This window comes from Bos indicus x Bos taurus, chromosome 11, assembly GCF_003369695.1.
Source record: "Bos indicus x Bos taurus breed Angus x Brahman F1 hybrid chromosome 11, Bos_hybrid_MaternalHap_v2.0, whole genome shotgun sequence".
In the NCBI taxonomy this organism is placed as follows: domain Eukaryota; kingdom Metazoa; phylum Chordata; class Mammalia; order Artiodactyla; family Bovidae; genus Bos; species Bos indicus x Bos taurus.
This window is the reverse complement of record NC_040086.1, coordinates 69,520,540-70,522,752: the sequence shown is the minus strand read 5'-3', so window position 1 is coordinate 70,522,752 and position 1,002,213 is coordinate 69,520,540. Positions and strand designations below refer to the sequence as shown.

The window sequence follows — 1,002,213 nt, the reverse complement described above, 5'->3', positions numbered from 1 at the left end:
GCTAAAGTCTCTCTTTTTAAAGACACTTTAGTTGTTATGTTTTTCCAGAACACTGGAAACTCTATCCATGACCCCTTGGTTTCCACAGTCAGATGTGCTCAGCTGTCATGGATATTTTCTCCGTGTCTCTCTGTCTTTCCCTTCCCTCCCCTCCCCAAGTCGGTCGCTTTTCCTCTGTGCGTCTCTTTGGTGGAGGGGAGGCCATCTTGATTCTTCATACCTTTGTCCTTCTCCTCCAACCACATACCCTAAGAAAAGTGTGTGTGCTGGGTGTGCTTCTGGGGGATACACTCTTCTGTGTCACCCACTTAGTCCTTAAAGAGCCATTGCTGGACATCCCTGGGGGTCCAATGGTTAGGGATCCACCTACATGTGGGATCCGGGAAGATCCCATGCACCAGGAGCAACCGAGCTCGTACAACGCAACTACTGAGCCCGCACACCTAGAATAGGTGCTGGGCAGCAAGAGTCACAATCACAAAGAGAAGCACGTGCACCGCAACTAGAGAAAGCCTGAGCGTAGCACTGAAGACCCAGTGCAGCCAAAGATTAATACATAAATTTTAAAGAGCCATTGCTTCCATGACTGTGGTCCAGTCAGCATTCCAGAGGCACTCTTTCCCCCTCCCCCTCCCCCCTCAATTCCCCTCAGGTTCACCCTGCCTCCATCAGCCCCAAGAGCTCCAGGAATATCAACATGAGAGGAATGCAGGATATTTGCTCCTTGATCTCACTGGAGGAACGTGCCATCACTATCGGAGGCAAGAATGACAAATGTCCATCTATATTTTATGACAAACCGTCAGGACATTCTCTGCACAGATGGTTTTAGAAGGGTTCTAGCTGGGCTTCGGGGACTTCTCAAAGTCTGCAGGCTGCCTCTGGGGGTTGAGATTGGCCATGTGACCTTCAGTTCTGGTTTAGTGCCATTCATAGGTGAAAGTATTGGGTCTGTCACTGCCTGTCAGGGGGTACCTCAGATGACTTGGAGGCGGGGTGTCTTGGCCCATGATGGCCACCTTCCCAGGTGGGAGGTCAGAGGCTTTAACCTTTCTGTGGCCAGTGTGGCAGGACATGCCCACACCTGTAAGGCAGAGATTAAAAGATTGGAGTACCAAGGAGATCTGGGTTATTAGTGCTAATGGGTTCTTCTTGTACTCATGGCATCTCGATGTGCAAAAACAAGCAATAAAAACATAATAACCAAAGATTTTGGAACCAGATCGACCTCTGTTGGAATCCAGACTCTTGGGCTTCCCAACTGTGAGGTCCTTGACAGTGGCTCTCCCCTTAGGTTCCTTGTCTTTCTTGTAGAACTAGAGATTAGCCACTGTAAGTAAAAAAATGAAACTGCTCTGTACATAGTAGGTGATCACTGAATGTTAATATCCTTTCTTTTTCTCTTTCCTAAACTTGGATTATCTTTGACATTGTTCTTATAGCAATCCTTGGACATAAACAGTGACTTCCCTGGTGGCTCAGAGGGTAAAGGATCTGCCTACAATGTGGGAGACCTGGGTTCAATCTCTGGGTTGGGAAGATCTCCTGGAGAAGGAAATGGCAACCCACTCCAGTATTCTTGCCTGGAAATCGAATGGATGGGGGAGCCTAGTAGGCTACAGTCCATGGGGTGGCAAAGAGTCGGACATGACTGAGCGACTTCACTTTCACTTTCACTTTGGTCATAAACAGGGAGAATATTTGTATTCTCATTTTAGAAATGAGAAAATGGGATTTGCATAAGATAACAGGAACAGGACTGGGTCTGGACCCCAGAAATTGATGCTACAGTAGAACTGCTATGGAAGAAGACAAGCTGAGCTTTCATCCTGGCCCTACCCCTGTTTGCTGGGTGACCTCCCTGAGCCTGTTTCCTCATCCATAAAGTGAGGATAATAAGAGAGTCTACCTCCAAATGTTATTGTGAGGATAAAGGAGCTAATATTTATAAACTGCTTAGACTGGCCAATAATAAACAGTGCATGCTAAGTTGCTTCGGTCCAATCTGACCCTTTGCCATCCCATGGACTGTAGCCCTCTAGGCTCCTCTGTCCGTGGGGATTCTCCAGGCAAGAATACTGGAGTGGGTTACCATTCGCTTCTCCAGGTGATCTTCCTGACCTAGGGACTGAACCCATGTTTCTTATGTCTTCTGAATTGGCAGGCGAGTTCTTTACCACTAGTGCCACCTGGGAAGCACATAATAAACTGCAGCTCTGATGATTAAATGAGACTTACAAAGCCCTCTCTCAGCGGCTTATTTTTGGATATTTTCTTGGGGCATTCTGGGAGAGTGTCCTTTTGAGTTCTGTGTGTCCTGAATCTTAATGAGGGATGCTGTTGTGCTGTGCTTAGTTGCTCAGTTGTGTCTGACTCTCTGTGACCCCCTGGACTGTACCCCAGCAGGCTCCTCTGTTCATGGAATTCTCCAGGTTAAGAATACTGGAGTGGTTTGCCATGCCCTCCTCCAGGGGATCTTCCCAACCCAGGGATTGAACCCAGGTCTCCCACATTGCAGGCAGATTCTTTACCATCTGAGCCACCAGGGAAGTCCAAGAATACTGGAGTGGATGGCCTATCGCTTCTCCAGGGGATCTTCCCGACCCAGGAATTGAACTGGGGTCTCCTGCATTGCAGGCAGATTCTTTACCAGCTGAGCTACCAGGAAAGCCCTAATGAAGGGTAAAGGGAATTAATCAGTATCCATCTACGTCCAGTTACTTCCCCCTGACAGGAGGGTATACTGTGTGGGCCTGTGAGTGCATGTGTGTTATGCTGGAAACCAGGGTGGGCTCCCTGGAGCAGGCGTCACTCAGGCAGCAGACCTGAGCTCGCCATCAGTCACCATCTCCCATGTGTATGTATCTTTTTGTGACGGTGGCTCAGGGAGAGTCCACTCTTAATATTCAACTGGCAATGACAGGCACCAAAATTTGATTTATATCCATGGTAACGGTCACCCAGGGGAACAGTGAGAAAAAGAGTCTTTTTTCCCATCCTCGTCAAACAGAGCCAGTGCCCAGAGACCATCGGGCTCTCCTTCTGGCTCTCCTTCTTGCTGGCCCCAGCTTGCCTCTGCAGAGAAGATGTGTATGTCTCTTCCTCATCTCTCCCACCCAGGGAGCCCCGGCTTATGGTTCGAGGCTGCAGATCAGCAGACCTGAAGGCAACAGAACAAGGACCCAGCCTTCTTGCCTCTGAAAACTTCCCTGAAGCCTGGCTCCTCAGGTGCTGCGTGGGAGGCTTGGGGAATCCGTCATACTCCAGATAAGGCTGAATTGCTCAAAAAGCTTACATTTGTGGTAGCTGATAGTTTTGCCAGCAAAGATTGGTGGTGGTGGAGGGCGCAGAGGAGATGCTTGACGGAACTTTCTGGCTATGGGAAGGCCTCCTCCCTCTCTCTCCTCACTCCTGAGGCTGCTGGCATGTCTTCTCTGAGGTATTTTTGCATGGGAAGGGGTTTTCATCCTCATCTGCTTCTGAAAACTTCTCTGTAGAGAAGTAAGGATGTTCTGGTACTAGATGGAGGGGGAGAGCCACACCCTGACCGATCTGGACAACTTTGTTGAGATCTGATGTGTCTTGATGGGCCCAAGGGGTAGAATATGGTTTGATTTATAAATCTGTTAGTCAGTTGGGCTTAAGTTGTGGGCTGGTTGCTTTGGAAGCTTTGAGACAGATCAGAGCATTGTTTTGTAACTTACGCTCCTTAAGACTGTGGTCCTGAGAAGTAGTTCATGAACAAACGGGTCTATGGTTGTATACATTTGGAAATTGGTTCATACTCTACTCTGTTTTGTTTTTTGACCTCGCTGCTCGGCTTGAGGCAGCTTAGTTCCCCGACCTGGAATCGAACATTGACTGCCATAGCAGTGAAAGTGCTGACTCTACCACTGGATCCTCAGGAATTTCCCAAGGCGGTTCAGTTGCTAAGTGGTGTCTGACTCTTTTGTCTCCATGGACTGTAGCTCACCAGCCTCCTCTGCCCATGGGATTTTCCAGGCAAGAGTACTGGAGTGGTTTACCATTTCCTTCTCCAAGGGATCTTTCTGACCCAGGTATCAAACCTGGGTCTCCTGCAATGCAGGTGGGTTCTTCACTGTCTGAGCCACCAGGGAAGCCATAAAGGGAATCCATATAGGGCTTTCTCATACTCTATCCCTTTATTGGAACATTACAACTCATAGAACATGTGAAAATGCCCTGAGATGTGGTATCTTTAAAGAAACTATTGCAGCATTATCTAAGTTCATGTTTCCTAGACATTCTTTACCAGAATTTTTTTTTTTTTTGCACTCACATTTGTTCCATAAAACAAACTGGGGAATGGCTGGAATGGAGATTCCCACTGGTCCTAATGCAGGTCTTGCCAATAGCATGATTTCAGAATACAGCTGGAAGGAAACAAGACCTAGCTGAGATGAAGAGGACTGTGTGGCCCATTTCCCCCACATTCCAGAATCACGGAGCCGTAAGTCTTCTTAGTGAGGTTGTTGTTGGAGGTTGGAAAGAATGAAAAATGCCCATTGAACTGAGAAGGTATCCTGAGGAAAAATGAGGCAGGCAGCTCTGTATAATCAATGAATTAATTTATTACAGGGTAATTTACTGACAGGGTAGATTTGGGCAGACAACTATCTGGAAGCTGCACAATTTGATAGTTAACCTAAGGTAGGGGGTAGGTGCCTGGAAACTGGACATACATTTCTAATCAAGATTTATGACAGGTAACTAGTCTCGTAGGTGCTGGGAAAATATCAGCAAAGTTCCTCATCATTGTTTAGGGACTAACAGAGCGTAGAGTCCACCTGGTTCTAATGATTATTAAACATTATCTATTAATTACAAAACCTCTGCCAACAGTGAAGTAATTTACTGCTCAGTGCAGTCTTGGGGAGGGTCAGTGGAAGGACAGGAGGAACTGAATGGACCCAAGACGGTGTCAGTTCAGTTACACTCACAGCTAATGGATTGGGGAATGGGAGGCTGGCTGGGAGAGCCTGGAAGAGGGCTGTCTGCCTTCTCCTCACACAGGCCTAAGGTTAGAGACTTCACTGCCTCCTGCGGGATCCATTTGTGAGCTTGTTAGGAAGCTCACCTTCCTGTCCATAAGTAGTGTCCCAGCCCCTGGAGTCATGGAGCTGAGCCCAATCCACTGTGGATTGTTATCCCTTCAGTCTGGAGAAGGGAATGTCTACCCACTCCAGTGTTCTTGCCTGGAGAATTCCATGGACAGAGGAGGCTGGTGGACTACAGTCCATGGGGTCACACAGAGTCGGACACGACTGAGCAACTAACACACACATGCATCCCATCAGTGGCTCAGTGGAGCCCTCACATTCCTCTCTGAGGTCTTTTTTCCTATGTCTTCTGTGTTGCTTATGTAATGTGGTCTAGAGCTCCTCACGGTCATGTTTTCATTCCTCTAGATAGGCTGCTGCTGCTGCTAAGTCACTTCAGTTGTGTCCGACTCTATGCGACCCCATTAGATGGCAGCCCACCAGGCTCTGCTGTCCCTGGGATTCTCCAGGCAAGAACACAGGAGTGGGTCTAGATAGGCTGTGCTTGGCTAATATCCTTGCACAGTGTGGTGAGGAGGAGTAGATCTGAACACAGACTGAGCATTTTCTTCAGAGCAGCACCTGCCCCCAGTCTTTGGCCCAGAAAGGTCAAGTCTGGTCTTACCTACTTGCCTCTCTTGTCCAGTGGCAACTCTTATGTGTTGGGGAAAGGTCCTTTGATTAGCCTGTCTGTGCCACACAGGTCCACAATAGGAATCTGATATGTGTTCATGTGGGTTAACAGGTCTTGCCCCAGTGAGAAGGGTTGGCTGAGGTTTTCTATTTAGTCATTACATTCTCCTCAGCATGAGTGTCTTTGGATAGGAAGTCTCAGTAAGCCAGTTGCCTTATCAGTTAGGATTCTGTCCATGTCAAATGATAGAAAACTCTCCTCAAAATGCCTTAAACAATTAAGACCTTTACAAGCACACTAGCCAGCATTTAGCTGTAGCCTGTGTGTGCTAAGTCACTTCAATACTGTCCAACTTTTTTGCGACCTTATGGACTGTAGTCCACCAGGCTCCTCTGTCCATGGGATTCTCCAAGCAAGAATACTGGAGTGGGTTGCCATGCCCTCCTCCAGGGGATCTTCCCACCCCAGGGATCGAACCTGCATCTCTTAAATCTCCTGCATTGGCAAGTGTGTTCTTTACCACTAGCGCCACCTGGGAAGCCCCAGCAGCAGCCTAAAATGCCTCAAATGTGCTCTTTCATTTTGTTTCTTGTCAAGAGTTTTAATTTCTTCTATTTACCTATAATCTCACTCTCTCTCTCTTTTTTTTTTTTTTGACATTGGATATGGCAATGACGGGGCTTCCCAGGTGGCACTAGTGGTAAAGAACCCACCTGCCAATGCAGGAGATGTAAGAAATGCAGATTCCATGCTTGGGTGGGGAAGATCCCCTGGAGGAGGGCATGACAACCCACTCCATGACTGTGGTATGTTTTGAAGCGGATTTTTTGGGGTTTATTTTGTTTGGAATTGGATCAACTTCTTGAATCTCTAGATTAATGTCTTTCACTAAATTTGAGAAGTTTTCAGCCATTATTTCTTTGAGTATTCTTTGCCAACAGTACAAATGTTACATCTTTGGTGTAATCCCCCAGGTCCCTGAAACTCTGTTCATTTCCTTTCAGTTTATTTTTTCTCTGTTGTTTATATTGGATAATTTCTGTTACTCTATCTTTAATTTTACTGATTATTTCCTCTGCCAGTCATATTTACATTGTGTTGTTTATTTCAGTTGTATTTTTCAGCTCTAAATTTCTAGATGGCTCTTCTTTATATCTTATATTTCTTGGCTGAGACTTTCTATTTTTTTAATGTGTTTTAAGCATGTTCATAATTGCTCATCAAAGCAATTGATGCTGCTAAAAATCCTTGTTAGACAACCCCAATATCCATATCATCTTGTTCCTTCATTGATTGTCTTTTCTCATTTAAGTTGAGATTTTCCTTGTAGGTATGATGAGTAATTTTCAGTTTTATCCTGGACATTGGGTGTTGGGTGTTATGTTGGGAGACTCTAGATCATATTTACCCTTTCTTTGCAAGCAGTTACCCTGTTTAGGTGAAGCCCACAGACCCAAGTAGGGATGGATGTTCAGTTTCCCACTGGATCCCACTCACACCATCCCAGTAAAAGCAGGTTACTGCCTCACACTGCCAAGCCTTGTCTCATTGCCAGTGAATGGAGATGGAAGTTCCATTTTCTACTGGACCCTGCTTGGTGGAGGCTTAAAAAGAAAGAAGCAGTTTAATTCATTTTGCAAATTGAGCCCAGGCGTTCTCCTCCATGGGGTCCCCAGGGGGGCCTTGTCCCAAGTGGTCCATGTGACCTAACCTTTCTGAGTGGCTAGGACAGTGTTAGTTTTTAATAAGGCAGTGCCAACCAAGGGGTAGAATCCCCTCCGCCCATCTGCCACCCAAAATGTGGTGCCCAGAGTGGTCTGTAGCCTGGAGATAACAGTCCCCCTGCCTGCTTCTGGGAAAAGCTGTTAACACTGCAGGGAAAGGGAACTCCATCCCCCTCCCCACCCCCTCCCCTCCACACTGTCACTCCCACCGTGTATTTTGAGAGTCTGCTGTGCACTCTGGCTGGTGCTGTTTCTAGGGAATCTTAAGACCTGAACTGTGCTGTCAAGGAGCTCACAGCCTACTGTGTGTGTGAGTGTGTGTTTGTGTGTGTGTGTATGTATCTGCTTGCACGTCCAGGTAAAGGGAAAGTGAAAAGTGAAAGTGTTAGTCACTCAGTTGTGTCCAACTTTTGCGACCCTATGGACTGTAGCCCGCCAGGCTCCTCTGTCCATGGGATTCTCCAGGCAAGAACACTGAGTGGGTCGCCATGCTCTTCTCCAGGGGAGTCTTCTCAACCCGGGATCGAACCTGGGTCTCCCGCATGGCAGGTACAGGTGGACAATTACAGCTCGGTGTGCTGTGTGGAGCCACAACATGATTAAAGAAGCAGAGGAGGCCCTGGAGAGTCAGGGAGGGATCCCCAAAGAGGGGTGACCAGGGGTGGTCTGTGTATGTAGAGGTGTGGGAAGGGCCTTCCAGGTGGAGGGAACAGCATGAGCAGAAGCCAGGAGTAAGGAAGAGAGTGGGCACTTGCACCCTCAGTGAAGTCCCTGCTGAGAGCCCAGCTATGTATAGAGAAGCCTCTTTGTATATTTAAACCAGGGAATCTGATACTTTACAATGGAACATATAGTCTGGGCACTGCTGGACCGAGGCAGTCTAATTTATTTTACAAATCAACAAGGACCAGGAGGACCTCAGTGACATTGTTATTGAGGGAATAGGGTCAACGTGTAATCGTCTTCCATTGAGAAAATTCATCAGCATGGGAAATTACAGAGTGTAAGTTTCTGCAATCTTGAGCTGCTTTCTGGGTAGACAAGGGCTGTCCTCTGTGGATGTGGTGGGGACGACTTCTCTGGTATTTTCAAGAGCCCTTCTCCTGGCTTGTGATCCTGCATGGTCGGTTAGTCCATTTAATCCATTCATGTCAAGTGTTTATTCAGTGCTTTCTGGGTAGTCTGGGCCTTGTGCCCTGAGCTGAGTGTTTGTAAATAATCACTCATAACCTTTGTTTTCAGGGAGCTTGCAGAAGGTGGAGGGACACAGACATGGAGTCATCAAGCTCAGCAAAGAGTGCGATGATAGGAACATGGGGACTGGTTGGAGACAGAAGCATCCTCGAGTTGGGTGATTGGAGCAAAGTGTCAAGAGGGTTTATGCAGGTGCAGGCAGGATATGGAAAAACTGCAGGGTGGTACAGCAGCTTGCTGGTCACACGGAACCTCCATCACTCATGGACGTGAAAGGAGTAGTTGTAAGTCCTCCAAGACAAAGAGGCTACCTGGCAGGAGCCAGGACTTTCATGTGAACAGCAGGACTGTGTGGAGGAAGTGGGGGAAGCCAAACCTTGGCCCCTCTTCTCTCGCCTCCATTAGCTAAACCCGAGGGAACCAGAAGGCAAGAGGGCCTGTTGATATAGCCCAGAGAGGTGGGCCTCCATCTGCTGATGGGCACAGAGCAGAGTTGGGGGGAAGGAGCACAGAGCAGGGTTGGGGGGAAGGGGCACAGAGCAGGGTTGGGGGAGGGAGCACAAAGCAGGGTGGGGGGAGGGAGCACAGAGCAGGGTGGGGGGAAGGAGCACAGAGCAGGGTTGGGGGAGGGAGGACAAAGCAGGGTGGAGGGGAGGGAGCACAGAGCAGAGTTGGGGGGAGGGGAGCACAGAGCAGAGTTGGAGGGAGGGAGCACAGAGCAGGGTTGGGGGGAGGGAGCACAGCGTAAAGTGAGGGGAGGGAAGCAGAGATGTGCTGCTCTCAGACTTTTGCAGGGAGCACAGGGGAGGCTTCCCTTTGGAGAGGATATTTGCGCTCCATGTTAGTCTCCTGGGCATGCCGTAACAAAGCACCACACACTGGGTGTTTTGGAACAGCAGTAATGTCCTGTCCCCAGCGCTGGAGGCTAGAAGTCCAAAATCAGCTGTTGGCAGGGCCCATTGCCACTGAAGGTGCTGGGGAAGGAAGTTCCAGGCTGCTCTCCCGGTTCGTTCGTGGTAGTTGCTTGGTTGTGGCAGCATCACTCTAGTCTTCACATGGTAGTCTCCCTGTGTGTGTGTCCAAAGTCCCCCTTTTTATAAGGACACAAGTCATGTTGATTCGGGGGTCCACCCCTTAATTTAGTTAATTACATCTCAAATACGGTTTCATTCTAAGTTCTTGGAGGCCAGTACTAAAACATACGAAATTTTAGGAGATTCAGATCAACTCATCACAACCTGTGTCTTGAAAGATGGGTAGGAATTCACCAGGCAGACAAGTACATGTGTATGTGTGTATGTGTGTATGTGTGTGTGTGTGTGTCCTGAAAGTTGAGTAGGGATTCAATAAGCAGACAAAAGATGGGTAGGGATTCACCAGGCAGACAAGTACATGTGTGTGTGTGTTTGTGTGTGTGTGTGTCTTGAAAGATGGATAAGGATTCACCAGGCAGACAAACACACACGTGTGTGTGTGTGTGTGTGTGTGTGTGTGGTGGGGCTGGGGGTAGAGCTATGACTTAAGAGGCCTAAGAGCCACGCGTCTGGGGCCTGTGAGCACTCGCACTTGAAGGTGGCTTTGGAGGCCCTGTGATCTGGTCTCTCCTCCCTCCACACCTTCCCTGCAAGCTCCCACCCGCTTGGATTCCTCCAGACCCTCTGCCCTGGCTAGCAAGTCTCTCTAGAGCATCTGCCTGCATCTGTGGAGATTGATGTTTAAATAACTTGGGGGCTTCTTTAAGAAAGAAGATAAAATTAGATATGAAAGTCAGTGAGGAGCAGAAAGGAGAGAGCCGGGACCAGGTTGGAGGGGCTTGTTGGCCGTGGTGTTGAGTGTGGCCTTTACCCCAAGGACACTGGGAGCCATGAGAGGTGTCCAGCTGGGGAGCAACCATCGGACCTGTATTTCAGAACCTCTGACTCTCACTGTGATGTGAGGATGAGTTTGGGAGGAAATACAGCCACCCCCTCCCCCCAACCCCTGGTGGAGTGAAGGGGCACAGAGGCTGACCTCCTCTTGTCTCCTCCCTGTCTGGCACTCTCATTGATGACTTGCTCTCACTAACAAGCTGTGGGACGTGGGCGAGGGCTTACCATGCTGGGTCTCAGCTTCCCCATCTGTTTCCCATCTTCATGCCAGTTTCTTCGTGCCTTCTAACCTTTCTTCGTGGATCCAGTGCAAAGCGGAGTTAAGTCTCTCCTCACTTCTTGCAGCCATTGGTCCTGGTTTCGAGGATGTGCTTCCTTCCTGGGGCCTCTGCTGGAAGGAGATCAGAAGTTCTGTTCCATTGACCAGCTTGCCTCCCGAGGGGCCATGGTGAAGGTCTCCCCCTGAGGCCCAGCAGGCCTGTGGGCTCAGAGCCAGTGTCTGCCACAGGGGATCTTGTTCCTGGTACTCACTGCCTGGTCCTCCTTGGCCCTCCTGGAGCTTGGTTACTGCCAGCTGCTCTTCCCAGGGCCTCAGGAGAGTCCCCCACTGGCCCAACCTCAGTGATGTCTGTGAGAAGAGGAGAGAAGCCCTGGAAAGGGCCAGGAAGGCTGGGAATGGGTGCAAGTGACAAGTCTTGTGTATGTCGATTCAATTGCCAGGCCTCCTAGATGTGTGAACAGCTTCCAGCCAACCCTCTCTGCTCTGTATTTCACATGCCTGCTGATTCTTCTGTAAAGAATGCGGGCGGGGGATCTGCCTGGAAAGATTCTTAGCATCTTTGGGTGAGTGGCTCTTTGCACGGCTGCGTAAAGTCAGTGAGGCCTCTTGGATGGTGAAGGTGAGAGGGAGTAGCATGAGGGGCAGGAGCAATTGTCCTTCCAGGTGGGAGATGCCAGCCCGGGATTTCTGTTCACTGGCCTGGACTCAGTGAGGATGTATACATGGGCTGCTAGGATTCATGTTTCCAAAAGTTGGAGCAGTAGAATCTGATTTGGGAGAAGGCCATAAGTGCTTCCTGCTATGCAAATATTTCAGTGATGGAGGGCCACGATGGGCTAGACAGACAGGGTGTTACACGCACCTGTTATTTCTTACAGCAACCCTAACAAGTCATACTGTTAATATACCCATTTTCTAGATGAGGAAACTGAGAGTGAGAAAGGTTAAGTACTGGCCAGATGTCATACAGCTGGAAGATGCAGAATCAGGATGCAAACTCAACTCTGCCTGCTGCCAAGGCCTGGATGTTTATACCACCTGCCCTGCAGCCTCTAAAAGTGTCTTGACAGTTGAAGCAGAATTGGGCCCAGAGGCCAACTGAGGCCAAACTAGGGGTTATTTGCCTTGGAGTCCCCACCCCAGGCCTGCCGTGCTGGCCCTTGTTTGGGTTACCACGAGCTTTCTCAGGCAGCCCCACAGGACAGGCTGGCCACTTGGGAGTGCCCAGACCTGGGCAAGCCCTGGAGGAAACAAGGCTGTGGGGAAATGTCTCCTGGCTCCCTCTACCCCACACAGGGAGCAGCGGTTGCTATGCAGCCTTGTTTGTTCAAGGCCAGCCAGGCGACGGGCAGGAGCGTGCCAGCAGCGGGGCCAGTGGCTGCCCCCAGCACCTGCCCAGACGAGAGGCCCGCAGCCCAGAGCTGCAAGGCTGGGCCGGGGCCAGGGCAGGCCAGGTGTGAGGCTGCCCTGTCTTCACCTCCCTGGACCCACGGCAGCATCATCTGCAGAGAGACCGTGGGACCTGGATTCCTCTGGTGGCAGGGGTCTGGCCTCTGGATGAAGAGGTGACAGGTGATGTGTCCGCCAAGCTGTGGGTGCGGGGATGGGAAGGGAGGGTGAGTCAAGGTGCTTTAAGTCCTTGGTGGGTTGTCAAGGAGCTGATCTGGAGCAAGGATGAGGGTGCGGTGAGAGGAGGGATACCAGCCGTGATGGAGTCTGAGTCACTGCCGGAGTGCCTTCGCCTCTCTGGGCCTTGCTGCATCAACTTTGCACGGGGAGGTTGGGTCCCTGCTCTCTGAGTGGAGACCCAGGAAGGAGGAGCTGTCCCGGGCCGTCCCCTCTCCGGCCAAAGCCTCTGCCAGAGCTGGGGGTCAACACTGCATGGTTCAGGCGCCCATTCAGCTGAGGCTTCCCGGGAGAGGGACATGGGTGGATGTGCATGCTATAAAGAATGTTAAGGGTACAGGGAACTCATGTGAAATGGAAGTCTTGGAAGGGTTCTGGATTTGAATTCTGGCTTTACTTCTTACCTTCTGTGTGGACTTAAGCTCCTTCCTCTCTGAGCCTCAGTTTCCTCACCTGTGAAGTAGGGGTTAAATAATACCTCCCTTGGCACTGCTTGTGAGGCATGGAGACCATAAGCCCCTGTGCTAGACAGAGGCCACTTCTCTTCATGCTGTTAGTATTGGAGAGATGACCCTGTTCCTTACCAGAACAGACTTCAGCTTCCTGAAACTGAGGTTTTGCCAGCCAGCCCTCCTGGACAAGGGCCCATGCTGGCCCAGGGGCCTCAGGAGGCTGATATGTCCTCGGGAGCACTGGGAAGGCTGGGGAGGACCGTGCTTGGTGGGTGGGTCACTGAGGTTGGTCTCTGAGCATGGGGTGCTGGCTCCAGGCGGGTGGGCAGGGCAAGTCATCTGGCTGGCCCTGAGCCCGCCAAGCCTGCACTGCTCTCCACCACATCCTGGGAGGATGGAGCCTGTAGCTCCCCGACCCCAGGCTTGCTGGATCCCAGGACTGGCTCTGTTTCAGCCCCTGGAGGCTTGCTCTGACAGATTTGAAGGAAGAGCATGTAGTGGGAGCGAGGGACGCAGAGACGTCAGGCTGGGCTCTGGAGAGACTTGCCTCTGAAGGCCTCCCAGTGCCCCTAGGGCCACCGCAGAGGCCCCGGACACTGCTCAACAAGTGTGGATACTTAGAAGTTGATTACTGTATGCTGATAGAGGAATGTATAGAACTCACAGTTTTGAAGAGTGAATGTCTGTGTAGCCACCACCACCAGGTCAGGAAACGGACATCCAGGCAGGACCCTAGAACCGTCCCCCATGGAGGTCTTCCTTGTCACAGCCGCCTCCCTCCCCACAGGGTCAGTCATATCCCCATTTTCCCTTGTTTTGCCATAAGGTTTTCCCATCTATGTATGTTTTTCTAAATGCTCAATTTAACCTTGTCTTCGATTGAACTTCCTATACGCAGAATTGCTCTCTCTGTGTCTTCTGTGTTTGACTTCTTTCACTAAACATTACTCTGTGCAGTTGTCCTTGGTGTTGAGTAGAGATCCGGTTTGTTCATTTCCATTGTCATGGAATATTCCATGGCGTAAATACACCACGACTTATGTCTCTGTTTTCCTGTGGGGCGTTGAGATGATTTCCAGATTTTGTGTGTATCATCAGAACTGCTGTGAACATTCTCCTCCTTCTTCCTTAGTTCACGCATACGAGGTTTGCTCTAGGGTAGACGCCTAGGATGAAATTGCTGGGCATAGGGTTTGCATGCCTTTCCCTAGCGGTTGACCCATTTATGCCTCACCCACCACACATGCTCTGCGTCTCTTCAACACTTAGTACCATCTACAATTTTAATTTTTGGCAACCTTTGCAGATGGGTAGTAGCATCTCATTCTGACGTTAATTTGCATTTCTGTGATGATGAGGAAATGAACACCTGCCCTCGCCTTTCTTCCTCCTCACTTTCCTTCCTTTTTGGTGCTACCATCCACCCGGATCTCTCTCTTAGCTCCCGCCTCCCCCACACTCTGCTCAGGTTCCTGACTTCCCTTTTTCTCTCTGTCCTCCTGCCCCTCTCCCCACTATCTTCTCATCCTGCTTCTTGGAAAACCAATCTCTCATGTGCATTATTTCTCCATCACTGATCTTTGAGCTGCTGACCTGGGCTCCAGAGGAGCTGTCTAGAGGTCTGAGATATTCACTTTGTCTCTGCTTCTAAATCTCTGCTTCTTGGTCCAACTCACATCCCTTCTTGGGCCTTGGATTTCCCTTCACTTAAACAAAGACAGAAAAAACAACGACCTTCTGAAGAAGCCGTTTCGATTTCCCAGGATAACCTGGCCTAGACGCTGGAGAGGCACGTGGAAGACTCTAGCTCTTGGTCAAGAAGAGTTGAGCTTCTCCTGGGGGCACTGGGAGAAGGACAGAGTGGTGCTCTGGTGTCAGCTGAGGTTCTTACAGGGAGATGGTTGTCAAGGGCGCTTTCCTGGAATGTGACAGACACTTAGATGCTGGGCATGGTCAGAACCAACTTTGCTGAGACTACGATGGGAAAAGATGTATTATTTCTTCCCAGTCTCTTCTGAGCCTCTGGTACCTGTAAGTGTTCGCAGACTACAATTTAAAGCTGGGAGCTCCAGCTACTGGGCAGGGATCTCTGAACAGCCAAACCATATACAGAAAGCGTTCTGGGGACAGTAGACCAGAATTTAAGACTCCAGAACTATGATCAAGCTCTAGGATGACTCGTTCCTGAAAGTGGGACTCTTAGGGTGGGCTGCAGGCTTCCAGGTCTAGCTGCATGATTTCAGGAAGAATTTGATTCAAGTAGCACTGAGTCCCACTAAGGAATTCAGACCCTGGGGAGACACTGTCATGGCTCTGACCAGGCTTTGCACTGCTGAGTGACCATTTTGAGAGGGCTCAGTAGAAGACTGGAAAAGGCACCTTTCTTCCCAGCCCTGCTCAGGGCCTTGCCAGCTAGGGGCTAGAATGATGCCTGCAGGTAGGCAGTGGTAGGCAGTGGCTCTTGACATTCCTGGGTATGTCATACAGCCTTTCATGAGCCCCTCTTTTAAGAGCCAGGAGAGTAGCTGACCTCTAAGATTTCCTTGCAGCTTGAAATTTAGTGGCAGGAGAAGCAAGTAAAGACACATCCTATTCCCACAGCGCGAAACTTCATTGAATTAACTAGGACAGGTTTTGATCTCTAATTTACATTTCCATTAACATTATATACAAGAGTGGGGAAAGGCTCAGAATATTCTGGATTTTATAAATTTATGGATATGTTACATACCTATTGTTCCCAGGACTGCCACTTGTTCATCTGGTACTTTTGTATGAGTTAGAAAAAGATGCCTCTTTAAGACATTTGGAGCTTCCCTGGTGGCTCAGATGGTAAAGAATCTGCCTGCAATGCAGGAGAAGTGGGTTCAAGCCCTGGGTCAGGAAGATCCCCTGGAGAAGGGAATGGTGACCCACTCCAGTATTCTTGCCTGGAGAATTCCAAGGACAGAGGAGTCCAGTGGGCTATAATCCACGAGGTTACAAAGAATCAGACATGACTGAGTGACTAACATTCACTTTTCACTTTCACATAAGATGTTTTACTTTTATTCATCAGAGAAAGGCTATAATAAATGTGCAGATCTGTAGCGTCTGCAGTGTGAATGGTGTCTCCCCTTAACTATGATGCTCTTGTGCAGTGTCCAACCTGAACAATCAGACAGGGCAGCCCTGCCTCTCTCCCACCTTCATTATTTTTCAAATACAGCCTAAGTAAAACTTTCTTTCATATGTAGGCTTTCTCATATCTTTGAGACCAATGATTCTTATATCAGAATTCCTGGGGAAGGTGTAGGGAGCTCTTTCATATGTCACAGACCTAGACATACAGGCAGCTGTCCTCTTCCTCTCTTTCACTCATCCCCCCAAAACACACACTGAGCTTTACAAGTTGAAGACCACAATCCTCAGCTGTGTTGGGGCATAAAAATGGTTGAGAAGTACTGCTTTGGGCTCCTGACCATGAGATTCACCCTGTCCCAGGAGGTCACTGAGATGTAGGTGTGTCCTACCCCAGCCTACCCACTGCCTCCTGCTCACCCCACGGAACTCGTGCAACAGACGGACATTCTGTTGCTTTAAGTGGTGCTTCCGCTTTGCCACCCAGCCTGAGCCAGGCCTCTTTAATTTTTATTTATCTTATAATTTATCTTTGTCTGTGTTGGGTCTTCATTGCTGGGCACGGGCTTTCTCTAGTTGCAGACAGCAACTCTTCACTGCAGTGTGCAGGCTTCTCGTTTCGGTGTCTTGCCTATCGCGGAGCATAGGTTCTGGCGTATGGGCTCAGTAGTTGTGGAGCACAGGCTTAGATGCTCAGCAGCTTGTGGGATCTTCCTGGACCACAGCTTGTGAAATCTTCCTGGACCAGGGATTGAACCCATATGCCCTGCATTGGCAGGCAGAGTCCTAATCACTGGACCATCAGGGAAGCCCAGCCAGGGCTCTTAGCTTCTAGCCTCAAAGACTTTCAAAAAGAGCATTTCCCGCTCCTTGAATGTCTGATTGCCTGCAGTAAAATTGTTATTAAACAAACAATAATGTTAATAGCCACTGTTTATTGAGTAGTCGCTAGGGCCCAGACACAGTGTTACGTGCTTGTCCTATTTTATTGAATACTGTCAATAACCGTGTGAGAGTGTTATTTCCATTACAGTTATGTGCGTGCTCAGCAAAGTTTAGTCACATGAAGTCACACAGCTAAATGGAATTTAATTCAAGTCTGTTGACTCCTAAGCGTCCTCTCTGGAGTACTGTGTACCACCACCTCCAAGAGCAGAGGACTTCAGCCCTGCTGCTTCCGCTTAGTTGCTCTGTGGCCTTGATAGTTACTAACATTTTTTTTTAATGAATTTTTTTTTTTCTATTCCAAATTGTGTGTGTGCATGCTTAGTCACCAAGTCATGTCTGACTCTTTGTGACCCCATGGACAGAGAAGCCTGGCAGGCTACAGTTACCAAGTGAAGGAAACTAAGATTTCTTACTTCCGTGTTGATATGTGCCAAGAACTGGGCTGCATGGTGCTAAATATTATGCCAACTTCACTTTCTAAATCCAATAACAAGGCAGATATTATTGTCCTCATTGTATAGAAGTGACTATGGAGAAGAAAATGGCAACCCAGCCCAGTATTCTTGCCTGGAGAATCCCATGGATTGCCATTTCCTTCTCCATAGTCACTCAACTAAGTCTCAATCTTCTTATCTATACAATGAGGACAGTGCTTGGCACATATCAACATGGAAGTAAGAAATCTTAGTTTCCTTCACTTAGTTACTTCTCAGTAAAGATGTGCTTTAATTTTGATTTCTTCATTCATTCATGATACAAGCAGTTATTAAGAGTTATTACTGGGATGTCCCTGGTGGCCCAATGGCTAAGGCTCCAAACTCCCAATGCAGGGGGTCCAGGTTTGAGCCCTGGTTGGGGAACTAGATCCCACATGCCGCAGCTAAGAGTTCACATACCACACCTAAAGAACCCGTGCATTGCAACTAAGACTGAGAACAGCCAAATAAATACATTCAAAAAAGAGTTATTACTATGTGCCAGGTACTGGGTTGGACATTTGTCTGCATTTCTGAAAATCCCCATGGGCCTACACCTGATACTGCCTGGAGGACAGAAGGGATATAGGAGTCTTGATCTCACCTGATCCCATGACAGCAGGAGAGCCAGTGGGTGCAGCTCCAGAGCTGGCGGAGGGGCGCAGAGAAGGAGCAGTTAAGGTGGGGGTGCCGTCTCATCTGGGCATTGCCTTCCTGCTGGCCCATGTGCCACCCATAGCTTGAGGCAGTGGTGGGGAGCGGGGTGCCCTGAGATGCCTCTCACAGAAGGTCTGGTGAGTGTGGGTATTCATCTCCTGGTTCTGGGTGGCAGGAGGCTCTAGGGATTCCCAGCGCCAGGAGTGGCCGAGTCCTTATCTGGAAGTTGAGAGTCACTGAGGAAATCAGCTCTGCCTCAGGCTAACAGAGATGGAGGCATCCGGCTGGGGCAAGGGTGGGAAAAGGAACAAAAATTTTTTTTTTTTCCTGGGGTCAAAATACGTCATATTCCAGGGCTTCACTGCTCTCATGCTCTTCGGCCTAACCTCCTATTTCATGGATGATATCAAAGCCTTCCTGCCCGTTCCCTCCGGACTCCCCTCCGCTGCCTCCCTTCACATCCAGGGACCTGACCATGCCTAAGCCAACCCCCCTCCGCCCCTCCACCTCACCTCCCATCCAGGTAGCTCTGGGATCCTGCTCCATCAGTTCCCCTGCCTCCCTTCACATCTACAGCCTTTCCCTTCTTCTGGCTCTTTTTCCTTCTCCTATGCACATGCTCCAGCAGTTCCTATCCTTAAAAGAGATACAGAGAACAAGCACCAACTTCACCCACCTTCGCTCCTCCCCAGCTGCCACCCACGCTCTCTCTTCTTTCCAGCAGCTCTGAAGAGTAATCCCTACCCATTGTCTCCTTGACATTCCACACACTTCTCAACAGCAGCTGCCTGTGATCTCCAGGTCCCCCAGGCACAGAAGCTGCTATAAGTAACCTGGTTGATGTCCTCAGGGCCACATCAATGGGCTTTTCTCACTCCTTACCCCTCCCGACTTTTTTGCTGTGTGGACACTTCTGCTTATTCTCTGCTCTCTGGGTTTTCCTGGTACCCACTCTCTACCTCCCTGAGTGTCCTCGCTCTGGCTCTCCTTTCTCATTGTCAGGGCTTCCTGGTTCCAGGACCTTTCCAGAGTCTTAGATGGTAATACTATAGAAATGAATATTGCTTCCGCAAGACTCTTTTTTTTTTTCTTCTAATCCACGCCCCTCCCCCCCTTTTTTTTTTGCCATGCCATGTAACTGGCAGGATCTTAGTTCCCCAACCAGGGATTGAACCCAGGCCACCTGCAGCGAAAGCACCAAGTCCTAACCACTGGACAGACAGGGAATTCCTGCACAAGACTCTCAGGCAAGCAAAGCTTTTCATTGAAAGAGATAGTTTATGCTCAAGGTAGAAGGTGGGGAAAAGGGGCCAGCTCAAGGGGTGAGTTGCTTTTATTAAAAAAAAAAAAAAAGAGAGGGCTGGTCTCATGAGCACTGGTAATTTCCAGAAATAGTCAAACATCTTTGATCAGCAGTGGGTGGCTATCAGGAATAGGGAGTGTTTCTGTGGGGGAAAGGTTGGCATGAGAATTTTCTGCAAGAAAGCACAGGGACAGATAAGGTTGAAATTGACAGTTGAGCTTCTTGTCTTGTGGCCACTAGATATGCCAGGCATTTGTTCTTTAGCTTGTAGGGCTTGTTTTGCCCAAGGCTGTTCCCGGGTCCTGATTCCAAGATGGTTGTACTCTTGCCTGTCTTGTTCCTACTGACAACATCTGCTCTCATGGCTTCAATCGCTGTCTGATTCTCAGGGGTTTCCTGGCCTGTGTCTCCAGCCCAGATCACCCTTTCTTGAGTCTCAAACCAACTTTCTGGATGCCTTTACCTGGGGGCCCTGGAGAAGCCACAAACCAACCTGTCCAAACCAGGACTAAGGGTCTCTCCCAGGTTGGCACCTGCTACTGTGTTCACCATCTCAGCAGCAGAGGCACCCTGTGCTCTGGCTCTCTCTTCAGATCCCTAGACTCGGCTAGACTCTCCCAGCCCTCCTATCCTCATCAGTCTCTCTGTCTTGCTGATGTGGCTCCTGCTTCTTTCTCAGATCTGACCCTGTTCTCCCATTTGAACCACCTCTGCCCAAAATCACACTCTTCTCTTCTCTCTCCAGAGTTATTTCCACAACCTCCTGCCCTGTCCACTTACATCTGTCTGCCAGCTGCCGTGAGGTTCATACATTACAGTATGTATGTAGAATACATACAGTACAGTATGATGCCACGGAGTATTGATTGCTTACTAGGGGCCAGACTCAGTACTGAGTAATTTTGTGTTTTATTGAATGTATTATTGAAGTAGGGTAGGCAATATCTCTATTTTTGCAGTTAAGGAAACTTTGGCTCAGAGAAGTTTGGCAACAGGTCTGTGGTCACACATCTCACAGGTGTTGGAATTTAATCTCATTCACCTTTGGATTTTAGTTCCTCACATACAGCTCAATGAGTGAGCAGATCTCAGACTTTCAGTGATAGGCCGAACTCAGGAGGTCAGAGTCCAGGGGGTCACCTGAGAACATACAGAGTTTTCCCTGGAAGGCTATGGGGTAGGCTACCTCCTGTGGGGGGAGGGAACAGGGTATGTATGGGAGTGGAGGTGTGGGTGGGTGATTATTTTCAGGGGACACCTGGGGTACAGGCAGGGATCAGATCTAAACTCTGACATTAGAGGCAAATCTTGGTTAAGTCACGTATCTTTTCTGTACCTAGTCCAGAGGCTGAGCTAGTGTCTCTGCTTGGGTCCTAAAATTTTGTCAAAAACTTCCTTCCCTTGGAAAGTTCGTCCTGGGTCCCCATTGAGGGGTCTGCATGAAAAAAAAGGTTAGATGATGTCATTTCTCAGCTAGAAATCCTTAGAGCTCCCTTTGCCTGCAGAACAAGCCCAGACTTGACAGAGCTGTGCAGGTACCGGCCCTCGACTACCTGCCTAGACTTGGGCCCTCCCAGCAAACTATTTGGTCCTCCGTGCCTTTGCTCAGAGTTTCCTGAGCCTGGATTGCCTTTCCTACTTCCCTGCCTATCTAGGTCCTACTTCCTTCCCAGCCCATTGAGGATGCAGCTTTTCCACAGAGGGTCTCTGGGTGCCTAGTCAGATAGCACTGAGGCTCTCCCCATGTGCCTATCCCTACCCAGGACCAGGAAGGACTGGATTCTCCAGGTGTTGCAACAAGCATTCCCCGGGCAGTATAGAATCACCATGAAACTAGCTGGCGACTCATCTGGTTTGAGCTTCTTACATTGTAGACATGTCTGACTCTTCCTCGTGAGGGGTGCCTGTGTCACCTGGGTCTGTCTTGGAGGAATGGAGGGCTGGCCCTGGTAACTTTAAAGATAGCGTGGGTTTGCACGTTTGTGCGTGTGTGTTTATATGCAGGGTGGGGGAGGGAGAGGAAGAGCTAATACTAGACATTAGTGATTACCTACCAGCAATGGTACTAAATTATGTTTGTACACAACTTCACTGAATCTTAACAAAATCCTTTGTTAGAACACTTTTTCAGGTAAAGAAATCAAAGCTCAGAGGAATTAAATAATCTGCCCAGGTTCATTCAAGAGGGCCAGGGCAGGGTCCCAGCCTCCCTGTGTCAACCGCAAAGCAGAGTTCCAGGAGTCCCGAGTGGGTGTTCAGGGCAGCCTGGGGTGGGGGGTGGGGTGGGAGGATTACTTACCCCCAAGGCCCCTCTCCAGTGGGTATTTCAGCAGGGATATATTTTGGGTTCAAACTCTAGGTTTGGTGACTCAGTCATCTTTCCCTTCTCCTCTCTCTCCTCTCCTGGACATGGCGCCATCATTCCCATCAAACATATCTGAGTAGGTGAGCTCTCTGACTTACTGGAACCCACGTCCCAGGACTGGGGACCAACCCCATCCCAGTCCCCCTGTGCTGACCCTTCCTGCCTCCTCAGAGCCTTGCCCTCCTGCCTGAGGACTGTTCATTTGAGGACCAGGATCTGCCCAGCTCCCTCCGGAGCAAGGTGGACCCTGTGGGCTGTGTGAGGCACAGGGCGGTGGGGACTTTGTCCTTGGGGCTGAAGGCATTCTTTCCTGGGACAATACCTGTTTGTTCCCTTTCTACTTGAAACCTGAGTCCCCTTCCGTCACCTTTCTTCATTCCTGCGATGCTGGTCACCATGGAACCTCTTTAGCCATCGTTTTAGTGGAAGGAGTGGACAACAGTCAGTTACTTTGGGTCACTCCGTTTCCTGAGTGGGGACTCTGAGGCTGAGGGTGGAGGAGCCAGCCACCTTGGGTGATCCAGAGCATCAGGGGGTGAGGAGGGGACCCCGGTCCCCAGAACCCCCTCACTGTAGCCCTTTAGGTCAGGGACTGGTTTTCCCTTCAGGGGACAGTCACTCCTTGATGCCCAGGACAGTGATGGGTCAAACGGGGGTTCAGTGGATTGTGCCTCAGAGGTCAGCACTAAGTACTGTCCATGCCAAACCCCAAAGCTTTGTCCTCATTTGGAGTGGAATATCTGATTGCGGCTTTTATAGTTTGGGCATAGATCTTTAAGTTTCCACCAGGCCTTGGGGAGGCGCCACCCGCTGTCCTGACAGAAGACGTGGTTGTCCGTACACAAGTGTAGGCACCTCCCATTGGCAGGCGCTGAGGAGGCCAGTATGTAGACCCTGAGGGCCTGAGGGGTCAAAGGTGTGAACATAGGAGGGGGAGGCCTGAAAGGGACTCTGTCTCATTGGCAGGTGCTGAGGAGGCCAGTATGTAGACCCTGAGGGCCTGAGGGGTCAAAGGTGTGAACATAGGAGGGGGAGGCCTGAAAGGGACTCTGTCTGCTGGGTTGCCTGGGCAAGCCATGGAGTGTACTCACCTTCCCTTCCATACTGTTGGTGTCCCTCAGGGCGTGGAGGGACATGGGCCATCCTGGTCTGCCGGGGAGGTAGTAGTGAGAGGGATGGAGGCAGTCTTGCTCAGAAGGTGCCGTTGAACCTTATGTGTCTGGGCCCTCAGGCAGCTCTAAATCTTCTTTTTAGCTTCATAGACATGATTACTATGGGGAGACTGAGACAGCATATCCACTTTGATCGCCTAAGGTCAGAGTCAGGGCTGGGGTCTTCTTATACAGGGAGTCTGAACTACAGCCTGTGTGAACATCAGAGTCACTCAGGAGTTAAGGGAAGAAAAATAACCAGACAAAGCCCTGTGGCCGTTCTCTGGAAGAGTCTGCTTCTGTGGAGATCTGGGTATCACCTCGGAATCTGTCGTTCTAATCAGTTTCCAGGAGATTTTGATCTGCAGCTGAGACTGAGAACAAGGGCTATAGCCAAACACCACGTTTCCACATGTCATTCACACAGAAAGCCTTCACCCTGGTTAGATACAGGTAGCAGGAGTCTGTGGTGTCCAAAGCCTGGACTCCAGCTTGTTTACTTTGATTCAGTCTGTCCCTCGAGGAACGTTCTTTCTGGGTTTTGCTGGAAGCAGCCATCTTGACAAATTCTTGAGTCTCTCTTGCTCAGAGAGGTGAGAGGTGGGGTGTTGGGACCCATGGAATAAATCTCCCTCCACTTCACTCTGGAGAAGGGCCATGTCTCTCAGCTATTCCAGGCTGCTTGTTACTACTGTGACAGGCAGTTGTCTTCTCCTCTGATTGTGAGGAAAATTCTCCTCAGAGAACCGAGTGGCTGGAGGCTGTAATCAGCAGGACCTCAGAGGCTGGGCTGGAACCTCTCTTTGGCTAGGGGTTGCTAGGAGCTGCTCTGCCTGCTGGGGTCTGGGTGGGGACATGGTGGGCCGGCTTCCAGACAGAAGGCAGAAGTTTTCAGTTCCTGGGTTAGGATTTGTTGCTCAGCAAAAAGAGTCTGGCATTGCCTCCTGCCCTGTCCCCAGATGGTATCTCAAGGGACCTACTCTGGGGCAGAAACTGGGGGATATGGAACGTGTGGCCTTTGTCCTGATTTTATCCTTGATCATCTCTGGTCACCTCCCTACCTGTCAGGGTGGAAATGGGTCACTATAATATCAGCAGAGAATTTATAAAACTGAGTGAACTTGCAGAGTCTGCGGTGAGACCTTTATTACATGGGAAAAGAATGAAGTCAGGTCAAGGGCAGGAATGGACGACTGACCCCGGAGGGTTAAGGGAGGCTGGAAAGAGGCTTGGAGGGGTCAAGCGGTCAGCTTAGGACAATGAAATGGCTGGGAGTGTCTGAGGTTGGCTTGGTCAACAAATTGAGAATGAGGGCCAGGAACTTTGTGCAGAAGACCGGTGTGCCTGAGAGAAAACAAGGGAGTTAGTCTCTGCAGAGTCCCCTGCTGCATCCTTGAGTGATAAGAGGGGTTGCAAAGCTTGACTCAGCATGAGCTTCCAGGGCAGCTACCAGAGTAATGAGCAAAGTAGAAACTGGTGGGAAAAGGAAGTGTCAGACTCCCCCTTGATAAGCTCCACCTTCCCCAAGACCCTGAGGTGACCATGTCAACGCCAAAGCCACCAGCAAAATTGGGTTCATGCGTTTCACTGACACTGTTCATAATGGACTGTCTACAGTCATGCAAACTGTCTACATGGACTGTCTACATAATGGACTGTCTATAGTCATGCAGTCTGGAGAGTCCCTTGGACTGCAAGTAGATCCAACCAGTCCATCCTAAAGGAAATCAGTCCTGAATATTCATTGGAAGGACTGATGCTAAGGCTGAAACTCCAATGCTTTGGCTACCTGATAAGAACTGACCCATTGGAAAAGACCCTGATGCTGGGAAAGATTGAAGGCAGGAGGAGAAGGGGATGACAGAGGATGAGATGGTTGGATGACATCATTGACTTGATAGACCTGAGTTTGAGCAAGCTCTGGGAGTTGGTGATGGACAGGGAAGCTTGGTGTGCTGCAGTTCATGGGGCTGCAAAGAGTCAGACATGACTGAACGACTGAACTGAACTGAACAGTTATGCAACCTGGGGACTTGGAAACTTTAAAGTGTCCAAGAGAGTCCGAATGTTAAAAGTGCCCTCAGTCCATGCCAAGTGCCAAGTCGCTTCAATCACACCCGACTCTTTGCAACATTATGGACCATAGCCCACCAGGCTCCTCTGTCCATGGGATTCTCCAAGCAAGAATACTGAACCGGTTGCCATGCCCTCCTCCAGGGGATCTTCCTGACCCAGGGATCAAACCCATGTCTCTTTACATCTGTTGCACTGGCAGGTGAGTTCTTTACCGCTAGCACCACCTGGGAAACCAGTGGCAGATTTCTTTACTACAAGAATGCTTTAAGGGCTTCTCTGGTGGCTCAGCGGAGAAGGCAATGGCACCCCACTCCAGTACTCTTGCCTGGAAAATCCCATGGACGGAGGAGTCTGTCCATGGGGTCGCGAAGAGTCGGACACGACTGAGCGACTTCACTTTCACTTTTCACTTTCACGCATTGGAGAAGGAAATGGCAACCCACTCCAGTGCCGTCTATGGGGTCACACAGAGTCAGACACGACTGAAGCGACTTAGCAGCAGTAGCAGCAGTTGGTGGCTCAGTGGTAAAGAAACAACCTGTCAATGCAGGAGACACAGTTTCAATCCCTGATCTGGGAAGATCCCACACGTCTAGCAGCGACTAAGTCCCTGTGCCACAATTATTGAGCCTGTGCTCCAGCGTCTACAACTATAAAGTCCAAGTGACACAACTACTGAAGCCCGAATGCCTAGAGCCTGTGCTGAGGCAAAAGAAGCCAAGGAATGAGAAGTCCGTGCACCACGACTAGATAATAGTCTCTGCTTGCCGCAACTAGAGAAAACCCCGCACAACAACAAAGACCCGGCATAGTCAAACATAAATAAAAATTTTAAAGCTCTTAAAAAAATAAAAAAGAAGAAAGAATGCTTTAACTCCTGTTGGGCTTCCCACAAAGTGGTTTAAAAAGAGTTTGTGATTTGTACTGATCCTCTCTGCCTCTCTCCATTGTATGTCCCTGGATGTTATAGGTTGGGGTCCTCTGGATGCTTGAGGATTGTGCTCACGGCCCAGAAACTAGCTGCTGCCTCTGGACAACCCCCCAGGTACCTCTTCGACCCAGGGCATGGGCACCCGTGACGATGTACCCCCAGGTAAGGGGCCCCAAGGAAGGTTGTGGGGGTGGGGATCTTCCTTGAATACTCCCACGGGCTCTGCTTGGGAGATGTGGTCAGGCCGCCAAGCCTTTCCATCCCGGCCAGACTCTGTGGGCTCTCCCTGCTCAGCCTCCTGTGGGGGGCTCCCTATCTGGCTCCAGATTCCAGGGCTTTGCTTCCACTCTCTGAGCTGATGGGCTGACTGAGGATAGTGTTCTGTAGTGGGAATATGAAGACGGGCCAAGGATGCAGGAGTGGGTCCATGGGAGGGCTGGGTGGCCCCGTTTTCCTCAGCTGACAGGGCAGGAGACAGTGTGGCCAACTGTATCAGCGTTCCAGGCCTGGTGCTGCCGCTGGGAGCCAGCTGTGTGAGCCTGTTTCCCCTGGAGGGTGAGGGAGTCAGAGGTCCTGCCTGGAGCGAATGGGTGCTTGTGAGGTGGAGCTGCTTCTCCTGGGAGGGGCCTCTACAGGGGCCTGGAGACTCCTTGCTAGGAGTGTGGAGAACCGGGAACGCCTGAGCAGTTCAGGGAACAGGCCACTGTGCTCAGGGCCGAGGACCGGGAGCTCATGAAAGAGGCTGAGAAGGTGCAGTGTGGGGAGGGTTTGGAGCAAAGCTGGGAGAAGTCACACGGAGCGGGCTGGAAAGGTGGGCTTTGGTGGGGAGCACGGTGCCCTGGCCGGCTGGGGTTGGGGTGGCAAGCCCCCACCTGAGGGCAAGGCTCTGATTTGGGGGATGGGCCACAGAGTGCCCGGGACCATCTGTCCCCTATCCCGGCCTTAGTGGACTCTAAGACACTGCTCTCCCTGCCTTTCTGTCCCCAGCCAAAGTTCCGGCTCCTGTGGCCATGTACGGTGGCAGCGTTCCCCAGAGCAGTGCTGGGCCCCTTGCACTCCCAGGTGGAAGCAGTGACTCCAGCCTGGAGACTTTTGGAGAAGGTGAGATGGAGGGCCTGGTGACTCCATCACATCAGATGGCCTTCAAATGTCCCAGCAGCCTCTCTGGGGCCTTGGAACAGAGATGGGCCATTCCACCTGGCAGCCACACAGACAGGGTCAGTGACCACAGAGCAGAGCCTGGACCTCATCCTGGAGGGAGGAGATGGGTGTGTTTAGATGCCCAACTGTGTCCTCAAGCCATGGCAGGTATTAATTTTACCCAGGTCCCTGCTGGACATGTCCTTTGGTTTTAGGTGGGTCCTTGGGCTTCCCTGGTGGCTCAGATGGTAAAGTGTCTGCCTGCAATGTGGGAGACCTGTGTTCGATTCCTGGGTCGAGAAGATCCCCTGGAGAAGGAAATGGCAACCCACTCTAGTACTCTTGCCTGGAAAATTCCATGGACAGAGGAGCCTTGTAGGCTATAGTCCATGGGGTCGCAAAGAGTCGGGCATGACTGAACGACTTCACTTCACCTCACTTTTCAATTCTCTGCCTCAAAGGATGGAGGTGTACGGAGGGCTCCCGCAGGAACAGGGAATAAGTGGGGTTCTCCTAGGAATTGCAGGAAGGCCCCATGAACCCCAGGAAGGCAGCGCTGAGGTCCTGGGGCCTGGGTGGTGTTAGCACCCAGGGAAGTGGGGGGAGTGGGCTCCTCTAGCATAGCAGTTCTTGTCTCAGCCTCCCTCCAGCTAGCACCCAGCGCCCTCCTGGAGAAGCCATCACAGCTCTTGAGTGGACGTGGGGACCCTGGCAGCCTCAAACTGGATGCTCCCCTGAAGGGCTGGCAGGCCAGGAACGGCCACCCCAGGAACCTTGCAGCCTTGTCTCTGGGTCCCCACCCGCTGGTGCCGCTCCCTTCGCTGAAGTCAGAGGCCAACAGTGTGGCCCAGGACACCACCCAGATCAAGGACAAGCTCAAGAAAAGGAGACTCTCAGAGGGCTTGGCAGCATCTTCCCGTGGTGAGCCCTGGGCCCTGCCCAGACCCCAGCCCTAAGGTCAGGGACCCCAGGCCACTTGGACTGTGAGAGTCAGCAGGTGTGCAACTGGCAGCTGGGGTCAGAGGTGGTCGGGGGGCACCCTCTCTACAGCCCCTGCCTCCTCCGTGGAATGCCATCTCCCACTTAGGCCTCTGCAGCGGCTCCCAACCGGACTCCCCATTCCCACCCTCGCCTCCTTCTAGTCTTCACTGCAGAGCAATTCTTTTTGAACACAGATCTGACCACCTTCTTCCTCCCACTCCTGCCAACTATGCTAAAGCCACCCAGTGGCTTTCAAGTGGATACAAGGACTAGAACCCGCTGCTTTCTCTCCTAATTCAGTACTGATTTTGTTCCCCTTTCTACCCAACCTGCCTCTGAATTTTAATTATTTAATTAATTTATTCTGAATTTTAAATAGGTGACTTTGACTGACACTTACTACCAAATTTTACAGGAGTGGGAAAGGACACTCAGCACAGTCTAGGGGTGGGCTTGGGGCTGGGGGAACATCTGCCCCCTCCTCTCACCATGCCAGCCTCCCCAGGACACAAGGCCCTGTTGCCAAGCAACTGAATTAACTCCACTCCCCACACTCTGGGGACTCACTTACTCCCCATCCCTACCACATACAGCCTCTCTGGATCCCGGTGGAGGCCCCAAAGGAGTTCCCCTGAAGACTGCCATCCCCCGGGCCACCTCTCAGAGGCTGCTGAGGGTGTCCAGGCCGATGCCTCCCATTCAGAGCATCCCCACCACCCCAGAAGCCAGCATAGCCAAGGAGAAGGGCCTGGACCCGCCCATAAGCCGTCAGGGTCCCCAGGAGCTGAGACCTGGTGCCCAGGAGGTAAGGCAGTTGGACTGCTCTGAGTCTTGCCTCCCTGTCCTTCTGTTTTTCTTTCGATCCTTTACCAATCCCTGTTCCTGGGCCCTGAGCATCTCTGAAAGTATCTTCTCTGGTAGTTGCCCCAGAGGTACCGAGCTGGCTCCTTCTAAGCAGATGCTGTGTGATTATCCATCTTACATGTGATGGTTCTCAAGCCTTCTCTGATCTAAATGTTCCAGAATTTCCTATGGTTCTGACCCTCCTCACTTTTGGCAAGGGACTGTGGCAGAGGGGAAAGAATACTGGGTTAAGACTCAGGAGATTTAGGTTCTGGTTTCCACTCTGCCCCTCACTGGCTGTGTGACCATGGGCAAGTCACTTCCCTCTCTGGGCCTCAGTTTGCACTAAGAAAAGGGAATTGGACCTGATGTTTTTGAGGATCCCTTTCAGCTCTGATGTTCTAGGATTTTCTGAAATGAGAACAGAAAAACAACTAATAATAATGACTAAAGGGGTTGGAGGAGGAATGAGAGGACCCCTTTTTGTTTAAATGGTAAGGAAACAATGAGCTCAGAGGTCCCAGGTTGTGCTATTAAAAAGAGAAGCAGGATACTTACCAGCGCTGTGGATAGAAGGGACCACTCGCACGAGGCACCTGGGAGCTGAGCATCCAGAGTGGACTGTTTCGTGGACCAGACCCTCCCCTACCTCTGCTCCCAGGTACAGATTTCCCAACAGTACCTGCACTGCAATGATGAGAAGATGCACAAGTCCCTGGGAGGCATTGTGATCCCACCCATCCCAAAGGCCAATGTACCCACTGGGACCTCCCGCACACCTGGCTCCCTTCCCAGCCTCTTGCCTCTGGGCCAGGACATCCTCACGGGCCTGAGGCCCCCCACCACACGGTAAGCAGCCCTAAATCAAAACTACCTATGGTCCTCTCTCCTCTACCCTCCAAGATCTGCTTGGACTCCCTATGACTGAGTCTCCACCCCAGGGCAGAGCTCTGGGAGCCAGATGTGTGGAGGGCAGGGTCCTCCACCATGAGCCTCTGACCTGGGGCAGTCACAGAGCTGGCCCTTGACTCCAGCAGGAGGGGTGCATAGGCTTAATTAACAATGTCTTGACCTCTGTTTTCTACCAATGTCCTGATACGTGTGGTTGCTGCCCTGATGAATAGAATATGAATATTTTTAAAGCACTATTGGATTCATGATAGCTCTTTGTGATGGTGCATTTTCTTAATGAATGGACGTTAAAAATGCAAGCATTATTGTGTCTATATATGGGGGTAGTCTACAAAAGTTTTGGACTAAAAAGGGAATCAAAAAACTGGGAATCAGTGAATAGGGAGAGTGAATAGAGAATCAGTGAATAGAGAGAGAGGGAGAGATTGAGACAGGGGGAAGTAGAGAGAGCGCTCTCTTTGGGGTCTGCTGTGCCCATTTCTCTCAAGGGTCTTCTGTCTCCCACATCGCCTCCCCTTCTGTCCCAATACATGTCCACATCTTACTGTACCCTGGTGAAGTGTGGGAGCCCATCTGTGGACCTGCTCCTGGATTTAAGCTCTCTGCTCGATTTTTCCACCGACCTCTTCCTCTACCGGCCTCCACCTCCTCACCATCGACACCGCCTCCTCGTTTCCTGCTCAGACATCCACCTCTTCCTCCCCTCTGAGAGTTCGTGGTGGCTTTCATGACTCTCTGGCCCCCGATAAGTGACCTTTCCACCCATCCCACTGCTCTTGAGCTGTTGATGTCCTTGAATTCTTTGCCTTCCTCACCTTCCTGACTTCCAGGCAGTTTCCTGTGTGCCCCCTCTTTCCTTATTTCTTAAGTGTATTCCAGAACTCTTCGCCTCCATCTCCTTGTTCTCCCCTGGGAGGCTTATCTGTGCAGGTGGCTTCCAAGGTCAAGTGGGATGGGAGACTTCCGCATCCCCTGGGCTTCCCTCCACCTGTTGAGCATTCCCAGGCCCTCAAGGCTGATGCAGATCCAGCGTTGGAGGCAAGGAGGGAAGGAGGGTATATCACCACCACAGCATCACGGATGGAGCTCTTCGTGTTTCCCCTAACTGTCTCTCCCCCATGACCCCCTAATTTCCACTGGGCTGCAGGAGTGCTCTTTGATCTTCCAATTTCAGCATCATTTTCAACTCTTGCCCCCTGTTCCTAACAGATTGCCACATCCCATGCGGGCTTTCTTAAGCAACGAGAGACAGTACGGAGGCTACCACCCCTGCTTGCCCTGCCTTTGCTCTTGGTTTGTACTTGCTGGCTCCCCTTTGACCTCCCCCTGGAGCTCCTACCCCATCTCCTGTGGCCCTGAGCTCTTCATCCTGATCTTTTGTTTTCATCCACCCCCCCTCCCCAAATATACCCCTTCTATGCACCTCACTTCTATTGACTTCCTGGTGCCAGCAGCTTAAACAGGAGTCTCCTTGGCCAGACATTCAGGGTGTTCCAGTCCACCACTTCACACTTCCTCCTGTGCTGCTCTCTGGGAGCCTGAGTGGCAACCCTCTCCACCCCCATACCCCTGTGTCCAGCCCTGGACGGCACCTCCCTGCAGCCCCAACATGAGCCTCTTATCCTTGGCCTGCTGGTCAGTTCCTACATTTTTCAAGCCCCAGCTCCACGTCCACCCTCTCTGTCAGGTCTTCCCTGGCCTCCTCGGGATGTGGGGAAGGGCTCTGTTCACACAGCACCCAGCCTGTGTGCGGTCCAGTCACCTCCCACCTACTTATTTGCTCACCTTTTATTTCAACCTCATTTCTATTCTTGAACTTGCAGCACTATAAGGCAGGGGCTATATCTGGACACTTCTGTGGCTCCCAAGGTGTCAAGCTCCCATGTGAACTGCCATGGATTAGTCACACGTGGATTAGGCAGATAACATCTGAAGTATCTGTCTATTTGCTGTCAGGTTGTGACATGGATTTCTCTCCATTGACTCCGTGAGGCTAGCTAATGGCTGGGAGGGAGACTCCATTACCATTTCATCCATCCTTCATCTGTCTGTCTGTCCATGTGTCCGTGCATCCATTGAGTCACTGTTAAGAACCACTCTGTGCCAGACACTGTGTCAGGCGCTATGAAAGCAAAGCCAAACAAGACATTCCCTGTGTTCTGGGAGCTCATAAGGGAAATTTACCAGCAGACCATTGACTAAAAGTCCCAGTGAGGTAAACACTAAGGTAGAAGGCTGCCTCTCATTCTGAGGAGCGCTGTGGAAAATTATTTCAATCAGGCCAGGAAGACTTCTCAGAGGAGGTGAGGCCAGTTGAGTTTTGAAGGCTGAGGCAGAGTCTGTGAGATGGAGAGAGGGAGAGTTGGGAAGGATGACTGACTGAGGCATTTAGGGCATGGCTAGTTTTCCAGCAGCACTGTATCTGTGTGTGACGGGGGGTGAGGTACGCAGGGCTGAAGGGCCCGTGTGCTAAACTGAGGAGTGTGAGCTTTACCCTGAAGCAGTGAGGTGCCACTGGGGGCTTTTTGGTGTGGAAGTGATGTCAGATCTGATTTAGGAAGGCCACTTTGGCCACGGCAGTGTGGCATGGGCTGTGCACACAGTCGGGGTTGCCTCAGGGATCCAGGGAGAAGCTGTGGGCACCTGAATGGGCAGAGGCTGTGGGGCCCTGGTCTGCAGTGGTCAGTGTGCAGAGGGGCTTGGAAAGTGAAGAAGTGGGGGAGGGGATTGGTGACTGGATGTGGGATGAAACAGGTAGGGAGCTGAGGCCCATGCCAGAGTTACTGGATAAACAGCCAGACAGATGGTGGTGGCTTCAGCAGGACAGGGAATTAGGAGGAGAGGCAGGCTTTGGAGCCTTGGGGTGGCAGCTTGTGAGTGGGTTCAACTTGTGCTGCTGGGGACACTGGTAGATGCTCAGATGTCTGGCCAGGTGCATGGAGAAGACTGTTGATGCAGTAGGGCTTTGCTGTTCCCATCATTTTCGTGTGGCCTGGTGGGACCGCCTCAGGTCACGGTGGGGGTTCAGAAGAGGGAGAAGGGGCTAGAACGCTGTGTGGACAAAAGTGAAGGCTCTCTGGGTGTGGGTGACCTTGGCCTCTGTCCTTTGTGCTAATGGGTCTCTAGAGAAGGAAAGGCGGAGAAGGCAATGGCACCCCACTTCAGTACTCTTGCCTGGAAAATCCCATGGACAGAGGAGCCTGGTGGGCTGCAGTCCATGGGGTCATGAAGAGTCGGACACAACTGAGCGACTTCACTTTCATGCATTGGAGAAGGCAGTGGAAACCCACTCCAGTGTTCTTGCCTGGAGAATCCCAGGGATGGAGGAGACTGGTGAGCTGCCGTCTATGGGGTCACACAGAGTTGGACATGACTGACATGACTTAGCAGCAGCAGAGAAGGGAAGGAGAGGTTTGCCAAGGTCCACAGCTTGAAGAAGGCTGAGCCACGTGCTCTGAGGCCACGTCCTCTGCTCAGAGGGGAAGGGAAAACAGCCTCCAGCTCGAGGTCAAAGGGGCGAGGCTGTGGGCCAGGAGCCGGAGATGGCTGGGTCTGAGGGAGGAAGCAGTGCCATGATTACTGGTGCCCTGTACCCACTCTGTGCCTAGCCAGAACCACCAAAGGGACTTCCCAGCTCACCTCTGCCCAAGCCCTGTTAGCACAGCTGGGCAGTGGTGGGTTCCAATGGCAAAGACCTAGTGCCCTAGCTGGGCGCCCTGGGGTGTTTGCCTGTGTCTCCAAGCCACACAGGCCCTCCCTGGGGGTCCTGATCTAGGAGGCTGTGCCTGTCCCACGGAGCAACTCAGAGTCTTGGTTGGCCCAGGCTCTGGCCCTTCCTGTAGACCTCCGGTCCCCTGACCTCCACGGTCCCCTCAGTCAGATCAGATTAGTCCCTCAGTCGTGTCCGACTCTTTGCAACCCCATGAATCGCAGCACACCAGGCCTCCCTGTCCATCACCAACTCCCGGAGTTCACTGAGACTCACGTCCATCGAGTCAGTGATGCCATCCAGCCATCTCATCCTCTGTCGTCCCCTTCTCCTCTTGCCCACAATCCCTCCCAGCATCAGAGTCTTTTCCAATGAGTCAACTCTTTGCATGAGGTGGCCAAAGTACTGGAGTTTCAGCTTTAGCATCATTCCTTCCAAAGAAATCCCAGGGCTGATCTCCTTCAGAATGGACTGGTTGGATCTCCTTGCAGTCCAAGGGACTCTCAAGAGTCTTCTCCAACACCACAGTTCAAAAGCATCAATTCTTCGGCGCTCAGCCTTCTTGACAGTCCAAGTCTCACATCCATACATGACCACAGGAAAAACCATAGCCTTGACTAGACGAACCTTTGTTGGCAGAGTAATCTCTCTGCTTTTGAATATGCTATCTAGGTTGGTCATAACTTTCCTTCCAAGGAGTAAGCATCTTTAATTTCCTGGCTGCAGTCACCATCTGCAGTGATTTTGGAGCCCAAAAAAATAAAGTCTGACACTGTTTCCACTGTTTCCCCATCTATTTCCCATGAAGTGATGGGACCAGATGCCATGATCTTCGTTTTCTGAATGTTGAGCTCTGTGCCAACTTTTTCACTCTCCACTTTAGGGACCCGATATCTGGGCAGGCACTCAGGTGGGCTCTCCTACAGGCTGTGTTCCGGCCATCCCAGCCTGGGTCACCCTGCTGAGTGAACACTCTGAGGCCAGAGCACAGGATGTTGTGTCCCAGTTCTCGTGGCTTGTCACCCTGTCAGCCCCCCAGAGCCTTCTGCTGTCTATGCATTTCCCAGTGAGAAGAGAAAAGTCCATGTTAGATAATGTATATCTGGTCTTCCTGGGAATGTAAGGCCCATCCATGCATCACCACCTGTCTTAGTGATGTTGTATTCTCAGTGTCCACACAGTGCTTTGTACATGGTACATCTTCAATAGGGTATGGTAACCCACTCCGGTATTATTGCATGGATAATCCCATAGACAGAGGAGCCTGGCAGGCTACAGTCCATGGGGCTGCAAAGAGCTGGGCCTGGCTGAAGCAGCAACATGCATGCACAAATGAGTAAACAGTACTGTTTACTTTAAAAACTGCAATTAAAACCAGTGCCAGGAATGCCTCATCTTCCCTTCCTGTGCTCAGTTTGAACTGAACGTCTCCTACAAAGCAGTGGTGATTTCCCATTAGCAGCAAAGGGGGTCATTCCCTCTAGACCCTGGAGGAGAGAAGGAGTGGGTCTCCAGAGTTGGGAGAGGACTTGAAGTCAGTCTGTCCTGAGGTGGGAGGAGATTCACCCCCATCTCCTTCGCTCACAGCAGGGGCAGGGCTTCCTGTTGGACTGAGTGGTTTACTCATGGAGGCTGGCTTCCTGGGGAATCAATGGTCTATGCAGCAAGAAAACAGCGTTCTGAGTTTTGTCTGGACCAAGCCTGCCGGTCAGCCTGCTCTCAAGTCCAGAAGGAGCTGCATCTCCTGCTGCCTTGAAAACCTGGCCAAGAGCCTCTTTACAGAGGCACCCACGGCCCCCTCTGTCTCATCCCCCTCTCAGCTGTCACCCCATCCTGGAGCTAGCCTGGGAGCTAGCTCTTGCTTGCTAGCTAGCGCAGCAGGAGCTCTTGCTTGCCATCTCTCATGGTGCTTTTTTCTCCCCCATTCTTTTAAGATTGGTCTGGGAGCATGGGCCTTGGGAGAAGACCCCCAGATCTCTGGGTATGTACTCGTCTTGCACCCTTCCATTTGTTATTTGACTCTCTGGTTCCTGGGTTGGATCATGGGATTGGAATTAGGGCTAGAGGAGATCTGGGTGCTCTTAGACTCATTGCCTTCATTTCATGGAAGGGGAAGCAGAAGTCGCTCTGGTCCCAGGGAGGGTGGCCCCTGCTCTGTGGTACCCTCCACCAGCATAGGTTGCTTCATGATCACCCGGCTGAGAGAGATGGTGCTGTCCCATCTGATGGAGGAAGGGTGCACTGAGGTTCACCAAGATGGACCTTCTTAGTGCACAGAAAGCACGCAGGTCCTTGCGGCTCCAAAGGTGGGGTTTGTCCCATCCTATGGCTGCCCCTGGGCTTCCCAGGTGGTGCTAGTGGTGTGGTAAAGAACCCGTTTGCCAATGCAGGAGATGCATGGATCTAAGCGAATAGAGGATTCCTCTCCAGACAGAGTGAGAAATTAAACTGCATCCCGTGAATCCCTTGGTCAGCTGATCCCAGGAGGTTTCAGCCTCAGGGGAAGAGAGCCAGCTGGGCTGGCAGTGAGGCAGGTGGTTGAGGCTCAGAGAGGCTCTCCAGCCTATGACCTAATTCGTGGGGAGGATGGAAGGTTGAGTGAGGGGACATGGGCAGAGTACCCTGGGCCACAGGCCTAGGGGGGTTGGCGGCAGCTGCTGTGCTGACTGGCAGGAGCGGGTGGACTGTTGCCCAGCTTCCGGGCAGGTCACCCTGTAATCAGCTCAGCAGCAGGTTAGTTGGTCAGGGGGAGGCTGCTGCCCATGAGGCCCCAGGGTTAGGATGCCCAGGTGGGCCTGAGAGGCAGGCCTGGCATGGAAACCTCTGCTGTGGCCAGTCTTCCCTCTCTGGCCAGGCTGTGGCAGGGTGAGCTGGGGCAGTCCAGTGTGACACACACGGGCACCCAGCGTCCCTTGAGAGCTTCCTGAGAGCGCTGGAAGGGGTTTTGGGCCAGGGGACGCCAGCCTAGAGCTACTCCCCTGTCTGCCCCACCAGGTTGTCACTTGAGAACCAGGTCCTTGTGGGGCAGGGGCCAGGCTGCTTGGACAAAGCTTTCCAGGGAGTCTCTTGGAGGCATAGGTGAAAGGGGGCTACAAACTGGCAGAGTCCTCAAGAAGCTCTCTGACCTTCCAGCTGTCGGCAGAGGACAACACTGCCCAATGTGGGCACCACGTCTAGCATGTAGTCGGGGCTCACGTGGTAGTGTCTGAAGCTAAGGGCTTGCCTGCAGTCCCTGCTCTGGTGAGCTGGCATCTGGGCGCCTATGCCCTTGGCCCTGCCTTACTTCCCGGCGGACAGAGGCTTCGCCCCTCCTCCCCCTTGGTTCTGGAGTCTTCTCCCAGGAGGGATCTTTGGTAGAAGGCAGGGGCTGGACAGAGATCTGGGGGTCCCCAGGAGCCCTGCCAGATCCCCAGACTCTATACCCTTTCCAGCCTCAGGCAGCCCCAGGTGGTGGCCCCTCTTCCCAGAGGAGCCCTGATTTGCAAGTTCTCTCAAGGCCAGTGAACTCCAAACTTTGTGAGCAGGAGAACCTGATTAACGCTGCCTTCATTAAAGGAAAACTAATGGACCTACCCCCACACTGTCCCTAAAACAAGAAACATGCTCTTAAAGTCTGGTAATTGGGAAAACATGGAATGACAAAGATATGCTATGGATTTGATGTCATTTGGAAATGAATTTGAATTTTATTAATCATAAGAGCATCTGAAGGTCACTGGGTCTCAACTTTCCCATCTGTTAAATGAGAGCGTTGGGCTGGCTTTAGTCCTCTGGCTCTTTCCTGTGGTGTTACAGTCTCAGACAGGAGCATGGTAGTGTATAATGATCAATGGGCTCATTTTGTTTTTCCTCTTTCTGAAGCACATGCCTCCCAGTTAAGACAGACTTACATTCTCAGGAAATATCTTAAACCTCTTAGATAACAGGTCTGCCCCTATTTCCTGCCCATGCTCCTCTCCACCCCACCCCACCCCACCCCACCCCAGTCTTAGAATAAAGTGTGCAGTAACTGTTGATAGATGGATGCAGGATGGATGCATGAAAGGGGAAGGGTGTTGGTCCTTAGGCAGCCTGTTCTGTTCCTCCCAGTGCTGCTCTGTAGAGTGAATTTAACCTGTGCTTTCCCTTTTAAGGCAGCATAGGGGAGAAGCACTGAGGGTAGAGGGCTTAGACAGTTGCATGTTATACCAACCCCAGGGCTGTAGAGCCTTAATCCCAGCGGCTGCTGCTCTCGGGTGCTGGGTGTCCTCAGTTTTACTCTTGTTCTCCACTCTTCAGAGCCAAAACCTTTGATCCCGCCTGTCAGAGACAGGTCTGCTGCCCCTGAGAAGCCTGCCCTGCCTTTATCTCAGTCTGCTCCGATGCTGACATCCTTTTCCTTCAGCCATGCCAAAGAAGCTCATCCCTTGTTAAAAGAAGAGGACCAGAAGGAGAGTGAAACCAAGGTACCTGGAAAGCGAGGGGAGAGGAAGCTGGGGTCAGAGCACACCACTGGCTGAAGGCACACATGCTTCTGAAATACGCAAGTGTGGGCCTGGCTTGAGGAGAGCAAGGAGGAACCCGAGGCAGCTGCTCCAGTCCTTAAGGCTAGAACCTGTAGATGGGTTGGGGTGAAGGCTATGGCAGAAAAGAGAGGAAAGAAAGGAGGAAAAGGACAGAGGTGAGGGGGCCTAGGTGAAGGGGAGAGTACAGCAGGGACCCGAGGGGTGGGGTTGAGGGAGGAGGCGAGGACAGGAGGAGGTCACACATGGTTCAGAAGGAAGCAGGATGTGGGGGAGATGGCAGAAGGGCTTAGGTGAACCAAACCAAGTAATCTGAACCAGCACCCAAGATAGCAACCTAGAGGCAGCTGACTCAGAGGCAGATCAGCCAAATGCTGTGTTTCACAGGCTGACAAATACCTTGTACTTCTAAGGTGACCTTGATCCAGATGATTCATACAGATCCTAGTCTGGATGAATTTAGTGAAACTTGGGGAGTCATTGGGCTTCCTACATGACCCAGTGGTAAAAGAATCCATCTGCCAAGGCAGGAGTTGCAGGAGACCCTGGTTTGATCCCTGGGTCTGGAAGATCCCTTGAAGAAGGCAATGGCAACCCATTTCAGTATTCTTGCCTGGAGAGTCCCATGGACAGAGGAGCCTGGTGGGCTACACTCCATAGGATCACAAAGAGTCAGACAGGACAGAGCATGCATGCATTCAGTTCAGTTCAGTCTCTCAGTCGTGTCCGACTCTTTTCAACCCCATGAACTGCAGCACGCCAGGCCTCCCTGTCCATTACCAACTCCTGGAGTTTACCCAAACTCATGTCCATTGACTTGGATAAGGTAATGGCACCCCACTCTGGTACTCTTGCCTGGAAAATCCCATGGGCAGAGGAGCCTGGTAGGCTGCAGTCCATGGGGTCTCTAAGAGTCGGACATGACTGAGCGACTTCACTTTCATTTTTTCACTTTCATACATCGAAGAAGGACATGGCAACCCACTCCAGTGTTCTTGCCTGGAGAATCCCAGGGATGGGGGACCCTGGTGGGCTGCTGTCCATGGGGTCACACAGAGTCAGACACGACTGAAGTGACTTAACGACGACGATGTCCATTGACTTCCCTGGTGGCTCAGACAGTAAAGCGTCTGCCTACAATACAGGAGACCCGGGTTCGATCGCTGGGTGGGGAAGATCCTCTGGAGAAGGAAATGGCAACACACTCCAGTATTCATTCTTGCCTGGAAAATTCCATGGGAGGAGCCTGGTAGGCTATAGTTCTATGGAGTCGCAGTCAGACACGACTGAGCGACTTCACTTCACTTCACATGTCCATTGAGTTGGTGATGCCATCCAATCATCTCATCCTCTGTCATCCCCTTCTCCAACTGCCCTCAATCTTTCCCAGCATCAGGGTCTGTCCAATGAGTCAGCTCTTCACATCAGGTGGCCAAAATATTGGAGTTTCAGTTTCAACATCAGTCCTTTCAATGAACACCCAGGACTGATCTCCTTTAGGATGGACTGGTTGGACCTCCTTGCTGTCCAAGGGACTCTCAAGAGTCTTCTCCAACACCACAGTTCAAAGGCGTTAATTCTTCCGCACTCAGCTTTCTTTATATCCAACTCTTATATCCATACATGACTACTGGAAAAACCATAGCCTTGACTAGACGGGCCTTTGTTGACAAAGTAATGTCTCTGCTTTTAATATGCTGTCTAGGTTTATCATAACTTTCCTTCCAAGGAGTAAGCGTCTTTTAATTCCATGGCTGCAATCACCATCTGCAGTGATTTTGGAGCCCCCCAAAATAAAGTCAGCCACTGTTTCCCCATCTATTTGCCATGAAGTGATGGGGCTGGATGCCATGATCTTAGTTTTCTGACTGTTGAGCTTGAAGCCAACTTTTTCACTCTCCTCTTTCACTTTCATTAAGAGGCTCTTTAGTTCTTCACTTCCTGCCATAAGGGTGGTGTCATCTGCATATCTGAGGTTATCGATATTTCTCCAGGCAATCTTGATTCCAGCTTGTGCTTCTTCCAGCCCAGTGTTTCTCATGATGTACTCTGCATATAAGTTAAATAAGCAGGGTGACAATATACAGCCTTGATGTACTCCTTTTCCTATTTGGAACCAGTCTGTTGTTCCATGTTCAGTTCTAACTGTTGCTTCCTGATCTGCATACAGGTTTCTCAAGAGGCAGGTCAGGTGGTCTGGTATTTCCATCTCTTTCAAAATTTTCCACAGTTTATTGTGATCCACACAGTCAAAGGCTTTGGCATAGTCAATAAAGCAGAAATAGATGTTTCTCTGGAACTCTCTTGCTTTTTCAATGATCCAACAGATGTTGGCAATTTGATCTCTGGTTTCTCTGCCTTTTCTAAATCCAGCTTGAACATCTGGAAGTTCAAGATTCACGTACTGTTGAAGCCTGGCTTAGAGAATTTTGAGCATTGCTGTCCTAGCATGTGAGATGAGTGCAATTGTGCGATAGTTTGAGCATTCTTTGGCATTGCCTTTCTTTGGGATTGGAATGAAAACTGACCTTTTCCAGTCCTGTGGCCACTGCTGAGTTTTCCAAATTTGCTGACATATTGAGTGCAGCACTTTCTCAGCATCATCTTTCAGGATTTGAAATAGCTCAACTGGAATTCCATCACCTCCACTAGCTTTGTTCGTAGTGATGCTTCCTAAGGCCCATTTGACTTCACATTCCAGGATGTCTGGCTCTAGGTGAGTGATCACACCATCGTGATTATCTGGATGCATGCGTACATACATGCAGAGTCACTGTTATGGTCTTCCTTTAAAACAGACATATAAAAGTGCAATAAACGTATCTTGAAAGCCTGCTATGTGCATGTGCTGTGGGATCCAGTGATGCTGATAAGGTCCAGCTACCACATCCTCCCTCTCCAGCGGTGGTGACAGACCATGGGGCAAAGGAGGAAAAATTCAGGGCCATGAAATGATCTCATCCTCTACCCACCTTAGCCACTCACTCCCATGGTCATACCGTAGACCTTGGCACTGCAAATAACATCTTCCCTGCCATCATCTCAACCTCAAGCAGCCCATTTGCTCACTTCCCTCTCCTAATGTTCGAGCTCAATCCATCTGACATCCCGATTCTAGCACTGGTCTTTCTCCTGCATCAACAATAATTTCCTTGAAACTGGATCATTCCCACTAGTATCTTAGTTCTCTCTCATCTTAAGAAAACCAAACCGAAGCAAAAATTCTGCCTTGTCTCTTTACCAGTCCTCTCCTGAGTGTGGGCCAGTAGGTTTAGTCCCCACAGCCCCACTGAAATCACCCCCATTGAGGCACTGGTGGATCCACCTTCCCGTGAGCAGCAGTCACAGTGCTCTTTCAACTTGACCCATTGCCAGCTTTTGTGGCTCATCCTTCTTGAATTCCCCACCAAGGATTGGAAATGAGGGCTGCTTCTTTCTTGCTTCTCTGACTACATCAGTTACATCCTTCCTGGTCCTTCTTTGCTGGCTCCTCCTTGTCTTCCTGACCTCTGTGTGATGGCACTCAGAACTCACACCTCTAGCATCTTGTCTATTTACACTGACTGCTGTAACCTGATACCCGACCTATGGTGGCATTAGGTACCACCTCTATGCAGCTGCTGCTACTAAGTCGCTTCAGTCGTGTCCGACTCTGTGCGACCCCATAGATGGCAGCCCACCAGGCTCCCCCGTCTATATAACTTTTTATTTTGACACAATTAAAGATTCACAAGAAGTTGCAAAAATAGAACCAGAATTTCCACGTGGCAGGACTTAGACTAAGATAGCCGGAAAAATGATAGAAAAAAGTTGGAAATATAACTAGAGACCTAAATGCAGATGTTGAGTATCAGTGCTATATAAATGCAGTCATATAATTTAACAGCTCCTGGAGTTCAGGGGAAGGTCTGGGCTGGAGAGGGAGATTTGGGAGCCCTCTAGGTCTCTAGTTATATTTCTAACTTACCTTATCCAAGATTTTAACTGTTGAATTCTCATCTACCCGACCCCAAAACTTCCTTTTCCTAGTGTCCTCTCTGTGAATGGCAGTAAAAGGCAACTCCAGACTTCCAGCTGCTCTGACCCCAAATCGCAGCCCCATCCCACCTCCTGTCTCTCTCTTATCCCACACCTCATGTATCAGCCAAAGCCGTGGGCTTTACTTTTGAACTTGTCCAGAATCCGGTCCTTCTTTCATTTTTCCGGCTATCTTATAAGTTCTGCCTGGAAATTCTTGGTTCTATTTTTGCAACTTCTTGTGAATCTTTAATTTTATCAAAATAAAAAGTTATAAAGAACAATACTTAGAGAATCCCCGCACCCAGCCAAAAAAAAAAAAAAAGGAAAACAAAAAGAAAAAAAAAGAGGGAATCAGATCATGTCATTCTTCTGTTCAGAACCTCCAGTGACTTGCTGTGTCCTCCAGAGGAGAAGCCCAAGTCCCCACCAGAGACCACCGGGCCAGTGTTCTGTGGCTCCTGCCCCACACCCACCACTCCCGACCTGTGTCCTGCCTCACCTCTGACTCTGGGCACACCAACCAGTGTCCTCCTCGGGGCTCACAGCCACATCCAGCAGCCCCCAGACTCAGGGTCTGCTCCTCACTTTGTTTCTGTCTCTGCTTCAATGTCACCACCTTGAGATTGCCCTACCTGAAACAAACCCCATCACCCTGTGTCCCTTACTTTCCTTCCCGTGCATGGTTGCCTGACATCAGAGGCTGGTCTGTTTGCTGCCATCTCACCACTCTACATAGTTCTTTGGGAGCAAGGCCTCTGAGTTTTTGATCATTTTCAGAACAGCTATTGGCACCCAGGAGCCACTCATGTTCCTGATGACTGAATGAATGAAGAAGGTATAGAAAGCACAATTGGGTCCGCAAGGTGATGGAGTTTGCTTTGACCTTGTGCCAGATTCAGGTCACCATTGCCAGGTCTGCCCAGGAGAAGATGAAGCTGAAGCAGATGAAGGAGATGGAGTTATTCCGCAGGGCAAAGGAGCCGGAGAGGGACAGAGAGCTCACTTCCCAGAGCCTGGGCTCCCGGAGGACCTTGATGAAGGAAGGTACTGGGTGTTTGGGGAAGGCACCTTCAGGCTGGGGACACTTCTTACCAATACCTGGGCCAAAAAGAGAACATTTCCACACTTCCCATCTACACAGTCTACATCCTGAGACTGGACAGGGAGTCACCTTTGCTCTCTTGTAGTTCACCGATGGGCCCATTTCCAAAGGGGGGCTCTGGGGCCAGGCAGGACCGGCTCTGTCCAAGGACTTTCTCTGCCTCCGTAGGCCTCCTTCCTCTCCGGGGCAGTGGGACCCTGTCTGTGCCCACCGGGCTGAGCAGCCCCCGCAGGAACAACCTCGGCGTCATCCTGAGGAAGCGGGCCAGCCGGGCCTCATTGCCCAGCATCCCCATCAGCAAGAAGGAACCCAGCTTTGCCCGCCATGCTTCAGGTGGGGCCCAGACTAACTCGTGGGGGGCACATATCCGTCTCTTGGTATGCTGTCTTGGATGCTTAGGGGCCTGGCAAGGGTGACCTCTGCTGCTCTGCTTCTGCTTGTTGCCCTTGATAGAGCAGGGGGCAGCCTGGTGTTGCCAGAGAGAGGAACAGTAGTGAGTCTATCGGCCAGCCCTGTTGTAAAGGGAATTGTGGATGGCTGGACAGGTGTGCCCAACCTGTGTGACATGTCCTAGAGGACCCACCAGAGCACCAGGATCACAGATGCTAATAACAGCCTCTGTGGAAATATCTGGAAACACCCAGAAGAGGAGAAAAGGCTTCTGGGAAAATCTTGGGCTTGTTGCCTCATAAAATGTCAGGGCTGGACAGGGCTGGTTACAGACTGGGATGCAAGGACCTGAAGGTTCTGTGGGACACTCAGGAAGGTGCCAAGGGACAAGGGGAGGCCCTGTCCCCATTCTACCAAAGGAGGGTCTATTTTGCCTCCCCTTTTGGCATATTAGGTTTCTATGTGGGATTTCATTTGAAAAGATTTTGCTACAAAAGAACATTTGAAAACAACCAACTTGGTTCAGAGTTTCTTTAAGTATAGGATATTGTAACACATTGGTGGGAGAATAGAGCATCATTTGGGTGCTAGAAATAATACCGGCTCACCTTTCTATTTCATTCTCTTTCTATTCTTTTGATACCATCAAGTAGAAAGCCCTAATCTGGTGCTAATTTTTAACCCCTTACTAAGACTTTCTAGTTTCCTTTCTAAACAAAGAGATCTTCCTGGCTAGAAACATCAGAATCTGACTGCCACTTTGTAGCGAGAGTTTATAATATTCTTTTACTCTGACTGTAAATATTTATCACACACTATGACAAACAATCATTTACAAATTATGGTAGTGATATACATTTCCCTTAAATAAACTTATTTAGGGGTTGCCATTTCCTTCTCCAGCAGCAGCAGCAGCCTTTGAAAAGGGAGTTGAAGGAAAAATACCCAGTAAATAAGGGTACAAGTATTTAAGAGATATGGCAAAAAAAAAACCCCCCAAAACCTATGGAAGTGGTAACTGAATGGTTGGTACTTGGGAAACATTGATCTTTCTAATCTAAGCTACTTCTTTTATAGACAACAGACTGAGACCCAGAGACTCAAAGTCACCCAAGGTCACCCAAGATCACGTAAGGTGATGGTGGCCCATAGGGACTTAGACTTTGTCTGATGACTCTTGATCCATTGGCAAAGTTGAGAAGAGAATCCAAGAATGAATGAGGTCTTTGTGTCTTGGCTTTAAGGAGAGTACTACCCCTCAGCTCAGTCTTGCCTTGGACTTCCTGGGTACCACATTGTGAAAGCCACGTAAAGATGAACCTCTGCAGAGAACTAGGCGGGAAGTGAGAAATCTGGATTCTGGTCCTAGCTCTGTTAATGAAGGAGCTAAGGGACTGTCGGGAGGACCCTGGCTTCACCAGAGGATGGAGAATTGGGGAGAAGGAGGAGGAGAAGTTGTAACACAGGCTCCTGGGTGGAGACAAGATTAGAGCCAGGGAGTCATTCCTTCATAGAATTGCTGGCCTCACCTCCAGCCACAGACAAGGGCAGGATGGGGGGGCGGGGGGTGGGCTTGGTTACGTGACATTAAGCAGCCTATCACAGGCCAGTGTGTTTATCATAATCAGGTTAGCAATGGTAGGGATAAAAACGGTCAATGAGAGGTTGGCGTTAGGTGGTCTCCATGGTTCCCCAGGGAGTGCAGCCCAGACCCTGGCTTCTAGCCCTTACAAGTCCATTCAGCCTGCAGACCCCCCACCCCGTCTTCCCTTTCTCAGTAAGGTGGCTTCAGTGCCGTGCTGTGGAGGCCTCAGGTCTTCTGGGTGAACCACTCTGCTCCTCTCGTTTTCTCACAGCTCAGTCCTTACCTGCGGTGCTCACTTTGGGGTCTCCTGAGTGGGAAGAAGAGGAGGAAGAGACGGATCTTCGAGCTTTCAGGGAGTTGAGGCCTTTCTCGAACCCTGAGCTGGGGCTGGTGGATGCCCTGCAGTGCCTGGAGAGCAGTGACTGGTGAGGAAACAGCCCGTGTACCCTGTGATGGGGTGGGGTGGGGCTGCATAGGAGCTCCTGCCCCGTGCCTCTCCCCCACTGCAGACCCTGGTCCCACGGAGATGGGGGGAGGGGACTGTGTGTGAGTCCCACGGCCAGCGTCTGTCCCGGGCTGCCAACAGTCCTGTGTGTGGCTCTGTGGTGCCCCAGAGCCAGGCCTAGGAAGTACATTCTGACTCTGCAACGCTTCCATGGGGACCTGAGGAAGGTCAGAGTCCTTCTTTTCTCTAAGTCAAGTTCATCCCGCTCCGGTGTTCCTCCCCCACACAGTCTTGTGTGCTGTGTGCTAAGTCGCTTCAGTAGTGTCTGACTCTGTGTGACCCTATGGACTGTGGCCCGCCAAGCTCCTCTGTTCACGGGATTTTCCAGGCAAGAATACTGGAGTGGGTTGTCATGCCCTTCTCCAAGGGACCTTCCCAACCCAGGGATTGAACCCGGATCTCTTATGTCTCCTGCACTGGCAGGCAGGTTCTTTACCACTAGCGCCACCAGTCTTGGTCGTGAGCAAAGTGATGACTTGAGGTCCCATTTGTGGGAAGGCCTCCTTCAGTCCTCATGTTAAGAGCCTTCTCTTGCAGGCGCAGGCTCTGTGGGTGGCCTAGGCTTGGGTTGTGGGGGTGGGCCTCTATCCTGGGTTGGGGTGGGTCACGGACCCCGTAAAATGGCCTGTATTGGGCTGTTGGCCTTTCAGCCTGGCTGTGACACCAGGACATTGCCGCTGATGCCATCAGATCCCTCCCCGCTGCGGCGAGGGTGGTGGCCGTGTGGGCGCCCTGTGTAGAGTGCCCTCCCCCAGTCACCTGTGACAGGGCCTGGACTTGCTTCTCAGGCAGATGAAGGAGAGGGGCCTGGTGAGCATCCAGCGCCTGGCAGCCTGTCACTCAGAGGTCCTGACCGGGAGGCTACATGATGTGTCCTTGGCCGTGACCGGGGAGGTAAGGGCTCCCGTGCCCCGTGTGCTCTGCTGGACCCCCAGCCAGTCCCCCTTCCCTGGTGCTACTGCCAGTGCCGGTCACACAGCAGCTGCAGAGGGGTCCGTGGCTCCCAGGGCATCCCTGCTTATTTCTCTGCTCTCAGCCACAGAGGTGGGAGCTAGACACCCATTTCTTAGACTGGAAAATTGAGGCCCAGAGTTTCCTTATTTCTAATCTCTGGGTATTTAGATCTGTCACAGCCCTGCATTGTCCTCTGTACTTAGAATACCTGAGGAGGGATGGAGTGTTCTGGGCTAGATCTCCAACTTGTGGGCAGTTGTAACATTTCCCAAATCCTTTCTCCTGTGAGGCTAGGGCTGGCTTGGCCTAAGGGCGGGCCCAGATGGGCAATAAGATGTATCTTATCACAAGCAGAGGCAATGCCCCCTGTCCTTGGGAGTAGACTGTCCCCGTTGGGGGGCCTTGTGAAGATCAAATTAAACATTAATTGTAGAAGTGCTTTCAAGACTAAGTGTTGTACAAATTCCAGATGATAATGATAATAGGAGGATTGATAATTATGATGATAACAAAAGTAATGATGTTTTTTAAAAATGAGACTACTTTGCCCAGAGCTACTGCAGGGTTTCCATTTCCAGTCTGGCGAGGCCTAGGCCTGCGTGAGGGTGTGGGCCACAGGAGGGCTGGTGCAGGGTTCCTCCTTCCTATGTGTTGGAGCCCTTGGCAGGGCCCAGCAGTCCTGCAGATCCCCGCCCATCTCTCTCCAAGGTCACCAACCTCCGCTCCAAGGTGTCCCGCCTAGCCATCAGCACGCTGGGAGACCTCTTCCGGGCCTTGAAGAAAAACATGGACCAGGAGGCCGAGGAGATCACCCGCTGCCTGCTCCAGAAGATGGCAAACACCAGCGGGTTCATCCAAAGGGCAGCCAACCGGTCCCTGGGGGCCATGGTGGAGCACGTGACCCCTGCCCGCTCCCTGGTGGCCCTCACCTCCGTGGGCATCTAGTACGTGGGGACCTGAGGGGGGGGCAGCCTGGGGAGGTGAGGCAAAGGGGAGAGGCGCTGGGTAGGGGCAGAGCAGGGAGATGGTGCAGGTGCCTCAAGCATTTCCCTTGGGGAGAAAGACCCCTCCTCCCCGGTGGACCTCTCTCCAGCCTCTCCTGGGCCAGGCTGGGGATAATGAGGGCAGCTTGTAGCTGTCCCAGGCACCAGCTGGGAAGGGACGGGTGCTACTCTGTGCTCAACACTGGGGAGCTTGAAGTAGCCGTGGTACTGTCCCCAGAGATGGGACGGCAGAGGCAGCCTTTGGCCTGAGTCTCACTCTACCCAGGGGAGGGATGCTTCTTTCTGATGAAATCTGGGCCGTGAGCAGAGCAAGGCACAAAATCTGCTCTAGCTGGCCCCACTTGGCCTTCTGGCGAGGAGGAGGGGACAGGCTGCTGTCAGAGCCCTTCTGCAGCCAGATCTGCTCTTTTTCAAAAACCAACACCAACAGCAAAACCAGAAGCATTCCCCCAAGCCCTTTCTCCCACAGGGTGACACAACTCTCAGCCCCAACAAGATAGTCACTGACCGTTATCCCGGGTGGCCTATTGGGTAGAACCCAGGGTGAGCTGTCATAGCTAGAAGGCCTTTGCCCACAGACTCCTGAACCACATTACCTAAGTTCTCAGCCTGGATTGTTACTAAACTTCCCCCAAGCTTCTGTTTCCTCATCTGTAAAAGGAGACCAGGGATAATAATAAAATTGTTAGGAAGAGTACAGGAATTGATTCATGAAAGAGGGGTAGGGGAAGCGCCTGTCTCACCTGACATTGATTGAGTGCTGATTGTGGTTGTTTCTAACTAGGGAGAAAGCAATTGTATTTTTTTTCTGGATTCCTCCCCATGCCTCTGCTTCCTCGCCTGCAAGATGATGATGAAATTAGCTTGTGGAGTTGAGGAGACCCTGGTTCAAAGGTGTCTAGTGCAGAGCCTGTCAGGGAGGGTGTGCTCATGGTAAACCGAGCCAATTGATTCTTGTCAGGAAGAACCATGGGAGCCTGGAACAAGGCTGTGCATTGGAACTCCCTAGGGTATTGCTTGGAGAAGGCAATGGCACCCCACTCCAGTACTCTTGCCTGGAAAATCCCATGGGCAGAGGAGCCTGGTAGGCTGCAGTCCATGGGGTCACGAAGAGTCGGACACGACTGAGCAACTTCACTTTCATGCATTGGAGAAGGAAATGGCAACCCACTCCAGTATTCTTGCCTGGAAAATCCCATGGGTGGAGGAGCCTGGTAGGCTGCCGTCTACGGGGTCGCACAGAGTCAGACACGACTGAAGCGACTTAGCAGCAGGATATTGCTAAAGTGCAGATTCTGACTTGTATGCTAATGCGCTGGTCCCTGGGCCACATGGAGTAGGGAAGTCTCCCTTTGTGTTCTACTGGAATGGTCCCCAGTGGGGAGGAAGGGGCCAGTGTCACCTAATGCAATGGACTGTGGACACATTGAATGCACAAGAGGTGACATCCCAATGGGTTCCTCCTGTAAGATTTCAGGTTCCCCTAGAAATCACCCATCGATCTCCTATCCCACCTCCTGTTTCAATTCAGCTCAGTGAACACACAGTAAATGCCCACGAAGTGCTGAAGGGTCACCATGCCAGAGGGGAACAGGGGATTCAGTTGAGAGGAAGACTTAGTGTCTGATCCTTGGGAACCATGGGGTACTCCTGTATTTACCAGGGGACAAAGGACAGTGCCCTTCTCCCCCAGAAAGTACTAGTTTTGTCTGGGGGCTCAGAAGGCAGAAGTAGGGTATCCTAGGTAGAGAAAAGGTGAGAAGTGAATTTAGGCAAAGGCAGCACATGAGCTCAGGAAGGCACAGGGGTGGTGGGCACACGGTGGGCCTGGAGACGTCACGTGGCTTCAGTTCCATTGTCAGGAAGGGACTGCTCTTCCTTGAAGATTCCCCTGAGCCCTGGAGGGACAAAATTGGGAGCCCACTGTGGCATGAAACATGGAGACACAACTGTAGGTCCATGTGTGCCAGTCTGGGGATGCCCCCGACCCCCACCCAAAACCCCATTCCTTGGCTGAGCCCTTGCCCATGACTGTGTTTCCTTTCAGCCACCGAAACCCCTTGGTCCGGAAGTGCACTGCCGAGCACCTGTCGGTCGTCCTGGAGCAGGTAGGCGCCGAGAAGCTCCTCTCAGGCACCAGAGACAGCACAGACATGCTGGTGCACAACCTGGTGAGACTGGCCCAGGACTCCAACCAGGACACCAGGTAATGCAGGGCCTGGGGGACGGCTGACCCGGCCAGCCCAGGGCAGACAAGGCCGTCGGCCACCCTGAGGGTCTTGCTCATGCAGCTCAGCTTCCCCAGGGCCACGGGGAGGGACAGTGATGGACAAAATTGTGTCCTTTCCTTGCAGCTGTCATCCCACCTCTCCACACCACCACAGCCAGAGCCAGGCCCGCTCAGGGAATGGCCACTACCCTCTACCTCCAATCTCTCACCTTTAACTCCCTCTCTAGCCATTGCAACCCTACCATCTGCCTCGCATCCCTCACCTTTCACTCCCCCTCTAGCCACTGCAGTCTTGCTCTAGTTTCTGTCCCGGTAAATGCCCATGAAGTAGGCTCCATTCCCTATAAAGCTATCCATTCATTCATTTTTTTCAAGAGATATGCGATATGCATTCTGTTCATTACTATGAGCACAGGTGTGAACAGGAAAAATTAGACCCCCGTTGTCTTGGATCTTACCTCCTAGTTGCATAATAAACAAGTAAATAATTATGACAATTTTAGACACAGATAAGGGGCAAAACAAAAATGTAATGGAGAACTAGGTAGGGACTACTTTAGGTTGAGAGTCAAGGGATATCTCACTAAAGAGTGACATTTGAGTTGAGAACTGATTGGCTAGTAGGGCCCAGCTCTTTGAGGATTTGGGGTGCAAGAGTCCCAGCAAAGGCAGGTGGTACATCCCCTGGGATGGGCTAAGTTGGGTGTTGAATGATGAGAAGGCGAGGCTTCGTGGAGCACAGTGAATGAGGGGAATGGTGGGCAGTTCTGGGGAGGAAGCAAGGCCAGGCCGGGGAGGGCCTCATGGGTCAGGGGTTGGGATTTTGGTAGAAGTCTCTAAAAGCTGGAGTTGGGGTCATTTATCATACTTCTCAGTTCGTGATGTGTTATGTCTGAAGCCCCCACCACTCCTGGTTCAGCTCCAGAGGACACGTCCAGACTGTTCTGTGTTGTGTGCCAGGCAGTGCGTTCACATGGGCTGTCCCAGGGTGTAGCCGGGAAGGCGGCATTGCACGCATGCACCCTCCTCATGCACTCCCACAGGACTGCGCCTCAGGACTGCAACCCCATGCACTGCAGCCCTCCAGGCTCCTCTGTCCATGGAATTCTCCAGTCAAGAATACTGGAGTGAGTTGCCCTTCCCTTCAGGGAATCTTCCTAACCCAGGGATTGAACCCAGGTCTCCTACATGGCAGACAGATTCTTTATTGTCTGAGCTACCAGGGAGGCCCCTCCTCTCCTGCCCCTGAGGTGCCTACATCCTCACAAGCTTGCAATGTCTGGATTTCACATTTTTACCCATCTAGTGGATAGAAGTTCTAGGTCACTACTGCTTCTTTCCTTCCTCCCTGATTGCTAATGCATTTGGGTGCTTTTTGATATCTTTGCTAGTCTTTTACTTTTTTGAAAAAAGTCTCTCTGACCACTGGAGGATTGATAGTTGGGGAGAGGAGCCAGGGTGCAGGTGGGATGCTGGGTGGATGGCTACCCCAGAATCTGGGCAAGTCATGTTGGAGGCTGCAGAAGAGGGAGAGGGTGGATTGGGGTGTATTTTGAAGGCAGAGCTGATCGCAGGTTGGTGGTGAGGATTTCAAAAAAGAATCAGAGATGACACTTAGGTTTTCAGATGAACTGTGGGGTGACTGAAAGGGCCATCTACTGAAGGGAGGAATATTGTCAGGGAAGTATTGAATAGAAGGTTTGACTGGTTTGTTCTTCATCATGGGTGGGGGAAGGGACGTTGAGATCTAATACCTCTCCAGATCTAAACCCCTTGCCGACCTCTCTCTCACACTGGATGGCATTGACTGCACTTCATTTTCTTTCTTTGAACCCTATGCTTCTGGTTTCCATGGTGCCACACTCCCTGGTTCTCCTCCTTCCTCTGTGTCTTTCTCCCCCATCTCCCCCCTCACCTGGATGCCCATGGCTTCAGGAGTGTCTTCAGTCCTCACCCCCGCCTTGCAGCTTTCTTTGAGCGACACCATTACTTCCTGTGGCTCCAGTCACAGTGAAACTCTGATGCTCCCCTGTGTCTGCCTCCAGGCGGCTCCTTCTCTGAGCATCCGTCCATGTCTCTGATGCCTCCCCAGGACCCATCATTGGGATGTCCCATTGTCATCCTAAATGAATTTACTGCCTTCTCCTGAAGGCTGCTTCTCTGGCTGTGTTCCCTCTCTTATTAAAAGTCACTATTATTTACTGAGTCATCTGAGATTAAAAATGGGGACGTTATACTTCATTTTTCCCTGCACATTTTAATGTCTTAGAATCCTAGGCATCTCACAGCTGTTGTTGGCCAGGCAGCAATTAAGACTTTGGTTTTACTATCTACACAATTGCAAACTTGATGCTCGTTGCTCATCATATAAACCTTTGAATTACTGTCTGTGTTGTAGGAACTACATTATGAGACTTTGTTTGCTGGTTAGCCTTTTATATTTATTTTAAGAAGTCCCTGTGGAGAATTGTTGAGTTTAATCGTTGTTTAAAATGTCTTTAGAAATATTACACTGTTTTTGGCATTGAAATGAAGAGTTATTGTATATGAGAAAAGGCATGGAAACAGAGTGTTGGGGCATAAATTCGATATTAATGCAAACATTCATCATTGAAGGAAAGACCCAGATTCCACAGTTTCTTACAAAGCAACCATTTGGTACTTTACCTGACCTAAGGAAGGAAGGCAGTCCCCACAAGAAGTGTTACTTGTGTTTCTGAGATAGCATGTAGAAGGATGGATGGCTTTCACATGTGGGGCCGTGTCACTGAAGGCAGTGGAAATTGCCCATGTCTTCCTTTTCTGTTTTTCTTTTGTAAATAAATTAATTGTGCATTTTTACAATTAATGAAGTTTTAGATTGAGTGAATATGATAATTCTGGATGCTTCAGGCTCCACCTCCAATCAGCTGCCAAATCGTTCAATTTCATCTTCTTTAGCATCTCTTGAATCTGATCATCCTTACTTAACCCCACCCTCCTGCCTATGTCAGGCCTTAGCATCTCTTGCCTGGATTATTATAGTGACCTCCTAATAGGTCTCCTGGACCCCAGCCTGGTCCTGGAAGATCCATTCTCCACACTGCTGCCTGAGACATTAAAAAAAAATTGTTTATGTATTTATTTTTGGCTGTGCTGGGTCTTCGTTACTTTGTGTGGACTTTCTCTAGTTGTAAGGAGAGAGGCTTCCTCTTCATTGTGACGTGCAGGCTTCTCACTGCAGTGGCTTCTCTTGTTGCGGAGCACAGGCTCTAGGCACACGGGCTTCAGTAGTTGCAGCAGGCACACAAGCTTAGCAGTTGCAGCTCTCAGGCCCTACAGCGCCGGCTCAGGAGTTGTGGGGCACCGGCTCAGTTGCCCTCGGCCTGTGGGATCTTCCTGGACCAGAGATCGAACCCGTGTCCCTGGCATTGGCAGGTGGTTTCCTTTCCTGGTTTCCTTTCCACCGCACCACCAGGGAAGTCCTGAGACATTTCGATTTTAGTGCAAATCTGGTCATTCCTCAGCTTCAAGCCCAGTTCCTTCACATCTCCCTAAACTGGGTCTTACCTTCCTTCTTCTCTATCCTGTTCTCTTCCTGGGTCTGGTCTCTGCATGCTATTCTCCAACTGCACTCCTGCAGGTCCAGTAGACTGTCTTATGGGGTCCCCCCACATAATACCACCACTATTCATCAGGTAGAGCTGACCCCTCCCTCCTAGATTGCCCCACCACATCCTTTCTCAGACTTCTAAATGTCTCATGCTAGAAAAAAAGTTATTACTCTTTGGTGTAGCCATCCAACAGAATATTACTTAGCCATTAAAAAGGATGACATGGGGAGATGACTAATGATAAAGTAAAAAAAGCTGGGTAAAAGTTGTATATACATTCTGATATCAACTAAAAATATATATGTAATATATAATAAAATAATATAAAAATTTAATAGTGGTTTTCTCCTGGTAGTGGGATTATGGTCAGTGTTTATTCTGAGTTGGGATTACTGTCACAATAGAAAAAGTATTAAAAATTCTCTTACTATAATTATAAAAATTATGCAGAACTGTAAAGCAAATTTGTATTGCATTCCTGTGGCTGTTGTTTCATCCTGATCTTTCTCCAATGGCAGGTTTTACGGCCGGAAGATGGTGAATATCTTGATGTCAAACACAAAGTTTGATGCATTTCTGAAGCAGTCCCTTCCATCGCATGACTTGCAGAAGGTCATGACAGCTATTAAACAGCGGGTGAGTTGGCAGGCGGTGAGGTGTGAGCTGGTCTGGGGTGGGCATCAGGGTTGAGCCTGGCAGCCTGCAACCCTCACTCTGGTCAAGGGGAGGGGTCATGCGCTCTAGAGGCTTTCATTTTATCCATGATGCCTGATGGGTAGAATTTCCTTCCCGGTACTCAAACCTGGTTCTGCCTCACGATGCCTGTGTCCCTTGTGCCTGCCTAGGTTTTCTTGCCTTCATCTTCTAAGTGGGGATCTTGACCCCTGAAAGGCTCCCCAGGGCCCTCCCAAGCTCTCCTGGGTGGAAGGGGTTATTCCTCTTGTTTCGGTCTAGACTGGAGCATCTGGCAGTTCCCCAGAGGTCCGCCCCTTTCAGCTCATGTTGTGTGTGTATGTATTTCTCAAGGGAATAGAAGATGGTGATGAGCTTCCATCCGCCAAAGACCGCAAGCTGTCAAGAAGTCTGGTGGTGTATGAGAATGGGCTGCCTGGCCAGGACGGGTACAGTAGCTCTTGTCTCCCTAGGGCTCCCCATCCAAGACTGCTGACCATGACATTCTGCTTGGCCTGGGGCCTGCAGTGGCCCTGGGTGGGGAGAGGGGTATGCATTTGGGCTGCAACTGAGCCCTACTTGGTCGGCAGGACTCATGGGTGAGTTTATGGGGAGAGTTCCCCCACCCACATCTCAGGGAGGGCAAATTGTGGGCTAGGGAGCATCTGCTGGTAGAGATGGGTTCCTGAAGTCTCAGCCATGTAGCTGCTGTTTAAGGGGGATGTGGTCAGGCTCCATGTGAACTCAGGGTTTCTCCATCCACTTAGAGCACCTTTTGCCATCAGAGGGGCCATCCTGGGACTAATTTAGAGGCAGAGGTAGAGTCAAGGCAGGTGAGAAGGAATAGGCCCAGGGGTGAGAGAGTGGGCGTCAGGAGGAGTTAGACACCCAACAGGAATCTGAAAGTCACTCCTGCACTTAAAACTAAACTCCTTCTGCAGGAGAACATCTGGACTCTTTAGCTGGACCCCTGGGGGAAGCCCCCTCCATGTCTTCTAGATTAACTCCCTGCTCTCAGCCAGACCTCAGCTCCCCGGCCCTCCGAGTTCTCTCTTTCCTGTGCCTCTGCCTATGCTGTGTCATCTGCACCTGGAACGTGCCTATTTATTCTATAAGATGTGACCCCACCGTGACCTTCCCCCAGAAGCTCTCTCTGCCCCTCTGCCCCCATGTCCCCTAGGTGGACAGGTTGCCCCGGCCTTCAGTCCTTCACCTCCCATTGGTCCATGAGCTCCTTGGGCAAAGACCACACCTCTCATCTCATCGCTCGCAGTGTCCAGCAGAGCTCTTGGCACACAGTTAGGCAAGGAGCCTGGGGATTAGAGATGACTGTCAGAATGGATGATGTTGGCCTCTGCTGGGTGGGACTCAGGTGTAGGGCAGAACTCAGAGACCCAGGTGAGCACTGGGGCTGGGGGATAGGAGTTCTGTGTGAAGCAGCTCTCTTGTTGGCTGGAACAGACCAGGGGAATATGATGGGCCTGTGATGTTAAGACAAATGTTAAGACAATAGGGCTTCTTAACATTTCCCTCTTCCCAGAGGATATGAGCAGAGCCTAGACAACCAGGGGTCAGGATGCAGGCTCCTGGCAAGACCTTCCCCAACAAAATGTGTCTGTTGTCATTCCATGGATTTCCACCCTCACTCCAAGCTCCCTCACCCCATTCCTAACCTACCTTCTGAAAAGAGGAAGGAAAAAAAAAAAGCAAGAATAAAGAGCTCTGCCCACTGATAAGAGGACAGAACCCCAGGCACCCAATTGGCACCCTCCTGAGGAAAAGGCACTTCGAGAGTTTCTGAGGCCTGTGACCCCAAGCAGTGGGTGGAGGGGAGGCTCGAGTGGACTAAGCTGCAGGTCAAACTCTGGTTTCAGCCCCATCTGTCTTTGGGGGCTGTGCATGGCACACGATGTATGTTCATTCCCTGGGGCTGCCCAGGTCAGATGCTTGTTCCATGCAGGCTCTGCTCTAATGGCCCACGGCTGGTGGGGCTGCGCTCCTCCATGCGGGGTGGCTTGGAGATGGTGGAACAGCTACGGGAGCTGACGCGGCTGCTGGAGGCCAAGGAGTACCAGTCTCGGATGGAAGGTGTGGGGCAGCTCATTGAGCATTGCAGGGCCAAGCCAGAGCTCATCACTGCCAACCTGGTCCAGGTGAGTGTCACCCCACACCTGTCCTGTCTCTCCCCCCAGTGTATGCAACTTCAATCTGGAAAACTCGGGAGAGGGTTGGACATTGTGCCAGACCCTCCAGGGTAACGGGAGCCTGACAAACACTTGCTTTTCAGTTTCCATGGTGACATAAGATTATCTGGAAGTGGCCAAGAGGACAAGGGCATTGCTTCCTGTTGGGCACCTTGGGACCACTCAGAGACGTGCTGGTCATTTTTCATCCTCCCAGCAGATTTATAGGGAGGAGGGTGGAGATGGAGGTTGCCATGGCTAAGGGCTGCCCCAACCCTGCTATGCACATGAGGTTTGGGGGTAGAACATGTGGTTGATCAGGCAACTGGGCCAGGATGGCTGGATGGGTGGGTTCAGAGAAAGCACAGGTTTCACAGTCTGGAAATGAAGGTAGATGCCTGCTTCTTCCCGGAGTGAGGCTGCTGACACTCAAGGCACATAGCAGAGTAGTTAAGACATAAGCTTGAAGTTTCTTACTAGCTGTGTGATCTGGGCAAATCATTTAACCTCTCTCAGCCTCAGGTTTTGTTTTGTATTTTAATGGTAAACTGAGGATGAGAACCTGTGCTTCATGGGTCATTAAGACTACTCTATGAGTGAGTGCAGAGTACCTAACAAGATGCTCTATGCCATTTGCTCCCAACGAGTACTCAGTATACAGTCCTTCCCCTCTTGTTGCCTCCCCCTTTGAGAGGTGAGCTCTTCATCACTGGGAATGCTCTGACATAGGCTGGATGGTCCCCAGCAGGGAGGAGGAATCCCTGCCGAGGGCAGCTGGTTGGGCTGTAGGACTCCTGCCCAGCCTGGGTTCCCATGGGCTCTTGGTTTCTGTTCCCTCAATAGGTCTTTGATGCTTTCACCCCGAGGCTTCAGGATTCCAACAAGAAGGTGAATCAGTGGGCGCTGGAGTCCCTCGCCAAGATGATCCCCCTCCTGAGAGAAAGCTTACAGCCCATGCTGCTCTCCATCATTATTGCTGTAGCAGACAACCTCAACTCCAAGAACGCAGGAATTTACGCGGCTGCGGCGACGGCGCTGGATGCAATGGTTGAGAGTCTAGGTGAGCCTACTCTGAGCCCCTGCTGGGCTCTGGTAGGTGGCTGGCTCCCTCCCTGGCCCCTCTGTTAAGCTTAGGATGGACATTTCCACCTTCCCTCCTTTGGAATCAGCAGAGCAGTGAAAAGGCATTGATTGGCTCTCAGGTCAAACACTGAACTGGCCGAAAAGTTCATTTGGGATTTCCTGTAACCCCATAAGTTTCATTTGGGGTCTTATGGAAAACCCCAAATTACCTTTATGGCCAACCCAATATTTCCTGAGGCTGCATAGGGCATGGGTGGGCAGCCCAGGGTCTCCCAGGTTCTTTATTTGTAGGCTTTTCCATGTCATGTCCATCTGGTAGAAGTGGAGACAACCTAGTCTTGCCTCCTCGTGGTACACATGATGGAAATAACTCGCCCTGGGTCATATAGTGCCAAGCAAGTGAGCCACTGGGGCACTGATGCAAAAACAGATCAGGATCACTGAGAAGGAGTTAGAAGAGCTGTCAAGTTTTTTTTAGTTGTAGAGATAGTAGTAGGGGATGTGGTCTGTATGGGAACCAGGCAGGATGCTGGTGAGACAGGAGGGCAAGCCTGTTGGAAAGGACAAAGGTGACCACCTTGACTGTCTGATATAGGAGTCAGGTTGGGATCCCTTTGACTTTTTGAGCATGGAATGAATGAGAATTGCCTTTGCAGTGATTTGGGGTGAGGAGTGGAGAGTGACAGTGGAGTGAGGGATGGGGGAAGAATGAAAAGAACAAAAAGGCAGAAGCCAAGGCAGAGACATGAGGAAAGACGGTAGCTCCTCTGTCCCTTATCAGCTTTGCAGGATCACATCTTGGTTCTGGAACATTAAGTGGGAATTTTGGTGCATCTATTTATTTTTTTTTCAGACATTATATTGTTAATTTTTTTTTTTTTTTTTGGAATAAAGCAGATTAACCAGGCTTCACAGGTGGTGCTAGTGGTAAATAACCTGCCTGCCAGTGCAGGAGACATGAGATGTGGGTCTGATCCCTGGGTTGGGAAGATCCTCTGAAGGAGGGCATGGCAACCCACTCCAGTATTCTTGCCTGGAGAATCCATGGACAGAGGAGCCTGGCGAGCTACAGAGTTGGATGTGACTGAAATGACTTAGCACGCACGCATGCATAGCTGATTAGCAAGGTTGTGGTAGTTTCAGGTGAGCAGTGAAGGGATTCAGCCATACATACACGTGTATCCCTTCTCCCTCAAGCCTCCTTCCCATCCACGCTGGCACATAACATTGAGCAGAGTTCCCTGAGGTTATCCATTTTGTTGTTGGATATCCATTTTGAATACAGCAGTGTGTATATGACCTTCTGTTATCCATTCCTTTGCTAGATGATTAGATGGTCATATCTGGTGTATCTAGTACACAGACTGAAGTGCAAGTTCAAAACCTCAGGTATGTGAGAACGTAGTAAATGATAGACTCATGTCCAGACCAGTAGTCTTTCACAAACTAGTCTTGCCTTGATGTAAGGAAATGTTTGATCTGAGAACCACTGTTGGCTCTGTTGCCATATGTTCCGATGAGCACAGAGCCATGTCCTGCCTCTGGAATGCACAGAGCATCCATCCCCATGGTGCGGCTGGAAACGCCGCCTGGCACACCTACCCCTCCTCCCCATCCCACACCCTGGCCTGAGCCCAGCTCCCTGGGGCTGGGACACCAGCTGTGTCCTTGGCTGGAGCCTCCAGGAGAAGTTTCAGTTACAAATTAAAGGCCTGGTCAGGCCCTTCTCTGCCTCTTGAGATCATAAATATTGTCAATTTCCTCTCTTCATCTCAGAGGGAATTTATGATTTGCTGAGTTTGTTGCTGTAGAACAAACAAAATAAATCCAGCTCTAAATTACAGCTTGTTCTCTGCACTGCTCTGGGTAAGTGAGATTGCTGTTGCCAATAACCAAGGCTCTTGGTAAATCACCGTGGGCCCTAGATTTATTGGGAAAACCAGCACCAAGCAAAATAGGCTTTAGCTATTTGAAGAGGCTGAGCACCCTTGTCTGGGGAGAGGAGCTTTTAACTCTTCCCAGTCCAGGGATTTTAGTTTCCCCTTTTCAGCCATTGAGCTGGCCTCCTTGAGCACACCGGAGCACCTGAACTTTGAGCTACAGAATCTGATGTCTCACACAGTCACAAGGCTCATGTCTCCTCTACCTGGGGCCCTGCTGTACCTACCTGGGCTGGACACCCAGAAAAGGGAGCCTAGGGATGGCCTGCTTTCATGATCTGACCCACCTTGAGGCAGGTTGCAGCATCCAGGAAGATGTCTAAGGTTCTCCTTTCCTCCTGGAACAGGGTCCCCTTGGGGATGGCTGATAGCGCTCCCTCTGTCCATCAGCCTGACGATTTGGTGCAAGGAGAATGGAGGCAGGGGAGGCGGCCCCGTCCTCTTCTCTAATCTTTAGGTTGGTGCTAGGCTGGAATGGAATGGAGTTGGCTTCAAAGGGATGGATGGAGCCCACTGACCCCCTGGCACAAGGCTCCTGTGGCTCCCAAAGTGTCAAGCCCAGGGTCTTGGCTCCTGGTCATTTGAGCCATGCCCTTCCAGCCTAACCAGTAATGCTTGGTTTTGGAAGTGTTCTTAACTGTGAAGTAATGAGCCTACTTCTCAATCCATGAAGGTCAGAACTGGTAGGATTCAGTTGCTAAGCTTTCCCAAAGAATAGTCCTCTTCTGCCTGGAATGGTCTAGGCCTGCCCTGCAGAGGAAATAATGGATGCAAGAAACAAAACTTCCCAGTGCCCCGGGGGACTGGGTGGTGGATGTAGAGACTGCAGCAGGTGTGACAGGAGAGGAGGGGCATACATCCTCTTTCCCGAATCACCCAGGCTGAGCCCGGCAGCTCTAGTTGACCCTTAGCCCCCACAGACCCCTCCTGTAGTGGCATGGGGTCCTTTGAGCAGAAGGAGCTTTCTCCCAAGCTGGCCTCTTCATGCCCCATGAGGGACTCTGGGCTCCAGGCTGGAGAGAAGCTATGAAATGCTATGAGATAATTGTGTGGAAAGTCACAGCACATTACTGTTTGTTTCCCACTCAGTGGGGCTCAAGGGGGTCAAAAACACAGACGGGGCAGGCTGTCTTCTGGCATAAGGTCCAGTTGACACAGCCAAACTGGGAGATTGGTCTTTTCAGGTGACCTCTTGTTTTTAGGTGACCTCTTGTTTCTAGAATCGGGTGATATAGTCTGGGCTGCTGCTGCTAAGTCGCCTCAGTCATGTCCGACTCTGTGCGACCCCATAGACGGCAGCCCCCAGGCTCCCCCATCCCTGGGATTCTCCAGGCAAGAACACTCAGATACCATATCTCTTCCAGTCCCTCACTTTTCCCCGGGGTGAGTGGGCCACTGGTGTGCTGGCTGACACAGCAGGTGGGATTTCTGCCCATGTGAAAAAGGAGACATGTCGGGAGCCTTGTTCCCTGTCCTCTGCCCTTGGTCACTGCCTGCCTGAGGGCGTCTCCGGGCCTGAGCCTGGGGTGTCATCTCTTCTACTCAGCACCAAGACCTTCTGATTTCAGGAGAGTTATTTCGGGGATCAAGGAGGTTCCTGAGCAAAGACTGGCTGGCTCTTTCTTTGGGCTCTGTTACTGGGACAGTTACAGAAGAAACTTCATTATTTAAAACATTAGGCTGCTGACAGCTCACCTGGTCAGACTGAGCGCCAAAGAAACTATTTAGTGCAGCCCCTGGCTATTGCTGCAGGGAGCAGATAAGCTCAGAAATGGGCAGCATCAGATCTACTTTTGCTCTTTTGCTCTGACTTTAAATTCATTACTTTATACAAATCATCTGACCAACATTGTATTGTTAATGAAACATAAAATTCATCCGAGGTGTCCCTCTGATATATCCACTGCTTAAAAATGTCTCTCTTATCTTCAGTTTTTTTGTCTGCATGTATACAAATTTCATAATATTAATAATAATGTAAATACAATTTTGACTTTGCTCCTTTCACTTGCTGCTGCTAAGTCACTTCAGTCGTGTCCAACTCTGTGTGACCCCATAGATGGCAGCCCACCAGGCTCCCCCGTCCCTGGGATTCTCCAGGCAAGAACACTGGAGTGGGTTGCCATTTCCTTCTCCAATGCATGAAAGTGAAAAGTGAAAGTGAAGTCGCTCAGTCGTGTCCGACCCTCAGCGACCCCATGGACTGCAGCCTACCAGGCTCCTCCGTCCATGGGATTTTCCAGGCAGGAGTACTGGAGTGGGGTGCCATTGCCTTCTCCTCCTTTCACTTAACACCACTCAATTTCCCATGCTGTTAAGTAGTCTTTCTAGTTAGCTTTATTAAAAATATAAAGTTTACTTTCCACCTCTGTAAAAGTCATACTTATTAATTACTGAGCAAAAGAAAAATGGAAGCATTTGGAAGGAAAATAACTTACAGTCTGGACTCCTTAAAGAAACCATTGCTGACAGTCAGCATTTTTCATGTTAGGTATTTTTTTCTGTGTATATTTGTGTACGGTGTCATGATAATATTACACATTGAAATTTGCATCCTGTTATCTTCCTGACCCAGGGATCGAACCTGGGTCTCCTGCATTCCAGGCAGACGCTTTAACCTCTGAGCCACCAGGGAAGCCCCTTTTAAAAAGCAGAGCATGAGTATTTACACATAATTATGCACTTGAGTCACTTTCAACAGCTCCATCACGTGCTATGTCATAGCTTGTATTTTTCTGTTTTGGTGGCTTATTCCCAGTTTCCCTGCAATGAACAGACCTAGATTTGGTGGCCACAGAGAATTCAGGTGTGTGACATAACTTACAGGTGGTGGTGGTGATTTAGTCACTAAATTGTGTCTGACTCTGCAAGTCCATGGACTGTAGCCCCCCAAGCTCCTCTGTCCATGGAATTCTCCAGGCAAGAAAGCTGGAGAGGGTTGTCATTTCCTTCTCAGGGGATCTTCTCAACCCAGGGACTGAACCCGCATCTCCTGTTTGGCAGGCAGATTCTTTACCACTGAGTCACCTGGGAGTCATAACTTACTGAGTCTTGTGCTTATTGTTGGGAGCCCAGTTTGACTCCAGTGTCTTTGCTTCCACTGTTTATGATACCATGTTTGTTTTTTTTTCATGCTTTCTTAAAAGCTCTTCTCTGGCTTCCCAGTAGCCTGGGAATGACATGGCCTGGTAGCCTTGGAATCACGTTGAATGAGACAGTTGTGAGGCCTGCTAGACCTCAGCCCACTGTAGAGAGGGGAGGCTCATTGTAGGCTCAGGGAGGCCGAGATGACTGGCTTGCCAGCCCATGGCTAATTTCTCTATACTGAAGGCTTTGCTTTCCCTTTTGTGTGGACAGCGCCAAGGCCAGTGTGGCTTCTTATGGTATGTAAAAGGAGCCTATGAAAACTCTGTGTTAGTCTAATTGAGCATGGATTTTAAGTTTTTGAAAGTTAGATTCCAGCCTCTTAATTGAAGAGGATTCAATTAAGGTTGCTGAGGTTCATGAAGGTTGCTGGGCTTTCAGAGTATTTTAGGGTAATTATAGTAATAGTAGCAACAATAACTTATATTTGCATAGTAACTGTCTTCTCAAGGCAGTATCCTAAGCAGCTCTATGTGGAAAGTACTAATATTATCCCCATTTTATAGATGGGTAAACTGAGGTTTAGAAAGGGTGACTTGTCCAACATCTCACAGTGAAATATGGAAGGGCCAGGGTTCAGACCCAGGCGATCTGGACCCAGTCTACCCCCTTAGCCATTGTCCTTTACTGACTCCCAGTAAACCTAGGAGTGACACAAACGGTGAGCTGTCACTATGGAAGTAGTCAGAGGCAGAAAGGCAACTACTTGGGGTGTTATCTGGGGTGCATAGACCAGTTTAGGCCAACTTAGTGTGTCTGCTTTAGCATTGCCTTGCTGTCCATAAGCATTTATTGGGCATCTGTTGTGTGTCATGCACCATGGGAGCATGGGCTGGCACAGATGTCCCCTGGCTGTGCATTTTCAAGTATTCCCCAAGATCTCCACTTCTCTCGGGCTCTGGGAGGTCATATCAGTGGCCAGGGGTGGGGAGGTCTAGCGGCACCCAAGAATGTTCTGGACTGAGTGTTGATGGGGGAGAGCAAGGGGAAGAAGTCCTTGTTCACAGAGGTGAGCTCATGGCTGTCATTAGCCATGGGTGGGGTGACAACCAGAAGCACCTGGAAACAATAATGCAGGTGATGTTGATATAAAAATCTATTCTTACACATTTATAGCTTTACCAGGACACCCTGAGACCACTTCTTGCTAACTGAAATATTCTAGAACCTGGTATCTCTTTTATCTTTCCGAACAAATTATTTTACTCTGGAACTTTTACAAGTTGCAGAGATGCACAGGATGTACATGTATACATTTTCCCCTCTGTGTTTCTTACAGGTCTCAGCAGGGAAGCAAGGGAAGCATAAGTTAGCTCTTAGCTAGAATGGCTGCCTGAAGGGAAAAACAAAGCTTTGATTGCCCATCTCTGGGGATGCTGAGGCTCGGTGCTGAGGCATGGAAGGAACTCAGAGAAGGTGGAACACGCCTGGAAAAACTTCCTTAGGCAGGTTGCTCATCTCTGTCTCCTGCAGAGAGATCTGGCCTTGAGATGGTCAGCTCCTGAAACAGGACACCCTTGCTGGGTGCACCTCACCTCCCAGAGCCACATCCCTGAAAAATGCATTTTGGTCCTTGCTCACCTCCCATGGAATTCTGCTGTGCCTGCAGTGATTGCAGATACTGAGAGCTATGTGTGCTGGGCACCTCCTCAGATCTTGAAGGGGGCAATCCAGGAGTAAAAGGAGTCCATTCCTGCCTTGTGTATAGTCTGGGTTAGCACCCCTTTCTCAGGTAAAGGGCCACTGGCTTAATCTTGCAGATCTTTGGTGAAGGATACAGGACTTCAAGTGTAGTAGTTTGGGAAACCAGGAGGTGTCAGTTAGAATGGGGAAGAGGGAGCAGCTTCTGAAATCAGTAGCTGTGGGATCTGGCTGGAGTTTACTTTAGAAGTACAATCAAAGAAGATCAGTGAGTCTCTTTATCCCCAGAACACCCCCTAGCCCATTTTCTGGGGCTTTATCATTAGTGGTCCATCTCTAATAAACACTCCTTTAAAAGGCAGAAGAGCTCCGGCCCCAGGCTTCACCCATGGGTAAGACTGGGCTGCTGAGTATAGGGGTGCAGGAAGGTTATAAACTACCGAGAGATCACTTGTGCCCCTCACCATCCCCAGCCTGCACATTCCCTCCTCTGATCCTACCAGAACCAGCCAGGGCTTCTGCTCCAGATAGGGTGACCAACCATCATGGTTTCCCAGGGATGCGGGGCTTTCAGTGCTAAAATGGGGAAGGTCCTGGGCAGATGGAGAACATGTTGGTCACCACAGCTCCAGAACCCCCAGGCTCTTGCTTACATGAGCATGGAGCCTCCCACTCTCTGTAAGAGTTCATGATCGAGTGTCTGTCTCTTTGTCAAAGGAGTCTCTTGAAGGAAAAGAGGAGCAGGAGGAGGACCAGGTTTCATTTAGTTCTTAGCTCCATGCCTGTTACGTAGTGGATATCAGTAAATGTTCAGTGTGGAAATAATTGACCAGCCGGCTGTGGGTATGTTCTATTGGTTAGAGCCCCCAAGTTCAGGCTTTGAGGAGATACATGTTTTCTGAATTCTGATCCTAGTTATGATTATGGCTCAGTGCCTCAGTTTCCACTAAAACTATATCTCTATATCCACATCTGTATCCATTCATCCATCTTTCTCTCTATATCATTCATCTATCTGTTTTCTCTTAATATCATCTATATCTATCATATTCTTTGTCTATCATCTACCTATTATCTATATCTATCATCTATAATACTGATCTACCTCTCAATTATTTAGCTATGTTGCTTTCTCTCTCATTTACCAATCATGCATCTATCATCAGTCATCTATATCTGTCTATCTACTTATTTTTCTCTAAAGCTCACAGCAGTTTTGAAGAAATATAGACAATATGAACCAGATCTTCTGGGAGTAAATGGGGCCAATGTGGGTGCCAGTCTAGCTGTCATAGGCCGCTCACTGTTCCTCAAACACTCCGTGTACATTCACTATTTTTCCAGGCACCATTGTAACCTGGAAAAATTAATCTAGCTTCCCAAAGGGGCTCTTCCCTATGAAGGTGCAGCGGGTACCTTGCCCTGAACAACTGGTGCCTCTGCTCAGGCCACGGGATCATGACCGCTGACACTCTCCTTCTCTTCCAGACAACCTTGGCCTTCTACAAGTGTTTGCTGGGCGGGTGCGCTTCCTGAGTGGCCGTGCTATGCTTGATGTCACGGAACGTCTGGCCGGTGAGTCCCAGCCTTCCAGCCCATCTCTCTTCTTCTCTTCTGGCATGTAGTTGAGCCACCCACTTAGACAAAAAAAACCATCAAATAATCCTATAGACCATTTAAAAAATGTGATAAGCTGCTTGTTTAAAAAAATGTATTATTTATTTATTTAGCTATGTTAGGTCTTAGCTGCGGCATGAAGGATCTTCGATCTTCCTGTGACAGGCAGGATTTTTTCTTTTTTAGTTGCTGCATGCGGGATCTATAGTTGTGGCATGTGGGATCTAGTTCCCTGACCAGAGATTGAACCTGGGCCCCCTGCCTTGGGAGTATGGAGTCTTAGTTCCTGGACCACGAGGGGAGTTTCAATAATCTGCTCTTAAAAAATAATTCCAGAGGTGCTCAGTGTGTGTTGCCTGCCTGAGGGCATCATTCCCGCTCCTCTGCCCACCCTCATCTCTTGCTCCTGGTCTTACCTCTGCACCCTGGTTCAATCCTCCCAGGGCCCCTGGAGTGGCCCCTTACTTCCGGTCCAGGTGCCAGGCCTGCTCTGAACAGATGGCCTGAGTGAGATTGGGCTGGGGGCTACGATGCAGCTTCAGGGCCAGGTTGGGGTGCCCTGAAGTGAGAATGGGGTCATGTAGCACCTTGGGTATCAGACGATGAACCCTTTCCTGTTACTCAAAATCAGCATTCTCTGATTGTATAGGTACTTTATGGGCCCCAGAGGTGAGTGGATATCCATTTACTGTAAATATTATCCATCTATTTCCAATTGAGCTCAAAAACAAGAGTTTCTACATAGTTCTTCTATTAACTCTGTGTCAGCCAGGAACAGGGAAGAAAACTTCAATTGTCACAAGGCATGGACTAATAATAGCACAGCTTAACACGGGAGTAAATCTTCTGTTAATTACTTTAGCTGCCTTTTAAGCTCGACTTTAATGGCATTTTCCTCATGATGCTGGGACTGTCAGCTGGGGGGACACCCAGCTCCCCTCAGGCAGGTGAATGTGGACTGAGAGTGGAACTGAGCTTTCTGGGGCCAGGGTGTAGATGTCTCACTGCCAGAGGGGAGAGTCCAGGGGAGAGGCGTCATGGGGGGAGGAGTGGCTGAGGTGTGACAGATTAGGGGGAGGTGAGCCCTTTACCCTTTGGTGGGGTCAGGGAGCCTGGGCTCAGCTGCCTGGGATAGTTTTCACCTCCATGTTCACAGGAGAGATTCAGTGGAGATTTAGGAAACCTTTGAGTTATTTGTTGTTGTTCAGTAGCTCAGTCGGGTCTGACTCTTTGCGACCCCATGGACTGCAGCATGCCAGGCTTCCCTGTCCTTCGCCATTTCCTGGAGTTTGCTCGTGTTCATTGAGTCAGTGATGCCATCCAACCATCTTGTCCTCTGTCACTCCCTTCTCCTTCTGCCTTCAATCTTTCCCAGCATAAGGGTCTTCTCCAAAGAGTCAGTTCTTCATATCAGGGGGCCAAAGTATTGGAGCTTCAGCTTTAGCAGTAGTCCTTCCAATGAATATTCAGGGTTGATTGCCTTTAGGCTTGACTGGTTTGACCTTCTTGCTGTCCAAGGGACTCTCAAGAGCCTTCTCCAGCATGACACTTCAAAAGCATCAGTTCTTCAGCACTCAGCCTTCTTTATGGTACGACTCTCACATCCATATGTGACTACTGGAAAAACCATAGCTTTGACTATATGGACCTCTATTGGCAAAGTAATGTCTCTGTTGTTTAATATGCTGTCTAGTATGGAGGGTTAATCGGATGATTCGTTTTCTTTCCCTTCCATCTGGCTGCCCCTGACTCCTCCCCCTTGCTCCCCCCCACCCAGTCCCTTACCCCTTTCCCTCCCCTTGCCCCTCCCCTCCCTTGTTCCTCCTCCACCACTTGCATTCCTCCCACCTCCCCTTGCTCTGCCCATCTCCCTTTGCTCCTCCTACCCTCCCACCACCCTTGGGCCTGACCAGGTGGCTTCATGGTTAACTGTGCCCTTCCTTCTCAGCCTGTTTCCAGCACAGGTAACATAACTCTCACTTCTTGGTTCCCATGTTATGACGTCAATGTGGCTGAGTTGGCTCCTTTGGTGCAGTCCTGCCTTCCCAGGAATGAGGACCTCTTTGACTTTGGAATTTTCCAGAGTCAGTTTTCGTTCCAATCCCTAAGAAAGGCAATGCCAAAGAATGCTCAAACTACCACACAATTGCACTCATCTCACACGCTAGCAAAGTAATGCTCAAAATTCTCCAAACCAGGCTTCAACAATATGTGAACCATGAACTTCCAGATGTTCAAGCTGGTTTTAGAAAAGGTAGAGCTCAAATTGCCAACATCCGCTGGATCATGGAAAAAGGAAGAGAGTTCCAGAAAAACATCTATTTCTGCTTTATCGACTATGCCAAAGCCTTTGACTGTGTGGATCACAATAAACTGTGGAAGATTCTTCAAGAGATGGAAATACCAGACCACTTGACCTGCTTCTTGAGAAACCTGTATGCAGGTCAGGAAGCAACAGTTAGAACTGGACATGGAACAACAGACTGGTTCCAAATAGAAAAGGAGTAGGTTAAGGCTGTATATTGTCACAGTGCTTATTTAACTTCTATGCAGAGTACATCATGAGAAACGCTGGACTGGAAGAAACACAAGCTGGAATCAAGATTGCTGGGAGAAATATCAATAACCTCAGATATGCAGATGACACCACCCTTATGGCAGAAAGCGAAGAACTAAAGAGCCTCTTGATGAAAGTGAAAGAGGAGAGTGAAAAAGTTGGCTTAAAGCCCAACATTCAGAAAACTAAGATCATGGCATCCGGTCCCATCACTTCATGGCAAACAGTTGGATAAACAGTGGAAACAGTGTTAGACTTTATTTTTTTGGGCTCCAAAATCACTGCAGATGGTGATTGCAGCCATGAAATAAAAAGATGCTTCCTCCTTGGAAGAAAAGTTATGACCAACCTAGATAGCATATTAAAAAACAGACATTACTTTGCCAACAAAGGTCCGTATAGTCAAGGCTATGTTTTTTTCAGTAGTCATGTATGGATGTGAGAGTTGGACTATAAAGAAAGCTGAGTGCCAAAGAATTGATGCTTTTGAACTGTGGTGTTGGAGAAGACTCTTGAGAGTCCCTTGGACTGCAAGGAGATCCAACCAGTCAATCCTAAAGGAAATCAGTCCTGAATGTTCATTGGAAGGACTGATGTTGAAGCTGAAACTCCAATACTTTGGCCACTTGATGTGAAGAGCGGACTCATTGGAAAAGACCCTGATGCTGGGAAAGATTGAAGGCAGGAGGAGGAGATTGAGGAGGAGAAGGGGATGACAGAGGATGAGATGGTTGGATGGCATCACCGACTCAATGGGCATGAGTTTGAGTAAACTCCGGGAGTTGGTGATGGACGGGGAGGCCTGGTGTGCTTGCAGTCCATGGGGTCGCAAAGAATTGGACACGACTGAGCGACTGAACTGAACTGTGTTACTGGGCATGCCCCAAGAGGCCCGCAGTGTGGGGTACAGGAACCCTGAGGGTATGGCCAGAAAGTCAAGATACACATTCCATGGGAGATGGCACAGGGAAGGCCTCAGGCTGAGCTGAGGGGGGCCAGGCCATCCTCGCTGGTTCACCACTGTCCCAGGCTGGCTCTGAAATCACAGGGGCACATGCTGCAAAGTATCCTGGGGGATTGGATGAAGTTGAGTTGATGAAGGAAGGACAAATTGGGGGTCTCTCTAAAAAATAAAACTCCAGACCAGCCCCTGAAATGTGGTACTCCTAGAAATCTGGGGCAGCGAGCAGTGGGAAGAGGGTGGGCTTGGGAGTCAAGGCAGGCTTGGCTTCTGCCTTCTGCCCTTGTTAGCTGTGGGGTCTTGGGCCATCTCCTTGACCCCTGAGTGTTGGTTTCCTTCTCTGTGAAACAGACGACTGTCCTGCCTCTCAGGTGAGAGTGAAATGGAGTCACGATAGAAACCTCTGAGCCCCGGGCTCAGGCTCAGGCAGTGCTAGTTTCCAGGATGTGTCTCAGCTCAGGAAAGCTTCCAGTTTCTTTGCCCATAAATAAATCAAGTGCTTCTCTCAGCAGTCTTTGCCTTCACCAACACTTATCCTTTGGCAGAATGACACGCAGAGTGTGCTGATTGTCAAGCAAGCATTGTTAGCATGAACGCACTTTAGTTGATGCGACCAAAGCTGAGGGCTCTAGCAACCTGTCTGAAGCGGCGTGGGGTACCCCTTGACATGGCCTTGACATTGGGGGCAGCCCTGGCACTTTCTGTGTGATGGAGGGCTTGCTGGCAGGTTTTAGCCTGTCTCTGAGTTTTCCAGGGTTTAGAGAAGGCAGGGGGCCTGGGGTAACCAGATTTGGAGGGTTCATCATTTGAATGAACGACTCTGAATGAGGATCCGTGCAGAGCTTGATGGTTTACAAAGCACGTTTGTGCCTCCTGAGTTACTACTGGGCTTGTCATGAGATTTGGCATTGAGACACCAGGGAGGCCATGATGGTCTTATCTCCTGCTGGCAGTTTTATTTTCCAGAATGCTTCATTTGAGAGAATCCTGATCTTTCTTCCTAGAACAAGTTTTCTCTGTGTGAGTTCTCCTAGGTGGTAATGCAGATTAAAGCACTTCTAGGGCTAGCTTCTCCGTCATGTGCATACCCGCACAGGCACTTCACCTGCATCTATTATCTAACAATCTCAAGACTTTGGTTCAGAATTCTTTTCCTCACTTTACAGGTTAGGGGATAGGCTCAGACAGGTTGGGTGGCTTTCTCAAGCTCACACGGCTAGTAAATAGCAGAGAGGATTGCAGCCCAGATGTGCCTGCACCTTCCCTTTGCCCTGGGCTTCCGGGACCAATTACTCCGTCACAGGCTCTGAGCTCTTTTGCCTTTGCATACCCCCTCCTCCATAAACCAACAGACCCAAAGTTTAAAATTATATTTATGATTGGTTGATATGAACTCAAATATAGAGCAGGTCCCCTCCTCCATAAACCAACAGACCCAAAGTTTAAAATTATATTTATGATTGGTTGATATGAACTCAAATATAGAGCAGGTCCCCTCCTCCATAAACCAACAGACCCAAAGTTTAAAATTATATTTATGATTGGTTGATATGAACTCAAATATAGAGCAGGTCCCCTCCTCCATAAACCAACAGACCCAAAGTTTAAAATTATATTTATGATTGGTTGATATGAACTCAAATATAGAGCAGGTTAGACAACTTCATACTTTTTTTTCCTTCTGATTTTAAAAGAATTTAAAATATTTCCATGGGTCCTAAAGCAAGTTGTGAGCCCTAGGTCATGTGTCTAATGACCCAGGCAGTCGGCCCCCTGGGTTGCCTGCCTTTTGGAGGACAGAGTTGGTGTCCCCTTCCAAGAGAAGGCGGTGAGAGAGGGAGAGAGTGCCTGATTCAAGTAACTGTCCCTCTTTTCTGTATGACAGTGATGGTGGCCTCGGTTTACCCCCGAAAGCCTCAGGCCGTGGAGCGCCACGTCCTTCCAGTCCTCTGGTACTTCCTGAACAGCATGATGGGGAACGGCGTCCTGCCCGGGCACAGCGGGAATGTCCGCAGGGCCGTCTGCCGGCTGTGCAGGAGCCTTCAGGAGCAGATGGGCTCCCGGCTGCAGGACTTGGCTGCCGGCCAGCCAAAGCAAGTCCTCAAAATGCTCCAGGAGCTCTTAGACACAGAATCCCCGTGAGGAAGCCCCGAGGTCATCGACGGGGGGGAAGGCATCCAACAGCCGGACAACTGGCAGCTCAGGCCCCTTTCTTCTGGGTTAAAGGTGGATCTGGGATGGGCGACTGTTATTTTTATCTTATTTTATTTTTTATGATGGAATAATCTCCTGGTCTATTTTCCCTTAGAGTTCCAGATGTATATAATATATTTTGAAGTAGAAATAAAAGAATTGCTTATTTTTCTAAGGTTTTATTATCTTGTATTTTTTTCTTACCTCAGAGAATTTTTCAATAGTTAGGTTTGTGCCAAAGAAAACAGAACGCGATATGGAAACACCCTAAGTGCCCAATTTTGGGTGAATGGATAAAGATGATGCAGCACACGCGCTGCCCACACGTGTAACATATGTGTGCACCTGCACACACACATACACACACACACACTGTAATACTAAACCATAAAAAAGATGAAATCCTGCAACAACATGGGTGAAACTTGGAGGTATTACGATAAGTGAAATAAATCAAGTGGAGAAAGACAAATACCTTAAGATTTCACTCATCTGTGGAATATGAAAGAACAAAGCAAAACAAACAAACGAACAAACTAAACAGAAGCAAATAGTTACAGAAAACGGAGTACTAGTTACCATAGAAGAAGGGTTGTAGCGGGGATGGGCAAAAAGGGGTAAGAGGATTAATCGTAAGGTGATGAAAACCTTTGGTGGTAAATTCATTGTAATGTATAGAGAAGTCAAAATATAGTATTGTACACATAAAGGATGTGTACCTGATGCTGGGAAAGATTGAAGGCAGGAGGAGAAGGGGACAACAGAAGATGAGATGGTTGGATGGCATCACCGACTCGATGGACATGATTTTGAGCAAGCTCTGGGAGTTGGTGATGGATGGGGAAGCCTGGCGTGCTTGTTGTCCATGGGGTCGCAAAGAGTTGAACATGACTGAGTGACTGAACTGACTGACACACAAAGAATTCAAGAAAGAAAACAAAACATGGCAATAGTAAAACCAGTTGCTGATGCTACTGAGACAAAGAACTAGGGAGAAAAAGTGTGGCACAGACCCCCCCATGTGGCAGACCATGTTGCAGCATAGCTCCTGTCTGTGAAAAGCTGGAGAAGCCCTGCTGCACCCAGAGACCCTGAGCTGGTCACTCAAATCCAGCGTCATAAGCCTGATGTAGGGTGAACGCAAGCATCTCTGGAAGCATCCTGCTCCTGCTTTACAATATCTTCAGTGCGGCATCTGCTGGTCCTGTGGGAACCTTTTATTTTATTTTATTTTATTTGTGGGAACCTTTTAAAGGATCTAAAGGCAAGGAGAGTTTGATACTGACATTGGCATTACTAAAAGCCTTCTCTGGAAGGTGACTTTCTGGCTAGTTTCTGAAGAGGACTAGCTTATGTTTCACACTTGAAACTTTTTTTAAACTCTATTCACTTATTTATTTTTGGCTGTGCTTGGGCTTTGTTGCTGCACAGGGTTTTCTCTAGTTGCGGCGAGCAGGGGTGCCCTCCAGTTGTGCTGCAGGGGCTTCTCATTGCAGTGGCTTCTCCCGTTGTGGAGTACGGGCCCTAGGGCACGCGGGCTTCAGTAGTTGTGGCACGTGGGTGCAGTAGTTGTGGCTCTTGGGCTCTAGAGCACAGGCTCAGTAGGTGGCACACGGGTTTAGTTGTCATTCAATATGTGGGATCTTCCTGGATCAGGGATCAAATCCATGTCTCCTGCATTGGCAGGTAGATTCTTTACCACTGAGCCACCAGAGGAGCCCTCACCCTTGAAACTTAAAGGACCGGATGAAGAATAAAGCTCCAGATGTGCACATGTCTTGTGGGAGCTCTGAAACCACACAGGTTAATCTGGCTGGGTCAGATCATGGAGTTGGAGAGGTGTGTTGGGTGTGGGCTGGCCCAGAACACAAAGGTGGAGCCACTGATGGAGTGATGAGAGAATGGGAGACGGGGTCCTGGCAGTGAGAGGGGAACAATGTCTCAGGCTGGGGTTCTGGACACAGTGAGCGTGGCTCTGTCTTGCCTAGGGCCAGTGACAGGTTGACAACAGTATGACCAGGAAGAATTAGAGCTCAGATCATAACCTCTAACACATGGTACGGTGAAGGCTGAAGGGGCAACATCCCAGTGCCAACCAAGGAGCCATAGCACCTCTAGGGCAGATCCGAAGGCAAGTCCCCGAGGCCCGGCTTCAGACCAGCAAGTTTTCTGGCAGGCCCACCAGTGGACCCCTCTCCACTGTCACCCGCCCCCAGGTTCAGCATCAGGTCCACTTCAGTGTTCTGAGCCCCTCCTGAGAGTATAGCCCAGAGCAGGCTGGGAAGCTTTGAACCAACTCAATTATTTCCAAACCCCTGGATGCCCCCATCTGGGGAAGCCTCTTTTTCATTATGTGGTGTTGCCACTGCATAACTAGGCTCTCCCCTCCCCTTGGCATAAATGCCCTGGGGTGAGGCTAGCCGTGGTGCAGTCATCCTGGGACTTGGGCTTTTAATAGGCGGCTTAAGTGTGTGGGTAATTCCAGTCCCAGCCTGAGCGGCTTCTCACCTCCTTGTGACCTTTGCTGGGGCTTCCCCCTGCACCACCTCGCCCTTTGTTGATTCTGACTGCTGCTGCTGCTGCTAAGTCGCTTCAGTCGTGTCCGACTCTGTGCGACCTCATAGATGGCAGCCCACCAGGCTCCCCCATCCCTGGGATTCTCCAGGCAAGAACACTGGAGTGGGTTGCCATTTCCTTCTCCAATACATGAAAGTGAAGTCACTCAGTCATGTCCGACTCTTAGCGACCCCATGGACTGCAGCCCACCAGGCTCCTCTGTCCATGGGATTTTCCAGGCAACAGTACTGGAGTGGGGTGCCATTGCCTTTTCCCGTTGATTCTGATTGGCTGAGGTTAAAGACCTGCTAGCTGGTGAACCCATCAAAGATACCCAAGAGGCTGATTTTACACAATTTAATTAATTGAGTCTGCTTGGACTCTAAGTAGGCTTTTTCGGTTTGGTTGGGAGACTGACTTTTTCTGCTGGTCCAGATCCTAGAGCCTTAGGGACTTCCTTGGCATCCAGTGGTTAAGACTTCACCTTCCCATGCACGGGGTGAGGATTCAATCCCTGGTTGAGGAGCTAAAATTTTTTTTAAGAAAAAAAAAGTTCCTAGAGCCTGTCAGAACATTCCAGAATTTTTTTATAACTGTAGACATTCGTGCTAAGTTGCTTCAGTTGTGTCCGACTCTTTGTGACCCCATGAACTGTAGCCCTAGCCTGCCAGGCTCCTCTGCTCATGGGATTTCCCAGGCAAGAATACTGGAGTAGGTTACCCTGCCCTCCTCAAGAAGACCTTCCTGACCCAGGGATGGAACCCGAGCCTATTATGTCTCCAGCATTGGCAGGTGGGTTCCTTACCACTAGCGCCACCTGGGAAGCCCGATAGAACTGTAGGAGCTGAGGGATTTTGAAGGCAGAAGTTAAACTCAGAGACATTGCCCTGTCTTCCTGCACTTGTTCTGCCTTCTGTCTTCAAACCGGAAGCTTTCCATCTCCTATACTTTGTACCCATCCTCATAGTTGGGTGTTTAACTGAAAACATCTGAAAAGCAAAGAATAAATCTTTATGTGTGGTTTTTTTTTTTTCCTTCACTATCTTAGGATTTAATCTAGTCTCTGGGCAGCTGGGCTCTGTGGGTGACACTCCTGGCACAAATCAGTGGGGAGGGGCTGGATGCTTCTGGGTGCCTCAGGAAATTATGTGGAACCTAGGAAAATGGTAGAGATGATCCTATTTGCAAGAATAGAGAGGTGGATGTAGGGAATGGATGTGTGGACACAGGGTGGGGCAGTGGGGTGGAAATAAGCCAGGAGATTGTGATTGGTGTACTGCCATGTGTAAAGCACCCAGCTAGTGGGAACCTGTTGGACAGCACAGGGAGCCCAGCTCTGTGATGACCTGGTGAGATGGGATGGAGCAGCGTGGGAGGGAGATCCAAGAGGGAGGGGCCTATGTACATATACAGCTGACTCACTTCATTGCACAGCAGAGGCTGGCGAAACGTGGTAGAGCAACTATAATCCAATTAAAAAAAAAAAAAGTTCCTGAATCATTACTTTTAAAGCAAAGGGAAGACAGTTTATTAGTAACCTGGGCCTGTCAGGAGTGCCTGGAAGAATGAGGCTTATTGGGAATGAAGACTGTCCTGAAAACATGGCGGGTTTGAGCAGAGCCCACTCCATTCTTTGCTTGGTTGTGTGCAGCCAGGAGCTCTACTTACAAGATGCCCTTGGGGTGGGAATACAGCCTTGAGCAATGGAAGAGCTTTTTTCTCTCTCTCTGTCTGTCTTACTTTCTCTTTCTCCAGTGTCAGAATCAAGGAACAAAGGCTTGTCTTCCTTGCTTGGGAGTTTTTGACATTTTCTTACAGGCTCCACTTCTCTTATTCTCTCTTCCCTGCTTCATTTCTTGTCTCCTGAGTGAAGAAATGTTTCTCCATTCTGATTACACTTCAGAATCATCCAGTGAGATCTGAAAAAATGCTGAGGTTTGGGCCCGCCCGTGGGGGTTTTGATTCAATCCATATGGGGTAGGGCCAAGGCAGCTGCTTTTTCTGTTTTTGTTTATTTATTTATTTATTTTTTGAACTTTTATTTTTAAAAAATTTTTATTTTTTAAAAAATTTTATTTTATTTTTAAACTTTACAATATTGTATTGGTTTTGCCAAATATTGAAATGAATCCGCCACAGGTATACATGTTTGCAGGATACAGAAGTGAGAGGGGTGGGTGGGAGGGTGGGGGGGTGGTGATGGTCTGAGGCATGGGGAGTGTGGGGAAGGGTGATTGGAGACTGGAGATACAAGACTGTTGCTCTGTGCAGGTTCAACTAAGCTACATGCTTCTTCATGGGCTGCTGCTGCTGCTGTGAAGTCACTTCAGTCGTGTCCAACTCTGTGCCACCCCTGAGACGGCAGCCCACCAGGCTCCCCCGTCCCTGGGATTCTCCAGGCAAGAACACTGGAGTGGGTTGCCATTTCCTTCTCCAATGCATGAAAGTGAAAAATGAAAGTGAAGTCGCTCAGTCGTGTCCGACTCTTAGCGACCCCATGGACTGCAGCCTACCAGGCTCTTCCGTCTATGGGATTTTCCAGGCAAGAATACTGGAGTGGGACACATGTTCAAAAGACGATGGCCTTAGCATGTTCTGAGAGTGTAGTTTTTGGCCCTGTGACATCAAGAGGTCATGACATTTACACATGCCCATTTGGAGGATGGGTGGTCCCAACCAGTCTTAACTGGCTTGAGCTGGGCAACAGCTGACTCCAAGTTCCTGAAAAACAACTTGGGCAAACAATAATACATAATGCTTGGAAGACACACAAGTTTTTGTAAAAACAATTGAAGTGAGCTTAGTCCGTAAAGCCAGGTTACAGTTATTATTTATTAAGCAAGTTATAATTTAATGGGTCTAACTGATGACTAGTCTTGGTTTCACAACGTATTGTTTGATACATTTATATATTGCAAAATGATTACCACCATAGCATTAACTAAAACGTCCATCTGGTCACACAATCACTACTGTTTTTGTGTGTTGAGAACATTTAATATTTACTCTCTTGGTAACAGTCATCTATATAACACAGAATAATTAGCAGTAATAGCCATGTTGTATGTTAGATTCCCAGAATTTATTAGCCTTATAACTAGAAATTTATACAATTTGATTAATATCTCCCCATAGCACAGCCCCCTGCCCCTGCCCCCTACCTCCTCAGCCCCTGGTAACCACCATTCTACTGTCTGTTTTTTGAATTCACCTTTTTTGGTTCCACATGTAAGTGAAATCATGGAGTATTTATCTTTCTCTATCTGACATTTCACTTTGCATAATGCCCTGAAGTTTCATTCAAGTTGTTGCAGATGGCAGGGTTTCCTTCTTTCTCGTGACTAAATGGTATTCCGGGGTGTGTGTGTGTGTGTGTGTGTGTGTGTATCTCACAGTTTCTTTTCCCATTTCTTTTCTGTCTTCTCTTTTCTCAAGTGATTCTAATGGGTGACCAAATTCTGAAATCACAGTAAAATCAGAGGAGTAGAAAGCAGCAATGGCTTTGGCCCTGTGGGTGTCTGGCCTGTCAGCTATCCCCACCTGGCAGCCCTGGGGTGTCCTGGCTGGGGACCGAGACTGATGGAGGCCAGGTACTGGAGTCAGGCTAGACTCAAGTTCAGGCACTGTTGCTTCTGGTGCGTGGCCTTGGAGCCACTTGTCAACCTCTCTGATCTTCCCTTATCAATCTTGTGCGTGTGGGATAGGAAGTGTGGAAATCAATGAAGACCAACCAAATGAGAAGTACAAAGACTCTTTATTCAGAGCTTGCTATAGCCAGGCAGTGTTTTGGCAAGATCTCGTGCTTTGGCAGAGGTTCAAGGGCAGGCAGAAGATTGGGAAAAGGGGAAGGTTTCAGGTATGCCATCATTATTGGAGGCTGTTGTCCTGGGGAAGGTGTAGACACCATGTGGACCATGGCCTGCTGGCAACAGCAGTATCTCTAATGCTTGTTAAAGGGGGGACCCTTGGGTCATACTCCAGGCCAACTGAATCAGAAACCTCGGTTATCCTTACACACTCTGAAGCACCTGAGCCACAGCTTCAGTGCTCTGAGTGGTCGTTAGGGTCCCAGACTAGTCCACACTTGGGAATGAGCATCCCTAAGTCAGTATTTCTCAAATGCAGTTGATGAAACCTTTGTTTGGGAAGAGCCATGGAGACTGGAGAAGGGAGGGAGACAGGAAGCAAGGTGCTTGTTAAAAATCAGATTTTTATTCTCAGCTATAGACCTGTCCCTGGAGTGAGGCACCTGGGAGTCTGATCTGCCCAGGATCAGACAGGTTGCAGAAGCAGTGTCCTGATTGCCTGTTCTCAGCAGGGCTTCAGGAGTCCCTGCACAGGCTGGCAGGGCAGCATCACTGTGTGTACAGATTGCTCATCAGGTGGGCATTTCTGAGTCAGGGATCATTCAGGGGGCCCAGTTTGGTCCGTATCGTCACTGGGGCTTACTCAGAGGGCATTATGGTTTCTCTGTATCCTACCACCTGGTGTTCCAGTGAAAAAAGTTACAACATTTGAAGGTTTTGTTTTGCTTTAATCACAGCTGTATAATTACCTCTCTGTGGGTTGACGGCTATTATTAGCGTCACCTTGGGTTCTCCTTGAGAATTTTTACATCCAGAAAGTGATTCAGCACCTCTGTGGGCTGTTGTCAGAAGCTGTTAACTGAACCAAAGCTTTAACATATCACCAGGTTTTGTAAACATAGCCAATCCTTTCCCCTTCCAAAGGAGAAAAAAAAAAAAAAAAAAAGCCAGATAAATAATTTTCATGAAGGCAATTTGTTTCTCAGGGGCTGTATTTCCTTTTTGTCTCATCCAGCAGTTTTTTACTGCTCTGGGACACTGACAATAAAGTAGAAGAGGTGTCTCCAGAGTAAGGCTTCGTCTGCTCCTGCCAGAAGGCTTCACCTGGAAGCCCACTCTGGGGGTCATGGCAATGAGCAACAAATATTTTTTGAAAATGCTTTTTTTTCCTTAATGCCAGGGAGAGTTTTATGTGGTTGAGGTGCATAGAGGGGATTATTATTTTTTTAAATTTTCTTGGAAATTTTGAGTTTCCATCTAAGTTAGTTTAATAGGAATGGCTAGCGCTATAGCTAGACTTTGGCTGGATATGAAACATAATTTCCTTTCTGTAAAAGTTGGAGAAAACAGAATTTCTTCCAGAGAAGTTTGTGGTTTTCCTAGACTGTTCCCCAGAATAATCTGAACATTGTTGCAATGTTGCAATTCTCTCTGGCCAGAGAATAGGGGACTTTCTTTGCCACAGGCTGACAGTGTGTCTTTGGAGGAAAACATCTGACATCTCTCAGCCTCTCTTTTACTCCATTTGTAAAAGGCAGTGAAAAAATACTGACTTTGTTCATCTCCTAGGATTTTTTGCCCCCAAAGATCTAATGAAACAATGTAGATAATTGTATTTTGAAAAAGTAGAGTGTTACAAAAAAATAATTATGATTAACTCTAGTCTTATCCCAGTAAAACCTGCTATTCTGAAGACATGCCAGTCATTCCTACCAGCTGACTGACAGATCACTTACAACTCAATGTGGGAATAAATGGGAGATTCAGAAGCTTAATTTGCTTTTCCCCTGTTTGGTATGTTTGACATATGTAGTTGCGATTGCCAGCAAAATGTTTTAAAGTCTTTTCACTTTGAAAGACACGGAATTCTTCAAAGAAGGAAGTCAATTCTAGTGGAGTTTGACAGCTGTTTTTATCTCTCTCTAAGGATCAAAGCACAGATCTAGGAGGGGGAAATGGTCCTGAGTTCTTTTCTTAATCAGAATCTTAGCATGCGGAGACGGCAGAACTGAAGACCAAAAACAAAGATGACAGAGGGCTTACGACTTCAGTCCCCCCAGATGGCTCCAAAGATGGTTTAGAAAAGGCAGGTTTGCTCATGTCTTACAGATGGCAGGATTAGTTGGTTAGCGTTGTTATTACTGCCTGGTAGATGAAGAAATGAGCCTGTAAAGCCAGGTCACAGGGCGGGTCAACGGAGGTGTCAGGTCTCCAGCCCAACCAGGAGGGGAGGGAGAGTTTGGCTCCCAGGGCAAGGATCACATTCACCACTTCCTCCCTTCTTTCTCCTTCTGCTTCCGTTCTGTTCTGCGTCCGTCGCTTCAGGCCCGTCTGGTTTGTCTAGGGGCATTACCTCAGTCCTTAGAATTGTTGCTTTCCGGTCAGACTGTTGCCTTGGGTGCCAGACTTCAAGGATGTCTGAAATTACAGCATTTGGAACCCAGACTACCAGGGTGGTCAACTTCTTCAGTCACCTGATGCCAGGCCCACAGACTATGGTAAAGTTACCTTCTGAAGTCCATGAGTGTAATCAAGCCAGCAGCATCCAGGGTCCTCCATAAAATTGAATTAGAGTCCCGAGTGAATTAACTGTTTGCTCCTTTGCGTGTGCAATGCATCTTTAATTACATTTCATAAAACTGTCTGAATGGATTGATGGAACTTTATTTAAACTTCTGGTAGTACAAGGAGGAACCCATAGTGCAGTATAACATGTTCTGTTAATATAGGCTTGAAACACATTTACTTTATGGCAGTTCAACAGACTTTGATGTAGGGCTACTTAAAAATATATTACCTTTGATAAGTTTGCTTTGGCAGATAAGAGTGGGTGTTGGCAGCCTATATACAGTCAATCAGATGATTAATTGACAAGCATGTTGACACTTAATAATTCGTGGCACCAGCTCCCCTGATACATACAAAAATACTGGGTTATTTTAGGAAAGAAGAGTATATTTCTCAAAATCCCTTTCATTCACCTTGTAGGGTTTATGAGGCAAGTCTTGTCAAACGTAAGCTCTTCACAATGAAAGTAAAGTCTCTTTGGTCTGTGTCTGCCCTGAATTTCCTATCAACGTGGGTTATTTTAGGTTCTGGACTGGGTATATGATGCGAGGAAGGAATATAGATCATGCTTATAGTAAAGAACCACACAGACCCAAGCTATGGAAGGAAGTTATATTTCATTCTGAAGATTGTTTTTATATTTGCAAAAAGCTATCACTATTCCACTTAAATATTATATTTACCTTTTTTACTCCATGAATCCTTTTGGCAGAACTAGGAAACTGTGGTTCTCCCTTGGGGCAGTACTCTTTGCTATATTACTAACGAGTTGGATAAAGAGGGGGCTGAACACCTCCCTCTCCACAGCTCTGGGGTCCCCATGGGCATGGAGGATGGCCGTCCCATCCTCCAAGAAGAAAAGGAGTTGGCCCCAAGAAGAATCTGGGTATGATATGCACCCCTTAAATGAATCTATGTGGACTTGCTTTGCCTTTATACTCAATATTCCTTCTTGGTTTCTAACTATGAAGAAAAAGAACAGACTCATAAGTCTTTAACAGGTTGGGTCCATTGGCTTAATTAATTAAAAAAGACAAAACAAAACAAAAAATCTCTGCTCTCCCTTCCCCTAGAGGACAGGAAGTGGGTTGGCCCCAACACGGACGCAGGTCTTAGGCACCGGGAGAAGGCGGGTAAGAGTGACCCATCTGAGAAGCTCTAGAGCTGGGCTTGCCCCACATGGCCACCAACAGTGAGTTTTTTCCAAGGCAGAGCCAAAGACACAGGTTTGAGGAAAGGCCTGGCCACAAGAAAGGTGAAACAATGGATTTTCACACAAGTGGTTCAATGGGGTGGATTTAATTTATTTTTACAGAGTTTAATTCAGAATGTAATTTGGGCTGAATGCAGTAGTTGGGATGAGTGAGTGGAAGGTAAGTGAAAGTCGCTCAGTTGTATCTGACTCTTGGCGACTGCATGGACTATACAGTCCATGGAATTCTCCAGCCAGAATACTGGAGTGGGTAGCTGTTCCCTTCTCTAGGGGATCCTCCCTAACCATGGGTTGAACCAGGGTCTCCCACATTGTAGGAAGATTCTTTACCAGGATTCTGAGCCACAAGGGAAACTCGTAGTTGGGATAGTTGGGTTGGGATAGCCAAACACATCTTTGGCTCATCTGCCCCTGGGCCAGCTTGGCACTGCTTCATCTTAGACCTTTACTGACCCCTAGCTCTTTGGCCTCAGCAACCCCTCCCCTTTGCCACTCTCCTGGAAGATGACAGGATTCTTGAAGCCTTTGGGTCCTTGGGCATCTTGATGGCTATACTAGTTCATTGCCCCTGCTGCCTGGGCCTAGAGGTTTCTGGGTCTCTCATTATATGACATATGAGAATATATGGCGGTAGCCTGGCCCTGTCCTGGCACAGCAGGTGCTCAGTGGAGGTAGGGGGAGGAAAACTCATCAGCTGCTTCACTTCTGATGGCAGGAATCCTGGGTGCCCTGGATCCCTCTACTGCTGCCTGCAGGACAGACAGGAGGGGTGGGTGTTGGCTGCTATTTTACCAGCCTAGCTTTCATGGGGGTGGGGCTCTCCTCTTACAGAACCACCTGCCAGGCACCCTCATGAAGGCAGCAGTGGTTCATTCCAGACCTTTTCAGGGCATTCTATCAGATACTGAGCCTCCTCCATTACACAATATGCTCCCTGGCTCCTAGCTGCCCACTTTTTCCTCATATCACTGCAGCTGGGTACACTCAGCCCACCTCCCACCCCTCCACACTCAAACCAGCCAAAAATCTCTAAGATAAGGCCTTTTGGGGGAGGGTGGCAGGGCCCGGGCTGGAAATCAGCCTCACTTTCCATTCTTTCAGATCTTGCTTCCCATTCTCATCCTATCACTAGACTTGTCATTGCTGGGTTTATGTCCCCACGTAGCATCCAGTTTCATCAGCTGGGTCCCTGTCTCATATCCTGGCAGCTGGGGTTCTATGTTGTTTCTTTAGACCTCCGGGAAGCCAGCCTCGAAACCTCGGACAGGGCAGGACCCCTTCTGACCAGTTCTTACCACTAGGCTGGATGGCTCCACACTGCTTGCCTCCTGAAAGCTTGCCTATGATAGGGGCCCAACCCTCGGCAGCATGCTGCCAGCCTAACCATGCAGGGAGATGTCCTGAACAAGTTTTATCCCTACCTCAAACAAGTTCCCTGAAGCTGGCTGCTCTCACACACTTACCCAGGGCCTGCCTGCTTGGGTGGCTTTAAACTTCCAGGGTTTCCTGCAGCCTAGGCAGTTCCCAGGATCCACCCTCCTGCCTGGGGTGTGACTCCACCCCACAGTGGCCTGAGTTCTGCTCTGAGGATTAGAGCAGATACACGGCAAACACGATCTCACGGTGGGCGTTCACAGGCATTTCCCAACAGAGGGGCAAGTTGTGGCCCCTCGTGGTAGTCTCATCAACACTTTCTTGGATGCCTTGGAAGAGATGATCCCTGTCACCTCTGTCTGAGTATCTGAACAGGTAAAGGAGGGATTCCCTTATTTAGAGCTTCAGCCTGTCCATGGGGGAGGTAGCTGAATTCTCAGGACCCAGTTTAACACGTTCTTGAGTCATGATCCACTGCAACAACACAGGGCTTGAAGACTTTAATATTTTCCAAACTTAAAAAATCAGCTTTGCAGCAAAGGTGGAGGATTGACCCTTTGCTGTACCCTGTGGGTGAGAATTCTTGTCTTTTGACAACCCACTGCACTGGCACTGAATCACCCAATTACTGCAATTTTTTTTCTAAATAGAAAGCATGCCACAGCCTCCAGTGGAAAAATTCCAAAAGCTGCCGCAAATATCTAGCTCAATTGGCAGAAGCAGAGTTTTGGCATGAACGATGGCTCTTCACTTTAATTTCAACTCCAGCAGAAGGTCTGCAGATGACTGGGAATAAAGTTGGCTGAGAAACCCCTGCGGGAGATTGGTTGTGTGTGTGTGTGTGTGCGCGCATTTGCACCCCTTACCCACATGTCCTTCTGTGCTTCAGTCCTCATGGGGCACAGAGAAAAGGCTGCCTTGTTTGGGAGGCTTGGTTGTACCCACTCAGTCTGAGAAGCATGTGGGTGTGTAGGACAGAGCATCTGAGACACGCTTAGCTGGAAAGGCAACAAGACTGCACCAATGGGCTGGATGCTTTGCTTTCAGGGCTTTGGAGTTGAGCTTGGGAAGCAGAAGAAGGAGGGTAGGTAGAGCTGTGTGTCTTAATCTCACCTCAGGCTTCTTATGTCTGGAGCAATCAGCTTCTCAGCAGAGCTCATAATGGATATTTGGATGCCGTGCCACTTTTTAACCTTAAAAAAGCTTTCTGTTTGTACAAGTAAGTGCATGCTTTAGGCAAAGGGAATGATGTGATAGTCAAGGGCAATGGAATGTTTAAAAAAAAGTAATGAAAGATAATAGATTCTAGTGCCAGGCACACCTGTGCAATTTTTCCTGCTCTTCCTAGCTGGGTGAGTTCAGACAAGACACTTGGAGGGTGAGTAGGCGTGGGGGTACTTTGGTTTTCTTGCTGCAAAACTAGGAGAATGCTGTCTGCTCCCTTCAATGTTTAGAGAATTAGATGGGTTCATGGACACCTGGCTCATCAAGCATGCTGGAAATACATTTTCCTGCGAAATTAAGGCCAACACTTGAAGAATTAAAGAGTATAATTGTGGAGTCCATGTTGATAGTTGATCTTTGACCCTCGAGGCAAACCAGGACCCAGGGCTGCACAGTAGTTGTTCAGAATTTGCAGACCCCTCGGGCAGTGCCCCTTCCAGGCCTTTCCTGCATCTCAGCAGGAGTCTGGTTGGCCTACCCTCTTTGGGGCTAACGCTTGGCTGTCACCCTTGCTTTCTGGGGTGACTGACATCAGTGTCACTCAGGTGGCAGCCCGTCAGGTCACTTCCTTCTGCTGGGACTTGTCCTGGGCATGGCCCACACTGGCCTCTCGCTGCAACCCGTGGCCCAGCACACAGAGCTCTGGGGATGGCACACCCCTGCTGTTGCCCTTCAGTTCTAGGCCACAGGGGCTTTTCCATGGCTCTGTGTCCTTGGGGCTCTCCTCGCTGCCGCTGCAGAGAGAAAGCATAGGTGCCAGTCAAACCCTCCTCGTTGCTTCTGGCCCCGCCCCCTCTCCATTCTGTCTCTCTCTAGCCCTCCTGTCTGTGTCACCCACAGACCTGGTGGGCCCTTGTGCCAGGCCTCTGCCTTTCTGTATCAGCTTTGCCTGCTGGTGCTGTCCTTGTGGGTGTCTCCTCTGGTGGGGCACCATGGGAGCCATGCTCCTGGCGTTTCGGAGGACAGGCTGAGTCTTGTTTTTTCCTGGCACAATCAGATCCTGCAGCTCTGGACAAAACAGATCCCTCAACTCAGGCTTTTATTTTGTTTTGTTTTAAAGTGTTAGTTGCTCAGTCGTGTCTGACTCTGCGACCCACAGACTATAACCTGCCAGGCTCCTCTGTCCATGGGATTCTCCAGTTTAGAATACTGGAGTGGGTTTCCATGCCCTCCTCCGGGGGATCTTCCTGACCCAGGAATCAAACCCAGATCTCCCACATCACAGGCACATTCTCTACCATCTGAACCACCACTTCTTATTCCATAAAGGGCTAGGCTTAGCTAGTTGAATTAAAAATAAAAGCAACACCAACGATAACAGCAAAAACCAAAATAAAACAAATGCAAAAACAACCCAGCTTTGCTCTGCTGCCACCCTTTTCCTGAACAGGATAAAATGAAAACTGCTTGGCCCAGACCTGGCCTTTGAATAAGACAGAGCTTCCCAGCTGCTGAGTGCCACAGTGAAGGGGCTCTGAACAAAGAGTGCCACCCAGTGTGCTCTGGCAGCACAGAATGGAGGGTGGTCCCAAGCATGGAGCAAGCCTAGGCCAGATGGGGAGCCAGCTCAGAGAGCCACCCTGGCCACGGGCAGCCAGGCTAGTCCTGTAACAACTGCATGGAAGGTGGAGTTGTCGGTTTAGGTTCCCGCCCTGGCCCTTCCACTTACTAACTGTGTGACCTGGAGAGTGTTGATTAATCGCCTTGATTCTCAGTTTCCTTTTTCGTCAAAACGAGGTAATAATGATACTCATCTCACAGGACACTCAAAGGTTTCAGTATTGGATGAAGCATGGAAAACTCTCCACACACCACCCAGCACACCATAGGCACTCAATAAGTAGTCAGCTGTCACCGGTACTCTTTTGTAGCATGACCAGAAATTCACGCCCGCAAGGGACCTGAAGGACCACTCTGTCATATGGCACCTGAGGCTCCGAGCCTCTCCATCCACTACCCCAGGGCCAGGACGAGACCCAGCTCTCCATGTGCACAGACCAGAAGCCCTTCTCTCTGCCCACAGCAGGACCTTCCTGACTGTATTAGGAGTGTGCTCGGCTCTGCATCCTTAGACTTACGTGGGATATCCAACCAGCAGAGGACAAGTTTGAGTTTGGACCCTGACCAGATCAGGGTGGCAGGAATGGGCGTGAGCGGGGTGGGCACTGGCATTGGCTGACATACATAATTTTCAGGCAGTGAGGAACCCACTCTGATCCTTAGAGCCAGTCTTATCTATGGCAGCCTCTGGCCCCATCATGAGTTCCTGCAGGACCCAGTGGTGTGCGGGTAACAGCTCCCACCTTACTGTTTGTCTTCCCTGTGCCCCTTTGGAGGGGGGGAGGCATGACCCTTTGCTGCCCGTGGATGGGAGCGGCTACCAGGAACAGGAGGGGCAGGCCCAGGGGACAGGCTGTGGTGCCCAGCATCCGTGGATGCTGACACTGAGGTCTGACACAGGATTTGGTTCTAGCATTGTGTCTTCTCCATCCCCAGCCAGGTCCTACATCTTCATGAGGTTCAGGCCAGGAGGTCAATATTTTCAGTTGCTGTATGGCTGTGGCTCCACCTGTTCCCAGACCTGATAGGGAAGCAGGCTGCCCAGGTCTCTGGATCCAGCAAACATGGCTGCTGAGAGCCCCTGCCTGGCTAGTCCTATCCTGGCAGAGAGTAAAACACTGCGTTTGCATTTAGGGGAGCAAGTCTGGACACACTGAGACCTGGAGAGAGACAGCTGCCTCCACCAGAGGATTCAATACTTAAATAACAGTTGAGGCTTAGTAACTGAGCTTCCTGGGGAAGCCTCCAAGGACTGTGCCCAATCCCCGGGCCCCGAGATGGGGAAGATATCAACACCATCATGTTTTCTAAAAAAGGGGCTCATGCCTAGCACAGAATGACAGATGGGAGATCAATACCAGATGCAGGCCAGTGCGTCCTGCAAGCCTGCCATGGCTGCAAGATACTATGGGTGGGGCTGCTCCTGCAAGTCCCCACTTGGGGAAACAGCCTGTTCTGAGCAGTTCCTGGCTTTCTGGCACTGACTTGTTGCATGATCTTGGGGAAATCAGGCTCAGTTCCCTGGCATTGTTTCCCATACACAGGAGGGCAGAAAAAATGCTTGTCTGCTACAGAGCTGCAAACGCCCTGCTCTTAGAGCTGGTTGGCTTTTGCTCCCAGATGCCAACTTTACAAAGGTTGGGTGGGGAGTGTGGAGGGTGTCTGGGGAAGGAGTGTTTTCCCACTGCTTCCATCACATGCTCACAGTCGCACAGGTTGGAAGAGCTTGGAGGTGTGGTCTGACCAGGAGACAGCAATGGGTGTGAGCCACTCTGTGACCTTCCACGTGACCTTGGGAAGGCTCCTGTTTATGCATCTTCCTCTTCCTCCCTCTTTCAAGCTACAATCACTCCGCACCCCACCCCATCTCTCCGCATATTGAAATTCAGGACCTAAAACAACATTTTAGGCTGCCCTATTCTGAGGAGAAGCCTGAGAGAATGGCAGTATTTTCTCCTTGAACAATTTTATGTTACTTTATTATTGCTCCTGCTGTTTTAAAATGTTAGTGTTTTTAATTAATGCCATTTTATTGTGCCTGTTCTCTCAAGCTCTTCTCCTGAAGGGCACAATTTTAGAAATCTAATCACTGAGTAAGTAGCAAGTGTGAGGAATAATGCATTAACATTTATAGAGGTTCTCAGATGAAAGGTACTGTGTTGTAGGAAGCTCATTTTAGATTTAAGAAAAGAGCAACGTCACATTAAGATTCGTGCAAAAATAATCAATATTTCATTTCTTTCAAGTGGCTGGGAAAGTTTATATAACTATAATCACGCACAACTTTCCCGAGATAATATCTTTATTTAAAATTGACTGCCGAGTACTTTGTGAAAAATTACCATATACGCCTCGACAGACTGTGAAGTCTGTAACACGTATCACTCTGGCAGAAATTAACTTCTGATTTACACAACTGTGGGCACTGAAAAGATAGCAAGGACTGGTGCAGGCTGAGCTTTGTCTGATCTGATATCAAGACACATTGATAAAAGTCCCTCTTTAACTGACCTCAGATGTACACGTTTCTCCCCATGCCACAATTCAAGAAAAGATACATGTCCCTGTATATCCTGTAAAATAACCACATCACCATATGAGTCCTTTCAACGGCCAGGCAGTGGCTATACTTTGAGTCATGTCCTCTCACAGCCGCCTGCCCAGGCCTGTCTGTGTGGCTGGGCCAAGGACATGCCCAGCAGCCGCCCTTCATGAGAAATGCGCACTCGGAACTCAGCCAGCCCAGGGCAGGCAGGGGGGCCCTTCTGCCTGCGTTCTCGAGCTCAGTGCTCATGGAAAGTCTTGTTCTTCCTCTATGCACTCTGAAAGGGGAGACGGAGAAGGAGGCAGGATTGGGCGTCCTCAGGAGTAAGAGGAAGCCAAACTTTTATACTCAATACCTCCAGGATCAGCCATTCTTAACGTGTGTCCCCTGGCTGCCTCCCAGAACTTTTCAAGGAAGGTGTTGTGTCTAAGTTGTCAAAACTGTGTCCATAACAATATTAAGATGTTATGTGCCTTTCCCACTCATTCTTTCATGAATGCAGAGTGGAGTTTTCCAGACTACAGGATGTGTGACATCACAACAGATTGCCTGCAGATGAAGGTCTGAGAACCCAGCTGTCTTTCTGTGAAGCCCACACACTAAAGAGGTTTGCAAAACTAAAGACAGTGTCACTCTGCTCACTCAATTTTTTTTGTTGTGAAAAAAATAGTTACTTTTCGTTATATTATTTATGTTAACGTAGAATGGGGCATTTTAAAAATTAATAAACACTCTAGACATCTCTCAATTGTAATGCAGTAAAAAGCGATAGATGCAATGCACAAAGGCCCCTTGAGGGTCTCGGTTTTAACGAGTTTAAAGAAAGTCCTGGGACCCAAAGCACCTCCCACTAAGACGCTGGTCTACTGGTGTAAACCAGAAAGGACAGGAATCAAGCTGCTGGCTCCAGACAGGTAACAGGACTCAACTTTGGGGGCCAAGTCGCTTCATCTCAATCTCCCCACATGTGAAATGAGGGGCATATGTGGCTGGACCAACGTGGTTGTTTTAAACTTTATTTGTATTACAGCAGAGCCTCTTGCAATGAAATCTTTCATGGGGACCTGAAACGTGTAACAGAGGAAAAATTGTTGCTTCACGTTGGGGCACTGGGAGACCAGATATCTTGATACCCCCTTTCCATCTTGTTCTTCTCTTGGAGCACAGTTTGAAAACTACTGACCCAGATGATCCTAAGGGCCCCTCAGCTCTGTTCCCCAAACCACAGGACTCTCCTTACCTGCTCTGGCCATGCTGGGATTCACAAGCACTGCTGGTGGCGCCCGGGACAGGCAGGTGAAGGCGGACGCCCGGCCGGGGGTCAGAGGCTGTCCTTCGGATGAAAGGTTGAGGGTTCAGGGCACACAGAGTTGTCCCTCGCTGTGAATCCGTCCTCATTCGTGGCCCTGAGCTGCCCCTCCAGCCTCCTGTGGGGTTCTCAAGAGGCCCCCCAGCTTCAGGGGGCAGTGATGATGGGGTGAGTGGATGTACTGTTGAGAATGGTAGTTTAGCTTCAAACAGAGAGGAGGTGGCTGGGCAGAAAATGGAACGTGTGTTTCCGGATGCTGTGGCTGCCCGACTGTCTTCAGAATCTTGTGTTTCCTTGGGCCCCTGACTGGGAGATGCTGGGGGAGAGGGGGAGGGGCCAGAGGCCAGGGAACCGGCTTCTGTGCGCTGGGGAGGGGGACTGGAGATCTTGTGCTGAGCGAGTGGGCTTGCTGAGGGAGGGCTGTGCAGCTTGTGCTGGAGGGGAGGGGAAGCTCGTTTCTTCACTGTTGGGGGGCTTAGCCCCCTGGGACTCACTGGAGGGCTGAGGGGTGGGCTAGGGGACCCATGTACACAGGGTGCACTTGGCTGGGCAGATCTGTGAGTGGAGGGCAGGCCCGAGTGCCTCTTGTCCACTCTGGGCGTCCAGTGTGCCCTTGTGGGAGAGGCCTTCCTGACTAGCACAGGGCTTCGGCCTTGGGTCTGCCTTGGGGCCTCAGGAGAATGTGGTCCCCGCATTGGCCTGCTCAGGCTGGGTTCTGAGATCCTGTTCTGCCCAGATGTGTGGCTGGAATGGAGCCAGTGGATGACCTTCCGGGGAGGCTTGGAGAGGCCTGAGGCCCGGTCTGCCCGTACCTGACTCTGCGCCCTGCTGCTCTGCACCTCTGGGTTTCCGCTAGCTGCTGGTGGGTGGTTGAAGTCCAAGGCGAGCTTTCCGGTATTGCAGCTGCCCTTGCTGTTCCCTGGTTCTGTGCTGCGGGCCCTGGTGAGGGTGGCGGTGCTCTTGCTGGGCAGCAAGTCAGTGGGGCTCATGGAGACCCTTAGTCTTGGGGAAGCCCACGTTCTCCGGGCAGAGCCAGTCCCTCCCAGCCCTGGCACATGGGTCCCTTCAAGGGGGCTCTCTGCCGGCTTGTTGCTCTCTGGGGGTTCCAGAGAAGTGAATGATTGGTCCATCAGAATTTCCAGAGGCGGTGGAGGGAGATCCTCTGGGTTCTCCTCTGTTTCCCAGTTGAGGTCCTCACTCTTGGTTGCTTCAGCTGTGAGCAGAGGGGGAAAGGTAGGAGCTAAGGGCCTCCAGCCTGGGCCCATCCTGAGAGATTCTCCACCCACTGCTGGAGAAATCCGAGGCTTTGGATACAATGGGGCCAGCCCTCTGTAAATGGGGAATCTGGGAGGCATGCTGGGGACCCCCCACTTCTTGGGGCAGGGGCTTGGCCCCGAGTCCTGGGAATCCCCCAGTGTCCTTAGACTCTCGGTGGGACTGAAGGTTTCAATGAGTTTCTTGACCGATGTTCTGGTGGGACAGCTCCTGATGGTCTGGTCCCTGACTGCTGGAGCCTCATGGGCCCTCTCGCCCGGTGGGATGATGCTTGGGAGCCCCTCAGCTTTTCCCTGCCCAGGCTGTTCTCCCTCAGGGCGGGAGCAGCACTTCTGCAGGATGCTCTTGTCCTGACTTGGCAAAATGCTGAAGTTCTTGGTGAAGGATGACTTTAGCTTGCTGATGGCACTGCTTGGAACCACCCAGCAGCGGTTGTCAGGCCTCAGCATTGCAGCTCTGGGCTGCATGACTGGCTCTTGGCTCTGCCCCTGCCATCGGGTGCCCAGGCTGTAAAACGCCTCCAGCCTCTGGCTGAGGTCCCTCTGGACCCTCCGCAGCTCCTGGAGGGTGGTATCTTCTGTGTGGCTCTTCAGACACCCCTCGGACTGGGACCTCCTCTGCCTCGAGGGGGCCCTCCTGCTGCCGCTGGCCGTGCTGGGTCTTGGGGGCACCGTGGTCCTCTCCTCTTCCTCCATCCAGTCCTGGTGCTCAGAGGGCACAGGAACAAACTTGATCTTTTCACTGATCGCTTCCTTCATCTTCAGAACCATCTCCCGGGCCTGGGGGCTCCTGAGTCTCCGGGGGTGTGGCTGAAATGGGCTTTCAGCACTGGCAGGTGAAGACCGTGGCCTTGGATGGGAAGCGTTTTTCCGCCAGGTGCATGGGCTCGTGCAGCTCCCTTCGTCCTCCTCCTCCTCTGAGCTGCTGTCCTCACCTTCACTGAAGGATGGAGCGTCCATGCACCTGGAGCCTTTAGAAAGGTGTGCTTCACCGGAAGTCCCCATCCCAGGGGGACCACACGGAGCACTTTGGCCTAGCCCCCAAGGCCTGGAGGCAGTATTTTCTGGGCCTGCAACAGAGGACCAGGGGCTCCCTGATCCACCCTGCACTGCTGGATGAACCTTAGCTGTGAGAGGCCTTGAGAGTGGGCAGTCCTGGGGTCCGTCTAAACCCATCCGGAATGGACTTTGCTGCCAGGTGTGTCCTGACAGCCTGGCCTCCACTGTGGGTGAAATCGCTGGCCTCCACTCTGCAGCCTCCGGCACTAAGTCCCAGCTGGCTTGCTTGCCCAGCTTGTCTGCTAGCTGCACGGACTCATTGTCTGCACCGATGCCACTGTCCTCAGAGCACAGGGGTAGATCCCATGCTTCAGGGTCGCTGTGGCTGCTCGCCAAGCTCTCCAGGTGCCCCAGAGCCCTGAGGAGGTGTTCATCTGCGCCCCTCTTTGTGCTCAGCTTGTTCCCCAGGTGGGCTGCAGCAGCGTTGAGGTAGCTGCCGGAGCCCTCCAGGAGGCTGCTGGTGAGCAAGGCCACTGTGCTGCTGAGCTCCTGCAGCTTGCTGACTGTGTACTGCAGAAGCTGCTGCAGGAGATCTGGCTGCTCCTGGGGCTCTCCTTTCTTCAACGGCCAAGCCAGATCCTTCCGAACCTCCTGGAGGAGCTTGTCTCCATCCTTGGAGATCTCCCCCAAGAGCTGGTTGACCTCATCAAAACACAGCATCAGGAAGCTGACCATGGGCTGCAGCAGCTCGTGGGTCTGGGTGGCCTGATGGGTGATGCTCAGAACTGCTTCATATTTGGAGAGGCAGGCATGCAGATAGGTGTAAGTGCGCTGGTGGGCCTTCACCAGGGGGTCGGGGAAGTCCACCTTGTCTTCAGACTCATGGGCAGGAAGGATGGTTTGGTGGTAATGGCCCTGTTTGCTTGACCTGTGACACTTTGGTCTCTTTGCCCATTTGGAAGTCTCCTGGGTAATACTTTCTTCACTCTCTTCCCCGGAAAAGGCTGCCCCTTGTGACCCATGGGAGCTCTGTCTCTTGAATGGAATGTCCGTAGCCATGCAGCTTTGTGATTTGTTCAGCTGGGATGGGGAGGTTTTGGTTTCTGGGATCAGTCTCTCCATATCTTTTGCTTTGCCTGCAGTGGGATCCCTGGTGAGCTGACAGAGACTGTCAGCCACGGTCTGGGTCCACCTGGGACTAGGCTGTTCCTCTTCTGCCCGTTGTCCCTGTGATGAGCCCCCTCCAGGGTCATAGCAGGTGGAACTTTGAACCAGCAAAGGGAGGGAGCCTCTTTCACTGGCCCTCTGATGTGCTGGCAGAATTGCTTTGGGCTTTTTAAAAAACTGGATGCCACTCTTGGCAACACTGTTAACAAGATCACTGTGGGAAGGTGTGCATCCCATGATGTCAGCCTGTCGTCATCTCCCACCTGCAACCCTCACAGTTTTCAGAGAATCATATTCAAAATAGAAACAGAAGGCAGTCTTACTAGTCCATCCAGGCAATCTGCAGGTCAGAATCCTTTGAAGTCCGATGCAATGTCCTAAACTTGCAACCAGCTCTCTTCACTTCCTTGGCCCCATCTTGCAGAGGTAGTAATGCTGCTCTCCTGGTGATGTTCTAAGGTTTGAGCCCTCTGCTGCTAGTAAGCAACAGGGCAATTCTAAAGGACTTCAGTCTCGTGGATTATGGGCCTCTGAGTGTTGCTCGTGTCCTAACAGATGTGCATGGCAAGTGGAACTTTAAGCCTATTAGGTTAATCATGCCCCAGCCAGTCAGCACTCACAGTGTGTTCTAATATAGAACTTCTCAGCATTTACTATCTTGGGAAGCGGATTATTTTTGCACGTGCTTATGCTTTTAATTCTGCTCAGATGCCTGCCATATGAAACCTAGAGAAACGAGCCATAATTGCAAAAGGCTCTGGAAGAGACACATTTGTGGAGAGGAAGTAAAGGGCTCACTGATGACAGATCCTTAAAGAGAAGTGACCTTCACAGTTTAATAAGGGCACAGCAGGCTCCAACCTGTTACTACCCAGAGGACCCCAAAACACACAATAGATGGGAACTGAAGTGATGCATTGCTGTTTGTGTGGCTTATAAAATAGACCACGACTTTATAGTGCTGGTGAACATCTCTAAATAAGACAGGGAATAAAGAAGGTCAGGTGGCTTTCCTTTACACTAGAAAAGGAAGGTAGATTGCTTGGAGGCCTGGAGGGGAAAGCAGAAAAACTCACCACCGGCTCAAGGCCAGTTACTGTGGACTATAGCTGCTCAGGGAGGCAATGCTCTCACAGGAAAACACTTTTTATTAAACCTTTCTCATAGGAAAAGAGAACAAACAAACTGTGGAAAATTCTTAAAGAGATGGGAATACCAGACCACCTGATCTGCCTCCTGAGAAATCTCTATGCAGGTCAAGAAGCAACAGTTAGAACTGTACATGGAACAACAGACTAGTTCCAAATTGGGGAAGGAGTACACCAAGGCTGTATATTGTCACCATGCTTATTTAATTTATATGCAGAGTACATCATGAGAAATGCTGGGCTGGAGGAAGCACAAGCTGGAATCAAGATTGCCAGGAGAAATATCAATAACCTTAGATATACAGATGATACCACCCTTATGGCAGAAAGTGAAGAAGAATTAAAGAGTCTCTTGATGTGAAAGAGGAGAGTAAAAAAGTTGGCTTAAAACTCAACATTCAGAAACTAAAGTCATGGCATCCAGTCCCATCACTTCATGGCAAATAGATGGAGAAACAATGCAAACAGTGAGAGACTTCATTTTCCTGGGCTCTAAAATCATGGCAGATGAAATTAAAAGACGCTTGCTCCTTGGAAGGAAAGCTATGACCAACCTAGACAGCATATTAAAAAGCAGAGACATTACTTTGCCAACAAAGGTCCATCTAGTCAAAGCTATGGTTTTTTCAGTAGTCATGTATGGATGTGAGAGTTGGACTATAAAGAAAGCTGAGTGCCAAAGAATTGGTGATTTTGAAGTGTGGTGCTGGAGAAGACTCTTGAGAGTCCCTTGGACTGCAAGGAGATCCAACCAGTCAATCCTAAAGGAAATCAGTCCTGAATATTCATTGGAAGAACTCATGCTAAAGCTGAAATCCCAATACTTTGGCCACCAGATGTGAAGAAATGACTCACTGGAAAAGAATCTGATGCTGGGAAAGATTGAAGGTGGGGGTGGGGGGAGTGGAGAAGGGGATGACAGAGGATGAGATGGTTGGATGGCATCCCTGACTTGATGGACATGAGTTTGAGTAAGCTCCGGGAATTGGTGATAGACAAGGAAGCCTGGCGTGCTGCAGTCCATGGGGTTGCAAAGAGTCAGACACAACTGAGAGACTGAACTGAGCTGAACTGATAGGAAAAGAAGCTAAAGTGGGGGCAGTGGAGAGCAGTTATGAATAGAACTTAAGGGAAAAATGTGTTTTCCTTTCAACCCCAGCTTCTCAATCTGAGCCTGGTGCTCTTGCCCATAGCTAAGGTAGCAGCTGCCCATTTAAAAACTTCTTTAAAACTGTCTTTGCTGCCCATAGGGCTTCACTTGTGGATCAGCTGGTAAGGAATCCGCCTGCAATGCAGGAGACCTGGGTTTGATCCCTGGGTTGGGAAAATCCCCTAGAGAAGGAAAAGCCTACCCATTCCAGTATTCTGGCCTGGAAAATTCCATGGACTGTATAGTCCATGGGGTCACAAAGAGTTGGACACAGAGGTCACAAAGAGCTGGAAAGAGTTGAGCGACTTTCACTTCACTTGCTGTCCATAAAGTGCAGAGCAGACATTTGGAGTAGGAAGACTTGGGTTTAAATATTGACTCTTCTCCTTTAAGATGGGGGAATTTCCACAAGTTATTTAACTTCCCTGGGGCAAAACTCATCTCTGAAATGGAGATAGTGGCACCTACTACTTGGAGCTGTTGTGGGGATTAAGTTAATTAATGCGAGGTAAGTGAAGTGACTTAGCAGCAGCAGCAGCAAGTGCTTGGCACAGTGCCTTGCAAGTGATAGGTACTCAAAAGAAAAGAAAAGAATTCCTTATTCCTCTCCCCCGGCATCTCAGCCACTTATAATAATAAAAGTCATGAGAAAATTCACTAGTTTGCCCAGGACCAAGCCCCAGTCCTTTCGGGAGTTGTCTGGAAATAACTGCCTACTGAGGCTTGGAGGCCCAGATCGGGTTTCTGTCGCTCTGCGTCTGTGCAGCCCCTTTGCTCAGGACTGCTGAGCAGCAACACTGCTGCCCCAGGACTTCTCTGAGACCTCCTTGTGCCATTTTTCTGTTTTTAAGCACACAATTGAAAGTAAGTGAAGTCGCTCAGTCGTGTCTGACTCTTTGCGACCCCATGGACAGTAGCCTACGAGGCTCCGCCATCCACGGGATTTTTCAGGCAAGAATACTGGAGTGGGCTGCCATTTCCTTCTCCAGGGGATCTTCCCCACCCAGGGATCAAATCCGGGTCTCCTGCATTGCAGACAGACGCTTTACCGTCTGAGCCACCAGGGAAGCACAATAATTCCCACCAACTGCAGGAGAGAGACAGGCTTCAGATTTGGGGATATTCAGCTTATTGACAATGTTTAATTTTCCTAATAGAAAAAAAAGATTGCATGGAGCACCTCCTAAAGTTACTGAGAATGGAGTTACATTCTGCCTTTATTGCTTTCATTTTCTCTTACTGAGTGCTGTACAACCAACAAAAATAACTGTAGGTTTTAGGACTTAGGGATCCCTTTTCTGCCGGGAGCAAGCTCAAGACTGGCTACCAGGCTGTGTGCAGAACCTGGTGTCTATCACAGCCCTATGCCCCAGAGTGCATAATTAATAAAGTTCTCCGATCTGTTTATTTGAAGCAAAGCTCGTGGGAAACACAAAGCTGACTCACTGCCTGGGGGCGAACTGTGTTAGGCATCAAAACGTTGTTTCATTTGTCAGAGCCTCGGCTGGCCCAGTAAACAAGCATGCCAAGTGGGAAGAGTTCTCTCTCTTGCATTTAACACAGTGCCACGCTCATCTGAAGGGTTCTTTATGTAAGTTCTTCTCCTCTTGGGCTTTTGCTTGAATCATCTTTGTGAAAACTTTTGATCTAAGTGGCTAAAATTATTTCCAAACCAATGATCAAAATAAAAGTATTTTCCTGGAGGATCAGCTGTCAAACAGCTTTGTGCCTTATAGACAGGTTTTCTTGACTATTCCAAATAATTTAGGAAGCACTTTCTCCACTGCCTCTTATTTTTCATTAAGACTCACTTTTGTTTTTCTTCCTTTTCAAACTTGTGTTGCTTCAAATTAAAAAAAGGGAGAAGAATTGCTTTGAGTGGGAATGTAAAATGACCCAATTTCTTTGGAAAGCAGTTAAGCATACACCCACCTCCTGACCCATCATTTCTATTCCTAAGGATTTACTCAAGAGTGTTGAATGCCAAGATCCACAAAAGAGACTGGTACAAGAATATTCCTACTAGCTTTATTCATAATAGCCTCAAATTGGAAACTATCCAACTGTCTGTTAATAGGGAAATACATAAATTTGGCGTTGGAATACTTGCCAACAATAAAAGGAACAAACTATTGAATATGTAACAACATAAGCTTAAAAATTGGTATGCTGAGTGAAAAGAAACCAGATGGGTCCCACCAGAGGGAAGGCTACAGGGTTAGGGTTAGAAACAGCCCTAACCTAAGCAAAGTAGTGAGAAGCAACTCTGGATTTGTTCTGCAGCCCAAAGAAGTTCTCCAGGTTGCCCTTCCAAATTGTCTCTGTCTCTGATAAGGCCCTTTGGATTGACGGCTTGGCTGGTGGTCGCTGGTTTAAAGTCTGTCTCTGGGTAGAGACTTTCAAATGACCCTTAGTGTGAATCCTAGACCCACAGGAAGTCCCAAGCTCTGCCACCTCTGCCCTCAGCCCAGATGGCTGGTTCTCTGGCCCTCAGCTGGCTCACCTCCCAGGGCTCTTGCCAGCCAGAGTGGCGGCTGGGGCCAGGAAACCGAATATGGTAAATGGCTTCATGCGCGTGTGTGTGAAGTTGCTTCATGTTGTGTCTAAGTCTTTGCAACTCTTTGAACTGGCTCTTCTGTCCATGGGATATTCCAGGTAAGGATCCTGGAGTGGGCTGCCATTCCTTCCTCCAGGGAATCTTCCCCACCCAGGGATCGAACTCACATCTCCTGCATTGCAGGTGGATTTTTTACTGCTGAGCCACCAGGGAGCCCAAACGGCTTCATATTAACTATCAATTAAAGTCTCTAACTGGTAAAGTAAACTTCTATTTCCAGTGATATTTTAAAGTAAGACATGTTGATTTCAGCAAAAAGCTTGTATTTTACATAACTTTTAATTTTAATTTTTATTTCCTTCTCTTTTTTTGTGCTTATATTTTACACAGGGGCTAATCATTAGGCCATTGTATTATCTGCATTAACTTAAACATATTATAGACATTTTCCATGTTATAGTGTTTTCCCATGGATGGAGGAGCCTGGTGGGCCGCAGTCCGTGGGGTTGCTAAGAGTCGGAAACAACTGAGCGACTTCACTTTCACTTTTCACTTTCATGCATTGGAGAAGGAAATGGCAACCCACTCCAGTGTTCTTGCCTGGAGAATCCCAGGGATGGGGAAGCCTGGTGGGCTGCCGTCTATGGGGTTGCACAGGGTCGGACATGACTGAAGCGACTTAGCAGCAGCAGCAGCAGTGTTTTACCACACTTGAGGGAAAGACAGAGATGTGTATAGTGAAGGCAACAACCTCTTACTTTAACAAAAAGGTAAATAGCCAAGAGTCTATATGTATAAAAGAAAGCACAGGTCATGAATTTACTAATTTTCCTTTCCTGAGGCAGATGTTTCTCAGTGTGAAATCCTTCATAGAAATGCATATAGATGTAACCCCTATACCTACCCCATGGCATAGGTGGATAAAAAAAATGCATATAGATGTAACCCCATACCTACCCCATGGCATAGGTGGATAAAAAAAGACCAAATATATAGGATTAGTGTGAAAAGCTAGTGTCCGAGGCAGAGACAAACATCTTAATGAAGCGGTGAAGCTGGACTTCAACCTCAGGTCTGGCTGACTCTCAGGCTCTGGGTATTCCCACTGTTTCAGGCTGTCTGCTGTGAAAGCTCAAAATCAGCAGGTGGAAGTGTGTTGATGATTTTCAAAGTGCCCTCAGGAGCCATTGAGGGGTCTGAGGGACACTTCAGCTTTAACTGACCACTTCCACTTTTCTCTGCTTAACATATGGGTTTTCCTGTAAAATACCTTGTGAAGGGATTTAGTAAAGATGTGTTGGGACTTAGCCACCTGTGCCCAGCTCTAGGCTGTTACAATCCTTGAGTCATTTCACAGATGATTTCCAAGGTCTGTTCTGACTCTAACACCAAGGTCCCTTCTGACTCTAACAACCTTGTTGTTAAGACTGTGGTTCTGTAATAGTTTGGCTTTAAGAGAAAACAAAGTATTTTCCTTCAGAGCAATGATGTAGAAGTCTGATTGCCATCCCTTCCTTACGAGTGGTCATTAGGAGATCCCCAATCTTAAACCCTGTAACAGAAAAGCCCCCTCAATTGGTCCAGACTTTTTGATCTGATTTCAGCTCAGATAGTACAAACATCAATCAGATTATACAATACTTTCATGCTCTTCCAACTTCTTAATGCAGTAGTTAGTTATCATAGTATTTTTTAAATCAGAAGAAGATTTTACTATTTAATGTGAAGACAATTCATGCACACAAATTAAACTAAGAGGTGAACAATCTTAGTGACTTTGAGATGATGATGATGATATTTATTGTCATGAATGTTTCAGGCTCTGTTGCAAACACTTCACATATCTTCATTAATTATATTATATGTAGCTCATGCTTCGGGAGGAGCAGGTTGAGAAACTGAACATACGCAAAATAGAGTTTAGCATTATCATTAGACAAGACCCCACACCAGGAAGAGAGGAAAGATTAAATTAAGCCTAATGTCTCTGGGAGTTGGTCCCTGAGATGGTTGTAAAGGATACTCTGTACTGAAAAGTCCTTGATTCACTGGGTGAATGGATCCCTTCCTTTCTTCACTTCTGAGCTTTCTTCCACTTCTCAAGCCCAAGAAAAATCCCTAGCTTATTGCCTTTGACTTCCAGATCTCAGTCTCTCCTCCTATAACACAGGGATGGTGCAGGGGAAGGGCTCCTGGCTTTGAAGTCAGAATACAGCACATGGGGGAGGAATTAATCAAGATTCTTCCTAACTGTCAGATCACTGCTCACATGTTATTAGAAGGACCCTTAGAAAAATTGTGTTAACAAGCAGATAAGCTGTGGGACCACGTTAATTCCCAGTAGGGAAATAGCAGAATCTAATTTCTTGACTTGAAGACACTAGTTGTTTACTTGTATATTTACTTTAAAACATATGTACCCTGGGCCTTGGAAAGATCTTGGTTGCTAGTTGTACAAACTTCTCAAAATAGACTCTTTACTCTTGTTATTTTTGGATTTGTGTATTTGGCACATTTGGGGAAAGACATTGGGTGATGACATGAATTCATGGTGGAATGTGGGTGAGGAGCCAGTCTCACAATTTCTCAGGGTTCAAAAAGCAAGTAGAGAGAGTTTTTGTAACATCGTAGCCTACTCTGTGCATTTATCCTTATATTTAAATACTGTAATATTTTCTGAGCAATTGCCCTTGGACTGAAGAGCAGACAGCAGATTCAGTTCTCTCTCTCTTTAACATTTTACATCCATAAGAATGGCTTGTCTGTGGTGACTGGGGGATGAAACACCAGCCACTGCATATAACCTAACCTGGGAAATTTCATTCCTGTTCATTCACAACTTTTTGAATGCATTGCTTTTATAAATTTAGAATTATTAAGACAAAAACAGCCTCCCTCCAAACAGCCAAGTATTTACAGTAATGTTTAAGGGAGGTTAATTATCTAAGGATAATTGGAGAACAAATAAGGCAGGTGATAATTAAAATACTTGATATTTAAAAACTGAATCAGCTGAAACTTTGGATCTTGGACTTCTAGTCTCCAGAACTGTGGGAAAATAAATTTGTTACTAAGGCCACCCCATCTATCGTATATTGATATGGCAGCCTGATGAGACTAGAGAGAGATTATTTTTTAAGAATGGTATATTTTTATTTATTATAGAAACTTGTATATGAGTGTTCATAGCAGCACTATTCACTATAACACTATAGATAAAGGTGGAGACAATAGAAATGTCCATCGACTGATGAAGGAATAAGCAAAATGTGGTATAGTCATCCAATGGAATATTATTCAGTCATAGAAAGAGTGAAGTGTTGATAACATTGTAACATGTTAAACCTTGAAAACATGCTATGTGAAAGAAGCTAGATACAAAAGGTCATATCTGATTCCATTTACATGAAATATCCAGAATAGGCACATCCATAGAAAGAGAAAGCAGATTAATGGTTGTCAGGGGCTGGGGTGAGGGGAGAATGGGAGTGACTACTTAAGGGGTAAAAGGTTTCCTTTTGTGGTGATGAGAAGATTCTGGAACTAGAACTTAGTGATGGTTGCATTAACATTGTGAAGGTACTGAATGCCTGAAGAGGTCAAAATGACAAATGTTGTTTTATGTGCATTTTACCACAACAAAAGAGCAGTATATGCAAATGTAAGCATTTAGAAAATACAGATAAGCTCAAAGGGAAATAAAAATGATTATCTATCTATCTATCCTTTTCAATAAAGGCAGATTCTGCTGTACTTACCATTTGGCACCTAGCTTATCTCTTACTGTATCATGAATTTATACTCATATAATCAGGTATTCTTTACAGCACTTTTAATGGCTACACAATATTCCATTGAGCAGAGAAATGATAGCTTCTTTTGCCGGACTCTTACCATTGATAGGTTATTTCTATCGAAGTATTCTTGAAATGTCCTTGTAGATAAATCCATGCTCACATTTGTGATTATTTTCTCAGACTAAATTCTGAAATGTGGAATTGCTTAGCCAAAGAACATAAATTTTAAAAAATTGACTTTAGTTTTTAGAACAGTTTTAAGTTTACTTGGAAACTGAGCAGAGAGTTCCTGTATATGCCCCTCCCCCAGCACTCAGTTTTCCCTATTGTTAGTCTCTTACATTAGTGTGATACAGTTGTTATTAATTAAGGAACCAACATTGACACATGATTATAACTAAAATCCACACTTTATTCAGATTTCCTTAGTTCTTACCTGATGTCCTTTTTTAGGACCGCATTCAGAGCACCATATCACATTTAGTTATCACAGCTTCTTAGGCTCCTCTTGACTCTAACAGTTTCTCAGACTTGCCTTGTGTTTAGCGATCTTGCCAGTTAAGTCCTGGTCACCTTGTAGGCTGTCCCTCAGTTGAGTTCTGTCTAATGTTTTTCTCATGGTTAGACAGGGGCTGGGGGGTTTTGAAAGGAAAATCATAGAGGTAATGTGCCTTTTTTATTGCATCGTATCAAGGATATGTACTGGCAACATGACTTATGGCTGTTGATGTTGACCTTGATGCTGACGACCATGATGTTGGTGTTGACCTGACCGATGCAGAGCGCATCAGGTTGCTCAGTTGTAGTTATTCCCTCAAATTCTCTCTACTCTTTGGAAATATTCTGAGCAGTCCTTTAGGGAGAAGGGAGTTACACTCCCCATGAATATAAATATTTTTAAGGTTTTTGGTATAAATTGTGAAGTTATTCTTCAGAAACATTTTACCAGTTAACATTCTCGGCAGCAGTGTGACTATGTGTCTACTTTACTGTAAATTTTCCAACACTGGATATTATCCTTTAAAAAATATCTCCTGAATTTAAAGAGGAAAAATGGCATCTCATTTGCATTTATGAGTATATTAAAAAGTTGGTATATTTTAAAAATTATATATTTTGTTGGCCATATTAACATTTTGACTGATCATATAAGTTGTCACACTGCCAGTAAGTTTTTAAAAAGTTTTCTCTTTTCCTTTTAATTTTGTTTACGGTATTTTGGAGGGACACAGACGTTTTCATTTCACATGATCAATTCTATCAGTCTTTCTTTATAATTTCTATCTCTGTTGTCATGTTTAGAAATGCCAACTTTATACTTTGTAAAATACCTGGACAAATTTATATTCAGGGAGTTATTATTATAGTGTTCTTTTTCTTTTATTATTGCTCATTTTTTTACTTGTTTATTTTTTGTTGCTTATTATTATTGTTTCCTTGTTGTTGGTTGCACTGGGTCTGCGTTGCTGGGTGTGGGCTTCCTCCAGCTGCGGCTTCATTGAGGAGCATCTGCTTCCCACTGCGGTGGCTTCTCTTGTTGTGGGGTGAGCTTCAGTAGTTGTAGTGCATGGGTTCCAGTAGTTATGGCGTGTGGGCTTTAGTTGCTCCATGACATGTGAAATCTTTCAAGATCAGGGATCAAACTCATGCCCCCTGCATTGGCAGGCAGATTCTTTTCTTTTTAGGAAGCATTTTTTTTTTTTTTTAAGTTGAGTTCCCATGAAATGGGAGGATGTGGCTTGACTAGATCAAGCTGTCCACTGAAACAGCTAACAGTGGACACATTTCAAGATGGATAATTGTAACTTATGGCCTCTCATGGAGATTTCTGGGACTGGCTTTAATATTTTGAGGTATTCTCGAAATGGAAGTGAACTGGCTGACGTATGATACTAAGTTATTTGGGAGCTACACAAATAACTGGCAAACAAATGGGATGACTTGGAAAATGTGTATGTGAGCACTTAGTGAAAGACGAGCTTTGAAGTTCATGAGGATAAAAAGTGTGACTGTTAAGCGAGGATACTAATTTGATCACCATGCTTCAGTAATCTACATATTTAAATAAGCAGTCAGATGTGAGGAGAAGGGGACTTGGGGTGCTGGGATGCTGGGGTAACCATAAACAGGCATTTCAACAAACAGCTGTTTCCCCAAAATACGTTAAAAACAATCTCATTTAGAAATTTCTTCTTGGACAGTTTCAATCATAAAATAAAAGTAATCTAATACTGTTAGTTGTATCTTACAAGATAAAATAGTGAATGGAAACAAACCAGACTATACTGTGGCAGAGTGGAATGTGGCATGTCAACGGATGTGCTCTTCTCTTTCCTTACACTCATCAGATTTCCGCCATGCATCTCACGGCGTCATCTGGAGGGTGCTGAGAGAAGAGGTGCTTGCATCCCCTCCCTGAACCACAGACTGAGGTTGGAGAGAGAGCAAGCCAGAAAGCCTTGGACAGAAGTGCTTAAAATCAGGTCACCTCATTGTGCCAGAGTAGGAATGGTGTGTGGTGTGAGGCATGTGAGGTGCAAGAGGATGGAGACTTGCTCATTCCCATCTCCCACAAGTCAGAGTGGCAAAGGAGGACACCCACAATATCCCAAAGGCTTCCACATGGAGCAAACTGAGCTGAGAAAGAGACAGAGCCCAGGGGGTTGGCCCAGGATGAGGTATGAAAACCAGGTGAGGATAGAGCTGTCCTCTTGATGTGCATGCGTGTGAAGTCACTTCAGTTGTGTCTGACTCCGTGCGACCCTATGGACTGTAGCTTGCCAGGCTCCTCTGTCCATGGGATTCTCCAGGCAAGAATACTGGAGTAGGTTGCCATGCCCTGCTCCAGGGGATCTTCCCGACCCAGGGACTGAACCTGCCTCTCTTATGTCTCCTGCATTGGCAGGCAGGTTCTTTACCACTAGCACCACCTGGGAAGCCTTTTAATTGAGAGGATTAAATGGGAGTCCCCTGGTGTCCCACAAACTATCCAAAGGAGCTCGAGTCATCTGCTGCAGCCAGAGCCAGACAGCACAGACTAAGAGTAAGAAGCAGGTGCCAAGGGAGCTGAGATCAGGGAAGAGAAGGGGGCAGCAAGGATAAGAGAGGACATTTTCAGCTTAATTTTGACTGAATTATAAACTTGAATTGACTACGGAATGACTGAATTCAAACGAATTTATCTGAGAGTAACTAGATTAAATGTTCTCTGCTTTGAGGCAGAATGGAGACTCAAGGCAGAGATTACACTCAATTATAGGAGAATAGAGAAAATTAAGTTTTTGCACACTCGAGTCAGTGACGGTGAAATTTGTACTGGCTCCAATCATTCCAGGCAGCCAGGTGTCAGTAAAGTCTCAAGAATAGATCACAGAATCATTATGGGCTGCACTTCCAAGTTATTACCGCATCTGCGGCCACAGTGCAGAAGGTCCACACAATGTCTCGTCATCAGAAATCATGATGAAATCCTTTCAAATTTCTGTTCAAAATGTTCCCTTTATATTAGAAAGCAGAGCTAATGCTTGTTGGTGGAACAAGTACATTTGTTGAAGTTCTGAAGAGATTCAGTCCAGATTATAACCCTATGATTCTAAAAGCAGAAAGTATGCAATTGCAGGTTGCTGTGAATATCTTCTTGAGTATATCTTGTAGAACCATTGCCAAGACTCAGTGCTGAGGGCAGATTGGGGGGTTTGGGGGTGGGTGGGACAGGGCCTTAGGGTTCCTGCTTCTGAGAGATATTGGCAGGAACTTGGAGAGAGGGAGAAGAATGAGTCAGGGTATCGATTCTCCCATCTCGCTTTGGGAGAGTCTCCTCTGCTTCCTAGCCCTCTTCCTTGCTATGAAGTGAAGGGCTGGCCCCCTCCTCTGCCATTGCTGCTGGACCTTCAGTGGTAGGTTAAGGGCCATAGCTGATGGCCTCTGGCCCTTTAAATCTGGTATCCGTAGCGCCACAGGCAATGTCATTATTGTGTAAGTGCTGCCTGTAGGGAAGCAGGCTGGCAGTACTCAAAGGAAGACTCCACCCCAGGGAGGCAAATCGAAGCCTGCCACCACCACCCAGGCTTTCTCCAATTGGAATCTGCATATGGGCCCAGGGGAGCCCATTATGAAAACACCTATTTCCATACACTCCCAACCAGCACTCTAAACAATTTGTGCTCTTGTTGAGGAAGCCCCATGAGAAATTGAAAATTTTTTTTCTGGGTGATGTTGAGAAGACCGTGACATGATTTGGGTAAGTTTCATCATGAAATGAATCTTGTGCCCACCTGGGCCTCTCTTGAAATCTCATTTCTGGTAAGGCACAGGTGAGTGTCCTGGACAAAGCACACTGTTATTTAATTTTCTAATTTAAATTAATTTATTTATTTTTGGCCACACCTCATGGCTTTGTTGTTCAGTTGCTAGGTCATCTCCAACTCTTTGCGACCTCATGGATGGTAGCCCAACTCTTTGCAACCTCATGGATGGTAGCACGACAGATTCCTCTGTCCTAATTCCCAGAGCAGGGGTTGAGCCCGTGCCCCCTGCAATGGAAGCGTGGAGTCCTAATCACTGGGCAACCCCGCATACTATTATTTTAGACAAATTAACAGGGGTTTCAGTGATTGGACATATACTATGAGGTAATTTAGACATGTTTTACAGAAATGCACCCTCTTTTATAATTGCATCAAAAAGTCAAAATGTCAGTTCAGTGCTAAAAACCTGAAAGGAGTAGTAAAAAAGCTTCAAAATCTACCCTTTATTCCCTTTTTATAACTGACAAGCCAGTATTAATGTATTATTTTTAATTAAAGTCCATAGTTTACATTAGAGTTAATTCTTTGTGTTGTACAGTCTATGAGTTTTGACAAATGCATAATGTTGTGTCTTCACCATTATAATATCATAAAAAATAATTTCACTGCTCTTAAAAATCCCCATGCCTCATTTATTTGTCCTTTCCTCCCTCCTTCCCCAGCCTCTGGCAACCAATGATATTTTTACTGTCTCCAGTTTTGCCTTTTACAGTATGTCATATAGTTGAAATCATATATGTCACTTTTTCTGACTAGCTTTTTTCAGTTAACAATATATATTTAAGATTCCCCCAAGTCTTTGTGTGGCTTGATAGCTCACTACATTTTATTGCTGAATAATATTCCATTGTACCACAATTTGTTTATCCATTCACTTATTGAAGGATGTCTTAGTTGTTTCCAATTTTTTATAAATAAAGCTGCTATAAACATTTATGTGCATGCTCTGTATGGATGTATGTTTTCAAATCACTTGAGTGTGTACCTTGGAGTGAGATGGCTGTATCATTTGGTAACACTATACTTAGCTTCGTAAGAAGCTACCAAACTGTGTTTCAAAGTGGTTGTACCATTTTTCAGTCCCACCAGAAATGAATGAGATTTCCAGATATTCCAAAGTCTTGCCAGAATTTGTGGGTTTTAGGGGTTCTTTTAGGATCATTGGGATTTGATTTTCACATATACCTCAGGGCAGGTATTTTGAACCCTTTGCTTTCCTGAGTCAGAATTACAGGCTCATTCCACAGAATGTTTCTAAAGAGAAACACTGTCTGGGGAAAAGCTACCAAAAGGGTCTGCAGCTTTTTCATTTGGTACAAGAGTAGAATTTCATGTACACACATCAGGAAGAAAGTAACTTGCTTGAGAGGTCAAAAATAGTGACACAAGGCCCCCTGGGAAGTTGCCCTGAGTTCCCTAGGCCCCACTGTCTGGCTGCATTGAACTCAGTCTCTTTGAAGGTCTCTGTCATTTCTGGCAGGCAGAGACCTCTGTGGGGGTCTCTGAAGACTGGGGAAAGCCAGGAGGGAAAAGCATGAAACCCATAGCTTTAATCTCTTCTTACTACTAAGAGAAGAGCAGATAGGACATTAAATACAGTTGTTTTTTTTTTTTCTTCTTTGGTCTGAGTTAACTTACCTCAGTTCAGTTCAGTTGCTCAGTCGTGTCTGAATCGCAGCACGCCAGGTCTCCCTGTCCATCACCAACTCCCGGAGTTCACCCAGACTCACATCCATCGAGTCGGTGATGCCATCCAGCCATCTCATCCTCTGTCGTCCCCTTCTCCTCCTGCCCCCAATCCATCCCAGCATCGGAGTCTTTTCCAATGAGTCAACTCTTCGCATGAGGTGGCCAAAGTACTGGAGTTTCAGCTTTAAGCATCATTCCTTCCAATGAAATCCCAGGGCTGATCTCCTTCAGAATGGACTGGTTGGATCTCCTTGCAGTCCAAGGGACTCTCAAGAGTCTTCTCCAACACCACAGTTCAAAAGCATCAATTCTTTGGAGCTCAGCTTTCTTCACAGTCCAACTATCACTTCCATACATGACCTCAAGAGGCCGCTTATTCAGGTCACCAATAATGACCCTGCAGGGATTAAAAAATTTTTTTTCACAGTGAAAGTACACATTCACATTCAGAATTTTAGTCAATTTCTCCACAGACGTTGTCTTCCTTCATAATGTCTCTCTGCATCCAACTCTTCCCACTCCTCTATTCCTGTTACCACCAGGTGAGTTCAGACTACCTACCAGACTATAAAGGTGGCCACATACTTCATCTCCTTGGCTGCATAGTCCCTCTCATAGTGACTCAGGTTCAAAATATTGAATCCATTCTTTTCCTTCATAAAGTCTTATTCATTCTTTCTCTGAAGCATCTCTTCATCTTGATTCTCACCTTATCCCCAGACTCCAGCACCTTACCTCTAACTCTCCCATATATTCTGCATCAAATCTAGGCTCTTTAACTTGGATCCAAGGTGTTTTCTCCAAAAACTTACAAGACCCATGCATTGCTCCTGTCTTCAGTCCACTGCTGCTCATGTGTATCCCTCTATCTGGCATTTCCCCTTCCTTCTTCCTCTAAAGAACATTTGAATTCTACTTCCTCTATCTAGGGTTGCCATTTCAAGCAAATAAAATATCCAGATATCCAGTTAAATTTGAATTTCAGATAAATAACAAACAATTTTTTAAAAGTATAGTACATATTTACACTGAAAAAATTCCTTGTTAATCTGAATTTCAAATTGAATTGGGCAACCTATTTTTATCTGCTCACTCTACCACTATGGAAACTTCTTGTTACCTGATCCAATTATCTTTTTTGTGGGGCTGTTCTGTGTGACCTATGGGATCCTAGTTCCCTGACCAGGGATTGAACCCAGGCCCTTGGCAGTGAAAGCATGACATCTCAACCACTGAATCGCCAGGAAATTCCCCAATCCAGTTATCTCAGATCTCATTTTTTTTTTTTAGTTCTACAAACAACTAATTCAGCCTTTCATTACAAGCTATCTTGTATTATTGATTGTATATACAGAATTAATACTTGTTGGTCAATTATTAAATACTAGACATTGTGCTTAGTTCTTTTTATACAATAGCTTATTGAATTCTTAGAAGAAATATGTGATATAGTAGGTACTACTCTGATATCCATTTTACAAATGAGGAAGCTGAGTCTTTGAGAGGTTATTTTGTTTGTTCAAGATCCCCAAACTAATTAAACTTCAACTTTCATTTGTCTGTGGAGTGACCAACTTGTTCTGGTATCCCTGGTACTGTTCTGGCTTTAAAACAGAAAGTGCCATATCCCGGGAGCCCTCTTGGTTCCAGGGAAACCCTATATCTAACTTCAAAGCCTAGAATCCTATCCTCCTTCCCCCCCCTTTTTTGTGAATTTTAATTTTTTGCCTAAGTTAGGCTATAATGTCCCTAATTCGGGGTAGTATCTAATGGCATTTATGATACTTAGAATTATTTAGCACGTGCTTGTCAAAGGAGAACCAGGAGCTCCCCTCACTTGTCATATCTCTTTTCTTGGGCCTCTTTGGATGGCAGGAGCTGAAGACTGGAGCAGTGTGCTTGGAGATGCTCAGTCTCAGATGCCACTGAGATTTGTGCATGGCCAGTAGCCTTTGCAACAGAGGCACGCAGGTCCATCCTTGCTTGCAAAGATGCTAGTCTTTTGTTACTATCAATAGCAGCAGTGCCTCTAAACTGATGAAAATGCAGCTCCTTATTAGCTGTGTGGTGCCTCACATGACAAGCTGAACTTGGAGAGACTTCCTTATTTGGATTCTGAGTTAGGACATGGGTGAGGCTGGAGAAACAGAAACCAAGGCGCCAAGAGGAGTGAAATGCCATATGGTGGGAGCAAGCACATCAGCACCTTGCCGGATGGACAGCATCCAGGGAAGCCGAGTGGCTGGTGGTTTATTTTTTTTGCTGAGATAGTGCTTTTGTGCAATAGGCACATATCCAAAAGATTAATATATTATTACATTATTATGTAATAACCAAGTGGTTAAAATGATGATATGCAGGTCTTCTTGTTATACTGCAAAGTGGTTATGAGGTATGATGGAAAAGGCAGAAATAGTAGGTTTCCATCCCCTAGGGGCATCTGTAAAACTTGTTTCAACCTCATTTTGAATGCAGGTCATTATTGAGCATGTGTTAAATATAAAAACTAAGCTGTGCGTAAAGATATCATTTATAAAAATCATTTGCTATTTAAAAAAAGTTTGAAATTGAACTGATAAAGGCTAAGACTCTCAAGGTAGCTATTTTTAGGTGCTAAATTTCACTTCAAAATGCTTGAGTTTTAAAATGCACTTTTGTTTCAGGCTTTGTATTAAGAGAGTATACCAGATATGGGGCATAAAGCTTAGGTGCAATTTCCATTTTGAAGAGCGCTGACAGATTCTTTCATCTTTCCCTCATCAGAAACTCAGGTGTCTTTTCCTCATCCCAACAGGATAGGCTCTCAGTCTGTTAGTGTGACATTCAAAAACAACCACCTTGCCTTTCCAGCTCATCTCCAACCAGTAGGCACCATAGACTCTTCTCCACCTAGACTCTTTACTGTCTTCCAAACAAATGAGAATTTAGTTTTTCTGCCTCCAAGTCTTTCTCTTGTGAAGTATCATTAGATATTTACTCTCTTGCACTAGACTCTCTGGGTTCAAATGCTGGTTCTGCTACTAACTACACGATCTTGGGAAAGTTATCTAACTACTCTATGCCCTGATTTCTCCAACTAGAAAGTGAAGCTAAAATATTTCTCCTTCAGGGATACAATAATTCATGTCAGTGCCTAGAACAATGCACAGCATGTACTAAGCACTCGGTAAATGCTAGTTCTTCATTTATATTGCTGGATCTCATTGTTCTCTCAACTTACTTCAAAATATATCTCTTCCTTGTAAAGTAAGTCAGGCAGAGAAAGACAAATATCATATGATACCACTTATCTGTGGAATCTAAAAAAAAAGGCTACAGGACTTTAATGGTGGTCCAGCGGTTAAGATTCTACACTTCCACTATAAGGGGCATGGGTTTAATCCCTGGTTGGGGAAGTTCATGCCATGAAGTGTGGTCAAAAAGGAAAAAGAAATTTTAAAAGGGTACAAATGAACTTATCTACAAAATACCGAAATAGAGTCACTGATGTAGAAAACAGACTTATGGTTACCAGGAGGTAAGGTGGGAGGAGGGATAAATCAGGAGATTGGGATTGACATATAACACTGTTATATATAAGATAGATAACTAATAAGGACCTACTGCACAGCCCAGGGAATTCTACTCAATACTCCATAGTGATCTATATGGTAAAAGAATCTTAAAAAGAGTGGATATGTGTATACACATAACTGATTCACTTTGCTGAACACCTGAAACTAATACAACATTGTAAATTAACTGTACGCCAACAAAAATTTTAAAAATATATGTACAGCTTCAAGGATAAATATATATATAACTTCAAAATAAATAAATATAGATTAAAAAAAAAATATATATATAGCTTCAAAATAAATAAATACCCTCCTTGAAGCTTTTCCAGATCATCTCATCCTGCAGTGTGCTCTTCTTCTTGGGAAATCCCTAGTTACTGACACTGTTTCTTTGGCAGGTGGTTGATGTTCTTTTCACCTGCTCATGTCTTATAGCCACACACATACACTCCAGCCACACACTGTGGTGTTCAACCAGCTATTTGTTGAGAGTTGGACTGTGAAGAAGGCTGAGCGCCAAAGAATTGATGCTTTTGAACTGTGGTGTTGGAGAAGACTCTTGAGAGTCCCTTGGACTGCAAGGAGATCCAACCAGTCCATTCTTAAGGAGATCAGCCCTGGGATTTCTTTGGAAGGAATGATGCTAAAGCTGAAACTCCAGTACTTTGGCCACCTCATGTGAAGAGTTGACTCACTGGAAAAGACTCCGATGCTGGGAGGGATTGGGGGCAGGAGGAGAAGGGGACGACAGAGGATGAGATGGCTGGATGGCCTCACTGACTCAATGGTCGTGAGTCTCAGTGAACTCTGGGAGTTGGTGATGGACAGGGAGGCCTGGTGTGCTGCGATTCATGGCGTCACAAAGAGTCGGACACGACTGAGAGACTGATCTGATCTGATCTTGTGCCCAAGGCATCACAGGGAGGCAAGCCCTCTTTATGTCATTTGGAGAAAATTAAGGAGACAATTAAGGAGGAGACAAAGGAGAAAATTAAGGCTCAGAGAAGTTAAGTGATTTGCTGGGGTTTCAGAGGTAAGGGTTGATGATTCTGGGCTTCCAACCCAGGTTGCTCACTCTCCCTCCTTTACTAGGAAACAAGTGAATCTTACACCAAGGCTGCCCTTAACATAGGAGGCACTCAGTGTACTTTTCTGGTGGTTTAATGAATCAATATGCAGTTTGGTTGCCTTTATAACTGTCATTCAGTAGTGCATTATGGTTGTGATTATCTTGATAATGATAAAGATTCTGCATGAAAAATTTTTACGGGCTTTGAAAAGATAGACTATAACTTATTCCTCTTGGGTTGAACCCTGTATGAATCTGAAAAAGCAGTTCACATTCATTTTTACTTGAACTGTTCCCTGCTGTTGTAAATACAGTTAGATATGGAATGTTAGAACTGATTTTATTATCACTGCTGTTTCTGTCACAAAGGAGACTTCCCCATGACTCAGTACCAGCTAATTGGCCTGTCAGTGGCTTTCTTTGTTAGGTGAGTCATTCGATCCATTGTTGACAAGGTGCAAGCTGCTTTCTACCCACACTCAGGAAGCTCCAGTGGGTCTGACATTCTCAACCCCTAATCAAGATGTTGTTAAAGCAGCTGATGATTTACAGTGAACAAGGGTGAAACTGTATTGGTTTTGTAAATGGCTGCTGGAAAGACAACTTCATGTAGCTTTGCTGATGTATGAATGCCTCCCCCCTCAGAGTATGTGCATGCATGTGATACAAAGGCAACTTCTGAGATTTCTAAATTCCTTGCATACAATGATCTATCTTTACTGAGAAATCTTAAAGAGCCAGGCCCATTCAATCAACAAATATTTTATTAAATTTTTACTATGTGCCAGATACTGTTGTAGGTACTGAAGCTACAGCAGTAACAGAAATAGACGAAAACTTCTGCCCTCCTCAAGCTTCTTCTTTTAAAACTTTTTATTGGGAAAAAATTGCAAACTTACATAGAAGGAGAAAGAATAATTTTCCTATTATTTGGCTGTAATAATTATCAATGTGTTTTCATTCTCTTCTCATCTATCCCTGCCACCATACACTTTTTTATTTTAAAATGAAGCATTTTAAAGCAAATCCCAGATATTAAATATTTTATCTTAAATATACTTTAGTATGAATCTCTATCAGATAAGAATTTTTTAAATAAAGACAAAATCATGTTAATATTATACCTAACAAAATTAGCAAAATTACTTGATATCATTTAATATCTAATTTGAACTAAATTTCCCTTGTCTCCAGAGTTTTTTTATATTTCTTTGTTTGAATCCAGATCCAGACAGGGTGTGATATTTTAGGTTGTAGAGATGGCTCTTATGTCTCTTTTAATTTATACCAATTCCTCTTAGCTATTTTTTGGAAGTGGTTATTCAACCTGGAGAAGTTCCCACAGTTTGGATTTGGCTGAATGAATCCTTTCAAAGTTTGTGATCTTCCTTTATGCCTCACATTTTCTATAGAATGATAGATATATCTATAAACTTGATTAGAGTCAGTTTCAATGTGTATGTTTGGTGGGGGGGTGGGGTGCGTATTGGAACTAACTTCCTAGTTGAAACTGGCCTGATGCTGTTTTTGTGTGCTAGAGATGTTTCTGGAGGTGTCTTGGTGTGCTAGAGATGTTTCTAGAGGTGTCTTGGTGGCCAAAAATTTGAGTGTGTGTGTTAGTTGCTCAGTCGTGTCCAACTCTCTGCAACCCCATGGACTGTAGCCTGCCAGGCTCCTCTGTCCATGGAATTCTCCAGGCAAGAATACTGGAGTGGGTTGCTATTCCCTTCTCCAGGGTATCATCCTAACCTAGGGATTGAACTCATATTTCCTGCATTGTAGGCAGATTCTTTACCATCTGAGCTACCAGGAAATTCCAAAAATTTGGGTGACCAGTATGAATAACTTAGCTCTTGTACAACTGTAGCAGTTTTGATCCTGATGCTATGACAAATTCCTTTTGTTCCTTCTTCTTTTATGCTTGACTCTAAAGAAAATTTAAAAGTGGTTGTGTCACGTGATGTTTGTGAGTGGCACCAACTGGAGGGCCCCAGAAGCAGTGTCCCACACGGGAACAAGGTGGTTTTGAAGAATTCATCTGATATTGTCTTCTTGGAAAGCAGGCTAACAAAAGAGAGAAAACACTTATAGAATAGCCTGAATCTAAACGAGATCAGTTGAACTAGAATATCTGAGGGTCTTTAGTGTTTATGTATTTTGTGAAAGATATCCAGGTGATTTGAAAGTGCAACCAGGAATGAGACCCATAGATTAATAAGGCTTATGAGATCTTCAGCAGGCAGTCCCCAGTTGAAGTCCTGAGAAAGAAAAAGAGGTAGATCAGGGAAAGGCAAGCCCAAACGAAGCATCAGTAGGAAGTTCCTGGGATCTCTGGTGGCTATCGATTTGTAAGGATTTCAGTGGTGTTGATGAATTTCTTCATTAATAAATTATGTTATGAACTTTTTTTTAAAGAATGACAAGGGGGACTTTACTTTGTAGAATCCAAAAATATGAAAGAAGGAAGGATGATTTTATGAGCCTACAGCAGAGGAGAGTTGCTATTTACTGACATGGGAAGGTTATAGGGAAGGGTTCTATTTTGAACATGTTATATTTGAGATGCCTATTAATGAACAGATGTCTATTAATCTAAAGCATATTCTAGATTAGAAGCCGAGTAGGCAGTTGAATACATGTCTGAAATTCAGGGCTGGAGGCAGACGTTTTGGAATCATGAAAATAGAGACGGTATTTAGAGCCATGGACTGGATAAGATTACCTAGTAAATGAGAAATTGGCTTCATGGAAACCACATGAACAAGATTCCTACAGGACCCTTGTAAGGGTTTCTCTGAGGTGTATCTACAAAGGTGGCTGCTGAGTCATAAACAATGCTGATAATTTTTCACTAAATATTACCAGATTGTTCTACAGAATGTATTTAGCAGTTTAAATTCCCATCAACAGTGCTTGAAGCTTCCCATTTCCCCATATCTTTGCGAGCGCTGGAGAGTATCTTTTTGAATTTTGCCAGGCTGATGGGTAAAGCAGTGACATGTTGGAGTTGACCCATGAGAACTGATGGAGCACACTTCTTCCCAATTACTTTTCAGTGGCTTCACACTGGAAGCTTGGAAGCTTGAAATCATCACGGGTGAGAGTATTTGTACCTTGGAAATTAGCAAACACTACAAATTAGGACTCTCCTTCAACTCCTATATATACCAGCAAACCAGTGGCTATCAGCAATATCACACCATCTGTCTTTCCATTCTCTCATTACTAGTGAGTTTGAGCGTCTCTTCTATGAATGTTTGCCATTCTAGCTTCCCCTTCTGTGACTTCGCCTATTCCTACCCCCCCCCCCCTTTTTTATTATTATGTTGGGTTCTTTGATGTCTTTTTATTGATTTGCAAAAGTTACTTACATATTTTAGATACGAATCCCTTGCTGCTTTTGAATATCTGTTTTCTTCCAATTTGTCAGCTGTTAACTTTTTCCATGGCATTCTTCACTGAAGAAAAACCACGGGGATACAGCCAAATCTCCTAGTCTTTAGTTTGAAGGTTTGTGCTTTTGCAATCTTGTTTTATGAAGTAAATCCCTACCCCACATACATAAAGATTTTCTTCCACATCTCTCCTACTTTCTACCTACTTTTCAAATGTAGATCTTTAATTAATCTGGAGTTCACTCTGAATATGGTAGACATGGGGCATTCAACTCTATTTTTTCCTTCTTAAATTAAGCTCATTTTCCCCAAACCACCTTCTAAATAATTTGCAACTTTTCTCGTTAATTTGCAGTCCCATATTTACATATATTGAGGTGCCAGGGTCTGCTTCTGAGTGTTCTATTTTGTGTGGCTGTTCAGTTTGTTCCTGTACAAGTAGCATGCTATTTTTATCCCTATGTAGTAATGACATACTATCTGCCAGGGTAGGATTTCTCTCAAATTTCAAAATTGATTTGATTTATTTAACATTTGATTTTTCTTTATTGAAGTTTTCTTTATTGAACTTTATTGAAGTTTCTTAAAATTTGAGTTCCTGTTGGAATATTGGTTGGTATAACATTGAATTTAAAGATTAAATGGACATTTTTTACACTGTAAAGTCATCCTATCCCTAGTATGTCTTCATTTATTCAATCTTCTTTTATGTCCTTAAATAGAACTTAAAAATTTTCTCCATAAAGATCTTGTAAGTTGCTAGGTTAATTCTTAATATTATGCTTTAGTTTTATTGATATTGTGAATGGTCTCTTATGGTCTAGTATATTTCCTGGGTGCTTACTGCTGAAGTAGAAACGTCTGATTTTTAGAAACTGATCTTGTATTTGGCAACCTTGTTTGTTACCCTGGCCTATAACTTCTAATAGTTGATTCTGTTGATTTTATATGCTGTTCTGATATTCTATGTTTAACTACCTCTTTGTTAAATGTGTGTGTGTGTGTGTGTTAATTGCTCAGTCGTGTCTGACTCTTTTGCAGTCCCATGGATAGCAGCCCACTAGGCTCCTCTGTCCATTGAATTCTCCAGGCAAGAATACTGGAGTGGGTCATTCCCTTCTTCAGGGGATCTTCCTGATCCAGGGATCAAACCTATGTCTCTTACGTCTCCTGCATTGGCAGGTGGGTTCTTTACCACTAGTGCCACATGAGAACTACCTCTGCTAGTTGGGCTCCAATCTGGCATGCCAGTTCTAATAGCTAGATGTCTCTTGTTCACTTGCATTCTGGAAATGAGCCCCTGTCTTCCTCCACTGTGAATCATATCCAACCCTGAGCCCATGTACAGGAAGTAACATTGTGTTCTTTTGATTTTTTTCCCCCCACTCTTTTCTCATGGACTGCAGTCCTGTTAGGCACTGAACAGACCTTCCAGATGCTAATGTTCTGTTTGTCTACCCGAATTTCTCAAAGATCCCTGCTACTCATGCAGCATTCCTGTGTCCTGAATGCCCCCAAAGGACACCTGTGTAGATAATACAACACAGTGAATCATCACAGGCCTTCATGTTACACAGACTTGGATTTGAATCCTATTTCTGTCCGAGGATACAGTGAGTGAGTTCCACAGCCTCCTGGAGTCTGAGTCTTCATTGGTAAAGTGAAAACAACTAAGATCCAAAAGATAGGAATCAAACTGTGCTCATAATGAGCATAATGAGTCAGTAATGCCCCTGTCTCCACATTGATGCTGACTACAGATTCTAGTCAACTTTTGGGACTTGCAGATTATTGCTATATTGTCCAAGAACCTTGTTGTGCCTTCAGATATAATTGAATCTCAGCAGCTGCGGCTGGACCATTTCCCCGTGTGCTTTCCCACCCCTTTGGTGGTTCACATTCCAAATTCTGGCTCCATATCAGTGCCCAGTCCAACTCTTGGTTTGAGAACTGTATAGCCCATGGGGTGTTCCAAGAAGCATGACTCCAATGAGTGCTTGCATCCTTGATCATGGGCTAGGGAGTAACTTCAGTTTTTTGAGTAAAGGCAACCAGGTGAGTGGGAGATTCTTTCTCTAATGGCTTCGTATCCTTGGAATTTGCCAATGAACTAGACAATGTTTGGGTAAGGCAGAAAAAGCCAGTTGCCTGGCTGGTTCTAACACAGACTTTAATTATAGTGAGGAACAACCCAGCCAGCCACACCCTGTCACCCACAAAGTGTGTTCTCAGAGGGATAATTTAAATCAGCAATAAAAGTGAACTGTATAGGTGGAAAGTATAGCAACTTTTGTTACATAGAGAACTTTATGAGTTTCTGTGGCTCATTGACAATTGGGCTTATTTCAGTTCAGTTCAGTTCAGTCACTCAGTCGTGTCTGACTCTTTGAGGTCCCATGGACTGCAGCACACCAGGCCTCCCTGTCCATCACCAACTCCCAGAGTTTACTCAAACTCATGTCCATTGAGTCGGTGATGCCATCCAACCATCTTATCCTCTGTCTTCCCCTTCTCCTCCTGCCTTCAATCTTTCCCAGCATCAGGGTCTTTTCAAATGAGCCAGTTCTTTGCCTCAGGTGGCCAAAGTATTGGAGTTTCAGCTTCAACATCAGTCCTTCGAATGAATATTCAATACTGATCTCCTTTAGGATGGACTGGTTGGATCTCCTTGCAGTCCAAGGGACTCTCAAGAGTCTTCCAACACCACAGTTCAAAAGCATCCATTCTTCGGTGCTCAGCTTTCTTCACAGTCCAACTCTCACATCCATACATGACCACTGCGAAAACCATAGCCTTGACTAGACGGACCTTTGTTGGCAAAGTAATGTCTCTGCTTTTTAATATGCTGTTTAGGTTGATCATAGCTTTTCTTCCAAGGAGTCTTTTAATTTCATGGCTGTAGTCACCATCTGCAGTGATTTTGGAGGCCCCCCCCCCCTCCAATAAAGTCTTATTTACTTACAGTTCCTTAAAGTCAGCCAAAGGCAGATTGCCTTCCTTCTTTCAACCAGTTAAACAGGTGGGTGGGGTCAGACAAGAACTGGGTGTGGTGAGAGCAGGGAGAAGGGGCAGGAAACCTCAAAGGGAGGAGGAAGCATCTGTGTTACTTCGTTCTCCTGAGAGTTTATGAGGTGCTGGACCTGCAGGGACAAAGAGACTGGCAGCTGACCAGGGACTGTGGGATGGTCATGGTGTTTACATATTGCATAAGCACTATGGATTTTAGTTGACAGTATGCTCAACCTGATTCGACAATGTGATGTGACTGTTGCAAATGAGTACTTTCATATTTTGAGCTATGCTAATAGAAGCACAAGACCAAGAAAGAGGTGGCAGGCAGTCTCTCCTGTCTGCACTCAACAGGACATCCCATTCATTCCTGGGCGTCACAATTAAGAGAGTTCTAGACAAGCTGGGATGCACCATAAAGAGGCCCTTAAAATGCTGGTGAGTGGATATTAACAGAGTCATATACGGAGCAGCTTAGGAGCACTGAGCATGCTTGTCCTGGATTCCTTGGAGTTGCGCATGATCTGAAGTCTAAAGGGGAGAAATGGAACCCATTAAGGAGGAGATGCAGGATACAGCATTTTAGCTCTCAAGGTAGGAAGAACTTTTCAACAAGGCTAATCAAAGATAAAATACCCACTTTCAAAGGAGGGGCACTCGTGCTTACTGGAGGTGCTCAACTATGGCTACTTGGTGGGAGGATATTGTAAGGGGGACTTAAGCATCTTTTCTAATGTCTGGAGCCAATTATTCTAACAGGAAAAGATGTTCTAGAGCCGGGGTAGCTCTTGCCAGGACTGTGTTTGGTCAACGTGGAAATACAGTGTAGCAGTTGGTGTATGAGATCAAAAAGGCCTCAGAGGGAGTTGTTACCGTGTAACACTACTGGCTTAGGGTTACAGGCTTCAGTCACGGGAAAACATGGACTTATTCAGTTCCTTCATTAAGGGACTGTCAAATAACACCTATTCTTTGAATCAGGATGCCAGCATTCATCACCACTTTCTGGTTCTTAGGGGGCATGAAGAAGGGGGCCAGGAGAGAAGGGGGTGAGAAGGGAGCAACGTAGCAGGGGAAATAAACTTCTGGGACAAATACTGGTACATCCTCTTCTGCATCTACACTGCCATGCCTCTGCTGCTGCTGCTAAGTCGCTTCAGTCGTGTCCGACTCTGTGCGACCCCATAGACGGCAGCCCGACAGGCTCTCTCGTCCCTGGAATTCTCCAGGCAGGAACACTGGAGTGGGTTGCCATTTCCTTCTCCAATGCATGAAAGTGAAAAGTGAAAGTGGGTTGCCATTGCCTTCTCCCTACACTGCCATACTTGGGTGTAATTATTCCACTTGGGTATAGCCTTGACTAGGCTTTTTACAGCAAGACCTGCAAGCAGGTAATTGACTAATGGCCCTATTTTGGGCCATGCACGGAGCGATACCGGGGAGCCCCCAAAGGGTAAGACGTGATGCCTGCTCCTAAGCAGAGTATTGGAGCGCTGCTAGTCCAGGGATGCGAGACAGAGAAGCAGGTCAGATTGTTTTAGCTAAAGGCTTTGACGGAGAAGCTTCTGTACAGCAGGCCACGGGCTGCTTCCCCAAGCATGGCCTAGGGCCAGATGGGGTTCCGCAGAGATCCTGCCTTGTGTTGCGGTGGAAATATCCCAGTGGCGTCTCACCCCCTCAAGGTTAACGCACGAAGCCCACCAGACTTTCCTGTCCTCGAACCCCAGCCAGGGTCTGCGGAGAGGCTGCAGGGGAGCAGGCATGAGGCGGCGAGCACGGGCGCGCGCTTCCTTACAGTCCCCGCTCCCCGGCGCGTGCGCGGGGCCGGGACCGGGGCCTGCGCGCCGCCCGGGCGCCTGCACTGCGCGCGCGCACCGACCCCGCGTGGGGCCCGGCTCCGGCGCGCGCGACGCGGAGGTGGCAGGCGGGAGGGGCCGGACGAGGGCTGGGAGAGGCGCGGCGGGAGGCCCCGCGGTCGGCTACCGGAGACAGGCACTCGGGTGGAGAAGCGCGCCTCTTGGCCTTCTCTCCGCGCCCCTGCGTTCCCGTCGGCCGCCCGGAGAGGACCGGAGGAGGCAGGTGGGGCGGGAGCGCGCGGGGGCCCCGGGCCGGGCGGGCGGGGGCGCGGGGGCCTGAGGTCCGGTTGGCGGTTCGGGGAGGGCGGCGCGGAGGCGCTGGGAGCCCCCCTCCCGGGTCGCCTGCAGTGGGCGCCAGTGTCGCCGGCTCCTGGAGGCCTCCCTGGGGCGGGGGCGGGGTTGGGGCGGCCCACGGGCCGGGACGTGGGTGTCTGGTTTCCGTTTCTCTCCGCCTGTTTAACTTCAGGATGAGATACCGCCAGGTGTGTGGGACGGGCAGGACCCTGCTGCGCCGCCCCAACCTTGACCGCCCCGGCGCCCTTGGGAGAGCCTCTCGCGCGCAGTGATGCGCAGCGTGCTGTGCCCAGCCCTTCGTGGTTTTCCTGTGAGGGCCCTCTTCGCATCTCTCCTGCCACCCCTTTGCTTATTAAACTGTTTGAAGAACCTTTTGCCGGAGAGAATTCAAAGATAAATGACTAAGATAAATGACTCTGCCTCCAGTCGTTCGCTACCCCCAGATTCCTTAATTCTAAATCATGGGAAGTTGGGGGAAAACACTTGCTCAGAGACTGCTCAACAGAGACGCGGGTTAGACCTCATCCTTGTGAGCTGGATTGATGGGTTTATAACGTCAGCTTTCTTTTGAATTAGATGTCAGGTTGTTCATTAATCTAGAGACTATGTAGGCAATTTGGATTTTAACTCTGAGACAATGTTTTGATATGTATCAGAGGAGGATATTCTCATGGGATAATAACTTGCTGTATGTTCCCTGCTTGAGTGTGGTTCACATTGTAGCAATATCAGAGTGTATATCGATGCCTTTTAAAAATTTCAGTGAGGAAACACCCTCCTTTTTTGAAACATCAGCCAAATACTTTACTCGTACTTCACTTTCACATTGACACTTGTCATTTATGTATCTTCTGCACAACTTAAAGTCGTCTAAATGGCAGAAGATCACGCAGTGGAGGACATGGAGCAACTGTGTAGAGAAAGCAGAGAATTGGAATTGGCAGAAGTCTGCATTTTTATGATGCAAAGCCATCTTGGTTCTACCCTGTTTTGCTACCATAATTATGCATTTTAAAATACTGTCGTTTGTTATGGACAACCTGGGCGGAAAGAGTGAATCTTGAAATGGAATGAATATGTTTATTTCTGTCTTACAGAAGATTTGGCATATGGTATATTATTTGTAGGATTTATTTCAGATGTTTCATATTTACCAGAAACAATCCCACCAGTAAGGCTTTTAAAAAATAATATTTATATGATGTCTTTTATGGCTTGTAACAACTCCAGTTTTGAAACATACTAGTGATCTTCATGTAATAGAATCAACTGAACTCTTTAGCCCTGTGTAAATCTGTGAACATCTGGTTACTTTTAGACTTGCTATTCCCTTGTTAATGATGTATAATTAAGTACCACCGTGGGCTTGCTTAGTTTGTTAGCCTCTGTTTTTTTTTGTCATTTCAGGCATTTTCTCATCTGGAATTTGAGTCCACAGAATTTACTATTCTGAGGGAAGTGTTCTTCTGCAGTGTTCAATACGGTGGCCACTAGCCACATGTGACTTTTGAGCCCTTGTATGGGGCTCGAGCAATGGAGGAACTAAATGTTTAATTTGTATAGACACATGTGGCTAATAGCTACCTGGTTGGGCACTGCAGTTTTAAATTATTCCCTTAGGAAGCCTTCGCTGGCCCCCTTGAATCCAGCACTTATTTCAATTATATAGTAATTTCAAATTTCTTGTAGGAATTCTGTTCTTAACTGTAATCTACATGATGACAATCTGTTTTCTTTACCTTTGCTATGCCAGGCTAAGACTTAGTAAGAAACACTTGATAAATACTTGTTGAATGACTAAATGAACTTGTTGAGGGCAGGTATCTTTCATGTTCTCTGTAAGGCCTGTTGTTGTTCAGTCGCTCAGTGGTGTCTGACTGCAATCCCATGGACTGCAGCACACCATACTTGCTCAATGATTAAATAGATTTCATGTAGATAACAAATAAATAAATGGGTTATTAGAAATATACTTAAAATGCTTATTTTGGTAAGATTATGTGTTTTTGTATCTCGTGAAAATAAACACTCATAACAGAATACTATATGAAAGTGAATGAAAGGGCCTCATGTTTCCAACTCATGTGAATGCAGCTTGGATTTCCTGATAGCTGAGTAACAACTTAAGGATATGAGTTTGAGTAATATGCCCTTGAACTGTATTCCAAATAAATCTGAGGGCATCTCTTGGTCTCAGTGAGGTTCCTTAGTGAGGTCCTGATAGCCGTGAACCACTCTGAAGAAGTTAATGGGCAACTCCACTCACCACCATTCAGTGTTAGGGCATTGACCAGGAATCTCTAAAAAACAATCACCAAATATTGGAACCATGTTACAAGTTGCTTTTACTCAGAGCTGATTTGGGGTGATGGAATTCCTATATAAATCATAGTTTAGGGAATTTGATTCTTGTTATTGCATCTGTTACATACACAGTTAATTAGGGCCGCTTTTTTTTTTTTTATCTTAGGTTATTCTGCATAACCCATTATCACCAATTAGCCATAGTAGGATTTGAAATGAAAATATGTACTCAATCCAGCTCATCACAACTCTAGATTTGACCAAGATTCTCAGATCTTTAGATCCAGAAATCACTTTTAGGAAAGGATTCTAAAACTATACAGAAGTTTGTAGAGATGTATAGTTTTCTTAAATGGGACAAAAGGTAGAAGGTTGGGCTTTTCATGACAGAAAGGAAATGGGACCAGGGAAAAAAAATGAAATGAAGACACAAAATACCGGTTAAGAATGTTCACTACATTGTTCAGGTAATATTGTAGCTTTTTTGGGTTTGAAATACCTAACATGTAAAATAAAGTTGATTACATCTTGTTGAATGAATCATCTTTCCACCTTGAGTCTGGGTTTGAATATTTATTCAATGTGTATATTTAATAAATAGTTATTAAATGTGTTTTTGAATGGGAAACTCCACTTTTTGAAAGGGAAGTTTTGAAAAATGGCTCCCTTTTAACCAACTGAGGAAGAAAACCACTTAATCATTTTATTGAAGAATTAAGAGTGTAAAAAACATGGCTGAGTCCCAAAGTGTGACTATAGTCAAAGATTAATCTTCCTAAAACAGCTTGAATTAGGACAGTCCCCTTTTAAAAAGTCAGTGATTTCTCACTGCTCATGGAATTAAATGGTTGGTATTTGATCAGGTACATAAAGCATTACTGAGGAGAGTCCTAAAAAACCATGACAGCCTTACCTCTTACTAGATGTGCCCAGTTCCAACCTGCTGTTCTTTTGATGGGCTCCACTTTTAAATTTCTGCCTACTCATCTTTCAAGACACTTCTCAAATGATGCTTTTTTTCACTGCACCATTTCTCATTTTCAGGAGCTCATACTGCAAACGTTCCTTGTCCTGAGGTTATGGAATATATTTCACTCAGTTTTATCAACTATAGTTATTAGTACTATTTTGTTCACCCTAGGAGAAGGAAATGGCACCCCACTCCAGTGTTCTTGCCTGGAAAGTCCCATGGGCGGAGGAGCCTGGTGGGCTGCAGTCCATGGGGTCGCTGAGAGTGGGACGCGACTGAGCGTCTTCACTTTCACTTTTTACTTTCATGCATTGGAGAAGGAAATGGCAACCCACTCCAGTGTTCTTGCCTGGAGAATCCCAGGGATGGGGGAGCCTGGTGGGCTGCCGTCTGGGGTCACACAGAGTCGGACACAACTGAAGTGACTTAGCAGCAGCAGCAGTAGATTGTAAGCTACCTAACAAGCATGGGCCATATGTTACTCATTTTTGTATTGTCTGAAACATCTAGAATAGTGTAGTGCCTTGTACAGATTAATATCATTAAACTTTATTTCTGTTCCTTGGCTTCAAAGGACACTTCATACCTGGTATACACTGTTTTCCCCAAATTTACTGCTAATTTGTAGAGGCCAGCAAGCAGAAATCCTGACTGACTTCGAATACAGGGAAGCTGCAGTATTGAAGGAGAGCTGTCCTTGTGGTAGGCGCTACTTTTTTTAGTATTTGAGGAAGTTCACCATGCCGTATGGCAACAATTTTTCCCATTTATGTGGCCAGGTTAATGTCAAAATGATTCAAAGTATTGAGTGGTGAGACATTTTAGCATCCAAGAAACCTTGAGAGCCTTTAACATAGTAATACTGGATTAAGTTATTTAATATATAATATCCATGACCATGTAAACCTGTCCCTTATGAGAAAAAAGAAATTGCCTTACTCTTTACCAGTTTCTGCTAGTATTTAGAAAACATATGAATCTAATTGGAAAGAAACCACTTATCTCAGAAAGGTGACTGCTTGGAATAGGGTGGTGGTGGTAGGGAAGCGTGATAGGTTAAGGTGATAAACTGCTGGTTACCCAAGTAGAATAGAGCACACATTGAGTAGTACCTAGCCTAGCATTATCTGCTACACTATCAGTTAACCATCTTTACTTATTCTATTCTTTCTACTGAAATAATCTATACTCATTTTTATTTAGCTTTGTAATATAGTTTTCTGCTTTTATTTTAAATAGATACAGAGATTCATAATATTTCAGACTTCAAAGATTTGATGCAGAAGAAACTGGAAGGCTTTTAGCCTCATAGTTGAGGTTTACTAACATTTTCTTTTCATTCTGTGTCATCTCTGATATGTGGGTCAGGGTGCAGCGACTGTCTAATTTGGAGCAAATTTATTCTGAGTGCTCATGTTTCCTGGGAAAAAGAGGTAACATAAGTGATGTGGTTTAAAGGCATGACCTTCCATCTTCCGCTGGATGGACTAAGTAGATCCTCTACCTTGTTAAGAAGTGAAACAATGTCAGTAAGCTAGATTTAGATTTGTATGAGTGATGTGGTCAGTTTTCAATTAAGTTTTCTGGGATGTCAGAAAATAATAATGCTCTAAACTAGGTTATTTTCATGTGATGAGCAGATGGCACGAACCATTGGATGACATGATAGAAGCTGTGTCAGATCCTATGAGAAATTTGAGATGCATCTACCAGGGATACTATCTCCTTGCTTGTTACTGCAAGTAAAGAGGACATCACCCATTTAGATTAGTTCAGCATTTAAAAAATGTGTTTACCTATTATTGGGAAATACACAGTCATTTTTTATTTCTGAGCTTTGTCCAAAAAGATTACGTATGCTGTTGACCCTAAGAGACAGTGTGAAGCAATGTATATTTGTTTAACAGTGGTTTGCCAAAAGGAATTTTTTCCCCTTACTCTCTAAAGAGATGTTTGAAGGTTGACAATAGGTTAGATATTTTAAAAAATAAGCTATTTGTGATTGAAGGCAGTTATTCTAAGTTGCATACAAATATAATAGATATGCTTTTTTCCTCTCTCTCATTAAAGGTGGCTTTCTAGAAGATGACCATAGAGGACCTTCCAGATTTTCCATTAGAAGGAAGTTCTTTGATTGGAAAATACCCATTTTTATTTCAAGGTTCTGATACACCAGTTATCTTTTCCATTTCTGCAGCACCAATGCCTTCAGACTGTGGTATGTTAAGTAGCTGTGTTTATTTTCCATGAACTGGTAACTTGACTTCTGTTTTATACCTTTTTGTATTCCTAATTTTTCCTAAAACCATTTATTGTGGTTTTCATAAAATTGCCAAAGTTTTACTTTTTCAAAAATAACAGTTGCTTATTGCTTTTCCTGCCTTTCAAGCTGAACACTTAATGTCTGCTGTCAGCATTTTTACTATGTAAAAATGTTCATTTTAAGCACCACAGTGGATTCAGAGGATTTTATTTTTAAAATGCAGTGGTGCTTAGACACCTAGCATCCTTCTGCTATTGATATATATATTTTGGTTAAATATATTGACTTGTTTAAAAAGCCATGTATGAAAAAAAAAAAGATGTAAAAACACTGTAAGGTAGCCTTCTTTAAGGGCCCTGTTATCTCTGAAATACTGGGATTCTAATTAACAAGCCAAGTAATCACTGCTGAAATGATCCAAATTTGGATGACCATGTAACAAAAAGTAATGTGTTTTAATACACAAACAAGCCTAATTTGGATTCTGTTCAAGTGTCTCCCATTGTAATGATCAATGTGTTCACAAATATAGTAAAATAAAACCAGATAAGCCGTGTACTTATGCAGAGAGGGTGAGACCTTTCCTGGGAATGTGGCTTGAGATTGATTCATATTTAAATTGGTTCATTAAATATTCTTTGTAAAATATAAATTTAGTAGTATTCTGGTTTTTAATCTATTTAGACTTGTTTTCCTGGGACTGTATTTTATCAGATAGGTGATAAAGGAATAAAAGAAAACTGGAAGGTAAACTTGATGGATGTGTTACATTTCTAATTTAGATAGATTTTTTTCAAGTAAAATATTGGGTCACCATTTCAAATTGTCTTTGAAGGTAGAGATAATGCAGTTTTTAAATATTAGTGAAAATATAATGATTGGATTGTGAATTTGTCTTTTTAGCTATATCCATTCTAATAACTATTCATCTCCAAGTATGCTATTTTTATATGTTCAGATTCTGTAGCAGCTTGCCTTGTAGTCATCAAAGGTGTTACATAAAACCCATGCCTAGATCTTGGGAGTTATTTGCAGTTTTTACAAAAACTGACTGGATTGATTTTCAGATATAAAAAAATCAGTTATGCAGGAAAAACCTTGAAAAGCACTTTGCACCTTGCTTATGGCACTTATCTTGTTCTATCTTGAGTCATAATTGTCTTCTTTCCTTTCCCAGACCACAGCTCTTTGGATGGAGTAGAAATCACATTTTGCTTTTGATTATCTCATTGGGCTAAGGTAGTCATTTGTTGATATTAGTTGCTCAGTCAGTGTTTGTTGAATAAATACATTGAAAGATGAGAATGGGCATTGATCCCTTTGTATAACCAAAATTAAACATTGTATGAATTCTTAATAGGTCCTTAGAATCTGAATGGACCTACAGTTCAGCTTTCCCTACTCATTTCCTAGTATAGAAATTCTGTTTCAGGATCTCTGATAGGTAACCATTCAGCCACTTGGACATCTTCAGTAGTAGGAAACTAATAGTTTATTTCATAGCTAAAGTTTTAGTTGTGGTAAAAATTGTTTTTGTATATGGACTCAAAGTATGCCTCCTTAAAATTTTGGCCAAATGGTTTGATATGTTTTTGGAACAAACACTTTTTTATATGATAACCTTCAAACGTTTGAAGATAATTTTGATATTTTAAATTAGTCTATACTTCTTTAGGCTACACATTTCTGATTCCTCTACCAGTCCCTCATCATCAGGATCTCTAGACCCTTTTCACTCCAGCTGTTCTCTGTTTAGTATGCTGTAGTCAGTGTCCTCTTAAACCATGGCATCCAGAATTGCGTTTGTTGAGTATTTGTTGAGGGCCTGTTATGCGCTAGGTTGTTGTCCCAGGTGCTGGGGATAGCACAGTGACCGGGAGCGACATTCTAGGAAGGAAAACAGACAATAAAAGAACACAGGAATAAACAAAATGTGGATTTTATAGGTTATAATGAATTCTGTGGCGAAAAGAAATGGACAGAGGATAATGGAGCAGAGTGGTTGTTAGATGGGCTGGTCATCTGAAGAATCAGAAGCATCTGGTTGAGAGAAGAACCTGGAGAGACGTGTTCCAGGCAAAAGAATAGGAAATCAAAGACATGGAGTTGGGGAAAAAACTTTGGTGTATCCAGAGAAATAGTGCTTCTCAGCCACAATAGCCGCTGTGGCTGAGAAGCAAAGTGGTTGAAGGGCAGAATGGCAGGAGATGAAACTGGGGAGGAAGGCAGGGGCCAGACCAGGCAGGATCATTTAGGCTTCAGAAAGGAGTTTGTATTTTTCTCTAAATGTAATGGGAATGTAATTTTGTCTGTCTCCTTCTACAAAGGAATCTTGGTGAAATTTTGATTGATTAGAATTGAAATTATTTTAAATAATAATTAAACTTTAAAGTTTAAATAACTTAACTTATGTATGCTGCTAAAATCTCTACATTTTAGCTCAATAGTGAATTTTCTTGGGGAGGCAACATCATAGAGGAAAGACGATAGATTTTGGAGGCAGACCTGGTTTTCTGCCCCAGATTTGTCACTTGCTAGCTGTCTGACTTTGAGCAAGTATTAGTTAGTCTGAGCTTATCTATAAAATGAGACTAATACCTATCAGGTAAGGTGTTTGGTAAAGTGTAACCACTCAGCAAATACTGCTTTTCTAATGAGTCTCTTCTTTAGATGCTTCTGATTTTTTAGAGTCCCTAGCTTCTTTTTCAAGATTAAAGAATCTGATTTTCTTCTGTTCTCTTTTATTTTCTGGCCATAGGATAATCCGTTCTCTGAATCTTAAGGAAGTTTTAAGGAATTTTAAAATCATGTTTAATTTTGTCTAGTATTCCACATCTTTACTAATACATATTCCAGATAACCCAACCTCTTGGCCTCAATGCTTCCTTTCTGCATTATCACATATTACTTCCTTATTGTGTGTACATAGCAGTTCCCCACTGGCTTCTCAGTGGGTAAAAAGTAATGCCTATTTACTATGGAAAATTAGGAAACTACAGAGAAGTAACAAGAATATTTAAAATTACACATCATTCTAGTACCACTGTTAATATTCTGCCATGTTTCTTTCTACTATGTATGTTTTAATCATGGATGTGAATCTACTATTCATGACATATTTATAATGTTTTGAGAGGTGAAAATACCTGTAAAATTTGGCAGATTTTCTGTGCTTTAGAGGAAGTTCTTGGACAGTTTAGGGTTTGAGATCAGTGCACTCAGATTTTTGTTTAATTTGTGATAAGATGTGGTGTGATGTGTGAAAATCTCATTCTCACAGCACTTCAGAAGTGTTTCGTAATTTTTGGTGATCCTGACTTGCTATTGAGACTTGCTTAAGGTAAAATATTTCTAGCACCTAAAAGTATTTGTGTCATTTGAGTCCTGGTCTTGTTGTTTATTATTTTTAACATATGCTTTTGGAAATTTTAATAAATATAATTTATGCCTTTTTTTTAATTCTTTAAACAGAGTTTTCTTTCTTTGATCCTAATGATACATCATGCCAGGAAATTCTCTTTGATCCCAAAACTTCTGTATCAGAATTATTTGCCATTTTAAGACAGTGGGTTCCTCAGGTCCAGCAAAACATTGACGTTATCGGAAATGAGGTGAGGAGTTTTTATATCATAAATCCTATGTTAGTAGGATTGTTAATTGTAAAATATTCTTCCCCCATTGGAATGAATAGGTGGTGATAAAGGGGAAGCCTTTTAAAGATGCTGATGCTTGTTCTTTGTATCTCTGGATTTTTCACCAAAAGTGAATTAGTGCTGTATAGTCTTTCCATCGGGGCTTCCCATGTGGCTCAGTGGGTAAAGAATCCACCTGCAATGCAGGAGACGTGGGTTCAATCCTTGTTTCTGGAAGATCCCCTGGAGGAGGGCATGGCAACCCACTCCAGTATTCTTGCCTGGAGAATCTCATGGATAGAGGAGACTGGCAGGCTACAGTCCACAGGGTCGCAAAAGAGTGGGACACGACTGAAGTGACTGAGCACGCACACAGCACAGTCTTTCCATCATTCCCTTGTGCTCCTCACTTCCTTACATCTGGAGTTCTGACATTTGACTCTTGATGGGAGCAGGCATTTTTCATATTTTCATACAAATTAATTTATAAATTAAAAAAATACTTTCATGAGGGAATTTGATTACCATCATGTTTATCTATACTTTTGGGTGGCTTGGTAAAGATCTAGACTTAAATATAATTTAAAAACTCTAAATTTTTTGCAAGAGGAGTAAAAGAATAATGCTGGGTTCCTTGACCAGCTTACTGTCATGTGTTAAGGAAGAGGGGCTTATACTTTTTCAAATACTGTTACTCCCATTAGAAAGGAAATTTGCTTGTCCTTTGAGAGGTTAAGGAACCTATTTTGAGTGACAAATTACTTGGAAATACTCTTCAAGAGTTTCCTTTGATCTGGTGACAAGTTCAATTTTCATTATTGTTAAAATTCACCCGTAAGAGAAGTCAGTTCTGTCTACTCATTTTGTGCGTTTATGCTCAGTTGCTAAGTTGTGTCTGACTCTTTGCGACTGCATGGACTATAGCCCACCAGGCTCCTCTGCCCATGGGATTCTCCAGACAAGAATACTGGAATGGGTTGCCATTTCCTCCTCCAGGATTCATTGAGAACTAATTCAGTAAGACTGACTATCCTGGTTCCTCAGTATTGGTTTGAAATCAGTAGACTCTTATATTGTAATCATATCTTCCTTGGTTTCCTCAGATTCTTAAGAGAGGTTGCAATGTGAATGACAGAGATGGATTGACAGATATGACTCTTTTGCATTACACATGCAAATCTGGAGCTCACGGTATTGGTGAGTATGTGGCGAGTCTGTTAATGGCTTGAGACATCTATGTTTGTGCTTGTATGTTTATGTCAACCAGAGTCCCTGCAAGGGCACCTAGGTGATGATGATGATATTCCTTGAATAGGCGAGGATTCAGTTAGGTCCTGCACACACCTTGTTCCTGTTCCTCCCTTTTCTTGAGGGAGTCTTTATAGTCTCCTGGTACCTCCCAACTTTTCTGGAACAGGCTTCATGCCTGCCTGCTTGCTAGGTGAAAGTAATTAGTAACACCCAGAACCTTCCTGAGGGTTTATAGCAAGGTTTAACAGTCCATGCTTTTTTCCAGGCATCCCGCTCCCTACAGACCTTGGTCTTTATGTCTGTCTAAGGTCTGTTCCTACATACATATGTGCAGTTTCCAAAATTGGTATTCTCCTGTGCTATACCTGGTGGCTCAGAGGTTAAAGCGTCTGCCTGGAATTCGGGAGACCCAGGTTCGATCCCTGGGTTGGGAATATCCCGTGGAGAAGGAAATGGCAACCCACTCCAGTACTCTTGCCTGGAGAATCCCATGGAGGGAGGAGCCTGGTAGGCTACAGTACATGGGGTCACAAAGAGTCGGACATGACTGAGCAACTTCACTTTCACTTTCTTTGTGCTATACCATTGCCTTTTAATGATAAATTGTGAATACCTATACCTGTTTCAATAGTCTGAGACAGTGCTTCTTAAACTATTGATGATGAAGGACTCTTCTGCTTTTTCTTTCTGCGGTCCATCATGGACTGATACTTTTGTAAAATAAAATAAAAATGACCTTGTAATAGAAAAATGAAATTAAAGACATATAAAATACAAGCCCAAGTATTTTTCAAAAGCATAAAATTGCATTTCAGTTAATATATTCAGAGGAAATGATTACACAGGGAAAAAGAGAAACGTTATTGGAAGTGCAAATTACAGTTTGGGACTGGCAGTGGTCCACAGAGTGCACCCTGAGCAGCAGGGGTCTGGCACACTGGTTTTAATGCTCTATAGTATTCCATTATATGGATGTCTCATAATTTATTTAACCAGTGTCTTATTATTGTACTTTTAGGTTGTTTCACAATTTTATTCATAATAAAAAGTGCTGTGATGAACATCTTTACAGCTATGTGTTTATCAATATCCTTGAGTATGATTATTTTGTTAGAAAGAATAAATTTCTTGTAAAAGTGACAGGTTTTGAGTTGTAAGTGTATATTCAGTGTGCTGTTTGCCTTGGCTTTTTAGATGAGGTAGTAGATGGCATGCATTGGAACTTAACATTTGTATTGAAGGAAAGTAATTTAGAAAACCTTTTCTAGGTGATGTTGATACAGCGGTAAAATTTGCAACTCAGCTTATTGATCTGGGAGCAGATGTTAGTTTGCGGAGTCGATGGACAAACATGAATGCCTTGCATTATGCTGCTTATTTTGATGTTCCTGAGCTTATAAGAGTGATTTTGAAGACATCTAAACCAAAAGGCAAGTACTACAAGATCACCACTGGATGTTATTAATTGAACACATTATTGATGGCAGAAAAATTATAACTCAAAGATATTTTTACTTGTGATCCATCTTGTTCCATATGACTTCCAATCCCATTTTATTTTTCAGAAATAGTTTGAATTTTGTAAATTGAAGTTTAGTTACTATCTTTTCACAAAAGATTTAGTACAGAGACATACAAAATAAAGTGTTATCTCATTTTTTTATATCTCTGCACATTCCCCAGTAGAACATGGATTTTATAAAGTGTAGTTGAATCTATGTATAGTTCTTTTGCCTTATTTGGGTAGCTAGAAATTTAGAGCAATAAAACCTTCAGAGCTGAGCGCTGAAATCATGAAGAATATTTATTTTAGGTGGTATTCAGTTCTGAAATTCTGTGATTCCATTAAAGGATAGATTTTCATTTTTTTTCTTCTTGTCTTGATGGTGCTTGATGTCCCAGAAATGAACATCAGAATGTCTAAATCGCAGTCGTGGTTCTTTACAGTGGGCAGTTTTCTTTAGAGAAAAAATGACAACAAGTGCAGTAGTATTACTTTATGTTGAAGATCGTATGCGGTGTTTCCTCCATTTGTAGAAGACTTGTTTTACAGATTCAGTAAATTTCCCAAACTCTGCTTCATATAGTTGTCCAGCTCTTCTTTCCCTTTTTGTGTTTTCACGTTTTGAATAATGTTAGGAAGAAAGCCTCTCTTGATGGTACAGTGTCTTTAATAACTCAGGACAGTGTTCTGAGTGTGTCTTGGTTTGTTTACAGTGTGGGTAGGGCATGTAAGGTGGTGAAGCGGTCGTTTGATTCAGGTAGGATTAGCAGAACCAGAGGTATATTAAACCCATGTTATAAAAAACAGTTGAAATGGGATATCCGAATCTGGAGTATATCTAGTGTCTGTGTATAGCATCCTGATGATTTGTTGAAAGTTCTTAAAATGTTCTTAGAATTGCAAGATTCTCATTCTTCCTGTGAAATCCAAATTCATCATAAAGTATTGTGAATGAATACAGCATGTAGCATATGTTTAATTACACTTTAATTTATTCCGGGTTTGAGAAGTCTCCATTGTTTTACCTTCTTTTTTCTATGAAGAGGCAGATAGTAAATATTTTAGGCTTTGTGGACCACATGGTCCCTGTTGAAACTACTTGATTCTACAGAGAGGTGTGAAAGCAGCCACAGAGAATATATAAATGAATGCAAGTGGCTGTGTTCCAATAAAACTTTATTTATGAAAACACGATGAGTTGGATTTGGCCATGAGCCGTGGTTTGCTAGTCACTGATCTAAACCCTGCTACATTATCATTGTTGTGGCAAATATCCAAGAGGTTTAGTGAAAGAGTGTGTTAAGACAGTTACTTTTACAAATACGAATTATTGCCATTAATTGCTTTTAAGTATACTTTAGTTTGTGATGGTTAGAAAACCCATGATAACATGAGTCCATTTGATAGTGAAATTTTATTATACTAAGGAAAAAATTAGTTAACCAGATTGTAATATGCAGATTTTATTCCATTGTGAGAATGGTCCTTCTAGTGGGTTGGTTTAAGTCTTGTCAATAGCTTATACCCCTATTCCCCCAAATAAATCCAACCCAACCTGCCTCTTTTCACATTTTAATAGATTAACTAAAAATTTTGTTAATATACTTGTGATGTTCAATTACAGATGTGGATGCCACTTGCAGTGACTTTAATTTTGGAACAGCTCTGCATATCGCTGCATATAACTTGTGTGCAGGCACTGTGAAATGCTTATTGGAGCATGGAGCAAATCCTGCATTTAGGGTAAGAGGTTAAATTAAAAGTGAAAAATATTAAAACATCCCACATTATCTCCCAGGAAAGAGTTGAATCTGGATGCTGTTGTGGAACTCTTATATGAGTAAATAATTTATATTTTTTTGTGCTGCATATAAAGAGTACTAATGATAAACTTTTATCTCAAATAAGTTTAAGGCATAGCAGTGAATTTCAGTCCTTTTATATCGATAAGCTCTACTAGCCTTACTTTCATTCAGCTAAATAAAATGTTCTTTAGAGTTTATCATCTTTGAGTTTAAAAGTATCTTTCATTTAGACTTTTGCTTTATTTATAAAGCCTTTAGCTATTAAATAAAAATGCATATATTAAAGTTTATAGTTCTGCATTAAACCATATTTTAAATTCTTTTGGAAAGAAGTTTTATTTCAGACAGTCTAAAAAAGGCCTATTTAAGAATGGAGTAAACCTTTAAAATTGACTTAAAGGAAAAATTTATTTTTTCACGATCAAGTTACATACTTACAAAGTTAACACACAAGACCGAACTTCATAAACTTCAAGTCCTATTTTATTGTCTTCACCAAAGTGGCTCTGCGTGTTCTTTTCTGTTGCATTACTAGCAGTGACTTGCTCTGGCAGGGATTCTTCACTGGGTCTGTGCATTCTCTTGAAGTGGCAGCAGTGGGCAGTGCTAGCAAAAGCCTCCTCCCCTTCTCTTTTCCTTGCTTTCCTGTTTTGCCTTCCCTCCCCAGTTCTTTGCCACTTTTCTTTCTGTTTAACCCCATCAACCCCTCTGTTCCTCCTTCCCTCCCTCCATCCTTCGTACCCTATTGTTTATTAGGCACTGGGAGAATACATGCGTCTGGGACAATACATATGGCACTGGGACAATAAATGTGTCTCTGTCCTCAAATAGAATATCATCTAGAGGAGGGGACAAACAAGAGAGCAGGCAGATTTACTCTAGGGTGTCAAGTTGAGTGTGTTAGGATGGGAGACGGGCGGGGTGTGGCACAGAGTGTCATGGGGTTCCATGGGAGGGGAGTCTGTCCAAGCCTTAGGAAGCCTGCTTCCTGGCATAGGTAAACTCGAATACTTAAACAGAGTTGAGAATTAACCAGGTACAGGAGGGAGTTGAGAAAGGCCCGTTAGGCAGAGAGAGCGGCGTGCACAAAGGCCAGGAGTTGATCGGAGTGTGAGGGTGATAGGTGCTTGCTTTTGCTAGTGCAACTCTTGGCAAGACCCCATTAATGGAGCGAGTATTTTGAATCTAGTAAGATGCAGTGAGGTATGTCACGGAGGTAAATTACCAATTCAAGCCCAAAGTAATTAATAGATTTTACCCACTTTTGGTAGTTAATACTTAAAGATATCTACATGTGGGTCAGCAGTAGCCCTTGGATCAGACCCTAACTTAGCCCCTACTTTAGAAAAAAGTGAAATTCTATCATCATGAACAAGTCTTCTTATGTTAACATGACATCATTATTATTTTATTAGTATTTAGTATTTTTTAAAGACTGAAGTTTTAGTTGCTAAATTTTATGTAGGAATTAATAGAAGTGTGTGACTTACTCTAGAAAGGTGAGGACTTAAAAATCTGAAGTAAAATATTCATTGTAAAAGTAGCCTATCACTTAACAGAACAGGCTTGTTGATTTTAAAAAAGTTTTTTTCCCTTCTTTCTTTTTCTCAAGAGTACATATTAGCACTATAGATAATTTTCTTTATATTTTGTACTTTAAAATTGGGGATCAAAATAGTTCATCACCATCCCCCAAATTTGATAACATGTCTTCCTACCGTATTTTTACTTAGAACCAAACTGACTTGAATTTTAAAATAAAAATGTACCACAGCTTTCTTATCCATTCGTCTGCTGATGGACATCTAGGTTGCTTCCATGTCCTGGCTATGGATAAGAAAGCTGTGGTACATATACACAATGGAGTATTACTCAGCCATTAAAAGAATACATTTGAATCAGTTCTAATGAGGTGGATGAAACTGGAGCCTATTATACAGAGTGAAGTAAGCCAGAAAGAAAAACACCAATACAGTATACTAACGCATATATATGGAATTTAGAAAGATGGTAACAATAACCCTGTATACGAGACAGCAAAAGAGACACTGATGTATAGAACAGTCTTGGACTCTGTGGGAGAGGGAGAGGGTGGGATGATTTGGGAGAATGGCATTGAAATAGGTATAATATCATATATGAAACGAGTCGCCAGTCCAGGTTCGATGCACGATACTGGATGCTTAGGGCTGGTGCACTGGGACAACCCAGAGGGATGGTATGGGGAGGGAGGAGGGAGGAGGGTTCAGGATGGGGAACACATGTATACCTGTGGCGGATTCATTTTGATATATGGCAAAACCAATATAATATTGTAAAGTTAAATAAAATTTAAAAAAATTAAAAAAATTAAAAAAAAATGTGAAGCCCTTGCAAACTAAGTGTTCTAAAAGCCTCATTCTTTTATCCACATGGGTCATTTGAAGATAATTATCAGAGGGGAAGAAAAGGGAAAAAGGTTTCTGAGCCAAAGAATCTTGGTTCATCTCATTAAGAGAAGATTACAGTCTGGAATCTTTCTGATAAAATCTGAGTTTTTGGTTAGGGAGCCTAGAAGAAAGAGGGTTTGTTCGAGGGAAGGACAGCATGGAGCAGGAGAAGAGCTGAGAGTCCAGCGGTTGCTGCAGTGAGTGTGGGCTGACTGAATGCCGTCTCTGCAGTAATCATGGAGATGAATGACGCAGAGCGATCACTCAGTCATCTCTCCTTGCCTAAGTCTCCTAATTGGCAAACTGGAAATGGTAGTAATATTTTACTTGTTTAGTTGGTCCCTCCTGCTGCAATAAAAACAAATTTGTAACAGGCAAGGATTTTTACCTCTGTCATTCACAAGCTTTTTCTTGATGTGATAACCAAGTGAGAATCTATGGGATAGAGTTTTGCTTCTGTAAACACCGTGCAAATGTTAGTGGGCCCTGTGACTGACCGTTTTTTTTTTTTTTTTTTTTTGCTGCAGGATAAATCCCAGCCCCAATTTTAGAAGTGTTGAAACTATGGATTCTGTTCTCGAAATCTGAGTCGCACCATGAGTGGGCAGGGTGGGTCAAGGTCACGGAGTCTAGGGGGAGGCTCAGGAGACCGGTGGGAGTGTCGGGTCCAGGGTTGGGAAGCCAGGCAGTCCTGTGACTTGTATCTCCAGAGGTGCCTTCTCCAGGCATGCCACCCACTAACAGCCTGAGCTCCTGCTCTTCCCTCAGCCTGGACTGCCATCCCCACCAGCTAAGCTGCCCCATGTTCACTTCCCTAGGCCTCTGCACCAGTGCCGCTCAGCACCAAGGCCTTCTCTGCCCCCGTATCCATGTTCCTCTTCTCTGCCTTGTTCTTCTCTCTGCCACTTTTCACCCTTTGATACACCATACATTTTATTTATGTGATTATAGTCTGCCCCTCACTAGGCTGTGTGCTTTTTGAGAGTGGAGCTATTGATTTCTTCACTGTGTGTGTCTTTAGCACTTAGAATGGGCAGGTAGTAGGTGTTTAGTGAATAATTTTGAATAAATAAATGATCAATTTAACTTAAGTTTTTTCCCAGAATACTTTTAGGTGGCCATGTAGAGCTCTGAGCTGATATGAATTGAAAAGTTTCTCTTTATCTGTAGAATGACAAAGGGCAGATCCCCGCTGACGTTGTTCCAGACCCGGTTGAGATGCCCTTGGAAATGGCTGATGCTGCGGCCACTGCTAAGGAAATCAAGCAGATGCTGCTGGACGCAGCGCCTCTGTCATATGATCTCTCAAAGCCCTTGCTTCCAAATTACGATCGTGTTACTAGCAAGGCGATGCTGACGTCACTTGGCCTGAAGCTAGGGGATCGTGTTGTTATTGCAGGACAGAAGGTATGATAGTAGCTGCCGTCTCTAAAGCCATGTCCAAGGTCACTACGTGGCTTATGTGCCAAGGGTGCGGTGTGGCTTGGGGTGTTTTTTCGCTTTGTTTTTAAGTTCAATGTGTAGGTAGAAAGATACTTAATGGAAAACATGAGATTTAGATGCATGGTTACTATAAAGTATAACTTAAGAATATAAACTATTAGTCAAACTGAATAATGAAGGCATCTGTATTTAAATGGGAGAAAATTGGAGGGGCTGAGTGAATTTACAGGCTTCCAGTCTGCAGGTTTCCCCTTGCAGCTCCCTCTTCCCCGGTAGTTACAAGTTACTACTGTATGAAAATGCAGCAAACGGGACTCTCACTGTTCCTGCCTTAGTTGTTGAGTGCATATAGATTAAGGATTCTTATACCTTCTTGGTCCATCAGCTCTTTTATCATTATTTGTGTCTGTTTTTATCCCTGGTAATATTTTCCTTCTTCTGAAGTCTGCTTTGAGTGAGTGCTTTTTAAAGACTTCTGTGATAAAGTTACAAGAGTAGAAAATTTGGGATTGCAAGTAATACTCAAAAGTTACCCTGATTTATATTTCTTTAGGTTGGAACATTGAGATTTTGTGGAACAACTGAATTTGCAAGCGGACAGTGGGCTGGCATTGAGTTGGATGAACCAGAAGGAAAAAACAATGGAAGTGTTGGGAAAGTCCAGTATTTTAAATGTGCCCCCAAATATGGTACGGTAGATACTGCCTAATTTGATAAGAATTAATTTAAAGTAATACAGTTTTACTCTTTGATTAAAAAAAAATTTTTTTATGGTTGAATTTGATCCATAATGCTGAGGCACAGCGTTTAATGACCCATTTCAACTATTTCATAGACTTTTTCTTTTCTTTTTTTAGTTTATTTTTTAATTGAAGGATAATGCTATACAGAATTTTGTTGTTCTCTGTCAAACCTCAACATGAATTAACCATAGGTATACATATAACCCCTCCCTTTTGAGCCTCCCTCCCGTCTCCCACCCCATCCCACCCCTTTAGACTGGTACAGAGCCCCTGTTCGAGTTTCCTGAGCCATACAGCAAATTCCCGTTGGCTATCTATTTTACATATAGTAATGTAAGTTTCCATGTTACTCTTTTCATATATCTCACCCCTTTTCATTATTTTTAAATAAAACGTTCTCCCTGGTTATAAATGAATGAAGAGTCTGCCCTTTTCTTACTGAGCAGTCTTGTGACTGATAGAGTATGTCTTACTAGGAGTGCACCCAGCTCTGTGGACCTTCCTGAATCCCGCTGGTGGTGGTATCAGGACTGAAGAAGGGCTTTTATTCTTTATTACCAAAGAACTACAGTACTCTAGAGGCTGAAGAACTTGAAAAATTAGAAAAGCAAGTGAGGCCAACTTTATTACTGTGCTTCTGAGCTGGAATGATTGTTTCTGAGAAATGTTTGCTTAATTTTATTTTCTCTGCTTCTTTCTCTCTCTCTCACACACACACTCTGACACATTGATTTCTAATTGCTTTTGTTACTTACTATGTTGAGAATATTTTCCCAGAACATTAATTTCCCTGTTTGCACAGTATTTCATCTTGCAGCTTGATAGGGAGGCAGAACAGGGTAGTGTTTGAAGAGTATAGGCTTTGGAGCCTGATGGCTGGGGTGTGAATCAGCTGTTCTCTCTACTGGCTATGGGACCTTCTTTCTCTTCTTGTGTCACCTCAGTTTTCTTCTGTAAATTGAGGATAACAAACCTACAGAGTTCATGTGAGAGTTAAATGTATTGATAAATATAGAAAGCACCTAGAAAAGTGCTTGGTTCCCTGTAAGCACCCGAAAAATGTTAACTACCTGCTACCTGTTGTAAATGTATCAAATGGGGGGTTGTGTTATTACTGCAGGACAGAAGGTATGATAGTAGCTGCCGTCTCTAACGCCATGTCCAAGGTCACGACATGGCCTCTGTGCCAAGGGTGCAGTGTGGCTTGGAGTGTTTTTGTTTTGGAGCCTGGCCATTTGGGAAACTCACCAGTTTCCTTTCATCATACACTTAAGCTGGAGCCTCATTTTTGGCTCTATTAAAATTTTTCTTTATAAAAAATGTCCATGATGTTAGATTTAAAAAACATAAAAAAAGGAGGAAAAAATGTAAAATCGCCTGTATATGTATTCTGTTTATTTTTTCCCACACAATTTGGATTATAAGTAGATAGTCTGCATTTTTAACTGACATCCTACTAGAATTTCTGTAAACCTTTAAATATTTTTTGAAAGTATGATTTTTTATATGATTCCATTTCCTTTAATTTTTCTAATTTGATAGGTGAAAATTGTTTGAATTCATATTTCTCTTGATTGTGGTGAAGTGGAATGTCTAAAATGTTCTGTTGTAGCACATGTATTTTTTGTATTGTCTTGGTAATTCCCAAGAAATAATTACTCATATTGTTTGCCCATTAAAAAATTGGGATATTAGTGTTATTTAAACTGACAATAGTTTTTAAAATATGAACGCATGTTTAGGATGTTAAGCCTTTGTGTTTACTACAGATACTTGGCCTAGTTTGTCATTTTCCTTTGAACTCCATCTGCAGTGCTTTTGGACATGTAATTTTATGCAGTTAAAAAAGACTTTTCCTTTATAATTTCTTAAAATTGCTTTTATGCTAAGGTAGGTCATTCTTCCGAATCCAAGAGTTCATTATAGGTTATATATTTTATTCTTTTGAATGTGTTTATTCTTAAATACTGTATTAGGCAATTAATTTGGAGTTTATTTGGTTAGTTGTATGAGGTTAAGAATTTAATTTTCCTGTATTAGCTAATTTTGGCAACTGTCCAGCAGACTAAGGGCAAGACCAAAACCATTAGCAGCAGAGAGAGCCGATGTAGATCAAAGCCCTGGGAGAGGCTTAGACTGTAGCAGAGTGTGTGTGGCCTCCCTAACCCCATCATCCCAAGGAGAGGCATGCATGATTAGGACAGAGGTGGATCCCCAAGGACCCTTCCTCCATTCCCCTTTCCATATTTCAATGGCAAGTTGGGTGGCAAGGGTCATATGTTGGATTATACAGAAATGGGCATAGTCCTTCCTGCTGAGCCAGCTCAGCAGTCTGAGCCCAGTCTTTGCTAAACTACTTGAGGTGTGGGGAGCAGGAGAGGTGGAGCACCCCATGATGAAGCAGAAGCCAAAGGTTTCTCAGCAACAGGTTTTTTTTCCCCTTCTCCCTAAATCTATCCTTTTCCCTTTGACTTGTTGTGCTTCCTTTAATATGAATTAAGTTCTAAATGCTGCAGTCTGTTTCAGGATTGTTTTGTTCCATTGATCTGTTAATTCTAGCACATATTAGATTTTTTAATTATAGAAATTTTATCTTCTTTGGAGAAATGTCTATTTAGTTCTTTGGCCCTACGGGGAGGGAGGAGGGAGGGGAGTTCAGGATGGGGAATACGTGTATACCTGTGGTGGATTCATGTTGATGTATGGCAAAACCAATACAATATTGTAAAGTAATTAACCTCCAATTAAAATAAATAAATTTATATTTTAAAAAATGAAAAAAAAATGAAAAAAAGAAATTTTATAACAATTTTTTAAAAGATTTTTTTTTAGAGCAGTTTTAGGTTCATAGCAAAATTGAGAGAATGGTATAGAGATTTCCTGTAAACCTCCTGCCCCATACATGCACGGCTTCCCCTTTCATCAACATCCCTTCACCAGAGGGTACATTCCTTGCAATTGTTGAATCTATATGAACACATCATAATCACTCAAAGGCCATAGTTTGCCTTAATATGCACTCTTCATGCTGTGTATTCTGTGAGTCTGGACAAATATATAATGGCATGTGTCCACCAATGCCATATTATAGAGTATTTTCACTTCCCTCAAGATCCTGTGTGCTCCACCTATTCAGCCACCCTCCCCCCACTGCCCCCAGGCCCCTGACAATCAATGATTGTTTTACTGTCTTCACAGTTTTGTCTTTTCTAGAAGGTCATAGAGCTGGAATCATACAGTATGTAGCCTTTTAATATTGGCTTCTTTCACTTAGTAATTTGCATTTTTATCTCTTCATTGCTTGATAGTTCATGTCTTTTTAGCACTGAATAATACTCCCATGGTCTGAAGGTATCACAGACTTCCATTATTTCTCCATTCACCTACTAAAGATATCTTGGTTGCTTCTAAGTTTAGGCAATTATGAAAATTTTATAATTATTTTTACTATTTGATAAAACTGTTTTTATTCCTTTTAATAATTACCAAAGTAAACACAAATGCCTAGTTTAATTAGTCAAATTGTGTTGTAAAACAATAATGAAACCCTCCCCTGGCTTGTACTTCCTCACTCCAAGTCCCGTTCTTTAGAGGCAAGAATGTTTTTTACTTCTTTAGCTGTTATCTTCTGATGTTCATTTAATATTTTGACTAATATATTTATAGAAATCTTTCCAATTTTAGACATCTATTGACTTCATACTATGAAGAGAAAGATTTGATATTCTTACTATTCTGAGTCAGTTTTGTTTTGTTTTTTTTTTTGGTTGACTTCTTTGTTTTGGTGGATCACATCCTTCAGTAGCTTTTTCATAGAGGACTCATGGGAAGTAAATTTTTTGAGAGTTTCCATTCCAGAAATGTTTATTTCTACCCTTACACTTCATATGATAATTTAGTGGGATCAGGAATAGGTTGAAATTCACATTCTTTCAGTATTTGAAAGGTGATACACTATTGTCTAATGCAATTTGGCAAATGTTTTCTGTTAAGGGCCAGGTAGTAAATAATTTTGGAGAAGGAAATGGCAACCCACTCCAGTATTCTTGCCTGGAAAATCCCATGGATGGAGAAGCCTGGTAGGCTACAGTCTATGGGCTCACAAAGAGTTATGGGCCATATTTTAGGTGTTAAGCTGGCTTAAAACTCAACATTCAAAAAACTAAGATCATGGCATCCAGTCCCATCACTTCATGGCAAATAGATGGGGAAACAGTGACAGACTTTATTTTCTTGGGCTCCAAAATCACTGCAGATGGTGACTGCAGCCATGAAATTAAAAGATGCTTGCTCCTTGAAAGAAAAGCTGTGATCAACCTAGTTCAGTTCAGTTCAGTTCAGTTGCTCAGTTGTGTCCGACTCTTTGCAACCCCATGAGTTGCAGCACTCCAGGCCTCCCTGTCCATCACCAACTCCCGAAGTTTATCCAAACTCATGTCCATTGAGTTGGTGATGTCATCCAGCCATTTCATCCTCTGTCGTCCCCTTCTCCTCCTGCCCCCAATCCTTCCCAGCATCAGGGTCTTTTCCAATGAGTCAACTCTTTGCATGAGGTGGCCAAAATATTGGAGTTTCATCTTCAGCATCAGTCCTTCCAATGAACACCCAGAACTGATCTCCTTTAGGATGGACTGGTTGGACACTCCTTGCAGTCCAAGGGACTCTTAAGAGTCTTCTCCAACACCACAGCTCATCAACCTAGACAGCATATTAAAAAGCAGAGACATTAATTACTTTGCCAACAAAGGTCAGTATAGTCAAAGCTATGATTTTTCCAGTTCTCATGTATGTGAGAGTTGGACTATAACGAAAACTGAGCACTGCAGATTTGGTGCTTTTGAACTGTGTTCTTCACATCTTCACCAGATGTGAAGAACTGACTCCTTTGAAAAGACCCTGATGCTGGGAAAGATTGAAGGCAGGAGAAGGGGGCGAGAGAGGATGAGATGGTTGGAAGGTATCTCCGATTGGATAGACATGAGTTTGAGCAAGCTCCGGGAGTTGGTGATGGACAGGGAGGCCTGGTATGCTGCAGTCCATGGGGGTCACATAGAGTTTGACACGAGTGAACTGAACTGATGGGCCATACAGTCTCTTGTTGCAACTCTTCAGCTCTCCTATTGTAGTGAATAAGCAGGCATAGACAATATGTAAACAAATGGGTGTGGCTGTGTTCCAACAGAACATTACAGAAGTAGGCGGCAGGGAGGACCTGGCTCTCGGGCAGTACTTTGCCAGCTCTTATCTTGAGATTCCATGTTGCTGTTTACAAGTTTCAGAGTCTTCTGCTTTTTCCTTTTCCCTATTTTTGGAAACTTCTTTGGAAGCTTTAGTGTTTTTTCCCTTTTTTTTAAATTTTATTTTTTCTTTAGTGTTTATGTTTTTATTTCTTATTAAAATTGTAGTGGAGTTTTAGGAGAAATTGTGGGTAAACAAAATGGGTTATGTTTATCTAGAAATTCATTACTCTTCTGTTTAAAAATAATTCTTCCTTAGATGTTTATTTTTAGTTAAGCCTTATAATTATATGTGAGGATCTGAGGAGAATCCTATCACTATTTTGATTAGCATGAGATTCTAAACAGGAAGGTTAGCATGTATATGGCGCACACTTTGGACTTTGATTGTATCCAGTCATTGCTTTAAATTTAGTTTTGCTTCTCTCAAATGATTTAGTTAATTAAAAAAAGCAAGGAGGATGAGAACTATATAGTTCATTCATTGAACAATGTTATTGTGACTTTAGTGACACAAACAAATTTGAAAAATAATTCATAGTCTGCACTGATAAATATGTTTTGGTTTTTGATTTTTTTTCAGTCCTTCCTATATCCACACATATAACTTCTCACAGATAATCATAATGCAGTCAAACTTACAGTTCAATTTTTGTTTTCTTGAATTTGCTTTTCATATTTTTATATATATCTACGTAATCTTTGTTGTTCTAGTTGTTAATGGTGATGTAATAGTTCACAAATATAGTTGATTCATTCCTTCTATTGCCAAATAATTGTTTTCTCTTATAATATTGCAGTGTTGGCATATTCAGGTACACAGTCTTTTCCTCCAATTTGGATTATTTTCTTATAATTTCCAAAATTGTGATTGGGTCATAGTAGAAAACTAGAAATTGCTTTTATTCTTGAAATCTATCTTCTCCTTATAATATACATGTGTAACCTTGTTCACCGGAGAAGGCAATGGCACCCCACTCCAGTACTCTTGCCTGGAAAATCCCATGGACGGAGGAGCCTGGTGGGCTGCAGTCCATGGGGTCGCAAAGAGTCTGACACTACTGAGCAACTTCACCTTCACTTTTCACTTTCATCCATTGGAGAAGGAAATGGCAACCCACTCCAGTGTTCTTGTCTGGAAAATCCCAGGGACGGGGGAGCCTGATGAGCTGCCATCTATGGGGTCACACAGAGTCGGACACGACTGAAGCGACTTAGCAGCAGCAGCAGCAACCTTGTTCACACCTCTTAAATATGAGTATTTCCTTATAGTTAGTATCATAAAGTAAATTAGGGCAGAATTCTTGTCTTCCAGTAAGATTTTACAAATGTACATCTCACAGTATAAAATAATTTATTTCTTCAATCCCATGACTTGAGAATGTATGTGTATTTGGCAAGGAAAATAATTTAGAGAAAAGAATAGAAGGTCAAATAAAAATCTGATAGTCGGGAGATAGAAGAGAAAAAACATTGTGGAGAAGTCAAAAGATCTGGGAAGATCAGAAGGAAGTACTGTAGAATCCAAGGGAGGAAAGAATGTCAAGATTAGCAGAAAAGCAGTATAGTTTTCACTTGTTAGCTATAAATAGAGCACTCACTTTTTGTTGTCCTTAAAAACCTATTTTAAAACAAGTTGTTTTAATGTATTACATTTTGGTCATAATGTATCTTTGTTAGTTTAGGTGTAAACACTGAATGGAAATGTATCGTACACATATTATGACTTTATTTTTTCTTCTTAAATGTCTTAGCCAAATAATCTTGGTATTTACAGTTCATATTCACTGTTTCTAATGTCTGCCTGTTTATATATACTGGAATTTTATGCCCAGATAAACTTCTTTTTTAATGGAATTTTATACGCTCAGCTGCAGCAGAGAGGCTGCCCCTTCCCCCATCCCCACATGCCTCGCATCCCCAACACACACTGTATTGTTTCTGATTTTCAGGTGTTGAGGGATAAGCCTTTGGGGAAGATTATATTTTGTATTCAAAAGTATTTTATATCCCTACTATGTGTCAGGCACTATAATTAGGTACATTGGGGGAATGCAGAGATGAGTAATCTTGAATTTTGTCTTTAAAGTCTGGAAAGGAGATAAAACATGGACATAAAAAGTTATAATATGGGAAAAAATATGTCCTAAGGAGCTATAGAGAAAGTGATAAGGAAGAGTAGTTTTTATACTGTATAGCAGGGGTCCCCAGCCTCCGGGATCTAATGCCTGCTGATGTGAGGTGGAGGTGATGTAATAAAAACAGAAATAAAGTGCACACTAAATGTAATGCACTTGAATCATCCTGAACCATCCCTCTCACCCCAGTCCATGGGAAAATTGTCTTCCACACAACTGATCCCTAGTTCCAAAGAGGTGGGGAACCACTGCCTATATAGTACATCATTATTTGCTGGTACTTAGAAGCAATTATAATGTATAAAAGTATACTTATTACTTCTACTCATTCCTCTTTTTCCTTAGTTTCACTTAGTGCCTGACTATGTTACGTGCTTCTTGAATTACTGTGTATGTTGTTAGTCTTGACAACTAGATTGTAACCTCTCTGAGGGCAAGTACTGATTCTTACTCTTTTTTCTCTCTCTCTCACTACAAGGACACCTAGTAGACACTCAAAAAGAACTTAAAGATGTTTTGCTACTGAATGGTTGTACTTGTCCCTTTATTTGAAATGCTTTCAATTGTTTAATATTAAAATTCTGCCTTCTCTCTTAGGTATTTTTGCACCTCTTTCAAAGATAAGTAAAGCAAAAGATCGAAGGAAGAATATAGCACACACTCCTTCTACAAAAGCTGGACCTCTCATCAGGTCCCAGAAAATTGATGTAGCTCATGTAACATCAAAAGTAAATACTGGTAGGTCAAACCAGAATGTTAGCTATCTTGTTTTAATTTTAATCCATGTAATACCTTATATTGCTTCAGACTTTTTGTTTAGCTACCTGTGAAACCTGAACTTATTGCCTGCAATGTATTTGGTTTATGATTTTAATTCCTAACAAGAGTATTTCAGATATGTACCTTCCCTTTCCCCCCAGCTATCTCCATACTTTTATCTAACCTCAAAGCTAGACTTTATACTTCTGATAAATATTTATGCAACACAACCAGCTTTATGTTTCTCACCTATTCAAGAATTTTAGTGACTTTTTTAAGATTTTTTTTTTTGATGTGGACCATTTAAAAAAAGTCTTTATTGAATTTGTTACAATATTGCTACTGTTTTTATGTTTTGGATTTTTTGGCTAGGAGGTATGAGTGATCTTAGCTCCTTGACCAGGGAAGGCAAAGTCCTAACCACTGGACAACCAGGAAGTCCCGACTGAGTCTTTTTTTTTTTTTAATCAGAGAAAGTCATGACTTTTGAAACTGGCTGTCAGAGACCTTTTGTTGATGGAGGGTCTTACTGTTTTGCAGTTGAGCTGTGGTTGATCATGTCTCACTGTCTTTTGTATATATTGTCCTGGCTCTTCCTTTCATACTTGTCCCAAGCTGCTTCTCTGCAATGTTTGACTTCTCCCGGAGGTCCGTGTCTTTGTGTACCTCCTTACTCACATCCTGTTTCTCTGTGAGGACCCCCTGATGACCCAGGTCTCTTTGATCTCTTCATTGTTATCCACAATGCCTAGTTGCTATTTGTTAGCTTGGGTTTTGTCCTCTGATTGCCTTATCCATGCAGATCTTTTATTCTGTTGGCAAAATCTTAAACTTTAAATGGACTGTGAGAGTATTTTGTACTTTCATATTCACTGTGGCTTCCCTGGTGGCTCAGATGGTATAGTGTCTGCCTGCAATGTGGGAGACCCAGATTCAATCCCTGGGTTGGGAAGATCCCCTGGAGAAGGAAATGGCACCCCACTCTAGTACTCTTGCCTGGAAAACCCCATGGACAGAGGAGCCTGGTAGTCTACACTTCACGGGTTAGCAAAAAATCGGACACAACTGAACGACTTCACTTTCACTTTTCATTCATTGTGGCACATAACACAAAATAGGTACAATGAAACTAAGCCATGCCATGAGGTGCCACCTAAGATGGGAGGGTCATGGTGGAGAGGTCTGACAGAATGTGGTCCACTGGAGAAGGGAATGACAAACCACTTCAGTATTCTTGCCTTGAGAACCCCATGAACAGTATGAAAAGGCAAAATGGTAGGATACTGAAAGGGGAACTCCCTGGGTTGGTAGGTGCCCAATATGCTACTGGAGATCAGTGGAGAAATAACTCCAGAAAGAATGAAGGGATGGAGCCAAAGCAAAAACAGTACCCAGTTGTGGATATGACTGGTGATAGATGAGATGGTTGGATGGCATCACTGACTCGATGGACATGAGTCTGAGTGAACTCCAGGAGTTGGTGATGGACAGGGAGGCCTGGCGTGCTGTGATTCATGGGGTCGCAAAGAGTTAGACATGACTGAGTGACTGAACTGAACTGAATTGAACCCATCAATAGCTGAAGCAGGAGGGCTCTCTACCATGAATAAAGGAGTGTGTCCAGGAATTGGGTTGCCCTTTCTACTCTGTTCCACTGACTTATTTGAATATCCCTGTGTCAGTACTGCACTTCATGATTACTATAGGTTTTTTTTTTTTAAAAATCTTGATTTCCATTAGAGGAAAGCCTCCTCTCTATTTTCTTGAATGGTGTCCTACCTGTTTGGCCTTTTTTATGTTTTTATTATTTTTTTAAATTAATTAATTTTTTAACTTTACAATATTGTATTGGTTTTGCCATTCATTGACATGAATCTGCCGTGGGTGTACATGTGTTCCCCATCCTGAACCCCCCTCCCATCTCCCTCCCCATCCCATCCCTCTGGGTCATTCCAGTGCACCAGCCCCGAGCACCCTGTATCATGCATTGAACCTGGACTGGCAATGCGTTTCACATGTGATAATTTACATGTTTCAATGCCATTCTCCATATCATCCCACCCTCTCCCTCTCCCACAGAGTCCAAAAGACTGTTCTATACATCTGTGTCTCTTTTTCTGTCTCACATACAGGGTTATCGTCACCATCTTTCTAAATTCCATATATATGCATTAGTATACTGTATTGGTGTTTTTCTTTCTGGCTTACTTCACTCTGTATAATAGGCTCCAGTTTCATCCACCTCATTAGAACTGATTCAAATGTATTCTTTTTAATGGCTGAGTAATATTCCATTGTGTATATGTACCATAGCTTTCTTATCCTTTCGTCTGCTGATGGACATCTAGGTTGCTTCCATGTCCTGGCTATTATAAACAGTGCTGCAATGAACATTGGGGTACACGTGTCTCTTTCAATTCTGGTTTCCTTGGTGTGTATGCCCAGCAGTGGGATTGCTGGGTCATATGGCAGTTCTATTTCCAGTTTTTAAAGGAATCTCCACACTGTTCTCCATAGTGGCTGTACTAGTTTGCATTCCCACCAACAGTGTAAGAAGGTTCCCTTTTCTCCACACCCTCTCCAGCATTTATTGCTTGTAGACTTTTGGATAGCAGCCATTCTGACTGGCGTGAAATGGTACCTCATTGTGGTTTTGATTTGCATTTCTCTGATAATGAGTGATGTTGAGCATCTTTTCATATGTTTGTTAGCCATCTGTATGTCTTCTTTGGAGAAATGTCTGTTTAGTTCTTTGGCCCACTTTTAGATTGGGTCGTTTATTTTTCTGGAATTGAGCTGCAGGAGTTGCTTGTATATTTTTGAGATGAGTTGTTTGTCAGTTGCTTCATTTGCTATTATTTTCTCCCATTCTGAAGGCTGTCTTTTCACCTTGCTTATAGTTTCCTTTGTTGTGTAGAAGCTCTTAATTTTAATTAGGTCTCATTTGTTTATTTTTGCTTTTATTTCCAATATTCTGGGAGGTGGGTCATAGAGGATCCTGCTGTGATTTATGTCGGAGAGTGTTTCACCTATGTTTTCCTCTAGGAGTTTTATAGTTTCTGGTCTTATGTTTAGATCTTTAATCCATTTTGAGTTTATTTTTGTGTATGGTGTTAGAAAGTGATCTAGTTTCATTCTTTTACAAGTGGTTGACCAGTTTTCCCAGCACCACTTGTTAAAGAGATTGTCTTTTCTCCATTGTATGTTCTTGCCTTCTTTGTCAAAGATAAGGTGTCCATAGGTGTGTGGATTTATCTCTGGGCTTTCTATTTTGTTCCATTGATCTATATTTCTGTCTTTGTGCAAATACCATACTGTCTTGATGACTGTGGCTTTGTAGTAGAGCTTGAAGTCAGGCAGGTTGATTCTTCCAGTTCCATTCTTCTTTCTCAAGATTGCTTTGGCTATTTGAGGTTTTTTGTATTTCCATACAAATTGTGAAATTATTTGTTCTAGTTCTCTGAAAAATACCGTTGGTAGCTTGAGAAGGATTGCATTGAACCTATAGATTGCTTTGGCTAGTATACTCATCTTCACTATATTGATTCTTCTGATCCATGAACATGGTATATTTCTCCATCTATTAGTGTCCTCTTTGATTTCTTTCACCAGTGTTTTATAGTTTTCTATATATAGGTCTTTTGTTTCTTTAGGTAGATATATGCCTAAGTATTTTATTCTTTTCATTGCAATGGTGAATGGAATTGTTTCCTTAATTTCTCTTTCTGTTTTCTCATTGTTAGTGTATAGGAATGCAAGGGATTTCTGTGTGTTGATTTTATATACTGCAACTTTACTATATTCATTGATTAGCTCTAGTAATTTTCTGGTGGAGTCTTTAGGGTTTTCTATGTAGAGGATCATGTCATCTGCAAATAGTGAGAGTTTTACTTCTTATTTTCCAGTCTGGATTCCTTTTATTTCTTTTTCTGCTCTGATTGCTGTGGCCAAAACTTCCAAAACTATGTTGAATAGTAGTGGTGAGAGTGGGCATCCTTGTCTTGTTTCTAACTTTAGGGGAAATGCTTTCAGTGTTTCACCATTGAGGATAATGTTTGCTGTAGGTTTGTCATATATAGCTTTTATTATGTTGAGGTATGTTCCTTCTATTCCTGCTTTCTGGAGGGTTTTTATCATAAATGGATGTTGGATTTTGTCAAAGGCTTTCTCTGCACCTATTGAGATAATCATATGGTTTTTATTTTTCAATTTGTTAATGTGTATTACATTGATTGATTTGAGGATATTGAAGAATCCTTGCATCCCTGGGATAAAGCCCACTTGGTCATGATGTATGATCTTTTTAATATGTTGTTCGATTCTGTTTGCTATAATTTTGTTAAGGATTTTTGCATCTATGTTCATCAGTGATATTGGCCTGTAGTTTTTTTTTTTTTTTCGTGGTATCTTTGTCAGGTTTTGGTCTTAGGGTGATGTTGGCCTCATAGAATGACTTTGAAAGTTTACCTTCCTCTGAAATTTTCTGGAAGAGTTTGAGAAGGATAGGCGTTAGCTCTTCTCTAAATTTTTGGTAGAATTCAGCTGTGAAGCTGTCTGGTCCTGGGCTTTTGCTTGTTGGAAGATTTCTGATTACTGGCCTTTTTATAAATCGAACTTCCATGTAAACTTTAGAATAAGCTATTCAGTTCAGTTCAGTTGCTCAGTTGTGTCTGACTCTTTGTGACCCCATAGATTGCAGCATACCAGGCCTCCCTGTCCATTACCAACTCCCGGAGTTTACTCAAAACTCATGTCCATTGAGTTGGTGTTGCCATCCAGCCATCTCATCCTCTGTCGTCCCCTTCTCCACCCGCCTTCAATCTTTCCCAGCAACAGGATCTTTTCAGATGAGTCAGTTCTTTTCATCAGGTGGCCAAAGTGTTGGAGTTTCAGCTTCAACATTAGTCCTTCCAATGAACACTCAGGACTGATCTCCTTTAGGATGGACTGGTTGGATCTCCTTGCAGTCCAAGGGACTCTCAAAAGTCTTCTCTGACACCACAGTTCAAAAGCATCAATTCTTCGGCACTCAGCTTTCTTTATAGTCCAACTCTCACATCCATACATGACTACTGAAAAAACCATAGCCTTGACTAGACGGACCTTTGTTGGAAAAGTAATGTCTCTATTTTTTAATATGCTGTCTAGGTTTATCATAACTTTCCTTCCAAGAAGTAAGCGTCTTTTAATTTCATGGCTGTAGTCACCATCTGCAGTGATTTTGGAGCCCCAAAAATAAAGTCAGCCACTGTTTCCCTTGTTTCTCCATCTATTTGCCATGAAGTGATGGGACCGGATGCCATGATCTTAGTTTTCTGAATGTTGAGCTTTAAGCCAACTTTTTCACTCTCCTCTTTCACTTTCATCAAGAGGCTCTTTAGTTCTTTGCTTTCTGCCGTAAGGGTGGTGTCGTCTGCATATCTGAGGTTATTGATATTTCTCCTGGCAATTTTAATTCCAGCTTGTGCTTCATCCAGCTCAGCGTTTCTCATGATGTACTCTGCATATAAATTAAATAAGCAGGGTGACAATATACAGCCTTGACGTACTCCTTTTTCTATTTGGAACCAGTCTGTTGTTTCACATCCAGTTCTAACTGTTGCTTCCTGACCTGTATACAGGTTTCTCAAGAGGCAGGTCAGGTTGTCTGGTATTCCCATCTCTTTCAGAATTTTCCACGGTTTGTTGTGATCCACACAGTCAAAGGTTTTGGCATAGTTAATAAAGCAGAAATAGATGTTTTTCTGGAACTCTCTTGCTTAATAGAATAAGCTGTTATGTTTCTTTAAAGAAAAATCTGTTGGGAGAGGGGTGGGGAACTGGGAAAAAGGGGATTAGGAGGCACAAAATTGTAGTTAAAAAATAAGTCACGGGGATGTAGTGCATAGCATAAGGACAATGATGCTGTTACAATTCTGTAGTGACAGATGGTAACTAGACTTCTTGTGGCAACTGATTCATAATGTCATATATACAAGTGTTGTACACCTGAAGCTAATATATTATTTATGTAGCTATACTTCAGTTAAAAAAATAAAAAGGATAAATAAATAAATAAGATGATAAATGTATCCCCAGGGTAAGAGAATATTAGTTTGCAACTATAAACTGGAATTATATCTCAAAAGTGCTTGTCCAAAAATCAAGAGTTATTTTGCTCCTCAACAGAAAATTACCTTCTGGACAAATGAATTAACAAATTATGTTAATGATATTTTTAGTGTCAAAAAATAAAAAATTATCTGTTGAAATTTTAATTGGTATTGCATTTAAGCCTAAAATCAATTTGAGAAATGACTTTGATATTCAGTCTTTTAATTATAAGCTTGGGATATCACTTTATTTAATTGGATCATTAAAAAATGTCTCAGTAAAATTTTATGATTTTCTGTATATTTTGCACTTGTTTTGTTCTATTCTTAGGTACTTTGTACTTTTTGATTCTCTGTAAATGGTATCCTTTTAATGTGAAGCCCAGAAGTACACAGCAGGTATGGAAGGAAAGCTCAAAGAGGAGCCCTCTATTTCTGGTCTGAGGAGCAGGAAAAGGAATCTCCTACTAGACAAAGTGGAGGAAATCCCTGTTATCCTTTTCAATTGCTTTTAAAAAAATCTCTTTGGTTCTTTCACACCCTAGTCCCTAAGCAATCCTGCATCTTGTAATAGCAGCAGGGGATGGCCAGGCACCTAAAACCCCCAAGGGAGGGAATCCTTTTTTTTGGCCAGAGAAACTGTGGTCCTGAGAATGTGGATGGAGTCCCCATTAGTTTTTCTTCTTTTTTCTCACTGCTTGGCCCTCAAGAGATTGTATGACAGAGCAGAGCAATGAAAGCCTAGTCATTCTATCCAGAATATCAGGAGGAGGGTGCTTCTGGAGACCATGTGAGGAGGGAGCTCAAGAAAGTGCTCTCAGAATGGGGGAGCTTACTGCAAGCTGTGTGTACATGCATCTGACCACAGGCTTTGGTCTGCACAGACCTCCACTCAGATCTCAGGCTGCCTACTGGGTGGCACAACACACAAGCCAGATCAAAGAGGCTTTGGGAACCAAACTGACATTGGTACCACAGTCACAGAATGTGGATAGGAACTGCCAGCCTGAACCTAACTGCCTGTTGACTGTCCAGTGCCTGCGAAAACAGAGCAGAACAAAACAATCCACATTCTCCATAGAATTTTAAACAAGACCCAGAGTCCTATAAAATAATGTTTATAATGTACAGGATACAATGAAAAGTTGTTCTAAATATGAAAAACCGGGAAAATCTCAACAGCTCTGAAGGAAAAAGGCAATCAAAGATAACAACCCTGAGATGAACAATTATCAGGTTTTCAAAGAATATATCGTAACCTTCTAAGAATTAAGGGTGAACCCTCTTGAGACAAATGGAAGATTTCAGCAGAGACATGAAGATAAAAGGAAGAACCAAATAATGCATGTGCACACACACACACGAGCACACCCAGGAGCACAAGTAGCACTGAGGTAATCTGAGCTGGTGGATTGCAGCAATGTCAGTATCCTGGTAGTGATTTTGTGCTATAGTTTTGTAAATGTCACCGTTGGGGGAAACTGGACAAAGTGTGTGAGACATCGCCCAATATTGTTTTTCACAACTGCATGTGAATCTCCAGTTATCTCTAACAATTCAAGTAAAAGGAAAGGCTCAAATGGCTATGTTAGGACTGACAAATGTAACTGAAAATAAGAAATTTACTCTGTGGGTTGCCTTCACAAAGTCTCTCTTCCCAACCAGTCCATCCAGGGTCTGCGGTTGTAGTTCTGGCCCTCACTCCCGGCCTCTGCTTCCTGTCTCTCCTCCTTTTGATTCCTCCTAGACTTTGCTGTCCGGTTGACATTATCTACCTGTGAGTGGTCACTCCAGCCCTCCTTTCCACAGTCCATCAGAGGCTTGTTTCTTACTGAAGAGCGCCAGCCCTGTCACCCTCTAAGATTGTAATGTGACCCATCCATCCGGTTTACTTCTCCTGCGTCCCCCCAAAGTCCACTCCATTCCACCCAATCCACTTACTCTTCTCTGACCCTGTCTTTCTTTATTTTCTCTTTGTCTGTCCATAATGCCTACCCTAGTTCTTTCTGACCATACCTCCAGTATTCTCTGCAAGAAATCCGACCTGTCTCTCAAGACACGTATAGGAATGTGATGTTCTTGATGAGGTGTTAATTTATCTTTACAGCAATGATTATTGTCTCCTCCCTCAATGCTAGGGCTTGTATCAAACATGTCCTTGTATTTCAATTATTCATGTCTTTCTGCCATGCCAAATTGAAAAGGTCTTTCTTTAGGACTGAGACTATGGCTTGCTTTGTTTGTGATGCTCAGAGTGCCAAGCTCAGTTCTCCACCCAAAATTCTTCATGAGCAAGTAGAATTGGAATGGATTCCACATGGAATTCAAAACTGGATGTCATTCATTAGGTTTCTTATTTAAATGGTTTCATTCTGTAGAATTAAAACAGAAGTCTTAATAAAGTAGATTATTATTCACGAGCTTGTTCTTTTTTAAACTGCACTTTTTTTTTTTTGGTGGGAGTTGAGTGTAGATGAGAGTCAGGTAGTCATTTTCAGAATACCAGTGACAGAGAGTACAGGGTTTCTTAATATCTGACTTCCACTTAAATGAAAAGCTTCTATAATGATTTGCAAAAAAAATTTTTTTTACCACAAATCCACTATCTGAATAGGCAGTCTGCCCCAGTGAATTTGCCTGCACACACCAGTGAAGTCCTGAGTTGTGCGCAGATCTTAATAAGTGTGCAGCTGCCGTAGGCATGTTAAGTTTGTTTTACCCGCGAGTACTAAGGAGTGTACTAAGTATCAGATGGTTAGATAGCTGTGTTTTAAATGCTTTATATTATATAGAATTCCTAAGTGGATTTTAAAATAAGTTTAAAAGATAGTTTAGGGATACTTGGGGAAATTGATTGGGGCTTTCAGATGGGCTAGGAATACATTCTTTCCTTTCCCCTTAATAAAATACTGGCCCCTGATGTCTGTGAATTTATTATCCAGTGTGTTCTCAGAAGTAGAGAAGATTTCAGTTAGGATTGTCTGTACTTTAAAAGTGAATCCGTATTTATGTTTAACATTAAAATTCTTTCTTGCTGAATGTGTTTTGTTTCTGTGTTCTAGGATTAATGACATCAAAAAAAGATAGTGCTTCAGAATCAACACTCTCATTGCCTCCTGGTGAAGAGTTGAAAACTGGGGCAGAGAAAGATGGTAATATAATTTACAACTTCTATTCTTAAAATTTAATGTACTGATGGAACTTTAAAACAATATAGTGATATAGCTTATATGAGGCTAAATTTTAAAGTTTGTAAGGGAAGACTCAGTACAGTAAAAATTTATACTTGAAAATCCCCTAAACATCTCATAGTAAAGTGCACACACACACATATATTTTTTGTATAAATTCCTGTGTTGTGATTCTTATGTACATGTAGTGAATTACAGGACTAGATGCAGAGAATAAAGTAAAATTCCATAGTGTAGATGGCTTGATAGAATTATTTAAAGTTACCTTTACAATTTATACTTGAAAGTTGCTGAGAGTAGATGTTAAGCATTGTCACCACTCACACACACAAAAAATGAACTATGTGAGGTGATGGATGTAAATGTGTTATCTTGATCTTGTTAATCATTCCACTGTATCTTTTAATCATAGTATTGTACACTTTATATACAATTATATTTATCAATTATTACTCAATAAACTTGAAATAGATAAAAAATTAAGTTGTCTTTAGCTGTCAAATCACTGGGTGAATAGAGCATGAATAGAAAATTCAAAAGTATTCCTGCTTGCCTTTAGGTTAACTCAGAACATTTTAAATTAAGCTTTTGTTACCATAAAAATAGATTAGTCATATTTTTTTATATAAATAAGTTGTGATTCTACTAACTCATCTCAAGTGAGAGGTGAGAGACAGTGGTGGTTAGAATAGGTAATTGGTCTAAATTGATTACATGACAACACTTTTCTATATAAGATTGTCATACTATGGTGTGGATCCTTTGGGTCCTTAAAATTGCTTGGGCTCTAAAATCTTGTGTGTATGAACTACAATGTATTTTGATGAAATCAGGCATTTAACTCAACACTAAGATAATCCACAATGGAAGAAGCTGAATGGAGGATTTACCTGGACAAGCATCTAATTAATTTACTGCTTGTTTTCCACCCTTTGATGTATTCCTTTCCTTTACTGTTGTTTTAGTTCCCCTGATTGGATCCATCAGCAGCTCCTCCTCTATATCTTCTTTGGAGCACAAACAGAGCCTCTCCAAGAAACTGAATGCACGTGGCAATAACAAGAAGACAATGAGCAAAAGCCCTTCTCTCTCGTCTAGAGCCAGTGCTGGTATCTATGGCTTTTTCAACCAGGCTTTCTTGGTGTTTTTTATCTTGGTTTGTTTGTAAGTAGATTTGCTCTTTTTAAACGTGTAGAAGGAACCCTTTACTTCAGTCAGATTGAGCTACTTTCCCCTTTCCTGTCTTTCTCCCAGCCCTCACCCCTCTCCTCTCTGTGAGCACACCCTGGATCTCTCTGCCTTTCTCCTCACGCTCCTGCCATTTTCCCTTGTCTGGATTTACTTCTTCTCTTCCTTGTGTATCTAAGGACTCCAGCCTCTGTAAGGTTCCTCTTAGAACTTTTTGACAGATCCTCAGATACTTGGAAACTGTATGATCTCTTCTCTTTCTTTATGTATCTCTTTTCTAATCTAAACCTAATATTAATAATTAACATGTCAATATGCATTATTTATTATTTCATATCTATTAAAGGCATTTTGCATATCTTATTTCACTTAATTCTCAAAATGAATGAAATATCATGACCACCTTCACTTTATGAATGAGGAAACTGAGGCTTAGGGAGGTCAGGTATTGGTGCATGATGGCAGTTTCTAAGTGCACACCTACCTGGGCTGCACCCACAGGTCTGTCTGATGCTTCTCTGCTATTGTTAAACTCCACCTCCGTCTCAAGTACCTTCAGCTCCTCCTTGTGCTGTAGGGTCCTTAGGACCCTCCCAGCTGGCTGGTAGAGAGCTGAAGCTCTGCCTCTTAGTACAAGTCCAGCCTGAGGATGCTCATGCAATTTTGGTGACCACACTGTATCATTGGCTCAAATAGAGCCGAAAGCTAAGTTTCTTCATTTTATGGCTCGATGTAGGACTTTACATTTATTTTCATTTAATTTAATGGTAGAATTTTTATCCCTCTGAGTTTTGTTTTTTACATCTTGCGTGTAGCTTTTCACACACTTTAGAGTTATCTTCTTATTTAAAAAAGCATGCTTTCTCTATTTTTAGTCAAGTCATTGTCTAAAACTCTGTAGGAGAGGTTGACAATGATAACCTGTTTAGCTCGCTGTGAAGCCTGCATGATCATTCCATTCAATCCACATTTCTTCAGTTATGTGTAAGCATATAGAAAACACTTTTTCTTGTTGGAATCAACACATGAATACTGAATTTATTGCAGTTCACTTATTTGCCTATGGGCTTCCCTGGTAGCTCAACTGGTAAAAAGAATCTGCCTGCTATGCGGGAGACCTGGGTTTGATATCTGGGTTGGGAAGATCCCCTGGAGAAGGGAAAGGCTATCCACGCCATATTCCGGCCAGGAGAATTCCATGTACTGTATGGAATTGGGGTCGCAAAGAGTCGAACACGACTGAGCGACTTTCACTTTCTTTCACTTTATATGCCTACTACATAGAAAAGAAATCCGGTCATTTTAACATAACTTGTTTTTAATAAGTCTCATAGTAATTACTAGATCCTTTTTCTAATACTTTTAATACTTGTGCTGAATCAGTATTTTATTGTGAAAAATGTTCAGGACAGGATTTTCTTAAAGATATTTTATTGTATGGGGGAAAAAACAAAAAAAATCCTTGATAGTAACATTGATGTAATAAATGTAAAAGTTCTCCGAAAGTGGAAAACTGGGAAATTTTGCTTGAATATCTATTTTCTGAATATATTCCCCTTCCCCTGAAACCAGTTTCTCTTTAATGCTGTGAGGAACAGAGGTGAGACAATGCAGTGATGTAGCAATCCTGTTTGTCCTCATTTTAATTATGTTTTAAGGCCTTCTTCATTTGGAATTTAGGCTTTGACAGTGACTTGATTTTAAAATTTATGTATGGGTATGGAATTGTCTTTTTTACCTTTTATATAAAGTAGTTCTAGTGTGCCTTCTTATTAACATTTTTTTCTTTTTATAAATTTGAGGGGTTTGTAAGTTTAAATAATACAGATGAAAAGAGTTATCAGTTAGAGTAAGAAAGAGGTCCTTTTAAAAAGGGAGGGAGAGAGAATGGGTTACATGTGAGAGAAAGTCCATATTCCAAACCCAAAAATATTTCCTTAAATTTTTTTTTAGATTGAGTGATTTGCATTTGGGGAGGTGTGGATCGCAAAGAGTGGACATTATTGGAAGTTAAGGACAGAATTATTAAAGAGAAAGAGGAGCGGAAAGAAGGGGTTGGGGGATGGGGAGGTCGGGGAGGAAGTCTGTGAACTCAGCCCCGCTGTGCCCCACGTTGAACTCATTGTCTTGATCCATTGTCTGCAGACAAATCCATTGTCTGGGTTTTAAGTCAGGTGTGCCACCTACTCCCTGTGAACACCATGTCTTCATTGATTCCCGAGTTTGTATCTTGTCTATGATTATAATTCTCATGATAAGCACTTTGTAAACTGTGAAGTGCTTGGGAAATGTTAGTTATTTTGAGAGCCTAGGACTTCTTAGTATACAGTTGATCTAGACCTTCCTTCTCCCCGGGTTTGTGGGAAACTGGAAGGCTGTCATCTGAGAAGGGCTAGGGAACCCTCTGTGAGGGTACTGGATACAGGGCAAGTCAGGCTGTGAGCATGTTTTTAGTTTCTCCCTGTTCGCAGCCTGACTTGCCTTGTATCCGGTACCCTCACAGAGGGTTCCCTAGCCCTTCTCAGATGACAGCCTCCCAGTCTGTTTTTTGGACTGATGGGAGAAGCCTCAGACGTCCACCTGTCCTCTGTTATAACTGAGCAGCTTTCTAGGTAGTGTTGCTCTAGAACGTCTGATGTTCAGTAGTGGGCACTTGAGGGTTTAGGTTTGAATCAAGGTCTGAGGGGAGGTGGTGTGTGCTTTTGTTTCTAATAAGGAAATCAGTTTGTGGTTAATTGGAACCTTATAGCAGTTCCACTTTTAAATTACACTTGTGTATGTATTGTTTACACCAAGTCCCACTGAACGATTATGATTCTCTATTCTATTTACTAGAATAGAGATTGGTGGACTGCAGCCCATGGGCCAAATCCAACCTACCACCTGCTTTTGTAAATAAAGTTTTACTGGAACAACATTGTGCTTTTTGTCTCTGTCTGCTTTTGAGCTACAACAGCAAAGTTGAACAGTTGTGACAGAGTAGCATGGCTTGCAAAGCCTGAAGTATTTACTACGTAGCCCTTTACAGAAAGGGTGTGCTGATCTCTGTTCTTGTAGAGAGTGCCCCCAGGAAGTCAGGATAAAGTTGATGCCTCACCAGGTGTCATGTGTAAGTTCCCAGAGCAATGATCATCTCAGGAAACCCTTCAAATTTCATTTGAGTAGCTTTCCTTCACATCTGAGAAACACAACTATAGATACTGTGTGTAAGGAAGAAAGCAGCATATATTGAAACCTCCAACTAACTAGACTGCTTAGAATACATGGTAATTTTTTGGCTAATGTGGTATTTGAGTTTCCCTTTGTTTTTTCTCTCTCTTCATGTCCCACCCCCTTCCCCAACCAATCCCCACACAGGTTTGAATTCCTCAGCAGCATCTGTAGCAAATAGTGGGCGCTGCGAAGGAGACCTCCGAATTGGAGACAGGGTGTTGGTGGCAGGCCAGAGAATTGGTGCCATTAAGTTCTTTGGGACAACAAACTTCGCTCCAGGTAACTCACCTGTACAGTCTTTGCTCAACTTGAATTCTTTAGAATACCAAAGGTTTAAGAATTTACATGTAAATAAAATGTAGAGTTCTGGATTAATAGTTCTTATGGATGGTCGCTCTGGCACAGAGCAAAATGCAAAATGTTGATTCAGATGCAGACTGTTTTCACGCAGGTCGATTATTTCTTATGAATTTTTCTTGCCAATTGTGTTTTAAATTGTCTAAAGTTAAAATCAGTTGTTACTCTCCAGTTTCACTCTCACTGATTGCCAAGTGTGCTAAATAACAGAGAAAACATTTTAGGATTAGATTTGTGCTAAGCACAATCTTTGAAATGAGTGGATAATGAGTTCATTGCATATAGCTTTTAACAGAATGGCTTAGAGAGAAAAGCAAACAAAGAGATTCAAAGGGAGATGAAAAAGGTTTTGCGCACCCTGGGACCTTAAAGATGCATGTTTGTGTATTTATATATTCATTCCAATCTAAACTTAATACTGCGTTTCCTAAAGTGAAGATAATCTTTCTTTTGCATTTTTGGTGATTGTAATTTCAAATAGAAGCCAGTTGAATAAAACATTTGTATTTTTAAATAGCAATATGCTGTGTTGACACATGGTGGCATTGCAGGATTTTTTAGGAAAAGGTTACTGAGAACATTGATTTTTTTTAAAAAAAGTGTGTAGCCTTCTGTCAGGAACTCTGAAAGATCTGAGATTTTACCCTATTTGCAAGATGGATGACCACAGTTCCATCGATGCTGGCAGAAGATGGTAGACTCCTGGGTCAGAGACAGAGAACCTCAGTGCTCTCATCAATAGTGGTGGCTAGAGTGGCAACATTTTCTTCTGTTGATTTCCTGGGCCCCAGTTCCCAGAGAGTAAGATAGGGAGGAGAGCCAGGCGACCCCAGTACACCCAGGAGTTGGTGCTGCAGGAGAGGAGCCCCAGGCTTAAGCAATCTGAACCTTTATAGAGACAGTAACTATACCTGTCCTCTTGTCAGGGGAGGCCGTCTCCATCTCCCAAGACTGTCTTCTCTACAAACATCTGTAGACACATGGTCAGCACCTCTCTCCATAAGACATGGACAGAGAATGGTCTCCTAGCACATTCTCGTTTCATTAGTACAATTTATAATTGCAGTCCAGTTACTAATTGATTGGGGATGGGCTGTATGTTTTATAATTCATGTCCCTCGAAATAGTAGTAGTAACTGAGGTAGTAACTTAGGTAGTAACTGAGATTAGTTAGAATGTTCTTTATATGGTTCTCAAATAAAAATTTAGAAATCCCAAAGGTAGTTTATTTTTCCACAGTCACCATGTCTTCTCAGTTTCCTTTCTCTGGTTTTGTTAAACAAGGCTTGAATGGTTTGATTCATTTGGACACGATTGTTCTTAGGTTGACTTTTAAGTTTTGAACTCCTAGTAAAGAGCATTTAGGGCTTCCCAGGTGGGACAATGGTAAATAATCCATCTGCCAATGCAGGAGATGCAAAAGACAGGGGTTAGATCCCTGGGTCAGGAAGATTCCCTGGAGTAGGAAATGGTAACCCACTCCATTATTCTGGCTCTTCCAGTGGAAGAGCCTGGTGGGCTACAGTTTTCCATGGGTTGCAAAAAGGTGGACACGACTGAGTGACTGAGCACACACAGAACACTTAGAAATTTGAAAAGTAATGATCAGATATTGGACTTGAGTTTGAGCAAACTCTGGGAGATACTGGAGGACAGAGAAGCCTGGTGTGCTGCAGTCCATGAGGTGGCAAAGAATTGGACACGACTTAGCGACTGTACAACAAATAAACAGTATAAAAACTGGAGATTTTTTGTTAAAGTCCTTCTGCCCTGTCAGAAAGTAGTAGGATATATTTCTTGTGGCCTCAAAATGTAGATCAGTCAGTTCTATAGAACTTTCTACCTCTGAAGGAAAGGTGCTGGTTGCGTGGGGCAATGTCCATCCTCACCACTGCTAGGCAGTGTGTGAGTCACGCCTGTTAACACTTGCTGTGATGCCTTCCTGCTGTGTGCTGTATACTTGCAAGAGGTATACACTACATACTTCTAGAGGTATGTAGTGATTGGTATATTAAAACGGGAAAATGTACAAATTATATAGGAAAGCATCAAAGGCAGGAGGATATAAAACTTGGAAAATTGTAACTGTGGCACTCAGAAATAACAACGGCAACCAGAATAACCTGGTTTAATGACATTCAGAAATGCAGTGCCCGGCATTAGTATGGCCAAGCAGTAGGTCTGTATACATCTCGTTGGACCTGTGCAGAGTAGGTTGTTTCAGTATAGAAGACTATCACATGCCTTATACTAGTCTTTCCAGTTCAAACTCCAATATCGGAAATCGACTCAAGTGTCATCATTTTGAATATAAGAGGAAAAAAAAGTTAAGAACTTCTGGATTGTCATTTTAGAGGTTATATAATTGACTCTCTGCATTATTAATCTGAAGGAAACAATATTCCGTATTTTGTCATTTGTAGCAAATTTCTCAATATCCATACCTTTATTTGATACTGCTTCTGAGAGACCAAATAAAATCATTATTGTATTCTCCTTTTAAATAAGAAATGAATGGACTGTTGGGTATGTTTAACTAATCTGGAGGTACCTTCATCCAGAGGCAGTACTCTAGGAGTCTATGTCCATTTATTTAATATTTGCCGCACTAAAAGCAACCTCACTGTTTTAATTTTATGCTCTCTGGAAAAGGAAATCCCATTACTGTCCTCAGAGTGCCCTTTTAAATACTTGAAAGCCTTTTAGAAAATTCTTCCTATTAGCTAACCTAAATCTTTTAGGTTAAAAATGATTTTTTTTGTCCCATCTTGGGTGGGGAAAAAAATGAAAGAAAAAGAGTCACCGTGAAGTCTAGCCATTTTCCATATCGTTTTTGTCCCTCTTTAATTATTTAAGAACTGTTTGTGGTATTCTCATGTTGGGAGAGTGAAATGAAAAGACCATGTTCTTTTGTGACTTATGCGTCTCAGTATTACGCTCCATTGTTCCCATCTCAGACTGTATTACCAAGTTAAGGACGGTTTCTTATTGTAGCTTTTAGATATATTTTGGTCAAACACTACTTGCATAATAGCTAATCCTTGCCAAATTTGTGTTTGTGCGTTTTGTCTTCCTTAATGTACAACTCTGCAATTATGCTTGTGAAATGTTTTTCTGGTTCATTTCTGAAACTTTCAAATTTTGTTTTATAATTTTATTGTTTGAAGGCTTAATGATCACAATGATCTTCCATCACTTTGGTCATATGTGAGAATGTTAAGCCATCTAGACTGTGGGTTTGTGTAATAACATAACAGTTTTGGATAAAGTACAGATGCTTTTAAAATCCAGTATTCTTGTTCTAGGATATTGGTACGGGATAGAGCTTGAGAAACCCCATGGCAAGAATGATGGTTCAGTTGGAGGTGTGCAGTATTTTAGTTGTTCCCCAAGATATGGAATATTTGCTCCCCCATCCAGGGTTCAAAGGTGAGAAAAAATGAAATTTACATTATTAACAAGAACTTTTTGTAATGCGCAGTGAGTTAGAGTCATTAATTCTGTATGAAAGATATGCACTAACTACAGACTATGTCTTCTTTCAACGGGTTAACCAACCACCTTCTTCAGAGGGTAGGCTCATGGTAGCTAAATTTGCTTTGCTGAGGATTTGCAGTTTTAAAAACCTCCTTTATTCCTCATTTGCAAACCCTATGAGTATGTGTAGGCTATTAGGAGTGGTGTTTGCTGCTCAGAACAGTGAGAGCAGCAAGCTTAATCTGTCATGCAAACAAAAGTGAAAATGCTCTCTGATTGCTTCAGTCACATCCTAACTACATTAAATTTCCTGCCAGCAGGCACCCCATTCATTCTCCTGCAAACCTAATGGAAGCAAAATGGCTTTTTCCTGATTTCTTTAGTTTTCAAAAATAGATAGGCAGTACATCTTTGGGGGGAAGTGAAGCTTCAAGTATTTATATATAATATACCTCCTCGGTGTTTCTTCTGAAGATAGTACACTTTTGCTCCAGCTCACTCTGGCTTTTAAAAAACAAGTTGAGCAGAAACAAGTCCTTATGAAATTCCAGGTACACTGTGTGAAATGACTTAATGTGCTGAAAGAAGTTGGCTGGATATCTTTAAATAGGCAGTAACACGTATGGTACAATCACATTCATGAGACTAGACCTGCCATCTCAACCTGCAAGTCCTGTCTCATCCCCTTCCAACTGGACTGTGTGACTGCCTCCTGGCAAATTTAACAGTTTTCATATCCATTTTCTTTCTCATTTTTTTAAAATTGAATAGTTACATATAGTTTTTGTATTCCTTTCCTTCTTCTATGATGTACTTGATATAACCCTTTTCTTGTTATTTATGATTTTATAACATTTAACTTGTAATGCTTTGCAGTTATAAGTTAACTGCAAAGAACTTGACTAAGTACCCTCAGTTAAATGTTTTGTTTGATTCTAATACATATTTAGTCAGGTAAACTAGAAAAGAATAACTGCCGATGGTCCCTGACTTACAGTGGTTCAGCTTACAATTTTTAGACTTTATGATGGTGCAAAAGTGGTAAGAATTCAGTAGAAACTGTACTTCAGATTTTGAAGTTTCATCTTTCCCTGGGCTAGCTGTACATAGTATGATACAGTCTCATGAGGCTGGGCAGGGCAGCAGCTGCAGCTCCCAGTCAGCCCTGTGATCATGAAGGTGAACAACCCAGGCACCTACGACCCTTCTGTACCCACACAACCGTTCTGTTTCTCACTTTAAGTACAGTATTCAATAACTTAAATGAGACATTCAATGCTTGATTGTAAAGTAGGCTTGGTGTTAGATGGTTTTGCCAGGGTGTAGACTCATGACAGTGTTCTGAGCATGTTTAAGGTTGACTAGGCTAGGTGATGGTGTCCAGCAGGTTAGATGTATCAAATGCATTTCAACTCAAGATGGGTTCGTCGGGACATAACCCCATAGTAAGCTGAGGAGGATCTCTACAAACATTTACTGAGCATTTAATGAGTGGTGGGCTCTGTACCATGTACTTCATCAATTTCCCCCAGACCTATGAGATATAAGGTATTACGATTATTCCTATTTTGCAGGTAAAGAAAAGTTTCACGAGATACAGTAACTGCTAAAGTCATGTAGCTGGTGTAGGGGATGAAAAACTTGTCCCATACCATCTTATGTTCACTAACTGGAGGGGGCGGAGTCTGTGAATTAAACTGACAACAGATAAACAGAAGAAAAGGCATAGCATTTATTAAATGTTAACTTTACATGCATGGGGGAATCACAGAAAGTGATGAAAGCCCGAAGAAATGGTGACATTGGAGAATTTATAGACCATCTTAATGGGGGAAGGGAAGGGGGGCGGAAAGGCCGCTTATGGGAGAGCAGATGATGTTAGGGAAGATCAGTGGGCCTTTAGGAAAGTGGATGGGAATGTGATAGTCTGTGACAGTGTCTGTCTGGGTGTGGTGTTAACTCCCCATCTCCTCTCCTGTGATGCAAGTCAATCTTCCATGCTTGATGAAATTCTGGGGAGGGGATTTATGACAATTGAGTTCTTCTTTGGGAAGATCTGTTTTAGGCAGATAACGGGAGTTCAGAGAAAGCCTCTTTTTGTAATTGTTTATTCTCGAATGTCTTTAGCCCAAAATAATCCCTTGTGCTAGAGCAGCCTGTTTGGGGTAAGGTATTTTGATCTCCCACACTAGTTAATGGTGGAGCTGGACTCAGCCCAGGTTTGTTTCTTTGCTTTTTCCTAAGCCCTTGCTTTTAGACAGTTTGCAGGGGGGCTTTTGGTAGTTATTTTATAAATAAAGAAAAAGAGGCAGTAGCTGATGGCACTTAGATGTGCTGGCACTATTTTAAGTGCTTTATATGTATCGTTTAGTCTTCTGTAGCAATCCTGTGTGTCAGGTACCATAACTATCCCTATTTCACAAGTGGGAAAATAAGGCACAGAAAGATTAAGTGAGGTGTGCAATTGTGCCCAGGGCCCAAGTGAAGATTTGAGCCCAGAGAGTTTAGTGTAAGAATCTGTGCTCTTAACCATTATCCTGTTATGGTTAAGAGAGGCTCAATGACTTTCTTCAGGACCTATATCTTATAAGTGATTGATTTGGGAATAAAATCCATACTGAGTCACCAGTCAGTCTTCTGGGTTCTTATATTACTTTGAACAAATCTTCATTAACATATTGCTACAGTCTCTTAAAAGTTTGCTTTGTCTCCTAGTCATGAGGACTGGGCTTCTCTGTTTCCTATTTGACTACCCGAGGAATATAGTTTGGCATATTGTGCACGCAGTAAATATTGACCAGCTTTCATTCAGTGTCTTTTATGCTGTAACAGCTTTCTTCCCTGTTATATTGTGAAGCCACTTTCTCCAAGTTTTAACTTCTTTTTCTTGCTTTGTTTATAGAACACACATTTTTTGCTTGCTTTCTTTTTTTTTGGCATCTATTTGGTCTTCTTTAAGGTGATTCATTTAAAAGCAGCCCCCTCGTCTTAGACGAAGCACGGCTCTCTCTAAATGAACTGCTGTCTCCAACCAGCTGTCTTCCTGTCATCTTCTGATTGTCTCATTCATCATCATCAAATACTATTAAGTGTCTTTTAGCACTTTGTGCTGTGCTCGGCATTCTATAAGCGAATAAAACAGACATGATGCCTGATTTTGAGGAGTTTCTAATTTAAACCAGCTTGGGAGCTCTTTAACAATCACACTGATCTTCATGAAGGGACTCCTGAGAACAGTTGTTAATCACATAGTGACCAATCACAACCTCACCTTGCATCACTCTCCTCCCCAGATTGTTGTTGGCCTTTTTTTTTCTTAAAAAAAACAAAACAAAACATTTCCATTAAAAAAATGTGCCCCTGTCCCAGAATCTTTGCACATATTACTTGCTTTGCTTGTATGGCTTTCTACTATCACCCAACTATCGTCTAGCTAATTCCTTTTCTTCTATCAACATATATAAAAGCCAGTATTTCTTTAGAGAAATTCTGAGACTCTGACTAGATCTAATCTCTCTCTCTCTCTCTTTTTTTTGCTCAAGTGGTTTTTTATCAGCATAGTATTAATTTTCTTATTCTTAGTTCATACCATTAGGTACTTCTTACTAATGAACTGATCACTTTTAGAATTAAGTTTTCAACTCTCCATCACAACTAAATTCAAGTATCTGTCTGCTTCATCAAGTCATATTCTTTGCATTCATTAGTCTTTCATTGATTGCTCTGTGTTATGTATCATGTAAAGATGATGCACGTGGATTGCAAGATGAAGTTACAATTAATGCAAGAGTTGCAGGATTTCTTTATGGTAACAAAGTGTGCTGCAACAAGTGATGGATAGAATGAAGACTTTTCTGGTTTAGGCCAGTAAACAGTTGAAAGAAAATGAGACTGTTATAGGATTGGCTTTTTAAAAATAAAGAATGATTTGAATATAAAAAAAATAGACCTGTAAAGAATATGTCCTTTATGATTGTGCTTAGAGTCAAGTATAACATAAAAGATGTTGGTTTTATAAGAAGAATCACATATATACACAGACTCAGCTGATGTATTTTTTCAATATAAAAATGTAATGTTTTTATAATTATAACCTAACATTTGTTATATTTAACGTAAAATAAATTTTCACTGTTTTTAGTTCCATCTTTGAAAATAAACCTCCAAACAAAGTTGGGCCCCTATTTGAAATGAATTCACTTGAAGCTGACTTTCTCTGTACTTGCTATCCTTATATAACAAGGACCTCTTCCGTCTGATTAGTTCCTGTCTCTGGTGCTAAATTGAAATTCACTTCTGGCTTATTAATAAATACTCAGTAAATGCTTGTCCAGCGAGTAAAACAAGAAATGACCATTGAATACATGTATATGTATGACTGAGTCCCTTCGCTGTCCACCTGAGACTATCATAGCATTGTCAGTTGACTGTACCCCAATATAAATCAAAAAGTTAAAAAAAAAATATAGCCATTGTTGTGAAACTCTCAGTTAAGTGCGAGTCTTAAATATGAAGACCAGCTGCTTCTACTTAGATTTGCATTCCTTCTTTTATTCACAGGGTAACAGATTCCCTGGATACTCTTTCAGAAATTTCTTCAAATAAACAGAATCATTCTTATCCTGGTAAGATTATGATTTTGTGTTCCTAGTAACTGTTTCTTTTCTTTTCCTTTATTGAACTTTTTTTTAAATTGTAAAGTGTATGTGTATATAGAAGAATGTATGAAATATATTTGTATAGCTATGTAATCATAAAGTGATATCTATTACCCACCCCATGGTCAAAGATGATTACCTGTGTGTCCTGAGTATTGCCCAGTCTCATCTGCCTCCCTTTTTCCTATACCCTGTCTCCAGGCTATGTATCTTGCATTGAATGTTGATTATTCCCTTGATTGTTTTTAATGTCTATCCATCATATATAGATGGCAGTGAATAATGTATGTTTAGTTTTGATTGTTGTTTACTATGTTGTGTAGAGGTGATGGTGGTTTAATTGCTAAGTCATGTCCAACTCTTTGTGACCCCATGGACTATAGCCTGCCAGCCTCCTCTGTTCATGGGATTCTCCAGGCAAGAATCCTGGAGTATGTTGCCATTCCCTTCTCCAGGGGATCTTTCTGACCCAGGGATCGAACCCAGGTCTCCCACATTGCAGGCAGATTCTTTATCATCTGAGCCGTCTGGGAAGTCATGCTATGTAATGTTCCATTAAAATATATTGTGCTTGTTTGCTAAGTCACTTTAGTCGTGTCTGACTCATTGTGACCCTATGGACTGTAGCCTGCCAGACTCCTCTGTCCATGGGGCAAGAATACTGGAGTGGGTTGCCATGCCTTCCTCCAGGGGATTGTCCCAACCCAGGGATTGAACCCACGTCTCTTATGTCTCCTGCACCGGCAGGCAGGTTCTTTACCTACCACTAGCACCATCTGAGAAGCCCTAAAATACATTATCCATTCTATATTTGAGTTATATCCTGTTTTTGACTATTCAGAAGCTATGCCATTGTACACATTTACAAAAGTTCCTCTAGGATTGCCAGGCATGGGATATCCCTATCTTCAGCCTTCCTAGTGTGTCAGACTGTCCACATGGGAATGGATGAGAGTCTCTGTCACTCCTCACCTCAGCAACAGTAGTCCCGTTTGATTTAGAAGTCTTTGCCCATCTGGAGAAGGCAATGGCACCCCACTCCAGTACTCTTGCCTGGAGAATCCCATGGATGGAGGAGCCTGGTAGGCTGAAGTCCATGGGGTCGCTAAGAGTCAGACACAACTGAGCGACTTCACTTTCACTTTTCACTTTCATGCATTGGAGAAGGAAATGGCGACCCACTCCAGTGTTCTTGCCTGGAGAATCCCAGGGACGGGGGAGCCTGGTGGGCTGCCGTCTATGAGGTCGCACAGAGTCGGACACGACTGAAGCGACGCAGCAGCAGCAGCAGCAGCAGCCCATCTGAAGGATGCAGATGGCATCTCCTTGTGGTTTCAATTTGCGGTTTTCATATTACAAATGAAGTTGAGCCCGCTTCCATGTTTATGGACCACATACATTGCCTTGTTTATGACATACCTGTTCAGGTCTTCTGCTCATTATTTTTTTCTGAGGGGGGGGTTGGTTTGTTTTTATCTTATTAATTTGTAGGTTTCTTTATATATTTTGGGCACTAATATTTTGTCAGTTTTGTTTGTTGCAAGTATCTTTCTCCTTTTTTTGACTTGTCTTTTGTCCCCTTTCCTTCCCTTTTTTGATGTCTTTTGATGAGCAGAAGCTTTTAATTTTTAAGTAGTCAAAATAGCAAACTTATGTTTTTCCTTATTTTGTGACTTGGCTTTTCATTGTCTTAACAGTGTCTGTCACAGAGCAGAAGTTTTTAATTCTAATGAAGTCCAAGTTATCAGTTTTTTCTTTCATGACTAGTGCTTTTGGTTTTGTATTGAAAATGTCTTCACCAAACCCAAGGTTACCCTAATTTTCTCCTATCTTCTAGAAGTTTTATAGTTTTGTGTCTTACATTTATATCTGTGATTCATTGAGTTAATTTTTGTGAAAGGTGTAAGTCTATGTCTAGATTCTTTTTTTTTTTTTTTGGATGCAAATGTTGGTTGGTCCAGCATATTTGTTGACGAGACTATCTTTTCTCTGTTGAATTGCCTTTGCTCTTTTGTCAAAGAGCAGTTGACTGTGTTTGTGTGAGTCTATTTTTGGGCCCTTTATTCTGTTCTGTTGATCTGTTTGTCTTTTTCTTTACTAATACCACATTGTCTTGATTACTGTAGCTTTATAGAAATTCTTCAATTGTAGTAGTAGACTCTGATCATCTTCCTCAATTTAGTGTTGGTTATTCTGGGCTTTTTGCCTTTCTATGTAAACATTGCAAATGGTTTGTTGATGGCTACAAAATAATTTGCTGGTATTTTCATTGGGATTGCATTGAATGTATAGATGAAATTGCAAAGAACTGATGGCTTAACAGTATTGAATTTTCCTACCCATTGATATATTTAGATCTTTGCTTTCTTTCATCAGTTTTATAGTTTTCCTAATGTAGATTTTTATATGCATTTTATTATATTTATACCAACATGGTTCTTCCATTTTGGTGTTAATGTCAGTGGTATTGCTTTATAGTAATTCTCTTTATCTTGTATCAGCCTTCTTGTGGTTAAGTATTTGTCTAAAAACTTTTTTTCTAGCCATTGCCTTAATCTTTCTATGTCTTCATGTTTTTGGAATATCTTCTAAATAGAATATAACTGGATTTTACTTAAAAAAAAAAAAGACAATCTTTGTCTCTTAATCTGAGAGTTTTACCTATTTGCATTCATTGTATAACTAATATATTTGGATTTATGTTATTTATTTTTTTCTAATATTTCAACTTTTTTGTACTTAAATGTTTTTCTCTCTTGACTTCATTCTGTTTATATTCCTACCCTCTATTTTTCTCATTTTGTTTTCTACTTGTATAAAAGTTATGCTCTATAAATACGCTTCGTAGTAATTACTGTAGGCACTTTGACATACATACTTAACAAAGCCTAAAGTCGATTATTATGTTTACTCTTTTCCAAATAATAGAAAATCCTTATAAATTGAGTTATTCTGTTTCTACTTTATTTTCCTCACAAATTTCACATTATTATAATAGGTTTTATATAATTGATATTTATTTAATTTGCTTATACATATTTACCAATATCTTCAATCATAAATCCTCTGAATTTCCTCTTGAAATCATTTTGTTTTTAACTCATTTGTATTCTTAAAAATTTCTTTAAGAAAAGGTCTATTGGTAGCAAATGCTCTCAGTTTTTAACTGTCTTTCCTAATGATAGTTTTACCAGGTAAAAGTAAAAATTGATGGAATTTTTAGTTTGAAAGCTGTTTTCTCCCTGCACATTGACATTATCATTCTTCTGTTTTCTGTCTTCTGTCAGTGTTTTGAGGAGTCAGTTATGAGTCTGTCTAATCTGTACCATTGTAGGTGGTTTCAGTTCAGTTCAGTCACTCAGTCATGTCCGACTCTTTGTGACCCCATGGACTGCAGCATGCCAGGCCTCCCTGTCCATCACCAACTCCCGGAGCTTACTCAAACTCATGTCCATCGAGTCGGTGATGCCATCCAACCATCTCATCCTCTGTTGTCCTCTTCTCCTCCCGCCTTCAATCTTTCCCAGCATCAGGGTCTTTTCCACTGAGTCAGGTCTTCGCATCAGGTGGCCACAGTATTGGAGCTTCAGCTTCAGCTTCAGCATCAGTCCTTCCAATGAATATTCAGGATTGATCTCCTTTAGGATGGACTGGTTGGATCTCCTTGCAGTCCAAGGGACTCTCAAGAGTCTTTTCCAGCACCACAGTTCAGAAGCATTAATTCTTCGGCACTCAGTTTTCTTTATAGTCCAACTCTCACATCCATCCATACATGACTACTGGAAAAACCATAGCTTTGACTCTACTGACCTTTGTTGGCAAAGTAATGTCTCTTCTTTTCAATATGCTGTCAAAGTTGATCATCGCTTTTCTTCCAAGGAGCAGAATCTTTTAATTCATGGCTGCAGTCACCATCTGCAGTGACTTTGGAGCCCAAGAAAATAAAGTCTGTCTCTGTTTCTGTTGTTTCCCCATCTATTTGCCATGAAGTGATGGTAGATGTTTTATCTTCGCCTTTTGACTGCTTTTTAAGATCCTTTCTGTTTGCTTTATTTTGTACAGTTTTACTCTGATTGTGTCTAGGTGGAGACTTCCCTTTGTTTATTCTGTTTGGCATCTTGGGTCCTCCTGGATCTGGGAATTAGTATCTTTGATTTATTCTGTAAAATTGTTCATATTCTGAAAATATTTCTTTCTTCATGCTCTTTATTATGTCCTTCTGAAACTCTGATGAGTAGGATAGTCCAGTTTTTCACTTTTCCATGCCTAGTTTATATTTCTCAGAACTTTCTCTCTCTTGACTGCATTCTGGATATTTTCAGAGTTACCTTTCCGTTTCTTTCTTCTGCTGTGCTTATACTACTGCCTAATTCAGCCACAAAGGTTTTTAATTATAAATTTTTCATTTGTTTTCTTTTTGTAAGTCTGTATGGTTGTTACTTATTGTCACTTATTCTTTTCCTATCTTTCCAAGATTTTTTCTTTTATGTTATTAAGCATTTTAAATATTATTACCTTTTATGTTTAATATTTCAATATCTGAAATCTTTGTGAGTCTGATTCTGCCATCTATTTCTGTTGAGCCTAACTTGTGGCACTTTCTTTCCTTGTGAGTTTTGTAATTTATTGTGAAATACTTATTTTACCTACTTAGAATTTAATATATGGAAATTCTCTGAAGCCTGGGTTGATGCCTCTCAAGAAGATTATACAGGCATATCTTGTTTTATTGTGCTTTGCTTTTTTTGTGCTTTTCAGATATTATTTATATATGTGTATATATATATTTTACAAATAGAAGGTTTGTGGTAACCTGCCTTAAGCAACTCTCTCAGCATCATTTTTCAAACAGCATTGTGCTTACTTTATGTCTCTGGGTTGCATTTTAACCCAGAGACAGGGGTTAAATTTGAAGTTTTAAACTTTTTTAACATTAATTTTTTTTAAGTTTCATTTTTGGCTGTGCTGGTCTTTGCTGCTACATGGGCATATCTCTAGTTGTGGCAGACGGGGGCTTCCCATTGTGGTGGCTTCTCCTGCTGTAGAGCTCAGGCTCTAGGCTGTGTGGGCTTCAGAGGTTGCAGCACATAGGCTCCCAGGTTCTAGAGCACAGGCTCAATAGTTGTGGTACATGGGCTTAGTTGCTACGTAACATGTGGCAGCTTCCCAGACCAGGTATTAAACCCATGTTTCCTGCATTGGCAGGCTGATTCTTTACTACAGAGCCACCAGGGAAGCCCCAGACTTTTTTGTTATTATGATATTTTTTGTGGTGGATCTGCGATCAGTAATCTTTGACATTGTTTTGAGGCATGGTGAACCTCGTTCATATAAAACGGCAAACCTGATCAATAAATCAACAAAGGTCCGTCTAGTCAAAGCTATGGTTTTCCCAGTAGTCATGTATGGATGTGAGAGTTGTACTATAAAGAAAGCTGAGCGCCAAAGAATTGATGCTTTTGAACTGTGGTGTTGGAGAAGACTCTTGAGAGTCCCTTGGACTGCAAGGAGATCCAACCAGTCAATCCTAAAGGAGATCAGTCCTGAATATTCATTGAAAGGACAGATGCTGAAGCTGGAACACCAATACTTTGGCCACCTGATGTGAAGAACTGACTCATTTGAAAAGACCCTGATGCTGGGAAAGATTGAAGGTGGGAGGAGAAGGGGACGACAGAGGATGAGATGGTTGGATGGCATCACCAACTCAATGCTCGTGAGTTTGAGTAAACTCTGAGAGTTGGTGATGGACAGGGAAGTCTGGCGTGCTGCAGTCCATGGGGTCACAAAAAGTCGGATACAACTGAAATGACTGAACTGAACTGAATCGATACATGTTGTTGTTCTGACTTGCTCCACAACTAGCTGTTACTTCATCTCGTTCCCCCTTCTTGGGCCTCCCTATCCCCTGAAAACCAACAGTATTGAAAGTAGGACAATTAAGAACCCTACAACGGCCTCTGAGTGTTCACGGTAAAGGAAAAGTCTCATGTCTCCCACTTTAAATCAAAGGTTGGAAATGATTACAGTTAGTGGGGAAGGCACGTCAAAAGCAGAGATAGGTCAGAAGCTGGCCTTTTGTACCAACGGTTAGCCATGTTGTGACTGCAGAGGAAAAGTTCTTGATGGAAACTAAAAGTGCTACTTCAGAGAGCACACAGATGGTAAGAAACAACCTTATTGCTGATGCAGAGAAAGGTTTAATGGTCTGGAGAGATCAAAGCAGCCACAACATTCCCCGAAGCCGAAACCTAATCCAGAGCAAGGCCCTAACTCTCTTCAATTCTGTGAAGGCCGCAAGAGGTGAGGAAGCTGCAGAAGAAAAGATTTGAAGTCAGAAGAGGTTTGTTTATAAGGTCTAAGGAAAGAAGCCATTTCCATAAGATCAAAGCACAAAGTGAAGCAGCCAGCGCTGATGTAGACGCTGAAGCAAGTTACCCAGAAGATCTGGCTAGCTCATTAATGAAAGCGGCTCCACTAAACAGTGGGTTTTCAATGTAGACATGGGTACATATGTGTGCTCAGTCGTGTCCAACTCTTTGCAACCCCATGGACTGTAGCCCACCAGGCTGCTCTGTCCATGGGATTTTTCCAGGGAAGAATACTGGAGTGGATTGCCATTTCCTCCTCCAGGGGACCTTTCCGACCCAGGGATCGAACCCATGTCTCCTACATTGGCAGGAGGATTCTTTACACTGAGCCACCTGGGAATCCCTCAATGTAGATGATACAGTCTTGTATTGGAGAAGATGTCATCTAGGACTTTCACAGCTAGAGAGGAGAAGTCAATGTGAGGCTTCAAAGAAGGGGTAGCCTTTAAAAAGAAAGATTGATTTGGCTGCATCAGGTCTTAATTGTGACATGTGGGCTCTTTAGTTGTGGTATGAAAACTCTTAGTTGTGGCATGTGGGATCTAGTTCCTGGACCAGGATCAAATGAGGGCCCCCTGCATTGGAAGCTCAAAGTCTTAGCCACTGGGCCATCAGGGAAGTCTAGGCTGACTTTCCTGTTAGTGGCTAATGCAGTGGGTAACTGTTGAAGTCAGTGCTCATTTACCATTCTGAAAATCCTAGGGCCCTTAAGAATTACATTAAATCTACTCTGTCTGTGCTCTATAAATGGCACGATAAAGCCTGGAGGACAGCACATCTATTTATAACGTGGCTTACTGAATATTTTAAGCTCACTGTTGAGGCCTATTGCTCAGAAAAAAAGATTCCTTTCAAAATATTACTGCTCACTGACAAAGCACTTGGTCACCCAAGAGCTCTGATGGACATGTACAATAAAATTAATGTTGTTTTCATCCTATGAGTCAAGGAGTCATTTTGAGACTTCCAACTCTTAGAATTTAATAAATTCTTTTCATAAAGCTATGGCTACCAGAGATAGTGATTCTTCTCTTAGATCTGGGCAAAGTTCATTGAAAACCTTCTGGAAAGGATTCACCACTTTAGGTGCCATTAAAAATATTCATGATTCATGGGAGGAGGTTCAAATATCAACATTAATGGAAATTTGGCAGAAGTTGATTGTAGCCCTCATGAATGACTTTGAAGGGTTCACAACTTCAGTGGAGGAAGTAACTGGACATGTGGTAGAAATAGCAAGAGAGCTAGAAATGGAGCCTGAAGATGTGACTGAATTGCTGCAGTCTCATAATAAAACTTGAACAGATGAGGTATTGCTTCTTATGGATGAACAGAGAAAGTGGCTTGTTGAGGGGGAATCTACTTCTGGTGAAGATGCTGTGAAGACTGTTGAAATGACGATAAAGGATTTCAAACAGTATATAAACTCAGTTGGTATAGCAGCAGCAGGGTTTGAGTGGATTGACTCCAATTTTGAAAGAAGTTCTCCTGTGGGTAAAATGCTATAAACAGGCAGGCTGCACAGAGGAATCGTTTGTGGAAGAGTCAATCGATGTGGCAAGCTTCACTGTTGCCTTATTTTAAGGAACTGCTGCAGCCACCCCAATTTTTAGCACCCTTCACCCTGATCAGTCAACAGGCATCAACATCGAGGCAAGACCTTCCACCAGCAAAAAGACTGTGACTCAGTGAAGGCTCAGATGATGGATAGCAGTATTTAGCAATAAGGTATTTTTAAATTAAGGTACATGCATTTTTTTTAAGACATAATGGTATCACACACTACGGTGTAGTGTAAACTTTTATATATGCTGGGAAACCAAAAAGTCTGTGACTCACTTTGTTGAGATATTTGCTTTATTGTGGTGGTCTGGAAGCGACCCTGCAGTATCTCTGAGGCACGCCTGTATTTACTTCTGCCCGTTGCCCACAAGGCACTGCCAACTGTAGTCTACATTCTCTGCAGTGTTGTTGCCTTTACATTACTCAGATAAAATGAACTTGCCTTCTGCAAGGTAGGGTTGACACAGGCTGCTTTCCTTTGTGTTCATCTGAGTGGTGCTTCATTTTGTTTCTCGTTTAACTTTACCCTGAGGGTGAGCTGCTCAAGACCCTCACTTTTGTCAGAACCCCATCTTGGCAGGCCCCAGGTTCTCCAGAAGGCAGTCTAGTCCTGGGGTACAGGGTGATGGATTGTTTGGGGGGAACCTCTCATGGTTTCTCTTTTTGGTTTTTGGCCTTTTTGGAATTGTGCCACTTGTATGAGCTCAACAGTATTTTTCTTTCTTTCTTTTTTTTAAAGATTATTGTTGTTTAAAATTATACTTGCTTCATTCAAGAGATTGATTCAGCACATCTGGTGTGCTGTAACTGCCAGAATTGGAAATCCCATTATTTTTTAAACACATCTTTTAAAAATTTTACCTTTTGTGAAGTCTCTCTTTTTTTTTTTTTAAAAGAACTCTGTCATTTGGAGATGCCAAAACCCAGAAGCTCTGAAATTGATTGTTCACAATATATTTAGTAGTAGTGTTTTTAAAACCATTTTAATCCTATTTTTTAAATGTGATTTATCAAGATTATAATATTTGAGAGTAAAAAGATTCAACTCTATCAATATATAATCTGATTTTATTTGGTATTCAGGAAAGTTTATAATAAAAACTTCCAAAAGTAATGTCATGATCTTGCCTTATTCATGTAGTGCATGGTTTGATGAGAAAGGTAAAATAGCAGTTGTCAAGAAATCTACACTCATGTTACACTCCACATGCACTTATTTTCTTTTCTGTCTGTTTTCAGAGAACCATTTAGTAAAATAGAAGTCTATAGAAGAAATGATAAAAGATAGCTTTTAACAAGAACTGCGAATTTGTGATTTATTTTTCCTCTTCTGACCTTGACTTTCATATTTAGGTTTTAGGAGAAGTTTCAGTACAACTTCTGCTTCTTCCCAAAAAGAGATTAACAGAAGAAATGCTTTTGCCAAGTGAGTATTAAGAAGATTTAGAAAAACATCTTTAAAGATGAATATGACAGGATTCTGTGAAGGAAGAAAAGTAGAGTTTTGTATCTTTTACATTGCATGGTAGAATTTTAACACCTAGGAGAAAAGGTGTGATGAGTGTGTCAGTGAGAAGAATTCTTTGTCCCTCCTTTGCAAGCTCAATTAAAAATGTCACCAATGACTGAAGGTAGTATCCTGAATATATTTTCAAAGAGGCTTAGTACTATTAATAAAAGTTGGAGGAATTTACATTTTGTGTTATCTTTGAATAGGGTGGATTGATTTTACACTCTGTTTACTTAATTAGAGAATTGACTTATTTTGGGGAGTCCATAATAGAAATGTCAGGCCTATTTGCATAAGGTAATCTTACTATTATTTTAAAAAATATTCCTGCTTCCTCTTGTATAATATACTGCTGAAAAGGCTTTTATTGTTGTTTCTTTGTAGATAGAATCTCCTTTTTCTCTTTCTCATTTGTATTTATTTCCCCCAGACACACTTTATTTCGTGGGTAGAATAGATAACTTAACAGATAACTATTAAGTTATCTGAAACTTTCAGAAACTTAAAAAAGTTTTTTTTTTGAGGAATATGAGGCTCTTCTAGACTGATTGGGTTAAGGAGTTTATTATTTTTTTCAATTTTAAATTCTTCCAGTTACTCTATGAACTGTGCCCTGGGGGGCAGAGGGGAGCGTCTAGCTGAGTTAGGGACATGTACTAGTCATGGGGTCCTCAAAGCCACCTGGAATTACAGCCCATGCATCAGAACTTAACAAACAGATGAGCATCAGTCAGGTGGTTTGTGTAATCAGATGGTCTGAAGTTACTGGGAACCCTCACAGAGATCTGAGATTTGACGTGAGAACCCTGACGGGGACTGAGGTGCTACCAGGTACTATTTCACAGAGTTGGGTGGGTTTGGTTTGGTTTCTACCCCTTCCTCAAAAGCTTTATACCAATTGTGAGCTTTTGACATTGGTCTCCTCACATGACTAGCTGAAAGAGTTTAAGGGCAATAACTTTATGCTCCAGTTTGTTGAAGATATTCAAGAGTTCTTAGGCAGAATGGAAGAAATTACTAAGAAGAGACAACCAGGATATAAAGGATTTCGAAGGGGGAGAGGTATCAAAATCAGTGTCAAGATGTTGGTGAGTGAAAGAGCATGACACAGAGAAACCAGGGAAGGAGAGAGAAATCTGAACCGTGGGGATGATACAGCAGGTATGGATACGTACAAGATGATGAGTTGACATGAGAAGAAAATATCAACACTTCTGTTGGTTTTCCTTGAAAATAAAAATAAAGGAAGCTTTACTCATCCTTCTACAGATTGACACTAGTACCTGTTTTTTTAAAAAAAACATACTCTTATTGAGGAAATATAATCAATTTAAAACATAAATTTTGCCATATTATTATCTTTCAGCATTTTCTCAATTATTAATACTCATTGAGGTTGTGAGCAAGAGCCTGGCCTTTGTCCTTGGATAGCTTGGATCTGAACACCAGCGCTCCTCTTTGCCACCTCTCTGACCTTATGCAAATAGCTTAACTTTTAATTCCTCACTGGTTTGGGTGAGGTCGGATGAGATAATGTATGTGTTTGGCACATAGTAAGTGCTCAGGAAGTGGTAGATCCTGTCACGTGAAATTCAGAGTAATTTCATCAAGTTGCCAAAAGACATCACTTTGGGGAGGATACACACACACACATGTATTATGTATTTCTTTGTTAACTTTATCATTATATTTGTACATTCAACGTGGTAAATAATCTTTTTTTTCCCTTTGCATTTTAAAACTCAGATTTATCAGATAGGACAGGTTTTTTACCTCAGTTTTCCTACCCAGAAAATTAGAGTGCTCTTCCTTTCTCCAGCATTAATAGGTAGAAGTATGTAGGAAGGAGACACGGTGTGTGATAATGTATTTAAAAATACAGAGAGTGAAATAAAATGGAAAACAAGCAGGACCCAGATTCTGCTCACATCAGGCTGCGTGCAGTTTTGGTAACAGGTTCTTTGTTATCTCTACTGTGTGGCCAGGATAAGGGTTTCTCTTGGTGGAGAGATGGTGTGGATGGTGGGTGGATGGCTTCATGGTGGTGGTTTCTGGATGACTGTTTTGGGAGGTCTCAGGTTATAGAGCAACAAGATCCTGGTCATATTTCTATTTGGGGCAGGTTTCAGGATTAGCTACTTCCCAGGGACTGGAAGAAGCTCTGGGCAGTGCTGGCAGAAGGGCTTGTCTGGGCTGCATGTGGGTGCCTGGTGGTTGTGTCATCAGGTCATGTGGGTGGCAGGTGCTTGGAGGCAGTACCTTGTAAGTAATGTTTTGTTGTCGAGGAAAGGAGAGGAATCCTGTTCTAGGCAACTAAGATCCTTCCTGATGTTAGTGACAAGGGGGAGTGGCGAACCCTTAAATGTAACTGGAGTTCCTTCATAGAAGGTGTGTGTGTGTGTGTGTGTGTGTGTGTGTAGTTTCCCAAGCTGTGGATTCACAGTTTTTAAAAATGGTTTTCATGTAAAGAAATATTTGAAAGGTGAACAAAAGGTAATTTTAATTTACCACGGCCAAATACCAGGTTTCATTCTTTTTGCTTCATTAAATAGGTATAAAATGTGTGTGCACATACATAAATCGCTAGTGAAATCTTAAATCCAGATGAAGGTAGCATTAAAATAGCCCGAAGAGAAAAACTTTAAGCAACAGTATATCCTAATGTTGCTGCGTAGAATAGGAGAGATCCAGTTGTGAATGCCCAGTGTGCTGTTTGGTGAGTGACTTGTGGACCTGGCCTGGAGGGGAGCATGGCACACGGCGTCGCACAGCTTCATGCTGAAGCATCTCCCTCGGTCCCCTGTGCGCAGGTCAAAGCCCACCCTGCACCGCAGCTGGAGCAGCAGCTCGACGGCCGGCGGCCTGGAGGGTAGCGTGAAGCTGCACGAGGGCTCCCAGGTCCTCCTCACCAGCTCCAATGAGATGGCCACCGTGAGGTACGTGGGCCCCACCGACTTCGCCTCAGGGATCTGGCTGGGCCTGGAGCTTCGAAGCCCCAAGGGAAAGAATGATGGGGCAGTGGGAGACAAACGCTACTTCACCTGCAAGCCCAACCATGGGGTCCTTGTGAGGCCCAGCAGAGTGACCTACCGGGGAATAAACGGGTCCAAGCTGGTGGATGAGAATTGTTGAGTTAGGCTTCTACATTGTTAAAATAAATGAGCTTACACACACAGACACACACACACACACACACACAGACACACAGACACACACACACACACACACACACACAAAGTCCATGACTAGTGGTTTACTTCACTTAGCCGTTATTTAAAATTTGAAAATACAACTATCTTCATATAGACCATTATAACAATTCAGAGAGACCCCTTTAAAAAGCTTGAAATATGAACTGTAGGAATCATGGGTCTCTTAAAACAATATAAAACTAAGATTTTTTTAAAAGCTTTTAAAGCTTTAGACCCAAGAAAATTCTTAAACTTGGGGAAAATGTGCCATGAGGTGACTGGCTGCTTTTGCGTCTCATTTTTGCACAGAAGAGTGGATTTTCCATATACCATCATTGTGCAGGTTTTCACTAGCTTTGGTTAATGTTAAGACGTTCATGTGACCTTGTCTGGAGTTTTTCTTTCTTTCTGTACCATTGAGGACAAGGCGAGAGTAGCAGCTGCATGATGTGCGTTTTTCTTGTCTTTGGGTTTCGTTACTTGCCCTTCTGGGAATGTCCCACCTACAGACACTTTAGAGCTGTGGGGGTAGATGGGCCCCTGGGGCTCTGGAGCTCAACCTCTGCTGCTGCGGGGTTCTGAAGCTGCTCTTCCTCACCTGGGTCATGAGCTAGCTGGTCACCAGACCGTCCAGCTAGAATGCAGGTCTCCCACCTGTGGCCTGGGCCCTTGCTGCTGCCCAGTGCGTCATCTCAGACCGTTCTTCTGTGTTGGTGACTGCCTCATCTGGAGGAGCTCCAAAATCCCATGATTAGGGTCATGAATTCAAGTCACAATTGGAACTATTTGCACATATTTAACTTCCTTATTAGACATATCTATAAAACACACACACGCGAAGCACTTTGAAAATAAAACATGATGCACTTTCCTCTGTGGAGAATTTGCCACCATTTCCTCTGGGGATGAAAAATATTAAAAAAAAGTATATTTAAGACAGAGCAAATTAAGATATGTTAAGAAGAATGTAGTGGCTATTCATTTAAATGGTTATGGTCTTCGGTGTTTTATTATTCATAAGATTGGTGTTGCCTTTGCTGTTGCTGCTGGTTTCATGTTTTCAATTGTTGCAGAATTCAGCCTGTTATAAAGCTGCGGAGCTGTAATGTGTCTTTATTTTCCTTTTGAGTACATGTTAACAAACTAAGCTTCATGATAGAGTGATATAATAATGCAAAACATTTGTGTTGTGGATATGTATTGAAGTTTGTCCTATATGTACAAAGATTTATCTTTTATCATAGATATTCAGACTCTAAACTACCACAGAAATATCAGAGCAGTTTGCTTTATAAGATAAAAAGCATCCTTCAAAATGGAGCTTGCTTTGTGCTTTAGAAAGAATACATTGAACTATTTTGCAATATACTGTTTAAAATCTAAATTCTGTTGCTTTGCTGCCTTTTTTAAAAAAGTATGAAATTACAAATATTGCTAGAGCTATTTTCCTGAAATACATTTGCAAAGTAAGGCTGCTTTATAATCAAGGAATATTTTTGATTGAAGAAAGTGACTGTACTATGATTCAAAAGTAAACTTATTTTATTATATAGTTTATTTCTTAAAAACTCTATTTATATCTTACCATGAAATCCATGACTACACTGAACTTGGGTGTCCATAATTCTTCTTCTTAAATGGAAAACCCTATAAGTTAGTAACAGTAATGTCAACACTGAATTTATTTTGAGGTTAGAGAACCAATTGTTCTCATATTTAGATTAGGATTATTAAATCCATGTAATGTGTATGTTTACATATACTATACATAAAAATTAGGTGTTTTCATTTGTGTCTTGCTTCTGTCATTCAAAGTTCCCATCTTGAACATTAATAAAAAGGGAAGCTGGTTTGGAGTGGCATGTTGTCATTGACCCTGCCTGCAGTACCTTTTCTCAGATACTCAGATTACATATGCTTTGTGTTTAATTTTTTTTCTTCTTACAGTAATGACTTGGATTTGTCCTATACCTATTGAGAGTCTTAAAAAGTGCCATGCTTCTACTCAGCAAATAAAGTTATGTTTTCAGCTACTTTCTTATTACTTTGTTTTGATGCACAGAGAGTCATTTAAGAAAATAATATATTTCTGTGGTTTTCTAAAATTGCTTAATTACCTTTTATACCAGTGGGATTTCATTTATTTAGAGTAGGATAGAAAACGTTGAGTTTACAGATTTAAAATTATATATAAATACATGTCTACTGAAAGGCTTTTGCTTCTATATTTTAAGGTAATTTGGTGGCAGTATGTTTAAGTGCTTTAAATGTGTTCAGATAGAGACATTTGCAGAGTCTGAGCTGAGACACTAACCATGGTGAGTCCCTCGTACCGTCCTCTCCTGAGCTTCTTATCCCTCTCATGTGTTATTATTCTACTTAGCATTTACCACCCTTGGTTATGTTCAACTTTGTGCTCATTGAGGAGTGGGTTCTAATTGTTTTGTTCATCGCTTCATCCCTAACACTTGGAATAATACTTGGTACCTAGTACATGCTGAGGAAATGCTGCTGAATGAGCCGAGGCAGTGGAGGCCATCAATGGTTTACAGTAGAGGTTGCCAGTTTCAGCCAGGTGGGCTTGAGAGGCCAGGCCACGGACAGGTACATTTTGCTGGGTAAGGGAGGACCAAGGACAAGAAAGGTTTGAATCATGGTAGCCCACCTTTACCCCAAATAGTGACATGCTGGGTGTCAAGGGTAGAAAAGGGAACAGGAAGGACAGTGTGGTCACCTAATTGCCCATCTGTTTTCCCTGGGGCCGACTCTGAATTTCCGTTGTGCTGGTGCTAATTCAGAGGACACAGTAACTTGTGTGCTCCAACACAGAGAGGGTGGACTGGATCTCAGCCACGTGTGTACAGCACTGGTTTCTGGAGTCAAGCATTTTTATTTCAGAGTTTTATTTTGGACCTACCTATTTAGACTATGTGATATTATTTAAACCACATTGACCAATGGCTAGAGACCTAATGTGTTCGGAATCATCTTAACTAGGATCTGGATCTAGTAATTAACTGTTCACTGGATATTTGTTATCTAAATGACTGACCCAGAGACATATAATACATTTCATTGCATGACAAGCAAGTAGGAGAATTTTTTATTTTTCTTCATGCCCTTTGCTTTACTACACTCATTTATTATACAAACACAGTAGTTAATACAAAGCTCACATTATCACATATTGTGTGATATGATTTTAGTAACTGTTTAGTAATATCCCTTGGTACATAGGCCCTTATTTACAAACAATGTCATATAAGCTGCTTGAATACACAACAGACATTCTTAATGGAGACTGTGTGGGGTTTGAACAAGTTACGTAAGTTGTGTTAAGATTTTATTACAAGCAGAATATGAGGCCTTTGTATAGGCAAAAATAATTTTTTTATAGCAAAATTTTTGCCAGTGCTCCTTTTAAGGAAGGAGAAAGAAATTTATGTGGAGGAGAGTGGATGGGCACATTACTGACAACAATGTATTTTCATTATGCGTGGTAGAAATGAAACTCTTTTCTGCTCATAGCCTTTTCCCTTGAGGAGAAAGGCACGGGTTGGGGGGTAGGATCCTTGTTTCTTCTCATTCTTTAAAATATAACAGAATTTTCATGATAAAGCAGCAGTAGGTCTTGTCATTTTTTAGTTCAAATTGAAAAGTGTGGTCCTGGTGCTGAGGAGAGGCTGGCTGTAAGTTCTGAGCTGTGTTAGTGAAGACACTCTAGGTGTTTAAATTGAGGCTGTTTAGCTAAAACATAACCTGTCTCCAGCGATCACTGCCATCATTTGACCAGCGATCGTGAATAGGATTTAATTGCAGCTCTAAAATCCTTCATGCACCCCCAGGTGTCAAGCTTGTTGCTCCTGTAGATACTCAGGTCTTCACGCGCACACCTTGTATGCCTCTGTTCTCAGAGGAGCCGGTCTCAGGACTGGATGTTTTGTCAGAGTTGTTTGAATTGGATAAATTAAATTAAATAGGGAGTCTCAGGAAGCTACTTGCGCTGAACTGAATTTGAAGCATTCCTAAAGTTTAGGAAGTTTAAATATCTACATGCTGTGTTTTCTTTGACCTGTGTTGATCTCATAGAAGCTAAGTTCTTTCAGCTCCAGCCTGAGAGAGGCATTACTTGAAGAACCCTTACCTTCATGAAGACCAAATCAGTGATTTTTCATGTAACAAATCAAATAAGACTGACATGGAAATGAATCATGTTAAAATTATGTGCACAGTTTCAAATCATCCTTTTTATTCTATGTCTAATATGACTTCTGAGATTCAGCTTAAGTCTTAGTCAAGTGTTGATGATATTGGCCGTCCTTGACAGTTCTCGTTATGAAGGATAGGTGTTGCTATGCAGTATCTTTGGGAGAATATCCTAATGTGGATTTTTGAATGAATTTTAATAGTCGTAAAAATTCCATATTGATGGCAGGGGAAAGTGGATTTTGCATTATACACAACAGAGAAGAGGATGAAAGTGAAAATTTTCAGTTTCCTTTATTGAACCTGCCAGTAAAGATAGATTTCCATTAAGAATTCCAATAGATTATATGTACCTGTTAAAAATGTGATTTTTCTCAAGCGATCTTTTCTCTTTCTTGAAGGGACTAGAGCTTAGGGAATTAAGAAATAGCATGAGGTTTCTTGAGGCCTCACTTCACACTCCTGGTGTGAGACAGAGGAAAATCCAGTCCATGTCCTTCTTGAGTTTGTTTTCTTTTATGAAACATCACCTGCTGCTTACTGGTTACATTCATGAAGAAAAATAATTTGTCTTTAATCTTACTTCTCTGAGAACTGTGAAATATCACATAAATATTCTTGTGGAATAAAGAAAAAATATTTAAAAATATTTTTCTCAACTGTTAGATACACTAAAATATAGAAAATTGTCTGCAGTCGTCACAGTCTTCTCTTTTGGTGGGACACTTGAATTGGCTATCTTTTGGGGATTCCCTATTTCTCAGTCCACTATAAAGCTATATAATCCAGCACAGGTTTCTAAAAATTGCCCTCCAGTGGCAGTGGGTGTCTCCACAAAGCTGAGAAGAGGGATTCTAACCAATCCGATGGTGGTTGGGAGAGAGGACTCCAGTTACTATGAATTCCTCATCATAAATGGTTCCACGATGTTTGTTGAGGGAGGCCTGACTCCATGGACACGCCTGGTCTCCAGCATGCGGCTCATCATGGGCTTTGTTACGCTGGGAATGGTCACGGACAGAAAGTACATGAGATCTGTCACTGGACATTAGGCATGGTGAAGGAGAACCTTCGAGTGATAAGTCACATGATTTTACCTTGCTAATAAGGCTGCCACTGTCACAAACGTAACAAAAGAGAAATAAGTGGTGTCATGGTAAGTGTGAAGGTCATTAAGATATGATTTTCATAGTCCTGTGTCAGCTTTGCTTCTTTCAGGAAACCATCTTGAATTAACCTCATTTTGCTATGTTAATGATTTTATGATTTATTAAAGAGATCTTTGAATAGAACAATAAACAGAGAACTGATGCTAAACTTCTTTCTGGTCTCCTTTTGAATGAAGATTAAATATAATTTGCATCACTGGGATTGTGCACTGAATTAATTGGCTTTGGCTTTGAATGAATTAAGAGTCTCTCTCTCTCTGTCTCTCTCTCTCTCACACATATACCCACACACACACCCCTCTACCAACTGTGGGCCAGATGTAGGGATTTACCTTACACAGGAGTGAAGTCTTACAGAATCAGACTTCAGAGCTGGAAGGGGGCCTTTGAGACCAAACTGCTCATGTTTTTAAATGAGAAAGTGAGAATTTAACTTGCTGGAGTCATGTAAGTAGGTAATTGCTGTCTAATACCTATACTCAACTCCTGCACTTGGTCTGCATGCTACTTCTCAAATAATTGGTGAGTGCTAAACCATGCAAAATATTACAACCGTGTGAGGTTTTTATCAGTCTGATAATCATCTGTACTGGCAAATAACCTCTCACAATGTAAGTGCTCTAGGGAGCACTAATATACTAAGGCTTAGTGGATTCATTTAGTAAGACTGCCTTTCAACTAACACTGGCTGAAAAACCTGCCTGCCCAATGAGGCTTTTAGTGATGGGAGGATAACTTATTTTGAGTAATTGCTTTCAGGGAGGCAGTAGGCCTTAGTAGAGGAATGGAGTGGGGTAACTGCTGGAGCACAGGTCAAACAGAGGGATCTGAGGAATGGACAGAGCACAGTATTGCAGATAAATGCGGTATCTGGGGTTCTCTTGAGGCAAGCCTGGTGGTGCCATCTTTACGTGGAAAGGTAACACGCTCATTTACATTTACTGAACACTGAAGCCGTGTTCCTCCCGCCCCCAACACTATGTCATATTATTTCCTTACATTGAGCTTTTCAAATGTTTTAAAAGTTATTAACTTAGAGCTAAAAATAGCTTTGTGTTTGAGTGGTGCATTAAAAATTAAATACACCTACTCAGGATACCAAATCAAAACAGAATCTTAATAGAAGCCTTAGTATTTGTTCTCAATAATTATCTTTTGTTTTAGGGCATCTTGTGGAAGAATATAGGAATTTCTGGTTTTTGTTTTATATGTTCACACAACAGCACAGGGAACCATCTGCTGCAGTGAAATTAGCAAAGTCAAGTTGTGTGTTCTTTGGGGACCCATTTAAAAAGTCATTAGCTAAAGACAGATTGACAACGCACTTCATACATTTTATGAATCTTGCCATGGGAAGTCTGTTATTCAGAGTAGTCTAAATTCATAAGCATCATGTTTTAGGTCTACAAAGCTCATGTGAATTTTAATTCTACTATTACTAGAGAAAAATCTGTTAAAAATAGCCTGATCACTTAGAATTTTTAGTGGTACATGTGTGCTCAGTCATGTCTGCTTCTTTTCGGCCCCATGGACTGTTAGCCCTGCTGGGCTCCTCTTTCCATGAGATTCTCCAGGCAAGAATACAGGAGTGGGTTACCATTTCCTCCTCCAGGGGATATTACCCACCAAGGAATTGAACTTGTGTCTTCTTCAGCTCCAGCATTATAAGCAGATCCTTTACCACTGAGCCACTGGGGAGTTTTGGTGGTGCGCCCTGTGAATCTGGAGGTAAAAGCCCCAAGTGTTACGGAATAAAGTTAATCTGTGGTTATGTAATATTTTACAGCTGTAGGTTTATAAAAAACTATATGGAGAGGCCAGACACTTCAAAAAGAATTCATTAAGTTGATTAAATGTCTTCCTCTGTTGCTCATTTTTTAACACTTAAGTGTAGCAGAGAGTCTTCACACTCTTCTTTTGAGCTGAAAGGACTTGGTTCTGGTCGAGTTCTTGCTACTGTCATTAAACAACTGATGCCCACGTGGCACAGAAGGGGCGCTGGGAGGACCAGATAGGACTAGTGGGAGGGCAGGCATATAGAGACACATGCCAACTTTTGAAATTCTCCCCACAATCAACCCAATTCATTAAGGAATTCAAGAGGTATGAGAGGGAATGCTTGTGCTTTCACAGTTTGTAATCTCCCTGAGGGCCAGGGAGAAAGGGACATTATTGTCCTCAATTTGTATATGGAGACACTGAGGTACAGACACATCTAAGAACCCATAGATAGCCAGGACGCACATCCTAACTGGACCTGAAGAATCTGGTCTTTCAACTACCAAGTAGATCTTACACTTCCTAAAAAAATAAAAGTTTGTTCCTGATATATTGATCTGCTAAAATATTGAAGTACCAGTCATTGATAAATACTGATAAACCAGTCATTCCTCACAAATTGTCAATTTCCCAATGGAATGATTGTGAACTTATGATGAGCTTCTTTATAGATATGGGACATGAATAATTATACTAGCTTATGGCTTAATTAATGTAACTTCTACAGACTTTAATTGTGCCTGTCCATGTTCTAGGTGGAATTTTCCATCATAATTAATAAATACGTGAGTCCATAGCATCAGTATGAATTGCTGGAGCCATATGGCTGGAGTGATACCTGGGCGATTAGCAAGTTAAATGAAACATCTTGAGGTCATCATATCTCGGTGTGGAGTTGTTTATTATCCATGTATACAGGCTTTTAAGATTGGACTACCATTTACATGAAAACTGGTACCAATAAAGATGATTAGAGAGAATCAACAAATCAATCTCCGTGGTAGTAAGGCACAACCTGAAAATGTAGTGGATGTGTAGTTTTTAAGAAGAGAAAGGAATAAGATTTTTCCCTTGTTAATGAAAGAGTTGGCTATTTAACCACGTAGCATGCTCCCTGTTTAATTGGTTACTGGTGTCACAAGTATAAAGTAAAATTGTTCTCGTTATGACAGTTGCTCTGTCATCCTTTTAGGAGGGTATTTTTCAAAGTGTGATTCTTGGACACCTTCAGGTGGTTTATGAGTTAATGGTTATATAATTAGACTATTTACTTTGTGCCGGGCATGAGCTAAAACTTTATTGATACAAGTATTTAGTGATGAGTTCATTGATGTTTCATCTTCATGTGTGTCCGATGAAGATACTTTTGGCAGTTAAGAAGATAAAGAAAAGTGATGTCCAAGGTATCTGAGCTTCTAAAGATGTGAAGAACTACTGACTAGGCAAGGCTCTGCCATAGAGGAATCAACACTCACTGGTCTGGTGTTGGCTTAGAACAGAATGGCCTCATGTCCAGGTGAGACTGTTGATGCAAGTGGAGTTGAGAAGGCAGGGGAAGGTGGATAGACACAGTCCTTTTGCTTGGGAATGTTTAGTGCTTAACAAGTGATAAAAAATGCTTTCATCCAAAAGTGAGGTTCTGGCACAGCTACCACCAGAAATGAAACTGGGAAAGAGAATGGAGGGGAGCAGAAAGAAAGAGATGAAAACTTTCTGATAAAGCATCATTGCATACTTCTGTGTGTAAGATTTAACAGATTCCTAACTTGTCTGCAATGGAGATAAATTTCACGTGTGAAAACCAAGTTCTGAACTCTTTGTAACATGTCACTACCAACCTCAGCACTCCATGTGTTCCTTAATTCCTTCACTTGTCACCCAGAGAAAAAAACTGTTTTGCTCTGTATTTGACAGGTATACAAATTATGCCTTGTGTTTCAGTCAATTTCTGTTCCCATATGTGCTAGAATCACACACTATTAAGGAGCCGGAACTGGGGAAAAGCCTGGAAGGAAGGATACTGAATCAGTACCTCTCCTTAGGACCACTGGAGGGCCTGCTGCTCCCGTGATTCATCTCCAGGAGTAGAAACTTCAGCTTGGTACCCTTCATGATTGAAATTGTTAGAAAGTGTGACACTAATGCTCATGAATAGATACATTTTTATGCCTCGATGTATCACTGTTGCTTACATTAAAAAAAATTTTTTTTAATTATATCGGAGTTTATTTTAGTGCTAAGTTTTAAAATAAGGAATTAAAATTTTAAATCTCAAATTTCCGACGCAGTAGGAAACCTCACACTCCACTGTTCACCGTTAGTAGTAGGGTTTTCTTAAGGCTTGAGGTATATTACCAGGATGTTGGACTCTCTGGATCTTACCATCCTCAAAGCACTTTGAGTACTTGTGTTTCATTCAGGTGAGTGTATACACATTTTCTCTCTACTACTCTAACTATTCACCACATTTGTATGATATGATCGTCGATGACTCAGCACAAGTGAAAGCACCCAGCATCCACAGTGACCTTCCAGTGAGTTCTCCATGATTCTTTTCCAAGTAAACAATGTCCCCGCGCTGACACTAAAGAGAACTTTATTTCGGTTCCCTCTGCTCTCAAGTGGTCCAGGCCCACATTGACCAGGTAAGGGAACACCTATGATTCCGACTAGCAAACACGGGAGCGGCTAGCTCTGCGAGCGTGGAGCAGAGCACACGGGACAGGGAAAGAAGCAGGAGCAGGTGGGCACCAGCCATCCGTCAGAACACTACGCAGCCCCGTCCCGGCCTCGCGTTGATCACTCGTCTTTATATGTTCTCCTTTTGCAAGACTGGGATGAACCCGTGTTCCAAACCTTTAGAAGCAATTTGAAAACACAGCTTTTGATGTGGCACTTCAAAACAAGTTGGCACAGAATGAAGAGTGACATTTGGTCAGTGGTTTGCGGAGGAGCCGTAGCCTGTCCCTCCACGGGCCGGGCTGGGGCTCAGGGCGCAGGCTGGCTCTTGGGCGCGGGGTCCTCGTAGCGGCCCGGGCCGGGGGCGGCCTCCGGGGGGAAGCCCTGCTGCTGGTAGCCGTAGTTGACGGTGCCGCACGGGAAGTGGCGCAGCCTGAACAGAGGCACGTCCCGCAGGCTGGCGGTCAGCGCCGACGGCTCGAGGAGCAGCGAGGCACCCGCGTGGCGGGCGGCGGGCGCGGGGGCCGGGACAGCACGGGCGCCCTCGCCGCCCGGGGGCCCCGGCTCGCGCTGCTCCTTCTTGGCCGGTGGAGTGTTCTTTTTGGTGGGTTTCTCTGTAAACCAGGAGCCGTAGGTGGGGTTCCAGAGGCTGGTGGGCTTGTTCCTGGAGCCCTGGACTTGGGGCAGCTCCGAGGGCGGGTTGGACTGCGAGAAGGCCATGTTGACGTGTCCCCCCTCCACGGCCGGCGGCCGGGCGCCGCCTCGGACACAGGCCTCCGCGACCGCGGGCTTCTTGCCGGCCTTGCCGGGCGGAGCCGAGGGCAGAGCGGCGGGGGCGGCCGGCTCGCGGCCCTCCTCTCGCTTGGCCTGGGCCGCCGAGACCAGGAGAGGAGGGATTCCCTCGGGGTCCTGGGGCCTCATGGGCACCTTCTCCTCCTCTTCCACGAGGGGCCCGTATTCTACCGGCAAAGCGGTGTTGATCACATCTGGGTCCTACAGGCGGGAGAGATGGACGGATGGAGACTTTGAACCACAGGCCAAACGTGTGGATGGGAAGATAACCTTAGCGATGATGTCATCCAAACTTACTTAACAGATGAGGCAACCATTCAGGGTTTACTGGGAATATATTAATTTGTAAGCACGGGAGAATAAGAAACACGTGCGAAAACGTCCTCATCTTTGTAGAGCTTGGAGGAGAGGCGCTATTATAGAAGAGCGTGCTGGGACAGGGTGCCCAGAAGCGGCCCCACTACCTGGGGAAGGGGAGTGGGCTCAGGAAAGAAAGGCTTTGCAGAGACCAGCTTTAGGCAAAACTTATAGACGAATGGATTTAAAAAATTATAAATTAGTTTTTTAAAATGGTTACAGTCTGTTTCCAGTGAAGTGTGCTCAGTCGTGTGCTGCTCTTTGCAATCCCATGGACTGTAGCTTACCAGGCCCCGTCCATGGAATTTTCCAGGCAAGAGTACTGGAGTGGGTTGCCATTTCCTTCTCCAGGCGAACTTCCCGACCAGGGGATCGAACCCACGTCTCCCACATGGCAGGCAGACGCTTTATCCTCTGAGCCACCAGGGAAGCCCAGTTCCCAGTGAAATACGTAAAAAAAAAAAAAAAATCTATATGTTTGACTTCAAAATGTGTCTGTTGAGAGTGAGAGGAGGGGAGGCGAAGGGAGGAGGGACACACCATGCTGGCTGACAAGGTTAACCTCTGGTTCTCCTAGCATTTCCATCACCTTTGGACGGAGGCTGCACTGGATCATAACGTTTCTGGGTTATATCATCACTTCATTACACATGCTGATATCACAATGCAGTGGTTTTTCAACAAGTTTGGATCTGATGAAACCCAGGAAATACTGACGTGCTAGGAGGAAAACCACTTACAAAATCAACTCTGTGCTAGATCATTTTTACAGCGACAGACTGATATAGAAAAGCAGAAGGCAGCTGCTAGAGATTTGAGGAAGATTTGTGGAAGAAAGCTTAAAGTTGGGGAAACTTAATCCTGTACTATTTTGTGCAAATTGGGAAAACCATCACTTCAGGTTAATAGAAAAGCACATAGGTCCAGTATTCATCAGTAAAAAGTTTAAGCATAAAAAATAACTACCTTCTAATTCTCTCTGCTTTAGTCTTTAGTTCCTTCTCTATTAATTATTAATTTCTAGAATGAGTCATTCAAAATATGCTTGTACAGAGCTCCCAGCTTTTAAGAGGGATCTTATGTGCTTTGGAGAAGAAAATTACTCCAAAGTATATGTACTTAAGTGGATACATCCCATTAATATTACAACATAATAACCTAAAAGCCACTGAACATCAAGTTCTCTAAAACAAACAAAAAAAACCCCAAATAACTTGAAGTCTATATAGATAAATGCTTTCTGAGCTCAAAGGACCCAAAAGAATGGAATCATGAGGACAGGAGGTGACTCCAGTGTGAAAATGTATATGTCTATTGTTACAACTAAGAGGAGAGGGAATTTAGAGAGGTAGCGGTTTGTTGTCTGACTTCTAAAAGGTTCTCCAGAATCTGATATTCTGGCAGAATGAGAGGCAAAAAAGAGGGAAAGAAATTCACGCAGCCTGGAGGTGAGAAGTGTCGGTGTGAAGGTCCCTGAGACGTTGAAGTAGAGGAGCACACCCCTCCACCGAGGATGGTGCAGACACAGACGGAGGAGATTGGGGGCCAGGGCTCTCACTTGATGGCCTCCACTCTTGAAGAGGTAGAAGGCATAGTTATCTGCTGAAAATCTCCCCATTTCTATTAACATCAAAACAGGAAAAAGGCAGTCCTTACTGACGGAATTGGGAGTGGAATCTGGACAGGGACCAGCAGGACTTCGGGAAGCTGCGTGGCTTGGACAGACCCTCTCCCAGCTCAACTCCTCTTAAGCGACAGCAACTAGTATTTGTTTACAAAACAGGCAGACTGAGATACCACTCATTGTACTTATAGATAATTAACATTCATCTTCAAGAGCATAGCTTATTTCTCCTGGCTGGTGTAACTGTTATTTCACATTTTGGCATTTGCCATCTTCAAGACTTTTCCATATAAATACTAGCTGAAGGAGGTGGGGGGGATGTGTATACCTGAGTGCAGTATTCAATCCTCTCCAAAATTATGGCAAAGTTGGGCCTGTCTTCAGGCTGATGTTGCCAGCACTGGGTCATTATCCGGTATCTAAAAGAACAAGGACATAAATTAAAATCAAGAAAAATGGGATGAAAAATAAGTCCCGCCCTCCCCCCAGCGCTTTTCTAATAGGACTGGAACAGCACTGTCTTCTAGGGTGGGGACTCATCTTGTCCCCGTGTTTGCACGTGCCGCCCTCTGCTGATGGGCAGGGTGTGAAGGTATCACACAGGGCTCATTTGTTGCATTCCTGAATTACCGTCACCTCTGGGGCAGAATATTCTAACTGTATTTCCCATCTGTCTTGTCTGTGGGAAGGAGGTGAGACAGATCGGTTCAGTTCAGTTCAGTTGCTCAGTCGTGTCTGACTCTTTGCGACCCCGTGGATTGCATGAGGTCCGTGGTGAGACACACAGGACAGCAGAAAACCCAGGGGATAGAGATGCTCTAGGGAGACTCAAGACCTGTGGAGTAAGGCAGCAGGGACGGAGCCCACGACACAGACCCAGGAGATGCCTGAGGCCAGTGAGCCTGGTGAGTCCACAGCCTCCATCCAGACAATGTGTACCTTTTGGGGTGTGGCATTATTGCTGTCAAGGGGCAGGTAAGAATAAACCATCTCATTGAAACTACAGACACACTCCTATCTTGGGGCATATTAAATGAGGTCAGCCATCTGTTCCTTCATCTTAAAAATTAAAATGCATATGTGGCTGCAGATATTTTTTGAAAAGGAAAATTGTGCTTAGTAAATTGTAGAAAATCCTCAGAGTCATACACAGGCCCTGGGCAGTTCTTAGGTGGGTCCATCCGTCCTCCACTGGTGACGAACTCCAGGACTTCCTGGTTGCTTTTGCTAGGGTATGGCATGTATCCAAGAGAGAAGATTTCCCATAGCAGCACTCCGAAGGACCTGCACACAGGATGGGAGGTGTGGGTGTGGGCGTGCACACACACATACACAGAGACTCAGACATACACACAAATACATTCACAGATGCTCATACACAGACACACACACACACATGTAAATACCCCGACACACTTACAGAGACATATGTATATGTACACACAGAGACATAAACATATACACAGTCTCAGACACACACAGACATGCACACATGGAAAATTTTAATTGCTTAATTTCATTTTTCCACAATAAAAGTTTTTAATATGGAGAAATAGAAAAGAATGAGAACGTAGCCCTACGTGAAGATCCATAAAAGGATAACCAGCATGTTATGTTTCTTCGTTCAAGATTCTGGGCTTAGAATTTTTTTACATAATTGCTGTGATTTTCTTTTTTTGGGGCAAATTCCATTATAACATAAACATTTTGCATGCTAATACAAACCCTTTTATAAATAGAATTTGACATAGCTATAAAAAATTCCACTGAGTAGTTGTGCCATAATTTGCTCTATCATTTCCATATTGTTTTCAATTTTTGAAGTATTTTAAAAACATTGTGATGAACATTTTTATACATTTTTAAAAGGACAGTTTCCTTAGAATAAATTTCCGGAATTTAGGATTAGGATAATCTAGTAAAATCTAGGATAATTCTAATGGAATGACTAGATCAAAATAATATGAACGCAGAAAAATTATTTCTGTATATTGCCCATGTGACTTTCTAGTGCATTGCTGATCATCAACCAGCACTGTGCATCAGACACTCTTACCAACACTGAGAGTTCTTACTAAAAATGAGAACTTTTGCTGATTTTTAAGGTAAAAAAATGGTAGATTATTTTAAATTATGATTATTGATTGGATAATTAACATGGTTGAATGTGTGTGTTAATTCACTCTGTTTTTTCCTGTGAATGTTTCATGTTTAACCACATATAACCACCCTAAACCACATATTATATTTTGATTTATAAACATACTTTATCAAAGATGTTAATCTTTTATTCAAAGTTCAAACACTTCTATTAGTTGCTTTCTTATTTTCCTTGTTAGCATACCAAAGATTTTCATTTTTAGGTAGTTGAATCTATTTTAAAAAATTCTGTGATTTCTTCCATCTGTTTCAGAGATGGTACAATCCTCTCTTTACCAATGATTAGATGAATGTTTGCTATTTTCTTCCAGTTGTATTAATATTTCTTTTTTCTTTCTTCTCACATCCAGTTGGAGTTGAGTTTGGTGTAAAGTGGGAGGTAAGGATCTCATTTTATTCGCTCTTCTAAAACCACTCTTTAACACTACATATTCCTATAATAATTTTCTCGTCAACTATTGACTTGTGAGTAAGATAGGTCTGTTCCAGGATATCTATTCACTTCATCTATTTGTCTGCTTCTTGCATTGATACCATTTTCTTTTACTTTATTTTTTGGCTGTGCCGAGTCTTCACTGCTGCACGCAAACTCTTCTCTAGTTGCGGTGCACGAGCTTCTCACTGCACTGGCTTCTCTTGTAGAGCCGGGCCCTAGAGTGTGGGCTTCAGTAGCTGTGGCACACAGGCTTAGTTGCCCCTGGGCATGTATAAACTTCTTGGACCAGGGATCAAACCTGTGTTCTCTCATTGGCAGGCAGATTCTTAACCATTGTGCCACTAGGGAAGTCTCTCTTACTTTTTGTGTGTTTATGTTTTAATATCCGGTAGGACATTTTTCCTTCTCTCTTTTTAAAGAAATGTATCTGATTTCTCACAATCAAATCAAATGTATTTTGATTTCTCAAAATAAAAAATACAAAAAATGTATTTGATTTGTTTTAAATGAACTTTAAAATGATTTCTATTGTGTTTCAAAATCATCTCCTTTGATATTTTGCCTAAAACTTTAAAACATTTAATTTCATAATTAGTTTTTTTAGCCAAAAAAGGCTATCTTTGTTTTAGTATTTGGTTGCAGTTTTATAATGTTAATATTACCTCAAAAATTTACAGAACTATAGCTCCTCTGGAACTATAACTCTTGAGTCACTTGGACTGCAAAGAGATCAAACCAGTCAATCCTAAAGGAAATCAACCCTGAATATTCATTGGAAGGACTGATGCTGAAGCTGAAGCTCCAGTACTTTGGCCACCTGATGTGAAGACCTGACTCATTAGAAAAGACTCTGATACTGGGAAAGATTGAAGTCAAGAGGCGAAGGGGATAACAGAGGATGAGATGGTTGGATGGCATCACCGACTCAATGGACATGAGTTTGAGTAAGCTCCGGGAGATGGTGAAAGACAGGGAAGCTTGGCGTGCTGCAGTCCATGGGGTCGCAAAGAGTCAGACAGAACTGAGCGACCAAACACCAAAGCTTCTCTGGGCTTCCCAGGTGGCACCTGTGGTAAAGAACCTGCCTGCCAATGCAGGATACTTAAGAGATGTGGGTTTGATTCCTGGGTTGGGAAGATCCCCTGGAGGAGGGGTGGCAACCCACTCTAGTATTCTTGCCTGGAGAATCCCATGGACAGAAGAGCCTGGCAGGCTACGGTCCATAGGGTCCCAAAGAGTCAGACATGTAGCAAGTGATTTACACAAAGTACTTTTATTGACATCATTTAAGTGAACTTTCAAAGATTCTTTTGGGGAGAATTGGGCAAAGGTAGCTTCTATATTTTTCAGGTGAGAAGGCTGAAGCAGAGATTATTATACAGTTAATTCAAGACAGACTGGAATATGTTATTAGATTTCTTGATTCTACTGACTACAAATTGCCTGGTGCATATATTATTCTTTTCTGTTTGGTGGTCTTTCTGCCTCCCCCAAGGGCAGAACAAAATAAGCAAAATCATGGATGAAACTAAATAGCAGGGCTTAAAGAATCCCAGCAATATGTTTTCTGCCTATCTGGATAAATAGCTAAGGAGACAAATTGCAGTATTCTTTGACAGAATCACTGTATGGATTGCAAATAGATGTTTATTTTCTTAGAGTTCAAGGGAGTGAGAAGTCATGTTGGTTACAGAACACTGGTAATTTCAGGTAAGTAATGTTGTGAGATTTAACAGATAACCATACAGGATACTCATTAACATTTGAATTCCAGATAAACAAGAAATACATTTTTAGTATCAGTATATCCCAGTTGGATTTCCCAGGTGGCGCTAGTGGTAAAGAACCCTCTGGCCAGTGCAGGAGACATGAGAGATGAGGGTTCGATCCCTGGGTTGAGACGATCCCCTGGAAGAGGGCATGGCAACCCACTCCAGTATCCTTGCCTGGAGAATCCCATGGACAGAGAAGCCTGTGGAGCTTCAGTTCATAGGGTCGCAGAGAGCTGGATGGGACTGAAGCGATTTAGCACACATTCATATCCCAAATACTGCATGAGACATACTTATACCATACAATTTTCATGTGAAATTTCATTTTAACTGGCCATTTTGTATTTTATCTAGTAATCCTACAGATCAGGTAAATCTATATTTTGTATGCCAATTTTTTTTAAAATCACCTATAAGTTAAGCCTGTCTTAAACAGGAGCCACAAGGCCCAAAGCTTTGCACCAAAGCATTCAAAAATCAAATAAGACAAATATTTTTTAAAAAATCCCACATTGTTTCTTCTGATATAAAACTTGCTCCTCTGCTTCATGAGGCCTGGGGTGGGATTGAGAATTTGAGTTTATGACAAGGTCCCAGGTGATGCTGATGCTGTTGCTGTTGATCGGAGGAGCACACTTTGAGACCCACTGGGTTTGGGTAAGTCAAATCTCAGTGGCTTCAAACAACAAAATCTCTTATGCACATTATCAAAAAATGGATCAGAGGAGGGACTCTGGTCACCATGGCTCCTCTGTCTTCTGACCTTATCTCAATGCAAGGCTTTCAGAATCTGGAGGATTCTTGTCCATTTTCTTGGTTTCCCACATTGCTGTTGAGAAATTCAATTGTTTGGATTCCCTGTCTTTCCTCTCTGATAATTGTTTACTATGACTTTATTTGTATCTTTGGAAACTTTTACCACCTTGATCACCATTTGTCTGAAATTTCACAATGATATATTCATGGGGTTGCTCTTTTTATTCACAGCGCTTAGCACTTTCTGGATGCTTTCATTCTGAAAACGTACGTCCTTCTGGGAAATCTTGAATTATTTCTTTGATGTTTTTATTCCCTTCATTTCTGCTCTTCATTCTTTCTGGGACACCTATTTGTCAGCTAATTGGGTCTAATGGTCTAATTCTTTTAATTGTCTTTCTTTTCCTATCTATCCGATCTATTTATAGTCATTTTATTTTCTAGAGGATTGATTCAACTCTGTCTTCCAACTTTTCTTTTACTTTCACACATCTATTATCATCTTTTTTTAAAAAAACACTTTATTTTCTTAAGAACAGTTTTAGGTTGTAAAGAAATTATGAAGATAACACAGAAAGTTCCCACAGGCCTCACACGCAGTTCCATTTTTAGCTTCTTACATTAATGTGATACATTTGTTACAATTAATGAGCCAATACTGAGGAATTATTATTAACTAAAGCCCATAGTTTATTCAGGTTTCCTTAGCTTTTGCTGAATTTCCTTTTTCTGTTCTAGGACTCCATTAGAATATCACTTTATATTTAGCTGTCATGTTTCCTTAGGCTATTCTTGACTTTGGCAACTTCTCAGACTTTCCTTGTTTTTAATGACCTGGACAGTTTCAAAGAGTTCTGGTCAGGAATTCTGTAGAATGTCATATTAGGATTTGACTGTTTTTCTTATGATTAGACTGGAGTTAATGGGTTTGGGGAGAAAGACCTCAGAGGTTAACTACCATTTCTTCATATGTCAAGGTACGTGCTATCAACATGATCTACCGCTGTTGATGTTGACCTTGACTGCCTAGCAGAGGCAGTGTTTGCCAAGTTTCTTTCTTCCCCCTGCTTTTCTCTCTCTGTGCCTTTTGAAAAAAATGCTGCTGTGTGCTGCCCACATGGGCTCCAGGGAACTAGGCTCCATCTCCTTGAAGGCTCTCTTATCACATTTTTCTATCCAGGAGTTTTTTCCCTAAGAACATTTAAAATAATTAGTTAATTGATTTTTGGCTGCGTTGGGTTTTAGTTTTAGCATGCAGGATCTCTCCTTGCGGTGTGCGGACTCAGTCTTTGCGGCAAGCGGGCTCAGTTGCCTCTTGGCATGTGGGAGTTTGGTTCCCCAACCAGGGATCAAACCCGTATCCTCTGCATTGAAGGCAGATTCTTAACCACTGGACTGCCAGGGAAATCCGAAAAAACATTGTTTTAAATAATCTTTTGTCCTTAAGATTATGGTTACAATAACTTAACTTTCTGAGGATATTGTTTTTAAAAGTTTTCCTAAACTTTCTACATTCTTATTCCTCCAAGTTCCTTTGTATATGTTTGCTTCCTTCAGATCAGAATCTTTCCTCAAATGTTTGTAGATTCTTGGCTCTCTGTTCATATATTAAGATTGGAACCCGACAAGATGGGAAGCTCTGTGTAGATGAGGCTTGCTAACTGGAGAGCAACTGACTTGCTTGTTTCACGAGGGGCCTTCGTTTCCTGGCTGCTGTAACAGTGTACCACAGACTTGATGACTTAAGACAACAGAAGTTTATTCTTTCACAGTTACGAAGGCTGGATGTCTGAAGTCAGTTTTGAGAGCTGAAAGTGAAGTATATGCGAGACCACACTGTTCCTTGCCTCTTCCAGCTTCTGGAGGCTGCTGGAACATCTTGACCTGTGGCCACATCTCTTCAACCTCTGCCTCTGTCCTCTGGGTGTGAGGCAAATCTCCCTTTGCCTCCTGTGAGGACACTGGTGATGCAGACTCCTTCTCCTGATGAGGGTTTCTGGGATGAGATCCTGATACCACTGGAGGGCCATTTTTCAGCCCACTAACACTCACTACCACACAATTGCACTCATCTCACACGCTAGTAAAGTAATGCTCAAAATTCTCCAAGCCAGGCTGCAGCAATACGTGAACCGTGAACTTCCAGATGTTCAAGCTGGTTTTAGAAAAGGCAGAGGAACCAGAGATCAAACTGCCAACATCCACTGGATCATGGAAAAAGCAAGAGAGTTCCAGAAAAACATCTATTTCTCTTTATTGACTATGCCAAAGCCTTGACTGTGTGGATCACAACAAACTGGAAAATTCTGAAAGAGATAGGAATACCAGACTACCTGACCTGCCTCTTGAGAAACCTATATTCAGGTCAGGAAGCAACAGTTAGAACTGGACATGGAATAACAGACTGGTTTCAAATAGGAAAAGGAGTACGTCAAGGCTGTATATTGTCACCCTGGTTATTTAACTTATATGCAGAGTACATCATGAGAAATGCTGGACTGGAAGAAACACAAGCTGGAATCAAGATTGCTGGGAGAAATATCAATAACCTCAGATATGCAGATGACACCACCCTTATGGCAGAAAGTGAAGAGGAACTAAAAAGCCTCTTGATAAAAGTGAAAGAGGAGAGTGAAAAAGTTAGCTTAAAGCTCAACATTCAGAAAACTAAGATCATGGCATCTGGTCCCATCACTTCATGGGAAATAGATGGGGAAACAGTGGAAACAGTGTCAGACTTTATTTTTGGGGGCTCCAAAATCACTGCAGATGGTGATTGCAGCCATGAAATTAAAAGATGCTTACTGTTTGGAAGGAAAGTTATGACCAACCTAGACAGCATATTGAAAAGCAGAAACATTACTTTGCCAACAAAGGTCCGTCTAGTCAAGGCTATGGTTTTTCCAGTGGTCATGTATGGATGTGAGTGTTGGACTGTGAAGAAAGCTGAGCACTGAAGAATTGATGCTTTTGGACTGTGGTGTTGGAGAAGACTCTTGAGAGTCCCTTGAACTGCAAGGAGATCCAACCAGTCCATCCTAAAGGAGATCAGCCCTGGGTGTTCTTTGGAAGGAATGATGCTGAAGCTGAAACTCCAGTACTTTGGCCACCTCATGCAAAGAGTTGACTCATTGGAAAAGACTCTGATGCTGGGAGGGATTGAGGACAGGAGGAGAAGGGGACAACAGAGGATGAGATGGCTGGATGGCATCACCGACTCGATGGACATGAGTTTGAGTGAACTTTGGGAGTTGGTGACGGACAGGTGTGCCTGGCATGCTGCAATTCATGGGGTTGCAAAGAGTCATACACGACTGAGTGACTGAACTGAACTGAGCACTTGCTATGTCTAAAGTTTTTCTCTTCATGGGTCGGTTCCTTCACTGAGAATCTTCTGATCTCCTCCTGCCTAGCTGCCATGTGCTTGGCACTGAGGGGAGAGAGGATGCATGCACCTTTAAGTAGGCAGACTTCTTAAACTCTACTATTTCTGCTTATAGTAGAGAATCCATGTTTGCTGATGTCTGATATCCCCAAGGTCAAAAAGAATTCAATTCTTCAGAGAGGGAACCCCTAGCCTTGTGTGGTGGTAGAGGAGGGGCAGAGGTGAGGGAATGATCTAGTTACTTTTTAAACAGATCTGTAGCTCATTTTCCTCTCTGCAGCACCTCTACTTAGAGGTGCTGGCACCTTCCACTCCTGGGCCTTTCTGGGGCTCCTGACCAGGCCGAGTGAAGCAGGCTACTTCAAGATGGATGTAGGTGTCAACTTTCTAGTCTCCTAAGTAAGGGACCAGGCTTCCCTGGTGGTTCAGATGGTAAAGAATCCATCTGCAATGCAGAAGACCTGGGTTCGATCCCTGGGTTGGGAAGATCTCCTGGAGAAGAGAAGGGTTACCCACTCCAGCATTCTGGCCTGGAAAATTCTATGGACAGAGGAGCCTGGCAGTCTACAGTCCATGGGGTCACAAAGAGTCAGACACGACTGAGCCACTAAGCACACACACACAAGTAAGGGACCATTTGTCTGTAAACTTTCCAGTTTCCAAAGTTATGTCATTGTTGTCTTTGTCCTTGTGGATTTTTATGCAAAGAAGATTCCTCTGTGTATGAGTGTATTTTGGGAGGGAACACAGGTTGACTGCCATTTAAAATTATGTGTTGCTCTTGTAGGAATTATGTAAAACAGTATGGAGAGTGCTCAAAAAATTAAAAATAGAACTACCTTAAGATCTAGCAATTCCACTTCTGGGTATACTACATCCAAAGGAAATAAAATCAGTATTTTGAAAAGGCATCTGCACTCCCAAGATCATTGCAGCATTATTCACAATAGCCAAGATATGGAAACAACCTAAATACTGATGGATGGATGAACGGATAAAGAACATGTGGCATGTATTTTACACACACACACACACACACACACACACACACGCAGAGGAATATTATTCAGCCTTAAACAAGAAGGAAATTTGCCATTTGCAACAACAGGGATAAACCTGGAGGACAGTATGCTGAGTGAAATAAATCAGGCACATAAAGACAAATGTCACATGACCTCACTTATAAGTGGAATTGCAGAAACAGAGAATGGAATGATGATTGCCAGGGAAGAAGAGTCTAGTCAAGGAGCACAAGGTCTCAGTTTTGCAGGATGAATGATTTCTGGAGATCTAATGTGCAGATATTGTTTTCCAAACTGATTTTTAGCTGTAGATCACCATCACTGATATTTTTGTGCTGATAATAATTTCTTTTTCTCTGTTATTCTGTCAACTGGAGAGTTTCATTGATCATTTTTCTAATCTTAACTCAATGCTTTCCTGGGATAAATCCAACTTTGTTATTATGCTAAAAAAATTATGTGTGGCCCTGTGTGTGTTTCACCAGCCTGCAGTATCAGAACAGCCTGGGAATTTATGAGAAATGGAACTTCTCAGTGACCTCAGACTTCTTGAATCCTGAGCTCTCAGGGTGGGGTCCAGCATTCAGTTGTGTCTTACCAAGACTTCCTGGTGATTCTGATGCTCTGTTGATGTGGGCCCTGCTATAGAGGTATGCTGTCTTCTCTCTTATCCTTCCACAAGACAGTGTGGGCTCGTTTGACTCATGAGCTCTACTTGAAGGCTCATGGTGAGACCTGGATGAGGGCAGCAGAAAGACTCACCACGTGTCTGTTTTAGAAGTAAATATTCCTTCCATGAAGGCCTCTGGGGGCATCCACTTGACTGGCAGCATTGCACAGCCTCCCTTTCGGTAGTAGCTCGCTCTGCAGGGAGAAGAGAAAAGCAGACTTGGTTCTGGAGATGGCTCCGAGCCAGGTACCTTGAGAGAGTGGCAAAAAACAAGGTCTGTGAACTGAAATTAACGAGGGGCTCTTGTGGTTCGGGGGAACAGCAGGGGGCACAGATCATCTAGTTAACAACCTTAGTGTCACTTAATAGGAGACGAAACAGCCTGCTGGAGGTGTGAAAGAAAAGATCTATGCAATGACTCAAATACCCACTAGCAGATGGTTAGATTTCCCTGATGGATTTTGTTCACTGTAACTCACAATGAATAACATTACTTCAACCTTATGAGTATAGTTCCTGATGATCCACGGTAATGCGAGATGCACAATGGGAGGACTAAGAGCGGGGCTGGTGTCCTACTAGTCTGGGTCCTCCTCGGCACTTACACAGCATCTAATTCAACACAGGCACGTGACTCCAAGTCCTCTAGGTGGCTGGCGGGAAGCTGCTTCCTTTAGCACAGCCCCCAGGGAAAACACAGGCCTGGGGTGGAGCTGGCGTCCGAGGGATGAGGTAACTAGTTTTTGTCAGTGACATCATCAATGCAACTCACTCATAAAAAAACTAATGAATCAATTCCTCCCTCTGAAGCCAGCTCCATCCCAGCCCTGTGTCCTTGTGCCTGGTATGTTATGGGAGGTGGCTTCCTACCAGCTGCCTAGATTAATTACTTCAAAAAATAACTGACTGAAATATGAATTGAGTGGTTAGCTGACTCATTGGAAAGGACCCTGATACTAGGAAAGTTTGAGGGCAGGAGGAGGAGGGGTCAACAGAGAATGAGATGGTTGGATGGCATCACTGACTCAATGGACATGAGTCTGAGCAAACTCCGGGAGATAGTGAAGGACAGGGAGGCCTGGCGTGCTGCAGTCCGTGGGGTTGCAAAGAGTCAGACACATCTGAGTGACGGAACAACAACGTGTGAGGTATTCTGCCACATGCTGAGGACAGAAATAAGTCATAGTCTCTCTCTTCCAAGGATGTGGTTTAGTGGAAGAAACAGACATAATTAACTGCAGTAAGAACACACATATGATGACAAAAGTATGTATTCAAGAGGAAACTCAGTGACCAAAGAAGAATGGGTTTGTTCTACCTGGGGTGGGGGTGGTGGGTGGAAAAGTACAGGAAGAGTTTCTTGGGGGTGCTGATGAAGCTGAATGGCAAAGAAACTCTCACAGGAGACATTCGTGACACATGCTGTTGCACGGGGCCTGTGGGAGGCAGGGGGCTGTAGGGAAGCTAGGGTACTGAAGTCTGGAGTTGGGACCTGTCAGTGCTGAGGACGGAGGGGAAGGGCCAGACCACATGACTCGTTTAGTCTCACTGCAGAATTCGAGTCTTAGAGGACAGGCAGTCCTGGGTGCTCTGAGACAGGAGGTGAAGGAACGCTGAGGCTCCGGGTGGTGGAAGAGGGTGAAGCAGAGCTTTCCCAGGTATGCGGTGGATATCAGTGGTAGTAACAGTAGGTGAAAACATTGCTAACTCCTGAGTTTCTGTGTGCTGCTGCCCTGCGGTAACAGGATGCCATCAGGAGATTGCTACCAGTTCCTTGGGAGGCTGACAGGGGTCTCCCTTATTGTCTGAAGACTGAAAGGTCTGCCTGACCACCTCTCCTCACTCTACTGCTGGATTAGGGGAGGTGTGATTAGTGACTGTGTCAGACAGTGGCTCACTCAGCTCATGGAGTGAGTCACTGTTGTTAATAATTAGACAAAGATGAAACCAGGGGTTGGGAAGAGAAGTGTGGGATAGTATACAGTAGAGGTTTGCTTTTTCCAGTTAAATTTTTTATTTTATTGGTTTCTTTTTAATTAATTACTTAATTGGCTGCACGGGGCCTTAGTGGTGGCACACAGGATTGTTGAATTTTGTTGCGGCATGTGGAATCTAGTTCCCTGACCAGGGACGAAACGCAGGCCCCTTGCATTGGGAGCGCAAGTCTTCACCAGTGGATCGCCAAGAAAGTTCCCTGTTTTTTTTTTTTTTTTTGATGTAGCCTCGAGAATGTGACAGGGAAAAAGAAATGAAGCTGAGCTAAGTACTGACGGGCTTTGAACTATACTTCCATTTCTCCTGGCGTGGGAAATGCAGAGCAATGCGCTGGGCCCAGTCTCTTGTCAGTTCTAAGGTGCTCTTGCCTAGAGTAATGGAAGCTAAGTCTGTTTGGAATTCCTGAGTGTTGAGGAAAGGGGTTAATTAAGCTAAAGTTTACCTAGAAGCTTTTTCCAAGTGAAGTATCCAGGTTATTCTGTCTCAGAACATGTTAGGACTAAAGAGTTGGAACCAGAAAGACAATCTAATTAACAGGTTAGTGTCAATTATTGCAGGCAGAGAGATCCTAGAATTAGTCCTTCAGGCATGAACAATAATTCAGGCTGCCCCTGTGCTGAAAAGAAACTTAATGCCATTTTCGGCGGCAGGTTGACAAGGCACCAAGGTGTTCTGGGGGATGCGGTTGAGAAGTGGGCTCTGATGGGTGAGGGCACTCTTCACTCACCTGTAGATGTCACGGGCCATTCCGAAGTCTCCGATCTTGGCCACTCTTCCAGGGCCTGGGCGGGTCAAGAGGCAGTTCCTGGCAGCAATGTCCCTGGGATGAAAAAAAAGGTAAATGCATTTCGTAATTTTATTCCTAAAAAGATAAAGGTATAAGAATCACAAGAATTTTCACCTCCAATCTAAAGTTCAAATAGTTCCCTTTTCTTCTCTGCATTTCCTTTACATTAGACCTCAGTATGAAAGAAATAGCTAAGCAATTCTAGGTCTCAGAACCAACAGGGAAATGGAAAAGGATTAGGGGAGATGATTGAAAATGTTTAATGGGATAATAATAATGAAAATAACTATAATAGGAACTAGAAAATTTATTGTCCTTTTACTAGGTACTTGAGCACTGTTCTAACTGCTTCATATCTAATTCTCACCGTAGCCCTGTAAGACACAAGGTGCTAGTATTATCCTTATTTTATCAAAAAACTTGGAAGGTAATAGAGGGACATAGAAATGTATTTGGCCTTTGGCTATTGTTCTGTACAGATTGCTGGTTGGTTTCTGCTGGTTGTTTGACGGAATGTTCTGGAACAGCATGGTTCCCATGAGATTCAAGTAGGTCAAGGCTTTCCCCAAATAGTTCTAGTTTTATATTTTAATATGCCATCATGGTTTTTACATCCGTGATTTTATCTAAAGCCTTTGTTAAGCTGTATGCATCATGGCTATGAGGCCAAAGAATCACTTCTTTCCTGTTATAAAGTTATCTTGTCTTAGTCATTATGTTCCAGTCGTTAGGGCCTATTCTTCCATAGCATGAGTGTAAGGCTGGATCAGAAGCTTTCCAAGACTCATCAGCTTCTACTCACTGACTGCTAACCCATTCTTGAGCTGCACGTGGGGGTTAAGGATGCAGCCAGACTAAGTCTGGAATGTTGTTGTTGTTTAGTCACTAAGTCGTGTCTGACTCTCTGCGGCCCCATGGACTGCAGCATACCAGGCTTCCCTGTCCCTTCACTATCTCCTGGAGTTTGCTCAAACTCATGGAATGGGTTTCTAATAATATTAAAGTCCTGGACAGAAAAAAATGGTGCTTCTTGGGGGGAATGGGTGGTGTTTTTATACTTTCAACTGGTTTCATGATCATTGGCTGAGAAAGAAGGATCATGGAAAATAAACAGCTGGATATTATTTTTTAAAAAAAGATCTGGATGCAGGATGATGGCTTAGGATAGCAGAACAATTGGTCAGGGTGGGAGATGGGTGTTATTAATGCCATTGCCCTAATCCAGAAGGTTTAAGTTGAATTTTGAGGCACAATGGTGCATAAAATGCCCTAAGAAAACCATAAAAGCATAACATATATGACATCAAAAAGAAGAAAATATAGTAGGATATATAGCCATTGCTTCTCAAGAGAAATATAGTGAAGTCGACCAACAACAATATTTATGGCTCTGGAAAGGTCTTTCTGTTGATGTGCATGGAATGGTTGCTTAAAAAATGAATCTTGAATTTGATGGCAAGAAAGTAAATGTAATATCATAGAACACACCAAGAATTGGTAGAATGACACATATTTCTTGAAATGGCAATAAACCATGTCCAAAGGAAACAGATCTAATAGAAAAATGGGAGTGTGTGGATCTGCGAGGGAGTCCGCTCTGAATTCACGAGGTGTGTGTGCATGGGAGTCTGTGAATCTTAAGGCAGATGGTGAAGGAGAGAGAATTAAAGTAAACCTATTGGGGGAGGGTGCCATCAACCTCGAGCCAGTTAGAAGATATAAAAAGATGCGTTCCTAAAACCAATTACCCCAGAGACAGCTTTGATTGAGATGGACAATTTCTGCTAATCGTCACCTTTTGCTTATAAAGCAGATCATCGAACACACTGTTGATTCAATCTTTGACAATTTCATTTCTTGAAAAAGATAAAAGAAGCAACAAAATATTACTCTGGGATCTTATTGTGACCTTCAGCAACTATTTACAGATATGGAAGCAATAGGAATCTCGAGTGAATTTTTGCTCCTTGTTATCTTATTTTCAGTAATAACAGGGCACTGGATATAGTCAAAATGTATCACCCCTTAGGAAAGCAGATTTCAAAACGTCAGAGGAAAAGTAGACACAATCCCTCAGTCAGAGAATCTGGACACTTGGTGATTAACGTGAGGGTGGAGATGAAAAGGCAGAGACGACCTCGGGGAGAAGTGAAGGGAGAGATCTGACGTCACTAAGGTGATAGGTCACATTGCTCTCAGATGGGCTCAGACTTGGTGCAGGTAGACATGAGCTGGAGAGACTTTATTCTTTCCAGGTACACCAATCTGAGAAACCACAGTGGAAAAGAATATGAAAAAGAATGCATACTTTGCCGTACAGCAGTAACACAACACTGTAATTCTGCTATACTTCAAAGAAAAAAAAAAAAAGATGGAAAGATGGCTCTAGCCAAGGACTTATTCTAAAAAGGGCACAACCCTGTCACGTCTGAGCAACAATAAAGCCCCGAGCTGAGATTTATGGAAAGTTCTGGACACAATAAAAAGGGCAAGAACAACAGTGGCAGTGCTGTGAAGCAGAGAGTGTGGCTTTGGGTGAGAGCAGAAGAACTGGGGCTCGGCTTCTCTCTTGCTTCTGTTATTTCTATCAAGCACGAGGATCTGCAAGCTGGAAAGACTGAGACTCAGGAAGATCTGGGGGCCAAAATGATGAAGGGACATAGGATGAGCCAGTGTGAGCGTCCGGCCTTGTTTTCAGAGTGATTTCAGTAAACTAGGCCAGTGTATTTCTTGATCTTTAACATCCCCTTTATTAGGGAAGAAAACATAGCTTGTTATCTACCTCCGTGCTCTTCTGTTTCTAAACTCTTACAGCGCTTCTTTTTCATTCTCTACGTTATTTTTACATACTCTAATGATTAGCAACATGTCTTATACTCCTTGATGGGTTCATGAATGTTTATTAGTTCACCGGGTTATTATTTACTAAATGAGAAACAAATCATTAAGAAAAGCTTTGCAAAGAGTCTAACAATCTATTTGACTTTTCAAGTTTCAGAATCAAGCTGTCTGTTGAGAAAGCCATGGATAGCCACGTGGAAAGAAATATGTGTCATCTCTCATGTCTATAGCGTTACACATGGACTTGATGTACCAGTGCAAACACCATTTAAACACAAGGGTCATATAGAGTAGAGGAAATGAAGTACAGAGGTAAAGAAAATAATTCTCATTCTTCATTTCTGAGTATTTTAGAAAAAAATAATTTATCCAATAAACATTTATTGTGTGCCACTATATGCTGGGGATATGAAGATGAATAAAATAGGGTTGTTGCCTTTGATTTATCCATAGCCAGAGATCCGAAAATACAAACTCCTTAAACTTCCCTTAAGGAGCCCAATTTTTTAGATGATATGGCATGCTTGGTCACTCAGATGTGCCTGACTATTTGTGATCCATGGACTGTAGCCCTCCAGGCTCCTCTGTCCGTGGGGATTCTCCAGGCAAGAATACTGGAGTGCGTTGCCATTTTCTTCTCCAGGAGATCTTCCCTACCCAGGAATTGAACCCTGGATGCTTTGACAGGCAGATTCTTTACCATTGAGCCACCTAGGAAGCTCAGTGTTCTAGATATGGAAACATTAACATGATCTAGGGCTTGACACAGGCGGGGGTCCCTGCAGGAGGTCAGACAGAGCTCATCCAGGTCTCCAGCGCTGATATAGACGTTTTATGATCCCACTTTGCTTCCCTGGTGGCTCAGTTGGTAAAGAATCCACCTGTAACATGGGAGACCTGGGTTTGATTCCTCGGTCGGGAAGATGCCCTGAAGGAGGATATGACAACCCACACTAGTATTGTTGCCTGGAGAATCCCCATGGACAGAAGAGCCTGGCGGGCTACAGTCCATGGGGTTGCAGAGTCAGACACGACTGAGTGACTAAGCACAGCACTACACATGATCCCACTTTACATATGGGCCAAACAAAGCCCTAGGGACACGTAGGGGAGCATCTGGAAGGTGAGGGCAGAGTAAGGTCACTTAGACTCACCGGTGGATGAAGTGATTCTCCTCTAGATACTGACAGCCGCAGGCAATGTCCCGAGCCACGTGCAGGAGATCCAGCATGACCAGGGAGGAGGGCTGGTTCTGTAGGAGACAGTAGTGACCGGCTGGTGAGGAGCTCTCAGGGGAGAGAAGGTCTGAAACGCTAGGCTCCCGTGTTCACCAGGTCAAAGGCAGGCTGGTCACCCTGGGGTCTTGGCCCTGGCTGCACATTCGCGATCACCGGTAGATTTATACAAATGCACATGCCTGGGCCTCAGCCCAGAACAATGACTCCACCTCTGTGCGGGCACAGCGTTTACAAAGTCACAGCTGCCAGGTGAGCGGGGCTGGAACCCACATCACAGACGTCCTGCCCCTTCGTGTTTTTTTCTGCCCACTCTTCCACCACTATCTTCATAAACATTTGAATACCCTAAACGTACAAACAGGCCTGTGAGGAAATCAAGGCAGGGTAGTGTTGCTTTAAAATGCTCTATTTCAGGTTCGATGCATGATACTGGATGCTTGGGGCTAGTGCACTGGGACGACCCAGAGGGATGGTATGGGGAGGGAGGAGGGAGGAGGGTTCAGGATGGGGAACACATGTATACCTGTGGTGGATTCATTTTGATATTTGGCAAAACTAATACAATTATGTAAAGTTTAAAAATTAAATTAAAAAAAATAAAATAAAATGCTCTATTTAAATGCTTAAAAATATTTTAAAAAATTAACTTTCTTCAAGAAGACCTAGATCTGAAGTGGACTGAAAAAGCAAACCTTCCAGAAAATACTGGGCAGCTGAAGAGCCATCTCTGGCTTTCCTGCATGAAGTCCCTTTTGTGCAAAAGTGGCTGCCCGCCCCTCCTTGACCCCTCCCGGGATGCAGCTTGGCTCTCCTTTCCCCCGTCTGGTGGGGTGGCCAGAAGTCTTTCCTGAGGGCGGCGCCCTTCTTGGTGTCTTCTCAATTCCTAACCCCCCAAGTCCGCAGGCAGCTTCATGTGCACTGTGCTGCCCTGGGCTTGTTCCACCACGTCCCCAAGGAAACTTTGAGGCTCCCGAGGCAGGGCCTTTGGCGTCCACTTCCATGGTCTCCAGCGTGATGCTTAGCTTGCTGCCGAGGTTCAGTGAACAAGGGGGTTTGTTGGTTGATCACACCTGAACTAGGGTTTTCCAGATGCCGCCACAGATCAGGGCCTCCCTGGGACTCTTTGGAGCAATAGCGTGGGTCTGGGGGAGGTGGCGAGGAGTTCGTCTGGGGCCTGCTTCAGTTCCAGGGGAGACGACTCAGGGAGGGGAACATTTGCTGCCCATGGACCATCAGGCAGTCCCTTACCTGCAAGAGGGCAAGTCCCAGGACCTTTGATGCAACATCCTGTGTGGTCAGTAGGCAAGCAAGGTTACCTCCATATTGACAATGAGAGGGCTGAGGGCTCAGAGAGGCTCAGTGACTCACTCCAGGTCACACAGCTAGTAGGGTGGAGCTGAAACTGCCCTGAGCTGGGCTTTAAGGGTTTGGATTGGGGGAGGCGGGATTCTAGGAGTTAAAATTGAGTTTCTTAGGATAGCATGTCTGAGAAGGGCTGGAGTTCCCGTGGACTCAGTGCATGGTACCCACGTGAGCACAAATACAGTGCACAGGGTACATTTCAGTGCTCGGTTGAGCTGAGCTGGGCTTCATCCTACTGGGTCCCTTACCGGCTGTGTGCCCTAGAGCTGACGGCGCTCCCTCTGTCCAAGCCACCGTGTCCTTGTGTGTGAAAGTGATGTGACACTCTCAGCCTCCCTGGTTGTTCTGAGGACTCATAGCAAGAGGAACAGAGTGAGCGCTTCACAGAGGGCTCTGCATACATGGAGGGGTTTACTCCGTGGAGGGCGCTGTGGGGACTTGAGAAGTGGCTCGTGTGTTTGGCTTCTCCCAGGACCTTGTTCGGGTCAGAAGTACTGGGCACTGGGAGAGAGAGAGTCCCCATTTCCTGGGGACAAGAAAAGTAATATATTTTTGAGAGAAATATTCATCCATCTTGCTATAGCATTAGGACTATCTTTTCTCTTTCCAGGAAAACTCTTTCTGTTCCTGCCAGAGAGGACCATTCCTAGCGCTCATGGAGTCTCTCTGTGTCTTAGCCCCCATCACTCAGGACGCAAGGACCATTGATGTCTCAAATGCTCCATAAGTCTGCTGCACTGCAGGGGCTAAATCTTCTCAGGCATTAACCCAGGGGCCGCATTTATTGGGGCTCCCTGTCTATGGCTGTTCAGAGCAAATTAACTGCGCCGATAATCAGTCTTCACAGAAGCAGGTTGTCTGTAACCCAAGGGGTGTGTCTGCATGTCTGTGTGTGTGTGTGTGTGTGTGTGTGTGTGTGTGTGGTGTTGGGGGTCTGCAGATGCTGTGACCAAACCGATATTGAAAACGAGCAGTGCAGAGCATAGCCAGTGTGCCATCTGTATCCAGCCTGGGCAGAGAAGGAGTTGGAACCAGGGCTCTTTTTCCTTGATTTGCTACTGAATATGGCCCTTCCTTTGGCAACTTCAGGCAATTTTTATTCTGTCCAATACTCAGAGAGGATTTTGTCCAGTACCTCCCAAATCAGGCTGTAGGATGGAATTCAATCAAATAGGTATGGGAATTCCTGGCTTCTTCATCAGAGGAATTATCAGAGTCTTTGCTACATACTAGTGTGTATTGAGAATCAATCAGAGGGGAGTCTGTGTGGCTCTGAAACTGGCTTGACCATGGAGTTCTTTTGAGCATGCGTGTGAGTGTGTACCACTCAGGGTTCTGACATTCCCATCAGGACACTGTTTTGACCAATATCTTACTTTTACAGGGGCAGAAACAGGCCCACTGAAGTGAAATGATCTCTTTGCTCACAGTTCTTGAGGTGCTATTTCCAAAGGATAATGTATATACCAATAAAAGACAGAATAATATTAATAATAATAATAATAATACTTCCTTAAGTAGCTCCTGCATTTAGAGATGAAGGATCACAGGACATGGGCAGGGGTGGGGTGGGCAGGGGAGAACTGTTTCACCAAGTGAAAAACAGAATAAGGATACATTTTTAAATTGATGGCTATGAGAGTAAGAGGGAAAGATGAAAGGAAGCACCAAAGAATGAAGACAGGGGACACAAGATATTAAAAGTGGCAAAAACCCATTTTGAAAAGTGATGAGAATGGTGCTGGCCTCAGATTCCTGGCTGCAGACATGGTCAACAAAATGCGCTCAACGAATTGTGGAGGCAACATTAGTATTTAGCAAAGTCAAAACCAAAGGTGAAAACCTAAGCACTAGTTGCAATCAGAAGTTCTCATCTCCGTGCTGTGCTCTCTGGCGTCCAAGGAGCCACCATGCATATGGAGCATCTTTTCCTGAGCCACTACCTACCAGACTACCATTCCCCAAGCAGGTGTACCTACCAGACTACCATTCCCCAAGCAGGTGTAGAGGCTATAGTGGGCAATGACCGCCCCCTTTAATACAGAGATTACTGACTCCTTGATGGCCTTTGTCATTATGGATTGAATCAACTGATACTAAAAGATAGCTACTAGCCTATATCTGGCATATATTAAATCCTCAATAAAATTTTGTTCAGTAAAGAGGGGGGTCTGCAAAATTATATTGACATTAAAAGGGTCCTTCCTTCTTGAGGTGGTGGGGTCCTGGGACCGAACAATGTTTCCTTCTGTACCCATGAATTTCATTTCCATGACAGACATAGTTGGCCCTGGCACCCATTCTGTCCTATGAGTCTGTGTATCTATCATTACTTCATATCCATGCATTATCTGAAGCCAGAGCCTCTTAGACCATCTCTGAGATTCTTCCATCCTGATGTCTATGGAGCTGCTGAACCCCAGGGATGGCAGGAAGTGAGCACAGAATGTGAGTCTGATTCTGAGCACCCAGCTGGGAGCCTGCACACAGCAGGTTAAGCCTGGAGAGATGCAGGGGCTTCAAACAAATGAACCAGGTGGACCTCAGGCCTTTGAATTCAGTGAGTTCCAGCTTGGAGGCACAGCTTTGCCCACCCCCTCCTCAGGGTGTGTATGTCTCCAGCCCCTATGTCCATCAGCCAGTCCCTCCCTCCTTCATCAGGATTTACTGATATTAGCTACCTCGGTCCACTATAAATCCTGCTCCTTTCTCACAGTCAACCTGGTCCTCACTCGCTAAGTTGGAGTTTGTGGTTCTGAGAATCCATGCAGGACGCCCAGCAACCTCCCACCCACCCTGCTCCCACCCCGGCTGGAAATTGCTGCCACAAACACATTTGCATGGGGTCACTCTGGAGGGCTGTCATCTGACATTTCAAATCACCCATCATGGGCAGTAAGTACCTCAGGAAGGACCAGCTCATCTGAGGTAAGTGGGTGTGTAAAGGAGTAAGGAGGATACCTGGGCTGCCACCAAGACCTGGGAGCATGGTTGGCCAGGAGAGTCACACAAAGATCAGGGTCAAGGGTTAAAAGGAAGATTTGGTGGGGGGATCCTGACCCTTAGAAGCACCTCTCTCCCAAGTAGAGTTGACCTTCCCCTGGCTGTGGGCATCCCTGGGGTGGTACCTGCAGCCAGAGGTTGGAAGCTGGCAGCAGGCTCCCACTGCAGGCCTCCTTGAGGCGGCACTTGGGCTGGGAGGTGGTGGGAGATGTCAGTGATCTGTCTTCCTCGCTAGTGCTTTGTTCTTTGAGACAACATCCAAATCATCATCAAGAGAGATACCTTTGCCTGTGAGAGAGGTTCTTGGTCTTGCCAAGTGATGGGTTCTCAGATTCCCTTTACAAGGAAGTCACAATACTCTCCTGTCCTCAAGCCTCAGGAGTGTCCAATGGGAAACCCAGAGCTGGACCTCCTCCCAGAGAGTGACGTCACATGTCATCTGCCGGAAGCACTGCTGAGATGCTCAGGGCATGAGGCTGAAGGCTCTGCTCTGGTGGGTAGGGGTGGGGAAGCTGAGACTGGTGCCCAGACCCTGGCAGAGATGCCTGCGTAGCTGGCGACCTTTGCTCTCAACCACCTGCCCTCACCTTGGCCCTCAGGGCTTCCCCACGGGGACCACAGGGATCAATAACATAGCAGGCTGGAGTGAGCAAGGAATGAGGAGCCATAAGGCCTGAGTTCTAGTCCCAGCTCTTCCACTTCCTGTGTGACCTCGGCAAGTCACATAACCTCTCTGAGCCCCTGTTTTCCCATCTCCAAAATGAAGTGGGATCTGTACTGTCTACTTCATAGGGTGGTTTTGAGAAACATGAAAACTCTGGGGAGGAGGAGGACGGTGCTGCAGACGAGGGTTATCATGAGGTAGGGTTAGTCGTTCTCCCCTCCTCCTGCCAGGGGTGCTGAGTTGCACACACTCATCCTCTCAAGAAGTTAGATTGGATTCCTCTTAGATGGTCAGCCAGAGGCTTGCAGGAATGGTGTAGAGGCTCTTAAGAGCCCGAGTGAAGGTGGGAATTGGAGCAGGTGCGACCTTCTGAGGTTTCCACCACCATATGGGGTCTATGTGAGGAGGGTGTTCAGTCCTGGTCTTGCTGTGGCTGCGTGGCTGTCGGCCTTTCTCTGCTTTCCTGGGGGTGGGGAGGGTACAAGTCTTCCCTGTGGTCCTCACAGTTCAGCAGCAACTTCAAGATGGCAGGTCCTAACTCATTGGGGAGGGTACAAGTCTTCCCTGTGGTCCTCACAGTTCAGCAGCAACTTCAAGATGGCAGGTCCTAACTTAGAGGGTCTGCTCTGCTCCAGTTCCCTGGGCCCAGGACCTCTTGAAGACCCTGGCAGTGATGGGAATGGACAGCCGGCCCCTGGGCTTGCTCAGTGTGCTGTGTTTTATAACTAGCTCTGACCAAGATGTTCTAGCCTGACCCTCAGAGTTCACATCGCAGATCCTCAGGTTAGAGGGGGTTGGCTGCCCTAAACCAGGTTGTCTAATAATCAATTGGGGGGAAGTGTGCGTGGGCCCACCTAGGTTTCTTCACCCCCACGAACTCTAGCCCTTTGACCATAACATGTATGCAGCACCTTCCTAAATACCTCAGCCCTTCATTTTGATTGTAAAACTACAAGGTCAGGAAGTCCCCATCTGAGATGAGCACACTGGGGTTCACAAGGGGTGGAGCAGAGTGACCTGCCCCAAGTCAGATGGTTGAGTGAGTGACACAGCTGGCGTGAAAGTCCCCCTCTGTGCTTGTCCCTAGTTTGGTTTTCCACAATCAGCGGGTCATAAAAATAGATACTGGCTAGAGGAGACATTGCTCAAGGCTTGGGCAAGCTCCTTCGGACCAGGCTCAGCCGTTGGATACCTTCTGTCCCTTCTCTCCTGCCCATCCCCCAGATCAGAGCCCAGGGGCTGGCCCTGGCTGCCCACCCTGGCTCCTTCCACCCCCTGCTCTGTATCCTCGGAACCCCCAATGGGAAAGGTGTTTCTCACTCACCGGACGAGGACGCGTCTCCCGGAGGAAGGACTTGAGGTCTCCTCCTGCCATGAGCTCAAGCAGGATAAATCGGGGCAGGGCTTGCAGACTCACACCAATACAGCGCACGATGTTCTGGTGGTTGAATTTGCTGCAGAGCGGAGGGGAGTAACCGAATTTAACTGAGCTGAGTCTGCAAAAATCTTAACTGGGTGAAGCTGGGTACAGAGTTATGTTTTCAGAGCCACATTATGTAAAAGCTTTCTGTAAATACGGGGAGCAGGGGTCCCAGGCTGGGCCTAAGCAGAGGAGAATCCGGTTGCTGAGCAGCTGGAAGAACCAGAGGGCAGGCCTGGTGGAGGTTCAACACGCATGGAGTGTTCTTGCTTGGAGTGGGGGGCTGGGGAGCAGGAGAGAGGGCTGTGCATAGGCACTGAGCAAGAAGGCTGGGATGGAGGTGGGCAGGGAGACAAGGGTGTCCAGGAGGCTGGCACCAGGACTGCTGGCCAGGATTCACAGGATTCTCGGAGGAAGGCCTCAAGTGGAAGCTGGAGGGCCTGCTTTCCTGAGGGCCTGCCTGAGACCTGCCTGCTGACTGCGTGCAGAAGAGAACAAGGAAGAGGGCCGCTGGATCCCACCATGGACTCTTTGCGGGGGCTCTGAGATTCGGGTTTTCTTGTTAACATGATCCTATGAGGACACATGAGGCAGTGGGGCCAGGGAGCTCCACGTGGGCACGTTTGGGCAGAGCTGATGGAATGGGTGACCGTGCACCCAAATACAGTGCTGCTTACTTAACTGCAGAGGAGGGAGACTGAGTGACTCGGGTCTCCTTCCATCTACTCTTCTACTTTCCAGGTTTTATTCAATGATCACTATTACATGGGCAACCAGGAAATACGTCATTTAAGCAGGAGCTGAAGCTACCACGTGTCCTCTTACGGACACAGCACATCACACATGCTGCTCTGGCCTCATTCCCTCGGCTGCTTCCGCCAAGGCCTCCCTAGCCTGTCAGGATGTTTGAGGCTCCCCGGTGCACCAGGAGGCCATGAACCTGGCCAGCTCTCAAGGTCGAACCTCTGCTGTCTGAGCCTTGGACACTGTCACTCCCAGTGGTGGGCCTCAGATCCACCAGCTGAAGGGTCGGGCCAGCTGCATGGACCAGGGTGGGCACCTTCCATCACGTGGGGGCCCATTTCCTTTCCTTGAGAGTTGGGAGCTGGGATGGGTGAAGGACCTGGTGGAAGAGTTACCTGGAGGAAGATTGTATTTTCCACTGTTAACAACCAGCATGCTCTGTTTCTTAAGAAAAGGGGAAAAGAACCAATGGGTGACACAGGGGTGCTGGTAGAAGGCCAAGTGACATTGACTGGGGCTACAAGATTCTTTTCCCGAGAAAACCAGATGGGGGCTGGTCCACTCTGGTAAGATGTGCTAAGGACTTCGGGGGGCGGGGAGGTCTCCAGTTAGAGAGGAGGGATGCCCTGCAGGACAACCCTGTTTCCCTTGGAGATGTGCCTGTTAGAAGTGTCTTGTGTCCCTCACAGGCTTGGGCCATTACCTGATGATCAGGGCTTCCATGAGGAAATCCAGTTCGTCCTGTTCAGAGCACACCTCCGGCAGCGTCTGGGCACAGAAGGGAGGGTGGGAAGGAGGAGAAGGCTGTGAGCCACAGAGGTCAGAGGCTGTCGGCAAAGGGCCGTGCTTACAGAGACCCCGGCCAAGGTCAGGCCCATGAGGAAGCCCCCTCTTACCTTTACAGCCACTTGCAGGGGGCTGGGGTCATTGGGCATTCCAGACACCTGACCTTCATACACCTCCCCAAATGCGCCGTGGCCCAGACCCCTGTGCAGAGGAGAAGGTGTGATGAGGCAGGGGCACACTTAGAGGCCACTCACAGGAGGCAGGGAGTCACACACACCCTCAGGAGTAAAGCTGTCAGTGTGGCTTTGCTCCGCAATCCCCAGCCTCTATTGCTCTATGGGCAAGAAAGGATCCAAGCCAGGCATCATGACGTTGGCTGATATTCCTTCCGTGAACACTTACTGAGTCTCTAATATTTGCCCGGGTCCTAGAGGTGACCAAGACATGGATCTGGTGGGAGAGGACAGATGGCTGGCAGACACCTCCTGGGGAGTGCTCAGTGAATGACAGACATGTGCAAAGGGTTCTCTGGGAGCTGGGAGGGGGAGGTGGAGGGGAGCAATGCTTGGGGAGGGGCATTTGGGTGGTATTGAGGAGCACCCCATTTCTCCCATCTAGTCCTCCTGTCATTGTTCCAACCCCATAAGTTAGATAATTAAATAATTAGACCCCCAAATGGCCCTGGACATTAAACCTTCTCCCCCCCTGGAGGGCTGGGGGTGCTCCGAGGGGTGGCTCTGCTGGCCTCTTGTTGTCGGAGGAATCTGTGGTCCAGGGATGACATCCAGCCACCTAGAGCTCTCCCTTCTCTGCCTCCCCCACCTTCCACTGCCCTAGCAGACAGCACTCACCGGATGAGGGTGATGTTTTTCCGTGGCACCTCCTTCAGGTCACTGATGGAGGAGGTCTTGCCAGCAAAACAGTAGTTGGGATTGTAGTCGGTCATGATGGTGGAGGTGCGGAGCTTGCTCAGCTTGTACTCCGGGCTCTGCAGCTCCATCTGCATGGCTTGCAGCTCCTGGTGCTTCCGGCGGTACACTGCAGACAGATGGCGGTCCATACAAGGTGGCCTGGGCCAGGCCACCTCCTCCAGGTAGCCTTCCTGAATCTCTAGCTCCTCCGCTGGGGTCTAAATCTTTTTCCATCACTCTTAGTCATACTAACAAAATGATTATAGATGTGAAATTATACTTTTCATTGAAAGATTAAAGCAAATTAAAGCTTAAAATCATATGAATGAAAAGATTTATTGTATCATGCAGGGGCAGAGGCACATTAGCTTGGGTCCTCTGAGAAGCAGACCCAGGACAGAATTAGAAGTGCAAGGATTTCATTTGAGGAAATGTCTATGAGAGATGATCCAGGGGGAATCCAGGAAGGCTGGGAAGCTACTAGACTGTTTTGACTCCATGTGAAGGACAGGGTGAGGGAAGGTTGAGCAAAGACCCTAGATGGCCATTCAGTCTAAAAAGGTTCCACCAAGGCTGTTGGGAAGTTCTGGAGTCAAAGTGGGCCATCAGAGGAGTCCCACCCCTCCAGGAGAGGGCTTGCCTTGGTAGCTCTGCTCTGCCCAGGTGCTGCATGAGGCAAATGTGGCAATAGACTTGAGAGTACAGCTGGGGCTCTTGGTCACCTGTGTTTCCTACAGATGAAGAACCACCAAGCCACATAGCTGGATACAACTGCAGAGTGGAAGGTCTCTAAAGTGGCTCTAAGCTGGTGCCCGAGGACCTGAGTTCTAATTCCGCCTTTGATACTTACAAGCTGTGACACTGACAAGTGACATGTGACCTCTTTGGATCTCAGTCTCTTTCTCTGTAAGCAGGGACAGTAACGCCTGCCCTGTCTCCTAAACCTCCACTCCCCATCCCCTGGGATTGTGATAATGAAATGAATTCACCAAAACAGAATAGTTTCAGAGGGAATTCCCTGGCTGTCCAGTGGTTGGGACTCAGCGGTCTCACTGCTGGGCCTGAGTTCAATCTCCAGTCAGGGAACTTAGATCCCACGTGCCGAGTAATGCAGTCAAAAGAAATGGTTTTGGAAAGTTCTAAAGAGCTCCCCAATACAAGTGACCACTATCACTGTTATTACTATATGTGAGAACATTCTGTATATAAGGCAAACTGCATGGGAGGTGATTCACAGGGTGGATTCTGCTTTTAAAGCTCATCCCCACCTCTTACGGGCCAGGGCAAGTAAGTCAACTTCTGTGCACTCAGTTCCTCCTCTATGAAACGTGCCAACTGTGATCACAGGGTTCTTTGAGGGTTTATGAACTAAAATGTGTTACTCACTCAGCGTGTGGTGAGTGTGCAGCAAGGTAGCTCTTGTCATCCTGCTCTTTGCAGGATGGTGTCATGGGAATCACAAAGGTCCACTGAGAACAGGGAATCCCTGTCCACCCCCAGACTCCCCCGGCCCCATGGGGCTGGCCTCAAAGTGCTGCCTGGAGCCTTTCCTTTCCTTTCCTTCTGCCTCCCCTCAAGTTTCTGCCCACCTACCCCAGGCATTTCCAGCAGAAAGAGCCTGGCTGGGTGCTCTGTGATGTGCAGATCAGTGCCCCTTGGCTCACAGGCCTAATGGGAAACACTGAGAAACCAGCTCTGCATTCTCTGTGGAGAGGGGAAGTGTGGACTGGAGGTGTGAACCAGACTAGAAGAGTCCGCTGAAGCCCATGTCTGATGAGAGCTAAACTGAGGTCTGGAGGAGGCTGGGGAGTGGGGGCGGTGGTAGGCTTTAGCCATGGTGTTCTCCTCTGAAGACCCCTCCTTGAGCAGCCAGCAAGCTCTACACAGGGCTGAGGTTCAGAATCAGGGCTCCTAGGAGCCAGGAATGTGCTGGAGGCAGGAGAGGGGCTTCTGCTTTGGCTTGGGCTGTCTTCATTACCACCGCCCAGAATGACCCTTCAGCCTGAGATGGCACAGCCTGAGATGCCACTCTATTCTGCCAGATCTTCCTTCCCTGCCCTGCTCAGGAAGTGCTGGGGCTCTGGGACACTCACCGATCATGATGCCAGAGAAAGCCAGGACGAGGGCGGCTACAAGGGCAGAGGTCACGACGGACAGAATCAGCGAGAGTGGCAGGTGGGGCTCCGGGGTGGGCGACACTGGAAGACAGTCCCCACGGGGCACGGATGACCACATTGATTCTCCTCTGAGCTGCCCCCACATCAGAAAGACCCTTCCCAGCCCTGGACCCACGGACTGCCAGCCTTCTCGGAGGATGAGGGCGTGAAGCAGTTTCATCCTGGTTTTACAACTTTTAACAGCTTTTGTGGAGAGGCACTATGTAACAGGGATAAATACCACAATCTTGACACTGATCTGAAACATCAACTGCGCATGACAGAATGAGGATGGAAAGTGAGCCAATAGGGGCTGTAGAAGTGATTCAGGTGCCTTGTGTGTGCGTGTGAAGTCTCTTTAGTCGTGTCTGACTCTGTGTGACCCTATGGACTGTAGCCCACCAGGCTCCTCCGTCCACAGAATTCTCCAGGCAAGAATTCTGGAGAGGGTTGCCATGCACTCCTCCAGGGAATCTTCCTGACCCAGGGATCGAACCCACATCTCTTATGTCTCCTGCAATGGCAGGTGGGTTCTTTACAACTAGCACCGCCTGGGAAGCCCTTCAGGTGCCTTAGTGAGTGAGTGAAGTCGCTCAGTCATGCTGACTCTTTGCAATTCCATGGACTATAGCCTACTAGGCTCCTCCATCCATGGGATTCTCCAGGCAAGAATATTGGATTGGGTTGCCATTTCCTTCTCCAGGGGATCTTCCCGATCCAGGAATCGAACCTGCGTCTCCCACATTGCAGGCAGACGCTTTACCCTCTGAGCCACCAGGGCAGCCCTCAGGTGCCTTAGGTGACTACAAACTCAGTATGACCCAAAGATAGAGTGTGCCTGTCAGTTAGACTCTGGAGGCTGAATTGATGCTTTATCCATGAGAGCACTGGGCCAGCGCGTGGGAGGGAGAGCTGGGTGCATGATGGTACTGACCACACCAGGCACCGAGCCTGGTCCCGGACACGGCATTTCAAAAGGGATGTGAACAACTGCAACAACAGGATGGGAAAGAGACATAGACTCGTGTCCCATAGACTGGATGGAAATAAACGGGCTATTTAATCTGGAGGAGACTTGAGGAGGAAGAAGGCAGCATGCTCTTCAGACGCCGTGTTCAAAGGGCCACTACAAGCAGGGAGCCGAGGGGTGGAAGTCGGGAGGAGAATGGGTCTGGCTCCGTAACTCCCCAATGGGAGACCCTGTGTCTTAGGAGTACTGAGGTCCTTGGTGCTGGGGTGTCTGGTGGAGATGAGCTGGCCCCTTGGTGGGGATGTGGGGGTCGCATCCTGGGCTAGTGGTGGGACCAGGTGACTTATGACTCCTTCCCAAGCCATGACCCACCTTTCGCACACAGGTCCCTTTGCCTGTCATCTGAGCACCCATGCTGGGGGCAGACACAGTGTCAGGAAGTTTACAAAGCTGCATCTGAGGTGTCCCAGAACCATGGAAACTAGCTGTGGCTCAAGCTCTGTGCCCGCCCACCGCCCAGCCCCTTACCAATGCAGGAGACGCCATCCTCAGCCAGCACGGTCCCGTGGTCGCAGAAGCAGATGATCTTGTGGCTCTCGGGGTCCATGTGGCACTCGTCTACCTCGCAGTGGCTGCAGTTTAGGTAATGCTTAATGTTCACTTCCCCGTGGCCCTCCATCACTGGTGACAAGGAGGAAGGGTCAGCCTCAGGCGGAGGCCACCCTGCACCCCACCCCGGGCTCTGCGCTTCATCTCCAGCTGCCGGTCCCTGTTCCTACATCCCACTGCCACTGGAAGCACCGCCTGTGCAGGCAAGCCCCTGATGCATCTGGTGAGCAAAACTCAGAGGACCTGTAGGCAGGCGGGAGGGTCCACATGAAGGACCCTTAGATTGGCTGCCACAGGCACAGGGCCCATTACTGTTGCATTTACCTAGAGCTGACCTGCCTGGAGTCAGTCTTCTTTTGTGAACGTATCAGACCACGCATCCTGATTTCCAGAAAACTTGGCGAGGCGACCACTAGGAAGACTTGCCTGCAAGGGACCCACGATCACACCTGTGTGTCCTGGACTCATTGAGTAGCCCTGGGGTTTCAGCTGAGAGGGAGGGAGCACTGGCCCAGGGAAGCGGGCTCTGCTACTTGGCAGAGGGTGTACCTTTTAAAGCCGGGGTGTACAGGATGCCCAGTGGGTTGATGAAGGAAACCCCGTCCTCCCCGTCCATCTCGGGGTCATTGTTTGAGGCTGCATTGCCACCTGTGGCAAACCAGAGAAGAGTTTAACGCAGAGAGGTGGGTGCCTAAGTCTGGATACACGTGCGCATCAGCGGGGTGAGCAGCAGGGTCAGGGAGGGGCCTTGAGGGCGGGGCGGTGGGAGGGAAGGGAGCTCATGGCACACAGGATGCAGTTGGGGCTCGGTTCTGTAGCTTCTGGGTGCGTGGGCCACTGTCTCCTCCAGGGCCACAGTCTCCTCTGCTGCTCTGCTGGGCTCTCCCAGGAAGCAGTCCATGTGATCAAGAGTCAGAAAAGTTCTAGTCTCCCCAGGCTGGGTTGGCCCCTTGGCCCCTCTTCCAGGACTGCCTGGGGGGTGGTGCTCCTGTCCCATCCAGTGAGGGTTGGGGCAGGGGGATGGGCCCCTGTGCCTTTAGGCTCCTGTCCCTCCTTTCAGCGGGGCTTGGGTTATCTTTGGGCTCCCCGCCTTGGGCTCCTCCCACCCACCCAGGGCTTGGAAAAGAAGAGCATCTGGTTAACACAAACATCTTACACACAGCCTTAAAGCAAAACACAGACAGTACATCACAGCGCGTGCATGCATCGTTTCCTAATCTAGGGGGCGCTGGAGCCATCATCTCCCAGCCTCTCAGCTTCAGAAGGCTCTTCTGCTCTGCTCCAAAGCCCAGAGGAGAGCCAGGGCCAGGGGCCAGCTGCGTGCTGAAGGGCTGGGCTGGGATTGCCCATGGCTGCTCTCAGGAGTAGCCCCCATCAGTATGGGGAATGGTGCCCCTTCTGGAAGCTGGTGGGCTGGGGTAGGGAAGGGAAAGTAGGGAGTCCCTGAGGCCAGAAGCTGCAAAACAGGCCCTCGGGGAGCTGGCTTGGCAAGGACTGTGGGCAGGCCATCCAAAGGGAGGAGTCTGGCCTCCAGGGTTCTCATGCGTCCTTGGGGGTGGCTCAGAGAGGAGCCTGGGAAGCCAAGGCCCCTTTATCATCAGCTTTGGGGAGATCAAGAGTCAATGGGATCTTGATGCTGTCCTGCCAAAACCTTGAGGCAGGATGCTGGCTCGGGAGCCAACACCCTACCTCTGGCTCGTTTGGCAGGCTGGGAGGAAGGCGTGCATGGTCACATCACAGTCCACACGTGGGGCGGGCCAGGGGCGGGCAGGCGAGGGCTGGGGAGAGGACAGGGGAGGGAGGTGCCTAGGACTAAGAGGGGAGGGAGTGACACCTTGAACACGAATCATCTTTACCTATATATCCTCCGCCTCCTCCACCGGAGGAGCACCCCCCTCCACCCCCTCCGAAACCCCCTCTTGTCTCCCACCCCCACTTCTTCATGGCCTGGGGGCAGGAATGTCCTCCGGTGGCACCTTCCAGTAAAGATTTTCCAGACCAGAGCAAGGAAGTGTTATCACTCCAGCCACCTCCACCACCTGTAGGCAGAGACAGAGAAACACCTAAGTAAGGATTCCGGCTGGTTCGGGCGGCTGCTGGGTCTGGAAAAGAATGCAGGACTTCTGTCTTCCAGGGGTGCTTGTCCCTATGCAGCACCCAGGGGGTTTGTCTTCAGTGGGGCCTGGGGCCTTCAGAGTCCACGGCTAGAAAACCAGGCATCTGCCCTTTGCTGGAGGGAGACCTGCTCTGGCCACAGCTGTGCATGTCCAGATGGAAGCGGGCCGTGTACCCCTGCTTCCTGTCAGGCCTCTGGCTCAAAACCCCAAACTGTGCTCATTAAGGGACGGGGGTGGTGGGGGGGACAGGCGGCATGACGACTAAATCTGTTCCTCTGCCTTCCCTCTGGGCCTGCCAACTCCTGAAGCTCCTGGCCTTCATGTGGTTAACTACTTCTCATCCCAACAAGAACAAGGACCAACTGTCAACACCCCACCAAGGTCACAGCAGTGAAATTCGTAGCAGCAATCCTGGATTAGGCACCAGATAACCCAAAGGGCTATAATTGTTTACTAGGCAAGAGCTTCCCTAGGCTGAGCCTTGGTTTCCTCACCTGTAACTTGGAGATAACGAGACTCGCCTTATGGGGTGGATGTTAGGATCAAAGGAGAAGGGGAGTGTGTGAGATGTTTTATAAGCCACCAGGTGGAGGGATCGTTGGACATCTGTGAGACACACACTCATGCAGAAGGCCTCACACCCCAAAGCCCAGGCAGGGTCTTGCCAGCGGCGTCTAAGTTGCTCTAAGGTCAAGAGCAAAGAGGGCTGGAGTCAGAGGCGGTGATGCTCTGGCTACAGGGGCAGCAGCTGGAGCTGTGCTTCCCTACGCCTGGGCCTGCTCTGAACTCTTGCAAAGGGTCTGTACAGAGCTAGCTTGATTGCAGCTTTATCTTAAGGCCACAGGCAGACCGTAATACATCTCTCCAGAGACCCTTGAAACCCCAGGATCCCCACTTTGTCTCCCCCTATTGTTTCATATGACATTTCATGAGGCAGTTTACTCCCAGAGACTCCAAAACCCTTTCTGCTCCAGCAGAAGGTCGAGGGCGGGAACCTAGAGAAATAACAGTGCCTGCGTCTACTGGGACCGTAAGGGTTAATCTGCCTGGACACGGCTCAGTTCTTCGGGAGAACTCCTGGCCAAGGTTCTTCTGGACCCAGAGAGGGCAGCAGAGGAACGTGTAGGTGGGGGGAAGCTGCAGACAGGGCTGACTCTGGTGCGAGCAAGAGGGAGACAGGTTTCAGGAAATGAGGTCAAGGTCACGAATAAGCTTGGGTATAGAACAGGGATAACCAGAGCCCTGGGCAAGTCATGGGGACCATCTGCCAGTTCTGGAAGCAGCAGGACTTCAAGAATCTGGCCTCCCTCTGCCAGCCGGAGAGTGGGTGTGGGCCTGTCGAGGCTCTTGTCTATGTCACGTGGTGGGGGGAAGGCCCCCTCAGCTTCATTAGCGGGAATCGGGCTCTGCTGGCTACGTGGGGCCATGAACTTAATAAATTAGGATGAGATGAGCCTGAAACCAAGTCTGCCCCCCAGCACCCTACCCTTGCATCCTGCACGTCCCAGCCTTCAAGCAAATGTGTGGAAAAGAAAACAATGGGCGTGAAAGTAAAAACACATCAACAACAGCGTTTTAAAAAATGGATTAAGTATGAAACTGTTTGGTCATCCTGAGGGAAAAAAAACCCCTACAACTTTCAATGAGCTTCTTGACACTTCTGTAAAATGAAAATAATATGTCTGGAAAACCCTACAGGACTGTTTTGAAAAGAACATGCATGATAGATGTGGAAATGTTTCGTAATTTATTAAATGCTGACTGACATAAGGGGCGCTGTAAATATCACTGGGGTAATCCCTCGCTGTGGACACAATGACTGTTTCTCCCTCCTCTTTCTCTAGCCATCTCTCAGTTGAAGAGAAAGTTTGAGTATTTATTTTAATTAAGCTCAAATCTCTAAATGCCTTCAAAAATCCTCCCTCGGTCTGAGTGTGGAGAAAAGAACACTCAAAGATGAATGGTTGACTTCAGAGGAATTAGGGAATTCACATCTCCTTCAGAGCCTGTCCCCATCTCTGTGTGACTGGCTCTCACTAAGGAGGCAGACAGCCCTACCATGGACAGAGATTTTCTTTCCATGTGAGGAGTGTGTGAGCTGGCAGCCCAGGGCCTGGAAGTACAAACAAACCACAGGGACCTGGGAGGCTGACCCCACTCAGATCTCTTCCATCTGCTCATATCTGGTTGCATTTGATAAATCCCAGGGAGGGTTGGGTTGGCAGTCAGAACGCTGCCTCCTGCCTCATTTTGTCAATGACCTTCTGCAAGTCCAAACCCCACACCAGCAAGACGGCCTCTGGATTCCCAAGGTATGACCTGTCTTTCCTCTTTTGATCCCAGTACCAATATCCAGAGCTCCTAGCATCTCAAGGGCCCACAACTAAAGTGCCCACAGGTGTGTGATGGTGCCCAGCCAAGGTGACGCTCACACAGTCCTCGGGGACCATTCTGGGAGAGGCTGGGCTTGCAGAGATTTACCTGCAGCTCCAGAATTGCCGTTCAGCCCTAGGACTGAGGAGTTATTCTCCAGTCTCTCTGGGTGGAATGTGTCTGTCTTGGCCCCATAGGCCCTGCCACCACCGCCGGCTGCAATGATCAGAGGCACCGGCACGCCATCCTTCATCTGCCGGGGAGAGACATTCAGAGATTGAGAAGCTGAGCAGGGCTCCCACCCTGGAGACCCCTGAGCCATTTAAATGCTTAAACATGTCTGAGTGTCTGCTGGGTAGTGGGTGACATCTCGGTGGTCCGAGGGCTCCCATCTCATGTTACAAGAGCCCATGAGCTCTTCTGTCCCCTTCAACCCCCAGCTCCTGTATCAGTCCAAGTTCGTAAATGAAGCAAAAGCATCAGGAGATATAAATGTCTATGAACACTGGGAGGCGAGGATCATTCTTTGGGGCTGTTTATACCACCCCTTTCCTGAAGCGCTTCTCGAGCCTCAGGGATCTGGGAGCTGGTGCTCAGGGCAGGTCTCTTTTCTCTCCTTCCTCTGCATGCAGGGCTCTCTGCTTTGACCACACAACTTCAAGATTAAGCCCTCAGCACCGCTGGCCCTGCAGGAGGACCCAACAGGAAATCTTTGTCTATCTTTGATGATATCAGAAAAGTCCAACTGAGGACACAAGAAGGCACAGTGGGACCCTCTGGGGCTCTGAAGCAGGATGATGAAGGCCTGCCTAGTGAAATCGGGCTGGGACATCAGCATGAGAAGGGCCTGCCCTTTCCTGGACAGACAGGGAAGCTTATATCCCTATGGGTCTCCACTTCCTCAACTTTAAATGGAGCTAAGAGCACCCAAGGTGTGTGGTTCCTTGGTTTGTCCTGAGGATTCAAAGCCAGGATGCAGAGAAGGCACCTGCCCTGGGAAATGGCGCACAGACCTCACCTTAAACACGTAGGTGGCTCCTCCCCCTCCTCCGCCCCCTCCTGCCCACTCGTGCACGCTTTTGTTCACGCGGATTTCTTCTTCTATCACGTTGTTTTCTCCAATGCAGACTTTCTGGATTAATCGGTTTGTCTGGAGAAACAAAAATACCTCAGGTTTGTGCCCAGGGTCCTCCGCCTCCCAGCAGACAGACCTTCTATACTAAAACATAGGGTCTGACCATCTCTCAGATAGCTTATGGTCGAGTTGAGGAGACAAAAAATACACATGGATAACTGTCACTCTGGGAAATATTGGAGAAGGACTACAGGGACCTCTTAGACAGAAAATGCACGGGAAGTTGAGGAGGGAGAGTGAAGCTTTGTTGCTGGACTGCTGAGCATGGAGGACTGCCTGGGGGAGGTGGCATTCAGTTGGGCCTTGCAGGATGTAGAGCTTTTTAAACACTGAGAATGGGAGAAAGTTATGACATTGCAGGGGAGGAGATCAGCAGGAACTCAGAGGGAAGGCGCTAAGTGGGGGTATTTGGGGGAAACGTGTAAGGAGTTTCTTCAGCTCAGAAAAATCCATCTTAGGACAGAGAGGTGGTCCAGGACGACTTGTTAGGACCCTGTGAATTCTGAAGAGGGGATGACAAAGGCCCCATGAGGTAAGACAGGGCTGGAGGGAGTCCAAATGGGAGTGGGTAGAGGAGGCTAAACCAAACAGTCAGATCATGGCCAGAAGCCTCAAATACAGAGAAGGACTTCATTCTCTAAGCAGCGAGAAGCCATTGAGGTTTTTTGAGAAGTTGCAGTTTGAAGCATCATGTAAAGAGAAAAAAAAAAAAACAAAACAGTGGGTAGCCAAACTTGGATTTTATTCCACCTGATGCAGACCTGGGCATCTGGGAGTCTCTGGGGACATGCTGGAAATGCCTGTGACCCAGAATCCTGGAATCCCTGAACAAAGAGGGTGGGGTTTCAAGAAGAGCTACTATGCTTGTAGGTCACATCAGCTGAGATGAACTCACCACACATTGGTCTGACCTCAGAGGAAAACAAATTTTCTTTCACTTAATAGAAAAAAGGCCAATAAAACATCAAATTTTCATCAAATGTGGCTGGGTAACCAGCCAGTGGACATGGCAATTCATCTTGAGCCACTCCTTACGCTAAAGCACTCAGGGGTGCCGGGAATGAGTACTAGAGAAATTTCCAGATAAACAGCTGAGATGCAATTTGTTTTATGGCATTTTGGATTTAATGATGGAAATAATTTGATATTTTCTAGAGTGGATTTAGTGTGCTTGGAAGGCTGTGAATTGCTATTGTAGACAGCTGACATTTCTCCTATGTACGTGCAGTGCTGGTCAGGGCTGGGGTGGGGGCAGAGTGGCATGGAGTCTGCTGGAAGGAAACCCTGCTAACTGCCACCAGGGGGAGGCCCTGAAATGCTGGGGGCATTCCCTGTGGGCAGAGCCAGGGACAGGGGATGGAAATGTGTGCTGCCAGCCGGGCAGAGCAGAGCAGAGTTCAGGGTCCAGTCTAGCTTCCTGACTGGAGATTTGCTGGCCCATCTGCTGGATCTGCCTCCTCCATAAATTGGGGAGCTGCCCAGGGTGCTAAAGAAGGTCTGTCCCTCCGCCCTGCTCCTTTTCCTCCTGTCCTTTGTCCGGCAGCAGTGGGGGCCCCCACCCCTTGGGGAGGCCCTCTTCTGAGCAGAACTTGCAGATGGCTGGAGATCGCCGGAGGAAGCAACTGGGCTGAAGGACGGCCTTTTGGTTTCCTAGAGCCCAGACTCATGGCCATGCCTCACTGCCCTGGGTGAGGTGACCCCTTGATTTGAGTCTCAGTCTGCAGCTTGCTGGGCCCACAGCAGCATTTGGAAGAGATCACTTTTCCATGATTTGCTTTCTTTTTCTGACCTCTGCGAGGTCCTGAATACATTTGAAAGACTTAGGAGCTGGGTGAGTGTGGGCTGACTCCTCACAATATTTGCCTCAGGAGTGATGGGAGTGGTGGGAACTGACTTTTAGACCGATGGTTTTGCTGTCCTGGAGATGTTTGGAAATGTCTGGGGGCATTTTTGATTGTAATTTCTGATGGATGATACTGGCCAGGGATGCTGCTCAACAGGGTGTAGAGGGCAGGGATGCTGCTAAACAACCTACTGTGCACAGGATCGGGACTGAGGAATGTGTGTGTGGGATGGGAGGCGGGGTTCCAGCAGCTGGAGCCCATTCCAGGCTCTGGTTGGCCAGGCACACAGGAAGAGCCACTCCATGCAGCACCAGTAGAATTGCCAAAACCTGAAGTTTAATTCTTAGGGTCCACTTCATTCTCTAGAAGATCCTCTCTACACACCATTTTTCAGCCTTGGGAGGACCAGAGATTGAGGTGGTGCTTGTACAAGGTTTTCTCCCTTACTCAAATGGGCCCCTGGGGGGAGTGGAGGTCTGGAGCTACTGGGAAGACTAATTCCTTTCCCCAAGCCCATGCTATGCCCAACCCGATCAGAAGAGAAGGCTATCCTCTGTCCCTGGCTTCTCTGAAACTTGCCCGGCATATCCTCAAAGTCTAAGAGCAAGTAGATTGATTAATGGGGCTTCCCTCGTGGCTCAGACAGTGAAGGATCTGCCTGTAATGCAGGAGACCTGGGTTCGATCCCTGGATCAGGAAGGTCCCCTGGAGAAGGGAATGGCAAACCTCTTCAGTATTCTTGCGTGGAGAATTCCATGGCAGACCATGGCGTTGCAAAGAGTCAGATGCGACTGAGTGACTAACACTTTCAGATTGATTAATAAAATGATAAAATGCAGCAATCCAGAGGAACAAGTAGATTACAACTGAATTAAAAAAGAAGGATGAAGTCTTGTGAAAAGACATAACTGATTACGATCCAATCAAATAAAAGTCCCTTACAGAAGTGAATGCAATCTTTTTGCTTAGATGAAAGAATTACATTAGCACTCAATAAATTCCTGTGAAAATTACAGCAGCTTGTAATTTAATGACTTAATATATTATATCAGGTTGGAAAGTCTTGATTATAGCTGCTAAATAAAAGGGTCCACGCGTTTCTCAGGCACGAGGCTGCACTTGTGAAGCTTACTCCTGCTGCTTCGTGTGGGGTTGGGGGTGGGACCCTGTACTTTACCCCTGGCTCCCAGCCTGACACCTGATTCTTAGGAACCCTGAGGTTATTCTGTGGAATTGAACTCATCACCTTTGTTACCACTTCTGTCTTCCAAATCTGCTCTTGAATAAATTTCTGGAGAAGGAGCCCTGTGTCCTGGTCCCAGAAGCTGGATCCCTGCCCCGACCTCGCCCGGTGCAGAAGTTCACCATCAGATGAGGGTGTGGCCTGCCCAGTGTGGAGACGCCCTGTGGAGCGCTGAGTTCCCATGTGGAATAGCCAGCACTGCTGCGTCTTGCCGCCTCCAGCACAGGCCAGAGGCATGGCTGCAGCTTTGTTAGTTCTCACTGTCTCCCCCTGCTGGTCACCTTAGATCACTACTGGCTTTCTTAAGTGTTGCCCTTGGAGCGCTCAGTGTGGACACCCTAGTGGGATCAGGAACCAGAAGGAAGGGCTGTTTCGGGCTGGAGAGGATGACACCCTAGCTAGTCTAGGGTGGTATGCTATAAGAGGAAAAGGGAGAAAGGGGGTAAAAACTGAAACCCCAGCACATTCGGGGCATCAGAAACAGGAGGCAGAGTCTCTGTGAGCATTATGAGTGACTCTGGACAAGTCCTTTCACCTCCGTGGTCTCCACTTTCTCATCTGTGAAATGGGGTTGGGGGAAGTGGATTACATGATATTCCAGCTCTGATTCTATGCTTAAGAAAACTTAAAAAAATTAATCACACAAATAATATGTGAATGCATTCTTTTTCTAACAATATCAGACATTATGGACAAAGTATCCTCAACTCTAGTCCCCGCTCCAGAAGCAACCACCATTGTCTGTGTCCTTCAGAACTTTTTCTGTGGTTTTATATACATATATTGGCTATGAGTCTGTGATTTCGAGCTGAATAAGACATGTTTGGTCTGGCATTTTCCTGTTTATAATGATACGGCTAAAAAAAACTATGCCCTTGCAAGAAAGCTTAGAAAGGGGGCTTTGACTCACACTTGTGCTGAGAGAAACAACCGTTTGCCCATTTCAGCAGAACTCAGGACTTCAGTTTTAAGGACTGCTCATGAAACCCATGCCTCAGCCTCCATCCCCATACGAATGTGCAGCGCCCAAAGCCACACCACCCACTTTCTTAGGCACTGGAAAGGGAGGAGCATTTGCAGGCAGAACAAGGGGTGAGTCCTGCCGTTTTTGAACAAGAGCTCCCTGATGGGGTATGTCTGGTGTTGGTGTCCCTGAGGGACCTGCCTGGGTCCTGGGGAAGGTGGAGGAGAAACTCCCACTCTGGGTACTTACGCTGGGGCAGGCGTCTTCCCCTTGCTGCCCGACCAGGATGTACAACGTGTCGTCCTTCTCCAGGTTGAAGATGCCCAGCACAGACACGCCGTGGGACCGCATCATGGTGTTCTTCCCACCTTTCCCGCCAGCCGCCCCATAGCCGGAGATGCTGCAACAGGACAGAGCGCATGGGCTCCTGCCATGGGGTGTGAGGACCGACTCCCTTCTTGCCCACCCCACAGCTCCCAGCAGGCTGAGCACACTGCCCTCGCGCTGGAGGGCTGGCCCCTGCATCAGCCCACGAGGTCAGCAAGGAGGGTCCTCTGTCTACTGTCAGGAGAGGGCTGTCAAGTTCAGAGAGGGACAGGAAATCGCCTCATTCACAGAGCTAGGAGGATAAAGAACTAGTAAGGGGTACAAGAGAAGGAGAGGGAGGAGGAAGAGGGAGACAGAGAAGACAAGACAGGGAGAGTCTGCATTAAGGTGGGGTGTTGCAGTGACGGTGTCCCAGATACCTGGAGTTTCCTATTATGGATTTCTCTCCCTGTCGAAGATCAAAGGACTCATGTGGTCCACCTTAGACAAGCAGCTTTCCTGTTCTTCATCTATAAAGTGTTCCTGAACGTTCCTGCTCCTCATCGATAAAATGGGGATGAGAAAAACCTACCTTCTAGCCCATGTGTGTGGTGAAGGGTAAAGCAATGAGGTCACGTCTCAGAATTGTGGCTGGCACATAAGAAGCACTCACGGAGTATTTGTTATTATTCTTACTGATGGGAGTAGCAGTAATTGACTTGGTACAAAGTTTTAAAGTCTCCCCACAGGCTCTAGACACAAGGAGTCCCACATGGAATGACTGAGGAGAGTGGTGTTTACGAGCACAGACTGTTTATTCCCATCTCGCCAGTAACTCCTTCTGGAGCCATGTGTGTGCAGAAAACAAACAACCAATCGTGATGAAAATAAAACCAGAGTGTGGGGATGCAGGGGTATTCCTGCTACCTCTGAGGCTGTTGAGATGAAGTCAAGCAAGGATGGGAGACAAAGAACGCAAATGGTGAACTGTATGAGAAGAGCAGCGTGCCATGGAGACAGTTCCTGTGCCCACTACACGTACCTCCCCAGAGACTGGCTGCCAGGGAGAGGGGTCTGGGGGCTTTCGAGTCCCTGCATATTCAGACCCAAGGTCTTTTATGAAAAGCTTTGAGGGAGAGCTGCAAGGTGATTTTGTTCACATGCACACGTGGTGGCTTCTCCACCTTTAGTTCTAGGAATGTCTTGTGTTCCCAGCATGGGAGGGGGCTCCTGGGGGCTGTCCTAAGGCAGAACTCAGGCCTGTTCTGCAGAGACAAGGCTGCTGGGCCAGGTGATGGCTGACGTGGCAGTTTAGAAGCCAAGATCTCCGTAGAGAGTGAAGGAGAGTTGAGCCCATCATTCTGTCTCCAGGGCCAGCTCCCCTGCGAGCTCGTTGCACATTGGTGTAGGGTGTGTGCCTAAAAGGAGATGGGAGACGGGCTCCAGGCCCTCTAGGGGCTTACAAAGAAACTGGGGAGATAGAGTTATGACCAGAGAAATCTCCCTGTGGGAGTGCTGAGACAGGGGAGGCAAAGTGGAAGCACCGAAGGGCTCTGGGCCTCCACGCCCAGAGTGGACCATGTGTGTCCCCTCAGGGTCCCAGATTCTTCCCTTGTCAAGGAAGAACCATTTATTCCTCTCCAAACGTACAGGGGCATGGGGAGGTCAACGTCAGGAGGAGATAATGGTGTGAAGCTCTGAGAAAGCGGCAGCTCTCTGTGCAAATCGGGGCTGTCAGGTGCCCGGGGCCCAGGAGGGGCGGACGACAATGACAGGCATGGCGGCAGCAGTGCTGGGGTCCTGGCTGCTTTTGGGGGGGTGCGGGGTGTGCGTTTGAGGTCTGCTTTGTGATGGAGATGAAGGATGGGTAGGACTCTCAGACAAGCAGAAAGAGGTGGAGGGTAGCAGTCAGGCTTGTGTGAGCAGAAATGAAAAGGGAGAAAAGTCAGGGGGCTGGGGTAGGGAAGAGGGGGCTGGGAGGTCTACAGAGGGAAGTAGGGCCGATTCCTGACCATATGCTAGGCGTGAATGCATATGGCATCCTCCTCAACCCCCGAATCCAACAGCCAAAAGCCATACACAGGAGCTGTTAGCGATCTCATTTGACAGATGAGGAAACCAAGGAACAGAGGGATTCACTGGACCATGCAAACCCTGGTCTAAAGCTCCACACTTCCCCTCATGGAGGCCATCTGCCCTCCAGCATGCTGCTGCGGGTTATATGGTCTGAGAAGCGACTGGCCTATCCTGACTCACTCAAATTGTCTGCCAAACCCTCGGTTCCAACCCATTAGAAACAGAGAGGTGATGAGGGCGGTTAAAAAGGCTGAGGAAAAAGGAAGGCTCATTGGTGAAAGGAAAGCAGCAGAATCATTTAGCTCAGAGAAGGCAGACTCGGGCCAGGGGTTGGGTGTGGTGGGCGTTGCAGAGACCCGGTCGAGTGTGGAGATAGTGACGTGGACGTGTACTGGCCACATCTGTCCAGGGCCCTGGGGCCTTGGCACATTGCCTCAGAAAGTCATTTTGAAGGTGAGGTTTGCTTGGAAGACTGCTGCCCAAGAGGGAGTCCTTGCTCTGCCCACTCCTGCTATGGTTGAGAGGTGAGCTGTACCCTTCTCTTCCCTCTGCCTCATTTGCATAGTCATTTGCATCAATCTGCATGTATTATGAATCATTCTGAACTCTCTCACATGTTTAAATTTAGCCAAAGCATTATATTTTAGATGTTGTTTGTTCCTGACACTTCCCACCCCTCAAGCCTTCTTTCCTATTTCTCCTACCCCCAACCAAGTCTGAACTCCAGCCCCATCTGGGTCTTGACCTAGTTCTTGGCAGAGAAGTAGATGGAAAAAGCCCTGAGTTCTGAGTCATATCTGGGCACTCTGTTGGCTGTGTGACTTGGGACAACTTGGTTCAACTATCGGAGCCTCAGCTTCCCCTGGCCAAGGAGAAAATGAGGAGAAGGACCCCTGCCCTCATGAGGGTAAGTAGTGGATTTGAAAAGACGGCAAACTGCTGCCAAGTGCAAGGTAGGGGGGACTCTGGGCTGGGGACATGGGGGAGCTTGGCACCCAGGTGTCAGCAGCTGGACTTGGCTTTCCTGTGTGATGGCCTCAGCCCCACGTTTCCACCTGGACTAACATCTAGACACAGGGAAGAGGCAGCTACCTGCTGGGACCACTTGTAGGGGTGATAGTGCCCCTCTGGTCAGTCTGGTGAGGCCCGGAATTCCACCACTGAGCTTCACTCCCTTGGAAGCTTCTAGCTACTACAAGGCCCATCTCTTCCAGGTGGCTGAACCACAGTGAAAAAAGCACAGGCTGGTGCAGACAGTTGTTGCTGTTGTTCAGTCACCCAGTCGTGTCCCTCTCTGTGACTCCATGGACTGCTGCCTGCCAGCCTCTCCTGTCCTTCACCATCTCCTGGAGCTTTGCTCAAACTCATGTCCATTGAGTCGGTGATGCCATCCAACCATCTCATCCTCTGTCGACCCCTTCTCCTGCCTTCAATTTTCCCCAGGATCAGGGTCTTATAATGAGTCAGCTCTTCTCATCAGGTGGCCAAAGTATTGGAGCTTCAGCTTCAGCATCAGTCCTTCCAGTGAATATTCAGGACTGATTTCCTTTAGGATTGACTGCTTTGATCTCCTTGCAATCCAAGGGACTCTCAAGAGTCTTCTCCAATACCACAGTTCAAAAGCATCAATTCTTCAATGTTCAGCCTTCTTGAGGGAGAAGGAACTAGCAACCCACTCCAGTATTCTTGCCTAGAGAATCCTGTGGACAGAGGAGCCTGGTGGGCTGCTGTCCATAGGGTCTCGCAGAGTCAGACACGACTGAAGTGACTTAGCAGCAGCAGCAGCAGCCTTCTTGATGGTCCAACTCTCACAACCATATGTGACCCCTGGGAAGACCATAGCCTCAACTGTAAGGACCTTTGTTGGCAGAGTAATGTCTCTGCTTTTCAACATGTTGTCTAGGTTTGTCATAGATTTCCTGCCAAGAAACAACTGTCTTCTGATTTCATGGCTACAGTCACCATCCACAGTGATTTTAGAGCCCAAGAAGAGGAAATATGTCATTACTTCTACCTTCTCCCCTTCTATTTGACATGAAGTAATGGGACCAGATGCCATGATCTTACTTTTTTAAATATGTAGTCTTAAGTCAACTCTTTCACTCTCCTCCTTCACCCTCACCAAGAGTCTCTTTAGTTCCTCTTTGCTTTCTGCAATTAGAGTGGTATCATCTGCATATCTGAAGTTGTTGATGTTTCTCCCACCTATCTTGATTCCAGCTTGTAATTCATCCAGCCTGGCATTTCTCATGATGTGCTCAGTGTATAGGTTAAACAAACAGGGTGACAGCAGACAGCCCTGTCGTACTCCTTTCTCAATCTTGAACCAATCAGTTGTTCCATACAGGGCTCTAACTGTTGCCTCTTGACCTGCATACAAGTTTCTCAGGAGACAGGTAAGATGGTCTGGTATTCCCATTTCTTTAAGAACTTTCCACAGTTTGTTATGATTCACACAGTCAAAAGCTTTAGCATAGTTGATGAAATAGGGGTAGATTTTTTTTGGAATTCCCTAGCTTTCTCTATGATCCAGTGAATGTTGGCAATTTGATCTCTGGTTCCTCTTCCTTTTCAAAACCCAGCTTGGAGATCTGAAAGTTCTCAGTTTGCACAATGCTGAAGCCTTAGCATGCAAGATTTTGAGCATGACGTTATTAGCATGGGAGATGAAGGCAATTGTCTGATGGTTAGAACATTCTTTAGTACTGCCCTTCTAGGGAATTGGGATGAAGATTGACCTTTTCCAGTCCTGTGGCCACTCCTGGGTCTTCCAGATTTGCTGACATATTGAATGTAACACCTTGATGGCATCATCCTTTAGGGTTTTGAATAGCTCTACTGGAATCCCATTGCATCCACTAGCTTTATTAACAGCAGTGCTTCCTAAAGTCCACTTGACTTCACTCTCCAGAATGTCTGGCTCTGGGTGACTGACCACAGCATCATACTAATCCAGATCATTAAGATCTTTTTTGGACGGTTATTCCATGTTATTTTGTACAGTTATTCTTTCCATCTCTTCTTGATCTCTTCGGCATCTACTAGATCTCTACCATTTCTGTCCTTTATTGTGCCCATCTTTGGACGAAACGTTCCCTTGGTATTTCCAATTTTCCTAAAGAAATCTCTAGTCTTTCCCCTTCTGCTGTTTTCTTCTAGTTTTATGTGCTGTTCATTGAAGGAGGACTTCTTATCTCTCCTTGCTGTTCTTTGGAACTCTGGATCTAGATCCAGCTCTGTCCCTCATGGCCAGGAGCTGGGTGGGACATCCCCCACCCGAGTGCTGAGTGAGACATCGCCTACCCAAGGAGCTGGGTGAGACATCCCCCACTCAGCATCTGAGTGAGACGTCCCCTATTCAGGTGCCAGCCTTGCACTTGGGTCACCCTGAGAGCCAGAGCCTCCTGGACTTTTGTGTTCAAGGCACCTTGCTTCCCTCTTCTGGTTCTGGCCCTGTTACCCACCAGCTTTGTGACCTTGAGCAGGTTATGTACCCTCTCTGAGCTCCAGTTTCCTCATCTATAAGAGGAGGATAATAATACTTACCTTGAAAGGTTGTTGTGAGAGTTTCATGAGATAATGCCCCTTATAAGGGGCCTGGGGCTTCCCTGGTAGCTCAGTGGTAAAGAATCTGCCTGCAATACAGGAGCCACAGCAGACGTTGGTTCAATCCCTGGGGTTGGGAAGATGCCCTGGAAGAGGGTATGGCAACCCACTCCAGTATTCTTACCTGGAGAATCCCATGGACAGAGGAGCCTGGCAAGCTACCATCCATAGGGGCGCAAAGAGTTGGACACGACTGAAGCAACTTAGCATGCACGCATGCTAAGGGGCCTAGTTCAGCCCCTGGAGGGTAACTAGTGAGTAACAGATGGTAACTGTTCTAATGTACCCCTGGTGAGCCTGTCCACTCCTCTCTTGGAGTGACTTCCGGGAGGCAGAAGGGGGTGACTGGATGAGGCCCTGGATTCTAGAGAGCAGAGCAGTAGGTGGAGTAGAGTGTGGCCAAGGGGCCAGGGTCAAGGGTGTTCAGTTTCACCCTGGACCTACCTCCACAGGGAGTACAGGCCAGCCCTGGCACTTCTGAAGACCCCCTAATCATATGAATCACGGTACACAATCTCCTGCCAGGATAATAACCTCAGCCTGACTCTCTGAAGCTCTCTTCCCATCCCTTGTAAACAGCTTATTTTGATGGTTGACAAATGCCAACAAATTAATATACCTGCCACTCAAGTGGGGAAAACGACTCGCCGTGATTCCAATTTACTGGAAATTACAGGATACTGTTCTCAACGAGCTGATGCTGTAATTTTTTTGTTTTTCTTCATCTAAATCCATGTCCCCTGGTCAGAATGAATGTTTATTGGGTTTGCGTTTTGTATTATTGACTGTGAGCTATTGTTACCTGATGTAATTGAGTTGTGAATCTTTTTTAAATAAAGAATTAGCAGCAAATCAAAGTGGCTGTCTGCTGGAGCCTGAAAGGAGAGCGCAGCTGGTGTGCGGCACGGGGCTGCCAGGGACGGTGGAGGGGAGGGAGCGAGGGGACCCCACTTGGAGAAGCAGGGACACCTCATTTCTCTCCTACACCTGATCTGGGCTCTGCCTTTAATACCTAGCTGGACTTCGGGCAAGTCCCTCTGTCTTCTGAGGCTTGGTTTCCTCCTCTGGGAAATCAGAACAGTAAGGTCCACCTGTGTATCCATCCAGCCTCTGGGGTGCTGTGAGAGCGCGGAGATGCTGGATGTGTTCGGAGACGCTGGATGTGCGCAGGGCTTTGGCAGCACGAGGTCTCTGTTCATTTGTATAGTCAGATGACCCAGATGGGTCCTGCAAGCCATCAGGTGACACCCAGGTCAGCAGTAGAGGCTGTCCCTGTTCCATTCCAGTTTTGCACCGATGAGCAAGACCCATTGTCCACTCGTGTTCCTTACCGCCTTCCTGACCCAGGAGTACGAGAGCTAGAAGAGACCTCAGTGACCTCTCCCTCTCACCCCTCCTTTGCAGATGAGGCCCTAAAGCAGAGGGAAGGCACACTTCCAAGGTCACACACTGTATCGGAGGTAGAACCCAAGCTTCATTCTGCCAGTGGCTCATGGATCTTCGCTCCATGCACCCCCCAGGCCCACATTCTGACTTGCCCTGCTCTATGCTCCCTAGGGCGATGGCCATCTGCACAATTACCCTGGCAAGGAGTTATGCCTACAACTCTCCTCTACGCTTGTCTAGAACTGTCCTGGCATTGTGAACTGTTATTGAACTTTTCTGCTCTGCAGTCTTTGTAAAGACCAGAGGCTCTGTCCTCTCTACAAGGTCTGCGGCTCCAGACAGACAAGTGGACACCACCCCCACCCTTTCCCTGGCTCAGAGCCGAGCACGCAGTAGGTGCTTCATGGCTGCGGGTGGATCTGAATAATGGTGTGATCCAGCTGCACTCGCTGGTCTCTGGAGCCAGGTGAGGAAATGAGTGTCAGGGACAGAGGCCATCAGGAACAGCTGCGGCCAAGTCTGTGGGCGGGCTTGGCTGGCTGCAGCTGCAATCTGGGACCTCCTGCACGCTATGTCTGAGAAACAAGCGAACCGTGTGAGAGCAGCTGTCAGGAGCTGTGGGCCTTGCTTGACAAATGAGACAAATGATTTTATGGACAATCTGTGTGTGCATGCATATACGTGTGTGTGTGTGTGTGTGTGTTTGTGTGTGTGTGTGTGTGTGAAGCTGGGGGAGGAGGAGGGCTGGGAAGGATGTGGAACCCTGGAGAAGTAGTAAGGAAGGAAGACAGGCAGGTGGGCTGGGGGAAGGGAGAGAAAGATGAAGACGGGAAAAAGTCAGGAAGAGCCAGAGGCTGGCTAGCCAACACCTCTGGCGTGTGGCTGCCCCAGCACAGGTGTGTCATACATGGAATCCTACTAAATACCTCAGAGCTGGGCACGTGCCTCCATTTCACAGTGAGGCTGAGACTCTTGGCCCAGCACAACCCACAGTCCATGCTCACGCTCTGACCTACCTCGGTCACCCACCCCCACAGGCACTCAGAACCAAACTGGAAAAGTGAAGTTGCTTAGTCGTGTCCGACTATTTGCGACCCCATGGACTGTAGCCTACCAGGCTCCTCAGTCCATGGGATTTTCCAAGCAAGAATACTGGAGTGGGTTGCCATTTCCTTCTCCAGGGGATCTTCCCGACCCAGGTATCGAACCCAGGTCTCCCGCATTGCAGGCAGATGCTTTACCATCTGAGCTACCAGGGAAGGTGCCCCCCTCCCTGTTATCCTTGCCTGTCCTTCCCAGTCAGGCTTCTTGGGACAGGAGGTGTCACTCACTGTCCTGGCTTCCTCAGCCTCTGATTCACTGTCCTCCTGGTATCGTCTGCTCCCCTATCCCCCATCCACTCAGTCCTCCAGTCACGCTGACTCTGCCTCCCAAACGTATCAACCCCTCTCGCCATGTTTCCCCTGCCGTGGTCTAGCTCCACTTGACTCTTGCCTAGATGACCTCAACAGCCTTCCCTCTCCTCTCCTGCCTCCCTGCTTGTTTCTCTCCTCATCACACCATCACCAGAAGGAGCAAGATGCGTTTGGGAGGTGAGGCTCCAGTCTCAGGGCCAGGTCTTGCCTCAGCTCCTGCAGGCCCCGGCTCCCCCAGGAGCTCTTTCCACTAGGAAAGCCCTCCCCTCTTATTCATAGACAACTCTGTCACCTTCAAGACTGAAACTCAGGCTTCTGTCTCCTCGTGGAAGCTACCCGTGAACTCAGGCCCTTCCCCTGGCCTCTGATGCAGGGCGGTGTGAAAACCTCCGGTGTGGCATTTGTACATCACACGGAAATGCTTTGTTCCTACATCCACCATTGGCTGGGGCTCCTTTGGAGGCAGAGACTGCATCTTGTACCCTCCATATACTTAGGTGTCAGGCACAGTGTCCTAATAGGTGCTTAGTATGGTTCTCTGAGATTTGCAAAGCAGGAGGAGAGCAGGTGTGGACCCCTCTCCTGTTTTGACAGAGAAAGTAGAAAATCTAGGGGAAAGGGAAGCTCAGGACAGTACAGCTTGTGTGTGTGTGCGCATGCACGCACGTGCGTGCATCTGTGTGTGTGGGGGGGCTTTCAGAACGATATAAAATAGGTAACTAATAAGAACCTGGGCTTCCCTGGTAGCTTAGATGGTAAGAATCCGCCTGCAGTGCAGGAGACTTGGGTTTGATCCCTGGGTTGGGGAGATCGCCTGGAGGAGGAAATGGCTACCCACTCCTGAATTCTTGCCTGGAGAATTCCATGGATAGAGGATCCTGGTGGGCTGCAGTCCACGGGGTTGTAAATGGTTGGATTCGACTGAGCGACTAACACACATACACAAGAACCTACTATACAGCACAGGGAGCTCTACCCAATACTCTGTAATGACCTACATGGGAAAAGGATCTAAAAAAGAGCAGATAAAGGTATAACTGATTCACTGTGCTATACAGTAGAAACTAACCAACATTGTACATAACTATACTTCAATACAAATTAATTACAAACAAAGAGTGGGGGTGCTTTCACCTGTACACATCCCTGAGGAAGCCTCAGACAATGATGCCCCACCTTGGCAGACAGTAGGTGCTTGGGAAGTAGTAGTTTCTTTTCCTTAACCTCTCCGATCAATAGGTAGTGCCGGGTCTCAGGCTGCAGTCAGACAGCACTAGCTGAGTGCCACACTCTTCCAGGAATAGATGGACTCCCTAAGGAATGCTCCCAACCTTTCAGTTCTCAAGAACCTTTGATCACATCTGTCTTCTGTGTGTCCTGTTTGTGTCACCAGATGAACTGTACTTACTAAATGAGGATTAGTACTAGTTACTATGGAGAAAATATCTTCCAGAAAAAAGGTGCCTGATCCCTCAACCTGGATATTCTGACTTTGGGGCCTCCCAGGGGGCTCAGTGGGTAGAGAATCTACCTGCCAAAGCAGGAGACACAAGTTCAGTCCCTGGGTTGTGAAGATCCCCTGGAGGAGGAAATGGCAAACCACTCCAGTATTCTTGCCTGGAAAATTCCATGGACAGAGGAGCCTGGTGGACTATATAGTCCATGGGTTGCAAAGAGTCAGACACGACTGAAGCGACTAAGCATGCATGCACGCATAGCACTTTGACATGCTGTAATGATTTATAGCACATCATTAAATGGTCTGCTTCTTTGATGCGACATTATGTGACCAACAGACATTATTGTCCAAGTTTCAAGCCTCATCTAAGGTCAAGGATTAGATGAGGGTCAAGAATTAGATGAGGGTCAAGAATATCTGTAACAGCCTTTGTTGGGTTAAAAAACAAGGAATCAACAGCAACAACAAAACCCAAACCAAACATTTTGGGGTTTGATTCTTTCGTATTGATATGGTGCTTCTCAGGCCAGTTCAAAAAAGTCCCCTTTAGCAACGTGGACATTTCAGTGTCTTGCTTCAACAGAAAAACAGCTCCTGTGTGTGCTTCTGGTAAGTGTGCAGTAGGCAGTGCTAGGGGCTTCGAGCTAGCTAGTCTCAACATTCCAAAGAGAGAAATGGAAACAGTTCTCCCATTTGGGCTGGGCTTATAGCAACACCGGAGAAGGCAATGGCACCCCACTCCAGTACTCTTGCCTGGAAAATCCCATGGATGGAGGAGCCTGGTGGGCTGCAGTCCATAGGGTCGCTTAGGGTTGGACACAACTGAGCAACTTCCCTTTCACTTTTCACTTTCATGCATTGGAGAAGGAAATGGCAACCCACTTCAATGTTCTTGCCTGGAGAATCCCAGGGACGGGGGAGCCTGGTAGGCTGCCGTCTCTGGGGTCGCACAGAGTCGAACACGACTGAAGTGACTTAGCAGTATAGCAACACAGGGTGGTGATATTGTGGCAATTCACGTAGATCAGAAACCTGGCTAGACTTAGACATGGCTGTGATTACTAAAAAATGGGGAAATGAATTAATTATTATTTAATAAGTGTAGTTTGGCAGGCATAATCTTTCAAAAAACCAGAAAAAAGTCCTTGGAAGCACAGAAGTTGGAAACTACTATTGTTCTGGAAATGCTGTCTGGCCACTGCCTGACACCATGGTTACTCCAGCAGATTTCTTGCAGATGTTGGGCTGGGCAGCACCTATCACGTGCAGGACACGTGTGACATACTTGTACATGATCTTTGCAACCAGCTGGACAGGTGTCAGCAACTCCCAACCCTCACCTTTAACAGATGGGAAAACAGAGTCTCAAGGGATTCAGTGACCTGCCCAAGTTTGGAAGTGGGTCTGATTCACCCTGTCTCAGGGGAAACACAGCCTTAGAGGACCTCTGTAAGTCTCAGGGGACTTTGAGCCAGTCTAACTTGGGAGTCGCCCTGGGCAAGGATGGGCCAGCAGGTCTTGCTGGAGGTAACTGTTGAGGTCTCTGTCTGCCTTGCCAGTCCTCTGCCGCCTTCCTCATGTTGCTTTTCATATGTGGGGATTTACATCAAGTGCTGGGCTGGCCAGTCTCCCTTCAGGCAGTGGGGCCTCCCCTCCCAGGCTCTCATTTCTGGAGGCTTCCGGGAGGTGGGTGCTGCGTGGGTCCTATGGATCCCCCTGCCCCCATTTCCTGTTTCTTGTGTCTCAGACTCCAGATGTGAGTTTTAATGTAGGGAACACAAAGACTTTGAGCCTGAGGGTCCTTGGTTCAAATTCCATCTTTGTCACTGAGGGCCTTTTTAGGGGGGCCTTAGGGGAGCTTCTCAGGTGGCACCAGTTGTAAAGAACCCACTTGCCAATGCAGGAGACGTAAGAGATGAGGGTGAGATCTCTGGGTCAGGGAGATCCCCTGGAGAAGGAAATGACAATCCACTCCAGTATTCTTGCCAGGAGAATCTCATGGACAGAGGAGCTGGTGGGCTACAGTTCGACTCTTACAAACAGTCAGACACGACTGAAGTGACTTAGCACATATGCATGCACACACATACATGCGGCCTTAGATCTGTTGCTTAACTTCCTGACTCCAGTTTCTTCATATGGAAACAAGGGAATACAGATAAGAACAATAATAATGACATCTACCTCATTGTTACAAGGAAGAGAAATACCTAGTGGGTCCTCAACAGACATGCATCCTCTTCTCTCTAGGACAGTGGTGACCTCTGGAAAATCGCCCAGGCAGGAAGGGAGGCCCGGCCTGCTCAGTGTGGTAGGAGCAGGGGTAGCCGGATGTCTTTGGCCATTTACTGGGGATTTGTGGGACCTGGAGCTGCTAATCTCATTGCAGCCAAACCTTGTTATTGCATTCCTGCCCAGAATGTCATTTAAAAAGCACTTAGGGTTTCCCCAGAATGCATTTACACGAGGTCCCAGGGGGTGGGACTGCACATAAAACAGGGCAACCTGAGAAGCTCCTTTCCTTCCCTGGGGGCTGAGGCTGTATGGGGGTGGGGTTGGGGCTGCAGGAAGGGAAGCAGCTCATTTCCCACTCCCCTCTGGGGAGGGGAGGGGGCATTTGCATGAACAATGGCACAATTATGCTTCCTGTTTACTCAGCCCAGCCATGTTCTGTGCAAGGAGCCTCCACTGGCTGGGCCTCAGAAGTCTGGGCCTGGAGGCAATTTCTGGACCCCGTGGCTGTGGGGAGGCTCCTGACTCTGAGCTTCAGTTTCCTCCTTTGTAAAAGGAGGATTGCGGCATTGACCTTGCCCCCATCATCGAGCTGTGAGAAGATGACAGTCTGGGGTGTGACGAACCCAGTGGTTTTCGGGGGTGGCATCAACATCACATGAGAACTTGCTAGAAATTCATATTCTCGATGAACGAATGTGTGGATGGATTCCAAGAGTACAATGAATACCACTTAGGTCTCCCTCCTCAACCTGCATCCAGTAAACGTCAATGTGTTGTCATATTTGCTTCATTAATGTAAAAATGTTTAGCATGAAAAAAAAAAAAAAATGAAATGCATATTCTTGGGCCCCACTCCAGACCTATACAATCATACTCTTCGCGAGGCTTCCCTAGTGGCTCAGATGGTAAAGAATCTGCCTGCTAATGTAGGAGACCTACATGAGGTCAATCCCTGGGTCAAGAAGATCCCCTGGAGAAGGAAATGGCAACCCACTCCAATGTTCTTGCTTGGGAAATCCCATGGACAGAGGAGTCAAACAATCAGATACAATTAAGTGACTAACACCTTCACTTTTACTTTGCGAGTAGGCCCAGCAATCTGGGCCTTGTACATGGCTGGGCTGCGCAAATAGGAAGCGTAACTATGCCATTGTTCATGCAAATAACTGGCCTTCCTGTCATTCCGATGCCCGTTCAGGGTTAGAAGCCTTGCCATTAGCTTGGCTTAGCTGTCTGCCCGCTGGAGTTGGGCCTCCCTCAGCCTGGCCTTGCTCTAGTGGAATGCTCTAAGGTGGGGGTTGGGCCTGGGATGATAATTCAAGAATAGTCACTTTACTAGCAAACAATGAAGGCCCAGGAAAGGAGGCTCAAGGATAAGAAACATCTTTCATGTGTATCATACTTTTGTTTCCCAAACATTTTGACATTCATTGCCTCATTTGAACAGCATGAAGTAATAGTCAAAGAACAGCCCATTCAATTTATAATTATTAATAAAACTAGAGAACGCTCTGAAGCTAGCTCATGCATGCATATTTTCTCCACAAATGGTCTGTGGTGTGGGCGCCTGGCAGAGGACATAGCTACCTTTCCTGCCATATTCCATTATCCCCAATCTCCCCATCTCCAGCCCTCACTTCCAATGTGGGCCAGAATCTCTGGCCTTGGCCTGCCTGGGCACCCCAGTGGGTCAGGCATGCACCCACAGGCAGGACCCCAGTCCTCTTCAGGAGGGCGGGTCTGCCCTTGACCCTCCCCTCCTCCATACCCACCTGTAGGTGTCGGTGGCTGGCACCTTCCAAGTCTGGATGCCCTTCAGGGGGCCCTCGCTGCCCACCACCACGCTCAGGTTGGAGTTCCGGTAGGCATTGTTGCACTGGGCCTGCGTGGGGCCGTGGGGCCCACTGGCCCCGCATGTGGTGAACAGCCAGTGAACTGCACACGAGAGGAAAGGCAATCACTCACTTGGCCTGGCCCTCCCTTCTCCAGGGGTCTCCCTCGCTGCCCCTGAGCTGTTGGCTCCATGGTGCCAAGCCCCTGTTCCAAGATGGCACCAAGGCTGGGGCAAGGAACACTAATCAGTCATTTGAACTGGAAGCTTCTGTGAGGATCTGCTGTGTGCCAGGCCCTGGACTGGAGGTAGAGACACATACATGGAGCAGACTAGGACCCTGGCCTTCACAGACTTACAGGCGACTAAAAGGAGACCCAAAGGGATGCAACAACACAGGCCAGGAAGGGAAAGAGTCACAGAAGGGTCCAGCTAACTCTGCACCGTGAGAGTTCTGAGGAGGGAGAGAAGACTCCTCTCAGGTGAGACAGGCACGAGCGGGTGCTGGTCCTCTCCTGGTTCTCACCAGGTCCAGGACAGCGCTAGGCAAACAAGAGGTGCTCAATGTGTGCTACCGTGACTGGCTCTAACCTGACTTTCGCATACAGGATCCTCTCAGCCTGAAGAAGGTCGAAAGAGTAAACTGGGCACAGAGTCAGCTCCATGCCATCCTTCCCCTCATTGGTTGTGCTTGGAAACACAGTGGAAACAGCTCTGTGCTCTCTATTTAATGTAAAAATAGGAAATGGATCACTTGTGCCTCCAATGCATGTCCTCCTTTTCCAAGCCCCTCACCACTGTCTGGAGGTTTGTCCTCACCCAGAGCACCCAATGCTTTTCCATGGCCTTTCGGGGGTGTCTCAGGAACACTCAGCATACCTCCACCCCTCCACAGCCGCTGGGCCATTTCCTTACATTTTATCTTTGAGTCAGGCTGGACCTTGGAGAATTGTCAGATTTCATCCTGGCGGGAATTCTAGCATGTTTAGATCTATAAAAACTTTCCCCCCAAATGTGCTCTTGATAAAGTTACTTTTACTTAAAATACACAAATCTCATTATAAGATTGGAGAAATTATTTCCCTTTAAAGAGATGAAGTCGAATCCTACCTACAGAAAATTATGAAAAAATTAATTTGGGTGTATATAGCTTTATTCGCTCGGAGAAGGTGATGGCACCCCACTCCAGTACTCTTGCCTGGAAAATCCCATGGACAGAGGAGCCTGGTAGGCTGCAGTCCATGGGGTCGTAAAGAGTCGGACACGACTGAGTGACTTCACTTTCACTTTTCACTTTCATGCATTGGAGAAGGAAATGGCAACCCACTCCAGTGTTCTTGCCTGGAGAATCCCAGGGACGGGGGTGCCTAGTGGGCTGCTGACTGTGGGGTCGCACAGAGTCGGACATGACTGAAGTGACTTAGCAGCAGCAGCAGCAGCAGCAGCTTTGTTCTCTAAAACATAAAATTCTTTTTGATGACTTTCAACTAACTTGATGCAAAAATGAAAAGTTAATTTGGGTTGCTAATTATCAGCAATCAGATTGAGATTACACAGGGGCAGTTTTGATAATCTAAAAACCAGGCTGATTGCCGTGGGCTTTTGTCATGCTGCCCCAGCCCGGGGTCAGGAGAGCAAAGTCCTAGTTGAGGTTCCAGTGCACACACAGCTACTCAATACTGAGCCCTCAGGGCTTTTCTTGGCTTCATTTTCTCCAAAGAAAGATGTTGATTTCTATTTGGTTTCTGAAGGTCGTTTCAAGGGCAAGAAGGTAATGAATCCATTCATCTTTGGTGTGAATGCTTGAGTGTTAATTTTCTCATCTGTTTGCATTGTAAGGGGGTAATCTGTTAATTCAAAGGACTGACTCTTTACTGGAAGCTTTTCAGCAGAGCTGTCATGGCCAGTTGACTTTTCACCCTCTCCAGTGCTCAAATTACACGTGTGGGCTGTGCCAGGGGGAGATGTGGTAAGGTCACGGACTCTGAAATCAGCAAGAACATTTGGGCTTGGGAGCAGTCTCATCACTTGTTGATTATGGGACCTTGATCATCTTTTTTGTCTGTGAAAGGGGCTAGATTGGTATGAGAATTAAAGGGAAATGAGGGGTATGAAAGGTTATTATAAAATCTAAAACTCTAAAAATGTAATAAGTTATGTTGCTGACTCCTGCCTACAACCCAAGTCTGGTGCTGTTCCTGACAATGGGAAATGTGGACAGGCTTTCTGTGAATATGGATCCCCCTGCCAACAGCACCTAGGAATTTAAACTCAGTGAACTGGGGATGAGGGTAGGAGCAGGAAGAAAAAGAAAAGCTCAGAAAAGAAGTTTAAAAGTCCATTCCACCCCATGGTCTCTAGCTCCTCTAAGTCTATTCTGCAGGTCAGTCTGTGCCTATAGCATGCAGCCTGGGTTTGGGGGCAGCCTTGTCAATCTGGGGCAGAAGCATGGTGGTTCATTTAGTTATTCGGTCCTGGAAACCAAAGAATTCAGACATAAATGTGTTTTTCCTCCCTGGAGAGCGTGCTGAGGAAGACAGCTAAAAGAAGGCATGGACTTGGCGCCCTACCTGAGCATCTGTCTTCAGCAGGACCTCTTCTAAAGCCAGCCTCGCTTAACACTGTTCTGAAGGTTCTGAGATGTTCTCAGAGAGTCTGGGTTTCTACTTCCTGGCTAAGTTGGGCATCTGATGAGGTAGGAAGAGGGGCATGGGCTTTGAATCCAGATGGGCCAACTTTTCTCACTGGATTTTACCCCTGAGGAGGTGTGAAAACTGGGGTAAACCCTGTAGCCTATCTGAGCCTCAGTTTCTTAAACTGAACAAGTGGAGATACAATACCCAGTACTTAGACGTGCTGTGAGTATTAAATGATGACCATTAGAAGAACATTATGCATTAGAGATGCATAAAGAATATAGTTTATAAAGTGTGTAACTTCCTGTTCAATTTTTGACTGTAGGAAAGCAGAGACACCCAGTCTCAAGATTTACATTCCTCAGTCCATAAAGAAGGGACTCTAAGGCTGTTTCTCAATAAAAGGAACAGTATTTTCCCAACTCATTGGACAGATATTATTAGTCTCAGGTGGTTTATATGTGCAAAATTCTGTTTTCATTTGCAGCGACTACAGATGCAAAGGTCCAGAGTGGGAATTCTTTCTGAAGTGGATTCCGCAGAATGAGGATTCGCCATCCCAGGTCAGACACATGATTCATCCAGCTGAGGTCTGTTGCGATCGCAGCCTTTGAGGCATGGAGGTCCTCTTTGCTCCTTTCGATGGCTCTGATTCTCATAAATCTGCCCAAGGTTGTTTGGAATTAATTTCTGTGTCCCTCGAGCAGCACTTCTTAGGGGTATGGGGTTTCTGAGTTTATTGCTCATTGAACAAGAGCTGTCCTGCTTCTGCTGTGTATGGGCTTGCCTTGCTGAAGCTTCATCTTGTTGGTTCTCTTTGCTCATCTGCCTGGAATCTCATAGACACCATAGAATGCCACAGCAAGATGGGACAACCCTGGAGATCTCTGAATTTAGTGGTTCCCAACCCACCTAAGGACCTTTAAAAATACCAGTTCCAGGGCCCTGAAGATTCAGATTTGTATAGAGGAAGGACAATATTTGCATTTTGTGAAAACTTTCCCAGATAAGCCAGACTGCTGTGTGCAGAGTGGATAAATAGTCAAGCTAGGAGTGAAACATGGATCTTCAGAGTTTAAGTTCAAGACTTAAAAAAGTGCTACAACTACCATAAAATCCTCATGGAAACTTTCTGTGAGTCTGGTTTTATTTTCCTTATAAATCCATGAGCCCAGGGCTCAGTTAAACCCAAACAAGTTTGCTCAGGCCCAGAGAGCAGGCAGGCCACCATGAGGGGAGAGGTGAGTCGCTCAGGGTATGTGGTAGGTAGACCCTCAGTTCTAGAAGGTACCACAGTGGCTTAGCCTAGCAGAGTGTGGGTTTTGGAGTCATAGGCACAAACCAGGGAAAGCAGGTGATCAGTGTCAGGACTCTGGTCCCCTGAGAGGTCATGGGGAGCCAGGGGTTGTCAAAAGACTCCAGTAACTGGAGTGTTTACAAGATCAACCAGCAGACATATGAGAGGGACTGGGTAAAAAGCAACGAGGTAAAATCTTGGTTTTTAAAGAGAAGATCAAGGTCATAGTGAGACTGGCAGTGAGGTGGGCTTGATGTGAGCTGCCAATCTAAGAGTCCAAGGGTCCTCGCATTTCCCCAGCTGAGAGTCTACATTAATCCCTGAGGCTCCATGGAGCTGTAGGAGGATTAGATGGCCCCCAAGGAACAGCCTGGATTGGAAGCACGGGAGGGAAGAAGCCAGGGAGGAAAGAAGCCCGGTTCTTTCCTCATCTCTTACTTAAAAAAAACAACAAAAACCAAACTATTATATTAAAACTCATTTATGAGAGACAGAAAGAGAGAAAAAAGAACTGCTTTATCTTGTTCTCACTTATACCACACACTGGAAACCTAGTTTAATACTCACTCACATCTAAATTGTGTAAAGAACCCACAAACATCAAAATACTGAATGGTTATAGACAGCTGAGTAAAGAAAAATCCATTAAGCACTGGGTTTCATTTTAATTATATTGTAGCATCCTCCAAGAAGAAACAAATCAATTAGTAATATACAGCACAATGTTAAAAAAATAGGCTAGATAGTGATTGTGCTGGTTTTATTACTGTTCCTAAGCCATCTCATCTGCTCAATTGAATGCAAAGAAATAAAGCGTGATACAAAGGAAAATAAGTTCTCAGCTATCACTATTAATCACAATAATAAGGATCTGCCTCACGTCGAAGGCCTATATGGTTGTGCCATGGAAGTGAGCTCAATGGCTCCTGTGGATCTTTTATACTATTTTGATTCTGATCCATGGAATTGAATTTTATCCATATTTGTTGACTGAGCTGAACTTTATGGGAGCTGTGGCATACTGAACCATGATGCCACTGTAGATCCCATTAAACTAAATAATGACCCCAAATCCAAGCAAATACAGTCATTCACCATCTATAAATGTATCTGATGCTATTCTTTATTATAAATTGGAGAAAGTAACCCTTTTTGTGAGTACATGATGAAAATTAACCAGCTGTTTGCCTTATCAGGGAAAAATGAAAACAATACATACTGTTGCTATTGTGAGGTTAAAACATTTTAACTCTTTAAACAATGGAGCAGCAACCTCTTCCAGGTGCCAGATCAATGTCTGATTATTTCTGTCTTTTTTTGATGTTAGCAGTTGTTGAAGCATAATGCCTAGATATGTTTATTTACTGAGAGTTGCAAAATTATGATATTCAGATTATATCCTTTTTCCATATTTATTAGTTGGGATATATTTTTAAAGAGGTGCTTCTTCTCACCTACTATTTGGTTGCCCAGTGATACAGTTCGTATAGGGAAGGCAGATAAATGCTCCATTCTTTCTCCTTGTTTGGAGCATTCAATGTAATGAATTGGTCATCTACCATGCTCTGAAGTTGACTAGTTGTTTGTATATCACTATGACTACATGAATTTAAACATATTTTGAGTTTTAATTAATAATTACTATTTCTTAATAGCTCAAACTGTCACATTTTTGGTGAGTGGTAGCGTCCTGAGTTCTTTTTTTTTGTTGTTGTTATTTAGTAGTTAAGCTGTGTCCTTTGGCCCCTTGCTATCTGGTGTGATGAAATGTTCCTTAGCCAGACCTGGGCTCAGCCATTTTTCAAAAACTTTGGTTTCTTTTATTGAAAAAAGGTATTTTAAGTATACAATCTGGGTGCTATAGAGACTTATTGCTAGTGGGTATGTGATTGTTTCTAGGCTTTTTAGTGGACAGAGCTAGGAAATACACAGGCTATATACACATGTGTGTGTGATTGTTTCTAGGCTTTTTTAGTGGACAGAGCTAGGAAGTACATAGGCTGTAAACACACGTGTGTGTGTGTGTGTGTGTATGTATACACATTTATATGACAAAGTATCCATGAGTTTACATCGACAGTTCCAAATCAAATTCAGGACTAGAGGGTTTTTAATTTAATCTCTTCTATAGTACATCTGTATTTATTTTTCCACACTGCAAATCTTGCTTCTCAAGAACAAAGGTGATAATGGAATTAGAATATTCTCTAGTTACGCGTACACTTTATGGTGCTTTGTCCTCACTCCTTTGTATTTGAGAGTTGGAAGGGACTACCTTACTAAAAATTTTTTGCTGTAAATATCCATGGGTTTTCAGTTTTGATATATGTTTGCTCAATTTTTGCATAGAGATTCAGAGAGGTTAAAAAAAATATGCTGTTACCACCAAAGGTGCTGTGCATCGTTCCAGGATCCTTAAATTGTTTTTAAATTTAGGAATCACTTGATATCTCTCTGGTCAGGCTCCTCACTTTTATTCCTACTCTTGGAACTGCAGGGTTTTTTTTTTAGATTTTATCTCGGGGACATCCCCAGTGACTACTGTTGCATCATATTCTGCCTTTTTTTTTTGATACAGCCTACTGAGTATAATTTAACTTCTTCATGATACTGCCATTTGGACTTGAGTTGACGGGGCTATTTGACCCTTTACTAAATGACTGTAGACATAAATATTTTCTGTTAACTCACTTTCTTCTCTCTTTATTGTCAGGTTTACTTTCTTAGGGCTTCAGGATGTTCTATGATTAGTCTTATTTGGTATCTAGTGTTGGGTGAGGGTGTGCGAAAGCACAGAGAATCTCTGTGCATTAGACTGAGGGGCAGCTAGATGCACAAAATCTTTATTTCAGGGTTTTGGAATGTATTCACATTTGATACTTGTATTTGGTGGATGGTGGAGCATACTAGAAGAATCTTCTAACCTCAGGTAAAAGGATGTTGTTGTGATTTTTCACCAACAGAACTGGGAATCTTTGGCCCTCTATTTCAATGTATTGAATTACAGTACACTGATGGGTCACTTCCACTCTCCAGTTTGTTTAATGTCTTTAAAACATGTTAGATCAGTAGATAGGGAATGGGGAAGAACTGTTACTTTTATCTCATAAGATGGTCAACCAGGCAGAAAAGTTTAACAACTGGCTTGCGATTATAGAGTAAAGTGAGGAGGGGACCATCACATTTATTCTTTTTACAACGTTGTTTCATTTGATCAATTTTCCATGTTGTTCTAGCTTGTTTCTCACACTGAACTATTTTGCATCTATACACACACACATATACATACACACACGCCTTGTTTGTTCATGCATTGCTTCTTGGTCATTTCTCTCTTATTCTGTTTTGATGATGAGACGTTAGGAGTGGGTAACAGTGGTAACAATAACAGCCGCTCTGACTTTCGTACTAGACATGCTCACAGAATGATCTGTTTTCACTTTTACATCCTTGTCTCCTAGGGGCCTCACACTCCCTCTGGATGGGCAGGATGCCTGCAGAAGCTGAGGTCACCCGGGGAGCAAAGACCAGAGGCCCACATCCCTGTCTGCTGGGAGCAGACATCCCTTCATGAAGAAGAACCTTGGAATGAGCCAGCTCCCCATCAACAGGGAAGTAAGTCTGGGCTGTTGAGATAAAAGCTGCTTTCAGGACTGAATTACCCTAAACAGCTCTGACACCCAGCCATCTGAGGCAGTTTTTAATAGCTCCTGTGATGGCTTCTTGTGTTCTCAGCCACCCTCTGTTCCCTGAGGGAAAGTGAGTAACACATGAGAGAAGAAATGTCACAGGAAAAATACTATCCTGAAAGCAGAACTGTAAAAATTAAGTTAAGGGAGGTCTCGGGGCTAATTTGGTTATTTCCCGAGTTGGCGTCAGGCCAGAGCTGTGTTAATAAAGTATTGGATATTGAGATGGGTGCTGTGGACTCACTCATATGGGGGTTACACACAACGGGTTTGGTTTTGAGGCTTAAGTGGGCTTAAGTGAGTCTCTGAGGAAATGCTCAAATCCTGCTGTTTAGCAGTAAGGACATATCCCTGGCTCCATGGTTGATGGAGCTGATTGGCTGATAGACCAAGTGAACTAGTTAGTAGGATCCAAGTCAGAAATCTGGGTGAAGGAAAAGAAGTGCTTCTCTTTTTCAGGGAGCTCTTCTGACTTTCAGTTGTGTTGCTGGACAAGCCCAGGCAGTGCCTTATTTTCCTTACTTATGAACTTTAATTCCAGAATTGGATTATTTTGTCAGTCACTTAATAATAAATAAAAATTAAATGAATAAAATATGTTATTACATTATTACAAAGTCACTGTCAATATTCACTATAAAAACCAAATCAGGCCTTTTAGACCCAACCACCTGGATTGGTTTAGGAAGCTGTCCTGGAGAAAGTTCTGGAGTCCCCATTATTTCTGGGACTCTGACACTCTTTCAATTTGTATTAAGGAGTGGGTCTTCTGGAGGCGTTCTTCTATGTCCTCACTCAAGTTACATGTTTCCCCCAAGTAGAGTATGAGGATTTCATCTACAAATTGATGATCAACTGGGTTGGAGGAACCGATTGAACAAAAGGATCCCACATGCAAAATGCTGTCCCCTTTTCCCTTAACACGGTTGGTTTTAAGAGGTCAAAAATTAGAATGTGTTTGAAAGTTTTGCAAAAAAAAAAAAGGAAAAATATGCCTAGAACACATATTTATGTATAAATAAAAAACTGCACAGCTCACAGATGGAGAAGGATTATAAATGAACTGAAAATGTATAGAAGGCAATCTATGAGGGAGAAGTGAACTGGCCCAATCTTTTCTGTAATGTAGTTTGATAATGTTAATAATATCACACACTTTATATTAGTATATTCTTTTATACCTTTCAGAGCAAATGATCTCATTTGCTCACCACAATAGCCAGCTCTGAGAAAGAACCGTGGCAGGTGATTATTATCCCTACTTTAGGGATAAAGAAAACACTGGGGCTGAGACTATATGACTCTTCTGAAGTCCCCAAGCTGGAACCACGGTCTCTAGGATTCTTTCTGATTCATTTTCCATCTGGCTATGGACTGGCACTCAGTAGGTACTTTGTGATATTTGAGTGTCTATGGAATGTTGAACAGAGAGGCTTAAGATTGCTGCCAAGATTTTGCCCCATCAGAATCCACAATGAACTCTCAGAGCTTCCTGGTGACTGGTTGCTCTCCTACATACAAAAGCCACTGCAGGTAGGCTGTTAGGGGGCCCGAATGATCTCTACATCCTGGTGGCCACAGCCTTGCATAATCCCCTCTGTTTCAGTACAGGCAAGACTTTTGAGTTGCTTCTAACCAAAAGAATATGGCAAAGGTGATGGGATATTATTTCCATGACTATGTGACATAAGACTGTAACTTCCATCTTGCTGGCAGACTCCCTATCTCTCTCTCTGTCTCTCTTTCTCTCTCTCATCAACAGCTTCTCCAGGAATTACTAACAACCACATGAACTTGGGAGTAATTCTTTCCCTAGTTGAGCTTTCAGATGAGACCCAGCCCTGGTGAACACCTTACGGAACTTTATGAGAAACTATGAAGCAGACGACCCAGCTAAGCTTGTACCTGGTTTCTTGACCCACAGAAACTGATATAATAAATACGTGTTGTTTTAAGCCACTGTGTCTATGGTAATTTGATACAGAGCAATAGATAACTGTCTGCATAACCCAAATTCCTCCCCAGAAGCCAGTGCTTTCTCTGGCCTCCTCTTTTCTGTGAGCACCCAGCTTGGAGGACCCTGGCTGGTCTGAGTTCTTCTCTGTGCTCTCTCTCTCTTCCCTGAATCAGTGAAGCCTAAGCTGATCCCACTTCTTGGCAATGGAGGGGCAGGCAAAAAGGAGCTGACTTTTGGGACCTAGCATTAGCATTTCAGGCATTCCTGTCATAGTTTCTCTGTTCAGTTCTGTGCCCAAACAAATTTTAAAAAAAGTCTTTCTGTCCAGGATCACTGAAGCTTTGCTGCAAAAAGCAAAGAGCTGAATAGGCTCTGAGGGGACGTGGGGTTGTTTTGCAGGCAGAACCAGCAAGTCTGAAGGAAGGATGGTAATTAAAAGTGGACTTCCCAAGTAACAAGTGCTTAATGCACCTGCACTGATGGAGGGGCCTTTGCGTCCTGCTGGTCTTGGAGCTAAACGGTACTAAGGCGTGCTGAGATCGGAGTTCCCGCATCATTTATTGTCTCCCATTTATGTAACCTTTCACTGAAACAAATGGGAAAAAACAACATGTTTTCTCAAGCCAGCCAAGAAGAGAGAGAAAGGCAATAGGTCCTCTCTGTTGCTGACAGGGCCACGGCATGGTGTGAAGGCATTTTGTCTGCAGCTTTGCTGTAATGCCAACCAGCACATCACGTCAGACTGGAGGTTCCTGAGGCCTTGTTGAGTCTGTCAGAGCTGGATGCTGCTGCACTATTTTTCCAGTGGGGCCCGGGGTCGGAAGGTTATTGGGAAGTTATGAATCCACTACTGATTCGTTGCTTTCTCAGCATACACTGGATTTCTCTTCAAAAATGATGCTCAGTTCAGCATAATTGGCAATGCTCCAATCTTGGATAGAGACCTTTGCACCACAGGGCAGGATAAAGTCAGAGCTGGGGCTTGGGGGACCAGTCTGATTACTAGCTGTGCTCAGGAAGGGATGCTGGAAAGGGACCTGGAGACTCCCTGTGTTGGGGTAACAGTGGCTTCCTGTCAGGCTTATGTGGGCCCAGCTCTGGGTGGTGTATTTTCCATGAGGGGCACTTTGGATTGTCCCCAGCTGCAGGCCCCGAGGCACCCAGCACAGGGCTTGATACAGAGCAGGCACCAGTACAGACTTGTTAAATGAAACTCAGCTTCGTGTGACTTTTATTCCCCCCTGGGACTGAGATTCAGGGCTCTGTGAACACATTAACTAGAAAGCAATGATGTCTTCTGTGTTGAACACTCAGTTGCACCTCCGAGTGGAAATGCAAGAGAAGTGGAAAGAGAAGATGGATGTAGCCAATCTGGATGCAGCAGGAGCATCTCCGTAACCATGGTCAGCAGCTGTGTGGTATTTGGGATTGTTCCTAATGGGCATGGAAGCTGACAACTTTGGGGTGAGCTGACTTAGTGGGAACCCTGGCTCTGCAGTTGACTGGTAGGGCAGGCGGCATAACCCTTCTGATTATGTCTCCTGAGTTTTAGAATGGGAAAATCATGATGGTTCATGCAGTACATTTTGGGTCAAGCACCTCTCTAAGCCCTTGACACCGATTCACTCATGTGAACCTTTCATCAGACCTGTGTGATGGAAACCCGAAGAACATAAGCTCCATTTTTTAATGTGAGGAAACAAAGGCACAGGAAGGAGAAGTGAATGGCTTTAAGTAAGTGGCAGAGTTGGGACCCGAATAGTGAAATCTATCCTGGGGGACTGGGTGAGGGGAGAGGCCGTAAGGATCATATAAGTGACCCCAAGAGTACTTAGTAGCTGGAGACACAGGTAAGCAGAGGAAAGGGGGCGTCTGCAAACCCATGAGACTCCGCTGCCCAGGGAGGGAGGTCAGCCTCTCTTCCAGGCTTTGGTGCCTCCCTCTACCTTCACCAGGTCCCTGCGGAAGTGCTGCCTCTCCTTCGGCCACCAAGCAGCCCCTGGGCCTTGGTGTCGGCCACCGCCTGGGGATGCTGACTACGCTGGAGGGACTTGAGTAGCAGGGATCATGAGTCCCGAGTCACGAGTCAGTTCTACGCCACCTGCCTCCCCGGAGCATGGCCATGCTGGCTCCCGGGGAAGGGAGTCTGTGCCCAAATGAAGCATGACAGCCCAATAGGAAGGGCGCCAAAGCTGCTGCAGTGACTAGGACCCATGGGTCTTGTTAGGGCTCGTGATTCCTGCGTCATCACAGCATGCTGGCTATAAATAGGTGATAATCTAAAATTAGTGAATGAGAGAACTCGCAGCACATGGTTTAACAGCAGGCCAGCTGAGCAGGGAGACGGCCAGTGACTGAAGGGGTTCCAAGGATTATATCTACAGAATCTGCCCAACTCTTACAGAGGTGCTCCCCCCAACTGAACCAGTGCCGACAGAAGTGCCTTTCATGTGCACCCGTGAAGGCTGGGGTGCACGGGAAGACGCCAGTTAGCTGCAATGATCGGCTCTCTTACAAGTGCGGGAGTGCATTGTACCTGCTGCACCGTTTTGCATGTTAGTGAAGATGCCTCTGTGTTCTGTTTAAACAAAAACTAACATTTTCAGTTCAGGGTGTTTCAGAGAAGAGAGATTCCTCCAGAAGACCCACTCAACAGTGGGATTCCTTTTAAGGTTTCTTTAAGGAAACTTTGCCCTTCCGAATGTTATCTGGCTTAGGAAACTTTATTTTTCACATGATTTTAAAGAAACATTCTTTAGCCTTTTACACAGCTGATATAACTTAGGGCAAGTTACTTCCTCTTTGTGGACGTCATGCTCCTCAACTGTCAGTATCATCATACAAGCAAACGAGACAATGCATATGAGAGTCCTGCATACTTCCAGCACCCGGCGGTGCTCAGGGATCGTGGTTATTATTGCTGTGTGAAGAGGAGACACAGGAGGCAAGGCCTTTGCTGCCTGAGAACTAAACCCTCGGAGCGGGCTGTGTGGCTCTGAGCCCGCCTCCTTCCCATCTCCAGGTCCACGCCCATCTGTAACGAGGATGTCAGGCTGTGGTCTGGGGCTCCTAAACTCTGTTTTAAACCAGGATTTGCTTGTGAGTTTGTTAAAAAGGCAGAGTTTGCCCTCTAATCCTCAGACATGATTTTACAGGTCTGCTGGGCCCAGGAATCTGCATTTTAACCAAGAGCACTCGTGGGTCCCCCTCACCCTGCCAGGTGAAAGAAACAGATGACGTGAGAACACACGTGGACGAGCCCTGGGCTGGATCTAGGTCCCTGACAGCCGACCTGCTTGCTTCTTTGTTCCTGCACTCCCAGATGGTCACTGGTTATTTTCCATTAACGATGCAATGAGACCAGGAGTCTAATCCGGGGTCCCCCTGGCGTGAGTGGGCTTCTACCCTTCCTTGTTGCCTCCCTCCCAGTTCTCTGGGGGCCTCCTGCCTTCAAAACTGGCACACAGTAAAGAGCCGCAGTTAACACAGGGGTCCCAGCTTCGTCTCTGCCTCCAGCCTGGCACGAGGTTGTCGGCAGTGCCCACAGGTGATAAGACAACAGGATTTTCTGGAACCGGATTAGATACGTGTTCTTTACTGGGCCTGCAGGGCTGGGGTGTGGAAGGCTCTGATGGAAACAAAGACTTCCAGTGAGTGAGAAGACAGTTCTGAGTGAGGGAGGCGGGCCCTGTGAAGCCTGCCTTCCAATAATGCTGTCATCCCCAGAAGGGCTTGCTTGGAGCATAATGGCTCTAGCTACAAATTCTATTAACTCTAATAGTTGTTCTGTGGTGAATGGATAATGCGTTTAGCAGAAATAGACCCAATCAATTTATGTGAAACACATAAAACTTTCTCATTGGAATTGGCATCTGTTGTTGAGTCATAGGAGCGTGTGTGTGGACAGTCTGTCCTTCTCACTTCTGGGCACGTTAGCAGTGCCATGGGTTAGTGAGCTCTGGCTCACTTATACTCTGTCCCTTCAGCCCGCAGAACCACGGAGCTGGGGATGACGAGGGGCCTGGAGACAGTCTACGTTAAACTTGTCTTTTAAATGCAGCTGCTTTTTAGCCTTTGTTTGTGTTTGTGTTGGCCCCGCAAACACCAGCTGTTACTTGGGGCTTTGCTGACAGGCATCAGCCATCAGATGAGGGGACAGAAGGCCAGGGAGAGGTGAGCCCTGCCCCAGGAGGACAGTGGAGGCCAGCAAGTGGAGGCCAGCTGGGGGTTCTGACTCCTGGTCCAGTGCTCTTTCCCACTCCTTTTAAATTGCTGTCCTTCCCCCCACCACCTTTGGCAAGAGATGTGTACTCAGAAAACAGTAAACCAACTGTCATCAGCCAACTCAGAGGCAAGACTTTGGCTTGAAGCCAGGATTCTGCAAGTTATGGATACCTGTGGGTTGGGCTGGTTCTCATATAAACTGAGATGATTCCATCCTGCCCTCCTACATAACATGTAAGCTCACAGGAGAAGGAGAGAGAGGTTAGAAAGCTGAGGCAGGGTCCTGAGGCCCAGGGCAGGGGGTGGGTGGGGATCCTGCCTGTCCTTACCTGGGCTTTTAGAGAGAGAGAGAAGGTGACAGAGCCTGCCTGCGCCTCTTCACCCCTAATGTTCATTACTGCCGGGTGGGGAGCAGGCAGAGAGAGAGAGAGGAAGAGAAGAGCTCTGCACCCATGATCGCATTATCCCAACCATTTGGATAGTGTAATTTTATGTGCAAAGCTGACAAATGTAATTTCCTAGCCTTAATACTTGCCCCATTTTCTCTCCCAGTTTCTTCATCTGATTAGCTGAAGTGACTCAGAAGCTTCTGAGAAGGTTCCATGAAGCACCTGGACAGGCTCTTTCCTGCCTGGATGCTCCAGTGGCTCAGCTCTGCCCCCTGGGCTGGGGGAGAGGAAACCCCCAGACTCCGAGGGTTAGGCCCTCATCAGAGGGAAGGGATGGCTTGGGGGATGTGAGGAGTGTTTAGAAATTTGGGAGCTTGTGAGTGATGGTTTTTGGAAGACCTGACTGGCCTTTGCATTTCCAGGAGCTGCTCTAATGCCTGCCAGAAGGAGAGTTGAAATGCCACCAGCCACCTCTGTTCCAGTCGAGCAGAAACTGACAGCACTGAACTTTGGGGAGAAATCTTATTATCCAGCCTCCTCCGTCCTTTACAGGGATGGCTGGGAGCTGCTTTGTTTACTGATCATACAGGGCCTCTTGTCTGGGACGCTCTCCCACCTCTTTTCCATGTAGAGTGTTATCTCTGAGAGGGAATTGGATACCCAAAGTAGTTCAGTTGGTTGAAGGATGCAGATTTCAGGGCCACATCCTGGCTCATTTTCCCACCAGCTGTATGGAATGCTTATGTTCCTCCCCATCACCTCCCTTATCCCTGCAGTGCTAACAACAGCAGGGGGCCCTGGGCTGGAGTGAGGGCTAGAGGAGTCAGTGCATGAGAGCCCCCCAGCCCAGGGGAAAGCATACTCACTGATTGTTCTTTCCTTTTCTTTCCTCCCGGCCTCAGCCCCCATTTTCTCTCCAGAGTCCCTCCCTGGGTAGAAACTCTGAGTTAGGTTAAGCTTGTCATCTACAAATTGGCACTTGCCATCTACCTCTACAAGGATCACATCACTAGCTGCTGCAACTGCTGACCTTTAACAGTCCCTGAAAGGAGTTCAGGGTGGAGATCAAGAATGAGTCACTCTGTGCTCTGGAAAAAGTGGCAGGACAGGCCATCAGATAGTTAGGTATTTTCAGGAGAAGATTTTATGAGCCCAATTCTTGCATTTCATCACATCTGAAAAAAGCACTAAAATCTTTCATGGTGACATCTACTCCTTGTGGCTACCAGTAACCTTCACGAGCCTAGCAGTGGCCTTCTACAAAAATGTGCGCCCAATTGCATGTATCCCCTTTCACCAAAATCACATATACACTGACCTTTCCCTCTGCCTCTTTAGAGCAGTTCCTCAGAGCTATCTGAAATGCTGTCTCCCGGCTACAGTCCTCAAGTTGCTCCAAATAAAACATTGTGCATTTTTTTCAATTGACAAGCTTCACATTGCAGACTGTGACTTGTGGGTTCACTGGCTGCCCTCTCTCCAGGGGCTGGAATTTCCAGAACCGGTTCCCCTCTTTGTTGTTGGAGCTGCACAGCCCCAGGGGCATGGGAGGTGCCAGGTAAACATTGCCAGGTGATTATCACTGAGTGGCTGTGGTCCTGACCTTGGCCTCTCAAGGAGCCGCCTGTACTTCCCCCTCCAGGTCCCTCCCTCATCACCACTTCTCTCGCTGTGGGCACCTTGAGCTCCACAAATCTTCCCAGCGTTTGTCCTCTTGTGCTCTCCTATTCTAGACGGTGAGCTCTCTGAGCTCCTAACCTGGGTCTGGACTGCCCACAGAGGAAGTGTGCAAGAACTGTGTTGGGGGGGCAGGTTAGATGAAAGCCAAGATGGTAGGCCTGTGCATGAACCCAGGGGGTGGCCTGTTTTCCCTGACCATGAAGGTGGGTCCTGGCTAAGTGCCGCTCCAAAGGGCTTAGTGTACCTTGTCGTGCAGAAGGTGGGGAAAGGAGGCCCTGCTCCCTCTCCCCTCATTAATCCTCCAGATGAAGACAGACACCCTCACCCTGGCAGGCCCATCAGATGGGAAGGTGCCTCCTGCTACAGGAACACAGCTGGGAAGGGGTGTCAGGAGCCCGCCTCAGCTCCTCGCTCACCTGAGCTGCTCCCTGACGTGGCAGTGGGCTCCTGGGAAGCACAGGCTCTGTTCGGTTCTCTAAAACCTGCCTGAGGAGGCTACTAAGGCTGCTTGGGAACGTGTTTGCCTCAGTGTCCTCTTCCTTTTGAGTTGGGGTCACCCTGGAAGGGGTCTAGAGACAGAACACCGACCCACAGCCACTTGTTGACACTCCTGCCTGAGGCTGGGGTCAGGCAGCCAAGAAAGGTTGTGTTCCAGCCCTGGCATCTCCACCCTCTCAGGCATCCACTTTCTCCTAATTTTATTTGGAGGTGTTGGTGGGGCACTGCCACTTTCGAGCCACTGTGAGATTTCATTAGTCTGAGTGGCCACTGGACAGACCCTTATTGATCAACCTTTTAGAGGCAGTGGGAGTTACATGGCAATAAACCTGGGAGTCAGGCAAGGCGGATGTCTGCCTCCTAAATGCTGGCTGCGAGGAAGACGCTGCTGACATTGGAAGATCGTACTCAAGCATCAATCACCTACAGTCAATCAATAAGTGTTTTTGGAGCCCCTGCTATGTAATCAGGGGCTGGTGGTGACGAGAAGTAGGGCTTGCAGTCATGTTTGCTGGGCATGTCCTGTATTTATCGCAGGGAGGCAGTGGTTAGCCAAGGGCTATGGAGGTGAGTTGCTGGGATGGGGGGTGGGGAGGGTGTTGAACGATCAATAGAAAGCTGCCCCCATCATGTTAGATGTTCTTGCAAACCACAGGGCAGAGGGGGAAGTAGAGATCATGGTTTAGGAGACCAGGTTCCCTGTTGCATGAAACAAAAGACAAGATTTTTTGAGGTTCTAGCTCAGGTGAAGGGAGGAAAGGGGGAAGGTGATGGTAAAAGCAGCAAACTCTTTCCTCTGGTTTGGCGGCTGGATTAGATCTGGTGGGAACTGGAAGGGATGAGAGTTAATCCTGCGACAGCATTTTAGGGGAAGGAAAGGAAAGGGTTTCTTTCTTCAAAGACAAAGCAAAGCTAATAATATTTGTTTAATAACTTGAGGGTCAATGCATTTAGTGAAAAGACATAGCCTTTACTTTCTTTTTCTATACTTTGTACTCAACAAAGATTTCACATTAAAAGTAGAAATAAAAGACTATCATTTATCTCTTGCTATCTTAATACAGAATTACCTTTTACAGGAAAAAGAGTATGGGTGGACTGCGGCTGTACCCCTGCCTCTCCGAGTTACTCATGCTGGATGGAGCCTCATACCTCCATGCACCGCTGGGTGACCCCCTCGACCTGCTAGTGTCGGGCTGGGTGGCCTTCATCAACTTCTCTGGGGCTGATCTAATAATCTCACAGATCTAATAATCTCTGACCAACCTCATACTGGGTTTAGAGACTCATTCCAAGAGACTTTCTCCTGGTACAGAACAGCTGAGAAGTCACGTCCATGGTTTAGGGCCAGGTGCTCAAGACGCCTGTGTTTGAGGCAGCAAGGGCCCATGAGAGGTCTTCCAGCCCACGGGAGGCTGAATCGAACAGCTTCAAAGGGGAGCCAAGCTTTGGGGAAACTCATCGAACCTGAAGCTTTGGGGTTTCACCACTGACGAGCTAGTCTGCCTTTGTGCAACAGATATCCTTGACCTTGGGCCCAACCCTCTTTATGAGGAGAAATCAATGGAAAGTTTGCTTTGTTCAGTAAGTGTGGAGTGGTTTCGAAGGACTGAGTTGAGAAAAGGATACCAGCTTGCTTCTCCCTTTTGTGTTGGGGCCTGGGTATTTCCCTGGCATGGAGGACAGTTGCTGCTTTGCACAACTTCTAGAAACTTTATTTTCCCAGAGAAACAGCTTCCTCTTGGAGCCCACTAACCAGGGTGTAGGTGATGTTCTTCCTAAAGGTTGACAATGTTATTCTTTAAACACAGCTCCCCACCCCAATCACAGCATATATTTTTTTTCTGCTTTTTGCAACAAAAAATTACTTCACTCAGACATGTGAGTTGAACTCTTACCTGTAGGGTCAAAGATGGGGGTTTCTTTCGATGGGTTCACCCAGGGTTTCAGCTCATTGTTCAGGTTTCTCTCAAACAGATTTCTTGACTTGGGTGCTGTGTTCTGTGGTATCTTGTCCTCCCCACTGACTGTAGAGTAGAGAAGAGCCCATGGGCTGAGTTAAGGGAGGTTTGGTTTAAGGGACATGGAGGAGTATGCCCCAGGGAAGGTGGGAGAGACCAGGGCTTGGGTTGAGGAGGGACAGTGAGGCTGGGATAGTCTGGGCTGGGGGACAAGTGCCAGGGACAGGGAGCACTCACTGGTGAGGTAGCAGTCCAGGCTGACGGAGATGTTGTCAAAGGCCACCGTGGCTCTGGATCCTTGTCCCCACCACGCGACAATCTGTAGCCAGAACCTGTACGTGTGTCAAGAAAATGTGTGAGGGACGACAGGGGTGTGTCGCATCTTAGGATTCAACATCCTGCCCCATTTAATTGTGAAGACCCAGCTCGCCTAATCCCAGGGAGGTGGTGAGGGGGAGCTGTAAGCATCTCCCTACTTTTTCAGCAAAGAACACTTCCCTCTCTGAAGGACTGCTCCACAGGTTAATGAAATGTGGGGCTTGGGGACTGAGAGCAGGACTCCCCGATAGTCTGAGGAGACTCTTTGTGCTTTCTGTGTGGACAGGGTAGACGGGAAGTACTGGGCTCCATATCTTCTGGTACTCATGGGCAGAGCTGAAGCCATTATTAAGCTACTGAGACGCTTCTGTGCCCACTGAAGAGGGCCTCTGTCCCCCATGTGTCCTGTGCTTGGTTACCTCAGGTAGCCTGATCTGCCCCTGCCTCCCCTGGATTCCTCATTATCCAGCAACTGAAGGGTTAACTCCTCACACAGAGCGAGGTCTCTAGAAACCTGGGTCTTGTTCAGTATCAGAGATGACTGGGGTTGGTCTGTGCAGTGCTTGACTGATTACTAAATATTAAGTGATTTGACTATGATCTTTGGGGGTGATTGTAAGTAGTATAGAGTGGACTGTAAGTGTTAACAGTAAACCCATGAGATACTGCTTCTTTCCATTTCTTTCACAGCCTTGGAGGGTCAGATCCTGGGACTGTGGCCAGGGGAGGCTTTAGAGTCTGATAAATGGAAAATACCTTTCATTCATTTGTTTCCTGGGAAGTCATGCTTCTGGAAGACTTCAGTCAGCCAGGCCTGAATTGCTGTAAAGTGAATTTCCTCAGAACTTAAAAAACTCTCCCACCTTTCAGAAAGTCAGTCCTAGAGGACCTGCAGAAACATGCATGGCCTCTGGTGTGGATGTTAAAACATCAAGAGAGACAACCAGTGCCCATCAATTGGTGACTGGATGAACCACGTACAATGGAATACTATCCCTGATAAAAAGGATTGGGTGTAGTTCTAGGCGGGGCTTCCTCAGTGGCTCAGTCATAGAGAATCTGCCTGCAATGCAGGAGACACAAAAGACAGGGGTTCAATCCCTGAGTCAGGAAGATCCCCTGGAAGAGGGCATGGCAACTCACTCTGGTATTCTTGCCTGGAGAAATCCATGGACAGAAGAGCCTGGGGGGCTACAGTGCATGGAATCTCAGAGTCGGACACAATTGGAGTGACTGAGCACATGCACATAGTTATAGGCTACAAAATAGATGGATCTCAAAAACTTTATACTAGGTTTAAGAAGCCAGACAGTAAAGACCTCATGACCCTATTCATATACATTTTTCCATTTATATGAAACATTTAAAATAGGCAAGTCTATACTCAATATGCCAGCAAATTTGGAAAACTCAGCAGTGGCCACAGGACTGGAAAAGGTCAGTTTTCATTCCAATCCCAAAGAAAGGCAATGCCAAAGAATGCTCAAACCACTGCACAATTGCACTCATCTCACACGCTAGTAAAGTAATGCTCAAAATTCTCCAAGCCAGGCTTCAGCAATATGTGAACCGTGAACTTCCTGATGTTCAAGCTGGTTTTAGAAAAGGCAGAGGAACCAGAGATCAAATTGCCAACATCCGCTGAAGGAGATCAGCCCTGGGATTTCTTTGGAAGGAATGATGCTAAAGCTGAAACTCCAGTACTTTGGCCAGCTCATGCGAAGAGTTGACTCATTGGAAAAGACTCTGATGCTGGGAGGGATTGGGGGCAGGAGGAGAAGGGGACGACAGAGGATGAGATGGCTGGATGGCATCATTGACTCGATGGACGTGAGTCTCAGTGAACTCCGGGAGTTGGTGATGGACAGGGAGGCCTGGCGTGCTGCAATTCATGGGGTCGCAAAGAGTCGGACACGACTGAGTGACTGATCTGATCTGATCTGATAGAGATTTAAAGCAGAGTAGTCAGTGAGTGAGTGAACGGCCACGGGGTAGAACCCCCCGCCCTTGTGCCCATGAGCAGATGAACTCTTCTCCACGTGCAGAAGGGTTAGATGCTAGGGTCAGAGAAGAACTACTGTCTCTGGTGGAGAAAGACTTGAAATCAAAGGCAAACTTTTATCTAAATATGTACTGTGTACGTATTTGTACACAGTAATTCCATCTATGCCTTCACCTGTCAGGTGAAATCTGCTCACTCACAGTCCTTCTTATTTGAAAGTCACACTTAGAAGATCTCAATCTGGTCAGTTCTAAAGAGGAAATAACTGAGTCCGTTGTACTCATGGCCAACCCTACAGTGCCCGCAGGCCACACTGCCCATGATGGGGTCACAAGCCCCTTTAGGAGAGATGTGTGAAGAGGGTTGGTGGTTGGCTGAGTGTGGAAAGACGCATGCCCAGTGGAGGATTCCCAAACCTGTTCTGGGACACCTGGGCTGAGTGACTGTGCATGAGGTATGGGCAGCGCATGAACCCACCTGCCTTGTCTGGTCAGCTGTTGGCACCTGGCACTTGCCCCTGAGAGGCATCTTTCATTACGACCTTGAAAAGCACCCACTGAAAGGATTTTCATTTCACATAGACCACTCATGTCTATCCACTGGGTCCTACTTTAGATCTCTAAGAAATCAGACAGGAATGCTGCCTTCAAGTTCTCTCCCAGTGAAAAGACCAACGGTGTAGAATCAGTTAGAAGAAGGTGACTACCATACAAGAGGTGCAGGTAAGATGCTCTGAGAGCTCAGAGGAAGGAGGCATTCCACCAGGCTGGGGGGATGCAAGCACATCACAGAGGAGGTAGTCTTCAGGTTGGTTCTGAAGGAAGCAAAGGACTCAAACATGTGGACATGGGGATGGAGAGCAGTGAGGGGAGGGGGTCTCCAGGAGAGGGGCTGGACTGGGAGGTGGGTCAGAGTGGGAGAGGGCCCCCCGAGCTCCAGTGTGAGGGCTGTGGAAGGAGGAAAAGATGGTTAGGGTTAGTCCAGGTTCGATGCACGATACTGGATGCTTGGGGCTGGTGCACTGGGATGACCCAGAGGGATGGTATGGGGAGACAGGAGGGAGGAGGGTTCAGGATGGGGAACACATGTATACCTGTGGCGGATTCATTTCAATATTTGGCAAAACTAATACAATATTGTAAAGTTTAAAAATAAAAAAAAATAAAGAAAGAAAAGATGGTGAGAGGCCCGTAGGTCTCATGCACCTGCATCAGGTTTCTCCAAGAGTCTTGGCGAGGTCGGAGCTATGGTTTCCCTGGATCTCCCCAGAGGACATGGTGTATACATGGACTCTGGACTGGAGCCTGTGTAACCCCCAGACACAGCCAGACCCAGGATTCTCAAGGGACAAGCACGTGCTCTAATAGTGCAGTCTTACAGTTCCGGAGGTGAAGGAGACACAGCTCTGAGGGAGCAGGAAAACAGGTACATAGGTCCACTTGGAAAGGACGACCAGAAAGAATCCTGCTCCCAGGTGGAAGAGCAGGGAGGCCAAGCTGCCTGATGCTCCCGCACGTCAGTGGGGAAGGGGTCCTCCATCCACCTTTCCAATTCTCCACTCTGGTTGTCATCTCCTAGTCTGACCTCCAGAGGCAAAGGGGCCAGGTCAGGCACTGGTTTCACTGTTGAGCCACATCATGGGAGTACCTGCCGGGAGGGCCTGGGGTACCCCAGCAAGTGACATCCGGTACCTGTGGAGCATGGGGGCGAGGGCCAGAATCCCTGTTATCCCTAACTGAGCCCTTGCCCTAAATGCATGTCTCCTCTTGTCCCTCTGCTCTCCCTGCCCCTCTCCTGCCTTCTTTCTTATGACTAAGCGATTGAGAGCTGCAAAGTTCTCAACCAGCCCCTGGGCCTCTTAGCATGGATGGCAGGATGCAAGCTGGTGCTCGAATGGTTTCTAAATGGAAGAGTTTCTAAAGTGCTCCGCAAGGCAACGGCAGTGGCAGCTGCTGTTTAAAAGAGTTTGATTGACACTGGGAATTGCACATATTTTGAGTCAGGAACACTCATAACAATCAGGGAAGACTCAATCAGATGCCGAATCAGATGTAAACATGTGATGCTGCCTCTGTCCACCCAGGAGGCCATGCTGCCAGTTCTTCCCCAATGCTCCAGACTCCAGAAACTGCAGGGAAGGGACAGGTGGGACAAAGGTGGGCCATGCTGGGAAGCAGAGGAGGGCAGGGGTGAATCGAGACAGTCTGGGAAAGGGGTCTGGGGATGCTGGTGATGGGGCAGGATGGGAAAGAAGACCCAATCTGGGAGCTTCTTGCTGGTGGGGGCACTGGCCAAGAGATCATGTGGCCATCAGGGCCACCCAGATTCAGGCTTCTCTACTTTGGATGGCATCGGATTGTGTATCTTTCCCAAAGAAGACTCTTGAGAGTCCCTCAGATAGCAAGGAGATCAAACCAGTCAATCCTAAAGGAAATCAACTCTGAATATTCATTGGAAGGACTGCTGCTGAAGCTCCAATACTTTGGCCACCTGATGCGAAGAGCCGACTGACCCTGATGCTGGGAAAAATTAAAGGCAGGAGGAGAAGGGGATGACAGAGGATGAGATAGTTGGATGGCATCACTGACTCAGTGGACACTAGTTTGAGCAAACTCCAGGAGATAGTGAAGGACAGGGAAGCCTGGAGTGCTGCAGTCCAGGGGGTCACAAAGAGTTGGACACTACTTAGCGACTGAACACCAACAAGTGAAGAAGAGTTTGCTCCTGGCTCTGCTCGCTCTCCTTGCTGGAGATGGTGGGAGTCCTCAAGGCTCTCAGAGTCTTTCTGGTTTAACTACTCTTCACTGTTGAGCTCCCCCAAAGTACAGACCCTAAATCACTTTGCACAGCCAGCCAAGGTCTTGGGTCTTGGGTTTTGCACATACCAGGCAGCCTGCTCTGGGTCTGAGGTGAACAAGGTCCATGCCACATTACTTCCCAGATGGCAGGGGCCGGGTGGTTCTAACACGTGCACAGGTCACTCTGCTGCCCCAAAGCCTTTGCTCTGTGTGGGGAAAGGAAGCAGAGCCTCATGGCTGGCCGAGCCTTGCTCTCCCTCTCCACAGGCACCCTGGTCATGGAGAAGGAAGAGCCAGCTCCCTGGTGCTTGTCCAGCTCCTTTATGGAGCTGTGCCATTTCAGAACATGGCAGTTGAGACCCTCTGTCCAGCCCTCCACATTGGGGATCTCATTCCTTGTCCCTCTGTGGTTCACACCTGCTCAGCTCTTTCTCTTTCTCCAAAGAAGACATTTTTGATGGCCTGGGTGATGCTGCCTTTTTCCATTTTTTTCCAGCCAGTGGCATTTGGAGCTTGTTGCTAAAACACGCTTGGCTAGAGATCTTGGTTGGAACCTGGCTTTGCATAAAGAACACATCCCCTGACTCCATCTTACTTAGCTTTACAGAGAGGCCTGTTGAAAACTGACCTGGGGGTTGGGGGCTTCTGGGAGGTGGCCGTTGGGGCAGAGGGCCAGGTTTAGAGGGGCAGCGGCCTTGGTACTGGTTACCTCCCAAACGCATGGGGCCGATCTCTGCCTGGGTGATGCTCAGGCAACTCACACACAGCTCAGAAAACACACAATCCTGCTCAGGCATCAGACTGTTAATGGACAGTGGATATAATGCCGTATTTGCCACCCTGCCAGCCTGAGGGATGGAGAAACCTAATTAAGTTCCCTTAATGATTCTAAGTAGCTGACAAAAAGGTGTATGTCTGAATGTGGACTGAGGGAATAGGGAGGCTTTGCAGGGAGACTAGAAAGAATGGCTGGGCTGGGTAACAGGCGTTTAATGGATGGCACAGCGTCTTGGATTCCTCGGTAGAGCACTTAGTGTGCTTGGAAGGCAGAGCGCTCCACCTCCCTCTCTGCAGCTGGGGCTCATCTGGGCTCTGTCTGCTTAGGATAGAAAGGGGAGATGCTGCTGAGGAAAAATGCTTTCTCTGGTTTCTCACTGTGCACTTGATTTGCTCGGCAAAAGTCTTCTAAAATGGACTGTCACAGAGCTTGGGCCACTGTATGCATTTCTATTAGAATAATGTATGTGATGACAAAGCCCTCTGCACCCATCCTATTATCTGTGTAATTGACTTCAGTTACCGCTGAAAAGGAGGGGCTGATGGCCAGCCTCAGGGGCCTGGAACCAGTCCTGGCTGGGATCAGTGTGGCTAGGGCTGGGCTCTTGTGCCCTGATGCTAGGGATCTTTGGCTCTGGCACAGGAGAGTAGGGGTGGGCTGGACATTCAAGGCCAGAGTTATTACTGGGAGATCCCTCTGCCTCCTGAGGTCCCACTCACAGAGTAATTTACCATCTCCCGACTTGGTCTCCTCTCCGGGCAAAATGAAACCAAGAACAAGGTTGACAGGGGAGGTTGGGGGGAAGTCAGTACAGAGCAATTCCAGGACTAATAAGGGCCACAGAGCTCTTTCACAGTGAATCTGGCTTCTGCAAGGGAGCCCTTTGGGGTGGAATAGGGGAGAAAATGAATTTTCAGTTCAGCCGTGCACGCGTGGAGAATCACTCAGACTCAACGTTGTTGGGCCCAGCCTTCCAGGTGCTGGCTGTCTCTGCTCATTTTGGAGGCTGCCACTTACGGATCTGGTTCCCACACTTGCTCTGGCATGCCACCCATCAGAAAGGAACAAGGATATTCTGCCAGATCACATGGCGGGGAGCAGCCCTGTGCTAGCAGGTTCCCAGTTTACTCTTCCACTCTCTCATTCTGGGTCCTGTGTATTGAGTTCTCTCTGGGCCCCAGGCTTTCAGGAGGAAAGCTGAAAGGGAGATCTTGCTTCCTGGAGCCCTGGCCCATCAGGGGAGGTATCTGTGCACAAAAATACCTGCCCCAGGAGCTTGAGGGTGTCATGGGTCCCAAGGAAGGAGAATTAATGCATTTTCCCAGGGGGAGAGGGAGGGAGGGAGAGAGAGAGTGTGTACACTTGAGAGAGAGCCAGCTTCTTAGGCTGGATGTCCCCTTCTGAGTTACTGAGGCTAGATTATCTCTGGGATGCGAGCATAAGAATAGAGTTTATGAAGGAAGGGCAGGGACCTCTGGGAGCATGGTCTGACTTGCCAGGTCACACAGGAAGACAGTAGCTGAGGGAAGATGGGAATTCGGGCCTCTTGCTTTCCAGATAGAACCATCGAAATTCATTAATCTCATGTATCCTCTTACGTCCTCCATACTGGGTTTCCCAGGTGGCGCAGTGGTCAAGAATCTGCCTCCCAGTGCAGGAGATGCAGGTTCAATCCCTGGGTTGGGAAGATCCCTGAAGTAGGAAATGGCAACCCACTCCAGTATTCTTGCCTAGAAAATCCCATATACAGAGAAGCCTGGCAGACTACAGTCCATGGGGTGGCAAAGAGTCAGATGTGACTGAGTAACTGAGTATGCACATAGGTCCTTCATACTACTGGTGAACATACATACAACAACATACATACATACATACATCATACATACAACCAGCCCCTTGGAGCCACTGGGGGCTTGGAGGGCCATCCAGAGCTGGAAAGCACCCATACCCTCTCATTTCAGAAACACTGGGATACCTGTTTCACCTTTCTCAGGACACACTCAGGCACTTCCAGCACAGACCTCATCCTCCACTCCTGCTTCTGTGTGGCCTGTGGCTTGAGGTCTTAGATGCTGCTGCTAGAGATGGTGGCAGTCCCCCATCCCCCGCCCTCCCCCCCGCCATGGAGAGGAGATCCAGGGGAAGGGTGGTTGCTGACTCCCTTCACCCGATACAAATATCTTCATGAGAGTGAATAAGTGGCCTTGGCTCTCTGTTTGGGGAGGTAGTTTCAAAAGGTAGAGTGACACAAAGAATGGATTGTATACTTGGCGGGACCCCAGGGAAGTCACTGAAACTTGTCAGGTGCTATCTTGTTTTTTTTTTAAATGTATGTAATGTGAGTATTTCCATCAGTTCAGCCGCTCAGTCGTGTCTGACTCTTTGCAACCTCATGGACTGCAGCACGCCAGGCCTCCCTGTCCATCACCAACTCCCGAAGTTTACCCAGAGTCATGTCCATTTAGTCGGTGATGCCATCCAACCATCTCATCCTCTGTCGGCCCCTTCTCCTCTCACCTTCAATCTTTCCCAGCATCAGGGTCTTTTCCAATGAGTCAGTTCTTCACATCAGGTGGCCAAAGTATTGGAGCTTCAGCTTCAGCATGAATCCTTTCAATGAGCATTCAGGACTGATTTCCTTTAGGATGGACTGCCGGGAGCCGGTGAGGCATTCCACTCGTGACAAAGGTCATGAGGAAGGAGGCTCGGCATACGCAAAGGCGGGATCAAGCCTCAGGAGTCCGCCCGGATATTCTCGAGCATCTACCCCCCAAAAAACCAGAGTCTGCCTACTTTATTGCTTTGTGCTCTCACCTCTGACTGTACTGGGGGCTGTCCCTTACCACCATCTCTCTCTCTCTGTCAAAGAGTTAACTTACAGCTCCAATTAATAAAGTTCCTGGGCAATTAGGAGTGTTTAAATACAAACCCCTTAGATGGCTCTCTAACTCGCCTGACAAGTTTACTGAGACTCCTACAGCTATGCATACGATTGTTTACAGTCTCCCAGCCTCGAGAGGCACGGGAAGCTTAAGATATTCAAATAGTTTAGAGCCTCTCAGAGAGTTAGAAACTGTCAGAATAAACTAGTAAAGGATTTCATTGATGAGCCAATGATTGTTGCCAAGTTTTCACATCCCCTGAATTGTATCCTTGAATATGTGTTAATTAATAGTTGGTATGTAGAAAAAATAAGTAGTGGCCTTGGTGTTAGTAACTTTAGACCCTTAAGGTAATAAATTCTTTTCTTTGTTGTAAACCCATTACACATCCGCCCTATAGGAATGCAATTTTATCTTCGGAAGATGGCGCCAAACCTTAAAATAATTACTCTTAGAGAAAATACGTCTTTATTGATAAGTCCTTGTCAAGAGTCATAAAATGTTAGTAGGCCTTCTGGCCAGAAGATGATGTAAATCACCTAAACCATTTGTATACGATAAATTTGCAGGAAAGAAACCCTGGTTTTTGATAAGGATCAAAAACTGCTGACTTTGCATACCCTATTATCCTCTATGTGTAACTTAGGGTATATAAGCCCCAGTTGAAAATAAAGCTACGGGCCTTGCTCACCAACGCTTGGTCTCCCCATGTCATTCTTCTCCTTAACTTCTGGCTGAAGTCTCCATCTGGAGCGCAGATATCCTCTGCGACCACTTATTTGCCTGCGCTTCTAAGACCCACTCGAGAAGGTGTCTAAGGTGGGGCACCTTCCGCTATTCGAGAGGGCACCTGCGGCCTCCGTGGTCAGAGCTAACCTGGTGTCATGGGTTATATTGATTTTCCGCGTAAACCAAGCTACTCAGCCTCTTTTCTCCACTGAATTTTCCTACTGAGCTATCCTCATTCTATTACTCTTTATATCTCTAATTACCATTTGAATAGGTCGCCGACGCCGTCTCCCCTTCGAATACCCTGGATCAGCCGGGGCTGGACCTCGGCAGTGGACTAGTTGGATCTCCTTGCAGTCCAAGGGACTTTCAAGTGTCTTCTTCAATACCGCAGTTCAAAAGCATCAATTCTTTGGTGCTTTCTTTACGGTTCAACTCTCATATCCGTACATGATTACTGGAAAAACCAGAGCTTTGACTATACGGATCTTTGCCGGTAAAGCAATGTCTCTGCATTTTAATATGCTGTCTAGGTTTGTCATAGCTTCCCTTCCAAGGAGCAAGCGTCTTTTAACTTCATGGCTAGTCACCATCTGTAGTGATTTTGGAGCCCCCCAAAATAAAGTCTGTCACTGTTTCCAATGTTTCCCCATCTATTTGCCATGAAGTGATGGGACTGGATGCCATGATCTTAGTTTTTTGAATGTTGAATTTTAAGCCGTTTTTTTTTCACTCTCCTCTTAACTTTCATCAAGAGGCTCTTTAGTTCCTTTTCACTTTCTTCCATAAGGGCGGTGTCATCTGCATATCTGAGGTTATTGATATTTCTCCCTGCAATCTTGATTCCAGCCTGTGCTTCATCCAATCTGGCATTTCACATGATGTATTCTACATGTAAGTTAAATAAGCAAGGTGACAATATACAGCCTTGACATACTCTTTCCCAATTTGGAACCAATCAAATGTTCCATGTCTGGTTCTAACTGCTGCTTCTTGACTTGCATACAGATTTCTCAGGAGGCAGGTAAGGTAGTCTGGTATTCTCATCTCCTTCAGAATTTTCCACAGCTTGCTGTGATCCACACATTCAAAGGCTTTGGCATAGTCCATGAAGCAGAAGTAGATGTTTTTTTTTTCTGAAATTCTCTTGCTTTTTCTATGATCCAATGGATGTTGGCAATTTATCTCTGGTTCCTCTGCCTTTTCTAAATCCAGCTTGAACATCTGGAAGTTCTCAGTTCACGTACTGTTGAAGCCTAGCTTGGAGAATAGTATTTTCATAGTGGACGCCTTTCTTTAGTATGGGAGAGTCTAGTTCATTGTTCCTTGTTTATATTATTTTCTATTAAAAATCTGTACCTCCTCCAGAAGTATTACAAATTATGTATCTCCTCCTCTGCCTTCAAACAAAGATTATTTGAGCACCTCCTGTGAGTCAGGCACTGTGTCTGGAGCTGGGAGTATAGTGGTGCATAAGACATGGATCTTGACCTCAGGGACTACGGACAGATTTTTAATTCATATTATTCACTGGCCATGAGATTTCTAAAGTCCTTACTGGTTCTGCCCCCCACAGAACTAGTGCCTTCACAACCTGAGAAAACATCAAATCTGGGGAGTGAGAGGAATCGAGAAAGACTTTGAAGAACTGAGTGCCTAGAAAAGAATGGTAGAGCTGGGACAGGAGAATCATTCAGGACTAGGGTGAGGGTAGAAGTCTAGCTGCTTTGCTTCAGGTATCTCAGCAGTCCAGGTATCTCCTCAATTCCAGACTTTGTGCCTGGGGAGAGAAGGGACTGAGAATACACGGCTGTGTTTTCAGAGGCAGTAAGTTATGAAAAACATATGCCTCTGTTGACTTGTAAACCAAGCTGTGGATATTACCAGGAAAATCTTGAGCAGATCGGAACATCCTGTTATTCTAAAGTGGTTCACTTACTGCTGTTTTGAGTGATTACTTCTTAAACCAGGCTCACAGGCTGGATCTATCTTACTGCTCTGCGCTCTTGGTTGTGGAAACTTAGCAATCAAAAGCAACAACTTTTTTCAAATGTCACAGTAAATCAGTGTTAGAAATAGGATTTAGAGCTTGGAATTGCTAATCTACTCCTTGCTCCAATGATCTGGGATGTTTTCTGAGAAAGAAACAAGGCTAGATCCTCCCACTGTTGCAAGGAACGTTTGATTTGTATGTATCAATGCCTGGCTGCACACTGCATTGCTAGGATCTCAGCCACACTCTCCCACTCTTCTGCCTGACCCAAGCCTGTGCTGGCCGATGGTGCCATTTGGTAGGCTGTGGCAGAAGGGCTCTCTCCTCCTCCAGCTCCTCCTCTAAGCTGCACTCTGAGGCTCACAGCAGTTCATATCTGGTCCCTCGAAAGAGCCTCCAACAGTCCCCACACTCTGGTTTCCCATCCTCGATTTTATCTCTGTGTCCAACGGCTCCCTATACCCCACAGCCTGGAGTCCAAAATACTTGACCTCTTATCCACTCTCTCTAAGGAGATTGCTCAGAATTCTCCGACATAGAATCCTCTTGAGTATTCTTGAACCTGCATAAAACATTCCTGACTCTAAGCCCCTGCTTATCCTGATGGTCATCTCCAGAATACCCTTGTCCCTTTCCCATTTCCCTAAGACCTAAATTGTCCTTAAGGTCCAGCATATATATAATAAACCCATTTTCTCCATAATGACTCCCTGACACATAGAAGTCACTGAGCTACCTGAAGACCAGCCACACTCTGCCGGACCCAGCACAATGCTCTGTGTGCTGCTGTTGGCCTCTCAGTGTGTATGCTCCACATCCCCACAGCATGCAGCTCCTGTGACCCAGCAAGAGGCTGCATCATACACCCCTTTCCATTCTCTGTGCTCAATGGAGGCTTAGTACATAACTGCTGACAAGGTGACAGCCAGTGACACTTCTCCAGTCACTTGATTCCCTCTCTTGTCCATAAGACAGCTGGATCTGACATTTTATGCCCGTGACTTTCCAAATGTGGTTGACCCTCTCAATTTCTTAGGAAACTTAAAAAAAAATATTCTTGGGTCCAGTATGTGATTGCTGAATCAGAATCTCTGTGCATGGGGTCCAAGACTGCATTAAAGCCAGTTTTCTAGGTAAGTATAGTGTTCAGCCAATTTTGGAAACCACTGTCCTAAAATGTCCTGCTAAAGTCTTTTCAAAATACGTTTCCTATTTATTTGCTTAATTAATTAATTAATTAATTTTTAGAAAGACTATTTTACTGAGAGAAATTCTCCCTAAAAGTGAGAAAGTGAGGTTTTGCTACATCGTAAAATTTGGGGAATACAACATTCATACCTTAGAATAGAGGAGAAGGGCATGGCAACCCACTCCAGTATTCTTGCCTGGAGGATCCCATGGACAGAGAAGCTGGGCAGGCTACAGTCCACAGGATTGCAATGAGTTGGGCATGACTGAAAAGACTTAGCATGTATGCACATGTGCACCTTAGAATAGATCCTGGAATTGATTTCAGCCTTGAATTATGAAGGTTCTTGGAGAAGACTAATCAATGCTCAGAGTAGCTAGATAAGGAATCAGTATTCTCAAATGACAGTCTGATTGATGCCAAAGATGGAGGCTCTATTCCTTGGTTTAACCCATAACACAACACACACACATATTTTTTCATCAAACCTGTTTCACTTTTTTCTATATATCCAAGCATCTGCTGTATGCAGTTAGTGATGGCTAGGTAACTGAGTTGTAGCCAATGGAAAGTGAGCCGATGTGATGACTCATAAAAATCTTCCTATGCAAGGATCCTCCAGTGCTCTTTCCTCATTGGCTGTCTGAAGGCAAAGGAGTCAAAACTGGAGAAAATGATGGATCCACAGAGAGAAAGAGGCTGGACCTTTGAATGACCAGATGGAAGGCTACTCGCCAACTGGCACATTCATTTTTGCTATGTTTCTTTTTGTACAGCCCAAGGATTGGAGGTTTAATGTTATTCTGGGTAGTGTTACCCCAACTACCATATCGTGTATCACAAGCCTAGTTACCCAAGTGTGTTCAATGCACCCAACACGGTTGGGTCAATGACTAACCGCCCCTGGGGGTGGGGTGCAGGATAAAGTTAGCCCTAGGTTGGCTGCAGGCCTCCCTGCAGCTGCAGGCTTCTCCCTGCACATCTGCACTACGGCAGGATGAAGGACAAGCTGGGGGAGGCAGAATGGGCTTTAAGGAGTGGGGTCTAGTGCTCTAAGATGCTAGTTCCTCCTCCCTCTGGGAAGTTAAGGATAGCAAGGGCAAGTGACTTGTGAAAAGCTTGAGCTTGATGGGCTTGTATGTGCATGCTCAGTCACTCAGTTGTGTCCAGCTCTTTGTGACCGCATAGACTATAGTCCGCCAGGCTCATCTGTCCATGGAATTCTCCAGGCAAGAATACCGGAGTGGGTTACCATTCCCTTCTCTCGGATCTTCCCAACCCAGGGATCAAACCCACATCTCCTGCATTGCAGGCAGACTTGTTACTGTCTGAGCCACCAGGGAAGCATCAAAGGCATACCAGAGTGGTGATTTAAAAAGGCACATGATGACCAGCACAATTTTTCCAGTAGTCATGTATGGATGTGAGAGTTGGACTACAGAGAAAGCTGAGCGCCAAAGAATTGATGCTTTTGAATTGTGGTGTTGGAGAAGACTCTTGAGAGTCCCTTCGACTGCAAGGAGATCCAACCAGTCCATCCTAAAGGAAATCAGTCCTGTGTGTTCATTGGAAGGACTAATGTTGAAGCTGAAACTCCAATACTTTGGCCACCTGATGTGAAGAGCTGACTCATTTGAAAAGACCCTGATGCTGGGAAAGGTTGAGGGCAGGAGGAAAAGGGGATGACAGGGGATGAGATGGTTGGATGGCATCACTGACTGAAAGGACATGAGTTTGGGTAAACTCCGGGAGTTGGTGATGGACAGGGAGGCCTGGCGTGCTGTGGTTCATGGGGTAGCAAAGAGTTGGACATGACTGAGCAACTGAACTGAACTGAACTGACCGGAACAATGGCCTGGAAGGAAGTGGGTAGACTCTTCTTTGCTGGTGATGCTGGCTGGCTGGAGGTGTGAAAGAAGGAAGGCAGGGAGGGTAGTGCTGGGCAGGGAGAGGTCTTTAGCAGGAGCTGGTGGTAGGGAATTAAGATGATGGATTTCAAGGAGTGGATGAGGTAAAGGAAACTAACTCAAAATGAGTAAGACGTGTAGCCTAAAAAAAAACCCAAACCAAAATATTTTGTTAATTATAATGGCTACCATTTACCAAGTTTTCAACTACATGTCAAGCACATTTCTTCACATATGTACATAGGAAGAAGACTAGCCTCAGGATCAAGGGAAAATTATTTCTCCTCTTTAGACCTCAGTTCCTCTTATTAAAAAGAGGATTAATTATAGAATCTATCCCAAGCAACTGTTTTAAGGTTGAAATGAGATAATGCATGTTAAGCACTTGTTACAGTGATGGCCAGGCAGTGAGTACTCAACAAATGTTAGTTCTAATCATTGTCTACAATTTCCATGGCTCTATGAGGAAGTTGTGATTCAACTTAAAAAAATATGAATCAAATACAACTTTTTCAGGAATGTGCCTAGGCCTGCAAACTAAGGTTTGTTGGAGCTCTCTAGATTTCCACTCACTGTGTACTTCTCTATTCAGGTGAGAATAAGCAATGAAAATGTCCCTCTCATGCTGGTCTCATCACAGAAGACACTACGCAAAGAGAGAGTATTGTGTATGTAAAATGGGGGTTCTGTAGATGAGAAACAAGAACATATTAGGAGAAAAACCTTGCCTCTGTGGAGTTTCTGGGCTAAGTACATGAAGCCACAACTCTCAGCCCAACTGATCCCGTTTAAAAGATGTGTTTGTGAAGCACACCACTTGTCATTAGGACAAAGGATGCAGAGGGAACAGACATCTAAATATCTCCAGAGGGAACATTTCTTCTTGTTAGACTGTGTATTTAGTGAGCAGTTAAAAGCCTTTATAATGATAATGCTAGAGATTGAAGCCTACATATGTGTGATAAGTTATGTACGTTCTACTTGGCTGTACGATGCAGTGATTTGTGGGGCACAGTTTGATCCATGGTGTTTCCAAATCCACCTCATAATGAGTTGAACTTAGCACCTGCTTCTGTGCTGTAAGCACATCAAAGCTTAGCATGGTGTGGGAGCACTGTGCTTAACTTACTAGGATATATCATTATAAAGAGGAAAACTAGGGAAGTCCCTGCAAGAGGCTGGAAATTAGAATAAGGGGAGAGAACTTGTCCTTTTTTTTTCTTTTTTTCTATTTTGAGAAAAGGTAGAATTAATTCTAGTGATAAGAGTGGCAGTTGGATGGCAGGGCGAGGAGGGAAGCTGATGAGGTGGGGAGAGAATACAGAAAGCATTTATATGAGGTAGAGGTAAAGTAACAAGATAACTTTTAAGCCTACATCAAGCCAGTATTTGAATTAGTGCTGTCCTTCAAAATTACCTTGAGAGCACACATCTGTATTCCAGGGATGTTACCACTGCTCAAAACATCTTGGGCACTTACTGCTCTTGGAGATTTCTCTTGTTACTATTTATAGTAGGTTGTAAAGTTAATACCATTTCATAACGATGACAGACTATGGCATTATTTCTATCACTTTCCCTGTTTGTAAATGGACAGGAGAAATATCCTTCCATGGATCAATGCCTCCCTGTCAGCGGCCTTTATATACCTATGGCATATTCTCTGAGTCTTTACGGAAAGACTACTGTGTGGTGGGAACAATCTGAATATAGCTCTCAAGTGCCCAGTTCTGGATCTCCCTACTTACAAGGACCAGGGCACACAATTAAGATCAAAGTTTTTTTTACAAAGTGATCCTGACAGGAGAGTGCCCAGAGACAAAGGAAGCACAGGTACCAGGCAAATCTCTAAAGAAAATACCTTGTCACAAGAGTAACAAATGCTGTTTGGGTTCATCTGATGGGACACAGGCATTGCTTTGATATACAGAACTCTGTGTAGTAGTATTTCTTATAACGTGATTTTATCTGCTCTGTTAGACGCAGGTTGAACAGAGGAGGAATGTTAGATGGATTCCAACAAGTGAAATTCTCACTTAATTCAGCCGGAATTTGAGAATACAGCAATTTCTCTCGATACTTCATTCTGTCAACATGCATCTCTTGGGCATACTATGTGTTAGGTATGGTACTAGATGATCAGGAAGCAGCGCAGTATAAGTCCGACCTGATTCCTGCCTCGTTGATGTGTATATTCAGAAAATAAAAAACAGATATCACCGAGTGAAAAGGTATCATAGGAGTGTTTCAAGAACCATGAGACTATATTGTAGCTATACTGTATAGTCTAGGGATTTTGGGAGGCTTTTTTGAAAAGCTAAGGAAAAGTAGCAGTGAGGAAGATGGAAGGTGGAAGAATGTTGCATGTGGAGGGAACGGCAGGTGCAAAAGTCTGCCAGTAAGAACTTACCACGGTGCAATTGAGTTGAAAGAAGCTTAATGAGGTTAGCAGGTAGAATAACAGAAGAATAGTATAAAAAGAGGCTGGTGAGATTATGGTTGGGTAGATCACATGTGGGGCTAAATAAAGAGTTTTTTAAAGGAAATTGAAAGGCACTCAAAAAATCACAGAAGCCATGGAAGCATGTTAAAAATGGGAAATGATTAGATTTACATTTCAAAAAGTTTATTCCAGCTTCCTTGTGCAGACTGGATTGGGTGGGGATAAGACATGCAGGCAAGGAGACAAGATTGGATGTCACTCCCAGGTCTAGGCAGGCACTAGTTTCGTGTAATACCCGGGGGCTATGAGGAATGTCCAGAGCCTGGGAGCTCTTTAGGGCTAATCTTTAAGCACTAATAAAGTTGCTTTTAAAACTTGGTAATGTGTGGAGGTTGGGCAACCTCGGAGCAGATGGTGGTTTGGGACAGCACAGGGAATGAAGTCTCGCCCTCTAAACGGCCATGACTGGGGAGCTGTCCAGGAGGCAGGTGCTGAATAACGGAAACAAGGACTTGCTTAATGATACTTCATGGGATGTGGGCAGATGGTAAGGTGCTAACACCTACCTCAGGGTCAGGAGGAAGGGAGTTAACCTTTGGTTTTTGTTTTTTGTTTTTATCCATTTTCTTTTTCTCTTTCCCTCATTTATTTCCTTCCTCTACCTTCACTATCCTCCCATTTTCATTTTCTGGAGATCCAGGCAGCTAGAGCACACTGTCTGAAAGTAAGAAGGATAATGTGCTTTCCCTTATAAGAAGCCTACAGAGCATCGATGACCACAAATTCATAAGAACCCTAACCCCCACCCTGGGGTTTCATTACTGGTTACTATTGCTAAATTGGCCATCTTAGCCTCTTCTGACGCATTAGATGGGGAGATATTATTATTACTACTAAATCATTGTTATTATGAGTAGTTATTACTAAGCATTTACCATGCAGCAGGCAGTTCACCAAGTACTTTACTTCTCCAAGCCTAAGAGGTAGACTTTATTATCTTTGTATAATTGAATATGGCTTGACTTAGAAGATTGGAGTTTGTGGTTTGTTCCATTCATTCAATAAATTATCTGAGGCCATAAACTAAGGGATGATGATGGAGGGTGTGGGAAACAAAACTTATTGATACGTACTAGACATAGATGCTTTCGACAGTCATTTTTAGTCTTATAATAATCCTGTAAAGTTGCACTGGTATTATGCTCATGTTGCAGTTGTGGGTGCAGTTGCAGGCCTGGAGAGGTTCAATTGGCTGAGGTCACACAGCTAGTAAGTGGCTGAGCCAGTTTTTAAACTTAGGACTCTCTGACTCTAAAGCCTGTGCTCTGCCATCCACAGTTCTTCAGTTTTATGGGGCAGCCACACATACAGTGAGGTGGATTTTAGCATGTGAAAACTGCTCTGCCTCCTCCTGCAGTTCCATTGCCTCAGGGTCTGGATGCCTTCCCCTATCACCTCTAGTTCCAGGGAGGGGGAGGCCAGCATCCCACATCAGAGCATGTCAGTGGCGTGCAGGCTCCTGGTGCGCAGGGCCACTCGCATAATTGCACATTTATTAGGTCATGAGGCATCCTCCAACCAGGCTGGCCTTTGTCTCAATCCCCACTGGACAGTTTGGTCTCACTATTAATATTGGAAATGTCAGGCTGGTAACCAGCTTTTAACAGGAAGGAGGGAGGCTGAGAACAAAGTCTCCTTCAAACAAAACTGGAGCCGATGGAAGTGAACAGAGTCAACATCTTACTGGCCTTAAATCCCCTGGAGTGGCTATGAAAGAGAGAGGACTAGCTGGATTGAGGAGGAAAAAAACCTTTTGATTCATCTGAATTAATTTAGCATCTCCCAGAAGGGAAGACTCTGGCATAACCTGCCTGTTCTCCATCCCCTGCACACAGCCCCCACAATCCCAAAGGACAAAAGACTAGTCTAGGGTGAGGGCGCCCACACTGCCCCTTCCTCCACTTTAATTAAATCCATTTGTCCTGGGGGCAGCACTGAGCCCTGGGATGTCCGAGAGCTTTGATCTTTAACCCATTTACATCTGAAGGAGTGGGGAGCTGGTGCTCAGAGGCCGATGGCGTCTTCCTGTGACAGCTCAGCTTGAGTTATGAGCTCTTAGAAATCAGCAGACTGAAGTCTGGGTAAAGAATTTGAGACTCAGCTTTATATTTACAAACTGTGTGCCAACTGGCATCACCCTCCCCTTTACCTGAAGCCCTTTGCCCTCATTTTTTGAAGGATCCACTAGGACGGCAAATTGGGGAGTCGAACGCAGAAGCTGCTCTGGATCGTGTGGTTTGACATTTAGCCTGTTAAAGATGGCTTAAAGATCCTTCCAGATCCATTTATATACATGACTCCCTCCTTCCTCCCTTACTTTTTGGTCTGGAACAGATCAGCTCCAATCATTGAGGGTTCAGTGTGACACAGCGGAGCACCATGTGAGCAGCGGGGGTGGTCAGGCGCTGCTTGCTCCAGACTGACTGCAGGTGGCAGACTGGTGCCATCCTGGGCAGACAAGTGGCAGCCGAGCAGTTACTGCTCCATTTCAGAGCCACAAGGCATTAAGGATCTTGTAATCCAACCCTCTCAGTTTAAGATGAGGAGACTGAGGCCCAGAGGAGTTCAAGGTTACAAAGGTCATTAATCTTAGAATCTAACTAGGAATCTGGGCCTCTGGTAGAAGCACTCCCTTCTTTACTGAATAATTCTTATTCACCTGCCTCACGGACTAGACTTCTAGGAGCACCAGAATGGGGTTGGCTGGAGCACCTGTCCTCACTCCAGTGCTGACCTGCTGGTGCTTCATCTCTTTGGTTCTCAGTGAAGGAGAACCTTGTCAAAGGGCAGGAATGGGGATACATGAGGTATGTCCTACCTATGTCACAGGTTTTCTTGTCGCTAATAAGGAATAACTAAAACGTCAAATGGGAAAGTAAGGCAATATCCATTAATTAAGAGAAAATGCCATATACATATAAAGCCTGATTATTATCATATGAGTTGTTCGGTTTTACTTTTTCCTACAGATACCAGAGGGAGCCAATCAGGCTAGGCCAGAGGTGTGAGAGATGAGTGCTCATTAGCATGGAAATCCCTCAGAGTATCAGTGCGTCCTGTAGGTCTCCAGAAAGTGTGTGTATGAACATTTGTATGTGCGCATGTGTGTGTGAGATCTGGATAGAAGGAGTGGCAGGAGGGCAGACAGGCCCCCTCTTGCATTCTGGCTGACAGAGGAAGCGGGACAGATGGGATGGGTAAAGGCCCACCTGTCGGCCACCTCGAGGAGAGGCAGCACCGTCCACTGCCACAGGCTCAAGCCTTCCAGGGTGGCAACACGCCAGATCATTCGGCTTTGTTCCTTCCCGGTTTTGTTCTCCACCAGCATCAAGGAGACATTTCCCTGCAGGACTCCACGGATGAGCCACGACATTCGGAGCTGCAAGGAAGAGAAGAGTCAGAAGGACAAGGTGTTACTGTTGATAGGAAACTGTAGGTCGCATTTCTGGAATTCTCAAGAATTTTGCTGGAGACTCAGCCCAGGTCTTCCTGTGAGGAGAGCTGGCCAACCATAGCCTGACTTGGTTCATTGTCTCCCGTTTTCACCAAGGTTCGAGGAGCTGGGAGGGGAAACCGATGGGCAGTTTCGGAACTTTGTTCAGGTTGATGGCATCATCCTAAATTTCACAGGCTTCTGCCTTCTAAGATCAGTGGGGTATTAAATGAACTTTCTAAAGAGGATTCAAAGAGTCTTATCTGTGGTCCCAATTCACTTTGTGACCTTAGGCAAGTGATTTGGTGATTTAATTTCTTTTAGTGATTTAGGTATCAGTGATTTTTATTCCTTTTAAAGACTAATAATCTTATTTGAATGGTACCACGTCATTTGTTAGCTAACTGGAGACCCTATGACTTGATACCTGTGGCCATTGGTGGGCAAGGGTGAGACAAGAACCTACCTATCAACATTTTAAAATATGATTTCTTTCAGAATGAGGGTGTACACTTTGCCTAAAGCAAGATACAATTATATGTTTTCATTGTATCTTTATTAAAGGTTTCTATGGCATTGTACCCTAAGACATACGAAAGGGAATAACTAATTTATCTCAGAAACCTTCAGTACAGTCATGCCCAGAGGCAGTATATACTATAAACAAGAGCTCTGGTCTTTGTGCTTAAAATAATAGAGGTTGTATGTTTGATAGAAAGTCTATAGCAACATTTAAAACTTAGGACAACTACAGCATATCACTGCCCCAAATATTCCTGTTCAGATCCTTGTAATAGAAATGGCTATTATAGAAAGGAAGACAATATATGTCCTATGGCAACCTGGAGTTTTCATCAGCTATGGTGCCTCCTTTTCTCTGATTCTCATTGTCTGGAGACATGCTTCTTTGTAAATCACTACTCCTTTTCTCTCAGTCTCTAAGTTCACAGTTGCCTCACAATTTGATTAAGGAGGTTACATACCATGAAGCACTTGAAGCAGAAGACCCCTCACTCTGTTGCATACCAACGCTTCACTAACAAGCTACCCCTGGCATTGCAGTGCCCATGTGCTCTTCTATTTCTGAGAGCTGAGCCTGGTGAGCCTGGTCTATATAACCATAACCTCTTCACTTCTATCTTTCCCATCTCCCTGCATCCTGTGTACCAAATACTTGTCTCCACTGCACATCCCTAGCGTAATTTCCCAAATCTGTTACATTTTTTTCATTGGCTCCACTTGGTTTTCTTGAGCAGTCTGGATGCCATGGTTGGAAATTTTAAACCTACTCTTGCTAATGAAGCTCCCTCTGCCCTCAGCTCATCATCCTGCAGTGCCCGGCTTGGGATGACGTTTGCCACATACTTTTTGCTTTTTTTGCTCCCTGGCTACAGAATAGTGCTGATTTGGACCGTTGGAGCCTCAGTGTCCTGGATGACTGGTGATACTTATTCATCCGCTGGTGATTTCCATAGCTGATTTCTTAACACATGTGGTACAATGGGTGTTTCAAACTCTTCCTCAAACATTGATTTTGTCACCCTCTGGTCCCCAACACCCAATTTATTCTTTTGATTCCTACCTTACTGATGAAGATTTACTATATCAAGTGCATTCTCCTTCAACCTCTTTTTTTCCCCATAGCATAAGTATCTATCCAACTTCTCCCTTTCCTGTTTTAGAGGAAGATGTACCCTCCGCTTTCTTCTATGTTAACCCTTTCTCTTTTCATCCTGCAACCTCTGTCCTTCCTTTCTTCAGCACCTTCAAAGTCTCTCTACTTTCTGGCTCCTCTGTCTACAAACAAGATCAGGTTTCACTTCTCCTGGAAAAATATCCTTTATTTTATCCTGCTGGCTGCTCTGGCTTACAATATATTTCTATATGTCAATTCACATGTTAACATCTTGGAAAACTGGTATGTAACCACTGCTTCAATTTCCTTGTTGCCCATTCTCATAAATCCTTTCAACCTGTCTTTTATCCTCACTAGTCTAAAGTAACATTCACCATGTCCTTTACAACTTACTCATTGTACTCTAGATTCCATAGCCTCCAAACGTGCCTCTCTATCCGTTCTTTCTCCCTTCTAAATTCTTTTGTATCTCTCTGTCACATTTTCCTGTTTATCACTGCCATCTGTGACTCTTCAATGGTTTCTCACTCTCTATCAATTAATAGCAAGCCATTCACATTCCTCTATAATCTAGGCAAATCAACTTTCCAGTCATTCAATAGATGTTTATTGAGGACTTCTGCTGAGCCACATGTATCATCCTAGGATGGTCTAAGAGCTCTGGAGTCTGAGAGATCTGGATGCAAAACTTGTTCCTGCCACTTTGGAAAATGTGAAGTTCAGTTCTCTATTCTCTAATATGGGAATTATTTTAAACTTACAAGGTTATAGAGACAATTGAATGAGGTAATAAATAGTGGAACAAAAGGTTAAAAAGGAATTCTGGCTGAAGCATGGAGGCAATAGATACTGCATTTCAATGGAAAGTCTGACAGCACAGTGCGGTACAGGGCTTTCAAGAGAGGTGGATGAAAACAGGGTACACAGTTCTTTATCCCTTGTCCATATATTGGATGTAAAAAAAGTTGGTGGCTGACTACTAGGAGAGAGTTTTGGGAAAGTGCTTTTGGTGTATCACGAGTTCCACCTCACTTTGAGGAAGGCTGTTTCTTCACCCCAACTGATGAGAGTGTGGTTTCAGTGATCCCACATCAAGTACTCGACATTCACCCCCTGCAATTTGGGAGCACAGTGGATTAGTGTCTATCTCTCATCTGGAAAAACCTGAAGTATGAACAAGAGGATGGTTAGCTTCTCTGATGGCAGAACAGAGGCAGAGTGACAATTTTGGCAAAAGAAAAAAAAAAAGCATGAGGGCTTGCACATAGGCTACACCAGAGTGAGCTGTGTACAAAGGAGCCCATGTCAGTCATTTCAGATCTTACCTGAGAGGGCTGTTTGGAGGGGAAAATATAACTCAGCAGAAAGCAGCTGCAGGTATACTGAGATGCTCAAGGGCAGGGGAAGGATTAAGTGACCACCTGGACGGGAGAGACACATATGCCCTAGCCAAGGTAACAGATGCCCAGCCATAGTGGAGGGACTGGGGAAAAAGCAGATCTCCAAAGAAACCACAAATATGTCCCCTGTAAGAAATAGTAAATCCTTAAATACTTGTCATGTCTGGAGAATACCAGTGAAGATCACCACAACGGGCTGGGCCCAGTAAGAGATTCCCTGTCCCCTTATCTCTTCTCCTTCCCCACACTTAAGATCTTGAAGGGTCAGTTAGCAAGAAGAGGAGGAGAGTTGGGTGATGAAGAGAGAGATCAATGACCACCCTCTCCCTGATTTCAGGCTTTTCATCTGCAATAAGGCCAAGCATGGTGGGTGGAGGGGAAAGGACAAAGCCCTGACATCAAAGTGAGAGGGAAGTTTTGATTTCTACATAGGCCTGTGTTTGGGGTTTTGAAGTGACTTTAGGTCTGCATTACCTTAGAGTGACCAGGTAAGTAGTGGGATCTGCTGAAATTTTTACCCAGGAGTCCACACGTGGGGGCTCAATGAAGCGGGTTCCTAGATCCCTCCCACTAGCTTACATGCCAGATTCGCACTTGCCATTCATTTTTCTGCTTCTGATCCTTCCATTCTTCTACCTGCTTTTTCCTTCTTGCCACTTATAAAAAATAAACCTTTTTGTTCATGGAGCCATTTCTTATCTATCTCAGAAATGACCTCCCACTCATCTGAAATCTTGTAACTGAGGCTGGTGGGGGCATCACAGGGTATAGCTCTGCCACCTCGTCTTCCCTCCCTACCCTCAGCCCTCTTGGGCCACTAGTTCCTTCAAAGCAGGGACTGCTTTATTGACCTTGGATTCACAGTAGTTGTCAAGTGTACGCACATGACAGGCACGGATCGATGTCAAAAGGAACAAAAATGTACACATACACAGGAAAACCCTCCTCTTTACCAGGTCCTCCTCTCAGGGATGCTAACCAGCTCTGCATCCTGTGATGCTCCTTAGCATTTTCCTGCATTCCAGGGGTCAGGTTCCAGGAAAGCGGGGAGGGTCTACCCACTTCACAGCCAATGACTATAGTCAAAACTGCATACCTCTTGGCTGTTCTTAGGAAACTACATTTGAAATAGATTCTGCTAGTGGTATGAGCATGTTGGTGAGGTCTAGTCCTGTCTCATAGACATTGGGTGCCACTGGCCAGTGACTGCTGAGCTTTCTCCATCTTTCTGCACTATTCACTATATTTTATGACAGTAAGCCTGGGCAAGAAAGAACTGGGCTGGCTGCCAAGAGATGGTGCTAAGGATGGCATCCTTAGCTTCTGAGGTGGTGACCCAGGATCCCTCTTGAAAAAGATGACCATTCACTCATTCAGCAAATAATTATTGTGTTGTCTACTCTGAACTGATTATGCATATCTTCCCTGCCTTCAAGGAGTTTATTATCTAGTGAGGAAGTCTGAATTTAAATGAATAATGGCAACTGTGCTGAATATGGCAAGGGGGAAAATAATCAGAGCCACTTGACAGTGTAGACATAAGACAGTCAAGGCACCTGACATAAGATAGTCAGGACTTGGGTTAAGATGGCCACTTGATCCAACTGTTCAGTGCTATGGATAAAGAGAGGAATTAAACTTTCATTACAGTATTACCATCTATTTAGAAAACATATATCTATAGCCAAACTCAAGCCCAGGGATGCACTGTCTGAGTTTCAGTGAAGTCTAGTTCTAGAAACAGATGCAAAAGGTTTAGAGTAAGATTGCCTCCTGGTAGCCAGTGAGCAGCTAGCAAAGCTTGTTTTTTGGCCATTTATGTTTTCATCCATTGACTATTTGGTAAGATGATGTATCCAGGCAGATGCTGTTCTTTTTCAAGATACAGGCAGTGCAGAACATATAGTCTTTCACTTAACCATCTTCACCTGTACTTTCCCCAGTGGTTCCAGATTCTGCCTCTAAGAGTCAGTCAGTGCTTTGCCACTCAGGGAGTGATCTTCAGACTGATATCATCCACGTTACCTGGGAACTTGTTAGAGATACAGAATCTTTGGCCTGACTCCAACCCTACTGCATTAAAATCTGCAGAGAAGCCTGGTACTAGAGAGTAGCCTCTAGGGTCTTGTCCTTGTGCTCCTACGACTCACCCCATTTCCTTTCTAGAAAGTACCAGAAGAATCTTTGTATCAACATTCATTCTCCAGTGGCTTGTCAGACTATCTTTGTTTCCTTGCCTGTTGACAATGGGATTACTTGGAGTTTGTGCTCCAAGGCCAACAAAAATTAACTGTATGACTTTAAGCCAACCACTTGCCCTTTCTGAATCTCTGTTTTCTTAGAGACAAACTTATGATAATAATCATATCTTCCCTGTTGGCCTTAAAAGGTGGTTATAAAGATTGAAGGAAATAAAGAACATGAAAGTAGAGCTCACACTATGGTGAATGAAATGGTTAAACAGGGGTTTTTCAACCTTTCTGGCAGATTAGAATCACCTGGAAGTTTCTTGCTCCCTCACACCTTGTACTCCACCCCCAGAGGCTCTGACTTAATTAGCCTTTGATAGCTCCTGGGCATTGGCCACTCTTCAGATCTCTCCAGGCGATTCTAAAGTGCAGCCTAGGCTGAGACCACTGGGGAGAGCAAGCTACTTTGCGCAGGAAGCAGCCTGGCCTTCTTGGTGGGGTGTCCATTTTCATCTTGGACTTTGAGTAAGAAGCAATTCGTAAATAGCTAAAAAATGACTTATGATGTGCCCACCATCACTAAGGTAAAGAGCGTTTTTCCTGCAGTGGGGGAGGATGTATTCCTCAGCAGAGGGTCCTCACATGGCTGCTACATTACCCCTGGACAAAGACTCAGAATGACCTTGAGAGTGAGAGATTTGTGGGCTTAGAGTGAATAGGGATGATCTGAGGATGCAAACAGGACCACAACTTTCATCTTGGACGTACAGCGTAAGGTCCTCTCCAATTTCTTAGAAGGACTGGACGACTGATGTCAGTTCTTACAGAATATCTCTTATTAATTACTTGTATCTAAGGACATGACTTGGGAGAAGGCAATGGCACCCCACTCCAGTACTCTTGCCTGGAAAATCCCATGGACGGAGGAGCCTGGTAGGATGCAGTCCATGAGGTCGCTAAGAGTCGGACACGACTGAGCGACTTCACTTTCACTTTTCACTTTCATGCATTGGAGAAGGAAATGGCAACTCACTCCAGTGTTCTTGCCTGGAGAATCCCAGGGACAGGGGAGCCTGGTGGGCTGCCGTCTATGCGGTCGACAGAGTTGGACACGACTGAAGCGACTTAGCAGTAGCAGCAGCAGCAAGGACATGACTTAGTAACTGAGCATGCAACTATACAGAGGAACTATATGCGATTACCAGAACAGACTGAAGGCTCAAGACCTTTTCAAACTCTTCCATTTTCCTTATATAGTCCTAGGTTCAAAAATCCTCTTGATATCACTTTATACAGATACTCAAATCAGGTAGACTGGTTTGATCTTGCAGTCAAGTTCAGGTACCCAGAGCAGGCAAAAAGCAGTCTTGGAATTTGATCTTAGTAAGACCAACTTCTCTCTAGGTTGCCTATAGGATAAAATACTTCATCAACTGACTTTTTATTAAATATTAGAGAGCTGTATTATGGACTTGTATATATTCTGTCTCATTTTACACTCATAACGTCCCTTCCTACAGAAATTATCACACCCATTTTTTGGATGTGGAATCTAAGACCATGCACATAATGCCTGGTCACTAAGTTCATATACTGCAGACCTGGATTCCATACTATGTGCTATGCTCTTTCCACCATGTCTATAGCACTATACAAGCGTAACATATTAGGTGATACTTAAATCTTTTGGGTGTGTTATTGTGAAGGTTTTCTAGATGCTTGTTGCTCACAGTGTGGCCTATGAATCATCAGTGCTGGTGTGTCCTGGGAGGTTGTTAGAAATGCAGGTTCTCAGGCCCTACCCTAGACCTGCTGAATCAGAATTTATATTTTAACAAGGTATTATCATAGAAATAATATTGGGGAGAATAATGGAGATAGTGGATTTTAAGCCATGTACAACCTTTTTTTCTGCCTCTGCCAGAAAATTAATAGTTACAAATGTGTGTGTGTCTGTGGGTATCTCAAATGTATTCACACAAATATGAGAAATGCTATACAAATCCTACATAATATTTATGGGATGTAAAACTTGTTGGAACCTGTAACAATAAAGTTTTTATCCTTTCGAGGCCCATTCTAATAGATATAGGCTATAAGTGATAGCTTTTGACTAATAAATTCTTTTACATGCTGACAGCAAATGAGACAAGTGAAGAGAGACAATGCCAGGAGCACTCCACCAGCAATTACATCTTCTGGCTCCAGCCAGCCCTTTCCAGGCCTTCCCCCTGCTCTTGGTGGGCCTGATAGACTTTCCAATTATGCACCACCAGTGTTTGTAGTTTTATTAATTAAAGTTCTGTATGTAAAGCAGGACCAGCCTTGTGGCTAGGCTTAATGCTATTTTTTCTCTCATGGCCCTTTCCTCCTCCACAGGTAATTACTGCAATTTGATGTCTAGAATATGCCCCGTGTTTGCTATGAATATCTCATGGGCAACTTCACAAGATTATCTTGAATCCGTAAAAAAATTCAGCATGGGATGGAATGTAGGCTGAAGTTAGACAAAAGAGACCCAATGGTATCCATAATGTCCATTAACATGCAGCGCTCTCAAACATAGGGAATGGTATGAGGGGGAGGTGCTATGTTTCTTTGAATTTCTAAAGGGCGGTATATATTCCAGCAGTAGATACAAGACCAAGGACGGATGCTCTAGTGTGTATTTCATTTCAACAGAAGAAGAAAACACTTTTTAACAGACTGTGATGCTCAGAGATGAGCTTGTTTCTAGCGGGTGGGATGGGTACTCCCCCAGTATTCCCCACACTGGGGGTCATCCAGTAGTGACTGGATGGCCAGGATTGGGGACGTTGTCAAGGACATCCAAGGTTTGAATGGAGGTTAAAGCTTCTTTCTAATCTAAGGTGCCAGGGCTGTAATTCTGGGTGTGAACCTGTAATTTTAAGAGTTTTAATGTGGTCTTATTAGTTTTAACTGAGACTATTGACACTGCAAAACCCAACATTTTGTACACCATCTTCTAATTCACCTGGAAAAAATAAATACCAACTCTCTAGCTATAAATAGCCTAATGGAAAATCAACCGAACTCAGCACGAGGCAGGCCAGATGTGGATTTCTGATAACAAGCAAATGAAATATGCTGGGAAATACTTGCAATTACAGAGGCTTAAGGAATGCTGGATTCCTGGCCATGTAAGAGACTTAAAAGATTGAGATTGTTTCTGAAAACAGCACCCCACGTCTTTCCTTCTTTCTCAGGCATCACAGTGAAGCCAGAGAACACCCTGCCAGGGTCATCCACATGCCCCCTTAGTAAAAACACAGCAAGCAGTGAAGATTATATACAAAAATAATAACTGTGGGGTTCCTAGCTGGTGAAGTTACAAAGTTATGGCTATATTATTCCTTCTTTGGCCTTTTCTTTTCTAATATTTTTATAATGAACATCTATTACTTTTGATAACTAGAACAGACTCAGTGTAAAAGCATATTTTTTGAAGAATAATATTGATCTAGGAAAGAATAATATTAAGCAAAGAAAGAAGATACAAAATGCTTATATGGTATGATTTATATAAATCCTTTGTCTATCCCTCTGCTCAAATCTACATTTATCTGTCTGGACAGAAATGTACAAATACGGTGACAGGGGTTATCTTTGGAGGGTAAGGTTGTGGGCAATTTCAATTGTCTTCTTTATATTTTCCTAATATCCTACAGTGAATGTAGAGCATTTATGTAATCAGAAGAAACAATAAATACTATACTAAAAAAGGCATCAAGGGAGGATTCTGATATCACTGGAAAGTGGGAAAAGAGTGCCATCTTTCCAGCACTTTGAGGAGGATCTAGTTCTCTTGCTTGAACTGTGGGCTTTGCAAGGAAGACTAAGGGCAAGTGGGAGCTTCTGGGGAATGAGATTGGGTCATGCTGTGGCTCTGAAATCAGAAAGAACATTTCTGTCTTTACTTATGACATAATATTGAATCACAAGTTGGAATTAAGATTGCCGGGAGAAATATTAACAACCTCAGATATGTAGATGATACCACTCTAATGGCAGAAAGTGAAGAGAAACTAAAGAGCCTCTTGATGAAGGTGAAAGAGGAGAATGAAGAAGCTGGCTTGAAACTCAACATTCAAAAAAGTAAGATCATGGCATCTGGTCCAATCATTTCATGGCAAATAGAAGGGGAAAAAGTGGAAGCAAAATCATTGCAGATGGTCACTGCAGCCATGAAATTTAAAGATGTTTGCTCCTTGGAAGGAAAACTACGACCAACCTAGACAGTGTATTAAAAAGCAGAGACATCACTTTGCCGACAAAGGTCTGTACAGTCAAAGCTGTGTTTTTTCCAGTAGTTATGTATGGATGTGAGTGTTGGATCATAAAGAAGGCTGGATGCTGAAGAATTGATGCTTTTGAGCTGTGGTGCTGGAAAAGACTCCTGAGAATCCCTTGGACAGCAAGGAGATCCAACCAGTCAATCTTAAAGGAAATAAACCCTGAATATTTATTGGAAGGACTGATGCCGAAGCTGTGAAGCTCCAATACTTAGGCCACCTGATGCAAAGAGCTGACTCATTTGAAAAGACCCTGATGCTGGGAAAGATTGAAGGCAAAAGGGGATAAGGGAGGCAGAGGATGAGATGGTTAGATAGCATCACTGACTTAATGGACATGAATTTGAGCAAACTCTGGGAGATAGTAAAGGACAGGGAAGCCTGGTGTGCTGCAGTCTATGGGGTGACAAAGAGTTGGACACAGCTTAAGGACTGAACAACAACAACAAATCTCAGGGCCTCAGTCTTTATCTGTGAAATGGGGCTAATCATACTCTCCTTATAGAGTTGCTGGGAGACTTTAGTAAGATTATGTAAGCCCAGTACCCAACTTACCAAATACATTTATCAATGTTAGTTCCTTCCTCCTGTATTGGAAAAAGCAGGCAGGGAATAAGTTTAGAAATAAACAGCTCACACAAACAGAATAGGACAGGATGAAGGATGCTGTATTAAGATTTTCAGTCCAGTGTTTTATCTTCCGGGCCCCCTAGAGGATTATCTTTCCAATCTGTGTGAAGAAAACAATGTTTTCTTTTGAGTTACACTGTAATGAGGTGATCTTGGGCAGACAGCCTCCTCTGTGCCTCAGTTTCCCTGTGGGTGATAGAGATGATGCTGAGAAATAGCTTTAGAAATCCTTATACTGGGGAACAGGATCAACTCAGTGAAATGAAATTCCTACAATCTTCATAAACAGCCATCAGAAAGAATCAGTTCTAATGAGGTGGAAGAAACTGGAGCCTATTATATAGAGTGAAGTAAGCCAGAAAGAAAAACACCAATATAGTATACTAACGCATATATATGGAATTTAGAAAGATGGTAACGATAACCCTGTATGTGAGACAGCAAAAGAGACACAGATGTATTTAACAGTCTTTTGGACTCTGTGGGAGAGGGTGAGGGCAGGATGATATGGGAGAATGGTATTGAAACATGTATGTTATCACATGTGAAACAAATCGCCAGTCCAGGTTCGATGCATGATACAGGGTGCTCAGGGCTAGTGCACTGGGATGACCCAGAGGGATGGGATGGGGAGGGAGGTGGGAGGGGGGTTCAGGATGGGAAACACGTGTACACCCATGGTGGATTCATGTCAATGTATGGCCAAACCAATACAATATTGTAAAGTAAAAAAATAAATGAATAAATAAAACTGTGATTAAAAAAAGAAAAAAAAAGAAAGAGAATGGACTTCAGGCATCTCCAGGTGTCTGCAGGACCCATAGCCACTCAGGGAGTATATTTATTCCCTGGGAGAGTGTGCTTTCAACAGGTTGGCCTCTGTGCATCCTGGCCACATGAACGATCGCCACTAGTGGGAGCCACGAGGGTGTTTGATTAACAGATAGACTTGGAATGGGACCTAAACCTAAATCTCTGCCAAGTGCCCGGGAGGTTTTTTATTCACACCCGTGAGCCTTGACAGTAATTCTTCTATGCCTCAGTTTCATCATGTAATGGCTGAGGTATTAATTTTGAATGACTCAAAGGTATTAAATTAATTATGTCCGACTGTAATTACAATGACTGTTGATTACTTTAGCCCATTAGCATGTGTTCTGGCAGCATCAACCACATCGCAGGAAGTGGTGACAGAATGCTAGGTTCCAGCGGCTTCCCAGCTCTAGGTACTAAGGTAAGAATGATTCTGGCCCCAGATCTCAGTAGGGCCATATTTGTTGGGTCCTTGAGACTTAATGAGGAGTCACCTTGTTTGCGCTCATCCTGGACCATGGCCATGCTCACGATTGAGAGGCTGCACAATTAATTAATTAATTAGGATGAAGCAGGTTCGTTGGGCACATCCCCCCAGTGCTAATGATCGGCATTGTGCAAAATAATGCTCCCAAGCTGCCTGCATTGCTAATTGACTCAGAGGAGAAATAAGAATATAGCCTGTCTGAATTTATGTCAGCAGTGACTTCTTCACACCTATGCAGAGTAAGAAGAGGGATCATAATAATTGCTGCCATTCATAAAAGATTGAAGAGAATACAAAGAGTTTTTGCATTTTAATCTAAGTCTCGAAGCAAGTAACACAGGCATTTTTATTCCCAATTAGGGACACTGACTGACTTGAGGTCCTATGGCTCATTACATGGCAGTATTGGGACTCACGCTCAGGTGACCTGAGTCAAGTCCAATGACGTTAAGAGTGTTTGCAGGATTGGCCTAGGAGTTGGACAGACCTGTTTTGAATCCTGGTTCTGCCTCTTAATAGCAAAGGTGACTAGCAAGTTACTTAAGCTTTTGAAGTCCCAGGTTCTGCATCAGTAAGTGGGGCAACAATTCCTTACAAGTCTCTTTTGGTAATGAGATAAGGCAAGTGACCTGCTTAGCACAGTGCCAGCCACACGGGAGGGGATCACTATTTTAAAAAAATACAGTAGCCCTCTTATCAGCCATTTCACTTTCTGTAGTTTCAGTTTCCCGAGGTCAAGTTCAGTCCAAAACTATTATATGGAAAATTCCAGAAAAAAACAATTCTTAAGTTTTAAATTCTATACCATTCTGAGTAGCAGATCAAAACCATGAAGACTCATGTTTTCATGAGGACAGAGGCTGACCCCCTCTGTCTCGCCTGAGACATGAATCATCTTTTTGGCCACTGTATCCATGCTGCACACACTACCCACCTGCTAGCATAGGAAAAAATATAGGATATACAGGGTTTGGTACTATCCGTGGTTCCAGGCATCTGCTAGTGGTCTTAGAACGTATCCCCTCCTTTGATGGGGGGTGGGTACTGCACACCTTTAGTTACTTTATGGTTATTAAGGGTCCCTCCCTTGGCCCCAGACTAAGGGAAGGTTTCTTTCTCCTAGGAGTACAAAGATTTAGGGTGTCTGAGGGCTCTAGTTAAGAATTTTGGCTTGCGTTTTGTAACATAGCCGTGATTCATAAGTAACTTGGAGACCAGGACCTGTCATATTGGAAGTAAGTGTTCTTAATTTTCTGCTGAATAAACACTCTTAAAAGATCCCAGATTCCTGTGGTCTGTCTCCTGCATGGCTGGCTGGTTACATGGTGGGTTTGAGAGGAATACTTGCTGGCTCACCGCCTGAGTGAGGACCTCCAGCCAGCCATCTGTGTGTCCGTCCAGCCCAGCCAAGTACCATGCTACCTTTCTGGCCCTGTCCTGGCAGCTGCCACGCTTCTTGTCCTGAGAGTGAGGACCCTCGCTTAACTCTCCAGATTGAGGGTCATTGGATAGGGCAGGTCTAGCCTTTGATCTTGGAGTCATCACAAAAGTCAGATACTAATAGTAACAGCAGCAGTTACCTGCAATGCAGGAGCTGCTGGAGACATGGGTTCGATTCTTGGGTTGGGGAGATCCCCTGGAGGAGGAAATGGCAACCCACTCCAGTATTCTCACCTGGAGAATCCCACAGACAGAGGAACCTGGTGGGCTTTAGTCCATGGGGTTGCAAAGAGTCAGACATAGCTTAGCACACATGTATACACACAGCAGTGGAGAAGCAGAAACCACACTTATTAAACATCTACTATGTGGCCAGATACAGGCTGGGCGCTTTTCTAACTTGTCTACTTGTTTATCCCAACAGCTCTGCAGAGGACCCTGAGGCTGAGAAAAGTGAGGTGACTTGCCCAAGGTCACCCTGCTAGAAAGTGGCAGGATTCTACCAAGGACTGTGGGACCTCAAGGAGCTGCTCCAACCACCATACCACGCTGCCTTCATGAGGCTCCTTTTGCCCTGGCCCCAGATGACCAGCTGGGTTCCTCTAGACACAGGAGATGTCGTGCTTGTTGGGCTGTAGGGCAGGAGGCAGGCAGCTGCCTGGGGCCACCATGCTGCTCTGACTTACTTCAGATGTCAGCGTTACCCCATGGGAGCCAGAGGGAAACTGCTTCCTGCCGGGCCCACCACGATGTCCTGGGCAGGGATGGACCACCCAGCTGGGTATTGCAGAGCTACCATGGAGTCTGTCTCTGCTTCTTCAAGGCTCCCCAAAGCAAGAAGAGGAGGGGTGCAGAGAACAGAGGGTGTGAAAACAAGCCCTGGTGAGTCTAGCTGCATTTGCTGTTGATTTAGGCAAACACTGAAGCCTGCAACTACCCAAAGATGAGAGGGATTTGCTGCTGAGTCGGTGAGCATTCTGTCACTGCAGTGGATGTCACAGTGTTAGATGAGATGGGAGTTGGATATCCAGTCCAACTCAGGTTAGTGGAGGGATCTAGGGAGGGTATTGCCCCAGTCTGCCCCTGAGCTTGGCACTGGGCCCTCACTGTTTACAAAGAGGGTCTCTACGGTCACCAAAGGTGTCTGTGCAGCATCACTTGGCCACACAGGGGCAAAGGCTGTCCTAGGTGGACTCAGCAGGAAACTGCTTGTTCCTCTACCAGTCAACACTCCGCAGAGACCGAGGCGGAGGACAGTGAATAGGAAGAGGGCAAGGGGCACTTTGCTTCCCCCAGGCGGGCACATGTTCAATGCAGAAGATGGGATGGATTCGGGACACAACAGCTTTATTCAGGATCAAGCTCACGAGGCCTCTTGAAATAGCCTCTCCTTCCTGATTTGCTAAAATAAGTGAGAGCACGTGAGGCTGGGAACAGCGCACACACAAGGCACGAATAACACCGGGCTTCGGCGGGTAAGCGGCAATGTCCCCTTGTTGCCTAGGAATTAGACCCAGTGACCAGTCCCAGCTTGAGGAGAGATGAAGCAGGTAACTAGTCTGTTACAAAATGGTTGGTATGTCTTTCCTCCCTGTCTCTGGAGATGAGGACCCCGTGGTGAGGAGGATGGGGTCTCTGGGTGAGGTGGGAGCCACGCCAGTCCTCAGGGATGCTTCCAAGGCCCACGTCAGCTCCCCAGAAGCTGAGAAGGTACCATCTGCCCCTGGCAGGGGCAGGGTAATGTGACAGAAAGAGCACAGGGCTCAAGTCATAAGACCTGAGTTTGATCCTGATTTTGTATGTTCTGGCTGTGCACATTGGGGACATTACTTTCCTGTCTTGTGGAGATGGGCTGTTCTCTTCCCTGGGCCGCCCTGCACGCACCCTGACCCAAATCACCGGCGGGGCAACCCCTGACACATAGGATCTTCTCCAGGAAGTGAGCTACATAGAATATTCTCAGCATCTTTAGCCCCTGCTTGTGAGGGTTTGGTGGGGTTGACACAGGAAGAGCCCCTCAGCTTTTGCATTTTCCCTTGCCCCAAGTCATCCTGTAGTAATTATGATTACTCTTATTTTTCTTTTCTTGACCATTCCAAGGGGGATTTTGCCATTGAATTAATAAACTGTTAAAACCCAGGGGTCTCAAAGTTCCTTTCTTCTTCCTATCTGGAAATCCTATTTGTTTACCCAAGGGGAGGGAGTGAGGCCAGACTGACTAAGCCCCATCAACAGAGCCATGACACTCACTGAGATACGGGTTTACACTGAGATGCTGGAGAACGTCTCACCAGCCAAATCCCCAGGAAAGGATGGGCTCTGTGTCCAGGAATAAGCTCCAGCAGTCTGGAAAGCCTTACAGTATCAACCAGAGAGCAATTTGCTGAAAAACTCCCTGGCTTCCTGCCACAAGAGGCTCCTTCCTAGTGAGGCTTTGCACAAAATTTAATGGACAGCAGAGGGCAATTCCAGAGGCCAAACTCCTCTCCCACCTTCCTCTGGCCATATTCATTGGTTTTAATGACTGAATGGAGGTCTCCTCCCTGTGGACTAGATAGCCCATGTCGACATGGAGGAGTCCCGCTGGTCACCTTCTGCCCTGGTCTCAGCAGCTCCCAGTCACTAATCAAAGCTTTTATCACTACAGGGCAGATGCCAGAGACAGAAAGGCCAGGTGTGTTCCAGCCCTAGGGTGTGTGTGTCTGAGTGTTTGCACATGCGTGTATGGAGAGGACAGAGGTGGCTGCAGCTTCAGCAAGGTCAGAAAACCAGTAGCCGAGAACTGGCCTGCCCTAGGGTATCAGCATAAATTAAGTGGGTCACCTCCCACTTCCTGGGTCCCTTTCATTTCTGCAGCTCATAGAAGGAAAACTACTACATTGTGGAGGGGGAAAGAGACTGAGGGAAGCCCACTTCCCCCCCTCTCCCCCCCAGGCCTTGTTCCATCCTGAGAACATGGTTTAAAATATTCTAGTCACAGCTCAGACTATTCAAATAAAATAGAATTTCAAACCACACGGGGCTTGTTGAGACATTCAGTCTGCTAGGATGTGTGAAAGGCAGGGGGAGGGGCGGAGACGGCCCCTGTCACTCTCCCGTCCTTTTTATTACCAGCAGCTGCAATGCTAGACACATCCCAGTGTGTGTCCCCACCCGGGGGACGCGAGCAGTTCTGACAGCAAGCAAGTGCATGAAAGCCACTGCAAGGCTCCCCTCCCCAGTGGCAACTTTAATTATTTGAACTGGAGCTCAGCAAAATCAAAATAAAATCTGAATGTGTTTTAAGTGGCTCCTCAGTTTCTTGCAGAGAATAGTTTGTGGGTAGGAGAGTGGGGCAGGGCTGGGCAGAGGTCTTTAAATATTCATGCCCCACATGCCACAGTGCAGAGCCATTGAAGTGGCAGCATCTGCACCAAGGCCAGGCAGTGGAGAGAGGCCCTGGTGACAGTGGCTGCAGGGATCTGGAGGGAGGAGGCCAGAGCTGGCATGCTTCTGAAATGCCCTGGAAGCTGGTTGGCACAAAGGCACACCCTGGGTATGTCTCCATCATCGGTAGGCCACTGACCTAGATCCACGTGGCTCTCAGAGTGGCTCCCACTTCTGTCTCCACCACCTCTGTTCCCCACCCCATCAGTCAATTCTAATCCCTCCTCGGACTCATCTTTCCAAAAAGGCAAGTTATATCATAATCTTTGGCACCCCAGGTAATGGAGGATAGCTCTCAGCTTGGGTTCAGAATAAATTTCGGTCACAACAGGCAAGGACACCTATGGATAGTCACTCTTAAGCTTCAGTGTGCATCCAGATCACCAATGGTGGGGCTTGAAAATGCAGATTCCTGGGCCCTTGTCAGTGATGTCATTCAGGAGGTCTGGGGTGGGGCCCAAGAATCTGCATTTGTCATATTTTCCAAGTGACTGCAACTGGAGAAACACAGACCTACTAGTAGCTTGTAGCCAGATTTTCAAGGAAATGCATTGAAGGCAAAACCAGTTTCCCTTTGGGATCCACTGATGACTGTAGTTTCTCAAGAGTATTTTGAGTTATTCGGCAATTACTTCAACTCTCTGGAGGCGTGGACCAGGACTGTTAGGGTTTAGAGAAGATGCTCAGGGGTGGGTGTCAGCTGGGAGCTCAGTGCTTCCAGCCTGTCCCCAAGGGCCTGACTCTCACCAGAGACTTCCACCCATGGCTCTATTTAGTGTCCACCTTCCTGCACCAGGGCTCCATAGCCAATGGAGGCCCCTTTAGGGTTGGAGGGAGGTTAACCTCACACAGTCCCACACAGCAATGCAACATCTGTTTCTCTGTCACCGACATTCAGCCAACCTGGGAGAAGGAAATCAACTTCCTGCCTTCTGTATTTAGGATTCGAGAGAAACAGATGGCAGGGCTTACAAACCTGGAAATGCATATTTCTATTTTGGCCATTTATTTTTCTGATGAAAACATTTCTCCAACATTGGGAATTCAAAGACCCAGCAGCCTGAGATGAATGATCTGAAACCCTGAATGTGAAATAACTGTGAGCTGAAAACGGAGTGGTCTCCCTGCCTTCCCTTCACTCCTCATGCTGAGCCAAGCTCTGGAAAAGGGCAGGAAATAGCAGAAACTGCCCAGAGCAAATGTGACTGGGGGAGTAATAAAATAGGCCAGTAAAACAAAACACCTGTTTAAGCTATTGATCAACCCAAAGGTTATTAGAGAAATGATGACGTATTAGAAAAATATCATTTTTACCTTGACATTTCTTTTTTTTTGAAATCAGGCTCACATGAAACCTCGTGAAAAATAAATTTGAAGACGAAGTGACTTTAAGGATTCCCCTTGCCTGTCAGACAGGCCAATCACCTCTCCTCATTTAGACTTCCTCTTAAGAAACTTCCCTTTCTAGGTGATGCTCTGAGACACCCGAGAAGTATCAATGATGACTGAGTAATTCCACCATTTGCAGCGGAGAGCATGGTTTCTCAAATACAATTTAACATAATGAATCTACTTATTTGTGCCCTGACTTCTTCCAGAAAGGATTTAAGGTGGCTCACAGAGATACATAAAACATACACTAGGAGAAGGTGAGGTTGATGGGGGTAGATGTCAAGTAACAATATAAAAGCGAATCAGGAGCGAGGCTGCTGCAAACTTACTGGGTAAAGACAGACTTAATTCTACCATTCTTCTGATTAAAAAACCATCACTGATATATCTTTTCCATTCTCCTTTGCTTTATGTCTGTGAGTTTTTATTTCACAAAAAGACTAGAGGGCTTGGATTTGCCTGTACAGGAAACGGCAACCCACTCCAGTATTCTTGCTGAGGAAATACCATGCACAGACTGGTATTACATGGGTAACTCTGGCGGGTTACAGTCCATGGGGTCACAAGACTCGGGATTCAGGGACTAAATCACCTCTTTCCTGCACCTCTCGTGGTCAAAGCCCCGCTTGCCGGGCACTGCTTCCAGCCTGCTCAGGGGATGTGAATGTGGTCAGTTTCACAATATCCACAGCTTGAAAGGCAACAAATTGCTCCGAGAGCACAAAGCTATTCCTGAAAGAAGCCAGGAAGGAGTTTCTCCTGTGAGTTTCCAGAAAGAGAGGACTGGCCAAATTTAAATTCAGTCCTGACTTCCTACAGTGTGCGCGGTACTGTCGCAATGCTGGGCCAGTGTGGAGAAGCGCAGTCTGGTTGTTGGCTAAAGTTCTCTTCCTCATCCCCCATTCTTCTTTGCATATTAATACAGGGTTTCAGACATTGTTGGTTAATCTTTGTGCTACTTACTTTGTACTAGACCGCATGACAAGCCCTTTACAAATATTAAGCTATTTAAGCTTCACCTCCCTGGGGTAGGCACTCTGAGTCTCTACTTCCAGGTGGGAAAACTGAGGCACTGAGAGATTATTAATGGATAAAACAAATTAGGCCACCAGTCAGCGGTGGAACCTGGATTGGACCCAAGTAGTTGATTCCAGAGTCCATAAGCTTAATCACTGGGCCCTCTGGGGGTCTAAGCTCATCTCCTGGTCCCTAGAGAATATGACCTTGGGCTAAGAATCCTGGCACCAGGCCCTCAGTTCCCACACTGAAGGGGTAACAGCTACGCTAACTGTCTGGGCCAGTGGCTCTGGAGGCACTTCACCGACTGCCATTGATGCCTTAGTGATACTTATGTAAGTCAAAGTGTTGATGCTTTGAAACTTTGAAATGTATTGTAAGAGACTGACATCTTAGACTGACATCTAAGGATTCTATAAAAAGTTGCTGTTACCATTGCCTCTTATGTCTTGGAAATATTTTGGAGGTTTGCTGCCATCAAAGTTCTATTGCAAATAGTTCAGTGCAGCTGAGTGTGGTGTTTAAGGTGAAATTCACTGCCATGCCATGTTGCTAACTACTGTCTGCCTAGAAGATGGTGCAAACAGTCTTCTGGTCCTCCCACAGGAGAAGAAGAAGCCTGACCATCAGTCTATTTTGCTCATCTGTGTGTGTTCACCTGGAAGTGCCCTGAAGTGGGAGGAGCAGGCAGAGAACTAGAAGAACACCAAGACTTGCCTCACACGGAGAGTTCTTCATGGGCGCAGGAAATGTAGCGCTGGTCACTGCGGCATTTTCAGAGGTGGGGGCATCAGTGATGCTGAGCAATAGGGCGTGGCCTGGGCAGAGAGGAGAAGAGTCAAAACTGCACCATCCTTGTGCACTGAAGGGCCTTGGGGTGCAAGGTTAATGGGCCCCACACTATTCTTCTCTAGCCTCGGGACTGAAGATGCTGTTACTTCTGCTTCCAGTGGGTAAGACAGCCTGCTTATCACTGACTATGAGACTAGGCTTGTGCAGAGGTCTTCGTTCTAAACAGCCTGTGACACTCCAGCACCGTACATCTGGGTTACTGCATTCCCTGATCTCCCATGGCCACCAGCTTTCGCTCATAGCCCGGGAGCAGCCTGAAGCACGCTGGACTTCCCCAGGTCCACCCTGCCCCCCATTTCCAGTCATGCCCGTGCTTTGCCCTCCAGTGGTCTCAGAACCTTCACTATCTACTCCCCTCTCCGGAGCTCAGGTCAGCCTGTGCCCCATCCCCTGACCAGGAAGACTCATTTATTCTTTTCTAAGCACTGACCTGCCAGAAAACCTGGCAGAACATGAGCCTCAGTCCAATGTGGTGGTGGGAAGGAGCATCTGCAAATGTCCAGGAGTGCTTGCCGATGTTTGGTGCTGTGGAGGTGGGGGACAGAGTGAGCCCAGGGCGCTCACTTTCAGGGGGCTCACAGAGCCCCAGATCGGACTCTAGTCATTCATTTCTGTGTTTCTCTATCTCATAGCAAAATGTTTATAAAGTTACTAACAAGTAACAAATTCAGATGGGTCCAGAGGAAAGTAACTAGACCAGGCCAGAAATCTTGGAAAACACCCTCCCACCCTTGAGGAAAAATCAAATGGCCAGGGTTATGTGACCAGGGAGGGAAAAGACCTGTGGTAGAAAGGTCATAATGGTTGTCTTCAAATATCTGAAGGGCTGCCTCTGTGGGAGAGGGCACAGTTCAGTTCTGTGGGGCTCCAGGAGATGGAAATCATGATCACTGAGAAGAATTTACAGAGGGGTGGGGCTCATCTCCAGGTAAGGGAATGGATGTGTGACTCTGAGCTGTTAAGCAACAAAAAGGGCTGCTTTTGGAGGCAGGGAGAGACCTGTCACAAGAGGTATTCAACAGGGCTGGACACATTTGCTATGGGTGCTGTCGGGGACCATCAGAGCAGAGACGAAGATCACGTCTCACGTCGGGCTTTGAGCTGTTTGTCTTCTCTGCTCCTGAAGACCAGGCACTGGGCATGAGGCAGTGCAGTGAGAAGGCTGGAGGAGAAGTGAGAGCTTTTGGCCTCCACATCTGGGGAGGGTCCTGCAGACTCCCCCATGGTCCAGTAACTCAGCCTCCCTCCCAGCCGGGCCCAAAGCCAGCTCACTAGATGCAGCCGGCTCTGGGGACCACGGACAGGACTGCAGGGCTGCTGAGATCCTCAGTGGTAGATGTGGACCTTGTCCTGTCTCATACTTTTTACTATTAATTCTTAAAGGAAGCTGTAGGACGCACAAGCTTTGCTTGGAAAGAGAGGAATTTTGGTACAAGGGACTTCAGCTGGAGCAGGTAAACACAGGGGAGGGGGGAGAGACCCCCTCCATCCTACAGAAAGCTGGGGCCCCCAGGCCTGCTAGGCCTATCCACGGTGCACAGGCCAAGGAGAGGCCCATGACTGGATGGTGTGGCCTCTCTAGGGGCCCAGCTCTGGGAGCTACACTGGCCGCACAGACCACCTCTGACCCATGTCCAGGCCAGCACTTCCAGGTGTGGAGTCAGCCCAGTGTGGGTGGCATCTCTTGGGTATGTGGAGACCCCATGCCCCCCTGGCAGTCAAGCAGGGCCTGTGAGAAGATGAGCTACAATGTGAGAAGGGTGGGAGTTGCCAGTTTCAGCCGGATATAGTAGTAGGGTTTGGCTGAAGAATTTGGGCCCCAGGGAATGATCTAGATAAGCAAAGTTCCTAGGCACAATCCTGGGGCAAATGGCAGGAGGACCTCCCTGAGTCCCAGTCTCCCACGTCATAAAGTCTCCCACCTCTCTGCAGGATGGAGGGGGTCTCTCTCCCCTCCCCTCTGCTCCCCTGTGTTTACTTGCTCCAGCTGGAGTCCCTTGTACAAAATTCCTCTCTTTCCAAGCAAAGATTGTGCAATAAGGAAAAAGAACAGTTTTCCTTATTTCTCAGTGAGTTCTGTGCCTAATACACAGCAGGTTTCAATAAACTTGTCAAATTATTATTATTGTTATTGTTGTTCTTATTTTTTAGCTAATCGTTTATCAAAATTCTCATTTTAAGGATCAAAGGATCAAAAGGTAACGTCAGCCTTGGCTTGATTTAATCACTCTAATGCCCAAGGAGGTCTGAAGAAATTGTGTGGGCGTACCCCAGGGCAGAGGCGGGGAGGTCCAGTGGCTCAGGGTGGTGCCCCATTTCTGTCGTGTGGCCAGGTAGGGACCAGGGAAGGGAAGAGAGGGTGGTACCTTGGTGGTCTTGGAACCGGGCATCCTTTAGGGTCCGGACTTGCCATTGGGGTGTGTGGGGTGATGGTGAGCTTTGGGTCCAGCCGCAGAAGCCATCCTCGAAGTCGCAGTAAAAACCAGCAGGGAGTTTACCTGCAGGGAGAGCACAGGGGCATGGTCATTGCCGGGACTGCTAAACCCAAATCATCAAGTAAAATTACCCAGGCATGACCATTCTCTTTAATAACAGCTCCCTAACCAGACCCACAATGTCTAATGCTACTCATAGTGAAGAGAAGCCTAATCTCTAACTTGTACGTGTGCTGGTTTCCTGTTTTCTGATCTTCTGAAAATAATAACTTCACAGCATGGGGTATTGTTAACCCAGCTTTATATATGAGAAAGCAGAGGCTCAGCGATGTTAAGCAACTTGACCAAGGTCACAGAGTAACCCAGCTGGGATTTGAACCCAGCTCTTCTGCCTTATTTGGAGAAGGCAATGGCAACCCACTCCAGTACTCTTGCCTGGAAAATCCCATGGATGGAGGAGCCTGGTAGGCTGCAGTCCATGGGGTCTCGAAGAGTCGGACACGACTGAGTGACCTCACTTTCACGCATTGGAGAAGGAAATGGCACCTCACTCCAGTGTTCTTGCCTGGAAAATCCCAAGGACAGTGAAGCCTGGTGGGCTGCTGTCTATGGGGTCACACAGAGTCGGACATGACTGAAGTGACTTAGCAGCAGCAGCAGCTTCTGCTTTATTTATTTATTTTTGGCTATGTTGGGTCCTTGCTGCTGCGCACAGGCTTTCTCTAATTGTGGAGAGCAGGGGTTACTCCTCGTTGTAGTGGTTGGGTTTCTTATTGTGGTGGCTTCTTCTGTTGCCGAGTGCAGGCTAGAGGGCATACGGGCTTCAGTAATTGCAGCACACAGGCTCACTTGCCCCACAGCATGTGGGATCTTCCTGGACCAGGAATCAAACCTGTGTCCCTGGCAGTGGCAGGTGGATTCTTAACCCCCAGATCACCAGGGAAGTCCCTCTTCTGCTTTTAAATTCTGTGCTCTTCACACAGAGCCACCACGAACAGGACCCTAGAAAAGCCAGTGTGTGTGTATGTATATATATACCACTGAAGTACAATTCCAGTGATCGGCACAATGATAAGACTGTGGTGGTGGCAGTGGTAGTGTTGGTTGGGAGGTGGTTGCTTTGGGTCCCTCAAATCACCTCTGTCTGCAGAGACACACACTGCTCAAAACTATCTGTTTGTTTCCCTTTGTTTCCCAATCCCCTTGCAGTTAAGTGAAGGCCCATGGCTGGTTCTGGCCAATGACATGTGAGTGGAAGTGATGTGCATCTCCTCTGGAGTGAGGCTGTGAGAAGCCCTGGTGTAGATTTCAGTCTCTCTCTTCTCCTGATGAAGTGACCGAGGAGAATTCTCGTTCCTGGGAGCACTGCTGCAGGAAGATGGCGCTTCTGCCAGCAGGAGAGATCCTGTGGGGTAGAGGCCCCTCCCCCCAACCCTCAGTGGACAGGAAGAACCATAAATGTTATGTTAAGCCACTGGAATCTGGGGATGGTTTATTACTGCAGCATAACCTAGCCTATCCTGACTAAGCAACCCCAGCCCCTGGGGCCTCTTTATATCATCTGTTGGCTCAGCATAAACGGTCCTGTTTGCACTTCTCTCCTTATCAGCCCGACCTCAGGTCCCATTAAATAGGCCACCGTCAGTTCTAGAGACCATATATTTCCCCACGGCCCACAGAGAAGGACAGGAACAGAGGGGTAGAGAGAGCTCCCTTGCTTCAGCTCGCTCATAGAATGGCTGGAAGCCTCTGATGGTGCCCAACAGCCCCGGCCAGGCCTGTCTCCACGCGGGAGCTCTCGAGCAGGGACCAGCACCTCCAGTGTCCTTTCTTTGTCTCAGCCTTCTTGGCAGCAGCAGGCTGACAACGAGGGCCCTAACACTTCCTGGCTGTGACAGCATCTTAGTGAATTATTACTCATTTCCCCCTGATTCTCTGTGCATTTCACACAGAGGCAGAATTATAAATTAAAACAGGCTGTCACTGACTCTGAGCATCTCTTCCCATTTATACCCCCCTGAAGAAACCATCCCCACCCCCAGCCCCACATGTTCCTCTGATTAAAAATCCAAAAGCAAAGGAGATCTTTCTATTTTATTTTTTATGCCCCCCTCAAGGAATTTCACATTCACTTCTTTAGCAAAAACTAACTGGTAGCTGGAAGCGACCTTCCAGAAAACGTCCTTCACACATGTGCTTAAACCAAGACCACAATGGAAAATTCCAGCAGGCAACGACAAGCTTCAGGTAGAAGGAAGGCACAGGGCTGAGCTGGGTCCTGCACAGCGTATCGCCCCCTCCTCACCCTTCCAGGAAGTGGAGGCAGAGAACTTAGCCTGACTTATCGGTGTTGGTGCCTCATCAGTACTGGACACCTGCGCTCTGGTCCTAACTTCTCTGCTTTCTGCAGGTGACTTCAGATAAGTCACTTCCTTCCTCAGATCCCTCATCTGTAAAGTGGGGTAAGGTAGTGCATATTTCACAGGGCTGTTTTGAGGACAATGTAAGAGAGAGAGTATGGAAACATTCTGTAACCACAGCAGTAGTGGCATTATGAATCATCATTCATATCTAGGCAGGGAAAGTCAACATCTGAAACTGCCAACACTGCCCTAGGGGCCAGAGATGAGTCCCTCAGCTCCTCTCTGGAAACACCTGGGCCTTCCACTGAGACAGGAATGAGGAAAGCCATTGGCATTCTCCACCTTCTGGAAGCCCATTCTTATCCTAACTTGACATAGGATCCAGGGTGAGCTGAGGTCAGAAGCCCCTTTCTTTTTGGATGATTGAATAAAGGGAGACGAGATAGGCCAAAATAGGTCAAAGGGCAACTTATGTGACAACGAAAACCTTGAAGGGTGGGCAGGGGTGCTGAGAGGATTTCTACTGCTGTAAGAACATCAGAGCATATGCTCAGCAAGGAGCCAGTCCTGAGGAAGATGGTGGGATGGTTGCCAGCATCAAGCCCTTGGCAGATCAGGCCGGGGTGGGGAAATTGCTGCTAAGACCATTGTTGAGCAGTGTTAGCACCCCGTGTTGGATCTAAGGTGTTATGTTACCTCATCCATCTCAAGCACCTACTCAGTGCCTGGCGTGTTGCAGGGCCTCAATACTTATTTGTTGAATGAAATGGGAGTTGGTCAATCTCAGGGTCGGGAAGGAGGAAATGACAACCCACTCCAGTATTCTTGCCCAGAGAATCCCATGGACAGAGGAGCCTGGCAGGCTATAGTCCATGAGGTTGCAAAGACTGAGGACACGATTGAGTGCTGACACTTTCACTTTCTTCAGTCCCCTAACTCTCTGCCACTTAGAATGTGGTCCAGGAGCCAGCCACACCTGCATCACCAGTGAAACTGTTAGCTGTGCAGAATCTCAGGTCTCCCCTCCCTTCCCCCACCTACTGAATCAGAATTTGTACTTTTAATGCTCTTCACATGACTCCCAGACACCTTAATGTCTGAAAGGCACTGCTGTAACCCACCTTCTTCTTGGGCTGCAGCCAGGTACTTCGCTGGCTGGATGGCCAAATCAGCTATGTGTGGGTCAGTCAGTCCCACAATATTCGGCAATTATGACACCTGATTCCACTCTAAGAGAGACAAATTGGTCGGGTCACAGAGATGTGACCTCAGCAGCAGCTGCAGGAGCTGCCAAGTATAAACTCCAGGCCAAACGACACTACTTCTTTTCCTTCCTGGGTGACAACTCTGTTAACATTTTTGATAAATATGTGTTATACATTTCTTTGAAAATATAGAGTCATGGGAAAAATGCTAGAAGAAATACATCAAAATATTATGGTTATCTCTGAATGTCTGAGAGGGAGGATTATGGGAGTTATTTCCTCCCGTGTACTTTTTGATTTTCCAAATATTTTACAACCAACGTGTTTTATTTTACAATAAAGAAATAAACCTAAAAAAAAAAACCAAACAAACTGTTTTCGCCCGACGGGAAGAGTATCCCAATAAACAGAGGAGATTATTGGGTACGTGGAGGGGGAGTGAGCTGCCTGCAACACTGAGAGAATCCACGACCCACCCAAGGAATGAAGGGGGGCAGCCTGAGGGACACTGCATGCCTTCAAGGCCATTGCTCAGGACACAGAGGGAACCTTGAAGACACCCTTCAATGGGTCACAGCATTCGGGGATGTAGACATGAACTGGCTATGTTTAATTAGAAAAAGGTGTATGGTATATGCGGAGAAGGCAATGGCAACCCACTCCAGTACTCCACTCCAGTACTCTTGCCTGGAAAATCCCATGGGCAGAGGAGCCTGGTAGGCTGCTGTCCATGGCGTCGCTAAGAGTCGGACACGACTGAGCGACTTCACTTTCACTTTTCACTTTCATGCATTGGAGAAGGCAATGGCAACCCACTCCAGCGTTCTTGCCTGGAGAATCCCAGGGATGGGGGAGCCTGGTGGGCTGCCATCTATGTGGTCGCACAGAGTCGGACACTGAAGCGACTTAGCAGCAGCAGCAGCAGTATGGTGTATGGTGGTGGGCTTGGAGGATGGGATGTGAATGGACACTTTCCTGGTTGGATGGAGAAGTGCCACCTCCATTTCAGGTCCCCAACTCGTCTCAGTCAGAAATGCCCCTCAAGCTTGAGTCTGATAATCTGAATGAAGCTTAGTTTGAGTGTGGGGAAAGTGTAGGGAGTTGAGGCTGGGAGTTGCCAGGATACAACCTACTTTTTCCCTCTGAATTTCAACCATGGTTGAACACCCTGGCTTAAGTTTAGTGACCCTCATGGGGACATCCCCAACAATCTTAAATGACTACTGCTCAGAGAATATGTTCCAACAGGTTCCAGACCACCTGGGAAGGACCAGATGAGGTCAAGAGCATTATCTTTAATGCATCATGGACAACAGCACCTCAGCAAGCATCATGTTCCAACTCGTAGTACTGATGACGAAACTGAGGCCTAGAGCGTGGAGACGAGTGATCTGAGTGACCCCTAGAAGAGCTCTGGACCTTCCCTGCCTTTTCCTGGCCTCTTCTTCCTGCGTGGATATGTGATGAGAGTTGTGTTGGAAATTGCCGGAAACTCATGAAACTAGTGAGTCCGGCTTGCAGTGACTGAGAGCATGGGCTTTGAAGTCAGTCTGGATCTGAATCAGTGCTCAGCCACTGGCTAGCAGTCTGACGGACTCCAGGTTCCTCATCTGTAACACGGGCACAATAGCATTATTGCACTAGGACTGCTGTGAGGGTGAAATAAGTTAATGTGTGAAGAGTGTTCAGAGCAGCTTCTAGCATATAGAAAATTCTCAGTGTTAGTTGTTACTATGCCTATTGTTATTTTCATGGGGTTGGTTTCCAGAATCAACATTAGTCAGTGTGATGGGGAAAACAGCTTAAATGCTGAGAGAATAGGGGTGCCCATAAAAGAAAAAGGATATTTACCGAGAGTACAACCAAGATCAGAGTGGCAAAAATATCAGAATAACCCTCCTTCTAATTGGACTTTCCTTCTATCAACCGACTTCTGTAGCGAAGAGCTCGGTGGGGTGTTCTCCAGGATGGAGCGGTCATTCTGACAGCTGGTCAGAGCAACTTTTAAAGTCTGGCTGAAAAGGTTTCTGGGCTCCAGGTGCCCACCCTCCTTACTGGAACCGGGCTGCCCTCAAGCTTGGGGTTGGCCCTGAAAACCCATTAATGGCAAGCCCCAAAATGGTGGGAAAGTGCCCTCAACCCACAGTAATGAGCTGGATCCCGCAGGTTCAAAGCTCTAATCATAGCTCTGTTCCCGACATGCTGTGTGACCCTAAACAAATCAATTACCTTCTCTGTGCTTTCATTTTCCCAATTGTAAATCAGGGCATGGACTGCCTGACCTGTGTCCCAGCTGGGAAGTGGGTATCACAAACTTTAAAAAGGCCAAGACAAAGTCACACAGTTCAGAGGCACTGCTGGAAATACTATAGAGACAAATAAGTAGACAGAGACACACATACAGGCTGGGTCCGGGGCAGCACAGGTGGGCCTGGCTTCTCGTTGGTCCCTGTGTGTAGTGAGAGCTTGGAGAAAAAGCCAGGAGCAGACCAGTGTGGAACAAGCCAAGGGCTTACCTGCAGCTCATTACCGAGTTTTATCTAAACCACTGAAAGTTTTGTATAAAAAGGAAGATTTTAAAATGGAAAAATGGATTTCTTTACTGTTTCACTTGAAAGGGAATATATAAAACCTTTTTTCTGTTAAGGGAAAAAATCTGTCCTCCAAATGACCTTGGGGACACTGTGAACTTCTTAGAGCTGTTTGGCAGGCAGGCCCCAGCGTCCTGGAGCCACTGTGTCTGAAGGGGCGCTGACTTGGCTGCCCAGGGCCCCACAGCACCCAGGCTGCTGTGTCCTTTCCCAACCATGATCCCCTTGTTTCACGCCCTGCCTGTGTGTTGGATTTTCAGCTCTCTGAAGACAGAGGCTGTGTTATTCGTCTGTGCTCCAGGATCAAGTGCACTTTTTAGTTCACTTTACCTGTGTTCTGTAAGTGCTTGTGGTTTTCCTGGAAGAAATGTCTCGAGTGTTCACTTCTCCCCAGGCAGCTGCTGAGAATACCATCTTCAAGTAGAGTGAGCACTGGGCTGGGAGTCAACTCTGCCCCTAACTCCCAGTGAGACCTCAGCAAGCTGTGTCCTCTGGGGAGCCCAGGCTCCCCAACTCATGTACTCATTTTAATCAACAAGGAGTCAGTGAGCACGTATGCTACACCAGGAATCGTTTGAGATCTTGGTACAGGGAAGAGTACCAGACCCACTCTGTCCACATCAGGGGAGAGAGGCATGGAAACCACCTCCAAGAGATGTAATGGATGCACCCCCACTAGGATGGCTAACATAAAAAAGGCAGACAACAGTAAGTGTTGATGAGGATACGGGGAAGCTGGAAACCCTTATACATTGTTTGTGGGAATGTAAGATGGTGTGGCCATTTTGGAAAACAGCTTGGAAGTTCCTCAAAATGTTAAATATAGAGTTATTATATGACCCAGCAAATCTGTTCCTACGTAGGAAATCTCATTTCTAAGAGAAATGAAAACATCTGTCTACACAAAAACTTGTATATGAATATTCACAACAGCCCAAAAGTGGAAACAACCCAAACGCTCATCCACTGATGAATGGATAAACAAAATATGGTACAGCAATACAATAAAACAGTTTCTGGAGATAAGAAGGAAACGAGTACTGACATGTTCTAAAACATGGATGGGCCTCAAAAACATTATGCTAAGTGAAAGAAGCTAATCACAAAAGACCACATATTATCCGATTCCGTTTGTATGAAATGCACATCTATAGAAACAGTAAGTAGATTAGTGGTTACTTAGGGCTAGCGGGAGCTGAGGAGGGAAGAGGGGGAGGAAGCTGAAGGGGGAGGGATCGGAGGGAATTGAGAGATTGCCAGGGGTTTCTTTTTGGAGTGATAAAAATGTGCTAAAATTAGATTGTGGTAATGGCTGCATAGTTGTGACTACACTTAAATTGTACACTTTAAACGAGTGAATTGTATGGTATGTAAATTATATCTCTCAAAAGATGTTAAAAAGTAATGAATATTACGGTGCATGGATGCGGGGCGGGGTGGGGTTGCATGGAGGAAGAAGAATAAACTGTACTGTTTGGCCATGGTCAGAAGACGCTTCTCAGAGGGACTGACTTTTGAAGTGAGTTTTGAAAGGGCAGATGTGACTTAAGATGGGAAGGTGCCGGGAGCCGGCATATTGCATACTGAGTGCATATTGCGTATTGAGTGCAGCACTTTCCACAGCATCATCTTTCAGGATCTGGAATAGCTCAACAGGAATTCTATCACTGCCGGGAGCCAGTGTGAGGAGCTCCACCCATGACAAAGGTCATGAGGAAGGAGGCTCGGCATACGGCATACGCAAAGGCGGGATCGAGCCTCAGGAGTCCCCCTGGAAATTCTCGAGCATCTACCCCCAAAACCAGAGTCTGCCTACTTTCTGCTTTGTGCTTTCACCTACACCTCTGACTTTACGGGGGGCTGTCCCCCACTACCTCTCTCTGAAAAAAGAGTTAGCTTACAACTCCAGTTAATAATTCCTGGGTGTGACAGTGTTTCAACCTACAAACTCCTTTGGAAATCCTCTAGCCTGCCTGAATAGGTTTTTCTGGCCACATGTGATTGCTCAGAGCCTCCCAACTGTGAGGGCATGAGATGTTCTAAACTGTCTAAATACAGATTCCTTTGAGCAGTTAAAAGATTGATTAGAAATTGTATTGGTGAAGGGTTTTTCACTTGTTGGGCCAATGTTTGCTGCTAAGTCTCCATATCCCTTACCTGCTGTGTCCCTGGCAGTGTATTGATTGATATAATTGGTGTAAATAGTAGCTTTAATATTTGTAACCTGGGACCCTTGAGTTAATTTCTTTTTCTTGTTATAGCCCACCACACCTTTGCTCTGTAGGAATGCAACATTATCTAATGCTTTTGGAGGGTGGTGCTTGACTTATAACCTTTAGAGAAAAATAAGTTTTCTGAAGAAAGGGTCATAAAATGTTAACAGGCCTCCGGGCCAGAAGATGATGCAAATCACCTAAACTTTTGTGTATGATAAGTTTGCAGGAAGAAAGCCTGGCTTGCTGCATGACTCTACCCCTTCCCCCATTATCCTCTATGCATAACTTAAGGTATAAAAACTACTTTGGAAAATAAAGTGCGGGCCTTGTTCACCGAAACTTGGTCTCCCCATGTCGTTCCTTCTCTTACCTTCTGGCTGAATTATTCAGCCTCTTTTCTCCACTGAATTTCCTCATTGAGCTATCCTTATTCTATTACTCTTTATATCCTTAATTAAAGTTTAATTAAGCAGTTGTTTCCTGATCCTCGCCGACGCCGTCTCTCCTTCAAATACCCTGGATCAGCTGGGGCTGGACCCCGGCAGGAAAGGGCATTCTGGGAAGGGAAGGGACACAAACAAAGCCTGGAAGGTGTGAGAGCGTTCAGAGGAGGTTTGATATGGCTGGAGCTGGGGTACCTGGAAGGCTGTGAGGATAAGGGAGGCATGTGGGTGATGAAAGAAAGGCTTAGAAAGTGCAGGAGGTCTGGGCCTCGAAGGTTTCGCACATCATGTTCGAGTTGGGCTGTAGTCTGCACATTTTCTCTATACATGAGGATGCTGAGAGCATAACATAAGATCTGGCTTGGTTCTTAACTATACGCTTTTTCTAGACCATGGGTCTTAGCTCCATCTTTTGAAGACTTGTGTAAATTTTGAAAGTTGCCACTGAGAGGACATAAGTGTCATGGGACATAAGGGAGGTTGCTCAAGCTTGCCTACCTCGGGTGGTGGGGGGAAGGAGGGGATGTGAGCACAGGGTGGGGTGGGTGGGGCAGCCCCATCTACTCACGGCACAGCTGGCCCTCGTCTTCTTCCTGGGCACAGTCCTGGTGGAAGTCACAGGCCTGCCCCAGCTGAAGGACTGTCCCGTTCCAGCAAGTGAAGGAACTCTGCAAGGCCATCTTGGAGCCCGGAGATGATCCTGGAGCACACACAGAGACACAACCCTGGTCAGCTCAGCAGTCCCGCAGGAAGGCTGTCGAGAGGCATCCCTCCGTACCATTCACATCTCATGGCCTGGGACAACCCCGGCTTCAGTCTGGCCCAAACCAGGGTTAACACCAGGAGGCAGAGAGGAAGTCAGAGCCCTGACCCCACAGACCCCTGGCTGTGATGTCAGTGGTAGAGTGGCCTGAGCTTTGACCCATGCTCCCCCAACACTGTGGGGTCCTCCAGTCTGTGGCTTTCGTGTGCCAGGTGGACAGCATACAGGGCCACGAAGCTGCCCTCTCCCTCTCATGGCAGGGGCTTGCTGGAGGTGGCCCTGGGCCCTCTTCCACAGGCTAGTCCCAGAAGGGCTCAGTTTGTCAGCTGATGGCGGATGACCTCTTGTCACTGTCAGATTGGCCCCCAGCCTAGCTGCACATTCTCAGTAGCTCTTGGGCATGGGCAACACACAGGCCCTGCTTCCTTTGGGAATCAGATCCAAACTCTACCTGTTCTTAAATGTCCTCTGTGATCTGGGTCCAAATTTCCTTTCCTGTCTCACCTCTCTCGGTCTCTCCCCACGACCCCTGGGCTCCAGATCCTTCTGGCTTGGTTGGATGCAACCTGGTGCTAGAATATCCATTCCCAGAACATCTTCTCCACCAAGTTGCTTGAGCCTCTGTGTGTTCCCAGCCCTAGCCAGTGTCCAGTTCACAAAAACTATGAACATCCGGTGACTTACCAGTGGCTGGCTGAATAATGCCTCCCCATCAACATCCATATCCCAATCCCCCAAAGCTGGAAATATGTTATTTTATGTAACTTGTTGTGATCTTTAGATGGCAGGTTATCCTGATTATCCAGGTGGGCCCAATGTAATCACAGGGTTCTTATAAGATGGTGATAAGATAGTCAAAGTGAGAAGCAGACCTGATGATGGCAGCAAGCTTTTGGAGTCATGGGAGGAAGAGGTTGAAGGTATTTAGGATAACAAGAAAAATTCTCCTGTACTTTTGCTTGGTGATTTCTAGTTTCCAAAGTATTTTTTTCTTATGCCTTATACATGCTCATGAAATACACTTAGGACCTTATTGCCCTTATTCTCAGTCCTACCAAAGAAAACATGAGCAAAATAAAATGCTTGTAAAGTCTTCCCCAGCCTATGAAACAAATGTAAGCCGTGTTCTGTTTTATTTACACCTTCTGATTAGGCCTTGTTTCTCATCATGTGTTTTCATGAACACGCGCATGTTTCATACACCAATTACTTGTCATTCCCCAAATAGCTTTTACAGTTTCTTTTACTTTCCTTCATTTGAAAAATATATGCCTATTGTCTAAAGTTCAAAACCAGGGTAAAAATCAACAAAACAATGCTCAGAATCCCACTACCCAGAGGCCATAATTTTTAACATCTTGGTAGATTTCTCTTTTGTTTTTGGCCTGTGCTTTAAAAGTGTGTAGAGTTGTGTCATATGTGTAAATTGCTTAAATCAATTGAGGTTATATTGCAAGCTTTTTCTAGGGTTTAAAAATTCCCCATGAGAATACTTTTTAATGGCCACAATACTACGTGATATGTACCATAATTTATTTCAACATTATTCAATGATCAGATTGTTAGACTGTTTATAATAACACTTTGAAGAATATCTTTGAGCATGAATTTTTACCCACCTTTCAGATTATTTTCATAGGATAGATTCCCAGAAGTGGAATTACTGAATCAAAGGGTATAAACATTTTAAAGGCCCTTGATACATATTGCCAAATTGCTTTCTAGAAGTTAATCCAATTTATACTCTCACCAGCTGTGTTCATACATGCATGCCCCTCTTACTGCATCCTGGCCAGCTCTGAACATTATCGTGATTTTTAACTAAAAGTATTTCCCTGCTGTTTTATTTGTATTTCTTTGCTAGTGAGGGTGTATATTTTTTTTCCACATGTTACTAGCTTTATCTTACTCTGATTTTTAGGGAATTGCCCACTTCCTTTTGCCAATTTACCTTTTAGGTTCTCCATGTTTTCCTACTGAATTGTATGAGATTATTAACAAGGATGTGAAATTATTTATCACATGCTTGGCATTCCCCCCCCCCCCCCCCAGTATTTTATATGTATTTTCATTCTGTTTATAATGCATCTTGATATCCAGGAGTTTTAAAATTTGTATGTAATCCAAACCTACATATTTTCCTTGGTGTTTTCTTCTTCTTTTGTGCCTTAGAGTGTTTGTTCCATGTGGGTTGGTAAGTAAGGTGTGGGTTGGCTTTTGTAGTCTTTGAGTTGCTCTCTCACTGCAAGGTTGCCCTCTCATTAGTGATAAAGAACCCGCCTGCTAATGCAGGAGACATAAAAGATCCCTGGGTCAGGAAGAGCCCCTGGACGAAGGCACAACAACCCACTCCAGTATTCTTGCCTGGAGAACCCTATGGACAGAGGAGCCTGGCAGGCTTCAGTCCATAGGGTTGCACAGAGTTGGACATGACTGAAGTGACTTAGCACGCAACTAGCTATTTGGATGCCTGTCTTCTTCACCAAACTGTAAGTGACTTGAAGGGAGGGATCAAGTCTTACTTCCATGAATCTACAACAGTGGCTTGTGTAGAGATCTCCTCACCCCAATATTTGGGACTTGAACTGTGGTATGTATTAACTATGGATGTGATCATCATGCCTGCTTTATATTAACAGTTGATAATACAAAGGTTCAGAGTGGTCACATGGCCTGCTGAGAGATTGGTGGAAACCCACATTTTCACATCTTGATCTCTATCTTTTGCACCCTGTCTATGGGGTCCCCCCACCAGGTGATGGGTGGTATGGAGGATGTGCTCAGGACTGGTGATAATGGGTACAAAAGGGCAGGGAGTCAGTACCCTGTCCTTTACTCACAAACCCGGATGGAGGAGGGGCCCAGTCATGGGAGGGGTGCTGCTTTCATTCTCTGGATGCCCTGGTGTTTTCTCTGGGTGCCCTGGTGTTTATCCCCAGGACCTCTCTGCTGCACAGCCACAGTCCAGAGAAGCCGTCTCCTCCAGCCCTGCTTCTACCAACTCTTCCTCATTTCCTTTCCCCAGTTGGATACTTACAGGCTCCCTGGCATAGCCTCCTCCATACCACAGGGAACTTTATGCTTGTGAGAGATTCAATTAGATGGACGCCTGGTACTCTGATCTCTACTGCCAGCCCAAACTCAAAACTAATGAGGCGCAACAAAAAACAACCACTCTGTCTTCTCAAGTTCTTTTTTTATGGGGCCCATAAATTTCAAGGAGGAAAGTACCCTTGGTGAATGGTTTTAATCAAGGGCCTGAGTTTCTGAAACAGCATCCTTTCTGTGGTTGTGAAATGATAATTCTGGCTTGTGGAATAGGGTAAACTGAGGCCCTGGATGGTCGCAGCCTGCCCCAATGCAGCAAGGAAGGGACAGAGCCTGGAAAAGAAGATCCAACACCCTCTTCTTGAGGTCTTCCAGCCACAGGTTCTGGTGATTCATGGAAACCACTGAAACACCAAATGCCCTAATCACAGAAAGATTAGGGAGAGCTAAGATCAAGTCACTTCAGGGAAACTGATGCTGGGGTTTTTTGGTTAGTAGGGGTCTTCTCTATGGAAATCTATTTATTACCTTTGAGGAGGCAGTTCTTTCCAGAATAATAGTATAAGTCACTGGGCTTCCCAGGTGGCGCTAGTGGTGAGGTGTGGGTTTGATCCCTGGGTCAGGAAGATGCCCTTGGAGGAGGGCATGGCAAACCACTCCACTATTCTTGCCTGGAGAATCCCATGGACAGAGGAGCCTGGCAGGCTACAGTCCATGGGGTCTCAAAGAGTCAGACATGACTGAAGCAACTTAGCACACATACATACATGGGTGTAGTAAGCCACCATCATTCCTTACCTTTGTATAGCACTGTAATAGCTTAGAATGTGCTTTCCCAATCCTTCTCTGTTTGAACCTCATAAAAAACTGGCAGAACAGTTATTCGTATTTCCATTTGATTAATCAGAAGAATGAGGATTCAAGAGATTAAATAACGGAGAAAGAAATGCTATCTAAACAGCAAGGCAGTACAAAATCCAGCCAGTTATTTGCTAGGTGCTTTGCCTGAGGTCTCACAGGGAGTAAACCACAGGGAAGGCCCAGAACGTGGTCAGATAACCTCAGATGGGGTTCTTCTCCCATCACTTGTATTAGATCACCTTCTGAACCAGCACCCTGACTGCCCAGGGAATCACTTGGGAAGTTAGAAATACTGTTGATATTCGGGCCCCACATGGCCCAATGAAACCAGTATTTCTGGAGGACAGACTCTTGGTACCAGGGTATGAAAAGCTCCTGGGGGACTTCTCTAGTGGCCCAGTGGTTGAGAATCTGCCGCCAATGCAGGGAACACAGGTTCAATCCCTGGTCCAGGAAGATCCCACAAGGCACGGAGCAACTAAGCCCGTGCACCAAAACTACTGAGCCTACGTTCTAGAGCCCGTGCCCCGCAACAAGAGAAACCACCACAGAGGGAAGACTGTGCGCTACAATGACGAGTAGCCCCTGCTGCCTGTGTGCAGCAATGGAGACCCTGCACAGCCAAGAATAAAATAAATAGATAAGTAAATAAGTACAAGCTTCTGGAATGATTCTCATGAGTGTAGGGTTGAGGGCCACTTCCCTGAAGGGCTGGAGGATTTGGCCCTGAGCGCCTATGTGTCATAGGTGGGTCTTTTACCTCCATGGTTCTCCAATGCCCCCTGGTACAGTGAGGGAGTGGTCTCAGACCTAACCTCCAAGACCCCTTCCATCTTCAACATCCTGATTCTGGGGTTCTGAGCAGTGGTTCTTGGTAACTATCTGTTTAAAGGGTTGCTTGGATATAGTTCGTGCTGCCTTTATTAATGCTGACCACTTAATGGCTTCCTTGGAGCCTGCTGCCAAGTCACTCACCCAGCGAGCTTCCCCTGTTGTCTCCTGCCATCTCGGTCATCTGTCATTTCCATCTTGGAATATCTGTCCTGAAATAGCATGCCACACTTGCCTGCCTGTTTATCTTCTCTCTGGGTGAGGGAGAAACCAGTTCAGACTTGCACCCGAGATGCGTGGGGCCCCGGTCGGGTTACGTGAACCGCTGTTTGACGCTGAGTAATTCATTGGGTTTGCTCACTGGGAATGGTTCCTTCTCCCTAATTGCTCATTCAAAACAGAAACCCACACCTACGCCCCTCCTTCAATCGTGTCTCAGAGACTTCATGCTACAAAATCTACACAACTCTCCTAACTCAAATTTCTTTTTTAAATGAATGTCAAATTTTAGGGCACTTAATTAATTTTTAATTATGGTGATTTATGTGACATTAAAAAAGGCACAGTTGTATCAGCTTTTGGGCTGTCTCCCACCTGCTTGCTCTTGCCTAACTGATGACACTCGTTAAAGGGGGAAAATTTGAGTGCTGCATCAGTGGAGGGGGAGTGCAGATCTTGCTCTTAAATGAAAGAGAAGCAGAAACTATGGTGGGAGGAGGCCAGCTTCTAGAGTGTGGGGAGGTCAGGAGTGGGGCTGGAATCTGAGCCAGGCTCCCAGTGGAAACTTACTGTTTCCCAGGACAAGGAGAATCAGGTGTTCAAGGGTAAACAAGCCCAGAGACATGAAAATGGATGGTGACATGATGAGGATGTAGTCAAACAATGCACACAGGCTAACAGCCGCCACCACCACGCTGATGTTAATGGAGGTGTTGGAAGGCCTGGGAACTGTGTAAATTAAGCCTGGCAGAGACCAGTCCTGTTGAGGGCTTTGGCCTCATAAATTGTAGTGCGGACAACCTCATTAAAGAACTGGCATCTTCGGTTCCTACTCAAAATGTAAATTGGTGTGTGGAGAGGGCCTGGCTTCAGAGGCCAAGAGGGTGGGATGAGGAAATGCTGTGCTAGGAGTCAGGAGAGCTGGTTTGAGGACTTGTCTTGCCACTAGTAAGACTCATGGGAGCATGAGCCAGTCACTCTTCTGGGCCTCAGTTTCCTTGTTTGTAGACTGTCCACAGCCAGTCACTCACATTTACCATGGGCTAGTTGTGTTCGCAGACTCTCTGCATCAGAGTCACACTAAGCTTGGTAATCATGCTACTTCTGGGCCTCGCTGCAGACCTACAGGATCTGAAAATCTCAGAGTGGGGCTCTGGATCCAGCATGTTCCACAAGCCCCATGGGGGACAACTAGGTACACCACAATCTGAGACCTCTAGTGCTCAGAAGGTTAACCGATCTTCAGTTCCTTCGCTCCTTGGAAGAATCTCAAGCCTTCCAGCACCACCCCTCTCTCACGGTGACAATTCCTTCCTTGATGCAGGGCTCTCATTTCTGTTATGACTCCAGCAGACCTGAGGCACCACTATGTTCAGTCTGTGCTGACGAGACCCCTAAGGGGCAGAGACTAGGTTCCAAGTGCAAGGAGGTTCCACTCTCCTCTTCTACTAGCTGGTGGTGTGAACTCGGACATATCCTCACAGGCTTCTCTCTTCTATAAATCAGGGAGGCTGTCTAATATACAGGATTTTTGTGAGGATCAAATGACGTTGGGTTTCTTAGGAGCTAAAGAGCATCCCAAAGAGTTTGGGAGAATTGGCCATGGAGGTTGGGTGGAAAGTTGTCAATGAAGGGGTTGACCAGGCCAAATTTTGGAGGCAGACAGTACCTCTGGAGATCCCTTATGCCTGATGTGTTAGTTGCTCAGTCATGTCGGACTCTTTGCAACCCCATGGACTGTAGCCTTCCAGGCTCTTCCATCCATGGGATTTTCCAGGCAAGAATACTGGAGTGGGTTGCTATTTCCTTCTCCAGGGGATCTTCCTGACCCAGGAATTGAAGCCAGGTCTCCTGCACTGCAGGCAGACTCTTTACCATCTAAGCCACCAGGGAAGCCCTCAAGTCCCAAGAGAAGATGAAACCCTTTCAGCAAAACAAAAGTTCAAACAAACCCAATAGTAATTTGTGACATAAATAATAGCTATGAAGAGTAATTGCAAGGAAGAATTTCTAAGATTATCTGTCTCTAGTGTCACCTCCACCACCAGAGTTAGTTTTCTGAGCCCAGCTCCCTTTAGGTCCTAATCCTAAACCTTCACTGGTTTCCATGGCCTTCAGTTCAAACTGAGCCTTTGCACACCCAGCTCAGCCCACTTTCCCAGCCTCACCGTGTGGTTTGCATCTTTAGCTGAAGACCATGACTTGCAGTTTCTTGAACATGCAGCCATGGCTACAGCCTTTGTGTAACCCAATTTGGTGGGCTAGATTCACCTTCTCCATCTGAGCAATTCCTTCTAACTCAGATGTCACTTTCCCCGATTGCTTGTTCTTCTCCCTTGAAGAAAGATGTATGCCTCCCTCTGCGGTTCTCTGGTAATCACTATACACCTTTAATGGTGAACTCATCGTCCCCATTGGCGATTATGTTTGCATTGCTAACTTCTCCCACTAAATTCTAAATTCTTTGAGGCAGGGGGTCTATCTTATTTTATCTCCTGGAGAGTGCCTGGCACATAGTAAGTGCTAATAAATGTATGCAGAAGAAGTGCAAAATAGATCACTAAGTTTAAGTAGAAAAATGGGATGAGGTAGAATTTCCTGGCATTCTGGAAATTACTAGTTCCTTTAGGTTGCACTGTAGCAATTCCATACACACATCTTCCCCTCTCAGCCGAAATCCCATGCAAGCTTTGGATTAGTGAACAATGTTCAGAGATTCTGCTAAGAGCCTGGGGTTAGGGTAGTGAACAGAAGGTGACATGGGTGACCTGGTTTGATGGGTAGGCCATGGGAACCTTCTCTGGGGAGGAGATGCTCGAGCTGATACTGAAGGAGAAGAGAAGTCAGTCAGCTGTGTGGAGAGCTGCAGAGGAGCAGGAACTGCATTGCCGGGAGTGGGAAATGATACTAATGATCTAGAAGCAGAGCAAAGGCCAGTGTGGTGCAAAAGGATCACAAGGGCCAGGAGGGTCATGAAGAGTGGATGGGAAGGGAGGCAGAGGCCCAGTCAGGCAAGATCTTGCAGGCTGTGGGAAGGGGTGTGAATTTTGCTTAAGGAGTATAGACAAGAGACTGAAAATAACTTGATTTCTAAAAAGGTTGTTCTGAGCAATTTAGGGGCTTCCCTAGTGGACCACAGCCTTGTCTGACTCAGTGAAACTATGAGCCATGCCGTGTAGGGCCACCCAAGATGGATGGGTCATGGTGGAGAGTTCTGACAAAATGTGGTCCACTGGAGAAGGAAATGGCAAACCACTTCAGTATTCCTGTCTTGAGAACCCCATGAACAGTATGAAAAGGCAAAAGACAGGACACTGAAAGATGAATTCCCCAGGTCGGGAGGTGCCCAATATGCTACTGGAGATCAGTGGAGAAATAACTCCAGAAAGAATGAAGAGATGGAGCCAAAGCAAAAACAACACCCAGCTGTGGATGTGACTGGTGATGGAAGCAAGGTCTGATGCTGTAAAGAGGAATATTGCATAGGAACCTGGAATGTTAGGTCCATGAATCAAGGCAAATTGGAAGTAATCAAATAGGAGATGGCAAGAGTCAACATCGACATTTTAGGAATCAGTGAACTAAAATGGACTGGAATGGGTGAATTTAACTCAGATGACCATTGTATCTACTACTGTGGGCAAGAATCCCTTAGAAGAAATGAGTAGCCATCATAGTCAACAAGAGTCTGAAATGCAGTACTTGGATGCAGTTTCAAAAATGACAGAATGATCTCTGTTCGTTTCCAAGGCAAACATTCAATATCACAGTAATTCAAGTTTATGCCCCGACCAGTAATGCTGAAGAAACTGAAGCTGAACAGTTCTATGAAGAGCTACAAGACCTTCTAGAATTAACACCCCAAAAAGATGTCCTTTTCATCATAGGAGACTGGAATGCAAAAGTAGGAAGTCAAGAAACACCTGGAGTAACAGGCAAATTTGGCCTTGGAGTACAGAACGAAGCAGGGCAAAGGCTAATAGCATTCTGCCAAGAGAACGCACTGGTCATAGCAAACACCCTCTTCCAACAGCATAAGAGAAGACTCTACACATGGACATCACCAGATAGTCAACATCGAAATCAGACTGATTATATTCTTTGAAGCCAAAGACGGAGAAGCTCTTTATAGTCAGCAAAAACAAGACCGGGAGCTGACTGTGGCTCAGATCATGAACTCTTCACTGCCAAATTCAGACTTAAATTGAAGAAAGTAGGGAAAACCACTAGACCATTCAGTTATGACCTAAATCAAACCCCTAACGATTATACAGCAGAAGTGAGAAATAGATTTAAGGGACTAGATTTGATAGAGTGCCTGATGAACTATTGACAGAGGTTCGTGACATTGTACAGGAGACAGGGATCAAGACCATCCCCAAGAAAAAGAAATGCAAAAAAGCAAAATGGCTGTCTGAGGAGGTCTTACAAATAGCTGTGAAAAGAAGAGAAGCCAAAAGCAAAGGAGAAGAGGAAAGACATACCCATGTGAATGCAGAATTCCAAAGAATAGCAAGGAGAGATAAGAAAGCCTTCTTCAGTAATCAGTGCAAAGAAATAGAGGAAAGTAATAGAATGGGGAAGACTAGAGATCTCTTCAAGAAAATCAGAGATACTGAGGGAATATTTCATGCAAAGATGGGCTCAATAATGGACAGAAATAGTTTGGACCTAACAGAAGCAGAAGATATTAAGAAAAGGTGGCAAGAATACACAGAACTATACAAAAAAGATCTTCACGACCCAGATAATCATGATGGTGTGATCACTCACCTAGAGCCAGACATCCTGGAATGTGAAGTCAAGTGGGCCTTACAAAGCATCACTACGAACAAAGCTAGTGGAGGTGATGGAATTCCAGTTAAGCTGTTTCAAATCCTAAAATACGATGCTGTGAAAGTGCTGCACTCAATATGTCAGCAAATTTGGAAAACTCAGCAGTGGCCACAGGACTGGAAAAGGTCAGTTTTCATCCCAATCCCAAAGAAAGTCAATGCCAAAGAATGCTCAAACTACCGCACAATTGCATTCATCTTACACGCTAGTAAAGTAATGCTCAAAATTCTCCATGCCAGGCTTCAGCAATACATGAACTGTGAACTTCCAGATGTTCGAGCTGGTTTTAGAAAAGGCAGAGGAACCAGAGATCAAATTGCCAACATCTGCTGGATCATTGAAAAAGCAAGAAATTTCAGAAAAACATTTTTTTCTGTTTTATTGACTATGTCAAAGCTTTTGACTGTGTGGATCACAATAAACTGTAGAAAATTCTTCAAGAGATGGGAATACCAGACCACCTGACCTGTCTCTTGAGAAATCAGTATGCAGGTCAGGAAGCAACAGTTAGAACTGGACATTGAACAATAGACTGGTTCTAAACAGCAAAAGGAGTACGTCAAGGCTGTATATTGTCACCGTGCTTATTTAACTTATATACAGAGTACATCATGAGAAATGCTGGGCTGGATGAAGCACAAGCTGGAATCAAGATTTCTGGGAGAAATATCAATAACCTCAGATAAGCAGATGACACCACCCTTAGCAGAAAGTGAAGAAGAACTAAAGAGCTTCTTGATGAAATTGAAAGAGGAGAGTGAAAAAGTTGGCTTAAAGCTCAACATTCAGAAAACTAAGATCATGGCATCCGGTCCCATGACTTCATGGCAAATAGATGGAGAAACAGTGGAAACAGTGGCAGACTTTATTTTTTGGGAACTCCAAAATCACTGCAGATGGTGACTGCAGCCAGGAAATTAAAAGACGCTTACTCCATGGAAGAAAAGTTATGACCAACCTAGGTAGCATATTGAAAAGCAGAGACATTACTTTGCCAACAGAGGTCCATCTAGTCAAGGGTATGGTTTTTTCAGTAGTCATGTATGGATGTGAGAGTTGGACTATAAAGAAAGCTGAGCACCGAAGAATTGATGCTTTTGAACTGTGGTGTTGGAGAAGGCTCTTGATTGTCCTTTGGATTGCAAGGACATGCACCCAATCCATCCTAATGGAGATCAGTCCTGAGTGTTCGTTCATTGGAAGGACTGATGCTGAAGCTGAAACTCTAGTACTTTGGCCACCTGATGTGAAGAGCTGACTCATTGGAAAAGACCTTGATTCTGGGAAAGACTGAAGGCGAGAGGAGAAGGGGACGACAGAGGATGAGATGGTTGGATGGTATCACCAACTCAATGGACAACAGTTTGAGTAAACTCTGGGAGTTGATGATGGACAGTGAGGCCCGGCATGCTGCAGTCCATGGGATCACAAAAAGTCGGACATGACTGACTGACCAAACTGAACTGAACTAGTGGTTCAATTGGTAAAGAATCTGCCTGCAATGGAGGAGATCCAGGTTCAACCTCCAGGTCAGGAAGATCAATTTAGGGAGAATGGATTACAGAGGGCAATAGAAGTGGGAAAACGAGTTCATAGATCATTGTAGCCGCCTAAGTAAGAGATGAAGGCACCTTGCTGGAGCCTGGTGTTGGTGGAGATGGAGAGAAGTGAGTGATGGATTTTGTGTCTGAGGTGACACTGACAGAACAGGCTGGTGGCGAGGATGGTGCTCAGGTGAAACCATGGCTGCCAGTTGACATGACAGAACCATTGAGAGTTTGTTTCAAAATCCAAGTTCCTCAAAGCCAGTCTTCGTATAAACTTATGAAGAACCACAAGGATGCCTATGGGCCATCAGTGGGATGCAGTATGTCTCATTTTTGCAGTTGAGCTCTCCAAAGAAATTAAAAATTTTCTTATCTCTTTGTGGCCTCAATATCCCTTGATTTTGTTGCACAGTCCTCTTCCCAAGGTTTCTCTATGTCACATTTATCTTCATTGCTTTGCTGAAAAGACACAGCAGTAATTTTATTTTTAATGTTATAAATGACCTCTGTGTGCATTTACCATTAATCTCCCTGAAGAGTGATGACATTTAACCAATCTGCACCATAGCTCCCTATAAACTATGTCATTTTCTCCTCTTGCTTGTTCAGTAAACAATGAACAATCCCGGTTGCACCTTGGAGAATTAATACTAATCATTAACAAATCACAGCTACAACTGAGCACCCTGGAGGGACTATGCAGAGTATGCGGTGGAGAAGGCTGCATGGAATGAAGAGTGAAGGCGAGCCGGGATCATTGAGACTGGAGGAACAGAGACAGGAGTGCTGATTATGGGGAGTGGCCCTATGAGGCACCTCCACGGAAGGAAGTCGGGTAGACTTGGCTTCCTGAAGACAGATGGGAGGTCATCTTGCCTCCATTCCATCTATGGAAGCCATGGTGTGAAGGATGACTGCTTGAAGAGACAAGGTAGTCTTGAGTGCTAATGCAGAAATCAATCACAGTGAGATTAACAACCACCCTCACTGTTTACTGGGTGCTTAGCTTTTTCTAGGGACTATATTACAGGCTTTATATGCGGTGATTTATTTAGACCTTATAGCAACTCTATGATAGTTATTAGCTCCATTTCACTGAGAAGGAAACTGGGACCCACAGTCACGGAGACATATGTTAAGTCTACCTGACTCTGAATGAAGCCCACGCTCTTAATCAAGATGCTAGACCCACCAGGTGGAAAAGACCTTGTTAGAAGCCCAGGGATAAACAAGGGGGAGGCTGGTGAACTGCAAATCAGTGGAGTGCCAGACAGAAAATGAGCAGCAGTCTGGAGAGAGAGAGAGAGAGAGACCCTGGTCTTGGGAATGTGGAAGGATGGAGAGTGAGACTGCTTGGGACTCTGGACTGGATTCTAGCCCCTCAAATGTTGGTAAAATATTTTTAGGGGTGTGATGCACCAGGTAGGGGCTAAGGCAGGGTCCAGACAAAGGGGAACAAGATTGGACTTGTATCAGAATTCATAGTTTATCCCCTGGGCTGGGCAAAAATCCCATCTCTATCAGAGCCTGTTGGGATCAAAGGAGATAGTTACAGAAAAGTACTTGGTAAACCACTGTGCTAGCAAATGATTCAAGTTGTATATTTATTATTACCTGACATTCATATAGGCTCTCACCAAAGTCTCAAGAGGCTCACTCCTCTCCTCTCTTGTCTTTATGAAATGTTACCTTCTCAGTGAGAAGCTAATCTGGTGATCTTGTGTAAACTTTCTCCCCTGACACCACCCTAGACATTTCCTGTCTCCCTTCCTTGCTGTATTGCTTCTCCTACGACGGGCAATGTGCGCTTTCCCTATTAGTTTTGTTGATAGTCTTTCTCCTCCACTAGCATTACAGGGATGGAGAGCTTAGTTTGTGTTTTCACTGCTGAATTCCCAGTTCCTTGAACAGTGCTCGGCATAGAGTGGGCTCTCAATATGTCTGTTAAAAGAATAGGTACATATGCTCTGTAAAATTTTTTTAATTTATTTTAATTGGTGGCTAATTAAAATATTGTGCTGGTTTTTTGTCATACATTGACATGAATCAATTAGGGTGGGGAGGGAGGTGGGAGAGGCGTTCAGGATGGGGGGACACATGTACACATATGCTCTTTAATAAGTAATTTTGGGCAATGGTTTTAGAAGCAGGATTTATGTTTTATTCATGATTTAAAACTGGTAGTTCTGAGAAAAGGCATTTCACTGAGGAGAACTTCATGTAGTCCCAACTCCCATGGCTACATGTGTACATAGCTGGGATTTGTCCATATAAAAACCAAATCATGTAAGAGGCTTACTGTGGTGAATGAGGCTGTCTCTGTCTAAAGACCTTGCTCAGTGCTGCCAACCCAATTCAGGATGATGGCTGCATACTCATGTGTACAATGAAGCACTAACTGGGGAAGCGGGGGTGTTGATGAAGCTGCAACAGGCATGGGCTGCTGGGACCTCGCCACACATGGAGGGAGGAAAGAAGTGCTGGCCCATTCACAGTAAGCAGTGAGAGGCTGAGAGCCTGTCAGAAAGTATTTCTATTCCAGGCTCAAAGCTAAGAGGGAGGCTGGGACCAGGCCCCAAGTTATGAATGTTCAGTGGATGGGCTCCTTCTAGTTGGAGTCAAGATGAAGTAAAGCTTTCTGGGAGGAAATGTGAAGAGCTTCTGGGTTACTCAGTTTGATAGGCAAAGAAATCTGGAAAGCGGGGAGTCTTCTATGAAAAGATCAATGTCACTTGCTTTGGCTAGGAGTCAAGAATCTCTACATTTTTTTGTTTTTAATTCTTTTCTAAGACTCTTACATTGGGGTCTGACCTTCTTAGAACCACAAAATTGAGAGAAATCTAGTGAAATAGGAAAGGTGGATGACAGGGAAGAAGGTTACAAAAAATAATATGAAGACATGATATTCAATGGGTACCTACTATGCACCAGCCATTGTGTGTGTGTGTGTGTGTGTGTGTGTGTATTATCATTCACTTGATTTTTTGAATGGACATAACTGAAATATATAAGAAGATAAGTGATTTAGAATGGTTACTATAAAAAATGGAAGATAGCAAGTGTTGATAGGCTGTAGAGAAGAAATTGGAAAGCTGTGCACGGTTGGTAGGAATGTAAAATGTGTAGTTGATATGGAAAACAGTATGGTTGTTCCTCAAAAGATTAAACATATAATTACCATGTGATTCAGATATTCACATCTGGGTATATATCCAAAATAACTGAAAGCAAGGTTTGGAAGATGTACTTATATATACACGTTTGCTGCTGCTGCTGCTAAGTCGCTTCAGTCGTGTCCGACTCTGTGCGACCCCACAGACGGCAGCCCACCAGGCTCCCCCGTCCCTGGGATTCTCCAGGCAAGAACACCGGAGTGGGTTGCCATTTCCTTCTCCAATGCATGAAAGTGAAAAGTGAAAGTGAAGTCGCTCATTCGTGTTCGACTCTTAGCGACACCATGGACTGCAGCCTACCAGGCTCCTCCGTCCATGGGATTTTCCAGGCATGGCAGTGTTATTCACAATAGCCAGAAGATGAAAGCAGCCCAAATGTTTATCAACAGATGAATGGATTAATCAAATGTGGTATGTACAAGCAATAGAATATTATTCAACCTGAAAAAGGAAGGCAATTCCGACCCTACATGGGTGATGCTACAACATGGATGCTACAACATGGATGAAGCCTAAGGACATTACACTAAGTGAAACAAGTCAGTCACAAAAAGACAAATACTGTGTGATTCCAGTTATATGAGGTACCTAGAGTAGCCAGATCCATAGAAATTCAAATTCCACAAATAGAATACTGGTTTCCAGGGGATGGTGAGAGGGGGAGAATGGGGAATTATTGCTTCATGGGTACAGAGTTTCAATTTTGCAATATGAAAAAGGATGAAAAGGTTCTGATAATTGGTTGCACAACCTGAATATTTTTAACACTACTGAACTGTACACTTACAAAGGGTTTCATGTTATATGTTATTTTACCACAATTAAAAAAAAGCAGAAGATGATTATGCTGGCCTTCCCACGTATGATTATCAGCCTGTTGATTATGCCAGCCTTGAAAATAAGCCCTAATTAATGGCAGGATGGCAGGGCAAGAAGACATCAGTATGGCCTCATGAGAAAAACCCATTGCAGTGGCTCTCTGAGGAGTTTAGGTTTTTCTTCTTTCCTCTTTTTAAAATCCCCTTCCGTCTGGCTTCCAGTGGAATATGCTGGTGTGTGAGGCAGTGGATACAGCAAGAATACACTGGCCTGGCAGGCAGGAGGTCTCAGGTCTGCCTGTTGCTGCCATGCTCTAGCCGAGTGATGCTGGACAAGGTCTGTGCCCTCGTGGTCTCAGAGTCTACTAATCTGTGAAGTGATGGGGCTGAACCAGGTGAGCTGTAGGGGGTTCCCTCCCCACTACCGTGGATCAAGGTCTTAGCCAACAACAGGGAATAGCAGAGAAGAGTTCGATATGTAGGAGGAGGGTGCAAGTTCGGGGGAGCAGGGGCCCTGGAAATAGTGACATATGTGAATGACAACTTGGAAAGCCTGTGGGGAGACTCCCAGGTCAGCTGGAGTCCTCTCAACCTGCACTCTTGCTATTAAATGTGAGGCCTGTCATATGGAGGGCTGCTGCAGGCCCAGCAGGTTCCCAGGCACAGGGGGCTCCATTTCCACTTTTATGAGTATTTCCTGAACACTCAGGGGGGTTTCTGCCAGGTACTATAAGTTTGAGAGGGAAGTTGCTACCTAACAGAGTTTACAATTTTGTTTCAAGAAAATAGGTGAGAAAAGAAATGAGATTTGAAGGAAGAGATCTGTGAGGACACCTTATAGGACTGTTCATGCCCACAGGTCTCAGGCAGACCTGCCAAGTCGCAGGGGCACAGACACAAGTGTCCTCTCTCAGCTCAGGGAGGGTCCAGAGAAACAGCTCTGCTAGGGAACTCCTCAGAGTACAAGGACAACCCATTTTAGATGGACCCGATGGAAAGCCCATTTAAATTGTGTGACTGTCCTCAATCTCCACTGGTTTCTGTAATTTGCCAAGCATGTGGTCTGGAGACAGATGGACCAAATTTGTAGTTTTGGAGACAGATGGACCAAATTTGTAGTTTTGGAGACAGATGGACCAAATTTGAATTCTGACTTCACCATGTGGTCTTGTACAAAGTACTCTATTGTCTTGAGCTTCGGCATTCATCTTGCAGGGTTATTTCAAGGTTTAGAAATACTATAAGTAAACGCCAGTGCCTGGTACATAGTAGGTGTTCAATAAATAGTAGATGATGCAAAAAACAGCCTACCCTCTTAAGGCCATCCTGTATGTTGGGACAAGTGAAAGTGAAAGTGTTAGTTGCCCAGTCATGTCCAATTCTTTGTGACCCCCTGGACTGTAGCCCACCAGGTTCCTCTGTCTGTGGAATTCTCCAGGCAAGAATACTGGAGTGGGTTGCCATTTCCTTCTCCAGGGGATTTTCCTGACCCAGGGATCGAACTCAGGTCTCCCACATTGCAGGCAGATTCTATACTGTCTGAAGCCAGCAAGCACCAGGGAAGCCCCATGTTGGGGCAAATATGTGGACAAATAGTTACCATCATGATTGTCATCATCTGATAAGAGATAAAGTATGTATACTGTGACAGTTTTAAAACTAGTCTGTAAATTCTTTAAGAATCCTCTTGAGAGGGTTCTTGGGAGGTGGGGATGTCAGTTTTCTCTTCTTGAACCCGGGCAGGTTTGTGACTGCTTGGACTAACTGCGTATGGTAGAAGCCACCACGTGATTTTTGAGGCTAGATTACTTGCTCATGGATACATCTGGCCTTGGAGCTTCCGCATAAGAAGATGGACTCCTCCAAGACTACCAGGCTGGAGAGGTCACGTGTAGGCACTCAGAGGACAGTCCCAGCAGAGCCCAGCCTCCCTGCCATCTTGGCCAACATAGCAGGCATGCAGCAAAGCTGTCCTGGATCCTGCACATCAGTCCATCTGCCAGCTGAATGCCATTGCGGACCTCTATCAATGCCGTCCCATGCCATGCTAAGTTGCATCCGACTCTTTGTGACCTTATGGACTGTAGCCTGCCAGTTTCCTCTGTCCATGGGATTCTCCAGGCAGGAATACTGGAGTGGGTTTCCGTGCCCTCTTCCAGGGGATGTTTCTTATCCAAGGATCGAGCCCACATTTCCTGTGGCTCCTGAATTGTAGGCAGATTCTTAACCTCTGAGCCACCGGGGAAGCCCCTATCAATACTATCCGGTACCAAAAATATTACCTAGCTGAGCCCTGCATGAATTCTTGTCCCACAAAACTGTGAGGTATAATAGTTGTTGTGTTAAGCGGCCGTACTCCGGAGTATTTGCTACCAGGAATAACTGAACATATGAATGACAGACACACGGAGGAGAGGAGTCTGATTATGGGGTAAAGGGAGGCTTTAGAAAGACGTGACACTTGAATTGTCCTCAGAGAATGGCTGGGGGTTCATCAAATAAGGAGAAAGGACAAGGGAACCCCAGGAAGAGGACAGCATGCTCAGGGAACAGCAGGTTGTTCTGGGTGACCCCAAGTATGAGCTGGGGGTTTGGGACAAGCTGGAAAAACAAGCCAGAAGCAATTCATGAAAAATCAGAGTTCAGACCTTATATGCATTATCTTGTTCAGACCATACGGCAACTATATGAAGTGTTTGTTATCTACATTTTACTGAAAGCAAACTGCAATCCAAACATTAGTATAGTGCATCTGAAGGTCATAGAGGATTGGCAGAGCCAGAATTTTAACAGGTCTGACTGACTCTGAAGCTCAGACCCTTAATCAATATGGTAGACCCACTAGGGTGGAAAAGGCCATTTTATTTATTTATTTATTTATTTTAAGGTTTTAATTATTTATTTTATTTTAGTTTTAAACTTTACAATATTGTATTAGTTTTGCCAAATATCAAAATGAATCCGCCACAGGTATACATGTGTTCCCCATCCTGAACCCTCCTCCCTCCTCCCTCCCCATACCCTCCCTCTGGGTCGTCCCAGTGCACCAGCCCTAAGCGTCCAGTATCGTGCATCGAACCTGGACTGGCGACTCGTTTCATACATGATATTATACATGTTTCAATGCCATTCTCCCAAATCTTCCCACCCTCTCCCTCTCCCACAGAGTCCAAAAGACTGTTCTATACATCAGTGTCTCTTTTGCTGTCTCATACACAGGGTTATTGTTACCATCTTTCTAAATTCCATATATATGCATTAGTATACCGTATTGGTGTTTTTCCTTCTGGCTTACTTCACTCTGTATAATAGGCTCCAGTTTCATCCACCTCATTAGAACTGATTCAAATGTATTCTTTTTAATGGCTGAGTAATACTCCATTGTGTATATGTACCACAGCTTTCTTATCCATTCATCTGCTGATGGACATCTAGGTTGCTTCCATGTCCTGGCTATTATAAACAGTGCTGTGATTAACATTGGGGTACACGTGTCTCTTTCCCTTCTGGTTTCCTCAGTGTGTATGCCCAGCAGTAGGATTGCTGGATCATAAGGCAGTTTTATTTCCAGTTTTTTAAGGAATCTCCACACTGTTCTTCATAGTGGCTGTACTAGTTTGCATTCCCACCAACAGTGTAAGAGGGTTCCCTTTTCTCCACACTCTCTCCAACATTTATTGCTTGTAGACTTTTGGATCGCAGCCATTCTGACCGGCATGAAATGGTACCTCATAGTGGTTTTGATTTGCATTTCTCTGATAATGAGTGATGTTGAGCATCTTTTCATGTGTTTGTTAGCCATCTGTATGTCTTCTTTGGAGAAATGTCTATTTAGTTCTTTGGCCCATTTTTTGATTGGGTCATTTATTTTTCTGGAGTTGAGGTGCAGGAGTTGCTTGTATATTTTTGAGATGAGTTGTTTGTCAGTTGCTTCATTTGCTATTATTTTCTCCCATTCTGAAGGCTGCCTGGAAAAGGCCATTTTAGAAGTCTCAGGAATAAACATGAGGGAGTGCAAGACCAGAGATGACAAGGAATATCTAAAACACTTTCAGAAGGTACAGGATCAGATTAGAGAAGGAGATAGGTCTAGGACTATGTCCTACAGGGTGTGGAGGAAGGCGTGGGGTGGGGTCAGGGGGGTGCAGAGATGGTGGTGACCAGAGGGCCATCACAGGAGTCTGGGAGACCCAGGGAAAGACAGGGCTGTGGGGTGGAGAGGAGGGGCTGGTGAGAACTCTTTCAGAGGTAGAGTTGTCAGGATAGGATTGTGGAAAGATGAAGGAAGAGGAACAAGATGCCACTGAGGCTTAAGCATCCGGGCACCTCAGTTCAGTTCAGTCCAGTCGCTCAGTCGTGTCTGACTCTTTGCGACCCCATGGACTGCAGCATGCCAGGCCTCCCTGTCCATCACTGTCTCCCAGAGTTTGCTCAAACTCAGGTCCATTGAGTCAGTGGTGCCATCCAATTATCTAATTCTCTGTTGCCCACTTCTCCTCTTGCTCTCAATCATTCCCAGTATCAGGGTCTTTTCCACTGAGCCAGTTCTTTGCATCAGGTGGCCAAAGTATTGGAGTTTCAGCTTCAACATCAGTCCTTCCAATGAATATTCAGGACTGATTTCCTTTAGGATGCACTGGTTGGATCTCCTTGTTGTCCAAGGGACTCTCAAGAGTCTTCTCCAACACCACAGTTCAAAAGCATCGATTCTTCAGCGCTCAGCTTTCTTTATAGTCCAACTCTCACATCCATACATGACTACTGGAAAAACCAAAGCTTTGACTAGATGGACCTTTGTTGGCAAAGTGGACCTTTATCTGCAAAGGCTGATGAGAGGAACAGGTTTTGCTGGCTGGGACAGCACCGAGGGACAGTGAGCTGGATAACCTGCACCCCTTCTTCTTGCAGGGCCTCCAAGGCCTCCCGGGGTGGTTGCTGTGGCATTGGGGCCCTGGGCAGGGTTACCTCAGGGAGCTTGGGGAATGCAAGAGGACGGCAAATGTGGCTCAGCAGAGGATGTGCAGGAGGTGAGTGAGCATTCTGGGAAGGCAGGGCTCTAAAGGGGCCAGCACAGGGGTCCTGTGGGTGGACACACACCTTGGCTCTCTCTCCTCTGGGGAGAGAGCCTTGGTGACCCAGCTGGCACTGGTTCCTGCTAACTCGGCTTCCCCATCACAAGCTCCTCCCAGCTGCCACCCTGCCCCAGCTCCCTGTCACGACAGGTGGTCCAGATGGCTGCACAGGCCCTCCCTACCCCACAGCCACCACAGTGGTTTATGTGTTGTGGATTCTTAGTGAAGCTAAGACTGGCCAGAAGATGTAGGGGTGCCTTGCCCCTCTCCTCCTCTGCTCCAAGGGTCTATTTCTTCTTCTTCACCACCTGCACACGTGCCAGCAGTTCGTGTAGCCCACCAGCCCTAGTGTGACTCAGTCATCGTATCTGGGGAGAGGTGGGCAGTCACATCATGGCTTTGGCCCTGCTCCCACTGGTGAGAGATGTGGTGGAGAAGACACAAGGGTTTCTCCTTGTGGGTCCCAACCTTCTCAGCTGCTGCCACTCTCTCCTGCCTTCAAGCACAATGAGCGGAGGGAGAGAAGGCTCTGAAGGTAGCAGACCACATTCAAGCCCGACTCAGCCACTTACTCTCTGAGTGACCTTGAGTGGGCCAACTTCTCTGAGCCTCAGCTTCTTCCTGTTCTTTAAAATTAGAAAAAAATCTCCATTTTTTCTTTTCTTTTTTTTCCCAGGGTAATTGATTAAGCAGCATTTAGCAGAGCAGTCAGAGAGAGGCTGGCCCTCCCACCTGGGACTCCATCTTCCCAATGAGGTGAATGGGCAAGGAGCTCTGTTCTGAGCTCAGACTGGTGGTCACTGGTCTGCCTTGTCAGCCAAGCACTTTTGGGTAGACAAGAGCCCCTCTTCCCTTGCTTGGCACACACCTGCCTCTTGATGAACGATTTGAGGCCCTGGCTTCAGAGGGGGCTGCTCTGTGCTGGCTTCCTCTCGTGGCTCTCAGTTGAAATGCTTGGCACCACCAAGGGGAGAGGGCAGGTGCCAGGTGGGAGGAGGATGCTGGCTCAGATCACAGGTCTGCAAACTCTGTGGTCTGATCCTGGAATGTGGAGCAGCATCTTTGCCTATTGCAGGCTCCAGGCTGAGGACCAACACCATCAGTGTTGATGACTGGGACTCATCCAAGTTGTTAATAGGACCGGTTCTGCTGGCTCGAGATGTCTTATGTCTAAAGTAGATTCAAGCAAAGAGAAGACTCTTCAGGATCATGCCTGAGTACTGACATCTTTAGGCTGAGCAGACTACTTCCTGCAACGGTCATGTCAAACTTCTGAGGGCTCCTGCCAACTGAAGGTAGAAGCGGGGAGGGGGTGGGAGTAGTAGGTATGATGGGGTGGGACTTATTCAGGACGTTTAACTTCTACCAAGACTCTGGTGCTGGAGACCTCTGTGTAAATCACTTTGAGTCTGATGTATGGCAAAATCAATACAATATTGTAAAGTAATTAGCCTCCAATTAAAATAAATAAATTTATATTAAAAAAAGGAAATGAAGGTAAATACCACTAGCCAGAACTTCTTATAAAGTGGCACTTTACTGAAGCAAAGTTACTGTCTTCAGTGAGAATAAAGAAGCTCAAGTCCTTGAAGATAACAGAAGAAAAGTTCTACTGCTTCTGTGTTGTTCAAAAAAGGATTTAAAGTGAGCAATTACTTGCAATAAAAGCACATAAATCAATAAATCAGGGTGATCTAAGGTAATATTTTAGTACAAATGTGCCATAAGATTTCTACATGATAACTAAAATTTGGCTGAAGTATGTTTCTGTGTTCTCTAGTGGCCAAAGCAAAAAGGGAAACAGGATCAATTATAAGAGTTCTTAGGAGAATGCTTTTTCTGACACTGAGCTCTAACAGAAGTTGTTTCCCAGTCCTCTTAAGTGCTACAGTTAACATCTTCACCTGCATCTGTAAAGCCAATACAACAGCATGTTCATTTAGCCATTTTTATAGTGCTATCTCTGAAGCACCTAAGTCAACTGAGGGTTAGACTAGAAAGTTGGGCTGCATCGAATTAGCAAAGATTTTAAAATAATATTTGTAACTAGCCAGGATGTAGTGAGTTAGGAACATTTATGTACCACTGGTGAGAATATGAACTGATAGAACTTTTCTAGAAATGTTTGGAAATTGGTTATAGGAATCTCAACAATTTTGTTCAGACTCTAAAACCCCATAGTTCCCCTTCTAGGAAACATCCTTGAGGAAATTGAGAGTTATACAGATATTTAGACCCAAAGACATTCACAGTGGATTATAATATCATAAAAGGAAAAACAGAGAAGCAAGAAATCCAATGATAGGGAGTGGTAATAAAAGTTGGAACACCTGTACCACACACAGAGATGTTTCTAAACACTTTTACTAATATGAGAACATTTTCATGATAAATTAACTGAACAAAAAGACAAACTCCATCTGTATCTAAGAATGTTGAAACCGCATGGCAAAACCCATTTATACACGCAAAGAGAAAAACTAGAAGGAATACATCAAATTGCTAGTCAAAGGTGCCTCTGAGCTGGAGGATTTTGAATGGTTTGAGTTTTCTTTTTCCTACCTTTCTGAATTTATGTGATCTATAATACGCATGTATCTTCTGTAATCAGAAAAAAGGAAGTGAAGTTACCTTAAAAGAAGCATGAAAGAATCAATCCTCCCCTCTTCTGGACCAAGGCTTACATTCTAAGGAGACTGTTCATCCTGCATTTTTATTCGAACACTTTCATCGCCATTCTCTTATTAGTTTCTCACAATCACCCCAGGAGGCAGGCAGGGTAGGGATTCCATACGTTTTTAGAGAGGAAAACATGATACTTAGCAAGGTACTATTTGAGTGGAGTGTCTGCTTTATTTTCAGGAATCCACATCTCATCCACACCTCTGACCTTCACCCAAAAATCTGCTGGTACAGTGAGCCCTGCAGTAGGTAGGGATGGGGAGATGGACTTTACCCACAGCTGGATCACCAAGCTGTTGGCACGCCTCGGCCATGCAGTAGCATGCACGTCTCAGGGCTACTGCATGCCCAAGATGTCCATGGTGCTCCGGCAAGCTTCTAAATCACCATTTAGACCCACACGTCTGTCAGAGGCACAAATTGCTACTTTGCACTGCAGTGAATCTCACATCTGATTTCCTTTGACAGCTAAATTAACAAATCAACTGAACTCCGATACATTTTATGTCCTGTCTTCTGCCAGATTGAATGTGTTCCAGGCACAACACAGTGCAGAGGAGTTTGGATTTACTGGCTCAGGGGTAAATAGTAAACTATTCACCGTGTCCATTTCACTCACTGAACTAGGAAGCAATTCCTATGTCCATCTGTCAGCCTCTGAACTGGGAGGAGATGAATGCGTCAGAGGTAGCTGACCTGGCGAGGCAGTCCCTAAGAGCTGGTCATTCACTCTGCAACATGCTTTCCTTGCAATCAGTGGGATAATTTCACTTCTAATTTCTGCCCTGATGGTCAGACTTGTCTACACCTGCTCCCCTGACTTCCCTTGGCTGTCTTGAAGAGCAGTGACTCAGAATAATAAAGACCTTCATCTGCACAGCATTCTTCATTTTTTGAAGCTCAATAACATAAATTATTTCACTTGATCTTGTCTATAACCTTATGAGATGTTACTGTCCACCTCCATTTTAGAGATGAGGAAGCTAGTTCAAGGTCAGATAGGTTATAAGGGGTAGAGAAGGACTAGAATCATGATCTCCTGATTGCCAATCCAGTATACCTTCTAGAACATCCTAGAACCTTCTAGAATCTTCTAAGAGTACAATCGCTTACTCTATTGGAACAGAGGGGCCCTGACCATTCCTCTGAAGCTCTGATACCCTCCCTCTGCTGGAACCTGGTTTTCCAGATGGGCTTCTATGTTGGTACAGGACACAGTGACCAGGCAGTATGACATAGTAAGCCAGCCAGCTACTACTTCCTCTTTATATGTAAAATTTTTTAAAATAGCTTTAAAATACACATAAAATCACCATTTTAAGTGTACAGTTCAGTGGCATTATATACATTCACATTGTTGTCTTACCATCACCACCATCTATCCATCTCCAGAACTCTTTTTGTCTTGCAAAACTGAAATTCTGTATCCATTAAAAACTAACTCCCCATTGCCCTCTCCTTAAAGCCTCTGAAAACTGCTCCTCTACTTTCTATCTCTATGAATTTGACTAGTTTAAGTACTTCATTTAAATGGAATCTCATTTAAGTGGAATCATGTAAGTGTCCTCACGGATGGACCCTACTTATTTCACATAGCATAATGTCCTCAGGGGCCATCCGTGTGTCAGAATTTCATTCTTCTTTAAGGTATTCAGCCTCATTATTCAAATAATTCACTTTATGCACATACCACAATTTGTTTATCTACTGATGGACATGGGTTGCTTCTATATTTTTGGCTACTATGAATGATGCTACTATGAATAGTGGTATACAAATACCTATTCAAATCTTGACTCTTCTTTTTTTTGAATAGAATAAGCACGTAGCCTACATTTGCTGAATCATCCTCATAATAATTTGCAGGATCTAAGACATCTCCCCTTCTTTTTTTTCTGTCAACTTTATTGAGGAATATTTTATGGATAATAAGCAACATTCATTTTGAAGTGTACAAATTGGTAAAGTATGATGACAGTGATATACACCTGTGATGCCATTGCCATAATTAAAATACAGACTCTCCGCATCACCCCTGAGCAATTCCTCACGCTCCTTCTCAGTTCATCCTTTCCCTCTAGCCCTGGGCCCTGGTTCTGTTCGGCATTTTGTCACCCTAGATTTGGTTGCATTTTAAATAAGTGGAATCAAGTAGTACAGAGTTTTTCTCCTTCTTCATTCTTGATAATGCCACTCACTGAGCTCAGAGCCCAGACGCTGGCTGTGGGGGACTGCAACGGGGGAGCTTTTGTTTGGGTTTAGTGTTTCCACATGTGGAAAGACTCATGACAAGCTTACAAGAAGCCGCTGCAATTAGCGAATGGCCAATACCAATTTCAACGATTGGTGTGGCCAGATCATTCCTTTATTTTTTTTTTTAACTCTGCAAAAGTCATTATGCAAGTAATTTGGAATGTGTTTTACTCATACTTTGGGACTCCACAATCCTATATCCTTACCTCAAAATATTGAGTCCCCAGAGGGTCTGGGGAGAAGAGAAAGTGACCCTATGGCATAAGGTGCTTTATATATGATAGCTTACTTGATTCTCACAGCAACCCTGCAATGTATGTTTTGCTCTCTCCCTAATCCAGATGAGAAACAATTTTCAAGGATCTAATAACTTGCCAAGGACCACTCAGTAGTTTAGCTTTAGAGTCACCTTTTGGGCTCTAAAACCTGGGCTCCTCCCCTTGCCTCCTGCCTCCTCATGGGTGGACAAGTCTCTGATGATGCAGACAGGGGATGCCAATGGATTCTCTGCCACAGACAAAGCCAAGATCTTTGTTAATAATTTCTGCCACAGGCCAGTCTCAAGCTTTCCCTGACCTGCATCGTGAGTCAGATCCACATCCTTGCAGGCACTGACTTCAGCAAACCCCAGCCCTCCAAGGGTTGCTGCCTGGCAGTTTAGCACTGAACATTGTGTTCCTTCAGCCCAGGCTCTGCTGATAACACTCTGGTGAACCCAGGGCAGATTTCCTCCCATCAAAACAGCTACAAGAGACCCCTCCACATGCCATGTGGGACTGCAGAGATAAATGAGACACAGCATGGTCTTTGGCCCTGAGGTTCCCAAGTCAGATAAGACACTTTTTCTGGGGGATGGCATGTTCAACAAAAAGTGTACCTACTTGCTTCTGATCTCATCCTGGTTATTAATTAACCTGGAGCTACCTGTCAGAGCAGATATCCATGCTTAGCAATGAGAGGTGGGAGCAGTTCCATTAGCACTTGGAAGAAATACCAAACAGGACCAGTAAAGAGAATCATTTGGTTTGGATGGCAAGGGGTCGGGTGGGGAGGGAGTGACGGGCCTGATGCTCTGAGCTGCTGAGGTCTGCCTGCAGCCAAGGTCTTGGTGCATTTCTTAGAGGGAAGAGAGGTGATTTAGGTCCAGATTCTGGGCCCCTAAGCAAAATAATTTGAGAAAATTATTAAATTTTATAATATTAAAATACATTTTATAATATTAAAATATTATAAAATAATTAATTATAAAAGAACTGGATTATGGTACCATCCACTCCTAAGATGCAGGGGCTACTTGGGACCAAGGGGGAAGGAAGGGACAGTAATGGGGTTGTGGGGGGAGACTTTAATTCCAATCACTTTTCAGCCTCCAGCCCTGGCTGCCATGGAGCTAACCCTCCACGTCTACAGAATGCCTTCCGTGGTCACAGATGAGCTCTGCACCTGAAACTGCGAATTACTCCAAGCAAGTGGTTTTAAAATTTTAGCATCAAAATCACTCTTCTTAAAATCCCCCAAATCTTTCATTCAGTATGTCTAGGGGAGAGCCCAATAACTTGTATTTCTAATTGTACAAATTATGATGGTTCAGTTCCTCTAACCACATCTTGAGAACCTCTGCGGTAAGGGTTTGAGTACAAGGAACAGCTACGGGGCTTCTTTGCTGTGTCACCTTGGGGGCCTTCCCAGTAACTTGATATCGGCTGACAAACTGGTCCCTAAGGACTGGGGAAATTTGGGAGTGAGGAAGTCTACTCTCTTCTCTCAGAGACAACACCATCTGTGCCAGGTTGGGCATGGGTGGAAAGCATGAGCTACAGGATCCCGCCCCATCCCAGTGAGCCAGTCTCCTCATTTCTCCCAGGCTGACTTGGCATACCCACCCAGCCAGATGGTCCCCCGGGGTGGCCCATATGGGTCTGCTTAGGAGAATGAATGAAAAGTGTTTGTAAAGAGCTGGCAGCTTTCCAGAGAGGGCATCTCAGCCCAATCACTGTCATAACTAATGCTTTTCACTCATATGGTGCACTGTGGATTCTCATGGGCCTCCGCTCCCTGGGGCTTTACAACAACTTGGACAATCAGGTTGGTAGGAAATGAAGTGAGAAGGTGGCCATGTATCAGTGGTATCATTCTATGGTTGAAGAGCTGAAGCTGAGAGGTACCAATTCACAAAGCCAGTTGGTAACAGGACCAGAGATCTTCACACCCTGGTCCTTCATCTAACAGCAAGCCCTATTGGTTCATATGGTCAACGTCATGGTTTCTGAAGCACTTTGACCTGTATTATGAAATTTAATCTTTGTAATAATTCTGTAAAGTCATTATAAAACCACTATGAGGTTTGGTTCTTGTTCAGATCCCATGGAAGGAATGAGGCAGTGGGTCCTGAACTGGCCTCTGAATTTGGGCTGCCTGAGTTTGATTCTTGGCTCCACCATGTACTGGCTGTCTAATCTCACCCAGATTCAGTTTCTCATGTAATGGGGATAATAAGAGAAACTTTTGCATCGGGTCGTGGAGAAGGGCAAGTGAACCAGTGTCCATAAAGTTCTCAGCAGTGTCTGACCTAGGGTAAACCTGATGAACAGAGGTTGTATTACCATCACTCCCTCCCTGATGAAATGGGTTGCAGGGCCGTTATCTCCATAGGCTTAGAGAAGACAGTGGAATCTTGCCTTCTGTGGGGCCTGATGGGCCCTAATTACTGGAAACCAGTGGTTTCCATGGCCCACAACACAGTCTTCTCCTTCACTCTTGACCCCACTCTGACTCATGTTTTGACAACAGACCTCAGCCTGAGTTCTGGCCTCTGTTTGTGGCCTCATCCAGGGAAAATAATTTCAAACTGCTTGCTTATGATCGCTGCCTTGTAGGATAAGATTCATGGGGCCACTGGCTTAACAGTCCATTATGAATCACAGTGGGGAAATCAGAGTGCATTATGTGGGGCAATTGACATGGTGTTTACCAGGGTAAAGGGCAGTGACCAAAGAGAGAGTTTCATTTATACACAAAACAATTCCACATCCACAAAGCAGGGTTCTAGCACACTGGGGCTGTTTATAACCCTCCAATGCAATAATTGGTGGCAATCTGTTCCCTGGCTGGTGATCTCTCCTTTCATTACTTCTGGTTCCTGAGGAACACCTTGCAGGTAGCATCAAGGATGCATAGAGGTTGGCCAGGTGTCAGCTCATGGAGAGGGATCAGATGATCACAGGGGGAAGGATGGAGGCATGGATTACACATTCAATGCCTGAAGATGTGGTGAAGCCTGTGGGGGTGGGGGTGAGGCTTTAGCCAGACAAGGAGAATCAGTGCCTGCAGGGTCCATGTCACCATGGCTACTGGAGACAGCTGGTCACAAGAAGTTGGCTAGGCAGTCAGGCCCACTGAGACAGGAAGACCCCACATTAGGGGTGGAGGTAGGCAGGCCCCTGGGCCCTGGAGAATGACTGAGCATCAGTAAGAACATGTCCATTGGGCAAGGCTGACAGACTGTTGATCTCAGGGCAAAGACTTGGGCAACTGGCTTACTCTTTCCAAGCTTGCATTTCGTATCTGTAAAAGAAATAATTCCTGTCCTAAATATCCTACAGGGTTGCTGGGATCAGAATTGTCCCGTAACACAACTCCAGGGCATTGGAAGTGAAGTCTGTGTGAGCACCTGGTTGAGGTGATGAGACAGAAGTCATAAAAGAAAGTTCTTTGTGAACTTGAAATATCTGTGTAAATACAAGTGACTTCGTTCTTTTATTTAGAGTGCTGGATGAGAGTGGACAAGGGCCAGTGGGCATTTGCTGTGGCCAGAAAGAAGTCAGTAGTCCATTGGTGATCTCTGGTTCTGGTAAGGGGGTGGGGCAGGGAGGTGGACTGTGGGAAGATCACTGCGCTGAGATGTGTGTCTGGAGTCAGCTCATCCCACAGTGCTGGTTGCCACCAGTTATGGCCTTGCTGGGTTTCAGTTGGCTACACGGGGCCTTCATTGTTGTCTTGTGCTTCTGAGTGAGCACTGCCTGAGCACCTGCTCCAGAGCAAACTCAGCCCAGAGAGGTACCAAGAAACCAGCAGAAACCATGCATGAGGCATCTGCTCAGGGCCAGCCACAGCGCCAGTCTCTCTGCCTACACTGGATATCATGTCATCCTACTGACATGTATGAGTAGGTATTACCTTTGTTGAGTAGATGAAGAAACCCAAGCCCAGAGAAGTTACGTGACTTGTCCAAAGCCACAGAGCCAGATGTGAACTACGACTTGCCCACACCTGAGTCTAAACAACTTCTGCTATATCAGTATCTCCCAGATGTTTTCTGCACAAAATATTGGTTCTGGGAGCTACTTCTTGTGTTTCATGAAAAGATAATTTTGTGGCAAAAAATACAAGAAGGTTACATATTCTATGTTCAAATTGGAGATTTACATTGCATTGTGGCTCAGATCGTAAAGAATCTGCCTGCAATGCAGGAGACCCAGGTTCAATCCCTGGGTTGGGAAGATCCCCTGGAGAAGGAATGACAACCCTTCCAGCATTCTTGCCTGGAGAGTCCCATGGACAGAGGACACTGGCGGGCTACAGTCCATGGGGTTGCAAAGGGTCAGACACAACTGAGCAACTAACACACACGTAGCAAATGAAAGGCTCTGAGCAGTCCTATACTAGAGGCACTGAGTTATATCTTGGCTTTTCTTGGAGTTAATATATAGAATTATTACAAATAGAAACATATTCTTTTGGGATATTATATATTCTTGTGGGGGTGAAGACCTATGAAAAAAGACCTGTATCAGAGGGGGCAGAGATTTATTACTGTTATCAGTCATGGGATGTAGGTAAGGGGGCAGAGATGCTTTCAAAGGCCATGCAGGGGGCAGCGATACTCGGGGGATCCCGGGGAGCCAGTCTCCAGCTGAGGTGGACCACAAGGTCCTGAAGGAACTGCTACAGAAGGCCACCTCAGTCTTGCTCTCCCACGTCACCCCCTGAAGTCACATGCCTGTCCAGGGGTGGTCTTGAATATGCTCAAGGGAAGGTACAGAAAACAGCATATTGGGTAGGAAAACTGAGAAGTGGATGGGTCGTGTAAGATCATGATGCTGACTACTTAATCAGCAATTAGCAAGTCAGGTCCTTCAGCTCCATCTATAGAAGGGTGACTCCAAGGCACCGAGACTGTGGTGGGCAAGAGGAAGGGGAAGAGAGGTCAGAAGTGGTATCTTGGGGGCAGCGAGGAAAAGGGGGTAGGAAGCGGGCAGAACACAACAGTGCCTGGAGGAAGGGGTCTCTAGGAAGGGAGAAGGGTGAGAGGGGGTCAAGAGAGTGGGGGTGGATGGGCAGGGAGCACTCATTCACTGTCAGTGTTGGCACAGGGCTCACCGGCTGCTGCCTCTTGTTGCAGGACATCTTACTATGGGCACCCCTGTCTCAGAGATCACGATGCTGAACTGGAGAGAGAGTACACCTGACTGATCGCTCATCTTGCTCATGAGGAATCTGAGGCCCATAGAGGGAAGGGGCCAGTCCTGAGTCCCCTGGCACTAGGAGCTGCCTTGGCCCCCGGGCCAGCAACTTCCAGACTCTGCCTCAGCAACCTCCTTTTCCTCAGTGCACACCCCCACCAGGCCCAGCTAGGCCATGGTGGCTGAGAAGAGCTGCTGGGCTGGCCAAGGGCTGCTCCAAGGGAAGGTAATGAGCTGGGTCCCTTGTTCTTCCCTATCAATCAACTGTCAAGTTTTTAACCTTTTTTGGGTATTTACATATGCAATGACTCTAATTTCCAGGAAAGAGAGAGAGAGGGAAAACCATGATTGAAGAGCAAACTCATCTCTGGAATTTTCCAACAGAGCTTCCATTGTGCTGCCAAGTCTGGGTCTGGAACCATGCTCGCGAGTCCCCATCTCGAGAGGGCGGAGGGCAGGGCAGTTACAAGGCGCTGTCTGCACTAAAACTGCCTGTCTGCACACTGGGGAGAGGTGTTTCGTCCATTACACATTTGTGTTCAGCTATAAATGACCTGAAGGCAGAGTGCTATGGTTTCAATATTTTCTGGTGGAGGAGGTTATGGTGAAGTGAGGGGCTCATGGGAAAGTATTGAAAGCTTCCGATTAGGTTGCAATTGCTGACAATGAACCGTTTTCAACCCACAGACATCACTATTTCATATGGGTCAACCTAATGTAGACAGATGCTGCGGAGTTCTTCATAAACACTTCACAAGGAAAACATCTCCACTGCTTTTTGCCTGATTACGAGAGGGAGACTCAAAGGGAGGGAGAGGAACGGATGAATGCTGAAACTTTGAACGAAGGACAGCCATTTGGTGCCTATTTAGAGAAGAGCCTTGATTCTGAAGGGCTTCCCCTGGTAGCTCAGACGGTAAAGAATCTGTCTGCAATGCAGGAGACCTGGGTTTGATTCCTGGGTCAGGAAGATTCCCTGGAGAAGGAATGGCAACCCACTCCAGTATTCTTGCCCAGAGAATTCCATGGACAGAAGAGCCTGGCACAGTCCATGGGTCACACAGAGTTGGACACGACTGAGCAACTAGCACTTGACTCTGAGATGGAGGCACTTTTTTCACTTTGAGCTCACACGTCCCACACCTTCCTCCCACTGACACTTGCACCTTTTGTGTGACCTTCAGGTGGTCTCATGTGCCAGCCACAAGATCTTTCAGAATTTTATTTCTGAGTGTACAGGGGCCACACAAAGACTAGAAACGTGTCCAAGGCAGGAAGGGAGTTGCAGAGAGGCTGCTTTCTGCACCGGCTCTAAAGGAGTCTGTCTGCCTGACCTGGCCGGTTCTCTCTGTTCTGTGGGACCCCTTCCTGACCAGAACTGAAGGGTACCCCTCCACAGGCTAGCCTTCCACCTGTGATTTCGGTGGCCTTGTTTGAAAAGCTCACCTTTGATACCATCTAAGTGGCGTCTGGGCCACTCAGATGCCTTTCTTTAGAACTTGAGACTGAGGCAGTGGTGGCTGCCCACGAGGGCTCAGCTGAAGGTCCTGGGGTGGATTGGGGGCAGAGGGCTCAGCTGAAGGTCCTGGGGTGGGTTGGGGGTTGAGGGCTCAGCGGAAGGTCTTGGAGTGGGTTGGGACTAAGGTAGCCATTCTGAGCCACGTTCCAGCAAAGGTTAAGAAGCAGCTCTTTAGCAGAGCAAGGAGACAACAGCATCCCATCAGAGGTGCAGGGGACATCGGGCCAACTCTTCACCTTGCTCTTTATCCTTTCTCCTCCTCATCCCAATTTTAGACATAGAAGAACTTAAACTCAGAGGCTTTAATTATCCCTGCCTCACAGGGGCAAAGATGAGGTGCTCACACATCTGCTGTGAAGAGTAAGATGAAGAGTCACTATCTTGGTGCCTGGAGGGTTCTGGTTCCAGTCCCAGACCGTGAATACCCTTACAAAGCTCCCACTTTTCTTGGTGGTGACATGAGTGTGGGTCCAATACCCGCTCTAGCAGCTGTCTGGTTTTGGAGGCCTTTATCCAATCCATGAGTGTTTTGCCTCTATTGTAATGAGTAAGGCTTAATCCTTTCTATCTATATACAGTTTTCACAGATATCATTTCACTGGATCCTACAACACTCCTGTGAAGAAGGCATGGTGGGTATCATGAGTCTCACATTCTCAGAAGGTTACCTTCTCCTAAGCTAAGTCCTCAGTTTATAAGTTCAGTATTCCCAGCCCATCCTGGCCTGTGCTCCCCTCTACACACAGACACATGCACACACACACTCACACACTGTGTCTATCCTGGCCTGTGCTCCCCTCTACACACACACACACACACACACCTCTACACACACACACACACACACACACACACACACACACTGCATCCTTGGCAGTCTCTGCAATGATCACAATTATGCCATGCTCTCACCCCTCCACTGAGGCTCATTGCCCGATGGGCCCTGGCAGTAATTGAATGGCTGCACTCAAAGGGAAAGCCTTTAAGCCACAGGAAGCAGTTCTGCTGATTCAATCTCATCTAATTAAGAGACACTGAACTGTCAGACATATTGCCTCTTGGATTAGGCATAAAATTAAGACCTCGAATTCTCCAAACTTTTTTTCTTCTTGCTTCATACTCTACCCATTCCGTGACGTTTGCCCAACATTAGGGGAAGCTTAGCTCCAAAGTCTGGGTTACCCTGAGGCAGAATATACAAAGCCAGGGCTAGGAGGGAACAAGATTCTCTGGGTTCCTCACTAGGCTCCTCAGAGTCCTAGGGCAAGTGGTACACTGGAGCCAATTAGTTGCCCGCATCTCTTCTCAAGTCCACATACAGTGACTTCAGGATGGTATTTTTAAAATCAGCTATGACTGAGATGGTTTATACTGCAGAAACTGGCAAATACTAACATGAGGGCCCTTTCTCCCATCCCTCCAGAGAGGCAGTTGTTAAACATGCGCTGGCCCACTACTGCCCAGGGCCCCCAGGGGGACCACGGGAGTCTGAGTGGTGAGTATGGGTAGAGGCTCAAGGGGCAGAACCAGAGACCTCTCAGTCCCCGTGCCACCCGGGCAGCCCTCCTTTTGTCTGTTCCATGGACTGGATTGATAGCCTCTGACCTTTACTGGGCACTCACACTTGCCAGGCTCTGGGCTGAGGCTCTACAAGCATCGACCCTCTTTATCTCCTATGACCCTAAGAGTAGGTAGCATTATTAACTGCCTTTTTGCAGATGAAACAAATGAGGCCCAGAGAGGTCAAGTAACTCACTGCAGACAGCTAGTAAAGGGGGCATCAAGATTTGAATTCAGGCAGGTAGACTCTTAATCCTCCCTCTTAACCTCTATGCTATTGTTTCTCCACATTAGATTTAATTTGGGGAAAAAACTCCCAGGTTAAAAAAATGCTAGAAAATTAACATTTTCACTAAAGTATTCACTGAGGGGCCTGAGTACTCCCTTCTACCCTCCTGTACTTCGCTGCCTCTGGTTCTATATTTAGAAGAAGCTGCTTGCTCAGAGCAGGCTCAATCAATAAATGATAAGTATACTTCAGAAACCCCACACTTGCTCCACTCCTCCTGTCTGATTTTGGGATGGGAGACTGAGCAGGCCCACTGGGGTGGTGGAGTCACTCAATCATACTGAGAATGACATCTAAATAAATAAAGAAAATCAAGCACACCATCTGGGCTCTGCACACAGCATGGGCTCCCATGCAGCTGCTGGGTGCTGTTTATTCTGGGCTGTCTTGGACAGGGAAGGAGGGACCTGAGTTCAGCTGAGGGTAAAGAATCTTCCAGGTTCCTGGATAGGAACTGAAACTTACTAATGCCTGAAACTTACTTACACCATTTGTAACTCCCAGCCCCTCAACTGCTCCAAGTCTACCTGTCCTCAAAAACTCCCCATTCCACCGTCAGGACTTTCACACATCCTGCCTCTGGTCAGTTTCTTAAGCAAGTCCCAGGCTATTTCCCCACAGAACTGAATGAAAAGATTTAGTCAGGCCAGGGGCTGTCACTTTGTTCTTGCATATTAGCTCTAACTAAAGTCTCAGCATCTCCTGTTCTCTGTATTAAAATTGGGATAGTGAGCTACCATGTGGGTTTATGGTGAGGAGTATGAGATAACCCATCTAAAGTGCTTAGCGCAGAGTTTGGAACCTGGCCAGGACTGAATGTGGGTCATCACTGATTAATGGTGACAGTGTGGATATTCGTGCTTTGTCTCCTCCTCACCGTCATTCTCACTGTCCTCTCTCCTGGGTCACCCTCCATGTCTCCCTGTCTGAGTTTTATCCCTGGCAAAGCCCAGTTCATACAGTTCTTCTCCGGTGGCTCTTCCAGGGAGAAGTGGTCTCTCTTTCCCTTCACACAGTATGTCACAGCATGGCTTCTAGCATCCAGGAAGATCAAATGTATTATTTCTGAAGTCTCAGCAGTCTTGACAAACTCTCATGACAGATGCCTTTGCAGTTTAGGGTCATACCATGGCCAGATTCAGATATCATTCTGTCCTGCTGGTCACAAATGAGTTCGGTGGCAACCTCCCTGGTTTCTCTGTTCCCTGGAATATTCAAGGTACCTTGTGTGACGTGCCAGGCTCTGGTTGGGATTCAACCTGACATGTTCCTTTATGTTGACAATTACCCTTTGCAGAATCTGCAGGCTGACTTAGCAGGGTTTCCTTGATGGGAGGGCAGAAAGAGCTCTCTGTTTGCACACAGTGGTCAAGGGTGCATCCCCTTGATTTCTCAGATATTTAATGATATGTCATGGGCTTGGTCATACCCTGGGTCTTTAAAATACAATAACTAATAGTTATCAAATCTCCCTATGTACTAATCATTGTGCTAAACTCAGAATATGAGATATCTTATTTACTCCACTGAGGATCTCTATGGGGTGAGTACCATTATTATCAGTATTTTACAGATGGATAAGTTGAGACAAAGAGAATAAAAGGAACTGACCAAGTTCACAATGCCAGTAGATAGCAGGATGGAGACTTGAGCCCAGAATATCAGACTCCAGAACCAAAGTCCTTAACCAGTATGATACTAAGGTTGTCAGAGTATCACAGAAGTTGTGTGTGTATGTGTCATGAACAACTTCTGCAAGTGTAGGAAAAATCAAACGATAGCCTTTGTTCTTTGAATTAAGCAATGATGTATTCAGAACGTATTTTATTTTATTTATTTGGAAATCTAATTCTCTGAATGATGACTGATAGACTAATTCAATTCCTGATTTTTAATAAATGTTCTAGTCTAAGGTGAAAAGTAGAGATGAAGATCTCTTACTCAGATAAATATGTGAGCCTCATGAGGACCGTTAGGGGTTTAGCCGACCATGCAGGGCTCTTCGTCTTGTTTGTCTCCAAATAAGAACTGAAGTCTCCCAGCATTGAGCCCCCAGGAAGCAGTGTGGCTGACAGTAAATTCTTCTAAGGGCTCCGGAGGAACCATTCAATCTCAAGTTTGCTCAAGCGACGAGAAAGTCGATTGTTCACCAGTCCCACTTGAATGTGCATTTACTCTGCCTGCGGGTGCCGGATGCCGGCCTCTCTGTACATCTCATCTGCATCTCCATAAAATAAATGGTGTGGGTGTGTGGTCTCAGAAAGAGGCAGGTACCGCCGCCCCCTCTCCTGTTCGGAGCCCCCTGCTCCTTGCTCTGTGTCCATAGCTTCCCGCATGGTGGCATTTCACTTGGTTATAACTGGTTGTCTTCTATCCTTCTTGACAATGGCACAAGCTCTGTGAGGATCCACGATTCCCTACTACACACATTCCCGGATGATTAATACATATTTGGGGGATTAATAAATAAATGGTGTCAGTACAGGACTTTTTCAACTAAGGGATGAACAATTAGAAATATTCTAAGTTTATCTAGAAGGATGATCCGGATTTAAAGAAAGCTTTTCAATTTGCCCAATAGTATCGCCACTCATACCAGCTGGAACTGGTGTCTTCCCTGGATCATCAACTCAGGGTTTGTACTGCACACAGATCCCATGCCTTGACAAGGACATTATTTAGGCTGGCCCAGTGCTCTTCTGCATCTGCATCCTAACCTCCGTCCCTTTCAAGCCCCACTGAGACTGTGTGATGTAGCTTTCCGATTGCACCCCTTCCCCACCCAGGCAGCAGGGTTCCTGGCAGGACTGGTGTCCCAGCCTTCTCATCGAGGAGCTTAGTCAGTTAGCCAAGAAATCCTATTCCCTCTTCCGTGGTGCTTTCCTGCAGTTGGGCCAAGTCATGGTGTTTCATTAGGATAATAAAAAGCGAGAAAGTCAAACTCTCAGAATGTGAAAGTCTCCCACATAATAAAAGCTGACTGGCAATTTATGGCTGTTCCACCCGAGGGTGACTTTGGGATCAATACACTCTCTAGTTGGACTTTCAGACACTCAATTCACATAGGCTCTCTGTGTCATTAGTTGGGTGCACCAGCCAGCTCACCTCCCGGAAGGTGGCCAGTGCCACCCAGCTCATCCTCAGACTGGAAATCTCATGAACAAGCCGTCTGGTTGAGTGGTCTCACCACCTTCTGCCCTCCTCTCTCCATTTCAGAGACAATTCTACCTAATACAGAATTTCTGCAGCTTGGCCCTTTGGTGGTGCCTATATATTTGCAGAATTTGTCCAAATGTTTCCTCCTTGCTGTGGGGAAGATGTGCATTTCAACTCCCTTTTCATGTCCAGGGAAGTAGGTGTCCACAGCTGAAAGGCTGATTTATAAGCCACGAGTTGTGACTTTTACAGCTTAGCTTAAGGGTCCCTGGCCTCCTGCTGTCCACAACCCTTCCCAGGCAGAGTCCACACAGCCATGACAGAGCCTTCTGGGTCAGTCTCCATTTTAGCCTGAGTGGGCTCCGTTTCCCTTCTTTCTGGATAATGAGCTGCTGGGGAGTCTGTGCGCTATCCTGAGCCGGCCAGTCAACCCTCCCCTTTCACAGGTCTAGGCTCTGGGCAGCCTACTGGCCTCTGCAGAGTAGGAAGTACAAAGGGCACACATTACCCAGAGCTTTTACACCAGGCTCACCCTACACACAGTGGGTACTTTTCTCTAAAACCATGTATTAAACCTGCTTTGTTAGTGACTTCATGTTAAGGTTCTATTCATTGGGCATCTTCCCTGTGTATAGCTCTGGTAGGTGTCAGGTGCTGCAGAAATATAGAGGTGATTCATGGATTCTTATCCTCAAAGAGTAGCAATCTTAGGGCAGATATGACAGGAGCACAAATAATAAGGAACTGTGGTAAACCATAAGTACCATAATGGTGGTAAAAATAAAAGCCCACAGGCATTTAGAAGAGGAGATGTTATTTCCAGGTTGATGAGATGAATTAATTATGCTTAATTTATGTGCTTTATGGTTGAGATCCTTGTGCATGAGGTTTGTTTAAAGAGGGGTGGTAGGAAGCCTACTCGTTCTTGGTTCTTCCCAGAATAAAGTGTTTTCTCTGAATCCCTGCTCTCCACACAGCCTGTCACTGGTGGCTGGAACCAGAGAAGCTGCCAGGGGCTCGATGAGAAGCAAGGAGAAATGGAGAAGAACAGCCACATCTGAGGGGGGCTCCCGGAGGCCGAGCTGTCAGAAGTGGAGTACAAAGTCGCCCACATCCTCCTTGTTGGAGGGACTCTCTCAGGAGCCCTCAGGAAACTGATGAGCCTCCTCCAATCCGTACCCTTGATTGGCAAAACAGATCCCACGCTGTTAGTGCTGGTGACAGCTTTCAGACGGGGCATAAACTAATTGTTAAAGACCCCTCAGCATTATTCACGAGGGTGGGAGAATTGGTTTTGGTATCCGGGAAAAACAGCCGTTTGGGTAATTACATTCTGTTTCCCCGAGTCTCCTCTAACGCATTAGCGGGAGATAATATTCCACATTCTAAGTCCAGAACCATCCCACAGAGCTGCTATTAAACAGCTGTCACCTTCCTTCCCATACTGGGCGCATTTCTCTGCAGGAAGAACGACTCCCTGTGTGTGTGCGTGTCAGCAGCCTCAATCCTGGCCTGCAGGGATGTACCGCCGGCAGCGTGGGCAATGCGTCGTAGTGGGAAGAACACTGCACTCCTTGTCTAGAGACCAGTTGCTGGTTTTGGCTTACTCGTGACTTGCTGTGTGACCTTGGGTCAGTCACTTAGTTTCTCTGCTGCCTGGCTTGCTGTGAAGTAAGGAGGTGATGCCTGTGAGATCTACAGTTTGGGCTCACTGGGTGGGCCGTTCTTTAGCAGAGCAGGGGCTCTAACTCTTGCTTTAGGCTGGGAACACTCAAAATGGATTGGCCACATGGTCCTTGGATACTGTGGTCTATCCACTGTCAGCAACCCAGAGAGTGAAGGCTGTGGAGGCATAAGCCCCAGTTCTTATTTGTTCCTCACTGACCTAAGGCCTAAGAAGACTGGAAACAAGTTACACTAGGCTCTTCCTTTCCCTCAATTCATGGTCCATATCAGACCCCTGACCTCACTAAAGTAATGGGAAATTAGGGATAGAAGGATGGAGAAAGGACACAAAGGCTTGGGGGGTAAGACAGGAGGTGGGAAGTAGCGGGATATGGAGGAGAAACAGAGAAAGGGAGAGTATGGATGGAAAGGGGTGCAGGAATGGAGGGAGGGTGAGAATTAGAAGAGTGTGGGAGAAAGAGGGACAGGCATGGAGAAGGAAGTACTGGAAGGAGGCCAAATACAGGAAAAAGGCAGAGGCTATGGGCTTCCTTGGTGACGCAGACAGTAAGGAATCTGCCTGCGTGTGGCAGACCCAGGTTCGATCCCTGGGTCAGGAAGATCCCCTGGAGAAGGAAATGGCAACCCACTCCAGTATGCTTGCCTGGAGAATCCCACCGACAGCCAGGCACAGTCCATGGGGTCGCAAAGAGTCAGACATGACTAAGTGACTAACACACACACACGGAGGTAAGTGCTGAACGTTTAAGAAATTCACTCCCTCCTTCCCATCTTGTTTCCCTTCCTTCTTTGCTTCTGACAAACACTTATGAGGACCCCACAACCTGACACACAGTATTCTACATCAATAGTCTAGGTGCTAAAGGTGCAAACACGAGCACGACGTGGTCCTTGCGTGCAAGGAGCGCACAGTATATTGGGAGCAAGCAGCGTTTACTGTGTGGCTAGGTGTGGAAAGACTACCATAGAGGGGTGTGTACATGGCAAAAGGAGTGGGCGATTCTGTGGGCAGAGGGAGGGCCAGGGAGGCTTCAGGGAGATGGGTGGGTCTCAAGATGGGAGGAATTTCTGGGCTCTTCTACATGCAGCTTCCCCTCTATAGCCTTGCTGAATTATCTTCACACAAGCCCTGAGTTAGTCACTCTAGTTTCCATATTTCCATGACGCTGTGAAACAATTTTATCTGCATTCACTGCACTGTATTGTAATCACTTCCTTTCATGTCTGTCTTACTCACTGGACTGAGCTCTTTAAAGCTTAGAAACTTGGCTTAATTGCTTTTATATTTATATTGCCCAGGACCTAGCATGGAGCCAGCAAACAGCAGATGTCAAAAGAAACCACCTCCTACACCCCAAACCCCCTAAAACAGTAACAAAACCACATTGACTGGAAGTATTAGGCATATATAATTTCTCTTCCAATGGTTCCCATTTACATGGGTTACCACAACAACTAACTTTCTAGCTAGTATTTCTGTCACATTGCTGACATTTTATGTGGAAAAAGGTTAAGGTGTTTCTCTGAATGCTTTCATTAACATCCACGCATTTTCCCCATCTTTCCCCCACCTCTCACTTCCCTTTCTTTTGCACGTGCCTCTTTCCCTTTCTAGGGATCCTGAGTGGAAGTGGGTGAGCCTGTTTCCCTTTCATCCTGGCTGTCTAGAGCCTTTCCCTATGAGTGTGAGGTTTCAGGGATCTCTTCTCAGGCACAACTTGGGCTGTGTACTAACATAATGAATCGATGGCTCTGGGAATGTCTGTTTCCTGGGAACACAGACCCTACTTTGGCTTCCTCATTCCTGGGGACTTTATCCATTGCTGCTGGGCTATTTTTTGGAAAACAACATATCCAGGGAACTGAAGGCATGACCTTTTCCATGGAGTGGTGCCTGTCTGAGCTCATACCACTCAGCCTAAAGAGGCTGGTCTCTTGACTCAGAAATCAAGTGTAGGTGGAAGTCACATGTCCTCCTCAGAAAAGCTTCACTTCCACTGGGACATGTCTGCTAGGTCTATGAGCTCCCCGAACCACCGTTACCCTGGATCTGAGACACAGGTTTGTTGCTTGTCTAGACTGTAGTTCATGTGGCCTATGTAGAGGTTACTCAGGGTATTTTGCTGAAGGAATTGTGTCTTTTAATCTTTGTACTCAATGATGGACACATTTTAAAAAGAGAAATAAATAACTTCAATTCATCATCCCTACTCTGAAAGCAGGATATTTGGAAAGCTGTACAGTTTGAGTCAACAATTCAGACTCAGTCATCTCTTCAGAAAGGTTATTATGAAATGTATGGAAGAGACCAGATTGCAACCTGTGAAAAGCATTGGGAGAATATAATACCTTAGCTGGAAACTGGGGTACTGCTGCTGTGAACTGACACCCCCACCCCTACAAGACTTCCTTCTTCCTCCCATCTTGGGAGTGAGATTATAAAACTCTCTAATGATCTCACTGAAATAAATCTAAGCCCTTAAAAATGTCATCCAACCTCACAGTCCCTCATTATTATGGGCCATAAACATATATTCAAAATGGGAAAAATCTAAATATGACTGGGTTAATGTTCTACATTCAATTGAAGACTTTCATGATGAGAGATTAATTAAAGGGAGGCTTCTATCCAGACTCCTATATCTAAGAGCTACCCCACCTCCATGGCCAACATTTGGCATTCTCAGACCTAGAACAGAAGTGCTCAGCTTGGGTAATGATCACATTGTCTCGTGGCTCCGGGAAAGGGGAATGAAGTGGTATGAAGAGCTATGGTGATTTCTCTGAGACAAAGGACAGGTGTTGACCTGGGGAAGGTTCCAGACAACGAGGTTAGCTTGCTGTGGGCCTCATGTCACTGCTTAGGAAAGCTGGAAGCCCCTAGCACACCTGCAGTAAGAAATTCTGCCAGTTCTTTCTGAAGGACACACTGTCCTTTAAAAAATAGCCAATGATCATTCCTCAGAAGTGCCCAGGTTTTCACTGTCAAGGAAACTGAAGCCTGCTGAGGGATCCTTGCCAAGCTCTTCCTTAGCAAAATGAATGAAGGAGAGCTGGAGCTCAAAGCAGTGGTCAGAAGGCCTCCCAGAGGCTGGGTGAAGCTGCCCTGGTAGAGATCAAAGGTGGAACAGGGAGCCAGTGTGGGTAATAGAGTGACCCTAACATGTCGCTTGTTCTCATTAATTAATTCATCTAGTTATTGTTCATCCATCAAACACATTTTTATTGAGGATTTATTATGCTTCATGTATCAGGCCATTGTGTGAACTGGTAGGATCCATTTTGGTGAGTAGGGGCAAGAAGGAGGAAGAAACATATAGAACTCTAAAAACAAAGAAGGAAGAGAATTTTTCGAAAATTTCCTGTGCTATTTTCTTATACAGGTTGTCTCATTGAGTCTAAGCCCATCCCTGCAGAGTTGGCATTAAAATGATTCTCATTTTATGAAGAGAAGCAGGCAATGCTTAGAGGGGCTGAGTTCGGTGAGTGCTGTGTGTGGCTCCAAAAATCTTCTTCACCATGGGGCATGGTCCTCAGAGAGTGTGCTATCTAGATGGGCAGGGACACATTCTCAGGGAAGAATCAAGAGTTTGTATACACTCTACCTCAAACAGACTAGTTATAAAAGTGAAATCACTTTCTATGAGAAGCTGTGAGCAGTAGATGCCTAAGGCTAGTTAGTGCCAAATGAGCAGTTTAAACGATGATACTGTGGGAAGTTCTCAGCCGCTGGGGGATGATGAGATGAGATGATATGAGACTTCTGATGGTTACTGATGAATACCTTGGGCTGGGACCCACGGAATGACTATCCCTGGCTTGTTCAGAGGACAGGTTGTTGATCTGGTGGGCTGGAGTGGGATTTAGTCAGAGGTCAGTCAGATGGGAGCAGACTGAGCATGCAGCTCGGGGCAGAGAAGAGAGAATTCAAGGTCTCTGAGCTTGATTTGACATGTTATAGGAATCTTGAGAAGGAAACAGATGAAGAAGTGCTTTCAAAAAATGAATCTGGCCATCACAGAACCCAGACTGGGTTTGCTTTAGGTTGAGATCTCTTGGCAGAGGAGATTCTGGGCTGGACCACAGAGATGCTCACACTGTACTGTGGGGCTCTGACCCTGACTCAGGGTGACAGTCCACATCCAGAAGGGATGGATGTTGGCTGCACCATTGTAGAACTTTGAAATATTTAGAGGTCTTTGTCTCCCATCAAAATAGTTGTGGAACTCTTTCCAGGAAGATCATTGAAAAGGGGGAACTGAAAGCTCTCTCTGGAGATTATTTAGCTGGAGGCACAGCTGGACAACTGGAGTCAGGATCTGTGATAATATGATATTATCATGATTGGGCTTCCCAAGTGGCACTAGTGGTAAAGAACCTGCCTGCCAATGGAGGAGACGTAAGAGACATGGGTTCAATCACTGGGTCGGGAAGATCCCCTGAAAAGAGCATGGCAACTCACTCCAGTATTCTTGCCTGGAGAATCTCATGGGCAGAGGAGCCTGGCAGAATAGTCCATGGCGTTGCAAGGAGCTGGACATGACAGCGACTTAGCATGCATTCATTATCATGATTAGGAAAATTATGATTCAAATTATGATGGTATTTTTGAACACCCCTCTGAGGTTTCTTTCTTTTGAGCTTTGCAGACACTTTCCCTCACTTCCATTTAGAGAGTTGCTATTGCTTTCTCCAGGCATTGCCTTTGATGGGGGAGGCCACATACACTTGAAAATACAGATTTTCAACAGTAAGATCAGGACTTTTTCAAGAGCAAATTAGACCTTGGAGTCAAAAAATTGAGTCTTGAATACCTAGAACCAAGAAATAATAAGACTCCTAAAACATAGGCCTTAAACCCCATAAATAAAAATCACAGAGTGAGATAGAACCTACAATGGTGTGGAATAGACCCCATAGACAATAAGAAAAGGAGAACAAATGATGTGGCTCTGCTAGGGCAACAAGGGTCATGCATTTCCTACCTGGGGAAAGGCTTGGCCTGGTGAGGGCATGGGACAGAGACCAGGAAGTTTGAGGATATTTGCAAACAGGAAGACCTGTGTGCCCTGGGTTAGCACCGGGCTGCTTCAGTAGGGTCAGGAGAGAGGGATGGGGCAGCTGGGAGGCTGAGGGCAGAAAGGGCCTGTGAACCCAGAGCAGCACAGGAGGGTGTCAGGAGCCTTAGTATCTCCTTTGAGGAGTCCAGAGGTGGCTAAGTGGGTGTGGACAGAGCTGGAGAGGCTTGTGGATGGAGCTGGAGTGATCCACATGGACCTGCAAGCCAGGACTCACTCCCTCAGTCACACTCAGGAGCCTGGCTCAATGACCAAAGACCAACAAGGAGTGAATGAGTCTCTTAGGGAAGGCCAGAGTACATGGTTCTTTCATTACCAACTGGCACAGGGCCTTCGCATTGTTACTGGCTCCCCAGAGGAATGGGAAGGGCAGAGGGGAGGAGTCTGAACTAGCCAAAAGGGACAGAGAAAATTCCAGTTCCGAGTTGACTCTTAGAGTTGACTTTCGATTAAGCTATTTGCCATCCACAGAGATGGGAGCCAAGTGAAGTTTAATTTGTAAGTTTTGCATATAGACTGTAAAATTAACATCCTCTATGTGATATTTAAAATCCTTTCCAATGGGCTGCTTCTCATAACCTGGTTTGGATTTTCTTCCCTGCCATAACTCTCCTCTTAGGCATGCCCTTTTCCTGGGCTGAGCGTGGGCTGGTATCTCTGAAGATACAGGCTGAGACAGAAGGTTCCAGTATGCTTATCACCCATTAATACTTTATCAGGATGCTGTGCATTCCATTTGTTTCAATTAAAACCTCTTATTGAACATCTGGTCTGTGCCAGGCTCTTGTGCTGGATGGTAAGGATCTGGCATGAGGCTCTGTGGGCAGTGGGAAACAGAAATATATAGATGCTAAAGCCAATTTCTAATCTTTCCAATGCTGAGAAGTAGTAGGAAGAGACTGAAGGAAAACAAAAATGGGATAGGACGTCAAAAGCCATGACTTGGCCACTTGGTAATTTTAGAGCCCTAATTTCTTTGGGTCCCAGTATGCTACCCTGTAAAACTGGGGATAGTTGGGGGGATTAATTTAGTTCCTTTCCAGATGCTAAATGATATCAAACTTGTGATTTTCAAAAGTGAAGAATTGTAGAGTTCACTGAAGCCGCAGAACGCAAGAGAGTTGATAGAATACAGCCACCACAAGCACCTCTGCTCTTTGATTCCTCTGTAACATCCTCAGAGCCACCTCAAAGTCCCATTTTGAGTAGATAGCATGGAGGTGAGTACATCATGGGTCAGCAACCTGTCTAGTCCTGGTGGTGTTCAGGACTCCAGAAGGGGTTTCTAGATGGTGTATACTGGAGGGTCCACTCTTGCAATAATGATAACAATAACAATAATAGTATTAATGATTTTTATTATTATGTTGGCATGGAAAATCCGGAATTTAAGCTCATGCTATGGGTGTGTTTGTCTGCCTATACTTACAAAGTAGAAGTTCCACCTAAATGACTAAGGGGACATCTGAAATCATCTGCAATGTTGATACATTTGCCTTGTTTACACTTTCCAGCTGCTGATCTCAATTTTCCACTCGGCTTTGCATTCACAGACACTTTCCACACTGCTCCCTCTTGACTCATTTGTTCATTCACTCATTTAACACTCTGTGAAAACTCAAAGAGCCCCTATTGTGTTGCAGGCTTTGAACCAAGTGCCAGGGATACAGAGATGAGGTGGAAGGCTTGCAACTTAGCAGGAGGGGAAAATAACAGAAGCGAAAGTCAAAAAGACTGTGGATGATCCACATGAGTCCTACAAAGCCTTGCTGAGCTCTGTGGACAGAGCTCATAGCACATGAATGGAGTTGTCTGCACTGGAACCAAAGGCTGGGGTGGGGTATGGAAGGAGGAGTTCTACACCTGACAAAAGAGCCCACAATAGTGACTGTGACTGTGTGGCTCCTTTTCTATTTTTTGTCTCTGAAAAGCAACAACCAACAATTAGAGACTGGGGGATCTCATATGTCATCGGAGCCTCTGATGAAGTTGTACCAGATAATACAGAAACATGGAAGAACAAAGAAAGATTTTTTAAAATCTAGAAAAGCCTAAAGAGTTTGGGTTCTTTAATAAGGTCTCCAGCCTTGGTTCTGGGAGGCTGGGTTTCTATTGTGGAGTCCAGTTTCGAGATGGTGGGAAGATGGGAAGCCCAACTGATGCATCTGCACATATCCCAGGTAAGGAGATCCCACCTTCCTTATCAGTGAAGATCAGAATCTTCAACTTTGGTCCAGAAAGAGAACTTCACAGTGGGGGGAGTGGCTAAATCTCAAGACTTGGCTCCCTCCCTTCCTCTTTTCTTCCCTCCTTTCCTCCCTCTTCTTTGAAGATTAGCCATTTCCCTGGAGATTCCTATAAATCACTACTACCATCTTCAATCTGGTCTCAGGAGTGACATTTAAACCCTTTAAGACCCGAGACAGTGCCCATACAAAACTCTTGGACTACAACCAAGGTAAGCTGGAATGTTCAATGTGACTCTACTGAAGACTGGGAAAGACAAGGGACAAAACTTCAGGTGTGCCCCATGAGCTTAGACTCTGTGTTTTGCTGACCCCAGAAGAGAGCTCTCCTAAACCCAGTGACGTTTCCTTCTTGGCTTCTAGTGTCTTCTCATGCAGTGAGTGCAACCTCAGCTCCACTACCCAAGAGCTCACTCCCATTTCATTTCTTGATGCTCAGAAAAAAATACCAGATCCTTTTATCTACCTAGATCCTTGCCTTTGCCATGTGATCAACACCAGGAAAGACTTCCATCTTAGGTAAGACCTCACTCAACTAAAGATGATGATCTTGTCCCATAGGCACTCTTTAGGAGTCCCACATCCGAATGTCCCTCAAAACCTCTCCCTGTTCCTGAGCATGTTCATGCCTTCCCCCCACCCCTTTCTGTGTGTGTGTGTGTGTGTGTGTGTGTGTGTAAGAGAGAGAGCATATGCATTGTGGGTGGGTGAGGTCCTGAATGAGAGGGTGACAGGTTCATGAAGGGAAGGGAGGAAACATGGGGAAAGGGAAAAAGGAGGAGAGGAGAAAATCTCTGCTTAGAATAAGAAGAAAAAGACAGGAAGACTCTACATATGCACGCCCCAGATCCATCCCAGATCCATCCAACCTGCCTGTCTCAGCTTCTGTCCATGGGTGCAGAGCCAGAGGTCTGTGCCTGGAATGAAAGCGGAGCAGGCTCACTGATAACTGAAGTGGCCACAGTGATTCCACGGCCCGATTTTCTTCTTCTCACAAGGAAAGGAAGAGAGTTGAGAAGATACTGGGTTAACAGACAAACAAAAAGATGAAGACATCCACAGCCTAGGGGAGACGGAAGGAAGAAAGGCTGAGAGTGGGGAGATGTAGGGACAGGCTGTCCACAGGATGCCCAAACAAACAACTGAGAAGGGAAATGATCTGTCTGCCTTTACTTATTTCTTATCACAGAGTAAACAAAAGGTAGGACTCTGAATGGAGTAGAAGCTTTGGCATTGCACATGCCACAGGTAAGGGATGAGAGAAAGGAATGGGAAAAGGGCCACATCAGGAGAAGGATGGCAGAGAATGGCCCGACAACAGGGCTCTAACATTACTGTACATATGTGCCATGTGCATAACATGAGAGCACATGACAGCCAGTGAGCAAAAGTCTGTGCTTGCATACTAACAGTAAAGAAAAATATCATTCCTGAGATGGTAAGATAAGCAGAAAAACATCTCTCCTTGTAATTACCATTACAAGGAATATTTTCCATTCTTATCCATATAATGTAATTCTGGGCATTCCTCACCCTAGCTTTATATACTCGTGGGCCCAAGTTCATAGGACAGAGACTTCAGGCTACTCACAGGCTCTCCTTGACCTCTTGGGCCTGCGGCACAGGGAGCTTGCTTCATTCCCAGCCCTCACAGAGACCCAAGTGACCTTCTCCCTTCTGCTGCGCTCAGCTGTGACAGCTCATTTGCCTGCCCTGCTCTGTGCTCCTGAGCCATAAACCTACAGACAGGCTGCCTCCTGACCCCAGACTCGGGCTACCTGTCCCTGGAGCAGTGGGGAGCTCTTCAGAGTCAATGTCCTCACTATATTTACATTTCACAAACGATTGAAAAGATCAGCTTATAAAAGCAAAAAGAAAGGCGAGGCATTTAACCTCTCTGGGCCTTTTAAGACAACAGATTTATTATGTTCATATGAATTTCCTGGAAGAAGCCTCTAATTAAAGCTTATTGCCTCTCAGCTGCCATTGGCTGGCAATGTGGCTCGTCCTTCCTGTTCGTTAGAATAGAAGGGCATCCCAGTGTGGTTGTAGCCTCACAGAGCCCATGCCCACCTTCCGGCCCACTCCCCTAGTGAGCTCCGGAATATCCCAGTGCCGCCATGATGACCCCATTGCCCCCTGAGTGGGAGCTGGGGTCCAGATAGGATATTACACCTGTGTTCTTAAAGGAAATGGTAAGACCCTGCTGTACCAGCTGCATGAATGATTAATGAAGGGTAATTAGTTAATGTTCGTTAAGTGTTTTCTAGATACAAAATTTTGGCTAAGAGCTAAATGAAGAAGCAAAAGCCAAAAGACTGCATTCACCCACATGCTGCTGAGAGAATCCCAGAATGATGGAGCTGAGAGAACGAGGGATCCCAGAGACCGTCTGTCCTGTGGTTTGCAAACTCTACACTGCAGGGCTTTCCAGGAAGCTGCAGAGCAACTAGTCTCTCAGTGTTTCTTCCCCAAACAAATCACAACAAGAAAGGCAAACTAAAGTTCCACAAAAACCATGATCACAGCATGACTTGAGGATGTAGAATGCCAAAAATGGCAAAATAACCATGAGGGAAGAGAGAAAAAGCCTCACATCCCAGCCACTTAGGCTCCAGCATTCTGAGTCTATGCCCCCCAGCAAGCAGAGCAAATGGCTCCTTCAGCCCATACTACCCCAGAAGTTGCCGAGCCCCTGAAGTGAGGAGCCCTGTGCAGGGGTGCCAGAAGAGAGGAAGTAAAATGTCTCCCAGGTTTTCAGATAAGGTTTACAAACCCCTCCCTGTATCCTCCTTCAAACCAAACCAAACCAAACCAAACCAAACCAACTCTGAGATTAATTCTGTCCTTGAGGAAGTTTAAAAGCTCTAGGTCAATGCACAGGGGACTTTGCAGTCTAATATTTGGTTAGTTTGTCCCTGACCTGGTACCTAAATTTTAGGAACTGAGCCTTTCTGGTAGCTTATGTAGCTCAGGGCCCTGCTGCTGGTTTCTGGTGTCAGTGGAGTTCTGCCTGCCACCCTGCCCTTCCTCCGTGGCTTGCACTGAGAGGATACCTCCCCTTTGGTACCTGCTTGACCCCAGGCCTGTCTGTACTTCCTCTGACCCATGTCCCTCTGTCCCCCTGAAATGGTGCTTCACCAACATGTCCTCTGCTGTTCTCCCAGTGGCAGAGAAGGATGAAGTCACCTTCCAGAATCTGGGGGATCGCTATGAACAGAAAAGGTATTTTATTAATTGTGCACAGTTTGCACTGGAGCCCAACATATAGCCTGCTAATTTCAATAGAAAATGTCCCCCAACTCCAATCTGGAAAGACATATCATGTTGATTCTGTGGAATCAACCCCCACAACATCACTACACAAGCATCCAAGTTCGAGAAGCATTGGCCCCACTTCACCTCAAGCCACTTATTGGATCCTGGCCCCTCCCAATTTGCCTATAGCCAAATGACTTTAGCCATTTCCTGTGTGGATGACACTCTGGAGGCAGTGCAGTGAGCCTGATCTCAGACCTATTGGGCAGAGTTAACCTGTCCCTCCTCTAGCGGATGTCCTTAGACTTCACTGAGCCCCTGAGTTGTACAATTCACTATGGCTGATTTTCCTTGATGACTCATACCAACTGTTTGTGTAATAGCACAGTTAGTTAAGAGTTGCTGAGGCCATTGGCACACCACCATGACACACTCTTTGGACTTAGAGAAGAGTAGAACTAATCCTGTTTGGTTTCCCACTAGGTTCTAGGTACTGTTTTACACAGGCATACAGATGAACACGTTCAAACCCCACAGGGACCCTGGGGCAGGTACCATCCACGGTCTGTGTTTCACACATGAATGATCTAGGACTGCAGGATATAATGGACACGTGGCACCCAAACAACTCAAGACCCAAATGCATGTTTTCCTCATCCAAGTCCTATCCTCCTTCCACTATTCAGTATTGGGTGTCCATTCTTTCTGTTGCATCTTTTTGTTCATTTCACCTGTTATGGCCCCTATCAAAGAATGAAAGAAACAGGAGGCGAGGTTGGAATATATGAATTTTGCTGTCAGCTCTTTCAGGAAGATGAAATGGGGGTGGGAGAGGTAGTGGATTGAAACCAATGTTCAAACTGACACTCTTCTTATTATCTCCGGAATTAATTTATCTGGGTCCACCCTGTTTGCCTCACAGCTCCAGGGCCAGGTTTTACGGAATGGCTACAGAGGAACCTTAGAGATGCAAAAAGGGAACACAGTTTCACCAAGCCCCTCATTCATCACCATCTGGAGCAGTAGTCTCATTAATAACTGGGGCTTAATCCTCCAAATTCAAAGAGACTCCCATTACCCAAAACAATAATTTTTTTAATTACCCAAGCAGAATGGCAATCGCATATTGAATACTAAGAATGACTTAAACTAATAAATACTTTTGGAAGTTCCTTGAACATTTTAATGAATTAAAAATTATGAAATATTTATAAGCAGTAACAACACCATTTAGTACCATTAATAAAATAAATACATTAGTCAGAGAATGGAATTCATTGCTATTTTACTACTAGACATTGATGTCAATGACTGAATATTGCTCCAAATTACTTGTAAAATAGACCAATTATTTTAGTGTGATTAATCTTTTCAATTATTTCTTTTATGTAGTTGTAATTTGAAAGTAATTTTCTTTTGGGAGTACAATGACCTCAGCACACTGGTTCCTTATTTATTTATATTTTAAAACCTTTTGTGTCTGCCCCCATTTCCAGGTGATTTTTCAATGGTCGAATGTTTAAAACAGTCACCCAAGCAATCATTCTTGTTCCTAGGCACTTTGTGGGGGCATTTCTAATTGGCTTTATTAGTGATTATGAGTAAGCCATTCCAGAATATAAAAGTCTCTGCCAACAGCAGCTATGCATCAGAAGGGAAAGGAGGGGCGGACAAAGTTCTTTCCTGGTTCCACCAGCTGGGGCCTGGCTGTTTTAGATTGCACGCTTAATTGGCTTGAGGAGGCAATGTGATAGTCGGGTCAATGTACTTTTAGGGTCTTCCCTGGACTTCAGCCATCCCCATGGGATTAAACGGTCCTTTTCCTTTGGGGAAACCGGATTCTGTGCACTTGAGTCACAAAAGAAAAAAAAAAACTGACTTTATTAAAGATAAAAGCATACAGAAGTAGCTGCCTTGGAAATTAAAATGTAGATCTGGGTTATCAGGATCTCTGTTGGAAATGGGGTTTTAGAGGTATATGCTGAAATGTCTATGGATAAGATAATATAATGTCTGGGATTTAGGAAAAACAATCTGGGAAAGGAAGAGTGCAGTGGTGGGTTATAGCCAGCTCACACTCACTGGTAAGAGCTGATTGTTACATTTTCAGAAATCTTGCAAGCTAGCTGGTAAACATTTACTACTGAAAATTAAATTTTATAAACTGACAATTAAATAAAATAAATGATTAAAAAGATAGTATATTAAATGAAAACAAACAGCAACAACATAAATGAAAGGTGGGTAGGACCCTGCCAACATATAACACACCATGGGCTAGTCCTACAGAATTATTCAGTCCTGGTTCCTGAATGGGGACATTCAGCTCAGACGGGGGACATGGGAGAGAGAGGGAGATGGTATTCATCGTGCCAAGGACTGTGCTAGGGGTTCTACATACAATATCAGTTTTAATTTCCCAAAACCCATAATTATATATTACAGATGTTCAAGCTGGTTTTAGGAAAGGCAGACAAACCAGAGATCAAATTGCCAACATCTGCTGGATCATGGAAAAAGCAAGAGAGTTCCAGAAAAACATCTATTTCTGCTTTATTGACTATGCCAAAGACTTTGACTGTGTGGATCACAATAAACTGTGGAAAATTCTGAAAGAGATGGGAATACCAGATCACCTGACCTGCCTCTTGAGAAACCTGTGTGTAGGTCAGGAAACAACAGTTAGAACTGGACATGGAACAACAGACTGGTTCCAAATAGGAAAAGGAGTATGCCAAGGCTGTATATTGTCACCCTGTTTATTTAACTTCTATGCAGAGTACATCATGAGAAACGCTGGGCTGGAAGAAGCACAGGTTGGCATCAAGATTGCCGGGAGAAATATGAATAACCTCAGATATGCAGATGACACCACCCTTATGGCAGAAAGTGAAGAGGAACTCAAAAGCCTCTTGTTGCAAGTGAAAGAGGAGAGTGAAAAAGTTGGCTTAAAGCTCAACATTCAGAAAACGAAGATCATGGCATCTGGTCCCATCACCTCATGGGAAATAGATGGGGAAACAATGTCAGACTTTATTTTTGGGGGGCTCCAAAATCACTGCAGATGGTGATTGCAGCCATGAAATTAAAAGACGCTTACTCCTTGGAAGGAAAGTTATGACCAACCTAGATAGCATATTCAAAAGCAGAGACATTACTTTGCCAACAAAGGTCCATCTAGTCAAGGCTATGATTTTTCCAGTGGTCATGTATGGATGTGAGAGTTGGACTGTGAAGAAAGCTGAGCACCAAAGAATTGATGCTTTTGAACTGTGGTGTTGGAGAATGCTGGGAGCCAGCGTGAGGAAATCTGCCCGTGGCAAAGGTCATGAGAAAGGAGGCTCGGCATCCGCAAAGGCAGGATCGAGCCTCAGGAGTCCCTCTGGAAATTCTGGAGCATCGACCCCCAAAACCATAGTCTGCCTACTTTACTGCTTTGTGCTCTCACCTACACCTCTGACTTTATGGGGAGCTGTCCCCCACCACCTCTCTCTGAAAAAGAGTTAACTTACAGCTCCAGTTAAAAAAGTTCCTGGGCATGACAAGAGTGTTTCAACTTACAAACTCCTTTGGAAGTCCTCTAGCCTGCCTGAACAGGTTCTTCCAGCCACATGTGCTTGTTCACAGCCTCCCAACCATGAGAGGCATGAGATGTTCTAAACTGTCTAAATAAAGATTCCTTTGAGCAGTTAAAAGATTGATTAGAAATTGTATTGGTGAGGGGTTTTTCACTTGTTGGGCCAATGTTTGCTGCTAAGTTTCCATATCCCTTACCTACTGTGTCCCTGGGAGTGTATTGATTAATATAATTGGTGTATAGGAATGTAAGTAGTAGTTTTAATGTTTGTAACCTTGGACCCTTGAGTTAATTCTTTTCTTGTTATAGCCCACCACACCTTTGCCCTGTAGGAATGCAACTTTATCTAATGCTTTTGGAGGGTGGCACTTGACTTTAGAATAATCACCTTTAGAGAAAAATAAGTTTTCTGCAGAAAGGGTCATAAAATGTTAACAGGACTCCTGGCCAGAAGATGATGTAAATCACCTAAACTTTTGCATATGATAAGTTTGCAGGAAGAAAGCCTGGCTTCGATTAGGATCAAGGACTGCTGTCCTTGCATGACTCTACCCCTTCCCCCATTATCCTCTATGCACAACTTAAGGTATAAAAACTACTTTGGAAAATAAAGTGCAGGCCTTGTTCACCAAAGCTTGGTCTCCCCATGTCGTTCTTTCTCTCACCTTCTGGCTGAATTCCCATCTGGAGCATGGAGGCTCGTTAAACCTACTAATTTTGCCTGGGCTTCTAAGATCTGACCAGGGAGGCCTTAGTGTCTCCTCTCCTTCAGGAGAGTGGGAGGACACCCATGGCCTACGTAGGGACTCAAATTCCTTATCTTGGAATTTTATTGGCTTTCCACGTAAACCAAGTTATTCAGCCTCTTTTCTCCACTGAATTTTCTCACTGAGCTATCTTTATTTAACCACTCTATATATCTTTAATTCTATCGTATCCTCATCGCCGAAGCCGTCTCCCCTTCAAATCCTCTGACTCCACCAGGGCTGGACCCTGGTAGGAGAAGACTCTTGAGAGCCCCTTGGACTGCAAGGAGATCCAACCAGTCCATTCTAAAGGAGATCAGCCCTGGGTGTTCTTTGGAAGGACTGATGCTAAAGCTGAAACTCCAGAACTTTGGCCACCTCATGCGAAGAGCTGACTCATTGGAAAAGACTCTGATGCTGGGAGGGATTGGGGGCAAGAAGAAAAGGGGATGACAGAGGATGAGATGGCTGGATGGCATCACCGACTCGATGGACATGAGTTTGAGTGAACTCCGGGAGTTGATGATGGACAGGGAGGCCTGGTGTGCTGCGATTCATGGGGTCGCAAAGAGTCGGACATGACTGAGCAACTGAACTGAACTGAGTCCCACTTACTTATGAGGAAAACAAAACTCACAGATTGGAAAAAAAAAAAAAAAAGAAACCTCCTCTGAGATCAAAAGGGTGGTAAATGATGGAGCTGGAATTCCACACTCATTCTGATTCCAAAGCCTGTAATCTCTCTCCTACATTGTAACAAAAAAACCTTTATTCACTACTTACTATGGGAAAAACACTGTTAGTTGGTAATTGGGATGTAGAGTTTTTTTTTTTTTAAAGACAGTCTTTAAAAAAATAGAACCTAGCATCTATTGAGCAAGACACATAAATAACTCTGGAAAGAAGTAGGCTGTTTTAAAACAGAAATATATAGAAACACAATTCTGGGCTGAGACTTCTGGGAGAAGATATATTTGAGCAGAAATCTGAAAGATGTGGCGGACTGGGAGAAGCAGATATTGGGAATGGAGGGGGCATAGCTAAAAAAAAAAGCTTAAAGGTGGGAAGGCACTCAGGGAAATGTGAGTAGATCTCAGTGGCTAAATGAAATTTTAGTCATTCTAATGCCTATCTTTTAAAGAGCACAGTCCACAGGTAAAAAACAGGCAAGAAGTTTTAGAGATCGGGAGTCAAGAAGGGGAATGTTTGGTAAACGAGGTTCACCCTCCACCAGGTAGTCACAGTGAGAACTAAGTGAGGACACCAGGCTGTGGCTCAGGGTCCTCTCTGGTTTTCACTTCCGAGCAATAGATCCACCACCACATGATTGATTCAGTCCCTTGAAGAGACCAACCCAGGTGTTGGCCACCTGGATGCTGGCATCAGGTTGGCGATGCTGCAGCTCCCATCACCCACTTGGCACGTTGTTGTCATTAACATGAAGTGTTTGTTTCAATTTATTTCTGTGAATGGTCGTTTCACCATGAGAAACCGAGTGGCAGAGAGGGAGTAGCTTCCTTTTCAAAGACTTGAGGCCAGAGAAGTCAGGGAGCTCAGAGCAACATCCACAAACACACCTCCACAGCCATACTCTCCTTTGACCCTCACGATTAACGTCAATTTGGGGTCAGCCGTTGACATATTGTTATTCCTGTTTTAAATTTTAAAAAAGTGTGCCAATTCTGGGGGAGACCTGATGTCTCTTTTGATCCACAGTGTTGCATTGTTTGCTGTTGTTTAGTAGCTCTGTCATGTCTCACTCTTTGTGACCCTATGGACTGTACCCTATGGACAGGCTCCTCTGTCCGTGGAATGCTCCAAACAAGCATACTGGAGTGGGTTGCCATTCCTCCTTCAGGGGATCTTCCTGACTCAGGGTTTGAAAGTGAAAGTGTTAGTTGCTCAGCTGTGTCCTACTCTTTGTGACCCCATGGACTGTAGCCCGCCAGGGTCCTCTGTCCATGGAATTCTCCAGGAAAGAATACTGGAGTGGGTTGCCATTCCCTTCTCCAAGGGATCTTCTCAATCCAGGGATCGAACCTGGGTCTCCTGCATTGTAGGCAGATTCTTTACTGTCTGAGCCAGACAGTAAAGAAGACAGAGAAGCCCAGGGGTCAAAAATGTTTCTCATGCTTGGCAGGTGGATTCTTTACCACTAGCGCCACCTGGGAAGCCTAAAGAGGTGGAAGTGAAAGAAATGAAAGTGTTAGTTGCTCAATCGTTTCTGACTCTTTGCAACCCCATGGACTGTAGCCTGCCAGGCTCCTTGGTTCATGGAATTCTCCAGGAAAGAATAGTGGGGTGGGTTGCATTCCCTTTTCCAAGGGACCTTCCCAACCATGGTATTGAACCAGTTCTCCTGCATTGCAGGCAGGTTCTTTACTGTCTGAGCCACCAAGGAAGAGGTAGAAACATGACTTAAATTCCCTGATTGCCGGTTCAGCATTCATTCTGTGTTCTTTCTGAGAAAGGTGCATTGTAACTAGTTTGGAGGAAGACATCTCTACAAATGGAGCACCTATTCAATACCTTGGGCAAACTAAATATAAGTCAGGGATGCCCTTGGGGAGCAGTGTTTGTCCTAAGTAGAATAGAGATCTTAAAGCCATAACATCAAAACTCAATCTTAAGACAGAAACAAGTTTATATCAAGGTCACTATGCATTTAGTTTAGTACCGCTCAGTAAATACCTGTCGTATGAATGGGTGAATGCACAGACGGTTGGATGAATGAGTCTGCTACATAGACAGGTTTTTGCTGGCAGTCCCAAGACAGCATTCCACAGTAATTTCACAAGCACAAACTAAGGAAGGTGCTGGGGTGCTGCTTGCTTTTGGAACAGAAAATGCCCAGTTTGGGCCAGGCTGCCAGGAGCCCATGAGGTTATCCTTCATTTTACCCAGCTGGATTTTGGATCTTACTCTAAAGGTTAATTGGTTCCACATGGCTGGCCAAATATTGGAATCTATTTGTGTAGCTTCTCTCATTTCATCTTGTCCCCTCTTGGTCTAAGGAGGATATCCTCCAGTGCCCATCACTGTCTTTGATAAAGTAAGAAGAAAGAGAAGGGAGAGAGGGCCAGGTGATGCCATGCGTGTTTTATTGGAAACAATCATACCGGCTCCATACTTAGCATCTCAAAGCCAGGACCCACAGTGACAAAAGTCTGTCTGGGGAAATGGCCCATATTCAAAGTACAATAGCCTTGGGCTTAGTCTTAATCATTTAAAGAAGGTCTGGTTAATGTAATTCCGTTTTGCTATTACATTTTAAATAAGTACAGTATAATAGGATCAAAAAGCTGGGGTTAATAGGAGAGTTAAAAATCAGACTGCCCAGCAACTCTCAAGCTGTATTTCATGAAAGCCCATTTGGAAGGTTTGTCAAAGACTGTGGAACTGGTGGGCTCCTCACCGTCACTTCCTCTAGGGCAACTGTACTTGTGTAATTTCATATCCTGGGTTTTTATATAAGACTTTGTATGAACTAAGAGTTAAGCCTCTAAAAAATGTTTGAAGACTGTGGATCTAGTTTACATGTCCTCATTTTAGGCACAAAGAGGCTAAGATAGCTGTCATCTCCCACTCTTTCGGGACACGTGTTTTAAGGTGTCTGCAGTGGTCTGACTGCATTGTATTCCTCGGATTCCTCCCCCTTCCTGAAGTATAGAAGTCAGTGAAATCACCCTCAGCACCATGGATAGTGTGAGTGAGGCTTCTGACACCCTCTCTGAATGGATTAGAAGTAATGTGTGTGACAATGTCTTGATAGAGTAAGGGACCATGAGTGCTTCTTGGGAAAAGGTCTGTTAGTGAGCTGAATGTGGCTCTCATCTGGGAAATCTCAGTTCTGATTCTTGTAGGTTCATGAAAGAACTATGGCCACCTGCAGTAAAATGTGTTTAGGCTTACATCCTTGATTTTCATGGATGGGGGACCCGCTATTGATAAAGGTGTGGTGGTCCTCTTAAACTGCCTTTGACCCGTCTGGGCAGGGAAAGGGAAATTCTGAATTGGTTTCTTAGAAAAACTGAGAACTTGATGACAATGAGATGGAGGTAGGAAGCACATTGGACTAATCAGTAATTTAGTGTGTTAAAGTTCAAGGTAAATTTTTGAGTGTTTGTGCATTCAGTTTCCATCTGAGGGAGGCAGATTAGATGCTTTCTGGGGTCCTTAGCAGCAGTGACCTTCCACAGGCAGCACCAGCGTGTGGCAGCTAACAGCATGGATGCTGGAGCCAGATGGCCTCCACTCCAATATCAGCTGTGAGACTCTGGGTACGTGACTGCTGTGCCTAGTGATGATAATAATAATGCATACCTCACAGTGTTGCTGGAAGGATTAATGAGTTAATATATGAATGTGCATAGGACAGGACCAGGCACATAGAAGGTGCTAGGTGGGTGTTTGCAATATGTAATTTTATGAACACACTGACTGTTTTCAAGTCCTTTTCAAGATGCTAGTCCTGCTCTTCTGACGTATTTTTCAGCAGGTTCCTCTGAACCTGAGGAGTCCCAATGAGTGTACTGCATAATCCTATGCTTTAATTGTCTGCTGAAGAAAAGTCATTATGAAAGGGTTAAGGGTTCCCTGGGAGCCTGGGCATGTAAGGGTTGATATCCCTGCCCTCAGTACTGAATACACACACCACTCTTTCAAGATGAGGGAAAAATCTCTTCCAAGTAATTTCCACTCACTGCTACTTTCTTTTGGGAGTAATAGGGTAATAGCCCAAAGCTATAAAAGCAGGAACAGCATTTGTCAATTGATTGATTAGCTGATCAGTCAACAAATATTTACATTGTGTTTCTTATATGTTTAGCATGGTGTTAACTGCACTCTGGAGAAATAAAAGCAATATAAGACAAGGTTCTGAACCTCGTTAGGGCCCCAAAATGACTAACTGAGAAATAATTATAAAATAGCTACTAAATTTAGATGCAGAGAACAAAGTCTTCCAAGAATAATTTCTTTAGCTGTGAGTGATGTTCTGGAGGGTTTGGGCCCCAAGCTGGATCTTAAATGATGAATCAGTGTTCAAAACATAAGGCCTGGGATCAAGTAGGCATTATTGGCATAGTGTAGAGAACACCAGTCTGTTAGAGGAGAGGTATGGGGAAACAGAGGGCATAATGTTGGGCAGGTACAGAAGGGCCGGATTGTAAATGACTGTGGAAATCAGGCAGAGGCACTGTGGCTTCCCAGGCAGGATTGAGAAGTGGTGAAAGCACCAAGGTCAGAGTCAAGGTGGTCCTGATGTTAATCCCAGCTCTACCATCAACCAGCTGGGTGATCTGCAGCCATCACTTTTCTGATGTGAAGTGGTCTTCACTTCTGAGTGAAGTGGTCCAGCCCAACCTTCATATTCCTGATGTGGTAGACAATAAGAAGTTACTGGAACCTCATGAAAATGCCACAAGCAAAGGGAATTTGGAGGAGATTTTTCTGGCAATGTGTGAAGGATGGATAATGGTATCAGGGAGACTAGCTGGAAGTCTATTTAGTCTATTTAGTCTAATAGCTAGAAGTCTATTTAGCTATTGCTAAAGTCCCAGAATACATATATGAAGGCCTGAATAAAGCACGTGGCTGAGGAAATGAAGTCAGAAGGATAAACTCAAGAAGCAGTAACAGTAGCATCTAGACAGCAACAGATAGAATGTGAGGCAGCCACAAGCCTAGAGCCCAAGGCTTGATCATCCGGATGTAGGGATAAGAGGAAGAGTCAAAGATAATTCTAAGGTAAATAAAACTCCAGCCTCTACACATTCCATTAAGGCAGCAGGATGTCATGGATAGAAATACTGGCTTGGTGATCAGACTGATTTGGGATTGAGTGTGGCTCTACCTTTCCCTAACTATACAATGATGGTAACTTTAGAAACATCTGTGAGGTTCAGTTTCCCCATATATAAAATGAGGATAATAGTACCTGGTTTTTAGTGTTATTGTAAAGCTCACAGGAGATAACTAACACGTGCAAAGGGATCAGCACTCTACCTGTGCACATGCTAAATGCTCCATAGATGTGAGCTTTCATTGCTTACTAACTGATCAGCTAATAACTGTTACATTCTATGATAACAGGTGTTAGGATTCAGAGGGAGTCACGACCTCTGCCTTCATGGCACCCACAGATAGATATCTTCTCTTTTGCGAGCAGAATTGTCCCAATGACCCCATCTCCAGTTTAGTTAAAATGGCATTTTTTTTCTTGTGGGACAAGGAAGGGTTGTAGAAGTCTATATAAAGCAGACCAGATACCCTACAAGCTGAAAAGCTGAAAGTGAAAGTCATGTCCAATTCTTTGTGATTCCATGGACTATAGCCCACCAGGCTCCTCTGTCCATGGGATTCTCCAGACAAGAATACTGGAGTGGGTATCCATTCCCTTCTCCAGGAGGTCTTCCCAACCCAGGGATCGAACCCAGGTAGAAAGTAGACTAGATATCCCACAAACCTATCAGCCTGATCAGCCCCTTCAAATGCACTACTTCTCTTAGCTCCGCCCCTTCAAATGCACTACTTCTCTTAGCTCCTCCCCTTCATGACCTAACTGAAGTAATGATCTCAGAAAACACAGATGTTTGTCTACATCAAACAGGCCTTGGGTATGCCTGCAAAACAACTCCTTCTCTTTAAATATATGAGGGTAGCTTTAGGATACTTCTTATGTTTTCAACTTGTCCACACCACCCGATGTGCACCTGAATTTGTTCCATTATAGGAGAAAGAGTTAGAAGTTCTCAGGAAACACTGGGATCACTCTGTTCTCTGCCTCACAGGTCCACAGTGGTCCTCTCATACCTCTTGGTGGCCACAGGATTCCAAACCTGAGAAGGAGCACAGAGGACACCTGCTTCCCCATGAAAACCATCTGTTCTTGGACTTGGAGCCTCTGAAGGAAGGTAGCTGGGCCATGAGAACCTTCCTGGGTCTCTTGGCAGGTCCACTTTCCTTAAGGAATCAGAGACAGATTTCTTTTCTTCCTCCTTAAGAGAGTGTCCTGCCAGAAGAAACACTTTCTGGACCATTAGAGAAAGTTAGAGAGGTCAACTCTCTTGGTTTTTTAAGGGTAGAGAAGCAGAAAAGAAACATATCTTGTAAACTGTGCAATGGATTGCTGCAAATGCAAGATAAACTACAGAGGGAGAATACTGTAGGTGAAAGGAAGTCGTAGGCGTAAGGAAGGAAAAATGTGCACAACTGGTTGAGATCTTTCAAAGGTGCAAAGAATTTTTGCAAGAGTATTTGTGCTGGGCCTAATACTTGGAGTTTTATAGCCTCTTATTCCCTTCTGATGCTGCTGAAATGAGATTAGGCCAATTCTGGGAACTCATACCTTCTTCCTGACACATTCCTGATAACTGGCTCCATTTTAACACATAACCTCTTTTGGACGGTACGTGGACCCTTGACATCGGTGAGGACTGATGATGTCCAGAGACGTTCACAAATCCCTAAGTTACTGAGTGTGGAAACATTTGTACAAGCTCCTGGCTTTCTCCCAAACCATATGTTTCTTGTACAGCGTCTCACATCACAGGCTAGGCACCTTTTCAATTTGAACTGAAGTTCAATCTATCATGTTATGATAGATTTTTCTTTTTCTGACACATAAACCAGTTTTGATTAAAAAAGAAAGAAAGAAAGAAAACCACTTTGTGAAAGTTCTTGCAAGGCTAGCAGTGAATGAAGAGCAACAGCAAGGTAAGGAACTGGATGGTCAGTAGGGTCCCTACCTAAAGGAGTCCCTTTTGTATTCAGCTTCAAAATCAAAACTGGGCCTCAACATGCAATCAATGGCTATGTGTTATGAGCCTTCATGGCTGCTGATGAACATTCTAAATGGAGAGGTTAGGCCTGGGAGTGCCACAGACTCCCTTTCTGTCTATACTTCATTCCTGGGCCTCCAGACCACAGATTCCATAGCACAGGTTAGTGAACCTCGAGGAAGAGGCAGGCATGGCAGGAGAATAGTGGCTATGAAAACAACTTGTTTCCTAAAGATTTGTACAATTCAAGTCCATCTTATATACCCTTTACATGTGGAAAAATAATAAAGGATATTTATAATGATGACCCTAGGTCTTTTGAAGAATCAAGGAAAGATCAACCTCATATCTATATCAATGATCAGTCTTCTCCTGCATACCAATCACACTTGGAGCAATGTCTAATGAAAAATATATATAAAATATCATCTTGAAAATAGGAATAGAAGATCAAAAACTCTGTAGAGGGAAGAGAAAATAAGTTTATCAAATAACTACACAGATATAATTTATTGTGATTGAGTATTGCATTTAGCTCAGAGTTTCCTGGCAACAAAGACAAAAAGAAAAAAAAATTGACAAATTACTCTTCAGGAGAGAGATGTCTTCTCTTGTTAATAAATCTTGAAATAAATTCACAATGTGGAGTTATGCAAAAGGAATTCAATGACACATGCCTTAATGATTTTTACAAAATAAGCAAGAATTTTCACATATAACCATTTCCCACATTGTCCCTTAATAACAGCTTAAATCAAATCATTAAAAATACTTAATTGTAAATTTTACCTCAGGGGGGAAAAAAGTAAAGTACTAATCATTATCAAGTTAGTAGGATGGAGATACATGTGAAAAAAAAAAAAGGCAGAATGTTGATAATTGTTGAAACTGGGTTGAGGGTATATGGGAGCCCATTGCACTATTCTATTCATTTGTAAACATTTGAAAATTTCCACAAAACAAAACAAAACCATAGCTGAAAGCATCTGGACTCCAGGGAAATTAAGCTAATGTGTTATCCAACAAAGACTATATTCTATTCGATATAGCTTTAAGTTAAGTAGATATAATATTATAACTCAATCTTTGAAAATTGATCAGCTGGGCTGTGAACCACTTGGCAATATTCAGAATCAGACCCAAAGCACTGGAGACACTTCTGTATAAGTGCGCCCATTTTCAGCTAATTATGGTGGCAGATTACTGACCTACTTAAGACAACGAGCTACCAAGGAGTGGATGGGGAAAGCCAGATTCAGATACCTTCACTGCAGTTCTTCAGGGCAAAGAAGTCCACTGCAGATAAGCTTCGGTTTCCATTTGAGATATATTCCAGGGCCACTCGGAACGGGTTCTCTGGGCGCCCAATTCTTCCCTGCAGCACAGTCCAACTGGTTGCATTGGAAAGCAGAGGGGGAAAAACACAGAAAAACACTGATGAGAAGCAGACCTAACCTATAGAGAGGTCCCATGCCTGCCCTGACTTTAGGGCCCATGTTCTCCATTCTGTACGAACCCTAAGTGGGTGGAACCCTAAGTGGTTCTGAGGATGGTCACTGACAGCAACACACACACACATTTATTTCCTTCTTGTCCAACTAACTCAGAGACCCAATTCTTAAACCTACTGCCACTAAACCTACGGCCACTGGTGTGCCTTTTGTCTTACTTTTTAGGCAACGCCAGACCTTTGGACTATTTCATACAGGAAAAAATATGTACACCTGAGAAAATCTGCCAGCAGAGTGAAGGAATAGTCTTCAAAGCATTTATCAGTGTACTAATAATTATCTCTGGAAAGAATGCTTGGTTTTGGGAATTTTATCTCATCCTCAAATCTCAGAATCCTCGGGTTTGCTATATAGTTACTTGAGGGAAGCTAGCAAGTGCTATTTATTGACTGCAGGAAAATTAAAGTGCATTGAAGCATGTATTTTGGGGTAAAAGCTACCTAAGATTGACGTGGACTCTGCAAAAAGGTGCAAACAGAAGTAGACAGAAGCAGGTCAAATGTGAGCTCTGCATCTGTCTATAATCAAGGACACTGACACAGCCAGAGAATAGAGAGTAAGCTAAATGAACATTTTTACACCTCACTCAGGCTATTAACCTCTTGGAATAGCCTCCTGTCACTGATTGCAACATCAAATTTACTTTCCAACATTGATTCAGGTTTTTTAAAATACATAATTATTTTGATAACTTTGTGTGGAGAATGGAAATTACCTGGACTATTTCACATTTTCTTTCCTTTTAAAGAAAAACAATTTTATTGAGGTATAATGCACAATAAATTGCACATCCAAAGTGTACAATTTGATGAATTTTGACATGTGGATTCACCTTAACTCATCACAATGTTTCATACTGTCTTACCACTAGGTTGGGCTTAGGTATGGTAGTACGCATGCTAAGGAACTTAGGGAAAGACTAGCTTTTTGTTTAAAAAAATTTTAAAGCACCCTCCCAAATTTCAAGTATAAAGGTATTAAAAATTCAGAAAAGTTGGTAAAGGAAAGTAAAAGTCACCTGGAAACTCATCTAGAGACTACCTTGGTAAACACCTCTGTAAGCAGCATTGTAGCTACAGCTTTACACATATAAGGTCATACACACACGTGCTCCCTCAATGGTTTGTCATAAGACAATCAATATAAATTACACGATCAGGTCAAAGGCTGCATTTTAACGATTTGTGCATTGCTCCTGGTTTTTCCTCTTTATGATCAGGCTGAGGCTAGCCCTGTGAGTTTATCTTAGGACGAATTCTTAGAACCTGGGTCAAAGCATATATGTATTTAAAACTCTGAGGATATTGTCAGTCCTCTAACACTGAATTAGAGGGTTCATTTCTCCATTTGTTTGTTGACATGGGATCCCATCAAATCTTTTCCATTCATTAACTTTTGGTGAGGAAGGCATCACGCAAAGCAATCTATGGTCTTTCAGGGGGGTGTTCCCGGATGGGGATTGTGTGTCTCTGGTTCTTGCCATGTTGCTGGGCATGCAATGAGGTTTGCTGGATGAAGAAGGCAGTGCTGTTCCCTTTCCATGCTCTTTTGTAGTTAATTCTGAGCAATGGAGCCAGTGCCTCTGCCATTTGATAAAAGCGTATTAAGTTTCCCCACAATAGATGCTGTAGAAGAGACTATTGCTGTTGTGAAGTTTGTTCTCTGTTTCTGTACCCAACAGGATTTCTATCCAAAATAAAACCAGTGCAATTGAGTAAGGAAAAGGGGCCTTTCCGTTTAAATGTGGAACTGTCAAAGAAAAAAAAAATTGAAAAGAAAATGTAAATGAGGGGTTCTTAAGGAAAAAGAGACAAAGAGAGCAGAATTTTTCTTGTTCTTCTGAAAAATAAAGGACTCTATTTTTGAGGGAAGATGGTGGTGAAAAGGCATGACTATTCATATTCTTCCACAATCATAGCTCTCTGCTCTGAGGAATGATGGATTTTAATTCCAGGTACACAGTGGCCCTTGATGATGATTTCCATTTCTGTATTGGCAGTAGCCCTCTGGATAAATGTGTCAAGAGTTTTAGGAATTAGTTTCTGAGTTACTGATGCAATAACTTTTGTCTGAAATTCTCTGGCCTCCCATAGTTTACTGCTGCAACTTTAATAACTTTCAGAGCAGTTGCCAAACATGATTTTATAACCAAGGAAGTTGGGACTGAAAAAGGGCAAGCTTATACCTAGGGTCAGATTTGTTTAAGAGACAGCAAAAACCCTATGGGGGGTGGGGTGGGGAATACCACACACTCTCTTTTCTCTCTCCCTCCATTTTCTTGGCTGACATCCCAATGGTCATGAAACTTGCTCCTTAGGGTCCTATTTTCCTCTTTAGCTGGTGGCAACTCTACTTGTGCTTGCAAGGCGGGAAGTGATGTTCTAACCTAGAGCCTCCTAGAGACAAACGTGCAGCTATATGCACATGCTGGGGATTTGCAGTGATCTCAGCACTGGTGCTTCGATCAATCAACATGACACTGTGGGGAGTCCATCTGGACTTCAGGAAGCCAGAAGCATGGTCTGGATGGCCTGTCATCATCCATTATCTTCCAGTTGTCTCTCTGGAGCTCTTTACTTCCAGTTCTGGCTCTGCCCACGGTTTGCCTGATGACTTTGAACAAGGCACTTTACTCCAAATGCCTGAAATTTTAAATGTTTTCTAATCAGTTGTATTCTCAACCACAGAAAGTATCTCCAACTTGGTGTAAATTTGCTGAGAAAACAACTGACTACACATTTTTTGCTGAGTGGCTGCATCATAATGAATCAGAGTCCACTGAAGAAGGCAGGAGGGTTGGTTTGTGAATAGCAAGGTCCATTTCTGACCTGGAGGTTGGAAGCTGTATATTCAAAGGCCATCAGGTTGGGAACTGAGTCCCAGATTATGGTCCTAGACTTTCATGGGGTATGGTAAGTCCCAGAACCCATTTGGGTTTTAGTTTCTTCATTAGCAAAATGTTAAGAGTTCTCCAAGGTCTCATACTGATCTGATACCAATACTTCTCTAGCAGATCACCCAAGTCCTAGTGACAAAACACTTTACCAAAACCCTGAAAGCTTCAGTGGGCCAATAATATTCTACAGAAGGTGGAAGAAAGATTTGTCAAATAACTCAGACTTATTTCTCCAAAGAGACTCAGTTCCACCCCCTCAGAGACGTGAAGAGACTGGTTCAAGGTCACCCATTTGGTTATCTGAAGACCAAAGATTAAAATCAAATATATTATTGCTCCACAATTGCAAGAACAGGAGACAACGTGACCCATGAATCAGTCTGTATATTCAGTCACATTTCGTATTGCTAGAATCATGGAGATAAAGAAAGATGTGTTGACTTAGCATTGCTGCAGGGAATCACCAGTCTGGGTTTTGAGGACAGACAGGCCAGTCAGAAAGTGAAATACCTTGTCAGAAAATGCACACATAAAAGCAAAAAAAGTCATAAGAAGATATGACATGGAAACAGAAACTCTAAGGTTCCTACTGCCCCATACCAGGACAGTCTCTCCAAGTTTAAAGGAGACTGGCACTTCTGATGTGAGCCAAGCTGCTGATGATATTGTTGGCAGCATGTCTCAAAAGGATGAAGGCAGAAAGTTATTTTAAGTCCAGAACGAAGGGGCACTTTCTGACAGCACTGGAGGGCCATGGGTGGCACCTGACAAGATGGAGGAATGTGTATTACTTCCTGCTGTGTGATATTCCAATAGGCATGTTGATGTAGGGCTGGCTCACAAAAGTGAGCCATCAAACCTACATGCTGGTCAATGGAACCCCTTTCTGAGATGGTTTTAGCTGCTTCAATATCAGGAGGCCTACATTCACTTCTCAGCTCCATGATCTACTAAGCAACCATAGGCAAATTATATACTTACTCTCACCTCCTATTTCCTTATTTTTAAGGTGGGAGTCATAATGCCTAGCTTTCTAGATTGTTGTGAGGATTTATGAGAAAGATGTACACAAGAAACGTCCTTATCAGGGGCTCCATAAATGGGAGCTATTCTTATAGAAGACCAGAACATTTTTTCATAGAATGGCACTGGGCCATGAAACTATTTGCATCTCAATTCATTTATAAGATTCAAGTGGGAGAGTAAAGTAGACAAAAGAAGGTAAGAAAGGCATTAGCAATTTATGAATAGCAGCCCCTTTTGTTGAAATGAGGAAAAATTTTTAGTTAAAAGAAATTATGTTGGAACAAAAAGAAACTATGTTGAAAAACTCCTACAACCAAATACGTTATAATTGGACTATGATAGCAGATCAATATTCTGCCCAGAACTCTCTAAAGGCCCCATCTCACTTTGGAGTAAAATCCTCTATTTAGCTTCGCATCTTTCTGTAGCATGTGAAAAGATGCCTTATGTCTAGATGTTGGTTAGGATTTGTTGAATTGAATTTCATTTCTCAGGCATTTATTGGTGCATTGTTGTATACTAGATAACATATTAAATGCTCTGAGGATCCTTAGAGTTGAGAATGTAGTTTTGTACTTAAGGAGCTTACAGACTGGCGAGGAAGAGTAAAAGTAGGAACTGAACTTCACAGTGAACAGCAGTATGTTGCTGCTGTGTCACTTCAGTCGTGTCCGACTCTGTGCGACCCCATAGACAGCAGCCCACTAGGCTCTTCTGTCCCTGGGAGTCTCCAGGCAGGAACACTGGAGTGGGGTGCCATTGCCTTCTCCGAGAACAGCAGTATAGAGGAGCTGAATGAGCAGCACAGGCACTATGTGCTGCTGAATCATAGAGAGCAAAGTGATGTCTTAAATCCGGTGATCAGGGGAGGTGTAACTTGAGGATGGGTTGTGAAGAAGGGGCAGGAATTGGGAAGAGGGTGATGTAGAAAGGGAGGCTGGCATGAGCACATGAGCAGAGCCCATACAGACTGTGTATACAGAAAACAGGTGGTTCTGTCTGGTGGGAGTCAATGTTTTTCACTAATTTCTATAGGAAGGAGGTCCTCTGTGTCTTGCCACTCCCCAACCTCAACCTCCTTATGGTCAGGGTGATGGATCATTCATCATTGCGTCTTCCGGGCCTGATACATTTTAGACACTTAAGTATTTGTTGAATAAGAGAATAAATGTACCAACAGATTTCTGTTAAATGAGACAAGATTCTGACATTCTTTATATTGCAGTTTGTACTGTTCGCTGAATGCAGGGTAGGCAAGACATGAGCTAAGAGGCTGGAAGGAAACTCAAGGAGCCACAGGAACTGCAGAAACATTTATTTTCTCCTGACTGGCATGGCAGCCATAACACAGCCTCTCTCCTGGCTGACACAGCAGCCATAGCAGCAGCCATAACATAGCCATAACATAGCCATAGCATGACCTCATATAACATATCGATGATATTGCTCCAGTGTAGCCCTGATGCAGCAGCAGCCAGGGCTTTCATGGTGAAACGTACACAGGTGTACTGCATAGAGTAGCCTGTGACCAAGCGGCTATCTTGTGACATACATGCACAGTGCTGTAAGTGGTCTCACCTGTTACATAATCATTATTTACAAAACATGGGGCAAGAGTGAGAGGCTGTGGGGCAAGAAAGCCTGACCATGCCATCTTGGCTAATTTGCTCTTTCCCTATAGTAGTGAAGTTGAGTTAATCTCAAAGTTCAAGTCAATTCATTATTGTTGGCTCTCATCCATTCAAGTGGTAATGATACCTTCCCTTAGGAAGAACCTAAAGACTGGGAAATTTGGGGGGGTTGAAGGAAGTTTGGGATTTTTTCACTGTATAGTTCTTGGCTCCCCCTTTGCCCACACATAGGCCCCACTTTAAAGGGGAAGGAAGGGCCATGGAAAACCATCAAACTAGCTTTTGTGCAAGGACCTAGAACCCAAAGAAGGAAACCCAAAGAGTTATAGTATGTCCTGAGACATGGAGGGGACCTGAGTGCTCAACTAGGAGAGGTCCCATCTCATGCATGAAGACCCTCTAGAACCCAGTTCAGCCTTGAACCTTGTTAATGAATATTAACAAGGGCAACAATTCTAATGATATTAATAACTGCACTAATAATGTGATCAGCAACAACAGTTAACATTTATTGAGGGCCTACTCTGTGCTCTGCTTCTAGTTGAGTTTCAAACCTAGTGTCATGTGACTCCATAATCTTTACGAACACCTTCCTAAATTGTCCTTTTAAGCTTCTTGAGGTTAGAAACCATGTCTTCCTGGGCCTTTATTTCAATTTCTGGCTCTGATGAATACAGCTAGGGATTCGAAGCTAAAAGATATGGTCATCCCACATTCTGTAATGGCTACAAGTGCCAAGCCATTCTGGTAGTGACTACCCCCTTGCCAGGATAGCTAAGCTCACAAATTAATTGAGGATGATGGAAACCACACAAATTAGACAACCAGCCACGTCCTTTTCACATGGAGCTTAGTCACATGATTACTATTATTACTGAGCATAAGACTGTCAAGGCTCAGGCCACACAGCTGACATTCCTTCACATATCCCTTTGCTAAGACTCTCTTTTGACAAGTGTCGGGATGTGGGTGTGAAGGTGTGAAGGTTCATTAGAAATAAGGGATTGAGCCTGTGGCAGCTCATCTAGATCGATTAAAAAAAAAAAGTCAATTGCACTTCTCTCCCTAATCTTATCCTAAAGGAAAGAAGCACACATAACTTTCAAGGTTTTTTAAAAATAGACTTTGTAGTAATTCTACAGCAAATATAAACCATTCAGCACTATTTTTTATTGTTTCCATTAAATCAGCCTGCGTTTAAAGCATTTTTATGGGAGATAGCAGGGAAGAAAATGCCAGATCAATGTAAATTTTACTGTAAAGTCCTTTGTTGCTAGTTAATTTTCTGTAATAATAATTACAGTTGGTATGTGGTGTGGGGTCTTTTACCCAAGTAGCCCTGGCTTTGTTATTCCTTGCCCTTCAAGATTTCCCAGAAGTTAGATGTGTGTGCCCGGGAGAGAATTGGAGCTGGATGGAAACTAGGTTTCCAGTTGATTCAGGATGTGGTTCCCACCAGCCCGTGGTGGAAAGAGATGCCCTGAGGCTGAGGGTGGCTTCTGGCTCTTCTGGAGGGAACTGTGGGAGCAGTGAGGTGCTGAGACATGGATGGGCTCACTGGGGCCACAGTGGACTCGGTAGAGACCTTAGCACTGATGGTCGGAAAGCAGTTTTGGTTTCTATCAGAGATGCTGTGTGGGTGACAGGGATCTGGAAGGTGGCCCAGCTTTCCCTAGGTGGGGGCTAAGAAAATGTTCCCAAGCTGCCTTTCCCCTAATTCTTCTGTCATGCTCTTGAGCAAAGAAAAAAGTTGAATGGTTTTTGGCTCTTCTTCCTGGCCTCTCTTTAGCTTCTAATTTTATCTCCTTCCCTCTCTCCCTCCCTCCTTTCCTTCCTTAATTCCTTTCTCATTTACTCCCTCCCTTCCTTTTTTCTTTCCTTCCTTCAGGAGAAGTATACTGATTAAGAGCACAAACCTTGGAGGCAGGCTTCCCATTTTATAATCTCAATCCTACCTCTTACTGACTGTGACTTCTGGCCAGCTACCTACCTAATCTCTCTGTGCCCAAGTTCCATCATTAAGAAGAAGGGATAGTAAAAGACCCTATAAGAGGTGTGTTGAAGACCATGTGGATTAACAGATGCACAGGACTTAGCTGACACTCAAGAAGCATCAGCTAATACTGTTACTATTAGGTTAGTGTTTCTTCTCTCTCTTATACCCGCTTTGGCAGATGACCTTACGAGGAAGGACTTTACAAGAGGGTGGAACAGGAAATTGACTGAGTATGATGGGATTTCAGGGATTAGGGGGGAGCCTCCCACCCCAGAACACCCAAACTTTGGGGATTCTTTCCAGTCTCCCATGCAGCACTGAAGAGACAAATGCAAAAATTCAAATACCCCAAGGAACACTGTGCCAGGCACTCGATATACATCTCATTTATTTGTATGTGTGTGTGTGTGTTCATTTACATTCTGCTTCATTCCAGAAAGGATTTAAGGCAGCTATTTTACTTTATTTCATTTAATTTTCACAATAAATGCATGAGACAGATATGACCATCTCCATTTTATAAGGGAGAAAATTGAGGCTCAGAGAGCTTATAAACTTGCCCATGTAGTAAATAGTAAAAGGTGATATGAACCCAAGATGATTTATCTTCAAAACTGTTGCACTTCCTACTACATCACACATGGGTGTAAATTTATGTTAAACATAAATAACTTGTTTATTAAAAGAATTTTTAGTGGGTCAGAGGTGGCTAGTATTTGAAGAACAGCAGTGCTCAGAAAAGGCTGTATCCAAGAAATATTTGGCTTTTTCCAGTGCTGTCCCAGGCTATCTTATTCCTTTTCCCCTCAAGCTCTACATAGTCACAACCATGTGGGAATACATGGGACTGTGGCAGCAAACATCCACCTGGTTCCCTGGCAGAGAGCTTTTCTTCATTCTATACACCAGGCCATGCACAAAGAGGAGCCTGAGAATGAACCTCTGCAGACATAGCCCCTAGATCACTGGATGTGAGGTGGAGACCATTAGACTGATGATAGCCACATTTGTAAGAAAAAATGTTAGTAGAAGGAATGTTCTTAAATGACCTCCCTGTGACCAATCTGCTTGCTGGATTAGCATAATCTCTACATTTTCTTTTCAAAGGTACACCCTGTGCTCTGAGTGCTCAAGGTCACTGAATGTTCAAGGTTACTCTCTCATGCTCCTAGACCTTCCACTCCTATCACTTGAGTTAGTTTGGCTTATTCCCAACTCTGTTTATGCCAATTGTACTCACTAAGTGGATGCAACATGAGCAAGAACAATCGGAATTACTTTTTGAAGACACCCCACTCCAGTACTCTTGCTTGAAAAATCCCATGGATGGAGGAGCCTGGTAGGCTGCAGTCCATGGGCTCACTAAGAGTCGGACACAACTGAGCGACTTCACTTTCACTTTTCACTTTCATGCTTTGGAGAAGGTAATGGCAACCCACTCCAGTGTTCTTGCCTGGAGAATCCCAGGGACGGGGGAGCCTGGTGGGCTGCCGTTTATGGGGTCACACAGAATCGGACATGACTGAAGTGACTTAGCATAGCATAGCATAGCAGAGGTAAGTTATTAAAAATAACTCTTGTTTAATCTTCCCTGGTGGCTTAGACGGTAAAGCGTCTGCCTACAATGTGGGAGACCTGGGTTCAATCCCTGGGTCGGGAAGATCTCCTGGAGAAGGAAATGGCAACCCACTCCAGTATTCTTGCCTGGAAAATCCCGTGGACAGAGGAACCTGGTTTGGCTACAGTCCATGGGGTCGCAAAGAGTCAGACATGACTGAGTGACTTCACTCACTCACTCAGGGCAACAGAAAAGATTAAGAAAAAGACCTTAAAAAATCCTGAAAACTTTCAGAGTGGTTCACAAGGACTTGACAATTATTTCCATTTAAAAAAAAACTGAAACTGAAAATCATGGATGTGCTGTCAGGAATGCGATTTATACAGAAAGACACTGTAGAATATCCGAGAAACAGGCCAACACTGGAAGCAAAAGCCTAGGCCCTACAGCAAGAGCCTGGTGGATTAGCATATGTTTAGAAACTTCTGGTGAAAATGTATAAGGATGTAAGTTGATTCTCAAGCAACTATTGGTCTCAAGCTTACTGTCTAAGAACATTTCTTTTAGCTCTAGTATGTATTGAAAAATGGGCTTCCCAGGTGGCACTAGTGGTAAAGAACTCACCTGCCAAGGCAGGAGACTTAAGGGACGCAAGTTTGATTCCTGGGTTGGGAAGATCCCTTGGAGAAGGGTATAAGAGAATCCCACGACAGAGGAACCACAGACAGAGGAGACTGACAGTCCATGGGGGTCGCACAGAGTCAGACATGACTGAAGTGACTTAGCATGCAAGCACATATTTAAAAATCCATAGAGGATTCACTAGAGCTTTTCTTCTTTTAAAGGAGGGAACACTGAATATTTAGGCAAAAAATCAAACGAGAGAAAACTTCAAATCAGAAGTAGTGAGCTGTAGGATCCTGATACTCCTCTTTCCATTTCTCTGAATACTGGATTAGGTCTTAGGTAAGTCACTACCTCCTTCAGCATCTAATGAACTTCCCTGATCAGGGGACTGTGTGCAGGACCTGCTGGATGCTGAGCAGGGGAAGTGAAAAGACAGAGTTTGGTTGGTGTCAAATTTCCAGAAATAACGTAAAATTACAGAAGAAGTACAAGAGGGGATCCCAGTGGGGTTCCCCATTCTACAGATTTACCAGACAGTCTCTTTGGCAGGCTGGGTGGTAGATTTTCTCTGAGTAGAGGCCTAGGTGATCATTCTGTCTTTGGAACTTTTTCTGTAAGGAGATTTGGGCACATCACCCACCAGCAGCCAGTGGGATTCTTGAATCTGTTTTCCTAACTTCCTCTCTGTTCAATAACTTCTTAGCACCATCTGTTCTTTGTAAACACAGTCCTTTCTCTCAAGCCAACTCAATGCAGTTCTTTGTTTTTTTTTTTTTTTTTTTTAACACATCCTCCCCAGAGCCAGATGAAGAAATATAAAGACAACACAGAAACCTTAAATGTGGCCATTTTCTGGAGGATTCCTCCTCCAGCCCAGTCTGCCCCAGCTTGAGCCCTGAGTCCTGAGTGGGATTGGGGGTGGGCTTTCATCCTGTGTCCCAGTTTGAGGCCCAGGGTTTCCCAGGCCTGGAATCTGTCCTCCTCCCCTGGGCTCAAATGACAGCCAGTCTCCCATCCCGGTCCCTAGAGAGCCAGCTTAAATGCCATTTAATGTGTTATCGTATTGATTGGTTCAATATGAACTCAAGCCTCTGTGCCAAGCAAAATGCTGACGCCCAAGCCCAGAGGCTCCATTTCAGTCATAAATCTCTGGCCAAGCCAGGCCTCTGTGCTGAAACCTTATACAGTAGTGTAGACCTGGCCATAAAACTGTGGCCCTGTAAGCAAATTCTGAAGCTGGGACAGTGGTCAGCTGGAAAAGGATGGAGGGGCCTGGCCAGGTGAAGTCAGGACAGCCCACAGATTTGTCCCTATTAAAGATGAGGCCTCATTTCACACTCTGCTCCTGTGCTGCCCTCTTCAAAGTGGCCATCCAGGGGCATGGAGGCAGTTGCCAGAGGCATTGATCGATCGTGTCCTGGGCCCCTTGGCACAGAGAGGCTAAGTGGCCCTGCTGCAGTCCCTGTACTGTACCGCGCCCAGTATAGTAGATGATGATGCTATTGTAGGGTTGGAAGATGTAAATATGGCATGAATCTTGGAAATCCCCATGTCTAATCCTCTCACAGGGCAGAGAAGGACTGTGGCCTAAACTATTCACCTCTACTCTGCAGACAGAGGAGGGTTCTATTCTATACCTTGTGTCCGAAACAATTTCTTTAAACTCAAACATGACCATGCTCTCCACCGGCCTCAAGACCCACCTCTGGTTCCCCGAAAATGCCAGGGCTCTTTCCTGTCCTTGTGCATGTGATCAGGGGGTTCCCTGTACCCAGAATTCCTTCTATATGTTTTCTCTATTAGGCTGTTTTTTATTGACTAAGGAATCCAACTCCCAGGTTGCACCAGGTAACTGGTACAGGGGAGCAAGGATAAGGATATGCCTGACTCTGCCTGGGGCATTTTAAGAAAAGTTTCTTGGAGGAAGTGACATCTGTTATTTTTGGATGATCTATTCTGGTCCTAGAAGAAATGGTCAGAAAGGGGGGTGTTTTGTGTTGAATTGCATACCTCCAAAAAGCTGTGTTGAAGTCCCAGCCCTCAGTGCCTCAGAGTGTGACCTTACTTGGAAGTAGAGTCTTTAGAAAGGCAATCAAGTTAAACTGAGATCATGAAGGTGGGCCCTAACCCGACATGACAATGTTGTTATAATTAAGGGAAATTTGGACACCAAGACCGACACAAGCAGACTGCCACGTGAAGACGAAGATAGAGGTTTGGGATGATGCGTTTACAAGCCAAGGGATTCTAAAGATGGCCAGCAAATCACCAGGAATTAGGAAAGAGGTGTGGAGCAGATTCTCCTTCATAGCCCTCAGAAGGTGCCAACCCTGGTAATGACTCCCTGAGCTTAGACTCCCAGAACTGTGAGACAATAAAGGTTTGTTGTTTAAGCCTTCTAGTTTATTATAGTTTGTACTTTCTTGTGGCAGCCCTAGCAAACTAATATAGGTGGATAGTTCAAAATGATCTCCACCAGAATGTAAGTTGGTGCAGCCACTATGGAAAATGATACGGAGGTTCCTCAGATAACTAAAGATAGAATTACCATATGATCCAGGAATCCCACTCTTGTGTATATATCCAGACAAAACTCTAATCCAAAGAGATACATGGGTCTCTACATTCACGGCAGCACTATTCACTATAGCCAGGACACGAAAGCAATCTAAATGTCTATCAACAGAGGAGTGGATAAATAAAAGGTGGTGTGTGTGTGTGTGTATATATATACACACACCTACACATATATATATGTATATACACACACACACACATATATATGAATACTACTCAGTCATAAAAAATGAAACAATGCCATTTGTAGCAACACGGATGCAACTAGAGATTATCATACTAAGTGAAGCAAGCCAGAAAGAGAAAGGCAAATACCATACGACATCACTTAGATGTGAAATCTAAAATATGGCACAGATGAACCTATCTACGGAACAGAAACAGACTCACAGACGTAGAGGACAGACTTGTGGTTGCCAAGGGGGAGGCGGAGGGATGGCGTGAGAGGCTGGGTTAGCAGATGTAAGCTATTGCATATGGAAAGCATAAATAACAAAGTCCTACTGTATAGAACGGGGAACTATATGCAGTCTCTTATGATAAGTCATTATGGAAAAGAAAAAAAAACATCATCCCCACTAAGTGGTGAAACAAACTTTAAAATATTTTTACCAACTGTGGATGATGGATGGCGTCATCTTTCCATGTGACAACCCCTGCCATGGACAGGAGCCCATAGACTGAGAAAAACAACTAATTTCTCTCAAAGGAGTCCAGTTTTCCTTGGGGCCAGAAAGAACACCAGACATTTTCCTACACATTTACCTCTGCCTCCCAGATGAACAATATCACCTTCACCTTCGGGGAGGCTCTACTTCACAATGATACTAGGAAGTGCTTGCTAATAACCCAGGAATCATGGGCCTATTAGATTCGCCTGGGTAATGCTCATACTTTTAAGCCATGCTTGAGGAAACTAATGGAATTTGAACTTAAGGATTCTACTGTGTCAGCCATGTGGGAGCTTTCCAGAACGTAGCAGACAGAACCGCTTGAGAGGCTGAGATTGTGCCAACGGTATGTTCACCTGGGAGCCAATTTCTGGGCTGAAATTTCCACCACCAATTTTCACATGACATTAAAGGGTCAGCTTGGAAGAATGACCTGGAACTCTGAAGGGATGATGAGCCTGCACTAGAAGTGGAGTACATGGGAAGCAGAGCCAGAAAGATCTGGGCTCAGGCTGGGGTGGGCAGGAATCCCCAGGCATGGGGCCAGGCTTTCCTCCCCTCTCTCAGTTCATCTTAGACTTTGAATATTTACAATAAGAATGCCCTGAACACTCAGAATCTTTTGACACTGGCCCTGGCCCTATATACTGGAAGCTGCCATTTTCTGGAAAGGGTGGGTTCCCCTTTTCCCCTTCAATGATCTGTTTAATCAATAAGGGCTTGGGGAACAGTCACCTCTAAGACAGGAATAGCCAATCTTCCTTACCTTCCTCTCAAGAGATGTATATAAAGTATCTTAGAAAAGGCTGCCTGGATACCCAGTGTATTATAAACGTCACCATAGTCACTAGTAAGCCTGCAGTGCAGTTTTGTTAAAACCAAAGCAAGCAGAGACCTCCAAAGAGTCAATAAAAACTAGCTTCTGGGGATGAGGCTATAAGACCCATCTATTTGCTAAGCCTTGTACCGACAGATCACTGAAGCTGGAGCCTATTCAAGTGTTTAGCATGCTTCTCATGGAGCTCAGAGGGAGAGCTGAGCCCTTTTCTCCTCCCAGTTTAAGGCATCCTCAAAGGACAGAGGACTGCAGGAGCAGACAGCAACAAAGGCTGGGAAGACAAGGTTCAGCACAGGATCTCCTGGCTCGTGTGAATGTCGTGGATGATTCCAAAGGTCTGCCAACACCTTTCAGGAGGTTCAGAGACATCATTCGAAACAGCCTTGAGCCTTTGGTTCAAGGGGCTGCTGGCCTCTGCACTGAGCAGGTGGCGGCCACTCATCTCTGGATCTTCATGCTCACAGAGCAGGGGCTGGATGGCAGGTTCTGCTCTTGGCGGGTCCTGGATGTGGAAGGAATTGGTGGTCTGCGAGCCTCTCTGGCTTTGGACCCCTGCCAGTGGTGTCATCCGGCAATGATGGTAATAATTGTTACATTGCTATTAGATTATTATAATTCTTATAATGCATACCACTCCCTGGACCTGAAGGAACCCTTCACAGCTATCTCATTTAATCCCTTAGGGGTTGTGAGAGGTAGGAGTTGGTGGCCCATTGTACAGATGAGGAAACTGAGATTCCAGCAGATGAATTATCTTCGTCTGATTTAGTAAGCAATGTTTAACCAGTTGAGAGTCAAACTCAGGTCTGTCAAACTTCAAGTCCATGGCTGTCTCTCTATGCCTTGGCTTCCCACAGAAGCAGGGTGCAGACAGGGCTGCTGTAGGAAATAGGGGAGGCTGGCCTCAGACACTGAGAGATCCCACAACGTCAGAGCTGAGATGGTTGAGATAGTTTCTTGAGGGTCCCTTGTGTGCAGAGCACAGAAATCACTGTGTGTATCAGGAGATTTAAAGGTGAGATGTTCTCAGGGTGAAGATGGACCCCCTAGTCCAGAATCCTCAGGTTCACAGGGTGAGTGCCTCTAGGGACAGCCATGGGACTGCTGCCTCAGCACACTGGCTCCCACCTGAAGGGCTCCATGTTTCCACACAGCCTCTCATCTGATTCTTACAGCACCCTACCCTACCCTGCCTGGCCTAACCCGGGGAACATGCACACAGGTGCTCTTATCCTCTGTCCCACAGCCAGGTAGACTAGAATAAAGGGTTACAGGGCTTGCTTGGAGGAAATACCAGAGCTTGGTCTCATGATTTGCAGGCTGGTGCTCTCTTCTCCATCCCCTGAAGATGGGCCTCAGCATGTGGGGACTGTCTGCCATGATGTCTGCCTGGCATTGGTATGTGTGGAGCCTCATTGATTAAGGTCTCCTGTTTCTAGAGCTGTCCCTTGGCAGGGGCATGAGAGGCATGGGTGTGGGGAGGTGGGGGGAGGTGGGAAAAATCTGAGTTGGGAGCCTCCTCTATCCCTTACACTTTCACTTGGGAGAAAATGAACATCAGTTCTTTTAGGACAGGAATAATACACAACTCTTCCCATTTTGCAGGTGAGAAAATTTAGGCATGAAAAGCAGAAGGAAATGGAACCTAGCCTTTTAGACAGAAAAAGATCACAAACGCTAGAATCCTAGGGCCAGTATCTGACACCTAATCCTTGTGGCCTCTTACTGAACTGAGTGAAGGTAATTGGAACCCTTTGGTCCTCACCTATGACTTGGCTCTATGTATGCCTGTGGTTTGTGGGAAGCTGCCTGGGGTGGACCAGGGGCTAAGGTCCCATATTGAATTAAATCATATGTCACTGTATCCTTCAGTGTCAAGTACATCATCTAGTTTAAAAAGATCTTATTACCTCTTTCCTCTTTTATAAAAGTCTTTTGAGCATTTACAGATACTCCTCTCAATCTAATACCAAATATTAGTAAAATTTAATATCTTATTTTTAAATGAGTCATATATGTCAGTTGCTATGTTAATAGTACCCTCAATGAATCATTTTGCCTATGAGGTGACTGCACTCTGTTTGGAGATGCACCTCACCCCATTGCCTTGTTAGGTCACACTCAAGTGATGAAGGCTCTTGGTGCCTTGGTCCAGTCCACTAATTGCCTTCTCACAGGTTGTGCCTTCCAGTGTAGGCAATCCCCATGTAGCCTATGAAGGGCTGCTGACGGAGGGCCTGGGGTACCTCTTCACCAAGGTCTGGGAGTCTCATTCCCTCTTGGCTGCCTCTATGCAAGGTCAAGTCCTGGAGCATCAGTGTTCGAGGCCCTGAGTCCCGGGCTTTCTCTTTGCTTCCCAAGACTCTGGTGAATTCCCCTTTCCCTAGTCTGAACCTTGTCCCCCACCCAGCCCGCTGTCAAACAGAAGCAGATGTATTCGGCCCACAGTTAAACCTCCTCTCAGCCGTTGGTGACTGGACACCGAGCTGGGCATTTCTCCCATACAAATATTGCTGTTGCCAGACATAGAGCATTAGTGACAGCTCAGAGGTGGCCCCTTAGCTGCCCCCGCCCCAGGCATTCTGTCTTAGCCCCTTTACTGTGCCCTGGTCCAGCTGGGCGTTTGGGAAGAGGGCAAGAGCCTGCTGTCACTGCAGCCCTTCTCTCCTCTCTGTGACATGGCTGCCCTTCACAGGCAGTTTCTCCTCCTGTACCCTCATTTTGTCCTTGGTGGTGGGGGTTCCTTTCCAATCCTGCACACCCCCTCAGATAGCATCTACTTGTACTTTTCCCCAAACATCATCGGGTTCCCTAGGGCTCAGTTGAAGGATTGCTCCCTTCTCTGACCCTCCTTCCAAGCATATTCCCTTAAGCGATTTCCTATGGAAAATTTTCCAATATCATTTGCCTGTTTCCAGAATTGTACAGCCTTTACAACAACCATCGTGGAACATGTACATCCTAATGCATTCATTTCTTGCCTCCTATTCTTGGTTCATTGGTGGCTCAGATGGTAAAGAATCCACCTGCAATCCGGGAGACCCACCTGCAATCGGGAAGATCCCCTGGAGAAGGGAACGGCAACCCACTCAAGTATTCTTGCCTGGAGAATTTCATGGACAGAGGAGACTGGTGGGCTACAGTCCATAGGGTCACAAAGAGTCGGACACGACTGAGCGACTAACACACACATGTTGGAGAATGGTGGGGGAGGGGTATTTGGGGGCACAGCCACTAAATTCACGACTACCTGTGAGGAGAGATTCCTAAGAACCCTCCCAGGTTGCTGGTGGAACTGCTTGTTAGACATGGTATCTTCAAACTGGACCCAGGGCTAAAGCCTCACATGCAGGATTCCAAAAGGAGGTGACACAGGAGGGTATTCAGATTGGCCCAATCCTGGGGGCCACTGTGTGGATATAATTGAAGTCTTTTAACAGAGGTGTCTAAGAGAGCGATTAAAAGGGAATTGCAATTATCGAGCCCAGAGGTAACATTTCAGAATTGGCCCATAAATCCTGATTTGACATAAAATTTAAAACTCCCCAATGGTCTCCAATGCCATATTAAAAGGGCTTTAATACTAAGAAGTAGAAATAATGAATGGTGCTCAGGTGTTGTTTCCGGGAATGGGGGCAGCTCTGAGGGCCAGGCTGGCAGAGAACCACGGGTTTGCATTTGGTTGTGTTTTATACCCCTCACTTCACAAGGGAGCAGTGCGGGAAGGAGGGCGGGCTTGGTGGAGGGGCGTTGAGTGACAACCCGGCAGAGCCCTTCCCCGGTGCACTGCAGCTCCAGCTCTGCTGAGAGCCAGGGCCCTTGTCTGTTATGCAGCTGCTCTGCGCCAGCCGGGGGAGCAGCTGCCGCATGAGGGCTGGGGCCGGGAGCTGACCTGGACAAGCAGCATGGCTCCGAGGAAGAGCACTAGCTTGAGTCCAGGGATCCTGGCTTGAGATCTAGCTTTTGCACTGGCTGGGTGGTCGGCCAAGTCACCCCACCTTTCTGCTCAAGGTTCCTTTATTTCACTGACTTCCTCAAAGAATAGCTGGAAGGCCTACATGGTGGAATGAATAGGAGACAGCTTTGAAAATATATGTTGTAATTGATTTATATTGTTTTGATATTTGCTACTCGCCTCTATGTGATTGTTCCCTGGACACTAGGATGCACTGGTTTGGCTGACGCAGACAATGCTGGTCAACCCTCCCTGGGCTTTGCTTCTGCACTCACTGCGGCCCCTTAGAGTGTTGTCTTCTCAGGCAGCTGCAGGAGACTATAGTTCTATGTCAACTTTAATCAATCGGAACCTCTCTTCACTCCCACCCCTCTCTAATCCCCTTCCAGAAAACTGTTTCCAAGCCAGATTTTCCATATTTTATAGGTTGTGACTCAAAGCAGTAGACTGTTTTGAATCTGAGTGTAGGACCATCATATTTCCTGCAGCAACTGATTTGATCTCCAGAATTTAGAATCTGTAGTACTAGTCCTCCAACCACGCTTCGTGTCATCAGTAGACCAGCCCCCACCCCTACTGCCACCCCATCCATGAAATGAGGTAAAGATCATGTAGCTTCTAGAATGTCACAGGTCTGAACAAATGTTGATTCCCTCTCTGTCACCATTTCAGTCATGCATTAAAACCATGGAAGAGTCAGAGTTCAAGGCAAAACCTTTTTCAGTTTTCTTAGAGACTCCTTTCAGATGGACAGGGCTCACTCACCATGCCTCTTTGGATATAAATGTTCAATTTGTTACAGACTCATCTACCAGAATATTCAGGGAAACGCTGTCAAGTGGGGTACTTAAATCAAGATACTATGTCACATCCCCTTATCCTCCTAATCTCACACCCCTTCTGAAGAAGGTGTTTTCTAGGACTTGCTTTACATGAGGCTGTGTTGACTCTTAGAATCACCACCTTCTTTTCTAAAAGTTCCAAACCACTTCAGCAATTCATTTAGAATTTAACTGATATTAATATTTTCAAATTCAAAAAATTTTCTGATTGACTCCCTAGAATCCTAAAAATATAGACCCTTGCATTTAAACCTAAGAATAAAATTATCTATGAAAGGAAACCTAGTCAGATTAGCCTAGTTTCATCTTAGAGAGAGCATGTAACTATTTACTCCAATGGGACACTTTATAGTTTATGCTACACTGTACTTAGTCGATCAGTCTTGTCTGACTGACTCTTTGCGACCCATGTAGCCCAGAGGAGGACAGGCTTCTCTGTCCTTGGGGATTCTCCAGGCAAGAATACTGGAGTGGGTTGCCACGCCCTCCTACAGGCTATCTTCCCAACCCAGGGATTGAACTCAGGTCTCCCTCATTGCTGGCGGATTCTTTACCATCTGAACCACCAGGGAAGCCCAGTTTTTACTGAGTAGATAAAAAAATCTGACTTTGAAAAACAACTAACATGGCCACCTAATATGTGGAGATCCTGTTACATATATAAATCTGTATCAAGTGTTTCAGCAGTAGGGCAAAGGGAGAATAACACAGGAATCCTACCCTCAAGGAAATTTTCAGTTGAAGGCTAAAGAAGTAGCATGGAACAAGAAATAGATAAGCCCAAGGCACGTACAATCAATTTCACCGAATTCAGTAAACACTTATTGAGCATATTACGTACCGGGCATGTGGTAGGTACTAGATAGAGATGAGACATAGCTTCTGCCCTAAAGGGATTTATATTCCAGAATTCACACATCGAGACTGCTTAAGAATATTCAAAGTCAGGGAGAGCCTCGCTCAGCATGGGACAAGATTAAGAGGTTTGAAGGAAATAGAGGCAGGGAAAGGCACTGCACGTAGGCATCATGACAAGGAAAGGCAGCACAGAGGTCCTTCAGTTTCCATCACCTGACTGCTCCAGCTCAAAGTGCAAATCCCTGAGACCGAGACAACAGTAAAGCGTCGAGAGAAAAGCGTAATTCAAGTTGAACAAGAATAGATAATGTTACAGGTCAGGGAATCCATTTCAAAATAAGACTTTCTTTTTGACAGCGTCCCTTTAATGATGGGTCTCTGGGGATCTTTCCTTGCTCAGCATCTGCCACCCTACACAATAATTAGCCAGCGATGCATTTTCTTTGTTGTTCATTAAAGATTAATGAGAGGCAGAGCTTCAGGCCTGGTTAGATGGAGAAATCCTGAAGGGTTCATTTGAACCTTTCATATCTGTTCATTTTGGAGGTTCTGGTGAACAGGTTTTTAATACAACAATGCCTTCTGTCTTCTAACCTACAATATGACTTCTGTGGAAACTCAGACGTTTCTGGCAGGCTGTCTCCCACCATCAGCTTAAAAGCACATGCATGAAAGAAGGCAGAACAGATGTTTGGAGCTCTGCAGTGGGTTGAGCATTTTTCATGCCGGGGTGATGGGTGTTTTCAGCATGGTGTGTCTCCTCACTCTGAGCTTGGTTCCTAAGGTACGGTCAGGTAGAAATGCCAGGTAGCAAGGTGCCACTGTGCAAACACAGCAAGCTCTGGCCAATTTGGAGGCAAGTCCTCCTTCAGCTAGTTCTCCTCCTCCAGACGGCCACATGGGGAGAGACTGAGAGGTGAAAAAGGAAAGTTTATTTAACAAAAGGGATAAAAGAATACTAATAGAAGTTTAAATACTTCTAGTTAAAAGTAGACAGCTGAAAATAATGGAGACAAGAATGATAAAAAGGAGTGCGGAATAATTAATGCCTTTCTGAAATTTATAAGGCTCTGGCCCTTTAAGATTAGCACACATGAATAGATTCAGGCTGATTTAAATCTTGCTACTCAGAATGATGCCTGGTTTGGTCCACTTTCTGCTCTTTTGTGGCTTTCATTTCTGAATTTGGCACCGTTTAGCGTCTTGTTCAATGCCCTGTACCCAGAGGAGCTCAGAATCCATTAATAGATGATGTTGATGATGCCAATAATCAGAGCTGAGAGCTGTGATTGTATTATAAGCAAAGCATTTGAATAATTGCAGAGCCAACAAGGCACAGAGTGACATTTCTCCATCCCTATCACTGATGAGCATGACCTTGGGACAAGTTATCCCTTACTCTCCCCAGGGATGCAATTCAGGGAAAACCATGGCACCTTCTACAGAAAAGGTCAAGGGAACAAACACATCATTCCACCAAATTGGCCTGTGTCTTCCCAGGTTTCTCTGGGAACCCCGACCTCCTGCAGCCCCTCTCCCACACCTCTTCACTCTCCATTCCTCTGTCCAGAACCCCTTTGCACTGAGACTCCTTAGGATTTGAGGTGGAATGAGAATCTAAGGCTTTGAGCTGAACTGTTCCCAGCCCATTCTCAAGACTGCCTTCAGTAAGTATGAGGTCTCTGCTTGGCTCAGGGGCCTCAGCCTGACAGATGATTAACAACTGTGAAGCCAAGTCCACCCAGCACTGATGGATTCTCTATTCATTTTCAGAGTCTGCATGGAGCTGAGAGGACTGCCCAATTTACAGACCTTCTGTATTATGAAATTAAAACAGAATTTTCAGAAAAAGAATCGGCCTGAATATTGATGGGGAGGCAGAACTTCCTGCTCCCCCATTCAAGGCACACTTTGATCTTGTCTGTGTGTCTGCTGTCCCCATCAGCAGCACATCTAATACTGTGCATGGACTCCACGTCCACCTATGCTTTGTGTTCAATCCTGGGCGGGAAGAACTGCCCCTCAAGTCTCTAGCCAACATTTATAACTGCCTGGAATTCATAACTTCCTGATTTGAGGCAGTTCTTTATCCTCTTAGCAGACCATATTTTTCACCCAGGCTCAACCATTAATGTCTTTCCCTGATGGCTCAGATGGTAAAGAATCTGCCTTCAGTGCAGAAGACCCACATTTGATCCCTGGGTCAGGAAGATCCCCTGGAGAAGGAAATGGCAGCCCACTCCAGTATTCTTGTCTGGGAAAGCCCATGGACAGAGAAGCCTGGAGGGCTACAATCCATGGGGTTGCAAAAGAGTTGACCATGACTTAGCAACTAAACAACAACAAATCTAATCTTTATATGTACTAATGACCCTGAGTAAGGTCATTTCATTGCTCCCAGACTAGTTCTTCACGCTAAAAAAAGAAAAAAATAGGATGAGTAGATGAGATAATTTTTAGTTCCAGGAATTTCAGGCTGAGAAGACAAGCATTTGGGAGACAGGCAGACCTTTCTGAGATTGCTGCCCCAGCTGACTGCTTCAAGGTCATGCTTGAAAACATGCTCCAATTTTGAGCATGAGAATACTCATTTAGAAAACTGAATCAAGAAAAAAGCAGGACTTGCTGATATCTTCTCTGGAATGGAATTTCCCTGGGAGAAGGAAATATACAAACATCCATATCAAGAGGCTGATTTATTTCTGTGGCTTCTACATCTCAACCCATATTCTCTAAAGGAAAAGAAAGCCAAGGACTCATTCAGTCATCGTCTGAATTCTAGAGACAACAGAGATGCCATCTCGTGAGTGAACAGTGATGTAAGTGAAGAAGAGGCACAGACAGGTGGACCTGATAATATGCACCTCCAGGAGGAAAGTCCATTTATTCTTGTGTCATCTAAAATGCCACTCGTCCTTTCTCCCGCCTGTTCTCAATACATACTTCACTATCAGCCTCAAGTAAGGTAAGAGGATAGGTCACCTTTCAGTTTGCTTATCTGGCCAGAATAAGGGTGTTCTCTCAGATTGTCTTTGACTCTTCCTTTCTCTGCTCTCTGCAGAGAGCTTGCCCATTCTCAAGGGATCGGTGCTGCTTTCAGTGGGGATGACTTTTAGATCTTCAGCTCCAGCTCTGATTTGATGGCTCGTGTGGGCCACCAGCACTGCACTCCTGCTGCTTTGAACCATTTCTCCCTGGCTGTCCTCCACTACATGGCATTCCTTTCAATCAGCCAGTCCTTCCATTCATTATTCTACAGGTCTCCAGAGGACAGGAAACAAGCCCAGGGCTTCCTCGATCTCCTTTAATCAGAGAAGATACCTTTGGACCTCCAGCCTTGTAATTACCACTATTGGCAGGGCCAATGGCTCTCCATCAAGCTTCATTCTCTTCTTTGGGAGTTTCACTTTTCTTTGCTAAGGTTCTTCTCTGGGTCCTTCATTCCTAGGGGAATCCCCACCTGCCTGCTCTGCTGGTGATCTCTTGGCTTGCTGAGCTCTAGAGTCTCATGCCCACTTCTTAACCCCATTGCCCATTTCTGGATTCTCTGGTTGCTCATTCTCTGTGTGTCCTGTTGACTGCTCATCTATTCTCAGCTTGAACACTGACTCCAGTCAAGTTCTTTCAGTCCCATCCTCTTGCCTGAGCCTTTATGCCAGGCACATATATCATTAAATGTATATTCAGTCTTCATAATTGTAGTTCAGAAACCTTCAGAAAATCACAGTATGGGAAGAACTCCTTACTGTTGTCACAAGGAAACCCAGGGGTGGAATCAGATGATCTCTATGATCTCTTCCAGCCCTGAAATGCCATGATTTAACAGCACTGAGAGGTAAACTCATTCACGAGAGATGGAAACTGAGACCCAGAGAGATAAAGTCACTTGACTGAGCTGAGATTAGAATTCAGGTCTTTTGAGTCTGAACTCTTGCCAAAACTCTCAAGCTCTGCCTTTGTTGTCTCTCTTTCTCTCTGCAAGTCAGTTCAGTTCAGTTGAGTTGCTCAGTTGTGTCCGATTCTTTGCAACACTGTGGACTGCAGCAGGCTAGGCTTCCCTGACGATCACCAACTCCCAGAGCTTGCTCAAACTCGTGTCCATTGAGTCGATGATGCCATCCAACCATCTCATCCTCTGCTGTCCCCATCTCTTCCTGCCTTCAGTCTTGCCCAGCATCAGGGTCCTTTCCAATGAGTCAGTTCTTCACATCGGGTGGCTAAAGTATTAGAGCTTCAGCTTCAGCACCAGTCCTTCCAATGAATATTCAGGACTGATTTCCCTTAGGATGGACTGGTTGGATCTCCTTGCAGTCCAAGGGACTCTCAAGAGTCTTCTCCAACACCACAGTTCAAAAGCATCAATTCTTTGGCGCTCAGCTCTCTTTATGGTCCAAGTGTCACATCCATACATGACTACTGGAAAAACCAAAGCTTTTTTTTTTTTTTTTTTTTTTAGCATAAAGACTAGACAAACCTTTGTTGGCAAAGTAATGTCTCTGCTTTTTAAAATACTGTCTAGATTTGTCATAGCTTTTCTTCCAAGGAACAAATGTCTTTTCCTTGTTCCTTTTTCATGGCTACAGTCACCATCTGCAGTGATTTTGAAGCCCAAGAAAATAAAGTTTGTCACTATTTTCATTGTTTCCCCAGCTATTTGCCATGAAGAGATGGGACCGGATGCCATGATTTTCATTTTTTGAATGCTGAGTTTTAAGCCAGCTTTTCACTCTCATCTTTCATTTTCGTAAAGAGGTTCTTTAGTTCTTCTTCATTTTCTACTGTAAGGGTGGTGTCATCTGCTCATCTGAGGTTATTGATATTTCTCCCAGCAATCTTGATTCTAGCTTATGCTTCATCCTGCCTGGCATTTCACATGATGTACTCTGCATATAAGCTAACTAAGCTGGTTGACAATTACAGCCTTGACATACTCCTTTCTCAATTTGGAACCAGTCCGTTGCTCCATGTCTGGTTCTAACTATTGCTTCTTGACCTGCATACAGATTTCTCAGGACACAGTTAAGGTGGTCTGGTATTCCCACCTCTTTCGGAATTTTCCACAGTTTGTTGTGATCCACATGGTCAAAGGCTTTGGTGTAGTCAATAAAGCAGATATTTTTCTGGAACTCTCTTGCTTTTTCTATGATCCAATGGATGTTGGCAGTTTGATCTCTGGTTCCTCTGCCTTTTCTAAATCCAGCTTAAACACCTGGAAGTTCACAGTTCAGGTACTGTTGAAGCCTGGCTTGGAGAATTTTGAGCATTTGTTTGCTAGCGTGTGAAATGAGTACAATTGTGCGGTAGTTTGAGCATTCTTTGGCATTGCCTTTCTTTGGGATTGGAATGAAAATTGACTTTTTCCAGTCCTGTGAACACTGCTAAGCTTTCCAAATTTGCTGGCATATTGAGTGCAGCACTTTCACAGCATCATCTTTTAGGATTTGAAGCAGCTTAACTGGAATTCCATCACCTCCACTAGCTTTGTTCATAGTGATGCTTCCTAAGGCCCATCTGACTTCACATTCCAGGATGTCTGGCTCAAGGTGAGTGATCACACCATTGTCGTTATTTGGGTCATTAAGATCTTTTTTGTATAGGTCTTCTGTGTATTGTTGCCACCTCTTCTTAATATCTTCTGCTTCTGTTAGGTCCAAAGCATTTCTGTCCTTTATTGTGCCCATCTTTGCATGAAATGTTCCCTCCAGTTCAGTTGCTCAGTCGTGTCTGACTCTTTGTGACCCCATGGACTGCAGTGGAACCAGAGATCAAATGTTCCCTTGTTATCTCTAATTTTCTCCAAGAGATCTCTAGTCTTTTCCATTCTCTTGTTTTCCTCTATTTCTTTGCACTGATCACTGAGGAAGGCTTTCTCATCTCTCCTTGCTATTCTTTGGAACTCTGCATTCAGATGGGTATATCTTTCCTTTTCTCCTTTGTCTTTAGCTTCTTCCTGCAAGTGGCCCTAGTACAATCCCCTCAGCCATCTGTTAGATTGTTGTTTACTTGGAAATAAGAAGGAAAATAAAAGACCCTTGCTCCCAGGTCACCCCTTGCATTAGCAGCTTCAAGATGGCAGTGGGAATGTGCAATCCACTTACGAGAACAAAGTGTTTTTAAGGACCAAGCACATTGATTGTCTGTGTGCGAGTGGCACCACTAATTACAAATAAGTCCTGTCTATTTATTAAAGCAACCCCCTTTTGGACATTTCCCGCATGCAAACGATCCTTCCCCACAATTAGGGTAAATTAGTAAGGTTTTACTGAACTAATGAGACAGTGTTTGTGCGGCTTGTCTTTCTGTTTTCCAGGCTGTTTTGAGACAAGAGTCTATAATTGGGATTCTCAAACTGCCACATGCAAGGCAGGCTGCATGAGAAGAGGAGGTTATCAAATCCCTCGGTCACATCAAGGAATGCCACGAGAGGTGTGTCTGCAGGCCCAGGGACATGCCCACATCTGCATGTCCACACAGAACATGTGCACACTCACACGTGCACACATATGTACCTCACACACATGTACATAACACATAAAACAAAATCACATGTTTCTATTCACAGTTAAGCTTCCTCTTCCCTCACTAACAAGTGACTATCCAGAATGCTGTGGTGCTGACATGCTGGGTCTGAGATCTTGCCTGATTCATGAGGGATAATACAGTACAAATACAGCAAAATAATAGCAGGAACCTTTTACTGCAAACTTGACTTTTGTTAGTGACTATCTTCCAAAGGAAGTGTTATTATCGCCATTCAATTGACATAGACACTGATGCCCAGTGACCCAAAGTGCATGGTTAGTACGCTGAGCTGGCTTTCCAGCCGTTATCTTTCCACTCTGCCCCTAAAGCACATTCTTTATCCCTAGCCTAGTTCCTTGTGCTAAAGCTCTCTTTGGTCAGCTAACCTGGCTTTTGAGCTTTTCTCAAAAGCTCTTTTTATCCTTTTAGCATAAGATGGAGTCTAAACTCATGTAATTGACCTCTCCCAGGCCTCACCCTGATCCCTTGGATCCTTCAGATCACCACCCTCTCCATCTCTACAAGAGACCGCAGGCCCATTGAGTTTGGACTGAGCAGAATCCCCAGTCAGAATCACTGTGTTGGGATCCAAAGGCTGCAGGTCAGGAGAAGCAGGGTGGGAGGAGTACAGAACCTGCTCTTCACAATCTCTGCCAGGTGCCCGAATGCCCATAGGCCAATCTAGTAAGAAGCTGGGGGCATTGGGGAATGGGATTAGGGAATGGAACTCCAATTCACAGGACAGCCATCCTTTAGCTATTTCTTCAAGTACTTGATCTGTGATGTGACATAAGACTAAGTCCTCTTTTAGCTTTTAGAATTATGGCACCCAAGGTCCAGGTTTCAGAGGTTTGGTTTTGACTTTTCCAGAGGTAGTTTTCTAAGAGATTTGTGTGTGTTAATAGCAGATGGTTCAATAAAAATTATTAAGGGAAAAAAGAGATTTTCAGAGGCTATCAAATGCTAGGGATAGTGTTGGGAAGCACAAAGAACTCACTTTAGTGGAGCTAAGAGGAAGAATATCAAGATTTCAGATCCAGGCTCAGGCTCCAGACACTGCTGTTTTTGGTCCTTCTGTCTCAATTCCCAGGAATTCCTCTGACTGCAGCAGTCAGAGGAATGAGGGTTCAAATTCTGATTTCACTCACCAATGCCTACCTGACCTGTGCCAATTACTTTACCTATCAAAAAGTCAGTTTATCTAATGTAAAATCGCATTAGACTATAAACTTCATGCTGCACCTCCAATATCTGACTGAACACCTGTCTTGTAGTTTGTGTAATAAATTTGCATAGTGAAAGTGTTAGTTGCTCAGTCATATCTGACTCTTTGCAACCCCATGGACTATAACTTGTATGCTCCTTCATCCATGGGATTCTCTAGGCAAGAATCCTGGAGAGGGTTGCCATTCCCTTCTCCAGGGGATCTTACTGACTCAGGGATCGAACCCGGGCCTCCCACAGTGCAGGCAGATTCTTTACATTGGAGCCATCAGGGAAGGCCTTGCATAGTAGTATGCATCAACAAATATTTGTCCTTAAGGCAAGAATTACTCGTCTTATAGATGTTTGGTGCATTTAAAACATTCAGTGAGGTCAGTCAGTGTCAGCATTCTTCCTTTGCTTTGTGAATCAACTTTTGAAACATTTTTTCTTCTTTTCCTCAAAATTCCTGAATATGTTCAAGAGGCAAACTTACACTTACAAGTCCTATACATGCTACGAAGAACAAATATTCACAGACTCATAGAATTTCATCCACAAGCACAAGAGTTGAAAAGAGAGGCACTCTGTTCTAATCCCTTAGTTCACCAGATAAAGAGACTGATAGGGAGGGAAAGACCTGATTTGCCAAAGACCACATAGCTGGTGACAGAGTATTTTCATTCCAAGGAAAGCCTCTTTATTTTCTGATTAAACAGTCACTAGCCTTTATCCTGTGATCACCAACTAGACAATTTCCAACCCAAACATCAAGCCCAGATAGGACACCAGGAAGAAATTCTTTTCCAGTGCTGTCCCATCCCTTGTGCTTTATATGCATAAGCAATGGAACTGCTGTGTTCTATTCTTTCAGCTGCTAAGTATGAGGGTCCAATTTATTGGAATCTAGCCAAATACCATGCTTAATATTGAGAGTGACTTACCCTAGTAGCTGGGCTTTTTAATCTGTATGCTTAAGGACATGTTTATTTTATGTATTTATTTTCCACAAATACAGCTGCAATTCTACTTGTGCAAATCAACAGAAGAGACTTAAAAGCTTCACAATTGGGGGTACGTGCTTCCTGGTTTTCTTCTCTTACCTTATAGTCACAAGCCATAATCATAATAAGTACAGGTTGAAGGGTGAAAAAATGTGAAGGTTGGCTAAAAATGAGGAGTGAACTTGCTTGGCTGGAGTGGAAAGTGTAAAGTATTAGTAAGATAAAAAGCAAAACACTTTACCTACACTGCATAGGAGTTTGGGTTTTGTTTGAGAGGCAGTGGGGGAGCTTCTGAAGGTTCAGCATCATCAAGCAAAGTGGTCCATAGGAAAAAAGCCTTGGGATTAGCAGCAGCGAAGATATTTTGGGATAAAGGAACAGGGAAGAGTGGAGACAGATCCATTTTGGGAAACTAATGCAAGGGGAGCACTGGGGAGAGAAGGCTTGAATTAAGGCGGTGATAGTTTGCTTAGAAGGATGGGGCTGCCCTGGAAAAGTATCCAAGGCATCACATCATTTAAGAACAATGTTTAAGTTCAGACCTTCCCCAGCTTCTGTAATACAGGGACCAAAGATAGTCAGTAGACAGAAGTGAAGATATATTAATAAAACACATTTTTAATGGTATTTTAAGGGTTTAGATATTGCTTACAATTGATCAGAAAAATAGTTGAGTGCCCAGAGGCAAGACTTTCCCCCTGATGGAGCTGCTCCCAGGTTCATTACCGTAGTTATTCAGTGGTTATTCTCATTTGAGGAACACATTCCTACCAAGGACTGATTTTTTTCCTTCAAGCCACCCACTCCAAGCCTGTGAAACCAGAGCTTCCTATCATAGCTGGTTCAAAGGAGGGAAAAATCCTTTCCTGCTTAACATTCTGCAAAAGGCACAGGCAAATCTCTGAAGTCAATCATCATGAATGAAGCCATTTAAGAGTGAGGCCCACGACTTCCCTGTGCGGATGAATAACCAGGCAGAGTGAGTCGCCATCAGAGGAGACTGCAGGCGGCTCTCTTTCTGCTATGTCACCCTTTATGACCTGCCTTACGGTCTCAGCGCTCTTCACGGGAATGTCTTGCTTTGCGAAAAGAAACAGATAATAACCACAGAGAGGAGAAATGCTAGCCCTGCAGCCTGTTATTTTTTTAAAAAGTCTGCAGAAATGGAATGCTGGCCAGACCTTAACTTTATACTGACACACTTGCCCCCTTAGCTTTGCAATAACATGCCCAGAACAGCAGCAGAAGCAATCTGGAGGCTGTGTGCCCTCCTCCATCATGGAACTTGCCAGGGAAAACCATAGCCAAGGGGGCTGCTGATGGCTCAGGACCCCTCTTGCCTCCACACTGTTAGTCCATGTTCAGCCCAGGATGGCTCTGGCAGGACAGCGCTGTTGGTTCCTTCCCTCTTGGTATCCAGAGGGGAAACTGGCTTCACGCCATTCCCCAAGTCAATGGGTATCATCTGCTGGTCCTGCAAGCTGCAGCCCTCAATCTAGAGGTCAACCGAGCAATGAGAGGAAAAGCTCTCCAGATTGAGTGCAAGCAGGGGGCCATGTTTTGTGAGTCTGCCTTTGGCTCCAAATGACTGTGCTTGAACGTGCTGATTAACTTGTGCTAAGTGTTGACTTGATGAGTGATGGGGTAGAAAAGTCAGTCTTGCGTGCTCATTTTAGCTCTGCCACTGAGTTCCCACCACAATGTATATTCCTTCATTCAACATTTGTTGAGCACCTGTCGTATGTGTGGAAGTGGCTGGTAGCTGAGAATATTAAGATACCCTAAGGTGCAATCTGGGAGAGGAGGCATTGGGAAGGCTAACTGATGTCTCTGGGCTTGTTTCCTTTAAAAGCAAAGATGTTGGACATTATTTCTAAGGTCCCTTTCTCCTCTAAGAGTCTATGGTGGGAGACTGGGCTCTCTGACCCTACCAGAGATGAGCAACGGGTTAGAGATGTGGGTCCTGATTCCAAGTTTACAGTTTCATGCTCAGCTTGGCTGCTGCCTATGTCTCAGAAAGCCAGAATATCTGAGTCAAGCAGGAGAATCCTAAGTGCTGGACCTTGGTCAGGTATCTTGAGCAACCTCTGCCCAGATCACAGTTACAGTGTGGGTAAAGAAGAGCCCTTATATTTGAACTTCCCTGCAAAGCTCCATTCTGTAGATCATAAACTCTACGGAATACCCCCATTGTCCAGTCTGCAGGAAGAGCCTCTGTTTGCTAGAAATTCTAGAAAAGCAACTCATTTTATAGTCAACTTTTTTTTTTTCTTAACATCTAAGAATAATTAGGATCAACTGTTACATGAACTCTCCATTCTGGAATTTTCCTAGACAACTTCATTCTACACTGAGGCTCCTTGGGCTTTGTCTATAAGGAGAGGACAAGGAATGAGAGTCTGAGACTGAAACTGGGTGGTCTCTTTTTTTTTTTTGGGTGGTCTCTTAAGAGCCTGGAGGTAAGGCAGGTGTGACTCAGTCCCTCTAGAGCAGGATCAGAGGCAACAGGCTGACTTTAACGACAGTCATGTCTTTTTCAGAAGAAGCTAATGGTACCCAGCAAAACTGGGTGAGCTCAGATCACTAAAAAGACACAGTTTCCCTTTACTCAGGGACAGACTTAGGAATGACTGCAGGCCCCAAACTGGTGGGATCTACTCACTCAGAAAAACCTCAGCCCTTTTCCTATGGGAGGCTTCTCTGGTCCCAGGCCTCTTACAGCCTGGAGCAGCACTTCAGCCTGAGCAGAGCTGAGTGTCTGTCAAGGTGCCAGTCAAATGTGATGTTCCCCTCTCCATCTTCCAGCTGCCCTGACCAAAGAAATGTTTGATGAAGGTAACAGATTGATCAAGACATTTTTAGTTAGTTTTTTCTTCTTTCTGAGACTTGTTGGATATCCTTTATACCATGCTTATCAAATGAAAATAAGAAATGCCAGTGACATCTCCTGCCAGTTGCTGTTTCTCCATGAGAGTCCCCATCTAAGGATGGAAGCATTCAGCATGGCCTGTGGTCATGGCTCCTCAAGGGTCCAGAGTCTCATTCCTCCTATAGATATTGGAAGTCTTTCACCATAAAAGCTTTTTCAGAAACTGCTTCAGAAGTGGTGCCTGGGTCTGTGACAACCCCAAGCCTCAATCAAAACAGTATTTGGTGCTTTATTATTTTTCTTCCCTCATCAAATTTCTGTTTAGTCCAAGAGATCTTATCTATAAGTGTCGCTAACAATGCCAGGGGAGATGGGCATGGGTAAGGACTGCTCTGCACATTTTTAGAAAGAGAAATGGAAAGCACATTAGTGTGAAAAGAAGAGTTTTTGTTTGTTGGTGCTGTGTTTTTTGTTTTGTTTTGTAGTTTTGTTTCTGTTTTGTTTTCGTCTTAGCACAGGGAAAGAAATCTGGCAGTCAGTCATAGACCATCTTTCTGTTCCCCAGCATTCATGAAACTATGTTCTTTCATGTGTTATTTCACTTAATTCTAGAAGGAGGAGGAGAAGGAGGAAATGGAGGAGAAAGCAGAGCAAGAGAGGGAGGAGTGGAAGGAGGAGGGGGAAGGGAGAAGGAAACTAAAACTGGTTAAGAAGTGTGACTTACCTATGAACCCTTCAGCTAGAGATGAAACTAGGATTTGTATCAGGAGTGAAACCCTGAAGTCCTTGCTCTGACACCTTGCATTGGGCTAAGCAACAACCTTTTGTGACTAACTACGTGGAATCAATTAGCATCAGTTGGGAAGATGGTCAGAGTGAATGCCTGGATTATGCTGTATGTCAATCTGTCTTCCTCAGGCTCCCTCAGGTTGAATATGTAAGCTAGTCAGCATCCTGCTATTGGTAACAGAATATGCTTTTAGAAGTACTTCAATTCTCTCTGCTTCTTCTTCATGATCAAGCTGGTGTTTACAGGCAAATACTCTAAGCAATAAAACTGCCATAAACTGCAGCAGACCAAGCTAATAGAAAATGTACATTGAAGATGAAAAAGTCACAGGCAAGAATAATGATACTCCATTTCTCCAACTCAGTAGAGAACAATTAAGAAGGGGTGAGTGGTTCCTCTGGACACTGGGGAGGCTCAGTAGGAGCTTTTGGCTGAATTTATCTCGCATAGGGATTTACACATTCTCACATGTTATACTAAGAATGACAGAGAATGAAGGGAGCAAAAAGAAAGAGGAAACATTCTCTCTGTAAAATATTAAAACATTGCAGATGAGCCTAGTGGCCTCTTTGACCAGCAGACTCCCTTCTTCGCCCTCCCATTCTCATTCCTATAGGTCATTGCTATATTAAGCTCAGATATATCTCTTTAGGTCTTTTTTCATGTGTCTTACAAACATACACACAAATATGTATCTACAGAAATTCCACAAGAAGAATAAATTCATATGTTACTTGGGTAATGAAATTTTAATTCGAAAAAAGAAAGAGGAGAAGAGAAATAAAAAATGGAACTTAGGAAAAATAAAGCTTACTTTAGGAATGAAGATACTGATTCAACTTTTAAGGTATTCAATAGATCATTGCATTTGTCAGAAATAGACTCAGGTACAATCATACTGTGAATAACATATCTGATCTGAGTTTCTGAATAATACAGCACTAAAGATCACCCATCTAAAAGGTTTCAAGCTGACTAAAATACAAAAATCAAATAACACACAAAATAATACTACTATGCTCTCACAGAAATAAACTCAAAGGAAGACCTTTTGCAAATTCCAGACAGCTTAGTACTATACTTCCTAAACATTACTATATAATACCCAGTGATTTAATAAATTTAGGATTAAAGCTGTTTTTACATATTATGATTGCCATTAAGCAAAGGAACTAATCAGCAAAGTCAGAAAGGTTGCTGTGAAGATGATCTAATCAGCCTGAAACCAAAATGTGAAGGGAGTGAGGATAGCTATGTGCTGATAGATACTCCTGGGCTTGTTAGGCCTAAGCATTCACTTATTTATCCAGTCATTTGTAATTTTTTTATTCATTCAGCCAGCACTTGTATTCCAAGCACTGTGCAGACACTAGAGCACAATGGCAGCATGGGAAAGTGGAAGACAGACTTTAGAGAGAGAGACAGGGTTTGGGTTCTTGGCTCTGACACTTACTAATGGCGAGATTTCAGGCAAGTCATTTACACTCTTTAGCTTCAGTTTCTTCACCTGTGGAGGGATGATAATAACCAACTCACTGTTAAGGGGATTAGAAATAATATTCACAGAGCACCAAGCATAGTTCCTGACACAGAGTAAACGCAGGCAGCATTATTATTTGGATACAGCCCCTATTCCTCTCTCATCTGGTATGAGAGAAAGATAAGAATTACAGAGGGGTTTCCACTTTTGGAATGGTGATATGAGGGGTTCTGAAGACCTGTTCCTCAGTGAAAGAAGCATATCTTGTGAAAATTGTTTTTAAAAACCTACTCATGTAAAGCCTCTGAAAATTATCTTAAGGGCATTCAGCGCATGAAAAAAAAAAAACCTTTATTCAAGAAAATAGACTACAACTTGGTAAGAACAGTGAGAATCTGTGACATTTGACCCCTCCATCCCTCTCCCTGCTCAGCATGATGGATATTCTACTCCAGGCATGTTCAGCCAGAACACAGGGCTTGCTCTGCCCCCAGCTCCTGATCCTGGGTTCTGGAACCTCTCAAGAGGGGCAGTGCTGGTACAGTATGTCAGCATTCCAGATGAAGTGCGGTTGGGCTGCAATGCAAGGTGAGGACAAGGAGCTATGCTGCAAAGGGATGGCTTTCTTCTGTAACTAGGGGGCAGGTAAGAGTAAGAGTTCTTGGAAACATAATCACTTCCACAAAAGACAAATTTGGAGATGCCAGAGACTAGGGAATTATTGTAAAGAATAAGCCAGAAAGGACAACACTAAGTTAGCTGAAAGTGAAGGAAAATGGATTTAGGTGATGTGGTCAAACGATATCTCATGTAAAGCACAAAGGGACCTAGGAGTTTGGGAAATTAAATGAAATGATAAATATGAGATGATAACATGCATCCCCCAAGAGTCATTACTGTGTATTTAAGGCTATGTATACAAGACAGAAAACAATGTGAAAAGCAGAACATTTGGGCTAATGGATTAACCAGGAGATGGGAGTCAAATCTCCTGACTCCTGTAAGCAGCTGACTCTGAATTTTAGCAGAAACCAAATCACAGATAAAACTACCGAAGTGATTTGTTCATACACAATGATCTATTCTAGGCTCATGAGAAGTGACAAACCAGTCTGGCCCAACCTTTCTTCTTGCTCAGGATTCTGTGCCAGCTCTCCACTGGTCCCTTGACTCAGCTGACTGACAGGTGTGTGCACCACACCAGCTGCAAGTGAGAACAGCAATAGGGACTTTGGTGGTATCCAGGGGTGGGTCTATGCCTCTGGTGATGGCTGCTGGCAGATTTGGGGCTCCCTGAGGCTGCTGCAGTCATTCTTGCTGAAGACTGACTGCTGAAGTGACCTGCGATTTATAAATGAGCACCCCTGAAGTTTCCACCAAGCAAATAGGGATTGAGGGCCTACTAGGGACTGGATGTTTTGGGGAAGCAGATATAAGTTAGACGTGTGTTCTGTCTTTAGGAGCTCCCAGGTCGATATGTGAGTGAGTGTACTGCTCCACTTTGTCTCATTCTGTTCTCATTCCCATTCACTGAGTGGAGGAGGTGGCGTTTTAGGTGGCCCTTGAAGGATGGAACTTGAGGGTGGACCTTCTAGCATAAAAAGGACTCTAGGTAGACCACCTCAATCCCTATAGCCTAGGTTACAGGTAGGTAGGCCTCTCTCTGACATACTCATTTCCTGGGCTTGTCGGGGGACAAATAACTTTAGATTGTAATGATAACTTGGTCATTTATTTGATGATTAAACATGGCCAGTCTCCATTTTCTTTCTACTCATGCCATGGCATTAATTATGGTAACAATGACTATGTTATTATGATTCCACTTTTTCCCCTTGAGAATTTGGTTCTGAGCAATGGATCATCCAATGGTAAATTATATTTAGTCTTTTTTTTTTTTTTAACTGATATGATCCATTGAATAGCAACTGATTTGTAAGTGAGTCATCCAGACATGCCCTTGGGCCTCTGTGTCATTTCTCAGTGAAGTGGAGGTGAGTAAGCACTAGACAGTGAGTTCAGAAACCTCAGCTCCAACCCCAGCTCTCCCACCTACTAGCCATGGGCCATTGATTGTTTCCCCACTCTGGGTTTCCTTGTCTCTATCAGGAGGGAGTCTGTAGTCAGTAAGATCCTACCAGCTGTATCATATATGATTTCATATGATCAATAAAAATGTCCTCGTTGTCAGACTTGTAGAGAAAATCTGTCTCCCAAGTGACTGCTACTGCTGCTGCTAAGTCACTTCAGTCATGTCCGACTCTGTGTGACCCCATAGACGGCAGCCCACCAGGCTCCCCCGTCCCTGGGATTCTCCAGGCAAGAACAATGAAGTGGGTTGCCATTTCCTTCTCCAATGCATGAAAGTGAAAAGTGAAAGTGACGTTGCTCAGTCATGTCTGACTCTTAGCGACCCCATGGACTGCAGCCACCAGGCTCCTCGGTCCATGGGATTTTCCAGGCAAGAGTACTGGAGTGGGGTGTCATCGCCTTCTCCGCCCAAGTGACTAGGCAATGTTAAACAACTATAAAGTCTGTTCTGACAATACCAGATGCACAGTAGATACTTCAGGATGCCCCCTATAAGTACTCTTTGATTGACGAAGTGATGATTTCTCAGACTCACTGGTCTACAGCAGTTCTTCTTAAAGTTTAATGTTCATGTAAGTCACAGGAGGATTTTGTTTAAATATAGATTCTGATTCAGTAGATGTAGGGTAGGGCTGAAGATTCTGTATCTCTAACAAGGTCCCAGGCAATGCTGATATGGAACACACTTTGAGTGATATGCCACTTTGAGTGGCAAGATTTTAGAGGGTTTTGATGAGAGGACGTGAGGCCAGTATTAGAAGGCTTGATACTTAAGAATACCAAATTTCAGCTAACTTGTTTTCTCTCCAAGTGCTTTCCCCAAGGCCTTGCTCAAAGCAGGTTCTTAGCAAGTGCTTGCTCACTGACTGCTGGATTTTACTCTTTCGTTAAAGTTTAAAAGAAAATATATCTCTTTGCTCTTCATTATCTAGGGCGATTAAACCCAAATGGCTTCTCCTACTTGGTATTAAGGCTTTCCTGCTGGCTCAGTGGTAATGAATCTGCTTGCCAATGCAGGAGATGCAGGTTCGATCCCTGGATCGGGAAGATCCCCTGGAGAAGGAAATGGCAACCCACTCTAGTATTCTTGCTTGGGAAATCCCATGGACAGAGGAGCCTGGTGGGCTACAGTCTATGGGGTCACAAAAGATTCCAAGATGACTCATCTACTCAACAACACAAAAACAACCTGGTATATTCACACCACATCCTGCTAGCAATTTCTATTAAGACTTTCTGGATCTCTTAGGCCAAGTTTAAAGGAATATTTACAAGATGTTTTAAAATTCAGAGCTTCTTTGACTCCAACCAGTTGGAACCATTCAATGAGCATTTGTAAAGGAAAAGTGTGAAGAAGTAGAAGGCACACAGATACACAGTTTTGCCAGCAATTTTATAAAGAACGTTTTCCATATCATATTACCACTTGTGCCTGTACAAGAATTCCTAATGTGTTATTCTTGGTTATATTTCCAAAGAGAGTGCATGCAATTTTTAATTGAATATGTTCAAAAACTCCTATATCAATCATATACAATAGCTCTCTATATGATACACTCCAAGTAGGTATATTGTCCTTTAAAAAAGAGGATGGTAGGCATAATAGACTAATGAAAATAGGACTGGGGCTACAGTGGGATGTGGTGGATGCTTATTCCTTTTCTGAAAGTTGACAAAGCAGGATCAGTACCAAGGTTTACTCTCATCCCAACTTTGTCTCCAAGGAATATCAAATTCATATTGGTTGCTCTCTGATGAATGATTTGCATGGCTAAAATGGAAACATGTTCATCAATTTAACGCCTGGATGGCCATAATGTGTTTTTTTTCTGAAGACAATGTGCATTACTCAGAAGCAACACTAGTTGCATCATAAATATTTCAACTGTCAATGTTTGGGACTTGTTTCTTTGACCTGGTTCTGAATCAGTCAATGAGTAATAACAATAGTTTGGTCTTTAGAGTTTGAAGAGTGCTGACAATCTACATGATTAAAATTCATAAGATAGGCATTTATCAAAATAACACTTCACCCACAAAGAAAAGGCATTGATCAGTCCCCAACACATGTAATATCCATTTACAATGGAGACTTGCCTTCCAATTCTAACGGACATTGCTGGGCTCATGGTTGAGAGATGAGGCAATTGTATTTTTCCCATTAGGTCAATAGGAAATCCATTTGCAAGGGAACAGTCAATTTTGGATCACAGATCATTAGAACTCAAAGGAATAATAGAAATCTTTCGGCCTGAACCTGCCATTTAGTAAATAAGAAAACTAAGGCTAGAAAACTGATCTGATTTGCCAAGGTTGCAGAACTATTTCAAGCACCCAATATAGTTCAAGAAAGCACCTGCCTTGTTTTAAGCAATGCCTTGGACACTCCCAATTTAGTGTGCCATTTTTATTTCTACCAATAGATGGCTGTGGCTTTGACCCAAAACACAATGGAAATGAACTAAATAGTTAAAGGAAACAACTAAGTGTCTCTACCACTTGCCATTCATTCATTACATAAAAAATACACTGAACCTACTGTGTGCCTGGCACTCAAATGATGAAATCCTGGATAGTCATCAAACTCTCTCATCTGGAATGCCGAAGTTCATTTCTCAACATAAAGACTTGTAAGAGACTTCAGCACCACCAAAACCACCCTGCTTAATCTACTTCAAGAGTAATCCCTTTACGCATCTGTCAGAGGTGGCCCTGCCAGGTGCTAGAAACAAGAACATAAATGAGAGCAATATAACATCTCAAAGTTTCTGAACCTCCCAGTACAATGTCAGGTGCTTTCATATCCATGATCTTATCTGGTTCTGGCATTACACAGTGAAGTATTGCTGTCTCCCATATATACATACATACATATATATGTATGTATATATATATAAAAGTAAGAATTCAGAAGTTTGTACAAATTTTATGAATCCAATCCAGGGTCACAGAGGTAATAAAATCTGGAACTAAGATTTGAATACAGGTAAAGTTGCAGCTATGAAATTAAAAGACACTTGCTCCTTGAAAGGAAAGCTATGATAAACCTAGATAGTGAATTAAAAAGCCAGAAACATCACTTTGCCAAAAAAGGTCCATAAAGCTAAAGTTATGGTTTTTTCAGTAGTCATGTGTGGATGTGCAAATTGGTCTATAAAGAAGGTTGAGCACTGAAGAATTGATGCTTTTGAACTGTGATGCTATAGAAGAGTCTTAAGAGTCCCTTGGACTGCAAGGAGATCAAATCAGTCAATCCTAACGGAAATCAACTATGAATATTCATTGGAAGGACTATTGCTGAAGCTGAAGCTTCAATACTTTGGCCACCTGATGCAAAGAGACAATTCATTGGAAAAGACCCTGATGCTCGGAAAGATTGAAGGCAAAAGGAGAAGGGGGTGGCAGAGACTGAGATGACTAGATAGCATCACTGACTCAATGGACATGAATTTGAGCAAACCCTAGGATATAGTGGAGGACAGAAGAGCCTGGCATGCTATAGTCCATGGAGTTGCAAAGAGTTGGACATGACTTAGCTACTGAACAACAACCACAAAGTTGCCTCCAAAGGCAATACAGTTTTCACCCTTTTGCCAATTTTATTGAGGAACTGTGTCAAGAGCAGTTGCCTGACAGATTTTGCCAACATTAAGCCTTAAAGTAGTGCTGCAGACTGAATGTTTGTATCTACCCTCCACCTTAACTTAATATTTTGAAGACTGAATTCTCAATGTGATAGTATTTGGACCTTAACTTAATATTTTGAAGACTGAATTCTCAATGTGATAGTATTTGGAGGCAGGGCCTTTGGGAGGTGATTACGTCATGAGGGTGGAGCCGTCATATTGGAATTGGTGGTGTTATAAGAGTGATTCCCTGGTGGCTCAGACAGTAAAGAATCTTCCTGCAATGCAGGAGACCCAGGTTCAATCCCTGGGTCAGGAAGATCCCCTGGAGAAGGGAATGGCAACCCAGTCCAGTATTCTTGCTTGGAAAATCCCATGGACAGAGGAGCCTGAAGGGCTACTCTCCATGGGGTTGCAAAGAGTCAGACATGACTGAGCAACTAACACAAGGGGATGAAGAGACTAGAGCTCACTCTTTTCACCATGTGAAGATACAGCAAGAAAGTGGCTGTCTTCAAACCAGGACGTAGGTTCTCACCAGATGCCAAATCTCCTGGTGCTTTGATCTCGGACTTCTCAATCTCCAGAACTTCGAAAAAAATGTCTGTTGTTTAGGTTCCCTAGTCTGTGGTACTCTTATCATAGTAGCCAGCATGTACTACCACAGGTAGCACAAGTAGATCCTACCTAAAAGGTAGGATCCATTTAGTCATTAAGACTCTTTCCTCTTCCTTGTTCACCATTTAATTTTCCACCTTTGGTTTGGATATTTCTATTTTTCTGTATAAGACATGGCCTTAATAATGCTAAGATTTGGCCTTGAGTATAACTCTGCTTACAAGAAAAGATAGCTAGAGGCCAAGAAGGCCTAGCAAGTACAGCCAGAGAACTTCTTTAGTAATGCAAGGGAAATGTAAAACCCATTTGTTACAAAACCATCAGTAAGACTTGAACTTCTTAGAAGTCAGATAGCCATTTAAAAAATTTTACTGATAAATGTCAACCAATTTTGCCACATTTTCCTGAGACAAGGCTGACAGAAATGAGGCAGGAACCCTTTGCTCCCTTCTAACTTCCATCACACATGCCTGTTCCCAAGGGGACGGGTTTCAGAATGTCATCATCGTTCAGCTGATATCTCTGCATCAAATGATCACCTCCAAACTCTTCTCCTACATCATTTTCATTAGCCCCTTTAAATTAATCTGATTCAACTGATGCTATTAACTGAGACATAGCAGGTATCAAGAGTTCATCTTCTACTGGGTATCATGAGGTCTTTGAGAAAAGCCCCTTTCAACAGAGGCCAATTTGTTGCTATCATACTGATTTTCACTCATCAGCTGGTAACTCTCTATTAGCCCATCAAGTTCAGCTTTTAATGGCCAAACTGTATCTGTGACTGCAATTCAATTTCCACTCTGCACTTGTGGTTCCTTGATACTTTGAAATTCTTTAAACCTGCTTGATTAGCCACCTGAGGTAAATGGCTTAGTCATTTTAAGTTTTATGAAACATCTGTGCACTTTGATCATAGACCAGAGGAGAAAATGGCTCTGGAATCTTCCTCGAAGCATTAGGAAGCACAGACCCCAAGAGCTAGGTGGCACAGATTTCAGGGGGAGTGGGAGAGGTAGTCAGGACCAGAGCCATAGGACTTGATGACACTGGAGCCCCATAGGGGAATCGAGTTGCACTGGTGTATCCTAGGCTGACCTTTGGATGCTGCCTCCAATGGTGGCCAATTATGAAATGGAATTAACTCAGTTTGAGTTCTGTTCCTGGAGAGTCCTGGGGTGCATGAGCATACACACTACAGCCTCACAACTTCTTTTCCTCTTAGTGCCTCTTTCCCTCCTCCTTATTCTTCTCCCTCCCTTCTTCCTTCTTGTTCTTACCTACTCTAAGTGCATCTATTTTTGAAACCCCATGGGGCCCACGGTCCTACAGAAAAACTGTTGGTTTGAACATGTGCGATGTGAGAAAGAAGAGCAGCCCCTGACATGCAGGAGCTGGCCTGGCACTCCACAGCTTGGTCATGTTATTCTATCAGACACGAACACAGAATGCTGAGCTCAGGCGAGGTTACTCTGAGATCATGATAAAAATGAGACAAAGCATGGCCACTTCTAAGCACAGATAAAAAATATGTAACTATGCTGCATACAAAACACCAAACGTGTCTCTCTCAACCAAGATGAGTTGCTAGTGCTTCTTAACCAATTACAATTACAGCTTGATCCTCATTCTAGTCTTTTCTCCCTGAGAAGATTTATTGAGACACACAGGCATATAATTGCCCCCACTTTTGGACAACATCCAATTTAGAGCAACCGCCTTCTTCCCTAAACCTCTTGCAAATCATCCAACCAAAGCCCAAATCCTATAGTAGGTTCATTCAGCACTCTCTTAGTGAGACCCACAATGTTTTCCATGGTTTCTGTTCTGTACTGCAGCCAGTAACAAACCCAGTTTGTTTAGTTACAGGCTTGTTACTGATGGCCTTTGCTTGAAGGACATTGACAAATGATAAAAATAACTCACACTTAAGTAACAATTTACATTTTAAAAGTTTTCACAAGCATTATTTTGTTCAATCTTCATGACTATGAGGAAGATGGGAAGGTATTATTATACTCATTTTCCGGATTAAGAAATTGAGGCCCTGTGTAGTTAAATGGGTTAAGTAAGTTCAAACGTCTATTAAGTATTGGAATCAGGGATTGAGACAAATCTGTTTGTTCCATACTCTGTGCTTTTTCCCTGTTCCTGATCCTAGAAGAAATAAATCCCTCAACTATTTGTAATTTAGTGCTTCATCAACTGAAGACTGTAGCTGAGAAGGGAATGAGGTTGGTGGTGGGCAGAACATTCTGGGATAAACCTGAAATATCTTTCAGAATCATTGATTTTAATATAAGATTTTTGAGGAAACAAGTTAAACTTTTTTTTTTTAAAGAATGAGGTTTAAACATTTTAGAATTAAAACAAAACTCAAGAAAAAGTTAAAAATAAAAAGAGAGCAAAAAATTTTGTTATTTGCTACAAGTGACTTAAGACTGCTATCCCAGGCCTTGTGCCCACCCTCCAGGGGTCTGGATTTAGGGATACTAAAGTAGAGCTGAGAATTTCATCAAAGGTCCTACAATCCATCTTTGGATGAAAAGGCATGGAGCAAACGCCTCGGACTTACGTTCAAGCACTCTTGTAGTGCTGAGGGCAAACTTGTCCTCGGGGCCATGAGGCTCAATGGAGTAGGGCTAAGTGTCTCCTGGGGCCCCTGTTGACCCTTGGGGAGGCGAGCTGTGGACTTTCCCTGGGGGTCAGTTCTTCTCTAGGGTTCTAGGGGGCATCCAGCTTTCTGCAGCTTGGTGATCTCCAAACCTGACCTCCCTGGGGTACTCAAGCTAGAATCCAGCCCCTCTCTAGACCAGCTATTACTGCTGAGAGGCATGGAGGGGGTTGGGTGGGAGAAGACCCTAATGGAACTGGCCTTGGCTCCAGGCCATGTCAAAGCCCAATGTTTATTCTTAGACATAGTCATAACAGGTACACAAATCTGCAGGGAATCTGAAATCTGACCGTGTTCCCAGGCAAGCTGCTTTTAACACATTTACTCATACATACAAAGTTTGGAAGGCTATCATCTCCTCTCACATCTGGAATTCATAGACCCCAGGGGCTCTAGTACTGAAACAACATGCAGTTACTTAAAATAGAACAAATGAAAATCATTAAGGACTACCTGAGCTGACAAATTGTATTATAATGTTATTTTTAAATATATAACATAAAAGTGGGTATAAATTCCTTATGCTTATAGCTTTTACATGACGACTAAAGCCAAACAAAATAATTCAATAATTATTTGCAACATGTGAGATGTGTATACTCACTCAGTTGTGTCTGGTGCCCAACTCTTTGCAACCCCATGGACTGTGGTCCCCCAGGCTCCTCTGCCCGTGGAATTTCTTCAGGCAAAAATATTGGAGTGAGTTACCAGTTCATCCTACAGAGGATCCTCCCAACCCAGGGGTCAAACCCGGGTTGCCTGCATTGCAGGCAGATTCTTTACCATCTGAGCCACAAGGGAAGCCCCGCCTTGGTGCATACCTACCACCTAAACATCAACCCTGGCTTCAGACTCACAGGAGAGCTGGTTACATGCTTCCATGAAGTCCTTTGGAAGGGGCTGGATGATTTCTCAAGACCTCGATTTGGGTATTATGATTATACCGAGATTAAGGAGGAGCAATGTCTTTTCAAACACTGGGATGAACAGGAACATCCATTATTCCTCTGAAGGCCAGCAAGTCCCCTCTGATGTGTCCATCTGGCCCATTGTGAGAAGAGTAAAAAGTTATGGTCATAGGAAAGAAAACAACTTTCAGTTATGCTGTCTTGTAGAGGCACAAATCATTTCCAAACAAGCTAAATTAGCACTAATTTAGAAGCAGATGTCCAACTCCTTGTCTGCGTCTCATTGGTTTCATCATTCAAATCTTTGCAGGAAGCAGGCTCATAGGTACATCGAAATGTACCTAAGATTACTAACGATGAACCCAAATCATGCCTTCCCCTCCATTCTCCTCTGGCAGGCATCTTACCCTTCCTTTATACTCCTCCTGATAATGCCACTTGACCAGTAAAAAGAGCATCTGTCGAGAAAAATGCACTGAAACAAAAAACCTTACAGTACAGGGAGCTTTGGGGTGTTAATTACACAAATTGCCCATCAACTCCATTGTTACTCTCTTTCCTTTGATAAATTAAAAAAACGTTGAGACTTCTAAGCATGAATGCAGTTGAGCCAAAAGTTTTCCTATAAATATGGATGGAAATCTTGGCTCCTTCATAATAGCCACAGTCAAGAGCTCTGGACAGTTGGCTCAGAGGCAGTGAGGGGTGTTGGGAAGTATGGGGCTGGGGGTCAGGAGACTGGGTTTTATACCAGAATTTCTATAACCTGGGGGATCTTGACTACTTCAGCCTGTTTGAGATTCAGATTCTTCTTTGGTAAAAATGGGACTGTATTACTCATTTTCCAGGCCTAGTCGCTGTAATTATGAATAAAATAAAGACTCCCAAGCATGTGGAAAGGTGTGTGTATGTGTGTGCATGTATTCAGACACATATGCACACATACCTAAAAGCCCTGTGTACTATACTGAAATGGATACTGGGGGCATCAGAACACCTGGGTGTTAGTCCTGGCTTCTTTGCTGTGTGAACCTGGACAAGTTTCTTAGGCTTCTGGGCTTCAGTTTCCTCATCTGTAAAAAAGACAACTTTGGACAAATGATTTCCAGTGTCCTTCCTGGGCCAAAGGCCTCTAATTCTAACTCAGACATGAAAGGGGCAAAGTCACAGCTCTACCACTGGCCAAGGCTGTCACCTGATAGTTGCGATGTGACAAGGATGCAGGGGGCAAAGAGAACTTCCTGGGTGGCGTCCTGCTCCAAAGATGACTGTGGGTGGAGAATGAGGGCCCAGGCCTAGAGTGACACGCCGGCTACAGGGTGTCCTTGCCCTTTCCTGTGACTTCCTTCTTTCCCTTTTCTCTTCACTCTCTCCCTTCTCATTCCTGTTTCCTCACCCTTAGACCTCAGCCCTGCCAGGGGGCTGGCCAAGGATTTCAGAAGTGGTTGGGAAAGGGCACTGCTAACTCTTCAAGCTGAATCAACCACTGGTTCACAAGCCTTTCACAAGCTATGGGGGTGGACTGAGAGTAATAATAATTAAAAAAACAGAACCCTTTCACTAGTGATGAAATTAATGGAAGGCAATTCAGGAAGGACATGGAGGAGGTTGTTAAGTCCTATGAACACAGGAAGTCCTTATGCCTGGGCACTCTGAGAGGCTTGAGCTCACTGATAACTAGGCTAATATTAACTCCTAGCTCAGGTAGAATGTTTCTTCTAAAGGTTCTGCATCTATCTAGCAATAATTTCGTTCTCTTTGCCATTGCTCCTTACAAAGCTGTTTTTATTAGCACCAATTTGCATATGGGGAAACTGAGTCACGGAAAGGAGAAAGTCGCATAATGACTGGCATTGGTTCTCCTATGTTCTCAGAAGTTTATATCAAAATACAACAAAGAACAATGTAACTGCTAATGAAATATTTATTTAGGCTGTTCGAATAGTCCCTGAATGAAGAGGGGAGAAGACAGAGGTGTGCCATGGGACAGGGAGTCAGGGACTCCTGGTTCTGCACTCTCTTCTCTCTCTGTCCTTCTCTTGCTTGGCTTGAGGGAGCTGGGGGGCTCTGGACAGGAACATGAGGGAAACTGAGGAACATGGAAAAACACTGCCAGACACAAGACACAGGGTAAGCAAGTAGCCAAGTCTGGACAAGCCAGCGGTCATTTGGATATAAATGACCTTCTCAGTAAGGTCAGTTCTCAATGGGCATCTTGACCCCCAGTTTGGATGCTCTTTTGTAAATGAAAGATGAAGACTGAATAGGTGAAGACTGGATGCCCAGGGGGCAAAGAGTCAGGCTGTAGCATCCGGGGCTGCATTATGACTTCCAAGCCTGGGTACTTTTGCTGTCATGGGACCATTCCTCCGCAAAACGAATTAAAAATTCTATTTTACTACTGCATTGATGTACAGATATATTGATATTATATATTAAAACACTTTATTCAAACTAAAGCCTCATTTTCCTTCCTTCTGATTTTAAAAGAAAGTAATGATGAAGCTGAAACTCCAATACTTTGGCCACCTCATGAGAAGAGTTGACTCATTGGAAAAGACCCTAATGCTGGGAAGGATTGGGGGCAGGAGGAGAAGGGGACAACAGAGGATGAGATGGCTGGATGGCATCACCGACTCGATGGCCATGGGTTTGGGTAAACTCCGGGAGTTGGTGATGGACAGGGAGGCCTGGCGTGCTGCGATTCATGGGGTCGCAAAGAGTCAGACATGACTGAGTGACTGAACTGACTGAAGTGAACTGAAGGACTTCTCTAGTGGCACAATGGATAGGAATCCACCTACCAATGCAGAGAACAGGTTCAATCCCTGGTCCAGGAAAATTCCATATGCCTGGGAGCAATTAAGCTTGTGTGCCACAACTGCTGAGCTTGTACTCTAGAGCTTATGTGCTGCAACTAGTGAAGCCCGTGAATCTGGAGCCTGTGCTCTCCAACAAGAGAAGCCATCGCAATGAGAAGCCCATGCACTGCAACAAAGAGTAGCTCCTGCTCACTGAAACTAGAGAAAGCCCTCAGTTCAGTTCAGTCGCTCAGTCACGTCCGACTCTTTGTGACCTCATGAACCACAGCAGGCCAGGCCTCCCTGTCCATCACCAACTCCCAGAGTTCACCCAAATTCATGTCCATTGAATTGGTGACACCATCCAGCCATCTCATCCTCTGTCGTCCCCTTCTCCTCCTGCCTTCAATCTTTCCCAACATCAGGGTCTTTTCCAGTGAGTCAGCTCTTTGCATCAGGTGGCCAAAGTATTGGAGTTTCAGCTTCAACATCAGTCCTTCCAATGAACACCCAGGACTGATTTCCTTTAGGATGGACTAGTTGGATCTCCTTGCAGTCCAAGGGACTCTCAAGAGTCTTCTATAACACCACAGTTCAAAAGCATCAATTCTTCTGTGCTCAGCTTTCTTTATACTCCAACTCTCACATCCATACATGACCACTGGAAAAACCATAGCCTTGACTAGACGGACCTTTGCTGACAAAGTAATGTCTCTGCTTTTTAATATGCTGTCTAGGTTGGTCATAACTTTCCTTCCAAGGAGTAAGCGTCTTTTAATTTCATGGGTGCAATCACCATCTGCAGTGATTTTGGAGCCCAGAAAATAAAGTCAGACACTGTTTCCACTGTTTCCCCTGTTTCCCCATCTATTGGCCATGAAGTGATGGGACCGTATGCCACACTCTTAGAAAGCCCTCACAAAGCAAGAAAAACCCAGCACAGCCAAAAGAAAAAAGAAATTAGAATGTTTTCATGAGGCCCTAAGAGTAATGTGGGCCATAGGCACTGCATCAGCTGTGCTTCAGGGATTAATCAGCTGGCATGAGAGCATTCCTTGCCTCCTACAATGACCAGCTACAGTAGTTGACCCCTATGGTCTGCCCAAGCCCATCTGGGCCAGGCTCACTCAAATTCATAGAATCAGCCTCAAAGCATCAGTTTGAGCTTCTAGGAGGTGCAGATGCCTCATTGCTTTTACAGGTGAAGATACTGAAGCTCAAAGATGTCATGGTTGAGTTATCAAAGATGGAGGGGCCAGGTTTTGAACTTAACTCTCTCTCTCCCCAAAGCCCTTGATTTGACTCCTACTTCCCACAGTGTATATCTGAGCTGCTACTGAACACCACTCCCCAGACTAGACATTGTCCTGTCTGGGACCTACACCAGAAACATCTATATATCTACAGAGATGGATGTTTCTAAATAACTATCTACACCTTAGCAAATATGGAAATTAGTAATTAAGCAAGAGTAGATAGGTGATAGCAGAAAAGTCTGAAAATAAAGTCTACATAATGCAATGGAAAAGGTCCCACAGAGATACTCAGAGGGAAAAAGACATCATCCCCAGAGGATTAATGTTCCAGTAAACTGTAAGCTGCTTATATTTTCACCCCATTTCCATAACTTTCAAATAACTGTCTCAAACAATAAAAGGCCAGACAGCACAGGCTAGGCGGCACTGTCTCCGAGACATCCGGGGCTCTCTTGTACAGTTTCCCAGTGGCAGTGTGGAGGCTAGAGAGGATACACTGGACTATCAGTGAATTGGCACATTTTGCCTCTTGTCAAGGGAACTCTGGATCAATCCTCAAAGCATCAAGCCTCTGAGGACCAAGAGGCCTAGATGTGGAATAAATCTCGGCATGACCTCTTACAACTGTGATACGAGCAAGTCGCTTCACTTCTGTAATCCCCTTGCTAATGAGAAGTTCATAACAACCCCAGCCCTACCAAACACACAGGTTTTTGTGAGGCTTAAAGGAAATAAAGGATACAAATTGGTTTTGTGAGCTACAGAGCACTGTCCAGATGCTTGAAACTTGACCCTGCCCTAGAGTCCCCTTTCTCAGACTTCTTTGTCGCTGTTGCCCCCTGCGGTGGTCAGGGCTTCCTAAAAGCTGGCCCCGTCACCACCAAGATCCCCAAGCTGGGCTGCCGTACAATGGCAGTAGATTACACTAATTTGTTTTATTTATTTGACATACTTGGAATTAAGGGTTTTTGAAAGCACTATGCAAATATATGTAAATGACTATATTTCATGCAAATAATGAGCAAACAGTGTCCGTGTGTTTGCTTAGAAAAATCTGATGGCCAAAGGCTGTTTGTTTATATCCTCGAAAGAATCAGGAAGAATATTTTACACAACAGTCACTCTTCCAGGTGTTTAAAAACTATGGATGTTAAGGAACCTAGTGTTCAGTACGTGGCTTACCAGCTGGTTATGATCCTTTTTCAGTATTCATCAGGATATCTGACATCAGTTAAGCAGTCTCTCATTCATTAATCACTTAACAATGATGGTGCCAGGGATTTGATGATTAGCAGAGTAAGGTACGCATCCTTCCTCAAGGACTCTCTGGCCATGTGGATGCCAAAGTTGGCTCTTAAAACACAGCTGGGGCATCGGTTTCCTGACACATATTCATGGTTAGTACCTGACTGCATTCTGAATAAAGTCCAAGTAGCTGATCGCAGGGCACTCAAGACTCTTCGCAACCTAGACCAAATTGACTTTCTACCAGAATCTCTCCCCTGACCCTTCTTCACATAACCTCTGCTTTCATATGTTTAGTATGTAATATTTAGTATTCTTCCAAGTATATTTACCCCTCCCCTACTCTGTGTCTCTGATAATGCTTATTTTCTAAATACCAAAGTGCATTATTAGTATGTATCATTGCTTCTGTTCTGGTAACAGACAAACAGGAGTGTTTTGCTAACTTATGCTTCCAAAGCCAAAGAGAGAGCAGGTGAGTCTTCAGTGATCAACTAAATAATCCAACGCCCTTGTTCTACCAATGGGTAAACCAAGGCCAAGAAAATGGAAGGGGCTTAATCAAGGTGATAGAGCTGGAACAAGTACCCAAGTGTGCTCATCCAACTCCAGGACTCCATAACAACTGCATCATGGTCATGGCTCATAGACATAAGCACAAAAAATAATCAAGTTGACCTGCTTTCTAGGGGTCACCTTAACAAATCAGGCTGTGTTAACCGAACACTTCCCAGGGTGGAAACTAGTGAGGAGACACAAGTTCTGGGACAAGGTCATCCCCTCCAGGTCATTACAATCCAGATGCTCCCTGGATGTGCAGCCAGCCTTTGTATTAACAATAATGGTAATGAGAGTAGGGCACTAAGCAACCTTCTTCTGCTCCTCCATAGTCTAGACAAAGGCTTTCAACCCTGGCTGCACACTAACACCACCTGGAGAGATCTGAAACCTATCAGTGCTCACCCTCCACTTTGACCAGTTAAACGGAATCTCAGCAGTAAGGCCAAGGCATCAATACTTTTCATATACCTGGGTGAGCCATGCTGCAGAGAGGCGAAATGAGGCAGCTGCCTCCCTGTGCCCAGAGACGGGCTCTAGGCCCACTGATTCTGCCACCCACTTGGTTCATTCCCCATGGTGATGGCCCAGCTGCACTGACGTGTCATCCAGCCTCCTGCTCCCACCCATCCTGGGCTAACAGAGCAAGCAGGGCACAGACCTCTCTTAACCCCGACCGACTGGGGCAAAACCATATTTACTGGTCATTTGCTGTTGGTTTTTTAGAGCAGTCTGTTATGATTTCTTGCAGAAACCACTCTAGCAGGTGCACTAGCACGGGGCAGGCGGCATTCAGATTAAGCCGCCACTACGTCTTGGCAGGATGAGGATGGAGAGGGCACGCAGAACAGGTCTGCTGACATGCGGTGCTTTTGTTAGCTCGGGAAATTATTTTGAGCAGCACAGGGAGCAATGGCTTCAGGAGGGGGAGAAATCCTATGTGTTTATTATAATGCAGTCCAAGATGATTGCCCTGAATGAACGAAATAGAATAGAATTGGTCCTGGTTTGCTGAGCACACATAAAAGAAGAGAAAATGGAGGCAGGCCCTGTCCTTCTCTCCACAGTCTGTTTCTATTAGGAAATGACATGATTCAGTGGCACCTCTGGTGAAAAAGAGGGGGCTGGGGAGAAGGGCAGGATTTCCCCTTGAACACAGATGGCACTTTACATCTCAGATCAATCAGACAGGGTCAACAGTTCATCTCACTGGTCCTCCAGCTAAGTTCCTTCCTTTGCTTCCTAATCAGAAACCCCCACACACCTCTGGTCTTTGGGGTGCAGGGCCCTATCACTTTCAACGTCTCCCTATCTCTCAGCTGCTTGAATTTGGGTGGATTTTTCCACACAAGTGTATTGCCTAAGCGAGGGGTGGGGAGAGAGTGATGTTGCCTTTGATGCAATTTCAACACTTGGTGAAGTGAAAGGGTGAACGAAAAGGGATGAAGAGCCAGAAACCATTTTTTTAAAATGACAATGGAGAGTAACATTTTTAGTTTCTGGTATTATTGTTTTCTTTATAAATTTAAAGCCAGATGCAGCAGTTTATGGTTTATTATTCTTTCCCGTGGCGCTTGCTAAAAATTTCAGTTATACCATACTGACTTTCTTTCCCTTTGTGTTTCGCTGCTAGCGGACACAGTTTGAATCAAATCTCTAACAAAGACAGAAGGCTCAGAGCCTGCTTGTTTGCTGAAACTGCTGGAAACCTTTTTGATTTTTCAAGAAGCCACGGAGGATGCAGGGGCTTCCGCAGTCCACAGACTTAATATACAAAGTAATTTAGGAGAAAGGCTGGCTTGGTTTTGCTGGTAATGTGAGTTCATTTGCAATTCTCTTCCCTTCTCAGCCGGATTGAAAATGAGTATTGAAATTCAGAAGAGGGTATGTGTGTGCCTCTTGGGCGTGTTAAGCCAGAGGGTGTGTGCTCTCTGTCTACACCCTGGGGAAGAGATGACTGGCCATGCATCATTTTTTTACAGCTGTATTTGCACAGGTGGGAAATAACAGTGTCATCTTGGAACAGCAGACACAATGATGTATGTTTTGGGGGGCATCTATAGAGCACAGTGAATCATGCAACATGAGATTCAACCCTACCATAAGTCAATCCATGCTGCCCACCAAAAGCTCCTTAGGTAAGTGGAGAGGCTGCCTTCAGATTACTTTGGAAGATGAAAAATATTCCCATATATATTCAGCCAATAAAGCAGCCATGCAGGTAAATAAAAACAAATTCAGAGATCAGAGTCTCAAGGTTGGAAGAAACTTGAAAGATGTCTAGATCAGCCACCTGTCCAGACACGCATGCCTGTGTCCTCTGAGCATCTCTGTGTATTCTCCTCCGGTTTCTGCTTTGAATCCCTTTCATGACGGGGATCTCATTGCCTCCTCCACGGAGATTAACCCGTCTCAACTTCCCAGTGTCCAGATGGTTAAAAAACAAAACGAAACAAACCCCTCTACTTTATGTGGTTAAAATCACAGCATCTCCTGCTTGATCCTAGCTCTTGATCCTAGTTGCACAAAGGGCAAAAATAATCCCTTTTGGCATGACAGTCTTCCAACAGTGACAGCCATGTTATTTATTTGTTCATTCATTAGCTAAACCATCTATTATGGGCCAGAAAGCAGGGTCCAAGGCTACGAAGTGAAGACCATAGAACCTGCCATCACAATACAATTGGGCACTTCTATAAGGTACCACTGGGCACCTTAAGGTACTACTGTAAGGTACCACTGGGTACCTTACCAAATGAATTGAATTTTCTGTGGTTAAGTGAAAGTCTAAACAATTTCCTGGGGGCTTAGGGGAAAGCACAGCTATTTGCCTAGTGGGAGGTTGGTGGGTGGAAGCACAGAAGGCCTCCCAAGGTGGTGGTTTTGGTCTTGGACTCCCAGGGCTATGTTTCCTACCTTCTCTTCAAGCTGCTTGCTAATTTCTCATGAGAGGATTTGCACATCAGGGTCTGCCCAGCCATTGTGTTGGAGTCTCCATTAATGTAGACTCTGACAGTCTCAAGTGTTAGGTACTTTTCTGCTCACAGTCCAGACACAAGTTGCTTCACTTGTCTTGTAACCTGGAGGCACTGCATCTGGAGCAAGGAAGCCCTTGGAGAGGACGATGCTCCTGAGGATCTGGCTGTAGGACTCAAGGGCTCTTGAATGTTACTGGTCTCCCCTGTCACTTCCCTGCAGAAACTGTCTGTGCAGATGAGGCTCCTGTGTCAAAACCCCCATCTGTGTCACAGAGGCATGGGTTGCCGAGGGGAATCTTAAAGCATCTTCTGCAAGCAGTTTGTCTGCTTGTGACACATTTGGAAGAAAGGGGCAGAGTTAACTGTGAAAGTGCCTTACTTGTGTGGATTTGGAGGAAAGGTCTGTAATCATCACCCTCTGGACTCCCCAGGGACCTGTGAATTGGGAACGCTCCTCTTGAAGGTGGGCTAATGGAAGAACTGACTGTTAGGGCAGATGGTGCCTGGGTGCAAGGCACTGGAGAAATTGGAAAAGTACTAGAGGAAGTGAATGACAACAAGCAAAACCCTGAGGGCAAAGGGGAAGATGCTGTCACCCTCCCGCTCTCCCCTTGACAACAGGGCTCCTAGAACGCCACGGAAAAAACATCATCACCAAACAGCTATTTTCTCTGGGCCCATGTGGTGAAGGGTAAAACCAGGACGAGGATGCTGGGTTCAGAGACCTATGTTCAAAATCACTCAGTTAATTGCTGTGTGCCCATAAAGATGTCACTTAAACTCACTGAGATTGGGTAATCTCATCTGTAAAACAGCTTTGGTAGAGACTCTAGTTTGGCAGGGTTATTAGAAGCATTGTGGTACCAGCTGGGCTAGAGCTCTGAGGGTCCTACAAGTGTTAGCTGTGGTGATCCCAGCCAAGCCCTGCGAGGTTCATGGAAGTGACTCGAACAAAGTCCTAGTCCTCACAGAGTTTTTAGTGGTACAGGGCAGACAGGGCAATGCAAAAGTAATGTCACTATAAGGGAAGCATGGGAGAAGGGTGGATGATCAAGTTCTGGGAAATCAACACTTGGGATAAAAAGAGAAAATTGAAGGGATACTTCTTTAAACCTATTTAAAGTGGGTAAAATAAAAAGAAATTGTAAGGGGAAAAATATGTTACAGTTCTCTTAAATCTACTAGTTCATGGAGGTGGGAGAAAAAGGTATAATGAAACCTTTATTATTTCTTTTTTAATATCTGTAGGGCCATAGCCTATAAATAATGATAAGGGGAATCTGTTAACTGGAAGACAGAAAACTTCTAAGGAAATAGGACTGGCAATGTTTCTTGTGTGACTTCCCTCAGATTACTGCTTCTTTTGTTAAGATCCAGGTCTCCAGACCCCATCCCATACCTAAAACATCAGAACCTGAAATGTGGCCTGGCACTGTGCTGTAACAAGCTGCTCAGGTGACTTTTATGAAGTGTAATATTTAAACATATTGAACCTCTGATTTGGGTGAATAAACACACACAAAGAGCACCTGTTTATCAAATACCCAAATCAGATCCTGTGGGCTTTATAAGTTAATATTAATTTCATGGTTTCAGTATTTTTACTATGGTTATGTAAGATATCTGCTTGCTACAATGAGTATTTTAAATACTCCTTATGGCAAAATAAAATAGTGTATTTTCAATTCTCAAAGTTTATTTCAGAATGTTGTATTTCAAGCAGTCTGACTTTATCTGCTTGAGAATGATTTTAGGTTTTAGAAAAATTATATATACACTGGGATAGGAACAATCTCACGTTTGCTCTACTGCAAATGGATTTCCAACATTCTCCCTGCAGTCTGTCTCTCCCCACCACAGTCCACCTCACATACCACAGACTGACCAGTCTTTCCGAAGCACAGTTTTGGTACGGTTACTCCTTTGGTGGAAAAACAAAAAAAAACCAAAAAACCATGAATGGCTCCCCACTGCCTATGGGATAAAACTCCTTAGCCTGGCTTCCAGGTCTTTCACACTATATGGCCCACCTACCAGCTAATCTTTCTCTCACATTTTTCTACACATACACCCAAATGCCAGCCAATCTGGACTGCTCACCATCCTCATCTGCCACTTTATGTCTCCAAAACTTTAGCTCACACCAAACTTCCTCATCTCAACTCATCAGAATCTTACCATCTTTCTAGATCTCTAGACATCTAAGTGCTGGTCATCCAGTTGTAAGCGCTTCATCCAAACTCTACAGCGCTTTTTTCTGTGCTACGCCCCTGGTCTTAATATACGATACCTGGTATTGGAGAAGGAAATGGCAACCCACTCCAGTGTTCTTGCCTGGAGAATCCCAGGGACGGGGGAGCCTGGTGGGCTGCCGTCTCTGGGGTCGCACAGAGTCGGACACGACTGAAGCGACTTAGCAGCAGCAGCAGGTATTGTACTTATTGCTTATTTGTCTACTAGACTTAAAGTTATGGAGAGCAGTCCCATAACTGGAGAAGAAAATGGCACCCCACTCCAGTACTATTGCTTGGAAAATCCCATGGATGGAGGAGCCTGGTAGGCTGCAGTCCATGGGGTCGCAAAGAGTTGGACACGACTGAGCGACTTCACTCACTCACTCAATCAGTCCCATAACACACTCCACTCTGTATTGCCCATAGAAACAAACATGGTAAAATGACCTCCAGAAGGCATATGTAAGAGTGCTGCCCAATAGAACTTTCTGCCATGAGGTAAATTTTATATACCTGCATCATCCAACAGGGTAGTCATTGGCCACAATAGTGGCTCTTGACCACTTAAAATGTGGCTACGGTGACCAAGGAACTACATTTTCAATTTTATTTTATTTCAACTGATCAAAACTTATATTTAAGTAGCAGATGTGGCTAATGAATAGACTATGGGACAGCACAGACAGAGAACATATTTAATGAAGGAGGATGCACTGTACTTAGAAAACTTTTAAACTTGCTACTCTACCCTCAGGGTTCACCTGATCTGGTCCTCCCTACCTCTGCATCCTTAGCTCAGCTCCCACCAGTTCCCCCCTTACTCCATCTAGCCATGCCTGGCTAGTTTCCTTTTCTTAAGTAGGCCTTGCTCGCTCTGGTTTCCAGGCTCTTGCTTTTGCCCTGTGCTCTGCTTGGAGTGCCTTCCTCTCTGATCTCATTCAGCTGGGTTGTCATTCAGGTCTCAACTCAAATGTCACTTCCTTAGAGAGAATGTCCCTGATATGCCATCTGAAATAGACCTCTCTTTCTGTTACCCCACCTCCTTAGATTTTCTTTACAACCCTTTCACTATCTAGAATTTATTTTATTACTTCTTTACTGTCTAACTCTTCCGAATAAAAGATGAGCTTCTTGAGTAAGGAAGCACTCAAATACCAGTGTGTAATAAAATCAGTGAGTGAAAACATGATGAGAAGGAAGATATTTGCACAGTTTCAAACTGTCTCCCAACAAGATACTAATTAACTCTAAGGGAGAAAAGGCTATTTTTACTACAGAGAAGAAACATATTAGACACCACCTTTACCAAGTGCTAACCTGACAAGTGTAATCCAGGGTTAACAGCAGCAGTAACAAAACATTTGACATCATGTACCTCCTTGGTGTGACGACTGAGGATATATCACTTCTGTGGTATTGTCTCAATAATGAAGAATCTCAGTTTAAGTGTGAGACATGAGACAATCTCAAATTGAGTGACACTGCACAGAATATCTGACCAGTTCTATTCAAAAGCATCAAGGTCATGACTGAAGGATTGTGAGACTGGAGAAAAATAAGAAATGATGTTTAAACATGATACAAGAACCTATATTGTTTCCTGGATCAGAAAAAAGAGTAGAAAAAGTTGAAAAAAAAATACAATAATATTGGTGGGATTGCTAATAGAAGTGTATCAATGTTAATTTCCTGGTTTCAATATTTACACTACCTTTATATAAGATGTTGGCGGAACGGGAAGTTAGGTGAAGGATATATAGGAACACTGTACTATTTTTACAGCTTTTATGTTGTCTAGAATTATCTCAAAATAAAACTTTAAAAAAAATACAAGCTTTTGAGAGGAGGGACTTACCTGTCTTGTTTTAGAACAGTCCCTTTTACATAGCAGGTATTAGCTAATCATTTGTGAATAGAAGGAAGGTGAGAAGGAAGAAAGAAGGATGAAACTGAGGAAAGGAAGAAATGGTGAAGGGAAAGAGGGAGGCGAGGAAGGGAGAAGAGCTGGAGGAAGTGTGGGAAGAAGGGAGTGCGTGGCTTTGGGAAGACTTCAGGTGTCTCTCGAAGAAGATGTGAACATAACAGCTCTGTTAAGGCCCTCAAGGGAAAGGCTCACCCACAGCATCTGTCATATATGTGTCCTCGGTACACAGAGGCTTGGGGATATCCCCCAAGCAGGGGCTGTGGCTGTTTATCTTTGTGTTCCTGGGACCTAGCGCCTATGCCACATTCTAGGTGTTCATACAAATTTACTAAATTTGATTTAATTAAAGTAGTTAATGACTTGGATTAGATGCAATGGTTGGATTAACACATGTGATGCTTTCCCAAGAGAACTCTCCAGCTTTTGGTGGGCAGGTTAATAACTTTGGCTACTGAATGGAACTGGCACAGTCTGAGGCTTGGGTCCTGAGGGCTTGGGTAAATGAGTCTCTATAGATTATTGAAAATTGGAGCAAAATTAACTCAGTGAAAGAGCCTATCCCGGGGTGGCCTACAGAACTGAATTTATTTTCAAATGCAGGATGTATAAAATCATGTGCTGTGCTGTTTTCCAAATTTAAGGATATAAAAAGGGCTCAAAATCTGAAGTATCTTTCCAATAGAAGGGATGAAATTTCACTGAAGACCATTATTTTAATTCTCTGTATAAATGACTACCGATGTGCCTAGCATCTAGTTATATACTTCCTTAGTTCACAATAAAAACCCTTTGAAATTAAGTTAATATCTCTGCTTCACAGATAAGGAAAATCAAGCTGAGAGAGTGAGATGTGAAAGTGAAAGTTGCTCAGTCCTGTCCGACTCTTTGTGACCCCACATACTATACAATCCATGGAATTCTTTAGGCCAGAATACTGGAGTGGGTAGCCTTTCCCTTCTTCAGGGGATCTTCCCAACCCAGGGATCGAACCGGGGTCTCCTTCATTGTAGGCAGATTCTTTACCAGCTGAGCTTTCAGCGAAGCTTGATCAGTCCTAATTTACACAGCACTAAAGTCTTGAAGTCATACATTTAGGCCCAGCTCCCTCTCATCCAAAGCTCTTGAAACGGGTCCTAGACATCATCTGCTCTGACTCCACACTGCTCTGCCCCATATTCCATGCTGCTAATGATAGGCATTAGCAGGTGAGACAGACTAGACTTTAAGAGAAAGGGGTCCCCCCTGTCACCGTCTTTCACAAGATGTCGAAGCAGGAGGCCAGTGGAACACAGTCCAGAAGCCCAGAGAAACTGCCAGCAAACTGGAGGCCTTTCTAGCCTTTCATATTGTTAGCAGTGGGATCTCAGACAAAGGCATTTGCTCTGTCCAAGCTTTGGCTGTGCCTTCTGTCAGATGACAAAGATATGGAAGCCTCTCCTACCCCAGGAAAGCTGCAAGGCGGGAGCCTTGTGTCTGGTCTGCAATTGGAGACTCCCATCATCCTGTATGCCAGGGACAGACACAGAAGTTGTTCAAGTGGCTGAAATGCTGTGCCACGCTAATTACACCAGTCTCAGAATATGCTATCTTTTTCTTTCCCTACTGCTTCTGTTTCATAGTCTTTGTCTCTCTCACTCTGAATTTTCAAATAAGAACTGTGCGTTAGCTCCACAATCAGAACGATTGAATTGGCTGCAGAAAGGAACATGCATGATGTCCTCAGCAGGAACCTTGTTTGGAACAAGGTCAAAAGCCACTTGACTGACCAAGAGAAGTAAGAGAAATGAAAATTCAAAAGCCTCTATTTATAACTATGGAAACTGAAATTCCGAGTTGTGCTCTTGACCTGGCAATTACACCAGGAAACAGTCTGCCCATCCTTGGATGGCTATTGGAAATAAAAACAGACTCAACCAAGCTCTTCTTTTAAGTGGGACTCTGTTCTCTATGGTTCTCCTAAGGGCCCTCAGTTCCTAGCATGGTGCTTGGGCAAGGAATACAGCAAAAAGTTTGATGCCTAAGAGCTCTAGACTAGAACCGAGCCCCTTTTGCTTACTAACAGTTTGATGTTGAATAAGACACCCCAGATTTCTGACCTTCAGCTTCCTCACCTATACAATGGTAATGTCACTTCATGTCCATTAGGATGGCTATGATCACACAACAATAACAACCAGAAAATAACACGTGTTGGTGAGAATACGGAGAAATTGGAATCCTCATGTCTTGATAGGAATATAAAATAATGTAGCCACTGTGGAAATGGTTTGGCAGTTCCTCAAAAAGTGAAATATGGAATTACCATATTACCTGGCAATTCTACTCCTAAATAAAACCCCAAGAGAACTGAAAGCAGGGACACAGATCTTGTACACCATTGTTCACAGAAACCTTTTCACAATAATCTACAAGTGGAAACAACCCAAGTGCCTTTCAACAGATGAATGGGTAAACAAAATGTGGTATGTACATAGAGTGAAATATTTTCAACCTTAAAAAGGAAGGAAATTCTGACATACACTACAACATACATGAACACTGAAGATATTATACTAAGTGAAATAAGTCAGACACAAAAGAACAAATGCTGTCCCCCATTCACATGGGGTACCTAGAATAGTCAAATTTAGAGACAGAAAATAGCATGGTAGTTGCCAGGGGCTGGGAAGAGAAGGGGATGGGGAGTTTGTGTTTAATGGGTACAGTGTTTCAGTTTGGGAAGATGAAAAAAGTTCTGGAGATGAATGGTAGTGATGGTTGTGCAACAATGTGAATGCCACTGAACTTCACACTTAAAATGGTTAATTTTTTGTATAGTTTACCATAGGAAAAAAATGGGAATATTACCACTAACTTGCTGGGTTATTTTAAATATTTAAATAGATATCATATGCAAAATATCTAGAACAATGCCTGTCACATTTAGTTGTTCCACATACAGGGATTTCCTTCTCCACAAGCGTATTTGATTTACAAGGAGCCTCTCTTTGCATTCTTAGAAGATTATAACTGAAAAGTGGCCACACAATGGAGATGGCATACAATAACATTTCTGCACAAAGATGATCACACTCAAAGAAGGAAGACATTAATTATAGGTCAGTCTGGAGACTGCTTCCTTCCATTTTATGCCTTAAGAATAATTTATTCCTTAAAGCAAACCGAATGCAGAAAGATGCACCAGAGGGACCATTGCAAATCTCTTTTGAGTTTAAAACAGGAAGGGAGAAATGTCTTTCTAGGTCTCAAAAGTGAAGGAAAGCATTTTTACCTACCTAGTTCAGCAGGCCAACAAACAGCACCAGCTTGATTCGGATGTGGGAACCAGACTCTCATCCACCCTGTGGTATGGTGTTTCTGAGTGGGGAGTCACCACACCTGCCCATTTATGCTCAGGTGACCTTCAGAAACAGGATGAAGAAGTACAGTGAAGGCCAGTCCCTGCTGGAGGCAGGAGTGGCGAGGGGTTCTGCGCCTGGCCCAACCTGGACCTCTAAAGGACGATGCCAAAGAGTACTTTCCCAAGGCTCCTTCCAAATCCAACTTTGGTTGCGTCTGCGGCCTCCATGTTGGAGAACAGGTTGCAGCCTGTGGGTTTCATGGAGAACTCTTCCAACAGGCCAGGCCAGGCTGGGACTGCCCCTTTTTCTCTCAGGTGGTGCCTTTGAACACTATGAATCAGGGCGCTTAGGCTCAAATCACTTCCTCAAACCTATCGCCCTATAGAGGATAGTAAAAGTAAAACTAACAGTGGTTTACCAAGGGCTCACTATGTACTGGTGACTATCCTAGGTGCTTTATATTCATTATTCAGTTCAATCCCCAAACGAGCCTGTGTTGTCGGTATTATCATTCTCATCCTATGAGTGCAGAAATGGGAGTTGAGAGAGGTTAGGTGACTCGTTCAAGGTAAAGATCCTCCTTATTTCCATCCTCTTTTCCTGCTCCTTCCTAACTTTTCAGCACCTTGAAGGTACCATTATCATGTTATTAATAGGAAGTTTAGGAAGTTCTCATATGCCATGCTTACAAATATGCTTTGTGCAAGCTCTAGAGGTGTGCTAAGCTTGTAGGAAAAAGGCTCAAAGAATAACATATGAACATTTGGAACCTGCTTTTTTAAACCAATAACCATGGTCACCATGTGACCCCCACAGTATTTTTACCATGTGTGTATAAATGTACGTGTATTATATATATGTATATATATAGATACACATTTAAATATATATGTATATATGTGTATACACGTCTGCATATATATGTGTGCATGTGTGTATATACACACACATATAAACAAATATTTTTCAGATCCAGTTATGCAACTTGGGACATACAGCCTAAAACAATCACCTATAAACTTGATTAATTTGTTTTAAAATAAATGGAAAGGATCTGCTCAATCATACCCAGATATTTTTAGCTTCAGACATGCTAGATGTGATGTTATGTTATGTTATTTAAACCTTTTACGCATTTCTGTCAAAGATTTTGTAATAATTTATCACCTGTCCTTCCCAACACTCTGAGCTAAGGAGATGGCACTAATCATTACGGCTTGAATTTGTTTTAGGCTATCTTTCTTTTGCGGGACTCAAAAGATACTACATAAGTCTTGCAATACCTTCAAAACAATCCTGAGGCTCAAGATTTCTTATTGACTTATGGAAGGCATTGGAAACTTCCTACTGTTCCCTGTGGATTGAATTAGGAGACTTCAATGGTGTCTAGTGCTAGCAGGCTTGGGCAATAGTGACTTCATTTCACAGACGGTGACTAAGCAACTGAACCATGGCTGAGGTTTTCATTAAGATCTAGGTTTCCTGGTGCTGGAGAAAATTGCCAATAATAATAAAAGTTGCCAACATTATTGAGTGCTTACACTGTGTTTGGGGTTTAAGAGATGGTGTGGTTGCTAGTCAGCAGTCTACTCCTCTGTTTGGTGTTCCCCTTTCTTGGGCTTCAAAACACCCACAGCATGTGCATATCTACTCAAGAAAACCTGGTTCTGCCTCACTGTTGTACTGGTCACGTGGGCCCATGAGCCTCCATTTTAAGGGGCATAAGGATTACTTGAGAAATGTATTAAAATACAGGTTTCTGGGACCCATCTAAAGTTTAAGTAGTCTGAAGTTATATTTTTACTTAATCTTTCTGATGCCTTCTAATATAGGCATCAGGGGAATATACTTTGATAATCATTGATTCAGGACTTGCAAAGACATTCTTATTTTTTACCAAAATTTCCCCCTTCATTCACTTCTCAAACATTCACCAAGAAGTTAACATAATGGAGAATCTCATTTGGATGGTGCTTTTACAGTTGGAAAATAATTTCCACATACACCCTCGTTTGAAGCTCACAGTAGCCATCTAAACTCCATCATATAGGTATGGGAGCACATGTGGCAGACACCAGTGAGCTCTCTTCTTCTCCTCTGCCAGTTTGATTAATTTGGACTTGATTAATTTATTTTAAAATCAACCGGGAAAGGATTTGCTCAATCATACCCAGATACTTAGCTTCAGACATGGTATGTTGCTATGTTGCATGGACCTTTTCAGTATTTCTGTCAAGGATTTTGTAGTACTTTATCCTCTGCATTCATCGGTTGGGCTGGAGATCCCATGAAACCTGGAAACATGGGTCCTCTATCCTACCCGGGGAAAACTTTTTGACAGGTCCAAACAAATTACTTTAGGAAACTGATTGGCAAAGAATGGGCATGTTGGGGCTACTGAGCTATAAAAAGAACTGTATTGGGGAGAATCTCCCTTTTTGAACTAAAAAACAGCCTCCTGAGGTGAATGCCTGCCCCTTCTTCTTTTCTGAAACTCATAAATGAATAGCTATCTCGTGACTATAATGCAACAAGCACAAGGATAAAAGCCAAAATGCTAAATATGATGGAGCAGAAAGAGAAAAAGACCTCCGACAACATCACTTAAATTGTGGCGGGCGGGTGGGGGGGGAACCACAGCAACTATATACATCTGAACTTGTTTTTAATTACAAAAAAGAAAAATCTCTGGGGTTTTTTTGGGGGGTGGGGCAATCTAAATTAGATTTTCTCTGTCACCTTTAGCCAAAATCATCCCTAACTGATCCAGAGATGTTATAATTATTAAAATCCTATTTTATATAGAATAGCCAAAGAGAAGGTTAAGTTACTTGTTTAAAATCTCTGAACAAATAAATAATGAGTCCTTGACTTGAAACTCAGATGGACGAACTCCAAATCCTAAACTGTCTACCCTGGAGCCTCTCTGTACAATGAAGGGGCTCCAGTGACTCCCACGCAAGAGAAGTGGAAGGAAGCCAGTAATTGGGGGTCTGAGCTCCCTATCCCACGTCAACTAGAATAATTCTTACTGACCCATTTTATAAATTAGACTTTCACATAAAACATAATTTAAAGAAAGTGTTCTGTTGATTAAATATATAGTTTAAAATAAAATAGCATTATGCCATGCAGTTTTCCTCTGATACATAAGGCATTATAAAGAGTACAATACTTGATTTTTGATTTTAGCACACTGTTACCTAGTTGAGGAGATAAGACATACATGCATACCATGTTGAGGAGCAATGCAAGAGTTAAACTAAAGCTGTTTAAAGCAAAGGCTACTTTTGCTACAATATGTCTCTGAAAACAGTGTTATAAAGCAAATAATTATAAAATGATTCTTATTTTTCCCATAGGAATTATGTCATAAAAAGGGTTGTGCTCCTAACCAAAGACGTAGAATCCAATTAATTATAAATATAGCCAATAACAAGGCTCAAGAGCAAAATGTAACATCATTTGAAATAATAAAATGATGTTCCAACTCCTATAAAATGGGAATAAATATATTGAACACATTATAGCACATTTGGGCTTACTGTATAATCAAAGTAGTCATATAATATGAACATAAAAATCTACACCATAAATATGACCTAAAACTAACATGCGATCAACAATAAACCAAAAACATGCAATGAGTGATAATTGTATTTGCTTCTTTGAGACTTTAGATGGAGTTTTACAGGATAATTTAAGTGCTCACTTCTCTTATAAGGGTGAAATATCCAAGGAAATTAGTACTTATGTGCTCCCTTATTTTGGATTGACTCCTGCAGCAAGCAGATGTATTCCAAAGATTCACTTGAAATACCATGAAAAATAATGATTGTTGTTTGGAGATCCACAATGGCAGGTTGTGGGATTTTCAATGCTGAAAAAATGTTTTAAATGTAAAAGTCTGCTATTGCTTTGGTTTATTCAAAGCTCCTCACAAGACTTCCACTTCTGCCTATGTGTATTAACTGCTACAGGGATTGGCCTCCTGTCATAAACAAATAGAAAACCAGAAATCCATACAAAGTGATGGGTTTCAGGTATTGAACAGCAGACATCACAAGACCGTGGTACAGGAGAGAAGGAAAAGAAATGAGATGAGCCTTATAATTTCCCCAGGTTATTTCCTGGAAGCCGCTTCTAGGTTGCAATTCAGAGCAAGCAAACCTAAACAGAGCGAGCTGACTTGAGACCAAAATGGGAGTTTGGGGGTGCCAAAGAAGCTATGGTTTTCAGGCAACACACCAAAGAGGAAGCTCGAGAGAAATAGAGAGAAAGGAAGCGAGAGAACACGAACAGAGGAAATCCCTTTGGTTGAGTTTGAATTCATGCATGCATGTAAGAAAACCATTGCAGGACAAGAAAAGAACCAAGAATAAAGAGGCTAAACAATTTCTGGAGGCAAGACTGTGAATACAGTCTGTGTTCCAACCAGCCAGAGTGGACAGATCTAGTAATACCATTCAGTAAAGTACTGTGTACTTCAGTAAGGTACACAAAAAAATCGCACTTTAGTAGTAACAGAGTTAAATTAACCTCAGAATGGGAAAGACTGATAGCAGGAGGAGAATGGGGTGACAAAGGATGAGATGGCTGGATGGCACCATTGACTCGATGGACATGAGTTTGAGCAAACTCAGGAAGACAGTGAAGGACAAGGAAGCCTAGCATGCTGCAGTTTATGGGGTTGCAAAGAGTCAGACACGACTTAGCAACTGAACAACAAGCCTCAGAATAAAGGCTGCTCTGAATCTGACAGAGCAAAACTTAAAAGAAATCCCTGAAAGGATCAAATTGATCTGCAAGTTACTTAACTGCATGCCAGAATGAAATCCAGCACTCTTTAAGGGAATATAACAAATATTCACATCAACTATGTATAATAACATTCAAATATATGCTGATGTTCTAATAGTAAAAATTTATTTTAAAATATTACTAAATTGATGACTTGCTGTCATTATATTTTAATCAGTTAATGTTTATGACTAAAACAATTACTTCTACAATATGGGAGTCACTAAAAGGGTTCCTCAATTTTGAAATGGCCAAGAACCATGGAACCACTGTGTTGGATGAAAGAACTTAGCCTAAAGAGTTTGAGATCCTTTCTGAAAGGTAACAAGCAATCACTGATGGTTTATAAAGCAGGTGACACCTGACAGCAATGCTCTCACATCAAATTTTAGATTAGATGATGTGAGATAGAAAAAAGTCAAATAGTTTGTTCTGAAGCTCAGGGACTAAAACTAAATTGAATAATCATAAATCAATCACCCAGTGGTTAACTTGGCTGGCATACAGTTTTCTGGATCACTGAGTGACCAGACCACATATTGTACATCTGATAATTTGAGTTATGTGATTAGATAAGCCATTTGTTGATAGGTTATTACAGTATCTTTAGTAGACATCTGTAATTTTGTGTGATGTATGCTCAGTGCTCTTTCTTTTTAGGAATTACCACATATTCACTTGATTTGATTCTGGTGGAGCTGCTAATAATCCAGCCCCTCCCTTTCTAAGCTGATAATACCCATTCCCCTCACATACAATAATTGATTCAGTTTGGGTTCATGGCCCAAGAAGGATCAATAATCTTTCTTTCTTGGGGATATGGATGCAATGTGAAGGAAAGGATGACTTCTTCTCTAAGATTCTGAGCACTGAGAACCATGTGTGACCAGAGCTTCTAGGGAGTCTTAGAGATAAGGGAAAGAAATAAGAGGCAAGTAGAGTTGAGGAATGGAAACAGAGTTCTGCTAACAATATTTAATCTATTGTTTAATTAATCAGCAAACATACATTATTATGTGTTTACTATGTACTTATTATGTGTTTAGCACTGCTCCTGGCCTTGAGTGGGTAACAGTGAACAAGACCTCTAAACACATTCTAGGGAATTCTTGAGCTACTTGACAGGGTGGAATCTGAAGCTTCAGTTCAGTTCAGTCGCTCAGTGGTGTCTGAGTCTTTGTGACCCCATGGACTGCAGCACACCAGGCCTCTCTGTCCATCACCAACTCCTGGAGTTTACTTAAACTCATGGCCATTGAGTCGGTGATGCCATCCAACCATCTCATTCTCTGTCGTCCTCTTCTTCTCCCACCTTCAATCTTTCCCAGCATCAGGGTCTTTTTAAATGAGTTAGTTCTTTGCAGCAGGTGGCCAAAGGATTGGAGTTTCAGCTTCAGCTGAAGCCTAGTTTTAGTATTTTAGACTTTCCAGTTACATGACCCAATTAATCTTTATTTTTCACTTAAATTAGTTTACCTTTAATTTCTGTTGCTTTAAAGAGTTCAAACACACTCTTAATTCTGATTTTTAAAATGGAGAGGATCATTTAAAAAGAAGATCCTGACTGAAGACAAGAACTTGGAATCCTCTCACTCAGTCTGGAGTAAAACTAATCAGCTAGACAAGCGCTTCTTCAATAGTGGTTCAGAGATCCCTGGGGGTTCCTGAATGTCTTTCAGGGGATCCATAGGGTAAAACTATTTTCATAATCATGTTTAGATGTTATTTGCCTTTTTCACTCTCATTCTTTCATGACTATGTAGTCAAGTTTTCCAGAAACTACATGACTTCTATTCAACCAGACTTTAAAAAGATTTGCAAAATAATGTAAAACAATGCCACCCTTCTCAATATATTTGTTTTGGTTTTGGTAAAAATGGTTACTTTTCCTTAAACTATGTTATGTTTACTTGTAATGGATTTATTATTATTTGCAAATGAATTAGTAGATAAAATTTTTTAAATTTCTGAGTTTAATAATAATGCGATAAAGTCAACCTACTTAACCCACACAAACATTAATTTTTATGTTACTCTATGATATAATTTTATATCATTCTCAAGTGATCCTGGGACAAAATGTTTGAGACCTGCTAATTTGGGCCAGTGCTGAACAGTTGGTGGGTTAATATATTTTGTGGTGAAACTGAGGAGCCATGGTGATACAGACAAGAAGAATGCCAACTCACTGGAGGAATAAGTGCAATTTTAGTTCCTGAGCATACATTTCTCCCTTTTATCCTTATAGATGAAAAGTACTGGTTCACAGTGGTTTGGCACAAAACAAACTGCAATAATTGCTTCACTATTCATGGCACAGACAGATGTGTCTTGGAAGTAACCAGCCCTAGCAAAGACTGAGGAGATAAAGATGGTGCTAAGAAGCTTTCCAAAAGAAGCTATTCTCATTGACACTCTGAATGAAGGAGGAAGTATCCTGTCAACAAGCTAATGAAAGGTTAAAATGTTCAATCTATCCACATCTGTGGAGTTATCCAAATTGGTGATCACTGGCCATTATCTTGTGCTAAAGTGACTTCTCAATATCCAGAACCTTTGATTTGACAGGGACTGAGAAGAGCCTGAACTGAGAAGAGCCAGTGATGACAACAAGAATATCAAGTAAGGAAGTAGCAGGTGGTCTTTACCAGCTGAGCCACAATGGAAGCCCTTTGGATATTACAGCTTTTATTAGCCAAAGTATTTTTTTTTTATATTTTATTTTATTTTTTAACTTTACAATATTGTATTGGTTTTGCCATATATCAACATGAATCCGCCATAGGTATATATGTGCTCCCCATCCTGAACCCTCCTCCCTCCCCATACTATCCCTCTGGGTCGTCCCAGTGCACCAGCCCCAAGCATCCAGTATCATGCATCGAACCTGGACTGGTGACTCGTTTCATATATGATATTATACATGTTTCAATGCCATTCTCCCAAATCATCCCACCCTCTGCCTCTCCCACAGAGTCCAAAGGACTGTTCTATACATCAGTGTCTCTTTTGCTGTCTCATACACAGGGTTATTGTTACCATCTTTCTAAATTCCTTATATATATGTTAGTATACTGTATTGGTGTTTTTCTTTCTGGCTTACTTCACTCTGTATAATAGGCTCCAGTTTCATTCACCTCATTACAACTGATTCAAATGTTTTCTTTTTAATGGCTGAGTAATACTCCATTGTGTATATGTACCACAGCTTTCTTATCCATTCCTCTGCTGATGGACATCTAGGTTGCTTCCATATCCTGGCTATTATAAACAGTGCTGTGATGAACATTGGGGTACATGTGTCTCTTTCAATTCTGGTTTCCTCAGTGTGTATGCCCAGCAGTGGGATTGATGGGTTGTATGGCAATTCTATTTCCAGTTTTTTAAGGAATCTCCACACTGTTCTCCATAGTGGCTGTACTAGTTTGCATTCCCACCAACAGTGTAAGAAGTTTCCCTTTTCTCCACACCCTCTCCAGCATTTATTGCTTGTAGACTTTTGGATAGCAGCCATTCTGACTGGCGTGAAATGGTACTTCATAGTGGTTTTGATTTGCATTTCTCTGATAATGAGTGATGTTGAGCATCTTTTCATGTGTTTGTTAGCCATCTGTATGTCTTCTTTGGAGAAATGTCTATTGAGTTCTTTGGTCCATTTTTTGATTGGGTCATTTATTTTTCTGGAATTGAGCTGCAGGAGTTGCTTGTATATTTTTGAGATTAGTTGTTTGTCAGTTGCTTCATTTGCTATTATTTTCTCCCATCCTGAAGGCTGTCTTTTCACCTTGCTTATAGTTTCCTTTGTTGTGCGGAAGCTTTTAAGTTTAATTAGGTCCCATTTGTTTATTTTTACTTTTATTTCCAATATTTTGGGAGGTGGGTCATAGAGGATCCTGCTGTGATGTATGTTGGAGAGTGTTTTGCCTATGTTCTCCTCTAGGAGTTTTGTAGTTTCTGGTTTTCTGTTTAGATCTTTAATCCATTTTGAGTTTATTTTTGTGTATGGTGTTAGAAAGTGTTCTAGTTTCATTCTTTTACAAGTGGTTGACCAGTTTTCCTAGCACCACTTGTTAAAGACATTGTCTTTTCTCCATTGTATACTCTTGCCTCCTTTGTCAAAGATAAGGTGTCCATAGGTGTGTGGATTTATCTCTGGGCTTTCTATTTTGTTCCATTGATCTATATTTCTGTCTTTGTGCCATACCATACTGTCTTGATGACTGTGGCTTTGTAGTAGAGCCTGAAGTCAGGCAGGTTGATTCCTCCAGTTCCGTTCTTCTTTCTCAAGATTGCTTTGGCTATTCGAGGTTTTTTGTATTTCCATATAAATTGTGAAATTATTTGTTCTACCTCTGTGAAGAATACCGTTGGTAACTTGATAGGGATTGCATTGAATCTATAAATTGCTTTGGGTATTATACTCATTTTCGCTATATTGATTCTTCCAATCCATGAACATTGTATATTTCTCCATCTATTAGTGTCCTCTTTGATTTCTTTCACCAGTGTTTTATAGTTTTCTATATATAGGTCTTTAGTTTCTTTCAGTTCAGTTCAGTTGCTCAGTCGTGTCCGACTCTTTGCGACCCCATGAATCACAGCATGCCAGGCCTCCCTGTCCATCACCAACTCCCAGAGTTCACCCAGACTCACGTCCATTGAGTCAGTGGTGCCATCCAGCCATCTCATCCTCTGTCGTCCCCTTCTTCTCCTGCCTTCAATCTTTCCCAGCATCAGAGTCTTTTCCAATGAGTCAACTCTTCACATGAGGTGGCCAAAGTACTGGAGTTTCAGCTTTAGCATCATTCCTTCCAAAATCCTAGGGCTGATCTCCTTCAGAATGGACTGGTTGGATCTCCTTGCAGTCCAAGGGACTCTCAAGAGTCTTCTCCAACACCACAGTTCAAAAGCATCAATTCTTCGGTGCTCAGCCTTCTTCACAGTCCAACTCTCACATCCATACATGACCACAGGAAAAACCATAGCCTTTGACTAGACGAACCTTTGTTGGCAAAGTAATGTCTCTGCTTTTGAAAATGCTATCTAGGTTGGTCATAACTTTCCTTCCAAGGAGTAAGCGTCTTTTAATTTCATGGCTGCAGTCACCATCTGCAGTGATTTTGGAGCCCTCCCCAAAATAAAGTCTGACACTGTTTCCACTGTTTCCCCATCTATTTCCCATGAAGTGATAGGACCGGATGCTATGATCTTCATTTTCTGAATGTTGAGCTTTAAGCCAACTTTTTCACCCTCCACTTTCACTTTCATCAAGAGATTTTTAGTTCCTCTTCACTTTCTGCCATAAGGGTGGTGTCATCTGCATATCTGAGGTTATTGATATTTCTCCCGGCAATCTTGATTCCAGCTTGTGCTTCTTCCAGTCCAGCGTTTCTCATGATGTACGCTATATTCCTAAGTATTTTATTCTTTTCGTTGCAATGGTGAATGGAATTGTTTCTTTAATTTCTCTTTCTATTTTCTCATTATTAGTGTATAGGAATGCAAGGGATTTCTGTGTGTTGATTTTATATTCTGCAACTTTACTATATTCATTGATTAGTTCTAGTAATTTGCTGGTGGAGTCTTTAGGGTTTTCTATGTAGAGGATTATGTCATCTGCAAACAGTGAGAGTTTTACTTCTTCTTTTCCAATTTGGATTCCTTTTATTTCTTTTTCTGCTCTGATTGCTGTGGCCAAAACTATGTTGAATAGTAATGGTGAAAGTGGGCACCCTTATCATGTTCCTGACTTTAGGGGAAATGCTTTCAATTTTTCACCATTGAGGATAATGTTTGCTGTGGGTTTGTTATACATAGTTTTTATTATGTTGAGGTACGTTCCTTCTATTCCTGCTTTCTGGAGAGTTTTTATCATAAATGGATGTTGAATTTTGTCAAAGGCTTTCTCTGCATCTATTCAGATAATCATATGGTTTTTATTTTTCAATTTGTTAATGTGGTATATTACATTGATTGACTTGTGGATATTGAAGAATCTTACATCCCTGGGATAAAGCCCACTTGGTCATGGTGTATGATCTTTTTAATGTGTTTTTGGATTCTGATTGCTAGAATTTTGTTAAGGATTTTTGCATCTATTTTCATCAGTGATATTGGCCTATAGTTTTTTGTTTTGTTTTTTTTTTTTGGCATCTTTGTCAGGTTTTGGTATTAGGGTGATGGTGGCCTCATAGAATGAGTTTGGAAGTTTACCTTCCTCTGCAATTTTCTGGAAGAGTTTGAGCAGGATAGGTGTTAGCTCTTCTCTAAATTTTTGGTAGAATTCAGCTGTGAAGCCGTCTGGACCTGGGCTTTTGTTTGCTGGAAGATTTCTGATTACAGTTTCAATTTCCGTGCTTGTGATGGGTCTGTTAAGATTTTCTATTTCTTCCTGGTCCAGTTTTGGGAAGTTGTACTTTTCTAAGAATTTGCCCATTTCTTCCACATTGTCCATTTTATTGGCATATAATTGCTGATAGTAGTTTCTTATGATCCTTTGCATTTCTGTGTTGTCTGTTGTGATCTGTCCATTTTCATTTCTAATTTTATTGATTTGATTTTTCTCCCTTTGTTTCTTGATGAGTCTGGCTAATGGTTTGTCAATTTTATTTACCTTCTCAAAGAACCAGCTTTTGGCTTTGTTGATTTTTGCTATGGTCTCTTTTGTTTCTTTTGCATTTAGCCTAAGTATTTTAATAAGATCTCTCTCACTTTAAGTTTTGACTTGTATTTCAAGGCAGTTCTCTTCACTTAGTTAAAATCACTATCTATTCAGCCCCAACATTGTTTCATAGGCATGCTCTAGCTCAACAATCAAATCCATCCCTGTTCTTTCCCAATTTTGATCTTCCTTGCAGCTCTCTTAATGGCATCATCCTCTTTGTTACTGAGGTTCTCAACTTAGGGTGTTTGACTTCTCCTCCTATCTTGCTAATCCTAATCACCCTCTTTGTTCCAGCCACCCTTATTTCTGTTTTTTAATAAGTTGCTGGTTTCTACCAATTCTACCAAGCCTTTATGGAGACCCCACAGCCCTGAATCATCTACTCCTGATTAGATCAATATGAATCTGCCTGTCAAAGAAAATAAAACTTCTCTGAAGAACAGTATCATCTAGAACTTCTGGCATTTCATAAAATATTACCACAAATGACAGGAAACAGAGCCAAAAGACCCAAAGCCCAGATAAAAAACAAACAGAAAAACAGACCTTGAAGCCTGGTACTGGAGTAATCAAATACATACTTAAAAATGATTTTCTGAAGAATATAGTTAAGAAAATCAATGAAATATAAAGTATTTCATCAGTGAACATGAATCTATGGAATAAGAATCAAGTGGAAATTCTAGAAGTGAAAAATATAATGTCTGAAATCAGTAATTCAATAGATGGACTTAACAGTTCATTGGACACAGCAGAAGAGAGAATTAGTAAACTAGAAGAGAGTTCAGTAGAAAATAACTATATTGAATCACAGGGAGGAAAAAAAAGGATGAAAAATGCGAGAGTCAAAGAGACATATGGGACACAATGAAAGGTGCAAGATATATGAATTTGATGTCCCAGAAAGAGAGGAGAAAGAGGAAAAGACAGAGGCAATATCTGAAGGAAAAGATTTTCTTTTAAAAATGGACAAACACATGTTTCTTTATAAGCCCCAAACAGAATAAATGTAAAACAAATTTATTCATATCATAATAAAGCTATTTAAAATCAAAGACAAAAAGACAATCTTCAAAATAGCATGACGGGTAAAATTATTACCTCTAAGGAAGCATCAATAAAGCTGAAAATTGACTTTTCAACAGAAGCAATGAAGGCCAGAAGAGAACTGAGTGATACACATTAAGCACAGAAAGGAAATAACTGCCAGCCAAGAATTATTTACCCAGTGATTGCTGTCTTCAAAGATAAAGGTAAAATAAAGACATTTTCAGTCAAAATAGCTTAACAGTTATTTCCAAGCAGATCTTCACTAAGAGAAATATTAAGAAGAGCTCTTGAGGCAATACAAAAATGGTCCCAGATAGAAGCTGAATAACGTAAGGAGCTCAAGAGCATTGGAAAGACAAAAATATATATATTGTCATTTTGACACAGTAATAGTGTCTTGAGAGATTTTAAATATGTGTAGCAATAAAATATATAACAAAAAAGGACAAAAGATAGTGCTGGAGTAAATGGAATTTAAATAATCTAAGGTCTTTGCCTTGTTTGGGAATGGTAAGCATACTAATTTAAGATATACCCTAGTGATCTCCAGGGTAACAATTAACAGCACAGTAAAATGATAATTGGGCTTCCCAGGTAACTCAATGGTAAAGAATCTGCCTGCCAATGCAGGAGAAATGGGTTCTATTCCTGGTCCAGGAAGATCCCCTGGAGAAGGAAATGGCAACTCACTCCAGTATTGTTGCCTAGAAAAACTCCATGGACAGAGAGCTATAGTCCAAGAGCCTGAATAGTCCAAAGAGTCTAAGTCTAAGCTGCATAGTCCTAAGAGTCTATAGTCCAAAGAGTCTAACATGACTTAGCCACTGAACAACAACAACAATATGATACATAATTAAGTACCTTCCCACAAAGGTCATTCTAGGCCAAGATGGCTTTACCAGTGAATTCTTGCAGATATTTAAATATGTGGTAAAACCAATTTCATATGAAGTCAGCAGCAATAAAAATATTAAGGGAGACTTCCAATTTTGTTTTATAAGGTTAGCATAAGTTTGAAAACAGAAGCTTTGAAGGCTTACATGAAGTAAAAAGTATAGACCATTCTCTCTCATGAACATAGATGTAAAATTCTAAATAAAATATTAGCAAAACAATATGAGTTACATATAAAGTATATAATCCATCACAACAAATTGAGCTTATTCTAAGATATAAGATTAGTTTAATTCTCAAAATTCAATCAGTGTAATTCACTACTTTTTTAATAGAAAAAACAATAAACATTCTATAAATGACTTGATAGAATCAGAAAAAGAATTTGATACAGTTCATCACCCAATCATGATTAAAACACTTAGTACATTAGATTTAAAAGTCTGGCAGACTGTACTTTAATGGCCACAGCCATATTGCATCTCTCCATGCTGTTCCAGAACTTGCAGGACTCTATGACTATCTTGTTAAATACAATACAGTAGAAATGTTGCTGTGTGACTTTTGAGGCTAGACTATAAAAGGCAGTACAGTTTCCACTCTGACCTCTTGCAGGACACTTGCTATCGGAAACTCTTCACTGTGCTATAAGAAAGTTCAAATTAGCCTGTATGGAGAGACTGCATGGAGAAAACCCAAGTAAAGAGGCCCCCAGCCAAGAGCTAGCATCGAACATCAGATGTGAGGGAACACTCTTCCTAATGATTCCACCCACTCAGCTTCAAGTCTTCCAACTCCAGCACATTGTGAAGCAGAGATAAGCCTTCCTTACTGCTCTCTGTCTAAATTCTTGATTCTCAGAATCTACAAGCATAATAAATGGTCATTTTTTTGCCAATAAGTTTTGTGATGCAACCATAGGAACTAGAACAGAAGGAATCTTCCTCAATCTGATGTAAGACATTTGTGAAAACTCTACAGCTAATGTGATATCTAATGATGAGATACTAAAATCTTTCCTCTGACCTAAGGAATGAAACAATGATACTCATTATCACCACTTCAAATATATATTTTATTGGCTCCTTTAGCCAATATAATAAAGCAAGGAAAAGAAAAGAAATAACTAGAAAAGAAAGATAAAACTGTCAACTTTGACAGATAACAGGATAGAAAATCCAAAATGATCTATCAGCTTTTAGAATCAATATGTAAATTTAGCATGGTCTTTGGATCTGTGGACTTCCCTGGTGGCTCAGACGGTAAAGCGTCTGTCTACCATGTGGGAGACCCAGGTTCGAGCCCTGGGTTGGGAAGATCCCCTGGAGAAGGAAATTACAATCCACTCCAGTACTATTGCCTGGAAAAATCCCATGGACAGAGGAGCCTGGTAGGCTACAGTCTATGGGGTCGCAAAGAGTTGGACACAACTTCACTTTCACTTTCACTTCACTTTGGATCTGTATCCAAAGACCATCAATACACAATAAAAATTATATTGTAAAAAACTAGTCATAAAAGAAAAATAAAAATTTTAAACAACTTTTACAAAAGTATTTAAAGATCACAAAGGAATAAATCTAAAGAAATATTGGCAAGAACACGAGGAAAACTACAAAATATTACTGAGAGAAATTAAGGAAGACCTACATAAATGGAAGGCTTTATCATGCAAATGGATTAGAAGACTCAATATTGTAAGCATATCAATTCTCCTCAAGTTAATCTATAGATTCAATGCAATCTCGATCAAAATCTCAGCAGGTTTTGTTTGTGTGTGTGTGTTTGTGTGTTTAAGATGATTCTAAAATGTATATGTAAATATAAAAGGCTAAGCATGGCAAGAACTATGGATGGAGGTTCATGACCTTGTACAGGAGGCAGTGATCAAGACCATCCCAAAGAAAAAGAAAGGCAAAAAGGCAAAACGGTCATCTGAGGAGGCCTTACAAATAGCTATGAGAAGAAAACAAGTGAAAGGCAAAGGAGAAAAGGAAAGATATAAGCATCTGAATGCAGACTTCCAAAGAATAGCAAGGAGAGATAAGAAAGCCTTCCTCAGTGATCAATGCAAAGAAATAGAGGAAAACAATAGAATGGGAAAGACTAGAGATGGCTTCAAGAAAATTAGAGATACCAAGGGGACATTTCATGCAAACATGGGTACAATAAAGGACAGAAATGGTATGGACCTAAAAGAAGAAGATACTAAGAAGAGGTGGCAAGAATACACAGAAGAACTATACAAAAAAGATCTCCATGACCCAGATAATCATGATGGTGTGATCACTCACCTAGAGCCAGACATCCTGGAATGTGAAGTCAAGTGGGCATTAGGAAGCATCACTATGAACAAAGCTACTGGAGGTGATGGAATTCCAGTTGAGCTATTTCAAATCCTAAAAGATGATGCTGTGAAAATGCTGCACTCAATATGCCAGCAAATTTGGAAAACTTAGCAGTGGCCACAGGACTAGAAAAGGTCAGTTTTCATTCCAATCCCAAAGAAAGGCAATGCCAAAGAATGTTCAAACTACTGCACAGTTGCACTCATTTCACACACTAGCAAAGTGATGCTCAAAATTCTTCAAGCCAGGCTTCAATAGTACATGAACTGTGAACTTCCAGCTGTTCAAGCTGGATTTAGAAAAGGCAGAGGAACCAGAGATCAGATTGCCAAAATCTGTTGGATCATCAAAAAGTGAGAGAGTTCCAGAAAAACATCTTATGCTTTATTGACTATGTCAAAGCCTTTCACTGTGTGGAACACAACAAACTGTGGAAAATTCTTCAGGAGATGGGAATACCAGACCACCTGACCTGCCTCCTGAGAAATCTGTATGCAGGTCAAGAAGCAACAGTTAGAACTGGACATGTAACAACAGACTGGTTCCAAATTGGGAAAGGAGTACATCAAGGCTGTATATTGTCACCCTGCTTATTTAACTTATATGCAGAGTATATCATGAGAAATGCTGGACTGGATAAAGCACAAGCTGGAATCAAGATTGCTGGGAGAAATATCAATAACCTCAGATAGGCAGATGACACCACCCTTATGGCAGAAAGTGAAGAAGAACTAAAGATCCTCTTGATGAAAGTGAGCAAGGAGAGTTAAAAAGTTAGCTTAAAGCTCAACATTCAGAAAACTAAGATCATGGCATCTGGTCCCATCACTTCATGGCAAATAGATGGGGAAACAATGGAAACAGAGATAGACTGTATTTTGGGGGGCTCCAAAATCAACTGCAGATGGTGACTGCACCCATGAAATTAAAAGATGCTTGCTTCTTGGAAGAAAAGTTATGACCAACCTAGATAGCATATTAAAAAGCAGAGACATTACTTTGCCAGCAAAGGTCCGTCTAGTCAAAGCTATGGTTTTTCCAGTAGTCAGGTATGAATGTGAGAGTTGGACTATAAAGAAAGCTGAGCACTGAAGAATTGATGCTTTTGAACTGTGGTGTTGGAGAAGACTCTTGAGAGTCCCTTGGACTGCAAGGAGATACAACCAGTCCATCCTAAAGGAGATCAGTGTTGAATATTCATTGGAAAGACTGAAGTTGAAGCTGAAACTCCAATATTTTGGCCACCTGATGGGAAGAGCTGACTCATTTGAAAAGATCTTGATGCTGGGAACGATTGAAGGCAGGAGGAGAAGGGAACAACAGAGGATGAGATGGTTGGATAGCACCACCGACTCACTGGACATGAGTTTGAGTAAACTCCAGGAGTTGGTGATGGACAGGGAGGCCTGGTGTGCTGCAGTTCATGGAGTCGCAAAGAGTTGGACACAACTGAGTGACTGAACTGAACAGAAGCATGGCAAAGACAATCTTGAAGAAGAACAAAGTTGGAGCACTTAGAATACCATATATAAAGACAGATTTTATAAAGCTACATGAATGAAAATGAAATGGTACTGACACAAAGATGGACACATAGCTACCAACTGAAGAGAATAGAGTTCAGGAACAAACCTATAATCACCTCATTTATAACAAAGATGCCATTGACATGCAATGACAAGAAGATAATCTTTTCAACAAATAGTGCTGGATTAACGGACTATGAAAAAGCAAGTTTGCATCTCTACTTCATGCCATACATAAAAATCCACTTAAATAAATTATAATCCTAAAATATGAAAGGCAAAACAATACAGCTTCTAGAAGATAACACAGGAGAATATTAAACATGACATTGGCATAGGTAAAGAAGTCTTCAACAGGACCTAAAAAGCACTAATCATAATTCCAAATTGGTAAGTGGGAGTTCACAAAAACTTAAGACTTCTTCTCATTAGAAGACATTGTTAAGGCAAGTCACGAACTGGGAGAAAATATGAGAAATATCCATAAGGCATACATCTTAAAAAGGACTTCTGTTCAAAATATAGAAGGAACTCCTAATATAAATAAGAAAACAAAATCTACAGTATAAGAACATCAAAAAGAGCAAAAGATTTGCAGAGGTTCAATAAGCATATGAAAAGCATCAAAGAATTGCAAATTTAAACAACAATGAAATACTACTTCACCCAGCGGAATGGCTAAGGACAAAGAGAACAGAGCAAAATAAACAAAAACCAGACCCTACCAAGTTGAGAATATGGAGCAGCTGGAAGTCTCATATATTGCTGGAGGGAGTGTAAATTGGTATCACAACTTTGGCAAAATGCTTAGCAATATCTTCTAAGGCTAAATGAACACACGCTTTTGACCCTCCTAGTAAATATCCAAAATGAAATGTATACATATGTGCAATAAAAGCCCTGTACATGTACAATCTAATTCACTGGATAAACTGGTACACATTGATAAAATGGAATATTATTACACAATGAAAATTGAATTAGTACATACAACTAAATGGAAATCACTCACAGACAAAAAACAGTTACTACTATTCATATGCTCATTCATATAAAATTATATATGTTTTAAAAGCAGGAAAACCTAATCTATAGGGAAAGAAGCCTAAATAATCTGTAATGACTAGAAGAGGCATAGGGAGGCTTCTCACATGCTGGGAAATGTGTGGTAATTATTCATTAAAAAATATAATTACATTTTGTAATAATTCATGCATTCATATATGGTTTTTAGTGTATGTATATCATATTTCATTTAAAACATTCAAAGAATAAAAAGAAGAAAAAACATAAGTGGTAGCTGGGAATGCTGATGGCAACAATGATGACTTTCTGTTCTTCAGAAGAACTGCGTTTCTTTTCCCAAACGCCCAAGAAGTGGGCACCACACAAGCCTCACGTACAGAATTTCAGTTACCACTGTGTAACCAACTCTGCGACAGCAATACCTGAATATTTTGCCTCTGGGGGAAAAAAAATGTGTGAACTCAGAAATACGCTCTCTTTCACAAGATGGCATTGCAGCATAGAAACTTACTCCTGAATTCATTTCTTATTCTGTTGGATTTGGGGAAGTTTAGTTTGGGCTGGTCTTCTAGAGGAATAAAAGTCAGTCAGGGCGGGAGGAGAAAGATGGGCGTGGGGAGGAGTGATTCATAGATCAAGTTGAAAGGCAAAGACAGAGGAGCACAAAAGCCTGAACTAATTATCTACTCAAAGTGCTCTGCCAGTCAGGCCCGTCTGCCACTCCTGCCACTTGTCAGCGTCCAGGCTTTGGTGTCACTTTGAAGGGAGACCTTAGGGGACCCTTGAAGTTCCTGCAGAAGAAGCTGCCTCAGCTCCTCTGTCTAATCTGATATCCTCTCCCATCTCCCCCTCTCAGCATCAACCCTCCCTCCAATGGTTCAGCTCGCCTTCTGGAGCAGCAGTCAGCGAGGCGAGTGGAGAGCAGTGAGCCAGGCAGCTGGCAGGTGAGCCGCCGGTCCTGGAGGAATCCCTTCCTTGCTGGACAAGAGGCACATTTCAGAGGACAACGGGGCCATGGGGAATCCAAAGGCAACAATGAAAGAGGAGAGCTTTCCTTTCTGCATGTCTCCTCGTGCTCCACGTGATCTCAGCTCACACCATTCCCATTTGACTGATGAGGAAATAGGCTCAGAGAGGTGAAAGGCCCTGCCCAAGGCCACATACTTTGTAGGTGGTAGAATCTGCTTTTCCTTCCAGCATATCCCAGATGCCCTCCCTACTCTGCAGGGCTTCCCTCCTCCAAGCCCTCACACTGGTGAACATTCGGGGCATCTCAGGTTAGCTGCACGAGATGACGTGAGGCAGATGTCACCATCCTCACTCCCTCCCATTAGCGAGTGGCCGAATCCCGGCCGGCTCTGTGGAGATACTGGCAACCCCTGAAGCCAGTCTCCACTTGGCCCTGGCCTCTCAGTTAAAGGTTTGAGAATTCTGGCTGAAAATTTAAGCTGTGCCGAGGGCACAGCTAGCTCCCACTGAGTAAACAGCACTGAGCCCCGATAAAGGCTCATTCATCTCCAGGAGCTTCATGCTTGAAAGACTCTGAGTGCCTGAAGAGAAGCTGTGCAAACTGCCATCAAAATAAACAGAGAAAGGATGTCTATAAAATCCCAGACAGGTGGCAATGCGACTGGTGACATCAAGTTCCACAACTGCAATGAAAGGGGAGTCTCAGTTGTGCCACGTAGGGTAACTTCAGACAGAAGGGTGGGCACAGCGGACCAGAGAGCCCAGGGAGCTGCAAGCCCACCAGCACTTGCTCTGGGAAACGGTCAAGAGACTCCCCGGGAATGATCTATTAATTTATGATGCTGACACCAATGGGAATTGTTATTCACTTTCTTGATTAACCTGAGGTTCAGATTCATGTCTTTAGTTGCCAACTCAGTTGCTGCCCTCTTCTCTCCATCCATCCATCCATCCATCCATCTGACATATAATGAGCACACAATAGGTTCTAAGCTTTGAAAACAAAACAAAAAAGACCTGATTTCTGGCCTTGATGATATTGCAGAAGTGACAGACATAAAATAACAACAATCTTTAAAAAATACCAGCAGTTTTTTCCTCCATTTATAAAAAAAATAATTGTAGGAAAGATACATTGTAGAAAAAATGGAAAATATCTGGAAGTATCCAGGAGGAAATAAAAACCAGACTTAATCCCACTATAGAGAAGTAACTAATGCACTTATTTAGGGATATAGCTCATGGGCCTTCCCAGGGGGCACTAGTGGTAAAGAACCCGCCTGCCAGTGCAGGAGTTTGATCCCTGGGTCAGGAAAATCCCCTGGAGGAGGAAATGGCAACCCACTCCAGTAGTCTTGCCTGGAAAATCCCATGGACGGAGAAGCGTGGTAGGCTACAGTCCATAGTGTTGCAAAGCGTCAGACACGACTGAAGCGACTTAGCACACATGAATGCACATATAGCTCATGACCAAGGCCGTGGTGGAAGAGGCAGAAAGTGGGGAGGAGCACAGAAGAGAGAGGGAGTTGGAGGCCCAGGCAGTCAGGAGGGCTTTTCAGGTAGAGGAAGGGGTGCTTACCTGAGGGGGAGTACAGCAAGGGGCGGGAAAACATGGTGTGGGCTGGGACTCAGGGTATGTGTAGGCACTCAGGGGAAAGAGGTGAGAGGAGAGAAGAGACAGGTCAAGGAAAGTGAAAGCAAAGTGAAGTGGCTCAGGCGTGTCCGACTCTTTGCAACTCCATGGACTGTAGCCTACCACGCTTCTCCGTCCATGGGATTTTCCAGGCAAGACTACTGGAGTGGGTTGCCATTTCCTTCTCCAGGGGATCTTCCTGATGCAGGGATCAAACCGGGGTCTCCCGCATTGTAGGCAGATGCTTTACCATCTGAGCCAGCAGGGAAGTCCCTAGAGACAGGTCAGACAGGCTGCAAAAGAGCCCCTCTTCCAGAAAGAACTTGGATCTCATCCTCAGCCTTTTTCACTGTAGTTTTGCATGTAGAAATTAGTTGAGATGCATTGCTAGTAATTCCTTAATAATGATTCCTCAATACTGACTGACATGCCTTTTTATAGTTGTTTTTCATTAGAGCAGTCACTGTGCACCACACTCTGACTCACTTGCATTCTCATCAGTTTCAAGAGTAGATGGGAAAGGGATAGAGCAGAACCAGGATGGTGCCCCCACCCATTCCCCTGGAAATGAGCATCAGCATCATAGTTCTGCCCCCTTGATAACTGTCTCCTTTCTCTCCCCTTCCTGCCCTGAGTAAGTTCTGTGAGGGTGGAATCCATATCAGTCTTATCATTTGCTATATCCCCAGCCCCTAGCACATTTCGTTCATTCATTTATTGCTTTAATAAGTATTTATTGAATGTCTACTCTGCACTGGACAACCAACTCACTTCACTCTGTTGAACACGCCCAGATTCGTGGAATTTAAAGTTTAATTGGGGCGGGAGGGGCAGCTTTTAAGTGAATAAACACACCAATAAATGTTTCATTACAAATGGTGACAAGTTCTATCGAGGAACAGCACAGGGGTTCTGCATGGGAGGAATAATTAGACTGGGAGCAATGAAGAAATCAGTGAGGAAATTACACTTCACTTGGTTCCTAAAGGGGCTGGAATACACTAGGCACCAAGTAATTATATACTGAAGAGAAGTCAAAATCTGCATATGCCAATAGACGTGCGTCCTTCATGAAGTCTGTCTCTATCCAAACCTGGCTGCTGTGGCCGACAGCTGAATGGCTTGCCGAGTGCCAGTGGCACAGTCAGATGTGTGTTTTCAAAAGATGACCGCTACTTCTGTTGGACCTTAGCTTCTTTTTTTTTTTGTAATTACTGGTAACAGGCGTAGATGATCCCTAAGAATTCTACTTCTCCCATTCCAGAATCCTTGACTGATCAGCCAACAACTATCTGGCCCTTAGGCAAACTTGGCAGGGGAGTGAGGTTATCTTAGTCTCCTGTCATCCCTCTCCCACCTAATCTTCTTCTCAATCGCTTTTCTTAATTGTCCTTGAGCAACTTCAGTGGGCTTATTAATATTCTCTTCTTATCAAAACTGCCTTCATAAAGTGAAATCAAAGAATGATATAAATGCCTAATAAGGCTTAGTGCATTATTACCTCCCCAATTCGCAATGATAAATTCTGAAGCCAAATAATGGAATGTTAATAATGGAATTCCAGCCACACAGAGGGACCCCAGATGGCTGTTCTGGGCCCTGCACTATACCTTCAGGGACTTGACTGGATCATGGGGAGGTGGGATTCCCATTTACCATTTGATCGGTGGAGGATACGGTATAGAGTGGGACATCAGGCTAGAAAGGCTGTGGATCTACAGGAAGAGGTGTGCCATCAGGCAGAGCTGAGCTGAGCAGTGCTGGCTAGGTTAGGTTTGGGTTAACTGAAGAGGAATAGGGAAATGACGCCTGGCATAGAAGGTCTGAATAGCTTACAGAGATCAGAATGAACCAGGGGGCCTGGAAATTATACGCCCATACCAACATGCTTGGGCTTCCCTGATGGCTCAGTGGGAAAGAATCAGCCTGCCAATGCAGGAGATACAGGTTCAATTCCTGAGTCAAGAAGACCCCCTGGAGGAGGAAATGACAACTCATTCCAGTATTCTTGCCTGGAAAATCCCACGGACAGAGGAGCCTCATGGGCTATGGTCCATTGGGTGGCAAAAGGGTTGAACACAACTGAGAGACTAAACAAAAATCAACATGCTTAGTACCACCTTATCCCACAGGCCAGAGGTGCACCACACAACACAGAAAGCTGCTCTCTTACTTACCAGCTGTGTGGTCTGGGACACAATATTCACCTTTCTGAGATTCTGTGTTATAAAGTAAACTACAATACTTGCCTCTCTAGTTGTGGTGAGGCTTTAAGAGGGAAACTATGAAATTGCCTAGGAGAGTGCCTAGTACACAACGTGTATTCAATGATGATTGATATTTTCCTTCCCAGCTAAGGGCTTCCCTGGTGGCTCAGCTGCACCTGCAGCTTCAATGTGGGATAAAGAATCCGCCTGCAATGTGGGAGACCTGGGTTCGATCCCTGGGTTGGGAAGATCCCTTGGAGAAGCAACTGGCTACCCACTCCAGTATTTTGGTCTGGAGAATTCCATGGACTATATATTCTATGGGGTTGCAGAGTTGGACACAACTGAGCGACTTTCACTTCACTTCATTTCTCTTCCCAGCGAAGAAAGTCAGTAAGTTCCTACCCTCAGGTTCAGGCTGCTTCATCAGAGACATTATATGATTCTTAATAACAGAATGGTTTCCAGATTCTGAAGGTCATAGACAAAAGAGGGTAACATCTGGGGTAACATCTTGAAATTTCCAGCTCTTTTGCTCTGGGAGAGAGCAGTTCAGAGGGTGATAGATGCTACCAGCAGGGATGGCAAACATTGGGAGTGTGGAGAGATGCAAAGGAAAGCGGGGTCCCAGTACAGTGAGGGCCACTGAGAAAGGCGGGGACTTAGGGCAGAGTGCTCACCCAGCCAGCACGAAGTCAGTGGTCAGGAAATGTGAGCTTCTTCTGAGTGTGACTTAGAATCTGACAGCACGGGTCCTCACTTGGAGGTGCCATGTGAGAGCATAGAGGCAAGGCGAGTCAAGATCTTTTGCTAGCAGATAACACATTGATTTAAACAAAAAAGAAAAAAGGCTATTTTCCCAAGTCTGAGCTCAATATTGATAAGCTGTGCAAAGCACTGCCCCACGTGGTGTATGCTTTTCCATCCATCAGAAATGAAGAGACTGCCTCGCTTTCAGCTTCCGAGAGTTCCCCCCAGGCTCCCTGCTTTTGGGTCCCCATCAAATAAATAGAAATATGAATATTAACAAAATCACAAATATGAATATAAACATACATGTGAACATAAATATGTTCATACATATAAAACACGATCATATGAATAAATGTGGTCTACCTTTCCCTTCTGTAACTTCCTTTTAGGGTCAATCAACAAACCATCCTGTTCTGTGGACATGACTGACTATCATGACCTTATCTTGTATAAAGGGCACTGTAGCCTCAAACAGCCCTCACATCCATTGTCTGCCTCAAGTCACACAAGTTCCTTCCAAGAAAGGTGGGAGGGTGCGGTCTGCTGCGTATGCACCTGGAAACAGCCGGGGCAGGTGGAGGACTTATTTCCCTGATGGTCGCTGCTTTCTTTCCACTACTCCTTACTGTGTGCTTTTATAGGAGAGCTTTGAAGTAAAGGACTTCTGTGCTCTCCAGGCTTCTACAGACCAACGAGGAACAAGTTATGTGCATATGGAAATCAACCCACACAACCTGGTTGCTTAGGGGAAAGTTTCCACCCTGAGCTTTCTAGGCTCCAGGCCTGCCTGAGAGTGCTGTAGGATTTGAGGTCACAAGGATAGGTTTCTGGGAGCACTGCTTGGTCACCAAGACCTAGGAGGGAGCTAATAAGAAGGCTAGGGGATGCTTGAACACATGGATCTGAAACTCACTTTTTATCCATGTGGTGATTTTGGAATTAATTAAATATCCCATTTAACCAAAGCTTCAGGGTGTTTTTGCTCTAGATAGCTTCTTTTCTCTTAACTAAATTGAGGCCCATAAATGAGAAATACAGTACATGAAATCTCTGGATGTCATACCATAAATCTCAGGCGTGCGGCTTTGCAAATCTCCTTTAGGATAAATTGTAGCGATAAAGTATTTGCATTTTTTCCATGTATCACTGGGTGAAGGGAGCTGAGCCTTTCCCAGTCATGGACACTTAGATTGCAGACCACAGGGTAAAACAGGGTGCCATGAGGCAGCTTGACCCCTGGGACTGTGAGCCCCAGGGGTTGCTGGTTCTCTGTCCTTCTGACATCACCAAGAGACATGAGTAATTCTGTTCTGGAAGTGGCCTTGGGAGAAGTTAGGAAAATGTAGGAGAGAGCATTCATTCAAGTCAGGGGTGGAAAGCACAAGTTTAGACCAGGAAAAGGAGCATACGATTCTTGGAATCTGGTACAGAATTTCTATATCAGACCTAAAATATACTAGATAAAGCATTAGAATTTGTTAAGTTTTTCTTTTTTCATTCCTTTAACCTGTGACTCACTGTTGTATTCATTCAATTAAATGCTAAAAACAGCTTAAAAAGAATGAACAAACTCCCTATATATCAACACAGAAAAATCCCCCAATGTGGAGTGAAGAAATACAAGTTCTGAAAGATATATAGTGTCATCAGAACAGAATATGCATTGACTTTGGACACACTCATATGTAGAAAAAGTACCAAGTCACACATGGAATAACACCCAGCAACTTCAGGAGAGTGATGGAGGAGGTAAAAGAGAGTGGAGTGATGCTTTAGTTTATCTTTATCAATTAAAAAGGAGGAGGAAAGTATATAGGGCAAAATGTTAATATCCATTCTAAGCAGTGGGTACACGGGCGTTTGTTATATTATTTTCTGTATTTCTGTAATATTTCATAATTAAAAGCAAAGTATTATTTTAAAAAAGAATAACAGGCATATTGTTTCCATTTGGAGAGATGCTGAAATGGTATCCTGTTGCTTTAATTTGAATTCCCTGAGGTTGAGCATAGTTTCATGGATTTACTGACCATTCTACTTCTATTTTGTGAACTGCCTATTCATATTCTTATTTTTCTTTTATTTGTCTATTGTGCTTTTTATTCTTGACCTAGAAAACCTTGTCTAACAACTCCTTAAATAGATATAGCTTATATTGTAAGTATTTTCAGAGTTGGTTGCGTTGTCTGGGACTGTTTATCTCTGAACTCAGTGGTTCCAAGTTGTCTGTTTATATTTCTTGTCTCTGCTTTTTTGTTGTCCTCCTGCCCCAGGGACATGTTGACCTTGCTGTTGTCTGTCAATCGACTCACTTACTTCACACACCAGCCTGGAGGAGAGGTCCGTGAGACAGAGGGAAGGGAGCAGAACTGGGGGTTGCTAGGTCAGCTAGAGCACCACAGGCAGGTCAACACATAGGTGATGCTAAAGTGGGCACTGAGGAAGGTCCAGGAAAAGCCAGTTATCATTTGGGAAGCTGGACAAGGTATCCTAAGCCAGTGCTTCTCCATGTGCATATGAATCTTCTAGAGATCTTGTTAGAATGCAGATTGCGATTTGGCAGATCTGGGTGAGGCCTGAGATTCTGCATTTCTAATGAACTCCCAGGTGATGCTTTGCTGCTGGTGAGCAAGGATCACACATTGATCGAAATCTTAAACCAGGAAAAAGACTGAATGTGGTCCTTTGAGTTACTGCATGCAGCAACTGAGTGTATTCTTCTATTGGGAATCGTGCCTGAGGATGAGCATCAGATTAAGGGAAGGAAAATATTAGAGATTATTCTAGAACAGCTGGTGAGGAAATAGCTGCATATGGAGGTTCAGTGACACATCCAAGCCCACATAACTTGTTAGGGGTAGAGCAGGACTAGAATTTGGATTTCTGACCTGTAGTTCATCGCTTTAACTAGTTTACCATTTCATCATTTTCATCTTAGTAAGAAAACAAACTCAATAGTAAGAACTCATTAACTTGCCAATATATTGGGCTTTAAGCAACTCTCCTGTGGACAAACCCAGATTAAAAATAAAAGAGCAATGGGGAAGGGAAAAATTGTTTTGCAATCTTTATCATAGGACTCCTATAAACTACAAGCTCCTATAATAAACTTTGCTTATAATTTGATTTTACTAGAATCAATTTATGTATACTATTTTGTTAACATACATAAATAAAGGCCCATCTTAACTGATTCTGTGTCTGCCAGACCCTAGGTCCCTGTCTTTCTTTAGTCTTCTACAGTCTCTGATTTTGGCAAGGCTACTTCTTTAGGCTTCAATTTCTTCAATGATGTTGGACTCATACTCTCTAAGTCTTTTCATTTTTAATAATTTTGAGTCTAAAGTTTTCTTTTTTGTATATCTTAAATACAGTTTTTTGGGACTCCTCTCTGCAGCTGTCATTTTTCTCTTTACATGGTTCACAGCTTTCCTGCCCAGGAAAGTGATAAGTAAAAGGAAGGACTATTGATACAGTGGTTACTTTATATTCAGGAAAGAGGGTCAAGGTACTATTTAAGACCCAGCAACAGAATGACTTATGCATTGATTTTCAAAAGCTCTTAAACCTCAATTCTCACACACATGCAAAAAAAAAGTAATTGCCCCACAGACTATTTGCTTTAGAAGAAAGAATATGGTCAGTTCAGTGGGCCTGTTAGAAACCCTAATTAAGCCAACTGTGCCTTTCCCTCTCTATCTACGACCATAGATCTCAAATGGACAAACTATAAACCTTTAGCGTAACCCCTGGGTGAATTCTAACCAGTCATTACCTTTTTCCCCTGAGACAGTTCTGGTATGAGACCAATATTAGAAATGAAAGCTCCATTAGTGTTGGAACCATAAGGCTCTCTCTGGGCTTGGAAAGGTATTGCTTTCCAAGGTGTAGGATACAGCTGTTCAGTATGAGATATACCACTGGACAGCATGCCATGAGTAGGAGTAAGTTACCCCATAGCTAAGGTTTTTAATTTGCAAGATTTTCTAGTTTCTAAACTCTAATAGTCTATAGTTCTAAGTATTTTGTATCTGAAGGTGGAGTTGAAGTCCAGGCATACATCCTACTTGTTTAAGGTCAAGGAGAAGTGAGGGTGAATACTGTCAATGTGTACATCTGAGGAGGGGTTATCAAATCAGGGTGGATTAGTAAGGAAAAATAGAGATTAAGGCTAGAAGAAAAGAATGAAACCTGGGAACATTTGGGAAAAGTTCACCTAACATTTTGAAACTGTGTTGAGCTCATGGTGTGACATGAGGTCATGCACTAAGGCATAGGATACACCCGTGGATCTCGTAGGTGCTTTGGACATAAATGTTACTGGTGCAGTGGAATGACTGCAGTGTTGTTCACTTCAGCTGATGAGAGAGCAGGAGAGTGCTGTGCAAGAGGAAAAAAGCAAAACAAAACAAAAACAGAAAAACTTGGGAGAAGAAAGTTCTTCACTCTTTCATGATGTCACTTACTCAAATCCAAGGCAAGAACTTCCCCAAGAGTGTTTCCTTTTATGCCTGGAGGGGGCAGTGGATGGGAAGGGAGGTAGCTGAAGAATGCCACTGGCAGCCTGTCTTGCTTTATGACTATCGTACCCAGTTATTGGGCTTCCCAGGTGGAACAGTGGTAAAGAATCTGCATGTCAATGCAGGAGATGCAGGAGACATGGGTTCCATCCCTGGCTTGGGAAGATACCCTGGAGTAGGAAATGCCAACAAGTCTGGTGGGGTACAGTCCATGGGGTTGCCAAGAGTCAGACACAACTGAGCACTCATGCACCCAGGAATTGTGCTAAGAGGGAATGAGCAACAGGCACCTGAAAACCTGAAGGGCAGAAACTTGGAAGAGATTGAAGCAAAATTTTTGTTCCTGGAAAGAGAACTGGAATGGGAATTGCAAAAGTAGAATCTAGTGGCCAGCAATCTGTGCGATGTGTTCTGCCTCTCCTGAGTCAGTTTCTTCAGCTACAAAATGAGCTGCATTCAATTAAACCATGTTTGCATGCTAGGATCACTTAGAAGCTTTCTCAGAGTACCATTGTCTAGGCATTACCACCCCAAGCCAACTGAATCAGAATCTCTGGGGCTGGAGCTGGGGCATAAACGTTAGGTTCTCTTTGAAGCTCCCCATCCAACTCTATGTATGTCCAGATTTGAGAACTACTCTTTCTACTCAAAGGGTATTCATGCACCAGTAGCATCAATATCACCTGGGAACTTTTTAGAATTACAGAATCTCAGGCCCCAGTCCAGGAACCTACCCACTGGGCACCTGAAGTTTAATAAGATTCTCATATGATTTACATGCACATCCAAGCTTGAGAAGCCCCAAGACAAGTGATGCCTGGTGTGCTGTAGTCCATGGGATCGCAAGGAGTCGGACATGACTGAGCAACTGAACTGAACTGAGCTGAAGACAGATGTCTAAGTAATATTTTACTTTAAATTGTGAAATATTTTTGACACATGGAAACCCTTAAAGAATAATTTAAGTAACACCCATGCACCCAACTCGGCTTCATCAAATCATTAGCTTTTCACCATTTTGATTTAGGTTTTGTCTAATGTAATAATACATATTTTATTACAAAGCCCCTCTATTTATCCTCCTGAATCCCATTTTTTCCCTCTCTTCATAGATGTAGTCACTATCTTGAATTTGGTACTTTTTAATTTCACGAATGTTTTTATATTATTATTACATAGGTAGGTAATTACATAGGTAGATAAAATGATTTTGTCTATTTAATAGGTTTTCTGCTATTGATCCATCTCTGCATTCTGGGGACAAATCGTAATGGGTTATGGTATGTATACTTTAGAAATATACTGATGGATTTGGTTGCTTGTATTTTATTTAGGCCTTATTAAGGGGGCTTCCCTGGTAGCTCAGCTGGTAAAGAATCCACCTACAGTGCAGGAGACACTGGGTTCGATCTCTGGATTGGGAAGATCCCCTGGAGAAGGGAAAGGCTACCCACTCCAGTTTTCTGGCCTGGAGAATTCCGTGGACCAGTCCATGGGATTGCTAAGAGTCGGACACGGCTGGGCAACTTTCACTATGGTATTAAATGAGATTCGTCTGAAGTGTTCCTTTAGTGTTAGTTTTGTTATTAAGAGTATGCTGGTTGTATTAAGTGAGTTTGGTAGTATTATCTTTTTTTCTATTCTTTGAAATACTTTGTAAACCATTAGGTTTATTTATCTGTTTCTGGGGAGTTAGAAAGGTTTTCCTAAAACCATCTGGATCTTGCATCTTTGGGGGGTGTTCAAGGAGCTGATTATTGATTCACTTTTTTAATAGTGAAATAATATTTGATGAAATAATATTCATTTGTTTATATCAGTTTATTTGGAGTTTCTATTTCTTTTTGAGTCAATGTTGGCAATTTATCTGTTTCCAGAAAACTGTGTTTCATCTGAGTTTTCAAATTTATTAACATAAAATTGTTTATTGAATTCATTTATTTAAAAAAAAGTTCTACTTTATCTGTAGCTATTGTCTGATTTTTCTTTTTCTCTTTTGCTTGATTTGTTCATGTTTTTTTCAAAGAACCAGCTTTGTTAACCACTCTTTATTATCTTTTTTCTTATATTTTCTCTGTTTTATTAGGTTTTATATTTGTGTCTTGTTGAGTTGAATATTATAATTTTTTTTGGAAAATGTACATAATGTTATAAATTTGACCTCAAAATTCACTGTAGTTTCATTTCACCAATTTTCCTTAGTACTGTCTTTCATTCCTATATATTTAGTCATTTCCACTATGGTTGTCTCTTTAATCTATGAGTCATTTTTGACATGTTTATGTTTTCAAACATATTTTGGTATTGCTTTTAACTATCTTTTATTATTATATTTACTTTTAATTTAACTGCACTGTGATCAGAGTACATGATTTCTATGGCATCAGTCCTGGGTGAGAAGTCTGATACTCTGATTGTAGCTAATCCCTTTAAAAATATTCTACTTGGACAATGTATACAAATATTGAATCATTATGTTATATTCCTGAAATAAATATAATGTTACATGTCACTTATGCTTCATTAAGGATATTCTACTAATTTTTAAAGGTTTTTCTCTTTATTATCCTTGATAATTTGAACATATAGGTGTATATATATTCCTTAATTGTGCTACATACTTGGAGTGGACTTTTTATCTAAATAATTCTGCCTTTCTTCATGTCTGTAAAATTCTTATAATATTTTTCCAAGTATCAATTCTCCTCTATTTCCTCTACTCTCTCCTGACATCTGTTTGACTATGTAAGACCCTCTCTGTCTTCCATATCTTCAACTGCTTTTCAAAGACTTGAGAAAATCTCTTTGTCTCTCTCTGCTGTATTCTGGGTGAATTTTTGAATGTAATCATAAATTCCACTAATTTTCCATTGGAAGAAGACCACTCCAGAGTTTATCTTATCTACAAAGCTGTTAAAGTTTACTTAAATTTTTATTTTTATTCTATTTTTAATGACTTTATTTCTAATATTTAAAATTGGTTCCTTTTCATATCTCCCTGTTTTCATTTCATGTCAGCCTGGTTTTTTTCATAACTTTTGGTTCCTAACGTTTTAAACAGAAGTTCCCTTTATGTATCTATTTGAGTATATACTAAATGTACTCATATTAAAACCAGTTCAGACTGGTACATAAATTTCTTTTCATCTGAAGAGCATTCATATCCTGATCATTGATTTTAGGCTGTCTTCTTGGCATGATTTCACATTTTGGAACTTTGACTTGAAGCTAAGCTCATCTGGAGTGGTTTGTTTGTTTACAAGTCTTCCTCCTCCCAGCCAGGCTCACCCCTCCTTGTGTAGCTGTTTGCATTGCACTTGCAACTCTATAAAGGCCAGAATCAGATCCAACCACTGATAATTTGGTACAATTTCACGTCAGAAGACATTGTCCATAGGACTACAGCTTGCTAAAAACACTAGTCTAGGCTCCCTGTATGCCTGGGGAAGCTTATCCCATTGTCAACCCCGGCTGTAAGCACTGACTGCTGAACTCACATCCTGGTGGTCGCCCTGAGAACTGCTTACCAGTAGTGGCCAAATTCCTAGCTGAATGGACTGCTTCTCCACCCAGAACCCTGGACACCTGCAGCAGCTTGATCTAGTCACTCTGTTTTCTACTTCTGATCTGGATTTGAGAGGTGGTATCTGTCTGTCCTTTGGCACTCAGCTAAGCTGTTCTGTGCTTTTCATTATAAAATATTTAGTGGAGGATAGTGCAAAACACATGATCTTGCTCAAAGTCTAGACTTGAAGAGAATGGCCCAGGCTTTGTCAGGAGGTTAATGGGAGTCCTGTCTTCTTGGAGGGTTGGAGTCAGTGCATATTATGTTGTCTCCTACCCTTTAGAATACAAGTACCAGAAGGACAAGGTCTGTGGTCTTCTATCATGCCATATATTACCAGGACCCCAGGAGACTGTTTAGCATGAAATAAGTTCCTGACAAATGTTTTAGAAAAAACTATAGATAAATAAGCTTCTCTGGACATTTTTCTGAACCTTTCTGATAATGTTCTTAGACTTAGATTCAAACATCTACCCCCTGGACCATATCTTCAGTGTTGCACATAAAGTCAGCACATTTTTAAGATCAATGATGTCTTGAAGTCAGCCATTAACTGCAAAAGTCAGAGCTGCTTAAGAGAGATATGAGCATGCCCCATTTTATCACGAAGGAGCAACATGGAAAAATATCCCTTGATAAATATCCTACCAGTAAATTAAAAACAATAAGCAAATACCTTCAAATTGCTTCACAGTGTGCTTTGTTCGTCTTTCTCTTTGAATATTATTTATGAGGGATAATTTACTGATATTGTTGTTACCCCAAATTATATACCAAAGAAAATTAAAAGCACTACCCAGGAGGAAATAATGAATAGTAGCATTTAATTAAAACCAAAGTGAGTACAATCAATGCCTGTCTAATACAATAATGAGCTTAATTTAATTTTCACTTAATGGAAAAAAAATGAAGCTTAAATCAACTGCCTATGGAATTAAATGACAGCCATTTCAAAAATGCAAGTTTTTCTAAAGTAGAGTTTTAAGAGAAAAATAATGACCCAAAACAACACCAACGAACAGGTCCATATCCATTTTCCAGAAGAGTTAGAGGGGGTCACTGTTAGCAGCACTATGCTTTTCGAGCTCCTAGAAGGTAGAATTAATTAAAAAGCAATACTCTTAACTTCCTGAACTCCAGAGTCATCAAAAAAGTAGACAAAAATTGGATTTCTTAGGATTGTCAGTTTGGGATCATGGTCCAAAAGGACTGAACTATTAATAAACAGAGTAGATGTGGGGGAGATTGACTGGATGCTTCTCTCAGCTCTCTGCTGTATGTAGAACAGCAGCCAAGCATGAGGTGGGGGAGCTGTGTGGGAGGGAACTGCTGAGCCCCCAAACATGGTCTGTGGCTCTGACCGAATCGAAAGCTAAGGGAACAGGATTCTGGTTAAAAAAAAATAAGGTGAGGAGTGTTTTTCTAAGTCCCAGCTTGGATTTTGAGGAAAGGTGGTTGCCTCTGATTAGAATGATGCTGTTTATGAACTCTAAGGTCAGCTGAAGAAAGGACTCGACATTAGATGGTTTAATCCATGAACATGTGAAATGGAGACAGCATGCTACAGCGTCCAGAGCACCAGATTTAACAGCTCTGTGACCCTGGGCAGCTCACTTAACCTGTTGGAAGCTGTTTCCCAATCTGTAAAACGGGGATAACGGTAGATGATTCAGGAGATGGGAGACACTTCCTCAAAGCGTTCTCTGTCCCAGTCACCTTACTAGGTATTAAACATTATTTCATTGGATTTTCTGCTTGTTTACTGATCTGTCATTTTATGAGACAGAGACAGAATCGTAGACAGAGCCGGACCCAGCACTCACATCTCGTGTGTCTGACCCCTCCCCGCAGGCTGTGTGTTATCCTGGGCTTGTTCCTGAATCTCAGCCCACATTCAAAGGCAAGAGGGACTCATGTGGCTGGAGTTATTTTGATCTTCTCTGCTCAGCATCTTTTCTTGGATTGTTATTTTTGTTTCTTTTGGACTCTTCCATAATAGTTATGCACACATGCGTGCATACATAGACACACCAACAGCCTTCGACACTGCCTGTCCTACTTAGAGTTCATAGCAGTGGGGATCACCTCACAAGCAGGTCGAGGTAATCCCAGGACAGTTCTCTGCACAAAGCAAGTGCTATTAATATACACCTATGTAAATGATTAAACTTCTTGCATTCTCTTAGCTTTACAGGCTGCTTTTCGGGCAACTGATAAGCTCCTGTTATTTGCTCCTTGATAATTTGTCACTGTGCTCTACCAGGTGCCTACTTCCTATTATATAAGTCTGCTGTTATATTCAGCAGAATGCTGGGGTCACTTCCTAAACTGATATTCAAACACTGGTGACTCCACCAGCTCTCCTAATTAGTCACAGCAGCATTGGAGCAGTTCAGGGGTGTCAAGCAGTCCCCCAGCATGACTGATTGCATTGGAGCTCTAGGGGTGGTTTAGGTCAGATAATTTTGGTAAGGGTCCATATAGCCTTCATGGTCTTATTTCAAAAATTACACTGGGGTTAGTTGAAAAAGCAAAGGACGGGGGAAAAAATGACATCTGATTTTCTTTTCCTCATAATTTACTCATGATCTCCACCTCTCATTTAGTAACTATGGTCTACGGGCATAACATAAGATTTTTCAGATCCAGTAGAGCCCCATAATCATGGTGTATCTTCAAAGGGAGATGAGGGCACTGGAAGTGCGAATATCAGGTAGACTTAGCAAGGAAGTTAGAAGTTAGTTGAGCAACTTTTAGTCACAGCCTGGTCCTCCTCCATCTGGGAAAGCACATGACTTTGGTTTCGTGGAGCAAAAGAGAGGGATATCACTTTATTAGCCCCAACACAACAGCAGTGATCACTGGGATCACTGGGGTGGTGAATGGACTATAGAAGCTCTGAGAAGAAAGCAAAGGACTAAAAGCTTACCAAAGGAGAGTTCATAACCACTCATCTTTAGGACTGGAAAGAAAAAACAAACTCCTCTTAAAAAAGAATTAGAGATGAACTGTTAATTAGAGCAGAACAATGCAAATGAATATGCAAAGGAGATGAAAAGACACCATAATTATTTATTTATATGTTTACATTTCATATTATTCTGTGCATTTCTTAAATCAAGGTCTGTATTGGAGTTTTTCTTATTTATACCCCAAGGCTTGGCATGATACCTAGTACTTAATAGATGCTCAATAAATGATTAATTGAGCTAAATACTCCACAGGCATAAGCACCTCCAAAGGTGTTATATTAATCTCTGGGGCTTGATATTGCCTCAAATCACAAAGCATGGCTAATGTGTTATCTGGGGCATGATAGGTTATGTCACAATGAACTCCAAAAGGATAGGTTAACTGAAGAGGCAGAACCTGGGCCAGGAAGCTTATTCCAAAATGAGGAGCTGTCTCAGGTGCTGAAGGAAAGGTATAGCTGGTTATGCAGGTATTCTGAAGAGGACACAGACCCACAGAAGACAGAAACATGTTAAAAAGAAGACAATAGAAGGCAATGCTTAAAAAATGCAGGAAGACTGGAATTCCAGGAGGTAACAGGGACTCAGTAATTGCATTATCCAGACTAGGACTACAAACTCTAGCACGAGGGCAGGCATGGCACTTGTCTAATAGGGGCTAGGGCATGAGTCAAGAATTTACGTACCATGGAATAAAGGAGAAGCCATGTATCATCCCTACGGACAAGGGCTGGCGAGGCTGTGTATATGAGTTGATGCTGAATCCCAGAACATTCAGTGCTTCTTAAATTGCCCCTGCCTAAACCAGAATTGGAGCGAGAGGCAAAAGAAGGTCTCAGCTTACAATGAATAGGGTCACAAGACCTTGGCCAGGGGCAAAGGGGAGGCTAAAGCTCAGCATGGCCTGACTAGCAGAGTCAAAGGGTGTGTTCCTGTATCGCTCTGAATCATTGGCTAGCACTCCAGTGCCCTGAAATTGTTCATGTGCCAGGTCAAGTGGGGAAGAAACATGTCATTCTTAGTGTGTGCTAGGCCAGGGCTCTCGCAATGGGGTCCCTGTGCAACATCAGCCTTGCCTTACCCCAGGCCTCTTGAGTCAGAAATCTGGGGGTAGTAGACAACGGTTTCTGTTTTAACAAAGCCTCTAAGAGATTTTGACACAGATCAATGTTCAAAATCACTGTAGTAGACACTATCTAAGTCAATGTTCTTCCCTTTTCACAAAGACCCCTTTGACAGTCTGATGAAACTACGGACCCCTTCTTAGAGTAATGTTTCCAAATTCCAAACACATAAAATAAAATACATAGCATTACAAAGGAAACCAATTAAACTGAAATATAGTTATCAATATCTAAAAAGTTATGATATAGTAATCTGTACACTTCTTTATTAACACATTTAATAACAGTATCTCATGGCAGATCTAATAACATCTGTCAATTTGAAGTAGTGATGAGCTTCAATAGTATTTCATGATGTCTGCCACAGTTGTAATGAGATTTGTATTTGTGACAAAGTCACATATACTACTACAGTAGTAGCAGATTTATCTCCTATATTCACAATTGTAGAAACACTAAATTTCTGTCACAAGTTCTAAAAATAAAGATGTAATTTTTCCCTTCCAAGTTCATAGGCATTTCAGTTATATCCACAGTTCTCTAAGGATCCATGGACCCAGGATTGCAACTTCTGCTTATTAAGCACTTAATAAATATAATTTTATTCTCTGAACAATATTATCCTTAATATTCCCATTTTGTGTGTGAGGAGATTGAGGCTCAGAGAATTGAGGAAATATATCCAGTGTCTTCCACAGCAAGCAAGACACAGAGTGCAGGGTCAGAGTCCCTGTGAAATGCAGCTTTCCGTGTTTCTTCCCAATTCCCAGAAGAGGGCCAGGTTCCCAATATGTGCTCAATAAGTATTCCCTGAATGAATGAATGAACTGCACCAGACTGGCTGAAAGCCAAGCCTACCTACCTCAAAAGTCCATTCTTTCTATTCCCCAACCACACTATGCTACTATTAAGATGGGACATGTTCTTCATATTTATCCAGAAGTCAGGAAAAGGTAAGTTCAGTTCCCTAATCTGCTAGACTCGACTGCTGAGCTCTGATTCTAAAATTCATGTTGAATACACAGATTATGAGCAACATTATACCATCAAAATTGGAAAACAATTCAACAAATTGAGGAGAGGAGCATCTCAGCAAGGAACATGAGTCCCTCTGCTTTCTCTTGGAAGCCGCTGAGCTTGTTTATGAAGCCGGGTGTTTCTTTCACTCAACATGTGTCCTTCTTTAACTGGCAAATTAGTTGGAGCCAGCAGGAAAGAAGGAAGATGGGAGGGGACACAGAGGACCCAGAATCTGGGAGAAAAACAAAACGAGGGTACAGAAACAGAGAAGGCCGCCTTCTCACCTGAACAAACCAAATTTTTGTCAGGCGCTTTTCATAGAAGTCTAGTGCTCTTAACTAACCACACTTAATTTGATTACCTTAAAGGTGAACTGGATGCTGAAAAATTCATTAACATAACAGCAATTAAATCCTTAAGAACAAACATATAGACTGTAAATGAAGTATCAATCAAAAGATTAATCAAAAGCTAATCATGGAAAATATCACTCTTGGCCTGACTGGAAGAATATGCCATGGTTACCATTCCAAATTATAGTATTGCAAGATCTGTTTTAATACTCAGTCATACTAATTGGCAACATTATAGTTAATGTGTTTTATAATCCTTTACTTCTGAATCAGAAATTAAATTATCTTTAGGTTGTATCTTCTTTCCCCAACCCATCAGCAACACTGTTATCCTTGTCACAAGAGTGCATTGAGTGCTTTTTCCATAGACGACATGGGGCTCTCCACTGGGGAGGCATGGAGAAATAAAAAAGATTCTGCCCTTGAGGAAAGAAGAAACAATAGTCCTTGGTGGTTCAGATCAGAGCTGCTTAAAAAGAGTGGGAGAGGCATTAGGAGAGGCACAAAGAATTAGGGCCTTAATATGAGACTTGGCATTTGCCTGGCCTGCACCCTATTCAGCTCTGGCTTCTCCAGGGCCTGGCTCAGTGTCTGGCACAAAGTAGGCACTTAGCAGAAACTCTTGTCTTTACTTTGGTCCAGTGGTTCTGCTAACAAGAATAAAACTGAGAGTACAGATGGGGGAACTTCCTTCTGTTCATAAAGATCTTTAAAGGTGATTTCTGAGGCTGGATGTAACATCAAGGGTGTGGTCACCTAAGCCATGGAGGTAACTTAAGGCTGTCTTGGTTACACAGATGCTATTGAAGATTAGATGTAGGTAAGTGTTCTGAACTAAAAAACTAACTTTATAGTGGGAATACCAGCATAGAAACCTGGCCAACTTTTAATCCAACCAGATGGTTTGGGAGCATTTAGAAAAGAACACAGGGATCACCAAAGAGCTACCAAGGGTAAACTCAGAATTAGGCATGCAAACCAACCTCATTTTCTCACTGTTAGGCTTGGCACAGGTTGGGGAGTAATGCAGTAGAGAACATGCATCTCATTTCAGCTTTTGATGAAATCTCTCTTGCTGTGCTTTCAAGTAATAAGATAGATGTGGATTAGTTGATAACAGCATTAAGTGGATTTACACTTACTTGAGTTTCAACAGCAAAGGAGTATGGATTAACATCTTTCTGTCCTCTGCCCTGTCCTGTTGGAGGTTTTTATCCAACACTGGGATGAAGACTGGAAGGATAGCTGATCGGATTTTCAATGACTTTACTGGGTAACTCACTCCTACAACTCTGGATTTCCAGTTTTCTAAGGGAATCCTCTAGTCCAGGCCCTAACCTCCCCTCACTCTAAGACTCTGTCCCCCAACCCAGTCAAAGACCAAAGAAAGGTATATTATATCAGAGAATGTTTTCTCCAGTCATCCCATAGCAGAATGAGCTGCCTTTTAGGAGGTCCCTACATCGGTGACAGGTCAATCCAGGTGACCTCTGAAGCTTTCCTGTCTTCCCTTTTGTCTCTCATTATCTGAGGGGACAGTGTGTAATGAAAAGAGTATTTGCTTTTAAAACAGAACTGACTTCTCTTTATATTCTTTTGGTAAATCTCAGTTTCCTCATCTGTACAATGGAAATAATTTCTATTTCCTAAGGTTGTGGAAAGAGTAAGTCACGTGGACTACCTGAAGCACAGAGCACAGAGTAGCTAATGCTTATCCTGGATAAACATTAGCTCCCTCCATATCCCAGCACCCAGGTCTAGGACAGGCATGTGGTAAAGAGGTTGAACAAGGCTCCCTGAGAAGTGCCCTGCAGAGCCCTTGGGGTTTGTTTAATGACATAGCCCACAGAATCCCTCCTTGTGGGGCCATTGCCAGGGTAAAATGTCCCCAAACACTGAAGTAGCAGGTTCTTCCTACCCTGGAAGGTCTTTGATTCTGGCAGAGCAGGGGGAGACAATGGAGAGAGTCCAGTGAGATACATTAAGTCTCTCTCTGACTTGGCAGGCAGGCTGCTCAGCATCTAGGGAAACTGTCCCAGTGTCCTCAAATGAAGATAAGAAGCAGAATCCCCAACTTGATGGGTCTGGGAAGGGCCAGTTGAGATAAAGAATGTGAGATTGTCTGGATCAGAGCCTGGAGCCCAGGAAGTGCTGAATAAATGGCAGGGCTTTTGGTAATATTAGTATCAAGAACAATTTAAGCCTTTAGGTTTTCAGACCTGGTACTAGTCCACTTCAGGCTTCCCTTGGGGCTCAGCTGGTAAAAGAATCCACCTGCAATGCAGGAGACCTCAGTTCGATCCCTAGGTTGGGAAGATCTCCTGGAGAAGGGAAAGGCTACCCACTCCAGTATTCTGGCCTGGAGAATTCCATGGACTGTATAGTCCACAGGGTTGCAAAGAGTCAGACACGACTGAGCAACTTTCACTGGCTTGGCTAATGGTGAGGGGGAGTGCAGCTAAGACAACTTGGGCAGAAGCTGTGGGAAAATAGTGATGAGAGGTGGATTTTGGCAAAGATTCTGGCAAAAGAGAGGGTGTTTAGAAGGCCCACAAAGCTTGGAGCTCTGAGATCTTTTAAGATATTAAGGATTTTTAACCAGAAACCTTTCCCACACTCACGAGAGCTGCCACACTAGAGTGAGACATTGAGTCCTAAAGGGGGCTGATGGGGAGAGGGGGCTGGGCATGGCTCCAACACAGGCTCTGCCCCATCCAGGTGGGTATCTGACAGCCAGACCCTTCTACAGCTCAAGGAACCTACCCTGCAACAGGAAGGGGGCAGGTTGGACTAGCTGTTCCCTCAAGTCCTTCCAGGACCTAAAATCCTGGAATTCCAGGTCTGCCCAGTCTTGTGACATAGATAGCAATAAACCTTTAAGGTACCTCAATAATTCTGTCTCAAGGCTTGGATCTCAGAAGTGACTCCCTGCGTAGTAAATTCCATGCTACTGTGAGATGCTCAAAGCCTTTCGAGGCTGTTAGTGCCTGTGCACGCGGTATGTGTGTGCATGTGTGTGTATGTGTAGAGGGTCATAGTTCTTTGTGGTTAGACTTCAGTTAGAGCTATTTCCTTTCTTTCGTGTATTTATTCATTCTGTAAATGTATTCTGCTCTCCTTTTGTGGCAGACTCCATGCTTTTTGCCATGTTCTCCTAAGTTTCCAGCACATTCTCTACTCAAAAAAAAAAAACACAAAAACAAAAACAACACATTCTTCTAATGTGTTTTCATTAGGCATGTTTAAGAGGACAGGGTGTTTGATGTACATTAAGTGCGTTCACATTGAGTGGACTTCAGGTGAGTGCTGGGCATCTCCTGCCCACCCCTACGTCCCCTCTCTGCCCTTCTCTTCCCTGGTTTCTGCTACATGGGGCTGAGCTGCATGGAATACATCCCCAGCCCCCTTGAATTCTGTCTTCTGGTTAGGTTCGGCCAATGCAGAGCGTCGCAGGAGATTAGAGGGAGGGAGAAGGAGAGTAGCATTGGGGAATTTACTTCTCTATTTCCTTCACTGTTGCACACCTGTCTATCCCTCAGCAGTGGTCACTGCCCTTCTCAAGGCAGCCTTCTCTCCACAACTCTGTCCCTCTGGATTCTCATAGTGCTAGAAGTGCCCTCTTCTCCTTCAGGACTGGGGTAGCAGTGGCCAGTGGTTACTGGCCCCTGGGCTACTGCTTTATCCCTGGTAGTTTCCTTACTTTGCCTACACCTTTATAAAGAATCTTCTCTCTTCAACTCACTTCAAATTATCTAATTTGAATATATCATCTCATTTCCACCTTGAATGATAAAAATCATCTACTCCCATCTCATTTTCACAGGGGAGGAAACTCAGGAGGTGACTTGCTAAGTGTCACTCAATTACAGAAAGCCAGGACTCACATGGAAGAAGTCCATGATGAATATACAGAAAGTTGACCCAGATTATCCTACTTCCTTGTGTTTAGTCTTTTTTTTTTTTTTTCCCCTCAGTCCCTGGAAAATGCTGTCAGGAGGATTCACAGTGTAATTAATTATGCTGGCACATCCAATGAATGGAGCTATGATTTAGCAAGTCTACTCGAGATGCTGATGAATCAAATAATGAAATGCACATTTCAGCCTCAGCTAAGAGAATCCAAACCTAGTTTAAGAAAGGAGCACAACTTTACCTGCCTTTTTTTTTTTTTAAATGGAAGCTTTTTATAACTTCTGCTCTAAGATCCACCTACCTCCTCCCACTTCCTGACAACTGATGACAATTCTTTGCCAAGAAATCTACTGTAGTTCCACATGTAGAGATCAAATGAAATAAACTATTCAAAGTATTTTAAAAGTATAACATACCTCACAAAATGTGAAACATTATAGGTACTCAACCTATAAATGTCTGATTTAAGGAGAGCATATGCATACAAACAGCCCTTTTGCACATTCACCTATTACATCAGATCCAAGCTCTTTAGGCAAAATTTTAAGGCCCTTTAAAAACTTACTGCCTTTCCTCTACAATTGCCTCACTTTTTCATTACGGCAGTATGGGGCAGGGGAACTAATACAGATCATCTCAATTCAAATCTTGGTTCAGGGTCATCATGTATAGCTGTGCAGACAGGGTCCTGAACAAGGATGCCACATCTAAGACATTCACATCACAGATGCTGTAGATCTTTATGTGTTTTATGACAATTTTCCAGGAGATGATAGTAGAGTGGCTTGCCCTGTTAAAGTTGTTATATTATGGCAATTTTACAACATAAAGTAAAATGTCTTGAAAAAAGGATGCCTTTTCCTAATATGCTTCACAAAAAGCAACTATATGACTTTATGAAATTTCTTTACCTTAATCCTTGTTTCCTAATCTAATCAGCGGGCATTTCTTAGAATAGAGATGGCAAATACTTGCCATGGGTACCACATCACTGTCAGCCAATGGCAGACCTCAGCAGCCCATCAGGACTCCTTTTCTCACCAAGCCTGGATGCCACCCACTTCATGTCCCAGGCAACTGCTACCAACCAAATGGGGGTTGGCATGTTGGCTGATGCCATTTGCCATCACTACATGAGGGAATAGTTGTGAGGATTTCAAGATGATGAATCTACAGTGCCTGGGATATGATGATGACTGTTGCTGTAGGAGAATATAAAACTTCCACCAGAGCTCTAGGAATGTCGTCCATGGCTTGGATAGCATTCTCTCTACAATACCTGGTGCTTGCCTCTCCACCAATCTATGCTCTGCTTCAAACACTGATCGAGTATGAATGAAGCCTGGTCTGTGTCAGACATTGTGCTTGTGACCCAGAGTGACCTAGATTCCCAGCTCTATGCATATCCTCACCAAGCTCAGCTCACTCAGGGTCCTTTTCTCTTCTATAAGCTCCACACAGGCCTGTGCTCTGTTGTTCACTACTAATCAGCACTTGGTGGTGATTTGTAAGTCTCTGTGAAACTAATTATAACTCTTTTATGTGTCGAGGCCTTGTATTCTCACCAAGAAGGCAGGTCCCTTAAAGACAGAATCTCTTCCTTCCACTTGGGTTCAATACTCTGCTCTCATGGGAACTCTATAAACCCTATTTTGGGCATGTAAGGTGCCTTGACAAATAAAGCATGATCATTTGTTATAACTAGTCCCCGGTCACCTTTTTCATCCGAGGCTAAGAAAATGAATATACATAGTCATAAAAGGATTATTACTCTCCTGGTCCAGAAAGTAAATTGAGATTTCTTTTCTCTCTTTTTAAGTCCAAAAAACACAGAACTAATTGAAAGCACCTGAGATCGTTATAATACTATCACTTATAATAAGCAATAATAGTATAAGTCAAAATACAATTTCTTCATGCCATCACTATTAACTTCTATAGGATTAATGTCTCTCTCTCCCCTTCTCATTTGGCCAAATGCATTTTAGTAAGTGCGTATGGGAACTGAGAGGATGATAAAGAGTTATGGGTTTCAGAATTTATTCTCTGCTCTCCTAATATTGCAGCCATATTCCTTCCAGATTAGATGGCATTTTGACTGTGGGTGACGGGATTAATGTCCAAATATGGTTTGGAAAATGGACACGGAGGCATGGTGACTGGGTTGTGGGGTGTGGAGAAGATAATGTCCATGAAGTGTTGAGCTATTTTGACAAGGAAATACTCATTGATACACTCAGTCACTCAGCTGTGTCCGACTCTTTGTGACCCAATGGACTAGCCTGCCAGGCTCCTCTGTCCATGGGATTTTCCAGGCAAGAATGCTGGAGTGGGATGCCATTTCCTCCTTCAGGGGATCTTCCCAATCCAAGGATTGAACCCACATCTCCTGTGTCTCCTGCATTGGGAGGTAGATTCTTTGCTGCTGAGCCACTCATTGACTACAATATGGAAAAAACAGAAGAGTTCTGAAATGTGACCATTTTCAGGACTCCAAAGCAGTAGAGTTGGGGTATACGTGTGGAGGGACCACAAGATGTAGGAGAAATTACTGAAGCTTTCCAGTTTCTGATTTCTTCCTCTGTGAAATGGGAGTACTGACTTGCCAATCAGTGACACTTCTGTTGTCACAAGAATCAAAGTCAGTTGCAGCTGTGCAGGTTGGGGCTGAGGGGAGGAGAAGGGCCTGGCTCCAGTCCAATCCAGCCTGGCTCCACCTGCCAAGCCTCAGCCTTTTGCTCATTTGTCTCCAAAGAGCTGGGGGGCTGCTTCTAGTTTGGAAGAAGGAGCTGTTTGTGCTCACAGCCACCCAGATTAAGTATGTAATGACATCATTATTCAGCCAAGGGCTTCTACTTTTTCCTAATGAGCATCTATCTCTCCCACCAGTGGACAGAGTGTGGAGTTGCATCATTACAACTGAACACAGGCTAAAGTGGTGGAAGGAGAAGACCAAGGACACAGGTTCACAGCACTGCAGCATTTTGAAGCTGGAAGATCACCTACTCCAAACACCCCCATTCTGCAGAAAAGGAGTCCAGGACTCAGTAACTTCTCTCACCCTCAAAGGGTGGGGGGGAAAGGTTTATTACTTAGGTTCATAAAGCTGGCTGGTGGTGGTTGGAATGAGAACCCTCATGTCCTGACTGGCAGGCCTGCATATTAGAAGGAGTCCTCTAGTTCCAAGATACATGCTTGTCACCGTGGTCTTGAGGCACTTGAGAATCCACCCCTGGGCCCTGCTCTGGCCCTCCTTCCTGGGGGTCCTCTTGGTCAGGTTGAGGGCTTGCTGGTTTTATAGACACTTGGAGTTTGAGTGCTTTCCTCACCACACATCTCCCTGAGCCCTCCGTCTGCAATTCCCTCCCACCCCTCTAGTTCCTCTAGCCTGACTCCTCATCCAGCTCATTCACAATTATTGCTCAGGCTATAAACTGCAAACACCAACACCTTCCCCATTTGGCCCGCCTTTCTTCATGGGTAGCCTCAGCGTCTCACAGTGAACCCTCTTCAGTGGAAGCAGACTTAGGCCCTCAGCCTGTTTCTTCCTGACTGACTGGCGCCCTCAGCTCCCACCCCCGACGGTGGTGCCTCTGTCTTTCAACAAGTTCTTCCTCTCCCTGTCCTAGCCAGCCAAGTAAACTTTCCTTGCACTATCTTCCCTCCCCGTGGTTGGTTTTCTCATTCATCTAACACTTGTTCCCACCTCATCACCCTGTCACTGTCCCTGGGGACATTGCAACATACCACAAATACATGGACCTCGCAGTCCCTGTACTGGGATGGTGTCCACAACTTGTCAGCACGTCTCACCTGGGTGCTGCCCTCCCACACAGATGCTCCTCAACCAGGATTTCAGACTCCAAAATTTCTTCTCTTTCTTCCAGAACCATCTCCTCACCTTCATCAGGAACTTCAGTCCCTACCTTCATGCCTTCCTAGCTCCTTGGATCCTGATTTACTTGCCACCCAGTCCAGACCTGGTGGACGTCAGCTTTATCCATGCTCTTGGCCATCCTGGGAAGCCTGTCTCTCTGGTCTGTTGCTGATTCTGTCTCCCCGGCTGGGAAATGCTCCATGCGTACTCTTCCTTCAGCTAACAGAGGTTCCCCACTTGCACAGGGGCTCTAATCTCAGCTGGATCCAAGTTCACACGCACTACAATATCGTCTCCAACTTGGTTTTGTTTCCTGCCTCCCTGAGGAGACGTGAACCCTTCAGCTCCCCCTTTTCTGCCTTATCTCCTCCTGGTACCTTCTGCATCTCCTTATCCTGTTCTCTTGTTTCAAAAGGAGAGGGAATCCCCCAAGGCATCTCTCCCAACCATTCCAGATCCTTCCAGAACCTCTCTCTTTTACTTTCAGTCCCCGTGTCCCTTGCTAAATCTTTCTTCTCTCCCATCCACTGATCTCTTCAAGTTTCTGCCATCATTCTCCTTCCTTTCCTATCAAACGTCTTATTCTCCATTCATGTGGCATTTAACCTTTTGCAGCCTCATTGCCACATTCACAATTCTTTGAAGAAGCTCTACTAAGGGCTGCATGTTCCCTTCTTCTTGTCAAAAGCAGAGGTTTTGGTCAATGACTGCTGTGCAATCTCCATGGAACTCTCTGATCCTTCACTTCCACATCCCTAACTGGCCCACTGCTCCTGGAAATTCCAACCACACTGCCCTTAGCCTACTTTCTTCTCTGGAGTGAGTCCTCAGCATAATGCTATGTCCTCTTCTTCTCTCCCTGGGAAAGCACATGTCCTCCCAATGATTCCCTTCTCATGGAACATTCCGTCACATCTCCAGCCTCAAGCTCTCTCTGGACATCTGATATTCTTTCAAAATTTGTTGTTGTTTTTGTGGTAAAATATACACAACACAAAATTTAGGATCTTAACCATTTTTAATGTATAGTTCACTGGCATTAAGTACATTTACTATGATCTACAACCATCATTACCATCTGTCTCTAGAATATTTTTTATCTTGCAAAACTGAAACTCTATACCCATCAAACTATAATTCCCCATTCCCTCCAACCTCCAGCGTCTGGCAACTACCATTCTACTTTCTGTCTCTATGAACCTGACTTTCCTGGGTTTCTCATATAAGTGGACTTATATAGTATTCATACTTCTGTGGCTGGCTTATTTCACTGAACATGATGCCTTCAGGGTTTGTCTAGGTTGTAGCATTTTCAGAATTTCCTTCCTTTTTAAGACTGAATAATATTCCATTGGGTGTATGTGCCACACTGTCATATGACAGATTTTTAATGAGCTTTTCTGTGATAGGCACTGCTGTACACCAGAGCTTGCTGTCCATATGGTGCCCTCATTATTGGGTATGAGTTGCATACTCCCTTATGGGGGTCCCCCAAGGGTACAGGCCATAGCTGGTTTCTTTGGCAGCTTCAAATCCCCTAACAGAGCCTCTTGCAGAAATAAATGCCCAGAAAAAATGTGTTGGATGAGTGAATGAATGAACTCAGTAAGCATTTGTGAATAGATCAGTTTTATAATACCAACTTTGAAATCTTTCTCTTGAAGTTTCATCCCCAGAGAGTGTTTGCAGTTGAAATTACCTCCAAACTCAGCATAGACCGCTCAAGTTTTTATTACTGAGAGAATCTTGTTACTCTCTATGTCTTGCATTCCCCCAATGTAAACTGCCATTGAACAAGCAGAACAATGGCACATGCACTCTCTTTATCAAGGGCCTAGTATTAAGACAGATTAACTTGAAGGGAACAGCTCCGGCCTGGGTATCTGCCCCATCCCTCATTCTTATTGTGATTAATGAGATGAGGCACATATTTTTTTTGCATTTTGCCTGAAAACATATTGAGTTTATGCTTCATCCCACAATGTTAAATATTGTCTTAGAATTACATTATCTCATACACAGATGGATGGGCTTGGTGCTGTGTGTACCGCTGACAGTTTTCCTAAAGTGGAACCGGGATGGGTTAGGGGATCGTTCAGCCATGATTATAGATGGAAAGCAAGCAGAGACCTTCAGTAAAACTAGACTATACTGATATGCAGTGAATCCAGAACCAAAGGGTTAATGCAGACAGAAAGATGCAACAGTCCAGGAACCAAGTCAGGAAGAGGCAGACTCATCTTTACAGTGGGCAATTAATGCCATCTTGAAGAAGTAGAACCCTTTAAGGGGTCATGTCTCTATTTCTATAACTTGAGTGTCTCAACACTAAGGAAGGACTCAATATATATATTTTAAATGAATAAGTTTATATTTTTCAAGCTGTTTTGCATTTACTATTTTATTTTATTCTTAAGCTAGCCTACGGAATAGATAGGTAATGATTTATTATTCCCAATTTACAGGTGGAACCTGAGACATAATGTGGCATTATCAGTTACCTGGTCACCAGGGAGCAGAGATGAGTAACCTGGCCTACTGAGTTTACATGCAGGGACTACTCTTCCACTTCATTCAGCCGTCTTTCAACAAATGTTGGTGGAGCAACTGAAGTGTCCCAGGTTCTGGATTTGATCATGGATGAAAGTTGGGGAAATGGAGACGTGCTCTATTTCCTCAGGGACTACAGAGTTTACAGAGGATGCAGATATGAAAATGAATCGTTACTACCAAGTTGCTGAGAGCAAGAACAAAGGTCTGGGCACCACATTGTGGCACATGCAGGTCCTTGCTTGTGAGGCTGGAAAGGCTTAGGAGAAGAGATGACATTTCAATCGCAGGAGTCTTCTAGACACACACAGTGCATCAAGAGTCCCAGCCCAGAGGTGTGTGCAAAGGCACAGAGAGGGAAAGCAGCATGCGTCTTCGGGGAGTTCCAATCAGCATGGCTGGAATATGGGTATAAGGGTGAGGAGTGGCAAAGGAGAAAGACTGAAGGAGCAGCAGGGGCTGGATTCATTTAGCATTTCATGGACAAAATTTATAGAGAGCCTACCACATGCTATGAGCTGTATTCAGTATAGCTGATCCAGTGGATATAGTGAAAGAGAGAGGTTCTTGCCCTGATGATGCTTTCTTTTTAGTAAGAGAATCAGATCAGACAACAGGCAAGAAACTGAGTATACTAATTAGTTACAGATTGTGAGTAGCATTAAAACAAACTAAAGAAGGTGGGAGAATAGAGAAAAACAGGTCATATCAAGCATTCCTGAGGTGGTGATGTTTCAGCTGAGACCTAGAAGATGAGCATCAGATGAGAGTACAGATCAAGAAAGGGTGTTCCATGTTGGAGATGTAGGAAGTGCAAAGGGCCTGTGGTTGGTAGAGACAGATGGACAGTGACTATAGAGAATGGTTTGAGAGGTGGTCAGATATGTGGGCAAAGCCAGGTTATACAGAGCTTTTGGTCAAGATTTTATTCTAAGACCAATGAAAAGCCATTCAACTATTTCATAGTGAAATGATGTAATTTGAATTTTATATATATATATATATAATGTATACATATACATGTATATGTATATATGTATGTATGTATTTGGCTATACTGCTCAGTGGCAACCTGGGATCTTAGTTTCCCAACCAGAGATCAAATGCATGGCCCCAGGAGTGGAAGTGTGGAGCCTTAACCACTGGACCATCAGGGAAATCCCTGAATCATATTTTTAAAGTTTATTTTGACATTTATGTAAAGAATGAATTAGAAGGGTACAAAAGTGGAAGTGGGAAGATCAGTTCGGTGGCTACTGCTGTCACCTGTTGAGAGATGATGGTGGCGTGGACCAGAGTGGTGGGAGACAGGGATAAGTGGCTAAGTATGTATTTTGTAGCTAGAATGAATGGGACTTGCTCTCAGCGTGGGTATGGGTGAGGGTGAAGGAGGAGACAAGAAAGCATTGCAGGCTTGGGTAATGTTGAGATGGAGTGGAGGAAGCAGCCAAGGTGGACCAACCCGGAGAACTGAAGTGACCTAAAGGTTTGGCAGTAAGATCGGGCTTGATTTCATTAAAGATGGATGCCCTGATGCTGAGCAGAATAACATGGTCAGACTGGCATTTTAGAAGGTTGTTTTGACAACTGGGTAGAGAGGAGGCAAGGAGCCTCGAGACAGAGAGGTGAGTTGGGTGTGACTGTAATCATCAGACAAGAGGTGATGAGGGCTTAAAGTAGAACAGAGACCCCAGGCTGCTTATGGTCTGCTGACAACCCCAGGTGTACAACTGTTTGGACTATGAAAGAAAATGTGGTTCCCACTGGGCTGTGTATGCTAAATCGCTTCAGTCATGTCTGACTGTGCAACCCTATGGACTATAGTCTGCCAGGCTCCTCTGTCCATGGGACTCTCCAGGCAAGAATACTGGAGTGGGTTGCCATGCCTTCCTCCAGTGGGTCTTCCTGATCCAGGGATCAAACCTGTGTCTTTAATTTTCCTGCATTGGCAGGGGGCTTCTTTACCACCAGTGCCGCCTGGGAAGCCCCTCCCTTTGGGGAGTGGTTAGTAATTGAACCACAGTAAGGAAAGTCAGCTGGGTTGAGAATAACTCCAAAACCTCTGGGGCTTCTCGATGATGCATAACTTGGGAGCAGCTGGGATGCTCTGTGGTTCTCAGAGCAGGAAGGCTTATGAATTCCCTACTGGATGATACCTGCTGATGGCAGTTTTATAACCATCCAGGGCACCCAGGCCTCACACCATCCTCAACATAGCTTTCCCAGGGCTACCGGGAAGGGAACGGGTGTTCAGGGATTGGCTCTTACCCCAGAGCTGGGCAGGGGACTGCTCCTGCATACACACCAGCTCCTTCTCAGTAGACTCTTGGGGCCTCAACAGCTCCAGAACAAAAGTGCTGTCTAGAGATGACTGAATTGTCTTGGGGGCAGTGAGTTCCCTGTTACGAAGTTCAAGTAGACTGACAGCCCCTTAGCAGGGGCTTCAAATACCAGCTGGAAGTTGTCTTGAATGTCTTAAAGGTCTCCCTCCTGGCAGAGCTTCTAGCTCCCCTCTGGTTCTGAGAGCTTGGGAGATGTGTGTTGGGCCAAGCACTCTTGACATGACTGAAATTCCGTTCTGGGTGGAAGAGCTTGAAGGGACATTGGAACCTAGCCCTCTGCAGCCTGTGTTATTAGTGATGGCTGGGGCTTCAGGGAATTGCTTCACGCTGTTAAATGGGTACAGGGCAAGCCCTGGACAGCAGAGGCCACATCACATATCAGAGCATTCAGGTGATGGCAGAAAAATCATCGTTCCAAGAGGCCAGCCCCAGCACTGTTCAGCTCTTTCTGTAACATAGGCAGCCAAGGGTTTCTATCGCACCCCTAAAGAGAACAAATGAAAGGTTGAGAAGATTTCAAACTCAAAAGGGGGCAGATAAATTGGGAAAAAAGTAAGGTTTGTTTGGTTTGGCATCAACAGCCCTACTGGGACTGTTTGCTGGCATCCAGCACAGGGTAAGATGTGGAAAAAAACCCCGCTCTTGTGTAATGTAAATGGCTACAGATATTGTAATAAAACTCATGCGGACTTCTACAGCAATCCCCTGAACTAATGAATTCTGGCTTGCTATGATCGGTGGTTAGCACTTCCAGAGCCAGTTCTCCTCTGAGAAGCCTCTCTCCTCTACTGGTGATGCTAGGCTCAGTGCTCTCCCAGGTCACTGTGGCCGGGGGACAGGGGCTGGGGGAGGATGTCTGATGAGACAGAGCAAAGGCTTTTAGTAAGCTTCCACCAGAGACAGTGTTTTGGGGCAACAGGATTCAGTCTCTTTGTTCCATGTAGAGTTCTCAGATCAGGAATCAAGCTTTGTGCACTTCATCCCTTTTTGTCAGCATACATTTTGCTTTTCATATATTATTCTACTGAATGGGCTATAACAAATGCCAACTGAAAGCAGTGAGCACAGAACACGACTTGAAGTAAGGAGGTGATTAGAGAATGAGATACTAATCATCCAGAGAAAACAGGGTCCCAGATGAAGATGGAGTGAGTTCATCAGAGGCTGATGTCATTGGACTTTTTAGAGAACATGGGAGTTATCTTTAGAGATTGAGCAAAATTTGGAGGGGACGGGGAAGACTGAGAGAGTAATTTGAGTGGGACATTGTTGCAATGGCCCAGATTATAGCTAAGGAAGTGGCCTGATGTAAGAGGCAGAAGTATTGGCAAGGATATTGGAACCCTGTGCACTGCTGATGGGAACATAAAATGATGCAACCACCATGGCAGTAGAATGGTAGTTCCTCAAAGAATTAAAACCAGGAATTAGCACATGATCCAACAATTCAACTTCTGTATATACCTAAAAGAACTGAAAGCGGGTCTCAAAGGTTTCAGTTCAGTTCAGTTGCTCAGTTGTGTCTGACTCTTTGTGACCCCATGGACTGCAGCAGACCAGGCTTCCCTGTCCATCGCCAACTCCTGGAGCTTGCTCAAACTCATGTCTACAGAGTCGGTGATGCCATCCAACCATCTCATCCTCAGTCGTCCCCTTCTCTTCCTGCCTTCAAACTTGCCCAGCAAGATTTTCCAATGAGTCAGTTCTTTGCATCAGGTGGCCAAAGTATTGGAGCTTCAGCTTCAGCATCAGTCCTTCCAATGAATATTCAGGACTGATTTCCCTTAGGATTGACTGGTTTGATCTACCTGCAATCGAAGGTATATGTACACACATGTTCATAGCAGTGTTTGGCAGATTAATGGATTAATAAAATACAGTATAAAGATGCATGGAAAAAAGAGGCAGTGGAATATTATTCAGCCTTAAAAAGGAAGGAATTCTGATGCATGCTACATCATGGATAAATCTTGAGGACATTATGCTAAGTGAAATAAGTCAGTCACGAAAAGACAACTAGTGTAGATTCTACTTATATTTGAGGTACCTAGAGTAGTCAGATTCATAGAGACAGAAAGTAGAATAGTGGTTGCCAGGGACTAGGGGCAGAGGGAATAGGGAGTCATTGTTAAATGGATACAGAGTTTCAATTTGGGGATGAAAAATTCTGCAGATGAATAGTTAGTAACAGTTGCACAACGCTGTAAATGTACTTAACACAACTGAACTTAAAAATCCTTAATATACATTTTACCAGTATTAAATTTTTTAGATAAAAATTATTTTTAACCAGTAAGAGATATGAAAGCTTCCAGATGCAAATCAGGAGGAACAGGCTCAATTTTCACTAATATTTCTATGACTCAGTGCCCAGTACAATACCTTGAGGGATGAAGGAATGAGTGGAACAAAAACACTTCATATGGACCTTTATGGTCAAAGTAATGTCTCTGTTTTTCAATACGCTGTCTAGGTTTGTCATTGCTTCTTTTCCAAGGAGCAAGCATCTTTTAATTTCATGGCTGCAGTTACCATTTGCAGTGATTTTGGAGCCCAAGAAAATAGTCTCTCACTGTTTCCATTGTTTCCCCATCAATTTGCCATGAAGTGATGGGACTGGATGCCATGACCTTCATTTTTTGAATGTTGAGTTTTAAGCCAGCTTTTTCACTCTCCTCTTTCACAGTCATCAAGATGCTTTTTAGTTCTTTGCTTTCTGCCATAAGTGTGGTATCATCTGCATATCTGAGGTTATTGATCTCTCTCCTGGCAATCTTGATTCCAGCTTGTGCTTCTTCCAGCCCAGCATTTCGCATGATGTACTCTGCATAGCAGTTAAACAAGCAGGGTGACAATATACAGGCTTGATGCACTCCTTTTCCAATTTGGAACCAGTCTGTTGTTCCATGTCTGGTTCTAACTGTTGCTTCTTGACCTGCATACAGATTTCTCAAGAGGTAGGTCAGGTGGTCTGGTATCTCCATCTCTGTGAGATTTTTCTACAGTTTGTTGTATGATCCACACAGTCAAAGGCTTTAGCATGGTCAATGAAGCAGGAGTAGATGTTTTTCTGGAATTCAAGTGCTTTTTCAATGATCCAATGGATGTTGGCAATTTGATCTCTGTTTCCTCTACATTTTCTAAATCTAGCTTGAACAACTGGAAGTTCTCCATTCTACTGTTGAAAGCTGGCCTGGAGAATTTTGAGCATTACTTTGCTAGTATATGATATGAGTGCAATTGTGTAGTAGTTTGGCATTGCATTTCTTTGGGATTAGAATGAAAACTGACCTTTTCCAGTCCTGTGGCCACTGCTGAGTTTTCCAAATTTGCTGGCATATTGAGTGCAGCACTTTCGCAGCATTATCTCTTAGGATTTGAAATAGCTCAACTGGAATTCCATCACCTCTGCCAGCTTTGTTTGTAGTGATGCTTCCTAAGACCCACTTGATTCACACTCCAAGATGTCTGGCTCTAGGTAAGTGATCACACCATCGTGGTTATCTGGGTCATTAAGATATTTTTTGTATAGTTCTTCTGTGAAGAGTGAAGTGAAGTGAAAGTCACTCAGTTGTATCTGATTCTTTGCGATCCTTGGACTATACAGTCTATGGGATTCTTCAGGCCAGAATACTGAAGTGGGTAGCCTTTCCCTTCTCCAGGGCATCTTTCCAGTCCAGGGATCAAATCAAGGTCTCCCACATTGCAGACAGATTCTTTACCAGCTAAGCCATGAGGGAAGCCCAAGAATACTGGAGTGGGTATCCTATCTCTTCTCCAGTGGATCTTTCCAACCCAGGAATTGAACCAGGGTCTCCTGCATTGCAGGAGACCAACTCAGCTATCAAGGAAGCCCAGCTTTTCTGTAACTCACCCTAAATTATGCAAAAATCAAGGCCATCTAACTGGAATCTATTGCAATATATTTCTAACAGAATGCCTTTTTATAACAACAAAGAAAATCTTCTGGATAAGCATTTGTAATGGAGACTTGTTTGGGCTTTAAAAGAGAGCCAGGAGGAAAGACAGAAAGAAAGAAACTAGTGTTAGAGAAAAAGAGAGAAGGAGAGATTAGGAGATTATAAGTAAAGGAGTTTTACTTGCAAGGTACTTGTTAACTGCCTGTATTCACATTTGGGATTTGTCACCTTGCAATCAGAAGACGAAACAGTGGCTATAGTCACCACTCCCTGCTCTAGAATTCCTTATGGAGTCATGGATGTAGTGGAAGTTCTTCCATTGGTTCTGGGTCAAGGTGACCAGTCAATCCCTTGACATTTCTGTGGCTTTTCTTGAAGGAAAGAGAAATCCCAAAGGAGGTGGAAAGGTAGCTGGAATGAGGAGACAGAAGGAAGACACTCTTTATCTTGTCTTACCAAGGCAGTAACAAGAAGCCTGGAGCTCCTTTAATTAATTTCTTCATCTTCTTTGGCAAAGATGATGTGTACCTAATAACTGACATCCTTAAAACCCCTTAGGAGCCCCTCATGGCAGATGGTTGCTATTTCAAAGCATAAAAATATTAGTTGAGGAAATCAATCAATATTTCTTTAGCATCTGCCATGTGCTTAGCACCATAACAGTCACAGAGGTATGCAAAGTAAGTATAAAATGAGGTCCATGTCTCCAGTCTTACAAACCTTGTCTTACAATCCACGTCTTACAAACAGGATTTAGAACTCAGAACAGAGAATTCAGAACTCACAAAGACCAAAGTTCAAATCTCGTTATGCTGCTTTGGGAAGTTACTTGATTTCTCTCCTTAGCCTTAGTGTTTTCCCTGAAAACTGAGGTTAGTAATATTTACTTCACATACTGTTCAATATGAATTGAAAGTACTCAATATGTACAATATTTGTAAAGTGCTTAACTTACGCAAAAACGTTCGATAACTAGTAGCAAAAAACCAGTAAGAACAGTTGCATCAGGGAAACCAGAAACACCTACACAAAATGATTTGTGAACAAAGAGAGCACCGGATGTTGACAGACTAAGTAAATACACAGCTGAGTATAGCAACCTGCAGGCATTCTCTGATGGGATGGGACACCACAGTGCATTGAGTTTCGATAGTTGTATGGAATTGAGAAATAAAGAGAACAGAGTGGGTTGATGTCTCCCGGAAGCTTCATGAGGGTGGGGGTTCCATCTTGATTAGCTGTATCTGAGCCTTGCTTGGGGCACAGTAAGTGGTCTTGGCTCCTCTGCCCCTCCATCCGCCATCTCTCACCAGCCCCAAGTTAACTGACTGCACACCCACTTCCTCACCTATCAGTGCCATTTATATATCTGCTTTTGTGTAGTGTCAATGAAAGTCTTTTGACCATTTCTTAATTGAGTGGTACAAGCCTTTTGTCATAGATAAAAGTATGAAAAATGAAAGTGAAAGTCACTTAGCTGTGTCTAACTCTTTGCAACCCCATAAAGTGTAGCCTGTCAGGCTCCTGTCCATGGGATTCTCCAGGCCAGAATACTGGAGTGGGTAACTGTTCCCTTTTCCAGGGGATCTTCCCGACCCAGGGATCGAAGCCAGGTCTCCCACATTGCAGGTGGACTCTTTACCAGCTGAACCACCAACGAAGCCCTGATATAGATAAAATCTTAAATATTATATTTCTCCTATTCTGATTTTTCATTTTTAAATGGAATCCTTTGAAAATGAAAAGTTTTTAATTTTGATAAATTCCAAACAATCAATATTTTGTTTTATAGTTTATGCCTTTTGTGTGCTATTCAAGAAATCTTTGCTTACCTAAGTTTGCTAAAATTTTCTCTATCTTTTCCTCCAGAAATTTCATAGTTCTAGATTTTACATTTAGGTCAATGATTCACTACCAGCTAATTTCCTAAGCATTTTTATACATTCCCATTGGCTTCAAAGTCAAGCCAACACGTTAACAATTCCGAAATTTACTTTTTTTATCCCAGCCCAGATCTTTTTTCTGAGCTTCAGATTCCCCTGTTCACCTGCATATCCACTTAGGTGTTTATAAGTTTCTAAAAAGTCCATGTCCAAACTGATTTCAACTTTCCTCTCCACATGTGTGCCTCCTTCTCTTTTGCCTGTTTTAATGAATCTTTCCATCCACCCAACTGATCAAGGCAAGAATACCTTCCTCTCTTTCTCACCTGTATCCAATTCAGAACTAATCTTGTCCATTGTACCTGGTACATGTACATGTACACACCTGTTCACATCTCTCTATCCTCACTTTCTGACTACAGGACTACCATCCCTGGTCTCCGGACCACTGAAGAAGTCTGGAGTCTCCAGACACTTCTGTCCTACCTCCAATTCACTCACAGTTCTCTCCTTAAAACTCTATATTAGGGCTTACCTGGTGGTCCAGGGCTTAAGAGTGCAATGCAGGGGACACTGGTATGATGCCTGGTCTGGGAAGATCACACATGGCTTGGAGCAACTAAGCCTGTGTGCCACAACTACTGAGCCCGTGAGCCACACTACTGAAGCTCACTCGTGTAGAGTCTGTGCTCCACAATAAGTGAAATCACTGCAATGAGAAGCCTGCACACCACAACGAAGAGTAGCCCCTCTCACCATATACATAAAACTCTACATTAGCTTTCCTTAGCTCTTAAGTAAAGACTGTGAGCTTTATGGCTGATGGCTGCTCTGCCTTTCTCCCCATCCTTTACCCCAGCAGGGTCTCTCCTTATTTTCATGCCCGGATGCATCAGTTTTCCTTGATTTCTTCAAAAATATCTCACCTTCAGGACCTTCATATGCTTTTTCCCCTCCCAGAAAGAATCTCCTCACTTGTCATACTATAGCTCTTTCTTCAGATTCAGTTCAAAGGCCACTTCCTCTGGAAGGCTCATCTGATCCCCTGGTCGGGGTCACGTGCCGTTTTAAGAGTTCACGGAAGTCTATATTCCTTTGTGGCGGTGGTTCAGTCGCCAAGTCGTGTCCAACTCTTGGAACCCCATGGACTGTAGCCTGCCAGGCTCCTCCATCCATGGGATTTTTCCAGGCAACAATATTGGAGTGGGTTGCCATTTCCTTCTCCAATATACTCCTATACCATGTATCACGATGGTAATTGCATGATTATACATGAAATTAGTAATAATGTTAATTTCCTCCTTTAGAATGCAAACTTCATGAGGACAGCAATTGTTTCTGCTGGTTCTCAGGCTTTTTTCTCACCATCCATTTCCCTTCATGCAGTAGAGGAACACTTACTGAGGTAAATATTTAGTAAATAAATGAAAATGAATGAATAAGTGAATGAATGAAGACAAAGAGAAAGGCATCTGGACCGGAAGAGGGGTGGAGGTGGGCCATGGGGCAAGATTGCACCAAGATGGGGGTTAGAATGGAATTATGTGCTTATGGGAAACCTGTTTGTTGAATTTTCTTTTGGAACTGGGAATCAATAGATAATTTTCTTCCCCCAATCATGTAAGCAGGCAACTAATTATAGCAAGACTGGTGATACCTACATTGTTCCCATCAAAATCAACCTGTACAGCTTTAGGAGCATATGGTAAAATAGTTTCAGCACAAAAGATCCAGATGTAACTCTGAATTCTCTGATCACAGCGGCTTCCTGTTTAAAAGCAATTAAGTGCAGGCATCAAAAGGCATTAGTAAAAGGGGAAAGTTCAGTTCGAGGAAGATATTTTCATAAGCCAATTGGAAAAGAGATTTTTTTTCACTTTTCCTCTAGAGCTTTTGGGAACCCTATTCACACAGATGCAAAAAGTTCAGTTCAAGCCTGACTGAGCAGGGCTGAGGCGGGCAGGGTCCAGTGATTTGAGTCAGGGCTAGGGCAGTGAGGCAACAGGAGTCTGGGGCAGCGGTGCGGTGGGTGGGGGCGGGGGGGGGGGTCCATCTCAGCGGGGATTCGCATACAGCAGCAGCATGCATGCAGACTTCCTTATCTCCATCCCGCCTTGGTTCATCCAATAAGAAGTCATGGATCTGTCCCTTCCCTTAGTGGTCTGTTACTCAGTTTCGCCTGCAAATAAAAGGAAAGGACCAAGTGCATTGCTGGGGACTTGGTAGAAGCGCAGATCTGATTCTTTCCCACTCCATCTCTACGCGCTCTGGAGTAAGACTCTGGGGTTCAAATCCCAGCTCTGATCATTCCTAGTGGGACTAAATGGGGATAATAATAATGTCACCTCACAGGACTGTGGTGAAGGTTACATGGCTAGATGCAGGCAGAGGCTCTTGGAATGATACCCACCATATATTAATAATAAGTGCCAGCAAGTGGCAGCAGTGTTTTCTGTACATGATGCTCTGTCTCTGGTCAGAGATTCTACTGTTCTCTGCCTCCTGGTACAGAGGCACATACCCTTATCATCCGCTTCAACTCAGAGGTTAGCATGACAATATGTTTTAGTTCCTTTTGGAAATATTTCTCAGTCAGTAAGTATTTACTGAATGTGTGTTGTGTGTCAGGCACTGTTTTGGACCTGGTAGACACCAAAGATGAAAGCCTGCATGAAGTTCGGGCTCTACTGTGCGAAATGGGCAGAAACACATATAGCTGGTGAGTTTCCATGAGACTGGAGCCATTACTTACAAGGGGCCCTAGGGGCTGAGAGAGAAGGACACACAGGGACAGAGCTGTCCGGGCAGATTTCCCTGAGAAGGTGCCATCCTCACAATCCTCACAGTTGTTCATCTCAGGCTTTGAGACCTTAATGGTGGCATTATAAAATTGATATTTTCTCTTGTGTTACCTAATGCATCATCATATCTCTGAACATAGAATTAAAAGACTGAATAGATTCAACATCCTTTCACTGAGGAACTGCGCTAAGGGCTTTCATACGCATTATATCATTTAGCCAATTCTCTACGAGGACGTCCGGATTTCTTCAAAAACCAGGATGCCAGATGGGATAATTTTTTGATGGATGAAGTCCATTACCAGTTTAGGCCACAAGCCCAGGTGATTGAAAAAGCATAAATCAGGCAGTTGTCCTGGTGATGCCACTCTCTCCAATTTTTAAACCTTCTGCTAATAATGGAGATATTACCTGGCCCTCTCAATGATAAAAGAATTAGTTCATCGAATCACCACCTGATCACATGGATGGCAGCTCCTCTTTTTCAGCAGTTTCCATAGCATTGTTTAATTTTTACACTAGAGAGGGCTACTGATGTCTTTTGTTTCTTTGTGTGTGCTTTGCTTTACCACCAAGGGCTTTGGCAGTCTGGTTTGCGCTTAAACCTAGATGTCGTATGTGTGCCTGATGGGTGATGAGAGAGGGAGAGATGCTTGCCTCTCATCATCTCCAACTCCCGGCTGTGTTTCATTCTGAGATCACCAAGTCAAACTCAGTTTGTCAATCAAGTTCCCAAATCTGAGCTCTTAAAAGATCTCACCTAGTTCAAGCCTTCCCTAGAGGGATGGAGAGTAAGACAGGGCTAGTGGTGGGTTACAGGGTTCCCCAGTTCCTTTTTGTGAAGTCCAGCCACAGAGAATGAGTCAGAATAGTCAGGAGGCTGTCCTTCTGGCACTAACCCCAGACCCGTTTTAAATAACGCATCTAAATGTTAATGCACACTTAAGACAACAGTGCAGCTCATACTCTTTCCAAATTGATTCATTTTGCAGTGAGCCTGATGCAATTTACTCAGTATAAAAATGTCTCTGGCAATTAGGGGAACAAAGGGGCAAAGCTGGCAGACCACAAGGATGACAAACAAAGCAAGATGACATGAAAGCTGGGGCTGGAATTAAATTTCTTTTTGAATCAGACATTTTTGGGAATGTCAATAGTAAACAAAAGCATTCTTTTTAAGAGAAACATGAGGATTCTCCATTGGCAAAAACCAATGCAAATAGTCTGAGACGTGATTTTGATGGACTGCTCCGGAGCCTCCCTGGTTCCTAATGGTGTCAACTTCAGTGTGTCTGGGCTTCAAACAGCAGATGCAGAGAGTGGAAGAGAGAGCCAAGTGTCCCCTACAGTGGCAGGTGGGGTTTTCCAGATCACTGAAGAATAGGTCCCTGACCCCTTCACTGGTCACATTGGAAGAATGTGGCTCTGAAAAATATGCTACAGAAGAAAGTAAAATTGTTTAGCCTGGGGAGAAAAAAGTTAAAAAGAGACATGAAAACTATCCTCAAATGAAAAGTTGCTATGTAAGGAGAAATTAGGCTTGTTCTGTTCAATTTTAGAGGAGAAAAAGAGGACTGGCAAGATAATGGTGAAACAGGAGATGGGACTAAGAGATATTGTCTACTCAAATGACCCTAGGTGCGTTGTATACATTATCATAGTACTACTTCATAGGGAAATCATGGTATTAAATGTAATTGTATGCCTTGCTGCTAAGACCATGGTGCGCACTCAGTATATATTAGCTATCATTGTTACAAGCAATAATCCTCAAAGATCCCACAAGGTAGGTATTACTATTCTCATTTTATGGATGAGACACCAGATATTTGAAGAAATTAAATAATTTTTTTAGAGACATTCAGTAACTTTACAAGGTTACAAATCCAGTGAATGGGCCCTTAATAAGTTGTTCCTAGCAGCTCTAGCTGCCCCACGGTGGGGTGGTCTGCTGGGCTGTGATGAGTGTTCTACTGCTTGGAGCAAGGTAAGGTGAAGTAGAGGAGCTTAGGAAGAGGCTCTTGCATTGGTTTGGACTAGTAAAGGGGTTGAGTTGAATAATTTTAAGGTTCTTTAATGCTTGATAATTCTATGACTGAAATATTTTCCAAGCTCTGCTGGCTGGCTAGACCATGCCTTTAACTTATCTTAGCATAAATGGCTCAGTGGGAATGTGAACTTGGAGAGGCAGCCAGAGAAGAAGGCCAAGGACCCAAGGACCATGCATGCATAGGGAAATCCAGAGTTTTTATTCCTATCTGAATTCTGACTTTGTCAACCACCAAATTTCCTGGCTCACATTCCATACACAATGAATCTGCTGTCACTGGCTCCCCAAACTTCAGAGGCCAGTGAGACAACTTAGACAAAGTAGCAGAAGGTTAATCAAGAAAGATAACAGCCAAGTGGGGATTTTTAGAAACGGAAGTCATCTAGGTCTATTGCGAGGATGACCCCAAAGAGCATCAAGATACTCCCTAGGGAAAGTGACCAGGGTGGAAAACTCCAGACAGAGAAGTCTCTCTGAGGCCTGCAGGTAGATATCCGATAGAATAATAAGCAAAATTTCATGCAGTCAGGGAGGAATGGTAGTCCTGGGAGAGAAAAACAAGATAAATGGAGGGAATATTCAAGGAACACTGAAGAGAATGCAACTGGAATTCACCCTGGCTTATGTGAAAAGATAAAAAACTCAACAGGAGCCAGTGTGCTTAAGTGGGGATGTAAAGACTAGTAGTAAACTAAGGAAAGGGAGAAACCAGGGGGAAAGTACCAAGTAGAAGTCTCTTGTGGAAGATGAGGAAACATATAGAAAGAATATGTAGGAAATTACTTAGAAAATTGGAGAGGATAAAAGGATCACAGAGCAGGTAATCAGAAAACATCAGAACCACCTATTTCCAAGGCTGATATATGTCAGCCTTTGCTTAGCAGTGTGGGATGGTTAGGGCTACAGAGGAAGATGACTCAGGCTGAGGACAGTCAATATATCTGAGGTGGGTAGAAGGAAGTAAGCTGTTGTATAAGACAGAGGTAGAATTTTGGTCAAGAGCTTTCTAGATGTGTTCTCCACCCCCTCCCCCCCAAAAAAACCCACCATATTTCAAGTTCTTGAAGAGTTCCTGGCCCGATTCATTTGAGAATTTGTTCCTATAGTTAGCACTTTCTTTTTCTTTCTTTCTTTGCCATGTGGAGTGTGTGTGGAGGTGGACAAGAGGGCTTGAAACAACTTGCTTTACTCAGCAGGGTAACTGAACAGTTTGATATAAATGAAGTATGGGTCCAAAGGAATGGGGTGATCCAGGCCTAAGAGGGGTGCAGCCCAGTTGGGTTGGTGCCATGCTAAGGAGCTCAGACTTGATCTTGGGTTGGACATGGTTTCATTGAAGGGTTTGAAGTAGAAGATTAACAGCCTGCAATTTTCATCTGTCCGTTCTCTCCTCAAAGTCTTGATGTGCTTCATTTGGGACTTCCTAATACCCAGGAAGAGTCACTGAGCTTATCATCCTCAGAGGCTTCACGCAGCATTCCACAGAATTAACGGAACAACACAGAATAACAATTTGGCTCTGGCCTCTCCCTCACACTCCTTCAGAGAGACTGAAAATCTGAGTCACAGAGCTGAGCCAAAGATGAACAGCACAGCACACAGCTGTCTCTCCTCGGAGGCCCACTGCTCAGCAGTCATGTGAGCAAAGCTGCCCTGTGGGGTGGAGGAAGGCTCCGGACCCTCAGGTAACCTGGCGCCCTGGAGGGAACAGTCTCAAGGACCTTCCAAGCCACTGGGGATGCTAGTTCTCATGCCTGGGCTCGGCCTGCTCTGCTGCAAGCTGTGGCTTTCCTTCCATGGCCTCCCTTTTCTTGCCACCACAAGACTTATAGGGAAAGCTATCAGTAATTTGAAAGTGGTGAGAACTCTCCTCTTGGAGTTCAGTGATGTAAGAATCTCTCAGGAATAGACATTGCACCAAATCCCTGAGCAGATTTTGTAAAGCCTTTTAAATGCCAAATCCCATGGTTGATCAGCTCTTAACTAAGGCTCTGAACCATAAGAGAATGCATTTCTGTTCTAACAGCAAGGAATTTAGTTAGACATGTGAGTGTGGAACTACAAACAAAACAGAAAGGGAAAAGGAAAACTCAGGAGCAGGCCAGGTAATGAAAAACAGGGAGCTTTATTTTGAGACCTGGAGCAAACGCAGGCTGACCTGGGAGATCATGCAGGTGGTGGTGTTTCTTTACTTGTCAGCACTGGCTACCTAACCTTTTTCCATTACAATTAAAAGAACTGATGATTCCATCACCTATTTCTGCTACTTTACCACAGAAAGAGACCTGAAACCAGCAAGCAGTGAGGGGCAGGATTGGAGGAGAGCTTCACAAATCAGCAATCACAGGAATCTAAGACCACATTCTTTAGTTAGACTTACTATGACCTTCTGCAGGGCCAGACATAATGTTTTCTAGTTCCTGTTCTCAGGACTGCCTGCTCTCCAAAATGTGCTTCTTCTGTGGGCTGAGGCCTTAGAACTTTGCCCTTGATTCTGGATGGGAAGGATTACATATATACCGTAGAAAATATGTAACTGGGCATATCAAAGGTTAATCATCACATATATATAATAATGTATTCTCAATTATTGGTGTTAGGGAAGCTCACTGCACAGTGTTTGGGAGTATCACCTGTGGAGCTGGACGACTTGGGTTTGAATATGAGATGTGTGACTCTGGCCAAGTTACTTAACCACACTGAGCTTCAGCTCCCTCCACGATAAAATGAAAGTGCCTCCCTCATGGAGTGGTGGTAAGTACAATGTTAGGTGAGATGACACGTGGATGGCTCTTAGAATAATGCCCGATACCACACAGGAAGCACGAAGTAACTATTCCTCTCTCTCCTGGTTATGGCCTGCGTGTGCTCCCTGCCCCCATCCCCAAATTCCTATGTTGAAATCTACCCCCCAGAGTGGTAGTATGAGGAGATGGGGCTTTTGGGTAGTGATCGGGTCATGAGGGTGAAGGCCCTATGAATGGGATTAGTGAGTGCTCTTATCAAGAGGTTCCAGAGAGCTCCCTTGCCCCTTCGGCCATGTGAAGACAGAGAGAAGGCACCAACTATGAACGAGGAAGGGAGACCTCTTCCTGCTGACACCCTGATCTTGGACTTCCAGACTCCAGTGAAAGTGAAAGTCACTCAGTCGTGTCCGACTCTTTGCAATCCCATGGACTATAACAGTTTATGGAATTCTCTGGGCCAGAATATTGGAGTGAGTAAGCCTTTCCCTCCTCCAGGGGATCTTCCCAAGCCAGGGATCGAACCCAGGGCTCCCACATTGCAGGCGGATTCTTTACTAGCTGAGCCACAAGGGAAGCCCCCAGACTTCAGAACTGTACAAAATAAACTTCTGTTGTTTATAAACTGCCCAGTCAGTGGTATTTTGTTACACTGGCTCAAACAAGGACTAAAATTTTCCATTTCATCATCATTATTACTATTATACAAATTAAGAGGAATGCTGGAAGAGAGGTGAGCCCCTACTCAGGCTGCCAGGGTGCCTGCTCATCCCTGCCCCGTACCAGCAGCCTCACTCATCCTCTGTCCTCTGTGTGTTGGCACTCAGGAAGAAGCCAGCTGTGAAAGGGCACCAGATCCCTGTCGACCAGTGGAGAGACAGGGCTGCAGCTGGACTGCCACAGGGCCACAGGGCCAATGCCACTCTGGGGACCCTAAAGGGCTTCTCAGAGGAGGAGACACTAAACTGGCTGCGGAAGAATGAGTAAGGACCTCTGGTGGAGAACAGGGTGGAGGGCAATCCGTGAGGAACAACCTGCCCGAGCTATTCTTCTTGCAAAGAGAAAGGAGAGGAAGGAGGATGACAAGAGAGGTCTGAAATTGGAGCCAACAGCAGCCAAAATCATAAGGTTGGCCCAGAGAAGACAAGTGAGCTGGCTCTGATGGGAGAAGGGGAGTGGTCAGGTGCACACCGACAGGAAGGCATTCCACACAAAGCGGGCATGTGTGCTGAGGCCTGGTGACGTGCTGGGGCCACAGGATCACTTGGCCACCCCGCACCACCCCACCTCCCACACCAGGTCTCTGTCTCTCGGAGCTCCTGACTTCTATGTGTGTGTCCCACTGGCTTGTGTGGAAGCAGAACCCAACCCCTCCCCACCGAGGCAGTCTCCAAACACAGAAGTCTCTGGACCCCACCCCCACCCCACCTCTTCTTGTGGCAAACATCCTGTTGCTGCTGCTGCTGCTGCTGCTAAGTCACTTCAGTCGTGTCCGACTCTGTGTGACCCCGTAGACAGCAGCCCACCAGGCTCCTCCGTCCCTGGGATTCTCCAGGCAAGAACACTGGAGTGGGTTGCCATTTCCTTCTCCAATGCATGAAAATGAAAAGTGAAAGTGAAGTCACTCAGTCTTGTCTGACTCTTTATCCTGTTTCAAGTGCTCAAAAGATTTCGCCCTGGGTCCAGGCACTTCTCACTTTCTCTTTCCCTCTGGTATGATCTAAAGACAGTCCACATGTGCAACTATTTTCTGCCCCAGCACAAGTGGATTTCAGGGGACAAGCTCTTCACCAGCACCCCTGTGGCACCAGTGCACATACCCATCACAGCATCAGATCTGTCCCTTGTCGTCCAACACCAAACCTCACTCTGAAGCCTTGAAGGCAGGAAGAGCCACCAGAGTCCAACCAGTGCCTGGGATAGAGTAAGACTTGTAAACATTTGCTGCCACAGTGCATGATGGAAGGAATGTGTCAATTCTCTGACACCACTGGTGTATCACCTAATTCCTCCATCTATTTTTAATATCTCCCTCCCCACTGGGAAGTGGTAAGTACTTGGTAAACACTCCTGAGATGAGAAGTGATTGTTTTTATGCATTTTGACTTCTCTTTGTATACAACATATATTTATCATTATGGGATTTGCCAGGATGCCATTCTGACAAGCCGAGGGGTTTATAGGTATTCACAATTCTCTTATCTACCTAGTGTTCAATCCATCAAATATCCAGGGCAGAGTGGAAAAACGAAAGCAACCAGCTCAGAAGAGCCCCACTACAAGCCTTGGGCTGTCAAATCTCGAAGGTCAAAGCTGGCAGAAGCCGATGGTCTTTTCATTTATTTTTCTTGACGCTCATCAATGAAGGCAATCGTGAGTAAAAGTTGTACCTGCCAGGAAAGGAATTGTCCTTTGTACTTGGTGGCAACCTTCACAGTTGAGGTGCATTCTGACAGCTGCTTCCCGAACCCCTGGGAGAATCACACATCTATCCCTGGGCGTGGGCAGAGGGTGGGGAGAAGCACTTTTTATCTTTTCACTGATTGGAGACTCTTCTTTGATTTTGGCCTGGACTTTTAACTTTTAGAGCTTAGATTTAGGAAGACTCGCATCATGGAACTACCGTAAACTGATCTGGTATCTGTTCACCTAACACAGAATATCTTCTGTGTTCTAGATGCTGTGCCAGGCACTGCAAGGAAAAGATGTGCAAACCAAGGATCTAGCTTCAGGGTGTGTAGCCTAGAGCCAGATGACCAAATATCAGGTGAGATTTTCCTGACTGATTTCCTCAGAGCCAGGTGTGATACAAGGGTTCAACTGCAAGGCTTCCTTGGGGGAAATAACATGAGATAAAAAAATGAGGCAGAAGATCTGTGTTCCCCACTGTATGTTACCCACGACTATGGGCAAATCACTGAACGTCTTTGAGATTCAGTTTACTTATCTGTAAAATGAGGGTAACAACATATAAGGCACAGATTGTAGTGAAGATGAAATGAGTGGGTGGATGTTGATGTACTTTGTACCCTCAACATGCACAGGGCAGATACTTACTGCGAATACTGACAACATAGTGTCTACCTCCTAAGAACACAGAGGAGTGCCATGGTCCTGCTGTTAATCTGAAGATGAGATGAGAGTCAACATATGACATTCTGAAGATCAAGAGGCATGGTGGATAGTGTGTGGATAGAGGGTGGATGGACGCATGAAAGGATGCATGGGATGGAGACCCCCTCTGACTCTAAAAGGTCAGGCTTTCTCCAGTCCACGGTGTATTCTTCTCAGTCTCCATAGCCTTGAACACCACAGTCCTTTTGGAGAAAGAATAACACATGTGTCCTGAGAAGACCCACCAGAGGAGACCAGACCCATCCATGACTTGGGATACATAGTTTTCCCAGCTTGGGGGTGCACAGCAGGCAGGATCAGGCCAGGCTTAGACAGCCTTGTCACTAGCATTTCTCCCCATAAGGGGGAGAAAAATGACTGTCCACCCTGCACAGAAGTCCATCTCACCTCTCCAAGCTTTCTTTTTTTAATTTTTTTCTTAGCATTTAGTAAATAGTTATAGAAAGCCACCTGTTTATGTGATGACGCAAGTCAAGCTGAGATGTTAGCTGTCATTACTAATTCTTGATGCACATCAGAATCCCAGTGGCACTCTTTAAAAATACTTATGCTCATGCCCCTTCCCAAGACTAAAATCAGAATCAATTGGAATGGCCTTTAGCCATATGGATTTTGTAAACTGTGTACTTATGATTTGTACCCCCAAATCTTGAGACCTACCATTTCAATGGCTTAAGGTCCATATGCTAGAGAAGACTAGCATTTTAGTTGTTGCTTCAATATTACTACTCAAAGGGGTGAGAAATATGATAAATCCAGGCATAGTTAGTGGGACTGGTACTTTGGGGTACCACCTAGATCATACCGAGGGGTATGAAATTGATAACCTTGGCCCATCTCACAACCACTCTCCCCAAATGCTGAGCAGTCTGGAGGAAGGCTGGCCCACCTTTATAGGAGCAATTGGTAGGGGATGAGGGGAACACCCACTCCACATTATTTAATTTAACTTCACAACCACCCTATGAGGTGGTTCAGTTACTACCATCACACAGAGAGGAAAGCTGAGGCTCCAGAGACTAGCCTAAGAGCACACTGAGTGTGTGTGCTGGGGGAGGGGGTGCCTCCCTGCGCTCCTAGGACTGGAGTCTCACAACTGCCTCTGCTCTAGAGTTCCCAGCTGCATGACTGTTCCCATGACACCGTGACAGGGCTGAGTGTGAGTTTTAAGGCTTTTAAAAATTATCTTTAAAGCCTTTGAATGGCTCTCTCTTTTTAGTGTAAATCACCCGGACATTAAAGCCCTTATTGTATATTTATTAGTGTGTTATTCAGACCAAGGGGGAAAAGAGAGAAGCTGACACTACGAATGACTTTGAAAGCGAGAAGAAGCGGGGCCTGAAATTAAATCACTGTGACAGTGCCACTCGAGGGCATCAATTTCAATAAATGATCACCTTTTGTTCACTCCTGGTCCCGTTTGTCATGCGGGCAGGATGCGAGGAGAACTTTGCCCGGGACGCTGAGTACCACAGGCCTCTAATTTCCTCACGCTGGCCAGGCCTGCCACAGTGCCCTGAACCAACTGAAGGTACGCCCAGCAAGGCTGAGCAGAGGCCGTCGGGCATCCTTTCAGAGGCAAATGCCCTGTGTCATCTTACCACACTGCGCTCCCCCGCTCCTGCCCCTCGCTCAGCCTCCTGAGACCATCCAGTCTATTTATAGGGAAATCCAGGTTTCTGTACAAAAGTGGTGAAAGGTCTCTGTGGGTCAGTAGTAGGTAACTGTATTGTGTGCCAGACTAGTGGGCCCATAAAGCAGACTGTATCACTTCCTGCTCCGCTGTCCTGACTGGCAACCTGAGGCAGGGGCACTTGCATTGCGCGATGGAGGAAGGGGAGGCAGCGGTGAAATCTCCACTTCAGGAGGGAGGAAGCTGAGGCTGGGAAGGCGGTGGTTGTTCTATTACCACACTGCAAACTAGCAGCTAGGACTGACGGCTCACCCCTGACGCCCAGCAATCAATATTGCTTTGGGTTAAATTCCTTTGGCAGGTCTCCCATTGGGACTGTTTCTGGTTTTAAAGCTGGGATCTTTAGTCAGAACCAATCGGTTTAAATAAACATGGCAGCCGTGTGGGTACCCAGCACAGACGTGAGTTCTTCTTCAACTGAGAGGGGAGTGCAGATGTTAATCTCAGGGCAATGAGGTTGAGGACTTCTTGATTGAGATTTTCTGTTTAGCTGGGAAACAGACAAATGGAAGCACTGGAGGATGGGGCTCTGGGGCCCAACATGGGCGTGGGTCCTGGCTTTGCCAGGAGCCTGCACTTTGACCTTTATCACATCTCATCAGGCATTGAGCCCTGGCTTCCCACATCAGGAAATCAACGAGACAGATGGAACTCAAGTCTCCTCTGAGTGTAGGGGTTAAGCTCCCACAGATAGGTGAAGTTCTGTGCTGTGGAGAATCTTATTTCTCTGCTACCCTCTGGAATGAGTCTCATTCGTGTTGTGAAAAGGCCCTGACGGCTTATCTTGGCTCAAGCCCAGGTATCACCAAATCCTTTAGGTTTAAAACATCTTTTCAAGTATTAGTAATTCAAAAGATTGGCAACTTCTATCCCCCCAGGCCCAATTCTTCCCTCCACACACTGTAGTTCTGGTCACACGTAAGAAAAGTCCCCAGATACCCAGGGCTGCAGGAGAAAGCTGTATGCGCAAGGAGGAAGGCAGACTTGTTGCGGATGTCATGGAAGCAGTCTTGGAGAGTCGCTCTTACAGTCTGAGACACCACCAACCCTTGGGCTTGTGTTCTTGAGTCCAAGAAGCTGCTGATTTTACATTGCCAATTGCTGCTGGACAGACTGCTCTTTCTAAAACAGCTTTCAGTTGAAAGGCAGGGGAGCACAGGAGAAGAAGGAGCTGAGATGCCTGTGCTGGCTTTCCTGGACAGTGGTCTTAGCTCAGCCTCTTAAAATTTCTGGGCCCTAATTTAAGAACATCTGCATAAGCATCTGCTGTTGCTGTTGAACTTGTGTCTTCCTTACTGAACTGGATGCTTCTTGAAAGAAAGCCTTTGTCATCTCCGGCTGTGTATTCCCAGCACCGATGATACAGGTGGCACTCCATCCATGGTGCTTACATGAATTATAAACTGAGAAGGATCTATTAATGTATTAAGTATCTACTACAGTTGGGCACAGTGTGCGCCATCCTCCTCATGCCATTCCAGTTTGTTGTTCAGTTGCTCAGTCATGTCTGACTCTATGCAACCCCATAGACTGCGGCACGCCAGTCTCCTCTGTCCTTCACTACCTCCCAGAGTTTGCTCAAACTGACATCCATTGAGTCAGTAACACCATCCAACCACCTCATCCTCTGCTGCTCCCTTCTCTTTTTGCCTTCCATCTTTCCCAGCATAAGGGTCTTTTCCAGTGAGTTTGTTCTTCGCATCAGGTGGCCAAAATACTGGAGCATTTCACAGTACACCATGTTAAATAGGTATTATATTCGTTGAATTCACAGAACTCTGTGGCCTCTAATTTCCAGTTAGGATGTCCTCTGCCTGCTAGATTCTGCAGTCAGCGGGGTTGGGCAGTTTGACAGCCCATTTCTCTGCTTCCTTGAGTCCGTGGCCTTTCTGGCTGGGAAGATGAGCAGATGAGCAGGCCAGGCATTCATTGTCGGCTGTCCCCTGGGAGACTCCGGGCAAAGCCTGACTGTCTTGGCAGACTCAGGCGTTCTCGCCCTGTGAATCATTTAGATCTCACACACTCTGCTGCTGCTGCTGCTGCTGCTGCTGCTTTCCAGGCGACTGGGAGGGGAGCATCTGTTGGGATTCCCCAACCGCTGCCCCTGCTTCCTGTGCCTCCTCGCAGGCTGCCGCCCCGCTGGTGTTGCACTGAGTGGTCTCCCAGGGACTTGCTGGCCTCTGACTTGTCGTTCCTCTGAGTCAGGCTCTCCCGAGTCGACAGTGTTATGACAACTTCCTCCCTTGTTACTACAAATGCTGACTGTTGTTTTCCCAGCAGCGTTCCCTAACCACCGTGTTCTGTTCTGAGAGGAAGCCAGCCTTATCCGTAGTCATCACTGTCATCACCACCACGATTTCACCATGTCCCCCTCACTGCATTGATCACTGGGCTCCTGGGGTCATCTCTGACATTATAGGGAACAAGCTTCCAGCAAGGCAAACTGCCAAGGATCCCCAAATCAAAAGATTCTTGAGAGTGGCACTGACCTCATAATCAGAAAACAGATGAGTTGCAATCCTGTGTGATCCCAAATTGTAAGCAGAGTGGAGTAGATCAGGGTATTAAGTAAATGGCCTCTTACATGTGTTTCCTGATCAGAGTGTACAAAACCCTTCACATCCTTAACTGCACGGACCCCACATGACTATGTGAGAAGGGCAGCACCATCATTCCCACTTTACAAATGGTAAATCTGAGGCTTAGGTAGGGATGGAATGTGCCTGAACTCATAGAGCTCATTCATGAAATATCCTTTCACAAACCATCAAGGTTGGCTTTCCACATCTCTAGCACCTCTATGGTCCTAACAAATACAAAATACCCAATAAATGACTGTTCATTGAACTGACAATTGAATAGTGACATAGGACTTAAATTCAAGACTTTGATTCACAGAACATTATTATTATTATTTTTGCTGCACTACTGTGGTTCAATTGAGCTCTTGCAGCAATGGGTGAAAACAATCTAGAGTCAGCCTGATGAGGTTCAGATGCCCTCCACCCTGTCTAGTCAGTGACCTTGGACAAGTTATTTGGCTTCACTCAATTTCCTCATCTGTGAGACAGAAGATAGTAACACAGTACCTGTGTTGTTGAGTATTAAATAAGAAAACACATTTAAAGTGCATAGCAGTGATTGGCATAATTAGTGCATAATTAGTGTTAACAAGTTACTACTCAAGGGTGGGAATGGGCCTTATATGTCTGTGAAACCCAGGACTTGGCACAGCGGCTGGAACATACACACGCCTGCCAACACTGACACATATGTGACGGGAAGTAAGTCCTTTACCCCTCCTGGCCTCAGTTCCCAACACTTGTGAACTGACATGGTGGGACCAGGTAAATTCCAGTGTTCTTCCCCACTCTAAAATGCTCCATTTCAGAGGTCTCAATGGGACAGTTTTGCCCCCCAGGAGACATCTGGCAATGTCTGGAGACATTTTTGTTGTCATAACCTGGGGAGGTGCTACTGGCATCTAGTGGGTAGAGGCCTTGGAAGGCGGGGGCCACGCTCAGGACAGTGCCCACAAGAAGAACTGTCTGGCCCCAGATGTCAATAGTATCGAGACTGAGCAAACCCAGATCCAGCTGGACGTGAACAGCTAGAGTTCTCTGAATTGATGGAAAGGGCCTGTGGCCTGCAGCTTGCCAGGGTGCCCAGGGAAGCACCCTCAGGGCTGGCTCAGGTGTCTTTAATTTAAACCAGAATCACTCTTATCATCAAACTCCAAAATGACTCTGCCACGGCTAGGAGAGAACATTGTGGCACAAGACTCACGGAGCCTGGCCTGAGGCAAAGCCCCTAGGATGCAGGGGCAGCCCTACCAAAGCCAGGGTCAGTGGGCTTGCCCATCACCCCTGCAGCATTTCCCTTGCCTCAGCTCCCTCCCTCCAGGGGACAGATGACTGCCAGTGATCAAGGAGTCATGCTGGGAAGAAAATGCTTTGGCCTGCGAAATGGACACAGAAATGGCAGCCTCAGGGAAAGGTCACAGCCTCCTGCATTGTGCAGTATTGGTCTCTGTGTTCTCACCACATATGGAGGGAAGGTCACCATTACATGCCCCCCGGATCTTCAAAGAAGCTGCTGCTGCTGCTAAGTCGCTTCAGTCATGTCCGAATCTGTGAGACCCCATAGATGGCAGCCCACCAGGCTCCACCATCCCTGGGATTCTCCAGGCAAGAACACTGGAGTGGGGTGCCATTTCCTTCTCCAATGCATGAAAGTGAAAAGTCAAAGTGAAGTCCCTCCATCGTGTCCGACTCTTTGAGACCCCAAGGACTGCAGCCTACCAGGCTCCTCCATTCATGGGATTTTCCAGGCAAGAGTACTGGAGTGGGTTGCCATTGCCTTCTCTGTCAAAGAAGCTAGCTTGTCTCTTTTCGCAAAGTTCCTTCACTTCCATCTCCTCTTTCGCAAACTCATCGGTTCTCCCTGAATTCCTGCCGAGAGGCTATGGGTTTCCCAGAAAGAGGAGAAATGACCCAGAAAGACCCCAAATGAAGAAAGGGGAGAACTGAAGTCTTGTTTAGGTTACTATAAATAGGCTGCCGATCTCCTCTTTGTCTCAGTTTTCCTGTCTGTTAAATGAGCAGAGACATTATTTTGCCAACAAAGGTCTGTCTAGTCAAAGCTATGGTTTTCCCCATAGTCATGTACAGATGTGAGAGTTGGACTATAAAGAAAGCTGAGAGCCAAAGAATTGATGCTTTTCAACTGTGGTTTTGGAGAAGACTTGAGAGTCCCTTGGACGGCAAGGAGATCCAAACAGTCCATCCTAAAGGAAATCAGTCCTGAATATTCATTGGAAGGACTGATGCTGAAGCTGAAACTCCAATACTATGGCCACTTGATGCAAAGACCTGACTCATTTGAAAAGACCCTGATGCTGGGAAAGATTGAAGGCAGGAGGAGAAGAGGGTGACAGAAGATGAGATGGTTGGGTGGCATCACCGACTCAATGGACATGAGTTTGAATGAACTCCAGGAGTTGGTGATGGATAGGGAGGCCTGGCATGCTGCAGTCCATGGGGTTGCAAAGAGTCAGACATGACTGAGTGACTGAACTGAACTGAAATGGGACCTCAGATGATAGTTATGAGCACAGGAAGATAAAGAGGGGATGGCTTTTTGTAAGCCCCCACAGCGAGTCACACCAAGGAGCAGTCATCTTCCTGAGGATGCTGGACAGGGACCAGGCCCTGCTACTTAGGAAGTGCTGAAGTCCTGCGGCATTTGTCCCCTTGCAGGCATGCATGTTCTCAGCTGGCATTTCAGGGAGACCCCAAACTCCAGGTCCCCCTGTGACATCAGTGAGTCCTCTACCCGCTCCCCACTCCTCCAGCACTTTAACAGATTGATAGCCTGAAGTCCCAGCAGCACCAGGCAGCACTCTCTGGACTCTGCCAGGCTTGGTGGGGCAGGAATGGTGAGCAGAAGGCAAAATAAATAGCTCATGGGGCTGGGCAAACACATACAGGATGGCACTGCGGCTGAGGCCACCACCAGCCCCACTCATGGATGGGAGACTTTGCCATCTGGTATTCTCACAAGAAAGGGAGGCTATGATGGAGGAAGGCGTGCCCATGGCTCACCCCTAACACCTGGCATTCTTGATTTCTTATGAACACAGCAAGAAACACTTGGTGGCCGGGCCCCTCCCAGTCAGGCCAACGAGACATTTCTGAGGCAAGAAGATGCATGCGAGTTTCGATATGAGGAGAACATCCTTTCTGAAGCCAAGATTTCATTCCTGCTGGGACAGTAGTAGCAGTTCTTTGAAACACAAATAAATACAGATGGGCCAGTAGCAGGGGGAGTAGGGTGAAGCCTTTCAAGAAATGAGTAAGAGGCTGTATAGTTTTATTGGAATGGTGGTAGGTAGGCTCTTCCCACTGACCCAGTATAGCACAGAGGTGGAGATGGGTAACATCACTGTTCAGTTGGAGTCTCTCCGAAAGATATTTTCTTAGAGGAAAGTTAAGCCCTGTAAGTTTAGCTAGAAATGTGAGGTCAACTAGCACACATGCCTCTCTCACTCTTGTTGATTATCAGAGCAGGGACCCCTCAAAGCTGGGGTCTTATGGAATGAGAAGAAAGGCAAGCGCAGAGATTCCCTTGTTCAAGTTTGCTTCCCAGAGTCACCGTTTCTAGAGGCCCGACAGATCACTGAGGAAGCAAGTGAGTATGTCCAGGAAGCTTAAGTTCAATGACAAGGGTACTGGGTATGACATCAGTGCTGTGAAGCCTTGCTGTGAAGCCTGTCTTACTCCTCTCCTCAATCGGCACCGTGCGGCAGCCCTGATCTCTTCCACCGTGGGGTCCCGCACTGCTGTGGGACTGCTCAGGCAGCCACAAAGGTTTGCTCTTTCCCTTCCTGCCAAAGTTCCCCTGGTAAAAACCAGTTTCCAGCATATTAAATTACTTTCATTTTGGCCTTTTAACACTCCCCTTGGCTGTTTTCTTCTTGGCTCCATCTGGACTTTGGGAAACGAATATCTTTAATACCCACTCATTAAATGTCCACTCTGCCAGCTGGTCCTCTGGCCTCTGGAAGGACCGCCAGCCTGGGCAGCCAGAGGGCCCCACAGATCAGTGCCCGAGACACCACCCAGGGAATAATAGCAGTAATGGCTCAATCTGGACCCTACCCGTTAAAGGACGATTGTGAGTTTTAAGTAGATGTCATAGAGTCTGGAAATTTGTAGCCAAAAGCCACATCTCCATTCACATACTGGATTTGGGACACGGGGAAGGACTCACCCATGCTTTCCCGGAGTGGGTGCCAGGAGGATCTCTCTTCCAGCCTCGTTGTGGGGCAGCAGCTGAGCGACGTACCTGCCCGATGGCTGCAGGTGCCGATGCACCGAGACGGCCAGCCGGCAGTGCTCGCTGCTGCTCCTCATCCACGGGCTCAGGATCGTGTGCTTGGAGTTTGCCGAGGTGTTGAGGAGGAGGAAGGCACCTGCCAAGAGACATGGAGAGTGAGTCTGCAGTGTGTCCAGATGAGAGGACCAGCATCAGCTCTGTGGTGGGATTAGAGAGATCAACGGCATTAGAGTCAACGATGCTGGAAGTCTTCCTCCAGCCTCTCACCTTCTTCACACAGCCAATCTCTTCCTTGCTCTCTTAGGCTGTTTCCATAAAAAGTAAAGCCTCAGGCAAAGATAGTGATCTGGGACTTATTATCAGGAAGACCGAGCTTCTCACCTCAGCTTCCCTACTGACTAGTTCTGTATCTTATCTTTGAATCTCAGGTTTCTCGTCTGTAACGAGGACAGCCTAAGAGAGTCCCTCACTCCATATATGATCCCAGAGTGGAGCCAGGGTATCAGTTCTACCTCATAAACCTCCATGTGTGGTATCTCCAAACCTCACAAACCAGGACACTCTGGGGCATCTCAGGCCACCCAATGGGTCACAGTTTAAATCTGAGCTGACCTGAGTTCTTCATATGACACTCAAGCCAACTTCAGACTAAACTGATATCTGTTGGACAATTCAGAGTTTCTGAGGAATGTTTGGGTTGGCTCCAGGCTGTCTAATAGTTATGACCAGTTCAAGATTTTCTTTGTGTGGCTTATTTTGGTCACTTATTTTGTAGCCAAGATCATGGCTACAACTTCTTTGCTTACTAGCTAAGTGATCTAGAGCAAAGCATTAACTTTTTCTTGTTTCAGTTTCCTCATGTATAAAAATGGCATGGGAAGGGTTGGCCAAACTCAATAATCTTTTTTTTTTTTTTAATAATCTTTTAAGACCCATTTCAGCCCCTTAGTCTATGAATCATGTGAATCTGCAACTATTCTCCACAAAGAGAGCCCTACAAATCCATCCTGGTGCCATGTCTGTGGCAGAGTTTCCCTCTGGGGCAAGCCAACCCTAATACCAGCAGCACAGGCCAAGTGACCTACACAAAACCTGTGTTTATGGGGATTACTGTTGGCATAAAGGAACAGCATTATTTTATTGTTCCTGGTATTCCTTCTGATGCATTAATATCACTCGCCACACTTCTCCATTGAAGTTTTGGACCATTAGATGCTGCTCCTTTTGCAGTGAAAGCCTGTCTCATAAGATCCTTGATTTCTCCTGTGGGAACCAGCTAACGGGTATTCAGCTTCTTTAACCACCCCCAGCACATAGAATTAGTCTCCTTCACAGATAACCCAATTTATCGAGTAGGCAAAGGAACCATACTTTTTGTTGATAAAGAATGATATGGAGGAAAGAAAGGGATTTCTACCAGAAGCTAAGTATTTCCAAGGACACATATTGTGTCAGGAATTTGGAGAGTTGCTATATTTTAGAAGTAGATAAATATGACTTCTAGTTACAATCAGGATGAAGTCAGCACAAGACTGTTTCTGAATCAGGGACACGGGTCAGTACTGGAAACTGAACCCTCTGTAATTAGTGGGAAGTTTTCAGCATGGTGCACGGGCCTTTAAAAAGTGCTTTTTGACCCTCAGTAAATAATCTGTATTATTATCCTATTTTACCATGGGGAGACATTCTTGTTACGGGCACAGAGGTTAAAAAAAAAATAATAATTAGAATCAAAGACTCAGAAAGCACTTTAATTTGATCCAATGTAATGCCCTTGCTTTTCTAGAGAAGCAGACTGGAGATCGGAAGTGGGAAATAACTTGTATAAAGTCTCAACTTGAAAGTCCAAACCAGATTCCAGGTCTCTGAACTCCTAATCAAGGCTCTTTAAACCTTGCATCTTTCTCATTGCCCCACTGTATTCTTTATCCTAAAATGAAATGTAACCAGAGTGCCTTGTGGCCAAGTTGTATAACGCAGGAGCCAAGAGGGGTGGGACAGGAGAAAGACAGGCAGATGGGTGCTGGACCAAATCCATTTGTTCATTGGCCTCTTTACTCACTCCTTTCTGCCCTCAGATTTCATTTATTGGATGCCTACTTTGAGCAAACATCCAAGCACTGGCTCTGCCCTGGGGACACAGACATGAGTCAGACACAGTTCTGGACTTCAAGGAACTCTAGGTCCCATAGGGGTGATGAGACGTCTGCACTAACTTTAATCAAAGGTAGAGGTTATAGAGTCATAAGACACATACAGACAAAGTACTTTGGAAGGCTCCACAAAAGATATTAGGTTCAGCTGGGAAGATTCATAAAGAAGATGATCTTTGAGCTAGGTCTTTAAAGGAGAGAAAAACAAAGATATTGGCAGAAATGGCTATGCAAAATTTGAGAGGAAGAGGAGTCAAGGCAGAAATGCAGAAAATGTGTCATGGCATTTGGATGCAGAGTGGGGCACATGAAGAGAAGGCTGAGAAATAAGGAAGGCTGGTGCATGTGGGCCAGACCACAGAGAACATTTCATTTCCAGCTGAAAGTGTTCAACTATACTTTGGACAATAGGGAGCCAGAAAAGATTTTTGAGCAGGATAGGCACCTCATCAGAGTGATGTTTCAGGAAGATTAATCTGGTATGGTGGGGGAGAAGCGGGATCAAAACTGACCCAACCTCATCCTCCACCATCCGTCCACACCAGGCAAGGACAAGACTAAATGCAGATGTGATGTGTTTAGTATGTTACGTTGTAAGCAAAGGTGCTGTGTTAGGGACAACTCTGGGATCTACTGAGGCTTCCAACCATCTGTTCAGAGCAAGTGAGAGCCCTGGAAGTATCTCTGGGGCACAGTCTTGTGGCAGATACTTTGGGGTGCATTCTGAGCTTAGGATGAAACCACACATGCCACATATAAGGGAGCACAGTAGTGTGTCTGGGTCTGAGACCCTACGCTGGTATTTTTCATTGGGAAAAAGTTGGATTGAAACCAGCTTTTTGAGCTACTGAGAGAAAGAAAGCAGGCAAAATAAAAGAGGTGCTTCCCTTTTTTGTCAGTGAGCACACACTGATGATTGGGTATTAAAGATATTCGTTTAACCCCTGGGAAACTCGAGCTCCCAATAGGAGCAAATCAAGCTGAAGTTGCTGGGGCTTGGGGGGGCTCATCTTCTCCACTGTCCCTCCCTCCTGGATGTGAAACCACATGTAAATTCTGTCCTTGTGATTCAGTACCTCAATAATGAGACTCTTTCAAAGCTGACTGGAAGATGGATTACTTTTCCAGTTCTAATATGTGAGATGATGTTTATATGAATTTTATTTTGTGCAACTGGACTATCAATAAGGGACTGAGCTTAAAGTATTTTCACTCTCAATAAAACTATAGTTGAGAGCTATCTCTTCATCAGCAGCTTTCCTCTACCCCTAAAAAATAAAATAAAAGGAAAAAATACATTTCATAAGCTCCTTGGGATATTGTCAGTATAAATCTTTTAAAGTCAGTGAGAATTTATCTCTCCTCTTCCTCTTTCCCATTTCCTGTTTATTTTGCTCAGAATAGCTTGGGGCTATGGGAAGGCTCCTGGGGTCCCTTCTAATTAAGAAGGATGGCCTGGCAGCTCACAGACCTTCTCCCAGAGTGGGCCATAGTGGGTGGAGAAGCAGATCAAAGAGCCCTGCTTACCCGGTGCCACGATTGTGGTTTCCTTATTACGTTATTGTGTTGATGTGTTCAATGATTAAATATGAAATGGTTATTATTTCTACCTCTGGTCACAGGCATAGGGATGTGTCACTCTCATCTAAGCCAGCAGGGCTCAAATTATGAGACAGAAACCAAGGGGCATGAATCTTGAGATCAGACAGACTCTTTTATATTCAGGCTCTATCTCTATTTCATTCTAGGCTTTAGACAAATTATTTAACCTCTTTAAACCTTAGTTTGCTCAGATTTAATATGGCTATAGCCTACCTCCTATGGCTGTCATGGAGATTAAATTGAATTGCATATGTGAAAGTGGCTAGTACAGTGTCTGGCCCTTAGTAGATACGTGATGAATGTTGATTTCCTGATTTGAGGGGTGTCAATCTGGAGCTCCTTTTATCTATCCCTAAACTTGGAATCAGAAGGACCAAATTTCATCCCTGGCTCTGCTACTACCAAGGTTTCTTTGTTTGTAAAATGAAAAGGTTGGATAGAATCTCTCTGAGGACCCTTAGAGCTGCAAACTGTCAGTAATTCTATCTGCCTGCCTAGAATATTATTAATCTAAAGGAAACATGTCAAGTCTCCAAGCCCCTAAGTCCTAAAGACTTCTTCTCCTAATTTAGCTCTCTGAGGCTTCTAAACCAACAGTTTCTATCAATTGACCAAATATTCTGTGGACTGTGATTCCCAGTTCTGCTTCCTCTCTTCTAATTTACACGAACCCATCTCTGTGAAGGGCTCCTGACGGAGCATCATTTGTTCTGTAGATGCTTTTGTTACAAGACTGGTACCACCTCTAAATGTTTCATATTTAACACAATGCTTGCCATATGGCAAGCACTCAATGACTACAAATCAAAGTAATTTATACATAAAGCAAGGAGTCAAGTAGTTCAGAGTGGCTTGTAATAATAATAATAATAAAAACTATCCCCAATCATGCTCCTCACACCAAGTCCCAAAAATACTTTTAAGGAATTCTGATGTCTTTGGCCAGCTGCTTTCATGAGTCTAGATATCTGGATTTAGAGTGTTATTTGTTGGTGCAACAACTTTAGGCTCATTAACATTGATGGTACAGTAAGAAAAATGATCCTATCCCCCTTCTATTGGGTTGGTCAAAAAGTTCGTTTGAGTTTTTCCACACGATCTTAATAATTCTTTATTTTTTAAATCCCTTTTTACTTTTTTTAATTACTTTCCTTTTTAACTCTTCATGGCAAATTTATCATTTGTTCCATCAGCTTTACGCAGTATCACCTGACTCTCCTTCCAGGAAGGTGACGCCATTAGCCTTCCTGCTCTTCCAGACTTTTTCACATCCACCTCCTAAAGCAGCTGTGTTTTCCTCTATATTGTCAAGGTTGTGTAAGAATGATTAAGTCTTGTGTTTTGCTTACAGGTTGATGCTAAATGTTGAAAATTAATAACAGAGCTTTTTATATTGAAAACTATATACATATTTTCACTGCAGTGAACAAAGGTTATATTTATAAATGTCTTTATTGGTCCAGTAATGCATCCCATTCCACAGAGAATGTTTCTAATATCAAGATGAAATGAATATTCATTCTCTCTCTCTTGGTCTTAACATTGTCACCTGTCAAAATTGTGGCACATTATGATTTGCCTTATATTTGAACCAGGAGTCTCCTGTGCAGTTTGTTTTTCCAGAAATTTCTGATTGCTTTTCTCTTTTATTTATTTTCTATCTGCCTTTTGCACTATATCACTAATGCTTCTACAAATTCCTTAAAAAATCTCTCCCTTTTTCTCGAAGACCCTGACTTTATGTTTTTAATTTATACCAGTTGTTTTCTGGGCCTCCAGTACAGCTATTATTCTGGAATTTCTTTTCACTGGGTCTCTTCCATTAGTCCCACCATTCTAGGAAATTTCCTCAGGGGAAAACTTTTTTGAAAATCTTTGACTATCTCCAATATTTTTATTTTGTTTTCACACTTGGTTGATAGATTGTTTGGCTATAGTTTCCAGATTAGAAGTTTTGCTTCAGAAATTTAGAGGTCTAGCTTTAGTATTGTTGAGCATCTGTGTGACTGAGGTGAAATCTGACGCTGGTTTTACTGTAATTTCTTTATGGTCAATCTGTTTGTTTTTCCTTTGGAAGCCTTCAGGACCTTTCTTTAACACTGATGTGCTTGAATTTTGGTACAACGGATCTAGGAATGGATCTCTATAAAAATTCTGCCGTGACATTTGGTGGGCTCTTTCAATCTGAAAATACATTTCTTTCTTTCATTTCTGGTAAATCTGTTTCATTATTTCTCTGATATTTTCATTGCCCTCTTCTCAGTCTTAAATCTTTCTGAAGACATTTATCTCTCAAGTTAACTTTTTAGCTACTTTATCTTTGTTTTCTCTGGGGTCAGTTTTTTAATGTTGATATTTCTTTTTCATTCTGCTGGGCTATCACATGTAGGGTGGTCCTGGCTCAGCCCCTCGTATAGAAACAGGAGAAGCTAGGAGCACTTCTAGAAACTTCTTTACCCATAGTTAGTGCTTGCCCTTCATGTCAGCATTGGCTTGATGGACTGTGGGGAGCAGGCCACCCTGCAGCACCTGCTCCCCAACTCCAGCATCGTGGACTCATCTTCATTCTCTACATGAGCAATGAACACTCCCAAGAGTAGCCCTGGTTTTCTAGGTCCACTTGAATTTTTAGAGAAAAGTCTTTGTTTCTCTCCCTTGGGGTTAGGTATCTTACTAATTTTTCATCTGGTAAAATGGGGTTGAAAGGAAGTGACCATATGAGTTAACACACCCAGAGAAATCACATTCTTCCTCCTGACTCTCATCCTTCCTTCCAGAGAATCACTTATCAGTACCCATTGTGGTGCTTCCCAGCAAAGGAAGACCCCTCCTCTGCTCCTCTGCTCATCTTATTTCCTCTGTCAGCAGCTTCCATCTCCTCTTTGTGCTCTAGAAGTCACTCATAGATCCCCTCCTGTTCTGTTTGCCATTCAAGGTTTATTCCTCCTTTGAATCCTTTATTATCACTTTAGTGGGATTACAGGAGAGAAGAAGACAAAAGTGTGCTCAGTCCACCATCCTGAACCAGAAGTCTCTTAATCATATTCTTTGCGTGAGAACATGAATAAACAAATGTATGAATGGACAGATTTCTATCTCAATAAACCACCTGATTCTGGCACCACTGGTTAATTGTCTATATTGAAATTAAACTATTAAATCATTATTTCAAGCTATTACTTGATCACGATACCATTTGTATTAGGTGGGGCCTCAGGAATAGCAGAAGTTTATTGGCTGGAATGTGGACAGAAGAAGTGCAACACAGTACAAGGTGTAGCATAGGGAATGATGCCGTGCCATCCCCCAGAGTATGTTCCACAGCACACCAGCCCCACAAGGTGTTAATAGGTATTATGGGAAAGCTCAGGGGTCAAGGAAGGTTGAGGATTATTGGGTTAAACAAAAGTAAACAAGCTCTTTCCTTGTGGGACTTCCTAGAAACTTAATATGCCAATAAGAGTTTTGACTCTTCAAGACTGAAACATAAAACAAAGATTTCCAAAACTCCTTTGGGCACAGAATCTTTTGCTATGGTGTATAATGCACCATGGAATATGCTTTGAAAACCCTACTCTATTCTATTTGTGCTCTAGAGACCATGTGCAGAAAGCGAGAAAGGAAAAAAATCCATCGTGATAAGAATTAAAGTAGTATAAAAGTGAATAACATATCTCTACCATCTCTTAAACTGTAAAGCTCTGTTTGTATGACTTTCAAACTGTCCTCCCATCAACACCTAAGATTCTTGTGGCAGAATCATGCTTTTAGAAAGGCTCCTCTGGGTTACTATTTTGGTCTCTCTACCTGAGGATACTTAAAAATGCTACGTTCTATATCTGACTTTCAGAATGTCAGAGCTAGAAACAAACATGGTGGTCACATAGCTAGCCCCTTGCTCTAATGGGGAGAAAGCAAAAAAGCTGAGGACTTGCTCAAGGTCATACAGCAAATTAGTGGTGGATCTGGGACTAACAGCAAGATTTTTAGATCCTGTCCAGTGGAACACTCAGTATCTGCCTGCCCATGTCAGAGATCTATGATAGTATTTTTGGTCAAATGTTCTATGGCTTGGTCTCCAGCTGTCCCAGACATCACTTTCTTTCTTTTCACTTTCACAATTCTGAGGATCAGGTCCATCTATCTGACTGTCTCAGATCCAAGGAAATAGACTAAAGCCTGGGCAAGGGGCACAGATGACTTATCCTCTGGAAATCACTCCTAGGGGCTTAGGGTAGTCCTTCAAGTCTGGAAAGTATTTGAGGGTCTCCTCTCTTCATGTGGTCTTATGAAGTACCAAACCACATTGGGAACACTGAAAAAGTTCCTTTATTGTTTATTTTTCAAATTTGAGTTCTGCTACCCTATGTAATCTCAACTCAGGTTTTAGGTTTTAGGTTTTAGTTCAGAGTTTTGAAATATATAGGAAGGAATAGTTAGGATTGTCCTTATCGCCATGCCTTGTCTAAAAGTGGGATAACTTAGGAATCCAGACCTAGAGTTCTTGCTAGTTATTTAGCCCAACTGTTTCACCTTGCAGGTGAGGACATTGAGGCCAGAGGGTTGAAGGGGTATGCCTGGGTTCCACAGCAGGCAGCTGAGCTGTGTTAGGCCTCAGCTCCTCCAGTTCCAGACTGGTGCACCTTTACTGTCTCACACTGCTATGACGTCAAATATTCGGTAAAAGCTCTACTACCCTCCACCACCAGGACTTAAATGTACTGCTTTACTGCACCTTTATCAGGAAGCACTTGAAGAGAAATGGAATCGGTTTTTGAGGTCTAATGACAGAAAAACCAAGTGTGTTCATTAAGGGAGGAAAGGGAGGTAGGAGTTGATTTTTCTTAACAGTATTATTAACCTTAACACTATGAGTTCGGCTGTAGCCAAAAGTGGTAGTACACTTGCCTATTTGGTGGATTGCTGTAAACTACCTCTCTGGTCCAGGTTAACTGTGGCAAAAGTTGCCTAGAAATGGTAAAATATATTTATGCTTATGTGTATACATACTTTATAGTGTGTATATGTATGTATACATATACACACACACACACACACGTGTGTGTGTATCCTGTATATGTGTGTATGTTCAGGTAGGCCCCATTTTAGATCTCTGATCCTGTTATAAAGAACAAATCTTTGGGCAGGGGGAGAAACATACTTTTTTTTGTTTTTGTTTTTTTAACCCATAGGCTTCATTTAAGAAAAAAAGACCAAAAATCTTTATATACTGCCTCTGTGTTCTGGGGAGTCAGCAAAAAAAGATAATAAAAGGCAAAGCAAATAAATAGAAGGAAACAAGCTGAAGTGCTGAGAAACCTCTTTTCCCTAAGAGCTCATTGTGGTAATCCTCAAAGAAAATAGAACAGCACTTGATCTGATGAGAGGGAGAAAGGAGAAGCCAAATGAAAACTAAACAATTGATTTAATTCAATGAGAAGCAGGAGGCAGGAGAGATAAAAGTATCTGCTGCTATCAGGGCTGGGAAGGGAGGAGTTAGGGGACAAAGTGCCTTTGGTGTGACAAGATCCACTTTAGATGGAGACAGCAGGAAATCAAATTTTCCCTTTTCCATGTAGGTTCATAGCTCTGGAATCAGATTGTTCAATTTCTGCTTTAAGTCCAAGATGTCAGGGTATAAAAATCTTTCATGTTACTTTTTAAAATTTCGCTAAGAGGTATCAGATTTTATCACTTTATTTGTGTAGTTCATTGAATTTTTTAAAATTAAAAATTTTAAAAAGCAATTTTGGACCCATGTTCTTGTGGGAGTGTCACAGGATCTCAGCCTCTTGTAATAATTTCTGACATTCTGTGTGCTGTGGCTCTCAGACACCCTAGTGTTGAGGAAGGAACACAAACCCTGGGCAAATGCTGACAAGGGAAGGGAGGGAAGGGAAGCGAGGGAAGGCCACCAGGTCACCACATGCCACTCTGGGAACGACCCACAGGGCACCAAGAGGCGGTCCCACCCAACTCTTTGTCCTTCAGAAGAGGGAACTGAAGAGGGAACTTACATGCAGGAAGGTGAAGGAACTGTCTGAAGAGGGTTAGGCAGAGTAAAAGGGCTAGGTTGAGCTCTCAAAGGTTCTAGAATGATCTGGCTTTTTCTAACTGGTCTTCCCACTTCCCACTCACCCTCCCCCCCATACATTCTGCAAACAGCAGCCAGAGCCATCTTCTTAAATAGGATTTAGTTAGTCACACTCCTTCTTTTAAACTCTTCAATAGCTTCCCAATGACAATAGAATAAATCCAAGTTCCTTACTATGATCTACAAGGAAGGTCAGAGGGGAACCAACCTGTGGCAGGTATCATAGGTTGGCTCACTTAGCACCCTCACCAACTTCCTTCTTTCTTGCCTTTCTCTTTTACTGAGACTGGAAGTTAAAAAACAATTTAACAGGCCTTCCTTACAGACCACTGACACAGTTCTAGCCTATGAAATGTAAGCAGAATTGTGCTTATAAGGTGGCCAGAGTTAGCTAATAAGAACACAGGACACTCAGTTAAATGTAAATTTCAGAAAAATAATGAATAATTTTTTCAGCACAAACATATTACATGGGGCATACTTATATTAAAAACATTATTTATCGCTTATCTGAAGCTCACATTTAACTGGACAGCCTATATTTTATCTGGCAAGCCCATGTTCTGGAAAATTTGGGGAAAACATTCCCTCTCTGCCTCTTTTTCTTCTTGCCTGGAATGTAGACTTGATGCCTGGAGGTGTGGCAGCTGTCTTGTGACTATGAAGTGACAAGAATAAGCACACAAAATGGAAAGGTAACGAGCATTGTCACTAATGGTGTTTTTGGACATTTGTACCATTGCCTGCCCAAGATCTTTATTTGGCTAAGCCGCTGTGGTGAGGGCTTCTGTTTTTACAGCTGATGCTCTGTGATCAGGGATCTTGTCTGTCTTGAGCCAGCTATCTAGTGCCTAACACGATGACAGGAACAGTACTCCTTCAACAAACATTTCCTAAATGGGCAAAGACATTACACTTCACAAAGACACGGGTAATTCACTGATTTCCTTGTATCTTATCTAAAATAGTGTCATTCTTATTTATGTTAGGAAGAACATTTCCCCCCTTGAACTGACTGGTGGCTACAGAAGGAGTATTATTTGCAACACAAAACAAATAATTTTTTAAATGCCTGGAAGTTTGGACAGTTAACGTGAGTGTTTTTCAAATAGTGGTTTGTAACCCTTTAGTGGGCCATGAAATCAACTTAGTGGGTCATGACCAGCATTAAATAAAAAGGATGAGAAGGAAGAAGAAAGGAAGAGGAAAAAAATGAAATTAAAAAATATCCATATTGTAATTTCCCCTTGGGAAATAATGGCTGCTGATCTATATATATACACACACACAAAGTCACACATGTTTCTGTGTCCTATGCTGTTATATAAAATATATTTCTTACTGTGGGTTATGGTTAAAAATAATTGAAAGGCTCAAGATGAGTATTGTTCACATTTCAAATGTTCATACATGGAAAGTATACTGGGTGGTTCTGTTCCCTGAGCTACCTCTCATTAGGTGGGTGATTTGGGGAGAAGAAATCTATTTGGACAGAATTTTGTGATTTATAAAACTTGCCCACACAAACAATTCTATAACAACTCAGTGAAACAGATGCTTTCCCAGTCGTGGCTGTTCCTGCCATGGCAGCCATTAGCCACATGTGGCTACTGAGTACTTGAAAAGAGGTGATGAAACTTGAGAAACTGAATATTTCATTTTATTTAATTTTTAAAACTTTAAATTTAATTTAAAAATTAAATTTAGAAGCCAACACTTCATTTAGTCATTAGAAAAACATGTTTGGAACAACTTGGGCATGTGAATCTAACTGTTCAATCATAAATTTTATGAAATACAGATCCACTATTTAAAATGAAAATTTAGCCTCAAATAGACATGTACGGTAAATATAAAGCATATACTGGATTTCAGTGATTTAGTACTGAAAAAATACACAGTATTTTATGAATAGTTTTATATTGATAACATGTTGAAATGACAATATTGAATATATTGAGTTTATATATTATTAAAATTAAGTTCATCTGTTTCTTTTACTTTTTGTAATGCGGTTTCAGCAAATTCTAAAGTTACATTTTTGGCTCATATTATATTTCTACTCGGTAGCACTGCTCTGAGGATCAAGTGTCTTGCCCTAGGCCACTGGATGAGTCAAGTGCTTCAACCACCATTATGATCCAGATCATGTGACTCAAAATTCATGGCTCTTTTTGCTAAACTACAAGTAACATTTCTAACAGGCCTCATTGTTACCTCTAAAAACAGTGGGGACGATAGGACAATATTATTGTCCTGAACTTTAGGACAATAATAATATAATGATGATGATGGCTAACATTTAATGTGTGCCTAAGTTATGACCAACCTAGATAGCATATTGAAAAGCAGAGACATTACATTGCCAGCAAAGGTCCGTCTAGTCCAGCCTATGGTTTTTCCATTGGTCATGTATGGATGTAAGAGTTGGACTGTGAAGAAAGCTGAGCGCCAAAGAATTGATGTTTTTGAACTGTGGTGTTGGAGAAGACTCTTGAGAGTCTCTTGCACTGCAAGGAGATCCAACCAGTCCATTCTGAAGGAGATCCGCCCTGGGATTTCTTTGGAAGGAATGATGCTAAAGCTGAAACTCCAGTACTTTGGCCACCTCATGTGAAGAGTTGACTCACTGGAAAAGATTCTGATGCTGGGAGGGATTGGGGGCAGCAGGAGAAGGGGATGACAGAGGATGAGATTGGCTGGATGGCATCACTGACTTGATGGACGTGACTCTGAGTGAACTCTGGGAGACGGTGATGGACAGGGAGGCCTGGTGTGCTGCGATTCATGGGGTTGCAAAGAGTCGGACATGACTGGGCGACTGAACTGAACTGGACTGAACATGTCCTGGGCGCTAGGTTAACATTTTACAAGGTTTACTGCATTTGATTTTACAACAGCTTGGTAAGGTAGGCATGTGATTATTATATCCACTTTTTAGACGAGGAAACTAAGGTTTGGTGATACCAATTAATCTGCCTATCAGCTCAAGGTAGCGCAGTCTGAGGGGCCCAGAACCTAGGAGGTCCATACAAATGATTGAATACTAAATCCTTCCCCAAGATGATGGCCATCACAAAAGCATCCGGGCTCTGTGTGGGTAACAAGCAGCTGTATCTCCCAGAATCCTGTTAGATTAATTTCCTTTGGGAAATAATGTTTGCTGATCTTGCTGCTGATTCCAACACCATGCAGTAGAAATCTCTAAGTACCACAGTCTTTGAATAGATAGATAAGGCTCAAGAAGGTGACTTTGTATCTGAAAAATTTTCAACCAGAAAATTGAAATATGGGCTTCATTACTATGGGTGCTTATTTACAGATCTATTTGCAATTTAAAATTAAATTTAATAACAGCTTTCAAATATAGGGACAAATCATACTTTCCTCATGAAATTATTTTTATTTTTTTTATAAACACTGTGCATACTCATTAAGTACAATTTAGGAAGAAAAAGTAAGACAAAACAATTTATCTATACCTCTACTATTCGAACTTTGTATTGTGTTTGTTTTGTTCTTCCATATGCCTGTGTGCTTAGTAGCTGAGTTGTGTCTGACTCTTTGAGATCCCATGGACTGCAGCCTGCCAGACTCCTCTATCCATGGCGATTCTCTAGGCAAGAATACTGGAGAGGGTTGCCATGTGCTCCTCCAGGGGATCCTCCCAACTCAGGGATCAAATTCAGGTCTCCCACATTGTGGGCAGATTCTTTACAGACTGAGTCACCAGGGAAGCCCCATATGCATAGAATTTAAAAAATTTATAGTTTCACTAAGTATACTTTTTCCCTTGCTCTTTCCTTTAACGTTAGGTTATAAGTATTTTCTATATGCTCTTATGTAGGCTTTCCAAACATATATATATATACACACACACACTTGTATAATATTCCAATTCAGGGGACATAACATTTAAACTATTTTTTTAGTTTAAAGAATTAGGTTGTTTCCAATTTTTTGTGATTACAGAAAAAGTTGTTCTCTTGCTCCCTTGAATAGTACAGTCTTTTTTGGAGGGTCAGTCCCCCAACATGTATCAAAAAACTTTAAACTGTGCATATTCTTTGACCCAACAGTTCCTTTCTAGGAATTTGCTTTAAAAAAAACAGTTATCCAAAAATACTTCTTTGCAAAGCTGCTTAGCACTATTTACGTGAGCAAATATTCAGAATTGGTAAATGTTGGACATAGGAGATTAGTTAAGTAATGTATGGTGTATTCATGTGATGAAGTACTTCATGAAAACACTACAAATACTGTCTTAAAACCAGATATATGATATATGTAGGGACTTCCCTGGTGGTCCAGTGGTTAAGACTCTCTGCTCCCAACAAAGGATACCTGTGTCTGATCTCTGGTCAGGGAACTAGATAACTACATGTCACAACTAAGAGTTTGCACGCCACAACTCAAGACCTCAGATCAGATCAGATCAGATCAGTCGCTCAGTTGTGTCCAACTCTTTGCGACCCCATGAATTGCAGCACGCCAGGCCTCCCTGTCCATCACCGACTTCCGGAGTTCACTCAGACTCACGTCCATCAAGTCAGTGATGCCATCCAGCCATCTCATCCTCTGTCGTCCCCTTCTCCTCCTGCCCCCAATCCCTCCCAGCATCAGAGTCTTCACATGAGGTGGCCAAAGTACTGGAGTTTCAGCTTTAGCATCATTCCTTCCAAAGAAATCCCAGGGCTGATCTCCTTCAGAATGGACTGGTTGGATCTCCTTGCAGTCCAAGGGACTCTCAGGAGTCTTCTCCAACACCACAGTTCAAAAGCATCAATTCTTTGGCGCTCAGCCTTCTTCACAGTCCAACTCTCACATGCATACATGACCACAGGAAAAACCAAGACCTCATATACCACAACTAAAAAGAGATTCTGTACACAACAACGAAGACCTGGCGCAGCCACATACATAAATAAATATGTTCATGTAAGTTAAAAAAGTGGGTATATGTATATGTGTAACTGATTCACTTTGCCAAATACCTGAAACTAAACAACTTTGTAAATCAACTATACTCCAATTAAAATTTAAAAATAAATAAGGAATAGATGGGGAAACAGTGGAAACAGTGTCAGACTTTATTTTTGGGGGCTCCAAAATCACTGCAGATGGTGACTGCAGCCATGAAATTAAAAGACGCTTACTCCTTGGAAGGAAAGTTATGACCAACCTAGATAGCATATTGAAAAGCAGAAACATTACTTTGCCAACAAAGGTCCATCTAGTCAAGGCTATTGCCTGGAGAATCCCAGGGACGGGGCAGCCTGGTGGGCTGCCGTCTAGGAGTCACACAGAGTCGGACACGACTGAAGTGACTTAGCAGCACCAGCAGCAGTCAAGGCTATGGTTTTTCCAGTGGTCACATACGGATGTGAGAGTTGAACTGTGAAACTCCAGTACTTTGGCCACCTCATGCGAAGAGTTGACTCATTGGAAAAGACTCTGATGCTGGGAGGGATTGGGGGCAGGAGGAAAAGGGGACGACAGACGATGAGATGGATGGATGGCATCACTGACTTGATGGACGTGAGTCTGAGTGAACTCCGGGAGATGGTGATGGACAGGGAGGCCTGGCGTGCTGCGATTCATGGGGTCGCAAAGAGTCGGACACGACTGACCGACTGAAGGATTGTTAAATACTACTACTACTGATAATGATAACTTTCCTTGATTGACTACCAGACATTGTGCTTATCCATATTTAGGATCTAATTTAATCCTCAACAACCCATGTGTTTGGTACTATTATTATCATCTTCTTTGTACAGATACAAAATAAGTTTAGAGGGTTAGGTGACCTCTCAGGGCCAAAAAACTGGTAAGCAACAGAACTGAGACACAAACTTGTTATCTCCAGGGCTTGCACGATTAATCACCATGATATATTAATAACCAGGATGCTCACCGTCTATTGTTAGATGGAAAAGGCATTTGCAAAATAATGTTGATAGTATGATCTTGGTATTGTAAAACACATATAATAAATATATGTATATGGAAAAAGAAAATACTTGAGGATATTCTCCAAAAGATTAAATGGGTAGCTCTGGATGGTGGAATATTTTTCTTTATATTTTTTTGAATTTTCCAAAACATCTGCTACTTTTTTGTTATTTATTATTGCAATAAAATGTATACAACATCAAGTGTACTATTCTAACTATTTTAAGTGTACAAATCAGTGGCATTAAGTACATCACAGTGTTGTTATTAAACTGTCACAACCATACAATTTGAGAAGTCTTTCATCACCCAGTTATCCACTTCCTGCCCCTGGTAATCTTTATTCTACTTTCTGTCTATGTGGATTTGACTACTTTAGGTACCTCATATGAGTGCAATGATAGAGTTTTGTCTTTTTATGATGCTTATTTAGCATAATTTCTTCAAGAAATTCTTCAAGAAATTTAGCTAAATTTCTTATTTAGCATAATTTCTTCAATGTTGTACCACGGGTCAGAATTTAATTTCTTTTTAAGGCTAAATAATATTCATTGTGCATATATATATATATATACCACATTTTGTTTACCCATTCATCTGTTGCTGGACATTTGGGTTGTTGTAAATAATGTTGACTATTGTAAATCATGTTGCTATGAACATTGGTGTACGAGCATCTGTTTGAGTCCTTGCTTTCAATTCTTTTGGGGATATGCCTTGGAATGGAATTGCTGGGTCATATGGTAATTCCATATTTGTTGCTGCTGCTGCTGCTAAGTCGCTTCAGTCGTGTCAGACTCTGTGCGACCCCATAGACAGCAGCCCACCAGGCTCCCCCAGGAAACACCAATTTTGAGGAACTGCCAAACTGTTTACATTCCCATTGGCATTGTACAACAATGTCATTTCTCTACACTCTTAACCAAAATTCTTTTTTTACTTTTTTAAAAATAATAGCCACCTAATGGGTATGAAGTGGTATCCACTGTAGTTTTGATTTGCATTTCCCTAATGGCTAGTAATGTTGAGCATCTTTTTATGTGCTTATTGGTCATTTGTATATCTTCTTTGGAGGAATGTCTATTTAAGTCCTTTGCCCAGCTTGTAATTAGGTTGTTCGTTTTCATCTGTCACTTTTTAAATTAGAAAGTAAACTACAGTGACTTTTACGAAGGATTTAAAAAATGCACATCTAATTGGGTCTTTCCCTACTTCTATACCTTGTGTTGCCTCTGGATTGAGGTTCGTGCTGTCAAGGTATAGGTCAGCCAGGCTCCATCTGCAGCCTCCTGCTTCACATAGGATGCTGCAGCTGTTCCAAACTTCCTGCAGACATCAGGTCTCTTTGCCCATGCTCTACCTTTTGTAGAGACTGCCTTCCCTTCTTTTCTTCCTTCTCATTGCCCTTCTTTATCCAGCTACATCCTAATCACCCTTTAAGAGTCAGCTCAGGGTTATTTCTTCAAATAGTCCTTCCAAACCCTCCAGGCTAAGTGATGACCTTACTCCTGCTTTTGCCACATGTTGCGGATGCCTCTGCCATTCACCTTTTAATGATGGAGTGATGTGTGTCTGTCTCCCGCACAAGACACACTCACTCACTGAGAATAAGGGCAGGCCTTTGTCAGAGGCACACACCAACGCCTAGCTCACAGAAGGAGCTCAATGTTTACTTAACAGAATTGAACTGTTGGTTTTTATTAACTTATTGCTTGCTAACAAAACAAGCCTTTCTATTTTGTCCATCGGCAATGCATGGAGGTACCTGTTTCATTGCAGCCTTGTCAACAATGGGAATTATAATATTTGTTGTTTCAATTTGCATTTATTTAATTACTAGTGAGTCTGAATCTTTCCCCCATATGTTCTTTAATTAGTTGTCTCTCCTCTTTTGTGAACTGTCTGTTCATTTCTTTTGTTCAGTTATCTATAGGAAGTTTAGTATATGCCTCATTGATTTTGTAAAAACTCTTTAAAACAAGGCTATTAACCCTTTGTCTATTATATTTGCTAAAAGAAATTACTCCCATTTAGTCTTTGTCATTTAATTTTGTTTTTAATGTAAACAATTTGAGTCATTTTATGCTATCAAATCTTATATATGAAGTTTATCAATTTGCCTTTTTATAGCAATAAACTTGAATGTTCTATAATGGCTTACCTTAGTATTAACTTCAATAATATTTGATAAGAATAATTACTATATTTAAAAGTATATCAATTGCTTTATGGGTATTGAATGGAATGTCTAAGTGTAATTATATCCAAGGAAATCATTAGGTGAAAACAAAGGAAACCTAAGTGAAGTCACTGAACTTATATTGTAAATTGAGCTTTAAGACTTCCTTAGCTATTGCGGTCAGGGAGGGAGAAAGGCTCTAAATTTCAAGTGAGATCTAAATTGCAAAAAAATAGTCAGACCTGGAGAAGAAGGTTTAGGAAAGGGTGAATCATCAGTCTCCAGAGGCCACTGTCCACGGGTAGCTTTCCTTTGGCCCAAGTCTTGGTCAGCACTGGCTTTTAAATTTGGATTAGTATCAATGCTTAAAAGTCAGGAAACATCAGTCACATTAATACCTGCATATCCAGTGGCTCTGAGGGAAAAAAGAAGGTCTAGCAAGAATGGGTCTGGTGTTTTGGTGGCAATAATTGACCAGGGTTGAATTTCTGACCCTCTCAGGGCTCTCAGGACACTCTTACTTCCCCATGATCCCCACCACTCTCTAGTGTCCCATCACTGAGGCATGATGGTGAGTGATCATTATCATCTTACTAAAATTATCTGACTAAAATTAGGGATACAAGAAATACAGCAGGGACACATTCTCCAAGGTCACAGTCATTGTTTAGGGACCTGAATGGAGGTGGGCCAGGGAGGGGCATAAGAAAGGCAGCCACTGTGATTTCATGGGTTCACTCTCCTTTAAATAAAAGTTGTTATCAAGAAGTCTTAGGTTTCCCTAGTAATTTTAGTGAGATAATGGCCCCAAAATGAGCCAAGAGCTCATTTTGCTCAATTATTTTGTCTACCAGGCTGCCACGAGATTTGAGTTTTAATTTATGACATCAGATCAGGCTCTGGAATCTGTGTGATAATCTCAATCATAGAGCTACAAGGATTAATTTTAAATCTAGTGCTTCTGTCCTGGAAACAGTCAATCTGAGTATTCGATCTGCCCATTTATACAAGTGGAACTTGCTGCTTGCTTCCCATCTCTACCCACCATTTCTCTCTCATCCTTGATCCCTTGGTTTGGACCTAATAATTATGATTTATTTTGACTTCAATTTAGACACTCTATAACTAAAGCCCAGCTAAAGAAGCAGATGGTTAAATGACACTCATTGTGAGAGTCTGAAGATGCAGCTGTATCTTACATCTTGTATCTTAAATCCTAATTGTCACAGGTGATGACGATAAATAAATAAGGGCAGGCTCTCAATTTCTTTGGAATACAAGAATGCTTTGATTTTCAAAAATCAGAAGAAAAAAGACCAGTCAGTTATTTAGGAATAAAGAAAAAAAGGATAATTGTTAAATATTTATAAAAATTTTTTAGAAAAAATATTTGGTTATTGAAGAAATAATGGCTTTTCAGGCTGTTGAGGTGTAAGTTTGTACAGAAGGAAACTGCCTTAAGAGTCAGGCTAAAGGATCATGATGTAGGAGAAAGGGATTGGAATCCTGAGAAGCTGCACCCCTATTGAGTGAAGAGATAGTCAAAGCTGGCCCCAAGGGAAACTTGGCATTAGAACTCTATACCTGCAATGGTCCAGGAGCTTACCTGGGAGAATACTGTAGCCTGGAGTGGTATTGCCCCAGCACTGGGAGCTCTGATCCCTGGGCCAAATCCTGGCTCTATTATAGGAGGTGTGATCTTAATGAAAACAGCCTCTCAAAGGCTTTGTAAAATAGGAACAGAGAGAGGACCCTCCCATAGTGTTGTGGTGAGACTTCTTGGAGGAAAATTATGTAAAAGCACTTAGCATCCTCTCTGGTCTTCACAAGGACTCAGGAAGTGTTCACTCTCATTATTACTTGCCTTCACAATCATTACTATCACCAACAAGACTGTTCTGAGCACTTACGTTGTCGTTGACAACTTTCAGTGATGAGGGATACAAGAAATGCAGCAGGGACACATTCTCCAAGGTCACAGTCATTGTTTAGGGACCTGAATGGAGGTGGGCCAGGGAGGGGCATAAGAAAGGCAGCCACTGTGATTTCATGGGTTCACTCTCCTTTAAATAAAAGTTGTGATCAAGAAGTCTCAACTTTCCCTAGTAATTTTAGTGGGGCCTGTGAGAACTCTCCAGGTTTCATTTAAACCTGGAAATGACATCCAGCTTAGGGTTTTCTGATCAATATTCTACCTGCCCAGGTTTATACTGATGATATATTCTAGGTTTCTAGAAGGCTGTTACTAGGCCTCCAGGGGCCTGAGTTAGCCTCCATTTGCAGTGTATACACTTAGGTGGTTTAGCCTGTTACAAGTATCTCTCTTCCAGAAAACTTAAATTACAGTCCCAAATTTTTATTTCTTCCTTCTATTAATACTAACTAGTTAATTCAGAAATATCTTTACAAATGTTTCAGTTATATAATCTGACTCCAGTTTACAATATTTCATACAGCAATGTGGTGTATTCCACGGATAAGAACATTTATCATACAAATGTATAATAAAATCATATATACTTTGTTCTCTATGTACTTTGCATCTTAGACAATTAGATATTAACTGATTAATTCATGACTGGAAAAAAGCAAACACAACCTTTTTTAATGGAAAAAAGAAAAGAATAAGAGCACTAAGCATAACCCTGAAATTGAGACATATCCTCTAAATTCTGCTTGTAAGTAGCCTAGAGCAGATCATCAAATAGCCCATTTGGAAACACTAAGACATATTGAAAGTGCTTGGTTTTCAGGAACCAAATGATTGTGAGAAATGTGGGTATTTCCTGTCCAGCCAAGGATGCTGAGACTCTCTTAGGGAACGACTTTTGAAGTAATTCCAATCAGATCCTCAGGGCTCAGGGCTCAGAGCTCACTGGTCTCAGATCCTGGGGCACTCGGCAAGAGGCATGTTTCAGCAGGGAACTGGAAACAGGTAGTAGAAATAGGTCAGCAACCTTTACTTTAACCCTTTAACTAACAAATAATAAATAGCTGCTAGATAAAACTGACCAAGGGCCCCCAAATGAAAGCATTTCCCTTCATCTGAAACACTCACTGATAGGCTACAAAACAGACATTCAGTTCAGTTCAGTTCAGTTCAGTCGCTCAGTCATGTCCGACTCTTTGCGACCCCATGAATCGCAGCACGCCAGACCTCCCTGTCCATCACCAACTCCCGGAGTTCACTCAGACTCACGTCCATCGAGTCAGTGATGCCATCCAGCCATCTCATCGTCTGTTGTCCCCTTTTCCTCCTGCCCCCAATCCCTCCCAGCATCAGAGTCTTTTCCAATGAGTCAACTGTTTGCATGAGGTGGCCAAACTACTGGAGTTTCAGCTTTAGCATCATTCCTTCCAAAGAAATCCCAGGGCTGATCTCCTTTAGAATGGACTGGTTGGATCTCCTTGCAGTCCAAGGGACTCTCAAGAGTCTTCTCCAACACCACAGTTCAAAAGCATCAATTTTTCGGTGCTCAGCTTTCTTCACAGTCCAACTCTCACATCCATACATGACCACAGGAAAAACCATAGCCTTGACTAGACGGACCTTTGTTGGCAAAGTAATGTCTCTGCTTTTGAATATGCTATCTAGCTTGGTCATAACTTTTTTTCCAAGGAGTAAGCGTCTTTTAATCTCATGGCTACAGTCACCATCTGCAGTGATTTTGGAGCCCCCAAAAATAAAGTCTGACACTGTTTCCAGATCTACTATATACTACATTAAATTGAGTGGGTTGTATATAGACTCTCCTTGTTATCAGGGAACATACAGGATAGATGAAATAAAAGCAAAACCAAAAAGCACAGGTAGGCCATGGGGGTGCCAAAGAGTTGTAATATAATTGATGCTGGGATTTTAGGATATGGGTTAAGATAGACATTTGCATATGTGCAGTCTTCTCTGTCCTCTCCTCCAAGCTGAGTCAGGGAATCTGGGCTTTCATGCATGTGTTCTTTTGAAGTCCTGGAAAAGGGGTCCTCTGGGCTAAGAGTCCATAGTGCCTCTAAAGAGATGAAAGGCTGTCTCTTTCTTCCTCCCATGTCTGGCTAATGATATATGCACTGCATTCCTCATTTGAGTCCTTATGTTTCAGAAATCCTTCTGGTTGCTGGGAAAGACCGATGCCAACCAAATCTCATCTGAAAATTCTTCCTTCTTTCTGGTTTCTATAAATACTACATGATCACCTTTAATCAAGGGCCTATCTCTTCTTCATTTTCAAACATGTTGGTTTGTTTCTGGCATGTGTTATAATGCTTCAGGCATTCACAGAATCAGAGAACTTTGGACTGCTAGATTTGAAAAGCTTTTTTGACACACTTTTGTTCTTCTCAGGATTAATCCTTGACTAAATGCTCTCAGTCTGCCTCTCTCAAGAGTCCTTATTACTCTTAAGTTTTGCCTATATAATGAAGGCCAAACTCCTTAGCCTGATTCAACATCATTTTTACACCTCTCTCCTCCCAGTTCTTAGGTTCACTCCGTGACCCAGCCTGCAATCCACAGAGCTGGTCATTGCTACCCTGGGCTATTCTCTTCCATAACATCGAGGCTTTTCACAGACCATCTTCTCTGTCTTTCCTCCTCTTCTGCACCTCGAAATCTCCTTCAAGGCCTATTCAAAGGTTGCCCTTCTGGTATGCCTTTTCCAACTTCCTCAAGCAAAGTCAGTCTTATTTTCCTCTCCTACAACCATAATTTTGTGTATAACATTTTCCAAAACTTAGTACCTTATTATCACTTGTGCCCACGTTTCCAGGTAGCCTATATTCTCCCCAAGGGTATACATCACCATTCATTCATTCAGCATTCAACTATTCAATTTATCCATTTATTCTCCCCAGCATTCAATCCTAGTCCTGGCACATAGCAGATACCCACAAGTGACTCCTGAATTAAACTGACAGGGAATTTAGGTTTAGAAATGTGAAATAATTCACTAATTGCTATAATAGATCAAACTTGAAAAGTTTAAGAGGGTAGCCTATAATTTCCTGTTCATAAACACTAGCATAATCATATGCATAGGTGGCAAAGCTACTTCTCTGGTCAATACACATCCAGTATCTATACACTTTGAAAGGTTCTGACAAGTGTACCCAGATATGAAAGCAAAGAGAGTTCCTGAAAAGTTGGGTGGATGTTAGCTTAGCTGCCTTCAGGGTATGGATAGCCCCAAATTGAACTTCAACAGCCTTTCCAGAAATCTGTGTATTGAAGGGGGACCATCTGATGGTCTTGAGACCTTTGCTCTGTAAGTGGTTTTGAAGACCAAGAATTATATCCAGAGCTATTTGTTAGGAATTCAGAGAGCCAAGAGACCACACATGTTGGGATTTTGGATAACTGGGTCGAAGTGATGAAGTAAGTAGGAGAAGTAGTTTTTAACTCCTGCCAGAAGAGGCCCTAGCTAAACACTTGTCATCACTGACAAGTAATAGAGAGTTCCAGAATTATGATAGGATTTTTAATATGTTCAGCTTTCTAATCTTCGTTGTCTCTCCATATTCTTAATATTTGCCATCAACGCTTAATGAGGTTCTATATCTTCATTTAGGGGGATATACTTCTGTTAATTTATCACCTTCTGTCCCATGAGAAATGTATTTCAGCAAGCCATGGATAAATTATTGTAAAGCATATTTATTTAGTACAATATAATTATTGCAACATTCAGTAAAGGCAAATGATAAATCATGAAAGAAGAGAAATATGAGTGGAACTGCTGTGTATCAGTTTATGATGACCATATATGTGTGTGTTTAGAGATGTATGTACATTTGTGTGTGTGTTTGTGTGTGCTTTTCTGAGCTGGCTTTGGATTTGAATAGGATTTCTGTCCAGGCAGAGACACTTTTGATCTGTATTGTCCAATACAATAGCCCTAAGCTCCATGTGACTATCAAGCTTTTGGAATGTGTTTAGTCCAAACTGAATGTGTTATAACTATAAAATACTCAGCAGATTTTAAATACATTTTTTAAAATGTAAAATATCTCATTATTCGGAAAGCAGCTTTGAAGTTTCTTAAAATGTTAAACATAAGTTAACATGTATCTAGCAATTCTATGATGTACCTACCCAAGGTACATAATACCCAAGGTACATAACCCAAATTAGTCTACACAAAATTTGTATGTGAATGTTCACAGGATTTTATTCATATGTAATAGCCAAAGACTAGAAATGACTCAAATGTCCACTAACTGGTGAGTGGATAAACAAATTGTGGCATCATATCCTTACAATGGAATATTATTCAGCAATAAAAAGGAACAATCTACTGATACATGCTACAACATGACTGGATGTCAAAAACATTATGTTAAATGAAAGAAGATAAACCCAGAAGACACATATTTTACAACTACCTTTAAAGCTATAGAGATGGGAACTAGATTGGCAGTTGCCTGGGCTGGGGATGGGAACTGAGAATGACTTCAGATAGGCTGAATGATTTGGGGGAGATGATGGAACTGTTTTAAAATTAGACTGTGGTGATGGTTGCACAACTCTGTAAAATACTAAAAATCATTGAATCTTACACTTAAAATGAGAAAATACTGTAGTATATAAATTATAGGTAGATTCTTTCCCACTAGTGCCACCTGGGAAGCCCATATTATATGATATTTCCATGTAATTTTTAATGTAATAATTTTACATAATTTTCATGTTGAAATTATAGTGTTTTGGATATACTGTGTTAAATTAATTTTATCTGTTCATTTTGACTTTTTTAACATGGCTACTAGAAAATTTCAAGTATCTATGTTGCTTGGACAGCACAACTTTAGAAGGTCCCATAATACCGACTAAGCACAGGTCCACAGGTCCTTACAATTTCAGAGAATGTGCTTGCCTTCCTTCTGGCTCGCAACAAGCCCCATATGGGAACAGGGTGCTTGTACCCTTCAACAGACTTTAAAATAAGGGGGAACTGCCTGGATTACTTAACAGCAGCAGCAGCAGCAGCCGGATTACAGTTGTTTATGTGACTGACTATATAACAGCACCCTGGTGACTGGAAGAGGAGTGTTGGGCTGGGCATAGAAGATGTTGTGACCCTTTGCTGGTTGAGGTACAGGAGCTTAAGGGGAAACCACGTCCAGTGTCAGTGGAGCATCCATCATGTTTGAAAATGGATCATGTTCAAAAATCAGTTAGGGGACTGTAAACATGTACAGACGCCTGGGTTTCATTCCTAAATGTTTGGATTTAACTAGTCTTGGTAATGCTATTGGAAAGCTTTTCAAAGTGATTCTAGCATAGGCCAGAGTGAGAGTCACAGATTCCTGGCTTTGCTCAACAAGGATTTAATAATGGATTTAGAATTAAGAGAAAGAGGAGGAGAGGAAAGCAACAGACAAAAAGGAAGCACCGACTCCCACAGGCCATGTGAACCTTGCAATTCTCTGCCCATCTAGGAATATGCTGCCTGCAGCTTACGAGACAGCACCTGCGGTGTTGGACGAGATTTCATTGTGAGCTGCGTCTGACTTAGCCCAAGCTCAAACCTGCTGTATTTTAACATCTACTTACATCTCCTATCCTGCCATCTGGACAGGACTAAGGAAGTCTATCCTCTCCCCACATGATGGTCTTTCCACTATTTGAAAACAATTATTAGCACCTCAAGTTTTTGTCTTTTCTATACTATATACTCCCAGTTCTTTGATCAGACGTGGCCCCTTCTCCAGGCCTATAACCTAATCTAAGCACAAATTTGTCAATTTCCTCTTTAAAATGTAGAGACTCCAAATGCCCATCTTCCAGATGGTGTCTTCCCAGGGCTGTGTATGGAAGAACAGTTTCACTCCTTGATAAGGTCATTGCATCCTAGTAATGTGACCACCAGAAAGAGGAAAGCAAAGAAGGGGAAAAAATGAGAGCTAGATTCCCGAAATGTTTCACCTGTACAGCGTTCACATTTGAGTACGGTACTTCACAAAATTTGCACTGGAGTGAATGTGGAGCCAATTTATGAGAATGGAGGGCTTATGGGCAGAGAAAAGATTGCTCTTTTTCCTAACTTATTTCTTAACTGTTAACCTTCTAACAAGTGCTCCAGTGACCAAAGTTGGGGATCACTGGCAAAATGACAATACTCAGGAAAGGGTTTAACAGATCTGAAAGGGCTGGTCTATCCTGGGTAGGGTACCTTCTATGCAGAGACTTGACTTGGTTCACAAAGATAAGAGCAAAGGCAAATTATATCCCCTGCCTGGACAAGCCTTTTTAATTCCATGCTGTTAATTGAAGCTGGTCCTTATAGGCTTTGCTCACAAAAACATAGCCTCCCAAAGAGCAGTGGCCATTTGACTTCTCTGTAATGTCATAGGGCCCAGAACATAGTAGAAGATATCTGCTGTTTAACAATTAATTACCCACATCTCTCTCCAAAAACAATTTATTTCAAATTCAATTTACTTATATTGAATATGCACTCTGTGCTAGATAGGTAGGGTGCCTTTACATATTTTTTTAATTATATAAATGCTTTCAATTATTTGCAAGTGGGTAACCAGGATTGATGAATGAAAGGGAAACATTGACTATAGTCAATAAAGATCACTGGACGCCAGGGGGTTGGAGGGTTGGTGCTGGAGTTGAGAGAAGATTCAGGGAAGCACCAGAAAAACTCAGGAATACCTAGTCTTTGTGCATGACCTTGAGGCTACCTGTAGACTTAGGACGATTTTCAAAGCCTAACGCATCCCTGTCCACAGTGCCATTGCTTGCATGGACATAGACCACCCCCTCACCACAACTAGCGAAATGCTACAGACAGACATGGCAGAGTGCCGAATGGCACACCAGGGGGAGGCAGGACAATGGGTGATTTTGTGATATACAAACCAATAGTCTCTTTCTGATGTAGGGAGTTGCCTCCCTCATTGCTGAGGATAATATAACTTCCTCTCAGGGGATACTCCTTCTGAACCCTGGAAACAGACTATTCCAACCTGGACTTTCAAAGGCCAGTATCATGTGGGTGACAGACATTGTCTCTTACCTATATTATCTTTTTAGCTATCAAAGTTGAAACAAAAACAAATCAACAGAGGCATTGTTGTGGTTCAGCCTTTAAGTCATGTCTGACTCTTTGCAACCCAATGGACTGCAGGATTCCAGACTCTTGTTTTTCACTATCTCCCAGTTTGCTCAAATTCATGTTCTTTGAGTCAGTGATACTATCTAACCAATAGAGGTGTAGACACTGGCAAATGCGTGTTCAAAGAGCACCTATTCCATGCCTGGCATGAAGGATCTCCACCACCACTTCCCACCCTAGTAAAGGGAAAGGCCACTGCTTCCTAGCTCTGTTGAGACAATGTGGCAAAATGCTCATCTCCTCCAAGATTTCCTGTGCTACCAAGGTCATCTGTGCAGATGCCTCACCCTGAGTTGCTCAGCCCAGTCTTCCATTTATTTTTTTTCTTTCTCCACTTCCCGCCTAAGAGATAAATGATAATAATAAAAAGCACCCATATTTTCAGAGTCCTGGAATGGAAGAGCTCCGTTTGTCCACTGAGATCCTCACAAGTGGAGAGTCAGAGGCCTCAAGATGCTCTGCTTTGAGTCAGAGACAGGCTGAGCTATTCTTATTATCTCTGGGTTGTTGCTTTATTTTTTGGTGTGTTTGTGCTGCTATCACTTTGCTTTCCCATGGTTCTTCCAGGATTTGATCCAAGAGGACCCCTGGGCCTCATGCTTTATTACAGAGAGACCGGGGAAGGGGGTCCTGCCTGCTGAGGGCAAAGTGATTGAAAACTTCTACACCGGTTCACTTTCTCTTAAGGTTCTCACTATGGTATCTGCAAAATGTCCTCTGAGTTCTCCCCAGGAAAATAGAGATTAGATGTTATGCCTGTGATGTACATGGTAAGGAAACCTTAGAAAAAGACATAACAGCATCCAATTAATGGAACAAAACACACACCATAGTGAATTTCCCAGCAACCCTTCTGGGGGACAGGCAGCACCATGGTGGTCCAGATAACGGCACGCACGGACCATGCTGGAATCTGAGTCACTGCACAGTCTTCACCTTCTTTTCACAGGCCAGTGGTTCTCAAACTGGTCTGCCATAGGAATCACTCGGTGCCTTGAAATAACCCTGGTGTCTGTGTCTCACCCCTAAGATTGTGACTAACTGGTCTGGATGAGACCTGGGCTTTGACAATTTTTAAAAATTTCCAGGAAATTCTAATGTGCAGATAAATGTTGGAAGGACTAGGATGAATCAATGGAAAGCACTGTTTCTAGAGGGGATCCAGGGGTTGCAGAGTTTGATAATTAGGTCAATTCCAAACTCGGAGTGAGTGAGCCTTGGCAATCTGCTGGGGACTTTAGGGCACCTCAGGTAAGGCAACCAGTTTCATTCTCACAGGTATAGGTAGAATCTCTACGAGACTGCTCTGCCTGGACAATGGACATGTGATGTGCCTTCAGAAGCAGTCTTCCTTGGGAAGAAGAAGAAGACTTTGTCTGTCTTCAGGTCCACCATTCATGGACCTTCCAGAGAGGCAGGACAGCTGACCCTCTCCGTGGGACCCAGACTTGCAGGCTATGTATAGCCAAGGGCATTCATCAGAATATCCTTTGGGGATAACCGTGCAGCCTACTGACCTGAGGCTGTTTTCTGAAGGAAGCAGAAAATCATCACCATCATCATGACAGCTTCCATTTACTGGTCACTTGCTCTATGCCAGGCATGGAGCATGAGAAGATGACTACACAACACAACTCTAGCTGACAAAGTGAATTCTGGGTCTGGTGCTATTGTGGCTTTGCATGGCAGAACGATTTAATATATTCTCATTTAATCCCTACATAAATCCCTCAGAGAGAAGATTATTAAACTCACTGATGAAACGTGAGGCAAAGAAGTTTCAAGTCTAAGAACAAAAAGACCCCAAATGGTGAAATGGAGATTGAAACCCAGGTTGGAGAAGGAAATGGCAAACCACTCCAATGTTCTTGCCTGGAGAATCCCAGAGATGACAGAGCCTGGTGGGCTACCGTCTATGGGGTTGCACAGAGTTGGACACGACTGAAGCAACTTAGCAGCAGCAGCAGCAGCTTCCTAATGGTGAGCATGAAGGGGACTAAAGTGCAGGAAGATAGATGGATAGATAGATAGAGATATGGATATAGATAAATAGATAGATGTGGATAGACATCCCAGGATAGCAGAGCCTGGCAGGCTACAGTCCATGGGGTCACAAAGTCTTGGACATGACTGAGTGAGTGAGCGTGCACACACACACATATACACACACAGATATCCCAGGACCCTGTTTGGCAAGCCTAAGAGAAACTTGCAGTTGGTGAGAGGGTAACAAGAGCAAAGGGAGGCAAAGAAAACCAATTGAGTGTTAGAAACCAGGCATCAAGCAAGTGATTATGGGAAAATAATATTTGCTGGCTACTGAATAAACAACAACAGAGCCTAAACAAATGAGAGGCGCCCTGGAGATCTTCTCAGTCAGATTATTCAGAGGAGAATCCCCAAGGCAGTGGCCCAGCTCTCTTCATTGCCAGCAGCTACCTTTCCACGGGCTTAGCTTATCACATGGAAAAACAGGGCAGCCAGACAAAGGCAGCCGGCCTCTCCTCACCCAGTCCCTCCCCATCGCACAGCAGCAACTTCACAGCATCTTGCAAAATACAGAGGTTGTTATTCTAAACATAAACTCTCTTTTTCTCCTAGAAGGATTTTATTACCTTTTGCATATGAGTTCAGTACTTGGAGAGATTAAATTGGAGACATTAGAAAAAAAGAAGAGGAGGAAGAGGAAGGAGGGGAAAGGGGAGGTGAAGAGGAAGAAGAAAAGAGGAAGAGAAAAGAAAGAGAAGAATCTCTAGGCCTGTGTGGGAACCACTGCTGATACTCACAATTTTGTGTATCAGCACCAAATCAGGTTTTACTGAATTGAGGAACTTTTCCAGTATGGGTAGATACATAGGGTCTCCTGGAGCTACCCTTTATGGCAAGTTGAACCTGGCGGCCCCTGCTTGAGCTACAAGCTTGCAGGAAGGAATGACAGGTCAGGAAAACAGGCAAGACCCAGCCAGAGCCACCCTGCCTGGATCACTTTATGAGCCGTCCAATTTATCCAGGCCTGTTGGTGAGGCACCCACCATGGCTGAATTGTAATCAGTCATTAGGGTCCCAGAGATTTCAGTGTCCACATCATGCTTTGTCAGGACATCCTGGGTTTACACAGAACTCACTAGAGCATCAAGGAAGCACTACAAGCTTGTCTCATATTTAAGAAACCACTAATAATAGTAGAATTGACATGCTATCTTCCAATAAAAGAAATAGGGTGTCCTGGGTGTACTGACTCAAGTCTACATGGAAAGTTGATATTACCGTGGGGCAAGGCATCCTCAAAGCACTCACATGTTGTTAAGACTTTAAAACTTGTAAGCAGCCAAGGCAAGAATGTGGAGAAACAAGTTGTCACACACATTGCGGGTAGGAACGTAAACTGGTTGAAGGTTTTTGGTGGAAAATTTGGCAATAACCTTAAAATTCGGCAAAAACCTTAGCTTCAGCAATTCAAAACTTAGAATTTGTTTAATAGAAATGATATGGAGGTGAGTACAATTTAGTTTCCAGAATATGATTTACTGATAATACCAAGAAAAGAAAGAAACAGCCTAAAAAGGAGAACGGTTAAGTGAAGTAATTCAGGCATACAGTGGGAACTGGAGATAAGGTTGGAGGAGAACAGTTAATGACCTGGAAGATGATCATGACATATTTATACACGATAAAAAAAAGTCACAAAACAGAATTGTACTGAGATCTATAAACTATGTAACATAAATATATGAATAGAAAGAAAAAGAGACTGGGCAGACAGGCAACAAAATGTTAACTGTGGTCATCTTTAAGTCATACAGTTACAAGTAATTTTTCTGAATTTTTTAGGCTTTGTTTTCTCAAATTTTCACAATGAATATGTTAGCTATTCTCATCAAAATAAATAATAAAAGTTTTATTTTTTAATATGCAAGGAACTCTGGGTGGTGTTTTCTATAAACAAGTCTTAGTGAGGAGAGGCCTTTAAGTAAAGCCAGCTGCTCTGTGACCAAAGGCAACAGAGACTAGGTCATGTCATTTGGCTGTCTCAGTGCCCTTGGTATTCTCACACATTAAAAACTCACTAGATACTCAGTACAACCTGTCTGACAAATTGATTACCTATGGCTTAGATAACTGATTCCCTATTGATATAGTGGGATCATGTGACCAGGGCCCAGAAAATACTGGCCTTGCTAAGAGCCAACTGGCAGCCCCACTAACATAGTCCATCTTGGTTCATTCGCTTATAAACTCATGGGGACCAAGCTCATGTTCTCCACTCACCCAGCACCTGTCCTGAACCTGTACAAAATAGGTATTCAGGTGTCTTTCTGGAATCAACAAAGCTTTTATCTGCTCTCTGTTTGGGGCAGGAGTGACATTTCAAAGACTCTGATCCCAAAGGATGTCTACAGACAGAAATTTCACAATCCTATAATATCATCAACTTTTTGCTACACTTGAGTTCTGACAACTTTGCACGCCTTGTCCTCACTGAGAGCCACTGCACAATCTCCCTGAAACCAGTCACTCACTGTTCCCTAGGCAAGCCTTGCCAGGTTTCTACTTTCCGAGAGAAGTGGAAAAGATGAAGCAATTATCTGGAGGGTTCAGGTAAAATGTCAGCTTTCTTCTGAATCCTCTTTCTAGTCTAAATCTCATTCCATTTCTAAGAAAGCATTTTCCTGATTCATTCTGCTACATTTTCTCAATTCCTAGCTTAGTTTCAGAGAGAAGGCTCAGCCTATTAGCATTAAATACTAGACTTGGGGACTTGTGCACCTCGTGTCATCTCTTGGAGGAATATTTTACCATGAAAAATGGGCTTTAATAACAGAACGTTGAGAGAGATGACACAGAGATGATTTACCCAAGTATATATTATGACATATTAAATTGCAGACAGTTTGGGTGAGACCAAGTCCTAAATGAAACATCTAATATCTGCACCAGAACACAGCCCAAGAAACTGCAGAAAACAAAAACACGGAAACATCCGTTATGTCCTAGGAGTGGCAGGGCCAAAGCCAAGCTTCCCCCCAGCCTTTCTGCAAAATGGCTCTGCTGTGAGTTTTTGCCTAGCTGCGGAGCACTGAACTGAAAAAGTGGTTAATTAATGAAAAACTTAAAATTCAGCAATGAAATTACCTTTCCCAGTGACTGACAAAAGCAGTATAAATAATTCTGTCTCTCCCACAGTTGATTGAACAGAGTGCCTTTCCTCTTTTGTCAAAGGCATAGAGACATTTTTTTTTCCACAGCCACATGTTCATAGTGGCGACAAGTGTTAATGCTTAGGTTTAGCCAGGGAAATGAGAGGGGGCAGAGAAAATCAAATGAGAACCAGTTTCAGTCGGTGATTTTGAATGTGTGTGTGCTTTTCAGGGGCAGGTGACTCAAAGCGTAGGGCAGGCCTTTCAAGTCCAGGTTCCCAGTGGTGTCTGGGCACAGCAAAGCCGCTGGAACCTGGGTGCCAAGTGGTTCCCCCTTCCGTCCCTTGCTCCACCTGCTCACTGATCCCACAGCCCCCGAAGTGAAGAAAGGGAAAATGCAGCTCAGTGCCTGCTCAGCAGAGAGAGTAAAAATGGGAGAAAAGAACTAACTTGAATTTGGGAGAAAACCCTTCTTTCCTTCTGGGTCCTATTTTCTTGTTTGTAAAATTGGTATGTGTTGCCAGTGTGTTCTCAGTGGGACTGGGTGGGAAAAGCAATTGCTTGGCACTGGAGTGGTTGTGGGCAATAGCATTTCATCAACCGGACTCCTGTGTGCAGTCTGCAGGAGGGACTGACAGGGCATGCTCCAAAATTATGATACATCTCTCCACTTCTTGCCCTGGGGGAGAAAATGAGTCTTTCTTTTGAGACTATAACCTGGGCCTTCTGTAGAGGCCCTCTTTCCACCCAAGGAAGGAGGCTGGACTGGAGGAAGGAGACAAAAGACCCTACGGAGGGAGGCTTCCACCCACACAGCCACACTGGCAAACCCTCTGGATATTGACTTAATTTGCAACTGCATGTGGCTTAAACTACTTGAATTTCATCCAATGTACGAGGCTCCTCATCCTACCCCAGAGAATTCTGCATGTTTCCTCTCATTCACCCTTACAGTATGGGCTTGGAAATCCAAGAGCCTGGTTTTGTATAACTACAGCAGTGATGGCAACAGTGATCACCACCTACTGACCCCTTACCATTGTTATTTTAGGTCCTTACCCGGAATAAATCACTGAAGAGTGGTCCCATCTCTACCACTCCATAATTGCATTACACTTGTAATTGTAATTGTAATCACTGAGCCTTACTGATGGAGAAGGAAATGGAAGCCCACTCCAATATTCTTGCCCAGAGAATCCCATGGACAGAGGAATCTGGTGGGCTACAGTCCATGGGGTTGCAAAGAGTCAGATACGACTAAGTGACTAACACACACACAAGCCTTACTGAGCCTGAGTTCTTGTCTGTACAGTGAGATGGATACTAAAATGTGCTTTGTAGCAATCAGGGGTAATAGCAGAAGGGAAAACACAGGATGTCACTCATGCTCAGTAAATGTGACTTTCTTTCCTTTTTCTTCCCCTAAATGAGGTTGAGAGAGTGTCTCCTTTTACAGATGAGGATACGAAGGCAGTAAAAAAATTGATAGGGTTCCTTAGCCATTGCTCAAACAATCAGAGGGCGCAAAAGCACTCCTGCGGACAGTCTGGAATCCATCCTATGCCTGGGCCCTGTGTTAGGACTTAAGGGAACAACCTCTGCTGCTGCTGCTGCATCACTTCAGTCATGTTTGACTCTATGCGGCCCTGTGGACAGTAGCTCACCAGGCTCCCCAGTCCATGGGATTCTCCAGGCAAGAATACTGGAGTGGGTTGCCATTTTCCTCTCCAGGGGAACAATCTCAGAGGCTAAGAAATGATCCCAGCCCTGAAGGAGCCTCCTACCTAGTTGGGGAGTAGTCTACCACTGCTGAAACAATTAACAAATCTCTTTAACAAGAGCCTCTGGGTAAATAGCATATCTCTCATCCCCAAGGGAGGCTACTTAAGGTTATTTATCTTCATCGGACTCTCCAGGGCATGCTAAGAGCTGCACAATTAAACTCCTTACATCAAGGAAGCAACTATTAAAACCCAGGATTCTAATGGACTTCTAAAAAGAAAGAGAAGGTAAACACAACTAAGATTGATTCTCAAGATATTAGAGACACTAGACCTGAAAGGTGATTTAAGGAAAAGAGTTGTAAGGTGCATACGTTCAGTTCAGTTCGGTCACTCAGTGTCCGACTCTGCAACCCCATGGACTGCAGCACACCAGGCTTCCCTGTCCATCACCAACTCCTGGAGCTTGCTCAAACGCATGTCCATCGAGTCAGTGATGCCATATGTAGTTGTCTCTATATGTGTGTGTAAGTTGCTCAGTTGTGTCTGACTCTTTGCAAGACCATGGACTGTAGCCTCCCAGGCTTCTCTGTCCGTGAAATTCTCTAGGCAAGTATCCTGGAGTGGGTTGCCAAGCCCTTCTCCAGGGGATCTTCTGGACCCAGGGATTGAACCCAGGTCTCCTGCATTGAGGGCAGATTCTTTACGGTATGAGTTACCCAGGAAGACCCTCTCTGAATGTGAAATCAGCTTATTTGCAGGACTTTTCCTCTAAGGGAGAGAGTTTGCACAGGTAGGACTGAAGGTGCTCAAGAATGCGAAAATTCTGGGAGTGCTGTCTTGGAAGGGGGAAGCATTTGAACAGAAGAAAGTATGTGGGCCTGAGAAAGTGTTCTAGGTTGGAAGGGCCCACAGGGTCACAGCATCCAATCCAGACCACTGGGTCTCACACAGAGTTGGGAACAGTCTCATAAGGAGAGGGATCCAAGGCTGAGTCCTTGGAGGAAGTTCTTCCTCTTGTTAGGTAGGTAGAATAGGGAAAAGGAGTCCAAAATGGCGGTGGCTAAAAGACAAGTAAGGTCAAAGGAAGATCCGAGGACCAGAGTGAAGACTTCAGGCAGAACAAACAGCACTCCTGGCTAAGCCCAATTTGCATAAGGCAGGCCCAGGTGGAGGAAAAAACATATAAAAGGAGGAGCCAAAGCGCTTTCTCACGGACTCTCTCTCCCGCATGCCCCCACTCTCTCTCTCTCTTTCTCTCTCCCGTGTGTGTGCACTCTCTCTCTCTCTCCCTCCCCACGCACTCCTCCACTCTCTTCTCTTCAAGTCTTGGATTCTCCTGCTATCTTCTAAATAAAATGGAGCTGTAACACTGATTTGTCTAAGAGCTGTAGCACGGTTTGTCCAAGACCCGAGAGCTGTGATGCACAGAGGGCTTTAATGTCCGTTGCTCCAAATCTTTGTTGTGACGAGACAAAGAACCGAGGAACATACACTCGCGTGACACTCTAAACGTGATACTCTGAACGTGATGGCTGCAGCTCCAGGGGAAGGATCCTTGGTGTTCTCTCTCTGAGTTTGCATTCTCTCCACAGTAAAGCTGGCTCCTCAGGAGTGATTTTTATGAGGACAGAGTTCCCTGGCCTGGGGCATCCTTATGTAGAGAGCAGATGGCCAACATTTTAGCCAGTGGGGGTTCATCCACAAAGAAAAACTTTTATTTACTGGTTTCTGAGGGATGAATATAAAACTGTTCTTTCATCAGACTTTTAAACGAGAAACAGGAAACCTAAAAAAAAAACTTTTCAAATAATTAAAACAAAATAATAAAATCTTCTGTTTCTGTTATGGATAATTGTGGAACAGAAAGGCGGGGATAGGGGTGGGGGGCCAAAGAGGGGAAAGAGACAGTTGGAGATAAAAACAGAAACAGAGGGCCACAGAAGGAGCCTACAGGCCCAGAGGGCATGGCGCAGCAGGGCATCACAGGCTTCCTTTCTCCACTCAGGGTGAAAGATGAAAATGAATACTCTGCAGAAGGACCAAGGAGTCCTAGGCTGAGCTACATACTCAGCGGTATCCAGAGACCCACAGTGGCTCAGTCATGCAAAGGGGGTGGTTGATAAATCAGGACACCTGCAAACATGAAGAATATCCAGCTGAAGAATGTGTCAGAGTGAGTGATAATAGGTTAAGAACCAATGTGAGGGAAATCACTTTATCCTCACTTTCTCTGGAGACAACCCTGAACTTTTCATCCTGCAAAATGGGTAGAATCACATCCCGTTTTAAAGAAAATCAGGTCTGTGTTAGAGTATCATTTCCAAATTTTGCTACTTTGCTTAGACTATCTCGGCTGACATCACAGAACTGACTGGGGTTTGCTCAGCCCTAGGTATAGATGGCAATTTCTTTTCTTGGAAGTTCTCCTGTGAGGCAGATTTGATAAGAGGTCTTGAGCCTTTGATGGAAAATTCAAGATTTTATACCGAACCATCCAGAGAGGTGGTTGGCCACCATTCAAATGAAAAATTTTAGACTAAAAAAATTTTAGGGTTAAACCCAAACTCCTCAACACCACACACAAGACCCTAAGGCACTGGGCACCCTCTCAGGGGGAGTCCTCACCCCCACTCCCCAGCACACATCTAACAGTGTGGCCATCCTGAAGGTCCCTTCACACCCCTGAGCCTTTGCACAGCTCTGGCACACCCCTCCCCACTTTGTCTTGCCAGACTAACCTACATTCTCCTTGGCACCTAGCCTGGGTCCCTATTATATCCTCATAACTACCTCTATTTCTTCTCCATAAGCACCTACCATCAATTTAATGAAATAATAGTTAATGTCTATGAACCCCTTGCAATTGTTGAGTTGTGGCTCAGACAGTAAAGAATCTGCCTGCAATGTGAGAGACCTGGGTTTGATCCCTGGGTCGGGAAGATCCCCTGGAGAAGGAAATGGCAGCCCACTCCAATATTCTTGCCTAGAGAATTCCTTGGACAGAGGAACTATCGGGCTGCAGTCTGTGAGGTTGCAAAGAGTCGGACACGACTGAGTGACTATACTTTCACTTTTCACTTAAATACAAAGGTCATGCCTGTCTTTATCTTGAGCTCCTACCCCAGTACCTCTCAACACTTGGTACTTGAATGTATGAATGAAGGTGTTTCTCTGCTATTTCCTCTGAGGAATGTCTCTGATCCACCTTGTTTCCCCACCTGTGGGAGGGGCCTCTTCCCTGCCTTCCCAGTGCAGTCTGTCCCCAAACCAAACACACAGCACTGTAGTTGTCTGGGTCTCTGCTGCTGCCGCTAAGTCGCTTCAGTCGTGTCCAACTCTGTGCGACCCCAAAGACGGCAGCCCACCAGGCTCCACCATCCCTGGGATTCTCCAGGCAAGAACACTGGAGTGGGTTGCCATGTCTGGGTCTCTAGGGGCAAACATTCTGCAGCGTTCCTTTAAAGAACCAGGCCTCCAAGACAACACTGCCCCCCTCAGGCCCCGGCTACCCAGTTCTCTTCTGTTCTTTTTTTTTTTTTTTTTTTTTAAGTATTTTTTAAAGTATTTATTGAAGTATAGTTGATTTACAATATAATATTAGTTTCAGGTATACAACACAGTGGTTTGCTATTTTTTTTACAGATTATATTCCACTAATAAAAGTTATTATAAGATAATGGCTGCAATTCCCTGTGTTATACAAGGTATCTTTGGTGCTTATTAATTTTATACATAGTAGTTTGTACCTCTTAATCTCATACCCCTAATTTGCCTCTCTCTCTTTGCCCTCTCCCCTTTGGTAACTACTAGTTGTTCTCTATACCTGTGAGTCTGTTTTAATCATCCTGTCTCTTGACCAGAGGGCAGCAATCTATGGCCTGAAGCCATATCCAGCCCAATATCTGTTTTGTACAGCCCATAGAAAAGGTAAGAATGCTTTTTATAGTTTGAAATGGTTGAGGGGGCAGGGAGAATATTTTATGACACATAAAAATTGTATAAAATTCAAATTTCATCGTCCATAAATAAAGTTTTGCTGGGACACTGTCTTGCCCCTTTACGCCTTGTCTGTGGACGCTTTCATGCCACAGTGACAGAGCTGAATGGTTGCAACAGAGAATGTACAGTCCCCAGAGCCAAAAGTATCTACTTTGTGGCCCTTTATAGAAACAGCCAACTCCTAATCTAGACAGAGGTATAAAGCAAAAGCAGGATGAGGTCTCAGCTCTCATGGCTGGACTTAGAGGAAGGAGACAGGACACTGGCAAATAAAAAGTGAGAAATGCTATGGAGAACACTTTACGATGGTAAGGAGGATAAATTTGATGGGTAAGGGTGGGTTTGAGAAAAGACCTCCCTGGTGAGTTGGCATTTGAGCAGAGACCTGAGGGATATATAGGAGAAAGATCTGGATGTATGGGGGAGAGGATTTCGGACAGTGAGAAACTCGTGTCAAGGCCTCACGGGAGGAGAGTCTTTGGCCAGAACCTTCCATTTGGATACCTTCCCTGCAGCCACCCTTGACGCTGGTGCAGAGCCAGCAAGCACCTCTGTTTCTTATCTTGAGGGACAGGAAGTGTGGTGCAGAGGTCACAGGACCTCAGCTGTGCTCAGGGATTCGCTCTTGGCATTCCATCTCCCTGAGCCGCCTCACCTTTAAAGCGAGTGGACACCTCCACCCCTGCCCCATGTTGAATAAGATGAACATGAAGTCTCTTTCTAAATGGAAATGCGCATGAAGGGGTTAAGTATCCTTACCATGGACTTCTATTATACCTGCCTGCCTTTTTGGTGTTCCCTGCTTTTGATTGTAAGCCCCCCTGGGTTGGCTACCATTTATCTTGAATTTTCTGGGACAGCTTTGACTTCATGTGTGTGGTCCCACTGGCTCTATAAACTATTGAAATGTCCTAGAAAGTCACATATTTCAGCCTCCAAACTACATCTCCTGACTGCTTCTCACATGAAGTGCCTGCCCCTTTGCAGACCCTTGTTAATGAAGATTTGGTGCAAACAGCCTGACCTCTGGGAATAGGGAATAGGGAAAAGTTCCCTAGAATTGCTTTGAGGTCAGTGCTTCCACCATTGTTTTGGGGGGTGGGGGGCAGTGCTACACTCTTCTCTCAGGTACTGCTCAGGTACTCAGGAGCTTCTTATGGGCCTGTGTTTTCTGCTCTGGGAAATGGGATGATGATACACAGGCTTACATACCCCCTTTCCTAAAAGGATGCCCGAGGGACGACAGTGAGCTGCTGCAGTGCCCTTTGATGGGAGATGCCGAGAGAAAAGGAGAATGCGTAAACCAGGTGTTACATTATTAATACCCGTTCTTTGACAACTTCAGAGAATCCAGGCGGGCACAACCAGGGGCATTTCAGCTGCAAATGCAATTCCATTTCCTACTGCAATTCTCCTCTGAGAGCCTCTCAAAATCAAATTCCAGTTCTCATTGTGAGAACTTTGTTTGTGATGAACTTCGATTCACAAAGTGGCCACTCTAGGTGAAAATTTTTATAGGACTGAATTTAGCCAAATTGATTGTGGTTCGTTATAAGAGTGAGCGGGGGAAAAATTCACGACAGGACACCAGCAATGCCAAAACAACTCTTGAGAAAACCACCCAAATGATAGCTTTTTGCTTCTTGCAAGATTCCATCGACACCGCCTTCCTCAGATGCTCATTTCATGGCAAGCAGTGAGTGTTTTAACTGTTTTGATCAGTGCTCATTCTTACTCCTCTAAGTGGTGGCTGAGGTGTGACACCAAATGACAGCCTCCCCACCCCCACTGCACCACTCCCAACAGACCAGTCTCCTAAAGAATCCTGGAGCTTTGTGACATTTTAATTTGCTGGAATGAGACAGGATGTAAGCAGGAAGGCTTGGGTCTGTGCATTTATCTTGCTTGGGAGAAATTAGTGCCGGCGCAAGAGCACACCCATTGTATACACCAATGAAAAAATACAATTCAATTTGTGTTGGCAGCTTTAGGAGAGCAGGGCAACCATTTGTTAAGTGCGGGGTAATTCAGTGCCTGTTTTGCAGAAAAGCGGCGCTGAATCCCCAAGTTGGCAATTTTGCCAGCAGATAAGTGAGTTCCCAGCCTTCTGGAAAGTTTCTGGGCAGAAGATTGCTCTTTTACAGTGCAGTGGCCCTGGAGTGGTGTTTCTGTCAGCCAAGTCTGCCTAGCGCCAGGCTCGCCCAAAACGCAGGCAGAATGGAGTGCAGGGGGCTTCAGTGATGGCACGTTGATGTGCTCCTGAAAGGCACACCCTGAGAGCTACAGAGTGTCGTGGGGGCGGCAAGGGTGTTTTTATTTGAGAATACCTTTTTTTCAGCCTCCCTGTTCAAGACTGCCTATATTTTCCTGCCCGTCTCACTCCTGAATAAAGGATCAGGAGCTGCAGGCAAGAGCCAGCAGTCGCTTCTTCTGTGAGAAGGTAGATGCACAGGGGTGTGGTTGCCTGATTCTCTAAAAGTACATTTCAGAGAAATTAATGAATTTCATTTCACATGAAATGAATGAAATGGAGAAATATGTTGTATTGATAAAAAGGGAGGATGGCCTATATATCCCCAAATAGTCAAAGTGTATTCAGAAATGGCCCAGTTCACAAGTGTGCTTTGTGCTAGGTTCACCTGGTCTTCAAGATCTCAGAAGCCAGGAGCAGAACTCCAACTCCTCCTGCCCTGCCTCCTCCAGGGCCATGGCTGCAGGTCCCGGTCTGGATAGAGCTCTTCATTACCCGCCCCCTCAGCTCCCCTGGGACTGCAGGCTACCCCTCAGCCCCCCTGGGACTGCAGGCTAGCTTGGCAGAACCCCCCTCTCAGTGCCAGTGCCAATGTGGTGAGGGAGGAGCTGGCGTTCTTCGCAGGTGCTCTGTCAGGTTTGCCCAGGAGGACCCAGCCCTCGAAACCTCCTGGTTCAGATCTCTTTTTGTGCACCCAGTGCCTTCAGGAGAGCAACCTGCTGATTGCAGATGCCCTAGGCAGTCCTTTCTCTAGTCCTCTGGAGAATTTCCAAGATACCTGTCAGCCCTCTCAACACTCCTCAGAGCCCAAGACTTCATACTCTTGGGTGAAGTGACACTGAAGTTCATCAAACATACTCTGGTGTGTCTGGATTCAAATTTCGGGCCTGCTCTTTATTCTTTTTGAGTCATTATATCCCTCTGAGCCTCAGTCTCCTCACTTGAAAATAAAGATATCCACATCAGATGAGCTTAAAACAGATGACTGTTCATAGCAGTCTCTATATGCCCTGTGCTGGCACCCAGCAGTCACTGAATAACTTGCACTTCCTTTCCTGAGGTGTGAACAAAAGCAAGAAGGGACTTGGTGAGCAGTCCGGTGCTGGCAGTGCATCTAACTGCCTGACATAGATAACAACACATGGATAATACCATGGGTGCAGGGGCTGGGTGGCTAAGTCCACATAGAGGGACTTTGGGGCTGACACGGTGAAGAATTAGTAAAAGCAAAGAGAGGTGATGAGGGTCCTGTCTGAGGGGATGCTGCAGCTTGTGATCCCTGCCCATCGTGGGACCACCGTTCTAGCACGTGCTGTCCACCCTCAGCTCTGCAAATACAGGAGCGTGTCTCACAACCTCCTTGTTTCCAGATGGCTTTGAACACTGATGCGAGAGCAGTGCATGGACTTGGTGAACCTCTGCCCCAGTTCTCATGGGAACTGGCAGGGGACAAGTCTTTCCCAGAAACCTAAACGGACAGCCTAATCCAGTTTTCAAGACACCTCAGGTCTTTGTTCTTGCAGGATAGGATCTTCAATCCTTGAAGTTATGCTGCTTCTGGGATCGGGGAAAAGCTGAGAGAGATGCACTGGGTACCAGGGAGGTAGGCAGGCCCAGGGCAGCAACCCCTGGCTGCATTGGGCTCTTTCGCCTGGTCAAGGAAAAGCAAGAGAGGATCTTGATCTGTAATAGCTCTGGGAGGGTCCATAGGGTATCGTGCCCTGTATTAATACCATCTCTGTTCAGACCCCTGAGTCCTGACCATTAATAAAATCATAAACTGCAGAAGCTGAAAGGGCCTTTGAGGCAGTTAATTCCAGTGATTTCTACCCATGCTCTGCAGAGCCCTGCGCTTCAGAAGGGATCTCAGGGTCTGCTGGGGTGTGTGGAGGGTAGAAAGAAGGCACATGTTTCTTCCCACCTTCAACCAGAACCACTCGACTCCATCTCTTTCTTAGTGCTTGGGGGTGTGGCCAATGAAGGGTTCACCTGGTATAAAAGGATTCCACTGCAGCAAAACAAAAACTGCCACGGAATCCCCAGGGATAGCTTATTCCATCTCCACATTTCACAGCAAAGGAGCCTGACTTCCCCAAGGCCCCCCAGCTGGTTAGTACAAATCCTGGCTAGTTAGTCAAGCTCTTCCCCTGGCCTGCCCTGCAAGCAATCTGAGTGCTCTCCAGACTGGTGATGCCAGGAGGTACAGTCGTGGACAGCAGAATGTGGGAAGTGGAAGGGGTTCTGAGCAACATCGACAGGGAACTGCACAATCTGGAGGAAGCAGCAGCTATCTGCTGTGAGATACTCTGGGGAGTTCTTGGTTTGCCAGGCCCTTTCTATAGCATCTGTAGGTAGCCCTGCTGAATGGGCCTGGGACTCTATGGGACATGGAGAAGCACCAGAGAGCCCAACACCCAGGGTTCTAGCCCTGCCTCTGTAGCCAATTTGCTGTGTGATCTTGGACAAGTACTTTTGTCTTTGAGTCTCCTCATCTACAGATGTATTATTTCTAATATCATTCCAGCTATAGAATTCTAGGCTCTCTCTGATCTTTAATGATGAGCTCATCCTTGTACCGATGTCTATATTTAAGATCAACTTGCAGTGAAAAATAAGTCTATTCCTCCGTTCTGTCCTCACAAGCTTTAGGTGTCTTAAAGATGCTCATGGCTTATTTAATCTGACCTTTAAAAAGGTGATATTCTGGTCCACATGGGGGTGACATGAGAGAAAATGCTCAGCCTAGCTCTGATGAGAACCTGTGTGGGTATCTGCACAGAAACTCCAGTGGCCTCCTGCACAGCCTCCTCCATGTCCTCAGTGCTCTTTGCTGAAATTTTGCCCTTTTCCTCTGTGCCCTGCAAATGGACTTAGTGTATGTGAGCCACCCCAAGGCTTGTCCAAGAGCACCTGCCACGTGCCAGACTTGGAAAACTGCATACATCCAACTAGTCAAACTATGAACCAGCTGCTCTGAGGCACGGGAGCACCCCTGTGGAGCTCTTAGGACTGTGGAGACGGTGCACGTGGCAGACTGAAGGCAGTTCTGTGCGCTCTGGATACTGGGTCTTTAGAGGAAAGGTGAACAGACCCCTCAGCGAAGACTCCAGTCTTGACCAAACAACGCACATGGATAAATGGCTCCCGAAGAAGGCATAATTCTAGGATTCAACAGCCCCAAGTTCTTCACCCACAAGAGCCCAGCCTCACTGTAGGAAAAATACTGATTCACTCTGCGGCTTCAGGATGGTATTAAATTACTTGTCCATTATTTTGTGATTTATGCTGGGATCAGTCTGAGAGGTCCCTGCATTGCTTTCTCCTCCTCACCCCACCCACCCCCATCTCAACCACTGCCTAAACATCCACAGAATTTATAACACTGGAACTGGCTCTGAGACCCAGCGATGTGGCATTTTTCTTTCTGAAGGGGTTTTTGCGACTGTGTGGGTTTTATGCATATATCCAGATGATTCTTATATTAAGCTGCAGGAAAAAAAATTCAATTTGTTTTTTATTAAAGTCCAACCGCTGCCCTGCCAGTCAAACCCATTTATCTCACTGAGCATGGATTGCTCATGTCAACCCATGATTACCGTGCACTACCTCGATAACAGCCTGCTGATTATCCCAACATCTGAAAAGCTGCCTTTTGTAAATTACATTGCAACTAATGAAGCCCAGATGTACTTGCTTCCGTGTCCTCTCTCGCCCTCCCTCTCTCTGTCACGCACAGTAGCCAAACCTCAAGGCCAGCACTGGCATCTGAAAGTCATTATAACCTAAGCCTGAGATTTTAGGCCCAGTCACAATGGAGGTCTCCTTTGCTGCGGCCACTTGAAATCAGGTTTACGTAACTCCCCTCTGATTCAATACGTCTTCTCCCAAAGTTAGACTGGGATTCAGACTAGAGCTCCATTATTATGGTCAATGCAGAAAATCCAGACACCAGGCAGTGCTTTAATTTAGGATAATAAGGAAGATGAACAACATGTGGTGCCGATCGTGTAGGTGCAAGGGCTGTGATTTTTAAATTACGCTAAACAGCTGTGGAGGGGAAAGTTGCCATCCATATGACAGTTTAGTTCAGCCTGAACAAAGACAGGCCCTGACGTGGTTCGGGGCTATTTATGCCGTCCTGCTGCCCAGTGGCAGCAAGTCAAAGCGCTCGCCCGCAGGCTCCGCAGTGGTCAGCTCTGTCAGGCTCTGCTGAGTGATGGCATAACGGCCTTTCTGTCTTAGTTTCCTCGTGTCTCAGGCAGAGAGAAACAAGTATCAAGGCCAGGACTCGGGGTGAATTAGTATTGGTGAACATATGGTGTCTCTTTCCCCAAGGTCGAGTTCTTCTCCGCCGCTCTAAGTCCTTACCAAGAACTGCCTGGTGCAGAGCCTGTGTGTAGCAACAGCTCAGAGGAAGGGCCTGCCCTGGTGGAACCCACCTGGAGTCCCAGAGCTAAGGGGACAGTTGCAAGGACCCCTTCACTGTGCCCACATCCCACCAGGCTCTGCTCAGCACTCCCTATGGTCAGAGCACTGGAGGAGGAGACAGGCAGAAGGTGACACATGGCTGATGGGTGTCTTGTGGTCTAAAGATTGCAGGTCAAGACCAGAGGTGGGAATCACCTGGACCAAGAGCCAGAACTCCAGGAAATGATGACCGTAAGAGATGAGTAGGGTAGTGTGGGTGAAGCAGGGACCCCAGCCCCTGGTTTCCTTAGTCAGGAGGAGTTTCCTTCTCTCTTTTTACTTCCTTTCAAATTAGAATAACTTTTGAGAAGATTGGCATTTGGCTCTAAGTTTTTGCCCAGTGATGGCTTAAATGCCCATCTTGCCTCATCTCCTCATCTCTTAAGCCAAGAGAAAGCAGAGTCAGGATAAGGGTAGTGTGGGCCTAGGTGAATATATGGGACCTCTGCAGAGTGGACTGCAAGGTAATGGTCATGGTGCAATTCTCTCTCCCCTGTCCCTGAGTGTAGACTCAAGCTGAACATTGACTCAATAAGCATTTATTAGGCTCTGTCTGTTTGCAAGGCCTGATCATTTGTTGTTTGCACTGCTTATACAGGAGAAGATCTGCATGGACAGAACCATATCTGGAGGAGAGAGATGGACAAGAGCCTAAGAGTGTTAGAAGCAACACACCATGCAGGTGAAGCCGAGGGGAATGGCCTTCTAGCTAAGGCAATCTTAAAGGCTCAAGGAGGAGGGAGATTTGACTAAAGCTTAGGAACTCCATCCCAAACCCTGAAAAAAATGGGAATCTCACTCACTTTCCTTCTATGTGTTTTTATTTTTTCTAAATGAAGAATGGATTTTTTCCCCTCTGTATTTTAAATAACAAGGCCCAGAGAGGGAATTTGAAGCAGAAAGCTTATAGGCTCAGTCTCATAATTAGGACCTAAAATTGAGGCCTTGGGTTTGGGTAAGAGCCATGAACATTTCAGATTGTTCAGAAATCCCATCCTAGACATTCTCACCTGTCTTGTAACTGCCAGTTTTTCCAGGGCTAGAGAGTCTTACAAATTAAAGACACTGCAATGCCATCTCATTTTGTTAGTTCCTATGCTGATGCTCGAAAGAATGTTCACTTGCACAGTAATTCTAGGGAACAGGCTTCTCGAAAGTCTGGCATCAAGATTCCCTTCTAAGAAGTGGTCACGTTTGTTTCATAGACACAACTAGAGAAATAGAGTACAAGAATGGATACAAAGAAGGACAGGCAGGCTGAATCAGAGAGAGGCAGATTTTTTTCCAACATCGTCTTCGCACAGAGAAAAGAATGAAAAGTCAGAATTCAAGGCCAGCACTCTTCTTAATCCAGAGAAATCGTTTTTTTCCACTACACTTTGCTTCCTGCTGTTATTTACATAATGTTATAATAAAATGAAACATTTGCATCATGCTTTACAATTTGTAAAACATTCCTAATCTCACTATCATTTGGTGATTCTTCCACCACCATTAGTCTCTATTTAGAGACAAAGAAATTAAGTCACACAGACATGGGGTGATCTGCTTAGGGCCACACCACTGGCCAACAGGAAACTCCACCTCCTGTCTCTCTAATTCAGGGAAGCTTCTCCCATGAAACCAAACATCCTGGCCCTCTGTAGATCTCCAGTCACAGCAGAGCCCTGAGCAGAGAATAGGTCTTGATTCTAATTCCAGTCTCTCTTGACCTCAGTTTCTTGATTTTTAACACCGAGATAAAAATGCTCCATCTGTTCTCTTCCTTTACCATGGCAAACCTGCTTCCTTCTGCCCTAAACAACAAACAAACAAACAAACCTTTCTTAGGCGCTATTCTCTGGTTTCTTCTGTGGCCATAAATTGAAGGACAGACTCCATGTGTACCAGCATGTGCCTTGCTTGCTGTCACTTGTCCCTTTTCCTACAGACACAACCACTTGATGAGCCGGATGAGCCCTCTGTAGAAAACCTTGGAATGTTAACAGGGTGATAGCTGGCATATGCCTCCAGGGCATTGCACGGCCTCCAGTAGAAATCTCATTATCTGCCTAAATTTGTTTACTAAATAAATGAGACAACCTATTTATTTATCATGTAAATTTAATTAGAGGCCTGATGTATTTACTCTGTGTCTATCAGGGTCTCACCACCTTCTCTGCATTCTGGCCACTCTAGCCACAGCACGCAACGAGGAAAATGAGCTCTGTCTTTCCTGGATCTTGGCTCTGAAGCAGCAGGAAGAAGAGGACTAAAGCCAAAGCCAAGATGTGATGAGTGAGTGGGGGCGGAAGCTCAAAAGACAGAGCTCATTGCCCCTCCCCCAAACTTCCAAAGTCACCAAGTCACCAAATCTGAATGGGGTTTCTGTTGAGAATGAGTCTCTAGGAAGACTCCTGGAGTCAAATCCAGTAGGATTTAATGTAAGGTCATGGAGGTAGTAAATCCATAAGAAACCACATTTACAGTTACTCCATCTATATAGGGAGGTTCTGCTTTCATTATCTGTTAAATGTTGTTCCTCTACTTTTAAAAGCAATAAATGTTCCCTGGGAATTTTTCCAAAGCAAAATATGACAACTAATGGCTGGTTCATCAGGATCTCAACAGGGATTTTGCAAAGATATTAGTCAAATAAATTTGGGCAAACCTGAATTAAACAAAATCTGGTGTAGTACTCATGCACCGGGACTCTCAGAAAGGCACACAGAGTACACAGGTGTCTTTATATTCCTATGATCATGGAAATGATTCTTTTTCTTACAGAGAAATGTGGTCATCAAGGATCTGCAGAAATCCATAAACATAGTATGTCTTTTCATCTGTTTGTCGTCTTCAATTTCTTTCATCCACGTCTTACACTTTTCCAAGTACAAGTCTTTTACCTCCTTGAGTGAGTAAGTGAAAGTTGCTCAGTTGTGTCCAACTCTTTGTGACTCCATGGACTAAACAACACATGGAATTCTCCAGGCCAGAATACTGGAGTTGGTAGTTGTCCCTTCTCCAGGGGATCTTCCCAACCCTGAGATCGAATCCAGGTCTCCCGCACTGCAGGTGGATTCTTAACCAGCTGAGCCACAAGGGAAGCCCAAGAATACTGGTGTGGGAAGCCTATCCCTTCTCCAGGGGATCTTCCCAACCCAGGAATTGGACTGGGGTCTCCTGAATTGCAGGTGGATTCTTTACCAACTGAGCTGTCAGGGAAGCCCTTTATCTCCTTAGGTAAGTTTATTCCTAGGTATTTTATTCTTTTCAATGTGCTTATAAATCAGATTGTTTCCTTAACTTCTCTCTCTGATAGTTCATCATCAGTGTATAGACATGCAATAGATTCCATATTAATTTCATATCCTGCAAATTTATTAAATTCTTTGATGACCTTTTGTTGTTTTTTTTGTGACATGTATAGCATTTTCTATGTATAGAAAATTCATGAGGTCATTGATGGCCTTTAGTAGTTTTTTGATGACATCTATGGGATTTTCTATGTAATCTGCCAACAGTGATAGTGTTAATTCTTCCTTCCAAATCTGGACTCTTTTTATTTCTTTATCTTGACTGATTGCTAGGACACCCAATACTATGTTAAATAAAAGTGGTGGGAGTAGGCATCCTTGTCTTATTTGTGACCTCAAAGAAAATGCTTTCACCTTTTCACCATTGAGGATGTTAGCTCTTGTCTTATCACATATTGTCTTCATTATGTTGAGGTATGTTCCCTTTAAGGCCACTTTGTTGAGAGTTTTTATCATAAACGGACGCTGCATTTTGTCAAACGCTTTTCCAGCATCTATTGTGATGATTATATGATTTTTTTCTTTAACTTGTTACTGAGGTATACATTGATGGATTCTGAACCATCATTACATCCCTAGGATAAACCCCATTTGATCATGTTGTATGATCATTTTAATGAATTGTTGGATTCTGCTTGCTAATATTTTGTGGAGGATTTTTGCATCTATGTTCATCAATGATATTGGCCAGCAATTTTCTTTTCTTGGATATCTTTGTCTGGTTTTGGTAACTGGGTGATGCTGGCCACATAGAATGAGTTTGGAAGTATTCCTTCCTATGTAAGTTTTTGGAATAATTTAAGAAAGATAGGTGTCAACTCTCTTCTAAATGTTTGAAAGAATTCATTTGTGAAACTATCTGGTCCTGGATTTTTGTTTGTTGGGAGGGTTTTTTGGTTTGTTTTTAAATTATGGATTAAATTTCATTACTGGTAATTGACCTGTTCACATTTTCTATTTCTTCCTGGTTTAGTCTTGGAAGATTGAACACTGAATTTGTCAGTTTCTTCTAGGTTTTCCATTATATTGGTATATATTAATAGTTGTTCTTAGTAATCTCTCATGATTCCTTATTCTTCTGTGATGTTGGTTTTAGCTTCTTCATTTTCAATTCTGATTTTACTACTGTGGACCCTCTCTCTTTTTTTCTTGAAGTATCTGGCTAAAGGTTTGTTAATTCTGTTTAGCTTTTCAAAGAACCAGCTTTGTTTCTTTGATCTTTCCTCCCCCCACCCCTTTTTTTTTTGAGTCTTATTTTCATTTATTTCTGCTCTTATCTTGATGATTTCTTTCCTTTTACTAGCTGTGGGTTTTGTTTGTTCTTCTTTTTCTAGTTCCTTTAGGTTAAGGTTAGGAAGAATTAATATTGTTAAAATGACCATACTACCAAAAACAATATAGAAATGCAATGTAATCCTTATCAAAATACCAATGGTATTTTTCACAGAACTAGAACAAATAATTTAAAAATTATTTAAAGACAACAGACCTTGAACAGCCAAAACAATCTTAAGAAAAAAGAGCAGGGTTGGAGGTATCATGCTCCCTAACTCCAGACTACAAAGCTACAGTCATCAAAATAGTACAGTATGGGTACAAAAATGGACACACAGATCAATGGAACAGAATAGAATGGAACAGAACAGCCAGAAATAAACCCAGGCTTATATGGGTAATTAATCTACAACAAAGGAGGCAAAAATAGACAATGGAAAAAATAAGTGGTGCTGGGAAAATTGGACAGCTTACATGTAAAAGAATGAAACCAGAACATTTTCCCATACTATATACAACAATAAACTCAAGATGGATTAAAGATCTAAATGTTAAACTGGAAACCATAAAACTCTCAGAGGAGAACATAGGCAGAACACTCTGACATAAATTATAGCAATAATTTTTTTTTTTTTGGATATGTCTTCTAAGGCAAAGGAAACAAAACTAAAAATAAACAAATGAGACCCAATTAAACAAACCCTTTTGTACAGCAAAGGAAACTATCAACAAAACCAAAAGACAACTTACTGAATGGGAGAAAATATTTACAAATGATATGAATGATAAGGAATTAATTGCCAAAATATAGCTCATATAATTCAATGTCAAAACAGCTCATACAACTTGATTTCAAAAGAAATCAAACAACCCAATTAAAAAAGGGTAAGAAAATCTGAATAGACATTTCCCTGAAGATATACAGGTGGCAAATAGGCTCATGAAAAGATGCTCAACATCATTAATCATCAAAGAAATGCAAACCACAACCACAGAAAGGTATCACCTCACACCTATCAGAATGGCCATCATGAAAAAGACCACAAGTAACAAATGTTGGGGAGGATGTGGAGAAAAGGCAAACACTGTACAATGTTGGTGGGAATGTAAATTTCTGCAGCCACCGTGGCTGTATTATGGAAGTTCCTCATAAAACTAAAAATAGAACTACCATATGATCCATCCAGCAATTCCACTCCTGAGTATAATCTGAGGAAAATAAAAACACCAATTTGAAAAGATACATGTACCCACATGTTCATAGAAGCATTATTTATAATGTCTAAGATATGAAAGCAACCTAAGTGTCCATAAATAGATGAATGGATAAAGAAGATGTGGTAGATAGAGACAGATAGACAGAGAAATACTTCTGGTTGTTTGGTCACTAAATTGTGTCCGCCTTTTTGCAACTTCATAGACTTTAGCATCTCAGGCTCCTCTGTCCTCCACTATCTCCTGGAGTTTGCTCAGATTCATGTCCACTGTGTCAGTGATGCTATCTAACCATCTTATCCTCTGCCACCCCTCTCACTTTGCGCCTTCAATCTTTCCCATCATTAGGGTCTTTATCAGCTCTTTGCATCAGGTGGCCAAGTATTGGAGCTCCAGCTTTAGCAACATTCCTTCCAGTGAATATTGAGTGTTGATTTTCTTTAGGATTGACTGGTTTGATCTCCTTCCTGTCTAAGGGATTCTCAAGAGTCTTCTCCAGTACCACAATTTGAAAATATTAATTCTTTGGCTCTCACTCCAGTGTTCTTGCCTGGAGAATCCCAGGAATGGGGGAACCTGGTGGGCTGCCATTTATGGGGTCGCACAGGGTCCGACACGACTGAAGTGACTTAGCAGCAGCAGCAGTCTTCTTTATGGTATACCTCTCACATCTGTACGTGACTACTGGAAAAAAGATTTGACTATATGGACCTTTGTTGGCAAAGTGATATCTTTGCTCTTTAATATACTGTTTAGCATATACTTGAATACTACTCAGCCATAAAAAAGAATGAAATTTTGCCATTTGCAACAACACGGATGGATCTGGAGGGTATTATCCTTAGTGAAGTAAATCAGATAGAGAAAGACAAATACTGTATGCTATCACTTATATGTGGAATCTAAAAAATAAAACAAACTAATGAATATAACAAAAAACAAACAGATTCACAGACCTAGAGAACAAACTAGTGGATACCAGTGTGGGAAGGGAGTGGGTAAGGTACAAGATATGGGCAGGAGATTAAGAGATACAAACTACTAAGGATAAGATAAATAAGCTACAAGGGTATATTGTATAGCAGAGGGAATATAGCCAATATTTTATATAACTTAAATGGAGTATAATGTATAAAAACTTTGACTCACTATGGTGTACACCTGAAACTAATGTAATATTGTAAATCAACAGTCAGTCAGTCAGTTCAGTCGCTTGGTCGTGTCCAACTCTGCAACCCCATGAATCGCAGCACGCCAGGCCTCCCTGTCCATCACCAACTCCCAGACTTCACTCAAACTCATGTCCATCGAGTCAGTGATGCCATCCAGCCATCTTATTCTCTGTCATCCCCTTCTCCTCCTGCCCCCAATCCCTCCCAACATCAGGGTCTTTTCCAATAAGTCAACTCTTCGCATGAGGTGGCCAAAGTACTGGAGTTTCAGCTTTAGCATCAGTCCTTCCAATGAACACCCAGGACTGATCTCTTTTAGGATGGACTGGTTGGATCTCCTTGCAGTCCAAGGGACTCTCAAGAGTCTTCTCCAACACCACAGTTCAAAAGCATCAATTCTTCGGCACTCAGTTTTCTTCATAGTCCAACTCTCACATCCATACATGACCACTGGAAAAACCATAGCCTTGACTAGATGGACCTTTGTTGGCAAAGTAATGTCTCTGCTTTTGAATGTGCTATCTAGGTTGGTCCTAACTTTCCTTCCAAGGAGTAAGCGTCTTTTAATTTCATGGCTGCAATCACCATCTGCAGTGATTTTGGAGCCCATAAAAACAAAGTCTGACACTGTTTCCACTGTTTCCCCATCTATTTGCCATGAAGTAATGGGACCAGATGCCATGATCTTCGTTTTCTGAATGTTGAGCTTTAAGCCAACTTTTTCACTCAAATCAACAGTACCCCAATTAAAAAAAAAGAACTTGCAAAACTCATTCTAGAATGGCTGGTTTAGGTCCTGGAGTCTACTCAGGGATTTAGCTAAATGATCAGAATCGCTTTTCTGATTTACATTTTGATATGGTGACATCAGCTTGTATTTAAAGGTTAATGTAAACAATGCTGCATAAAATGCACCTCTTTGGTTATTATTCAGATGATGTTGAGTGTTTTCATCTCTCTTTAAGAACCCATGTAAAACATTTCTCTCTGGTCATAGTTTCAGACTGGCAATTGGTTTGATTTTACTATAGACACACTGTGAACTTGTAATTAAAAGCATTTCATGCTTCACATGGGCTGCTAAAAGCCTACAGCCAAGTCTGTGGTTTCCTCTACCAGTATATTATAATATATATGGTACGGTTTTTGTACTGGGGATATTCTAAGATACATGGTAACATTTTTATCCACATTCTCTCCTTCATCTTAATTTCTTATTTTTAATGTATTCTATCTAGCTCAATTATTCATATTTTTAAGACCTAAGTTCTTTTTGGAATAAGGCAAGGCATAAATGCATAATTAAAAAATTTTTAAAGCTCATTTTAAGTGATGATACAAAGAAAAAACATCAAGAAAATCAACTGTAATCCTAACATCTAGATAAAGTTCTGCACTGCTAATATTTTGATGTATTTTCTGTCAATCATTTTTACAAAATTAGAATCATATACTATATACAACTTTGTGTCTTGCTTTTTCCACTTATAGAATCATGAGCATTTTCTTATTACTTTAAATAGTCTCTCTATATTTAACATTTCCCTATTTGCAGGCATTTAGCACGTTTTCAGGGGGTTGTTTTGTTTTTTGATGTTATAAATAATACTGTGTTAAGATCTCTCTAGAATATATCTCTGTTCAAGTTTTAAATTATTATTTTAGGATAAATTCCTAAGAGAATTAGTAGTCTAAAGGATACAAAATGTTTTTTACTGATGTAGAGATGATTTAAAATATTATATTAGTTTGACATGTACAACATGGTGATTCAAAATTTTTATAGATTATACACCATTTGAAGTTATTATAAAATATTGGCTACATTCCCTGTGCTGTACAATAAATCCCGATAGCTTATTTATTTTATACATAATGATTTGAATCTGTTAATCTCTGATCCCTATCTTGCTCCTTCTCCTTTTCCCTCTTCCAGCTGGTAACCATTAGTTTGTCCTCTTTAAGAATATAAACATTTTTAATGTTTTTGATAAATATTATACAACTGCTTTCCAAAAATATTGCATCAGTCTGCATTCCTTCTAGCAGCATAGGAAACATGCCTATTTCATCCTGACTTCACTGGAATTATGTTGTTATCATTAAAAAATGTTATTAATTTTATAGTTAAAAATAATTTCTTAATTTGTATTTTTTCATTGTTTAACATCCACTGCCATACAGTGTTAAAAATTTAATTTTCACTTTTGATTACTAGAATCTAAATCATCTTTCATCTCTTTATTAAGCTTTTCCATGTGTTTTTCTTTGAATTGTTGCCCATATTTCTTTTCAGGGTATTAACACTTTTCATTTTTATTTACATGAGGCTTTTTACATATATCTAATACATCAACTATTTTCCAATGTGTTTTTGGAAAATATGCTTGTGTTTCCATTTTGTTTCTCATTTTTGACTGCCATTTTTTATTTCTTATGTAATTATCTCAACAGATCTGTTCAATTTAATTCTTACCTACATTTGAGGACAAGATAACTATCCACACATAGTTTTGTTAAGTTTTGAAAAGTGTTTTGCTCTTTTAAGTTTAACTAAATTTAGCTAAATTTTAGAATTTATTTTGGTATATTTTGGGCTTCTGTTGAAGACTCAAGCCCTGAGCCCATGGCAGTGCATCAGTCCTCTCTAAGATGTTCTCAGCTAGTGGTTTTGCTATCTAACCTGGCAAATAAGAACACTTTTAATGTTCATTTAAGCTGGCCTCCTTTTTTTTTTTTTAATTTTATTTTATTTTTAAACTTTACATAATTGTATTAGTTTTGCCAAATATCAAAATGAATCCATCACAGGTATACATGTGCTCCCCATCCTGAACCCTCCTCCCTCCTCCCTCCCCATACCCTCCCTCTGGGTCGTCCCAGTGCACTAGCCCCAAGCATCCAGTATCGTGCATTGAACCTGGACTGGCATCTCGTTTCATACATGATATTTTACATGTTTCAATGCCATTCTCCCAAATCTTCCCACCCTCTCCCTCTCCCACAGAGTCCATAAGACTGTTCCATACATCAGTATCTCTTTTGCTGTCTCGTACACAGGGTTATTGTTATCATCTTTCTAAATTCCATATATATGCGTTAGTATACTGTATTGGTGTTTTTCCTTCTGGCTTACTTCACTCTGTATAATAAGCTGGCCTCTTTGAAGAAAGTAATGCAGGTAACAACTTATACACTGGTTAGAAGTGAATCAGGATGATCTCCCCCCACAAGCCATTGTCACATACAGTATATTTAGCATCCAGGGACAAAACCCAAATTTTCCCATTATACACATATTCCTTTTCTTTCTAGTAGGATACAGCAAACAAACGAAAACCAAAAACCAGGGAAATAAAATCCTTGAGACAGTTCCCAGAGTTAGGGGTGATTGTTTTCCGAGAATTTTAGCCAAGAGTTCCAGGTTCAACAGGACAAAATCCAGGATGAAGGAGCATTGGGGTGGGGGTGGGCACAGCCTTACCTGCTTGTGAGGGTGGGGCCTAAATCTGAGTCTTTGTATCTGAGTCTTCCTGCTTCTTAGTCCCCTTTTAGCCTGAGAGTTAGCTCTGTTCCTACAGTGGGCCTTTTTCCACTCTGAATTAGGAGTCATCCCAGTGCAACTGGCGGGAAGGCAATATAATTCCCCTATATGTGGAAGCGGGATGGGATGCTCCCAAGTTTCAGACCCAGCCACAGACACCAAGTCCCTGGTCTCCTGTACAGCAGACCCGTGATCCCTGGCTGCTACTTGATGTGTTATATCTATCTTTCATAACAGGCTGAGGTTGTGGGCTTATTTCTAAGCACAACTCAAAGCTCTTTTAAGTTTAACTAAATTTAGTTATTTTATTTCACAGTGAAATATAAAGTCCCAAGTGATATGGCCCTGGATTTTTCCGAGAGATCACTTCTCCTTCTGCCCCTACCAGAGTCAATCAGGTTTCCTTCTCCCCTGAGATGGATTAGTTGTAGGAACCAAAGGTCTCAGCACTTGAAAACCACTTCTTATTTCAGTTCAACCACAGACTCCTGTGTCAGTTCTCTGGCCTGGGGCAAAGACTTAGCATTTTGCTTTTGGTTTTCTGGAAAAAGCCTAAGTGACAGCAGCTTCATATTTCTTTCTTTAACTTCTTTCATTCCAGATTTCTCAAACAACTACAGGATGGGTGATAGCTATTAAGTTAATTTCAAAAATGAATAAAGGTAAGAGACTGCATTTATGTTGTGTTCAATATTCTCTTATGTACTAAAAAAAAGAAGAAGAAAATAAGTAGCTTATCTCCTCAAAAGCAAGAATGTATAGAAATACTGAAATATTTCCTAAACAATGAGGGTGTGGGAGAGAGGAAAGAAGTAGGTGGGCAGAGTAAAGAGAAGTCAGCTGTCCCAGGTCCAGTCATACTCTACAATCCTGAACAGAGATGCTTCTTCTAGTTCAGGAAGCCAGAGAACAAATCCCTTAGAGTCTGGGTCACCAAAGCCTTCTGTCCCCACCCAAGACAAACTTACTCTAGAGAGATTTTTCACACCAAGGATTTTAAGTAGGGTGCCCATGTGTCCCAGCTTTCCCAGGTCTGTCTCAGTTTACACCACTATTCCTTTCAGTCTCTACTGTGGTCTGAATGTGTGCTGAAATTCTAATGCCCTGTGTAATGGAAGAAAAGTTATGACACACCTAGACAGTGTATTAGAAAGCAGAGACAACACTTTGCCTACAAAGGTCCTTCAAGTCAAAGCTATGGTTTTTCCAGGAGTCATGTATGGATGTGAGATTGAAAGTCACTCAGTTATAAGTGACTTTGCGACCCCATGGACTATATAGTTGATGGAATTCTCCAGGCCAGAATACTGGAGTGGGTGCCTTTCCCTTCTCCAGGGGATCTTCCCAACCCAGGGATTGAACCCAGGTTTCCTGCATTGCAGGCGGATTCTTTACCAACTGAGCTATCAGGGAAGCCCATGGATGTGAGAGTTGGATCATAAAGAAGGCTGAGCACTGAAGAATTGATGCTTTTGAACTGTGGTGTTGGAGAAGACTCTTGAGAGTCCCTTGGACAGCGAGGAAATCAAACCAGTCAATTCTAAAGGAAATCAACTCTGAATATTCACTGGAAGGACTATTGCTAAAGCTGAAGCTCCACTACATTGGTCACCTGATGCAAAGAACTGACTCATTGGAAAAGACCCTATTTCTGGGAAAGTTTGAAGGCAAGAGGAGAAGGGGGTGTGAGATGGTTGGATGGCATCACTGACTCAATGGATGTGAGTTTGAGCAAACTCAGGGAGATAGTGAAGGATGGGGAAGCCTGGTATGCTGCAGGTCATGGGGTCGCAAAGAGTTGGACATGACTCAGCAACTGAACAACAACAAATGGTATTAGGAAGTGACCCTTTGGGAGGTGCTTAAATCATAAGGGTGGAGCCCTCACCTGATATGCTGGGACCCTGATCTCAGACTGCCAGCCTCTAGAGCTGTGAGAAATAAATTTCTATTGTTTATAAGCTACCCAGTTTGTGGCATTTTGTTACAGCAGCCTGAACGGACTAAGGCACTCTCACAAAGGTCTTAGTTTGGACAATAAATTATATAGTTACCCTAATTATTTGTAGAGAAAGAGATTAAGTATGAATTAAACTCTCATTCTCTCTAGATTTGGGATTGAAGTAAGACAAGTCACACTCCGTTCCAGGAATTAGTGAACACTGTTCCAGGAGCTGGTGAACATTTTCTGTAAAGGGTTACATAGTAAATATTTTAGGCCTCATGGGCCAGACAGTTGCTATTACAGTTAACTCAACTTGGTTCTTGCAGGGAAAGTGGTCACAGACAACATGTAAACAAATGTGCCTGGCTGTGTTCCAATAAAACTTTATTTATGGACACAAACACCTCAATTTCATATAATTTTCCTGTTACAAAATATTTTTCTTCTTTTGAAGTATTTTTTTAACATTTGAAATGTAAATGTCATTCTTAAATCCAGGGCCAGATTTGGCCTGCAGGTCATAGCCACCCCCTGTGCTCTTCTGTCACCTGTGTGAACATACTCGGGTACTGGTAGACAAACCCCTTGTTCTGCTCTGGGAAGGGCTCTGTTGGATCTGTTGTCTGTATACATTTATTATCATCATAGTCAACAATTACATTTATAGTCTGGACACACGATGAGGCTTGAGATCTTAAGAGGTAGAAAAATCTTATTATCTCTTCAGTTTTCAAACATGGAGTGGTGATAGGTGAAGTGTATCATAATTTGCTACCAGTAATAAACTACCAAAGCTTGCAAGTGATTAATGCCTACTCATAAATTAGAGCACATTTGACATTTTCATTATAAGAGTGCTGTTCTCTCTCACTTCATCCTGATCTGCTCTTAGGGTACTAAGAGGGGTTCTGCCGAGGGGTTCTGCCGACACATGAATGACCAGGACCAACTGTCAGGGATGCTCCACAGCTGCATGATGAGTGAAGGTGGAAAACCTCTGACCTAGTCCAATCTCATTCTTTTTCAGATGGGTAAAGGTCTTCACAGCAGCCCTGCATAAGAAAGGGTCCAGGAAAAGATGTCATGGGCCTGAGTCTGCACACAGAGCAACTGAGGGGCAGAGACAAAGCAAAATGCTCAAGGTCACACAGCTGATGAGCAGCAGACCTGGAACTCTAATGTTGGTCTTTAGAGTCCTAAACTTTGTAGGCTTTGCTACAGCACACAGTTTTCAGTGTCACAGGGGTCAGAGAAACCTCAAAAACTCAGTCTGCTGTCTTCAGGCTCTGACTGCAACAACAATATTCCAAAGCACTGGGTAATCCTACCCCTATTGTACAGAGTCCGGGCCTTCTCCCCTCTGGCACTAACATGGAAAGTTCACTATTCCCATTTTATGCATAAGTAAACATTTTCAGCACATGACCTAGATCAAAAGAACCCAATTGATATTCAGAAAACTGGTATAAAGTACTTCTGCAAAGACAGAATTGGTGACCAAAGAGTGGTTATCTCTGTGCCAAGTGGGAGATCCTTGATAGAATGGAAAGTAAACAGTAAAGAGCCCTGTAGTAGGCTTGTCAAATCGCCAATCTGGAAGGACTTTGGGGTCACCATGTCAAACTCTCTATGTCCCAGGGAACAGGACATTATTAAACACATTAGGGAAGAGTCATCCCTGAAGGCCATCCAGCCAAAGCCGATTTGTCGGCTTATCGTCCAAAGGAGTCTTGTTAGCCAACCTGAGCCCACATCTACAGGGTAATAATGACCATGTGCATAATGATGACTAAGAGCACTCCAAGAAGGACACGCGCATCCTTAACCATGAAACCATTTAATTCTTCTAAACATAATGTTATCGGTAATTTTATTATGTTTTAATTCCTTGAAAATTGGTCACTAATTTGCATTGCATTGAACCATAAAGGCTGAGTGTCAAAGAATTGATGCTTTTGAATTGTGATGCTGGAGAAGACTCTTCAGAGACTGTTGGACAGCAAGGAAATCAAACCAGTCAATCCTAAAGGAAATCAACTCTGAATATTCATTGGAAGGACTAATGCTGAAGCTGAGGCGCCAATACTTTGGCCACCTGATGGGAAGAGCCGATTCATGGGAAAAGACCCTGATGCTGGGAAAGACTGAAGGCAGGAGGAGAAGGGGGTGACAGAGGATAAGATGGTTAAATAGCATCACTGATTCAACAGACATGAGTCTGAGCAAACTTCAGGAGATGGTGAAAGACAGGGAGCCTGGTGTGCTGCAGTTCTTGGTGTTGCAAAGAGTCGGACATGACTTAGTGACTGAATAACAAGCAATTAGTCTACAGTGAAATACCCAAATCATGCATGGCTCCAGAGTTTGTTTTCAGCTGGTTACTTTTAAAGGCTGAATTTTCTACACCCAGGCTCATGTTCTTATTCAGCAGCCCCCATATTAAAACCAAATGGTCCAATGCCACCTAAACAATTTCCTTTACTAGGTCCTTTGAAGTTCTTCATTCTGACACTAAACGTTCCTCTCATTCCTTTTTGTCACTAGGGAGAAGTTCAAAGAGTTAAAGCTCCTCTTAAATGTGGGATCTCCAAGAATATCAGGCTCACCAAAGCATCCAGCCAGCCCCAGCCAGTATGGCAAACAAAGGGAAGCACAGAAAACAAGACAGAGGCACATGCAGGAGGGCTGGACTTTGGCAAGTGGGCCTCTTCCACTGAACCACAACGCCATGAATGATTAATGCTGAAGGCTGGAGAGACAGGGGAGTATAAGACACCAGAGGAGCACAGGCAGAGGATGGACTCGGCCAGAATTTAAAGAGATAGAAATAAACAGAGAGCACTAAAGCAACCCCTGGGAGACTGTGTTTTGGCTTTTTCTTCCTTACGGTCAGATGGAAAAGGGAGGCAGGGAAGGAAAGCAGCAGACAATAGGATACCTGGAAGAAGAGGAAGAAGAGGGCAGGAGAAGGGAGGAAAACAGGAAGGCTTTTTTAAAAAAAGGAATCAGTGCCCAGGACCTTAGGTATGTATATTACATTGTCTTCCCCTCGTTTTCAGTTATCAGAGCTAAAACAAACCTGTTGGGCTGCCACTAGCATTTTTCAGGGCCTGAACTCATTTTGGGTTTTAGTCTTTCCACTGTCCTTCTCACAGGTCCATCTTTGGCCTTTTGGCTTAAGATCTCTTTTTGCCGGTCTTTTTAAGATCCCTTTTTACCTCAGGTACAAAGCCAAGGCTACCAACTTTTAAGGATTAGGAAACTGTCACTGGGGAACTGACCCCAAGAAAGCTCAGATGACAAATTCTCAGTTAAGGGCCTAAGGGAAAGGAATGAGAATGGGGAAGGGCCCAGGCCCCCCTGAGTCACTACAGCTGATGGCTCCTTGGGTGTTCAGAGGGATCTCAGAGCACCTTCTACGCCCTCCAGGGCTCCTCCCATTTCCTTTTCCAGGAAATCTTCCCAACTCAGGGATTGAACTAGAGTCTCCTGCATTGGCAGGTAGATTCTTTACCACTGAGTCACCTGGGAAGCCCCTTCTTTTCCTTATACCCCTCCAAATCCCCAATTTCTGTATTATCACAGGCTCTTTTCCAGTCTTGGCCACATCACCCCATCTCTTTGCTGATCTGGGCACTGGCTGGTGAAACAGCTGTACCTTGGGGTCTAGTTTTCTGCTTCTTGCAGGTCAGGCCAGTAACGCTGCAAGCCTTCTCTGTTTCTTTAATCTGCTCTGTTTAAGCAGACAGCTAGGAGCTGGAAAGTGTTCCTGTTGGCTGAGCTCTCAGGGCTGTTCCCTGACATGAAGCTGGCAGAAGAAAGAAGCAGTGCAAGGGTATTTCATCTCTCCCTACACCCAGACAGAAGGATCGCAGGAGGCCACGGCTTCCTTTTGCTCGCTTCCTGGCTAGGTTGAGTGTTGGGTGGAGCAGAAGAAAGGACCCTCATACCCAATCTCCTGGCAGTGGGTTGAATAGTGTTCCTCAGGTAGATGCGTCCTAGTTCTACAGTCCAGCACCTGTGAAGGTGCCCTTATTTGAATATAGGATTTTGCAGATGATTTTAGTTTTGATGGCATCTGAATCCAGTGATGGCCTCCTTACAAGAGACAGAAAAGGGAAATCTGAGACCCAGAGACATAGAAAGAAAGACAAGTGATGATGGAGGCAGAGATTAGGGTACTGATGTGAGCTAAACAACACCAGGAGCCACCAGAAGCTGGTAGAGACAAGGAAGGACTCTCCCCTAGAGACTTCAGAAGGCACCTGGCCCTACTGACACCTTGATTTCAGACTTCTGGCCTACAGACCCGTAAGAGAATAATTCCTGTTGGACTGTAGCCTACCAGGCTTCTCCGTCCATGGGATTCTCTAGGCAAGAATACTGGAGTGGGTTGCCATTTCCTTCTCCAGGGGATCTTCCCAACCCAGGGATCAAACCCGGGTCTCCCGCATTGCAGGCAGATGCTTTACCCTCTGAGCCACCAGGGAAGCCCCTCTTAAGCCACCTAGTGTGTGGTAATTTGCTATGGCGGCCCTTGGAAACTAATATATCTCCCTAGGTAAACTCTACCAAGAGTAGAATAATTTCTCTTGACACAAAAAGGATCAGATCAGATCAGATCAGTCGCTCAGTCGTGTCCGACTCTTTGCGACCCCATGAATCGCAGCACGCCAGGCCTCCCTGTCCATCACCAACTCCCAGAGTTCACTCAGACTCACGTCCATCGAGTCAGTGATGCCATCCAGCCAGCTCATCCTCTGTCGTCCCCTTCTCCTCCTGCCCCCAATCCCTCCCAGCATCAGAGTCTTTTCCAATGAGTCAACTCTTCACACGAGGTGGCCAAAGTACTGCAGTTTCAGCTTTAGCATCATTCCTTCCAAAGAAATCCCAGGGCTGATCTCCTTTAGAATGGACTGGTTGGATCTCCTTGCAGTCCCAGGGACTCTCAGGAGTCTTCTCCAAAACCACAGTTCAAAAGCATCAATTCTTCGGTGCTCAGCCTTCTTCATAGTCCAACTCTCACATCCATACATGACCAGAGGATAAACCATAGCCTTGACTAGAAGAACCTCTGTTGGCAAAGTAATGTCTCTGCTTTTGAATATGCTATCTACGTTGGTCATAACTTTCCTTCCAAGGAGTAAGCATCTTTTAATTTCATGACTGTAGTCACCATCTGCAGTGATTTTGGAGCCCCCAAAAATAAAGTCTGACACTGTTTCCACTGTTTCTCCATCTATTTCCCATGAGGTGATGGGACTGGATGCCATGATCTTCGACTTTCATCAAGAGGCTTTTTAGTTCCTCTTCACTTTCTGCCATAAGGGTGGTGTCATCTGCATGTCTGAGGTTATTCATATTTCTCCCGGCAATCTTGAGTCCAGCTTGTGTTTCTTCCAGTCCAGCGTTTTGCATGATGTACTCTGCATAGAAGTTAAATAAGCAGGGTGACAATATACAGCCTTGATGAACTCCTTTACCTATTTGGAACCAGTCTGTTGTTCCATGTCCAGTTCTAACTGTTGCTTCCTGACCTGCATACAGATTTCTCAAGAGGCAGATCAGGTGGTCTGGTATTCCCATCTCTTTCAGAATTTTCCACAGTTTATTGTGATCCACACAGTCAAAGGCTTTGGCATAGTCAATAAAGCAGAAATAGATGTTTTTCTGGAACTCTCTTGCTTTTTCCATGATCCAGCGGATGTTGGCAATTTGATCTCTGGTTCCTCTGCCTTTTCTAAAACCAGCTTGAACATCAGGAAGTTCACGGTTCACATATTGCTGAAGCCTGGCTTGGAGAATTTTGAGCATTACTTTACTAGCGTGTGAGATGAGTGCAGTTGTGCAGTAGTTTGAGCATTCTTTGGCATTGCCTTTCTTTGGGATTGGAATGAACACTGACCTTTTCCAGTCCTGTGGCCACTGCTGAGTTTTCCAAATTTGCTGGCATATTGAGTGCAGCACTTTCACAGCATTATCTTTCAGGATTTGGAATAGCTCAACTGGAATTCTATCACCTCCACTAGCTTTGTTCGTAGTGATGCTTTCTAAGGCCCACATGACTTCACATTCCAGGATGTCTGGCTCTAGGTCAGTGATCACACCATTGTGATTATCTGGGTCATGAAGATCTTTTTTGTACAGTTCTTCTGTGTATTCTTGCCATCTCTTCTTAATATCTTCTGCTTCTGTTAGGTCCATACCATTTCTGTCCTTTATCGAGCCCATCTTTGCATGAAATGTTCCTTTGGTATCTCTGATTTTCTTGAAGAGATCTCTAGTCTTTCCCATTCTGTTGTTTTCCTCTATTTCTTTGCATTGATCGCTGAAGAAGGCTTTCTTATCTCTTCTTGCTATTCTTTAGAACTCTGCATTCAGATGTTTATATCTTTCCTTTTCTCCTTTGCTTTTTGCTTTTCTTCTTTTCACAGCTATTTATAAGGCCTCCCCAGACAGCCATTTTGCTTTTTTGTATTTCTTTTCCATGGGGATGGTCTTGATCCCTGTCTCCTGTACAATGTCACGAACCTCATTCCATAGCTCATCATGCACTCTATCTATCAGATCTAGGCCCTTAAATCTATTTCTCACTTCCACTGTATAATCATAAGGGATTTGATTTAGGTCATACCTGAATGGTCTAGTGGTTTTCCCTACTTTCTTCAATATAAGTCTGAATTTGGCAATAAGGAGTTCATGGTCTGAGCCACAGTCAGCTCCTGGTCTTGTTTTTGCTGACTGTATAGAGCTTCTCCATCTTTGGCTGCAAAGAATATAATCAGTCTGATTTCGGTGTTGACCATCTGGTGATGTCCATGTATAGAGTCTTCTCCGATAGTGGGTTACAAATTGGTTCTCACAAGGTGGGATGAATTAACTCACAGGTTATGCTACCCCTGTGCCTTGTTGGCATATACAGTGGAAGCTTTTACCCAAAGGTAATTTTGGTCTGTGAAGGGTCATTGGGTATTTGGTTAGAGTAAAACCCAATGAGGGCATTATGAGGTCATGAAAATCCCAGAAAAGAAGATGGTTGGAGATGACTTCAAATAACTACAAGGGCTAAACTGATTGCCTAGAGACAGGAAGGGTCCCCTCCCTCAATCCCCGTGCTCCCCCACCCCATCCTGGCCCCCATAGATTGGCAGAGCTCTCAGTCACATTTTCACATTCCAACTCCCCCTTGTCCTGGAGTGGAGAGTTGGAGACAGACTAGAATTTCTTATTCCAGGACACAGTCTCTCCCAAGACTGGGAGACCAGGCCCTTCCTCACCTAGATCACTGCCTATCACTGCCTTAGCGGCTCATCCTCCTTTCATTCTCCAAGCCTTACCTCCCACTCCAAAGCTGGCTTCCTTGGAAAGCATATACAAATCTAGGCGAGGTTCTTGAGTTTGGCTGAGCAGAAAATCACATTCACTTAGAGGGAACTCTGGGGCTGTGTGCAAAGCAAAGTCCACTTTGGAAGAAAACTAGACAGTCAACCAAGACACTCTTTAATTCATAGAAATGAAAGAAAGATGTTGTGATGCTTGTTGGTATGGGACAAACCAAGTGGTTAAATGCAGAAACCAAAAGTGTCAGAGAGTGTAGTTGAATACTCCTCTTTTTATTTCCTCTGATATACTATGTGACCATGGCAAAGCAGTACATTGTCTGGACAAGCTTCTCTATGGGAGACAGAGCAGTGAGCGAGCAACAGCTGATTGCTTAATTTTCAGGGATTTTGAGAAAATGTTGTTCAGCACAGCCATTATTAAAATTAAAGTATAAAACTTACAATTAAAATCAGTGCTTCTTGCTGGGGGGTGATTTTGTACCCCAGGAGACATTTGGCAATGTTTGGAGAGGTTTTGATTGTCACACTGAATAATGCTACTAGTCTCTCGTGGGTAGAGGCTAAGGGATGCTGCTAAACATCCTATAACCACAGGCCAGATCCCTAATAAAAAATTACCCAGCCCCAAATGTCAACAATATCAAGGGTGAGAAATCCTGAATTAAATAAATTAAATAAAAAACAGGTAAACAGCACATCAAATTCATCACTTCCTATTTACTAGTATCTCTCTTTTGAGGCGACAGATCTCTGCATGTATTGCATCTGCATGGTAGAAATACTTTATTATGGTGTGAACTGTGTATCTCTTCCCAACTCCACATTCAGTAAATCATGTCAGTACCTTCAAACTAGCCATGGTGGGTGGATTTACACCAAGGAAATAGGCAAACATTACCTATAAGGTCTCCCCTTGTTTTTGGAGATCCAGTTGTTAAGTATTCTACAGTACACCACTTCAGGTATATATAGGTATAGGGTACCTGAATTGTGGTGGGATCTTCTCCTTCATTTTTCACTTCTCTCAAAAGATCACAGTGAAATGGAGATCTCCGTTTTTCTAAACAAAAACTGGGAGGGGGTACAAAGGTGGCTGGAAAAATGAAGTCTCATATAAAAAGGCAAAAGAAAGAAATGGAAGAAATAAGGTGTTTACAAGAAACAACTGTTAATGGAAAGTAAGTCATGCATCTAAATCTATCTTTTTACACTATTAGAACATCTGGGTGAAAACTGAAAAATCAATCCTTCACCCAGATATCTTTTCTGAGTGATACCGGTAGACGAATACTCGAACATTCAGAGTCCATGAAGCATAATATCAAAATACTAGGAAATAGTAGGATGAGTTTCCACTCTTTTTCCTGCTGTTTAGATATGTGAAAGCAGTTTCATTTTTACTAAAGTAGAACTTGACTTCAGGATGACCCACACTAGAAACCAGCGAGGGCACTAGACAAATTTGCCTATGTGGCTCATGTAGAATTTGAGATTACTCTGCGTGGTAACAGACTTAAAGAGCCTCCCTCAATAAGAAAATGTGATGGGGTGATAGGGGAAGACAACAAGAAAAAAAACAAAACATTTTAAAGTAAAGGAAAATTTGTACGAATTTTAAAACCAAGTACATGAACGAAATAAGTCTGGTGAATAACATGGTGGCTTTGAGAGCAAAGCCTGGGGGAAGTTTCTCTGAAGCTGAGAAAATTCTGAACTGGGCAGAGAGCCAGGAGAGCCCCGGACACTGACAGGTGTGGGCTGTGATTGAAGATGAGTTATCTTGCAGTCCAGGAGCTGGGAGTTGGCCAAACAGTGAGGGAATGGGGCTAGGACTGTGTTTGAGGAGGTGTGGGTAAAGGAGAATGTCCACTCAGATCCTGTGAACCCAGACAACCGACCCTAGTTCTTGTTCTCCAAAAGGTGGAAGTAGGTGGAGAGCGCACCAGTTCCTGCTGGGCATCTCAGATGTTGGGTTACCAATGGTCAAGTCAGCTTCAGCTTGAGGGGCTACATGAAAAATTAGTTTCCTAGAAAAAAGACAGGAGGGACCATTACAAAATATAAAACAGGACATCTCCACTAGCTAGGGCTATGGGTAGCCCCTATTCTCTTCTTTCTACAGTTTTGTATTTCTAAAATGTTCTATCATAAACAGTGGCTAATTTATAACCAAAAAGAAAAAAGTTGGTTCTAAAAGGAGAAGGTGAACACAGTCAGTATATGTAAAAGTGTCTTTTTACATATGTCTTCCCAGTTTGTAGTATAATCCAAGATAGTCAGCCTGAAACAGCCCTGAACTGTCCTTGTTGCAATTTGGGTTTGTTTTCCCTAATTTCATGATCACTGTCTAACTAATGATACTTTGGCTATTTAGTAAAGACTCAGATTGACTTACATCTATCTGATTTTAATACCTCAAAGGCAGAGCAATTTAGACCAGTGATTCTCACACTTCTTTGCCCAGCTCCTCAATTTCAACTCTAATTCCCACTGTTTTCTAACTAGAATGAAAATATATTTGAATATTCACTTTATTTGAGTGAAGTGAAAAAGTGTATGAAAGTATTAGTTGCCAAGTCATGTCTGACTCTTTACAACTTCTGGACTGCAGGCCTCCAGGCTCCTCTGTCCATGGAATTCTCCAGGCAAGAATACTGGAGTGGGTCTCCTGTACTGCAGATCAGTAATTTTTACCTGTTATTCTTGAAATTTGAATTTTAATATACTGTCCTAACTATTCGAGTTCTGAAATGTGATAATGCCTATATTTTTGTTTTAGATTAATAAAAGATACATATCTTTTATTTATTGTCTACTGATAAATATTTATTATCTATGTTTTAGGTATAGTTTTATGTTCTGTGGACACAACAGTGAACAAAATAGGCAATGTTTCTGCCTCATATAGCAGTATATCTGGTGTGTATATTTCCTGTAAAATTCACTGAGATAGGATTATGGATTCCAGAAAGAGTTGGAAGGCCAAATCCTTTAATAATGTATCCCATTTCATAGTCATGAAAAACGAAGTCAAATGCATTCGTGACTTAGCTAGTTAATTGAAGAATTAAGAATAGATCCTCTGTATTTCTAGTTCAGTCCATCTTCTATTATACTTCAAAGATGATAAATACTAATAAAAACTAGACCTTATACCAAGGGTCTCATCTGTTAATAATTATCAGTGACTTCCTTAGCTTGATTTAATGACAGTTTTCAACCTTTATCCTACTGGTCTCTGCAATATTTGGCACTGGAATCATCTCTGGGGTGAACCTGAACTTTAGGTTTGAGTTTCAGCTACGAGTGTACAAATCAACCAATACAGAGTTGGCACTTACAACAAATGTTAGCTCTCCTCTCTTACTTACAATAACACACTATTATTTTATTCTCACCTCTGATGTCACCAGTTGAACCTGTTTCTACCTCACCCTTTTGCTAGATTCTTCTTTCCTCAAGCCCCACTAGAAGCTCTGTTCTGAGACCTATGCACTTCTCCCTATATTTCCACTGATGAGTTTAATCACCCTCTCTTTGAAAATGACTTTTAGATCCACAGCTTGAGTCTCAGTCTCCTGTATTCCCTGTGTCTTGTATTTTGTGTAGCCTGTAGGAATCCTGAGTATTTTGCTGTCAGCTTCATTCAACATGTGCCAGGGACTTCCCTCGTGGTCCAGTGGTTAAAAATCTGTCTTCCAATGCAGGGGATGCAGGTTCGATCCATGGTTGGGGAACTAAAATCCACATGCTGCAGGGTATCTAAGCCCATCCACAAGTAGAGAGAAGCCCACACACCACAATGAAAGATCTGCATGCTGCTACAAAGACCTGATGAAGCCAAAAACAAAAAAACAAACACATTTAAATGTCCCAAACAATTCATTATCTCTTTCTCCAAACCATCTTTTCTTTTCTAGGCAACATCTTTTTGTGTTTTAGGCAAAGGAAGAAATATATCTGAAGACTGAAAGAAGAGAGGAATGTGTATCTCTAAAGAAATGACAGAAATTCAGGATGACTGGAAGATGGAGATGGGGAAGCAGAGCCTGGAAGGGATGATCAGGACCAGATTCTGAAATCCTGGAGCCACATTAAGGATTTATGAGTTGCTCATGAAACCTAGCGGGGACCTCTTAACAGTAAGAAGCTAGCTACTGACAAAAGAATCTTTGAGAAAACAGACTCCAGAAGAGTATTGGCATGGCAGCAAGGACTCTGGCCACCTGAGAATTTCCTTGGGCACACTAGGGCAGATCTGACTCCTAATAAAGAGCATCAAGAGCATGTATGGAGCTTCCCAGGGATATTTTTGGAGTGCATACTGACTACTGCATCCTGAATGAGGTCAGACCTCATAAAGTGGTCCATGAGGTCTTTCATTTTTTTGGTGAGAGCCAAAGGAGCCTGGAAAATCCCATGGACGGAGCAGCCTGGTGGGCTGCGGTCCATGGGGTCTGGAAGAGTCGGACACGACCGAGCGACTTCACTTTCACTTCTCACTTTCATGCACTGGAGAAGAAATGGCAGCCCACTCCGGTATTCTTGCCTGGAGAATCCCAGGGACAGGGGAGCCTGGTGGGCTGCCATCTATGGGGTCGCACAGAGTCGGACATGACTGAAGTGACTTAGCAGCAAAGGAGCCTTGCTGGTAAAGAATTTCTCCCCAGTGAGGACATTCCAGCCTGTGTCATTGGGTCTAGTTTGTATGTCTGTGGATCAGTAAGTCCCTATATGTCTTAGCACCTCCAGACTTCAAAGTAGACATGAAGATGCTACCCGCTCCAACACTGGGAGTAAGATAAAGTCAGTGAAATTCTTGAAGGCCACAGAAAACTGCCTGGTAAATATGAGACTATTAATAAAAAGTTAAATGAAGAAAATCTGAAGAAAAGAGACAATCTTTTGGAAATCCAATCCCGACTGGCCGTGACAGAGGTAGTGGACAGCAAGCCTGGCCAACCTCACAAATCAGACTCTCCTTAAGTAGCTACTGTCAACAGGGTGGTGAGGGAGAGATTTAGTGCTCATCCCCAGACCATCACATCTGTTGTGCTTCAGAGCATGTGAAAGATGATAAATCATATAGGAATATGAATTGATGCTGCTAATTTGGTGCTGAGTCCCTTCCATTTGCCATGGAATCATCAGAAATACCTCAACAAAGCCAGGTGCCCTTTTCTTAAAATTACATAACCAATCAAACAATAAATTTATTAATTCCTAACATAAGAGTGACTCATACAGAGTTTTACATTAGGGAAAAAAAAATCTGACAGCCAAGAGGTCTCACTGGTTCTAATGATCTAATGAGTAATTCTGTCCATTAAGGGAAGATGTGGCTTCCTGATTAACGTGGAACCTTAGCAGTGTTTTTAATAAAAGTTTTAACACATACTGCTGTTCAGCTGGTGTCATGTTTAATTAAAACCTTGAAAGCTCCTAGAGAGCTCTCTCTCCTCTTCACCAGATAAGGAGATGCAGAATGCCTCTGGGGGATAGGAAGAGGACAGGGCAGGTAGGGGACGCAGGGCTGAGGAGGGTGGAGAGGAGAGTGGCCAAGCAGTGTTCACATGAGGGCTCTGCTGGTGCCAAGGCCAGTTTCTGCCAAAGGTGGCTGGGTCAAATTTTATCAGCTCTCCTATCTCCTCACTGTAATGGAGGGAAAAAAAAAAAAACAGAGGACAGAGAGTACTCTTAAAAAACACACACTCGTGTGGTTTTTGTTTTGTTTTCTTTGCACTTGGACTAGTGTAATAGGACTCAGCACAGAAACCTAGGGGTGACACTAGGCAGTGCATGACCCTAAAACACATTGCTCTCATCCTAATACCTTTTATTAGGGACACCATGAATGTGCATGGCTTCATCGCTTCATGAAAAAAGGAAGGGAGGGACTTCTCTGGCAGTCCAGTGGTTAGGACATCTCGGTTCCACTGCAGGCGGCATGGTTGAGATAACTGGTCAGTGAACTAAGATCCCACATGCACAGTGTGGCCAAAAGAAATGAATTTTTTAAAATTGTTTTAAGTTTACAAAAGGAAGAGAGCTGCAAGAGATCTAGAAAGCAAAAGGCAGCTAGCTCTTGATTTAAAATTATATGATACTAAGTGAAAATAGTGCAGAATAAAAGTGATACATATGTATATATAGGCATAGTGTGCATATACATGTACTGATTCCAGTTATGGAATATATAATATACATGCACACTTACATACATTCAAAAAAAGCTAGAAGGAAATGCTCCCTATTGTTAATAGTGATTAAAAGCCTTTGGTTGATAGGAGTATCAATAAATTTTATTTTTTTATTTTATACATTTAAATATTCAATGAATAGTCTACAATGAGTATGAATTGAAAATACTATAAACATATCATTTATATTATTCAAATAAGCATTGTTTCAAATTATAAGGCAACTTAAGCCATACCTCTGTTCTCAAAATACAGGAACAAAATACAGGAACACCTAAAACTACATGTAAAAGGACACATAGAAAATCACAGGTCAAAAAAAGTCTCTACTTTAAAATAACAATGTCCAGGCACTTAAGTTGCATGGTGTGGAACACTGTAAAAAGATATAGCTGTGTCATCAACAGATAAGATACCCTCAGAGGTAACTTAAGAAACAGTGGCTGGCTTTAAAATGACTAAAAAGAAAACCTGACAATAAAATTCACTTAAATATCTGACTCTGCAAAAAAAAAAATTACACTCTGTCCTAGAGGAGTACTATGTAATTGAAAAGCCTATGGTGTAACAAGAACATCCTTAGTATAAGGGACAATCCCAAAAGTGATAAAATAAAAATGTGAGCTCTTAAGTACTTTTTAATGTTTCAAAGGCAATGGGGGACTGACTGCTAGGAATAGGATGGTGGCTGTTTCACTTGATAATATGTTTTTAAGCTGAAAAATCCCTTAGCAAGAGATGAGAAGTTGTCATTAAGGAAGCTGGAGGCTCAACCATCAGGTACCAAGGGGGCTTTTAGATTAAGCTGTTGAATCAGTCTGCTTTTGGGATATAAGAATGTGACCAGTGCTTTGTTGGCAGGAAAATGCAAGCTCCCAGGGATCTGCTGGGACCATAAAGGTAGTATTTGAACTTGTGCTTTCTGTTCAAGATGGGAAATTGAGCATAGTCTATACCTTATTTTTGCACACCAAACATAGGAAAAGATAGAACAATCTTTGAATAATCAGACTTAACTAACATGTATCTCACACTGAAATCCAAGAAAGAGACTTCTCACTAGACAAATAGTGATTCCTTAAACCTTGAAAGAGGTAAATAAAAAAGAGAATCCTTAACGGGCAATAGGGCCAATGCTTTCACCTACAATGAAGCCAAGACCACCCTCAGGTGTCTGGAAGTTGGGTCATGGTGCTCGCTGGTATTACAGAACTAAACTGTTCTGCATCCCTGCCATCAGCCAAAGGTTGGGGTTGGGGTGGTGTTGAGCTGTTCATCAATGTCAAGGTTAGGAAGTCTTCAGTCATACGAGACCAGAACTGAGAGCTGCCCTGCACCAGTGAGGATGGGCTTGGAACCACACCACCCATCCAGGAAGGGGTTAAACCAGTAACCAGCACAGGCCTGACCTGGAGCCATTTCCCTTCAAGCCTGGAGCTGAGACCCTGCAAGACTGTTTTCCTGGGGTATCACCTTAAAATACTCAAGAGGTGAAATCTCTGGTGGAAGACGAGTTCACAAACCAAAAATCCTTCAGCCTGTGTGGGAGAATAACACCTTGAAAGGGAGACAACAAACAGAAGAACTTATCTGAAGTGAATAGAGATACTAGAATACCCTGATGAGCTTTTGACTATCTTTAAGAAACTCAAAGAGATAGAGGAGGCAATAGCATTCGTGGAAAAGAATGTAAGATATGGAATAACAAGAGGGGGTTCCAAGAAAGAAAACCCTTAGAAATTTTGGAAATGAAGGCTGCAAGAAAAGAAATTAAATCATTGTTTATGTGGAAAATGAAACGTTGAGGCTAAAGACGTAGCTCCTGGCATCAGAAGAAAAGCAAAGAAGACAGAGATGAAGGAAGTAGACTCTCATATAGGCAGGGAAACCAGGAGAGATGTCCTGCTGAGACCATGGAGCTGCCTGGGCACAAGGCATTGCTTGTATGCTACGTTGGTGGCATGATGTGGTAGCCCTGAGAGCTCAGTGAATTTTGTGGGAGGTAGATGGTAGGAAGAGATGATTCAAAGGGAGGGGCTAGAGGCACTTTAACAGCTGGGCTAGTGAACAAACAATAAAATAGAAATTAGAGCACAGAGGCATGGTGCTGGGTTAGTGTGAGGTAGGAAGGAACTCAGGTCATATATTTGGAAATAGGCAGCTTAGCTTGGAGAACTAAGAAAGGGCTAAGTGTCTCCACTGAAGCTTACTGGCAAATTCCTTAACAGGCAAGCCCAGGGGACATCCATCTAGGTGGAAATGGAGAGGGTTGCTTGGGTCACTGACCATATTTGGTTAAAGGTTTCAAAATTGGATTTGTAACTTATTTATAATTCCTCAGAAATCACTCAGTTCTGGAGCTCAAATTTGCTGTAAAATCGTAAAAAATAACCAAAATTGCTTTTGCACATAGCTCTGCCTGTATGCAGAGAAATTTATTCTGTCTGATGCTTCTTCTACAAGTATTCAAACTAGCCAATTCAGAGCTTGGCAAATGGCCTTTGTGAACAGTACAGAAATATCAGGGAAGACCAGAGAGGGGGAGCCTAGGGTTGAAACAAGCCCCCAGACTGGTTCTAAGTACTTTACGAATATTAATTTCATACTTAATCAAGATCTTGGGTACCAGTCATAGTTCCATCCTGATTCAATGACTCGATCCTGGTGTCTCAGCTTCCCCATGGGTCCCAGTAGATAATCGTAACTCCTCTACCTACTTAATGAGGGTATTTGGAATATCTATTGCAAGGATATAGGACTTCCCCAGTAACTCAGCTGGTAAAGAATCCACCTGCAATGCAGGAGACCCAAGTTCAATTCCTGGGTCAGGACAATCCCCTGAGAAGGGATAGGCTACCCACTTCAGTATTCTTAGGCTTCCATGGTAGCTCAGATGGTACAGAATCCACCTGTAATTCAGTAAACCTGGGTTTGATCCCTGGGTTGGGGAGATCCCCTGAAGAAGGAAATGAATGGCTACCCACCCCAGTATTCTGGCCTGGAGAATTCCATGGACTATACAGTCCATGAGGTCACAAAGAGTCGGACACAATTGAGCGATTTTCACTTTCACTTTGCAAGGATATAAATGAAAAGACTTTATTAACTGTGATGTAAAATCAGGGTAGTGACTTGGGGGGACATTCCCAGGAGAAGGAGGAATTATAACCCAAGGCCTAGATTATAGACTTCATTCTTCTCAATGGGAGCATCAAGAGTAACTGTAGATTTGTGTGATGGCTGTACAGGAGGGCAGGACAGAAAAATGGTGCTCCCTCAGCTTCTTTGAGTGTCCTGTAGAATTAAGAGAGCCATGGGAAGAGATTACCAGAAGTAAAAAAAAAACCAAACAAACAAAGGGGGCAGGAAAGTCATACGAATAAGCCTGAAGAACACGTCCAGGGGAGCAGTATTGGGTTCAGGTGACTCAGAATACAGTTTGGGCAGATTCCAACAAAAAGGGTCCCGAACCTCGCCGTTGCATTTGTGGCCTGGATGGCCTTCAGCAGACCCAGATGCAAAGCTTACCAAATCACCAGAGCCGAGGGGCAGATAGATGTTCTGATGGGAACAGCCTTAAGGTGACACAGAAGGAAGCTGGACAGGGCTGGCCAGAGGCCCTGATGTTGCCTCCTATGACACTTGAAGGTGTGAGGGGGCAGGAACTCAGTCCAGCTCAGCATGCTCTTGGGTGTGAGCCTCTCGTAGTAGGATGCTTATTTACTGGGACGTTAAAGGCCTGCTACCTAGTTTATGTTACCAATTGCCTGTGGTGCCACTGAAATGATAGCGATCTGAAACAACCTCGATATGAATCATATACTTTTGTTTTTTTCCTGATAGTGTGCCAACAAGATGCAGTTATCATTTTCCTGAAGAAAAGGGCTGGATTTTCCCCTGATTCTTGTTAGGGAGGGCTGGGATGGAAACTTCCACATTCCATTTGCCTGGGAGCAGCCAGACCTGGGTTGCCTCCTAGCTCAGGATCCAACACAGACAGGTCTGGAGAAAAAGACTCTTCTCACAGAATCACTGAGAGCCAGGCCTGGGGAGGACAGCAGTCACCAAGTCCAATGGCCTTTCTTGGAACTCTATTTTTGAATGAATGGCTCTGAAGGGGCCTGGAGTCACCTGCCTGGACTCTTGATGTATAAAAGTACTTTATTTTTTGGTTTAAGTAAGGTTAAGCAATGTGCCCAGGACCACATGACAAGGGATTAGCAGTACTGAATCCAGAACTCAGGGTGCCTGACTCTCAGTTGGGGAGTCCCTGTTCTGCTTCATAATGTCACTGCCTCTCACCTGCCTCCCAGCGGAGGAAAAATAGCAGCATGAAGAGGCCAGAACCTCTGTGAAAACACAGAATGACAGTAAGGAAGGTCCAAGAACTCCTTCTGTGTCACGTTCGGAGAAGAGGTGGTTCCCTCACACTGTCCCCAACACACCAGGTACCACATTCTCTCTGAAAACTTCCTGGAGCATTTGCTTACCTAATAGGACTGCGAAGGATAAAACCCACCATTCAGTTTATCAGTCTGACCTTATAATTCTCCTCTTCCTGGAAGACTTCCTTTTTTAGCCACTCTTTCCTGGCTAGATATTACTCATCTTTAGGTCTCTGTTCTCATTTCATTTCCTGATTCACCAATTTAAATGATATTTCCCTGTTATAATTCCTAATTAACCCTTTATTTTCCTTCCTATGCAATTAGCAATTACGTAAAAACTATTCAAATTATTTCTTCAATATCCATCTCTCCCATCAACAGTAAGTGGCACGAGGCCAGGACTGTGTCCATCATTGTAAGGTCAAGCACAGAGGCTGGCAAACTACAGCTTGTGGGCCAGATCTGGCTTGCCACCTGTTTTTGTATGAACCAAGAGCTCAGAATACTTTTTACACTTTTAAATAGTTGGGGAAAATATCAAAAGAAGTGTATTTTGTGATGTGAAAATTATATGAACTTCAAATTTCAACGTGCATAAATAAAACTTTATTGGAACACAGCTATTTTCCTTCATTTACGTATCAACTCTGGCTGCTTTCAAGTTACAGTGGCAGAGCTGTAACATGAGAGTAGTTACAACAGTGAAGAAAAGCAGAGAAAGGCCATGCTAAAGTTCAGACATGTGTCAGGGATTAAACTCAGACCTTTCAAACTCCTGCAGTGTTTCCACTTATTGGATTTCTCCAAACTGACAACAAGGACTGCAAAAACCATGGCCCAGAATCTACCCGGGCCCACAGCAGGTTTTCTAGATATCCATGATAGGTAAATATCCCTGAGGACCTGGGATAAAAGGTGCTTTGTTAAAAGCCACTTTAAATACCTCCCTGAGAAAAGATACTTACAGGGATAAAAGCATTTCTGCTGAAAAGAGGTCTGATGTGTTCTGTTTATGCGGAAGTTGAGGTTTCTTTCCATTCTGTTACAAAATGCAACAACCCCAGGAGTTTTATGTTCTGATGCCACATCGCTCTGCTTTCAGATCTTGCTTTTGTTCCTGCTCACATTTCCGACATGGGAACAAAGCCACAGGCTTGTGCAAACAAATGTCCCTGGATTAGAGTGCCCTGCTCGAGCCAGTTATATTAAGATGGCAATACTGGTATTAATTTCAGTCTCTTGAAAGTCAATGAATCCTCCCTTCAATCATTGCTGTTGGAATATTCAGGCATATTTCATCCCAACTAATAAATATAGGTGATGTTTAAAGACAATGAAAATTGTTGGAAGAAGCTAGGCAGAAGAGAATAATCTACAGCCCAGAGGAAACCATGTTTGAATTGATAGCTTCAATCTCATAAACTCTCTGGATTGGAAGAGGTCTTAAAAGATTGTCTAGCTGTAAAAGACAAAATATTTATGTCTTCCTAAAATTCATGTTTTGCAGCCCTAAACCCCAAAGTGATGGTAAAGGTAGGGCCTTTGGGAGGTAATTAGTTTAGATGAGGTCATGAGAGTGAGGCCCCCATGATGGGATTAGTGTCCTTATGGAAGGAAAGTTATGACCAACCTAGATAACATATTGAAAAGCAGAGATATTACTTTGCCAACAAAGGTCCATCTAGTCAAGGCTATGGTTTTTCCAGTGGTTATGTATGGATGTGAGAGTTGGACCGTGAAGAAGGCTGAGCACCGAAGAATTGATGTTTTTGAACTGTGGTGTTGGAGAAGACTCTTGAGAGTCCCTTGGACTGCAAGGAGATCCAACCAGTCCATCCTAAAGGAGATCAGTCCTGGGTGTTCATTGGAAAGACTGATGATGAAGCTGAAGCTCCAATACTTTGGCTACCTCATGTGAAGAGTTGACTCATTGGAAAAGACTCTGATGCTGGGAGGGATTGGGGGCAGGAGGAGAAGGGGACAACAGAGGATGAGATGGCTGGATGGCATCACTGACTCGATGGACGTGAGTCTGAGTGAACTCCAGGAGTTGGTGATGGACAGGGAGGCCTGGTGTGCTGTGATTCATGGGGTCGCAAAGAGTCGGACACGACTGAGCAGCTGAACTGACTGAACTGAACTGAAGAAGAGGAAGTGAGACCAGAGTTTTCTCTTTAACATGTGATGCATCCGAGAGGGAAACTCTGCAAGACTATGCACCTGCAGGTCGGAAAGAGAGCTCTCACTCAGAGCTGGATCTGCCAGTACCTTGATCTTGGCTTCTCAGCCTCCAGACTGAGAGAAATAAATGTTTATTTTTAAAGCCTCCCAGTCTCAAGATGTTGTTATAGCAGCCCACAATGACTAAAAAGCCAGCCCATCCACGATCTGAATATTTTTTTTCTTTCTTTTTTCTTTTTTAACTTTACAATATTGTATTGGTTTTGCCATATATCAACATGAATCCGCCATAGGTATACACGTGTTCCCCATCCTGAACCCTCCTCCCTCCTCCCTCCCTGTACCATCCCTCTGGGTCGTCCCAGTGCACCAGCCCCAAGCATCCAGTATCGTGCATCGAACATCCATGATCTGAATATTGACCGTCCTCTCCACCACTTCTGCTTGAATATGTATGTGATGCTACCTCCCACGCCTCTGCCAGAATCAAAATGGCAGATCATCAGTGGAAATTTGTGCCCTCTAAGTCTGACCTCATGTTCTTGGTTCATCCCTTGGATTACATTTCCCTTTCATGAATCAGCCCCACAACCATGCCGTGTCCCTACCTCTCACCCCCATTGCCACATACTCATAACTGTACCAGCTTTCTCTTTTCTAGGCCCAACAAGCTAATACTTCCTGATCATTCTTTATATGACATGGTTCCAAAATTTGTTTTTCCACTGAAGCTTTCAACTTCAGAAAATAAGCAGCCAATATGGTAGATGCTCACTTCATTTCCCTTCCCTGACTCCTTCCCAGGAGTGAGGAAATGAGCTGCAAGTAAGTCAAAGGCTTACTGGATAAGGTACAATGTGGATCATGAAGAGTTGCTCTCAATTTAGACCCAAAAGGTTGTCTAGTTAAAATGGCATAAAGAGTGGATTTTCCTGGTGTCAATCATGGAGAAAAGGGACAAGACCATCGGAAGGAAATGGGAATCCAAATGGGCCATTACAGGTTTTGGGCCCCTGTGCCAAACTTCAAAGAATTTAAGTGTATTTGAGAGTGCTTTTAAATATAAGGAAAAGAAACAACAGCCCTTGTCATATAGAGGTAGCTAGAAACTGGGCATTCCTGTGGGCAGTTAGGAGAATGAGTTTACCTCTTGATGCAGATTATCTGGTTCAATGGTTGGCCTAATCTGACTTGTTGCTTATTTTTGTAAATAACAGAGTCACACCTATGATTTACCTATTAACTATGGTTGCTTTCGTGCTACAATAGCTGAGCCTAGTAGTTGTGACAGAGACTAAGGCTCATTGAGCCTAAAATATTTATTAGTCCTTACAGAAAAAGGGCTTTCCTGGTGACTCAGATGGTAAAGAATCTATGTGCAATGCAGGAGACCTGGGTTCGTTCCCTGGGTTAGGGACAATCTCCTGGAAAAGGGAATGGTGATCCATTCCAGTATTCTTGCCTGGAAAATCCCATGGACAGAGAGCCTAGTGGGCTATAGTCCATGAGATCACAAAGAGTTGGACATGACTGAGTGACTAGCAAAAAAAAAAAAATACAGAAAAAGTCTGCCACCAGTGATACAGTTCCGTATTTCCAGTATTGAATGCCTCACCACATTAATCTTGAGTGACTAATGTGGTGAGGCAACAAATCTGGGGGGTAATTCTTCACACCAGGTGCCCCTCTTGAAAATTCATGGTGTTACTAATTGAGTAAAGGCTTCCAGAAGCCCTGCAGCACACATGTCTGTTTAACTTTGTTTAACTCAGCACTCCTCAGACTCACTTGACCCTATCAACATTCCATTGCAGCATAGGAGCACACTCGCAAAATACCAATCTTGTTGCTTATTACTGTTCTTTGAATTGATTTTGTATTTTTTTCCCCAAGCCCAGGGATGCACCTTGCTTAGATTTTCCAGTCTAGTGACAGTTATGTTGATGAGATCTGAGGGAGGGCTGAGGTGTTTCCTTTAGGCCAGAGTGGTACAGTGAGTAGTGCCTCTCAGCCCGAGGAAGTGGCAACACTAGAAATTTGGGAGAACCCCCAGTGGCCTGCAGGAGTCCCCGTCCAATGCCATCATATTTTCCTTCTTTATTGGATTATTTCTATAAGCAAAGAACATAATTTTTTTCATCTCAAAAAACAAACCAACCCTCTCTCGAATGCCATCCCTATGCCACTACACCCATGCCTCTGCTGACATTTGCATCAGAATTCCTCTAAAGCATTGTCTATATTCATCCCCTCCAATCCCCTCTTCCTACTCTTTCTTGAATCCACTCTAGTGAGACTTTCTCCCCTACCATTCCCCTAACATGGCTCTTGTCAAGATCACCATGACTTCTGTGAGGCTAAACCAAAGGTCAAGGCTCAGTCACTGTACTCGTAATATTTGCAGTATTCTGTACAGATAATGCACAGAAGGCAATGGCACCCCACTCCAGTACTCTTGCCTGGAAAATCCCATGGACGGAAGAGCCTGGTAGGCTGCAGTCAATGGGGTCGCTCAGAGTCGGACACAACTGAGTGACTTCACTTTCATTTTTCACTTTCATGCTTTGGAGAAGGAAATGGCAAACCCACTCCAGTGTTCTTACCTGGAGAATCCCAGGGACGGGGGAGCCTGGTGGGCTGCCATCTCAGGGGTCGCACAGAGTCGGACACAACTGAAGCCACTCAGCAGCAGCAGCAGCAGCATACAGATAATGACTCTTCTCCCCAAACACTTCCTTCTCTAGGCTTCTGGGATCCTGCTCTCCTGTGGCTCTTCTTCTACCTCACTGGCCCCCCTTCTCAGCCATTCCCTGGGTCACTATAATCTCCCTGACCTCCAGATGCTGGAATTCCCCAAGGCCCCCACTAGAATGCCTCCATCCATCTACATGGTCTCTACATGAGCTCATCCTGTCTCATGGCTTTTGATGCCAATGACTCCCACATTTCTATCTCTATCCTCAATTTGGAATGTCCGTTACCCCCAAAATTTGCTTGGCTCACTTCATGTTTTTGCTAAAATACTACAGTATCCATACAGTGCTCTCTGACCACTCTATAAATATATGTATAAATAACACCCTCACCCCTCACTCCTGCCAGCCAGTGTTCCCTTAGCATACTTTTTTTTCTCCTCAGAACTTACCACTATCAGAAATATTTAGTTATTGGAACATAAGCTTTATGAATGCAGGTACTCTTTTGTTCTCCAAAAGAGTTAACACAAGGGCTTAGATCCCTGGAAGACACATAGTAGGCACATAGTAATGTTGTAGGATGAATGAATAGAGGTGTAGTTGTCTATGTTGGGATTCTAGGAGTCAACATGATTTCATAGCTGGGGGAGCTAAATTTAGGTCTTTTTTGCCTCAAATCACATAGCTTGCAAGTGGCAAAGCTGATATATGAATCCTGGTCATGTGATTGATGGGGGGTAGACACAAGTTCCATTTCTGCTCTCATGGAGTTTTTCAGTGGTTTTTCAGTTTTTCAGAGCTGTTCAGTCTGACTTTGAACAGACAATGGCAACTCACCCCTTGACCTCTAAGCCAGGTTCTTTCCATTGGCTTCTTGTTACCACCATCAAAATGACCCTTTGAGACTAAGGTCTTTATTCTTAAACAGCCATTACTCCTTCTCAAGGTATAATCTTACAGGATTCTGAGGCATAAAATGAATTTTTACCTCACATTTAAGATAACTTTTTCATCTCTCTAAACTATGACTGTTATTAAGTGTTGAGTCTCATCTTATGTGGTTTGTGAGGAGTCCTTGTGTCTCCTGGCTTGTCTCTCATATTTGTACTTGTAGTTTTTAATGATCATTGGTTATCAAGGTGCATGGTTTTAATCTTGTTACCTTCACCAGAGTCTAGTCCAAAGTACTGTGATTTTGCCCTTCCCTTCGGAGAAGATTCTGCTATACGGTGGCAAGTGGGAAATGGCAGGGGCTCTGTGAGATCTTTAGCCCAAACTGGTGGCCCACACAAGAAAAATGTTAAGAATTATTGTTTCAAGGTCTTCATTCACTCATCTTTCCTTTCAAAGTGAATAACATCTTATAATTCAGAATCTTAGATCTGGATGGAATCTCAAATGTCATACTGTCCCAACAGTTAGCAACAATCAGTGATCCCTGAAACATCTGTGACATGAAGGGCACCTCTGCTTGAGCCGCTGTATCAACAAAATATTTTTACTCTCATACAACTTTCCTTAGGTTGAGTCAAAACCAGCCTCCCTAAAGCCTCCGCACATTGGTTGTGGTCTTTGTCTTTAGACCTAGCTCCTATAAACCTCACTTTTTATTTTTTTGCCAGGTTTTCAAATAGGCCTGTGAGCATAGAAAAATACATCCGACCCATTCGTGTTGAACCTAGATACCAATATAACTTTTTTGGCTATTAAAATAAATACAGGTTAATAAATCTTTCTATATATCCCCAGGCAGCAAGAGAGTTAAAAGTACTGCCATTACCATGGCGCGGATGGAGAAACCAAGGCATACGGATGGCAGATGACTCACTGTAGGCTCAGTGGACAGATGATTCAGGATTCAAGACTGCTTGTCCTTTGCTCTGACTTGGATTCCCTAATGCAGTACATACTCCAGAGAAAGCTATTATAATAACAACTCCAAGAACATTAGAATTCCTATTACTGAGAAAGATGTACTTTCATTTAAAGGGTTTCATTCTCCTTAGATGAGTTCTACTTTCTGCTTTCCCTTCATTCAAATTCCATGTTTATTATTTCCACTCCAGTGATGGCCTGCTAAAGCTAAAATTCCACTCACACGAGCCAGCAAACGCAACTCCAGGCAGCAGCAGACGGGCACTTGGTCTGTTGGAGACAATGGTTTCTCTCCAGTTTGGTCAGCAAGCCGGATTTAAACTGACAAGATCATAGCTCTACAAAAACAAGATTTATTAATTGTCCTGAGGAAGGAAAAGGTCACTGGGCAAATGGTACCTTGTATCTCATTTTTCAACTGGGGTCTGGGCATCAGTGTCAAATCATTTCTCTGTAACTAGATTCTGCCTCTCAACAATAATTAAAAAAATGACCCGATAAAATCATTCTGTAGGTCTGCTTGTGTATTTCGTTACTTGAATACATTTCACTTATACTGAAATCAGTCTGGAGTTGCTGACACTGGAGTTTCTTCAGGACCCCACTGAAAAATGTGTTTGAGGGACCATTTATTTCTTCTCCCAGACCCCTGCTGTAGTCCATTTCTCAGGCTTCAGCTCCTAAGGAAGGATAGAAGCTTCCTTCACGTGATCTGGGTCACTAATAATGGCAGGGCATGGGAGGGGGCAGGCTGGGTTTCTACCCATCAGACCAATTGCAATTCGCCTGACAGACTCCAGGGATGGCTGGGCTCAGGGAATGGCAGCAAGAACACCACCATCACAGGTGCAGGCCTTGAGGGGCTGGAAGGTGTGCAACATTGTACAGGGAAAGGAACTCGCACAGGGTATTTATTTCTCTAGCTCTCCTGGGCTCCGTTGTGGGCAAATACCCACGATGCCTTGCTTCCCTGGGCTGTGGAAGCACATTTTCAGATTCAACAAACATTTACCGAGTATATACTATGTGCCCATCCAAAAAAAGTAAACATTCTCATAAATAGGACTTCATTTAAGCCTCATTACAACCCTGTGAATGAGATGGAGTTGTAATGTCCTGGTCTGGGGGGTTTTGCCTGCTTGTTTGCTATTAAGTGATTTGATTAAATGGCTATGTCAGCCATCTTAAATCTTACTGGGAGGAAGGTTGGATAAATAAATGAACAAACAGCTGACAGACACATAAGTTCTCCTCTACAAAACGAATCCTTACCAGAGCAGACCCAGGCAGGATGACTTGCCCAAGATCACATGACCTGGAAGTGGCAGAGTTGGGACCTGACACCAGGGCAGGCACCGGGACCCACACTTCCTCCTCTTCCCAGCCCTCTGCCCTACATGTTAATGATCTGTTTAACACCTTGGTACTCAAGAGGTACCCTTGTAATCCCATCTCAGTAGTGTTCTAGCAATGTTTCAATTTTAAATGTGAAGAAAGTAAAAAAGTAAGCCTTTTCAAATACAACTTGCACCTATTCCCTTCTCTTTTAACTTCAAGTTTGCTGTTTTGCTTTGACCCCACTGCACAGCCTGTGGGACCTCAGTTTCCTGCGAGGGACTGAACCCCGGCCATGACAGCGAAACCATGGAATCCTAACCACTAGGCCACCAGGAACCTTTCCCAAGTTTGTTTTTCATTTTTACCTGGGTAGTCAATAAAGTCCCTGATAAGTTTCCTTTCACTCTGCTTTCCTGGTCTCACTCATTCCTGGCAGTCATGCCCACGTCTCAGGGTTTCATGCTTAAGACAAATGTAGGAATTCTGCTTCCAACCTGGATAACTCCTCTCCTGTCCCCAGCGTTATCACGAGATCAACCCATGGTGAGTCAGCTGAGGAGAGTTCTCTCTGGAGGTCATTCTCTTTCCAGCCACTTCTCTTCTGACCTCCTCCTCCTTTTCTCTCAGCTTCAAGCCCTGCAGACTGGCCTGCTGTGGCGGAATCCAGGGTGGTTACTTCTCCAGGTATTTTAGCTCACCAAAGGGATGGAGTGGGAGTGGTAAGGCTACATGGTGCTTACTGAGGGGTTGGGCTATTAATGTGAAAGTGAAGTGAAGTCACTCAGTCGTGTCTGACTCTTTGCGACCCCATGGACTGTAGCCCACCAGGCTCCTCCATCCATAGATTTTTCCAGGCAAGAGTTAATGTTAAGGAGGAGGTGAATGTGGGAACAGGCAGTTTTGCTGTCTCCCCTCCTATCTTCTGAAAAAGACTTTCAATCCTCCTGTACCTTGACCTTCACTGTCCCTCCTTGTAGGTCTACACAGCCCACATTTAGTAAGAATCCTGTCAGGTCAGTTTATCCAGATCCTTACCCTTGACCCCTTGATTTTTGATCAAATTACTCATGACTGCTCCCCATCCAGGTTATAGCTGGTCGCCCCAGCCTGCCTTCAGCAAGAATCCTGTTAAAACCTAATAGGATTTAACCTACTTTCCTAGCAATTTTCCACTCACCAGATACTCTTTGGCAATAAGTGCCCACCTTTCCTTGTCGTATTCAGAATCGAGCCCAGTTCTGCACTAAGGTTTCTTTTATCCTACTGCAATTCTTCCTGAGTAAAATCTGTTTTTACTGCTGTCACCACGGTCCAGCTCTGGTTCTCCTTGATGTGTTTATAAATACCCATCTCCCTCAGAATAATGCCAGACCAGTTTGGGAAGAAAGAATTCAGAGCAAACATAAATCTTCGAAGGCATGGCTTCCTCTCACTCTGGTGTGCTCACATAAGGGGTGGTTGGAGTGAGTATACATGTTAAGGTATATGAATGGAGAGCAAGTTCATGAATTCTAGTTCTATTCACATTTCAATACCCAAATTAAATGTCTAGTCATAAGTGTTCTGCCACAATTGTGGTCATCATCAGTAGCTTTCTGTAAATGAACCTAAAAAACTTTATTAACCCAAATTATTTTTTGAATGCTTGCGCCAAAAGGAAGCCTGGAGCTAAATTTAGTGTTCAACCGCAATCATAAATTTATCCCAGATGCCTGGCATTTCTCATTCTCCTCTCCTTTTAATTAGTTTTGGCTTCCTTTCCATTTTTAATTGTCAAGGTTTATTTGAAATTTAACATAATAAATCACCTCAATCCCTTTCTCATTTCTACTCAGGAAGTCAAATTAGCTAATATTTTCAGATGTTGACATTTCTTTCAGAGGATAACCCCTTCCTGTAAAAAATCATCTTTGGAAACAGAAGGTAAATGGAAACACAATCCACAGGCTCGCACACTGCTCTTCCTTGCTGTGGATACCAGTAGACATCTGGGCTCCAGTTGGACATGTATCACATAGGAACACATGCATCTTACACATCTGTATCTCCTCCACCAAAGAAATAAACCCTCTTCTCTATGGAACAGAGGCTTTGAACACCAGGGGGTAGGCCTGATTTCAGTGTTTTTCCATAACAAATAAATAGCATTTTGTACCATTAAGTGAACTTGCACTGTCCAGCAGAATGGCTTTGCATACTGCCAAATGTGATTATCAAGACTGATTTACTTCTGCCCTATGGTAACCTAGCTACTTAGCTTTGTGAAGATTCAGCTGGACTTGCTTCTTCTTTGGCTAAGCAGAGACAGGGCCACTTCCAGCAAGTCAAGGAAAAGAGGAGCTCCACAGCATAGGGCCTAATAGGCAACAGAGCAGAGCCATTGTGCTTCCTGGCTCCATCATCTTGCTTCCAACTATAGCAGATCTGGTCCAGGCAGCTCAGACTATAAGAGACTCACCAGGGATGCCAAGGAGCTTAAAAAGTGAGGAGGAGCCAGGGGCAGGGTTACTTTCGCTCCACCATTCCTGTCATTCCTGCCCTAAACCAGTGCCCTCCTTTTCTTGGATCCCTGGGTCCTTGGACACCCGATGGCCAGCTCCATTTGCCTTCTTATCCTCCCCTTGACAGCACCCCCGCCCCCTGCAGCTAGTTCCAGGGGTGCTGGCGCCCCTGGGACTTGGCTTGTCACTCCAGCTCTGCCACTTGTAGCTCTGTATCACTGGACCCCTTGAACTTCAATTTGCTCAACAGTGAGACTAATCCCCACCTCGTGATTAAATGTTAATGTATTTCACAATGAAAACAGAATATCAAAAGGATATCAGCACCTCCAGGTTTGTTGTAGTGCTACTCACAATAGCCAAGAAGTGTAAACTCAAGTATTTGTCAATGGATGAATGGATGAAGATGTGGTATGTATGCATGCATGTACATATGTCTGTATATACATACATACAATGGAATATTATTCAGCCATGAGAAAGAAGGAAATCTTGCCATTTTGTGACAATATAGATGGACCTTGAGGGCATTATGCTAAGTGAAGTAAGTCCACTTGAGAAAGACAAATACTGTATGGTAACATTTATATGTGGAAATTCAACTAGGCAAACTCAGAGGAACTGGGAGTAGAACGGTGGTTGCCAGAGGCTGGGGGACGGGGGAAACGGGGAAATTTTGCTCAAAGGGCACAAACTCATACTTATTAGATTAAGAAGTTTGGAAATCTAATGTACAGTGGTGATTGATTTTAGCTAATAACGCTGTATCATATACTTGAATGTTTCTAAGAGAGTAGATCTCAGATGCTTTTACCACAAAAAAGAAATGATCACACTGTGACAGGATGGAGGTGGTGACTAAAGCTATTGTGGTAATCATTTTGCAATATATAAGTATATAAAATAAATATATTTTACACTTTAAACATACACAATGTTTTGTGTTAATTATATCTCAATAAAGCTGGAAAAATTTTTTTTAATTTAACCTGTTTCAAGTGACTGACTAAATATTGGGGCACCAGTAAAGGGTCAGTTATGGTTAGTTTCCCTCCCTCTCTATCCTCCAGCCCTCACTCCCTGCAGACTCACCTAGCTTGTCTCTCCTCTTCAAGGTTCTCCCCTCTAGACTGATAATACTATCAGTCTATTCACTACAAATGATTCAAAGACTGACAAATATTCTCTTTTTGACCAAACTTTAGTCAGGACCTCTGAGTTCAATGAGGCCTCAACCTCTAAGAGCCCAATTTAGCAAGAATTCTGTCAAGATGGTTTATCCAGAATCGTTCATTCTCAATATCTGATCACCCTAGCCTGCCTTCAGCAAGACTCCTATTATGCCCCTTTAGTCAGAATTCCTCATGTTTTCTCCTGATAGTTCCTCTCTCTAATTTTCCATACCCACCCCTCCAATCCTTGGCTATAAATTACGACTTCTCCTTACATTCAGGACTGAGCCCAATCTCTCTTTTGTACTGTAGACTCTCTATCACAATAGTCTTGAATGAGGTCTGCTCTATCATTCTTTAGAAGTGTCATGAATAATTCTTTTCTTTAACAAGACCTCATGTATCTGTGCTCTCGCTTGTGACTTTGAGAAAGTCGGTTTCCTGTTCTTGTTTTGCCTAGTTGGTTAAATGATATTCACTTTTATAAATGTCAGCTTCCTTGTGCAATTTTCAGTGGACAACCCCCACCCTCTACTGCCACATCCTGTCTAGTACAGGACTCTGGAACCAGACAGCCTGGAGTCAAATTCCAGTTCTACCTTTCTTTAATTTTTGACCTTGGGAAAGTTATTTAACCTGTCTGTACAGTTATTTAACCTGTCAGTTCCCCCATCGATAAATGAGGTTAATAATACTACCCACCACATGGACTGTTGTTGCATTACTTCTATTAAGTGCTTGGATATAGTATTTGGCTCATAGTAAGTGCTCAATAAATTTTACCACTGTTATTATCTCTTCTCATGTTTTATAATGATCATTGTTATTAATACTATCTGCCCTGCCCATATCCTCAATCCTTGACAAGGAAGATCCTTAATAGCATATGTGGGTCTCATTTATTTTTGCAGTTTCCCTCCAGTTTCACATCATCATGGCTCACAATATGTCACTAAATCCCTGGGCTGATAACTGGTTGGATAAAGGATTCATAGCAAATGTTGATGGGGGCCAAAAATGATCTCTCTGGCAGTTTATTTGTATTTTTTCCAACACTTTCACTGAGATATCTTCGATATATAAAAACTATATTCTTAAGGTATACAACTTGATGTTTTGATATACATTGTGAAGACATCACCACAATCAAGCTAATTAACACACCCATCACCTCTATAAATTTACCACTGTGTATGTGTGTGTGTGTGTGTGGTGAGGAGATTAAGATCTATCCTCTTCACAAATCTCAAGTCTACAGTGCTGTGCTGTGCTGTGCTGTGCTTAGTTGCTCAGGTGCGTCTGACTCTTGCGACCCCACAGACTGTAGCCTGCCAGGCTCCTCTGTTCATGGGATTCTGCAGGCAAGTACTGGAGTGGGTTGCCGTTTCCTCCTCCAGTCCAACTCTTTAGAACCCCATAGACTGTAGCCCTCCAGGCTGCTCTGTCCATGGAATTTTCTAGTCAAGAATACTGGACCGGTTGCCATTCCCTTCTCCAAGTATACAATATGGTACTGTTAAATACTATCCCCATGCTGTACACTATATCTCTAGAACTTATTCATCTTACATAATTGAAACTTTGTGTCATTTGGCCATTTCCATCTTCTCCTGGTCCCTGGTAAACACCATTCTACTCTCTGTTTCTATGAGTTGAACTATTTAAGATTCCCCTTACAAGTGAGATCATACAGTATTTACCTTTCTGTGTCTGGCTTATTTCACTTAGTATAATGCCTTCCAGTTCTATCCATGGTATTGCAAATGTCAGGATTTCCCTCTTTTTTAAAGTTGTGTATGTATGGGTGTGTGATATACATTTTTCCTTTATTTCTGTATCACATTTTCTTTGTCAGTTCATCTGCCAAAGTATAGGCTGCTTTTCTGTCTTGGCTACTGTAAATAATGCTCCAGAGAACATGGGAGTGCAAATGCGTCATGATTCTAGCTCAGCTCCTTCAGATACACATTCAGATGTGGGACTGTTGGCTCGTATTGGTCTTGGCAACAATCTTTTGGACACGACATCAAAATCACAGGAAACAAAAGCAAACACAAATGAGATGACATGAAACTAAAATGCTTCTGCATAGCAAAGAAAACAAGCAACAAAATGAAAAGGTAACCTATGCAATGGGAAAACATATCTGCAAACTATGTATCTAAAATACAGAAGTTTACCTGCAGTTTAACAGGAGCCTTCAGACAGTGCTTGCACGACTAGGAACACTTTTCGCATGTCACCTCAGATGTCAAATTATCTAATATTGAGAAGGACGAGACAGACACTTTTGAGCCTAACCTCCAAATCTAATTTACTGTATGACCGGATCATCCACGTGAATGCCAGGGCTTGGGCCTCACCTAAATGACTTTTACTTAAAGACAGTTTTTCAGTCAGGGATGGAGGGGTCTGAAGAAGCTGTGAGACAACTGTATCAGGTCATCCCTCCTGTCTGCATTGAACAATCCAAACATGCGTCTTCTCTTTCTACAAACATTTCTGAGGAAGGAGCTGTCCACCCATGATGTCAGGAACCATTATGCGGAGAGAGCTTTGGGCTTGGGTAATCAGAGGACACTGAAATCAAATCTAACATCTGATTGGCTATGTACCACGGACAATGGATGTGCCTGTTTCCTCTTCCTATTTAATAAGGTGGTCTGATGATTGATATCAAAGGATATAGCCCCATGCCTGGCACTGGGTGCGCACTCAGTACTGACAAAGACTCTCTTTGACCAAACTTTGGTCAGGCTCCCCTGAGTCCACTTCTCCACTCAGCCTCCACCTTGAACCCCATCCTGTCTACAGCCTGCCAAGCTCAGCTTTAGCAAGAATCATGCTAAGTCAGCAAGAATTCCTCTACTTTTGATGTCTCCTCTTAGAACTTTTTATTCGCTGAACCCCTCCCCACACCTTGCTCCTTGACTGTAAGTCTCCCCTTATCTTTCCCATATTTGGAGTTGAGCCTGATCTTTCTTCCCTATTGCAATAATCTTGAACAAAAGTCTTCCTCACTGTTTTTCACAAGTGTTAGAATCATTCCTCTTTAAAAGTACATGCCAATGATTACTGCCATTATCTTTCCTCCCTTCCAGGGATCAAGAGGTTGTGGAATTTTTCTATCTAGTTCCTAGTTAAAAAGGCAGCACTTCCACAATCATGTGGAAACTCTACCTTCTTGGCATCACTTTTGGACTGGGGAGACCTACCCTGATATGGTAACTACAGGTAGGTGCCTTGGGGTCAAAGAGAGGGGCAGGTACAGAGCCTGCGTCAGCACATTCCTCAATCCCTTTCCTTGGGGTCAGCATGGTAAACTTCCTGGGAGGGGCTGGGCCAGTTCTTTAGAAAAGCTCCTAGTCTCTGACCCACGTTCAACCAAGTTCATTGTAATCAAATCGGCCTTTTTTCAGGGAAAGCCTTCATCTTAGAAAACCAATGTTTCTGATCAAAGGTCAACCTCAAAATCCAATCCAGAAGCAATTATAGTAGTGTTTTAAAAACCACAGTTGAGGTTCAAAATTCAACCTTTTATTTTTTTTCTTTTTCCTAAAACAAGTTGCCTCCACCCTTTGACAAACAGAGTTGAGTCTCAGGGGACTATAATACAATTCTAGTTTAAAATCTAAAGCTCTGTGCTGCTTTCAAGCTGTCATCAGTTTGCCACACCGCTTTGTTGAAAAAACTCAAGGTGAGTGGGCATGAGCTCTGCCCTCTTCTTTCAGCTCCATTTCAGTGTTGCTCTGTCCCTGAACCCACTTGCCCTCATTCTGGGGGAAGAAGGTCCCTTCTCTCCAGAGATAACCCCCTCCCTGTGTGCTGTCAACCTGTCCACTCTCTCTCTTCCTCCAGGATTTGAAGGTACTGGCCCTGCGCCTAGTGCTCCTCTCCCCATCACCTGCAATCTCCTGGTGCAGAGTTGCCCAAAGTTTGAACAGGTGGTTACTACCAGTGATGTGCAAGATGATTAAGAATAAACACTTCAAAATAGTTATGCATTTAATTTGAATTTGTATTAAGAAAAAATTATATAACTAGCACATCAAACACATAGTTTTGCAGATATTATTGCTTTAAGTGCAGCTAAATATATGTAAGTTTTTTAAAAAGTAGATTGACTTATAATAATACCAAGTAAATGACAGTGAGAGTGATGTGAGGCTTTGGAAACAATGGACTGAAGTTTGCAGGTCTGCACAGTAGAGAGCCCTGGGCTGGCAGCCAGGAGTCCCCGCTCTGCCACTCATCCTCCATGTGGCTTCAAACACATACCTCAACCTCTGTGGGCCTCCACTGGGATTGTCTGTGATTTCTTGGGGCTGGCTCCTTTCCTGATTTTCAAATGTACTCGGGTTTTCCCAGTATGTTTACAAACAGTCTCCCCAAACTGTTCCTAGGGTGTGCTGAACCCTCAAGTTCTAGCTCTCTGGGTTCTCTCCCTCCTGTTTTACTGTGTGAATTCTGAGGTATTGCACTCTTCATCCTTTCCCTTTCTTAAAAGCCCCACAATCTGCCTGTCAGCCTGATAACCCCACTGAAAGAGCCTTTCAATGTTACTGTGACTTCAAAAGTAGGACTGCTAGTATGCAGCTTCTCGAACAATACAACTCAAACAGACTTTGTGGACAGGCTTAGGAATCCATCCTAATGCACAGTCACTCTATCCCAGGAGAATGATTTCTGAGCTGCCAGCATCTCATTTACAAGAAGACTTTCAGAACCTATCTCCCTTCATTTGTGCTTAACGACCCCTCCTGGATTGTCAAACAGCATGCAGCAAGGGTCCCTGGGCTTCTGCCCTCACTTGGCAGTGCTGCTGCCTTCTGATGGAGTGAAGGATGTTGGAGGAATGCCAGGAAGCAGTTCCTGGGGCACTGGCTTATGTGATGGGCTGACTCGGGTGCCTGCACCCACAGTGCGGGCTTCCAAGGGACATCAAGCAAGGGTGGCTGCCCAACTGCAGCAGCCCCAAGAGAAGTCTGGGGTGAGTGAGGATAAGCAGATGGGCTTCTGGGTTTGACAGGGCCAAGTGATTCCCTTTCTTCCTGTCTCAATCTCCTAAAGTGCTAACCAGCAATGATTAGTATTAAGAGTAGGAAAGTCTTTGTGTGAGTTTTCTAGGGTTGCTATAAAGAAGTACCATAAGCTTAAAAATACAAAAGTATTGTCTAACAATTTTGGAGGCTAGAAGTCCAAAATCAAGATGATGACAAAGTTGATTTCCTCCAAAGCTGTGAGGTAAGGATCCCTTCCAGAACTTTCTGCTTGGTGTTGAGACTGTCTTCACACGTACATGGTATTCTCCCTCTACGTATGAAAACTGAAAGTTGCTCAGTCATGTTCGACTGTTTGTGACCCCATGGACTGTAGCCCACCAGGCTTCTCCGTGCATGGAATTCTCCAGGCAAGAATACTGAAATAGATAGCCATTCCCTTTTCCAGGGGATCTCCTATGTGTGCTTGTGTCCAAATTTCTATGTCTATAGAAATGAGTTTGTCCGAATTTGTGTCTGTGTGTGCTTGTGTCCAGATTTCTCCCTTTTATAAGGACATCAGGCAATTGGATGAGGGTCCCAACCTCCTCCAGAATGACCTCATCTTAACTAATTACAACTGCAGTAACTCTACTTCTAAATCAGACCACATTCTGAGGTACCGTGGAGTGAGATCTTCTATATACGAATATTTGGAGGGGCACACTTCACTCCATTACAGACTTGAAGAACTGAACAAGCAGTCAGGACAGCTAGATTCCAGAACCAACTTTGTGGTACAGGGTATGCTGAGTAGGTTCTCTAGGCCTCAGGCTTTTCCTCGTCCCCTAAGTCTAAAGATTTAAGACCAGACCATCTCAAAGGCCCCTCTTGCTCTAACAGCGAATAGCTTCATCATCTAATTGAAACGGATCCAAATGTTAACAAAGCATTTAAAACTTCTCACGTGGAAGATACAGTATAAACACTAAGAAATAATAACCTGGAGCCTCCATAGAAAAAGTGCAGACAAGTTCAAAGTGGTTTTCAAACATTATTTCATTAATCCTTACAAATCCCCTGTGAAGTAGTATTATTAAAGAGCAAACTGACAATTGTGCTATAATCTGGTCAAGTAAAAGAACAATATCTCAGACAAGATAATAGCAGACTCATCTGCCGCAAGAGAGGGCTGAATATTCAAAGGCCACGCAAGTTGGAAACAAATAGGAGATTTCATCTCAGGTGGCTTCAAAATAGGGGTTGGAAATGAGGCTTTGGCTGCCATCCTGGGGGACTTTCCAAAGGAGGGAGGGGAGATTTACGAGCAGAGTTTCCAGAACACATGCATCATTCATGGCCTCTAATTTTTCATGCATAAATGTTTGAGCTGATATTTAAGATCTAGGAAATCTTCCGGGAGGGAATTACAATGTTTTCCTGAGGAGTGAAAAAACACTGTCCTAGATGATTTTTTTTTTTGCTTCCTAGAAGGTGGAGAAAAGATGCTATTTTTTTATACAGGGCTAAAAAGGTAGGTGTGGTTGAGACTTGGAAATGTGGCCATTTCACAGATGCCCTCCCCCTCCCAGCTACTGGCCATCATCCTGATTCTGACTGGCTTTCAGAGATAACTGACCACACCCTCTACCCCAGGACACTGATCCCACAGTCCATCTAGAAGGCAAGAGGAAGCAGGCAACGGAGTGAAGGAAGTCAACCTTTGGTCATGGGACAAACGGTTACATCCAGCTTTGGACTTGCACAAAGACCCTCTGCTATGCTGGATGATGGAGGGGCTGGGGAGACACAGCTTGATCAGCCCAACCTTAAATCGTCCCTTCACTGGCCAGCCTTCTGGCCTGATATTCCAACACTAGAGATTTTTTTTGGTTGCAAGAATTTCTATCTTCAAGTGACTCCCTTTAAAATCCAAAATACCTGTATCCAATCTCCTGTAGTTCTTCAAATAAGCCAGCCCCCTCACACCTCCCCTGCACATGCTGTTCTCTTGGTACGGAATGCCCTTCATGGCCCTTTCCACCTGGCTAACCATTATTCTTTATTCAAGACTAAACTCAAGCCCACCCCTTCCAGAAAGTCTTCCCTGATTTCCCAGGCTAGGTGAGGGTCACTTCCCTGCACCCTGTAGCACTTGTAATTGTTAGTTTTCCATTCTTCCTTGAGAGCATAGCCAATGGTCTCCCTCCTGACATCCCTGATGGCAGACCCAGTTCCTAGAACCTAGGAAATGCTGAATAATATTGATTGTGAATGAGCCTTTTTTTTTCACCTGTCAAATTTGATGATTTTTAAAAAGACAGAACTCAGCTCTGCTGAGAATGAGCTGAAACACTCATTTTCTACTTTGTGGTGGAAATTGACGCAAGGCCCTTGGAAAGCCATTTGGCAAGACATATCACAAACAAGAGTGACTTCATAGCATTTGACCCTGACACTCCTCTTCTGAGAACCTCTCTTTAGAAAATAATATAAACTATGAAAAAGTGACCACCATGAAGACATTCAGGGCAGCATTACTTAAAGTAGAAAATATCTGGAATGAACTTGCACGCTTGCTAAGTCGCTTCAGTTGTATCTGACTCTTTGCAACTCTATGGACTATAGCCTGACAGCCTCTTCTGTCCATGGGATTCTCAAGGCAAGACTACTCAAGTGGGTTGCCATGCCCTCCTCCAGGGGATCTTCCCAACCCAGGGATGAAACCTGTGTCTCTTATGTCTCCTGCACTGGCAGGTGGGTTCTTTACCACTAGCACCACCTGGAAACTTAAATGTCCAATTATCAGAGAAGAGGCTAAACTGCAATCTGATGCAATATTTTCCATCTACTGAAAATCATGGAATAAGCCAATCAAAAAATGGGCAGAAAACCTAAATAGACATTTGTCCAAGAAGACATACAGATGGTCAACAGTCACCTGAAAAGATGCTCAAGATTGTTAATTATTAGAGTAATGAGAATCAAAACTATAGTAAGGTACTACCTCACAAAGGTCAGAATGACCATCATTAAAAAATCTAGAAATAACAAATGCTGGTGAGCATGTGGAGAAAAGTGAACCCTCCGACACTGGTGGTCAGAATGTAAGTTTGTGCAGCCACTATGGAAAACAGTATGGAGGTTCCTCAGAAACCTAAAAATAGAATCACGATATGACTCAACAATCTCACTCCTGGGCTTAAATCCTAACAAAACTCTAATCCAAAAAGATACATGCACCCGTATGTTCACAGCAGCACTTTGACAATAGTTAAGACCTGGAAGCAACCTAAATGTCCATTGACAGATGAATGGATAAAGAAGATGTGGTACATGTATACAAATGGACTACTACTCAGCCATCAAAAAGAAAGAAAGAATGCCATTTGCAGCAACAAGGATGCAACTAGAGATTAAGGGTGCCTTACTTTCCTTCCAGGTTCATCTGATTTGTGGTCTTTTATAAAGGCAAAATCAATCCTGCAGAGGTCTTGCACAAAAATATTTCTGGGTAACAGAGAGCGGTTTAATGTCTGTAGATGAGTAAGAGCAATTCTAAGGAGAGTGAGGACATGAGAGAGGGGAAATATAGACATGAAGGGTAGGGAAGAAGGCCCATTTCCACTCTGGTGTTCACATCTGCAAGAAAGGTGAATGGATCTTGATTTGGAGGAACTATTCCCATGGACTAGCCTGAGGAGGAACATCAAAGACAGGGTCACTCAATACCTAAGACTCACTGCTTCTGCATTCTGCCCCAGGCACTATAAATAAGCACATTCATTTAGCTGATATCTAGGGAGAGGTACTCACTGTGGGCAGAGTCTGGGGCTAGATGAGCTAGGGTGCCTCATCTCCAGAAGTCTACCAGCCATTGGGGAAGTAAGATTAAGACTTGGGGGAAAGGTAAGTGCTAGTTTTGTGCTGTGTGGGATTCACCATGCATGAGCAGTGCAGACACTAGCAGCGCCAGGTCAGTGACACTTGGGGTATGAGTGGGAAACAGGATGGGCATCTGGACAGTCTGCAGGCACCATGCTGGGCAATTCCACTTTTTCATATTGTGTTAGGGTTAGCAAGAGAGTTCCAGAAAAACATCTATTTCTGCTTTATTGACTATGCCAAAGCCTTTGACTGTGTGGATCACAATAAACTGTGGGAAATTCTGAAAGAGATGGGAATACCAGATCACCTGACCTGCCTCTTGAGAAACCTGTATGCAGGTCAGGAAGCAACAGTTAGAACTGAACATGGAACAACAGACTGGTTCCAAATAGGAAAAGGAGTACGTCAAGGCTGTATATTGTCACCTTGCTTATTTAACTTATATGCAGAGTACATCATGAGAAACGCTGGACTGGAAGAAACACAAGCTGGAATCAAGATTGCCAGGAGAAATATCAATAACCTCAGATATGCAGATGACACCACCCTTATGGCAGAAAGTGAAGAGGAACTAAAAAGCCTCTTGATGAAAGTGAAAGTGGAGAGTCAAAAACTTGGCTTAAAGCTCAACATTCAGAAAACGAAGATCATGGCATCCGGTCCCATAACTTCATGGGAAATAGATGGGGAAACAGTGGAAACAATGTCAGACTTTATTTTTTGGGGCTCCAAAATTACTGCAGATGGTGGTGACTGCAGCCATGAAATTAAAAAACGCTTACTCCTTGGAAGGAAAGTTAGGACCAACTTAGATAGCATATTCAAAAGCAGAGACATTACTTTGCCAACAAAGGTCCATCTAGTCAAGGCTATGGTTTTTCCTGTGGTCAAGTACGGATGTGAGAGTTGGACTGTGAAGAAGGCTGAGTGCCGAAGAATTGATGCTTTTGAACTGTGGTGTTGGAGAAGACTCTTGAGAGTCCCTTGGACTGCAAGGAGATCCAACCAGTCCATTCTGAAGGAGATCAGCCCTGGGATTTCTTTGGAAGGAATGATGCTAAAGCTGAAACTCCAATACTTTGGCCACCTCATGTGAAGAGTTGACTCATTGGAAAAGACTCTGATGCTGGGAGGGATAGGGGGCAGGAGGAGAAGGGGACGACAGAGGATGAGATGGCTGGATGGCATCACTGACTCGATGGATGTGAGTCTGAGTGAACTCTGGGAGTTGGTGATGGACAGGGAGGCCTGGCGTGCTGCGATTCATGGGGTCGCAAAGAGTCGGACACAACTGAGCGACTGAACTGAACTGAACTGAACTGATATTGTGTTATCCTCACCAACATCTTATTTTTATTTTCTTGATTTTACAAATGAGAAAGCTAATTATTAAAGATTACATAGTTAGAAAGGGACTAGAGTTCAACTTCAAAATTAACTGTTTGACTTTCAAATCCATAGGTGGAAGGAAGGAAGAATACCCCTGCATGTATGTGTGTGTGTGTGTGTATGTACATATATATTCCAAAAAAAAAAACCTTCCAAAGGTTTTAAATCAAACAATATTTTACCATTTACAAAGATCTTCTCCTCCAGGTGTTTAATTCAATCCTCTCAATAGCCCAGAAAAGTAGCAATTATAATTACCTCAATTCAACAGATAAGAAAACTGATAACCAGAGAGTATGAGGAATAAGTAAATTTGGTTAAGTGGCAAAGTAAACATGTAAACCCACTTTTTCTTACTATTAAGCTCATACTTACTACACTCACTCATTCAGCCACCAAGACTTCTCTGACTGCTGCTGGTAGGCCAGGCAGGGCCCGGCTCTGGAGACACAAAAAGTTATCTGACTTTCCCTCCCTCTAACAGACCCCAACTCTCCACACCCCTCCCTGTAAGAAGTAGATCCCGGCACTTTGTGCTCCAGTGGGGAAGTTAGACCATGTGCTGGGTTGGGGCATGTATTGGGGTGTTTTATGGTCTACCTGGGGAGCTAGGATAAGGCTGGGAAGCACTTCAAAAACTCCTCAATCTGCACCATAAACATGGGTTTGCCAAGAGAGGCAAGATAGACAAAGGTATTTCCATCAGAGGAAACCTGTACAAAGGCAAAGAAGTGAGAAGCAGCACAGGGCTCTGAACAACGGTAATGATACGTGTAAGGAGCCGAACATTTGCGTCCCCTCAATTCATATATTGAAGCCCTAACCCCCCAGTGTGGTGGTATTAGGAAACGAGGCTTTTAGGAGGCAATTAGGTTTCAATAAGGTCATGAATGTGGGGCTCTCATGACAAGATTAGTGTCTGTACAAGAAATGGGAGTTCCCTCTTTCTCTACCATGAGAAGACATAGCAAGAAGAAAACCACTGTAAGTCAGGAAAAGGGTCCTCACCAAAAACATGACCATGCTGGCACCCTGATAATGGACTTCACAGACTCCAAAATAGTGAGAAATAAATGTTTAGCCTCCCTGTCTAAGGCATTTTGTTATAGTAGCTCGAGAAGACCATGACAGTATGCTGTTTTCACTGTATTTTTCTGTTTTGACAATTGCCTTCTAGTAAGACAGGCCTCTATCTCTGCAGAGATGATGATGGAGGTCCAAGGAGTAGGAGAGACTTGCAGTGCAAAGAAACCTCTGCTTATTCCTTCCCCAGGGCCTCCTCCAAACCACCTGCCACCTACCCACTGCAGTTATTAGACCTGCTTCTTAGGAGCCTGGCTGCCGTTTCCAAAAGAGAAAGATACCCGTGTCAGGCAATCGTGCTCATCATCCCCTAATGATGCTTAATGCCAGGCGCCAAGGTGGCTCTGAGGCCCGGCTGACGCAAGGAGGCTCGACTGTGCACAACGCACTCCGGAAGGCTAACAGCAGGCTTTTCCAGACCACCACGGCCCTGTATTATAAAAGATTTCTCTCTAGCCCAATTATAACAGAAAATTCTCTTCTGTTCTCCGGCCCCAGCTGCCCTCTACACAGAACCCGGAGAGAATAACACATCATTTCAAGCATTCTAAAGCAGGGCTTTTTGCAAGGAAGAACACTTGCCTGCTCTTCACTCCCCCTCTCCCCAAACACTGCTCACTGTTGATGCTGCAAATTTCTGCGTTAGATGGCAGGTAGCCCATTTCCGTTCCCTAATTTAGCAAATGAAGATGATTATTGTATTTAGGTTGTGTGAACTGCAGTGGGCCAGGGAACTGTGAAGCATTTGATTCATCCAACTTAAGTCGCGTTTCTCGCAAACGTGTCTCTGGCTGGCTTACTGCTAAGACCCCAGCAGGAGAGAGGAAGGAGAAGGCATGAGTCACGTCTTGTTTGTTACAACACGAAAATGTCCCAGGACCTTTTGAAGCGGGAAAGAGGGTGGAATGATGAATACTTCAAGTTCTATGAATCAAATATGAATTGAACTGTAATCAGGGCTTAAAGTAGATGGCTGCATAATAAGTGCTAAACAATTCATCTTTCTGTCAGGTAGCAGAAAGTAATTTATTCATTACCATTTAAGCAAGAAGAGAGCTTATGTGTTTAAAGACAGAAAAGTTTAGCGTGCTCCATTTTTGATGGCACTGCATAGGGCCCAAGTTGAAAGAAAGTGCTGAAAAAGGGAAAAGGAGTGAAGTAATCTTTAGAGTATCAAACTTTGATTTGGCTTGGGAAATATCATTAATTCTCTTTCAGCATTCAGTGGAGAAATCAACAGGGCTTAGTTTAAGAATTCTTCAGCTGAAGAATTAGTAAATTCAGTGAAGCTTCATCTTACTTTATGCATCTCAGGCAGTCCCCAAACATCCATGTGTAAAGTTAAAAAGTATGTATTAAGCTATATTCTTTTCCCTTTGACTTCCATTATGATTTCAGAGATATGTTTCCTTGAGACCCCAAAATACAATAAAAGCATCATTTAGTCCTCTTATGATTCACTGCAAGCATTCTACCTTTGTCAACATGCAATCTATGAGCATTAAGTCGTCCTACAAAACTGTAAGAAAAACATATGCTTTTCTATATAATCTTAGTACATTCAGGATGAATCACATGTATTCCCCATTAAAGCATGTTATATAGCTAATTTTCACATCATTGCAATTTTTCATGACTCCATGGGACTTAAGTGAATAAGCAGCCATAGTTACCAGGAGAATGCTTCAGGATTTCAGCCAAACTTATGAGCTAGAGGAACCATATGGCAGAATTTTCTTGGCCAGAATTCAGTTGCACTACTTCACAAGTATTGTACTATATTTATTTGCTATTGCATAGCAAAAACTTACTATGTTGTTATAAAGAAGCTGGTGTACAGTCTGACTTAAGACAGTATAGTACTGGCACAAATACAGAAATACAGATTAATGGAACCAAATAGAAAGCCCAGAGATAAATCCATGCACCTATGAACACCTTATCTTTGACAAAGGAGGCAAGAATATACAATGGAGAAATGAAAATCTCTTTAACAAGTGGTGCTGGGAAAACTGGTCAACCACTTGTAAAACTAGAACACTATCTAACACCATACAGAAAAATAAACTCAAAATGGATTAAAGATCTAAATGTAAGACCAGAAACTATAAAACTCCTAGAGGAGAACATAGGCAAAACACTCTCTGACATAAATCACAGCAGGATCCTCTATGACCCACCTCCCAGAATATTGGAAATAAAAGCAAAAATAAACAAATGGGACCTAATTAAAATTAAAAGCTTCTGCACAACAAAGGAAACTATAAGCAAGGTGAAAAGACAGCCTTCAGGATGGGAGAAAATAATAGCAAATGAAGCAACTGACAAAGAATTAATCTCAAAAATATACAAGCAACTCCTGCAGCTCAATTTCAGAAAAATAAATGACCCAATCAAAAAATGGGCCAAAGAACTCAACAGACATTTCTCCAAAGAAGACATACAGATGGCTAACAAACACATGAAAAGATGCTTAACATCACTCATTATCAGAGAAATGCAAATCAAAACCACAATGAGGTACCATTTCACGCCAGTCAGAATGGCTGCTATCCAAAAATCTACAAGCAATAAATGCTGGAGAGGGTGTGGAGAAAAGGGAACCCTCTTACACTGTTGGTGGGAATGCAAACTAGTACAGCCACTATGGAGAACAGTGTGGAGATTCCTTAAAAAACTGGAAAGAGAACTGCCTTATGATCCAGCAATCCCACTGCTGGGCATACACATGAAGAAAGCCAGAATTGAAATAGACACGTGTACCCCAATATTCATCACAGCACTGTTTATAATAGCCAGGACATGGAAGCAACCTAGATGCCCATCAGCAGACGAATGGATAAGAAAGCTGTGGTACATATACACAAGTAATACTAAGGAGTATTACTTAGCCATTAAAAAGAATACATTTGAATCAGTTCTAATGAGGTGGATGAAACTGGAAGTGAAGTAAGCCAGAAAGAAAAACACCAATACAGTATACTAATGCGTATATATGGAATTTAGAAAGATGGTAATGATAACCCTGTATGTGAGACAGGAAAAGAGACACAGATGTATAGAACAGTCTTCTGGACTCTGTTGGAGAGGGCGAGGGTTGCATGATTTGGGACAGTGGCATTGAAACATGTATAATATCATATGTGAAATGAATCACCAGTCCAGGTTCGATATATGATACAGGATGCTCAGGGCTGGTGCACTGGGATGACCCAGAGGGATGGTATGGGGAGGGAGGTGGGAGGGGGGTTCAGGATGGGGAACACAGATATACCTGTGGTGGATTCATGTTGATGTATGGCAAAACCAATACAATATTGTAAAGTAATTAGACTCCAATTAAAATAAATTTATATTAAAAAAAAAAACTTAGTAGAATTCTGTTTAAAGTGCTTGAGTCAGAAAAATATGTCTGGCTACCTTAGTGACTAAAACCAAACCTTTGGCAGAGACAAGAACGCAAAACCTGTTTGTTGATTAGTTCCTTTATAATCCCAAGCAATTCAATACAAATAATTTTTAAATTAAGGAAGCTTTGAAGAAGCTATCCATATATCAAAAAAAAATTATAAGAAAAAAAAAGGCCATAATAAAAGACCTACATAATACAGCTTAAGTATGTTCAAGACTCAATGATTTGCCTCTCCACAGAAGCTGGAGCACATTACCAGAGAATGACCCCATACACAGGGATGTCATTCTCTCTAATGAAGATTCAAGGAACCAGATTAAAAATTGGGATGACACCTGCCATGAGAGCATTCAGAAGGCAAAGTTACATGCTTTCTATTATAAGCTGCAAGTTGTTATGTAAACCGGGCACACAGAGCTCTGCCCAGTTACATGTGTGCCAGAGCAATGGGATCAGATCTAGACCTGGGCACCCTGGGAGAATTTCCCTCTCACCCATGTTTCTGAGTGCTTAAGAAGCCCTGCATTCAAAGTCAATCCACAGGACTATTGCCTATAAACTATGGTTAAAATATCTGTCATCATATTTAACAAAGTAACCATATGCAAATGCTAGAAAGTTCAAGAGTCTAAGGAAAGAATGGAACAAGTGGAAATTGCTTTCTAACCAATTATCATAGAAAATTGGTATCTATGATAATGAACAGATATACAGTGGCCTACAACAGGAGTTTTCTTTGTTTGAATCTTTCTTTAAATGGAGTATTGATTTGCCTTATATAGTAGTCAGAGTTTTCTTTTAGGATTTTTAAAGTTAAGGTATTGCATACAGGAGAATCTTAAATTGAATAATCTTAAATTGTTCTTGTAATCCTTTCTGTTACATCAAGCAGAGATTATAAGAAACCACAGTCCAAGGCATTGTTGTCCACTTAATAACCACTATCTATCTCTCAACAGCAACATTTAACATTATTGAGTTGCCAGGCTCTGTGCAGTCCTTTACCTACATGATTTCTGTTAATCCTGATAGCCACCTCTGAAGTGAGTGCTGTGATTATTCCCATTTTATAGATGGAGTCTTAGAGCAATAAGTCACACTGCAGCAGGTTATGGGACAGGAACTGAATGCAGGTCAGCCTGACCCCACACCCATAGTTTTAACCATTAAGCTAACTGAAAACAAGCTGATCCTGAAGAGGTCATTTCATATTTCTAGATCTATAAAATGATGGGCCCTACAGGCAGTAGTGTACCCAATAAATGCAGCTCCCATTCTATGCTCCATCAGTACCTATAAAAGTTCTTTAATAATAAATAGTAAAACATTATTTTTTAGGTAGTTTATGTCAGTTGACTTCCTCAGGCACCATAGCTACAATTCAGAGTCTAGACAGGAACCGGACTGAATGTTAATAGCCACACGTACCTTCAAGTGCTGGCAATGCCACGGAAGAGGGTGAGGTGGAAGGCGCTTGGTGGGAGAGCAGTAGCTGTGGATGCACAAGGAAGGCACCCTAAGTGGATCATAGATATTCCTCCTTCTATCAAAGCCAGTGGGGAGAAAATGAAAGCCTCTCTTCTCAAAGAGGGAGGAAAATAAAACAGTAGCTAAAAGGGGATGTTAGGGATTTTCTAGTAATAGAGCTATCACAGATAGAGTTTTATTTAATTTTTTTGAAAGTGATATTAAGCCTAAGTACAGGGTCTCTAATTCCAAGCACTGGGGAGTTATATAGTAGCTCAGGGACTCTGACACTCAAACTACCATAAATGAGAAGAAAATGCTTTCATTGAAAGCAGAGAAGGAAAAGAGAGGTGGAATTAAGGTTGTCATTATTGAGTGCCTGAGTGGACTAGGTATTTACAATTTCAATAAAATTTTTAAAATGTTATTCTTAAGGGTATCACAGTAAGTGTTATAGTATGCAATGTTCCTAGATTAATGCTTTGCTATCTTAGTAAACACATTCAGTTCAGTTCAGTCATTTCCGACTCTTTGCGACCCCATGAATCGCAGCACGCCAGGCCTCCCTGTCCATTACCATCTCGCAGAGTTCACTCAGACTCACATCCATACAGTCGGTGATGCCATCCAGCCATCTCATCCTATGTCGTCCTCTTTTCCTCCTGCCCTCAATCCCTCCCAGCATCAAAGTCTTTTCTAATGACTCAACTCTTCGCATGAGGTGGCCAAAGTACTGGAGTTTCAGCTTTAGCATCATTCCTTCCAAAGAACACCCAGGGCTGATCTCCTTTAGAATGGACTGGTTGGATCTCCTTGCAGTCCAAGGGACTCTCAAGAGTCTTCTCCAACACCACAGTTCAAAAGCATCAATTCTTTGGTACTCGGCCTTCTTCACAGTCCAACTCTCACATCCATACATGACCACTGGAAAAACCATAGCCTTGACTAGACAGACCTTTGTTGGCAAAGCGATGTCTCTGCTTTTGAAAATGCTATCTAGGTTGGTCATAACTTTTCTTCCAAGGAGTAAGTGTCTTTTAATTTCATGGCTGCATCACCATCTGCAGTGATTTTGGAGCCCAAAAAGATAAAGTCTGACACTGTTTCCACTGTTTCCCCATTTCCCATGAAGTGACAGAGGAGGAAATATATACTATAGTTATCGTAGGTGATCTTTTGAAATTTGGTTACCTATGTCTTCAGGAAATTTGAGCATTCACCCCACACGACTCATAGCCTAGTTACACACTGATAATCTATTTTTTCTTGTGGCCTAACTTTACAAGCTGCAGAATCACACTGGCCAAAGTGTGATTTGTGTAGTGCATGGCACTTTAGGTTCTTTGTGAAAGATGAGGATATAAAAACGAACACTTTCAAGTTAGCCTAATAAAGTCAACTCAGTGGGTCTATAGATGAAATTATCAAAGTGAAAACTGTACTAAATATATGCAAACTACATAAAAATTAAAGAATATCAAGCTCTTACAGCTATATAGACAGCTTTAAGATTTATAAAGCATTGATGCAATCTTTGCATCACAAATGTTTATTAAGATTCATTTAAGAAAATTTTTCATTAATAGCTGTCAATGAACAAGTGATGATTTTGGCCCCTGGGCCATATCTCATGATGAGGGTGATAAAGACTAAGTCTAAAACTCTAAAACAAATCAAAGTAAACCTAGCCTTTATCATCATTCCAGGTAGGAGTCTAAGCTGTTCATACATTCAAGTGAATTGAGATCAGTTAGGGAAATCTTGGATTTCCCTAACAAGGATTAGCCTCTACTTTTGGCTCTGCTAATATATGTGAATCTCTGAGAATGAAAATGGGCTTTAATTCCAGACCCCATGCAGGGAATGGTTGTGCATTTCTACGGTAGCTGGCAGGACAATAGACAAACGACTAGAAGCGGAATCAGAAATCCCAGCTCTGCCAATGTGACACCTTGGCAAATTAACTTCTCTGATTTTTTTTTTTTTTTTAATGACTAAAACTGAGAAAATAGTATCTGCTCTGCACATTTCAAAGGATCATTTGTACATCAAATGAAAATGGATGTCTGAAGATCTTCTGAAAGTTGTAAAACAAGCACTGAACCCCACAGGAAAGCTGCTTAAAGAATAAAACTCAGATCTTGCAACATAGCCTCCAATGCCCTACACCATCTAATCCCATCCCATGTATTCTGCCTCAGTTTCCTCTCTCCTGATGAACATACCTTCAAAAACCACCATTTTCTCCCAGTGGAAACTTTGCAAAGTTTTTAATTCTGTTTCCCATGCATACATCATCTGGTCAGCCTAATGGTTTGAGGCAGATAAAATAGGGATTGTCTCTAATTAGCAGATAAGGTGGAAGTAAGTGAACTGCAGAGGTCTCACACCACTAAGTGGTGGAGTCATGAGGTGAGTCTGTCTCTTTGAGCTGCCTGCTGTAGAGAATTTCTTCAAGTCTCTTCCTGGAGTAGGCAGTAAATTCCTAAAGGTTCAACTCCTCCTTCTCCACCTCTGTGCTTTCTAGTGCAGAACTTTGCATGAAGTATGAAGTCAACAAAAAAATTAAAATGAGAAATGCTGAACAGAACCTGTGACAGCTGAGAGCACAGGTTGTCTCCAGGGTGTGGGGCTGGTGGGAACGGAGGAGTTATGCACTGAATTGTGTCACTCACCCCAAATTCATACGTTGAAATCCCACCCACCCCCACCCCAGTGACTATATATGGAGATACAGCTTTAAAGAGGTAATTAAGGTTAAATTCAAGTAATTTAGGAGATAAATAAGGTTAACATTAGAAAGCAATTAAGGTCAAATTTAGGTGATTAAGGAAGTAATTAATGTTAAATAATAAAGTTTCAAATAAGGTTGAATAGGGTTAAGATAGAGAAGACTAAGAAAGTTTAAATAAATAAGGTTAAAAAGGGTAATGAAAGGTTGGGCCTCAATCCAATAGAGTTGGTGGTCTTTTTAAGAAGAAGGAATCTCTCTCTTGTGTGAGGACACAGTGAAAAGATGACCATTGAGAAGCCTGGGAGAGGGCTCTCAGCAGAAACCAGCCATGCTGGCACTCTAACCTTGTACTTGCAACCTGCAGAACTAGGAGAAAATGAATTTCCATGGTTTAAGGCCCCCCAGTCAATGATGCATTGTTATGGCATCCTTAGCAGAAAACAGCAAGAGTACATACTGCACCTTGGGCTGGAGGTGAACTGAGTCTACGATGACCTACTTCATGAGTTTAATGGGCTTCATTTCTTACTTCTTTCTCTGATAGAATCTGTTTCATCATAGTCATGACAATGATCATGTCAAAAATTATCTTTTGGAACATGAAGAGGCTCCATTTTTGAATATGTGATCAGAAGGTGTGGGGTAGCTTTATCATGTCAAAAACTACCAGGGGGTCAAAAAATTATTCTCAAAGGAAGCCTAAAAATACATTGAACTGAACAAAAATGAAGGACAAAATAACATAAATAACAAAAATAATATATCAAAATTTGTAGGACACAGATAAAGCCAATATATTTGAAAGGGAATTATATATCACCAAATGCTTGGATTAGAAAAGAATAAAATTCTCAAATCAATAATCGTCAATCCTAAGTCAAGAAACCAAAAAATAAAGAAAAATAAAACCCAAATAAACCCCAAAACAAGCACAATAAAGGGCATAATAAATCTAAGAGCAGAAATCAATAAAATTGGAAACAGAAAAAAAATAGAATAATCAATAAAACAAAGAGCTAGTCCTTTGAAAAGATCAATAAAACTGACAGACTTTTAGTAGAAAAATAAAGGAAAAAAGGCAAGATGCAGATCATCAATAAGAGGACCAAATCAAAAGATCCTACAGATTCCAGACATCAAAAGAATAATAAGATTATATTACAAACAATTTCACATATATCAGTTTAATAATGAAGATAAAATGGACCAATATCAAAACCACAAACTACCATCAGATCAGATCAGTTGCTCATTCGTGTCCGACTCTTTGCGACCCCATGAATCGCAGCACGCCAGACCTCCCTGTCCATCACCAACTCCCGGAGTTCACTCAGACTCACATCCATTGAGTCAGTGATGCCATCCAGCCATCTCATCTTCTGTCGTCCCCTTCTCCTCCTGCCCCCTATCCCTCCCAGCATCAGAGTCTTTTCCAATGAGTCAACTCTTCACATGAGGTGGCCAAAGTACTGGAGTTTCAGCTTTAGCATCATTCCTTCCAAAGAAATCCCAGGGCTGATCTCCTTCAGAATGGACTGGTTGGATCTCCTTGCAGTCTAAGAGACTCTCAAGAGTCTTCTCCAACACCACAGTTCAAAAGCATCAATTCTTTGGTGCTCAGCTTTCTTCACAGTCCAACTCTCACATCCATACATGACCACAGGAAAAACCATAGCCTTGACTGGATGGACCTTTGTTGGCAAAGTAATGTCTCTGCTTTTGAATGTGCTATCTAAGTTGGTCATAACTTTCCTTCCAAGGAGTAAGTGTCTTTTAATTTCATGGCTGCAGTCACCATCTGCAGTGATTTTGGAGCCCAGAAAAATAAAGTCTGACACTGTTTCCACTGTTTCCCCATCTATTTGCCATGAAGTGATGGGACCAGATGCCATGATCTTCGTTTTCTGAATGTTGAGCTTTAAGCCAAGTTTTTCACTCTCCACTTTCACTTTCATCAAGAGGCTTTTGAGTTCCTCTTCACTTTCTGCCATAAGGGTGGTGTCATCTGCATATCTGAGGTTATTCATATTTCTCCCGGCAATCTTGAGTCCAGCTTGTGTTTCTTGAGTCCAGCGTTTCGCATGATGTACTCTGCATATAAGTTAAATAAGCAGGGTGGCAATATACAGCCTTGACGTACTCCTTTTCTTATTTGGAACCAGTCTGTTGTTCCATGTCCAGTTCTAACTGTTGCTTCCTGACCTGCATATAGGTTTCTCAAGAGGCAGGTCAGGTGGTCTGGTATTCCCATCTCTTTCAGAATTTTCCACAGTTTATTGTAATCCACACAGTCAAAGGCTTTGGCATAGTCAATAAAGCAGAAATAGATGTTTTTCTGGAACTCTCTTGCTTTTTCCATGATCCAGCAGATGTTGGCAATTTGATCTCTGGTTCCTCTGCCTTTTCTAAAACCAGCTTGAACATCAGGAAGTTCACGGTTCACATATTGCTAAAGCCTGGCTTGGAGAATTTTGAGCATTACTTTACTAGCATGTTAGACGAGTGCAATTGTGTGATAGTTTGAGCATTCTTTGGCATTGCCTTTCTTTGGGATTGCAATGAAAACTGACCTTTTCCAGTCCTGTGGCCACTGCTGAGTTTTCCGAATTTGCTGGCATATTGAGTGCAGCACTTTCACAGCATCATCTTTCAGGATTTGAAATAGCTCCACTGGAATTCCATCACCTCCACTAGCTTTGTTCATAGTGATGCTTTCTAAGGCCCACTTGACTTCACATTCCAGGATGTCTGGCTCTAGGTCAGTGATCACATCATTATGATTATCTGGGTCATGAAGATCTTTTTTGTACAGTTCTTCTGTGTATTCTTGCCATCTCTTCTTAATATCTTCTGCTTCTGTTAGGTCCATACCATTTCTGTCCTTTATCGAGCCCATCTTTGCATGAAATGTTCCCTTGGTATCTCTAATTCTTGAAGAGATCTGTAGTCTTTCCCATTCTATTGTTTTCCTCTATAATTTACCCAATATGAAACAATTTGAACAGCTGTATAACTATTCAGATAATTGAATTTACCATCTAAAAACTTCCCCCAAAGAAATCTCCAGGCCCAGATGGTTTCATTGGAGAATTCTACCAAACATTTAAAGAATTACTACCAGTTCTACACAATCTCTTCTAGAAAATAGAAGAGGTTCACTTCCCAATTCATTTATAAAGCCCAAACTACCTTGATACAAAAACTGACAGAGACAGTACAAAAAAAGAAAACTAAGGACCAAAGTCCCTCCTGCATATATGCATATATGTGCAAAAATCTTTAACAAAAATATCAGCAAAAAAATAATCAATATATAAAAATAACTATGCACCATGACCAAGTGGGAATTATTCCAGAGATACAAGGCTGATTCAACACTGAAAAAGCAATCAATTTAACTCATCATATTGGCAGGTTACAAAAGAAAAATCACATAATCGTATCAGTTGATGTAGAAAAAGCAGTAGATAAATTGAACATCCATTCATGACAAAAACTCTCAGGAAACTAAGAACAGAGGGGAACTCCTTTAACTTGATAAAAGAAGTCTACAAAAAACCCAGTTAATTCCATATTTAATGGTTAAAGAAAGAATGCTGAATGCTTTACAAGTTAAGAACAGGCAAGATGTCCACTTTAAACAATCGCTAACTAATATAGTACTGAAAGCTACAGCAAGGACAATAAAGCAACAAAAAAAAGAAGGGGTTGGGTAGAATAAAAGTAATACATATCAACGAGGAAGAAATACAATCGTTCTTATTTTTATACTAATGGAACTTTTATTAAAAAGTGTAGTTGATTTGGGCCCCCCTGGTGGGTCAGCAGTAAAGAATCCACCTGCTAATGCAGGAGATACAAGAGATGTGGGTTTGATTCCTGGATCAGGAAGATCCCCTAGAGAAGGAAATGGCAACTCACTCCAGTATTCTTTCCTGGGAAATTCCATGGACAGAGGAGCCTGGTGGGCTACAGTCCATGGGGTCACAAAGAGTCAGACACAACTTAGCAACTAAACAACAAAAACAATAGTTGATTTATAATATTTTATGAGTTTCAGCTGTATAGGATAGTGATTCAGTATTTTTGCAGATTATACCTCATTGTAAGTTATTATAACAACTATGCTATGTTATTATATAGCTATATATACATAATATAGTTGTTGTAACACTTTTCTATGTTATGAAGTATATCTAGTCATTTATTTTATACATGGTAGTTTGTAACTATTAATTCCACACCTCTAATTTGTCTTTCTCCTCTTACCTATCCCCTTTGGTAACCCCTAGTTTGCTTTCTATAAATGTGAGTCTGTTTATATTTTGCAAATACATTCAGTTGTATTATATTTTAGATTTCACATATCATTGCTTTCATGCAGTACTTGTCTTTCTTTGACTTATTTCAAATTTCAATAAGCATAATATTCTCTAGGTCCATCCATGTTGCTGTAGATGGCAGAATTTCATTCTTTTTTATGGCTGAGTAATATTACATTGTCACATCCCACATCATCTTTATCAATTCATGTGTTGATGGGCATTAGGATTGCTTTCATACCTTGGCTACTGTAAATAGTGTTACTATGGACATTGGGGTACATGCATCTTTTTTAATTAGTTCAGTTCAGTTCAGTTGCTCAGTCGTGTCCAACTCTTTGTGACCCCATGAGCCATAGCATGCCCGGCCTCCCTGTCCATCATCAACTCTCAGAGTTTACCCAAACTCATGTCCATTGAGTTGGTGATGCCATCCAGCCATCTCATTCTCTGTTGTCCCCTTCTCCTCCTGCCCTCAATCTTTCCCAGCATCAGGATCTTTTCAAATGAGTCAGCTCTTTGCATCAGGTGGCCAACGTATTGGAGCTTCAGCTTCAACATCAGTCCTTCCAATGAACATCCAGGACTGATCTCCTTTAGGATGGACTGGTTGGATCTCCTTGCAGTCCAAGGGACTCTCAAGAGTCTTCTCTAACACCACAGTTCAAAAGCATCAATTCTTCGGCGCTCAGCTTTCTCCACAGTCCAACTCTCACATCCATACATGACCACCGGAAAAACCATAACCTTGACTAGATGGACATTTTTAATTAATGTTTTCATTTTTTCCCGATATATACTGAGGAGTGGAATTGCTGGTAGTTCTTAGCAACTAAACAACAATAACAAATGTGGGTTCTTGGCTCCCCAACCAGGGATTGAATCCACATCCCATGCACTGGGCCACCAGGGAAGTCCATATGCAGTATTCTTGAAATTATAAAATTATAGAAATGAAGAAGAGAATAGTGGTTGCCAGACTAAAGGAAAAAACGGGGATGGAAGGGAAGTGCTGTGGCTATAAAAGGACAATTATAAAACATCTTTGTAATGTTGAAACTGTTCTGTGTCTTAACTATGAATCTCATCATCCTGATTGTGATATTGCACTTCAGTGATCCAAGGTATTACCATTGGTGGAAACTGGGTAAAGGGCAAATGGAATCTTCTACATTATTTCTTACAACTGCATGTGAATCTATAATTATCTAAAAATTAAAAGTTTAATTAAAACTATATAGTTGCTATTAAAATTCAATATGCATGTCACTGAAGTGAGTGGAGAGAACTTGTATTCAAATCAGAGCTTTACGGAGGTCTGTGAAATTCATTCCTCTTTATTGACTCCATTTTCCCTAAAGGGGTACACCTCATCCTTAATACTTAGAGAACTCTCCTGATCATAGTTAGCATCCCAGCAATGATGGAAAATGAAGGCAGGAAACTGGGGCATCAGTTTCTTTGCTTACAGCATGACCATGGACAACCTCTGTAATCATGTAACATGTAATATTGTAACCAGGTACATGATTACAATGTAATCATGTAACGATCTCACGGCAATGCAGAGATAATAATGTCTACCATGCTAGGTTTTTGTGAAGCTTAAATAAGGTAAGGCCTCTAAAGGATCCAGAACATGATAGTACCTCAATACATAGCAACTTTTGCCAATATCAAGAGTCAGTGATTAGTATTCACCTTCAAAATGCATCTCCTCTCCAGAAGAATGCTGTGGATATATCTATGTGTTTGTATGTGTCTATATCTATTTCTATCTAATTTCTAAGAGGCAAGAATGCTTAAAGCCAGGATAGCCTAGAGTATCGGGGAACTTGTTTGCAGCAACAGCAGTATACCAAAGATGACAGAATGGAGGAAGGAGATGGAAGCGGGTTTGGGTTGGAGCAGTCTTGAGGCCAGGGTCTCAGCGTGTTCTCTTCTTTTCTCTTCTGCCTGCCTCTGAGTCCTTCCTCAGATCTGTGTGTGACTCACCCATTGAGCAGTCTTTTTTTCTGCCCTAAACATATTCTGCTTTCACGTGATCTTCCCAGTAGACTGTAGAAGGTCAGCCTTGTTGGGCTCAGAAGGTATGACTATAATCCTGGCACCATCTTCCATTATCCAGGTGACACTGGCCAAGTCTCTCCAAGCCTTGTTTTATCCACATACAAAATGCAGATAACGAGCCTAGTGCACAGGGTGGATACAGGAGTTAAAAGAGCTCCTATGAGGTACATACATAGTACCCAGCATACAGTACATGTACAACATATGCTCATTCCTGCTTCCCTTAGACACAGAAATGGATTCTTATAGAAAATGTTGGGCACTAAAGTAGAATTGGAAAGTAGGTGAAATTACAGTCTTCCCTACAAAAGTGTTCTAATTCAGACTTCATAATAGAAGACTTATGCCAATGAAAATCTAGCTCTCATATAGAATTTCAGAACAGATTACAAGGCTTATTCTATTTAGTCACTCTCCCCAAAAGGATTCAGACTCCAAGGGGAGGATAGGGCCACTCACACTTCTGGGTCTTTTGAGGATAGCTTTGGCAAGAGATCAGAAGCAAAATCACCTCAATAAGCTGTTTCAAAAGGGTTCCCTCTCCCAGAAGCTCTGCCATGTCTTTGTATGGCAAGGAACACCCTTGCCAGCAGGACTCTTGCTATTCACGGCTCCTGCCAGTACCACCTGTAGAAAGGAACCCTCTGGACTTTAAAGGGAATGTATCTCAGAGCCTCATGAATTTCTTTCTTTCATATATCTCCCTGCCTCATTCCACTAAGGATTTGAGGAAGCCTACAAGACTTCATACTCTAAAATAGAAAGCTGTAAATATTTAATAAATCAAGAGCAGAGAAAATATATTTAGAATAGAAAATCAACACCAGGGCAAAGTTATACCGCAAGTACATGTGCCGCACCTGCGCATGCTCAATTGTGTCCACTCTTTGCGACCCCATACATTTCCACACTTAACGAAAGTTGAGCTGAGAATGTGACTTTGAGCTTCTTGGCAGAGAGAAAAATATGGTACAGAAATTCAGTGGACATAAGGAAAACACTCATCAGTTTCCCAAGGATGCAAGACTCTTCCTGATATTAAATCTAAACGAACCATTTCTTGAGTAGGTCTTTCCATAGGGGACACAGAGTGCTGTAGCTAATGGCATCCACACCAGTATCTCCACAGAAGTTCTGGGCTCTGCAGAGCTTCACCCACAAGTCCTCCAAGAGGAACACTGTGACAGAGCTTCTAGGAAGTGAGATCCAGCATGCTGCACTTGATGCTCAATTTAGGAATAAAATATTCTACTCATTTAAAGTATTCAAAAATGTACTGGCAGGGGCAGGGTAGATATGGATCTGGGAAAGGGAGGGCAGTCCTTCACTCAGAGAATTAGACAGGAGGAGGCCCAGCGCCTTTGTTTCCCCTTAGATCTCCAGGATTCTGCATGGTCAGTTCAAGAGCCTGGTGATTTTTTTTTTTTTTTTTTGCCATGCTGCACAGTATGTGGGTTCTTTATTCTCCAACCAGGGATCAAAACTGTGTCCCCTTCATTGTGAGGTGGATTCTTAACCACTGGACCACTAAGGAAGTCCCACGCATGGTGATTCTTACACTCATTCCTCCAACAACTATTAAACAGGTAAGTGTTGAACAATGAGGAATTAGCTTTGAAAGGACAACCATGTCCTTTTGGGGTTTATCATGAGTGAGGGAAGAAAGATACTGAACAAGTAATTACTGGTATAATCTCTATTACCAATGGAGAAGCACCAGGTGTTAAGGGAGAGAATGACTGTGGGTGTTAATTTTGTCAGATGTTTAGGGAAGGCTCCCTGAGCAACAGAAATTTAAGCTGAGAGCTGAAGGGTGAGGACAGGGTAGCTGGGTAAAATCTTGCAAACGGAGAGAAAAGCATGTATAGAGTTCCTAGACGAGAGATGTTAAAAGCTTCCAAAAACTGGAGATGTTAGACTATCCCAGAAGCCCAAAACAGTGTGGCAAGAGGGAGAGGAAGACTGGCTGGTAATCAGGCCGCTGAAAGGAAGTGGGACAGTTTATTAAGGGTCTGGGAACTCTCGCCAAGGATTTTTATTTTATCCTAGAAGAAACTGGCAACAATTGGCAAGTTTTAAGCAAGGGGATTCTAATATTGGTTCAAGTTCTGAGGATCACTAATCGCGGTGTGGAAGAAAGGCTGGGAGAACGACAAAGGTGAATACCAGGAGACCACAGGCTTCCTCAGATCAGGTTGTTTGAGGGTGGAGGAAGCAAGAATCTTGAGTGAACAACAGGTCAGCACCAGGAAGGAAAAGATGACCACACTGGATTCTGAAAACTAATCCAGTAGTTTACAAGTTGAGCACTGCAAGTACGGTACGCGGTGAATCAGTCTGCTGAATGCAATAGCCCCTGGGAAAGGCAGGGGCCCTGAGACAGACACTAACAACAATGCCGAGTCATTCACGCTTTTATTGTTTGATTATAATGAGTCCACTCATCATGGTAATAATAATAATGATGTATTTGAATTGCATAATTGCTTAATGGCCATTCCTTACCACCACCCACCACCACCCCCTACCATTAGGATGAAACTAAAATAATCTAGAGTATTTATCACTCTAAAAATGATTGAAAACATTGGTTTTCTATGTTGGTAGCATCTAAGGAATAAATTATATGCAGGATCCAGTTATTTCTGTGGCTTTAAAGGGGAGCTGTAACAAACTGCATAGGAGTAATTGTTTTAAGGAATGTTACTGTTCAGATGCTAAGTTGTATCCTACTCTGCGACCCTGTGGAATGCAGCATACCAGGCTGCAGGTTTTCAGGAAAACCCCTTTCAAATGGAAAAAATCTTTCTTCATGGAATTCAAATAGTCTTGGTCCTCAGTTTTGCCATCCCTATGTGGTAGTGTGGGTCAGACAATATTTGTAGTTCTCAAACCTAGCTGTAGTTCTCAAACCTAGCTTTACATTGGAATGAGCTGGGAGCTTATTAAAAACTCAGCTGTTTGGGCCCCATACAAGCCTCTGGCTGGGGAGCCTGGTGAGAGAGTCAATTCCTAGGCAGGTTGATAAGAAGTCTGCGGTCCCCAAGGAGGAGAAAAGGGTCTGGGTCTCTCAAGGAGAAGATAGGGGCCTGGAATTCTCAAGGAGGAGAAAAGGACAAATGTCTTTTTTCTTTTCTCTACGTTCCTTAGTCTTAATCACAAAAAAAACATTTTTTTTTTTTTCTTTAAGCCCGGAACTGATAATTACACAGCAAACGACTCAGTTTCAACTCCGTTCTAAGGATTATAGAACAATACTGTATCCTGCTTGAGGACAGTTTTTCCTTCCTGAAAACCTTCTGGCTAATCCTGTTATCTTAAACTGTAAATTATGGGAGTGGGTGGAAAAGGAAATGGCAACCCACTCCAGTGTTCTTGCCTGGATAATCCCAGGGACGGGGGAGCCTGGTGGGCTGCCATCCCTGGGGTCGCACAGAGTCGGACACGACTGAAGTGACTTAGCAGTAGTAGTCTTTACAACCTTGAGACATTCTTTTGATTTATTGTAATAACTAATTTAAAAGGTATATAACCCCCTTACTTAGACTAGTGAGAGGGACACTCCCCGTCCCCCTTCTGATGTCTGTGTCAGAAGCTTTCTCTGTCCCTTTTCTTACTTGAATAAAACTCTGCTACACAAAAGCTCTTGAGTGATCAAGCCTGGTCCCTGGTCCCGAAGCTACAATCTTCTTCTTTGGAGATCACGAATCTGACATCATTCCCTGGAAGCTATCACTGGTATCTGTATTCTTAGATGCTCCTCAAATTATCTCTGAAGATGACTTGGGGCTGTGAACAACTGGCTTGGCTGATCTCTAGGGTTTCTCCTGTATTCAAAAGGACCCTGTTATTAAGTGTGGTCCATCTGTGAGTTTGTTAGACATAAAAGTCTCAGGCCCCAGCCCAGACCTACTGAAACAAGACTTTTTTAACAAGTATCCCAGAGATTGAATGCATATTAAATTTTGAGACCTCTGGTCTAGGACTCCAGACTAGAGTGGTCTAGATTTGTTATAGATTTGCTATGACGTGGTCCTTATTTGCTATAGTTCAGAAAACTTGGCAGCTAGGTAAGAAAGCAACTTTCTAAGAGTTGTACGGCAACTAGGCAGCTAAGCCTAGAATACAGTTCAGTTGTCCTTTATCAGCAAGGACACAATGCCTCTCTCGCAGCCATAAATAAGTTCAGAGAAAAGAAGCCGAATCAGCAAAGGTAAATCAAGTCCAGGATTGTGCTGGCTCATGCATATATAGGGAGACAAACAAAGCAGCACTAAAATCTGGTGCACATTTCTTTAAAATATATAAATAGTAGATAATCGGAGGTTGACTCCAAATCTGGGTCTGCATAAATTTCTTCTCAGGGGTACCGTATATCCTTTCCCCTTTCAGCTTCCTTTTTCACTAGACCCTTCTCATCCTGGGCTATGTTCTGCAGTTTCCCTGACTCAGACCTGGATCTCACCTGTTCATCTACCCTTAAAAAATAAAGCAGCAGCAGCAACCATAAAAACCTGCGTAATTCTCACCATCAATAAAATATGAAAATACCCCAAATTTTTTTCCATTCCTACCTCTCTACTTCATTCTAATCCAATTTGTCTATTGTCTTCAGAAATTTATTTACTAATATTCACTTAGTCATTCACTCAATTAACATTTATTGAGGACCTACTTAGCATTTTATACCCAAGTATTTTACTAGGTAAGATTAAGTTAAACCCATCGCTACCCTCTGGGGGTTTATAATTTAGGAGGAATTTAAACTTCAGGAATAGTAATAGCTAACAGAAAGTGAAAAGTAAAGATTTCTAAAGAGCTGTGCTGCTGCTGCTGCTGCTAAGTCGCTTCAGTCGTGTCCGACTCTGTGCGACCCCATAGACGGCAGCCCACCAGGCTCCCCCGTCCAGGCAAGGACACTGGAGTGGGCTGCCATTTCCTTCTCCAATGCATGAAGGTGAAAAGTGAAAGAAAAGTGAAAGTGAAGTTGCTCAGTCGTGTCCGACTCAGCGACCCCGTGGACTGCAGCCTACCAGGCTCCTCCGTCCATGGGATTTTCCAGGCAAGAGTACTGGAGTGGGGTGCCATTGCCTTCTCCTTCTAAAGAGCAAAAGAGATAAAATGGTGAGAAAGCCAAGGAAGAGAATCCTTTTGTCTAGAGAAGAATAATAAAAAAAATTTTAAGAGTTACAGTGGGTTTGAAACACATATTCAAGAGTGAAAATAATAATAATATGGGTACATATTTAATGTTCCGGGCTGGCACTAGAAAGAAAGACATCACCAGCAAAGAGAACAGCATGTGGCAAAGGCTTACCACATTCATAGGGTTAGTGGATAACTGAATCTAGCAAAGTCAACTTCAGTGTAAAGTAATGGGAAAATATACTGCAACAATGACACTGAAGGCTTTCTCAATAGACGAGTGACACAACCAAGTCAGATTCTGGAGTAAAATCCTGATAAAAGAGTATTAGACATTGAAAGTCCAGAGGAAGGCATCATCAGAGTCTTGGTACAGGCAGTGAAGGCGTGAGCTAAGAGCAGGCAGAGAAGAAGGGGCAGGAACAAGAGATGCAGTGATGATGGCATCTAAAAAAAGGTGAATGTTAGTTGCTCAGTCATGTCCAACACTTTGGGACCCTGTGGACTGTAGCCCATCAGGTTCCCCTTTTCCATTCTCCAGGCAAGAATACTGGAGTGAGATCTTCCCAGGGGATCTTCTCAACCCACAGATCAAACCCAGGTCTCCTGCATTATAGATCGATTCTTCACCATCTGAGCCATGAAGGAAGCCCTGATGGCATCTAACTAGATTGCAATTTATTGGGATTTTCAAGGAAGAGAAAGAAGTAAAAATATTGTTAAAAGTTTAGATCTGGATGTCTGGGAGGAGAATGGTACTAATCAGGGAACCAAGACAGATATTTTGAAGGAAAGGTGATAAATTCATATTGGGCATCTTCAGTCTAAGATCCTAGTGGGAATCCAGGAGGAAATGTTCAACAGGCAATTGGAAATATGGAACTGGAGACTGGAAGAGACTGAATGAAGTGATTTGGGGATCATTTATCTTAGAGATGGGAGTTGAGGTCACGGGATTGAACGAGACGGGAGAAAGAGAAAAAAGAGGAAGGTACCAAGGGTGTTTAGTTGGATATTCTAAACTCAATATGATAGCAAAGCTAAAGATCCCTTCCTACCCTCCCTCTACCCTTCACAGGAGCTTTCCTTGTCCATCTCCAGCAAAGTTCCCCATTCAGAAATATCCCTTAAGGTTTAAACTTCACAGAGGGCTTAAAGATGTCACTGGAGCATTAGTCTTGGTTCTGCTGTAATTCCCTTGAGCCTTGAGTAGATAATTCTACTTCTCTGATCTTGACTTTGCATCTAAAATACAGAGGAATAAACCAGAAGATCCACAGTCTATGAATCTTTCCACTGTGACATGAAGGAGTTTATGAAGACCAGATGTTTCACTCTTTATGATATCACTCAACTATACCACATTTTCTCCTTTCCAATGCCCAGTCACTGATCATTTGACACTTCTATTACTAAATTTACTTGGCCTGCCCACTGCTTCAACTAAGATCATTTCAGGTTCCCAATGACTTATTTCTTCCCATATCAAACTATAAAATTTGGTTTGTAGTATATAGTAGGTCTGTTAATAATGACCCATCATTAGTTGGGTCCTCCCTGTTTCCTCCCATTTTCTACCATGATTAGCGGCTCAATATCAAGTAGCACAATTTAAAAATTTATGCTATACATTCTGAAGGAAAGTTACATGGCTCAAAATAGCCTGGAGTTAAAACTCCCCTCCAGGTCCTCCCCACCATTCTATGCAAAACAAAGAACTCCCTCACCCGAAAAAAAAAAAAAAAAAATGGACATTAGGTTGATTATGCCCAGCTCCCAGCTGGTCCAGCCTCTGGCAGATCTCCAAAATTCCTTGCCCCAGCCATTTAAGAGATAACTACTCTGAACAACCTTGCAGAAGAACAGGCCCCCTTAAGACAGTAGCTTTCCACAACATGCCTATATATACTTACTCTTTTCTTGGGTAAGTGAAGCAGCTCACTAATCTGACTGCTGCCTCTTCTCGCCTCATTAAAGGTGATCTGTTCCTGTAAAGTGCCGGGCTCATTCTAATTCTGAACCTTGCTTTCTCTAACTCCCTTACTCTACACATTCATGCACAACTATTTCAAGAAATAAACATCCACATAAAGTTATCCTTTCAAGTGATCTTAAATTCATATGATATTTAATTTTTCCTTTATTAACAGAAACTCCAGCATTTTTATCTTACTCATTTGATTTGTTATTGAATCTTAGGGTTGTTCAGGAGCAATATAGACTTCTTCTGGGAGAATCTATCTTCTCGGTGTCACCCACAACTCTGGCTTCCTCTGTCTTATAACTCAGACTCTCTTCTCTGAGCTGACTCAAAAAAATCAGGGGAGGAGAGGCAGTGAGGTTCGACAGCGATAGAAATCCTGCAGTCCCCTGTTATCTTTTTTATTCCTTGCTTAAAGTTGCTCTCTGCTTTCCCTGCAGTTTCATCGACTCAGAGATTATAGCCACGTTGGGTGTGTCTTTGTACTAGCAGAATAAATGCCAGTAACTATTTTTTTCAAATTAAAGGGTTTTGTTGTTGTTGTTTTGTTTTGCTTTGTTTTTGACCCTCCAGGGATAGCAGAATCTTTTCCATTCATGCAGGAATCCAGTTGTTAGCTATTATGTTTACTGATAATTTAAAGAAGTTTATATCCTTTAGCAACCAGGTATTCTCACAGTTTGTCTCTGACATGAATGGAAGACATTAAATATACAAAACTCAACTTCCATTAAAAACAGTTTTCTAAGAGTACTTCTTCAAAAAGGTAATTTTAAAAACAATGCTTGAATAGATAAGTTCTTAAATAGGGAGATGAAGTGGTTTCAGAAAACCAGGATTAATTTTGAGGGCCTTCATGTACTCGGTTCATTTCCTCAGGAATACTCTGATTATTCAAGATGTCTAGGTTTCACTGGCTTTGGATATAAGGAACCCATGACAAGTCCCAGGTGTCAGGTCTCCATAGGGTCATGCAGATTCCCACAGCCTTGAGGGCCTTTAAGACCTCATGAAGTCATAATGCCTGGAAAGACCTAGGACCAGTCCTTGGGAGCAGTGAAATAAGAAAGTCTCAGTTTTTCCTCTTTTCCTTTATTTTGTAATATTTTTGCTACCACCAGGTGGTAGTAGGTAAGTGCATCCATGGCAAAGGTGGAGCTATCAAATGCTCTCTTTCAGGAAATTACCAAAACAAACTCTATTTAATGAGAGTCTGAAAATCTTAATTAAATGGGATCAATATTACACACAGAATAAAAACAAACACACAAATGCAAATGAGGTGTCTTTCCTTGTGGGAAAAGTCAGAAAACGTGTGTGTGCATATGTGTTTCATTATCTTGAAATAAACTACAAATTAACTTGGCTTCTATTACATTAGACCCAATGGTCAGTTTGCTGAATGTCTTGCACTTCCACCCACATTTTCTTTGCTCTGAGGAAGGAGAAGCCTCATAGGCAAGTTTCAGATTCCAAATACTTTCGGGGTATCAGTTTTATGGAAAGAATAACCTGTTTTATTGGAGTCATCACAAATCTTTTAATTTTAGAGCCATAAGAGGCTTTAGAGATCTTCAGACACCCTCACTTGACAAATGAGAGAACTGATTCCAGAGAAGTTGCATGATTCATCCAAAATCATCCAGCATGTTGACTCCAACCAGAGCTCAGCAACTATGATTCCAATCAGGCTTTGGTCCCTACCTCCCACTAAGATGCTCCTCTCAAGGTCACTGGTCACCTCCCTGTTATTAAACCCAGTGGTCAGTCCTCAGCCTCAGATGCTCCTCCTGGACCATCAGAAGCATTACCATGACTGATCATTCCCATTCCCACACTTTATTCGTGTGACTTCCAGGACACAGGACCTTCTTTGGTTTCTTCCTACCTCACTGTCCTCTCTTCAATCTCTTTTGCCAGTTGCTCCTTATCTCCCCAGCTTGTTGGAGTTCACCAAAACTCAGCCTTTGGGTCCTCTTGTTGGAGTTCTTTTCTCGCTACATGTATTCTTGGCTAATACCATCTCCCTACTAAAGACCCCGAGTTGTATCTTTAGCCCAAACCACTTCCCTGAATTCCAGGTCCATTTTATCTCTCTGCCTTCTTAAGATCACCACTTGAATATCTAACAGATGTTTCAAATTTTTAATGTACTGATACCATGAATTCAGTTTTGTCATAAAAAATTTATTCTCTTCTAACACATTGTATGCTTTACTAACTTATTTTTTCTGTTTCTTTCTACAAGAATATCAGTACCAGGAAGCAGGAACTGATGTCAGTTCTGTTCACTGCTGGCTCTCCAGTTTATAGAACAGTTCCTCAGTATACATATTGAATAAACAGCTATGGTATGAATGGATGGACAGAGTGAATAAATAAGTGAAGGAGTGAATGAATGAATGGCTCCAAGTCTAGTCTGCTATTATAGCATATGGTTCCTCTTCTACTTTCATATTCTTTTGGGCTTGGAAAAATCAGTGTCTAATACCACTGCTCCTAATACTGTAATTAATGTTGGAAGATTCAAAAAAAGCAGTAAACTTCTTCCATAACTTCTTTATTTGGGAAGATAAAGTTTGTTCTCTAAGAACTATGTATTTCTTCATAAGTGTATCCTTGCAATTCAGATGGCCTGCTGCGAGGTGGAACACTGGGCCTGCAGTCAGGAGCTCTACCTCTCTAATCTGTCTCCTCTCCCTACACTATCTTAGACCAGGCCATAGTCTCCTCTTGGGTCACTTGCAGAAGCTGCTCTGTTTGTCTTCCTCTTCTTCAGGCTTTCTTCTTTAATTCTCTCCCTGCCTCACCTCCAACCAGAATGATCTATTTCAGTGGTCTTCAATCTGTTATTTTTTAATGGCAACTCTTTTGTTTTTTACTCATAGAAAGGCTTCAAGAACAAAGAGTTGTTATTTGAAGCTCTAACTTTCACCTTAGGACCACCTCTGAAAATGTCTCTAGGTCTTAAAGATCTGTAAAAGGCAGTTCATATTCTCTGAATTGATATGGGACTCAAAACTCAGCCTGCACACGCTGCCTCATTCAAATAACCAAGGCCTTTCTATCACTTCAAAAAGTGTTTCCTCTACTTTGATCATCCACGTGTCACCTTCATTTTTTGCCACAACTGTGTGTCTCTTATTATTAATATTAACATTTTTCTTAAAACCAACTCATATTTACAAAATTAATTTAGTTTCGGGAATTTGTATCACTATTACCACCACCATCAACTAAAAGTCAATGTCATTTGCTATGAATAGAAGGCACTTTAAAAGTAAATACACAACTATTCAAATGACAAAGATCATCAGGTAAGTGCACATGACACTGAAAATGTTTCCCTAGAAAATAAAGCTCCAGTTCCTTCCCATGGCCTCTTTTAACACCCTCCAGGAAGGTACAACTTCCTATGGTTCTTCCCATGCTGTTTCATGCCTTCTTGACTTTGTTCATGCAGTTCCCTTTGCCTAGAAAGCCTATTGCCTTAATATTTGCGTGTGTGCTCAGTTGCTAAGTCATGGCTGACTTTTTGCAACCCTATGGACTGTAGCCCACCAGGCTCCTCTGTCCATGGGATTTTCCAGGCAAGAGTACTGGAGTGGTTTTAGTTAAAACATTTTTTATTAAAGTATTACACACCCATATAACAGAAAGCAGTTTTCCCTTCCTTCTAATTCCCACTTTTCAGAATAAACACTTTCAATTATTTTTTTAAATTGTAGTAAAATATACACAACATAAAATTTACCATTTTAACTATTTTTAAGTGTAGAGTTCAGTGGCACATTGTTGTGTAACCATCACTATGATCTATCTCCTGAACTGTTTTCTTTTTATCACAAACTGAAACTCCATACCCATTAAACAGTAACTCCCCATTTCCCCATCCTCCTAGTTCCTACCAGGCACCACTCTACTTTCTGTCTCTATGAATTTATTAATCTAAGTACCTTATAGAACTGGAATCATACAGTATTTGTCTTTTTTGAGACTGAGTTATTTCACTTAGCATAATGACTTTGAGGTTCATCAATGTTGTAACATGCTACAGTTGCAATTCACCGCAGGTATTTCTCCAAGCCAGGCTTCAGCAATAAGTGAACCATGAACTTCCAGATGTTCAAGCTGGATTTAGAAAAGGCAGAGGAACCAGAGATCAAATTGCCAACATTCGTTGGATCATCAAAAAAGCAAGAAAGTTCTAGAAAAACATCTATTTCTGCTTTATTGACTATGCCAAAGCCTTTGACTGTGTGGATCACAATAAACTGTGGAAAATTCTGAAAGAGATGGGAATACCAGACCACCTGACCTGCCTCTTGAGAAACCTGTATGCAGGTCAGGAAGCAACAGTTAGAACTGGACATGGAACAACAGACTGGTTCCAAATAGGAAAAGGAGTACGTCAAGGCTGTATATTGTCACCCTGTTTATTTAACTTATATACAGGGTACATCATGAAAAACACTGGGCTGGAAGAAGCACAAGCTGGAATCAAGATTTCTGGGAGAAATATCAATAACCTCAGATATGCAGATGACACCACTCTTATGGCAGAAAGTGAAGAAGAACTAAAAAGCTTCTTGATGAAAGTAAAAAGAAAGCTGAGCACAGAAGAATTGATGTTTTTGAACTGTGGAGTTGGAGAAGACTCTTGAGAGTCCCTTGGACTGCAAGGAGATCCAACCAGTCCATCCTAAAGGAGATCCGTCCTGAGTGTTTATTGGAAGGACTTAGGTTGAAGCTGAAGCTCCAATTGTTTGGCCACCTAATGTGAAGAGCTGACTCATTGGAAAAGACACTGATGCTGTGAAGGATTGAGGGAGGAGGAGAAGGGGAGGACAGAGGATGAGATGGTTGGATGGCATCACCAACTCAATGGACATGAATCTGGGTAAACTCTGGGAGTTGGTGATGGACAGGGAGGCCTGGAGTGTTGTGGTTCATGGGGTTGCAAAGAGTCAGACACGACTGAGTGACTGAACTGAACTGAACTGACTGGGTATGAAAATTTAGGTTGAAAATTATTTTCCCCTGGGATTTTGGTTGCATTTATCAATTGACTTCTTGATATTGTGAAGTCCAATTGCAGATGTTAAGGTAGATACTATTCTGATTTCTTATTATTTATATACGATCTATATTTTTTCTTCTGAAAGATGTACAATCTTTCCTTATTCTCTAGTTTTTAAAAATTTCACAATTATGTGCTATTATGTATACCTTTTGTATCTTGGAGCTAATTGTCACAGTTATCATTTGTGTGTGTGTGTGTGTAAGTTTTATTCCTGCTCTCCACATTGATTCTGAGAATCCTCTCCCCATCTTTGTTTCGCTTCTTGGTTTTGGCTTTGGTCTCTATTTTTTCTTTAGAACTCTATCACCAAAAGTCTGCTGGTCTTTGGCTGTCATTTCTAACTTAAGATTGAGAGAAATTTAAAGCCAGTCAGAATCTCTGTGTGCATGGATGGGAGCCACTGCCTTGTGAACTTCACAGGATTGTGTAAACAATCCCCCTGTCACCTTTTGCTTTCTTGCCTGGCTAAGAAGCTATAAGCTCGACTCCCACTCTTCTTAAATCTTATCATTCTAGGATACAGAATAAGCTAGGGAATCCACTGTTCAGGATACAGACTCTCCCTTAATCCTCTAGTAGGTAGTATGGTTGTAAACCCATGACGTCACCTCTGCCTGTCTCCTGGACTCTCCTTAGATTCTGTTTTGGGTCCCTCTGTTCTTTCCCTCAGGTCACCCATTTCCACCCTTTAGCCTTTACATATGGCTCCCCCATGGCCTGTTTTCCTCCCCTGCCAGCCTTCAGTTCTGACAGAATATCCCCTGATATCTTTTACTAAACCCCCAATTTTTATATTTCACATAAAAATAGAGCCTATGTGTAGACCCCTAAATCTAGGCAGGGGATGAAGATTCTTTGGAGTCAAACTCAAAATGCTTGGAACCACAAGGAAGGGAAGGAAGAAAGGAAAATACCCAATTCATTTCTTTCAGAGTTTCAGATCCCCGACTCTAAGATATCAAACAACAAGAGATTGAAGATGATCATCATGAAATATTTAGACTGAAGCAAGTCTTCAAGTGACTATGCACATCGTAGATGCTCTATGGAAACATATTAAGGTGAATTTAACACATGGGTAGGGTAGTAGGTATATGGTAGCTTCTTACCAAAACTAAGATTTGGGGTCTTCAGATGTCTTGGTGCCTCATCAACAATTGGCTTCCTTGTTCGATGATGCACTGCCTCTTGTTTAACAGAGACTTTAATTTCTAACCTAATCTTATTTGTCATGATTCTCTGAGACATGCCAAATAAAGCTTTCAGGTCTCTATGTATTTTGGTATCTGGATATGTCTGACTCACTTAAGGGCTTTCATCCAGTGACAGTAACCATACCCAGTGAGGTCTCCATGCTAACAGGGCTTAAGTGTTTTCTACCCCTCAGGCTCTTTGGGTGATGATTCAACCAAAGAGAAAATGGGAAATGAAAGTTTGTACCCCCTCCTTTTCTGACTCCAGTGCACTGCAATAGGGCTACTTTTAATGTGCTTAGCAACAATTAGCTCTTGAAGCTGCAACAGCTGCACAATGCTGATGCTCTCCAGATGCAGCCAACGAATTAAATCATGTGATAATTCAATTGGAAAATTGGGTGTAATTATGGAGAATGCAGAGTCTGCTAGTGACTTGGAGCTCTCGAAACAACAGTGGTGTGGGCTGTTCAGAGAGTGTGTGGCCTGCACAGAAATTGATATGGGTGTTTGCAGGAATCTAGGTCCTCTCTCTGACAATGACAGCATTACTCAGTGCTGTGCTCAGTTAAGAGTAAGCTGAGTGCCACCAGAGTAAATCTTTTTAACTTCAAAACCTTTCACAGACCACCCTTCATGACATAATCATGTCTATACTTTGAGTATCTGCTGGTTGAAAACACATAAAGCAAATAAAGGCTAGAGTCCCCAAGGACTAGCAGTTCATATATTAATCCCAAAAGGCAGCTAAGTCAGAGAATTGTAAAATAGGATACCATAAACATTCTATTTTAACTAGAAAACATGTACAGAGTTTCATATACTGATCTTGATGTTGGGCCAAGGGCAAAATCTTGGGTCCTCCATGTCATCTTTCTTACAATCACCACATCCATAACTTATTGCCTATAATTTCCCATTTGGGTTTATATAAAGAAGAACAGAAACCTAAAAGGATTTGCAGAGAATTTTGAATGCAGACTTCTTAAAGATACTCATACTCTTCCTTCAAACTTTTATAGTCATCTTACTCCTAATGCAAAGGCTCTGTGCACTGCCTTGATGTTATGCCCTATGCAATCTGAGGGGGTGTCATTAAGAACGTTCCTCAGAACTGCACTGTGACAACCCGCAGAGCCTTTCTCAGTGGCCTTGCATCATTTGGCAGCAACTTCTTTTTTAGTGGCTTGCCTTTATTGACTCTTTCCAAAGCATTCAACTGAATTTTCATAGAAACAATAGCTCTCTTCTTGCATTGTAATTGAATTTTGTAATTACCATAAATATCTTTGAGAACAAATACAACAGGGGACTCTTGGGAAGCTAACATCTTAACTGATGGCCACATAGAAATGCAGGTATGCTAGAGAGTAGCCTGTTGACCTCGAGTATTCAGGACACTGCATCAATCAGGATGTTTTACAGGGGGAGCAGTTATTATAGCGGGTTGGTAAAAGTGGAAGTTAATTAAGAGAGCTTCTACTGTCCTGTGGATTAAGGGATGCTCTTAGATGAATTTATATTTTGTTTATTCTATTCCTTCTACATAGTTTTGAAAAATACCATCTAGAGGGGTGAGACATTTTACCTCTTTAGTCTACAAATGGATTTTGAGATTCCTTATCATAGCTCCTCAGCAGAAGGGTCCTCAAGTTGGGACCACCTTCCCTGGCTGAGAGTTTCCTGCCCATAGTAAAGAATGACTGAGGCTGGTTAATGAAGTGGTAAGAAATTCTCTGTGTCTAACAGTGATTTAAAGTCATGGGGAGAAGGACAAAAGTATTCTACCATGAGACACCCTTTACCATAATGAAAGTTTCCTGAACAGTTTGAATATCACAAGAAACATGGATCTCTAAACAGGAAGAAAGTCATCAATTTATCCATTTAAGACTTTCTCCAATTCCTGTTCTTTTGGCTCAGCCTTTGAGTACACCATGTCTTTTAATCAGATCAGACCAGGAAATAGCAACTTCTTATACCTGAGAAACACTGTTAAAGAAAAGTGCCCTAGAATCAGACAGTCTTCTGCTCAAATCATGACTCTACCACTTGCTTACCCAAGTTCACTTAATTTGAACATCCGTCTCCTATCTGTAAAAGGTCATGGCAATAAGTACTCCACCGAGAGAATGTGAGGATTAAATGCTTCAATGTATGCCAAGGGACCAGGAATGAGCAGATGCTAAGTAACTATCAGGCAAGAGCAAAAGGTAACCAAAATTTTATTGGAAAGTAAAGGAACTGGGAAAGATGTAAGGTGTAAGAAACCAAAGATTCAAAATAAAGAGAGAAAGAACATGAGAAGGAGTAGTAAAAATAATATACAAAGTTTTACAGTTATAGAACATATTTATGCACACCATATCACTGGCATATTCCCTGGTGGCTCAGCAGTAAAAGAATTCACCTGTCAATGCAAGGGATGCGAGTTCAAACCCTAGGTTGGGAAGATATCTTGGAGAAGGAAATGGCAAACCGCTCCAGTTTTCTTGCCTGGGAAATCCCATGGACAGAGGAGCCTGTCCCATGGCTACAGTCCGTGGTACTGCAAAAGTCAGACATGACTTAGTGACTAAACCACCACCACCATCAGTGGCATATCCCAACAACCCTGTGAGACAGGACAGGCATTAGTACTCATTTTATGGATGAGGAAGCTACAGTCCCAAAGAGTAAGAGTTGACTAAGTTGGAAAAGAGTTGGAACTAGACCCAGTGTCTCCTTATTCCCAGCCTAATACTTTGCTCATGAGTCCGCATAGTCTTCAAATTTCTATCTTTACCACACCACCTTGAGGGATTTTGTGATGAATCCCATACTCCAGATGGCCTATTTCTGGTTTAAGGAGAACACATATGAGCAGAATCGGGACTCTAGGAAGCTGCTTTGGGTTTTCCAAATCTAGCATAGCTTCAAAGAATTATTTCAAGAGACACAAAGATGAAGAGAACCTATGAAGAAGAAAAGCTTTGGCCATGATGTTATTTGCAAGGGAACACTGAATATGAAAATTGAAACTGGAGATCACTTGATATTGAGAGCCAGATAAAAGTGATGTTATAAGTCCTGAGTTGTTTTATTAGTGGTTAGAAAATTACAGGAAGTGATATGTTTTGAGGATGAAAAATTTAAAGGTCTAATATAACTCTCCAGGCATATTAAAAGATGTTATTTCCATATTCTTCTTGGATAATCAATCATGCCATAGCAAATTAAGAGTTCTTATTTTTAGCCCTATTAGCTACACAATGATAATGAAAATTGATTACAGTCACATTCTACTCCTTAAGACATTGTCAGTAAATGAACTGAAATGCCCCAGAATCAATCCATTTCAACAAATGTATCAGAGATTGAAAAAAAGTCCTCATCAATTACTCTGATGTCTGTTAATAAAGAAAAGATGATAAACCAGCTGTTTCTGTCATTGGTAACTTACTGTAGGCCAAACAAGTTCTTTTATTCTACCAACTAGAGACAGCTTCAAGAAGCTAAATGGATCAGAGCTGCTGAAGATCAGATATTGATTTCCAGAAAAAAAATTCAGAGAAATATCCAAAAACACTATTTGGAATATGCAAAAACCAAAGAGAACTAGTCATGTTTTTCTCTGACTTATCGACCTTCAAAATCTAAGAAAGTTCTGTGTGTCTGGACTGGAGAAAAGTGATCTCAAGATACTCCTGCTGGTGGAAAAGTGGCAAGTTTGGAATATTGTAGAAATGTTGGTAGAGATTGAATGTGGTGGGATTGATAAACTAGAAATTCAGAGAAAGTGGGAAGTGTGTATTTTGTGGACCTAATCGAATGGTTCTGAGATCCATGATTTTGGAAAGATATCAATTCCAATGGAATAGTAAATTATAATATACCAGTTCTCTATCGTGTTTCTCCAAGCCAATCTTCTGGATGCTTGGAAAGATACTGAAAAGGGTATCTTAGGAGATGTATGTGTGTGTATGCTAAGTCTTTTCAGTTGTGTCCAACTCTTTACGACCCTATGGACTGGAGCCCACCAGACTCCTTTGTTCATGGTATTCTCCAGGCAAAAATACTGGAGTAGGTTGCCATGCCCTCCTCCAGAGGATCTTCCTGACCCAGTGACTGAACCCGGGTCTCTTCCATCTCCTGCACTGGCAGGTGGGTTCTTTACCACTAGCATCACCTGGGAAGCCTGTAGGAGATGGACACTAACACTGAAATCTTAATAACAACAGATTCCATAGGAACTCATCAAGTTCTCCTTCTGATTATTCTGAGCTATGTCCAGGGAGGCCTAGAAGGGCTCAGTAATGAACACATTGGGCTGAAAGATAACCCTTTAGTTTCTAGTCTTATGGATCTCTGGACTCTACCATCTTCACCTTGTTTGTAACTTGTGTCTAACTTGATCTCAGTTAGTTCCAGAGGTCAAGTTGCTTAGCAACAGGGCTAAGGTGGGAGGAGGGGAATGTAAAAATCTGGACTGTAAAGATAACACAGGCAAACAAGGGACCAAGAGACAGCTGTGATAGGTTAGAAAGAACACTTGACTTGGAGTCAAAAGTTTTGGCCTTTATACCAGTTGCATCTTTCTATAGAAGTATAATTCTGGATATTTTACCTCCATGAGCCTCAATGACCTCATCTATAAAATGGGGATAGCACATAAGGTTTTGTGAAGACTAAAGATGTCTTTGAAACTGATGTGAACATTGTAAATCACATAGCAAATCTGAATTAAAATAGCAGAGTACCAATAGCAGAGGCCAGGGGAGTTGGAAGTATGGACACGGATCAGCCAGAATTACCGTCTTTCCAACAAATGCCTGGGATAACAGACACAAAAAAGCTCTGCTGTCAAGATAAAACAACAACTATAAGTAGATATATTTGAAAGTCATTTCTGAAAGACACCTTGAAGAAAGGATGGAGGATGTTGGGGGTGGAGAGAAACTCCTCCCAGCAAGATGATGAAAGAGGATAAGTTAGGTCACAGTGATTGCGGAGGAGACAGTGATTTGTTGTCTATCTCTCCAGCCACGATGGGACTGTAACTAATGAGGTTATTCTGGTTACAAAGGAAGCATTCAGCCCCCTAATGGAAAACTCTTTGGTGACTGGTGTTAGGGAAAGAGAAAACAAACCAGCAGCTTATTAGTTCCACAGCAAGTTAATTAATTTTTGCCAGTCACTTCAGGTCACTTGCCGGCCAGAGCATCTGTCTCACTCAACTGAACAGCTGGAGGGATGGCGGGCGTGTCTCCAAGACATTCATTTGTCCTGGTTCTGGGAGTAGGAGGTGTGGCCAAACACAAGGCTGAAAAAACAAGAGCTTCTGGGGTTCTTCCTGCTCCCACCCCCTGCCACTGCCCACTGCTCCGTAGCTCCACGATCTACTCAAGGCGAGTCAAGACTGCAGTAATTCCACAAGAAACAAAAGAAACAAAAATACTTAGAATGAGGTTATTCCTGCCTCAGTACATCATTTAAATGCGGAACAGAGTGCTAGCAGAAGTTCTAGCCCAGACTACAGGCCCTCCTCTCCCACCAAAGAGCTTTAGAGCCATGATAAGGTTGCTTAACTTCTCCAGGCCTCCCTTAGCTCACCTGAACTGCCGACCTGCATGCAGAGATGTTCATTTTGGCATCTCTTATAGTGTTAGGAAATTTGAGTTAATAAACACATCCTTTCTCAAAGAAATGTCAAGCCTTTGGAAGATACTGCTCAATACCCTTTCAGAAAGACATCAACAGCTTGGTAGAGCCCCTCTTCGGAGATGGGCAAATGAGGGTGAAGAAAGTGCTCGAATAAAATAACCACATACTTGTACAGAAGTTGACCTGGCCTCAAAAAATACTAACAATTTTTTATTTAAAGATGTGATATGCAAATACAATGAATGCTATTTTGTTGAGCATGCATATTCATGCTAGTATATTTACTTTCTAGGGTGGATTAAGTGATACAAATTTTCTTAATTATATGCTTTACATAATATATAATACACATATATAATATTTACTGTACACTCACCCCCAGAATAGACCAAGATAAAGAGGCTCATAAACTACACTGAAGCAGGGCCCATAAGTTTAGTCCCCTCCTTGGGCCAGAAGCTACTGTTTAGCTTCTGTGGTTTTTAAATCTTTTATATTTTAAGATTATAAAGTTTTCACTAAAAAAAAAAAAATCAAATTGGGGAGGGGCTAATTATCTCAAGTTCTCACATTCATTTTATCAGGCTCTGAAATTAAAGCCAGAGTTTTTGCTTTGTTTTAAAAGTTTTTCAGGTCATTGTTTATTTGACAAATAATGGTATCTTTTTATAAATAAAGCCCATGTTTTAATGTCTATCTAGGTGCTCAGGAACTGTGGAGTCCCCCTCCTGCCATCTCCCAGCATGCACATTCACTGTTAAGCCTACTGCAAGTAGTTAATAGGAATGCTTGGGATCCTCTAAACCCACTGTTGGAAAAGACCCTGGTACTGGTAAAGATTGAAGGCAGAAGGAGAACAGGGTGAAAGAGGATAAGATGGTTGGATGGCATCACCAACATGAACTTGGCAAACTCCAGGAGACAGTGAGGGACAGGGAAGCCTGGCATGCTGCAGTCCGTGGGGTTGCAAGAGTCGGACACAACTTGGTGACTGAACAACAACAACAAACCCATTCAAACAAAAGAATTAGTGGCTGATAGGGAGATTTGCAATTTCATCAGGAACAATTCTACTTAAAGAAAGAAGCATTGCATTTACAGACAGCACTTCATGTCCTGTGGCAAATTAGCTGGTGAGGGTCCCAGGTAGGCAAGCGTATAGGATTGACATCACTGCAACTGGGAGCAGGCTCCTCTGCCTTGGGCAACTGGGCTGAAGAGATGGGATGGAGTCTCCTCTATGAGTTGCCACTGATGTCTACTGTGACCTAGCACTTCATAGTACCTGGACTACTCAAAAGCTTTCCAGACACTTTATATGAGCAGGAAGATGAGACATTCAAGTTGTGTTCTACATCAGGAGACTGAAAATTAGAGGAAATAAAGCAAATTACCTAGTCTCTCAGGTCTAAGACTACACTCAATATATTAAAAAAGCAAGCAAACAAGCTGCACAAATCTTCCAGGCAAACAGATCCCAAAATAAAAGCCAACGCATCTTCACATTTATAATATTTGTCATCAGGGGCCAGAAACTTCTAACAATTCACTCTAACTCAATATTTACCTGGAAAGTGAGTATAGATGTTAGTTTTAAAAAATTGAATCCATGTATTTATGTATGTATGCATGAATGGGTGCATCTATTTTTATTTGGGAGTCTTGGTGTTCATAACAAATTTAATATAAGTAATTTAACCAGCCTCTTAGGAATATGCTTTTCCCCTTCGTTCTCTTCCTATCTGCACTCTTTATATTCTTTTTCATCTTCTCACTTGGTCTCATCTCTCCTATCTTCTGCCCTATTCTTTGCCCTAATATGACCCTTTCTTATATATCCTTATTTTCTGTATTATTAGCTAGAATATATCTTTTGAAAAGATCAACACACCCTTCCCAGGACATCATAAAATAAACAAGCCTTTAATATTAATATATTGGAAGGAAGCCTTGACCTTAGTAAGCAAGTCCCTGGTGTAAGGTGGAAAATGGAGGTGAGATGTGTCCCTCTGAGGCCAAGGCCCAGACAGGGCTCTGCACTCATAGACCCTCAGATATCCTGGCTGACTGGTTATGTGATTAAACTCTGGTCTAGGAGATGCTGTGCCAGCTGAATGAGGAAAGCACATGAACTAACTGTGAACACAGACCAAAGAACACTTTAAAGCTTGAGTCATCTGCGTCCAGCGTGTTCAGAGGAGTAGGGAACAAATAGTCCAAGAAGAGTGCCCAAGGTGGGTCTGAGCTGTTCCTCTGAAGGTCACTCTCATCTGGAAGCCACCTATGAGGCTGGGGCCACCCTGGATGCCAGCTACCAAGCTGTCAACCCTCATACAAGTGCTTAATGCTGTCCCCTCTTTCCAATAGATGGTGTGTGATGAGGCAGGAAACAAGGAAAGATATAAAGGAGGAAGTGAGGGCAAAAGGGGGTAAAGAAAATCAGGAGAAAACTGGGAAGAAGAAAAAGAAGAGAAATAGAGATAGGGCCAAGGGAGAAGGGAGAAAAAAGACAAAGAGGGCTGGTAAGAAGTATGGATAGTGACAGCTGCAGAAAGTCGGGAAGGCTGGAACTTTCCTTCTAGTCAAGAGTGCACACAGCTGCATCAAAGTGCACTGCTTTTCTCTTTGGGATCTTCATGTCCATTATTTTCTGCAGTTCTTGTCTCCTGCTAAATATGATTACACAGTGTCCCCCCCGCCCCAACCTGGAAGTACTGCTTTGACCATAAAGGCACAGAAGAATTAGACGGCACATTGCCCTGACTAAAACCCTGGTGCTCACCCTACTCATTCATTTGGTTGACTTCTCCCATGAACCCCTCATGGTAGGCATCTTCCTATGTGATCAAATGCACTCAGTGCACCTTGATCCTCTTTATCTCCTGGTGACACAGTTATGGAAAGAAAGGGAAGACATCAATATGCACTTGGTATTAATTACTGGGCTAGGGATTTTATATTTTAAAATACATATTTTATATATTATATAGATATAATATATAATATATTATATATATAATTATATATAATATATATTATATAGATATATATAATATCTATATTATATATAGATATAGATATATAATCTATATAGATATAGATCTATATATTATTATCTCTCTATATATTATTTATCTATATATAGATCTATATCTATATATAGATATAGATCAAATATATAGAGAAATAATATATATATTATATATATAATATATATATCTATATATAGATATACAGATATAGATTAGATATCTATATCTTTATATAGATATATAGATATAGATTATATATCTATATCAATATAATATATATCTATATAATATATATAATGTATCTATATATCTATATCTATATAATATATATATTATATTTTAAAATCTATATTATATATAATATAGATTTATATCTTTATTATATATATAATATATAGTTTGACTCTGAAATCTCATCATAGTCCTACAAGTAGGTATTATTATTATTAGGCCTATTTTACAGATGATAAATTAATTTTATCAACTAATAAATAAATTAACAAACTAATGTTTCCATTTCTATGATTGAGATAAGAATAGTTTATGGCAATGTTGTGAGAACACGTGAATATGAAATCCCTCTGAACTCTAACAACAGAAAGAACAATGCTTGTTTAGGACTTAGAGGTGTTATTCTAAGGCCTTGCCATGTAATAACCATTTAATCCTCACAGTAACCTTGTAAGGCAGACTCTATATTTGCATTGTGCATATAAAAAATAAAGTGACCTTCCCAAGGTCATACAGCTAATAAATATGGAGCCAAGACATGAAGTCAAGTAGTTTGACTCCATGGTCCCTGTAACCACTCTATATTTACACACTTACTGAAATAGCTGTTCTACATCATTTAGAATCTGCATAACAGAAAACGGGCCTCTGGTTTAATGGGGGCCAATGTAAGGAAAGCCCTTATCTGTTAAATGCTCATTCGTGCAGCAGGTTTCACACTAAGTCTCTTACAGCTGCCTTTTCAATGCACACGCCATAAAAACGTCAACTAGGGCCATCTTTCCCATCCTTTGAGGTTTAGGGAAGATGAGCTTAAACTTTCAATTCCACACCTTGTGGAAGTTTAAAATTTTCAAATTCTCATTAAGATTTCCAAAGTTCCCAGGTGCCCATGACCATTTCTGGTTTCAAACTGGATTGTCCATTTGTGCCAATGTCCTGCCTGCTTTATAACAAGCTGTCACCAAGGTGAGACTTGATCCCTTCCTTGAAATCTATCAGAAAGGTCACGTATACACTAACTTCCCACTAGATACCTATTTTAAACATGGTCATGTATATATTTCGATGCTATATAACTTGGAGCTCATCTTGGAGCTCTGTGATGACCCAGAGGGGTGGGATGGGAGAAGGGGGAGGGAGGCTCAAGAGGGAGGAGATACATGTATACTTGTAGCTGATTCACATTGTTGGATGGCAGAAACCAAAACAACATTCTAAAGCAATTATCCTCCAATTAAAAAAAAAAAAGGCCACTTATATAGGGCAATGTGTGTATTTACTATAAAACAATCGTTTTGCTGGCAGGGACAGCAATAATTTCAGAGAAAGCATTACGTCAGAGGAACATGAATAAGCTCGAAATGAACATTAGGAACGCCAGCCCCCACAGTCCGTCAAGCACTCCTTCAGTAGAGACCATCAAAGGTGGTTTCACCGATCCTCGCCCCTCTCTCTTCTTGCAGGAAATGTCTTCTCATTATTTTCATCAGAACACACAGACATCCGTGACTTTGTATAAATTGCTTGAGGGGTCTGCTGCTTACCGGTCAAGCAATTTATATGAAGATGTTTCTTTTTCCAAATAAAGACAGTTTCTTCCCCAAAGGAAACTGTGTGCCAACTTTTACAATACACTTAAATCCTTGCCACAAGTGTGTGACATCACTTTCATCAAAGTGTAAGCTCCTTGGAGAAAGTAACATACCTTTACATGCCTTATAGTATTTCCCACTGGGACTAGAATAGTGTCTAGTGATACTAAGTGCTTAAGAACTGTTTGATGATTGACAAGAAAGCAGAGATTCACATGTTCAAAGAAAGGTGGACTCACAAAAAATGTGACTGTTAGTTTGACTAATATGCACTCCACATTCTCTGAACAACACTGACTTTCCATAAACCCGTGTTCAACTATCACTATATTTCCTTAAAGGGCAATTCATAAATCAGAGCAGACTAAACTGTGTGCCTAACTTCTCCCCTTGAAACTCATAATATTCATCTTCCTAAGAAACCATAAAACATGATTCTAAAATGACCTAGTGGTTATGTCTTAGGGACACTGAAAAAGTTTAAGTAAAAATGTCTTGATTATGCTGACACAAAATTTTTTCATGAAGCCATGCTCTTATTAATCACTTCAGGTGAGTCAAAGTAAACATAATCAGTCAAAGCTTTAAGAGAAGAAATTGAAAGAAAATTCTTGGTCCAAAAATGATTGCTCTCCCTCTCTTTCTCCTTCTCATCATCTTCCTGCATTCCCTCCCCCGTTCTCTCAGCAACTTTTACCCAGAGAAGAGCACAGACAGTGATGACAGCTGTGCTGGAGCAATTTCCCTTCACGGAGTTAAACCTCATGAGGTCCATTTCAAGAGGACTGGATTATATTTTGGGTGACTCACAAGATGTGTCATGTGTCTAAGACATATTGAATATCTTCTCACAACAGGGTTCAATGAATCAGGCATTCTCTTCTGCTATTTTTCATCCTTGTCTGTTTAATGTTTAAGGGAAAGCATAGGACAAAATCTAACACTGGATTTCACATCATGGGCTGTGAAAGTTTAGACTTGGTTCCACATGTAACAATGCAGAGAAATTACAGCAAATAGACCTAGTCTATACATAACCTTACATGTTTCAGGTCAGGATATAATGTTTCTCTCTTTTGTTTGCCTATATGTCAAATAGAGAAACAATGAAATGTTTGGCTCTATGCTGAAAACACCCTGAGAGGGATTTTTGAAAATGTTTTTTTGTTATGCTGAAACAAAAAAATAAGGGGGGGAAAAAAGAAAGAAGGTTAATCTCTGGGAACACCTTTGTTTTCTTAGTTCCTCATTTATTTCCTCTTGATTAGTATAGTTTTTCCAGTTCTTCCCCAGGTAAAACCTCCTGAGATGTTTCTCTTATAACACCACCCCACTGTCAAATACTGAGACCTGGGAGAGATGGCTCAGTGTCAGCCTATTAAAACTTCACTTCTATAAGCAAGGTAGTAATGATGGAAATGCATTCTCACCACAGTTCTGAGACACAATTTGCATAAGTCCACAGAAACTTTCCATGGGATGACAGAAAATCAAATTCATGATCCACTCTTTCCATTTCTGAGCCCCATTTTTCAGATAATGGCATTACAAAATATCTAGTTGCTGAAACCATATGATCAAGTTAATATTGATTCTCTTTCCTTCAGTTATTAAGACAGACCTCAGATTCACAGCCTTTTTCCATCTCCCAGTGGAACTGCCCCAGTTTGGATCTTCATTTGTACTTGAGTAAGTAGCCTCTTACCTGGCCTTGTTTTGGCCACTCTTTCCTTGTATTCTTCTTCCATCACTATCAGACTGATTTTGGTAAAACAAGGTCTGGCCAAGTTGCCTCCTCTGTTTATAAGCCCATCAATGTTCTCCTATTGTCTACCTTATAAAGTCTGGATTCCTTAATGTGACTTTCAAGATCCTTCTTTACAAGTTGGTTCTAAACATGCCTTTCCATCCTTGTGTCCTGCCGAACCCCACCCTTAACCATCAGCAGCAGCATAATGCTTCCAACTGTTGAACCTCTATTCTGTGCTCTGCTCTATACAGACAACCCCTCACTTTATCCTCCCCACAACACTTAGGGCTGAAATGATTACTGTTAGAATTACACAGATCAGTTATGGAGGTTGGGTAACTTGTCTCTATCCTCAACCTGAATTTCCCTTTCCTTCCCCATCTTGCTGCTGCTACTGCTGCTAAGTCGCTTCAGTCGTATCCGACTCTGTGTGACCCCACAGACGGCAGCCCACCAGGCTCCCCAGTCCCTGGGATTCTCTAGGCAAGAATACTGGAGTGGGTTGCCATCTCCTTCTCCAATGCATGAAAGTGAAAAGTGAAAGAGAAGCTGCTCAGTCGTGTCCGACTCTTCACGACCCCATGGAATGCAGCCTATCAGGCTCCTCCGTCCATGGGATTTTCCAGGCAAGAGTACTGGAGTGGGGTGCCATTGCCTTCTCCTTCCCCATCTTACATAATATTTTTTAAGACTCTGGTCAAATAGTACCTCCTTTTAGAAGTGGGCCTCAACAGCCTTTTGGCTCTCCCCAATTTCCCTTCTCCTCCATCTAACGTTACTCTTAGACTTCTATATTTTCCATAGAATGTTCTTTAAATTTGATTACTGCAGTGATTATTATCAGTTTAATGTGTCTGTCACCTACTGTAAACCATGAACTATCCTTTCTGTCTTTTGCATTTATAACATTCTTTATCCTTTATATCTACCATGGTCCTGGCAAACAGTAGATACTGAGGGTTGATTTTAGGGTTAAATGCTGGGCTTCAAGATATTAGGGGGTTCCCAGGTATTTAGGGGTTGAGAGGAAGTCTATGAAGGATAAGGGCATGGTGACAAGGATAGGTAGGGCTCTTGGCTAAGACTTATGTTTAACTCATCATTCAGAATTAGAAGGGCTTCCCTGGTGGCTCAGATGGTAAAGCATCTGCCTGCAATATGGGAGACCTGGGTTCAGTCCCTGGGTTGTGAAGATCCCCTGGAGAAGGAAACGGCAACCCATTCCAGTACTCTTGCCTGGAAAATCCCATGGACGGAAGAGCCTAGTAGGCTACAGTCCAAGGGGGTCACAAAGAGTAGGACTGACTGAGTGACTTCACTTTCACTTTACAGAATTAGAACTAAATTTCATTACAGGACCACACTGTATGATATTTCTTGCATACACAAGGCTTCTTCTGGGATCCAGACCAAGGCTATACCTGGGACTGGAAACCAGGTAGACTTGCTAGCTTTCAAAGGATTTTTTCATGAAAGCACAGAGATAAGATATAATATAAATTTCACTCACGTAAGAGCTGCCTCCTCTTCTTCCTGAGAAGTAATGAAATAATTAAATAGAACTGACCCCTAACCTGGACCTCCCCGCCCCACGTCTCCCCACTATGATACATCGCCGTTTCTCATTCCCTTCTGCTGTCCTGCTACCACTCTGAAGTTCACGCAACAGTGCTCATCTCTAGGCCATTTTCAATTAATTTCCTGAGTAAAATTTCACGAGACACTATCAAACCTTTTGCTAAAATCAAGATATATTACATCTACTCTATTCCCTTAGTCTACTAATCAAAAAAGCAATCAACTTTGTCTGGCATGATTTGTTCTTTTAAAACCCATAATGCTTATTGCTCATAATTCCATTATCTTAGATAGTATTTTTTTCCTCTTAATATTTGTTCCACTATTTTAACAAGGATTGAATTACTAGATGGTCATTTCTAGGATTGCTACCTTGCTATTTTGAAAGTTTGCTACCTAATTTGATACAATCAGCGTAAGGGTATTTCCTTATTTTGTTATATCACAAAAGAATAAGAAAGGGCCTTGCAGAAGTCATTTGGTCAATGCCTTTTTCTTCACAAGGCTCTCATCACCTTCCTGAACCATTTCAGAGCACTATACATTTTTTAGCATTTCCCAAATAGGAGAATTTGAGATCTCTACTGATACCTGAATCAGTGATTCATAACTTTATGCTTAGGAAGCACTTCCAAATTTCTCATCCAATTTCCTTCTAGAGGAAGTTATGGTGAAGAAGGCATAGATCTGATACTGAGTTCAAATCCTGACTGTGCCATTTACTAGCTGTGTGACTTTAAGTAACTTTCTTTTTTTTAATGAGACAAAAATAAGAATTTTAAAATAAAAACATTTTAAAATATTATATTTCTTTAATTACAAAAGAAATATATGAGAAATTCTAATTGACACAGAAGTGTATTATCCCCTTGGCTCTCCAGTCAAGATCTTACTCTCTAAAAGTAACCAGTGATAATGGTTTTATATGCATTTTCCAGTCTTCCCAGGTGGTGCTACAGTAAAGAACCTGCCTGCCAATGCAGGCAGCATAAGAGATGTGGGTTCGATCCCTGGGTTGGGAAGATCCCCTGGAGGATGGCATGGTGACTCACTCCAGTATTCTTGCCTGGAGAATTCCATGGACAGAGGAGCCTAGAGGGCTACAGTCTGTGGGGTCGCAGAGAGTTGGACATGACTGAAGAGACTTAGCAAGCATACACACACACATACATGCTTCTAGGATATTTTCTATAAAAAATAAATGCATATAAATCAAAATGAGGCCATAATATTCACAATGCTTTACAATCTACATTTTTCATTTAACTATATATCAAATGTATTTCCATGACAGTACATACACCTATCCAAATTTTTTTCACAATAAGTATCTATTAGGTTTGTAATTAAATTTGTTATGGTTAAATCATAGTTAATTTGGCCAGTCCTTACTAACAGACATTTAAAGTAGCTTCCAAATTTTTCTCTATTCCTACTACTAATGATAATAAACTACAATAATGTCTAAACAATTAATGAGAATTGAGGGAATGAGTGAGAACTGTGAAACCATGAGGGTTGCCCAGTGAAGGCAAGCTGCTTCTTCCTCTTCCTCTCCCCACAAGCTCCCCTAATAGCAGAACTCTATGGAACAGGGATACTGGAGGTGGAGCATCCTTGGTCACCACGAATGATGGGATGGTACAAAGGAACACCTTTTAATCACCTAATGTGAAGCTCACTCTGAAATTTTCTGAATTCTCCTGGGTACTGCCAGGTAGAACCTGGTTCGTGCTATTGCTTATACCCTGAGTGTCCTAGGGCAAGTTCTTTACCATCTCTGGAGTTCAACTTGCTTATTTATAAAATAGTGATAACTTTTCTAATCATAACTATCACTGCCATATATTATTCACTATATGCCAAATATTGTACCAGAAGAGAGCTTCAGTGCATAACTTGTTTAATTTTCACTAAATCCCTTTGAAGTGGATGATATGAGTCTCATTTTTAACTGGATTTTCAGGCTTATTATTGAATTGCAAGAGTTATACATACCTTTTATGTAATATATAACTTGCAAATATTTTCAACCAGTCAGTGGCTTATTTCATTTTTCTTAATGGTGTCTTTTAAACACAAAAGTTTTAAATTTTGATGAGGTACAATGTATCAGGTTTTTTTTAATTGATTGTGATGTTAGTGTCACAGGGAAAATCTATTTTCTCAATTTAGAGTAAAAGATTTTGGTCTTTCTTTTTCTCTAGAAACTGTAGAGTTTTAGTTTTCATACTTAGGTCTGTATTTGTTTTGAGTTAATTTTTGTATGTGGTGTGAGGCTGGGGTCTAAGTTTTTGTTTTTTTTAGTATGGATATCCAATTATCCCAGCACTGTTTGTTAAAAAGACTACCTTTCCTTCATTGAATTGCCTAGGAACCTTTGTCAAAAACCAACTGATCATAAACATTAGGGCTCTCAAATATGTTCTGTTGATATATATGCCTTTCGCCCCAATATCACACTGTCTTTACAAAAAGTTTTGCAAGAAGATAATGTAAATCCTCCACTTTTTTCTTCTTTAAAAAAAAATTGTTTTATATATTCTAGGTCCTTTGCGTCTTCATATAGATTTTTAGTAAAGGAAGGAAGGAAAGGAAAGGGGGGAAAAAAGCCTGCTGGGGTTTTTGAAGAGATCAGGATTGCACTGAATTCACAGAGCAATTTATAGAGTAACACCATCTTACACTATTGAGTTTTCCAATGCATGAAAATACAATGTCTCTCTTTTTATTTATATTATCTTTTTATTTATATTATCCCTTAATTTCTTTCAGCAATGTTCTGTAATTTTCAGTGTGCAAGGCTTATATTTTTGTTGAATCTATTCCTAAGAATTTTGTGTTTTTCTGACACTTTTATAATTTGAATTGATTCCTTAATTCCCTTTGGGGAATTGTTTTTGGTTAGAACATAGAAATATAATTAATTTTTGTATATCAATTTATATCTTGTGATCTTCCCAAATTCATCTTTTTTGTTCTTTTAGTTTTTTCTTTCTCATGTGAATTCTCTTGAGTTTTTCTAAATAAAGGATCACGTTACCTGGTAATACTAAAATTTCTTTTTTCCCTTTTCAATCTGTTTGTCTTTAATTTCTCTCTTCTCTCCATCCCTTTCTTCCTTCCCTCCTTCTTTCATCTTTTTTTCATGTCCTTATTAAACTGGTAAGGTTCAATGCTGAACAGAAATGATGAAAGCAGATATTCTTGCCTTTTCTACAATTTTGGGAGAAAGCTTTGAGTCTTTCATCAAGTATGTTGCTAGGTGTGGGTTTTTTCATAGATGCTGTTTATCAAATTTAGAATATTTCCTACTACTACCATTCTGTAGAGAGATATTATCATAAATGGATGCTGGATTTTCTCAAATTCCTTTTCTGTTTCTATTTAGATAGTCATGTCCTTTATCCTGTTAATATATTATATTGATTTCTTTGTGAAAGTTAAGCCTTGTATTCTTGGATAATTTCCAGTTGGTCACAGTGTCATCCTTTTCATATGTTGCTAAATTTTGCTTGCTTATTTTGTGAAGGCTTTTTCTATCTATGTCTATGAGGGATAGTGGGGTTTTGTTTTTGCTTTTTCCTTGTGATGCCTTTTTCTAGGTTTAGTATCAGGGAAAAGTCCAAACCTATATGTCTTCACTGGTAAATTCTATCAAATATTTAACAAGCAAATATTGTTAATTTTTCATATACTCTTTCAGAAAATAGAGGAAGGAACATTTCAACTCACATTATGAGACCACTCACTTTTTCCTGATTGTTGTTGTTCAGTCACTCAGTCATGTCCTACTCTTTGCGATCCCATGTACTGTACCCCCAGGCTCCCCCATCCATGGGATTTTCCAGGCAAAAATACTGGAGTGGGTTGCCATTTCCTTCTCCAGGGGATCTTCCTGACTCAGGGACTGAACCTGGGTCTCTTGCATTGCAGGCAGACTCTTCACTGTGTGAGCCACCAGTGAAGCCCTCTTTTCCAGCTTAAAAGTTACTTTTGAGGAAGAGAATTTGCAAGTAGTGACTCAGAGAGTAAAGAAGCTGCCTGCAATGCAGGAGACCCAGGTTCAGTCCCTGGATTGGGAAGATCTCCTGGAGGAGGAAATGGCAACCCACTCCAGTATTCTTGCCTGGGAAGTTCTCAATAGACAGAGGAACCTGGGGTTATAGTCCATGGGGTCACAAAGAGTCAGACAAGACTGAGCAACTAACTCTTTCTTTCATTTGGTCATACCTGGAAATCCTGCCTCACATTATTTCTTTGAATTTTATTTTATTAGTCTGAAAGATGGATATTCATCTTTCTAAAACTATTTTATGGAACTATTTTGAGAATCATATAAAGCATAGTATTATAAGGCTACCTACCCTAGTATTCTTGCCTGAAGAATTCCATGGAAAGAGGAGCCTGGCAGGCTACAGTCCATGAGTCACAAAGAGTCAGACATAACTGGGTGACTAACACTTTCACTCTTTTCATGATAAGTGCTTGGCATAAAGTAAGTTCTTGGTAAACACTGATAGAGCCATTGTATGCAGTCGGGTGGACTGTGCCCCGTACAGATGTGTTAAGCGAAGGGGCGAGTGAGGCTAAGCATCAGTCCATGTTCTGCTTGCCAAGCTACAAGTTCTAGCACTGGCTGCACCCAGCCAGAAGAAGCATCTTTTCCTAATTCCTTCACCCAGAGGAGGTAATGCTTTCAAACTCACACAGAGGTGCCATATAGTCTAGTTGGTCTCAGGGTCATCATATTCCCTCTCGTCAACCTTAGTCCTTCACGATGCAGGCTAAGTCCTTTTTCCTGAGCTGGCTCAACATGTTCACAGGAAAGCTCCTTATCAATCTCATGCCTCTTGGTTGTTTCTCCCCTGTTTTCACTTTATTTTCCCTTTTCCTTTTTCAGGGTAAATGGTTTGAATGACTTTACTCATGCATTTATGGAAACATGAATTTTAAAAAGTTGTGGGCTGCTCCTGCTGCTGATAGAGGTGTCGGGGAAAGTACTGCTAATTACATTTCCTGCAGAAACTCAATCTCTAAATCCTCCTGAAAGACAGGAGTCGTTAGGAATCCTTCTTCCACTCCATCTAAGCACCTGGTTGCCTTTTGAAGAACGCTGACTTTCCATCTTGACTTTGACCTCAGGGGTAAAGAAGCCAATTGACTCAGCTTACTTTTTTCTTACATGAGGTTTTAATTATAATCATTTCCTCATGGAGCACAAGACTTCCAGAATTTGATAAACGTTCTTGTTTCTCTAGCAAGCAATATTTCTTAAATGTATGTTTGTACACGTGCCACAGGAAAGACAATAAGTCTGAATTAATCTTTATTGGCAGGGGAAGCCCACTTCCGGTCTGTGTGCTGGCTTGTCACGCCTATTCTGCGTCCAGAGTTATAGATGGGAAGGACGCATTTGCTTTTAAGGAGAAAATAGAGGTTGAGGAGGGAAGAGGGCCACTAAAACAAAGATAGAAGGCAGAGGGAAAAGCAAAGACAGAAAAAATGAGGGAATGAAGCACTTGTGTGAGGGCTCGACAACTGCACTGGAGGGCTGCCAATCCCATAGAACTGAAACTCTTACCTTCTCTAAATTCTTCATTTTGAAAGCACTAATTATTTTGGTTACACTATTTTTTAATATGCTCAATGTTTTTGATATAATTTACAGTTAAGGAATAAATAGGGAAGAATCAGTGTTAAAAGCTTGGATGAAGGAAGAATAGCAACAAATGCACTGATTCCTCCCACACTCGGCAGCTCCCAGAATATACACCACTGTTGGAATGGATACTTTTGGGGTATAAACACAGTGTCTTAGTCAATGAAGAAAAATAATTCTTAGGCGAAGCAGAGTATATGATCTGAGGAATGATACTTGAACAATATTTTCTATTTGTGTAGCACAAGCAATTGGAGAAGGCGATGGCACCCCACTCCAGTACTCTTGCCTGGAAAATCCCATGGACGGAGGAGCCTGGTAGGCTGCAGTCCATGGGGTCACTAGGAGTCGGACACAACTGAGTGACTTCACTTTCACTTTTCACTTTCATGCATTGGAGAAGGAAATGGCAACCCACTCCAGTGTTCTTGCCTGGAGAATCCCAGGGACGGGGCAGCCTGGTGGGCTGCGGCCTATGGGGTCTCACAAAGTCGGACACGACTGAAGCGACTTAGCAGCAGCAGCAGCACAAGCAATATTGAAGGTGAAGATATTAAACAGGAGCATTCAATGCCGTTGCTACAAAAGTGAATTTAATTTCTATCTACTTCAGAATAAAAAAGCCACTCTCATTTGAGACATTCTCATTGTAGACCATTCTTGTTTTATTTATGAGGAATAAATAAATAATTCCTTATTGCCAGCATAATATCTCTTATTGCCTTGTCCAATGCTTCCTGGTGAAGCCATACCAACATATCAAAGAGAAGACAGTTGCTGAAAAGAATACAAGTTCAGGTCAGGGTACCACAACAAAGACACAGGGAGCTTCCACACCATGTATGCAGCCAGTTTCATTAAAAGTAAGCCTAGTAAATCGAGTAAATCCAGCATACTTCCAAATAATAACAGCTTCCATAAAAATTAACTAACAGCTGATATCCAATCATGTGTTTTTATTAAGTATGACTAGCAAATAGTACTAAGAATTATAAAGCAAGAATTGGAAAGAGTCAAAATTGATTATAATGCTTTAGGTAAGAAAAACTAGACTACCACGATAGCACCAGGTAAAAGGTCCGTATGTATTTTTCAATGGGAGAACTGGACCCTGGATCTGAACCCCCACCTGATGCACTTCCACATGTAAATGTGCTCAGTCCTTCTCAGCGAATTCTTTTGTCATGTCCCCAAAGCCCTAAATACGTTATGCATGTATACCTAGGCCAAGTAAGCCTCCTGTCTTTTAGGGTCAATATTGCCTATTTTTAAAGTTTTTTAAAAAAATATTTGTTTGTGCATTTGGTCGCACAGGCTCTTAGTTGTGGCACATGGATTTTTGATCTTCCTTGTGGTATGCTGGTCTTTCGTTGTGGCATGCTATCTCTTAGCTGTGGCAAGTGGGATCTAGTTCGGTGACAAGGGATTGAAATAGGGCCTCTGCGTTCAGAGCACAGAGTCTTAATCACTGGACCACTAGGGAAGTCCCAGAGGGTCAGGATTCTTAAATCAAGAAAGAGCAGCAGCCCCTGCTTCAGACTGCTATGGCTGGGAAGGCCACTATCAGACTGCGCCTTGTGTTACTATGCTATGCTGTTTCCCTGTTTACAGAGTGGTCTCTTGTGCATTATTTCCACTGATTTTTATAACAAGTCAGGAAAAAAAAAAAACACAGAAGTAAAATGACCCCCAGATCTCTCTTCAACTTATATCAGACCAGTCTTTCTCCATCTTAAATGAGTAAAGATTATCTTTCCACTCTAAGGAGAATTACACTGTAGTTATCTCCACTCAAAAGAATTTTATTTTATTCCTCTTTGCAAGGTCCTGGCTTTCCCTCAACTCTCTTCAAACATAAATTCCGAGCGGTTCATAGCTTTTCTTAAACAGAACCCATATTTCTTTAAGATGTGTCTTCTCCGAACCATTTGATATATAGAAATCAGTGAGGCTAAAAAATCCAGATAACAGTAATAAAAGGTATTAATAAGAGGAAGTAGGAAATCAGAAAGACAACCTCACATACTCTTGGAGCCTATCTAGTCCCTACCCACTCAATTTACCAATTGAAAAACTTAGGCCTCGGTTCACATGGGCACCACTCCCGGTCTCAGCACAGCGCTCCCTATATTTCTAAAAGGGCAATTCGAGTCACAATAACCTGACTCCACACTGACTGCCTTGCTATGTCGCCCAGATGGCAAGCTTCATGCTGTGGCTGCCTTAGGCAGCACTCCTTGACCTGGCCATCTGCAGAGAAGACATGGGTGAGAGTAGGCTTCCCAGGATCCATCCGAAAACATTGCCCTTCCCAGATGCCAGGGGATCTTCCCGACCCAGGGGTCGAACCCAGGTCTCTGGCTTTTTCTGCATTACAGGCAGATTCTTTACCATCTGAGCCACCAGGGAAGCCCCACAGGTACCAGAGTGGATATAATTTGGTTGTGTTATCGAACAGAAGGAGTCCCCCAGCATCACTGGTGTGAGGACGATGCCCTGAATTTCTGAATACTGCCAGACATCTAATGAGAGTCTTATGTAGGAGAAACCTGGGAAACACTGTGTTTCACGAGTTTGATATAATGGAAAGAACATAAAATTTGGTATTCAAAAACTAGAATTCAAGATTTGACTCACATTCTGGCTTTGTAGACTCTGTAGATGAGTAACTTACTTCATCTCTCTAAGCTTCCATCTGTGGGTCAAGAAATATTTAGTGAATGTCTATTTTATACTGGGCATTGGGCCAGGCTCCTGGGACAATCACAATGCAAGACCCAGTCTCCTCTGAGTAAACATGGGACATCATAATGAATGAGAAAGACCCATCTTCCTCTTTTCAAAGCCTACTGGTTAGCCTTAGTTTACCAACCTATACATTAGGTACACTAACACTACCTGTCTTGTTGTTTTATGAGAATCAAAGGTGATCATGAATAGAAAAGCACTTCACAGACTGTAGCTCTTTCCAGTTTCCCTTGCTGGGCCTGACTGGCAGCCGCTCACCACAGGCCCTGTATGTGCACTTTCACTGCATCACCCAGCCACCTTTAGCAAGACTTCATAGATACTGTCCTGGGAGGCAGCACAGCTTCCTTCCACAGGTGACGTCACCTCACCCAAGCTCCCCCATTTTGAGCAATGACCCTCCCCAGACCCTTCTGTTGGGTGCTTTCTATCCTCCTTACCCACAGGAGCCAGACCCTCAGATGCAGCTGCATACTTCTAGCTTCAGCTCCTGCTGCTGCTCTTTCTGTTCTATTTCTGGTCCTGTTTGCCTGTTCCCTGTGCAGGAGGAAATCTGTAGACTGCCCTCCTAGGATTAAGTCAAAGGATACCTACAGTAACTACAAGAAGTGTGTCTCTGAGGCCCAGTCAGTCCTCTGAGCCCTGCCTTTCTAGAAAAGTGCCTTAATAACATCAGTTTTCCTCCAGACTTGCTCAGGACCAGCAATATTAATGTCTTATGGCTACTCTTACAAATTATCAGAAACTTAATGGTTTAAAGATCTTCTCAGGTGATGCTAGTGGTAAAGAACCAGCTTGCCAATGCAGGAGACGTTAAGAGATGAGGGTTCGATCCCTGGGTAGGAAAGATTCCTTAGAGAAGGAAATGGCAACCCACTCCAGTATTCTTGCCTGGAGCATCCCCATGGACAGAGGAGCCTGGTGGGCTACAGTCAATAGGATCACAAAAAGTTGGACATGACTGAAGTGACTTAGCAAGCATGCAATGGCTTAAAACAACATAAATTCATTATTGAACAGTTCAGGAGGTCAGAAGTCTAAAATGAGTTGGGGACTGTATTCCTTCTGGATGAAAGTTGAGGAAGAATCCTTTTTCTTGCCTTTTCTGGCTTCTGGAAGTGGCCTGCATTCCTTCTCTCACAGCCTCTCCAACACCATCAGCTGCTATGCTGTCACTTTACATGGAACTGTGTCCACCCCCCTGATTTTGGATGTTCCCTTGACTTAGATTTTAATATACAGTGCATTGCATTGAACTGTAGATTACAGTAGGGAATTACCAATTATTAATTTAGTGAGGAAATACACAATTTAAAGAATAAATGGAATTTTTAAATTGATACAAATAACATGTAATTAAATGATCTTCAAATCTGTTTCTCTCTGACCTCTGATTCATCTGGAGTCATCATCACATTTTCTCTGACTCTGGCTCTCCTGTCTCCCTCTTTCACTCACTAGGATCCTTGTGATTCCATTAGATGCATCTGGAAAATTCAGGATAATCTCACCTGTGAAGTCCCTTTTGCCATGTCAGTTCAGTTCAGTTCATTTCAGTCACTCAGTTGTGTCCAACTCTTTGTGACCCCATGAACTGCAGCACGCCAGGCCTCCCTGTCCATCGCCAACTACCACAGTTTACTCAAACTCATGTCCATTGAGTTGGTGATGCCATCCAACCATCTCATCCTCTGTCATCCCCTTCTCCTCCTGCCCTCAATCTTTCCCAGCATCAGGGTCTTTTCAAATGAGTCAGCTCTTCACATCAGGTGGCCAAAGTACTGGAGTCTCAGCTTCAGCATCAGTCCTTCCAATGAATATTTAGAACTGATTTCCTTTAGGATGGACTGGTTGGATCTCCTTGCAGTCCAAGGGACTCTCAAGAGTCTTCTCCAACACCACAGTTCAAAAGCATCAATTCTTAGGCACTCAGCTTTCTTTATAGTCCAACTCTCACATCCATACATGACTACTGGAAAAACCATAGCTTTGACTAGACAGACCTTTGCTGACAAAGTAATGTCTCTGTTTTTTAATGTCCTGTCTAGGTTGGTCATAACTTTTCTTCCAAGGAGCAAGCATCTTTTAATTTCATGGCTGCAGTCATCATCTGTAGTGATTTTGGAGCTCCAAAAATAAAGTCTGTCACTCTTACCACTGTTTCCCCATCTATTTGCCATAAAGTGAGGGGACCAGATGCCATGATCTTGGTTTTCTGAATGTTGAGTTTTGCCACGTAAGGCGACATATTCACAAATTCTGGGGGTTAGGACTTTTTTTGGTGGCCTCCGTTTTATCTGCCACACCAACCCACAGGCTTCCTTGCCTCTCAAGGAGCTCTTCTTTCAACCTTCCAGGTGCCACACAGGTTTCCAGAGGCAGTGCCCCATCTTGATGCTGTGGTCTGAAGAGCGACTTGAGCCAGGAAACCATCCAGATTCCAGAAGTCATGGCTAAATTTTGGGGAGTGGGTATATCTGTTAAGGCTGATGAGGATTTCTGTGGCTAACAATTTCTGTGTCAGGTACATGGCTATCCTTTGTGTTGGATATACCTACACACAGTCGTGTATCAGAGTGGGAACGAGCCTTAGTGATAATCTAGTCTAAAACACTGACCTTACAAATGAGGAATCTACAGCCCAGAGAGGTAAAGTGACATCCCTTATGGCAGAGTTGCAATGAGTCCAGGTCCCTTTTCCCTCCAATTCTTGTCCTCCTTTCTTACTCCACATGCTCCATGGGCATGACTGTTAGATTCAGCTAAGGAAGGGCATAATCATCACCAGACAACCACAATCCATCCCTTCCCAATGAAGGCTTCCCATAGACGGCAGAAGAAACACCCTGGAAGAGGCCTATACTGATGGGGAGGCAAGAAATACTTCACTAGATACCCCGAGAGCATACCACCTCATTAAGGCAAGTTCTTCTCTGGAGCTCAAGTTCCGGCTGCCAGGCTGGCACCAGAATCTCATTAGGATGAAATAATCACAAGTCACAGCTTGTTGAAAGGTCAAAACCAAAGGCCCAGTGACCTCACTTCTCAGGAGACGAGGGTTACATTTCTGTAGGCAGAATCAGGGAACCAGTGTGGCCTCTCATGGTGAGTTCCAGGGGAAGGGCAGGGATAAGAGGCCACAAACAGCACCACTGACTTTAGTATGATAAGAAGTGTGTTCAGATGAAACACATGAGAATTCCCTGGTAGTCCCATGGACAGGAATCTGCCAGCCAATGTAGAGGACATGGGTTCAATCCCTGGTCCAGGAAGATTCCACATGCTGTAGGGCAACCAAGCCTGTATGCCACAACTACCGAATCGTGTACTCTAGAGCCACGCATCACAACAAGAGAAATCTGCATACTACAGCTAAAGAGCATCCCCCATTCACTGCAATAAGAGAAAGCCCACACACAGCAATGAATGCCCAGCTCAGATAAAAACAAATACATTAATTAATTAAAAGTAAAGTTTAAAATCCCATTAAAAAAAAAAAAAGTGGGTGTATCAATTTACATTGCAACAGGGTTCCCTTTTCTCCACTGATGGCAGTAGTCAACACAACATTGTAAAGCAATTATTCTTCAATTAAAAAAACAAAAAACACACAAGCACCCGCAATCCTTCTGTTACATCTGAAGGGGCAAAGATTGAATTGAAATAGGAATGTGAATTGAATTGAAATGTGTTGATGTCATTCATAGTTTTGTGCTGCACTTAGTCCCTGGGTGAATTCCTGAACCTTATGCGCAAGTGATTACCCTTTGTAACCCTCCAAGCATAAATCAAGCACAAATAGGGTCCAGCAGGGGTGCTCTGGATTTGTGAGCTGAAGCCAACTGTTGGTGCCCTCTACCATACCCAGCAGGGCAGGTTTGCCCATTGGTTTGTCTCACTCCAGCCAGCACCACAGGCTTTTTTGGTGGTTGTTGTGGCAGAAAATAGCTAACATGTTCCCTCCCCCAGGAAAGTCTAAAATAATTCAATAAGACATACCTTCAAATGAGAATTTTTATCCCCTTATATTAAAAAATAATGATGCTTTATCTTATTATAAAAGTAATACATAATAATGGACTCAAATTTGAAAATACTAAGAGTACACAGAAGAAAATAAAAATCACTGAAAATTGAGTCATCTAGAAATAACTTCTGCTATGTTAGTATATCTCCTTATAGACTTTTTTCTTACGTACATATACATTTTTCTCTTTTACAAAACAATTTATGTAACATACATTGGTTAATCTTTTGAAACAAATCTAATAATAGGCCTTGAATATGTTCCCATGTTATTGTTTTTACATGGCATACATATAATGGCTGCATAATATTTAAGTATACTGCCTGCAATGCAGGAGACAAAGGTTTGATCCCTGGATTGGGAAGATCCCTTGGAGAAGGAACTAGCAACCCATTCCAGTATTCTTGCCTGGGAAATCCCATGGACAGAGGAGTCTGGAAAGCTACAGTCCATGTGGTTGCAAGAGTCAGATATGACTTAGCAATTAAAAAACAATAATATTTTATTTAAATCCTTATTATGTGAGCATTTAAATGAATTCTAGTTTTTCACTACCAAGATACCTTTTTAGATAAGCTGTAGAAAATATTTGGTTGCAACCCTGTTCCTCAGGTCTTAGAGTAATCTTAGAGAAAAATATCTTTTGATTCTTGAGGGTGAGTTAGTATGTTAATAGTACTTAGACAGGAAGTGACTTCTTCCTCTTCAAACCATATTGATTCTGAAAAAAGAGACTAAATGGTCTTTGAAACTCAGAGAGACCACAAGAGCTAAACCTATCTGTAAGGCCTTCTTGATGGAGAGTACCCAGCCAGCATAGCTCAGGAGACAGGGAGAAATCTGCCCAGGCAACTTCCTAAAGGACTGGAAAGGGACAGATTCATCAATGACTCGGGCTGGGTGACATGTCTTAGCAAATCCTGAAGTTCAGTTCCATTTATAGAGGACAGATGTCCTGCTCCAAAGTATGTGCATGATTACATTTATTTTAAAGAAGTAAGAAGCAAAATAAGCTTTACCAATAATATTATATAGCTAGAAAAAATATATATGCATATAATTGATGAATACACACATAGCAAGAGTGCTCAGAAATATTTTACTAATGGGGAATATAATAAAATAAAGTTTAGAAACCACTGCCTTAAAACAGAAACTCCATAGTAGACAGAGGGAACAGAATAGGTGGGGAGATTCTGGGAACCACTTGGCATAGACAGTCCCAGTTTGGACCACCGCATTTGACACACGTGAAAAGAAACATCGTTCTATTCTGGAATGTGTGTGTGTGATTCCAATTACATTCTTCTAGTCCAGTTTGCCTATCTCTCTTGACTACTCTCCCAGCTTCAACAAACTGCTAAAACCAGAGGTCTTTGCTAAAGACCACCCATAGAGACGAAGTGAGGGGAGCAATTACTGATCATGGGAGGGATTCTCCTGCAGAGCCTCCAGAAGGTGCCAACCACGCCATCACTTTGATTTCAGACTGCTGGCTTCCAGAAGTGGGGAAACATTAATTTCTGTTGTTTTAAGTCACCCAGTTTGTGTTTACTTGTTGCAGCAGCTACAAGAAACTAACACAAAAGGGTAAAACAGGAGTGAACCTAAAGACCAGATGACCCCATCTACCACTGTGGCCCCGTCACCCGCGGCAGCTTCGCTAGGCATCTCAGAGCTCAAGAACGGTATTCCTCAACCTTTTTGAAAGGTTCTAGATAAACAGAAAAATCTCAGGAGCAGAGTTTCATTCAGGCCTCACACACAGAACAAAATAAAGCAAAAGCCTGAGAATCAGTGCCCTGGAGGAGAATTCAGTTGATACAAGAAGAACGTGAGCCCCTCCCAGCTGATTCTACTCCTGGTCTTACTGTGTATGCATCTGGATACATATGCATATGAAGGGCTGGGGAGGCGTTTGGGAGGGGGGCTGCTAATCTGCTTCCCATTTTAAAGCTAGGATTTAGCTAGAGATCAAAATCTTATCTTGCTGAAGAAGAAAAATATGTTCCCTTGACTGCATTCCAAAATACCGGAAGGAGTAGACATTGAACATGCCCCTGGCACTTCTTAAAAAGTCATAGAACGCCTCAACCTGATGATTCCTCAAGATTTTATTAATTTATAATATTATGTTCCATCAAGATCATCACTTTTTATTATCTTGCTGCTCTGCATTGTATCTCCCTTATTATTCTCAGCTACAGGGGCCATAAATTAAAATCATTCAGAATTTATACTCCTACAGTTCATTATCTATGATTGGTATTATCTCACCGCCTTCTCTGGCCCCTCTATATCCCCTGACAAGAAATATTGCAATAGAGTCTAAATACCATCCAACCAATAAATGTTGAGTTAAAAAAAAGGAGGGGGGGGGAGTGGGAAAACCCTTTATTGAAGGGTACTCCATCACTCCTTCTTATCTCCATCAACAGCAATTCTTTCTGTCAAAATGACAGAGAAATAAGCTTCTAAACAGTTGAGAGTTAGGTCCTTGCTTTGCTCCTGTCTGGACTGGACATGTAATTTTCTCTTCCTTTACCTTCTTCTACTCTTTCCCTGCAGGTCAAGGGACTGATGCTTCACGAGAAGCAACCCTACTTCAGGGAACAAGCAGGTAGCAATGTAATCAATTGATTTCAAAAACAACAGGTGGTCCAAAAGCTACAAAAGCTGGGAGGCTGGTCTTTTGTTTCTAAGACTGATCAAGACAGAGTATAGATACCTCCACTAGACCCCAGGAAGAATAAACGCAAGTATCTGACAATGGTGAGATTCCCCCAAATTACATTTGGATGTGTTTGTTCACTAAAAAACTTGATAAAGTAAACTGGTGTATCCACAGAAGCTTTTGTCATGGTTGTTCCATCAATATCTTCAGAGATGTGAGATCCTGCCACACTAGGAAGAGCAATAATTTTTCAGAGAGATGGAAATTAGCAACACTTGCTAAAAAGTGGATATTCAAATCCTGACTGATCCTGAAAGAAAGCTGAATGCCAAAGAATTGATGCTTTTGAACTGTGGTATTGGAAAAGACTCTTGAGAGTCCCTTGGACTGCAAAGAGATCCTACCAGTCCATCCTAAAGGAAATCAATCCTGAATATTCATTGGAAGGACTGATGCTGAAGCTGAAGCTCCAATACATTGGCTACCTAATGTGAAGAACTCACTTATTGGAAAAGACCCTGATGTTGGGAAAGACTGAAGGCAGGAGAAGGGGACAGCAGAGGATGAGATGGTTGGATGGCATCACCGACTCGATGGACATGAGTTTAGCAAGCTCCAGGAGTTGGTGATGACAGGGAGCCTGGCATGCTGCAGTCCCTGGGATTGCAAAGAGTTGGACACAACTGAGCAACTGAACTGGACTGAACTGACTGATTCATATAATGGAAAAGTTCACATTTAGTGTATGTCCTGGCCTTGGGATCTAGCTTTTTAGAAACATAAAGCCCTCAATATATATCCACTTTCAGGACCACTGCAAAGTCAGTATTTCTTCCTCCCCTCCTCTCCTTCCTTTTTTTTCCCCCTCTCACGACACTCAGCATAACATGCAGATGCTAAAGATCATAAGACAGAGCATGCTGCTGCTACTGCTAAGTCGCTTCAGTCGTGTCTGACTCTGTGCGACCCCATAGACAGCAGTCCACCAGGCTCCCCTGTCCCTGGGATTCTCCAGGCAAGAACACTGGAGTGGGTTGCCATTTCTTTCTCCAATGCATGAAAGTGAAAAGTGAAAGTGAAGTCGCTCAGTCGTGTCCGACTCTTAGAGACCCCATGGACTGCAGCCCACCAGGCTCCTCCATCCATGGGATTTTCCAGGCAAGAGTACTAGAGTGGGGTGCCATTGCCTTCTCCCAAGACAGAGCATAGGGGAGGAGAAACAGGTCAGAGTGTGGCAAAACACAATCTATTGGCACTGCTTTAAAATTGTTTAAAAATGTAAAAAGCATTGATTTTCAAAGTTATAAAGCCTGACACCACCATATCTGTGGATAATTGCCACTTGTCCTTCTCTCCTCACTCAGTGAAATTTGATCATAATTCAACCTATGATCAATCATAATTAAAAACCTATGATCAAAAAACATGTTTACACAGGACGACTTCAATGGGTTAGGAATTGGGATCCAGAGACATCACTAGCAATGGCTGAATGTGAGTAAGCCTGAAAAAGGGTCCACACCAATAGTACAAGAAACCTAAGAATCACCTGAGAAACTTATACAATCATAAAATAAAACAGAGCCCCATGGAAATCAAAGTTGCGATGACATACTGTATTTCATCTGCCAGATGACCAAAAATGACAAAGTCTGGCAAAACCCAATACTGGTAAGGATGTAGAATCCTGGATGCACTAATACATCATTAAAGGGAATATAAGTTGGTGCCACCACTTTGGAAAATACATTGGATTATGTATTGAAATGGAAGGTGAACCATGTTGACCCAGAAATTCCACCCCAAGTTCTATGCTCCAGGGAAACCCTTGGACATGCACACACTCTAAGAGGCATGTAGTGGCGCTGTTGGTAATAGCATAAACTCAGAAACAACCCAAATATCTAATAACAGTGGAAGAGACAAACTGTGGTATTTTCATGTAATGGATCCAATACAAAACGAACCACAGCTATATGTATTAAAACGGGCAAATCACAAAACACTATTCCATTTATACAACAGGTTGCAAATCTAATCAATATGCTGTTTGAGGCTATATACATAAGGGGTAAGGCCATAGAGAAAAGCAAATGCATGATTAAACACAAAGTATGGGGTAACGGTTACCTCTGGGGAAAAGGAGAGATTTTTGATCTAGGTGGGAGAAGAAAAGGTTGTAAAGGAATTGACAACATTCAAATTCTTACACTTGGTGATGAGAATACAAGTACTGATTATGTTGTAATCTTTAATCCACACATATATATTATGTCTACTTTTTTGTAGATGCTTGATTTTACAATAAAGTTTGAAAGTCTATAGATTCCTAGGCTCTACTTCACATCTACTGAATCAGAATCTTAGGTTATAGCATTTAGACAGTATTTGTATAAGTTCTCCAGAAGATTTGGATGCACTATTGGGTAAGAGCCACTCACTTACACACACACACACCCCACATTACACATCGGTATCCAGGTGAAAGCAGCTTTAAATACAAATCATAGTCAAGAAATTTCAAGAGTGTCATAAAAATAGAAAAGGTCATCCTGGGAGAGTGTGTATAATAGAAAGAGGCCTCACAGGTCAGGGCTCCAGGCTGAGGGGGAAGCCTGGGAGCATTAGTTACTAGTTTTTAGTCCTCACCAACTTCCTTGAGCCCTGTTCCTGTGTGCTTCCCAGGAGCATCTGTCTGAGATAATCACCCTAAGAACTGGGCCCACAGCAGCTCTCACCACAGCTTTTGCTATAAAGACAGAGGCATGATAAGGTGGAGAGTATTCCTGTCTATGATTCATCAAGGCAGACATCTAGACCTGTAGACCCACATGTATAAGCTGATCGTCAGCAAGTTGCTTCCCCTCTCTGAGCCCTGGTTTTCTCATCTGCCCTGTTGCCCTCGCAAAATTGGAACCCAACGAGACAATGCAGTTGGAAGGGCTTTGCAATTGGAAGTACTACTCTGCCATGCCCAGTAAATCCAGTACTATGTCAGTTATTATTTCTTCCTAAAATCTAAAAATACAGGCTGTCAATGCTGGATCGGTAGAATTTTCTGGGTCCAAGGAATTGGGAGCTCTAAGATTTGCCTTAGAGAGACCTGAGAAAGGATTAGGTCTTAGTGCCTCTGTATCTCTTTCTAAAAACCCAGCAAATATTTATCAAGCATCCATCACTTATCCTGAGCCTATCTTTTCCAGTACTGATAATTCAGAAGAGGATGTTCATAAACAGCTCAGAACTACTGGAAGCACCTTACAGAACCAATATGCAGTCTGAATAGTCATTAATGGCTTTGAAACTAACATTTAACTTAGTTATACAACATACTCCAAATTAGGATTGCCAGATTCAGCAAGTAAAAATGCAGAACACAATAACATTTGAATTTTTTAGGATAATTGGAATAATTTTTCAGTGTAAGTATGTCCCAACTACTTACATGAGACACACTTATACTAAAAAAATCATCTGTTGCTTAAAGCTCAAATTTAACTGGATGTCCCATGTTTTAGAGATGACACCATTCCAAATAAACAAACAGGTTAACATTTTTTTCAACATCTTACATTGGGAAATCTGCGTGAAAGAGAGCTATGAAATCCTATTTCTAAACCCTTCAATCCAAAGGGTTGGATTGATCTTGAAACTGAACTTGTAGCCTCCTCTCCCTTGTATACTCGAAGGCATGGAAAGGCACAGATATTAAAAACAGGTTTCAAAGGAAACAGGACAGAACAGGGATGGAGAAGTCACAAATTTCAAACAGAAACAGACATCCCATCCTCATCCTGGACCACTCAGGACACTTTGCATTGTCCTCTACCCTTACCTCTGGGCATTTCCTTGGAATGCTCCGCCTCAGGCCCATCCAACAGGTCCATCTGAGAGGCCTCCTCAGAAGAAACATGGCGCCAGGACCAGCTCTGGTTCCCGAGGTTGTGCAGTGGGGGGGAATACTCCAGCTCACAGGGGAAGTCAAAGCTGCACTCCAGACCTGCAAGGAGCAGTCCATGGTCAGTGGAGCAAACTGTCTCCCAGATGTGACCTTCCAGCCCCACTCCACTCCAGGAAGTTGGCCTCCATCTCATCCAGGTGTGAGGAGCTATAAATTTCACAGGCAGCTTAGCTCCATATGGATGAGAAGGAGACTAAGAGATAAAAATAGAGTGCTTTGTATAACTCGGATTATGAGAGATGTCTTCAGAGAAGGCAAGTAGAAAAAAAGAGCTAAGAGGTTGAACCATGAAAAGATTTGCATCCTGTCAAGTTACTTGGCGACATGAAGAAGGCTTGAGGTCAACAGGTTAGAGCTGGGCTTTGCAACCAGAAAGGTGTGAATCTAAGTCAGGCAAGAAAATTAACCTCTCTGGCTTCAACCATCCTCTCTTGTACATTAGGGATGATAATTTCTACCTCTGGAGATTGCTGTAAGAACCAGCAGGATAACACAATATCTACACACACAACTGGTGCACAACTGATGCTCAGCAAAAATTCTTATCAGGTTCCTAAATAAGAAGAGGAGGCCAAAGGGAACTTAGGCTTCTCACAGCCCTGTTTGCCAACCATATCATCTATTCTTCAACCACCCTCCAGGGAGGAGCACAAAGGCTAGAATAGCTAATCTGAGTTCTATTTTCTCTTGGAGAGGGAATAGGGAAGGTCACTGATTTGGGAGAGAGAGAAGAGGCAAGAAGAGGCCGTGCTCTGGGACTTTGTATCATCTTTTCTGGGCTTCTTTGCAAGAATCATCACTGTGTCCAATCCTTTCACATCTGCTGCCCTACTTTTAAGATATACTCACCTTCTATTTCCCTTGCCTTGCTCATTATTTTCTACCCAAAGTGGCTGAAGGCTCTCAATGCTTGCTCATGGATCAATAGAATATGTGTCAGAAAGCAAATTAGTCATCTACTCTTTACTTCATCATCTCCATCTCCTTTTTGCCCTGGAGATGTGAAGAAAGGGAAAATTTGATATAAAGACCATTGAATGGGACTTTGGGAAATTTTGTTGGTATCCAGGCTTCTCACATTTGGTTGGTATCTTCTTCTCACATGTAGAACTTGGTGCCCTCATTCATAAATAAGAGGTTTAGACTCAATGATTCTAGAAACAATTACCCAGAGAAACCTAGGTTCCAGCTCCAACTTTGCTATTGATTTGCTGGTTACCTTGAATAAGCCACTTTACTTTTCTGGGCCTTAAGTTCCTCAAATACAGAATGAGACCCACACTAGATGTCTTCTAAAGTTCCTTCTTGATTTGACTTTTTTAAGATTCCAAAGTCCCTACTCTTTGAAGCGTTATAACTAATTTATTAAATCAATCTGTTTGGTGGTGCTAATGGGTAATTTTAGTCGCTAAGTTGTGTCTGACTCTTGAGACTGCATGGACTGTAGCCTGCCAGGCTCCTCTGTCCATGGCTTTCCCAGGCAAGAATACTGGAGTGGGTTTCCACTTCCTTCTCCAGTGGATCTTGCCGACCCAGAGATTGAATCTGCGTCTTTACAACTGAGCCACCAGGCAAGCCACTAATGGGTACTAACTCCCAATTATCACTGTGCATTTTAATAGCTGCTTCTGGAGCTACTGTTACCTTGATCTCCAAGACAAGTTCTCTGTTGGGAATTCCAGAAGGCAGAGGAGGAATAGTGCCAAATCTAGTGCAGATAGCCAGTCACTGGAATGGCCTTTAGTAACACCACAGAAGCTGGCCCTGCCCTGGAATCTAGTGCAGATAGCCAGTCACTGGAATGGCCTTTAGTAACACCATAGAAGCTGGCCCTGCCCTGGAGTAGGAGTGAAATAATTCCCAATGACACTGGCCAAACTAAGTTTAGGGGGGAAGAAAAAAATCCTTCAATTACCCTTCTATTAAGTATCTTTCTACTCCTCAACCAGCAGAGATTTATGTGCCAGCTGCTCTCCAGAGCTGCCATCCTCCTGGTCCTAAGGTTAATACCATTCGCCCTTTCATGATTCAGACAATTCACCTTTATAATGTCAAGCTGAAACAGGCAGAGCTAGGCTTGTTTGAGTTGACATGCCACTTGCTGCCTACATATTTTATCAGCCTTGAAGACTTTCTACATGCTTCTGGGGGCTGAGCTACTGCTATGAGCTAGTATCCATGAATTGTAGGCTGCCTTAATCTTCAAGACTTGCTTGCTAGGTCCCCAGTTTCAATAACAGAATGCAAAGAGAAGGAAAAAAAAACCAACATTTTGTACTTTGTAGCACAAAATTATCCTTATAATGAAATGTATCTTATAATGAAAAGTATAGCCATTAAGCCTGGCTCCTCTGTGGATGATCAAAAAGACCCAACCACATTAGTGGAAGATCAAGTCAGAAGGTGGCCACCTCCACCCCACATCAACAACTATCGGTGCCTTTCCCAGAGCTTCAACTTCTGAAGCCCATCTTCCATCTTGACTTTTCTTCTCCAATTAGAGTCATCCTGCTTCCACGTGGAACAGAAGGGTGGCATGCCAGCTCAGACACTGCCTAGCAAACATGCTCTGTGCGCATGTTACACAAACAGATAACAGAACATTCAATTCCAGCCTCAAGTATCATCAATCCTTGAATCTTTGAACTCTGGAGAGACTGATGATCAGTTGTGTATGGATCAGATTCTGCCTAGTAAAACAGGCCAGGCAGATACTCCTATTATCAAATAGGTTTGTTTTGAAATTCATACTCTGAGGCAGCTTCTCTTCAGCTGTCAAAGATGTACTTTGTGCTTTAAATAGAAATGGAGCCAACATTATTGCTTATTTGGGGTGAAATTAGATTGGGCTTTTCTACATTCTGATTTAATTTCTTATAAAATTTCAACACAGGTTTCTTCTGACCTAGCTTTAGTGCCTTTTGAGCAATAATATCTGGGACTTGTCTTCTCTAAAAATGGCAGATTAAGTCTCATTTTCCTAAGCCTTTTCTGAGTTTCTAGATCTAGGGTGTTTCTTGGATCTCTCTCTTCAGCCCTCCTTGACTCTGTCCCCAGGAGATAGGTGCTATAGAGTCTCTCTTACAAATAGGACTCAGAGGAACTAAGGGCTTCAGTGAAGTGCTCAGCCTTAAGCAACCCAAAATGGCTGAACAGGCCCATACCCAAGGGAAGGTGTAGAAACAAACATTCAATAACCCCAGTTGTCGGCCAGGGACTGTGCCAAAGAGATTTCTTATATCACTATATTTAATCTGCTGAACAAATTGAGAAGTGAATTGTGTTTTCTCTTTAAAGCTGAGGAAACTGAGACTCAGAAAGTTTACTCTACTTGTACAAAGATGAAAGGACTGCCCTGAGGCAGAGCCAGAATGTGACCCAGGGCCGACTAACGCTGAAGAGCTCACACCTCCACAGCTTCAGAATTTTAATCCAGGGCCAACAGATCAAATTAAATAATATATGAGAAAGCTATGAAGTGCTATGTTTTGGTTATTATTAGATACTATGTCTGTAACTTTGTCATATCCATAAAGGCTGCTATACTACCCTAAGGGGACAGAGCTATATTTCATCTGTGTCAGGTCCAAAACTGTACTTTTCACATATCCGTTTGGAACCAGGAGAATCTAACCACTGAGAAAGAGCAATGAGAAAAAGACTTTCCAGAACCTGCTAATCACATAGTTGAAATCACTGTGACCAACAGAAAGTCACTTCCATCATGGAAGAAAGATAAAGTAATGGAATCTTCTGGAAATAATTGGCCTGCTGAGAGGAGTGTCAAGTGCTTTCAAGGGAAAGGTCTTGGTAGAGCAGTGAGGGTGACTCCAGGCTCACTCCTGCACACAGCAGCTGAAGGGCCTCAGAATGTCCATTCCTTTTTCTGCACCTGGCTTTCTGCAATTTGAAAATGATGGAGCATAGTCCCTCTCTGATGCTCTCCATTTCTGAATTCGGTGATTCTATAGAGCTCACCGTGAGCCAACACAACCTTACAGACTGTTGGTCCCCTCACTCTGTCTGCCTCTAAATGAGGGCCTGCTGTTATCCCTAATGGGTTCCCCAGGAAAGGAGGTGGAATGTGCATCACACTCCATAGGGACTCAGTTTGCCTCAAGATTCTCAAAGAATTAAGAAGGAGAGTTCAGGCAGATTTTACAGATGACTGCCAGGGTGAGTGTGTGTGTGTGTGTGTGTGTGTATTCACACATTTTTATCAGTCTGTACCCATATTCTTAAATCTTCCAGGATATGAGTTACATTTCTAAAACTGAATTAACAGCTTCAAGAAATTGTTCTAGTATAAAATACAGCCATTCAGAAGAACTGTTCAGTAACCCATCAGAAAAACCCTGTGGTGGCCCTTCCCAGAGAGATGCCCAGTTCCCTTGGCTGTGGTGAGTTGGCAGTGACCAAGCACTTTGAGACTGAATCTGGACTCTGGGAATGTGTGTGATTACCACAGCAATCTTGCTCAAGGCCTGAGCCTAGGAAGCCAGCTGTGGCTACTCTGGCAAAGGTGGGAATCTTCCCAGCCTGAGCCACAGGAAGGAGACTGCATGGAAGTTTCAGGCACTGTCCAAGCATAACAGGGATAGCAGATGTACTTTGAACTCTAGAGTCTTCTCTTGAGTGGACTTAGAAAGTCCCACAGTCTTCCTTTATATCCAAACTGACCTCAAGCTTCCCCAAATCCCTTAGATCAAGGTCCTTTGTACCTCCTTCACCCCAACCCTATAAATGCAGAGACCCCCCACTAGTTTCTTAAGTCTCCTTTAGACAACCCAAATTAAGGGACCAACAGCCTCCTTTAGACTTTAAGACATGTCTTCTGAGGCTGGCTGGTTTCTAGAGGCCACAGGTGGCAGGTGCCAGCCTGGGCAGGTTCATAGGAGCCCATTGGATGATGTTGCCCAGCCTCAACCCAACACAAGGAGTGAAAGCAAAACCACAGAGTGAAAAGCAGAGTCATAGAAAAAAGAGAGAAACAGTATGTTTATCAACCTCGTGATACTTCACCCTTCTTCATTTTGTCTCTTATTACAAGTGTCCCAGGAGTCAAGCTTGGACTTATGTTCTCGACTCTGGCAGCAAGGAGTGTATGGTTATAGAAGAGCCCCAAGTAAGGGATCTCCCTGGGGGAGATGGAGAATAGTTCCAATGGAGGAATTATGAAATTCCTCCATTTCATAATGGATAGCATGTACTGAGAGTTTAACATGGTCAGGCACAATCCGAGGCACCCTATATCATTATCTTATTGAGTTCCTATGAACTAAATGGGATTTGTATCTCAATTTGATAGAGGAAGACACTGGAGCTTAGAGAAATGAAATCACATCTGAAGTTACTTGCTCACATAGGAAGTGACTGACTTGGTTTCCACTGACCTGCTTCCTCCATGGGACCCCAAGGCCTTGACATCAGTAGCTCACTAACAGGGAATTATGAACTGAAAAGGCAGCAGAAAGACTTCCCTTCGTTCAGAGCCACAGACACCAATAACAGTCAAGACCTGCAGTGAGGCAAGACAGGAACTGGGACAGGCAGGGTCAAGACAGGAAGCAAAGCACTGAGCTGTCCTTGAAGAGTGTCCTGCTCCCCCCTTCACAAAGCCAGACCTGGGATACCCTAGGCGAGGACTGAGTCAGTGTGTCCATCCCCAAGAGCCAAGTCTTACTCCCAGTGGGAATGACTCAGAAAGTCAAACCTACAGCGGCATTGAAGTCTGGGACTCCATGTTCATGTCTGTTTTTCCTGATATCCTCTGTGGTATCCTTTGTGGTTCTTGGTAGGCTAAGGGTCTCCGTTAAGGGAACTCAGAGTGGGATGGGCAAGGTTTTTGGACTATCTGGGGCCCACAAGAGAGTTTATTCAACTGTATACTCAGCCCTGGGATCTGCATCTGAAAACAGAATTAACAGGTTTGCTACTAGTTTAACATATGGCAACATAATTGTGATTTTTGCCTCGGGGTTATTTTCCTCTCTCTAGTTTTCTTGATCCAGTGCTTAGCTGCCAGGATGCTGACAGCCTGACAAGGGGCCTGAAATCTCTCATTTGCTGAATGGTGGTCTCTATGGTCCCACCCAGCTCTGCAGTCTTTTCCTATGCATACTTGCCCATAGGTCTTATTAAGCAACTTAACACCATCAGGACTGTTTCTCAGGGATAGAGCACAAGTCCTGAGATTTGACTCCAGTCCTGCTACTTGTCAGCTGTGCAGTGTGGGGCACTCTCTCCCTCTCTCTGAGTCCCAGCCATCTCAGTGATAAGACTAACTTCCCAGGACTGGTAGGAGGACTCAATGAGAATGATGCATGTCTTTAGAATGGAGAAATTCCTAATGCACATTAGCTGGTTCAGAATTTACTCATGCCCTTTTGAACACAGCTTTCTGTTCACCACGAGAAACAGTATTTAATGGGGCAGTCAACCAATAGCACATGACCATTTCCTCAGTATTTTGTTGTACCACAGGAAGGTTGGTGTTTCTGCCTTAAGGTGATATTCGCAGTCAGCTGTTAGAACTTGAAGCAACATTTAAGGTTGTTTTTCCCATTGGACAGGTGAAAACACCAAGACCCAGGCCAGGGAAGATTTACCCAGGGTCATATGGCTGGTCAGGGAGTCCTTCACATACAGAGTAGAGGGCATCTCTCCTGGCTGTGGAGGCCTTTCCGAATGGCATCCTCTCCAGGCAGCACCAGGCCTGAGCTAGGTTGAAAATCTGTTACTGAATCACCAGCTCTCACCTCCTCAGGCTTGGCTTATTGGCACATTTAAACTAAGGCTGTAATGATTCATGGGTGGCCTTACAAATGCCAATGTATTCCTGACAAGCCTGATTTGTGTATTCAATAAAGAACCATATGAAGCACCATACACATGTGGCAATTTTCTTGTAGGTGACCTTTAGAGGTCATAAAATAGAGCTTCATATTCGAAACTTCAGTTCATTAGATAAAGCTCCAGGAACCAGCAGTCTTGAAATACTGTTAGGCCTTAAGAATTGTATCCAGCTCAAGAGAACTCCCTTGGCTGCCACCAATCCTGGGGCACAAGGTGGGGTCTCCTTTTCTCAAGAGATTTCCCTGAACTTTCCAAATGTTGACCTCAAGATCATGAAAGACCCTGAGGACCATCTTAGAGGAAGACACTGAATCCAGAGACATAGAGGAGCTTGCCAAAGGATGCACAGTGGGTGAGTTTAGAAGTGTTCTAAATTCCAGCTCCTAACCTGGTAACTTTTACTATTATCACTCAAAGCTGTGAGCAACAAACAAGTAAAATGATATCTTAAAACAATTTTTAAAATTCTAAAAAATCCATACTGTGTTTTTCTGGATAAGCTGGCAAAAGCATACATAGCTAGGTTTCAAATATTCCACAATGATTTGATGGCTAAAATAATCTCCAATAAGGCTTCCTGGCCTCTCGCATCCTAAAAGTCCTCTTCTCCTGCTTTTTGGTGGTTGCTGGACAGCAAGTCTAGGCACAGGCCAGAAGCTATGTGAATACAAAGGGAAGAGAAAAGGGTGGTCTAGGAGTCAAGTGGGAAGATCCTCTTTTGCCCTGTTTTATATCAAAGCCTCAGAGGGGCACCAGGGTGTCTGGGGAGTAAACAGAGACATAAGCTCCAAACTGGGGTCTGACTGCTCGAGGTGAAAGCTTGCCTCTGTCACTTACTGGCTGTGCTATCTCAGGGCAAATTATTTAACTTCTGTGTGGCTCGATTTTGTTTTCACTTTAAAGTGGGGATTAAAACAGGGGCCACCTCAGGGAATTATGAGGAGGATTAAATGCAATACACACATCAAGCACCTGGCATGGGGACTCACACACACAGTCTGATTCTTACTAAATGATGGCAAGCCTTGTTCTTGCTCTCCAGTTGGCTCCAGGCTCAGTCACCACAGAGCAGAAATAAAGGGGCGCATGTTCAGCAATGAAGGCAGAACTATGTGAAACTTTGTGGAAGCTCCTCCTCACTTTGACAGGCTGATCAAGCTTTCCTTTGGAAGTGAAGTCACGCTAGACCTTGAGTAAGAAGAGCTGGGTTCAAGCCCTGGCTTGAGATATTACTTCAAGAAAGTCCCTCAACCTCTCTAGGCCTGTTTCCTCATCTGAAAAATGAAGTAGTGGAATAAAATGATCCTCAGATCTCATCCGTCTCCATCATCCTAGACCAATTTCACCTTTGGGCATGGCTGAAACAAGCTTTCTAATCTGGCTCTAGCCAGCTGGTCAGCAGAATCCCAGGAGTCCTGACTTCCAGCTCAGGCTCCTTTCTCCTTTCTCCTCTGGGTTTTCTTCTTAAGGAGCACTTAGCCCACCAGTCATCTTCTATGTTAATCCACCAGCTACCGTCAACATTCTGGTCACACTCTTTATGAGATCTGCCCCCTGCTTGCCCTCCCCCACCACTGTTCACTTGGAGGGACCCCAGAACTGAAATCATTCACTTCCTCCCCACCAGCATCCTCCCTACAATGTATCTGGGAACCAACCACCAAATTTAAGACATCTGCTCGGCTCACTTATAATCAAGATGCAGCAAAAAAGGGCCAAGTCTCCTTCAATCAATCAATTATATAAACACAGCCTCGGAAGAGTCTCAGAGGAGGGTGTGTGTGTGCATGCATGCCCACAAGGGTGGAAGATCAGCACAGAAAGCTCAATTCTCATTTCCCTTATCTGTGGCCGTAACAATATTACAGATTGAAGAAATGGGACTTGGCTCTTCATTCCAGAACAGAAAATTAGAAATAATTTAAATTCTGAAGTTAATAGCCTCTTCATTTTACAGATAGGAAAACTAAGGCTCAGGAAGGTGAAATAACTTGGCCAAAGTGGCATAGCCCAGGTTCTGGAGAAGCAGAAAGCTAAGACTAAAGTCTAAATTGGACGTCTAGGCCAGTTTTCTGCCTGCAATTTTCAGGAAGCGTTTATGCAAAACATGGTATCTCTAACAGAATGAGGCCAGATCTGGAGAGCATGGTGAAAACATGCTCTTTGTACACTGCTCAGCATGGTATCCACCCAAATGAGATCATTCCTGAAACTAGATGGTTGGAGGAGATCTCTGAGTAGTGTGGCAGCCCCAACAACCGGAGAAGGCTGAGGGTCCTGGGAAGTCTTGACCTCATGCAAGGTGGCCCTTCCCACTCGCTCATCTGTCTCTGCTGGTGAGGACCCCCTGAGTGTTGGAGGTGAACATGAGGTTCCTCCCTGGTGCCAATCTCAGAACACAGGCTTCCCTAACACAGACTCTGTGACCTTCAGAAACTCCTAATCTGGCGGGAAAGAAAGACTTACTCACACCTGACTTTCACCATAAGCAGACCTGGGGAAGCCATGGGAACACAGAATAAGAGAGACCTGCCTGGAAGGATCACGGGCTCATGGAAGAGGCAACTTTTGGGCTGCAGTTTGAAGGGTGAAAGGATTTTGACAGATGATAAAGATTAACTAGGAAGGTTAAGAATAGAGGAAGGAATGAGGTTATTCCAGGGAGGGTGAGGAAGTAGTTTGCTTATTTTCATGGAGTCATGTGGATTTTGAAGCTGGACTTCTCAGCATTAAATCCCAGCTCAGAGAGTATCATGGTTCAGGATAAAGTGATCTCAGGTTCCAGAGGACAAAACAAGGGACTTAAAGAGTTTTAAGGAAAAATATTCTAGCAAATAGTCATGCCACCAAAATGCAGGCTATTGGCCCCTCACTGGAGCAGCTCTCATTCCTCTTCAGAGAGCACTAGGGAAGCAACTATGCTCCAGCACATGGAACTCTGTCCTCACAGCTAATCCTGACAGTGATGCTCTCAATTAGGAATCATGACCATTCCCACTCTTCAGATGACAAAGAGAATCAAAGACGGTGGTTGTCACTGATGGTAAAATAACAACACTCTTAAGAATCAGAGCTGAGAATGAAATTCACATCTCGATCCCAACTGAGCTTCTTCCCCATCATTCAAACAGAGGCTGGAAGATGTCTTGCTTCCATGTCACAGAGGAGATTTTAATAGGCAACTAGGAGGTGTATGAAAGATCTATGGTTTCTAAGCCCAATCCTACAGTCCCCACATCCCAGAATCTTGTTTTTAAGCTCTCCAGGGGACTTCCCTAGTGGTTCAGTGGTTCAGTGGCTCAGACTCCGCATTCCCAATTCAGGGAGCCTGGGTTCAATCCCTGGGCAGGGAACTAGTTCCCACATGCCACAACTAAGAGTTTGCGTGCTGCAGTTAAAAGACCCTTCATGACGCAACGAAGATCGGAGATCCCACTTGCTGCAACTAAGAGCTGGCACAGCCAAATACATAATCAAACAAATATTTTAAAAATTATTTTAAAAAGAAGCTCTCCAGGTGATGGCGAAGCAACTAGACTGAGCTTGTATGTGAGCTTACCCACATCAGGATGGTACTGACCCTACACTGATGTAACCTTTAGGGCAGCAAGAACCACCAGGCTGACAGAGACCCATAGAATTAAAGTGATAATGTGAGTAAAGCAATATTTGGGAGTAACATGTGAGGAAATGCTTTGTAGCTCAAGTACTGAGAAAATATCAACCACCACCCAGGGGGCAGGAGCAGGGGACAGTTGTAGGGTCTGTCAAGCAGGTGGCCTGGGTCTGAATCTCAGCTGTGTTACTAGCGCTGGGCAGATCAATGACCTCTCTGTGCCTAATTTACCCGCTGTAAGATGAGGCTATTTGATGAGACTGCTGTGGGCCCCGAAAGCTCACCATTTCTGTGAATTTCTCACAGACCAAATTATTCTAGTCATCTATTCAAATGAGCTGGTTAAAGTCTTGTTAATCTGAGGTCTGTTCTGTCATGAAGTTCTGCCCCTGAGGTAGCTCTTCACATAACATTTCACTTTAAGAGGATTTCCTCTCATTTTTATCACTGTTGATCAGTCATTTTCCTGCATATGTTTTGGACACATGTCTTTCTAGACTGGTTAGAAATGCTCTGTATACAATATCTCAGATGTCCCAAAGCTGTCAAAACAAAAATTCCTCAGCTCACTCATGTCTGCTGAATGTGCTTTTTCAGATTGAGATTTTTTTAAAAAAAGCCTGCCCTAAGTAGTTAAAGTCACAGCTTTTCTTTCTAAATGAAAATATGTCCAGCCTAGGAACTGTTCTCCCCTTACACACATGTCTTTCCTGATTAATACGACATTAGGAGTAACAGGGCTTAAGGGAACATCCATACCTTTTACTAAAATAGAGATCCCCAGGGGCAGAAATGGCTGGGAACTGAGGGACTTGAGTATACTCCTGGCTGGCCCCTGGACCGTTCAGCACATGCTGTAGTTTCATCCAGGGTATGTTTAAGAAAACACTGGGGATGCAGAGGAAACAGGATGTGGATTATTGACCTCTAAGAGCTTCCAGTTTAGGAATCAGGATGATTCAGGGTCATACATAACTAAGATATGAAGAAAGTGTGACACAGACATGCAAAGTGCTGCAGAAAGACATTATATAACCTTTCTTGCTGAGAAGATGGGAACAGTGAGGTCTACAACCTTGTAGGTTGTCCTAATTTGGGGTTAATTTGGTCACTAGCTGTGGGGTGTGAATGCTCACTACATGGTTTCCAAAAAGACACTCTAATAGGCAGACAGTATCTTTGCTAAAGTTGAAAGTCTTATTTCCCAAGTAAACCTTCCTATAGGTTTGACAGTTCATCAGATCCAGGGGTACAGATACAAAACAATCATACCACAAGTGTTTAAGCAGCACCATTCAGACGGATATTCAGAACCACCTTAGACCTGTGACCTATGATAAAAGTGAACTAGGCTAACTGATGAACCTATCTGCAGGGCAGCAGTGGAGACGCACACACAGAGAACAGGCTTGCGGACACAGTGGCGGAAGGAGAGGGTGGGGCCAGTCGAGAGAGCAGCACTGAAGCATACACATTACCATACATAAAGCAGATAGCCAGTGGGAATTTGCTGTGGGACACAGAGAGCTCAACCTGGTGCTCTGTGACAACCTAGAGGGGCGGTATGGGCTGGAGGTGAGAGGGAGGTTCAGGAGTGAGGGGATATATGTATACCTATGACTGATTCACGCTGATGTATGGCAGGAGCCAACACAGTATTGCAAAGCAATTATCCTTCAATTAAAAATAAATTAATTAAAAAGGAAATAAATAAATTTTAAAAGTAGGCTAGAATCTCTATGAGGGGCAGGAGCAAAGAGCTTGGCAAACTGTAGACACCCACTGTATGAATGAATGTACAATAGATAGATAGATGAAAAGTCATATTTAACATCTCTACCTTGGGTTGAATAAATTAGACCCATCCGTGACTGCTTTAACAGGTGACCTAGTTTACAGTTGGACCATAAAAAGGATGAAATACAAATTAGGAAAGTAATTTGGTTCATTAGAAACATCAGGAAAGCCCCAGGTTTTGTGGAGCGGGTATCACGAGATGGGATTCTTGGAGAATTTGGGATGCTCAAGAAAAAAACCGTTCCCTATACAAGTCAGAATCTTTTCAGATTTCAAGAGGGGGATGATGCAACCCTAGTATTATCAAAAATTTTCATTAACTTTCTCCATAAAAAAAAATTACAGGGAGAAAGAAACATCAGTGTAGCCTGGGTACTCAGAAAAAGGCCTGAGGTAAAAGCAGGGACTGAGCTGGGCTTTGCAAGCTAGAGCAGTAGGATCTAGGGAGACAGGTTCAAGGAAAGGAAAACAAATTAACCAGGGACAAAATGGAATGAGAAAGAAGGAAACACAGGGGAAGGAGGGGAATGTAAAAGAGAAAGGGTATTTACCGGAATGACAGTGCTTGTTCTCTAGGCAGCTTTGACACTGCTGGTGACTCCCGCATGTAAAATTCTCATCCCTTCGGAACCCGTGGCTGTTCCACCTTCTGGTTCTCCTCCTATCCTTTCAGTTTCTCCACCTCTGACTGTTTGTCATGCTCCTCTTCAATCACAGCCTCCATCATAGTCTGTGCTAACCACTCTCTATCACACCTGTCTCCTCAAAGCCAAGACAGATGTACAGTTCTCTACTGACCATCTTTACCTGGGTGTCCTGAAAGCACTTCAAATGTAACTGGTTCAATACAGGTCTCGCCATTGTCTCCTCTCTCTAGATGTAATAGTCCCCACCTCTCCTTGTCAAGTATTTCTCCTTCTCCATCCTCTGATGGTGGGATCTTCATCTACTCAATTACTCAAGCTGGACTCTCCTACAAGGGCAACCTAGTCATTCTCACCTTATAGCTGGAATCTCTCCTAGGTTCCCCTCCTGCCCTTCCTTTTCCAGCCTATGCCTCACACATAGGATCATATCTAAACACTTAGTATACCCAGAAGTAACTGTTTCTCCAGGCTCCTCTCTCCCAGACCATCTTTACCCTGAGTCACTGGGCTTGACCTGCTTCTCATCACCCCACTGCACATTCACTCCCTCTGCCTGCAAAGCCCTTCCCAGAGATCTCAGTGGCATCCAGGGTCCAGGGCCCAGCTCAGCAGTCCCTGTCTCCTGAACGTCTACCTTCCGAAGTCCTTCACAGAACTGGCTCTCCCTCCCTGTGTTCCAGGGAGCTTTGGACATGCCTCTGTTACTGCACCTGTCTTATAGCAGGCAGGTCTGCCTCATCCTCAAGACTTCTTGTGCTATTGGTATTTAGCATGGAAAGTTATAACCAACCTAGATAGCATATTCAAAAGCAGAGACATTACTTTGCCAACAAAAGTTCGTCTAGTCAAGGCTATGGTTTTTCCAGTGGTCATGTATGGATGTGAGAGTTGGACTGTGAAGACAGCTGAGCGCCGAAGAATTGATGCTTTTGAACTGTGGTGTTGGAGAAGACTCTTGAGAGTCCCTTGGACTGCAAGGAGATCCAACCAGTCCATTCTGAAGGAGATCAGCCCTCGGATTTCTTTGGAGGGAATGATGCTAAAGCTGGAACTCCAGTACTTCGGCCACCTCATGCAAAGAGTTGACTCATTGGAAAAGACTCTGATGCTGGGAGGGATTGGGGGCAGGAGGAGAAGGGGACAACAGAGGATGAGATGGCTGGATGGCATCACTGACTTGATGGATGTGAGTCTGAGTGAACTCCGTGAGTTGGTGATGGACAGGGAGGCCTGGCGTGCTGCAATTCATGGGGTTGCAAAGAGTCGGACACGACTGAGCGACTGATCTGATCTGATCTGATGCCTAGAGCAGAACCAGGCATACAGTTAGTGCTCAAAGATTGTTTATATCCATTATCCCATTCTTGTGTGTCACAGACACACTAAGGGGGAAATGATGCAGGCAGATAAGTAGGGGTGCAGAAACAGCTCTCAGGAGGATGATGCTCAAGATCAGAGAAAGCTTTGGGGAGCCACCTTCCCAGGCGTGAGAGCTGAGACTATGTTCACAGGAGCATGAATGCATGACCAGGAGACCACACAACACTGAGTGATGCTCTCCACATTGCTTATCTGTCAGTCTGTCCCTGTTCCTCACCCATCTCACTCTTTCCCTTTTGTTAATTTCTTTCCCACTCTGTCTGTGACAGTCATTTTAAATGGATCTCTTTTGATTTGCCTTTCTTGCTTTTGTGTCAGTTGGTCAATTATTCTTTTATTATTATTTTTTATTACCTTTTAATCTGACTTGATTCCTTTCCATTTCAGTCTGCCATTAACATAGAGGTAATTCGTTGGTATTTATTGAGTGGATCTATGTGTCCTTATTTTAAAGGCAAAGGATATGATCGAGTAGAGCATTTTAAACAAATCTCTCAAAACATCTAAGCCAACTACTTTCCACTTGATTTCCACAGACTGAGCTCATTGGTTCCCAGCAGGTCACTGGTCCTCATGGTGACACATGTTGCCTGCTCTTGGTCTTGTACGACGGCTGGTACTGCTTTTCCCTACAGGACTCAGTCTTTCTGGTGACGACATCCAGAGCCGTGTGCTTATCAAGTAATAGAGAAAAATACAGAGGCACGGACAAGGAATGAACTTGACTTCCTGGCTCAGTGGACTGGGAAGAGAACGGGAAAAGGCCTGGCCTCTCAGGGCAGAGGAATTGGTAAGAAAGCATCAGCTGTGACAAGGGCCCACTAGGGTCCCTTGTGGAGCTGCTTTTCACTGAAAACGCCAGGCTCTTGAGGGCAGTATGTCAGATCATGGCCAGCCACGTCACGTGTGTAATTTCAGAAATGTGATCAAACTGACTTCCTGCCAGAGCTATGAAGTGTATCCCACGGGGGGCTGGAGGGCTTTTTGTTTACCATTTTTTATTCTGGGGTAGGTTGATTTTTTTTTTTTTTTTTTTTGAGAAAGAGATTTAAATTGCTCAGTCTTTTCAATCAAAGAAATTGATACATTAACAAGACTGGTGATGGTGGTAGCAGCAGCAAGGGAAGTAATTAAAAAGTCTAATCTTTCTTTGTTTCCAAAAACACCAGTCCCTGAATTGGATGGGTCCCAATGCGCTTGAAAATAGACAAAGTTTTAATAGAACTTTTATTTAAAGTCCAACAATGACTTTGTTGTTCTCTGATGTTGAAATGTTGGCAGGAACCTTTCTTTTCCAGGATTCAGTGTTCTGGACATTGGAGGACTGGAGGGATGAAACACTACATTATTTTACCAGGACGGTTATAACAAAATACTACAAAATGGCTGGTTTCAAATAGCAGAGAATTATTCTCTCACAGTTTTGGAGGCCAGAAGTCTGAAATCAAGGCATCAACAGGGCCATGCTCTGAAGGCTGTAGGGGAGAATCTGTCCAATGACTTCTCCTAGTCCTGGCAGTTGCTGGCAATCCTTGGCATTCCTCGGCTTGCAAATGCATCATTCTAATCTCTGCCTCCATTATTACATGATGTTCAGCCTGCGTGTCTGTGTCTGTATCTTTGCTTTCTCTTCTTACAAGGACATCAGTTATATTGGATGAGGACCCGCTCTAATCCAGTGTGGACTCAACTGCATCTACGAAGGCCCTATTTTAAACTAAGGTCATACTCACAGACAGTGGGGGTAAAGACTTCAGTACACCTTGTTGGTATACTGAACCAGAGTCGATAGTAGGGGAGGCAAGACTGCCCATGCTCCTGGGTTGGGGGCGGTTACATTCACATTTAGGAAGAGGTGAATTACCCTAGCTTCCTAGGAATAGTCTCAATTTGGGGATATCAAGTCTTGGTCCTAGAGCTGCCCAGATCTTCGATATCAGATTGGTCATTCAGTCCCAACTAATGCTCACCAGCTCAGTAACTTGGTAACATGGTTGATAAATATCTTGAGCCCTCAGTTTACATTTCTACAAAGTGGGATATAAAATAATTTTCACCCACCACAATTTTTTAACACACTTAAGTGAGAAAGGGGGCTGTGGAAAAGTTTGGCAAAGTATCAAACTTCTTTTCCCAATAAATGAAAAATCTTTTTCTCATCCTCATTTGGGCAGAAACTTTGGTTACTTTGCTTTAAAACATCATCTGATTCTTCCTAAACCCAGAATGGCAAACATGAATTAAAGCTGGGGGGGAATATTATCTGCTTTTGTGGTTCTAGAACTCAAGGTGATCAAAACCCTGTAATCTCTTATTACCTGGAGCTTCCAAATGAAACAGATTTTTATCTGGGTAGGGAGCTGGAGCCCAGTCTTTTAACCAAGTCTATAAATAAGTCCTAAGGCATCAGAGCTGGATGATAAAAGGAAAAAAAAAAAATTGTTTCTTTATACACCACTCCCCCCCTTCTTCAAAGCCTTGAGGGAAGAATGTGCAGCTCTGTTTGTTGATGATGAAATTAGCAGGCTCCCATCATTCAGGACAAGATGAGAAAGAGCTGGAATCTGATACCAAATGCCATTGAAAAGAATATATTTTACACAACATAAAAGGCCCCAACGTAAATTAGAAGAAATATGGGGAGACTTCAAAAAGGTAGGTCAAACTTTTTCCTCAAGCAGATAATTACGGGCTGGGGTGAGTAAATCTTATTAGCCTCTATCCACCTCGTCTCTTCTCATAAAACACCAGTGGAGAAGAAAGCCATACTCAGTTCAGTCCTGGACGGCTTGCCTGAGAGGGCTGGCCACCACTGTCTGTCATGATGCCTGTGGTTGTGCTGCTGAAGCCTACCCCTGCCGCCCCCTCCTACCTCCCCACCAGCCGTTCCCTCCCACCTTCACCCCAGCGTGCAGGTGAGGACAGCCAGCCAGCACCAAGCTCCATCACTCAGGGCCCACACTGACTTGCTGAGTCTCAGTTGCTTCTTACTGTCTAAAGAACTATCCCTTCGGGCAGAAATTTTCCAGTCAAATCTCTCTGCCCAAGTTTGAGGTCTTAAAATTAATGAAGTTGTTAACATTTCTTAAAATGTCTTTCACAGCAGTTGAAAGTTGTGAATTTATAACCAGTGAGCCTGCTGGCCTCTTTGGTTCATAGACACAGGCTGAGCCCCACAAACATCCTTAAGGCGACAGGAGTCTCAGCCTTCGGTTTTCTCTGCTGTGTGTCTCGGGACTAGTCTTCAACCTCCGTGCCCCAGAGGTGCTCTTTGTGCAATGGGTTGAACTGCCTACAGAACTGTTTCTCTGGCCAGTGAACTCAAAGAGAGGAAGAGTAAGTCTCGCTCATGTTTGTTTTTGTATCACTTCTAACATGTGGCACGGGGCCAGGCTTACACAGATGGTGGTGGAGAAAGCTAAGTCCTATGGTCTCAGCTGAATTAAATATGGGAAGAAGACAAAAAGGCTCTGAAATTACCACTGCACTCAATCAAGGAGCCACCAACCAAGAACATCTCTTCTCACCCTGTGAATCAATAGCAATGATGGTGCTGACTTTCGTACCTCATTGAGCATTTGGGCAATGTCTGACCAATGGTTTTGGTTCTCTCCTCTGCCAAGAAGGGAAATCCTGAGGATTCCAGGCTACAAGGGACATCTGAAAGGAATCTTGGGAATCACCCTTATCTGTTCCTTTCCCCCCTGGAGCATGCCACTGCACCCTCATTCTATATATGAGAAAGGGGAGGCCCAGGAAGAGGAAGTAGGTATATTAGAGTCAAATGGTGGAGCGCTAGCAGTTTAAATAAGCTCCAGTGGTTTTCTTCTCTTAACCTGAAACCTCTTTTCGGATGTTTCAGAGAGAATAAATGCAATGCTCTCTGTGTCATGCAAGAAGCAGACCTGACTTTTTTGGACATTACGTTTTTATAAAAATTGTGGAAATACTGAATGACTTTGAAAGCAAATACAAAAACATTATCCAAAGACTGCTTCTATCACAAATCTGGGTTTACAAAGCAATAACAGTACAAAGGACCAGATTTCAATTATTTATAAACACCTTTTCTTATCCTAAGATGACACTCAGTGTCTGGCCTAAATAAAATCAAGAAGTAATTTTTATCTGGAATCTCCGGAAAACTAATGACCTTCCCCTCCTACCAGGGGCGGCTTAGGAGTAGCAGGAAACATCCTAGAAGAGTACCATTCTAAACTGCCCTCGGGGTTTTGATGCATTTATTTTTTAAGTTTGAATTGAAAGTTACAGTTAATCTGAACCCAGACTTACTGCTTTACAAATGGAACACTAGCACATGGAAGATCTCTGTTAGGTGCACTTTAAAAAGCTCAAGCCCAGGGGCAGAAACCGGGTGGCAAGAATAGGCAAATATGCCCAGAAGGGAATCTAGAACTCAGAGTTGTACTAGGTTCATAAATATTTAATTGAATCAGGCCTGATGAGTGAATTCCATCCCGGAAGGCCTCTGCATTCATTTATCATGGACGATCCTCTATGAGTTTCTTCTTTGTGATAGGTTAAAATGAGAAGCAAACAGAGCTTTGTGCCTGCCCTCACAGGGTTCACCCTAGAGGAGTTCAAGAGAAGAAAAAAATGTTCAAGTAGAAATACATTAGTTCTCCTCCAAACCTTCCCTTTCCTCTGCAGAGGCCCAGCTTCTGTGAACTATCAGGATGAGGGCAGAGGATGAGGAATGCTACACCATGTAATTCTGGCCTCAGCCTAACAGTGTGAGTAGGTAGCTCCCTAGGAGAAAAAGTGAAGGGAAGAATTCTGCTTCTGTAGTTAGAAAATCCATTTTGTATGATCTTGTTATGCTCAGTTTCTGCATCTGTAAAAATGAAATGGGACCTACTTCCAAAGTTGTTGCAGAATCAAATGAACTGAAATAATATCTAGGAACATGTCTGGGTACTTTTAAGGAGGTACCTAAATGTCAGGGAATCACCTGAGGGGCCCCTGGTCTTCTGAGGGTCACAGGTCTTCTGGGGTCCCTCAAGTGATTCCCTGACATTTCAGCTCAGTTCAGTCGTGTCAAAGAGTCGGACACGACTGAGCGACTGAAGTGAACTGAACTGAAATGTCAGGGAATCACTTGAGGGGCCCCAGAAGACCTGTGACCCTCATAATAATCCTCTCTCAAGGGATCACTATAGAGACACTCATGGATTAGAACCATGTATCTAGAAAGCCACAGTCAAAATGCAAACAAGTATTACATCTCATGGTGGGTAAGGGGCAGTCAGGAATACCACACATGCATAAAGGCAGCTGGGATAAGATGTGGCAGCCACAAAGCCTTTGGCTTCCTTCAGGATACAGAAGACGGCTGTCAGTCTGGAGAGGCCAGGCCTGAGGGCAATGGTCTTATGGAGGTGGCTGTCAATGGAAGACTAAGGGCACAGAAAGGCTTCCTTCTTGACAGGCCATACATCACTAATTGCAACTCACAGCTTCTTTAATTATGAGATGGTGACTATACATTACAAATAACTATCAAAATATACTTACCATATCGGCTGCGATGAGACAGGAAAGGGAAGGAATCTTTCATTATCCAGGTCAGATTCCATGCAAAAGAATCATGAGGAAGAGAAGGCAGGTTTGTTGGTGACTCCAAGGAGCTCTGACCTGAACATAAAAAAGACAAAGAGAATACTGATCTTTGTGCTTGGGATGTGTCTTTTAGCTGTCACTCATATGGCTTATAAAAGAAAATTCAGAGGAGGCTTTCATGACATCAATTGGAAAATGAGGGAGAAAAAGACTGAGCCACTAGGAGATTGAATTGACCTCAGGACCTCAATCCACATTTTCTACCAAGGGCAGTAAGATCTAAGAAGTCTGAATCTTGTGACTAGGCCATGCCAAAGATGTCTGGTAGAAGAACTAGAAGCCAGGATACTTAATGGTTTGGTCTAGTAGTTCTATCCAAAGTCTGTTCTGCCTATGAGAATTTGAGCAACTTTACAGAGAATTTTAATTCGTCGCATTCAAATAATGCCTCCACTCTACTTTGTGTTCAGATTTGTAACTTCATCTAATGTTGTTTGCTTGGGTTATTGTCTTATCAATAAGAATGTTGAAACTGCACTCAGAAGTTATGAGTTTTGACAATTATGCTATTTTCAGGGGGAAAATGCTAGGTGATGAGTTTTCCTATAGCTGAGAGTTCAGGGGAGCCACAAAGGATTAATGTTTCTGATTTGCATGAGAGAAAGAAGGATTGAGAGAAAAAGAGTAAAAGTACCATTATTCCTTTGCTTAAAAGTACCTCAAGTGGGTTTCATGTGGTGAAAAGTAATTATAATATATCTACAAATCAAACGAACATAGGCTGCATGCTCTTATGCAGTTCTTCCCAGAAATCCCCAACCCAATTGCTATTTGCTAATGTCTTAAGGCAGGTAAAGCTTTTTCTGTTAAAGAAGGACCAGTTTGATCAGTCTGAGCCTATCTGTTTAGGAGATAGGCTGAGTGTGGGCAGGAGGCAAAGAAGGGAACCAGAATTTCTTCTGCAGCTTCCATGGATGAGGCACCATGCTGGGCTCTCAACTCACATAATTTCACAATGACTCCCTGAGATAAGCATTACCGTCTCAGTTTTACATATGCAGCAACTGAGGCTTAGAGGGCAAATGATGGAATCATGAACTGCAGCCAGATTTGCCTGACCTCAAGAGGCCATGCTCTACCATGAGTGGGCTGGCTTGCTACTCAAACAGAAAGTGTTAAACCACCTGGAGTGATTTCACAAAGAGGAAGTAGAGGAAGAAGAGAACAAAGAAAAGGAAGCAACAGTAGCAGAAGCATTTCTCAGCCTGTTTGCTTTGCAGATTCTTCCACATCACTTCCAGCATGCACTCCTCCAGGCCCTATTATGCCTTCAATCCCCTTATAGTATCAGTCCCTCTGCATATGTTTAGGAAATCATTGCTCTGAGTATTCCCAGCAGCCTTTTGTTTCCAGGCTGCTCCACTTTTTTATCTACAGGCGCTGCCTTTTCGTGAAGCCCACTTGTCTCTGTAACTAGAACATAATGGGCATTCTATACTCTCCTTCCAAAGAAACATTCTTCTTTCTACCTTCCAAAGACTGGAGTTGGAAGTGCTGGCCTGAGTACCTCAGTTCAGTTCAGTCGCTCAGTCATGTCTGACTCTTTGAGACCCCATGAATCACGGCATGCCAGGCCTCCCTGTCCATCACCAACTCCCAGACTTCACTCAAACTCATGTCCATCGAGTCAGTGATGCCATCCAGCCATCTCATCCTCTGTCATCCCCTTCTCCTGCCGCCAACCCCTCCCAGCATCAGAGTCTTTTCTAATGACTCAACTCTTTGCATGAGGTGGCCAAACTACTGGAGTTTCAGCTTTAGCATCATTCCTTCCAAAGAACACCCAGGGCTGATCTCCTTCAGAATGGACTGGTTGGATCTCCTTGCAGTCCAAGGGACTCTCAAGAGTCTTCTTCAACACCACAGTTCAAAAGCATCAATTCTTTGGTGCTCAGCCTTCTTCACAGTCCAACTCTCACATCCATACATGACCACTGGAAAAACCATAGCCTTGACTAGACGGACCTTTGTTGGCAAAGTAATGTCTCTGCTTTTAAATATGCTGTCTAGGTTGGTCATAACTTTCCTTCCAAGGAGTAAGTGTCTTTTAATTTCATGGCTGCAGTCACCATCTGCAGTGATTTTGGAGCCCCCCAAAATAAAGTCTGACACTGTTTCCACTGTTTCCCCATCTATTTCCCATGAAGCGATGGGACCAGATGCCATGATCTTCGTTTTCTGAATGTTTAGCTTTAAGCCAACTTTTTCACTCTCCTCTTTCACTTTCATCAAGAGGCTTTTTAGTTCCTCTTCATTTTCTGCCATAAGGGTGGTGTCATCTGCATATCTGAGGTTATTGATATTTCTCCTGGCAATCCTGAGTGCCTAGAAAAGATTTTTTGAATTTTCTCTCACAGGTGATCTAAATAGAAATGAGTTGAATTGGTTGGTACCTAGATACATCTTTTGTAACATTTCTCCAAAATGGCTCAGAGGAATGCACTGAAAGGAGTCAGATGTTACACTAGTAAGTTTGAGAGAGCAGCCACCTCATTTCACCCTCATATCAACTCTGTTTTACAGATGGGCAATGGGGCTGAGAGAATTGAGGTCCAAGATCACACAGGTCTACTTAAGAGCAGGCTTGAGGTTATTAGACTTTTAAAGAATTAATAATGCTAACTGAGCACACATGGAGTAGGCATTGTGGTAAGTGTTTTAAATGTGTGATTACACTCGATTCTTACAACAACCTTGTGAATAAATACTATTATCGGGCCTTATTTTGAGAACAGGGAAACAAAGCCTGAGAGAGGTTAGATGCCCTGACTGTGGCCACATGACCAGCAGGCAGGAGACCACAGAGTCAACAGATCAGGTTGGCCTGATGCTATAGCCCTTGCTCCTTATACCATCCTTCAGGGACTCCCACAAACTACTCCATGGTGATCAGTTCTCTATAGGGCCCTTCAGCATCCCCACTAGTCAATGGTTAATACCAGAGATAAGAGACTGCTCCAGAATGGGTCAACAGTGTGAGGGTTATGAGAAGGCTTTGACAATCAACTCCTTGCGAAGAACCCCATGTGAATAAAAATTGGCATCTCTGAGTCATCAGCAGAGCTCAAATTTTAAGTAATTCTGAAGCAACAGGAAGATCAAGTCTAGGTGATATTTCCCAGTTTCAGAATGATGTCATTTTTCTTAGCCATACAGTTTGGGAATGGTATTAACTTCTTCCTGGATGTGAAGCACCAAGCAAATGGGGCTAGACATCAGGAGGCATCTATGAATCTGTGCGTGGACATGGATGGCAGATTAAGTTAATATGGATAAGGGTCAGGTTATATACTCAGGGATAAAAAATATCTGAAATAATTCAAAAGGAGGGCTCTGAGGGTTGAGTCATGGCCTAGCAAGGAGCCACGGACCTCACTGTGGGTCACTCTTAATGACGTGAACTTAAACCATTTTACATCCAAAAGTGAAAGTGTGAGTCGCTCAGTCATGCCCTACTCTTTGTGACCCCATAGATTGTAGTCCACCAGGCTCCTCTGTCCATGGAATTCTCCAGACAAGAATACTGGAATGAGTGGCCATTCCCTTCTCCAGGGGATCTTCTTGACCCAGGGATCAAGCCTGGGTCTCCCACATTACGGGCAGATTCTTGACCATCTGAGCCACCAAAAATGCCAATAAATAGTTGAGCACCTTCAAAGTTGAATACTGGAGAGAAAGCACGCATTTTTACCCCACCCTTATAGGAATTCTCAGAATTTCTGCTAGTAGGCTGGGTTCACACATGGTCCCCAGAGGGGAGTGCATAATGATTTGCTACATGAGACTGGGGGAGCTAAAGGAGGTCAACCAAAAGGATGGGTCTCTTCACCTGAAAGTGTAAACACTAAGAAAAAGCACAGTCTACAAGAATGAAGTTGTTTGTCAAAATCAGAAGCACTGACACAGAAGTGGGTTCTAGTTAATGTTAATAGAATATGCATAAACATAGACTAGAAAGAACTGCATTTAAGTGCAGGGAAGAGGCTCTCTGCTCCCTTTACAATTCATTTCCACCCACTACCTACCTTCAGCCCTGGTGGGAATGGGGGTTTCCAGCATGGAGAAAAGCTATGCATAAGAAGTAATCCGTTTAAGCAAGAAAAAAGCTTGGGTTTTTGGTGCTTTCCTCTGGAAATGTGAGGATCCAGAGTGAATCTCACTAGCACAGACTTATGGGGTGAAAGTGTGAACTGAGACCCTCTGGTTCAAATGGAGTGTATCTTGGACCCTGAGGGAGGAGAGGGGTGGAAAGGAAAGGAGAGGAGAAAGTAGGAGCAAGGGCTTCCAGGTGTCCAAGTGATAGCCAAAACCACCTGAGGAGAAAAGTAATGTACTCTGGACTGAGGACATTTTTGATTGGCTACAGATAAGATTGTTTTAGGTTTTAGAGGGGATTAGGGGGATCTGGGGTGATATCCTGAGTCCTTTCCAGGTACCACAGGGTATCTAGGCACAGCGAAACCCCTAACTTCTTGACACTACTCTTTTCCTACCACGTGTCACCCCTCTTGCACCCTCAACTTAGATTCCAAGATTATCATTATAACAATTCCACTACAATAATTCCCTTGCAAACAGGTGCAACTCCTGTCCTTTCGTCCTTCACGGTTGTCCTGAGCATCTGAATGTGGTGGTAGGAAAGGAGGGGAGGAGCATACCAGATGCTTAAAAGTTTCACTTTAAAATTATAACCACAAACCTCAAGAGGACCCTCAGGACTGCCCAGGAATTCTTCTGAATTCCCTGATGGGCTCAATTCACCCTCACTCTTCTAGTCTTACTACTTCTAAGATTTTCTTACCCCTCAAGCCTCCAATCCCTGACCCGCATTCCTCCACTTTCTCAGCTAGTGAACTTGTTTTTTATTTTATTGAAAAAAGAGAAGCAAATCTACCAACTCAGAGGTATCAGTAACTTTATATACTACCTTCTGTCCTGCTAAAACAGGTTGACCACACTCTAAGCAGTGGCAGCCTCTCCACCTAGTTGCTAATCTCATCACGTCCCAAGAAATCCACTGGTCAGTAGTTTGCCCTTTCTTCTGTATCAACAGTTTCCCTTCCTCTTCCAAGTCAATCTCATCTGCAGCAAGTATATACATCTTAAAAAAAAAAAGAAAAAACTTCCCTGACCCGCACACTCTTCTTCAGCCATCCTCCCATTTCCTGCTCTCCTTCACAGCTAAGTATCTTAAAAAGATCTGTCTATGCGTCTGTCTCTACTTTTCCTCTTTCATTTCCTCTTAAGTTAAATTAAATCAGGATCAACTCCACTTCGCTGGGTCAAGGTCACCAAAGACCCCACGTTACAATGAATGAGTCTTGGCTCTTCTCTTACTGGACCACTCAGCAGCACTGGATCACACTGATCTTCCCTGCTTCTTAAATTCTTCACATCTCAGTGACATGCAGTCCTTGGCTGCCATCGTCCTCGTCTCCTACTTCAATGGCAGGTCTTCTCTACTCCTCTTTGCCAGATCTTCCCCATTTTCCAGGCTGTACAAAAGGAACATTCTCCATTTCCTAGCAGTAACTGCCCAGGAGATTTCACGGCTGAATATTCAATTTCATCACAGTAGTTTTAACCAGCTGACAATAAACTCTGACCATGAATTTCAAGTGAGCCCAGGACACCAGACCCTTAAACTTCACTAAAATCTCTTGACCCATGAACAAGGGATTTGCTTTAACCAAGCATGTTCAGACTTATGAATTCATTCTCTCCTATCTAAAGTGCTGATTTTCAATTCTGAATTAGCATGACCACCATATAACTCTTCTTAGGACTCTAAAAACTCTGAATTTTATTCCTTAGAGAACTGCTCAGTGAATTTCTTGCCTGACATGTAAATAAGCTCAGCTGTTTTTCTTTTTTAAAAACTTGATGGGGGAGGGAATTTCTGTTTTATTATTTTACAGGTGTTGAAAGTTGGGTAACTTGGGACATGTCTCTTCCCCATCTATACTCACTCCCCAAAATGATCTCATCCAGTTTCATAGCTTTAAATATCATCTATATATTAACACCACTAAATTTATATCTCAAGGCCCAAGTGCTCCCCGGAACAGCAGAACATATATCCAACTGCCAGTCTGAAATCTTCATTTTATTCCTGGGTCAGTATCACAAACTTAATACATGCAAAAATAAACACGTGATGTCTCTCCATCTAAACCCCAGGTGTTCTCTATTTCAGAAAGCGATGGCAATACTCTCCTGATTCCTTGGGCCAAAACCAAGGAGGGATCCTTGACATTTTTTCCCCATGGCCCACACCAGTTCATCAACCAATCTCAATGGTTCTACCTACGTTATGTCCCTCTCTTCTCTCCCACATCACCTCTCACTCTGACAACTGCTATGAGCTCCCAGCTGGTCCCCTGCTTCTCCTATTGCTCACCTTCAATATGTTCTCCACACAGCAGTTGGATTGGCACTTCAGCCCTGAAACAGCATTAACATTTCTTGCCATGACCTAGTCCTTTAATGTCCCACATGATCTGGCTCCTGGTCTCTTTCTGACCTCATTTCCAACCATTTTTCCCTTGCTCGTGGAGCTCCAGCCTTATAGGCCTCCTTGCTATTCCTAAACTCAACAAGCAGGCTCTCATCTCAGGGCTCTTGCACTGGCAGGTCTCAGCCTAAAAATTCCTCTGCCCTACAGGCACGAGATCATCCCATCTTTCCATCCAGGTCTCTGCCCAAATGTCACCTCCTCAGAGAGATCTTCCTAGTCATTCTATAGTCGCTCAGTCATGTCTGACTCTTTGCAACCCTATGGACTGTAGCCTGCAGGCTTCTCTCTCCATGGAATTCTCCAGGCAAGAATACCAGAGTGGGTAGCCATTTCCTTCTCCAGGGGATCTTCCCAACCTAGGGATCAAACCCAGGTCTCCCACATTGCAGGCAGATTCTTTTTTTTTTTTTAATGTATTTTTAATTTTAATAGGATTATCAGACTGCCTTCCCCAAAAGGCTGTCACAATTTCCAATTCCACTAACAATACATGAGTCCCCTTTCCCCTGTATTCCACCAATAATAGATATTAGGAACTTTATGGTTTTTGCAAGGATGTTTGGTATAAAGGAATATCTATTACTTGATTTTTCATATCCCTGACTATGAGTGAATTTGTACATCTTTTTGTGTGGCCTTCCATTTACTAGGGGAGGGGAATAGTGGTATTAATTTGCCATTCTCTAAATTGACTAATATTTTTGCCTATTTTTTGAGTTGTTTTCTCATTGTCAGTTTGAAAGATATCTTTATTGCAATAAAGATATATATTATAGCTATCATAAAAGTTATATATTACATATTGTAGCTATTAAGTTATATTTTTATTACATCTTTTTCCAAAGCTAGTATTTGATTATCAACTTTAAATTTTCTTGCTGTGCATTTTTATTCTTAAATTTTATTTAGAATATTTTTAAAGTTACAGAAAAAGTTGCAAAGATAACTCAGAGGCTTCCCATATACCCTTTACTCATATATACATGTATTCCATTTGAGCCATGAGGGAAGCCCACACACTCCATTAACAACTCTATATCACATTGATCTGCATTTATTATTTCTTATATTTATATTTGTCTGTTTATTGTGTCTCTCCTGCATTAGTCACTGCTATGTCCCCACGCCTGGCACATAATAGGCACTCAGTAAATATTTGTCAAATAATTAAACCAGAGTTTTGGAGAAAATTATTAGCTCTGATACTTATTAGCTGTTTAACTCAGGCCAATCACATACTCAGTGTCCTGAAAAAATGATAAAAACAAGAATAATGGATGCAAATTCTCAGGATTTTGTACAGGCCAGATGAAATAATGCACACATGATGTATCAGTCACACCACTATTGAAATTTTATGCTTTTATTTCTGTTTCAGAATCCAAAATGAATGAGAGTCTTGGTTCCTCTTCTATCTGAAGATCTAGGATACAATGTCCAAAAATCAAAAGTGCTCCAAAGAGCTGTTTCTCTGTTATTCACTAGTTAATTATTAACTCTGCCAACTGTCTACAATCTCTACTACCCCAATTTCAGCCAATTGGCAACGTCTCTATATTCAGTGTTTATTATTATACGTCTTACTGTGTGTCTATTTATCTCTAAGCCAATGTACATAATACAATGAATATATCATACTTGCATTGGCATAAATAATAAAGAGCTATGTGTGTGTGATGGTTATTTACATGAATGCCCTGGGTTCACTATCAAGCATGTTTTACAAACCTCCATCAATAAAATGTAAAAATGCTTCCCTTCTAAATGCTCTCTGGAACTGCTCCTGCCTTGCCTTGCACACGTTTTGCTTATTTATTTTCCTCCCAACAATAAAACAATCAGTGACTGCCTGCTAGTTTTTCTCCCTTATTTGAAAACACACTTAATAATGCATTCTTTAACAATGATTTTGTGTCACACGAAACAAAGCTTAATGTGGCCAAATAAATAGCCGTTCAGATGTCAAACAGTGGTGAGCAGGCACAGCAGGGCTGGGCACAGGGGAGGGCTCCCGCCTGGGATTGGCAGCCCAGGGAAATAGTTTCAGTATTCACAAGATTGAGCCCACACCTGTGCAGCCAAAGAAACCTCAGTGAATTTACATGACTTCTAGAGTCAGCAGTGATGTTGGAGCAGTGACAGGCAGTTCATTTAGTCTGAAAAACAGATGTGATTTTCAGACGCAAGAGGGAGAATTAGCAGATATGCCCTTTGTCCTAAACACACAGACCTCCCTACACCTTCTCCAGGCCTGGAAAATGAAGGGGCTGAACTTTCGGTTCAGTCAGCTCCTCTCCAGTTCAGGGAATCAACTCTTCTGCAGTTTGCTTTCACATTTCCTTCCAGTTGGCTCATTCAGAGAGCAGCTATTAGTGTCAGGGCAGAATCTGAATAGAACGAAAAGCTCCCCATTTCACCTTACCTTTCACTAAACTCCACTCCCCCTCTGCCAGGAAGGTTTGTGCTCTTTCTTGGTAGCTCGAGTCCTGAAGCAAAATTATTATTTCTCATAAAGTTCTCTTGTACCATTGAAAGTCATAGTTTCAACACATGTTCCTTGCCTCTCTCCCCAGTACCCAAAAGGACCTGTGTATAACTACCGAGTTCATTCAGTGGTGAACCCCATCTGTCAGTCAAATGAAAGCAGGCATTCCTTCCCAAGGCATGGCATTAAGGAATATTGATGCAACACAACGGAAATTGTCAGCATGGTCCCAGCTCTTGGGGATTGGTTACCTGCAAGGTATATTAGACCCACACATAAAAGGGAATTACAAAGAGGTTCCAGCAGAAATGGCTGAAATGTGTAAATATGAAGCCAACACACTTTGGCCACTACTTGCTTTTTCATTCTTATTTCCCACACAGAATCCTTTCATATTCTATCTCTGCCACACTTAAGTCTCCAAACCTTTGCCCAAGTTGATTTCTACCCAGAATGTCCTTCTTGACCTGCTGCTTTCCTAAATCCTACCCTTTCTTAAAGGGGCAAACAAAATCCCTCCTTCTCCAAGGTTTCCCATCTTTCCTGAGCTGCAGTCTCATCAGAGCAGCTGATCTGGGATTCAGAGTGGCCCAAAGCAAAACTGGAGTGTGCCTTCTTAACCACCATGGTTTACTGTCACTTCAGAATGTGCCATTAAACCATTTACCAAACACGTTGTTCAAACTACCTTGGTTGTTCATGACAATGAAGTAAACTAGTTTATTAATTTAATTCACAACCTTCAAGTGCACAGATTTAGAAGAACTTAGCAAAAGCTTTTCATAAGGGCTGCTATTCTGTCTCATATGGGACATACTGACATGCTTTCCAAGGTCAAGGCCAAGGCCAGATCAGGGGCATAGACCCCAGGGATACCACGTCTGTGCAGGCCACCAGTAACTCATAATTCAAGGCAAAGCCAGATAATGAAAGTAATAAGACATTCAATACTGCCCTTTAGAATTTGTGTCCCAAGTTGCTACATTTTGACCTATGCAGAGATGACCTCAGCATTCCAAGGAAGAGCTCCTGACTGGCCTGTGAGCCCTGCTGTATCTACAGCTCTGGAATCCCTGCTCCACGTGTGCTTGGTTACTGGCCCTACTTACCTAGTCCAGCTGGACTCTCTGGCTTTCAGTAGTGGAGGAAGGCTACTCGGCATTTATACTAATCCAAGAGTGCAATGGAGAGGATATCACTCTCCGAGTAGCCTGATGCTTCTCTCTCTCTGTGTGTCACACACACACACACATACCATGTCTGAGTGCTCCCATTAGCAGGGCAACAGGACTTTATGTTCTGGGTCCATTTCTGTGGCTTGCTTGTACTCTATGACACTTACTCCACTGTTATTTCAATCCTATCTTCTTGCCTCAAAATCTACTGACTAGAATAATAATCAAAAGGAAGACTTTGAACTACCACTAGGCCTTTTATCTTGTGATCTCAGAAAGCTTTACCAGGCACTAAATAATTAATGTACTGCAAGTGACACAAAGCCCAGGCAGCGGAGGGAACCAGTCCCTCAATGAAGGACTTTTCTCTTTCCAAGTGAGGGCATGCTGTGGGAACAACCCACTGGCAGGCCCAGTAGTCTCTGGGTAAGTTGGACAAGAAGCTACAGACTATCCAGAAACAAGTCTTCTCTTGACCTGATATTTCTAGTTAGAAAGTGACAGTTACCAGGGTGACCCCTGGGGACGTCATGGCCCACTTCTACCAGAAGAGGTGGCCTCCAGCATAGAAGAGTAGATGCTAACTATTTACACAATCACTGTGATTTATGACTTACTGATGCCTTTCAGCGGAGAAGGCAATGGCACCCCACTCCAGTATTTTGCCTGGAAAATCCCATGGACGGAGGAGCCTGGTAGGCTGTAGTCCATGGGGTCGCTAGAGTCGGACACGACTGAGCGACTTCACTTTCACTTTTCGCTTTCATGCATTGGAGAAGGAAATGGCAACCCACTCCAGTGTTCTTGCTTGGAGAATCCCAGGGACAGGGAAGCCTGGTGGGCTGCTGTCTATGGGGTCGCACAGAGTCGGACACTACTGACGCGACTTAGCAGCAGCAGCAGCAGATGCCTTTCAGAGTCATTCACTCTCATAATCCTCACGACGGTCCTATGGATTAACCTCTTTTACAGATGAGAAGGCTGAAATTCCGAAAGCACAACTGCCCTACCCAAGGTCACACAGGGAGAATCAGGATAGGACATTCAACTGAAGACCCTGATAAATGGACTAACTGGAAATGCCACTCTTCAGTACAACCTCTTGGAGATGATGTTGACTTCCCTGGAAAATAGTGACATTGTGTTTAATAAAGCAGAAAGATTCATCAGATTGCAGGTGCCTGAAGCATTCTCCTGAGGATGATCGAAGCCCTTCAGGTCAGCCAGGAAGGTGACCTAGAAACACACAACTTCAGTCAGGGTAGCTGGCTCTCCAGGGCCTCAAGCTCAGCTAGCACTGCTTCCATGACAACCACCAGGTCTGATGCTTGGCCTCGAATTGGGGCCTTGGCTGGTCCAGAGAAATGATGTGTGGGATGGAGAGATGGAGACGGACAGAACACTTTGTACTAACTTACAGGCCTTTCAACCCATCTTTATCTACTTGTCACCCCACTCATTCCAGCAAAAAAGAGTCTATCCTCCAGGAAACCACACTTTAAGTACTATTTTGCTCAGCACAAAGACCTCTCACCCATGGCTGGACACATTTCTGGAAACCAGAAGCAGAATGCTCTAACAGGTTGGTATGTGAGACAGAGACCTGGGTTCCTGGGAACAGTGATGTTGCTGTGAGACTTCGGGTTAGCTACTTAACCATTTTTGAAGTTTTTTTTCTCTGCATTTAAAACTGAACTCATCATGCTTTCCCTTCCAACTTTAGGAATGCTCTGAGAATTACTGCAACAGTACATACAAAGCCCTCAGGCTCTTTTGAAGAAAGATACACCAGCAATCCTGTGCAGTTACAGAGGGGCATTGTCATGATGATATATTTTAAAAACATTCTTCACTTGTATTACTAAAATAAACTCAGTTCACATTAAACTAGATCGGCCAATAACCTAATTTGCTTCTCTGGTTCTTGTGCTGCATTTCCCTCTTACCCCCATTCATCTTGCACTGTGAACAACAGTGGTCAGTGTCACCCTTGACTCCTATGCAGAGACCCATGGTGAGAGTTGGGAAGGACTGCAAAGACCATTTATCTACGTCTTCCCATCACATGAATGAAGCAACTGAAACACAGGGCCAGTGCTTTCCCCAAAGTCATCTCATTAGTGAAAACTCAAGACTGATCTTCCGACCCTTCATTCTGTGCCTCACCGAACCATGAAACAAAGTAATAAAGAAAGGAGGAGGGAAAAGAAATACAGAAACATATGTTTTTGTCCTTTAAGCCTTTCAACTACTGCTCTGTGCAATACTCGAGGATGAAAAAGAAAGTAAGGGAAAAACCAATACTTCATGAGTGCCTATTATGCACAGAGGCCCCATATTAGGTATTTTTTAATTAATTTATTTATTTTAATTGGAAGCTAATTACTTTACAATAGTGTGGTGGTTTTTGCCATACATCAACACGAATCAGCCATGGGTGCACGTGTGTCTCCTCATCCTGAACTCCCCTCCCACCTCCATCCCCACCCCATCCCTCTGGGTTATCCCGGAGCACTGGCTTTGAGTATCCTGTTTCATGCATCGAACTTGCACTGGTCATCTATTTTACATATGGTAATATACATGGGAGTTGGTGATGGACAGGGAGGCCTGGCGTGCTGCGATTCATGGAGTCACAAAGAGTTGGACACGACTGAGCGACTGAACTGAACATACATATTTCAGTGCTATTCTCTCATATCATCCCACCCTCACCTTCTCCCACAGATTACAAAAGTCTTTTCTTTACATCTGTATCTCTTTTGATGCCTTGCATTATAGTATCATCACTACCATCTTTCTAAATTCCATATATATGCATTAATATACTGTATTGGTGTTTCTCTTTCTGACTTACTTCACTCTGTATAACAGGCTCCAGTTTCATCCACCTCATTAGAGCTGATTCAAACATGCTCTTTTTTTTATAGCTGAGTAATATTCCATTGTGTATATGTACCACAGCTTTCTTATCCATTGGTCTGCCAATGAACATCTAGGTTGCTTCCATGTCCTAGCTATTGTAAACAGTGCTGCGATGAACATTGGGAAACACGTGTCTCTTTCAGTTCTGGTTTCCTTGGTGTGTATGCTCAGCAGTGGGATAGCTGTGTCATATGGCAGTTCTATTTTCAGTTTTTTAAGGACTTTCTACATTGTTCTCCATATTGGGTATTTTATAACCACTGTTCAATGTAAATCTCATAATTTTCTCAATGGGGAATTATTATCCCCATTTCTAATGAGAGACCTGAGGCTCAAAGAGAGATTAAGTAAATGGCCCAAGGTCTTGGAGCCAAATGGAATGCAGCTAAGATTAATTTCATTTGATGAATATTTATTGAGTATCTCCTACGTGCCAAGCTCTACCCTTGACAGTTAGGATGCATTAGTGAGCAGAATTAAACACCCCCCTTTTAAATCTCACAGGTTAAGGAGCTTGTAAACTGAGTGTGGTGGGGCAGCAGCAGACAGCAGTCCAACAACCTCACAAATCCTTATAACATCTCAGTGTTGGTGTGTGTTATAAAGAAGAGATAAATGGCCCTAACAGAATGTACAAAAGAGAGACTTGACTCATCCTTAAGCCCAGGGGAGGACTCCCTGAGAAACTGATGCTTGAGCCGAGGCTCTAAAGCAGAGAAGTAGAGTTAACTAGTGAAAGAGAGTGAGATGGGGTGGGGAGCCAGAGAGGGTCCCCTAACCTCTTCACTGTCTCTTCTATAAGATCGTCTAGGAAGGTCACCTAGAAACATACACCTGTAGTCAGGTATATGTTATGTCAGCCCTCTCCAAGGCCTCAAGCTCAGCCAGCACTCTTTCTATGGACACCAACACCAGGCCTGATGCCTGCCCCTTGAGACAGGGCCTTGCCTGACCCAGGAGGAGGATGCTTACTGTGAAATCTGTCAGAGGCCTGGCGGTCTTATGGAGGATGTGCTGAGAAGGAAACACAGTGGATTAGACCCTCAGAACTCAAACACACCATCATACACCAAAGGGAAGGACTGGGACATGGTATCTGGATTCCAGGCTCCCTCTCTACAGGAAGGTTGGCTAACAGGTCAAGCACTGGATAAAAGACGGGGGGATGACTAATGGCACAGGGTAGTCCTGCCAATGGGATGAAGTCATTCTAAGTGTCGATTCTAGGGGACCTCCCTGGGTGGCCTGAAGGAAGTCCTGTCCTCAGTTGGGAGAATGCTGCAGGTGTCTGTGATTTGATCAGTCTTTCTGCTGCATGTAATTCAAGGTCCTTGTTTTCCAGGATAATCAGCATCATCTCCAGGAGATTCTGAGTGGGACTGTAGAATCGCTGGTTGGTCTATACAGCAGGTCCTTTCTTGGTGACAAATAAGGAGCAAATGCTCTGGACTGAGACAGACTCGGCCCCATCGAGACCCCTACCCTCTCTGGCCACCCACCCCATCCCACTCTCTTTAACTAGTTAACTCCCCTCATTCACTTTAGGGCCACAACTGAAACATCAGTTTCCCAGGCCATCTTCCCTTGATCTTAAGGGTGAGAGCAAATTAAGATGTATTAGTTACAGGTCTGAAAACTGAAAAGTAAAGGGATGAAACTGCTTCTAGAACCAGTCTTGAAGCCACTGACCTCCTAATGATAAACTCATATTTACTTTCCCCTCACCACAACTTGGGCAATACCATCAAATCTTTTCTTTCTCACTACCGTGTTTTATTTTGCTTTAAATATTAAATGAAGAGAGATGAAACAGGGGGACTGGGCTGGTGCAGCAGGAAGAGACTGAAGAAGAGGGAGGAAGGTAAAGCAAAAGACAGTGAAGAGACAAGCAATAAGGAATGGGCAGAAACAAAAAAGAGAAAAAAGTGGAGACAGACAGAGAAGTCACCTGATATTTTCACTATTTGGAAGTTACCGAGAGAAAGTTATTCAAAGTACCTTTGTAAAAAGGCCATAAAACACCTTGGGGAAAACATGAAAGTCATGCTGCCACCATACAGATGAGCACCCTGGAATTAGCTGCCAGAGCAATGTCTGAAAAGAGGAAATTCAATGGCCCACATTGCTGCCTCCTCCCCCTGCCTCCTAGCTTCCATCGCCTCCAAATCGCCTGGCTCTGAAGACAGAGGCAGTAATTTGGAGCCAGCAAGTGTGAAGGAATGTTGGAGCTGTTTTTTGCCTTCATGCAGCACATCTTGAGTGCTTTTAGAAAGATAATTTAAAATACTCTTCCAGTTTCACTATAGAAAATCTGAAAAAAATCAGGAAGGTCTAAAGAAGAAAATAAATATGACCCATACCTCCATATCCAGAAAGCCAGTGTTAACTTTTTATGGTATATTGTTTTGTGATTTGGTTTTCACAGGTTTATCAAGGTAGCATTTGGCTTAAGTTCTATTGAGGAGAAGGAGAGTTCCTCCCTCCCTGTGAGATATTTGCCTGCAGGACTGAGAGAAGTCATCTCTGGAAGCCCTGTGGACCAACACCAGCCATCTCACACCCTGGAACACAGGTGCTAAAACCACAAAAACCTGAGATGCTCTCTGCCCAGGGCATGGGCCTGCAGTCAAGGGCAACACAGGCCAGTCTTTAGTGGTAACGCGGGACCCTGGCTTGGTAGACTCGACAGCAGCTGGCATGTGAATGTCGATAAGTCAGGAGATACTGTGTACCCTCAGCTCACTGGGCAGAGAGGCAAAGAACTTCTGTTCCAGTAGATGCTTCAAAGAAGTCACAAGAAACAAAGATTGTAGAAAATGTATTTCAGGGCTTGAACATCAATGATAGATGCGGTACGTTAATTTTATAACTTAGAAAAGATCTTTTAAAAGTGAAATTCCATCCTATTCTCAAAGGGACAATCAATGAACTAAAGATACAGTCTTATCTCTCTGTGGCCAGTGAAATACCCAACAAACATATCGTAGTTCTTAAAGCCTCTTTGTACAGGGCTTCCCAGGTGGCTGGTGCTAAAGAATCCACCTGCCAATGCAGGAGACACAGGTTCGATTTTCAGGTCAGGAAGATTCCCTGGAGTAGAAAATGGCAACACTCTCCAGTATTCTGGCCTGGAAAATCCCATGGTCAGAGGAGGCTGATGGGCTACAGTCCATGTGGGTCACAAAAGAGTTCGGACACAACTTAGCAACTAAACAACAACAATAACACCCCTTCATGTGTGTTCAAGCCCTTGATCCCTACAATGATCTTGTTAAGATAATTTTAAAAATCCCAACTTAGGAAGAAAATGAAAATCAAAGAAGTTAAGTCAGTGCTTCCTAACATTTTTCTATATCATGACACAGACAGAATGATATTAATAATCTGGGGTAACCAGATGGCAACTGACTTGGGTAGGGGTTAAGCTTCAGCATAGCTGGTCCACATCAGCCTCCCAGAGTGCCTAGGGCCTCAGCAGTTTGGTATCTCTGCATGCTGGTGAACTTCTGCAGCACATACATGGCATGGCACACTGCTGGGGAAGAAAAGCTGTGGGCCAACAGATATGGCCTCAGTCACAATTGTGAGAAGTGACAGACAGCAGCATCACCATACATCTCATCCTTGGGACATCTTGAAACAAAATCAGAGATGTTAGCCACAGAGGAATCTAGGGCTTACTCCACAGGCTGCTGGTGCTGCTGCTGTTGCTAAGTCACTTCAGTTGTGTCCGATTCTGTGCGACCCCATAGACGGCAGCCCACCAGGTTCTGCCATCCCTGGGATTCTCCAGGCAAGAACAATGGAATGGGGTGCCATTTCCTTTTCCAATGCATGAAAGTGAAAAAGTGAAAGTGAAGTCGCTCAATCGTGTCCGACTCTTCGTGACCCCATGGACTGCAGCCTACCAGGCTCCTCCGTCTGTGGGATTTTCTAGGCAAGAGTACTGGAGTGGGGTGCCATTGCCTTCTCTGACTCCATGGGCAGAGTCAGGAAAAGAGCAAGTGTGCCCAACACTGCATCATCACCTCCATGAAGCAGGTGATTCGGGTGAATAAAGGGTCTTAAAGTTGGATCTGACAGGACTGTAGAAAGTTCGCATTAAGTGTTTATAAGTGCTGAGATGCTTCACCAAAGAAAAGGGGCAAAATTTAGCTCCTTTCTGTACCCTGGGAAATTCAGAAAATAATTTCACAGGATGGTTATTGAACGGCCCAGAAGTAATGATTACAAATGACTGAGTTAACTGCTATACGTGGCCTCATCTGTCATCATACCAGAGTCTTATCAGAAGTCTCGTCAGGATTAGTGGCTCATCACGACTGATGACATTTGCCGACCAAGCTGGCTTGGCTCCCTCCCTTGCCCCTTCAATCAAAGTGGCAGGAGGAGTTTTCTATAGTTGGAGCATAAACTCTGAGAAATTGCCTTCAGCAATGACTCCAGGAGTGGCTTCTAAGATAATGGACTCTTTTTCTGTAAGTGAAACTCTGTCTCCCCAAGACTTCCTGGGTCTTGCTGTCAATGGAGATGCTGGGCAGCACTGGGACATGAGGGTACCAGCACCATGTGTATGAGAACCTAAACCCTGTGAACAGAATCCTGCTGAATCCAAGGTTATATTCAATAAGAGTAGTTACACTCAGGCAGCGTCTACACAACATTAAACTTCCAGACGGGAAATGAAAATACTTCCTCAGTTTCCTGTCTCCAAATGTAAACAAAGGTTTCCATTCTCGTCAGGATAGCGTGCCTTATATTGATCCAACCTGAGAGAGCAGCTGGGATTGAGTATTAAAAATATTTGGACCAGATGAATGAAACACAAGCTAAATGGGTAATCTTACTTACATCACTTATAACTGTGTAAAAAGAGGATGCCTGACTTCTAGCAAGGTGCTGTCCATGACCTGGAAAGGTGTCATAGGCAGGTGAAGTCAATTCCCTACTAATTGCTCACACAGCAATAGGATTCGCAGTGGGAGGGGAGGAGGTACCACTTTTCCCTGGGCTTTTACACATCACTTTGCACACAGGGTAAATAAACTCCTGTATTTTGGTGCTGGAGGCATCCAGAGACTTCTAGAATCCCAACATTTGTCAACTAGCAGCATATCATTTCCTCCATAAAATGTACTGCCACAATAAATGGGAAACAACAAATCACCCACGTCTAAATGAGTTGTAACCACACTTAGCCTAAGAGTATGAGGCTTTCAAATTCTTACCTCAACAAAATGATTTGTTACATATAGTGGAATTTGGAGACACTTGCAAATAGTAGAAACTGTGACTCTAAAATCTGCCACTACTAAGAAGTTGCTGTAGTCAGAATATAAAAGTTATGGGGAAAAAACATAACCAAAAGCTACTTTTCTAGGTACCTTGGGGTTCACTGGGGGGTATGTTGGGGTTCCAGACCCTGAAACAAGCAAGGGGAGGCAAGAATTGCTAGCACACAGAAGTTCTCTCTGTGGCATTCTCATTGTCCAGATTTGTAGATCTCTGCAGTTTTATGTCTAAGACAAGAAGCAATTATATCCACAATAGGGCTAACTCATTCGTGAGGTGAAAAGACTGAAGGAAGGCATGCTTGTGGGTTGCTAATTGTTAGAGAAACCCCTGAAACAAAGACATTGAGCTCCTGACATTTCAGGGTGGATATAAGTGGAATGAATACAAGACCAACAGGGAGAAGCTCTAGAATGTGAAGCAGCCTGCCAGCAAAAGCAAGAAAAAAGCTAGGAAGCAAGTAGAAGAAAATCTACTCACAGAGCGAATAGGAGAGCATGACAGCAAAGACAGAGAAATACAACTGACTAGTGAGGCCCTCACCTTGCTAGTGCAAGGGGGAACTGAAGAAGAATAACCCAGCCAGGCTTCCCAGAAGTCACATAGAAACTAACAAGCATGATCAGGGAGGACAAAAACCTGATGTCACCTAAGGAGAATGAAATGGCATCCAGGGCCTCTCCCAGCTTTGAAATTGTCATTGTTTATAGAGATATGTGATAGGAGGTGCAGGTTTATAAAAGGGGCTATATACTAGATTAGGAAGAGGAGGCTAGATGGGGAATCCCAGATGGTACCGTATCATCTTGGAGTTTAGAGCATGGGCTTAGACATCAGACTGACCAGAAATTAACTCACAGCCTCAACACCAAACTACCACCAGGGTGACCTCAGGCAACTTACTGAACTTTCCTAAGCTTTTCTTTCCTCACTTGTGATGTGGGAACAATGATAGAGCCAGATTTATATGCTCGCCTTGAAGATTCCATGAGAAAGTGCTTATGGACCGCTCAGCACAACGCCTTGCCTAGAGTAAGTGCACAGTAAATGCTACTTCTAGCACCACAAACAATAATGTATTATTATTAGAGTAAATAAAGGAAATGCTGCACAAAATTTGAGCCCATCCATTAAGTCTGAGTTCTAAAATTTCAGGGAGAGTCCATATGGTGCCTCAGAGGGAGAACATGAGTTTTGTGGGCAGCAGGCAAAGACATAGAATCCATACACAGCCACTTGGATAGGGCAGGTTTTCAGAACTGTATAGACAGTGACAGGAGGGTTGAAGGGATGGTCTCCGGAAAACGTGGCGATGAGAGCTTGGGCCTGCAGATTCTGGCAGGTTATTGACCAATGTCAGAGAGGCCAAGAGTCGATGGCCTTAATGTCGAGTTCTGATGCTTACAGAGAGTGGAGAGGATCAGATACATTGTCAGTCTGAGAGCCAATAAAGCATAAATGAGGTTGCCAAGGTGAGAACTCAGGCATGGAAAAACAAGTTAGGTACCCAATTACGAAGGAGACTTGGAGAATAAGCAGTGTGACAGGGCACAGAACCAACCCTCGACCCAGGTGTCAGCCTCTTTCTGACCCTGTTCCCTGGATTCGTTGACTGCAACTGAGTCATCTGTGCTCTCTACATTCATTCCCCTCACCCACATTCAGGTCCAGACAAACAGTTCTTTTGCAGACAGTCTCCATCACCATCTGGAAGCTCTGAGCAATCACAGAGATATCAAATTGTGCTAGAGAATAGGAGACTGGCTAATCTTTTCAGATTTTTTTTTTTTATTTGAGAAAAAAGAATGGAGTTCAGAGACCATAGACTTAAAAGTTTAACAATGCTCTTCTGGCACAATTCTAAAATGGGTAATTAAACAGATGGCTTGGAAAACTTTAGAAACATATACTGATCATAGGGAAATAAAACTAGTTCAGTAGGGATAAACCATGGTCAGACTAAGGATAACATTCTTACTATCCAAAGAACAACACATCTCCTCCTCACAAGAATAAAAGAGAAGTATAAAACTAAGACCCCTGTAAAATAAATAGATTCTGAGCTCTTTCCCTTCCTTACTCCCTCCTTCCCTGTGTCTGTTGTGCCTGTCTGTCTCCCCTTCCCTCCCCTTCCTACAGTCATATATAGTAATACAAATGGCTAATAAATATTTGACGAAAGTTCCACTCCAACAGTAATGAAAGGAAAGCAAATTAAAACACTGAAATGCTGCCTTTTACTTACTGAAGTAGAAAATATTTAAAGATACAAATAATTTAAATAGTTTGAGTTAAACTAAATTTAAAATAAATTTTAAAATAATTATGCTCAACACTGGGCAAGGAGACAGAAAATTTTATACTTTCCTGATAGGAGTATATGTAAAGAAAGCTGAGCACTGAAGAATTGATGCTTTTGAACTGTGGTGTTGGAGAAGACTCTTGAGAGTCCCTTGGACTGCAAAGAGATCAAACCAGTCAATCCTAAAGGAAATCAGTCCTGAATATTCACTGGAAGGACTGATACTGAAGCTGAAAGTCCAATACTCTGGCTACCTGATGCGAAGAACTGACTCACAGGAAAAGACCCTGATGCTGGGAAAGATTGAAGGCAGGAAGAGAAGGGGACGACAGAGGATGAGACGGTTGGATGGCAACACCGACTTGATGGACATGAGTTTGAGCAAGTTCTGGGAGTTGGTGAAGGACAGGGAAGCCTGGTGCGCTGCAGTCCATAGGGTCACAAAGAGTCGGGCACAACTGAGAGACTGAACTGAACTGATAGGAGTATAAATTATAGATTTAATGTTATTTGTAATAATAATTTAATGATGGCTATCACTGAGTATTTACTATATATAAAGTGCTATGTGTGTGTGTGTTAATCGCTCAGTCGTGTCTGACTCTTTGCAACCCCACGGACTGTGACCCACCAGGCTCCTCTGTCCATGAAATTCTCCAGGCAAGAATACTGGACTGGGTTGCCATTCCCTTCTCCAAAGTCCTATACACATGCATTGCTATTTATTACAACAGCCCTATGAAATAGATACTGATATCCTCATTTTACATATCAAGAAATGAAAAGGATAAGAGTTTCCAAATGCCCCAGAGATTCTGATTTCACATGTCATCCTAGAAAGAAAGGCTACAGATGGGTGCAGAGAGGATGAGAGGAGAGATTAAAAAGTCCCACAGGGGATCCTGTTTGGACATAACTATCTCTCTGATGAGAATAACAATACTGCATCACACTGTACATAAGCAATTTTGGCAATATTTAGAATCTTAACAGTGTTCCTAACAGTGTTCCTCTCTGAATTTGATTCTATTTTACAAAACATTCTCAGGTTATAAAAAGATTTGTGAAGAATTATACTCTACAGTAATTTTATAGTAGTAAATGCTATCTCCATGGGAAACAAGTTAAATATATAACAATACGTAGAATGATTAAGTAGCAATAGGAATAATAATAACTTTTATTGTATGCTCATTATGTGCCAGGTACCTGTTTAAGATTTACTTGAATTGTCTTATGTATTCCCTAAAGAAACTTTAAAAAATAGAGGTACTAATTATTTTCATTTTTGCATATAAGGAAACTGAGCCAGAGAAAAGTAACTCCTCAGGATCAGAACTAACCATGGCAGCATCAGACTAGAACCCCTGCAATTTTACTCCAGAGTTTTCACTATTAACTGTCAAATTCTATATATTTATTTCCATGATAAAATATTATGAACTCATTAGAGATAATGTTTTCAGAGAGTTTTTCATAGCAAGAGGAAATATTTACATTATATGCTTGAAAAATTGCCTATATAGTATGATCTTAGCTATGTAAAAAATATACAAAGAAAATGCCTGGAAGGAAATATGCCAATTAACAGTAATTGTCTTTGAATGGTTTGGTTATGAGTCATTTATTTTCTTCTTTATACTTTTATGAATTTTTCTAATTTGCTAAATAAGCTTGTGCTTTTTATATTTTTAATTTTTTTTAAATCTAGGGTGAAGAAAAAGGAAGTCATATGCATGCCAAATAATTCTTATTTCCATTTGGACAATGTATTTTAGAATTTGACAAAGTAACATATTTAGTGCATTAAGAAAGGGAACAAGTATAACAGAAGATATCTTGAATTATTTATTAATGGAACAATACTTCTTATATTAAGTAAATAAAAGAGGATCAAGATTAAAACTTACACACTCTTGAATTTCTACTCCCTTTACTCCAATATCTAACAGAGTGCCTTATATAGTGTTAACTTTTGGCGAATATTTGCCGAATGAGTGACATTGTCTTGTTTAGTATTTTTTAAAAAATCAGTGACAAGACATGGAAGAAATGCTTATGACACTTGTAGTGACAACTGACACAACAGAAAGCAGAGTCAAGATCTGAAATTATCTAAGCCAAATGCAAGACGAAATGTAATACTCGTTTGAAGTTTTCGGTATATCGATCACTTATGTATCAAAAGTCTTAAAATGATTTAGCCATTGATTTGCTTCTAACTTTAGAAACATCCCAAGAAAATAAAGAAGAATATGCACAAAGACTTAGCCTGAGAGATGTCCCTTGTAATACCTGGAAACATCTAAAGATTAGAAACATATATAATAGTGATGATATGTTGCATATACTACGGGCCTCCTTAAAATAGAACATTATTCAATAAAAGGATATTGTAGAAATTTAAATTGTTGATTTAGAAATATTTTCATAATATGTTAAGTAAGAAAGGCAAGTTATTATATAACAAACAGTGTAATTCTAATTTATAGATAGCTATAATAATGTGATAGATACAATAATATTATTAATATTATTACTGGTAATATATAATAAACATATAATAATATTAATACATAATAAGTGATAGATAGCTAGAGATAAATGCATAGAATACACATCAGAAGGCTATACATGAAGTTTCCATGAAGGAAACTTCATCACATGGTATAACTATGGGTAATTTATATACTGTATTTTTTTCATCTTGCTCTATTGAATGTGAGTTACTTTTTTAAAAAAAAAAGTAAAAATATCCTCATACAACTATAGAATGTGTTTTGGGGTATTGTAGTTGGTGCTGATTTTACAATATTTCATGTACAAAAAAAAAAAAGCCAGGATGTATGATTGCCCTAAGCTCTTACATAGCTAGCAAGGCAGCATAGTAGCTAAAAAGACGTTAATTCCAATCTTAAGTGACACTCCTAGAAGACAAACCTCCAAACTCTAGGCAGCAGTGACTCCCCTGGGCTCTGTAGTGAGCAAAGCACATTGGTAATAACTGTATTCAGTTCCTGCATTGTTTTAGGGAAAAAAACCAACGAACCAGGGAGTCCAGAGCAAAACAAGCAGGTGGCAGGAACATCTGCTGTGAGCAAGGTTTGTGCAGGAAAGAGGAGTCTGTTGAGAGGTGTTACCTCTGCCACCTTTCCCAGCTTGGTATCTGTTCTGTTTTACATAATCCTCCTTGAGTATCTACCACTAGGAACCATCCTGGGCTGATTCCCAAGAATAACATACTATGTCTGCGAGGAGGTCAGGCAATGGTTGGAACTGAACTTTAGACCCTGGAATTTAGAGCCAGGAGGAACAGAGTAATCCTGATGAGAGTATCTGAGCTAAGCTGAGAAGGAAAAAGATAGGAACAGGAGGGGACAAGAGTAAAAATACAAGCCTGGTGGGGCTAATGAGAGTCCAGAGACCCAAAGCCTGGGGTGAGAAGAGCTGAGAAACAGAAAGACTGCCAGCAACAAGAAGACGGAAAGATAGCTTGGGCAGTCTCAGATCAGGGAGGAGCTCATGTTCTATTATAGGATTTGAGTGCTATAGACATAAAACTAAGTTTAAAACCCAAGTGACCCTAGCCCTCGTGGAGGCTGGCACTTGTGTCAATAGTAAAAGAGCAACCAAATGGACTTTGTTGAAAAGTAAATGACACTTTACAAATTTACATGTTCTTTTTGCAGAAGAATCATGCTCAAATTCTATGTATCATTACTTTTTAATCATAAAATAGGCTTTCGTGTTTATGTCCTGACAGCATAATTTAGCATATGAGCCCACAGGGCAAATTCTTTAACTTGCACAGTTATGGATTATTTTGTTATCACTCCAGAATTACAGGGTGGTGATAATGCAGCTCATGAAGCAGACCCTGCTCATTTTTAGAGGAGGCTGCCCAGGTTTTCAAGACTAAGAAAATTTTGAGACATGTTTTGGATATACATATCTTAGAACTTTCAACATGGGGAAAGGGTGTCAGATGAAAAATTGAAATGGTCAGACAAGGACTACTGGAGATAGACTCATTTAACCCCTATTGGAACTGATTCATTAAAGAGTAAACTGACATAAGGACATCATCTGCCCTATCCAGTATTTTGAAGCTCTATGAAAAGCTTCATTCGAAACTAAATGTTTATAAGTTAGAACATGGGAGAATAGTTGTTATTGATTACTTAAATATCAACATAGCAAAAAATAATTTCTGTGACATGTGACTTGAAGGGTGCACAGAATAGGGTGGAAAGAACATGGTTGGATATTTTGCAAAGCCTGATAAACCTGGATTTACATCTTTATCCTACCACTTATTAGGTACGTGAGAGAGTCAGATTAACGAACGTATTTGAGTCTCAATTTTGTCATCTGTTAAAAAAACAGAATGGGGATGAAAATTTCACCTTCTGTAATTACTAAAAGATTTCATGAGCTGTGTATTGTGAATACCAAGCATATATTAATGACTGCTTTAATGTCATTAAATCTCCTTCTCACCCTCTATTAGAATCAGAATTGTAGGAGGCCAGCACGGGTTTTGACTGCAGCCACTGATTCACAGTGTAACAGCGCGAGGGACTCGATCGTCATGCGTGCCTGGAGCTCACGATATAACTAGGAATGTAGATAAAATGTCAAAAACATCTTTCAGTGCATGTAATGAAGTTTTAAAAAATGTATTTCTAATGTCTCTTTTATCATTTTTATTGCATTCAATTCAGCAAACATTTATTGAATGCCTACACCATCCGTATTCATTCTCTAGTTTAGTTGACTTCAAAGAGCTATTGTATTTCTCTGTGAGGTCAGAGACTGGTGTTTCACATCTCCCATTCTGACATTGAGAACTTTTCTAGCCCCAACTCTGCAAGGCCAGTTTATTTGACCATTAAGCTCTACTTTCGGTTCTATCAGCTTCATGAATTAACAAAAAATAATGCTTCCCACATAGTAGATCAAACACTTCTTCAATTAAAAAAAAAGGGTTGAAAGGAAAGGATGGAAGAAGGGAAGACATTCTGAAAGAGAGAGGGAGAGGGAAACTTGGTCAGTCACATACACAGGGGAGTCAGAAAGAGAGATAAAGGGCAGTCAGATAGATGGGCAGTTGGTTAGACACACGGAGGGACAGTCAACAGACTTACAAAGACTCTTATTTATCTTCTTGCTCTCTTATCTTTTGACCATGACAGTTCTTAACTATGCCATGGGCGACTGAAACAAACATTTTAAAAATGAGAAAAAGCAGAGGGTCAATATTAAATGTCAAATAAAACAGACACACTACCATAAGAATGCTTGATTTTTTAAAAATTCCTATAATCTGAATACTGAAGCCAATCAATATTCTCAAAAAATCTAAAAAGAGGTCAAATTCATTCTAAACTTTTTGGTTGAGTTGCTTGGTTAATAAATCTAACCAGCACACATTTCCCCCAGTGACATTCATCTAGTCATTGGGAAGCTCGCAGGGACCAAGCTCTACTCCCTTATTAAAATTAGAGAGTCATTCTGATGATTCTTCCAAGGCAAAAGCCTCTTTGGCCTCCATTCCCTTACAAACTCCCTGGGGCAAGTTGAAGTAGTCACATATATAGACTGAACTGGGCTCAAGCTGCATGGGTCCTACATAGCTATGAGGGACTTCAGATGGTAAGGCCTAGCAATTATATGACTGGGGTCCAAAGGCAGTTTGGAGGAGGAGCTGTGGTAGGGATGAGAGTCACTCAGCCAAAGTGCTGGCACTCAAGGTCTCAGTCACTCATGAAAAACAAGTTAAATATTTTCACAACAAAACTGAAATCTGCCTCCCCTATCAGTGAGCACACTGGTCTCCTGCACACCAACAACTTCACAGCCACAAGCCTCCCCTGGGGCTTGGAGACAGTCGGTCTCTGTCACTTGACATGGCCTGAGTTTTCATTTGGCCTCTCCTCAGGCAGGGCCTGAATGACTATGGATGAACTGGGGAAGGTGCTTCTTTTGCCCGGGTCCCTATTGCTAGAGGAGACTTCAAGGCCAAGTTCATTATGTAAGGTGCCATCTTTAACCCTAAGGTGGGTACTGGTGACAAGTACTCATCAGGCAAGCACTCTAAATTGCTCTGCCCAGAGCAGGCATAGGCTACTAGTTCTAACACTTTCTCTGATCACTCTTGTGATCAATGGCCTCTGTTTACAGGTTGCCCAACTTGGACTGATACGTGGGCTGGAGTTGAGAGAAGAGATGGGCAGTCCTGTCTATGTTACAGGTTGTGGGAAAATCACTCCCTGGCTGTGAGTCTCAGTTTCTGCGTTCATAAGACAAAGAGGCTTGGCTAATTGTCTGCCAAAGTCCCTCCTGGCTCTTATTTTACCTACAGCCTTTATATACACATTTTAGATCCTCTACCCAGCTAAGGATCCAGCCCTGGATGTCAGCCCCTTAGTCTAGTGCTCTAACCAACTGAAACCAATGACCACAGCTCAGGGACAGAGATGCCCAGGCAGGAGACCTCTGGCATGTTGAACGTGACCTACTCGCCCATTCTAGCCAGGTGAGCAAAGATGCCTTAGGTTTCAATCTCAATAAAGTTGCCAACCCCAAACCTCTTATCCCCTCTGTTTCCTTTGCTCTAAGATAGATAAAGCATCCCAGAGTAAGAGTCAGCCTTACATACAGCTGCAGCCAGGACAAAGCCCAGCTGAGGAACAGGTTTCTTCGTGTGCCAGCCATCCTCAGTTATGGACTTATAACACCAAGCACTTCTTGCACTTTGGCAACATCTCTGCCAATATTGCAATAATGGTCAAGTTTTAGGCAGTAGAAGGAGAGAAAATCCAACATCCCAGGGATATAATCCAATCTCAGCAGCCTTAAACAGACCAAGAAAAACAAGTCACATTCCCGCTGGGCTCTCAGTATTAAGATTTTCTGACATTGAGTTTCGTGATCTGCCTGTGCATGGTTGGGGGGTTAGATAAACAAATAAATCCATTTTTCCATATTGATATCCCATAAGCTATCTGAGATCTCTAAAGCTTCTGCAATCTTTTTTTGTTTTCTCCAAAGCTTGCCCAGAAGTTCTCTTTAATTAGAAGAGTTTCTCCTGTTTCATTTAGAGGTGTGATATTTGACTTGGAGACCTGGTTTTCAAAGCAACTCCTTTCAGGCAGGCTAAGCTTTTGTTCATCAGAGAAGCCTAGCCCATGACAGTCAGTTACACACACAAGACAGAGTGGGAATCACCTCAGTGGTATGAAATTAAAGAATAAATGAAGGAGGCAATAGACTTCAAAAGAAAAGTCAACCCTTCAACACAGGAAGGAGATGAGAACAAGGAGCCTCAGAAGGGCCCAGATCACTTTCACTTTGTCATTAGAGAGCCCCTGAGGACTGATTCCTGTTTGAGCTGGAGCCTGGCGTTTTGACAAAGTCCCCGAACATGACCCCTAAATTGATTTTAAATCCTTTCTCAGAAGAAACTGAAATGATAAAACACACAGCACCCTTTAGAGACCATCTGCCAGAAACCATTCAATAGACGGGGGCTTAAAACTCTGCCAGCCTGCAGCCTGCCAGTCTTTGTTTAAACTTTAAGAGAATTTACAGGTGTTAAACAGGCCCCCCAGGATTGTAAGCCTCTTCACAGCACAGGTTCCAAAGAGGACTCTGTGAAAATTACTAGACTACTGGATCAAGACAGACCTGCAAGGCTCCAACCATGCCCATTCATGATTCACATGGAGGTCTTGAGATATAAAATCTTCCTCTCAAATCAAAAGTGCCAAGATTATATTTTCTTTAATTGAAAAATCATGAAGAAGGCTCTCAGATAACACTGGGTTTCTATACTACAACATGCAAAACTTCGACACACAATCCAAAATGCCTGAAGACTGTAACTTTTCCTATTTCCATACTGGTTTCCTGCATGACTCTGGGACTAGCACATGCCTGAGAGAGTATCTAAGTCTAAAGCCACCACATGCAGGAGGGAACTAAAGCCCACAGAGAAGACGCTACATGCCCAAAACTTTGCAGGGTGCTGGTACAAGAAACAAGACCTCATTACAATACAATGTCCTTCCTAATTATCTCTGCTACTCTGGACCCATGGTCGGTGGAAGGAAAGACACTATGGTAAGGCGTGGCACTGACCAAGAGAGGGAAGAGTGATATTTCAGTTCCCTGTTGCTATGGATCAAACCACTACAATACAAAGGGCTTAAAATAATGACAACATTTATTTTGCTCACAAATCTTCAGTTTGAGCAAGGCTTGGCAGCTGCAGCTCATTCCTGCTCCATTCAGGGTCAGTAGGGGCATGAGAAGGCTGCCGTAGGGGGTGGGGGTGGGAGCTGGAATTACCTGAAGTCTTAGTTACATGTCTGGGGGGTTGATATTGACTCTTAGCTGGGACCTTATCCAAGGCAGTGGCTGGAATATCTGTAAGTGGACTTTCCATGTAGATTCCTGACTTCATCACAGCCTGGTGACTGAGTGCCAAGGGTGGTGGTAGGGAAGCACCCCTGGCTCTAAAGGGATGGAGCCAGGTGGAAGCTAGTATGTTTTCTGATATAGCCTCAGAAGTCACTCAGTGTCCCTTCTGCTGCTTTTTGTTAGTTAGATGTGAGTCACTCAGACAAGTCCACTTTTAAGAAGGGAATTAGACCCCACCTTTTGATAAAAGAAGTTGGCAAACATTTTTCAAAGCCACCACATATGCCAAAGACTTTTTTTAACCACATGAGGTAGAAAATAGGGGTGGTTTACACTATTTTAGAGCTTCCCTTGTGGCTCAGCTGGTAAAGAATCTGCCTGCAATGTGGGAGACCTGGGTTCGATCCCTGGCTTGGGAAGATCCCCTGCAGAAGTGAAAGGCTATCCACTTCAGTATTCTGGCCTGGAGAATTCCATGGACTAAGCAGTCCATCGGGTCACAAAGAGTTGGACACAAATGAGAGACTTTCATTTGACTTGACACTATTTTAAACAATCCTACAGTAAAATTTTTGGGGGCTCCAAAATCACTGTAGATGGTGACTGCAGCCATGAAATTAAAAGATGCTTACTTCTTGGAAGTAAAGTTATGACCAACCTAGACAGCATATTGAAAAGCAGAGACATTCCTTTGCCAACAAAGGTCCGTCTAGTCAAGGCTATGGTTTTTCCAGTAGTCATGTATGGATGTGAGAGTTGGACTGTGAAGAAAGCTGAGTGCCTAAGAATTGATGCTTTTGAACTCTGGTGTTGGAGAAGACTCTTGAGAGTCCCTTGGACTGCAAGGAGATCCAACCGGTCCATTCTGAAGGAGATCAGTCCTGGGTGTTCTTTGGAAGGAATGATGCTGAAGCTGGAACTCCAGTACTTTGGCCACCTCATGAGAAGAGTTGAATCATTGGAAAAGACTTTGATGCTGGGAGGGATTGGGGGCAGGAAGAGAAGGGGATGACAGAGGATGAGATGGCTGGATGGCATCAACGACTTGATGGACGTGAGTTTGAGTGAACTCCGGGAGTTGCTGATAGACAGGGAGGCCTGGCGTGCTGCAGTTCAGGGGGTTGCAAAGAGTCAGACCCAACTGAGTGATTGAACTGAACTGAACAGGAAAATTTGCTTTACTCTATGACTACTATATTTAAGGCACTACACTGAACACTCTATATGCAATATCTCATTTCAATTTCAATTCTAACAACAAAAGAAGCTATACTCACATTTTACAGATGAGAAAACTAAGACTTAGAGATTAATTTGCTGAAGCTCACTCAACTAGCAAGTCGCACAGAAAGGCTATATTCTGGTTCTAAATCTCTTTTCACAAGTTACATTTCTTCAGCAGTGGATAAGAACTGTATCTTGGTGATATGTGATGGTTAATTTTACGAGTCAACTTAACTGGGCCAAAGGATGCCCAGACATCTGGTTATATATTATTTCTGGGTAGTCTGTAAAAGTGTTTCCAGAAGAGATTAACACTTGAATTGGTGAGCTAGATAAATCAGATGGCCCTCCCCAATGTGGGTGGGCACCATCCAATCCATTGAGAGTTTGAATGGAACAAAGAGGCAGAGAAAAGTTGAATTTTCTCTGCCTGACTGGTTAAGCTGACCATCAGTCTTCTCCTGCCCTTGGACTGGAATTTATACCATCAGCATCATTCCTGGTTCTCAGGCCTGCAGACTTGGACTAGAATTCATACCACCAGCTTTCCTGAGTCTCCAGCTCAGGCAGACGATGGGACATCACAGCCTCCATGTTCTTATGACCCAATTCCTTATCATAAATCTCATTTTATATATATATATATATATATATATACACACACATATATATCTCATATTGGTTCTGTTTCTCTAGAGAACCCTAATACATGGTGCAACATGCTAAAATACGCTGAGCCCTAGAGAACTGCGATATGATTGAACTTTTCATCATATGCAATAAAATTACAAAAACTCTCTTAGATGCTGGCAAAGTCCACTTCCTTACAGATCAGAAGAAAGCTGGGACTACCAGCTTATATTGAGTACTCCTGGTGAAACTCTGTCTACCTCGTGTGCTAATGGAGGGATTAGTAGCTCTTTGTTTGGCTGAATCTTTTTCATCCTTCAGGCTCAGTTTAGGTGTCACCTCCTTACAAAGTCCTCCCGTGATCATCCTATCGGAGGAGGTTCCCATATACTGGTATGATCCATCACTGCCCATTATTTGCTTTCTTCACGCTGCTCATCCCAATCTATAATCCCATATTTGTTTATTCTCTTGCTCACTGTCTGACTCCCCTTCCAGAGTACAAACTCCATTGAGGGATAGTATCTATCTTATGCATCTATACCACGTGGTAGAATAGAATCTAGCAGAAAGTAGGTGCTAAATAAATATTTATTAGAAATGAAAGAAGGAAGGAATCCTAGACTGTGAAAATCTTGAGATCAATTATTGACCTCTAGGATTTTAGGACATTAGTCCACATCCTCAGGCCCCACTATGAAACAATCGAGTTTAAGAAAAATGATCTTAATGAAGTACTTCTTGCTATGCGTCAGATACTCTGCCAGCGCTTTGTGAATATTATCTCATTTAGTCCTACAACAGCCCTATGGCATAGATATTAGAACCATTTCCATTTTCCAGGTGACAAAACTGAGGTCCAGAGAAGATACATAACTTGCCCTCATTTAACACTGCTAAAGAGAATCAAAGATAAGATTCTCACTGAGGTCTGTTTGACTCCATAGCCTGATCCCTTACCTAGTGGGCAATATTGCTAAGAATGTTGCTGTTGTTCAGTTGCTAAGTCATGTCTGACTCTTTGCGACCCCATGACTGTAGCACACAGGCTCCCCCACCCTTCTCTATCTTGTGGAGTTTGCTCAGATTCATTTTTGTTGAGTTGGTGATGTTACCTAACCATCTCATCCTTTGCCACCCCCTTCTCCTTTTGCCTTCAATCTTTCCCAGCATCAGGGTCTTTTCCAATAAGTTGGCTCTTTATGTCAAGTGACCAAAGTATTGGAGCTTCAGCTTCCGCATCAGTCCTTCCAATGAATATTCAGGGTTGATATTGAATATTGAATATTCAGGTTGACCACTAAGTATGGGTTTATTTAAAGATGTGATTTTTAAAAAGCAGTTGGAAATCAGTTTTGAACAATTAAATTTTTTGTGAAAAACAATAAGAATTGTGTACAAAACTCTCTGGAAATGCATTCCTGACACAAAGGTAGAATTTGGACTGAGTCTCTGCATGCTGGTGATAGGTACCCAAATTATAGGAGAACTATTTATCTTCAAGCCTGGATCTTTAGAAGACAAATAGAGAGTGATATGACAAGATTTGGCTTTGTTGGGACCCTTTAAATAAGAGGACATCTTGATTCAAATTACACTAAACTCTCAGTTTTCTACCGAGTTGATAAGGTTTTATGCAGAAATCAGCTCCCATGCCTACTCCCAATATCTCCCCTAGTTGGGTCTACTGAGACATACTGAGGTAACTTAGAGACCCATTAGTGAAAGAAGCCTGAAGTGTTCTGGGCTTCTCCACAATTATAGTATTTTAGGCCAATTTAGGAGGAAAAATCCCTATAATTTTTATCAGCTGCCAGTTTTGAGATGTCTATTGCCCTTTATGCTGTTTTAAATTCTAATTCTCTTGTTTTCCACTCAGTTCATTATATTTGAACCATATTCCCAATGTCGTCTCACTTGGGAGAGGAAAATAGAATCTGGCTTGCATTTGCCAGCCCTTCTATTCATCCTGCAGAAACATAATGGAGTAAACCATATACATGTGTTATGCTACAAGAACTACAGCCCTTGAGATGAATCTCATGCAGTCTTGTATTCCTCACAAAATTTCAGGGCTGGAAGATACTTGAAGCCACAAAGTACACGTCTCCTCTCAAAGCCCTTAGCAATGATGGTGACACTTCTGTCTCTCCTCCAGCAGTTCCATGTGTGTCTGTGTGTTGGGGGTTGGGGGCGGGGGTGGTCACTAATCCATAAGTGGCCAATACTGACTGATGAAACAGTCCTCCTCATTCAGAATTACAATTTGACTTCTCTCAAATTGCCCTTTGGGAAACTGGAGAGAAAATAGTTCTTCTTTTCTAATCAGTGCTCTATTCTTTATAATATGTTCCAACTAGTCTGAAATTTTTTAAACTTATCTTTGGAAGCAGATGCTTTTAAGAAAGATTGCTTCCATAATAAAACCCAAGAACAAATCTCAGGAAGAATTACCTACAAGTAATAGATATTTTTAAAAAATTGTTGAACTAATGAATGAATGAATAAGTGAGTTTCTTCACACCCAAAAAATGCGGAAATTTTCATTATATTCTCTAGAGATACTACTGGGTCACTCCAGGTACATCCAGTCTGAAGTGAAAGAAGGAGAATATCTCTGTTCCCATCTCCAACCCCAGTCTGGGAGAACAGAAGAAGCATCATTTTCAATTTCCCATCTCATATCAATATCCAGCACAGGGCCCAGCACAGAATGAATGTTGAACAAATACTCCAAAGAATTTCTAAAAAAGGAAAGAGCCCCAAGAGCCTCAGGGACCATTCAACCCAACTACTTCCCTTGTGGAAATACAAAACAGAAACAAATATTCAGCAATACTCATTGCTGAATAAGTACCTAAGTCTAGGTACTGAACATGACCTTGGAGTTCTTGGAAGGCTCCCTACTTGAATGTCCCCCTCTTCCAAACATCTTTCCATCTGCTATTGTCACCTAAATTTCCTTGAATAGAAAAGTAGCCAGTTCCAGAACACACTGTCAAGCTTTCCCTTCAAAAGTGTCAAGACCCAGAGAAAAGATGAATTAATCTTAACTCACACTAAGGTGTAAAGAACTGTTGGCAGGCATTTTCCAGAAAGCTATTCAGTACATGAAATCAACTGCAAACAAAATAATGAGTCAAGTGAGTTCTAAATCTTGCCTCTCTGGGCTAGGTCATAATGAGTGAATTGGGATTTCCTCTTTTCTCTGAGGAAAAAACAGTGGCTTGAAAGAGTGCTTGAGTGAACTTTCCTTCTTAAAAGATGCAAGACCCACAGTCCTATACTCATTAGGTGACCAGCTCTCCAATGGCTTGCAAGGTCATCTATTATCCTGTTAATTACATGGCACAGAATGCTCCATGATATCTGAGTCAGGACACATGAGACACTGGTAGCATGAGTCCTTGGTCTACTCTGGAGTGGCACTTCCCACTCAAGACTTTAAGAATCAGCTGCCCACATATAGCAGGTGCTCCAAGCATATAGTCTAAGGCAATGCTTCTCAAATATTAATATGTGTATGAATCACTTGGGTATCATTTTAGAAATTCAGGTTTTGTGTGTTTTTTGAGATAGAACATATTCTTTAATGAGCTGTAGGTTCTCAGTTATTGGTTGATAATATTCAATTCATTCTGTTAAAGATATTTCCACCATTGGAAATATCTTTGAATGCTTTAAAATAAGAAATTTTAAATTTTTAAGAAATTAAGAATTTGAAGATATTTTGTACTTATATTTCTCATTTATGGTAAATGTTTCAAATGTTAAGAACCTAAATAATGTTGTTAGCAGAAAATTGTCTTTCTATGAACATTAGAACTAAAACACGGAGTAGAAAATCTCAGGGTCTGGTTAACATGACTCTTAAAAGCACAAACGAGGCAAGGAAGTATATAGGAGTTTCATGGCGTATAGGTAATGTCATTCTGACTTCTGGGATGAGGAAACAGAGACTCAAAAAGCAAAGGTAATTACATAAAGCTACCACTGTGTGCTGCTGCTGCTGCTGCTAAGTCGCTTTAGTCATGTCCAAGTCTGTGCGACCCCATAGACGGCAGCCCACCAGGCTCTCCCGTCCCTGGGATTCTCCAGGCAAGAACACTGGAGTGGGTTGCCATTTCCTTCTCCAATGCATGAAAGTGAAAAGTGAAAATGAAGTTGCTCAGTCATGTCTGACTCTTAGCGACCCCATGGACTGCAGCCTACCAGGCTCCTCCACCCATGGGATTTTCCAGGCAAGAGTACTGGAGTGGGGTGCCATTGCCTTCTCTGGACCACTGTCTAACCCAGGTCTATCTGTCATCAAGACCTTCCTAGTCCTCCATACCCTGCTGCTTCTGCCCTCACTAAGGATACTAACTTGGTAGAATGTTCCTGGAAGGTAGAAAAAAGGAAAAATAGTCTTGTCATCTGACCATCTGGGTGATCTTAGAGTCTTTCAGCCTGATTGAGCCCCAGGCTACTTAATTTCCATTGTAGCTATCACACTGAGGATCACACACAGTGGAATTTACAAAAGCATTTATACTTTACAAATGTCTGGGTCTAAGGAAGAGGATGTTTTTATTTTATTTTCAAAGATGGGTAAATAGTTCAAATCTTTGTCCACTGACAATGTAGAGTTAGATTTTCTATCATAATTCATATCACAGATTTCCTATCATAATTCATATTATATATATATGGGCAGAGAGTTCCTAAATCGAGGTTACTGTGTTTCTCAAGAAAATTCAATTACATTCAGTTAATAAACACGTTTCACAAACAAAAACAAACAAAATTACACCAACACCATAGGATGGTCCTCAAAGGTAGGAAGAAGGAAAAACGGTTTTGTTATTTTATACCAACCTTGCTCTCCAAGAATTCAAGGGACCCACCTAAGACTGAGCAAGGGAATTCAGAGCTGGAACAGGGACTGGGGCTCATCTGGCTAGATGGCCAACCTTCAGCAGCAGCTAGCTGAGCATCTGCCAGGGTCTGCAATGAAGCCAAAGGAGATACCCTGTGCATTGCACATGTCCATCTGCCATGGGCATTTGAGGTTAGAGGGAGTGGAACTGTGTACGTTCCAACCCTTATGCTCATACCAAATCCAGGATAAGTGCCTGTCTGCTCACTAGGCCCATCAGTCTCATTTCTCCTTTTGTCAACATCCTGCTAAGAGTCTGCCAACTCACACAAGGCTTTTGAAGCTAACATGGTTCTGCCCACAAAGGGAAGAGAAACAGGTCGAGAACTTCAGAATGTGCAATAAAATGGAAACCCTTCCCATGTTCCCAGCACTGAGGCATTAAAATAAAATCATTTGACAATTATTTGCTTGGATCGAGAAAGTGAAGTCATTTTCAGAGCAGCCACTAATCTTAAAAAAAAATAATAAATGTGATTTGATCTGAGCAAGGAACCAGAGCACTGGAAGATTTTGCTGCTGGAGGCTCCACTCTTTCATGAGGTTATCGACAAAGATTGGAGGGTGAGTTATGGTAGGGGACGGGGTGGGGGAGCGCGACCACCGTGAGCATTTCCAGAAGTGGTAGAAGTCGACTAAGTTAAGATCAATGATTTCCTTGATTACCTTGCTTCCCCCTCTCACAAGCTTGGTCTCTGTCTCAATTTCTATTCCTATCGGCCAGAAAAATAAAGATTGTTTACAGAGCTGAAATAACACCTGCTTGGTTTATCTTATTTTAGAAACAATAAAAGCTAGGGAGTTGGAGGGATTAAGGAGGAAAAAAATCAATTGTGTTCTTTCATGTTGGAAACATTAAAAAATAAGTCACCCTGCTCTCTGCTCTAAGGCCCAATTTGGCTCTCCATTACCCAGAGCAATTTCCAATCTCAGACTGCAAATTCCCAAGGTTTAAACTGGACTGCACTATAATGGGGTGCCCTTGAAAGACTCAAAGAAACTTTTTCTGGTCAGTTTTTTATAATCCCAGGCCATGAATGTGATCCTAAACATGCCAAAAGAAAACATTTACTTTTGGCACTAATACTTAAACACAATCAGCAACCTGAATACGGCTGAACTGCTTTACATGTTTTCAAAGTGTTTTACATTCTTGTTATTTTATGGCATCTTTGTAAAGAAGGCAAGGGAGATTTTTACCCACCATTATACAGACGTGTGTGTTGAAACCAAAAAGAAAAGAAGGATGAACTGACTGACCCCAAATCTCAAGGATAAGTGGTTAAGCTGGATTAGAATCCAGGTGGGAATACCAGACCACCTGACCTGCCTCTTAAGAAATCTGTATGCAGGTCAGGAAGCAAGAGTTAGAACTGGACATAGAACAACAGACTGGTCCCAAATAGGAAAAGGAATACATCAAGGGTGTATATTGTCACCCTGCTTATTTAACTTATACACAGAGTACATCATGAGAAACACTGGGCTGGATGAAGCACAAGCTGGAATCAAGATTGCTGGGAGAAATATCAATAACCTCAGATATGCAGATGACACCACCCTTATGGCAGAAAGTGAAGAAGAACTAAGGAGCCTCTTGATGAAAGTGAAAGAGGAGAGTGAAAAAGTTGGCTGAAAGCTCAACATTCAGAAAACGAAGATCATGGCATATGGTCCCATCACTTCATGACAAATAGATGGGGAAACAGTGGAAATAGTGCTGTTTTATTTCTTGGGCTCCAAAATCACTGCAGATGGTGACTACAGGCATGAAGTTAAAAGATGCTTACTCCTTGGGAGAAAAGTTATGACCAGCCTCAGTTCAGTTGCTCAGTCGTGTCTGACTCTTTGCGATCCCATGAATTGCAGCATGCCAGGCCTCCTTGCCCATCACCAACTCCTGGAGTTCACTCAAACTCATGTCCATCGAGTCGGTGATGCCATCCAGCCATCTCATCCTCTGTCGTCCCCTTCTCCTCCTGCCCCCAATCCCTCCCAGAATCAGAGTCTTTTCCAATGAGTCAACTCTTCACATGAGGTGGCCAAAGTACTGGAGTTTCAGCTTTAGCATCATTCCTTCCAAAGAACACCCAGGACTGATCTCCTTTATAATGGACTGGTTGAATCTCCTTGCTGTCCAAGGGACTCTCAAGAGTCTTCTCCAACACCACAGTTCAAAAGCATCAATTCTTCGGCGCTCAGCTTTCTTCACAGTCCAACTCTCACATCCATACATGACCACAGGAAAAACCATAGCCTTGACTAGACGGACCTTTGTTGGCAAAGTAATGTCTCTGCTTTTCAATATGCTATCTAGGTTGGTCATAACTTTCCCTCCAAGGAGTAAGCGTCTTTTAATTTCATGGCTGCAATCACCATCTGCAGTGATTTTGGAGCCCCCAAAAATAAAGTCTGACACTGTTTCCACTGTTTCCCCATCTATTTCCCATGAAGCGATGGGACCGGATGCCATGATCTTCGTTTTCTGAATGTTGAGCTTTAAGTCAACTTTTTCACTCTCCTCTTTCATTTTCATCAAGAGGTTTTTTAGTTCCTCTTCACTTTCTGCCATAACCTAGACAACCTAGATAGCATATTAAAAAGCAGAGACATTACTTTGTCAAGAAAGGTCCGTCTAGTCAAGGCTATGGTTTTCCCAGTGGTCATGTATGGATGTGAGAGTTGGACTACAAAGAAAGCTGAGCGCGGAAGAATTGATGCTTTTGAACTGTGGTGTTGTAGAAGACTCTTAAGAGTCCCTTGGACTGCAAGGAGATCCAACCAGTCCGTCCTAAAGGAAATCAGTCCTGAGTGTTCACTGGAAGGACTGATGTTGAAGCTGAAACTCCTATACTTTGGTCACCTGATGGGAACAGCTGACACATTTGAAAAGACCCTAATGCTGGGAAAGATTGAAGGAGGGAGGAGAAGGGGACGACAGAGGATGAGATGGTTGGATGGCATCACGGACTCAATGGACATGAGTTTGGGTAAACTCCAGGAGTTGGTGATGGACCGGGAGGCCTGGCGTGCTGCAGTCCATGGGGTCTCAAAGAGTCAGACACGGCTGAGCGACTGAACTGAACTGAACTGAATGTAGTTCTTTTTGCTCTGCTATGCTCCTTTGCAGGGTGCTGCCAGCCCTAACATGGGAGTGGGCTTATCAGATAAGACAGCCAGGCTGTCCAGGGTGATCCTGAGCAGGTGTGGCAGAACACAGGATATAACATCCTTTCTTCCCCAGACACATCTCCCTGTAGAAGGAGATCTGGAGAAGAACAGGGCAGTTTTAAGAGTGACCGAGCACTCTTTCTCTCTCTCTCTTTCTCTCTCTCTCTCTCACACACACATCACCCACCTTTATGACTAGGTGTGACACTAGCAACTCCCTGACTCAGTTTCTTCATCTTTGATGAGGGAATACCAGATATTCTAAAGTGATGTTCCAGAACTATATGACAATGAAGATCTATTTTCAGGCTAAACATTTGCCAACATATGCATGTTAGTTGTACCTGAGTAGCCACTGATATTATTATTTATCAACAAGAAAAATGATCCTGAGTGAGTTTATATTTTTCTAATAGCACAGCTTCTAAATTCATTTGAAGAAAAGTAGTATAAAGCATGCAGGACAAAATAGCCCCTCAGCCTAAGGAGCTGACAGGAGCCAGCATGGAAAGGAGATGGGCTCTTTCCCAGAGCTGGTGTGGAGCGTGTATGAGTGGGTGATTTTGGGCTCAGTTTCCTGTGAAGGAATGGTTATGAAGTTTCTTCTCCATCAGCTTCTCTAACGACACTAACTTTAGGAGGGGAGACTAGAGGATCAGTGCGGAGGAGCAGTGAGGGACTCCAGCAGTTTTCCACGATGAAGTGATTTCATTCCGAAGCTAGTGGATGGGCTCTTGATGTCTTAGTCCCAGCCCCCTTCAAGGGACCAGCCTGCTTCAACATCAATGCTGCAGTCAGGGGTCCTGACTCTTCACAAGGGAGAGGCACTGTATGAGGGCCCAGGCTACATTGGCCAAGAGGCCCCCGTGTCAAATATCCAAATATCCTCGGGTCTGTTCTGAGACAAAGCCATTGGTTGATGCTTTGAGAAGGAACCTTGATGTTTGGAGTATGTATTCTCCAGGGACCAATTTTACAACGGTATCTATGTCTGCAGCCTGTCTCAGGGGACCAAGATTCAAAGCCCACATGGTGGAAAATGCTAACCTGACATCTTCATTCTCCTCAAATGGATCCTGCCTATAGAAGAGGGCTGAGTTTCAGAAGGGGGAAGTAGGAGACAAGAGCTGGCCATGCCTGGGTGCCTTGACTATGCCTGGCAACAAACCGAGCACACTTCATCCCTTCTCATATAAGTCTCTCATTAACTTTGTGAGGTACAAATTAACACCCATCTCCCCATTTTGTGTATGGGGAAACTGAGGCTCTGAAAGCATAACTAACTTGCACAAGGTCATATAGCGGATCGACAGAAGAACACAGTCATGGCTGGAAGCCTGTGCTTTTCCTAATAAATGTAAGAAAATTGCGATGAAGGGGGTTTGGGGCCCTCACAGGATCTATGCCACATTGTCAACCTATGGATTAATCTTCAGATGTGCCAATTCCTGCCTTTCCACCAGTGCTAAAATGACTCAAAAAGAATAATGTGCACAAGTTTTTAAAAATATATGCTAGGAGGCTTCTGTTAGCCCAGATTCATCCCTGCAGTGCTGACAGAGCGTGGAGTCAGAACAAAAAGAAACCTGAATGCCACATGCAGGGCAGATAGGTTGCTGAACATGAGACACCAGCCCACACCCCCCAGCCTCCTAGCCCACCTCTGTGCTCTGTAGACATGCCTCTAGGCCTCTGTGCATGCTGTTCCCTCGGCCACCAGAACTCTTCCCCCACTTTACCTGGCTAACTTCTGGTCTTGTTCAGGACTCAGCTCAGAGGCCCGTCCTGGGAGAAGCCTTCCCTGATGTCCCTGGCAAATGCTCTCAAGGTCTTTAAGACTTTTCTTTGATGGTCCTTTTCAGATTTTCTACTTCATTGTTCCTAAGTGCTTGTGTAATATTTGCCTTCCCAGCCAGGCTGTGAACTCAAAAGGGGACCGAGACCCATCTGTTTATTCCCACCACATAGTAGAACCTTGAAAATATGTGTTGATGGTTTTAGAACGGCCTCGGGACTCTGAATGAAGCCCTGAATGAAGTATACTTCTGAACGAAGTATGGAAGTATAATCCATCATTCACTCATTCATTCATTTATTCTTCAAATAAGCACCAGATACTGTACTGGGATTTGGAGGCATAACCACAAATAAAAACAGCAAGATCCCGCCGCCCAGGAAACTGACATTCTAAGTGAGAGAGCAGATCAGGAGCAAAGAGCATAGATGTATAATGTCAGGGAAAGGTAAAAGCTATGACAAAGTAGGTCCGCATGGAGGTTAAAGAGTGACGCAGTGGCCAGGGAAGACCTCCAAGAAGACGGCAGTTGATCAGAATCCTATATGCATAAAGGTCAAAAACAGCAGGTGACATTGGAAAAAAAAAGAGAGTTCTGCACTGGAGGATGCTACAGTTGCAAAAACTTTAAGGCAGGAGCCTGTGTGACGAGATCCAGGAAAGGCCATGAGGCCACTGTGGCTAAAGTGAAGACTGGGAGGGGAGAGAATTAGGAGGTGAATTCAGAGAGGTGGCCTGGAGCACAACGACATAGCCGCAGCAGCTGGTGCCAGACACTGTTCCAGGAACTCTATGAGAACCCATCATCCCCATTTTACAGATGACAAGGCAGAGGTATAGAAAGGTCAACTGGTTGTCCAGTGATATAAGTGGCAGAGCTGAGATTTGAACCTAGGTGATCTGATTCCAGAGGACAGGGTCTTATTATACCATCCTGTTATGCCCTGTACATAGGTTGCCAGATAAAATACAGGATGCCTAGTCACATATGAGTTTCAGATAAACAACAGGCATTTTTTTAGTTTAAGAGTATCTCAGATATTTTGTGGGTATCCTGTGTTTGTTTTTGTTGCTACTGGTTTTTTGTTTCTGTGTGTGTATGTGGATTTTTTTTTTTTTTTTTAAAGGTCTGTCAACACTACCTGGATTTTTTCCTAAATGTTCCAAAATCCTTTAGAGCAGAGGTCAGCAAATTTTTTCTGCAAAGGATCAGAGAGTAAACATTTTGGGCTTTGAAAGCCACATACACCTTCTGTCTTGCATTTTTCACTTGCTTTTTTCTTTTTTTGGTTGCTGTTGTTTGTTTTCAACGACCCTTTAAAAATATAAAAAAACGTTCTCAGCACATAGGGCATGCCCTCTGCAGTTTCTGATCCTTGATCTAGAAGCTTCTAAGTACCAGACAGACATGATCTTACTTAGGCCTTGATTCTCTGCGCTCGAGAATCAACTCACACCTTCCTAAGAGATAGTGTTTACCACCTACCCACAGTACTCTTGTTGGGGGAGCACGGAAGGGTTGCTACTTTTTGGTTCAACATTGGCTGGAGGAATGGCTGCCTGATGGCCTCAGGGCTGGGACTCGGTTCGGCATTACTGTGCAACCGTGGCTCCTGTTAATGAGGCACTGGACAAGCCTTTTCTGAGGATCAGGTTGTCTTAGCTGTGTCTGGGTTGGTGATATGACCCCAGGGCTTCCATGCCAAGGGTCATGGATCTGTACCTTGTGGACCAAGTCTCCTTGGGCTCTTCTCTGCTCCCCATCCCTGTGTGTGTGTGTGTGCAAATGGGACCATGGGCTTACCTCAACTTCTTCTCTCCCCATGCTCTGCTTCCATCTTGTTCATCCCCGTGGGTGACCTCCTCCAGGCCTGTACTGTTTCTTTCTTCTTCTCCTTATTAAAAAGGTTTCCGTTCAAAATACATTTCCTACTCCATTAGACCTTCAAGTTTCCCATTTCCTGGACATTTCAGATTTGCCTGGAAGAGTCTCAAAGCTAAAGTCTTGTTTTCCTCTTGTTCTCACTATGTCCTACCCAGTCCCTTTGTGTGTGTGGAAACCACTGCCTCTTTATATGCTTGGTGTACACTGTCCTACAATTTAACTTCTCTGAGAATTAAAAGCTGTCTTTCTCTCTCTTTGCAATCCACACTTCACTTTGCACATAATGAAGGCACTAGATTATTTTCCAAGTGGAATTCTTTCATGTCCCTTCCCCTTTCTCTGTGTTTCTAACCTGTCTCCTCACTGCTTGCCAACCTCATCTCTTTTCTGAAGTTAACCAATTTAAATGCAAGTCTGCAGGATCCTCACACAAGATCTTTTTCTTCATTATTGTACCTTCCTGTTCCGTGAAAACATTCATCATCCCTCATCTAACTTAGGTTTTCCATCTGCCTTTCCATTTAACCAATTTAGTGGGTGATTTAGCTCACTCTATGGGACCTGGTGTACAAGAAATGGTAAGTAATAATGAAATAGCCAAGCAATACTATTGACTGAGCCCTCCACCAGGGACTTAGGAAGTTCTAGAGAAATAAAAGATCCATGGATATGCATGTGTGTGTGTGAGCATGTGTGTGCATGTATGTATGTGTGCATGCAACTGTGTATGGAGAGGGATGTCATTTTGATTTAATCTTCTAGGGACAGGATATAGCACAGGAGGTCTTCCCCTGGACATCCTCTCTGGGGAACATCAGTGTCTGGCTATGACCAATCTGACTGTTTTAAATCAGAAACACTCTATGGCATTCAGACAGGATTTAAAAATTATAAGAAAGATGTCCCTAATTTCTGTCTCCCTTTTCTGTCTCTCTTTTGGTCCTTTGGGTTACCTCATCCTATGGAATATGGAGCTGGAGAAACCCATTAGTGATAGGTGCCATGCTGAACAGATCTGAATAACTATTTAACAATACTGCCCATGAAAACATTAATAAGTCACTGCTTCCAAAGTCAAAAGCCATTGTCACATTAATTCTTTTCTGCACAGAAGATGTCCACAGCTCCTAAGAGTGCAAATAATAGCTTTGCCACTATGAAAGCAAAACATAATTACTCAACAATAAACACACTGTACACTAGTACCAGCTGTTATCAACAGCATGTTTGAAGCCAAAACAAAGGAAGTATTATAGGATTTTTTTTAACTGCTGCCTATCATTCTCATGGAAGGAAAGCCACAGGAAGTGTGACTAAGCTAGAAGTATTTCACTCAGCTACCATTCTACTCTTGCTTTCAGACCAGGCAAGATGTCTGGCCTCATTCTGTCTAGCCAGAAAGTGGGAAGATGAATTCTAAAGTAGAGTTACTTAGATCTTTAGGACAGCTCTAGTCAGCAGTCATATATGAATTTTTGTTTTTCTTGTTGATATTAGAGGACTAGCTTTGATTACTGCTTTACTCTGGCTGTGAATTTTGTATTGGCCTTCCAGATAAATAGAGGTCCATATAGCAATGACTGATCACCATTTATGGGAGAAGGCAATGGCAGCCAACTCCAGTACTCTTGCCTGGAAAATCCCATGGGTGGAGGAGCCTGGTAGGCTGCAGTCCATGGGGTCTCGAAGAGTCGGACACGACTGAGCAACTTCACTTTCACTTTTCACTTTCATGCATTGGAGAAGGCAATGGCAACCCATTCCAGTGTTCTTGCCTGGAGAATCCCAGGGACGGGGGAGCCTGGTGGGCTGCCGTCTATGGGGTCGCACAGAGTCGGACACGACTGAAGCGACTTAGCAGGATCACCATTTATACTGAGAATCTTGTCTGATATGTGTAACTGTGGGAAAGAAAGGGACGGTAAATACAGTTCATTTTGTGAATATCTATATACATATTTGGTTTTTTCCATAGAGTCACAGAAATCCCAGCACAATTTAAGACACATGTGAGGCAGGCCAAGTCTTCTCCCCTTTCACCACTGCCCCGCCCCCAACCCTGTGCACATGTGTGCCTGCCAGTGCACAGACACGTTTAGCCTGAGTGACCAACTCAGGTTGGTCACTCTGGAGCCTGAGTGACCAACTGGCATGAGACTCTTGGTTCCCATACTTATTATCTGAGTGACCTCAGGCAAGCTAATCAACCCTCCAAGTCTTGGTTTCTTCTTTTGAACATGGGGGATAATAATAGTATTTGCATCCTTATTGGGTAAGGATGAAGTAAGAAAATGCATGTCATACTCGTGGCTGCCACACCTGGCACATAGTAAGGGCTTACAGATATCAGCCAATATTATTATTTTTGGCCAAGATCCCCCACTGCAGAATCTCAGGGGATATCCCAACACTAGATCTCAAAAATTAAATAGACCTATCAGATTCCATAAAGCCCTCTCCTGTGATCTTTGCTAACTAACCTTAACTACGATCTGGTCCAGGTGAGTGCCATGGATTTCAGAAGTTGCCCTTGTTTGACGGGCATTTGCCTTTTCTGCAACAGATATTATAGACAGAAATGTGGGATCCTTGCTAATTTTTGTCTAGTGTGGAAGAAGTGTTTGGGACCCTGAAATGCAAGGAGCTTTGCAGACAACTCACTAATCTACAGACAGTAAGATCAGTGTGCTGTCTTCAACATGCCTCAGCATGCCCTTGTCTCCATCCTGGAACTCTGAAGGTACGTCTGTTTTCATGCCTACACCCCCCCAGAGCCTGATGGTTCCCCCCTCCTTCCCTTGTGGTCTAAGGAAAGAAACAACTGATTGTGGCTGCAGGTTTCCCAGAAAGTTCTGGTGAATTATCTCTGCCCCTCTGATCTGCCTCCCAGGGACACAGAGCCCACCAAAGAGAGAACATCCCTGTCTTAGGAACTACTGTTACATTGTAGAATCTGGCAACTGCAGGGCAACATGACTTAGGGGCCTCTTGCCATTAACAGAGAATGAGCTTACGGGGCAGACACAGGGCTTCATTACTGAAGAACCAAGACACCAGGCCCTGTTTATAACTGTGGGAAGTAGCATAGTAGAGAGGAAGAGTAAGCAGAAGTCTAAGGCAGACAGATGTGGGTGGAACTCCTAGTTTTTCCAGGCACTTCATGAAGTGGTTTAGAAATCCTTGGAGCCTCAGCCTTCCTGTCTAAATGGAGGTGATGAGAAGGATGAGGACTCCCGACCAGAAAGGCAGGCACTCCTGAGGAGTAGTTCTCTCCTTCTCAGCTGACCTGGAGAGCAGCCTTACTTGGGCGAGTGCAGTTAACACACTTCTTGGAGAAGTAAATCCTTTAAAGGCACAAGGACGAGCCAGCATTGGCAAACAAGACAGAAATAGATTAGAAATGATTTCTAGTAGAAGTTAAGCAAAAATTACAGCATTGCCTTCCCCTGCTGCTGTCTGCTGGGGACTCACTGGGGAGTTCCTTGGTGCCCCCAGTAGAGAAACCACTGAGCTTGTCCTCTGGTTCCACACATCAGATAGAGGGGAATGTTTGTGAAACAGCTCGCCCTCTGTGGATGAGAGTCACTCTTTCGCAAAAAAACAGACTTCTGGATGGGGTGAGCAGTCTGTTCCCTTGGGTTCCAGTAATGATTTCAGAAGTTTAGAAGGACTTTAAATAGGAGGCAATGAGAATACAATGTATATTTAGTATCTAATTTAGATGGTTCATTTAAAAATCAGAAAGCATTCACCTCTACTCAAAAATGGACCATTCTAGGTTAAATTCTTAATTATTCTGGAAAATGCAAATGAGAAGCTATAAATATAGAGTCAGGGAATAATCACTGTCTGCACAGTGTAAATTCAAGTCAGTCGGTAAAGGGGGAAAGAAAATCATTTGCCTTTGACATTAAATCCAGCTGTTCTTTTAAAGTTGGTTTTCCCTAGCCGAGGATTTTACATTTGCTATGACCAAACCAGCTCCAAAACCTTCTAAGTTTAGACAATACTTAATCTGGACGTCTAATAGTTCATTCTTTTCTAACATCATTGAACACTTCCATTAAACCAAAGTTATTATTATCAACATTATGAGGCCTGACAGAAGCAAGCCCATTGTTCAAACGAATTGACCTCCACTACAATTGACCTTAACATTGCTCAACTGCTTGACAGTCAATTATCTCATGATCTCCCTTCAAATGGGCCTCATCGCTGAAATAACTAATCCATTACAGAGGGAAGGTTATTTTAATAGCTGAGCAGAGGGTTGCTTTTTGCAGTCGCCCCTCGAGTATATGTGGAGCAACTTGTAGCCCTCGATCTACCTGACAAGAGAAAGCACCATGCCAAATCCATGTTGCAGGAGAGAGAGAGTAAAGGACTGGTTAGGACTCAGTTATGACTGAGATGATGTCAGCGCTTAAAATATACCAGCTCTTGCAGACATACCCTATTGTGTCTCTAAACTGTGAAGCGGAAGAGGATATGGGGTTATAGGGAGGCTTAAGCAACTAGCTGAAGGCATCCAGCCACACAAGGAGACTGGGGTGGGGGAGCTCTAAGGCCCTTCCTATGTCCAGGAATCTATGGCAGTGCCTCAACAATGTCTTCTGGAGTCAGGTGACTTGGGTATAGGTTTCTACCACCACTGTCAGGATGTATGACACTGAGCAAGTTGTATACCCTTGCTAAACCTCAGTTTCTTCACCTGTATAACAGGGGTAATGATATCCAACATACAGGGGTGCTCTTAGGATTGGATGGCATATAAAGTATCAGTCTAGGATCAGACCCATAGTAGGCACCAAACTAGTATTATTACATTGATTATAAATGCTATTATCTCTTTCTAGTCATTTTGAAAGTCAGCTTTTCCCCCAGAGGTGTGACCCTTGAGCATTTCTATGTCTGTATGGCAATCTTGGCATTGACAGCTTCAAGGATGGGTATTTTCCCAGACCATGAATGAGACCTAATGAAATAGGAGAGTTAATAAAAAACCAGTGCTTCATAAGTGAGTGCTTCATTAAGTGTTTCCCCATCAAACCAAGCTCAGCCCCCACATTTATTGGATGTTGGAGACCCAGCTGCCTCTGAAGGCACTCACAGCACCTCTGCTTCAGGAAACCAGTTGGCCTCGCCTGACAGGTCACAGGCCGTAGCAGAAGGGTCAAGTGTTCTTGCTTGGAGAATTCCATGGACAGAGGAGCCTGGTGGGTTACAGTCCATGGGGTTGCAAAGAGTTTGACATGACTGAGCAACTAACAGTAGTATCAGGCTTAGAGCTGGAACTTAATAAATTATTGTTAAATAAAATCCTTTATATACCTAACCTGCAAGACCTCAACTTACCCTCCTTTTGAATAAGAAGCATGCAAGTGTCCTTGACAGAACTGGAACACCTGTCCAGGGGAAGAGGAAGACATCTTTACTTCCAGCTTCTGGGTGTAGGTCCTAACTATCCCAGAGCCCAGCTTCCAGAAGGCTTGTCTGGAAGCCACTGTACACCCTCAGACTCCTGGCTCTTGGATGAGGGCAATCCAACCCAAAAAGGGCAGAAGAGACTTCCTTAAATTCAAGGGTTTTTCCAGTAATAATGACATCATTTTAGTCTACTTTTGACAATGGTCTACATGCATTAACAATGACAACCATGGCTAACATATAATAGGATCTTCTTTGTGTCAAACACTGTGATCAGAAATCTTCATATAATTTTCATTTTTCATTTGATTCTCAGAATAATTTATGAGGTATTCACTGGTGTTACTCTAACTGTAGAGATAAGGAAGTAAAATCTAGTTTAAAGGTTAAGGAACCTGATCAAGGTCACCCAACTTAATGTTGGTCTGCTTCGCAATACCTTGGTGATTCTTACTTCAACTTTTTAAAGGCAAAGCAGGAATAGATATCAGGAAACAGTGGCTCAGTAGGATAAATGACATGGCCAAGGCCACATAGCTAGTCTAGGAGACCAACCATTCCAGTGTGCCTAGGACTACTGTAATTTTAAAATGAAGCGTCCTGTGTTCTGGGCCAACCATCAGTCCCAGGCAAACCAACACAGTTGGTCATCCTAAGAAAGGGTAGAACCTAGGATCTCTGAGTACTAGTACAGTTCTCTTTCCATCACAAACTGTACTTTCTCTCTTAATAATGAAAGATGAAGTCATTAGGATGCATGTATTCATTTTTTCTGGGCCCTCAGTGAAACAGGCATTTCAGAATCTGTTTATAACATCAATCACTTTAGCTCTCAAGAAGAGACAGACCCCAGCTGGAACTGTTCTTTCTCGTACACTCTAGTGATGAAATGCCCAGTCTCTCCCCTGCCTCCTCCCCCCTGCTCAGCACACCTGGACTCCTGCCACTCATGTGTATAATGCTCCTAGAGCCATCTGGCCCTGCATTTCGTGTCCTGTCAACACGGATGTCAAGCAGGCAAGATGAAAGGACGTAACTCCAAGGAACACTGCTCATCTTCTAGACCCAGTCTGGGGGAAGTTCTAACGATTACTCATTAGATAGCTACAAAGAGGGAAAAATGACTGGTTACCGTCCGGCTGTCAGTTGGTGCCTGGAGCAGCCTTTGCTATTTCTTGTTTAAGCAAGTCTTCTGGGGACAGTACCAAGACTTTCAAATTAAGGTGGATTATAGACTGGATATATAAGGGGTTACCCAGGGAATTTTCATGGTTTAGAGAACTGATGATAGTTGTGGCAATGTTTGTGGTTCTGCCAGCAGCCAGCACATCTTCTCTGTGAAAGTGGCAGAAGGAACAATGGACACATTTAGCAAAGGGAGCCAAAGCCCTATAGAGCCGAATTTTTACAACTATCTGAGCCAGCCTGTAGATTCCAAGTAAATGTGAGTCCCATAAATGGTAATTGAACAACTGCAGGAAAGTGTGACGGCTTTTTGAGAAATAAACCTATTCACGTCCTTCTTAGGACATCTACTCAGAATACTTTTCTAGTATAAAGCAAGTATAAACTGCATAGAGAGAAAGTAAGCTTTTATTACATAAATATCTACTAATTGGTATATATCAGAAGGTGTCAAAAGTAAAAACAGAAACAAGAAACCAAAGGAAAAGATACAACAGAAGGTTGATTATATTGACATATAAAGTTCTTGATCATCAATTAAAAATTATAAACCTGAGAATAATAAAATGGGCAAAAGTAAAATAGTGATTTGAAAATAGATACTTAGCATAAGTAGATAAGTAACATAAAAAAATAAGAAGGGGAAAGTTTAATATGGAGATGCAAACCTAAAAATTGAAATTTGCTTCTGAAATACTCACACACACACACACACACACACAGTGTGAGGGACTATAGAAACTGTCACTTTATCCTTGGGTGGTGGTACTGAGAGCAACTTTTATGTTTAGCAACTTGATAATAGGCATTATGGTCTTTTAAAAAATCCATTCTCTGTAGCCCAGTAAACCATTTGCATAAATTCTAAACTCATAATTAGAAATGAGTAAAATGATATCATAAATGATTATCAATTAAAGCATTATTTATAATAATGAAAAATTTAAAGAGTCTAAATAGTTTAAAATATAAAATACATCTACAGAGTAGAACTTTACAATCATTAAGAATCATGCTTTCAAAGGAAATTTAGTGGTGTGAGAAAAGCTCACATTGTAATACTGAATATAAAAGCTGTATATATATTGTAATCAATATGACTCTAAATTATGTGTGTGCATATTTGTATATATGGGGCTTCCCTGGTGGCTCAGCGATAAAGAATCCACTTGCCAATGCAGGAGCCATGGGTTCAATACCTGGGTCCAGACGATCCCCTGGAGAAGAAAATGGCAACCCATTCCAGTATTCTTGCCTAGAAAGTCCCATGGACAGAGGAGACTAGTGGGCTATAGTCCATGGGGTTGCAGAAGAGTTGGGCATGACTCAGTGACTAAACAACAACAGTTACCAAATACGGAATGACCTTGCATTACTGCACAGTCAGAAAACACTCTTTCATGTAAAAAGAGGCAAAGAAGAGTATGGAAAGGGGCTGAGGTCTCTTGATTTTCACTCTCACACTAGCCCTTCCTCTTTTTTTAACCATCTACAGACACTGTGTCTGTTTCTAAGCTCTCTTTCACATCCATCCATGTTTCTTTTCCTATAAGGAGAGAGCAAGGAAAGCTTGTGGCTAGAACCATGACTACTTTCTTTAGCCACTGAGGGGCCAAAAGTCAGAACCAGACCTCCTATTGGAAGGAGGAAAATAGCACCCAACCATAAAATCCTTGAGGGCAGAGACTGGGCCTCAGCAGCTAGGCCTGTGCTGGCCAGGCCACTGAAGTGACCTCAGTGTAGGTACATTTCAGCACATGCTGTCTCTCACTGCTAAGTACTGAAGGCTACTGAATAAGTGGGATGCATCTCTTCCTTCAAAGGAGCTCCCTCTTCAGAGGAGAGATTAAACAGGTTTACAGTGAACTATAACACACAAAAACAGGTGCCATGAAATGAACGTGCAAGTATAAACTCGCAAGGACAAAGAGAATGAGAAAGCAGACAGCAGCAGCAACAACTTGGAAACTGGGCAGCAAATGGGCAACTAGGCTAATACCTAACTGACTTACCAGATCTGAGACAGTAGTATCCTCAGCTGACATTATGGGGGCCTACAAGCAGCCCCATTTTCCCAGTAGAACTCCTCAAAAGAATGAGAAATTGACTCTACTGCCTCTGCAGGTATGGGACAGAAGGGAAGCTAAGCCAAGAAGCTTGGTCAAAGTCCAGAGGCTCTGTATCAACCCAGATGGGTGGGATGGGGAGGGAGGTTCAAAAGACATGGGATATATGTATCCTTATACATATCCCTGGAGAAGGCAATGGCACCCCACTTCAGTACTCTTGCCTGGAAAATCCCATGGATGGAGGAGCCTGGTAGGCTGCAGTCCATGGGGTCACGAAGAGTCGGACACGAGTGGGCGACTTCACTTTGACTTTTCACTTTCATGCATTGGAGGAGGAAATGGCAACCCACTCCAGTATTCTTGCCTGGAGAATCCCAGGGACAGGGGAGCCTGGTGGGCTGCCGTCTATGGGGTCACACAGAGTCGGGCACGACTGAAGTGACTTAGCAGCAGCATACATATCCCTATGGGTGATTCACGTTGAGGTTTGACAGAAAACAATAAAATTCTGTAAAGCAATTATCCTTCAATTTAAAAATAAATTAATTAAAATAAAAAAAGAAGCAGTGGAATCCACAGCATGACTGAGAGGTGCATTTGCTCTCTGGACTGGGAGAGGTGGAGACCCACTGGGTTCAGGGGATACAAGGCACAACTAGAGGTAGGGAGCAGAGTACTGGACATGCAGGCAAGAGTGGGTGTTTACATGTTAAATGCTGAGACCGCCAACCTTCTTCCTCACTGGGTTTCCCAAATGTAGTTACCAGGCCTGTACCTGTAAGCAGGAGACTGGCAGGGCTTTACCAGGGGGAAAGAGGGTAAGAGGAAAGACCTAAAAATACTGACCCTGAGTTTCTCCAACAAAATAGCCCAGCCACACTCTTCAGTGAAGCCCACAGGTGACAAGCCTCAATGGCAAGCTCAGAGCCTCCAGACAGTACTTGAGTGCTCTGTTCTTAACAAGAGAGAAATTAGAGTTCACAGACATGTGAGAAAAACCTCTAATGTGAAAGATGGAAATCAAACAAACACGCAGGACAAAAGCAACCTAACAGGAATTATTCAAAGAAAACATTTTATATTCAGAATATATTTAATGTCCTACAAGATACAAAAGAAGATACACTGCATTTATGCAAACAAGAAATGGATAATTTAGAAAAAGAGCAATAAGAAAGCAAAAAAAAATTATTATTGAAATTAAAAATATTATGGTAAAAATGGGAAAAGTCAACAGAGGGTTACAAGATAAAGAGACAGAACATAGAAGAGAAAAGTGGAGAAAAGTAATGACAAATCCATGTTGGATGCCCAACATGCAAATAATAAGCATTCCTGAAAGGAAAAACACAGAAAGTAAGAGACAGAAAGAAATCAACCACAAAATAATTCAAGGAAATGTCTCTTAGTTCATACTTGACTTTCCAGATTAAAGCGTGTCCATACAGCAATATTAAAATAAACTCGAAAGGCACAGTGTCATGAAATTTTAAAACACAGAGGGCAAAGACACAATCAAATAACTTGCAGAGAGAGAAAAATAAAACAAATCCCATTCCAAAGACTGTGAATTTGAATGGCTTTGAACTTCTAGATAGAAATGCTGGAAGATAAAAAACAATGGTGTGATGCCTTCAAAAATCTGAAGATAAATGACTTTCAACCTAGAATTCTATACTAGGAGAAACTACCAATCAGACCTGAAGATAAATTAATGGCTCTGTCAGATATACAAGGTCTCAAGTGTTTAACCTTCTGGTACTGTTTCTCAGGACGCTACACGGGGACGCGTTCCACCCGATTCAGCAGCACACTGGCTGAGAAGGGTGGAACACAGGGCAGGCAAAGGGAATTCTTGGGATGAGGCAGAAGGGAGGTCCCAGGAAGCCAGAGGGTAAGACCCTCAGGTGAGAGCAGGGGAGAGGGTTCCAGAAGAGATTTCTTAAAGAAGATGTGATTGGCAGGTGAATGAACACATCTGATGTGTGGAGAAGACATTTAGACAACTGGCAGAGTTTGGGGTTGAAGCAGTGATAAATTCAGAGGAAACTAAGGGAATATAAAAGGGTATAATGTAATCTAAATGTAAATATAAAATAAAACAAAACCCCTAGGGAAAACAAAAGATTGTGCATGAAAGGAAAAGAAAAGGTTTAGCCATGAATCTAATTTTCATTGCCATATACAATAAACACTGAATATTGACTTGAACAAAATTAAAATGTAACATGATAGGGAGAATGGAGGGAAAGAAAGGCTTGGCTTGGCTTGCCTAGTAAACAAATGATCAGGGCAGAGGATTGATATGTTCACTAACAAGTCTTATACACTATTTGCTATTTTAAACTACAGGCAGGCACAAATTTTGATAAAATAATAAAATGTAAGGAAAGAGTGAATCTCAACTCTCCAAGTGCCCTTTCCTCTCCCAGATCATAATAGTGTTTTCCTATCTGTTTTTGTGTTCAAAGCAGAGGACTGGCTTAACAAGCAACATGAGGGCTTTGGGCTAGACATGGGGAAAAGGGACTCACATAACAATGTACTGGAGTTCCAACCTATATCTTCGCTGTTTCATGTTTATCTTACTTATTAAAGTAAATAAAAATATCAACCAACATTGATGCATGAACTCCACATATTTGTTAATTACAACCATATGTTGACTACAAATTTTTTAAATGGTTGAAAATCAACAGAAGCATTCTGTGAGAATCAAGTTTAATTTACAAAGAAAAACTATTGATTATTATCTGTAAATTGTGCACTACATATCTTTTTTATCAGTAAAATATATATTAAATGAGTCTGTGCATCTATCTGTATGTGTGCATATGTCTATATACACAAGTTTTTCTTTACAGAGTATCAACAAACATTATCGGCACACCACTGGACCTACAGTTATTGCTCAGGAATGAGTTAGGAATAAGGAAGTCTGACTAGAGAAATTTAGCCAAATGATCCCTCAGGAGCCTGTATTCTTACAGTGACTTTTACCCTCCCCTATGTTCTCTATGACTTGGGGAAAGGAAGTCTCTGCCTTTTGAGAGGGTCAGCTCTGACTTCACAGATTAATAAATACCCTGGTGCTCATGTGCTCAGATGCTCAGTCATGTCCAGTTCTTTGTGATGCTGTGGACTGTAGCCAACCAGGCTCCTCTGTCCATGGAATTCTCCAGGCAAGAATACTGAAGAGGGCTGCAATTTCCTCCTCCAGGGGATCTTCCCAACCCAGGGACTGAACCTGTGTCTCCTATATCTCTTGCATTGGCAGGCAGATTCTTTACCACTAGCACCACCTATAGATTTCCCCAAAGGGCATTGTCACTGATGCCCACACAAGGCAAAACTTACTACATAAGGATGGGTTTCTTTGGAATAAAATTAAGAATTATTGATAACTTAAAGTTATTATTTTTCAAAGAAATACAAGTAAAACATTTATCCATTGGAATGGATGATAGAAATGACAGTTGAACTATTTATTACATTAAGCACTACATGCATTTTGGGCTGAATTTTGTTTCATGAATTTCCTCATAAAATTATATTATTTTAAAAAAGCATCATAAAAAAAGAACTTAAAGGAGAAAGAAATTAATTTATAATCCTGAAAGGAACAGGAGAAGGAATAGATTCTGTGAAGATACCTTTAATGTGAAGACTTCTTTAAAGAGAAGGTCTTGGAACTAGAATGGCATCAGAGTTTTTAAAATATTGGGAAAAAATACAACTTTTTGTATTTTTTTGTATTATTGCAGGACAATATTCAACTGAAAGCTAATCCTGTTGAGGAAAATGTCTAAAAGATATATGGTGCCTGACAGTGCTCAGAGCCACTGGAAGCAGAGCACAGTGGTGGCGGGAGCAGCACAACTCTGGTTGATGCCACCTCCTGAAATGGCGCAGGTACGGTTTGTGTTATACGATTTTCAGTGCTATTTACAAACAGGATATTCAACTGCTGCTAAGTCACTTCAGTCGTGTCCGACTCTGTGCGACCCCATAGAGCCCCACCAGGCTCCTCCATCCATGGGATTTTCCAGGCAAGAGTACTGGAGTGGGTGCCATTGCCTTCTCCGGATATTTAACTAGTGTTCATTAAATTGGTACAAGTGACTGTCAGCTCATTCTCTCAGTGCTATTTGGAAACACCCTGACTGACACATTACTTACTGAAAGGAATGCTCAGTTCTGAGACAACTTAATCTCAATCCCTCCCTAACATCTGCAGACACATGCTCCAGATAGATAAGAATCAACTGTAAAGTTGAGAGTCTGAGTTCTCATGCTCTCTGGCTCCACTCCTCCATACTTATCCATTTCATAACCACTCTGTAAACCCAGGGCTTTGGCTTTGTATTTTCCATTCTGTATTACCATTTACTGAGTGCTGTTACATAGATTCTCTATTTTGAGCCTCTCAATAATCCTATGACAAGAGCGGAGCTGGCAGAATGCCCATTTTCCTGGGGATTCCCAAAGGTTAATGCCTTGACTGAGGTCTCAGGGCAGAATCCAACCTAGGACTCACTCAGTTGTTTTGGCTTCTAGCCCAGTGCTTTTTCCATAAAATGCTGACATTTGGACTCTGAGGTGAACCTAAGACATAAAAATAGAATGCCACATGTCTGATAAATTTCTTCCAATAAAATACGAAAGGTACAGTTCCTTGAGCCAGAAGAGAAATATAAAAATTGGAGACAACAATTAAATGACTTTGGTTGTGTGTATATGGCTTCTCTCTGAAAATGGATGGTATTAATTACACTGTCAAGAAAAATCATTACATGAAACAAGTTTCACCAAAGAGTTGCCAAAAAGATGATTTCAAAATACTGACTTTGGGATGGGTTAATTTAAATTTACATAGTTAATCATTCTATGATTGAAATGATTCTATGATTGAAATCCCTATTTCTTTCCAGATGTAATCAACCTGGATATTCATGTCAAGCAGACAAATAAAGTTCTAAGAAAGATGGAGACAAGAAAAGAAAGCCAGATTGAAAATTCAGGAAAAGGCAAAAGAAAAGATTTTTCTTTTAATCACTGGACGTGTCAACAAGCACCAGGCAACCTTTGACTGACTAAAAGATAAACCAAATCACAGCATGATGCTTGGTGGAAAGTTATAAAGGGGAGTCATAAATTGATGGGAATTTGGACAAAAGGGCCTTTAAAATCCCTTCTAACACTCAGGTCTTGATTAACTCTGAGTAAAACCATTGTCTAACTTGGGCCTCAGGGTCATGTTTCACTGAAACTATTTCTGTTACCCAAACACTTCACCTAAAGGAAAGTGACACCGTCTTATTATTTTGCTAACCAAAGAAACGGAACATAGCTATCAGGAGGAGAGAAGGAAACCTCTCCCAAGTAGCTGAATACTGGAAAAATGAGATGGAGGACCAAAATGTCATATCCCAAACCTCTTATTCATAATTGGAAACCAGTTCCACCATGTAGGATGTGAGTAGTCTCCCCTGCAAAAAAGTCAAAGCAGAGGTGAAAAATCAAAAGAGAAAATAAGGGGGGCTCCATATACCTTTAACAGATGATAACACAGTGGTTAATAGCTTGGGCTCAACTAGATAAAATTCTCTGTTGCCACCTATTAACTGGGTGACTTTGAGGCATTTATTTAATCTATAAAATGGGGATAATAATAGTACTGACTCAGTTAAATTAATTTAATTAGAGCTGCTTAGCCTCCTGGCTAAAATATAGTAACAAGCCAATGAACATGAGAATGATCATTTGCTGTAATTTAAAGTTTTGGTGAGAAAGTGTTGCCTTGAAGGAGAACCATAACATTTAGGGCAAGAAAAGTCTTGGTATCACGGGGTGCTTCACAAATTCTTGATCATTTGAAAAAGTCACATGACTTTTCAAAGAATAGAAAACACCAGGTCCACTAGAGTAACAGCTATAAGGCAGTGGAGAAAGACATTTTCTAATTTGCACTTTTGAAGCAGCGAAACATGTGATTGATGGTGTAACAAACCCTTCTCTGAATTAGACATATGTTGATCCTCTTCCTGCCAGGCATGGTGCTAGGCACACACAAAGCTTAATTATACTCAGTGCCTCTTTGAAGAAGCATGTATGCAGATAGATAGATCGATACACAATAGCTTTACTGCTGAAAAAACAAAAACACAATGGAATTCAGGAAAAGAGAGTTTATTGCCAGTAAGACCTTGTGACAAGTAAGCTGGCCCTTTAAGCAAGAAGGGTGTTCATCAAAACTGACAAGTCACAAGCAGCCATGATTCTTAACCACCTCCACAGTCCTTCCAATCCCAACCTAGAGTCAGTGTTGAGAGACAAGTGGCTAAATAGAGGTTAAAGATGGCCTTTGGTAGGGCAGCTACCCCTTTCTCTCCTGGCTACGCTGACCTGAATGGATCTGGCAGGGAGCCAGTGCGTCCCTCTGATCCTTCTCAAGCATAGAGTGAAATGCTGGTTGTTGAATGACTAGTTGCCTTATTTCAAGTCTGAGTCAGTTCTGCTTCTCATCAGCATCCAGATACCAAGCTGTGGCTGAAGTCAAAACAGGTCCTAGTTTGTGTCAAGCCCTGGAAACCAACGTTATTTTCATGATCCATACAAGGTACCAGCTGTGCCAAGGTGGACAGGATTATCGGTGACCTGAGTAGAAGTGCCTCAACAAGTGGAACCCAGAAACCAGGTTCTGGCCCCCAGTGTACTGGTATGTGGCTCTGTCACTGGGAGGGAGTCATGGAGCTGAGACTTCAGTCCCTCATCTAGTGTCAGGAATGAGTCTCCTCAAACCACAGCAAGGCCAAGACAAGGGTGCACTGGGCAGGGGTCTGACTCCCCAGCGATGTGCCTGGGGCACCAGCAAAGGTGGGGCTCACACATGAAGCTCCAATTTGCTATTTGAAAGCAAAGATCAAATTATTTATTAATGGGAGAACCAGAACTTCATTAGATTTTTTATACCTGTTTTCAGCTCACTGTTATTTTTAGTTCTATGGCAAGAGTTAGGGAATAAGCACACTGTAACACTCTTAGAGACCAAGGTCTCTTAAATCATCATCCAGCCAAGAAGTGGGCATCCATGAGGTTAGTTGCAGAGGGTTTATGGGGAGTGAAAAGAGGAGAAAGGGATGTTAAGGAAGTCTGTGTCCACTCAAACATTCCCGCTGTGTCCTTTCATGCCACCATCTATCCCTTTGCCTACCTCTGGGTTCTTTGGTCCTTCTGCCACCTAGCGACCCCAGAGTCAGAGATCCATGCTACAAATTTTGGCTGGCTTGCTTCTTTTCCATTCCCCATGTAGACATTTTCTCAATACAATATATCTCAGAGGGACAGTTATAAGAATAGCCCATAAGAAGAGGGAGTTGACTGGCCATTTTCTTTTACTTGTCTACAGATCACCCGGGGCTCCTGTGAAAATGCAGATTCTAATTCAGCATGCCTAGGTTGCAGGCTGCAATTCTGCAGGCTACCAAGCTCCTGGATGGGGTTCATTTCTCCGGTCCTTTGGCCACACTTTGAGTACGGAGGTGCTAGAGACCCTTCCAGTTCTGACTGCCCTAAGCTTGTGAGCTCACCCAAAACCATCCCTTCCAGAAGTTCTCAGAACAAGAGAATCTCAGGGGTCATTCTCACAGGCCCCTTGATTTCTGTGCCATCCACACACCAGCCCTGTCTTCCACCTCGTGAAAACAGGGAACTCGGATGCAGAAATGCTCCAGCAGTTGGATGATACCTCAGCCTAGGCACAGAGGTGTTGCAGAGGAAGCTTACAAACATGCCAGAATGACTACGGCAGGTCTTCAATAGTTCCAGTTATCTTCCCCAGGGGAGTCCTCGGGAAAGGATAAAAAGTCCAGAAGAAACCCCCTAAATCATTTGCATTCACGGTATAGGAAATATAAAGGCATTAGGATGCATCCCACAGTCCTTGGTGTCAGGTGGCAGAGCTAATCACCTCATGGTGAATCAGATCAGCTTGGTGGCAGAAATTTAGCCTCCCTTAAGCATCATTGAACTGTGGTGTTGGAGAAGACTCTTGAGAGTCCCTTGGACTGCAAGGAGATCCAACCAGTCCATTCTGAAGGAGATCAGCCCTGGGATTTCTTTGGAAGAAATGATGCTAAAGCTGAAACTTCAGTACTTTGGCCACCTCATGCGAAGAGTTGACTCATTGGAAAAGACTCTGATGCTGGGAGAGATTGGGGGCAGGAGGAGAAGGGGACGACAGAGGATGAGATGGCTGGATGGCATCACTGACTCGATGGACATGAGTCTGAGTGAACTCCAGGAGTTGGTGATGGACAGGGAGGCCTGGTGTGCTGCGATTCATGGGGTCGCAAAGAGTCGGACATGACTGAGCGACTGAACTGAACTGAACTGAACTGAAGCATCATTGTGGACTCACATATGAGGATAAAAGACTGAAAACACTCTCAAACAAATAAAGAATGCCTTTTGTGGTTGGACCAGGATCCCAGGAAGGGCCACTGTCACTGAAAAAACTTCAGCATGAATGCTAGACTTGGAGAAGATGTCCTGCCACCAGGGTGAGAACAGGCCAGAAGGACAGCGCATGTGCATTTCTGGATGGCTTTGAAGATGCAAGGCTGTATCTGTGCCTGTGTGCCTGCATGTGTGTGTGTGCACATGCATTTACATTTGTTTGTGTGTGTCTGTTGGGAGGGCAGCAGGAGCAAGGCTGGGAGGAAGAGGTAAACACACTGATCCTTTTTCTATAAACGGCTGCCATCTCCTTAACATCCTCCTCTTTATTTCCCTGGAAAAGATGACACTAAAACTCTGTCCTTCAAAAATCTATCAAACATGAACAGGAAATAGAGTGTACTCTCATGAGGTGAGAGGAGAGTTATTATTATGACATTGACCACCCCCGCCCCCCAACTCCCTGCCTGTCCTGTCACAGGTCTTCCTATCTGAAAGGACACGGAATAAAGGAAACCTTGTGGTGGTGGGATTGGGCTCTCAGGAAGGACCAAGTGGAGATGATTTGCCAGCATCCTGAGGCAGGCTAGCTTTCCTTCTGGCACCCACTGAGCTTCTCTGACTATAACTCATAGACATGGATAAAAGCACACTTTCAAAGACATTGAGGAAGCTCTAGAAAAGTGGTCTCAATGGGGATTAAATCAGGTCTCCCAATCCCTAATTCAAGTCAAGGATTTCTCCACACTTGCTGCATGGACGCCTGAATTGAATCCACACAATTCTGTCTACAGATTCTTCAGTGGGCATTCATAGTGGCCACCGAAACATCAAATTGTGCAAAAGAAGTTCTCCAAGAAGCCAGTTCTTCTTTTAGCAGATAATACATCATGTGCTAAATCATTCAGGCAAGTGCCAGCCAGTTGTTAGAATAAAGATGGTTTCATTGCTAAATATTGGGCTTTAAAAACCAATCAAGTGTAGAAAGTAACTTTAATTAGACCGAAGAATCAGATAAACAGAGTGTAAAAAGCTTAGTGTTTGAACAGCATGTATCTCACTGTGCCTTTATTCTCTAAAGACACAGAGTCAAAACAGAGATTAGGCCTCTGCTACCCACTCTGAGACAACTAAGAAGTAAATGGGATGAGTGTATTACTTCACTCACACCCAGAAACACTTTTATTCATGGGGCTTTTGCACAAAACTCCTTGATCCTGGGAATGCTGAGAAACAAATAACCAGCATCAATTATGGATAAAGCATCCCAGCCCTGAAGACAATGGATATTGACTCCTGATCCCCACATACACACTCAAAAACACAGAAGATTATCAATCGACTTGCAGTCAATACTGTCTAAACACTGCATCTATCTTGGAAAAATACATTCGAGACATGTGATGGCCCTCTTTGACTCAGGCATCTCAACAACTTTCAGGATCTTATCCTGTGCCCTCCTGTCTTCCACTGAGTTGAGGCTGCCAAGTGACAGAATGCCCACCTTCCTACTCTGTCTTTCACAAAGCTCATTTCCGGAAGCCATGAAAGTGATGGATTCATTTCAATGAGTGCAACGTCAAGCTCTCCAGACCCTTACCTACAGGAACAGCTTTGAACTGCACTGCTTGGGCCTCCCACTCACTTGGATATTTTTAGAACTGAACATGGAACAAAAATGAACTTTTCAAACAGGGAAGGAATGCAAAGTGCTTAGGGCTGGTTTTCAAAGGGCAAAGCTTACTTTAAATGACTATTGATTGGACCTAACTGCAACATGACAAGCTCACATGGGGTCAGGAGCTTGCAGAGGAAGCCAGGTGTGGAAAGCTAATCTCTAGATACCTAGGGGAGGTCTGAGCTCCACTCTTGGCTGAAATGAATGGTTCAGTTAGCACAACGCAAGGATTCTAGGGGGAACAGATGCCACAAGCAAGAGTCCATGTTACTTGAAATGTGATGTTGGTGAAAAGTTCTCCAGATACATCCAACATCCTTTCTGTTGACAAAGCTTTAACCTTATCACCACACAGAAGCCTAAGTTCTAATTTTTAAAGATCTGTTTCTTGCCTACTCAGCAAAATGTTTTTGATGACTTTTAGACACTTAGTGTAGTTTGAAGAGGAGGCCAGGTAGGAACTGACTAAAAATACACCAAGGTAGCCAATCATCATCTTCAGAAAAGACAGAACTACCCCACACTCTGCTCTCCCCCTTTACACACTCTTTTAACAGAAGTAATTTCTGTGTATCTGCTATGTGTCTGGCAGCTGCCAGGGATGAAGGAGACAGAGGTGATTCTGATACTACCCCAGGGAGTTCAAGGTATAATGAAGGAGAAACATACACACAAACACTTAAAGCATATCCACCCCCTTCTGGGATTGGGCACAAGGGTAGCAGCTTGATCTGGAAAACACGGACCTCGTTTTCCATCCCACCCTCTGCCTTGGCAGAGCCAGCCCCTCAAAGAAATATATCCCATCATGTGAGCTTTTGTGAAAATCCTGTGTTCTAGAGATACCTGGAAACCACTCTCTGGGCTTCTTCCACGCTTACCACTAGCCCTAGCATACCAGTTTCCCATGGGCCTTCCAGGTCAGAAGCCAGGATCCCCACCTCCAGGAAGGAGACAGAATGTGCCCAAGATTACACAATTGACAGGCTCGGCACATTTTTCAGAAACAGATCATCTGCAAAGTGACATAAAATCATTACAATTTACAAAGCAAACAAATAAATTTTCTCATCTATATAAAAATGACAGTTCATACTTATTATGATGGGTTGAGTTCAGTCCAGTCACTCAGTCGTGTCCAACTTTGCAACCCCATGAACTGCAGCACGCCAGGCCTCCCTGTCCATAACCAACTCCCAGAGTCCATCCAAACCCATGTCCACTGAGTCAGTGATGCCATCTAACCATCTCATCCTTTGTCATCCCCTTCTCCTCCTGCCTTCAATCTTTCCCAGCATCAGGGTCTTTTCAAATGAGTCAGCTCTTCACATCAGGTGGCCAAAATATTGGAGTTTCAGCTTCAAAATCAGTCCTTCCAATGAACACTCAGGACTGATTTCCTTTAGGATGGACTGGTTGGATCTCCTTGCTGTCCAAGGGACTCTCAAGAGTCTTCTCCAATACCACAGTTCAAAAGCATCAATTCTTCAGGGCTCAGCTTTCTTTATAGTCCAACTCTCACATCCATACATGACTACTGGAAAAACCATAGCCTCGACTAGATGGACCTTTGTTGATGAAGTAATGTCTCTGCTTTTTAATATGCTATCTAGGCTGGTCATAACCTTCCTTCCAAGGAGTAAGTGTCTTTTAATTTCATGGCTACAATCACCATTTGCAGTGATTTTAGAGCCCCCCAAAATAAAGTCTGACACTGTTTCCACTGTTTCCCCATCTATTTGCCATGAAGTGATGGGACCAGATGCCATGATCTTCGTTTTCTGAATGTTGAGCTTTAAGTCAACTTTTTCACTCTCCTCTTTCACTTTCATCAAGAGGCTCTGTAGTTCTTCTTCACTTTCTGCCATAAGGGTGGTGTCATCTGCATATCTGAGGTTATTGATATTTCTCCCGGCAGTCTTGATTCCGGCTTGTGCTTCCTCCAGCCCAGCGTTTCTCATAACGTACTCTGCATATAAGTTAAATAATCAGGGTGACAGTATACAGCCTTGACGTACTCCTTTTCCTATTTGGAACAATCAGTCTGTTGTTCCATGTCCAGTTCTAACTCTTGTTTCCTGACCTGCATACATTATAATAGGTAATGAGTTGCATTTTTTCCCTCTCATCTCCCATTATGTGACCAAAATGCTGTAAACCATAGAATATTAGACTTAGCCAGGTTTCTCATGGGCCCTTTCCTCTGTACCCTATCTCACTCTACAAAATAGACTGTGGCAGGACTTTTGGATGTGTGAATTGTCCACAGGGAGAATTTCTCCTTGACGAGAAGCTGATGGACCCATGTTCAGGTCTACCAGCTGATCTGGGTGCAGGCTTCAAAAGCCCAGGAATAGGGTTATTGTTGAAAGAAACACATATGAAGTAGAGCAGGGTGACAGTTTGAGATAATAACTGATGGGCTTTTTATTCTATATTTTTTTGCTTACCTATTAACATCCCCCTTCCCCATTTACTGCATCAGGAAAGGAGTAGAAAAACCAAGAAAAGCAGCTGAAATCCAAGAGCCAAAGCTTTAGCTTTGCAAGAGCCTGGGCTTTACAATAGCCTAAATCTGAAAGGCTGGAGGCTTACACAAGGGATTCAGAAGCTGGCTCACAAATTACACTCTCATGCCCTGAAATCAGATTTGGACTCTCTGGAATTGTGCTAGAGATGAATTAGAGAGAGAAAGAGGCCGGTGGATCAGACATGAGTTTCTTCATGGGACTCAGTCCAACTTTCTGCCCAGTGTTCACAAGCTGGTCTGTCTACAGGTTGGCCTCAGAATCCTAGCAACCCTTGCACACTCAGGGGCCAGAGGAGTAAAGCATATTCCTCCCTCCACTGCATTACCTTTCACCTCTGTGCCCGCCCATCATGTATTCCCTCCCCATCCCAGCAGAATCTCCCTTGGCCTCAAGACAGCTCTGCACCTGTCGCCCTTCCCAGACTTCAACAGTCTTCCAGGAAAGGAGACCAATTACAGGGACTACTTTTAGGAAGCTGAGTGAAAGTCAGGACTTGATTTCCCATCAGCCATCAAGCCGTAACAATTCCAGCAGTTTGGGTTTGAACTGAACCAGTGACCTGCACTGAACTGAAAGGCTCCAAACACCATTATTGCTCCCCAGGGCAGCCTTCCCTGTGCCTTTGCCTCTCACCTCATCCATCTGAGAGCACAGATAAATGAGCCTTCTTGACTTGTTTATGCCAGCTCTCCCCTCCTTCCCCTGTTCTTACTCTCAGACCCCTTTGCAGAGTGCCCTCTGACCGCATTCTAGATGGATGTGCTGTTGTGTAAGCCATTCTCCTCAACATTAACATTACTCAAAACAGCTTTAACATCATCACTCCTGCTGCCTTTGATGGTAGAGGCATTGAGCTCGACTTCCTGTCTGAGTGAAAGAAATCCGAGCCAATGCAAGACATATGTCATTACTCAAGGACATTGACTTAAAGATAGCTGCTACATTATAGGCTCCCCCTTTTTCCTGCCTTTTTTCCTTGGGGATGTGCTTTTCTCTCTGCAGCATCATAATCAATAGTTCATCTCTGCTTTGTAATGGATCATATCAGGCACCACTATGTAAACTGTCGCCTGACATTTAATGTGGACGCTGTTCTCTCAGATGGAGCACAATTTTCTCCGTCTTCAATGCCTGGAATATTGAAAGGACCTAAGCAACAATGTCCAATTAGGTGTCAAGTCATAGCCTTGCTACAGGACTAAGAAAAGAGAACACAGCCTCAGCTGCTCCCAGCTCACCTGGACCAATGAAAAGCAAACTCAGTAAGTGTCAACCTGTCTCATAACAAAAGCCGATTTATTACTGAGAAAGCAGACACACACAAAAATTAGATCAAAGGCCCTCTACTCTTCATTCATGATGTACTACCCCTGCTGAGCAACTGTGGATTTTTTTAATGACAAAAAAATTTTAAATACCCTAAGTTCAACAACAAGAAAATTTCAAGAGAAATCTCAGCTGAGCTTTGCTGCCCCAGGAGATGAGCTGGTTTAGCTGTTTTATCAAAGAGCTTTGAAATATAAAATGCTCCTGAGGGGTTAGAAAGGAAAGAAGAAAAACACTATCCTTAAGGGAGACTGAGCTCTATAACATCCTTGTCCTAGCAAGGCTCCTTGGGGATAGACGTCCCTCACATGTTCACCCCCAGAGACAGAATCATAAAGGAGCAGAGAGGCTGAGTGCCACCTGAGTTCTCCAGGATTCCATATCTGGTGATCCTGTGTAAATGTCTCTTTCCTTGGGCTTCAGTTGTCCCATCTGACACACAGGAGCTGGATCCAAGAATATCCAAGAGATGATTTAGATTTCAAATTTTATGACCCTTACATGGAAGAGAGAATAGGAATACCATAATATTAGATGTAAGAAAGAGGAAGAAATTAGGAAGTTAGGAGACAGAAAATAAAAAGCCAAAAGAGTAGTATAACAGGAAACAGAAGGGTAGACAAAGTGGGCAGTGAGGATAAAATAAAGGTGAGGTCAAAACAACTTTAATTATTTAGTTCTAGTAAACACTAATGATAGTGATGGTTTCTATTCATTCAACATCTACCAAGGTATAAATACATTTTCTCTAATAGTCACAGCTTTCTGAGGTTGTATTAATATATCCATCTTACAGATGAGGAATCTGAGGTTCAGAGTGGTTTAAAGTTCACACTGCTAATAATTAATTAATCACACCATGATTGAACCCAGGAACCCAAGCCAGCCTTTCCCCTATGTTATACTACCTCCTAAACCATTCTCTCCATTGTTTAGCAAGAGATCCAGTGCTCTCTTCTGCTTTAGTTCATAAAGTGTAGTTCAAGTAGAGGATTCATGAAGAATCCAAGAAGGCAGCATCTGTAACCAAGAGCAATTCTGAATGTGCCTCTGACAGAGAAAGGGAGGATCAAGGTGAGCGTTCTGACAACTGACAAGAAGTACTACACCGTGGGATGAATCCTACGATAGGGAGATGGTATAGCAAAGAAAGGGACAAGCACTTGTTTAGAAATCAGGAGAATAAGGTCTGGTTTCTTGCTACAAGTTTCTTGAAGGGCTGTGCATGAGCCCTACCTGCCCTATGTACTCCAGGCACTACAGAATATCTGGGTGCATGTGCTATTAGGTACAAGGGGCTGGATACAAGCAAAGGGAGTAGGTGAGGGGAGTGGGGAGATCAGAGCTCTTTTAGCAGAGTACAGGGAGGTCCTACAAACTGCAGACATCTATTCATTGCTTCAGGCGAGTCAGGCTCAACTTTAAAAAAAAAAAGAAAACTACTTTTCAGTGAAGACAAACTGGTATGTGAGTGGGATTGCTAGTCTTTTTCATGTTGTGCAAGACTCAAGCCTGGCTCCTGTTAAATGGAACGCTCCCGAGTACATTTGAAAGATGATTAGGTTTACAAAAGTTCCATTTGTCTACAACCTTTCACCCAGCCTTGCATTAATAAAGAAGAGTTACACGGGTATGAGTCCATGTGATATGGACACACGTGTAAAACACGAAGCAAGGCAAATGAATTTGTGCAGGCCATGAGGCTAGGACCTAGAAAGAAAGCAGATGAGACTGAAAACAAATCCTGTAGCAGGAAAAAGAATTTACTGTGAACCACACCCATGAACTTCCACTGGCCCCTACTCTTATTTCCCCTTCAGCTTTTCCTTATGGGTTCTGACTACTTCCATTGCCTTGAGATCAGGAAGCACAGGAAAGATTCAGAGGAATTTCATCTACCTGGGGAACATTTTAGAGTTGATAGATTTCTTTTTTACCCTATCTGCAAGGTTGGGACTAAATATTCTTCTTATTCACTGTTCCTGGATAAAGTGGCTTTTAAACGTTATTCACCATTGTCATTTCCACTTGCGCCTTCACTCACACACACAATGAAAATAAAATGAGACTGAGAATGATTGATGCTCCTCTTTTTAATGATGAATGCCACCAATTTTTGTGTCCTTTGGGAAGTTTTTCCATACTCCTTTTCTTTACCTGACTTAGTTTTCCCCCTTCTTCCATCCAATATTTTCTTTCCCTTGGATTATCTGGAACTTGCATAGAGCCCTAAAAGGACAGGCGCTGCTCCCCTGGCCCTCACCATAGCCCATGAGCCAACACAAGTGGCAGTTCAAGTATTATGAAAATAGAAGCACCTCATTCCATTTAATTAAACATCAGTACAACCATCAGAGATTCTTTTTGAGCACAATTCAAAGGCAAGCAAGTTGCACCTGAACAAATAACTTTGCATAGAGAGGCATTCATAATGACTGATGTTAAACCAAAATAAATGTATGTTAGGAGAGATGGTGCTAAAGGGTTTGCTGAATAATGTAGAGATCACCATGTGGTTATTCATTCAATAAATATTTATAAAGCACTGATTGTGTACCAGGCACTAGGCTAGGAAATTATAATTCAAGGGAAAATAATACACAGTCCCCAGACTGGAGTTTAGGTGGTGGGAGCCCAAAATCCAGGCAAAAAGTAAATGCAAATGAAAAGTTTCCCTCTATTTCTTGAGTTTGCAGAAACAGATGTCCCTAGGATTGCTCTGAAAGCCTTTGAAAGGGGACTGAAACTGACTCAACAGAAAAAGTTTCCTGAAGTCCAGTTTCCTGCATATTCTATGCCAGTTCAATCTAACCCAAACAAACACCATTTTTAGATAGAGCATATTGGCATAACAGAGAGCCATTTGGTAACAGTTTATTCATCTAGAAAATATATATTATATACTTGTATGTACTAGACACAGTGCTAGGCACTGGGTGAAAGATACAAACATGAATTAATCAGGGCTTCATTCCTTAAGCCACTTACGGATTGATCAAGAAGTAACAGATGGCAATCCAAGGCTCCATGTTTGTTACTTTGCATTCAAATTTATTCACTTGTGCCCAAACAGTTATTTCACTCATACTGTATACATCATGTAAGGTACTCAGACATGGAGAAGGATAGTTCAGGGAAGGCTTTACAAAGGAGTTCATATTAGGGTTGAGGTTTGAAGGATGAGTAAGAATTGCCTGGAAGAGAATGGAAAAAGGACATTTCAAGAGTGAGGAAGCAACAAGTGTAAAGATATGGAGGTTTGAGAGAGTAGGGTGAATTCCATAAGGGGGAACATCTCAGTTAGTTCTCTGAAGAAGAGAGGGACTTCCCAGATGGCGCTAGTGGTAAAGAACCAACCTGCCAACGCAGGAGATGTAAAAGATGTGGGTTCAATCCCTGGGTCAGGAAGATCCCCTGGAGAAGGAAATGGCAACCCACTCCAGTATTCTTGCCTGGAGAATCCCATGGACAGAAGAGCCTGGTGGGTCACAAAGAGTTGGACAGGACCAAAGCGACTTAGCATGCATGCATGCTGAAGAACAGGCAGGAAATGATGCTAATAAGGTGTCTGGGACTTTGTAACCAACTCGGCTCTACACCAAAGAATGGGATCAAAGTCACCAAATATCTTTGGTACTGTCCTGCAAACATTAATTCCACTAAAGTGAGACAAGAGTCCATGCCTTTATTGAAAGAATTGGTATGTGAAAATACTGGTTAGCCAAGGCATGTAAGCATAGTTGTAGAAATGGAAACACATCATCAGTTGCTGCAGACATTAAGTACTTCTATGAAGGTAAGAGAGTTTCTTGAAAGCAAACAGTGATTACAGTTAATAAGACGTGCTGCAGAGCCTCTGTCTGGTCTTTAGGCTGTGACCTATCTTTATGGACAGCTAGTTCAGTTGTTTAGCTCATCCAACCATCTGGTGGTGAAATAACTGTTTAGTTTAAGGAGCCTAGTGCAATAACTTGCTGAGTGCCTCAGTGATGTGGCTCATGACCTGATCACATAGCCATAGCATCTGTCAAGACAGGTTTTGAGACAAGAACAGCTAGTGGGTTGTGAGAGGCAGATAGTGAGGGGTTGTTCCAGTGGACAAGTGAATATAACACACTTCATCAGGGAAGGAAGGGAGAGGTCTAGCTGCTGAAACCAGAGAGGTCTAGACAGATTCTCAACAGCCTGCCTTGGGACCTGAAAACATCAAACACTTTCTTTTCATTTTTGATGCTGTGTGATGCACAGGCTGGTGAGACCTGAGGTTGTACAGGGACTCAGGGACTTATAAGAAAGGCAAAGGGAGAGAACTAGACCAGAGATCAGTTTTGGAGTAAGAGACAGGAGATAGCACACAGGCAACCTAGTGAGACTCAAATCACTGGGCAGGACTTCAACGAGACTGGCTTATTATCAAAGACAATAAAACTGAAAAGGGCATTCAGAACCACAGAGCTAGGGGACAGTGATCCCAGATTCTGGGGTCAAAGGGCTTTGGCTTCAGGAGCCAAGGGCTAAGGAGCAGGAGCCATGGGACCCACCAGAGCTGTAACTCACACAAGGCTAAAAAGAACAGCTTTTTCTTATTCAGACATAGCTTTAGATGTTTGTGTTTCCAGTTCCCTAATCAATGCCACTTTCTGTGCTATTACTTTTTCCTGGAGGTAAAAGAATGAATAGATTGTTGTTTCTTCTTCCCACTTTCAACTTTAGCCAAGTTTGCAAAGACATAAGTCTAAAAACATGCTCCATACTGTACACTATATATGTGTGTGCCTGCACACACATGTGCACCCATGCCTGTCTAGACCTGGGTCTAGGTCACTGCAATATCTCAGGGCAATGTGAGCATAAAAATTGCTACCATTTATCAAGCACTTACTATGAGCACTGAGGAACTCCTGAATCTCTAATCCCTATAGTGCCAGAGGACAGGATTTCATCTATTCCTTTACAAGGCTAATGCTGAACCTCTCCAGTGCTCCCCAGAACTGAGCTTATTATAGAAAATAATATAATATATGAATATAATATTACCACAGTTCAGTTCAGTTCAGTTCAGTCACTCAGTCATGTCCGACTCTGTGCGACCCCATAAACGGCAGCCCACCAGGCTCTTCCATCCATGGGATTTTCCAGGCAAGAGTACTGGAGTGGGGTGCCATTGCCTTCTCCGAATATCACCACACCTCCCTGTAAAAGGCAAGGTCTAGGAATATAATGTCTGCACTTAGACAACTAGCCAGACCATTCTACCTGAAATGGCTAAGTCAACCACCAACTGATTTGACTGATTTTGTCCAGTGAACTGACTGGTTGCCTGACTGGCTTGGTGGAATAACACAGTTACTTCAGAATCATGTTGCCACAGCTTTGCAATGTGTCTCTGCTGATGAAATGAAGTGAAAAGGGATGAAATTACTACAAATACTTCCCATTTCAAAGATGCCAGCCTAGATTGTCAAAGCTAAAGAACTTTTGCCAAAAACCAACAGGTATGGCAGAGAATGACAAAGGGACGTCATGAGTAGATCCCTAGGCTGGAGTGTACAGCACTGCTTCTCTTCCAGGGTTTGCGTTTATCCACCTAAATCTCAACTGGCTACTCATTAGAATCATCTACAAAGCTTTTAAAACCATTCATGGAGGGAGGTCCCAAAGACACTGAGTAAACTGATCTGGAGTGGAACCTGGACAAGACTACATATTTTTAAGGCTTCCCAGGTGATGACATCACCAACTCAATGGACATGAGTTCGAGTATACTTCGGGAGTTGGTGATGGACAGGGAGGTCTGGCGTGCTGCAGTCCATGGGGTCGCAAAGAGTCGGACACGACTGAGTGACTGAACTGAGACTGAGACTGAGGTGATGATAATAAATAGCCATGATTGAGAGCCCTGGATTTTAGTGATATGTCCCCTCTGGGCCTCAGTTTCCTATTTATTTAATGAGGATATTAGACCAGGTGATATCTGGGGCCCTCTACAATTCTAAGATTCCTTGTTAATTTTGATCCCACCCCATCTGGCAGGCAGCTCTGAAAAGCCCACTTTCTCTCTGCATAATTCAATTCCCAAATGCTACCAAGATGGTTGACCTACCATAGAGGGCTGGCATGTGGGTTAATGAGATCATATTTGCAAAGCGTTTGGGGCTCTAGGGAAGGAATCTCTAATATATGCAGCTAAAGAATGATTACAGCAACATTAATGTAATTTTTTTTAAGGGAGAGTAAATCACAGTTCACAACCCCGCATCTGCCATAATTAGACTATCTTGCCTGGATGGAGAGAGGCAGAGTGGAAAGTAGATTAAAGAAGGTCTGCTCTTGTTAAGACTAGATGCCAGGTCAAGACTTCATGAGACATGTCTATGCAATCACAACCGATATGGACTGGACTTTAATCCATGCAAAGTCCTCTGGTCCTCAAGCACATCCCTAGTAGACTTCTTTCTGACCTACATCTTTGTGGAACTACTTCCATGTAATAAGGACAAAAGCTTAATCTTGTGAGTCTTGTCCAAGAATAAATAATCATCACTGGGACTCTATATCTAAGATGTTATTATCTGCTGTTTCTGACACATTAAAATTAGAAGAGATCAAGTAATCTTCTTAAAAACCTGATTCATTTGACCTGCACATGCATAGACTACAGGAACAGAAACAGACTGAAAAGACTCTAGAGACCAAGAGACGTGAATTTATGTTTGGCTCTACCTCTTACAAACTCCATGATTTCTGGCAAGTCTCTTACTTTCTTCTACCTTAATTTTTTCTCTTAGATAACACATGAAAACACCTAGACAAATGCCTGCTGCTGCTACTGCTGCTAAGTCGCTTCAGTCGTGTCTGACTCTGTGCGACCCCATAGACGGCAGCCCACCAGGCTCCCCTGTCCCTGGGATTCTCCAGGCAAGAACATTGGAGTGGGTTGCCATTTCCTTCTCCAATGCAGGAAAGTGAAAAGTGAAAGGGAAGTCGCTCAGTCATGTCTGACTCTGTGCGACCCCATGGACTGCAGCCTACCAGGCTCCTCCGTCCATGGGATTTTCCAGGCAAGAGTACTGGAGTGGGGTGCCATCGCCTTCTCTGAGACAAATGCCTAGCGTAGCTCAATAAATAACTTGGTTTCCAATCTCTGCGTCATACATGGGGAACCACTGGTGGATACTATCAGACTTGCAATCAGGGATTTCCAAGTAACAGTCTCTCTGCCCAGATGGCACTGAAGGCCTCTGGTAAGTCAGATCTTTTGTTTTTCACAGCTCATCTACAATCTCAAAGTCATCTATGCATTAATGTACAATCAACTAGTTTCTATATTTTATCTAATATAGACCCAGAGACAGACTTTACCATTAACAATCAATTAATAATTGAAATTTTAGGGAACTTGAAACACACCATTTTAGAGTTCTTTCCAAACAATTGGGATGCAGCAATTGATCTGAAAATTTGTCTTACTGCTTTATTTATGAATCAGTAATTCTGATCATAACATGAACTGATGAAATAAAAATTAACTTGGAATCTTGAAGAAGGCTGGATTCATGCATAGGTTTAATCATTTCAATAAAAACACCAATCGATTTTCTTTGGAACTTGGAAAAATTATTCTAAAATCCCTCTGTTACAACAAATAATTTAAAAGGGTTTTAAGCTTGTTTGAAAAAGAAAATTGAAAAGTGTGATGCTGACAACAAAAACAGACCAGTGGAACTGAATGGAGACCCCAGGAACAGACTCAGGTCTATGTAAGAATTGAACACATGATAAACAGAGTATCTCAGTTTATTTGGGAGGGCAGGATTAGTTAATAAATAATGCTGGAGCCATTTGTTAACTATTTGGGAAAAGTTCAATTGGCATCTCAATTCAAATCATTTCACCATAATAAATGGCAAATAGAATGAAATATGTTTAGAAAATGAATCTATAGCAAAAAAATGGAACTACAAAGTAGTATTTCATGGATCTCTAGAAAAGAAAGGATTTTCTAAGATTAAAAGCGATTTTAAAAATTAAAAGAAAAAGGAAAAAACTTTGACAACATGAAATTTTAAAACTGCATAAAAATTATGTAAAAGGCTTTCAAACTGGGAAATTTTATAGCAAACAATAGTTATTCCTAACATTCTTCAAATAATTTAGAAAAACACAGACTAGCAGGTTTAAAGTCTGTGGACATTAACAAAAAGCACACACGCACACATACAAATTACTAACAAACATGAAAAATTGTTTAAACTCACAAGTAAGTTAAGAATTGCAATTTAAAGTAAGATTGCATTTTTCTTTACCTATTAAATTAAAAATGTTTTTAAAGTAATATTCAGTTCTGGCAAGTGTTCAGTGAGATAAGCATTCTTACATACGCTAGTGGGAGTATAAATTGTTCTGGTAGAGCATTTTTTAAAACTCTTTGAAGGTAAATATAGATAGTCTTACAATGTTCCTACTTTTTGACCCAGTAATTTAACTTATTGAAATCCATCCCAAGAAATGATCTGATGTACACATAAAAGCTTTTTGCATAAGAATATTCATTGCTGCAATCTTTATGGAAAACACAAATCAGAGCAATGAGGAAGCAAACTAGCTGCCTACAATAAGAACTGACAAAGTAAATTATGGACATCCACAAGGTATGCTATTATATAACCTCTAAAAAAGATGTTTATGAAGAGTTTATGCAATATTAAGTGAAAATATAATCTTTAAAAGGTTACATGTAATATATTTTCACTTCTATGTTTAAAATTCACAAAGTAAAGACTGACAAGAAACATTAAGCTGTTAAAATGATTATATTTAGTTGGTAGAATTATGGACTACTATTTTATTCTGTATTTTCCATCATTCAAAAACAATACATATTATTTTTACAAAGAGTTTTATAAACATAGATGCACATTCCAACTATTACTTTGCAACACTTAAAAAATGGGATGGGTCCTCAAATTCAGTCGATCTTTCTTTCTACCATTCTCTTGCGTCTTAATCTCTCTCTATTAAGCCCACACACATGGCCCTGAAGGAGGAATAAAAGGATTGCTTGCTGCAGGCCTGATTTTTCTTTTATCCCAGCTGCCAAATGGGAAAACTGCCTCTAAACAGGAGGTCTAAGGCATTGTACAGGAAGAAAAATAGATAAACACTTGACAAAGGCTCTCTCTGCTGGGGAAGAGGTCCTGGAATGACCAGAGGTTTTGTGATAAAGCGTTCAGTCACCAAGGCTGTCTTCCAAATAAACCAGAAGCACATTTACTATATAGCCTGGTAGGTGATGATCAGCAAAACTTACCAAAAATACAGCACGGATTTCCTCCAAGTGTTAGCAGCCAATTTCACTCTAGGAGGTAAAATTACTGGAACTGATAAGCCAATATTAAGGGACCACAAAAGCTCCTTAAATATTCCAAAGACCAATTTGAGCCATCAGACTTACATCTGAACAAACGGAAAGATGGCAATCTGGAAATTATAATAAGAATGAATTGATTTTGTACCTCTTCTTCAGTTTCATTATGATCTATGACAGCGGAATGGATTCATTTTATGTCATTTTCTCCTAAGCCTCAGAATACTTTCTTTCAGATCCTGAGGTATGAGCAGAAAGCACAGATGGCCCTGTCTGCTCCAACCCAGCAGAGACTGCAAACAACTTTGGAGTTGTTTAAACTTGTTCCTTTTCTCCAAGCAACCTGGCTACTGGGCAGCTGTTCATTTCAAGGCTCAAAAAGATGCAGGGGGAGATGAAACTACCCTAAAGGGAAGTCGGGGCTGGGTTGTGAAATGTACATGATGACTGTCATGGGGTGGGGGCAGTTGAGCTACCTTTTAATAAGTTATTTTTGTTAATATCAAAGAATAAGTAAAAATAAAATCCTACTTGTTTGGTTTCAGGAGATAGACACAGGGTCATGGTATAGACACAGGGTACAACTTTCAGTTCAATGACAGCAATAATAACAAAAAATTATATAGAGAGGTACACAAATATGTATTTTGTCTCTTCCCCCAGTTCCTGGCACAGAACTCCTAAAACCCTTGTAATTTCCTGATTGATAGGAACACTAGGAGCATCCTTTGTCCTAATGAGGCGACTCTGAGTGGACTCATGTATGGCTCCTGCATGGTGGGTGGGTGGTCACCAGAAAGATCAAGCCATAATTAAAAGTTTAGAATTTACAGCTTCACCATCTCCCTCATTCCTCCAGAGAGAAGAGAGGTGCTGGAAATGAGAGTTATTGACTGTGCCTATGTGAAGAAGCCTCTACATAATTCCAATAGCAGTGGGCCTGGGGGACCTGTGGGTTGGTGAGCACACGGAGGTGTGAGGAGAGTGGCACGCTCACGGTGAGTACGCAAGCGCCCAACTCTTCACACACACCTTGCCCTACGCATCTCTTCCATGGGGATGTTCATCTATATCCTTTATCATACCCTTATAACAAACTGGCAAATGTTAGCTAACGTTTCCCTGAGTTCTGCGAGTCACTTTAGCAAACTCATTGAACCCAAGCGGGGAGTCACTGAAACCTATTTATAGCTGGTGGAACAGAAAATCAGGTGATAATCTGGGCTTGCAACTGGTGGTCTTAACTATGTGTGGGGGCGCTGAACGGACAGGCTTGTGGGACTGAGCCCTTAACGTGTCAGATCTGATGCTGTCTTTGTGTAGACAGTATCAGAATCAGGTTAAATTATGTTGTGGCGGAAATCTTCCACATATATTCTGAGAAACGAAGTGTTCTCTGTGAAGGTAAAAGAGACACACAGGATAACGAAAGGCACAGTAGGTAAGAACTGTGTTTTTCCTTAAATAGAAAGGGAAAAAGCTGAGTTTTCCTTTTCAAATATATAAGTATATACATATATATACATATCTTTATACACACACTAGATCATCGAACAAGCAAGAGAGTTCCAGAAAAACATCTATTTCTGCTTTATTCACTATGCCAAAGCCTTTGACTGTGTGGATCACAATAAACTGTGGAAAATTCTGAAAGAGATGGGAATACCAGACCACCTGACCTGCCTCTTGAGAAACCTATATGCCGGTCAGGAAGCAACAGTTAGAACTGGACATGGAACAACAGACTGGTTCCAAATAGGAAAAGGAGAATGTCAAAGCTGTATATTGTCACCCTGCTTATTTAACTTATATGCAGAGTACATCATGAGAAATGCTGGGCTGGAAGAAGCACAAGCTGGAATCAAGATTGCCGGGAGAAATATCAATAACCTCAGATATGCAGATGACACCACCCTTATGGCAGAAAGTGAAGAGGAACTAAAAAGCCTCTTGATGAAGGTGAAAGTGGAGAGTGAAAAACTTTGCTTAAAGCTCAACATTCAGAAAACTAAGATCATGGCATCTGGTCCCATCACTTCATGGGAAATAGATGGGGAAACAGTGGAAACAGTGGCAGACTTTATTTTTTGGGGCTCCAAAATCACTGCAGATGGTGACTGCAGCCATGAAATTAAAAGATGCTTACTCCTTGGAAGGAAAGTTATGACCAACCTAGATAGCATATTCAAAAGCAGAGACATTACTTTGCCAACAAAGGTCCATCTAGTCAAGGCTATGGTTTTTCCAGTGGTTATGTATGGATGTGAGAGTTGGACTGTGAAGAAAGCTGAGCCCCGAAGAATTGATGCTTTTGATCTGTGGTGTTGGAGAAGACTCCTGAGAGTCCCTTGGACTGCAAGGAGATCCAACCAGTCCATCTAAAGGAGATCAGCCCTGGGTGTTCTTTGGAAGGAATGATGCTGAAGCTGAAACTCCAGTACTTTGGCCACCTCATGCGAACAGTTGACTCATTGGAAAAGACTCTGATGCTGGGAGGGATTGGGGGCAGGAGGAAAAGGGGACGACAGAGGATGAGATGGCTGGATGGCATCACTGACTTGATGGACGTGAGTTTGAGTGAACTCCGGGAGTTGGTGATGGACAGAGAGGCCTGGCGTGCTGCGATTCATGGGGTTGCAAAGAGTCAGACATGACTGAGCGACTGAACTGACTGACTGATACACACACAAACACACACACACAGTATGTAGCAAAATACCAAGAACTGGAAAAATCGCATTGGAGAAGGAAATGGCAACCCACTCCAGTATTGTCACCTAGAGAATCCCAGGGACGGCGGAGCCTGATGGGCTGCCATCTATGGGGTCGCAAAGAGTCAGATATGACTGAAGTGACTTAGCAGCAGCAGCAGCAGCAATGGAAGTGTATACAGAGGTTTATAATACTATTCTAGCCACTTTTCTTTAGATTTTAATCATTTTTTAAAGATTTATAAAATAAATTAAATTTACAAACTATTTGTTCTGTAACCCTCTTAATTGGGGGGTATGCACTGTATTCTAAAGCTTCCCTGTGGCTCAGTGGTAAAGAATCTGTCTGTGAGCAGGAGCTGTGGGTTCGATCCCTGGGTCGGGAAGATCCCCTGGAGAAAGAAATGGCAACCCATTCCAGTATTCTTGCCTGGTAAATCCCATGAGCAAAGGAGCCTGGCAGGCTACAGTCTATGGGGTCACAGAGTCAGACACAGCTTAGCAACTAAACAAGAATAACAACAACTGTATTCTATAACAACAACTGTATTCTAGCAAGTCCAGATAATTCTGTTTATTGAGCACATTCTTACTTCCCCACATCCGTACCTTTGATCATGCTATCCCCCACTTTCTGCTATGATTTACCAATCTTTCATATATTTTTTTTCCCCAAATACTCCTTGGTTTCTTTCACTTGAATCTCCCTTAAGACCCAGTTGATTATAATAGCCTTCTTGGCTTGAAGGTCCCAGAGCATCCCATCCTCCGCCCCTATCAAATCACTTATTACTCCTTATTGTCACTGCTTGTTTAATTGTCTCTTTGCCTTTCTGGACTGTAGCTTTCCTGAATGCAGGGACCTTGTCTGTCTCATTTATCAATATATCCAAAATGCTGACACAGGGCCCGGCATAGAAGTACCACCAAATATTTGTTAAATGAATGAACTACTTATGCACTGGTTAGCAATTTGTCTACTCTTAGAATTTTAAATCTCCTTAAGATCTTTCTTACTCATGTCCAAACCATGCACAAGGTAGGTATTCAATAAATATTTGTTGAATTGAGGATTTAAAAAGAGAGGGAAATGTGAGGAATTTTTCACTTTCACCAAAGGACTAGACTTGTATATTCATGAAGCTACTGAACCAAGAGCTTGAGTTCAGTAAGGCTTAGCCCTGGCCATCCAAAGGACACAAGAGGAAGGCATAAGTGAGTGGTGGATCCATGTGTAAGTGAGAGTGGGTGGTGAACGTTAGATCTCCCTGGTCAGTAAGCAGGTTGGTGGGTGGGAGGGGTGAGACTGCTTGATAAAGACCAAGGGGAGTACTGCATTGGAACTGTCACCAAGCACTCATTTGGGAAGGTGAGTGGAGCACACTGCCAGTGTCCTTTACTACATTAGCTAATCAGGAAATGAGCTCAGAAATCTAAATCCAGAAGGGGAATAACTGCCATCATTTTGGTAATTATAAGGCCACCAAGTCTTCCTCTTCTATGTGCATGAAAGCATTTGGAGTGTTTTATTATGAAATCAGTACTTTCACCAGATTGTATCCACTTTGATATAGCCCAGTGCTCTCATCCACAGGTTCATCCACAGGGACAAAATTATCCACATTTGTCCCCTGAAAGGAAATCTAAGAAACAAAGAACTATTTTTATTGCAGCTGGAAAATTATGGTTTCAAATGTTTTTGGAATGAGAGTCATCAGTCAGAAATTAGAAACAATACATTATATAGGTTTTGTGTTGGATAGAAAATGTATAGAATTTGGTCTTCCCATCACAAACTACAAATTCCCTGCTCCTAGTATCTAGGTTCTTTCAGCAAAGGTAGTTTCATGTGTATTTAAGGGATAGTGAAGCTCTCAAGAAGTAGAGGATGGAAATTTCCCTGGAGGATTAGTGGTTAAGACTTCACACTTTCAATGCAGGGGGCATGGGTTCCATCCCTGGACAGGGAACTAAGATTCCAGATGCCACATGGTGCAATCAAAAAAAGAAAAGAAGCAGAGCAGGATCCTTGGCCACGTTCTATAAACTGCCACCACATCTAGAACCTGTCATGTCTCCACGAATACCCAAAGGTAGGATGATAATAACCCAAACGATTCTACTCATCCTTCAAATCCCACTTAGGTAGCAAAGATTTTATCCTGCCCCTGAGGTAAATGTGCACAGAAAGTCTGCTCCTAAAAGGGGATGAATACTGATCTTGCTACAGAATTTTCCTTAAAAAGGGGGTTGGGGGGAAGAGGAGAACACTGGAAAGTGCAGTGACTAGAACACTGCATTCCATCACGGGGCCTGGCTCCAGTCATGCCTCTGTGCTCACAAGCATTTCTTGTGACACTGAGCATTTCTGAGTATCTGCTTTACCCACTTGAAAATGGGAATATCAAGATTTGCTCACCTATGTCACAAAGCTATTGTAAGGAATCAGTGAGATGCCACGCCAAAGAAGTTGAAGTTGAACAGCTCTATGAAGACCTACAAGACCTTCTAGAACTAACACCAAAAAAAAGATATCCTTTTCATCATAGGGGATTGGAATGCAAAAGTAGAAAGTCAAGAAATACCTGGAGTAACAGGCAAGTTTGGCCTTGGAGTACAAAATGAAGCAAGGCAAAAGCTAACACAGTTTTGCCAAGACAACACACTGGTCATAGCAAACACCCTCTTCCAACAACACAGGAGACGACTCTACACATGGACATCACCAGATGGTCAATACCATAATCAGATTGATTATATTCTTTGCAGCTGAAGATGAAGAAGCTCTATACAGTCAGCAAAAACAAGACCCAGAACTAACTGTGGCTCAGATCATGAACTCCTTATTGTAAAATTCAGATTTAAATTGAAGAAAGTGGGGAAAACCACTAGACCATTCAGGCATAACTTAAATATAATCTCTTATGATTATACAGTGGAAGTGGCAAATAGATTCAAGGGATTAGATCTGATAGATAGAGTGCCTGAAGAAATATGGACTGAGGTTCATGATATTGTAGGAGGCGGTGATCAAGACTATCCCCAAGAAAAAGAAAGGCAAAAAGGCAAAATGGTTATCTGAGCAGCCTTACAAATGGCTGAGAAAAGAAGAGAAGTGAAAGACAAAGGAAAAAAGGAAAGATATATCCATCTGAATGCCAGTTCCAAAGAATAATAAGGAGAGATAAGAAAGCCTTCCCAAGTGAACAATGCAAAGAAATGGAGGAAAACAATAGAATGGGGAAGACTAAAGGTCTCTTCATGAAAATTAGAGATACCAAGGGAACATTTCATGCAAAGATGGACACAATAAAGGACAGAAATGGTATGGACATAACAAAAGCAGAAGAGATTAAGAAGAGGTGACAAGAATACACAGAAGAACTATAAAAAAAAGATCTTAATGACCCAGATAACCATGATTGTGTGATCACTCACCTAGAGCCAAACATCTTGGAGTGAGAAGTCAAGTTGGCCTCAGGAAGCACCTCTATGAACAAAGCTAGTGAAGGTGATGGAATTCCAGCTGCGCTATTTCAAGTCCTAAAAGATGATGCTATTAAAGTGCTACACTCAATGTGTCAGCAAATTTGGAAAACTCACCAGTGGCCACAGGACTGGAAAAGGTCAGTTTTCATTCCAATCCCAAAGAAGGGCAATGCCAAAGAATGTTCAAATTTTGTACTGCAAAATTACATTCATTTCACATGCTAGCAAAGTAATGATCAATATTCTCCAACTCAGGCTTCAACAGTACATGAACCGTGAACGTCCAGATGTTCAAGCTGGATTTAGAAAAGGCAGAGGAACCAGAGATCAAATTGCCAGCATCTGTTGGATCATAGAAAAAGCAAGAGAATTCCAGAAAAAATATCTACTTCTGCTTCATTAACTATGCCAAAGACTTTGACTGTGTGGATCACAACAAACTATGGAAAATTCTTAAGGAGATGGGAATACCAGACCACCTTACCTGCCTCCTAAGAAATCTGTATGCAGGTCAAGAAGCAACAGTTAGACCAGACATGGAACAGCAGACTGGTTCCAAATCGAAAAAGGATTATATCAAGGCTGTTTACTGTCACCCTGCTTATGTAACTTCTATGCAGAGTACATCATGTGAAATGCCAGACTGGATGGAGCACAAACTGGAATCAAGGTTGCCAGGAGAAATATCAATAACCTCAGATATGCAGATGACATCACCCTCATGGCAGAAAATGAGAAGGAACTAAAGAACCTCTTGATGAAAGTGAAAGAGGAAAGCAAAATAGCTGGCTTAAAAGCTCAACATTCAAAAAACAAAGATCCTGGCATCCAGTCCCATCACTTCATGACAAATAGATGAGGGGAAAATGGAAACAGTGAGAGACTTAATTTTCTTGGGCTCCAAAGTCACTGCAGATGGTGACTGCAGCCACAAAATGAAAGAAAGTTATGACAAACCTAGACAGCATATTAAAAAGCAGAGATATTATTTTGCTGACAAAGGTCCGTATAGTTAAAGCTATGGTTTTTCCATTAGTCATGTATAGATGTGAGAGTTGGCTGAATGCTGAAGAATTGATGCTTTTGAACTGCGGTGTTGGAGAAGTCTCTTGAGAGTCCTTTGGACTACAAGAAGATCAAAGCAGTCAATTCTAAAGGAAATCAGTCCTGGCCACCTGATATGAAAAGCTGACTCATTAGAAAAGACCCTGATGCTGGGAAAGATTGAAGGCAGGAGGAGAAGGGGATGACAGAGGAGATGGTTGAACGGCATCACTGACTCAATGGATTATGAGTTTGAGCAAGCTCCAGGAGATGGTAAAGGACAGCGAAGCCTGGCGTGATGCAGTCCACAGGGTCACAAAGAGTCGGATATGACTGAGTAACTGAACAACAAGTGGGATGTGAGGATGTAAAAATACCTGAAATCTAAAACCTTGGCTGCACCAGCTAGCTTTTTAGTTTTTGTGGCTGTGCTGGGTCTTCACTGCTATATGCGGGCTTTCAATCGTGGTGCTCAGGCTTCTCGTTGTGGCGGCTTCTCTTCTTGCAGAGCATGGGTTCTAAGGCCCACGGTTCAGTAGTTGCAGTCCTTGGGGGCTCTGGAGCACAGGTTCAGTAATTCACACAGGCTTAGCTGCCCTGAAGCACGTGGAATCTTCCCTGGTCCAGGGATCAAACCTGTGTTCCCTTCATTAACAGGTGGATTCTTTACCACTGGACCACCAGGGAAGTCCCAGCTAGTTATTTTTAACATGGCATTTCTTACCAGATAGATAGCAATAGAATCAATAAAACTTCCAGAGATCTTTCCCTGTTTTTTTTTTTTTTTTTTTTTTTTACTTCCTTTTTATTTTGACCAAAGAAGAAACATTTTCAGGAACCTCTGCTGCTGCTAAGTCGCTTCAGTCATGTCCAACTCTGTCCGACCCCATAGATGGAAGCCCACCAGGCTCCATCGTCCCTGGGATTCTCCAGGCAAGAACACTGGAGTGGGCCACCATTTCCTTCTCCAATGCGTGAAAGGGAAAAGTGAAAGTGAAGTCACTCAGTCATGTCCGACTCTTAGCGACCCCATGGACTGCAGCCTACCAGGCTCCGCCTTCCATGGGATTTTCCAGGCAAGAGTACTGGAGTGGGGTGCCATTGCTCTAGTCTAACTTAAAAAACAAACAAAAACCCTCCTGAATGATCCACTGAGATCCAGCCAGGGAAGCAAGAAGGATGCTGAATTGGTTCTGAATGGGGTTGTGGGGAAGAAATGGGTTGGAGAGAATGACCAAGCATCACTTTAAGAACCTTAGAATTTTGCATTTTTTTTTAAGTTAGAGAATAACTGGCCCCAAAGAAAAATGGATTAAAAAATCACAATAAAAGATTTCAAAATGAGAGACATACTATTGTACTATCATTAACAAATCGAATTTAATTGAACAAAGAGTGTGAAAGTGGATCTCCAAAAGGCATGATGTCAACAGTCATATATTCATATATTCAGTCAGTGCATCTGTGTTCAGAATTTCCTCTGTACCAGGCACGATGCATCTTTTAGGGTGCAGAGCAGAGCAAAAGGCCCTGCCTCCAAATAGGGGAAGCAAATATGCAGAGTAACAACTGTAATTCACTGTGGTATATTAGAAACTTCAAGAATGATGGCCCACAAAAGAGACATCTGTAGTGCTTAGAAGCAAGTGGTGGGGAGAAAAACGGGAGAGGGAGGAAATCACTTGGAGGAGGTGATGCCTGAATTGAGTCTAAAAAGGGAGAAAGGTAGGGTAGGAAATTCATGGCCAAGAGACAGCAGGATCGATCTCTCAGACAGTAGAGACCTAAGGTAGGTGCAGCCACCACCATGCTGGCCAGAGGAAAGGCTACGGGTCAGACCTCAGTACCAATAAATCCTTGAATGTACCTTCATCATTCTAGCAATTCTGAAGCCATTCTTTCATTTAACTTATTTGTTATTTATACCCTGCCTTGTTTTAAAAGCAATCTAACATGGTTATATAAAAGTGAGCTGGAAATAAAAGTTTAGGTCTACACAGAGAATAAATTGCTATGGAACAGGATCCCTTTTAGGAGCAGCTGTTCAGTGGGGACAGGTTGCTCACAACCCCTTAAAACATCTGTCTGCCCACGCCAAAAAAAAAAAAAAAAACAACCCATTGAGATTAAGTGCCCTGAAGCTTCTAGCTGGCAACTGGAGATCTTTCAGAAGGGCTATGGCTATGAGGTATTCGAATTTCCCCCACACTGGATTTAATAGCCAATTTTTCTCTTGGAGACCCAAGAAAAGTCCTTTGGCGCAAATCTATCTCACTAAGGAATGCAGGCAGAAAGGAAGAACTGACTTCCTTTCCAAGGCTTGGGGCCTCCAAGTCCTAAGCAAATCAATTTGGGGAGCTAACTCACAGCCTACTCACATCACAACTCTGAGAGATGAGAACAGAACAGAGCCTTCCAGCTGAGGTTATCCGTGCTGTTGATTCCTATGTGTGCTCTCTTTCTCTCTCATCTAGATTCCAGTGGGTCCTACTTAGAGCGAAGATCAGCCCTAAGAACATGCACAGACTACTCCTTCCCCAGAGAGGAACAGATGTTGAAGCAGTCAACCCAGGTTCCTAGGAACTCACAGATAGCAAGACAGGTACAACATTTAACTTAGGAAAGATCATGGAGTGGAAGGAGACTCCCCCCCACACACACACCTACTTAATGGAGGGAAAGAAAAACTATATGTAATAACCAGTGGGTGGTGTGAGAAATGTCTACTACCAAGAGAAAGAGAAGAAAACAGGAAACACAGGAAATGATAACCCATTTGCTTTCCCAATTTGCAGTTCCCCTTCATTGCACCTAATTTGAAAAATGCATAGAATTTTTTAAGCTCAATGACTAGTCATCTATCGCTCGGTTCCAGAGACTGTTTTGTTTAAAAAAAAGAGAGAGAGAGAGAACGCGATCATTTTAGTTGCTACCTGTACTGAGCAACACTTCGGTTTTCTCATTTACTTTTAATGATTGTGAATTCAGCTCCAAGACATATAAGTTTTTCCTGCATTGTGCATTGTGTATGCCGTTGCGGCGCTACCCTCAGCCTTCAAGGATCAGAGAAATGACACAGCTACTTCAATAGAAACTGGTCTCTATTGTCTGTTTTTGCTTCCTTTTCTCTCCCTTTAATGTTTTCATTTTTGCTTTCTTTCCTTCTGCTCAATCTCTGACTTCTTTCTTTTTCCAGGAGGAACGAAATGTATCTCTCTATTTGCCAGGAGTACACAGACCATTAAAGTTAAAAGAGGCTCTAGAAATCTTCCAGGAACCCATCATTTCATATTGAGGAAATTGAGGCTGAGAAATCACAGCCTGAGTCACAGTCATTGACTGAAGAGTCAGCTCTAGGCTGGGATCCCAGGTCGCTTAACTCCTGTGTTAAGATTCTTTCTCCCACTGCACTGCTATGCAGTTTTAGGGCAAGTCAGTTTGGGATGATATGATTAACAATTTCTTAACCCCTAGGTCTAGAAGGGCATGAATCATAATGATGACAATAATAATAATAAAGTCCAAATCAAAACCTACCTCTAGTTCTATAAGGTAAACTGTACTATCAAAATAGTTCTGTTTCAAATGTTGACTTGGTTTAAACAACAAAACAAAACAAAATGAAATCTCCCAAACCTAATTAAGTACAAATATGTTTTACTCAGTCACAAAAGAAACCCATTCATGTCTCCCAAAATAGTCATGCACTTAAGTTCAGTCAAGTATGGAGACTGAATGAGAGGAGAAACTTAACAGTTGACTGCAGTGCCATGGTCTAGCCTACCATTAAAGGGAAAGGGGATGGGCCCTCTATAATCAATTCTGCATTCAGGGGCTGGTTATCAAGTTGGCAGATTATTCAGGATCTTTGTTTTTCCCATTACTCTCTGCCAACATGATTTTCAGATCTTTATTCTATTTCCTTGTACCTACACTATAAAGGGGGAAAGAAACAAAACACTGAAACTAATCTGGTTATCAGATGGGTTTATAACAACAATGACAAAAGAGGAGAAGGTTGAAAATCAAAATTAAAGTCCAACACATATTCTAGACAATTATAGCCAACTCCTCTATACTAATCCCTAAACCTGCATTTTGGCTTACATCCAGTTTCTCTGTTTCCCTTTGAATGTGCAAATAACCTAAATGGGGTGTTTAAAAATAAGTGAATTTTTAAAAATAGTTAAGGTGTATTCAAAGAAATTCTTTCTTAATTATCTGAATGGCTTGAACTGTAACACAAGTAAGGAATTGCTTTTATTAAATGCAAAATCTTTTTTTAAAGCAACCTCAATGAGCTGCTCTCAATGAGCTGTGTCGTTGCCAGCAAAACGAAGTGGTAATTTGGGCAAATGTCCACGTAATTCAGATCAAAGAAATATGCCATTGTCACAACTCCATTAACCTGAGATTCTGAACAACTTAGCTCATTAGGCAGCAGACTTGGGGCAGAGAGTGGGCCAGAGATGATCCAGCTCACTCAAGCTAGTATTGAAAAGCAGCGTATGGACAAGCAAACCCTTGTTTGTTGAATTTAATTGGTTGTTTAACAATCATTAAATGACTAGCAACTTCATTAACTTTTAAAAATAGCAACTGGTTGTTTGCAAGAGTCTACCACCCTTACTATCGTGTTTAGGGTATCCTTCATAGTCAAGTGTGGAAAACTGAATAGAGAGTTTTAACTGTTAAGAGATAAAAATAACACTGGTCCGTCAGGGTGCTGGTCTTCATCTTCTTAACCATTAATTCATATGGCTGTGTATTTGTTCAGATCCATCATGTGGAAATTGTCTTTTTATCCTACTAAGAAAGATAGGACTTCACTGTTCACTTTCATGCATTGGAGAAGGCAACGGCAACCGACTCCAGTGTTCTTGCCTGGAGAATCCCAGGGACGAGGGAGCCTGGTGGGCTGCCGTCTATGAGGTCACACAGAGTCGGACACGACTGAAGTGACTTAGCAGCGGCAGCAAGAAAGGTAAACTGGCTGCACCAGCATTGACTCATAGAGGAAAAAAACATTGTTTCAGGTTGTCTATAGTGAAATGTAGATTTAAGACAGTTATGCAGATAGATAAAGAGATCCCAAGCTTGGAGTTTGGGCAGGCGTGAGGGCAGGGGGCCCAAACCATTGCGTGGATCTGTGCCTCAGTAAATTACACAGCTCTCCATTTCCCTGTTCATCTCCACGGGCTCAGACTCAGTGTCCCTTGAAGGCAGCATTTTCAGGGAACAAACAACTTAGACTGAGGAAATTAAACTTCCCCAAGCAACAGCGGTAAATAGATAAGTAAGCTGGGAGACATAATATATGTACGCTGAGTATTAGAAGCTGAGTAAGAAACACCAAGTCAATTGTTTTTGAAGACAATTAGACAATACTCAGAGGCAAACCAGGAAAACGAAATCTCTTTTATTGTCTCATTACTGTATTGCAAATGTAAAAGACTGCCTATGTGTGAAGCTAGCAGTTAGAATATTTTCAGAACAATAATCTCATCCTCCAAGAGCTAACTACTGTATTTACAGATGAATTTTTTAAATGAACATTAAGAGTGCATGCCTGCTGTCCTGGCCCCACAGACAGGTGAGTGAGGGTCACAAGCAGCCAGGGCTGTGGCCCCTTCATGCCATTTCATTCCACCTGGAACTAATGAGATTTTAGGAACTAGACAGGGTCTGGTGGGTGTAGGGTATGTATTGGTCCTTGAAGCCCTACATTTGCCCAGCATTCTTTAGGTCACAAAGAACTTTCATACCCTCACCTCATATGCAGCTTGTGACCATGACTAAGAGGTGAGGCAAGTAAAGCCTGGAAGACAGTCTGTATTTGACAGATAAGGCAACAGAAGTTCAGCGAGATCCTCAAGCTGATAATATTAATAACTTCCTTACCTGGAGGTAGGGCTCATGGGTCCCACTGGACCTCTGGTGCTTTCCATTTTCTGGAGGAAGGCCAGCATTGGGTTTAGGGTGCTCACCAGGAGTGGGGGTGCCACTTTAGTCCTACTTTTGATCTTTCAGAATATGCCTACCCTCTCCGATCCTGAGATTCATTACTATAAAATAAGTCAACAATTGTGCCAAAATGACTAATTTTCACGACAACTTTCCCACCACAGAAGGAACATCCAGGCTTGGACAGGGAGCCAGGATGCTTCAGTTGGGTCCAACTCTTTGCAACCCTATGGACTGTAGCCTGCCAGGCTCCTCTGTCCATGGGATTCTCCAGGCAAGAATACTGGAGTGGGTTGCCATGAAGCAAAATGAAGGAATCACAGAAGAAGGTCTCAAGTTAGATGGTGGTAAAAATAACAAGCAGGGGTCTTGAAGGAAAAGATCTTAGGTCCATATTAGATAGTTTTCAGGGAAAACATAAGACACACACACTCCCCTTCATTAAAGAGATCTCAGACAATTCGATCACCTAAAGCATTTTCAGACTTTAAACTTCACTCGGGAGCAATCCTCAGCAAGGATTACAATCTGTGCAGACTGAAGATGACAATTAAAACATTAATTTTCTTAAAAAACCACAAATAGCACTTTGGGTCTTTACGGTGAGTTGTCAGGTGAGACAAAGGGCTCATCTTTCTAATCTCTCCCTTGACAACCTAGAAATATCTGTCACTCTCCTCATGTGGTTACAACAGTGATACAATAAGAAACAAGGGAGGAGATGAATCTCTCCCCAGACTCTCCTCTAGGGAAGCCAAAGGAGGTTGAATGAAAAAGAATGGAAGATAACTGGAGCAGTGTGAGTCTAGTGCTATCGATTCTGCATCTGTCTCAAAACATTACTCACTGGAATGGCAGCAGCCCTCAGGAAGGGAACAGAGGCTTCTTTCCGCCTGGGAGGGCTCCGCACTCAAGTGCCTAAGGCGTGCTGGGAGCAGGAACAGTGTGCAGGGGGGATTCTCAGGGGCTCCATCCTTGGCCTGCTGCCAGGTTCCAGTAATTTGCTATTTAAGTGTCAATAGTTTTTAATTAGCACGTGGGAGTTTTTTTGAAGGTGCAAAGTGCTGGGTGGGTGGTTCAAACAAATATCAGTTTAGTACAGCCAGTAAGCAAGTGAAAGTGGAAGTAGAAACTGTTGATTAAGTGATCATTACGGATAATAGATGGCAGTAATAAAAATCTGGAGTTGAAAGGGAACTAAAGGTTCCTAGCACAGTTTTCCCCAAAGTATAGGATTCATACCACTGTTAGTATCTTAGGATTTTAGATGGGCCAGAAAATGCTGTAGGTGACACAAGGACAAGTTATTAAATATCATTAAATTACATTGTGAGAAAACTACTCCTGCTTCAGTTCTCTTCATCCCTTCTGAGTACCTCAGAACAAAGTCTCAATTGGGTGCTATTATGTCTCTAACACTTACCAAGCTTTTTTTTTTTTTTAAGAGGGTTTTATTTATTTATTTGGCTACATGGGGAGGGATTGGGGGCAGGAGGAGAAGGGGACGACAGAGGATGAGATGGCTGGATGGCATCACTGACTCGATGGACATGAGTCTGAGTGAACTCCGGGAGTTGGTGATGGACAGGGAGGCCTGGCGTGCTGCAATTCATGGGGTCGCAAAGAGTTGGACACGACTGAGCGACTGAACTGAACTGAACCGAACTGGGTCTTAGTTGCAGCATGCAGGGCCTTTGATCTTCATTGCATCATGCAGGGTGTTTTTTAGTTGCATCAGGTGGGATCTTTTTGTTGTGACATGCAAACTCCTAGCTAGTTCCCTGACCAGGGATCAAATGCGGGCCCCCTGCATTGGGTGTGCGGAGTCCTAGCTACTGGACCACCAGGGAAGCCCTACCATGCTCCCTTTTTAACAAAAAGTGAGCAAGATTCATGTGTAGAAACTTTGATTTGCCAAAGCATCTAGGCAGAAATCAATCTCACTGCTTGGTTTTCATTTTATCTATTCTTTCAAATATTTTTCATATACTTTACTACAAAGATATAAAGTTTCTTCTTTAAACATGTTTATTAAAGTAAAATATTAGTCCATTAAAAATATATTAAGGACATGTTACACAGACAGGACATGGATGATGTGGCACTAATGTGACTGGAGCTTGGAGAACAAGGATGTTGGGCCCAGAGCAGGAATGACTTGCCCACAATGGCATATGTGGTTGATGTCATCCAATCCTGCTGCTTGGCCTCTGTGAAGGAGAGACAAGATGAAAGTCCCCTTCGTCCAAGAAGCATGTGGAGCTCAGAGGAGCCACATGACTTTTCTAAAGCTCTGGGTCCCAGGAGTCTCAGCAGGAGTCAGTCTTTCCTTTTTAGGCATACAACCAACAGTCAGCTGATACACTAGGCACGTCACATGGTGGTGACAGAATTAGTCACTTTGCCTCGTTTTCTTTTCCTTTTCCATCATTCTCTTAGATCACTGAGCAATAAGAAGGGAGCTCAAGCCAGGACACCTCTCCAATGGAAAAACAGACACACCATTATCTTACACTCCCTGGTCCATTCTCCAAACCCCCTGCTGTCCTGAATGTGCCACTGTAGGAAGTAGTGGCTGCAAAGAATGGTATAAGTACAGCATAGTGAGACTCTGGAGAGCTAATCGTCACCGCCTTTCTATGTGGCAGCCCAGTGTGGCCAGAATACAAAGTGGAAAGCAGAAGTCCAGCCTCACGCTGCCTGCCATGCATCACATCCATACACAATTGCATCTTGATGGATGCAGCAAACACAACTTTATATATCTGCCACGGCCCCAGTGACCTTTCAGATCCCTGAGTTAAAGGATCCATTATTCATCTTTATGTACAGCTTTCTATGACAGGTCTGCAAGATAAAGCCCAGAGATACTTTGATGAAGTAAATAATTTAGCCCCATCCATAATCACCTGCCATTCTCAAATCCTAAAGCCTTTCCAGGGGTTACTTTACCAAACCAACGAGTCCCTTATTGATGATGCCAGAGAAGCATAAACTTTATGCAGAAGCTTAAGTGCATCCAAGAGCATATGAGTTTTAGAGAAGAATATGGATGAGGGACATGTTCTTATACAAGGATTTGCAAACATAAGCCTAGCACACACATCCATTTCTTAAATAATAGATACTGTTTTCTGGGCACCTACTATGTGCCATGCGTGTTGTACTTGGAACTTTTACACATTATTTTGTTTAATCTTCCAAATAGCCTTGCAAAGTGACTGTTGGTATCTCTATTATACAGAGAGTCAGAAGTCAGTTAAGTATCTTATAAATGTCACCTCCCTGGCAAGTAGCAAGGCAGCAAGATTTTTAAAATTTTCCCTGGAACAAGAAAGCATATGAAAGAATGAATGGGTGCACGGCAGAATGTGAATGATACTTGGTCTGACTCCATCCATATTCATAGGCTTCATGGGGCTTTCAGTGTGTCTTCTGCTGCCCTGTCCTGAATTCAAATGATTACTTCCCAGAGATATACAAAAGGCCAGACAATTCCTGAGAGCAACCAGGATTGGCCAGCTGGTTTGTGAAGAGAGCAACAAGGTAACTGCCAGATAGTCCAGCCTGATGGGAAAGGACCAGTCTATCTGCAACCAGTGTCTACTACTTGGACTTGTATCTTCCTGTGGCTTTGGAATCCTCCCAAGTCAATGATTGGAAGAGCTTGACAAGCCCATGGATTTCCTGTTCCAATTTACTCATTACAACTGAGTCTAATGAATATAAATGGACAAAACTTGAAAGGTAATACAGATGAAGAGCAATGATGTCAAGATGGTGGTGTTTTGAGTACAGTTTCTCCTTTTACGATTTAAAAAAGATTCATCATTAAAAAAATAATGGGCATGCAGTCATATTGTTCGACCGTGTCAAGGAGATAAAGACTGAGAAAAGACCACTGGGTTTTGTAGTTGGGGATAAGTTGTGTTGAACGGCTTTAGAGAATAATGGGAAGAGTTAGAAAACAGGTTCTCTCCTCAGTTTTGACACTGACCTGGCAACCTATGCAAGGCATTTGATAACACTGTGAGCTTTCTGAGCTTCAGATCCTACGCTGATAAAATGGCAGTCACAATGCCTATCCTACTGCTCAGGCCTTATATTAAGGGTCTGTTATGGACTGAATTTTACTCCCCCAGAAGGTATAGGTTGAAGCCCTAATAGAAATTAATGGAACGGGGCCTGTAGGGTGAGTACCATACAGATAATAAAGATGAGGTCAAACTGGTCCTGACTTGAAGATGTTTGCTGTCTTGCCAGGGAAACAAGACTTATTTGTGACAAAAGCAAAGTGTGACACTCTCTTAAGAGGTAATAAACTTCATGATATTTTTAGAATGGAAGGCATTATTTCTAGATGAAGATGCAACCAGGAAAGACTTCCAAGGGGAAGTGATGGAGGACGGACAAGCATCCCAGTAAATGCGGCTGATTCTGGGCACAGCACGTTCATGCCTTCCTCCAGCCAGCACATGCTGAGCACCGACTACATTTCCACACTGCCAGATGTCAAAGGAGATACAAAGATGTCTCTTCTGTGGGCCCCCACCCTCTGATGGTGTGCTCCTTCTTATATTTAGGTGAAGGTACCATTATCCCTTTCAGTCTGGCCAGCAAGCTTCAAAAAAGAGCACAGCAGAGATGTCACAAGCTAGAATCTCTGGCACTAAAGACAGAGGTGTAAGAGGAATTAGGGAGTAAATGGAGGAGGAGGAAAGCAGGCTAAGGAAATAAACCCATCGAGAACTCAAGGCTGAATACACATTCTTGTTACATCACAAATGGGAGGAAAGGTCTCCCTCAAGACGGTGTATTGAATTCATTACTTAGATTAAAAAAAAAAAAAAAGCATAAATATCAACCTCCTAGAACTTGCAGAGCTATGGTTTTATGTCTCCTCCAAAACTGGGAGGTCCTGTTTAATGTTCCATTATAGTTTGACAACATGTTACCTAGACCAATGCTGCTGAACTCTACAGCACACCCTTGTAAGCCACACCTGCCCTGCCAGCCCTGAGCCCCCATCTAAACTACCTGAGCATGTTCTCTCTGCAGAATCCTTTAATCCGTAATTGTGTGGCAAATAGCTGTTACCCTGCCAGTCTCATAAGCAGCTGCCTGGGAAACCTCCTTCTATAACTCATACCAAGAACTAATAGAACTTTAGTGAACTGAAATTCTATTAAGTCTGTGGCTGTCATGGCTGAAAGAAACTTAAGGAGAGGAAGAAAGGATAAGTTAATGCTTCTGTAACATCTTTTAAGCCTCTCTTCACAAGTCTGAGCTGAATCTCCCCTCCCGGTGGTGCGAGGGAGGAACAGACATGCAGCTGACCTCCTCGGGAGAGGGAGCAAGGTTCTGGGTTATGGAAAAAGAAAATGAAACAACACGGAACACTTCAGTATCTGTCCAGTGTGGCTCTGAACACCCTAGACAGGTGAACTGAGCAGTAAAAGAGGTGGGAGTGCTACTGTTACCTCATTTTACGGAAGAGGCACTGGGGCTTAGGAAGGCTAAGTAACTTACTCATGTCACACTGTTCTTAATGTAAGTGCTGGAGCTGTGGTTCAGCAGTGCTCTTCCCGGGCCCTTGGGAAGATAGATCACACCCGTTCTCCAACCCTGCACCTCACCTTTGCTCAGGGGTTAAGAGTCAGACATACCTTAGCCCCAATCCTGGGTCTGCCTTATTAACTGTATGAACTTGAGCAGATTATTTAACTTCTCTGAACCTCAGTTTCCTCCTCTGTGAAACGGGACTAATACCTATGTCATAGGACTGGTGTGAGAATTACATGCAATTAAGTGCGCATAACAGAGCCTGGCAACTGGTAAGCTGTCAATGCAGGGAAATATTAGTGGCAGTGGTTAGTGGTGGTGGTTACGTCCAGGAACCACAGAATTTCAAGTCTTAGAGACCCTCTGATCCAACCTGGAATGAATGAAAACATAATACATGAGCAGATCCAGCTGTACTATAACATACTTTCTGGCATGTTGCAGGCTATAAGCAGAGAACCATAAAAATCTAGAGTACTTTGTAAACTGTGTCTAGAACCAAAGATATTTTTGGCACAGCAGTTCTCTGTCACAATAATTAGGTGACTTTGGATAAGTAACTTAGGCTTCTTTAGCCTTTATTTTATTCTCTATCAAATGTGGATGATAATAGCCAATCTGCAGTGCCATGAGGATGTCAAACTTTGTACATTATTTAACATAGTACCTACATTTCTTTATAAAGTCACCACTAAATCCCACTTAAGTGTGTACTTTAAAAAAAGAAGTGCATAGCAAACACTTTCTGACCTCCAAAACATGTTCAAAAGTTTCTCTCCCTCCCAAGGCTAGGGCCTTTGGTATCAGTCACATGAATGTGGTCACTGCATCCAATATCTCACACTGGTAGTCAACGTTGCATCCTGCCCCCAAAGTCTTGCTTATCCTACAGTCTTCTGTGTCATTTCGGAGACAACGGCACCCCACTCCAGTACTCTTGACTGGAAAATCCCATGGATGGAGGAGCCTGGTAGGCTGCAGTCCATGGGGTCGCTAAGAGTCGGACACGACTGAGTGACTTCACTTTCACTTTTCACTTTCATGCATTGGAGAAGGAGACGGCAACCCACTCCAGTGTTCTTGCCTGGAGAATCCCAGGGACGGGGGAGCCTGGTGGCTGCCGTCTATGGGGTCACACAGTGTCGGACACGACTGAAGTGACTTAGCATATCATAGCATTTGTGTCATTTTAATTTGTTTTTATTTATATCACTTGCCAACACTTAAAAGCAGAGTCTTCATTTATGGCTCCAGATGCCCATAGGGCAAGAATCTACCTAAGCCTGATCTCTTTAATTGAAGTCAGCGTGTCCTATTTTATTTGGCTGAGCTGTTTTCACTCTTTCATTGCATAATCACCCACACCTATAGGCATTTAAATTTGTGACCCCATTGGATTCAATTAAAATTTTCTATGTTACTACAGATCTTCCTAATTTACTTAAAAGGAGGAGGTAGGGGCTGTTCATTCAAGTCTTTGAGTGACCCCAGTACTCTTGGTCCACCATCCATCTAATGTAAACAGATCTCTTTATGGGGACCACGGAGGCAAGGGAGGCACCTGGATGCTGCACTGGCCCCTTCCTGGGCTGGTCGTGCTCTGAGAGAGGAGAGGTTTGCTCTTGGAAGCTTTCTGCTGTTAGACTGTGAAGAGGTCTTTCTTACGGGATTCAGAGAGGAGGCCGTGCCGACTTGCATAGAATCAACAGCTTTAATGAATAATATTAAGGTGGCAGTGTCATCATTAATTCATGAAACAAGGATGTAATTAAAGACTGAAGGAACAGGGTGTGGGAGTGGGTTAGTCCTGTGCCTCCCTCCCACCTCCTACCCATCCCCCTCCCCCCAACTTTTGTTTCCTGACACAATCCTGAAAGACTATCCGATGACTGAGCCTCTGAGGCGCCCACACACACTCTTTCTCCTGGGATTATGCTGAAACAGCCTGAGGAGTCCACAAAAGTTTAATTGTCAGCCTGATCTTAAAGCATGATCAAAAATTTGAAAGAAGGCAAACAGCTTTAACCACACTGTACAGAAGAATAGAGAGATCACAGATTGGGAAGTACAGAAAGTGGATTAACACTGCACAGCCAACGATATGTGTGTATCTGGACAGACCCTACCTCTTTAGGGATGGAAGCAGCAGTGAAAACTGTTACTTATCTCTTCAACAAACACATATCATGAGTTTGTTGTGATTACTGTAGACTCTTTGAAAATATAAATCATTCTTAACACATGGCCCAGGTCTACTAGTGAAGGAAACATGACAAATCCATGTGAAATGTTAAGTAACAGATTCCTTCATTTGCAAACAGGCAAAGTAGGGCCATTTGCAGACAGACAAGTTCCCCTGTGTTGGCTGGGTGGCTCTGAGCAATCCTATTCCTTTCTCTAAACCTGCTTCCTCTTTTCTGGAGAAGATAAAAATTAATCCCTGCCTCTTAGCATTGTTAGATCATGATAGCAACATTATCAGGAATTACTTTATAAATAACAGTGTCCTGATCCAATTTTTCCAGTAGTCATGTATGGATGTGAGAGCTGGACTGTAAAGAAAGCTGAGCACTGAAAAATTGATGCTTTTGAACTGTGGTGTTGGAGAAGACTCTTGAGAGTCCCTTGGACTACAAGGAGATCCAATCAGTCCATCCTAAAAGAAATCAGTACCAAATATTCATTGGAAGGACTGATACTGAAGCTGAAACTCCAATACTCTGGCCACCTGATGCCAAGAACTGACTCATCGGAAAAGACCCTGATGCTGGGAAAGACTGAGGGCGGGAGGAGAAGGGGACGATAGAGGATGAGATGGTTGGATGGCATCACTAACTCAATGGACATGCGTTTGAGTAAACTCAGGGAGTTGGTGATGGACAGGGAAGGCTGGCATGCTGCAGTCCATGCAGCTGCACAGAGCTGGACACGACTGAGTGACTGAACTGAACTGAATCCAATATAGCTTATTCTTATTATTAGTGATACCAAGTATGGACCAAAACAACCTGCTTAACACATGAGCATGTAAGATTAAGCAAGAAAGTGTATTCTAAAAGTGATTACTAATCACATCCTATTAAAAAAGATGTCACAAGAAAACAAGCAGAAGGAAAGACACCGAAATGAAGAGCCCTGAGTTCCAAAGAGGGAGGCTGGCCGGTGTCAGAAGAAAAACCAGGGCTGCAGGGTTGGTCCCTGGGGTTTGGGGCCAGTGTTCTACCAGCCAACTCTGAGACCTTGAGCAACTGGCTGAGTCCCTCTGTGCCTCTGATTTCTCATCTGTAAAATTAGGTTATTTGGATTTAATTATCTGCACAGCTCCTCCCAGCTTGACAGGCTGTGATCTATGGTCTATGAGGGGCTAGGCCTTGAAAGCTGAATCAGATTTTAGTAGAGGAGTGGGAGCTCATGAATAAAGACTCAGGGACAGAGACAGGAATATACAAGAGAAAGAGAGTTAAAAAAAAAAAAAAGCTGATATTTATTGACTGCCTACTCTGTTGCTGTTGTTCAGTCACTAAGTTGGGTCTGACCCTTTGCAATCCCAAGGACTGCAGCATGCCAGGCTTTCCTGTCCTTCACTATTTCCTGGAGTTTGCTCAAACTCATGTCCATTGAATCGGTGATGTCATCCAACCATCTCATCCTCTGTTGCCCCCTTCTCCCCCTCCCTCAGTCTTTCCCAGCATCAGGGTCTTTTCCAATGAGTTGGCTCTTTGAATCAGGTGGCCAAAGTATTGGAACTTCAGCTTCAGCACCAGTCCTTCCAATGAAAATTTAGGGCTGATTTCCTTTAGGATTGACTGGTTTGATCTAGCAGTCCAAGGGATTCTCAAGCATCATTTGTGCATTTATGCTAAGTTGCTTTAGTCATGTCCAACTCTGTGCAACCCTATGGACTGTAGCCTAACAGGCTGCTCTGTTTATGGGATTCTCCAAGCAAGAATACTGGAGTGGGTTGCCATGCCCTCCTTCAAGGGATCTTCCTGACCCAGGATCGAACCCACATCTCTTAAGTCTCCTACACTGGCAGGTGGGTTCTTTACCACTAGCACCACCCGAGAAGTCCCCAAGAGTCTTCTCCAAGTGCCACAATTCAAAAACATCCATTCTTTGGTGCTCAGCCTTCTCTATGATCTAATTCTCATATCCATACATGACTACTGGAAAAACTATAGCCTTGACTGTACAGACCCTTGTCAGCAAAGTAATGTCTCTGTTTTTTAATATGCTGTCTAGATTAGTCATAGCTTTTCTTCCAAGAAACAAGTGACTTAATTTTATGGCTGCAGTCACCATCTACAGTGATTCTGGAGTCTAAGAAAGTAAAGTCTGTCACTGTTTCCATTTTTTCCCATTCTATTTGCCATGAAGTGATGGGACTGGATGCCATGACCATAGTTTTTTGAATCTTGAGTTTTAAGCCAGTTTTTTAACTCCCCTCTTTCACCCTCATCAAGAGGCTCTTTAGTTCCTCCTCACTTTTTACCATTAGGGTGGTATCATCTGCATATCTGAGGTTTCTGATATTTCTCCTGGAAATCTTGATTCCGGCTTGTGATTCATCCAGCCCAGCATTTTGTATAATGTACTCTGCATATAAGTTAAATAAGCAGGATGACAACATACAGCCTTGACATACCCCCTTCCCAATTTTGAATCAGTCTGCTGTTCCATGGCTGGTTCTAACCTGTTGCTTCTGGTCTTGCATAGAGGTTTCTCAGGAGGCAGGTAAGGTGGTCTGGTATTTCCACCTTTTTAAGAATTTTCCACAGTTTATTATGATCCACGCAGTCAAAGGCTTTAGTGTAGTCAATGAAGCAGAAGCAGATGTTTTTCTGGAATTCTTTTGCTTTTTCTATGATCCAATGGATGTTGGCAATTTGATCTCTGGTTCCTCTGTCTTTTCTGAATCCATCTTGCACATTTGGAAGTTCTCAGTTCATGAACTGCTGACACTTACCTTGAAGGATTTTGAGCATTACCTTGCTTGCATGTGAAATGAACACAATTTTATGGCAGTTTGAACATTCTTTGGCATTGCCTTTCTTTGGGATTGGAAGGAAAATGGAATTTTTTCAGTCCTGTGGCCACTGCTGAGTTTTCCAAATTTGCTGGCATATTGAGTGATGCACTTTAACAGCATCATCTTTTAGGAGTTGAAATAGCTCAGCTGGAATTCCATCACCTCCACTAGCTTTGTTCATAGTGATGCTTCCTAAGGCCCACTTGACTTCACTCCAGGATGTCTGACTCTAGGTGAGTGACCACACCATTGTGGTTATCTGGGTCATTAAGACCTTTTTTGTACAGTTCTGTGTATTCTTGCCACCGTTTCTTAATCTCTTGTCCTTCTATTAGGTCGTTGCTGTTTCTGTCCTTTATTATGCCCATCTTTATATGAAAAGTTCCCTTGGTATCTCCAGTTTTCTTGAAGAGGTCTCTCATCTTTACCATTCTTTGTTTGCATCATTTTAAGTGCTTTCTGTGTATTAACTCATTGAATCCTCATAAGAACCTTATAAAGTGGAAAAATTATCCTCCCTCTTTTACAGGGAGCAAGATGGAGCCACAGGGAGGTAAGCAGTAATTTTCCCAAGGTCACACAGCCTGGCAGAGTAAGGCCTAGGATTTGAGGCAGGATAAGACACTATTTGAATGCAGAATTTCAAAGAATAGCAAGGAGAAATAAGAAAGTTTTCCTCAGCAATCAATGCAAAGATATAGAGGAAAACAATAGAATGGGAAAGACTAGAGATTGCTTCAAGAAAACTGGAGATACCAAGGGAAAATTTCATGAAAAGATGAGCACAATAAAGGACAGAAATGGTATGGACCTAACAGAAGCAGAAGATATTAAGAAGAGGTGGCAAGAATACACAGAAGAACTATACAAAAACGATCTTCATGACCCAGATAATCACAATGGTGTGATCACGCACCTAGAGCCAGATATCTTGGAATGTGAAGTCAAGTGGGCCTTAGGAAGCATCACTCCGAACAAAGCTAGTGGAGGTGATGGAATTCCAGTTGAGCTATTTCAAATCCTAAACAATGATGCTGTTCAAGTGTTGCACTCAATATGCCAGCAAATTTGGAAAACTCAGCAGTAGCCACAGGACTGGAAAAAATCAGTTTTCATTCCAATCCCAAAGAAGGGCAATGCCAAAGAATGTTCAAACTACTGCACAATTGCACTCATCTCACACACTAGCAAAGTAATGCTCAAAATTCTCCAAGCCAGGCTTCAACAGTATGTGAATCACGAACTTACAGATATTCAAGCTGGATTTAGAAAAGGCAGAGGAACCAGAGATCAAATTGCCAACATCCGTTGGATCATAGAAAAAGCAAGAGAATTACAGAAAAACATCTATTTCTGGTTTATTGATTAAGCCAAAGCCTTTGACTGTGTAGATCACAACAAACTGCAGAAAATACTTCAAGAGATGGGAATACCATACCTCCTGACCTGCCTCCTGAGAAATCTGTATGCAGGTCAAGAAGCAACAGTCAGAACTGGACATGCAACAACAGACTGTTTCCAAATTGGGAAAGGAGTACATCAAGGCTGTATACTGTCTCCCTGCTTATTTATCTTATATGCAGAACACATCATGCAAAATGCCAGGCTGGATAAAACACAAGCTGAAATCAAGATTGCCAGGAGAAATATCAAGAACCTCAGATACGCAGATGACACCACCCTTATGGCAGAAAGCGAAGAGGAACTGAAGAGCCTCTTGATGAAAGTGAATGAGAAGAGTGAAAAAGTTGTCTTAAAACTCAACATTCAGAAAACTAAGATCATGGCATCCGGTCCCATCACTTCAAGGCAAATAGATGGGGAAACAAAACTGAAAACAGTGACAGACTTTATTTTCTTGTGCTCCCAAATCACTGCAGATGGTGACTGCAGCCATGAAATTAAAAGACACTTTCTCCTTGGAAGAAAAGCTATGACCAACCTAGACAGCATATTAAAAAGCAGAGACATTACTTTGCAGACAAAGGTCCATCTAGTCAGAGCTATGGTTTTTCCAGTAGTCATGTATGGATGTGAGAGCTGGACTATAAAAAAAGCTGTCAAAGAATTGATGCTTTTGAACTGTGGTGTTGGAGAAGACTCTTGTGAGTCCCTTGTGACTGCAATCCAAGGGATTCTATCTTAAAGGAAATCATTCCTGAATATTCACTGGAAGGACTGATGCTGAAGCTGAAGCTCCATACTTTGGCCACCTGATGTGAAGAACTGACTCATTGGAAAAGACCCTGATGCTGGGAAAGATTGACGACAGGAGGAGAATGGGATAACAGAGGATGAGGTGGTGGTTGGATGGCATCATCGACTCGATGGACATGAGTTTTAGCAAGCTCTAGGAGTTGGTGATGGACAGGGAAGCCTGGTGTGCTGCAGTCCACGGGGTCGCAAAGAGTCGGACATGACTGAACGACTGAACTGAACTGATGACCCCAGAGCCTACACACTCAGCAACAAGCCACTAGAATAAATCATAGGTCACACAGCATGAATCTGGTGAGGGGACGAGCTGTGAGATGAATACTCAATGTGACTGCAAGACGGTATCTTTTCTAGGGATCTTTTCTGCTCCTCTTAGTAACAAGGCCAGATCATGTATTCTGCCACTACTCTGTCCAGCCAACCACTCTGTCCCTGCAGAGTGAACTATGAGGCCAGAAAAAGTAAAGCCTTTTAAGTGGAGAGTCAGAATAAAAAGAGTGTTTTGACGTCATCTGCCCAAACTCAGTTCACCTACTGTGGAAGCCTAGCTTGAAGACTTTGAGCATCACCTCGCTAGCATGTGAAATGAGCACAATTGTACTGTAGTTTGAACATTCTTTAACATGACCTTTCTTTGGGATTGGAATGAAAACTGACCTTGTTTTACTGACTTGAACACAGAGGCCCAGGGAACTTAAATGTCTTTCTCAGGATTTCACTCGTTCATTCATACTAAGCATCTAATAAGTGTCTTGTATTGTACAAGGTCATGAAGGTATAGGGCTGAGCTAAACACAGATTAAACAAGAAGCAAGGCTTCTAATGGGGAAATGGAGGGGATGTTGGGAACTTGGAGCTAACGAACTTAACTCAAGCCAGGGGACGCCTTCTACAGGGAGTTAAATTTAAGCTGAGCTCTTAAGAGTGAGTTATTTAATTATAGATAGAAAGCGAGGAATGAAGCTAGAAACGAGGTGCCCATGGACAGTTCTCCTCAGGCTTTGTGTTAGAAAGATAAGGACTTGTTTCTTCCCAACATCTAGTATTTCTCTGCAGAGAACGAAAGTGCATACAGGCACCCGCGTGGCACACCAAACTCCACTATGCAAGAAGCAGGGAGTAAGATTTATTATTCCTCTTATTATCTCCTATTACTGTTTGCTTCCATTTGTCCAGGGCTTTGAATTTGTAGAACAGATAGGAGTTCGGATGTGACCTGGATTATACAAACACCTGCATGGATGTCACCACTCTTTTGTCTCTTCAAGAAAAATTACTGCAAGTGTGTGTATTTGAACCCACTTGGCCATTATACCATTTGAGCTTTCCCCTTTTCCATGGCCTATTTTTAGATTCCTTCTCCTGTTTTCTGAGCCCTATTAGAATAAGGTTTTCATTTTAATCACGCACTCTGGGCAGGCCAAATTTAGGCATAATGAAAACAAAAAGTGTTATGCAAAATGAGGCGTTAGAGAAAGCCCAGCCTGGTACGTGCACTGCATCCCCAACGTGTGCTGGCCAGAACAGTGCACAGGCTTTCCAGCCTGGGACCTGCTGTTCTCCCCCAAAGCAAGGCAGCCCATTAACGCTCTGCTCCAAGAATATTCTGTTGCATAAGAAATGCAGCTCTGAGCCACTCTGTTCCTAACCCCTTCAGCAGCTCCAGAGCAGATAAAGGGTTTAATAACGCCTGGCCCAGCATAGGGCAGCCCTCATCTTAGGGACCCTGTGCCACAGCTTCTAACGAAAGAAATAAGTCTATTCTTGTCCCAGACTGCAGATTTATCCCTAAGGAATTGGTTCTATATCCTAGCTGCACATGACAGTCACCTGGAGTGCTTCTAAAAATATTGTTTCCCCAGGAAGACACCCCAGACTAAGTGAATCAGAATCTCTACAGGTGGAACATTGGCAGAATTGTTTTCATTTCTGTTTTCTTTAATATCTCCCTCCTCCACTCCACCCCTATGATTCTGAAGTCCAGATTTGGTGAAGAACCTTTATCCCAAAGGAACTGAGAAAGGGAAGGGACATCTTGTCACTCAAAATGTTCCCACCCTCTCTAGCCCCTATCAGCATCGCCCAGGAATCTGTTAAAAACACAGAATCTCAGCTTCCAGCTGACTTACTGCATCAGAATCTGCATTTTAACAGATTTCCCAAGACTCTAAGAGATGCATACTCACATTACAAATCCAGAAACATTACCTTCTTCCCTTGTTCTTGTTGTTTTCATTCAAGGCTATGTGTAAAACCACTAGGACTTTTATGTAAGAGCCCAGATTCAGCAACCAAATGCTGTTGGGCTCAAAACCATTCTGCTGCTTACTTGACTTTGGATATATTATATGCCCTCTTTTTGTTTCAGTTTCCTCGTCTGTAAATGAATTACAGCATTTATTTCAGAGAATTACTGAGTGAAGAAAATTAGTTAACACTTTAAAACAGTGCCTGGTTCATTTTAAGTGTTCTCTTGGAGAAGGCACTGGCACCCCACTCCAGTACTCTTGCCTGGAAAATCCCATGGGTGGAGGAGCCTGGTGGGCTGCAGTCCATGGGGTTGCTAAGAGTTGGACACAACTGAGTGACTTCACTTTCATGCATTGGAGAAGGAAATGGAAACCCACTCCAGTGTTCTTGCCTGGAGAATCCCAGGAACGGAGGAGCCTAGTGGGCTGCCATCTATGGGGTCTCACAGAGTCGGACACCAACTGAAGCAACTTAGCAGCAGCAGCAGCGCATTATCAGTTATTACCATGACAGGGATGACTGGGTGAAGTCCTAGACTCCCAACCCCCCTGATGTTTTCACATCCCCCTATTGTATACAGAAAAATTCACTGCCATGCCACATTGGTGTTACCACTTGATTGGCAGCACTTATGTCAAGGTGTTAGGAAAGGGTTAAACAAGTCAGTGCAGCATGAGGATGTATGTACCTTTGTTCTTTTTAAATAATTATTATCATTTTTATTATAGTATAGCTGATTTACAACACTATACCTTTGTTCTCTTTTGCTAAAAGAACATTCACTCTGAGAGGTAGAGTCTCCATAGTCAGCCGGGCACAGAAAGATGTTACCAGAAGTGACGGCTTGCTCTACATCATCCATGTCCCTGGTCCATGATGTTAACTCAGTGGGCCACAACGCAATGTGTCTTTCTTGGGGTTGGTGAAGAACAAAAAATTTCTTACTACAGAGAAGGAACAGAAAATTCCAATGCCCATATTCACTTGGCATGAAGATAGAAAACATCTGCCCCTAAGATTGAGATGCCTTGAGTAACAGGCTGTTCACAAGTTCTGTAACACTCCTCTTTTCAAGAGATGGAGTTTAGTTCCTCTCTCCTTGAAAGTGAGCAGGAATTAGCAACTCACTTCTTTTCCTTCTTCTTTTTTAGCAACTCATTTTGAATGAATAGAATGTGGTGGAAGTGATAGCATATGACTCTACCACATCATGAGCTCAGTCAAGTAGCCCTACCCAGAGGTATGCATATGGAGTGACTGAAGCCAAAAATGAGCCATAGTGGAAGCAGATCCCCCGGCCCCAGTCAAACTTATGGATAACTGTAGCCTTGACCAACAACCTCAGGAGAGACCCTGAGCCTGAAACATCCAGCTAAGCCACTGCTGGACAACTGACCCACAAAAAAAAAACTGTGATATAATAAACATATCATATGTGGCACCAGGTAGAGACCATCTTATGTTTTTCTACCCAGTGGTGCCAGATCATGAGAGTAATGGAAGGTACTCACCCTGGCCCCACCTTCTGCCCTCTCCCACCCTATTTGGTTTTCATTTTCTCTGTTACTGCACCCTTCTCCTTAAGAATCTACCTCCTGGGAAGACTGGGAGGACTAGCAGTAATCTGGATAAATTTATCTTGCATGGGAGATAAAAGTAAAGAAACTCTGAACTTAGGACCCTGGGGCTTCTCACTAAGAAATTCTGATCCCTGAATTTCCTCAGTCCTCTTTCCTTGAAAGAGCCAAGACTAGCCCCTACAAATGAGAATGAAAAGGAAGTAATCATCACCCCCAGTCTTGGCCACCCAATCCTGATCAAGTACATCTGGAGGAGTCTTGGGGAGTTGTTACTCCAGACCACTCAGGTCTTGACATCATCCCAGCACTAATGGGAAGATCTCTGGAATGCATCTTACAAACTGAACTGTCCTGATCTCCCTCTGTTGTTACCATTCCTCAGACCTTGGGGAGCAGAGGGAAACTCAGTCTCCTGTTGTCAGCCAGATTAAGTTCTAGCAAAGGAAAATCAATCTTGTCTGAACTGCCTCCGCCCCAAAGATGAGCACAGGCAAGGAATGTGAGGGCTAATGGGTCACTCCAAAGTGACTATCCTCCATGTTCTCCTGACATTTCTCATGATCTATTAGTAAGCAAAAGAATCTCAGAAAGCTTCTCAGTCCCTATTTGCTAAGCTTATAAACCTTAAATTGTGTCTTCTTTACACTGTCCTTTTCCCTAAGGAGCCCAAAGGCTCTTATGCACATTTTCATAGTAATCCAGTAAAGTCACCTCCCAGACCCTGGATGCCTCCTGATTCAGTCAAGGGAGGAATCAAAGCACAGGAAGGTGAGTGGTTACAAGGCTCCCCACTGCCCAAGAAGTAGATTCGGAATTCCATCTGAATTCTGAGTTCTGAATTCTGAAATCCACCAGAATTTTGAACCACTACCCAGAATCTGTTGGCAGTATACAGGACCTGCCAAGGGTACTACAGTGCCATAGCAGTTAGGCAAAGGGAAGACAAAGGCAGAACCAGCTCTCAGCTAGGGGAGGGCAGAGGAAATGAGAAACCGACATAGCTGAATCTGAACTATATTGGCTAGGGGTACCATCCTGGCCTAATGAGTAGCTAAAAGTCATGTGCTGTTGGCTCAAGAACTGGCTCATTTCTTCTTGACTGGTATCCAGCTGTTCTCTAGGACTAGGCAATTTGTGAAAACTGGCCTGGAGGAAGTCCCTTTACCTCTCTGATCCTCAGCAATGTTCCTCACTCATAAAATGACAAAGAAATTCCTCCCAGCTCTAAAGTTCTAAGAGTTGACAAATATGAAAATTTGAGAGATATATCAAGGGATATAGGATTATCAGAACAGGTAGCAGAAGACCTTGATTCTAGTCTTGGCCCATTAGCTGTTGTCTGATGTTGAGTGAATTATCTGACTTGGTTTCCTTACCTATATAATGAGATGGTTAGCTATATTCTCCCTGAGGTTCCTTCCAGTTTGGCATCTATCTCCAAATTCAATGACTGTATATGGAAGGAGCTACAGTAGAGAAAGTTTTCTCCAGACATTGACTCTTCTTTGTTTCATCTCTTCATCTGTCCATCCATTAATTCATCACATACGTACTGAGTGACTATCATATGGCCACGTTCTCTACTAGTCACTGGTAACAACAATGAGAAAGATGGGCATGGTTCAGTCCATGTGCTAATTACATTTGAGAAGGAGAAGCACAGAACTAAATATCACAATGAGCTTGTGAAGAGCCAGAGGAATAAGGGACCTTGGTACTTCAAGGAATGTGAAGCAATAGGATTGTACAATGAAGTGCAAGGCAGGGAATGGTGGCAGTTGAAGCTAAAGAGCTGGCAGGAGCCAGATCTGAAGGACCATATACTCCAGCTTAAAGATCATTTTTGTGTAAAAGAATTCTAGTAGAGATCACTGGGTGATTTTAATCATGATTATAATGGAAATAGGTTTTTATCTTGAAAAGATAATTTTATGTTTAAATTTTTTAAGATCACTATTGTGTACCAGGATTGACTAGATGAAAATGAGGCCAATGAATGGTTCAGGCAGGAGATGATTTGAACTTGGACTAGGAAGGAGATGAAGAAACATGGAAGCATCTGACAAATAGTTACAAGCTAGAAATCAAAACAACAAAAAAAAAGCAGTTAGATGTGGAGGTGGTGGAGCTTGAAAGACAGTGATTAAAAGGAAGATGTTCGGGAGGCTGAGAAATCATTTCTAAGGATGCCTGGTGATCCATAGCTTGCTTTTGTGACTCAGTGAATGCTAAATCAAACAAAATAGGTTTTCTTCACACAGCTGCCCTCCCTGAGTCCCTTTCAGGTGACAGATACCACCTGTGACTGGCCCACCCTGTGCTGCCTTATCACATCCTCCCCAGAAGCTCTGTCATGGCCCTATAATTTTGTAGGAAGGACAAACACACCACAGTCTATAGTTCTATAGGAAGGACAAACACACCACAGTTCTACCATCTACATGAAGCCTGCTTCTCCATCTAGGGCAGTAGAAATTCAACTATAAACCTCCAAACTCTTGAAGGAAAAGGAAGACAGAGTGGTTGGGATTTTATAAGATCTTTTTTGGGTGTGAAAAAAATCAACCAAAAACAGAAACATCTCTAGTTTGTGACATTTGGGGCTTGATTTATCATGGGCTTCAATATATCACCATAACAAATTCTACAATAATAATCATCAAAACATTTTGAGTTACTACAGACCATCTCTCCAGCTGATAAAAAAGGCAATCTTAGGTCTTTACCAGGCTCGCTCTCTCTTTCTCTCTCTCTCTTTCTCTGTCTCTTTATGTGTCAGGGTTTAACATTCATATACTCAGTCAGTCTTATACAAGCCTCATGCAATATTAAAATGTTTACGCAACCCTTTCTGTGCTTGAAGCAGCAGCAAATGTTCCTGGTGTGCAAGGAATGAGGAGAATAATGTTCTCACACTCTTGGGAGAAAACTCAACACCAGAGCAATGCCTGCCTTGTCCTCCATGATTAATCAGTGCAATAAGTCAGATCTCATTCTCCCCGGCTACCTGCCACCTCTTGGGGACCCCAAGTGTTGACTGAACACTGAGGAGAGGGCATTGACTGGTTACTTAGCTGTAAGAAACAGAGAACTGGACTGCCACTCATTAAAAGAATGCTTTTAACTAAGTTCACAGCTTCAAGTCTACAGGCACATGCTATGCTGATATTAATCAGATGTCAAACTTTAAACCATCTAAGGGGTCATGTTAATGGTGTGACATTTCAGAAAGGTTTGCCTTCAGCTGGTATTTTCTTACAGAGATTGATTTCCAAATAAATGAACTCAAATCCAAGTGCTGAAGACTAACAGAGAAATTGGTCTCAATCCAGTATCTTTCAACCAATGAGCATGAGATATGTGATGGGGGAAATATTGCTAGAAGGAAAACAGGGGCTTAGAGATGTCAGGTAACAGTCTCAGAACAGCATACAGTTCAGAAGCAGCTTTTATTTTATAGTTTTTGTCCAGCACAGGAAAATTAAAATATCAAAGCTGAAAACGTAGGCTTCTAAGATTATTTTATATGTAAGGAGTCAAGATCCAGAGATGCTAAGGAATTTGTTCAAAATCCCTAATTTGTGATTCACTGTCTAAAGCAAAACACACTGACCTTCTAAGAAGGAGCAAGCCAAACATTTCCAATAGAAAACACACTTTCTCTACAGAGTTCGCTGCAATGATGTGATGTTCTGTAATGTATAGGTCTTCTCTGCCTATGAACTGCTATCAAATGATGAGTGCTTTGCAGAATTTATATACTAGAGATGCTTTTAGTTATTATTTCCGGTCTAATTTGTTTAGTGAACTCTCTTGGCTGAGGGCAGGGTCAGGGACTTAATTGCCAGCCTCAAATTCCATCTGAGATGACTCAATGTCCCTTCTAAGAAGCTAGCTCCACAGCCTGAGAAACCTTCCCACCACTGGCTTTGCAAAGAGCCCTGGGAGGAAGGGTGTATGTGGCTAAACTAACCCGCTCTACCCTTAGTGCCTATTGGAGCTGAGCTTGTAAATTCTGGTGTTCCTCGCAAGACCAGAGAGCTAGGTAAGAAGCAGACCAGATGTCTGCTTATAAGATCAGAGAGCAAGAACATCCCTTACCCTCAGTCTTACTGCATAGAGCCTGAGAACATTAACCAAGCAAGGCTGTACATGCCTGAGGCTTGTCACAGTTGTTCTGGGTACAGTTTATTTAAAATCAAATTACAGATCTACACTCCTATGAAGAAGGTGAGTCCACTACTAAGACCATTTTCACCTACAGAAGGAAATATATTATTCATTAGATTAATTCTCAGTGAATAGTGGATCCATCCTACTACTACTGAGTTCTCATGTTAGGAAAATCCCTGGGTACCAATGCAAAGCTTATCTAGATTATCTGAAGTCTGTTGCTGCAAGCTACGAGTGTATATACTTACTCCTCAGCCTGGTATGGCCCTGATCTGTGAGGCTCTTTCCTGTTCCTTGATTTCATCTCTCTTCTCTGTAGCTACAAGTCTCAGAAAATACTCTGGGCTGATGGGAGCATGGAAGCTGTCGGCCTCTGGGTGAAGATTTGAGATTTCCATTAAGTTGATGCCATAATTTGCTGTCTCTCCCAAGGCTCTGCTTTCCAATCTGGGCATCCTTCATCACTTCCTTGGCAAACTGAAGTGGCATGGAGCCACTGGCTGCTGAGAAGTTTAACACTGACTTGGCTCCGATTTGCTGCGACAGAGTGTTTGTGTAGCCTATCACCCCCTCTATTCAATGTGTAGTGGATGTTTTAGTGGGGCTCTTGGCTGTAAATACCTTCAGGAAACCTTTTTTTCTGTCATTTCTTTCAACTCTGTGAACAAATACACACTTTGTCCTTCACAAAGACACTGACAGCAACAACTTCTCTCTTCTTTCAACTGAATTAATAACTGCAGGGGGTGGGGGTAAATTCATAGTCTTCAAACAGTAGGGTTGCTGCTAACGCAGTCTAAGAGAAAAATCACTAGCCAATTCCCAGGATGTGGCATAAGCTAATATGCCCCATTGACAGCCATTACTTTCCAACCCTAGAACCAGGTCTGGGGCTTTCAACAGGAGTCCTACTGGACTTCTTCAAACAAGGTCTTCTCCAGTCCCAAGCCCAGGGACTGAGACCCTGGCTATTCAAGGTGATCCAGTAACTGACAGCATCAACATCACCTGGAAGCTTGTTATAAATGCAGAGTCCCAGGCCTCAACACTGACTTCCTGAATCAGAATCTGCATTTTAACAAGATCCCCAGAGATCAGTTTGATATACTAAACTTTGAGAAGCATGCTTTAGATCTCCTCTCCTCTGTGCCCTTAAGGATGAAAACTCCACTATAAGTTTAACCCTAGTTCCTAATCAGCTCCTCTTCTGTTTTGACCATGTGCACTGTGTCCCAACACTGTTGACCTAAGTCAGTTTACATTTTTGACTTCTCATCCCACACTCACTCCTACAGCTTTTGCAGCACAAGTCTACCAAACACAATGCCTTTCCAAAGTTCAAGACCTAATGGTTAACATTGGTTTTTGATAAAAATCATTTGACCTGTCTACGTTGTGGCTTCCCCAGATGCTAAATGGCCCTATATATATGTGTCACTTTCTACGGGATACACATGCCAGGAGGACAAATGGGGTCATTCATATTTAATAGTGCTCATTATCATATAGCAAATCCAAGATAGTTTCTGTGAGCATCTGTCTGGGTTAATGGCCACTATCTCCTGAAAAAGCTAACCATTTTCATTGCATGCCTAAGTCTGAGACTGCTGGAAAAGTTGTGGTTTTCAACTGGGTAATGGCTTCTCAACTGGGTAATGTTTTATCATTCAGATATCTCAATGTACTTAACAGGCTATTTTAAGAACCTCTAGCAACAGGAAAGGAACCTTGAGTAAGGGTGAATCTTCACTATTATACTGAGAGGTGAGGTCTTTTGTCTGCCTTGTCATCTCTGTGGAAATAGACAAGCAAGGGACTGTTATGTAAGACACCTTGCTCAACATCATGAAAAGACTGGGTTGGAATTCTGGATGCTCGCAAGTCAATTTCATAGGACTCTGGACAAATGACAGCAAGGGAGAGGGCAAAGCAAGATAATGGGGCACTTTCTGGCAGGAGGTTTCACAAGGATGAGCATGTCCAAGAAGCAAAGACAGAGCTCAATGCATTGGAACTAGGGAATGGAGGTGAAAAGAAAGGGGTATCTCTCAAAGGGGTACACAACAGAATAACAACCAAGAAACCCAAAATCGGTGTCTGTGGAGGGGTGGAATATATAACATGCCCATGAGAGAGAGACATGTGCATTCTAGGACCTACACAAATGCCCTAGCCCAATTAAAAGCACTTTGTAAACTGCAAAAGGCCATGCAAATATTTGATACATTATTAAAAGTGTTCTAATATACACATCAGGAATGTGAGATTCTAAAATGCTAGTAAAATTAGATAATGTGTCCAGTAAGGTCACACATTTGGTAAGGTCAAAACCACTGACTTCTCAGCTAATGCTGTCTGGGGACAATGTGAGAAGAATGCTTCTTACCAACTGAGTTCTAATGACGTGGTATGTCTATGGTCTATACGGTACCCACCCAGTTAGTAAAACAGTGAACAATTCAGCTGAGTGAACCAGGTTTTGAGGACTTGACACAATGCCAAATAGTCAGTCTCATCAATTTTCTCAACTCGTTTGATAGGTTGTCTTGATAAATGGGTTGACAGAGCTGAAGGCAAAAAATTCTAGAGTAAGGATCAACTCTAAACAATTAGGGCAACACTAACATGTAGAAACTAGACAGAGTGGGAAGGGACAGTAGGTATTTGCCAAAGTTAATGGTGAAGTTGGCTTAGATATCAGCTATAATGCCAACATAATAAACATTCTATCAGGTTAAAGATTAAGAGGAAGAACTGAGATTGCAACAGGAAATATTCTGTCCAGATATTTCAACAAACAAAAGGGGTGTGAGTATGGGGAGGGGAGATCATAGAAAACGGAGGGAAAGAAAAAGAGGGGTATGATTCTACACTCCAGAATTGACAATTGATCTCAAATCACTTTATTGTACCTAATTGAGAAGTCTTTCCACATTACTCACACCAAAACCAAAAGATCAGAGTTCCTCAATCCACCTTGAGCACTAACTATACCATCAACTACAGCAAAAAAAGCACACACCTTTTTGTGTGCCCTACCTTTCAAAAGAGCAGAAAAAGCATTGTAACTTCTTCAACTCTCTTAGTTAAGAAAAATTTCCCCTTAAGACAAGCTCCCCCAAATCATGATCTAAGCCAAATAAGAAGGCAGCCATCACTCCGGCTGGGTAAGTGAGGGGGTAAATCAAGTGTTGACAAGGAAACAAGCAACTGTGACCATGTCTTTTTATATAGGGAAAAGGTCTAAGTACCCTGCTGGCAGTCAGCAAATAATAAATAACATGAGCTGAAGGCAAATCTTGAACTCTATTTTACTCTAAATTGATTCAGAGGCTGAGAAAGTAGGAGAAATTAGAAATATTTAGGAGAAAAATTCAGTGGCTCTACTATGGAATATATATTGACAGTCAAAACATACTGATATAAGGAAGAAATGGCCTTTCCATCTGAGAATTCTGCAACCACTAGCATTTTGATCCTCAAATAGTATTACAATGCATTTTATTCCATGCCACATTCCTAGAAGATAAATTTATGAGTTTTCTTGTACAACACTGGAAATGAAGGTTCACAGCCTTTTCCTCCTGCCTTGTTCACTTAGGTACATTTCTACCAAATCCACATGCAGCAGCCTCCCGTCCCCAACTTTGGCTGTGTGTAGGCATAATAAAGCCTAACTCTCTTGCTCTGAGTTGGGAAAACACCAAGACATAACTTAAGTTCAAGGATTCCCCTGTAAAATCAGGCTGCAGTACTATCTGAGGGAATTTTGCCTGAGATCACACCTTTCTTCCCTTCCCTATACCGCTTTCCCTACTCCTTTAGAAGTCTCCTCTGGGAGCACTTCTTAAACAAGTAACTTGCATGCTAATTTTCACCTCGGGATGCTTCAGGGGAACCAACATAAGACAATCAAGTTTTATCAAAGTTTTCTTTAACATTCAGGATAGTTATATCATGAAAACACACAACACCCCAAATTTCAGTAGTTTAAAACAAGGATTATTTCTTGTTCATGTCACCTGTCCCCTGAGAGTTAAGAAGCTGTCTCTGCTCATCTTAATCACTCAAAGACACTGGTTTGCAGAAGAATCATCTTGAACATTGCCAGTTACCATAACATAAGGAAAAGAGAAACTGGGAGACTCAGAAAGCAGTGAGTGTTTACTCAGAATTAACACACATTGCTGCTGCTAACAACTCATTGTCCTGAACTAGTTTCATGGCCCCACCTGACCAAAAGCACCCAGGGATGAACTTCACTAATGACTACGATAGGAAATCAAAGCTTAGAACCCTGATATCTGTTGCCTGTTTATGAAATATGCTTTGGTGTCCATGAGTAGCAATTTATCGCCATAATGTGCTTACAGATACTTCCTACAAAAGACTTTGTGGTAGGTTTAGAGAAATCCAGAGATGAAAAATGTTGCTATTATTCCAGCTTTCCCTGGTAATATAGTGATAATATAGTAATATAGTGATCTTTGACAATCCATGGTGAGTGTCTTGCAAAAGTGAAAAGTGCAAGGGTTAGTTTCTCAGTTGTGTCCAACATCACACGGACTGTAGCTTTCCAGGCTCCTCCATGGAATGCTCCAGGCAAGAATACTGGAGTGGGTAGCCATGCCCTCCTCCAGGGGATCTTCCTGACCCAATGATCAAAGCCAGGTCTCCTGCATTGCAGGCAGATTCTTTATTTCTCCATATTCAAAATGAACTACTTTGTGTGGTCTTTTACTTGGTCAGGATAGAATAACTAGTATGGAGCTATATGGTTAATGAAAACATCTACAAAACCAGAAAAATACATATGAAATCACTATTACAGAAATTGGATAGCAAGCAGCAAAAGACTGTGATCCCTGGGAAAAGGACAGCAGATGAGATAAGCCTGCAACGGACTCAGTTTTCTACCTAAAGGCACTTGTCACAGGGAAATTCAAACATGATCCTGCTGAGCCCATGAGACAGATATTGAGGTTCAGGGGTACTGAAGTCATTGGAAATTATGGGATATGGTACCAGAAAAGAGGGAGCTATACCAAGAAGGTGATCCACAAATCTGCAGAGAAGTCTCCTTTAGTCTTTGGCTGACCACTACACTGCACACGTGCAGGAAAGACTTCACAGGGCCAGGAAAATAACATCTACCAGAGAGATAAAAAGTACAAGAGGATAACTATTCCCCTGTATCTTAGAGATTGTATTTCAGTTTAATGAAGGTTGCACAGGACTGAGAGACATTAGAGCCTCACCAAACACACTGGAAAATCCTGAGTTAATTCAGTATAGACCTCAGAAAGTTCATGCCTTAACAGTGGGCCTAAGCTTGCCTTAGGTTAAAGGTCCTTATTAAGAAAGTTTAAAAATAAGCCTCAAAAAGATTGAACTGATTGACTACCTATCAGAACAAAATAAAACTATCAAGGAAGACAACAAAATCCAGGCAGTCAATGATGTAGCAACAATAATGCCCAGCATAAAAAAAAAAAAAAAAGTAGATAGGCAAAAAAAAGCAAGAAAATGTGATATACCTTCAGGAGACAAGTCAGTCAGTAGAAACTGGAAATGATACAGAAGAATAAGTTAGTAGTCAATGACTCTAAAATAGATATTATAAATTTGTTCAAAGATTAAAAGGAAAAGATAAATTTAATGAGGAAACAAAGAAGAAATCACAATAGAGGAATGGTAAGTGAAAAGAAGAACCAAACGGCAATTCTAGAATAGAGATATACAATATCCAAAATGAAAATTTCACTGGATGGGCTTAACAACAGACAACACTTTGCAAAAGAAAAGATCAGTGAATTTGAAATGAAGCAATAGGAACTAACCAAACTAAAAAGTAGAGAGAAAAAGATGACAGGAAAAAAATGAACACAGTCTCAGTGATCTATGGGAAAATATTAAGTATTGTAACATATATGCAACAGGCCTAACAGAAAGAAAGGCTGGATCAGACAAAAAATATTTGAAGGAATAATAAAAAAATTTTACAAGTTTTATGTAAAATATTGACTTATGCATCTAAGAAGTTCAATGAATCCAAAGCAAAATAAACAGAGACAGCTACACCAGAACACATCATAGTCAAGTTGCTAAAAATTAATGATAGATAAAGGATTTGTATACAAATGTGCATAGGAAATTTATAATAACTCTAAATAACTGAGTTAACTGTAAATAACTCAAATGTCTGTCAACAGGAAAATGTATAAACAATTTTTGATACAGTTATATAATGGAATATTACTAATCAAAAAAAACTGATATATATAACTTATGGATTTTACAGATATTATGCTAAATGAAAGAAGCCAGACACAAAAAAACACATATTTTATCATTTCACTTATATGAAGTTTTGGAACAGGCGAAATGAGTCTATGTGAAAGAAATATGACTGGTTGCCTATGAAGGAGGTGTTACGGGTAAGGGGAAAGAAGGGTCTTTCTGTGATGATGGTAATGTACATCTTGATAAGGATAAGGGTTCTACAGGTATATGCAATCATCAAAATGAATTTGTACATGAAAGAAATGTGCAAATCATGGAATATATATTATTTTTCAATAAAAATATTAAAAGTAAAAATAAAATCATAATCTGCATATAAGTGGTGAATAATATACTTTTATATTTTTAAGTATCTGGTACCATTTTTACCACCCAAAATGACTTCCATATGTGCCTATGGATGCCTGAAATTCCAAGTAATTTACTTTGAGGCCCTGCTGCTGCTGCTGCTAAGTCGCTTCAGTCATGTCTGACTCTGTGCGACCCCATAGACAGCAGCCCACGAGGCTCCCCACTCCCTGGGATTCTCCAGGCAAGAACACTGGAGTGGGTTGCCATTTCCTTCTCCAATGCATGAAAGTGAAAAGTGAAAGTGAAGTCGCTCAGTTGTGTTCGACTCTTAGCGACCCCATTGACTACAGCCCACCAGGCCCTCCATCCACGGGATTTTCCAGGCAAGAGTACTGGAGTGGGGTGCCATTGCCTTCTCTGCTTTGAGGCCTATGCCTCTTCAAAAATCAAATGGCCTTTAAATGAGAGTCACATTGAAAACCATTTGTACCTATAGTATAAGAACGTGTTTTTGTGGGGATGGCTGAAACAAATACCATGGGGGTTATAAGAGACAGTTTTTCTCTGTGTTCTAATTTCTCCTCAATAAACATATTTTACATATATATATATATATATATATATATATATATATATATATATGGAAAGATGAATGAAGTTTTTTTAAATAAACGAAGATCCGGGCTGACTGGGTAGGGTGGGTGGCCCAGCAAGATGGAAAACTGGCAGAGGAAAAAGTAGCTCAGAATTCCAGAAGAAAAATGTCATCATCTTCAAGATTTCAAGTAACTGCCTTCCAATTCAGACCAGCAAAACATTAGGATAATTGAGGCAATTTCCTACACAGAGAAACATGACAAGCTATCTTTATGGAAATTTCAAAGTCAGAATGAATACATTAAGTAGATCATAACATGAGCTTTTTGTTCATGGCAAAATGAATGTCTCGCCACTCCCAGAACTTGCCACGTTCTCTCCTGCTTCCCTACTTTGCTCATATCCCTCTCAAAGGGATGGGCTTTTGCTCCTCTGGAATGACCTTTTCCTTATCTGCCAATGGAAAATCTTTTTATCCTTTAAGTGTCCCAAGGGTCATTCCCCAAAAGTCCTTCACTGAATGCTCCCTTCTCTGAACTTCCAAGGTTTCCAGGGTCTGTCTTATGAAATCTAGCATGGCTTGGTATTGTGACTCTCTACAACAACAATAATGATTCGGATAATAACTACCATGTATTGGGAGTTTATTATACGCTACTCACTGTGCTTTACATACATCAGGTCATGCAATTTCTACAGCCACTCTTCAAGGGAGACAGCATTAACTTGATTTACACAAGAGGAAACAAAGACTTAGAAAAACCAAATAATTTGCTCAAGGACAAAGTCAGTCTACTAAGCAGATTTAGGATTACAACCAGGGCTGTCTGACTCCATAGCTTTTGTTCTTAATCACTATATTACCTCCTTGGCATTCATGTCTCATTTAATCCTAAAACAACAAAAACAAAATCTATCTTTATTTATATATCATTTACTAAGTGACAGAGTGTTATGCTTTCCTTGAATGGAGGAATCATGGTTAAGACATCTTTGTATTGCTCCTTGCATCTGACATGATTTCTGGCAAATAGGTAGATTTCAACGTGCTTGAAAGGACGGATAGGCAGACAAGCCCATTGCAAGACTCTAGCTCTTTCCCTAATTTCAAAAACTGTAATCCTAGAGTGCCAAACAACCAAAATTAATGAATATATGAATAAATAAACGGATCCCCCAAAATTTTATTTCCTACTTCAAACACAATCTCAAGATTGGGTATAAATCACATGATTTTGCTTGGTCTTTTGGCCAGTTCTAAGATTTGCAAATCTAGTTCCTGTTCCTCTGCACTTCAGAAATATTTCTTTCCTAATTTATTTTCTATTGAAAGAATATTACAAAGGAAAACTATGGCAATAGTGTAGTTTGTATGAGATCTTCAGTTCAGGAAAGAAAGGACTCAAGGCGTTCACACATACTGTGTCACTAAATTAGTGCCATGCAAGTTATCTAGTAATAAATGAACACTTGTGTGACACTGCAATAGGCAAAGTACTTCTGCTGCACCGTCTTATCTGATCTTCACACTTTGGAGTAGGCAAGGAAATTTGTATTAACCCAACTTCAGAGGTGAAAGAACCAAGATTCAGAGAAATAAAGTGATTAGCTACTAAATAAAGTCAACAATCCAGCCATTCCCTTCTCCAGGGGATCGTCCCAACCCTGGGATCAAATCCAGGTCTCTTGCATTGGAGGTGGATTCTTCACCATCTGAGCAACCAGGGAAGCTCTCTTTTGGTTAAAATTAACGTCATCTTTCACTCTCACCACTCACCATATTGTCTCTAGCTCATTACTGCACTCAACTGTTAATCTAAATGTATAATAGGACCATTTCGTTAGGCCTGTTTTGGGGGTCAGCATTAACCCCCTTCCTTTAACAAAAGAGTAAGCCATGTTTTGTTGGCTTGTTCTTGAATGTGGCTTCCATCAACTATAACAATATTAAGGTTACACCTGCAAAACTCTTAGAAAGCCAGGCTCTATCTCAGGAGCACCTTATCATTTTCTTGAAGTAAAGCTTAGAGGAATTAAGTGATTTTTTTCCCCCAAGACAACAGTTCACATCTAGCATACTATATGCATTCTGTATACAAGTTAATCTAATCTGAACTCCCTCCAATGTAGCAACTTACTCTATTGCATTCATGACAGGTTCTCCTTCACTTGCACCTCTACCATCTGAATCTACTTCTATCCATTAGGGTGTTAGGTAAGCATAATAATTACTGCCCTTATAGACGCATCTCTCTGGGTGATGACTTCCACCCGATTTTGCTCAGTATTCTTGAGAGCCCTCTATTGGCTTTCTGGGGAATAGCAGGCGGCCTCTGTTGGGGCCTGTGCTTGAGGAGTCTCAGACAGCTTTACTGAGCAACCAGCTCAGTACAGCCCAACCAGCGCTGCTCATTTCAGCACCATCTGAAACACAAAACACGGTGAAGAAATCTGTGTTTGCCAATTGAAACACACAGACTTGGCAGTGAAATAGACTTCCATTTTCTCAACTTCCAAAAATATCCATCAAAACTAATTTCTCCAAAAATAAAATTCTGCTCTGAATCAAGGGCTTGTCGAGCTTTTCTTCAGCCAATAACTGTTTTTCACCCTCATCAAACCTCCTCCTCACTCTTACCCAACCATGGTGTACAGTACGATGGCATGCAGGTTGTAAATGTCACGTAACTCCTAAAACCACTTCCCCCCACTTCCTCCCTCCATCCTTCTTTTTCCTCTTCCTTTCTTCTTACTCTTCTTCCTTTCTTCTCTCTTCTTTCCCTCTCTCCCTCTCTCCACTCCTCTTCTTCTTTCCACCCCTCCATCTCTTTCTCTCTCTATATTCTAACAAATTTGAATCAGAAGCTAGAAAGATGACTATTAATTGAAACCAGCCTCTTGAAGTTTACAGTCAAAAAGGAAAAATATGACAGTTATATTTATGACAAAGAATATATTAAGAATCCTAGGACAGGTTCTGGGGCTTCCCAGGTGGCACGGTGGTAAAGAATCTACCCTCCAATGCAGGAGACACAAGGGACAAGGGTTTGATTCCTGGGTTGAGAAGATCCCCTGGTGTAGGAAATGGCAACCCACTCCAGTACTCTTGCCTGGAAAATTCCATGGACAGAGGAGCTTGATGGGCTGCAGTCCACGGGGTCTCAAAGAGTCGGACACAACTGAACAACTGAGAATGCGCACAGCATAGGTTCTATCTAGACAGACTCTTGTGGTTGCAATGAGTTACCTTAGGTAACAAGGGATTTATTGGAAGGAACGGAAGGGAACTTGAGCACAGGAACTCAAAAGAGCCCTAAAATCACATCTCAGAAAAAGCAGAAACTGGAGGGTGAATTTGAATTGGGCAGGGCCGGGGCGGGGAGAGGGGGGCAGTTAGGAGCTCACCACCAGGGTGCACAGGTACATCCTTTGTGTCCGGTTTTTGGTTTTTTTCTCACTTAATGATACATTTTCTCACCCACTACACAATTACCATTCAACTCTCCAAGGATAGACACTCATGCTTCTGGGTTAGGGGCAGCTGCAGGTAAGGGGCAGTAAGGGCTCTAGACATTTCCAACAGCAGTAGGGCAGGATCTGACTACCACTATCCTCCAGGCCTCCAGAGCATGGACTAGTCACTGGGGAGAGAAGAAGCTGAGGCAGTATCGAGCAAGCAGGGCTCATTTTCATGACAGCAGCCCTGCCAAGTGCCACATTTGACTGGTAGGTTCAACAACAACAACAGTGTGCCCTGAGCAGCTGGCGCTGTGGAAACATCCCTTTTCACATCTAGTTCCAAGCAAACTCCTCCCTTGCAAGTGGGGAAATAAGTTATATCTGGGGAACTTTGGGCTCAAAATCCATAGATATTTGGGTAGTGGGATGAGGAGGGGGATAGAAACTTTTAGCAAATGCTCTAACATTAAAGGTGGAGAAAATGATAAAAGGGAAGTCCTCTGACTTCTCACCTCTTGGGAGGCTAGGTTCACATCTGTCCTCTGCATGGTGTGAAATACCAAATGGCCAGTGAAGGGTGAACAGGTAAGGATGACTAAGCTTTAAAGAAAGCAGGACTTGAGACTTGAAATACTGACATTGGCTGGAGAGAAGAGGAATGTGACTGAGGGTGGAGGGCAATGGACTTCTCCTTGAGAAGGATTTTAGTGCCCCACCACCACACAGAGTTGGTTTCAACTATGAACTGAAATTACTGGGAGTGAAATTGCACCCTACTCTGCACCCACTTCCATTCAACAGGTACACACATACACATACAATTTCCTCCAAGAGTTGTGTGTATGTGTGTACAACTTCCTAACTCCCAAAGGTGACTATGCAAGTACTATAAGAAAGGAGAGAGACAGATAGAAAGAAAGAAGAGGGGAAATAAGGAAAGAAAAAAGGGAGGAAGAAAGGAAGGAACAAACTGCAAATGGAATTGTGTGGATGGCTGCTGATGGATGTGGTTATCACACACTCTTACAGCAAAGCATGGGTAGAGCGAAGTTTAAGGTCTGCCTTTAGATTTAGTTATTGAGGGAAATTCACATTGTAGAGACCTAGCCAACAGCTTTGTAAAAACTAAAGTGCTCATTGATTTACCTAGAGAAGAACAAAACTTCTCACAATTTGTCAATATAATGGACACAAGCAATAGTCACTAACCAAAACCAGAAGTCAACAGAAACCCTGGGACTATGGAATGTGTTGTCTAGAGATATAACACACACTGGTGACCAAACAGCATTCTTTCATCCCACACACAGTTAACATGAACCACCAGCTGTGTGCCAAGCACATCATTAGGCCCCAAACACCCAGTTCCTGCTCTCATGAAGCTTACTATCTAGTGGGGATCCAGACACCAACCAATTAATCTCACAAAGAAAGGTAAAACTCAACTATGACAAGCACTTTTGAAAAAAAAAAAAAAAATCTACCAGTGCTATGAGAACACAGAATGGAAAATCTAATATATAGGACCTGGTAAAGGTCAAGGAAACCTTCTAGAGAAACTAACCCCTCAACTGCTATCTGATGGAGAAGGCAATGGCACCCCACTCCAGTACTCTTGCCTGGAAAATCCCATGGATGGAGGAGCCTGGTAGGCTGCAGTCCATGGAGTTGCTAGGAGTCGGACACGACTGAGCAACTTCACTTTGACTTTTCACTTTCATGAGTTGGAGAAGGAAATGGCAACCCACTCCAGTGTTCTTGCCTGGAGAATCCCAGGGACGAGGGAGCCTGGTGGGCTGCCGTCTATCGGGTCACACAGAGTCAGACACGACTGAAGCGACTTAGCAGCAGCAGCCGCAGCAGCTATCTGAAGGATAAGAAGGATTTATCGGGGTTTGCATGGGCCTGAGGGATCAGTAGTTCTTCCTCTAGATGGAGAAGAAAGACCATATTAAGTAGTGGGAACAGCATATGCAAAGGCCCTGTAGAAAAAAGAAGCACAGTGAACTTAGCCTCAAAGTATAACAAAGAATACACTCATCTTCACACTGATTTCTGCCTCCATGTCTGTGTCTCTGTCTATCTGCCTCTCTGTCTCTCTCTCTTTTTCACACACACACACATTCACACACATGCTGCCCCTCCCAAGGAAAGGCCTCTCAAAGGCTATAGATATCAACCCCTTCAGAACATTGGCACTGGAGGTTCCCAGGCCTGTTGTCTAAGGCCCAAAAGCATTTTCATAACCAGTTCAGTCACAGCTAGGCTGTTGTGTTTGTGTGGTGGTATGTGTGTGGCGGTGGGGAGGGATGGGTGGGGGTGTGCGGGGGTGGGGGGTGGATTATGAATGCATGTCTACTCACTTCCTCTCTCCAGACTCTCCCTTGATCTGCTGCTGCTGCTGCTGCTAAGTTGCTTCAGTCGTGTCCGACTCTGTGCGACCCCATAGACGGCAGCCCACCAGGCTCCCCCGTCCCTGGGATGAACACTGGAGTGTTCATCCAGGCAAGAACACTGGAGTGGGTTGCCATTTCCTTCTCCAATGCATGAGAGTGAAAAGTGAAAGTGAAGTCGCTCAGTCGTGTCCAACTCTTAGCGACCCCATGGACTGCAGCCTACCAGGCTCCTCCGTCCATGGGATTTTCCAGGCAAGAATACTGGAGTGGGGGGCCATTGCCTTCTCCGCTTGATCTGCTAATGAAGTGAAATTAACAGCAAGTGGATCAAGGCAGAAAAAGGCACAGTTGACACTCAGTGATTTGAGTCACTGGAGAGGATCATCAGAGTTAGCCATCGTGGGCACAAGTGGTGAATCATCCACCTTGGGATCCCAGGGCTGAAGCTACTGATCACTCCCACCCATGAAAACCTGAGTTTTTATTTCAGGAATGATTCCCAAAGAGTGCTCCTTGGTACCTTAATTCTAGGGGATGTTAATAGGAGTTCTGAAAATAAATTTGATTGTATGGTCAAGTTGAACTGTTCTATGAAGACCTACAGGACCTTCTAGATGGTCCTTTATAACACCCAAAAAAGATGTCCTTTATATTATAGGGAACTGGAATGCAAAAGTAGGAAGTCAAGAGATACCTGAAGTAACAGGCAAATTTGGCCTTGGAGTACAAAATGAAGCAGGGCAGAGGCCAACAGAACTTTGCTAAGCGAACACACTGGTCATAGTAAACACCTTCTTCCAAAAACACGTGAGATGACTCTATATATGGACATCTGCTGCTGCTGCTGCTAAGTCACTTCCATCGTGTCCGACCCTGTGCGACCCCATAGATGGCAGCCCACCAGGCTCCCCCATTCCTGGGAATCTCTAGGCAAGAATACTAGAGTGGGTTGCCATTTCCTTCTCCAATGCATGAAAGTGAAAAGTGAAAGTGAAGTCACTCAGTCGTGTCCAACTCTTGGCGACCCCATGGACTGCAGCCTACCAGGCTCCTCCGTTCATGGGATTTTCCAGGCAAGAGTACCATCACCAGGTATCAATAATGAAATCAGATTGATTATATTATTTGCAGCCAAAGATATAGAAGCTCTATAGAGTCAGCAAAAACAAGATCGGGAGCTGACTGTGGCTCAGATCATGAACTCCTTATTGCAAAATTCAGACTTAAATTGAAGAAAACCATTCATTTTGATCATTCAGGTATGATCTAAATCAAATCCCTTACGATTATACAGTAGAAGTGACAAAGAGATTCAAAGGGTCAGATATGATAGAGTGCCTGAAGAACTATGGACAGAGGTTTGTGACATTGTATAAGGAGGCAATAATCAAGACCATCCCCAAGAAAAAGAAACACAAAAAGGCAAAATGGTTGTCTGAGGAGGCCTAACAAATAGCTGAGAAGAGAGTTTGCTAAAGGCAAAGGAGAAAAGGAAAGATAGACCCATTTGAATGCAGAGTTCCAAAGAATAGCAAGGAGAGATAAGAAAGTCTTCCTCAGTGATTGTTGCAAAAAAATGGAGGAAAACAATAGAATGGGAAAGGCTAGAGATCTCTTTAAGAAAATTAGAGATACCAAGAGAACATTTCATGCAAAGATGGGCACAATAAAGGACAAAATGGTATGGACTTAACAGAAGCAGAAGAGATTAAGAAACGGTGGCAAGAATACACAGAACTATACAAAAAAGATCTTCATGACCCAGATAACAACGATCGTGTGATCACTCACCTACAGCCAAACATCCTGGAATGCGAAGCCAAGTGGGACTTAGGAAGCATCACTACGAACAAAAGCTAGTGGAAGTGATGGAATTCCAGTTGAGCTATTCAAATCCTAAAAGATGATGCTGTGAAATTGCTGCACTCAATACGCCAGCAAATTTGAAAAACTCGGTAGTGGCCACAGGACTGGAAAAGGTCAGTTTTCATTCCAGTCCCAAAGAAGGGCAATGCTGAAGAATGTTACTACCGCACAATTGAACTCATCTCACACACCAGCAAAGTAATGCTCAAAATTCTCCAAGCCAGGCTTCAACAGTACGTGAACTGCAAAATTCCAAATGTTCAAGCTGGATTTAGAAAAGGTAGAAGAACCAGAGATCAAATTGCCAACATCCATTGGATCACTGAAAAAGCAAAAGAGTTCCAGAAAAACATTTATTTCTGCTTTATTGACTATGCCAAAGCCTTTGACTGTGTGGATCACAACAAACTGTGGAAAATTCTCAAAGAGATGGGAATACCAGACCACCATACCTGCCTCCTGAGAAACCTGTATTCAGGTCAAGAAGCAACAGTTAGAACTTGACAGGGAGCAACAGACTGGTTCCAAATTGGGAAAGAAGTATGTCAAAGCTGTATATTGTCACCCTGATTATTTAACTTCTATGCAGAGTACATCATGCAAAATGCTGGGTTGGATGAAGCACAAGCTGGAATCAAGGTTTCCAGGAGAAATATCAATAACCTCAGATACACAGATGACACCACCCTTGTGGCATAAAATGAAGGGGAACTGAAGAGCCTCTTGATGAAAGTGAAAGAGGAGAGTGAAAAAGTTGGCTTAAAACTCAACATTCAGAAAATGAAGATCGTGGCATCTGCTCCCATCATTTCATGGCAAATAGACAGGAAAATAGTGGAAACAGTGAAAGACTTTATTTTTTGGGGGAGGCTCCAAAGTCATTGCAGATGGTGACTGCAGCCATGAAATGAAAAGATGCTTGCTTCTTGGAAGAAAAGCTATGACCAACCTAGACAGCATATTAAAAAGCAGAGATATTACTTTGCCAACAAAAGTCCATCTAGATAAAGCTGTGGTTTTTCAAAGAAAGCTGAGTGCCAAAGAATTGATGCTTTTGAACTGTGGTGTTGGAGAAGACTCTTGAGAGTCCCTTGGACTACAAGGAGATCCAACTAGTCAATCCTAAAGGAAATCAATCCTGAATATTCATTGGAAGGACTGATGCTGAAGCTGAAACTCCAATACTTTGGCCACCTGATGCAAAGAACTGACTCATTGAAAAAGACCCTGATGCTGGTAAATATTGAACGCAGGAGGAGAAGGGGATGACAGAGGATGAAAATGGTTGGATGGCATCAAGGACTCGATGCACATGAGTTTCAGCAAGCTCCGGGAGTTGGTCGTGGATGGAAAAGTCTGGCATGCTTCAGTCCAAGGGGTCGCAAAGAGTCAGACAGGACTGAGCAACTGAACTGATGGTCAAGTAAGCTTGGGACACTTTGGATTATAAAAAGTGAGACAGGTATCTGTTTTTCAGGAGTTCCCCAGCTGTTCGTGGTATCTCTTCAACCCTGGAGAAGGAATTCTAGTTTTAATTTCCTAAAACTGTTAAAATACTTTCCCAGAAGCCTTTGATTGAGGAGCATCTCACACATGTACTGTAAGACAGATTTGGGGAAATCTGGCTCTCCAAATTCTCTTAAAAGACCTTTGCCCTGGCTTTCTTGACCATGTCAGGACTCTCTTTAACACAATGGATAGCCCCTATTTCCCATTCAAGACTTGTATGAAATGCTACCTCATGAAGGAAACCTTCACCAATGCTCTAGTCTACATTTAGTGTTTGTATACTGGATCATACATTTTGGGCTATGTTTGTAAGAAATTCAGGACTTGGGAAATGTAATGTCTTATTCTATGGTCTGGTCCTGTTAGTCTCTCGTGTTTTATTTTTTCCACAATATTTACTTCTATGAAAAATTGCCTTGCACATATATACATATGCTTATCGGTTGCCTGTCTTCCCCTCTAGAATATGTGCTCCATGAAAACAAGAACTTGTCTCATCTGTCACCTACAACCCAGCACATAGTAGGGGTATAAATATTTGTTGAATGAATGAATGCTTGCTTTCAATGGTCTGTGGCTTATAACTTTTGTCCCATAAGAAGTATTACAATCCTCTTGAAAACGGGGACATATCAGTATGCTACAGCAGAAAGGGATCCAAGGTAAGTGAGAGGAAGCCTGAAATGAATCGTATCCTGCCGCTGTGTCCCCTGAGGGAAGGCTCCAGACCTCTCTGTGCTTCAGTTCCTCCTTCTGCACAGCAACTCACCATTGTACACCTACACCCAAATTAGAGTAAGCACACAGTAGGTCATTGAGTGACTAAATAAGCATTTATCACATCTACTAGATACTCGGTGAGTGTCCAATAAATATTTATTGAATAAAACAGTAACACAATACATTCTTTGTTTATATGGTAAAGTGAAAGTTAAGTCACTCAGTCATGTCTGACTCTTTGCGACCCCATGGACTATAGCCTACAAAGCTCCTCTGTCCATGGAATTTTCCAGGCAAGAGTACTGGAGTGGGGTGCCATTTCCTTCCCCAGAGGATCTTCCCAACCCAGGGATCAAACTTGGGTATCCCACTTTGCAGGCAGACACTTTACCACCTGAGTTTATATTGTAAGGGGGACATAATCCTTTGGCAAAAAGAAATACGCATTTACTTTAAGTATTAGTGAATTTTACTGGCATATACGTTGGTGTCCAAAGGTTGACATTAGTCCATATTTAGACTTTCTCAGTTTCCACAGTCTGTTCTGTCTACCCTGATGAATGGCTTCCTTTTCCACTCATGGTCTTCTGAGTGGCTCAACGGCCACCTCCTCTCCCTGGCATTAAAGGACATTCAACACTGCAAGAAAGGGAGGCCGTGTTCCTCTGAAGACTGCCAAAAGCTGGGCAACCTCTTTACTGGTAGAAGTACTACTTCTGCTACTACTGGTGGTGGTTGTAGTGATGGCAGTAGTAGTCATTTGTCATGACAGTCACAGACACCACTTAGTGAGAGTATATTCTTATATGCCAGCAACTATGTGATGCTCTTTTTGTATATATCATTTACTCACCACAAGAATTCCAAGAGATTGATTTGATTATTTCCACTTAACAGATGAGGAAATGAAACTTGGAAAACATCATTTGCTCTAGGATTCATAAGCAGGTCAACCTACCTCTAGAACTACTCTTGCTGAGCTATAGAATCTATAAACACACATGAAGGGACTAGGAGTAGAAACAGCTCTGACATCCTCGCCATTTCCCTGCACAGGACATAGGAAGAGAAGCCAAGTGGCCCCACTGGCTAAGCCACAGGGGAGAATCTCACTCAGGTTGGATGTGGTTCAGGAATTGCCCAGAGAAGTTCTGGTTCCAGGGGTTCCCTCCCATTCTCTGGGGGCAGGGGGGTGCCTCAGAACTCCCTTATGAATAGTTATCCCTCTTCTGGAGGTGAAAGGAGCTGCTCACCACAGCAGGCAATGTACTACAGCTGGAAGTAGGGGGAATATGTTGACCAGGACCTCTGGATGTCTACTCCTTTCCCCGCTGAAGCTGAAACTTTGCCAGCAGCCCAAGGAGCTGAAAGAATGTTCCAGGAGCCCTGAGGTGCTAGGAAACCAACAGGGGATTTTAATTAAAAGCAACTTGCTGATCAGGTACATACTTAATGTTATAATTACCCAGTGATGACAGCCCCATGAAGTACAAGCGAGCAGGAAGTACTGACCAAGCAATTTTAAAAGGTTGGTCTAATGCTCTTCATTTTTCACTAAAGCCTAAATTGAGTTTGTGCTTTCAGGGAATAATGAAAAAGACAGAAAGGTGAATGACAATCCAGTTCCAAACATCCCAGACTGAAAAAAAATGAGTGAACTTTCCTCTGAAGCCAAATAATGACATTCATTCATTCATTTATTAGACTTTATACAATAACTGTTGTGTCCCAGGCACTGGGCCCCATGGTGGAAATATGGACTGTGGGAGGTGGGGGTATGAGGAGAAGGAAGAGAAGAAGGGGGAAGAAAAGAAGTGGAGAAGAAGAAACAGTCATGCCTTCAGATGAGCGCATTATCTAGTGGGGGAGACAGACTCCTGGCTCTGAAACTGTAGGCTCAGCTCAGGAGCCAACTGGATCTAAATCCCTCCATAAGTGGCAAGAATTTCCAAGTCTCCAAGAAGTGTGTCCTCTTGGCCACTGGAAAGACTGGGTATGCAGCTGCCAGGGTCTCTAGGGACTCAGAGACAGAGTGGACTCACACTCAGAGCATGAGTGTGCCTTATTTCCCCAGGGACGGGTCAGGAGGAAGCTTTTCTTCCCAGCCAAGTCAGCAATACAGTGGGACTTCAATTCTGAAGTCAGCGCAAAAGGTATAAATTGCATAGAGAAAAAACTATACTTGAAAAATCCCTTAAATTGTCTATAAAGTGCAGCATAGATGCTCTGCTTCATATTTACCACCTGGTTCAGAAAGGCTTTTTCACAAGATGGTTTAAGAACCACTGAGCTACATATACAAGGAAGAAGGAAAGGATCATCTCTATGCAGATGATGGACTTTCAAACCATATGGTCTTCACGATAATTATTAAATTGCTAGTGGTGAAAGGGGGATGAGCAGAGAATTTTCAAGAATTTTCTGCTAGCCTGCAGGGCTTTGTGCACAGTGTTTTAGTACCCAGCCTCTAAAATCTCAGTAAGTGTTAAGGGATTTGTTTGTTGTCCAGAGGGTTCCCCAGGATGGAGAGAAGGTTAAGATCTTAGGTCTGTGGGGACAAAAAGGCTCAGGCAGGTCTGGGCTTTGCGCTGCCTGATGGGATCCTACAACAGGTTCAGGAGGACAATATGGGTCAGCTTCTCCAAAGGGAGGCCAGTCCTGGAGGTGGTGGGCTGCAGCCGAACTCATAGGAAGGGCACAAGTCAGGGCCACAGAGATTTGGCTACCAGACAGCCAAGTAGTGGCCAAGTGGCAGAGACCTGGGCTGGGCAATATCAATTCAGGCAGCACTTGGGTGGACTGATCTGCCACAGTATCCTCCTAGGGTTTGTATTCTGAGTACAACCAGGATATGCCTACTTTCCCCAGGGTCTCACCTCCTCTGGCAGACTCCCCAGACCTCCATCAATCCTGCTCCTTGCCTACCCTAGGAGGGTGCTCAGGCTGGTCACCCATATCCCAGGACCAGCTTGCTCTCTTCCACCTGCATAAGTATCATCCCTTCTTCAAGGTCCCACCCAAACTCCACCTCCCCCTCCACAGCCCACCTGGGAATGGCTCCCAGTCTGCCCATCCTTCCATAGCCCTTACCACTGGCTGTGCTCATCTGATGCCGGCTGTGTGGTGGCAAAGAGCACAGATCAGAGCACAGCCTCCTGGCTTCCCATGTTACCCATGACACATTCATGAATCAAGAGCATGGACGTGGAGGTGGCTTGGGCCAGTCATGCCTCAGTTTCCCATCTGCACGTGGAGGGCAAGAAGAGTGCCTATCTCCACAAGGCTATGAAGGAACTACAGGAGGCAAAGGATGCAAAGCACCTTGGGAGTGCCTAGCACAAGATGAAGTTCTCCACAACCATTTTTCTTTTTTTCAAAACTGAAGTATAGTTGATAGCTCTGATATGAGGTATTATTTTGTTGCATTTTAACCTCACAACAGAAACTACCTAAATGTTCATCAACAGTATAACGAATGAATGAATGAATAGCCATGCACTCACCCGACAGATGAGCACATAGCAATGAGAAGGAATAATCTATGACTACAGGCAATGATCTGGATGGATCTTACAAATATGACATTAGGGAAGCCAGAAACAAAGAGTACATAAGATACAAAAAGAGGACAGTGATTCTCTAGGACAGAGATACACCCAGAAGGGAAATAATGGGAACAGGGAATTTCAGGGTGCTGCCATGTCCTGCTTTTGATCATGGTGGGTGTAACAGAGGTATATTCATTTGGTAAAATTCTTTATGCTGTTAATGTCTGTGACTTTTTCTATGACTAATTTGTTGCAATAAAAGAATTTAAAAACAAGTGTGAAGCAGTCAACTATCAAGGATGCCCAAGAGCCTGGGAAAGAGAGAGAGAAAAGATATTCTCAGTGGTGACTGCAGAAAATGGCCATAATTCCCTTCTTGAGGTCTCCCGGCAGGGCCCTTGCCCACAAGCCCAAGGATGGCTTCATCTGGGGCCAGGATGGTCTAGGGGCTTCCCCTCCCTGGGCGTGGCAGCACAATCTGGTCTCAGACTGCTTCTCCAAGCATATTTTCCAGTACTTCCCAACGTGGACTGTAAACTCCTGTCAAGGCTGTTTCCTCAGGACACGGACAGAGTCCTTGCCAATCCCTGACCCTACACTTTCTCCCAATTCCTCCTCCTCTGCCCCGCCAAGCTTTATACCCACCTTCTCCAGGAAGCTTTGTCTTACTGCCCCAGCACTTCCTTAACTACCTAGTCTGTGGAATCCTGCCACAGCCAACCCAGGCCATTAGCGATTTAATGTGAAGAGATTCTTCACTAGGAGTTGTGTGTGTACTTTCATCTGTCTTCTCACCCAGGTTCTCAATCCTTTGAAAGGAGACATCTTTTTCTGCATCCTTTCTGTCATGCCTAGCACAGTGCCAAACACACAATTAGAGGTGAATATATTCTCATTTGTTGGCCCAGTAGTTACATTGTGTCTTTTCCTGAATTAGAGTGGTAATTCTAATTAAGACAATTGACTGCCTTATTGGATTGTAAGGAAATGTTTTTAAATTACAATAGTACTTATTGACCAGAAAAAGCCCTTCCCTGCTCAAATCTCATTAATGGCTCCCCATTGACCTGAACATAAACTGCAAAGTCTTTCCCGAGGTTTACAAGGGCCTTTCCACCTGGCTGCTCCGTTCATGTCCTTCTCCACTTGCTCTTCCTTTGCTCTACCACACTGGACTGACCAGTTTTTCAAAAAGACCGCATTCTCACTTGTGCCAGGACCTTCCTCTGGAACAGTATTCTTAACCCCACACTTCCCTCTCCTTTGATCAAATTTAATTCTCTCTCAGGTTTCACTGAGCTCATTTTCTCAGGAAGACCTTCCCTAAATGCCTGGACCAGTGGTTCTCAGTCTTTGGCAGGGGTCAGAATCTCCTGGAAGGGCTTGCTAAAACACAAGCCCTTAGTCTTTCTGATTCCTTAGGTTCAGGATGGAAATCTACGTGTTTAACCAGTTCCCAGGTGATTCTTGCCCAGATACCACACTTGAGAACCACCGGTCAAGACGAAGTGCCCCACCCCCTTGTTACAGTCTCCAAGGACATCTCTTCTTGCCCCTTCTATGTCTGCACTTACTAGTATTTGTTCAGTGTTTAGCCTCCTCAACAACTATCACTGCCATGAGGACCAGGGAGTGCCTGAATGAAGGAAAATAGAACTCACGTATTTCTGTGGCACTCTAACAAAGCACTTTCACCTGTTGCCTCATTTGACCTTTAAGACAGTTCTGGAGAAGGGCAGATGAGGAGGAGATTGCTCCTGTTCCTCAGATGGACCAGCTGAGGTTCAGGATGCTCAGGGCACATGAAGTTAACAGGCAGAGAGGAAATAAGAGGGAGAATATGAACTAAAACCTGCTTTGTCTTGTGTTTCAGACCTGGAGAACTTTTTCACTTTGTTACTCTGGTCTGGCCATATCTGCCTGTGGGGGAAGATAGAGAACAGAGCAAAAACTATTATTGATTTTTCTCTTCCATTCCCCTAGGTGCTTCTACAGCAGAAAGAACACCAGCCCATTATGTAGTGTTTATCCCATGACCTGTGGCACAAAGCTTGATTCCATGGAGGGGCATATGCTAAGCTAGCTAAGATAGTAATGCATTAATAATTCATAAACCTTCTCACCTTTCCTTGAGCATCACAGCCTTCCACCCAGGTGACAATAAGACAGGCAGATGGGGGTGTGTCAGTGGCAAGGCTGTGAACCTTCTCTGCAGTGAGATCTATGTGGCCTCCTAACCTCTGGCTGTAAGTCAGGCTGTAAATCTGGCTGTAATCAGGCTGGCAGCCTCACTGACCATCACCTAGGTTCACCAAGACTGGCCACCCAAGGTGGGTCAAGGAGTGTGACAATGCCTGTTGATTCATTCTGAAATGTGGAGAAGGTCTCTCACACCATGGGACAGATGTCTCAAATCCAAGCTGTAGGAGTCAGGACTGGAGCAGCAGACTCCCAGCAGAGATTTCCAACAGTTCTGGAACCTTCCTCCATAAATACTCTCCCTGTCCTAAGTCACTCAGTTACAGTTTCTAATGGTACACAATCTAATGGGTATATTTGACAGCTGGAACTGAGAACAAGAGAAAACGCATAAACTTGTGGCTGCTATTATTAAGTGGGAATGTTAAGCAACTTTTACTGATGTAGACTATAAGCACTGTCAATATGGCTGAGGACTTCCAAACTTACTCCTCCAATCCTAATGCTTCCACAGTCTGTCTGATTCCTCCACTTATATATTTCATAGAAATCCAACATATTCAGACTGAATTTTTTGTTTCTCCTCACAAACCAGTCTTCCACATCTTTGTAAATGACACCTTGGTTCTTTCCTATTATTTAAACCAGAAATTCAGGCTTCACCCTTAATTCTTTACCTGCTCTCACCGGATGCCCAGTCTATCACAGGTCCTTTTGGTTCTGACTCCAAACAATATCTCAGAGCCACCCATTCACTCTTCGCACTTGGACCACGCCAGCCCAGCTGCCATCATGTCTCACCTATGCTGGTCCAGCAGCCTCTCAATTGGCTTCCTGGCTACACGTCTACCCTCCTCCCCATTCATCCTCCATGCAACCATCTATGCAGTTTTCTTAACATGTATGTCAGATTGTGCCATCCTCCCACTTTAAAGCTTTTCAACAGCTTTTCATCTATACTGTGTGGAATAAACTCATTTAAATAACTCATTCCTACAGCCTGAAGATCAGGCAATATCAGACCCTGCCAGGCTCCCCAGCCTCTTCTGTGTTCCTTTTGTTTGGGGGTCATATTTCAAACTTGTTTGGCTTCTCCCCACCTCTCAGCCTTTGTATTTACTGTTCCCTCGACCAGAAAGTTCTCCTCTTATCCCAAGCCCCCACTCAACCTGAACAGGATGGGTCTTTCTCAGCCTTCATATATCAGTTTTCACATCCTCAGAGCCTTCACTACATGCAAAATCTATATTAACACTCCCTGGGTTCTCTTTTATTTCACAAATTAATATAATTTACTTAGTCTTTCCCTTCAATCTTTCCCAGCATCCTGGTCTTTTCCAATGAGAAAGATTGAAGGCAAAAGGAAAAGAGGGTGGCAGAGGATTAGATGGTTAAACAGCATCACCAACTCAATGAACATGAAACAGAAAACTTCAAGAGAAGTGGAGGACAGAGAAGCCTGGTGTGCTACAGTCCATAAGATCGCAAACAGTCAGACATGACTTAGTGAATGAACAACAAATTACAACAACTTAGTCATCTACTGTTTGACATTTAGGTTGTTTACAACTTCAGATTAATAACCCTGAGTTAAATATCCTTGCAATTAAATCTTTGCATATCCCATGATTATTTTCTTAGAATAAAGCCCTATATTCATACACATTTATTTTACTTGACATCCATTGATTACCACTTTCTCTGTACCAGGCAATATTCGAAATGTTTTACTAATATGAGCTCCTTCATGAGTGGTGTGTGCACACTTTTTTTATAGTTAAATACAAGAGCTTAGAACCCCATGAACAGTATAAAAGGGCAAAAAGAAATAACACTGAAAGATGAACTCCCCAGATCCGTAGGTGTCCAACAGGCTACTGGAGAAGAGTGGAGAAATAACACCAGAAAGAATGAAGAGACAGAACCAAAATGAAAACAACACCCAGTTGTGGATGTGACTAGTGATAGAAGTAAAGTCCAATGCTATAAAGAACAATATTGCACAGGAACTTGGAATGTTAGGTCCATGAATCAAGGTAAATTGGAAGTGGTCAAACAGGAGATGGCAAGAGTGAACATCAACATTTTAGGAATCAGCGAACTAAAATGGACTGGAATGGGCAAATTTAACTCAGATGACCATTATGTCTACTACAGTGGGCAAGAATCCCTTAGAAGAAATGGAGTAGCCCTCACAGTCAACAAGAGTCCAAAATGGAGTACTTGGATGCAATCTCAAAAACGACAGAATGATCTGTTTGCTTCCAAGGCAAACCATTCAGTATCACAGTAATCCAAGTCTATGCCCAACCAGTAATGCCAAAGAAGCTGAAGCTGAATGGTTCTATGATGACCTACATGACCTTCTAAAACTAACACCAAAAAAAGACATCCTTTTCATTATAGGGGACTGGAATGTAAAAGTAGGAAGCCAAGAGATACCTGGAGTAACAGACAAGTTTGACCTTGGAGTACAAAATGAAGCTGGGCAAAGGCTAACAGAGTTTTGCCAAGATATTACACTGATTATAGCAAACACCCTATTTCAACAACACAAGAGATGACTCTACACATGGACATCACCAGATGGTCAATACCGAAATCAGACTGATTGGATTCTTTGTAGCCAATGATAGAGAAGCTCTATACAGTCAGCAAAAACAAGATCAGGAGCTGACTATGGCTCAGATCATGAACTTACAAAATTCAGACTTAAATTAAAGAAAGTAGGGAAAACCAGTAGACCATTCAGGTATGACCTAAATCAAGTCCCTTATGATTATAAGGTAGAAGTGACAAATAGATTTAATACCAAAGAATATTCAAACTACCACACAATTGCACTCATCTCACACACTAGCAAAGTAATGCTCAAAATTCTACAAGCAATTCTTAACCAGTATGCAAACTGAGAACTTATAGATGTTCAAGCTGAATTTAGAAAAGGCAGAGATCAAATTGCCAACATCCATTGGATCACAGAAAAAGCAAGAGTTCCAGAAAAACACCTACTTCTGGCTTTATTGACTACGCCAAAGCCTTTGACTGTGTGGATCACAACCAACTGTGGAAAATTCTTCAAGAGATGGGAATACCAGACCACCATACCTGCCTCATGAGAAATCAGTATTCAGGTCAAGAAGCAACAGTTAGAACTGGACATGGAACAACAGACTGGTTCCAAATTGGGAAAGGAGTACGTCAAGGCTGTATATTGTCACCTGTCTTATTTAACTTATATGCAAAGTACATCATGCGAAATGTCAGGCTGGATGAAGCACAAGCTGGAATCAAGATTTCTGGGAGAAATATCAATAACCTCAGATACACAGATGACACTACCCTTATGCCAGAAAGTGAAGAGGAACTACAGAGCCTCTTAATGAAAGTGAAAGAGGAGAGTGAAAAAGTTGGCTTAAAACTCAACATTTGAAAAACAAAGCTCATGGCATCCAGTAGATGGAGGAACAATGGAAACAGTGAGACTTCATTTTCTTGGGCTCCAAAATCACTGCAGATGGTGACTGCAGCCATGAATTGAAAAGACGCTTGCTCCTTGGAAGAAAAGTTATGACCAATCTAGACAGCATATTAAAGAGCAGAGATTACTTTGCCAACAAAGTTCTGTCTAGTCAAAGCTATGGTTTTTCCAGTAGTCATATATGGCTGTAAGAGTTGGGCCATAAAGAAGGCTGAATGCTGAAGAACTGATGATTTGTGGTGTTGGAGAAGACTCTTGAGAGTCCCTTCAACTGCAAGGAGGTCAAACCGTCAATCCTAAAGGAAATCAGTCCTGAATATTCATTGGAAGGACTGATGCTGAAGCTGAAGCTCCAATACGTTGGCCACCTGATGCAAAGAGCTGACTCATTGGAAAAGACCCTGATGCTGGGAAAGATTGAAAGCAGAAAGAGAAGGGGAATATAGAGGATGAGATGGTTGGATGGCATCACCAACTTGATGGACATGAGTTTGAGCAAGTTCTGGGAGTTGGTGATGGACAGGGAAGGCTGGCATGCTGCAGTCCATGGGGTCTCAAAGTGTTAGACATGACTGAGCGACTGAACTGAACTGACACTAGTTTATATATGTATATATATGTGTACGTATACATGTACTGACATATATATGTATAGTGACATATATATGCGTAGTGAACTGATACTAGTTTATATGTATATACACACACATATCATAAACATATATATGTATAGTGAACTGACATTAGTTTATATATATATATATATACACATATCATATACATATATATGTGCATATATATACATACACACACACACACATATATATATATATATATCCTGGAGAAGGGCATGGCAACCCACTTCAGTATTCTTGCTGGGAGAATCCCCATGGATGGAAGTGCCTGGCAGGCTATAGTCCATAGGGTTGCAAAGAGATGGGCATGACTGAGTGACTAAGCATATACATATATATAATTTTACTGTTCTAAGAACACTTAACATGAGCTCTACTCTCTTAACAAAATTTAACAGCTTTGCACAATACACAGGAGAAGGCAATGGCACCCCACTCCAGTACTCTTGCCTGGAAAATCCCATGGATGGAGGAGCCTGGTAGGCTGCAGTCCATGGGGTTGCTAAGAGTTGAACACGACTGAGCGACTTCACTTTCACTTTTCACTTTCATGCATTGGAGGAGGAAATGGCAACCCACTCCAGTGTTCTTGCCTGGGGAATCCCAAGGACGGGGGAGCCTGGTTGGCTGCCGTCTATGGGGTCGCACAGAGTCAGACACGACTAAAGTGACTTAGCAGCAGCAGCAGCACAATACATTATTGCTAGCTACTGGTACAGTGCTGTCCAGCAGCTCTCCAAAATTTATTTATCGTCTGTAACTGAAAATTTATACCCATTGAACAACAACTTCCCATTTCCCTTTCCCTCTAGCCCCTGACATATTCATTTTTATAGTTCTTTTTCTTTTCCATGCCCTTTATCATATTTTGTAATTATATATTTTATTTGTGACTTTTTTTTTGGTCTGTCTTCTTCATTGTACTGGAGGTCTTTGAGAGGACAGGAACAACCTACCTTATTTTCCCTGTAAACAATGCAGCCCACTGTAATTCTGGTGCATGCCATGGCCTGGCATACAAGGGGGCTCAATAAGTATTTATGAAATGAACCAGTAAAGGAGGAGGCACTGTGGCCCTTAACATACATTATGCAATTTAATCTTCACAGTCATCCTATTACTATCATCATTTCGTCTCCACACTTGAACACAGCAAGGCCCACAGGTAAAGAGACTTATGCCTAGGTCAGTCTGACTCTTGGCATGCACTCATGTCACACAAGCTGCACCTAGATGCCCAAGTAACCCATCTGTTTATGCAGTGCCATCCTCATTTCTTGAGAACAATGGAAGATTTACCCTCTTCTTCCTGCTGTGAAGAGACTGCTGCCTCACGCTGCTGGGAAAAAGGAAATGTAAAGATAAGAATCTTGATTAATTAGGCTCATATATAACCTTTAATTAATTGGTCAATATTCAAGGATCACATCCTTGAACTTTCGAAAAAATTAACAGAAGAGCTCCTAAAAATTAATTAGTAGAAATCAACACACTGACAGAAGTCTCCCTGCTTCCCTTAAATAAGTGGTTGCAGGAGTTTACAAGTTCTGGTTCTTGCTCTAAGTGGACTGGAGAGAATAGAGGCCCCGCCTATTTTGCATGTCCATGGCTCTACAGGTCCTAGGCCAATCCTCATCAAAACTGTTTAGTCTTTCCAACTCTTCAATTATTTAGCTGTTTATTTCCCTGTAATTTTCTATGTGTGTAGAATCATCAAATTTTAAAATCAAAAGTACCCTAAAGATCATGTTTTGTTTCTTTAATGTGTGACCCCATTAATACAGATGACATTAATTTAAATTCATGATTACATAGACATCAAGTGAGAGGTATTGTGACTCCTTCAGTTAAAATATGCATATTCTCTTTACTGATATGCCATCTCATCCCAAGAAAGATGTGAGGAGACTGCCTGATTAATATACTGAACTTCTCTGATGGAGGAAGGGCGAAAACGGATGACATGGAGCTGTAGGTCAGGACTCTTTGCTCTAGCATCAGGAAAATCTGAGGTTGAATTTTGACTCTACCACCTTCCAGCTATGCAGCGTTGGGTAAGTGATTTAACCCAGCCCCAGATCTCTCATCGGTAAAGTAGGAACTTATAATAGAGCTGGAGAAGACTCTTGAGAGTCCCTTGGACTGCAAGGAGATCAAACCAGTCAATCCTAAAGGAAATCAGTCCTGAATATTCATTGGAAGGACTGATGCTGAAGCTGAAACTCCAATACTTTGGCCCCCTGATTCGAATAACTGACTTACTGGAAAAGACCCTTGTGCTGGTAAATATTGAAGGCTAGAGAAGGGAATGACAGAGGATGAGGTGGTTGGATGGCATCACCAACTCGACAGACATGAGTTTGAGCAAGTTCCAGGAGTTGGTGATGGACAGGGAAGCCTGGCATGCTGCAGTCCATAGGGTCGCAGAGTCGGACACGGCTGAGTGACTAAACTGAACTGATCATAGGATTGTTGTGAGGAGTAAAATAAATACTGCATGTAAAGTGCTCAGTACAGCATCTGGATCATAATAAGTGTTCAGTAAATTACTACAGCTACTGCTAGTCATGTAAGTTGTCATACTGAAAGCACCTACTGTGTGCCAGGCATTTTACATACAGGTCCTCACTTACTTCTCCTCTATCTATTGAGGTGGATTTCACATGTGAAGAAGCAGTCTGAGGGTGAGTTAGTAATTTTCTGAAGGTCACCAGCTAGTAGGTACAGGAACAGATATTGAACCCAGATGGATGTTAATCCACCATCAGGCTGCTTTCACGAAATCACACCTCCCATTTAAGTGGGTAAAGAAGGACTGGTGATGTTGTCTGTCTCCCTTTGACATGCACAAAAGGCTGAAGGTGTGTGTAGGTGTTACACAGAGGGGACAGAGGTTTCAATTTGCAGAGAGGCATCATAGGTAGAAGGACCTGTGTCCCTCCTGAGGGCACACAGCTGAGAACTCAGTATAAGAAAGAATGTCTAACAAGTGAAGTTCATGAGTTAGAAGGAATGCTTAATTGGAAATAAGGTGTCCTCACGTCTTTTCTGCCTCTAGGATTCTATAGTAAGTTAGACTGCATTTCTTAGTTTTACCTTTCAGCCAGGTAATCATAACTGTTCTTATGTAACTGCACGTGCTGGGCAGAGAACTGTGCAGATGGTATCCAGCAAACTCAGGACCCTGACCCAAGGTAGGAAACATCTAGAAGGTGTGAACGTGCATCTCTGTGGGATTAGAACTGGGTTCAAGATTATTTACTTGTTTATAAATTACTGAGAATATGAATGTGGAATACATGCTCACATACTGCAGATGACAAGTTTTTTGGGTATTAAATCAGCAAATTGATGAGAAGAAATCACAGGATCCTCTGAGACTATGCAATTAGGTGGGGAAAGCGGGAGGAGGAGTTTTCTCCCAACTTCAAGAATTCAGAGTTCTCAGTTAAAACCCATGCAATTCATCTTGGAGTCTTTCCATGATTGGGCCCCAAAGGCTTCTATGTAATGTGTTTCTATAGCCAAAAACATAGGAAAGAAAAAAAGGAAAAGGGAAAATAAAAACCAAACAGAAGATCTCATTCCGACTGTACCAAATCATGGTACAAATACCACTGGGCTGTAGCTGAGTGTGATCTGATCCCTGACACTTTAGAAAGCAAAAAATTCACAGGTGGGAAACCAGAAACAAGCGGTTTTAACAGTAAAAGGAACACTGGGGTTGCTCTAAATTATTGGGATTCTTCAGTTCATGTGCAAGAGCACTAGGGGAGGTATAAGTGATGTCTACAAAATTATAAATTAAAATATAAGAGCACGGAAGAAACTAAAGGCAGAGGTATATTTTGGAAAGTAAGTGGAAGCATTCTCTAATTAAGTGAACAAAACCCCATGAAACCTATTACTCCCACGAGGCAGAACTGGCTGAAAGAATAAATGGTTCAGTTCAACAAATACCAATGAGAATTAGAATTAAGAGTGCTAACATTTTTTTAAATTAAACTTTCTATCTTGAGGTAAATGTAGATTCACATGTAGTTTTAAGAAATAATAAGTGATCCTGTTGGGTACCTTTTACCCTCTTGCCCTCATGGTAATGTCTTATACAACTAACAACAGTGCAACCAGGATACTGACAATGATACAATCCAGCAGTCTTAGTCAGATTCTACCAGTTTTACTTGTTCTCATGTGTGCACACATGTACATGTATGTGTGGTTGCTGCTGCTGCTGCTAAGTCGCTTCAGTCGTGTCCGACTCTTAGCGACCCCATGGACTGCGGCCCACCAGGGTCCTCCGTCCATGGGATTTTCCAGGCAAGAGTACTGGAGTGGGGTGCCATTGCCTTCTCCATGTGTGGTTAGTTCAATGCAATTTTATCACATCCTGTATCCACCACCACCAGTCAAGGTACAGAACATTTCCATCACCACAAGGATGTCTCGTGTTGCCCTTTTACAACAACACCCACCGCTCTTTCATTCCCATCCCCAACACCCAGCAATTGCTAATTGGTTCTTCAACTCTATAATTTTTTCATTTTAATAATGTTACATAAGTGAATCATAGGAGCTCTAACATTTTATGGATAACAGCATATAATTAAAGATGAGGAACATCCCTTGAGGTAATAATTCAAAACCAAAGTTGAACTATCCTTTTCACAAAGTATCTCTCATGTGTTAATAGGGGGTTACATAGAAACAATGGGTCTTATGGAGTTGAACTTTTGACATTCACTTTGTTTTATTTAGCAACTTGAGTGGATGGGGCAGGATGCAGAGCATCCATGTCTCACTAGAGGGGCCATGTACTGGAGACAGGATCCCCCCTATAGACGATAACAGGAGTGACAAGAAGATGCAGGGTCTGGAGGGTCCAGTGTAGACAAGAGGTTGTTCAGCAAGTGGTCAAGTCTGGGTAGGATCCAGGCTGGGACTGCAAGAAAGACCGTGGAGATGAAATTGGCCTCTGTTCACTCAAGAGCCAGACCTATGCATTAGAGATGTGTGTAAAGAAGGTTGAAAGAAGCTGAAGTTGTTGAAAACAAACCACTTCAAGAACTTTAAAAACATGACTTCACTGTATGTATTAAATAAACAATAGATGGTTCCAAATAAATGGAAGAGAGGCAGGGAGCAAAAAGACCAGGGAGGAGGCCACAGTAGTAAGAAGAGAATGTGAATTAAGATAATGGCAGAGAAGCTGGCAAGAAGAGAGTAATCACTTGTGAAAAAATAAACAGAAGGTTCAAGACTGACTAGAAATGTAGGGGAAAGGGAGGGGAAAGTCATGGATGACTTACCCCAAATTTCAAGCCCAAGTGAACAAGAAGATGGAAGTGACCAAAGTTTCAGCCTGAGTGAACAGGAAATCCACAAGTGGGAAAAGACTAAGGGGAGGACAAGATGGTTTGGTCAGGTTAAGACTGAGTTAGTAGGAGGACTTCTTTTAGGAGAAATGACCATAGGAAGTTGAAAGATGTGATATGAAGTTTGGAAGAGATAAAAGAGATTGCTTTCGACAATCATGTTCCCAGTTCAGACACCATGATCAAGTGGGAATTCATTCCAGTGATGCAATGTGGGCTCACCATCCACAAATTAATCAGTATGATACACCACATTAACAAAATGAAGGATAAAATCATATGGTCATCTCAATAGATGCAGAAAAAGCATTTGACAAAATTCAACATTCTTTTATGATAAAAACTCTCAACAAGTGGGTATAGAGGGAAGATACCTCTATAGAATAAAGACCCATATGTGACAAGCCCACAGCAAACATCATACTCACCAGTTAAAAGTGAAAACTTTTCCTTTGAGATCAGGAATAAAACAAGGATACTCACCCTCACCTTTATTCAACATAGTATTGCAAGTCCTAACCAGAGCAATTAGGCAAGGAAAAGAAATAGAAGGCATCCAAATCAGAAAGAAAGAAGTAAAACTGTAACTCGTTGAAGTCAGGGGAGATTTCTAAGGGAAAGTGTGTTAAGAAAGCCATAAGGTTCTTTTGAAAAGGATGAGAAAAGGAAGACAGCAGAGAATATAGATATGGACTAAAAGATAGGGAAAAGGGTTAACAAAGGACTCAAAACAACATGGACTCATGAAAAGGAAGGTGAGAATTTCAAGTAGAGGTTAAGCGATATTCCAAATTGTTGAAAAGGAAAAAAGAGACAAAGAATGACAAGGATAAGCCTTTGAAATCTTCTGCTTTGGGAGCTGTGATCTGAGGCTTATCCAAAGGAAGAAATTTTTAATGTTGGAACTTCTGGTAATGTGATAGGGATTTTTGTTGTTGTTGCTAAGAAAAGGTAATTTTATTGGAGGGCTTTCCTGGTTGCTCAGTGGTTAAAAAATCCACCTGCCAATGCAGGAGACCTGGGTTCAATCCCTGCGTTGGGAAGATCTCCTGGAGAAGGAAATGGCAACCCACTTCAGTATTCTTCCTGGGAAATCCCACGGACAGAGGAGCCTGGTGGGCTACAGTCCATGGGCTTGGAAAAGAGTCAGACAGGACTTAGTGACTAAATAACAACAAACAATTTTATTGGTGTCTCTCAAATCCCACCATATGGCAACTACCAGCTCTCTTATTAGAAATGCCTTTGCTCATCCATGAGCATGGATAATGTCCAGAAGTTCTACCAGCTGGCTATGGAAAAATCAAGGCAGAGGAGAAAAAAAATCAAGAAAACAAGATAACAACAGTTATTATTGAGATTTCTTGGTAGTAATAATTTATTAGCAAAATCTACACTTAATTTTAACATCTATTATGCACTGGAGGGTCTACTAAGGCATATACACTGTTGGCAGCCATGAAAACGCACTGCTCAGATCTCCTGTTACAGGAGTACAGCTGACCAAAAGCCTCAGTAGCCATTCCTCTGGCTCCATAGCAAGATCATGCTTCAGCCAGACAATGACTGAGAAAAGCAGTGGTACGATAATATTACTATCAGCCCTATCCTTTGAGGGGTGAGAGCCTACCAACAAGTAGCTTTGGCCCAAGGGCTCCCTTCTGGCCTGGCCAAATCTTTATTGGAATGCCTTCCTTCCACTTGCTTGCCTTTATAGATGTCAGACCTGCATCAAGATCTGAAAACCAACCACTTTTTCCGGCTTCCTTTACTTTTTCTTTCAAGGCATTTCCCCCAATAAATCTGTTACACATGTAATCTTGTCTTGGCATCTGCTTCTCAGAAGACTTGGACAGAAACAATGCTTTATTCTTTTTTGCAATTATGATAACCCAAGATATACATAGTATTGTTCCCATTTTCCAGATAAGAAAACTGAGGCACAGAGTACTTAAGTGCTTGCTGAAGATCATTTAGCTAGTTCATCGGCAGAGCTGAGGTTCAAACAAAACCATGTGTGCCTGACAAGAGTCAGCGCTCATCTCCCTAGCTACCCACACTTGCCAGTCTTTCCATCATCTGTCACACTGCAGCTACATGGGCCATATTTCATGTCTTGAACACACCTGGTTAGTCTGCCTTGGGCTTTGGCCCACACTGTTTCTTCTATCTGAAATGTTCCTCTTCTCTAGAAGGCAGGCTCCTTCTCCTCTTTTGGGTTTTGGCAAAGGAGTACTCCCTGACCTCCTGAAGTAAGCAGTGATCTTTTTGTCTTTCTCTTCCTCTGCCCCTGGTTTATTTCCTCCACAACACTCACTTCAATATAAGATTATTCCCACTGCTTTTCTGCATAGTGTTTTTCTCTGGTTTTGCCCCTGGAATGCAAGTCTCATGATACCAAGTGTCATGTCTTTCTCTTTCTAGTGCATTGATAAATCCTAACTCAGAGCTGGGCACACAGTCTATCAATACATGTGTGTGCTGAATAAAGCAATGTATTTGCATGGCACTTTACCATATACATTCTCTCATTTTAAAAAGCAAAGAGAACACAAAGAGAAGAGGTTAAATTCATTGAACTGGGAGAAAAAAATCATGCTTCACATTTCTCTAATGGTCCCAGGTGCCAGGGTGTCTCTAATAATGGGAAAATCTGTAGCTTGAGAGAGCAAGTCCACCTTGAGAGAAATTACAGTGTTTTTCCTGGAAGGAATGTGTATAAAGCCAGCAGTTCATGCAAGTCACATTGTGCCAACAAACACCTCCTATCTTCAATCCTGAAGGACACTGGATGTCAAGCAGGGCTGATATCCATCAGAAGTGTCGGAGATGTCAGCCGAGTCCTCTGGCTTGATGCTACTATGTTCAATGGGTTTGCCCCTGACAGTCCAGGACAGAACTCTGCTGCTGACAATCGGCAGAGTCAGTGGCTAATTCAATGACATCTACTCAATATGATTGTGACCTCTTTGCCACTTTAAAGTGACCTTTTCAGGGCATGTGCACTCCGTGGGACTGCTCCTTAGCCCCCACTCTTACTGAGCAGCTAGTGAGAGCTATTTCAAGGCAGTGGGGTTAGAGTTAGGGTTGCCAGAGGTAGAAGGAGGAAACACACTCTGCCTTTCCTAGCTGGGAGGGAGACCCTTTCTGTTAGATCTACGACAATAATTCCTGAGACTTTTAAGAGGAAATGCAGCTGCTTCCCTGGAGCAAGCTTCTTCCTCACTGAACTCCAACACCTAGATCAGCTCCTACATCATCCTGGAAGCCACTGGGTCCAGCACCAAATTCTGATCTATTCCACCCAACATCAAATAATACCAGCATCATTTGACCTCTATTGGAAAACTGTCACCTTACACCTTACAGAGGACTTCACTTGTCTGTCATTGTATGATAGTAATCATCACCATCCTCATCATTGCCTTCATCATGGTCATCCTCATCATCCAATAATCCCATGCATTTCAAACATATCCTTAAAGTGTCTTCAGGCACATGGTCTCATTTAACTCTGACAACAATTCTCCTTTCATAAAAGAAATGCACTATTTAGGACTTTTGTTACAATGGCTAGAGTGCTAGTTCTTACTAGCTTCACCCAAAAAGGGAAGATGTTGCTAGGACTCAGGCTATCTCAGAGAGCTCACGAACAGGCAAAGAGCTGGGCACACTGGTGCCAGAGCATATGGTACCTGGGCCTGCAAAACTCCCACAACCCTTCTCACCTTCTCTGTCTGCACCTTTCTGCTAATCTGCTTTGTTTGTTTTTCATCTGTGAACTGACTTCCTCTGCTCCTCAGCGACCCCTCAGTTTGACATGTAACAATTCACATATCCAGATACTTATAGATTCACATTCTTTTTTTCTCTCCTGACACAACTCACTCCTACCCCCAAATGCCAGGATAAGAAACTGTTGGCCCACCTTTGCTCAGATATCCATCCCTAGATCACATGACCATGGCCATGGGAGCATGAAGGTAGGGATTGTGGTGAAGGAAAACCTAGGCTGGCAAAAAGTCTGTCTAGTACAAAGAAACTGAGAGTTGAAGAGACAAATTTACTTAAGTAGATAATGTGTGTGAAATCACCTATTATTCTTCCTAGTATATGCCACTGCTCCAAAATACAAATTAAAATTGTTATTGATATAGTTATCATTGCCCAAAGTCATATTGCCAGTAAGAGAGAACTCAGAACTTGAAACCAGGTCTCTGGATGATCAAGGTGTCTCTACCCAGAGCCCAAAGTTCTCTGGGGGCAGGGACTAATCTATTCAGCATCGTATCCTTGGCATCTAGCCTGGTGCTTGGCAGTAAACTAGCTCTTTACTTTTTGAAAAATAAACAATTGTTTCCACTATTGTTGGAAACACAGCAACATCAAAGTTCTTCTCAGGGCACAGAAAGACAAGGATGTGGGGAAAAAAACGCAGCCTGACTCTGAGCAGCCTGGAGGCTGTAGGGGTGTTCTCCCACTCCTGCTCTTCAGGAAGTGGAAAGAGGTCACTCGGATCCTCAGGAGATGGGGTCTTCCTCCTCCACGTCATCTCCCATCTCTATCTCAGCTCCAGGAACTGAACTCACTCCAACTCTCTGGTAACTGGAGTGAAAGGAAGGGCAGTAAAACCTGTTCATGTGTACAGAGCGGCTTTTGACAGTATGATGAGCAACACATTGGGGGTGTGGAGCAAGGGGAGCTGGCAGCATCTCCACCTTTCAGAGAGATGCCAGCTCAGTGTGTGGCATGCACAAGGCTTTCACAGCCCACTAGGAGTTGGCGGGTTTAGCGGACCTTGTCTAAGGACCAAAACTACATGGGAGTGGAAGAATTTTTAATTTCTATGGTAATAAGGAGCTTAAACTCCAGTTCTATTTACAGGCTAAACTTATGAGCTACATCCCTACGCCCCAGGCTGATCACTATGATATGCAGATTTACCAGGGACTAGGGAGAATCTACATGCAGAGGAATTAGAGTTCGCAGATGAAAAGAACTACTTGATTAAAGGAGTCGACAAAGATGGAAACAAAGAAGGGACTAAAGAAAAAAGTCCTTAAAGACCTATCGAAAATATGCCACGTGGAGTACAAGTCACCTGTCTGAAAATCCGAAACTCTTGCAACAGCTATGTGGGCAAAACAAGTGTACCAGGCATCCTGGTGTGGTTCCTGGGAGCTCTCTGCTTCTGCTCTCCCTGATCCGTGGTTCATAGGCAGTAGTGTGTAATGGAAATCCAGGGTGCCTGTCACAACTGTGCATTCCTAGGCATTTTTGCCACTTGCAAAAAAGCCAGTTTCTACCTTTTGGCAAAAATATATACACTGGCTCAATATTTGAAAGGCAAAATTCATTATCTGGCTGGCACTAGATGACAGCTTCCAGGGCGGTAGAAAGATTAATATATTTACATAAAGAAAGCCTGCAGCCCACTCTACATTCTGCAGGACACTCCACTGAACAACAGCAGAATGATAGGTTGAAGGGGAACCTTCTAGAAAATAGTCCCTGTTTCACTGAGGCCTAGAACTCAAATGAGCACATCAAAGAAGGCAAAATAAAGTTATTTTCTTGTGTCCTTATATCCCTTCAAAGAAGTTTATTCCTTAAGAAAAAAAAAAAAGAGATTGTAAGGAAATGTTCTCCAGACTGAAGGTAACTGGAGTAGAAGTACTATAACCAAAACAGTCATTTGCTTGGTATGTAACTTCTGTATTAAGTATAGTCAAAGTGATATTTCTGCAAGGTGATCTGATCAAATTACAAGGTTCACTTGTCCTAAAGAGATATTCAACCATTTTGTTGTTCTGCTCATGCTATTCAGCTGATTGATGAATTGCAACAATGCTGTTTTGTCCGGGACAACTTGAGGGCTTACAACTGTCTTATGAATTAGGATGTTTTGTAATTCCCTTTGAAGGTGAAGGAGTGTTAAGATGCTCAATTGTGTCCCACTCTTTGCGATCCTATGGACTGAAGCCTGACAGACTCCTCTGTCCATGGAGTTCTCCAGGCAAGAATACTGGAGTAGGATAGTCATTCCCTCCTCAAGGGGATTTTCCCAACCCAAGGATCAAACCTGGGTCTCCTGTATTGCAGGCAGATTCTTTACCGGCTGAGCCACCAGGGAAGCCCTAACTGAAACACAAAGAGACTGAGAAGTGGCCCAGAGTCACAAAGTAAAACCATCACCGCACCAAAGGGAAGTGGAGACACAAGGACTCCAAGTGAAAGCATCTGAGCTCTAGCCCTGTTGTTACCTCGGCAAGCTCTTTTACTACACTGGCTCTTCAATTCCCTTGTTTACAAATGAAGGTTTCCAAACTTGGCCTTCCTGCCTCCCAGGGTTGTCCTGAGGACAAAGTGTCCTTGTGCTGCTTGAGTGCAGAGTGTAGGGGGAGGAGGTGACACAGTCACAGTTGGTGAGGATGGAGGAATAGGCAGCTACCCAGAGAGCAGTGCCTTTAGTTCCCATTGAGGAGTGAGGACAGAGAAGCCATAGGCCCTGAGGTAAAGAGCAAACAGGTGAAGAGCAAGTGTGGCAGAAGCAGGTATGACAGACCTGGGAGGCCCAGAGCCTGGAGAGTGCTCCTCATGCTTCAGCTGGAACAGACTAAGGACTACTCATTAAGGAGGGAGCAGTGAGCAGAGAGGTTATAGAGTTAGAGCGGGAAGGTGGGAGTATGTATTCCAGAAGCCAAGAAAAGGAAGGAAAACAGACAGGTTGATTGCCTTCTTTAGCTTCAAAAGGAGCCCCAAGAAGTAAGGTGGCCAAAAAAGGAAAGGGATGAGGAGCCCCTGCCCTTCATTCATCTATTAATTCATTAAATAATTTGGAGCACCTACTAAGTACCAGTCACTATTCTAAGCACTTATGAGACACCCATAAACATTAACAGAAGAAGATTCCGCCTTTGTCAAGGCAATATTCTATGCAGAAGAGATAACTAATAAATAATAACATAATAACTAGGTTAATGAGATTGCATGTTAAATGATGATAAGCATTACTGAGGAAAAGATAAAGCAAGGAAGGGTAAAAAAGTGTTGCAAGATGTGGGTGAGGTCAAATTTAAATAGGGTGATAAGGAGAGACTTCATTAAGAAAGTGGCTTTGAGCAAATATATAAAGTTATGAGGCAATGGACCATGTGGGTATCTGAGAGAAGAGAATATCAAGCAGGAGAGATTCCCTAAGCCTCACATTCTAGCCCAGCTTGTCAAAGTCTCCTGCTATGGCAATGCACCTCATTCATAAATGGCCACAACAGGATCTCCTATCCCACTCGCTTTCTTTATAATGCAACTTTGACACTCCTTCCATCACCTTGAATCTGGACAGGTTTGAGACTATGGCAGAAATAACAATAACTTCTGAGGCAAAGCCATAAAAGGTAGTAAAACACATATCTGGTTCTCCAGGGACACTCACTCCTGAAACTCAGCCACCACACTGTAAGGAAGCCCACAGAGGCACCTGGAGGGACCGCAAGTAGGTATTCTAACTGGCAGCCCCAGCTGAGATCCCAGTTGACAGCCATCTTCAACCAGTAGGCAAGGTGAGTAAAAATATCACTCAGAAGATTCCATCTCCAGCCATTTGAGTCTTCTCAGCTGAAGCTGAGCTAAAGTCTCCATATCATGGAAGAAAAACAAGACATCCTTGAAGTGCCCTTACTAATTCCTGAATCATAGAATCCATAGGCATAATAAAGTAGCTGTTTCATGCCTCTAAGTTTGAGTGGTTTTTATGCAGCAAGAGACAACTGGAGCATCCATATTAGAGTGTGTATTACCCCAGCTAATAATAAAATATTAATTTGCTTGTCCTCTGTGCCTATACCTTCCTTAGGTACCCCACAAGGGAGGAAAAGTGGTTAAGCTAACAGGTAAGATTAATGTGTTTCTTTGTCCCTTGACCTCCTAACTGCATACTAATCCCAAGATTACCCCTAAGAGAGATTAGCAACGACAACAAAAACAAATAGGCCAGAAACAAACCTTATTAAAAAGTTCAAAAGAAGTATCAGAAATCAGTAGAGAAGATTATTTAAAAATTGATACTAGAAGAACTGGTTAACTACTCAGTGGAAAATCAATTTAGATCCTACACTTGAAGAAATTCAATATGATCAAAGAGCTTAATGTTAAAAATAAAATAATAAAGAAGAGAATCTGGATAAAGCAATACGTTATTTCTTGAGGGGAAAGACTTTCTAAATTTAAAAGCAAAATAATTACAAAGGCAAATACTGTTAGACTGAATTGTATGCCAAAAATTATAATATTAAAAGACAGTGAATAAGGAATAATATCTGTAACAAAGATTATAAGCAAAGAACAAATACCAAAAAACAAACAAATTAAACAAAAACACTAAGATCCCAATTGATTAATGGGCAAAGAATGCAAACAGAAGAATTCTAAACGAGAAAATCCAAATGGTAAATACCCAACTTGATGGGTTATCAAAGAATTTCAAATTAAAATAATAATGAGGTAATAATGATCTTCATCTGCAATAACAGCAAAATGACAATAACGGTGTACTGTGAGCTGAGTATTCTCATACATTGCTGGTGGAAGTGTACATTTAAAAAACCTTTGGTGAAGTAAACTAGCAATATGTACACCAGCAAATAAAACAAGAGTAACTTGAAAACAATTCAGGGTAAATATCCACCATTAGAGAAATAGTTAAGCAAATTGTGATATATCTATTTCATAAAATATTATGCATTTATTAAAATCGTGTTTATAAAAATATTTTAAAGATGTGGAAAATGTAATTAAATTTAAATAAATAAAAATACGCAAATATATGTATACTTCTGCAAAGAAACAAACCTAAGATGTGCCTCAAACTTATAGTTCTGATTAGCTCTAGGGATTATTAATGAATTTTCTTTATCTATTTCTTAAGTTTCTGTTTTGGTAGAATATTACGGGGGGAAAAAATCAGGGCAAGACTGATTAAGATTTGTTTCCCAATTCCCCTGTAAGAGGAGTTAAGTGCTATAGGTCTGTGATGAAGAGCAACCCTCATTGCTCACAAGAACTACAAGGCCATGCCAAATCATAGGGCAGTTCAAATAACCACTGTTGGAGTAAAGGGGATCAACTATAATGACTCCAGGACCGTCTTGCACCTCAGCCTTCAGTTTTTTGGATAGGTGTATTTCATGTTCTTTTTCCAGTCCACTGTGGGAACAGAGAGGTGTGACTAGTCAACACACGTGAACCTTGGTATAGACCTCATTAGGCTTCCCTGGCTGCTCAGTGAGTAAAGAGATCATTGGTTTCAGGGAAGTTTGTAGAAGCCAAGTGGTGAGGAATAGGCGACCTGACTGCCGATGAGAGATACCAGCAAAACCAAGCCTACAGCCGAACACCACTGCAGGCCTCCTCTGGTCTAGCAGAAATTTGTATCTAGACTAATCCAGGCTCCCCTGGTGTTAACTCCAAATAGAATGAAGACCATAATATATCCATGCAGCTCTCCTGCACTGACCCCTTAAATTCTACTGGACAGAATGTCCTGGACAGGCTTCATGGGATCAGCCACTACATTCCCTTATGGGGATCCTCCCACTGTTGCCTAGTCAGTCCTCCAAAGACAGAAGTCCAAGACTGGTTGTTTGCTAAGCACATGGCAGTGAGAAGCTTAGGTCCATTAGAAACAGGCAACAAGAAAAGGGAAAAGTAAAATCAGAGTAGGTCTAGCAGCTAAGAGCAATAAAACCTCTGAATCTGGAATTAACTCTTAACCAATGGTTCCAATTACATTCCTGGCCATAAAAAGGCTGTGAGACATGTAGAAATTGAAGATGTGCTTAAAAAGAGGTTTGAGATTACTCTACAGTAAATGCTATTGATATTGCATGGGTCATGAAATCTTGGACTCCTAAAAATCCCTAAACAAGCAATTCTCCTTGTTTTGCAGAGGAGAAAAATTGAAGCCCAAAGAGGAAAAGCAACTTGTCCAAGGTCACACAACTTGTTCACAGCACAAAAAGTGAAAGTCACTCAGCTGTGTCTGACTCTTTGTGACCTCACAGACTGTAGCCCACCACGTTATTTTGTCTATGGAGTTCTCCAGGCAAGAATAATTGAGTGGGTAGTCATTTCCTTCTCCAGGGCATCTTCCAGACCCATGGATCAAACCTGCATTTCCTGCACTGCAGGCAGATTCTTTACCATCTGAGCCACTAGGGAAGCCCTGGTTCAGACCTAGACCAACCCTGACAGAAATTTGGAATTCATTTTAAAGAAAGCAATCACAATGTGAGAATCATGATATTACCTGCCTCAATAGATTGAAGAAAAACCATGCTTATCTAGTAGAGAGGCCTGACTTCTAACACCCCCTCCTTCCCAAAGAAATCATGCAGCCTGTTGCCCTCCAACCCCCAGGTTTTATATCATTACATACAGGGCCGATAACAATCTTATGACCCTCAGACTCAAGCTTCAGGAAACCTGACACTCTCTAGCTCCCTCTCTTGTATATAAAATTCTAGATACTTTCATACAAGAGCCTCTAATATATTTAAATAATGACAGGAGGTTGACTGAACTGGTCTCTCCAGAACATCCCTAATTCAGAAGAGCTGAAGACCTTAAAAGTCCAAAGAATTTAAGAACAGAACCAGTCAGGGGGAAAAGCTGACTGATAAAAAGCTGTATGACACTAAGGACATCCTGTGATCTGTCTAGGCCTGTTTTCTCATCTGGTGAGGAGACAATACAGGTGGACAAACTGTATAATCAGTATGGTCTCTTATAACTATGTAGTTTTAAAATTTTCTTCTTCATCTTTGCTATAGGTTTGTTCAAAACCAGCACTTCTCCTCACTTTCAAGTTGGCTAGCGCATTTAAATGTCAAAAGTACATTGTCCCATGGACTGTACCTCACCCGGCTCCTCTGTGCATGGGATTTTCCAGGCAAGAGTGTTGGAGTAGGTTGCCATTTCCTTCTCCAGGGATCTTCCCAACACAGGGATTGAACCTGGGTCTCATGCACTGCAGGCAGATTCTTTGCCAACTGAGTACCAGGGAATTCCCTTACATATTTTCAATAGAAAATATAACGTGTGACACAGATGATCCATGTATAAATGGTCAACAGTGCAACACACTGAAATTCTACTATTTAATACCAGCAAATATCCACTCTTTAAGACTTTGAATATGATTGAAGATAATAAAGAAATAACATTATTCTAAATTTTTTTTAAAAGTAAGTCGTTTAAGAGATACACAATATCTTTCCTTGGAAGAGCTCCAGAGGATTTCCAAAGTCTACTTTGGAAGTGACTTAGACTATGTGGGCTCCTCAACTGGCTGTGTCCCCATCCATATACCCTCCAGGAATCTGGGGCATGGCTGGGGTCCACTCTAGGTTGCAGCCCTTGCCACTGACTCTGATGTTTTATCAATACGACAGGCCAGCATATGCCAAGGGAGCAACAAAGGCTGAAGCGCAACCAGAGCTCTGACAGTTAACACATCCAGGCCCTCAGAAAGGAAAACCTAGTGGTGATGATGGGGAGACAGAAATAATAACTGTGTTCATATGGTGGTTCCAGCTCAGATAGGAAGTAGAGGGGCAACTAAAATCAGTGCAGCAAACCAAGAAGCTAGAAATCTGCCCAGAGGCAGAAACCAGATGATGCCTAGAGCCAAACTCTAGGAAGAGATTTGAGCATCAGGAGTCAAAGCAGCATCTTAATGGAAGCCAGACAGGAAGAAGCAGATGCCTCCCAGGGGCCACATCATAAGCAGAGCAGCAGCCAACTGAACGAGGGTTGCTCTTCTTGGGTGCCTGTGACATGGAAACATTGCCAGAATAATTCAGAACCCCCATTGTTTCCTCACCACCCAGATCACAGTTGCTTGGGAAGCACTTCCACTCTGCATTGGGCCTCAAAAGCCTGGCTCTTTAAATGTTTCCAACAAAGTGATGGCCTCTGGCCAATAAAGCAGCTATCTGCTCATGTGTCGTGGAAACCTGGTTTGTTCTAGAAGCTCTTTTTCTGCATGGCCCAAATTTAGCAGTAGAGAAACACAGGATCCAAAAGGGGCCATTCCACAATGACCTCCTCAACTGTGAATAGAAATTGCTCTGTTCTCAAAGCACCCACTAACCACTGACCAAATTTATGAGGCAAAGAAATGTATGTACAAATCCTCCTGTCTCACCGCCCCAAGATTTGGGCATTCCAAAACACTTGGTGTGATTGCTTTTGTGGTTTTAAAAAATTGTAAGATTATTTCTTCATCTGGAAACCTCATATGGTTTCTTTCACTGGCCCCCAACCCTACCACCCAGAACCGAGCATCACTTGACATCTGTCACCTGAAGTCCAGAAAAACAAAAACAAAAAATGATCTGTTGGTATGACAAAGGCTGACATACTTGAAAGAAAACTTGGCAATGACAAGCTGAATCCAAAGGGACTAAGTGAAATATCAGACATATCAGATCAGACATTTCCCTCCCTCTTGAGTGGAACTCAAAAACTGATGAGAAAACTCAGATGTGTACAGTAAGGGACACTGCTGGAATGCTTACCTAAAGCAGTTACCACATCATGGTCAGGAACTCATGGCCCACACACATCTGGAGAAAACTGTTTTATACTGCTCAAGCAGCTTCAGAGAGTGTGTCTCCAAATTACCAATGTCATTTTTTAACACGCCAGGAAGAGAGAAGGAAAGCAGGCATGACATGGGTTCTTACATGAGGAAGCTGAGACACATATGCAGAAATCATTCCAGAAAGTTCGACAAGAGGCCAAGGGCAGAAGCCAAGAGTGGATTATGGACTTGCATAGGGGTATTCTAATATCGGGGGCAACTTCATAAGTGATATTGGAGGTGAGTTTGCCCAGATACAAACACTATGGACTTAATTACCAAGAGCTGCCTTGACTCCTAGTTCTGTCCTTCCCCTTCCATCAGATGAACCTCCTTAGAAGTCCTCACTTATAATCAGTCTTTATCACTCTCACTGCACATCAGGATTTCCTGAGGAGCTTTTGAAAACACACAACAGTTTCTCAAAAAGTTAAACATCGAATTATTATATGATCCAGAAATTTCACTTCTGGCTTTACATCCCCAAAAACTGAAAGTAAGGGCTCAAACAGATACTTGTACACCAATGTGCATAGAAGCCAAATGGTGGAAACAACCCAAATGTCTATCAACAGATTAGTGGACAAAATGGGGTATATGCATAGGATGTAATGCTATTCAGCCTTGAAAGTACTAAAATTACAGCACATGCTATAACACAGATGAACCTTGAAAACATTTGCTAAGACATAATCTAGACACAAAATGACAAATGTTACATGATTCCACAGATATTAAACATCTAGATAAAGGGAATCCATTGCGACATAAAATAGAACAGATGTTACCAGGGATGAAGGCAGGGAAGAATGAGGAGCTATTGTTAAATGAGCACAGAATTTGTTTGAGGTAATGAACAACTTCTAGAAATGGATAGTGGTATTGGTTACACAATGTTACAAATGCATTAAATGTCAATGTACACTTAAAATTGATTAAAATGTTAAATTTTATGTTATTTATATTTTACCACAATAAGAAATATATATATATTTTTTAATTGTATCTGTGCTCCAATCTCACCTAATATCAACTGAATTATGATTTCTTAGGTGTGGTTCATGTGTTTTTGGAGAAGGCACTGGCACCCCACTCCAGTACTCTTGCCTGGAAAATCCCATGGATGGAGGAGCCTGGTAGGCTGCAGTCCATGGGGTCGTTAGGAGTGGGACATGACTGAGCGACTTCACTTTCACTTTTCACTTTCATGCATTGGAGAAGGAAATGGCAACCCACTCCAGTGTTCTTGCCTGGAGAATCCCAGGGACAGGGGAGCCTGTTGGGCTGCCGTCTCTGGGGTCGCACAGAGTCGGACACAACTGAAGTGACGTAGCAGCAGCAGCAACAGGATGTGTTTTTAAACATCTGACCACCCATTCAGACTTCTGTTCACCCAGTCTAGCCTTTTCCCCTAGATAAAAAAATGAGCACTAACTGAATGCCTTGCATATGTTGAACAGTATGCTAAGAGCTAAAAATGAGCACTCCAAGGATGGAAAGATAACAACCTGAGGAGGCTCCCATGGCTAAAAAGTGGATGTAGTAATTTTTGAAAGTCCACAAACTCTTACACACTCTTTTCCTGGAGTGTGAGCTGGACCTAAGGACTGGCCTTTACCTAATAGAATAAAGTGCTGCTGCCTCCAGCTTGCTCTTTCCCTTTCGAGTCCCTCATGCTGGGGGAAGCTAGCTGCCATTATGAGGTGCAGAGCCAGAGCTTGCCTCGCCCTAGTCCCAGTCCTCATTTTGGTCTTTGTTCTGGGAAGGACACTCCAGCAGACCTATGGAGAGGCCCTCATGATGAGGAATTGAAGTCCCCGCTAACAGCCACACAAGGGATCCATCTTGGAAGCAGGTCTTCCAGCCCTGCTCCAGCTTTGAGGTGACTTCGGCCCTGACTGACAGCTGACTACAACCTCAGGGGAGTCTGAGCCACCACTAAGTCATTTCTGGACTCCTGACCCTTAAAAACTCTGTGAGTTGATAAATGTTTGCTGCTTTAAGCTGCTGCTAAATGTTGATATAATTTGATAAACATCAAAACCTGTATCAAACAAGCCCTGGAGCTGAACTAAATTCTCAGGACTGAGAGTGACCTGAAAGTTCATCAAATCTAACCACCCAGCCCTTTCCTTCCCAAGTGCCTGCTTCATTCTTGAGTTTAGCTTTTCTTCCCATCCCTCATCTGTCTTCCTGACTTCAAGGTCATTCAGCAAATATTACTGAGTGTCCCTTTACCAGATATGAAGGTTAAAGGGTGGAAGCCAACAAAGATACCACCCCTATGTACAATGCCTTGATCCCAGATTTTCTCTGCTTTTATAGCCTCCCAGTACCCATAACAAAAAGCAGTCTCTAAACTCCATCTTATAGAAGGAGCAAACCTAATCTAGCACAGTTATCAATACATCATAAGTGAGTAAATTAAGGTCCAGTGAAGTAATTTGCTCAAAGATCAGTGCCTCCTTTGACCCATGTGGGGTCACACTTACATGTTGGAAATAAATATGTAATTTTTTGCTTCTCTTAAAGCTGAAGTTAGAGGCTGATATGGACTAAAATACACTCTCACCTTAGACTTTCATGCTTGCTCTTACTTCTACCTAAAGATCTTTCCTCCAGGCATGCTCACAGCTCCATCTCTCACGTTGTTCCCATTCCTACTCTAACATCACTGGTCACAGAGCCTGCCCTGCCCATCCTATAAATGAGCACTAACATCACTATCCACCCTTATCCCAGGTTTCACTTTCTCCCAAACTTTTACTGCCCCTTGATGTGCTATGTGTTTCTTGGTCTATTCCTGCTCTCCCCTCTAGAATAGAAACACCATGAGAGTGGGAACTTTTCCCCTTTTTGTTCACCACTGTATTCCTAGTGCCTAGAATGGTGTCTCACATACAGTAGACATTAAATAAATAATTCCTCATTTGTTCATTCATTCATTAAGCTATCCAGTTGATTCCTGCGGCCCTCAGTTCAGTTCAGTTCAGTTGCTCAGTCATGTCCGACTCTTTGCGACCCCATGAATCACAGCATGCCAGACCTCCCTGTCCATCACCAACTCCCAGAGTTCACTCAGACTCACGTCCATCAAGTCAGTGATGCCATCCAGCCGTCTCATCCTCTGTTGTCCCCTTCTCCTCCTGCCCCCAATCCCTCCCAGCATCAGAGTCTTTTCCAATGAGTCAACTCTTCGCATGAGGTGGCCAAAGTACTGGAGTTTCAGCTTCAGCATCATTCCCTCCAAAGAAATCCCAGGGCTGATCTCCTTCAGAATGGACTGGTTGGATCTCCTTGCAGTCCAAGGGACTCTCAAGTCTTCTCTAACACCACAGTTCAAAAGCATCATTTCTTCGGCGCTCAGCTTTCTTCACAGTCCAATTCTCACATCCATACATGACCACTGGAAAAACCATAGCCTTGACTAGACAGACCTTTGTTGGCAAAGGAATGTCTCTGCTTTTCAATATGCTATCTAGGTTGGTCATAACTTTTCTTCCAAGGAGCAAGCGTCCTTTAATTTCATGGCTGCAGTCACCATCTGCAGTGATTTTGGAGCCCCCCAAAAATAAAGTCTGACACTGCTTCCACTGTTTCCCCATTTGAGGCCCTAGTCCACCACTAATTTAATTGGTCAAAAATCTCACAGAATGTAGAGGCAAATTATAGGCACTTCAGCACTTTCTACACAGAGGCTACTCCTGTGGGTGCCCCTGGTTCAGTGGTAGGAGGATGTGCCAGACTGCCCAGGAGGCTGCCATTCCCTGAGGCATGACCAGATGGGGCTCCCAATGAAGCAGAGGCAAGGAAGCCCCTCTTCCTCCTACCCAACACCAGGACATTGGTCTCCTTCCAAGGCCCAGAGGAGAAACATGACCACTGGATTGGAGGGCAGGGGTTGCGGGGCAACCTGCTTACTGCAGTCTGTATGGGCAATTATCCCATCCACCTCAACTTAGGAGACAAATTGAGAGTACTATTTGGTGAGAAGGGTTTTTCTGTTATTGTACAGAATAAAAAGCTATCTCTTTCATTTTGTTGGATTGCAGGATAAATCAAGTACACAGCTTTTTGTTTACCAGGAAACCACCTGTTTACCATTTGCAAAGAGACTTGATTGCCTCTGAGAAATATTAGCGTGGAGCTTCAGTTTTCTACCCACTGAGGAGTATAGAAGGTACAGAAACCAGACAGGAAAAGTAGAGAAGAAAGTCGTGAGTCTTTAGGGAAATTAGATCTTTGGGAGGTTGAATGATAATAATGGAAACTATAATAAGCCAAGTCTTGTGTTAAGTGTGTGTTCACTGCATCTATTGTCCTAACATGTCCCTGTGATTGTCCATAGTTTACAGATTGAGAAATTGAGGTTTGGTTGTTACATGACTTGACTAAGCTCCAAAAGCTGGTAAGCTATTAACCTCACTCCAGTACTCTTGCATGGAAAATCCCATGGACAGAGGAGCCTGGTGGGCTGCAGTCCATGGGGTCACTAAGAATCAGACACGACTGAGCGGCTTCACTTTCACTTTTCACTTTCATGCATTGGAGAAGGACATGGCAACCCACTCCAGTGTTCTTGCCTGGAGAATCCCAGGGATGGGGGCGCCTGGTGGGCGGCCGTCTATGGGGTCGCACAGAGTCGGACACAACTGAAGCGTCTTAGCAGCAGCAGCAGCAGCATTAACCTCAGATTTAATCCCAAGCCTCAGTTTTGTTCTCTGGCAAGTCTGCTGCACTGTCCTGCTGGGGCATTTTCTAATACAACTTTTCCCAGCTCACTGTCCTGCTGGGGGGTTTTCTAACACATCTTTGCCCAGCTCAGATCTAGATGTTACCAGCAGACCCAGGTCTTAACAGGGGTCTTGGAATTTCTAGTCCACTCTGGAGAATGAAGCAGTTGCTAATAACTATGATGAATGAACTCTTTGGCCATAGGATTAGGGAGTAAAGAGAATTTCAAAGTAGGGGAGCTAAGCCAACACAGGGCACCAAGCCCAGTAGAGAGCTGGGCTGAGAGACTGGGAACCATTACAGCTGGCAAGGGTATGGGGCACCAGGTCACTGGTCGATGAGAAAAGTGGCATCAGGAAACAACATAAGCCAGGAATCCAGAGTCAAGAAGACAAGGTTGGTAGATGGAGCAGGAAGAGAGGCTAGAGCAAGGAGCTCCACAAGAACACAGCAGGCTGGCTTGGGCAGAGCCTAGGCAGAGGGGCTAAGCAGAGAACAGGCAAGAAACAGGACTGATACTAAGTAGTGGTCACCCTAGTGGGCCCCTGTGCCCCCAAGGAAGGTAATTCTACTCAACATCCTTTGCCAACAATGACTCCAGGACTATGAGGTCCTTTGCACTTGCTGATTAGGGCACTCAGCTTTCCCATGTATGGTCCTGAAGGGCTACTATTCACAGGGAGCTCCGGCCGGCATGGTAGCACTAGGACACACAGACCTGACCCCCTGGACAAGAAGCCCCCCTCCAATCAATTCTTCTGGATCCTGAGAACAACTGGCCTGGCAAACTTCCAACCTCTAGATAAAGCAATTTGAGGAAATACTTTTACTTTCAATCAGTGCTTCTCAAAGTGCCAGTCCATGATGGAATAAGAAGTGTATACCAAGCAAGCAGAAACACACTGCATCCTCCTTTAAGAAGATCTTGCAATGAAAAAAAAAAAAAAAAAAAGATTATATATATATATCAGCTGAGCTAACCTGCAAACTCAGTGATGAAGGTGATTTATACTCTGCTGCAAGATCCTTACCTCATCAATGACTGGTAATGGTGTGTGACTGGACAGCCTGTTTTAAACTCTTCTGCTCCAGCTCCTTGGTCTAATGCCTTCCCTCCCCTCCCCTCCCAAACCAGGTCCCAGGAGACTGACAACATAGAAAGTTGGGGTTTCGAGGACAATGGTGTATTCATTCGGTTCAAAAGATGGGGTGGCTCTAATGTACCAGCTTATTCTGTCCTTTCGCTCTCAAAAGCAACAGAGTTATCATTCCTTGGAAACAAACACAGGCCCACTTATGAATCAGAGAGGAAGGAAGATTGCCAGACCAAAGTCTTAGGGAGAAATTTCTCTTCCCTTTGGTAAAAAGCAGCCAGTACATTTCCTGTAAATCTGGTAACTAACAAGACTGAAACTTCATGTCTGAATTTGTCAGGGAAGAAAGCCCACCTGAATCACCTCAAAGGGACAGTTTATTACTTCACAGTCATCTGATGCTAATCAACTCTCTATCACCTGTGATGATTTTCTCTGACCATCAACATTCCATGGCAGATTCAAAGCAGATCCAAGAAACCCCATCCTATAGATTTCTTCAGCATCTGTTAAAGACTGGGTCTTGTCATAAGCAATTGGGGAAGTGCTGTCTTTTCTGCAGACCCATCCTTGAAGAGATATCTGCCTCATTAATGACAAGGCTACTTTGTCATCTCTCAGAGCCAACTCCCCTCTGGCTGCCTTGGGGAAGAATCTGCTCCTCTCCATAAAGCTCCACACCTTTGCTGCCTGTCAGGTTCTATCTCAACTGGATTGTGGTCACTTGGAATTAGTTGTGAAGTAGGAAAAACCAACTAGGAAGGCTGATATGGCCCAGGGCAGGAGGGTGTGCTGATATGATATATAAAGGAAGCAGCAGCGTGGGTTTTGGGTTTTTGTGTGTGATTTTTTTTTTTTTTTTTTAAGTTGAGGCATGCAAACTCTTAGTTGCAGCATGTGGAATCTAGTTCTCTGATCAGGGACCAAACCTGGAGTCCCTACTTTGGGAGTGCAGAGTCTGAGCCACTGGACAATCAGAGAAGTTCCAGCAGCTTGGGTTTTGTCAGAGTCCTTCACTGACTTGCAGAGAAATCTCAAGCAGTAATTCTTAAATACTGGGGGTCATCAATCTTACTGAAATCTGATGAAAACTATAGACCTCTCAACGAATCAAAAAAGGCACCCACAAGTGTGTCATACAGACACACATACACACAAAATGATTCTCCAATCTGCTTGTGAAACACAGCTTAAAAGTCACTGACTTAGGGGCTCTCTCCACCATAAGACCTACCTATGCTCCTCCTTTCCTCTATTATAGGTCTTTGGGGATCTATGGATACATGGATTTGGATTTTCAGCACTGAAACAATAACTTAGGTAGGTGGGTTTATTATAAGAGCACATGCTTGACAGGGAGGAGATCTGCATTTTAATTCTTCCTGAATCTAATTGCTTAGATGTAGGAAAGCTGTGAGGCTTCCCTGGTGGCTCAGTGTGAAAAAAATAAATAAATAAATAAAAATCTGCTTGCAATGCAGGAGACACAGGAAATGCACGTTTGATCCCTGTATCAGGAAGATTCCCTGGAGGAGGAAATGGCAACCCACTGCAGTATTCTTGACTGGGAAATCCCATCGATAGAGGAGCCTATGGCCTACAGTCTGTGGGGTCACAGAGTCTGACACGACTGAGCACACACACACACACAAAGGGAAGCTGTATTTCCTCTAGTCCCACAATTTTAAAAATGAAGGTAATGAACACCTTCTCCAAGGTGTCTTAAATGTTCCATGGAGCAACCAGGGGCTATAATGAGAGGCAAGATGGAGATGAGGTGAGCAGGTTTTGTTGGCATTCTTACCCCTTCCCTTCAAGTAGAGCAGCTCTTCTGGTCTTAAGAAATTTGAAAGTCTCTTGACTGGAGGTGCTCTAAGGTCCCTTTCAGGGCTACCTTTCTAGGATACTCAGTCTGGCCAGGACAGAGAGCTGAGCCAAGAATGGATGATTTAAAAGGGGGCTCACTGGGATCTATATACAATATCTCTTGCCTCTACCCTCAAGAGAATGTGGGTCTGCCTTCAACCTTGCAGCTTCAGAGGCCACTGACTCAAGTCAGATGCACCTGGCATGAGATGCAAGTAGTCTGGAAGACAGCAAGGATGAACGACCTCACTGGGTTAAAGAAAGTTGCAGGCTACTTAGTCTTCTCTTGCAGTCCCTCCAGTTACAGGGAGTTGAACCTTGCAAGTTTCAGGGGCACCGCATGAACAGCAGCCTGCTCCCGACCCATTCAGTGTCAAGCTGTGTTACTGGTATTGTTCTGCTAACTTGCTAAATAGCTATAATTAAAACAGGGCTATTATCATTAATTATGATCTTCCGTCTTTGGATTGGCAGGTCGGTGCTTTTATCAAGTTTCAAAGAGCAGCATTTCTGTATGCTATAGGAAGCAAGGGAGATACATGGGGCTGAACCGTTCCGACCCTGGAGCAAAGGCCACGGCGCCACTGTTGGGCAGAGCAAACTTTTGTGTCCATGGGGCGGGGTCCGCAGCCAGCTTATCCAGACACAACAGGCTGCTGGCTGTCTCCCTGACTCCTCCATGTGCTGTTACAAGTTGGACTAAATTGTAGTTTTTACAAGAGTAACACAATGGAATGGGGAGAGTGGATGAGATTCCACAGGCAAGGGATAGGGTAAAACTTCTGCTTAACTTCTTAATGCTGAGCTGAAATGTCATTTCTTCCACAAAACTTTTCCTATTTCTTCACCCTCCCTCTTCTCCTTTACCATCTCCAGGTCAAAATGTATCACTCTCATCATTATCTTCATTGCATGTCCTCCTCCCCTTTCCCTGGTCTCAAACCTCAAATTCTCTACAATTCTATGCCATCAAATTGGAGGGAGAAACTAGAGGCTCCTCAGTCCCGTGAGTTCTGGGATGGGGTATGCCCTTTTGAGTTACCTGATCTGGAGCCTGGTGAAGACCCCCCCACCACACTACAGCTCTCACTCAGTGTCTCCATCTGCATGCAGAGACACTTTCTGAGGCTGTCTAAATACATAAACATTTCCAGGAAATGCAAAGGACAATGAAGGATTATCAATATGAGAGCCTCAGTGTCCCTCACAGCAAATCTTAGCTTGAAGGAGAACACCTTCTGAAACTAACTGTCACATTTGAAAGTCTTAAAATCAAGAGAATAAAGGCAGACATAAGGAAACTAAGTGACAGGTTGCAAATAGGTCATTTTTTAAAAAGAAATAAAAAATAATGTATAAAGAAAACAATGTCTTGATATAAACTATTACACTGGGTTAAACAGAAATATCTTTTATTCATAAAAATTAGATAATTTTTTAAATTTATTAGAAAAATTAAATTAAACCACATAGGTTTCACCTCATTTGTGGAATAGACATGAGGCATCCAAGGGGCTATTTATGTTTTCCTAATAAAAAGTTGTCTGATACAGAATACTCAATTACATCTGAATTTCAGATAAACAAAGAATACATTTTTAGCGTATCTGTATCCCAAATTTTTCCTTGGCCTACAAAATGTACTCCAAGTTTGTCCTTAGAGTACAAAAGAAAGCAGGGCAAAGGCTAACAGAGTTTTGCCAAGAGAACACATTGGTCACAGCAAACAGCCTTTTCCAACAACGCAACAGACAACTCTACACATGGACATCACCAGACGGTCAATACTAAAATCAAATATTCTTTGCAGCCAAAGATGGAGAAGCTCTATACAGTCAGCAAAAACAGGCCAGGAGCTGACTGTGGCTCAAATCATGAACTCCTTATTATAAAATTCAGACTAAAGAAAGTAGGGAAAACCACTAGACCATTCAATTATAACCGAAATCAAATCCCTTACCATTATACAGTGGAAGTGACAAATAGATTCAAGGGATTAGATCTGATAGAGTGCTTGAAGACATTGTATAGGAAGCACTGATCAAGACCATCCCCAAGAAAAAGAAATGCAAAAAGGCAAAATGGCTGTCTGAGGAGGCCTTACAAATTGCTGAGAAAAGAAGAGAAGTGAAAGGTAAAGGAGAAAAGGAAAGATATACCCATTTGAATGCAGAGTTCCAAAGAAAAGCAAGGATAATAAAGCCCTCCTCGGTGATCAATCGCAGAAGGCAATGGCAACCCACTCCAGTAACTCTTGCCTGGAAAATCCCACGGACGGAGGAACCTGGTAGGCTGCGGTCCACGGGGTCGCTAAGAGTTGGACACGACTCAGTTACTTCACTTTCACTTTTCGCTTTCATGCACTGGAGAAGGAAATGCCAACCCACTCCAGTATTCTTGCCTGGAGACTCCCAGGGATGGGGGAATCTGGTGGGCTGCTGTCTGCGGGGTCACACAGAGTCAGACAGGACTGAAACAACTTAGCACCAGCAGCAGTGATCAATACAAAGAAATAGAGGAAAACAACAGAATGGGAAAGACTAGAGATCTCTTCAAGAAAATTAGAGATACGAAGGGAACATTTCATGCAAACATGGGCACAATGAAGGACAGAAATGGTATGGACCTAGCAGAAGCAGAAGATATTACAAAGAGGTGGCAAGAATACACAGAAAAACTATACAAAAAAGATCTTCATGACCCAGATAACCACGATCATATGATCACTCACCTAGAACCAGACATCCTGGAATGCGAAGTCAAGTGGGCCTTAGGAAGCATCACTATGAACAAAGCTAGTGGAGGTGATGGAATTCCAGTGCAGCTATTTCAAGTCCTAAAAGATGATGCTGTGAAAGTGCTGCACTCAATGTGTCAGCAAATTTGGAAAACTCAGCAGTGGCCACAGGACTGGAAAATGTCAGTGTTCATTCCAATCCCAAAGAAAGGCAATGCCAAAGAATGCTCAAACTGCCGCCCAATTGCACTCATCTCACACACTAGTAAAGTAATGCTCAAAATTCTCCAAGTCAGGCTTCAACAGTACATGAACCATGAACTTCCACATGTTCAAGCTGGATTTAGAAAAGACAGAGGAACCAGAGATCAAATTGCCAACATTCGTTGGATCATCGAAAAAGCAAGAGAGTTCCATAAAGACATCTAGTTCTGTTTTATTGACTAAGTCAAAGCCCTTGACTGTGTGGATCACAACAAACTGAAAAATTCTCAAAGAGTTGGGAATACCAGACCACCTTACCTGCCTTTTGAGAAATCTGTATGCAGGTCAAGAAGCAACAGTTACAACTGGACATGGAACAACTGACTGGTTCCAAATTGGGAAAGGAGTACGTCAAGGCTGTATATTGTCACTCTGCTTATTTAATTTCTCTGCAGAGTCCATCATGCAAAATGCCAGGCTGGATGAAACACAAGCTGGAATCAAGATTTCCAGGAGAATTATCAGTAACCTCACACATGATGACACCACTCTTATGGCAGAAAGTGAAGAAGAACTAAAGAGCCTCTTGATGAAAGAGGAGAGTGAAAATGCTGGCTTAAAATTAAGCATTCAGAAAACTAAGATCATAGCATCCGGTCCCATCATGTTGTGGCAAACAGATGGGGAAACAATGGAAACAGTGACAGATGTTATTTTAGGGGGGCTCCAAATTCACTGCAGATGGTGACTGCAGCCATGAAATTAAAAGACGCTTGCTCCTGAGAAGGAAAGTTATGATTGACCTAGACAGCATATTAAAAAGCACAGACATTACTTTGCCAACAAAGATCCATCTAGTCAAAGCTATGGTTTTTCCAGTAGTCATGTATGGATGTGAGAGTTGGACTGTAAAGAAAGTTGAGTCCTGAAGAATTGATGCTTTTGAACTGTGGTGTTAGAGAAGATTCTTGAGAGTCCCTTGGACTGCAAGGAGATCCAACCAGTCCATCCTAAAGGAAATCAGTCCTGAATATTCATTGGAAGGACTGATGCTGAAGCTGAAACTCCCATGCTTTGGCCATGTGACGTGAAGAACTGACTCACCAAAAAAGACCCTGATGCTGAGCAAAACTGAAGGCAGGAGGAGAAGGGGACGATAGAGGATGAAATGGTTGGATGGTATCACGGACTCAATGGACATTAAATTTAAGCAAGCTCTGGGAGTTGGTGATGGACAGAAACATCTAGAGCACTGCAGTCCATGGGGTCGCAAAGGGTCAGACATGACTGAGTGACTGAACTGAACTATCCCAAATATATTATGGTACACGTTTATCTTAAATTCAAATGTGACTGGGAATCCTGTATTTTTTATTTGCTGAATCTGGCAGTTCTAGCTAATATCCAAACATTATAAAAAGTTTTAAAGAATCCCTAATTTCCCCATTAGGAAGGTCAAGAGGATGGGGTTTCCCTATCCTAGCTGCACCCTCCCAAATCTGTATACACAATGCAAAGCTTGAAGCTAACTCTAGCCACTGAAGTCTCTGCCATTCCCTAATCCTTTCTGGCCTTTTCCTCATTTGAGGGCTTTGCTTTAAGTGTCCCCCTCCTTAGATGCTCTTAACCTCATCTCTGGTGAAATCTGCAAAGGCCCATATGAGGCCAACTTCTCTAGAAAACCTTCCTTGCTTTTCCCACACTGTCCATCCTCTGGTCTCTGCCCAGTGATATTCATTAGTGCATAATGAGGAATTCCTGACAGCGGTGTTGAATCTCTTTCTTCCCCATAGTGTTACCTCCAACAGTGCCATAATTCCACCAAGCACACAGTGGCACTCAGTAGAAGATGTTGAACTGAAATACTTTTCTCTCCCAAGAGATGAATACAGAGAAGCTCCAACTCAACGGAGTTAACATCTAGGCTCAGATCTACTTACTCATCAAAGATTAAGATAGAATTTTCTCTTAAGCCAATTAAGTACATTTGAACCTGTTGCCTAAGAACAATTCAACACATGTTTGTAGCACCCTAGTCCTATATCTACCCACTCCAGTGTTCTTGCCTGGAGAATCCCAGAGACAGGGGAGCCTGGTGGGCTTCCATCTATGGGGTCGCACAGAGTCGGACACGACTGAAGAGATTTAGCAGCAGCAGCAGCAGTCCTATATCTCTCTAGTTACCTGCATCTTGGTCTTTGTTTAGCCCTTCCATCAGATATTGGATTTTAAAAAAGATAAAACTCAAAACTCAGGCTATTTACAGCCATGTCTGTTTCCTCCCAGGAGGGAAAAAGAGTGCCCTTAGCTCACAGTACATTGTCTGGCCTGAGGGAAAATACATCTCAACCATGGCCATGAAGAGAAAACCATGTACCATCAAGAGAAATTCAAATCAGAGAGACCTACATTTAACTTATGATAGTTTACCTTGAACAAGTTATATAACCTTTTTTGCTTTAGCTCCATCATTTATGACATAGGAATAATTAGACCTCACTCATAGGGTTGCACGAAGAATAGCTGATACAACCCAGTAAAGCACTTAGCTCAATGCATGGCAGTGTAGACACTTAATAGATGTCAGTTTTCAAATTCTTCTTATAAGACTTTCTGTGGTTTACACAGTAAAGGCAAGAAAGATTGAACAAGCAGCATTCCCACTTGAAATCAGGAACATCTTAACTCACCCTAGCATTTGACATGTCTTTTAATGCCTCTCTGAGTGATTAGTTGTTGTCATTTGTCTAGTGAGTCTCAAAATTTTATTAGGCATACAGTACATCTGACACAGATACATTTTAGATAACAAATTGCCACAAAAAAATGTAGTGGATTAAAACAAGCACCATTTTATTACATCTCACGAATTCAGTGATTCAGAAATTTAGGCAGGACTTGTGTTAGGTGACTCTTCCAAACCCTATGACACCAACTAGAGCCACCTGGTGGTTTTTCAGCTGGTGGATGTGTTAGTCTGGAGGGTTCCACGGTGGCTTCTCTCATACATCTGGCATTTTGGCAAGGGTGTCTGGAAGACTAGGCTTGGCGGAGACAGATTACCAAAGTGCCTTACTGAATTTCTGAGGGTGCTCAGATTTCTTACATGATCACTAGTTTCTTCACAGTGAACATCTCAGGAGAAAACTACATGGCCATTTCTGACCTACTCTCAGAAGATCACACAGGGTCACTTCTGCAAAACTAACTATTGGTGAAAACAGTCACAAATCTGCCTAGATTCAAGGAGACATAACATAGGCTCCTCATCTCTCAATGAAAGTATCAAAGACTTGGGGCCCAATTCTTAAACTGCCACTCTGAGAATCTTATAAAAACGCAGATTCTGGTTTAGCAGAGGTGGGGTGGGGCTTAGGATTCCGCACTTCAACAATTTCCCAAGTTAGAAGATACTGCTCTTCATATATTATACTCGAGTAGAAACAGTTTTGACAACCCATTATGTTGCATCTTCCATTATACCCAAATCCTTCCTGTTTGTTACCGTTTCTATTGTCTCATTCTTTGGTGTTATCCTGTGCTCAGTTGTGTCTGACTCTTTGTGACCCCATGAACTGTAGCACATCAGGCTCCTCTGTCGATGGAATTTTCCAGACAAGAATACTGGAATGGGTTGCCATTTCCTATTCCAGGAATCTTTCTGACCCAGGGATTGAACCTGTGTCTCCTACATTGGCAGTCAGATTCTTTACTATGTTCTGGTAGCGTCCTTTAATTTAGAACTCATCCAGCCAATCTTTTCTCAGACTTACTGGAAGGGCAACTATGTTCAAAGACCTTTACCTTAAAAGAAACAAACACCCTTGTGTTTAGATTTCACAGGGAGCTTAAAATGGCTAACAGGAAAACCTCTGGCAAATGAGGATGTCAGGTCAGGTAATCATAAAGAATTTGGGGTATGTTTTTCTCCAGCATTTGATTATAGACACATCCAAAAAGATGACTATGACAAGAGGACTCATTGGTGGTTTACCACCTCTTGGAGGCTCAGACAATATCTGTGACTCAGCTAGTTGCTGGCCAAGAAGTATTGATGCCTTGGGTTCTGGTCATACAAGTCAATGTCCCAATTATTATGGTTGGGCCTGGAGGCATTAGGCACACAGTTCAATCAATTTTGTTTCTATAAAAAAATGAACTTTAGCTGATCATCAGTGTTAACACAACTATATTAACGTTTTCTTACTTGAGGAATGATAAATTCAAAGCAGGATTCAAAGATATACAAACCTTTAGATACGATATGGCAATTTCTGGACTAATTCTCAACTGTTACAAATTAACATCTTGTAACACCTATTTTTAAGTGGACTTTGCCCTTTGTTCAACCAAATTAAGCACAGGTTTTTATCCTGTGTTAGAACTTCCAGGAACCGTACTGCTCTAGTTACTGAACCTGGAGTAATTCAGAACTCAGAAGCACAGGGCTCTGGCTGTCTTGAAAAAGGTTGCAATTTACCCAAAAGGAATCATGAATCTGTTCGTTTTCAAGGCAAACCATTGAATATCACAGTAATCCAAGTCTATGCCCCAACCAGTAACACTGAAGACGCTGAGGTTGAACAGTTCTATGAAGACCTACAAGACCTTTTAAGACTAACACCCAAAAGAGATGTCCTTTTCATTATAGGGGACTGGAATGAAGTGTAGGAAGTGAAGAAACACCTTGAGTAACAGGCAAATTTGGCCTTGGAATACAGAATGAAGCAGGGCAAAGACTAATAGGGTTTTGCCAAGAAAATGCACTGGTCATAACAAACACCCTCTTCCAACAACACAAGAGAAGACTCTACATATGGACATCACCAGATGCTCAACACCAAAATTAGATTGATTATATTCTTTGCAGCCAAAGATGGAGAAGCTCTATACAGTCAACAAAAACAAGACCAGAAGCTGACTGTGGATCAGATCATGAACTCCTTATTGCCAAATTCAGACTGAAATTGAAGAAAATAGGGAAAACCACTAGACCATTCAGATATGACCTAAATCAAATCCCTTATGATTATACAGTGGAAGTGAGAAATAGATTTAAGGGACTAGATCTGATAGACAGAGTGCCTGATAAACTATGGACGAAGGTTCATGACATTGTACAGGACACAGGGATCAGACCATCCCCATGGAAAAGAAATGCAAAAAAGCAAAATGGCTGTCTGGGGAGGCCTTACAAATAGCTGTGAAAAGAAGAGAAGCAAAAAGCAAAGGAGAAAAGGAAAGATATAAGCATCTGAATGCAGAGTTCCAAAGAATAGCAAGAAGAGATAAGAAAGCAATCAATGTAAAGAAATAGAAGAAAACAACAGAATGGGAAAGACTAGAGATCTCTTCAAGAAAATTAGAGATACCAAAGGAACATTTCATGCAAAGATGGGCTCGATAAAGGACAGAAATGGTATGGACGTAACAGAAGCAGAAGATATTAAGAAGAGGTGGCAAGAATACACAGAACTGTACAAAAAAGATCTTCACAGCCAAGACAATCACGATGGTGTGATCACTGACCTAGAGCCAGACATCCTGGAATGTGAAGTCAAGTGGGCCTTAGAAAGCATCACTACGAACAAAGCTAGTGGAGGTGATGGAATTCCAGTGCAGCTATTTCAAATCCTGAAAGACGATGCTGTGAAAGTGCTGCACTCAGTATGCCAGCAAATTCGGAAAACTCAGCAGTGGCCACAGGACTGGAAAAGGTCAGTTTTCATTCCAATCCCAAAGAAAGGCAATGCCAAAGAATGCTCAAACTACTGCACAATTACACTCATCTCACACGCTAGTAAAGTAATGCTCAAAATTCTCCAAGCCAGGCATCAGCAATATGTGAACCATGAACTTCCTGATGTTCAAGCTGGTTTTAGAAAAGGCAGAGGAACCAGAGATCAAATTGCCTACGTCTGCTGGATCATGGAAAAAGCAAGAGAGTTCCAGAAAAACATCTATTTCTGCTTTATTGACTATGCCAAAGCCTTTGGCTGTGTGGATCACAATAAACTGTGGAAAATTCTGAAAGAGATGGGAATACCAGACCACCTGACCTGCCTCTTGAGAAACATGTATGCAGGTCAGGAAGCACAGTTAGAACTGGACATGGAACAACAGACCAGTTCCAAATAGGAAAAGGAGTCCATCAAGGCTGTATACTGTCACCCTGCTTATTTAACTTATACGCAGAGAACATCATGAGAAACGCTGGACTGAAAGAAACGCAAGCTGGAATCAAGATTGCTGGGAGAAAATATGAATAACCTCAGATATGCAGATGACACCACCCTTATGGCAGAAAGTGAAGAGGAACTTAAAAAGCCTCTTGATGAAAGTGAAAGAGGAGAGTGAAAAAGTTGGCTTAAAGCTCAACATTCAGAAAACGAAGATCATGGCATCCGGTCCCATCACTTCATGGCAAATAGATGGGGAAACAGTGGAAACAGTGTCAGACTTTATTTTTGGGGGCTCCAAAATCACTGCAGATGGTGACTGCACCCATGAAATTAAAAGACGCTTACTCCTTGGAAGTAAAGTTATGACCAACCTAGACAGCATATTCAAAAGCAGAGACATTCCTTTGCCAACAAAGGTCCATCTAGTCAAGGCTATGGTTTTTCCAGTGGTCATGTATGGATGTGAGAGTTGGACTGTGAAGAAGGCTGAGCACCAAAGAAATGATGCTTTTGAACTGTGGTGTTGGAAAAGACTCTTGAGAGTCCTTGGACAGCAAGGAGATCCAACCAGTCCATTCTGAAGGAGATCAGCCCTGGGATTTCTTTGGAAGGAATGATGCTAAAGCTGAAACTCCAGTACTTTGGCCACCTCATGCGAAGAGTTGACTCACTGGAAAAGACTCTGATGCTGGGAGGGATTGGGGGCAGGAGGAGAAGGGGACGACAGAGGATGAGATGGCTGGATGGCATCACTGACTCGATGGACGTGAGTCTGGGTGAACTCCGGGAGTTTGTGATGGACAGGGAGGCCTGGCGTGCTGCGATTCATGGGGTCGCAAAGAGTTGGACACGACTGAGCGACTGAACTGAACTGATAGTAGCTCTGGAGCACTAATTTCACAGAAGTCAAATTCAAAACTTCCTATTAATTTCCCAAAAAGGATTTCCTCTTACTATACCCACAGTCTTTACATCTTTTATACTTTCATTTGAAAAGCACTTGGAAAAAATACCAAGTTACATGTCAATTTCTAAAATGGTTTCATTACCATTAAAAAATCTTAACGCTAACCTTGTATTCTAGCATTTCCTACTGATTCCTGGGAAACTCACTGTTGGTATAAAAGAGGATTTGCATGTAGACTGTTTGTTGATACACATTTTGTCAAGTGAAGTCCTAAGAGAATCTCAATGTATAAAACTAATGAAAATCAGTAGCTATAACAGAATCAAAAGAGGGGGCATTTCCATTTCCATACACAGTTTGAAAACCACTCAGTAAAAGTTAATTTGTTTATTATTTTTTAATATAAATTTATTTATTTTTGACTGGAGGCTAATTACTTTACAATATTGTATTGGTTTTGCAATACACTGACACGAATCCACCACAGGTGTACACGTATTCCCCATCCTGAACCCCCTCTCCCACCTCCCTCCCCATACCATCCCTCTGGGTCATCCCAGTGCACCAGCTCTGAGCATCCTGTATCATGCATCAAACCTGGACTGGCGATTCGTTTTGTATAAGTTAATATACATGTTTCAATGCCATTTTCCCAAGCATCCCACCCTCACCCTCTCCCACAGAGTCCAGAAGACTGTTTTATACATCTGTGTCTCTTTTGCTGTCTCACAGGGTTATCATTACCATCTTTCTATAATCTGTGTATGTGGGTTAGTATACTGTATTGGTGTTTTTCTTTCTGGCTTACTTCACTCTGTATAATAGGCTCCAGTTTCATACACCTCATTAGAACTGATTCAAATGTATTCTTTTTAATGGCTGAGTAATACTCCATTGTGTATATGTAGCACAGCTTTCTTATCCATTCGTCTGCTGATGGACATCTAGGTTGCTTCCATGTCCTGGCTATTATAAACAGTGCTGCGATGAACATTAGGGTACACGTGTCTCTTTCAATTCTGGTTTCCTTGGTATGTATGCCCAGCAATGGGATTGCTGGGTCATATGCCAGTTATATTTCCAGTTTTTTTTAAGGAATCTCCACACTGTTCTCCATAGTGGCTGTACTAGTTTGCATTCCCACCAACAGTGTAAGAGGGTTCCCTTTTCTCCACACCCTCTCCAGCATTTATTGCTTGTAGACTTTTGGATAGCAGCCATTCTGACTGGCATGAAATGGTACCTCATTGTGGTTTTGATTTGCATTTCTCTGATAGTGATGTTGAGCATCTTTTCATGCGTTTGTTAGCCATCTGTATGTCTTCTTTGGAGAAATGTCTGTTTAGTTCTTTGGCCCACTTTTTGATTGGGTCATTTATTTTCCTGGAATTGAGCTGCAGGAGTTGCTTGTATATTTTTGAGATTAATTCTTTGTCAGTTGCTTCATTTGCTATTATTTTCTCCCATTCTGAAGGCTGTCTTTTCACCTTGCTTATAGTTTCCTTTGTTGTGCAGAAGCTTTTAATTTTAATTAGGTCCCATTTATTTTTGCTTTTATTTTCAATATTCTGGGAGGTGGGTCATAGAGGATCCTGCTGTGGTTTATGTCAAAGAGTGCTTTGCCTATGTTTTTCTCTAGGAGTTTTATAGTTTCTGGTCTTACGTTAGATCTTTAATCCATTTTGAGTTTATTTTTGTGTATGGTGTTAGAAAGTGATCTAGTTTCACTCTTCTACGAGTGGTTGACCAGTTTTCCCAGCACCACTTGTTAAAGAGATTGTCCTTTTTCTCCATTGTATATTCTTGCCTCCTTTGTCAAAGATAAGGTGTCCATAGGTGTATGGATTTATCTCTGGGCTTTTTATTTTGTTCCATTGATCTATATTTCTGTCTTTGTGCCAGTACCATACTGTCTTGATGACTGTGGCTTTGTAGTAGAGCCTGGAGTCAGGCAGGTTGATTCCTCCAGTGCTATTCTTCTTTCTCAAGATTGCTTTGACTATTCGAGGTTTTTTGTATTTCCATACAAATTGTGAAATTATTTGTTCTAGCTCTGTGAAAAATACCATTGGTATCTTGATAGGGATTGCATTTAATCTATAGATTGCTTTGGGTAGTATACTCATTTTCACTATATTGATTCTTCCCATACATGAACACGGTGTATTTTTCCATCTATTAATGTCCTCTTTGATTTCTTTCACCAGTGTTTTATAGTTTTCTATATATAGGTATTCTGTTTCTTTAGGTAGATATATTCCTAAGTATTTTATTCTTTTAGTTGCAATGGTGAATGGAATTGTTTCCCTAATTTCTCTATTTTCTCATTATTAGTGTAGAGGAATGCAAGGGATTTCTGTGTGTTGATTTTATATCCTGCCACTTTACTATATTTATTGATTAGCTCTAGTAATTTTCTGGTGGAGTCTTTAGGGTTTTCTATGTATTCTGGTGGAGTCTTTAGGGTTTTCTATGTAGAGGATCATGTCATCTGCAAACAGTGAGAGTTTTACTTCTTTTCCATTTTGGATTCCTTTTATTTCTTTTTCTGTTGTGACTGCTATGGCCAAAATTTCCAAAACTATGTTGAATAGTAGTGGTGAGAGTGGGCACCCTTGTCTTGTTCCTGACTTTAGGGGAAATGTTTTCGATTTTTCACCACTGAGGATGTTTGCTGTGGGTTTGTCATATATAGCTTTTAGTATGTTGAGGTATGTTCCTTTTATTCCTGCTTTCTGGAGGGTTGTTTTTTTTTTTTTATCATAGATGGATGTTGAATTTTGTCAAAGGCTTTCTCTGCATCTATTGAGATAATCGTATGGCTTTTATTTTTCAATTTGTTAATGTGGTGTATTACATTGATTGATTTGTGGATATTGAAGAATCCTTGCATCCCTGGGATAAAGCCCACTTGGTCATGATGTATGATCTTTTTAATGTGTTGTTGGATTCTAATTGCTAGTACTTTGTTAAGGGTTTTTGCATCTGTGTTCAAAAGTTAATTTAAATCAAAAGTGAGTTTGAATAAACAATAATCTGGCAGCCTCTTTTTAAAAAGTTCTGTCTTTTTACTTTGTTAACACAAAAAAGCACATTTTAATAGAGTGAAAGATTGTAGAGCTGTACAATGGTTTCTCTGTGGAAGGGAGAGTGAAGAGAAAGAAGGAAATCAAGATCTATCAATAAAGAGAAAAAATGAAAGAGAGGGAAGGAGGGAACACATTAGGTAGATGGTCAGGCAAGGTAAAGACTCTGATGAAGATGGACTCGAGTACTCCTAGGCATAGACGACCAAGGAGTCATTTCATCTCTTTATGACCCAGCTTCTTAAGGGAAAAGAACAACAACCAGCTAATCAGCTCTTACTAGATTCTATTGTGCAAATAAGCTGGTAAAAGAAGACAACAGGGTGCTTTACAAATATTATAGAGCAATGTTTCCAAAACATATACATCCTGAGGTTTTTAGTCCTCTAAACAAGTATTTCTAGGCCATTACACTTTGAGGTAGGACACAAAGCACATACCTACAGTAGGAGAGAAGCAAGCTCCATCCTCTGTCTTAACAAGACATTCACTCTTGTGACAGACCCGATACCCCATACCATTCTGTATTGTGATTGAACTGTGTTGTGTAAGTGTGCCTTTTCCCAGGACCAGTCAGACTGTATGTCACTAGAATCAAGGGACCATGTCATCTTTGGTAACCTCTGTTAACTCCTAGCCTAAGCACTGTTTTAGGATGAAAAAGTGGAAGTTTCCAAGCCAAAAGAGCCTGGGCCTGAATCCCTGAATGCCTTTGGTGAAAATCTGGATTTCTGTGCATTGGATTGTCTACAAGTGAGTTTGAAATTCTACCTTTCATTCTCTCAGAAGTAGCTACAGATGTCATACTCCTTCTCTTGCATCCTAGAAACTTCAAAACAAACATTTTCCAGGATTCAGTTCACTTCAGTCACTCAGTCATGTCCGACTCTTTGCGACCCTATGAACGGCAGCACGCCAAGCCTCCCTGTCCATCACCAACTCCCAGAGTTCACTCAGACTCATGTCCATTGAGTCAGTGATGCCATCCAACCATCTCATCCACTGTCATCCCCTTCTCCTCCTGCCCCCAATCCCTCCAAGTACCAGGGTCTTTTCCAATGAGTCAGCTCTTCGCATCAGGTGGCCAAAGTATTGGAGTTTCAGCTTCAACATCATTCCTTCCAATGAACACCCAGGACTGGTCTCCTTTAGAATGGACTGGTTGGACCTACTTGCAGTTCAAGGGACTCTCAAGAGTCTTCTCCAACACCACAGTTCAAAACCATCAATTCTTCGGCGCTCAGCTTTCTTCACAGTCCAACTCTCACATCCATACATGACCACGGGAAAAACCATAGTCTTGACTAGAAGGACCTTTGTTAGCAAAGGAATGTCTCTGTTTTTGAATATGGTGTCTAGGTTGGTCATAGCGTTCCTTCCAAGGAGTATGTGTCTTTTAATTTCATGGGTGCAATCACCATCTGCAGTGATTTTGGAGCCCCCAAAAATAAAGTCTGACACTGTTTCCACTGTTTCCCCATCTATTTCCCATGAGCTGATGGGATCAGATGCCATGATCTTCAGTTTTCTGAATGTTGAGCTTTAAGCCAACTTTTTCACTCTCCTCTTTCACTTTCATCAAGAGGCTTTTTAAGTTCCTCTTCACTTTCTGCCATAAGGGTGGTGTCATCTGCATATCTGAGGTTATTCATATTTTCTCCCAGCAATCTTGATTCCAGCTTGCGTTTCTTTCAGTCCAGCGTTTCTCATGATGTTCTCTGCGTATAAGTTAAATAAGCAGGGTGACAGTATACAGCCTTGATGGACTCCTTTTCCTATTTGGAACTGGTCTGTTGTTCCATGTCCAGTTCTAACTGTGCTTCCTGACCTGCATACATGTTTCTCAAGAGGCAGGTCAGGTGGTCTGGTATTCCCATCTCTTTCAGAATTTTCCACAGTTTATTGTGATCCACACAGCCAAAGGCTTTGGCATAGTCAATAAAGCAGAAATAGATGTTTTTCTGGAACTCTCTTGCTTTTTCCATGATCCAGCAGACGTAGGCAATTTGATCTCTGGTTCCTCTGCCTTTTCTAAAACCAGCTTGAACATCAGGAAGTTCATGGTTCACATATTGCTGATGCCTGGCTTGGAGAATTTTGAGCATTACTTTACTAGCGTGTGAGATGAGTGTAATTGTGCAGTAGTTTGAGCATTCTTTGGCATTGCCTTTCTTTGGGATTGGAATGAAAACTGACCTTTTCCAGTCCTGTGGCCACTGCTGAGTTTTCCAAATTTGCTGGCATATTGAGTGCAGCACTTTCACAGCATCGTCTTTCAGGATTTGAAATAGCTGCACTGGAATTCCATCACCTCCACTAGCTTTGTTCATAGTGATGCTTTCTAAGGCCCACTTGACTTCACATTCCAGGATGTCTGGCTCTAGGTAAGTGATCACACCATTGTGATTATCTAGGTCGTATAGATCTTTTTTGTACAGTTCTTCTGTGTATTCTTGCCACCTCTTTGTAATATCTTCTGCTTCTGCTAGGTCCATACCATTTCTGTCTTTTATCGAGCCCATCTTTGCATGAAATGATCTCTTGGTATCTCTAATTTTCTTGAAGAGATCTCTAGTCTTTCCCATTCTGTTTTCCTCTATTTCTTTGCATGGATCGCTGAGGAAGGCTTTCTTATCTCTCCTTGCTATTCTTTGGAACTCTGCATTCAGATACTTATATCTTTCCTTTTCTCCTCTGCTTTTCACTTCTCTTCTTTTCACAGCTATTTGTAAGGCCTCCCCAGACAGCCATTTTGCTTTTTTGCATTTCTTTTCCATAGAGATAGTATTGATCCCTGTCTCCTGTACAATGTCATGAACCTTCGTCCATAGTTCATCAGGCACTCTGTCTATCAGATCTAGTCCCTTAAATCTATTTCTCACTTCCACTGTATAATCATAAGGGATTTGATTTAGGTCATACCTGAATGGTCTAGTGGTTTTCCCTACTTTCTTCAATTTCAGTCTGAATTTGGCAATAAGGAGTTCATGATCTGAGCCACAGTCAGCTCCTGGTCTTGTTTTTGCTGACTGTATAGAGCTTCTCCATCTTTGGCTGCAAAGAATATAATCAATCTGATTTCGGTGTTGAGCATCTGGTGATGTTCATTTGTAGAGTCTTCTCTTGTGTTGTTAGAAGAGGGTGTTTGCTATGACCAGTGTAGGGTAAGATTTCCTTTTCAGGCAGAAACTTCTTTAAGATGGGAAGTGGTAGTCAGCTTTGTTCTCCATTCCTTCTAAGAAGAACCACCATCAATGCCTATATTTGAATAACATTAAACAATTTACAAAGTGTCTTCACATTTATTGTTTCCTCACACTCTCCCAGAATCTCAGTGGGGTAGGCAGAGCTGGTATCATAAATCCTGTTATATAAATGTAACAAATGTAAAATCACTGAATTAGTAAACTATGAACGGGTTTTGAAAACAAAAGTCTCCCCGTAGCTAAATGTTCCCTTGCCTCAATTCTATAGTATCAGAGTTCTGCCTCAGGCCACACAGGCCAGAAGCAGACTCAAGTCTTAGGAAGAGACCCTCAACTTTATCTCGGTGTCACATCTCATCAAAACATAATAAAAGGGAATGGAAACTGCAATCAAACAGACCAAAGTTTGCAACCTAGATCTGCCATTCTTGGCTGTATGACTGCGGTAAGTTCCTTTCTTTGGAACTAGGTTTCTCATCTGTAAGATGGTGATACTTCCTTTAGAAGGTGTTTTTGAGGGCTAAATAAGTGAACATAAATGTAAGCATGGGGCTTGGTGCTCTATAAATATTTATCAAATTAGGGAAAAGAAGAAGAGGGGCTTTCCTGCCCTAAGTGTCTTCCTTTTCAAGCTTGTCACATCATGGTATTTAAAAGTCATTCTTTGGGAGGTAAAGAGGAAATAATGATCAATCATGCACACTTTTGTGACACCCTGAAACCTTTCAGCAGATTTGAAAGACTATGTAAGAGAAACCAGCACCCCAGGGTAACAGGAGACCTGGAAAGGGTGCTGGGTGACAATTACTATTTTTATAGTAATGTGAGTAGTACAGCACAGGTTTAGTGAGCATAATGTTGCCATTAACACTTATCAATATTAGGGAGTTTCAGATCAAGTATTTCATACATGCCTCCTAAACACTTGTCAAATCATCACGGTCAAAAACCACAGAAACTAGAAATGGCCTTAGAGATCACTCTGCCATTTCTCACCTTAAAATGACAAGTCTGAGGCCCATAAAGAAGGATATTTTATGATTCTGGGGAAAACTAAAAGAAATCACTGGATTCTGATGCTGCCTGGGAACAAGTGTGAACACTTACATCCAACTGCTTATGTAAGTGTTCACACTTGTTCCCAGACAGCATCAGAAGACATTAGGAGACACTGATTCACCATCAACTCACACAGACCAGGAACTGCCATCAGAAAGCTGAGAGCTGAAGGGTAAGTTAGGGAAGTCACTGCCATGTCACAGGTGGAGCCACAGATGCAGTAAGACCTAAGGGCAACAGTGGTGGGGAGAACCAGGCACAGCCCTCCTGACATCCAGCCTCTCTCCACACAATGCCAAAGCCAAGAGCAAGATTCCACAAAAGCCCATTCTCTGAATGCACATCCACTGTTTACCTTCTTAGGTAAACGGTGGCTTGACTGAGTTCAGTCTCCTCCTGATCCAGTCAGGGGACTTTACACACACAGCCATGGTCCCAAGCATACCCCCTGAGGTGGACTTTATTACTGTCCTGCAAATATTTAGTCTCCCCTTCCCATCCACTATGGGAGGATATACTTGCCTGCCCCATCAGTGTTGGCCTTGGCCTAGTATTTCCTTTATCAATTGGAATGTATAGAGAAGTGGAGAGGTACCAGATCCAAGCAGAAGCTCTGAGAGGTCTCTTCCATTTGTTTCCTCTGCCATGAGAATATGGAGGCTCAGATAAGAGGTGCCCCTTCATCATGAATCCCAGAATGAGAATATGCTTGAAGTAGATCTGAATCTACTGACAGCCTGGAGCAGAGAGTAGCCACCCATGGCACCAAGAGGCAGCATGATTGAGAAATACAGCAATCTTGTAAAGCAACAAGACTCTGAGGTTATTTATGCAGCATAACTCAGAGAAAGATTTCTGCTACACTCTTCATTTGTTAATTGTGATTTCTGAATGGAGAGATATGCCCTACTTCCCTCTCCAGTGATGGCTTCTAGTAATGTACTATGTACTAGACCCTGTATCAAGTGCTTTACAGTTCTTAGTTCATTCGATCCTCATGACGAACTAAAATTGAGATATTATTGTCACCATTTTACAGATGATAAATTTGAGGTTTGGAAAACTTGAGAGCTGAGGGGATTGGTCACTGGTGGCCTATCTGGGACTTGGAAAAAACACTATCCCTGCCACCAGCACCATTCCAGACTGCTTCTATGGGCACTGATAGAATTCAAACACACATAAGCCTAAATACTCAGAACCTCTCCTCTGCTCCCACACACATTATTTCCCAACAGAGTATAATCTTTTTATTTTAAATAGGCTCTTTGGTGAGAGAAAAAATGACTTGTGCATCTTCAGAATAATCTAAGCAACCCCTCAGGTCCATTTTAAAAACTGAGTTGAATTTCAAGCCTTCCCAAGGTTGACACGGTCAATTCCATCATGCCCCAGAGCCAAGGAGACCCAGCTTTCATAAAGCCCTCCAGCCCATTCCCCATTAAGGCACCGCAGTGCCTTGTGATGGCTGTAACACTTCTCCTTGATTTATAGCTCCATCTATTCTGGGCCACTCCTGATGGGCCTTATCATTCCCCGCTGTCTGACAGCTTTAGGGATTCCTCTCAGGCCATAACTTCTGAATGTTTCCACCCCTCCCCTTCCCTGGCTCTGGAATTTCAGCTGCCTTCCATTCAGAAAAAGATTGCTCCATTTATTCTCAGCTTCATGGTCTTTTTACATTTATCTACTGCTCAGCCACCATCCTGATCAGGTATTTAAAGATAAGCCTGTCTACTTCTGACAAGTGACCCTGCTCCTTTTTCTCACTGCTCTGAGTTTCTCTTTGGCAGACTCAATATCATTTTATATATTTGCAGCCTTCCAACTTATTCTTCTTTTCCTCTAATCAAATGATATAATGGATGGAAAGGCCTGGGAACCTATAAGGAGGTGTATAAATATTAGTCCTTTGCTATTGTTGTTGTTGTTTTTATAACTAACAACTTCCCAAATTCAATTCACCAGGGTGAAATGTTAACTCTCACTGCAGTAAAGGTTTCCAGATTCATTCTCAGCCTCAAACAAACCAAACCCCACATTTGAGGCTGTTTAGATCTGAATTCTCTGGTATACAGTGCTGCCTATAATAAGCAGGCTGTGGCCCAGGCTTCCAGCTTGCTTAGTTACCTAGAATTTTGTTTTCATGATATCTGTAGTCATAAAAATGCAGCTTATTAAATTTCCAGAACAGTAGCTCAAGAAGTTGCTTACATGGGAAAGATCATGGAGCTAATAGAGCTGTGTTCAAATTCTGCTCTGCCATTTATAAATGAAATGACCTTGGCCAAAGGAACTTTTCTGAGTCACTATTTCCTCATCCGCAGTCTCTCCTGGACTCGGTATGAGGACTAAATTCAGTAATCCTATAAAAATCCTTAGCAGAATGCCTGGCACACGACAACCCTCCAACAAAAGTACAATGTTATTAATATTAATAAAGGAATGGAAGACCAGAAGTCATTGCAAGCAGTTTAAATGCTCAGAAGCTTTCAGGTTAGAAGGGATATCAAGGACCAGAACTCTTTTCTTATGAGAGAAGATCAAAAAACCCAGAGAGAATTTAACTGCCTTGATTGTCTTGATCTGCAAGCTCTGAGAACAGGGGCCACCCCGTCTCCATCCCTTCCCCGTGCCTGGCTCACAGGAGGCACTCGGTGAGTATGGCACTGTGGACAGTGTTGTCAGACTCAGAACAGCAGCACAGCATGGTGGCTGATGGTGGGTGTTGAGGGCCCGAGAGCCCGAGCAAGAGACTAGTTCTACCACCTCGGCAAGTGACTTAACCTCTCTAAGCCTCTGTGAAATGGGAAAAGCATCCATACTTCCCTCATAGGGCTGCTTAGGAGGGTGATATAAGAAATGGAAACAAAACTCAACTCAAAACACAACACAACAAAAAAATAACCAACAAAATGTTAGCGCTTAAACTCTCAATACCTTATCTAAGATCACCTAATTAAGTAGTGAGAGACCAGTGAGAACCTAAGTAGCATGACTTCTAGTCAGGATATTTTCTTCTAAAATTTTAAAAAATCAGGGTGCTCTAATGTTTCATTCTTATTCCTAAGTGTTTTTTTTTAATGCAGTATGTTCTTTGACTTTCAACTTTTTTAAATTCTCAAGTATTTTGCTTTTCCCTTTGGAAGAAGACAGGGAAAAGCCAATATATAAGTATGACAATATTTCAAACACACACAGACATACACACACCAAAACACACACACTATTTACACATAATCCTCTTAAAATGTACTTTTGAGAAAATATTTTCTATAGAAAGATACAGTATTTGCTTAATAGTCAATGGAACCTATAAAAACTAACATTTCTATTAGTGGTGAAACCTCAACATGTCAAATCATATACCCAGACTCCTTTCTGAAAACTTAATATCAAGGGGCCATCATTATCCATAATGCATTTTTGAATCAGGTCTTAAAACTTAATGTGGCTTTTATGCCTAGAGATAAGGCGGGATTTGGGCTTGGCAAGTTACAGTGGCACACATGAGGACTGTTGGTTGATCCTAATTCTCTGGGATGATTTAAAACCTCAATTAGCCCTGAAAGTAATTATTCAGGATAGCCTCCTCCTTGCCATCTTGTTCTGTGAATTAGTGACAACCTGGGGAGGAAGACCACACTGGAGTGAATCAGGGTTCCATTAGGAGATCTTTTTTTCATTCTGAAAGACACAATGTGAACAAGGGTTAAAAGACAAAGCTTTGCTCTAAAAGAGAATGGGCTAGGAGTTTAAAGTTATATGACTGAAAGTCTTGGCAGAGAGACAAAAACTGAAAATGAAGCTGCAGCTCCAAGAAAGTCTGTGCTGTGGCTGTTAACCTTGCTAAACTGTGGTCCAGCTCCTTTACCATTCCTTTGGAAACCGACTGGGTGACTGATTAAATAATGTGGAAAAGAAATCACGGACTCTGTAAATGAGTATTGCATGACTGGCCATAGTTTCTCCTTCTAGATAATATCTGCAGCTTAACAGTATTTCCACAGGCTTAATTCAGTAGGTCCTTCACCATCTCAATTCAATAGTTAATTGTGAGTCCCAATCTGGTTAATTATTGGTTTATCAGTCAAGTTACTGACTCTCCTAGGACTTTCTTTGGGGCTTCCCTGGTGGCTCAAACGGTAGAATCTGCTTCCAATGCAGGAGTTCTGTTCAGTTGAGTCGCTCAGTCATGTCTGACTCTTTGAAACCCCATGAACTACAGCATGCCAGGCCTCCCTGTCCATCACCAACTCCTGGAGTCCACCCAAACCTGTGTCCATTGAGTCGGTGATGCCATCCAACCATCTCATCCTCTGTTGGCCCCTTCTCCTCCTGCCCTCAATCTTTCCCAGCATCAGGGTCTTTTCAAATGAGTCAGCTCTTTGCATGAGGTGGCCCAAGTATTGGAGTTTCAGCTTCAACATCAGTCCTTCCAGTGAACACCGAGGACTGATCTCCTTTAGAATGGACTGGTTGGATCTCCTTGCAGTCCAAGGGACTCTCAAGAGTCTTCTCCAACACCACAGTTCAAAAGCATCAATTCTTCTGTGCTCAGCTTTCTTTATAGTCCAACTTTCACGTCCATATATGACTACTGGAAAAACTATAGCCTTGACTAGACAGACCTTTGTTGGCAAAGTAATGTCTCTGCTTTTCAATATGCTATCTAGATTGCTCATAACTTTCCTTCCAAGGAGTACATGTCTTTTAATTTCATGGGTGTAATCACCATCTGCAGTGATGTTGGAGCCCAAAAAAATAAAGTCAGCCACTGTTTCCACTGTTTCCCCATCTATTTCCCATGAAATGATGGGACCGGATGCCATGATCTTCGTTTTCTGAATGTTGAGCTTTAAGCCAGCTTTTTCACTCTCCTCTTTCACTTTCATCAAGAGGCTCTTTAGTTCTTCTTCGCTTTCTGCCATAAGGATGGTGTCATCTGCGTATCTGAGGTTATTGATATTTCTCCCAGCAATCTTGATTTCAGCTTGTGCTTCCTCCAGCCCAGTGTTTCTCATGATGTACTCTGCATATAAGTTAAATAAGCAGGGTGACAATATACAGCCTTGACGTACTCCTTTTCCTATTTGGAACCAGTCTGTTGTTCCATGTCCAGTTCTAACTGTTGCTTCCTGACCTGCATATAGGTTTCTCAAGAGGCAGGTCAGGTGGTCTGGTATTCCCAACTCTTTCAGAATTTTCCACAGTTTATTGTGACCCACACAGTCAAATATAGGAGATGCAGGTTCAATCCCTGGGTCAGGAAGATCCCCTGGAGAAGAAATGTCAACCCACTCCAATATTCTTGCCTGTAGACTATCATGGACAGAGGAGTCTGGTGGGCTGCAGTCCTTCGGGTCACAAAGAGTTGGACACGACTGAGTGACTAACACACAGGACTTTCTTTATGATCAGTGGGTATCTGAGAGGAGGACAGAAGTGAGCCAGTGGCTTTCCAGGATTGCTAATGGCAGGAGTGAAAAGAGGGGCTAGCTGTAGGTTATGGACCTGTGACCTTTCCTGGCCTTCCATGCATTTCACAGGCATTGTGTTTGGTGCCAGAAGATTCGGGCATATGTCTCTCCATTCTGAAGACAGGCACATATACGATACTAAATGTCCCATGGGGGTGGGGGGGCACAAACTGTTCCCTGCAATGGGATTATGGGAATGGCAGAGGGGATGCAAGCAGACACTGCCATAGAAATGACCAGGCAAGGCATGCACCCACAGCTCTGAAGTAGCAAATCTCTCTTGAAGGAGGCAGGGAGGGGGCTAGAGTGACTACATGCCTTGGAAGAGCTGAAATTTATGTAGAGACTTGAGGTATGAAAAGCATTTCCCCAGTTGGAGCAGAATGGAATGGCACCTAAAAGAGGAAATAGTTTAACAAAAGCACAGAGCTGTGATGGTGAATTGAATGTCAACATGAATCGACATGTGTTGTCCCCAAATTCATATTCTGAAGGCTGAAACTCCATATAAAAAGATAGGGAAGGAAAGTAAGGGAAAAGAATAACAAGACCTCATTTCTATGCTGCTGATTCCCAACAACAGACCCACAGAGACACACTCTCTCCTGCACCTTCCCTTGGCCCCAGACACACCCAGAGTTGTCCATCTCCTACTGACACCAGAAGTAGAATAGGTCGATTTTATTCAGTGAGCCCATTTTGATTTCTTCTTCCAGGTTTAGGTTTAAAAGCACAGAGAAAGGCCACATTTCTAACCAAAGATGGAAGAGAAAAGGGTTTCTTTGAAACTGATCAAATGCAATTAAGGCAGAATATCCAATTCATACACCTTTGATTAACCTTTATCTGGAGAGAAATGATTGGTGATTAAGAATTAGATGAGGTGAATAATTATATCAGGAATCTGCCTTCGAAGAAATCTCTTTTAGTGCTAAAGAAAAAGCTGATAAAAAACAATCATGGCTGTTAATAGTGTCTTTTAAGGAGAATAATTAACCTGTAATAACAATTTTGGCCTCAACTTAAGCCCTATAAAATAATCCTTTTTCATTAACTTCAAGTTCAATTAGCATCAATAATGAGCATTCATTTAGAAGTAACCACAGCGTCAAGCTCCCTGATGACTGAGCCTGTGACTGCTCAGATACCAGCTGTAAAACCCTCAGCCTTTGCTGCCACACAGCCCCAAAGTGGAAAACTTGGAGTGGACATATTCAGGACAAGGAAGAATTTGGTCCTCTGAAATATAGACGTTTCATACAATGCCAAAGTTTGTAGAGACAAAGAAGAGGAAGATGACAAGGATGAGGAAGAAAGGGAAGAGGACCAGCCACCACCATCTCCAGGATCTGCTAATCTTAATATTTGCTTATCCAAGAGCTTATGTAACAACATGACAGTTAATTTTATCCCATCTTCAACTGAGTTGAACTGGTAATTCAGACACTATATGGCATTGTCCTAAATGAAAGGAAAGCCCCCTACAAGATATGACCCAGAGGGAAACAAAAGCTTTATATGAAACCTTCTGCCCTTTCTGTATCTCCAAAAATTAAAAATGATGATTTGACTACCCATCAGGCATTTTTCCCCGTCCTTCTTGCTAACAGGGTCTCAGCTTTGATCAGGTTTGGAACACCTATGTACTTCAAGAGCACTATTTTCGACCTGAGACATGACTGCTGAACAGTTTAAGGCAATGGTTACTAAGTAAGGCCCCTATACTAATACACTAACAGGGGCTTCCCAGGTGGCACTAGTGCTAAAGAATCCACCTGCCAATGTAGGAGACATAAGAGACACAGGTTCAATCACTGGGTCAGGAAGATCCGGTGGAGGAGGGCACAGCAACCCACTCCACTATTCTTGCCTAGAGAATCCCAGGGACAATGGAGTCTGGCGGACTATGGTCCACAGGGTTGCAAAGAGTCGGACACAACTGAAGCAACTTAGCCTGCATGTATGCATGCATGATCCACTAACAGAGTACTTGTTAGTAATTCAAGTTCACAGGCCCACCCTAGACATAATGACCCAGGAGCTCTGCGGATGCAGGCCAGCAGTGTCTGTTTTAACAAGCCCTCCCAGTGATTCTGACACAAGGTCAGGTTTGAGACTATGTGAATTATGTTATTTCCTCTAGATTTCTTTTTTATTTAGGCAGTCCTTGGAAAAGTTTTCCTTTTTCTTGTGTAGGAACAAAAGACAAACACTTGCCCTTTTTCAGCTGCATGTGAAGGTGCCTAGAGCTTCTGCAACCACACACCCTGAGGAAGGCAGAGTGGAAAGACAGAAAGGATCTGGGTCCTTTAGATTCTCAAGTACTCCTGAATTAACCAACCCTAGAGACACACCAGCTCTTGAATTGTCATTATATAAGACTGTTCAGCTACTTTTAGTTGAGTCTTTGTTATTTGCAGACAAAAGTATTTTAGTTGATCTCAATAAGAACAAGCATAATCACAATACAAATAACATCTAGGACGCACTTATCATGTGCCAAGTCTGCCTCATGTGCATCATCTCAATTCATCTTCACAGCTGGCTTTGCTTCCTCCTTGATTATTAGCAACACTTCTCTGGAAGGCTGTAGTCAACATGCACTGACTAATCTAGGAGTCCTTTGAGGAGCCCTGGCCCAGTCCAATTTCCCTGTCTTGCCCAGATAATAGGTCCTCTGCACCTCCATCTACCCTAAGGATAGGTCAATTCATCCATTGATTCATGTATTAGATTTCAGAGGAAAGGGAAAGAGGAAAGGGAGTAAAGTATCTGCATGAAATGCCACCCGAGGGATGTCAGTGGAAATGGGCTTCCTAATAAATAGTCTTGAACACGTGATGACTGTGGACCAAAAAGTGACAATGTAGTGGAACCAGGGTAGGTGGCCAGGGCCACACATCAACCTGCCCTTGCCTTCTATCTCCAGGAACTTGTTAGCTTCTAAGACGAACTGCTATCTGCTCTGCTCTCTTCGCCACTCCTTTCTCCTTGGGCCACCATTCTTAAATATTCAGTATTTCAGTTCAGTTCAGTCACTCAGCCATGTCCGACTTTTTGCAACCCCATGGACTGTAGCAGGCCAGGCTTCCCTGTCCATCACCAATTTTGGGAGTTTGCTCAAACTCATGTCCATCGAGTCCGTGATGCCATCCAACCATTTCATCCTCTGTCATCCCCTTCTCCTCCTGCCTTCAATCTTTCCCAGCATGAGGGTCTTTTTCAATGAGTCAGTTCTTCACATCAGGTGGCCAAAGTATTGGAGTTTCAGTTTCAGCATCAGTCCTTCCAAAGAACACCCAGGACTGATCTCCTTTAGAATGGACTGGTTGGATCTCCTTGCAGTTCAAGGGACTCTCAAGAGTCTTCTCCAACACCACAGTTCAAAGCATCAATTCTTCGGCACTCAGCTTTCTTTATAGTCCAATTCTCATATCTATACATGATTACTAGAAAAACCATAGCTTTGACCAGATGGGCCTTTGTTGGCAATGTCTTTGCTTTTTAATATGCTGTCTAGGTTGTTCATAGTTTTTCTTCCAAGGAGCAAGAGTCTTTTCATTTCATGGCTGCAGTCACCATCTGAAGTGATTTTGGAGCCCAAGAAAATAAACTTCCTCACTCTTTTAAGTGTTTCCTTATCTATTTGCCATGAAGCAATGGGACTGGTTCCCATGATCTTAGTTTTCTGAATGCTGAGTTTTAAGCCAACTTTTTCACTCTTCTCTTTCACTTTCATCAAGAGGCTCTTTAGTTCTTCCTCGCTTTCTGCCATAAGGGTGGTGTCACCTGGGTATCTGAGGTTACTGATATTTCTCCTGGCAATCTTGATTCCAGCTTGTATTTCATCCAGCCCAGCATTTCGCAAGATGTACTCTGTGTATAAGTTAAATAGTCAGTTCAGTTCAGTTCAGTTCAGTCGCTCAGTCATGTCCGATTCTTTGCAACTCCATGAATTGCAGCACACCAGACCTCCCTGTCCATCATCAACTCCCAGAGTTCACTCAGACTCACGTCCATCGAGTCAGTGATGCCATCCAGCCATTTCATCCTCTGTCATCCCCTTCTCCTCCTGCCCTCAATCTCTCCCAGCATCAGAGTCTTTTCCAATGAGTCAACTCTTCGCATGAGGTGGCCAAAGTACTGGAGTTTCAGCTTTAGCATCATTCCTTCCAAAGAACACCCATGGCTGATCTCCATCAGAATGGACTAGTTGGATCTCCTTGCAATCCAGGGGACTCTCAAGAGTCTCCTCCAACACCACAGTTCAAAAGCATCAATTCTTCAGCACTCAGCTTTCTTCACAGTCCAACTCTCGCATCCATACATGACCACTGGAAAAACCATAGCCTTGACTAGACGAACCTTTGTTGGCAAAGTAATGTCTCTGCTTTTCAATATGCTATCTAGGTTGGTCATAACTTTTCTTCCAAGGAGTAAGCATCTTTTAATTTCATGGCTGCAGTCACCATCTGCAGTGATTTTGGAGCCCCCAAAAATAAAGTCTGACACTGTTTCCACTGTTTCCCCATCTATTTCCCATGAAGTGATGGGACCAGATGCCATGATCTTCGTTTTCTGAATGTTGAGTTTTAAGCCAACTTTTTCTCCTCTTTCACCTTAATCAAGAGGCTTTTTAGTTCTTCTTCACTTTCTGCCATAAGGGTGGTGTCATCTGCATATCTGAGGTTATTTATATTTCTCCCGACAATCTTGATTCCAGCTTGTGCTTCTTACAGCCCAGTGTTTCTCATGATGTACTCTGCATATAAGTTAAATAAGCAGGGTGACAATATACAGCCTTGACGTACTCCTTTCCCAATCTGGAACCAGTCTGTTGTTCCATGTCCAGTTCTAACTGTTGCTTCCTGACCTGCATATAGATTTCTCAGGAGGTCTGATATTACCATCTCTTTAAAAATTTTCCACAGTTTGTTCTGATCCACACAGTCAAAGGCTTTGGCATAGTCAATAAAGTAGTACTCTGGTACTCTCTTGCTTTTTCAATGATCCAACAAATGTTGGTAATTTGATCTCTGGTTCCTCTGCCTTTTCTAAATCCAGCTTGAACATCTGGAAGCTCACAGTACATGTACTGTTGAAGCATGGCTTGGAGAAGTTTGAGCATTGAATATAGGAAGTTTGAAGCCTGGGTACAGGAATTTTCAGAAGAGGATGGTACTGTGCATGATGGCCGCTTGGCTTGACAGACAGACCCCTGAGTTGCAAAAGTACAGATGACACAAGATGGCAGAGTAGAGGGATGTGTGCTCATCTTCTCCTGTGAGAACTCAAAAATTACAACACACTGCTGAACAACCATTGACAAGACCATGTTGGATCCCACCCAAAAAAGATACCCCATGTCCAAGGGCAAAAGAGAAGCCCCAGCAAGATGGTAGGACTGGCAAAATCATGTTTACAATCAAACCCCATACCCGCCACAGATGCTTGGAGGGTACAAACAAAACCTTGTGCACATCAGAAGGCCCCACAGAGACTGAGCCAGACCTGCTTTTGAGTGTTTGAGTGACTGCTGTGGAGGTACGGGTCAGCAATGGCCTGCCACAGAAGCAGGGGCTCTGAGTGCAGCAGACGTGGGTATGGTATAAGCCCTCTTGGAGGAGGTCACCATTAACCCCACCAAAGAGCTGCCAGAACTTACACAGGACTAGGGAAACAGACTCTTGGAGGGCACAAACAAAACCTTGTAAGCACCAGGACCCAGGAGGAAAGAGCAGTGACCCCACAAGAGACTGACCCAGATTTGCCTATGAGTATCCAGGAGTCTCCAGCAGAGGCGTGGGTCGGCGGTGGCCTGCTGCAGGATCGGGGGCACTAAGTGCGGCAATGCATACATGGGACCTTTTGAAGAAAGTCACCATTATCTTCATTACTTCTACCATATTTTGGTCTCAGATCAAACAATCTAGTTCCCTCAGGTCATGGGAGGGAACACAGCCCCACCCATCAATAGAAAATTGGACTGAAGATGTACTGAACATGGCCCTGCCCATAAGAACAAGATCCAGTTTCCCACACAGTCAGTCTCTCCCATCAGGAAGCTTCCATAAGCCTCTTATCCTTATTCCTCAGAGGGAAGACAGAATGAAAACCACAATCACAGAAACTAATCAAACTGATCACATGGACCACAGCCTTGTCTAACTCAATGAAACTATGAGCCATGCCATGTAGGGCCACCCAAGATGAACAGGTCATGGTGGAGAGTTCTGACAAAACGTGGTTCACTGGAGAAGGGAACAGCAAACCACTTCAGTATTCTTTCCTTGAGAACCCCATGAACAGTATGAAAAGGCAAAATGATAGAACACTGAAAGATGAACTCCCCAGGTTGGTAGGTGCCCAATATGCTACTGGAGAAGAATGGAGAAATAATTCCAGAAAGAAGTAAGTGACAGAGCCAAAGCAAAAACAACAACCAGTTGTGAATGTGACTGGTGATAGAAGTAAAGTCTGATGCTGTAAAGAACAATACTGCATAGGAACCTGGAATGTTAGGTCCATGAATCAAGGCAAATTGGAATGGTCAAACAGGAGATGGCAAGAGTGAACATCGACATTTTACGAATCAGTGAACTAAAATGGACTAGAATGGAAGAATTTAACTCAGATGACCATTATATCTACTACTGTGGGCAAGAATCCCTTAAAGAAATGGAGTAGACATCATAGTCAACAAAAGAGTCTGAAATGCAGTACTTGGATGCCATCTCAAAAATGACAGAATGATCTCTGTTTGTTTCCAAGGCTAACCATTCAATATCACAGTAATCCAAGTCTATGCCCCAACCAGTAATGCTGAAGAAGCTGAAGTTGAACAGTTCTATGAAGACCTACAAGACCTTCTAGAACTAACATCCAAAAAAGATGTCCTTTTCATTATAGGGAAGTGGAATGCAAAAGTAGAAAGTCAAGAGATACCTGGAGTAACAGGCAAGTTTGGCCTTGGAGTACAAAATGAAGCAGGGCAAAGGCTAACAAAGTTTTGCTGAGAGAACGCACTGGTCATAGTAAACACCCTCTTCTAACAACACAAGAGAAGACTACACATGGACATCACCAGATCATCAATACCATAAACAAATTGATATATTCTTTGCAGCCAAAGATGGAGAAGCTCTATACAGTCAGCAAAAATAAGACCCGGAGCTGACTGTGGCTCAGATCATGAATTCCTTATTGCCAAATTCAGACTGAAATAGAAGAAAGTAGGGAAAACCACTAGACCATTCATTCAGGTATGACTTAAATCAAATCTTTTAAGATTATACAGTGGAAATGACAAATAGATTCAAGGTATTAGATCTGATAGACAGAGTGCCTTAAGAAATATGGACTGAGGTTTGTGATATTTTACAGGAGGTGGTGATCAAGACTATCCCCAAGAAAAAGAAATGCAAAAAGGCAAAATGGTTTTCAGAGGAGGCCTTACAAATAGCTGAAAAGAGAAGAGAAGCAAAAGACAAAGTAGAAAAGGAAGATATACACATTTGAATGAAGAGTTCCAAAGAATAGCAAGGAGAGATAAGAAAGCCTTCCTCAGTGACCAATGCAAAGAAATAGAGGAAAACAACAGAATGGGAAAGACTACAGAGCTCTTTAAGAAAATTAGAGATACTAAGGGAACATTTCATGCAAAGATGGCCACAATAAAGGACAGAAATGGCATGGACCTAACAGAAACAGAAGATATTAAGAAAAGGTGGCGAGAATACACAGAAGAACTGTACAAAAAAGGTCTTAATGACCCAGATAACCACAATGGTGCGATCACTCACCTAGATCTAGACATCCTGGAACGCAAAGTCAAATGGGCCTTAGAAAGCATCACTAGAAACAAAGGTAGTGGAGGTGATATAATTCCAGTACAGCTATTTGAAGTCCTAAAAGATGATGCTGTGAAAGTGCTACACTCAACATGGCAGCAAATTTGGAAAACTCAGCAGTGGCCGCAGGACTGGAAAAGGTCAGTTTTCATTCCAATCCCCAAAAATACAATAACTAAACACATTTTATTTTAATTTTAAGGAAATTTCAATTTATTCACTTAAAAGTAATTTTTCTAGTACCCACTATGGTACCTTGTATATGGTAGGTACTTCTATCAATGTCTGTCCACAGTCAACATGAAAATCAGAAGCTATAATACAGCCAAACTATAGTAGCCACATGCCCTTGACCAGGCTCCACAGAAGGCTGATGAAAAATACACAGGATACCCTGAGAAATGAAGAACTTGGCGCTGTATTTCCATACTGCTCTGCTTCATCCTTCAGCCTGTTCATCACAAGATGGAGAACTGTAAGGAGGGAAGAGGGCATCCCATTATGATAGGTGGAGAAGAAAAGAGAAAGCAGGAAGGTAAGAGGGATAAGCAAATCGAGCAAACTAGCTGAGGAGTATGTGGATCTGAGCACTACTGGATTCTCATCCTACCCTACAGGCCTCTGTAAAATTATAATCAAGTGTCCTTTAAAAAATAATTTTTCTGTGTAATAAGGATAGAAAGGAAGCACAAGCTTGGACAAGAAAGAAACATTCAGGTTTAGAAACCTAATCCCAGTTCAATTCAGTCTCTCAGTAGTGTCCAGCTTTTTGTAACCCCATGGACTGCAGCATGCTAGGCTTCCCTGTCCATCACCAAATTCCCTGAACTTCCTCAAACTCATGTCCATTGAGTCTGTGATGCTGTCCAACCATCTCATCCTCTGTCATCCCCTTCTCCTCCTGCCTTCAATCTTTCCCAGCATCAGGGTCTTTTCCAATGAGTCAGTTCTTCACATCAGGTGGCCAAAGTACTGGAGTTTCAGTCTCAGCATCAGTCCTTCCAATGAATATTCAGGACTGATTTCCTTTAGGATGGACTGATTTGATCCCCTTGCAGTCCAAGGGACTCTCAAGAGTCTTCTCCAACACCACAGTTCAAAGCATTAATTTTTTAGTGCTCAGCCTTCTTTATGGTCCAACTCTCACACCCATACATGACTACTGGAAAAACCATAGCTTTGACTACATGGACCTTTGTTGGCAAAGTAATGTCTCAGCTTTTTAATATACTATCTAAGTTGGTCATAACTTTTCTTCCAAGGAGCAAGCATCTTTTAATTTCATGGCTGCAGTCACCATCTGCAGTGATTCTGGAACCCCCAAAAATAACATCTGTCACTGTTTCCATTGTTTCCCCATCTATTTGCCATGAAGTGATGGGACCAGATGCCATGATCTTCATTTTTTGAATACTGAGTTTTAAGCCAGCTGTTTTACTTTACTTTACTTTACTCCTCTTTCACTTTCATCAAGAGGCTCTTTAGTTCTTCTTCACTTTCTGCCAGAAGGGTGGTGTCATCTGTGTATCTGAGGTTATTGATATTTCTCCTTGATTCCAGCTTGTACTTCATGCAGCCCAGCATTTTGCATGATGTACTCTGAATACAAGTTAAATAAGCAGGGTGGCAATATACAGCCTTGACATACTCTTTTCCTGATTTGGAACCAGTCTGTTGTTCCATGTCCAGCTCTAACTGTTGCTTCTTGACCTGCATACAGATTTCTCAGCAGGCAGATACGATGGCCTGATATTCCCATCTCTTTAACAATTTTCCACAGTTTGTTGTAATCCACACAAAGGCTTTGGCGTAGTCAATAAAGCAGAAGTAGATGTTTTTCTGGAATTCTCTTGGTTTTTCTATGATCAAAGTATGCTGGCAATTTGATCTCTGGTTCCTCTGCTTTTTCTAATCCCAGTTACAGGATCCAAATCCCAGTTCAGTCACTTAATAGTTGCATGATTTAGGCAAATTATATAACCTCTCAGAGCCTCATTTGTGAAACTGAGGTTAAAATATCCATCTTTTGCAGTTCTGAAGATTAAATGAGAGAATGACTATAAAATGTCAGCATATAATAAATGTTCAATAAATGTTAGCAACATGTGTCTTATTTCCCCAACTTCTTCCTCCTCAATACCTTTTCTAAAGTCAAGTCTGATACTCTCTGTTTCAGGTAATGTTTGAGAACATTTAAGCAAATTATTGAAAATTTTTTTTCTTTGAAAGGGAGGATGATGAGGATAAAGTAAGTTCAACTTCTGAGTTCTATACCTGCTATTTGTGCAAAGTCAGTTCAAATCACAGATGAAATCTGGATGCCAGGAGTGGAGTCCCAACTTCAAGTCCATCCACTAGGTCTGAAAAATCTACTTCATCTGATTAAATTATCTGCCAAGCAGCTCTGTCTCTGCTGAGAATCACTGCTTTACTTATGAAAAGCTGCAAATCAAACAACAGAGCTGTCCAGGGAACTGAAAATTTAGCTCTTTAAACATTTCCTCCTATAAATAAATATAAATGGTTGCTTTCCTCTAGAGAAAATTTGTATCCCTCTGATCTCTGAAGGATTGGAGAAGGTGCCAAGAGGATCGCACATTTTCTGGTGAACATTCCCAATCACCTTAATCTCTTCACTGACAATCTTCTGATCTGACAGAAATAGAGGTTACTGTGTCCCTCAGTTTATAAAGTATTAGGGGAAGGGTGAGTGGATCAGAGAGAAAAACAGAATACAAAAATCATCAGGGAGATGGAGGAGCAGAGAGAATTACTTTTAATACGGTTGCATAATCCATAATTCAGCAAGCTTTTCATTTCTCTTATCTTCTAAAAAAACATGAAATTAAGTTCTAAGCAAAGTGCATAATTTATAAGTCTCTGTGCTGATTATTCCCAAATCCCCATGCCTAGCCCTGACTTCTTACATGAGTTCTAGTCTCATATTTCCAATTTCCTACAGAATGTTGCTGCCCTGAGTGAGCTATCATCTCAGCTCCCCATGTGTCAAAAAAACTCAACTCTTCCTCCAAAATTTCTTTTCTTTCCCAATTCTTCTTTCCTATCAAATGAACCATTGTTATTCTAGTCTTACTGGCAAAAAGCTCTAAATAAAATTGGATTCCCCCCTCTTGCCTCTGACACCTAAGTCTGTTAAATTTTTCTGGACTCATCCTTTTCTCCACCATCCCACTTTCAAAATATTTCCCCACCCTCCACTCCAGAATACTGACTCCAGTCTTTGCAATACTAATACAGACTGTAAATTCTTAACAATTTCATTTTCCTAAAATTATATTCATATCAGACCTATTGATGGCAGCCTATTTCTTGCTATGAGGAAGTTAAACACTCTTGCTTGCTCTCCCAGGGCTCTCCTATCATGACCTGATCCCATCTTGTTCTTTCCAACACATCCCTTCTCCAAACAGAAAGGTTCCAGCAGAGCCTGACATTCATATTAGGTAATCTAGGAGAGCTGGCTGAGTTAACCAAACTGAACTGAGCAGCCCTCACTCCAAGCTCCATATTCTATTCTTCCCACCTAGAATGGTCTCCTTCTTTCATTCTGAGTCTCCAGAACCCACTCATCTACAGGAGCCATCAAGCCTCAGTTCCATCAAGTCTCAACTCACTAACTCCCTACTCACTGTTCTTTGCCCCAAGACCCTTAGCTTTTACAATACATTCAAGCATTGAATCTCCAACTTTTGACTCCAAGCCCCATATTTTTGGTTTTTCTTATTAGACTATAAGTTATTTAAAGTCAGGGATCACATTTTATAATTACTGTTTTTTACCCTATAGAACTTTACGAAGTTCTAAACACACAAGTTTCTATTAATAATTGTTGAATGGAGAACAAAGTCAAGGAAAGAGTCAATAAGCCATTAAGAAGTATATACCATGTTAATGGACTGGAACAATTAATATTGATAAAATGACCATACTACCCAAGGCAATACACCTATCAAAATATCAATGGCATTTTTCACACAGCTAAAAAAAAATAATTCTAAAAAAATGTATGGAAAAACAAAAGAACTCTAATTACTAAAATGATCTTGAGAAAGATCAGAGTTGGAGGTATCATGCACCCCAGCTACAAAGCTACAGTAATCAAAACACTATGGTACTGGCACAAAATAGACACATCAATCAACGGAACACAATAGAGAACCTAGAAACAAATCCACATATTTAACAGTCAACTAATCTAAGACATAGGAGGCAAAAATATACAATAAATGAAGTGTCATCTGTAAAAGTTTTGAGTCACTATGTTGTACCCCTTAAATTAGTAAAATATTGTAAATCAACTATACCTCAATTTAAAAAAATTAAATGTGAGTGAATAAACTTGTAAGACACACACTGTGTTCATTGGGGTATGGGTAATTAAAGATGGAAAGGATCTGTTTAAGTAGTCCTCTTAATATACCATATTAAATGTACCATACCTCCTGTCCTTCACACTGAGATAGATGAATCAAATAGTCCTTATTTCTCAATTTTTCCCCTAATATAAACCCTATCCAAATAAGGAAGAAGTTCAGCTTTTAATACATGAAGGTAGATAAATAATAAGTAGTGATCAATCTAGTTATCTATCTGTTTGTCTATGTATCTAGCTTCTTATCTATCACCTCTGTCCACATAGCTGGTCCCTGATAGAACAGAAAGCCAGAACAGAGTATCTTGGATATATTCTGCATATTCAGAAAAGTACCCCCAAAACTTGGGTTTTCCTTTGGGGTAGAAATGAAAATAAATTTATTTAATCTTATAGTTTCTAGGCATATTAGTTAGCAGTAAACAACACTTATAATCTGCTAGTTACCAAATACATAAGAATCAGAGAAGGTTATCCTTTCCTACCACTGCTCTGTGAAATTCTAATTAAGCCTGCAACTGTTTATAGAAATAGGATTTTCCCAGTATCACTTCAAAACCAGTCCTGGAAATAGGTTAGAATCACATAATTTTAACAGGAAAGGGATAGTAGAAATTAGAATTCATTTATTTCACATGACTGAAACTAAGACTGAGAAAGTTTAGGTGATTTGCCTAGGTTCAAATAGGACAAGTCAGCACATCCTAAGATGAAAACCTAATCCCATGACTCCTGGTCCAAATCTCTTCCCTCCTTCTACTGCTTCAACTTACAAAGGTTTTCAAACTTCATAGTTAATTACAGAAATAAGAACTTTTTCTACTATGAAAGTAAAAGATCTTATAATGAATATCTTAAAGAGTTTAAAAACAATCTTCATGACTTAATTAAAATTATTTGACATTAAACGTAAATAAAGAAAAGACTTGCTGGATCCATATGCAACTCTTAGGAAATACACAATGCGATGGCTCTGATTTTCTGATCATTTTAGTTCTTTGAGCAAACAGACTGCTTTAGTCTACAACATCTCAAGATTTCTTTTGGGTCCTTTGCTTAATTGTATTTTATACATGATAAATTCTAATTTTGAATATAGCTAAATTTCAGCAAAGATGATACTAGAAAGAAAGACACAAAAATGTTAGGGGATGCTTTTATTAAGAAAACAATAATACTAAAATAGAAGATAACAAATAATATTTTCAACCCTTTAACCATGTGGCAGGTGCTACACTAAACTTTTTTTAATTATCTCATTTACTTCCCATCAGTCAGTCAGTTCAGTCACTCAGTCATGTCCGACTCTCTGCGACCCCATGAATCGCAGCACGCCAAGCCTCCCTGTCCATCACCACCTCCCGGAGTTCACTCAAACTCATGTCCATTGAGTCGGTGATGCCATCCAGCCATCTCATCCTCTGTCGTCCCCTTCTCCTCCTGCCCCCAATCCCTCCCAGCATCAGAATCTTTTCCAATGAGTCAACTCTTCACATGAGGTGGCCAAAGTACTGGAGTTTCAGCTTTAGGATCAGTCCTTCCAAAGAACACCCACAGCTTATCTCCTTTATAATGGACTGGTTGGATCTCCTTGCAGTCCAAGGGACTCTCAAGAGTCTTCTCCAACACCACAGTTCAAAAGCATCAATTCTTTAGTGCTCAGCTTTCTTCACAGTCCAACTCTCGCATCCATACATGACCACTGGAAAAACCATAGCCTTGACTAGACGGTCCTTTGTTGGCAAAGTAATGTCTCTGCTGTTCAATATGCTATCTAGGTTGGTCATAAATTTTCTTCCAAGAGGTAAGCGTCTTTTAATTTCATGGCTGCAGTCACCATCTGCAGTGATTTTGGAGCCCCAAAAAATAAAGTCTGACACTGTTTCCACTGTTTCCCCATCTATTTCCCATGAAGTGGGGGTACCTCCCATAAGAACCCTATAAAGCAAATGTTATTATAATATCTATTATTTCATAATCTCTATTCTATAGATAAGACTTCCAAGAGCAGAAAAGTAAGCTGTTGTCTCATTATTTTATGAACTTTTAAATAATAAGTTCTGGAACTGAGTATCAGATGCAGAATTAAGTTCAGATTCCATTTTCTTAACACACTGAAATACTGTGTCATTTCAGAAGTGAATGGGTTAACTAACATTCTTTAAAAATAGAAAAAAAAGAAAACACCTTTCAGAGCCTACACTCTGAAAGAGATACTGCTGCTTCTGATGATAATTGAGTATGAGGTAGACTACAGAATGACACTCTAGGCTGAAGGATTATACTTCTATCAGGAATTACACAGCTGGAGCAAGATAATTCTCCCTGCTTCTGTTTTAACAATAAAATGTCTTTAGTAAAATGGGGATAAGTGATTCAAGTAAAAATGCGTATATATAATATTTTTCATTTAATCAAAGAACAGGGCATGTGGATTGTGGATCTTTCCCTGGAATGCTAACCAAACCACATCACACAGATATATAAAACTCAAACACAATTTCAGGTCACAAAATACTTTCTTGATGTTATCAAGCGTTCTCATTACCTACCAGGAATCACTTACCACTTCATTCTCTTCTGATTTTTCAGAATGCTTTTTCAAAACATTTTCTGTTTTCTGAAATGTAAACATCATGGCTTATATACTGCTTCCTTAAAAATTTTTATGATTCTCATAGGCCAGAATCTCCATGTAAATTAGATGTAAATCTAAACTATGTTTCTAAATATTTAAGGACATAAAAAATCTCTATCCATCCTGCTGTCACTTTAAGCTATTTGACATTTATTGTTCTGAAGAGAAGAAAGGTCAGATGTATCAAATCTGCATTTGTACTTCTTGACATTTTTCTTCAACTACAGTTTTCCAAACTATGGTATTAAGACTAATACTATGAAAGAAAAAAAAAAAAAAAAGGAAGGAAGAAAGAAGGAAAGGGGAAGGGAGGGAGGGATGGGGTAGGGAGAGCTGAAGGAGGGGATTAAAAGGGAAGGAAAGAAAGAGGGAAGGGGGAAGGGGAAAAAGCCTTCCTTGTAGCACATTTCCAGCCTTAGCTGCCCACTGTGACACATGCATTTTCAGTGCTTTCCTCCTCAGCTGCATTTGTCAAGCAGATGTGTGGGTACAGACAGGCTGGAGCATGAAGGGAAAGGCAGGATCTGTGGAATGGAAGGGGACGCATGGTTTCATGATCTATTCAGCATGACCTTTGCTCATACTTCATGGAACGGATTGAGACCATCTGGCCCCACTCCTGGGTTCTCTATCCTTCATCTCTGCATAGCCCTCTGCACATCTGTCTTCTCTCCAGTCACCCCGGCCTGCGGGTCTGCCCATTCCTACCTCTAAGCTGCAGTAACACAAGGATTCCTAGTTAATTGCTTCAACGTGCTCCACAATGGTCAGATCACAGCAGAAGTTGTCTTCCTTTGAAGGAGACCCCTTAAAAGGATAAGATGTCAGGAGTAAATAAGCAAACACAGTGAGCACTCCAAAACCCAGAGTTTATGAAGAAGGCTAACAAGGGAAGCTAGGATGTATGGTTCCTTCATAGCACTCACTCATCATCATTTCTTATTTTATGCATTTGTTACCCTGCATACTTAAAATGCTTCCCTCTAGTCTACAAACCTCATGAGGCCAGAGCCCTGGTCTGTTTTATTCATTGCTGTCTGTGCAGTACCTAGCACAGTGTTTGATATTCTGAACCTGCAAGAAACATAAGGTGAGAAAAAGGAAAAGAAAGAAAAGAAGGAGGAGACTAAGGAAATTATCCAGCGTATGTAGGATAACTGACTGATGTAAAGGGCCCTCATACTGGGGAAAGAATGACAGTCATCAAGTAGAATGACGGACAAGAGTTAAACTGGCTAGGACTTAAATACCAGATCCTTCTCTCCTTAGCTATGTGATCTTTGTCAGTAACTTTAATCTCTCTGAGTCTTAGTTATCTGAAAATAAGAATAATAATATAATCAACCTTGTAGTAGTGAGGACTAAATATTGTAATTTGTGAAAATTGTTCAATGGTAGCTGTTATCATTAGTATTAAGTTACAGAGGAGTAGAATTTAGCCATTATTAAATATTTTTTCAACATATATGTCCAGCAAAAATAGGGCAGCCTTATAAAACAGTGATTCCCCATCTTCTAGAAATATTTTAAAGGATGAGATTGTAGGAACACTATCAAAGAACAGACTGCAGGAGCAGACAAAGCCTGAGTGGAGTGGCATCTGAGGCCTGTATAAGAGGCTGAAATGCCTAGGTTGAGTGGTCTTGCTACAAAATTATTCCTTCTTTCTGGTACCTGAAATCTCCTTTCTCTTTACCTTTTCCCCTTCTGATTTTCAACATAAAGAAGGTTCATCCATCTTTAATACACTTTTTCTTCATTCTGCAGCATCACTGACATCTCAGTCTCTCTCTCTTCCCTTTTTCCTTTCACAGATGATAAACTTCTTGAACTACTAAGCAAGCACATTTTGCTCTGATTTCTTTAACACTACCCTTACACTTCCTTGTGCATATGCCTGCTCTCCAGAAAGCTCTTGGCCAAACCCAATGACCTTTCCAGTCCATCTGTGGAAATCTTCCTCCTTCAGTTTCCATCACACCACTGGATCCAGTAGCCTCTCCTCCTTCTTGTAAGAAAGTTCTCTGGGATGAAATCACTGACTCCATTCCACCTCTTAATTATGAACTTTCTTAAATCTTAGGTGTGACCTTCCTTCCATATAAATAGCTCCCATATCCATATCTTCTGCCTGGACCTCTCACCTGTTCCTGCTTCTACTCTATATCTTCATGTGCATACAAGATAACCTGATCCTCAGATGGATGCCCACTACAACTATTATCATGCCAGTCACTCTCTCCTAGACCAGATCCTCATTCCAACTGACTGCTTTATCAGCAACACTACCAGTCTACAGGGTCCCAGGTCCAAAACCTTGGACCTTTGACTTTTTCCTTTTTGTTCCCTTATATCTGGGCATCTTTGAGTCCCCTACTCCTGAGCCAGGGTACGGCCTCTCAGGGCTCAAATCCAACTACCAGCTCTCCCTGTGGTCCAGGCCTGAAATGCATGACCAAACTACATTTCCTAAAGAATCTGCAGTCAACAGGCAATCAACATGCATCACCCCTACTCACAAATTCAACACTTTCTGACTCTTCAACATCAAATATAAATCCTGACTCAATAAGCCAGCCCCACCGCTAATTCAGAGTATCTGACTCAGCACCCATCCTCTCAACTCCCAATATTCCTTAGACTTTTCTGTTCTGGCTAGTCCTACTTTCACACACACACACACAGAATCAGTCTGTCTCTCTTTCTCTCTCTAATCAGTTTTTTTTTCCTCTGGGCATTAGTTTGTGTTAAGGTCCCATCTTCCCAACTTGAAAGTCCTTTGCCATTCTCTTTTCCAAGTCTAATTATGTACCCACTCTGCTGAGTGCTAAGTCATGTCTGACTATTTGAGACCCCATGGACTGTAACCTGCCAGGCTCCTCTGTGTGTGGGATTATACTGGCAAGAATACTGGAGTGAGTTGCCATTTCCTCCTCCAGGGGCTCTACCCAACTCAGGGATTGAACCCACATCTCCTGCAGCTTCTGCATTAGCAAGCAGATGATCACTGAGCACTGTATTCACCGGGAAGCCCTGAGAAGCCCTGTGTTCACTCTAAGACCTCTCAAATCACCTCCTTCTGGACTATTTTGTAACTCACTTCTATTGTAGTCCCCAAAGAAAACCATCATTCTCAGCAGATACCTTTGCCTTGACTTCCTGCCAAAAGGTAATAAGCTTATTCTTTCTAAAATTTCAGAGATATAATTTCCTGTCTCAGAGAAACTTCACCACTCCCATCATACACTGAACAACTGGAGCTCATCTGACTTTAAAGGAATGGTTTTTGAGATCTGGAGGTTCAGAATGAACCTGCTCCCAATCACCCCAGCAGGAACTGACCTCTCCAAGCCTCCAGTGAACCACTACAACCATTTGCATCATTTGTTCACCATTCGAGTGCTACCTTTCACTAGAGTTATTTATTAGCATGCCTTGTCTGCCTTTTCCCCTCAACTCATTGTGAACTCCCCTGGAGAAAGAGATTGTATTTCATTCAACTCGGTAAGTGCTCAATAAAAACCAAACCAATAAATAGCATTTCCTCAGGCAAAAGTCCAAATTTACAGATATCCAAAAAAGAATCCCTCTGTCTGATTTCTATTTGGTGAGTTCTCTCACAAACACCTATATGGTGTCTCTAGAGACAAGCCATTATGACTCTGATCTCCAAATTCACCACACAGACTCCCAGCCATGATGGAGTACTAAACAAGCACTGGACTAGCCTTTCTGTCATAAAAAGCAATAAAATTAGACAAAATATATGAAAAAACTATTTTTCTTGGATACTCAGTAGCAAAGAATTATAATCTTTGAAAGAAGAAAAATAAAATGTGGGAGGTCTTAGTTAGCACTGCCCTGACTTTCTGCCTGGAGGAATTTACTACACTCTGAAATAGGAAATGAACTGAAGTGTTAGTCATTCAGTCATGTCTGACTCTTTGCAACCTCATGGACTATACCCCACCAGGCTCCTCTGTCCATGGAATTTTCCAGGCAACAGTACTAGAATAGGTAGCCATTCCCTTCTCCAGGGGATCTTCCCGACACAGGGATCGAACTTGGGTCTCCTGCATTGCAAGCAGATTCTTCATCATCTGAGTCACCAAGGAGGCCCTTGATACAGGAAGGAAGAATCCAAGTAGAGCATGGTGGTCTCACAGGCCTGAGGTAATAGCAGAATTTGGGAAAGCTGATGCAGCTTCAATTACCAGGGAGCAGACCAGAGAAGAGACATCTAGAGAAAGACATAAAACACTCCATAAAACTGCACAGGAGTCCCCTTGAGTCTCTGGCTGAGTATTAAGTTGTATTCATAGGATGAGATTACACAAAGCTGGGTAAACAATCAGATCAAATCAGATCAGTCACTCAGTCATGTCTGACTCTTTGTGACCCCATAGCTAAAGGGAAAAGAACATATGAGGGAACTGCAATCTGAACAACTTCTGCAGCTCACACTGAATTAGAAAATGCTTTGTTGTTGTTGTTGTTGTTCAGCTGTATAGTCCTGTCCAACTCTTTGTGACCCCATGAACTGCAGTATGCCAGGCTTCCCTCTCCTTCACTATCTCCCAGAGTTTGCTTAAACTCGTGTCCTTTGAGTCTACAGTGCTCTCCAACCAGCTCATCTTCTCACCCCCTTCTCCTCCTGCCCCCAGTTCAGGGTCTTTACCAATGAGCCAGCTCTTCGCATCAAGTGGTCAAAGTACTGGAGCTTCAGCATCAGCATCAGTCCTTGCAATGAATATTCAGGACTAGATTTCCTTTAAAACTGACTGGTTTGATCTCCATGCTGTCCAAGGGACTCTCAAGAGTTTTAACCAGCACCACAGTTCAAAAGCATCAATTCTTTTGGCACTCAGCCTTCGTTGTGGTCCAACTATCACATACATACATGACTGCTGGAAAAACCACAGCTTCACCTTTGTCAGCAAAGTAATGTCCATGCTTTTAAATATGTTACCTAGGTTTGTCATAGCTTTTCTTCCAAGGAACAACTGTCTTTTCATTTTGTGGTTGCAGTCACCGTCTGCAGTAATTTTGGAGTTCAAGAAAATAAAATCTCTCCCTTTCCACTTTTTCCCCATCTATTTGCCATGAAGTGATGGGACCAGATGCCATCATCTTCGTTTTTTGAATGTTGAGTTTTAAGCCAGCTTTTTCGCTCTCCTCTTTCACTTTCATCAAGAGGCTCTTTAGTTTCTCTTTGCTTTCTGCCATTAGGGTAGTGTCATCTGCATCTCTGAAGTCTTTGATATTTCTCCCAGCAATCTTGATTCCAGCTTGTGCTTCATCCAGCCCAGCATTTCACATGATGTACTCTGCATATAATTTAAACAATCAGGGTGACAATATACAGCCTTGATATATCCCTTTCCCAATTTTGAACCAGTTCACTGTTCCAAGTCTGGTTCTAACTGTGGCTTTTTGACCTGCATACAGGTTTCTTAGGACATAGGTAAAGGGTTTGGAGAAGGAAATGGCAACCCACTCCAGTGTTCTTGACTGGAGAATCCCAGGGATGGGGGAGCCTGCTGGGCTGCCGTCTCTGGGGTTGCACAGAGTCGGACATGACTGAAGCTACTTAGCAGTAGCAAAGGGGTCTGGTATTCCCATCTCTTGAAGAATTTTCCAGTTTGCTGTGATCCACGCAAAGGCTTTAGTGTGGTCAATGAGGCAGAAGTAGATGTTTTTCTGGAATTGCTTTGCTTTTTCTATGATCCAGCAGACATTGGCAATTTGATCTCTGGTTCCTCTGCCTTTTCTAAATCCAGCTTATACATCTGGTACATCTGTAAGTTCCCGGTTCATGTAATTTAAAGCCTAGCTTGAAGGATTTTTAGCATTACCTTGCTAGCATGTGAAATGAGTGCAATAGTGCAGTAGTTTGAACATTCTTTTGCACTGCCTTTCTTTGAGATTGGAATGAAAACTGACCTTTTCCAATCCAGTGGCCACTGCCAAGTTTTTCAAATGTGCTGGCATATTCAATGCAGCACTTTAACAGCATTATCTTTTAGGATTTGAAAGCTCAGCTAGAATTCCATCACCTCCACTAGCTTTGTTCATAGTTATGCTTCCTAAGGACCACTTGACTTCACACTCCAGGATGTCTGGCTCTAAGTGAGTAATCATACCATTGTGATTCTCCGGGTCATTAAGATCTTTTTTGTATTTTCTGTGTATTTTTGCCACCTCTTCTTGGTATCTTCAGCTTCTGTTAGGTCCATACCATTTCTATCCTTTATTGTACCCATTTTTGCATGAAATGTTCCCTTTGTAACTCTAATTTTTTGAAGAGATCTCTAGTCTTTTCCATTCTATTTCCTCTGTTTCTTTGCATTGTTCACTTAAGAAGGTTTTGTTATCTCTCCTTGCTATTCTTTGGAACTTTGCATTCAGATGGGTATGTGTGTCAAGTCACTTCAGTTGTGTCAGACCCTTTGCGACCCCATGGACTGTAGCCTGCCAGGCTCCTCTGTCCATGGGATTCTCCAGGCAAGAATACTGGAGTGGGTTGCCATTTCCTACTCAGATGGGCGTATCCTTCCTTTAACCAGAGAGAAGAACCTCACTGTACACTTCAGGCTTTCAATGGAGACCCTAGAAAGATCAAACCTTAAGATGAGAACAAACTTAACAGAAGAATAAAGGCTCCTCTAAACTCCTTTAGCAAAGCTTGACAATAATCCTTGAAAGTATCAAATTGACGGGCAAGAAAAATTAATTGCCTGGCAAACAAAAGTTAACAGTCTTTAAATGAAGACAACAAAATCTATACAGTCAACAATGTAATATTTATAATATGTACCATCCAGTAAAAAATTATTAGGTATACCAAAGAGAAAGAAAATGTGACATTTAACTAAGAGAAAAACTGATCAATAGAAACAGACACAGAAACGACAAAATAATTTAAGTAGCAGAAAGAAACTTTAAAAAATTATGAGAGTCAATGTTTATTGAGTGCTTATTATGTGCAAGGTACTATTGTTTTAACATTAGGTATTATCTCATTTATTTTCAAAATAGTCCTCTAAGAGATAATCTCTTTGTACCATTTTGAGGAAACTAAAGCCCCATACGGTTCGTAAACAACTTGCCAATGATCAATCCAGCTTTCAGATATAAAAGCCAAGATCTGAACCCAGGAAATCTGATTCTAATGGCTATCCTCTTTTCTATAGTACCAGACTGCCTCAGAAAGAAATTTAAAGCAGCTATTATTAATACATTCAAGGACTTTTTAAAAACATAATGAGGAAAGAAACACAAATGGAAGTAGATATTCTAGAGCTAAAAAATATAATACCTAAAGTAAAAATATATTAGATGGGCTGGTTTATCATTGAATTAGACACTGTACAAGAAAATGGAACAAACTCTAAGACAAGCAAAAAAACTATCCAGATAAAAGTAGGGAGAGAAACAGGGCTGGGAAAAAAGTGAACAGACCCTTAATGAAATGTGAGAATACATTAATTGTAATAACAATTATAATTAAATTCTTAGGAAGAGGGAACAGAAAAAACTACTTGAAAATTTTCCAAATATGATGAAAAATATAAACCTGCAGAATTGAGAGTCTCTCAGCAAATCCCAAGCAAGAAAAACACAAAGAAACCACAAGACACATTATAATCAAACTGTGGAAATTCCATGATAAACAAAAAATCTTACAGCAACCATGGGATGATGGGAAGGGGAACAAAAGGGAAAATAGAGATAAGAATTTATCTGACTTCTGATCAGAAACAAGACAAACCATGTAACAATAGAACAATACTAAAGTGCTGTCAACCTAAAATTATATCCAGTGAAAATCTTCAGAAATAAAAGCAAAATAAAGATACTCAGCAAACAGAATCTGAGCAAATTTTAATACTGAAGAATGGCACAACATTAAATATTAATGGATGAAAGAAAAATATTGTAGATGTAAAGTGATTCAAAAAAGAACAAGGAACTTCTCCTGCAGCCAAGACAGAGTAAGTCCACTAAATCTTATTACCCTGAGGCTGACAACCAAAAACTCTGGACAAAATACAAAAACAACTATCAAGGGACTCTGAAAAGTAAATAAAACCAGGAATATTTAGAAAGAAAGGAAAAAGAAAAACTTGGAAAAGCAACTCCTAAGGATTCTTGGAGAAATCATTTCTTTCTGGCCAAAAGGCCAGGTAAAGGGCATTGTGATCCAGAGAACATGTATCTTTGACATTCTTTTTTTTCTCTCTCAATTCATGATAAGTCCTCAGGAGAGTTAGCTTGGCTGGTGATGTCAACAGCCAAACTCTAATAGAAATCCTATAACAATCGTTATCATTCAGACCAGAAAACTGGAGGTGGGGGTGGGGTGGCCTGGGGCTCGAGAAGGGACCCCTTCAGGCCTAAGAGTGTGGAGGGAATCCCTGTTCTGGTTATCTTTATTAGCTCTTTGTTTTGCCTGAAGCCAACCTTAGTTAAAGGAGTTGTGCTGCAGTAGTACAAGTGGGTAAAACTGTGAATTTAAGGAAAATCTAAAAGAAGAGAGAGATGGAGAAGGAAATATGCAAATTCTGTAAAGAAACTGGCCACAGGTTCCAGCTCACCTGTGAGCAACACACGTGTGGACAGACTTAAAGCAAAGGCCTTAAGGACAAAACTAAGTTTTAAACCATAGTCAAGTCTCAGACCAAAGAACATTTAGTCAAATTTTCCTGAAAACAACCTAAAATTACTCAATATATAAAGAACAACAACAAAACAAAGGACAAAGTCTTAAGGAGAAAGATGATCAACAGATGCCAATAAGAAGATGATAAGATGCTAAAACTATCAAAGACTTTAAAGAAGCTATTATAACTATGTTCCATGAGTTAAACATACATATCTGAAAAATAGATGGAAAGGTAGTTGTCAGTAAGTAAATAGAAAACTTTTAATGGAAAATTTAAACTAAAAAAAATATCTAAAATAAAAAATTATCATAAAATGGAGATAACAGAGTAAAGATTCATTAAACTTGAAGACAGAGCATAGAAACTGTCCAACCTGCAGAACAAAAAGAAAAAAAAAAATGAAAAATGAACTGAGCAGAGCCTCAGGAGCATGTGAGACAGTATCAAAAGGTCAAATAGTTGTTCAATTAGAGTACCAGAGAGGAGGAGAAAGATAATGGTGCAAGGGAAAAAATAAGGAAATAATGGCTGAAAACTCATCAAATATCATGAAAGACATAAACTTACAGATCAAGAATCTCAACAAATCACAAAGAGGACAGAATCAAATAAAACTTCATGCACAGATTCATCATAATCAAACTTCTGAAAACCAAAGACCAAAGAAAAATCTTAAAAATAGCTACATATAAGGGACAACAATTTAATGACAGAATTCTCACCAGAAACTGTGAAGGAGAGAAGAACATCATTCTTGAAGAGCAAAAAAACAAAAAACAAAAAAAAACACACAAATCAAAAATGTCCACCCAGAATTCTGCGCCCAGTAAAAATACTCTTTATAAGTGAAGATGGAATAAGGACACTCAGATAAGGGGAAAACTAAGAGAATTTGTCACCAGAAGACCTGCTCTAAAAGAAATGCAAAAGGGAGCTTTTTAGGTTGATAGAAAATGATAAAATAGGGAAAATTGGAATTTTAATGAAGATGGAACAACAAGAGAAATGCTACATATCTGAGTAAATATGAAGGACTAGTTTTCTCCTCTTATTTAAAATATGAATAACTGCTGAAAAAAAAAAATTAAAACTGCTGTCTAGCAAGATTCTAAGTTATATAGATAAAACATATATGATAACTGTAACACTAAGGGGGAAGACAAATGGACATACATAGTTGTAGAAAGTGAAAGTCACTAAGTCATACCTGACTCTTTATGACAGTCCATGAAATTCTCCAGGCCAGAATACTGGAGTGGGTAGCCTTTCCCTTCTCCAGGGGATCTTCCCCACCCAGGGACCGAACCCAGGTTACCCACATTTGCAGGCAGATTCTTTACCAGTTGAGCCACAAGGGAAGCCCAAGAATACTGGAGTGAGTAGCCTATTCCTTCTCCAGCTGATCTTCCCCACCCAGGAATCAAACTGGAGTCTCCTGCATTGCAGGCTGATTCTTTACCAACTGAGCTATCAGGGAGGCCTTACACATAGTTGTAAGCCATCTATATTTTACTTGAAGTATTAAAATGTCAACTCAAAATAAACTGTGAAAGCCCAAACATAAATAAAATCCCAAGAGCAAACACTAAAATAATAATATAAAAAGATGTAATGAAGACAAAAATTAAAACAAAAAAATATTCAAATAACTCAAAAGGAACCTGGAAAGGGATAATAGAAGAACAAAAAACATAAAGAGAAAATAATAATAACAAATGGTAGACCAAATCCAACCATATCAAACATAACATTAAATATATGTGTCTAACACATCAAGTAAATGATAGACATTGTGAGACTGAATTTTAAAAAGACATAAAACCCAACAATATGTCTTCTACAAGAAATTCACTTTAAATAAATACATAGATTAAAAGTAAAAGGACAAATATTGCTCATTATTAGAGACATGCAAATCAAAACTACAATGAGATATCACCTCACACCAGTCAGAATGGCCCTCATCCAAAAGTCTACAAACAATAAATGCTGGAAACGGTGTGCAGAAAAGGGAACAATCTTGCACTGTTGGTGGGAATGTAAATTGATACAGCCACTATGGAAGACGCTATGGACATTCCTTAAAAAACTGGGAATAAAACCACCATGCTGCTGCTGCGTCGCTTTAGTCGTGTCTGACTCTGTGCAACCCCATAAACGGCAGCCCACCAGGCTTCCCGTCCCTGGGATTTTCCAGGCAAGAACACTGGAGTGGGTTGCCATTTCCTTCTCCAAAGCATGAAAGTGAAAAGTGAAAGTGAAGTCGCTCAGTCATGTCTGACTCTAGCAAGCCCGTGGACTGCAGCCTACCAGGCTCCTCCATCCATGGGATTTTCTAGGCAAAACTACTGGAGTGGGGTGCCATTGCCTTCTCCGTAAAACCACATGACCCAGCAATTCCCTCTAGGCATACACCCTGAGGAAACCAAAATTGAAAGAGACACATGTATCCCATTGTTCACTGCAGCACTATTTACAATAAGCTAGAACATAGAAGCAACCTAGATGTCCATCGACAGATGAATGGATAAAGAACTTGTACTATATATACACAATGGAATATTCAGTTCAGTTCAGTCACTCAGTCGTGTCCAACTCTTTGCGACCCCATGAATTGCAGCATGCCAGGCCTCCCTGTCCATCACCAACTCCCGGAGTTCACTCAGACTCATGTCCATTGAGTCGGTGATGCCATCCAGCCATCTCATCCTCTGTCGTCCCCTTCTCCTCCTGCCCCCAATCCCTCCCAGCATCAGAGTCTTTTCCAATGAGTCAACTCTTCTCATGAGGTGGCCAAAGTACTGGAGTTTCAGCTTTAGGATCAGTCCTTCCAAAGAAAGCCCAGGTCTGATCTCCTTCAGAATGGACTGGTTGGATCTCTTTGCAGTCCAAGGGACTCTCAAGAGTCTTCTCCAACACCACAGTTCAAAAGCATCAATTCTTTGGTGCTCAGCCTTCTTCACAGTCCAACTCTCACATCCATACATGACCACAGGAAAAACCATAGGCTTGACTAGACGAACCTTTGTTGGCAATGTAATGTCTCTGCTTTTTAATATGCTTTCTAGGTTGGTCATAACTTTTCTTCCAAGGAGTAAGCATCTTTTAATTTCATGGCTGCAGTCACCATCTGCAGTGATTTTGGAGCCCAGAAAAATAAAGTCTGACACTGTTTCCACTGTTTCCCCATCTATTTCCCATGAAGTGATGGGACCGGATTCCATTTTAACATTACATGATTATATTTGAAATAGAGGGCAAAAAAATCTTTAATCAATGATCTTAAGAAACAAGAAACAATTAGAGCAAATTAAACCCAAGGCAAACAAAATGAAAGAAAGACAATAAAATGAGAGCAGAAATCAGTGAAATTTAAATAAGAAAAATAACAGAAGAAATCAATATCACAAAGGTCATTTCTTTAAAATTCAGTGAAGTGGTAAATTGGTATTCTCTACCCAGAATGATGAAAAAGAAAAGAGAAAGATGATGCAAATTACCAGCATCAAGAGTAAAAAAAGGGCATCACCACTGAGCCTACAAACATTAAAAATAAATAAATAAGGGAATATTATGAACAACCTAACTTGTTTTAATTCAACAAATTAGATGAACCAATTTTTTTAAGGATAAAAATGACCAAAGTTCACTAAAAAATAAACAGATAATATGAATAATCCTTTAATTAGTATTAAATAAATATATTTAGTATTTAAAAACCCTCCAGCAAAGACTACACCAGGCCAAGATGGCATCCGTACCGAATTCTACCAAAAATAATTCCAGAAAGAAAAACGTACAATTCTCTTCCAGGAAAAACAAAAGAAGAGGGAGCACTTCCCAACTCATTTTATGATCCCAGGATTACCTAGACCCTAAAGCTTGTCAAAGATAGTAAAAGAAAACTATACCAATAACTTTCATGAACATGAAGAAATTCTCACCAGGTATTAGGAAGCAGATCCAACAATATGTAAAAAGTATGATAAGTCATACCCATGTGGGATTTATCCAGGGAACTTAAAGCAAATCAACATTTGGAAGTTAAATACTGTAGTTCACATTTATCAAAGAAGAAGAAGAAAAACCACACGATCATCTCAATAGATGCTCAGTCTGAGGGAAGCCAGACACCAGGACACAAGGATGTTCCAATAATCCTGTGGAGAGGACCACCTGGTGAAGAACTGAGACCCCACCAATAGCCAGCATCAGCCAGCCAGTCATGTGAGTAAAGCACCTTGTAAGTAAATCCTGCAACCGCAGTCAAGCTTTAGGATGCCTACAGTTTTGGCTGATAGCTCATGAGAGACTCCATGCAAAAATCACCAAGTCAACTGTTCCCAAATTCCTAATTCATAGGAACTATAAAAGATATTTATCATTATTTTGAACCACTAACTTTGGGGGTGATTTCCTATGCAATGTTAGATAACCAATACCTAGAAATACAAATCAAAAGCACAATGAGGTGCCACCACACACTGGCAATGCCAAATATTTTGAGGGATGTGGATAGAGCCAAGTAGAACTCTCATACATTACTGACAGGAGCAAAATACAGTACATATACCTTGGGAAAATGTTTTTTCAATTTCTAATAATGTTAAACATGCATTCACCACACAATCCAACAATTCTATAATGGATTTAAGATAATTTATAACGTATGTCCACAAAGTGAATTATATACACAATGTTCGTAACAGCTTTAGTCATGAGTGACCCAAACTGGAAACAATCTAAATGTCCATGAACAGATGAATGGATAAACAAATTGTTGACCCTTAAACAATGCAGAAGTTAGGGATACCTACACTCCTTGCAGTTGAAAACTTGCATATAATTTTTATTTGGCCCTTCCAATACAGGGTTTAATTCCTCCATACCAGCTGTTCCACATCAGTGGATTCAGCCAACTGTGGACTGTGTAGTATTTGTTGTTGAACAAATCCACACATAAGTGGACCCCCTCTAAGTTCACACTCAAATTGTTCAAGAATCAACTGTCTGTTCATACAATGAGATGAATAAAAAGAAACAAACTACTATTATAATACATACCAACTACACACAAAAAATCTTAAAAGCATTAGAATTCTAAGTGAAAGAAGTCAGATACAAAAGAATATACTGTATGTTTTCATCCACAGAACAGACAAAACAAATCTATTGCAATAGAAATCAAATCAGATATTGCCTAGAGCAGGAAGTACTGGGTTCATTGCAAAAGGTCAAGGAAGACCCTCGGGGGTTTAGGAATGTTCTGTATACTAATTAGGAAGGTGGTTACACAGGTGTACACATTTATCAAACAAAACACTTAAAATAGGTGCATTTTATTGTATGTGAATTCTACTTCAATAAAATTGAAAATAACCATTATATAATGTTGGTCATAGGTTCAGATACAAGGTCAAAAATAATCCTTTCAGGCCAAAAATAATCAAGTGTTCCTTCTCACGTCCTTCCCTCCCCAACCCCTATTCTCTGTCACTCTTGGCTTCCTTTACTACATCTATGCATCTCCATATCCAGAAAATAATCCCTGTCTTCTGTTTTCCTCGGTTACCTCTTCTTACACATTCCTCTCTGTTTTCCCACTTATATCTCTGTCATTCTCATTTTTATCTTTCTTTATATAAATATAGTTGTGCTCCTGCCCACTTTTTTATGTCCCCTCTAAACTCTTTCTCTTTTCTTTAACTCACTTGAATGTAAGACCAAAGAATTTTGAAAATTTGATTTATTATTTGAATATTTTGTTAAATTTAAGACTGAGTACAAGAAATATTTGCGTTTTATTTAAATTATTTTATTTAAAATGAAATTATTAAGAGTTATTATGCACAATTTATTACATAGTCCTTGGTTGCTACTTTTCCCTCTTTGAGTTAATGACCTCACTTGTAACAGGGCTCCCTTTCCCTACTTTAGGAAGCTTTTGAAGCATCCATTCTGGCCACCAATGGAAGAAATGCAATCAAGAACTGGGGTAAAAAACTAATACTTGTTGAATACCAACTGTGTGTCAGGACTTTCTATATGCCTTATCCTATTCTCACAGTAACTCAGGAGATGGGTATTATTTTTCTCACTTTACAAATAAGAAAAACCAAAATTCAAAGAAGAAAATAAGTAGCCTTGGGCCAATAAATGGTATAGGAGGGCTTCAATCCCAGATCTTTTACTTATTCTACTATGGTTTATCCAAAGTCATGTATGGACGTGAGAGCTGGACCATAAAGAAGGCTGAGCACCGAAGAATTGATACTTTTGAACTGTGGTCCTGGCAAAGACTCTTGAGAGTCGCTTGGACTGCAAGGAGATCAAACAAGTCAATCCTAAAGGAGATCAACTCTGAATATTCTTTGGGAGGACTGATGCTAATCTGAAGCTCGAATACTTTGGCCACCTGATGCAAAGAGCCAACTCATTGGAAAAGACCTTGGTGCTTGGAAAGATTGAGGGCATGAGAAAGGGATGACAGAGGATGAGATGGTTGGATGGCATCATCAACTCAATGGACATGAGTTTGAGCAAACTCTGGGAAATAGGGAAGGACAGGGAAGCATGGTGTGCTGCAGTCCATGGTGTTGCAAAGAGTTGGACACGACTGAGCAACTGAACAACAACAACCCATTATTTAGAATAGGACCTTTTACTTTTGACTTTACAGAAGTCCAATTCCTCGATAAGAAAATGTATAAATGAACGGTGTCATATTCATATAAAGGAATACAACACAGCAAACTAAGAAAAAGAAAGACTGAATGTTGGCGCACAAAGACTGAATGTTGGCGCACAAAATGACCAATGAACCCTACATAAATCATGCTGAGTAAGAACAGTCAGACACAAAATAATATATACTATATGATTCCATTTTACATGAAATTCAAAAATAGGCAAAACTAATTGATGATACTGGAGAAGGAAATGGCAACCCACGATACGGATGATAAGGATGGTTATCTTGGTTAGGGGTTGAATACAGACTGCAAAAGGACAGGAGGGAACTTTCTGGGGATGCTAGAAATGTTTTGTATCTTCATCTGGGTGACGATTATATGGATGCTGTACATGTGAATTATCATCAAGCTGTACACAAAATCAATAGACTCAATCCACCTTATTTGTCATCCCTCAATTAAAAAACAAATCATTTTCTGATGCTAAAACACAGGTCCTATGTCCCACTACCAGAGATCCATTTCCAGAAAAGTCTGAAATTGAGCAAACTGATTTCAATGAAACAACCTCACTTTAGGAACCTTGGGAAGGGGCTTTACAAACACTTTTCAATGCTTCTGAGCTGTTAACTGAACCTTACGGCCTGCATCAAAGTCTGGGATGTTGCATAGCTGCTCTGAATGCCAAAGGTTGGGGGAACTATGTATGGATGAAGTAGAATCTTAGCACCTGTCATGAAACTTATATATTCATTTTTCTACTTCCTTACATATTTATTTCTGAATAATCCAGAGTAGAGCCTTCCACATAGGTTATCTCATACAATGCAACAGCAACTCCGTGAGGTAGTCAAGACAAGATCTGTGTTATCTCCTTTAGGAAAACAAAACTCAGAGGCTCAAGGTGTTTAAGGGATTGCACAAGATTTCAAATACAATGAAGGCTAATATCATAAGAGAATCTAGGCCTCCTAGCTCCACCCATGCCCAAGTTCACAAATCCATATTCTGATGAAAACTGAATAAAATATAAGTGAGAGAAAAAACCATAACCAATGGTTTAAATTTTCCTTCTGATTTCCTTTGGTTATCTGCCTGATTTCCTTTAAGCTTGCCTAGATTTGCTTTGTTTTACTTTCATACTTTTTTTCATACCTACCCTTTAGCCTTTTCCTTACTCAAGGGAATTCAGACTGCCTACTTCTTCATGCACCTGCTGTCACTTAGCCAGAAAGGGATGATTCAGGGAACAAAGTCTCTTAATTAACCATGTGGTTAGGTGTATCTGCCCCAAAGGAGCTCTCTTTCTGACATGTTCTTGGGCTTCCCACTTTCTGGAATGTCTATGTTGTATCACCAAATGGATTTGATAAAATTTCCCTGGGAAAGGACCTAAGCTAAGAACAGTTCTGCTGGAAAATTAATCATAATATTTACTGAAGAAAAAAAAAGCTATTCTGAGAAATCTGGCTCACCCAAAAATATATGGGGTACCTCCCACCTCCTTACTATCTCACCACCAGGCCAACACTTGCTTTGAACTGCTCCAATCTCACACCTTGACTGTGTGAAAGAACTCACGTAATTACTAGGTTAAGAAACACTAGCCATGCCCTAGACTGGAGGACAAAGCAAAGGTTCTAAGAAAGAAGGCATTCACAGGGCTCCTTACTTGCTATTCACAGGGCTCCTTATTTGCTATTCTCTCTACATGACCCCTGGATCTATAACCATCCTCACCAATACTCATGTTCATCTACTCTCAAGCAGAGATGATAACCATGTGCATCTTTTGGAGGCAGTGGTTCATCTATGGCTCACAAAAAAACACCATGTATAAAATGCAGTGTGGATGCTTAGCAACTTATTTTAGGTTAAGGTGATTTCCTAAGAAATTAGGAATGTGGTCCACTGGAGAAGGGAGTGGCAAACCACTACAGTACTCTTGCCTTGAGAACCCCATGAACAGTATGAAAAAGCAAAATGATAGGATACTGAGAGGAACTCCCCAGGTCGGTAGGTGCCCAATATACTACAGGAGATCAGTGGAGAAAACTCCAAAAAGAATGAAGGAATGGAGCCAAAGCAAAAACAATACCCAGTTGTGGATGTGACCGGTGATAGAAGCAAGGTCAGATGCTGTAAAGAGCAATATTGCATAGGAACCTGGAATGTTAGGTCCATGAATGAAGGCAAATTGGAAGTGGTCAAACAGGAGATGGCAAGAGTGGACATTCTAGGAATCAGCAAACTAAAATGAACTGTAATATGTGAATTTAACTCAGATGAACATTATATCTAAGAAGTGGAGTAGCCATCATGGTCAACAAAAGAGTCCAAAATGCAGTACTTGGATGCAGCCTCAAAAATGACAGAATGATCTCCGTTCGTTTCCAAGGCAAACCATTCAATATCATGGTAATCCAAGTCTATGCCCCAACCAGTAATGCTGAAGAAGCTGAAGTTGAACGGTTCTATGAAGACCTACAAGACCTTTTAGAACTAACACCCAAAAAAGATGTCCTTTTCATTATAGGGGACTGGAATGCAAAAGTAGGAAGTCAAGAAACACCTGGAGTAACAGGCAAATTTGGCCTTGGAATACGGAATGAAGCAGGGCAAAGGCTAATAGAGTTTTGCCAAGAGAACGCACTGATCATAGCAAACACCCTCTTCCAACAACACAAGAGAAGACTCTACAAATGGACATCACCAGATGCTCAACACCAAAATCAGATGGATTATATTCTTTGCAGCCAAAGATGGAGAAGCTCTATACAGTCAACAAAAACAAGACTGGGAGCTGACTGTGGCTCAGATCATGAACTCCTTATTGCCAAATTCAGACTTAAATTGAAGAAAGTAGGGAAAACCACTAGACCATTCAGGAATGACCTAAATCAAATCCCTTATGATTATACAGTGGAAGTGAGAAATAGATTTAAGGGACTAGATCTCATAGAGTGCCTGATGAACTATGGACAGAGGTTCGTGACATTGTACAGGAGACAGGGATCAAGACCATCCCCATGGAAAAGAAATGCAAAAACCAAAATGGCTGTCTGGGGAGACCTTACAAATAGCTATGAAAAGAAGAGAAGCGAAAAGAAAAGGAGAAAAGGAAAGATATAAGCATCTGAATGCAGAGTTCCAAAGAATAGCAAGAAGAGATAAGAAAGCATTCCTTAGCGATCAAGGCAAAGAAATAGAGGAAAACAGCAGAATGGGAAAGACTAGAGATCTCTTCAAGAAAATCAGAGATACCAAGGGAACATTTCATGCAAAGATGGGCTCGATAAAGGACAGAAATGGTATGGACCTAACAGAAGCAGAAGATATTAAGAAGAGGTGGCAAGAATACACAGAAGAACTGTACAAAAAAGATCTTCACAACAGAGATAACCACGATGGTGTGATCACTCACCTAGAGCCAGACATCCTGGAATGTGAAGTCAAGTGGGCCTAAGAAAGCATCACTATGAACAAAGCTAGTGGAGGTGATGGAATTCCAGTTGAGCTATTTCAAATCCTAAAAGATGATGCTGTGAAAGTGCTGCATTCAATAGGCCAGCAAATTTGGAAAACTCAGCAGTGGCCACAGGACTGGAAAAGGTCAGTTTTCGTTCCTATCCCAAAGAAAGGCAATGCCAAATAATGCTCAAACTACCGCACAATTGCACTCATCTCACACGCTAGTAAAGTAATACTCAAAATTCTCCAAGCCAGGCTTCAGCAATATGTGAACCGTGAACTTCCTGATGTTCAAGCTGGTTTTAGAAAAGGCAGAGGAACCAGACATCAAATTGCCAACATCTGCTGGATCATGGAAAAAGCAAGAGAGTTCCAGAAAAACATCTATTTCTGCTTTATTGACTATGCCAAAGCCTTTGACTGTGTGGATCACAATAAACTGTGGAAAATTCTGAAAGAGATGGGAATACCAGACCACCTGATCTGCCTCTTAAGAAACCTATATGCAGGTCAGAAAGCAACAGTTAGAACTGAACATGGAACAACAGACTGGTTCCAAATAGGAAAAGGAGTCCATCAAGGCTGTATATTGTTACCCTGCTTATTTAACTTCTATGCAGAGTACATCATGAGAAATGCTGGGCTGGAAGAAGCACAAGCTGGAATCAAGATTGCTGGGAGAAATATCAATAACCTCAGATATGCAGACGACACCACCCTTATGGCAGAAAGTGAAGAGGAACTAAAAAGCCTCTTGATGAAAGTGAAAGAGGAGAGTGAAAAGTTGGCTGAAAGCTCAACATTCAGAAAACTAAGATCATGGCATCTGGTCCCATCAGTTCATGGGAAATAGATGGGGAAATAGTGGAAACAGTGTCAGACTTTATTTTTTTGGGCTCCAAAATCACTGCAGATGGTGACTGCAGCCATGAAATTAAAAGACACTTACTCCTTGGACGGAAAGTTATGACCAACCTAGATAGCATATTAAAAAGCAGAGACATTACTTTGCCAACAAAGGTCCATCTAGTCAAGGCTATGGTTTTTCCAGTAGTTATATATGGTTGTGAGAGTTGGACTGTGAAGAAAGCTGAATGCCAAAGAACTGATGGTTTTGAACTGTGGTGTTGGAGAAGACTCTTGAGAGTCCCTTGGACTGCAAGGAGATCCAACTAGTCCATTATAAAGGAGATCAGCCCTGGGTGTTCTTTGGAAGGAATGATGCTAAAGCTGAAACTCCAGTACTTTGGCCACCTCATGCGAAGAGCTGACTCATTGGAAAAGACTCTGATGCTGGGAGAGATTGAGGGCAGGAGGAGAAGGGGACAGCAGAGGATGAGATGGCTGGATGGCATCACCGACTCGATGGACATGAGTTTGGGTAAACTTCGGGAGTTGGTGATGGACAGGGAGGCCTGGCATGCTGCAATTCATGGGTTCGCAAAGAGTTGGACACAACTGAGTGACTGAACTGAACTGAACTGAATTTTCTAAGACAGCCTCCCATTCAAGTCCCTGGGTTCTGTGTCTCCATGAAATTTCAAAGATTTAATTGCTTTTCATGGGCTCATGTCCATTAACCACTTAGGACTTCGCATCTCTCCATGGCATCTGGTCCCATGACTTCATGGCAAATAGATCGGCAAACAGAGGAAACAGTTGCTGACTTTATTTTTCTGGGCTCCAAAATCACTGCAGATGCTGACTGCAGCCATGAAATGAAAAGAAGCTTGCTCCTTGGAAGGAAAATTATGACCAACCTAGACAGCATATTAAAAAGCAGACATTACTTTGCCAATGAAGGTCCTTCTAGTCAAGGCTATGGTTTTTCCAGTAGTCATGTATGGATGTGAGAGTTGGATTATAAAGAAAGCTGAGTGCAGAAGAATTGAGGCTTTTGAACTGTGGTGTTGGAGAAGACATTTGAGAGTCCCTTGGACTGCAAGATCTAACCAGTCCATCCTAAAGGAGATCAGTCCTGAGTGTTCACTGGAGGGACTGATGTTGAAGCTGAAACTCCAATACTTTGGCCATCTCATGCCAAGAATTGACTCATTTGAAAAGACGCTGATGCTGGGAAAAACTGAAGGCAGGAGGAGAAGGGGATGACAGAGAATGAGATGGTTGTATGGCATCACTGACTCAATAGACATGGGTTTGGGTTGACTCCGGGAGTTGGTGATGGACAGGGAGGCATGCCGTGCTGAGGTTCATGGGGTTGCAAAGAGTCAGACATGATTGAGTGGCTGAACTGAACTGAACTGAACTGCATCTGACAATGGGGGGCTTCCCTGGTGGTTGAGATGGTAAAGAATCCATCTGCAATGTGGGAGACCTGAGCTTGATCCCTGGGTTGGAAAATCTCCTGGAGGTAGGCATAGAAACCCACTCCAGTATTCTTGCCTGGAAAATCCCCATGGACAGAAGTGCCTGTGGGCTACAGCCCATGGCGTCAAAAAGAGTCAGACATGACTGAGCGACTAACCACAGTATACATCTGACAATGAATGATGAGGCTAGAAATGTACAGGAAGGGCACAGCTCCAGCTAATTACAATAAAGGAGTTGCCAGAGGCCAGTGGTCCAGCATGTCTACGGACATGGTAAGGCCTGGACTGCACAGATCATTCTGAGAGAAGATCCACCATCTGAAAACTACTGCTCTATAATGCCTCTATCTTTTTCTTTCTCAGCATTCATTTCCTTACTTTCACAAAGTTAAGACTTTGTTTATTTCTAGACAAAAAAAAAAAAAAAAAAGAATCAGATTGTAAATATGCCACTTGATTCTCTGGACTGAATCCAAGGTCAAAAGGCCTATAAGAAGATAATGTGAAGTGAAGTTGCTCAGTCGTGTCTGACTCTTTGTGACCCCATAGACTGTAGCATACCAGGCTCCTCTGTCCATGGGATTTTCCAGGCAATAGTACTGGAGTGGATTGCCATTTCCTTCTCCAGGGTATCTTCCCAACCCAGGGCTCGAACCCAGGTCTCCCGCTTTGTAGACAGATGCTTTACCATCTGAGCCACCAGGGAAGTCAAAGTAAATGCCGCACCTCAACACCTCTTTTCATCTACATTTCTGGCAAAGACAGGTCTTCCGTGATGGAATAATAGAAACTGTCATCCTGGTCACTCCCCATTTCCTCTGGATCTCACCTCTCATCTCTAGGAGTTAGAAGTTAGTTGTATGGGGAACACACAGCATCACAATTGCTGCCAGGGCTGCCACATATTGCCACACACAAGGACTGCACAAGTCCAGACGGCACCATTCAAATAGGCTAAAATGTATATGGAACCCTTGTAATTGCAGAGTACACAACCTGCACAACCAGATGCTGGAGTGGTGCTGCTTCTAGGAAAAAATATAATTGTGCATATTGATGGAGCAGTTTATGATGTTTCAGGTTTTGGATTAAGATTTGCATGTGCCATGCTTTGTCGCTCAGTCATGTCCGATTCTTCAAGACCCCATGGACTGCAGCCCACTTGTCCATGGGGATTCTTCAGGCAAGAATACTGGAGTGGGTTGCCATGCCCTCCTCCAGGGGATCTTCCCAATCCAGGGATTGAAAACAGGTCTCCCACACTGAAGGCAGATTCTTTACCCACTGAGCCATCAGGAAAGCCCTAAGATTTACATGCATCACCTAATTTAATATTCGGGACATGATCTTGAGATAGGAACTATTTACTACAACCATTTTCAAATGATCAAACCAGGCCTTAAAGATTTTAAGAAATCTTTTTTTTCCAAGTCATGGCTATTGCCCACCAAATATTTATTATACGACCTTCTGAAAAAGATAACGTAAAGCTTTTTGTCTATTTACATGTCTTGGTTATTTATAGTATGCACCTTGAGATGATTCCCTTAGTGGAAAGAGCTCTGATTTGAAGGCAGGATATGTGGTCCCAGTCAGTATTCTAATATATCCTTTAGCAAGTCATAACCTTTCAACATATGAATGAAAGTTTTCAGGTCTAAAACTTTCTACCTAAATGACCTTGAAACAATGTTATCAAACTTCTGGATTTCAATTACTCTACTTACAAAATAAAGCAAATATTTGCCCTTCCTACTGTATGATTGGTAAAAATGACAAATGTTAAAATGATTTATAAATTATAAAGTCCTATACAACTGTAATAGGACATTAATAATGATTATTTTAAAAAGCAAAATATCCTTTCCAAATCAGGATGGGCAAATTTCTATGAAGTGTTGTCAGGCAGTAATTCTGAGAGTGGCAATAAGCTGCAACTTTTGCTCACACAACTCTCCTTCTTTTCTCCTACCCACAGGCCAGTCCCTCTTTACCGTCTGCAGACAAACTGCCTTATAAAAGCTTTCATTTTTATTCATGATACTACTCTCCTCCCACATTCCTCATAAAACCCCTCATGAACCTTCTTTCTCTTTTGTAAATTTGTGAAAGGATCAATAGGATTCAGAAGAAGTGCATTTTTCAAATAGCTGTATATATTCTCAGCATTTCAAAGGGTTTTCAGTAGCCAGTAAGAGTTCACCAAATCTAGAACTGATCTCATCTTCTCAAGATCCAAGTACCTTTTGTCTTGCCCAATGACTTGATGCCACACACATGAATAAATATATCTTTAATGTATAGTTCTGGGTGAGTGTGACTCCCTCTAGTGAATATACAAAAACCTCAGAGAACATTCTTGTTTAATCTAGGGATAAAGAAGAATAAACTCATTAATTTCAAAATAGTATTTTCAAGATACCAACAATGTTCTTGTAAGCACTTCCCACAAACTTCAAAGATACGTATGCAATTATTTTCTCTTCCCCCTGGTAACATCAAAACCCAGAGGCTCTCCAGAACTGCATCCCAAAAAACCCAACTCCTGATGCTGTTCTCCATCCCAGCTCTTCTGTCTTCTGCAGCTTCTCAACATTTGAAAATATAGAACTGATTAATTATGAATGCTGTGGCTTGTCTGACCCACATCTCACCTTACTCTTTTGCTCCTTTGGAATTCCATTCCATAGTCAGAGGAATATCAATTTCAGAAAATAAGGTTTCCCTGATATCTAACCTGAAGTTTCCTTCTGCAAGTCTCATCCTATTACTTCTGTGGGCCACACTAAATAACTCTTCCCCTTCACTGCCACTCTCCCTCTTCAGAGATTTGTAGATTGTTACCATGGCTTCCCCTTCATCACCACTTAGCCCAGCCATATATATTTAATTTTTTTCATCTTTTGTCTTAAATCAGTCCATTCAACTCTTAAATCAGCTCTCTGCTCTTCTCTGGACTAACTCCAACTCTCCCAATTCACCTCCAATAACTGATATCCCTTCTGGGAGCTCCAATTTACTATCTTCCTTCCCTCTCTTTGCCCTTTCCAGAAATGAAATAGGAAGGGACTAACAGATATGTGAGGTCAAGGGTCAGGAATATTGCATTGTATATACCTACTCTAAATTGCTTAAGCCTCTCCATAGTACATATAAAGTCCCAAGTCATATATCCCCTTTCCTGGAATGAGAAGGCAGGTATTAACAGTGAAACAAGCCCTCTTATCCCACAGATCATTATCCTCTAGGCTTCTGCCTGGAGGACGGCAGAAGCAAGATGTCAAGACATTTACACAACAGGTTACAAAGTAGAGCTATGGGCAATGTGGTAGCCTCCAGGCAGACATCATTTTTGAGGTTTGGGCTGTCCCAAGATAGGGCACACCATTTGTATAGTCCCAGTAACTCTCTGTACCTCTTTTCAATGAATGGGTGTTCTGGAGAACTACTTCCGACTTTTCATATGTTGATCCCATTTATGAATTCACAATAACCCTCAAAGAAACACCATGTTAATGTCTCTCAGACATCCTTTTGTTCTCTCAGATAGCCCAAACTGCAAGTGATATGAAGGTATTGCTTTGTTCTAACTAGGTGCTTTTCCATTTTTTTACCACATTCCTAGTCATGGTCTGTTCAGGTTTGGTACCCTACCTTTAGTCTGAGACAAATGGGCTACCCCAGGCCTCTCAAAACAAGGGTTGGCAGAAGACCCATCCTCTCCACTTTCTTCCCCACAGACAGCCCACCAGCAAGACCATTCCCCTCTAGATTAGACCATCAGTTACTCAGGCAGAAACAGGGAGAAATTTACTGAGCTGTGCCTATTTTTCTTCACTTAATTGAAGATCCTATGTCACACAACAGTTAAATGCCTTTTCTGTAAGTCAGAGTCTATATAAAAAGAATAAATCCATTTCCTCAAACATGATAAATAGCATAATTAGTCCAAGTGTGACTAATTGTTCCAAGTGTGAGAACCTAAACTTCAATTTTGATACAAGAAAATTTGATAAAAAGAAAATGAATGAAACCACAATAATATATATTGCCCCAAACATAAAACATGATACAGAAGGGTGTGCCCAGTCCCTCCACAGGAAGTCTGCAGTAGAGACTGTATCTAAATGAGGCTGAGGAAGCAGTGATAAGGCGAGAACCTAGTCCTGCATGGCCAGCTGCCTAACTGCAGACAGCATATGTCTCAGAGCAGGAGAGTCCAGCCTGTTCCAAGTGTGATCACCACAAGGCCTGAAGTGGTTTTCAATAAGCTGTCTGTCTCCCTGGAGGTCATGGGGAGCTCATCCAGTTACACTTAGTGTCTTATTTGATCCCATCAATAATCATTTGATCCCAATACTGCTGAAAAATGCTTGGCTAAAATTTCTAGCCTTTTAATGGCAGAATCCTGGCTCTTTCTAAAACTAGCATTGCTAGATGTGTCAAATGATGCATAAGGGCTTCGTCCTGCTGCCAAATGGACTGTGTTGCTGAGGGAGGATTTGGGATGTTCACTGTGCTTCCCTACAACCAGTAGCAGAGCAGCTCCCAGAGCACACTAATCTCTACATGAAACTCCCTCACTCAGAAGCTCCAACTCCTCATCAAATGTTTGACTGGAGTATATTCTTCAAAAGCATTAAGTGTGTGACTCCCCAGAGGCACCAGTGATAACTTCAAGCAACCTGCTTGTTTATAGTAGGTAAGTTCAGAGCTGTAGAAAGGACCCCTTTGCCTATACCATCAGCATCTAGACTGCTAGGGCCTGCCTATATAACAAAAAATGATAGGAAAGTTTCAGAGATGCTCAGAGACATGAAAGTGGGAGAAAATCTGCATTCCCAGAGAAGTAATTTTTATATCCATTACACAAACATTAGGCACTAAAAGAGAATGTTGCATGTATAAACCATGGAAGCCAAGACAACATTAAAGCACAGCTGTTCTTTACAAAAGTATCTGTAGTGAGACAACAGTATTGGTCTCTATCTCAGTTCACAGAAAGCACTATCAAATTCATCAGATCTTGTCTCTTGCCACAGGTTAGTATAAATTCCAACACTGAACATAAAGGGGTCATTTTAGGTGCCAATACCACTAGCGCTAATGCTGAAATATGTATCCAGACTCTGATTTCCATGGGGATCACATACCAGTGTATTTTCTCTGCAATGACTGAGAAACCTCAGCTTCAGAATATCCCTTCATGAAACTACTGGGTATATGTGGGAGTGTGTGTGTGTGTGTGTGTGTGTGTGTGTGTGTTGGGACAAACATGGGAGATACTTGTAGCTCTATATTAGGCTTTTTTCCAATGCTTTCCATCCTATTAATACAGAGACATTAGTAACCAGTGGAGCATGAGAATTTCATTTATTTCTGACAACGAGAATGATAGAAAAGATGCCGGGTTTTACTCAATGAAATTAGTGTAGGCATTTAAAAGGCATGCTTTCTCTTCTGTGCTTTCTCATTCATTTACATTTTATATTTTATTCACAAGACTTTCCCCAATGGTCTTACAAAAGAAACATCCATTCAAAACCACCTGGTTTTCCCAGTTAAAGGATATTATAGGAAGACTTAGAAGTAAGTGCCTAAATACACAACCCCAACTCAGTGAATATGGGAAGAAAATGAGAGTAAATGAAATATAAACCTCATTTCAGGAGTCTCCAGCAGCGAGATCTGCAGAGAAATGGGCCTTCCAGAAACAGGCATTCAGATCTGCTAACACAGATACTCAAGCTAAGAACTGCAGTGAAGGAACTGGGGGCAGGGAGAGAAAGGGAAATCAACTACTGTCTCTTCCTGGCTTCAGAGTGACTCCCCCAAAGGAAAACAATCTTGGCTACTTTGCTCCCTCTCTCCACATCTCCCTCCATTCCCCTGTCACCTGTCCCTTAGTTCCTCTGGGGCTCTCCCAATACATCCGAGAGAAAGAACAAGAGTCTGTGAGTGGACAGGAACTGGGATTAGGTGGAGAGCAGAATGAATTAATGAAGAAGAGGCCATTCCTAGGTAAGTCAACATTTGAAGAGGATAGCTGGGTGGGATTCAATAATAAGGAGTTCTATATTCCCTGAGAAAGTATATCACATTCCCCAAATTTGTGGAGGCCAGGAAGAGTAACAAAGGGAAAGAAAGAAAGGTAACAGCTGAAATCTAGAACTAAGCTCTCAGAATGCAAAAGTAATAGAGGGATTTCAACTGTCCTAGGAGCCCCAAATAAAGGACATCCAATCTTGGCTGCAACCCTGTGCCTGTCAGTAGAGTCATTCTATCAAGAACAGGAAACTTTTTCCCCCGCGACATGGTTGCTGAGAAGGAAGGGAGAGTCCCTTGGGGAGTAACTGCGTTCAAGGAGTAAATATAGTCTAACTGGGGAAGGAGGTTTGAGGAAGAAAAAAGAGCTAAGAACCATGGGCTGAGGTTTTGGAAATCGGGGTTAGTTGACAGTGGCTGTAAATTGATATGTGTTAAAACAACAACAACAACAACAACAGCAAACAAATCCCGAACCACTCAGGCGGGAGCTGCTCACCGGTCCCAAAGATCTGGAAGAGAAGGCGGGGCTGGGAGGCGCGGATCGCGGCGGACAGTCTTCCCTCTCTGCCCACTTCAGACACCTTCTTCTCCGGCATCAAGCGGATCCTCAGCCGCCCTTCGCCGTGTCGAATCCACCAGCTGAACAGATCAGTAAGGTTGAACTGAAGCAGCCCCGTAGTCGCCTCCTCTGGAGGCCCGACGCAGCCCTCTAGGATCGCCTCCTCTCCAAGCTCCAGCACCAGCTGCTTGGCGCGCCGAAGCTTGCGAATTGAGCCTCCCTTCAGCACCCTGGACAGCGCCCGTGCTTGAGCCGAGGTGGGAGAGCTGGCGCCTGCTGTCCACGAGACCCCGGGTGGTGGCCCCACCAGCCTAAGCAGTGGGGCGCAGTCGAGAGCCAGCGAGCCGCGCGCCTCCAGCCGGCCAGCCCTTGGCTCCGAGGGGGACGGCGGCGGCAGCAGCAGGTCCCGGGCGTAGACGCGAAAAAGCGAGGGCACCACAAAGTCCACCGCCAGGCTCTTCCTCTGCAGACGCGAGTAGCTAAGCGGCTCCCGGGGCTGCAGGGCCGGCCCTATGGCCGGAGAGCCCATGCGCTGGCCGGTCTCGATCCCAGTCCCGAAGCCTGAGGCTGCCGGTGAAAGCAGCAGCAATACCAGCAGCCACAGAAGCCCTATGGCTCCCATCCCGCCAAAGGATGACTGTTAATGCTAGAGCTTCGACTCCCCGGGATCCAGACTCACCCTCCGCTCCCCCTCAGATGAGAAGGGGTTCCTAACAGTCGTTGGTCCTGACAGGCTCGTTCCACCAGATATCGGGGGACTGTCCGTGCACTAGATTTCCTTTCCTCCAACTGCAAGGAGGAGAGCAGGAATCTCAATAAAACAGGACTGGAAGCTCAGGGGCGTGTCAAGAGACCCTGAAGCGCGAAGGGCTCAGCAGCTGGGACCCTATGCCTCTCGCGCGCCGCGCAGAATGCCGCGCCCCGGTCCGTTGATCGCCGCGCTTTGGAATGAGAGAGACTACTATGGTTGACGGGAGATGGCAATTAGGTACCGTCCTCTCCTGCCCCTCGCGGCCTGAGCTGTGGTCTATCCACTCTTGAGCGGCCTCCAACCCTTTGCAACTTTTGTGCCGGGAACGGTGGCTCCGAGCTGGTATTTGGTGTCCCGGCCGCCTCCTGAGCTGCTTTCGGCTCTTCTGAGCTCCTCTTCCGCGTCTATTAGGGAAACGAGGGCACCAGCTGTTTTCTCGCGCACCCTCCCTCGACCCTCCGCAGCGGGAGGTCTTTGAACTGCACTACTAGCTGAACTTCTGGACCTGAATCGAGCCGTCGCGTTGCGAAGCAGAGGCTCAGGCCGCCGCCGTTCAAGTTTACATCGTCCTTGCTATCCTCCCGCGTCTGGTCTCAGAGTTCTCAGGCACCAAAGCGGCCCCGGCGGCAGAAGCGGAGTGAAAGCATTCAGGGACCAAAAGCCCGAAATCTTGCTGCCCCCTCCTCACTCATCGGCAGCTCCTGCGGCTTCAGTGGCTGGGCAGAAGGTGGCCGGAAGTCGCCTCTGTGCCCCGCGACCCTCTGGGCCGCGGCAGCCAGGGTGCCAGCTGCTACTGCCGCTGCAGCCCCGGGAGCCGCTCTATCGCATCTGCCTGTTGGCCCGCCACTTGCAGCTGGCGGAGCCGCGAGCGCGCGCCTAGAAGGGGCCGGGCCGAGGCGGGGGCGGGGTTCGAACGCCAACTCCTCACCACGGCTGGGCCCACGCAGCCCCGCCCCGCCCCGCTCCGCTCACCCGCCAGCCAATGGTGAGGCGAGGTCGACTCTTATGCAAATCTGCAGAGAGCCCCCCCGCTTTCATTGAGAAAAGCACAAAGCCCGCCCTAGCCTCCCTCCACCCCTCTTCCCTCTCTCGCTCCACCACTGACAGATTCCCTGCCCTATGTCGATTCTGTGTGAACAGGAGCGTGTATCAGATAAATAGTAGGACTGGAAGAGGCCTTTGTAATCAAGTATTCTAATTTAGCATTTAGAGAAGTAAACGAATCCGGCTTCGGAAAAAGCAGTTCTGGAATAAAACTGGAGGCCAGGGGACGGGCAGAAGGGAGGGGCAGAGTGACACTGCCAACTCTGGGCTTGGATTAGGGCCCTTAGACAGAGTCTTATTTGACCCTTCCATTATTTGAACGCATTCCTGGAGAACCTGGTGATCCCATCATCCACACAGGATAAAATGGTGCGGAGGTCGGAGTGAGAATTTGGGGGGTTAAGAGGGAGGGTGGAAGTGGCTCGCGTTCTTGCAGAGTTGCGATTCAGCTATAACAAATATTTCAGACCACAGTCACGCCGTGTTTTCTCAGAATGGTGTTTAAATAGTGTTACTTCCTTTACTCTCTGCAAGGTAAATATTTTAAACTCTAGTTTTAGAGGAAACTGAGTCACAGAGATCTTAACTGATTTTCCTAGGATCTAATAGTCCTACGTGCCTCCCAAGCTCTTACTCATGCCTCTTAACCACTGCTCTTAATCATACCCCTCTATGAGTAACAGGCTAAGAAGTCTAGAAGTGACTTAGCTAGAAAGAATGATCTGGCATTCCTGTTCACAGTCCTGGGAGTGACAGTTCAAAAGTGCAGGCCATTTCTATAGCCCTGTGAAGTCAGGGCTATATCTCCAGTCTCTCTCTTCTCTCTTGAGCAGTTATCACAGAACCTGGATAATGGCTGTGTTTATAAGAAGTGGTTCACTGGAATCGCAGACAAAACTACAATCTTTGGTGCACACAGTGGAGCTGACTCTCCCTCACTGAGCAACAAAGAATGACCTGATTCATAGAAGAAATGATGCTCCTGCCTTGGTGGAGCAAGGGAAGGAGGGAGAAAAGGGAAGAGGAAGGGAAGGGTATGAAGGTTAATAGTTTCCTAGTATGTGAGCAAATATGTTTTGATTTTCATCATATTTCACTGGCATGCACACTAGTGAGAGAATAATTTTCTATGTGACATATTAAAAAGACTAAAACACAGGTCCTTTCATTCCCCACTGCAGCCCTTCCTTATTTCTCTGTTTAATTCTTGTCCAAAGTCAAACTGACTCCAGGCATTTAATAACTATGAATCCGCTACAATCAACAGCCACTAGGGGGCTGCAGAGACTTTCAACTTAAGATACCTGCCAGAGTTGAACATTTTCCCAGGTATTCACCAGGATCACTGCCTTTTTTGCACCTTGTGAACACAATGGTCTCAATTCTCATGCTTTTATAAATTTTCTCCAATATCCCCAAAAGAAGGACAAGTGCTTCTCTCTATAGATTAAATCACAATGAATCCAAAAATTTTTCCCTTTTTGTTAAATAATTTAGAAAAAGAGGCAGAAATGAATATTGATAGTCTATCAGTCACATATGAGGCATATATGTATATGCATATACATATGCATCTGTGTGTATGTGTGTGTGTGTGTGTGTGTGTGTGTGTGTATCGCATCACACAGTGGCCTTTTGAGAAAAGTGAAGTGAAGTGAAGTCATTCAGTCATGTCCGACTCTTTGCGACCCCATGGGCAGTAGCCTGCACCAGGCTCCTCCGTCTATGGGATTTTCTAGGCAAGAGTACTGGAGTGGGTTGCTATTTCCTTCTCCAGGGAATCTTCCCAACCCAGGGATTGAACCCAGGTCTCCCGGATTGTAGACAGACGCTTTACCATCTGAGCCACCAGGGAAGTCCTAGGTATGTATTATTATTTCCATTACAGAGACAAAACAACTAAGGCTCAAAACAACTAAGGCTCAGAAAGGCAAAATAATTTGCCCAAGGTCAAACAGCAAATAAATAAGAGTTGGAATTCAAACCAGTGATTTTTTTCCCTAAAAATTAACACATCTCACTGAGATAAATTTGGCCTCTTGCTCATGCTTTACAGCTATAATTTTGCCACTTCTCCCCTATGTCATTAGCTTCCCCAGTGGCACAGTGGTAAAGAATCCATCTGCCAATGCAGGAGATGCAGGAGTCATAGGTTCAGTCCCTGGGTCAGGAAGATCCCCTGGAGGAGGAAATGGCAAACCATTCCAGTATTCTTACCTGGGAAATCCCATGGACAAAGGAACCTGGTGGGCTACAGTCCATGGGTAGCATAGAGTTGGACACAACTGAGCAAGCACATCTATTCTGCCTTATATCATTTCCATCTAGAGCACAGTAGATGGAAAAGAGAAATTAAGAACAAGTGGGGGAAAACAGAGATAGAAAGATTTAAAATGTGGCAGCAATGATAACTAACATGGTCTGATGCACATATTATGGACCAGCATATTTCAAAATAGGGGGCTTCCCTTGTGGCTCAGGCGGTAAAGCGTCTGCCTACAATGCGGGAGACCCGGCTTCGAGCTCTGGGTTGGGAAGTTCCCCTGGAGAAGGAAATGGCAACCCACTCCAGTATTCTTGCCTGGAAAATCCCATGGATGGAGGAGCCCAGTAGGCTACAGTCCATGGGGTCGCAAAGAGTTGGACACAAATAATTTTCATGTATTATCTCATTTAAGAGTCACACTAACACTATGAGAAGAAGTAATAATATCTCTATTTTACAGATCACAAATGGAAGCTCAGAGAGGGTAAATTCCCAACAACAGACTACAAAAAGTAACAAAATTTGTTACAGAATTTGAACCTGGATATCTGACTAAGAAGTCCATGGTATCAAATCCTGGATGACCTCACAAGACAGAAAATGGAGTATGGTGGAATAGTCTGAGATGGACAGAGGTGAACAAGGAAAAAACTGAAAACTCAACTCAAAAAGAGAGATATAGGGTGTGGAGTTACAGTGAGAGCGGACAGGAGATAATGGAAGCCATGAAGACACATTTGATAAGATGGGCTGCTCTGGGTCACCTTGCTGATAACTTGGGCACTTAAGGTGAGGAGGAAGGAAAGTGAGATCATGAAGGAAGAAAGGAAAGGGCCAAGATGGACACTGAAAGCACCAAGACCCTCCTCTGGAAATTCCCAGTTTCTGGTAATGGTAAAGTGAATAACACTGATAAGCAGGGGTTTGAGTTCTCTGTAAGAAAAGCAGTAATAAAAACAGCATTTCAAATCCAGGCAGTGTGACATACCACCTCAAAACTGGAAAATCTGATTGAGACCTACAGAGTTAAGTCAGGCATTCAGTTGGTCAAAAAGAAGGGGGGGAAAGGAGAAAAGAGGGGGAAGGAAAAGAGCAGGAGGAGCAAGAGAAGGAAAAGAAGGTAGGAGAAAAATCATAAGTTGAGCTAAAGCTAGTCATTAGAAGATGTTTACTGCTAAGACATTTGGAAACTCACAGCCAGAGTATCTTATCTTGGGACAAGAGTAAGGAGTGTGATCTAGGAAAAACATTCAAATGAATGTGAATTTGTATTCAGGAAACCAGATTTTAATCACCATCTTGCTTCTCGAGGCTCTATGAATCTTGGGGAATTCCTTGATTTCTCTTGGCTCACACATCAAACTAGAAGAACCAGGTATAGCTTTAAGACACTGGCCACTCTGAATTCTGTGTGAGATTCTCCAAGTGGCCAAAAGGTCTCATCCAAGACTGAGGACCAGAGCTGAGGTGGCTCAGACGGTAAAGAATTTGCCTGTAATGCAGGAGACCTGGGTTTGATCCTTGGGTTGAGAAGATCCCCTGGAGAAGATAATGGCAATCCACTTCAGTATTCTTACCTGGAGAATCGTATGGACAGAGAGCCTGGCAGGCTACAGTCCACGGGGTCACAAAGAATCAGAAGGAGAAAATGAACTTCCAAGGGAACCAAGGAAAGAGTTTGAACCTAATGCTGAAAAGAGGAAAAATAAAGATTTATTTCCAAATATGTATCTCTACTAGTAAACAGACTTCAGTTCTGAAATTATATCTGCAATTACTGACCAGTCATACATAAGATATCTTCTAATACTAGAATTATTAATTCAACCATTATTTATTAAGCACCTACTATTTGCTTGGCTTTACATGGGGTGCCAAGGAGAGATACTGTGATGAATAAAACAGACAAGGTTCCTATTAGCATGAGGTCTTGATAAAATTAAATGAAAAAATCAAGAATGGAAATTGAATTCATGCCTATGCTATAACTAAGCAAAAATTACAAATACAAAACAAAAAAAAGTGGAGGAAAACATAAATAGATTTATTTATAAATAGACTTTTTGGGCATGGCAAATTATGGGTGACTTTTTTTCTTTTTACAACTATTAACAGTTTTGTAAAATAAATAATAATAGAATTTGATTCCCATAAAGGAAATATATCAGTCAGGATAGCTAGGTTATGCTGTTATAACAACAACAAAATCTCACTAACAATGACATATAATCTCATAATCCATATCTATTTCAGGTCAGCAGAGAGCTCTGACTGTCATAATCATTTAGGGATCCAGGCTATGGAGGAGCTATTATTGTTAACTTGGAGGGTTTTGAATGAAAAAGTTCCAACCTGGAAATGTCACATCCTTTTTACTCATGACTCTGGCTGGAAACAACCATATGGACCTCTTCTATCATGAGAAAGTCCACAAAGTGGAGAGTCAGAAATATCCAGCAAACAGCCTCAGCGATGTCCAAGGAAAACCTGTTGAAGTGTTGTCTTAGATGACTCAGACCAGGTAGGGTCTAGAAGACTGGTGTTACCCAGAGAAAATATGATCTTAATTTGCTTGAGATCCACAGCCAACGGGAGAGCCCAGCCACATGAGGCTGCACGGCCTCTCACTGTGTCCATATGTCATTGTGGAACAACAGAAAAGCTTGGTCTGCTCTCATCCCTCACAAGGCATGATATAAGAGGCTGCACAGACACAATAAAAGCCCTTCTCAAACACCAAAGAGTGACAGCTCTCTCCCAGAAACTATAAACAATCTCACATTTACTGAAAAGAGAAGAAACAACAGAGATCAAAGCAAACAGTTCACCACTATGTATTTCACAGCAATCCCCGTGTTTGCTGAAGCACAGTACATTAGGGAAGAAGGCCGTGAGCTATTACTACAACTAGCATGTGTTGGTCTTACCTGCTGCTGGCCTAATATTTTCTTGTCTTTTTAAATATCTTTTTTGGTCAGGGAAGATGAAAGTAAAACTTTTGGGGTAATTTGATTATCAATGCAGTCCTTTTAAAAGACCTTTCAGGGGCTCCAAATCAACACAGTATCCATTCCATTTAGTTTTTTCTGACTTTCAGCCAACACAGGTTAGTGTCCTGGCCTGTGACTTTTAGTGACATCAAGAAGCCGCCTTTGGTATCTTAGAGCCTAATCACGTCTCTGTGACAGATCAGATCAATCATAGGCAGATCAATCTCTGAGCAATAGATTACATCTGACCTGCTCCAGTTGTCCTAATGATCAAAATTAACAGGCAATTCCCACTTGCCGGTCCTATCTGATTCATCATTTCACATCTGCATTGTCTTGGTTGGTCTTCTCTCCCTGACTTTCTTCCTTATTCAGACTCAGGGGTGACTAAACACCTTTGACTGAGCCCTACCCAGATGGAGAGACAAATTTTGGTTCTACTTAGGAGGAAGGGGGCGACAAAGGATGAGATGGTTGGATGGCATCACTGGCTCAATGGACCTAAGTTTGAGCCAACTCCAGGAGATAGTGAAGGACAGGGAAGCCTGTTGTACTACAGTCCACAGGTGGCAAAGTGTCTGACACGACTTAGCGACTGAACAACAACAAGAGGAATCTTAATGGCTTAGCTCAGATGGCTTATCATCAATTGCCTTTCATGCTAATCACTTTGAATCCTATTCAAATAACTGCTTGTCTTGTCCAGTGACCAAGCCACACCTTATTCCTAATTCCTTAAAGGGCTAAGCTTAGCCTATTGTTATAGGACTCTCCCCCTAATCAATACCCTTCCTCTGAAATCCTCTCTCCACTGACTGGCTTCTCTGAGCCAGTCTCTTGCCAGCCCAACTGTGTGTATACTAGTTCTCAGTCTTCTCTCCTATGGATGTGAACTAGAGAGGCTATCTTCCTCTATTTCCCCCTTCTTCTGACTGGGCACACAACCAAGAGCTCAGTTCAGTCGCTCAGTCATGTCCGACTCTTTGCAACCCCATGAATCACAGCACACCAGGCCTCCCTGTCCACCACCAACTCCCAGAGTTCACTCAGACTCACCGTCCATCAAGTCGGTGATGCCATCCAGCCATCTCGTCCTCTGTCGTCCCCTTCTCCTCCTGCCCTCAATCCCTCCCAGCATCAGAGTCTTTTCCAATGAGTCAGCTCTTCGTATGAGGTGGCCAAAGTAATGGAGTTTCAGCTTTAGCATCATTCCTTCCAAAGAACACCCTTCAAAGAATGGACTGGTTGGATCTCCTTGCAGTCCAAGGGACTCTCAAGAGTCTTCTCCAACACCACAGTTCAAAAGCATCAATTCTTCAGCGCTCAGCTTTCTTCACAGTCCAACTCTCACATCCATACATGACCACAGGAAAAACCATAGCCTTGACTAGACGAACCTCTGTTGGCAAAGTAATGTCTCTGCTTTTTAATATGCTATCTAGGTTGGTCATAACTTTTCTTCCAAGGAGTAAGGGTCTTTTAATTTCATAGCTGCAGTCACCATCTGCCGTGATTTTGGAGCCCCCAAAAATAAAGTCTGACACTGTTTCCCCATCTATTTCCCATGAACTGATGGGACCAGATGCCATGATCTTCGTTTTCTGAATGTTGAGCTTTAAGCCAACTTTTTCACTCTCCTCTTTCACTTTCATCAAGAGGCTCTTTAGTTCTTCTTCACTTTCTGCCATAAGGATGGTGTCATCTGCGTATCTGAGGTTATTGATATTTCTCCCAGCAATCTTGATTCCAGCTTGTGCTTCTTCCAGCCCAGCATTTCTCATGATGTACTCTGCATAGAAGTTAAATAAGCAGGGTGACAATATACAGCCTTGACATACTCCTTTTCCTATTTGGAACCAGTCTGTTGTTCCATGTCCAGTTCTAACTGTTGCTTCCTGACCTGCATATAGGTTTCTCAAGAGGCAGGTCAGGTGGTCTGGGATTCCCATCTCTTTCAGAATTTTCCACAGTTTATTGTGATCCACACAGTCAAAGGCTTTGGCATAGTCAATAAAGCAGAAATAGATGTTTTTCTGGAACTCTCTTCCTTTTTCCATGATCCAGCAGATGCTGGCAATTTGATCTCTGGTTCCTCTGCCTTTTGTGAAACCAGCTTGAACATCTGAAGTTCACAGTTCATGTATTGCTGAAGCCTGGCTTGGAGAATTTTGAGCATTACTTTGACTTAATTTTGAGCATTAATTTTGAGCAAATTAATTAACAAAATTAATTTTGAGCATTACAACCAAGAGTAAGCGTTGCTTATCACTATGGGACACAGGTCATGACCATGGTTGATTAGATAAGAAGTGAACACCTGACTCCAGAGAGGCCCATCCTCAGGCTGGGCAGAGCCAATCAGCTTCCCTCTCCAACTAGGAAGCAGACTATGTGGAACTGACATGTGAGTCATTAATAGTGGGGCATCAGAATGCCCCCTAAAAACTGATGGTTTCCATCAGTTTTCCAGATGTTTCTTAAATGAACATCTCACTTAGAAAATTTGGGATGTACTCTGCTCCTGGCTAATCAAACTAAGACAAGCTGGGACACTGCCCTTTCTCTCCCACTAGTGCTTCCTGGCACTAACTCCTTACAGAAATCCTACCTAGACACTGCTCTCTCAGCATAGGTGTACCTGACCCCAACACTACTCACCTTGCTATCCATAACTGACCTAGGTCTGCCCTCTTCCTGCTTCCTCTATTTTCCCAAAGCCTGCTGAAGCTGGGCAAGTCTCACCGGCAGCCCACCTGAGTTATGGTCACAGGTAAAGACAAGAAGCCCTGCAGATGAACAGGCATATCTACAAACTGTCTACTGCTCTCCTGTACCAAAGCAGGGCCACTTTGAAAAGTGGTCTTTGAACAACCATGAGACCCATAGGCAACTCTTGTGGTTAGAGTCAAAGGTGGTGAGAAGCGGCAGCACTACTGAACTGCCTTTAAATTGGTCTTTAAGCAAAAGAGTAAAGCAGCTCAGCCCATTAAGGAACCCTCACTCAGAAGCTGTCCCACTGACCTGCTTCCCAGGGCCTTCGGGGACTCCACTAACGAACCTCCAACAGCTACGCCAGTTACTTCCCTGCAAGTCACACCACATCAAGGCGAGTTTGCAGGGTCATGAATGCATGCCTGGCCCATTGAGGGAGCCCATCTGGTAAGCTTAGCTTCTATTTTCAGCAGCATGACATAATGAAGGAAGCTTCTTTGAGGGAAGCAAAGCATTTTTCCAACTTGTCTCTCCACTTCTTTACAGCAGTGAGTTTCAAAGCCTGATGAATGCAAGAGGTCTCCCTTCCTTCCGGGAATGATGAGCTGTTCTGTAGACTTTCATCATGACATGGGACTCTGGGGTACTTAGTAACAAACTGAGTTATCGAGGTTATTAAATGTTGGCGTTCATAAACTAAAAATGGCTCATTTTTAGAGTTTGCAGGGGAGTTTAATTCAGTATCCACTAAAAAGTGAGTACACTTTGCAAAGCCTGGCCCCATTTCCCAACTCCAGCTAACTATGAGTGCAATGCCTTAGAGGAAATTGTACTCCAGTAATCTTCAGGAAGTCGGCTTTCGTATCACCAGGTACTCAGTGCCACTGTGAATTGCACTGAATGAAAATAATACTCCAGGTGATTCTACTAGCATCAAGATTACCACACTGTTGTGAGATGGTAAGGTTTTAAAGAGCTGCTACTTTTCAAAATACGAATTCTTGCTCATTTAGCTTCATTAATATTGTTATTGTTCTTTAGTCACTAAGTCCTGTCCGTCTCTTTTGCAACCCCACATACTAGGCTACTCTGTCCGTGGGATTTCCCAAGCAAAAATACTAGAGCCATTTCCTTCTCCAGTGGATCTTCCCAACCCAGGGATCAAACCCATGTCTCCTGCCTTGCATGCATATTCTTTACCACTGAGCCACCTGGAAAGCTCTTCATTAATATTAGAATATTATCAATTATTCAGTTAACCCTACAGTATGTAGTGATATATGGTTGCATTAACAGTATTTGGGGCCTATAATTTTTCCAATAATTAAAATTTAACATTAATCCACATCCCTGGGCTAATTTGCTTTTATAAGGACACAGTACATTATGTGCTGCTGGTGAATTTGTGCCACTGGAATAACTTGAACTTCTGTCAAAGAAAGTGTGATAAAAATCACTGAGTTGTTTTAAAATTACAAGGTACTGTTTAAGCATATACAGACTTTATATTCTCACTTTCTTCTTTTATAATGTGAATAATATGTAAGAAGTATTTTTCACTAGCAACAAATTTATCACAATTTGTTCTTCTCCAATTCTTTTTTATCCTCTCCAACTTCTATCCATCACCAAAAGAGGGGTTGGGTGGGCCATGGAGTCTTTTGCCTCATACAAGTGGACTATGATCAAAAACACTTAAGGACTATGTAAGTTGGAAGGCCCACGGATGGGAGTCAAGGCCCCCACCACTTCACCAAAGCACCACCAGCTTGCCTAGAATCTGAGCACACACTCAGTTTCTATGTTTGCAGAAAGAATCCTGCTGCCAAAAAATGTTTGAAATCTCTACACTACACATTTCTATTATTTAAAACAATGCTAGAAAAATCCAGAAAGAAAACACTACCTTCTTAGTCATGGGAGTTGCTTTATTTTAAGAAAAGGAACATGTAAATGAATAGTCAAAGCAATGAAAAAAACAAAGGTGGAACTAGATAAAGAAGAAGGTTTCACTCAGCTCAATTTAACCTAGCAAAGGACTCAGCTGGGTGTTGGGAGAGAATGGAGTGGGGATGACACCAAGATGAATGAGATAAGATCCTAGATTGTTTTGGTCCAAGAGAACAATGAGAGAAGTTCAAAACTGACTATGATACAGAAAAGGGAGATGCAAAGTGCCTGGGGAGAGGGATGAGGCGGAGGGATGAAGGAGGAAGCTTCTCCCCCAACCCTGGGTTGGCATGACTTAGTCAATCATTCCGCAGAAATTTACCACTGAGAAGGCACTTGGCAAGGCCAAGGAAAGGATACCCACAGCCAGGGATGCCCCTGTTCACCTCAACACCAAGGAAAGTGCTTTAAGAAAAGGCTTCTCAAACTTGATTGTGCATACAAATTACCTGGTTGGTGGGAGAAGTCTTGTTAAAAAGCAGATTCTGATACAGTAGGTCCAGGATTGGCCTCAGATCCTGCATTTCTAACACGCTCCTAAGTGATTCTAATGCTGCTAGTCAGATACTTTGAGCTGAGGGATCTAAAAAACCGTGCCACAGTCAGATGCTAATGACACATTATAAGGCATTAAGTTCTGTGACAAATACTGCTCCTTGCCTACCCAACATCTTCTCCTTTTATTTTACGTTGAAAGTCCCAGTTTTGTTTGGTAGGGTCATATGCTCAGCTAACTGTTTAGTTCCCCAGTATTCACTGTAGTGGGGAGTTTGAGGGGATGACACAATTTGGACAAAAAAAGTGCAAACAGAACATTCTGGAGAAGGTATCCATTCCTGTTTAAAATCGCAAAACCTCTGATAGAGAAGGTCTTCATTTCTGTCTTGGCTTTCCATCTCCTTTTTCCTGCCTGAAACACGGACCTAATGCCTGAAGGGGCAGCAGCTCTCTTGCCACAATGACATTGAAAACCACAGTCATGATGATGGAACTGGAAGAAGCAGCCTGGATCCTTCATGCCTTGTGGACTGTGCCTTTCTGCCATTTCTTGGTATCTAGGTTTGGGTTTCCCCAGAAGGAGCCCTGAGACAAGAACTGAATTGTTGTTTATTTAGGAAGTAATCCCAGGAAACACCAGTAGGGGGATGGGAAGCGACACAGAGAAGAGAAGGAAGCCAAAAATGGTATGTCATCTATTCAGTGGGAAACTGAATCTTAGTCCAACTGGGGAAGTCCAGGACACCGTGCAGAGCACACCAGAAAGATCCCGCCAAGAGGGTAGGGAGTTAGAGTATGCACCCAGGCAGTCCCATCCTCTTGGGGGCAGGGGGAGAATTAAGCCCTGTAGGGCATTAATTCTCCAGCACACTAGCCTGCCCTACATACAGGCCAAACATACTCCCACAGTCTGAAAAAGCTCTCAGATCAAGATTGGGGGTATTTTCAGTAGCAGTGAGAAGCGTACAGACTGACATGAGTGTGGTGCCAGTGGGATCTGCTACACCTGGTAGACTCAATCCAGACTCTATTACGCAAACACAATTCAAGCTGAAATCACCTTAGGAGTATTCTCAATCACAAGAACACAGAGGGCAAAATTATTTAATATGAAATCATGTATCTGTAATGGCAATGTCCAAGGCAACATATTTAGAGGCAGGAAGCTTTTTCTGCTACTGCTGCTGCTGCTGCTAAGTCGCTTCAGTCGTGTCCGACTCTGTGCGACCCCATAGACGGCAGCCCATTAGGCTCCTCTGTCCCTGGGATTCTCCAGGAAAGAACACTGGAGCTTTTTCTAGCAAACTTTAAAACACACTCTATAGGTAACCACGTGCTCTGCCAATGGGAAAAGGCAGCAGGCTTCTCCACAATATAGAGATTTTGATATAACACCCAGAGCTTATAAATATGTTATTCACACAGAATATTTTCCCACTTAGTCTAGATTTTATTTTCTTGCTTCTTTGGCAAATCAAAGAGACTTTCAATGAGTTCAGGAGAAAGCATTCTCCAGGTAGGTAAAGCTCCCATCCTTCTAAATGATTAACATCCTTTTGAATGACCTAGAAGATGAAATAATAAGAAAGTTACTCAGAAAAGCACATGGTAGCAAGCTGAGACAAAGCAGAAATGTGAAGAAAGATGAAAAGAATGAGTTCACAAAGTTCCTGAATGTAGAAACTGGAAGCAAGCACACTGAGATCATCCTTTATTCTTGCCTCAGCCCTCTGGCTGACCTCCGAGGGAATGAAAGCAGAGTGGTAAGAAGAAGAGCCCCAGACTCGACTTCATTCCACTGCCCATCACCCCACTCTGCACAGCACCTAGGTTAAGGGTTGGCTGCAGCCAAGGCAAGACAGACTAGAGATTAAGCAGGCCTAAAAATTCCAAGGTCAAAGATTTCAAAGAAAAACTCAGTAGAAAAAGCAGCAATCACTAAGGGGTAGAGAGCAGCAGTATCTGCAATCATACTGTAAACCCTGCTCTGCTGACCCAAGGGATTTGGGCAGGCAGGGCCAGAGTCCCACCAGGGAAAAAAAACAACAACAACCAAGAAGCCCAAGGTCATGGAAGAGATGGGGAACTGCTTTCTTTCTTTTTTTCTTTTTAAATATTTTTCTTTCTTTCTTTATTTGGCTGCACCAGGTCTTACTTGCGACACGCAGGATCTTTGTTGTGCCATGTGGAATCTTTAGTTGCAGAATGTGGGATCTTTAGTTGCAGCATGTGAACTCTTACTTAAGACAGGTGGGATCAAGTTCCCTGACTAGGGATTGAACCTGGGCCCCTGGCATTGGGAGCATGGAGTCTTAGCCACTGGTCCACCAGGGAAGTCCCTGGAACTGCTTTCTTTTTCTGCTTTCTTTTAAAAGAATTTTAAGAACTTTTCACAGTCTCAGATATTTTCAAATCAGGTTTCAACATAGCCAAAGGACATGCAATTAAGCAACTGCTTTTACCACGTAACAGTGAAGACTTTATTTTCTTTGCTGTTGTGCAAATCACAATGATGGAACTGCCCCTGTTGAATCACCAGTGCAGTCCCCTGAAGTGGTTTCATCATTTCTTTCTGAGGAGATTGTTGGCCTGTCACTTTACCTTTGCGAATCTCAGCTTACAAGCTTATCCATAACATGAGATACATCTACCCTCTCCATGTCTTAGAGCTGTTTCAAAAGGCAAATCAGAAATGGTATCATCTATTTGCAATGGCTTCTGAACTGAGAGTAAATGTAAAATACTGTTATTACTCACATAGTGTTGTCCCTTAAGAAGATCTGGATTTTTTGTTTATACAATATTAGTGTGACCTTGGAAAATACAATATGACTGAGGATTACACGAGTTCCTATGTACATAGACTTAGCACGGGACTTAGCATACAGTGTATGTTCTAGAGACTGTATGCTCTGTATATGCTGAATACTGTTATTCTCATCACCACCACCATCCTCATCATTATCAACATGTTGCATTTATTTTAAATTATAAACACTCCCAATTAGTGAACATTTTCTTGCTTTGATTCATGAGAATTTGGCTGCTTGAGTTTCCTTTTGAGCCAACCTCTAAACCACTGAACAGCACTAGAAAAGTGATAAGTAAGGCTTTTACTGACACCCTGAGAGGCTTTTCTCTTTCAAAAGACAACGAATGAATGTGAGGTTACTTTGAAAACGAAATAATGTACTCTCCATATTGTTATTGCTTTTGCCCAATTTTTATTTTTGTCAACAGCATTCACACTGGTATTTTCACCATCAAGCCTAGGAAATGTGGAAAAGGAGGATGGACCTTTCAACCAGTCATGGAGCGTATTTTTCATTATCCCTGGAGCTAGTCAAATGTAGTTTTGCCACCTGTGGACACATCAGGTCCATCCTACCCATCTCTCTTCCAAAAACCTCATAGCATCATAAAGTGAATGCTGGAAAAGCCCTCAGCAATCTGGTCAATCTTTTCATTTTATAGATAGGGAAACTGGGGCAAAGGAAAATAAAGGATTTGCACAATACCGAGATAATAAGAGGTGGGAACAGGGCCAGAACCCATGTCTGTTTAACTCTCAATCCAGTGTTATTTCACTACCCGGTGCAACCTCTTCTTGCAGTCAGATGGCATGGCCAGAGTCTTGGCAGCAAGGGTGGCAAAAAGGAAGCCTGTGCACGTGGGAGAAGCCAGGAGCAGCTGGAAAATAGCTGGCTATACTGAAGATGAAACAAACACAAAACAAGCCCCAGGAACAGATAGAGGCAGGCATGAAACAAGGCAAGAATGGGGCAGGCCTATCCAAAGAGTAGGGAGAACAGATGGGAGCCCAAACCCAGCTGGCAGGGACATCTAGCCAAGCTGCTTAGAGGCAATTACCTGGGATCCAGACTCATGGGACTCCCTGTGTTACAGATTCCAAAACACTCTTGGAAGTCCAGCTCTGACCTGGAGTGACCAAGACTGAGGGCTGGACTATCATTCTGATATACAAAGGATTGATTTTGACTTCTGATGCTATTTTGATTATGCCTGTTCAAACCTTACCATTCTAAAAGGTCTCAAGTGATAAAAGCCCAGGTCAAGGGTGGAAACCGCAGGCTGAGAGTAAGAGTTCCCCAAATCTTGAGTATAAAAGCCAGGAGAAATGAAGCAGGAATTTCCTCCCAACCCCGGATACTGAGCGCATGCACCAGACTGAGGTTCTGCGACAGCTGATGATTAGGAGAATCAGAAGAAACTGGTCCTTAATGAAAGGAAATTTTCATGTGTTTGTCCCATGATTTACATATGACTTTAAAAATATATCTAAAAAGTCAAATGCTTTTATTCTGAGGCAAATATACAGAATGTGTGAAGACCACATTTCCTACCTATCAACCTCCCTTGAGTAGAATAATGGTTTACCTCTGTGGAGACAAAGCGGGTATTTTAGACAGAAAATAGTGTGTGCAATGTCAGAGAAGCAAGAAACAGCCTTCCATGACCAGAGAACAGCAAGGATGACTGGAAAACGGGGGGTGTGTCAGACGGCATCCACAGAAAGAACTGAAAAAGCAGACAGAAGATAGAATGTGGAGGGCTTTGCACACTAGATGGGGTCCTTTGGATGTTATCAAAATAGACCCTCGTGATAAATCTCAAGTACAGTCAGTCATCATTATTTATACATTTGGTATTTTCAAACTGTCCTACTTTTTAAAATTTATTTGTAACACCCAAAACAATACTTGCAGTACCCTCTCTGTCACTCACAGACCTGCAGAGCAGCAGATATTTTTATGTACATTTCCAGATGAGGTGAAACAAGAAGATGTTCTTTTGGTTTCAGCTCTCATACTATAAACCAATGCCCTTTCTGCTATCTATTTAGAGTCACCTTTTTCATGTTTTGTGCTCTGTATTAGTGATTTCACTGTTTAAAACAGTCCCCAAGTGTACTGCTGCAGTGCTGCACAGCAAGAAGGCAGAGAAAATAAATGTGTTAGATAGGCCGCACTCTGGCATGAGTTACAGTGCTACTGTCATGAGTTTAATGTTAATGCATCAACAATATATATTAAATGTTTTGAAATAGAAACACAAATGAAGCAAGGTTATGTATTGATATATTAATTAAACTACTGTGGCCAGAGGCTCACAGGAACCTAACTCTGCATTTCCCCTAGGAGTACTAGTTCAGTACTCACTAATTCAGAGTTTGCTGTGACTTTACAGAACATCAAGTTCAGTTCAGTTCAGTCGCTCAGTCGTGTCCGATAACATAACTACCACAAATAAAAAGAATCCACTGTACTTGGCACAGTTTTGTTTCATTTCACTTTTAAATTTGCATTTCCCAAATGGTTAACCAAAATGACTTCCCAGGTGGCTCAGTGGTAAAGAATTTGCCTGCCAATATAGGAGACACGGGTTCAATCCTTGGGTCAGGAAGATCCCCTGGAAGAAGAAATGGCAACACACTCCAGTATTCCTGCCTGGGAAATTCCCATGGTCAGAGGAGTCTTGTCTATAGTCCATGGGGCCACAAAGAGTTGGACATGACTTAGCTATTGAGCATGCACGCAGGAACCTAGTCTCACAAGGCTCCCTTGCCCAAGGCTCATATTTACTAAGTGATGGAGCCAGAACTTGAAGCCAAATGGCGTGGCCCCCAATTTCCACACATTTCTACTCTGAAACACTGCAGATGCTAAAATAACAGAAATGCTAGTGTCCAGCAGGCCAGGTGTTAGAAATGTGCAGTCAGCCATGCCACAAGACTGAAAGATAATTCAGTGCAACTCTGTAAAGATGCCTGGCTGACTCCTGATTGGAGGGACAGCCATGTAAAGTGCTAGAATCTTGTGTGGCTCCACCTGAGCAGGGCTTTACAAAGACTAGGATTACCAGTGGCTTGTTACAGGGTCCACGGTGAGCTGCTGTATCTTAACATTCCACATGCAGTAGAGACTGGTGGCCTGGAATCAGATAATTGTGGTTTGCCTTATGAGCCCCAGCTTCTCCTTCCAAGATCTTCTGCCTCCTCTGACACTCGGGACCCCATGGTCTCACCTTATGTCTGCCCTCTAAGAAGCACAGGATTTATTGTTAAAAAGGACCCTGCGGGCCAGCTAATCAGGATACACACCTTGGTACTATTAAGGCAATCTTTCAACCTCTACTGGAACACTGTCCTGCCTGAGAGGTTGTAGGGGAAGGGTTCCTCAAACGACAGGGTCAGTAAACTATGGCCCATGGACCCAATCTGACCCGCCATCTGCTTTTGTAAATAGTATTTTATTGTCATACAGTCATGCTTACTATGTACTGTCTATGGCTGCTTTAACACTATAGTTGCAGAGTTGAGTAACTATGACAAAGACTGCATTGCCCATAAAGCCTAGAATATCTATTAATACTGTCTGTCCCTCTACTGAAAAGTTTTCCAAATCCTGCTTTTAATGAAATGGATGGGGGTTTTCTTACATTACCCTGAAGTCTGCAATCTGCCCTGTTGGCCGTCATTCTCCCCTGGAGTACCATGGGAGGCTAAGTCCTCCTTCATCAGACAGCTCACTCCTGTCCTCCATCAGACAATCCTTTGGTATATATAATCAATATTGTGGTTTGCTCTTGGTTCTCTCTTCCCTGAGATGGAAACCCCTGTCCTATTCACTCACTGCTTGTATTTTAGAAGGGAGCCAGTGCACACCCCTGCCTGATCAAGCTCTGCCTTCTAAGGAAGCTCTGTATTTCTCATGCCCACTCCTACCTCTCAGCTACCTCTGCCCCAGAAATCTTTGGCTTCTTAGACTTACATACTTAAACATATACTGTTACATATTACTTGTACTTATTCAGCCATCAGTTCCCTTTACAAAGAGCCTGTCTGGTGAGGTTTGCTTTGTCTATTAATCAATTTGTAGCCCCCAGCCAAGCGGATAAGGTAACAACAAAATGTAGAAAAGAAGGGAAAAATGCTTCAGCTCAGTTTGGCTGGATATGAGAGTCAATGACTGCTATAGAAAAAAAGGCCTTATAGACCAATTCTTTTCTTTGAAGATGAGTGGGCTGAGGCCCAGACAGCTTACGGAACTTACCAAGGTCACAAAACTGAGCAGTGGTGGAATTTAGATGAAAACACAGGTGTTCTGACTCCAGGACCATTCTTGACACTGCCACTTTTATTTCTGTCTCTCCATATGATTAATTTCCTTAGATCCATAGTAAAAAATGCTTTGGGTATCTCAATGAACATAACCTGGGAGAGGAGAAGATCTGTTTTAGGCCATATTACCCTATATCCAAAGATTCCCCTTCATCCCACTTCCCCCAAACTCTCTAAGTCAGGCCTGGGACATTCAGAAAAAAAAAAAAAAATCAACATTTACATAATTGATATAATTTACTGAGCACTTATTATGTACCAAGAAGTCTCACAACTTCTTTTACACTCATCATCTCATTTAATCCTTACAACAAAAAGAAATTATTATCCACATTGTATGACTCAGAAAACCGGCTTTTAAAATAACAGCTGAGTGGCCATTTGCTGGAACCGGGAGCCCACAGTCAGAAAATCTGACTCCAGAGCTGGAGCCCCACAGCCCCCATGCTCTGTTCCTCCCGCTGTCTAAGCCTCAGTGGAGCTTGTTTGCTGCATGGCACAGAGCGAAGTCTTTTCACAGATATAGACATGAGCCTAAGAGGCACTGCTTGATTGTCCTTTCCCTAATACTCTTCTTTACTTTCTCTTCTTCCATTTTCATATTCAATCAAGCAATGATTTTTTTGTTCAATCAGCAAAGATCTATAATGGGCCCATTACAAATCTACATTTCCTCTTCCTGTTTCTCCTCTTATTTTCCTCTCATTTAATTTTTTCTTCTCCCTTTTATGGCTTACATCTACCTAAAGCACCCAAAGGTATTCTTAGCTCAGACAAAGCTTGAAGGAATAAGTGTTTGCTTTCCTTTGGATCCTACTCTGTTAAAGGCACAGATGATGCTATTCAATCTACCTCCTCCAGCAGGCACCTGACCCTGACTTAGAAAGGGACAAACTTGTACCCTGAATTCAGTTCTGCTCGTATTAAACCTTCCTACATCACACACTATAAGTGATGCTAGAATCAAAAAGAAAAATATAGTCCATGCCCTCCTGGAGTTTATTGCCTGGTAGAGTTCAGGGAAAATTCCAGGCAAAGAAAAATGCTTAATCTGTGTAGTTTAAGATCATTAAGATGCATCCAAACCCAAGAAGAAAAAGAAGGTGTGGGTTCATGTAGAGGATCTGATATGCATGGATGCTTAGTCTGGGGTCCACTGAAGATAGAGGAATCCCTTGAGTCTATTCTTAGGGTAAGACTGAGCCCTTTACTCATATAACAGCCATGATTCAACAAGCGCTTACACTGTATTTTATGCCTTTTAAATGTTATCTAATTCTTTACAACAAACTGCTAGGTAGGTAGTTTTAGCCCCATCGCCAGTATTCTTGCCTGGAAAATCCCATGGAGAGAGGAGCCTGATGGGCTACTGCCCATGGGGTCACAAAGAGTCAGACACGAGTGAGCACACACGTGCAGGCATAGATTACTGGAGCTTAGAGAAACTTAAGTTCCTTGCCCAAGCTTGGGCAGATAATAAGTAACTCAGGTGAAACTGGGAAAGTGCTTATTCTGATTTTCAAGTTCCTGCTCCTGATCTCTATATACACTTCTGCTCTTCCTGGAAAAGTGTGAGCTGCTCTCTTCCAACCTGAGACATGCTCACCCATCATTCACTGGGAGCTTTTATAAGAGGTGAAGTTGGGGGGTGAATACGCTCAAAAGGGTTACATGAACCCCGAAGGCAAACTGCCAGGAACAGCATGGGCAACTGTGCCTTCCCACTGGCATCTGCCTCCAGAGGTACTTGGTGGCACAGTAAGAAAGGCACATGGTTTTAAAGGGCAAGGTACCGGGTTTGTGTGCTCTCTCTCTGCCACACTTTGCAAAGTTAGCATTTTTGCAGGGCCCCTTAGACTGACTCTTGGGGCCTGTGTCTCTCACCCCACCACTGCTAGGCCCCTGCCTTACACCTCAATGTCTGAATGCTTGCTAAAGCAAAAGGTAGCTCTGAAGCTCCTCAGGGCTCTTAGGACCCCTGGGCTCCAGACACCACTGAAGACCAGCTCCAGCACAATCTTGGCTTGGAAATTATCAACTGCTTTTGTACTGACATGGGCAGTGATGGATAAGTTTTACTCCTTCTTCCAGATTCTTTACTGAACTTTAAGTATCCAGTACTTAAAAAAAAAAAAAAGTCAGCAGGTTTGCAATAATTAAACAAAGCCCTGCAGGCTGAGCTGATCCAAAGCCAATGTCCAGATCATGGGTAAGCTGCAAGTTGGAGCCTGTGTTTGCACCTCCCTTTAGGGCCAGCTGCTGGAGCCTGGCTATGTGGGGCTGAGAACCAGGTGCAAGATGGGGAAACCAGGCTTCCTTAGAACAGAAGCTAGTTTCTAAGACTAAAAGAGTCATGTGAGGCCAATAAACCCTGGCTTGTTTTCCTCTAAAGGCCCCCAGGGTATTAGTTATAATCAGTACAACATTTTTAAACCAAACTGTTCACCAATCTTATATATGAGCAGAGTTAAGCTCTAGGAGACAGTTACCTGTGGCAGGTATCCAACACTTGAGAGCGCAGAAGAGTCTAAAGTCAGAAGAATTGGATGAAGTGATGCCTCAGTCACTTGCTGGTTGTGGAACCCAGGAACACCTATAAGGTGAACAAAAGATTCTGAGAATCCACTGAGTTAATCTATGGAGGGGGCAGACAAATAGTAGGTGTTTAATCCCCTTTGGTGAAGACTTGTTTGTTTAGATGTCAGATTCTCTTTTAGTTCAGAAAACTTCAGAACACATTTATTATACTGTAATTATTACTTCATAACTCCCTTTCCCCATTTGATTTAGAACCCCTTAAGAAGAAACATTCACCAAATGTTTGCTGAATCTGTGAATAAAAAGATGGAATTTAGAAAGACGATAATGACAATCCTACATGCAAGGCAGCAAAAGAGACACAGATACGAAGAACAGACTTTTGGACTATGTGGGAGAAGGCAAGGGTGGAATGATATAAGAGAAGAGCATTGAAATATGAATGTTACCATATGTAAAGTATATGACCAGTGCAAGTTTGATGCATGAAGCAGGGCACTCAAAAGCCAGTGCTCTGGGACATCCCAGACGGATAGGGTGGGGAAGGAGGTGGGAGGGGGAGTTCAGGATGCAGGACACATGTTCACTCATGGCGGATTCATGACGATGTATGGCAAAAACCACAATATTGTAAAGTAATTATCCTCCAATTAAAATCCATAATTTTTTAAAAATTGTCTATTACTCCTTCCAATTCTGCCACTTTTATGTATTTTGGAGCTCTGTTGTTAGGTGTTTATAATTGTAGTATTTTCCTAATGTATTTACCCTTGTATAATTATGAAATTTCCCAGAAGCCTAATTTGTCTGATATTATTCATAGCCACTCCAGTTCTCTTTGGTTATAGTTTGCATGATATATTCTTTACATCTTGTGTTTTTGAATCTAAGGTGGCTCTCTTGTAAGTGTCATAGAGTTGAATCTTACTCTTTAAATCCAATCTGATATCCTCTGCCTTTTAAGTGGAGTTTTTCATCTAGTTATATCTAATGCAATTATTGATATATTTGTATTTGTATCTACCACTTTGCTATTTTTATCTTTACATCTTTTGTCTTCTTTTGTTTCTCTATTCCACCTTTAGTGGATTTTATATTAAACAAATAATTTTTGTCTACCATTTTAGTTGCTCAATTTATTTTTCAGCTATACTTTTTTCAGTTATTTTCTTTGTGGTCACTCTAAGGGTAGTATTATATTTCTTTAATTTACCATAATCTAGTTCAAGTTAATACTATCTTAACTCCAGGAAAATGTAACAAGTTTGCTTCAACAGAGTTTAATTTTCTCTACTCTTCTTTACACTTTATACACATGTTTACCATTTCTGGCACTCTTCATTTCTTCCTATATACTCAATTAACATCAAGTATCATTGTCTTTCACTCCTAAGAGCTTTCCTCTGAATTCCTTGCAGGAAAGGTGTGCTAGCAATAAACTCTCTGTTTTTGCTCATCTGGGAAAATCTTCATTTTTGTCTTCATATTGAAAGGATAGTATTGCTGTATAGATTATTCTTGGTTTATACTTATTTCTTCTCTTAATACTTTTGTGTTATGTCATTATACCTTATGACCTTCATTTTTATGTTAGATATTAGAGTATTATTCCCTTGTATATGATGAGCAATTTTTCCCTTATTGCTTACAAGATGGTCTTTGTCTTTGAATTTTATTACTGAATACGTTGTGTTGAGATATGACCCTCTTTGTGTTTATTCTACTTGGGATTACTTTGGCCTCTTGGATCCGTAAATTCATCACTAAAATCCAATTTGGGAAGTTTTCAATTATTATTTCATAAATGTTTGTTCCACTCTTTCCTCTCTTCTTATTTTGGGATCCCCTTTACAGATAAGTTGGTATATTTCATATTGTCACAGAGGTATCTAAGGCTCCATTAATTTCTCTTTAGCCTAGATAACTTCATTAAATGATTTACTTCATTGATCCATTCTTCTATTTAATCTCTGCTCTTGAGCAAACCTAGTGATTTTTAAAATTATTGTATTTTTCAATCCAATTCCATTTGGTTCTTTTTATTGTTTTCTCTATTTGAAATTTTTACTTGCTGAGTCACTGTCATTTATTTTTACTTGCTGAGTCACTTACTTTCCTTTATTTTTTTGAATGTATTTATAATAGCTCTTTAAGATTCTGTTTGCTAAACTAACATTCTGGGCCCACTCAGAATCCATTTCTATCAGCTTCTTCTTTTCTTGAGTATGGATCATCCTTTCCTGTTTCTTTGCACACCTCATTAAAAAAATATGTAGATAGTATTTTATAACAACTCTCAATTCTGATTTTTTTTCCCTGAGGAATGATTTTCTTTTGTTTTTAGCAAAAGCAGTTAACATGCCTTGAGTTGAGCTGCAAAATTCCTCTTTGCCATGGTGAACACACACTAATATCTCTCATCAGTTTTTTATTCCTCATTTTTTAACCTGGCTTTCTATGGCTTATATAGATTGAGGGCAACCAACAATTTGAGTAGAGTTTGCTCTCAAACACTCTGATCTCTAACAGTGTCCACCCACCCCTCTGCGAATTTATCTATCTATGGGCTAGGAAGAGTTCAACATTCAGCCAGTTCTCAAGTCTGCCTTGACTTTCACTTTCCACTGGACTCTCCTGAGACTCTCCTTAGTCTACACCTAGTTTCACGGTGAGTCAAGGGTAGGTGGAGAGCTTACCAAGCCCTTCGAACTGTGGACTCTCATTTCCAGAATTTCCTTCTTAAATATCTGATGATCCACCATTTGTTCAGACTATCTCTGCAACCACAAAATACCTAAGTTAGTAGAGTTACAGGTTTCCACAGTTCATTTTATACTGAATTCTGTACTTTTACTGAAAATACCCAGATTTCCTACCCTCTGCTCCTTATTAAGTTCAGTCTCTCTGGCAGCAAAACTGCTTGTTCTTACTGGCCAATTCTCCAATGGCAAAACCACAATTCTTGCCAACAGATCTATGTGGGGAGGTGGGGATGATGGTGGAAAGATGACAGCAATTGTGGAATACAGGTTGCAGACTCTAATGTTTTCATCCAAATCTCTTGCAGTTTTCCACAAATAAATGCATCTCAAGTTCTGTCTGCCTTTGGTCAATCTTTAGATTCCAAAAATTATTTTTCTTAAACTTCTTTTTCAATTTTATACTTATTTTGAGGGGGAAAAGATATGTCGATTTCTTGATGCTACCATAGCCAGAAGTTCTGCTCTCCCTTTGAACCATCTTTAGTTTATTAATACATACTGTATGAATCTAATTTTATCTTTCACTATATGGCTATCCAATTGCCTCATATTATTCATTAAAATAGCTATCTTTTCCCCAGTGATTTTAGATGCCACATTTATCATGTATATTAAATTTCTGTACATATTTGGTCTGCTTCTGGATTTTCTATTTTATTCCACTGGTCTATATATGTTCCAGTACTATTCTAATTATAGAGACTTTGTCGTGTGTTTAATATCTAATAAGCCTGGTTCCTTCTCTCTTCTCTTCTCACTACACACACACACAGCTCTTCTTTCATGTTTATTTTTTACATAAACTTTCAGGATCAGCTTGTCTAGCTACAGAAAAAAAAAAAGTACGTTAGCATTTTTGTTGTAGTTACGTCAAATTTATATGTTAACTTAAAGAGAACCAACATAGTATACTGATGATATTGAGGTATTTATCCAAGAACAAAGGATGTGTTTCTACTTGCTCAAATCTACTTTTTTGTCCCTCAGAAGTGTTTCATGTTTTTTTTCATATAACATTTGCACATATCTTTTTAAGCTTATTCCAAAAGAATATATCTTTTTTTGTTGTCCTAATCACATTTAAAATTCTAATAACATTGATCTTTAGCCTCAAATCAAAACTCATCCATGATGTGATTTAAAAAAAAGAAAAATATGGACCTCAGAGTCAGCTAAACTGGAATTCAAATTCTGACCCTTTCTCTTCTTTACCATGTGACCTTAAATAAGTTATAACCTTTCTGAGCCTCAGATTCTTTACCTATAAAATGGAGATGATGAAATCTACCCTCTAAAGGATATTGTGAGGGTGAAATAAAATAGTCCATATAAACTGCACATAAACTTGTCACCACCACCCGCCTTTGCTTGGACTTTGAGCTTTCATTTCCTTGTTGCTTATCCTCACAGCAACATCTGCTGGATCTCTTATCGATGCTTTATCAATAAATTGGTGGGGTTAGAACTGGTATGTAAACAATGAAGCACATGTATTTTTTAATATTTTGTATCAGAAACTATTCAAAGGGTGCAATGTTTGCTTTTCAGTTTTCCTAATAATTATCTAACACCCACTTTAGGATTATTTCATTGGCAATATTTTGAGGAATAGAAATAAAATTCAGATCCAAAAACATAATCTCCCTCGTCTTAATTTCAAGCTCTACAAGGAGGTAGGGAAGAAATCCCATCAAATTTCCAACAACATTTCAAAGTGTCCTGTAGCCCAGGATTTATTCATGACTCTCCATTCCCTAACTATTTCATCCCTCAAGCTCTGTTCATTCTTGTCTCTATTTTCACTCTGCACAGCTGAAGTAATCACACTTAATGCCAGATGAGGTGCTTTGAGATCTAAGACAAAAGGCTTGGACCCCCAAACATGGAGTTTATGACCGCTTGACAGTATATATCTCTGAACCTTTATTCAGCTCTGAACATCTCTGTAATCTTGCTCCCTTTCAAAGCGGGAAGCTAGGGTATACTGCCTTAAAGACACCAAATGTCCTATTTTCAGAAAACAGCCTGCTCATTTCTGAGGCAGCCCCTGGCTGCTGCTCTGGATTCCCTGAGCCAAACAGAACCTCCCAGAGCAGCTGGGAGAGGCAGGTGCTTCCTGACTCCTCCAGATTCACATCTGGAGTGTGAATATTTGAAGTCCCATTCTTTGAGACCTCCTCTCCCTACTATCAACTGGAAACAACAGCTACCGCCACCTATTCACTATTCACTATTACCTTTGACCCCCAAGCCCCAGAACTGGCAATAAAAGGGGCATGGTTTCCCCTCAGTGGTGGTTTTCATATTTTTCTTTTTTTGGCAGTGGAATCCTCATTTTAAATTCAAATTTTTTCTGATATCCAGGCTACATGACAAATAGTAGTGAAGCAGTTCTAGATATGGCAGAAAGCTAAGAGGAACTAAAGAGCTCTTGATGAAGGTTAAAGAAAAGAGCGAAAAAGCTGGCTTAAAACTCAACATTCCAAAAACTAAGATCATGGCATCAGGGTCCATCACTTTATAGCAAATAGATGGGGAAACAGTGACAGACTTTATTTTGTTGGGCTCCAAAATCACTGTAGATGGTGACTACTGCCATGAAATTAAAAGACGCCTGCTCCTTAGAAGAAAAGTTATGGCCAACCTAAACAGTATATTAAAAAGCAGAGACACTACTTTGCTGACAAAGGTCAGTCAAAGCTATGGTTTTTCTAGTAGTCATGTATGGATGTGAGAGTTGGACTGTAAAGAAGTCTGAGTGTCAAAGAATTGATGTTTTTGAACTGTGATGTTGGAGAAGACTCTTGAAGAGTCCCATGAACTGCAAGGAGATCCAACCAGTCCATCCTAAAGGAAATCAGTCCTGAATATTCATTGGAAGGACTGATGCTAACCTTAAGCTCCAATACTTTGGCCACCTGATGCAAAGAACTGACTCATTAGAAAAGACCCTGACGCTGGGAAATATTGAAGGCAGGAGGAGAAGGGGACGACAGAGGATGAGATGGTTGGATGGCATCACCGACTCAGTGAACAAGAGTTTGAGCAGGTGCCGGGAGATGGTGAAGGACAAGGAGCCCTGGCGTACTGCAGTCCATGGAGTCGCAAAAAGAAAGACACATCTAAGTGACTGAACAAAAACAACGAAGTTCTAGATAAGGGGGGATTGCAGATGAAGGACCCTGCTGATTTACCACCACTCCCCGCCCCCAGTCCTCTCTATGCTCACATTCCAAGGAAAAGTCACAGTCACAGAACCCTGGGTTTCCTTGCAAAATAATATGAAACTAATCGGACAGGAGGAAATATTTACCTCTACAAATGAGATTTAAAAAGAAAAAGGGAGATTGTAGCACCAGATGACATTCCTAAAAAAATAGTGCAAAGTAGCATTTAAACTTGAGGGATTCCCAGGTGGTGCTAGTGGTAAAGAACCCACTGGCCAATGCAGGAGAGGCAAGAGATGCGGGTTTGATCCCTGGGTCAGGAAGATTCCCCTGGAGGAGGGCATGGCAACCCACTCTAGTATTCTTGCCTGGAGCAAGAGAATTCCATGGACAGAGGAGCCTGGCAGGCTACAGTCATAGGGTCGCACAGAGTTGGACACAACTGAAGCGACTTACCAAGCACGCACAGCCAGTGCATACACTGGGAAGTCAAGCCACTTGGGCTACACAATCCCCCTGCTAGTGAATGACAGTGGCAGGTTACTTAGGTTCTTCAGCCTTCAGCTCCTTCTTCAGGTAACAGTTAATGATATTGGTCCATTCCCTTACATCTTTCTAAGCAGTCACTGCAAAAGTCTTTCCTCCTCCAATAGTATTCTATGAGTATTAACAAGTATTCATTTTGATGACAAAATGTCTTTGCTGTTTTACAACATTTTGTATAAGCCAAAGGTAATCCCAATTATATGTATATTTAAAATAATTATTCACCACATAGTTACTCTTCTTTATTGGAGTCTAAACTTGCATGTGCAAGGTGTCTGTATTTTACAGCTTTCTATATGATGCATTTATTCCCTCTGCTTTGCAATATATTCCCACTAAAACTTGTTCAAGGTAAGTCTGACATTTTTAAGGCATGATTTTTAAGGGGTATCTGTGTGCAAATTATATTAGCACTTCCAAATTAAATTGTTTTTATTTTAATGCATAGTGTCAAACAGATAAATACCTAATTTGTATTCTCGGGGGTAGAAAGAATGGTATTAAAACTATCAATATAATAACAGGCTTAAAATCTGAAGTTCAAGGAAAGTTATGAATATATGTTGGGATTTTATCTCATAAAACCATTTTCATCTTAAAGTTAGTCTTGGAATATCTGGATCAAATAAAATAACATCAGCACCCCCCCACACACACAGAGTAGACAGCCTATAGGCAGAAGATAGAAGGAGATAAGGAAAGAAAACCAGCCCTATTTTAACATTCTCCTTTCTTCTTATCTTGTTTTTCCCTCTGTAAGTTTTGCCAACCTTGTTCCTTGACTCTGTGTTATGATATTCATTTTTATGACTGTTTACAATTTACAAAACACTTTCGCACTCATCTCACTTGATTTTAGTCTCACAAGAATCGAAGCATATCTGGAGGACAGTTCTTTTTGTACCCATTCTTCAGAGGATGAAACAGGCTCCATGGAGTAACTGATTACCCAAGCTGCCAGATTGCTTTTCTTACTCCCCAACCAGTCTTCCCAGCACTCGTATCGTGTCAGGCGCACATCCCAGCCTAGCCACCTTCTAGGGTTTCCCTGAGGACCTTCCCCAGGAGCAGATGAGACCTCTGGTGAAGGTGCCTGGAGCATGTGACTCCCTTAGAAAAAGCACTGATTACAGACCTAAATTCTAGTTCTAGTCTTGGCCCTGCCTGACTCATTTAGCAACATCAGGCCCTTCGCTCATCTTGTCTAGGCCTCAGTTTCCCCATCTATAAATTAATGAGAGCCAGAGCCACTACCACTGCTCTGAGGTGCTAGGAGCTGGCCCAGTACATGCCCCCATGGAGCCTGCTGGAGCAGCTAAGACTGAGAAGAGGGGCGGTGTGCAACGAGCACAGATGTGAGGAGCAGCTGTTCCTCCAGCTCCTGTTCCCAGCCCCAAGGGTCTGTTCCCCCCTCCTCCTGACCCCGAAGGATGGAGTCCACTGCATTCTATGCTCATTAAATGTTTATCTGGGTAAAGCTTCATGGCCTGGATTAGGCAGTTCCTGGCTGGGAAAACCTGCACCACTAACAAGGGACAGCCAAGCAGGGGCTGGGGGTGGGGTGGATTAAGAAGTCATCCTGGATCCAGCATTAGAGCAGCAGCCCTAGGAGAATAAAGAGGAGGCTGAGGATTGTGGACACCCTGAGTTAGGAAATGGGGCAGGGGAGGGTCTCTGCACTTGGTGTAAGCTTTCAAATGTGCTTCTGAGGCTTTACAGAAGCGAGGTTCACCACATCCAGGGAGGGAGAGCCACCTGCCAGGAGGCCCCCTCCATTTTCATAATGGCTAGAAGATCAAGCCTAGAGACAGGAGGCATCTGCAGGGTTCAGTGGGCCTGGTGATAGAGCTGGAAGAGTTGCCAGTCTGCTGTAGGGAGCCCGAGTCTTTGGAAGATTCTCACTGTCAACTGTCTAAAGTGTTTTAATAGGGTAATAATACTGTTGGTGATAGCTGGCATTGATGAATACTAAGCACTGCACTGCTAAACCATGTGCATGCAGTATTTCATTTAATATTCAAAATGATTCTAGAAAGGAAGGACAGTGAGAACCTGAGGCTCACCTATGCAAGTTGACACAGCCTATCATTATGTGACAGCAAAGCTTTAACTAGGGCTGGGGTCTGACTTTAGAGTCTATACTCCTAAGCAGCCTGCTGTTCTGAACTGACTCTCAGACATGAACAGACTACTAAATTATATCTGAGGGCTCTTTTAAGGAGAATGACAAAAATGCATCTATTAAGCCCCGACTTTGTGCTAGGCATTTTACATTTATTACCTTGTATTCCTCATGACAGTCCTGTGAGGTAGGTACTCTTACCTCCAGTTTACAGATTAGAAAGCTGTGACTCATGGATGGTAAATGATTCACTCAAGTTATGAAACTGGAATTCAAACTCACGTCTGTCTGACTCTAGAGTCTATCCCCTTTCCATGAGGCTCATCTGGATGTTTTTATTCGGGATTCTCACTCAACTTCAGGGGCTCCTCATTAGAAAGAGAAGCCTCCCCTGGAGAAGCTACAGGATTACAGGGGGAAAGAACTGGAAGTTCAGGCTGGGAAGTATCATTCTAGAGAGGTTTCTACAAATCTCCAGATCCTGGGAGTTACTGACGTGCATTTTGAAATCTGGTTTCCAGAGCACACTGAGATATAAAGTTACATATGTTTGAAAAGTCTTTCAGGGGAAAACATCAGGCCAAGAGTCAAAAGAATTTTGTCCAGGTTCTCTCCTGAACTCTCTGAGGGACTTCCAGTAAGTCAATTATCCTCTCTGGGTCTCAGTTTCCTAATAAGACTTCCTAATGATCCTTCCAGCTCTAGTTCCTGATCCTGCAGTCAAATCTATCTTAGTCCATGAAAACGGCTCCCAGTAGAGATGAAACAGGAAGAGGGCAGGGCATAACCTTTAAAAGAATGACACAGCCATTGAGGACATGGCATAAACTGGTTAACCAGGGAGAAGGCAATGGCACCCCACTCCAGTACTCTTGCCTGGAAAATCCCATGGACAGAGGAGCCTGGTAGGCTGCAGTCCATGGGGTTGTGACTGAGTGACTTCACTTTCACTTTCATGCATTGGAGAAGGAAATGGCAACCCACTCCAGTATTCTTGCCTGGAGAATCCCAGGGACAGAGGAGCCTAGTGGGCTGTCGTCTATGGGGTCGCACAGAGTTGGACACAACTGAAGCGACTTAGCAGCAGCAGCAACTAGGTCCAAGATGGCAGACGAGTCAACTTTCCCTAGACCTTGAGCCTCAGTATATGCTCATTGTAACACATCAGCAAGCTAAATGACACACCCACAGGTGCCATGACAGTTCTGAGGCCAACTATAAAAGGCGAAAAAGTGGAGGGGGCCCAATTCCTGGAATTCTCTGCCCCTTTCCCAAAATAATGGGAATAATTTTTCCACTCATTAGCTTATGAAATTAACCACTCCTATAAAAACTTAAAACCCCATACCCTGGGCCTCTTGCCTTCTGAGACAGCCCTCACTCTGTCTATGGAGTGTATCTCCCTGAATAAACCTTCTTTCGCTTCACTATGGTTCACTCTTGAATTCTTTCCTATAAGAAGCCAAGAACCCACACTTGGCAGCCTTCACAGGGACTAGATTGAGACCTGGGACATGACCAGGCCTCACACCCCACTTTATTTCCTGTAACAGAGATGTCCTAACACATTAATTGTGAACCATACTACAAATCAGCTTGTTACTAAGTGTGCCAAATTAGAGACCATCTGTATAACATCACTTTCACTCCACTATGATGAACAAACAGGAAAGAAAGGATGAACTTAAACCAATACTAGTAATGACACAGATACATCAATACTGGTTGATGTAGGTAAAGGGTTAGCAAATTACAGAGCTGAAGCATCAGGAAGGCAGCACAGAGAGCATGCCATTTACACTAGGTCTTGAAGGACAAGGACTTTTCCAGGGAAGAAGGGCCTTCCACGGAGAGGACATATTAGATTCGGATTGTCTTCCCCAACCATGATGACACTACTCATTCAGAGCATGACAATCCAGCCAGTATCCTCAGGGGAGACCTCAGGGGGATCTACCCTTGCTAGGGATCAGCAATCCATAATGTAAACAAGGCAAGCAGCCTCCCTCCTGCAGGGAGGATGAGTTCTGCGGTGGCAGTTTCTAGAGACCACTGGGAACAGAGGACATTTTCCTCCTTTTAGCAATTCCTTCCAGAGTCTGAGACCCAGTCCTCTTATATTTTTGTCCCCAGCCCAGACCTGCTCAGTCTTGTTCTGTTCTGCCCAACCTTGCCTGACTCTGCCCTGCTCCATTCAGCTCTAGAAGTCCTGTCCGGGTCTGCCCTGAACTGCCTAGCTTAGGCATCCTTGCTCACACCTGCTGAACACAGCACAGCCAGTACTGCTCAGTACTGTGTGGTCCTGTCCAATATGTCTTGCCCAGCTAAGCCTTGCCCAAACCAGTTCGTGTTCTGCTCAGTCATGCCCAGCCAGCCCTGTTTGGCCTAGCCCTTCCCAGTCCTGCCTTGGTCTAGTTCAGGACTATCTGCTGCCACCCACCTCCTTCCCCCCTGACTCAAAGGAAGTCTCTTTTCCCCAAATATCCTCCTCCCTTTCTAAGGCTACATTTGGGCCGTGATGAAATATAACCCTAAGAAACCCACTACTGAATCTATTTTAAGAATTCTGTTGAGACATTGTTTACTATAGGAATACTCTTTATGGAAATCCTTGGGAGATGTTTCTCTCTGGATTCAGTAACAACAATTGTTCTTCACAGCTGACTATTATTTTAACTTCAGGGAACTGTGACCCTGTGACAGTTCCAATTTGTAGTGTCCTGCAAGAAAGCAAGAAGCAAATAAATGGCCCGCCCTTGCAAGTGTATGGGATCACAGTGCACATTTCTGCACTAATGTCTTTTTCAGCTTACATTTTTTCCTTTGCCTCTTTTACTTCTCATGATTAACTTACTTTTCTTTTAAACTATCCTGAATTCTTCCTAGAAAGAAGTTGGGCACAAATAATAAGGATCATCTGTTAAACTCCCATTCTGCACAGTGTTGCATGGATGAGGGTCCCCTGCTCTTTCACACACCTGGACAAGGCACATGGAAAAGCCCCCATTTTGTGGTGTTCCATTTCATACAAAGCCCCTCCGGGCAGAAGGAAGAACTCACTCAGCAACATAATTGCTCTCATGCAGAAGAAAAACCCTGTAAATGCTTAAGAACTGGTTTTACTTGCTTTAGGGATTTTAGGAGAATCAGGTTTGAAAAAAAGATCTGAAAAAGATAAGTCATTTCCAGCTTTAGAGCACTAGAAGCAGAGCTCACTAATGAGTAAACATTGTCAGCTCGTTGATTATCTTAAGGCAGAAGGAGGGAGGGGCTGAGTGGATACAGGAAGAAAATAAACCCCAAGAGATATCAACTTGCAGGCAATGGGCAATGGACTTCAATGTCACCTTCACTAGCATTAAAAAGGACCTGAATTGGGGACTTCCCTGGTGGCCCAGATGGTAAAGAATCCACCTGCAGTGCAGGAGACCTGGGTTCAATCCCTGGGTTGGGAAGATCCCCTGGAGGAGGGCATGGCAACACACTCTAATATTCTTGCCTGGAGAATCCCCATGGACAGAGGAGCCTGGCACGCTACAGTCCATGGTGTCACAAAGAGTCGGACACAACTGGGCGACTAAGCACAGCACTGGTGGTCCAGTGGTTAAGAATCCACCTGTGAATGCAGGGGACATGGGTTCCATCCCTGATGCAGGAGGACCCCACATGCCTCCGGACAACTAAACCCGTGCATCGCAACTGCTGAGCCAGTGCTTTAGAGCTCATGCTCTGCAAGGACAAAAGCCCACACATCTCACCTAGAGAGTGGTCCTGGCTTGCTGCAACTAGAGAAAACCTGCACAGCAACGAAGACCCAGGGCAGCCAAAACAAAGACCAGAATTCATGGAGGCACCACTATGTAGAGACTCTGAGGATACAGAGAGGAAAAGAGATGTTTTCACCCTCAAAGACCTCACATTCTCAGTGTGATGTGAGAGAGAAGAAAAGAAGTCAAAAGAGAAAAAATTACACGGTACAAAGCTGTCTGTGTTGAGCGTTCAGCTGATAACAGGGTGCCATATAGTACCATATAATGCAGAGAATGAATGGAAGCATTCAGGAGGCCGGCTATCCAGGACCCTAACAGCAAACCAGCAGTCCAGAACACAGTGGTGACAGAGGTGGCAGAAAGGAATGATAAATGCCAACATAACCAAAGACAAAATAGAAGGCTGCCTGTGGAGAAGTATGCATTTGGAACTGCTGCCTGCTGGCTGGTGTGACCACAGCTCTGCTGTGGCCTGCTGATAAGCTTACATTCTGAGCTGGGCTAGTTGGTGCTGCACAGGCTGATTTCTACTAAGACTCTGTTATAAGATTTAACTGACCTTAATCAGAAACTTTGATAATTGGCAGTTAGGTACAGGAATCCCTAAATGGGACTAGCACTTTCTTCAAAGTTACTCTGGGTGGTATGTCATGGCCCAGATCTACCCTTGGGTCTCAGAGTGGACCATGGGTCTTGATAGTACCATAAGCTGAGCCTAACCAACTCTTGGCTCACAGAATGACTCTCGAGAGAACACTCAGGGATAAACATACAACTGTGCCATTGGTGGTTACTCATGGAGAAAGAATAAATAAGTATGTGGTGCACTGAGGTACAAGCCCCACAGGGCACCTGGATCACCAGGTCTCTGTGGCTGAAAGCGCCTCTGTTGCTGCTTTGCTTCTGTCAGAAAAAATGATCCCGAATCTCAGCACTGGAAAGGGAAAATGTGTGATGCTCTGTGATGCTAATGAAAGCATACCAGAATATGTCATCCCAACTCCCCAAAGGGGCCAGAGGAAACTATACATTACTAGAAAATTGAAAAAGTGATCACCAAAGACTCTGGGTACCACCATCTTTCAGTATGCTCAGCAGCCATTCCAACCCCACCTTGGAGCACAGCCTTGTAAGTCAACAAATCAAGTGGTATTTGTGGGTAAGATTATGTGTGCGGGTGAAATTCCTGACACTAGCTGGAATTCCCCAGATGGAAAAACTTAAAGACAGGACAGGACAAGACCTCCCCCAAAGAGTTCCTTATAACTACTCAAAGATCTTTTATTCAGGTGGAGGAAAGAGAAACTAAAACAGAAGTCTGTGATTTGTCCTATTGGAAATTCAAAAGTAACTCTAAGAATTTATTCAATGTGAAGATGAAAAGTTGGCTATTGCACCTCTATAACACAGTGAATTGTTATATCAAACACAGAATTGATGCTTTTGAACTACGGTGTTGGAGAAGACTCTTGGGAGTCCCTTGGACTGCAAGGAGATCAAATCAGTCAATCCTAAAGGAAATCAGTCCCGAATATTCATGGGAAGGACTTATGCTGAAGCTGAAACTCCAACACTTCAGCCACGAGATGCGAAGAACTGACTCATTGGAAAAGACCCTGATGCTGGGAAAGATTGAAGGCAGGAGAAGAAGGGGACAACAGAGGATGAGATGATTGGATGGCATCACCAACTCAACGGACATGAGTTTGAGCAATTTCTGTTTGTTGGTGATTAAAAGGGAAGCCTGGCGTGCTGCCAGGGGTCACAAAGAGTCAGACACTACTGAGTGACTGAACTGAGACTGAGACTGAACACAGCTAAGAATTAATGTTAACATTTGCTGAGATGTGTTAATTGGCAGGCATACTTCATGACCCCCAAGTTAATAATTTATTGAGCAACCCACTGATCTATTGAAAAGGGACCATAATATGCACCCTCCCACAGCACACTAGAACTTATCTCCCTGTCTTTCCTCTCATCTACTGGGTCTTCATACCAGGGAAATGACTCTATCCCCCTGCCACCACTGTAAACTCTCTTGCCTTCAACAGCTGGAAAAACTTGAAAGAAGAATAATAGCTATTATGAAAAATTGGCATGGTACAATGTACTTATTATTACTTTGTGAAACATCCCAATTAACCAGAAGCACTTACTACTCGCAAGCAGGGCCTCTTGATTCTGTATCAGACATTTTTTTTTTAAATAGCACCCCCAAAGAATCAAGAAGACTTACTTGTGCCTTTTAACCAGGCTGCCACTATTTTTTATAAAAAGAAAGAGAGCAATAGATGGCCTAGCATTATTTGTTGCCTCACAAAGGACCTCCAGGCAATCAGCCTCCCCCTAAACAACAACCTCATCAAAAGGCCTAATATTGGAGATTCTGAAGTCTAGATCTCCTTAATCATTTAATCTTCGGCACAACCCCTGAGGAGATACAAGTTTCATTATAGCGAGCTATGTAAAAGCTACAGGGTATCCAATGCCGGGCCTCACAGATATACAGCAAGTTGCCTCCAGACCTCCCTGACTCTCATGCCCCTGACACCCCAAAAGCCCACTACCCAATGCCTTGGTTTTAGGCAGTGGCAACTGCCACAAACCTGCTAGGTACTCAGCATCTCCCAGAGGTATAAGCCACCAGCTGGGGACAATTTGCCACTATCTCTCTCTAGTGGTTCATGGGTATCCCCACAATTGGCAAATCTTCATGGCCTTAGTCAATACTGGGCTCAAGTAACAATGATACCAGGGGTCCCAAGAAATTTAAATAAGGTCTCACCTATGCGCTTAAAGAAGTTACAGGACATTAAAATATAGGGCAAATAGCAATGTCTCACCTTAACCATCAGTATTATTTGTCTTACCTAAATTCCCCAAGGTCATAGCACTCATTTCCCTAAAATACCCCATAGTGGGCAAGGTCACTTGACTCAATAAGCAATAAGTTTGAATAAAACAAAGTCTTTGGCACTTAAAGTTGGTCTCACAAAAAAGGATCCCATAGGCCTCTCCACACCTCCACTGAACCTGGTTAAAGTGGTTAACACAGAGTAATATATTTTGAAACAAGACCTGCTGCTGCTGCTAAGTTGCCTCAGTCGTGTCCGACTCTGTGCGACCCCATAGACAGCAGCCCACCAGGCTCCCCCGTCCCTGGGATCCTCCAGGCAAGAATACTGGAGTGGGTTGCCATTTCCTTCTCCAATTCGTGAAAGTGAACAGTGAAAGTAAAGTTGCTCAATCGTGTCTGACTCCTAGCAACCCCATGGACTGCGGCCTACCAGGCTCCTCTGTCCATGGGATTTGCCAGGCAACAGCACTGGAGTGGGTTGCCACTGCCTTCTCCTGAAACAAGACCTACTGGAATCAAAAGCCATTACACAAGACTTACTGAAGGAAGCGGACATTGTTTCCACTGTCTCCCTCTTTGATAAGCCAAATTGGCCAGTACTCAAATCTGATGAAAACAAATGATACTCAGCAGTGGTTTACCCTAACCTTAATATCATAATTCCTTCAATTAAGGTTCCCATATCTAATATCATTGATATTACTGACTCTACTCAATCCGAAATTGCAAAGTACTATGCTGTTATAGACTTGGCTAATATGTTCTCTTTACTGCTCATTTTGACAGCCTTTCAATGGAAATATGCCCTCCTCTTTGAAGGGACACAAAATACTTTTGCTTGCCTCCCCATAGGGTGTTTCTACAGCCCTGACATCATACTCATTCTTTGTAGGCAAGATCTTAACTGCATTCCATTTTCTCCAGAACTCAAGTATGACACCACACTGACTACTTCCTCCTTAGAAGAGATTCAAAGGACACATTCACACAGGAGATATAAACATACATCATAGACTTTTCCAATTAGGGCTGAGTCATTGTTCCACAAAAGATTCAAAGCTCTACAACTTCAACAACATTTCTGAGCATTATTTGGTCAAGGAATCAACTCCGCACTTATCTGTACCCACTGATTTAAGGCAGACCCAAGAGTTGCTGGATCTATTCAAATTTGGAGGCAACATAGTTCTCACTTACAAATTTTACTAAATCCCATTTATGTTGTTACTCACAAATCAGCCCACTTTGAATGAGACTCTTTACAACAAAAGCCTCTAAAATCTATTCAAACTGCAATGCAACAGGCAATCCTTTTAGTGCCCTCTGGAGACTCCTCCACTATACAGGCATTAGCAACCCCTTCCTGAAGTTTTTGGATCACCCATGATGGCCATAAATTGCTTATGGGCTTCCAGTGCAAGTAACTCTTCAGCTTCATACAATACAGTATTAAAAGAGCAACTGTTGGCCACATAATGGATTCCTCTTGGGATGCGTGGAAGCTCTCACAGGTCCTGAGCCCAGATTTTACTCAGCTTTACCAGACCAAGTTTTATCCAGCTGCTCATTATGTCTTGAGTCACCAAAGCAGCATCTTACAGGTTCAGCATAGCCACAGAGGCCTCCTTATTGAGATGGAAATAGTACTTAAAGGTTAGGGCCAAACCTGGGCCCTCTGGAATATCCTACTTACAAGAGGAGATAGTCTCTCCTTTCCTCAATACCTTGCTAGATGCAATGGCACCAGAGGTGATAATCCCTCTCCCACACCCCCCGGCCACATGGAGGGTCAGCAAGGGGAGTCTATACACTTATGGGTGGCAGTGGCACCATCACACATGATAGAGCCTATATCCCCTATCCAGGACATCCCTAGTCAAAGTCATCCCCAAGGTCACACAACTGGCTAACTGTCATGTGGCCACCTTAGCACTAGAGAATGCCCTGGCCAATAATCTGTCCCATCTGCATGTTTGTACAGTGCTGTGATCTCACTCAGTCTCTGCAGGCAAGATCTTAACTGCCACAGCACAATGTCAGGAGTAGGGCTATGGTGGTCATGACAGCCTGGTGGGAACTGGAGCCAGAAGAAGAGGAAACACAGCCATTTCTGGAGACACCATCTGAGGTGGAGTAGTTGGAGAGTAGAAATAACTCTGTTCACCCCTCATCCCTCACTAGTGTCTTTGGTAGGCCAAACCAAGGTAAAATCCAGCCAAAATGAGAGCCCTGGAATGCATTCTGTCAGCCCCATTATAATGCAGAGAAGGGAAGGAACAGATCAGAGTGCAAACAGAAAAAAGATTAACACAGTAAAGGTAAAATTGAAAACAGAAGGTAAGGTCAGATCACCTATAGTCTTGTAAGTGCTTTATCCTAAACACAATGGGGGGCCATTGAAGGGTTTTAAACAGAAAGTATATGATTGAATTTGTCTTAAAAGTTTACTAAATCTTTTAAGTTTTTTACCTATAGTACCTGAGCATAAAAAAAAAAGAGGTTTCATTGCGGTTGATGTGAACATAAAACACCTGAAAGTACGATCTCCCCATTTAAAAGCTACAGTGTTGAGTTACGTGATCTAAAGACTGGAAGCAAGAATAATGAGGCATCTGGGAACCACGTCATCAAAGCGCCAGTTTGAGGGGATCAGTTAATTTCTCCTGGAGAGCTGAGCTCTGACAGAAGACATGACACCTGTCATATGATATGAAAAGCAGCCATGTAGAAGGAGGTGTAGGTTTCTCTGTTGTTGTTCCAGAGGGAAGAGTGAGGAGTCAGGGGGGGAATAATGGGAAAGCAAATTTCATTTCAATTTTGATAGAAGAGCTTCCCAACACTTAGAAATTTTAGCAATGGAATGGACTCTCTCTGAGATGCTAAATTGTTCCACAAGAAAGTAAGCTCACAGTGACGAAAAGTGATCAGATGAAACCTTGTGTTAGTTGGGGCCAGGTTAGGAGGCAGTTATAACACTGAAAAATTCAGTGGTTTAATATGACAAAAGTTTAGTTTCTCGCTCACACTACTCATCCAATGTGGGGCAAAAGGGATCTTTCTTCACTATGGTTCCTCAATAAGCAGTGATGGGAACACAGGCACCCTGATCACCACAAAAGTGGGAAGGGAAAGGTCCCCTTAAAACCTCTCCATTGATGACATGATCCTTCCTCATCTTTCACTGGTCAGAGCATATCACACCAGCACAACTACTTAAAAGAGTTGTGCTCAGAAAACAGAGAAGGCGATGGCACCCCACTCCAGTACTCTTGCCTGGAAAATCCATGGACGGAGGAGTCTGGTAGGCTGCACTCCATGGGGTCGCGAAGAGTCAGACACAACTGAGCGACTTCACTTTCACTTTTTACTGTCATGCATTGGAGAAGGAAATGGCAACCCACTCCAGTTTCTTGCCTGGAGAATCCCAGGGACGGGGGAGCCTGGTGGGCTGCCGTCTATGGGGTCACACAGAGTCGGACACGACTGAAGTGACTTAGCAGCAGCAGCAGCAAACAGAAAGCCAGAAATATTTTGAGACTAGCACTAAGGACAGGCGTAAACTTCATGTCTCGATTGTACTTGTCCTGCCTACTTTGCCGGATGATTAGAGGATAAAGTCATGTGTGAAAATTCTTCATCAGGGTAAAGTGCTATGAAAATGAACAGTGTGCTGATGGCCTGCACCTTGTTCAGTTTCCTCCTCAAGGCCTAGTGCATGAAAGAGGCTCAATAACTATCTGCTGAAAGACTATACGGATCAACAGATATTTTGAGTTGATTTGACTTCTTCCTGGTGAAATACAAGTTGAGTCTAGATGTATTTAGGAAAAGGTGACAAGTCCACTATCATTTATCGGGTTGTTGAAAAAGAGACTCCTTTATCTAGACGGAAGATGAGTTAAATGATCTCAAAAATTCTTTTTAACAACAACAATGGTAACAACAAATGCTACCTGCAGTTTTCCTCTGGAGACATAAAATACAGTAGTTACCCTGAAATAAGGGCCCAGATTTCATGACTTGTGAAAGAGATTTTATTCTTCCTAATAAACCCCTCCTCCACCTACTCTTAACTTTGTGGCTTGGCTTTATTACCTTGACAGCAAAAACACTTTCTGAACTTTATTAACTGTGTCCTCACCGTGTGTAGTAGCAACATGAAACAGGAACATAGTTTTGCTCTCTCGGGAAACCCCAAGGTCAAGAGTGCTGGCCACATAGTGGACATCCAGTATTTGTTAAATGGGTGCTGTTAAATAGAGGCCTCAGTCTCCAAATGTCAAGGCAAGGTGTCCTAGACAAGGAATCTTGCTTCTCAAACCCAGCCATTTCAGTTGCCAAGGAGAAGAGGAACCTCACTGGTAAACACAACCCTTTTGGGGAAAGAACCCTGGCCCACACAATAGCAGTTTTCTGCCGAGGTGGCACTTTTCCCAACACATTATGCTAAAGCCAGTTGGAGAAGATGCTGAGGACTGTTATTTCCTAATTTGATTCTGCCATTTCCAGTAATGGAAAGCTGCACTCCAGCCATCCATCTTAATAAGTGACAGATGCATTTCATTAAAACTTCCTTAAATAATTTCTTGTAGTTTAGGAAGGAGGGAAAAACAAGAAAGAGTGCTATTTTGTGCTCCCATGCATGTCAATGTTTTGAGAGCCATTAAACAAAGCAAGAGCTTGTCTTCAGTTGAGAATTAAGTGGTCAACTGATGCCAACCCAAGTGCATTTCTCAAATGCATTTGCCCACTGGACAAAGGCAAGAAAGCCTGTTACAATGTGTAGGCGAAAGAGTAATAATAGTAATTACACATGATTTGACACTTGGTATTGCACTGTCTGTCCCTAAACACACTGCAGAATGGAGGCAGGACATTCTGTAAATGGACTCTTCTCAACTTCGCAACTTCTGTGGCTAAATAGGTATATAAAAATCCAGTATAGTGAAAACAGCATTACATTGGATTCGGAAGATTTCAATTCAAGTCTTGTTTCTACTGCTTAGGAGCTCTGTGACTTTGGCCAAGTCAACAAATTAATCTCTCTTTGTTTCTATCTTTTCCTTTGTATGGTGAAGATATAAAACTTGTCAAAACAACCTCACAGGATTATTATGAGGACTAAATGAGACAATAAAGAGAAAGAACTTGCTAAACTATGAAGAAACTTTCACCAAAAAAAAAAAAAAAAAACCACCTTCGTGAGGCTAGGGATTTCCTTCCTTTCTGCCTTTCTCCTCCTCTCCCTCCTTTCTCTCCTTCCTTCCTCCCCTCCTTCCTCTTTCTCTTTTCTTTGCTTGTGTTCTCGCTCTCCGTCCTTTCTTTCTTCCTTTTTCTCACTCCCTCTCACCCTTCTATTCCCATATTCCTAGTACCCAGAACAATACCTAACATACAGATATTCAATAAACATTTTTGGATTACATGGTCATTACTTTTATGTATAACTTGACTGTACAAGGTGCCCAGATATTTGGTCAAACACTATTCTGGGTGTGTCTGTGAGGGTGTTTCTGGATGAGATTAAAATATTTGAAATGATGTATTAAGTAAAACAGGTTGCCTTCCCTAATGTGCGTAGACCTCATCCAACCAGTTGAAGGTCTGAATAGAACAAAAAAGCTAAGAGGGAACTTCAGCCTCCTGCTGGCTTAAATTGAGACATCAGTTTTCTCCTGACCTTGGACTAGAACATAAACCATCAGCAATTCGAGTTCTTTGGCCGTCAGCCTAGACTGGAACTAACACTACCAGCTTTCCTGGGACTTCAGCTTGCTTGCTGCAGATCGTGGGGCTTTTCAGCATCCGTAATTGTGTTATCCAATTCCTTAATAAATAAATAAGCAAACAGAGAAAGAGAGAGCCCCATGTCTCTACTCCATTCACTGGTTCTGTTAACTAACTTCAATACTTAAATACAATGGATAAAGCACAATAAGATGGACTGTGTTGTTATTAATTAACCATTTAAGTTGAGTTGACCTTCTAAGAGGTAGACACAAAAAACTTTGCAACCCTAACTTAAATACAATGAATAAAGCACAATAAGATGGACCATGTTATTATTAATTAACCATTTGAGTTGACTTGACCTTCTTAGAGGTAGACACAAAAAACTTTAGGTGAGTGAATCCAAGAGAAGTGTGACAAGGAAGTTCAATTATAACTAAGGACATGTCATTTAAACTCAAAATCCCAGGTAGGATCCTTCAAAGTGGTGTAGTTTATATCAGTACTATTATGCTACTTTACTCTGAACTCTTACTATATGTTTAGCAGTGATATGCATTATCTCATTTAATCCTCACAAGCTTATTTTCCTTACCTATTCTATGTATGAGAAATACCGAGTCTCAGAAAATGCAGATAACTTCTCCAGTATCAGAGCTGGTGAGGGAGTGGTGGAGCCAGAACCAAATTCCTAACCACCATGCCACTGCCACTCAGTTTCCAACTTTGATGGCAGGATTACAGCTGCATCACTTAGCATGCACTATGTTATAAATATTAATAAAAATTCAAATCAAATTGACTTAAGCATGAAGGAAATGTATTGATTCATACAGAGAAGCACAATGTAGAGCTGTCTTCAGGGTCATCTGATTCAGAATTGTGTTCCATTTCTCAGGTTTCACCCTTATTCATGTACTTGCTTCATCTCTGACTGAAGCAAAGTGATTATGGTGATTCCAATACAATATTCATGTTCTACATCATCCAGAGGGAAAAGACAGACTTGAAACATTTCTTTTCCAAAACCTGGAGCAGACTAATAATCTTCACTCTGATTTAGACAAACCTGAAAGAATCAAAGTAGCCAAGGTACATCATGCACTGATGATTAGCTCAGGCCTGGGTTATCACTTGGTCTTCGCTGGTAGCTCAGCTGGTAAACAATCTGCCTGCAATGCAGGAGACCCCGATTCAATTGCTGGGTCCGGAAGATCCCCTGGAGAAGGGATAGTATTCTTAGACTTCCCTTGCGGCTCAGCTGGTAAAGAATCCACCTGCAGTGTGGGAGACCTGGGTTTGATCTCTGGGTTTGATCTCCAGGATTTGATCCCCTGGAGAAGGGAACGGCTGCCCACTCCAGTATTCTGGCCTGGAGAATTCCACAGACTGTATAGTCCATGGGGTCACAAAGAGTCTGACACAACTGAGCAACTTTCACTTAAATCAACACCCAGGCAAGGAAGATGGGATTAAACTAACTGGCTAAAGTTGAGGTAATCCCCACCTCAGCACAGAAATAAACTGTGTGCTGTCAGAAAGGTGGGGAAGGCAGTAGCATGTGTTATGTGAGCTACCAAAGCTCTTTCTCATTCCTCTGAGCAAGCTGTGGGCCTCACCACTCTATATTCCCCCTCCCTTATAATAACTCACTAGTCCAATACCATGCAATAGAAACCTTACTCTGTATAAGCGCCAGAAGACTGACATTCAAAGACAAACATGGTTTTTGTCTGCAGAGGACCTGCAGTCTGGTAAAACTGGAAACTGACCACAACAGTGGCAGAGGGGTAGAGAAGGAAATATTTGAGAGTTGGATGAATGAGTACGTGTACAGTTGACAGCCAGAGTCTCATTAACCTTTTCTTCTGCACTGGAATCAACCCAAGGTATTTAACCTTCCTTCAAAGCTCATTTTATCATTTTCACTGCTTTCTTTTGGATCAGTGCCCCCCTCTCTTTTCTGAGACATTGAGTCCCATGGCATATGCAGTATTCAGAGGATACCCTGATTCACACTGAGTCTAATCCCACACCCCTTCTACCCTTAGTACATTTCTCATTTATGCATGCTTGTCCTGTTTTTCAATCTCCTTTAATTGTAGATCTGGGAAGGGGCTGCGTTTAAGTACTCTTATTTGTAGCCTGTCTAGAGCATGGCTGTGGTTCAGTAGCTGTCTATTAATGATAGTAACTAGGTTGATAAGAGATTTAAGTTCCTGGAGCTATTCAGCAAGTGCTTTTTGACCAATTTTAAATTTGTTTTAAACAAAAATATTTACAGTTTTTAGTCACTGGCAAGCTGCTCTGGTTGCTTATTTTCTACACACTGCAATAGAGATATTAGAAGCCGAGCCTCCTGTTGATTTTTTTTTTTTTTAATTCTACAGATTTTTCAGTCCAAGGAGCTCAACACATTTACCAAACCTCGTGAGGTTAGGAAGAATAGGCTTGACTACTCACATTTTTAAGGATATTAAAAAAAAAAAAAATGTACAGAATAAGGCTGCATCTTATCCATGCCAACAGCAGAACCAAGACTACAATTTCAGTTACCAGTTATGCCTGACCTACCCTCAGGGTTTTCCTCCTCAGGGACAGGGCTGAGGAGTAGCTGAACACACCGCAAACAGCAAGAAGGGAGGAAGCAGATATTTACTAAGTTCTTGATATGTATCACATACTTTTCATGTTTACATGTGAACCATATCATTATTCCTCACAACTGTGTTAGAAAGATAGTTATCTTATTCTCATTAGACAAAGAAGAGAGTAAGATTCAGAATTATTTACTTGCACACAGCTAATATCTTGTAGAGCTGGGATTCAAACCCCAATATCACCCCAACCTTTGTCTTTTGCTCTGTACCTTCAGTTCAGTTCAGTCGCTCAGTCGTGTCCGACTCTGTGACCCCATGAATCGCAGCACACCAGGCCTCCCTGTCCTTTACCAACTCCCAGAGTTCACTCAAACTCACGTCCGTCGAGTTGGTGATGCCATCCAGCCATCTCATCCTCTGTCGTCCCCTTTTCCTCCTGCCCCCAATCCCTCCCAGCATCAGAGTCTTTTCCAATGAGTCAACTCTTCGCATGAGGTGGCCAAAGGACTGGTGTTTCAGCTTCAGCATCATTCCTTCCAAAGAAATCCCAGGGCTGATCTCCTTCAGAATGGACTGGTTGGATCTCCTTGCAGTCCAAGGAACTCTCAAGAGTCTTCTCCAACACCACAGTTCAAAAGCATCAATTCTTTGGCACTCAGCTTTCTTCACAGTTCAATTCTCACATCCATACATGACCAGTGGAAAAACCATAGCCTTGACTAGACGGACCTTTGTTGGCAAAGTAATGTCTCTGCTTTTCAATATGCTATCTAGGACCTCCCAAAGTTAACAGATGCCTGAATTTGAAAGTGTTTAGAAAGTGGCTTCTGAAGACTGATGGAGATGAGCAGCTCTCACAGCCTGACCACACCATCTTGGAACAATGTTCTGTTAATGGTCTGGTGATGGTGCTGAGTACAACTAGGGAAGATGACTGTGTTCTAATTCCATCTCTTTTTTGTCTTAATTCCATCTCTGCTGCTAACTGGCTGAATAACTGTGAACAATTCTACTTCTCCAAATATGTCCAATAAATATTTTTAAATAGCTAGATGGATGATTATATTAGTAAATGCTCAAATGAAGGGGTTGTTGGTAACTTTGTTTTTCTCTGCCCCTTGACAATCCTAAAAGACAACTAGAAGTTTGGTCATGACTTAAGTTCAGACTTCATCATCTATGCCAGTCCAAACACAATGGTATAAAAGCATAAAATTTAGAGCATCTGCTAGTAATAGTGGAAAGATAAAAAACACACAGCTGCTCTGTGCTGACTTTTCTTGGCAGGTCCCTGACAACGTCCCACACTTACAAGCTTCATATGAAGAACAGGCTGGAAATTAAATCATAGAACAGAGTGGGGAAATAGAAATCCCTTAGGCCACAAAAGGATGAAAAGGGGAAAACAAAAGCAAATATAAGATTTTGACACATGCAGGGAATCCATCTTCCTAGGAAGAGACCAAGGGGATCCTTGGGCATCAGAGTGTATAGAAGAAAAGCATTAGATTTGGAAACATGAGACAGAATTCAAGGATAGCTCTATAGTGACCCCTGGGTGACTGTAGAGAGGTCATTCACCTTCCCTGCAACTTCCTTTCCCACTTGTAAAATATGGATAACAGATCCATCCCACCTACTTCACAAAGTTACTCTAGAGTTCACCAAGAAAAATAAGAACAAGAAGAGCAGGTTTCTGCATCCCACGTGGGTTTCAGATTGCACTGCATGTCATTTTAATTATTCTTTCTCCACAGAACAAATAATTTATATGTGAATATGCTTGCTTTTGTACTTTTTTTGGAGAGGGAGGCAACCGACATTTATTGGGAAACTATCACAGGGAGAGTCTGTAGATGGATACAAAAGTGTGTGAAAATACTCTCAACCACCTTAGGGAATGGAAATACCTACCCATCCACCAATTATAAAGCTAGTTTGCAACTCTGGGCCAAGTCTGCGCAAAAGCAGAATAATGGCCCCCAATAATGTCTGTTTTGATCCCCAGAAACTGTGATATGTAAGGATATAGAACAAAAGAGAATTAAGGCTGCAGATGGAATTGTTTGCTAATTAGTTGACCTTCACATGGGAAGATCTTCCTGGATTTTATAGGTGGTGGTGGTTGTGTAGTCGCTAAATCATGTCCAACTCTTGCAACCCCATAGACTGTAGCCCGCCAGGCTTCCCTGACCGTGGGATTCTCCAGGCAAGAATACTGGAGTGGGTTGCCATTTCCTTCTCCAGGGGATCTTCCCGACTCAGGAATCTAACCTGGGGTCTCCTGCATTGCAGGCAGATTCTTTACCAACTGAGGTACGAGGGAAGTCCTGATTTTATGAGTGGTTCCAGTTAAATCACAAGAGCCCTTATAAATGGAAGTAGGAAACATAAAAGGGAGACCCAAAGAGATAGCAGCACGTGAAAGACTTGGCCCAATATCGCTGCCTTTGAGGATGGAAAATGTATCCGTGCTGAGGAATGTGAGCTGTCTTGGGAAACAAGCAAAAGACAAGAAATTAGATTTTCCTCCGGAGCCTTCAGAAGGCATGCAGCCTTACTGAGACCTTAGTGTTAGCCTACTGAGACTGAGACCCATTTTGAACTTCTGATCTCCAGAACTCAAGATAATACATTGATGTTGTTTTAAGTTACTATGTTCTTGATAATTTGTTATGGCAGTCATAGGAAACAAACAGGAAATTTAATTTGTTAGTTTCTTATAATTTGGAGAGACAGTCCTTCTTATCATATTGTACTTCTCTGCTGGTAAATTTCTTTTCTAAATATTTTTATTTCTGACTCTTCCTTCATAGCCACCATCTAAGAATTAATGAAACGGTAGCCAGAATACAAGAGATATGATGTTCTAGTCATTCATTACAGATTATTCTACCATTTAATGGTACAAAACAGGCATTTATTATGCTTATGGATTCTGTGGGTCAGCATTTCAGACAAGGCATTGTGGGGATGGTTTTGCCTCAGCTCACAGTATGTGGGTCCCCAGCTATAATATTAGAAAGCTGAGAATGCCTTGACATCAAGGGGCTAAAATTACCTGAAGAATTACTCATGTGTCCAGTAGTTGATGCTATCACCTGGGACATTAGCTGGCACCGTTGTCTGGAACACCATCATATAACATCTCCATGGACTTGGGATTGCCTTCCAACATGGTGACTTTTCCAGAATGTCGTACAGGAGGAATCATATGTAGCAATTTCAGACTGGCTTCTTTCACTAAGAAAAATGCATTTAAATTTCTTCCATGTCTTTTCTTGGCCTTCCTGATAGCTCATATCATTTTATCACCAAACAATATTTCATTGTACAAATGTACTATGATTTGTTTATCCATTCACCTTCTGAAGGATACCTTGGTTGCTTCCAGTTTGGAGTAATTATGAATGAAGCTGCTATAAATAATCACTTGTAGGTTTTCATGGGAACATAAGATTTCAACTCATTTGGGTCAATATCCAGGAGCCCAAGTGCTGAATCACATGGTAAGACTATGCTTAGCTTTGTAAGAAACTGCCAAACTGCCTTCCAAAGTAGCCGTACTGTACCATTCTGCCTTTTCATTGGCAATAACTGAGAGTTCCTATTGCCCCACATCCTCATCAGTATTCAGTGTTCTCAGGTTTCTGGATTTTATCCATTCTAATAGGTGTGTAGTGATATCTCATTATAGTTTTCATTTATAACCCCCGATGATATCTGAGGTTGAGCATCTTTTCACATATTTTCCATATACATATCAAGTTGGGAAGAAATGCTATCTTAACAATACTGAGTCACTTTTGGAAAATACAGTTTGCCACACTTCATGAAGGCAGGGACATTTTGCCTCTTCTGTATTATATCCCCAAAATCTAGACAAGCATTTAATAGGAAATAAGTGCTCAACAGATACTTTTATTCATTAATAAGTCTTGCCTTTTTAAAATATTTATTTTTATTTGGCTGTGCCAGGTCTTACCTGCAGCACGCAGAATCTATCTTTGTTGCAGCATGTGGGATTTGTGGCATGTGGGATCTAGTTTCCTGGCCAGGGACTGAACTCACACTCCCTGTGTTCAGAGCATGGAATCTTAGCCACTGAACCACCAGGCACATCCCAATAGAATGTCCAACCATTCATTCTACATCTTTTAACTCATCACCCTGCTCTAGGCTCTGGCCAAACCTGGGTGTGGTGGTCCCTATACTCATCTGGACTTCTCTGGACTCATCTGATGGAACTTAGAGCCTGAGGCTATAATCTCTTCCATTAAGGAGTACAGCATGGGGTAGCCTATCATATACATACTTAGCCCACCTCTTGTTAGCAGCCTTATCAAATAAGGTGCAGGCCTCTTCCTCTCTGGCATTCTACCTTCTGTTTTAAGACCCCGTGTGCCCTGGCTGGAAAAACTGCCAGTAAAATCATCCCCAGACATCTGTTCTCTGCCCATCATAACCCTTGGGAGATAGTTTTCTTATTAAGGACTCTGGTGATATCAGTCTTTGATGTCTTTTTATCCTAGAAAGAGATTAAATTTTGTTTTCAAAAATAAAATCAGAGATAGGGCCTTAAATTTCTCATTCTATGAGTTTCAAATGTCTCTGTATCCTCCAGGGAATTTCAGAGACATTGTCAGTGTAATTTAACAAAGCTACACTTGTATTATCTTCCTTCCAAACACTGAATAAGCCACTTTATATCAACCCAAAGGTTTAAAGCATTCTATGGCACCCTTTCAAACAGAGTTTCATCGCTAGTGAATGGTGTTCTCCAAATCAGCAGTGACTTCTAAGAGTTCACACTCAGAAATGTGAACATCTCTGCCTACCAGTTTTCCAATAGAGAAACGATGATTTCCTCAAAACCAACCGGTCTCACTGCTATGGTAATAAACAATCTGTGGTATAGATATGTTTTACACTGGGATTCTTAGTAGTCCCAGATGAGGAGCCCATGTGCATGAATTTATTCCACAAAATAGAATATAAGAAATTTCACATTATTTTTATCTCCTGAAATAAAGTTAATCTTTTCTGAGTCACCATCCCATTGAGTTGGTAGGAATTCAACATAGTTTCAACCGTGCCACAGTTTCAAATTCAACTGCAGCACAGTTTCCTCACTCAGGGTTGGCAGAGTTTCTGGGACCTGGCATAGTGTAAGTCATTGAGAAATGTTCTATGGTCCATTGTCTATCACTAAAATGCTCAATTTCCAAGCCCATGAAATCTCACAAAGGTGAGCATCTCCTCTTTCCTGGGCTCATGGCCAAGGCTGAGTGTCCAGAGTGCCACATCCTGCCTGTTTTGGTGCCCCAATGAGCCACTCTTCTGAGACCTTCCCTCTTCCCTGAAGTACCTTCCAGGGCCAAGCACTGGTGCCTATTCTCCTATGAACCCAAGAACTTTTCTTTCTCTCCTGGCCTTAGGGGATATTTTAAAATCTTCTCTCTCCTCTGGCAGTTTCAACATCAAGAGCCTCTTGAATGCCAAACACTTGCCTCTACTGTCTTCCCTTCTCTTGAAGCTCAACGCATTCCCCAGAAGCACAGCTTTTGGCAAAAGAAAAGCCAGGAGAATCACTGTCTTCTTAGGGGAGTAGGAAGCTCCTGGGATGAAGAAACAGAGGCCTTGGTGGGTTACAGAAAATGTCCAGTGTATAGCTTTAACAATAAAGCCCCAATTACCATTGCTGCTACTAATGGTACCAAAAATCATGCTGTCACAATTAAATAAGTGCAATTATAGGAAATAATATCTTCTCCAACAGTTTTTTTAATCACCCGTACATTCCATAGCAAATTTGAAAAGGTCCTCCAGCTACCTATAATCTCAATCATCACATCTTCTTCAGCCATTAGCATGTTGCCTTCTGTCTGTCTTTGATTAAGAATGGTTTTGTCTGGAACTCTCTCTCCTACTAAACTGAGAGTTTCTTAAGAGCAGGGTCTGAGTTTTTGTAACAGGTTCCAAAAGAAAACAGATGGCATGTTGAAACTGGATAATTCAAAGAGGGTTTATTTACCATGATGCAGGAAAGACACAGGAAACCTAAAGGATAGTGTGGAAATCCAGAGCTAGCAGAAACCCAGAGGAAAGAGAGAAGGTCAGGTAAATGGATCCCAGAAGGAAAGAGTGAGAAAGAGTCAGCATCTGAGCCAAGATAACCACAGAAAAGGAGCCATGGTATGCCAATACCCTGGCCTCTCTCTCCTCCCACCAACTGGGTTCTCCATTGGTCAAAGCCAACTATAAACCAGAGAGCATCAGCACCATTAATGTAATCCATACACCTCAGCCTTGGGGCAAAGAATGAGGTGGTTTCTGTGGGCTCCAAATATAAGTATTTCTTCTCCCAAGATCAGCTTTAGTCTTAGAGTCTTAGAGCCTAGTAATAAAGAAGGAACCCAAACCCAGGTCTCTTCATCACAAGTTTAGAGCTTGCTCCACTCCCCTGTATGTAGTGAAATCCCCTGAGGATTCTGAACTCTATAACTACCTAATTCTTAGTCTGAGATATGCAACCCATCTCTTGCTTATAAGGTGTTCTGTAATTCACACTGGTTGTATTATTACCCCTAACTCGACTGTAAGCTCTTCTGTAAGGACAAGACTTGTATCCTGTACCTTTCTTGTAAATGTTATAGCTCTGAATATGGTATATTATCCTTAGTGGCTGCTTGATACTTGTCAAGTGAGTGAGCTATTGAAGGGATCTTAGAATCTCCCTACAGATTTTAACTGGAGGCGGGCATGGCAACCCACTCCAATATTCTTGCCTGGAGAATCCCTGTGGACAGAGGAGCCTGGCGGGCTAAAGTCCACGGGGTCACAAAGATCGGACACAACTGAGTGACTAAGCACAGATTTACGGTACAAGAGTAGGGAAGGCACATCTTTTTAATGACAGCCATGCCCAACTCCCATAGAGATTTTCAGGGAAAAAACTACCTAAGAGGAGGCTGGTATAGCTTCAAACCTCCCTCTTCCCTTGCTCCAGTAATTAAAGCCCCAGAGGTAGTCCCATACATGCCCCAAGAACAGAAAGCTAAGACAGAGGCATGGACTCATTCATTAATTTAGTCTTTGAATTAACAAATAGCTACTGAGGCTCTACCAGGTTCCACACACTGAGCTAAGTATTGGGTATACCGTAGCAAATAACACAAGTATTAGACATACGAACTGACCAATTAAAAGAAAATTGAAAAATGCAATAAGTGTAGTAAATATTTTTTAATGAAAGAAAGGATGGATTAAGAGATTAGCAAAGACATGGCCTAGGTGGTCAGTGCCTTGCCCACATTCCCAGCTTAGCCCAGAGGTCACCATATAGTTTTTCCCACGTGGATGGCTTTCTGCATTGCTTCTCTGCTTCAAAGCATTTTCTGGCCTCCAGTCTGCTTTGGCAGTTGGTACCCCAGGGACAATCTTTACCAAATAAGGGCTGAGAGCTGTGGATAAATACGCTGACTTCCTCAGCCTTCGGAGATAATTCTGAGGCACACTGCACACAGGCCTTCTCAGGGTCTGGGAACAGAGCCCCAGGTTCCACAGCAATGACTTACTCATTACCCCATACTTGGTTGGCTTGGTTCCCTTCCCTTTATTGCTTTCTCACTCCCCTACTGGTACTTCCTGAAGCTTCCCCCCAACCCAAATAAATAACTTGAATTTATATTTTTATCTCAGAGTTTCCTTTTGGGGGAGGCAAAAGTAAGACCATAGAAAACTCACTTATATTAAGGTCAACACACATAATAGTGCTGCTAAGTTGCTTCAGTCGTGTCCGACTCTGTGTGACCCCATAGACGGAAGCCCACCAGGCTCCCCCGTCCCTGGGATTCTCCAGGCAAGAACACTGGAGTGGGTTGCCATTTCCTTCTCCAATGCATGAAAGTGAAAAGTGAAAGTGACATTGCTCAGTCATGTCCGACTCCTAGTGACCCCATGGACTATAGCCTACCAGGATCCTCCATCCATGGGATTTTCCAGGCAAGAGTACTGGAGTGGGGTGCCATTGCCTTCTCCGACATAATAGTGAGACAACTCCAAAATGAGGAGTCTGTGACATCAGTTATATACTCCAAAAAAGAGACAAGTCACTGAAATTTTGGGAGAGGTGAGTCAAAGGCTGGTGGTCCTTCTTTATGGGGTGGAGAGTGATGAGAAGAGAAGCTTTGTACTGGGAGAGGAGTACGAGAGGAGGTGGATGGAACAGGGAATGATGTCATGACTGCATAACAGGAGCAGCTGGCAGCCACAGGGAAGAGGGAAACAATTGTTTCACTCTCATCACAGAAAGACAAAACTCAGTTCCTTTTTCACCACCTCATGGTGACTTGGATTACACAAAGCCGAGATGAGGGCATTAAAATAGCAAGTGATGCCCCATGTGGATTTCTTTTCTAAACTCAAACGACAGAAGAAAGCACTGTGTGAACCACTGATTGAGTTTAGAATTTACGTTTAATAACCCCTCCTCTCCCAATGTTAGATTTCAAAGAAAATACTACTTATTACTAAGGTCATGATTTCTCTAGTAGCCAAGATAACGTCATTGAATCCTTGTCATATAGCACAGAGAAAGAGAAGATGCTTAAAAATATTTGGTGGACAAATGAATTGAGTATGGAAGGTGAGTTTGGGGAGAGTATTTCTTCCTTTTTTCTGTGTTTCTTCCTTCTTCCCATGAACATAGCACTACTGGTTCCTCCTGTCCTATCACTCACTGTGCCCTGGGAGGTATACTGAATGGCCCATCCAATAGCTGCATTTGGAAGACAAACCTGGGGAGGGTAGCCTAGCCCTTTTCTCTCCTCCTTCTCTTCAAAGTGAGGCATCCACGGGTGCATGCATTCTCTCAGTTCCAGTACCTCTAGGACAGGGTGGACAGCTTTGCCTAGTAATGGAGTTCAGCCTCCACCTAAAGGACAATCATCATTTCTAATGTCAATTATGTGATTAATAGCAATATTGTGGTCCCCATCAACTCTTTCATCTGATGTCTTAAAATTCAGTTGGCTCAACACCCAACATTATGGAAAGAGAATCACACAACTTTAATGGAACAAAAGCAGTTCAGTTCAGTCATTCAGTCATGTCCGACTCTCTGTGACCCAATGGACTGCAGCACGCCAGGCTTCCCTGTCCATCACCAACTCCAGGAGTTTATTCAAACTCATGTCCATTAAGTCAGTGATGCCATCCAACCACTTCATCCTCTGTTGTCCCCTTCTTCTCCTGCCTTCAATTTTGCCAGCATCGAGGTCTTTTCCAATGAGTCAGTTTTTTGCATCATGTGGCCAAATTATTGGAGCTTCAGCTTCAGTATCAGTCCTTCCAATGAATATTCATGACTGATTCCTTTTAGGATTTACAGGTTTGATCTCCTTGTAGTCCAAGGGACTCTTAAGAGTCTTCTCCAACACCACAGTTCAAAAGCATTAATTCTTTGGTGCTCAGATTTCTATATAATCCAACTCTCACATCCATACATGACTACCAGAAAAACCATAGCTTTGACTAGACAGGGCTTTGTTGGCAAAGTAACGTCTCTGCTTTTTAATATGCTGTCTAGGTTGGTCATAGCTTTTCTTCCAAGCAACAAGCATCTTTTAATTTCATGGCTGCAGTCACCATCTGCAGTAATTTTGGAGCCCAAGAAAATAAAGTCTCTCACTGTTTCCATTGTTTCCCATCAATTTGCCATGAAGTGATGGGACTGGATGCTATAATCTTAGTTTTTTGAATGTTGAGCTTTGCCAGTTTTTTCATTCTCCTCTTTCACTTTCATCAAGAAGCTCTTCAGTTCCTCTTCACTTTCTGCCATAAAGGGATGTTATCTGCGTATCTGAGGTTACTGATATTTCTCCAAGCAATCTTGATTCCAGCTTGTGCTTTATCCAAACTGGCATTTTGCATGATGTAACCAGTCTGTTGTTTCAGGTCTGGTTCTAACTGTTGCTTCTTGATCTGCATACAAATTTCTCAGGAGGCAGGTAAGGTGGTCTGGTATTCCCATCTCTTTAAGGACTTTTCACAGTTTATTGTGACCTACACAGTCAAAGGCTTTGGTGTAATCAAGAGTCAAATTTCCAACATCCGTTGGATCATAGAAAAAAAGAGAATTCCACAAGAACATCTACTTCTGGAACAGAATAACGGGGTGAAGAAAAGAAGCCTGAGTTTGGTTGGTCTTCCCCTTACCAGCTTTTATAAACTTGAGGTTTTACTTTACTTCTCTGGGACTCAATTTTTTCATTGTTGCAAGAATTGGACAAGATGAATTGTAAAGTTTCTTTCATGATTCTCATAATGTAGGATTTGCAGGGTCTTCTGCCTCTGGGAAGGTTTCCCTGTGCTACCTGCTCTGAGTGGGATATCCCTTCTCTGTGCAGCTCTGGAACCCTGTTCTGTCCTTCATGGCAGCACTTACTACCCTGCAACAGCCTGTATCCTGGGCTAGCGGATGAGCACCAGGGAAGGCTTCATGATTGCCTTGTTCCCTGCAGCACCCCCAGCACTTGATACATCTCATGCTGCTACTGCTTAGTCACTTCAGTCATGTCTGGTTCTTTGCGATCCCGTGGCCTGTAGCCTGCCAGGCTCCTCTGTCCATAAGATTCTCCAGTCGAGAATACTGGAATGGGTTGCCTTGCCTTCTCCAGGGGAATTGAACCTGCATCTCTTACATAGCCTGGGGAGCCCCTTGATACATCTCACGGCAGATGAGATAAATATTCACTGGATCCATAAATGTGATATAATCTAAGGGGGCAGAGTGCCTCTGTGACAGGGTGACCCCTGTCAGCCACCTCCTTCTGGATGAAAGGAAAAGAAAAGCATCACACTGTTGGATATAGCCACATCTCTCATGCCACACACCCCCAAAGAATCCGGGAAGTAGACTGAATACTGGAGAGCAAGCTTGGATTTTGTATCTATTCTGAAAAAAAAAAACTTCTTACATTGTTTTGCAGATAAATCTGCTAATGCTGGGTAAACAATATGTCATCTTTAGGGGAGAGGCAACTCTCGCCTAGATTCATCCATATTTATGGGCCTCTGCATTGGGGCTATTGCTGCATGTGCTCAGATTCTCAGTGAGGTTTCAGCTAGTTGGAAAGCACAATAAACTACTCTCTATTCCCATCTGCACAGGTTAAACTACAATCCTTTCCCTCTGCAAGTCCTACCTGACATCATGAGACCTCTCCTCCCAGGGATTGGAGGAAATGAGCAAATCAACCCTGAGCACACTTCAGGTGGCTCTGTGACCTTGCATTCCTCCTGTGACCTTTTCCATGTTACTCTTTGCATGGGCAACTTCAGCCATTACATTAGCAACACACAATTACACCTTCAAGGTAGATTCAAGTTCAGCCTCTGCCAGGACATAAATACCTTAATGAGGTGACAGCCATGCAAAACTTTTGAGTAGTGTAAATCTAGGCTCTGATAGATTGCAAAGATACATTGGCAGGTTCATGTCCCAGAACAACGAAAGGAAAAGAGAGGAGAGCAAGGATGGAGGAAGGGAGGGAGGGAGGGAAGGAAACAGGAAGAGAAGGAGGAAGACAGCAAAAAGAAGTATACCAGATATATACTACCAGCATATACCAGAAGTTATGCTGGTAGTATGCAGCACAGTGTTTTTCAAAGTGATTTCTACTGTTTTTAATCCACACTTGCACCCTAATCCCTACTGCTTTAATTCCTCTGCTGGTTAAAATTCCTGCTGTCATACTCAGGGTTCCATACTCACGTTGAGCACATACTCCCAGAGGACAGAATACTCTTCAGTGCTAGGTTTTTCTTGCCTCTCTTGATATCCTCCCAACTGCTTGGCCCATGAGGTGCAGTGAACAGACTCCTAACTTCTGTTAGGGGTCCAAGGGAATATAAATCTCTCAACCAGAGGCAGAGTGCATGGCGGCCACTAGCCAGCCTCCAACAGCAGCCAGGAAAGTAGAAACCAGTGCTGGTGCTCTGGCCATAAAGTGATAGAAAGACCCTCTCATTCCTGAACCTGCTCGTCCATACTCAGTGTTTAGCTCAGTTCTATGTTGACTGCATGGGAAAAAAAAAAAAAATTAAAAAAGGCTATTATTCAAAATGTTCCTCAAGTCCTCAATCCCAAATATGTGCCAGATCCTAAGAAAGTAATGAAAGGTAAAACCCAGGGTCAGAGGTCAAATAAAAGGAAATAACAACCGGTCTGTGAAATGCAGTCAACCTGCAGCTATCCCTGAGACTGCTTTTCCTTTAATGGTACGGTGGCCACTCCACAGGCATGTATTTGCATGTCTTAAAGGCATAACTGTCTGAAGTGATATGACATTTATTGTCCTGGCTATTTTCCTCACAACAGTCCCATCATCTCCTATGAGTTTTACAGTGGTTGTCCCCATGATAATGAGAATAGAATGAGTAACCATCTTTCCCCAATTTACCCTGGGAATGGGAGGGACCCTGTGTAGTGCTGTTCATAGAAATATCATGTCACTTCAACATACAATTTTAAAGATCATTATTTGAAAAATTAATAATAGCCAGTGTTGGTGAAGATATAGAGAAACTGGAACCCTATACTGCTAGTGGGAAAATAAAATGGTACACAGCTTCTCTGGAAAACAGTTTGGCATGTCCTCAAAGAGTTAAACATCATATGACAAAGCAATTCCATTCCTAGATATATGTGCAACACAAAACTTATATACAAATGTTCATAAGAATATTATCACAGTACCCCAGAAATGAAACAAATCAGATATCCATCATTGATGAATGGATAAACAAAATGTGGAGAATCTGTCAATGAATGATTATTCAGCAATAAAGAGAAATAAAGCATGCTACAACAGGGATGAGCCTTGAAAACTTTATGCTAAGTGAAAGAAGTTGATAACAAAGAGGACCACATATCACATGATCCCATTTACATGAAATGTCCACAACAAGCAAATCTATAGAAAGAGAATAGATGAGCAGTTGCCAGGGCATCAGGGGATGGGGTAACAGGTAGTAACTGCTAGCTGGCACAGGTTTATTGTGGGGGTCACTAAAATGTTCTGGAATTAGACAGTGGTGGTGATAGGTGCACAACTGTGAATGGACTAAAAACACTTTTAAAAGGTAAATTTTACGTCAAGTAAATTATATCTCAAGAATAGGAAAGGTTTGGGCCTTACCCAAAGGTAAAGCCTTTGGGCCATGTGCCATTCAGCAACTCATCCTTTTTGTCATAGTCTATTCCTGGCCAACTAGAAATAACTGGCCACATGAGAAAAAAATAGTTATCTAGTATTATGTCCTCAACTTTCCAACCTTGCCCCTGCCCTTTCCTATTTCTGTGAAACCAAGCTATAATGAGTATTTTTCCCAAAGATTTCCCAATCCAATTATTAAAACTCATACCCCTATTAAAAATTTTCTTCCCATTATCATACATAATATGTCCTCCTTTCCAAGGCCAATCTATCCATGGTGTCAGTGGCCATACCCCCTCCAGGCTCTTAAGTCTTGCTATATCTCCAAAACTTCTCAGTTTATATCTCCAACTTCCCTTTCCAGTATATCTCTCTTTCTTGTTATACTGAAAATATGCTCAGATGGCTCAGGTCCTTAAGAGGAAATCTTCCTTGCTACTGGATCCATTTCCATTTACGATCTCATCTTTTCCCTCTCTTCTCAAAGAATGGTCACAGTTATTCTATGAACTTTGACTTACTCTACTCTGTTTCCCACTCCCATCCTTCCTCTACTGAACCAACTCTATGACCACTAAATGACTCACATACCATAGGCAGTTGGGAATTTTTTTTCCCACCTGTATGCTACTGCATGTGATACTGATGATCACCCTCTCCATCTTGAAGTGCTATTCCTTGATTTCTAGGAGATCACACACTCCTAGTTTGTCTCCTATCTTTCCAACCATTCTTTCAGGGCCTCTTTTGACAGCTCTTTTAACTCCAGCACAATGCTTCACTATCAGTATACTCAGGGTTTTTCTCGAACGTGCTTCTTTGTACCCCACTTTTCTCCTTAGATGATCATTTTAACTATATGATGATGATTGCTAAATGTCTCTCTCCAATCCAGACCTCTCTATCAAGCCACAAATTCATATATCCATTTGTCTGATGGGTTTATCTATCCAGTCATCCCTCATGCACCTTAAATTTAGCATGTCCAAAACAAAGCTCCAATACTTTAATGAGAAGAACCAACTCATTGGAAAAGACCATGATGCTGGGAAAGATTAAGGGCAGGAGGAGAAGGAGGCAACAGAGAATGAGCTGGTTGGATGGCATCAACTCAATGGACATGAGTTTGAGCAAACTCTGGGAGACAGTGAAGGACAGGGAAGCCTGGCATGCTGCCATTCATGGGGTCGCAAAAGAGTTGGACATGACTGAGTGAACAACAACAAAGGACAATGCTTGTCCTTCCTCTGGGGTCACCTACAGATTGGCGCAAGCTGCTGCATGCACAGTGGCCACCAACACCAGGCTGCTGACTGTCTGAGGGGTGGGTCGTTACCGACAGCACCAGCAGCAAATGAGTCTGTGCCAGGCAAATGTCGCAGAGCAGGCAGAGGCCCTGGTTGGGAAACCTTTTGCCTTACAGAGTGTTGAGTATTTATTTGGATTAATGGCTTTCAGGGTTGCAAGATTTCATATGTAAATCAAGTATTTATTGGTGATAGATGGCAAGAAGAAAGAGTTTAATTTGAGGGTAATCATTCATGTATTTCCTCTCCTCTGTCATTGAATTTTAAACCCATAAACCAGGGGCCCAAGTGGTAATAACCATATTTATAATTCCTTGCACTCATACAGCGCTTTAGCACTTGGAGTCTTCCCATAAGTTATTCATTTTGGCTTTGAGTCATATACCTGTGCAAGTAAGATCTGTTATTCCCATTTTACTGATGAGGAATATGAGACTCCAGGTGTTGAGTGATTTATCTATAGGTCAAGGATCAGAACCCACACTGCCTGATACCAAAGTCACAGCTCTCACCAAAATACCACACTGCCTCCTCACCTCCTTTCCTTGAGAGTCCCCACAAAGCACAGCAATGATACTAGCTGAGGGTTTTTCAGGTTGCCACACCCTTTCATACACATACATATTTTATATACATTTTATATTTACAACAACCTGTGAGATGGATACTACCATAGTTTTTGATAAGGGCTTCCAGATCAAGAATTGTGACTATGACTAGACTAGAGAGGTGAGTCAGAGATAGAAGGTACTGCTTGACCAGACACTATTTTCCTCAAATCCTTTACTGTATCTGGCTTCCCTTGAGAGATCCAGATGAATGCCAGGTCTTGGCTATTTCTGATCATTAATCAAATGCACAGCACACTCATCACAGAAACTTTCTTCCTTGAGCATTCTTTCAAAATGAATCTGTTATATCATCTTAGTTTAAGTCCTCAACCATCATTCTTATAGATAGTTGTCTGTTTGTACAAACCAAACTTCCGACCTTTTAAAATTTTTATCAGTCTTAGAGACGATGAGCCTTCACTTTCCAGGTGTATCTGACCTTTCTGGACTCTTCAGTGTCAGCCAACAGCTCTTTTTCTTGACCCACTTAAGCTTCCTTTTACATTTGTTTAACCTCACAGAGAATTTGATGAGTTCTCTGTTCCTGATAATGGCCAATCATCTCCTACAATCATAAAATGAAATACTTCTTTTCACTGTGGCTGCAAGGCTAGGCTAACTCAATGACCTTGGATACACTACAGCAATAAGATCAGTTGTGTTGCTACATGACTCTATCATTCCTGAGTCACCATGTAACAAGGAAGGCACTTTCTATACTTCATATTATGTGTTTTGTTAACTTTTTATATCACAGAATACTGGGATCATAATCCGACCTTTCCTGTCTTTAGATAAACTAAACTCTTCAAAGTACCTGATATAAAATTTGGCTGAAGAGTATGAACAATTCCTCCTATACCAAGATAACAGACAAGATCCTTCTTCCTTAGGTTCTCTTAGAAAATAAAATTTAATGATATCTTGATCTATTTTAAACTCTAGATTCCCCTGCCTTGTACATTCTCACACTAATTTCTTCTTTATTGGAGTCGTAATCTATTTTAAAAAGATATATATTCAGTGATGTTGTCTTCCACGTTAATGTGGTAGAAAGAATTCTAGGCCTCGACTCACTAGGTCTGAGTTCTAGTCCTAGCTCTACCACATCTGACTCTGGGGGTACCAGAAAGCCTCTATGAGTCTCCTCTTCCTGATACATAAAACGAGGTAACACCCAGTCATCAGGGAGCGCTGTGGCCTGAGAGCAGCTCATACGTGTAGGAGGAATACTACTGCTACCACCACCACCATCACTTCCAGACGACTGCTAAAGACTGAGGGAGGAAGACACCATATCTGAGAATTCATTCAGGCCAGATGACTATTTTAAAAGATTATTAAATAATTATTACATCATTATCAAATCACTAATATTATAATTTGATATTATTATTAAAAAAGAAAATATCCATGGTCTTTGACCACCTTTCTCTTTAGAGAAATGGACCTGGGACACATGGAAGGATGAAGAAAGAACAATTGATACAGCACTCTCTGCTCCTGACAGCATCATCTATGCAGATGATATTGCAGGAAATATAATGTTATTTTTCCTTTATACCACTGCTTCAGAGAAATACTGTGTGTCTCTGTGAGATGTCTGTGTGTGTTTGTGTGTGTGTGTGCATACACACACATGTGCAGGTTTGAAGACAAGGAATAAAGAAGGGACCTACAGTCACAATGATGGATCTCCAGTGGGCGTCAGACCTTGGAGTGCCAAACTCCACCCTAGAATATCCCATTCAAGTATCTCTTTTCCATCCTATTTACGCTGTTACAGATCAAGTCCCTGATTTGAGGTATAGTGAAACAAGTAGATTCTGGGATGAGATCAATTTCTGGGATACAGTGTATGAGTTTTATGTTTTCAAAAGGTGGAAGTTTTATGTTGGATAACGGAAAAAGTCTTTCAGAAAGGAGTTGAAGAAGAATACTGAAGCACAGGAGGCAAGGCTAGGTATCAGGGGGGTTCCAGTGAAAATTAATTACCTGGTTGACTTTTTCCCCCTTGAACTATGGAAAAAGTCAAAGTAAGCATTGGTTCATCACCATTTTACCTCTAACTCTGTCAGTTCAGTTCAGTTCAGTCACTCAGTCATGTCCGACTCTTTGCGACCCCATAAATCGCAGCATGCCAGGCCTCCCTGTCCATCACCAACTCCCGGAGTTTACCTGAACTCATGTCCAGTCAGTGATGCCATCCAGCCATCTCATCCTCTGCCATCCCCTTCTCCTCCTGCCCCCAATCTCTCCCAGCATCAGGGTCTTTTCCAATGAGTCAACTCTTCGCATGAGGTGCCAAAGTATTGGAGTTCCAGCTTCAGCATCAGTGCTTCCAATGAACACTCAGGACTGATCTCCTTCAGAATGGACTGGTTGGATCTCCTTGCAGTCCAAGGGACTCTCAAGAGTCTTCTCCAACACCACAGTTCAAAAGCATCAATTCTTCAGCGCTCGGCTTTCTTCACAGTCCAACTCTCACATCCATACATGACCACTGGAAAAATCATAGCCTAATTACCTTAATTTATTGCCAGCAGCCATTCAGCTTTGTATGGAGGTGGGATGGAAGATGGAAGATGCAGGCAAGTGTGTAGCCTTCCCCCAATCTCCCTTCTGCTGAGGTCTGCAGGACTGTCCCAGCATCACACTGTGTGTGATAGCAGTCCTTGAGTTATAGGTGATGACAGCAGTGAGGTAAAGGGACTAGTGAAGGAACTCTGAGGGATGAAGGCCCTTGCCTCACAGAGAAGTGAATACCAATGTAAATTCAGTGGCAGCTATGACCCTTAGGGATAGAGCTTGACAGGTGACAGGCATGTGACAACAGTCTGAACTACTAAGACCACCCCGGTAAGACAGATTATCAGAGCTGTAAGACTGTCCTCTCTGTGGTTCTTACTCCTCCCCAGGTCTCCTGTGGCACTATCTAATTGTCAGAGAGCAGCCACCTCTCCCAGTTCCCATCCACAGTCCCTGTGTCCAAAGGTTCCGAAGGATGCTCTCCTGGTCCCCGGCAGGAAGGAGGAAACTCAACCTGTGATGGCATAGGTCAAAAATTTTCCCATACCAGTCACTGGGCATTGCCAGAGAACTTCCAGACACTTAGCTATTGCTATCTTAGATAACCTTGCTGTTTCCCACTGCTTGGAACAAGAGCATGAATGTAGTAAAGTAGCTCCTATTCCTTGGCTCCCCAGTGCCACAAGACCCTCTTGAGAACAATAAACTGTATACTGATCTGAGACAATCACTTTATTTCCCCTTGATTAACTTCTTTAAAAATCAAGCCACTATTCCCCAGGGTAGAAAGCCCCTCCTCAGTCATAAGCTGCCTCCAGTGCCTCACTGTGGTAACATTTTCATCTTTGCAAACCTGAATAAGGTACCCACATTGCCTCAGCAGCCAAACATGGGGAATTCCCCATCTTGCAGAGGCACCACCTCTGGGATTTAGCTGAGATCACAGAGCTGGTTCTCACCTCATAGGGGAGGTACATCCTTATCTTTCAAAGTAGGGCCCAATGGATTACTTCTGGAGCTCATAAATCAAGTAATGGGAATACATACATTATTAAGAGATATGGAAATAACCTCCAGGAACTCTAAAACCAGAGACAGTCAGGCATGGTTATCTTCAGGGAGTAATATTTGGGAGGATAAAAGGTGGAAAGCCAGGCACTTTTTTCATTGTAAGCACTTATATATTATTCAAAAATTTAATGTATTAATTGAATTTTTAGACTGATTCATACAAAAAGATAAGTAAATAAAGGGAGATTAAAACACGTTAAAACACAGACTTCCCTGATGGCACAGTAGATAACAATCTGCCTGTCAATGTAGGGGACATGGGTTCGATCCTTGGTCTGCAAAGATCCCACATGCTGTGGAGCAACTAAGCCTGTGTGCCACAACTATTGAGTCTGTGTTCTAGAGCCTAGGAGTCGCAACTGCTGAGGTCACATGCCACAGTTACTTAAGCCCACGCACCTAGAGCCTGTGCTTGGCAACAAGTGAAGCCACCACAGTGAGAAGCCTGCTCACCCCAACAAGAGAGTAGCCCCTGCTTGCCTCAACAAGAGAAAGCCCATGCAAAGCAATGAAGAGCCAGCCTAGCCAAAAATTAATTAATTTTAAAAAATCAAACCACAATGTAAAAAATGAGTATTTATGAATTATAGAGTCAGAGAATCCTTAGAGCTAGAGAAGAAAAAAAAATCTTAAAATTCCCTCTTCTATCCCAGATGGCACAATTGGTAAAGAATCTGCCTGCCAATGCAGGAGACACAAGAGACATGGGTTCAATCACTGGGTCAGGAAGATCCCCTGGAGTAGGAAATGGCAACCCCACTCCATTAATCTCATCTAGAAAATCCCATGGACAGAGGAGCCTTGCAGGCTACAGTCCATGGGGTGGCAAACAGTCGGACACGACTAAGCATGACACTATGCATCTCACCCTCAATCCTCTACTTATTTACAAAAGATGAGAAAAACAGGCTCAGAGGAAGAAAAATTACTTTCCTAAGGTCTCACTAGGAATTGACTCCTACAATAATCTTATTTCAACAACACAGTCTTAGAGCAGTAGTTGAAGCAGGGAAGCAGAGCCAGGAAAAATAAGGTCCAAAATCCAATCTGTCATTCCTGAGGGTCATGTGGGTTATATTAGCAGAACTAATTGAAGCTCTTACAATTCCACCCTCTATGGTTATAGGGTTTAAGTGAGTGGCAGGATGATGCCTCGGGACATTCAGGCTATAGAAGCTGCTGGACCCACTGGCTGATAAGGAGAGAAGTGCAAGAGGAAGCTTTCTATCTGATTTAAAGACCTGAGTTTGGCGATATTCTGGACCTGTGATCTTGGGGAAGCCACTTAGTATCTCTGTGCCTCATTCTCCTGGTCTATAAAATGTAGATAAAGAATACCCACTTCACAGAAATGTTCCAAGTAATAAATAAGCTAGTGCATGTTAGTAAGTACATAGCATACACTCAGTTCAGTTCAGTCACTCAGTCATATCCTACTCTTTGCAACCCCATGGACTACAGTATCCCAGGCTTCCCTGCCCATTACCAACTCCCAGAGCCTACTCGAACTTATGTCCAAAGAGTTTGGTGATGCCATCCAACCATCTCATCCTCTGTTGTCCCCTTCTCCTCCTGCCTTCAATCTTTCTCAGCATCAGGGTCTTTTCAAATGAGTCAGTTCTTCGCATCAGGTGGCCAAAGTATTGGAGCTTCAGCTTCAGCATAAGTCCTTCCAATGAATATTCAGGACTGATTTCCTTGAGGAAAATCAGTTTGATCTCCATGCAGCCCAAGGGACTCTCAAGAGTCTTCTCCAACATCACATTCCAAAAGCATCAATTCTTCGGCATTCAGCTCTCTTTATAGTCCAACTCTCACATTCATATATGACTACTGGAAAAACCATAGCTTTGATTAGACAGACCTTTGTCGGCAAAGTAAGTGTCACGTAAGTGTCATGTAAGTGTTAACTTCCCTATCATTCTACCTTAAAGCCCTAAAAGTTTATTTTAATAAATACATCAAACAGAAAAAATTTGGTATATCTGAGGTTGAGAGGCATACTGAGGGGAATAAATAGAAAGGAAGGCATGTTATAAGCTAATATTCCACAGGGTATACTACCCTGGGAAGACTACCTGGGAAGACAATGCAAGACTAACATGGGAAACTGGTGGGTCACCACAACAGGAAGCACAGGAGGTTGTCTCACCTGCCGTGCCAAGAAATACCTGATGACACCAGCTGAGAGGGCATCTAGATGCTTGGAAAGAAATCAGCATGTCCCAGAGTCACAGGGAAGAGTGCTCTCACTAAAAATTAATGAGAACCAAGAACTACTAAATATCAGATGAAGGTGAACACAAAAGGTAACTCTCCAATAATGCAAAGAAGTTCCATGTGGGGGAAATATTCATAGAAAAAATTTAAAGGACTTTTCAGAGATGTAGTTAAAATCTTCATAAAAATTAAATATATATTTTTTCAATAAAATAGGAATAAAAGGTTTTCAAATGAGTAATTTCTTCAAAGAACCAATAAGAGATTTTGAAATTAAAAATACATTTAAGTGTTTAGTAGTAAAGTAGACATAACTGAAGAGAAAATTAGAGAACTTGAAGATAAATCTGTAACAATATACAGAATTCAGTGAAAGACAAAGAGCAGAAAATATAAAAGAGTATGGTAGATGAAAAAGTATGATGAGAAACAGGACAGTATCTCCCCCATGAGAGGAGATAATTAATTACAAACTATAATTAATTATAATTTATAATTAATTACAAATTAATAAGTTAATTCTTATTAATTATGAGAGGAAAAGAATGACTTCTATGTTGGATAATTCTGGCAGGCAGCATCCTAATTATATGGTTGAAGTTAACATTACCAGTAATATGACAAACCAATAACATGTCCCCAGATATGATGCACTAAAAAGGGTACATCATCTCTGTGGTATTCTTGACAAAGATGATTAATATCAATCTACTCAAAAGAAAACATCAGACAAGCCTAAAATGAAATATATTTTACAAAATAATTGGCATGGATGTTTTAAAAGTGCCAAGGTCATGAAAGGCAAAGAAAATCCAAGAAACCATCAGACCGAAGGAGTCAGAGACATGTGCTAATTCAGTGTGAAATCCTGGATTAGATCCTGGACCAGAAAAAAGAACATTAGTGGGAAAACTGATGAAATTCAAATGAGGTCTGTAGATTAGTTATTAGTCTTGGATCAGTGCCAATTTTCTGGTTTTGAGAACTGTGCTATGGTTACAGTAAGATGTCAACATTTACACAAAGCTTGATGAAGAGTACATTAATATTCTATATTCTATGTACTATTTTTTGCAACTTTTCTACACACCCCAAATTATATCAACATTAAAAGTTTTTCTTTAATCACTTAGAACAGTGCCTAATATAGAGTAAGCACTCACTATATGGTTGTTGCTATTATGGGTTTTTCTTGGAAGTCACATTTGAGAGCATTTCCAACTCCATGGTTCCTAACTTGTTTTCTGAAAATCCACTTCAAATACTGTCTTTAAATAGAATATCTCTTCTACTATTATGTACTAATACTTTTCAAAAGTATAGAAAGTGCATTTGTGGACTAATAAAAAGCACACTGATTTTAAAAATAGCAGCTAATACAAGTCAACAGCTGTTTATTATTCTGAAAACTTGTAGCAAATGAGAAATAGATGGTGAAGTTCTTAATTAGGTGAAGACACTTATCAATATCATGTAAGAAAAGAATGTTTATTGTCATTGCTATTATTCAACACAGTGCCAAAGAAGAAAAACTGTCAAAGAAAGAAATTAAAGTTATTTAAAAATTGTAAATAAAATAAAACTGCTATTATTCACAGATTAGATTATATACCTAGAAAACTGAAGAAAATCAACTGGAAAATAATTGGAATTCATGAGAGAGTTTAGCAAAGTACTTAGATCACTACACAAAAGTCAATGATTTTTCTATAAACTAGGATTTATCAATTTAAAATATTTTAGAAGAAAAATCTTACTCATGACAGAAAAAGCTACCTAAAAATAAACCTAACAAAAATAATGCAAAGCATTTTTTTATTTAAAAAAAAAAAAAACATAAAACCTTACTGAAAAGTTTTTTAAATGAATAGAGACCAATCATGTTTATGTAGAGATTTAATATTGTATTTCACCTCTCCCCAAAACAATCTATATATTCAATTCAATCCCAATCAGAATCTCAAAATAACTGTATCATTCAGGGTCCCAGTAAGAGACTAAGAGCACAGGTGGATTAGGATGATTCTGGGGAGAGGAGGGGGATGTTGATAAAGGGACTATTTACACACCAGCTATTCACACAATACAGATCAGGAAATCACAAAGAAGAATGCCATCCCTATGCCAGAACATGCAACAATGGGGCCATTACCCCACAGGAAGATAATCCGTAATCCAAAATCTTGAGAAGGGTGGCCAGGGAGGTAAGAAGGCTATCAGGAGACTCTGGCACCACACACCAAGATTAAGAGGTTTTACAAAAGGCTTAATATTTCTGTTCTTGTGATAGCTGAAACAAGAGGTTCTGAATAGATGTTAGTTTTCTTTCTTCCCCGAGACTTAGATATTCATATGTTAATAATACCTATATGCTAAACCTTTACATCAAAAGAACCGTTCTCTATTTGTGAGATTTAAATATTAGCCTACATACCAGGTGCTGAGGGGAAGGCGGAATAGTGATAATGAAAGCACATCACATATCAAGACATATATTCTTTGTCCATAAGTAAAAATTTCTGCTGCCAAGAGACTCCTTAGAAATCATCTAGTGCCCTACCTTATACAGTTAAGACCAAGCTGGTGACATCAATAATGAGTATCACATGATAAAGTCACTTAGAAATACTAATAATGTACCAATCACCAGTCACTCTGGAGGTGGGATCTGGCAGCAGGGCTTTAACAAGCCATCCAGGTGAGTCTGCCACATGCTCCAGTTTGAAAACCACTATATCACAAGAGCCTGCTGGACTGTTTACTCTATTCCCAGCTAATTGGCAATGTAGTGGGCACTCTGGAATAAACACATCAAAACTGATGCTGATCATCAGGCACAGCCTGCCATGTCAGCCAAAAGTGACAGAACAAAGGGAGTCATCTAGGACTTATCCCAGGGCCTCTGGGGGGACCCTACAGGTAGCACAGCAGTCAAGGACCCTGACTCGGTTGGACCAAAGCCCCTGGGTTATAATCCCTTCTCAAGGATTCTCCATCTCAGTAATGCTGATATGCCAGGGGTTATGGTCAAATGAAAATGCATTTAATTGTAAATCACCTTCCCCACCTGAGCCAAGAGAAGCCCTGGAAGAATTCATTAAAGTCTGATGGCACCTGAACCTGTCATTGTTGCACATCTCACTCTAGTTAGGCCGCAGAATACAGATTATTCACCCTGAATATGGTCACTCCATAATGAGCCCCTCCAGGGTTAGCTCCTAGCAGAAAGTAGGAAATAGTGAGGCAGAAACTTACAGCAAAGTGTTTCTAAGAATAGCAAGGATGCTGGCCTGGAGGCCTTGTCCCATCTCTTCCACTAGCTCATTGCATGTCCATGAGCAAACTGCTTCCATTCTGGCCACCATCTCCTCAACTGAGAAATAAATTTTGCTTCCAGTGCTGCTCAAACTTTACCATGCACGAAAGGAAGGAACCAACCATCTGGTGTTGCCATGACTGAGGGAGGTCCTGGGACATCAGAGTTTTAGTGCTAAAACCAGGAAAGTTCTAGGCAAACCAGGATGACCTGGTCACCTCTGCACCTGGAGAGATTGTTAAAACAGTGCTAGGCCTCATCCTTAGATTTGTGTTTCTAATTAGCCTTCTGAATGCACTGTTACAGACTAGATGGTATGGAGGCTTTTAAATGCCTTTCTATAGACCAGCTACATTAAAGAGACATGAGGAGCTTATTAAAAAATATAGATTCCAGGGTTCCAAAACCAGAGATCCTTATTCAGTGGGGCTGGCTGCTTATCTTTAAAAAGCTTCCTGAGTGATGCCCAGCAGACTGAACTAGATCATCTCACAGGCCCCTTGCAATACAAACATTCCATTGTATTTTCACTGTCTATATCCATCCCCATTTAGTAAAAGCTCCCCCATGAATTGAGGGAGCTCACCAAGTCACTTTCTCTGTGCTTGGATCAGTCATGCCAGGCATCAGGCATTTCTATTTCTGCCATGAGCAAATACATCTGTTAGGAACGACACAGGGGTCCCTGGGAGATAGGAGCATAAATTTGGTGTGGGCGAACACAGGCGCTTACTCATGGATGCTGCTCTCACTTGCCCTGGGGAGATCCCAGTGTGCGTCAAGGAGCTCCAGAGAGCTGCCCGGATATGAGCCCATCACCAGGGCCTCACTGGGGATGAGTGTGCCCTGGTCTGTGTGTGTCATGCCAGGTGAAGTCAGACGCAAGCAGAGAGGGAGCAATCAGTGCTTCCTGTACTCAGGGCCTGGCAGTCTGCGGGCAGTCATGACCCAGGATACTCAAACAACCTGCAGTGGGACATAAGTGAAGAGTCCAGTCAGAAAGCTCTACAGCAGTAACAGCCCAGAACCCATGGCTGCAGCTGAGGCTATGGGCTCTGAACAGGGCAGATGCTGCCACCTCCTGGCCCCGGCTCAGTCTGAGCCAGCCATAGCAGTCTTTTCTTGGACCTGGAATCGCAAATCACGAATTCTGAAGAGTTTGATCTAAAGGAGACCCCAGAGATTATCCAATTCTTTCTCCCACTGTGCAAAAGGGGAAACTAAGCCCCTTAGATGCTGCCAGGCTCCCACACATACACCCTAATATGTGGCAAAGCCACAGTCAAGCCCAACCTAATGCTTTCCCTTTCTCTAAGCACCTTGCTAGTTTCCTGCTTCTTTAAGCCAAACCACTATATCCAGTAACCCTGACTGCCGAGGGAGGTGAGGTTTGTAGAATGATCTTTGTAAGAAAAGCAGCTGGTTGCTGTTCAGTGTTGTAACCATCTGCCTCCTCCATGCTTAACCTTCTACTAGAGGGAAACAAACACTGGCCAACAAAGAGTGCTTGCTGCTTTCCAGAGAAGAGCAGAGAATGCTTCACAAACGCACATTTTACTCTCCAAAGCAACAAGCATCCTACAGAAGAAGGTCCTATCTTCCTGATACCAGACCTTGTTGACTTTACAGTTTCTTTGTTCTTCTCCTTTAAAATTTGTTTGGAGTATGGACAAGATGGAAGAGTAGGAAGACACTGAGCTCATCTCCTCCCAAAGTCACACCAAAATTACAACTATTTACAGAGCAACTATTATGAGAATGGACCTGGAGACAAGCAAAAAAATCTCCACAACTAATGATATAAAGAAGGAACCACAATGACATGGGTTGGAGGGGCAGAGACAGTATAGTCAAGACCCACAGTCCCAGGTAAGCAACCCACAAAAAGGGAAACAATCACAATTGCAGAGGTTCTCCCTAGCCTGGCAGTCCTGCGCTGGAAGATAATCCCTCAAAACATGTGGCTTTCAAGGGCACAGGGCTTAAATATAGGACAGTCAAAGGGCTGTAGGAAACACAGACTCTACTCTTAAAGGGTGCACACAAAACCTCACATACTCCAAGACCCAGCACAGAGGCAGTTGACTTGAAAGAAGCCTCAATCAAATGCACCTGTTGATCTTGCAGAGGCTCCCAGAGAGGCAGAAAGCAACTAGGCCTTCTTCAGGAGACATAAACCAGGTGCCAGTCACTGGGGGGAGACCATTCTAACACACGTGTACTACTGCTCACACACACTGTTTTGGAGTCCTACCTGTAGCCTAAAAGTACCAAGGATTACCTGCCTACCTGTAAGTAAGCTTCAGTCCCAAGATGCCCCAGGTTGATTAGCCAGCCACTTGGGGACCCAGCCCCTACCAGCAGGGATACACCAGCCCAAGGACCCTACAATGGGCCTTATAGCTGGATACCTTAGGACAGGGCCCTCCCAGCAGCATGCCTAGGGCCTGATCCGCCCACCAGTGGGCCTTCGCCAGCCCCAGCCCCTCCCCCAAAGCTCCATATGCAGCCCCACGAGAACCTGGCCCTGCTTAGTAGCAGCCCAGCAACCTGCACGTGAGGCAGGCCTGGCAGCTAACTGGGCCAGGAGCTGGTCCCGCCTATCAGTGCACCCAGGAGTCCCCACCAAGACAGAAGGGCCCGTGCAGGCCACACACAGGGTGCCCCAGAGCATATGGCCCTCCCCAGACTAATACACTGCTGGGCCCCAAAGGACACCTCCTACATAAGGCCATTTCTCCACAACAGGGAGACATAACTGATCTACCTACCACAGAAAAATAAAAACAGCACACTGGGCAAAATGAAGAAACAGAGGAGTATATTTCAAACAAAGGAACAAGATAAAGTCCCAAAAGAATTAAACAAAGGGGAGATAATCTACCTAATAAAGAGTTCGTGGTAATAATCATAAAGATATTCAACAAACTCAAAAGAATGGATGAATACAGTGAGAAGTTTAACAAAGAGCTAGAAAATATATAAAGGAACCAAATGAAACTGAAGAATATAATAACTGAAACAAATAAATATACTTTTTTTATTTATAAGGAATCAAGAGTAGATTTGAGGATACAGAAGAATGAATCAGCAAACTGTAAGTAGGTATAGTAGAAATCCTAACCTGAAAAGAAAAAGAAAAAACTTTTTAAATGAGGATGAGACTTTTGGGACAATATCAAGCATACTAACATTCACACTATAGGTATTCCAGAAAGAGAAAAGGGAAGAGAACTTATTAGAAGACATAATAGGTGAAAACGTTCCTAAACCGGAAAGGACTAGACTTGCAGATCTAGGAAGCACGGAGAGTCTCCCAAATAAGAAAAACCCAGAGATCCATGCAAAGAAACACTGTGATTACAGTGGCAAAACTTAAAGAGAAAATCTTAAAAGCAGAAGTCAAATGCAACTAGTTAGTTATGTATAAGGCAACTCTTATAAGACCGTCGGTCAACATTTTACCAGAAACTTTGCAGGCCAGAAGGGAATAGCACAATATATTTAAAGAGATGAAAGGGAAAGACCCTATAAGCAAGAATACTCTGTTGAACCAGACTATCATTCAGATTTGAAGGAGAAATAAAGAGTTTTAAGACAAGCAAAAGCTAAAACAGTTCAGTAGCACTAAACTGGCTTTAAAAGAAATATTAAAGGGATTTCTCTAACTGGAAAAGTAAAGACCAAAAATACAAATACAAAATTTATGAAAGGAAAAATCCCACTGGTTAATGCAAATATACAGTAAAACTTCCCTTGTAGCTCAGTCTGTAAAGAATCTGCCTGCAGTGCAGGAGACCCGGGTTCGATCCCTGGGTTGGGAAGATCCCCTGGAGAAGAAAATGGCAACCCACTCCAGTATCCTTGTCTGGAAAATCTCATTTACAGAGGAGCCTGGTGGACTGCAGTCCATGGGGTCGCAAAGAGTCGGGCACGACTGAGCGACTAACACTAACACTAACAGTAGATCAACCACTTATAAAGCTAACAGAGAGGTTAAAAGACAAAAGTAATAAAATCATCTATAATATAGTTACAGGATATAGTTAAGTAGTTAAGGGATACACAAAACAAAAATATGTAAAATATAACGTAAAAAACATTAAACATCACTCAGGGGGAGTAAAAATGCAAGGTTCTTAGAATGCATTCATATTTAAGAGATCAATTTAAAATAACCATACAGATAGACAGACAAAATAGACTTTACAACAAAGACTATATAAAGAAACAAAGAGGACATTACAATAATGATGACTAGATCAATCCTACAAGAAGATATAAAAATACAGTAAGTCCCTTTATACAAATCTTCAAGTTGCAAACTTTCAAAGATGCAAACGTGCATTCACATGTCCAATCACGTGAGTTCACATGTCTGGCATACATTATCATGTGCATGCATCTTCTAGAAGTGGTTGTGCTTTTGTGTACTTTACTGTACAGTACTATATAGTATAGTATCTTTAGTTCAAGTCCAGGACATCTACAAGCAAGTGCAAAAGCAGTGGTGATGCAGCTGGCTCTGCTACCAAGCACCAAACAATAATGATGGAAACAAAAGTGAAAATAATGGAGAGAGTGGAGCAAAGCAAAAAGACAGTAGATATCGCTCATTCTTATAACATGAACTGTTACAACCATGGGCAGTAATTCTAAAGAATGAGGACAATATCATGTAAAGTGTGATGTCTGCTGTGCTGATCATGTCAACAATAATATCAAAGAAGCATGGAAAAGCGATAGACAAAAATGGAGAAATTTATCAATTTGTGGATATAGGATCAGCATTAGTGTCAAGTTCTGCTCAGCTTAATGTCGATTCAGTCAGTTCAGTTCAGTCGCTCAGTCGTGTCCGACTCTTTGTGACCCCATGAATCGCAGCACACCAGGCCTCCCTGTCCATCACCAACTCCCGGAGTCCACCCAAACCCATTTCCATTGAGTCGGTGACGCCATCCAACCATCTCATCCTCTGTCATCCCCTTCTCCTCCTGTCTTCCATCTTTCTCAGCATCAAAGTCTTTTCCAGTGAGTCAGCTCTTTGCATCAGGTGGCCAAAGTATTGGAGTTTCAGCTTCAACATCAGTCCTTCCAATGAACACCCAGGACTGATCTCCTTTAGAATGGACTGGGTGGATCTCCTTGCAGTCCAAGGGACTCTCAAGAGTCTTCTCCAACACCACAGTTCAAAAGCATCAATTCTTTGGTGCTCAGCTTTCTTTATAGTCCAACTCTCACATACACACATGACTACTGGAAAAACCATAGCCTTGACTAGATGGACCTTTGTTGGCAAAGTAATGTCTCTGCTTTTCAATATACTATCTAGGTTGGTCATAACTTTCCTTCCAAGGAATAAGTGTCTTTTAATTTCATGGCTGCAATCACCATCTGCAGTGATTTTGGAGCCCCCAAAAATAAAGTCTGACACTGTTTCCACTGTTCCCCCATCTAATGGCCATGAAGTGATGGGACCAGATGCCATGATCTTCGTTTTCTGAATGTTGAGCTTTAAGCCAACTTTTTCACTCTCCTCTTTCACTTTCATCAAGAGGCTCTTTAGTTCTTCACTTTCTGCCATAAGGGTGGTGTCATCTGCATATCTGAGGTTATTGATATTTCTCCCAGAAATCTTGATTCCAGCTTGTGTTTCTTCCAGCCCAGCGTTTCTCATAATGTATTCTGCATATAAGTTAAATAAACAGGGTGACAATATACAGCCTTGACATACTCCTTTGTCCTATGTGGAACCAGTCTGTTGTTCCATGTCCAGTTCTAACTGTTGCTTCCTGACCTGCATACAGATTTCTCAAGAGGCAGGTCAGGTGGTTTGGGATTCCCATCTCTTTGAGAATTTTCCAGTTTATTTTGATCCACACAGTCAAAGGCTTTGGCATAGTCAATAAAGCAGAAATAGATGTTTTTCTGGAACTCTCTTGCTTTTTCCATGATCCAGCAGATGTTGGCAATTTGATCTCTGGTTCCTCTGCCTTTTCTAAAACCAGCTTGAACATCTGGAAGTTCACGGTTCACATATTGCTGAAGCCTGGCTTGGAGAATTTTAAGCATCACTTTACTAGCATATGAGATGAGTGCAATTGTGTGGTAGTTTGAGCATTCTTTGGCATTGCCTTTCTTTGGGATTGGAATGAAAACTGACCTTTTCCAGTCCTGTGGCCACTGCTGAGTTTTCCAGATTTGCTGGCATATTGAGTGCAGCACTTTCACAGCATCATCTTTTAGGACTTGAAATAGCTCAACTGGAATTCCATCCCCTCCACTAGCTTTGTTCAGAGTGATGCTTTCTAAGGCCCACTTGACTTCACATTCCAGGATGTCTGGCTCTAGGTGAGTGATCATACCATCGTGATTATCTGGGTCATGAAGATCTTTTTTGTATAGATCTTCTGTGTATTCTTGCCACCTCTTCTTAATATCTTCTGCTTCTGTTAGGTCCCTACCATTTCTGTCCTTTATTGAGCCCATCTTTGCATAAAATGTTCCCTTGGTATCTCTAATTTTCTTTAAGACATCTCTAGTCTTTCCCATTCTATTGTTTTCCTCTATTTCTTTGCATTGAATGTTGATTCAAGAGGAAAGCTAAAAACCTTTATGATGACTTGAAAAAAAAATACAGGGAAGAATCAGAGGGCACTTCTTTTAATGGCAGCCATGGCTAGTTTCCGGAGAAGGCAATGTCACCCTACTCCAGTACTCTTGCCTGGAGAATCCCATAGACGGAGGAGCCTGGTAGGCTGCAGTCCATGGGGTCACTGAGGGTCAGACACGACTGAGCGACTTCACTTTCACTTTTCACTTTCATGCATTGGAGAAGGAAATGGCACCCCACTCCAGTACTCTTGCCTGGAGAATCCCAGGGATGGGGGAACCTGACGGGCTGCCGTCTATGGGGTCGCACAGAATCGGACACGACTGAAGCAACTTAGCAGCAGCAGCAGCAGCATGGCTAGTTTCATCAGTTCAAAGCTAGAGCCAACCTTCACGATGTAAAAGCAAGTGGTGAGGCTGTGAGTGCAGATACAGTAGCGACCTAGGAATTTCCTAAAATGCTTCAAGAAATTATTGATGAAGGTGCAAGTTTACCCAAACAGGATTTTAATGTGGATGAGATAGGACTGTACCAAAAGAGGATACCAGACTGAAGTTATATCCCTAAGGAGGAAAAATTGATGCCAGACCATAAAACAGCAAAGTATAGGCTAACTCAGCTGTTTGGTGGAAATATTTCTTGTGAAATGAAGCTAAGTCTCTTTTAGTTTATCATTCAGAGAACCTAAGAGCCCTTATGGAGAAGGCAATGGCACCCTACTCCAGTACTCTTGCCTGGCAAATCCCATGGATGGAGACGCCTGGTAGGCTGCAGTCTATGGGGTCGCTAAGAGTCGGACACGACTGAGTGACTTCCCTTTCACTTTTCACTTTCATGCATTGGAGAAGGAAATGGCAACCCACTCCAGTGTTCTTGCCTAGAGAATCCCAGGGACGGCGGAGCCTGGTGGGCTGCCGTCTACGGGGTTGCAGAGAGTCGGACACGACTGAAGTGACGCAGCAGCAAGAGCCCTTAAAAACAGCCAAGGGCTCCCTTCATGTTGTGTGGAAGAGTAACCCCAAAGCCTGGGTAACACAGGTCATTTTCTAAGACTGGTTTTTCCACCACTTTATCCTGGAGGTAAAGAGATATTGCTTGGAGAAGGACATCCCATTCAACATTCTTTTCTGGGCCACCCCTATTCATGGACAGCTTTCATCTCATTGTAAAAATAGTGCATCTGCTACCACATAACAGTATCACTCATCCAACCTAGGGACCAGGGAGTTATAGCAACTTTCAAGAAATATTACTTATGTCACACTTTTCATCAGGCAGTAAGGGCAGTGATGAATCAGGAACAAACAATCTTGTGACAATTCTGGAAGGACTATAACATCCACAAGGCCATAAAAAAGAACACTGACTTTGCTTGGTGTGAGGTTACAGTCATCACCATGAATGGGGCTTGGAAGGATCTTTGCTGCAATTTGTTCATGATTTTTGTGGCTCTGTGAAGGTCAATGAGAAGTCTAAAGAGGTTTTCAGCAACTTAGTGACCTTCAGCAAGAAGCTGGAGCTAGATCTGCAAGAGAACAACTTAACTGAACTCCCTGCTGTAAAACACAGGAAGCTTACTAATACAGACCTGATGGAATTGGAGGCCCAGAGAAAGGACGAAAAGAAACAAGAGGAAGAAGAAGGAACTGAAGAACCAAAGAGATTCACAACACAGGAAATGACAAGAGGATGTTCTTTATTTTAGGAGACACTGGTAGTTTTTGAGGCACAAGACCTGAAGGTAAAATGGTACATGAAGGTTAAAGTAGCCATTCAGAATGCAATCCAGTATGACCCTGTCATTTATGATGAGAAAAAAAGAGCCACTATCCAGACACCACTGAATTGATTTTTTAAGAGAGTACATAGAATCAAACCCATCAAGGAACCAGAAACTGTGCCATCAATGTCACGTGTGGGTGAGATTGTGGCTTGCCTCCGTCTCCTGATTGCTGATGATCCTTCAGCTCTACCATCTCCCACCTCCTCTCCATCCTACAGTCAGTAAACTCTTCTTGACTGTTCACTTGATGTCAGCCCCTGTAGGCCAGCTGTTGTACAGTACTGCACTTTGCAGGTACCAAACTGTAAAATTAAAGATGTTTTCTTTATTTTTTGTGTTTGTTTTTTATGTATTATATGTGTGAAAAGTATTATAAACCTATTATTGTATAGTACTACATAGCCAATTGTGTTAGTTGGGTACTTAAGCCAAATCTGTTTGGTTTATGAACAAATTGAACTAACAAATGCGCTCTTGGACTAGAACTTGCTCATGTGTAGGAGACCTACTGTAGTAAATATATATGCACACTCAACAAAGGAGCACCTAAATACATAAGCAAACAAAAACATAAAGGGAGAAATTAACATAACTACGTAACAGTAAGGGGCTTAAATACCCCTTTACATCAAACCCACACATAATTAATAAGGAAACATAGACCTTAAAAAGAAGCACATTATACCAGATGGAGTTAAGATAGATAGTTATATAGAGAACATTCTATTCAAAAACAGCAGAATATTCATTCTTTTCATGTACAGAAAAAAGATCTATTTGTGTCCAAAATAGATCACAAGTATGCCACAAAATAAGTAGCAATAAATTTAAGAAGACTGAAATCATACCAAGCACATCTCACTAAGTATCTTTTCTGACCACAATGAGACTAGAAATCAACTACAAAAAAAAAAAAAAACTGCAAAAATCCACAAATATATGGAGACTAAAAAATATGTCACTGAAAAAACTAATAGGTCACTGAAAAAAATCACAGAAATGTTTTAAAAATCTAGAGACAAATGGAAATGGAAACATAACAAACCCAAACTCTCTGGGACACAAGAAAAGCAGTGCTAAAATGAAAGCTTAGAGATATACAGCCTATCTCAAGAAACAAGAAAAATCTCAAATAAACCATCTAATCTTACACCTAAAAAACTAGAAAAAAAGAATAAAACCAAAAGTTAGTAGAAGGAAGGAAGTAATGAAGATCATAGCAGAAGTACAGACTCTAAAAACATAGAAAAATGAAACTAAGAGCTAGTTATTTGAAAAGATAAACAAAGTTGATAAACCTTTGGCCAGAAAAATGTAAAAAGAGACAGGGACCATATAACGAAAATCAGAAATGAAAGAGGAGATATTATAACTGATACCACACAAATGAAAAACATTAAAGAGATTATTACAAAAAGAAAATAACAAACACTGTACATCAATAAAATGGACAACCAAGAGGAAACAGATACATTCTTAGAAACATACAATATTCCAAGACTGAATAAGGAAGAAAAAGAAAATATGAATGGACAGATTGCCAGTAACAAAACTGAATTTGAAAAAAACTCAAACTCGGGTAGGCTGCCATCCATGGGGTCGCGAAGAGTCGGACACGACTGAGCAACTTCCCTTTCACTTTTCACTTTCATACACTGGAGAAGGAAATGGCAACCCACTCCAGTGTTCTTGCCTAGAGAATCCCAGGGACGGGGGAGCCTGGTGGGCTGCCGTCTATGGGGTCGCACAGAGTCGGACACGACTGAAGCAACTTAGTAGCAGCAGCAGCAGCAGCAGAGAATTAAGATACCACATGCTGCAGGGCCTGCAATGCAGGAGACCTGGGTTTGATCCCTGGGTTAGGAAGATCCCTGAAGAAGGAAATGGCAATCCACTC

At 43.4% G+C, this 1,002,213-nt stretch overlaps 4 protein-coding genes and 1 non-coding gene across 7 annotated transcripts; 2 read left to right on the top strand and 3 right to left on the bottom strand.

The window, feature by feature from the left end:
* Window positions 1-12,124: 12,124 nt before the first annotated feature.
* TOGARAM2 (TOG array regulator of axonemal microtubules 2) lies at window positions 12,125-71,501 on the top strand. The gene is made up of 20 exons (XM_027555759.1): window positions 12,125-12,332; window positions 25,905-26,027; window positions 26,853-26,966; window positions 27,645-27,926; window positions 28,580-28,791; window positions 29,491-29,678; window positions 35,385-35,431; window positions 37,729-37,895; window positions 42,866-43,016; window positions 43,243-43,407; window positions 45,321-45,474; window positions 46,343-46,448; window positions 47,217-47,452; window positions 49,560-49,718; window positions 53,854-53,971; window positions 54,362-54,456; window positions 55,968-56,160; window positions 57,034-57,250; window positions 65,487-65,573; window positions 71,019-71,501. Exons 2-20 carry the CDS (start codon window positions 26,000-26,002, stop codon window positions 71,273-71,275), a joined length of 2,976 nt encoding a protein of 991 aa, XP_027411560.1. The 5' UTR covers window positions 12,125-12,332; window positions 25,905-25,999; the 3' UTR covers window positions 71,276-71,501.
* On the bottom strand, window positions 61,776-61,848 carry TRNAS-GGA. Its single transcript has one exon. It is a non-coding gene; the product is annotated as a tRNA-Ser (tRNA).
* Window positions 71,502-83,143: 11,642 nt separating the features above from the next.
* PCARE (photoreceptor cilium actin regulator) lies at window positions 83,144-93,311 on the bottom strand. The gene is made up of 2 exons (XM_027555758.1): window positions 89,413-93,311; window positions 83,144-84,801 (listed from the first exon to the last, which is right to left on the bottom strand). The coding sequence occupies exons 1-2, from the start codon at window positions 93,156-93,158 to the stop codon at window positions 84,624-84,626; spliced, it is 3,924 nt and encodes a 1,307-aa protein (XP_027411559.1). The 5' UTR covers window positions 93,159-93,311; the 3' UTR covers window positions 83,144-84,623.
* Window positions 93,312-120,482: 27,171 nt separating this feature from the next.
* Window positions 120,483-184,071, top strand: CLIP4 (CAP-Gly domain containing linker protein family member 4). Of its 2 annotated transcripts, none has more exons than XM_027555757.1 (16): window positions 120,483-120,674; window positions 126,094-126,241; window positions 129,758-129,897; window positions 131,022-131,115; window positions 132,438-132,599; window positions 134,298-134,416; window positions 138,078-138,314; window positions 138,904-139,039; window positions 147,066-147,206; window positions 156,382-156,471; window positions 157,476-157,619; window positions 161,056-161,190; window positions 164,574-164,697; window positions 169,306-169,370; window positions 178,691-178,763; window positions 181,658-184,071. In XM_027555757.1, exons 2-16 carry the CDS (start codon window positions 126,109-126,111, stop codon window positions 181,977-181,979), a joined length of 2,115 nt encoding a protein of 704 aa, XP_027411558.1. In that variant the 5' UTR covers window positions 120,483-120,674; window positions 126,094-126,108; the 3' UTR covers window positions 181,980-184,071. The 2 variants fall into 2 exon arrangements, with proteins under 2 accessions (XP_027411558.1, XP_027411557.1); XM_027555756.1 differs by having other exon boundaries at window positions 120,483-120,678.
* Window positions 184,072-190,074: 6,003 nt separating this feature from the next.
* On the bottom strand, window positions 190,075-923,825 carry ALK (ALK receptor tyrosine kinase). 2 transcript variants are annotated; one of them, XM_027555753.1, is made up of 29 exons: window positions 922,137-923,825; window positions 695,069-695,188; window positions 675,113-675,277; window positions 516,704-516,905; window positions 381,757-381,884; window positions 318,601-318,732; window positions 309,146-309,277; window positions 306,645-306,745; window positions 286,961-287,130; window positions 266,890-266,984; window positions 266,590-266,718; window positions 248,263-248,425; window positions 234,257-234,407; window positions 229,840-229,971; window positions 228,930-229,074; window positions 226,188-226,370; window positions 224,881-224,979; window positions 224,251-224,403; window positions 222,690-222,794; window positions 220,537-220,723; window positions 219,796-219,886; window positions 219,603-219,667; window positions 218,060-218,189; window positions 211,623-211,720; window positions 207,568-207,660; window positions 204,938-205,039; window positions 195,794-195,928; window positions 194,973-195,063; window positions 190,075-192,864 (listed from the first exon to the last, which is right to left on the bottom strand). In XM_027555753.1, exons 1-29 carry the CDS (start codon window positions 922,819-922,821, stop codon window positions 192,181-192,183), a joined length of 4,866 nt encoding a protein of 1,621 aa, XP_027411554.1. In that variant the 5' UTR covers window positions 922,822-923,825; the 3' UTR covers window positions 190,075-192,180. The 2 variants fall into 2 exon arrangements, with proteins under 2 accessions (XP_027411554.1, XP_027411556.1); XM_027555755.1 differs by lacking the exons at window positions 228,930-229,074; window positions 229,840-229,971; window positions 234,257-234,407; ... (10 more) ...; window positions 695,069-695,188; window positions 922,137-923,825 and having other exon boundaries at window positions 226,262-226,336.
* Window positions 923,826-1,002,213: the final 78,388 nt, after the last annotated feature.

Coding starts and splice junctions, on each gene's coding strand:
- CLIP4 (XM_027555757.1), top strand. CDS start 126,109: ATGACCATAGAGGACCTTCCAGATTTTCCATTAGAAGGAAGTTCTTTG. Junction 156,472..157,475: donor AACTGGGGCAGAGAAAGATG/GTAATATAATTT, acceptor CTGTTGTTTTAG/TTCCCCTGATTGGATCCATC. Junction 161,191..164,573: donor GACAACAAACTTCGCTCCAG/GTAACTCACCTG, acceptor TTCTTGTTCTAG/GATATTGGTACGGGATAGAG.
- PCARE (XM_027555758.1), bottom strand. CDS start 93,158: ATGGGATGCACACCTTCCCACAGTGATCTTGTTAACAGTGTTGCCAAG. Junction 84,802..89,412: donor TCCCAGCATGGCCAGAGCAG/GTAAGGAGAGTC, acceptor TTCTCTCTGCAG/CGGCAGCGAGGAGAGCCCCA.
- ALK (XM_027555753.1), bottom strand. CDS start 922,821: ATGGGAGCCATAGGGCTTCTGTGGCTGCTGGTATTGCTGCTGCTTTCA. Junction 287,131..306,644: donor TGAAGAACTCTCCGTGTGAG/GCAAGTCTTGGT, acceptor TCTTCCTTGCAG/CTCCGAATGTCGTGGCTCAT. Junction 266,719..266,889: donor CCTGGACTGCTACCTCACCA/GTGAGTGCTCCC, acceptor TCTACTCTACAG/TCAGTGGGGAGGACAAGATA.
- TOGARAM2 (XM_027555759.1), top strand. CDS start 26,000: ATGGGCACCCGTGACGATGTACCCCCAG. Junction 37,896..42,865: donor AGAAGGAGAGTGAAACCAAG/GTACCTGGAAAG, acceptor ACCTTGTGCCAG/ATTCAGGTCACCATTGCCAG. Junction 65,574..71,018: donor TGTCACGGAACGTCTGGCCG/GTGAGTCCCAGC, acceptor TCTGTATGACAG/TGATGGTGGCCTCGGTTTAC.